At 37.6% G+C, this 1,136,269-nt stretch overlaps 4 protein-coding genes, 1 long non-coding RNA gene and 2 pseudogenes across 7 annotated transcripts; 6 read left to right on the top strand and 1 right to left on the bottom strand.

Annotated features, from left to right (window-relative positions):
- Positions 1-163,760: 163,760 nt before the first annotated feature.
- On the top strand, positions 163,761-196,778 carry LOC144454427 (uncharacterized). The gene is made up of 3 exons (XR_013482772.1): positions 163,761-163,870; positions 187,864-187,985; positions 196,432-196,778. It is a non-coding gene; the product is annotated as an uncharacterized LOC144454427 (long non-coding RNA).
- A 42,753-nt stretch (positions 196,779-239,531) lies between these two features.
- Positions 239,532-292,916, top strand: UPP2 (uridine phosphorylase 2). Of its 3 annotated transcripts, XM_021004947.2 has the most exons (8): positions 239,532-239,748; positions 250,000-250,067; positions 257,968-258,085; positions 267,481-267,639; positions 274,360-274,474; positions 276,780-276,989; positions 279,985-280,131; positions 291,813-292,916. In XM_021004947.2, the coding sequence occupies exons 1-8, from the start codon at positions 239,668-239,670 to the stop codon at positions 291,959-291,961; spliced, it is 1,047 nt and encodes a 348-aa protein (XP_020860606.1). In that variant the 5' UTR covers positions 239,532-239,667; the 3' UTR covers positions 291,962-292,916. The 3 variants fall into 3 exon arrangements, with proteins under 3 accessions (XP_020860606.1, XP_020860618.1, XP_020860617.1); XM_021004959.2 differs by lacking the exons at positions 239,532-239,748; positions 250,000-250,067; positions 257,968-258,085 and adding exons at positions 259,074-259,249; positions 264,441-264,499; XM_021004958.2 differs by lacking the exons at positions 239,532-239,748; positions 250,000-250,067; positions 257,968-258,085 and adding an exon at positions 259,074-259,249.
- Positions 292,917-327,760: 34,844 nt separating this feature from the next.
- CCDC148 (coiled-coil domain containing 148) lies at positions 327,761-605,716 on the bottom strand. Its single transcript, XM_078147022.1, has 18 exons — positions 605,669-605,716; positions 605,197-605,364; positions 524,391-524,484; positions 520,422-520,480; positions 518,694-518,815; positions 509,914-510,017; positions 500,125-500,204; positions 499,751-499,911; positions 498,329-498,424; positions 498,052-498,230; positions 464,741-464,879; positions 462,650-462,841; positions 441,340-441,354; positions 408,326-408,466; positions 369,380-369,498; positions 338,576-338,693; positions 334,184-334,324; positions 327,761-328,481 (listed from the first exon to the last, which is right to left on the bottom strand). The coding sequence occupies exons 4-18, from the start codon at positions 520,471-520,473 to the stop codon at positions 328,335-328,337; spliced, it is 1,806 nt and encodes a 601-aa protein (XP_078003148.1). The 5' UTR covers positions 520,474-520,480; positions 524,391-524,484; positions 605,197-605,364; positions 605,669-605,716; the 3' UTR covers positions 327,761-328,334.
- LOC110220745 (pre-mRNA-splicing factor SLU7 pseudogene) lies at positions 550,714-552,232 on the top strand (annotated as a pseudogene).
- A 358-nt stretch (positions 605,717-606,074) lies between the features above and the next one.
- On the top strand, positions 606,075-851,518 carry PKP4 (plakophilin 4). The gene is given in 23 exon segments (XM_021004877.1): positions 606,075-606,208; positions 697,137-697,270; positions 756,266-756,378; positions 766,770-766,804; positions 782,840-782,965; positions 783,094-783,284; positions 784,338-784,896; positions 798,015-798,203; positions 799,462-799,678; positions 804,267-804,399; positions 807,716-807,929; positions 827,893-828,076; positions 831,040-831,157; positions 832,135-832,206; positions 832,208-832,327; positions 832,508-832,681; positions 836,063-836,213; positions 839,516-839,711; positions 843,063-843,147; positions 843,266-843,383; positions 846,373-846,501; positions 848,407-848,480; positions 850,444-851,518. Coding segments are annotated over 22 exon segments (3,576 nt in total). The 5' UTR covers positions 606,075-606,208; positions 697,137-697,141; the 3' UTR covers positions 850,693-851,518.
- A 15,777-nt stretch (positions 851,519-867,295) lies between these two features.
- LOC110220779 (small ribosomal subunit protein uS3 pseudogene) lies at positions 867,296-868,110 on the top strand (annotated as a pseudogene).
- Positions 868,111-999,288: 131,178 nt separating this feature from the next.
- DAPL1 (death associated protein like 1) lies at positions 999,289-1,033,752 on the top strand. The gene is made up of 4 exons (XM_021004920.2): positions 999,289-999,421; positions 1,012,887-1,012,974; positions 1,024,004-1,024,064; positions 1,033,394-1,033,752. Exons 1-4 carry the CDS (start codon positions 999,364-999,366, stop codon positions 1,033,508-1,033,510), a joined length of 324 nt encoding a protein of 107 aa, XP_020860579.1. The 5' UTR covers positions 999,289-999,363; the 3' UTR covers positions 1,033,511-1,033,752.
- The last annotated feature ends 102,517 nt before the right edge of the window (positions 1,033,753-1,136,269 follow it).

Here is a 1,136,269-nt window from a genome sequence, read left to right as displayed (position 1 = left end):
CAGCCTTTCTTGTGACTAATGGCTATTTAAGATTGCTGGTTAGGAGGATTAGAGGTGTGTAGTCTGTGGCCAAGGAACCAAGGTTCTTGGTGAAGCTGACAGGTCCACACAGGAATCCAATTCAATCATTGGTACCATGAGCTAACTTGCTGGACTATCCTAATATTGTATATTCACTACAAGAATTTACAAGACGGGGAACAAATTTGGCATCTGTTACCCTACAATGCAGTGTTGAAATTTTCAGATTCCCCTCATCTATTTTTTTCCAGAATAGACTCTCCCTGACTAAACCAATTGCCTCTTGCATATTGAATTGGCATCTTGGCAGTGTTTCTGTCTCTCCCTCCCCTCTCTCTGCCTCCCTCCTCCTCCTCCTCCTCCTCCCCCCAGACCAACCTGTTAGTTTCTAAAAGCCAACAGCTTTCAAAAAGTGTTAGGAAATAGGGTCTTGAGCAACCAAAGTGTTGCATGATGTTCTGCTAATAAAATATTGGGAAGGGTGTTGGATGGAAGCTTTTCAGTAAATTGGTCTGTTCAGATTGACTGTCATGCCAAAGAAAAAGAATCATAGCTACTCTCATTTGTAATGTGACTTACAGGGGGATATCATTATTAATATCTATAATAAGATTACTTTACTTTAAATATGGGAAATTTTATTATGAATGAAAGCAACTATGTAGACATAAAGAACTTAATGAATGTTACACTGTTTACCTTGAGCCAAGTTCCCTTCCAGTCTTTGCTTATGTACATATATTCACACTGTTTGTTATCTACTTCTAATCCCTTGTGTACATAGTTCTATTCTCTTTTTTTCACTTAACATTGCTACAAATACACATTTCCATGTATTAATATTGTCCACGTGTTTGTTATATTTAATAGTTACATAGTATCGTATTGTGCTACTATATCAAATCCACTAAGCCATTCCCTGTGTTAGAGGCGGGCCTGACTGAAGCTGGTGCTGTATTAGTTTAGGCTCCAGGCTGGGAGGAAATGAAGCACTGGTAGATCTTTGAACAATGAACAAAAAGACTTTTACTTAGTCCAAACAGAGCAAGGATATGCAAAGAGGAAACAGTAGAGCTCAGCTCAGATAGACCCAATTCCCCTCATCTCCCTATGAAAACAGGTCTGGTCAAAATGTCTCCCAAGCCTAAATTACCGAGACCCCACTGTGGGCTTTTTTTATGCCCTCACGTGACCAGGAAGCCACATCAGTCTGTCCAGAAGCCACCAGAAAGCTAACCAGGGAGCTTGAACCTTGACATATTCTAAGGCCAATCAAGAACTGATGTCACCTCTTAGAAAAAAGTGGGGAAAAGGAGGGAACCCTAATAGATATTTGTTCTGTCACACCTGTGACCGGACATTTGAGTTGTTTCAACTGTTACATTTGAAAATTAAAGTGAACTGAGAGACAGTGGTCTGAGCATTATTAATTTATTAGTTAAGCTAGCAGCAATCAATAAATTGAGTCAAAATGTTCCATCTGAATGACCAAAGACCAAAGATAGAGGCTTACTAGCCTTCATATAGCTTTGGGAAATACAAGAGAACAAAGAACAGAATTGGGTAGGTGGGGAAAACAATGACATTGTTACGGGCTGACAGTATCATGGGTGAGAACGACAAGATTGGTTGGAAATTGGGAATGAGGGGCTAGTAGTAACCTCCTCCTTTCCTCCTCTGACTAAGAAATGTTCATTGTTTGAGTCCACATCCAAGGTTAGAGATAGTGAACCAGACTTCTTTGGATAACAAACCAAATATCCTTGAAGGTTAGGTTGGTGGTATGAAGATATTAGACCAGACTCCCTGGTATTCACCTGCATCCTTCCAGGATAACAGATTTCCTTGAGGCAAGAATAGAACAGTGATTAGCAGAACAATGTGAACTTCTAAACTTAGCTCAGAGGCAAAGAGAGAAAAGAGACATGGCTTGAGCAATCATACAAAATGGGGTAGTAATACAGAATAGAATCATTTACAGAATAGAATCAATTGTAAAAATGATACAGAATCAATTTAATTTCCTCACTTTTCTTTTCTTTTGCATGACATTTTATTATATGAACAGTGATTTTAGGAACTTTGGTAGAAAATACATTGTTTCCCTTTGAAGTTGTTTCTACTTTATTGCTATTATGATTATTATTTGAAACTTACATTTATATAACATATAATGTTTAGATTGAACTTTGTTATTTATTTATTTATTTATTTGGTGAGGCAATGGGGTGAAGTGACTTGTCCAGAGTCATGCAGCTAGTAAGTGTCAAGTGTCTGAGGATGGATTTGAACTCAGTTCTTCCTAAATTCAGGGCTGGTGCTCTATCCACTGCGTCATCTAGCTGCCCCTAGATTGTACGTTAGACGCATCACATTTGATCTTCACAACTACTTTTCTAAGATAGACAGTATGAGTGTTATTATCCCCATTTTTTGAATGAGAAAATATGCCTCTCTGAGGCACAGAGAGGTCAAAAGAACCACCCAAGGTCACATGACATAAACTTCCAGGTTGAAGTTGGAAGCTCTTTAATTTTTGTCTTGTTCTTCCAATATCTAACATGGTGCCTCACACAAGATAGAAGCTAAATAAGTCTCAGAATCACAAAGTTTGGGGACTGGAAATGACTAAGCAATCCAACCCATATCCCCCAAAGGATCCACATTATACTTTCCCTGACAGACTGTCATCCTGCCTCTACTTCAAGATTTCCAGTGAAAAAAGGTCCTCCACTTTCTGAGGTAACCCATTCCAGGAGTGGACAGCTCTAGTGGTTAGGAAGTGCTTTGAAACACCTAGCCTAAATTTGCCTATTTGTAGTTGCTTCTGGTTTTGCCCTTTGGGGACAAACTGAATAAATCTAATCTAATCCTTCTTCCACAGGACAGCCCTTCAAACACCAGAAGATGCTATCACATTCTCAACAGTCTTCTCTTCCCTGAGTTAAACATCCCCATTTCATTCAACTTACCATATGGCTGAGCACAAAGCCTCCTATATAGGAGGCACTTAAAGTACATACAGGTAGATTGATTAATATGCCTTGGACCCCAGGCCTTTTGCCATCCTATTGAACTGAATAAAAGGCAAAAAAATCTGGTACTTAAGCCAAGTCTTCCGGCTCAATGATCCTTTCAATTCACCATAGTTTGGCTTCCTTGGGATGTCAGGAAAAACTTCCCAACAATTAGAATTATCCAAAAGAGCAATGAGCTCGCCAGAGAGCTGGCAAATTCCTTTTTTTGTAGGTCTTCAACCAGAGGTCAAATAGCTAGTTGTAATACATAGTGTAGGGGCAGGTAGGTGGCACAGTGGATAGAGCACTGGGCTTATCATCATGAGTTCAAATATGGCCCCAGATACTTATTACATGAGTGACCTTGGGAAACTCACTTAACCTGGTTTGCCTCAGTTCCTTATCTGTAAAATGAGCTGGAGAAAGAAATGGCAAACCACTCCAATATCTTTGCCAAGAAAACTCCAAATGCAGTCACGAAAAGTCTGAAGTGACTGAACAACAATACACAGTAAAGTCCCTTTCAATGATTAAATTCTGCGATTTTGTAATAACCAGAGGCACAGGTCTTCAAGTTCCTGCATCAACAGAAGACAAAAACTCTTCACTTTAAGTGCAGAAGTTCAAATTTTAAAAATGAAAGCAAAAATATTTTTCTTTAGTGCACAAAATATGTTAATAATCCCACTTAGGAATTTCAGAAAATCCAAACTTTCTGAATACATTTAAAGAAACCTTTGGAATCTCTTCAACTTGGAGGGACATTGGGAATTAGGAATACAAATATTACAAGGAGGGGAAAAAAGCGAATTAAGACCAGCAGAATGTCCAAATAATCTATTTGATTGAGAGAGAAAAAAGATAATTGTTCCATCTAGATGAACAGCACCTGGCTACAAGTAAAAGGCCTAGCCATATAACCTTTCAATAGAGCTAAGATTAGCTCACATTTTATAAAGTCTGCCTCTATCAAAGGACAGTATTCTTAGTTTGTTGATAAAGTGTAGATCTGTGGTTTAGCAAAGTTGTGAATTTTCCACTTCACTTTTGTTTTCAGAAACCTGCCTGATAGCATTTCACTTTATTTTAACAAGATTTATTGACTAGTTAGAATGTTAACCCTTTGAAGGCAGGGAGCCATTCCAGCTATAGAAAATGGAAGGCATGGAGGTGAGAAGGCACAGAACACTTTCAGGGGACAGATTAGTCCGTTGTTGAATGTGGAAAGGAGAGTAATATAAGCAAAGGCACATGTATTTTAATTTATTTGGTGAGCAATAGGGGAGGCTAGAGAAGGAAATGGCAAACCACCCCAGTATCTTTGCCAAGAAGATCTTAAAATGGGGTCACAAAGAGTTGGACACAATGACTGACAATACAAAAAAATGGCCTTGAATCTTTTTAAGCATAGGGATGACATGACCAGATCTACGCACAAGGAATATTTGGCTGGCAGTGATTTGAATGGTGGGGTTTCAGGTAGGAAAGAGTAGAAGTAGGAGGACTTATTGGGAGATTACTGCAATAGACAGGCTGGTTATAATGACAATGGGACAGAGGAGGGTACTGATGCTAAAGATGCTTTGGAGACCCAATATGAAGCAATAATGTGATGTAGCTGAAACTTCTCTCTCCAAAGATACCAATGTTACGAGAGAAATATCTCCTGAGTTCATGTGGTAACTGCTTCCAAATATGTATTTGCCACAATGCAAAAATCATGGAGGTTAAAAAACCTAGGTTTTAGTATTATGCTCAAGCATAGTCATGTCTTAGAGAAAACCTGAACAATTGCGAGGAATCTAACAAGGTTTTTTATAGGCAAAATTATGTCAGAGTGACAGAGAATTAATTCATTTACATATTGCAATTTTGTACGTTCCTCTTATGCCATAAAAGTTAAAGAGAGGATAGATCCATAATCTTACACTTCTTTCAATGTCATCAAAGTTGAATAAATTTAGTTAAACAGAGTCATAATCTCATACAGTCCCTAAGGAAACAAACTTTGTCAAACACTCTATAAGTAAACCAAGTTAGGTTATAGATTAAACTACATTTAGAGGATTCACTGATTGACTGATTGAATAGGAAGATTTACATGTCATCAATGAGTCATGAAGAGTTGAGATTCTTCCTCTGGCTTCTTAACTAAGGAATGCTTAAGGCTCTTAAATAAAGTTTTACATCCTATGGGACAGGTTTTGGTCAGGTGAGGTTAATTAATATTAACTAAAATATTCAGGAGGAATAAAAGGAAACCAAAAATTCCTATAACACCAATGGTCTCCTAATTGCCAAAAGCCTTTTCTCAATCCTCATACTCCATGACCTCCCTGCAGACTTTAAAACTATTATCACCCTCCTCATCCAAGTCATGCCCATTTATAAAGGGTATTTCATGAGGCTCTGTCCTAGGCCTACTTCTCTTCTCTTTCTGTACTATTCTACTCGGTGATATCATCAGCTTCTGTGGATTTAATTGCCAGCTCTATGCTGATGATACTTATATCTACCTATGCAGCCCTAACCTCTCTTCTGACTTCTAATCTCACATCTCCAATTGCCTTTCTGACATCTCAAACTGGATGTCCAGTAGACACTTTAAAGTCAATATGTCCAAAATTCAACTCATTATCTTTCATCCTAAACCTTCCACTTTTACAAACTTCCCTATTACTGTCAAAGGCACCACCATCCTTCCAGTCCCCCAGACTCAAGACCTAGGTATCATCTTTGACTCCTCATTATTACTCACCCCACTCCATATCCAGTCAGTTGCCAAGAGCTGTCAGTTTCACCTTTGCATCTCTCAAATAAACCCCCTTCTCTCCTCTGAACTGCCACCATTCTGGTGTAGGCTTTCATCACCTATTCTCTTTCTTTTCTTTTTTTTTGTGTGTGAAGTATTTGGGGTTAAGTGACTTGCCCAGAGTCACACAGCTAGGGAGTGTTATGTGTCTGAGGCCAGATTTGAACTCAGGTCCTCCTGACTCCAGGGCCAGTGCTCTATCCACTGCACCACCTAGCTGGCCCAACCTATACTATTTCAATAGCCAATTGTTCTTCCTGTCACAAGTCTCTCCCCATTCCAATCCATCTTCTCTTAAGTCATCAAAGCTATTTTCCTAAAGTACAATTCAACCACGTTACCCTAATACTCAACACACTTCAGTGGCTCTCTATCACTTCCAGGATCAAGTACAGAATCCTTTGTTTGACATTCAAAGTCCTTTATAACCTACCCCCCCACACACATCTTTTCAGTCTTCTTATGCCTTACTACACCAACACAAACTTCGATCTGGGCTTTTTCTCTGGCTGTCCCATGTGCCTGGAATGCTCTCTCTCCTCTCTTTTTTTTTCAGTCCTCACCACCTGACTTCCCTAGCTCCTTTCAAGTCTCAGCTCAAATCTCATCTTCTGAAGGACACATTTTTCAGTCCCTCTTAATTTTAGTTCCTTTCCTCAGTTAATTATTTTCTATTTATTTACCCTGTATATAGTTTGTTTTTAAGTATTTGTTTACTTGTTGTCTTCCTCCATTAGATCTCAAGCTCCTTGAGGGCAGGGACTGTCTTTTGGCTCTCTTTTTATACCCAGAATTTAGCAGCATACCTGACATATAGTAAGCAATTCATAGATGCTTGTTGACAGACTGACTAGCTCTCAGAAAAGCTAATATGATCTGAGGCTATATTAGCAGAAACATACAATGTTCAACAAATGACAATAACAGACTTTTAAAAATACATTCATTATCTTAGCTTTTCATTACTTTGATTTCTGGTTATATCCCTTCTCAGCAGAGGGGGCCATCACTAGCAACAAAGAATAAAAAAGAAAGAGAAAAAAAACAGTATAAGAAAACTAAGCAATATATCAACCAAGTCTGACAATTTATGCAATATTCCTCTTATAGAGTCTCCCAGCTCTACACGGAGGAAAGGAGATACATTATTCTCTTCTCTGATGTCAGACTCGCTCATTAGAATTGTATTGTTCCATTTTGGAGCCTGGTTTATATCAATGTTGACGAACTCCAGTAAAAGCTTATCCCTGTGGGTTCCATATTGACTTACAAAACCACAAATGAACATTTTCCACGTTTTGTTGTATCTTTATTTATTTTGCTAAACATTTCCCAATTATGTTTTAATCTGGTTCTGGCTACATTCCAGTTTTGGGCCCCATGGATGAGTTTGACACCCCAAACATGCACATTATTGTAATTGTTGCATTATTACCTTCGTGGTTCCATTTAATTCATTCTGTATCCCTTCATATGAAAAGAAATAGCATGGTATAGTAGATAGAGTATCAGACCTAGAGTAGTGAAAAGCTGTGTTCCCTTCTTAGACACCCAGGATGACCTTAACTTAACTTTTCTGACACTCAGTTTCTTCATCTGTAAAATGAAGGGGTTGAATTCAATGATCTCTAAGGGACCTTCCAGGAAGATCATCTTCCTGAGTTCAAATCTGACCTCAGACACTTACTAGCTATGTGACCTTGAGCAAGTCACTTAACCCTGTTTGCCTCAGTTCCTCATTTATAAAATGAGTTGGAGAAGGAAATGGCAAACCATTCCAGTGTCTTTGCCAAGAAAACTCCAAATAGGGTTATGAAGAGTCAGAAATGACTAGAAACAACTGAACAACAACAACAACAAGGGACCTTCCAGCTCTAAACGTTTTTCCACACTTCTCTGAATTCTTCATATTTTTTATTTCTTACCACATAGTAATGTTGTATTAGTCACATGCCACAATTTACTTAGCATCTCTTCCCCTAACCATGGCCATGTATTTTGTAAATAGATAGGTAAAAACAGGCATTATTATAACACTTTACATATATTTTCATTCTCATAACCCTATGAAGTAGATACTACATGAATTATACTTATTCTGCAGATTAGGAAACTGAGTCTCAGAAATATATTATGGCCACACAACTATTAAGTATTAAAAGCAGAATTCAAAGCCAAGAGTCTTCCGACTTATACTTGTCCAGTATTCTCTCCACTACTTAGCCTTATGTCTCTAGCAAAAGAAGTAATTATCCCAATGACCAATACAATGGTCAGATCATATCTGGAAAGGTTAAGTACAGAGATAAGTTAACTATATTTTAAGAGAGGTATTGACAAACTAAAACATGTCTAGGGGAGAATGACATGGATAGTAGGGACATTAGAAACATTGTCATATGAGGAGTGGTTGATGAAATTGTGGATATTTTTGCTTGGAAAAGAAAAGACCAAGTGGTATGGCACATAGGACATTGTGGCCATCTTTAAAACTTGAATTCTTTTCACATGGAAGAGAGATTGGACATTCCATGTGTTTTTATAAGAACATAGCTGGACCAACATATAGTCACTGCAGGAAGACTTTTTGACTCAATATAAAGAACTTTCTAACCATTAGAGTTGTTAAATATAATGATCTACTTTGTATAGTTTTAAATTTCCTGTTACTAGAAGCATTCAAACAAAAGCTGGACTGCCTCTTCTCAATGATGTTGTAGAAGGGATCAGCACATCTGGTACAGGATTCAACTGGATAACTTGCAAGATCCCTTCCAGTTTTAGGAATCTATAATTTGCAGAAGATTCCACATGATGTAATGTTGTAAAGCTTTTGGGCTTTTATCCTAGAAATATTATTTAATCACTATAAATTTTACTCATAAATTAAAATATTTTGGTACATTCTTAATTTAGTATATAGCACTTTTTTTAAAAAATAGGCTCTTAGGATATATTCTAAATAATTTAAATATTTCTTTTGGCCAGTAACTGTAATGTAATGAAAAGAGCCTAGGAACAGGATCCACTGGGCTTGGAGTTTAGGAAAAGTACTTCATCTCTTTGTGCCTCAGCCAGGTAAAGGAAGAAAGAGAGGAAGGCAGGGAGAGAGTGAGGAAGGGAAGAAGGAAAAGAATTAAAGAAAAGAAAAAGAAAGAGGAGTAAGGGAGAGAGGGAGGAAAGAAGGAAAAGAATGGAGAGAAGGAAGAAGAAAGAGAAGAAGTAAGAGAGGAAGGGAGGGACAGAGGAAGGAGAGAAGAAAAGGAAGGAGGGAAAGAGGGAAGGAAGAAAACAAGCATTTATTAAGCATCTATTATTATGTGTTTGGTACTGTGCTAAGCACTTTACAAATATCCCATTTGATCCTTACAAGAACTTTTGGAGTTGATTATATTAGTATCTCCATTTTATACTTGAGGAAACTGAGGCAGACAGAAGTTAAGTGACTTGCCCAGGGTCACACAGTTAGTAGTTGTCTGAGACCATTTGTAAACCATCTCAAGAGTTTATTTTTAGTAGAAAATGAGATAATATATACAAAGTACAGGAAAATGCCATTAAAACGGCAGCTGTTATTTTGTGTTGAGTAACTAATAGAATCTGGATTGTTGCTACTGATTTTTGATAACAAAGAGCACACATTGTTTTGAGAACAACAACAACAAAAGCAATGCAGTTTAAAGAATTACATAGCCAGAAGATTTTTTTAAATGATAAGGTTAATTGGGGGGTTTCCCAACCTTGATAATGTCCTTCTGAGATTACCCTTTTGTTACAGGGTTGCCTATGTCTCTTTCTCCCACAGGCTGTATTTCTAGAGGTATAATTGCTCTTTCCAAGTAAAAGAAGACTCATGTGCATAAATTTCTACTCACTGAAATGAGACTATCCCTCTCCTAATTTTAATGCAGATGTGATCCAGGGATAGAGTTACACACACACTCCCCAAAGCAAATGAAACAGGAGATTACACATTAAATATTGCCTTTGGAACCAGGTGCACAGAAACATCCAATTACACAGACAACTCATCAGATCCCCATATGTTTACCGCATTGTTTTTTGTTTTCTCTTTAAACATTTGGCAAATTATTCGGAGTCTTTCATTTTTTCCTATAATGAGCTGAATATGCTTATTAATAAAGGTTCCTTTTATATGACTAATAGTTGAATCACAAAAGCCTTTAGAGTCATGTCTAAAAGTTTCTGAACTGAAGTGAACTTAAAGTTCGTGTGAAGGCAACGTTTACTGCAGTTCAGATAGCTGTTGCTAGGCATTTGCATCAAGGAGGTTAAAGACAAGAAAGGGCTCGTATATACCAAAAACCTTTGCAGCAGCGCTTTCTCTAGTAATAAAGAACTGGAAATAAAAAGGTGCATTCATCAATTGGGAAATGGCTAAACAATTGATAGTACATGAAAATAATGGGCTATTATTGTTCAATAAGAAATTAATCTGAAGAATACAGAGAAACATGGGAAGATTTGTATGAACTGATACAGCAGGATAAACAGCACCAGAGAAACAAGATACAAAATGATAACATAAAGGATAAGAACACTAAAACAAAATTAAATCCTTTATAGTTATAGTGACCAAACTTGGCTCTGGAGAAGAGTTGAAAACATATTCTTCCTTTCTTCTGCTGAACAGATAGGCAACTGTGGGCATGAAATGTTGCATATGCTATTAGATTTGGTTGGTTTAACTGTGATTATTTCTTTGTTTGGGGTGGGGGGAGAAGGGGGGATTTTGAATTTGTAAATGACTCTAATGTGAAAACAAAAGGCATCAATAAAACTTGTTGAAAAGAAAAAGAAAATTGATGTTGCTTCTGACTGTTTAGTTCTCCTTGCTGGATGAGTCTCACCCAAAGGTGTATTATTAGAGGCAAGGGACAGGGATGGATGGAGCAGAGGGGGAAATGGCATTTTTATTTGGAATTTCTATTTAGCAATGTTTTTGGTTTCAGATTTGTGTGTGTGGGGGCGATCCAATTAAAATCATTACTTAAAGTAAGTAAGAACCTTACCTTAACCAAGGGCAGGTAGGTGGCACAGTGGCTGGATCAATGAGCCTGGTGTCAGGAAGACACATCTTCTGAAATTCAAATCTGGTCTCAGACATTTACTGTGTGACCCGTGGGCAAGTCACTTCATCCTGTTTGCCTCAGTTCCTCATTTGTATAATGAGCAGGAAAAGAAAATGGCAAACCACTCCAGTATCTTTGCCATGAAAACTCCAAACTAAATCACAAAGAGTCAAATATGACTGAAACAACTGAACAACAACCATAATCAAGTGAAAATAATAAATCAATCATAGATTTTATACCATCTTTAAAAAAAGGTATTAGAACTAGAGTAATAGCTGCAAGAGGATGAGTTTGGATAGGTTGAGCAAGTTTCTATGTATTCTAGGGGGTCTTGGATGTAGGTGCCTGGCTTTACAAGAAGCCCAGTAAAGAAACTACAAAATATACCCAAAAGGAACTTCTTAAGCATTCTAAAAATGGGAGGAAAAAACTTCCATCAACCAGGAGTTATGACTTACCCCTTTGCCTCATATGCTTTATAAGCTTAAACCCACTTTCTCCTGGACTCCGTATATGATTTCAAGGGAGAGTCAGATTCAAGGGATAAGGGAGATGTTTTATACCAGTTTTTCTTACTGGATCAATATTTAATAAGTACCCCCTTTCTAAAAATTATTGAAGGCTGCATGACTAGAATGATTCTCAACTGATAATTCTGAGGGATATTCTGGCTCCGGCCACTTACAGGTTAGTCTCTTGGTAGTTTAGATTTCATATATGAAAAAGAGTAAGACACTCATAGGTCATTCAACACTTAACAAAAAGAGATTTATTTATCCATAGCAGCAGGCAGATATTTAGTAAGGATAGGTACTGAGGACACCTCCAGTTGATTCAGCTGGCGGAAACTTCCTTGCCTGAGTTACCAGCTGCAATTCATTGGCCAAGCTTCAGAGAGCCTCTGGGAGCATCTCATAAGTGCTTTGTACTCAGGCAACCAGGAAGTTATGTCAACACCCTGAAACTCACTACCTTTTACCCCAAAACTTCCGTCATTCCAAAATTCCCCAGTGTCAAGGATACCACTATTCCCCCCCATTCTCCTGACTCAAAACTTAGCTGTCATATGCAACTCCTCACTCTCTTACCCCCATATCTAAACTGTTGCCAAGGCAATTTTACCTTTATAACATCTTTCATATGCCCTCCTTCTTTCCTCTGACCCTGCCATAGCCCTAGCATAGGCCCTCTTCATCTCATGCCTGGTCTGTTGCAATAGTCTCTCCCCACTCCATTCTATCCTCCACTCAGCTGTCAAAGTGATCTTCCTAAAATACATGTCTGGCCACATCATTCACCTGCTCAATAAACTCCAGTGGCTTCCTGTCACCTCTAGGATCAAATATAAAATTTTCTACTTGGTATTCAAAGCCCTTCATAATCTTTGCCCTCACTCCCACATCCTCACACAACTTTCCAGTCTTCTTATGCCTTAAATTTTCTCTGTGATTCAATGACATTGATTTCCTAGCTGTTCCTCAAACAAGACACTCCATCTCCTGACTCCAGATATTTTCATTGGTGGAACCTCATGCCTGGAATGCTCTCCCCCTGAATCTCAGCCTCCTGGCTTTTGGCTTCCTTGAAGTCCCAGCTAAAATCCCACTTTCTACCAGAAGCCTTTCCCAATTCTCTTTAATTCTAGTATATTCTCTGTTGATTGTTTCATATTTATCCTGTATATAGCTTGTTCATACACAGCTGTTTGTATGTCTCCCCCATTAAATTGTTAGCTCCCTGAGGGTGGAGACTGTCTTTTACCTTTCTTTTTCCTAGTGCTTAACACAGTGCCTGGCATATAGTAGGCACCTAATAATGCTTATTGATTGACTGACATTCAGTTTCCTGAACCAATGAAGACTCTAGGAATATCTCAGTACCTTTTAAGGAAAACTTAGCCTTACTTTCAGGGTGAAATGGGGGAAGAAGGGGAAAGTATTGAAGTATGGGAAGGGATTAGGATACTTCTCTTACCACAAAGGATGGATATACTGGTGGGGGATGGAGCTGATAGCATTGGAGAAGCTCACCCAGACTCCTCAGGGAGTTTTAAAAACCCTAGAGGGAAACTGAAGCCTTATTCTGGTACCCAAGACTCAGGGTTTATCAGGGTTACAGTTTATAAACTACTCCAGAAAAGAAAGCATATCTATTTAGCAGATTTCAGACAGTGCCCTCTCCAGAACAAATGTATGTAAACAAATGTTAATTCTTAAAAAAAAATTGATGGTTTTGCTGAATTCTAGAATTCTTTTTGGACTCAGCTTCAAACCGGGGATGCCCAATGTTTTTATCAGGAAGTTATATTTGAGATTTTTTTCTGGTCTTAAACTGGTGGGTAGGGATATAGCAAAAGGCTTAGGGTGATGCAGACAGTGTAAGCTACTGATCAGTTTTTGTGTAGAGGTATTGGGCCAGAGCTGTGCTGGAGTCTGCCTGTGAAAAAGAATAAAAAATGTTCAGTGTGAGCATGCACACATGGAAAATCAGCAAATGCTACAAATCAGAGCTTGATTTATTGCTTTTTTATTTCTAGGCTTGAGAAAGCGATAGGAAAAATAATAATTCGGATTAAACTTTAAACTGTGTCATGTGTACTTTTTTATGTAGACCTAGTTAAACATCTGCCTGTATATTCTAACATGGGGTTAATGGGGAGCTGACAGTTTAAGGTGTTGGGGTAGGGATAATATCAGGGGAGCCAAGTTCTAGTCCCACCTCCAGTATAATATTTAAATCCTTTAATTTCCCTGTACTCAATTTGCTTATCCAAAAATTCTTGGTGGTAATCTTCACAAACCCAAAAAAGGAGATTTGGTAGCTAGAGTAGAGATCCACTAGATGAAGCTTCCTTATCCATAAAGATTAACATGTTGGTAAAGCTTTATCTTAGACTATTTGTGTTCTCTCATTTTCCTTTGAAAGGTAATGGGGACCTTAAGGGACCTTATAGACTGACTGCCTAAGTCAACTCCTTCATTTTACAGATGAGGAAACTGAGAAACAGAGAAGTGAAGTTACTATAGTCACTGGGTAACTCTGGGTCTTTGCACTGGGCTTGAGAAGCCCAACCTCACTGAGGGTTTTGAGGCCTCAGTGAGTTAGGGGGATGTCTACCCCAAGCATGTGAAGACTTCCCTGGGTGGAACAAGTAGCTGAGAACAATTTGTTCCAATAGCCATGAAGGTGGCTGAAGCAGGTGCTGTGGAGAACTGAGAGCTCGGTCAGACCCCAAAGTCAAGGTTATCCACTGCATCCTGGGCCATTGCTAGCCATCCTGACTTTTGTTTTGCCACTGGACTAAGATGACTCTGTAAGAGAGAGTGAGGTTGACATCTTTGTGCGACTCTGCCTCCCTTAAATCCAATTCATCGAAAGTCAAGACATCACCCCATGATGTCATTGATGCTCTTCAAAATGGAGGACAAACAACAATATACTTATGTATAGACTATAACCTTTCCCCAAAGAAGTTCGAAGTCTTTCTAGGTATCTTCCAGTGAGAAAACAGGGCACTCAAGACTCATATGAAAGGAAACTGAGGCACAGAAAGCCCATGTAACTTGCTGGAGACCAGAGGGAGCCCTGGAAACAGAACTAAGGTTACCTAGCCCCCAGACCAGCCCCTTCTTTGTCTTCTAGTGTCTAGACTGCGCAGTCTTTCTAGGTGCCGCGCAGCTATTCCTACATATTCTTAAAGCTCTACACACATGCTCTTACTACTGCAAACCCCCACCGTATGAGAAAATGTGTATAACAGTCAAAACCTAGAATATTCTGGTAATAATGGCAACAGCTTAGCGATAATGAGAAGGTGCTACCGGGTGACTTTCTCTTTGAAATCCATCTCATTTTAAACTTTTAATGTCTCTTGAATCCTAAGTTACAAAACGTGTCCCCTATTATGCAGTGCAAATAAGAACAGATGGGGGGGAAGTTATGTTGGAGAGGCTTTGGAGGGCTACTGTGGAGGGAAACATGACTACTCAATGTGTCACATACCACCTTGCAACTGCCACCAGCTTTTCCTCCTATTTTCTGTCTATGTAACCAACCACCCAGTACCCAAAAGGAATACACAAGGCTGCAGAAATGGAGCAAAGTTAGAGAGCATTCATCTGAGTAAAAAGCACATCAGCCATGCGGCCAATAAAAGAGAGATCCAAAATGAGGCAATATCATATGGGGAAGAGAAAACTGACTCCACAGTCAGAGCAACCCCATGGGATGTCTCTGTTATGCTTCCAATCTATGTGACCTTGGGTAAGTCACCTAACTTCTAGAAGCCTCAGTTTCCTCATCTGCAAAATTAAAAAGGTTGGACTAAAAGGCCTGTGAGATCCCTTCCAACTCTAAATCTATGATCCTAGGATTCATTAATTGACTGAACAACTGAGCTAGCCTGGAAAAATGCTCATTGCTGTTTCCCAGAGGTAGGCTGATATCATCTTCTTCAACTACAGTATACATTTATCACAAAAACTCATACAGCCTCCTCTGAGTCACTAGCCTGAATTTCTCCAAATCTCCAGCCCCAACCTTCCTCTAGGAGTTTCTATTCTAGAAAGGCTACGTTGGTGAACGTATATTAGATGAGTCAACAAGTATTCACTGAGTGCTCACAGGCTACTTAACATTCAAGCGTCCAGGATGTACTGTAAGATGCATCGAAGTGTTTGGAAAACATGCTGTTTCTGTAGTCTTCTGTGCTAAGGTTAGGAGAGGACAAAGATAGAGATGAATTAAAAATTACTGTGCATCTAAGTTGAAAATATGATATATTTTGACATATTATCTCTGAAATATTATCACAGAATATCAGAATTGGAAGGGGTCTTAGACATCACATAGGTCTGTGGTCTGTCCTCAAATTTTTGGTATTAGGATCTCTTTACACTCCTAAAAATTATTGAGGACTCCCCCAAAGAGCCTTTCTCTGGGTTATAGGTATCTATATTTACCATTATAAATTAAAATGTCTTAGTATTATTATGAAGGGGACAGCTGGGTGGTAAGTGGATAGAGTGCCGGGACTAAGGTCAGGAAGGCTCATCTTCCTGAGTTCAAATCTGGCCGCAGACATTTACTAGCTGTGTGATTCTGGACAAGTCACTTAACTCTGCCTCAGTTTCCTCATCTATAAGATGAGCTGGAGAGGAAAATGGCAAACCACTCCAGTGTCTCTGACAAGAAAACTGCAGTTGGGTTCATGAAGAGTTGGACACAATTGAAATAACTGAACTATTTAGAGCAGGCAGTGTAATAGTCTTATTTTTCTCCTCATATGTCTCTACCCCTTGCCTGACCTTTTATGGCCACACTGATAGAAAACCTCCTCCAAAAAGAGCCAAGAAGGGGGAAGGTGGGGTGTAAGCTATAAATGTCTTATAAAATTCCCTTTGAATAGGGACTGAATCTAAGTATCCAGTGTTCTTTAGAAGATATCATTCTAGTATTTGACAAAGTTCAATGTCTTAAACTCATTTTCTGGAAGGAAATAAAGTGGTCTGTTCAAGGGAGAAGCAGTAGGGAGGATATTTGTCCCTGAACAAAACAGCTGTAGTCCATCCACCCATGTATCAATCAATAAACATTTATTAAGAGCTTATGATGTACCAGGCACCATGCTAAGCTCTGGGGATACAAATGGAGGTAAAGGAGAGTCCCTGCCATCAAGAAGCTTACAATCTAATGAGGGAGATAACATGCGAACAAATACATACAAAGTAAGCTATATACAAAATAAATAAGAAATATTTAATGGACGGGAGGCACTGGAATTAAAAGAGGTTGAGGAAGGCTTCCTGTAGAAGGTTGGATTTTAGTTCGGACTTAAAGGAAGCCAGGGAGGTCAGCAGTCAGAGCCCAAAAGGCAAACAGAGTAATAGTTTATATTTACATAATTCATTACACTTTGCAAAGTACATTTCTCATAATAACCCCTCTGAGGTTGATTGTACAAGTATTATCATCCCCATTTTACTGATGAGGAAACTGATTCTCAGGGAGGTGAAGTCATGTGGCTAATTATGTGGTAGAATCACAAACTCATGAACTTGAGGCCCTGATCCTTTGCTCCTTCTTCTATATCATCCTGAACCTAGATCTCAAAAGCAAAACAAGATCATTTCTACTTCAAAAGAAGCCCTCTCAGCTTCTGTGTGGGTCTGCACTGTGGAAATGATGCTGGTATTAATTCAAAGCCTCCAAGTCTAGAGGAATGGAAGAATAACACTCTGTAGTCTGTTAAACCAAAGGAACTTTGGGAGTATAGACAAACACAATCTGGTTGCATTACATAGGCATTATTCACACTAATGAATCACTTTCCTTGGCTTGCAGACAATAGAACCAAATAAGTGACATCAGTGACCTGAATGAAGTTCTTGGCCCTATAGAGGTCTAGTTTTAGTACCTGATAAAAAAAAATAGACACCTGTGCTGGAGGTGGGACAGGGAGGGAGATGGAAAGTAGTCTGGGTAAGAGAGTTGTAAAGAATGGTTTTTCACAAGCAAATAGAGAAATTTTGCAGATGGAATTAATACTGAATACAGCAACTAAATGCCATCATGTAGGAAGTCTTCTCAAAGGGCTGGGCTACACTGCATGCATACAGTTGATACAAAAAGGGTTCCCCGAAGGTAGCAGTTCCTAGGTGATAAGTGCCAAATACAGTCCTTTTACCTTAATAAAGTATTTCTCATTCTGTTCCTCCCTACTGTAACTATTAACCAACACAAATGATCTTCTCAATAATAGCTAACATCCATATAGCACTTTACAGTTTCAAAGTGCTTGGTGGTCTTTATTTCACTTGATTTGGTGCTCACAACAACCCTGAGAGAAAGGAAACTGAAGCTGAGAGGTTAAGTGGTTTGCCCAGGGTCACATAGCTAGCTAGTAAATGTCAGAGGCATTATTTAGACTCAGATCCTCTTGACTCCAAGTCCAGAACCTTATCCACTGAGTCACCTGGCTGCCTCACTTGGCACAGTGCTGAGGGATATACAAAATAAGCAAAGAATAAATGCAACTAGGTCCTTTGGGAGTTTGCAATGAGAAACAAACATAAGGAGATAGATAAGATAAATAAGATACATAGATCATTCAATCTATGTATCTATACATATATCTATATATTTGTATATGCATGTGCAAACATATCTAGCTACATAGATCAATGTATATAGAAATGTATGTATAGATTTATATGTATATATATGAGTATGTATATGCATATATATTTATACACATACATATAAAATACATAAAGAGTCTACTAGCATACCCTTCAGCATTAATGCTACTCATCTCATCAAGGGAATTAGAGTATTGCAGAGTATGCAGGCATACTTGGCACACTTCCCGCTCCAGGCATTCCTATGATATATATGTGGTCCAGATACACGAACATTGAAGAGATACGGTGCTATTTACAGAATTAAACTAGATAATCTCCAGTCTTCTGCAGCACAGACATTTAACTCTTTTATTGTAAAATACCTCCTGCCTAGGGGTTGGAGCACCCTCTCCCATTAATGAGTTCTAGTTCTGGGCTTACACAGAAAAGGTTCATGATCTAGGGTAAACCTGACCCCAAAGTGGGGAGTTAGTCTCTTATACTTTTTGTCTCATTATACTCCTTTCCCACCACTCCAGGTGAAATTTCTTAAAGTTTGGTTTTATCTTAAAGATTTGGCTTCCTCATCCCCAGAGGGGTTAACAGTGTCCTTTTTAGAAAGGTGTTCATTGTACAAAGCAAATCAGGTAAAGGACAGCTATTTATTTCCTCATCACAAAACAAATGTTTAAAATACAAAAAACCCATAAGCACACACTGATAAATACTTAAAGCAAATGCAGTGCAAATACAATTATCCATCATTCTGACTATACTCCACCTGGAAGCTGATATTTAAAATATCAAAATACTCAAGACTTTGTGGGTTATAAAGGTACTCCACCTTCACCTTAGACCTGTACAGTCTAATCAACTTGCTCAATATCTGTATTTTCTAATAAGTTAGGTCTCCTTCAATAAGTTATTGCTTAGGGAGAAAGGAAAAGAACCTATATGTTCTAAAATATGTATAGCTACTCTCTTTGTGGTAGCAAAGAACTGGAAATTGTAGGGATACTCATCAATTGAGGAATGGCCGAACAAGTTATGGTATATGATTGTGATGGAATACTACTGTGCTGTAAGAAATGATGAGCTCAATGATCTTAGAAAAACATGGAAAAACTTGCATGAAATAATGAAGAGTAAAATGAGTAGAACTGAGAGAACGTGTATAGAGAACAGCAATATTTTTTTAATAATGACTTTGAGTGAATGAGTTATTTTGACTATTATAAATGCTCAATTAACTATAAAGGACCTATGAAGAAAGATATTATCTGTATCCAGAGAAAGAACTGATAAATAGAAGTGTGTATAGAATAATTTTATGTATACACCTATACATATGTGTGTGTGTGTGTATATGTATTTGTGTGCATGTGAATGTATACACACATACCTATTTGTGTCTCATGGTAGCTATCTCTAAGCTGGGGGAGAAGGAGGGTAGAAAAAAAGGAGAAGAAAAAAAGAACTTCACATGATAATTTTTGGGGGCATATTTGAAAGGAATAGCAAGTTGTGCACAGTAGATTTGCAGTTTCATGCACAATCATCTTTTTTATTGTACTATGTTATGGAAATGCTTTTATTCCACACATGTGTATTAATATAATAAAAAAAGGGGGGGAAGAAGTTATTACCAAGAGAACTTCCTATTGGGCAACCAGAATCTGGACCCAAGAGTTCCTGACTTCTTAAGCTGAAGCCTAGTGACACCCATCTCAGGACAGAGATGCTCAGGGAAAGAAACAAAGCAACTGAGCAGCCAGAGACTTGAAAAGTGCAGTCGCAGGTTCACCTATAAGCTTCTATGGATGTCAGGAGACCTCTGTTTCTAGTTCCAACTTTGTCCCTAACCAGCCCTGTGACCTTGGGCAAGTCATTCTCTTTAATTTTGTAATTTTTAAATTTTAAACTTAAATACAAAATGAGAAAGAAAAAAAAACCTTTGCCATGTACAAAGCAGACCTTAAGAGAGAATTCAATATAAAACAATAAATTTCCATTTCAAGAAAATCTAGACAATAAATACTATATATTGTTTTCAAAGCTGCTCAGATTTTCTTTGCTCCCTTGTTGGTTTTCTTATGTTCTCTGTTGTGCACTTTTTACTTCATTTTTCCCTCCCTTCCTACCCTAAAAAAGGCTACAATTAAGCATGAATATATGTAAAACACATAGATATATATAAACATACACATATACACTCATATACATATGTGTAATGCTTATTTCCACCTGTCATCTGTTTCTCTGAAGGTGGATAGCATCTTCCTTCATATGTCCAAGTCTTTCCATATTTTTCTAAATCAACCAGCTCATCATTTCCTACACCACAGAAATATTCCAACCCAAACACACCCTCTAGGAGATTGCCTATGAAAATATTTCTTCCCAGGAGCAGCTAGGTGGTGCAGTGGATAGGAGGACCTGAGTTCAAATGCAGACTCAGACCAAACACTTGACACTTACTAGCTGTGTGACCCTGGGCAAGTCACTTAACCCCAACTGCCTTAAAAATATATATATATATATTCCTCCCAATTTTCTGCATTCCTTCTATTCTTGGCTACATATGTTTTATTTATACAAAAATTTTAATTTATCCATCTTACATTTCAACAATGCTCTCCCTTATAATATAGTTTAAGGTTTGATACTGCTGAATCTACTTCTTTTACATCTTTTTTCTTGTTTCTTTGAACTTCCTGATCTTTGGTCTTCCAAATGAACTTTGTTATTTTGTTTTCTAACTCAGTAAAATAATTTTTAGTAACTCAATTGGAATGACATTGAGTGAATAGATTAGTTAGGTAAAATTGTCATTTTAAAAATTATATTAGCTTTACCAACCCATGAACAGTAATCAGTTATTTAGATCTGAGTTCATCTGTATAAAAAGTGTTTTATGTTTATGCTCACTTAGTTTCTGTGTCTGTTACAAGTCATTCTATCTCTGAACTTTTCTTTACTCATCTGAAAAAATGAAGTTGGACTGGATCCAATCTGTGGGCCATGAATACCTCCAGGATTATGGAATTTATTGCAAGGCATATGAGAACTCATATGTGAATCTATGTGGGAGCTTCACTAAACTCTAGACTTGGAATCAGTAATAGCTACATTCAAATTTTACCTGTAAGACTTATTAGCCTCACCTAGTTGCTTACACTCTCTAATCTTCATTCTCCTTCTCTGTAAAATGAAAATAATAGTACATGTGGTACCTGCTTCTGGGTTGAAAAGAGGCTCAAATAAGATAGAATATGTAATTTTGCAGTCCTAAATAAATGTCAGCTACTATTATGCACACTAAGAACTGTTATGCATTTTACAAACAATCAAAAGCTAGTTAAAGTGCATCTGCATGATGAATTCAGAGTACAAATTGAAGCATATTGTTTTTCACCTTATTTTTCTCACTTCTTTTTGCAACATAGCTAATATGTAAATATGTTTTGCATGAGTTCACATGTGTAATGGGTATCATTTTGCTTGCCTTCTCAATGGGTGAAGTAGGGTCTCGAGGGAGGGAGAGAATTTGGAATTCAAAAAAAATTTTTAAAAACACGTTAAAAAAATTTTTTTTAAAGTGAAAAAAATTCAAAAGCACATCTGCTATTGCATGGGGGTTTGAACTTTTAAAAAAATTTTAAAAGGCAGTACTTATATTAGAAAAGTTTGGGACTCACTCAACTTGATAATGTCCAATATACATCTCAAATCTAATGCTCAATGATCCTAAAAGCAAGCAGAGCAAAAAAGCTCTCTCGCCACCAGGGTTGAGGCATTTAAGGTAATAAAAAAAAAAACCCTTGACAATCAGCAGAGCACAGCAGATAGAGAGCTAACCCTTAAGCCAGAAAGACCTGGGTTCAGGTCTTGATTCTGACACATACTGGCTGTGTGACCTTGGGTATTGTGCTCCCAGGGACCTGCTCTCTTAAACTACACATTGAAGAAGAACTCATCTACATTATCAGAGGAAGTGACTTAACAGAAGACTCTTACACTGGTGGAATCACAAATCTGGTATGGAAAGTAAGGCCTTGAGAAAGAGAAGAAAGAGATCAGGAAAAGTAATGGGAGATAGTCTACAGTCACTTCAGTGAACTGTCTGAGCTGAGGAAGGGATGGAGAAGAAGGCCTAGGCTTATTGGCGGTCATCCACATGGGGGCCTAGGAGTCAGGAAAGTCAAGGTTGAACACTGCCTCTGACATTTCCTCGCTGAGCAAGCCCTCTCGCAGCTACAATTTCCTCATCTTCTAAGTAGGAATAATAATAGCCCTTATTTCATAATATTGTTGTGAAGATTAAATGATATAATATATGTAAAACTCTTTGCAGGACTTCAATTGGCAGGTGTGTGGCAGGGTTATCTATTATTGGTGGTGATGTTATAACATATAGCATCTATATATATGTATGTTTTATATATACATATATATATACATATATATATAACAGATATTGATAGATATATCTATAATTCTATAGATCCTAGAGATTATATTCTTTCCAGAAAAAAAGTAAGAGAGTGAAGCAAGTTGAACTTGTACCCAGGCAGATTGTGGGCACACTCTGGAATGCAGCGGCTGGTAGATTAAGAAGAAGCCAGGAGTGGATTGCTTAATAAGAGCTAGGTGCCCTCACAATCAAAACTGACAAAAAAGGAAAACGACAAAGGTTGGAAGAAGCGTGGGGAAAGAGGTTCATTAATGAATTCTTTGTTGGTGTAGCTGTGAATTGGTTCAGCTATTCTGAAGCTATTTTGTGCTCAAAAAGTTACTAAACTGTGCATATCTGTTTATCTTGAAATGCTATTACCAGGTCTATACCTCAAAGAGATCAAAGAAAGAGGCAAAGGAACCATACGTACAAAAATATTTATAGCACTAAAGAACTGGAAGCTAAGAGGATGGCCATCAATTGGAGAATGGCTGAACAAATTATAGTGTATGAATGTAATTGAATACTATTATACTATAAGAGATGATGAAGAGGACAGTTCCAGAGAAATCTAGGAAGACATGCATGAACTAATGTAGAGTAAAATAAACAAAACCAAGAGAACAATTTATATAACAACATTATAAAAACAATCAATTTTGAAAGATTTAAGAAATCTGTTCAGTGTAATGACAGACTGCAGTTCCAGAGGACCCATGATAAAACATGGTATCTACCTCCTAACAGAGAGGTTATAGACTCAGAATGTCAACTGAGGCATATATTTTGGACATAACCAATGTGGGCATTGATTTTGCTTGATTAATGCATATTTGTTACAACAAAGTTCCCCCCCATGGGTAGGGGAAGATGGGTGAGAGATAAAATAGATTTTTAAATTGAAAAATAATAAAATTAATTTTTAAAAGAAATAATGAGGAAACCATTTTCAGGGAAATCTGGAAGACATGTATGAACTGCTGCAGAGTGAAGAGAGAAGTACCAGGAGAACAACTTATACATAACAACAATGATGTTATAAAAACAAACAACTTTGAAAGATTTAAGAACTCTGATCAAAGAGACGAACCAGGATTCCAGGACACTGATGATGATGATGATGATGATGATGATGATGATGATGATGATGATGATGGTGATGATGTAGTCTACCTACCTCCTGACAGAGAGATGATAAGCTCAAAGTGCAGAGTGAAACATACATACCGCCAATGTGGGAATTTGCTTTGCTTGACTAATGCATATTTGTAAAAAGGATTTTTTTTCTTTTCAGGAGATGTTAAATGGAGGGGTCAGGGAGGAAGAGAAAGAGAGAGAGGAGTGAAGGACAGAGAGACAGAGAAAGAGGATAAAGTTTTCTCAATTGAAAAAAAATTAAAAAGGAAAAAGAACTGGATATCTTTACCAGAATAAGACCCAAGACCAGCAGCTGCTTGATGTCAGAGCTTCTACTACAGTTTGGGGACTAGTTGTCTCTATTATGAGGTCTGTGCCATTGAACCTTCCAAGCAATGATAAGACCAAATTAAACATGTGAAAAGAAATATTCTCATATGTCTAGGATGTCTGAGCTTTGTGAGCTCATAGTGCTTTTGATGAAGAAGCCAGGGGGGATTGACTTCCATGAAATGCAAGTTATCCAGGGTCATTGCCATCCCACATAAATAGAACAATAGCACTCTTAAAAAAAAAGTAACAGCAGTAGGGCTCTTTCTTTTTTCATCATGGGACTCATTTGCCCAACAGCTTTTTGGAATCTAAAATTTTTAGGGTCTGGTCAAGGTCATTGCTGAAAATGGGGCTGGAGGAACCTGAGGAAAGATCCAGAGCTCTCTCCTCTTCCCTTCCACACAAAGAAGGTACTAGGGAGTTACGAGATCATAAACAACATTCATTATGTCAACTTCCTGGTCAGAGCTTTGACACCCTCCTCCTCCCCACCCCTCTCCACCTCACCCCACACAGATACACTTTTTTTTTTAGCGTTACAATTTTTTTCCTTTACATCTTGGAAACTTGGTTGAGCCCTACAATTTGCCCCTGCCTGACAAGCACTGGGGAGTGGGTGTAGTAGAAATTTGATATCCACTGAGTCAACTCCGTTTTTCAAAAACACAATATGTTATTAAACAAAATCCTTTCCTTAATGCTGAACAACAGAATTGCTGGGGTTTGGGTGGCTTTTTTGTTGTTTAGGGTTTTTTTTCATTTCGTTTTTTAAAAAATAGTGCATGTGATTAGTCCACTTCACAGGCTTAATCACCTGCCAAGGTTTATTGTGGGTTGGTTTTCTTCTCCCCCCTCCTTCAAATACCAATTTTTGAGTCACATAATGGCAACGTTTTGCTTTAAAAATGCTAACTTCTCTTCTGTTGGTACTTCTGCTGTTATTCAAAAACAGCCAAATGGATGTTATTGAAATTGGGTCCAAAAAAAGGTTAAAATTGCTCCCCAGCTGGGCCTGAGACCCTGTGTGCCAAATTTCAGCCTAAAGAAAATTCTTATATTTGAGTCACAGTGAGCAGCTGAAAATATGAGGTTTGGGGTGGAAATGCTAACAGACTCTTAACTATCATTTTGCAAACCATGTGATTAGAGCACAATGCAACCCTCCTCTGGAGCAACTATCTGGCAAAAGATACAGAAACAAGCCGTCTCTGCCCTCAAGTTCTGCATTTACAAGCTTCTGCTATATTAGCTGCCTGCAGGGGTAAACCTGGCAACACATTTTCCATTTTTGCTGAGCTCAAAGGGAGGGTGTCACATCAGTGAAGTTCTATGAAAGGGAGGGGGAGGATGAGACTCATTCCTTTATAATAAAAGCTCTGTGGAACACCAGGTTATGGTCACCCTTGCTTGTTCAGAGAAATGTTACCTCCAACACAGGCTCACTTCCATCCAGATGAATTGTTTGCCACTTCTAATCCTATTGGCTCAGTCACCCTTATTTCCATTCCAAGTTGGCAAAAAAGGGGGGGATGCTTTGTTTGGCCACATTTAGCAGGCATTCAAAAGTGGACTGGATCTCTCCTTGGTAACATTTGTGGCAGCAAAAATGTTTGGGCTCCAGGCATTTAGCTCATATACCAGTTGTCCAGAAGCCAAACACAGGTAGAAGCTGGACAGCCTCCTCCACCCATGACTTGTGTGGCTCAAGAGGGCATTAGCAGCATTTCTTGGGTACTGCCAAAAGTGGCTATTCTCAGAATGAGCTATTTGTGTGAGTCACTGCAGACAACCCTGCCTGGAGAAGGAGGATAGTGTAATGGAAAAGAACACAAGTCCAGGAGGAGGAAGATCTAGGGGCTAGTTCTGGGCCAGCCGCGCTTATTTGCACTGTGATTGGGAATATGTCAAGGCAGGCATCTAGGGCATAGTGGCTAGAGCACTGCGTCTAGAGTCAAAGGACCAGAGGTTCAAATTCTAGCTCTTTTACTTCTGTTGTTATTCAGGTGTTTTTAGTCTCATCTGACTCTTCGAGATCCTATTTGGGGTTTTCTTGAAGAAGATATTGAAGGCATTTCCTTCTCCAGCTCATTTTACAGATGAGGCACTGAGGCAAACAGGATAAGTGATTTGCCCAGGGTCACACAGCTAGTAAGCTCTCTGGAGTCAACAGACCAGGAGTTCAAATCCTAGCTCTTTTATTTAGTATTTGCATTACTTAATTGTCAGTTTCCTCTTCTGTAAAATAATGAGGGAGCTGGACTAGAAGAGTGAGTCAGATTCAGATGCAAACCCTGAAAGCTGCAGATTGATTCAGGAAACCATCAGTTAACATTATCTATGTTATATTTTTATTTATTTTGCTAAACATGTCACAATTACATTATAATCTGGTTCAGCCCCACAAGTGGCCATTAGACTTCAAGACTGACACCTCTCAACTAGATAATCTAAGGCCCCTTATGTCTCTAAATCTCTCATAGTATCATAGTTGGGTGAATCTGCATATTTTACAATCTACTCCTATACCTCCAAGTGAAAAAAAAAACTAACCCATCATAATTAGAGAATGATTTATTTCATTCCTGAAGTCTCTTCTACCTCTGAATATTATGATCCTAAGTCACTTACTGTTCTTGAATTTCAGTTTCCTAATCTAAAAAAATGGGAAAAATGATATCTCCCATTCTTACTTTGCAGGGTTTTGACGATCAAATGTAATAATCTATATAAAAGGTTGTTTTAAAAGTAGAAAATTCCATAAAAATGTGTGGTACTATTTCTAAGACTCAAAATCATAATTTGAGAGCCCAAAGGAATTGACTTGAGATGTTATTGTAATAATGTCAGAGTAATCCCAGCAAATAATATAACCAGATTTAAAAGAGAAGATATCACACTGGAATTGTATGACCATGATCATCAGAAAATCAATCAGTCAATAAGTATTTATTGATAGCCTGCTACCATATACTCAGTGCTATAGAAGATAAATAATTCGTGGACCCTATTTTCATGGAGTTAATAGTCTAATTTAAGAGGGAAAGCCATGGCGCATGAAGCATTTAGCAATATAAAACAGCATATGATTAAGTAATACATGTTTTAAAAGTTGTAGTTCAGAAAAGAGATCAGTCAAGGCTGGAGTATCCTGGAAAAGTTTTTTGAAAGAGGTGGGTCCTGAAGGAGCAGCAGGATTTTAAAAAGCCTTGGAGAGAAGGGAAGGTGTTTCAGATTCATGTAAACAATAAGCAAAGTCTTAGGAGTGGGAATGAGCATGGCATGTGGAAGTGACAGTGAAATCAGGCTGAGCAAAGCAGAATATCACAATGAATTTTAAAAATCATTAGATTTAAAATTGTAAGGGTCCTTAGCGATTACCTGATCCAACCATCTTATTTTTACAAATGCGGAAACTGAAATTGAAAGAGTTTAATGGACTTACCTAAGGTCTCATAGGCAGTAAATAAAGGAACCAGCATCAGACCTAGATCCTCAGCCTCTAAACAACACAGTATTCTACATAGGACAACGTTTGCACAAGTGGGTGACGCATGAAAAAAGAAGAGTCATTAGACCTCTTCAGTGATAGAGGAAACTCCCCCTACAAGTAGAGGACAAGAAGCTTCTCTGCAATTTATCATTTTGGAGAGCATAGGTAACTTACCCAGTGTCATTTGGTTGACACTTATCAGGTCTTCCTAGCCTTGAGGCCAAGTTCTCTATCCTCTAAGTCATGCTGCCTCTCAAACTCACAGAAAGGCTAGAAAAAATTAAAATAAGGAAGTCAATCAGGCAGGTTATTGATTCTATTAAGTAATATGAAGCACTTTCCCAGACATTATAGAGGAAGGGTTCTTACCCTGGGGTCCATGAACTGGTTTTTGTTTTTTTTTTTTTAAATGATGAGCTATTTCAATATAATTGGTTTGCTTGGTAATCCTATGCATTTTGTTGCATGCATTTACAAACATTATTCTGAGATGAAGTCATCTGACTCCAAAGGGGTTCATGGCACAAAAAAAAGGTTAAGAACTTCTGATTTGAAGAGATTCAAAAAAAATAATGGGAACAATCCCTTTTCTTGGAGTGTTGTCCTACAGTGGTAGAATGGGTACCTGGTTCTTAGAGCTGACCATTGGCAGAGTAGATGGCTCAGCTACAGTTAGGTAGTGTGGATGTAGCCATATATGCCCATGTTGCCCTATAATGGGTTTACACTTCCACTAAGGGATAGAGATGCCAAGAGGAGTAAGTGAGAGGGGAACTCTAAAGCTTTGTGGCAATTGGCTTAAGAATGTCTTGCTCCCTCTGCATATGTAATTGGTGCCCAGGCTAATTGTCTTCTGGGTTATTGTATCTAGATCTAAGATATCAAAGTACTAAAAAGCCTAGAGATCAACCCTGGGAGTCTCCTGACATGGGAGTCTGCTTTGTTAATAAAAGTATAAAAGACCTCCTAGAGAAGGATTGGGTGGTGGGGAGACGATATGATTGTGGCATTGATAACTTTACTCATCCACTATTCAGATTAAGGGTCAATTAATGGTAAAAAGCTCAACTGGATAAAATTCAGCACTTATTGAGTACTTGCTATATGCAAGGCACTATGCTAGCACATAAGCACAATGAAAATCAGTCTCTCTCCTCAAGAAGCTTATATTACATTAGACTGAGCTCCTTGAATGCAGGAATTGTTTTTTGCATTTCTTTTCCCCTCAATGCCAGGTATATAGTAAGTGCTTGATCAGTGTTTATTGACTGGCTGACATTCTACTGGGGAGGTTCATCATATATAAATAGATCAATGTATACATGAAAATTAGAGAAAGGAAAAAAAAAGCATGAACAGATAGGAATATGGGGAAAGGCTTCCCCATAGAAGATGGCAACAAAGCTGGGCCCTGAAGGAAGCTTCTAAGGGGTAGAGGTGCAGGAAGCTCACATTCCAGGCACTTAGGACACCACTGAGCAAGATGGGAGATCAGATGCCAGATTCAAGGAACAAAGTCGGCCAGTTTGGTTGGAACACAGAGGGGAATGAAGGGGACTGATATGAAATAAAGTCTGTAAAGGTATGCTAGTTATTGTTTTTATTGATCCTTTGTTCTCAAAGATTACCAGTGACATCAGGAGGCGATGGCTTGACTTGTAAGTGGATTGGGTTTTAGTGAGGCAGAAATGTGCAAAGGCACAGTTCCAGAGTCACTGGAATCAAAGGCCCAGCAAAGGTATGCTGGAGTGGAAGGATAAAGGCTGGAGTTGAAGGATAAAGTGAGGGTTTTAAAAGTCAAGCTGAGGAGTTTGCCTTTTTTCCTGAAGGCAAAGGGGAGCCCTGGAGAATCTTGGTTGAGAGAGTGACATGCAAAGACTTGTGTTTTAGGAAAATTATTTTGAGTTTAGGAGAATTATTTGGTTTTAAGAACATCATTAGGTTCTTACATACAACATCACTAATGTGAAAATGTGTTTAACAGGAATGTATATGTATAGTCTGTATCAGATTATGCATCATCTTGGGGAGGAAGGGGGAGAAAAATTTTAAACTCAAAAGCATATGGAAGTGATTGTTGATAAATCAAAATAAATTAATTTTTAAAAATAGAAAAAAAGAACATTATTAGGCAGCTACTGTATATGGAGGATCAATTAGAGAAGGGAGAAGCTAAAAGCTGGGAATCTCCTTAGGAGGCAGTTTCATCAGTTTAGCTGAGAGGTGACGAGGGTCTGAACCAGGGAATTAGGATGGTGTCTGTGTGAGCAGAAGGAAGGGGATAGAGAAGAGATTAAAATTTGCTGTGTAGCTAGAATTGACTAGACTGAACTTGTTCCCTTGAGAAAAGAGAGGGGGGTTGTTTTAGTGTTTTTCATTGAACAAGATCAGTTAGAATACCAAATATGTTTTACATTTCAGGGTGACATGGCCTTTAGCCAGACAACTTGGTTATACTCACCTCAATCCAGACAGAAGGTGAGTAAGCCCTGGCCCCAAGTGTCTCTGCTTGGCAGGGGAGTGATTCACATTAGAAAGGAAAACAAAGAAACCTGATTCGAAGAAGAAGAAGAAGAAGAAGAAGAAGAAGAAGAAGAAGAAGAAGAAGAAGAAGAAGAAGAAGAAGAAGAAGAAGAAGAGGAAGAAGAAGAAGAGGAAGAAGAAGAAGAAGAAGAAGAAGAAGAAGAAGAAGAAGAAGAAGAAGAAGAAGAAGAAGAAGAAGAAGAAGAAGAAGAAGAAGAAGAAGAAGAAGAAGAAGAAAAACCAAGCAAATAAAACACCATTAGAGTCGAATTAAATACTGGCTAACAAAGGGTGCGATATAAAAAAGGGAATGTAGCTCTTTGTTGCTCATTGCCTGCCCTCCTAAATTTTGGTAAGGGGTCCCAGGATACCTCTCTCCTGCCTCTACCATCTACTCCACTTTGTTGCTTAACCTACCCCAAAAGGGAAGTAAGAGGAAAACAATCAGTTATTGGATACACAGCTAGGAAGTGTTTTGCACATACTCTCTCAGCTGATCCTCACAACACGCCCAGAAGGTAGGTGCCATTATTATCTTTTCTTTATACTTGAGGAAATTGCTACTTGATAGTTGAAGAAACTGAAGTAGACAGAAGTTAAGTGGCTTCCTCATGGTCTTTGTTGTTGTTTGGTGGTTTTAGTCATGTCTGACTCTTTCTGACCCTGTTTGGGGTTTTCTTGGCAAAGATACTGGAGTGGTTTGCCATTTCCTTCTCCAGCTCATTTTACAGATGAGCAAACTGAGGCAAATAGGGTAAAGGGACTTGCCCAGGGTCACACAACTAGTAATTGTCTGAGAATGAATTTGAACTCAAATCTTCCTGACTCCAGGCACAGCCTGCATCTACATCAACTGTATCAGCTAGTGTCCCAATGGTGGATTGGTATGTATGTGTTTACTCTCAGACAACACACTGGCTACCTCTTCTATCTTATCTTCCTCACTAACCCCTCACTCCTCTTGGTGGCTTCTTTTTTATTCTAGCAGGTAGCTTTTTCTAACTGAAGTTGTGTCCTGCTCTGTGGTGTAATGGATACTCTGAAACTTACTAACTGTGTGACCATGAGCAAGTCATTTTTTTTCTGTGAGCCTTAGTTTCCTCATCTGTAAAATAAGAATGCTAATAATACCCTACCTACTTCAGAGGCTTTTTTCCCAGGAAAGTACTCTATGATCCTTAAATACTATACAAATATGAGCTATTATTGTCAGAACTATCCCAGTCTAGAATTTAAACTCATCTTTAAACTAAAGGGAACTACCTGCATGTTAAAGCAAATGTAATATGCAACTTGATATCCTAAATTCCAAGAACAGTTTATGATCAGGGGTGGCATCCTACGTGGCCCTGGTAGATGCAGCATGGGACATAAAGTCAGGAAGACCTGCACTGACATATTGGTTCAAACTCTTAATGATTGCATCACCCTAGGCAAAGCACTCTTTTATCCTCAGTTTCTTCATCTGCAAAGTGGAGATAATAATAAACCCCATTACCACTGATTTAAAAAAAAAAGACCCCATATTTACCAAAATATTTCTAACAGCATATTTTATGTCAGCAAAAGACTGGAGACAAAGTTGGTTCAAGCAAATTGTGGGACATGAATATAATGGTATATTCACTGTGCTGTAAGAGATGATGAATGTCATGAATACAGAGAAGTATGGAAAGATCTGTCTGGACTGATGCAGGGTATAGTAAGCAAAGCTGAGAAAACAATATGCACAATAACTACAACCAAGGAAATGGAGAGGTGACAATCACAAAAAGAATTAAAAAACGAATGTTGCAAAATATAAAAAGCAAGCTTAGCCTCAAAGAAGAGATATGAGAAGACATCTTCTATTCTCTCTGGAGATGTGGGAAGTACATGGGTATGGAAGACTTCCTGTTATATCAGAGGGTTTTTTTTCCTTTAAAAAGGCATGATTCATAAAAAGACATTTAAAAAATATTTTAAGAGGGATGGTTCTCTAAGATGGAGGAAGGGGAAGGTATACAAAGGGAAATAGTCAATGTAAAAAAAACATATGAATAATTACCTGCAAAATTTTTCAAAATTTGTTTTTTTAAACTTTGAGCTCCAAATTCTCTCTCTCCCTCCTTCCTCTTCCCCTCATTGAGAAAGCAAGCAATATGATATAGATTATACATGCACAGTCATACAAAACATATTTCCATATTAGTCAAAATAAACTATATTTTTAAAAACAATAGCACCTACTTCATAGGATTATTTGAGGACATACAAACATATAAAGGGCTCTGCAAACTTTAAAGTGCTATACAAATGCTAAGTATTGTCAACATATAAATGCTGCTGTTGCTATTATTTCAGGTATTTCTAGAGGCACATCTTCTGTGAAAGCCCTGAGTAAAGTAGGTAGGAAGTGGGATATGGAAGACCAAAACATTTTAAGGTTAGAGAGATTTCATCTCTGGTTCCTTGTCTCAGTGGGATTTCAGAGGCAAGAGTTACTACAGCTTTGATGGAGTGAAAGAGACCATTTCCTACTGTCTCTTCCCTTCAGTCTCTTTCACTTCCCCATACCAGAAAAGAGACTGGTTCTACCTCAGGCCACATGGAGCCAAATACAGGCAACGAGAGAGGCAGAAGCAAGGGAGGAAACAAGTACCTACTGTGTGTCAGGCACTTTGCTAACCACTTTATAATTATCTCATTTGATCTTCACAAAACCCTGGAAGGTAGGTGTTATTATTATTGTTATTTCCATTTTCACAGTTGAGAAAACTGAGACAGAAAGAGGTTAAGTAACCTGCCAACAGTCAGAAAGCTATTGTCTGAGACTAGATTTGAACTCATATCTTACTGATTCCAAGCTTAGAGCTCTGTCCCCTGCACCACATTGCTACCTCTAAGGAAAGGACAATGAGGCACGCTAAAAGTGGAAGATCTATCAGTATATGTAGATGCGATAGCATCTATGTGCATGTATATCTATGTTGAAGGACTCTAGCTGCCCTCAGAACTCGTCTTCTGAGTAGGCAACAACTTAAGAATGCCTTGGACCAAGGCCTGTGCTGTCAAGTATCAGTTCTACCACTTGGGATTCCATCATTACATCTTCATTTCTTTTGATCTTAATGATTTTTCAGCTCCCAAGAGTCAAATACAAATAATCCCGGAAGGAGTAATACTTTAACAGTTAATATCCAAGTTGGATTATCTAACTAATTCTAGCTAAATTGAGAGTGAGCCTCAAACTTGTTTTTTCTTGTTGTAGAAGCATTACGGCTTTCCTGGAAGAAAAAGAAAAGGGCAGGTTCACAAGCTATAAAAGAAATGCCAAACTCCATCCACTTCTGAGTTTTTTGGAGGATTTGGACCTTGGGCAAGTCTTTTAGCTTCCCTGGCTTCAGTTTCTTCATCTGTAAAAAGAGAGGACTGGACTAGACAGTCTCTGGACTATGTCTGTAGCTATGTCCAGTTCTGTAGCTATGATCTTCTAATCCTTATATAACAGTGCAGAGGATGCTCACATTCCCATGGTAAGCCTGGATATTCAAATCTGTACCAATCTTCACATCTTCCAGAAGCAGGTCCCTAGCATCTCTCACCTAGGTGTCTTCAACTTAGATGAACTGGTCATGTGCTAACCCCATTACACTCAGATATGTTAAGATTGAGTGAAAAATCAAGGCTGAGACATCAGACAATGTATCTTGGCATATTTCTCTGATAGGTAGCACAATGGATGGAACCCTGGGCCTGAAGTTCAAATCCAGCCTCAGACACTAGGCACTGGCTGCATAATGCTAAGTAAGTTACTTCACCTCTGCTTGCCTCAATTTCCTCAATTGTAAAATGGGAATAATAATATTACCTATCTCCCAGTGTTGTTAAGGGGATCAAATGGGATATTTGTAAAACACAGCACAGTGCCTGGCACATAGTAAGCACTTAATAAATATTTATTTCCTTCATTCTTTCCTATAGCTATATTTCTTTTCATCTGGAAGAAGATAAAATCACATAATCATGAAAACTCAGTTAGAAGGGACCTCCAAGGTCATTTAGTCCAACTCATACCTGAACAGAAATCCCCTTTCATAATATAATCAACAAATGTTCATCTAGCTTTTATTGGAATACTTCAAATATAGGATTTAGTCAGTCAAAAAAAAATTTATTAAGTGCCTACTATGTGCCAGGCACTGTGCTAAGCACTGGGAATACACAAAGAGCCAAAAGAGAGTCCCTGACTTCAGGGAACTCATGATATAACAAAGGAAACAACAAAAGAACAAAATACATACAAGCAAGCTACATACGGGATAAAGGGAAGTAATGAAGAGAGGGAAGGCAGAAGAATTAGGAGGTGTTGGGCAAGGCTGCCTGGAGAAGGTTGGATTTTAGTTAGGATTTGACAGATCAAGGGAATCCAGGAGGCAGAGAAGAGGAAGAGAATTCTAGGCATGGAGGACAGCCAGAGAGAGAGCTTGGAGTCAAAAGATGAGCGTCTTGTTCACAGAACAGCAAGAAAGTCAGTGTTGCTTGAGTCAAGGAGGGGTGTAAAGTGTAAAAAAAAACTAGAAAGGTTGGGGTAGGGGTGGGGGTAAGCTTTGAATGCCAAACAGAGCATTTTGCATATGGTTCTGGAGGGAATAGGGAGCCACTGCAGTTTTTGAGAAGGGGGCTGATGTGGTAGGACCTGTGCTTTAGGAAAAATATTTTGGTGGCTGAATGGAGGATGGACTTGAGTAGGAAGAGAATTGAGGCCTGCTGGCGAGACGAGCAGACTCACCAGCAATAGTACAAGCATGAGGTGATGACGGTCTGCACCAGGGTGGTGGCAGTATTAGAGGAGAAAAAGGGAGTATTTGAGAAATGTTGGAACAGGAAAAGGATAGGCTTTGGCAACTGATTGTAAATGGAGGGAGTGATAGTGAGAAGTTAAGGATGACATCTTGGTTTTGAGACTGGGAGACTGGGAGGACAGTGGTGTTTTCAACAGTAACAGAGAAATCTTTCAGTTCTTCCACACCTGAAGGTAATTTTCATGTGACCACTTCTTACCACCTCCCTTATCACCCTTTCTCCAAACTAAACTTCTCTAGTTCCTCCAAGAAATGCTGATATGATATGGTATCACTTGCTCACCTCTGTTGCCTGGTTGCTTTCTTCTGGACACACTGCCGCTTAAATGATTTAAACTGTAACTCATTTTATGTGTATTAGAACCATGGATACTGATTTTGAATACAAGTGTAGTGGATTCTACTAATTAATTAAATTGAATTTTTTTATACTTAGAGTCAGGGGCTCTTGAATATAGCATGCAAATTTATGCAGCATATGCAAATCAGCCATGTTCTCAGATTAGTTGAACAAAATCTGGTAGCCTTGAGATAAAAACCTCTGCCAGTATCATTTCTCCTAATTGTTGCTTGACAGGCTTTTGTTGTTGTTGTTGTTGTTGTTGTTTTTCTTCACAAGCTTTATACTGAAGAACTCACACTTTCAGGTCTGGCAATAATTGGGGAAAACCAAAGAAAACTGGTGATAAATGGAAGTTCCTTAAGGATGAGGAACCCTGCACTGCATTTGTTTCATATCACCTACTAGCTCCTAGCACCTACTAGCTCCTAGCTTACCTGATAAAGATTCACTATTTAGCCACTAATTGACTATTATTGGATCTAGAGGTAGCAGGGAACCTCAGAGATCATCCTAGTCCAGGGGTTCTTTACCTTTTATTTGTCATGGTCCCTTCTGGCAGTCTAATGAAGCCTATGGACCCTTTCTCAGAATAGTGTTTTTAAATTCATAAAAACAAAAATATGTGGGATAGCAAAGAAAACCATTAATATTGAAATATAGTTATCAAAATATGTAAAAAAGTTCACAGATCCTAGTCATCTTGCCTATCCCACTCATTTTGAAAATGAGTAAATTGAGGCCCCAGGAGATTAAGCCACTTGCTTAAGGTCATAAATATATTAAATAGTGGAGTTATAATTTGAACCTAAGTCCTCCAATTACAAATCCAGTGTTCTTTCTACTGTACCATACTGCCTTTGTTTTCTTTTAAGTAATATCTTATTTTTTCCAATTACATGTAAGGACAATTTTTAATATTCATTTTTTTAAAATAAAATTCTGAGTTCTAAATGTTGTCCCTCCTTTCCCCCCTTCCTCCTTAAGATGGTAAGCAATTTGATATAGGTTATATATGATACTGCCTTCTTTTAAAAAAAATGAAAGAACTTCTGATCTCATTGATGTGGGCACTAATTGCAATAGTGCAGATTGCAACTTGTCCATGCCTTCCCAGATGTGAGACTCTTGTCTGTGTTCTCTCAAAAATCTTTCATGGAGGGAGGTGGTTCACTCAGCATGCTGCACTCTAACTACTACGCTATTATATGGATACTGTTGGAGGAAATGGATTATCTGTAAATATTTCTGATTTCTCTACATGATCTGGTTTCTTCCTTTTCTAGTCATATTTTTTTTCCTAATGATTACAATTCTTCTTCTGCACAATTCCTCATTGGCAATATCTTACAGCCTACCCACCATGTACCTCTTCATTGCCCTTTGGGTGACACACAATTTTAATCCTTCAGTGACTGTGATACTCCATGACTCTCAACTATTCAACATCACTGGATGAATATTAATGTTAAAGAGATGCTAATTGTTTCCGGGAGAAGCTTGATGTCATTAAAATCACTGTGCAATTTCCCAAAGGCAATCCAGCCAGTTCTCCTCCTCCTATTCAATTCAGCTCCACCTAGCTCATTGTTCTTTCACAGTGTCTGTCCAATAAGTAAGTGGCCAAAAGATATGAGCAAAGGGTTTTCAAAAGAAAAATTGCAAACTATTATCAGCCACATGTAAAAATCTCTCAATCACTAATAACAAGAGAAATTAAAACAACTCTGAAATTTCTCTGCACACCCACCAAAACTGGCAGAGATAAGAGATGGAATTGCTTCTCAGACTTTTGGCTTAAATCAAGTGATAAGAGGTGGAAAAGTGTTGGAGTGGTTATGGGAAGATAGACACACTAATGAACTGTTAATAATGTCATGAATTGTCTCAACTGTTCTGGGAAACAATTGGAATGATGTGAAACAAGTCAATGAACTGTTCATATCCTTTGACCTGGAGATCCCATTACTGAGTGTATGCCCCAGGGAAGTCAAAGATAGAAAGGTCTTTGTCCAAATATTCATAACAGCACTTTAAAAATTATTGATATTGTTTCTGCATCACCTACAATTCTCAATGCATCCTCCTCCTCCTCCTCAGATTCAGCGAGCTATTCCTTACAACAAAGTAAAAGAGAAAAAAAAACCAGTTCAGTAAAAACAATCTAGATACCAAGTCCCACAGTATATGAAGGACAAATTTTACAGTCAGAGCCCCTCACCTCTGCAACAAAGGAAAGGAGGTACATTTTCACTAATGAGCTTGGTCATTAAAATTACTCAGCATTAGATGGCGAAAGATGGAAGCAGTATTAGTGGCATTGTGGGAAGATATGCATACTATTGCATGTACTAGTACATACCCCAAGAAGGCCATTGATAAGAAAACTGACATTACATGACTGCCACTGTCTTTTATTGACATCATCATGCTGCTCTTTTCTGGGAATTATATTTCTGCTAGATATTGTATTGTATCTTCTGAGTGGCCCAAGTCCTAGCTACTCCTTGTTACCAATTATTGGTATTAAGCTGCTCAGGGTCAGCTATTGGCTTTCTACTCTAGTCTACTTCTCCTGCGCCCCACAAAACTGTTTCTTTATTTATGTTATTATGCTTAAGTTACATAGAAAAAGGACAACCAAGCAGTTCTGCCCCATTTCTGAAAAATTTCCAATCAACACCAGGTATGTGGTGACATAGGGCATCTAGATAGAGTGCCGACTCTGGAGTCAGGAAGATTCATCTTCATGAGTTTAAATCTGATACTAGCTATGACTCTGGGCAAGTCATTTAATCTTGTTTGCTTCACTTTCCTCATCTGTAAGATTAGCTGGAGAAGGAAATAGAAAACTACTCCAGCATCTTTGCCAAGAAAACCCCAAATCGGGTCATGACTGAAACAACGTTACATGAATTGAAAAAATGTGGTGACATGTAACTAGCAATGGTAAGACCTTTGGTCCAAGACTGACAAGGAAGAATGGGCCCTATGCTGCTGTTCAACCCCCACAAGAATAACACAATGGCTAGCATGAACCAACTAACACTGAATCTTTAGCATTGGTCACACATTCAGATCTTTTATCTGAAGCAAGCAAATGAGGTGAAATAAGTTGTTTTTCTTTTAAATTAAAATTAAGTCTCCAAAGAACCTTAAAAACCATGCTTGACTTTTATTTTATCTCAAGTTTACACTAAAAAACCACTGATTTCACTCTATTAGCCCAGATTTGTTTTTCCTTTCAACCTACCATATAGCTTCCAATACACTTATTCAGTTTAAAAATATAAATACAATGTCTGCACATGTATAATCTATATCAGCTTGCTTGCCATCTTGGGGAGTGGGGAGGGAGGAGGAAAGAGAGGGAGGGAGAAAAATTTGGAACTCAAAATCCTGTAAAAATGAATGTTGAATACTATCTTTACATGTAATTGGAAAAAAATAAAATAATATTTATAAAATAGATGTAGCCATAAGAGAAAGGGGGGAAAGATAATGGCATCCACATAATACTCTTTCTATACACTGTAGTTGGATTGAAAATATAAAGGGATTTTTTTTGCACTTAAAAGTATTTTTTTCCAATTATATGTAAAAGTAGTTTTCAACATTCATTTTTGTAAGATTTTGAGTTCCGAAATTTTCTTCTTCCCTCCTTTCTCTCCCTTCTCCCCAAGATAGAAAGCAATCTGATATAGGTAATACATGTACATGTTAAACATATTTCCACATTAGTCATGTTGTGAAAGAAGAATCAGAACAAAAGGGAAAAACCATGAGAAAGAAAAAACAAAAAAAAAAGGGTGAAAATAGTATTCTTCAATTTGCATTCAGAATCTATAGTTCTTTCTCTGCATGTGGACAGCATTTTCCATCACGAGTTTTTTGGAGTTGTCTTGGATCATGGTATTTCAGAAAAGAACTAAGTCTATCATAGTTGATGTTCTCCATTCTGCTTACTTCACTCAGCATCATTTCACGTAAGTCTTTCCAGGTTTTTCTGAATCCTCCTGCTCATCATTTCTTTTAGAACAATACTACTCCATTACATTCATATACCACAACTTGTTCAGCCATTCCCCAATTGATGGACATCCCCCCAATTTCTGACACTTTGCCTCTGCCACAAAAAGAGCTGCTATAAATATTTTTGTATGTGTGGGTCCTTTCCCCTTTTTTATGGTCTTTAGGATAGAGACCTAGTAGTGGTATTGTTGGATCAAAGGATTTGTACAGTTGTATAACCCTTTGGGCATAGTTCCAAATTGCTCTCCAGAATGGTTAGATCAGTTCACAACTCCACCAACAATGCATAAGTGTTCCAATTTTCCCACATCTTCTCCAACATTTATAATTTTCAATCTGATAGGTGGGATATGGTACCTCAGAGTTGTTTGAATTTGCATTTTTCTAATCAATAATGATTTAGAGCATTTTTCATATGACTATAGATAACTTTAATTTCTTCATCTGAAAACTACCTGTCCATAACCTTTGATCATTTGTCAATTGGGGAATGACTTGTATTCTTATAAATATGACTCAGTTCTCTATATATTTGAGAAATCAGGCCTTTATCAGAAACACTGGCTGTAAAAAATGTTTCCCAGCTTCCTGCTTTTGAAAATATAAAGTTTGAACAAAAAAAGAGATTCTATCTCCAATTCTCTCTACCTCTTGTTCCACAGTTCATTAATCCAACTCTGATGCTCGGGGGACACTGTATGTAAGCAAATTTTTTTTTCTGTCTACCTAGTGGTGGTCAGAAAGCCTTTTCCTACAAAGGGTGGAATGAGATCTTTTAGTTCATAAGCTAAGAGTCATCACATCTAAGACAGCCAACAAAAGTCAGCCATAGTGACCCCCAGCTAAGATGATCTATTTTCTTGATTATATGTTTCTATAATAATGATAATAATAATAATAACAATACCTAGTTTTTACAAATTACTATATACCAGGAACTATGCTAACCATGTTACAAATATGTCACAACCATCCTGGGGGTAGGTTCTATTAATATTCTCATTTTTTAGTTGAGGAAAGAGAGGAAAACAAAGGTTAAGTGACTTGCCCAAGGTCTCACAGCTAGAAAATATCTAAGGTGGGATTTTAACTGAGGTCTTTTTGACTCCAGCACTCTATCCACCTCCTAGCTGCCTTAGCTAATATTGATTTTCTAGGCAACTATTGCTTTGAGAGTTAGGAGTTCCTTAAAACTCCCATAGATCCTTAAGATGATTTTATCTTTCCCATCCACAACCCAAATTGGGAACTCTGGAAGAAGAAGAACAGCAGCAGCAACAGTCTAGCAGCAACAACAAAGCCCCAGTAACAGCAGCAATAATAATATGTAGAGTCTGGCTCTACTAAGTCAATATAACCCATAAGACCCACTTGGATTTTTATATAAATTAAGTTAAGCATGAACAGGAATTGGAAGAAGGCCCTCCACAAGGCTAATCCATATTCTTGATTTTTTTTCTTAATGTATGTTTGCTATCAACAAAAAACTCTTAGTTTTTTCCCCCTCACATTCTGGCTAAGACAAAGCTTTGCTATTGTCTTACATAAAGGACAGCCACAGCCTGGCTCTCAATATTCCATCCAATCCTTTGGCTTTTTGAGAACAGTCATCCTATAAGCCCAGGTAGCAAGTAATTAAACATTCAGAGCTTTTCTTCCATTCATTAATTGTATTGGAAATTTAGGTACATTACTTAAGGCTTCTCCGGAGGTTCTAGTTAGTGCTGTCACCTCTAATACCACCCATCACAAATAAGCTTTTGACAGCAAGTACAGGTTTATGGATGGCACACAGGGGATATTTCAAGAAGCACCTAATGGGAAGGGTTCAGTGCCTGTGAAAACCCAGGTGCTGAAGGCTCTTCACTCTCCACTTTAAAAGGATAACTAACAGATCAGTCTGGCTTTATTTTGTATTATAGCTCTTCTTTTTTCCCCTCAATGTAACCTACCCACTATCTATTCATTATAAAGAATAAAGAGTTTTTCAAGTATGACTTCAAGCATAAGTTGTGAAACCCAGAAGGGAACAGAGCTATTTTTAATAGGGTTTCAATTCTGAGATGTTGGATCAAGCCAGCCTGACAGCAGCAGAGGTCTTCAAGAGAGGATGGACCCCTCTATCCATGGAGGTAGGGATTCAGAATGGACTCCTAATGAGTAAGGGTTTACATAAGGAGCAGACAGCAATAGTACCTTCTACCTTAGTCCTGTAGGCAAAAGTATGCATACCCGATAGATTCTTAGGGTCATAAGATCATAGATTTAGTCCAACTCCTTCAATTTGTAGCCTACACTGGTCAGGAGTAGGAAGAGTTTGGTTAATGAGGCATGCTAGTTAACCCCTTACTTTGGCTCCTACCCTCATGTGGGTAGAATCCACTCTGTATCCTAATTCCAACTCTTTCTTTCAGATATAACTCGATCTAGTTACCAACTTCAGCTCCATTTGATGATGTGGAAGGATTTATTTCACCCTTGAATGAAAAAGAGGAGTCATTTCAAGGTACTGCTTCAAGTACCTTGTTAATCCCCCACCTTCCATCCAGAACTGCCCAAGTTCATTTAACTTTTTCTTTGCTTTTCCTATCATCCTCTTCCCTTCTATTAGCCACCTCTATCACAGGTACCAGGTTGGTGAAATTAAAGGAGTGGAAAAGCGAATTTCTTCACTGTTGCTGTTAGCTTCTCTACTAAAAGTGTGAGTAATTGGGAGTAAAAGGGTTGAAAGTATTAGTTAAAATCATAACTTTGGGGAATTATCAATAGACTTCAATTTTCTGTGATATTCTTGTTCCTCATTACCATGGATAGTTGGCAATATTACAGAGAGGATTTTGTTGTTGTTGTTTCTAAAATCAACAATATAGGAAACTATGGCCCAGAATAATGTAGATTTATAACTGTCTGAGACTCAGCAAGTATATTGTCCTCAGGGTCATGTTCCGCAGGGCTCATCGTGGGCTTCATTCTCTAGCATTTTATCAATGATTTACCGGATAGACTAGAAAACAAGCTCATTAAGTTAGCAGATGATAACACATTATTAGCAGATGACACCTATCATCAGCTATGATGGCCAGAATCCAAAAGGACAGGATTAGAATTCCAAATGGCCTGGCAAGATGGAGAAGGGGTGGAAGCAAATTGGAGCTCCATAAGGACTGGTACAGATTAGTTCATTTACTTACTGAGGAACAAGAGTTGATTACATAGCCAAAGGGTAATGACTGATTATGTAGGAACAGAGCTGGAAAAGAGCTAAGGGTCATAGTGAATCACAAGCTGAAAATGAATCGTAAAATCAGTGCTATAGCTGTTTGAAAGGTAAGTATGATGCTGTATTGGCAAGGCATTGTATGTCAATCCTTCCCTTACATGTCATAGTGGTTAGAATATTACTGTGCTATAGTACTGAACTGTAGCCAGAATCAAAAAAGTACAAGGAAACCACGAAAAATCATGAAAGGTAAAATGTAACCTGTGAGGAAATGTTTAGGGAATTGGGATAAATTAATTTGAAGATATGACTCAGTTTTGAATTGCCTTTTTAAAATTGCATTAAAGTTTTTGTGAGGTCAGTGTTTTATTTTTTGTTTAATTTTTTTTTTTGTTTTTAAATGCCTTTCTGGTGACTTTAAAAAAAAGCACAGTCACTTCTAGATGATAAAAATTAACAAGCCCCCTCCCACATAAAATTAAAAGAAAAAATTAAGTAAAATCAATTGTCACATCTCTCCATTCTCAGGGGCTAAACCTGGGCATTATGATTATTCAGATTCATTTTCCTTTGACAATTGTTTTAATTTACAATACTATAGTTGCTGTGCATGTTGTCTTCCTGGTTCTGCTTATTTCACTGAATTGGTTCAGGTAAATTGTCCCATTTTTCTCTGAGTATTTTGTATTCCTGGTTTCTTACAGGGCAATTGTATTCCATTATATTCATTTACCACAGTTTGTTCAGCCATTCTCCAATTGAAAGGCACCTATTTTGTTTCTTGTTTTTTAGATGCCATAGAAGTTCTGCTTTGAATAAATTTTTTTTTCTTCTCTCTATGGGATACACAAACATACACACACACACACACACACCCATACATAAGAGTATTGGGAATTGTTGGTTCAAAAGGTAGTCAATATTTTAAACAGTAGGTAATACATGGCATACATTGTACCAGGTGGTACTTAATATGCACTTATCCTTTTTTCTCCCCTCTCTTCTATCTCTGTTTCTCTCTTTGTCCTCTTCTCTCTCTGCATCCCTTTCTGCCTTCTTTCCTTCCATCCTTCTTTCCTTTATTCAGTCCTCCTTCCTTCCTTCTTTCCTTCCATCTTCCCTTCCTCCTTTCCCTTCTTCCTTTCTTTCCCTTCCTTCTCTTCCTCCTTCCCTTCCTTGATTCTCTCCCTCCTTTTCTTCCATCCCTCCCCTTCCTTCCTTCTGAAAAAATCAGGTTGATTCTGTATTATTTTTAATCAATCCTATTTGAAATTGATCAATTTTGTCCTGTAACTGTCTAAGTCATGATTCTTTGTTTCTGAACTTAGTTCAGAAATTCAGCTGTCCTGTAATGAGTAAAGATTAGAAATCTAGTTTTCTTGTTAATCATTGCTCTGTTCTTGTGTCAAGGAAATCTGTTGCTCTTGAAGAATGCAAATGGACACCAGGGAGTCTGGTCTGGTGTCTTTACACCACCAAACTATCCTTCAAGGATGCTTGGTTTGTTATCCAAAGAAGTCTGGTCCACTATCTGTAACCTTGCAGGTAGACTCAAACAATGAACATTTCTTAGTCACAGGAGTGAAAGAGTGGGTTATTGCTAGCCCTCATTCCCAATTTCCAACCAATCATATTATACCCCAACAGATGATATTGATTTCACCATTTATGATGTCAAGTTCTTTTAACTAATAATAACTTGTTCCCCACCTAAGAAGTCCTGCTTTGTCTTCTGCACTTCTCTAAAAACTAAAAAGAGTAGCTATTAACCACTTTAGGATCTCATCTTTGCTGAGGAAGCTGAGATCCTATTTCTTGATAAATGTTTACTAATAAATTGTGCTTAGAAATTTGTGCCTCAGTTTACCCTGTCTTGACCATAATCCTTCCTTCCTTTTCTTCCTGCATTCCTTCCAGACCTTCTTCCCTTCCATCCTTTTCCTTTGTTTAGTATGAATCAAGATCTAAAATCATCTTAACAGACTGTACTGCTTGTCTGTAAACCATACAATGAAAGTTAGAGAAAAGGACTGGATCTGTGATTTCACTAGTAAAGAGAACTCCCAGATGAGGAAAATCCCTCTGCCAATGCAGATCATCACTTAGTCTGTAATTTATAGTCTTATGGAGTTGCCTAGACAATTTAGAGATTAAAAGCCTTGGCTATGGTTTACAACGCCTCTGTGAATCAGAGACAGGGCTTGAACCCAGGGCTTTCTGGCTTCCAGGGCCTTTATTATTCACTGCTCCATTTCATAAATGTCTTTTGTAAAATAACACTTAATAGAGATAAATTAAGTTCTGAACTTACATTCAAAGCATCAGTTTTACTGGTATAGGACAGAGAACTGACTTGATTATATAGTTCATGTGCAAAAAGCTCTAATAAAGAAATAAGTTGATCACTAGCTCAATGTCTCAATGTGAAGAAACAGTGTGAATCAACTGCTGAAAAAATGAATGAGATCTTAGTCTATATTAAAAGAAGTACTCCATTGGCATGAAAAAATAGACTATGGTGGCTACTGGTTAGATATTTAGAGTATGTTACTTTTGCTGTTGTTCAGTTGTATCTACTCTTTGTGACAAAGATAATGGAATGGTTTGCCATTTCCTTTTCCAGCTTGTTTTAATGATGAGGAACTGAGGCAAGCAGGATGAAGTAACTTGCCCAGGGTCACACAGCTAATAAGTGTCTGAGGCTGGATTTGAACTCATGAAGATGAGTCTTCCTAATTCTAAGCCCAGAGCTCTATCCACTGTGCCACCTAGCTAACTGTTCAGTTATTAGTACTTATTTTAAGAGAGATTGACAAACTAAGGTAAGTATAAGTGGTGAAAGAATACCCTAAAGTTAGTCTAGTTTTTCCTTAAAAGGTATTAAAACCAAACCAATCAATACCATAAAAGGTATTGAAACCAGACTTGGTTGGTTCAAGGGACTAAAGGCCCAGGCTGCTGACCACCTGTTGGTGCCTGAATACAAAATATCCACCAGGAGCTCCGGGTTCTCTGATGTTTAGAAGATCCCAATGGGCATCTCAGGCCAAGGGGCTTTGCTCAGCTGAATTCTAAATGCATATCGTTGTTGAATATCCATTTGTGGTGACTAAGTAAACCTTCTTTTGCTAACTGCAATGACTTAAGTCTATCTCATTTCATTCCAACATTAGTCCTAAATTCTAAGTGTATGGCTTGAGTTATATCCATCCCAAAACAGTGTCAAAGGGGAAAAGGATAGAGAAATATATGGAAACAATGTCATGTGAAAAATGAAATGCACTTGGTGAGGAAAAGGAAAAAAAAATGGAGACATGCTAGCTACTTGTTTAAAGGACTACCTAATGGAAACAGAAATAAACTTGTTCTGTTATAGAGAACAAAGCTAGGGCCAATGGGTAGAAATTATAGGAAGCAGTTTTGGCAAAGTATAAAGAAGAACTTTCTAACAATTAGACCTATCCAAAACGGGAACACATTGCCTGGTGAAATCACTAGTTCCCAGCCACTGGAAATAAGCAGAGGCTGGCTGGCCATCTGTCAGGGCGTTGTCAAAAGAGTGCACTGAGTGGGAAGCCAGGCAATATAACTAAAAAATTCTTTCCTGCCCTAAGATTCTAAGGTTCTGAGATGTACTGAATTGAGGTTTGGTCTCAAAGAAATAGTTTCTGTGAATTACTATCTATGAATGAATCATAAGGGTAGAAATCATTGAGAAGACTGATAAGTGCGATAACTCAGCAGTAACTGGGAAATATTTTAGAGGAAAAATTGTGTTTAGATCATTGGTTGTGTTGAATAATTATTCTTAATAATAATAATAGCAATAATTCTATTGCCATGTGCCAGACATTGTGCTAAGTACTTTACAATTATCTCATTTAATCATCTTAACGACCCTGGGAGGTAGGTGCTATGATTATCCCCATTTTGTAGATGAGGAAGCTGAGGCAAAATGAGGTTTAGTGATTTGCCCAGGATCACATCGCTACTAAGTATCTGAGGCCAGAGGTGAACTCAAGTCTTCCTGACTTCAGGGCTAGCACTCTCTTCACTGAACCACCTGTATAGTGCTTAGTTGTTTTTTCAGTTGTATCAGATCCTTCATGATCCCTTTTGGGGTTTTCTTGACAAAAATGCTGGAGATACCAGAGGTTTTCAATTTCCTTCTTAGGTCTTACTGTCTCGAGGCCCAGAGCTCTATCCATTGCATCATCTAGCCGCCCACTGAGCCATCTACTTTGCTCAAATATTCAACAATGTACTCTCAAGTTCTTGTTGCCGTCTGTACCAACATCCCCAAGATGTGAATGGAGCAAAGAGATGGCTAAAGTTGACTGTGGCCTTTTTGAAGACAACAGTTTTGGCTGGATAACCAGTTGAAAAAGGTTCCTCTCAACCATATAGTTGATCTGTAATTACAGAATGTCAATGTATCCTCCACGGTATGTCTAAGGCATTTCCCTTACATGTCATCATGATTCATCTGGAAGCAACACCACAGAGACCTCCTCACAGAAGTTATATCATTTAAGCACTCCTGTGGAGTCTGCATGAAGGTGTGCTAGAGCCAGCTTGAACTGACTCATGAGAACCATGGAAGCCAATTCTTAAACTGTCAGTGTGAGCACTGATACCTCAGAAATCAGTAAACACCACAAATTGGGCCTTCATTTATTGTTTTGTTGATTGTCTAGATTTAGGAAAGTGAGGGAGAAAATATTGATAATGTAAATTAAACTTAAAAGCATGTTGTACAGTTTTTTTTCTTTTACAGAGCAAGTTGTTAAACATTTACCAGAATGCCCCATTTACCGGCCCCAAACTCCTCGTTATACTAGTTTGCTGAACACTCTCCTAAAATATGGTAACTGCAATTACTTTATATGCTCTTCAACTAGTGTGGACTACAGTGCTATTACTATCTCCCTTGATCAACAAACATTTCAATAATCAATACTTCAAAGACAATATATTTGTATTAATGAATTCTAAGGTTATATTTACTTTCTCACTAGCTATGTCATTCTGGTGTTGAGCTTGTGATCCATGAAAAGAACCAAGACTTTTTTTAATCAAAACATAGTTTACAAAATTCTATTTTCTTCAACATTTTTTGCCTTAGTGGTCATTATTCACTTTAACTTTTTTAGTACATTTTATAATTTTGTGTCACTGTTTTGAGTGTATCTTTGATCATTTGTCCTTGTTTTTATCTTTTGGACATATTCCTTTTAAATGTGAGGGTCATAAATCTTCATCTATAAAATGTTCATCTACATATATTTATTTATATGTCTTTCCTATTTCCTTGGTGGAGATGGTTTGGCCTTGTGTAGTCAGAATTGGTCAGTGACTCCTTATCACCTCTAGGATTAAATATAAAAATTCCCTTTTTGGTGTTCAAGGTCCTTCACAACTTAGCCCCATCCTACCCTTCCTGTCTTCTTATTACTTACTCCCCACCATATTCTCTTCCATCCAGTGACACACTGGCCTCCTTGGTGTTCCATGAACAAGATACTCCATCTTTTGTCTCCAGGCATTTTCTCCAACTGTACGCCAGGCCTGTAATTTTCTCTTTCTTCATCTCTGCCTACTTGCTTCCCTGGCTTCCTCTAAGCTCCAACTAAAATCCCATCTTCTATAAGCAGCCTTTTCCAACTGAAATTAATTCTAGTGCCTTCTTTCTCTTAATTATTTTCTGCTTATCTTGTACATAGCTTATTTGTACATATTTGTTTGTTTATTGTCTTTCTCATTACATTGTGAGCTCCTTGAGGGCAGGGACTATATTTTGTCTTTTTTTTTTTAATTCTAAGAGCTTAGCACAGCACCTAGCACATAGTAGACGCTTAATAAATATTTATCGATTAAATGACTGACATTTCTTAGAGCATTCTACCTCCTTTCAGTTGTATTCCCTTTTAAGAGTCTCTAAGCATGCAATTTTCCCTGTTTTTTCTCTGAATTTTTAAAATTTATTTTCCTAAAGTCTAGAGCATGTCCCTAACTATGCCTACTGTTTACAGTTATTCCTTCTACATTGCGACTTGCTCTACCACACTTTTGATATATCACAGGTCAGCACAAGAAATTAAATGGGAATTTTGGGGGAGTTTTACAGAAACCACAGATGACACGCAAAGGCCAATGGATGACAGAGAAAAAATTTAGAAACTCAGAAATACGTAAAATATATGCATAGTATTGTATAATATCAACTCAAATTTTATGATAAGGTACTGTAAACACCTCATAAAAGAAAAATAAAAATTCAGACTTCTCTGGTACAAAAGGAGAGCCAAAAAATTTTATGGGGATTTTTTCCAGATTGAGGGGGCACTATACTCCTAACCCCCACTATGTGAAAGGGATAAGTGTATTTTCTTCTCTATTATGAATTATAAAATGACATAAGGATTTTCTCTTAAGGTTTCTTTTTTATATCAGTAATCAGATCTTCCTTGTTAAAATCAAGTCTAAAGTAGCAGTTTCTTTTTTTGTGGTTGTTGTTTCAGACATGTTCAAATAAATCTTTCTCCACCTCTCTTACCTAGTTTATTATCTCATAAAAAATCTGACAAAATATTTGGAAATTAATACATTAAAGCCTATTCAGGAATTATATATGTATACACACATATACATATATACATTCACATATATGTGTATGTATCTATTAATCACCATACATATATAAAGATAGACATAAATAATCAGAAATACATTCATTGTTCAAGATTGGGCTGTGTCAACACTGTAAAAATAATAAAACAACCTAAATCAATTTACAGATTTAGTGTCATATACAATCAAATTACCAAAGGGCTATGTTACAGAATTAAACAAAATAACAAAATTCATCTGTAGGAACAAAAATTCAAGAATCTAAAGGGAATTAAAAAAAAAAACTGGGAAAGATGAGGGTCAACATTACCAGACCTCAAACTTTATTACAAAGTGATTGTGATGATAGAGCTTCATCCTTGGAACATGCACAATATGCTTTGCCAAATATTAGTCGACTTGGAAGTTTGATGAGCATGTTTCCAGGTAAGCATATTAGAGACCTCCCAATTCAGAACAAGTGCAAGTATTTGAGGACTGTTTCCTGTGCTTTTCTTCTAATCTTTGCTGCACTGGATTTGTTTGTGCAAAAGTCTTTTAATTTTACGCAATCAAAATTATCTATTTTACTTCCTGTAATGCTCCCTATCTCTTGTTTTGTCATAAAACTCTTCCTTTATCCAAAGATCTGACAGGTAAGATATTCCATGCTACCCTAATTTGCTTATGATATTCCTCTTTAAAAAAATCATATACCCATTTTGACCTTATCTTAGTATATGGTGTGAGATGTTGCTGTAAACCTAGTTTCTGTTACACTGTTTTCTGGTTTTCTCAGTGATTTTTGTCAAATTTTGAGTTCTTGTCCCAAAAACTTGGATCTTTGTGTTTATCAAACATTAGATTTTTATGGTCATTTGCTACTGTGTAGTATGTACTTAATCTATTCCACTGATTCACCACTCTATTTTTTAGACAGTACCAGATTGTTTTGATGATTAATATTTTGAAATAGAGTTTGAGATCTAGTGCTACTAGGCCTTTTTTCTTCACATTTTTCACTGATTCCCTTGGTATTCTTGACCTTTTGTTCTTCCAGATGAATTTTGTCATTTCTTTCTAGGTGTATAAAACAATTTTTTGGTAGTTTGATTGTTAAGCCACTGAATAAGAAATTAATTTAGGTAGAATTGTCATTTTTATTATATTGGTTTAGCCTACCCAAGGGCAATTCATATTTCTCCAATTATTTCAATCTGACTTTATTTGTGTGAAAAATGCTGTATAATTATGTCTGTACATTTCCTGGGTTTGTCTTGGCAGGTAGACTCCCAAATATTTTATATTGTCTATGGTTATTTTAAATGGAATTTCTCTATCTTTTGCTGCTGGACTTTGTTTGCCTGTAATATATAAAAATGCTGATGATTTATGTGAGTTTATTTTACATCTTGCAAACTTGATGAAGTTGTTGATTATTTCAAGTAGTTTTTTAGTTGATTTCTAGGATTCTGTAAGTATGCCATCATATTATCTGCGAAGAGTGATAGTGCCTCCTCATTGCCTATAGTAATTCTTTTAATTTATTTTTCTTCTCTTATTGCTCTGGTATATTTCTAGTAAAATACTGAGTAATAATGGTGATAAAGGATATCTTTTCTTCATCCCTGATCTTATTGGGAAGATTTCTAGCTTATCTTCATTGCAGATAATGCTTGCTGATGGTTTTAGATAGAGATTACTTATTATTTTAAGGAAAGGACCATTTATTCCTATTGTTTTCAGTGTTTTTAATAGGAATGAGTGTTGCATTTTGTCAAAAGCTTTTTTTTTGCATCTCTTGACATAATCATATGATGCTTGTTGTTTTTGTTATTGATACAGTCAATTATGCTGACAGTTTTCCTAATATTGAACCAGGCCTGCTTTCCTGATATAAATCCCACCTGGACATAGTGTATGATCTTTGTTATATAGATATCTATATAGATAATATAGATATATTTTATTTAAAATTTTACTTCAATATTAGCTGGGGTACTTGGCCGATAGTTTTCTTTCTCTGTTTTTGCTCTTCCTAGTTTAGGTATCAGTGTTATATTTGTGTCATAAAAGGAATGTGGTAGGATTTCTTCTTTGCCTATTTTCCAAATAGTTTATATAGTGTTAGAATTAAGTGTTCTTTAAATGTGTGGTAGAATTTGCTTGTGAATCTATCTGGTCCTGGACATTTTTTTCTTAGGGAATTCATTTATGGTTTTTAATTTCTTTGTTTCTAAGATAGGGTTGCCTAAGTATTCTATTTCTTCTTCTGTTAATCTGAGTACTTTATGTATTTTTTTAAATATCCATCCATTTCACTTAGATTGTCAGATTTGTTGGCATATAATTGGGAAAAAACCTCTCCTAATAATTGCTTTAATTTCCTCTTCATTGATTGTAAATTCACCCTTTTCAGTTTTGATACTGTTAATTTGGTTTTCCTCTTTCTTTTTAAAAATCAAATTAATCAATTGTTTATTTTTTTCCCATAAACCAGTTCCTACTTTTAGTTATTAGTTCAATGATTTTCTTACTTCTAATTTTATTAATCTCTTCTTTAATTGTCAGGATTTCCAATTTGGAGTTTAATTGGGGATTTTAATTTGTTCTTTTTCTGTTTTTTTTTTAGTTGCAAGCCCACTCTATCGATCTGTTCTTTCTCTGTTTTATTGATAGAAGCATTTAGAGATATAATTTTTTCCCTAAGTACTACTTTAATTGCATCTCAAAAATTTTGGTATGTTGTCTTATAGTTTTCTTACTATTTAGTGAAATTATTGTTATTATGATGTGTTCTTTGACCCACTCATTCTTTAGGATTAGATTATTTCATTTGCAATCAATTTTTAATCTATTTCTATGGTCTCTTATTGAATGTAATTTTTTATTGCATTAAGATTTGAAAAGGATGCATTTAATATTTCTGCTTTTCTGCATTTGGTTGTGAGGTTTTTGTGCCCCAATACATGATCAATTTTCGTGTAGGTGCCATTTACCACTGAGAAAAAGGTATATTCCCTTCTGTCCCCATTAAGTTTTCTCTAGGGTCTATCATATCTAACTTTCCTAAAGTTCCATCATTTTCTTAACTTCTTTCTTGTCTGTTTGTTTGTTTGTTTTTGTTCAATTTATCTAGTCCTGAAAGAAGAAAGCTGAGGTCCTCCACTAGCATAGTTTTACTATTTCCTCCTTTAACTCATTTAACTTTTTCTTTAAAAATTTGGATGCTATGCCATTTGATGCATATGTTTAGTACTGATATTACCTCATTTTCTACATTATCTTTTAGCACAATGTACTTTCTTTGTTTATCTCTTTTAATAAGATCTATTTTTGCTTTGTCTGAGACCATGATTGCTATCCCTGCCTTTTTTACTTCAGCTGAAGCATAATAGATTCTGCTCTATCCCTTTATTTTAACTCTGTGTGCATCTTTCTGCTTCAAGTGTGTCTCTTGTAAACAACACATTATTGGATTCTGGTTTCTAATCCATTCTGCTATCCATTTCCATTTTATAGGTAAGCTCATTCCATTCACAGTTATGATTACTAAATGTGTATTTCCTTCCATCCAACTTTCCCCCATTTATCCTTCTTTTTCTCTCTTTTTACCCTGTCCCTTGTCAAAAGTCTCTTTTGCTTCTAACCACTGCCTTCCCCAGTCTGCCCTCCCTTCTATCACCCTTCCCTCTATAACCCCTGCCCCTCCTACTTCCTTGTAGGGCAAGATAGATTTTTATACCAAACTGAGTGTTATGTTATTCCCTCTTTGAGCCAATGCTGATGAGAGAAAGGTTCAAGTGTTACTCACCGCCACCACCATCCCATCTTCCCCTTCTCTGTAAAAACTCTTCATTTCATGCCTTTTTTAACATGAGATAATTTACCTTGTTCTACCTTCCCCTCCTCACTTCTCCCAGTACACTTCTCTTTCTTACTCCTTAATTTTATTTCATTTGAAATCATCCCATCATAGTCAACTCACACCCATGCCCTCTATGTATATCCTTTCTAGCTGTCCTAACAATGATAAAGTTCTTGAGAATTACAAGTATCATTTTCCTTTGTAGGAATGCAAACTATTTAACTTTATTGAATTCCTTATATCTCTTTTTCGTTTACCTTTTTTGCTACTCTTGTTTCTTGTGTTTGAAAGTCATAGTTTCTATTCAGCTCTGATCTTTTCATTAGGAATGTTTGAAAGTCCTCTATTTCACTGAATATCCATTTCCTCCCCTCCCCTCTCCCCAGGATTATATGCAATTTTGCTAGGTAGATGATTTTGGGTTATAATCCTATCTCCTTTGCCCTTAGGAATATCATATTCGAAACCCTTTAATCCTTTAAAGGAGAAGCTGTTAAAATTTGTGTTATCCTCACTGTGGCCCTACAATATTAGAACTGTTTCTTTCTGGCTGCTTGCATTATTTTCTCCTTGAGCTGGGAGCTCTGGAATTTGGCTATGATATTCCTGGGAGTTTTCATTTTGGGATCTCTTTCTGGAAGTGATCAGTGATTCTTTCAATTTCTACTTTACCCTCTGGTTCTAAGATATCAGGGCAGTTTTCTTTAATAATTTCTTGAAATATGATATCTAGGCTCCTTTTTTGATCATGGCTTTTAGGCAGTCCAATAACTCTGAAATGATCTCTCCTTGATCTATTTTCCAGGTCAGTCGTTTTTCCGAAGAGATATTTCCCAATTACTTCTATTTTTTCATGCTTTCATTTTTTTCCCTATTGTTTCTTGATGTCTCATGGAATCATTAGCTTCCACTTGCTCAATTCTAATTTTTAAGGAATTGTTTTCTTCAGTGAGCTTTTTTGCTTCCTTTTCTGTTTGGTCAATCCTACTTTTTAAGGAATTCTTCCTTTCAGTGGATTTTTATGCCTCTTTTATCATTTGGTTTGTTCTATTTTTTAAGGTATTTTCTTCAGTATTTTTTGTGCCTCCTTTTCCAAGCCATTGACTCCATTTTCATACTTCTCTTGCATCACTCTCATTCTCCCCTCCCAATTTTTCCTCTACCTTTTTAATTCGATTTTTAAAATATTTTTTGAGCTCTTCCAGAAATTCTTTTTTGGGCCTGTGCACAGTTCACATTTTTCTTTGAAGCTTTGGATGTAGCTGTTTTGACATAATTGTCTTCTTTTTAGTTGCATCTTGATCTTCCCTGTCACCATGATAACTTTCTAGGGTAAGGTTATTTTGTTTTTGTCTCTTTTTTGACTCATTTTCCAGCCTATCTCTTGACTATAACTTTATCTTAAAGTTGAACTCTGCTCCCAGGGTAGATGGAACAGCATCCATAGCTTCAGGTTTTTCATGCTGTTATTTTCAGAGCTAGATCTGAGTGCCTGTAAGTTCTTCCAAGGTAGTATGATAATGAAAGGTGTGCTCACTGCTCCCCTTGCCTGTGCTCTGGTCTGTTAGTAATCCTAAACATTCTTCTCCATTCTGGAACTGTGACCCGGTACCCCTAAGGCTTAAATGTTAGTGAGCTAGTGCTCCTCTTAGGTCTGGAACTGGGACCTGTAACCAAGTATGGGCAATGTGACAGAGTTCTGTATCCAATGCCCACAAAGCGTCCTCTATAATCTCCTTCTGATGGTTTGTCTGATCCCCTTACTGTCTATGTATTGAGAGCTCCCAAAGCTGCTCCTGCTGCTGCTGAACTGACTAAGGCCTGCTGCTGGCATCTCTGCTAGAGAAAGTCTGCACAGAGAGGTCTTCACTATGCTCCAGATCCAATACCATCCTCCTGAGACAGACTTTCCAGCTGATTTCCTAGGCTGTTTTAGGCTAGAAAATTATTTCACCCCAATATTTTGTTGGCCTGGCTGCTCCAGAATTCAATTTGAGGTGTTATTTTAAAGTTGTTTCAAGAGGAATTTAGGAGAGCTCAGTCGAATTCCTGCCTTTATTCTGCCATTTTAGCTCTGCCTTCCCTTTATCTACTTAATAAATAACTCTTTATAAAAGTTAATTAATGCCAATTGGTTAATTTATATTGAAGAGAAATTAAGTGGTCAATTGGTTACATGTTTTGGTGGAGATATTTACTGGCAGTTGATATTGGGGTTATATATTCACTGCAGACTTGTGAATAATAGTGTAAGAGAAAGACACTCCCAAACTCCTTGGGGTTATCTCTAGACACTAAAGGGAGAATAATAGTTTTGCTCTGGGTAGCTAATTTGCTAACTGGAGTATGGATTGCAAGAGTGAACCCAGAGCCTAGATAGCTACACTGTAATCAATAAAATTATTATTACTAGTTAAAAAGCAGAAAATGTGATCAGTGAATCCCACCAGGATACAATGGAAACAGTACAGTGGAATAGAATACAGGGCTCACAGTCAGTGGGTTTGGGTTGAAAGGAAAGAATTCCTTGGAATAACTATGGCTAGAGTGAGAATTCCTCTTTTAAAAATTTAAAATATATTATTTTGTTTATTGATGTCTTTTATTTTCATATCCCATTCATTTTCTAATATGTCTCTTCTCTCCTAGCAAGAGCCATCCCTGGTCAAAATGTTGAAAAAAGAAAGCAAAAAACTCCAAGCCAATTTATCAAAACTAGCACATTAACTATATCTGGGAATATAATCAATATTCCATATTCATAGTCCATCACTTTTTCAGTAAATGGAGAGAGATATATTTTCTCACTTTTTTCTCTAGGACCATGTATAGTGGTCATAAATGTGATGACTTAGCATCAACAACTCCATTTTGCTTTAAGCTTCCATTCTTTGATTAAGTGGCTGTTACATAAGTTGTTTTTCTATAATAAACACTTGTGTATAGTTTGGTAATGACTTCTAAGTCCCCTAAATCTGGTAAACAACTAATAAACACCTGCTAATGACATTAGGAAACTAAATCTTGGATTGGTAGTTTCCTTTCATCATAAGCTTAAGAAGTCAATCAACAACCAGAATTTAGTTAGAATCACAAAAACCTACCAGAGGCCCAGATATCAGCCAGCTTCTGGGTTACAACTAGATTTCTGTGCTCCTTACACTTAGAAATTTGAGCATCCTGTGTTCACTTGAGAGTAGTGTTGATTGATACAGACTTGCTAGAACACCAATTCTGAGTAAGACACACAGCTTCTAGCGGGGTAGAGAGGGAACTTTGTTATGAGTACCAGTGCAAGACAAGCTTACCTGCACCTTTAAGAATCAGACTGGGGTTTTGGTCCTAGAGGGGTTGCTGATTGTAGTGTTGAATAGATAATTGCATGCTGTTGATTAATAAATAATTATTGCTTGTTTTGATGACTATAATCTGATCTAGTGTTTCTCCTGCACTAGACAGCATAGGTAATGGTAAATTGGTTTGGCTCGTGCAGATGTGTTACATCAAGCTTAAGTCATTATAATAATGTACAATTCATTTTTATGATTTCTTAAAATTATTTCCATTTATGTTGTTGTAGTCATTTTGTGTACTGTTTTTTGGTTTTTTCTCACTTTGCTGTATCAGTTCATATGAGTCTTCCCATGCTTTTCCAAATTTGTATCCATCATTTTAAAGGTGTGTTAATATTATATTAATACACCATAATTTGCTTAGTAATTTTCCAATCAATGTTTCCAGTTCTTTGCTACCATAAAAAATATTGCTTTAAACATTTTGGTGTATATGGCACTTTTTGTCTTTGACTTCTTTGGAGTGTAAGCCTTGCACTGGTATCTTTGGGTCTAAGATCTTGAACATTTCAATCACATTTCTGTTTTCCATTAATACTTGGACCAATTTACGCTTTACAAACAATGTATTAGTGCATCTGCATTTCCACAGCTCCACCAACGTTGACAATTTTAATCAATAGTGTGCTGGTAAATGTATAAGTATCTCTCCAGAAAAATATATGCACAGTATGCTTTTAAGTTTAATTTATGATTATTAACATTTTCTCCAACACTTTCTTAAGTCTGGACAATCAACAAAACAATAAATCAAGCAGCCTCCAGCAGGTAGCAATGTCTGTAAGAGACTGTACTCTATGCCAGATCAGCGGAAGCAGTGAAATGCTAACAGCATCAGAGTCCCAGTGAGTTGACCTTCCTTGAATACGGCCCTTATAGATGCAGCTCTTACTTTGGCACTAAATAAGTAAACGAATGAAAACATTTGCTAAATGTTTACTCCGTGCTAAGCATAATGCTGATGGATGGCAATTCAACACAAAAGCGAAAACAGGAGCATACACTGTAATGGAGGGGACAACAGAAAGAAGGGGGAGTTGTAGAGAGACCTTTGGGAAATTTAGAGGAACAGTGAATAAGACCATAAGGGAGTGGATCTACACTCGGTAAGAACAATGGTAAAGTTGGTTTCGAAAGCCCCTTTTTATATCTTTCTTCTGGACTCATCCCTCTCACCATTATCTTCTGTTACTGGGTCACAATCTTTCCCTTGGGCCATAAATCTCAGCTAAGACTTCTTTTCTACTAGATTGCATGTGACCTGCAAATAGAATGGACTTCCACCTCTGTGATTTAGGATCAAATGTCATTTCAAAAATTTCTGTGTCAAGAATATGTACCTTGGAACTATGAAGCCAGATTTGATCATAGAGAAGAAACTGTGGATTTGCTGTGCTTTATGACAACCTGGGACACATTCTTTGCAACAATCCGTTTCTTCATGGAATTTCTATAGTAATAATTGCTTAATCATATGTGTATTTACAAATCATTTAATATTAGGTTCCACTCTCACCTTTATGCCAGAAGTTACTCGTGACTAGCATTTTAGATATTTTACCACAATTATTTATTTTGCCAAAATATAATAAGGTGCCAAATTGTAGAATGGTTCCTCATTTTGACACTTCTCCTCTCTTTACCTAAGCCAGGTTTGTGCTGGAGGTACCCAGGTTAATGCTTTCCATGCTTTGTCCTTGAACTTTACCATCATGCTAATGGCTTGGAGGCTGGGACCTAGGGTTCAGGGGTGAAGGGTTTGGAGCTTTGGTCTTGGGGTCTGACTGGGATTCCCTGAGAAGACTCATAGCCCCATTCTCATTGCAGGGCAAAAATTAGTGTTTCTCTTCATCTGCACAACTCCTACTCCCAGCCACTGTTAGCTGTGCTTATTGCTCTATGTCTGTTAGATTTTGTGAGCAAGTTCATGAGAACAGTGAAAAGTCAGAGATATAACTTCTGTATATATCCTAAGCAGCATCAAACACAATGATGAATACATAGTATGTTTTATTCAGAGATCACTTGATCTATTTTTTATTTTGCAGTTTCCCTACAGCTTGGAATATGGAACTTTGTAGTGTGGTGACTCCTTTCTTGAAGCACAAAGTGAGGCAATTTTGCATCTTGTGGTTTGTTTGTTTTCAGATGGGGTTGTCCTCCTCTCTGGCTTTCCCCAGTGTCCTTCCTGCACCATTAAAGCCTCTTGTTCATTTTCAGAGAGATGGCCTGGTTCCTCAGTAGTCCTGAATCTGACTATAGAAGGTCCCATTGCCATTTGCCACACTCATTCTGGGACTTCATAAATGTTTGTTGAGTGAATGAATATTGCTTCGTACTTTTATACAAATTCTAGGATAGTCCAAATATCTCACTTCATCTGACATCTCTTTGATGACTTTGATAATTTCTTTATGTGATGTGTATCCTGGAGGAGTCAATCGTAAAAATTTCATTGATAAAATGGAAGGCCTCATTTCTCCAGGAAGATATATGAGATGGGAGAATGGGGAGAAATGGTAAAAGCATAGGGGGCCCACCACAGCTGTGCATTGATCACCACTGTTATGAACTATAATAAAGAAGAGTAAAGCACTATCTCTTTTTTTTTAAATTAACTTTTAAAAAATTAACAAAAAAATCTATTTTTCACCCTTCCCATTATCTCCCTCCTTGGAAAAAAAGGAAATTAAAACTTTTGTAACAAATATGAATCATCAAGTGAAACAAATTCTTACATTGGCCATGTTAAAAAAATTCGTCTGATGCTATCTCCTGAGTCCATCACCTTGTTCCATCCCATGTTTCATCATGGGTCTTCTGGATCATGGTTGGTCAATAATGTTGATGAAAGTTCTTAAATGTTTCTTTCAAAATGATTTGTCTTCACAGTGTTGTTATTATAGTGATTGTTCTGGTTCTTTGTCAATTCATATAAGTTGTCCTATGTTTTTATGAAATCATCTGTCATCATTTTTATAGAATAATAATATTCCATTACATTCATATGTTGCAATTTGTTCAGCTAATCTCAGAGAGGTCCTGACACTGGCTTTAACCCAAGAGCCAATTATTAAATTTTCTCTGTGAGGTGAGCGTTTAAAGCTCAGAAAAGGCAATCACCACAAATTGGAGCTTGGTTTATTGTTTCATTACTCATCTAGGCTTCAGAATGATTAATAATAATGCAGATTAAACTTTAAAGTGAGTGCATACTTTCCTGCCTTAGAGTCAGGTTGTTACACATTTACCAGTACATCCCTGGCTATTTCCTGAGTAGGAGACCCCTTGAGTTTCCAAGAAACCCTAAAATGGCTCACAAAGAGTTGGACTTGGCTGAAATGACTCAGCAACAACTACTTAGTTTCCAGTTCTTTGACACTATAAAAAACACTGCTATAAATATTTTTGTGCATATAAGCCCTTTTCCTCTTTCCATGATATATTTGGGATATAGGCCTACTAGTAGAACGACTGGGCTGTTTCTTCTTCTTCTTCTTCTTCTTCTTCTTCTTCTTCTTCTTCTTCTTCTTCTTCTTCTTCTTCTTCTTCTTCTTCTTCTTCTTCTCCTTCTTCTTCTCTTCTCCTTCTTCTCCTCCTCCTTCTCCTCCTCCTTCTCCTCCTCCTCCTCCTCTCCTCCTCCTCTCCTCCTCCTCCTTTCTTCTTCTTCTCTTCTTCTTCTTCTTCTTCTTCTTCTTCTTCTTCTTCTTCTTCTTCTTCTTCTCCTCCTTCAGTCAGCTGTCACTTCTCACTATTTTCAGTATTTTTTTTTGTAGCAGTCTCTTTCAACCTTTGGCAATTGTAGTCTTCTGAGATGAGGAGCCAAAGAACTAATCTTGTTAGTATTTTGTGGAAAAGATATAGTAAACAGACTCAGTAAGAGAATAAGGAGTGAATTAAGCTCTTAAACTTTATTGTATTTCTTTTGTCAACTCTCAGGACCCTCTTTTTTAAAAAAACTTCTGTTTTCTTAGCTGCATACACACATATCGGTCTACATGACCCCCTTCTACCACTTTTACCCTTTGAGGCTCTCTTCAGCTATATAAAACTATTTGAAAAATCTGAAGAAGGAAAAATCCAACAGCCTCAAACCAAAAGAATCATAGGATCATGCATTTAGAACTAGAAGAGACTTGGGAGGCCAAATAGTCCAACTGCCTTGTTTTACATAGAAAAACTGAGGCCAGAGAAGTTAAGTGGCTTTCCTAAGGTTACATAGGTAGTAAATATCAGAGATAGGATTTGATTCCTCTGATTTCACATTCATTTCTCTTTTCATTATACCATGCTGCCTCTCAAAGACTTTTTTTCTTAAATGAAATACAGAAGCAGATAGGACAGTCTTTGTTGTCAGCTTGTTAAAATTACTAAACATCCTCCTCAAAAAAATACTAAATAACATATTTTGCCTTTTCTTATATGATCTTCAGCGGATTTTTTGGCCAATTGTATTTTTTTAAGGAATTGTTTTCTTCTGTCAATTTTTGTCCTTCCTTTTCCAAGCTGTTGACTCTCTCTTACATACCTCTCATTTCTTTTCCCAATTTTTCTTCTACCTCTCTTATTTGACTTTTAAAGTCCTTTTTGAGCTCTTCCAAGAAGGCTTTTTGGGCTTGAGACCAGTTCATTTTTCCCTGTGAGGTTTTTCGTGTAGGCATTACGACATTGTTGTCCTCTTCCCTGTCACTGTAGAAACGCTCTGTGGTCAAGGTTCTTTTTTGCTTCTTGCTCATACTTTTGCCCATTTTGTGGCTTTTAAAGCTGAGGTCTGCTTCTGGGGTACAGGGGTACTGTCTCAAGCTTCTTGTGCTGGGGGCCAGGGGCCTGGTCACTGGCTTTGTGCATTGAGGTCTCAGGTGCTGGCGGCTTGCTCACTGAGCAGGAGTGGTCTGATCAAGTCATGCCTGCTGTTTCCTGGTTTCCAGGGCTGACAATTTGCCTTCTGCGCTGGGGCTGGAGGTCTCGTAACTGGCTTGCTGTGCCACTAGCCTGTTGAGCCAGGACCAAGGGGCCTCAGTTGCCGATCGGTGCTTTGGCTAAGCATCTCTCTCCACTGGCTTGCCCAGACTTTTCCTAAAGTCCTTCTAAGTTATCTTAAGCTGCAAAATTGTTTCACTCTGTCTTTTTTGTAGGTTCTATTACTCTCGAATCCATTTAGAGGCTTGATTTAATGTTGTTTCTGAGGGAAACTGGGGAGAGCTCAGGGCTTCTCTCCACCATCTTGGCTTAGCACCTCCCCTAAAATTGTATGATTTTCTTCATTATTTGATAACTGACTTTTCATGACTGTGAGACAATTTTATGTTGCCTATTTTGTGGTATGTATGACAGAAATGTGAATTTTGGCTTCTTACCTTAAGAAAGAAGTCACTTCATACAAAGAGACCTTACTTTGGAGGTAGAAGAAAGATTGAGACAGAAGCCAACTGATGCTACAGAAGAAGAGTGAAAACAGAAATAGAATCAAGAGACAATGAGCTGAGACTCCCCCTCCCCAATAGCTTTAAGAGAGCTGAGCTCAGCCAAGCTCATATTTACTGTGAAAAACTAGAGCTGTTGAATTGAGAGCTGAAAGAAGAGCTTAGATTCTACGCCATCCCCTTGCTGAAATGCCTGGAGGAAGACTCTTCTGGTTAACAGAGATAGTTGAGGAAAGGAAAGGCTGGACTGTCTTGCCCTTTACTGCCACCTAGGGCTCAAGAGAAGGAAATTCCTCAGGGTTATAGCCAAGAGATCCAACCTTAAATAGCTCTGAAGATTCCTAGGCTTAGGGAAATAGTTTGGGCAAAGGAGTAAAAAAACTTTCTTAGAGTCTAACCCAGAAGTTCAAGTAGTACAACCATCAGAGAAGTCACTTAGAAGGTGACTTTGGGTTCAGACTGTTCCCTGAGGAGACTAAGGCCTACAATCCAGTCATGAGTTGCCATGGACACATGGGTTTCCTTATTTAAGTGCCCTTGTTAGATTTCAGTAAATTTCTGTCCTCTTTTCCCTAGTGATACTGTATGCATTGATGGGAGAGTCTGATCCATATTTATGGGTGGCCTGTTATGTTATGATTATTCTTGCTTTGCATTCTATTTATTAAATGTTTCATGATTGATTTAATAGTGTTGTCTTGACTGATTTGTTTAAAATAGAAACATACCAGTAGGAGTTCAGGAGCTTCAGTTGTAAGTAGCATATATACATATGTATATATTAATATATATGTATGTAACCGATATATAGATAGATACATACACATATGTATATGTGTCTATATGTGTTGATATACATTTTACACATACATACATACATGTGTTATAGTGTGTATCGGGCTGGGGTGGGGGGGAGGACTTACCTGTGCCAGTTAGTTATTCCTAATACTGAGAAGATGACTTGTAGCCAACATGGCTGTCCCCTCTAGGAATCCTCTCTCTCAGTGCAGGCTGGAATCAATGAATCAGAACAGAGAGAAGAGACAAGAGGTCCCAGTCTCCGTGTCCACAACTGCTTTTCACTAAGCAATAGGGAATATGAAGAAAAAAAAGGAAACAGTCCCTGTCTTTAAGAAAATTACATTCTAATGAGGGATAATCAATATGTATATGGTTAGGGGTATGCAAGATATATACAAAATAGCTAGAGATAAAGGTGCTAGCAGCTGGGATAATTGGGAAAGGTTCCCTGCTGAAAATGGTGCTTGAGTAGAGTCTCAAAGGAAGCCAGAGATTCTGAGAGGCAGAAGTGAGGAGGAAGAGCATTCCAGGCATGTGAAGAGTAGAAAGTAGTCCAGTATGACTAGGCCAGAGAGAGTATGGAGTGTAATATGTAAGGAAACTGGAAATATGGAAAGAGGCCAGGCCATGAAGTGGCTTACATACCAAACAGAGGAATTTCTATTTGATCCTAGAGGTCCACTAGTCTTTATTGAGTAGGGCATCACTGGTATTTATTGAATAGGGGGTGACATGGCCAGACTTATGCTTTAGGAAAATCACTCTGACAGTTGCATGGTGTGGGGATTAGAACAGAGCTGTCGAACATGTAAGCTCAACACTCCCAGTGCCCAGAACCAGATTAAAATGTTATTGGGAAATATTTAACAAGACAAATAAAAATATAATAAAATATAGATAGCATCACATTTTAAAATGAAGTCAATATGAGGACTGCAGGTATCCTTATGTGTGGATTAGAGGCCTCCTTTCTATTTGAGTCTGATGACACTGGATTAGAATGAGGAGAGACTTGAGAAAAGGAGGCCAATTAGGTGACTATTATAATGGTCAATGTGAGAGGCAATGAGGGTAGTGGTTATATGAGGGAAGAGGAAGGGATGCATAGGACAAGTTATAAACCTCTGAATTAGATATGAGGGATGACAGTGAGGAGTCAAGGATGACACTGAGGTCATGAACCCAAGTGACTGAAAGGATAGTAGTGCCCTGGACTTCAAAAGGGAAGTTTGGAAGAAGTGTGGCTTTTGTTTTACACATGATGAATTTGAGATGTCTATGGAACATAGAGATCAAAATGTCTAAAAGTCAGTTTGTGATAAAGGACTAGAGCTCAGGAGAGATGAAATACAGATTTGGGGGCCATTGTCTACATGGAGGTGATAATTGAAACCAATGGAGCTGAGGTCACCAAATAAGAAGTATAGAAAGGAAGAAAGGGTGAATTTCAGTCTATGCTCTTCTCTGGGCTATAAAACAATGTCCTTGGACTAGATGATCACTGATGTTTCATCTAACTCTTGTGAGTTTTTCTATTCCACGAGCCTCCTTTGGGGAGGATGCAGATGGTAGTAGGGCTCCATTTCTCTTGGACGTTATTACTTTCTATCTCCATAGAAAGAGTGCCACCTATTGAAACACCAATATCTCTGCTGGCAGAATACTGGGGATTCCCAGGAGACCTTTCTCCCTGTGTGGGCTCACTTGTCTCACCCACTTCCCAGATGGACCAGAGGGAGTGGGTGGAATCCACACGCTGTTCCACTCTCACAAACTGCAAGACATCTGTTCCCTGGTGATTTTCTGTGAGTGATGATGACAGAGAAGCCTTTATGCAGGGTGAGCTAGAATGCCTGGGTCAGAAACAGTAGGTCTTCCATGGACCAAAGGTCCAGTTAGGCCATGCCTTTGCCTTCAGTCAGGCCTCAGCAATTCTATTTGAAAGAAACTATCTTTCCTCTTAAAACCACTCAGAACAGTGATATTGCCATTTTTAGGAAATTCTGAAATCTTTTTCTCCATACAGAAACAATATTTATTTAAATCTGTTAGTACTTTACCAAAATTTTAGTCAGCACAACGGATAACTTAATATCATGAAAATTGATGATAACCTTGTCCTCTGGGGTAATGCTTTAGGACTACCTTATAATAAGGTCTGTTTGGTATTTCCGTAACTAAAATCTCTAAAGCTCAAGATTGACCCACATTATACCAATCCCACTTAATGGCAAATTGTTTCTCAGTGTGGTTCCAGTCTCTTCATATCAAATATGGACAGGTGGAAGCACAGGGGCACAAGGAGAGACCCTCACTTCTCATCCAAAGTAGCAATAAAGTGGGAAACAGAACTAACTCAAGCCATCTGAATTCACTAGGATTTTTCCCCTCTGCTTAGTATTTATAACTTCTGTGTCTCAATCAATCTACCTCCTTAGGAATCTTGGCTCTCGTCTGGTAAGGTGTCTTTCTAGGGATCTTTTAAATTTCAAAGAACTAGTTTGAGCCTAATTCTGATTTACCTCTTTACAGTCAAAGCACCTGGACCATTTTCTCTATTGGATTTTTGTGTACACTTTCCCATTTCTCTTATTAGACATTCAAAAGAAAAGCTCCCCACAGCTAAGTCTGTGGTCTGCTGATTTATTGCTAATATTCTTGAAATTGCCTTATTAAAAGGAAATCACATTGAACAGGGGGTGGTTGAAGCAAGGCCTAAGCTTCTGTTGCCATGGTAGCCACCAACAACTACTGGGAGCCCATTGCGTTAAAGTGAAAGGTAAACAATTGTTGGTAGTAGGAGAAGATTGACTGTAGGAGACCAAAAAATTCTGGACTGAATAAAAGACATTTTAATCCTGAAATTGCATTGCTTTCTTTAAACTATGAGCTTATAACAGTTTAATCAGGTAAAGAAACATGTTTAGTGGAAAGACCAGGAGTCAGGACACCTGGTTCTTGGCCTGCCTACTAACTGTCTAACCTTAGGCAAGATATTTTAGCTTTATGGGAACTCAGTTTCCTTATCTATGAATTGAGGGGGCTAGATTAAGTGATTATTCATATCCCTTCCAGCTTTAATAATGTATAACTTTTTCTATCCATGCAAAAGTATTTCTTTTTCCTTCTAGAACCTGTAAAGCAATCTTGGCCTGTATGCTCAGGCTACTCCATGGACAGATTATAGTCTGGACATTTATCCCGTAATGTTTCATCTTTACTTGAAACCCATTGGGTAGAGCCCCAGACTTTGAGGGTTGGGAGAAATGTTATAACCATAACTCTTAATTATACCTCATAACATAACTCTTGCACTGACTCCTCATTCAATTCAATGTAAATAATACATATTAAGTGGCTACTATTCCTAAGGTACTTTGCTAGGAGTGAAGTGCCTTGCACATAGTAGGTTCTTAGGATTGGATTGGGGATATGAAGAATAAAACAAAATAGTTTCTGATTTCAAGCGGCTTATAATTTATTAGGAATTTATACTATTTTCTACAACATCTACTCAGATAAACAACCATAAAGTGGGAGTGGAGGAGGGCAAGGGAGAAACCAAATAAAATCCTCTAGTAGAATTTAAAGAGGAGGAAAATTCACAAAGAGGTGGGGATGGAGATGGGGGTATCAAGAAGGCTTTTAAAGAAGAAATCAATTCAACTGAATCTAAAAATAAAATGATGATTCAGAAAGGTGGGATGGGGAATAAGAATGTTTTGGGCATGGTAGATAGCTTGAGGGCAATATATGGAGGTGCGAAATGGAATTCTGGGAAGAATAGTAATGCAGTTCGGCTGGACCATTGGGTGCATAAAAGGGAATAGTGTGAAACAAGGCTGGAAAGGGAGGTTGGAACCAGATTATGGAGAACTTTAATTGGTTAGATTTTGAATTTTGTCCTAAAGGCAATAGGGAGCCTCTGAAGGTTTCTGAACAGGATGGTGACATAGATACACTGTGAAACACTTTCAAAGATTATCTTGACAGTTATATGAAAGATGGATTAGAGAGGGGAGAGACTAGTGGGAGAATGATTAATTAGGCAGCTGTTACAAGAGACCATCCAGGCAAGTGGTGATGAAAGCTTGAAATGGGGTGATAGCTGTATGAGCAGAGAGAAACAGAAAAATGAAGTAGATGTCGTAGAGAGACTCTATTGATTAGATGTGGTCAGTGAGGGAGAAGGAGAGGTCACAGATGACTCTGAGGTTTCTTAACAATGACTGGAAAGATGGTAGTGCTCTTAACAGAAATAGGGAAGTTTGGAAGAGTATGTTTGAGATGGAATATCATGAATTTAGGCATTTCCTATGACCTACTCCTCCACCACCACCCTTTAACCATATAAAAAGATGGTAATACTCTTGATATTGCCATCACCCACAAATGCATCACCTTTATGCTTCAGAAATCTGAATTTCCCGAATCTGATCACAATCTATTGGCTTTCTGCCTTTCCATTCAAAACCCCACTCTTTGTTAACACTATGGTCTCCAAACTCTCATCCCCTAAGTTCTTTCCTAGACCATCACTCTTGCACTAGCTATACTCTCTTCCTTTCCCCATCTTGACCCTTGGTGAATCAGTTTAACTCTACAATGTTCTCTTTTCTTGAGTCCTTTGCTCCTTTATCATGTAATTGATTGTGCCCTGCCAAACTTGAGCCTTTGATCAATTCCACCAAAAGCTGCCTTGCTCCTACATATATGCTGCTAAACAAAGGTGGAGAAAATCTCAAAACTGTTCTGACAATCCACTACAAATTTGTGTTATATAACTTCAACTGGGCCCTCACTACTGTTAGGGAATCCTTCTATACCTCTCTAATCAACTCACTATACCATTCTCTAAAGCAGCTCTTCTTTTTATTTTTATTTATTTATTTTTTAGTGAGACAGTTGGGGTTAAGTGACTTGCCCAGAGTCACACAGCTAGGCAATATTATGTATCTGAGGCCAGATTTGAACTCAGGTTCTCCTGACTCCAGGGCTGGTGCTCTGTCCACTGTGCCACCTGGCTGCCCCTAAAGCAGCTCTTCTAACACTTCCCATCCCTCCTCAAACTTCCCATATCTCCTCTCTTTTCGCCCTCTCAGCTGAGAATCTTACCTTATATCTTACTGAAAAAAAATTGAGATTGTTCTCTGAAAGCACCATCTTTTCTTCTCCTCTTCCTCCTTATTTCATATCACTCAGATGCCTTCTACAACTATCCGTTCTTTTACTCATGTCTCACATGCAGATGTGGCCCTACTCTTTGCCAAGGTAACCCCCTCTACTCGTACAAGAGAGACCTTTTCATCTCATCTTCTCCAGCAGATTGCCCCCTCTATCATCCCTACCCTCTCACTTATTTTTAATTTCTCCCTATTTGTAGGCAGCTTCCCTCTGCTTATAAACATGCCCATGTCTCTCCCATTCTCTAAAAACCCTCAATTGATTTTTCCATACAGGCTATTATCCCATATCTCTTCTGCCTTTTGTGCATAAATTCCTTGAGAAGGCCATCTACAATAGGAGCTTCCACTTTCTCTCCTCTCAATTTCCTTAACTCTCTACAGTTAGGTTTCTGATGTCATCATTCAACTAAAATTGCTGTCTCTGAAGTCACAAATGATCTTCTAATTGCCAAATCAAATTTTCTCAATCCTTATCCTTCTTGACCTCTCTGCAGTCTTTGACACTGTTGGTCACCCTCTTCTCCTTAATACTCTTCCTTCTTCTTAGGTTTTTAGGACACTACTTTCTTCTAGTTCTCTTCCTATCTCTTGGGTCACTCCTCAGTCTCCTTTGCTGGATCTTCATCTAGATCACACCCACTAACCCTGGATGTCCCATAGAACTCTGTCTTGGGTTCCCTTCTTTTCTTTCTCTATATAACTTCATTTGGTGATCTCAGCTCCCATTGATTCAATTATCATGTTTAAGCTAATGATTCTCAAATCTACTTATGCTCTGCTGACTTCTAGTCTTACATTTCCAAATGCCTATCAGGTGCCTCAAACTGAATGTCTGTTAGATAGTGTAAACTCAGTATGTCCAAAATATTGCAATTGAAATTAAGGTAAACTAAGGCACAAAGGTGTGAGCATGTTCAATTTATTATTAAAGTGCAAATTTACCAATAAATTGGATCTCAGCTTCCCCAAGCTGAGATCCTGAAAGAGGAGAATAGCTCTTTTACCTCTTGAGGAGTATAGAAAATAGGAAAGCTAGCAACATAGTTAGAAGAAAATATGATTGGATGGAAATTGGGAATGTGGGTGAGCAACAACCCCCTCCTTCACTCATGAGACTAAGAAATGTTCATTTGTTTGAGCTCAGCTGCCACTGCAAGGACAGAGATAGCAAACCAGACTTCTTTGGGTAATAAACCAGATATCCTTGAAGGAAAGCTTGGTGGTGTAAAGATGCTAGACCAGATTCCCTGGTGTTCATTTGCATCCTCTAAGGTAACAGATTTCCTTCATAAGAATAGAAGTAATTAACAGGAGACATGGATTTCTAAACTTAACTCATTGCAGGCCAGCTAAATTTCTGAATTAAGTTCAGAGACAAAGAATCATGACTTAGGCAGGTACAAAACAAAATCGATTAATTGTAAATAGGGTTGATTAAAAAAAAGACCCAGAATCAATCTAATTATTTAAAAAACTGAACTCATTATCTTTCACTCAAAACCCTCTCCCCCTTAAAATTTTCTGTATTACTGTCCAGGGCACCACCATTGTCCCAGTCTCCCAAATTCAAAACCTAGATGTCATCTTTGACTCCTCACAATCTCTCACCTCCCTCTGCATAAAATCTGTTGTCAAAGCCTGTCAATTTCACTTTTGGAACATTCTCAAGTATGCCCCCATCTCTCCTCTGATAATTCCATAACCCCTGGTGCAAGCCCTCATTTCTTCTTGCCTAGACTATTGTAATACCCTTGTTGGTTGGTCTGCTTACCCCAAATCTCTCCTCACCCCACTCTACCTTCCATTAAGCTAACAAAGTGGTTTTCCTAAAGATGTGGTCAATCATGCTACTTCCTTACTCAATAAATACCAATAGATACCTGTTAACTCCAGGATTAAATGCAGAATCCTGTTTGGCATTCAAGGCCTTTCATAACCAATCCCCTATCTTTCTAGTTTTGTTATATATTACACTCTTATACTCTTCAATCCAGTGACATTGACTTTCTTGCTATTCATGAACAAGACACTCAATCTCTCAACTCCCGGCATTTTGTTTGGCTGGTGGAATGCTGTCCTTTCTTATCTTTGCTTCTTGACTTCGGCTTCCTTCAAGTTCCAGCTAAAACCCTACCTCTATAGGAAGTCTTTATTAATCATGTTTAAATCTAGTAATTTCCCAAAGATGACAGAGCAAAAGGAAGCAGTATGGATGAGCTCCCCTACAAAGATGTCTCCAAATAGATCTAGAAAATATAATAGACTGAATTCTGATGGGAAAATCCAGAAGTCACAATCAGTCATTCATTTATCCACCCTATTTCAGCATAGGGAGACAGACAGCTCAATGAGCACTGGGAATGGGTAAGGGGCAAACACAAGGTGTTGGGAGGGAGATTCTATGCATCCCAGTAAGAGAAAGTCCCAGATCTGAATGAAAGGACTTCCAAACCTATACTGGATGCCAATTGGCAGCTCTATTGACCACTACCCAGTTGAGATCACAGATCCAGGGACCTTTACAAGAGAACGGCATTCTTAGGTAGGGAGGCCCTGGATTTTGTGTGGAGAAAGGAGGAAATTCAGAAGCCAACAGCAGTAACAGTAATGTGGCTCAGACCTTAGAAATCTAGCCCAGCCTGCAAAGGATAAACCAGGGTGGAAATCCTACACCAAAAGGAAACCTAAAATTCTACCACTCAGAGTCAACAGAGCTTTCTAGTTTACTGATAGGGGTGGAGTCCACCAACAGTTTAGTCTTGCAAGTTCCAGGTCAGGAACTTACAGGGCCTAGATTAAGGAGGAGGCAATCAGAACTTGTCCTAGATCAGGCCATTTTGAGAGTACTGACAACTTGAATGTCCCCAGCCTATACCTGAGATTCTGGAATAATACAACCCTCAAAACACCAAGCAGCAACAAAATCAGCTAGATCTTCCCTCCAGAATCACTACAGAGTCCAGCCCTAACATTAAGTCTAAAATCAGGAAGTAGGCTGAAAGAATGGGTATACAAAAAAGAACACACCCTCCTTCCAATAATGAGCTATTTTGGTGACAGGGATACATAAGACACAAATAAGATAATGACTACAATCATCCATAAGAAAAGCCTCAGAAAAAAATATCCCTTAGGCACAAACTCAAGTAGAATTATTGGATGAGATGAAACAACAGTTTAAAAAGGAATTGGGGCAGCTAGGTGGCGCAATGGATAGAGCTCTGGCCTTGAAGTCAGGAGGACATGAGTTCAAATCCAGTCTCAGACACATGACACTTACTAGCTGTGTGACTCTGGGCAAGTCACTTAACCCCGATTGCCTCACCAAAAAGAAAAAAAAAGGAATCAAAGGGTTTTTTTTGTAAATGTAATGAGAATGCTTAAGAAGAAAGGAAAAGAGTTGCTATGGAAGAATTAATTTAAAAGGAAATTAGCAGCTTAGCATGAGGAACAAAACCTAGTCCAAGCAACAAATTCCCTAAATATTTCAATGGACCAAACAGAAATCAATGACTCCATGAGGCAACAAGGAATATTGAAACAAGGCCAAAAAGCTAAAAAATGTAGAAGAAAATATAAGGAATCTAATAGCAAAAACAACTGATGTGAAAAATAGATCAAGGAGAAAAAAATTTAAGAATCATTGGACTATTCTATGACCAGAAAAGAGAGCCAAGACATCATATTTTAAGAAATCTTAGAAGAAGATTGCTCAAAAGAAGGATAAATATAAGAGAATAGAAAAGAAGGAAACACATAGTTAGCAAATAGCTGTGAATATGAATGGGATGAACTTATCTATAAAACAGAAGATAGTAGAATGGATTAGAAACCGTTATCCAACAATGTGTTGCTTACAACAAACACATTTGAAAGAGAAAAGTAGACATAGAGTTAAAATAAGGGATAAGAGCAACAGCTATTATCCTTCAGTTAAAATTAAAAAAAAAAAAGGACAGCATGGCAACCCTGATCTCAGAGAAAGCAATAACAAAAATCAATGTAAGTAAAAGAGACTAAAAGGGAAAACTACATTTTGCTAAAAGGTTCCGCAATGAATTAATAGCAATACTAAACATATATTCACCTAACAGAATCTAAATTCTTAAAGAAGAAGTTAAATGAGTTACAGAAAGAAATAGACAGTAAAACTAACAATAGTGGGGGACCTCAATTTACTCTTTTCAAACCTGGATAAATCTGACTATGAAATAAACAAGAAGGAAGCTAAAGAGATGAATAGAATTTTAGAAAAGTTAGATATAATGGACCTCTGGAGAATATTGAATGTGAATAGAAAGGAAAAAACCTTATTTATCAGCTGTGTATGACAACTCTATAAAAAGTAATCATGTAATAGAGCATAAAAACCCCACAAAAATGCAGAAAAATGAAATGCCTTTCCCCCCCTAAACATAATGCTATAAAAATTCCATCTACTAAAAGGCCTGTAAAGCATAGGCTAAAAATTAGCTGGAAATTAAATAATTCAGTTGTAAAAATGGATGGGTAAATGAGTAAATCATAGAAATCATCAATAATTTCATTAAAGGTAATGACAACATTGTGACAATATGTCAAAATTTGTGAGATACAGCCAAATAGTACTTAGAGGAAAATTTATATATCTGAAACCTTCACCAATAAAAGAAAAAAAGAACAGATCAAAGAACTGGGTGTGCAGCTAAAAATAATTAGAAAACTAACAAGTTAAAAATCCCCAATTAAAGACCAAAATAGAAATCCTAAAAATCAAAGGAGATATTAATGAAGTTCAAGGTAAAAAATAAGTATTGAACTTATAAATAAAACTAGGAGTTTAAAAAATAATGAAAATGACAATAAAATAGATTAACTATAGGCTAATTTGACTTAAAAAAAGAAAGAAGAAAGTCAAATTATCAGTATCAAAAATGAAAAGGGTGAATGCAAAACCAACAAAGATGAAATAAAGCAATTGCTAGGAGCAATTTTGCCCAATTACATTCCAATAATCTAAGTTAAATGGATGAGTATTTACAAAAATATAAATTAGTCAGATTAACAGAACACTTACTAACCTTATCTTAAAAAAAGAAATTGAATAAGCCATAAACAAACTACTTGGGGGGGGGGAAATACAGGACCAGATAGATTTGCAAATACTTAAAGAACAATTAATTCTAATGCTACATAAATTGTATGAAAAAAATAGGTTAAGGAAGAGTCTTACCAAATTCCTTGTATTATATAAATATGGTCTTGATACTTAAATCAGGGAGAATAAAAACAGAAAAAAACTAATGGCCAACTTCTGTAATAAATATTGATACAAAAATTATACAAAAAAAATACTAGAGTAACTATATAACAATATATCACAAAGATTATATTCCATGCCCAGGCTAGATTTATATCAGAAATGAATGGCTGGTTTTATATTAAGAAAACTATAAGCACAATTGATTATGTAAACAACAAAAATAAAAATCATCTGATTATTTCAATAGATGTGGGAAAAAGATCTTTATTTTAATTAATTAATTAATTATTATTATTATTATTATCATCATCTTACAAAATACACTTATTTCTGGCAGAACACTTGAAGGCATAGGAATAAATGGAATTTTCCTTAAAATGATAAGTAGTATCTATCTAAAATCAACAGCAAGCTTTGTCTGTAAAAAGAAAAAGCTAGAATCCTTTTCAATAAGATTAAGGGCGAAGCAAAGATATCCATTATTGCTATTAGTATTCAATATTGTAATAGAAATGCTAGCTATAGCAGTAAAACAGGAAAAAGTAATTGAAGGAATAAGCATAGGCAACAAGTAAATAAAACTATCCATTTTGGCAGATGATATATAGTTTACTTAGAAAACCCTAGAGAATCCACAAAAAAACTAATTGAAAGAATTAACATCAATAAAATTGCAGACTATAAAATAAACCTACACAAATCATCAGCAACAAAACTCAAAGAGGAAGTGATAGAAAGAGAAATTCTAACTAAAAAAACAACTATAGACAGTATAAAATACGCAGAATTTTACCTGTCAAGATTTACATAGGAACTATATAAACACAGTACAAAACACTTCACACAAATGAAGATGAGTTTAACTAATTGGAGAAATAATAATTGCTCATGGATAGATCAACAATATAATAAAGTGACAATGTTATCTAAATTAATTTACCTTTTCAGTGCTATACCAATCCGACTACCAAAGAGTAACTTTGTAGAGCTAGAAAGAACATTAACAAAACATATCTGAAGGAACAAAAGGTTAAGACTCTAAAAAGAATCAATAAAAGAAAGAAAGAAAGAAAGCCCAGTACTAACGTATCTCAAACTAATATACAAACTTGTTATCATCAAAATAATTTTTTTTACTGGGTAAGAAACAGGGAGGTTGATCAGTGAAACAGATTAGGTACACAATATACAGAAGCAAATGACCACAGTAACCTAGTGTTTGATAAATTCAAAAATCCTAACTATTAGGGCAAGAACTCATTCCTTGACAAAAACTATTGGAAAAACTGAAAACTAGTCCAGAAGAAATTAGGCACAGACTAACTTCTTATACCATAAGCCAAGATAAGCTCAAAATGGGTACATTATTTGAAAGTAAAGAACAATATAAGCATATGGCTGTTGATAGCTTTGACTGCTTTCTCTGAAAAATGCCTATTCATATCCTTTGCCCATTTTCAATTGGGAAATGGCTCTTATTCTTGTACATTTGACTCATCTCCTTATCTATTTTGAAAATAAGACCTTTATCAGAGACACTTACTAAAAGATTTCCCCCTTTTTCTTGCTTTTCTTCTAATTTTGACTGAACTGATTTTTTTCCTGCAAAACCTTTTAAATTTTATATAATTGAAATTATCCACTTTCACTCCTGTGAAACTCTAGCTCTTGTTTGGTCGTGAACTCTTACCCTTACAGATCTAATAGTTAATTTCTTCCAGGCTCCTCTAATTTGCTTATATCACTAAAAATTATAGAAATGCAAATTAAAACAACTCTGAAGTACCACCTCACATCCATCAGATTGGCTAAGATGACAAAAAAGGAAAATGATAAAAGCTAGAGGATATGTGAGAAAACAGGTAGACTAATTCATTGTTGGTAAAGCTATGAACTAGTTCAACCATTCTTGAATGTAATTTAAAACAATGCCCCAAAAGATATTAAACTGTGCATATCCTTTTAACCATTGATACTTCTAGTAGTCTATAACCCAAAGAAATCAAAGAAATAGGAAAAAGACCCATTTTTTTTACCATAATTTGCTGTCCATTTTGTACCAAAGGTACAAAAAATAGCTCTTTTTGTAATATCAAAGAACTGTGAACTGAGGAGGGAATATCCACCAATTGGGAAATGATTGAACAAATTATTATTTATGAACGCAATGCAATATTATTATCCATAAGAAATGATGAATAGGATGTTTTCAGAAAAACCTGGGAAGACTTGTATGAACACATGGAAAGGAAAGTGAGCAGAACAGTTAAAACTCCAATAGCCATATTGCAAAGACAATCAACTATGAAAAATTCAGTAACCCTGATTAACACAATGACCCACCAAAATTCCAAAGGATTCATGATGAAACATGCAAGCTACCTCCAGATAGAGAACTGATGGACTCAGATTGCAGACTAAAACCTACTTTCTTTGATTTCTTGCTTTTTTAAAAACATGGCTAATACAGAAATGTATTTGTGTGAATATATCCATACAAACAAGTAGGAGGGGTTGCGAAGGAATGGCTGACACTGAAACCTAGTTCTCACCTGAACTGGTCAAAAGAAGGAAAACTAACACACACACACACACACACACACACACACACACACGCAGAGAGAGAGAGAGAGAGAGAGAGAGAGAGAGAGAGAGAGAGAGAGAGAGAAATACATTTCACTTAGCAGTGAACTAGGAGGGAAAAGGAAAAAGTGGGGAAGAGAAATTAAAGGGACTATAGATTGAAAGAAGAATTACTCCTAAGCAAAGCAAATTCTAAGGAGGTACAAAAGTGTTTATAGCTCATTTTTGAGGTGACGAAGAATGGGAATCTGAGAGAATGTCCATAAATGGGGGAATGGATGACCAATGTAGAGTTTATAAATGTGGTAGAGAACTATTGTGTTGTGCAATGAAGGAAACAGTATTCCAGAGTACTAATAGTGAAACATGCTATGAATCTCTTGATAGAGGTGAAGAACCCATAATGCAGGATGAGACAAATTGTTTTGAGGAGGGTGGTGGTTTAGACATGAACTATGTGGAAATTTGTTTAACTGACTATACATGTTTGTAATGTCTTTGTTCTTGTGTTCTCAATTGCAGGGAGGAGGAAACTTGGGGTGAAAGGGGAAGAAGGTAGATCTTAGTTGATCAAAACAATACATACTAAAAAGGAAATAAAAATGATAGTACCTTCCCTCTGTTGATTATTTCCTATTCCCTCCCCCATGTATATAGCTTGTTTTTACATAGTTTTTTGCATTTGTCTCCCCCATTGTGAACTCCCTGATAGCAGGGATTGTCTTTTGCCTTTCTTTGTATACCTAATGCTTAGCACAGTGCCTTATCATATAATAAGCACTTAATAAATGTTTGTTGACTAACTGACTGACAGTTTTGAACATGTTTAATTTGACATGCTAATGAAACATAGTGTTGGGAAATATTCAGCTGGAAATGTGGAACTAAAGTTAAGGAGAGAGATTAGGGCTGCATATATAGAATTATTTACTGTGGGGTATGTGTCAGAGAATCAATTGGAAAAATAAGAAGATGGTCAATAGTCAGATCCCAACTGAGATTAAATAATAGGAATTTGTAGTAGACCAAATGGGCACACCATTGAATAACTTCCTTCAGCAACTTTCTACAATTTGAGAATAGAAATGGAGAAAGGGAATTTTGTGGCTGACTCAGTGTTGAGGATTTGCAAATAATGAAAATTGGCAGTCAAGGGCATTAAACATACAGGAAAGTATGCCATTGAACTACGCAATTGGTTAAAAAAAATATGAAGTGAGAGGTCAGAGCATGAATAATGGACTGGGAGAACAAAGGGGGGTGGGTTAGAGGAGGGTACTGTAAGTCACTATGAGAACAAATAATAGATGGAAGAAGAATAAGGAAGAGGGAGAGCTAGAAGTACAGCAAATTATGGTCAGAGAAGTAAATTTCAGAGATTGGGAACAGGGAGGTGAGAGAATTGAGGGTGACAGTAAGGTAAAAGGAATGATTATCCTTGTGGAAAGCTAAGGTAAATTAAAGAGCAGAACAAAAGGGGATAGCATAGTGTGGGTCAAGAGTAACTGTGTTACACAGGGATAGCAGTTAACAAAAGTTTATTGCTACTCACAATTGCCGTTTCCTACTCATGGTAGGAAGGAGAGAAGATGCCAGTTGGAAACATTCTAGGTGTGAGTCTTCCATGGTCAACAGTTCTTGTGCAGCATGTAGTGGGGGTGGGATAGTTTTGGATGTGCAGAAGTATCTGCACCCTGATCAAAGTCCTAAAGCCTTTTAGGGCTCAAATTTGTATAAAGTTTTAATCACAGGGACCACATAGCTGTAATAGGAAACTGTCATCTTTAGGAAAGGTAGTAGGGTAATCTGGATCAGTGATACGAGGATATTTTTTGAATTGACTAATAAAGAATGAAGAATTAGAGTAGGCACTTAGGAAATTTAAATCTAGCTGTGCCATAGTAGCAGAGCATTGAGATGTAGGTAATGCACAGTCTTTGCATTTATTGAACCTTAGCATGCAAATAAACTGGGTGCTTGGGACCATGTCAGTCAAACCAGTTTTCACCAGCTCACATGGAATACAGGTCATGAAAACTGAAGAGGTTGACAAATTGGGAGATCTTATATTTGAAAAGACATCAGTTTGAATATTGAATCTCCTAGGATGAGGGCAGGAGTAGAGGTGAATAGGAAGACCATGATACAGGTATGAAAGGAGAGAAAGTGACCTGGAAGATGGTGGGTGACAAGGACCTAGACAAGGTAATAGAGGTGAATGGAATAAACCCAAGGGAAAAGTTGCTGAGTTATTGGGGGTGGGAAGGGAGGGTAGGAAGGGTCTGGAATGACAGTAGGGGACAAAGAATAGAATGATTCCTCCTCCCAGCCCACCATGTAGGGGGAGCAGAACAACTAGCACCTGAGAGAATGACCGGAAGTGAAGTGCTAACCAGAGAAAACCAGGTTTCCATGAGTCCCAGGAGATAGAAGTTTGGTGAAAAGAAGAAGTCTAGGACAAAGGGGAATTTGGTTTTGTTTTTTTAAATTTTTTTTTCCATATGCTTTTGAGTTGAAAATTTTTTCTCCCTTTTTCTCCCCCCCCCTCCCCAAGACGCGCACAATCCGACATAGGCTTTACATTTACATACCCATTAAACATATTTTCACATTAGTGAAGTTGTAAGTAAAAATTAAAACCAATAGGAGGAACCATCAGAAAGATGAAACAAAATCAACAGATAAAATAAGTGAGAGCATTCACTTCCATAGTTCTTTCTTTGGATGTGGACAGCATTTTCCATCCCCAGGCCTCTGGAGATGTCTTAGATCCTCGTAATGCTGAGAAGGGTTCAGCTTAATATTCTTAGTCATTGCATAACATGGCTGCTATTGTATACAAAGTCCTCTGGGTTCTGCTCACTTCACTCAGCATCAGACCATATAAGTCTTTCCAGGTTTTTCTGAAGTCAGCCTGTTCATCATTTCTTATAGACAATAGTATTCCATTACATTCATATACCACAACTTGCTCAGCCATTCCCCAATTGATGGGCATCCTCTCAATTTCCAATTCTTTGCCACCACAAAAAAATTTTTTTGTACATGTGGGTCCTTTTCCCATTTGTTTGATCTCTTTGGGATATAGCCCTAGAAGTGCTATTGCTGGATCAAAGGGTATGCACATTTTTGTAGCCCTTTGGGCTTAGTTCCAAATTGTTCTCCAAAATGGTTGGATCATTTCACAACTCCACCAACAATGTATTAGTTCCAATTTTCCCACATCCTCTCCAACATTTATCATTTTCCTTTTTTGTCATGTTGGCCAATCTGATAGGTGTGATGTGGTACCTCAGAGTTGTTTTGATTTGCATTTCTCTAATCAATAATGATTTAGAGCATTTTTTCATATGACTATAGATGGCTTTAATTTCTTCATCTGAGAACTGCCTGTTCATATCCTTTGACCATTTATCAATTGGGGAATGGCTTGTGTTCTTATAAATTTGTCTTAATTCTCTATATATTTTAGAAATGAGGCCTTTATCAGAAAGACTGGTTGTAAAAATTCTTTCCCAATTTTCTACCTTCCTTCTAATCTTAGTTGCATTGGCTTTGTTTGTGCAAAAACTTTTCAATTTAATGTAATCAAAATTATTCATTTTGCTTTTCATAATGCTCTCTATCTCCTGTTTAGTCATGAATTCTTCTGTTCTCCATAGATCTGATAGGTAAACTATTCCTTGTTCTCCCAGTTTACTTATGGTATCAGCCTTTATATCTAAGTCCTGAACCCATTTTGACTTTATTTTGGTATATGGTGTGAGATTTGGGTCTATGCCTAGTTTCTGCCATACTCTTTTCCAGTTTTCCCAGCAGTTTTTTTCAAAGAGTGGTTCCTTATCCCAGAAGCTGGGGTCTTTGGGTTTATCAAATAATAGATTACTATAGTCATTGACTACTGTGTCTTGCATATTTAACCTATTCCACTGATCCACCTCCCTATTTCTTAGCCAGTACCAAGCAGTTTTGATGATGCTGCTTTATAATACAATTTAAGATCTGGAATTGCTAGGCCACCTTCCCCTGCATTTCTTTTCATTAGTTCCTTTGATATTCTGGACCTTTTGTTTTTCCAAATGAATCTTGTTATTATTTTTTCTAACTCTATAAAATAATTTTTGGTAGTTTGATTGGTATGGCACTGAATAAGTAAATTAGCTTAGGTAGGATTGTCATTTTTATTATATTAGCTCGGCCTACCTGAGCAACTGATGTTTTTCCAATTATTTAGATCTGATTTTATTTGTGTGAAAAGTGTTTTGTAATTGTGTTCATAGAGTTCCTGGGTTTGTTTCAGGAGGTAGACTCCTAAATATTTTATAATGTCTACAGTAAGTTTAAATGGGATTTCTCTTTCTATCTCTTGCTGTTGGGCTTTGTTGGTAATATATAGAAATGCTGATGATTTATGTGGGTTTATTTTATAGCCTGCAACTTTGCTAAAGTTGTTTATTATTTCAAGTAGTTTTTTACTTGATTCTCTAGGATTCTCTAAGTATATCATCATGTCATCTGCAAAGAGTGATAGCTTTGTTTCTTCTTTGCCTATTCTAATGCCTTCAATTTCTTTTTCTTCTCTTATTGCTAAAGCTAATGTTTCCAGTACAATATTGAGTAACAGTGGTGATAATGGACATCCTTGTTTCACCCCCGATCTTATTGGAAATGCTTCTAGTCTGTCCCCATTACATATAATGCTTGCTGAAGGTTTTAGATAGATGCTATTTATTATTTTAAGGAAGAATCCATTTATACCTATGCTTTCTAGTGTTTTTAATAGGAATGGGCAAAGGGGAATTTGTTAAAAATAGAGCAGAAGTCCCAGAGGGCACAGAGGAAGAGGAGGCCAGAGTGTAGGCAGGACTGGAGGAGAATTATAAATAGCTGAGACCTCAGGCAAAAGTGATTGAGAGAAAGCCATAATCACTCCTAGGTGTGGTTGAAGTAAACTGGAGATATGGGAGTGAAAAAGGTTGAGAAACAGGACTGAGGTAAGGTAGAGCTGAGCTTCAGAGGGTGAGAATGCTGGGGAAAGTGGCATGAGTGGGGGGGATGAAGAATTTTTTTGTTTTTGTAGAGTTCTGCATTATGGGAATGGGAGTTCTGCAAGCTAAGGAACAGGACTAATTGACTAAGAGCCCTCAGGTGACTGGAGTCTATGACAGGACGGCAATAAGGGAACAGAGGCAGTCACTTTTATGCTCTGTTCCTCTTATTCTTCACTTTTGTAATATAGATTGAGTTTTCTAAAGCAGGCTGCCACGTGCTTTCCATTATTCTCAGCAGCTGATGGGATTCATCCCCACCAGGCTAGACACATGTTCTGGTGTTTCCCAGGTGGCTGCTGTAGTTTGTAGTGAAGATTCTATCCATTGGCCTTCCCGTCTCTCTTTTCTTTTTAGTTGCAGTCTTGGAAAGAATGCTGACAGCTTTCATATTTTTAATTCTGTATGGAGAGATGTTCTCAGAGAAGTCACATGTGTATGTATATAAAGGAAGTGTGGACAGAAAAATGAAGTAGCTATAGTACAGTGGCTAATGGCATAGGGGTCATTGCTGTTTCAGGTTTGGTGTCAAAAAGACCTAGGTTTGCCTCCCACCTTGCTAGCTGTGAGATGTTTTAGAAAGTCACTTAACCACTCTGGGCCTCAATTTCCTCTTCTGTAAGATGAGGGTAATATTACTTGTAAAACTTATCTCACAGGTTTGTTGGAAAGCTCAAACAATGTAGTTTATATACAATACTTTGCAAACTTTAAGGCACTACATAAAATAAGATATTGCAGGGCCCATTAATAGATCTAAGGTGATATGGGTTTTTTCCCTCTTTAAATCTCAGGCTTAATAAAATTTAGGAAATGTTCAGGGGACTTGATAATCATAAAACCTCAGATATATAAACTATACATAATGAAGTATTTTCCTTAGAACAGCCCTATGTAGTACATAAGCCCCCTCAAAGACAGGAACCATTTTATTATTTTTGCTTTGTATCTCCAGCACCAAGTACAGGGTCTGGGATGTAAGTCGGCTTCATAAATGCCTACTGAATTGGATTGGATTGAGTTGAATAGGTAGGGCAAGTGTCACCTCCATTTCACAGATGAAGAAACTAAGGCTTAGAGAGTTTATTAAATGCCTTGCTTGGCTCACAGAGCTAGTAAGTTGTAGAGCCCTGAGTTGGCCTGAGATGTTCTTACTCCAGGGTTAGACGTCTTGTCGCTCATCCTATGTCAAGTTACAAGGGGAGCCAACGAGCAACAAAACAAAGTGTATGTAATTGCTAGTTACAATATATATAATTGCCAGTCCTCTGTTATGACTGTAGCTTGCTTGTTCAGCCTAAAATAAATAACTGGTACTTAGGTTTAAGTTTAGTTTAATTTACTTTCCTGCCAAATGTACAATAAGCACATGGAATGTGATCCTTGGTCAAATAAGCTTTTACATTAAGTAGAATTTTGGATTCAATCATCTTTTTTATGTCATCATAAAACTGTTAAAGATGAAATAAGCCATCTACAAATCATAACACATTCGCCAGTGCTGACCCTTGAAATAAAGTGACATCATATCACAAGTTAAATTTTGTATCTAAGAGAGTGGATGGTCTCTCTCTTGTTTTGCCCAAGGCCATAAAAACTTCCTCATAAATGTTGAACTATCCATTGAAATTCATTTGGAAAAATGCTTCTATAAATATCTGAATTTTCCTTCAAGCCCAGAGGAAAATTGGTAGCTGCCGTAGTGAGAGAATCTAAGCATTTGGTGGTCCTGAGTGTGTGTGTGTGTGTGTGTATGTGTGTGTGTGTGTACACAGATGTGAATTAACTGTGGCCAAACCTAAACTGGCAAGCCTTCATTCATTCAAAAAGTATTTATTAAGTATTTAATATGTACCAGGTACTATGCTAGGTGATGTGGATATAAAGACAAAAATAAACTATTTCTTGCTACTTACATCACAACTTACTTTCTATTGAGGGAAACAACATACATACAGATAAGTAAATTTAAGTGTGTGTGTGTGTGTGTGTGTGTGTGTGTAAATTAAATATAAGGTAAGCCACTAGCAGCTTGAAAATAAAGACAGGCCTCTGGTAGGAGGTAGCCTTTTCTAGGTGCCTTGAGTGAAGCTAGAAATACTACCAGGTAGAGGTGAGGAAAGAGTGTATTCTAGTTACAAAGGACAATCTATGAAATGGGAAATGTATTGTTTTATACGTAGGTGGTACAATGGATAGAATGCTGGGCCTACAGTCAAGAAAATGAATTTTCTTGAGTTCAAATCTGGTTTCAGACATTTACTAGCTGTGTGACTCTGAGCATGTCACTTAACCTTATTTGCCTCAGTTACCACATCTGTAAAATGAACTGGAGAAGGAAATGGCAAACTATTTCAGTATATTTTCCAAGAAAACCTCAAATGAGGTCATGAAGAGTCAGATGTGACTGAGAAAACTTAACAACAATAACAATGTTATGTATAGGGAAGAGAAAGTAGTTAGTTTGGCTGGAATGTAGAGTGAATTAAGGGGAATATTGCATAAAAGCCTAGAAAGTTGACCTTATTTGCAATTGTAAAGGGTTTTAAATGCCAAACAGAGGCAGTTTATAGTTTATCCTAGAGGCAGAATGCAGTCACTAGTGCTTCTTGGACATAGGAGTGCTGTGGTCTGACCTGTGCCTTAGGAATATTACTTTGGTTGCTGTGTGGAGGATGGATTGGAGGTGGGAAGAGATTGGAGGCATAAGGACCAATTGCAAGGTTGTTCCAATATCCCATGGGAGGACATGCACCAAAGTGGCGTCAGTGAGAGTAGAGAGAAGAGAATATTTATGAGAAATGCTATACAGGTAGAATCAACAAGACTTGGCAACTAATTGGTATTGGAGGTGTGAGATGGTGAAGAATCCAATATGACATTGAAGTTGAAAACTTGGGAAACCAGAAAGACGGTGCTGCTCTTGACAGAAGTTAGGAAGTTCAAAAAAGAGATGAGGACAGATAATGAGTCCCAAAAGAGTACAAGAGGGGGGCAGCTAGGTGGCGCAGTGGGTACAGCACTGGTCCTGGAGTCAGAAGGACCTGAGTTCAAATCCAGACTCAGACACATAATACTTACTAGCTGTGTGACCCTGAGCAAGTCACTTAACCCCATTGCCTAGCCCCTACTCCCCCCAAAAAAAAAGAATACGAGGGGAAAGGCTGTTAGCACTTTGGATGAATCGACTCCACATGCTAGAGGTCTGCTTCAAGTTCTCTTGTAATTTCAGGGATACTAATGGAGAAATGAGATGTCCATTGGTTATCTCTTGCTGTGCCTGTGTGATCAGCCTATCTTCTTTTGCCCCCCACACATTTATTTGATAACATCTTTTACTCCTATTCTTCTTCAAATCTTTTTGTTTGTAATGTGTGGAAGCTTGCTCATACCCATCATATACTTTATTGTTCTTCAGTTGATCATCAATTTCAATTTCTCAGAGATTGCATTGTTGTATAACTCAAGAGTCATTCAACATCATCTGAAGAATATTGACATTTAAAAGATGGGTCTTTGTTTCTGAAAGAAGCTTGGGGTCATCAAAATAACTTTTCACATTGCCAAAATAAATCCATCTTGCTCTCTTTCTTCTGTCCACCTCTAAGTCTAACTCACTTTGCATTTGCAACACTCATCTAGTATATGTATGCACACATAAGTATATGTGTATGTATGTATATGTAAAAATATACACAGATGGAAACGCTCTTTCAGCTTTCCATCCAACTGCATACCATTATCTGATCAATAAACATCCTTCATCCATTCATTCTTGTTTTTTCTTGTGTAGATTGTTAGACAAAACTCTTCTGAGTGATATTAGCTTTCATTTAGGGTACTCTGTAATGTTGCATGGATTGATGCAATCAGCATAATGTCATTCATTTTAAAAAAGTACCTGGGGGACCTCATTATCTATAGAGAATCTCCTTTGACTTTGACTTTGCTCTTGACCTCTTCAATGATAATGCTAAATATGTTTGGTAAGCCTATGTCTCCCTATTTTATGCATCACTAGTATTTATGATAAGATCACTAAACAAGGTTATCCCTATTGCATCTTTCAAAGATTTTACATATTTTTTGACATATGAATGAAAGATGTCTTTTAGGAAAGTCTTTGAAGTGATATTTTACTCTATCAAATCAAAAGCTTTTTTATATAGTCAACAAACAGTAAGCACAATGGATATCATATTCTTTTTATCTCATAGCTAATTATGTGGTGGTAAAATCTGGTCTATCATGGAATATCACTTATGAAATTAGTACTACAAATTTCTAATACCTTCATCAAAGAAACCCTCAGTGCATGTATAGATGATTTTCATTAAATAATTATATACAGCTGGAAAAGTAGTTATAAATGTTCTCTTGGTCACTTTTTTTTTTTAGTAATAAGATCTAAGATTTTTTCCACATCTTTTTTATCTTTTCCTCCTTCGGATACCTTGAGAATCAATTTCTCAATACCTTTAAAATTGTGTCCCCTTTAGCATGAACTTCTGTAAATACTTGGTCTAATCTAGTTACTTTATCCATCTTTGTTTCTTTTGACCTGTTTCTACTTGCATTATTTGTGTGTGCATGTGTGTGTGTGTGTATGTATGTATGTCAGTCAGGGCTAAGTGACTTGCCCAGGGTCACACAGCTAGTAAGCGTCAAATGTCTGAGGCCAGATTTGAACTCAGGTGCTCCTGACTCTAGGGCCAGTGCTCTATCCACTGTACTGGCTCCACTTGCTTTATAAACACATATGAAACCATGATGTTTTATTCTAAATGTGATGATTCCATTCTTCTTGATGGTGAAAAGTATTTGTTACAAAAATTTTCACAGACATTTTCCACATTTAGTCTATTTGTTATCCTCCTTTAAGTTCATCCTTAAATGCTCCCCTAGGAAGTCTGATGAAGTCTGTGTACTCCTTTTGAGAATGTGGTCTTGTTGCTTAAATTCAGAAGTATACTGGAGTCAATTCATACAGGCTTTAGAGAGTGAATTGTTAAATTTTCAGTGTGAGTATTTACACCTCAGAAATCAGCAAAGGCTACAAATCAGGGCTCACTTTCTTGTTTCATCGTTAGCTTAAGAAAATGATGAAAAAACTATTATGATGTCAGGGAAGACCAAGACACAAACTTAAAAAAGACAACAATGTGAAAAAAGATACAAGCAAAGCCTCAAAGAAAAATGCGAATAAGACACAAGCCCAAAAAGAACTACTAGAAGAGTTAAAGAAAGAGATGGATGGTAGAAGAAAAATTGAGAAAATAAATGTGACAGATGCAAGAAAATTATGAAAAGAGAACTGGTAAGAAGAGGCACAGAAAATACTGAAAAAAAAACACCTTAAAAAGTAAAATTGTGGAACTATGCCCAAAGGGCTATAAAACTGTGCATACCCTTTGACCCAACAATATCATTTCTAGGTCTGTATCCCAAAGAGTTCATAAAAATGGGAAAAGGACCCACATGTACAAAAAATATTTATAGCAGCTCTTTTTGTGGTGGCTGAGAATTGGAAATTGAGGGGATGCCCATCAATTGGGGAATGGCTGAACAAGCTGTGGTAGATGAATGTAATGGAATACTACTGTTCCATGAGAAATAATCAGCAGGTGGATTTCAGAAAAACCTGGAAAGACTTATATGAACTGATGCTAAGTGAAGTGAGCAGAACCAGGAGAACATTGTAACATTGTACACAGTAACAGCAACATTGTGTGATGACTAACTTTGATAAATTTAGTTCTTCTTTGCCATGCAAGGTTCTAAGACAAGGTTCTAAGTCAAAACACTCATGATGGAAAATGCTATCCATATCCAGAGAAAGAACTATGGCATCTGAATGCAGGTTGAAGCATATTATTTGCTGTTTTGGGGTTTGTTTCTTCTTTCTCATGTTGCCTTCCATTGGTTCTAATTCTTCTTTAAAACATGACTAATGTGAAAACATGTTTACTATGAATGTATACATAGAGCCTGTACCAGATTGCACATCATCTCAGGGTGGGGGTAGGGAGGGAGGGGGAGAAAAATTGGAACTCAAAATCTCATGGAAGTGAATGTTGAAAAGTAAAAATAAATTAATTAATTAAAAAAGTAAAATTGGCCAAATGGAAAAGAAGGCACAAAATTTTACTGAAGAAAAGAACTCCTTAAAGAGCAGAGTTGGTCAAATGGGGGGGGGGGAAGATGTACAAAAGTTTATTGAAGAAATTCATTTTTTAAAAATTAGCATTGGGCAAATGAAAGCTGATGACTCTATGAGACATCAAGACACAACAAAGTCAAAAGAATGAAAAAAACAGAAGAAAATGGCTAATATCTCATAGGAAAAACAACTAACCTGGAAAACAGATTGAGGAGAGAGAATTTAAAAATTATTGGACTACCTGAGAACCGTGATCAAAAAAAGAGCCTAAGTATCTGATATCTTAGATTTAGAGGATAAAGTAGAAATTGAAAGAATTCACCAATCACCTTTTGAAAGAGATCCTGAAATGAAAACTCCCAGGAATGTTATAGCCAAATTCAAGAGCTCTCAGGTCATTATCAGGGCAGTTAGAAGGAATCTACATAGACAGACAACATGGGAATGAGTTAATTATATTGGAATGATTTCTAAAAAATAAAGGGGCAAGAAAGAGGGATTCACTGGAAGAAAGGAAAAGTGAGAGGACAAATTCGGAAAACTATCTCATATAAAAGAAGTATCCAAGGAAGAGCATTTACAGTAGAGGAGAAAATGGGTGGTGGTAGTGGAGGGCAATGATTGAATCTCATTCTCACTGGAATTAGTTCAAAGAGGGATGAATATACATACACACTCAGCTGGGTCTAGAAATCTATCATACTCAACAAGAAAGTAGGAGTAAAGGGAATAAAAGAAAGGGAGTATGATAAAAAGGAGGATGGATTAAGAGAGGTAGTAGCAAAACAGCCTTTTGAGGAGGGACAGGGTAAAAAGAGAGAAAGAAGAAAATAAGATGGAGGGAAATACACAGTTAGTAATCATAACTGTAAATACGAATGGGATGAACTCACCTACAAAATGGAAATAGATAGCAGAATGGATTATAGACCAGAATTCAACATGTCATTTACAAGAGACACTTGAAATAGAAAGACACACACATACAGAGTTAAAATAAGAAGTCTGAGTAGAATCTATTATGTTTCAGCTGAAGTAAAAAAAAAAAGCAGTGATATCAATCACGACTTCTCAGACAAAGCAAAAGTAAAAATAGACCTAATTAAATGAAATAATCAGGCAAACTACATTTTGCTAAAAAGTACCATAGACAATCTATTTTCCGGGTTAGTTGTTTTTCCTATGAGATATTAGCCATTTTCTCCTATTTTTTCATTCTTTTGACTTTGTTTGTTGTGTCTTGAAGTCTCATAAAATTTTTTGCAGCAAGTTTCTCTGATAAAGGCCTCATTTCTAAAATATATAAGGAATAGAGTTAATAAATTTATGGTCAAATATTATGAACTGACAACTTTCAGAAGAAATCAAAACTATGGTCACATGAAAAAATATTCTAAATCACCATTGACTAGGGAAATACAAATTAAAATAACTCTAAGATACAATGTCATACTTATCAGAAATGACAAATGATGGAGGAGATATAGGAAAATAGATACATTAATGAACTGTTAGTGGAGTTGTGAAATGGTCCAACCATTCTGAAGAACAATTTAGAAGTATGCCCAAAAGGCTATGAAACTGTGCATACCCTTTGACTCAGCAATATCACTATTAGGTCTATATTCCAAAGAGATCAAAGGAAAAGGAAAAGGAACTATATGTACAGAATGTTTACAGTAGCTCTTTTTGTGATGACAAAGAACTGGAAATTGAGGAGATATGCATCAATTGGGGAATGGCTGAACAAGTTGCGGTACGTGATTGTGATGGAATACTATGTGCTATAAGGAATGACAAAGGAGATGGCTTCAGAAAAACTTGGGAAGACCTATATGACTGGTACAAAGTGAAGTGAGTAGAATCAGGAGATCATTGCACATAGTTACAGCAATATTGTAAAAATGATCAATTGTGAAAGATTTAAATACTTTGATCAATACAAAGATCCAGGACAATTCAGAAAGACTCACAATTTTAAAAGAAAAATGTTGTTTACTTCCAGAGAGATAATTGATGAACCCTGAGTACAAAGTGACATGTCATTTTTCTCACTTTATTTTCCTTGGGGTTTTTTTTTGTGACATAGCTAATATGGAAATATGTTTTGCATTATTTCACATGTATAATTGATATCACATTGCTTGCCTTCTCAGTGGGTAGGGAAGGGACTGGAGGAGGGAGAGAATTTGAAACTCAAAACTTATTTTTAAAGGATGTTAAAAATAAACATAATTTTAAAATAAAATTAAAGAGAAAATGCTAATAATGTAGATTAAAATTAAAAACATAGTATGTGTAAATTTTCCCATTCAAGTTCACAGACCTCTGATACCTATCTACAGGTCCATGAACTCCAGATTAAGAACCCCTGCTCTAGGCAGATTTTAGAAAAAAACTGGAAAGACTTACATGAACTGAAGCTGAGTGAAGTGAGCTGAACCAAGAGAACACTGTACACAGCAACAGCAACACTGTGCTGTGATTAACTATGATGCACTTAGCTCTTCTCAGCAATAAAATGATCCAAGACAATTCCAAAAGACTCATGACAGAAAATGCTATCCACATCCAAAGAAAGAACTATGGAATCTGAATGCTGATTGAAGCATACTATTTTTTCTCTCTTTTTTGTTGTTTTTTTTTCTTTCTCATGGTTTTTCCCTTTTATTAGGCTTCTTCTTTCACAACATGACTAATATGGAAATATGTTTAATATGATTGTATGCTCATAGCCTACATCAGATTGCTTACTGTCTCGGGAAGGGGGAAGGAGAGGGAGAAAGGGAGAGAGGGAGAAAGAAAAAAATTTGGAACTCAATATCTCATAAAAGTGAATGTTGAAAATTATTTTTACATGTAATTAGAAAAAAATAAAATGTTATTAAGTGGGGGAAAAAGAACCCCTGCTCTAGAATCTATTTCCTGCTATTGCCATATAGTACCCAACTCGGCTTCTACCAGACACTATTTGCTGCTCACCTAAACACTACTATCTCTATGCTGTTCCATCTTTCCTCTTCCTCTATGTCATCATAAGCCCAATAGAAATCTCTACTACTCTACCATCTTCTAACTAGTGTTGTCATCCAATCAATTTCTGGGCTATGGGAACCTGGTCTAATGGAAAATGGAATCCTTATTATCCTCCAGTGAGTATTTGTGCTGTCTGCAAAGGGACTCTGATAAACGTCATCCTTTCATACCTTGGCAATACATAATTGTTGGCATTTTCAAAAAGGCCTGAGTCTTTTTTGGTTATGACTTTACTTTATTCACATCTAAGAGAATCTGATGATTAGTGGGAGATCACATAGTAACAGGAAAGCCTTTGGGCTTCCAGCCTCTGATGTCTGAAGAGTAAGAGTAATTTGGGGAGTGATCTTCAGAACCCCAACCCTGTGGAAGTAATCATCTGTCAGGGAAAAGAGCTACCCATAAGGCCTTTAGAGTACCTAGAACCCTGAAAGGAAATGTAGCCTTCTTGGCCTAGAGCAGATAAAGGAACCACAGTATTCATGCTACACATATTACATACAAAATGTAATACCTGTTACATTAGGGCCAAGCATACAGGTATGGACCTCTAAATATAGCTATCTGACTTTATTCTAAGATCAAATAGAAATTATTTTGGAATTTCCTGGTTGGAATTATCCAAACTTCTTCTCTCTTTTGGTAGATGAGAATTTAATAAAATAGCGGCAATTTTCTGTTTGGGTTGGTACAACAATGTCATTGAGAGGCAGGAAAGGACTAGAACATGTGCAGATAATTTACACTGAGGAAAACTGGTAGTTGACTGAAAATCTTTTAAATGAACCTAAGAAGGTGAAACAATTCTTCCTTTCTCCTCATACCCCTGTCTCCATGAGCTTAGTCAGGGAGGACAAGAACTAGATCTGTGATTTCACTAATATATGGAACTTCCAGGTAGGGAAACTGTCTAGCAATGAAGGTCAGTATCTTCTCTAAAACTTATACTCTTAGAGACTTGTTTAAAACACTAAGAAGTTAGGAGATTTGCTTAGGGTCACAATATTACTATGTGTCAGAAGCAGCGTGTCAACTCAGCTTCTCTGTATTTGAGACTGGCTATCAATGCACTATGCTGTTCTCCCATACTCCTGTAATATTCCTGCATAAATACTTCTGAGAGCTTATACACTGACCCAGCAGTCAATGAATCTGGCCATTTCTTAAATCTGTCTCTTCCTTTGCCTACATTCTTTCTATGGGTTCTAGTTTGGTGCTTGATTTAGACAGTTAAATGTTTTCTCATACATTGCCCAAGGACTATGTTCCCCCATACTCCAACCCCAGTCACACCAAAATGATGGAGATCTGTTCTAAATCAGAAACCAAAGTTAAGAAGAACATGCTGTTGTTTTTCAATTGTGTCCAACTCTTGGTGACTCCGTTTGGGGTTTTCTTGGAAAAGATACTAGAGTGCATGCCATTTTCTTCTCCAGCTCATTTTACAGATGAGGAAACTGAGGCAAACAGGTTTAAGTGATTTGCCTTAGGTCACACAGTCAGTAAAGTGTTTGAGGTCAGATTTGAAATCAGGAAGATGAGACTTCCTGACTCCTGGCCCCACATTCTATCCACTGCACAACATAGCTGCCCTATGCTCTTGTACACTACCTTTTAGCATGATCTCTAAAAAATAAGATTTGCAATAAAGAAACTTCTCCAAAAGAGAAAACTATGCTTCTCCTTGATCCTATTTCATTGGTGGTGGTCATTTTTCCTCTGTTGTGCCCTTGGAAAGCTTCTTCAAGGTTATCAGGTACTTTGACTATTCCTATACCAGGTAGAGTTGAGGCAGTAGAATGAGTAGTCTTTCAGTTGGAAACAGGCCCTTTTCCTATTTCTGAATTTGTTTAATTACTGCCCGCTCTGTGCTAAGAAGCCTTGACTTGTCAAGGTGGGGCACCTGGTGTAAAGAAGTCTTCTATAGGTAAAACCTAAAGCTTTAATTTCATAGCATTGTGACATGTCTCTGATTGTTTAACCAAATACTAATCTGGATACTAATCAATCCTATTAATATAGTAACTGGAATTGAATATATTAAGAGCTTTCAACTCCAGCAACATCACTTATTTCAACTGTAGGAGAACCAGAACATGATAAATTAGACATACTATCTTTTTTTTTTTAGTTGTAGTATTTTGAATGTTAGCATTAGAATTTTAGTATCACAGTAGCTGCATATAGTGTATCATGGATAGAAGACCATGCTTCTGACTTAAATTCCCAACTTTGCTAACATGTTTCAGCCACTACCCTTCTCCCACCCCTCTTTTCAGCTCCCTTTGGTGTATTGTCTTCCTCCATCAGAATGTACACTCCTTGAGGGCAAGGTCTGACTTTCCTTTTGCTTGTATTTGTTCTCCAAGTACAGTGTCTGGCAAATAGTAAGTTACTAAGTGCCAGATGCTTGTTACCTTCCCTTGCTTAGGACTGCAAACTGGGAGTCCTCCTGTTGGTTTCTTGCTACTAACACTACATATCTTTAGGGCAGCCTTTTAAACTCTTGCTCTTTAAAATTCCTCCCCTGTAAGATTGGATAATGCAAAGCTATTAGCATGTGAAATCAACTGAGAAGAAATGCCAGAGAAGTTATTGGAAATATTTTTCTTTTTTGGGACCATATCTGTGATTTCACTGGTATAGAAAATTTGCAGTTTCCTTCACAAAGGTGCTTCCTATTAAAGTCAAGCAAATCCTACTAGCATCTTGCCATAAGAACCTGGCATTGTCGCTCTTGGCCCTTCCATATTTGTAAATTTTTACATATGGAAGCAGCCAGGAAAAAGGGATTGTTGTATAAAATATAATACAAATACAATGCAAAGTTGGTACATTTTATTTTGCTTAAGCTTTTTTCTCTTGTATCTCTCACAGATGTGTGTGTGTGTGTGTATGTGTGTGTGTGTGTGTGTGTGTGTGTGTGTGTGTGTGTGTGTACATATATATAGTAGTGCCCTACATAATAGTGTCTATGGTGAGGATGGATAATTAAAAAAACAGATAGGTGTACATCTCACCAAACCTTTTGCAGAAGGATTCTAAGGCAACATTTGCATGCATAATTAGGCTGGCTAGTTAATTGTTTTGTGTGGTTGTGAAGGTTTTACCTTCTTAACTGCTGTCTAGCAGGGTTACATAATCCAAAAGGCCAATAGATGCTACGTCTGGGGTTTACCAAAACTAATGAGACAAAGGGAAAAAAAATTGATCATATGTTGTAAAAATTTATTTGATAAAATTCTACATGTCTTCTTGAATAAATATATATTTATGATAATTTTAACAACACATTTATTCATATAAATCAGTGTGTAAACATATATATGCCAATGGGACTATAAAGGCCTGCAAAGGTCTACAAGGATTTTAATACATCTGTGTAATTAAATGTTGGGACAGCTAGGTGGCACAGTGGATAGAGAGAGCTGGGCCTGGAGTCAGGAAGACTTCTCTTTCTGAATTCAAATCTGACCTCAGACACTTATTAGCTGTGTAACCCTGGGCAAGTCACTTAAACCTTGTTTGCCTCAGTTTCCTCATCTTTTAAATGAGTTAGAGAAAGAAATGGCAAACCATTCCAGTATCTTTGCAAAAAAATAACCAAAAAACCCCCAAAACCCAACCAACCCAAATGGGGTCATGAAGAGTCAGACACAACTGAAACCGCTGAACAACTAAAAGATGGTTATAGTTTTAGAAGATGAAAAATCCCTATGAAGCACAGTAGACTGGGTTTAGATTAAATCTTGATGTAACTGCGGCAATTATGGGTGTAAGATCTTCTTATTTTCAAGCTATGAGCTCAGGTGAGTTCAAATCCCAGTTCTTCCACTTACTCCCTGTATGATCTTGAGCCAAGTTACTTAAACTCTCTGAATCTCAGTTTCTTCATCCATAAAATGGTGGAGTTGGACTGGGTATCTTCTAAGGTCCCTTCTGGCTCTAAAGCTATGACCCCATGATCCTTCTTGATCCACCTTCAGCTAGGTACCATACCAAGTAATTGTAGGCTTCTCATTGGCGAGTCTTACCCCTATGCTGCCATTCCCTGGCCATTTTCATGACATGGTTTCTGGCTCCAGCTCTGGAGACACTAATTTAAAAAACACTACCATATCTGAAAAGGATATGCCAATCAATTGCTCTGTGATTCTAATTCACCATCCCTGTATCCTTTCTGATCAAAACACTCTTCCCAGCCATCATTCCCAAATATATGTTGTCTTCTTTATTTTTATTTTTGTTGAAGGTGGGACTTTACTTTTTTCCTTCAATTTTATTTTATTTTCAGTTTCAACTTCTCTCCCTCTCCCTCTCCCACTCCTTAAGAAGGCAAGAGAAACATGTATTCTCATATAAAACATATTCCCTCATTAGCCAACTCCAAGAGAAAGAAGAAAGGAAGGGAGGAAGAAAGGGAAGAAGGAAACAAGGAAGGAAGGAAAAGGAAAGAGAAAAGAAAAGATCTTTCAATCTTCTCTCTGATTCCATCACATCTCTATTTGGAAGTGGATAGCATATTTCATAATTAGCCCTTAAGAATTGTGGTGGCTCATTGTGTTGACTGGAGTTTTTAAGTCTTTTAAAGTCTGTTATCCTTACAATATTGTTGTTATAGGATAAATTGCTCTCTTGGTTCTGTTCATTTCACTTTGCATTAGTTCATACAGTTATTCCCAGGTTTTTATGAAACCATCCCCTTCATCATTTGGTTTTTAAAAATTTAATTTTTAGTTCCAAATTCTCTCCCTCCTTCTGCTCTCTCCCACACACGTTGAGAAGGCAAGAAATACATTACTTATTATACATATGAAGTCATATAAAACATGTTTCCACATGTAACTGTGGTACGGGGGCAAAAGCAAGAAAAACAAAGTGAAAAAATGTTTCAATACGCTCTCAGAGTTTATCAGTTCTCTTTCAAGACATAGATAGCATTTTTCATCCCAATTCCTTTGGAATTCTTTTGAATCGTTATATTGATCAGAGTAGCTACATCTTTCAAAGTTGATTATTTTTACAATATTGCTGTTACTGTTTAAATTGTCCTCCTGGCTCTACTCACTTCACTTTGCTTCAGTTCATACAAGCCTTCCCAGGTTTTTCTGAAACCATCCCCTTCATCACTTCTTATAGGACAATATTATTCCATCACATTCATATTGCTATAACTTGGTCAGCCATTCCTCAATTGACTGGTAACCTCTCAGTTTCCAATTCTTTGCTATAATAAAAATAGGTGATATTTACTTATGTATCTTTTCCCCTTTCTTTGTTCTCTTTGGGGGTGTAGACCAAGTAGCAGTATTGATGGGTCGGGGCATAGTTACAAATTGGTTTCCAAAATGGTTAGATCACTTCATAGCTCTACCAATTGTACATTAAAGTACCTGTTTTCACAACACCCCTTCCAATATTTTTCCTTTTTGTCAACTTAGTGTTGTCTTTTATTAGAATGAAAACTCCTTGAGGGCAGGGATCTTTTTGATTTTTCTATTTGTGTCCTTAGGGTTTAGCAAGCATATAATAAATCCTTTTCTAGTCATTCATTAAGTCATTCAGTCTTGCTGGGTCCTGTGAGTGATCACAGAGATGCTGAAGGTGCCACAAAAAGACTCAGAAGGGTTGAGAATGATTAACAGAGTTTATTGACTTGTTAGATACTTAAAACTACATATTAGCTATCAGCCATTGTTCAGAAATGGTTATAGTGTGTGGATTTTATTAGTTGATTTCACAAAAATTTGCAGTCAGAAAAAACCTCACGGACCATCTAGATCAATACTTCCCAAAAAGGAATCTCCACTATATCAGCTCCCAACAAGTGGTCATTATCTAGCCACTGCTTAAAGAGGAGAGGGAGCCTACCACCTCTCAAAGTAGCCTATTCCACTATTGGAAAGCTCTAGTTGTGGGGAAGTTTTCCCCAACATTGTCAACATTTGCCTCTTTATAACTTCTACCCATTGTTACTGGTTCTATCCCCTGGACCCAAGCAGAACAAGTCTAGTCTCTCTTCTGCAGGTTGTTGCGTGTCCAACTCTTCATGATCCCATGGACCATAGCATATCAGCCCCTTCTATCTTTCACTATCTCTCAAAGTCTGTCCAAGTTCATGTTCATTGTTCCCATGATACTATCTATCCAGCTCCTCCTCTGACATCCCATTTTCCATTTGCCTTCAATCTTTCCCAACATTAAACTCTTTTCCAGTGAATCTTGTCTTCTTATTATGTGACTAAGATATTTAAGCCTTGGCTTCAGTATTTGATCTTCCAGTGAATAATCTTAATTAATTTCTTTAAGTATTGACTGATTTGATCTTCTTTCTGCCTGAGACTCTTGAAAGTCTTCTCCAGTACCACAATTTGAAAGTGTTGATTCTGTGGTGCTCAGCTTTTCTTATAGCCCAACTCTCACAGCCATGCATTGCTACTGGAAAAACTGTAGTTTTGGCTATATGGACAGGTGATGTCTCTGCTTTTTAGTATGCTGTCCAGATTTTCCTTAGCTTTTTCCCCAAGAAGCAAGTATCTTTTGATTTCATGGTTGCAGTCACTGTCCGCAGTGATCTTGAGACAAAAAACATAAAATCTGACACTGCTTCCATTTCTTTTCCCTTTATTTGCCAGGAAGTGATGGGACCAATTGCCAAGAACTTAGGGGGTTTTTTTATGTTAAGCTTCAAGCCAGTTTTTACACTCCTTTTTCACCCTCATCAAGAAGCTTCTTAATTTTTCTTCACTTCTTGCCACCAGAGCGATATCATCTGCATATCTGAGATTGCTGCTATTCATCCTGGCAACCTTAATTCCAGCTTTTCATTCATCCTGCCTGGTATTTCTCATGATGTTCTCTGCATGTAGGTTAAATAAATAAGGTGACAATATACAGCCCTGTCATACTCTTTCTCAATCTTAAACCAATCAGTTATTCCATGTTTGATTCTAACTGTTGCTTCTTGGCTCACATATAGATTCCTCAGGAGACTAGTATACATATTTTGCTTTATGAGTGTATTTTCAAATGTTCTGGCATAGAGTACAGTACTTGAATAACATCATCTTTTACGATTACAAATAGCTCAGCTGGAATTCCATGACCTCCACTAGTCTTATTGTTAGCAATGCTTCCTAAGGCCCAGTTGGCTTCATTCTCCAAGATGTCTGGCCCTAGGTCAATAACCACACTATTGTGGTTATCCGTAATGTCAATATCTTTCTTGTATAGTTCTTTTTGTGCATTTTTGCTATCTCTTCTTCATTTCTTCTGTTTCTGTTAAGTCCTTACCATTTTTGTCTTTTATCATGCCCATTTTTCCATAAAGCATTCCCTTGATATCTCTAATTTTCTTGAAAAGATCTCTTGTCTTTTCTATTCTATTGTATTCTTCTCTTTCTTTGCATTGCTCAATTAAGAAAACCTTCTTACCTCTCCTTGTTATTTTCTGGAGTTCTACATTCAGTTGGGTATATCTTTCCCATTTTCATTTACCTTTCATTTTCATTTTTTCCTCAGCTATTTTTAAAGCCTCATCAGATAGCCATTTTGCTTTCTTGCTCTTCTTTTTCTTTGGAATGTTTTTTGTTGATGTCTCTTGTACAATATTGTGAACATCTGTCCACAGTTCTTCAGGAACCCTACCAGATCTAATTCCTTAAGTCTATTCATCACCTCTACTTCATATTCATAAGGGATGTTATTTAGGTCATACCTATATAGTCTGATGGTTTTTCCTGCTTTCTTCAATTTAAGTCTAAATTTTGCAATAAGAAGCTCATGATCTGAGCCTCAGTCAGCTCCAGATCTTGTTTTAAATTACTGTTTAGAGCTCCACCACCTCTGACTGCAAAGTATATAATCAATCTTATTTCAATATTGACCATCTGGTGATGTCCATGTGTAAAGTCCCCTTTTGGGCTGTTGAAAAAGAGAGCTTGATATGACCACTGAGTTATCTTGACAAAACTCTATTAGTCTCTGCCCTGCTTCATTTTGTGCTCCCAAGGCCAAACTTGCCTGTTATTCCAATTATCTTTTGGTTTCCTACTTTAGCATTCCAATCTATGATGAATGTTATCTCTTTTTTGGTGTTGTTTCTAGAAGATGTTGTAGCTTTTCATAGAATTGATCAACTTTGGCCTCTTCAGTATCAGTGGATAGAACATACACTTATATTACTGTGATGTTGAATGGTTTGTCTTGGATTCAAACAGGTATCATTTTGTCATTTTTTAAATTATACATACCCCAGTACTGCTTTTCTCACCCTTTTATTGACTATGAGGGCTACTCCATTTCTTTTAAGGGATTCTTGCCCACAGTAGTATATGTAGTGATGAGCTGAATTAAATCCACCCATTCCCAACCATTTAAGTTCACTAACACCCAAGATGTCAATGTTTAATCTTTCTGTCTCTTGTTTGACCATATCCAGCTTACCTTAGTTCATAGATTCCAGGTTCCTATGCAATATTGATTGTACTTTCTTTTATCACCAGATCCATCCTCAGCTGAGCTTCCTTTTAGCTTTGGCCCAGCCACTTCATTAGTACTGGAGCTACTTACGGTTGCTCTCCTCTCCTTCCCAGTAGTGTATTGCATGACAGCCCTTCAAATACTTGAACATAGCTCTCATGTTCCTCTAGTGTCTTCTTTTCTTTAGGCTAAATGTCTGCAATTCCTTCAACCATTCTATGCATTCCACGGATTCAAGTCTTTTCACCACGCTCATTGCATTCCTCTGGATATTTTCCATCTTACTGATAACTTTTAAAAACTGTGGTACCAAGAACTCAACACAATCCTCCAGATGAGGTCTGCCAAGGGCAGAATATAGGGGTATATTTACTTCCTTGTCCCAGGAAGCAAGGTCTCAAGGTAGCCCAAGATCAAATCAGTGTTTGTAGCCACCACCTTATATTACTGACTCATATTGAATCTGAATTGCTTACAATCCACTAAAAGCCTCAGATCTTTTTTAGACAAACTGCTGTCTGAAAATTTTCATTTATATGAACTTATTTGTGTCACATTATATGACATCATATCATATCACATCATAGTATATTATATATCATATCACATTGTATCACATCATATCATGTCATATCACATATCATTATCATATGATATTATATCACATCTCATATCATGTAATATATTATATCACATTGCATCTCATTACATCACATCATATGTAACATCATGTTGCATATCACATATCATATTGCATTGTAACCATTAATATTTTATATATACGCATACTCAATAAACATATATTACATATACACTATATTTTGCTTTATGAGTGTATTTATTTTTGTTTATATTAATACTGTTTGGTCACTGGGATCCCTAAAGAAGTGTTGTATTAAAGGTACCGAAACTGACTAATTTTGGTTTCACCTTCTCCTTTCACTGCCTGCTTTTGAAAAATAATCATGGCTTGACTGTATTAGAATCATAATATTGAGCCTAAAGCCTTGACTTTTACTTTTTATTCCCTGAGGGCTTCTTCATTAACAGAGCAAATCCTAGAACACTGTGGCTACTCAGTAAACACCAAACAATTAATGAGTACCTGGAGCCCCAGAGTTCAGTTGCCCTGAGGCTCGGACTGGGGCTGCTGAGGTGGTTGTTGATGCCGCTGCTTTCTATACACCTAAAATGAGGGTAAGGGCAGTTCTAGCCCATAAAAAATGTCAGCTTTTCACTTTCCAAGGAGCTAGACTGTGACTTCCTTCAGGGAGGGCTATGGCTAGATAGAAATCCCTTTTCAGGTCTGCATAAAGGTACTTCCTGTCATCACCTGAACTGCCCCCAAATTCTTCAGGGTGTAGGGAAACCATTTCTTTCCATGAGTCTTCTAGCAGGATGAGCTTAGGCTATTGCTTAAGTAATAAGTAATGGGAAAGTCTTAGAGCCATAGACACCAATATTACCCAAAGCATGAATAGTGGGTAAGGGTCCCCAATCAGTAGGTTAGCATCTACTGGCAGATCTCCAAATTGGCAGCTGTTGCTAAGGCCTTTAACTTCCTCTTCTCCAAGGCCTGTGGGGATGCCCAATGGAGAGGTGAGCACACTGTATAACAATAATAGGTAGTATTTATATAGCACCTACTGTTCCAACTGCTGTACTAAGTGTTTTACAAATATTATCTCATTTGACCCTGACAACAGTCATGGGAGGTAGGTACTATTATTATCTTTATTTTGCAGTTGAGGAAACAGAGGTAAATAGAGATTATGTGATTGCCCAAAGTCACACAGCTAGTAAGTGTCAGAGGCTATATCTGAGCTTAGGTCTTTCTTACTCCAGCCCTATTGCTCTTTCTACTGTACCATCTATCACTTCTCCTTTCCCTTGCTCCTCTCTCTCTTCGCTACTCCTTTCAGGGATTTGTTTTTGTTTTGTTAGCAACATCTCCCACTGCCAACTCTGTCCCAGATCAAGGAAAATGAAAAGTAGCTTCTTGGAACCCAAAGGGTTGGGAGCTCTAAGGAACTTTTTTCTTCTTTCCTGGATGTATCTTCCTAATTCAGTATCCTCCCCCATACAAAAAAGGATTTTTCTAATTCTGTCCAAACCACTAGAAAAAGTTACAATTAGGCCCAGACAAGAAGACCCTTAAATGCTGCTTTGTTTCATGGTTAATCTAGGACTGTGGATTTGGCAATGTGGTTTAGTCTGGGATTCTTTGGACTGGGGCTTTGAGACTCTGGAGCAAATTAAAACTTCCAAATCATCCCTAGCCTCTGGGAATCCTCTACATGGTTCATGTACAGATGGCTGACCTACTCTCCTACTTCATTGAGAATACTGAGGCTATTTGATGTGAAATTCTTCAGCTCCCCACTTTCATTCCTCAAAACTTCCTTGTATCATCACCCCCTCCTTCTTCCTTACTTTTGGATTTCAGAAGAACAGATACCTGTACTAATTTCTAAGTTAGCCTCTTTGCCTTTGTCCATTTTCTCATTCTTTTCTTCCTCTTCTAAGATCTTGTTCCAAGAGTCATCTCTCATCACTAATCTTTCACTCTCTACTAACTCCTCATCTGCCCACAAACATTTGAAAATTTCTCCAATCCTTCTCTAAAAGAAGTTTTTTTAATGTCTATTTTGCTGTCTCACCAGTTACTATCTGGTCTTTCTCCTCTCATTTACTTTTGAACTTCTTTTAAAATTGTCTGCCCATTTTGAGAAAAACTTGAAAAGATTTGTCTGAACTGTTGCAAAAGGAAGTGAGTGGAACCAGGAGAACGATCTATACAGTAACTATATTGTAAATGTAACAGAAGCTCCACGACAGCTTTATCCTGGGAGCATATGCAAGTAACTCACATGGATGTTGGTGAGTCTGCTGAGTGCATAGTCCTGCTGTTGCTTTGCATTCCGTTGTATCTATGCTTTCTTATTATTAGGTGAAGGAATATTAGAGATTGCTCTGGCCTTGTAAGCTTTGAAAGGCTGGAAGTGTGTTACTAGAGTTACACCAATTAGAGTCCGTATTAGAATTCGTCAGCAGGCAAGTCCAATGAGGAACAACCTGAAGGAAACTGCCCAGCAGTGAATTGGGCCTAGTTGAGATGTTATTTTCTGAAGTGACTTCATCCATTTTCTGCATCATTTTTGGAAGTGAACTTGATGGAGGTAATGCTTTGTAGCGACCACCATGAACCTACCAGACTATAGTGGGTTCCCAGGGGGCTGAAGCGATTTGGGAAAGTGTGCCCCTGGTTTTTTGGGGGGAAGGTTTTATACTTCTGTTCTTGTTATATATCCTAAGTACCCCTTTATAAAAGCTAGTTGATGTTAATTGGTTAATAATATTAGGTTGCTGATCATTGGGTCAGTTAATGATAAAAGGAAGATAGAAACTGTAACTGGTGATTGACTTTGGGGAAAACATACAGGAATTGGGGCTTGAGCTAATAACATTAGAACAATCACAGTACTGCCCCTAGAATCCTGTGAAGAAGACCTAACCAGTTCTCTTTGGAAACAACTAATCAGTTGTTTACGGTGGTAGTTGGACCTTCAAAGCTTGTAAATCTACATAAAGAAAAGTTAACTCTGAGACTTATGAACTCTGATCAATACAATAACCAACCATGATTTTAAGGGACTAATGATAAATCAAGTTGTCCATCTCACAATAGATGAGGGACTCAGGGTTCAGAATGAGGCATACATTTTCTGATAAAGCCTATGTAGAAATTTGTTTTGCTTGCTTATACCTATTTACTATAAGACAATTTTGTTTTTTGTTTTGTTTTTTGGTGGGAGGAGGGGAGTGTGCTATACATGGATGGTAGAAGAGAGTTAATGATAGGGCTGCCAAAAACAAAAAAGAAGAAAAAGAGGGTCATTGACACATTTCTTTAAAATTCACAAAAGAAAACAGAAGGAAAAGCAGAAGAAAACACAGATAAGCAGGAAAGCTTTAAAAGTTACATGTTGAATTGATTGTATATTTAAAAGGAAAAGCAAGCTGTATATAATAAATGCACAATTTCATATATAATACTTTTTATCTGTTGCCAAATATATATGGAAATGATCTTTTGCGGTGTTTGTTATTTTCAAAATTAAAAAAAATTAAAAACAAACAAAAATTTGTTAACATTCAATTCCTCACTATCTCAATTCCTTGAAATATAAATTGGATTTCTAACATTCTACTCAAATGTCTATCTCTTTGGTCACTAATGATCTCCTAATTGTCAAAATTAATGGTCTAATTTTTTAAAAAAAAAATTTAAACTTAACAAACACTAATCAGTCAATAAGCATTTATTAAGTGTTTACTATGTTCCAGGAAGGGGCAGTTAGGTGGCACAGTAGATAAAAGGCTGTGCCTCAAGTCAGGAAGACTCATCTTCCTGAGTTCAAATCCAGCCTCAGATACTTACTAGCTGTGGGACCCTGGACAAGTTACTTAACTGTTTGCTTCAGTTTCCTCACCTGTAAAATGAGCTGGAAAAGGAAATGGCAAACAACTCCAGTATCTCTGCCAAGAAAACCTTAAATGGGGTCACAAAGAGTCAGACACGACTGAAATGAATGAACAACAATAATGCTCCAGGAACTGTGCTAGGTTCTGTTTGTGAAGAGAAAGAGAAAAAGCAATCCCTACCCTCAAGAAGCTCCAATTGAATGGGGTTTATATCAATGGCCTTCTTCCAAGTCAATATTCTTTTTGACTTCTCTGGAATTTCTGATATGTACTGATCATCTCTCTACTGCAGAGATTCTTAACCTGTGGTCCATGGATAGATTTCAAGGAGTGGGTCTCTGAACTTGGATAGGGATGAACTTGGAAATTTATTTTCACTATTCCTTCAATTATGACCTTTTTTAAAAAGTGTTATACTGAGAATAACACTGAAGGCAGGCTCAATCAAAATCACAGGGAAAACTAAACGGGGTAAAAAGTGAAGGGAAGGGAAAGAGGAGACTACAGGAAAGGAGAAAAGAAGAAAGGAGAGGAAAAGGAAAGGAAAGGAAAGGAAAGGAAAGGAAAGGAAGGGAAGGGAAGGGAAGGGAAGGGAAGGGAAGGGAAGGGAAGGGAAAGGAAAGGAAAGGAAAGGAAAGGAAAGGAAAGGAAAGGAAAGGAAAGGAAAGGAAAGGAAAGGAAAGGAAAGGAAAGGAAAGGAAAGGAAAGGAAAGGAAAGGAAAGGAAAGGAAGGGAAGGGAAGGGAAGGGAAAGGGAAGGGAAGGAAAGGAAAGGAAAGGGAAGGGAAGGGAAGGGAAGGGAAGGAAAGGAAAGGAAAGGAAAGGAAAGGAAAGGAAAGGAAAGGAAAGGAAAGGAAAGGAAAGGAAAGGAAAGGAAAGGAAAGGAAAGGAAAGGAAAGGAAAGGAAAGGAAAGGAAAGGAAAGGAAAGGAAAGAGGAGGTGTAAATAAAGGTTAACACTTAGACAAAGGAGTTGTCTAGACATTACAGGATCCTTCTAAGTAGACAGCCACCTCCCATTCAGGAGCTATAGTACTGCATCCTGGCATCACTTAGACATAGTTGTTACTGCCCAGAATGAAGGCATCCACTACACACACACACACACACACACACACACCACACACACACACGGTTCAGAAATCTGCCCTACTGTATTATTCTCTCTTCTTCTCTTCCTGTAGCATCTGAAACACCATACTCTCTGACCTCTTTAACTGGTCTTTCTTCTTTCTTGGATTCTAGTCCTTTTCCAAACTCTTTAATATGGATGTTCATCAACTAGCACAATGATCTCAGCACACAGTAGATATTTAAGAAATGCTTGTCAGCTGGATGAATGAAAATTGGCCTATATGCTGTGGGGTCATGTCATAATAACAGGTCACATTTACATAGAACTTTAAGTTTTACAAATCACTTTTCAATCACTTTATAATTTACATTATATTCTCCCAACAACTCTGTGAAGTAGGTGGTGGGATTGATCATACTTCACAGATAAGGAAAATGAGGCTCAGTGAAATTAAATGATTTTCCCAAGGATCACCAAGCTGGTAAATGTCTGCTGTGGGATTTGAACCTAGATCTTTCTAGTTTTAAATCCAGTGCTGTAGCTATTATGGGAAAATTATCTGGTTCCTGGTTTAAAGGATTAAATTCCAGCATCTTCCATAGACATAAAATCCACCTACTTTTTCAAAGTAATCAGTCATGCTGGAGTAGAGGAGAATGAGGCAGGAGGAACGAAAATTAATCATAGAAATCTGAAATAGGACAAATCTGTTAGGAAAAAGTAGAAACACCAATAAATGTGAAGACAAGGAAATGTGCCTAAAAATAATAAAGTGGAAAATGTGCAGCACTAAAGATAACCTTTCAATTGCTGCAAATAGCAGGAACCTCTTAAACAAGTAGAAAGGGAAAGGTCTTAGCCAAGCTCTGGATCTGCCAAGGGAAGCCTGGGCTGAACAGATCCTGATTTACACACTTACTGGAGATGAGGCTCTGGCCCTTGCACCGGCTTTTATTTGTCACCTTGTTCTTTCCTTCATGAAACATGGGGTGAGCATTGGGGCCAATGCAGATGAGGTCAGTGGGTACCAAGGTAGCCTGAAAGGAATGCACAAAGGTGGGGGCCGGGAATCTCTTGGCTGATTTAAAATCAGTAGGTGATTCAAGATCTGGACCTTTGGAGATGTGCTCGGTAATGGTTTAGGTATCTGCTGTAAATCACCCAGTATCTCCCAAGAAAAATCACAACCCAGGTGCCCCTTGGCTTTGGTGCATATTTATTTTTACAGGATTCAGCGGGCGTTCGGAGTTCGGGGTGCTGTTGATGCGCTGCTACTGCCAGGGAGGAAAAAATAGAACTATTTTAATGTTGTTTTGTTTACATTTCTAGCTTTTGTTCTAGGCAGTTAAGAAACAGCCCATTATTAGCTGGTGACATTGTTGTGACATCAGAGGTGACTTTGTTCCTTGAGATTTAGCTCATGTGATGTTTTGTTTTTTCCCCCATTACAATTTTATACTTTAAAAAAAACCCCACTCAAATATCTCATCCATTTCATCTGCAACATATATGTCTGGTTTCTCAGAAGAGTAGGGCACTGGTCTCTCTGCTAATCCCCCAGATCAGATATATTAGGACAATACGTGAGGACAAAACAATAGGACAAAATATTGAACATTACTAAAACACCCAATTGATCATCTAGGAGAAGCATTCTGAGGTTCATTCTGGGCAGTGACAAATATGTCTAAGTGATGCCAGGATGCAGTACTATAGCCCCTGAATGGTAGGGGGCTGTCTACTCAGAAGGATCCTGTAATGTCTAGACAACTCCTTTGTCTAGGTGTTAACCTTTATTTACAGCTCCTCTTTTCTTTTCTTCCTTTCCTTTCCTTTCCTTTTACTCTTCTTTCTTCTTTTCTCCTTTCCTGTAGTCTCCTCTTTCCCTTCCCTTCATTTTTTACCCTGTTTAGTATTCCCTGTGATTTTGATTGAGCCTGCCTTCAGTTTTGGCTTCCCACTTGATATGGTGGGTGATCTTCATTTCCCATTCCATTCTTTGAACTTCTTTTTCTGCTCCTTCCCAGACACCTTGGCCTCATACAGGTGACCTTTCTTCTCCTTCCTCTGCTTTCCAGCCTCCCTTTAGAGGGAGTTGTTGTCTTCCCTCATTAGAATGTAAGTCCCTCCAAGGCAAGGACAGTCTTGGTTACTTGAGCACCAATGACCACATTTTGTATAATTACAACTTCAAATAGTGCAAATTAAAATACATGCGACCACTCGAGGGATTCATTATTCACACTAATCACTATTTATGCTTACCACTTAGCAAAGTGTCCAGCATATAGTAAGATCATAATATATACCTATTTATCTATCTTTCTACCTATTTACTGATTTCTTCATCATCTATTATCTATCTTATCTACCTTTCTATTTATTTATATATATATTTATACATTTTTCTTATTTAAATATTTATTTATTTACCTCCCTATCTCTCCATTCATCTGTCTAGTATCTATTTCACCATTCATTATCTATCTCTTCATTAATCTAGTATCTTTGTCTCTATCTGTCTCAATCCATTATCTATCTTTCCATCCATCATCTCTCTAGGGCTTCCTATTTCCTATCCAGCTCACCATCTCTCCATCTATTATCTATTTTATCATCTCTTTATCCATATGTTATCTAACTCCATGCACTATTGATCTCTTCATCCAGTCCTAGCTATTATCTATATTATCTGTCTCTCTCTCTCTCTCTCTCTCTCTCTCTCTCTCTCTCTCTCTCTCTCTCTCTCTCTCTCTCTGTCTCTCTGTCTCTCTCTTTCTCTCTAGAAGAGATTCATGAAGTTTTGGGGATACATTTGTGATTGCTTGGTTCTGTTTCACCTGTCCTTCCTGTACTTGCCTAGACCTTCTGATAAAGATACCAAGTCACAAACTTTTTTGTTCAATGTTGTGTCACAAACTCCAGGTCTACCCTCGCTGGTAATTTTCAGTGTGATTTTTTTCAGTTCAGATTCAACCACTTCTGAAGCAAAGTCCAGAAGTTTAGTCATTTTCCTATTGTCTTCCTCATTAGAAGAATGATGGAAATGCAGACAAAAACCACATAGAATGAGAAACATAGAAGGGTTAAAATCTGTACCCATGGAAGAACTACCTACATAGATATTACAAATCCATTGAAGTATTAAAGCATATATGCCAGAGATGATTGATCAGGGGGTCTCTGATCAGCTTAATGATTTCCTGAGCCAACTTAATGAGAGGGAGTGGGGCATTTGTTGGGGGAAATCTGAGAGGAGTCTCCCATGGACTGTGGGAATGTACACTGATATCTAGCTGAAAGGATACAGGGAACTTTTGCTGATTTCTAATTGGTTGACTGAGGCTCAAGAGGATGAATCTTTATCAAAGAATCTACTCTTTTGTTTGTTCCACAAAAGTGACCTACCACCAGGAGAACAATTTATGTGATGATAACAATATTGTAAAGACAGAAACTTTAAAAGACTTAGGAACTCTAATTAGTATAATGACCAATCACCAATCACCAATCACCAATTAGTGTAATGAACAATCCAAGAACTCGTGAAGAAGCAGGATATCACCTCCAGATACAGAGGGTTTGGACTCAGAATGCAGACTAAGACACACACACATATATGGACATAGCCAACATGGGAATTTGTTTTGCTTACCTATACTTTAAAACAAACAAGCAAACAGTATTTTGTTTATCATGATTTCTCAATTTTCTTTTAGGGGGAGGTGAGATGGAGAGAATACATATCTGAAAATTAAAAAATGAATTTCTTTTAAAAAGTAATTTGTCAAATCAGATGACTATTACTTTCTCATATTCTCTTCAGGACTCTTTCTTCACATTTTCCCTTAGTCAGTGTGCAGAGGCATTTCTCTATCTTCTCCCCTGTGCCATCACTATGGGGGCAGTTAAGGATAACTTGTGGAAGAAGCACATCACAAGCTAGAAGCGCTTGCCCAGGAGGCCTAAAAGGAAAATTCTGGGTCCTCAAACTCCTGGCCATCATCTGCCTTTCTGTCAGACACCAAAGACCTGACAGTGGATGTCCTTGGCCAAGAAATGGCCACACCTGAGTCAATGATTGTCTTCCTTCAGAGACATCTGTAAGAGGCATCTGTGTTCAGCCAACTTCTGCAAAGAGCAGGGGGGGATTTTGACAATGTAACCTTGGAATCTAGGCATCTAGCCAAAGAAGGAAAACTTCCTGGACAGCACCAGATTTGGGAGTTGCCTGGTGGGTACTCCCAAATTCAAGAGTTTTTGGCATAAGCCTTGCATGTATGCATGCATGTATGTGTGTATGTATTTAGACCAGGCCTTCAATTTCATTATTGTAAGGAACACCCTGTGAAACATCAAATCTCCCAGTTCAAACCAGTATTCTCTACAGCTTGTATTCTTAGGGAGTTTCCTGGGGCACTGACAGGTGAGGTGACTTGCCAGTGTTAGGCGACATAGCCAGTAAGTGTTAACTCTCTATCCACCACATCACATTGCCTCTTTTCCCTAGCCTTTGACAGGTTGATTGCCTTATTAGCATGATTCTTTATAGAAGGAAGAGAATCATTAGTGTGGCCCTTGAGGCTGAATAACTAAAGTAATGTGACGGGAGAAGGCAAGAAATTTGGACTTTGCCACCTCACTCTGACTATTATCATGTGTTACTTGAACAGTGAATATAGGATGGGATATTACTTGTTCAATAGCTCTGAATATACAGTACCTTCTGAGGGGAATCTAAACTCCAGGGGGACAACCATGTAAAAAGCCCAGAGTTAGGAGATAAGAGAGGGAGTATCATGTATAAGGAATAGCAAGGATATGTTTCTGTGTTACCTAGAGGGGAGTAAAATACAAAAAGACAGGAAAAGACAGCCACAGTTAGTGGGTATAACCTGAATCAAGACGTAGCAAAGGATTCTGAGAAGAAATCAAAGATGTAGGAGGAAATCAAGAGGGAGCTGTGTAACAAAAACCTAGAGAGGAAAAAGGAACCAGGAAAAGGACCTGATCATCAGTTTTAAAGGTTGACAAACAGAAGAAAGTAAACATGCATTTATAAGCACTTACCATGCATAAGGGACAGTGAGAAATGTTTTACAAATATCTTCTTTTTATCCTCACAACAACTTTGGGAGATACGTTGCCATTATCATATCCATTTTAAAGCAGAAGAAACTGTGGAAGACAGATATTAATTGATTTGTCCAGGGTCACACAGCTAGTAAGTGTCCAAGGCTGGATTTGAACTCTGATCTTTCTGACTCTGGGCTCAGAACTCTATTGCACCATCAAGCTGCCTTTAAGATGAAGATTAAGAAAAAGCATTTAGACCTAGCAGTTAAGAGATCATCAGAAACTTTGGAGAGAAAGTTTCTGTTTAATTGAAAGTCTTACCCCTCGTGACTTCTCTGCAGCCTCAGACATAGTCAATCCCCATTTTCTTGATACTCTCTCTCTCTCTCTCTCTCTCTCTCTCTCTCTCTCTCTCTCTCTCTCTCTCTCTCTCTCTCTCTCTCTTTCTCCTCCTTAAGTTTTCAGGACACTACTCTCTCCTAGCTCTTCTCCTTCCTATCTGAGTGAGCCTTCTTAGTCTCCATTGCTGGATCTTCATCCAGAATATACCCACTCACCCTGGGTGCCTCATAGGAGTTTGTCCTGGGTCCTATTCTCTTCTTCCTCTATACTATTTCTCTTGGTGATTTCATCAGCTTCCATGGATTCAATTAGCATCTCTATGCAGATATTTCTCAAATCTATTTATGCAACCCTAAACTCTTTGCTCCAGTCTTACCTCTCCAACTGACTATTGGATGTCTTGAACAGGATATCCTGTAGAGAGCTGAAACTTAACACATCCAAAACTGAATTCATTATATTTTAAACCCTCCCCTTTTTTCTAACTTTCCTGTGACTGTCATCCTCCCCATCACCCCAGCTCTCAATCCTTGATGCTTCATTCTCTCTCATCCTCCATATCTAATCTATTGCTGTCTTGTCAATTTTTTCTTCGCAATATCACTTATGTCCTCTGACACTATCAGAACCCTGGTATAGGCCACTCTCATCTCACTGCTATTGCAAATCTCTTCTGGTCAATTTCTCTGCCACAAGTCTCTCTCTACTCCTGTCCACCCTTTACTCAGATATCAAAGTGTTCTTCCTAAAGGACAGGTCTTACTTAATAAATTTAATAAACAGGTGTACTTAATAAACTCCAGTGACTCCTTATTACTTCCAGGATCAAACATAAAATCCTATTAGGCATTCAAAACCTTTAAAAACCTGCCACTACCACCTCAATCATTTTAAACCTTACACTACTGCCCCCACCCCCATCTCAAGAATTATGGTTATTTTCATTGTCCCTCATCATCGGCATTCCCTATCTCCTTACCTCTACCTCCTGGCTTTCCTAGCTTCCTCCTCCCAGCTAACATCCTACCACTACAAGATGCTTTTCCCAGTTTCCCTTAAGCCTTCCTGCTATTGCTTATTTTGGCTAAACTGGTGTCTTAGATACACAGTAATCTTTGCAGCATTCATGCAATTGGAGAAAACTTCTTTGCCTCATTTCTGCCTGAAGGACAGTTTTGGTTTGATTTTAAGTGACACATTTCAGCTGGGTCTGTCATGAAGACTTAACTTTTTCCCTCCATTTTGCCATCCTTGCCCCTTTTCACAACACAAATACATATTTGCTGCAACCCTGAAGTTTTGGCTCCTTAGTATTCCTTTTACTCGAATGTTTTAGTGTTGCCATTGAAATTGAAATAAAAATGGTGAATCCTAAGGCACTGGATTCATGTATCAGCTAAAGAAGCCTAATAGAAATAACTAGAAATCATAAGACAAACAGGAAAAAAAATCCCTCAATGTCTTATGAAAATCAGTGAAAAGTCTTTAGAATGGCAAGAAAAGATATTTCTATTTCATCATTATGAGGTTTATTTCAGTGATTAGGAGACCATAATTTAAGAAATTGATTACTTTGGGTCAGTCAGTCAACAAGCCTTTATTAAGATCTATGTGCAGTCACTATACTACACGCTAGAGATATAAAGAAAACAGGTAAAAAACAGAGTCCCTGACTTTAAGGAGCTCAAATTCTATTGGGGGAGACAATAGGCAGTAGTAGTGGAAGGCACTAGCTAAGGCTTTTTTATAGAAGGTGGGATTTGAGCTGAGTTTCGAAGGATACCAGGAAAGACAGAAGGTACAGATGAGGTGAGAATGAGAGATAGAAATGTTTTGTGGCTCCAGGGGTCATGTAAATGGACCATAAGTGAGAACAGAGAATGAGCTGAATGCTCAAGATGTGCCAGCCCATCACAAGGCAGCATTCCCATTGGCTCTTCCCCTTGGATCCTGGCTCTGTTGTTTGCTACCTATAAATGACCTTAAGCAAGTCCACGCATTCCATTAGGTCTCAGTTTCTGTTATCTGGGAGAAAGGGGAGGTTGGCTTAGATTGGAAGTTCTTAAGCTGGGGTCCACACATTTAAAAAAAACCATATAGATGGAATTGTTTCCTTTGTAATCTCAAGTATTTTATTTTGAATTTGAAAACATTATTTTGAGAAGGGGTTCATAGGTTTCACTGGCTTGTAAGAGGGGTCCATGACACACAAACAATGGTCAAGAACCCTTGGACTAGATATTTCTAGGGTCTTTTTCAAAGCTAAATTTTATGTTAACCAGTCCCCACCCACCCTCTTCCCCATCTTCCTCTGGGTTTTACTGCAGTACTGACACCAAATGTGATCCAACTTCTTTGAAAGGGGAATTACTTGTTCAGCTTATTAAGGGTGAGTCAACAGAAGGGCATTTACTTGTTTAATTCTGCTGTCTAAGCTGAGAAACACCCAAATGGCACTCATAAGTAATATGGTAGATTCTGGAAGTTGGGTGATTCATTTGTCTTGGCTCTTCAATGGAATTTTTTCCTAAATACAGAGCTGGCCAAAGTCCTGTGGTCAAATTTTGTTCCAATACAATTAAAGTGAAAGAAGTTTCATGGTGGAGTGGATAGAAGGCCATCCATGGAGTCAAAAGGCCTTGATTCATGTCCAGCCTGTGACACATTCTGGCCTGGCACATAGTAAGTGCTTAATACATGATCTATCTATGTTTCCATGTGGAATCAGTTTGTTATTTCAGTGTTTCAAGCAATTCTCAAAGACTTTAAATTGCATATGAGTTGCTTTTTGTTGAGTTGTTTTTCAGTTATGTCTGACTCTTCATGACTCCATTTGGGGTTTTCTTGGCAAAAATACTAGAGTAGGTTTGCCATTTCCTTCTCCAGATCATTTTACAGATTGAGGAACTGAGGCAAACAGGGTTAAGTGATTTGCCAGGGCCACAAAGCTAGTTAAGTGTCTGAGGCTGGATTTGAACTCCAGGCCCAGGGCTATATCCCCTTCTCCACCTAGCTGTCCAGATGAATTGCTAAACAGCATTAATGAAGGGAATTTCTTCCTTATGAGTTCTCTACCTCTCTGAAGTTATAGATCTGTACCAAAAAACAATTCCAATTCATATGCATTCTAGTTTCCTGAAAAGTGAATGACCTTTCCAAAGTACTCACATTTCTGACCTAAAAATTCAACACAACAGTTTTTAGTCCAGATATTATAGAATCCAAGCTTAATATTATTTGGTCTTTCATCATGCATTAGTTTTTGCATATGTGAAAGGGTCTAAAATCAGAGTTTCTGAAAACTTTATTTTTTTAATTGTTAATTTTTTTCAGTTAATGAAAATTCATCTCCACTTTCTCTCTTCCCTCTGCCACGTTGAAAAAGAAAGAAAAACAAGTCTTGTAACAAGTGTACATCATCGAACAATACAAATTCCTGCATTGGCTATATCATATCTATCTATCTACATTCATACACATATATATGCATATCTACACACATGTATGTATGTATGTATGTATGTATGTATACACACGCTGAGTTCATCAGCTCTTTGTTAGAAAGTGGGTAGCATGTTTCATGATGTTCTGGAATTGGTTGATCATTGAATTGATTAGAGTTCTTAGATGTTTTAAAGTTGTTTGTCTTTATAATATAATTGTTACTGAATAAATTGCTCTTTTGGCTTTGCTCATTTCACTCATTATCAGTTCATACGAGTCTTCCCAGGTTTCTCTGAAACAATCTTTTTTATCACTTCTTATAGAGGAATCATATTCCACCATATTCACATACCAGATTTTTTTTCTCCAGCCATTCCATAATTGATAGCCACCGCCTTTATTTTTAGTCCTTTGCCACCACAAAAACAGCTGCTTTAAAAATTTTTGTACATACAGGTCCTTTTCCTCTTCCTTTGCTCTCTTTGACATATGGTCCAAGTAGTGGAATCATTGGGTCAAAGTGTCTGCATGGGTTAATAACTTGTGAAGCATACTTCTAAATTACTTTCCAGAGCGACTAGACCAGTTCACAGCTCCACCAATAATGTATTAATGTACCTGTATCTGTTTTCCCATAGTCCCTCTAGTATTTGTCATTTTCCTTTTTAGTCAGTTCTGCCAACCTGATTGTTGTTGTCCATCCTTCGTTTGTGAAGAGGACCAGTGACATCATGAGGTGATGTCTTGACTTTCGAATGAATTGTATTTAAGTGAGGCAGAGATGCATAAAGTCATCAGTCTAACTCTCTTCCATAGTCATTGAAGTCCAGTGGCAAGACAAAAGATGACTGGCAATGGCCTGGCATGCAATGAATGACCTTGCATCTTTGATGTCTGACCAAGCTCTAAGCACTCCACAACATCTGCTTCAGCCTCCTTCATGGCCCTTGGAATACATTGTTCTCATCTACCCATTCTGTCAAAAGAGGTCTTCACATGCTTGGGGCAGACATCTCCCTGACTCACCAATGAGTTTGAGGTTACTCTCAACCGGGTTTAGCCCATCTACAGAGACATGGGGTATGGCTGCTGTGCATACTACAGCTTCTTGGAGCCACAGGTGAGAGCTGGGTGACAGGTGGACACTAAAGGTGGATGAGTGGTCCTGAAAAGGGCTCAGCAAGTCCTCACACAGGAGGTGTCAGTCCTCCCTGAATACCCCATACACCCCTGATGGTAGTGAGGTGAAACCCCAGAGTTGCTTTAATTTGCATTTCTCTATTTTTTTCCCAATAACTCAATTTTATTTTATTTCAGTTTTGAGTTCTCTCCTATCCCTCTTCCTCCCCCATTCACTGAAAAGACAAATAGAACTCCTTACAAAAATGTATTCATGCAAAAGAAATTCCTTAATTAACCATATCCAAAAATGCAAAGAAAATGAAAGAGAAGAAAATATGCTTTGATCTCTAAGTCCATCAGTTTTCTGTCTCGGGGCAGATAGCCTGTTTAATCATGAGCCCTTTACATTTGTGGTTGGTCATTGTGTTAATCAGAGTTACTAAGTATTTCAAAGTTGAATATCTTTAAATATATTGCTATTATTGTTTAAATTGTTCTCCTGGTTTTGTTCACCTCACTTTGCATCAGTTTATACAAGTTTTCCCAGGTTTTTCTGCAACCATCCCTTTACTTATTTCTTAAGCATAATAATATTCCGTCACATTTATATGCCTTAACTCGTTCAGCCATTCCCTAAGTGATAGACATCCCCTGTTTCCAATTCTTTACCATACAAAAAGAGCTATTATAAATATACTTGTATCTACAATTCCTTCTTTGCCCTCTTTGTGGTATAGACCTCATAGCAATATCACTGGGCAAAGGGCATGCACAACTTAATAGCTTTTTGGACATAGTTCCAAATTGCTTTCCAGAACGGTTGGACTAGTTCAGAGCTCCAACAGTGCATTAAAGTACCGGTTTCCCAACATCCCCACCAGCATTTGTTATTTTCCTTTTTTGTCGTCTTAGCCAATCTGGTGGGTGTGAAGCGATACCTCAAAGTTGTTTTAATTTGCATTTCTGCAATCACTACTGATTTAGAGCATTTTTTTGTGTGATTATTGATAGCTTTGATTTCTTCCTCCAAAAACTGCCTGTTCATATCCTCTGACAAATTAACCATTGGAGATTTCTGTGTACTTTAAACAACTTGCTCCCTATTCCATTTGTGGGTATAAATTGTTATTTGACTAACTACTTTTAAAACAAATTTCTTATAGCTAATTGAATTCTTCTTGGGATTACTCTGAACGGTTGATAAAACATTTCTCTAAAAGGATATTGATTGTCTAATTAATGGCAATGTTTCCTTGTGATTTTAACTGTAATATACCAAGGGTTTTTTTTCTTTATCACCTTTTTTAACTTTTTAAGACTTAATTATTAAAATATGAATATTGTAATTTACTGTACTCTTCAGTCGTGTTTCATTTTTTCTTGAACCCACTTGGGGTTCACAAATCTTCCTGATTCCAAGCCCATTGCTCTATCCACTGCCCACCTAACTGGCTCTATTAATATTGTATTTTAAAATTTGTGTGATGTTAAAATCCGTGAATGCTGTAATCTTGAGCTTGTGGGATACCTACAGTTTTGTAGCTTTAAATATAGGACTTAATAATAACAATCATTCTCCCAGTCTTTTCCCCCTATTCTCTTGGACTCTTCTGAAAGTATACAGGTGGCAATCTTATTTCATGTTTGGATCAGTCAACAAACATGTATTAAACCCTCATATTGTGCCAGTTACTGTGCTAAATGCTAGAGATACAAAGAAAAGCAAAAACACAGTCCCTGTCCTCAAAAAGCTCACATTCCAATGGGAGAGATAATGTCAACAACTATGTAAATATGAAGGGAAAGTAATTTCAGATGGAAGACACCTGAAGTGTGTGTGGGGAGGCCCTTGGGAAAGGTCTCCTATCGAAAGTGGGATTTGAGCTAAGCCTTGAAGAAGGACAGGGAAGTCATGAGGAATACGTCAGGAAGGAAAGCAAAATTCCCGGAATTAAGACAGCTAGGCATAAAGACAGAAGAGGGGGTGTGGAGTTCAAGGAACAGCCAGAAGACCAGTGTAGCTGGAGCATTGAATATGTGACAGAAAGTAAAATATAAGAAGACTGAAAATGTAGGAAGGGGCCAGCTTGTAAGGAATTTTAAAAGCCAAAAACAGAAAACTAAGTGAGATTTGCACATGGAATAAAAATGCAACTCTGTCCTTACTTTTGAATTATAAAACTGAAAAAAAAATTTCCACTAGGTATTGAGTATGTGTAGAAATTACAGCTTTGTTTTTAAATGTCACTATTAATAGTACAGTTTGTCACCTTTAACATTTGTAGGAGGGAATTCAGAAATGAATCTTATGCAGATCCCTCAAGTCCACAGTAAACAGAGCCAAATCGTAATGATTTTTCCAGTTGAGGAGTAGCCAGGATGCTCATTTTCTGAGTGTGGTTGAGCTGAGTTAGAGAACGCATGCAGATGAAACAGGGCTTTTAAGGATGTAATCTTCATGGATGAGACTTCTCTTGTCTTAGCAAGAATTGGCATCATGCTGACTTTCAAGTCAAGGTCAAAGCTCTTTCTGAAGGTCTATTTTTAGATATTCCATTTCTCAACAGGACACTCCTAGTTGGAGTGAGTGCAATGAGGACTGTACTATCTCATGACAGGTGTGGGTGGGCATGTGACAGCTCTGTAATTCACAAGTGGTTCTCATGTTCTGCATTTTACCCTCTTTTCCCCCACCCCCACAGTGTGGGCTGGGGGTGGGAGGGGATTTAGAATGACAGCAAATTTGAGTATCCATTTGCAGATTATCTGCTTTTCACTTTGTATGTGGTGAAGTGATAATCCAGGTCCAGACACACACTGTGGCCCCTTTGTCCCCCTGTCTCTCTCACTGTCTCACTGGTATGCAGTCAGGGGATGCAAACAAACTTTTATATTAACCTAAGCCAAGAGTAATTTGAGTTACTTGCTTTTTTGGATTATTCACACTATAATGGCTTTTCATTTCATTGTGGATAATCAAGAGTGGATAAAACCACAAATTGAAGGCTTTTAGAGAAGGGGTGGAGAACAGTGGTTTTTTTTTTTTTCTATTGTGGGCAACTGATCTGCAGACAAAAAAAAATTGGAGCCTTATAAGTACAAAGCAACTTAATTCATCATTGGGTTGTGTGTGTTTATGTATGTATATTCCTATACGCGTTTTAAAAATTGAGAACAGTGAACATAAAACTCTATGGAATAAATCATTTTAAAAATGCTTCAGTTCTGTGTTTTAGCTAGTTAATAGAAATAATAAGAGTAGGTGGATAGAAAAGAAGGCAAGGGGGTAAAGTAGAGCTACAGAAAGGAAACCTCAATGTTTGCAAATGCCCTGATAGGCAAATATAGACCTCATTTACTAATAACGAGTTCAAAAAAAATTGTCAGGCAAGCAATATATCACATATGCTACCAAGACTATTCACTGTGTTGTTTTGTTTAATAATTTTTCTTTGTTATGAGGGAGACGTCATTTTGGTGGAGTACGTATTTGGAAATGACTGACATAAAAATCTAAAATCAATTAAATAGAAAATACAGTCATAGATTTTAAAAACCCAAGAACATTAAATAACTACTTTAAATTAGTCATAAAAAAAGCCCAAATAAAATGTATTTAAATTCTTAAGATTCTCTCTTTTCTTCATTTTCCATGAAGAAATGAACAGGAGTATCTAATTTTACTATAAATATATATGTGCATGTATATATGTTTTATGTGTTTAATATATGCTTATGTGTGTGTGTATAATATATATATATATATATATACATATATATATATTTCATTAAGTAACATCCCCATCTTGTGGCCTTTCAGAATATTTCCACTAGAGATATTTAAAGTCATGTTGCATTTTCACAATTATAGGCATAAATAAGATCCTTTTGTTACCTGCCCTACGGGTAGATACAATTAACCCAAGTACCACATTTGTCCCAAAGGTTGGAAATTTCAAATCCAGTCTTGGGATAAGCACTACTTATTTTATTCTTCTATTTATGATCTCTAAGATCCCTTCCAAAAAATAAAACAAAACTCTATTGTCTATGATTGTTGAGAACATCATCTGAGCTTTACAAATTATCTGCTTTGTCATCATCAAAGATATTTACTCCCTTGTTAGTAAATATATATATATATGTATATTTATATATATGTGTAGATATATTTTCATTGTTTTCCCAAGTATTTCCAGAAGCTGCTTTCCACCTTTATTTCTAAACTTTGAATTCGAAGTAGCTGCCACTCACAGAGATGGGATCTGTATTTGCAGTGGGTGGGGTTGGTGTTAGACTAGGCCAGGGATGGGGGACTTGAAGCCTCAGGGACACATGTGGCCCTTTAGGTCCTAAAGGCAGCCTTCTGAGTGAATCCAAACTTCACACAACAAATCCCCTTATTAAAAGGATTTGTTCTGTAAAACTTGGACTCAGCCAAAAGTTCAGGCCCAAGGACCTAGAAGGTCACATGTGGCCTTGAGGCCTCAGGTTCCCCACTCCTGGGCTGGACTGTGAAGTCAGTCAAATTTGTGTTTTGTATCTTCCATTTTAAGGCTCTGGCCAGTTCTCCTTTCCAGTGGTACCATCCTCTACTAGGCACTCAGCATTTTCTTCTCTCTTCTATCCTATCAAACTCTATTTTTTAAAATGGATCTGAAACTGAGCATGGAGCAGGAGAAAGAATACTACATTGGGAACTGAAAGATTTGACTGTTAGTCCTCATGTTAACAGTAGTCACAGGATTTTGGGGAAATTATTTCACATCTTTTCTTCATTCTTAGTTCTCAGTTTTCCCCTCTGTGAAATGAGAGGATTGGGAGGAGGCCAACGACAGAAAAATTCTATACATAACAAAATACTCCGATAGTTCAAAACTATAAACAAAGCGAGTGCCCATTAATTGGAGAATGGCTGAAGACATGGTGTTATATGAAAAATGGAAGATTATTGTTTCATAATAAATGGTAAACACGAGAAATTCAAAGAAACATAGGAAGACTTATATGAAATGATGCAGAGCAAAAAAAGTAGAACCAAAAGAACAGTCCACAGAATTACTACAATATGTGAATGAAAACAATGCTGAAAGTTAGGCGAACTCAAATGAACTGCAATGAATAATCTTGATTCCAGAAAACAGATATCTCTTCTTAGTAGAGAGAAAACAGGTGATGTATACCAAATGTAGTTTAGGTTTGTTTTATTACTCTATTGGTTGCTTTTCCTGACTGTTTTTTTTTTTATTGTTGCATGGAGTGCGGGAATACGACAGATATAAAAATCAATTAAAATTGATGTCACCATTATGAAAATTTATGATATATAAAAATCAATTAAAATTGAGAAAAAACAAAATGAAGGGGTTAGACTGGAGGATTTCTAAGTTCCCTTCCACCTCTGTAGAGTGGAAAATATATTAGACTTGGAGTCCGAGGACCTGGGTTTACTCTTGGTCCTGGAGAAGAGATGAGAAAATGTACCTCGCTGCTCTCCTCTGAGAGGGACGGACTGATGGGTATAGAATGGTCCACATGTTGAGTTTGCTTCAGTGTTTTTCTTTGTTGCAAGTGAATATCCTCTGTGTAAGAGTCAAGAATGGAAATATGTCCAGTAATTCCTATGACGTAAAAATAAATGGCATCGATAAAGCTTTTTTTTCTTTTAGAGGGTCTGAGTTGGAGTCCTGGATCTAGCATGGCAAGATGATGTCAATTGTTTGGGCTTAATTTTCCTTAGCAGTAAAATGGAGATAATACTACTTGCACTAACCATAACACCACATGCTTTGCCAACTGGAGAGTACTATTTAAAAGTAATCTATTACTATTTTAAATTATGGATAATGTTTAATGTTATGCCCTTCAGAAGATATTTGTATTACAACAGCAATCAAAGCCTTCATGGAAGTACCTTTGCAGGTAGTAGAGAGTCAAATAAATACTGATTTGACTGATGCTAAAGGAATAAAGTTTTAAAATGCAATTTCAGCCATCAACCAGCAGATGCATGATGAGGTATCGTTTTGGTCAGTGGAGACTTCTTAACACTCCTGACATTATACCACTTAGGTAGATACTTCATATGTATTTTTAAAATACATATTTTATTGATTTCTCCTCATGACTGTCACTTTTCAATCACACTCTCCCTCACCAATAGGACCATCCCTTGTAACAAAGGAGTATAATTTAGCAAATCATATGAACACATTGTTCATGCCTTACAGTTTATGCCTCATTCCCCTACTTATTGTCTACCAGTTCTCTAAGAGAGAAAAGAGATATGTTTTGCTACTAGTTTTCTGGCAAAGTCAAGATAGGTCACTGTATTGACTAGTACTGATGGATTATACTTTTTTTTTTGCATGTATTCCTTTATTTCACAGTCTCCCCCACCCCTCTACCGATACATAATTCTTAAGGCACAGGCCACTCTCTTGCCCAAAGCCTTCAGTAGCCCCATTTTACCTCTTGAAGCAAAGGTAAATTCCTTAGGTTGACATCTGAGGTCTTCTACAGTGCTTTTCAACTTACCTTTCCAGTCTTATTTCATGTTACTCCTTTTCATGTAATCTAAATACTATTTAAACTGGATTAAGAGCTGTTCCCAGAATTGTTGTTATTGTCATTCAGTTGTTTTGGTCATGTCTGACTTTTCGTGAATCTATTTGGGGTTTTCTTGGCAAAGACATTGGAGTGGTTTGTCATTTCCTTCTCCAGCTCATTTTATAGATGAAGAAACTGAGGCAGACAGGGTTACTGCCCAGGGTCACACAGCTAGTAAGTGTCTGAGGTCAGATTTGAACTCAGAAAGAGGAGTCTTTGGGATTCCAGGCCTGCCACTGAACCATCTAGCTGTTTCCCAGAATGCCACATTTCATCTCCCACCTTCATGCCTTTTGTAGCAACCTTTGTCTCACCTATTTTGGAGTAACTTGGATGGTAGTAGTAGTAGCCTAGCCGCTTCGCTATCAGGATCCTTTCCTTCTATCTTAGGGTTCCCTAATTAGCATACCAGGACCCAAACCCCTCCTAACTGTCATCAACCAACAGTATCCCATCCACATCTGAGATAGCGAGGCTGATTTTGTTTTAGGCCCTGGCTGTAACTAACCCCCTTGACCAGAGAAAGAAAAGCTCACTTGACTTTGTTTTAGCCCCTATATAAATTCCCATGTAGGGTCAACTCTTTGGCACCACTTTCCACCTGAGTGTGACACACCTTGGTGGTGGTATTCCTTCTGCTGTCTGAGCCGTCTGGTTGTGAATACATGCTGAATAAACCTGCTTCCTTTGCCAGATTTCTGTCTTGACAGGTTTTGCTGCTGCATAGAACAGTTTTGTTGAAGCTCTCCATGACTTACCTTAATTCTGACATTACGCCAGGCAGTTTTCCTTTCACCTGCCTCATAAACAGAGCCAGCAGGGGCCAGATACATCTGCACAAACTACCCCCATGCCTGGATTGTACTCTGTCATCATTTCTCCCTTTTGGAAATCTTGTCTTCTTTCAGTGCCCAGTTCAGGAGCCAACTTCTCTGTGAAGCCCTCCCATTTTCAAATTTCTCTCCTCAAGTTTTATTTTTTAACGATATGTTTTTGTTTTGAGAGAGCAGACAAAACCAGATTCATAGACAAGCCACCCATAAAGTTCATTTCCTCAAAACAATTAAGCAAAACAGCATTGAAAAGGGATTATGACTATTTAACTTGTAACACTTTTGTAGTTTATCATTTGTTAAAAGGAAGGAAGGGCGTGTACCTTTCCCCTCAACAAGACAGTACCAATATTGTCCACTGCCTGTGACCTGACGTTTTGTCTGTTTGCTGTTCATTTGTATCACTGTAGTTATTGAATGTGTTGCTCCACTGGCTGTGTTTTCTCCACTCTGTATCACTTCATATGAGTCTTCTCATGTTTCTTTTAATTTTTCATCTCTGTCTTTCCTTATGAATCAGAAATATTCTATTATGTTTATGTAACACCCATTGTTTAATCATTTCCCAACAGTTGGGCACATGGTTTGCTTTTATTTTTTTCTCTCTTTCAAATAGTGTTGCCATGAATATTTTGTACAAATGAGTCTATTCTTGCTATTATTAACTTTATTGGAGATATAATAGTGGGATCATAGGATGAAAAGGTATGAACAATTTTGTAATTTTCTTTATATAATTCCATATTGTTGTTTAAAACAGATCAATTCATAGCTCTCCCAATAGTGACCTGGCATAGCTATTTCCCCATTACTCCTTCAGCTAAAGAAAGGCAAGAGAGATAGTGTCCACTCCATCTACACTTTCAAGTTTATTTGGAAGTTTCTGGAATGGTTTGCATGGACAGAGGCTAGTGAACAAGAATATGGTAGGAATGGAAAGGAATGTACTCACTCCAAGTTGAATATTCAGGCAATCATTTACTATGCCCCTAGGGCAGCTAGGTGGTACAGTAGATAGAGCACTGGGCCTGGAGTCAGGAAGACTTGAGTTCAAATGTGTCTCAGACACTTACTAGCCATGTGATCCTGGGCAAATAACATAACCTCTGTTTTGCCTCAGTTTCTTCAACTGTAAAATGGAGATAACAATAGCACTTGCCTTACAGAGTTGTTGTGAGGATCCAGTGAGACAACAATTGGAGGGTCCTTAGCACACTGCCTGGCCCATAGTAAGTGCTATATAAATGTTAGCTATTGTTATTACTGTGGGCCAGGTACTGTACTAAGTGCAGAGGAAATATACAGAAAAAAAGAAAGATAGTTTTTGCTTTCAAGGAGTTTACAATCTAATGCAGGGGAAGACAACACATAAAAGGATGCTGAAAAGGGACATAGTGGAAAGTTTAAAAAAAAATCTAACAGTACAGAGACTTGGGGAAATGAAGACATAGTTTTCCTAGATCCCCTCCTTAAATGGAGATTTTGGAGGTCATGAGTTCCAGGCTCTGCCCTCAGAGGGCAGAGGGTATTGATGTACCTAGTTGTTGGATCTTTCAGCATGATGAGATTTCTCAATGCCCAGATGAAGAAGTACAAAGAAATCTAAAAGAGTGAAGAGCTGGTGATTAATGAATAATAGACTGAGTCCAAAAAGTTACAGCTAAGTCAGAAGCAAAAGAATTCAAAAGGGAGACAATCAAAGTCTAGGGATTTTCCTGGTTTGCTGGGTATGACTGTAGGCCTGATTCACAAAAGAACTAAAACAGACTCTGAGGCTATGTCCCCAACATGTTGAGAACCCTCTTTTGTGGGAAAGAGACTACATAATAGCTGTAGCTCATCACGGATGAGTGGGTGTAGTTGAGAGCAGCATGTTGGAATGAATGTCAATCACTACTATTCAGAGTAAAAGTGTCAGATAGCAGCATCACGTAAGACCTGCAAAAGACAGTGTAGCAGAGGAAAGAGCCCATTAAAAGACACCAGCAGCTTTTGGTACAGCAGAAAATTCAATTCAATTCAATAACCATTCATTAAGTGCCTATTCTGTGCCAGACACTGTGCTAAGCAAAGAGAGCTGAAAAGCAGATAGTGGGAGGGCCACCAGGGGGTACCTGATGTTGTTCCATGGTATCAAAGCCAAACAGAAATGCTGATGGAAAAAGGAGTTACTAGGAAGGTGGAAAGCCTTCTAGAAACGAAGTCTTTGGGAGGAATTTGGTGCTTTGCCATCTAGCCTTCCAATCAGAAGGAGACACCACTAGGGGTGAATTGAGGTAGAGAGTATCAAAACTTGAGTCGTTCTTCCTGGTGATGAGATTTTAGGTCATCTGCTTATCCTAGGGGCAAGTGTGTGTGGGGGGAAGTATGTTGCAAAGAGTGTAACAAGTAGCAGCATCAGAGATACAGGGGAGTTCTAGATGAGATGCAAACCCAGGAGCATGTCATCATGGCTATGCATCTTTCTTATGAGAATGTTCTCTCTCACGAATGCTCACTATGCAAATACTCTTCCCCACCTCCACTTCCCAACACGAATATTTCCTTTCCTACTGGTAAAGTAGGAATTTGTGGGAGAGTACATCCCTATATGTATGGATTAACTTCCACAATCTTTATTTTGCCATGCTTTAAATTTATGTAGCTTTGGTGCGCTCCTTTCCCAAAGAGTGCTACCATGCAGACGAGGGGCTCAATCAGACATCTTCTATAGTTCACCACTTGGTTGGTGGTGAACTGTTTTTGAAGCTTCTGGGAGAGAGAATCTAGAAGTCAGAACAAGCAGAAGTCTAGTGGGATTTAGCATTATCCTGCCTCTCTTGCCCCTTCTACCATGATCTGTCTGTTGTAGACATGGGAAATTAGAAACCAAAAATCTACCTTCCCTTCTCTCCCCAGCTGAGAGCCAGTGAAATGTACATGGTGGAATTGTGGAGTGGCCAGAGGAAACTGATTTTTCTTTCATTGGCCCATTAAAGAGGAATTATCTCAGAGCTCCTTTTTCTTTTAAGCTGACAGATGATTTCTTTTTCCCTTTGGGAGAGGGCTGAGCTCCAGGAGAACCTGATTCTGACTTAATAACTGGCCTGACTTCTTCCTGTCCAAATGAGCCACTTCCTCCATTGCTCAGGGCTCTTTCATTGCTATACTTTTGTTTATCATTAACTTAAAGGAAAATTTTTTGGCTACAAAATCCTTATTTAGTGTGATTAATGTCTTGTGTGCATAAATTTGGACACAGATTTGGATGTCTGTGGAGGTATGGGGGACATATCCCTGTTTCATAGAAGCTGAGGTGTGAGAGGAGAAAAAGGAGATGATGATTCCATGTGAAAGTACTGAAAATGAAACTCCACTAGACTGCTTCTTGTTCTGGCTTCTAGATTCTCCCTCCTAGAAGCCTCTAAAAACACAGTCCCAAAAATAGAAATTCCAGACAGATCACCAAGTGGTGAACTATAGAAGATTGCCTGATTGAGTCCCTCATCTCCACAGCAGCACTGTTTGGGAAAGCAGTATTTTGAAATTGTACCCCTAAGAAAGCACACATACTCTCTAAACATGTGAGCCTATGCACAGAGAGAAAAACAACATAGATATATGTGTACTACTAAACCTAGTAGGGAGAAGAGAAGCCCTTGAGGCAAAAGCCAAACTTAGGAAATGAAGTAGGGTCTGTCCGACTCATGGAGACCCAACTCACTAAATTTTTGATGTAAAAAGAAGAAAATGGAATAAGCATTTATGTAATGCCTACTATGTGTCAGTACTATGCTAAGTATTTTACCAGTATCATCTCATTTGATCCTCACAACAATCCTGTAATGTAGATGCTTTTATTATCCCCATTTTACAGTTGAGGAAACTGAAGTAAAACAAAAGTTAAATTACTTGCCCAGGGTCACACAGCTAGTAAGTGATTGAAGTCAGACACAGTAAGAAAAATTTTCCTTAAATTTCTTGCAGATAGGAGAAATGAGGCCAATAGTAAGAGCTTAGGCATCCAATCCTGCTTCTCCTTGGCACCCTACTTACCACTGCATCACCCTTTAAGGGGAAACTACCCCAAAATGATACAAGTGGGTACTATTCACATCCCCGTGTGTTTCTTACACATGGATGTCTCCCCATACAACGTTACATGTGAGGGACTTCAATAATATCCTTAAATGCCTTTTGCTTGAAACTGCTGAAATATTTGGTGGGTTGGATAAATGAAGTACATTTAAGTTCCACAGATAATGCTTTTGAATTGATGGCAGAAAGTGTGACTCTGGAGTAGCTTTCATGAGGCTCATCTTTGAGGGGTTATAGGCTGTGCAATACTGCATGTTTCCATTTTTAACTTCTCAAATTTTCCTAGAGAACTTAGTTTTATTTCTTCCTTAAACATTTTATTCCTTCCCTTATATTTTATTTATCTGTGAAAGCATTATATCCACATGCCCTCCCTTCCCCTTATTTATTATTTATTTATTGTTTATTCCCCAACAGAATAAAGACTCCTTCAGGAAAGAGACTCTATATGCCTCTGTTTCCTTAGTACCTTGCATACAGTATGTACTTACTGAGTATTGAATGGTATTCAAAGTAAGGGTATTGGGTCAGACTAGGAACTGTCTACCGAACTAAAAATGCTGAGGATGGAGGAAAGGAAAAGTAAGAGCCATTCCTCAATATTTCAGATAGCAGTTAGAAGGCATAGATTGAAGAAAAGCTGAGTTAGCTTATGCCTGTGGTTCTAGTTATATTTCTAACCTTTCCCACCGTGCTTTTAGCACAATGAGATAGTTTCTCAGTGTACATCCTGGATTGCTTCCGCCTTTAGCTGGATTTGCCCACAGGGCCTGAAGCCTTAACATAATGCCAATTTTATTTTATTTTAGATTTTTTGATGCCTTTTAATTTTTCACACTGCAGTTATTCCCTCCACTACCACCCCTGCTGAAATCATCCCCTTGTAACAACAACAACAACCAACAGCTAAGTAGCATGAATAAATGAGCATGGCAAGGCATGTTGCACAGCATACTTAGCTTTTCACACCTGTAAACCCCCACGTTGCCACTAAGAGGAAGGAAGTATGTTTAATTGTCTTTTTTTCTCTGGAACCAAGTGTACCAGGTATCCTTTAAGTGCCAATTAGCAGAAGCAACAGTCCTTGGAAATTATTATTAGAATACCTTTGATTCTTAATATGACCTCCAGGAAATCTGGGAGCTTCTGGTGAACATGTGAATTTAAAGGATGAAAGCAATGGTCTGTTTTGGGAGAAAGTTTCAATTAATTAAATCTGACTCCCTTAAACATCTCACAGGAGACTTGTGACATATTATAAACCATGATTCCTTTTTCCCCAGGTTTTTCCTGTCTTATGTTATTTCCTGGAGCCAGCAATAAGCAAGAAGACTTATCTCCTTCCACGTCTGAACTTCCATTGGCACTCCTCTTCTCTACAGCACGACTGTCTACTGTCATGAGTTTAACAGAACATAAGCAAGCTGGAATTGGAGGAAGGTACCTGTATTCTCTGTATCTTTCTGTCTGCTTGTAGCATAGGCCATAAAGCGAGAGAGGGTAAAAAAAATCACAGAATGAGTAAGCAGAGGTTGGTTTTGTAATGTTTAAACTGGTAAGTCAAGAATCTGAAGTACTAAAACCCATTGGAAAAAGAGGCCAGAAAAAACCAGAAGTACAATCCTCATATGTGAAACAAAGACCACTTAATCAAAATTAGAAACAAAGACTTAGATAACTTGAAGGCAAAAAAGAGTTTATTGCTTTCTCATGAGAAAGGGTACTGCCTCTCATCACCATTGCCAGCCAGAAGAGTTCTAGCTCATTACAGAAATCAAGCTTATTTATACCTTAACTCGAGCTCCTCCTCCTTAACCCCCCTTCCCCTTATCCCATTGGCTGGGCTTCAAGGGGCACAATCTATTCATGGCCCCAGCAACAGAGACACAAGTTTGCCCAGAGACAAGAAAAGGTGGGAAGTTTTGCAAGGGCAAGCAGTTCAGGTTGGGGGTAGGGCTATTCTTTCTGCTATGTGCTTAAAAAACAGGGTCTGAGAAGGGGAGGGTTTTGAAAACAATACAAGAACTATTAACAAGACTATTGACCCTTTGAGGAGGCTTCATTTCTGAGAGATCATCTCTCACAATTCCCCCTCTCATTTTCTTACAATTTGAAGCCTCTTCACACCCACTAAATCTTAACCAAATATACCTCATTAGGTATTTCCCTCAAATTTGACAATCTAAGAGTTTTAGAAACACAATACAATTTAGAAACAGTAATAACTTTTGTAACACAAACAATAAACTTCAGATAACATCAATTGCACTTCCATATTATCACATACAGAAATTATCACTCTTGTTACTCTTGGTACCTTTAACAATTACATATTCCACATTTTAACATATGCATCCTTCTCTAATTATACTTCAGAAATTGAATCTTTTACATATGATAAATTCAAACACTGATTTTACTCTTACTTAGGCCATGAGATGACTACGAATTCAGATCAAAACAGCAATATCTCACATACCTAACATTGTGCTCATGTCTTTTACTGACCACTTGCTCTGATCACAGAAATTTACTATAAAATGAAAGAGCAGGGACATGTGACATGCCAAATATGACAAGATAGAGCTCTGTTTGAATTCAGATAAGAGTCACAGTTCTCTGATCATGCAGTATCGATTCCATACCTTAGCCAGACTCAGGATTAGTCAGGTGTGAATCAATCCTTCTCAAAGAAACACAATGGGGAAACTGAGCCAGGAGGATTCCACCCTAGATTGAGGCTAAGATTGTCCTCACAGCTTTTTCCCAGATGCAGACCTCCACCTGTTAACAGTATAGAGTCACATTCCTTCTGAGTAGCTTGTGGCATTTCTCTTAGATACTGATTTAACGCAGACAACTATATCCAAATTGAAACTCAAAACAAAATTAGTTATAGTCCCAAGAGCCTTTTACTTTAAACAGCAAATTTCACTAATTATGGCTTCAAGCCAGATACAGTTAATTTTACTCCCAGAGAGTTGCAATAATCGATAAAAATTTACCAGGACTATATAACTTGTCCTGGTGTAAAAGCCAATCATTAGAAATCATTTGTGTCTATTGTTCTTAAACTTGCAACTTCTCAGCAAGCCAAGTTCACTGTTTAGGAACTGCAAGTTCTTTCCTCAGGGCAGATGAACTCTGCTTTGTCTGTTCCTTCTTACTTTCCTCTACCCTGGCCACGTACACTTTTTGCTGACAATTCTCAACTTTTTTATTAATATCTGACCAGGAGATAGTTACAAAATATACACTCAATAAACTTTGTGCAATGGAATCATCAAGTTCTAACCCCAAAAACTTCATGTTCTCCTTCATCTTGTTTAAAAGATGGAGGGAATTTCCTCTTTTTCCTATTTGATCCCCATTGATGGGGTATGGGCCCATCATTCAGTTTCAGAAGCCGAGACCTTTGCCCCTTTCACCAAAAAGAATTTGGCTCCCATTCGTCTACAGACCCCAGAAAACCCTTAAACTTTTAGGTTCTTATTGACTCCCCTTATCTCCCTTTGAAAGCCCTAGCCCAACCTTTTGATCTTATGCAGATGCCTTTCAAACTTCTTCCCTCCAGTTCTCTTCATTATCTATGCCCATTGCCTATTCAATTTCTGACTCCTTCCAATCAGAATTCTCACCTAGACCCTTTTCCCAGCCCCCTCCTCTGGCCACCCAAAGTTACTTTAGTGTATATAAGACCCACCCTGGCCCCCATTCAAATGCTGAGAATCTCTCATGCCCAAAAGGCTGAGCTTTTCTCATGCTTGCTCATCCTTATGGGCGTCACCTGGCCTATATGATTTATGTCTAATAAAATTTTTCTCTGGCTGGAAGAAGACATGATTTGAATTCATTCAGGCAGGGCCTGTGTTGTGATCTTGGGGTTCCGACACCCCAAACCTCTAGACCTCTTCACTTATCACCTTCAGGCTTTTAGGGACGGCTTTTCTAATTCCCTGTATCATCATCTCTCATAATTCCCTCATGTTCTTTCTATGGGCCAGGTTGTTTTGGTCCCAATTTGGGTCTACAAAGGGGAACTTCTTTTCTACCCTCAGTTCCCCCTTGCTATCGGGTGGCCAGCATCCCAGGCCTTCATTGTCGCCCTCCGAATCTGAATAAGATATTGCTACCATTTTCTCCCCAGATATACAAATTTGGACCCAAAAACTGATTAAACTGTCATAAGTTTCCTTTTTGAAATTCCTAATCTCTGAACTATTGAGGGGAGTGTTCACATACCCAATTCCTCTTTGAGCTAAAGGAACCTCTAATAGCACCCTGATGGTGCTAGAAATAGGTAGTGGAAAGTTCTCTTGGTCTTTGAGTAACTGCTTTAGTTCTCGGTGGAGAGGGGCATGCTGTGCCGTGGCTTCCCCCAGATCAATCAGGTCCTTCCAGGGAGGAGCTAATCCCGCCCACCCCTATATCCCAAGGAGGACTGTTTTGAATGGGCAGTTACTCCTTTTCACATAGTAATCAATTAACCATTCTAGATTTTAACATTAAAACAGTAACTTCAAATAACTTAGTTAACAATCTTTTAACTTTCATAAGTGATAGTCAAATTGTTTTAGCTATAAGCCCTTCTTTAATTACAGGTAAAGGTGGAAATACCTGGTTTTCTAAATGGATAGGGTTAGCAGGGATGACAAAGTAATATAACTGGTTTTACACAATTTTTCCACTGTCCTTTAGTTTCTTTCAGTTCACTTTAATAACATCCAAATTATGAAAAGCAACTCTACATAACAATACAAAAGTTTACCAATTCGAAACAATACTAGAGGTTTAAAACTTGAAACAAACACATTACCAATCAGGTGGCTCCAATTCTGTTGACTGTATTTCCAAATTTAGAAAATCGGGCATCTCTTCACCATTTGCATTATATACTGGTCACATCTAATTAAGGAATAGTTGTTAACATTTTTAGTGTCTGCCCTCTGCTAGGCATTGTGTTAGGCACCTTCCAATCATCCAATAACAAATTTCAGATCCATATATTTTCCCAATTTACCTTAGTGCCAAACAGTGTAATAAATTCTGAAATTAAGAACATCACATTTCATTTAAAATAGTTACCAATTTGAATGAGTTGGGGCTTGTAGGGAAACATAATGGACTTGGCAGCCACCGAGCCCCAGCCACCCCCAACAAGTCGCTGCCCTCGGCACAGCTCCTGGCTGCCTGTAAATTACCATTTGTACACAAAAAACTTTTCTTTTTTATGTGAGGCAGAAAAGATTAGGTTTTTGATCTGAGGGAAAAAAGGTTCCCCTTTTCTTTCTTGTCTTTCCCTCCACATTCAAAACTTAGCCAGAGTTAGAATGGAGAGAGAGAGAGAGAGAGAGAGAGAGAGAGAGAGAGAGAGAGAGAGAGAATTTTTTTTCTTTTCCAAAAGTTTTGAAACCTTTTACTCTCAAACCCTCTATTCACGCTGTTCTTTCTACCCATAAACTTTCTTGCCTTCCTTCTACCTACTTATCCCTTTGATGGACTTGCTTGAAGTCCCTTTAAAACTGCTCTTTCTCTCTCTCTCTCCTATCCACCTGCTCCTTTGAGCCTAATCAGGGAGGGAGACGGGGAGAGAAGGAAAGTAGCTTTCCAGTACACAAAAACACTCATTCACACCACAGACACAAACAAAACAGATATACAACAAATTGCTGTAGAATCCTCAAATCATCAAATCATATTTAATCATTTTTTTTATCTTTCCCTTTATACTTTGGCAAAGTCCAGTTAGCTATCATCCAGAACATCTGGAAAGTAACTATGTTGCTGACCACCCTTTTTTGGACATCTCCATACTCACCATATCTTGCTATGAGGTGGAGGCTCACTAGTTCTTGTCCTCTTTTGAGAACTCACCAATCTTGCCCCCTTACAGGAGGGAAGGCTGGCCAAATCTCATCGGGGGCTCACTAGTACTTGCTTTCTGTAGAAAGCCCACTGATCTTGCCTTCTTGCCTCACTAAGCTCAGCCTTGTTTCCCTTCCCCGGTCACCCAGAGACTCACTAATTCTTGCCGTCTTTATAGGGGCTCACAAGTCTTGTCTTACCTGGGTCTGTGCACACAAAACTCATGTGACCAATTCAAATTATTCAGTGGGTGGTGGTTGTTGTGCCCTTTCTGAGGCTTCTGCTTTCAGGTATCTGTCTTTCTTTAGGTCTGTTCCTTGAAAGTGAAAGGAAACTCCCAAACCATTCTGAGGACCACTGGCAAGTGGCCAGCAGGCATCTGTCCTAGGACTGGCTGGGAGGCCCTTTCCCAAATAAGGAGGGATCCCAGAGATCCCCCAACTGTGTGGGATAAAGACCACTTACTCAAAATTAAAAACAAAGACTTAGATACCTTGAAAGCAGAAAGGAGCTTATTGCTTTCTCATGAGAAAGGGTACTGCCTCTCATCACCATTGCTGCCCAGGAGAGTATGAATTCATTACAGAAATCAAGGCTTATTTATACCCTAACTCGAGCTCCTCCTCCTTAACTCCTTTCCCCTTATCCCATTGGCTGGGCTTCAAGGGGCACAATCTATTCACGGCCCCAGCAACAGAGACACAAGTTTGCCCAGAGACAAGAAAAGGTGGGAAGTTTTGCAAGGGCAAGCAGTTCAGGTTGGGGGTAGGGCTATTCTTTCTGCTATGTGCTTAAAAAACAGGGTCTGAGAAAGGGAGGGTTTTGAAAACAATACAAGAACTATTAACAAGAACTATTGACCCTTTGAGGAGGCTTCACTTCTGAGAGATCATCTCTCACACTCAGTTTAAAGCAGAGGTTCTAACCCATTTCTTTGTATCATGAATTCCTCTGGCAGTCTGATGAATGGACCCCTTCTCAAAATGTTTTAAATAATTAAAAGAAATGCTAAATTCCATTTAGAGGTTAATAAAAATGAAGATGCAATTTTTCCAAATTCATAAATCCCCTAAAATCTGTCCACAAATCTCTTTGGGGTTCTGGGAACCGCAAGTTAAGAAACCCAATTTTGGAACAGGAATCTCCAAATTTTCAATTATCAGTAAAATATTTTTAAATTATGTACCTACATGATATTTATTTGTGAAATAAATTATATGTACATATATTAATATGCTAATTATTATGTTATAAAACCTATACAGAAGTAGAAATATAAAAAGATGAGATAAAAATTAAAAAGTATTTGATCCTAGAATCCATAGGGAGCCAGTGGAGTTTGTTGATTAAAGGAGTGGTATGCAGACCTGTGCTTTAGGCAACCAATTTTGGGAACTGTGTGGACTGAAGAAGAGAGATACTTGAAGCAAGGAAGTCACTAGGAGGCTATTGCAATTGTCCAAGAGAGAAATAACAAGGGCATAAAATGAGGTGGTAACCATGAAAGTAGAGAGAAGAGGAAGGATGTCAGATATGTCATAGAGAAAGAAATGACAAGATTTGACAATTAATGGGGTATATATAATGAAGGAGAGTGAGAGTCAAGAATACAGGTAGGGTTGCAAATCTGGTTGATTTTGACAAAAACATGAAAGTTCAAAAAGGGTTTAGGAGGAAAGATAATGAGTTCTGTTTTGGACATGTTGAGTTTGAGGTGCCTATGGCACATCAAATTTGACATGTCCAATAGGCAGTTAGTGATTAGGGAATGAAGTGCAGAAGAGAGAACAGGGATGGATATGTTGAGTTGGAGTCATCTGCATTGAGTTTATAATTAAACAGACAGAGACTGATGAAATCATCTGAGTGAGAGAATGTAGACAGAGAAGAGAAATGGGTTTGGAACAGTCTTGGAGTATGCTCAAAGAGAGTGTAATATGGATGGTTATACAACATAGAAGACTAAGAAAGAGTGGTCAAACAGGTGAGAGGACCAAGAGAGGTCAGTTTCAGGACAATCTAGAGAGGAGAGAGTAAATATTCCAGGAGGAGAGGGTAGTCAACAGTGTTAAATGTTGTTTGTTTAAACAAAGCAGTTTTTGAGATGTTAGGAATTGAAGAAGGATGGGAGAAGATTGAGAAAAGGCCATCAGGTCTGTCAATTAAGAGATCATTGGTAATTTTGAAGAAAGAAGTTTCAGCTGAGAGGTGAGTCAAGAATAAAAGGAAGTTGAGAACCTGGAAAACTGGGCATATAGTGATACCCTTGATGGAATTAGGAAAGTTTAAAAAGAACAGTGGGTTTGGGAAAAAGGGAATATAATCCCAACCCATTCATGCCTGCTTATCCTCTACTATTCTTTTCCCAACAGAAATGAAAGTATATGTCTAGGGCCTAGTGGAATTCAGGCCCATGTTCTAAGGGACACCTACAGTAGCTGTGAAGATGGTAGTGGGAGGAAGAAAAAGGTGGAAATTCTAGGTAGGAGAGGAGAGGACAGAGAATTTTGCCTTTCAGGCTGTGTGTATGCCTGGGTCAAGACTCCCCTACTTGGTCAACAGGGTAACCATACAGGAAAACATTGATGAGAAGGGGCAGAGTGGAGGAGTATTGAAGGGGGGTAATATGGATGTGTTGGCCATGGTGATTGAGGGTGATATGTAACCCATCTTCCTAGCCTCTAATTGGTTGATCAAATACTCTTTAAGATCCCCATTGGGCTCACTCACTGGCTCCAGCTCCCTATTGGAGACTACTTCTTTAGAGGAAGAGGGACTTCTTTGATTTTACTTTTCCAAGGCCCTCTCTTGCTGTCCTCACCCACTCCTCCTGATATACCCTGGGAAATTGGAAACCATGCCCATTGAAGCCCTTTCAGTAAGGCTGAATGGCTGGTTGTATTTTATTGGTTCAGTGGGGATGGAACTAAATAGCTGTTCCTATCCCTAGAATTGATTATCCGTCTTTCACCTTTTTTGGGTAGCCTCATTCTTTTTCCTCATTATAATTCTTTCTGAAAATTAGACCTGCTCCTCTACTGTTCATATAATCATTTGTCCTTCAAGGTTGCCAATCACGAAAGGTTGCACACCACCACCACCTAAAGATATGTGATGTACTGATGTGGTATACAAAATCTCTCAATTTATTTTTCAACATTTGGCTTCCAGAATGGAATTTTTTGTCTCTCTTTGCAGTCTAATATCGTATTAGTTCATTTGACTGTAATATCATACAATTGTTCTTATAAGCCTCTGAAACCCACAATCCTTTTTCACACAGACAACTGTCTAGATAAGCCTCCTGTACTTTATGAAGTTTTTTTTAGTACAAATGCAAACAGCTCCTCTGCTTGGTTTTGACTCCATCATCATCGTCGTCATGTGCAGTTTAGGATAAACTCATCACCAGAAAACTCATCATCACAGAAATTGCTTCTCACCCTTCATCAGTACCTTCAGTGGCTTCTGCCTTTCTGACTGGAGTGCTGGAGGCTGGAACAAAAAATCCCTCCCAAAACCTCCCGTTATAGAAGGCTCAAAATCTCAGCCATCTCTGATGGCTGCTCTGCCAGGTCTTGAATCTATCATCATCTGCATTATACCCCTGCATGAGGTACCCTCTAGCATCCCTCTCTGCCCCATCTTTTCAACTTCCTTTTGTGTATTGTCTTTCCCCTTTAGATTATAAGCTTCCTAAGGGCAGGGACTGCCTTTTTTTAAATTTGCATCCCTAGTGCTTATCATAGTGCTTGGCACAAAGTAGGCATTTAATAAATGATTATTGTTCTGTCACACAAGAGTAAGACTTTACATAGATCCCTGCTAAAATCCATTTTAGATTCAAAGTAGGCATTTAATAAATGATTATTGTTCTGTCACACAAGAGTAAGACTTTACATAGATCCCTGCTAAAATCCATTTTAGATTCAGCCAAACATTCTAACCTGTTGAAATCTTTTTGAAATTTCTCCATCATCCCACATCTTTCTCATTTTTGTGTTGTCTACAATTTTGATAAGCATGCAATCTCTCTTTGATCCAAACATATCTAAGCATATATTACAACATTTTTAAACAAGCTCCTATAAATAATTTTTATTTCAAGTACTCTCGACAAGAAAAAGCCACCAGGAATCATCAATCCTGCTGAGTTTCTCTCTGTATGATCTCTGGTACATCAGCTGCCACTCAAAAGCTATAACAGTTTGAAGGTCACAGATTTTGCATCTCCACCTAAGACTACAAGGAACCCTCTGGATTTAATCCAGGTTCATTCTACCCCAGGCTGCACCTCCTTCTGGGAGAAAGGAACTAACTATTGGATAAAAACTAGTAAGGATATTCTCCTTACTTAATTGTTTCCGTGGGGACCTTATCTACCTAGACATGTTCAGGAGACAAAAATCAACCAAATGAATGATGGAGAATGGATAGAGGTTGGGAAGGGGCTGCATTAAGACTATTTGACTGTTCCCCATACTTGAAACGCTTTTCCTCCTCATCTCTGTGTCTTGACTTTCCTGGCTGTCTTCAAATCCCAGCTAAAATTCTATCTTCTAGCTTTCTATCTGCTTTTCCCATTCCCCTTTAATGCTATGCCTTCCTTTTTGATTATCTCCAATTTATCCTTTACATATCTCATATTTTTGAAGTTATTTTTTTCACATTATCTCTTCCATTATACTCTGAACTCCTTGGAAGCAGAAATAATCTTTTGTTTAGCTTGCATTAAAAAAAAAATTAAGTTCCAGGTCCTTTCCTCCATCCAGCACCTTCCCCCCACCCATTGAGTAGGCAAGCAATATGATACCCATTATACATGTGAAGTCATGCAAAACATATTTTTGTATTAACCATGTTGCAAAAAAAAAATCAGGATAAATGAAAGAAAGAGAAAAAGAATGTGCTTCATTCTGCACTCAAAGTTTGTCTCTCTCTTTGGAGGCAGATAGCATTTTTCATCATGAGTCCTTTTGGAATTGTCTTGAATCATTATATTGATCAGAGTAGCTAAGTCTCTCACAGATAATCATTGTTGCAATATTTTAGCTATTGTGCACAATGTTCTCCTGGTTCTGTTCACTTTACTTTGCATCAATTCATATGTCTTCCCAGATTTTTTTTTTTTGATGAAGGCAATTGGGGTTAAGTGACTTGCCCAGAGTCACACAGCTAGTGAGTGTTATGTGTCTGAGGCCAGATTTGAACTTAGGTCCTCCTGACTCTAGGGCCAGTGTTCTATCCACTGTGCCACCCAGCTGCCCCCCCCCAGATTTTTCTAAAGCCACCCCCCTTGTAGCACAATTGTATTCCATCACAATCATATACCACAATTTATTCAGCTATTCCCCCACTGATGGGCATCCCCTCAGTTTCCAGTTCCTTTGCCACCACAAAAAGAGCTACTGTAACTATTTTTGTACATAGGTCCTTTCTCTTTTTTCTTTCATCTCTTTGGAATATAGACCTAGTAGCGGGTGTTGCTGGGTCAAAAGGTATGTACAGTTCTGTAGCTTTTGGGGAATAGTTCCAAATTGTTTTCCAGAACTGTTGAACCAGTACACAACTCTACCAACAGTGCACTAGTGTACCTATTTTTCTACTTCCTCTCTAGCATTCGTCGTTTTCCTTTTCTGCCATGTTAGCCAATCTGATAGGTGTGAGGTGGTATCTGAGAGTTGTTTAAATTTGCTTATCTCTAGTTATTAGTGATTTGGACGATTTTTTCATATGACTATTGATAACTTTGATTTCTCCTGGAAACTGTTTACATCCTTTGATCATTTACCAATTGGGGAATGGTTCTTAGTTTTATAAATTTGGCTCAGTTCCCTATATATTTGAGAAATGAGGCCTTTATCAGAGAATCTTGCTGTAAATTTATTTCTCCAGTTTCCTAGCAGAAACAATCTTGCTTTCTCTATACATCCATCACTTGGCACGGTAACTTGACATATTATTGTTCAGTCTTGTCAGAGTCTTCATGACCCCATGAACCATAGAACAACAAGCCCTCCTGTCCTCCACTGTCTCCTGAAGTCTGTCCAAACTCATGTTCCTTGCTTCCATGACACTATCCATTTCATCCTCTGCCATCCTCTACTTTTACCTTCAATCTGTTCCAGCATTGAATCTTTTCCAACGAACGAGTCCTATGTTTCTCATTATGTGACAAAAGTATTTAAGCTTCCACTTCAGTATTTGTCTTTCCAATGATACTGGAAAGACTGCATTATAATAGGTGCTTAATAATGCTTGCAGATTGATTGATTGACTTTCTCTTCCTGCATCCTTTAGGCTTAATGACCTTCCCCTTTTTGGAGTAAAGTTAGCTGTTCCCTCTCTTTCCTTCTATACTTAATTTCATTCTTTTGGTATGGAAGTTTTTCTCTTATCTTCTTCTCTGCCAAATTGCAGGATGTTTAAGCTGGAAACTAGATACTCCTCCTGAGAGGTAGGGAAATTACTTATTGTAAGAGGAAGAATTCATTGCTCTTTGTTTCTTATCTTTGTGTTTTATCTTTGTTTCTTAACAGGAGAAATGTTCTTAATTATGTGTTCTTGGCTCTAAGGATACTTATATAGAGTGATTTGAGGGTGCTTGATCAAAATTATTTCTGAGCTGGGTCTTTTTAAGAGAACAAAATTCTCATACTCAACTATTCCTTCAGATTAGGGTATGTGCCCAGGGCAGAGGTGGGGGCACTACAGATCCTGAGAGAAAAAGGTTGCCAAAGAGGAAGAAAGGGATTATGAAAGAAAAAAAATTCTGTGTCACAGTCTGTCTCTGCTTGGCTGTTTTGGGGCATCAGAACCTACGGAATTGTGGGCTCTAGGGCAAATATTTCAGGCTATTTATCCAGTGCATCATAGATCTTCAGCAGAGAAAAAAAGGCCCCTGTTTTAAGCTTCTCCTCTACCTTTGATCCCTGAAACTGAGAGGCCATGTAGTTAGTATTTAGACCTATAGATATTGGAGAAAGAGCTGGCAAACCAATGGAATTAGAGGGCATGCTAAGTGGCAAAGGGAAGGAAAACATCAGTTACTTACCAACTGGCATTTTGGGCGCTCCTAAAGAAGTATGTTGATATGGGGAGGGATTTTCTTTCTTTCTTAAATCCTAAATTGAGCAAACTCTATATAAAATGAATATTCCTATATACATTAAGGAACAGAAGGAGAGGACTGTATGTGAAACTGTGAATCAGAGAAAGATTTTCTCTCTTCTTTCAGGTAATACAGACTTCAGATGTACAACAAAAAGGTCAAAGGTAACTTAGGAGAGAGAAGGTGAAAATGGGTTTGTTTGAAAGAGATAAGCTTTCTAAAGGACCTCTGGATTCATACACACACACACACACATACACACACACCATTTTGTCTAACATCAGCTTCACTGGGCTGGACTCTTACTTACCATGGCCTAGAGTAGAAGACCTGAGCAGTTACCAATGGAAGGATGGTAACAATTGCAAGCTGGGTGGGCAGAAGAAAAACTGCCAGGACTCACAGACAAGAGCACAACTTTAGTGGGAGCAGCACACCATTTGTCAGAGACCAGAGCTTCCAGGCCTGTCCTAATCAAGGATTTGGGGGCTGCTTTTAAGCAAACACATCAGGAGTATGTGAAGTGACCAGCTGGAGGCGTGGATAGCAGAAGGCCCTGTACACTTGAGCTATAGTGACAAAATGCATTGCTGCAGATTATATTGGTTCCTCAGGCTCAGAGAGAACAGAAGCTAGATCTCCCCCCAACCTAATCCCCCCATTTTATGACTTCTTTCCCCCAGCAACACTGTTTTAGAATACAAGCTCTGGCAGGTTAGGGATATTGTCTAATGGGGTCCTTTTTAATCCCAATCCCCTCCTCCTGCTGCAAATACAGATGGAAGAGGAGGGTTTTCATTTCATTAGTCTTCTGGTTACCCCTTGTGTTAATGGATAAAAACACCTTGAAAAAAGCAGTAGCAGCAATAGCTCTGAAAATGAAGTACATTAAGCTTTATCCACATGTAGGAAGCATTTACACATCATGCTTGTGTGAAAGCCAAGCCCAGGAGCTGTATATATTGTTTATATAGGAAAATCACAGAACTCCCTCAGAACCACATTATGTAGCCACTGTCTGCTCTTAACAGTCACAATTGCTGCATTCTCCTCTCTGCAGCCTACACCAAGAGGGCTGCTGCAGTGTTCCTGGACAAGCTGGCAAGCAGCAAAGAAATGAGCTGCTTAACAATGCACTACCCTCCCACTGCTAAGTAATGTTCTACCTCTAGCAGTGTTTCCACTTAGGAAAAATGTGCTGTGCACTTGGCTGCAATGTTTACTTTTTGCTTGACAAGTCGCATTCCATGCCTTTTGAAGCTCAGACCTGAACTGGCCTGACCTCAGAAGACACTGCTTATTAGCAGGGCAGCTGGAAGTGAGGATGAGTCTGGTCCTGTGGGCTTAGAGGGGAGGGGCCTATAGAACCAGGAGTAGTGGGTGAGATCAATTAAGCAAGAAAGCCCAGTGAGTAGATGGTTGCTTTCTCAGATCAACCACATCCAGAAGGTGGTATCAGTGGTTACCGAGCAACGATGGACTCCTTAGAATGGGGCTTGATACCTTATAAAATGGCAAGGCAGTAAATCCTGGTTATGGGTTTCCAAGAATCCAAGCTAAAAGCCACCCACCTTCCTTAACATTTTTCAATAACACTCCTTCTCTTATTAAAAGCACAGTTAATCTGTGCTGCTTTATGGTAGAAAAGAAATGTGCTCCTGATAATAAATGACTCTCTTTAGCAGCAGGGCTATATTTCATCGGGACCATGGTTAGTAAATTGGCGGCTCCTGATCCAACATAGCATAAAACTCTTTTTAAGCCTTGAAGGCACAGGCTGGGCTTCTTTTGCATTTTGAGAATGATTAATACAGACCTTCTCTATTTTCTAAAAAGTCCACCAAAAAACGAAACAACAACACCAAAAACCAATCCAACGCTAAGCTTCTAGTTTTCAATGAAAATTCAAGACTTGAACTCAGAGTTGCTTATTTTGAGATTAGTGCATAGATTAAAAAAGTAAGCTTTTGTAAGGACTGTGGAGCTAGAGTGCTTGCCAATGTCTAGCTAACCATAATTTAGGAATCTTGCCTGACATTTTGGCTCAGTAATCCATGCTTTAAGGTGGGAGGAGGCCTAAGAGGATGCTACATATATATAAATATATATATATGTGTGTGTGTGTGTGTGTATGTATATATGTATGTATATATATATATATATATATGTGTGTGTGTGTGTATATGTATATATGTATATATATATATATATATATATATATATATATATGTGTGTGTGTGTGTGTGTGTGTGTGTGTGTGTGTGTGTGTGTACGGCATATATGCATATATATACTATACTATTAGTAATTAACTGATCCAACCTCCTCCTTTTATAAGACAAGACTCAAAAAGGAGAGGTGACTTGCTCAAGGTCCCAAACTTGGTAAGGTCAAGTCTAGTGACCAGAAGCTGCCTTCTGATTCTTAGTCCTCTCCTCTTTCCATTATGCCACATTGTCTGCCTCTCCTCTTTCAGCGCCCTCCCCCCACCCCCTTTCTCTTGCCTGGATCCCTATGCCCTATGCTGTGAGTCTCAACTAATTCATCTTAGTCAGGGCTTGGAAATGGAAATGATTAGACAAATATCTCTGAGGGAGGGGCATAAGAAGCGGGCTGGGGGGGGTTGCTAATGGTACATATTTCTTGGATAGACAGTAAAGATGAAGGATGAACTGGGCCAAGAGTTGAAAAGAAGAAAAGAAGGAGGAGAATGGGTTGGATATTTATGGGAAGTTGCAAAGATATTTTATTGACTGCAGACCTCTGATAAAAGTAAAGGCTTAACTTCTCAGAAAAATATTTTATTAGTGTTGCTACATGGCAATGAGTTGTGGAAAAAACACTATCTCCACTAGGAAAACTGGGGATCAATAGGTCCATAGGGTATGAGAAGGCTGAAACATACAATCAATGAAGAACTCCACAGAAGAGGAGGATATCATTAAGGAATCATATGAAAGGAAGAGAAGATAGTCTTGTCATCTGGCAAAAGGCAGGGTACTTCTCCGGTACCTTCTAGAGGTCAAGAAAAGTCACCAAATGCTTCCACTGGGTGGTCTTCCTGTGGTGAACTTTTGGGAGACTATGGATCAGAGACCCACAGGATCATAGTAAATAGCTAATAATTTGTAAAGTGCCTACTGTGTGACAGGCACTGTGCTGTGCTTTACAACTGTTATCTCATTTGATACTCTCGACAACCCAGAGAGGTAGGTGCTAATTATTATCTTCATTTTACGGTTGATGAAACTAAGGCCAACAGAGGTTAGGCGATTTGTCCAGGGTCACACAACTATTAAGTGCCTGTGGCTGGATTTGAACTCAGGTCTTCCTGACTCCAGGCCTGGCACTCTATCCATTGTGCTACCTCACTGCCCCAAGATGGGCAGGTCTGGATGGGTTACACTCTGCATTGCTGGTGGGAGCTCCCAATTGGTTGAGATCGAAGACACATTTATGTATTTGAGTAAGAGGCAGCCTGGCACACTGGATAGACAGCTGGCCTTGGGTTAAAATCTTCCCTCTGACCCTATTAGCTGTGTGACCCTAGACAAGTCACTTATTATCTCAGTGCTCTAAGCAATTATCTAAGGCAATGGGCTGCAGAACAATTGTTGCTCTGCATTGGCGAAGGGAGTTTCCTAATCAGGAGTTCCCTACACAGGTAAGATCACAGTCTAGCCCATCCAGTAAAAAATAAGCTAAGTGTTGCAGTCGCCAGTAACCAATGATCTCTTAACCATAGATTCCAATGTGTTTTTTCTCACTTCTCGCCCTTTTTACCTCCTGCTGCATTTGACATTGCTAACCAGCCTCTCCTGAATACTCTCTCCTCTCTCTTTTTTTTTTCTGTGATACTCCTTTCTCCTGGGTCTTTTCTTACCTGTTTAATTGCTCTTCTTAAGCCTTCCTCCACTCTTTTGACTAGATCTTCATCCCTGTCAAGGCTCCTAACCTGTAAACTCCTAACTGAGTTTACTCTAAAACAATGGTGTGCCAGTAAACGTTTAACAACTAGGTCTCTGGAAAGCAGGATATATTTTTTCATTTCGTCTGCATTATTAACATTTTCTCAATCACTTTCTTAAGTCAATTAGCAAAACAACAAATCAAGCCCTGATTTGTGGCATTTACTGATTTCTCAGGTGTAAATCCTCAGGTTGAATATTTAACAATCAGCTCTCATGAGAACTAGCTCCAGCACACCTCTGACTCCCAAACTCTGTCTTTAGGGCCTTTTCTCTCTAAACCTTTTCTTTTGATGACCTCATCATCTTCCATGCGTTTAATCATCTCTGTGCAGATAAACACAAGATCTATATCCATCCCAAGTCTCTCCATTAGTCCTACTCCTGCATCACCACCTGTCTATCAGACATTTCAAACTGGATGTTCAGAAGACATCTTAAACCCAACATGCCCAGAATACAACTCATTATCTCCTCTCTACCAAACTCTCCTGTTCTTGAAGAGGGTTCCACTGGTCTTCCAGTCTCCCAAGTTCGTAATCCTGGTTTTATCCTCAACTTCTCATTCTTTCTCACCCCAAATCAGTTGCCAAATCTTGGCATTTCTGCTTTAACACTATTTCTCACTTTAGATTCCTTCTTTCCACTCATACAGTCATCACTTTAGTTCAGGCCTTTATCACCTTTCACCCAGATTATTTAAACAGCTTCCTAATTAGTCTCCTTGACTTTCTCTCTCTCTCTCTCTCTCTCTCTCTCTCTCTCTCTCTCCCAATTTGTGGGCAGCTAGGTAGTATAGTTGATAGAGCACAAGGCTTGGATTCAGGAAGACTCATCTTCCTAAGTTCAAATCTGGCCTCAGACAATTATTAGCTGTACCCTGGGAAAGTCATTTAACCCTGTTTGCCTCAGTTTCCTTATCTGTAAAAAGCTGGAGAAGGAAATGGCAAACCACTCCAGTATCTTAGCCAAGAAAACTCTAAATGGGATCATGAAGAGTTGGACACAACTGGACAACAACAGTAAAAAGGCTAATTTATCTAATGCACAACTTTCTTTAAGTGCAGCTCTGACCACATCACTGTCTTATCCAGTAGCTTTCCTTTGCCTCTAGGATAAAATAGAAATTCCTCTGGCTTCATAACTTGGCCCTTTACTTCCTATACTCCATAGTCCAAAGGGGTAGGGAGTCTGTAGGCTCGATGCTATAAGTGGTCCTCAAGTATGGCCCTTCAACTGAATCCAAACTTCACAGAATAGATCCCCTTAATAAAAGGATTTGTTCTGTAAAACTCAGACTCAGTCAAAAGGCCGCACCCAAGGACCTAGAAGACCACATGTAGCCTCAAGGCCTCAGGTTCCCCACCCTTGGCTACAAACTGAACTTCTCTTTGTTCCTCACACTTGGCACCCTATCTCTCATTTCTATGCCTTTGCATTGGCCATCTCCCAAGCCTGGAATGCACTCACCTCTGCTTCACAGAATCCCTTATTTTCTCAAGATACAATTCAAGCACCACCTCTATGAAGACTTTCATGTAGTACCCTCTCTTGAATTTAACTAACTTGTATTTATTAATTCCATATAAATTTATTCTAAATGTTTATATATGTAAATAGCACATCCCTTGAGAGCAGGTCTGGTTTTATCTTAGCACGTTACCTAGTAGGTGCTTAATAAATGCTGATTGATCATTTGGTCTCTGCTCTTGAGTAGCTTACATTCTACTAGCATGATTTAAAATTATCAAAAATTTTTCCCTTGCTTTAAGTTTGGGAAGAAGACATTTCCAAGTCATGGATATGCACCTAAGGAATGTTTCAAGGCCTCTGATGTACATCGAAGGTCTTGTAGGAAAGGTTTCTCTTAAAGACTTCAGATTATGTAGATGCTAATGATTCATTTTTGCAAACAAATTGATCCCAGTAAATAAGACTGCTCCACAGATACCTGCTTTTCTCATCTATCATCATACCTAGTTTAGATTATTTATCCATATTTAGTTCATCTTCCTAGGAATTTTGCCCTAGAGAAGAGTTTTGATGACTTTGTTGACTCCTATTCCTAGATTAAAATTAAGGAGAACTAAAGAGAGTTGCAGTACATGGGTACTATAACGGTCTTCTCTCCCACACAGCCAATAGAACCCAAGTTGTCAATGTCTTTGGGACACACGTAGAAGAATCTTCATTTTGCTTGGCCAGGACTACATGTAGGACCTTGGATGAATGAGTGGATAGACACTGTGACTGCTCGTTATGGACCATCTATTCAGCTTTTTAATATTCAGTATGTTAATAAACCATGATATTATGGCAGTGAGTCTGTAACTAATCTACCATAATAAATAACAGTAATGGTAGCACTCCCAATGTATTTTAAGCATTTAATGTGCTGCTTGGGAAACCTGACATCTTAAATAAACTTTATTCTTAAGGTATTTAAAAAAACATAAAGGCATTAATGAAATATAGAGCACAATAGGAGTTGACACAGCAGTTCCCAGCTCCCTGGTTCCTGGAGCTTAAATCTTTATTGTGGAAGATGTGGGTCTTCTACGGTTTTAAGTGAGTTATAAAACTTTTATAGAGTGCTCTCCAACTTTGCTTTAAAATAGTTTCTATGTTCTTTTTTTAAACAGCAAAGGTGACCTGCAAACATCTTGGGAATAGTAGAACAACCTAATTCATCTTTTGACTATACCTTGCTGAATATCATTGAAGATCTCTGTCTGAGACAGCACCTGAGAAATGCTTTACTGAGAAAAAAAACTTCAGGGCCATAATTACTGGCATTAGGCTTGGACAGTCAAAACCCCAAATTCAATGGAACTGGGAAAGTTTATACCAAGGGTTAACAAAATACAAAAAATGAACCTGCAGGCTATCTTTAGCCTACCCCGTTATAGGGTGCTGACATCTGATTTAAGCCATTAGTGTGAGGTAACTCTTCTTTAACTCTTAGTGGTTCAAGTGGTCCCTGTGAACAGATCAATTCATAACTCCTTAAGGTGACTTAGTTTCCATATTTGAAAAAAAGATTTCTGAAGTCAGGGAAAAATTCCAATGCCAAATGGTTTCTTATTTATAAATTCTTTCAAATATTGGCATGTCATAGTACATTCTATCCTCTATCTATCTATCTATCTATCTATCTATCTATCTGTCTGTCTATTCATCCATTTATTTTAACCAGACATGTATTCTTCAAGAAAGCCCAAGAGCTTCATTGATCAAACCACTGTGAAAACATATGCAGCCCACAAGAACTATATGAATATAATTTGGCCTCCTTATTTGGACAACCCCATTTGGATCTAATGTTTGTTACTGGGTTAAAGAAGGCAGGAGGCAGGAGAATTCATCTGTTCATTACTCCTTTGCCTCAGTAAGATCATAGAGAATAACTGATTGTATCATTGTCAGCAAAAAAGAATTAATAAATACATCCTTGTACCTGACATTGAGCTAAGTATTCAATAAAATATCTTTATGAAGCTTTCAAACCTCTTTTCACTGCCAGAGAATTATACATGTTAATATGAAGACAGTTGTTTACCATTAAACAAAGGTGATGATAACCCTGTTGGGATACTGTTTAATATTCTCCATTTCAGAGTTTATAAAGATCAGAGACTTTGTGTATAGTGACTCTCAATCCAGAAAATTTGAGGATAAGGACTTTTATACCCCTCTGTGCCTCTCTTTTCTCCAAATCCTCAAACCATTACTTCTTGTTTCATTCCATGGGAAGCCTCACACATTATCTAACACAGTTGGTGCCTACAAGGCGCAGTGTAAGGTATGATGAAATGCTTCCCCTAGAATGAAATGGAGTGAGGGTTAGAGAGAAGAGAGGAGCAAATGAGTATATAGAAGAAAAAGAAAGCGCTTCTGATTATATATACATGTATATGTATGCATTAGACATACTTAAATATTTGTGGATTTAAAGAATTGCCTAATACATTTTGTATTTTAAGTTTTGCAAAGTTCAGTTTATATATGTATATACATGTATATATGTACATATGTGTGTATATATCAAGCTGCAAAATGCTCAGGGCAATCAGTATATATGTACATACATGTAAATATGCATATACATGCACATACTACACATGTGTGTGAGTATATACATGTATATGTTTATATATGCATACAGTTGGTAGGCCAATAAAATTGAGCATCTACTACATGCTAGGCCTTGTGCTAAGTGCTGGGGATGCAAAGAGGCAAAAAACAGTCCCTGCTCTCAAGGAGCTCACAATCTAGTGGGGGAGACAAGCAAACAAACATGTACAACCCTGTTATATACAGGATAAATAGGAAATAATGAACAGAGGGAAGGCACTAGAAGTAAGAGGGGCTGGGAAAGGTTTCATGTAGAAAATTTTAGCTGGGACTTAAAGGAAGCCAAGAAAACCAGTAGGCAGAGATAAACGAGAGCATTTCAGGTACAGGAGACAGCCAGAGAAAATGCCTGGAGCCAAGATATGACATGTAAAGTTCATGGAATAGGAAGGAGGCCAGTACCACTGGATTGAAGTGTAGTTTCAGGAAGTAAGGTATAAGAAGATTGGAAAAGTAAGAGGGAGCTAGATTATGCAGAGCTTTGAATGATAGAGGGTTTTGTATTAGATCCTGGAGACAATAGTCAGTCATTGGAGCTTCTTGAAGGGGGACATTGAAGTCTAACATTGTCAGACCTGTGCCTTAGGAAGCCTTGGTGGCTGAATAGAGGATGGAGTAAAGTGGAGAGAGACCTGAGTCAGGGAGACCCACCAGCAGGCTTATGACATTTAAAAAGTTCAGGAGATGTCATTTCTAGGTAATTAATAATTTTATTAACAATGCTAACATTTTATTAATAAAAGTGCCAGTGGCACTCTTAAATGCCAAAGACCGATCTTAGTGGTGGGCTTACAGTTTATATGCCCTTGGAAGAGTGGATGTTCTTGAGGCTGGCAATCAACGCCGATTGGTTAACAAGTAATGAGAGAGAATGAATATTACAATGAGGTGGACCTATTCTAAGGAGGGGCTGGGGAGACGGGAAATGTCATTTACTTCTAAATTGCTCAGCCTTGGGCAATCTAATCAAAGAATTTATCCCCACCCATACCTGTGTAGAGCAGATGGGTTTTTCCACCTTAGATTAAATTCCTTTTAAGGCTGAGTGGGGTCTGAACAAGATTGAGGAAAAAGTTAATTCAATCTCATTATCAACAATGTCCTTCAGAGACTGAATACCCTACAGGCTTCTGAAAAAAAATCCTGGTCCTAATTCAATAATTGATTATTAATGTGAAGGAGAAATAATCATTTCTCTCAGGCTATTGCTGCTGGTCCAGGTGTGAGGGGATGAGGCTTGCACTAGAGTGGGGGGCAGTGTCAGAGGAGAGAAGGGGGCATATTAGAGAGATTTTGAAAATATGAAATTGACAGACCTTGGGAACAGATTAGATAGGGTGGAATGGATTTGATGGATAATGAAAAGTCCAAGATGACACATAGGTTGTGAGCCTGAGGGACTGAGAGGATTGTGTTGCCCTCTATATAACAGGAAAGGTAAGAGAAGGGGAAGGTTTAGGCAGGGAAACAATGAGTTCAGTTTTGGACATATTGAATTTAGGAAGTCTATTGGACATCCAGTTTGTGATATTTAAAGGCGGTTGGAGATATGAGACTGGAGGTCAGCAGAGAGCTAGATAGGTAAATATGAGAATGATTAGCATCGAGATGGTAATTAAATCTATAGGAACGGTTGAGATCACCAAGTGAAGTAGTATAGATTGAGAAGAGAAGAGGGCCCAAGAGAACCCTGTGGGACAGGGCAAGATCTTGATAAGGAGCCAGCCAAGGAGACAGAGAAGTGGGTCAGATAAGTAGGAGAATCAGAAGAGAGTGGTGTCCCAAAAGCCTAAAGAGATTATCAAGTACAAGAGGCTGTCATAGGCCATAGAGAGGTCAAGGAGAATGAGGATTGAGAAAAGGCCATTGGATTGGTTGATTAAGAAATCATTGGTAACTTTGGAGAGAGCAATTTCAGCGTAATGATAAGGTCAGAAGCTGGATTGTAAGGTATTAAAAAGTGAGTGAGGGGAGAGAATGGAGAAGAACCTATGGTAGATGACCTTTTTAAGGAGTTTAGACATAAAGAGCAAAAGAGATATAGACCGATAGCTGGGATTGAAGGATCAAGTGAGGGTTTTTTGAGGATGGAGGAGACATGGGCATGCTTGTAGGCAGTAGGGAATGAGCTAGTAGGCAGCAGACAGTAAACACACACACATACACATGCATACCAATGTATTTATATACATATACATACATGTGTGTGTGAGATGGCCGCAATCCTAGGCACAGGCTTGCCTAAGAGGCTGTGAGCTTACAGCCTGCAGTCCAGTGCGGGGAGGATAGGGCATCCCCATGGATCTTCTGGAGCTTCCAGAGTCATCCTTATACCTCTAGGCCTGCATGAAGAAGAAGGCCATGAATCAGAAATGTCCCTTTGGCAGATTCATGGAGTTCTGGCTCGGCAGCCAATTAAGTGGAACTTAAGAGCCAACAGGAAAGAAGCAGAGGGTCTCTGTGCTTATTCTGAAGTATGTATCTGCACGAAGGGAAGAGTGTCTCCTTCACTCATTCACCAGGTGGTGCTACACATTTTCCTATACCTTGAGTAAGTCTGTTGTCCTTTATCTGACTCAGTCTCAGTCTCAATTGTTAGATGAGGATGACAACATCCTTTAATCAAGAAAGCGTTATAGCAATGGTAAGTTCATATTGGCAAAAATCTTTGGGAGAAAAAGCAATTCACTCTCTCTATCAGCCATTCCTGTTAGCTGGGTGTCTCAGCTGATAGAGCACTGGGCCTGGAATCAGGAGGACCTGAATTCAAATGTGGCTTCAGACAATTACTAGTGTGTGATCCTGGGCAAGTCATTTAACCTCAGTCAGTCTCAATTTTTTCAACTGTAAAAAGAGAGTAATACTATCCCCTACTTCCCAGAGCTATTGAGGGAATCAAATGAGATATTTGTAAAGAACTTAGCACAGTGTCTGGCTCTTAGTAAACACTCAATAAAGGTTTCATTCCTTCCTTCCTTTCTTCCTTCCTTCCTTCCTTCCTTCCTTCCTTCCTTCCTTCCTTCCTTCCTTCCTTCCTTCCTTCTTACCTTCCTCTCTTCCTTCCTTCTCCTTCCTAATTGGAAAAGCTACCTCACTCCTCTATCCAATTCCATTACAGGCCTTGCCTCAGATACAGAATATGAAAGGAACAACAATACATCCTTTCTCTCCTCTATCTCCTTCCTTCAAGACTATTAAGCCCCAATTTACTAGTCTAATGACATTTTTTTTTTACTCATAGCTGCCAAAAACCAGGGCACTTGCAAGGTCAACTTACTGCAGTTACCATAGAGACATGGAGTAGGCCTGGATGAACTTGCAAGCCCTAGACTTGATCTATTAAATCTTCAATTCCCTTCAAGAAGCATTCATTGAGTACCTGTTGTGGAGAATACAGAAAGACCTTGGCTCTTGAGCAACTTACAGCCTTGTATTTTTCTCTAACGTGATTTGCTCTTGTGTAGTGGAAAGATTCCAACTAGATCTGTGACCCAGTGCAGGGTCTCTCAGCCTTGATTTCCTCTTGTATAAAGAAGATACAATAATGCTGCCCCCAGCTACTTCACAGAATGGTTGTGGAAAGCAAATGAGATATGTGCTCTCTGTGAAACTGCTCTGAAAGCTATATGGAGCTATTAAAATGTAAATGATTATTAATACAAGCTCAGTGTATTCTCAGTCCCAGAAATCTTCACTGCCTAAATGTGAAGGTACTCCAAGGCTCTGTCCTTAGCCCTCTTCTTTCTCTATATTCTCTCACATGGTGACCTTGTCAACTCCCATGGATTATTATTTCTTATATATACATACACACACACACACACACACACATATATATATGTATATATAAAATTTCTATTATTTCTGTACAGATGACTCCTACATCTAAGTATCCAATGCCAGTTTTTCTTCTGAGCTCCAGACCTGGATCACCTCTGGACATCTGAATGCCTCTTGTGCATAGCAGACAGGATGTCTTTTAGACCTCTCCAACTCAACAAATCCATAACAGAACTCATTACATTTCTGACCAAATTCACCCGTGTTATAAATTGCCCTATTTCTTTTTTAAAAAATTTATTTATTTTATTCTGAACTTAAAACAAGCATTTACATGACATAGTAGAATAGAAAAAAATGATTGCACATGAAACTGCAAATCTATTGTGTAAACTTGCTATTCCTTTTAAATATATAATAAAGTTATCATGTATCATCCTTTTCCCCCCTTTTTTCTTCTCTCCCCTCCCCCTCCCAGAGATGGCTACCATTAGACACAAATGGGTATATATAAATGTAAAACCATTCCATATATACTTCTGTTTATCATTTCTTTCTCTAGATACAGATAGTGTCTTCCTTCATGCGACTTTTATAGTTAATTTGGGTATTTATAATAGTCAAAATGACTTAGTTGCTCAAAGTTGTTCTTAAAACAATATTGCTGTTACTGTATACAATGTTCTCTTGGTTCTGTTCATTTTGCTTTTCATTGCTAATGAGGTGAATTATTATAAAATAACCTGTTTCTGATGAGGGTAGTAGCATCCTTCCAATCACTCAGGTTCATAAACCTTGTCACTTTCAACTCTTCACTGGCCTTCATCTCACATATCCAGTTGACACATCTTGTCATTTCTAACTTCACAATACCCATGCAACAATGGCTTTTCTCTATTCATTCAGCTACTGCTCTAATACAGGCTCTCCTCACCCCTCACCTAGACTATTACAATGGTAGTATTCTAATTGATCTCCCTGACTCCTCGGGTCTCTCTAACTCCAATCCATCATCTGCAAAGCTTCTGTGAAGGGATTTTCCTAAAGCAAAGGTTTACCCATGTCAGTCCTCTACTCAGTGCATTCCAGTAATTCCTTATTATCTCTAACATCAACTACAAACATTTAAAGCCTTTAATAACCTGGCCCCAACCTAGTTTTCCAATCTCCTTATACATTATTCCTCTTCACATACTCCATTGGCTAGTCAAACTGGCCTTCTTAATATTCTTCATACATAGCACCCCATCACACATTCCTGTGCCTTTGAACTGGCTGTCCTTCATAGCTGGAATGCATTTCCTTTTCACAGAATTCCCAGTTTCTTCAAAATTCAGCTAAAGTGCCACCTTCCCTGATCCCCGCAGTTGTTAGTACCTTGACCCTGAAAATTGTCTTGTATAAGGGAGATAGGTTTTTCCTATACCCTCTCAACAGCATTGAAGAAGTTCCTTAATCAACTCCAGATGATGACAGAGTCTTGACCATTATATGAAAGGAACTAACACCATGCAGGAACCATCCATTGGCTGGCTGAGAAAATCAGTCATGCGCTTTGGACTTGTATGTTTAAAAGAGCCATCTCGCAGTGTGTGAGAGATTAGTCAAGGCTGGGAGCAGTTGTGGACTGAGACAGGGAGGGAGGAGATGATTTCTCTATCTCTCCTCTATCCTCTCCTCACTACCTGGTGAATAAGTAAAGGAGGCAATCTTCTCTTCATGCAGATACATACTTTAATGGAGTAGTGTGTGAGAAGACTGGAAAAGTAAGAAGAGACAAGATTGGGAAGAGGTTCCCTATTCCAGTCCAACCTCCACTAAGCTGTCAAACTGGTCTCCCTAGAGTGTGGGTCTGACTACATCAGACCCCTATTCAATAAACTCCAGTGGCTTCCTATTACTTTTAGGAGAAAATAAAAAATATTCTGCCCTTCATATCCTGATCCCTTCCTAACTTTCCATTCTTCTTATACCTAACTCCTGTCCGTGTATTCTTTTTTTTAAAATTTTTTATATAAATTTATTTATTTTTAGTTTTCAACATTTACTTCCACAAGATCTTGAGTTCCAAATTTTCACCCATCTCACCCCTCCCCCCACCCCAAGATGGCATGCATTCTGAATACCCCTTCCCCTAATCTGCCCTCTCTTCCATCTCTCCCCCACCTTTTCTTATCTCCTTCCCCTTCTATTTTCCTGCAGAGCAGGATAGACTTCTGTACCCCATTTTCTGTATTTCTTATTTCCCAGTTGCATGTGAAAACATTTTTTTTAAACATGTGTTTTTAAAACTTTGGGTTCCAAATTTTCTCCCTTCCTCCCTCCCCACCCACCCTCATTGAAAAGGCAAGCAACTCAATATAGGTTATATGTGTGCAATTATGCAAAACACTTCCATAGTAGACATGTTGTGAAAAAACTAACTCTATTTCCCTTAATCCTATCCTGCCCACGCCATTTATTCTATTCTTTTTAGTGACCCGTCCCTCTTCAGAAGTATTCGCTTCTGATTACCCCCTTTCCCAATCTGCCCTCCTCTCTATTATCCCTCTGCTCTCTTGTCCCCTTCTCCCCCTATTTTCCTGTAGGGTAAGACAGATTTCTATACCAAATTGAATGTGTATGTTATTCCCTCTTTAAGCCAAATCCTATGAGAATAAGATTCAGTCATTCCCTCTCAACCTTCCCCCATTTCCCCTCCACTGTATGAGCTTTTTCTTTTCTGCTTTTTTTGTGAGATAATTTATCCCGTTCTACCTCTCCCTTTCTTTTTCTCTTAGTATAATCCTCTCTCATCCCTAAATTTTATTCTCCAAATATGATTCCTTAATCTTCAACTCACCCTGTGCCCTCCATCTATCTATCTATCTATCTATCTATCTATCTATCTATCTATCTATCTATCTACATATATATTTTTCCCCTCCAACTACCCTAATACTGACAAAGGTCTCATGAGTTATAAATATCATCTTTCCATGCAGGAATGTAAACAGTTCAATCTTAATAAGTCTCTTATGATTTTCTTTCCTGTTTACCTCTTCATGTTCCACTTGAGTCTTGTATTTGAAAGTCAAATTTTCTATTCAGCTCTGGTCTTTTCATCAAGAATGCTTGAAAGTCCTCTATTTCACTGAATGACCATTTTTTACCCTGAAGGATTATACTCAGTTTTGCTGGGTAGGTGATTCTTGGTTGTAATCCTATCTCCTTTGCCCTCCAGAATATTATATTCCATGCCTTGTGGTCCTTTAATGTAGAAGCTGCTAAATCTTGTGTTATCCTTATTGTGTTTCCACAATACTTGAATTGTTTCTTTCCGGCAACTTGTACTATTTTCTCCTTGACCTGGGAACTCTGGAATTTGGCTACAATATTCCTAGGAGTTTTCCTTTGGGGATCTCTTTCAGGAGGAGATCTGTGGATTCTTTCCATTTCTATTTTGCCCTCTGGTTCTAAAATATCAGGGCAGTTTTCCTTGATAATTTCTTGAAAGATGATGTCTAGGCTCTTTTTTTGATCATGGCTTTCAGATAGTCCAGCTTGCTAAAGGAGACCCAAAAAAGTACTGAAGAAAATAACACCTTAAAAAATTGCCTAACCCAAATGGCAAAAGAGGTCTAAAAAACCAATGAGGAGAAGAATGCCCTAAAAAGCAAAACTGGCCAAACAGAAAAGGAAGTCCAAAAGATTACTGAAGAAAATACTTCCTTAAAAATTAGACTGGAGCAATTGGAAGCTAGTGACTTTATGAGAAATCAAGACACTGTAAAACAAATCCAAAAGAATGAAAAATTAGAAGACAATGTGAAATATCTCATTGGAAAAACAACTGACCTGGAAAATAGATCCAGGAAAGAGAATTTTAAAATTATTGGACTATCTGTCCATGTATTCTTAAATCCACTGATACTGTATTTTTTGCTGTTTCTTGCACAAGACCTTCATCTCTCAATGCTAGACATTTTTACTAGCTGTTACTCATGTTTGAAATTCTCTTCCTCCTTATCTCTGTCTCCTGGCTTCCCTGAAGTTCAAAGTAGAATCCCACCTTTCTCACTCTCTTTTTAACAGCAGTGCCTTCTCTTTCTGACTATCTCCAATTTATCCTGTATATATCTTGCTCGTACATAGTTATCTGCATGTTATCTCTCTTATTAGGCTGTGAGCTCCTTGACATCTGAAATTTTGGGGGGTCTTTATTTGTATCCCCAACATTTGGCATAGTGCTTGCCATATAATAGGTCATTAATAAATCCTTGTTGACTTGACTTGGAGATTTAAGTGCAAACCAGGGGATTTATATATGATCCCCAAGGGAATCAGGAACCAATGGAGCTCATTGAGCAGAGGCTGATATGGTCACAACTGCACCTTAGGAAAATCACTTCAGTGACTTTGAGGATGATGAATTAGAGTGGGAAGAGGCTTGAACTAGAGAAAATAAACAGGACTCTATTATAATAGCTGAAAATAAAAAGTAATGAAGACCCTAATTAGAATGAAAGCTGTTTGAATGATCAGGAAGGGACATTTGCAAGAGATGTTGTGGAGATGAAAACCATAAGATTTGGCAACTTATGGGATGAGTGAGAATAAGGAGTTGAGCATAACACAGAGTTTATGAACCTGGGTGACCCAAAGAATGCTGATGCACTCGACAATAATAGGGGAGTTCAGAAGGGTGAATGCAAGGAAAAGGAAATGAATTCTATTTTAGATATATTGAGTTTGAGATGCTTACAAGAGCCGATTTGAAATGTCCAATCAGCAATTCCTAGTGTTCTACTGGAGCTCAGAAGAGAAAGATTCTGGATATATAGATTTTAGAACCATTGGCCTAGTAGTTGAACTCACTGGAGCTGATGAGACCATCAATGGAAAGAGTAAATAAGGGGTTCAGGACAGAGACTTAGAGTACACCCACAATTGTTATTGTTGTTCAGTCATGACTGACTCTTTGTGATGCCATTTGGAGTTTTCTTGACAAAGATACTACAGGGGTTTGCCATTTGCTTCTCCAGTATGTCCACATTTTACAGATGAGGAACTGAGGCAAATAGGGGTTAAGTGACTTGCCCCGAATCACACAGCTAGTAAGTGTCTGAAGCTGGATTTCAATTCAAATCTTCTTGACTCCAGGTCAGGTGCTCCACCTACTATACCACCTAGCCGCTCCTACAGTAGTGGCTTTGACATGGATAATGAATGAGGAAAGGAGACTGAGAAGAGACAGGCAGGTAGGAAAAGAAACAGGGGAGCAGTATTACCAAAATATAGAAAGGAGAGATTATCTAAGAGGAGAAGGTGGTTAAGAGTATCAAATGCTTCAGAGAAGTCATGAAGGATGAGAATTGAGACCATTAGATTTGGCCATTAAGAGATCATAGCTAACTTTGGAGAAAGAAATTTCAGTTGAGTGATGATGTCAGAAGTCAGATTGCAGAGAAGATAGAAGAGAGTAAGAAAAACAGTGAAGACACTGAGTATAGATAGCTTTTTCTGAACAAAGGAAAAAATATATAGGATGATAGCTAACAAGGATTGAGGAATCTAGTAGGGGGAGACAAGTATGTAGGCAGCAGGGAAGGAACAAGTAGGTGGAGAGATTTAAGATTAGAGGGAGGGGGATGATGGTGAAAAACAATCTTCAAGAAAAGAAGCGAGAAATTGTGGCCAATGTATAAACACACACACACACACACACACACACACACACACACACACACACACACACACGTGAGCAGTCACCTTGTTGAAGAGAAAGGTCACCTCCTCACAGAGGCTGGAGTAAAGGAGGCATTAGCTGCAAATGGTGTCAAGGGCATGTGAGAGGAGGAGGAGGAGGTAGAGGAGATGAGTGTCTATTTGATAGTAAGAGTCAAAGACCTCAGATCAGAGGGTTTGAACAGTTAATGCTTTGAGAAGCTTGAGAGAAGAAGACAGCATTTAGAAAGAGGGATAGAGAATCACTTGGGGAGAAATAAAAAGATTGTCTTGCTTCAGTGTTGGCCCAGTTGAGATTATATATAATATAAATTTGTAGAAGACCTAGTTATCAATGTTGTATAACATTTAGCATGTGAGTAAGAGTGGAGATAGTGGATAATGTGGATGAGTGATACAGGGTTCAGGCTGGACAAGGTGTAGTCATTGACAGGACAAGGGAGAAAGAGATTTGAAAGTAGAGGATAGTGTGGTGTTGAACTGGTTTACTGAGGGGTTAAGATTGGGAAACAAGGAGAGTGTAGCCAGAGCAAGGGTGCTGACCGAGCAAAGTAATGAGGAGTAAGAGGGATTTCAGGTCATGGCAAGGAAAAAGAACAAGTTTCAGAGAAGTAAAGTACAGGGGTAGGTGGAATGATAGGAGATTATGATCCAATTTCAGAGCTCTTAGTCATGGAAATAGAACACACGTATGTAATGGCAAGATCAAAGGTATGACAATTCCTGTGTGTAGCTAAGATGGAGTGGAGAATTAGGTCATGGGAACTGAAAAGATTGAAGAAGTAGAATTTTAGCGTTTGGAAGGGAGTTTGTATGTTGTATGTTGAAAGTTTCCTTGGACAAAATATAGAAGTTGGGATAGAAAAGAAAAGTGCTGAGACAGAGACAGAGAGAGACAGAGACAGAGAGAGTAGGGGTGGTTAGTATATAACAACCATGAACATCTGGAGTGGGATTAGTGAATGATGTTGTTTTGAGGAGAGTCTCATAATGAGTACGGGAAGTTGGGAATATTTCGTTTTCACTTTTGGAACCAATGAGTCTAGGGTGACCTGGAAGGGTAATGAAAGTAGAACCGATACTGGAAAGGAATGCAGAGATGGATGTAATATAATCTAGGGGAGCCAGTTCTCAGTAAGAACCAGAGGATGGAAGGAGCATGAAAGGAAGAGGTCTGAAATGAAGAGAAATTTGTTAATTATAGAAAGGAAGCTTCAGAGGGCACAGCAGAAGGAGTGGATAGATATAGAGTGGGATATTAGAAGGGGGAGAGTTAAGACAGAAAGGGCTAAGATAGCAGATGGCAGGGGATAGAGAAGGAGACTTGTACTTCAGTAGTCTGGGATTCAGTGTCACAGGGATGGGGAACTAAGAGGGACTGTGAGTTTGCTAACCATTGAGAAATGAGTATAGGCAGAGTATCAATGGATAGCAGATGCTCCACAGAAGAAGGCTGGTGAGTAGAATGTTGTCAGCCTGGCTTCAACTAATAGTTTTGTCTGGAGGTCTCCATTCTTTTGTAAAAAAAATTAATTCTAAATTTAACTAACACCAAATTAAATGAGCTTTTCCAGATACAAAATAGAATGGAAAAAAGAAAATTGTCACTTTATTGTGTACAGATTGCTTCTCCTTTCAAGTACATAATAAATTCAATACATAGCTATGAAATCTGTCCTACATGTCTGTGTTTTCTTCTAGCCTTCTTTTGTTCTCTTCTGTGCATTTTTAAAACAATACTTTATTTTCTTTCATTATTCTTTTTTTTGGGGGGGTGAAGAATGGGAGCAATCCTATTACTGTCTTCCCTTTCCCTCATGCCTTCCTTCTCCCCCAGTTCAAAAATAAAGAAAAACAAAACCTTGGAACAAATATGCAAAGCAGAGTCAAGCAAAACAAATTTCCACATTGGTCATATCTGAAAGTATGTCTCCTTCTGCACTTTGAGTCTATCACCTCTGTCAGGAGATGAGAGGCATGCTTCATCTTTGTCCGCTGCAACCCTGGTTGACCATTTCATTAATCAGAGTTCTTAAGTCTTTCAAAGTTGCTTTTGCTTATGGCATAATCTTTTATCAATTGTTCTCCTGCTTCTGCTCATTTCAGTTCCTATATGTCTTCCCAGGTTTCTCTGAACCATCCCTTTCATAGAGAACAATACATTCCATTACAATGGTATACCATAATTTGTTCAGCCATTCCCCAATTAACGAGAACTACCCTAATTTCCAATTTTTTGGCCACTACAAAAAGAGCTGCTACAAATATTTTTGTAGATAAGGATCCTTTTCCTCCTTCTTTCATCTCTTTGGTATATACATGTCTAAGCATGGCATAACTGGATCAAAAGGTATACAGAGTTCAGTGACTTTGGGAGTATGGTTCCAAATTACTTTTCAGAGTGACTAGACCAATTCACAGCTAGACCAGCAGTATTTTAATGCGCCTATTTTCCTTTTAGCCCCTCCAATAATTTTCATTTTCTCTTTTTGTCATTGCCAATATGATGGATGTGAGGTAGAATTTGATGACTGTGATCTTGATGCCTGCTGTGGGTCTAGGAACAAGGACACCACTGGGGCAAGGCCAGAGCAGCAGGCTGACATGAGACAGAAAAGGGGAATTAGCAAAGTCCCTAGGCTTCATAGCCCCAGGCTGGCACAATGACTGTATATACAGCCACTCACCAACGATTCATAGCAAGGGGGAAAAATAACAACCCAGGAGTCAGAAAATCTCTCCAAGATTTTGAGAGAAATTTCTTGGCTAACCTGGAAATATTGGCAAGTCTCCATTTAGTCTGTAGGCTATGCTATGTGCAAGGCAACATTGTCAGATATAGCACAAGACTGGTCCAATTTTTTATAGTACACCAATGGAAAAGTTGTCATCTTGGGAAAGATACAGAGATGTACAAATACTATGGACTCTAGTTCAAGTTCGAGAGAATTTCAGTCACTTTCCTTTTACATTTTGACTCTAGCATCCCAACTTCTAATGTGCTCTCTAAATCATTAAAATAGTTAAAAATCATTTTTAACTTTCTGATTCAAACTTCTGAAATTGCTAACCTAACAGCTGCTATTGCTAAAGCTTATCTACCAGCCAATAGAGAACTGATTCTCACTTTTGGTGGAACTTTCTTGCCGGTGTACACACATGCTATGTGTTTGAGAATAATACCAAAGGAAGGATAGGGAAGGAAATACTCATGAGGAAGTAATTCTCTCTCTCTTTCTCCATCCCCCTTTATATCATAGTAATTTATATAATAATTAATAAATACATACTATACAATTGATTAGAGAATGTAACTGTCCAACTTTTCTATTGTCCCCGGTGCTTTGCATGCAATAAACATTTAATAAATGCCTTGTGCATTCATTTATGATATTATACACGTATTAATTTATAGATACAAGGCATCACAAAAGTTTAAAACTAAAGATTGGACTAAGACTTTTGGGATATTCTATGTGAATGTTTACACACACACACACACACACACACACACACACACACACACACACACACCCATTTCCAATGGTAGCTGGAAACAATCACCATATTTAGGTGGGCACAGAAATCCCTTCTCTCCCAGTGATGAATGATCCAATTGAAATTTCTTGGTGTGCCTCTCTGATGATTTTAGTCTTCAAAAGATTGGAGGAATGAAAGCATTTAACTACTACTCTAGATCTCATTCTGACCAGTAAATAAGAAAACTGGCTCCCAAAGAATAAATACCAGGAACCTTGGAAGGAGACACCATCTTAGAATCAATGATAAATCAAAGGATCCTAGATGGAGAAGGCTACTTAGTTCAAGCCCTTCATTTTACAGATGAATGCAAGGAAGGTGAAGTGGCTTACTTAAGGATACATGAGTAGCAATTAGCAGAGATGAGATTTGAACTCAGGTACTTTAGAACTCAGAGTAAGTGGTCTTCCCAGTGTACCATGCTGCCTTCCAGATATGGAAAGGAAAGCCATGAATGTCATCTTAATGACATTCATTATAGATTTGGGTAGATTTCAAAGAATTCAGAGAAAGGAAAGATGGGATTGCATGACCTAAAATTCTATAGGGAAAGCTGAGCCAAGAGACATCTCAAGTGCAAAAATCTGATGACACAAAGATGTACAATTCTGAAGAGGAAGATAAAGGAGAAATCATTCAAAGTGAACAACATGGTCACACAGGAAATTCATTCTCCATGACTGGGAGAAAAAAAAACAGCTATTCAATTCCCGTTTTGTTCGTTTTTTCTTTTCTTTTCTTTCTTTTTTTTTTAAACTAAGGGGAATGAGCTTCAGACTAAGAAGCGTGAACAAGATTTGTTAATAGGGAACTGAAAGTCAAGAAAAGTGAGATATCATAGGAGAGCATTGTGCTCTCACAATGTATTCAAAACACCAGACCTGAATGAACTGCATTCCAGGCTACTGAAAGAATCTGTGGATATAACTACTGAGCTGTTGTCAATAATCTTTGAAAAGTTGTGTTGGAGAGGAGAGGTGCCAAAGAACTTGTTTGTTTTTTGTTTTTATGGCTAGGCAATGGGGTTAAGTGACTTGCCCAGGGTTACACAGCTAGTAAGTGTTATGTGTCTGAGGCTGGATTTGAACTCAGATCCTCCTGAATCCAGGGCCAGTGCTCTATCTACTAAGCCACCTAGCTGCCCCCTAAAGAACTTGAAATGTCCAAATACCAAACTGGTTTTCAAAAAGGAAAGAAAGCAAATTCTTTAAACTATAACATGGAAAACTTGACTTTGGCAAGATTCTAATTAATTATTGAGGAGGTATTTTGTGCACCTAAAAGGGCTCCATATTCAATATTTTTCTGGCTGATTTGTATGGTGGCATATTTACATGATGATTGCGATGAACCAATATGAGCCTGACAAAGTAAGTCAATAACAATAACAACCATATTTGATTAATAGATCAGGGAGGGCAATGACAAAAACATAACAACAACATATTACATTTAGATAGCATTTGATAGCTGAAAAAGTGCTTTCTTGGGGTAGCTAGATAGAGTGGATAGAGCACCAGCCCTAGAATAAGGAGGACCTGAGTTCAAATCTGGCCTCAGACACTTGACACTTACTAGCTGTGTGACCGTGGGCAAGTCACTTAATCCCATTGCCTAGCCAAAAACAAACTGTGCTTTCCTCCTCCAGTGTTACTTCTATTCTTACTTCCACTGTAAGCCAGGTACCCAGAGGGTGTCTGACCACTTCTTTTCTTGGAGTTCTAGGAGTAACCATCAGAGGTTTGGGTTTCTAACATTATAACTCCTGAACTCCATTCTGATGGGCTTCTAATGATCAATTAAACACAAGAAATCTATTAGCTTTTAGAATATATTTACTGAGAGGGTATAGCAAGAATACCAGTTACAAAATCATTTCTCCCATATCCAGACATACTCCCCTTGAACACACAATGTCTCTGGGGAAAGTGGTCTCAAACGTTAAATATAAAGGTACATGTATAGAGGCCACGAAAGTCAATGGATGGGTCAAGACTCATGCCCTGGGAATCATTTTCTCCCTTTGTGGAATCTTAATGAAGGACAGCTACCCCTTAGGAGTAGCTTTTGGCTGGCTCTGAGGACTTTTGTGTTTCTAGAGCACATATGTGGCACTTCTCTCTGTCACCTGGGTTATGCATGATCCCTGAACCAATTTCTGAATTTTAGATGCTTCTTTTTTCCACTTTCAGCTGTGGGCATATCCTTGGTCATTAATTACAATAACCACTTCAAGTGGACTCTGTTTCTGCCTCTAAATAGCATGGGACCTCTGATGGTTCTTTAAACCTTTTGAAGTTTTCACAAGGTTGTGACCTGTTCATTTCCATATCTTGGTTGCGTAAGATCAAGTAAGAGCTAACACAATGAAGAAGAGTCACCATTTGTTCACAGGCACATGCTGTTTGGGTGGCAGATAGAATACCTTCCCTTCTTTTGCTTCCCCACCAACAGAGAGAGATCACTGTTATTCCTTTCATATGCAAGCTCAGTTCTAGCTCAACACTTCCTGAAACATCAGTTCTTCCAACTCTGCAGCCAATTAGAAGATTTTTAGTCATTATACCATATCAACCCCTCAGTCACTCGTGGTTGGAAATAAGCTCCTCAGAATTCCACAACGGATTGGAATTAGTCAAGGAATATCTGAACATGCACTGTATAACTCACCAGGAATCTGACCATGCACTGAAGTCTTTGTTAGTCAGTTTCCCCATTATACTCACAACAATCCTGTAAGATAAGTAATGTATTATTATCCCGTCTTAGAGATGATTAAATTGAAGTTCATAGAATTTAAGTAATAATGATAATTAGCACTTATATGGTGCTTTAAGATTTCAAAGCACTTTAAAAATATTATCTTATTTGATCCTCACAACCGCCCTGGGAGGTTATTTTACAGATGAGGAAACTGAGACAGAAAGAAATTAAGTGACTTTGTCATGGTTACAAAGAGTGTCTGAGGTCAGATTTGAACTCAGATTTTCTTGACTCCGGGTTCTATCTACTGTACCACCCACAGACGTTGTCATATTCACATAGCCAGCAAGTGCCCAAGCTTGGATGCAAACTCAGAAATAACTTCAAGTTTAATATTCCTCCACTATAACAGACCATACTAGAATTTTAGTAAAGCATTTGACAGACTTTTCATCTATTTGTGATATACTTGTGGACAAGAAGAAGTTGTGTGGTATGAGCAATTGAAAGACCGAATCCAGAGGGTTAGGCTTAATAAATTGGTTTCAGTCTGGAGAGATTTCTAATGGAATGTCACAAGGTTCTGCTTTTCTCTGCGCTCAATATTTTAATCAGTGATTACTATAATGGCATTTATGGCAAGCTTCTCAAATTTGCTGATGACATTGAAGTTGAAAGGAACAGTTAACGCAGGAAATGACAGAATCAGGAACCAAAAAGGTCTCTGTAGGAAAAATGATGGATTCAATTTAATTGGATGAAATTCAACAGAGTTAATGTGAAGATCTACATTTGGGTTAAAGTAAATCAAGCAAGCAAGTTAGGGTGGGAAACACATAGGGAGACAAGAGATCACATCAAAAAATAAATCTTGGATTTTTATTGAACTGCAAGTTCAGCGTGAATTAAAAAGTTAAAGTATTTTAAAGTGTTTTAGTTGAAGGTTGCTGTTGTTCAATCATGTAAGACTCTCTGTGACCCCATACTTTCCGTGGGGTTTTCTTCTCAAAGATACTGGATACTGGAGTGGTTTGCCATTTCCTTCTCCAGTAGATTAAGACAGAGATTAAATGACTTGCCCAGGGTCACACAACTAGTAACTGAAGCCAGATTTGAACTTAGATCTTCCTGACTCTAGGCCCAGAGCTCTATCCACTGAGTCATCTAGCTATCCCTGATTCAAGATTAGTGAAAGATTGGAGATTCAGAAATAAGGAGTGTATAGTCTTATTGCACTCTGCCCTGGTCATATAATATTTGAATTATTGTGTTCTGGCTCTGGGGAGGTACAGTGAGATGATTAGTTCATTTTTGGCAGGTTGAGTTGGAAGTATTGACAGGACATCCAGTTGGAGATGTCCAACAGGCAAGTAAAAATACAGTATTGGATTTCAAGGAAGGAATGAAGGCTGAAGGTATAGATTTAGTAGTTGTCAGAATAAAAGTGGCACTTGTCATCAAATAAGAGAGTAGAAGATAGAGCCTTTGAGATGGTAGGAGGAGGAGAAACAAAAGGAAAAAGAACATCTTTGAGTGGTAGAGGGAGAACCAGGAATAGAACAATGTCATGGCAATAAAGGAAGAAGACATCATAAAGGAGAGTCTAGTCAACAATGTCAAATGCCATAGAGAAGTAGAGGAGAAAAAGGACTGGGGGAAAAAAAGGTCATTGGATTTGGTAATAATGAGTACAACCTCGGGGTCTCAAAGAATTGTGAGAATGAAATCTATGATAAAAGGAGTTGGGAGGTCAGTGAGTAGTGAAAAAGTAAAGGTAAAAAATGTAATATGTTTTTTCTAAAAGTTTGGTTATGTTTTTAAAAAAATTTTACACATTTCCTTTTTCAAGTTGCAGATTCTCTCCCTCCCTCCAACCCCTCCCCCACCTATTGAATAAGTAAGCAATATGATACCTATTATAGAGATCAAGCTATGCAAATCATACCCATATTGTCATTTATCCTTGGCTCGAAGAGGACCAGATATCACAGGTGATGCTTTGATTTGTTCATGAATTAGATTTAAAGTGAGTCAGAGTTGCATAAAGTTGTCAGCCTCACTCTTTCTTCCAAAGACAGACAAAAGTCAAGACAACTGGTGATGGCCTGGGTTGCAGTGGATGACCTTGGCATCTTCAATGTCTGACTAAGTGAGTTTGAAACGCTCCACAGCTCCTGTGTCAGCCACCTTCTGGCCACTGGAACAAATTGTTCTCATTTGCCCATTTCACCAGGGGAAGTCTTCACACGCTTGGGGTAGACATCCCCCTAACTCTCCACCAATGGGTCTGAGGACTGTTGGTTACCCTCAACCTGGTTTAGCCTGTCTGCCCAGTGGTTTAACCTGGGTGTGGCTGCTGTGTATACTACAACTTCTTGGAGTCACAAATGAGAGTTAGGTGACAGGTGGCCACCAAAGACGGATGAGCAGCCCTGAAAAGTGCTCCGAAAGCCCTCATGCCAGAGGTGTTAGTCCTCCCTGAACACCCCGATTCCATATTAACCATAGTTTTTGTCAATTAGTAGACAGAGGTTATAGTTTGAGGTGATGGCATGATTGAGGGAAGGCTTTTTAAAGAAAAATAGGGAAGCATGTTTGTAGATCAAGGAAAAGTCAATAGAGGGAGAAAAATGAGAGAGGAGGGATGCCTGAAGGAACAAGATCCTAGAGAACCCTAGCCTTAGCAAGGAGGAAGGCCACCTTCTCCTTGGAGAGTGCAAAGAAGGAAGAAAGGATGGGAAGTATCCATTTTTTGAGGTGTGGGGGAGAGGATTGAATGAACTCAGCTCTCTGTAGTGAAAAGTACTGGATATAGTCAAAAGAATGCAGGTTCTGCTATTTAATACCTGAGCATCCTTGGGCAAATCGTTTAAGCTCTCTGGGCCTCATTCCTCTCAATTAAGGGGTGGGACCAAATGACCTCTAAGATCCCTTAAAACTAAATATTATGATCCTGTGATGTTGAGCTCCTCAAGAGCTAGGATTACACACTGAGTGAGCAACTGGTAATCAGCAGGAGCCTCTGAAATCCCTTTTAACACACCCCATCTCTCTCTGGGCTTCAGTTTCTTCATTTGTGAAAAGCAGGAGTTTGACTAGGTGGGCTTTAAGGTCCCCTCCGGATATAGATCTCTGATCCTATGAAATCACAGGTCTGATCTCCCCAAAATGGATTTGCCAATGTCCTCATTTTCCAAACTCTTCACAAACTGCCTGTAAGTTAGTGTTCATTAGCCCTTCAGGAGTAGAAGGATAGGAGTGTGAAGGATGTGGGGGAAACCTGCTAACTTCATCCACCCTGTCAATGTTATAAATTCTTTGTTGTCGTTCGTGGTTAAGCAGCAAATTCCGTGGAAAAACAAAAATGAATCAAAGTTAGGGTCGCAGTTCCCAGTGTGGTCACAAGGTGGCGGTCTCTTGCACGGATTTGTAGAGCTTCGAGGCGGTCGACTCTAGTTGCTTTTCAACCTTAAACACTGAACGCCATTAATTTTTTTTAAAGGTAGACCAGTCCTCAGAGAAATAGTTTCAATGCAAGAGAGCCCTCAAAACCAGGCCTTCAATCCAACATTGGCGCCCTGTGCATGGGGCTCGGGAAGATTTCTGAGTGAGGGGTGAGGGGTAGGGAGGGGCAAGGTGCGAGAGAGGGGTATCCCAGAACAAGATTTCTGACCATTCTGAGAAGATGCTGAAGCCCTTGCAAAATGGGGAGGGTTGGTTTGGGGGGGAAGGGCTGGGATATCATTATAGCCTAATTCCGGCTTCAAAAGCCTTTCCAAACAGCTGGCTTTCTGGAGCACCCGCAGGTGCGATTTGGTCATTAAAGAAAAAAGAGAAAAGTATCATTGGATAGAATTTCTTTTTATCATCCTGTATTAAGAGAGAGAAACTGTGCGGGAAAAGAGAAAGAAAGGCACTCTCTTGAAGGGTTGCAACCCTCTTGCAGGGTTGTCTGGGAAGCAAAAAGCCAGAGGGGCTCATGTGGATGGGGCCTGGGCTCCAAGGAGCTCGGTGTCTATTATAGACATTCTTCTAATGATGTCTGAAGACGGGAGTCCAGCGGGGTCCCCGAAGCTCTGCTCCATGGCAGAGCCGAAATGGAGAGGTACTCCCAGCAGGGTGAGCAGGGAAACGCTTTCAGGGCAAGCTGAAGCACGACTTCAAATCAGGCAGCTCCAGCTACAGACCACAGCCAGACCTTTTCTTCCCTCAGGGAAGCCCACCGTGGAGCAGGGAGCAACAGGTGGGCCCTCTTGAAGCAAGGGCTTGGGACCCACGCTGGCTTCAAGAGGCTGAATTGCAGAGGATGCTACAAATAGGAGCGGGCAGCCACAAGCCCGGCTCAATGCAGGGCGGTGGCTAGGGATTCTGGTCAAGCAACAAGCTCTCAGCCACAGTGGCAGGCAGGCCTGTAAGCTCAGGCATGCATAAAGCAATTTGATCCTTTTTAGCCAATGCATTTCTCCCCTTCATGTACAATATAGTTCAGCCAAGCTGGCCTCTTTACTCTTCTGAGAACATAAGCATTCCATTTCCCACCTCCTTGTGCCTTTTTTGCACTGGCCACCTCCCATGCCTACACTCTCCACCTCACCTTTTCCTAGAATCCCCTCATTTCTTTCAAAACTCAGCTCAAGTCACCTCTACATTAAACCTTTCTCGTCTCTCCCCTCTCCCCCACCCACATGCTATTGCCTGCTCCTAGATGTTTTGTATCTATTTTGTGTATACGTCCAGGCTGTCTCCCCCAATAAAATGTAAAGTCCTCGAGGACTCTTTAACTCTTGTTTTTGTGTCTTTATGTGTACCTGGCACCTAATAGGGATCCAGAGAAGCAATCTATCAACAGTTGATAGACTGACGGGTAGTAATCGCCTTCCGGTATATTATCCACTGGAAAGACAGCAGCAGCAGATCCTAATTCAGCCTCACTTTCTTCTTGATGGGTAGAGAGGTAGACTCTGTCCAGAGCACTCCTCTTTCCTCTTCCGAGTTGCACAGTAGGCATACCACTTGGCAAAGATTTCTTTTAAGCCACTATATTAGTTACAGCAGCAACAAGGACTTCACCACCCAAGAGTTCAGTGCTCTGTAAGTACTCCAATGTTGCCAGCTGTCTTGAGAAGATTTGGCTGCACTGACTATAAAATATGGCAGTACGCTTAAAAGGCAGCTAGTTGATTTTTATGACACTTTAAAAAATTACGTCCCTCGCACAGTGTAATAAATATTTCATTCTTGGGTTACGTGTCCTACTGAGCCTGAACAATTCTCCTATTAAGCAGTGCAATCTTAGATCTATCAGTGAGAAGATAGGTTTTAAGAGGAGGGAGTTTTTGAATTTGAAGGGTTTGTGCTAGTAGGCATTTGGGTTTGAAGGAGGGGTTCCATTTGATGAAATTTTCTTATGGTATTTTGCCCTCAATGTCTTCTTTTTCTTTGTCTTGTCCTACCATAGCTGGCCAGGCAGATGTCTATACTATCTTTGTTAGATTATAGCCTCCAGGCTGTCAGAGACTGGGTCATTTAAAAAACAAATTTTTAGCCCCAGCCCCCTAGCTGCTATGTGCCATATTGCACATGGTTGATCTCTGATTTTAGCAGTATACGGGAAATTCCTTTGTATTAACTCCCTTTACCACTGCAGATCAGCAATGTATCTGCAATTTAGAATCATAGGACCATTGCTTTAGAATTGGAAGGGACCTCATAGACCATTTAGCCTAACCTCCTCATTTTGTGGATGAGGAAACTGAGGTCCAGAGAATTGCAGTGACTTGTTCAAGGCCACAGAAATGATAATAGCCAGTACCAACATTCAAACATAGGTCCTCTGACTCCAAATCCATTGTTTATTGCCAGTATAATTCTGGCTTCCCTTATAGTCTTAGAGCATAGGTTCCCAAAGTTGGTGATACCGCCCCCAGGGGGGTGCTGGACCCATAGAGGGGGTGAGAGTAGCCTCAGGTGGAGTTGTGGGACATTGAATAAAAATAAGGAGGCTGTGGAAGCATAAGGAAGGAAGAGAAGATAAGAAAATTTTGAAAAACCGTTGGTACACATTTCACCTGTTGTGTAATAAAGTTGAAGTCCCAGTGATTACATTATTTTCCAAATAAACTCACAAAATGCAAGTTATAACCTATCAGTGGTCAAGTCCACCAACAGGTCTTAATAAGCAGGTGTTGGCAGCTAAGCGTGTAGCTCATTGTCAGTAAATTCAGCATGTATAGGCAGTAATAGGTGCATGTAATGATTTGTTTATAATACTATACTATACAGATATATGATGCAATATTGCATGATCGAAATTTCAATGCAGAAAGAAAACACAAATTTACAATAAATTATTAAATTTAAAATGCATAATTTTTTTAAAAAGTTTTTAAATGACTCAAATATTTAAAAAATCTCTAAAGGGTTAAAGAAAGCAGATTGGGGGAGCACTGTAGGCCAAATAAGCCTGGGCACCTCTGGATTAGAGAATTGCTTGGAGGCAATGAGAGATCAAGGGATTTCCCTTATAAATGTAGAGAGCTGCTTGGGGGCAGTGACTTAGCTATGGTCATACAACTAGTATGTACCAAAGTCAGCACTTGAACCCAGGTCTTGCTCCCACCAAGGTTGGCACCCTATCCACTCTATCATGCTGCTTTTCTTTACAGTTGGGCACTTTATGAACATATGAGGAATTGAGCAGATATTATTAGAAATATCACATTTGGTCAAGGCCAAACGATCACCACAGTGCATCATTAACTCAGCATACAAGATGACCCCAGGGCATGTCAACCAAGAAATACCCTAAATTGGATTATTGAGATAAATGGCACAGCTACACAATATAAGCAGCCGATGTGCTGACCAGGCTGCTGATTCTCTTTGTGATATTTAAAGCTCTGAACAGTGAATGGGGACAAGTATGTCTTCAAAAAACTGCATAAATTTATTAAATGTCTTATTTTCTTTTTGCAAAATCTGAGTCAGTAGTAAAGAATTTTAGGACTGTACAATTATATACTGTCATTCTTGTATAAAGATTAGTGTTATTACTGTCAATAATAATAGGTAACAGTGCTTTAAAGCCTGCAAAAAGCTATACATACATATCACATTAAATAATAATAATGGTTAGCATTTATGTAGCATCTATTATGTGCCAGGCACTATGCTAAGCACTTTACAGGTATTATCTCATTTGACTTTCACAACAATCCTTTTAGGTAGGTACTTTATTGTCCCCATTTTACAGGTGAGAAAACTGAGGCTGAAAGAGATTAAGTGACTTGGTCAAGGTCTCACAGCTAATAGATAACAGATGAATTTGTATTCAGGCATTTTTTACTCTAAGGTTAGCATTCTTATTCGCTCTGTAAAGCTACAATGATTACTGGGCACTTAAAGTAGTTGTTTTTTTCTTTATAGCAGTGGGGACAGAATGGCACTGATTCAACCACACTCCATCTCGTGTCTCATTCTCAAGACTTTGTGAATTTGCGAGATATCAGAATGGCATTTATGACCATGCACCAAAATAAAACTAAGACCCTGGACTTGTTAGCACTCAGTATTCTAACCAAGTCAATTGACTAGTCACAACCCTCCTTCTGCTCTGTCTTTACCCTCTTGTTGTTGTTCAGTCGCGTCCAACTCTTTGTGACCCCATTTGGAGTTTTCTAGGCAAAAACACTGGAGTGGTTTGCCATTTCCATCTCCAGCTCATTTTACAGATGAGGAAACTGAGGGTTAAGTGACTTGCCCAGAGTCACACAGATAAGGTCAGATTTGACTCAGGAAGATGAGTTTTCTTGACTCCAGGCACAGCATTCTATCTACTGCACCAACCTAGTTGCCCCCTATCCTACTCTGCCCTAAACAACCCTCCCCTCCCAAGATGGAAGACTTGAAAATAAATTCTTTTTTCTTCAAACTATAAATCATTCCAGCTTAAAATATTCAAAAACTAAAATAGTGACTAGCAAATAAGACTTTTCCTTAAAATGCTAAGAGGACAGGTTAATATTAAACATAAATCTCATTTCAGAACTGAGTATATCTTATGTGACCTCGAGAGATTCTGACTTCTATCTAGATTGCTTTAAAAAAAATCAGTAATATTAATGTTCCCCTAGAAGGGGATACTGTGCCCAATGCCACTCAAATTCCCTGAATATTAAGGTGAAGAGATGGGTCTTTGGTCATCCCACTAGTAAGGGGCAAGTGAGTCCAAGTTCAGAACCTTTTTTTTTTTTCAATCTAACCAATGCCAGGGTAGCACCAAGAATATTAATCAGTAAGTTGCAAGCCAACAGGTTGACTGATGTGGCAAGACCTATAGAAGAGAGAGTCTACTTGCCTGTGTTATACTAGAGAACAGAATATGGTTCAAATGATGGAAAGGTATAGAAATACAAATTTAGGTTTAATGTTAGAAATAACGGTCTAAAAATGAGAGCTATCCCACAACGGAACAGGCTGTCTAGGGAGGAAACCTCTTTCAGTCACCAGAAGAACTTTCTAACAAGAGTTTTCTGCAAAGCTCATGTCTGCCTAATTGGTATTCAAGTAGGGTGTAGTTGATCCACTATTAAGGATGCAGTAGAGAAAAATCATTTAAAGGGTGGGATGGTGGCCTGGAATCTAAGGGTTTAAAATTCAGGGGTAGGGAACCTTTGGCCTTGAGGCCACATGTGGCCCTCTAGATCCTCAAGTGTGGCCCTCTGACTAAATCCAAACTTCACAGAACAATAACTTAGACAGGGTCACAAAGGCAGAATGTGTCAGAGGCAACACTTGAACCCAGGCCTTTCTAACTTGAGACCACTCTATCCACTGTAGCACATTGTCTCTCTTAGATGTACACATGTATGTATGCATATATACGTATGTATATGTATGTATGTATGTATACACACATATATAAACCCAATATACACATATGCATCTACACATGTGTATTGTATGTACATACATTGTATCCCATTCTCTCTTTACATTTCTCTCTGCCTTTTAGAATCCCTAATTTCCTTCAAAATTCTGCTCAGATATCACCTTCTACATTAATTGTTTCCTGATCCCCCTGAACTGTTAATGTCTCTCACCATTTTTATTTATTTTATTTTGTATGTACTGCATGGTTATATGTTGTCTTTCCAGAAAGAATGGTACTTGAGAAGAGGGACTGATTCATGCTTATCTTTGTATTTCCAGGCACAGTGCCTGGCAATGTGTATATGTAATATATAAGGATATAATTACATGAATGTGTGTACATATACACATGTATCTACCTACATGAATCCAGGTTCATACAAATATACACTCATGAGCCTACACATATACATATATATATATATATATACACATATATATACATATATATGTGTATATATATATATATGTGTATATATATATATATATGTACAAGCTCATGCAATAGACACAGTGCATGTAATACACACATGCATGCATATCTGGCACTTAATGGCTGTGAGACCCTGGCCAAATTGCAAAATCTCTCTGTGCTCCATTCCTATGCTTCTTAATATTTTTTGGTCCCAGGACATCCTCCGTACTCTTAAAAATTATTGAGGACCCTCCAAAGAGCTTTTTAAAAAATTTATGTGGGTTATATTTATTGATATTTGCCATATTAAAATGAAAATGTCTCAGCATTACTATGAAGAGAGTTTTGACTTTCGGATATCCTGGGGTCCCTTGACAGCACTTTGAAGATCATTGCTCTGGGCAATTTTTTACAGAAAAGATACTATCTGCATCAACATAGGGAATTTCCTCATCTGAGAGTTCACTATGTCAAAGATCACAGGCTCAGTCCATATTCCTCTGTATAATACAACAATACAAGGTAGCAAATCATAAGTACTAAATTAGTCCTACATGGCAAGTATTTTGGGAGTTTAGAGGAAAGTGTCATCTCTGAGGTCTGGGGCTATTAAGGAGGAGGTTGGGTCTTGCTGAATCCCAAAGGAAAGATAAAATTTAGAGAAGAGGGGGAAGGTATTCTAGGAAGAGGGAATAACATTAGTAAAGGTACAGAGGGAGGAATGTACATGGGGAACAATGAAAATGTTATTTTGACCGAAGTGGGGAGTTTATGAAGGTGAACAATGGGAGATAGGCTGAAGAGAAGAGTGGAGAGCAAATTGTGAAAGGCCTTGAATTTCATTGGAAGGCATTCATTCCCCATTGGTGTCAAAGTGGCCAAACAGTGTTCAAAAATGCTGGAATTATCTGTGATTTTCTTCTGTGTGCTGAACTCAAGACCTCGGAACTACTCCCAGCCATGCATGTGACAACTCTTCCTTAGATTAATAAATAATTTGCACAGGGTCATACAGGTAGAAAGAATCAGAGGCTGAGATTTCAGTTCATGTATTCCTGATTCCAGGCCCAGCATTCTATTCATTATTAATTTGTCTAAGAATAAGGAGATTTTGTCCTAAAGTAACTGCCATGGGACGTAATGAAGAGTTTGATGTCAGTCTGCCAGCATTCTGGAAGTCTTACTCTGTTGTTGTCCTTCTATGTTTTTTTTCCCTCCCTTTTGATCTTCAGGTAAACAAGATAGAGACTGCAAAAGAGGAATAGGACATGACCCTGATATTCTGTGGTACTCAAACATCTGCCACATTCAAATTCCTTACTATTCAGAATTTACCTGAGTTTTGACAGTTATTGAAAACACACTTCTTAACATTCCATTGTTCATAGATGTAAATGTCACAAAGAGAATCAATAGCCTGGTGAACACATAGTTGGTTATATTGCAGAGTTACGCCATTTTTCTCAATGTTGCGATTTAGGGGATTTCTTTTTTTTTTTTAAGGCAATTGGGGTTAAGTGACTTGCTAGTCACACAGCTAGTAAGTGTCAAGTGTTTGGTCTGAGGCCGGATTTGAACTCAGGTCTTCCTGACTTCAGGGCCGGTGCTCTATCCACTGCGCCAGCTAGCTGCCCCTTATGGGATTTCTTAGTCAGCTTGCTCTGGGGTCTCTTTGTATTTGGAGTTAATGAAGCCCTCTTGTAGCTCTCTGGCCTCAACCAAACTTGAAATCCAAAAAGGTCCAAAACAAGTCAATGTTACTGCATTTTAGCATGTAAAGAATAAAAGGACCACTTTTTGCAGTATAAAAGCAACTTAAGAAGGAAATGGCTAGTATCATCAGAAATTTGTGTCCAAAGCTATAGAACACTAGAATAGCCTGGCTATAGAAAGTAGTCAACAGATTTCCCAATTAAACAATATTCTTATCTAGTGACTCTTTGGAAAATTTGACCTTGGCCAAGCTTATCTCTAGCTCATCATTTAATGATGCTACTACTGATGCCTAATTATCATTTCTAGACATGCTCTTTCCAAGTTAAACATCTTCATTTTGTGCTTTTTAAAAATAAGTTTTTATTGATGTCTTTTTTTTTTACATTACCATGGTTCCCTCCAGTCTTCTTCCCCCTCTCAGAGAACCATTCCATATGATTAATAATATTATAAAAAAACAAAAAAAGAGGGGGAAGAATCAGCATTACTGATCAATATACCAAAGAAGTCTGAAAATGTGTGCAATGTACATTTGTGAATTCTCACCTCTGCAAGATTTGGGGTGAGTTTTTTCTCATACCCCTTCTGTCATGCCTTGCTTCTCCTTTATACTTTTGAAGCATTTGCTTTTGATTACGTGTGTATTTTCTTTCTGTTTACATTATAGTTATTGTTTTCTTGGCTCTGCTTGCTTCACTTTGTGTCAGTTCATGTAGATTTTCCAAGCTTTTCTGTATTCATCACATTCATAATTTCTTATAAAGCAGTAATATTCCATTATATTTATGTACCACAAAGGCTATTCCCTAATCTATGGGCTTCTATTTATTTCCAATTCTTTGCTATTACAGAAAGTGCTGCAATAAATAGTTTGATTCATGTAAAGACTTTCTTAAGCTCTTTCATTTTGGTATCTCTCTTGACACCACCACTTTGCAAAAATTCATGGAGAAGCAATGATCAGGGTAGCTAGGTAGTACAGTGGATACCATACCCTCTCTGGAGTCAGGAGGACCTGAGTTCAAATCCAGCCTCAGACACATAACACAGACTTTGGGCAAGTCATTTAACCCCAACTGTCTCGTAAAAAAGAGAGAAGCAATGATCTTGGATTCTAGTTATGATTCCATATTTCAATAATGTCTGATAACGTTATCAAAAAAAGATGAATTCGTAAGACTTTTGGAAATCCTAGCTCATTTAATATATCAGGTACCATATTTTGAAAAAGAGAAACATACAAATTAGAACTTCCAATATTAGCATTCATCCCCAATGCAATCCATAATGTACTAACTCAAAAATAAAGGCAAAAATTCCTGGGAATACAACCTCCTTTGACTCTGCTGAGCTGCTTAATTTTCTGCTGAATAATCCCTCACTGACCTACCTCTTGAGACTGATCAAACCGTACCATTAACTGTGGAAGATCCCAGATTATCTTGTATTTTGGAGTGCAGATAAAGGACATGGCCAGCAGAAAAATTGCGTGAGAGCCTCAAGCTCTTCCCAAACTATAAATATGAGTTTTCCATCCTTTTATGAGAACAACTTCATTATTCTAGAAGGTGGTTGTCACATAATAGTTAGCATCTATTTAGTTCTTTAGGTCTGAAAACACTTTATGTTTTCTCATTTGATCCTTGTGACATGCTATGAAATAAAGTGCTATTTTATGCCCATTTTACAGATGAGGAAGCTGAGGAAGCCAAGATTCCCTGACTAGTAAGTTTCTGAGGCATGACTTAAACTCAGGTCTTCCTGACTCCACACGCAGCAGTCACTCTGTCTACTACATCAGCTAGCTGCCTGTACATTATCTTAGTTACATATATCCAGGAACTGCTCACATGAAAATGTTAACTAGAAACATTTTCTCTTGTCCTAGAACTGATTCTGATACTGAAAAGACTATAAAGGAGTCTAAGATAGGCTATATCTAGTAAGTCATCTCCTTTTTTGCATTAGATTATCAGAAAACCTTGGTCAAGACTCCACGTTAATTTTATATAAAGCAGTAACTAGTAATTTTGGAAACCAGAACATATAGCATTAAATGTGGTGTGACAGGCCATGGATACCATCCCATTGTAGTGAGACAAAGACCTAGGGACACTACAAGGTCACCATCTGTAATGCAATATTCTTTCTAATTTGTCTATGGTGCTGAAGGGGTGAAAATGACGTCAGAGAAAACATTGTGAACTTTAAAGTCATAGTATTGTAATAGGAGTTTGAGAACTGATTGGTGTCCCAGGATGTTCAGATGGATACACATTCCCTTTAACCTCAGAGAGTGATTTGGACTATCGTGATCTCTAAGTTACAAGGCAGACATGAGTCATGCTTGCAAATTTTTTTAAAAATTTTAATTAATTATTTTTAGCTTTTAACATTCACTCCCATAAGCTTTTGAGTTTTCCGTTTTCTCCCCTTCCCTCCCCTCTTCCCTCCCCAAGAAGGTATGCAATCTGACATAGGCTCTCTCTCTATATATATACGTTCGTATTAAATATATTTTCGTATTAGTCATGTTGCAAAGAAGTATTAGAACCAATGGGAGGAATCACAAGAAAGAAGAAACAAAACAATAAAAGAAAAAAATAGATCAAGTAGTATGCTTTGATCTGCTTGAAAGGTTTTAAAGAGACATACAGTTTGTAAGAGGTCAGAGGGACATGAGCTTAGCAGTAACAGCTTCAGTAGCAGTTGGTGAGATAGGGTCTTCAGTCCTGTTGGGAACTTAATGATCCTAGCTAGAAAGAACCAATGGGAGCATCAGACACAAAAAGAAACTGAAGGGTAGTTGAACTGTGACTGAAAACTCAGAGATTGAGCTGGACCACTGAGCCCTAGGTGAGCACCTCAGAGCAGAGAATTCATTCTGAAGCTCTTGGTTGTACTTACCTCTTCAAAGTCTAAGGTGAGGGGGAGGGTTCCAAAAGGTTTACTTTCCTCCAAATTTCCCTTCCCCATGCCTATCCATTTATAGGCCTTATAACATGCCCTCTTTATTTCCTTTCCCTAAATATTTCACGTATTATGACTTTGAAGGGTTAGCTGGAAATATACAAAAATTAAATTAAGGCAGACAGCCAAATTGTCTAAATGTTCAGGATTTTCCTAACATTCTGGGGGCCCTGAGCTATTGTGATTTTAACTTTTCATTTCATACAAACTTGATTAAATAGAAAGGAAAGATGCCATATGGATCTGAAGGCTATTATATTGCTCCCAAGCTAAAAGCAAGGTCATTGTTATAATAGGATGTGGCTGATTAAGTCTCTAGAAAAAGGACATGCAGGAAGAAGGCAGTGACTGAAGAAAAGGTCTCACCTTAAACCACACCTCAGGAAGGTCTTAGAAGAATTCAGTTCTTCTTTCTAGAAGGGAGGACGAGTTAGAAAAAATCAAGCACCAGCTGAGCGTTTTTACCCTCTACAGAGATACCTGTTGGTGCTAAACTATCTTGTAAAATTATTATTGAAATATTTTTTGGCCCCAAAATTTGAGTGCCCAGGAAGAAGCCTGACTCACTCTTTCCTAGTTAGGGCTCTGATTTTATGGGATCATTCCAGAAGGAGAGTTTTTGTGTGGTCTTCTCAAATGGCTCAAAGCACTCTTGTCTTCATTAAAACTTCTGCTGCAACAATCATAATTAATTGTAAATGTGCCAATTAATTACAAGATATGTACTGCTATAAACTGAACAGCTTCACTATAAATATACTGCATTTACCTCAGTTAAGTTTAATGAACTTGTGCACAGGGACCTTATATTAATTATCAGCATCATGCCTTGTCACTCTCAAGCAAATAGACTGAAAGGATGACATTAGATTGCTAAGGATGCCCTGAAGTAGGTAGTTAGAGATGATTAGTCTGGTTTCTCACCACTCAGTGTGTTACTCTTTGTTCAACAGAGGAGTCAATCCTGCTGAATGATTATTAATGGGGTGACATCTTTAGACTTACTTCAACTGTCACCCATCCAGAAAAATCTGAGGATTTATGAGAGGAACACAAATGTGTTCTGGAAGCTTTTCTGTCTGCCAACTATCCTTCACTCCTTTTTACTATGAGAATTAGTCTTTGTTAGGAATTGTGCAGATAGATCGAAGTGGGTCCCTGATGCTAAAATAGAGGTCATAAAGTGTGTGTCATATGAGGTCCAGCATATACCTGGATCAATGTAGCATTGACCTGTTTATCAACTGAGAAAGCATTCTTCCCAAGATGACATGTCAACAGAAGAGCCATTAAAAACATCTTCTCTAGAGCCATCTTTTTGGCTTCACCTACTGAGAACTCAATAAAGTATGAAGTGAAGAAAGGAATAAATTTTCTTTGCCTACTGCAACTCCCGCTTGCATAACACAGACAGCCTGAGAAAAAAAGCACCCCCTTTATTTTTTAGCTAAAAGATTGTATTACCCAAAGGGGTAGAAAGCCATATATGTAGTACAGAGGGAACCGTGGTATAATATACTGCTTTTATTTTCTTTCAGTTATTTAGTATTTTATAGCATCTGAGTTCCCATAATTGTATGCTGCAGTGATTTCCAAGGTAGTTATTGCAGTAATAAAGTTTAGTCATGTTGAAGGCCTTCTTAACTCTCACTAGTTTGCTGAAGCTCCATAAAACCTACCAAACTTCTCTGGTCCTCAATTTCCTTATTTGTAGAATGAGATCTTTGGACTAGATAACTTTTTTTTTTTTAGTGAGGCAATTGGGGTTAAGTGACTTGCCCAGAGTCACACAGCTAGGAAGTATTATGTGTCTGAGACAGGATTTGAACTCAGGTCCTCCTGACTCCAGGGCCGATACTCTATCCACTGCACCACCTAGCTGCCCCTAGATAACTTTTTTAAATTAAATGTGTAATTGAAAAACTTTATTTTTAACATCAGTACAATCCACTAAATATATTTAGTAACTTATCTTGAAATTAATTAATTTATATGCATGAAGTATCAACAATGTTTCAGTTAATACCTCAAAGCCTGTATCAGGAATCTTTGTCCTTTTATTCATATTCACATGTTGTCTTATGTGATCAGTGAGGGATTGTGTGGTATAGCGGAGTAGGCTTTGGCCTGTTCAAGTCTTGCCCTTGAGACATATTGTTTGTATGAAGTTGGCTGAACACGTTTCTTAACCTTTCAGTGTGCAAGCCCTAACCCCCAGAAATTTCTAAAGACTGTAAATGGAAGTACAGTTGTCCACATGTATTGATACAGAGAGCTTTCTACATTAAAAAAAATTATAGTCCAGTCCAAAAAAGACCTTTCCAGATCCATGTTTCCTTGCATTTTATAGTCATAATGAATTTATAGTATTCCATTACTTTAATGTAAAATAATTGATCTTCTCTCCTCCTCAACTCCTGCCCTCATACTAGAGGACTTCAATATACATATTGATCCTTCCTCAAATACCATAACCACTCAATTCCTCAACCTATTGTCCTTTGGGGGGCAGAACCAAGGTGGCAGAGTGAAAGCAATGACTTGCTTAGGCTCTCCCCCAAACCCCTCCAAATACTCATAAAAAAAATGGCTGTAAACAAATTCTGAAACCTATTGTCCTTTCATGAGCTACTCCTCAACCCCATCTCAGTTACATGCAAAGATGGTCATATTCTTGATCTTACCATCACCTATAGGTGTACCACCTCCATGTTCAAAAATTCTGAAATCCCCTTATCCACCATAATCTATTGACTTTTCATCTCTTCTTCTGCTTTCCTTTACATAACCTTATCCTCCATTCTCAACATGACCTCCAAGCCCTTACCTCCTCCATTCCCTTCCATTTCCCCTGTACTAGCCTCTCTCTCTTCTTCCCATCTTAACTCATTGGTGAACTAATTCAACTGTACACTGTCCTCCTCTCTCGAATTCCTAGCCCTCTTATATTGTGGATGACACCCAGCCAAGCCTCCACCTTCGGTCACTCCCACCATTCACCACCTTAACTCCCATGCTTATGCTGCCCAATGTAGATGGAGAAAATCATACAACTTTTCTTACAGGGTCACTATGAATTTATATTACACAGCCTCAACTAGACCCTCACTGTTGCTAGGCAATCCTACTATACCTCCCTAATCAAGTCATTCTACTCTCCACAGTCGCTCTTCCAAACCTTTCCATCCCTCCCCAAACCTTCTATGGCTCCCCCTCTCCCCACTCTCTCAACTAAGAAACCTTGCCTCATATTTTACAGAAAAAAAAAATGAAGCCATTTGCCATGAACTCTTTCTTCTCTCTTTTTTCTCATCTATCTATCTATCTATCTATCTATCTATCTATCTTTTATCTCATCTATCACTAAGGTGCCATCTGACACTTTCTCTTCCTTCACTCCTATTTCACATGATGAAGTGGCCTTACTCTTTACCAAAGCTGACCCTTCTACTTGTTCAAGAGATCTCATTTCATCCTGTCTCCTCCAATAAATTTCCCCCTCTGTCATCCCCTCTCACTTCTTTTCAATCTTTCCCTCTCTACTAGCTCATTCCCTACTACCTACAAACATACCCATGTCTCCTCTATTCTGAAAAAAACCCTCACTTTGTCCTTCTATCCCCACTATCATCCTGTATCTCTTCTGCCTTTTGTGGCTAAACTCCTCAAAAATACTGTCTACAATAAGTGCCCTCCTCCTCTTTCTCTACTGTCATTCTTTTCTTAGCCTCTTGCAATCTGGCTTCCAACCTACTGCTCTCTCCACAGTTACTAATGATCTCCTAGTTGCCAAATCCAGTGGTCTTTTCCCAATTCTCATTCTCTTTGACCTCTCTGCATCCTCTGACACTGTTGATCTCTCTCTCCTTGATACTCTTCTCTCTAGGTTTTTGGGACACCACTTTCTCCTGGTTTTCGTCCTACCTAGTTGATCACTTCTCCACCTCCTTTGCTGGATTTTCCTCCAGATCACACTGTCTAATTGTAGGTGTTTCCTCAGCGTTCTGTCCTGAGCCCTCTCCTCTTCTCTCTCTAGACTACTTCACTTGGTGATCTCATCAGCTCTTATGGATTTAATTACCATCTTTATACTGATGATTCTCAAATCTACTTTTCCTGCCCCAGTCCCTCTGCTGACTTCCAATCTCACATCTCCAACTATCTTTAAGACATCTCAAACTGAATATACAGTAGATATCTTAAACTCAATATGTTCAAAAAAGAACTGATCTTTTCCCCTTAATCCTCACCCTTCTTCCTACCTTCCCTGTTACTGTAGAGGGCAACACAGTATTCCCATTTCTTCAGGCTTACAACCTAGAAGCCATCCAGAATTCTTCACTATAACTCCCTCCCTCCCCGCACTCCCATATCCAACCTGTTGCCAAGGTCTGTTAATTTTACCTTGGCAATACCTTGATGCCCCCTTGCCTCCTCTAAAACTACCACCATTCTAGAGCAGGGTCTCATCACTTCACACCTTGATTATTGTAATAGCCTTCTGATGGATCTGCCTGCCCCAAGTTTCTCCCCACTCCATTCAGCCACCAAAGTGATTTTCCTAAGTGAAGAACTGACCATGTCATTTCCCTACTCAGTAAACTCCAGTGGCTCCCTATTGTCTCCAGGAGCAAATACAAAATGTTCTGTTTGGCATTCGAAGTCCTTCATTACCTAGGCATTTCATACCTTTCCAGTATTCTTATACCTTGTTCCCTAAAACATACTCTTTGATCTAATGATGATGGTCTTCTAGCTGTTCTATGCACAAGACACTCTACTTCTCAACTCCCAGTATTTTCTCTATCTTCCATGCCTGGAATGCTCTCCTTCCTCTGTTCCAACTATTCACTGGCTTCTTTTAAGTCACAATTAAAGTCCTGCCTTATAGAAAAAGCCATCCCTAACCCTGCTTAATTCCAGAATTATTTCCTACTTATCCTGTATATAACTTGTTTTGTGTGTACATGCAAGTGCATGTGTGTGGGCATGTGTGTATATACACACACATACATACATATGTGAATGTATACTAATATATACATACTTGTGTGTACATATATGTATATGTATACACATGTGTGTATGTTTACATGTTGTCTTTTGCATTAGGCTGTAAACTCCCTGAGGGCAGAGGCTGTCTTTTACCTCTTTTTGTATCCCCAATACTTAGCACAATGCCTGGAATATAGAGGACACTTTAATAAATATTTATTAAATGAATGAATGATTTAATAATTCCCCCATTTTTGAACACTTAGGTTGCTTCCAGTTTTTTTTTTAGTTTCATAAAATGCTGTTATAAAAATCTTTGAATAGGGAGCTCTTGTTTATTGTTGTTTTTAACAACACTTTCAGAACATTTCTCTAACAATAGACTTATTGGGTCAAAGATTTGGATTTTTTTCCCCTTTCACCGCTCCCCAGCTGCCAGAGCATTCTCTAAAAAGATTCTACAGTTTGCAATTCCACCAGCAATGAATATGCACCAATTTGTCCACAAAAAGCATTTATTAAGTACCTACTGTTTGTCAGGCACTGTGCTGTGTGTTGGGGGATACAAAAAACAAAATGAAAGATTGCCTTCAAGAAGCTAATATTCTTTGAGCCAACTAACACTCTATTTCATTGCTTCTAATTATCTTTGACAATTTGAGGAGTATAAAGTGGTGACTCAAAGTTGTTTAATTCCAATGTCACTGGTTGTTAGGGAGATTGAGTATTTTTCCAAGTGATAATTAACAAATGGGCTTCTTCTTTTTGAAATTTATCTGACTGGATAATCTTCTCCCCCCCCCTTATCCAGATCAATGACTCTCTGACCTAAATAGGGCATTTTATTGTTGCCAATGCCCTCCTCCTGCCAAAGTCCTCTTGGGAATTGACCCATAAGGACAAAGAAATTTTAGAACAGCTTTGTAAGCCCAACCTTTGGAATACAAGGTTAAAGCAACTAAATGAGTTCTGGTCAAGAGCCTGGGTCTTTGGTTATTTTTTCTTAAGTGGTGTGTCTGAGGTTGGCATTTCCTGCTTTAAATGAAGGCATTGGGTTTCTGTGGTTTGGGTCTGAAGTCTGTATTCCTGTAGCAAGGAATGTAGTTGGGCTCCTGGGGACTGTCTTAGAGCTACAATTGAAACAACTCTTCCTGATTGCCTGTGGGGTTGACTCTGGCTTCCTGTGGCTTCTCATCAAGTTTACTGGCCCAGAGACAATCTCTCAGCTTTAGAGAGAGCTGTTTTGGTTACCTAGAGGGAGAGACCACTCCTCTGAGCAAAAGCTGTATTCAAGACTCTGCCCCAAATGGGAGGCATTGGCAGAAAGAGAAATAAATACTGAATTCAGATACCATAGCCTCATTGCTAGGGATAGCTTATCAAGGAGACACTGCTTCTGTTCACAGCAGGGGAAGAAGCAGGGAGCCAAGCACACAAACAACCAGCCAGCCACCAGCCAGCCCTCCTCCTGTTTTCTGGAGAGGATGTAAGAGAGCAAGGAAGCCAAAGGCCATAGAGAAATAGCAGGTTGTCTCCACATCCTGCCACCCCCTCAGGTACCCCATTACTAATCCCCTATCCTTGGGCTAATTGGTCCTCTGGCCAGGCTATCGTCTATGGAATAGGTTTTGAGGATGGCCAAGAAAGGCCCTTTACTCTACATCATCCCCAATCCATCTCCATACCTGAAATTCCATAAAAAAAAAATTGATTCCAGGAAAGTCCCATAGTCATGGTGACTTTTTTGTGGAAGAAAAACAGAAAAAAGGAGGGGGCATCAACTATGAAACAGCTGGAAAAATTGTAGTTTATGCTTGTAATCATCTATTACTGAGCCATAAGAAATTATAAATATGAGGAAGTCAGGGAATTGGGAAGACTTGTAGAAACTAATGAAGAAAGTAGAACAAAGAGCTAACATCGATACTAACCACAATAATGTAAAATGTTAATTGATCTATTACTTCATGGAAAACAACACTAAAACCACCAGAATTCAGATCCATGCAAGGATTAGTCTTCATTTCAGAAGACTTATAATGAAATGTATTTCCTACTCTTGACTGAGAGGCAGTGGGTTGTGGGTGTAAAATGTTCCATACACTGTACATACTATTGATGTGTTGGTTGTTTTACTTAACCCTTTCTCAAGGGAAGGGTTTATTGGGAAGTGATAGTGCTGTTAAAAAACAACCCAAAGCATCAATGAAATACAGTTTTTAGAAGAATTTATTCCTCTGAGCTGATCATCTACTCCTTCTTGGGGTATTCTTTTATAATTCAAATACTCCTTGAATGGGTGACATAAATTACAAACAACCTTAGTCTATCATAGGTTTATTGGACTTAGAGCTGGAAACACCATTCAGATTAACTAGTCTAATGATTTTCTAACTCTAAAAGTGGGGTTTCAACAGCACAAGACTGCTGGCCTCCTAATCTGGGGTAGAAAAGTCATTGGCAGTGGACAAACAATTAGGACATAAAGGTCACTAAAGATGAACTTTGACCACCTGACAATTTTGCCTTGTGCTGACCCCGGTCCTGTCAAATAATTTTTCAGTTGTGTCTGACTCTCTGTGATCCCATTTGGGGTTTTCTTGGAAGAGATGCTAGAGTGATTTGCCATTTCCTTCTCCAACTCATTTTACAGATGAGGAAATGGAGGAAAACAGGGTTAAGTGACTTGCCCAGGATCACACAGCTAGTAAGTGTCTGAGGCCAGACTTTAACTCAGGAAGATGAGAATTCCTAACTCCAAGCCCCATGCTCTATCTACAATTCCCCCCAGCTGCCCCCACCTAGTTTGTACCCTGGCTCCAGTTGCATGGATCTCATCTAGGACTCCAAACAACTTTTCCACACTGAGATGAGTGAGGATATTCAAGCCAAACTTGTCTTTCCTTTCTGTGAAAAATAAAATAGTTCCAAGGAACTGATGTTTATTTGTTCTTTTGAAGCCTTTGTTAGCTTCTTTGGATTTAACTCAAGAAGCCAGGAAATTTATCATCATTAGATTCCCTAGTGATTGTGAAGCCTGCTCTTTGGCTTGGAAAGTTTCACCATTCATGATACAGAGGGTACAAAGCTAAGTAGGGAGGAGGCATCTCAAACCATCTTCAAACTAATCTTGAAATAAGCAATGCCCTGTGTCTACAGCATGGACTGCTAAGATAAGTTTGGAGGGAGAACCTAAGAAACTTGAGGGTTTTCCAGGGAAATGCAAACTCTCTAGCAGGTATCAGTAAATTCTTTTATATACATACATACATATATATACACATATATACATACACATACACATACATATACATATATAAATGTATATATATATATATGTGTGTATATATATAGGTATCAGCAAATTCTAAGAGATGAACATGGGTGGTGTCGATCAAGTGTAATTTTCAAATCTCAGCTGAGCATTAAAGAATCCCAAAGGGCACAGACTTTTACTGACAGGACTTGAGTAGTTGAGATCTTATTAAGAAGTGAGGGGAAAGTGAATATAAAAAAAAATAAGTAGATTGAGTCCCACTTTAAAAAGAAGAAGATATAACTTAGATTATAAGACATTTGAAATGTAGTTTCAGGAATCCAGATCAATGGGGGATGGGTAAGATTGTCATCTATTTGACAGAAAATTATGACAAGAGCTACAAGACAATTGAAGAAATTTCATTCTATTTTGCAAATTTTCTCAGTTGCTATTGCACTCTATCCATCATCTTCTCTCCCTCTCTCCTACCTCTAGAATTTACCCTTGTAGCAGATTCTAAAAGTAAAAAAATATTGAACAGTCTAAATAACTTCTCACAGTTAGCAATATTTTTATGAGATCATTGGTTGACTAATCAATGATCAAAACCGGTAAGCAGATTACAAGTATTTATTGTGTACTTAATAAGTGCTAAGCACTCTGCTAAGTATTCCTACAAGCAAAAAGAAAGACAATCCTTACCCTCAAGGAGTTTACATTCTAATGGCATACAAATATAAAGGGGAGCTGAAGAACAGGGGAAGGAAAGTGAGAGATGATGTCATGGTGTTAAAGTTCTCAGTCAGAAGAACAGCCAAGAGAGGAAGGAAGCACAGTTGGCCTATGCCTGTCCCCAACATGGACTCCCTAGAAGGAATTCACCAATGGGAGAAAAGAGCAGCTTGGTAGAGGGATGTTCCAGAGTGAGAAGGCCTCAGGCAACAAAGGAAATTGTTACAGACTGAGAAACTACCTTAAAAGCACTAGTAGTAGTAGTAGTAGTAGTAGTAGTAGTAGTAGTAGTAGTAGTAGTAGTTGTTGTTGTTGTTGTTGTAGCAGCAGCAGCAGCACTAGTAATAAGCAGAAAAATCTGGAGGGTCTTAGCATCTATATGGAACCATTCTTCAACTTGAATTCTATTTTGGTCCAAGTCTAATTCAGGCCAGTCCAAGACACTCAGGCTCAGGGTAAAAATGCAATGAGCTTCTTCTGGTCATAAAATACAGCAACAACAATTTTATTTAGAACAATTAGAAAGGATCCAGTTCCTAAAATTTAAAAGGATACTGACTCAGATAAAATCCTGATCGTGGCAATTAGCAGCAATAGGACAAACAGGGATCCCAGAGAGCAATGAGAATTCCTCTAAAACCTCCAAAATCAACTGCCCATAGGGTAAGCCTATGGGTAAGGCAATAAAGAAGCTAAACAGCCTCTCTGCCCTGTTAAAGGACCATCCTGACCCACATAAAACAAGTGCCACTCTCACCAATACTCTATGTTGACCCATCTCCATCACAGTGAAGAACCCAGTTGAGAAGCATCCTTGTCCCTATTTTATGCTTCACTTGATGTTTAGGATAAGAGGGTAGTTGAACAATGTTATCTCTGTTAATATATCTTTCAAGGAATTTTGAATGGTTTTGATGATGCTGAAGAGAGACTTTAAGGTGATGTTTTGGTCTATCAAATCAAATACTTTTTTTTGGTAATGAACAACAACAAAAAAATAAGAATAGTAAGCTCTTGTATTCTTTCAATTAAGTGATGGTAAAAATGTGCTCCAATGTGGAATATTGCTTGCAAAAAGTGAACTCTCCTCTTCTGATATCTTCATTGACAATGTTCTCGATATGTATGTAGATGATTCACAAAATGTCAAATAGATGGAAAACTAGGCATGTGGGTTGATAGTGGTTGATATCCTCTCAGTCACCTTTTTCAGCATTAATAAGTTCTGAGTTTTTTCCCATGCCTTTGGCTTCTTTCCCTCCTGTAGATATCATATGAATTCATCCTTCAACACTCTCACAATTATGATGCTTCTAACACTAATCCCTTATACAGCCTCTAAGTTTAGTTCTGCTACTTGTCCTATCTTTATTTCTTTTGCCATTGCTCCTACCTCTAAGAAAATGAGTATGGGACTGTAACAGTAGAATCCAAATGGAGAGGCTCTACCACCATCCTTGAGGATGAAGAAAGTTTGTTATAACAATATTTGCAGATTTCCCCCCATTTTTCTTATGTAGCCCATGTAAGCTCTAGGATACTCATCCCAACACCCTGATCTCCTAGAGCAGTTTCTGTCCTTGGCATTGGATGTAGATGCTTTTGTCATCAGCTGATCTGGCAATTCCACTAGGATACTCAGGGGAAGATGAAAAGTCCAATATTCTCTAAGTTCTTTGAAGCTTTTCCTCACTTCCTTTAGCTAAAGGTCCTAAAGGGCCTCATCTAGCCAAAAAGGTTGGAGTAAGAGATTTTACAAAAGAGTTTATATTCTATAACAGCATTGCTTTTGGCCACCACCTCTTTCCATTTGGCAAGACAAAAGTTTACTAAGGAACTTTTTAGTCTATTTTAATATCTTGTTTTATGACAGTTGATTTGCATAATTTAAATGTATAATTACATTGTTAGATTTTGAGCTCCTTGAGTACAGGGAATGCCTTTTGTCTCATTTTGTATCCCCAGTGCTTAGTACAGGGACTAGCACATAGTAGGCAATTAATAAATGTTTATTGAAATAACAAATGCTTATTGAACTGAAATATCTTCATAAAATTATTAAAAATCAGTGTCTATATCATTTCATCATTCATTTTTCCATAGCAATGACTTGTCTAAATAGCTCAGAATTGAGTTGTTTTAATCAAAGACTAAATGTGTTTTCGTTATCCTTCTTTCTTTCAGCTTCATAATAATTTTGATCTTTGTTTTAATAAGTTGGTGGTCTGACTATACACAGAGAGCTAATTTAGGGATGACTCCCACATCATTGATGAGTCATTTCTTGTCTATTAAAATATACTCAATTTCACGTTTCCTGATGTTACTTAATGCTGACCATGTCTATTGTTTGCCAATGTTTTTCTTGAAGAAAGTATTAACAATGGAGAAATGTGTATTCTACGTAGACTTTAAGTTTTTGGCCTCTCTCCTTCCTTCTTTCTGTCTTATGTTTTCAAAAATATTTTTCACTATCCTCACATATTCTCATTTGACATTGAAATCACCAGGTATCAGAGTGCATATTGATTTAACTTGGATGGTCTAATGAAGTTCTTCATAGAACTTTTACCTTATTGTCCTCTGTAACTGATGTGAATGAATAACCTGCAATTATTCTCATGAAAGGCTTTTTGTTTTATTGTTATCTTATAAATGTTTTATTGTTTCCTTTTGTTTTTACATCACTTTCATTTCTGTATATATCATCCCTCCCTTTCCCAGAATTGAGCCTTCTTTCGTAATAGAGAAAAAGATAAGCAAGAAAAACCAGTATGGTGACTATTTGATAATGTAGCCAAGCTTCTATCCCCAAAGTCCCCAACCTTTCTACTGAGACAAAAGAGGTACATTTCATTATCTGTTTTCTAGAACCAAGATTTAACCATGTTCTACTATTAAAGGAAACAAAAGTGTGCTTAACTCTAACAAAACTGCACTAATGCCATCCATTGTGTTTAACATGAGTTTTATTGCTATTTGATGTTATCTTTATTTTCACAATCATAGTAAGTGTGTATATTATTCTTTTGATTCTGCTTTCTTCATTCGGTACCACTTTATATATCTTCCCATACTTCTTTGAATTGTTTATATTTGTCATTCCTTCAGGATAAGGAGTGAACTATTATTCTGTTGGTATAGGGAACTTCAGGGTACAGAAACTCTCCCTATCAATGCAGGTCTGCACTTTTTATGCAACTTTTCATCTTAGAGTTACCTAGAGCATTGTGGGGTTAAACGGCTTGCCCCAGGTCATATAGTCAACATGTGTTAGAGGCAGGATTGAATTTAGGTCTTCCTGCCTCTGAGGTCAACTCTCTATTTATTATAACATGTGGATAAATAATAATCCCTTATGAGGAAATAATATTTCATTATATTTTTATACTTCAATACTTTAATGGTGGTATGATCTTTTTGATGTGGCTAGTTCCTCTAATCTGCCCCTTGTTCTCTTTATCTATGCAACTCTTCTTGTCTTTCCATAAATCCAAGGAGTAAGGAGGTGGCAGGGAGTGTCTATCCAATGTTCTGGAACTGTTCTTGTAGGTTTCTTGATATTACACAAGTAAAAATGGAGCAAGTGGAATGTCCATTGTTTATCTCTCACTCTCCTTCAACAACTAGCTAACCACCTTTTGCAGTCATACAAGTCTGATGGCATCTTTTATGCTACTTTTCTTATGTAACTCTTCATTGGTAATATGTCACAGTCTATTCACAATATTTTCCTCCATTGCCATTTGGATGATCTGCAACTTTATTCTTCAGAGATTACAACTTTCCATGACTTGCTTCCATGTAGCATCACTAGGAGGACACTGGTATTAAAAAGATGGGTCTTTGTTTTAGGAAGGAATCTGGGGTCATTGAAAGCACTGTTCAATTTACCAAAGGCAATGTAGTCATCTCCTTCTTGTCTAAATATGGACCCAGCTCACTGATCATCTGCAGTGTCAGTCCGAGATAAATTTAGTGATGGATCTTCTCTATGTCCATATAATTATATATCATGATCTAGTCAATAGTCATTAGAAAGAAAGGAGAGAAACCCCTTAATTTTTACTGTGTAGATAAGTAGGTAAAACTCTTTTGAGTTATTATTATTGAAGTGTTCCAGGAGCTATCACAATCAGCACAATATCATCCACAAGTAGGAACACCAATGGGACCACATCACCCAGAGAATTCTTTTCCTATCTGTACCTTGCACTCGATATCTTCCATAATGTTAGCAAATGCTGGGTACTCACCTTCCTATTTTATACCTTGTTTGATAATAATAAGACAGTGGTTGAGCAAGGTGATCTCTATTGCTACATTTTTCTAGGAATCTTTTATGATTTTGACTTGAACAAGTTGTCCTTTTGCAAACCTTGTGAAAAACATGTAATGCAATATAATCACAAGTCTCATGATGCTTCTCGTTGACTTTGGGTACATGATTAAAACTATTATTATTTTCTCTACCTTTTCAAGGAGTGTCTGTGAGTCATCTTTCCATTTAATCACTACTTCCTTTTTTCTTCTGGTTTTCTTTATGAGAATCTCACAAGTATATTGTGTGTATATTTTCTTTTTTCTGGAGAGCTGATTGTAAAACATTTACCAGCTATCTTCTTATAACTAGTCATAGTGAATGGGACTGCTCACCATTTCTCTCTATGAAATACAGTTTTGAAATACTCAAACATATTGGTCATCTCATTAATTTGAAAGTTTCCTCCAGTAATGCAGATCATAACTCATCCATGGCCACCAATTCATGCAACTCTTATCCACGTCTTGCTATAAGTTTGCCACCAGGGGCCTTCTAGTCTATATTCTTCATTTTATAGATGAAAGGTGAATAGGCTGACCAAGCTAATGTTACCCTCTCAATGACAGTAGAAATCAAGGAAGGCAGGCAGCAGATAAAGTTAAGAAGAGGGGATGAGATGACCTCTAGAGTCTCTTCCAGATCTAAATCTATAATCCTATTGTGATAGTATTTAAAGTTGGAAAGGCTTAGAGATCAAGTCTCTTATTTAACTGATGAGGAAATCTTGGATGCTTAATACCAGGTAAGTCAATAGCTTATATATAGTGTCCTGGAGAAGATGGAACTCACCATAGGTAGTTTTCATAGCTATCTAGCAACCTTAAGTGTTTTCCCCTTCTAGAGATAGTGGGTTCTCAATCCTATGGTCGAACTTTAAGTCTGAAGGACTGCATAGACCACTGGGAGATCAGTTTCACCAGACAGGGAATGAGAGTTATCTGTACTGTTTAAGGGCTCAGGTACATTTATGTTTTGTTTTGTTTTTAAGTAGAATTGAATTAGCCTCTCCTATGTTTAATTTTTTTTTAACTTGAGTGCTTGCTTGGGATCTGAATTCCTATTGGTGTGGAAATCTAGACATGAGTCAAATTTTGATGTTTTGGGGGGTAACCTAGAGTGAGCGCAAAATAAACCAAATTCTGACAGTTCAGGGGAAAATTCTGCATGAGAATCCTTTAAGATTGAAGCCAGTCCATGAAAACTAGGAGCTTTTGTTCTGGACCTTGTATATGTATACAAGGTCATGGATAGTAAATGGGAGAGCTAGGCAGATGATTCTTCAAATTTCAATACTCTTTCCACAATACCACACTGCAATTTTTTCCCCCACAGTTAAAAATCCCCAAACTAAAAGATAGAATGAAGTCCAGAGACTGAGCTATTCCCAACAGCCATCAGGGACTACTAACAGAAATAAGGAAAACAGGATAGCTTCTTCTTAGGCCATATCCAAGATTTTGCTTTAAATATTTTTGTTCTGGTACCATTTTCCTTGACTTTAATAATAATTATAGTTAGAGATATAGGGGAAGCCATTTCATGAGAATTATGATGTGGTTGAGATTTTCTTTATCTCTATCTCATTCAATAGCATTTGAATGGCTCCTGATTGAGGATTTCACCAAAATGCCTGTAATTTCCTCATACCTCATTGAAAAGGCAATCCAACAGGTCAAGACTGATCTTGTTTTCAGATTCAAACACCTAGGATAAAAATGTATAAAGATAACAAGAGATGATAAGAAAGGAAAGCAACATTTTCCTTTGGTAATCTATCCCTGGGACTCCAGCGTCCAGTTCTTACCTTGAAAGTTTTTTTAGTTCAAAGCATTTTTGGGAGTTGGGAGTCTAAAGGAGAAGGAGAAGAACAGGTCAGTATTAGCCCCACTGGGGAATGCCATTCTTTCCTGTGGGTAGCTAAAAGCTGGCAGCTGGTGGGAATCAAGAAAGGCCTTGTGTACAAGATGGCACTTGGGTTGAGGAAGCTGAGGATTCTGCCCCCAGCAAATCTGACTGGATTGTAATGAGATTTAAATGCCCAGCACAGTGGTCTGTGTGTGAGACAGTGACTTTAAATCAATTAAACTCAGAGACTTCTCAAGGTGGAAGCAAAAGTTACTTTTTATTACAATCTGGAGAGAAGGGGCGTCTGCTCCCCCCGATACACTTCCAGGAGGAGAGAGGCAAGGCACAGAAAGCGAAATGAGATTATATACCCACAAATAAACCTCCACCCACCACTATCTCTTATTCCCATTGGCTGGGGAGGTGAGCTTACATTCTTGGGTGCGGAAAAATCTTCCTATCCCATTAGCTGGGAGACGGGCTTACATTCTTGGGAAAAATTCAAAGACAAAGAACAAGGAAACAGGGTATAGCCAATCCAAACATACATGTCCTTATTTAGTAAACCTAATGCTGACATAGCAGTGGTGTGGTTATCAGGACGGGGTTTAGGGCCAAATTCCCATGAGTTAGGTAATTCCTAGGAAACCGAAATTTACTGCAATTTCCCCTCCCTAACCCCCTTCCCCCTTATCCCAGAGACAAGAAAAGGCAGGAAGCTTTTCAAAGGGCAAGCAGTTCAGGTTGGGGGCAGGGCTATTCTTTTGGCTAAGCATTTAAAAAAAAAAACAGGGTCTGAGCAGGGCAGGATTTTGAAAGCAACAATCAAGATATATTAACAAGAACTATTGATCCCCTGATGAGGCTTCACTTTTGAGAGATCATCTCTCACATTTGTAATAAATCCTAGAAGCAATGGTGAGCCAATGGAGCTTCCCAAGCAGGGTCTTGATGTGGTCAGATAGAAACTTTAAGTACTTGGGCAGCTATGTGGATAATGGAGAGGAGAGGGGAGAGACTTGAGGCAGCAGCCCAATTAGAAGGCTATAACAAAATTCCATGAGAAATGATGAAAAATTGGGGTAGTGGTAGTGTGAGTGGGGAGGTGACAATTGCAAGAGTTGTGGAGATATGATTGACCAAAATTGGCAACTGATTAGATATGGTGGGGGTGAGGAAAAGTTAAAAAAAAATAGATAATTTAGAGATTGTGAGCATGGGTGACTAGAAGGACGGTGATGTCCTCCACAGAAAAAGAAAAGTTCCAAAGGAGGTTGGTGCTGCCCTAGTGTGTGTAGATGTATATGGGCTGCTACCTGGATATAGTGATGTTTGCTGCTAGTCTAATGTAAAGGTGTCATTGTTATCCTGATTGAACTCTTTTCTTGTTCCTCCAGGGCAGGCGCTACCAACTCTTTAAGTGTTTGCTTAAGTCATCCTTGTATCAATCAATCAATAAACATTTATTAAGTGCCTACCATGTGCCAGTCACTATTCTAAATGCTGGGAATACAAAAAGAGGCAAAAGACAGTCCCTACCCTCAAAGAGCACACAATCTGATGGGAGAGACAATATGCAAACAAATATATAGGAAGCAAGCTACATACAGGATAAATAAAAGATAATTAACAGAGGAAGGCACTGGAATTAAGAAGTATTGGGGAAGGCTTCCTATAGAATGTGGGATTTTAGTTGGAACTTAAAGAAAGCCTGGGAAGCCAGTGACAATGAACACCAATTAATTTAAGGCTTTACTGGCCTCAGGCCAATTCTTTTGTGAAATTCCTTAGAGTCCCCAAACTACTGCAAAGGGACTGGATTGGACTTATTATCTTTATAACCTTGGGTGAGTCACCTAAACCCTGTGGGTCTGTTTGCTCATGTATAAAATAAAAGGGCTGGACCTGATGATCCCTCCAAGTGACTTCCAGCTTCAAATTCTGTTCATCACGTGAGCCTACAAAAGACAGTCTCTGGCACCATGGAGTTTATAATGTACCTGGGAAGATAGAATATTAATATAAAAGGGTAATTAGCAAGACAGTGATGTTTGGGAGGTGCCATGATGGTGGAAAGAGTAGGAAAGTATTCTGATAACTTCACAAGAGTGAGCATGGGCTGAGGAGGATCAGGGAAGGTTTCACAGAGATGGTGCCAGTTAAGCTAGTCTTTGGAGGAAAGGTAGCTAAGTGCAGAGGATGGGGAGGCATGCCAGGTATAGGGAAGCAGATGTGAGCAAAGGTTCAGGGGTGGTCAATGAGCCATTATTTCTGAGATCACTACTTCAAACCACTGGTTCTGCAGGAAGCAGAAGTTGGAGATGCGCCTTGCCTTTGGCTCCTCTCAGAGATTCTCTCAGTCCATATGTCACATGGGCTGGGAGCATATGTTCACATTGCTGACTATTTTGTGCTTATTACATGGAATTGATGAGAAGAGTGACAGTAAGCACACTACTTGTTATTTTAAAATATGATACATACCCTTAGGGAGGTACGGAGTCAAATGCAATGATCCTCATTTATAAAACGGGGCACAGGGACATAAAATACAGGTCCCAAGACATTTACACAAATGTTTTGGGTGTGGAGGTCACCCAGGAGACTGTATAGCTAACAATGCAAACACAGACAATTTGCAAGCCAGAGTGTTTGTACTGTGGATTTTATTGTTGTGGTAAGGACTGTCAGACAGTTTCACAGCCACCACACAGTTCTGTTTGTTATGTTGTTGCTGTTAAAACCACAACACAACAAAGCAGGAGAATAAGCCCACAGAATGAAGAGGGGATTATGGGTTTTTAGCAATAAGCATGATAGTGGAGGAGCTCAGTTGGGATTGGGCACTAGAGATGAGCAATAAGGAGGACATGTTTAAAGCAGTTTTGTGGTGTCCTCATTGTTGATGTACCTTGGTGAGACTGGCCCAACCCTTGTGGGAGCTGCATTGAGATGTATGAGAAAGTAAGGAAAAAGGGGGAGGTTTGGCCCTAAGAAGTCTATAAAAGCTTGGCCCTGGTCATCTGGGATTTCCTTTTCTGTTTTCTTCATTATTGTGGTCTATGCAGGCTGCTCTACCCCCTTGTACCTCCAGGGAGTACAGTTACCCAGGAAATCATTTGGTCTATTTATTTCATCGGGCTCTTATGTGACCCATGGTTGGATACGAATGGTTCAGGAAATAGAATGTAGAGTAATATCTCCTAGGAAACCTGAGTGATTGATGATGTATCCAACAGATTTGGTCTCAGAACCACACATCTGATCCATCACAACAGCTCAGTTCCCCATTACTAAGAGAGATTGCCTAGTGGTAGATATCTCTGTGATAGAAGTAACAATAGAGAGGCCTTTCTTCACTCCATGAAGGCCACTTAATGCAAACCATGGAAATCCTAAGCTGGAAGAACCCAGTATGACTTTCATCTACAATCACTTTGGCTGTAGTTGACCACAACCTTGTTCTTAACAGACAGTGCAATCAATGTTAATCCTCTGACACAAACAATTTTGTAAAATAACATCAGGATACAAACCCATTTGAGATGAATCCTATACTGAGATGCTAAGGGGCAGAGATCCAACTTTTTTTTTTATTAATTAATCTATTTTTAATTTTCAACAATCACTTCCATAAGCTTCTGAGTTTTAAATTTTCTCCCCCTCCCTCCCTACCTCCCTCTCCACCTTCCTCCCCAAGATGGCTTGCAATCTGATATAGGCTCTACATATACATTCCTGTTAAACATATTTTTACATTAGTCATGAAAAGAAGAATTAGAACAATAGGAGGAACCACAAAAAAGAAGAAACAAAACAGAAGGGAAAAAAACAGCAAATAGTATGCTTCAATCTGCACTCAAACTCCACAGTTCTTTCTCTGGATGTGCATGGCATTTTCCATCATGAGACTTTTGGAGATCCTTGCATTGCCGAGAAGAGCTAAGTCTATCATAATTAGTCATCTAACAAAGTGGCTGTTACTGTGTACCAGAGATCCAACTTTAAAAGAGTTTTTTAGAGTAGAGATTCTTAATCTGGGGCCTGCCAACTTGTATAAAAAAAATCTTAAACCTTATTTTAATATAAAAATATTATAAACTGTATTTGACAATAATAGCTAACATTCATGTGCTAACCACTTAACAAATATCAGCTCATTGATCCTCATGACAATCCTGGAAGGATGGCACTATTATGATCCTTGTTTTACAGTTGAGGAAACTGAGAGAAGTTAAGTGACTTGCCTAGGGTCACACAGCTAGTAAGTATCTGAGGTGAGATTTGAGCTTGGGTCTTCCTGACTCCAGGTCTAGGGCTTTATCCACTGTGCCATCTAGCTATCTCGTGACAATTGGTTTCCTTTGTAATTTAATGTATTTTGTTTTATTTGCTTAAAAATTTTAGTCTGATAAAGAGTCCATAGTCTTCACCAGAGTGGTGATGTGGAAAGGAAATGAGTGGAACCCTGAAGAGAATAAAAACCAAAAAACAAAACCCAACTGTACAGGAGCAGAGTGCGTCTATCACTACCTTCTGGAAGACTGGGATCCGTCATACAAAATAGGTTAAGAACCCCAGTTCTAAATTTAAATTACATTTTAACCCTTGTATTCTCCAGAATTCGATGCTGAGGGGGAGGTCAAATTCCACTTCTTCTGGGAGGCCTTTCTTTGTTATCTCAGCCTACAAAGACCTCCTAATTTGTTGAATTTCTATTTGCCACAATGTTGTTGCTGATTGTTTTGTATATATGGGCTTAGATTTATGATTAGTTTAGATTTGATTTTCAGGAAGACTTAAAATCAGGAAGAACCGAGTTCAAATCCAACCTCAGATATTCACTAGCTGTGTGACTCTGGGCAAGTCATTTAACCTCAGTTTCCTCTTCTGTAAAATGGAGATTGAAATAATAATGTCTACTCCCAGTGGTTATTGTATGATTAAAAGGAGATATTTATAAACTGTTTTGTGAACCTTAAAGTGCTATATTAAATGCTATTATGATGATGATGTCTTCTCAGCCAAAATATTATTATTTTGTGTCCTTCACTGTTTCTACCTAGATTGCATGCTTCTTGGGGAGAGGTACATTGCCTTACATTTCTTTATCATTCTTACAGAGTCCAGAGCAACATCCAGAAAGCACTTCCCGAATCCTTGACAGAAAGAACTTTTCGATTTGAAGAGTCTTCCAAACAGAGCAATAATGGTTTCATCCAAGTAACAGTTTAAAGTTAGAAATAGAATTAGAAGGCCCTAGAGTTCAGGCCTTTCCTGCTAGAGGGTTGAACAGACCTGGAGGGAACTTCCTTCATTTCATGTTGGAAAAATATGTTTAAATAGAAACTCTTTGAAAATAATCACACTCTGTAAAAATAGTTATTTTCCTGAAAAGTTACTTGGATGTAAATTTTTTTTTAAATTGTCTTTTAGCACTGATTTCAGATGTGGAGTCTAAAATTAAATTTTGATGGCAAACTTTTAAAAGACCAAAGATGATGTCAGTGAGCTACTCTTTTGGGCAGAGGCATTGTAACACAGCATCACAGGCAAATGGAAACTGAGTTTCCATATATGCTTGTTAATACTTATGATGTCCCAGTAGGGTCCAACATCAAATGGCATACTTTGTGGCTACATGCCCAGGATTATCAGAACAGGGTTTCAGAGCTCAGAGTCAGAAGTCAGGTTGGCCGAGGAGAAAAAAAAAATCACACTGAGAGAATATAAGAATTGTTATAATTAATCAAAACATGGCTAGGAATCCTGGCACCTGAGGCAAATTCCATTCAGTGGGAGGGGGCAGAGAGGTGTCTACCTGAGTTCTCCATTCCCTGGGCATGGGGAAAAGTCAGGAAAGCCCCAGAAGAGTATGTCCAACCTTGGGCATAGTTATGGGGGAAAAAAAGAGGGTTTCTTTCTCTCTTCCCCAGACCTTTACTGGTAGAGACTTGACTGCCTTAGTCTTTTCCAGTGTCTGAAGTACCCCTTCCCTTAAGTCATTGTCTAGGGCAAAGTCTGGTCATCCAACCCTAGTCACAGCTCTGAACCAAAACCATGAGTCCAAACATCAAGACTTTATTTTGCTAATGGCCACAGTATTAAATAAATTATCCTTTAGCACTGATAAGTGTAGGACAGGGCTGGTAAAAGTAGTTACTTGAGTTTAATGAACCAATCTTCCAGAAGGGTGATGATAGATGCACTCTGCTCATGTACAGTTAGGTTTTATCTTTCCATTTGTTTTTTTTTTCTCTTCAGTGCTCCCCAGGGTCCCACTTGTTCCCTTTCCACATCACCACACCCACAAACTGTGGGCAAGAAACTTTTCTGGATCTTGTTTATCAAATCACAGGAGCTTGTAGAAATAGAATTCAGAGGAGCACATGACTTCCAAATCAATCAGCTATAGATTGTGATACTGATGCTGTGAATATAAATGTTTATGGAAAGGAAAATTAAGATAAGACCAGTTAACTTCTAAGTACCTGATATATCAGTTTCACATTCCTGAGGGCACAAGATAAATATTCATTGAATGAATCAAAGAATGGGGGGAAAGTTGAAATAAGACAGTCACAATTTCACATTTCCGAAAGTATTATTCTTCACATTGACAGTTACCAGAATGACAGTTTAATAGAGCCAAGATCTTCTCTTTGTTCTCCCAAAGAAAATTATATGGGCAGCAAAAGTAGATGCTTAGAGTTTATCCCATGTTTCCCCTGAGTTTATTACTAACCTAAACTTTATATTGGACAATGGAGTTCTTCTGTCCCCAAGACTATTGATTCCTTGACTAACCCAGATTTATTCTAATCTCATATTGCCAGAAAGGGTTCTAAAATCTTGAAGATATAAATGGAAGACTCCTATATGGCAGACAGAGACAATTTGACCCCAGTAAATGTTTCCAAAGAATAAAATCTCAGACCCTCAATTGTGCTGGGGGTTTATGGATAGGGTGATGGGCTTGTGAATCATTAAAAAGAGATAATTCAACTCAAAAAATTATTTCCCATTGGCTAGAAAAAGGTTTTCAGTCACTCCTCAACTGCCTTTACTGTGACTGGATTGGTTAGGGATGACCTAAAATAAAAAGCCTCTATTGCCCATTGGCAATCCCTAGAGTCATCTTGTTTTTAGATCCCCAAAGTTGAGGAGTGGATATTTCCCCTTACTTGTGTCAATAATTGGAGTCCTTTGTATTCTTTCCAGTGAGTCTTTTTTCTCTTGGTTTTCCCACCTTCTAGATTTCAAATTGGCTTGAGCACTTCTGAAAACTGACAAATATATTTCTGAGGTTAAAATGATATGAGGTTCATTTGTTAAAAGGTTTGCATCTTTAAGTTGATAGATAAAAAAGTTCAGAGCCAAAATGGATAATCTTATCTTAATTTCATCAATAGTGAGAATAACCAAAATGACCCTACAAAAATGTATTTGCCAGCATCTCGACAATGTTTCCAGCTCCAGGGCAGATACTGGAGATATAAATTCCATCCTATGGAGCAGCAATAGACAGACAGCTAATTTTTTTTTTATTGGTAGCTAGGTAGTGCAGTGGATAGAGTACTGGGCTAGAAGTCAGGCATACATCTTCCTGAATTCAAATCTGGCCTCAGACACCTACTAGTTGTGTGCCTCTGGGCAAGTCACTTAATCCTGCTTGTCTCAGTTTTCTCATCTGTAAAATGAGCTAGGGAAGGAAATGGTAAACTACTTCAGTATCTTTGCCAAGAAAATCCCAAATAGGGTCACAAAGTTGGACATGACTGAACAACAAAAAAATTTTTTTTAGCCAGCTCAGTTATTCATATCTCAGTGCTATAAAGAGAAAGATTTCTTTTTCTTTTTTTAAGCTGCAGAGAAAGAAAAGAATTTCAATCACCCAATACCACTGAACTGGAACACCCAGCCAGTGGTTAATGTACATTTGCAAAACCACACTGAGAGAGAACCTTTCACTCTATCTTTTTTTCCAAACTCCCCAAAGATGTTGCTGTCAAGTGAAAACATGAAAAACTCTACTGGGGATGGAACAATTTCTGAAAAAGAAGATGGGAGAGGAAAAAGGGCCATAAACACTCAACTCCCTGGCTAGATCTAATTTCATCACTGAGGACCTGCTCCCTAAAACCAATTTTGTGCATAAACCATACCATTGATTCAGCTGCAGCATCAATTTTTTTCCTCCCTAAGGAAATTTTACCAACCCTTCCTTAAAGAACTCCCTTCCCCACAAAGAGCAGCAGGACTCTGCTAGCTTCCCTGCAGGATGTAAAGCTTTTTTGGCTGGCTGCACTGTAGTGCTCTCTGTTCCTCATTAAATCAATTATCTTGGTAATCTTAATAATTAAGGTCAGGCTATGTGAGCTGTCAGAACTCAATGCAGTAAAAATATTTAGGCATGTGGTTTCATTCTCAGTTACTCTGCAGACATCCAAAACTCAGCTGCTGCAGGCCTGGTATCTTTGCCAACTGGAGTCCAAAGTTGAGGACCGTTTAATCAATTAGCAACTTCAAAGCCTGGGTTCCTAATGGCTTACCCACGTGAGTAACACAAAAGTCATTGAACTAGAAGCCAGGAGGTTTGGGTTCTGGTCCTGGCCTTGTCACTATTTGGTCTGGGTGACCTTGGGAAATTCAGTCAACATCTTTGAGCACCCATTTCTTTACTTATGAAATGAGGGGATCTTATTCAGCAATATCGAAGGTCCCTCCCTGATCTATAACCACTGCTGAGATTTTGTGTAGGAGCTGTGCTTTGACTAAGTTCAAAGTAGCAAGAACAAATGCTGGTTGTAGAGTAAGAAGACCAAAGTTTATATCCTGGCTACAATGTGTATTACCTATATGACATGGCTGCAGTTGCTTCATTTGTAAAATGAGAAGAATAATAACCTTCTGAAAATACACTATACATCTCAAGGACTATTGTGAGGAAATTGCTTTTATAAACCTTAAAGTGCTCTATAAATGAAGAATAAGCATTTATTAAGTGCTTACTATGCTCCAAGTGGGCAGCTGGGTGGTGCCATAATGCACAGAGTGCTGGGCTTGGAGTCAGGAAGACTCATCTTCCTGAGTTCAAATCTGGCCTCAGACACTCACTAGCTGTGTGACCCTGGGCAAATCACTTAACCCTGTTTGCCTCAGTTTCCTCATCTGTAAAATGAGCTGGAGAAGGAAATGGCAAACCATTCTAGCATCTTAGCCAAGAAAAACCCAAATGGGGTCACAAAGAGTTGGACACATCTGAAGCACCTGAATAACAACAAACGTGCCAAGCAGTACACTAAGCCTTGGTGACACAAATCAATGAAAGCAAGTCAGTTTCTTCCATCAAGTACCTTGCATTTTAATAACAGAATATATATATATATTATATTACATATATACACATATATACATATATATTTAGATATATATGTATGTATGTATGTATGTGTATATAGGTAAAACATTATACCAGCCAATGTTCTAAGACAACATAACACATATAGGGAAATGATTGAGAATGTTTTGGTCTCAGAAACTACAAAGATGTTGGGTGGAACCACAGGGCAATAGCGCACCGTGCCCAAACTGGGAATGCTAGTGTTGATTTGATTACTATTCCCAGAGCTAACTGAGGTAAGCCCTACAGGTTGGTTGTGGCAGGTGAGGGGAGTACACTGAAAAAAATGTGCACTTGAGACATGAACATGGGTGGAGAGTTACTGTGATTGTTCTCATTGTAGGAGGTTATTTTCTGAGTTATTTCTCCTTAGCCATAGGCTTCCTGACCGTCCTTTCCCCCTCTTCCCCCAAAAAGATTCCTGGACATTTTCCTTAGGCCTCTTGCCTCCTTGCCTGAATTCTTGGTTGTCTGAAGTTAGACAGCTATGGCAGCCTCCATGCTGTCTCATTTGTTAGCCACCTCCCCAAAGCAAAGTTCAAGCCTCCCTGCTCTACTTCCATGGATCCAAAGGAACATCAGAAGTTACCCCCCGAGTTGAAATGATCTTTGACAGCCACAGGGGAGGAGACCATTATGAACAGGCTGATACATGAACAGGATCAAATTCTCAAATGTCTGTCAATTCAGTGGAATTTTTCGTTCCAGTTCCACTAGCTTCATGCCTTTATTTAACAATGACTTTATACAAAGGCTGACTGGGGAAAGATAATTGGATTTCTAACTCAGAATGTGCACAAAACTCTCTTAATGTTATAATAGGCACTTGCTTCCACTATTTGTACTTCCAAATCAATGGGAAAATGCTTATTTCTGGAGAAATATTTTGAAAAGGAAAAAATATCCAAGTTAGGATCTTTTAATACAAAAAACCCCCCCAAAACCCAGATACTATATATATGTGTTCATCGTGGTAGATTTAAACTTCACTCGTAAACTGAGATTTAAAATAACAACAACAACAAAAACATGGTAGCAGAGCTGTATCCATTTGGGGTTTTGTCCCAGGTGTTGACGTGGAGGTGGGGCATACTTTCTCCTAGAGTGCAGATATTGTGGTCCCCTTGCCTTGCACCTTGTGATTCCATGACACCTTCAGGAAGTAGAGAATACAACAGAGCAACAAAGCCCTGAAGGGAAGAAGAGGAGACAATTGTTGACAAAAAAGCAAGATATATACAAAGAACCCTGAGGGAGAGTGACTTGGCCTTTTCCCATGTTTAGGCACCACTTAGGGCAGTACTATGAGTTTGCACAGGTCTTTGGGCAGTGGTGGCCCCCTGAAGGATGGATCCCAGTTTCTGTGGACTCAGATATGTCTTGTGTCCTTTACTGTGTATATAAACTGATCTGTTTTGAAACCTTACAATCCGGAGTGCTTGTGAATTAGCCCTAAGGGGGTCAGGTTCCGGATTCAGCTTAGAATGAGACTCTCAGAGACAGCAGTGCTAATTTTTACCTTTACCAAGAAAGATATAGAAATTAAGCAAAGGATACAGAAATCAAAGGCACATGATATGAAATTGAATTCAGAAGCAGTCAATGGATAGACTCCTTGTGCTTCTCTCTGTTCCCCACAGTGAGGCTTATAACAGGTCCTGAAAATAATGGTCCTCGGCAGGTGAGTCATGGCTGGTCAGAGAAGCAGTGGAGCCCCTCTTTTAGGTTGCTTTTACCTCCATTTGCTAGATGTTTTATCAGCCTGAGGGTTATTCTGGCAATTGTCAAAATAGGGTCTAAGTGACTTGGGGTTTTCCCCCTCCCCTCTTTTGCAACTGTTCCCCCCATCCTGGACTTTACCCCCTTTCAGCCTTATTCTCCTAATCCACTTACTTAAATTCTTACTATGCCCACGGGATAAGTCCTCATCCTAGATCAATGTCATTCTAGATCAATATACAGTGATTTGATCTTAGTGGGGGTTGTTGGAGGGCTTGGCCAAAGCCTGTCATGGCTTAGAAGTGGAGTTAGTGTCTCCTTTGGAAAATGCCAGACATCATAAAATTCCATTTGGGTAGGGCAATGAACCAGAGAATTAAGAGGTCCTTAAAGTGTACCTAGACCTTTTCTGCCAGGAGTGAACCTTTGTCAAAAGGATTATAGTCATGGTACCTTTTTTCTCGGGAGGAGAGGGGAGGAAATGGACCCTGATTTTTTAATGGTTTATTTCCCACTAAATTTCTGCTCCAATACTCCATCCTTGCAAGAAATTATCCTGGTTTCTGTGAGACTGTGCTAGCAGAGGATAATATCTGTAGTGTCCTACCAAGCTGGGATGGCTTCACTTACAGGCCCAATAATGGATTCTCTGCTCAAAGATAAACTTTACTAAGTTCAAAGAGGTGGGCTATAGGATGATGAATTTTTTCTTCACAGCCACTCTTGATGGCCTTCTATCATGTCACTGTGGGGTTGTTATCTATACTGACAGGAAGAATACCCATAGCAATGAAGTCACAGATGCTCAAAAGTGAAATAAAAATAAAAATCCAATTTCTTCTGGAAGCCAGACTAATTCACTTTGACCTCACTGTCTACAATGGACATTATTCCTGAAAAATTGTGTGTAGCAGAGGCCACATGACAATGTAGAGGAAAGAGTATTATACTTGAAGTCAGGATATACCTTAGTTTGACTCCTACCTCCCTGTGACTGAGCAAATTCTTAACCTAAGCTACTCTATCCTCATCTATACAATGGAATAATTGGGAAGGTGAAGGTTCTAATGGAAAGATTATAGGATTTAGTAGCCAGAGGGCCTGGATTCAGTTACTGACTGCAATTTAACTAGTGAAAGGAAAGGAAGGTGGAGAAAAATGAGAATTTGATAAGCACCAGCATACTTTGTGCCAGACACTGTCAAACAACTGACAAATATCTCATTTATCCTCACATCTCCAAGAAGTAGGTAGTATCTTCATTTTGCAGTTGAGAAAACTGAGGTAGACAGAGATTAAATTTGTCCAGACTTGTCCCAAGTAAGTGACTAAGGCCAGATTTGAACTTAGGTCTTCCTGACTCCAGGCCCAACATTCTATCCACTATGTCACCTAACTGCTTTTGCCTCTTGCTAGCTAATAATCCTTTGTAAAATGATTACATTACCTCCTAGTTTGTCTTTCTTTCTTTCTTTCTTTCTTTCTTTCTTTCTTTCTTTCTTTCTTTCTTTCTTTCTTTCTTTCTTTCTTTCTTTCTTCCTTCCTTCCTTCCTTCCTTCCTTCCTTCCTTCCTTTCTTTCTTCTTTCTCTCTTTCTCTCTCTTTCTTCTTTCTTTCTTTCTTTCTTTCTTTCTTTCTTTCTTTCTTCCTTTCTCTTTCTTTCTTTTGAAGAAAAAGCATATACTTTTATACACTCAGTATTCAATTCTTTTCTCTGGACAAGGAGAACATTTTTCATCATGAGTACCTGAGAATTGTTTTGAGTCATTTTATTGATCAGAGAATATCTTTATTTATTTATTTTCAGTTTTCGACATCTACTTTTATAAGATTTTGAGTTCTAAATTTCTTCCCCTTCCTTCTCCTTCCCCCTCCCCAAGACAGCATGCAATCTAATATAGGCTATACATGTACAATCATGCTAAACATATTTTCACATAAGTCATGTTGTGAAGGAAGAATCAGAACAAAAGGGAAAAACCATGAGAAAGAAAAAAAAAGAGAGAGAAAATAGTATGTTTCAATCTGCGTTCAGACTCCATAGTTCTTTTTCTGGATGTGGATAGCATTTTCCATCATGAGTCTTTTGGCATTATCTTAGATCCTTGCATTGCTGAGAAGAGCTAACTTCACTAACTTCACTAACATTGATTGCACAGTGTGGCTGTTACTGTGTAAAATGTTCTCCTGGTTCTGCTCACTTCACTCAGCAACAGTTCATGTAAGTCTTTCCAGGTTTTTTGAAATCTATCTGCTTATCATAGTTTATCTTTCAAAAAAAACTTGCCTTTTCATTTATCCAGTTTGCTTAAAGCAAGGCATTTTTTAAAATTCTAGTGCCCAAGAGTTCCTTGTACACTTCTCAGTACTATTGGTACAGACTGGCTTCTCCCTATGGATGAAGATCTGAGATCTAGCATTGTTTGAAGTTAGATGCAGCAGGAAAAACAGAGAAGCAGACTCTTGAGGTATTAGGAGACAAGATTTTAACTCTTTTGGGAACCAATTAATTCCCTGCTTATATAGATGAATTTTAAGTTCTCCCTAATATTGTAACCGATGGAGGCTTGTTATATCCTCTGTCACTTGCAACCACAAAGTTATCTATTAAAGCTATAGATCCTGGGTGTTAGGCCATGATCTTAGGAATCAGTTAGGCCAACTTCCCTACATTATAGTCCAGGAGAATGATGGTTCACAGATGTCATGAATATACAGTTAGTGAGAGGCAACAGCAGAAGTAAAATTGGAACCCAAGTCTTTTGAATCACAGAATCATGGGGATGCCACAGCAGGAATAGAAAGGATCTAGTCCAACTCCTTTGTTTTCACTCTTGGGCAAACTGAAGCCCAGAGAAAGGAAAATGCTCTAAGCCATTCAGTTGGTAAGTGAAGAGAGCCAGGACTCCAAGCTTCTTCTTTTGACTCTAGGTCTAGTGCTTTCCATGCCATTGGACAAGACACAACAGGACACAACACTACCATTTGTAGATGCCAGAAACAAGAAAGCAAACTCTGATTTCCTCCACCAATTCCCAAAGCCTTTACCATCCTCTTTGATACTTCAGGAAAGAAAGTACATGATGCTTATCATATATTACTCTTGTTGGAATGCTTTTTGCTTAAATACAGACTTCTACCATGTCTGTATTTAAGCAAAAAGCATTCCAACAAGAGTTCATAATCCAAATCTTGCACTTACATGTGGGTGCTCTGCCCAGGGGAATGTGGGTTTCTTGAAACAGTGGTCCATAGAACCAGGCTTTGATAAAGCCCATTCAGATTCAAATGAAGCTACTATGCCTTAAACCCAGATCACTCTGGCTCTCACTGATTGGCCAATAACAAGTCTGAGCCCAAGACCAAGACTTGGTCACTATTTAGGTTTTAATGGCTCAGAGTCAGGTTAAATAGCAATTGATTTTGTTCTGGCCAGAAACTCCCACATTGATTCTCCCCTGAGCCCCCACCCAAAAAAAGCAGATAAAAGAGACAATTTTTTTTTTGGCCTCATTTCTTACCTAGCCTTAATTACTGAATGGCTGTTGCCTCAGACAAACTGAGACCTGGGAAAGACCTTAGCTTCAAAAGGCTGTCTCCCACTGCACTGGGGCCATCTCCAGTCAGTCTGATCTATGTCTTGCCACTGGACCCAGATGGCTGTGGAAGAGAGAGTGAGACCAGTGACTTTGCACAGCTCTGCCTCACTTATATCTAATTCACTTGAAAGTCAAGACATCACCTTCCTGACGTCATTGGTCCTCTTTGAGAAGGGAGGACAAACAACCACAATACACCACGATTCTTGTAGCTGAGATGTCATTACTCAGTCTTCTCTAGTTAGGTGCTATGGCAGGTGTTTGATTTTCAGGAACTATTTATTTCCTTTCAAGAAATAACTGTGTAAATTAAAATTTATTATTTTTGGCCAGAAGCCTGATTGCAAAACTCTTTTACTTCCTCCTGTATCTAAGAGAGAAAGACAGAGAGATCAAGAGGCGGAGAGAGATAGCTAGAAAGACAGAGACAGAGATAGAGAGACAAAAAAAGAAGATACAGGAAGAGAGAGAAGTTGAGAGAAAAATGTTGAGAGACACAGAGGCAGAGAGAGACATAAGGATAGAAGGAGAGAGAGAAAAAGAGAGAGAGAGAGAGAGAGAGAGAGAGAGAGAGAGAGAGAGAGAGAAGAGAGAGAGAGAATAGGAGAACTCTGGCCCAGAGGGAGAAGGCAGGAAGGAGATATTTTTGTGTTTAGTCTTTAGAAAATGAGTGATTTCCATTTTGACTGGAAAAAAAAAAGTAAAAGTCTAAAGCACAGAAAAGCTCTCTCTACAGCATGGGGTCCCTGGACAATCCTTTGGCTAGGGTTGTGGTACTTCTCCAAAGGGAATGAAGCAATAACCTACAGCCCAGATCACTACATTGAAAAATTCCATGTGTACCATCTGTTTTCAAAGTATCGAACTCTAGTGTATGAATCTATTGGCAAACAGCAAACTGGATTTTGTTGGAAGGGGGTTAGGCAATGGGGTTAAGTAACTTTCCCAGGGTCACACAGCTAGTAAGTATCAAGTGTCTGAGGTCGGATTTGAACTCAGGTCCTCCTGACTCCAGGGCCAGTACTCGATTCACTGTGCCACCTAGCTGCCCCAACCCAACAAGCTGGGTTTTTCTCCAGCCATGGAGCTGGGTTTGCTATAAAAACAGCTAGGTGGTGTGGTGGATGGGGTGCTGGTGGTGGATTTGGAAAGGCTAGAGTTCAAATACTTCTTCAGATATTTACTACCTGTGTGACCCTGGACAAATCCGTTAACTTCTGATGGCCTTGGTTCTTCCTCTTTAAAATTGAGGTAATAACAGCACCTACTTCACAGAGTTCTTGTCAGAGCTGAGTGCATAGCACTCATAGATCAAGTGAAAAAACACGTAAAGTGTTTTATAAACCCTAAAGTGTTATATAAATGCTTGCTATTGTTAAAGAAACCGTAAGATTCACCAAGCGTTATAATGAGCCACGTCTTCAGTGTTTGCTTCAAACATACTGGGGAGAGTTCTACACAAACGAGAGGGAGAAGCTTTGGGAAACTGCGGGGGGAAATGAATCCAAGCAAAGGCAATCCTCAGGGCAGAAATCTTGTTTACAAAACTGTTTTTCTGGATGGCCTCTGCATCTGAGTTTAAGGAATATTGCGAAACACCTAGGATCCAAAAGGGCAGCTGGTAGTGGTCAGATTGTTTCTAGACTGATCCTTTTGACATCATACCACAGGGCTGAATGCCCAAAAGCTGACTTAGTACTTTGGAGTGATGTTCAGACCATCCTGCTGTCTCCAGGCAAGGTAGGAAATATTCCTTCTTGTGAAAAAACAGTCAAGACTGCATCAGCTCGGTCAGAAAGATAAGGGAAAAAATATGAGTAATATCAATCGAGTCTAATTAAATTCTAGTTTTGTTAATAATTTTGCTTCAGGGTGATTCCCTAAGATAATGATTTAAGGGGAAAGGACCTTAGGAAGCTTGATAATTAATCAATCAATATTTCTTGAGCACCTGCAATGCGCTCAGCTCTGACAGGTGCTTCCAGAGATACTGAGGAGTTATATATAAGACTTGGTTCCTGCTCTTAAGTGGGAAAGGAGTCAAGACTTGGTAGTAGACAGAGAACCAGCTTCAGAGTTGGGAAAACCAGCTCTATGTCCCACTTTGGACCCATACAGGCTGTGTAACCCTAAGCAAATCACTTAACCTTTCAATATAGTGACTTAGAAAAACACAAATAAACATTATCTATGTTTTATTGTATTTTTATTTATTTTGTTAAGTATTTCCCAACTGTATTTTAATCAATTCCACCTCCACTTTGGGGGTAGATAAAGAAACTAAAACAGACAGAGGTTAAGTGACTTGCCCAGGGTCACACAGCTACTTGAGGTCACACTGGAGTGTGCTCAAGTCTTCCTGACTCCAAGTTTAGTGCTCTCCTCACTGCACCACTTAGCTGTCACTTAGCTATGTTATCTCATTTAGAGTACTGGGCCTGAAGTCAGAAAGATCAGAGTTCAAATTTGACCTCAGACACTTACTGGCTGTGTGACCCTGGGCAAGTCACTTAACCTCTGCCTTTATAAAACTGGAGAAGGAAATGGCAAACTGCTCCAGTATCTTTGCCAAGAAAACTCTGTGGACCAACTGTCCACAAAGAATTGACTGAACATCACCCTGTGAGGTAGGTACTACTATTGTCATCCCTGTTTTATAGATAAGGAAACTGAAGCCCAGAAAAGTTAAGTGAATCACACAGCAAGTAAGTGTCTGAAGCAGGATTTGAACTCAAGTCTACTTCACTATAAGGCCAGCATTCTATCCACTGTACCACCTGGTTGCTTTACCCTCTTCTTACCAGAACTAACTTTTTACCAGAAAGAGTTTTACTTTCCTATCATCAAGAAAACAGGAGTGGCTGAAGTACTGAAGCACGTGAAGTGTCTTCTTCATTCCAAAGAGAGTCTGAAGTGAGATTTTTCCCCCTTTCCCTTCTATCCTCCCTCTCTTCCATGTTAATTTGCTTCTTTGGTAGCTTCAGGATGGAGAGCTGGCCTTTGCCAACCTGGGTCCTCGGCATCAGAACTCTGCTCAGTCATGGCCCCCAAAAGTCCCAGGCAAAACTTTGCAGAAGGTAGTCTATTAGCTGGTATACTCTTCAAGGAAAAAGATTAAGTCTCAGTTATCTTTATATCTCCCCTACCTTAACCTCTGGCATAATACCCTGCCCATAGTTGGTATAATACCACAGAAGCCATGAGTCTGAAAAGCTTTGGAGGCCATCTTGTCCAGTTCACAAAAGAAAAGGAATCCCCAGTACGGTGTCCCAAAGAGATAGTCATCCAGCCTGTTGGGGGGGAGGGGGAAGAAATCCACCTTCCTCTATTTGTGACAACACATTCCTCTATTTGTGAACTTTATTAAGTATTTTCCCCTTCTATCTGGCCTAAATTTAAGTCTTTGCCCCTTCTACATCTTAGTTTTGCCTTACACATGACAACCCTACACATTCTGGAAGAAAACAATTGTCTTTCCTCAATCTTTTCTTTTCCAGGCTAAATACTAATAGTTTTTTCAACCTTTAAAAAAACAACCTATTTTATTAGTATGCATCTCCCCCTCCTACACTATCATCACTTCTTAATGATTCCCTATGCCATCTTAACCCCCACCTCTTTACCATCAATAGAAATCTCTACAAAGAAATATAGTTAAGCAAAAGAAACTGACATATCATGTCCAATAATGCTGGTCTCATTCCCCACCTATAGTATTCCACCACCTCTGGGTCAAGTGTTGGGAATCACACTTTGCCATTGGCCTCTGAAGTGATTAACAGTCATCCCATTGACCAAAGTTCTGATGTCTTTCAATGCTTCAGTTGCTCTTAATATAGAATAAACTCAGAGCCTTTCACCATTCTGGTTGACTTCCTTTAGACATTCTACAAGTTACCAATGTTCTTTCTAAACTGTGGTGCCCAGAACTGAACGTTTTACTCCAAATGTGTTCTGAACACACCAGAGTGAATCAGGACCATCCCCTTCTTTTTCCTGGCCACCATGTCTCTTTTAACATGATTCAAAACCATATTAAATTTTTTTCCGCAATAGCACATTGTTGGCTCATGTTGACAATAGACAACAATAGAGACATCCTCCTTTCCTTCTAACTGGAAATTTGGACTCTGCCTCTGGGTCCCAGATCTCTTGCCAGGGCCCAGATCTCCATACCAGATGTCTCCTTACTGTGAAGCAGTTCATGTGCCCCCTGACTCCCAGTTTCCAATGGCCCTCTATGTATTATCTTCTCTCTTTAGAATGTAAGCTCTTTGAGGGTAGAGACTGTCTTGCTTGCTTACATTTGTATCGCCAGCACTCAGTATAGTGCTTGGCACATAGTAAATATTTAATAATTGTTCTCTCTCTCTCTCTCTCTCTCTCTCTCTCTCTCTCTCTCTCTCTCTCTCTCTCTCTCTCTCTCCCTCTCTCCCTCTCCCTCTTCCTCTCAGAGTTTGTTGTTGTCACCGTCTCCTATTCCCTTTTGGAACAGTGAATTCTTCACTTGTAAATCTAGTACCGATCATGGCCCCATCTGGCAAGTTCCCATTCTCCTGTGAAAGATAAATTAGAAGCAGCTGCAAACCTTCTGTTTTCTATATAGAATTTCTCAGTTAAAGAGAATGTTTCTGGGGTTTCCCTTCCTTTTAGGTGGCAATGAATGAACACATCTTTTTCTCCACTGGGAGTAAGAGGTAAACAGAAATCATACCCCGAGAGATCAGTCTTGAATATAATCTGCTGGACGCAATGCTGCTCAGCATTATTTTAAACTGCTGTTCTGCATTTGGGATTGGAATCTATTTTCAAAATTTTCTTCTGCAGAGGAAAGAAGAATGTCAGCTTTAATTTTGAATTTTAGAGTCAATTGTGTAATATCACCTGGGAAAGAAAAGCTAGTAAAAGTTTTGCATTGGATACTTTATCCTCATACATTAGCAATCAATAATCTTTACTTAAGATTTAAGTACTGTTGCCTGTTTTCACTTGGAAGATACTTAGTACTATGGCTTTTCTGTTATTTAATATATTTTAATGAAATAGACAAAATATAATTTGGAATAAAGATCCCCTTGACTCCATGCTTATTCCTTCTCTGTGGTGATTTAGCCTCTGTTTCTAACAGACTGTCTTCTCTATTTTCCTCAAAGTTTTCTCCCTCCCCTATAAGGAAGTACATAAGATATGCAACAAATACAGACAAGAATAGGTTTATGTTTAGTTAAATATAGAGATATGCCAAGATACTGAAGACCCCTCTACCTGTCCCCTTTCCTCACTTTCTTTTACCCAGAGGGCTTTTAACTGAGTGGGTTCATAAGCAATAAATTAGAAACTTCACTGGCCTTAGATTTTCCATGAACACATTACTCATGGGGCCCATCCACTAGAGACAGGTAACATATTAGCCTATTCATTAATCTTCTTTAAGAAAAGGATTTAATGGTGAGAAGAGAGAAGTCAGTAACTGCTGTAAAAAAAAAAGGGGGGGGACAAAGGGAGAGAGAGGAAGATGAGAAAATGGAGGGGAGAGGGCTTTTCAAAGAAGGGTGTGTAAACGCCTTTGGTTCCAGGTTTTTTTTCCTAAATGTTTGACTCAGTGGAGGGTTTTCATTTACTTCTAATCAACTTATGATTTTTCTCTAACAAGGTAAGAGGGTGAAAGATATGCAGTACTTCTAATTAGAAAAATTCCAATCTCGTCAGGAGACCACCGAATAAGGGAGCCCTAGCATTTACTGGGTAGATGAGGAGGAATGGAATTTCATCACTAAAAGAATTTGAGAAGAAAATGAGTTTGTGCTTGCTGCCATCAAATGTGAATATCTAATCTGAAGCAGAGTGGCACCAGGAAGCTGGCAGTATTCTAGAAGGTCATTGAGAGAGAATCTGAGAAAAATAATGCAGTAAAGGTAGCCCTCTTTTTATGGCAACGAACCTATGAGGCCTTCTTATTACAGAATTTGTAAAATCAGAGGTAATTTGATATATGTTATGCTCAATTTGCCTTAATGGAATTTTTATTTTTCTATATGTATGAGGAAAATTGTGAATGGCCAGGGCCGGGGGAGGGGGGTACGGGGGAAAGGGAACTAGGAGGAAAATGGAAAGAAATGAAATTCTATAGTGTCAGGGGAGTGTAAGGAGAGAGACACAGACAGAGACAGACAGACAGAGACAGAAAAGTAGGAAAAGTGGGGGAAGGAGAAAGAAAGGCAAAAACAGGGAAACAGACAAAGACAAATGGACAGAGACAGAGATGTATATACAGTCAAATCATCATCACTAACAATCTGGCAATATGATCTAGTGCCTGAGAGTACAATAAACCTCCAGCAGCCTGTAACCCCAGTCTCCTTTCCAGCAACATGTATGGGTCCTGGCTCACTGGTGCTCCCTCCAGACCTTGTGGGGTAGTCAGTCTAGGTCTTTAATCCTCAGGCCCTCTTTAGAGAAGAACCAGATGGTTTCCTTCATTCTTCTCCTACTCTCAGATAACAGCACATCCTTTAATAGGTGTTTATTTTGCAGTAATACATAGTAATACACAATGTTGGAATGAGATGGGGGAGAAGATTTACAGGAAAAATTTTTTTGCAAAGGTACCTGCAGTTTAACCCTGGTCCAAAGTATCAAATATAGGGCACCCAGCCTACTCTGATTGGATTATCTCTTCTACCTAGTTTCTCTCTTCCCAGTCTTGGCCAGAGAAAACTGGCACTTGTCTTCAATTGCTTCATATCTGCTTGTCAGTGTCTCCTTTCTCTCTCAGGTACGTGCCATCTCCCCTTCCCCCCCACCCCCACTGCACCCCCATATTCCCATTGCCTATTTCTGTGTCTAATTTTCACAAGGTCTTGCTCTCAGATAGTTGCAATGGTTAGAAAGCATATGTTAAAGAAGCCCCAACTCAGGAATGTTAGTTGACAAAAAAAAATTAAAGCAATACTTCCTACCATGGGATATTTGCATTCTAATAAGGTTAATAATGTTGACAGTGATCTCAGGCTAGTCCAGGTGGTTGAACTCTGAGAGACAGCATGATATAGTAGTGGAAAGAGAATTGCATTTGTGTTCTACAGACCTAGGTTTGAATCTCAGCTCTGTGTGACCTTGAGCAAATCAATTTATCTCTCTAGGACTATATTTCATATTAAATGAGGGTTAGGGTTTTTGAGAAAAAAAGCAGTAGAGTTCTCTCTCAGACTTCCAGAAGGGAAAGAAGATATCAAGGCAGGGAAATGACAGAAAGGGAGTAGGTGTCTGTAAAGTCAGTTGGACAAGTAGAGGAGAGAAGTTAGAGGATGTAGAAAAAGTCAATCAATTAACAAGCATTTATTAAGCACTAAGTATGCACCAGGTATGGATTTCTATTTAATGCCTTTTAGAGCAGCAGCTGCTATTTGTGTTGTAGCTTTTAGTCAGTCAGTCAACAAGCATTTAAGTACCTACTACGTGCCAGACACTGTGCTAAGTTCTGAAGATACAAAGAAAGCAAAAGACAGTCCTGTCCTCAAGGAGCTTACAGTCGAATTGGGGAGACAACAAGCAAACAAATATGTAGAAACAAGCTGTATATAGGATAAATAGGAAATAATTAGCAGAGGGAAGTGGATAGTGGGAATCGTGGGACTGTTATTAGTTTTGTATCAAAGACCATATTGGTTAAAAAAAAAAAAGAAAAGGTAGAAAGATGAGCAGTGGTGATTTATGATTCCCTGCTGAGAGACAACAACTTGATGATATGTCAACCTGACATCAGCAATAAATGGGTCTGCTTTCTTCCCAGGGCACGAATCTGGGACAGAAAAAATATCTCAAAGTTCACCAGGCCTGATGACCACTACCCAATTCTAGCGATTCATGTGGATAAGTCATGCTACCAAACTATACCACACTACCAAAGAAAATATTTCTAGGGATTATAAAGTCTTGATCAAGAAAAGAAAGAGCATAGGGGAAGAGGTGGTATTTTTCTTCACCACTATCCCTTGAAGGTAGGCACTTCAGAAGGGTGGGACAGATTTGGGTAGGGTACTTCTGGTAGAGAAAATGGAGTCTGGGAACAAGACTTGGATTTCTGGAGTACACCTTAACATATAAATGTTACATAGACTTTTTGTCTGATATTATTAGAGCTGGTAAAAATGTATTTGCCAGGATATCTTAAAAATATTATCAAGAGAGCATTAAACTAAGTGTTAAAGCTTAAACTGAGGCTAGAGGTGAAAGCTAAGAACAATAAATGGTATTTTTTATTATGACCTTTATATCAGAAGCTCCCTACCAGGTATACTTTGTAGAACTTTCTCTAGCTCATTGTCCCTTCTTGGGTTGAATGTCAGCATGTCCAACAGTATCTGGCTCTCTCTCTTAATGGAAGCTACCAAGGATAATCTCCTCTTAAAAGCACTCTGGCTCACAAAACTAAACTTGCAGGACTTTTTATTTACTGATTACTGGATACCGGTTACTGGATTACAACCAAGATCTTAGAGAATCAAAAAGGTAATTAAATTGCCAGTGGATAGGTAGTCTTGTTCCACAGAGAGGAGTTCAGTTGCCGTGATAAAGTACTGGCTGGGGTAGGCATTTAACAAGGGGAGAGGCTAGGGTTTGCTCCTCAACCTCTGGCCTCTCTTCCTTGTACTTCTCAGATCCCATAAGATGGTGGTTGTTTATTGCAGGCTTTGCTTTCTCTGTTCCATGTCTCCACTCTATATACATCGGGTTCAGTAACCACTGTTCTTTGTCCTGTAGCGCAGCTCCTTTTCTGAGTTCCACATTTCCACAACTCTCCAGAAGATGATGTTTGCCACCCTGCACAGGGGCCAACTGTCTAGAGATGTGGAGGAGCCATTTGGCTCAATGTCAGACTTAACATACTCTGAAGCTAGAATGTTTTATACCCTTTGAAATCTTCTTTTTGAGCACTTGAGTCTCACAGCTCCCACACTCTCTCAGGGTGCTATAGAAACATTTCCCTCTTATATAACTCTGAGTAACTTTTTACTCCTTAGGGTAAGCTACTCTCATTTACTTAAGGTCAGTTACTCTGATTACATAGCTATGTGGCACAGTGCATAGAGCACCTGGCCTGCAGTCAGGAAGACCCAAATTCAAACCTTAATTCAGACACTAACTAGTTGAGTGATCCTGGGCAAATCATTTAATCTCTCTTAGTTTCAATCTTCCCATCTGCAAAGCTAGAAATTTCTCAGTCAAATGAAATATATATCTAAAGCGCTTTGCAAACTTTAACATACTATATACATAGCTCTTGCTGTTATTATTCTCTGGGTATGTAGAGTATGTTCTTTCCCCTTAAGTCAAAGTTTCCTAACACTGAATCTTGGGGTTTGGAGAGTCACTGCCCTGTTCTCCATGCTTGGTATTCTGTCCCCCTCCATTTCCCTCTGGGGCAACAAGCCTGGATTATTCAAATTATCCCAGAGTTGCTACAATAATGATCTCCAAACCAAAAAAGAGGGAGGGGGAGGAGAGGCAAAGTCTGCTTGGTCTTCTCAGTAAAGGTACCTACACTGAGTTGAAGAGGCTGGTGCTGAGGGAGAGAAAAATATTTGTATTCCTCTAATACGGACGTGTTGTGTGTGTGTGTGTGTGTGTGTGTGTGTGTATACATACATATACATATACATATACATATACATATACATATACATATACATATACATATACATATACATATACATATACATATACATATACATATACATATACATATACATATACATATACATATACATATACATATATAGTTGGGAAAGAGAAGATCAAAGAGGGATAGGGCCCTACACAAGGTAGATCAGACGATATTTGCAGATAAGGAAAAGAAAGCAGAGATACCTCACTCATTTTGTTTCTGTTTTGCCTTTTTTTTCTGGAAAAGAAAATATTCTTTGAACTACAGAGGATGACTAATGACTAATGGGAAACTGAAACTTAAGATAAGTGAGGAAATAATAAGATAACTAAATGCCAATGTACTGAAAACCTGGCACATGTGATTGCAAGATGACTGCCAATGGGCTTTGAAAGGTTATGAAGAATAGGAGACGTATCACAGGACTGGAAAGAGCACATGTCCTGATTTTCAAAACAGGAAAGAGAACAGAATATTGAACTCTAGACTAGTGAGTTTAGCTTTAATTCCTAGTAAGATTCTAGAGAGGTTTCATTTACTCAGAATCAGGATGGCTTCGTCCAGAACAGGTCCTACCAGATTAACCACATTCCCCTTTTGGACAGGGTTACTAGATTGACTGATCAGTGGAATGTTGTAAATATAATTTACATATATTTCCACAAAGAATCTGACAGTTGTTTGGTCTCTCTGATATGGGATAGATGACAGCATAGTTAGGTAGATTCTAATTTGTGTGAGGGATTGGACTTAGAACTCAGTGGATTGATGACCACTTTGGTAGAGGTTTCTAATGAAATACCCCCAAGGTTCTGTCCTTCATCCTATGGGATTCAACATTTCTATCAATGCCTTGGAGGCTGACATGGTTGACATGCTTTGAAATCTATAGGTAGCTTAAAGGTAGGAGGGAAAGTGCATATGTTGTATGACAGAGTCAGGATGCTAAAAAAATCACCATAGGCTATAATGATGCATTGAATCTAATAAGACGAAATTTATTAGCAGAAATTTATTATTATTTAGTGATAAAGGTAGCGACAAATGTAAAGTCCTATACTTTGCCTTAAAAAAACAGCTTTACAAATCTATGATGTGAGATAATAGTTGAAAAATGACCTGTGATATGGACAGATTGTAAATTTTGTCTGAGTTGACAGGGCAACATGACAACAAAAAAAAGTTAACATGATCACAGGATACATTAGAAAAGGTCACAGTTTCTAGAACAAGAAAGGTGACAGCCCCACTGTTCTTGGTTCTGGTCAGACAGAACACATCTGGAATATTCTGTTCAATTTTGGGCACAACATTTCAGGAAGTATTCCAACAAATAGCTACATGTCCAGAAGAGGGTAACCAAGGTAATGAGGTCTCCAGACCATGCCATATAAGGATCAGCTGAAGGAGCTGGGATAATTAGATTGAAGAATACAAGATTTAATGGGATATGATAATTATATTTAAGTATTTGAAATGCTCTTCTTCTCCCTCTCTTCCCCTTCCAGTCCTCCTCCTCTTCCTTCTCCTCTCCCTCCCCTTCCTGCTCTTCTTCCTCCTGCTGCTGCTGCTGCTGCTGCTGCTGCTTTTTCTGACATTGGTGGTGGCAGATTCAAAACAAGTTAATATGCATTTATTAAGCACCTATTATGCATTGGGCTTTGTGCTAAGTGCTAGGCAAAAGATTGTTTCTGCTCTTAAGGAGTTCATATCTAATAGGGAGATGACAGGCAAACAAAGACATAGGCAGAATAAACTGGAGATCATCAACAAAGGGAAACTAGGGAGATTCGAAAGGGCTTTTTTTTTCAGCAGTTGGGACTTTGGTGGAGACTTGAAGGAAGCCGGAGAACCTAGGAGGTGAAGATGAAGGAGACAGTTCCATGCACGGAGGACAGCCAGCAAAAACGCTTGGAGTTTGGAGAGGTAATGTGTGCAAAGAGCAGCAAGGAGGCCAGTGTCACTGGGTAGCAGAGTACATGGAGTGGAATAGGGTGTAAGAAGACTGGAAAGCTGGGAAAGTGCCAGATACGAAGGGCTTTAAAAGCCAAACAAAAAATGGTGGTGGGGAGGGTAATGATGATTGGAGAGGAAATGTGTTGTGTTCACTGGACTTAGAGTTAGAAAGATTAGGGCTCAAATCCCTCTTCAGACATTTGCTAGATCTTTGACTCTGAGTAAGTCACTAAATCTCTCTCAGCTCCAGTTTTCCCAACTGTAAAATGGGGCTAATTATAGAACTTACCTCACAGGACTGTTTTGAGGATCAAAGGAGTTAATATATGCAAAACAATTCACAAACCTTAAAACACTATATAAATGTTAGCTATTATCATGATGATGATAAATTAGCTCATATTCTTATAGCACCTTAAGATTTATAAGCCATTTCCTTCAAAACAACCCGGTGAGCCAGGTACAGCAAGTATTATTAGCTCCATTGTGCTGCAGAGGAAACTGCCTTCTAAAGAAATTAAGCGGCTTGGAGAAGGTCACACAGTAAGTGGAAGATGGCAAATGAGCAACAAGTCTATGAATTAACCTCCTTTTGAAAAATAGATTTGGAAAGGATCAAGCTTAAATATAGGACACATCTCAATAAAAGTAATTATCATATAGTACATATTTGACCTTCTGCAGGGATGTTAATGTTAATAACCAATAATATGAGGCTAGAGAGAGGTCACAGTTTCCCTAGAGCTCTCCCAGAGTATTTTAGCACAAGGCAGTTGAACTCATTACCATTTCAGGATTGAAATCGAAGGGATTTATCTCTGTAAGTCAAATATTAAGAATTGAATATGGATTTAGATTATAGGCCAAGTACCATCTAAACCCAATGGGGAACTAGATAGTGGAGAAAATAATGGAGCACATCCTCAAAGAAGGCGCTTTGTTTATGAGCTTTGAATATGATGGGACAGTAAAACCATCTGTCACAAGCATTTCCCCCATTTTACTGTGCCTCAGAGCATATACTAACAGCTGTGGAAAGTAAAAATGTTGGAAATTTGGAGAAGTAACACAAGGAAACAACATGGGTTTGGAGAATGATTAATAAGGATCCAGTGTACAATTTGGCTTTTTTTTTTTTAAGTAGAGAAATCAGTGCAACGTGTGGGTAAAGGGAGGTGGGGTAAGAGGAAAGCTGCAAGATTTTCTGAAAAGCAGCAACCAGCTCTGTGCAAGTTAATGACTTCTCTTGGAATGCTGAGTGCTATATCAGGGCAAGATGTGCAGCTTTCTACAGAATGAAGAAATGTAGTAGCTCAGGGGGACATTTTTACCCTGGGAATCCAGGGTTTGGCATGAGGGTCTTGTGGTGGGTAAGAAGACATTAGATGCTGCATGGGACCTTGAAGGCCTAGAGTCCAATCCTCCTGTTTTGTAGAGGAGGAAACTGAGGCCCAGAGAATACAACTCCCACCCCTGCGTGTGCCCAGGCTCACACAGCTGGTAAACACATAGGCCAGATTTGAACTCAGGTCTTCCTGACTCCAAGCCCAACATTACATCCAGCACTGCCACCAAACTGCCTCTAGGCACCAGCTAAAAGGACAAACAACGATTTGAATGCATTCATAAATCAGTTGCCAGGACAACCTGGAGGTATTATGGACTGATCACGTTATTAGCATAGTATTCTATTCACTGTTATGAACCCTTCACTCACAGTTTCTCACACACACACACACACACACACACACACACACACACTCACACACAAATAGAGCCTAGGCTGACCTTCTGCCCCTTAAGAAATGCTCTATATGATCTAAGTCAATTCCAAAAGACTTATGATGGAAAATGCTATTTACATCTAGAGAAAGAACTATGGAGTCTGAATGCAAATCAAAGCATACTATTTTCTCTTTTTTTGTTTTTTTTTCTTTCTCATGGTTTTCCCCTTTTGTTTTGATTCTTCTTTTACAACATGACTAGTGTGGAAATATGTTTAATATGATTGTACATGTATAGCCTATATCAGATTGCATGCTGTCTTGGGGAAGGGGGGAGGGAGGGGGGAATTAGAATTCAAAATCTTATAAAAGTGAATGTTGAAAACTAAAAATAAATAAATAAAATTTTTTTAAGAAAAGACACTAAAAAATAAAGAAATACATTATAACCATTCAATAAATATCAATTCAAAAAATATTGAAGCATTGTCAACTTAGCACCAACTCTCTAGAAATTTTCGTTCTAACATAACATTATGCACATTCTTTCAGTGTCAGAGGCCTATGCATCTTAGGGATGTCTAATAATAGTAACAACAATAATAATAATACTAATAATAGCTAGCATGAATATAGAGCCTGTATTCCAGGCACTGTGTTGAGTGCTCTTCAAATATTGTCTCGTTGCTTCTCACTGTAACCCTGGGAAATAGGAGCTATTATTGTCCCTTTTTTTGCAGTTGAGGAAACTGAGGCAAACAAAGATTAAATGACTTGCTTGTGGTCATACAACTAGTATCAGAGGTTGAATTTGAACTCTGGCTCTCCTGACTCCAAGTCTAGTGTTCTATCTATATTTATATATCCTATGACATATTATTACTAAGTGCTTACTATGTGCCAGGCACTGTGCTAAGTGCTAAGGATACAAAAATGAGCAAGGCAGACAGCCCTTACCCTTAAGGAGCTTACATTTTAAAGGGGGAAAGACAAAGTATGAAAGGGAGTCAGTAAGGTAGGGGATTTGGATTTGGGGAAAGGGTACCTGCACAGGGGCAAGGTGGCAGGTGAGGAGAAGGAGAATTCTAAGGAGTCCAGGCAATGGAGAGGGGAAGGAGGGCTGGAGTCCTTCCTAATTTAGTGGTCACAGAGAGGGAGTTGCCAATCAGGAGAGGAGGGCTGCAGGGCAGAGGTTTCTCAGAGTGGAAATGTGATAGGCAATGAGGAGAAAGATTCCTCACGACACAGAGATGCTTCCAAGAGAAGAGGTAACAGCTCAGAAAATGTTGCCCAACATATTCATGTTGCTAACTTCATAACACAAGTCAGTTACATAGAGAACTTCTGTTCTCTATTCCCCAAACCTCCAGCAGCCCAGCAAAATGACCCAATATAGGTGACTTCGTGAGGGACACATATGAGGGAGCATAAGCACCAGCAGGAAGGGAAATATCACATAGGAACAGCAGAATCTTGAAGCCCCGATGATTCACTCGGCAGAGGTGAAGGTTCACCAGGTTAGCTACTTAACTAACTCAGGGACAAAAAGCTCTGCAGCAGTGGTAAACTGCCCCAGCCTATAAAACTGACATAGAAAGCCCTTCCTCTCTTAGCTGTTATGCACTGACTACAGGCAGCCTTATTGTGGGAGAGACACTGGTGTCATCCTCAGGGCTATTAGCAATGGCTGCTGGCTTCCCACCCACCCATCCCAGCTCAACCACCCTCCCTTTCCTATTGGGGCAGTGCTAAATGTGTCTACGCAGAAAAACTACGCAGAAATACACTAATGATTTCAAAGCTGCTTTTTCTGTATGGGTTTAACGTCTGGCATGTGTACAGACATTTTAAGATAATGATTATATTTGAAGGGGAATACTGTAATTTTAGACAAAAAATGTAGGGAGATGAGACTCCTAGCCACTGTTGTATCACCAATAAAGTGTAAGCTTCTTGAGGGCAAGGACTATTTCAGTTGTGTCTCTATGTCCTTACAGTGTTTTGCACATAGTAGGCACTTAGTAAATGTTTCTTGAATTCAGTGAAACTGAGCTGAACAAATGGGACAATGCTTCTGCAGTAAGGTAGAATTTTAAGAGAGGAGTAAAGGATGTTACCAGCATGAATGGAATAAGAGTGTTTGTCATAGGTTTTAAAGCCAGAAGACTAGAATTCATACCTTGCTTCTCTCTTACTATCTGTGTGACCTTGGGAAAGTTCCTTAACCAACATGGACCTCAATTTTATCTGTAAAATGAAAGAAGTCAGTAGATGGTCTCTAAAGTTTTCTTCCTTTAAGATTCCCAAAAAGAGGTAGCAAGGGTTCCATTCTACATTGAAATAATCTGCCCCAATTAGAGTGAAGGTAAATAGAGTAGCTAGTCAGAGGACCCTTTTGCTGGTTAACTTTAAGAACTGTGGTTTTTTTAGGTCACTAAAGAAGTCATCAATAAATGATGCTAGAAGTCAATGTTCCATTTCTCCTACATGACACCTGTCTAGAAGGCCAATAACTTAAGGGTCTAGTAGACCATCAATCATTGCATAAAGACTGATCCTAATGAGAAAGCTTTACTTCTCGGGGAACTTTTGCCAAGCCACTAGATTTATGGTTTTTTGTGTCTGTGTATAAACATCCATGGTCTAGCTCAGCTGATCCTCACAGACAACTTCATTTTTTATATCAGTCACCATCACAATTTCAATCTCACAGCTATCTGCATCAATTATTGAAGATGACAAAATATTTGGACTTCCTTTGTCGTGATCCATTCATTTGCCCGTTTGTTCACTCATTCAAAGAGTATTTCCTAAATGTTGTAGCCACACGTAGAAAAGTTGTCCCATATAAAACCCTGTTTTAGCATGTCTAATCCTATAAATCAGGCATTAGCTACTATAGAACATGGTGGACACAAAGGGTGTTGTCGCTATTAGGAGCCCCTTGAAAATAGAAACTCAGACTGTCTGTGTTTGGCCCTTTCCTATTACTTCCTCTTACTTTGTCTCTCAGGGACTTGGTGTCATCATGCTTCCCCCTAGATGGCCAAAGGCCCTCTGCAACACTCAAATAGGCCTTCGTAAATTACCCTATGCTCTTGTAATCTGTGTGTCAAAAGGCTCTCGTGACTGTCCAACTATACTTTGGGGAATTTTCTAACCCTTTTGGCTTGTAGCCTCTATCTAGGAAACCAGGGAAAATGAATCCGTAATTAAGAATGACTCTCTTAAAACCACATAATTTTTATTGGAAGACAAAAGAAAACAAAACAGAATCCCAAATAAAATCCTTGGAAAACAAATTTTCTCCTGACATGTCTCCAGTCACTGAATCCTGAATATACATCTTCATTTCCTCTTATAGCTCCCTATTGCCCCCAAAAGCAGGCCCCACTTGAAGCTCCCTCTTATTTCAGTGTACTGTGGAATATTTGCCACCATGGCAGCTAGGGAGAACCTCAACATTTTTCCTTGTCTAGCAGGAAACAGTGTTCTCCCTGAATCACATTTTCATTGCCATGGTATCAAATTAAAGACACACTGAGTCTAAAACTCTCACAGAGGCTATTCTTTTCACCGCAATTCTCATTAACCCCTGGCAAAGCTTGCCCAGGAGACACACTTTTTGTGTGTGTGTGGTCAGCCTCCATTTTCAGAATACTCCCCGTCATCAGCTCCTATTTGGAAAATTTAAATCTTCATGACCTTTCTCTGAGTCCTGGAAGGGATGTCTTCCACAAAAAAGAATATTCCATATTTGTAATGGAATTGATAAAGCACCCCATTTTCTCTCTAATTCTCTCAAACAACTGTATGGGATTATTCAAATCCATCACGTTTATGAATAAAGGTTTGTAGTCACTAGCTCCATTTAGAGAGTGGGGAAACTGAGCTTTTCAGATATCCTCAATGATGAATTCCCTCAGTCAGCATCATTCATTCTGAGAGAAAAGGAAGGAAGCAATAATATTTCAGTCTCAGCTATACTCCAAAGTATATTTCCACTGCCATCTCTCAAACCAAATTCCCACTCCCATAGTTTCTGATCTCAGATTTTTAGGCTGAGAGCAATCTGATTAATTGATTAAAGTAATTTATACTAAAACCTGAATGATTGATAGACAACTCCTGAAGGGAATATACATGTTAAAAATGAATATTGCCCTAATCCCTTTCTTATTCCAGAAGCCACTACCTCTTATTCTTAAGAACTTCTGAAGAGATAAGGCAGCTCTGGGGTGCAGTATAAAGAGCTGAACCTAGAGTTAGGAAGACTTGCATTCAAATTATGCCTCAGACACTTATTAAGTCATTTAAATTCTCTGGGCTTTAGTTTACTTATCTGTAAAATGATGATAAAAGACTAAGCATAATTATATGGATGATATATGGAAAACACTTTGCAAATGTTAAAGGGCTAAAAAAAAAGCTAGCTATTATTATTATCATTATTATAACATGGGTCAAAAATTTGACAGTCAGCCTCTGGAAGGTCACTAAAACCCTACTATAAATTAAGCAAAGGGCTTTTCTTTTACTTTGTTCTGGTTGGAAACCAAAGTTTGAAGGAGTCAGGATCTGTGTGTAACAATTTCAAGGCTGAATTAAGACAAAACCTTGTAGCTGTCAAAAACATCTTAAAGGCAGGACCATAGACATGCACAGAGTAGGAATTAGAGAGGATTACCATTTGCCCTTTCCCTACAGGCTCTACACAAGCCTATGGTCTGGCCATTAAGAATGTATACTGTTCCCAGTAAATCTTGATTTCATCAAGAAGGCCCTTACTAATGAAGGCCAAGACTTTATGCACTAGTGAGTAGATTAGTCCAGTGGCTTAGACTGTAGCCCGAGATAATATCTCTAACTCAGGATAAATGCCTTGCAAATGTTATTGATCACAAAGAAGACCAAGTGAGGATATAGAGATGGATCAGTACAAATTGGACCGACCTGAAAAAAACTGTAAAGCACATTTTGAATCAATAGCTTCACCTAACAGCTATTAACTATGTTAATTTCACCAACATAGTATGAGATATTCCATGCCTAGAACATTTACCTATCATGTAGCTATCAAAAAGAAGACCTATGATTCAATTTCCCTCTTCTATGTGTGATGAATATGATTTGGCTGACTCTCCCAGAGTCTCCTTCAGGGATCTGGGAGCACTCCAAGGATTTTGTGCAATGTTGTTTCTGTAATGCCATTCACTTGAAACTCCAACAGTTGTGTTCCCTGCACTGTTAATGCCAATAACTAATACCACAATTCTATTTAATCACTTAATATTAGCTTTTCAAAAATAGTTCACATATACTTTAATCATTATTAATTTCAGTGTAAAGAGGCAAATATGGTATAGTACAAATTAAAAAACCAGGCTCTTCTACTTAACTATGTATATGATTTTGGGCATATCAGTTAATCTTTCTGGGCCACTATTTTCTCATTTGTAGAATAAGGAGGTTGGATTGGATACGTGTTAAGTTCCCTTCCAATTTTATATCTATGGGACTTTCTTATGTCTATTAAATATTTCTGGGAATGGTTTTTGTATATCATGGCTACCATTGATGAAAACATGAGAAAGAAATAAGCAGATTTTTGTAGATGATTTTTTTTACAGCAAACCATATCTTCAAAGTTATACAGCAGATGGAGAAGCCTGGTTAATATGAGATCTTGATGTGGATATGGTTTATAATTCTAAGAAGGCTTTTGACTTGACAGAGAAAACAATGTGTCCTTAAAAGTTATCCTCAGAAAAGTTGTGTGCATGTCGTAATCATACAAGTTTCCACAACAGATACTACTGTGAAGATAATGTTCAATATGTCATTAAGTATTTATATCCGACTTCATTAACTTTTCCAAAGGAATAATAACTTTGAAGATATAGCAATGCCAAAGGTACAAACCTTCTTCCGCACCCCAACACTTTGGTACACACTCTCTCCAATCCTACCTTGGTCTCTGGGAAGAGTGGACTCAAATGTAGCTCAATTCTACCAACTTCACTTTGATCACTGATCTGAGGATGAGTCCTTCTATCAGCTGCTACAGAGCTGGGTCCCAAAGGTAGCTGCTAAAGGTCACTTCTTGCTCCTCAGGGTATTGATGCCAAGCTGAGGATTCTGGGGCTCTGCTTTGCTCACTTTCCTGACCTTTTTTTAAAAAAATAAGTTATTAAAATCTTCTGTTTCTTATGTCACTAATGTAATCCCAAGTATCCCCCCCACCTCCTCTCCTAATGATAATTATTTTAGAGAAGAAAAAATCAGCATAATTGATCAATATATACATAAAAGTCTGAAAACATGCAATTTTGTGTAACATTTGTGGCCCTCCCACATCCACAGTGGGGTGAGAATGTCTTCTTTTATCTCTTCATTTGAGTTCTGTCTTGAGCTTTATAATTTTGTTACATTCACTTTTGATTTTTTGTGTGGGTATTTTTTTTTTTAATTTACATTGTCATAGTTACTATATATATTGTTTTCTTGGCTCTGCTTCCTTCACTCTGCATCAGTTCATGTATGTCTTTCGATGCTTCTCTGTATTCATCACACACTTCATTTCTTATAGCCCAATAACATTCCGCTACAATTAATGGTACCACAATTTGTTTAGTCATTACAAAGTGATGGGTCTCCTGACCTTTCAAAACCCACAAGTTTGGAGTATCCAATCCCTTCACCTAAAATAGAAAAGAGCAAACACAGAAGCAAAAGACCAAGGCTTGCATCAGAGGACTACATCAGCCTATGAGGGGAGGAGACCTAAGGCCTCTTTGCTTAAAGCACTAGCTCTTATCAGCTGCCATCAGTGAAGGAGTTAGAACTAGAGAGAGTAAAGTTACCTCTCCCCTTGCCTTTTAAAGGCAGCCCCCATCCCAGCTAGAGAGAAAATCAAAAAGTCTTCACCTAAATGCATGGGTAGCAGACTGGAACCAGTTGCTAAATGTCTACATATGCTCAAGTCTCTCCAAGGCACTTTCATAATCATAACTCTGCCAGAAACAGACTCCCTAGTCTCTTCTGTGTGCGTAATAGCATCAATCATTCTGTGCTTGCTTTAGATCAGGGGTGGAAAACCTATGGCCTCAAGGCTACATGTGGCCCTTTAGGTCCTTAAGTGAGGCTCTTTGATTGAATCTAAACTTCAGAACAAATAGTTTGGATTCAGTCAAAGGGCCACACTTCAGGACCTAGAGAGCCACATGTGGCCTTGAGGCCACAGGTTCCCCACCCCTGCTAGACGCCTTGTTACATATTAAACCTCCAAAGATGATTGATTATTGAAGGCTTTGCCAAATTTTAGGTCTTGCATTTATAGTCACAGAGGGTCTTTTGAGTTTCTGTTGTGAATTAACCAGAGTATTTTCTTTAAACATTCCATTGGCATCTTCAAGTTGTAACAAATTTTAAATTACACTACTTCATTTCCTTCTTTCTTCTTCTTTCTTTCCTCTTTTAAAGTATACTACCACAGAAGATTCCTAAAGTTAAGTAGAAATGGGCTAAAGATTCATCTGTTTGGGAAAGACATTCTAAATAAAGTTATGTTTGGATATTGCCAATGCAAAAAATTATTTACAAATTAGATGTGGCTTAACATTTAGCTATTTAATGAAAATAGCGTAGATTTCCCATTCTGGTAAAGTGATAGAAATCTCTGCTTGTTGTTCAGTCATTTCAGTTGTGTCTGACTCTGTGACCCTGTTAAGGGTTTTCTTGGCAAAGATACTAGAGTGGTTTGCCATTCTCTTCTCCAGCTCATTTTACAGATGAGGAAACTGAGGCAAATAGCATTAAGTGACTTGCCTAGGATCATATAGTGAGTGTCTGAGGCCAGATTTGAACTCTGGAAGATGAGTCTTCCTGACCTCAGGCTTAGCACCCTATCCACTCCACTGACCTCATTTACTAACAGCTAGTGCTCCCAAATGCTGTAGGGTGAAGGGGAAGAAGGAAATCAATGCAATTATTTTTGAAATGGTAATTATAGTTTTTGGAGTATTCATTTTATTCTAAAAGATTTTAAACAAGATTTTAAATTATGGCTTATTTCATGACAAAATGGTTAAACAATCTTAGGGAATAAAATCTTCATGAGTTTTCAGTTCAAATCAAGAAACACTGTGCTAGGTGCTCTGGGCATTTTCTCTGGCTGTCCTTCCATGCTTGGAATGCTCTTCCTCTTAACTCCAACTACTGACCTCCCTGGCTTCCCAACTAAAGTCCCAGCTAAAATCCCACCAGAAGGTGCAGGAAGCCTTTCCCAACTCCTATTTGTTTCTGTGCCTACCATCTTTTAATTATTTTCTATTTATCTTGTATATTGCTCACTTTGTATACATTTGTTGACATATTGTCTCCCCCATTAGATTTTAAACTCCTTGAAGACAGGGACAATCTTTTGCATCTTTGTGTATCCTCAGCACTTAGCAGAATGTCTGGCACATAGAAAGTGCTTAATAAATATTAATTGATTGGTAAGGTTCCTGATCTCATGAAACTTGCTGTCAGTCTATGGTGGGGGATGTGTGTATGTGTGTGCACACAGGGAATAGATATATATATATATATATATATATATCACATGATATATATATATATATATAGATACATATATATATATCACATGAGAAAATAATAATACAAAACAACCCATGATAAAAGCATTAGAAAAGTTTGACAAAGTGCCATCAGAGCATTTGGTTATTTTCTTCCCGCAGAAAATTTCATTTCTTCCTATAGCATTTTACTGATTTCTTTCCTAAGAGCTGGGGAAATATATGCAAATGATCCACATGTAGTCAACACACATAATCCCAAACCAAAGTAAACCTTTTACAAAATTTTCCACTTATAAAAGGGGACTTTGAAAAAATTTCATTTCTCTTTTTACATGACTATGATGACAGTGGTATGTGTATGGGCCTAATGGGTGGGGCTCCTTAAATTCTCCATTTCCTTTAGGAAACAGCTTTTCTGTCTTCATCCAAACAAACCATCCAGAGTGCTATGAGCAGCTTTCCTATTTATGTTTCTGTCACTCAGAAAAATCATCAACATTGAATGCAAATATGCTACTGAGCTTTCTGGAGATGGTTGTCATTTTTAGATTAATGAAGTAGGATTTTTTTCTGTTTTTCAAAGTACTGAGATAGTCAAGGGCTCTTTTGCTCATTATTGCGATCACAGTGAAGCAGACATAGTGAGTAATTGTCATCATGTACCTCTGTGTTCATTATGTACCTCTGCACAGATTTCTTCTCTGATGCTCAATCAGGTGAGCCAGCATGGTAGAGTGAAAAAGGATCTGGGCTCCAGACTCAAGGGCCACAAAGTGAGGGAATACGGTGCAGAAGAAAAATCACCATATCGGGAATCAGAGGACCGTCTTCAAATCCTGGCTCCCTTTCTTACCTCTGGATAATAGTTAACATTTATATAGTGCTTACCATGTGCCAAGTACTGTGTTAAGTAATTTACAATTATTATCTCATTTGATCCTCACAACAGCCCTATGTAGGTGCTATGCTGCTTAGGCGCTATACAGAGGCAAACTGAGGTTAAGGGATTTGTACAGAGTCACACAGCTAGTATCTGAAACTGGATTTGAATGGAGGTCTTCCTAACTCCATGCCCAGAGTTCTCTCCACTGCATCACCTAGCTTCCCCAAGTCCAATCTCCCTGGGCTTTAGCTGGTCATCTGTAGAGTGAAGAAACCAGACTGGATAACTTCTGAGGTCCCTTTCAGCTATAAGCCTGTGATCCTAGCTCTTCCACGCACTAATTATGTGACTTCAGGTAACTCATTTCATATTTCTGAGCCTCTGTTTCTTCATTTGTAAAATGGAAGCTGCAGTAGAAGCAAAATCTACCTCATGCAGGCTGGGCTAGTTTTTGTTGTTGTTGTTGTTTAAAGATAATAAGATTGCCTTCCACATTTAGGTAGTCCAAGGGACTAAGATTTGGACCACTGACAAAGCTTCCCAGTTGCCTCAGGACAAAAGGCAGCACATGGGGTTTCCAGGAGCTTCCTCTGGCTTCATAAATGCTTTTAACTCGCATGCTATCATGGCCCATGCAGAGACAGGAAAGCTGAGCTCAACTGAATCACTGCTGTATCCTTGCTGAATACCTTTTCCGTGCTTTGGTTGAGTAAACTTCCTTCTGTTAATTGCAAGAAGGTCTGTGAGTAGCTCATTTCATTCCAATCCCTGACCTGAATTTCTGAACCTGCCTTAGTGAGTCCTGACCTGAAATAAACGGGTTGAACCAAATTATTTCTAAGGCTCTCTACACTCTCCATCTGTCCCTCCCCCCCCCTTTCAATTTTATAGATGAAGAAAACGAGGCCTGGAAATGACAAGAAATTTGTTCAAGATCACACAGCAAAGAGGAAATTAGAATCCAGGTCTTCTGACTCAGCCTGGAGCATCTACTATTCAGTTTATCACTTTAGTTTACGTTTCTGTTCTATGATGATTCAATACTTCAAATCCATCCACTAACATAGGTCATTCTAGATTAGTGGACTAACTTTGTGTGTGAGACCCTATGGCTTACCTGATGATATGATGAGCCTCTCTGCACTTAGCTAGGGACAATCCTCTGTCTTCTTGTTTGGAGGTGGGAGTGTGGGGGCCATAGGCATTAGGAGAAGGGCTTTGAATGATAGACACATTGTCACCAGACCCATATTGGAAGCCTTTCTCAGGTGTCAGAACTTATGCTCTGATGTCACAGCCAGTGAGAACCCAAGGCCCCTTCTACACCATGATGATGCATGAGAGGAGGATTTGAGTGTGGGCTGTTCCCTAATAACTTTTTAGGATGACTAATTATGACCCAATTTATTATACTGCTAAAAATACTAAGAATATTACATTTAATTTGTCATAAGACCATAGACTTAGAGTGGGAAGATACCTCAAGGACCATCTAGTTTAACCCCTTTATTTTGCAATAAGCAAATTGAGGCCTAGGGAGGTTAAGCAAATTGCCCACAGTCATACAGCTAATAAACATCAAAGGCAGAATTTGAACCCAGGTCCTTTGATTCTAGAGGTGTCATTTGACTCCTTTTTATTCACTCTGCATATCCAGTCTTCTGCCAGTCTTATTGATCTTACCTTCACAATATCCTAGGGTAAGGATAAAAAGAGATATTTACAAAGTGCTTTGCAAATTTTAAAGCACTGCATAAATGTCATTGTTGCTGTTGTTATTATAATTATTATCTCTGCTATAAGTCCCATTCTCTCCATTCACACATTCTAGTGCAGGCTATTATTATCTAGATCCAGGCTATTGCAATAGCCTTCTGGTTTATCTCTCTGACCCTAGTCTCTGCCCACTCCAGTCCCACCTCCAAGGTTGGCAAAATGATTTTCCAAAAGTGTGAGTCTGACCATGCCATCCCCCTACTCAATAAACTTCAGTGGCTCCCTGTTACCTCCACATCAAATATAAAATTCTTCACTTGGTTTTTAAAACCCTTCATAACTGTCCTCTTCCTACCTTTCCGATCTTCTTTCTCTTTATTCCCCTCTGCAGAACCTACACTCCAGCAACTTTGCTCTTTCTCACATGTAACATTCCTGATTCTGTCCATTTTTGCTGGCAGCTCTCTGTATCTAGAATATCCAGTCCCTTTACTTCTGCCTTCTAGCTTCCCTGGCTTCCTTTAAGACTCAGTCCAAATCTGACCTTCTGCAGGAAGGCTTTCCTTGTCTTTCCTCTCCTAGCTAGTGCCTTCCCTCTGAGATTACTTTCTGTTTCCACTCTAAATATCTTTGAAGCACAGAGCTTTTCACGTGTTATTTGCTTTAAAAGAATTTAATCTCCTCAAAGTCAGGGACCCTGTTTTTGCCCTTCTTTGTATTACTAATACTTAGTACAGTACCAGGCAAAGAGTAAGTACTTAATGAATGTTTGTTGACTAATTCACAAAATGGCCACTGAACGTTTTAAGATCGGCATTGTTTAGCTAAGGTCCACAGATTACAGGACCAACAGTATATCCTTGGAAAAACATACCATACCAGAGACATGGGTTTGTAAATTTCATTAACAAATAAACTATTACTATGTTCTTGCCCCTTCAAAGATCTGTTTGGGAAAAACATGAAGAATCAGGTTGTGTCTTGGATCTTGCCTGTACTCCTGACTGATAACTATAGGGTTGCAAGTTAATTTAGAGGTCTACTCCAATCCCTCTGTCCCACTGTATTTTATGGATAAGGAAACTGAGTCCTATAGAGGAGTAAAGAAAATTGCCCAACATGACACAAAAATTATCTCATTTCTAGGTCGGCTGTTTCTATTATGTGATACTTTACTTTTTTTTAAAGGTTTTTTTTTAGTTTTTCTTTAATGTTTCTTTTTGTCTTATGGATTTATTAGCTTCTATGTAGTGCATTGCAATTTTTAGGAAATTTGTTGCTTGGGCAAGGTTTTGTACCTCTTGTGCCAAGCCATTAATTTTCTTCCCAATTCTTTCTTCCATTGCTCTCATTTCTTTCTAAACTTTTTCCTCTAGCATTTTTATTTCATTTAAAAATACTTTAACCTATTTCTTTGAACTCTTGATTCTAGGAATCAAGAATTCCAACTCTTTTCCAGGAATTCTAGTTGAATTTGTGCCCATTTTGTTTTTCTTTGAAGCTTTCCCTGTAGGTGTTTTAGAATCATTCTCTTCTTTTCAGTTTGTGTCTTGAGCAATTCTGTCACCATAATAGCTTTTTTATGGTGGGAGGGTTTTTCGTTTGTTTGCTCATTCTTCAAACCTACTTTCTGACTTTGGACTTTATATTAGGACCAGGCTCTGCCTGTTCCCTAGAGGAAACTAGACTAGTGCTACTACTACTTTCTTGGGATTTTACATGTGATGTTATTCCAAAATCTCAGTAACAGCTCAGATGGGGGACCTACAAGATTTTGGTGCTACCAAAGTGCTCTGATTGAGGGCAAAATTTAATTTCTGCTTCCCTTGTCTAAACTCTCCAAGTTCTTGACCTAGATTTAGGTCTGAACAACAAACCTGTGCACTTGCTCATCTTGAGGTTCTAGTAGACCATTGCTGGACTGAGCCACCATCAGCCAGCTGGAAAAGTCTATTGGTTCAGAGTGATAGGATTGTAGGCTTCTTTCCAGTCTGGGATTCTTATCCCAGACTCCTGGTTATTCCATTACAGGTCTCAGGTTGAGTTAGAAGCTAAAACTGAGACTCTGCTCTGGCCCTGGAATTCAAGTCACATAGCTATTGTTTGCTCCTGAACTTGCTCCCAAATGGGTATACAGCTTCTGGCCTGCAACTGCTCCTTACCCAGGAGTGCAAGGGTAGGTGCTGGTGTCCTTCTCCATCTGCCCTGCATATATGAAACAGAAGTAGTTAATGAGCAAAGTAGCTGCCAATTGACTACCATCTCTCCAAGTTTAGGCTCCCCGCCATGCTGGATCTCAGACCTCTTCTTACCCTGGTTCCCAGCCTTACCTCACCAGAATGCATATGCCTGTCCCCAGTGTCCACAGACCTCTCTATTTCTCGGTGGCAACTTGGCTGGAAACATAGCCTACTGTGATTTTTTTTCCCTTAGATTTGATAATCTGGTACATTTTCTAAATCTATTTGAATGAGTGGGGATTGGAGGGGTAAGGAGCTTGCTGCTACTCTGCCATCTAGGCTCTAACTTCTCCCTCAATTCTCCCTTCCAGACTCAAGTCTCTCCCTTCTCCCCTCCCCACACAGCTTCTAAAGTGATTTTCCTAAAGTACAAACCTGACTATGCCATTCCCCTATTCAATAAACTCTACTAGCTTTTATTGATTTTAGAAGAAAATATTTCAAGTCTATCTTATCCTTTCACATGTCTATTTTATGTAAGTTTTATAATGTACATAATTATTTTATGGTAGCACATTTATATAATTTATAAATAAGTAAATAATCATGTATTGGGATACATACTCAACTCTTTTTTTGCTGATGGGCTGTGTGATTATAAAAGTTTAGAGAACACTACCCAAGCAGATGAAGAAAAGGAAGGTGGCTGATAATTTGTAGTAATTTCTCTGTATATTCAGTTAATTTCTAAATGTCTATTTTGGGATTTGTTTGTTTTTGTTTGTTTTTACTTTTTTATAAGAAATTATTTTTTTATTTTTAGTTTTCAACATTCACTTCCATAAGATTTTGACTTCCAAATTTTCTCCCCAACCCTCCCTTCTCCCCACCCCAAGATGGCATGTAAATTGACATAGGCTCAACAAATACATTCATATTAAACCTATTTGCACATTAGTCATGTTGTAAAGAAGAATTTGAACCAATGGGAGAAACCACGAGAAAGAAGAAACAAAAAAAAAAGTGAGAGAGAAAATAATATGTTTTGATCTGCATTCAGATTCCATAGTTTTTTTTCTGGATATGGATAGCATTTTCCATCATGAGTCTTTTAGAGTTGTCTTAGGTTCTTGCATTGCTAAGAAGAGATAAGTCTATCAAAGTTAGTCATTGCACAATGTGGGTGCTAACTGTGTACAACATTCTCCTGGTTCTTCTCATTTCAGTCAGCATCAGTTCATATAAGTCTTTCCAGGGTTTTCTGAAGTCCACCTGCTCATCATTTCTTATAGTACAATAGTATTCCACTACATTAATATACCACAACTCGTTCAGCCATTCCCCAACTAATGGGCATCCCCTTAATTTCCAATTCTTTGCCACCACAGAAAGGGCTGCTGTAAATGTTTTTGTACATGTGGGTCCTTTTCCTATTGTATGATCTCTTTGGGATACAGCCCTAGACATGCTATTGCTGGGTCAAACAATATGCACAGTTTTATAATCCTTTGGGCATAGTTCCAAATTGCTCTCCAAAATGGTTGGATCAGTTCACAACTCCACCAACAAAATGCATTAGTGTTCCAATTTTCCCACATCTTCTCCAATATTTACTATTTTCCTACTTTGTCATGTTAGCCAATCTGATAGGTATGATATGGTACCTCAGAGCTGTTTTGATTTGCATTTCTCTAATCAATAGTGATTTAGAGCATTTTTTCTTTTTTTTTTAACTGCAACTTCCTTCTAGTTTTATTTAAAACTAGTGTAACAGCAATGGATACCACTTAGCCCAAAGGGGCTGAGGTATTTGTCTTCTCCAGCTCTCAAGTAAGGAACATTTCTTTTTTTCTTTTTTTTCTTAATTTATTTTTATTTATCAACAATCACTTCCATAAGCTTTTGAGTTTAAATTTTTCTCCCCCTCCCTCCCTACCTCCCTCCCCAAGACAGCATGTATTCTAACATAGGCTATTCATATACGTTCTTATTAAACGTATTTTCACATTAGTGATGTGGTAAGTAAGAGTTAGAACTAATAGGAGGAACCACCAGAAAGAGGAACCAAAATACAACAGAAGAAAAAAAATAGCAACTAGTATGCTTTGATCTGCATTCAAATTCCATAGTTCTTTCTTTGGATGTGGATAGCATTTTCCACCATGAGGCTTTTGGAGATGTCTTAGATCCTTATATTGCTGAGAGGGGTTAAGTCTATCAAAGTCAGTCATCACTCAATGTGGCTGTTACTGTGTACAATGTTCTCCTGGTTCTGCTCACTTCACTCAGCATCAAACCATACAAGTCTTTCCAGGTTTATCTGAAGTCTGGCTGTTCATCATTTCTTATAGGACAACTGTATTCCATTATTTACATATATCACATTCACAATTATGATAGCCATCTGTGTCTTTCTCTCTATCCTTCCCCCTACCCCCGTTTATGCTTTTCTTTCTCCTTTCTCCTTTTCCCTCCTCACTAATGTTTTGCTTTTGACCACCACCTTCCTTAGTCCCACCTGCCTTCTATTAGTCCCATTCCTTTTCTTTCCCCTTTTCCCTCCTACTGCCTACAGGGCATGTTAGATTTCTATACCTAACTGATTATGTTATTCCCTTCCTAAGCCAAATCTGATGAGAGTAAAACAATGCTCATCTCCCTCCCTTCTTTCTCTCTGCTGTAATAGGTTTTTGTGCCTTTTCCTGTAATATATAATTTACCCTTGTCTGCCTCCTCTTTTCCTTTTCTCTCAGTACATTTTCTTAGATCAGATTAATTTGCTTACTTGGATCCATTTAACCCACTTGATTAGATTTTTTTCATCATTACATCAATGTCAATTTATACCCACCCCTTTTTTTTGTATATCCCTTTAACACGGTATGATAACAATATAGTTCTCAAGAGTTACAAGTGTCATCTTCCCTTGTAGGGATGTAAAGAATTTGCCCTTATTAATAACATGTTGTTTCTTTCTGTCCTGTTTACCTTTTCATGTCTCTCTTGAGTCTTGTATTTGAGGATCAAATTTTCTGTTGAGCTCTGGTCTTTTTATCAGGAAAGTATGGAAGTTCCCTATTTTGTTGAATATCCATCTCCTCCCTGAAAGATTATGCTCATTTTCTCTGGGTATTGATCCTTGGTTGTAGTCCAAGCTCCTTTGCCTTATGGAATATCATGATATTCCATGCCCTGTGGTCTTTTAATATAGAAGCTGCAAGGTCCTGTGCAATCCTGACTGTAGTTCCATGATATTTAAATTGTTTCTTTCTGGCTGCTTGCAGTATTTTCTCTTTGACCTGGTAATTTTGGAATTTGGCTACTATATTCCTTGGCATTTTCAATTTGGGATCTCTTTCAGGAGGTGATCGGTGGATTCTTTCTATGGCTATTTTACCTTCTGGTTCTAGGACCTCAGGGCAGTTTTCTTTTACAATTTCCTGAAAGATACTGTGCAGGCTCTTTTTTTCATCATGATTTTCAGGCAGTCCAATAATTTTTAAATTGTCTCTCCTGGATCGATTTTCCAGGTCAGTTGTTTTACCAATGACATATTTTACATTTTCATCTTTTTTTTATTCTTTTGCTTTTGTTTGACTGATTCTTGCTCTCTCATAGAGTCATTAGCTTCCTGCTCAGTTCTAATTTTTAAGAAATTGTTTTCTTCTATTAGATTTTGTACCTCCTTCCCCATTTGGCCAACTGTATTTTTTAGGGACTTGTTTTCTTCAGTGTACTTTTTTTCCAGTTGGCCAACTGTATTTTTTAAGGACTTGTTTTCTAGTTAATTTTTGTCCTTCTTTTTTCCAAGCTATTGACTCTGTCTTGTATACCTCTCATTTCTTTTCCCATTTTTTCTTCTACCTCTCTCATTTGACTTTTAAAATCCTTCTTGAGCTCTTCTAAGAAGGCTTTTTGGGCTTCAGACCAGTTCATATTCCCTTTTGAGGTTCCAGATGTGGGTTTGTTGACAATGTTGTCCTCTTCAGAATTTCTGCCTTGATCTTCACTCTTCCCATAATAAGAATCTATCATATGTTTCTTTTTGTTCATGGTGTTTGCTTATTTCCTGGCTTTTAAAGAGATTGAGCTCTCCTGCTGGGGAGCAGAGGGTACTGACCCAAGCTTCTTGTGTTGGGAGTGTAGGGACTGGTTGGATGACTTTGTGTGCTATGGCCTCCAGTGTTGGCATTTGGAGGCTGTAGGATTGTGGCAGCTTACCTGGTGCTGGGCTGAAAACAGCAATACTAGAACTCTAGGGGTAGAATTGGGTAGTGTGGCTCCTGGAGATTTCCTGCTCACCCAGGCCTTTCCTTCCTTTTGTTTTCTTCAGCTCTTTTCAGAGCTGCTTCCCTTAGTTTTGCTGAGGCACTGGGAGAGCCAGTTGCTATAGAATGCCAAGGCCCCTGGTGGTTTTCTGAGCTGGTTTCCACCAGTTCCCCCACCCTCAATGAGGCACTCAGGGTCCAGGTGTTGGTGTTTGCCTGCTTTACCACCTGGGCTTCAGGATCTCCTCCTGGTATGCTGAGGTGGTGCTTTTCACTAGATTGCCAGGATGCCTCCCATTCTATACTGCTCTCCTTTCCCCAGGTAAGAGGGGCCTTTCCAGTTAATCCCTCAAGCTACCTGGGCTACTGGACTGCTGCACCCCATCTTTCTTCTGGTTCAGCTGCTCCAGGGTTTTTCCTGGGGTGATATTTTCTAGGCTTTCAGGAATTAATAAAGGAGGGTAACAGAGACTCACCTCTTACTCCACCATCTTGGTTCCCGGACAAGGAACACTTCTCAGTTCTGGACCCATCCACTCAGACCAGATTCAATCCTAGGACAGCCTAGGCTATAAAGAGAAGGGTTGGTCTAGAGCATTTTTTCATATGACTATAGATAGGTTTAATTTCTTCCTCAGAAAAGTGCCTGTTCATATCCTTTGACCATTTATCAATTGAGGTAAATATCTATATTTTTAAGCCAGGTTTTTAGAAGACAACATTTTATACCATTTTAAACCCATTCACTAGTACAAGAGTCTTACTACAATTGCTCATTGTGTGACAAAGGTCATCCTGGGCTCTGGGGTGGAAGTTATCCAAACATGTTCTATCAAGCTGGAAGGCCTATCCAAGCCAGTTCCAGTGATCGATCATGTTGGCTGCAAGACAAGCAGAGGCTCATCAGTTAATACTCATTTACCAGGTGTTTAATGTGTTCCAAGCACTCTGCTAAGTACTTGGTGGACAGACAAAGGAAAAAACATAGTCCCTGCCCTCATGGAACTCACATTGTAATGGAGGAAACAACATGCACAAAACTGTACATACCATATACATACAGTGAAAGTGGAAAGTAATTTCAGAGGGAAAGCAGCATCATTGGTCAATTGGTAACTAGGTGATGAATTCCTTAGCCATGGCATTGATTGAAAAACATTTTAGAATCTTTTCAAAGTAAATTGAATATTTTAAAAGCCATTCAGAATCACCAGTAATTGTACATTTCCAAGTACAGCATTATAATTTGTAACATTTCAAACACTATCAGTTAGACATAACTTATGAGGATAGTCAAGGATGGATTCTTTTTTATTTATTAAATTATGCAAGATAGTGAGAGCTGTAATTATGTGTGAAATGCAATTCCCCTCATGAATTTTCAGTTGTTAACATTTTATTGAAAGGGAAAACTTCTATCACCAGTGCAATAGCCTTTGGGGGAGGGAAGTTTAAAGTTTATACACCAACTCAATTTTATTAGGTCACATCAGTCAGTGGACAAAAAACACTTATGTAGTACCTACTATGTTCCAGGCACTGTGCTAAGTCCTGGGATACAAGGAAAGGCTAAAGACAGTTCCTGATCTCAAGGAGCTCACAGTCTAATGGGGGAGACAACATGTATAAACTATGTTCCAAAAAGATACACACAGGATAAATTGGAGAAAAGAAATAGAAGGAAGGTACTAGAATTTAGGGGGATCAGAAAAGGCTTTCTATAGAAGGTAAGATTTACCTGAGTACTTGAAGGAAGCCAGGGAATCCAAGAGGGAGAGATGAGGAGGGAAAGAGTTCTTCTAGGCATTGGGGACAGTTATTGAAAATGCTCAGAGTCAGGAGATATAGTGCCATGTGTGAGAAAAAGCATGGAGGCCAATGTGGCTGGATCCCAGAGTACACAGGGGGAACAAGGTATAAGGAGATTTGGAAAGCAGGAAAGAGCCAGGTTATTAAGAGCTTTAAGGAAGATTTCATACTTGATCTTGTAGGTCATAGGGAGCTACTGGAGTTTAATGAATGAAAAGGTGACATGGTTGGACATGGCTTTTGGAAGATCAATCAGATAGCTGAGTGGAGGATGAACTGGAGTGGGGAGAGACTTGAAGAAGCAGCCTATTGTAATTGTCCAACTACGAGATGATGAGGACCTGGACTAGGGTGGTGGCAGACCCAGAAAAGAGAAGATTTTTATGAGAGATGTTACTAGATGTTACTAGTTACTAGATGACAGAACTAGGCAACAGATTGAATGTGGAGTGGAGAGAGAAAGAGACAGAGAAAAAGAAAGAAGAATTAGAGAATGACACCTATGTTGCAATCATGGGTGACTAGGAAGATAGTGGTATCCTTGACTGTTAAATGAAAATTAAGGAAAGGGGAGGGTTTGTTGGTAAAAAAAAAATTAGTTCAGTTTTAGACACATTGAGTTTAAGATGTCTAAAGGATATCCTGTTTGAGATGTCAAATAGGCAGCTGGAAATGGGAGACTGCAAGTCAGCCAGCAGGTTAGGGCTGGACAAGTACACTTGAGAATCATCGGCATAGAGACAATTGTTGAATCAAAAAAGCTGATGAGATAACCAAGTACATGAGTATAGAGAAAGAAGAGAAAAGTGCCCAGGACTGAGTCTTCCCTGTCTCCTCCTTCCCAACCCCTCCTCATGGTTAATGGTCATGAGTTGGATGAAAGATTCAACAAAGGAAATGGAGAAGCAGGACATATAGGAGAAGAACCAGGAGAGGTAATGTTGAGAAATCTTAGAGAGAAGGGAGTATCAAGAAGAGGGTAATCAACACTGCCAAAGTCTTGAAAGAGATCAAGAGGGATGAAGATTGAAAAAAAGGCCATCAGATTTCACATTAAGGGATCATTGGTTACTTCAAAAAGGGCATTTTCAGTTGAATTGTGAGGTCAAAGTTAAGAAGAGAATGAGGGGGGAGGAATTGTAGATTCAGAGGTCAAAACAACAAAGATCAGATTGCCAATGTTTTTAAAATGATCCCAGTTCTCCTGACACGTGGATAATTAAAATTTCTATGTAGGAAGACTTTTGTTCTTTTTGCATGAGAGATATTACTAAGGTAGAATGGCTAGACTTAGCAACAGATTGAATTTGGGGGTGGGATAAAAGAGGGGTGGTGCCTCGTGGAAGGGGTGAGGTCTTGGCCTCACTGTTGTGGCATCATCGGGACTGGGAATAGTTCTCACTGAGGTGAATGTATGAGTATGTATGTGCAGAGTAGAGGAGGAGGATGCTGGGGGAGTTAAGATGAATGGTTTAGGGAAAAACAAAGGCTCCAACAAGAGAGCCAGAAAACTTCTCTGTGAAAATGGAGCCAGTGGTCAGACAGGGAGGAACCCATAACAAACAGAACAGGATGTGGGAGATAGCACAGCTAAATTTGCATGCCTAGGGTCCTGTTGTCTGCAAGCTTGATCATTTCAGCAGGAGCCCCACTTGGGCCTCTGTTAGGCCTTGCTAAGCTTCTGCACCTGTGCTTGGGGTGGGGCCCAGACAGTCCTTTTGCAAAAGGAAATGAAAATCAAGGCAAATTGAAAGAAAAGCTTATGTGTGTTTAAAGTGTCCTGGAGCACATTCTTCCTGCTTAGGAGCAAGCCCTTCTACAGCTAAGATAAAGATTCCTGAATTAATGAGGCTCCTTCAGCTAAATGACTCTCCCAGTCCTTGTCCTCTGCATAATTACTTTTCCTTGCTTTGAAAAACATACATCAAAAATAAAGTGGAAAGCCTGGGTGAGGTTTTCACAGTGTCCAAGCATTTGAAAGTATTGAAATTCCTAACAGATTAACAGATGTGTGAATGGAGCCATATTTGCCCACCCAGACTCTTTACTTGTATAGTGAGAATTCAATGTTTAACCTAATAGATTATACTTTAGGGTGTTAGGAGACCACCATAAAACAAGCTTCATATTCCTTGCCATCCAATGAAACCCAAATGAGAATCAGTCAGCTTTAAAGCTGTCATCTATTGAAATTCACTATCTCAGTCATACATTAGCTTTGGTTTCCCCATTTCAGTTTTCTTGGGTGATAGAAGCAACACTTGGGTTTTCTGAGAGATTTGGATGTTCCTTGAGCTTCAAAGGAAAACTGCCCACATTTCCTTCAGGGGGTTGCTCTCCAGGCTCACACAGAGATAAGAGACTTTACCATGTGATGACTGTGAAACAATTTCCCACTGTTGTTTTAAACAATACTTAGTGAGGCTTAACCCAATTAACCCAATAAGCACATGCATAAACACTCAGGACCTAAAATAAGTCTGTGGGGTCCAAATGACAAGTACAAGAGGACCCAAAGATAGCCTGAGCAGACGAATCAAGTTGCCTCTGCTAAATGTTTTCTTTCTTGCCTTGCCCATTCCATGGAAAGTTATAGAAGGAAAGGGAGAAGGAAGAGGAGAGTTAGCTGTAGTCTGTGTAAATGCAGATACTTCACCTTCTATCATCTTCACTTCCACTCTTTCCTATTCCTGGAATGTCCTCCCTCCTTCTCTTTGCCTGTTGAATTTCTATCTACCCTATGAAGTCCAAGAAAATGCCTTCGTGAAGCTTTACTGATCTGTCAATAAGGACCTTATCCTCAGGACTTCACATAGCACATTGCTTGCACTTCTCTGATGTATTTAGCATGTATTATTGTTTATTTCCACTTTCTGATTATGTGCTATCACTATGCTACACCAACAATCTCCAAAATAGGCAGCATGGCATGACTACAAAGAAATTGTGGCATAAGCTTCAAATCCCACCCATCCTGCTGTAACAGGGGTTTTGTGCCTGCCTAGATTCTCTAAAATGATGCTGCTTACACGGAAGATGCTGCGGGACCTTCTTCTGAGAGACTACAGAGCTGGCACATCTTCAGACATTCTGCTTGGTGTACCATGTGGTTGGGAGCAGCTTTTTTCCATGGGCTACACAGCTGGAATTGTCAGTGTTTTCAAAACTGCTTTATTGAACATCAGGACTCTTTCATCCTCAGATATGAATGCAGGAAAATCACTGAAGGTACTCATTCAAGCAGTTTTAAACACACAGAGTCTGTGCTGCCAACCCCATAGTAGGCCAGTGCAGAAGGCTCTGCATATGCCAGTTCTCTAGTCCCCTAGAGTCTTACAGGTGGGTAATGCCATCTTAGATGATCTAGGCATGAGCCAAACCCTCATTACATAGAAATAGCCATTTGTAAGGCTTGTCTTTAATACTACCATACCTACTTTTTACCCATTATCTGTCAACATTTCCCCCAATTTCCCCTTCCTGTTGCTTCTGACCCACTCGCCTCTGCAGTGGGTAGTTATAAACTAACCTAGGCACCAACAGCAGCAACTGCACAGGTCCCATTGGGAAAATACCCTCCAGCCTGTACCCTGTAGACCACCTTAGAGCTGTAGTTTTGGAAAGATGATCAATGAGTGAGAATCCTGCTCCACCCCTATTTTTATTTTGGATTAGAGTAAGTTCACACAGTAGTACATATCTATCTATCTATCTGAATATAATTTATAAATAAATATATACCTACTGGGGGCTATGTGCTCAAATATTTTATTTTTTTATTTTTTTGCTTTTTGGTGAGGCAATAGGGGTTAAGTGACTTGCCCAGGGTCTCACAGCTAGTAAGTGTAAAGTGTCTGAGGCCAGATTTGAACTCAGGTCCTCCTGACTCCAAGGCTGAAGTTCTATCCACTTTGCTACCTAGCTGCCCCTCAAATGTTTTATTGATAGGGGTGTTTGAGCAAAAAAGTTTGAAGACCACTGGATTAGACTCCATGAAGGTATAGAACAGTTTCTATAGTACTCTGGACACTTAACTACTCTCAATTTCAAAGCTATGTATTTTGTGTAATCATATTTATGCAACCACATCTTGAACACCCATCTGGTTCATTCTTTATGAACATGGTAGGCAGAAACCATCCTTCAAATAGCAAAGCTTTTAATTAAGATAGATTAATAAATAAAAAATAAAGAAATAATGGAGGAAAATCAACTAGAGAATCATTTTCTGTGCCCTCTCCAGCTAAGAAGTAACTAGGTGATGCAGTGGCTGGAACACTGGTCCTAATGGCCTAAGAGTTAGGAGCTCTTGAGTTGAAATCCAGTCTTCAGACACTTACTAGCTGTATGACCCAGGGCAAGTTTAATTTAACTTCTCTGTCTCAATTCCCCTCATCTTTAAAATAGGGATAATAATAGCCCTTATCTCCTAGGATTTTTGTGAGGATCAAATGAGATAATATTTGTAAAGCTCTTAGCATAGGACCTTGCACGTAATAGGCCCTTAATAAATGCTTGTTCCTTTCCTCTTACTCCTGCATAGACAAAGGAATACAATCTCCTGCAGATTCTTATGTCAGGGAGAGGGAAAATCAATAGGGTCATCAATTTAGAAATAGAAAGGACCTTAGTCCTTTTAATCCACCCCTCTTGTTTTATAGCTCAGGAAATGTAGGGTCTAGAGGTAAAGTGATTTGTACAAGCTCATAAAGGTAAAAAGGAGGAGATCTGGGATTCAGACTCAGGTTTGAATTTTAGGTTCTACAAGTGTAACTCTTTCTGCTGTACCTCATTGCCTCTCAACTTAAGGGATAATTCATGCTCCTAGAACTGTATCTTGCAGTCATTTGATATGTCTCATTGTTGTTCCACAACACCTTGGCTGCTGCCATGCCTTTAGCCACCTGAGCTGTTATTTGCTAATAAGTAGGAAGAGAGAGTGGGGTCCTGAAAACCTAGGGAGAAGAGAGTGATCAACAGCGTCAAAGGCTGCAGAAAGGTTGAGGAGATAAGAATCGAGAAAAGGCCATGGATTTAACCATTAAGAAATCATTGGTAACTTTGGAAAGAGTAGTTTTGGTAGAATGATGATATTGGAAGCCAGATTGTAAGGAGTTAAGAAGAGTCCCTACCCTGAGGTGCCTCTACTCCTTCCCTTTCACTGCTCCAAATGACCAGCCCCAGGAGGCAGAGGAGATGGAGAAGGAGCCAGTCCTGAAAGTCTGATTTTCTATTACTCTTCCAAGCAGAATCATAAGCAAACTACTTTAAATGTATTTTCTGTTTATATTAATCTGGAAGAAGGATATGGCTAGAAATTTGGGCTTACGATTATTTTCCTATGAAGAGGAAGCTGAAACATAGAGGGGCTGTTATGGGAGCACAGCAACAGTGTAAGTTCTCCTCACCCTCTTGTTTTTCCTTAAAAATGGAAGTGAGCACATGAGAATTTGAATTCAAGTCCTCTGTCTCCAAAGAGACCATTTTTCCATGGCATCCAATGAAATAAAAAGATGAAAGGTATTATTTAATCTGAAGAAGAGGCTAGAGTATCTTGGGACAAAGGTGTTTCCATTGAAACTGTCTTTGAAACTTAATTCACTGAGGGGACTAAGGCCATTTTCATAGCTTTCTAGTCATTGAGATACAAAATGCCTAAGACATGAGGGCTACAGCTCCTCTTTCAGGCCTCTGACAGCAGACTAGCAGGATTACCAGTACCAACACAGGTGAGCTGCACTATATGGCCTTCTCTTGCTATAGCTAAGTAAACCTCCTTTTATTAACTGTTAAATGGACTGCAATTGTCTCATTTTGTTCAGTTTTGGACCTAAACTAATATGGGACTAGTTTGAGTTAGCTCCAGCCCATGACAAGGGTGAAGAGTATGGGAGTGGAAGAAGGAAGAAGCCAAGAGTACCAGAGAGGAATTAGAGGAAAACTGGAACAGGGGACCAGGGACAAGGCACTGGGATATGGGAAAGAATATAGGATAGCATTGTTACAAGGGCCATCTGCGGAAGTTTGTTCAAATTTTTCTTGGGATACCCAAGTTTCTAGCCATACCCTTCTTCCAGATTAATATAAACAAAAATACATTTAAAGCAGTTTGCTTATGATGCTACTTGGAAGAGCAAGATTAGGTAAAAAACAATGTGTGTGTGTGTGTGTGTGTGTGTGTGTGTGTGTGTGTGTATACACACACAAGTCGTCTAAATGACACAGCTTGCATGTAGCATGGAATTCAGATGACCCTTCTCCAAGAAAGGCAGAAATTTCTGCCTTGAGGGGAGCAAGAGAAAAGCTTTGGCTAGGCACTTGCTACCTCTCTCATCTATCTCTAAAAGAGATGTCAGGCTAGAATTATATCTATCTGCCTCCACAAATACTGGTAGTCTAAAGGTATGAGTCTGGTTCCAAAGGAAAGCTGTTTTTTCCTGGTCATCTTTAAAGAGGAGATTACACTTACCAGATTAGCTCCTTCCCACCAGATGCTCATTTCACCACCAAGAATAACAAAAAGTGCGTATAAATTCATCGAAACACCAAACAGAAATCTGCAATGTATACAGATTAGAATATACCAAAGAACATGCAAGAGTGAATGAGTGCTTTAGCAAGGATTAAGAGGAGATCTCAGGGGCAACTAAGTGGTGAAGTGGATAGAGCAGTGGCCCTGGAGTCAGGAGGACCTGACTTCAAATCCAGCCTCAGACACGTAACACTCACTAGCTGTGTGACTCTGGGCAAGTCACTTAACCCCAATTGCCTTACAAAAAGAAGAGGAGCTCTCAGATCAAACCAAGAGAGAGAAGACCCAATCTCACCCAAAGAGGTCCATTCTAGCAGTCTCTAGGGAGGTAAGCTGGAAATAAAGGGCATGTTGAGGATTAGCAGGTTTCCCCTACGTATCTGCAGGTTCTCTCTCCATATGTAGCACTCTCTTGAATAGTCTGTGGAACTTCATGCGTCTTTCTCCCAGATACTCTGGCTCTAGTTCACTAAGTTCCTCATGGCAGGTTGTACTCAATATTCTCTCCAAGACGTATGAGTTACATCTCTCTGCATATGCATCAGCTCAAAAAATGCCCTGAAGTTTGGTTGAAGCCAGGTTATAGAAGAAAGAGATATAATATGTCTGCAATACTTTCTTGATTTCATATATACTTAGAATGATAGTCTTAGAGGTGGAAGGGAATGTGAAGATCACTTAATATAACTCCTCCATTTTACAGACAAAAGTCAGGCCCACAGAGATTAAGATTTGCCCAAGGTCACAGAAGTCGTAAGTGGTAGAAAAAGAATTCAAACCCTGGTCATCTGAACTAGACATCCAGCACTTTCCCTTTATGGGCAGGCAGGGAAGCAGAGTATTTGGAAGGTGGAGAGGGGCCCAAAGGCATAAGCAGCAGGCATAGGATCTGATTCCTTCTCTCAAACATGCATGGCTAAAAGGCAAAATTAAGCTGGATATAAAACCCCCATAGGAGAGGTCATATTATAATGTCTTCACCACCAAATAAGAACTAAGGTTAAGTATCTTGCCCAAGGCTAAACAGTGAGGAAGCTGGGATTTGGATTCCCTGATTCAGAAAACCAATCCTTTGCCCATGCTGAGTCACAGCATTCTGCTCAGCCTGCAAGTAAGAAAATTGCTCAGTGATTGGAGGGGAGCTAAGATCTTTTACTTCCCAAAGTATATGATTGAATGTATTTCTGTTTTCTTCTTTCCTCATGAAAAGCAGTGACTGATCAAGTATGGTAGAACCCTAAAAAAAGCAGAATAATTCCCCCTTTCTCTCCCCCTACTTAAAAAAAAATAGAGCAGAGTCAAGGCTTAGGGAAATTGGAAAACCACGGAGCATAAACTGTTTGCCCAGAAGGCCCTAATTAACTCTCTATTTTCATAGAATCTATAAGCAGATTCTACAATTCAGTGGGGTGATGAGGACTTTCCTTAATATCTAGGGGAGGTGCTTCATAGGGCATATAAATCTCAGCGGGATTTCCATGGTACTGTTGTAGATCAAAAGTGTTGGTTAGCAAAATCCAAAATCTGCACTAAAAACAGGCATTTTAATAAGCCGAATTAATTAACTGGATTAATTAATTACATGACATTTATCTAATTAGCTAACACTTTCACCTGTCAGAACCAGAAGTAAATGCCAGATAGAAAGTCCCTGTACCCCTGAATGACTAACTATAAATTAAAAGTTACTACAAGTAAGAGACAAAGAGAGGTGGCCAAGAAAACTTGAGAAGCTGAATGCTCAGCATTGTTGTGGATTGCTGGGAAAGAACACTGGGAAGGCCAAAGTGGCTGAGGCTTTATTGTTGCCATAACCAACAAACTGGTATAAGCTAGAGGACAGACTGTTTGTACCCAGCTCTCCCACTGCTTTCCAGTCACCAATGCATAAATGGCATGCTTTCTCAAGCTAGGAGTGTGAAAAACTTCTTAGTATTTAGCTACAAAGTGGAATGGGGTGTCTTGGAAAGGGGTGGGCTCCCCCTTAATGGAGGTCTTCAAGCAAAAGCTGGATGACCATGTTTTGGAGATATTGTATAATCAATCAACATATGTTAGACACTTCCTATATGTCAGGCATTGTGCTAAGCTCTGGGGATATAAAGAGGCAAAAGACAGTTGCTGCCCTTAAGGAGTTTACAATCAAATGGAATGGAATGGAGAGGAAGTTCTTTTTCAGATGAGGGCTGAACTATTTGGTTTTGCTTTTTTTGGTATTCCCAGTACTTAGCACTTCACAAATGCCTGATGATTGACTGACTGACTAGGTGACCCTGTGTGAAATTCTGAGATTCTGAGATTCTTATTAGAAACCTCCATGTATCTTCTCCAAACAAAATTGCAGAACTCCAGTGATCTGGAGGTGGAAATGGCAAAAAATTGTTGTTGTAGTTGCTGGTGTTCAGTCATTTTAGTCATGGGCTAGATCAATTCCTTTGGTCCAAATCTGTGATTTCACCAGTAGCAAAAACTCCAATGAAGAAACTATAAAGTTCCAATGTAGATAGGCAACTGCATTGAAACTTGTGGTTATTGGAAGTTCATAAATGAATGAATGAATGAAAAGCTTTCCAAGCACTATGCAAAGTGCTAGAGATACAAACAGAAAAAGAAAACAACAGTCCCTGATCTTAAGGATTTCATGTTCTAAATGGGGGGGGGGGTAAGAGAACACTTAAAAAGAGACTTCAGATGTAAGATGTATAAGAAAGCCTGTGAGACCTAAGGATTAGAGATGAGAAGGACCTGACATCATCTAGTTCAATTTACCACCCTCTCTGATCTTACAGATGAGGAAAGTAAAGCCCATAGAAGTTAACTGATTCATTCAAGACTACATAGTTAGTAAGAGCTTACTTAGCACAGTGCCTTGAACATAGCAGGTACTTGACACATTTTATTGACTGATTGCTTTAAACTCTAGTTTTCAGACTTCCAGGCCACTATATCAGAGGTGTCAGACATGTAACCTGAAGACCACTTATGGCCCACAACATGCCCTAGACTGGCCAGAACCAGATTAAAATGTAACTGGGAAATATTTAACAAAATAAATAAAAAATGCAATAAAACATAGATAATGTTAATACATGGTTTTACAAGTCAATATGCAGCCTACAGATATCCTTATGGTTTAGTGACCCCCATTTGTATTTGAGTTTGACACCCCCACCATGCTGCTAATATAACTGCCTGGGCCCTTTCCATTCACTCTCTCCTCTCAACCTTCAAACTCTGCTGATGCCTCCCCAAGAGAGAAATGAATTAATATTAGGCTGGGTTTTATAGAGAGGAATGTCAATGTAGGGGTACAGGAGGAAAAAAATAAAGAACTGTCAGCCATAGCAGCACTATGGAGAATGGATATAGATGTCAACACATACTATGGTATTAGAAAAAAATATCATACCTACTTCCACACATTCCTGAAAAAAATCAATGTATATTACTAAATTCTAAATGATCAGAGTAGTTTTGCATCTATGAATATTTTATGCTTTGACTTATATAGGAGCCATGAGAGTAATGTTCATAAGGCCTCCATCAGCATAGAACTGCAATTGGCTTCCATAGAAGGGAATTTAAAAAGGAAATAAGTTTGGGTCCTACTGAATAATTCTGAATTCTTCCTGAAAAGAATAGTGAGAATCAGTAAGACCACAGAATATTAGAAATAAGAGGGCACTTTGAGATCTTCTAATTCAACCCCCATGTTTTACAGATGAGCAAACTGAGGGCCCAAGAAGGTTGAAGTGGCAGTAAATATAAATATATATCTTATACACACATGTCTAGGGAGAATATGGGGGGAGGATATATCCATAGAACCCTTTACAGGGACACTGTGTTTTCTAAAAATGTCAAATTGGCATTTTCATTTCAACAATTCTACCTGGATTGGCCCCTAAACAGCTAATTCGTTGTGATAACAGACTCAGCCTGACAGTCCAGATAGATGGTGAGGCCTCAAGAAATGAATACTATTTAAATATTGGCCTTCTGTATGAGAAGCTGTGCTAGCAAAGTCGAAGAGACGTTGTGCTTAAGTATTAACTTTGGATGTTATCCTGATTTGTGATTAAAAAGAATGAAAATAGAAGTTGAGTGATGGGGGTGGGGAAGTGGTTTGGAGAGGGGAAGTGATTGTTTGGGGACTGAAAGTTCTCACGTGTACTGGATACTTTTGCAGGAAAACCCAATGGGGTTGTTATGGAAACCAACAGAAGACTTGCATTCATGTACCTAATCTCAAAGCAAATAAGTCCATGTGCCCCATCAAACTCATTCTGGGATGAGTGCCAGATGTGAGAACAGGGACAAACAGTGAGCAGGCTTCCAACCTGACAGTGGGGATAGGATGCCACACCTTCCGAGAGAGCCAATCTGCTGGGTAAAGTGCTTCGATGATGTCTGAACTATAGTATATAATAAAAGGTTACCAGAGAAGGGGGAATATTTGAATTTATTGGGGTGACGAAAATGGAAAAGTTCCATTGCCAATCTCTAATGAAAAACACCAGGCAAGGAGCATCACTTTAACCACAGCAAACACGCTTGAAAAATTCTGTTTAGATCCACAAATTAAGAGCGGACACTGGAATTTGTTTTTCCTTCTTTAGATTTCAAACTCACGACTGATTGTGTCTCATTGTAGAAAAGCATGACATCTATTTTAGCTGACTCCAGCAAATCCATGAGGACTGACAGGAATACTTATGTTGGGTGAGTAATTTTGACATTTTTGGATTTGTTCTGATTAGATGAGCACTCCATAGGTATTATATTAAATTCAGCTCTGAATATTGGCCTGTGCTACTATTTAAACTTCTTAAGTTTAAAGCTCAGGTAGTGGAAATAGCAATTGTAATATGAAAGGAGAGAAAGAAATGCAAACTGTCTTACCAATAACATTTTCATTTAAATCAGATTTCTGCACACTGATTTATCTAAGAAATTGGGTCAATATAAATCATGGAAATGATGTTAAGGCTTTAACCAACTCCCTTAAGTGAAGAAATTCAAAGTCAAGCCTGAAGTGTACTCCAGAGAGTTCATTCTTCAATTCAGGAGACAATTGACTAAACCTGGAACCCAATTAAAGGTGCATCCCAGTGCCCCAAGGAAGTCTGACTGTTTCCAGTAGCCTATTATGGAACAACCTCACCAGCTTTGTGACTGACTTTACATAAAATTTACTTCAAAAATATCACACGTCACACAACTGCAGGGTAATCATAAATCTGTGGAAACTATTAGTGTATTTAGCTTAGGTGTTGTCTTCAAGTTCACAGAATGCTGTGGATCATTAATCTTCATCAAGCTTTAGGCATTTTTGAAAGTACTGGTTGATTCACAGTGGATTGTGCGGGATTTCTTCCATCATACTTCAGTCAGTCCAGTACTTCAACAAAAAGAATCACTTAGCCATCCTTAGCAGACATGGGCCTCTATAGCGTTCGTTCCTTCAAGAGAGAGACAGAGACACAGAGACACAGAAAGACAGAGACAGAGAGAATGAGAGTGATAGAGAAAAACAGAGACAGAGAGAGAGAGAAAATGAAAAATGATGAAGACAAAGAGAGCCATGAGGAGAGGTTTATCCTTTGACTGCTTCCCTGCTAGGACTTTTCTCTGGTTGTATTTTCTAAAGGCTGACCATGTTGTATAATTTATGAAGCTTTGGGGAGAGGTTTGCATTTCTTCCTTTCTATACTGTGTACTCTAGAGGAGCAGGAAAGGGAAAATCTAAGATGTACAGAAGTGTCCATAAAGCAAAGAAAGAAATCTAACAAAGCAAGCACCAGTCATTTTTTTATGCTTATTCGTTTATTTATTCATTCATTCATTCATTTGCTTATTTAAAGTTCTATTGCTGCCTTTTGTGGTAATGCACTGGTTGTTTTTTTTTGTTTCCTGCCCCTCCCCACCCCAGGTTTCCCTTATTTTTTCCCCCATCTTTCCCTTATAACAAAGAAAATTAATTAAGCAAAACCAACCAACATAACTGATCATGTATGCAACATTCCACACCATAGTCCCCCATTTCTCCAATGAGTTATATTTCTTCTTCCAGGCTCAAGATTAGTCATAGTTATATCACACTTAGGTTCATCTTATTGCTTTCTCAGTTAAATTATGGTAGTCATTGTGTACATTGTTTTCCTGGTTCTGTTTACTCTGCACAAGTTCATACACATTTTTGATTCCCTGCTTCTCCCAGCCTTCCTTTACTTTTTTTCCCATCTTTCCCTAATAACAAAGAAAAGTCATTAAGCAAAACCAACCAACATAACTGATCATATAGGCAACATTCCACACCCACGTCTCCTACCTCTCTAATGAAAGAGGAGTTACATTTCTCTATTTCTTCTCCAGAGCCAAGATTAGTCATAATTATGTCATGCTTAGCTTCATCTTGTTGCCTTTTCAGTTAAATTATGGTAGTCATTATACATATATCATTTTTCTGGATCTGTTTATTTCACTTTGCATGTGTTCATTTGAGTTTTTCCATGCTTTTCTGTATTCCTCCTATTCAGCATTTCTTAGGGTGCGCAATGTTCCATTACATTCATATGCCACCATTTGTTCAGCCATTCCCCATTTGGTGGGTACCCTCTTTGTTTCTAGTTCTTTGCTACCCCATACATACACACACACACACACACACACACACACACACACACACACACACACACACACACAAGATCATCACACGTTTTAGAATGATGAGATAAAAGATTCATGCAGCATCAGAGATGGGGTAGAGTTCTAGGCGAGTTTTTATTGCAATAAATGATGTTGATGTTTGGAGGTTCTTGAGATGCTCCTCCTTCTAAGGCATGACTTGGTTAAGAATGTCCTGACAGGGGCAGCTAGGTGGTGCAGTGGATAGAGCGCTGGCCCTGGAGTCAGAAGGACCTGAATTCAAATCCGGCCTCAGACATATAACACTCACTAGCTGTGAGACTGACTCTGGGCAAGTCACTGAACCCCAATTGCCTCACCAAAAAAGCAAAATAAAAGGAATGTCCTGTCAAACAGAATTCTCAGTCACTGAGATGAGTTGACTAGCAAGGAGAAGGATACATTTTTCTTCCCTGGGAGGTTTTACTTTGTTTTAAAAGGTAGGTTTAATCTGACTAATATGGTTTGGAGGTTCATTCTTGAAAGCCAGGGAAATGGACTGGATAAACAATTGAGAATATTTGTCAACCTCTTAATATTAATTACAGTAGTGATATTCCAACACTTCAGAGATCTATGATTTAGTATGATTTAGTCCTCAAGAATTGCTGGACTTCAGGAATTGCTGAGGTCACTTCAGTGATGAGCCTCTTTGAACTTAGGAGAGTCCTCAAATAACAGACATTTGGGAAAGCTAGGTGGCACAGAGGATTACACACTGGGTATAGAGTCAAGAAGACCTGAATTCAACTCCTGCCTCAGATGTTTACTAGCTGTGTGGCCTGGACAAGTCACTTAACCACTGTTTGCCTCAGTTTCTTCATCTCTAAAATGGGGATAATAACAGCATCTATCTCCCAGGGCTCTTGTGAGGCTCAAATGAGGTAATAGTTGTAAAATGCTTAGCATAGTGCCTGGTCTATCGTGAGTGCTATATAAATGATAGGTATTATAAGTATGATGATGATGACATAATATTCCTCACTCCTCCCAGTGTGGCTGTGTTAGGTAATCAGTCATCTGACTCATAGCTCAAGGCCCCAGCCAAAGCAAAAATTTTTCTCCTGTGCTTGACCATACAGGAGATGAATAGATCCAAAGACAAAATCATTTAGATAGGAAGCAACATAAATAACAAAGAAGGGGATCAGTAGCAAAACATTCTCTGAACCCATACAACAAGGATTGCTTCCGGGGGAATTAAATACTAATTCTTTTTTTTAAATCCCCCTGGTTCCTCACTATGGCAGGAAAAGGATGCAGTCACTTCAAAAGTCATTGCCACAGTGATAAATATTTACAATCCACTGTCATCTGCCTCTGGGCATTTCTTTCTGGAAAGTCTCCTGCAGCACACTGGAGAAGAGCCAAATGCTTTCACCTTGGCTCTAGAGGTTTGGGTCCAGCTGTGACTCTGGTGTTGAGGGATATCCTAGCCATAGAGTTCCATATGGTCTCTCCACCCTAATTCCAGCTACATAGAGTGATTCATAGTTCCATCTACTCCCATGTTCACTCGATTCTTATTCTGTATTCATGCCATCCTCTGTTTAAATATCCTGCCTGGCAGCACACTCCCCACCAATCACAGTCCTTGCAGAGTAACATCACTATACTCTAGACTTGTCCAAAGCCCTAGGAAATGTCGTCCTGAAAACCTCTCCTGTTGAGGAATACCCCTTGCTGAAGTCCTAGTGACATAGCCACTAAAGAGAGGAAAGAATACACGTATATTAAGCATCTACTATGTGCCATCACTATGCGAAGTGCTTTACAAATATTATTTCATTTGATCTTCACCATAACCCTTTGCAATAGGTACTAAAAGATATATAAATCTGTTATCACAGTTTAAATATCTTATTAAATATCTCATTAAAGATATACACGTACACACATACATATATTATAGTTTATCAGGCCCATAGCCTAAGCCCTTTCAACTGACATATTACAATACTAAAGAGTTGATATTTGTACAACACTTTGAGATTTGCCAAATGTTTACGTATCTTATCTCATTTGATATCTATAAGAACCTTATGAGGTAATTAATGCCAGTATTATTATCCCTATTTTATAGATGAGAAAACTGAGGCCTAGAAAATTCAAGTGTTTTATCTGGGTTATGTAGTTAATAAGTGGTAAAACCAAGACTAGACCTCATGTCCTCTGAATCTAAACACGACCCTATTCCACTATACCATAGTGATTCTTAGATTCTATTAAAAATCTAGAGAAAAACTTCAGCTTAAGAAAGCAGTCCTTGGGAATAAGAGAATCTAAATTATACAAAAGGAGCAGATGGAAGGAATGTATATGTTTATATGAGTTTGGGAAAGAAGTACTGTGAGGAAATTAGTTTTTGCCCCTCAGGAAAGGTGAATGGCCCCCTGAGAAGGGGATACTTGAATATCTGAGGGTTCTGTTCTGATATGCTAGTACAATATAGAAAATGATGTCCTTTTCTACCTAGGGGTGGCTAATTAACCAAGTGCCAGTTTATTATACTACCTGGCTAGGGGAACTCAACCAGAGATTTTACTCTACTCCATCCCCTGAAGGAAAAGCTAGAGCCACAAGACAGAATGAGAAGAGGAAAGTCTGAAAAAGAGGACCTTGGGAAAGAGTCCTCAGATGGGTTCAAGTCTAAGAAAAAGAAACACATTCTTCTGAAGCTATGTTAGCCAGGCCAATTTTTGATTAGACATTAAAGTTGGGATCAGAAATCTGTAACTTGGAAATTTGCTTCTTTCTAGGATTTAGTGTGTTATTGGTTTTCTTTTAGTTTAATTCCTTAGTAAAAATTCCTTTTGAAAAAATCTTAACCTTGTATTGATTAACTGAGGAAAATGGAATTTTCTCTACTCCAGTCAAGATCAGTGAGGAGCTGGGGCAGGTAGGGAATGGGAATCCAGGGTGGAGTCAGCAATAGCTGTGGGCCTTTTCTCTTTTCTTTCTTTTATAAGGCTTTACTGAGACCAACAGTTGATCCTAAAGTTTCTTATTTAGCAAGTAATGGTATATTTGCCTTCTTACTCTTCTTTTCCCATTTGAGTAACTGGGAAAAATAAAGGGTGTCTTCTCTAAAATTATGTATAGTGATGGGGAGGCTAGTAGTTGAAAAGAAGAGAAGGTAAAGAAGAAGGGCCCTGTGGGGTCAGTGGTAACCACGAGAGAAGGGAAGGACCTAGGAGGGAGTTTTATTTTTTTTTTCCCCTTAATTTTGAACTGAGAAAATGACATCAAAAGATTGAGTGACTCTAGAAACTCTCTCTAGCTTGGTCTGAGAAATAAGGTATTAGGTGGTTATAATACAGATCAATGAGAAATGGTGGGAAAGAAAGAAATACAACCCTCCCCCTTCTATTCCTGCTCTCCCCCCAAAACCCTAACCCCCAGGAGCAGGGAGCAGCAGCCAGGATGTGATTTATGAGAAAGGGCCTGCCCCGGGGAGGTTAACACACTTTCACCTGTAAGAGAGTCTCAGGAAACACATACATATTAGGAACTAGTAGTTGTTTATTCTAAGCATTCTATTTTGTTTTCCTCCTTTTAATATCCTCTGTAATGTTTAAAAGTGTGTAGTTAAAAATGAGGATCATAGATCTGGAGCTAGCGATCTTACAGATCACCCAGTCTCTCCCTCTCATTTTGCAGAGGCATCTAGCTGGCACCAGGGTTAGAGTAGTAAGCCTGGAGTCAGGAAGAAACTGAGTTCAAATGTGACCTCAGTCACTTATTAGCTGTGTGACCCTGAACAAGTCACTTAACTTCTGTCTGCCTCAGTTTCCTCAACTGTAAAATGAAGACAACAACAATAGCACCTACCCCCCACAGTTGTTGGGAGTATCAAGAGATAATTGTAAAGTGCTTAGCATAGTGCCTGGAATATAGTTGGTGCTTAATCAATGCTTATTCCCTTCCCTATAAATGAAGAGTCCATCTCCTTCAACCAGGGGATACTAAGCATTTTTCTCTAGATTTCCTGATTGGGGGCTTTGAGCCAAGGGACTGAGAAAATCCCACAAAATATACTAGAGCCTTTTGGGTCAGCTTGACCTTCCTCCTTTCTCATCCAAGACAATTCTCCACAGAAGCCAAGGGCAGATCCCAAATATTGGGACACGTGCCTCTAGAAGGTAATATTTGATTTGAACTTCAGTAACAAATAGGATAGGGAACAGATTTTCCCTTATGTTGAGAAAAGGATATGAAGTCAATTTGATTATTCAACTATGCATTATCCAATCTTCTGCCTTTTCTTCCTTTTTTCTTTTCTTTTGCCATCTTTTTATCTTGTGATTGCACTTCTGGATTTCCCTCTAGGAGCTCTTCCCCAGAGAATGAATGAGTAGGGCAAGTCTAGGAAAATATAGCAGTCAGCTTTGCTCCCTGCAGGCTGCTATGAAATTATTGACACAAATGAGGTTTGTGTTTGTTTGGGTGTGAATGGTTGGTAAAAGTCAGGTAACATCCACAATGAGTCAGAAGTTGAACTGTGATTTACAGAAAGGATGGGGAAAGCTTAAATCAAGATGTAGGAATGATACCACATGCAATAAGTCATTAGAAGACAAGATAGACTAGAAAGGAAGTTAAGGTTTGAGTTACAGCTGAGATGAAAGCAGATAGGGAAGGTGGAGAGACTTGAAGGCTGTGGTCTGAAGTCAACATTTGATCTGGAGGGAGCTATTGAAGTACTGGGGGAAGGTGAATTATGTGGTAAAATCAAGGATTGACTGTAATCTGAAAATCTTTTACAATATTTAAACTATTTGCAATATTATAGTATATATATATATATATACAGTATTATATATGTATATATATATATATGCAGTATTATAATAGTATTCCTTATTTCTTGATTTGTATTATTTTGCATTTAAACATTTGGTCCTTCAGCATATAATCTCTCTCTGTCTCTGACTCTCTGTTGTCTTTTCCTCTCTCTTTTCCATCTCTCTCTCTCTCTCTCTCTCTCTCTCTCATACACGCACACACACACACACACACACACACACACACACACACACACACACACACACTTCTATCTAGAGCTTCTGATCTCTATTAGAAAGATGTTCCTAGGACAATAGATGTTGTTTTTCATTTTTCTGCTTCTTATCTGGCCCTGGGTATTTTTTTATGATATCCATTTTTTATCCCTTCTCCTAGTTTTTGTTCTTTCATAGTTCCAATTGTTTATGACAAATAGACTTTATGGCTTTGTTTTTTTCTCTATGTACTCCTCTTTCTCTTTCCCTTCCTCTTTGTTCTCCATTTTTCCTCATTATTCTTTCATCTCTCAAGAACTAAACAAAACAAAAATAGCACCTGCCTTCAAGGAGTTTATAGGCCAGCCAGAGGAGACAGTTACATATGTAAGCATATCCACAATGTATATAAGGAGATTTTTGTGAAGAGGTACTACTAGTTTGGGAAGGTTCAGGAAAGGCCTCGTGAGGAATCTTTTCATGCCCTTCCAACCCAGTTTTCTCTCTTACTTCTCAGATTATCCTTATCTATTTGTTTCAGCTTGATTATGTGGTTCCATGATCCTTTTCTGCCATAATATTTTGTGGCCTACAACTAGTCATAGGATAAGGAAAAGTTCCTTCAATCACGGCAGCCATTTATTGACAAAGTGAATGGAAAAGCATCCTTCTTTTTCTGACTAGCTTCTATTTTAGCTGCAACCTTTAAGATTCCTTGTGTTGGGAGGTCATACCCAAGGAATCCCAACAAATCATCTGACCCCAGTGCAAAGTTTGTGACCCACATGAGAGCTGAGAACATGCCTATAAACCACATTGGGAAACCAATATGATCATATTTCATGATATATTTCAATCTGATTGTCATTCTTCCTCTTTTGTGTGTGATTTATCCCCTGACTTCTTTCTACATTAACTCTCATTTTTTTTTTCAGAAATAGGTTTGTCCATGTTAAAAACCCTCACCTGGATTCTATGGATGAAGACATTCTTTACCACTTGGATTTAGGAACAAAGACACATAATCTTCCAGCCATGTTTGGTGATGTAAAGGTAAATAAAAATATCTAGAACACTGGGAAATATTGACTTTCTTCATCAGCTGTTTCTCATTTTTACTTATATCACTTGAGTTTCACATTTAGTACTAAAGGAATAAGTCACAGTTCTTATAGGAACTGAGGCCAATCTCATTTTCTGAAGCTATGTCAAATTTATCCAATAATAGAGCAATTCCTCTCTATCCTCAATGAAACATGAAGACTCTCAAGCTAATTTGAATACAAGTATACATATACTGGTTATTCTTGCCCCAGGAATGTAGAAAATTATTCTGATAACCTCAGTGGTGCTCAGAGTTTGGGAATTAACCAAAATATTGAGCATCTAGTAGATCATTAATTAAGGCCTAAATTTTTAAGTGAATTTCCCTAATCCTCAAGTCATTAAACCCAATACTATCAAAGTAGCAGAGAACAAAACTTCATTTCACTTAAAAAAATAAAATGACTCAGATGACATTATTCAGATTTGTTGCTTTTCCAAGAAATGTGCCATCCAGCAACACAGAGAACCATCTTTATTGTGTTGCAATCTAAGCAATTGTCTTGGGATCTGTGCTTTTGGTGGAGGGAAAGGGACATAGTAGAGGGACCAGATTGCTGAAGCTATGAAGTGACTCAGGGATATAACATATAATGTATAACTCAGGGATATAACAAGAGGGGAGTAGGGATAAGTAGCATCAACACCTTTTGCTGAAACAAAAACTGATGTGCTCACTCAAAATCAGCCCTGAGCTCTCCCATTCTCCTTCCGTCATCACCAAGGCAACATGGGAAAGACCAGGACTGGCTTGCTGACAAATGTGTCCTTTGTCCCTTTCAAACATACCCCTTTGTGTATGTTGCCCTTCTGTGATATCTGTGCTACTGACTATTTTCTTTAAACTGTAATACTTCTCCTACCTATCACCCTTGATGCTTAAGCTCAGTTCAGTTGATCAAGGCTGTTCTTGATGCTTCTCACTAGATTTGCCTCGAATGAAGACATCCCTGGAGCCCAATACTGTAGTTTTCCCTGGGCCCTGCACCCCTCTAAGGATGGCCCTGGTGTGGAAGAATCGGAAGCTCGAACATAAACATAAACATACAACTGATTAAATGAATGGATAATGCCTTACATTTCTGTAGTACTTTCAAATCCTTTTCATTGATAGTAAGTATCTCTTCTGTTCCTCACAATAGCTTTATGAGATGGGCAGGTATCATATCTCTCCTAAGAGTTGGGCACTGAGGCTCATAAAGGTTACCTAACACTTATCCGAGGTGACAAGGCTAGTGAAGGACAGAGCCAGAATGAGAATGCCCACCTCTGACCACAACCAAGCACCAAACAATAGCACCCTGCAAACCACATGGCCTATGATGATAGAACAGAAGTGTTATTACTGGATGTTGAGGGTCCATGTACTTGAACAAATTTTGGACGGCACCTTGGTGTCCTGGCTAAAAACAGCTCAGGTTTGTGTTCAGGGGAATAGCACAAAAGAAAGATGATTAGATTTGGACTCAGAGAAGCTGGGCCTGATTCCTTGCTTATGCGGCCTCACGCAACCCAGTTCCTCTCCATGGACCTCAGTTTCTTCATCTATAAAACAAGGGAAGGATGATTTCTAAGGTTGGTTCCAATTCTGAATGGATGATCTTTTGCTTGAAAAATATATTTCATGTGTACCATTTGTTTTACCAATAACAATTCCATTATAGAGCTCTTGAAAGTTTGCAAAGAATTTACTTCACAACCAGCCTGTGGAGTAGGTAGTATAAGTATCATTATGCCAATTTTGAAGGAAAGGAAACAGCCTCTGAAAGGTTACTTGCCTTGATTGTGGTTTCACAGATAGCAAGGGCCTGAGATGAGATTAGAATTCAGGGTTTCCTGATTCTAAGCAGTCAAGAAATCAGCAATCTTTCCACTATGCTGCGCTGTCACACACTGTAGAGCCTGGGCTAAACCCAAGGAGCCATGTCATCAGCATTTCTCCTGGAGGAAAGTATCTAAGAGTTTCTATTCACCCTGCTATAGGAAGGAGGCTTCAGAAGATAGCTCAGTGGCACATGGAGGGCTGGGCCTGGAGGCAAGAACACCCAAGCTTAAATCCAGCCTCATACACATACTAGCTGTGTGACCACCAACAAGCTACTTAACTTCCCTCAGCCTTGGTTTCCTCATCTGTAAAAATAAAAATAATAATACCATCTTCCTCTATCCCCCCCAGAATTGTTGTGGGGGGGAAATGAGATAATATTTGTAAAGTATTTTGTAAACCTTAATGTGCTACATAAATTATAATTATTATTAGTAGTAGTAGTAGTAGTAGTAGTATCATCATTATTACTGCTATAGACTCTACAATTTCCATTTACCAAAGCTTGAATTCTCACCTGACTGTGTGTACCATTATGTGGACTTCCCAATGCCTAAGAAACATTTCTTAACCATGACAATTCCATATAACCAAAGAACCTTCTATGTAATTTATAGAATATAAATATAATGAAAATAATAAATATAATATAGCATATACATATTGCATATAATAAATATTGTGAAGCAATGGAATAAGGAAGACCTGGATTCAAATCTCACCTCTGACAGCTGGTGAATGATTTTAGTCACTTGAACTTTCAGTGCTCCAGAGTAGAAGTTGGAGAGGCAAGATTGATTTGCACCGCAGAGGTTTTCCTTACTAATAGTTCCCAGATCTTTGATTCGATACCAATGAAACCATGGATCTGGTCAAAAAGCATTGAATTGAATTGTTATATTATGGTAGGGAAGTGAGGGGAAATTTCCAAAATAGAACTACCTGTCTGACCTGTACCTGTGGGGGCAGAAGCTATAGGCATATGGAAGAGAATGAAAGGAAGATCTTTTTAGCATTAACTGGAATCCACAGGTAGAGCCATAACTAGATCAGAGTGACCAGGACTTTGCCCAAGGAAGCTAAATTTAGAGGATGTTGACATCACTTGTCATCCTTTGGCAGCACGAATGCAACAACATTTAACACCTAGTTAGCAAGAATTAGAAGTTAAAATTGGATACTACCAGATGGTGGGCTGGGAGCTGGGGGGATTTCCTCTCCCTTCCTAGCCTCTGCACCCTACCTATCTGGCAGACTAACTAGCATCAGTCTTGCACTTCTATCCCAGGGTTTCTATCATTCTCCTTTCCACAGTTGTGTATCCTATTCCTTCTAGCTCTGTGACTTTGTGCTACCCTAGCTATGGCTGGAAAAACCAGCCAGTCTGATTCACATTTAGAAATGCTTTCCTTCCATCTTCCTCCTTCCTTATCTCTGCTTCAGCATTTTATAGGGTCAATTCATTGCTTAAATTTAAACTTAATAGCAGCAGTCCTACTTGGGACAGGGAATTTTTCTGGAAAATGTGGAGAATTTTGAATACTAATGCCTAAAAATAAATTGGAACTTTTTAAATCCTCATAGGTACACAGATACCTTCTGGAGATATCTTCAGCAGTATTAATGTAATCAGTGCCATTGTGCAATAGGAAACAGTGAATTGAGTTTAATTCTTGGTATTGGTACATACTGCCTAAGTGATCTTGGGCAAATCATGTCACCTCTAAGGGCCTGTAAAACGAATGGTTTGGAGCACACAACCTCTAAGGTCCACTTAAGGTCCACAGCCTTTCACAATATCAAAACAACATTGGTTTTTTCAGCTCCATCTATACACAAATTGTCATCCTTGTTGATAACATTATCTACAAAATCAGAGGAAAGTTCTTTGGGTGCCTATCTATGAACATATTGAAAATTTTGTCTTTAAAATGCTGGGGAGACTGCTACTATAAATACAATTTTATAATCTTCCCCAATGTCTTTGGGCAGCTTCACAATCATATTAGGTGAAAAAATGGAATTTTGATTCATGTGCTGCTTTAAGACTTTGATAGATGTGTGATCTTGTCCTTCAAATGATAAAGATTACAACCCACCAATGCTTACTCATCCTGTGTTCCTCCTGTCCCTATTTTCCAGTAAGTTCTCCCCAGGGGGTCCATGCAACATGGCAGAGTGGAGGCCTGGAGGAGAGTTCCTCTAGATCTCTTAACATTGCCTCGGTGCCAGTGGAGCACATGTTTGATCCCTAGTAAGTTACAAAAGGCTTGTTGAGAGACCCACATAAGCCAAATTGTCCCCAGGACATTTAAACATAAAAGTGGAAGGATAATAATGGATTAAAAAGCTCCATATACTCATTTACACAATTCAGAATAATGCAATAAGGCCCACCAGACCTGTAAAGTAGGAAACTTAATTTTAGGTATTTTTTTAAATCAATACTGAAGATAAGATAGTGTATACCTTATAGTAAGAGCTAAATAAACTTTATCAGCAACTAATATTGTTTCCTCCACACATTCTTGTGACTTTTGTTAATCTTCCTCACCACTGTCTCTCTGGAGTGAACAAGGGCAAATAAAACAAAAACTCATTTGGGGCTTTGACTGATTAGTGACCATCAAGGTCAATGTTGGTGGTCACCAGTCATGCTTAACTTCCTACTTAAGCAGTCAATTGAAACTCAGATCTATAGTTGAAATTCTGGTGCCTCTGATTTAGGACTCTGGTTTTAAGAATTGTCAGTTACAAAGTCTTATCTAAGCTTTTTCTGTCTGACCATTTCATCCTTATGGCTCCAGCAACATCCAGTAATGCCTGTTGATTGCAGCAATAGCTACAGTTCAAAGGAGAAATCAAACCACAAGCTACTCTAACATCTGTTTTGGTTTTATGATCAATATAAATCATAGTCATTTACATTCACTGGTATCAGACAATGAGGTTATTTAGAAACTATCATACTTGGCAAAAAATAGCTTGCATACACTTAGATCTCAAGCCAACTCTTGGCTTTTCATGATAATAGAGGAGGAAATTGAATGGAAAATACACTGTTAACTCAAAACCTCAACTTAGCTCATGATTTCACCTCCTTTTCTACCCAGCCTTTAAATTTGAATTGAGTTAGAGCTGATTACCAACTATTAGTCCCCTGGCAAATAAACCAAGGGGCTACAAAAATGGCTCCATGGTAATCAGCAAAAGAGAATAGTAGTAGCAGTAGTAGTAGTAGTAGTAGTAGTATAGTAGTAGTAGTAGTAGTAGTAATTAATAATAATAATAATAATAATAATAGCACATAATGTGATTAGAATATCCAATAGCTTAATGAAATAATGTTAAAACCTCCAACACCAATGAGCATTTATTGAATACTCACAATGGGTGAGTCCCTGTCCTAGGTACTAGAAATGCAAGGAGAAAAATGAGTAACTTCCCCTACTCATAAGGAGCTTACATTTAACTAGAGGATAAGACAAGTAAATAAACAAGTAAATAAAGACAATATGAGGCAGAGAGCAAGAATGCTTAAGTGGACTGGGAAAGGCTTCTTTTAGGACAGAAGTTTTTAACCTTTTTTATGTCATGGGGACATTTTGCCAATCTGGTAAAATCTATGGACCCCTCAGAATAATGTTTTTAAGTATATAAACTAAAATTCATAGGACTACAAAGAAAATAAATTTTATTGAAATACATTCATCCAATTTTTTATGTCCAAGGTCCTACTTTAGAAGGTACACATGAGCTAAGCTTTAAAAGAAGATAGGGATTCTAAGAAACTGAGGAAAAGATTGTGTAGATTTTGGGGATGGGAGAAAGGTACAGAAATGAGAGCTGGAATGCTGAATTTAAGGAAAAACAATTAAGCCAGTTTGACTAGAACACAGAATATATAAAGGTGAGTAATAGAAAATAAGTCAGGAAAACTAGGCTGGAGCTAGATTGTGAAAAGGCTCCCAGAGAAATAGGGAGGGGATGAGGTCAAGGGCATAGGTAGAGTGGTTGACTTTGGAAAAAAGAAGAGTCACCTCTTCTTCATCAAGGGCCAGAACAGAGGAAGAGAATGAGGGATGGTATAGAGATATGTAATGGATGAGAAGAGGGAACTCACGATGAATGGCCTCTATTTTCTCAGCACAGTAGTAGACAAGGATCTCACTAAGTCTAAATCAACAAGCATTTATGAAGTATTTACTAAATGCCAGGTACTCTGCTAATTTCTGGAAATACAAAGAAGTGCGAAAAACATGGTCTTTTCCCTCAAATAGCTCACCTTCCACTGGGGAGGACAACTTGAGGGGGAAGTACATATGATATATACAATGTAAATGGAATGAGATGTAAGGAGAAAAGACAACATTTTGGGACAGCCATCGTGGAAAGTATAAAAGAGAGTCACCATGTGACTCTTATCTAAACCTACTTTACTGTTATCTAGTCTCAAATGACATATTTTCTCCTCATCAGAAGATACTCCCCAAGAACTGCTGTTGTTGCTCCATCTTTTTACTTCTTAGCGGAACTAGGTGAGTCTTTGTGATTTATTCCAACTATAGAAGCTAGACTAATTCTTCTGCAACTGACTGCTGATCCACGATACCTAGGAATGGGCCCTCCAAGTAGAAGCTGAAAACTAGTAATCAAATTTCTTGCTTGTTATTTCTTCAACATAATTGCCGGCTCTTAGCCAATTTCCTTAGATGTTGTGGCACCCTTGAGTGCAACACTTTTGTTTTCTAATGCCTATTCTACTTCTGACCCAAAGCCCTGATGGCCCTGCTTGCCACACCAAATAATATGCCAATAACTTGGGCATTATGAGTTCTTAAGTCCTTTTACAATTAGGCCTGCTCAGGTTCTAGACTGTACTGGTTCAATGAGGTCTTCACTACTAGTTATAAAAACTTCAGTAGACACTCTCTGTATTATAAAAAATACTAAGAACTGATTTTTAATTCATGAGATTGCCAGTAAAACAATTCTCAAACTTTTGCTGAATTAAAGAACCTACTGGTTCTTTAAATATGTCCACTGATATTAGTGTAATTCAGTTTTTCAGTTTCATTTATTATTTAACACAGGGCTTATGCAAGAGCAAATGTCTAAAGCAGGCCGAGATATTCAATGTAAATGAAAACATTAAGAAACACTCAGGTGAGATGTGAACCACCCTTTTTTTGATTTTGTGAGCATATCTTTGCTGACCCGTTCACTTAAACTGATCATACTGAAGTTATCATTTGTTTTGTTCTATATTTAATGCCAGGTTAATGTTAAACACTGGTCAGGTAATATTCGTCATAAGCCAATGATAGTAATAATAATGATAATGATAACAATAATAATAATATAGCACCCAGGAAACTCTCCGACTTGAAGACTGAGAATGGCTACTGTAGATCTAGGCACTCAGTGGACATGTACCCTTAAATTATACATGATAAGCCCTCACCAATATGTCTGTCTTTTAAAAGTTAGCCAGAGGGCATAATTAGCTCAAAGCAAAGTCATTTACTGATACAGCAGGGAAAAAATTTTTAAAAACCCAACAACAGCCAGATATCTCTCTCAAAAATCTGGAGTGCACTTTTCCACAAATAAACAACAGCATCAGCAGAGGGAATGGACGCACATAGAGATCATAAGAGGAGAGGAACAGACATAGGGGATGGATATGACCAGGGTATATTGGAAGGGTACTTATGAAGGGAATGTGTATAGTCAAGAAACATGAAAAGGGACAGCTCAAGCCTCCAACGCTACAGGACCCCGAAGTCTTCATGTTGCTCCTGCTGACCTTGGTTTCTTTTCTTTCTATTTGCAAGGCAATTGGGGTTAAGTGACTTGCCCAGGGTCACACAGATAGTAAATGTCAAATGTCTGATCTGAGACTGGATTTGAACTTGGGTCCTCCTGACTCCAGGGCCTGTGCTCTATCCACTGCACCACCTAGCTGCTCCTGACCTTGGTTTCATAGTATCTACTATGCTTCCAGACACTGCTTGGCTGAATACTTACTGTCAGAGGCTGCTCCAAAACTGCTGCATGACTGTAGTCTCCATTGCCTTCAATCCTTGGGTAGGGTACTACTACATGCTTCTTTAGAATGGGCATGACCCCTTATCTGGCTTCATGGTCCAAGTAGGATACTGTGCTAAAATGATAAACATTGCCTTTCTCCTCCAAGGAGCAGGAGGCATCAGGAAATCTTTTCTCTCTAGAAGATCTAGTCCCTGGAATTCTCAAACTCAGGAACTCCTAAACTTGGAGTTACCCACGAGGCAATTCTCAAAGCTGGTGCTGCCCTGAAAAACTTCTTTCTCTGCTTAGGGGCAAGATCCCAGGATCACACTCTCTAAGGAGATTAAAATACCCCTTTTCTGCACAGGAAGTTGGCATTCAGGAAGCAATTTTTGAATTCTCTTTTCAGGCTGCATGGAAGCCCATGTTTCCCATGGCCATATGGTGCTACAAGTTGTCAATGATGCTTCTGGTTGGAAGATGGGAGGAATCCCCTGCTACTCCCCTTGCCCTCGATATACTCTGAAATAGGTCTGAGGAAAAACAAGAAGAACAATTCCCCAAGAGCTGAGTTTTAGCAGAGTGAGACAAGTCCTAGCTTTCCTATATAGGCTATAGGTTGCATGACTGATCATTCACTGTCCAAACACTAGGAGTTCCCTGTGTTCCATAAATTGTTTTCATCCAATGGCCAATACCTAGAATCTCATCAGATTTATGGAGGAACTCCATTTTGATTAACAATGGTCTACACTCTACTGTATTGTCAGATTATGTAGAAAATTTCTTTGACTTGATCCAGTCTCCTTTGATTCACTTCCAAAATAATAATAATAATAATAATAATAATAATAATAATAAAACATTTAAATTCATAACAAGGCAGCTAGGTGGCACAGTGGATAGAGTGACAGGCCTGTAGTCAGAGAGACATGAGTTCAAATCCAGCCTCAGCACTTCTTAGCTGTGTGACCCTGGACAAGCCCCTTAATCTGGTTTGCCTCCGTTTCCTCACCTATAAAATGTTACAGAAGGAAATGGCAAACCACTTCAGTATCTTTGCCAAGCAAACTCCAAATGGGGTCATGAAGAGTCAGACATGACTGAAAATGACGCAACAACAACATTCATAGCATTTTACACAGATGATCTTTGATCTTCTCAAACACTGGGTGAGTTAAGTACTCCAAGGGATGGTTATTTCCATTTTTACAGATGAGGCACAGAGAAATTAAATGACATGCTCACAGTTGTATTGCTTGTAAGTGTCAGAGGTAGGATCTGAACTTCCATCTTTCCTGACTCCAGGGCAAGTATACATTCAACTCCCCTACACTGCTGCTCTCTGCCTAATACTGTTTACAAGTATAGACATACACTAGCATAAGGCACATTGGAAGAGCTGAATGAGACATTTTAGAGGCAAACTGAGCCTTGGTTACCACGTTGATTACTACAACTGCTCTTGGATGTTTTTTTTTTCCAGTTTGTCTGTGTTGGAGGGAGTCCCAACAGAATGAAGGCTTTTGCGCTGTTTATCCGCAAAGAACTTGGACTTGAGGGAAGTGAGGAAGACATACAAGACATTTGTGCTGGGACAGACAGATACTGTATGTACAAAGCAGGCCCTGTGCTCTCTGTCAGTGTAAGTACTAAATCATTGCATCAACCTACCTCATGGAAGCTATTGAAATCATTATTGTGGGGTAGAAAAATCTGGCTACTTGTAAATGAATGCATAAATAAATGAATGAAAAAATTTGTTAAGCAGGTATTATGTGCTTGTGCATGTATGTTATAAGTACTATGCTAAGCCCTGAGGATACAAAGAGAAAAATTGAGAAGGTACTTGCCCTCAAGAATTTACACTCTAACTAGAAGAGACAATATGTAACAGAAGGCTTAGCTGCAGGGTGGTTGGAAGACCTAAAAGAAAATGGGTTTATGCGTGAGGCAGATGGCAAAGCCCCGGGGGGCAGTGCCTGGGGGTCTGGAGGGTGTAGCAGCAGAAAAGATGGGAAGACCCAGAAAACCTTAGGAATCATTGTCAGGGTTAAAGGTAAGGCTTAGTAGTCCTCCACTTTACTAGAAGAACTGTTGCTGTTTATTCCCTGCTTATACAAGCAATGTGAGCAGCCATGTCCATTCTGCAGGGTTGGGGCAGGGAAGGGGTCTGGCCCACCACAATTGGGAAACAGGAAGTGGGCCAAAAGCTCTGAATAGTTAATAATAGCTGGCATTTATGTAGTGCTTTGTAAGTATTATCTCATCTTATCCTCACAACCACCCTGTAAGGTAGGTGCTATTATTTTCCCCATTTCACAGTTGAGGAAACTGAGACAGTCAAAGATCAAGTGACTTGCTTAGGGTCACACCACTAGTACATGTCTGAGGCCAGATTTGAACTCAGGTCTTCTTGACTCTAAGCCTGGCTCTTTATCCACTGCACCACTTAGCTGACTCAAATGGAGCATAGATTCTGGGTTCCTACCTACAGGGATGGGTAAGCAGGGTAGGGGTTAGTTTCCAATCAGGAATGGGGAATGCTCGAAGATAAGCATGCTGTTTTTATCTTTCACATTCTGGACACTTCCTCCAGGAGAGCACCAACTTACTGGTCATTTGAAAAAGATCATGCATTAAGAGTATCAGCAATTGCACGGACATTTATAAATATGTGATTCTTAGTACCTTCTGCACCCTTATTCACTCTAGCACTGTCTCTGTGGAATTGAAGAGGGGCCCAGACAGGAGTCAGTGCCTTTTGTCTTTATATCTGCTTCATGGGATGAGAAAAGTATGGGGTGCTGTGTTCTACCTTGGTGAAGGGGTTACCCAACCCACATGACCACTGAGATGTTCAGTGATGTGTGACCTTCCAATACAATCCCACAAAGTTGCCAGGTACAAATTCATTATTAGAAAGAAGGGGGGGGGCAGCTGGTTGCACAATGGGTAGAGCATGGCCCTGGATTCAGGAGAACCTGAATTTCAATCCGGCCTCAGACACATAACACTTACTAGCTGTGTGACCCTGGGCAAATCACTTAACCTCATTGCCTAGTCCAAAAAATTTTTTTAAAAATTTAAAAAAAGAAAGAAAGAAAGGGCAGGACATGCTGTTCAGTATTGCTTCGGGGCAGTTAACATGTAAATTTTTCATGTTAGAAATAGCAAAAAGGACATCTACTTTCTTTTTCACTGGTAACTATTAACTGTCCCTGTTATACACACATCACCTTTCAACAACTCTCTCTTCAACACCTCTCTACCTCTGTGAATGTGGAAGTCTTAGTACACCAGGGAAATTTGTACTTATTCCAAAATGTGACAGTTTAAAACTTTAATAAGCGCTACTGAAAATCTGCTAATGCATTTTCATGTGGTTCCTATAAATTACTTTCCTGCATTTAGAATATGTTAACGGCAGTAGACACACAGTGCCCTAAGATAAATGAAGAACAGAATTACAATTTTTATGAACTATACACAAAATGTCATCCCCTTTACCCTTCCCCTGACTCTTTTTTTTTTTTAGCTATTGTCTGCAGGGAAGCAGAATGTCATAAAGATGTGTAAGAATAATGCCTCTAGCTTGGCCTTACAAATTTTGTCTCTACCTATGGGACAAGGTCATAATGTAGCAACAGGGAGCGTGTAGCATCACTAGACATGCAGCCTCAGAGGAAGAATAGCCTGAGGTGTGGCCAGAGACCAGAGAAGCCTGTAACAATTCTCCTGTCTAGCAGTTAAGTTAGAGACAGCTCCCATGCCAGGAAATGATGACTATCACTGAAAGCTAATCATAACTCTACCCCCCTAAGCAGCAGCCTGTGTGGATATCTGGAACTGACTTGGCAGTCTCTGGGCACAGTGATGGTTAGAGAGGAGAACGAAAGGCTAGCAATGACAGCAAAGGGGAAGATGATGGGGAAGAAAAAGACAGACAGGTGAGCTTCCCGTATTAGAAGTACATGGATAGGCGCAGCTCAGTGGCACAGTGGATAGAGCACCTGCCCTGGATTCAGGAGGACCTGAGTCTAAATCCAGTCTCAGACCAGACACTCAGCACTTACTAGCTGTGTGACCCTGGGCAAGTCACTTAACCCCATTGCCTAGCCAAAAAAAAAAAAAAAGAGTGTATGGATGCTGCCCACTTCGGGTTCAAAGGGAGAGTGGAGATTCATGTTTCTATAGACCTTGCTTCCCAAAGCCTTAACATGCTTTTTGACTTACAACACCCCACCCTTTGTTCAAGCAGTCTGAGTGTGTGAGGATAGTAAAATATAGCATTAATAAAATATATTGAAAACCACCAGAAGCGAGCAATAAAACTTCACCATGAAATAAAAACAGCCTAATCTCAGTGCCCCTTGGGAGAAGAGTAGCTAAAACATGGTTCTAGCTCTAAGGTCAGCAAACTGGACCTTGGTTTCATCAGCAGAGTGGAGGAATTCCTAACTGGGAGCCCTTCTTTGAAAATGTCTTTTCTCTAGCTGACAGATAGGAGGAGATAACAGGAAACCTATAACAAAACTGAATAAGCTCAGTTGTTACTATGTCATCACTGGTAGCCGCAAATATTTATTGAGTAGCCAGTGTGATTAGAACATTGGGCAGGGCACTGGGGTTAAAAAAGGCAAGAGACACAGGCCCTGCTCTCCAAGGGCTTAACACACACACACACACACACACACACACACACACACACACACACACAATTTCTCAAATTCTGATTGGAGAAGCAGGCTGTATCAAATGTGAGGAGGGGAAAGGGAATGGATTTAGCTCACCAGAACAGACCAGAAATTGATTATTTCACAGAGTATGTTCTCTCATGATATAAAGAAAACAGAATATATATTTGGAGATCCTGCTGAAAACAAATGGACTTTGTTTCCTCTGGGTTTCCAAACTGAACTCATCCTGAATAGTCCTGACAGAAGCCATCCAACTACCAGGACAGACCAGCCCTCCTACCTTCTTTCCCAATATGCTCTCTTGTACAAAAAGTCTTTCTACCTTCGAGTGGAACACAGGAAAAGCTTCACTTACAAGGCTCCTCTACATTCTTTGTGCAAAGTACACTTTAGCTTAATCACTTCCAGTGTTTAGACTTACTCCAGCGGTGCCTGGACAAATTTCCTGTAATGACAGCTGACATTTGTTTATTTAATGCTTTAAGGTTTGCAAAGCACTTTACAAGTATTATTTCCTTTGATCTCCATGACCACTCTGTGGTGTAGGTAAATTCAGTGATTGTAGTCCCATTTCACAGATGAGGAAACTGAGACTTAGAGAAGTAAAATGACTTGTCCATGGTCACCCAGATAGTAAGTGTCAGGAATAGGATTTAAAACCAGATCCCTCCTGATTCTAAGTCCATCGTTGTTTTCATTGCATTGCCTCCAGATAGCAGGTCTGACTAGAGGCAGCTGTTCAAATAGAGGAGAGTCGTTTAACTCTCTAGCCTGCATACTCTTGAACTCTAAGGACAGGAAGATACTGCCTTAACACCTTCTGACCTCATCGTTCTACTGAAAAGGTGAGATCAGATAGGTAAGGGAACCAGCAAAGAATGCTGTCCCCAAAATCTAAGAAAGTATAAAGGAAGAGATGGTGACCAACAGGGTCAAATACTGCAGAGAGATCCTGAAGAATGAGAATTGAGAAATGCCTTTTGGATTTGGCAATTAAGAGATCATTAGGAACCTTGGAGAGGGCAGTTTCAATGGAATGATGAGGTCAAAAGATGTTATGGCAGTATCTTCCTGTCATTAGAGTTCAAAAGTATATAGGCTAGAGAGTTAAACAACACTCCTCTATTTGAACAGCTGCTTCTAGTCAGACCTGCTCTGTACTACTTCATTTGGTGAAATCATCTGCTCCCATGGACTTAATTACCATCTCTATACTAACGATTTTCCAATCTATCTATTCGACCCAAACCTGTCTACTGATCTCAGATCCCCAGTTTCTTAGACTTACAGGTATTATTCTCCACTCCTCACTGTCTCTTGCACCTCACATCTGATCTGTTGCCCAGACCTGTGAATTTTACCATTTCAGCATCTCTCAGGTACGCTCCCTTCTCTTTTCTGACAATGCTGCCACTCTGGTACAAGCCCTCATCACTTCACACCTAGACCATTCCAATAGCCTGATGGTAGGTCAGCCTGCCTCAAGTTTCTCCCTACTCTATTCCAACCTCCTTTCAGCCACCAAAATGAGTTTTCCTAAAGCAAAGGATTGACTATGCCACTCCACTACTCAATAAACTTCAATTGCTCTTTATTGCCTCCAGATTCAAATACAAAATCCTCTATTTAACATTCAAAGCCCTTCATAACCTAGTCCACTTCCAGTCTTCTCACATCTCTCTCCCCACCATCTACTCTTTGATCCAGTGGCACTGGCCTCCTTGCTGTTGCATAAATAAGACATTCCATCTCTAATCTCCAGGCATTTTTTCTGATAGTCCCCCTTACTTGGAATGTTCTCCTTCACATCTCTGCCTACTGATTTCTTTGGCTTCCTTTTAATCCCAACTAAAATCTCATATTATATAGACTTTCCCTATCTTTCTTAACTCTAAAGCCTTCACTCTCATTTATTTTCTATTTATTCTGTATACATCTTATTTGTACATTTTTTTTTTGCTTGTTGACTTCCCCATTAGATTGCAAGTTCCTTGAGAGTAGAGACTGTCTTTTGCCTTTCTTTGAATCCCAAGTCCTTAGTATAGTGCCTGGCACATAGTAAGCACTTGATAAATATCTATTGACTGACTGACTGACTGACGGAAAGTGTTCAAAACTCCACACCATCCCCACACTCTGTCATGATTCTTGCCTGTGCTTCCAGCATATATTGCAAAATATGAATTGTGTTTGCAATCTGTTTCTCAGTGTATTTTCTTTTTTACAGAGATTTTTTATTTGATTTTTTTCAATTACCACGCATTTATGTTCCCTCCCTCCCTTGTAACAAATATGCTTAATCAAGCAAAACAAATTCCCACATTGGCCATGTCTAGAAATGCATATCTCATGTCTTTTCTGCAGTCCATTATCTCTCCATCAAGAGGTGAGCAGCATGCTTCATAACCTGTCCTCTGGAATTGTTGTTGGTCATTGTATTTACCAGAGGTCTTAAGCCTTTCAAAGCTATTTGTCTTTATAATGTTGTTGTTATTGTATAAATTGGTCTGCTGGCTTTGCTCACTTCACTCTGCAGCAGGTCACATAAGTCTTCTCAGGTTTCTCTGAAACTGTCCCTTCCATTATGTTCCATGGTGTAATAGTATTTCACTATATTCATATATCATAATTTGTTCAGTCACTTTCCAACTGATGGTACCCCCTTAGTAATAGCTGCTATAAATAAAGTTGTATGTAAATCCTTTTCCTCTTTCTTTGGTGTCTTAAGCATCTATCATCTATCTACACACATATAAATATATACACATATACATACACACATTTATTCATATACACATTTAAATTATCTATCTATCTATCTATCTATCTATCTATCTATCTATCTATCTATCTACTGGCCTCATAGTACTATTTCTCATTCAAACGATATCACAGTTAAGTGACTTTTAGAGTATTGTTCCAAACTGCTTTCCAAAATGGCTTTACCAATTCATAGACCCGCCAACAGGACATTAATGTATTTGTTTCCCCAAAGCTCCTCTAAGATTTGCTATTTTCCTTTTTTGTCATCTTTGCCAAAGATGGAGTGAAACTTCAGAGTTACTTTAATTGGTTTTTCTCTATTGGAGTATTCTTTCAGATGCCTATTCCTAGATTCTTGGTCCATTCTCACCCAACCTCCCCCTTTTCCCCATTCATCATACACATAGAAATAGCAGTGAGCGAACTCAGGCAGGGAAACATAAGAAGAACAAAAGGAATTGCAAATTCCACTTAGCTCAATACAGAAGTTTGAGTGACATGACAGCCACAAACACAAGCACATTTTCTCACAATCAAATTAAACATGAAAAATACTCTTTTGAAAAGTTTCCTCGTCAGGCGCCTGGTCGGGAGTAAAGAAATTATATCCCCCTGACAATCTTAGAGACTATATAATGTCTTTTTTCTGTTACTGCCTAGGAGGGCAGAACCCACTTAAATGGAGATGGAAATCCTCTTTCAGATCCTCCCAGATGTGCCCATCCATCAGGCAATCATGGGGATATGAGTTAGAGATGACTTAAATCTTCCCCAGCCTTGCCAAGTGCTTAATGATTATATAAATTCATCTGTGCATTGTTAACTTGTAAAGAAGGAACAAAATGTCTTGTGCATCTATCAATTTCAAAGAAATATGATGACTTTTCTTTTCTTCTTGACAGCATGGCATGGGCATTCCTTCCATTTCAATTATGCTGCATGGGCTCATCAAACTCCTTTACTATGCGAAGTGTTATGATGTGACAATCATCCGCATTGGCACGTCAGGGGGCATAGGTAAGGTACTCAGTTGTCTATGATGGAGCAGGATGCATAAAAAATTGGTATGAAAATAGAGTGCGTTTGCCACACCAATCAAACTACCAAATGTAGCACATTCACCTATGAGCTAAAAGAAAGTAGGAAAGCCCAACAATCCAAGGTGCTAAGCAGGAATCCTTGATGATACCTAACAGAGGTATCATCGTGCTAGTCAGTCAGTCGATAAGCAATTTTTAAGTGCTTTTTATGTGTCAGACATTAGACAAGGTACTGAGGTTACAAAGGCAAAAAGAGAGCCCTAACTTCAAGGTGCTCACATTCTAAAACAGGAGAGAACATGCAACCAACAACATATGCACAAACAAACACAGGCAAGAAATACCACACAAGGAAGACACTAGCATTAAGGGGAATCAGGCAAAACTTTATACAGAAGGTGAAATTTTAGCAAAGCATTGAAGGAAGCCAGAGAAATTCAGGAGGCAGAGAAGGGGTGAGAGGACACGCCAGTCACAAAAGACAAGCCGTGGAAATGCATGCAATCAGGAGATAACACCTTCTGCAGGGAACATCATTATGCCAGTGTCACTAGGTCATAGAGAAGGTGAAGGGGAGTAAAGTATAAGAAGACTGGAAAGAGAGGAGGAGACCAGGTCATGAAAGCAAAAGGGCTTTATATTTGATCTTTGAAGTTGTTCAGTCATTTTTCAGTCATGTCCAAATCTTCATGACCCTATTTGGCAGTTTCTCGGTGAAGATACTGGGGTGATTTGCCATTTCCTTCACTAGCTCATTTTACAGATGAGGAAACTGAGGCAAACAGGGTTAAGTGTCTTGCCCAAGGTCATACAGCTAGGAAATATCTGAGGCCAGAGTTGAACTCAGGAAGATGAGTCTTCCTGGTACTAAGTCCAGTGCTCTATACACTATGCCACGTAGATCTTGGAAGTAATAGAGAACAACTGGAGTTTCTTGAAAAACATCACTCTGGTAGCTGAGTTGGAGGCTTGGTTGAATTGGGGAGAGATTTGAGGCAAAGAGACCAACAAGTAGACTTTCTTTGGTTTGCATGGGAAGCTTTTTTTGGGAAGCAAACATGCTGCCATAGTTATGTATTCTCATAGCCCCATAGTACTACATGGGAAGAGTTAGATTGACAACAACTTTTTTTTGTTTGTTTTGTTTTGCTAAGGATACAGAAGAGCTCTGACTTTATTGGTGTCGGGATCTCCACTAACACAGATTGACAACTAACTCATCTATGACTTGTAGTCTTCCGAGTTTTTTGAAGGCTTTGAGAGCCTGGAACCTTCCCATGGTCATGTAGTTAGCATATGGCAGAAGCAGAACTTGACCTTTGGTTATTCAGCCCTCTATCCAGCACCTGATACTGCCTCTCAACTCATTTATATATCCATTTTCAATAATAAAAGGAATTGCTTTTATTATCCTTTTTATTTCTCCCAATAAAACTGTGAAGTAAATGGGAATAGTAAGAGAGTGGATGATGCTCTTGGATCCATTTATGTTTTGAGTGCTAGAGAAAACTTTAAAGGTCTCACAAGGCCAAGACTGGGATTTGGCAAGCCAGCTAGCCATAAAAAGCACAATACAGAGGGGATGGGGGGCAATAGAATAATAGAATAAAAGTATTGGAAAGGTGACCTCAGAGGCATCTAGTCCATCCCATACCTGAACAGAATCGCCATGGAAAGGGTACTCACCTTGAAGCTGGGATGACTTGGATTTGAATCCCAGCTCTGATACTTCATAGGAATGTGGCCACCAGATTTATTTAATCTATTAGATCCTGAGTTTCTTCATATGTCAAATAGGGATAACAATAATTATAATAGTTTGTGAGCAGGGATGGGGGTTTTGCCCCTTTTTTTAACCCCAGCACTTTGCATGGTGCTTAGCCCACACTAAGCACTTATTGACTGACTGAATAACTGACTGACCCTAAGCTTGACATGCAGTTTCTTCAGTCTATTGCTCTCTTAGGCTGTAGTAAATAAGGTAGAATCACCAGAAATTACGGTGATTCCTCTACTCACATCTGGAGTACTGAGTTCAATTCTAGACACCCCAGTTTAGGAAGGACGTAAGACAACTTGACACACACTGAGAAATGGAGAAAGGATCAGATGAAGTAACTTGTTATCCTGGAGAAAAAAAAGGCATAGCAAGGATGTGCTAGCAATATTCAAGTACCAAAAGAGCTCTCATGTGGGAAAGGAATTAGATTAGATAAGAAAAATGGGCTCTGAGGATTGTTTTGTTGCAATCACTTCTTTTTCATTTTCTTTTCACATTACAGGGATTGAGCCTGGGTCTGTCGTTATAACAGACACAGCTGTAGACTCCTTCTTTAAGCCCCAGTTTGAGCAGATAATCCTGGACACTGTGGTTACTCAGAGTACAGAGCTGGACAAGGAATTGGCAGAAGAATTACTCAATTGTAGCAAAGAAATTCCAGACTTCCCAACACTCATTGGGCATACAATGTGTACTTATGATTTCTATGAAGGTAAGGACAACTTACCAACAGTTGGGTCTATGCAGAAAATTGTTGGTATCTCTTTGGTATTTAAACTCACAAATTATATGAAAACACCCACTTCAGGGAATTAATAATAGAGGATTAAAAGGAAATTGAAACAGCCTTTTCTAGTTGCTAAAGCATAAGACCACAGGGACATAATAACCAGCAGAGAAACCCACATAATGAATTTATACTCAAGGTTGGGTTTAATCCTCCAAGAACAAATTGAATACTAAAATGCAATTAGGGAAGTTAACAAAATTGTGTCTCTTTTGATGTCATTAATTTTTAAATCAGTGATTCAGGAGAAAGGAAAACATAATCATTCACTGCTTTTGCTATTCACCTGAACCTAAAAGGATAAGCAGAGGACAGAAGGAACCAGTGGGTATTGGAAAACATAAAGAAAGACACATGGGAGCCCCAAAGGGATGGAACTGCCTCAAAATATTTCCACCTTAGTATTGCACAGATGGCTAGGGTGGGAGTGGGGAATGCTAGGAAAGACTCAAGGGTTGCACGAGGGTATCCAATCTAACTCAGTAATAACCTGCTTCTTTAGTTGTATCAACCCAGGATGTAAACAATACTTGTGGGGCATTGGCACCCTCAAGGAAAAGGAAGAAATGGAGAGAGAGATGAGGAAAATAAGAATAAGGAAAAAGGAGGAAATAGAAGTGAAAGAGAGGGAAAGATGTAAAGAGAGAAAAGCGTGAAATTGAAATTGAAATTGGCCAAGTTCTCCTATTGCTGTCCCTCCTTCCTTGTTTCCTTTACTACTGGCTCCTCTCTTCTTTCTCTATGTCTCTGGCTTTCTCTCTCCATCTCTGTCTCTCTGTCTCTGGCTCTCTTTCTGTCTCTATATATCTCTTTCTGTCTATGTCTCTATCTTTGGCTTTTTATCTCCCTCTCTGGCTCTATCTATCTATCTATCTCTCTTTCTGCCTCTATATCTCTGTTTTTGTCTCTGTCTCTCTCTGCCTCTATATATCTCTATCTCTTTTTCTGTCTCTTCATCTTTCTGTCTCTCACTGTGTATCTCTGTCTCTCTGTGTCTTTATGTCTTTCTGTCTGTCTCTCATATATATTTGCATATATATATTTGCATATATATATATATTGCATATATATATATATATATATATATATATATATATATATACATATATAAGTATACTGATATACTGTCTTCCATTAACTAATCCGCTCCTGTGGCTTGAATTTCCTTATTCATAGCATCTATGACTATAGTGCTTACATGTCATTGGGACGAGTCCCAGTCATTAACTTTAGCTTCAGAACCTCATTTTCATCTCCTTGTGGAACAGTTTCACTGTCATGTGTAGTCAACACTTCCAACTCAACATATCTTTAAGTGATCTTGTTATCTTCTTCCCCAAATCCATCCTTTCTCCCAATTTATTCATTTCTGTTAATGGTGCTATTGTTCTCCTAGTTACCAGGGCTAGAACCTCTGTCATTTTCTGTATCCCTCATATTACTCTCTCCCACTCAATTATTCACCATCTCCTATCCATTTTATTTCTATAATATCTCTTACATGAATTCTCTCCTTTTCATCCTAAGTCAGGCCTTATTACTTCTCACCTCAATAATTAAAATAGCCTCTTAACTGGTCTCACCACCTCTAGCCTCCTCCCTCCAAGTGAATTTACAAACTAATGCCAGATTAATTTTCCACATCTGCAACTCTGACTAGAGTACTCCCAGATCAAAAGTTTTCATTGCCTCCTCATCATGTTCTGAATAAAATACAAATTACTTAGCTTGTCATTAATAACAATACCTGTCATATGATTGCACAGGTCAGCTAGGTGGCATAGTGGATAGAGCGCTGGCCTTGATAGAGTGCCAGCCCTCAAATCAAGAAGACCTGAGTTCAATTCCAGCCTCAGAATCTTACTAGCTATGTGACCCTGGGCAAGTTACTTAAACTCTGTTTGTCTTAATCCACTGGAGAGGGAAATGGCAAACCATTCCAGTATCTTTGCCAAGAAAACCTCATGGGCAGTGTTGGTATGCTATGGTCCACAAGGTCACAAAAGATTGGACATGACTGAGTGACTAAACAATAAACCAATTTTTGCAGATGGAGGAAAAGGCTTAGAGGAAGTTGACTTGCCTATGGTCATAGAGCTACTAAGTGATGGAAACAGAACTAGAACTCATATCTTCTAACTCCAGGTCCAGTGTGCTTTCCCCTATTAAAACATATAGCCTCTGTAGTATGGTGCCTTCCTTTTTCTTCTCTGTTAGTTAATAGCCTATCCATCATTCAGCTCATTCACCTCCAATGTCACCTCCTCCATAAAGCTTTGCTTGAGCCTGCCCACATAAAGCAAGCCCTCCCCCCTTTGATCCTCATGCCATGTGGGGGCAGGGCACCTCTCTCAGGTACTTTCAGGCACAGGATTTGAGAGGCAGCAGGGTATAATGACAGCAGCACTAGTGTCAGGAAACCTGGTTTCAATCTTGTCTCTGGCTGTGTGATCCGGGGCACATCATTTTTACTTTTCAGAGTCTTAGAAAACAGTTTCTGATCCATATTGGTAAAGGGAATTTCTTCACAATTCTCTATACCAATGAAATCTCAGATCCAGACCAATTCAAAAAAAGAATTTAGCTTCTCTTTCTTCCCCTACATTCTCTCCTCTGCCCCCACTAAACTAGAGCTGTTGGAGTGTTTGTTTTTTTAGAGCATGGACCATGCTTTCTTAATTTTCTGTCTTCTCAGAATTTAGCATAACAAATGCGTAATAAATGTTTGTCAAATTTAATGAAAATTACACCACAAAAGTAAAAACTGAGGATACAGATGAATCTAGTGATTTAAATGACCTGTAGAAACAATTTCAGGCTATAGCACCTATAAGCCACTCTAAACACACCTATGAGCCACTCTAAGCATGCCTGTGAACTCTACAAGACCACTGGTCAAAGGTTCTCCCTTCTCTTTAAGGACAAGGACGTCTGGATGGAGCATTGTGTTCTTTCTCCAATGAAAAAAAGCTCGATTACTTACAAAGAGCTTACAAAACTGGCAACAGGAATATTGAAATGGAGTCCTCTGTGTTTGCAGCCATGTGTGGACTTTGTGGGCTAAAAGGTAAGATTTTCACGAGAATTAGAAGCCAACTTCTGCTTTCTTTAACTTGTGTCTAGAACTAGGAAGAAGTGTGACATTAGACTCTGAGGAGGTATGAAATCCCACACTTTCTCCTCAATTAATCAACAAACATTTATTAAATATCTACTGTGTGCAAGACATTGTTCTAGACTTTAGGGTTACAAAGACAAAAATGACAGACAGTCCAGTGACTTTGAGGATCATCTATCCTGTCATCCTTGCAATCTGGTTTCTATACCCATCATTCCACTAAGGTAAATCTTTCTAAGGTCACTTATTGCTACAGTACAAAGAGCATGGGATTTAGAGTCAGATGGCCTTGGTTTGAATCTCAGCTATGCTACTTATTATCTGTATCTCTCTCTCTCTCTCTCTCTCTCTCTCTCTCTCTCTCTTCTCTCTCTCTCTCTCTCTCTCTCTCTCTTCTTTGCAGTCTTCTCTGTGGCCTCCTCCTCCATCCCTTTTACCCTATAGATGACTCCAAAACCCATGTCTTTTCCTCCTGATCTTTCTTTAAGACTCCAAGGTCATATGTCCAACTAAGAAGTTGAACCGGATGTCTTTCCCTGAGTTTACTAATGGCATCTCAATCATAATATATCCAAAACTGAACTTGTCATATTCTCCCTAAAACGTATTTGGTATCCCAACTTTCCTGTTTCTGTTGATGGCACCATAATCCTCTTGGTCAATCTACCATGTAACATCTTCATCATCTTTGACCTTTCATCCTCCCTTACTCCACACATCCAACCTGTTGCCAGTTCTTGTTGATTCTACCTCTATAACATCTCTTCCATCCATTTCTTTCTTTCCATGTGTATAGCAACTATTCTAATTTAGTCTTGCATCTCTTCTTATCTGAAATTGTTTAATAGATTCCTAAGTGGTCTTTCTACCTCCAGTCTGTCCTTTCTGCTATATGTCTTCAACCATCATATGGCACTGTTAACCACTATGCTAGTCCTACTCAACAAGAAGGTTGAGAAAGTTCAACCTGGAAGTTACATAATACCCTCCTCCTCCTTGTTGAGAAAGAATATGAGGAAGTATTCTTCTCTATGTTTTTTAGAGAAGAGACAATTGTTTATGCTCTAGCTCTGCCACTCTCTGAGTTACTGTGCTGTCTTGTTAGCTTAAGGAATATACTTAATGTGGATTTAACTAATGAAAACAGCTCTGATACTCCACTTCTTCCCAAATTCTCCTCTATTTCACTAGTCATGCAAACTGGATATAATGGAGTCAGCTCTCCATAGGAACAAGTAGGTATGCTTGGTAACTCTACCCATATTCCTTATTTCCTCCCAATTACATATCCTTCACATCAATGTTCAGATTATCTTTATAACCACTCCCAATCAAGTCACTACTCTACTACAGAAAACAAAACAAAAAAAAAACTTTCAATGGCTCCCTATTAACTAATGGATAAAGTATAATCCATATCCTAGTATTCAAGGCCCTCTACAATCTGGCTCCCAGTTTCTTTCTTATGCTGTGTATTCCAGGCAAATGGACTATTTTCTTTCCCTGTATCCTATTTTCTCTCTCTCTCTCTCTCATTTCCGTGCCTTTGCCCACACCATCATTCATGCCTGGAAGGGGCTTTACTCATCTTCTTTGAATTCTCTCTTTTGATTCAAGAACCAACTCAAGTACTACCTGTTCCGTGATGCCTGCCCTGACCTTTGCAGGTGAAAAAAAAATTCTCCCTCCACATAAATTTTATAATTTATTTCTTATTTCAGTTTACTTGTAGTTAGTTATTTGCATACATTTCTTTCCTCACATTAGATTGTGATCTCTTTAAGAGCAGAATTGGGGGCAGCTAGGTGGCACAGTGGATAGACTCCAGCCTTGAAGTCAGAAGGACCTGAGTTCAAATCTGGTCTCAGACATACAATGCACAACACGTACTAACTATGTGACCCTGGGCAAGTCACTTAACCCCAAATGCTACCAAAAAGCAAAAAAAAAAAAAGAGCAGAATTGAAACTATCTATATCTCCAGTGCTTAGCCCAGTTCCTTGCATACACTAGGTACTTCATAAATGTTTACAGAATTGAATTGAATGCCAAGCTGCCTCCCATCATCTTAAATATCCTTTAGAAAGTAATTCACAAGCTCACCAATAAAAAAAAGTTGTTTTCAAGCAAATTTATACACTATATTAGACCTACTTGGAAAGCTCCAGATGAAGTTTGCACAGCAAAAAAAAAAAAGTTTCTTTTGGTGAGAATGATTACTACCCAGCTGGAAAATGATAACCACATAGCAGGACATTAAAGCAAAAAATTTCAAAAGCCATGCACTATCTGTATTTAACATGGCCACTGTCTCTTTTTGAAATTCACTGCCATGAAATAAATCATCAACACCAAATATAATTTGTCTAGCACCTACTGGGTGTATGATTCTGTACTAAATGTAAGATTAAGAAATGGTATTTTTACCTGATAATTTGATTCATAAGATTTTCTCCCTTCCATTACCCTCTGTTAGAATGACTTTTCTCCTTTGCTGCCAGGCAGATTTAGAGGCTAAATTAAAAATCTACTAGTAGTATTAGAATATAACTTCCAGACATAACAAATTTACAACTAAAAAACATATGTAATGAAGCTTCTTAATCTATTTCTAAGCATCAGTATGAGATGTTACTTATGGGAAACAATGATGTAGTGAAAAGCATTTGGGATTTGGAATCAGAAGACCTGAGTTCATTCATGTCCCAACTCTGCTACACTCCTCCAACAAGTCTTTCCACCTCTGTGATTCTCCATTTTCTCATCTGCAATGAGGCTAGATTAGATCAGAGCTTCTTGACCTTCTTGTGGGTCATGGTCCCCTTTGGTGGTCTGGTGAAGCCTATGGAGCCCTTCTCAGAATCATGTTTTTAAATGAATCAAATAAAATACCTAGGATTGCAAAGGAAACCAATTATATTGAAATACTTAGCTAAATTGTTTTGTATGTTTATAGATGCCAGATTAAGATCCCTTGGACTAAATAATCTCTAAGGTATCTTCTAGCTCCAAAATCTTGGTTGTTAAATCAACATGTGAGAGATGATCTCTCAGAAGTGAAGCCTCCTCAGGGGGGTCAATGGTTCTTGTTAATAGCTCTTGATTGTTGCTTTCAAAACCCTCCCCAGCTCACACCCTGTTTTTAAGTATTTAGCGGAAAGAATAACCTTGCCCCTAACCTGAACTGCCTATCCTTGAAAAGCTTCCCACCTTTTCTTGTCTCTGGGCAAACTTGTGTCTCTGTGAATAGATTGCACCCCCTGAAAGCCCAGCCAATGGGATAAGGGGAAAGGGGTTAGGGAGGAGGAACTCACGTTAGGGTATAAATAGGCCTTTATTTCTGTAAGGAACTTGTACTTTCCTGGCCCGCAATGGCGACCAGGGTCAGTACCCTTTCTCATGAGAAAGCAATAAATTCCTTTCTACTTTCAAGGTATCTAAGCCTTTGTTTTTAATTTTGAGTAAGTGGTCTCTGTCCCACACAAACATATACTTTCTGCCCATTCCTGAACCTTACAGAAAGCAAGAAAAATGCATGATCAGAAAGAAATGTATGCTTATTTTATGTTCTTTGGAGCATAAGCTTAAGGGCACAGTAGATAGAGCACTGGCCCTGAAGTCAGGAGGACCAGAGTTCAAATCCAGTCTCAGACACATAATACTCACTAGCTGTGTGACTCTGGGCAAGTCACTTAACCCCATTGCGTGGCAAAAACAAAAACAAAACAAAACAAAAAAACATAAGCTTGCACGGGGATAGTGACAGAGACAAGTAAAACAGGTAGGAGTATAGCTATAAATGATCCATTCCAAGACCAAGTATTAACAACTTCCTTAATACACAAAGGATCCCAGTCACCCTTCCAGTTTTCCCCTCTCTTCCAGCTCAGGGCCCTTATTCTCCATAGAACTGCCTAGAACTCCCTCCCCCTATGCTGTCCCTTTTAGTCCTATCCTATATACCTTTTCTTTTCCCTCCAATCACCTTTTCTACAGAGTTCATAAGGTATTTGTGGACCTTGAGTCCTTGCATGTGTGGGGAATATCTGGTAGTCTACTTTCTCTGTAACATAGAGTATGTGAAGGGAAGAAGGATGAATTTTGTTGCTGAGTTGTTTTTAGTTATGCCCAACTCTTTATGACCCCATTTTGGGGGGTTTTCTTGGTAAAGATGAGAAACTGAGGCAAACAAGATTAAATGACTTGCCCAGGATCACACAGATAGTAAGTGTCTGAGGCCAGATTTGAACTCATGAAGATGAGTCTTTCTGGTTCCAAGCCCAGTGCTCCATCCACTGCACCACCTAGCTACCCCAAGAAGGATGAAAGAAGTCTGCCAAAGTTAGGTTTTTAACTAGATTGTGAATGGTCTATAACACCAGACTAAAAGTTAGAGAACTAGGGAACAATCTTCAGCGAAGAGGAGACACTGTAAGGTGTGCTCATTAGCAGCTGTATGAAGAAGTTTGGACTGGAGAGAAGGGACCTTTCAGGTGACTAGTACCCTAGTCAAGGTAAGAGTTAATGAGGACTTGAGCTGGGGTATTGAGTGGAGAAGAGAGACATCAATCCATCTGAAATTAGAGATGCTGATGATGAATAGAGAATCAAGAGGATTTGGCAACTGCTTGGATGGGGAATGAAGGAGAGGGAAAAGTCAAAGATGGACCTGATCTTTTGAGCCTAGTTGACTTGGAGGGGATCAAAAGAGAAGTTGAGAGTTTGGGTTTTTTTGGTGGGGAAATAATTATTTTGGTTTTGGACATGTTGGTTTAATATGTTGGAAACACATTCAGGTGGGGTCGGTGACAAAAAGCTATTTATATTGTGCTTGTACATTTGCAAATACTTTTAACTCATGTTTGAGCCTTACAAAAAGCCTACAAGTCAGGTACCATGGATGGTATCATCCCCATTTTATAGTTAAGAAACCTGAGATTTAGAGAGGAATGGGTTTAGTCTATTCTACGAGGGTATGTGGCATAGTAGAAAGGATTGCAGATTTGGGATTCAGTCTTGTCAGGTGTGTAATTATAGGCAAGTCCTTTTAACTTGTCAGAGCCTCTATTTTCTCCTCTGTAAAATGGGGCAGATAATGCCTTCCATCAGAAGCAATATGGTTTACTGGAGTCAGGGAGATCTGGGTTCAAATTCTGTCAGATACTAGCAGTGTGAGCATGGTCAAGTCACTTAACCTCTTAAGTGCTCCACACAAATCTCTAAAACTCTAAGATATCATAAAGTGCCACTCTGCTTTTTTTTTAGCACTTTAAATTTTATTAATTTTTTTATACTGCAAACATCACTTACTCCCACTTAGTGAGAGCTATCTTGTAACAAAAATATGACAATATTAATAATACAGCAACTTTATCTGAAAGTTCATGCAATATTTCAATCTTTAGCAACTCTATGTTAAAAAAAAATAGTAGGAATCTATTTTCTCTGCCTTCCTCCTATCCCACCCTCCATCCCACTGAGGGGAAAAAAGCAAAGAAAAAAAAGCAAATTTCTTATAACAAATATGTATAGTCAAGCAAAACAAATTCCCCAATGGCTATACACAAAAATATATGTATTTCATTCCATACCCTCTCTGTTACAGACAACATGTTTCATCATCCATCCTCTGGAATTATCAGTGATCATTTTATTGATCATAGTTCTTACAGCTTTCAAAGTTATTTGTTTTCACAGTGTTCTCATATAAATTATTCTCCTGGTCCTGCTCATTTTATTCTTCATTAGTTCCAGTCTGCTTTGGTAAAGAGAGGTTCCTCACCAGTAATTTCCTAAATGAATAAAATCACAGGTTTGGTCCCCCAAAAAGTGCTTTAGAAACCTTAAAATACCATAGAAATATATTATTATGGTTAATATTTTATTATTATTATTATTATGCTATTTTTCTTACAGATTTCATCCACACTCTTGGTTTCAATAATCACCTCTATGAAGATGACTTCCAAATATTCAGCCCCAATCATGTGCCTGAACTCTAGTCTCACACACATAGCTATGTACTGAGTATTTTCCACTTGAGTGTCCTGCTAGCATCTCAAACTCTACATGCCCCAAACTGAAATCATCACTTCCCCCCAAAAACCCATCCCTCCCTCCAACATATGTTGATTAATGCTACCATCATCATCATCCTCCAAGGCAAGTAGCAGAAGGGGAACTAGGGAACTCACTCAAGAGCACTACAACTGAAGGCTGAAACTACACAATTCTATATGCACAGCATATAGTGTTTATTAGCTGCCTACCTACATCTTTTCTTAAAAAAAATTTTATAACATGCACAGATCTTTTTCCTCTCAAGGCTGAATCTCCATTGGCTGAAAAAAGTAAAATTATGATTTTAGATGCTAATCCTTTTGTTCTGGGAGCTTCTGATAAGAGAGTTCGATTCCCACTCAGTTTTTTGAAGACAATACATTTTGCCACTCACTCTGCTGAATGACAACACTGAGCCTAATGTTTGTCTCAGATTAAGTTTTGCTGAAATTCCGTTTTCTGTCTTTCCTTGTTTCTAACCCACACAATCACTTAGCTATAGAATCTTTCATTGGGGGAAAGTGGAATTCAGTATTATTTCCTTTGACAAATACTAGAAGCACACAGAATATATTCAGTATTTTTAACATTACCTTATTAAGTCCAATGAAAGGTGCAAGGAACCCTGACTTAGAATGCTTTTCATTCTGATATCCTCTTGCTGGCTGGAGTAAAGAAGAATACCTCACTAGGAATGGGGAAATGAATTGTGAAAGATGATAAATATTCCAAAAGATACAGAGGAAACAACTTTTCAGTTCCCACGAGGCAATTTGTTTCCAATTTTTGAAAATCATCTTACAGGGGATGAGGTAATCAATGATGGTACTTCTCTGTGACCCTGTTACCTTGTGTAACAGAGCCAGGACTAGGAAGCTAATTTGGCATTCAGTTCTCCAACTCTGCCAGATCCTGAGATAACGTCTTCCTTGCAGCCCTGCCTCCTCACACACACCCTCTCCCTTTCCCAGGCACTCTGAAACAATCAAAGCAGGTAGACTTTCAGACAGAGTCAGAACTAGCAGGGGACAGCTGGGGTTTTGTCTCAGATGCCTATCATAGGTGGGATTCCACCCTATGATACAATCTCTTCCTCTTATAGTCTCTTCATTTTCAGTAACTCACTGACATCTAAGTCCTTTTAAAAAAAATTGTTTATCATGAACTTAACAAGCATGAATGTTTCAAAAACCAAAGACAACAGAAGAGAGGATGGCACATGTCTTGACCCCCTCTTAGAGGCAGGCTGGTCCTTTCCTCGCACTTCCTGAAGCACAGGGCCAGTTGGCATTCTACCTGCTTCCTACTGCCATATTTAGACTTACCATCTGCCACCACTGCTCAACAAGGACCTCTAGTCCTTGAAAGTTCACTCCATCTGGCCCAATCCTTCTTCTTGTCTTCTGGAGACCTCTAGACCACTCTCCCTTCTCCCCAGTAAGTTCGGTGCCTGGCCCACAGTCTATTTTTCCACCCAAGACTTGTACCCCTCAAACACCCTGCCCTCAGAGTTCCTCACTGTCTTCAGATCTCATGACCTATGTCTACCATCTACCTCAACCGTCCTTCTCCCATTTGCCAACAGAATTCGTCCCAGGTACTGGGTTACAGTTAGTCACAGCTCTGCCTTTGCAGTGGGTACAGCACGAGGCCTTCATACTTCTCTTAAAAACAAAAACAAGAACAAAAAAAAAAGTCCTCTTCAACTACCTAAAATTTCTTTTTCTAGCTACATAGCCTTATTTTTTTTCTGCACTTACAGGTAAAAAGCTTCAAATGCAAATGTTTGGGGAAAAGTAACCTTTGACTAAAGCTTATTTGCTCTAAAGGGTAACCTGAAGGATCCCCCAGCATGAAAGACCAGAAATAGAACATTTCCTGTTTTGAGGCAGCTAAGTAGAACAGTAGATAGAAAGCTGGACCTGGAGTTCAAATCCAGCCTCAGACATTTACTAGCTGGGTAATCTTTGGAGGGTCACTCAACCTCTGTCTCAATTTCCTCATTTATAAAGTGGGGACAATAACAGGCAAATCCAGCCTCAGACACTTATTAGCTTTGTGACCCTGGGAGAGTCACTCAACCTCTGTCTGTCTCAGTTTCCTCAACTGCAAAATGGGAATATTAACAGCACCTACCTCCCAGGGTTGTTGTAAGGATCAAATGAGATATTTGTAAAGTGCAAGCGCAGTGCCTAATGCTATAGAAATGCTTATTCCTTTTCTTTCCTTCCTTTAGATAAAGGAGAGGATGGACAGCAGGACAGACCCTAAACAATGGTAATAGGAAAAGGGAGTGGCAAAGTAGAGAAGCAGTGTGGTGCAGTGGGTAATGAGCTGGTTTGGGATCCAGGAAGATCCAAATTCAAGTCCGTTTTTTTTTATTAATTTATTTTGATTTATCAACAATCACTTCGATAACAATCTCATATAAGGCTATACATATCAAGTCCGGCTTTAGGCACTTGCTGGCTGTGTGACTGGTCAAGTCACCTAATGTCTCAGTGAGAGCCCCAGACTTTCCAAGCCGAGGAATAGTTGCCTCTTTACATGGTAGAGGGAGTCCCTTGCACCAAAGAAACCACAGACCCAGACCCAGGCCCAAAAAAGTGTGTGATGATGAGCAAAGCCTCAATGCTGAAAATACCAAATCCAATCTAACAAGCATATATTATGTATTTCTTAGTTGGAAGTCATCGTGCTAGCCGTTTGGGACTACAAAGACAAATTTTTTAAAAAAAGAGTCCCTGCCCTGACATTTATATTCTTCCTTGGGGATGTAATATGTGTAGAGGTAAGTGTATGCAGGAGAATTAGAGAAGAGAGTGAACACTAACAACTAAGGAAAATCAGACTGTCCACAAAGACACTTTGGTCCTGTATCATATAGTACCCAGTTAAGAATCAATCAATCGATTAATTCATCATTTAATTCAGGCATGTATGTGCCTAAGTGCTGGGAATACGAAGGGTAAAAAACACAGTCTCTGCCCTCAAGGAATTCATAGTCTAATGAAGATGACAACACACAAACACACAAATACATAGGTACATTCAAGATTTTGTTGTTCAGTCGCATCTGACTCTTCGTGTCCCCATTTGGGGTTTTCTTGGTGAAGGTATTAGAGTGGGCGGCCATTTCCTTCTCCAGCTCATTTTATAGATGAGGAAGTGGGGCAAATGGGGTTAAATAAGTGACTTACCCAGGGTCACACTGCTTCTGAGGCTGAATTTGAACTTAGGTCTTCCTGACTCCAGGCCTGGCTCTCTATCTGCTGTGCCACCTAGCTGCCCTACATTCAAGATACAAACAGAGAAAATTGCAGATAATAGCAGAGGGAAGGCACTGTTGGAGGAGATGGGGGTATGAAGATTTGATCTGAGTACTAAAAGTAACCAAGGTAGTCAGGAGGTTAGAGGGAAAGCATTTCAAGCATGGGGGACAGTCAAGGAAAAGGCTTAGAGTTGGGAAAAGGAGTGTCATTTTTCTTACAAATCCAACGTAAGTCAGATGATTAGCTATGTAGAATCTCTCCATGTTTATCAACTTTGCCTATATTTATGTGTCCCTGGACCAGGATGACCTCTCTGAGTCCCATGCCACACTAACTTCAGGTCAGTGGACTGGCTTACTTTCTCAGTGACATTTTAATAGCTGGGATCCTTGATGTAGGCATCTGTGCCTTAAAGTAACAAAGCTGTCACGCTTAATTTTTACAAAAAAAAAATAGCTGTGTGTAATTAGTCCATTTTTCATTGCTCTTGGAAATTGTAATCTTATGTGACAAGATTATTATACATTACTTATTAATGGGGTCTCCAAGGCCGGAAAAATACCACTGAGATGGCTATGAACTGTCCTCCTTGGACTTTTTAGTCTTGTCCTTGAAATAATCAGAAAAGACATCCAAGAAACCCTGGTTCCACCCCCTACTTTGTGGTATGAAAAGGCCATGGACTGAATATACTTTTATCTACCTGCCAAGAGGAAAGGATTAGAAGGGAGACTGTCAACATTTCCTGTTCTCTAATGGGCATCTGTGGGCTTCATAGACTTGGTGATCATTAACCTGAAAATGTCTTGGTTCTGCCCTTGCTCTGACAGCCAACTTCACAACTGAGTGAGTTTGAAACAAAAAGGACCCTAAATAGTGGAATATTTGATTCCACCCTGGTTGAATATTTTCATTACTTCTTATTCTGACTAGCAATGGCCCGAGGAGGTAGCTTCCCAAGAGGAAGCATTGAGGAGCATTGAGCATTGAGAGAAAGGCAACCCATTGAGTGATCTAGGATTCTTCTCTGTAGATTCTGAGAATTGCTCCCATGCTGGCTTTTACAGGTCACTGTCTCTTCTCCAGATGTATAACTAGGTTTGGTTTGGTTTTTTACCTAAGGAAAAATAGTTGGGGTAGGGGACCAGCAGCATATACAGAGGACTGACCAGCTGTAGGTACAGTCACACAAGGAGAGGGGGCACCCCAAACCACCCTGAATGCACCCATCTCTTTAGATCTCAGAAGCAAAGCAGGACCACAGTTGATTTGTTCTTGGAGGGGAGACTGCTAGTGACTATTGAGTGCTATAGGCTTGATGAGGCACCATGGTATAATGATAGGGTTCTGAACCTGGAGTTGGAGATTCAAATTCTGCCTCAGGTACATACTAGCTGTGTGACTTAGGCCAAGTCAATTAATTTCTCTGTGCTTCAATTTCTACATTTGTAAGTTAAGAGAGTTGAATTCAATGACCTGTAAGGTCTTTTCCAGGTGAAAATCTATGATCCTGTTATCTCCTCCAGCCCACAACCCCTAGATTCTCTCACACTCCTGCCCCTGGCAAGGTATGGGCACAGCAGTCTCTGGGTCTCTACAGGGTAGACAAAACCTTAGTGCCCTATTTCTAGTTATGACTATACTCCTCCCCACATCTAAGCCAGATGTTTTAAGATGAAAAACCAAAAATAAAATCTTTCTCTTCCTTGTTTAATTTCAGAAGGAAGGAGTGATTACCTGGTCCAGTTACCTATGTTTAACTTTTTTTTTATCATTGGATATTTCTTTTAGCAATAATGTATAGACAGTATTGTCACTAAATTGTCAATTCCCAAAAGATGGCCATCACCCATTTTCTCCTTTGTGACTCTATTAAATGCAATCAATAATTGGCCCTAATGTTGACAATATAAGGTTCTGTACTGTACCAAGGCATTGACCTTCTCACCTTGGATTCTTCCTTAAACAGCAAAATCAAACACTTTGCCTCCCTGGTGAATGTTTCAGATATATGAGAGTACATTTTGCTTTGCTTCTCCTCATTTTAATCAAGTATTATACAAAAGGAGGCAGGGAAATAGTTATATTACACTTATTATAGGTTGTTTTGAGACTCCCTTATATGAGTCACCATGAAAAGTACAAAATATATTCTACACTGCATGACTTTTCCGCACCAATGCAAGAAAAACAACTCCACATATATGGCCTAGTATAAGAGATGCAAATCATCTTAATATACAAAGGGTGACATGCTAATAACAATGCTTGTGTTTTGTTTTGTGTTTCATTTTCTAGCTGCTGTTGTCTGTGTAACCCTTCTCAACAGACTGGAATGTGACCAGATCAATTCACCCCATGAAGTCTTACTAGAATATCAGCAACGCCCCCAGAAACTGATCTCAATCTTTATCAAAAAGTGCCTTAGACGATATAACCCAAAGTAATTTGCAGGCAGCCACACGGTCCCTCTGTACTTGCAATTACATGCAAATTCCATTTTTGAAGCAAGCTTATATATGGCAGCCCCAATGAAACCAATGACATGTTCAATTCTGAGTTTTGGTCATGGTACAAAACCCAAATCAAGCTCACACTGAAATACACCAGCCATTTTGTAGATATGATTACCAGTCAATCTATTTCTGAAACCCATCCAGACCTTCATGTTAGAACATTGTCAGACCATCTTAAGATTTGGACAAGTTTCAGTAGTTGAGCACACACATTCAAAACATTTACCTCCGAAATGTCAGTTTAATATGAATCTACATGGAAAAATCATCCTAGGGAAATGGGTCACACTTCACTTTGTTTCCATCTGCAGGGTTTCAGCAAATTAGAGAGTGGGAATTCAAAACCTCGGTAGTTATTTTTTTATATTAATGATTTTATTTCAAAACAAAGGTAGTCTGGGTTTCATATTTATTTCTGAGAGAAAAGACTTTGTAATCAGGTGTAGTGAGGTGGGGAAATATTTAACTATATTTATAAAGCTAAACTATCTCTTAACATTGGTAGTTTGTAGGATTTGTGTTTTTATTTCATAGAAAAATGACCAGCTTGACAAAGGAATTTTTGGAATTGGTGTTAAAGTTGAACCTTTCATAGAATATTACAGCAGATTTTTCTCAGCACCTACATGGTACCTCAATGGTCAGCTTGGCCCTCCAGGAAGCAATATACCTCTTTTAGGCTGTTCAGTACCCTGGAATAATTGTCTAAGCCCTTGGCTCTTTTCCAAGGCTGACAAATGCAAAAAGGGCACAAGGTGATTGGGGGGAGGGAGTAGGGTACGGTAGCTGGATTATACAACATGGTAGTGTGGAATGTTTATTATATAAATGATTTGTACATATATTCACATATTTTATATCAAATAAAGCTTTAATTATGGTCTCATATACTTACTGATGCTTTTAGTGTAAGAGTCATTTTCACATCAGAAAAAAAAAGGTGACTGGAGGAGAAACACTGTCAGCTGTCAGAAACTCTTTTTTTAAAATATAAATTTACTTATTTTTAGTTTTCAATATTCACTTCCACAAGTTTTTGAGTTCCAAATTTCTCACCCCTCCCCCCACCCCAAGATGGCATGCATTCTGAATACCCCTTCCCCTGGTCTGCCTTCTCTTCTATCTCTCCCCGCTCCCTTCTCTTATCCCCTTCCCCTTCTATTTTCCTGCAGAGCAGGATAGACTTCTGTACCCCATTTCCTGTATTTCTTATTTCCCAGTTGCATGTGAAAACATTGTTTTTAAAACATGTGTTTTTAAAACTTTGAGTTCCAAATTTTCTACCTTCCTTCCTCCCTCCCCACCCACCCTCATTGAAAAGGCAAGCAACTCAATATAGGTTGTACATGTGCAGTTATGCAAAACACTTCTTAGTAGACATGTTGTGAAAAACTAACTCTATTTCCCTTAATCTTATCCTGCCCTCCCATTTGTTCTATTTTTTCTTTTGACCCTGTCCCTCCTCAGAAGTATTTGTTCTGATTACCCTTTTCCCAATCTGCCCTCCTCTCTATCACCCCCTGCTCTTGTCCCCTTCTCCCCCTATTTTCCTGTAGGGTAAGACAGATTTCCATACCCAATTGAATGTGTATGTTATTCCTCCTTAAGCCAAATCCTATGAGAATAAGATTCCCTCATTCCCTCTCACCTTCCCCTGTTTCCCCTCCACTGTGAGAGACTTTTCTGTTTTTTTTTTGTGAGATAATTTACCCCATTCTACCTCTCTTTCTTCTCCAGTATCATCCTCTCTCATCCCTTAATTTTATTCTCCAGATATGACCCCTTAATCTTCAACTCACCCTGTGCCTCTATCTATCTATATATACATACATACAATTTTTTTCCTTCAACTACCCTAATACTGACAAAGTTCTCATGAGTTACAAATATCATCTTTCCATGCAGGAATGTAAACAGTTCAATCTTAATAAGTCTCTTATGATTTCTCTTTCCTGTTTACCTCTTCATGTTCCACTTGAGTCCTGTATTTGAAAGTCAAATTTTCTGTTTAGCTCTGGTCTTTTCATCAGGAATGCTTGAAAGTCCTCTATTTCACTGAATGACCATTTTTTCCCCTGAAGGATTATACTCAGTTTTGCTGGGTAGGTGATTCTTGGTTGTAATCCTATCTCCTTTGCCCTCCAGAATATTATATTCCATGCCCTGCGGTCCTTTAATGTAGAAGCTGCTAAATCTTGTGTTATCCTGATTGTGTTTCCACAGTACTTGAATTGTTTCCTTCTGGCAGCTTGTAATATTTTCTCCTTGACCTGGGAACTCTGGAATTTGGCTACAATATTCTTAGGAGTTTTCCTTTGGGGATCTCTTTCAGGAGGAGATCTGTGGATTCTTTCAATTTCTATTTTGCCCTCTGGTTCTACTATATCAGGGCAGTTTTCCTTGATAATTTCTTGAAAGATGATGTCTAGGCTCTTTTTTTGATCATGGCTTTCAGATAGTCCAATAATTTTTAAATTCTCTCTCCTGGATCTATTTTCCAGGTCAGTTGTTTTTCCAATGAGATATTTCACATTGTTTTCTAATTTTTCATTCTTTTGGATTTGTTTTACAGTGTCTTGATTTCTCATAAAGTCACTAGCTTCCAATTGCTCTGTTCTAATTTTTAAGGAAGTATTTTCTTCAGTAGCTTTTGGACTTCCTTTTCCATTTGGCCAATTTCTTTTTAGGGCATTCTCCTCATTGGCTTTTTGGACCTCTTTTGCCATTTGGGTTAGGCTGTTTTTTAAGGTGTTATTTTCTTCAGTATTTTTTTGGGTCTCCTTTAGCAAGCTGTTGACTTGTTTTTCATGATTTTCTTGCATCACTCTCATTTCTCTTCCCAGTTTTTCCTCTACTTCCCTTACTTGCTTCTCAAAATCCCTTTTGAGCTCTTCCAAGGCCTGGGACTGATTCATATTTTTCTTGGAGGCTTTGGATGTAGGAGCTTTGATTTTGTTGTCTTCTTCTGGTTGTATATTTTGATCTTCTTTTTCACCAAAGTAAGATAATATAGTCTGACTCTTTTTGCGCTGCTTGCTCATGATCCCAGCCAATTACTTGAGTCTTAAAGTCTTTGTTAAGGTATGAATCTGCTTCCAATGTGGAGAATGTACTGTCCCAAGCTTCAGGGGTTTGTACAGCTGTTTTCAGAGATACTTGTAGGGACCTGTAAATTTTCAGTTCTTCAAGGTGGTATGGTAAGGGGAGAGGTGTTACTCCTTTCCTGGCCTGTGACCACAAGTATTCCTTTCTGTCCTGTAACTGTGAGGAGGGGTTCCTTTTCACAGCCACTACAAGCTCCACCACGCCAGCGCTCCTCCTCACCCCAGCACTGCCGCCCAGCACTGTGACCCATCCGCACACGGGCAAAGCAAGAGATTCTTGCCTCAGCACTGGTGAAGAGATCCCTGCAGTCCCTCTCTGATCAGCCACTGGATTCCCCCTCAGTCTGTGGGCCGGAAGCTCGGGAAGCAGCACCCCCCCCCCAGGGTCACGCTGTTGGAGAATAGAGCTGAGACCCCGTCTTCCTTTCTCAGCACCGACAGAAACAGACTTTTCCCACTCACCTTCTAAGTTGTTTTTGGCATTGGTGGATTGAGGAATCTGTAACCTCCACAGCTGCCCGCAATTCAGTCCTCTGAGGCCTGCTCCAGGTTTGCTGTGGCCTGCACGCCCACGCTGCGCTGTGCTGTGCTCCCACCCTGGTGCGATACACGTTTCTGATCAATCATCCAAGTTTTCTTGGGCTGGAAATTTGTTTCACTCCATCTTTTTGTGGGTTCTGCTGCTTCAGAATTTGTTTAGAGCCATTTTTTATGAGTATTTGGAGGGGTTTGGGGGAGAGCTCAAGCAAGTCACTGCTTTCACTCCTCCATCTTGGCTCCGCTGTCAGAAACTCTTAAGGCACGTTTATGGAGCAGTGTGATGTTGAAGTCAGAAGACCTGGGTTTGAGCTGTGGCTTTGACTCTTACCAATTGTGTGATTCTGGGCAACCTGCTAAACTTCTCTGAATCTGTTTCCCTATCTGTACAATGGGAATAATACTTGTTAAAATACTTCATGGTTTTGTTGTGAGGAAAACATGTTATATATCTTGAGGTAGAGATCTGATTTTGATAAAGCCTTCCTACTCTAACACAATACCAGATAAAGGACCCTTCTTCTGGCATCATGGAAATGAGCTTAGAGATCAGCAACATTTCACTTCCCCACCAACTGTCTCTTCCACAATGACTCCGAGGGGTTCTTTCTCCCAATCCATTAGATTCTTGGAATATCAACAGGTAAGAGGATGGGCAAGGGGACAGCTGAGCACTTTCCTTGGCACTTCTACTTGGGGGATGGGCAGAGAGTAAGGGACAAAGGGATGATTTACAGTTCTGCTAAATATCATAGTTTATGGAATTGAGCACGTGCAGAACAGTCTTTGGAGAGGCAATTCACCCCTTGCCTCCTCCTGTCAGTCAGTCTCCTGTTCAGGGATCCCTCTCAGAGATGGAGCTTCAAGGTTGACCTTCTCACTGCACAGTCCTCTGAGCTGCTATTACCATCTATACAGAACATAACTAGGAACTATTGTGCCCCGGGACAAGTGCCACAAACACATGGTACCTCCCAGAGGGCCAAGCTGACTATACATATACTGAGAAAAATCTGCTATATAGCTCTTTTTGTGGTGGCAAAGAACTGCAAACTGAGGAGATGTTCATCATTTGGGGAATGGTTGAATAAGTGGTATATGATTGTGATGGAATATTATTGTGCTATAAGAAATTACAAACAGACTGATTTCAGAAAAACCTGGAAAGTCTTATATGAACTGATGCAAAGTAAAGTGAGAACCAGGAGAACATTGTACACAGTAGCAGCAATATTGTGTGATGATCAATTGTGAATGATTTAACTATTCTTAGCAACACAACGATCCAAGACAATTCCAAAGGACTGATGATGAAAAACACTATTCATCTCCAGAGAAAGAACTGATAGAGTCTGAATGCAGATTGAAGCATACTACTTTTTACTTTTTTGTGGGTTGTTTTTTTGGGGGGTGTCCCGTGTTTTCTTTTACAACATGGCTAATGTGAAAATGTTTTGCATGATTGTGCATGTATAACCTATATCAAATTGGTTATATCTCAGGGAGAGGAGAGGAGAGGGATGGAGAGATGGAAATAATTTGGAACTCAAAAAAAAATTTTTCAAGAACCTTAAAATTGTTTTTATGTGTAATTGGGAAAAAATAAAATATTCAAAGAAAAAAATTGCTAAAATATTCGTCAAAAAGTACAATTTTAACATCAATTCCAAATTTAGTTCCTAGTAATTCTTTCATCACATTGGTCATTTTTCTATGAAATAAAACATAAATCCAACCAACCCCCCACCTATTTTATTTAAAGTTTAAAAAAAATTACTGGTTTTTTTTGTTGTTTTTACAGCACCTTTATTTCTTTTTTTTTTTCAGCCAAAGACAAGGTTTATTAGAATATCTGCCATATTGGGAAGACTCTCAAGGAGTCTGAACATTAGTGTGCTATTGGCTATATTTTAAGAATCTGAGCCACCTTTATTTCTTAATATAGCTTTTCCTTCTCCCTCTTCCTCTCCCAGTGAGCCATCTATTATAACAAAGAATAAAAAAAAAAAGAGGGGGAAAAACAGTTCAGCAAAATCTAATCAGCACATTAACATTGTAGTGCTCCACACCTATATTTACTCACCTCTGAAAGGAAGGGGGTGGAGGGAATTTTCTCATACCTCTTCTTTGAGACCAAGTTGGATCTTCTCAATTTCATAGCATTCGATTTCAATTTGGTTGTTTGGTTTTTTTTTAATTCATTTGCATTGTTGTAGTCATTGTGCATAGAGTGCCCTTGGTTGCGCTTCACTTTGCATCAGTTCATATAAGTCTTCCCATGCTTGTCTGTATGCATCATATTCATTATTTTTATAGAAACATAATGTTCTACTACATTTTGTGCCACAAGTTGTTTAGCCATTTCCTAGTAGATGAGCATCTACTTTATTTCTAGTTCTTTATTGCTACAAAAGATGTTGCTATAAATATCTTGATGAATGGGGAGTCATACTTTTTATCATTGAACTCCTTGGACTCAATGCTGGACAGCAGCAGTACATCCCTCCTAATTATTCTTGCCAACTAGGCACGAATGCTGTCAGTACCCCTTCTAGATGTGGGACCCTGAGGCAGAGGCCTGCTCTCCTTGCCCTACTTATGGCTCTTTTTTCACCATGACTCAGGTAGGTCAAGGCCACTGTTATTAAGAGAGAAAGCAGCATCTCCCACCAGCTCAGGCTCACTGCTGCCCTGGCATTTAAAGGATTGTGCTGATAAGAAATGGAAGCCTTCAGAGACCTACATCTCCACGTTGGCCTTGTTTCTCTTAACCCTGTTTTTGTCCCCATCACCATGCAGGCTCAGCTAAAGTACCACCATTACTATGAAGCCTTCTCCAATTTTCTCCCCATTACCCAACCATTATTAGTGCTTTTTCCAACTTCAAATAGAGCAGTTTGATCTCCTTTGCCAGCTTCACTCCCTGGAGTGTCTCATATGTATTGGTGTTTTCATTCCTCAGGAGAATATAAGCATCTTGAAGGCAGGGACTGTTTCATTTTTGTCTTTGAATTCCAAGCACCTAATAGGATGCCTGTTGAATTGAATTGTGTCTCTTTGCCAACACAGAAGTGTTTAATATGGATTTTCAAGCACTCCTGACTGGAAAGCAATTTATTCACATATATATAGGCAGTAGTGTTTTATAATATCATATGTGAAGCCCATTAGATAGAGGGTCAGATTTTCAGTCAAAGGATCTGAGTTTAAATTTGAATTCAAACACATAGAAGCTGTGTGGCCTTGGACAAGTCACTTAACCTCTGATAGTTTCCTCAACTGTAAAATGGAGATAATAATAATACCTACCTCCTAGACTTGTTGTGAGGACCAGTACTTAGCACTGTGCCTGGCACTTAGTAGGCCCTTAATAAATGCTTGTTTCATCGTTCCTGGGATTGGGGGGTAGGGTAGGATGGGCCTAAATCAGTTCCCATCACATTCTAGCTGTTTTTTGGAGGCTTTTAATTTCATTTTGCTATTTTTAAGCCAAGGAGAAACTTCTCCATAATTATCTGACTAGGCCTTTTGAACTTTCTCCAGTCCTTTCCCCTCCTCCTCTCTCCTCTTTCTTCTCCTCTCCTCTATTGTGGTTAGATTTGGTAGCGGCATGAAGGGGGAAAGAAGAGAATTATCCTAGGATGGCTTGGCCCTCGTTAAGGCAACACCCATGTATTATCTTCTAGAAATAAAATCCTAAAAATGTTGAAATTTTCTCACAACCCACAGATACCTCAGGCTTCCTTTCAATTATCAATTAATTTTCCTCTTCAGAGCACTCCCTTATGTAAGTTATCATGAAAATGCCCCAAGAACTTTGTTCTCCTCTAATTCAGTAGTTTTCACTATACTTACTTCAAGGATCCCTGATTTCATTGGTGTGAATGACCCTTCACCAACACCAATAGTAACCTCTTCAGGTTTTAGTGGATAATTCCAACAGTTGCTGTGGTCAAAAAGTTGTCACTTGGTGGTCTACAACAGGGATATCAAACACAAAGTCCCTGGGGTACATGACTCTTGAGTATAGTCTGAATCAGATTAAAATTGAATTGGGAAATATTTTTAAATAAACAGAAATGAAACAAAACATAAATAATGTTAATATGAGGTTTTCTAAATTGATATATGACAACAGGGATCCTTAAGTACAGTTTCTAATTACAGATTCTTAAGTAAATTTATAATTCAGTTTCACTCTAGTGGACTGCAGTCTCTTAAAACTGTCAGGCAAGGCTTCTGATGAGAAGGAGTTCATTTCTAGGCACACACTCAAAGCATTTCTTACATTTTTTTTCTTTGAATTTAACAATCATCAGCAAACATTTCAATATTCAAAAAATGACAACTAAAAAGAAGATTATATAAGAAACCATGAACTGGGGCATATTGTTTGGGCTTTTCAGGGTATATATTATATTTGACATAGGCAAATTACTTTCCTGCTCAGTGGGTGGAGGGAAGACAGAAAAGGAGGGAGAGAATTTGGAACTCAAAATTTAGGGGGGGAAATATTAAAAAGTGTTTTTACGTGTAATTGGGGAAAAATAAAATTTTTTTTAAAAAATTTGAGAGGGGAAACAAAAACTCAAAATCAAAGCACCTTTGTAGGACCTGTAAGAGTCTTTGATATGCTAACAAAACTTCAAAACATCACCCCCATGCCAAGTCAGAGCTCCAGAACAGGACATTAGTATTTCTCATTATAGTCACCCTAAAAAAAAATGCTTTGATACACTGTTTTTTACCTAAAAAAATCTTACCAAAGACAATTCCAAGAACTCCTAGCTCTTGTAACTCTTCTGTAAAGTTAAATTATTTGCCTATTCTATATCCCTTCTATAGGTATAAAGTTATATTATGAATACACATAATTCTCTCTTTCTTTGCTAATCAACATCCCTCTTCTTTTTTTTTTTTTTTTAAGACTGGGTCTCTTTGTTTTACCCAGGCTGGAAGTACTAGGGCCTATTCATATTCCTAGTCCTACTTTGATTGGCAAAATAATTTTGACCTGTTTTATTTTCCAGGAGACACAGTTTTGCCCCTCTGTAAGCAATTTTGTGCCCTTTCCCTTCCCCAGGGACTCACCATATTAACTCTGAATTTGAGGTAGACACTTGATCAGCTTAGCCCTCCGCACCTCAGAATTCCTGAGCTTGGAGACTGGTCAACCTCAGCTTTCCTGGTAATAGGCATTACAGTTGTCTGCCACCATTCCTAGCCCCTCCTCTATATTGAATTTCAACTGAAAAGTTACCTCTTTTTGCGTTATCACCTGTATAGCAGATTTTTTTTTAAATTCAATTTACTTGGTTTTTTAACATTCTTTTTTTAAATTTTGATTTTCAAATTCTCTCCCTCCTTTCAGCTCCTCCCTCACTGATTGAAAAGGCAAGCAGTATGATATTAACCATACATATGAAATCATACAAAATATATTTCCAAATTAGCCATATTGCAAAAAAAAGTGAAAAAATTATACTTCAATTAGCACTCACTTCATCAGTTCTCTTTCTGGAGGTAGATAGCATTTTTCATTATGAATCCTTCAGAATTTTCTTGGGTCATTGTATTGATCAAAGGAGCTAAGTCTTTCACAGTGGATTATCATTACAATATTATTATTTCCATGAGCAATGGTCTCCTGGTTCTGCTCACTTCACTCTGCATCAATTCACATAGGTCTTCTCATGTTTTTCTGAAAATATCTCCCTTGTCATTTCTTATGGCTTTATAGCATTCCATCATAATCATATATCACAACTTGTTCAGCCATTCCCTAATTGATGAGCATCCTCTCAATTTCCAATTCTTTGCCACTATTGCTATAAATATTTTTGTACATATATACATATGTACATGTACATACACATAAATATTTTGTACATACAGAAATTTCTTCTAAAAATTGCCTGTTTATATCCTTTCACCATTTTATCCATTAAGGAATGACTCTTTTTTAAAAATTTAACTCAGTTCATATATATCTGAGAAATGATGCCTCTATCAGAAAAACTGTTGTGTAAAAAAAAGTTTTCCCCAGTTTCCTGCTTTCTTATTTTGGTTGTACTTGTTTTGTTTGTACAAAACTTTTAATTCTGTGTAATCAAAATTATCCATTATACTTTCCATGAACCTCTCTATCTTGTTTGGTGATAAACTCTCCTGACAGGTAAAAATTTCCATGATTCCCTAATTTGCTTATGATATCACCATTTACGTCTAAATCAGGTACCAACTTTGACCTTATCTTGGCTTACAGTGTGAGATATTGGTCTATGCCTAGCTTCTTTTTTTTCTGTTTATACTCTATTTATTTTTAGTTTTCAACATTTATTTCCACAAGATTTTGAGTTCCAAATTTTCTCCCCATCTCACCCCTTCCCCCACCCTAAGACAGCATGAATTCTGAATACCTCTTCCCCTAATCTGCCCTCCCTTCTATCACCCCCTCTTCTCTTATCCCCTTCCCCTTCTATTTTCCTGTGTGGCAGGATAGATTTCTATACCCCATTGCCTGTATGTCTTATTTCCCAGTTGCACGTGAAAATAATTTTTAACATTTGTTTTTAAAACTTTTGGTTCCAAATTTTCTCCCTTCCTCCCTCCTCACCCACCCTCATTGAGAAGGGAAGCAACTCAATACAGGTTATACAGGTGTAGTCATGCAAAACACTTCCATAGTAGTCATGTTGTGAAAAACTAACTATATTTCCCTTCATCCTATCCTGCCCCCCATTTATTCTATTCTCTCTTTTTACCCTGTTCCTCCTCAGAAGTGTTTGCTTCTGATTACTCCCTCCCTCAACCTGCTGTTCCTTCGATCATACCCCCCTCTCTTGTTCCCTTCCCTTACATTTTCCTGTAAGGTAAGATAGATTTCCATACCCAATTGAGTGTGTATGTTATTGCCCCCTTAAGTCATATCCAATGAGAATAAGACTGACTCATTCCCTCTTGCCTTCCCCCATGTCCTCTCTACTGCAAAAGTTTTTTCTTGTCTGTTTTGTGTGAGATAATTTACTCCATTCTACCTCTCCCTTTCTCCTTCTCCCACTATAATCCTCTCTCACCCATTAATTTTATTCTTTAGAGATCACTCCTTCATCTTCAACTCACCCTGTGCCATCTATCTATCTATCTATCTATCTATCTATCTATCTATCTATCTGTCTATCTATCTGTATGCATGTATGTATGTATACATATATTTTTCCCCTCCAACTACCTTAGTACTGACAAAGGTCTCAAGAGTTACAAATATCATCTTTCCATGCAGGAATGTAAACAGTTCAACTTTAATAAGTCCCTTATGATTTTTCTTTCCTGTTTACTTTTTCATACTTCTCTTGAGTCTTGTATTTGAAAGTCAAATTTTCTATTCAGTGCTGGTCTTTTCATCAAGAATGCTTAAAAGTCCTCTATTTCACTGAATTTCCATTTTTTTCCCTGAAGGATTATACTCAGTTTTGCTGGGTAGGTGATTCTTGGTTGTAATCCTGTCTCTTTTCACCTCTGGAATATTGCATTCCAAGCCCTCCAGTCCCTTAATGTAGAACCTGCTAAATCTTGTGTTATACTGATTGTGGCTCCATGATACTTGAATTGTTTCTTTCTGGCTGCTTGTAATATTTTCTCCTTGACCTGGGAACTATGGAATTTGGCTATAATATTCCTAGGAGTTTTCCTCCTCTTTCAGGAGATGATCAGCGGATTCTTTCAATTTCTATTTTACCTTCTGCTTCTAAAATATCAAGGCAGTTTTCCTTGATAATTTCTTAAATGACAATGTCTAGGCTTTTTTTTATCATGGCTTTCAGATAGTCCAATAATTTTTAAATTATCTCTCCTGGATCTATTTGCTAGGTCGGTTGTTTTACCAATGAGATATTTCACATTATTTTCTATTTTTTCATTCTTTTGGCTTTGTTTTACACTTTCTTGATTTCTCATAAGGTCACTAGCTTTCATTTCCTCCATTCTAATTTTTAAGGAAATAGTTTCTTCAGTGAGCTTTTGGACTTCCTTTTCCATTTGGCCAATTCTGCTTTTGAAGGCATTCTTCTCCTCACTGGCTTTTTGGACCTCTTTTGCCATTTGGGTTAGGCTACTTTTTAAGGTGTTATTTTCTTCAGTATTTTTTGATCTCTTTTAGCCAGCTATTGACTTGTTTTTCATGATTTTCTTGCATCACTCTCATTTCTTTTCCCAGTTTTTCCTCTACTTCTCTTACTTGCCTCAAAATCCTTTTTGAGCTCTTTCATGGCCTGGGACTAATTCATATTTTTCTTGGAGGCTTTGGATGTAGGAGCTTTGACTTGTTGTCTTCTGGTTGTATTTTTTTATCTTCTTTGTCACCAAAGTAAGATTCTATGGTCTGACTTTTTTTTTACTGCTTGCTCTTGTTCCTAGCCATTTACTTGATTTTTAAACTCTTTAGTAAGGTAGCAGTCTGCTTCCAGTGTGGAGAATGTATTGTCCCAAGCTTTTGGAGGTTTGTGCAGCTGTTTTCAGGATTATTTCTAGGGACCTGTAAATTTTCTGTTCTTCCAAGGTGGTATGATCAAGGGCGAGGTGTTTACTCTTTTCCTGTCCTGGGCTGTAGTCTATGAGTGACCATAAGCACTCTTTTCTGCCTTGGAACTGTGAGGAGGATTCTCTTTTCATCACCACTACAAGCTCCACCATGCTAGCACTCCTCCTTGCCCCAGGACCACCACCCAGAACTGCAACCTAGATCCAAGCACAGGCAAAACAAGACAATCCTGCCTCAGCGCCAGCAAAGAGATCCCTGCAGTCCCATTTCTGATCAGCCACTTGATTCCCCCTCAGTCTGTGGGCTGAGAGCTCCAAAAGTAGCCTCCACCCAAGGGCTGTACTGAGCCTGGAGCCAGACCAAGGTCCTCTCTCGCTGTGGTCCAACAGACTTTTCCTACTTACCTTTAAGTTGTCTTTGGTGTTTGTGGATTGAGAAGCATTCTATTAATACACCATTCTATTTCCTAGCCACTAACAGATTATTTTGACAATTATTGCTTTGTAATATAGTTTGAAATCTGGCATTGCTAGGTTGCCTCCCTTCACATTTTTTTTTTCATTGATGCCCTTGATATTCTTGATCTTTTGGTCTTCCAGATGAATTTTATTATTTTTTCTAGATTTATGTAATAATTCTTTTGTAATTTTATTGGTATGACATTGAGTAAGTAAATTAATTTAGGTAGAATTGTCATTTTAATTATATTGGTTCATCCTACCTATGAGCAATTGATTTTTCTACAATTGTTTGGATCTGTCTTTATTCGTGTGATGTATAGCAGATGTTGAAATTTTTCCATTTTTCCTCCCTTTCCTATTTTGGGAGAAATGAACTATCTTCCTGGAGGCATAGGTGATCGGCCCAGTAACTGTTAAAAGAAAGAACAAGGATGGGTAGAGAAGGAGGAATGCGGTGGAACTAGGGGAAGGTAAGAGAGTTGAAGAGGTTTTTCTACTGTTTTAAAAAGAGGACATGGCACTGAAATTTGAAGAACACTGGGAACTTAAAAGAGTAACATAATTTTGAAGTTAAGAGGGATTTCAGAGACTATCTATTGTAAACCATGCCTGAACATCCTCATCTGTATTAAGAGGGGAAAGACTGGATGAATAACACCCTGAGAAGGAAGAGAAGGAGCAGGACCACTGAAAAATTAACACTGAAAGCAAATTTAAGGCTCTTTTTACAAAAGAGGAAAGCTGCGTATTCTGAAGGAAGAATAGATGCTTGTCTAGCAAGTGTCATCAGGTGAGAGCCCATCTTGTAAAGTTTAGAGGAAGAAGAGTAAGTCTGATAGTCCATATGCACCTGCTATGTGCCAGATACTGTGATAAAGGCTGGAGATACAAAAAGAGGCAAAAGACAATTCTTGCCTTCAAGGAGCTCACAATCTAAATGGTGAGACAACAAGCTATAAACAGTATAGCCAGGAAATAATTAAAAGAAGAAGGCATTAGAATTAAGATGGGTTGGAAAAGACTTCCTGTAGGAGGTGAAATTTAAGCTGACTTAAAAGAAACCAAGGAAGCCAAGAGGCAAGATGAGGAGGGAGAACATGCCCAGAGCTGAGAGATAGAGTCTCTTGTCCATGGAACAGCAAGGCCAGTGGCACTGGATTGAAGAATACAAGGTAGGGAATGAGGTGTAAGAAGATTGGAAGAGCAGTGGTGGCTAGTGATGCCCTGAAGAGAGATACTGAGGCAGCTGTTTCTTGACCTGATAAAAACAATTGAGAAGTCTATTATTTTCCTTGGGTGTATTATCTAAAAGGCGAAAGAGAACCTCACAGGGATTATCTAAATGGATCACTATTACCAGCAATGTGTTGGAGTCAGTTTGGACTGACTAGTGAGAGTCAATTGTTAAATTTTCCGAGTAAACATTTACACTTTAGAAATCCACAAACAATACAAATCAGAGCTTGATTGTTTTGTTGATTACCTAGAGTTAAAGTGTCAAAGAAAATATTAAAAATTCAGATTAAAATTGTGCCAAATTTTCCTCCAGCAGATGATTGTTAAACATTTACCAACATACTCCTATTTACTACCCACTTCTGGTGACTCATCTGGACACAAATGATACCTTCAGAAGGAATCAAAGAGGCATTGCCAAAGACTACATAGTCTTGATTAAGAAAACTAAAAACCATAGAGGCACAGGTGTTTTTATCACTGCTGCCTAACAAAAGCAAGGAATTCAGAAGAGAAAAGCAAACTTGAGAAACGAAGAGCTGGTTAAGGAGATAGTATCTGTGAATGGCATCTGGATTTTTGGCTTAAAATAAGGAAATGGTAGGCTTCTGGACAGGAATGAAGTACATCTATCTACCAAAAGTTGATAGGACTGTGCTTGCTTGGAGTCTGACAAACCTAAACAAAAGGACTTTAACCTGAAAAGAAAGAGGAAAAGATGAAATTACCTACAGATACCTGCCGAATAGATACCATAGTTACTAGCTCCATAGTATAAGAAGAAGAATAGCAGCTGAGACACACAGAAGTTCACAGGAGATGAAATGCAAGAAAGGAACAAATAGAAAAACTTATGACCTGAAATGATTACTACGACAGTCTGTTGGAGGGTCTGCCTGCCTCTTTGTCTCTCCCCACTCCAATCCATTCTCCAGCTGCTAAAGGAATTTTCCAAAAACACAAGTGTGATCATGTCACTACCACCATCACCACCACCCCTACTCAATAAAGTATAGTGGCTTTCTATGCTCTGTTTGGCATTCCAAGCCCTTCATAACCTAACCCCCTCCAACCTTTCCAATCCTCTTACACCTTACTCCCCAACACATACTCTTCAACCTAGTAAACTGGCCTTGTGGCTGTGATATGAAAAAGACACTACATCTCTCAGCTCCAGGCACTCTCTCTGGCTTTCCTCTATGCCTGGAATGCTCTTCCATCTCTGCTCCACTATTGACCTCCCCAGCTGCCTTTAAAGATCCAACTAAAATTCCACCTCTTACAGGAAACCTTTTCTAACTTCTCTTAATTCCAGTGCTTTCCCTTTGTTAATTATTTCCTATTTATCCTATATATTGCTTGTTCTGTGTGTGTTTATGAATACAATTGCATATTGCTCTCCCCCATTAGACTGTAAATTCTTTGAGGGCAAGTAATGTCTTTTGCCTCTTGCTTTTATACCCAGTGCTTAGCACAGTGACTAGCACATAGTAGGTGCTTAGTACATGTTTATTGAATTGAATTGTAATGACTGTGTATGTTATTTTCCTGGCCTTGCTTGCTACATGACCTGTTCATGATGAAGCCTTGTTGTCTTTTTAATCAATGATTCATTTTTTATCTTTTTAATAATATAGAATGTCCCAAAGATCTTAGTCAGATTCTATAATTTGCCAGGAATAGAAATCAAGCTTACTGGTTTGCAAATGTCATTATCTTCCCTTTAAAAAAATTTGGGATGACATTTGTCCTTCTCCAGTTCCGTGAAAACCTTCCTATTCTCCATGACCTTTAAAGATCCCTGGCAGCAACTTGGTAATCAAATTTGCCAGCTCTTTCAGTACTCTGGGATGTATTTCACTTGCTTACTTAAATTCACCAAGGACACTTTCTCGTGCTTTCTCACTACTTCCTTCATTATCTATCTTGAGTATCAGCTCCTTGTTAGCCATTTTTGTCCTTTTCTGTCCTTTCCAGTCTTTATGTCATTATCCTCAGCAGAGAAAAAAGAAAAAAATCAAACAGCTTTGTCTTTTCTCTGCTTTGGTTATCATCACCTTACCTACTTCTAAGAGTGGACCCATTGCTTACTTGGTCCTCTTCTTTTCATCATTGGAGCTTTATAAAAATCAGCCCAATGTTTCTTGTCTTTAGTTTTGTATGACAACCTCGGCTTATTTCTAATACTGTTATAAGACTGATATGCTTTTGTATTTATCCTCTGCAAGTAACTCTTGCTTCTATGTTATGTATGTAACTCTTAAAAAACTGAGGTATCTTACTGAGATCCCTGTACTACCAAATCAGTTTCTTTAGCCCACTTTCCCCTTCTTCCTTAACTGTTTATTTTTGTGTCTTCAGAACTTCATTCTTGAGAGCCTCCCCTCTCCTGTTCCCTCTCCTCCCACTCCCAAAGCGGTTGACTTCTCTAATAAAGTTTTCATACATGAGATCCTAACTACTCCCCCTCTGAACTCTTTGAAATATATTATCTGCAAATCTAGGGTACAAATCTGACTATTTTATGCTTTCTTTCTAAGAGGAAGTCATCACTATATCCCAAGATTCCCATCACTTCCACACCAGCAACTAGTTTTTCATTATTGGTAATACTCAGATCCAGTATTGAATTTGTCTTTGTTAGTTCCTCGGCCTTTTGAAGGGTGTCATTAAATCAAGCAAGACAGCCTCGCTTTGCCTGAGAAATTTTGTAGACTTGATGATCTTGTTACAGAGCTCCTTGAAGTTGGAAGTTGTATTTTTGTTTTTGTTTTTATTTTGTTGGGTTTTTTATTTTATCCCAAGTGTAGTGGCACATTCATAGTAACAGCTTAATAAATTCTGTTGACCGACTGTTGACTGAGGAAGAAGCAGGAAGTATAGCAGGGAGCTAGAGAAAGAGAAGGAAAAAACTTTGCCTTTTCCTCTGACAGAACTAATCTTTTCTTTCTTGTATTTAATAACTAATTATTGTATTAGAATCAAGGTTTTTCACCTTTTTTACTTTCTCATCCAGAAATCAATCATTGTGGGAAATCTTGCTCAAAGACTTACCCAGGCTAAGATCTAATCAAGCACAGTAAAAGAAATTCTAAGTTTGAGCTAAAGGGTGGATCCCTGCTCATTGAGTTTACTCAGACAGTTCTGGGAAAATGTGGATTCTCGCTTTTACCAGACATGTGATATGGAAATTGATAAGTCTTTTTAACCAAAACTTAGTTGCTCCAAGTCACGTACTCCCAAGATCCTCATTTTAATATAGCCAACCTGTCATTATAATATTCATTCTCTCATTAATTGTTAACCAATCAGAATTGATTGCCACCCTTAAGAACATCAACTCTTCCGAGAGCATATGAACTGTGAGCCCACTGCGATGAAGGGTCTTTGGCATTTAAGAGAACCATTGATACCCTTTTATTAATAAACAGGCTAGCTTTATTAATAAAATGATGAAATTATTCAGAAATTATGTCTCTTTAAACTTTTTAAATATCATATTCCCTTTCAACTAGCAAAGAGAGACAGGTAAAGATCAGAAGGATTCAGTAAGGGTGGAAGTCTGTCAGAGGTGTCTCCATATTTAAAACTAAAAATGACTAGAGATTTACATTTGGGCAATCTTTGTAACTAATATTCATAGGATCAAGTATTTAGAGCTGGAAAAGACTGAAGAGACCATCAAATCCAGCCCCCTTATATTACAGATGAGGAAGCTGAGTCCCAGAAAGATTATATTAACTTGCTAAGTGTCATACACCTAGTCAATGCTAGAGGCACTTGATCTATTCTGGCACCTAACTGCCCAGATTTTGTTTTCATCCTTTCAACGAACTTCTCCTCTATACCAATATGAAACCCATGCTTGCAAGCAGAGAATTGGCCTCAGTATATAGGAAGGTACTGAGCATAAAAGTGTCCCAAGGTTCCTGAATGGGGCAGATGGACCAAAACAAGTGAAGGGTTTTATGTTTATTGAATGTCTCAAATACAAGGGTTACATTTTGAGGATTTGACTGGAGAAATTTGTTAAAGTATCTATCTTATACATTTGCTTAGTTGAAACTGGATCTAGGGCAAACTAGGCTTAGTGGATATTGTACTATTATCCCTTGTAGTAGTGAGAATGAGCTACAGAAATGACTTTTCAATTGTAGTAGACTGTTGATACTGGAATGAATGCAAACTGACATCAAGTCCTACTGCTTTGAGGAATGCTGTGATGAGGAGCCCATTAAAGGTGCCTGCAGATTGCTCTGAAGCCTCTAAGCAGGTATATAATGCTGGGTAAGAGGTTCAGAAGGGAAGACAATTCAAATGCTACAGTGGATGAGTTTATTTGCACAGTAGAGACTTTCTAAATTTTCTAGAGGGATGGGGTAAGAAGGGGAATATAGAAAGGAATCAGAAAAACCTCTCCCTCAGATACTGGGTTCTTGACCATTTGCTAGGGAAAAGATAGAGAACTGTGGGAGATATGTCAAAATTATTAGAGTGAGAGAGTAGTTCCCCCAGCCTCGAACATGACCATAAGGAAAATTATGGGCAAAAGCCTCTGGGCAGACCCAGAAATAAATAATACAACTACACTCTAGTGGACCTCTAATAGGGATTTACCACTATTCTCTGGGGATCGTAGAATCGTATATTTAGAGCAGGAAGGGACCTTTGAGACCATCTTATCCAAAACCATCATTTTATAGGTGAGGAATTGAATCCCAGAGAAGTCAAGTGATTTGACCAATGTCACACAAGTAATAAATAGCAAAACTAAGACCCAAACCCAGGTCCTTTGACTTGAAATCAAGCACTCTTTCCCCAGTATTGCCTAAGTCCAAACCACTGCAAAGAATTCTAGACACTCCATTGCTCCGGGTAAATTCTTTTAGTGAAGACTGAGAGAAAAAGTAATCTTTACATGGACAATTGAGGTAATTAACCTAATCTCTCAACAAACATTTTCATTCATAGGCATTCCTCTTGTACTATTCAGCTCTCTATTCATTCTCTCTAGATAGATAGATAGATAGATAGATAGATATAGATAGATAGATAGATAGATAGATATCTTCATAGATAGATAACTCTATAAAGATGTCTATATATATAGACATCTCTATAGACATAGATATCAATGTCTATCTATATTGAGAGAGAGAATATGTACATATACATATACATATCCATTTTTTTCTGCTGGTCCCATAACTCCAGCTTCTGTTAAAGGAAGGCTGCGTGTATAAAGGACAAACTCCTAGCTTCTTTGTAACTACTACCAGACTTCAGTCACCATTAGTCACAGAATCACAGGATTTTAGAGTTAGAAGAAATAGCAGTGAAAATCTAGTCTAATTACAAGCATTGAGCATGGGTCAGGTTTGCCAGCACACCCTGGAAGCCCTGACATTGACTCTTTCAAAGGCCAATGGGAATACTCTTCCAATGTGTGCTGGCAAATCTGGCCCATGCTCTCTGCTTTCTTGTGTGTCCAACCTATATCTGAAAAAGCATTTCATCTATAATGTACCTAACAAACGATTGTTCAGCCACTTTTGAAGACCTGCAATATGAGGAAGCCCTTCTTCTTCTGGAGATTTCTAAAGCTGTTATTAAAGTTGGCTGGTATGTGTTAGATGATTTATTAAGTACTTATTATGTTTCAGGCACTGGGGATGTAAACACAATTAAGACAGTCTCTGCCCTGAAGGAGCTTACATTCTAATAGAGGAAGACAATGTATAAAAGTCAGCTGAAAAGAGGAGAGGTATACAAGGAAGATTAGGAGAGGCAAAGGAGAAGGAGGAAGAAGAGAAGAAGGAAGGGAATAAACGGTGAGTCATCCATGAACTGGTAGAAAACAGCCAGGCCCCACCTGAAATAGTCTGGTAAGGCAATCATGGAGGTTTCTAAGGTGGAAAGGAGGTTGTCAAAGAGAAGAAGGAAAGATGTTACAAGAGTGATACTTGAGACAGTGATAGGTAGCAGACACAAAAAAGTGAAGTTGAGAGAAGAGAGCCTTAAGGGGCTAAATGTAATGTGATGCAAGTGTAAAGAACAGAAAATTTCTTTGTAACAATTCATGAGTCCTTGAGGGAATAACCATTATGGGATATGGAGGATTCTGAAGACCTTCATGTAGATTTCTAGCTGTAAACTAAGAGGAGGATAGAAAAGTTTTAAGCTATGTGCAAAGTCTAGAAAAAGTACATTGGAAAACACGGATTATGGTTTGCAAAGTGACCTTGTGGGGCATGAACTATGTTAAACTTAATTGATGGCTTAGGACAACCTTCAATGATAAAATATTACTGCAACAATGACTGAAAAAACAGGAAAAAACTGCCAGTTGCCGTTACTTGATAAAAAATTGATCAGGGAAGAGGAAGAAAAACAACATAGCTGTTACGAAGAGTTATCAGAAGAAATGAAAGATAAGCACACAGACCCCATTGCTACTAGCCCAAGTGGGATCTGTGCTTGAGGGTTCTTGTCCATTCTAGGATGCTGTCTTGTTTCCTGCTTTGGTGGTAATTGGGAAAGGCTGAGTTCAGGGATTAAGGACTTCTTTTATCAGAATTAAACCAAGGAAGCTTGATGGGCAGAGTTGACTGATCTTTTATTATCTGTATTTGCAAGATGGGTCCTTGAGTGCACCTAAGAACAACAATGATAACTATTATTCAGTTGTATCTCACTCTAGGTTTGCAAGATGCTTTGTTCAAAACAATCCTGTGAAGAACAGACCCTTGGAATACAGTTTACTAAATAGGTTTGGAGAAGTGTCATAGGCAAAGGTCATAGCACAGGACAGCAGCAACCCTGGACATGACTTTTCTTGGACTCATGGTTCTGGAACGTATAAGATAATGGGCTGGAGATTGGGCATAAAGACTGAGGGGACTGAAAATTTAACTGTGCTTGTTAGTGGATTTCAGGACACTATGTTTGACTACAAATGACTTAAGTCATTGACCTTTATAGTCAATAAGATCAGTTTCTTATAGTCTTTGTGAAAAGACTATGATATGATACCCTAAATTAGGGATGTCTCAAAATAGATTTGGAATTTACAAGGGAAGTCATAGGCATTAGAAAAGAGATGGATGCAGCTGCCTTGGTGTGCCCAGATGTCAACTAGACTCATGGAGTTTCTGTGTTGATTTGGGAAAACATGTGCCCCTTATAGTGACTGCTGGGTAATATAGAGAACCAACAGGAGCCTTGGACCTGAAGTCCCTGACCATTTATGTGCTGATAACAAGACAGAGAGCAGATCTGAGAAAACACACACAGTCCAGCACTTCCAAGTTGCTCCCCATCTGCTCAGCAGCACAGATACATCCTGAGCAATTTGATTTTGAATATTCTCTAGTGCTCAACTAATAGAAAGAGCAGCTAAAGAAGAAAACACAGTGCTGAGTATAAAGGGCTTTGAGGGGTGAGAGTGAGGCACAGTGTCAATGACGTCCCTGCCCATATACATCAATAACTCAGTGTAAAAAGGTTGATATTGTATGTTTTTACACGTATACATGCATACATACATACATGTTTCCTCCCTCTTATTCTGCCCAGAAAGCTAAATCTGTAGTAAAGAATAACAGACAGGGGGAAAGAGTAGTTCAGCAAAACTAACCAATACATAAACCAAGTCTGACAGTATATATAGTGTTCCTCCCCTATAGCCAACCACCTCTGCAAAGAAGGAATTGAGATCCATTCTTATATCTTTATTCACGTCCAAGCCTGGTCCTTATAATTTTATATCATTCAATTATGGATCTCTGTTGGGGGTTTTTTCCATTTACATTGTTGCAATAAATTAATCAATCGATAAACTTGGGCCCTTACTATGTGCCAGCCACTGTGTTAACTGTTAGCGATACAAAAAGAGGCAAAAGATAGTCTCTGCCTTCAAAAAGCTTACTAGCTAATTTTGGGGAAGCAACATGCAAGCAAATATATACAAAGTAAGCTACATACAAGATTAATAGGAAATAGTAAACAGAGGGAAGGCACTAGAATTAAGAGGGGTTGGGAAAAACTTCCTACAGAGGTAAGATTTTAGTTGGGACTTAAAAGAAGCCAGGGAAGTCAGTAGGCAGAGTTGAGTAGGAAGAACATTCCCAGCATGGGGGACAGCAAGAGAAAATACCCAGAACCAAGAGTTGGAGTGTCTTGTTCATGGAACAGCTAGGAGGCTAATATCCTTGAATCAGAGTTATGTGGCAAGGAGAAAGCTGTAAAAAGGCTGCAAAGGTAGGAGAGGGCTAGGTTATGAAGGGCTCTAAATGCCAAACAGAGCATTTTGTATTTTCTCCTGGAGGTGATTGGGAGTCACTGGAGTTTACTGGGGGGAAGGGAGGGTGACATAGTTGTACCTGCTATAGTCATTGTATATTCTACTTTTCTGCTTCTGTTTATTTTACATAAATTCATATGCCTTCACATGCTTTTTTGTATTCTTCACATTCATCAATTCATATCACATTGTAATATTTCATTGTATCCAGGTACCACAATTTATTTAGCTCTTCTCCAACTGGTGGACATTTATTCTGTTTCCAGTACTTTGCTACTACAAAAAAAGGTTACTATTAATATTTTGGTGTATATAGGACCTTCTCACAAAACTTTCATCTTTGAGGGGTATACACAGCAAGTGGGAGCTCTGGGACCTTTTAGTCAGTTTCTTTAAATAATTCCAAATTGCTTTCCAGGGTAGCTGAGTCAATTCACAGCTCCATCAGCTATATATTAGTGGGGGTATATCCATTTCTATCACTCTTTGGGGATTTTGATCTTGCTTTCAGAGTAATGGAGCATAGTCTCAGACAGCTACTTGGCTAGGAACGAAGTCAGAAGGCCTAGGTTTGAATCCTGCCTCAGACACATACTCGTTATGGGATTGTTTGTAGGCCATTAACTTCTCAGGATATTAATTTCCCCACCTTCAAAATGGTGATAATAATGTCTGCACTACCTACCTCACCAAAAAATTGTTATTGTTATTGTGAAGAAAACCTTTTATAAAATTTAAAGTAGTCTACAAATCTGAGTTTTTATTACTGAAGGATCGAAGACGTAGCCAGTGTTATTTCTAAGTTGCTTTATCTTCACACAGTGCACCCTTAGCAGATAACTGACTCCTAGCTAATGGAGAGGTACCAGATTTTTCCACAGAACACAAGACTAATGGGAAAGAGACACACAAATATAATTTGCTTTCCAGCTTACTATTTCTCAGATAGTCAGCAATCCATAAGAAATTACAAAAAGGACAGATTCAGAGAATCCTGAGAGGACTTATATATAAAATGATGAAGAGTAAAGTGAGCAGAACTGAGAGAAGAGTAAAATGATGACCACATTGTAAGGGAAAACAACTTTGAAAGACTTAATTATGACCAGTGCAATGACCAACTACCATTCCAGGAGACTGATGCTTCCCACCTCTCGTCACAGAGGGACTAGAAGTGTAGAATGAGACATACATTTTTCAGCCAAACAGATGCACACACAGACACATACACACATACTGCTGCTCCAAGATTTACCCCATACTTAACTCATTAAAGGGAGAAAATTTAGTTGCCCCTTGATTTGTGCTTTGGAATATTGGAGGAAAGAACAAATCTGTAGACCTATAACCATTAGACCATAAGAATGATGGAAAATTTTAAAGGTCTGCTGCTTAATTGTGGCTTTAGTTCGAGAGAATATTAAGATATTCTTAATAATAATTCTTAATAATTACAATAAATTATAAACTCTTATAAATAAAATTCTTAATAATTATAATAAATTTTAATAATTAATAAATATATAATAAATTCTTAATAATAAAACACAGGAACAGATGGATGGCACAGCAGATAGAGCACCAGCCCTGAAGTCAGGAGGACCTAAGTTCAAATCCAGCCTCAAATACTTTACACTTACTAGCTGTGTGATCCTGGGCAAGTCACTTAACCCCATTGCCTAGCCAAAACCAAAAAAGATAAAACAGGACCTTGAATGAGTAACCATTGGTCAGACAAATCCTGAAGTGTAATTCCTTAGAGTGAGGGAGTTCTCTGGTGAAGAAGATTCCCTTACAAGTTTTATTTTCTCCTTACTGAGAAAATGTTGGTACCCTCAACCAAAACTGGAAAAATTTCTGGAAGACCAATTTGAGGGAGAGGAGAATCAGTTTCACTTGAGACATTTTGAATTTGAGATGTCTACAGAACATCCACAAAAGTAAGGTCAGCAGGCAGTTAATTTTCTATGACTGTAGATCAGGAATGAATGGACTAATACCCTTCTTTGTATCTCCAGAGCTTAGCACAATGCCTGACACAGAGAAGGCATTTAATAAATGCTTTTTTACTTTATTTGAAATAAAATCCATATACAAAGTTATTCTGGGATGTGAACAGTATGAGGACTGGTTGAATTAGGAAAGGTCTCATGAAAGAAGTGGAATTGAACAGAGCTTGATTCCAAGAGGCAGAGAAGAGTAGGGAAGGCATTCCAGGCTTGGGGGATGGTTTGTGCAAAGTTGTGGAGATTAGAGACAGAATGCTGAGTATGGGGGACAGCAGGTAGATAGACTTGATTGGCCGGAATATAGAGTATGTGAGGGAAAGAAAACTGCATTCAGCCTAAAAAGAAAGGTTGAAGCCAGATTGTGAATTGGTAAATTCTGGACAGGGGAGTTGTTGGAGGCAAGAGGGAGCCATTGAAATTTCCTGAGTAGAGGAGCAGCTAGGTGGCTCAGTGGATAGACACAGCCCTGGAGTCAGGAGGACCTGAGTTCACATGTGGCCTCAGACACTTAACACTCACTAGCTGTGTGACCCTGGGCAAGTCACTTAACCCCATTGCCTAGCAAAATATAAAATACAAAAAAAAATTATAATAAAATGTTTTCGGGGCAGCTAGCTGACTCAGTGGATAGAGCACCGGCCCTGGATTCAGGAGGACCTGAGTTCGAATCTGGCCTCAGACACATAACACTTACTAGCTGTGTGACCCTGGGCAAGTCACTTAACCTCATTGCCTAAAATAACAACAAAAAAAAAAAAAAGAAAAGAAAGAAATTTCCTGAGTAGGGAAGTGACATGGTTCAACATTACTGATAAAGTTCACTAATATTCAATCTGTGGTCAAGCTAGGTTCACTTGCCTTTCCTGATTTTCATTCTGGTGTGGTGCCATAGAGTTAATTTCAGTCATTTATACATACTTGGTATTTACTAAGTGTACATAAATGAATGATTTCAGTAATTTATCTGAGTCATTTTGAATTCTAGTACCTCCTCCCAAGGTGTTAGGGAATTTATCCAACTTGTTTTTCACCAACTTAATGAGCACATTATCAACATTATCATCCAGGCCATTAATAAAAAATGTGTCATAATACAATCCCCTTCACACACACACACACACACACACACACACACACACACACATACACACACACCCCAATCAGTCTGGCAGTGCTAAGGTATAGACCATAGTACTTAGCTTGTTGATGAGAATGTCACATATGACAAATCAAGACCTGACTGAAATCCAAAGAGATTTCATCTCTTGCTTCTCTTATCTACTTAGCCTGTCACTGTAGTCAAGAAAGAAATTAAATGGGGCTGGCATATTTTGTTCTTCACAAAACCTCAAATTGCATACTGTCTGGTTTCTCATGCTCTTCCACAGGTCTACAGAGCTAAGATAGATGGTCTTTCAACATCAAGGTGTCCCTTTCTCCCATTTTACAGGTGGTTACAGTATTTTTCCTTTTTACTCCTCAGAGACTCCCCCTGTTTTCCATAGGTTTCAATAAACAATCACCAAATGCCTCTGCCATGATTCTCTGGGTAGCTGAACATGTGAGGCATCACACCCACATTTGTCTCCATCCAGCTTGGCTATGCACTTGTCAGCCATTTGTTTTCCTTCCATGGCACATTTTTTAGCCCTTCCAATGCAGTTGTCAATCACTCTGTGATTATAGTTGAACTTTCCCCCAAAAAACTGAGCATAGCAGTTTTCCTCAGGGGAAGGAAGGGAAGATAAATTAAGTTATTTTTCACTGTTATCCTAAACCTGAATTTAAATTTTATTTTTTTCACAAGTAGCAAGTGGATTAAAAATTCATCAGGCAACCTAAAGGCCAACATGATACTTTCTGTATAGGACTGCTCTGGCATTATTCTTCCAAAAGGTAGTAATTTAGGAGTATGTGTGTGTGTTTTTCTAAAATTACTTAGAAAAGTGTGTTATTTCCTACAGCAGCTTAATCATTAACAGCATGAAGCCCTGTGGGTATTCCAGAGTTAGCAGAAACCATCTGTGCTATTGGTTTAGGCCCCACCTCCTATTCAAAAATATAAACAGATCTTTTCTGTATTGTGAATTCTTATTGTTTCCATATCACGTTACATTTGCAGCCCCAATCAAGACTTGTTGTCAGTCATCATTTCTTGGAACACAATAATCATGAGGAACAGTTTGGCATTGTTGCCTATTTATCACTTGAGGTAAAAAGAAAATACAGCAGACTCCTGTTTTGCCTCAGGTGAGGGATCAGTGCTGAGTATTGTCCATTACTGGCACCTGTTCTCTTACATTCCCACCCACCCATCCCCATCCCAACCACCAGCCTCCCAGGGGTTTCACCCATTACAGAGCACGTGCTACAGCTGGTCGTTTTAGAAGACACAATTCCATCGCCACATTACAAAGAAACAAGCTAAAGGCACAACACAGAATAGGGGCAAGGGAAAAGTGGCATATCATTTACTGATGATGAGACACATGACTTGGGAATTATTGACAAGATCAAAGGGAAGTTATTGCCCTAAGGCAGTCTCGCAGCTCAACTGCTTAGTCTGTCCTTTGCCCATTGTGTAACTAATTTGGCCATGTTCCTTCACCGCTACTTATTCAACTAGAGCCTTCCCCAAGCCTCCTCTCAGCCCACACAAATGGTGGGGAGTGAGGTGGGGCATATAAGCATCATTTCTTTGATTATTCACACTGCTTAGAGCTTCATGGGTATAAATAATCAAGAATTCACCTCTAACTTATACAAAGACCTTGTGGTAAAGCCTGATTAGAGTAAAACTAGGAAAGCCCAAAGAAATCATTTTCTTTTCAGTCTAAGCAGTTGTCTTACCTGTGAGGTGCAACATCTTCAATTTATTTAACCAAATATTCCATTTTTCAAATTTTGGAACAAAAGCTTTCTCTGAAGTTTATGTGAACACCCCAGATCCCCACCAAAGGCTTTCCTTTGTTTGAGGGATGCTAAGGTTCAGACACAAAAGGACCAAGAATGAATTATGCCATTTAAGGGGTCATGGAGTAGCAGATGGCAGCTAAAGGCTAAAGCCTCTAACTTGCATATGTTGGGAAGAATGTTATAGGGTTACAGTAGCTGAGTTTACAATTAAAAAACCCTTGCTGGTTTAAATAGAATATCAGAAAACTCACTATTGTTAAATTAAACTCTCTTTTTTGTGAAGTTTGTGGATCAGCTATTGCCTGCAAATATCTATTTTTAAAAGCAGATTGTGTCAGAGCCAGGAAGGCACTGAAGAAATATGGCTAAGATATCAACATCCTTCAAAAGAGTGATTCCGTCCATCACAGTCATTAGATAGAACAGAAGGATACCAATGCAATAGAATATTGCTGCAGGATCAATGCCTGCTATTTGGAAAACAAATCTTCCTGCGACAGTTTACTACTGTCTTTATATAACTGCCTTGGTATCACTGAACAGTAAAAGAATAAGGAGCCTTCAGACCCGGTCTTAGTATTGATCAAACATCCCATGCTAAACTACAGGCATCAACAGAGACAAAAGATGTTACCTAAGGGGAAAAAGAGTTGGGATGAAGAGGAGGTAATAAAAATGGAGCGAATAAGACATTCAGGAGAAAAGTTGATGCCCAGAGGTGAAGAAGGAAGAGAGGCAGAAAATCACAAAATCTGAGTTGGAAGGCTCCTCAGAGGCTATCTGGTCAATTCCCTACCTTAGCAAGAATCTCCTATATAATATATCTGACAAGTAGTCAGCTGGCCTCTGCTTGAGACTGGAAACCCACCACCAGTCCAAGTCAAACCATAAAACTTTAGGACACCTCTAGATTTTTAAAAACAAGTTTTTTATGAATGTGTGAATGAATAAAGCATTTATTAAGCACTTACTATGTGCAAAGCACCATGAAAACTGATGGGATAAACTAGAAAAGCAAGTTAGACCCTCCCCTCGTGGAGCTCACATTCTAATGGAGGAAACAACACTGAAGGATTCCAGCTGCAAATCAGATGGACAACTCACAGAGTCTTTAGGGTGCAGGGGCAAAGCAGATGTTAAGGCTTCTTCTTTAATGTCATTTCCACTGATAAAATATCAGTTTCAGGTGTTGAACTACTTGACAGGGCCAAAGACTTTGGTGGCAAGAGGTTTTGTTTGGGGGTTTTAGTCACTGTGGTTGTATCACCTGCAGGAGCAGTTGCTAAGTTGCATCTCCTCAGGGTTGCTTTCCAGGTGACCCTGGAAATCTTGGCTAAGGGCACAAGCCTAGAAGCAATGCTATTTCCAAGGGTCCTGGTGTTCAGAATCCTGAGCTGTCTCCCTCAGAGAAGAGATGGTAGTCAAGGTGTTGGTGGTAGCTTTCCTTGCCTGGCACATGCTGCATCTTGTCTCTTCCTTGGAGTGCTCTGCTGCTTCAACTATAGTGACTTGCCTATTGCAGTTGGTTGACAGGTGGTGGAAATAACTGGCCTCTTCTCTGCAGGACTAATGTTTTCTATTTTTTTTAACCTACCATGATTTCCCTCAGTATCTTTCACCCTTGCAGAGAGCCATCCCACATAAGAAATGGTATTTTTAAATACAAAAAAAAAAAGAAAGAAAAAAATCATTATCACTTTTTGTTATTCAGTCATGTCCAACTCTTTGTGACCTGATTTAGAGGTTTCTTGGCAAAAATGCTGTAGTAGTTTGCCATTTTCTTCTCCAGGTCATTTTACAAATGAAGAAACTGAGGCAAACAGCATAGAATGACTTGCCCAGGATCATATAGCTGGGAATTGTCTGCAACCAGATTTGAACTCGGGGAGATGAATCTTCCTGATTCCACACTTGGCACTCTATCCACTGTGCCAACTAGTTGCCCATTATCACTAATCCATATATTTTTAAAATATGCAAATGCACATATTGTATGAGACATTTATACCTCTCTCCTCTATAAAGGGATGAAGTGAGAGTCCCTTCTCACATCTCTTCTTTTGTAGATCTAACTTCTTGGAAGGTTCTCTTTATATCAAGCCAAACACTGTTCCAGGCAACTTTATGGCTCCTCTAGAATAAAACTAAATGGGTTTAATACCTCCTTCACATTCCAGTTCTTCAAATACTTGAAGCAATAGTTGAATATGGTTAGCATGCATTACCAAGAACTGTGCTTCTGTAATGGCCCACAAATTCTGGGTTTATATAATTTGACACATCTTATAATGAGAATTTAGTTGACAGATTTAATGATAGCTAGCATTACCATTAGGGCAGCTAGTTCCCATAGTGGATAGAGTGTGGGCCTGGAGTCAGGAAGACCTGAGTTCAAATCCGGCCTCAGACACTTACTTAGTAGCTTGTGACCCTGGGCAAGTCCCTTTAACCTGTTTGCCTTAGTTCCTCATCTGTAAAATGAGCTGGAAAAGGAAATGGCAAACCAGTTCAGTATCTCTGCCAAGGAAACCCCAAATGGGGTCACAAAGAGTCAGACATGACTGAAACAACAGAACAACAACAAAACTCAAGGGTACAAATGATCATTCCTCTGGGTGGCTGTTATGGAGGAAAGGTACATGGGAGTTCAGGAGGTTGCAAAGGGGGATGTTTGATGGGATATCAACATGAATTTTGAAGTCCTCAAGTATAAGGGGAGGGATTAGTGTGGAAAGGAATGTTGTGAGTCAAATACTGAACTCCTTAAAAAGGGAAATGATCTAAGAGTAGGTAATTGCCATTGAGATCTGAATAGCGTGAAATATCTGAATGGAGTTAATGTCAAAGGAAGAGCGATCACTGAGTGAAAGGAGCCAAAGTAAGCTTATTTCTTCTACTAGTCCAGTTTTGTCAAATGGCATGAGAGAAGGTACATCTAGTACTAGAGAATATGACCAAAAATGAAGGCATTTTTAAGCACTTCCTATATGCCAAGCACTGGCCTAAGCATTATGAATACAAATAGAAAAAGCTAGACAGTTCTTGCTCTCAAGTAGCTCATACTCTAACAGAAGAAGACTATATACTAAAGAAAGTTCAGTTGCAGGGTACACAGTAAGACCTAATGGTCCTCAATTTTATTTAAAGGAAGAGTTATTGACTCCCCTCTTACCCAAACTATCTGATCAAACAGCCAGGGTGAAAAAGGAAAGCCAGGTAAAAGCAAAGGCACCTACAGCCTTTCCCCTAACCAGGATGGATTCTGAGATGGCTTTGGAACCAGGATTAGGGATGTTGGGAGAGGGGAATAAGGGAGTAAAGGGTTGGTCTTTCCCACACACACACCTAGCTATCCTGGATGTGTCTTCTAGGGGAGCCAGCTTTCCATAATTGCAAGATGGAAGGAGTAGTAGAGAATTATGTCTAATTAAAGTGTCAAGTCAAATCAACAAACATTTATTAAGTGCCACTATGTGCCAGGCACTGTGGTAAGTGCTGAGGATAAAAAGAAAGTTCCTGCTTTCAAGAAGATCATAAGTTTACTGGAGGAAAAAATACACAAGCAACTACATATGAACAAAATATATAAAGACAAATTGAAACATCTAAAAGGGAAGGCACTAAGATTAAGGAGGACTATGAAGGGCTTCTTGTAGAAGTCAGTTTGTTACCAACAGAATGACAGTTTCAAAGAGGAGAGTGGTTATATGAAGGCACAGGTTTAGGTAAATGGGGACATGAAATATAAGATAGCATGGGCAAGAGAATTTTTACCTAGGCAGCCTTCTACAGTACTTTGAATCAAAGGGATATAGGGCAGAGAGATCTATGAGAAGTTTTCTCTTCCCATTCCTTTTCAGTTTAAAGCTTCTAGATAAGATTCACAAGACTCCAGGAAATAAATTTGTATTAGTTCTCATTTCTGTCCCTAGCCAAGAGTTCATTATCCGTATATTTTCAACTGCTGAGGTAATCAAATCTCATTCTCAAACACCATGTTCTCAGAAAGCCACCCACTTCCAAAATACACCTACCTTCTTCTCCCCTACCTTTACTTGGCAGTAGTGATAAAAACACCACCTGTTCCTAGTATTTCCTTCTCCCGACCCCCCAACCCCCAGGACTTCACAATCCTTAGCAATGTAGTCTGAAGCCTTTCATGTTTCCCGCACTGAGAGTCCCTCAGAGAGGCTAAATTTATTTTAGGGGTAGGATTTTCACCTTTTGCCGCAATAAAATTATACTATCTGTTCATCTGCTTTTATTGGAAATAAGCCCATTCCTGCTATAGCCAAATGCAGATTAAAAATAAACTGATCACCTCCCAAAAAAGAATTATTTTTTAAAAACTAGATATACCCATCTCACACCTCCTTGCCTCTGACTTAGTATCTGACTGTAGTTTCTTGGCCTTTTGACTTTCTGAGTCATGACATGAATTTATGAAAGTAGAGGTCTTGGAATGAAGGACTTTTTAACTGATTGTTGCTTATTGATATGAAAGAGAAAAAATACCATATTTACTTGAAATAAATCCCTTTCTCAGATTTCTCTCTAGGAAGGATGCCTATTTCCCTTTCTCTCCTAATTTCTAAGAGGAAATATAATTTTTCCTTCATTTCATTTGACTTAATGCTTTGGCTTACTCAGTATAATTGATAAGACTATCAATTATATGATTCTGCCATTAATTTCCAATTCTTCCTACAAGAAAGAGAGTTTAATAAGGTGTTTGTTATTAGAGCATGACCTCATAGTGGCTGAAGAAAGCAAAATACCTTGGGTTTCAAGGTCACAGTCACCTGTCAGGACATGAATGGAAAAACCAGTCCAACCAGGTCATTATAGGCAATAGAGTAACCTATCATCACTGAAAGAATGAGAGAGAACAGGAATACTGGTGTGTTCTTAGAGCACCATACAAGTGTCACAGTCATCTCTTCCTCAGCCGCTATTCCTGCAGGAGACAATCTGAGATTCTATTTGAAAAAGTCTATTGCAAACAAGATTGTGCAACTTTCATGGTTCAAATGGGACTAAGGGATTGAATACTCCAGAGAATTCCCTTCTTATAATATCTAAGATCTTTTCTTTGAATGACCCTGTGTCATTCCCTGACTCTACCCATTCAAGACCAGCACAAAGGAGACAAGTACTATCCTTGTGTTCTCAAGAGAGTGCAAACCCTTGGGAACCTTGTTGGGTCAGTCTCTGGGTAGTAGCAAAGAAATGAGGAAGTGCCAGGAACTATGCTAAGCACTTTATAATCATCACCTCATTTGGTTCTCACAACCATGGGAGGTAGGTGCTATTATTATCCCCATTTTATAGATGAGGAAACTGAGGTTAGGTGACTTGCCTAGGATCACACAGCTAGGAAGTATCTAAGGCCAGATTCAAACTCCTAACTTCACCCCAATGTTCTACTTACTGTTTCACCTAGCTGATCATTGGGCTTTCCCACCTCAAGATCTTTACTCAGTCTATTATCCTTTCTGGAATGGTCTCTTTTTTTCACCATTATCTGGTCTTCAAGTCCCTACTAAATTTTCACTTTCTCAACAAAAACTTTTTAGCTCATCTCAGACCACAATAATTCCTCTGTCTTCTGAATTTCTGTAAGTAGTTAATGTCTGTCCCATCACTTGTCCTTTATTTTCCACAATTTTATGTGTAGAATCATGTGTATTTGTCTTGTTTATGCAGCCAGGTCATAAATGCTTGGGGATAAGGGACTGATATCTTTAATGGTGCCTTGTAAATCATTGATTCTCAATAAACATTGATTGATTTTTCTGTTTGATGACCTTATTATCATCCTTGTTATTACCTATGTAAGTCAAGAAAATCAAATAGCCTAGAAGTATAAATAAGAATTAAATTAGTTGGTGTTGCCAACTATATTTAAATACACATTGTAGTCTATATAGATACATTTGTTGGCAGAAAATCTTTTCTGATTATCTGGATTTTGGATATATAGATAGTTGGGTCCTAAACTATCTCGATACATTAGGTTGTAATGTGCTTTACCAAACTCCAGTGTCCATTATCTAGTGTACCTACCAGGCATTTTTATTATAGATCATGGAGTTCAAAAAGAAAATGTTTTACTGGATAATCTCCCTACAACAAAATGAATTTACATTTTATTTCAGTAGTAATTCAGCATTTTGCTTTTGATATAGGGCTTTGGTAAGAGTTTCAAAGTCACATTCAAATGAACATATTTACAAGGGAGACTAATAAAATAATTGCTGGTGAAAAACAGTTATAAATATTGGAGGATTTAAATATATGTGGTGCTAGCTAATATAGACATATCTGTGTAAACTTTGAAAAACAAAAGAGAAATAAGAATAAACAATTCTACTACCACTTCACCACAAATATATTCATGAATGGACTGAAATGGACTTTCTACCTAATAGGCAGGGTCTTGAGTCAGATCACTTAAGTATAAGCCTCTAACAGATTATGTGTCTAAACAAATTAGGCTCAAATAAAATGGAAAGAAAATTTCACAATGGAGGACAAAACAAGAATAAAGGAGTTCATAAGTACAGATAAAGGACTTCATGAAGATATTAAAACATTGAAAGAGAAACATAGTTAACAAATTTCAAGAGTAGTTTATATATGAAATACAGAATTTATCAAAAGAGGGCTCTTGCTTGGGTATTATGGGACTTGCTCCCGAAGAAACCATATTCCTAGAGAATTAACCAGGATGACAGGAGAACTAGAATGGAAACGCCTCAGAACCTGTCACTTTTCCCAACTGGTTTGAGCAGCATAAACATTCATAGGTTGTTGTGATGGGAAAGACTATGTTATATAATAATAGTTTCATAGGAAGCCAAGTTGAGCTCTGAATGGCCATCCTATCATCCACGACAATATTTGTATTCTATACTAACCATATTTATAATATTCTCTCTGATTTGAAGAATGAACAGGCCTGTTCCAACTGGAAATGTGACATTCTTTTAGTCTTTGAAACTCTCTGAAAAGAAAGAAGAAAGATACTATATAAAAAAGTATCATTAATCATCTTTGCTTTAAATGGATGCTTCTCAGTCTTATCAGCAGCTTTAAATTCATCTGAAATCAATTTTTCATTTTTACCCCAAAGCTATCAACTCCATTCATTTCCCCCCTCCTCAATTATTTTTGACTTGGTTTTATTTTTTCTTGAGGTTTCAAGGCTTCATTAGCTTCCATGTGACCAATTCTAATTTTTAAAGAATTCTTTCCATCCTCAGTGTCATTCTGTACATTTTGTTTTAACCATTTGGCCAATTCTGCTTTTTAGGAATTTATTTTCTTCAATTATTTTCTTCTTCTTTCCTCTTTTCCATTTGATGAATTTTGTTTTTTAAGAGGCTATTTTTTTCCCGGTACTTTTGGGACCTCTTTTGCCAGGCTGTTAATTCTGTTTTCATAATTTTCTGGCATTGCTCTCATTTCTTCTCCAAATTTTTCCTTTGTCACTCTTACTTGATTTTGTAAATAATTTTTGTTGCTCCTTGATGCTGTCTTTAGCTCTTCTAGGAATTCTTGTTGGGCTTGTGTCCAATCTGCACTTTTTTCCTTTGAGGCTTTGCTTGTAGGTGTTTTCCAAATCATTGTCTACTTCTGAGTTTGTGTCTTTAGCTTCCCTGTCACCACAGTAGCTTTTTAGGGTTAGGCTCTGTTGTTGTTGTTGTTGTTGTTTGCTCCTTTGTCCAGCTTATTTCTTGACTTTGGACTTTGTGAGAGTTGGGTTCACCTCTATCCAATGTTTCAGGCTCTTTTGCATTGCTGCTTTACAGCTAGTTCTGGGAATTTGTCAGTTTGGGGCACTTCCAAGGCGGTGCGATCTGGGAGAGGTGTGGTCGCTGGTCTGCACTTTGAGCCTTATCCAGGTAGGTCCCTGCTTCCTTGCAACTACAGGGACCAGCACTCCTCTGTGATGCAGAGCTGGGTAATAAACAGTGGAAATGCCAAAGGAAACCTAGTCCTGTTCCAGGTGCTAGCACAGGGGTCCTTTGTAAGTTCTTTTTACTGGGTGTCCAATCTCTTCACTGTCTCTGGGTAGTGAGAGTGCCTGGTACTGCTGCTGCTGCTGCTGATGGCTCCAAGTCCCACCACTGGTATCTCCACTATGCTGTGCTCCTGGCTAGCCCCAATCCTGGGCTGGAAAATGTCTCACTCTGACCTTTTGTTGGTTATGCCACTTTAAAATTTGATCGGATGGGTTATTTTAAAGTTGTTTGGAGAAGGATATTGGGAGAGTTTGGCTAGAATGCTCCCTTTACTCTCCCTTCTGGGCTCTGGCTCCTATCAGCTCCCATTGGTAGTAGCCATGGTGGTGTGAATAGTGGTGTTGCCACCACCCACACACCTAGGATATCACTTGACAACAATGCTTTGTTATTCCAAGAACAGGAATCTAGCTGTTTCTCAGAAATGAAGTCACAGAATTGTCATGTTTTTATTTGCTGTGTTTCTCCACAGAACCATCGAGACAGAGAGTATATAATTTAGAAATCTGAGAGTTTGAAACAATGTTAACTTTTTATTATTCCATTGATTTCAACAGATTTTTCTTTGCTAAAATACAGATTCCTGTAGTTGAAATGCTATTTCTAGTTTCTAATTTATTCTTAAGGAATAATTTGCAAAATGAATTTGTTTGGATGATTGGTTTGCAGTAAACATGATGCACCAAATTGGTTTCTAAATTTAGAGAAAGGTTGAGTCTCCTCCTATAATAATCAAGGGATAATAGAAGTATTAATGATAATGAAGCTTTCATAATTAAAAAGTCAAATTCTGAAATAACAAATGGAAATGAAGGCTAGCTGACAGCAGCTACATACTATCTAATTCTTTCCAATGCCTATTTTGGTTTGCAAAGTTATTTTCTATTCATCATATAAAATATCAATCTCAAAATGTAACTTTTTAAATGATACTATATGTGTCTTTCATAAATTCTACTCGAAGAATCTGATAATAAAACTTTATTTTTTAAAGATATGGGGAACAATTCAATATGTTATGAGAATCATACAAGAATTTCATTTGCAGATGAAATCATCCCACATATCTAAGCCATAGTAAATTAATAGCTAACAAATTTCTTTTGTGGATAGTTTATATCTGAATCAAAAAGAAGTTTCTTGCTTGTATATGATGGGACTTGCACCTGAAGTCTACATCTGAAAGACAGTAGATGCCATGTCTCTTCTTGGAAGTTTGTAAGGATTAATTTTTGGCAAGATCTCTTTTGCATAAAGTGTTCTGTGAAGTCCAGCTTCTCGAAGAGCTAATTCAATACGGAGTCTGGGGTCAGAAATTATCTGGAGAAAGAAAATGAAACACAATTAAGAATACCAGCAACATTCAATAGTTTCCAAAGTTATACACATTTTCTTTACAGAAGACAAAATGTTTGTATGTAAACATGTTATTGTAGTTCATAATAAAATTATTTACAACCTTTTCAAGGTAAAATATCAATGCCACGTGATATAATTCAAACTTTTTAAAAGCTACCATTTAAATAGTACTTTAAGGTCTGCAAAGCATTTTATATATGTTAACTCATTGGATTTATAAAAAATTACGCGTGAATAATTTATTGTTAATGGGTTAAAGTATCAAAGAGATGAGGTAATACCTTCTTAGCTTCAGTTTATCCTTATATCTAAACTTATTGACTAAAATTATACAACATCTTCCATGCAGAAGTAAAAAATATATTGCCAAGCTCCATTTTTCTTGCACTGATATTAAAGTAGGTACTAATATTTATTTAATAGATTTTCACATAATGATTTGACAATATATAGATCATGTTTAAATAAATAGCTACTATTGGAAAGAAAATAAGTCAATGCAACTTAACCAATGAATCACTGAGCTTCTATTTTAAGCAGGACCGGCAATGTCTCCATCGATCTGATTCTAAGTGGGAACAGACAGATGAGTAGTTCAGTTCTGTGCTTTCATTTACAGCTGATTGGACCCTATTCCTCTTCCATTCAGTCTATGAATGTTAAGTGCCAAGAGATACAATGATAAGAAGTTGACCACATATAGATTTTAGCAAATGAGGACTTTCATGTAGCCCTGAAGTCCTCCCAGGTGATGAAAAGAGAGTCATAAGTTTACAGAAAAAGGAAACAAAAATGAAATGACTAGTTAAATATGAAATCTCCAAACCCCTAATATCACTTGTCTAGTAGAAATGCAGAAAAATATAGTACAAAAAAAGTTTGACTTTTCAATGAAAAGTTCAGCATTCAGACATTTACTGAATACCTACTAAGTACAAAGCACTATGCTAATGACGGAAGCAGATAAAATGCACAAGGACTCATGGTCTCTATCATCAAGGAACTTATATTCTAGTAAGAGAACAAAATGCATGCATCTATAAATAAAATACAAGGAAGTATGTGATAATTACAACTACTATAATAGTGATGCTTATGAGTCCAAGTTCAAGGGGGATTTCCTGTTAAGATAGTGAGGTCCTCCAGATGCATCTATTTGTAGATGACACTGTGATGATTGCATCACATCTTAGAACATCGAAAAGTTTCCTGCATGACCTCTGTAAGCACTCAGAATTTGGCCTATCTATCTAGGAAAAACTAAGTGGATGAAAAATGATGAATTTCTAGATTGATATATACTCATATGAAAAACACATGATATATGTATGGGTCCACACATGCATGTTTGTATATGTATACATGAAATGGAAACAGCAAATGGAAATTGAGCTGGGCCCAGAATTTAATGGGCAGAGGAGATGGGTTGGATTGTTTTTGTAAAATTACAAAATTCTTTTAATGGCCCTAAATTGTTCCCTGAAATAAAGAACCAGACTTTTAAATAGCAATATTCACCTGGTTTTGTTGCACAGCTACAAGTTATATAATCTCTAGAGAACTAAAAATGAGTTTTATCCAAAAATTAATAGGAACATGGTGGATGCAGGCAAACTGCAACATATGACACAAACAACAAATTATGAAGGAGAGCCAATGTAAAAGATGCCACAGCAGAAATGTTTGAGCAAAAAAGATGGGCTGCTCATGTGGTAAAAACAAGAGATAATAAGTGGACATCTCTTGTGCTTCATTAGTATTTTCCTTATGCCGAGCAAAAACTATGGGGGCCCCAACCATTTATCTTGGTTGGCCTCCCTATGACAAACTCATTGGAAGACAAGGATGAGATCAGCACTGAGGAGGCAGGTATGAAGGTGTTTTAATATCCATTATCAGAGGGAATGCCTTCATCTATGAGATTACAGATCATTTGAGTAAAAGCAGGTAGGAGATGCAAAATAGAGAGCACTGGACTTGGTGTCAGGAAGGCCTGAGTTCAAATGCTGCCTCAGACACTTATTAACTAAGTGACTCTGGGCAAATCACTTAGCTTCTGTTTGCCTCAGTCTTCTCATCTATAAAATTGGGGTGATAGTATTTGCCTGCCCCTGTGTTGTTGTGAGGATCAAGCGCTTTGCAAACTTTACTGCATGTACAAATGTTAGCTCCTATTATTACTGAATATTGGATAGGCTTTAATTAGGCAACTAAAATTGGAAGTGATTAAATCAGGGTAGTTTGAGAAGAAAGGAGAGCTGTCATAGCAGACCGAATCTTAAGATAGCCTGCATAACAAGGCAAATGGTATGCCATTAACAGAAACCAGAAAGTTGGGGAGAACTAGTTTAGGCAGGAAAGCTGTTTTTTTTTTAAAGTATTCCAATCCAATAAAAAGAACACTGATAGAGCTTTCCTCTTTTTTTCTTTAAGGAATTAGAAGGGTTTGTGACAGTTAACATGCAGTTATTGAAAAAAAATTAAGGCAGGGTTTGAGATAGTCTTGTACACCAAAAATCTTTCAAAGACATTTATTCATTCACAAGAGCCAAATACATATACTTTTTTTGTGTGGTCTACAGAATCACAGAAACTGAAAGTCAGAAAGGTCTTCAGCAACTACCTAGTCTAACCCATAAATGAAAGGAATGATCACTTTGACTTACCTGACAAATGGTCTCCAGCCAAGCTGGAGCTGTCATTTGGAGGAAATATTGGAGGACAGAACCCTGAGTAATGGGCAGAAGTTGCAAAGAGGTCAATTTCAGTTTGATTTTAAGATCACAAACTATTGTAGCTATTCAAAAGTTTAATGGGTTGCCTAGAGAGGCAGTGGGTTCCTCCTCCTCCTCTTCTTCAGGCTAAACATCCTCAGTTCCTTCAAACTATCCTTATATGACATGAACTCAAAGCCTTCACATTTGCATATTTATGTGTAGTGTTGGACTTCTTTAACCCTATTAGGTTATAAGATTCTAAAGAGTAGGTACTCTCAGGGCAGCTAGGTGGCACAGTAAATAGAGCTCTGACCTTGGAGTCAGGAGGGTCTGAGTTCAAATATGGCCTCAGACACTTGAAATTTACTAGCTGTGTGACCCTGGGCAAGTCACTTAACCCCAATTGCCTCACCCCCCCTCCCAAAAAAAAGAGTAGGTACTCTCTACTTTCTTTGTTATTCGAAGCAATATTTCTTAAGCATAAAATTTCCTCTGTCTATTTTAATCCTTTTTTAAATTTAGTTTATTTTTAATTTATGGAATAAAACAAGCATTTCCATAACAATATAATTTTTAAAAGATTATTGCATATGAGACTGCAAATCTATTTTGTACAACTTGCTATTCCTTTTAAATATATAATAAAGTTATCATACAAATTTCTCTTTTTTTCTCTCCCCCACCTACCCTAGAGATGGCTACCATTAGACACAAATCTGTGTGTCCGTGTATGTATGCAAAAGTATTCTATACACATCTCTATTTATCAGTTCTTTTTCTGGATGCAGATAGCATCCTTCTTTATATGTCCTTTGTAGTTAATTTGGGTATTTATAATAGTCAAAATAGTTTTTAAAAATGTAGCCAAAAATAGAAAAAAAAAGAAGTAGGAAAGCTTTATCAGTGTTTCCTTTTAAAGGATTATAAAGATTTAAAAAATGATTTCCAAATTATGAGAACATTGAACTAAAAGGACCTTCTTTGATGCAGTATAGGAGTATTAAGCAACCAAATATAAGTATAAAATTATCCCTTCAAGGGGAATTTAAAAGATACATTCTCTTTTACATTTGCAAAGGTAAAAAAAAGTTGGTGATAGATTTGGAAATAATTTTACATAAGCAGTTTGGGTATTAACTATTTATTCAATATTTTCTATTATTATGAAATAATATACACTAATTAGGTATTATATCTTGATTACAAAGATGGTTCAAGCTACAGTTTTCAAATGTCAGAAGACAATTTATAGCTTAAGAGCTTTACTCTATCATCATCATCATAGACCTAAATAGGATTCCTGACAACAGGGATAAGTTCATTTGCAGGGAAGATTGGATATAAGGTATAATATGTGCTTTGTTGAGGTAAACATGTGACTGAGGTCATGAATGTTGAGAATGTTGAAGAATTGGGAGACAAGGTTATTTGAAGAGGTAAGGAGTCAGGGTGAGGGAAAAGATTGTGATCCAGCTACTGAACTTACCAGAGAGCAGGGAGAACTACGTGGAGTCCATACTCTGCAGCAACAAGGATTTGGACAAGAAGAATGAACTTTAAAGGACTAGATGTAGTTGCTGAGTGATGGCAGACTAGAGAGGACCTAAAAGTGGCAAGAGGGAGCAAGAAATATGCCAGCTTTTGCTGGCTCTTTGTGTTAGAATATGTGGGAGAAGGAATAGCTGGGGTTGGATGCCAAGGCGTGAGCTACTTTCAAGAGAAAGCTAGATTTCAGTGAGCACCAGAAAGATGGAAGGAATGTGAGAGGAAGAGAACTGGGATAATAGAATTAGAGACAGAAAGGAAACTGGAAGTCATCTAGTTCAACTTCCTCATACATAGATGGGAAAACCAGACTTAAAGAGGTGAAGTGACTTTCCTAAGGTCATAAAGCCGGTAAGTGGCTGATCCAGGGGTGGGCTCTATAGGGTCAAACAATCAGTCAACAAGCATTTATAAAGCTCTTACTATATATCAAGAACTATACTAGTACTAAGAACTGGGGATACAAATAAAAGCAAAAACCAATAATAATCCCTGCCTTAAGAATCATACATTTTAAAGGGGGGAGATAATATGCAAATAATTATATACATATGTATGTATATATACACATGTGTGTGTATATATGTATGTTTATATTTATATGACATATATGGAGCAGATGAAGGTGATCTGAAAGGTAATAATAATCTGTAGTAGCTGCTTGGGGGTAGGAAGCCTAGGATAGGTCTCCTGCAAAAGTTAAAATTTCAATTGAGTCTTGAGGGAAGCCAGGGAATCTAAGAGACAGAGGTGAGGTGGAAGAGCATTCCAGGCATAAGGGACAATGAGTTCAAAGGCACTGAGATTAAAGAAAGAGTTTCAAGTTGGAGGAAAAGTAGACCAGTGTAGTTAGACATGGAGGAGAGTAAGGCATAAGAAGGCTAGAAAGGTAGGAAGATCATACTGGAAATGGAGGCAGAAGAAGGTAGGGAAATGGGTAGTGATAAGGCTGACTTTACTACGGGAGGTAGAGGAATGGGAGAGGGGTAGTAGGCCACCTGGCATTTTCCTTTCCAAGTCAATCTCTGTAGTTCATCCATGGCGACCAGCCCCTCCCCCAACAGATGCCCCAAACCAATGTTCAAAAGTGAGAAGAGGGAACTCTCTACTCCACTCCAGGGGAGAATGTGGTTTGGGATAGGGACAGGATGGACATGGACCTCAGGTCACAGCAACCCTGAATGGGTGAGAAAGAATTAGGAAGTGAGGAGTCTATTGGGTCAAGGGGCAGAGGTGGTAGTGCTGGAGGGAGGTCTTTCTTCCCTTCAACATAAAAGTATCTTGAATAGAGCCCCAGTTGTCCCAGGCTAGTTTGACGCTAATCGTAATTAGCGCAGCACAATTATCTACCCTGATCATTCTAATTTTCTCAAATCACAATCCACTAAATATAACAATGACCTGAGGTTCTGTATATGTATTCAATTTGAAGAGTGGCTTTTGAAGAACAAATTCTTCTTCAGTTCCAATTGCCATTCTGGCTTTTGAGGCCAATGTATCTGCCATCATTCTAGCATGATCAACTTGGGCCACGGTGGAAACCTAACAGAACATAAAATCATGCTAATTAGAATGTGCAACAAAGCTAAATAATGCAGAAGCAAATTATTTTTAGTTATCTTTAACCAACTTGTACTGAAGCCTGAAAAGTTGATTAATATAACAAAATCCACAGCAGAAGATAAAACAAATAATAATAAAATCACAAAACCTATCTTAGAAATCTACAAAGTAGATTAATTTCACATTAAGAATCTCAAGACTGCAATCAATAGTTAAAAACAGGATCATGAGACCATATACTTAAAAGTCTAACTTGGTTCTCTTTCTGATTCCAGGTGGTTGGAAAATGACTAGAACAATATCAACTCAGGGAAGTGCCAATGGTAATTGGACTTAATTTTTATGTCCCTGCAAATACCTAACAAGCATCACAAAGTTTCATTTCAACATCAATATCCTGCATATTTGGTCAAATGTGATTATGAAAACTGGCTGACACAGCTCTCTCGTGAGCACAATCTCCTTTAGATCAATCCAGAGCAAAGAAGGTTTGGGTAAACTAAAGGGTAGCACTAAATTCAAGGGGTCAGAGTATCTTTAGATCCTGGCTGAACCAGTTCCCATTGTACCAGATCATTAGGTAGTTTTCAGGGGGTGCAGGCCACAGCTGCTGTGTCCTCCTCCACCCCCACCCCATCACACCCCAGAAAAGTATAAAGAATCAAAGTAACTTACATGCCTCTAAGCAAATGCTCAGTAGTTCCTTAATATAATCATGGTATATTAGTATAAAGAAAATTGCATTTGGAGTTAGGAAATATCAGTTTAAATAATGACTCTGCTCTGTGTGTGTGTGTGTGTGTGTGTGTGTGTGTGTGTGTGTGTGTCACTTTGGGAAATTCACTTGACCTCTCTGGGCCTGAATTTTCTTATTTGTAAAATGAGAGGATTTACCCAGATGGCCTCTAAGAATCCTTCTAGCTCCATATCTGGGGACCTATGACTAGATGACTTCCTCACAGGATCATAAACCAAGAGCTAGAAAGGACCTTCAAGACCCTCCTGTCTAATGCTCTCATTTTAAAGATGAGGAAACTGAGGCTGAGCCAGGTGATGTGATTTACCCAAGGTCACACAGGCAAGGATCAGAGGCAGAATTTGAGCCTAATTGCTCTGACTCCAGAAATAGTGCTTTTTCTCCTCTACTGCAGTGTCTCCATATTGTTCTAGTTAGTTTTAAATCCTGTGCTTCTGTGATAAGACAGTTCAAACCTATACCCATACCAAAAAAAAGGCACCTTTTGGATTTTTACAGAAAGTCTCTTTTTATCAGGAAAAAAAAACTATATACTGAAATAATTGGAGGCATCACCTAAATCATGAACTTGTTTCTCTTACTGCTTCTGAATTTATTTCAGTAGTTAGGCTAGTTCCCTGCACATAACAATACTCAATAAATATTTTAATAGAATTTCAAAGTCCTAATGGCATAATTGTAAATATTTATGATTAATCTGGCACAATACTCCCTCCTCCCTTTTTAGTGAGCCCACAGAACATAAAATTATGGTCACAGACTTTGAGAATTTGGTATCAAAGTCAGGTTTTAGAAATCCAGAACTGATCATTAGGCTGTATGTATGTAATTATTGAAATAGAAATTATTCTCCCTGAGGGTACAAAAAGCATCAGTTGCTAATTTTTAGATAATTTTCATGTCGTTGGAGAAAAAACTAGATAGTTAATCCTTCTCACTTCAAGAAAAAGGGCCAATAAGAAAATGACTCCTTGGAAGTTAAAATAGTTAGATTCTAGTTTTCAAGAATTTGTAAATGAATTACAATAAAATGTATAAACTCCTTGAGAGCAGGTAGGAATAGTTTGGGGCTTTATCTTTGTATTCTAATTCATTTGGAATATTTCTTTGTACAATGTAGGTGCTTAATAAATTCTTGTTAAATTTGATACTATTTTATAACATTCCCCAAGGCCCTTAACCTTTTTGTTATTTAATTTCCTTTTTCTTTGTATTTGAAGGTCTTTCTCTTGATCATTTGGAGTAGTTTAGTGTTTTTTTAATTTAATTGTTAAATTCAACCACCATGTATCTTGGAATTTGTGGCTTTGGGTTTTTTTCTGGAGGCAATCTATGAATTCTTTCAACTGGCATTTCATTTTCTAAGTTCAGAAGTTCTGGGCAGTTTTTTTTTTGTATTATTTCTTACAATATGGTGTTTAGGTGTATTTTTTGTCTTGTCTCGTTCTTCTAGAAGACCTATGATCTTTTGGTTGTCTTTATACAACCTGTCTTCAAGATAGTATGTTTTGCATGGATAATTACCATATTTTCTTTTAATGTTATTATTTTTTGCTTCATTATTCTAGATCACCCTTCATTTACATAGATTTGCATCTCTAATCTATTATTCTCTTTTGAGTCTTTGGTGAGACTTGCCATTGCAGCAGACTCAAGTCTATTCTGCCCATGATTTTTGCTGTGTAGGCAAAAAAAATTGCTCTCATAATTCTCATTTCTCTTTTAACCACTCAGGAATAGCGTATTATGGTTCCATGTTCTCCTCAAATTCCACAGGGCTCTCTATCTTATCAAGTGTTGGATCATTTTCCTTTATTTTGAGGTATTTATTCATTTACTAGATCTGAAGGCCATATTTTCTTCATCTGTTTGTGTTTTCCTTGTTGATTTATCTGCTTATGTTCAAGGTCTTAGAGTTTTCTCCTTCCCAAAATGCTAGGATAAGTTAGTCTTTTTTCCCACTTATTTCCCCCTATTGCTCACTTCCTGACTCCCTCCCCTCTGGTGGTAGTTTCTCTGAAAGCTGGATTTCAAAGTCTCTCAGCCTCCTCCTACTCTAGGCAATTCGCAGTTTATTATCCTAGGTCTCTGCTCCAAGCAACACTTCAGGCAACAGAAATGGCCCAAGCTGAACATAGTGCTCTTTCTGTCAGATTTAGTGAAGTTCCTCACAGTGCCCCACATCCAATGTCCTGTCCTAGTCCCCTGTTCCATTCCCTCTGTTCCTCAGTCCTCTCATCTGGCACTAAAAGTCATGGGTTTATTTCTGGAGTTTAGGTTTCTAAGGGCTGGGCTCTATCTCAGGCCCAAATATTTGTTCTGCCACTTTCCCTCTGTTCCACTGTTTTCCCACAGAGATCTTTTGCAGCATAGAAAGCTGCTGCTGTGGCACCAAACAACTGTCTCAGTCCAAGAAAATTGCTGCATCCTGGAGCCAGGATCTCCACAGTACTGGAAAGAAAAAGGGGGGGCGGGGACTGGGGTATGGAGTTAAGTTTTGCTGCAAGCATAAGTATTGGGTCCTTGGGTTGGCTAGTGCAGCCTTGATGTTGGGAGCATAATAGGCATTGGTGGAGGGGTGTTGACTGAGCTCAGGGTAGGCATCAGTTCATGTATATTCTTTAAAAATTTCTCTTGTATTCTTGCTAGATCATGGAGACAGCTGAACTCACTTTATTTTGGGTGTATGTTTTCTATTTTGAAGAGGTTCAAAAGCTCATGGGGTCAGAGAAAATGTCTAGTCCTCCATCTTGTTGGTCACATGACCTGAAATTCCAGTCCTTAACTTTTTATTCTTGTTATCTACCTTCAATACCCATATCAAGTGAACTATTGCTTCAGGTATTAAATATTATTACATAACTCTCAATTCTGCAGAAACGTGGCATTTAAAAACTGGTTACAAGTTCTATTGAACTGAGGATGTCTCAAAGCCCAGGTGAAGGCCTAACAGCTTCTTTGCAACTATTTTAATCCCTAGACTAGTATGTCAGAATTTTACTACTCTCAATTATTATCAAGCTGTTAACAAACTAGAGGTGACATGGAGGCACTGAGTCTTAGGAGAGATTTCTAAAGGTGTGGATGGAGTTTAAATAAACTCAGGAACTGGCCATTTCAGATAACATAAATGTGATCTCAATGACCAATTCTTCTCCCTTGAATGAAGGTCTGTGTTGGAAAGAGCACTAGAAAATCTGGGTTGGAATCCAGGCTCTGTGGCTGACTGAGTGACCAGCAAGGTACTCCCCACTTCTCCTGTTTGGTGCCCAGTTTTCATATCTCTCAAATAAAAGAGGTGACCTATGTGAACTAGGTGTCATCTAGATCTAAATCCCTATGATGTATCCAAATTCTGAAGAGTCTGACTTCAAAAAGCAGATGTCTTGAAATTAACTTTAGTAACTATCACATTATAGTATTTAGAAGCATCTTTAATTACATATTCAAATATTCAAATTAAACAAAACCACCTGTTTCCTGAGGGCCTCTAGCCTCTTCTCTCTTTCTTCTTTTTCCTTTGTTTCCTTAATGGCCATCTCTTTTTTCTCCATCCAGCGCTTTTCCAGTAATTCCTGTCTAAATTTGACCCTTTAAGTAATAATACAGAAAGATGTTTGTAAGGTGTCATTATAAGCCTGGCAAATATACAGAATGAAACATGAGGGCAGAAGCTGCTAAAGGTACCATCTTACTGCAGTATATGTTATTCTAAATCATTTTTCCCCTAGCAGGTCTGTCATAGAAGGGACCTTAGAAGGTTATCTAGTTTATCATTCATCCTCATAAAATTCCCTACTACTCACTTTTAATCACACTTCTTACAGTCAGTACTGAAGCTAAACTATCCCTGAAAGACAACCCTCACACTTATTTTTTAATATTTCATAGACTTATAGACTGTTAGAGCTGGACATGACCTTAGATATCAATACTTCCAGTATTCCGGTGTTGTGCCATTCATAATGGTAACATAAATTTTCACTCTGACAATTCGAAATGTTAAAAAGACAATACTGCTGATTGCTACAGATAACATTTTTAGCCAGAAGAGTAAACAAAATAAGACACTCCAATTCTGTACTCAAAGTGTTATTACTATCAGAATAGATTTATGAAATATATTTTAAACATCCTTTAGACACAATTTTCATTCATTTCTACTCTAGGATGACTTGTTTTCTTTGCTGAGACTTTATAGAAATGCACTTTGACATCTGTAGATGGCAGCAAAAAACATGATTCTCTCCTCAGCATTCTTTCCACTTGAGCTATTCCATTCCTCCTTGAAATTCACAACTATTAAAACAGGGCAGAAAACTATCTAAATATCCAACCACATCCATTCAGCATTGGGGTGGAGAGTCCTCTCTTGAAACAACCACACTTATTCTTCTGCAGTCACACTGAATATTAAAGATGCAAATACTTCTTTCAGAAATAGTAGTGCCAGGTTCTCTCAACAGCAAGCACTGTGCCACCAACACCTCTATCTTCTAAATTATATCAATTATGACTATTTATACTTAATAGTTTTTGTGGGGCAAAAGCTATTTTTGTTATGCCAAGTCTTTGTGCACAGGGAATACACCTACATTTTTCACTGATGCATCTCATCCCAAGCCCTTGCCTCTCAGGAAATGCAGCAGAGTATAGAAGAAAGAGCAATGATTAAAGGAGTCTCAGGAACTGAGTTCAAATCCCAGCTCTGCCCCTTATTATATGTGTGACCTTGGCAAGCCACTTAACTTCTTCATCTATAAAATATGGGTGTTAGATTACATAGTCTTTAAGGTCCCTTCTAGCTCTAAATCTGTGAGTCCCAAAATAAATCCAGTGTGTAATGAATCGCAATCCCCTACCAGGGCTACAATCCAGGAAAAGATGCTTCTGTTGACATTGCCAGGACATAATATTTTATTTATTTGTTTATTTATTTATTTTTAAACCATGGCCTCTATCCCTGCATCTCTCATCTACCCTAGTCATATATGCATATTTTCTTTAATGAGGTCCTACTCAATTTTATCCTAGCCCAGAATAAGTGAGTAGCTATGATGTTTCAATTAAAAGGTACCCTGAGATTTCACAATGACCATATGCTAATCTTCATAACCTTCATAAAGTTTCACTTCCTTTGGGATATATAGTAGTAAATGCTCTTGTAGCTATAGTATGATTTCAGGTTACTCTATTGCAAAAATAAAAAGAGCTGACTTGTGCTTAGAGGAAACTGACTTCAAAAGCATGAGAGTTAGTGAGTGGCATTCCAGCCTAGGTAATGGGAAAGGATGGATCAGTGGCTATATTGACCCTCCTGTAATCTCCAAGATTAACAGCGTTGCCCTAAAGGTCTCCTTGGCAATTCAGTGAAGCAGAAGTTCCATCCTAAATGTCTTCATTTTTAAGGATGATGTTATTGAAATTGATCTTCCAGAAATCTCTCTCTCTCTCTCTCTCTCTCTCTCTCTCTCTCTCTCTCTCTCACACACACACACACACACACACACACACACACACCCCTGCATTGTCACTTTTCCTCCCTTCCACTATTTGAGGTAGTCACCTTTTCTTCCAGTTAAACCACGGCTGTGAAGGGAAGCATTGACAAATGGTTCAACTCACTGACTGCTAAGTGTTGGGTGGTGAATTCCCAAACTGGGATCCTGGGTTCATCTCACAACCTGTGTTTTTCTCGTTGCATCTACAAAGGCTGAAAGCGCTGCAGAAAGGCTACTTTCAAGTCCTTTGGGGGAGGAGAAGCATCATACTGTTCAAAAGCAGCAGCTGCTATAGAATCAGGTGCAGCATTAACTATGATCTGAAGAGGATTTGGCTTAAGCCTCAGGGCTGGAGCACGGTTGCTCTGACTTGAAGCTTCCCGGTAGAAAGAGAGAGTTTATCTATCATTTAGAAGACTGTTTCCTGTGTGCCCCACACTCAAAGGGATCAGCATTCAAATGCAAATGGTTTTGTTAAACACCTTGAAGTGTAGTAACAAACTCCCTTTGCTTCGGAAAGTGTTGGACAAACCCAGTCTCCTCCTACCTCACTCTCCTTTTGAAGCCAAAACTTACTCTCACCTCAAAAGAGGACGCATTAAAGGCTCTGCAAAGCAACAGACAGGAACTATGCCTACACAGGTTTTTTTCTTTTTCATTTTTTTTTTCAAATTGGTTTGGTGGGGAATGAACTAGAACATGAACACACATGCAAGAGTCTTACTGACTGTAACCTAACTACTGGATATCTTCACTCCTATATTTCATATTTATACACACTTTCTACTAAAACAAGGAAAGGCTGTATTACAAACACACACAGAGATGGTAATTTTTGCTGAGTTGCTTTCTCTCCTTTCTTTTTTATTCTTTGTTACAAGGGAAGGTTCTTGTGTAAGGGAGGGAGGGAGGTCTATAGTCTGAAATAAAGGTAATGCAAAAACAAATAAATGCAAAATCAATAAATTCTTTAAAAAAAATACAGGAGAAAAAAATAAATGCTATCAAAAGTTCTCAGCCTGAAGTAGGCTTTTATTAAAAGAGGTATGAACCACTTTCCTAGGAAGGATTTGTGCAGACTCTAAGGGTAATGTCTTTTATCCCCCCATAAAGGAAAGCTTGCTTGTTTTGCCTCAGGAAAAGAGATTTTATTAACCCAGAAGGGCTGGAGCTGAAAGATGGTGATGGGGAGGGTTGGGATTAGGCTTAAGGAAGGGGACACTGGAAAAGCATTATGAATACCATAGTTAATCTATTCCCAAAATAGTAACAAATAAAATGTTTGGTCTAATGGTCTTTCTGCATCTTTTCCCTAATATTCTTGAGTTTAGAGCTTTAGGTAAACAACAGCCAAACAGACCAAATTTGATGTGGATAAAAATACAGCAAGGACTACAATGAGCCCTTGTTACTTCAAGCCTGTTGTTGGTTGGAGGATGCTCCTGTAAGAGAAGGCTTCAGTAAGTGAAAGAGTTCTAGTTGACCCACTTCTGCACCATACTCAGTTCTCTAGAATTCCTTGCCCCTTGTCTAATTGATGATCATGCCTTGCCAAACTTCAATCCTGGATTACATCTACCATTTACTCTCTACATTTTAATTGATTTGCAGCTGAACAAACCTGGAGAAAAATCATGACACCGTGCTGCCTGGATCCATTACAATTTTATATAATCTCAACTTGACCTCAATGCAGCAAAGCAATCCTTATATCTCCCTAAATGATCTGCTATCCCAAACCTATCAGACAGTCTTTAATGGATCCTCCCACATGCACTTCCCCTTCTCCAACCCAGCCACTCTCTCAGCTAAGGACCTGGCCTCATACTTTACTGATAAAAATCAAAATCATTCATGGAGACCTCATTTCCCCACATTCCATCTTACATCACTCACATATCTCCCCCTATTTCCTCCTTAACATCAGTCTTGCATGAAGAGGTGGGCCGATTCCTCTACGTTCCTCTACAGCTAGGTGTCTCAGTGGATGAAGTGGCAGGCCTGAAGTCAGGAAGCTTCATTTTCTTGAGTTCAAATATGACTTCAGAAACTTACTAGCTGTGTGACCCCGAGCAACTCACTTAACCCTGTTTATCTCAGTTTCCTCATCTGAAAAAATGAGCTGGAGAAGGAAATGGCAAACTACTCTAATACCTTTGACAAGAAAATTCCAAATGGTGTCGAGTCAGCTATGACTGAAAAAAATGACTAAATATCATCCTCACTCTCTGATCTTTATTCTGTCTTCATCTACTGGCTCCTTCTCTGTTACTTACAAATAAATCCATGTTTCCCTCACAGTTAAAACAAACAAACAAACAAACATACATACAAGCAAACCCTCATTGATTTGGCATCCGCATCAGTTGTCATCCTATATGACACCTCCCTTTCTCAGCTAGACTTCTTCACAAAGCCAAAATTATTTTCCTAAAGCACAGGTCTCACTATTTCACCTCTCTGTTTAACAAGCTCCAGTGCATGTGTATCACCTCCAAGATAAAAATAAAAAATTTTTTAAAAAGCTTTTGTTTGGCCTTTAAAGTTCTTCCCCAGTTGGCCCCTTCCTACCATTCCTGTCTTCTCACCCTTTACTCTCCTTCATTCATTCTATGCCCAGCCCCACTGGCCTCCTTGCTATTCCTCAACACATTTCATCTCTTAATTCCACATCATTGCATTGGTTGTGTCTCATGTCTGGAATGCTCTCCCACTTCGCTTTCTCTTAGATTCTCTGGCTTCCTTCCAGACTCAGCTCAAATTCCACCTTCTGCAGATGGCCCTTCTCCATTCATCCTGGGCTGGTGCCTTCCCTCTGAGCTTACCTTCCATCTACTCTGTATGTATCTTGTATATACATAGTTATTTACATGTCTCCCCCCAATAAAATGTGAGCTCCTTCAGGCCAGGAACAGGGTTTTTGCCCTTCTATGATGCCTGGCACATAGCTGGTACTTAATTTAAAAAAAAAAACTCATTGATTGACAAGAGAGAAGCCTGTCCATGGTGAATGTCTAAGATTCTGTGTCTGCTTTCTTGGCCAATCAAGGACCTATGAGGGTAAAAGCATACGTCCTCAATGACATGGACCAGCTGGATAAATAATATCATATCTTCTGGGGCAGTGATATATACAGGTAAGAGGAGCATGTAAGTACAAAATTCATCTCAGAGCTGGAAGGAATCACCAAGTATAGCTCATTCATTTTTGTACATGAAGAAACTAAGACCCAAAGTGGAAGCCATTCACCCAAGGTCAACTAACTCAAAGGAGGGAAGGACTAGAATGTGAAACTTCACATTTTGGAGCTTTTTAATTTATGGGGAGGGGGGAATCATCCTTACAAACTATATAGGAATTCATTTGTTACTTTGAGAATCACCATGTAGATTTGTGTGCAGAAATGTTACTTTGCCCCAAAATATTGTATGATTGGAACCATTACTTAGATATGTTCGTTGAGTGAATCAGAGTTATGTTAAAACTATCTGACATTTTAAAGTTTTTTAATTATAAATCTATTAGGCGCTTTGATACTTCAAGAAACTTGTCAATACAGATGTTCTTGTCACCAACATGCTTAAATCCCTCTACATTTATGGTAGATTTTTTTTGCCATCACCAAAACATTTGTCACCTAATGTCCAATGTGGTAATGAGCCTTTCTGACTATAGTCAGGCTGGTGGGTGACTATGACAGAGATAGTCACAAGACTTGAATTTGAGCCTTTGTGGAATGGTGGGCCTCACCCGAGCATGTATTTTATTAGCATGACCTATGACAGGCCAGGGTCACCTCCATGCCTTGATGAAGCATCAGAGCAGGACTTGAGGAGAGGTTCAGTCTGTTCTAGAGGGATTCTCACAGTGTTGCTTTTGTGGTCACTAGACATTTCTGGTAGATTTTTAAAAACTTGTTATTTGTATGGCCCCTACCAATGGCTACATCATAACTTTTATTAGCTATACAGGAAGGGAAGTCATGTTGAGGATTTGCCCCTAATATTGGTAGAATGCTTAAATCCTTCCACTTTGTATTAGAAATACAGAAAAATGCTTTTAAAAGCTAAAACTGAAAATTGAACTTAGTTGGTTAATTCTATGCTACTTTTTTAAAAAAAGGATTGTTGATAGGCACATGCAATTTCTGATAAGCATAATTTCACTTAAAATGTTTTCAGATTCACAAATATTCAAAGCAAAACAAAAATACCGCATTACTGGAAATAAGACTTTATAAAGGCATGCTTCTAATATGTGCAACCACATTTTCAGTCAATGATGAATGATGTTCTTTACTTTATAAAATCGCTGCATTTCACCACTTGGATTTAACTATATTTAGCCTCTGCTAATGATAACAACAAATGACAAATGAAACATCTTAGTCTGTTCTCATTATTAAGGAGATACACATCAAATATAGAATGCCTCTCTGTCTCTGCTTGTGGTAGAGATGGCATAGTAACTGTGACAACAAAAGAAACCACAATCCTTTCCCTCAAAAAAGATTTAACCAAATAGGAATAATAAAACTTGGCTCCTACAATACTGTCAGAAAATCCCCTTTTTACTCCCTTTCTTCCTTCCCAGGCCTCTTACAACTTCTGTGCAAATCAGACATCAAAGGGGTCACAGTTTTAAACAGTGATTCAGCAGCCCACGGCAATAAAGTCAAGTCTGATTTTCTATTAACATAGAAAATGACTAGAAAAGAGCTTTCACCACCACCCTACAATTTAGCATTCTTTTCTTCTGAGTAAAACCAGCAGACTAGAACAGGACTTCCTCAAGCACCTTGGGAAATACCATTGTTTTAAAAGGAACCCTCCTACATAAAAAGCAAAAAACAAACCAAAAAAACAAAAAACCCTCATAAAGTACAAATTCCCTCAGTTCAGGCTTTAAAACACATACATATAAGTAAAAAATGAAACACTTTGCTCTTTCTTTTATATCAGGTGTATAGGTATACACATGTATACATATAGGGTACATGTGCATGTGTACATGTGTATGTATATATGTACATATACATGCATATATGTATATATATGTATACAAGTATCATAGACATTCACGTGTGTGTGAACACATGTATGTACATAAGTGTGTAAGTAAAGAGAACAACATGTTCTGTTCTTGACACATGTTCTTAGCCTACTGTAAAGAACCTGTTCAGGGCTCCTTTCTAGAAGGTTTACTACTTCCCTACTTGGTGTTTTTCTCTTTCAAGTTTCAACATTTTTCCTCTGAGGCTCTTTCTCTTAGGGTTGGGCCTCCCACCACCTTTTATTTTCTCTGAATGTGGACTGTGGGGTGGAGCTCTGGAATGGAAGCTTCTTTTCATCTTCAAGGACAGACACCCATACAGTGCAACACATCTATCACATTCCCAGAGAGTGAGAAGAACTTTTTTTCTTTACTTTTGCTACTAGATCTAAGCAGAGAAAGAATAAAGCCCCTCTCCACCACCAACTTGACAAGTTCTACTGCTTAAGGTTCCATTCTGAGAAGGATATCCTGTAAAAGTAGCAAAATCAAGCCAAGAGACAGGAATGTGGCTCTTGTGCAGTAGTTTAATGCCAGACTAATGAGGAGAAACATAAGTGAACCGGGAATCCTTCTGACTAACCTGATAGGCACTTGACATTACCAGAATAGATATGAAAAAATTAGCAAGAGGCAGAGCCAAGATGGCGGAGTAAAAGCAGTGACTTGCTTGAGTTCTCCCCCAAACCCCTCCAAATACCTGTAAAAAATGGCTCTAAACAAATTCTAAAGTAGCCAAACCCACAAAAAGACAGATTGAAACAAATTTCCAGCCTAAGACAACCTGGATGGTTGATTGGAAAGATCTATTGCACTGGGCTGGGAGAGGAACACAGTTTGGTGTGGAAGCACAGGCAAAACAGGCCTCAGCAAAGCTGGAGCAGGCCTCAGAGGACTGAATCATGGGCAGTTATGGTAGTTTCCAGACTTCTCAACCCATGAATGCCAAAGATAACTTAGAAGGTTGGTAGGAAAAGTCTGTGATCACAGTGAGAGAGAAGCTCGGTCGCAGCCCCAGTGCCGGCTCAGACCCAGGGTGGCAGCTGTTTCTGGAGCTCTTGGCCCACAGCTGGAGAGGGAATCAAGTGTCCGATCAGAGGGATATTGCAGGGATCTCTTTGCTGGTGCTGAGGCAGGATTCTCTTGCTTTGCCTGTGCTTGGATCTGGGTCACAGTTCTGGGTGGCAGTCCTAAAACACAGAGGGGCACTGGTGTGGTGGAGCTTATAGTGGTGGTAAAGAGAGAATCCTCCTCACAGTTCCAAGGCAGAAAAGAGTGCTTGTGGTCACTCATAGACCACAGCCCATGCCAGAAAAGGAGTAAACATCTCGCCCTTGATCACACAACCTTGGAAGAACTGAAAATTTACAATTCCCTAAAAGTATCTCTGAAAACAGCTGCACAAAACCCCTGAAGCTTGAGACAATACATTCTCCACACTGGAAGCAGACCCTACCTTAACAAAGAATTTATAACTCAAGTAATTGGCTGGGATCATGAGCAAACTGCACAAAAAAGTCAGAATCTTTCTTTGGTGACAAAGAAGATCAAAACATACAACCAGAAGGTAACAAAGTCATAGCTCCTACATCCAAAGCTTCCAAGAAAAATATGAATTGGACCCAGGCCATGGAAGAGCCCAAAAAGGATTTTGAGAAACAAGTAAGAGAAGTAGAGGAAAAACTGGGAAGAGAAATGAGAGTGATGCAAGAAAATCATGAAAAATAAGTCAACATCTTGCTAGAGGAGACCCCCCAAAAAAAATACTGAAGAAAATAACACCTTAAAAAGTTAGCAAGATCCCTTAACACCATTTTAAAAATGGGCTCTTATCTCCTCACTCATAGATGAATGTGGTCAGAAATGAAACTTTGAAACCTTTAACATTTCTTTCTAATTTCCCTCCAGGGATAAGAAGGCCTTCTTTCCTCTATGAAGAAAAGGAGGGGAAAATCCTGAGGTGGACAATTTATAAATTATAAATATTTATAGATATATTTACATTTATTTATATAATGTGTATACAGTTACATAGTGTTTTTATATACTTTTGCTTATTATTATCCCTATTTTAGAGATGAGGAAACTAAAACTAAGAGAAGTGATTTGCCTATGGTCACATGGTGATGGGTGAAGCCCATTCTCAGATCCATGTTTTCATATACTAAGTCCAGCTCTCTTTATACCAATGGTTTTAATATTTGCATTTTGGTTGGCTGGTTGTTGTCTTCATGCTCTAAGAACACCAAAGTGCATTTTACAGAAGAGACAAAGAATTTGTTAGAACTTTTCAAGGGGGCAAAGTAAAAATCTAGTGGAGTCAAAATACCAGAGAGTGAAACCAGGGAGGTATGTTTTCATTAAGTTAGAATTGTAATGATTTGTCCCTGTTGCCTGGTTTACCTTGTTAACACCTAGTTTGAAAAAAGGGAAGCAGTAGATTGTTAAGCAAACTGATAGTGTAAAAAAAAAAGTAAATTTTAAATTTTCATGGTATTTTCTTTCAAAAGAATATGGCACAGATCAGAAGATAAGTATGTGTTTCCCTACATTTAAAGAAAAAGCTACAGCTGCTCAAGCAAGGTAAGGATTACCTTACCAAGGACTATCTCTGTGTTAATAAATTTCACATAGAATACTGACATGAGTCAGTATACAAGAGGTACCTAAAAAGAACAGTATTCCCTATACAGTAGTAGTTCATTGCAACACAACTCATTATTTTCATAGGTCTGAATATATCACGGACTAAATCATAGCTTATAAAACATAAAAAATATACTATCAAGACCTGTTATGACATGAATAGCCTACAAAATGGTTGTCTGTCCTGTTCACCCCAAACCAATGTATTTATTCTTCTGTCAGTTGGCAAATATCAGAGGGATCCCCTAGCACAAGTAGAAAAGGATATTTTATTTCTTAAAATCATGACCAGTGTTCTGCTTCTCAAGTGGATAAAGAGTTAGCTTTGAAGCCAGGGAGACCTGTATTGAGGACTTACTGACACACACTGGCTAATCATGGATAAATCCCCTGAACATTTTTTAGTGCTCCAGACAATTCTCTAAGACTATAAATTGAGGAGAAGGTGCTTATTTAGAAAAATTAAAAGAAACAAAGGAGAGATTATGGGGAAATGATGATGCATTAGGATCTAGAGGAGCCCATTTCTCTCCCACAAATATCTCCAGTTGAGTTCTAAAAATGCACCAGAAGGAATAATGATAAATATGAACAAAGATAATCTGCTATAAACTCCTCTGTTCTGTCCAGAGCTGCACAAAAAGACTGCCAGAATCCTGAGGAAGGAGCAGAGAAAAGTGAAGGTAAGTAGAAGGTGAAGGACAAAGCATTGTAGTCCCAGGGTAGGGAACACAGCTGCTCTAGCATCAAGCCAGGAAGGGACAACCCAGGGGTCTTATCTCCATTCACATCAAGGGACCAGGCCAGGCCAATGCCCAGCAACCCAGGGGCTTCCTCTGCTTCACAGTAAAAGATGGGACCACATTAGGAAGCCCACATTGGCCTTAGCAAATACAGACAGTCATAGCCCAATCCAGTATCCGGAGTGGTCCTGGACCAACACAATATCCAGGCAGCCTGATCTTTATTGTTGGAGGAAATTACTGAACAAGAGTTGTATATAATGCTAGTGAAATCACAAGTCCATTCCTTATCACCATCACATTCAATGTCTACAGTGATTTCAACTTACCAAAGAGATATATAAAGAAATGTCTTTATTGTGTATACACAAGTAACCCATTATTTTTTCTTTAAGTTAACTGGATTTAAATTATTATTAATAATAATAGCTAGCATATGGTTTTAAAGTTTGTGAAGCATTTTATACACATTATCTTATTTGATTCTCAAAACAACCCTGCAAATTAGGTGCTATTATCATCCCAGTTTACAGACAAGGAAACTAGGGCTCAGCGAGATTAAGTGACTTGCCCAGGGTCACCCAGCTAGTAAGCAGCAGGCCTCTCAAATCCAAGTCTGCATTACAGTATTATGTGCAAGGTATGGTGCCAGATGCACCAAAGATGAAAAAATAATGATTCCTGCCCAAGGAGCTTATAGCCTAATAAGGAGATAAGACATATTCCTAGAAGAAAAAGTCTTCTCTAATCAAAGGATCAGGAAGGCCTTGTGGTAAAGATGACACCTGAGCCGAGGCTTGAAAGAAAAGAGGGACTTCAACAGCCTCACATGTGGGCACCCCAAACCTGCCCAATCACTTAATCATCACAGCTCTTCCCTAAATGTCACAATTCCAGTCTACCAGGCTCCCCTTATCATGGGAGACAAAAGTATTCCTTAAAGTTTTCTTTTACAGAAACAATTGAGTCCCATTTGCTATGAGCTCCTTCTTCCCTCTTCTTTATCTCATATCACCCAAATGCCTTCTAGCAACTATTTCCTTCTCTATCCCATCTCACATCTTGATGTGATTTTACTCCTTTTCAAGGCTAACCACTCGCTCTCAATCTCATTCTTTCCCAACTCTTCCAATAGATTGCCCCCTCTGTCATCTCTACTTCATCATTTATTTTCAATCTCTTCCTGTCCACTGGTTCTTTTCCTACTGCCTACAAACAAGTCTGTTTCCCTCATTCTGGAAAAAAAAATTCACTTCCTTGCTAACTAGCCAATATGTTTTCTGTCCCCTGTGGTTAAACACTTGGAAAAGGCCTCTACACTACATGCCTCCACTTTCTTTCTTTCTTACCCTCCTCTGTCTAAAGTTATCTTGATCTCTTAGTTGCTAAATCCAATGGTCTTTTCTCAATCTTCATTCTCCTTAATCTCTCTGCAACTTTTGATACTGTCAATTGCCCTCTTCTTGATACTCTCTTCTTCTGGACACCAGTAGTTTTCAAGACATCACTCTCTCCTGGTTTTCCTGCTACCTATTGGACAGCTCCTTCTCAGTTTCCTATGCTCTATCCTCATCCAGATCATGAACTCTAACTAGAAGAGTTCCATAGAGGCTTAGGCCCTCTTCTCTTCTTCCTCTGTATCAGCTCCCACAGATTTAATTACCACCTCTATGCTGATGATTTTCAAATCTACCTATTCTGCCCCAACCTTTTGTGCTGCCTTCCATTCTCACATCTCTAAATGCCTTGCAGACATTTCAAAATGAATGTTCAGTAGACATCTTAAACCCAATACATACAAAACCAAACTCATTATCTTTTCCCTACCCCTGCCCTAAACCTTCTCTACCTCCTACCTTCCCTGTTACTGAAAAGGATAATACCATCTTCCTAGTCCCTCAGGCACACAACTCAGGAGTCATCCTTGGTTCTTCACCATTGCTCAACTGCCATAATCAATCTGTTGCCAACATCTTTTAAACATGTCTCAGATATGACTCCTTCTCTCCTCTGGCACTGCCACCACTCTAATGCAGGTCCTTATCACTTCACCCCTGAACTATTGCAATAACCCGCTAATAGGGCTGCCTGCCTCAAGTCTCTCCCCACCCTAATCCATTTCCATTTAGCCACTAAAGTGATTTCCTAAAATTCAAGTCTGATCATGTCACACCCACCCCCTACTAATCAACCCCAGTGGCTCCCTATTGCCTTCAGGATCAAATACGAAATGTTCTGTCTGGTGTTCAAAGCCACAAACAGAAACTCGGCTGTTTGTAGGTCAGCAAGCCTTTTTACAAATGGCTGATTTCCAGGCATGGGCCATTGTACACATTAAAAATTCTGAGTCATTTATAACACAAAACTGAATACTTCAATTACATGCAAGTGCTAGATCCATTACAGGCCAGGGTGGATTGTAGAGCTGCAATACCCTGACGTATCCATCAAAAAGATTAACCAGTAGCAAATGCTCCAAGAGATAAAAACAAAACAACATTGCTCTATGGAAGCTTTCAACCCACACAGACCTAGCAGATACTAATGATAATCCTCCACCCTGAATGCGGGTTGCTCAGATTTAGAAGGGCTGTAGAGAATAAAAAGCCAAAATATTTTGACAAAATGATGTGATTCCTTAAGTTTATTAGACTCATACTTGGGATTTTTTCCTTCAATTAATTACAAATAGAGAAATATTCAAAGAAATAATCATACACATGCATATGGCATATACATCTATAAGGTTACCCTTATAGATGACAAATATAAAGTTGTATTTGTATTTAATTCCTTTTCTTTTTCCTTTCTTTTCTTTTCCTTTCCTTCCCCCTTTGATAACCCTCCTCTCCACTCTCTTGCCCTGCCTTCCTCTTTCCTATTTTAGCCTCCCCTTCTCTTCCCTTCAGGTTGAGTCTCCCACTCTCCATCAGGCTGGAAGTATAGCTGGTCCAATACTGATTTTATGGGAGCTTTGATCTGCTCTATTTCTGACCTAAGCCATTTCAACTCTCCTTAGGCAGCCTGGTGGCTACAAACTGAAACACATTTCAAAAGAGGGCAACTACAATTTTAAATCAGAAAAAAAATTAAAGAAATAAAGAAGAGATTATGAGGAAATGGTGTCTTAGGATCTAGAGGAGCCCATTTCTCTCCCACAAATACCTCCCATGGATAAAAATGTACCAGAAGGAATAATGGTAAATACAAGCAAAGATAATCAGCTATAAACTCTTCTGTTCTGTCCAGAGCTGTGTAAAAAGACTGCCAGAATCCTGAGGAAGGAGCAGAAAAAAGTGAAGGTAAGTAGAAGATGAAGGACAAAGCATCCTGGTCCCAGGACAGGGAACAGAGCCACTGTAGCACCAAGCCAGGAAGGGACAACCCAGGGGTCTCATCTCCACTCACATCAAGAGACCAAGCCAGGCCAATGCTCAGCAAGGCAAGGGGAAACCCAGGGGCCTCCTCTGCTTCACAATAGAAGATGAGAAGAGATCAGGAAGCCCACATTTACCCCAACAAATATAGGCAGCCCTGGCCCAATCCAGAATCTTGGTGATCCTAGACCAACTCAATATCCAGGCAACCTGAGCTTGAACCATAGGAGACAGAGCCAAACAATTGTGCCAAAACGTAGGGCATACTATTGGCCAACAAATTCTGGATTAAGTAGGGCCTACCCACGCTAGGGAGGAATATAGGAGCAGTATTTGACCCAAGCATAAGTCCTAAATCCAGAAACTGAAGCTGAAGATATGAATAAACACTGAATGCAACTGAAAACAACACTGAATGCAGAGAAAAAAAATACCCTGAATTCAGAGAAGCCCAGAAGGTAAGCCCCAAAAGAGAAGAAATCCATAACCTATCCAAGTAGTACCTCAAAGAAAAGAATATCCTGGTGTTTAGAGGAAATGAAAGAAGTGATACATAATGGAATGGCTAGGGAGGGGAAATAACAAGGAGAATCAATACCTTAGAATATATAGAGGTAAACCTTACCCAAGAATTAAACCCCCACAAAGTTAGAATGGGCCAAGCAGAAAACAACTACCCTATTTTAATAAATCACAAATGAAAACTGCCCAGATCTCTCAGAACTAGAGGGAAATGTGAAAACAGAAAGAATCCAGTTTTGGTGGAGGCAGCTCCAGTGACAGCGTTCTCATAGTTGAGGAAAAATATTGCAATGGAATGAGGCATTTGCACATTATTAAGCAGGTAACAAAAAGGTCTACTTTGCCCTAACACAACAAAGATACACAACAAGAATACAGTGGCTCTTAGCTTCTATGGACACAAATTCCCTCATCTCCATATAGAAATACGTCTGGTCCTCAGGGGAAGACAGAATGGAGGATTCCAGTGACTCAAGTGGTCTTCAGAAATCCCCCAAGTCTGAGGAGCCCTCAGTCTTAGGGCTCTGACTGCCTGTGGCTGGTATGCCTTTAGGAGACTAGGAAGCTATGTTGAAGAAGCTCAGTCAGGTAGTAGGGATGGCTTTGTCTCCTTTAAGTAAAGCTAATCCATATTGAAGGTGGGAAAGAGGAAGTGCCAGGGTCTCTCCCATGCTGTGGTTGGTAGGAAAGAATTTGCATCAGGAAAACACTGGAGAATATTAGTCCTATCACAATCTCCTGAAAGAAACCCAAAATTAAAACTGTCAAGAGTGCCACAGTCAAAATCTAGAACTTTCAGGTAAAAGAAAAAGTACTATGGGCAGTCCAAGTTGAAGTACTCCAAGAAAGTACCAAGGAGCCACAGTTGGGATCATAGAAGACTTGGAAGCTGACATTATAAACAAGAGGAAAGGCATGTGATATTCCCCAAAACAAAAGATAAAGGATTACTACTAAAAATAACCTCTCTGGAAAAAGTGAGTATAATATTATGGGGGGGGGCACAGAACGGGCAGGGAATGATCCTAAGGATTTCCAAGTATTCCTAATGAAAAGCCCGGAACTGAGAAATATGAACATGAATGAGATGAATTCACCTACAAAACAGTTAAAAGAGAGAGAGAGAGAGAGAGAGAGAGAGAGAGAGAGAGAGAGAGAGAGAGAGAGAGTAGAATGAACTAGATAGCAGAATCTAATGATATGTTATTTACAAGAAACACTTGAAACATAAAGATTCACATAAAGTTAAAATCAGCATTGGAGAACATTATGTCATGCTTCAGGTGAACTCAAAAAGTGGGAGTAGTGATCATGATTTCAGAGAAGCCTGTAGTATAAATGCTTACTATTAAAAACACAAATAGGGAAACTACATTATGCCTAAAGATAGCAAATCAGTATTAATACATATACACCAAATAGCACAGCATCTAAATACATACAAGAAAATTAATTGTTTCAGGGAGAAATTGGCAGCAAAGATATAATGGAGGGAAGGATCTTAATGTGCCCCTTACAAACTTAGACAAATCTAATAAAAAGATAAATAAAGAAGAAGAACCTGAATAGAACTTTAGAAAAATCAGAGATGGTAGATACCTGGAAATTACTGAATAGAAACAGGAGTTTACATGTATGCAACTGTACATGATACCTTTGCAAAAACTGACATGAATTTGGGCATAATCTATGCAGAAAGAGAAAAATACTACATATACGCTTTATTGATCACAATGAAATAAAAATTATATTCAATAAAAAGCCTTTGAAGGAAGAATTAAAAATTAATTGGAGACTAAATAACTTGGTCCTAAAGAATTGGTCTGTCAAAGAACAAATCATAGAAACAATAGAAAATTTTATCAGAGAAGATGACAGGACTAGACACCAAAATTTATGGAATGCAACTAAAATGATCCTTAGGGGAAAATTCCTATCCCTAAATGCTTTCATCAAGAAAAGAGAGAAAGAACAAATCAACAAATTATACATGCAACTAAAACAATCTAGCAAAGCAGCAAATTAACATAAATTGATATAACACCAAGGAAAGAATACTGAAAATTTAAAAACAAATATAACAAAATTGAAAGCAAAACAAACAAACAAACAAACACTGAATTGATAAATAATATTAGGAGCTTTGGTTGGGGGGAGAGACTAACAACATAAATAAATAGTTAGCTAGTTTTCATTTTTTAAAATGTAGAATGAAACCAAATTACATAAAAATCAAGAAGGAGAATTCACACACACCCCAAAATGAAGAGGAAATAAAGGAAATATCAGAAATTATTTAGTTATAAGCCAACAAAACTTATAACTTGGATGAAATGGATGAATACTTTAAAAATATAAAGACTTTAAAATATAAAGATTAAAACAAAAAGAAATAATTTATTTATATAACTTTAGTAACAGAAAAAGAAATTGAACAAGCCATAAATTAATTCCCCAAAGAAAAAATTTGAGGACCAGAATGGATTTAGAAGTGAATTATATAAAATATTTAAAGTATAATTCATTCCAATATTACACAAATGATGGGTAAAAACAAGAAAATAAGGTACCCTTCCAATCTATGATATGAATGTGTTCTTGATAACTAAATCAAAGAGAGACAAAGTAGAACAAGGTAACTATAGACTAATATCTCTATAATATTAAATAAATTATTAACAAATAGGTACAACAACATGTTTTTTTAATTATATCTAATGACCAGGGTAGATTTATAGTAAGAATGCAGGGTTTGGTTCAATATAAGAAAAACTATAGATATAACATATTAATAACAAGAACAAGAAAAATAATATGATCACATTAATACATGCTGAAAAGACTTTGGACAAAATCTAACACCTTGTTTAAAAGACTGGAAATCATAAAACTAAATAAATATTTCCTTAACGTGGTAAATAGTACCTATCTAAAACCAAGTTCAAACAGTATATGTAATGGAGAAAGTTTGGAAGCCTTCCAATAATATCATAATAAGGCATGACTGACCACTATCATGACAGTTATTTAATATATTGCTAGAAAAATACAGTTATAGGAATAAGACAAGAAATAAGAAATATAGGAATAAACATGGACAATGAGGAAACAAAATATAGTTTTTTGCATATGATACGATGGTATTTCTCAAAAACCTTATAGTAATATTAAAAAATTAACTAAAATAATAAATTGAGCAATTTCAGGCTATAAAAAATCCACAAAAATCATCAGCCTTTCTGCATATTACCAAAAAACAAACAAAAAAAAAACAAAAGAGAAATTCCATTCAAAACAACTGCAAAGTATATAAAATATTTGGGAATCTATCTACCAATACACAGGAACTACATGGAAGCAACTTAAAATATTACAGAAATAAAGATGGACCTAAATAATTGGAGAACTATTGATTTCTCATGGTTAGACTGAGACAATTTAATAAAAATGACACTACCTCAATTAGTTTAATTTTTATAAATGCCATAAAAATGATTATTTTATATTTTTAGAAAAAAATAAAACTCATTTGTGAGAAAAGGTCAAAAATCAGATTTTTGTAGTATCAGATTTCAAACTATACTACAAACCAGTTATCATCAAAAACAACTTAGTATTGGTTAAAAAAAAATAGAGAGGTCAAGCAGTATAAAATTAAGTATATAACATACAGAAGAAAATGAACTTTTGGGTTTGATAAACTCTAAGGTGCCAGGTACTGGAATACTCACTATTCAGACAAACCTCCTGGAAAAACTAGAAAGCAGTCTGGCAGAAATTAGATATACACCAACATTTTACACAATGTACCACGATAGGCTTGAAATGGGTATATGATTTAGACATAAAGCAGAGGAATGAGAAATTACCTTTCAGATCTATGGGTAGGGAAAGAGTTCATGAGCAAACAAGGGATAGAGACGGAGAGAATTAATGCAATTAAAATGAGAAAGGGAACATACTGGGGAGGAGGGGAGGTGGAAGAGGTGTCTTCATAACAAGCTTCTTTGACAAATATCTCAGATTCAAAATGTATATAAGGAACTGCTTAAAATTTATGAGCCATTCACCAAAAGATAAGAAAAATCAAAGAGCACCAAACCACAGTAGCCATAGCTCACTGCTCCTGGACCTTTACATGGCTACTTTCTTTCACGTTCTTCTGCTCATCACTCAGTGAATATCAACAAAGGTTGGCTAGCTTGAAATTTGTGGGTTATTATTGTCTAAGCAATGACCCTGCCAAAATGCTGCCTTTTTCTCTAACTTACTGCCTGCGTGGCCACAGGTGTGGTGTTCTGTCCACATATATGTCCATTGTTAATGTAAGAAATATAAACAAAGTAGCAGTCTGGATTCTGTCAAGAGTCAGCAGCCCAGATTATGTAGCTGTTCATTAAACCAACATTCCTCACCCACTCCTATATCACTATCGTGTCAATGATTTTTATCTAGAAGAATGACTCTTAGAAATGCCTCCTCCCTTACATTTTCTTATATTATTTCATCTATCCACCTTAATTTAGAGTCATTCTGTAAACATGTAATTTAATTAGATTAGTAATTACATGGTAAAAGTAGAAACATTAATCGCATGCAACATAGATCTCATATTCCATTCAATTACTGGATCCAACCCTTTCCAAAGTAGAAACTCCCTTCTAGACTAGAGTTTGTCTCCCCTGTCTTCAAACTCTCAGCTATAGAACAAGGTTAGTAAAGAGTCAATCTGGCAGTTCAATATTTTATTATAGGCTTCTCATTTCATTGTTAAAAGAGTGCTAGACACAGGCAGTTTACTTACGGCTCAATTAGAAAGCCCTATAAAAACGTTAGTGATTCTCTTAGTTATAATTGCATGGAGAAACTAGAACACAGGAATGATCGTCTACCATCGTGGAAAACTGTTCCAGCATTTGTTGGGTCAGGTTACACCTTATTGCTTCAGAAGCTAATGCCCATGAACGCCACTTGACTATCAAAAATCTAGCATTGATAGCCCAAGAGGGAAGATGCAAACTCAACTGTTTGTATCTCTCTGTTCCTACCTTTTGTCCTATGTCTGATGTCAACCCTTCCCATCTGCTATTTGCATCAGCCCAAGAAGCCAAAGCCAGTTTTGTATCAGAACATCAGAGTTTAAGTTATGTCAGAGCATCAGAATACTGGAAAAGGGCTAGGATGCCTGTTACTCTAGCATAGATTCCTGTTGAGAGGTCTCTCTTATGGAGTACTCTGGTAGAGCAAAACCTTCTATCAAGTATTAGTAACAATAGAGGTTTTGTGAAGGAGATCTTACCTCATCTGTGGGTTTGCATCATTAAAAATCTCTTTAATATTTACGCCTAACCATGTTACAGAAAATATTCTATTTTGTTAGTAAAAAAGAAATGCTATTGAGAAAAAAATAAGACAATTCCTTATTCATAATGACTATGAATAGCTTGGGTATTTGCAACTTTGATATCCACATCAAAGAACCATCAAAGAGATAACAGTTTACACCAGGGGTGGGGAACCTAAGGCCTGGAAACCACATGCGGCCCTCTAGTGAGGGCCTTTGATTGAATCCAAATTTCACCAAACAAATCCCCTTAATAAAAGGATTTGTTCTGTAAAACTTGGACTCAGTCAAAAGGCTGCACCCAAGGACCTAGAAGGCCACATGTGGCCTCGAGCCACAGGTTTCCCACCCCTGGTCACACTAAGTAAGTACTTATAAAGCTTTTTGAGTAAGTAAATAGCCTCCTGAATGTTGAGGTTGCAAACCTAAGCTTCTTAATTGAAGATAATGTTATAATATACATACTGAAACATATGTAATGATTGTTGTCCTTCATCATTTTGGTCCCCTTCAAGAATGAAGTCACTTACCTCTGTTTGCCTCAATTTCCTCATCTATAAATTGAGTTGAAGAGAGAAATGGTAACCCACTCCAGTATCTTTGCCAGGAAAACTCCAAACAGGGTCGTGAAGAGTCAAACATGACTGAAAAGACTGAACAACCTCTCACTCCAAACCCAGTATTCTTTTTGCCTCTTTACATGCATGCTATTGGTTATGGTTAACTGAAAGAAAAGGCATGAATTTCTCAGTAACATACAAAATCAAAAACCATAAATGCAGATATCACTAATGAGGGGTCAAACCAAGTTTTTGCAAATGAGTGGCAAGGATCCTATTTACAGTCACAGAATCGATGATCCTGAAACCAAGAGCTATGAGGAACAGAAAACTAATATTAGGTACACTAGGACAAATTGTTGCTCATTCCATAGGGGGAAGGGGTTTAAAAAGGCATGCCCTAAAAGTTGCCTGCCTTGAACTAAGCACTATATCTGAGTGGAATCATTTTATGATTCAAGAAAGAAAAAAGCAATCCCAAATACATCAGCAAATGAAGAGATGGGATAATTTTTTTAAAGTAATAGTTTTATATAAAGAAGTCATTGAAGAGACATAGAAGCCGAGGAACAAAAAGATATGAACCAAAAAGCAGCCTTAAATTAGGTAGACAGGACAACAAGACATGCATTCATGTTTGCAGCTAAACTCTCAAACATGGATACCAATATTAACTATGCCATCCTCAAGGAAGGCTATTACACATAGTTTATAACAGAAGGTATCTGAGTGAGAAATTAGGAAAAACCTACCAACAGGATAAGAATGTACCATAGAAGGAGGTTACAAATCTATTTCAGAAAAAGAACTTAACACTTCTGGGTTAGAATCTGGCACAAAGATTGAATGAACCTCAAGAGGTTCCTTCTAATTATATAAAGAGGTGTAAATTTGCATAGTAGCTTGAACAGGCTTTTAAAAATATATAGATTCACATGGTATTACCAAGAACTGTGCTCGTGTAATAGCTCACAAATTCTAGGTCTGACACATCTTATAATAAAGCCTTTGCTGACAGATTTAATGATGGCTAGCATTACTATTAGGGCAGCTAGTTACTGCAGTGGATAGGGTGTGGGGCTGGAGTCAGGAAGACTTGAGTTCAAATCTGACCTCAGACACTTACTAGCTATGTGACCCTGGAAAAGTCACTTAACTCTGTTTGCCTCACTTTCCTCATCTGTAAAATGAGCTGGAAAAGGAAATGGCAAACCACTTTAGTATCTTTGCCAAGAAAATCTCAAATGGGTTCACAAAGAGTTGGACACAACTGAACAAGTATTACCATTAATGAATATGCTAGAGTCCAAGCTAAACACACATTTCCTGAAGTAGACTAATCAGAAAAAGTATAATGAATATTCACAAAGGATCTAGTGATCACTTTGTAAATATACCATTAAAAGACAGATATTTGAGCATGAAGGCACCTTAAAAGTCATGAATGGCTTCTGATAGAAAATACATTATTTTTGTACAATGTTAAGAAAAAGATACAAGAAGTAGACGGAAAAGGAAAACATCTGGTTTTATTACTTAGAGGAATTCCATAACTATCAACTCCCTTGAAGCTGGCAAGCACCCCCAAAACCCAACCAGATAACAAAAGTTAATTTAACCTTAGAAATGCAGCTGGCTCAAGTTCCTGCCTTCCCAAAGGGTCATCTCATTTTCTCATACTTCAAATGCCTAGTTCTTACAGCACAGAAAAAACAGATGAAAATTTGAGTTTTCTGGTACAGTTAAGTGTAAAAATTAAGGATAAGAGCTACTATGAGGAATACTGCCTTATAGAGGAAAAAAAGTATACACTCATGCAAGAAGGTCACTGTTTGCTTGAGAGGTCCTTTTAGTAAACTCCTGGGCAAATGAAGGCTTTTCTTCTCTTACTTGGCCTAACGCATGTCAGCACAGGTACAGAATTCTCTCAAATGAAAACACTGCCATTTCTCCGACTAGGTTAGTCATTTTCTAGCAGCACACAGCTGTCTAAGGTCCTACCCAGGAGGCTAGGAAGAGTGTTCTAGTGTTTCATTAGCAAGCTAATACACCCATACCTTCCATGGCTAGAGGCACATCCTAGTTGTTTAGAGAGAAATAGCTGCAGGATTCTAATGAAAACAGAGTCCAGAGGAATTGCAATAAATCCCTTTATACCACTTTTAATGTTACCCCTGCTGTATGTGTAATTAGAATTTTTAAAAAGCTTATGTTTTAAAAAATTACCAAGGGGATTAAATGGAACAAGTAGGCTATTTGTTTGGAGAACCATGAGAAATAAATAGCATCAGATAAGCAAACAATGCCCTCCAACATAATTTATTCTTTATAAAATGATTCACAAAACCAGCAGAAGTGAGGAATATACCAGATCCAGATAAGCTTGACTTCAGAAATATATTTGACACAGAACATTTAATAACCACTAATGGAAATGTCTTAACACAAAGGGGAAAGAAACTACCTGACCACTGCAGGGGAAATCTGGTTTATGTTAACTTACTATAATAAGACTTTCTATGATAATAGACATAGTCCATCAAGGAAATAAGGCAGTGAAATATGAAAGGAACGAGAGGTTTTTGCTGTACTTTAAATGAGCTGGCTTACAGCCTCAGTAGGACTAGGGTCTGCTATAGACAAGGGACCAGAAGGGACCAACAGGAGGTGGAAGAGCAGACAAGGGAAGCTTAAGCAGAGCTGTGCTGTTGTGATTGGCCCCCATCCCTACATCATCACTATTAACCAATGCTGGGCTAGCTGAGTTCAATTCACCTGGCTGTGGAACAAGTTCCTGGCCTTGGAGAACCTCTGGGGACTGGATGAATGCCAAGGAAATTATATGAAAATTTGGAAAAACATGCACACATTGTAAAATCATTATATTTGTACAATTTTAATGAGGCTGCTGAGTTTCTGGAGGCAGTGGGTTTGGTATACAAAGGCTTCATGGAGAAGACAGAGTTAGAAGAGTGTTTGGAAGGAGAGGAATTTTAGTTTGGTAAGGAGTGAAGGGACAAGAACAAGTCTACTTGTGCCAGGCACTGTGCTTTGCACTTTAAAAATACCTCATTTGATTCTCACAACAATCCTGGGAGGTAGGTGCTATTATTATCCCCACTTTAAAGTTGAGCAAAATGAGGCAGGTAGAGATTAAGGGACTTGCCCAGGATCACATAGCTAGTGTGTGAAGCTGGAATCAAACTCAGGCCTTCCTCACTCCAGGTCCAGAAGCTCTACCCACTGAGCCCCCTAGCTGTCTCTGAAGAGGCAAAGAAGGCATCTCAGGCAGGTTATATATATCTTCATGGTAGTTCTGAAGTGAGAGCGGGGAAGAGACCTAGGCAAAGGAGATCAATAAGATTAATCACTCTTTCCTCTACCAAAAGGAAAACAATTGATCAAATGATGGCGAAGTGGCAAGGAGGCCTTTCTTAATGGGTCCCCAAGGGCATAAGAATGACAAAGTTATGTTGAGTAAAGAGTATGGGAAAGATGTGAACAAAACAAAATGCGCGTTTTGCTTAATGTTTTGTAAGTGTTTAGGCAATATGATAAGTTGGAAGGAGTTTCCCTACTGATGAGACCACAGATCTATCCAAGTATGAGAAGCTGGAGCTTGTCTTACTGCCTTATACTCGGGCTGGACATTAGATTAGTTAATTTGAACAAATGCTTTTCTTGGCATATCCTAATAGAGGGTTTGCAATTCAACCTGAAACATTCCTGCTGACTTGGCAATATCAATTCAAAAAACACATTTTAATTGAATTTCTTGGAAGATGCTCTCTCTTACCTTGGAAGTATTTTGATTGGATGCCCTCATGAAGTATGTCAGGGAGGAAAGGTACATAGAATTAGCTACAAGGGAAAGAGGCTGAAGCCTTATTTTATATATAGACTAATCTCAGACATAAAATTAGAAGAGATCCCTTTGTATTTTTGTTTAGTGAATACACAGTATGTTTGTTTTCAAGAAACATCATCTGCCCTCTGGATTTTCTAGAAACAATAAACTAAACAGCAAAGAAAGGGAACAAAAACAATAGGGATTTTCAATGCCTTAAGGCTATCTCATTTTTTTAAAAGCAGTAAACTTGAAAACTGTTTCAAGTCTTTTCATTCTAACATAAAAAGAGAAGACATAAGGTTTATAAATCTTGAATTTTATTTCACAGGTGCAAACATACATTTTAACCAACTAAATTTCTGAGAGATCCAATATGATTAAAAATGAACATATTTTCTAGTTGTCAGAAGGAAATGCTTCAGAGAGCTTTCCTGAGTAGAACTCCCTCTTAAATCATGGCCAAAGATATTACATTTTCCAAGAGTACTATTGAAAACTTTATAGAACTCATTTCTCATTTTTAGAATGATTTTTAAAGTGCTTTCTATCCTATTTCCCATTTTATATGCACACTTTGGATCTATAATTATTTGCAGGCACAAATTTTCACAGAACACCTGTACATATAGGTCATAGATCAGATACTCTGAATTTGCAGGAGACTTTAGACAAAATCCTCTCATTTTGAAGAAGAAGCAACTGACACCCAAAGAGATTAAATGACCTACCAAAGATCTCAGACTACTTCTGTTTGTTTTAGCCTAGTGAAGAATGTCAGTTGCTTTCCTTATTTTAATTTTATTCTTTTCAGCTAAAGTCAAGAATAACCTAAGCTCGACATTTTTTGGGACAGGAGGCTAAAAATCAAATTGTTAAGAGGATTGATATAAATATTAAACGAAGACAGAATATGAGACTTTCCCAATGAGAAGGGTGGGGCAGATTTCTTTATAACACTAAAGAATTTAGTGGGAAGTAATGAAGAACTGAGAAATAAGTGCCTAAGAACAGGAGAAATAAGATCTGTTTTGAATATTTATCCTATGAATTCCATTTCAATTCAGCAAACATTTATTGAATATTTTCTATGAGCAAGGCATGACACTAGGTGCTTAGTGATACAACAGGAGACATGACACAGGCCTTGTTCTCAAGCACCTTGCAATACGAAGGGATTCTGCACATGGGTTAGATTAGATGGCCATTGAGGTCGCTTCCAACTCTCAAAGTCTGTGATACATATGATTTTGTGATTCTGGGTAGGACAAATAACTATAGGAGAGTATGACAAGTTCAAAGGCAAAGAATAGAGAAGACTCTGAAAAAGATGCATCAGACTTGGGTTTTAAAGGTAGAGGCAACAGTAGGAGATGGGTGGTGGTAAGGCAAAAGTCCATTCTATTTTTGGAGGATGATGTAAAAAATGCAGAGAAAAGAACATGCAGGTTGAGAATGTGGAATGAAGTCTAGTCTACCTGGAGCACAAAACATATGAAGAGTAATAGTATGAGACAAGACTGCACAATAAGATTAGAGCAAAGTTGTGAATAGCTTTGAATGTTAGGATCAGGAGTTTCTAGTTTGTTTGGTAAGACTTGAGGAGATACTGAAGGATTTGAATGGAGGAATGACATCAATCAATCAATAGACATTTATTAAGTGCCTACTATGTGTCAGGCACTGTGCTAAGCATTGGGCATGATTATAATGGTGCATTGGGAAGACAACTTAGGTAACTATGAAGTATGAATTAGATGTAGGATAGAAATTAGAGGCAGAAATAGCCAGGAGGTTATTATAAGGTAAGAAGAAATGTGGACATCACATATTACAAAAACTACTACTCCTCAAGGCTGACATGTATATAGTACTCTAACACTTGCAAAGTGCCTTGTATGCATTATTTCAGTTGAATCTTTTCGACACAGAACAGTTTTAGTGAGAATAAAGAGGCTCTTAGAGAAACTGGAAAAGTAAGAATGATAAGACTTAGTAACTATATTGGAAACATGGGGTAAGAGGGAGGGAAGAGTTATGGATTATTCACAAGGTTATGAGTCTGGGTGGCTGGGAAGATGGTGGTACCATTAACAAAAGTAAAGAAATTGGAGAGACCTGGCAAGTGTATTAGGAAGATGAAAAAGTCATTCATAGGCACATTGAGGTTGAGGCACTGATGGGATATGCAGGCCACTGAAAATATAGAACTGGAGCTCTGTGTAGAGGTGAGGGCTTGAGATACACTTAAGGGAGTTATATGCTTGAGATGACTTAGAAATAAATGAAATCACCAAAGAAAAGAGCATAGAAAGAAAAGAATATCTCAAGGAGAACATCTCAGCATGCCTACATTTCAGGGATAAAAGGAGGATGAAGGTCTCCACTCCTTCCAATCTGTCATTTAAACTCAACACTTGACTGAAACATTTCTCTGAGATACTAATGAACCACTTCGTGCTAAATCCAATTACTTTAAGTCCTCACCTTTCTTGACGAATCTAAAGCTTCCCACTCTGAATGAACTTCTCCTCACTGATGCTTTCTCCACCATTGGCTTTTAAAACATTGTTGTCTCCTGGTTCCCGGACACTACTACAGAATTATTCTTACCATTACATCCAATTGTTCCTCCTACTTTCAGCTTGTAAAGTCATGTTACCAATTCTTTACTTAGTACTTTGAGTCCCAAGGTGGTAGAATCCAAATGCAGTGGGATTCCACTGCTGTTGCCAATTGAAATAAATTGTTAAGAAAATACTGGCAGATATGTCCCACTATATGCCTAAGTGTTTCTTTCTTCTGTTTAGCTAAAAATGCTTTGGGGGTAATCTGAAATAGCTGGGCCTCACACTACGCTCTCTGAAGGCTTTCTTCCCCTTCAATTCCTTTGCTTCAATGCTATGGCTCATAATCTCTTGTCATCCTCCATACTTTACAAGTGATCTCATTCTCTAAACTAGTGTTGCCCTTGGCTGCCGTTCCTTTCTTCTTGGCAAAGAGACTAAGTATTTGCTTTTTCAGAGTTATTGTGGTATACCTGGTTTGGTGATTGTTTTGAATTGATGATGGGAGAAAGGACTTTTAGAGAACATTCAAGTGTTTCTGATGAAAAGACTGGGAGCTGAGTAGAAACTTTCAAATGCAAACATGGGAGTCTAAAAGGTAATTCAAGAAGGAGCTATACAATGAAGAAGTGTTTGTATTCTAATAAAGAGAAAAGACATACATGTCCCATCAGAATCCTAAAATCTTCAAGGGTCATGGAGGGAATTTAGTAACACATAGTGCCTGGGAGTAATTTTGTTGTTTTAGTGCTCTCTAGCAGGAGTCACCAAACTTTTTTTTAAAAGGTCAGATAGTAAATATTTTAGGCTTTGTAGGACAAAGGCAAAATCAAGAATATTTTGTAGTTATTATGTAACAAGAGAGAAAACAAATTTCCACAATTTTTTAATGATGAAATTCTAACTATAATATGAACATAATTTTTTTTTGTAGTACAGGTCTTTTAACAAGAGGAATACAATGTTTTGGGTGGGAGAGATATTTCAATTAATTGGCGTTCAAAGTTGGTGTTCCCTATCACCAACATTGAACGCAAATGTTCATTTCTTAATTATGATAATTAATGAGATTTTATGTATTTCATCTTTGAAATGTCTTTTCACACAGACAGATACTGCCAAATACTGATATCAGTCCAGGAGCATTAGATTTAAATTGAGACTAAAGGCTAATAACCTTAAACAAGTTTATTTTCTCTGGCCACATTCCTTCAGCTGCTTTGATTAAACATGATTTGATCAACTCAACATTGGTACATGTCTTTCTTCTTGCTCGACTAACAAATGACTCACTCAGAAACTTACGTTGGTTGTAGCCTCATTTGCATTTTTAGATTTTTGTCCAGAAATTCTGCTGTGATAAGATATTCCATTTTAAAATATCTAATTTCTTATTTCTAACTGCTGCTTTCCTTTGAGTTAAGAATATTATGATCAGTGCTTAGTCTGGTAAGGTCAATGTGTATTGTATCCTTTTAGCACAGCTATAGAGTATTGTATGCCATTGAAAGTCCACTTTTCTGTTCTTGTTTTGACATAATGAGCATGCACTGGTAATGAAAAATAAAATAAAATGTTGTACTACAGTAATACTCATGACATGTGAAAAACTATTGAGCAATTATAAGGTACCAAACAGCAAGTGTGAAGTGAAGAGGGAGCCATACCCAGTCTCTGTTATTCACCTCTACTGTTGCTGTTAGAAAGCAGCCATTTTATTATTATCAGTCATGTCTGATTCTTTGTGACCCCATTTAGGGCTTTCTTGGCAAAGATACTGGAGTGGTTTGCCATTTCCTTCTCCAACTCATTTTACAGATGAAGAAACTGAGACAAACAGGGTTAAGTGACTTACCCAAGATCACATAGCTAGTAAGTGTCAGAGGCCAGATTCAAATTCAGGAAGATGAGATTTCCTGAGTCCAGGCCTGGGACTCTAACCACTGAGTTACTTGGCTGCCCAAAGCAGCCATAGACAATATGTAAAAGAATAAACATAGCTGTTTTCCAATAATACTCTATGAACACTGAAATTTGAATTCAATATAATTTTCATTTGTCACAAAATATTACTCTTCTTTTGATTTTTTTTAAACATTTAAAAATATAAAAAGTTTTAGCTCATAGGTCATACAAAAACAGTGTGGGGGTTGTGTGGATTTGGCCTATCAGCCATAGCTCACTAATTCCTGATTTTAAGAGAAGAAATAAGAGAAAATAGACTAAGGAATAAACAAAAAGGAAGGGAAAGAAACTTATGTAATAATAAGGGTAAATGAGAGGATGTATAGATTAAGCAATGGAGTGGGACTTTTGTTCTAAATGTACTAATATTTATATTCCTGTGAGAAGTTTATCTGACTAGCTGCATGAACTCAGACAAGTCACTTAAGCTTTTTTGGCTTCAGTTTCCTCCTGGGTAAAATGATGGAACTGAAATACTAAGTTTTAAGGTACTGTACAGTTCTAATATTCTATGACCTGTGTACCACAAGTGATACTTAATGTCTCTCTTCACTAAAATTCTAGCTTTTTTTTTCATTTGGAAGGCAGAATATACTCTTGCAGTATTTTTTCTTAGTCCTGCTATAAGAAAATTCCTTGTTCTTTTTATTCTTAATGTTGTTGACAATCTGATGCACCATGACTTTGTTTGTTTTTGTCCCTTCACTACTGAGATAAAGCATATAGGAGTGAGAAAGTGCTAACTCTTCAGCTCTCCTTACATACATAATTTCACCACTATTCCATCAAGTGCCAATAGACAAACTCAATAATGTGTGATATAATTGATGTACATTCATACACTCTCCAATAGGTATAACATGTGAAGACGTATGGTCACCAAAGGAATCTCTCAATATCATGGAGGATGGAGACAACATGGCAAAGTGGAAAGTGCTAATTGGGAGACCTTAGCTCTAATTCCAATTCCATCATTTACTACCAGTATGGCCTTAGCCAAGCCACTTAATTTCCCTGGGCTTCAATTTCCCCACCTATAAAATGAAGACTTTGGACTACATTCCCTTTAAGAACCTTTTCAACTCTAAATCTACAATTTTATAAAAAACCAAGTGAATAAGAATACCTAGTATGTAGATTATGATTTGCTTTTAGATGGACAACCTATAGACCTGATTCATCAAAGCATATGTCTTGGACAGATACAACAAATGGACAACGAACTGGGCCTAAAATTGGATTGGAATAAAAAGTAGGCTATATTATATTTGTAAGTTGTGCTTTTTGTGAGCACAAGCTTCTCCCTGAAATAAGGGCCCATGTTTCTAATGTTCATATTCTTCCACTAAAGCTATAGAGCTGGGTCATAGAGAATTAAAGTCACAGAGGTCATACAAACGGTGAATGCCAAGCATGAGCAATGTGTTGCCAATAAAGAACGGCACAGAGCAAGTAGCATTGGGAACATCATCAGAGAGATGTGTGACTAGAAAAGAAGGTAAATCAGTCGCTTTAGAACAACCAGGGATATCAGATGGACAGGCCGAGTTTTGCACTATACCCATGAAATGTACAGAGTCCTAGAAGTTCTCCAGAAAGCTGGGTGGATCTATGGACAAACATGAACTACAGTTACATAGGCTGAGTCATGATAGATTCATTATGGTGTATACCGTTGGAGAGTAAACCCACATCAACAAGCTCATAAAGCAATTGAATTAGAAAAATTGTGCAATAACAATCCCATGCTTTTCTCTGAAACAAAGGTCCATCTTTTTAACATCAATTCCTGGCATAAGCACTTACTATAATGTTATGCTCACAGCCAGCACTCAAATATTATAAAAACCTCTTTAGAAATTTTTCCATTTTTTCATGAAAAATGACTATTTTGGAATCAAAGGTAACACAGGAAGGTAATTGGGAAATTTTAGCCCTATATATTACATTCTGAGGGTACTGGAATGAAAACTTCTAAAAGGATGTAATTACAGTTGTTCATTAATTAAAGAAACATCACACAACAATAAAAAACAGTACTATATAATAAAAAGCTCTATCCTAAGTCTTGGATGTCCCAACATATCATAGTAGAATGTGTTAAAATCACCACCACAACCAACCCTTTCCCCACATTGCCTTTTTTTTTTACCTTTCTTGGTCTTTAATTGATTGCTCAGCCATTATTTTCCTTACTTGTTCCAGGCGCTGAAGATCTCTCTTTTCTATTTCTTGCCACTTCTGCTCTTTTTTATCCCAGTACTCTTTGATCTAGGGTATAGATGTTATATGACATTTAATATCAACAGATATGTAAAAACAGAACAATAAGCAAGAAAGCTGGGATAATATTATCCACTGGGTCATGTAGACAGAAATGGCAATTTGTATTTTTGCGTTTCATATCTTCATATGCACCTAGGAGCAACTGGAAAATAAATTACAACATGAGATCTACAGAAATCCAGATCAAAACTTCTCATGCTAGGACCTCAGGTTTTAATCTCTGGTTAATAAAATTGACTTTCAGGGAATCACAGCAATAGAATACTATTGTCTCTAAGATTTATGACCTACTTCTTGTCCAAGAATACGTTTATTCTATTACAGCAATGTAGTTTTTTAACAAATATAGCACTAAAAACTATTATTACTTTAAAAGCATGATTTTATTTATGCTAATGGATAGCAGGATGTTGAAAGCTTCATGCTTTAGGGGAAGTGGCAGGAGGTAGGTGGGAGGAAGGAAGAAAAGGAACAATGAACAAGTTGAGGTACATAGTGGTTGTGTGTTCTGTGGTATAATAAAGGCCACATCTGACAAGTTTGGAAGGGTGATGATAATGAATCCAAAAGGCACGTTTCGTCTTCCTCCTCTTGAGATTACATGTCATATCAATAGGATTTAGGGCTAAAAAGCACTTAGATTTCATCCAGGACAACTTTCCTCATTTTAAAAAATGAGTAAGCTAAAGCCTAGAATGGTTAAATGATTTTCATAAAGTCACACAGACAGTGAGTAGCAGAGAAGGGATTTGAACCCAGTTGCTCAGACTCCGAATCCAGTGTTATTTTTGCTATACAACTTAGCCTAATCTGCCACTAGGCCATAATATATAAGCAATAAGTACCGCTCCATTTGGGTGTTATGATTGCCCAGTGCTTTTGAGGCTGTATAAGGTTGGGAAGATATGGATTATTTGGTAAGATTGTAGCAGAATGGATGAAGAGTTGGACTTGAAGTGAGGGACACTTGAGTCTGAATCATGCCTCAGACATTGCTAGCTGTGTGATCCTGGGCAAATCACTTAATCTCTTAGTCCCATTTGTCAAATGGAAATAATAATAGCACCTGCCTTGCTTTTGTGAGGATCAAGTGAGATCAAATACATGAAGTGCTTTGTGAACTGTTAAATGCTATATGTGTTTATTATTATTATTATCCTTGTTATTTTTTTAACTGTTGTCCAGTTATTTTTCATTGTGTCTGACTCTTCATGACCCCATTTGGGGTTTTCTTGGCAGAGACATTAGAGTGGTTTGCCATTTCCTTCTCCAGCTTATTTTATAGATGAGGAAACTGAGGCAAACAGGAGTAAGGGACTTGCCCAGGGTCACACAGCTAGTAAGTATCTAAGGCCAGATTCAAACTCTGGAAGATGAGTCTTCCTGACTCTAGGGCTGGCACACTATCTACTGTACCACCTAGCTGTCCACTAGCTGTTAATTCATACTACTACTTTAAGGAAATAGATGCCTATTTTGCCACAGGTCAAACTGATACCCCAGTACAAAGAGGGATAGAGTGTTTGGACTACTACTCATGTTGGCAGCAGTGACCACTTCAGGGCCCAGTTGTTTTGTATCAGCTGAGATGGAGTTCCTTTTTTTTTCTAGTGCATAGGGAGAAAATTAATAATCTCCATTGCTTGTTACACCAGCAGTGGCTATTGGATTCTGGGAAATGAGAAAAAAAAGACAGCTTGAGTAGCAGAACCAAGGTTGTAGTCTCTCAGTAGCAAGTGCCAATAACAAAAGCTCTTTCAGAATACTTGCTGAATAATTGTATGGTGGGTACAGAATCACAGAATTTGGAAACCACAGAGCTCATCTAGTTCAACCATTACCTGGACAGGATTCTTCAATACAATATTACAAATATTACAATTACAATCATTATATCCTTTGCTGGTGGAGGGGGGGACAGGGGAGGGAATATCACATGACCTCTCCAGACACTGTCCACTTTTTGTCAATTTTCATAGTTAGGATGTTGTTCCTTTGTTGAGCTGAAATCTGTCTCTCAATTTCCTCCTATTGCTCCTAGTTTTGTCCTCTGAGGATAAATAAAACCAGTCAAATGCCTCTTCTATGTGACATGCCTACCTAACCTTTTTCTGGTCTCTTTGAAACCTGCCTTCTCAAAATCTAGAGTGAACATCGGGTAATATGCCCAGCTTGTTTCTCCTTTTTTTATGACTGATAGTCCCAGTTCCCGTCATTTCTACTTTAATAACTCATCCTTCCTTATCGTGCAGAATCGGGTCCAGAATGGCATTTTACCTTCTATTTCCCCCCAACTTTCAAAAAATGAAATTCAGACAAGTCAAGAATTTATCACCTACTCTTTTGCCAGAGAAGTCAAGTTGTTGTCTGCATCACTGAAGTCCCCTGTTGCTACTATATCATGCCTCTATGCTAGTTCATGATACATCTCAAACTTCTCATGTGTTTCCTCCTTCTGGTTCTGTGTTCTGTGATGTTCTCCCATTACAATACGGCTTCTGTTTTTCCTCTGTGGATCCTTACCCAAATACTCTCCCATCCTGTGCCCCCTTACTCCTCTGTTTATGGATTTCTTCACATGAGTGTATTTTCTTAACATACAATGCTTTATGCCACTACCTTATTACTATTCAGTTTTTTTTGAATAAGCTAAGCCCTTCTACAAGTATATTGCAGTAATGACCTACCAAATGTCTGTGATATCGATGAGGTTGATTTTACCTCCTTAAATTAAGATCTCTACTTCACCTTGTTTATTACTCAAGGTTAGACATCTGAGGTCATGGATTTTATTGGCAGTTAAGTGGGCATGGAGCTGTGACCTTGGGCAAATCACTTAACTTTTCTTTGCCTCAGTTTCCTCAACCGTAAAATGAAAATAATAACAGTATCTGTCTACCAGGATTGTTGTGAGGATCAAATGATCAAATATTCATAACGGCCTGACACATAGAAGGCAGTGCATAAATGCTAGCTGTTGTTGTTGTTGCTGCTGTTGTTGTCATTGTTATTGTTCGTTGTTTTCTTCTTGGGTATCATTCTCCTATGAATTACTGGTCCTCTTTGCTGATATTAGCCTTTCTAGGCTGTAGCTGTTACTCTCTGATATATGACTTGGCAGATACATGCAAGTATTTTTCTCCTCCCACCTCAATTATAATTTTAAAGTACTCTTGATTAGATTCCCAAGACTCTAGGCAATTTTTTCCCCAGTCTTTGTTAGGTACACTCCTTCGCTTTTCAAAAGTCCATCATTGTTCGTATATCTTAAGCCACAATCTAAAAATTCAAATTCCATTCTCAGATACCAAGGCTTGCCTTCCCATATCTGTCTTTCTTTTTGGAATTTCCTACTTTCAATCAGCAGTAGTGTAACAAACACCAGCCATGACCTCCAAGGTCTTAAGTTGTTTTCCCAGATCTTCATAATCTTTCAAAAATGTGTTCTAGGTTCTCTCTAGTGGTATCCTTTGCCCTACATGAATCACCAGAAATGGTTAGGTTGTCATGTTTGGAGTATTTGGAGGCCTTCCAACAGGTCCCAGACATCTGTCACAGGATAATAGTGGTCCTGTTTGTTGTTCTTATTGATGTAACAAATAGCTTCCTTGGTAGCCCTGAGTAAGGAGTCATCAACCACTACTACTCTTCTCATCTTCTGCTGACCATTGCTGAATGACCTCTCATCTGGTGGAATATGTCTCTACATCTCCACTCCCTACACCACCATTCCTGGAAGCACAAGAAACTGCTTCCTTCAACCATGGCCCAGCTTCTCCCTCATCAAGGAAATCCTCCTACCTATTATATGGCACTAATTGTTCAGTGGGCCTTCAAATTCCTGGGTGTCCCATTTTCTTCCCTGCAACTCTTGACAAAGACAAGAATTCCTCTCTGCCTCTTTACATTCTTTTTTCCCTTTTGATTCTTCTTGAAAGAAGAGAAGAAATTCTTCTCTTCTTTCAAGGAATACTTCGTTATCTCTACTAACTTGGAATATTAAGTAGAAATATATTCTGACAGACCTTTTACTTTCACCTTTAGGATAGAAATTAATCTTCATTTTGGATATGTGTAGGTATTATGTGATATTGGCAAAACCAAAAAGTAGCATATCTCTTCAGCTCACCTCAAAATTTGCCATAACTACTAAGGCAAGTCCAAGAGAACTTGGCCTCTTTTCTGGTCACTCCCTTGAGTTTTAGGATTCAAGACTTGACTGTAAGATCCAGTCAGCAAATTTCACTCTTTCCTTACCTCTAGGCTCCCTATCCCTATTTGGTGTGTGTTTGAGTATAAAGCAGGGAGGCTTAGTTAATTCATTTAGCAGACAAAGAGATGCAAGATGAAATCAATTACCTGATAAAATATGCACATATCATTTCATCTTGCCATTGCTCTCCAGAAGTTTCTTTTTATATTCTAGGATGTTAGGCTCTGACACCATTAGAAACCAGTGTAACTATGAAAGGTATTTTATCAAAACTAACCTGTTAGGGCTAATCACAGTAGGGTGGATTGGTTCTAGAATTTCACTAAGCACAGAACTATTATATGAGATCTTTAAAGATTAACACAGGGTTATGACAGTGTAGGGGGGAAGTATCCACCAAGTACTACTTACAGCCGCTTTAAGATCCAAATTAAAATCAGGACTGGTATCATTTAACTAGCATTATGGGAAATTTATCTAGATGCAAATTTTAAATTCATTGCTTTTTAGATTTTAACTATATAATGTTATTTTTATAGTATTCCAATAATAAAGGACTTAGGAGTTAATGGGAGCAGTGGAGAGATTCAATTGCATTTCCGCTGATGGCCAAATAAGTTTTTTGGAAGAAGCATATGGTTGGGGGTGGGGGGGATAGAAACATGCTCTTATTATCCCCTCTATTGCTTATTAGGCAGAAGATGTTGTACTTATTTCACAGTTCCATATTTTGTCCATTTTGGCAAAGTTGTGCCAATAAAAATGTAAATAACCTGCAGAAACTTCTCTCCTTATATATTCATAAACCAAACTACTCTTTACTCAACTACAGTTTTTTAAAGAGCTTAAGAACATTTTATATACTAGCTTACTTTTATAATCTTCCAAACAATTTGTTTCTTATTAAAAAGGTCTTGCCAGCAAGCATCATCTTCTATGCTATTAATGTACATCAAAGTCTAATAAAAAAAACCTGGACTATAGCTACACAACTGTTAAATTATATTTTTTTCATTGCTACTTCAGGCTCAGAACTACTATAATACAGCATGAAGTAGAAATTGCTTTTCGCACATGAAAAAGCACAAGGTTAAGGTTAAGACACTATAATCAGGGAAGAGTTTGGACCATGATTTCAAACTATTTGTGTCATGTTTAACCTATGAATGAAAGAACTTCAATTTGTATGTCTCTCAACGAATTCATTTCTAGGGGATGAATGAATTACTTGGACTTGGCCACATAAGGCAATCAGTTGCTAAGTCACTAAGTATTTATTAAGTACCAGTTATAGACCAGGCATTGTGCTAAATGCCACAGATACAAAGAAGGCAAAAGACAGTCCCTTGTCTCAGAGGGCTCATAATCTAAGGAAGGAAACAACATGAAAAATTTATGTTCAAACAAGCTATAGATGGACTAAATTGGTGATAATTAACAGAGGGAAGGTATTAGCATTAAAGACGATCAGGAAAACCTTCATGTAGAAGGTAGAATTTTAGCTTGGGACCTGAAAGAAGTCAAGGCAACCAAGATGTAGAGATGAGGAGGAACATTATTACAGTCATGAGAGACAGTCAGTGACAGTGTCCAGAGTCTGGAGATGGAGTGTCTTTTGTGAAGAACAGCAAGGAAACTAGTGGCATTAGATTGCAGTATGTGGGGGAAGGAAGGAGGCACTAAGATATAAGAAGACTGAAAAGGTAGGAGGGAGACAGGCTTTGAAGGGCTTTGAATGCCAAACAGAGGATTTCATGTTTGATCTTGGAGGTGGTAGGGAGCCAGTGGAGTTTATAAAAAAGGAGAGTGATATGGTCACATCTGCATTTTAGGAAGATTAGCCGGTGGCTAGGCAGAGATGGATCAGAGTGGGGAAAGACTTGAGGCAGGGAGAACATCCAGTAAAAGTTATTACAGTCCAGGAATTAGACAATGTGGTTTTACACCAGCATGGTAGTTGTGTCAAAGGAAAGAAGAGGCATACAAGAAATATTAAGAAGGTAAAATCAACAGGTCTTGTCAGTAGATTAGATGAGGGGAAGGAGAGTGGTATTGAGAACAAGGAGTCATAGATGACACCTAAATTGTGAGCATGGGTAACTGAAAGGATTATTGTACCTTTGGGGATGATAGAAGTCAGGAAAAGGAAAGAGTGTGGGAGAGAAATGAGATGATATTTTGGACATTTTGAAGTTGGTTCATCCAGTTTGAGATGTCTAATGGATGGTAGAAGATGTGAGTCTGAGATTTAAAAGAGAAGTCTGATGGATAAGTAGATCTGGGAATCATCAATATAGAGATAATCACTGAAACCATGGGGGCTGATGAGATCATTAAGTGAAACAGCACAGGGGGAGAAGAGAAGAGGGTCCTGGACAGAGCCTTGGAGGATACATACTTTCAGCAAGCAAGATCTGGGCAAAGTTATAGCAAAGGAGACTGAGAAGGAGTGGTCAGAAAGGTAGGAGGAGAACTTGGAGATAACTGTCATAAAAACCTAGAAAGAAGAGATTATCAAGGCAAAGAAGGTGCCAATGGTTTCAGAGAGACCAAGAAGGAAGAGGATTGGGAAAAAGGCATATAATCTGACAATTAAGAGATCATCGATAACTTTAAAGAGAACAGTTTCAGTTGAATGATGAGATCAAAAGCTAGACTGAAGGGAGTTAAGAAGAGGGTGAGAGAAAAGGAAATGGAAGTATAAATTATAGATGGCCTTCTCAAAAAGTTAAGTCACAAAAGGGAGAAGAGATGTGCTATGATAACTAGTGAGGATGAATGGATTAGGTTGGGTTTCTTGAGGACTGAGGACCCATGGGCATGTTTGTAGGTAGACAAGTAAGCAACAGGCAAGAAGAGACTGAAGATAAGTGAGAGAGTGGGGATAATAGGGGACCAGTCTGCAGGAGGAAATGAGAAGGAATAGGATCCTTTGTTCAGGTAGAAGTGTTTGTGCAACAAAACATAAACCATATATATTTCTTGAATCCAGTAATAGCATACACTAGTTAAAACATGCAAGTTAAAGCACATTTAAATTTCTTTTCTGTGCATTCATTGAATTCAACAACCACATACATTCTAAAGTTTCTTTGGTTTTGGCTTAGAATGTATCAATAAAGAAAAATGTAAATTTGTCACATGTTAAAGTGCTACCCAAACCTATATATTGATTACATACTCCTACTCCCCCCCAAAAAAAACCAACCATAAGACATTTTATTAATATTCAGAACCCTCCTCTGATACCTCATCACTGTGTGGAAATGGTCTTTGGTTTGTGAAGTCTGTTCCAGTGAAACACAAGCTCTAGAGATTCCTACAAGTAGATTGATACAAGTAGAGGTCAGCAATGAACCTTATATCTGAGGCCTATCACCAGAGGGTTAGCAAACTGGTTGTGAATTTTTTTTTTTTGGTGATAACAATTCATTAAACCATTTGGTGCTAAAAGACATAACAATCATGATCTGCTTGTAAAGGGGGATACCCACATTGAAGAAATCAGTGGGCCTAGAGGTTAAGTATTTGAAAATCACTCTCCCATCTTATCTTTACCTGACACATTTATAAATATGTATCATAAAAAGTCTCATTGAAATGAAATTTTATTTCATCCTGGAAGAGTTCAAATGGTGTCAGACTATATCAGACATCTGGTGGGAGAACAAATACCTCACAGAATAATGATAACAATAATAATAATAATAATAATATTTTACATTTATGTGGCATTTTCCAAATTTCAAAGCATTTTCCCATTCTATTCTCACTGGATCATCAAAATAACCCTATGAGGTAAGTAAAGCAAGTAATAGTATCCCCATTTTAAAAATAGATATACTGAAGATCAAGGAAGCTGAGTAACCTGCCCATGGTCAAACCTTATTGGCTCCTTATTCAACCAATAATGAGAATTAAGAACTGACAGGGTAACCCTGGACAAGTCATTTAACTGTGATTGCCTCCAAAAAAAAAAACTGATTGGGTCACCATAGTTTATCCGTTACCTACTATATAGTATATACAATCACCAATAACATCAATGTAACAGGCTGAGTGTGGTATAAATTGCTTAAGTCAAGAACTGACTAATATTTTGTAATTAATTTCAATGTTAATCACATTACTTTATTACATCTTTTATTATTTCACTGAGTTCTCATTGCACAGAATCTCCTAATTCTAATTTTGGTGCTCTTTTCACTAATACCGTGCTGTCTTTCCTTCTAGTAAGCCAACTGATAAATAACCAGTCTAAAGATCACTAGGGAATGAGAATTAAGTATAAATTTTTTGCCACATCTAATTTTCTTCTGAAGCTTATTAAGAAAATTTCTTCATATGCTTAGGATCTAAGACAAGTGAGGGCAATGGAATTGTGTGATCTATAGTGATAAACACACTGGGGCTATTCTTTAGCTTTTTTGTTAACTACAAGCTACAAATTTAACATTTCCTTTAACTAATAGGAAGACTGCATCACAGTTTCTTGATGCACTGAAATAGAGGAATCTTATATAGCCTATTAATTCTTAAGTAACCTGAGTTTTAAAAAAAATCATATCAAGATGTTGAGGTTGCATCCTCAGTTATTTGAAGTAGAATTCCCTTCTAACTTGAATGTGTTTGTTCTGTTAGATGTTTCCAAAAGACTGGTCTCTTTATATAGCCATTTGATTAGTCAGTATTTTCTCTATTGAGGAATAAGACACAAATATAAAACGGCGAAGCAAGAAGCCATTTCCCCTTGTTTTATTTCTGTGTCTGCTATCAGAAATCAGTTGATCTTTAGCTTTTCTCATTTTGATGAGGTCAGTGGGCAACTGATACACTCCAGCTGATACACTACAGCCTTACCCAAATTAAGCATGAGAATATGAAAGTAATTATTCTCATATTTGCCTCTCTTACATTCAGTTTAAAGACAGGGACTTAGGGAAAATGTTTTAAATACATATATTTATGTTGAGACCATCATTTCATCTATCTATCTAGCCCTCCCCCTCTTATCCACATTTCCAAACTACTCAGGCCTTAACACAAGATCTAGCTGAAAGGCTTCCCACAGTCCTCTGTAAATTCTTCTCTGATCCCCCTAACCTAAAGTGATCTTTGCCTCTCTTGTAAATGCCCAGAGCAATAACAAGCAAACCTGGAACTTGTGAGTTACAATCCTAGAAAAAGGTGCTATAGGTCAAAATAATGTGCATCAATGTTATAATAAAAGTACATGTTTTATCTGACTGTGGGCTTGATATTCAGTTTAAAAAAAATAGAATTCTGGGAGCAGCTAGGTGGTGTAGAGCCTTTGCCCCGGAGTCAGAAGAACCTGAGTTCAAATAAGGCTTCAGACATATACTAGCTGTGTGACCCTAGGCAAGTCATTTAACCTTAATTGCCTCAAAAAAATAGAAATTATGACAATCACCATATTTAATCATAAATACTATATTTATGTTATCTAGCATAAGACTTCATGCTGCATATATAGTATAAATCAATTAAGGCAGACAATACAGTAACCAATAACATAACATTCATCTTTATTTAGTTAGTTATTTATCAGAAAGTTTGTTTTATTTGTGACTGTTCCCTACTCAATATTATACACCTCTTAACCATACCTCCAACCCTCTGCTTGTTTCCCAGTTGAATTTGAGGTATATCTCAAAAAGTCAGAAAAGTCAGCAGAGGTCCAGTGGCCAAGCCCAGGAAGGAATCAGTCCCAAAGAGTGACCTGATTGACATAGCCCAGCAGGGGGTTGGTCTGGCAGCCAGGACAACATATCCTGCAAGCCAGGGAGGGATTTGTCTATTGGATATACCACATTTGGAAGTGAACTCGATAAGATGAATGCTTTATAGCAACTGCTTTAAGGTTGAGTTCACTCTCCTTAGGGAATGAGGCAGTATAGGAAGAAGTGAATTCTATAACTGAGAGACAGACAGCCTGTTCAAAGGCACAGAGATGAGAGATGCAATGGTGAATTCAGGGAAAGAAAGGAGTTCAGTTTGACTGAAGAGAAGTTATGCGAAATAACCCTGGAAAGGTAAGTAGGATCCAGCTGGTAGCAAACTTCAAATGCTAAGCAGTTATTTGTATTTTTTCCTAAAAGCACAAGGGAGCCACTAAAAATAGTCAATAAGGATAAAATATTAGTTAGTAATCACCAGAATCTTAACTAGAAATTCTTTCATCTGAGGCCAAAATAGTTGGAGTTGGGGAAAGTGGTACCATTGGTGCAAAGGACAGTCTGCCCTGCCTGCCAGCGTGTGGTGGGATGAGGTACAATATAGGCTGATGGAGGACCACGAGATCACTGCATAGAAGCAACTCGGCTTTCGTGTTGATACATGAAATAAATCTCTAAGATAAATCTCCATTTAACCTGTTCTGGTTACAGCTCTGACAATCACCAATACCATTGCTTGCCTGCTGAACATGAGTGCAGTGAATGAATCTGTTCAATTCATATCTATGACATTTGATGTTTTAATTTTGTCTGACATATTTGGTTTTGTTATGAAATGTTCTGGCTCCTTTCAGAAGGCAGGCAGTAGAAAGCTGAGTCACGTTGGATCATTAACACAGAAAAAGGTCAGAGAGAGAATTAGGGGCAAATGTTAGGTGCCTCCAGTATAAAAAGCAGCTCAAAAGGAAAAAATCCAAAGCTCAGAAAAATTAAGAAACTAGAGCGGCAGCAAAGCTGTGGGCTAAATGCTATTCAGAAGCTGGTAGTGCCATTAGAAAGGAAAAGGTTAGTTCATGAGAACTCAAGAGCTGAAACACTGTTGCTTCTAGTAAACAGCAAGAAACTGTTAATGTGGTATTTAATGCTTGCAATCAAACTACTTTAAAATAGCTTTAAAAAGCAACAACAACAACAACAAGCTGGAACAAATAGGACCAAAACTGTGAAAACAGCCTGCCATGGCCTGAAGATAGAATGATAAATAAAGTAAATTGCTAGAAACTAGGTTTTATCACAGTTAAGTAGTACAGTTCGGGTATAGTCTACCTAATATTATTAATTGGTTCCATACAAACATGACTTTATGTGATTATTAATGTTGCAGAGGGAAGTTAGTTCCATAGCAACAATGCTATAAATGGAAGGTTCTTTCTAGAGCAGCCAAAATTCAGGCTATAAATGCTTACAATCAGTCTTTACAGAAATCTGACGCTATAATAAGGCTAGATTAGGCCAGGTGGCACCGGGCAGGGGGGCTGCATCACTGAGAGACCAGAGGTGTGAATGGGAAATTAAATCACCTGAGTGCTCTGTGAGGTTTGCATCTGGCAGCCAGCAAAATGGGAAGGAAAAGGAAAGTGAGGGCAGCTGGCTAAATAAGCAGCAAAGAACCTAGTGACATCCTGGAAAGGGAATGGAAGAGGAATGGGGAAGAGGAATCTCCTACCTCTAAAGTTAAGATATAAGTAGAGATGAGGATTATTGGATGAGTTTGGTCATTATTTCTTTTAAAAATATTTTATTGCTCATTTTTTGCTTACTACACCACTGTCTCTTTCCAATAATCCTCACTCCTAAAAACCATTTTTTTTAATAATGAAGAAAAACAGCTAATCAAGGCAAGGAGTTTGCAGATTTCTTAAATCTATATACTTTGCCTATCCTGGTTACCACAAACAATTGTAAGTTGGCTGTATAACAACTTTCCAAATCAGAGTCATCAAGTGCAGTAGTTAATAACTAATGTACTTCAGTGATTTCCATTGCTAGTTATTAAAACAGGAAAACTACTGAAGTTTTATTAGCTATTTCTTGACATATTTATGTTAGAAAGTGAAAGCTTTCTAACCATATTAACCAACTTAATTAAAAATACAACATAACTCAGAGGAATATTTACTCTTCAACAAAACAGTTTGAGGCTCAGTGTATTTTGGAATGATTCAGATACTAGTATATATATACACATGTACATGCCATTCATTGCCACGTATCTTCTGTAATTACTTAACCAATACAACACTGTTTCATTTATGTGTTACATTTTAAAGCTGAGTAAGGAAATGAATGGTTGACTATAGGAAAAATTCTAGCCTATATTTTTATTAGAATGAAAATTTGAAGAAAGAAAAAAATTCTGATGAGAAAAAGAGAGAGTTGTTAAAAGAGTGGCTGCACAGGGAGAATTCATCAACCAATTTAGATTTTTTTTAATGTAGAAAAGATGAATAAAAAGGATGGTTTGGTCTGTAGGAATAGTCTCAATTGTGCTAAAGCTCAGAATGAGCTAAGACCACTGACAATGCCACAGCAGCCACCTTTGCCATTTCTTTCTATTTCCTAGGAAGTAGCGGTGATTTGAACTCACAAAGGGCAGCTGGGTGATCTCACTATCTCCCTACTTACTTGGGCATGAACTCCTAATTATACATTTTATTCTGTCCTCAGTTCAAAGATCATTCTCCTTGGCAGAGAAAACTAAAGCAAAATAATAGCTGCCTTCCCCCTTATTGGTTATCATCATCCTGTCTCTACTAAACAATGGTTCCATTCTTTCTTTGGTTTTCTTTTCTCTTTGTTCCTAAAAAAAAAAACCACCAAATTTTTTTTGTCTTTAGCTTTCTCTGACAGTCTCAGCTCATGAAATTATCTCTTTTTTAAAAAAATTAAATAGGCCTAGTTTTTTTTAAATTTAAATATAATTTTAAATATCAATATTTTAATCTTTTCATATAAACATATGCAAATACACAGGGCTCTGTCCCGGGCCCTCTTCTTTTCTTCTATACTCCTTCAATTGATGATCTCATCAGCTTTCATGGATTTAATTATCATCTCTATGTTGATGATTCTCAAATCTATTTATCCAGCCCTAACCTCTCTGGTGAACTCCAGACTCCCATCTCCAAACGCTTGCAGATATCTTGAGCTGGATATCCAGCAGACATCTTAAACTCAACATGTCCAAAATTAAACTCATTATCTTTTCCCATAAACTGTGCTCCTCCTCCTCCCGCCAACTTGCAAACTTGCCTACTACTGGTGAGGGCACCACCATCCTTTCCAAACCTAAGACTCGAAATCTAAGTGTGATCCCCTACCTAAAATTCTACCTTCTGCAGGAGACCTTCCTAAATCCTCTTCATTCTAGTGTCTTCCCTTTGTTGATTATTTCTTATGCATCCTGTGTTTTTAGCTTGTTTAATCATATTTACTTGTGTGTTATCTCCCCATTAGATTGGGATCTCCTTGAAGGCAGGGACTGTCTTTTATATTTTTTGTATCCCCAGTGGTTAGCATGATGGCATATAGAGGGTACTTAATAAATGTTTATTGACTACGTTCATATAAATATTTACAAATCTTTTCATATAAATATATACAAAAGCTGAAGTTTAAGCTTTAGTAGCTTAAAACTACACTAACTTTTGGGGCAGCTAGGTGGTGCAGTGGATAGAGCACTGGCCCTGGAGTCAAGAGGACCTGAGTTCAAATCTTGAATCAGACCAGACACTTGACACTTACTAGCTATGTCACCCTGGACAAGTCATTTAACCCCAATTGCCTCACCAAAAAAAAAAAACACAAAAAAACTACATTAACTTTTGAGCCACTTTCTATAGACACATAATTTCTCTGAAGAATATTTGGGGTTTAGTGGACTTTCAGTTCATTATGATTCAATAGCATGTTACAGCAGCAAAGAAATCTAACGTGAGACTTACTGTCCAGGAGTAGAGTAATCAGCCCCCCCTCACTTAAATCCAATTCACTTGTGTGTCATGGCATCACTTCCCTGATGTCATGGTCCTCTTCAAGAATGAAGGACAAAGGGGCAGCTAGGTGGCGCAATGGATAGAGCTCCAGCCTTGGAGTTAGGGAGGACCTGAGTTTAAATTTGGCCTCAGACACTTGACACTCACTAGCTGTGTGATCCTGGGCAAGTCATTTAACCCCAATTGCCACACACATACACACACACACACACACACACACACACACAAGACTGAAGGACAAAAAACAACAATTACAGTGTTACTGAACTCAACACTGGTCAAACATGGAGTATTTTATTTACAGAATAAATAGGAATAATGAGTAGAAGTTATAAAAAGGCAACTTTACCCTAACAATTATGGATATCTAAAAATGGAATGGACTGCCCAGTGAAGTAAATAGAGTTCTTCAAGCAAAGACTGGATGACTACTAGTCAGAAATGTTGAAGAGGGGATCCTTATTTGGGTTGGACTAGATTGTCTCTGAAGTTCCTTCTATTCAAACTGTGAGATTCTGTGATTCTGAGAATTTTAAGGAAAGACTAAGTACAACATTCTTTAAAGCCATATTCAGGAAAGGAAGAGACAATGAAGAATAACTAGGACCATTGCTTAGGGGTGAATAGAACAATAATACGTGATGATGGGAGTGCTCAACTTTTGTTTTTCTTCTAATTTTTTTTTCTACCAAAGAGAATGATCTTTGGATTGTAAAGGATGGAAAAAAATATTAATATGGAGTTGATACCCAAGATAAGCAAGGAGACAGTAAGAAAGCATTTAGCTGCCCTTTCTAAGTTCAAGTCACCAGACTAAGATGAGGTATAGCCCAGGGTAATGAAAGAATTGACATATGTGATTGCCAAGTCACTGTAAGTGATCTTTGAAAGATAACAGAGAGCAGGAAAGGTCCAGAACTGGATATGGCCAAATTTCTCAATTTCAAAATATAAGAAAAGGAAGAGAATAAAGCCTGCAAACTACAGGCCAGTAATTTGGATTTGGACATTTGATAATTTAATTAAAAAAAACATTTATTTAGCATCTACCATGTACAAAGTCTAGCTTCAAGCGATATAAAGATAAAAATTAAAAAAATCTTCAGCCTTGAGGGTCTTAGAGGGTTTGTTAGAGTGAAAATGACATGATCACTGAGAAACAGTATAAACAAAATTGAAGAGGGATAGAGAACAGTGGATATAGTGCTATACTTGAACTCAGGAAGACCCATATTAAAATTCTACCTCATACACTTAATAGTTATTTTACCCTAAGCAAGTCACTTAATCTGAATATGAAATAAAGGATTCTAACAGGTAGGTGTGAAGTATGGGAGAGAGCTTTTTAAGCACATCAAATAGAAAAGGCACAAAGTGGGAAAGCATGGGATGCATTTAGGAAAGATGAGTAGATTGGTAAGAATGGAGCATAAGGCACAAGAGAAAAGAAATTATATGCTCAGATTTGCATATTAAGGAATTAATTTGGCAGTGATGTGAAGGGTAAATTGGAATGGGACAAGCCTAGAGGTAGGAAGACTGGTTAACTGGGTAATCATAATAGTGAGAAGTAATGAGGGTAGTAATTAGGGTAGAGGTAGTGGGAATAGATAGAAGGGAATAGATTCAAAAGCTATTTGAGACGGAGAATTGAAAGGACTTGGTGAATTAATGAATGAAAGGAAAAGAATTTATTAAATGCCTATTAGGTGCCAAGTTGAAGTCCAGAAGCCAAGAACAGGGCCAGGAGAGGCATGGAGGGGAAAAAATTAAAATATTAAATTTGCAGTTAAAAAAATTACAAAATGAAGATACTAATACAACAATCATGCAAAAAATAAGGAATCTTAACAATCATAGCAGAAATAAGTAAAAGGAAAAAAAAGGATAACTGAGTAAATATCTAAAGTGAAGACCTGACTTTTTAAAAGTCAGTGACCAATACAAGTGGCATTTTTTTAGCTGTATGGACCCGGTCAAATCCCTTAGTCTTTCAGGCTTAAGTAGCGGTCATAAAATGGAGGCCTCAGGAAGAATTTGCCAATGGAAGAAGGTGGGCAGGCCTGGCAGAGGGATATTCCAGGCTGAGAAAGCCACATTGATAGTTGGATACTCCAAAGTGAAGAGGCCCTAGGACAGGTACTAAGGGAAGTCACAAGATAAGACAGGAGCAGAGGCATCATCTTGAAATACAGAAGCCAGGAAGAAGACCAGAATAGGACAGTCAATTAACACACTTTTTTTCTGAAACAATGGAATTATTGATTACCATATCCAGTAGCAGGGGCAAAAGAGGACAGGGAGAGCATATGAATAGCAGCAGGGTAGATACCAAGAAAGCCTAGGTAGATCATTGGAGAGCTAGATGGGTTCTGAAGCACAGGCAAAGGTTCAACTAGATGTACTAAGTAAATTTATATCTACTCAGTTAAGACCACACAATCCTGGAGCACAAATTCTAAAGTTATAGATTAGAAACAGTTTAGATGTGGAGGAAGGTGAAAAGTTTCTTATGAAACACTGTTCTAAAGTTCATTGTGTCCACTTGAATTAGATCATTGATCATACATATACAGCTGGAAGGGACCAGAGAGACTTTCTAGTTTAATTCCCTCACTGCACAGATGAGGAAACTGAGGTGCAGGGGAGTTCACTGAGTTGCACAGTGCCATACAAGCAGTAAGCATCAAAGATGAAGGAGATAAAGCAGGGAACTGAGTTAGTTCTCTTTCCACTGTACCATCCTGTCTCCTTTCCTCAGTGAAGAAGCAGTTCCTAATGGTTAAAAAATGTCCTTCCTACTCACTTTTAATTTTCTTTTATTTTCATAACATCTTTAAATATCACTTAAGTAAAAGCTATTCTCAATACCTTTAAGTTCCTTCATGCTTACAAATTGCTAGATTACATGCACTATGTTAAGCTCTGTAAACGAGCTCAGAAAAGAAGCTAGGAGGTATTTGTTTAAAGGGTAATCGTATTTCAGATCTATAGACAATGGTCAAACTCAGGAAGATCAGATAAAACAAGAGATCAGGGTCTGTGTAGTATAGTGGCAATGAAAAGTCAAGTCAGAGCTGTTCTCCAAAAAGTGAAAAGCAACACAACTCTGTCCTAGTTGTTTCTTATACAATATCAAATCCTTAGAGAAGAGTAGGATGATATTGAACCAAGGCTTTGCATTACTTAGGCCCAGGGGTAGGCTGGAGCCAGCTCAAACTAGATAGAGAGAGCCAACTGTAAAATTGCAATGTGAGCATTTACACCTTGGCAATCAGCAAATGCTAAAAATCAAAGCTTGATTTATTTATTGTCTAGGTTTAAGAAAGTAATGAGGGAAAGGTTAATAATGCAGATTAGACTTTAAAATGTGTGCTCTGTGCACTTTTTTTTTTTGAGAGCCATTTGTCAAACCAGCACACTCCTGCTTGGGCACAAGATATTCCAGTGACTTTTACTGAGATTCTTGATGAAAGCAGAGAAATTAAGCAGAAGCAAAAGGAAAAATTTCCACTGAAGATGTCGTACCTCAATAGTGATAACCCAAGGGAAGTGGGAGAGGTGATGTTTTTTAAATAAAGAGTAAAACAAAAAATTTGTAGATCAAGCTTTCTGTAAAAGAAATAATCAAATGAACAAATTAATATCCCAAAAGCATGTACAGGATTCTTCCAAGTCAGTGAAACAAAATAGGTCTTGAATATTTTCCTGAATATTTAAAAACAGAATAAACCAAGATAAACCAAGTGACCTAGAGAACCTAGGGAGCGTTAAGTTTTCCTTTTGCTCTTTATTACTTAACTCTGTTAATGGTCTGACTGAGACAAGTTCTTTAGAGGAAAAATACTAACAGTGTTTAGAAGTAGAACTGATAAATCAAGACTTATTGTGTCATTATGAAATTTTCTTGGTGGAATGTTTTATAGGTCTCTATCTTCAAAACAGAAGTTAAAAGATAACCTAACGCAAAGAGAATGTGTTGCTGACTTAGCAAAAAGGTCATCAACTAGATCACATTTGAAGAAAAGTTACATTTTGCAGTAGTTAGGAAAAAATTTTAAAAGGCACTATAGCTCTTTTGACAGAAATGTCTTTAAATTTCTTGGAATTATCCTATTTTTTGAAGTGATTGCAAGTACTTTGATCTCTAGCAATATTTCAAAGGCTGCTCTCACCTTTTGGAGAAATAGGTGTAGACCAGCTTCAAAAAGACAAATCTATGAGTACTATTTCTAGACATAAAATGCTTCAGATAGCTGCTCACTTTCTGTTCAAAGCCCTACCCCTTTAAAAACTCTTTCAGTTCTTCGGAGTATTCTTGGGAGAAAACCTTGATCAGGTATAAATGTTATTAGTAATACTAATCACCATTTTAACTATGAGTTCTTTCATCTCAAGATAATTCAGAAGTAAGAACTAGAGTGTAAACAAAATTAACAATTTTGAGGGCAGAAGTTGGAAAATGGGACAAGAAGGGTTGGACTAACTGTTCTCTGAGTCTCTACCAGTCATTGACCAGTCAATAAGCATTTATTAAACATCTTCTTTGTTACAGGCACTGAGGTAAGCACTGGAAATACAAAGAAAGGCAAAAGGCAGTCCCTGCCCTTGAGGAGCTCACAACCTAGCATTTTTTAATGTAATTTTTATTTGCAATTCCAAATTTTTTCCAAATTCTTCTTATGCATGTGGATCCTTTTCCATTTCCTTTAATCCCTTTGGGATATAGAACTAGTAGTACTATTGCTGGGTATGCACAGTAGCCCTTTGAGCAATAGTTCCAAATTGTTCCCCAGAATGGTTGGACCAGTTGACAGCTCTACAAACAGTCCACAAGTGTACCTACTTAAAAAAAAAGTTTTAAAAATCATTTTTTCCCCAATTTCATGTAAAGAGAATTTTTAACATTTTTTAAAATTCTCAGTTCAATATTTCTGCCCTCCTTTCTTCCCTCTTCCCTCCCTAACACAGTAAGCAATTTGATATAGGATGTGTGTGTGTGTGTGTGTGTGATGCAATCATGTAAAACATATTTCCATATTAGCCACATTGTAAAAGAAGAAATAGACCAAAAGAAAAAAAACACTAAAAAATAAAGTAAAAAATAGTATGCTTCAAGCTGCATTTAGACTCCATTGGTTCTTTCTCTGGAGGTAGATAGGATTTTTCATCATGAATCCTTTGGAATTATCTTGGATCATTATATTGCTGAAAATAGCTAAATCATTCATAGTTGATTATTACACAATAGTGCTGTTATTGTGTAGAAAGCATATTTTTCCATATTCTCTCCAGGATATTTTCTTTTTTCTGTCAGCTAAACTGATGGACATAAAGTGATACCTCAAAGTTGTTTTAATTTTCATCTCTCTAATTACAGTGATTTAGAGTATTTTTCCATATGACTATTGATAGCTTTAATTTATTTTTCTGAAAACTGCCTGTTCATATAATTTGATCATTTCTCAATTGGAAAGGGCTCTTATTTTTATAAATTTGTTCAGTTCCCTATATATTTAACAAATGAGGTCTTTATCTGAGAAACTTTCTGTAAAAAATTTTCCCAGTTTCCTGCTTTCCTTCTAGTTTTGGCTGCATTTTCTGTGTTTGTGCAAAACCTTTTTGGTTTAATGTAATCAAAATCATCCATTTTATCTCCTGTGATCCTCTCTATGTCTTGTCATGAAATCTTCCTTAGATCTGAAAGGTAAATTTTCCCATGCTTCCCTAATTTGTTTATGATATCACCCTTTGTGTCTAAATCATACACCCATTTTGAGCTTATCTTGGTATATCATATGAGATATTGGTCTCTGCCTAGTTTCTGCTGGACTGCTTTCCAGTTTTCCCAGCAGTTTTTGTCAAACAGTGAGTTCTTATTCCCAAAAGCCTGGATCTTTGGGTTTATCAAACACAAGTTACTACGGTCATTTACTTCCTTATATTGTGTAACCAATCTATTGATTATTATTCTGTTTCTTAGCCAGTACCAGACTGTTTTGATAATTACCACTTCATAATATAGTTTGAGATCTGGTACTGCTAGATCACCTCCCTTCACTTTTTTTCATTGGTTCCCTTGATATTCTTGACCTTTTGACCTTCCAGAAGAATTTTGTTATTTTTTCTATCGCTCTAAGATAATTCTTTGTTAGTTTTGATTGGTATGGCACTGAATAAGTAAACTAATTTAGACAATAATTGTCGTTTTTGTTATATGGGCTTGGCCTACCTATGAGCAATTAATATTTCTCCAGTTCTTTAAATCTATACAATCTAGTATTTGTTAAGCACCTACTATGTGCCAGGCACTATGTTAAGCATTGGGGATGCAAAGAAGGGCATGAAATGATATGTCTATAAAATTCCAGGTTCTGGATCAATGAATTACTTTTATTTAAACTTATTTCTAGTTAAAGTATAAGTGTCAAAAACCAGAATTAAGTCCTGTGTCTTCAATTTTTCTATGCTATCTGTTAAATTATCACCAATGTATAGATGACAAATGACAAAACAATCAGCATAAGATCTTCCAACTCAAGAGATGACGTTGTCTTGTGCTCAGTGGCAAGGCAATAAGCATTTATTAAGCATTTACTGTGTGCCAGGCACTATGCTAAGCACTACAGATACAAATGCAAGCCCCCTCTCCCAAAAAAAGACAATCCCTGCCCTCAGGGAGATTACATTTTAATGAGAAAAGAAGTACATAAAAAATTAGCTGAAGAGAAGGAGAGATATTCATGAGGGGGGATGGAATAAAGGGCAATTTAGCAAAGTCCAGAGAATTAGAAGCAAATTGGCAGAGGAAGGAAGCACGGTCAACCTAGGCCCATGCCCAAAATGAAGGCCCCAGAAAGAACTCACTAGTAGAAGATGGGGCCGGGATGCAAAAGGATATTCAGGGTGAGAAGGCCCCAGAAGCTAAGGGAAGTTCTAGTGGAAAACTGATTCATGGTGGCAAAGTCCAGAAAGTGGTCCCTAAAATGGAGTACATGTTGAGGGTACGCAAGATGATCCATAGGGATGTAGGAAAAAAATAATAGAACTAATTATACTTATTTTGTACTTAAAAAAGAAAGAAATTAAACCACTAATATTTAATATACAATTAATAGTTATGTCTTGTACAGTACATGAGGTCATCTGATAGAAGACAGGGAATTCCACAAGTGTGGAAAGGTTAAGAGCAGCAACTTCACTTATTTATTTGTTTTGGGGGTATGAGAGATAGATAGATATAAAAGAGAGAGAAAGAAAAAGACAGACCATCACTCAGTAAGAGAAAATGAGAAAATGAGAGAGATGATATTTTTTAAGTACTTATTATATGCTATGCACTGGAGATACAAATACAAGCAATACCGAAAGTCCCAGACCTCAAGGAGTACATTCTAATAGAGGGAGGGGGAGACAATACATAAAAAATAACTGGAAAAGTCGGAGGGAGTAGGTGCACAGCAGCTGGTATGGAAATTCCCAGGAAGCAACAGGGGCTCCAGACAAGATAAGAGCTTCCCTATCCTTCCAGGGGCAAAGTCCAAGGGAGTGGGCTGGGTGTAGTGGAATGAGGATAATGAATTATGAATGAATGAATGAAAAGGCATTTGAATGTTTATTATATGCAAAGCACTAAGCCAGTGTTAAAGATATGAATAGAAAAGTGAAGACAGTTTTGAGCTTTAATAGCTTAAAGCTACATTAAGATTTTTGGAACAGTACCTAGAAGGTTTCAACTGGAAGTAAGGTAGAAAGATCCCATGATGTTTAGGTTGCAGCAGCAAAGCAAATAGTAACCATCTACTTTAATGTCATTTCTTCTGATAAAATTAAATCTATTTCTGATGTTAAATGCCATGGACTTTGGTGCTAAGAATTTCTTTTCCAATTCTTTAATAGCTATGGAGGCTGAGAAGGCAGATGCTATAGCACCTGCAGAAGCAATTGCCGGTTGTATCTCCAGGGGATTTGCTTCCCTGGATAATAACTGTGAGGACTGGTCTGGAAGCAGGGCTCATGATCTGTGGGTCTGTGCCTAGAGTTTAAGTTCGAGTAGCATGATGTGGAGATGGCCAGGAAGTAGTATAGAGGCCTGTTTATAGGCAACACCAGATAATAGCTCACCTATTAAGGCTGAGGGATCTATGGGTAGAGTTCAACATTACTGTAGATAAGAATGAAGGCAAGAGTGTAGACAATATGGTGAGATGGTTTATTAATCCTCACAAAATGGACAACTGACTTTAAAAGACTCCTGCAAAGGAACCTCTGATTGATATAACGCTAATAATGAAAACATAAACCAGTGACAAGAAAATGGCAGAGCTGACACTTCAACTCCTAAAACAAACTCTTCATCAGCCAATTACAAAGTAAAAACAATGACAATCTAGTCCAGGGGTGGGGAACCTCAGGCCCAAGCCCACATCTGGCCCTCTAGGTCCTCAAGCAAGGCTCTTTGACTAAGTCCAAACTTCACAGAGCAAATCCCCTTAATGAAAGGATTTGTTCTGTAAAACTTGGATTCAATCAAAAGGCTGCACCCAAAGACCTAGAAGGCCACAGGTTTCCCCACCCTAATCTAATCAAATCCAACAAGAAAAGGCCAAAACATTTCAAATGCTGTTTATCACCCTTGTTTCTCAGGGCTCTGCCTTTTCCCTCTTACCTTTGCTATCCTCTCACCATTAACAATATGATTAAGTCTTAATTAGCACCTGTCAACAGAGGGCTATTTATGTCCAGCCCTAGCTTTCCCCAGGAAACTCAGCTTCCAGACTCCCAGGTACTGTCATCTGACTTTTAATGCTTTTTGAGAACTTCAGGTCCTGGTGATCCATTCTGCCATGTAATCCTAAGGACCACCAGCCTTTCCATCCCTTCTGAGGCTGAATTTTCTACGTGTTGTCTCTCCCAATTAGAAAGTGAATTCCTTGAGAGTAAGTACTGGTTTTTTTAATTTGTATCCTTAGTGCTTGGCACAGAGTAACCACTTAATAGATGCTTTTTCTTTCATTTATTCATTAATTCATTCAGTCAGTTGGTAATGATGAACTCAGTGCTGAAAGTATATGGTGCCCTAATATGTTTGCTAATGATAGTACAAAATCATATTTATCAGCAAGAAATTGAGTTTAAGCTATAGTTGCCAAAAACAATGTGACACCTATAAAAATTCTCACGTTTTCACACTTTAAAAACTTGCAAAAGAAATTTTCTTCGGTTTAAAAATCTTCAAAATGAAGAGTTCTTGGTGGGTTTTGAATCCATCTGTTAAAAATACAGCACTCAAACACCTTCCAATTATTTTGAAAGAGAGACTGATTGATATGAAAAATGAAAATTTGCTAGCCAAATTTCAACGGAAACTTTTGCACAATTGGTGGATGGGATTGAAAAGTGAGTAACATGATTTAGTAAGTGCAGTCACCACTTCCCCCATTTAGATCAACATATTTTTGTAAAACAGGTGTTTTTTTAGTTCTCACAGACAGTAAAAGCAAGTGTTAAAATAAGCTGGGCTTAGAATTAGGCCTTTGAATTGCTGTATCACAAAATATTAAATTAACATTTTGGAAAATGACAAAGCATATTTAATCACATTGTTCTCACTAAAATATTATTGATAATTTTAATGAGCAAAATAACTATCATTAATAACAAAATAAAAATCATTGTAAAATATGGCTTATTTCATCTTTCATCCTCTTCGAGTTTGTTTTTATGTTTAATAATGCAATACTATGTACAGTATTATACAAATTTATTAAAAATACATATACTAAGGGTATACTCATTTATTTTAAACAGACGAAGTACACAATTTAAGAAATTTAGAAATTGCTGTTCTAGATAATTATAGATGAATAATGCCATTTCAACATCTTCTGTCTTGGTAATGCCACCAACTGCCATGAGTTCAGTTATCATTTCTAGGGAGATAACTCCCAGATCTATATATATCCAGACCTACTCTCTCTCCCAAGCCTCAGTTCTGCATAAACAACTACCTATTGGACATTTTCAAGTGGATGGCCTATAGGTACCTCAAATTCAACATATCCAAAATAGAACTCATTATTCCTAACCCCCAAATCCACCTCCCTCTTCTCTCATCTCTCCTTCTCCTTCTCCCTCTCCCTCTCCCTCCTCTCCTCTCCCTCTCCCTCTCCCTCTCCCTCTCCCTCTCCCTCTCCCTCTCCCTCTCCCTCTCCCTCTCCTCTCCCTCTCCCTCTCCCTCTCCCTCTCCCTCTCCCTCTCCCTCTCCCTCTCCCTCTCCTCCCCTCTCCCTCTCCCTCTCCCTCTCCCTCTCTCTCTCTCTCTCTCTCTCTCTCTCTCTCTCTCTCTCTCTCTCTCTCTCTCTCCTCATTCTGTCAAGGATACTATCATCTTTCCAATCACCCAGGTTCAAAATCTCAGTCATCTTGGATCCATCACTGTCCCTCACTATTCATATCCAGTAAGCTGCTAGATCTTGTTTATCCTGTTTCTACAACATCTTTCACATTTGTTCTTCCTACTTACATGACCAAGATCCTAATTGAGACACTCATGACCTCTCACTTGGAGGAAATGGCTTTCTAATTTGGTCTCCTTAGCTCCAGTGTTTCCTCCCTCTAATCTATTCTCTACACAAAAGATGAAATTTTTAGAGCACAGGACTAGTCAGGTCATTCCCCTGATTAAGAATCTCCAGTGCCTCCCTATTGTCTAGCATAAAATAAAATCTCCTTTAACTGGCTTTGCCATCCAGAAAGGCTACTTTCCTGACTTATTACACATTAATTTTCTTCATGTACTTCTATACTGAAGTCAAAATATCCTATTTACTGGCCTTCAAATACAACATTCACCACCCAATCTGTGTTTTTGCACAAGCTGTCCCTCACACCTGGAATGAAATCCCTCTTCACTGTCACCTCTAGCTTTCTCCAAAGCTCCCCTTAACTACCACCTGCTACATGAGAAGTTTTCTGATCCCCTTCCCAGATACTAGTGCCTTCCTCATCCTTTTGAAATCACCTGTATTTATGGTTCATATATTTTGTATCTACTTCTCTATGCACAGGCTGCAATCCCTGATAGAAGACCCTTATGGGTAATGATTATATCCCCAATGTTTAGTAAATGTAGCAGGTGCTTAAAATGTGCTTGTTGATTGATTAATTTTTTTATTTGTTTTTTGTTTTGTTTTTTTGGTTAGGCAGTGGGGTTAAGTGAGTTGCCCAGGGTCACACAGCTAGTAAGTGTTATGTAGTCTGAGGCTGGATTTGAACTCAGGTCCTCCTGACTCCAGGGCCAGTGCTCTATCCACTGTGCCACCTAGCTGCCCCTTTTGATTAATTTCTAATACGTTCTAATTAAAATATGCTTGTTGATTAATTTCTAGTAAGTTCTAATTAAAAATTTGATAATAACAGGTTCCAAATATTTATCACCAAAAGCATCTGTCTACAGTAGTTCTTTACAGTATTTCCAACCAGTCCTTTTCAGGCTTGCTCCCAAGTTGATTTGCAAGGCACTGTGGGGATGAAAATAATTTCCTTACCTAGCTCCATCCAAGTCTTTGGTAGTTTTTAAAAAGTAGAGTTCCCAGCATAATTTGAATGGGACCCAAAGTATGGGTCACAGGAATGGGATCCAAAGGTATGATAGGAGTTGAAATAAATTTTAGATCATTACTCATATAAGAGTTTGGAGAGAGAATCTAAGGGGCAGCAGGAGGAAAAGCAGTTCAAAGAATAGACAAAAGTGACTAGGGTTTCTTTAGCTAGCTAGCTAGCTTGGATCTGCATCCCATAGACACACAAGGAGAAACACACAAAATATCCAAAGATAGTCCTTGTGGCTATAAGCTAAAAGATGCCCCCCAAGCCCTTCCCCTAATAGAACAAAGGTAGGCAGATCTTTCCCTTTACCGATAGAGCTTCATTGCGAACCCAAGAAATATATGCAGAGCAACAGTAGCTGATGGGAAGAATAGTTCAATGACATCTCTGGAGGATAACCACAGCTCTACAATGTCAGAGATGTACCTTGTTTTGGCTATATGTATCCCCCAGGCATATGTGTCCCCTATGTGTATATCCACTCCTCCATGGTAACCCATGGGGTGCTCCCATATATGCCTTCTTATCACTTAGTTTGATATGTTGTTTGATTAATGTTTTGCTTTGAACTAATAAGTCCTCTGGTTGATCCTTGTAGAAGAGATATATTAGTGGGAGCTTTTAAGCAATGATTTTTGAGTGCAGTGTACCTTACGGTACCTTGAACCTGGCTTGTGTTTCTAAGGGCTTTCATTATTGATATTGCTAAACAAGTAACACTATAGACTTCAGTCAATGGAAGCTTATATTTTTGAAGGTAGTCCTGGAAAGAAGGTACATTTGCTTAAGTGGTCTATAACAGTACCTTTTTTACACTATTTAAAATGTTACATGATGCCCCGTAAAGTTTTTTCTTTGGCATTATGATGCCCTAAAACAAGATTACCTATTCTCATTTAACTAAGTATTTGCATGACCTGTGGTAAAAATTTGTCCAACTTCTGGACAAATTACTAAATGTGAAGTAGGTGCTATTATTTATCCACATTTAACAGATGAGGAACTTGAGGCAGGCAGAGGTTAAGTGACATGCTTAGGGTCACACAGCTAGTAAGTGTCTATGGCCAGATTTGAATTCAGATCCCCCTGTCTCTAGGCCCAAAGCTATATTCATGGTACCACCTAGCTGCCTCTAAAACTCTAAGAAGCCAGTATTATTAATATTCCTAATTTTATAGTTGAGGGAAGTGAGGCAAAAAAAGATTAAGTAATTTGCTGAGTCACACAGCTAGTAAGTGTCTGAGGTCATAGCTTAACTCGGGTCTTCCTGACTCCAAATCCAGCTATCTGCCTCAATAAAGAATTCTCTCCTCATAACAATTAGCAAGCATTTATTAACTTTGGTGGGATCAGGATGGTGCAAGTATAATGATCTTCATTTTATAGATGAGAGAACTGAGGCTCTGAAAGATAGTGTGACTTGCTCATTATCACACAGACATTAAGTGTCGGTGGCAGGATTCAAAGCAAAAGTCCATAGTTCTTTTCCACTCCCAGTGCAGAGCCTCTGGCATCAGAAGAGCACATAAACAACACGAGAGAGACTCACCTAGAGTACCCAACAAGCAGAGCTCATCAATCAACAATCACTTACTACATGCCTGATATGTGCCAGTGTTGAGGCTACAAACACAAAGGTAAGACAGTCCCTGACTCCAAGGAGCTCACATTCTGCCAGGAACATACATGTTCACAGAGAAGTAAATACAAGATATATACAAAGAAATGACAGGGAGAGCACTAACAACTGGGAGTACTAACAACGAACAACATGTCACCTTGTAGTAGGTGACATGAGCTACATCTTAAAGAAAGCAAGAGTTCCAAGGGACAGAGGTAAGTAGGGAGAGCATTCCAAAAATGGAAGATAAGACCAGAGCCTGTGAGGAGGCATAACATCTAATCAGCCTGGGAAAATAGAATGGAGCCAGATCATGAAGAGTATACGAAGTAGGGGTAGCCCTTTTCCCATTATCCAATAATATTAATGAGTTAGCCAGACTTAGTTTTTAGAGAGGAATGTTTACTAAGGTGTTAGTAATAAATTCAAAAAAAAATACTTTCCCCTTCATCAAAGTCTGTGACATACACTCCCATCAGTCCATAGAGAGTCCAAGGGAAGGTACACTCAAACTGAGAGAGTACATGAAGCAAAGAAATACATTCTTTGTTCCCACCACCTTCCTTCATGGGATAATCATGAAGTTCCCTTAGGTATGGTGAAGCTTTTCTTCTGGGCTCCTTATAAAGTCAGAAAGCTATCTTTCCACAGTGTATTAAATTTGTCCTCATTTCATCAGCTGTCCCAAGAGCTCTGCTAGGACTCGAACACCAATGGGAAGTGAGTCTTCTGGTCCTTTGAAATTCAGTAGATCCTTTTCTGGTCAAAACTGGGGCAATGAGGAGCCCAAGAACAAGACCAAGACCAAAGCCAGGGATCTTCTTTTTCTGGCCCCTCCCCTTCCTCCCCCAAAACATCGAGTCTCAGGGCTTTAGCTGGAAGGCTCCTACTCCAAAGTGTTAGACACTTGAATCTCTGGGTTCTCAACTTATTTTATTTAAACACACACACACATACACACACACACACACACACACACACACACACACACACACACACACCCCCATATGGCCAAGTCTCCTTAACCAATCTCAACACACTTTCTATACAACATCACTCTAATTGATCCAACAGCTTTTGAGGACATCTAAATTGATCAAGGATTTTTTTGCATTTAATCTAAAGTCCATGAATGATACATTCATTTGAGAAGTGTTCTCACATGGTTAAGCTAGCAATTATTTTATCTCTCACCTTAAGCAGAGTGGGGTAATTGATTGAGTCAATAAATTCTCACTTTTACATCAAGTAAAGAAGTTTGTATCTCATGTTCTAGGCAATGGGGAGACATTGAAGCTTCCTGAGTAGGGGAGTGATGAATGATCTAGTTAGACCTGTGCTTTAGGAAGATCAGTTTTGCAGCTGTTTTGGAGGATAGATGGGATGGGGAAAGACTGGAGGCAGGGAGATGAATTAGGAATCTGGTGCAATTATAGACATTAGAAGAGATGAGAGTTTCAATTAGAGTGGTTGTGGTATGCATACAGAGAAGTGGACATGTGCAAGAGATTCTAAGGACCCATGCTGCTCAGCCTTGCCTGCAGATCTCATCTGGCCCCTCCCTTACTTCATGCTCTCATATCTCAGCTCTCAGAGTCTCACAGAAATCATGGCCAGTTCTCCAAGAATATACCAATAATTTTACCTTTGATCTGCTTTCCTCAAGAATCCAAGTTGCTAAAATGACAATCAGAAGTGACGAGGCAATAATCTCACCTTATAGTAACTGTACTCAATTACCAGACTCCCACATATGCCCCCCCAGCACTCTTTTCTACTCTTCTTCTCCCCACCATGCTTCTCTCTCTCCCATATACTACTGAGAAAGAAAAGTAGAGAGAAAAAAGATAAGGGGGGGAAGTGTTTGGGGGAAGGGTGGCAGTAATCAGGAAGGACAATGGCTGACAGTTGTGAGCAATTAAACAGAAGGTAGAACAACTGTACATTCTTTGAGGGGGATAGAAAATAGGGAAGAAGGAAAGAGAAGCAACCTGTCATCTAGGTTTCATCTCAATACAGTAATGCTAAAGGTCTAAGACCTCTCTTTGCTGCATAGGAGTGGGGGGCAAACAGCCACCTGAGCTGAACCCTCATGCTAGTGCTTTTGAAGGCATTTAATCATCAGTTCAGTGTGATGAGATAGTGAGGATGTCTTATGAGAGAAAATGGACACCTGCTTATGACTTTAAAAGGGTGAGCAGCAGAAAATGTTACCATTAACAATAGTACAATATTAGCTCATCTACTCTGTGAGATGTTAGGGCTCAGAAAGGGCAGCTGTTCAGATTCTTTTCAGATTCTGAGTCATCTAAAGCTGTGGGAAAACATCACGTGGTACACCCACCTAAATTAGATCACCTAGACTATAGTGTGTATGAGGGATTCTCAGTGAAAACGTCTCTGGCTCAAAGCCCAGCAAAAAGATGGGCTCTGGGCTAAGAATATGTGTACCTCATGAGAATTAGGAAAGAACATGCTAGACGCAAGACATGCTGATTTGATCAAAGCATTAAACTAAAAATAGAGGGCAGAGAAAAATGCCCAGAATAAAACTCAAAACACATGCTATGAGAAACAACAGGTATGACACAGAAAGTTTAAGTGAAGGAGAATATTCCCAGCTCATTCACAGGAGAGAATAACATTATGAGGACAGGGAATAATGCTTATAATCTCATAATTATATATCAGTAAATAGAGGATTAGTAATGTACAAAAGTGAATCTGACATAACAACACAAGCTTCATCCAACAAAGATGTAGAGCACTGTACTAAACAGTGGAGAAAATAAGACACAGGTCCTTCTTCATCCTCACCAACAGTTGACTAGTCAACCTAGCTGAAGCAACAAGACCTCCTGAGGGAAAGAAAGAAGGTGGCAAGGGCCATGAAAGTTAAGCCACCACCACCACCACCAACCATGTACACTACTACCTGCCCTCACACTCCAAGAGTCCTAGGAATGAACCACAGGTTTTGCTTGTAGTTTGGGCCCTATACCCATCATTGATGAAAGAAATCACTCAGAGAAGGGGCCAGAGGGGGGGTGGGAAATATACATATATATATATACATATATATGTATATATATATATATATGTATATATATATACTCTGACTACAAATATGTAAATTAAAAGAGCATTATAAGAAAGCTGAATTCTGAGTATTTGTAATGATCTCTATTAGGCCTAGGATACAGATAATATATGTATCCTTCCTTTGGAAGGGGTTGGGGTTTAGTGTGTTGTATGTATAGCCAGATTTGCTCGTTGTGTGTAAACTTAAATTTGGTGTTGTTGCTATCGTTGTTTTTGTGGTGGTAACAAGGGAGGGAGCTGAGTAGAAAGGTTAGATATCTGCAAATGACATGTTAATCAAAAGTATCAATAAAACTTTTCTTTAAAAAGTGAAAGGAAAATAAACTGTAACGCACTTATGCTTGCCATGCATCTCTCCATCGTCCTTTGGGTCTCTTGCATTGTTTAGTCTTTGGAGCCTGTGGTATTCCAAAAACCAGCACTATATAGCACAAGAGGTATTAAAAACATGGAGTTGTGTGTCAGGGAGAAGCCCTAATAAAGACAGAGAGAGGCTGGAGCATGTCTAGAATAGAGGTTACCAGGATGGTGAGAGGACTGAAGAAAAAGGATCAGTGGAAGGAAGTAGGGATGCCAGCCTGGAGAAGAGAAGACTTAAAGGGGATATGAGAGCTGTAATTGAAGGGATTTCCAATGGAAGAACAGTTAGACTTGCACTGCTTAACCCCTGACAGCAGAAATAGGAATAATGGGTTAAAGCTGCAAAGAGCCAAATTTAGGTTTAATATATAAAAAAACCCCCAACAATTCAAATTATCCAAAAAGGTAATGTACTTCTCTCTCACTGGAGGTTTTCTTTCAATGATTACTTTTTGGATACTCAGTATAAGGTATTCTTTTCTTTCTTTCTCTTTTTTTTTCCAGGCAATTGGGGTTAAGTGACTTGCCCAGGGTCACACAGCTAGTAAGTGTCAAGCATTTGGTCTGAGGCTGGATTTGAACTCAGGTCCTCCTGGCTTCAGGGTGGGTGCTCTACTGTGCCACCTAGCTGCCCCAGTATAAGATATTCTTGGTCAGGTAAAGTTGAACTGGGTAGTCCTCAGATCCATTCTGACTCTTGTATTCTATGATCATGAAAGACACTCAGAAATGTCCCAAACAAAATCCAATCTAGTCTTTCTCTATCTGGAATAGTCAACCTCTAGATCAGGCCTCCAAAGACCATGACCTCCTAAAAGGGAGAGGATCACCTCAGTTTTGAACCTCTGCCTTAGGGCTGAGTTGTTCTGATTGGCTAGTGCAAACTCACCTAATCCAGGATTTCTTAAACTTTTTCTACTTGTGACCCCTTTTTGCCTGAGAAATTTTTATATGACCCCAGGTATATATGTACATAAAATAGGTATACAAATCAAACATTTACTGATGGTAAATCATAAAGAAATTTATTTTAAAATGATTCTTTGGTATACATATAATTTTACCATTTATTAGAAGTGAAAGCAAATTTGCATACTAATGAGATGGATGTGCTTGATATTTTTACATAAAGAATTAAATCTTGGCAGAATATTTGATATTGCAGGACATAGAGCATCTTCAATGTTTTTCAGAACTGATTGATATTTTGATTTTATAATTATCAATGCTGTGTTCAGAACCAAGGCTGCAGTGAAGTGGCATGATGCAACACGGCCAAGCCCTGCCAGAAACACCTTGGATTCATTACTTATTTGATTTTGAATTAATTTTTAGTCATTGAGTGTTCAGAAACCTTTTACTGTTGCCAAATTTTTCGTGACCCCCACATTCAGTTATACAACTCCATATGGGGTTGTGACCCACAGTTTAAGAAGCACTAATCTAATCCACTATATTGTGCTGGGCCAAACTATGCTTCCTATATCATGTAGTCATCCACTAAGAAATCGAGTTTTGTCATGGATTTTTTCATCCTAGAAAGGCTCTGAAAATAGACTGTTCTATAGTTTCAGTTATAATCCATGTAACTTTCCATAGCAAAACATTCTTCCTAGACCAAAACATCATTTTCTTATATAATGCTGTTGTACTCTACTAGAATATAAGCTCCTTGAGGAAGTGACTACCTCATTTTTCTATTTTTATCTATAATGCTTAGCACAGTGCTTGCCACATAGTAGGTAATTTAGTAACTTTTTAAACTTTATTAATTCATCTGCAGTGCCTATTGTTAGTACAATTCTTCAAAGAGTTGGCCCTCAAACTTCTTGTTACAGTCTAAACAATAGCCACATCCATTTTTTTCCAGTATGGATTGAGAGGCTGATTTCTTTTATGTAATTATGAATCTCATTAAAGAGTTTTCTATAATGTTCTATGGACTAATGCAACTGGCACAATATCAACTGTGAACAGAAGCTTCTGGAGGACTTCCTTATTCATATAAGATGCCTCTTCCATCTTTTTTTTGTTTTCTTCACAGACGCACTTTAATAGCAAGATTGCATCTTCAGCAAACAATTTGATAAATCTTCCATCCAGACTGGGTATAGTTCCCACATTGACCAGAATCAACATGTTATTCAAGTTGTCAACATCAAGAATTCCAAGATCCCCGCAAAATGGAACAAGCCAGAATTTCTCATCATTAATAATAAACTATGGTTAACAGGAAATTTCTGACTGTGCCTCTGATTAGCAGAAAGCCAGTCATGTATCATCTGGCTGACATAGCTCCAGTAAATGTGGCACTGAAGGCTTGTGAATCTCCTTATTATGCACTATCTCATTAGATCTCCACCACAATCCTGTGAGGTAGGTATTATCACTTGTTCCACTTTATACAAGAGGAAATAGATTAAGTGATTTGCTCTGTCACAGAGTATTTGAAGTAGAATTTGAATCCAGTTCTACTTTAATCTAAGCAAGCACTTTATTCAGTATGAAAATTACCTCCTACAGCATAACTACAAATACACAATTACTGCACCACGAGAAATGCAGAGGACAGTAATTTAAAGTATCACATACATATTTATTACTGAACCAATCAAGTCAATCTATGAAAACAAAAAGGCAGGAGCAGTCCCTTCTACAATAAGGATTTTTTTTGCTTTTTTTAAATGTCTGCCCCTTAGCCAACAACTTCCCAAACAGAAGGGCAGTGGCATTTACTTCTTATCAAAGGTAGTAGCATGGTGAGGTCTTTGGACTTGGTATAGAATAAATACAGGTATGCCTCAGAGATATTGAGAGTTTCATTCCAGACCACCACTATAAAGCAAATATAGCAATAAAGTGAGTCACATGAATTTTTTGGTTTCCCAGTACATATAAAAGTTATCTTTACAATATACTGTAGTCTATTAAGTGTGCAATAGTATTATTTCTAAAAAATGTACATACCTTCATTAAAAAATACTTTATTGCTAAAAATGCTAATCATCATGTGAGCCTTCAGCAAGCCACAATCTTTTTGTTTGTGGAAAGTCCTGCCTCAATGTTGATGGCTGCTGACTGATCATGGCCTAACCCCTAGGTTGTTGAAGGTTACAGTAACTATGACAATTTCTTAAAATAAGACAACAATGATATCAATTAACTCTTCTTTTCATTTGAACATTTAGAGACTATTCTAAGGTTATTAACTGACCTAATTTCAATATTTCACTCCCTGTGACTCAGGGAGTAGGGAGTCCAGAGGAGAGGGAGAGAGACAGGGAATGGTCGAGTAGGTGGAGCAGTCAGAACACATACAACATTTATGTTTGCAGCCTTACATAGAAACGATTTGTGCACTCCAAAACAAATATAATAGTAACATCAAAGGTCATAGGTCACCATAACAGATATAACGATAATGAAAAAATTTGAAATATTTTGAGAATTATTAAAATGTGACACAAACACAATAGGAGCACATGCTATCAGAAAAATGGCACCAATAGATTTGTTTGATGCAGGGTTGCCACAAACTTTCAATTAGTGAAAAATGCAATAGCTGCAAAGTGCAATAAAATGAGCTATGTCTATATGTATATCATTGTATTGGCAGTTCTTTGTTAATCCACACTGGTCTTTTTTTCATGTCTCTTCTTTGAATTTTTCCTGATTTTATCACCAGTTTCATGCTAATCAGCTGAGCAATTAGATGAGGGGTTTTTTCCTACTTCTTTGCAAGAAACTTCTTGATTCTGAAAGTTATATGAGAAGATCACCACAATGCCTACATCATAATAGTGGGATGAGCAAAAAAAAAAATAAAAGAGGGGGAAGGGGATCCTTGGTCTATAATATTCTGCACAGGAAATCTGAGATGACATTTCCAAATTAATTTCATTACAATCCATCTCTATTTTATGCTTCCCTAGACATTAATAAGCACAGTCATTTAATAGAGCTAAAGCTTTGGTTGCATTTAGCAAGGAATTTGTAACATCCACATGAGAGACTATTTGTTAGAGAACTTTTATTACTGAGGTAGGAGCTGTGCCCACTTTGCTATAGCAATAGTCAAAAAAAATGATGATTATTAGGTGAGAACAATTTGGGTGAAGACTGCTTCAGTTTGGGTGACCCTGGCTTCTCAAAGATTATACTAGTAAAGCATAAGTTCTGGCATGCTCTACCATCCTACATGCTTCAGGTATGATCCTGGCAACAGACTATATCTACTTTTCACAGATAAGACTAGTTAAATAAGGAGAGTTTTATTACGAGTATTGGCTAGGAACTTGATGATGACATTTTTGGCTATGGTAATCCATGAAGCTATTTACTTTTGCAGAAAGACAGTAATTTTATACTGTAAGAAAGCCATCTATACAAGATCCATTCCATCCTAATGAGAAAAAGGCAAATAACCAAAAAGCCAGTTAGCGTAAGAAACTTTTTCAATGTCTTTTTGCAATTTGATTAGATTTTTCTTTAAATTAAAATTAGTTTCTGTGCCTTTAGATGTGCATATGCTTTCTTTAAAAGTCATCGAGAGAGAGAGAGAGAGAGAGAGAGAGAGAGAGAGAGAAACAGACAGACAGACAGAGATAGAGACAGACAGAGAGAGACAGAGAGAGCTGCCTTGGATTCAGAAAGACTTGGGCTCCAATCCATCTTCTGACAATACTATCTATGTGACTATGGTCAAGAGAGCTAGGTGGCTTAGTAGAGCTGGGCCTGAAGTCAAGAAGACCAGGGTTCAAATTAGACCTCAGACACTTACTGTCTGTGTGACCCTGGGCAAGTAACTTAATCTCTGTTTGCTTCAGTTTCCTCACTTTTCAAATGAGGATAGTAATAGCACCTACCTCCTAGAGTTGTTGTGAGGATCAAATGAGATAATAATTATAAAGCACTTAGCACAGTGCCTGGCACATAGTAAGTATTATGTTGCCAACATCATCATCGTTATCCCCATCATTACATTTAATGCCTAAGTGCCCCAGGCACTGAGTTCATTTCTAAGTTTATGGATTATAGTTACAGATTTGCATAAATGAAAAGTTTTCCACACTTTGAGTTCATCAATTTGATGAAATCATTGCTACAAATTTTTATTTACCTTTAGACATGATATAGTTCTCATGTTTATCTCACTTAATGCTTTTGTTTTTATTTGAATTTAGCTTTATCTGTTACGATAACTTCAACTCATGACTTTCTAAGCTTTAGTAAATTTTCATCCAAATTTCCATTTTAAATTTGTGAGATTTTCTGTCTTAAGTAGATTTTCTGTAGGCAACATATGATTGAGTATTGCTTTTAAATCTATTCTTGGGTGCTTCTGTGTTTTATAGGGGGTTTAAATCCATTTTTATTCAAAGTTATAACTGGTATATTTCTGTTTCCTTCTCTCATAGTATTCTATATCATATTTTTCAGTAAGAAGAATGACCTACATTAATTCATTAGTCTAAGCCTAGTTTTTACACATGCTTATGGACAATTCAAAATGGACCTATACCTTACCCCAACAAATTACTAACTATATTTCTCAAGTTTCTACTTAAATTTCTATTATTACCTTATTTTAGGTTTTTCAATGGTTTCGACTGATCCATGTATCCCACTCCCTTTTTAACTATTAGTATTCTTTAGATTGTCCATTCTCCATTCTTCCTTTTATCTTTTCCATATTTATTCATCATTTGTGCCCATAATCAATAATTTTTGTTTCTCCTTCCCATTACTTTATTCTGTTGTTGTAGCAATAATAATTATGTACATTATGCATATGTACATATATACATATTTATGTATATATTTATATATATTCACCTCCCCACTACTCCCCCAAAGTCCATTTGTAACCTTTAGTTCCCAATCAAGACATACTTTCTGCCTTATGAGGGCTCTGAGGTTTTGGTTGATTAAACCAAAGCTATTGTTGCACTGATATTTCCCTATGGTGATTCTAGTAGGAGATTAACTTAACATACTAATATTTCTATTATTTTGGTGCTTCCTCCCAAAACTTGGGACAATTATAAATCATAACAATCCTGCTATTGTTTTGCTAACCTTGTGTAACATTTACACTGAATCTCTTTAGTGATTCAAAGTTCTAAAGTTCACTTAGTCTTCATTGAACTTCACACTTAATTTGCATAAAGAAGATCTTTGTTAAGACTGTCCTCATTTATTTGTAGAATCTCTGCTTATGGTTTGGTTTGCATATCAAAGGCCTTGGAAAGACTTGCTTTTTCTGGGAGAAATTTGACCTACCCTATTTAATTTCATGGAGAATGTACTCTATATTCAAAGTATTTATTTTCCCAGTGCTATACAATCATCTCAGAAAACAAGTTGTTGATATTTTATAGAATTCTATAGCACACACATGTTCTTTGAAATAACATCAATATATGTGACAATATCAAGTATATCCTTCCTCAGAACAGGTTCTTGAGATATTGGTATATTTAATCATTTTTCCCAGCTATTAACTATTTTGTTAGAGACTGAGATGAAAACATTCACTTGACTTTTTTTGAGAAACTAAAGTCATATTTGTTCTTGGTCAAGTATATAAAACTTGGCAATTTCATATCCCTAGCTCCTGATTTTATCCTTCAAATAATCATTAAAAAATCACATATCATCTATATGTCATTTCCTATCTGTGGTATGCTCCATAAACCATTAAAATATTTGTTGACTATAAATTAAAAAATAAACAAGTTAATATAGCACCTAATGGAGAAAAGATGACCTGCTATGGAAAGAAATGCATAATTTCCTATCCATTAGAATCTAGAGCGGGATTATTTGGACAATGATCAGAGATGGCTAGTCAAAAAATGTTGGTTATTGATCACATGGCTACATGAAAATATATCCACAACAAACTCTGAATTAACCAGGCATATTCAATTATTCTTCCATCAAGTCCTAATATTCCATAATGGCATGGAAGTGACATTGGTTCTTTGAAAGATATGCTAATGGAGTATAGATTCTTATAGATCTTACCAAGTTGGACAGACCAAATGTGAGTCCAACAGTAGACATTTGTCTAATTTCCAAGATACAGACAAGGTATAAATAAGGGCAAAAAGGCCACAAATCACTTTTTTAAAAAAACATTTCCCTTGAAGTGATCTTTACTGCTATAAATAGAACATAATTTCCAAATGAACAACTAAAGCAATATTAAATAAGTCATTTCCACATAAATATCACCACAAATTAAAACTAAAATACTGGCATAGATATGAGAGAGAAAGAGAGAGAGAGAGAGAGAGAGAGATGAAGACATATATACAAATACACAGAGACACATAGATGCACAGACATGCAGACACAAGCAGATTGGATTACATGTTGGAAAAAGCAATGAACTGAAAATTAGGCAACCCAGGTCTCACTCCCAGATTGCCACTTCCTGGCTCTGTGACCATGGACATCACTTAATCACTCTACTCTTTAGAGGAGTTTGGCTAGATGATCTCGAGAGTCCCTTCCAATTCTAACACTTGTTATTTCTACAATTACATAAAAGAAAAATTTTCCCTAAAGTATGCTTATCACCATTTTCTAAGTTTGATAATAGGTTCCATAAAAAGCCTTTGTTTAGCGGAGTACTCTTTTTCTATACAGAAAGATAAAATGTATGCTTAGAAAAAATCACAAATACATGATTACAAAAGGTTAACAGCACCCAAAACGGATGCCAAACGTAATAAAGAGCCTTTTTTAAAGTTCCTTGCTTTGTTCTCCAGCGCAATGCATTGTATCATAGGTGCAAACTTTTGACACTTCATTTTCTGTATTACAGTAAACCAGTGTACTATACAAGGACTATCCATTTTAACCCTATTATTACTTAGCTCAAGATTTAACAACAGTTTCAAATGCAATAATTTCTGCCTACAATTTCTCTTTCAACTGAAGGAAACTGAATTCATATAGTGCAACAAAATCATCTAATTAGGCAAGTCTAGGTATCTTTGAGACTCAAATGGACGCTAGTTACTCTCCCCATAGTGCTTGTGAACCTTTCTAATAATATGAAGAATTGTTTATAAGGACACTAAATCAATCAAAGCTCACTCCAGGCAATTAGGAATATTTATTCTCAACACTAGCAGATTACATACTTTCTTTTTCTCCTCCTCTCTCTGCAAGATTTCCTTCTCCTTCCGAAGTTTCTCTTCCTTCTTTTCTTTTTCCCTTCTTCTGATAATAATGTTGTATTCTAGTTTTGCTTCTTCGTCTTGATGTGCTCGCCACTGAAGAACCTAAAGAAAGTGGTAAACCATTTCAGACAACTATATAAAGTTCAGAGGTCAAAATGCACACAGAGAAATTTGGAGTCACTTTCCAAGTAGTTTTTTCATCACACATGTATCAAGTCAAAATTGCACATTAATATGAATTATGTCAATTTGGTCTACAAAAATGCTATGTATGCATTTTTCTCAATAGTTCAAGGGTCTCTGCTTTCAACAATGAGGGTACTCCTTGCACTGATACAGATGACAATTCCTGAAGAAAGTTACTGTGGTAGAAATTTTCAGTACCCTGAAGAAATCAATCTGGTGATGAACCTCTCTGAAGTTAGCCAGGTTGGTCGTCAAAAAACAGATATTACCAATTTCATACAGGAAAACTTCCCAGCCTGGCAGGAATTAACAATGCTTGTACTCTATTGGTATTGCTTTCAAGAGTGTATGGTCATCAATACCACAATAAGCATTAGAGTAAGGCTTTAGTTAAAGATTATATTGGCATGTACGTATACATTGGGCACATTCTGATTGCTAAAAGGAAGTACATAAACAAACATTAATGCCTTAGATTTGTTTTCATCATGATTCTGGTTTATTAATGAAATTTTACATGAAAGTCAGACAAATTACAGTATATATGATATATTATTTCATTTAAGTATTCCCCCAAAGACTTAGGCTCTTCAGATTTTCATAAATAATTTATTTTTTGAAGATGGCAGAGTAAAGGCAGGGATTTGTCTGACGTCTCCAAAATTCCCCACAAAATAATGCTAAAATAATGCCTCAAATCAAACTCTGGAGCAGGAAAACCAAGAAAAGGATAGGGATAAAACAATTTTCCAGCTCAAGACAACGTAGAAAGTGGGCCAAAAAGGGCTGGAGTGAGAGTGGAACACAGTCTAGCATAGGCCACACCCCAGCAAATCAGCAGCAGCAGATCTTGGAGGTGACTGAATCAGTGGTGGTAGCAGTGACTTCCAGAGACCTCAGCCCACAAGTAAGGGGACTGGAAAATTAGTCAGAAGGAGATTACACGCACTCAGTGCCTTTGCTGACACTGGGTGCAAGACTCTGTTTCATTTCCCATTTGTGGTTCCCATATGTGGTCCCATAATGTCCAGAGGTCCAGGTTTGGGTCCAGAGCAAGGAGAAGGACAAACAGGAACAGGGACTTTGGTCACAGTTCCAGGGCAGAAAATAGTCCTTGTGGTCACTCAGACCATAATACAGGCAAGGAAAGTATTAATTACACTCTGCTTAGATCATACCACAATGAAAGAACTGAAACCCACAAACTCCCAGAACTAACTCTGAACACAGCAGCACAAAAAAAAAAAAACTGAAGCTTGGGACAATGCTTCCTTTACCCTGGCAGCAGTCTCCAACTTTAACATAAAGTTAAAAGTCAAGAAATGGGCTGGGGAAATGAGCAAACATAAAAAAAGAATCTGACAATAGAAAGTTACTATAGTGACAAAGAGCAAAACAGCCACAGGCAAAGCCTCAAAGAAAAATGCAAATTGGTCTCAGGCTCTGGAAGAGATCAAAAAGGATTCTAAAAATCAAATAAGAAAAGCAGAGGAAAAATGAAAAGAAATGAGAGTGATACAAGAAAGAGTAGACAGCTTGGAAAAGGAGGCACAAAAAATGCTGAAGAAAATAATAATACCAACAAAAACAGAATAGACCAAATATTAAAAAGAGGCACAAAAAATCCACTGAAGAGAAAAATCCCTCAAAAAGCAGAATTACCCTAATGGAAAAAGAGATGCAAAAATCCACTGAAGAAAACAACTCCTTAAAAAGTAGAACTGGGGGGGAAAAAAGTAGGATGGCCAAATGTGAGGAAAATAATTCCTTCAAAATTAGAATTGCACAAGTGGAAACTAATGACTTTATGAGACATCAAGAAACAATAAAACACACCAAAAAGCCTAAAACAAAAATGAAGGCAAAGGTTTTGGGGCAGCTAGGTGACAAACTGGATAGAGCACCGACCTTGGAGTCAGGAGGATGTGAGTTCAAATCCAGCCTCAGACACATAGCACTTACTAGCTATGTGACTCTGGGCAAGTCACTTAACCCCAATTGCCTCACCCACCCCAAAAAAAAAGAAACAATAAAACAAAATAAAAAATAATGAAAAAAAGAAGAGAATGTGAAATATTTCATCAGAAGAACAACTGACCTGGAAAATAGATTGAGAAGAGATCATTTCAGAATTATTGGACTACCTGAAAGCCATGATAAAATAAAAAACAAAACTAGAAATATTCCAAGAAATTATCCAGGAAAACTGTCTTGAATTCTAGAAACAGAAGATAAAATAGAAATTGAAAGAATCCACTGATCATCTCCTGAAAGAGATACAAAATGAAAATTCCCAGGAATATTATAGCCAAATTCCAGAGCTCCCAGGTCAAGGAAAAAACATTGCAAGTAGCCAGAAAAAAAACAATTATAATATCACGGAGCTACAGTCAGGATAACCCAAGATTTAGCAGCTTCTACATAAAGGATCAAAGGGCTTGGAATATGATTTTCTGGAAAGCAAAAAACTAGGATTACAAGTAAGAATCACTTACCCAGCAAAACTAAGCACAATCCTTCCAGGGAGGAAAAATGGATGTTTAATGAACGACTTTCCTGATAAAGAACAAAGCTGACATTCAAACACAAGACTCAAGAGAACCATAAAAAGATATATGGGAAAGAAAAATCATAAGGGATTTAATAAGGTTATACTATTTACTGTATCACTGTTTACATCTGACATGGGAAGATGATACTTGTAACTCCTAAGGACTTTTTCTCTATTAAGGCAGTTAGAAGGAGTGTACACAGACAGAGGTCACAGGTGTGAATTGACTATAATGGGATGATATCCAAAAAAAAAATGAAATTAAGGAATGAGAAAAAGGAATGCACTGAGGGAAGAAGGAAGGGAAAGATAGAATGGGGTAAATTATGTCACATGAAAGAGGCACAAAAGAGCTTTTATAGTGAAGGTGAAAATGGGGGGAGTGGCAGGCAACTCTTGAACCTTACTCTCATCAGAATTGTCTCAAAGTGGGATAACATACACACTCAGTTGGGTATAGAAATCTATCTTAGCCAACAGGGAAGTAGGAGTGGAGGGATGATAGAAAGGAGGGCAGGTTGGGAAAGGCTGTAGTTAGAAGCAAAACACTTTTAAGGGAGGACGGGGGAAAGGAGAGTGAGACAAGGATAAATGGTAGAAAAACAGAATAGAGGGATAAACAGTAATCATAACTGTGAATGTGAATGGGATGAATTCACCCATAAAACAGAAACAGATAGCACTGTAGAATAAAAACCAAAATCCTACAATATGTTGTTGAAGAGAAACACATTTGAAGCAGACATACACAAAGTAACTCTATAATGCTTCAACTGAAGTTAAAAAAAAAAACAACAGGGTTATCAATCATGATCTCAGACAAAGCAAAAACAAAAATAAATCTAATTAAAACAGATAAGCAGAGAAACTATATTTGCTAAAAGGTACCATAGACAATGAAGTAATATCAATACTAAACACATATGTAGCAAATGGTATAGCACCTAAATTCATAAAGGAAAAGTTAAATGAGTTACAGGAGGAAACAGACAACAAAATCACACTAGTGAAGGAACCTCAACTTGCCCCTTTCAGAATTAGATAAATCTACCCAAAAAGATAAATAAGAAAGAAGTTAAAGAAATGAATAGAATTTTAGGAAAGTTAGATATGATAGACCTCTGGAGAAAATTGAATGCAAATAGGAAGGAAGATACCTTTTTTTTTTCTCAGTGGCACATGGAACCTACATAAAAATTGACTTCATTAAGGCATTAAAAACTTCACAACCAAATACAGAAATGCAGAAATATTAAATGTATCCTTTTTACATCATAACACAATAAAAGTTATACCAATAAAGGATTGTTGAAACAGATTAAAAATTCCTTGGAAAATAAATAATCTAATCCTAAAGAATGAGTCAAAGAACAAATCACAAATTAATACAATCAATTATTTCATTAAAGAGAATGACAACAATGAGATTATGTACCAAAATTTATGGGATGTAGCCAAAGCAGTACTTAGGAGGAAATTTATATCTCTAAATGCTTACTTATATCAATTAAAATAGGGAAAGAGCAAATCAATGAATTGGGCATGCAACTAAAAAAATAAACAACTAGAAAAACTAGCCTTTCACCAATTGATAAATGGTCAAAGAATATGAATAGGCAGTTTTCAGACAAAGAATTTGAAGCTATTTATAGCCATATAAAAAATGTTCTAAATCACAGATGTGACAGAAAAGATAAATGATAAATGTTGGAGGAGATGTGGGAAAATTGGGGTACTAATGCATTGTTGGTGGAGTTCTAAACTGATGCAACCATTTTGGAGAGCAATTTGGAACCATTCCCAAAAGGCCATAAATCTGTACATGCTCTTTGATATAGCAATATCACTGTTACATCCATATCCAACAGAGATTTTTTAAAAAAAAAAGGAAAAGGACATATTTGTACCAAAAAAAAAAATTTTGTATCAGCTCTTTTTATGGTGGCAAAGAATTGGAAATTGAAGGGATGCTCATCAATTGGAGAAAGGCTGAATATTATTGTGCTATAAGAAATGACAAGCAGACTGATTTCAGATAAACCCTGGAAAGACTTACATGAACCAATGCAAAGTGAAGTGAGAAGAATCAGGAAAACATTGTACACAGTAACAGCAGTATTATATGATAATCACCTGTGGATGACTTAGCTACTCTCAACAATACAATGAAGGACTAACGATGAAAATTGCTGTCCACCTCCAGAGAAAGAACTGATGGAGTTTAAGTGTAAATCAAAGCATAATTTTTTTGCTTTCTTTATTTTTGTGGACTTTTTTTTGCCCTGTGTTTTCTTTCACAACATGATTAATATGGAAATATGTTTTGCATGACTGCACATATGTAAGCTATGTCAAAATTTTTGCTTTCTCAGGGAGGGCTGAGGGTATATAGAGAGGGACAGAATTTCAAACTCAAATTTTTTAAAAAATGAATATTCAAAAATATTTTATATGTATTTGTGAAACATAAAATATTAATCAAATTAAAAAGAACTCATTTTTTAAAGAAAAAAAGTTGCTTATCATTCAGTGAAATATAAGGACAAGGATTGTCTTGTTTTTTTCTCCATCTCTCCATATAGTAGACACTTAACAAATGTTTGTTAAATAATTAACTGAATCGATGACTAAGGAAATGCCTTCTTTCCTACCTGTGAAGATGTTCATCTCCTTTGTCTGAACAGAAAATATACCAGAATCCAGATCTTCTTTCTAGCTATCATCCTCTTTCTCAGAAAATTCCCTGAACATATAAGCTATATCTATTCCCTTTACTTCCTACCTATTTATTCTTTACTCAAACTCCTATAGTCTGATCTGTATTCCCTACACTCTACTGGGACTATTCTTTCACATATTACCAATGACCTCCTTCTTGACAAATCCAAGGATCATTTCTAACTCCTCATGCTTCTTGACCTTTCTGTCATTTTATACTGCTGACTATAGACTCCTGCCTAAGATTCTTTCCTTTTTTAGTCTCTGTGACATTGGATTTCCTTGGTCTTCCCACCTTTCTAACTGATCTTTCTCTTTTTCTTTGCTGGCTCCTCTTCTTCCTAATGATTACTATACTCAGGTTTCTTCTGTCTGTCCTTGGCCCTCTGTCTTTTCATTTCAACATTTACTTCATTAGTGAAACTGTTTTAAACATGTCTTTGGCTTATTAATGAAACTTTACACAATAGTCAGACAAGTTACAGTACATATGATGCATTGTTTTATTCGAGTGCTCTACTCAACATTGCTTCAACAATTATTTCCATGTGGATGACTCCCAAATCTACATCCCCATCCCTCTCACATTTTCAAATGTTTATATGTTATAGTCAGCTATAAATCACACTGACTCTTTAAAGTTGTTCAGGTATTGGTTGGACTAGATTGGCTGGATTCTAAAGGTCTGTAATTTATAAAACTGAATTTTTTTTCCCTAAAAACTCACTCCGTTTCCCAGCTACCCCATTTCCTTTAGTAGTAGCACTTTTTTCTATTATCCTAAGCTTTAAGTAAATACTGGAGTTAGTTTTGACCACTGCAAGCACTTTCATTATCCACTAGCTCTTTCTCTGGCACTTGAAAACATGCCAAAGTCTCCCCCATCTTTAAAACAAACAAAAAAATCTTCACTTAAACTTCTATCTCCTTAACCCATTGTCCTTTATCTGTTTGTTTCCTTTTATAACCAAACTCCTAAAAAGGATTAACTACATTTGTTGCCTCTATTTCCTTTTATCCAACATAATTCTCAAGTATCTGCAATCATTCTGTCACTACCACTTGACGGAAATTGTTCTTTCCAAGGTTACCAATGATTTTTGAAGGTACTACATCCAATAACCTCGTCTTAGTCCTTGATCTCCTTGACTTACCATTAGTTTTGGACACTGCCAAACACCCCCTCCTGGAAACTCTTTCCTTTCTTGGCTTCTGTGACACTGTTCTTGCTTGATTTTTCTCCTACGGATTGATCTTTATTTCTCATTCTTCTTTGTTCATTGTTCTCCTCCAACCTGATAAGTGCTCTACTTAAGACCTTTCTTCTTCTCTTTATATATCCACCCTCTTGGTGATCTCATCAGCTTCCATAGGTTCTATTAGCATCTCTTGGAGTATGAATCCCAAATGTATACATGAAGCCCTCATTTTTTTCTCCTAAACTCCAATCCAATATTACTATCTGCTGGACATCTCCACAACTGGTATCTCAAATTTATCATGTCTAAAACATAATTCAAATTTTGCCCAAAATATATTCATTGTCCCCACCTCTCTATTTCTATTGAGGGTATCACAATTCTCCTAATCATTCAGGTTCACAACCCCAAGGTTATAATTACTTCCCCCCCTTACCTGCTTCCTCCTCCCACCATATCAAATCAGTTGCTAAATCTTATTGATTTTGCCTTTGCAATATCACTCACATAGTTATTGTCCTGATTCAAGCCTTCACAATTCTTGGCCTCTGAATTGCTTCTCCTTTCTTCATTCCATCCTCCAGACAACTACCAAATTGCTACATTCAAAACACAGATCTGAACATGTCATTTCCCTACTCAAAAATGTCAATAGTTCCCTACTGCCTCTAGGGTCAAATACAAATTTCTACGCCTAGCATTTAAAGTCTTCCATAATCTGACCCCTACCTATCTTTCCATGCTAATTTCTTATCGTTTCATGAATTCTCTGTTCCGTTCAGACTAGCCCACTAGCTATTCCCTGATACATAATGTACCATCTTCCACTCCTGTGCCTTTGCATACTTGCCCATGTTGGGAGTGCCTCCTCATTTCCACAGCTCAGGTACATTTTCCAATATGAAGGTTTCCTGATTTTCTTCAATTGTTAGTTTTCTCTTCCTCTTGAAATTACTTTGTAATAAATTAGTAGATACCTTGTATTTATTTAGCTTTGTACATATTTTTATCACACATATTTTTATCCTTCCAAGGTTAACCTGTCTCTGACAACCTGGTATATCATTGAGCTTGAAGAATAGGTAAGTATGCAGAAGGAAGGAAAGAAGGAAGAAGGAGAGAAGGAGGGAGGGAGGTAATGAGGAAGAAAGGAATAAAGGAAGGAAAGAAGGAAGGAGAAGAAGGGAGGGAGGGAGGAAGCAAGGAAGAAAGAAGGAAGGAGGGAGGAAGGAAACAAGCATTTATTAAGCACTTGCTGAGTGGCGGGCACTGTGATAAGCTCTGGAAATACAAATATAAGCAATAAGAAAGATAGCCTCTGCTCTCACAGGGAGTTTACATTCTAATAGGGGAAGACAATACCCAAAAAAGAGCTTAAAAGGGAGAGTGGGAGCAGGAGTGAGTTGGGATGAAAGTACCTGGCAAAAGCACACAATTTCAAAGTTCGGAAAGTCAGGAACATTTTCAGGAAGGGAGGACTAGTGGTATCGAGAGGCAACCAAGCCCAGAGCCTATTCCAGGACTGGTAAGGGAATGAAAACAGATCAAACTGAGCCCTTTACAAAATAGAGGCTCCAGGAGGAACTTGCCAGTGGGGGTAGGAGTGGGTCTTGCAGAAGGCTATTTCATGATGAACAGACCACATTGAGAATGAGATGATCTAAGGCAAAAAGGCCCCAGATAAGGGAAATTCTAGGATTAGAAGGTCAAGATTAGTGCAAAGAAGGAAAGGACTATAGGATTATTGAGAGACAACCAAGTCCAGAGCCCATAACTAGTGCTGGTAGCATAGCATATACCATGGCCTGAACTTTGGGCTTTCAATCCCTGATTATCTAGCAAGATAGTAATGCTACCTATGAGCATGAGATGGTAAAAGGAATCCTGGGGAAAGAAAACAGCAACTTGCTGTAAGCCCTTAGGATGGGGCAAAAATGAGGCACACAGAGTTTAGGTCACTTGCCCAAGGTCACACAGCTAGTGTCTGGGGTCAAATTTTAATTCAGTTCTTTCTGATCCCAAGACCAGCACTCTATTCACTATTCCATCCAGCTGTCTCTAAAACACTGAGACCCAGGGATTTTGAGATGTGCCCAAGGATCCACAAGTACTAAATTTCAAAAAAAAGATTTGATGCCTGGTCCTCTAGCTCCGGAGCCAGCCACTGAATCACTCACATGCAGGACACACTTTCTCACACTACAATTCTCTCTCTACACACCAACTCACTCAGTCACTCTCTCCCTCTTTGCTACACAACCCTGAAATCGCTCTCACCACAAAATCACTTATTCGGCCATTCTCCAACATTCTTCCACAAACCAACCGGAATTATCTCTCACCAACAGATGCTTTCCTTCCACGCATCGTCTTTCAGACTGGTTTCACAACCTCCCCTAAACACCACTCACACTGAAGCTACATTTTGATGCTCCTAAATCTCAAGCAATTGCATCTCCTGAGAGCCCTGAGGGCACACAAATGCTGCTTTCTTTTCCTTTTGCCCCAGCACCTCTGGTTCTTGAAGTTAACTGTAGACTCCCCCTTTCCCAAGCCAGTGATATTTATGGAATATCTAAGCTAGGAGGTTTTCCACATTATTTTTGCATATGTATGTAGAACTATGCCAACAGCTTCTTGGATGCAATTTTGATACATCTATGTGAATTTTAGAGTCTATTTTCACCGACTTCTTCAAAAAAACAAGATATTTTTAACAGTATAGTTCAAATGACAGTAATGATTGTTTAGTCAATGCTGAAATAATATGTAATATGTAATGATAGATTTATTATTAACATATTACAAAATAGGCAATAACGTATTTTGGACTTTGAAAGCAAGAAAATTCTAACCCGACTTGAAATGTTTGACTCCTCCCTCCCCTTGATTGTCGTTATTCATTCTGTTATCAGTCCTGTAGATTCAAATGGCTTCTCAGCTTTGCCCTTTCTTTTGCATTCATACTCTCTCCCTAATTTGGACCTTATTCCTCAACAGTCACTGGAGTATTGCAATAGTCTTCTAGTTAGACTACCTTTCTCCAGTATCTTCTCTTCCAATCCATCCTTTGTATCACAGCCAGACTAAACTTTCTGAAATATTGTTTTCATATTTTGTTCTCCTGATCAAGAGCAAACAATAGATTCTTCTTGCTCCATGGAACTGGGGCCAAATTATTGTGTCTAATTTTGAGGGCCCTCCATAATATGGACCCATTCTACCTCTCTACTCTTATTTCTTTTAACTGTCCAATTTGAATAATGCTCAAGTCATATGAGTCTATTCAGCATCCCTGACACGGGCCAGGCTCATTCCCAGTTCTGCTCATTGATTTTCTACCTATTTGTACTACTCTTATTCTTCCATTCTATTTATTTAAATTGTGCCTGTCCTTTAAGGCTTAGTTCAAAGCTCATCTTCCCCATGAAGATTTTTCAATGCCAGTTCACATTGATCTCTGTTCCTTGAAATATAATTTCAGTACTGCATGAATTGGCAACTTCGTTAATTTGCTGATATGTGGGCTTGCCTATTGGAATGCAAACTCTTTGAGAACCAGGACCACGTCAATATTTATTTTGTATTCCTTATGGTATATATCATACATGAGTACATGGTAGATATTTATTGCTGTATTCATTTGAACTAAGTTACTTTTAGAAATTATGCTGCTGTAAGATATAAATGTATATATGCATAGAGAGGAAGCCTAGTGACTAGAGTACCAGATCTAGTATATGGAAGACCATGTTATAGATGACCCTGGGGAAATCACTGACAACCTATCACCTCCTCAGGAAATTCCCTGGAAATTATCTACTACATTTTAGATAGGTTTTGATCTGCCTATTCCAGTAGTTATTTCAAATCTAAATTTTTCACATACTCACCTAAGATATAGGAGTGTTTCTAAATAATATCTTAGTGAATTATTTTCAAAAATTTGAGGCATAGGAGAAGAAAAAAATAATATCAACTAATAGGAAAAGGGAAATCGGCAGACTGAAAACAAAACAGATGAATTTAGCTCTTTTGGATATTAAGCTGATCATTTTAAATGAATGAAAAATAGTGTCTGTGCTTGGAACTCTCCTACTCACCTTTGCAATTTAAAAAAAACATATCTATGAATAAAATTGTCTATTCATATAGTGTTGTAGGGAACAAAATGGATAAAAGTATATGCCCATGTTATTTATGACAGACTTGAGAGTTAAAAACGACACAACCTTCCCCAAAATTTACCCACCCCTTTAAGAAAACAGCTTCTTCTGTTTCTTTTCTAGCTCACCTTTGACTTTTTCTCCTCTTTAGATAAGAAGAGAATAACCAAACATTATCAATTTAAGTAAAAGTTTCTTTGGGACATCAGGAAGGGACCAGACGATGTGAGTAGCTTTATCTCTAAATAACATTGCTTGAGGAAGGAGAGTTCCAGGAATGTCTTCCTTCAGCAATCCTAAACCATTTCCCCCTTTAATGCAAAAAGTAAGATAGTGGCAGAATTTCTAGGTCACCTTGTCTCAAGCACTAAGTGATGATACCTCTATTAGCAAAAAAAAAAAAAAAGACCAGATTATGCTTCCTTAAAATGTGTTTATGTAGAGCAACTTTAGAGGGGAAATGATCCACAATCATAATGAAACTGTTTTCTCTATATAATAATAAAGTAAATGTATCAAGTTAGAGATGAAGTAGAGAATCCAATACCTAGCTTAAGCAAGCTGGAAAACACAGAAACATCTATAACAGCGACTGGCAGCACCTCTAATGCTACTCTTTGTATGGAAAATACTGGAAAGACAGAATCTAGAGAGATGTGATGACACATAAGGGAAATAATGCTTTGGAGAGAATTTAGAGCATGTGTAGACATTCTGTAACTGGTTTAGTTAGCTAAGTACATGGGGAATATGAGGATCTTTGGCTACAGAGGCTTTCAACATGGACTAGTAACAAGTCTGTCATTTTTCTCTTTGGCAGCCTCTACTTTGGCTAGTCTGTTCTTGGTTTGACCCCTTCAATGAGTCTCTTCTCCCCTCTGAGACAATGTGGCATCATTAAATTGGCCATGGTTCTTGGCCTTTGTATTTGTTCATTTCCATTTCAGGCAAACAGATCTGCGAGTAGACAGGCTAGTGTTCTTACATACGGGTGACCTGACACTCTAGATTCCCAGAGTCCCAGGGTCCAGCATCTTGGTGTCCCAGAATCCCAGGGTCTGGGCTTTGTAGCTAGCCCCACATTGCTGCACCAAGGAGCAAGGAGTGACTTCCAAGAGTCACTTCAGGACCCAGAAAGTGGTAGCTGAGACAAGGATTCATTTAGCAGTGATGCCACCTTTAAACACGAACTTGGGGGGACAAATTATATAGGAAATGAGCTAAATTTACACAATTACTTGTAATACTAATATAAAATTTCAACCATTAAAATATTTGTTATATATTTATATTTAAGTCTTACTACTGCAGAAATAAATCCTAGCCAGCTACACAGTATAGTATCTTGACAATTAGAAGTGAGTTCAGCCATGACTAGAATCAAAGCAATATGGATCTTTTCTGCTGGTTGCATACTGGACAATGTATAAATAAGGGTTCTAGTGAAAAGAAGTACCGTTTATTAGATGGATCTCACAGAGGAAGCTAAGGGTTTTTGGCTTGGTCCCATGCGGAGAGAATGACAAACTGATTATAGTACTTTAGAGCTGCCTAAAAATAAGAAAACTGGCAGGTGGGCAAAGGAATCAATATAAGTGGTGCACATAATATTTCCAAGAAAACTATAAATAGAAAGAATAATGTCCTTAAAAAAAGTTTTGGCTCTTTTATTAAAGGGATTATGTTAATTATGAAGTTAATCACAAGGATGTTTGCTTAATGATAATAATAATGAAGCAACATAACTATGATAGTCATTAACATATCATAAGAAAGATTATAAAGGTGTTATTCACTATGTTCATTAATTCAACTAACATTTATTAAGCTACTACTATATATTAAGCACTATACTAAGTGCTCAGAATATCAAGACAAAAAAAAATGAAATAGTCCCATTCTCTGAAGTGATCTATCTCAACACCACTGATAAATTGGCTACTACATCAGCTCAGGTTTCTAGGGTTGGCCTTGATGGATCTGAGGTCTCCATGTTTGTCTAGTACTATGTATTTCACATGTGTCCCCCCCCACCAGTGTGCTTCCCTCTATGATTGATATCATTTAGTCATCTCAATTCAGCTTTTAGAAAACAGTTTACTAAGGTAGATATAGTAAGAAAAGCTGAAGAGGGAAGTACTTTCCAGACATGAGGCAGATATAGCAGCAAGAGATGGAATATTGTGAACTGGGCCCAGTAAGGAGTTAAGTTGGGCAGGAATATGGACTGTGTGAAGAAAAGAAATGCACAATTAGCCTTGAAAGATGGGCTGAAGGCAGATTATGAAGGGCTTTAAATGGCAATCAGAGGAATTTGTATTTTCTCCAAGTCAAGAAGGTATAAGTAGGGTTTTTTTTAGCATAAAAATGACATAGTCAAACCTGTACTTTAGGAATATCAATTTTGATATGTATGTTGAGAATGAATTACAGAGAAGAGAGAACCTAGAAGCAAGAAGGTCAATTAAGAGGTTATTGAAATAGTCCAGTCCAGGCAAGAAACAAAGAGGGTCTTAACTTACGAGTTGATACATATGAGTAAAGAGAAGAAGATAGATGTGAGCGGTACTGTGGAAATAGAAACTACTAGAATTGTCAACTATAAATACACTTTTTTCAGAATTTGGTTCAAATATTTATTCACAATTTCTTTCAAGGATTAAATTGGCATAAGAACCTATGATAAGAGGACAAAGTTTGAAAATACTTTATTGAAGTGAGCAATTAAACAGTCAGTCAACAAGCATTTATTATTGAAGAGGGTACTATGTATCAGATACTGGACTAAGCATTAGGATCAGTAAATATAAGCAAAAAGAAAGGCAGTTCTTGCCCCTCAAGAGGTTTACTTGCTAATGGGGGAAGAAAACGCATAAAAGGGAGCTAAAAGCTCCAAGGTTGTTGAGGCAAAGCACAGAGAAGCCAAAGTATTGCTGGGAGGGAAATAAAGGATGACTAGATTGGCCCTTTCCTCAAAATGCAGGTACTGGAAAGAAATCACCAATGAGAAAAGGGGACGGAAAGATTGAAGGTAATAAGGCCACATGAACTGAGGAAATTTCCAGGGCAAAAAGGCAGCTGAGGGATGGTAACAAAGTAAAAAAGAATCAAAAGCAAATCTAGTGGAGGAATAAATGTTAGCAAGTTTGTTAAGAAAAACAAGAAAGTTAAAAGAAATATCTACTCCCAATATAACCTAAGACAAAAGAGCTTTCTACAAAATTAATAAATACATACCATGATGTACAGCGAACTGTCTCCCCTCCCCAGACAATGACAAAGGATAATAATAACAACAAAAAACAACAAAAATAACAACAAAAACAACCTTCAAAAATAAAGAGTAACTATATCTATTGAAAATGAATACACAGTTGACAATATTAACCCCAAATTGTATCATAATTGACTAGCTATATAATTATGAAAAAAATGATAAGGTGGATTCTTTTAACCATTACCTGTGATTTTGAGATTGTTACATAACCTCTCTAAGGTTTAATTTCCTTATCTGAAAAAGTAAGGATAAGATTAGTGTGTTTTGTAAAAGGGCCATCCCTTGACTCACTTCTTCAATAGGCCTATTCACTAAATAAGCATTGCCTCACTCAAAGTGAGAACTCAGAAAGACCATAGCTTAAAAAGACCAAGGTCTCCCATCTCCAGTTATCCTGATCTATATCTAGCCAGTGGACCCACATGGCTCTGGAGGAGAAAGTGAGGCTGGTGACTTTGCACAGCCTCCCTCACTATAATCCAATTCAATTACAAGTCATGTCATCATCTTCCTGATGTCATAGTCCTCTTCAAGAACAAAGGACAAAACCACACAATACCCTTCTAGCTCCAAAATACTAGAATATCTTTTTTTCACAAAATGTATTCATTAAATATATTCACTTCATGAATATACTTTATCTTATGGAGCACAAAGTTTTATTTTTCCTAGAAGCAAAATAAAACTGGTTATGATGAGAAACTTTTGTGTTTTAGCTGGGATTTTAAATAGCATTAACTATTTCACCCATAGGGAAGGACCAGATATCTGGTTACATTTGAAATGATTATATGAAAGTCTAAGTTTACGTTAAGGGCAGCTGGGTGGTACAGTGGATAGAGCACTGGGCCTGAAGTCAGGAAGACTCATCTTCCCAGGTTCAAATCTGGCCTCAGATGCTTACTAGCCATGTGATCCTGGGCAAGTTACTTAACCCTGTTTGCCTCAATTCCTCATCTGTAAAATGAGCTGGAGAAGGAAATGGCAAATCACTCCAGTATCTTTGCCAAGAAAACCTCAAATGGGATCACAAACTGTTGGACACAACTGAAACCACTAAACAACAAGACTAATCAATGTATATAAAAGACTATCAGTCACAAGTTAAATCTTTAGTATTGGTCAGTATTATTTCCTTTTTTCATCACTGGCTACATATCTCCATAAGTTTTTTTAAAATAACTTTTTATTCATTAGGTTCACACAGGTCACAATTACATAATGCAATGAACAATCATCCATAAATAATTTTTCATGCCTTCCTTTGATTTTCTTATGAGCCAATATCTAGTGATTTACATATGCAGATTTGGTGTTTTCAATTATAAAGCACTTATGCATAAGGACTTTGCCTTCCATTTCTCTGCTGTCCATACTTAGTGAGTACCTGGAAAAGACCAACTGGCTTTCCAAATAAATATAACAACTTAACTTATACAACAAATTATTAAGTGTGGTGGCCTAATTTTAATTACTTTATGCATATTTCCTACTAATCAATTTAATCTTTTTGCATTTCAGAATAAATATGCAGGAGTCACAGAATAAGAATTTAGCAGACATAGTAGCTGTCTACATAATGCCAAACAAATGCCTTCAGATCCTGTGTTTGAAGTTATCTTTCACATTCCATTTTAAAGAAGTTTATTTTACAGGCCTCTAGCAGAGACGATGTAAAATAGAACGTAGTTTACAGGGAAATTTTGGAAAGGCCTCTGAAATCAATTAGGAGCTCAGTTATTCCTCATAACACATATCAGCCATAGGCTAATAGTAAAAATAAAAAGGACTAAACAAGAGATAAAATTGCTTCTGCACTATAATAACTCTCAATTGTATCATGATTGGGCATGATACTTGCCCATGGCCAAATTTTCCTGCAATGATACAATGCATTCAGTATTTGGTTGCTCCTTATTCCAGACTAAAAATTGGTCCCTCCATATGTTTCTCTGGTCAATGTTTCAAGAAACAGAAGCTGCTTTGCCTTGGTATCATGGGAATAACATTTAAAAGTGGGACTCTGTGCAACACAACAATCATAGAATCATATGATGGAAGGGATCTCGGAAGCCATTGAGTACAACCCACTCATTTTACAGATGAGAAAACTGAGGCATAGAGAGGTTAAGTGACTAGTCATAGGAAGGTCTGAGGCAGGATTTGAACTTGGATCCTCTTGACTGAGAGGATACTACCCTACTGGAGGAATACCACTAGATCATGCTAGACCATATACCCTTACATGTAATAAAGGCCTTTTCTGGCCCTCGATGAGTGTTAGTTTTCTTTACCACTGTCTGATGACTTATGAAATAGGGTTCATCAAATCCTGGGCTTGTGGAAATGCACAAAGTTGGGAGATAGAATGGTAAACCCAGTACATAACTAGGATTCCAGTTTGGGTAGAATGCAGAGTATATAAATGGGGAGTTATATGAAATAAGCCCAGAAATGCAGATCAAAACTAGAATCCCTAGAGTCTAGAACAGTGCCAATGCTCATTGAAATGAATTTGTTGAAGATATGTGAGTTTGGTGACGGAACAATTGGGTAGATTCAGAACTGATTGAATAACTAGGCCCAAAGAGTATTCACTAATAGGGAAATGTCACCTTGAAGTAAGAGCTCAAGTGAAATGATTCAAGAATATATCCTTGCCCCTGTATTGTTCAATATTTTTGGCAATGACTTTTGAAAAGCATGCCATGAATACCAAGTTTGCAAATATCATGAAGTGGGATTAAAAAAAAAACCAAGATATAAAAAAAAATTGAATTAGAATGAAAGTCTAGGTCTAATGAAAAAAATTGCTAAAGCTAAATGTCTTATTCTGAGGTTTAAAAAAATCAATTTCACAAACACAAGATGGGGTAGGCATGACTATATGCCAGTTTATGTGAAAAAGATGAGGGTTTTAGCGAACTGGAAATCTAAAGTAAGTCATCAGTGTGACATGGCAACTAAAAACAATGCTATCATAGGTTGCATTTAGAGGCCCCATGTCTAGAATAAGGGGAATATTAGTTCCACTGTATTCTGACCTGATAAGGACACTAGAGGCCATGATATATATGGAGTATCTGAAGGAATTGATGATGTTTACTTAAAATAGACATGATAGCTATTTTCAAGTAATTGTATTTTCTGTTAAAAAAAAAAATACTTCTTTTTGTAATCAGAAGGAAGAGCCAGGAGTAATTGGTGGAAACAATAAATTTCAGATCAACGTAAGGAAAACTCTTCTCATAACTACTGTGATGTCAAATTAAAATGTTCTGCCTTGAAAGATAATGAGTTCCCTTCCTTTCCCCCTCCCCAAAAGAGAGTCTTTCATGCAAAAACCAGATGGCCACTTGTTAACAACATTAGATATTAACAAAGGATTCTTGATCAGGTACAGGTTGGACTACTTTGCTTCTAAAGTCTCTTCCAAATCTAACTTTCTCTCATTCTTATTATACACTACAAAATGTCCACAACTGCAAAGGAAACAGCCAGCTACCATATGTGTAGGGCTGTAGAAGGAATATGAGGCAGAGGAAATGTTAGACTGTAAGAGAGGCCAAGGGATGGAAGATGAACATAGCCCTGTGTATCTGTAATGGTCAGCTATTTTCTCTCCAAAACTCCCATAGAGATCATAATTGTCTTCCCAGTGGAAAAGATGGTAAGGGACCTTAAAAGAAGGAAATAGTGATGGTAGTGGGTTTAGGGCAAGTGAAAGCAATTGAAATCATAAACCGGAGACAAGTTTCAAAGGCTCTTCCCACACCTGGCTCTTCCCACACACATTGAATGGAATATATTTGTTTAAGAGATTAATGCTTTAATTAGTTCTACTGCTTGTCAAAATCAGACAGTGTTCGTGAAATTCAGCAGTATGTGGGAATCAATAGCCAAGTAAGGTTCTAGAAATCTTGCAGCATCTTGGCTATACTGTTATGAGTCTTACAGGAAGCTGTTCCAAACAGCCCTTAATTCTAGTACCTTCCCTCTGTTACTTATTTCCTATTTATCCTGTCTATAGCTAGTATATACATGTTTGCTGTCTCCACCCAAGGGCAGAGAATATCTTTTGCTTTCTTTGTATCCTCTGCACTTAGCACAGTGTCTGGCACATAGTAAGCACTTAAAAAATGCTTACTGACTGACTGACTTCCTTAAATTTCTATCTTTCTTTATTCTGCATGACCCAATCTGCTAATCTTCTGGTAATGGCAGTCAGCAATTGGCATTCCCCAGGTATCTGCATGTGGTGGGAAGTTCTACTTCTCCAAATAAAATGTGTTCTGGGAAAAGAATACATCAAAAAGAGGATCAGAGATTTGATTACATATCCCACAAGTTCAGGCAAGAGTCATATATCTGATTCTCTTCAACCAAGTTCAGTTCATCACTTTTAAAGAAAGCGTACCTTTTGGTGTACATCAGAATGTAACAGTAGCTTTGGAAATATTATCATGGAAACAATAACAAAATGCACCTTTCTCCTCTTGATAGACAAATGGTCAACTACAGGTACATTGTGTCAAATGTCACTGTGTTGGCTGGTTTTAGTAAAAATGTTCTTTACTACATAAGATGGCTAAATGGGAGGTAGGTATAGTGTAAAAACAAAAAAAAAACAATTAAAACTTTGCATCAGTAAAGAATATTAATACAGAACCAATATGAATTTCTGTTTGTGTATTCATTTTATTAATATAAATGCTTAAGATGGAGAAAGCAAACATATGTGTTGGTAGTTATTGATATTCTCTCAGTAACCTTTTTTTCCAATTATTTCATTTTTTTTCAATTACACGTAAAAAAAACTTTTAACATTCTTTTTTTTTAAAAAAATTGAGTTCCATATTCTCCCTCTTCTTCTCTCTTCTTGCCCCTCATTGAAAAGATAAGCAATTTGATATAGGTTATACATGTGCAGTCATGCAAAACGTAGTTCTACTTTAGTCATGTGAAAAAAAAACACAAACCAAAAAAAAAAGGGCAGGGGTGGAGGGAGAAGTATGCTTCAAACTGTATTCAGACCCCATTAGTTCTTTCTCTGGAGGTGGATAACATTTTTCATCATGAATCCTTCTATCATTGTGTTGCTGAGAATAGCTTACTCATTCCTTCAGAGCTGATCATCATACAATATTGCTGTTATTGTGTACAATGTTCTCCTGGTCCTGCTCACTTCACTTCGCATCAACTCATGTAAGTCTTTCCAGGTTTTTCTGAAATCAGCCTGCTTATCATTTCTTCTAGCACACTAGTATTCCATTACATTTGTATACCACAACTTGTTCAGCCATTCCCCAATTGATAGGGAATTTCCAGTTCTTTGACACCATAAAAAGAGCTGCTATAAATATTTTTGTATGTATAGGTCTTTTTTCTTTTTTAAAAATCTCTTTGGGATACAGACCTAGTAGTGGTATTGCTGGAGCAAAGGGTATTCGCAGTTTTATAGGCTTTTGGGCATAATTCCAAATTGTTTTCCAAAATTGTTGGATCACTTCACAACTCTAACAACAAAGCATCAGAGTCCCAAGTTTCCCACATTTCCTCCAACATTTGTTATTTTCCTTTTCTGTCATATTAACCAATCTGTTAGGTGTGAGGTAGCACCTCAGAATTGTTTTAATTTGCATTTCTTCCATCAATAGTGATTTAGAGCATTTTTTCATAAAACTATAGATAGCTTTGATTTCTTCATCCAAAAACTGCCTGTTCATATCCTTTGACCATTTATCAATTGGGGAACAACTTGAATTCTTATAAATTTAATGTCATTGTCTACACATTTGAGAAATAAGGCCTTCGTCAGAGAAATTTGCTGTAAAAAAAATTTTCCCCAGTTTTCTGCTTTTCTTCTTCTAATCTTGGCTGCATGCATTGGTTTTATTTATGCAAAAACTTTTAAATTTAATGCAATCAAAATAATCTATTTTGCATTTTTTAATGCTCTCTATCTCTTTTTCGGTCATAAATTCTTCCTTTATCCATAGATCTGATAGATAAAACTATTCCATTCTCCCCTAATTTGCTTATGGTATCATTCATCCTTTATGTCTAAATAGTATACCCATTTTGACCTTTTCTTTGTATATGGTGTGTGATGTTGGTCTGTACCTAGTTTTTGCCGAACTGCTTTCCAGTTTTCCCAGCAGTTTTTGTCGAATAGTGAGGTCTTGTCCCAAAAGCTGGGATCTTTGGGTTTATCAAACAATAGATTACTGTGGTCATTTACTACTGTGTATTATGTACTCAACCTATTCCATTGATCCACCACTCTATTTCTTAGCCAGTGCCAGATTGTTTTGATGATTACCACTTCGTAATACAGTTTGAAATCTGCTATGGCTAGGCCACCTTCCTTTACATTTTTTTTGCTATTAATTCCCTTGATAATCTTGACCTTTTGTTCTTCCAAATGTTATCATTTTTCGAGCTCCATAAAATAATTTGTGGTAGTTTGATTGGCAAGGTACTGAATAACTAAATTAACTTAGGTAAAATTGGCATATTTTTTTTATTGGCTTGGCTTACCCATGAGCAATTAATATTTTCCCAATTGTTTAGATATGACTTTGTGTGAAAAGTGTTTTGTAATTGTGTTCATATATTTCCTAGGTTCGTCTTGGCAGATAGACTCCCAAGTATTTTACATTGTGTGCAGTTATTTTAAGTGGAATTTCTCTTTCTATCTTATGGAGCTGGATTTTGTTGAAAACATATAGAAATGCTGACAATTTATATGGGTTTATTTTACATCCTGCAACTTTGCTAAAGCTATCATTTCAATTAGTTTTTAGTTGATTCTGTAGTATTCTCCAAGTATACCATGATATAATCTGCAAAGAGTGATAGTTTTGTTTCCACATTGCCTATTCTAATTCCTTCAATTTCTCAATAACATTTTTTTGTAATGATGAGGTTGCTTGAGATACTCCTTTATGCACATGGGGAAAAAACAAATGTATGAAGAATGCCTAATGTCTATTATATAGACTATTATATGGAGCTGCATTAATAATACATAAAGTTTATACATCAGTACACATAAACTTGGGCAGATATGGCAAATGGACAAAGAGCTGGACTAGATTTGAAAAGGAAGAGAATGGGTCATATTGCCTTTGAGGGCTCTCATGGTTTTTTGAATGTCCTCAAGTTTTTGTCTGGAACAAAGGCTTATCTTTTTAATAGCAACATTCTTCTGGTGATGCTATATGGCTACAAAGAATGGAATGCCACAGTCTACAAAAAATTTAAGTTGAAGATCACCTAAATGACCATGAAGTTCAATGGCAAATGGAAAAGCAGGTATGAACAGACTGTAGAACATTACAAATGAGGAAATATGCAGGAGAAATGGTATGAAAATGTCGTCAGAGAAGTATATGCCTAGAAGAAAAGAGGGGCCAGTCAAATAACAAGAACAAGGAAAAAATGATGGACAGCCAGAATGCACTACAGCAGGATTTCTTAACCTTTTCTGTGTCATGGACTGCTCTGGCAGTCTAGCGAAGCCTATGGACCCCTTCTCAGAATAATGTTTTTAAAAGCATAAAGTAATATACACAGCTAATACACTAGATGACTGAATCATAATCTTAAAAGCTTCTGACAAGATAGAGTACTGAACTGAATATAAGAAGATGAAATCCAATAGAGATTAATGGAAAATCTTATTGTTGTACCCAAAAAAATCAACTTTGGGGAAGGTGTAATTAGTAGTTTGAAAGAGGATCTGTGGGTTTTAGTGGAAGGTAAGGTTAATACAAATTAGCAGTGTGATGTGGCAATCAGAAAAGCTAATATGATCTTGAACAGCATTAAGGGAGGCAAAGCTTTCAGTAATGAAAAAGTGACGGTCCCTTTGCACTTTGCTTTAGTCAGATCACATCTACAGTACTGTGCTCAGTTTTGAGTGCCACAGCTTAAGGACTTTGATAATGTGGAGGGCATTCAGAGGAGAACAACTAGGATGCTGAAAGGCTTTGAGTTTATGTCATATAAAGAATGGTTGGAAGAAAAGGACATGGTTAGCCTAGAGAAGAGGAGACTCAAGGAGACATGATAACTGTCTTCAAGTACTTGAAAGGCTGTCAGGTGAAAGAAGGATTATGATTGTTCTTTTTGACTCTACACAGCAGAAGCAGGAGCAATGAATGAAGTTGCAAAGAAGCAAATTTGACTTGATGGCATAAAAAATATTGCCAACAATTGTTGTTATTAAGTTGTTTTCTGTTGTGTACAACTCTTTGTGGTCCTGTAGACCTCTCTCTCTTTCTTTCTCTCTCTCTCTCTCTCTCTCTCTCTCTCTCTCTCTCTCTCTCTCTCTCTCTCTCTCTCTGTACATGGGATTTTCTTGGCAAAGAAACTGGAATGATTTGCCATTTCTTTCTCCAGTGGCAAACACAGTGACTTTCCCAAGGTCACACAGCTAGGAAGTTTCTGAGGCTAGATTTGAAGGTTTTCAAGCAGAAACTGGATGAGCATTTGTCAGAAATGTTATTGTGGGAAATTTCTTTTGGGGTATGGATTGGACTAGGTAGCTATGGACATCTTTTTCAACTCCAAAATTCTGTGTCTCTGCAGTTATGATCTGCATTGTTGGAGGGAGTATCCAAATCAAGGAGATCACAGATCCATTGGAATCCTGAAGGTTTAAGTCCTGAACTTCCACACTTTTTTAAAACTACTATGTATTCATCACATTCTATTTTGTATTATAGCTCTCAGTTTCTCCCTCAGACTAGATTATAAGATCTTGAGGTGAAAAATTGGTTTTTATTCATCTTTGTATCTTCCCAGTTCAGCTTAGTTTGATATCTTGTACACAGTAAATGATCTTAAAGCATATGCTGAATGGAACAAAGTAGAAATAGTATTTGGTTTTATCTTCAGTCATTTTCACTTTACTTTTCTACTTCGGGGCTCATGAAAATGCCCCCCATTATCTTTTCTTATTGTTTTCCTTTCTCTTTCTATTCTCTTCCCCTCTGCTTCCCTCTTTTTTTTCTTTCACTTCTGCAATCAAAACAAAAAAAACTATGGTAAAAAGACAGTTACATGTTCTGGGCTAGAAGGGAAACAGAATCATTCTTTTTTGTTCTATTACCCTACATAAAGTCCTTACAAATAAAAATGAAAAATTCCTTAAAAGTCTACCTCTCCTTTTAAAACAAATTCCAAAAAGGACAAATTTATCAGAAAATGTCAAAAATTATGACATTAAATACTTATTACTTATATATGGTAAAATTTCCCTATACAATATGATAATCATTTTCAGGTTGTATTTCAAGTCAGTTAACTTAAAGAGATGTAAGAGTATTAGAAAATAATATATTCTAATTTTAAAAGTTAATAGATTGCATCAAACCTTGAACATTAATGCTGAGCACACTCCTGCTTGCTTACCACCCACTTCATCTTTATAAAGAAAGGCAGGAAATTCTGATCAACACTGATCAATTATGATTCCAAAGGACTTATGATAAAACATGCTATCTACCTCCCAACAGAAAGATGATGGACTGACTTAGGGTACATATTGAGACATGTTTGTTTTTTGGACATGGCCAATGAAGGAATTTGTTTTTCACAGCTATGCATGTTTGGTATAAGGGATTTGTTGAGCCAGAAAATGGTAGAAGGGAGAGCAGGTTGATTTTCATTAACTGAAAAAAAAATTGTTTTTGAAAAAGACAGATTAGGCTGAATGCAGCTCAAATTAGAAGGGAAACAGGTAATTAGGGGAAAAATCTTTGCAGCAAATTTCTCAGATAAAAGTCTCCTTTCCAAGATTTATAGGGAACTTATTTAAATTTATAAGATTAAAAGGCATTCCCCAATTGATAATCAAAGGATGTGAACAAATAGTTTTCAAAGGAAGAAATCCAGCTATCAAGAGCCATGTGGAAAAAAAATGTTCCAAATTGTTAAAAATTAGAGAAATGCAAATAAAGCAAATCTGATATTTTGCTATGCCTTCAGATTGACAAAACTAACAAAAATGGAAAGTGACAATTGTCAAAAGGTTTCGGGTAGAGCTGTGACTTGGTTCACCCACTTCCTTGAGAATTGTTTGTTCACATATTTTGGCCACTTATCTATTTGTTCACCCCCTCTTAAAAGCAATTTGGAACTATGTCCAAAAAGTTACTAAACTCTCTCTCTCTCTCTCTCTCTCTCTCTCTCTCTCTCTCTCTCTCTCTCTCTCTCTTTCTGTGTCTCTGTCTCTGTCTCTCTCTGTCTCTCTCTGTCTCTATACACACACACACATTTTTATATATATATATATATATATATATATATATATATATATATATATATATATATATATATATATATATATATGTATATCTCCTTTCATACAGTGACACAACTACTACCTATTGACCAAAGTGATCAAAAAGAGGGAAAGGACCCATATATACAAAAGTATTTATAGCAGCTCTTTTTTTTTTCTCGGTGGAAAAGAACTGGAAACAGAAGAAGTATGTACCAATTGGGAGATGGCTAAACAGATTTATGTTATGTTATGTTATGTTATGCTTTATGTCAATCTAATGGAACATTATTATGCCATGAGAAATTTCTAGAGGAATAGTTTCAAAGACACTTAGGAAGATTAGTTGAACTGATATAGAGTGAAGTGAAAAGAACAAGAACAATTTATGCAATAATAACATTGTAAAGACAAATTATTTTGAAAGACTTAAGAACTCTAATCAATGCACTGATTAATCATGATTCTAGAGAATTTGATAAAGCATGCTACCCAACTCCTAGCAGGGTGGCAATGGATTCCAAGGTGAATGAGGCAAAGGTTTTCTTTCATATGGCCAATATGGGAATTTGTTTTGCTTGACTATGCATATAACTTAGAAGAATTTTGTTTCTTTTTCTTACCCAATGGGGGAAGAAGGAGGGGAGACAAAATAAATGCCTGCTAATTAAAATTTTTAAATTAAAAAAAAGTTGATAGCTTCTGGAAAAGGTGGCATTATCATGTAAGGGAACTGATCTTTAACCAAAATCCTTATTTTAGAAAATACTTAAAGATATGGTACAATAGCTCTTTTACCATGATCACATCATTTGCCAACAACAACAACAAAGAGTCAAATTCAGTAGGAGAATGTGCTACTAATGCTAATGCAAAATGTAGTCCATGATATTTGTTTTGAGGTTTCTTAGAGGGTGGCTTGGTTTTCAATATGAATTTTTAAAGGATCAGATTAGCTTTTAAAAAAAAAGAGCGCCCAAATCATGTTTTTTTGGGGGAAAAAAAGGCAATTTCTTGAGTAAAAAATAAATTTAACATTAAGATTTTTCTAGGAAATGAAAGGTTAGAAATTTTGTTTAAGCTGTGATCAAAATAAGAAAATGTTTAAAGAAACCAAGCATCTGAACTTTTCCATTCTGTCTACTCCCATAAGCTTAGTTACTCACTTACACTCTTAGTTAAAATGGAAGGAGGAAGGTAAAGGCATTAATAAAAAGAACTAATTAGCTAGTGAAAGCTAAACACATCTAGCAGAACAAAGAGAAAGTGATATTACAATCTCATTAAAATTGTTCCACTGGTCCAACATGATAATAAACAGGTATTTATATTACATTTTAAAGTTTACAAAGCCCTTTACAGAGATTATTTCATTAAGCCTCATAAGAGCCCCTATAAAGTAGGATGCCATCTATTTTACAGAAGAGGAAAGTAAGATTCCTAGAAGTTAAGTGATTTGCACATGGTCACATAGTAATGTGGTATAGGGGAAAGAATGTTGACTTTGGAGTTAGAGAACGTGGTTTCAAATCCTAGCTCTATCCCTAGGCGAGTTGTTTAACCTCTTTGGTCCTCATTTTCCTCATCTATAAAATGACGGTATTGGACTAGATGACTTTAAGGTCCCTTCCAGCTCTAAATGTATGATCCTATAACCTCTATAGACCTTAGTCTCATCATCTCTAGAAAGAGAGGGTTGGATTTAGATAGTCTCTAACATTCCTTCTAACTCTGAAGCTATAATCTTAAGGATCAAAAGTAAGATCTGAACTAATGTCTTTCTGATTCCAAGTCCAGCTCTCTATCTCCCACTAAGAAATTCTGTTGTACATTACCATGATAAGATATTTTCCCCACGTATAGTCTCCTTAGTTGGACTACAAACTCCTTAATAACACAATGTCTCCAGTTTCTTTTTAAAACCTCTTAAGACCTATACTCCTCTTAGGAGAAGGGGGAGCATAACCTACTGTGGTACTCTGCCTCCTCCTTAACTCATGGACTTTATTGTCTACACATCTTTCAAGACTTTGGGGAAATTAAAATTAGTTCTTCCTTTAAAAAAAAAAGGTTAGGGATAGGCAGTCCAAACACCTTTTTGCCTGGAAATCTTTAGGAATATTATCAGGTCAGAATATTTCTACATGTTTCAATAGTATTTTTCCTATTACATGTAAAGATAGCTTTCAACATTCATTTTTATAAGATTTTGAGCTCCAATTTTTTCTCCTTTCTTCCCTCCCCTACCCACTCCCCAAGATGGTATGTAATCTGATATACATTATGCATGTGCAATTATGTTTAACATGTTTCCACATTAGTTATGTTGTGAAAGAAGAAACAAAAGGGAAAAAACAAAACAAAAAAAAAAACACCTGAAGTGAAAATAGTATGCTTCAATCTGAATTCACACTCAATCAGTTCTTTCTCTGAATTTGGATAGTATTTTCCATCACGAGTCTTTTGAAATTGTCTTGGATCATTGTATTGCTGAGAAGAGCTAAGTCTATCAGAGTTGATCATCACACAATGTGGCTGTTACTATGTACAATGTTCTCCTGGTTCTGCTCACTTCACTCATCAGTTCACATAAGTCTTTCCAAGTTTTTTTCTGAAATCTGTCTGTCCATCATTCCTTATGGTATAATAGTATTCCATTACATTCATATACCACAACTTGTTCAACCATTCCCCTTTATACAAGAAACAGAAATGTAGAAGATAGGGATAGACTACTAAAGAAACCCTTGATTTATGGGACAAAATGGAAGGGGAAAGTGTCTTAATATAAATAACGAAATCTTAGAGTGTGCTATCTGGAAATAACAACAAAAGGTCAAGGAATACTCTACTCTTCAAATTCCATATTGTTCCAGTACAATAGTTATGCTAAATTTAAATTGAAAATCACATAACACTATTGGGTCAGAACTGATTGGAAAAGGGTACAATATTCTATGTGGACTTATTAATCATTTGACAACTAGCCTGTGCATTACATAATAGTTCAAATTATGCTTGTGTGCTCATGTTAATTGTAAATGAAACAGAATATGTGAAAAACATGTATTTCTACTTATAGAAATAAATACAACTTTAAAAATCCAAAGAAAGGAGAATTTCTGGCTAAAATGGTCAAGTGAATGGAAGCAGAATAATTAAATTCCCACACGTGTACCTCAAAAGAAATAAAAACAAAAGAATATCAGACCAATTAATGGTCAGAAAATAAACAAACTACCAAGTACCTTTATTAAGATTAGTAAAAAGATATACTGTGAGGGAAAGCTCAGATACAAGAGCCAGGCAGCAAGTACAGCCTTTGGAGACCTTCCAGCTCTGAGTGCCTCTGATCGTGTTAGCCAGGAAGCCCCAGGGAGTCTAAGAATGCCCCCAGATGCTCTCAACACAGGATCTAGGAAAACATAAATGCTTCAAAAAAAGAGGCCCTAGGGCAGCTAAGCACCTAGGGAGTTTACACCTGGATAAGACCCAGCAAAGCTCCAACAGAGAAGGTGTAATCACTCCACATACCTTAGAAGCTCTTAAAGTCTACAGCCACTGAACCAAGGTGCTCCAGTCAGCTTTGAAAAGCTTAATGTTCTCTATCCTGAAAATACTGACAAACCTTGAGTGCCAGAACTATGTGCACAACAGTTATCAGCAGAAGGGAGGGCCAACAACAGGATCTCAGACAATACAAATTGAAAACAAATAGGAGCTCTTAATCCCATCCAAGTATACAGAAGCAGTTGGAAACTAGCACAGACCAAGAGTTCCAATACAGAAAGCAAAGATGTAAATACGAATAAACAGAAGACAACAACTATAACAGAGAAATCATATGCATCTAAGGATGTCCATGACACAAGCCTATGGAAAAGGGATAATGTCACAGTGACTACCAGTGAGCCTCAGACCAAGGTATGACTTGTCTATAACAGTTTTTTAGCTTTTGAGGCAAGACATCAAACAAGAAATAAATATATAATAAATGAAATGAGGAATCTAAAGGAAGGAATTAGAAAGTAAGAAAATAGTTTGGTGAAGGAGTTATGAAATCTTACCCAAGGAATGGCCTCCCTGAAAACTATAAATATGCAAATAACAGATTATTTCCATGAACACGAATGGAATGAATTCACCTATAAAATCAAAAAGGATAGGAGAATGGATTAGAAAGCAAAATCAAATAATTATGTGTTGAGAAGAAACACACAAAATAAATTCACACAGAGTTAAAACAAGGAATTAGAATAGAATTTTATGTTGCAAGTGAACTAAAAAGCAGCAATAGCAATCATGATATCCAATAAGATAAAAGAAAATAAACATGATTGAGAGATAATTAGGGAAATTATATTTATCTTTATATTTAAAGGTACCATAGATGATGAATTAACTAACCTCAATTAATTAATCATATGCACTGAATGACATTACATCTACATACTTGAAAGAAGAAAAATACCTTTTGCAGTGATGGAGGAGAAAAGTCAATGACCAGATAAGGGAAAGAATAACTTAAGATAAAAAGGAGAGTTTTGATTCCATGAAATTGAAAAGTTTTTGCAGAAATAAAATCAATACAATTAAAATTTGAAGGGAAAACAATTAACTAGGAAAAATCTTTGCAGAAAATTTCTCTGATAAAAGTCTGATATGCATGATATGTAAGAAATTAATTCAAATATGTAAGAACAAGAGCCATTATCCAAGAGATAAATGGTCAAAGAACATGAAAAGGGAAATTTGAAAGGAAGAAATGCAAGTGATCAGCATATGGGTAGAAAATGCTCCAAATCATTAATAATTAGAGAAGTGAAAATTAAAACAATTCTGAGTTTCCACCTCACACCTCTCAGATTGGAAAAGATGACTACTGCTGGAAGGGACTTCAGGAAAACAACAAGTTCACTGTTGGTTAAGCTATAATACAGTCCATTCATTCTCAAAACAACTTAAAATATGGCCAAAAGTCACTAATTGTATATCTTTTGACCCAGTGATACCACTTCTATACTTACAACTCAAAAGGATGAAACAAAGAGGGAAAAGACCATATAAAAATATTTATAACAGATCTTTTTGTTGTAGCAAAGAACTGGAAGCAAAGAGGGCACCCATCAATTGGGAAATGTTGGACAAACTGTGGTATGTGAATTTAATGGAAATAGAGCATCTCATACCAAGGAGCCCTGAGGCTCAGGTTACATATAAACAAAAGTTTTACTAGAATTCTTCTGCCTTAACAGGTAGCTCTACCCCTAATCTGTCAAGAGCTTTAGAATTTAGGTATTTATAACTAAATTTCTTTCCAAAAAACCTTCCGTTGTTGTTTCATGCTGTGTAGAGGCTTATCAGGACCAAATTAAACTCAGATCTTTAGAATTTTATTTGAAAAAAAAAGGTCATAAACCAATAAAATTAATAACTAAAAAAACTCTGAGGATCTGAGAAGCAATACCATAATGCACTGAAAACCACAAGAAATGGCAAAAGGAATAGTTTCAGAGAAATTTTGGAAGGCTTTTGTGACCTGATGCAGAGTAAAATGAGAAAAACAAGGAAAACGATTCATACAGTAATGAAAACATTAGAAATAAAAATAACTTAGAAAAGCTTAAAAGCTTTGATCAAGGCAATGACCAATTATCACTCCAGAGGACTAATAAAGAAGCATGTTACCACCTCCTGACAGAAGGGTGATTGACTCAAGGTACAAAATGAGACATATAGTTTTGGACATAGAAATGTGTGGATTTGTTTGTTTTACTATATGTTACAAGAATTTTAGGGTTTTTACTTGGGGGAGGTAATATAGAGGGGAGATGGATTCAAAATGAATAAACAAATAAATTATTATTATTAGAAACCCAGTAACAGTTCTCTAATTTTTCGAGTTCAAATTCTCCAAACTCCCAAAAGGTAGTACCCCACAACTTTCAGCTATGACCAATCACAAAAATTACCTTAAATGTACTTATTAATGTTAAAATGGTTTCTCCTGCTTCTACCCTTTAACCCTGGGAGCTGGACCTACTTACCTTTGACTTGTAGGCTTAGCCCTGACCCAGACTCCAGGACAAATTCTGACTCTAGTCAGGTAGGATACAGAGAGCACTGTGTTGGTAGCTTGGTGGGTCAGCATTAGGTTAGTCTTACCGCTCGTTCTCTTCTGACATTGGCACCTAATCATCAGTGACAGTAATCTCTGCTTTTACACTAGAATTTCACAAGGCTGAGATTCCTTCCCCTGAATCTTAATGTCCCGAAGTCCCTGAAACTTGCTGCTAGGGTTTACCAAATTCTTTGTCCTTCCCCTATTTGGATAAATATCATGGATTGGGCCTCACTATACTAAGATCTCACCTGTTCTTTTACCCCTTGAAATGATCTTAACATTTCAGATCTTCTTTCAGGGCTCATAAGCTTTAGAGAAAGAGATTCCTGCTTCTGCTTCCTTGTTTAGTTGGCTGGCCTTCACTCAACCCTTCAGGTATGCCTTGACTCCTAATTTTGGCCTTCCTTAATCTGCTCCACTCTACTCTCTGAGATCTAGTTACAATTATTGTATAAAACACCCACAGTATTTTGGGAAACATTTCAAAGTGTATATAACAACTGATAACAGAAGATCTAGGTAAAAACTAGTAGTCAAATAATTTCCTCTCCCCCTACCATGCCTATAATTTCTATAGGCTTCTGCATTTAATACATTTAAGTAAACTTCTGATAGCCCATTTACTTTCCAAAGGCCCCCTTATTTTTCAGAACTGAAATATATCCCTATATCCCAACCATTAATATTTCCATTTCCATGTTCTTGCTCAGTTGGTGTACCTAGGATTCCTCATGGATTTCTGAAAGATTTCCACACTATATGTATTTTGTTTCACCTTTCCACCTATGTATATTGTCATTTGGGGGCAAAAGGTTTTTTCCCTTCTCCTCGGTTTTTAACTCCCTCTTGGTTTCTCAAGAAATTTCAAATTTATATTTTTATCACTTCTCTCTGTTGATATTGCTTTCGATTTTCAGTAGTGATATAGTATGGCTCCTCAGATTCTCAAATATTGTTTAGTTATTAATTTTATTGACTTTTCTTTATGACCTTTTTTTTCAAATAAAATCCTGGAGATCTGAGTTTAACTTGATCCTGATACACCTATATACAGCATAAAACAACAACAACAAATTTTTTAGAATGAAGCTTAGTTGTAAATGCCTAAATTCTAAAACTCTTGACAAATTGGGAGAAAGGAAATTTATTAAGATGGAAAAATTATAGTCCTCAATAAATTTTATTTACATGTAACCTGAGCCCCAGGGCTCCTTTGTATGAGACTTTCTCTTCACTGATGCAGACAAATGGGTTACACCTGTAAGAGGGGCAGGGAAGAGTTGGTGAGAAAAGGGAGATCCAGTCTCTTGAGATTCTGTGGCTTTTTCTAGCTTCCAGTGTCTACAGAAAAGATGCTTATGATGCCAACCTCTCTTTAAGCCCAGCAAGAAAGAAAGACTCCAGGAAGAAACTGGTATGAGAGGAACTGACAGTCTCTACCATGTCCATAGCCACAGTTTTTATATTAACAAATTTGGGGGATTGTGGGACTCTCTCTTGAGTTAAGCTGAGTACCTCACTCCCAATGAGAGGTCTCCTAAATTCTGTATTGTCTGGTATATATTCTCCTATGTAAACTTTCTCTGATTCCTGTTTTGCTGCCAACTGGGATGAATGGTTTTCTTTGCCATTTGCTATACGTGTTCATTGTGAAACTGATAGTTGGAGGAGGGAAAAAATCAAATGTTGGATATAGATCTCATCACTCTCCTTGCCTACTAAAAAAATAGCAACCAGGAGTTTAGTTTGGACTTGAAAATCCTATCCTCTAGACTAATGATATTGGGGGGAGCAGCTATAACTAGCCCAGTACCTCTTCTCTGATGAAAGCAGAATGGTCAGCCTCTGCCCCCCACTTCCTGCTTCCCCTCTTGGCAGAATTAAAGTCTCCCTCGTAGAAGGGTGGGGAGAGGAGACACTAGAGGTGTTTCTCTTCAGGCTTCCCTGTGAGCTGCACACAGACACAGACTTGTTACATGCGAATTACATAAAACCAAATGATGGAAAAGCTGAAGCTATTTGTCTTTCAACATGTCCCTTCCTTTTCACTTCCACCACTTCCACCCTAGTTCAAGCCCCTCACCTCAGGCATGTGTAACAGAAGGGCTGATACAGCCCACCATGTGGAAGAAGTTGGGGAAACAGCTTCCAGAAAGGCAATGATGACATGTAACTGAAGTGTCTTGGAGAGATTTGGAGCATGAACATTCTATAACTGATTCAGGTCTGCTAGCCCTATAATAAACAGGAGTTTTATGAATAGCTATGTAGCCAAGACTGGGGTACATTCCAAAGCTGAAACATGGACTCATCCAGCAGCTATGTTGTACTTGCAAGGGATTTGGTTTCCTGGTATATCACTGGTATATCGTCCAGGTTTCATAGGCATACAACAATGAGGTCAGCACAACAGCTCTGTAGACCTTCAGTTTAGGAGGCAGCCTAATACCTCTTCTCTCCCACACTTTCCTTCAGAGCCTTCCAAACACTAAGCTACCTCTGGCAATGGTATATCAAGCTTGTTATCAATGTGTACATCTCTAGAAAGTATACAACCAAGGTAAGTGAATTTGTCCACAGCATTTGCTGTAACCATTGGTTCCATGTCTGGATGGTGTGGCGCTGGCTAATGGAGCACCTGTGTTTTCTTGGTGTTAATTGTTAGACCAAAATTAGTATAAGTGGCAAAGAATTGATCCATACTTCATTAATTCTCAGCTTCAGAGGCTGCATTGAGTGTACACTTATCTGTCTGCAAACAAAGAGTCACACACCAATACTCCCTTCACTTTGGTCTTGGTTTGTAGTCTTTTCAAGTTGAAGAATTTACCAATGACCATATCATGTACTTGCAAGCAAACTCTGTGGAGTGAATGCTAAGTAAGAACTGACTTGAGTCTGAACCTATTCTCCCAGGGACTGGGGTGGTATAAAGGAGATGTGCCTTCAGATGTTGGGGTTGAGGGTTGAGGAACATTTATAATTTCTGTTCTTGCTATAGCTTTGAAATAAATATCCTTTTATAAAAGCTGATTTATGTTAATTGGCTAAATAGAACTGAGTGCTTACTACTGGTAGCTACCCCTGAGGGGAATCCACTGGAATGTATTGAAGCTGATTTCATTAGAGAAAGTCAGGCTACTACCCCTAAAGGGCATTCCTGAAACATTGAAGGGAAATGTAGCTGATCTCACTCTATAAGAGTGAAGCCAGAATACTTGCTATACCTAGATTACTTAATTTGCTTCCTAGCTGACTTTCCTATAGTCAATGTTTCCCTACTTCAAAACCATCATATTAAGAATATCAGTCTAAAGTATTACTTTCATAATGTAACTCCCATGATCTAAAACCAAAGCCATTAATTCACGATCAGTATTTTTCCCCAAAATTGGCACTTATTTAAATTCCTTACTAGCTATATCAAATTTTTTTTTAAAAAAACCTCCTCCACCTAAATTTCAAGGCTCTCTATAATCTGGCTCTACCCTCCAAGAATGAAAAGGCAGACCAGTCTACCAATATCTACTTTCTCTACCCCTTCAGTCCCACCCTTGTACTCCCCTTTGCTAATTTTTACCTCTGTGCCTTTACCCAAAGTAGTTCACTATTGCAGAAATATTCTTCTTTCCTCTCTACTTTTTTGTATTCTACCTATCTTTCAAGGCCCAACTCAAACTCAAACTCTTCCGTGGAACCTGGATAACTAGCTTAAATTATCTGTCCATTTATATCAAAGTCAGGTGCTAGGCGCTAAACTCTAGAGATACAAAAAGAGGTAAAAGACATTTCCTGCCATCAATAAATTAACAATCTAATGGAATAAACCAATACTTTATCACATATCTAATTCTACACACAAACAGCATTATGTCACGTATAAATATAGCTAGATATTCAGAATTATATACTTGTTTACCTTTTGTATTATATCCCTAACTAGATGATAAATTCTTTGTGGACAGGGCCCTTTGGTGTAGGGCTCCAGCTAGGCTACCACAGGTTCAAGGTATTCTGTGATTATACATCCAGTTAAAGAAAGCCATACCTTGCAAATTCCCACTAGGATGTTTCTTTTTACTAGTTAGCGGACACATTTAATTCAAAGCCAAGACAATTAGTGAAATAGCATAGTAAGGAAAATTAGCAATAAGACTTTTGCATCATAAACCTAGGACACACTCTTCCACAAATACACACACTAGCAGTAGTGGGAGTGGGCACACCAAAGGAATAGATATTGAGAAGAACACATACAGGGATCTTGTAGTATAGGCATCTAGTCTATTCTTAGTTTCTGTGAAACTATTTCCAGTTTTACCAGCTGTTTTTGTCAAATAGTAAGTTCTTGTCCCAAAGGCTTGGATCTTTGGGTTTATCAAACCCTATATCACTATGGTCAATTATTACTCTGCATTGTGTATGGTGGGACAGTAAGGTAGTACAGTTGATAGAGTACCAGGCTTGAAGTCAGGAAAACTTATCTTTGTGAGTTCAAATCTGGCCTCAGTTACTTACTAGCTGTATGACTCTGGGAAAGTCACATAACCTTGTTTGCCTCAGTTCCTCATCCGTAAAATAAACTGCAGAAGAAAATAGCAAAACATTCTTTGCCAAGAAAACCCCAAATGGAATCATGTAGAATCAGACATGACTGAAAAGACTTGAACAACAATTATGTATCTAATTTATTCCACTGATTCACTACTTTATTTCTCAGGCAGCACCAGATTATTTTGATGATTACCACTTTATAATACAGTTTGAAATCTGGTACTTGTAAGCTACCTTCCTTCACATTTTTTCATTAATTTCTTTGATATTCTTGACTTTTTGTTCTTCCAGATAAATTTTATTTTTTTCTAGCTCTATAAAATGATTTTTTTGGTAATTTGATTGGTATGGCACTGAATAAGATATTTTTTCCAATTTGCTTAGATCTGACTTTATTTGTGTGAAAAGTGTTTTTAAATTGTGCTTATATAGCTCCTGGGTTTAGCTTGTCAGGTAGAATCCCAAGTATTTTATATTTTCTACCATTAATTTAAATGAAATTTCTTTCTCTTTTTTCATGCTTCAATCTGTATTCAGACACCACCAGTTCTTTCTCTGGGGATGGTTGGCATTTTTCATCATAAGTCCTTCAGAGTTGTCTTGGATCATTGTAGTGCTGTGAATAGCTAAGTCATTCACAGCTGATCATCTTATATCATTGTTGTTGCTTTTACACAGTACATTTCATTTTGCATCAGCCCACGCAAGTCTTTCCAGGCTTTTCTGAGAGCATCCTGTTTGTCATTTCTTATAGTATGAGAGAATTCTATCATAATCACATACCACAACCTGTTCAGCCATTCCCCAACTAACGGGCATCCCCTCAATTTCTAATTCTCTGCACCTAGAAAAGAGCTGCTATAAATATTTTTGTACATAGAGGTCCTTTTTACTTTTTGTTTTTTATCTTTTTTTTGAATACAGACCTAGTAGTGATATTTCTAGGTCAGAGAGTATGCATGGTTTTATAGCCCTTTGGGTATAGCTCCAAATTGCTCTACAGAATGGTTGGATCAGTTCACAATTCCACCAATAGTGCATTAATGTCTCATTTTTCCCACATCCCCTCCAACATTTGACATTTACCTTTTCTGTCCTACTAGCCAATCTACTAGGTATGAGACAGTACCTCAGAATTGTTTTAATTTGCATTTTTCCAATCAATAGTGAGTTAGAGTATTTTTTCATATGGTTATAGATAGCTTTGATTACTTCATCTGAAAACTGATCCTATCTTCTGATCATTTATCAGGTGGGGAATTTGACTCAGTTCTCTATATATTTGAGAAATGAGACCTTTATCAGAGAAACCTGCTTCAAATTTTTTTCAAACTTATTATTGCTAACTGTATTTCCCTCCATCCTATTCCCCGATTTATTCTATTCTCTCTCTTTTACCCTGTTCCTCCTCAAAACTGTTTTGCTTCTGACTATGTCCTCCCCCAATCTGCCCTCCCTTCTATCACCCCCTCCTTTTATCTCCTTCCCCTCCTACTTTCCTGTAGGGTAAGATAGATGTCTATGCCCAATTGAGTTTGTATGTTATTCCCTCTTTGAGCCAATTCTGATGAAAGTAAAGTTCACTCACTCCTCCTCACCTCCCCCCTCTTCCCCTCCCTTACAAAAGCTTTTTTCTTGACTCTTTTATGTGAGATAAGTTACTGCCTTCTACCTCTCCTGTCCCTTTCTTCCAGTACATTCCTCTCTCACCCCTTAATTTTATTTTTTAGACATCATCCTTTTATAGTCAACTCACACCTTTACTCTCTGTCTATATATATGTACATTCTAATAACCCTAATAAAGAGATCTTATGAGTTATTCCCATATAGGAATGCAAACAGTTTAATCTCATTAAGTGCCTTATGATTTCTGTTCTGTTTACCTTTTTATGTTTCTCCTGAGTCTTGTATATGAAAGTCAAATTACCTATTCAGCTCTGATCTTTTCATCAAGAATGCTCGAAAGTCCTCTATTTCACTGAATGTCCATTTTTCTCCCTGAAGGATTATACTCAGCTTACTGGGTAGGTGATTCTTGGTTGTAATACTAGCTCCTTTCCCCCTCCAGAATATTATATTCTAAGCCCTCTGATCCTTTAATGTAGAAGCTGCTAAATCTTGTGTTATCCTGACTGTGGCACCATGATACTTGAATTATTTCTTTCTGGCTACTTGCAATATTTTCTCTTTGACCTGGGAGCTCTGCAATTTGTCTGTAGTATTCCTGGCAGTTTTCATTTTGGAATCTCAGAAGGTAAGATCAGTGGATTCTCTCAATTTCTATTTTGCCTTCTGGTTCTAGAATATTGGGGCAGTTTTCCTTGATAATTTCTTGAAAGATCACATCTAGGCTCTTTTTTTGATCATGGCTTCCAAGTAGTCCAATAATTTTTAAATTATCTCTCCTGGATCTATTTTCCAGGTCAATTATTTTTCCAATGAGATATTTCACATTGTCTTCTTTTTTTTTTTTCATTTTTTTCGTTTTGTTTTATGGGGTTCTTTTTTTTATTTCTCAGAAAGTCATTAGCTTCTATTTACTCCATTCTAATTTTTAAGGAATTATTTTCTTCAGTGAGCCTTTAGACATCTTTTTCCATTAGGCCAATTCTACTTTTAAAGCTTTCTTCTTCTTACTGGTTTTTTGGACCTCATTTACCATTTGGCCTATTACGTTTTTTAAGGTGTTATTTTCTTCAGTATTTCTTCATGTCTCCTTTACCAAGCTGTTGACTCATTTATCATGATTTTCTTGCATCATTTCTTTGCATCATTACATCATCATGCATTTCTCTTCCCAATTTTTCCTCTACTTCTCTTATTTGACTTTCAAAATCCTTTTCAAGTTCTTCCAAGACCAGTTCATATTTTTCTTGCAGGCTTTGGATGTACAAGCTTTGACTTTGTTGTCTTCTTCTGAGTGTGTGTGTTGATATTCGTTGTCACCATAGAAACTTTCTATAGTAAGAGTTTTTTCCCAATGTTTGCTCATTCTCCCAGCCTATTACTTGACTTTTAACTGTTTGTTAAAGTAGGATTCTGCTTCCAAGGTGGAGGGTGAACTGTTCCAAGCTTCAGGAGGTTGTGCAGTTGTTTTCAGAGATACTTCTAAGGACCTATAAGTTTCTGATTCTTCCAAGTTGGTGTGATCTAGGGAGAGGTGTTTACTGCTCTCCTGACCTGTGCTCTGTCTGTGAGCGACCACAAGCACTCTTTTCTGCTCTGGAACTGCAGCCTCAAGCTCTGCTATGCTAGTTCTCTCCTTGCCCTAGGACTGCCACCCAAGACTGCAACCTGGAACCAAATATGGGCAAAGCAACAGATTCCTGCCTTAGTACTAGCAAAAAAGACCCCTGTAATCACCTTCTGGCCAGTTATTCTATCCCCTCACTGTCTGTGGGCTGAGAGCTCCAGAAACAACTGCTGATTCAGTCACTCCCAAAGCCTGCTCCTGTTTCCTGGGGCTGAAGATATGCTGGTACAGCCTGTGCTGGACTGTGCTCCACTCTCACTCAGGTGCAACAGACCCTTCTGGCTGATCTTCCAAGTTGTCTTTGACATCTATGGGCTGAGAAGTCTGGAAACTGCCCCTGCTGCCACTGATTCAGTCACCCGAGGCCTGGTTTTGCTGGTTAGTGCAGCTGGCCCTGGTCTGTGCTCCTCTCTCACCCTGGTGTAACAGACCTTTGCTTGCCAGCTTCCAAGTTTTTTGGGGGCTGGAAATTCATTTCAGACTTTTTGTGGGTTCTGTTGCTCTAGAATTTTTAAAGTCATTTTTAAAGTCAGTTTAAAGTCATTTTTAAAGGTCTTTAGAAGGGTTTTAGGGAGAGCTCAGGCAAATCCCTGCCTTTACTCTGCTATCTTGGATCTGCCTCCCCCAATTCTGCTTTCTAAGGAATTCTTTTCTTCAGTGAATTTTTGTGCCTCTTTTCAATTAGGCCAATTCTGTTTTTTAATGTGTTATTTTCTTCATTTTTTTTGTGCCTCTTTTACCAAATTCTTAATTCTCTCCTCATAATTTTCTTGCATTATTTTCATTTCTTTCCCCAATTTCTCCTCTATTACTCTTCTCTCTTTCAGAAATTCTTGTTGGGCTTAGGTCCAATTAGCATTTATCTTTGAGGCTTTGCTTATAGCTTTTCACATTATTGTCTTCTTTTGAGTTTATGTCTTGGTATTCCCTGCCATCATAGTAGGTTTTTTTTATTGTTTGCTCATTTTTTCCAGCCTATTTCTTGACTTTAAGCTTTATATTAAAGTTGGGCTCTGCTCACCTTCAGGCTTTTTCATGCTGATGTTTTCAGAGCTAGTTCTGGGGATTTGCAAGTTTTTGGTGTTTCCAAGATGGAGTGATCTTGGGAGAAGTATGGTCATTGTGGCTTTGGTCTTTACCTAGGAAGGGACCCTAGTCCCCTGCATCCACAAGTGCTAGCACTCCTCTTGACCCTGAAAATGTGACCAGGTTTTGCAGCCATAAGTGCTATCATTCCTCTTGGCTACTGGAACTGCTCCCTTGTAACTGACCACCAGTGCAACTCTCCACCCTGGAACTGTGGCTTAGAACTGCATATGGGCAATAGAGTTGCCAATCAGCTCCAACTGTACCAAGTTCCAGCAAAGGGTCTCCTATAATCTGTTTCTGATCAGTTTTCTGATCCCCTTGCCCTCTGTGGGCTAAGAGCTTCCAAAGGTGTTGCTACTGGTACTGTTGCTGCCCCAACATGCACTCCAGATAAGCCTTCTGCCCATTGTCAAAGAAGTCTCCTGAAAGACTCCCAAATTTTCTTAGGCCAGAAAAATGTCTCACCCTGACCTTTTGTTGGCTTTGCTACTCCAAAATTTGATTTTAATCATTTAAAGTTGTTTGGAGGGGAATGCTGAAAGAGTTCAGCCCAGTGGCTGCTTCTAATCCACCATTTTGGCTTTACCCCCCACTCCACCCCAGTATAACTTCTTAAAGATCTCTCTGTATTTATTTTTTTCTACCCCCAATCCATTCTACATACAGGTGTCAAATTACTTTTCTTAATGAACAGGCCAGATCATATTATTTCACTGCTCGAAATAGCTCTCTATTACTTAGATCCAAACATTTTAGCTTAGCATTCAAAGTTCTCCAGGAAGCAGTCCCCATCAACCTTTCCAGCCTCATCTCCCACTTGTCTTTTTCATGTGCCCTATTCATCATTCGAATTTTACTATTTCCTCTTTTTCTGAATAAGCCATGCATTTTTTCACATCCATGATTTTCCTCATGTTGTAACCCTTTCTGGAATTACTTTATCTCTCCCCAAATGGTTCCCTGTTAAAATCTTATCTGTCCTTCAGGGCCAGCTCAAATTTCACCCCTTCCATGAAGGCTTCCCTGATCCCCATCCCTACCCTCAGTGAGGGATATTTCTCTCTTCCCTTTTATTATACTCATCTATAGTGCTTATCACATTCTCCCTTACCACATGTGCATACTTGGCTTATTTTTATTCTCCTAGTGCTTCTTCCAGTGATATTTGCCATTGATTCCTAAGTTAAATCCAAAGCTCACAACTCAACCCTACTTTCCTTGTTGATACAATTTTGAACTTTCTGCTCTAACTACAAGGCAGCATCTCTGCTTAAGAGATTTCCCTGATTGATGCAAGTGAAAAGGTTTCTGGAGCTCTCAGCCCACAGACAGTGAGGGGATAGAATAACTGGCCAGAAGGTGATTACAGGGGTCTTTTTTGCTAGTACTAAGGCAGGACTCTGTTGCTTTGCCCATATTTGGTTCCAGGTTGCAGTCTTGGGTGGCAGTCCTAGGGTTATGTGGGGTTATGTGGGGTTATGATGTCTAGGAGGAGAGGCATGGGAAGAATTATGCCAGTTGTAAATAAATATTAGTAAAACATTTAAAGTTGTTTAATTTTATTTTAGTACAACCAGATCACATAGCTTTTTAAAAAAATCTCAAAGCAAAGTAGTGAAATTTCCCTCTGAGCTTTTACTTTAATGAATAAAATCTTGAGAGATCAGTAACTGCTAGAATACTTTTTTATGAGAATAAGAATATTTTGGAGCCATTGAAACTAAAGCTACTGCTCAGGAATAGAATTAAGAAAAGTAATTGTAGTGGATGATAAAAATGATTACAGTTTATGAATTTCCTAATTTATAGGTTTCTAACAGGAGGTCTTTAGTGAGAATTTTTTTCTCAGCTCAGCTCTTTCTGGATACAGCACAGAATAAACACAGATGATATAAAGATCTTGGCAGTCAGTAGTTTTAATCTCTCTACACAAAAAGGTCATTACTTCTTGCCTACATAGAAGAGCCAACAACCAAAGTCAAACAGAGATCACAAGGTGATTAATTTGGTAAAAATCATAAATGAAAGTGACTTTTCATTACCAGCACCGCAGCCTCTTTCACTTGCAATGAAATTTAGCAATAAATATTTCAAACTAGATGTAGGGCATGCTGATCAATGTATACTGCCTCCCTGTAGACAAAGTCAAACATAGATAGGCAGGGAAACAGAGAAAGACAGAGACACAGAGACAGAGAAAGGTAGAAAGTGGAAGAGAGAGGGAAAGAGAAGAGAAAGAAAACAGATATCATCAAAGCAGAAGGAAAAGAAATGGAGAGGAAAATGCAAAATTAAGGGCCATTCTGTCAATGCACAAGGGCTTCACATAGCTTATCCCTATTAATTCTATGGAAGTTACACACGCAAATTTCCTGAGCATCCCTGAGAGAATAAATCCTATAGTCTTGAACTTTTTCCAAACAGAGACTAGGATGGGAGCTGAGTATTATTCAGGCATTGTAATATTTGCATGGAAATAGAAAAACTAATTTTTCTCCATAAAGTTTTAGTGAAACCTCTAAAATGACTGTTTTAACTAGATAAACATGAGAACAATGATCATTGTTAGGAATTCAATTGGATTTTTAAAATTCAAATTTTAGTTATTTTTACTTTTAAACAAAAACTCCAGGAAGGCTTGGCAAAAAATTTATATATATATTTCCACCAGTCCAAAATGTTCTAATTACTAATTCTATATATGTTTCTTTGAGGAATAACTATGACCCTTCACATAAAATACTGCACTATTCAACCAAGGAGAAAGTACTGCATCCTAATCCATAAAAATATATTAAACAGTCAGGAAATTTAAAGCCCAGTAGTGTGAAGCTAATTGCCATCAGTGACAGGAAAGAGACTTAGAGATCTGCATTTTGTCTTTCAAGATTATGCTCTCTTCTAAATGTCTTGCTTATATTTAATTACACCCAACATGAAAGATACTGGAAGTTATAAACAAAGAGCTGAGGTAATTGGCTGATAATAAGATCCACCATTATATGCAAAGGCCCTGGGTTTCTTGCTGTTTGGCTGACATTTTCTATTTATAGGGAGTGGGATGTACCATGAGCATGTTTGGGTTTTCATGAATGTGATCACTCTCCTAAATTGTTTGTTAACGGAGGGGTGGTGGCTGTGCGTAGGGGTGGAAAGCACAATGTAACTCCAAACAATATTACAAATTGTGGTTAAAGAGCACAACACTCTTTGGAATCAATGAGTATTGATGACTGTATATAATTATATAACTGACTGACTGAAAGCCCATTTTAAAATGAAAATAGCTCCATGTCAGTCAGGATTAACGATTATAAATTGTCTCTTTCTTTCTGTTTATATCTATGAATTCACTGTAGGAAAAGCATTACAAGGGGCAGCTAGGTAGTGTAATGGATAGAGCACCAGCTCTGGAGTCAGGAGGACCTGAATTCAAATCCAGCTTCAGACACATAACACTCACTAGCTGTATGACTTTGGACAAGTCACTTAACCTCAATTGCCTCACCTAAAAATAAATAAATAAGAATAAAGTGTTGGACATCTCAACCCTTCCTCTCTTCACTTAACCCCAAATACCTCACCAAAAAGAAAAACCAAAAAAAAAAAAAAGGAAAAGCATTACACTAGATTCAAACAAAAAAAGCCATGGTCACCTAGAAGAAAACATGCTTTCCTTTTACAGATCTGCAAGAACAAAAATTGTAGTGATGAAAAAACATTCTGTATTCTATTTCTTGGCATAAATTTGTGAGTCCATCACAGCACAATAATCATTCAGAAGTGTCATAGCCTTCAAATGGATAAGCCAACCGGAAAGCTTATTAGCAAACTGCCTGAAGAGAACTCACTAGTCTCATAGGGACCTCTCTCTTTCCTTCCCCTTAATATTACAATATTATGTTAATGTACAATCAGGGAAGCAAGCAAAGCATTAGATCAGTTAAGTAAGCAATAGGTCAATGCAGGAACAAACACTTAATTTTACTTAGCCAATATGGGTAGAATTTTGGTCTTTTTTTGCAAAATATACTAATTTTGGGATGATATTCTCTAATACTATATGATGATATCATGACATGTATGGGTCATACTTATGTTGTATGCTATATAATTTTACTATTGGATTTTTTAAAAATCCAATTAGTTTTTCTTCAAAATTATGTCATCATAAAGCATACATATTTAAATTTATTTTTAATGACTATCAGAATCTAATAATGAATATCATAGCATCCCTTTTAGGATCACACATAACAGTAGCACATTTATTTAAGTATTCAAAAGAATAAGTTCTATTAATCTATAGTATTATGTAACTTTTTGTTCATCTTATTTGTATAGTTCCTTATAGGAATGAACTGAGACACAACCAAGAACTATTAAAGTATAGTTTCTTGGGGAAGGAACATCCAACTTTGCTCTAGAGTGTCCAGAAAGAAATCAGGCCTCAGGTGAGATCATTCCATAGATCACTGTGACTAGAGGAGAAGTGACATGTCTTCTCACCCAAAACATTGAGGTCAGAGGCCACTCTGTGAGGAGACACAAAGACTAAGTCCTGGTGCTCTTCTGGGTGTCAGAAATTCCTGCCCCAGAGCAGAAAGTAATGTCCCTATATCAAAGTCAACCAAAATATATTAAACACCTATTATGACATAGTACATCAAATGAGACACTAGAGATACAAAAAACGAGCAACTGTTGTCCTCAAGGAGATTAAATTCTAATAGGAAACTGAGACAAATGCATATGAAACTACAACATGGAATATGTTAACTTCATAGAAGTCCCAAGAGAGTGGCATGAAAAATTAAATAAGGTAGAAAGTGCTTACAGTGGCACATAGATCTGGACAGGCATCATGAAGGAGGTAGCATCTAAATTGGATCTTGAAGGAAGGGAAGGATTTTAGCAGATAGAGAAGGCCTAAACTAGAGAGTACTTTAGGAATATGTAAAAGTATGTGCCAGGGCCCAGAAGTAGGAGAAGGCAGAATCAGATTGAGTCCTAATTCTGACTAACTAGCTCGGGAGTGGAGAACCACAGCTGTTTGGCCTTGCATAATCATTTAGCCTCAGTCTTCTTATATCTTTAAAATGAGGGAAATAGACTAGATACTCTCTAAGTTCCTTTCCAGCCCCGATGAATTTATCCATATGAATTTATCAGTTTGGATCTTATTTGGTGAGAAATAGGGAGTCACTAAAGGATTTTCAGCAAAGTAACAATTTCATCAGACTTGTGTCATAAGAAACCTCTCATAGCAGTGGGAAGAATGGATTAGAATGGAGAGTGAGTAGAGGCAGGAAGACCAGTTAGGAGGGTATTAGCACAGACCAGAGGTAATAAGAACCTTAACTATGGTGACTAATTGCTATGGAAAAGAGGAGGTGAATGAGAGAAAGATTTCAAAGGCAGAATTGATGATTCAGCTGCTGATTGGATATGAGGGGGGAAGGAGAGAAAAGAGCCAAAGAGACTCCAAGATCTTCAGTCTGGGTAACTTAAGAAAGTGGTATCACCAACAGAAACAGAAAAGTTAATAGGAAGGGTAGGTTTAGGGACAAAATAATGGATTCTGCTTTGGACATGCTGAATTTGAGATGATAGTATAATTTCCAAATGCATGTGGGAGTGGAGCTCAGAGAGATTAGGGCTCAAGAAAAATTTTAGAAGTCAGCCACATAGAAGTAATGATTGAAGCCATGAGAGTGGATGAGGTTGGTAAATCATGAGAGGTAGTAGGTTGCAATGGAAAGAGCTCCAGATTTGAATCAGAAGGGCTAGGTTCAAATTGTATCTCCTGCCATCACTAGTTAGATAAAAATGAGAAAGTCACTTATGTAAAGCTCTTTGTGAAAAAGAACAGACATGAAAAACAAATGTTACATATTATTATCATCTTACAAAGACCAAGAAGGAAATATTTGATAAGAGACTTTCTGTTCTGTAATTTCTCATAGACCTCTGTTTAAACCTAACTTTATATGTCCCACATTTTCAAAAGATAGTGCGTATTAAGATCATGCAACAGATCATTGCCCTTAAGAATCATATAATCTAATATGGGGTATTAGGTAAATTAGAAAAGATATATTCAAAAGATGTGCCCAAAAATATTGATCAATGTCCACCTACATAGAGGCCCCTAGTGACAGTCCATAAAGATCTGTTCTTGGCTCTGGTCCAGTAATTGCGTTTCGTTTTGTTTGTTTGTTTTTAATGAATAATGAATTAATGAATCAACAATGAATTAATCAATCAACAAACATTTACTGTTTTTTTGTACCTGGCACTATAGAAGCAAAAACGAAAATGAAAAAATGTTTGCCCTCAAGGAACTTACATTCTCTCTCAATATTAACATATATAAATATAAACAAAATAAATGCAAGTTAGTTTTTGAAGGGAGAGTATTAACAGCTAGAGGGATTAGAAAAAGCTTTATTTAAAAGGTAGTATGAACTTGAAGCTTGAAGGAAGGGAATCCAAGAGAGGGAAGTGAGGAGAGGAAGCATTCCAAACATGAGCAGCTAATACATAGTGTGAAGGCATGAAAGTGGGAGATGGGGTGGCATGTGTGAGAAATAGCAAGATGGCCAGGCTGACCAGACCATAGAGTACAAGATGGGAAATACTTACCTTATAATGACACTGGAAAGGAGGTTAGGCCAACAATGTCATTGGTATAAGGAAAACCTAGATGAGGAAACTCCCTGTGCCAACACTGGCTATCAAGATGAAAGCGAATTATAATCTTAGAGAGTTGACTAGAGGACCGAGATGTTAAACGAATTGCCTAAGGTCACACAGCCAGCATATGTAAGACGTAGGACTTGGATTTAGGTGTTCCTGGCCCCAAGGTACTATCCCTATCTACTATGCAACCCTACCTTTTCTAATCTTAATTAGATTATATTGAGTACAGGAGTGATTTATGCTTAAAGAGAATCTCCTTGGCAGCTGTGGAGGATGGATTGGAGGAGCAGAGAGAGCCAAGAAAAAACGACTGCAGTAGTTCAGATGGGAGATGATGGTGGCTTGTGTGATCAAGAGAAGGGGTAAGATAGGTGAGATATTGTGGAAGGAGAAATGACAAAGGTCCATATAGTCAAAGCTATGGTTTTTCCAGTGGCAATATAAGACTGTGAGAGTTGGACTATAAGGAAAGCTGAATGCCTCAAAAGCAACACTTTTGAATTGTGGAGACTACTTTTGAGAGTCCCTTGGACAGCAAGGAAGTCAAATTAGTCAATATTTAAATAAATTAATTCTGGCTATTCCCTGGAAGGTCAAATACTGAAGCTGAAGCTTAACTACTTTAGCCACATAATGAAAAGATGGTACTCATTGGAAAAGACCCTGATGTTGGGAAAGATTGAAGGCAAAAGAAAAAGGAGATGGCAGAAGACGAGATGAATAGATAGTATCATGTAAACAATGAATATGAACTTGGACAGACTTTGAGAGATAGTAGAGGATAGAAGGCCTCAAGTTCTGTGGTCCATGGAGTCACAAAGAGTTGGACATGACTGAAGAGAAAATGGACTTTGTATACTCCACAGGGTGAATCTAAGGACCAAGGGTAGAAGTTATTGACATTAAGAGTTTAGGCTCAAATGCTAGGGACCTCAAGCCTCTGCTGCAGTGGCTGTCCTGGGGGAAGGCAAAACCTCAATACGGAGATGTCATATAAGCATCAGACAGCTTCATATGGATACTCTTGCATCCCAAGCGGACTCCCTTTGTTAGTATTGGTGATCCTTGTTCTTTGGCTGACTGCTCCTAGAACTTCAGTTAGGTACAACCAGTGACAGCTCTAACTTCCATTTTTAGAAGTGAATAGAAATGCAGGCACAGTTTTTAGGTGTCTGATACATCTGATCACACTCCTCAGGAAGGAACAGAAAAATATTCACAAAGGCTGAAGGGGCCCATTCTCCCCAAGAGACTGTAGCTGTTTCCAAATATAACTAGGGTTTGGCGCTTACAATCTGGCTTCAACCTATGTTTCTGAACTTATTTCCTATTTCTCCCTCTCACATAGTCTACATTCCAGACAAAAAGGCCTGCTTGCTCTTCTCCATACATGACTTTCTGTCTCCCACCTCCACATCTTTGTAGAGAGTAAGACCGATGTCTCTTGTTCTGGGCACTGTGCTTTGGTGAAAGCATCCTAAGATAGCACTCACTTTTTTGACTGTCATGTTACCATTGGCCCATATTGAGCTTGCAACTCACTAAAATACCCAGGATATTTTCATGCAACCTGTGGTTTAGCCAAACTGTTTCCATCCTATACTTGTGCAGTTAATTTTTTATCCCCAAGTATAAAATTTTATATTTCAATTTATTAAATTTCTCATTGACTTTGGCCCATTGTTTAAGTCCATAGGTGAATCTTTTTTGATCTGCCATTCAGTATGTTAGCTATCCTTCCCTGAATTTAAATTCTCTGTGACTTGGTTTCCCTATTTATAAATTTGAGGCTAATATCATCCTGGTTAGCACAGAGGAGTGTTTTCATTGGCCAAAAACCCCATATTTAAAAGCATTTTGAAGGAGTAATTTTATGACAAAAGATAATACAAGACTGTTTAGAGAAAATAAAAGGCATTTTACAAATGCAATATAAAATGATTATTAATTTTCATGGCTACATGGCATAATTCAAATATGTTTCTATTCTAGTGTATCATTTTTGAAAGAAGAGGGAGACATTCTATTTACTCTGGCTTATTTCTCATGAAATCATCTTTTCAATATTAGCCCTTCTTTATGCCATCAATTGAAGGAATTCATGAGAACAATGGAATATAGCAGTTCTTTGGCTTTTTGAAGTCTCTTTTCTTAAATTCCTGTCAATCCAGTTTTATAATCAAAATACATTCTTTTGAGACTTAAGATGACAGCTGGAAGCCAGTTGGTATATTCATTGTAAAAGGTTGTTGATGGAAAAAATTTAAATTGAAAAAATCTCCAGGGAAATCATATTGCTTTGGAAAAATGTAAGTATTAACAAGATTTGAGTTTTTTGGGTTTTTTGTTTTTTTTAAGATGACAGTATGCAATGAGCTTTTCCTTCCCTCTGTCCTCCTTTGAAAAACATATTCAATACTGATATATATGTTCTTAAATTGTGCCTACTCCTACCAAAAATATTTTTCTAATATTACTCATGATCAATATGTTTCAAAATTAATATGCTTTCCTATAGTCACAGAAGGCTTTCATTTATAAAAGAAGATACCTAATTTGGGAACAGTGTACAGTCTTTGAACCCTAGATATGTTCTATAAGTAAATTTTATTTTTTCAATTAAAAATTCAAATGTAAGATACTGACATGTATATATACATATATAATAGCAAAGTATCCACATTAAAAGTGAAGCCTTTGTAATGGACTAGGTCAGAAAGAATAAATAGGTAGAAGTTACTAAATTTGCATTGCAAATTATGTCATTATATGTCAGCAGATTTTTAGACTGAGCATAGAATGTCAAACTGGATGAGCTGAAATCATGCTTAGAGACACAAAAGATATTTCTATCATCACTGGAAAGGACATTCTTTTCACCATTTCAAATAAATTAATGAATTAAGTAGAAGTCAACCTGGTCAGTGATGCACAGATTACCATGGAGCTAGGAGGAACCTTGGGAAAATACCTTAAAGGTCAGACTAACTATCACCATTTAGAATTGTACATTAGAAATGTAATTGTTTCAGAAATTGTGTTTCTTGTAAACAGACAAAACTGGACAAATACTGTAATAGATACTCATCGATGGCAAAGTTCCCTCCAGCATTTCAGGTCACAGCTCATCCATCCCTATCTATCCTATGTGACTCTTTGTCAACAATCTCCCAAAGTATGCTTTTACCTAAAGTGCTCATGGTCATGGTTGCTTTCTCTACATTGTAATTATACTAGTCAAGAACATTAGCTGGCCATCAGTTATCCTTGTTACATCAGTTATCCCTGCATCCCGTCTTCCTTTTTAATCATAATTTCTTTGATCAGATATATTTTACTTCTGTTCTTTTCTTAGTTCTTTTTATTTGTCGCAATCTGCTCACATACACCAAACACCTCATCATTGTCCCATGACCAGTACTATTTTAAATTATTCAGAATGGTAAAATTCCATGACTTAGAGATATGCAATGAGCCAGTAGAATACGGGTATTTAAAAAAGATGGGCCTCTTTTTTAGGGAGAAGTTTGGGATCATCAAAGGAGCTATGAAGTTTTCCAAAAGCAATACAACCCATTTAGTTCTGGGCCCGATTCTTTTTCCATTTTTAGCACATGACCAAGATCTATATATACATATATGTATATATCATATACACACATATATACTACATGTATTAATATACATATATGTATTAATTACACTGCTTGATTATCAGGCTATATATACATTTAGTGGGTACTTATGTATTGCTTTTTAATCTTTAAGGTCCCTAGGAATCTCCACAAAGGGAAACAGAATTTGAGAGACACTGAAAGGTAAAATGCCCCAGTTCTCTCTAGGAAAGAGAAAGAACAGGGAAAGATTTGCTGCCTTAAAACTGCCCTACATTAGGCAGCTGTATGATAGGCTAGAGGGTAATATGAGATATGTATATAGATCTGTGGAATTGAGTCACTTCTTTATATTGCTCTTGAGATTTTGACGCCCTTATCACTATATAGTGATATATATGGAGGGTAGGCAATCAGTGGCTACTGTTAGATTCAGATTTGCTTATCACCATCCAGGTATCTATAGGTTTGCAACAGCTTCCACTGGATTGCACTAGAGCAGCCAGGATGGTAGCTGTGGAAGCTACTACTGCTAAGGTCTGAGACTCGTATCAGATGATGACTGAGACCAGCACTAGGGAGGCTGAGACCTTGAAGCGGTACTGGAACCAGAGCACAAAGAGAGAGGACTCCAACTCTGGAGGCCAGAGAATACCATCAGCTGGTGAGCAAGGAAGGGAAATTAGATTTTTTTCCCTACTGCTTTCCCCCAGCTTTCCCTCATCATATGCTGTGTCCTGGAACTGAAATTAAAGTCATAGACCTCTTCCCACATTCCTTTTAAGTAAGTGGCAGATATGAGTGGTTTAAGAATTTCCTTCTACCACTTCTGAAGAGCTGAAAGGGTAATTAGGAGAAGGTTTATGAGATAATGGAGGTAGACGGCTCCCTTTAAGCACATTTAAATTATTCCTTTCATTTTTGCTAAGTTCAATAAATTGATACCATAGTGTGTTGAATATCTGAGTCCTGTGAATGCAAAGATCTGTCACAAGAGGACAACCTAGATATGGGGTGAGAGTTTCAGAGTGTTAAAATTTGTATTTTCTAAAATGCTTTGAATAATATTCTATGTTACCTTCTAGGTAACTCCAAAATGGCCAAAAGTGGGGAAACAGTTAAAGCACTTGCAAGCTGAACTGAGTGCCCTCTGGTGGCAAATGGGGCTACTGCAACTTTTAGGAAAGCTATCATTTGTAAGTTAGAGAGGAACTGACATAGCTATTGGGCTCCTGGCTCAAAGAGCACACTCCCTCATGGATAATGCAGATATTGCACTCCCTCACAGGATAATTAATATAGTGACAAGCTGCCTTTCTGCAGACAGTGATATATATGGAGGGTAGGCAATCAGTGGCTACTGTCAGATTCAGATTTGCTGATCACCATCCAGGCATCTATGGGATAGCAACAGTTTCCGCTGGATTGCACTAGAGCAGCCAGGATGGTAGCTGTGGAAGCTACTACTGCTAAGGCCTGAGACTCCTATCAGATGATGACTGAGACCAGCACTAGGGAGGTGTATGTTGATTTGGATTGCTTACACATAACATACAGCCAGAAGTATTTCAAGGTCTTACAAACAGGTAACTAAAAAAGTTACATAGAGCAAACCATAATGACTACCCTGGACTCTTACTACAAATTACCTGATGCAAATATTTTGCATAAACACTGAATTGAGTTGGTCAATGTAGGCCAAAAAAAGTTCTATTAAAGAGCTATAAAATTATTAGGAGTAAATTTAAAATGTTTGCTGAATCCATTTTTTGTACACAGTTCATGTAATATATTCTTAGAAAATGTCACATTCCAAAATTATAATATATTATATGCAAAAAAAGTTCCTTTGAGAGTCTAGATTATGACAATGACTACTACATATCTCTGTGATTCAGAATCATACCTATTGAATCTTGAGGTTTTTTCCCACCAAAAATTTTATAAGTATCAATGAATACGCTAAGCATATTAGCATAACATTCTGAGATTTTCTTCCTATTCCAATGTAGGAATGTGAAACAGTTTTTTTTTAATTTGGGTTTTTGGTTTGGTTTACTTTCTTTTTCTTTCTTTCTTTTTCCTTTTTCCTTTTTTTTTTTTTGGCAGGGGAGCTCTAGTAACCAACTGCCTACTCAGACAAAGGATTACTTTGAAAGCAATATTATGTGAAGTTATGCATTGTTTTGTTTATTTGTTTTACACAGAAACTGAAAAAAATATAATCCAAGTAAATTGTCCCTTGGGTCACCAATACAGATCAGCAGCTAGACCATAAATTATGTTTTACAGAGTTGCTTGGGGCACTGAAAGTTTAAGTATGTATCAGAGACAAGACTGAACTCAGTTTTACATGGTTACAAAGCTGTCATTCTATGAACAATGCCTCCTCTTTAATGCTCATTAGTATTTGAATATTACTTAAAGTAACACATGCCATTTCAAAATACTTGCATACAACATATATCTTTTCAATTGCTCCTTTTTATGTAAGTAAAGAAAAAGGCGCAGTTATATAAGATAACATTTTTATGGCACTCTGAAGTTCAGATATTTGATTCTTCTCTAAATGTCTCCTATAAGATTCTCTCTCTCTCTCTTTCTCTCTCTCTTTCTCTCACTATTATTCAACACATTCTTTCCCTACTTTGTCTCAAACTGAAAAGTGAAGTCTCTAGTAAATGACTCAAAACCTGGTAAAAACAAATTGCAAAATATGGAACAATATAAAATTTGGCATTTGTCATCATAAGCCCTAAAAAATTTTTCTCAGGTTAAGTCCATAATAAAAGTACAACAATTAAGATTCATTGGATTATGGTCATTCAGGAAATTTTGTTACATTTAAGAACACTGTAATAGATGCTAAAGATGATAAAGCTCTTATACCCAAGGGATACGTAGGGAATTAATTGAAATATATAGCAATATGAGACATTCCCCCCCCCATAGATAAATCTTCCAAGGATAAAGAGGCAGTTTTCAAAAGAAGAAAAGCAAGCTATCAATGGCCATATGAAACAATACCCAAATCTCTGATAAGAGAACTGTAATTTAAAACAACTCTGAGGTTCCATCAGATTGGCAAAGATAACAAAAAAATAAAATGACAGTTGTTGGATGAATTAGTCCAGCTATTCTGAAATGTAACTTGGAAATATAATCAAAAAGTCACTAAAGTGTTCATATCTACCCTTTAACCTACCAATACCATTACTAGGAATAAGCCACAGAGAGATAAACGAAAGTAGGAGAAGACCCACACATGACAGTAAATTTATGGCAGCACTTGTGTTATACTAAAGAAAAATAGGAGATCTGCTTTCAAAGAGCTCACAGTCTAATGAAACTGAACACATGCAACAACAACAAAATATATATATATATATATATATGTATATATGTGTGTGTGTGTGTGTGTGTATATATATATATATATATAGATAGATATAGATATATATATATATATAGATATGTTATTTCATTGCTGATGGAGCTGTGAATTGGTTCAACAATTCTAGAAGATAATTTGGAATATCTTTTGACCCAGAGATCTCATTACTGGACTTATACTCAAAGGAGTTTAAAGACACTAAAAAAAGACCCATATATAAAAAAACCCTCATATTACCTCCACTGTAATAACAAAAAAGGGAAACAAAAATGTGTGCCCTACAATTGGCTAATAATTGATCAAACTATAATATATGAATGTGATGGAAAATTATTGTACCATGAGGGATGGCAAATAACTCAAATAAACCTGGTTAGATCTCTTGGTCTTTTGATTATATGATATGATATCTATTATATGATATGATATCTATTATACTGTTAGCACACCTGCTAGAAGAGAGGAAATCACCAAAGTAGATGATTTGAAAAATGACACTAAGCCTTTTTCAGCCTCTATGGTTAAATGGAAGAGACAAGATTACCTGTAACCAGACTTTGCTGCATTGATTAGTGAAGTAAATCACACCAAAACTGCTGAAATGATGACTACCACAAAGATTTCCTCTAGGATAATACCAAAGGGAGAGGAGCATGAAATATTACCTGTGGATATCTGCAGTACCATTACTAAGTAGTAAAGCCACCCTCCCCACCTGTGGCCAGTCTCCCAGATAATGTATTTATATGGCTTTCAATAATCTATGAACCACAACACATTGGAAAAATGTATAATTTGAGGAATTCATGACAAAAGTGAGGATTTCCTATATTTGTCAGCTGGAGGTCTTGCCTCCAAAGTCAGGGATGTTTACCTGCTTGATTCTATGCCTTTCTATAAGTGCCTCCAAATTACATTACACTCTGGGACCATCAAGATTGATTTCAGTGATTCTGGGATTCCAGTGACTGATTAATATTGGGGAAATTTCAATAATTGATTAATATCTAGATCCTCCCACATCTCCACTGCTATCTGCTCTTAGAGGCATGCTAGAGAAGTGAGTTTTACTATTGGTTTCAAACAAAGAAAAGAAAGTAGCTATTCAAAGAACCACTTAGACAGAAGACATCTTCTATAAAATGTCCTACCTTTTCTTTCAGACAGCACAGAGTTCCAGTTGTTTTTTTCTGTCTTGGGCTAATATGGACTCCATTTCATAAGCAGTACATGCTTCTGCAATAGTTGTTATAGCTTTTTGTATAAAATCTTTCTTATCCTTAGTCCAATTTAATAAGAAAATTCTTTTCTGATCCCTGGTTAAACAATATTGGTTCCAGTATTTCTCATGTGTAACCTAAAAAGGAAGTCACTGAATATTAATGTTTTATAATTATGAAAAGTACGTTACATTTGACAAGTCATTATTGCTTGAATTATGTTGATAAGAAAAGTCAAAGAAAATATAAAGATTTTCTTCAGAGCAGAAAGCAATTTTTGTATAACAATCAGTCTTTTATGTAGTTAGTTGTTCTGATGGGGACAGCAAATGCCTAAACCTTTTTCTTTGTTACAATAGGGGATCGCTTGGTGAAGCAGGGAGGGAAATGGATAATATTGGGAAATGACTGTGAAGTTTATACAAAAAGCACCAGTGAAAAAATAAAGAGAAAAATCATACCCTTTATATCAGGACAAATCATCATATTTTCTTAAATTTAGTCAGTTTTTATAATATATCACAATTATAAGTACTTATCAGAGCAGTTCTATACTTTCCAAATGAAAGATGGAGACTTGAGACATTCACATTTTCAAAAAGCAAGATAATTCCTGTTTAGTAGCTCTCTGTCTGAACATTTTAGACAAGAGCAAATTTTGCATTAAAATATCTAAATAACCAGGCCAATTCTTTACTTCTTTTGCCATTGTAGCCTGGGCCTCTGAGTTTTCAGACGTTTGTTTAACACATGAGCAAGGTGTAAAAGTAGATGAGCAAACAGAGAAGAGAAACAAGGCCTTGAAACAACTACTTCATTTCTTGGTGGATAAGTATACAATGAACAGATTGTAGCTTCACAAAAATAAAAGGCATTCTAATATGAATTTATATTTTTAATTCTGACAACTAAAATCCAACTGTTCTGTTAACTTGTTAGCTTCGATCCACAAAACCTCAAATAGGCTTATTTAGCACCTGCCAAACATTTTGAAAGGAAGCAGACATGATTCTGAAAAGAATGATAAGGTACTTAAGACTTAAATAGAATTCATAGTTAATATTAGGTAAACACAAAAACCAAAAAGAAACTAGTAAATATGAATTAATCTATTGGGGAAAAAAAGAGATCATACATGGATAGTAAGAAAGGTACAAAAATTGGAAAAGAAAGAACATCATTTAGTTTTCTAAAAAAACAAGTATTTATTAAATCCTTCCTATTAATACAGCACTAATAGTTTTCCTTAGAGATATGTCTACGATATTTGGAAACCCAAACCTTAATATACAATGTTTTCATTCAAAACATTTACGAAGTAGCTGCTATGCCCGATGCAGTCCTGGGGGAAGGATAGAAACAAATTTAAATCATACATGGCCCTTGCATTCAAGAATTATGCTCTTCTATGGTGAAGTGACAAAAGAGAGATAGAGAGAGAGACAGACAGAAAAAGGAGAGAAGCAGAGACAGAGAGATGATAGAGAGCTAGACAGATGGATAAGATAGATAATTAAAATAACATCAATGTATTTGCCCATTTTTACTTCAAATTTCTGGACGAATCTCTGAAATTGAATACTCTTCTTCAGAAACCAAGCTTAAAAGCCCAAAGATTAAAAAAGGAAATGTAAAGTATATATTTAGTTATCATTATTAAGTATAAAAACCCAATAAACAAGACTAAGAATAATGAAGAATTTATCTATAAACTTGTAACAACCATTGCAGAAACCTGTTGTATTCATGAAATGAGATACATTGAATTTATCATTGCTGGGATTATTCTGTAGCTTTGCTAGAAGGAAGTCCTTTACAAACAAGTATCTTTATAAAGATGTAATAATTCATCAAGAACAGGAATGATAATAATGATTACATAAGACTGTACAATAGTAGCCATATCATTCTAAATGTTTACCTTCTTTAGACTCTATGAGCTAAATTATTCCCAAAAGGTCACTTTAAACAAGGCTTTTGTGTTGAATATATGATTTTTTTCTAATAAACTTCTTAGTACTCAAAATAGCACTCACCAGATCATGCCTAGATTTGTGAGGCAAATACTTCTGTAACATATCCAAATACAAAGTTCTTCTTCCCTGAATATCTTTTGGATACTGATCGACAACTGCCTGGTAAATCCATTGATCTTCTTCATTCAACTCAAAGTTCCTAAAGGCAATAAAAATGCCAAAGCCCATTATTTTAACAAGGTTGGATTAAGCAGTGCTGTGGACAATATACTTAGCAATTTTGAGAATTTTCATGCAATTTATAATGGATAATAAATATACTCTAACTAAGCATAATTAATTAAACTCAGCAAAAATCTAAATTCTAATTAAAATGGAGGTGCTTTAGCCCCAACTTCGATCATGACCTGAGTTTCAACCAATAATTTAAAGAAAATGGAATTGCATCCACAACAAATAATTTACATGCTAACAAACCTGAAAATTTAAAGGAAATGGAAGATTACCTACAAAAATATACTCCAACCAACAAAACAGAAAACATAGATCTTTAAAAAACTCTATCTAAGAATGCAGGAAAATAAGCACCTTAATTCACTACTAGTAGAACTGTGAATTGGTCCAGCCATTCTAGAAAGGAATATGGAACTATACTCAGAAAGTTACTAAATTGTGCATATCCTCTGTCATAGTAATACCATGGCAGGCCTATACCCCCAAAATATAAAATAAAGAGGAAAAAAAGCATATCTGCAAAAGTATTCATAGCAATTCCTTTTTGGAGTGGCAAAGAAGTGGAAATTAAAATGATGTTCATCAACTGAGGAATGATTGAACAAATTGTTTTATGAGAATACAATGGAACATCATTGTACCATAAGAAATGATGAAAAAGATGGTTTCAGAGAAACCTAAGGAGATATATACGAATTGTTGCAAAGTGAAATAAGCAAAACAAGCAGAAAAATGATACAATAATAATATTTCTAAGACAAACAACTATGAAAGACTTAAAAACTCTGATCAATTCAATGACCCACCATGATTCCAAGAGATCAATGACCACAACCTGACAGAGATGCAGAATAGGACACAGATTTTTTTTTAATATGGCCAATATGGGAATGTGTTTTGCTTTACTTTGCATATTTCTGACAAAAATATTTCTTCAAAGATAGGGGAATGAGATGGGGAGAGCAAATAAATCTTTAATTGAAAATTTTAAATTAGAAAAAAATGCAAAGAAACTAATTGGAATAACTAATAGCTACCATAATGTATCAGGAAACAAAATAAATTCACAAATATCATCAGCATTTCATATAGCAATAATAAAATCTATAAAGAAATGAAAGAAAAAGAAATACCATCAAAATAACTACCAAATGAATAAAATATATGGGAGCCAATCTGCCAAGACACTCAAAATGTATAAATACAATTAAACATTTTTTACAGAAATAAAAATAATTAATTGGAGTGATGTTCATCACTTATGTTTGGGTCACTCCAAATAACAAAAGTTATGATATTTCTTAAATAAATTTATAGATGTAATGATTTACCAATGAAACTATCAAAGGACACTTTGTAGAACAATGCAAAATGATAGCAAAATAAATTTACATAAAGAAAAAAACTATTGTCTCCAGAAAAATAATGGAAAAAAGTAATACTGAAAGGGGAATAGAAATTCTAGACCTCAAACTATATTACAATGAAGTAATCATGAAAATATATTGGTACTTATTGAAAAATAGACACATAAATGTACAGAACAAACCAGATAAACAAGAATCAGAAACAAATTAATTTAACATCCAAGTGGTGGATAAGTCCAAGAATATAAATTACTTGGGGAAGGATCTCTTATTCAAAAAAAAATTCTGGAAGAACTAGAAAGCATTTTGGCAAACAGGTCAACATCAGTGTTTTACAACAAAACCACCAAGTATGTACCAGAGCCAGCTCGAACTGGCTTCTGATAACTGATGGTTAAATTTTTATTATAAGCATTTGTACCTCAGAAACTGGTAAATGCAACAAATCAGGGCTTGATTTATTATTTTGTTAATTGATTAGACTTAAAGTGATGGAGAATATGTAACTAATGCAGATTAAATTTAAAAGCGTGTCATGTGTATTTTTTTCAGAGCCAATTGTTACACACTTACCAGCACATCCTGTACATCACAATAAGTTCCAAAAGGATATAAGCCTAAATATAAAAGCTTACATGATGAAAAATAAATCAGAAAAAACATCAGGATGTATCTTTCACAACTATTGCTAAGGGGAGAATTCTTAACCAAACAAGGGAAAGAGTGTCTAATAAAAGAAAAAAATAAATAATTATGATTACATGAAAAGTAAATTTTTTTCATGAGTAAAATCAATGTAGTTGGATTAGAAGGGGAACTATTAATTGCAAAAATTTTTGTATCTATTATCTTTAACATGAGGATATGAAAGATGTATAAAGAAATAACATAAATATAAATAGCAAGAGCCATTCCCCAATAGATAAGAGGTATGAACATACAGTTCTCAAGAGAATTTCAATATAGTAACAGTCATATAAAAGATTTCTCCAAATCACTCCTAACAAGAGAAATGCAAATTAAAGCAAATCTTATGTTTCACCTCATACTAAACAAATTTACAAAGGTGACAAAAACAGTGAACACTAGAGGGAATGCAGGAAGACAGGTACATGAATATCCCATCAGTAGAGATATGATATGTTCTAATTATTCTGGAAAACAATTTCAAATTATGCAGGACAAGTCACTAAGGTATTTATACTTTTTGACCCAGATATTCCACTAATAGGTTTATACATCAAGGAGATCAAAAGCACAAAGGTAAGGCCCCATATCTACCAAAATAATCATAGGAACACTTTTAGTGGTACTTAAGAACTAGAATTCTTACACAAAGATCAACTATTCAATAAGAAATGCTGAAAAAACTGCAAAACAGTTTGGGAAAGAGGTCAATTCTACCATCTTACATCACAGGTATGATGTCAGCTCATACTGGCTTCTAAATCCATCAAAGGCAGTGTCCATTAAATAGGAAATAATTAATTGTATCATATGAACATAATGAAATATTATTGTGCGATAGTAAATGATGAAGAGAAGGAATTCAGAAAACGTGGGAAGACTCATATGAATAAAAGTGAAGTGAAGCAAGAAAAATCAGGTAAACAACATATACAATGATTTTTAAAGTATTGAATGAAAACTGAAGCTAAATGCTGTGAATTTATAATGACTAATCCTTTTGCTAAAGAAGAGATGAAGAAATTCACCACCCTAATTTCTTTGAAGAGGTAGGGAATTATGGCTGTGGAAGGTTGGATACATTACCAATAATGGTGGTTATTTATGTTGGTTTTATTAACTGTTCTTCTTTGTCACAAAGCAAGCCTCAGGGAACAAAGGGGACATAACTTGAAATAATGGTAATTTTTTTAAAAGGCATCAATAAAACTTTTTAAATTAATTTTTAAAAAATGAAATTGGGAACACACAAAGTAATTAATTTGTTTTCCTTTCTTTCTTTTCTACACTAAGTGACTTTTTTTTAAAAAAATTATAATTAATTGACTAAATAAATGTTAGAACTTGGAAGACAATGTGTCAAACAGACACGAAAGATATTAGACTATGTCTAAACTGATGAGAAAAAGTTGACAATATCTTTACAGAATGATAGTGTTAGGTTATATAGTCAGATGGTAAGGGCAGCAGGTAATTAGACTGTCCTCCATTTTAAATTATACCATTAAAATTGAGCCTAAAATTATACATTTTACTTTGTTCTTTTCTCTACCTGACCTTGAATGATTGGAAAGATGTTGATAGTATAAAGTATAGTCAATACTGTTAATTTTGGTTCCCTAAGGAAAAAAATTGCATATAAACCTTCCTTGAATTCATTAACTCAGAAATAACAACCACAGAGGAAGCTCTTTTTGTGGTGCTTCCAAGCATTGATCTGTCTAGATGGCACATAATGAATTACTTTGAAAGGTTTATTTAAAAATAAGATTTTATTTTTTAAACATAAAAGTAGTATCGATTTAAATTGAAAACTTTTTAGAGTCATGAAATTTTAGAGCTGGGGTTCTTCTAGTGTAACCCTCCAAAATTTGTAGACAAGTAGAGGGGAGAATGAGGCCGTAAATACTTAACTGATTGAAGGAGGCAAATTTGATTTCATTGTTATCACTGAGATCTGATGGGATGAAACTGAAGTTTGGAATGTGCCTCCAGACTGGCATATATAACTAAAAAGTAACAATGTAGTTAAAAGAGATGAGGATAGAGTAATGACATACATTTAGAAGGCAATATATTGAAAATCGAGGAACAAGATGGGGGAATCCTTATAGAGAGTATATGGTAAAAAATCAATGGAGGAAGACACAGAAGTAAGTTTGTCATCAGATAATACTATAAACCACCTGGACAGATAAAGGAAATTTGGGAGGAGAAATTCAGGAAAATAGATCACATGCCTGGTACAGAGGTGTGATTTAGTAAATAAAGCAACAAGGCCCCTCTAGAGAAAGATAGGAAGGAGATAGCATGTATCAGGTGAGTCAAAGTCTTTCACAATCTCCCTTTTCACCCAGTGGAGACAGGCCAGACCTCTGCCACCAAAAGGCAGGTAAGCAGAAGAGCCTTTGGAGTAGCAGTACCCCCCAACCACTACTCTGGCCCCCTGAGCCCATTATCCATGAAGCAACCTCTGTGGAAATAAGATCTGGAAACTGCCTTTGCTTTATTACATTTTTTTTTAGTATTATTACTAGCCTACTCATTCTGGACAGTATTATAGATAAAGTTTGTCTAGACTTCAGCAAGGCAGCTGATAAGCACTTAATAAATATTTGATTGATTGATTCAACTCCTGTGGAAAACAGAGAAAGACATGGACTATTTAGTTATAGAATTACATGAATTTGGAATTGGCTCAATGGCTGAACTCACACCAGTCATTTGGAGGGCCACAGTTTAAGAGTGATATTGAAATCTAGCAAGCAAACAGAAGAGAGCAACTAGGATGCTAAAGGGTCTTGATTCAATGTCACAGGAGAAGTGGTTGAAGGAATTTGGGATATTTGACCTGGAGAAAGGAAGACATATGGGGGACATCATAGTTGTCTTCAAAAACTTGAAAAGCTATCACATAGAATATAGATGAAACATTCTTTTTTTAAAAAAAAGTATTTTATTGTTTCCCCAATTACATGTAAAAACAATTTTTACCATTTGTTTTTTTTCCAATTTTTGAGTTCCAAATTTTCTCCCTCACTTCCCTCCCCTCTCATTGAGAAGGCAAGCAATTTGACATAGGTTATACACACACAGTCTTGCAAAACATATTTCCGTGTTAGTCATGTTATGAAACAAAATACAGACAAAGAAACCAAGACAAATAAAAAAGTAAAGAAAAAGTATGCTTTAATCTATACTCAGACTCTATCATTTCTTTCTCTGGAGATGGATACCATTTTCTTTTTTTTATTTTCTTTATATTATTTTTAATTTATGAAATAAAACAAACATTTCCATAACATAGTAAAAAATAAAAGATCATTGCACATGAAACTGCAAAGCCGCAGATGAATAATCTGCTATCCTTTTAAAATATATAATAAAGTTATCACATAATTTTTTCTCCCCTCCCCCCATCCTAGAGATGACTACTACCATTAGACACACATGCACACACATACATAAATCATTCTCTACATACTTCTAGTTATCAGTTCTTTCTCTGGAGGCATATAGCATCTTCCTTCTTATGTCCTTTGTAATTAAATTGGCTATTTATAATAGTCAGAATTACTTATCACTCAAAGTTGTTCACTCAAAGTTGTTCTTAAAACAATATTGCTATTACTGAATACAGTGTTCTTGTGTTTCTGCTTATTTCACCCTTCATTATTTCGTGCAAGTCTATCCATGTTTTTCTACAATCAACAGGCTTGTTATTTCTTACAGTACAGCAGTATTTCATCACAATCATATGCCACAATTTGTTCAGGCATTCCCTAATTGATGAGAATCCCCACAATAACCAGTTCCTTGCCATCACAAAGAGAGCTGCTAGAAACACTTTAGAACATATGTAGGTTCTTTTCCTTTTTCCCTAATAACTTTGGAAATAGACCTAGTAGAGGTATTGTTGGGTCAAAAGTAAGAGCAATTTAATAACTCTTTGGGCATAATTTCAGATTGCTCTCCAAAATGGTTGGATCATTTCACAATCACACCAATAGTGAATTAGTGTCCCAATTTTTGCACATCCCTGCCAACATTTGTTGTTTTCCCCTTCAATCATTTTAGCCAGTCTGATAAGTGTAAAATGATATTTCAAGTTTGTTTTGATTTGCATTTCTCTACTCAGTAATGATTTACAGTATTTTTCATATGACTATAAATTATTTGGATTTCTTCATCTGAAAACTGTTCATATTTTTTAACCATTTAACAATTAGGGAATGACTAGTATTCCTTTTTTTTAATTATTTATTTTTAGTTTTCAACATTCACTCCAATAAGATTTTGAGTTCCAAATTTTCTCCCTCTCCTTCCCCTCACCCCACTCCAAGATGGTATGCAATCTGATATAGGTTCTACATATACATTCATATTAAACATATTTTTACATTAGTCATGTTGTAAAGAAGAATTAGAACCAATGGGAGGAACCATGAGAAAGAAGAAACAAAAACAAAAACAAAAAGAGAGAGAGAGTCTGCATTCAGACAGCATGGTTCTTTTTCTGGATGTGGATAGCATTTTCCATCATGAGTCTTTTGGAGTGGTCTTAAATCCTTGCATCACTAAAAGGAGGTATGTCTATCAAAGTTAGTTATTTTCCAATGTTGCTTTTACTGTGTACAATGTTCTCGTGGTTCTGCTCACTTCACTCAGCATCAGTTCATGTAAGTCTTTCCAGGTTTTTCTGAAGTCCATCTGCTCATCATTTCTTATAGAACAATAGTATTCCACATAGTATACCACAATACAGAACAATAGTATACCACAACTTGTTCAGCCAGGAATAATTTGTATTCTTTATACATTTGAGATGTGAGACTTTTATCTGAAAAACTGTCTATAAAAATTTCCCCCCAATTTTCTGCTTTTCTTCTGGTCTTAACCATGTTAGGGGTTTTTTTGTGCAAAAACCTTTTAATTTTAATGTAATCTAAATTATCCATTTTAAACCTTACTCTGCTATCTTTTGTTTATTAATAAATTGTTCACCTATGCATAAATAACTGATAGGTAATATGTTCCATGTTCTCCAAATTTTCTTGTAATATCTCTATTCATATCTAGGTTATGTACCGCTTTGACCTTATCTTGGTAAATGGTGTAAGATATTCATGTATGCCCAATTTCTGCGATACTGCTTTCCAGTTTTCCCAACATTTTTTTTTACCAAGTAATGACTTCTTATCCAAAACACTTAAGTCTTTACACTTGTCATGCAAGGTTACTATATTTATTTGCTTCAGTAAATTGTATGCCTACTCTGTTCCATTGATCTACTTTTCTTTTTCTTGGCCAGTACCAGATTCTTTTGAAATTACTGCCTTATAATATAGTTTAAGATCTGGTACTGCTAAACCACCTTCCTTTACATTTTTTTTCATTAGTTCCTTTGATATTGATATGATTTTGTGTTATTCCAAATGAATTTATTATTTTTTCTAATTCAGTAAAAAAAAGTTTTGGTAATTTAATTAGGATGACATTGAATATATAAATTAATTTAGGTTAAATTGTCACTTTTATTATATTGGCCCTGTCTATGCATGAACAATTAATATTTTTCTAATTATTTAAATCTGGTTTTATTTGTATAAATAGTTTTTATAATTTTATTTATATAGTTCCTGGGTTTGTTTTGGCACATGTTATCTGAGGTATTTTATACCATCAAGTTATTTTAAATGGGATATCTCTTACTATCTCTTCCCACAGGGTTGTGTTTGTAATATATAGGAATGCCATTCATTTGTGTGGATTTGCTTTATATCCTGCTATTTTGCTAAAATTATCCATTGTTTCAACTAACTTTTTATTTGAGTCTTTGGGGTTTTCCAAGTATATCATCATATCATCTGCAAAAAGAGATAGTCATTCTCTCATTCCCTATTCTGATTCCATTTGTTTTTCTTCTCTTATTGCTATTGCTAGGATTTCCAATGCAACACTGAATAATATTGGTAACATTGGGCATTCTTGTTTCATGCCTGATCTTACTGGGAAGGCTTCTAGCTGATCCCCATTACAAATAATGCTTGCTGATGGTTTAAGAGAAATGCTTTTGTCAATTTAAGGAAAAATTCATTTATACCTATGTTTTCAAGTGTTTTCCATAGAAATGAGTGTTGTACTTTATCAAGAGCTTTTTCTGTATCTATTGATGTAATCATATAATTTTTAAAACTTTGATTATTGATATAATCAAGTATATTAATAGTTTTCCTTGATAATTTCTTAAAAGATGATGCCTAGGCTCTTTTTATGATTGTGGCTTTTAGGCAATCCAAGAATTCTAAATTATCTGTCCTGGATCTATTTTCCAGGTCAGTTGTTTTTCCAATGAGATATTTCACATTTTCTTCTATTTTTTCATTCTTTTGATTTTATTTGGTTGTTTCTTGATGTCTCATAAAATCATTAGCTTCCACTTGCTCAATTCCAATTTTTAAGGAATTTTTTTTCAGTGAACTTTTGTACCTCCTTTTCCATTTGGCCATTTCTACTTTTTAGGAAGTTCTCTTCTTCAGTGAATTTTTGTACCTCTTTTTCCATTTGGTCAGTTCTGCTTTTCAAGGCATCTTCTCTTCATTGGATTTTTGTGCCTCTTTTACCATTTGGCCTATTCCATTTTTTAAGGTGTTATTTTCTTCAGTATTTTTTTTTGCCTCCTTTACCAAGCTGTTAACTCTTTTTTCATGATTTTCTTGCATCACTCTCATTTTTTCCCCAATTTTTCCTCTACCTCTATAACTTGATTTTAAAAACATTTTTTGAATTAGTCATGGCCTGAGACTAATTCATATTTTCCTTGGAGGCTTTGGACGTAGCAGTTTTGACTTTGTTTTCTTCTTCTTCTGAGTTTGTGTTTTGATCTTCCCTGTGACCATAGTAACTTTCTATAGTCAGGATCATTTTCTGTTGTTTGCTAATTTTCCAGCCTATTTCTTGACTTTTAACTCTATGCTAAAGTGGGGTTCTGCTTCCAGAGTATAGAGGGCACTGTCCCAAGCTTCAGGTTTTTTGTGTAAATTTTCAGAGATAATTCTGGGCACCTATAAGTTTTTTGGTTCTTCCAAGGTGGTATGATCTAGGGAGAGGTGTGTTTACTACTCTCCTGGTCTGAGCTGTAGTCTGTGAATGACCCAGAACTGTGACCAGGGTCCCAGGTTCCCTGCAGCCATAAGTTCTGGTGCACTAGTGCTCCTCCTCATTCCGGGACTGAAACCCAGATCCAAGTATGAACAATGCAACCAAAAGCTGCCTTCAGTGCCAGCAAAGGGTCTCCTATAAGCTCCTTCTTTTCAGTTGTTTGAGCCTCTTATCATCTTTGGGCTGAGAAGTCTAGAAATCGCCACTGTCACCACTGATTGAGTCACCTCCAAGGCTTCTGATTTGCTGGGGCTTGGCCTGTGCTAGACTGTACTCCACTGTCACCCTTGTGCAATAGAGCTTTCCTGTGGACCTTGTAAGTTGTCTTGGGCTGGAAAATTATTTCACCTCATCTTTTTGTGGGTTCTGATGCTCCAGAATTTGTTTGGGGGCATTTTTAAAAGTTGTTTGGAAGCATTTGGGGGAGAACTCAGGACAGTCCCTCCCTTTTCTCCACCATCTTGGCTCCATCTGAGATGAAACATACTGCTTAACCTCAGAATATAGAATCAGAAGCAACAGATATAAGTTGCAAAGATGCAAATTTTGCCTTAATGTCAGGAAAAACTTGTTAATAACTAGAGTTGTGCAGAAATAGAATGGGATACCTTGAGAGGTATTGGATTCTCTTCATGGCAAATCTTCAAACAGAGGCTAGATGACCACTTGTTGTTTACATTATAGTATAGATTCCTGTTGCATATGGAAATAAACTGTATGATGTGAAGAAACATAAAAAAAAAAGTCTTCACACATGTATACCGTGCTTTCAGGTCTACAAAATACTCCCTTCTAAATGACCATATAAAATACATTGTACAAGTACTATCCTCATTTACTAATGAGGGAAATTTAAAATATCCAAGGTGCTTTTCCATTTCTAAAACTGTTATTCTGTGATCCCCAATGTCACACAACTTAACAATAACTTAACAAAGAGCACACTACAATGTCAGAGTCATGATTAGAACCTAAGTCTCCTGAATTGCAAGCTAGTGCTCTTGCTACACTCCAGTATCATGTTCTGTTTTGTTTGCATCCCAATTTTAACAAAAATAATTGCAAATTTAATTAATTGGGACAAGCAAATCCAAATGCAAGGGAACATCATTAGAAACAAAGAGGTTCTATATATTTAATTCAAGATGGAAATATGTTATTACTTCTTTGTCTATAGAACAATTCAAATGTAGAAAAGACCTTTGGTTATTACCCTTCTATTATCCTCAAAAACATTTTTATAATTGAAGGCAAATTAATACATTCCATGATACTACTGGGAATTTCACTGTCCTCTTACAAGGTGCCCTAGTTACTATGAAGCATATCATTTTCCTGGTAAGTAGCAGGACAGTAGGAATTTTTTGTCCCTCAGGAAGAGGGAATGCCTTTCCCTGAACTGCCACTATGGGGCCTTATATTCTGTGGACCAGAAATTGGAGAAGAGAAAGGAAGGGCTGAAAAGTTTTCTAAAGGAGGAGTAAAAAGGGCTTTACTCCTTTCCATCATAGGTATTAGCATTTCTGCTCCCCAGATGCCAAAATATGCAGTTATGGAGGAAGGATACCTGACAAATTGTCACTTATTGAATTCATAGAGTCTTTTGGCACCTCTCCAAATCAGTTTTGTATGTATAGATAGACAAGCAAAAACTTCTGAATATACAGTATTTTAGAAAACTAGTTAAATATGAAGAAAGGTGTATCTGAGCCCCTGTAGGTTTGAAATCACCCTCTATTCTTCCAGGGCAAAATGTTTAAGAGAACAAGATTTTACCAACGTGCTATCAGAGTCTGTCCTCATCTGTGTTAATGTGGATACATTTTGTTGGAAGAGTCTCTATGTCCAAATGTTCCACTTCCCCATATAAAATAGACAAGGAAGGATAGAACTGAAGTCCACGTCCTCGTTAATTCTTTACAACTGTTTCTATAATCACATAGGTTTACAGTTTGAATTCACACACTATTTGATTACAAACTGTGTGAAGAAAAAAAAGATGACATATATTAGGCTGAGAACAACAAGTTTCTCCTTTTAAATTATACCATTCAGCTACAAGCATGTTTGCCCATAAATTTTCAAGAACAGCTTAAATCCTCTGGTAAACAAAGAACAACTCTGGTATTTACTTCTGAATGCTTTGACAATCTGCCATATTAAATTGAGGTGTAAGATTAGTGCTTTCCCCAAAGAGGAAGTGCAAGTGGCAAATGTCTATAAAATGCTTTTAAAATCAAAGAACATTAAACACCACATATTGCTATAAATAAATGTAACAGCAGGAACAGGAGAACTTTATGGCACTCAGGGAATTTTTTATATATTATTTGCATGTATTAATTAGATGCCATTTTAGTGACAACATTAAAACAATTTAAACCCATGAAATAGCATAACATTCACTCAATTGCATATTTCAGAACAAATGTGCTACAAATGATGATCAAATCCTCTTTTGTCTCCCTTGTTAACTTTAGAAGCCCCATTTCCCAACAACTCTTTCCAATGACCATGATTATGCAAATTCTAAGTCATTTTTCCATTACATGGAGAATAAAAACAAAAAGTATATTTAAAGATAATCATGCATAAATATACAAGATAGTATTACTTTCAGAGTATTTATAGCTTTAAATTGCCTCCAAATCAGCATGCCTAACTCCATAGGCAAGCATTCAGCCCCATCAATGCTAATGGGACATTATATCTCAATTCAATTCAACAAATCCATGTTGAGTTCATACTCAATGTATAAAGCATTGTGGACAGGGACTGGTGGGAACACAAAGACAAATGAGTCATGGTCTTGGTCTTCAAGGAATTTACATTCTAATGGTAAAATAAGACAAGTGCACAAATAGCTATAATACAAAGCAGTGAGAGAGTGTGATATAGCAGAAAGATATTGGAATTGAGAGCAGAAGATTCTACATGAAGATCTAGCAAAGGAGAATAAGAAGGAAAATTCAGGTAGGAGGAGAGAGCAATGTGAAAACCTAGAGAGGAGGGTATATATAGGAGGAAAAGGTGATAAACAATGTCAAATGATGCAGAGGGATCAAAAGGATAAGGATTGAAAAAAGATCATTAGATCTGACAATGAAGAAATGACTAGTATATTTGGAGAGGGCAATTCAATGAGGTCAGAAGCCATGTTACAGAATATTCACAAGCATGTGAGAGAAGGAAAGTTAAGGCAATTAGCATAGATAGCTTTTTCAATCAGTTTAGCTGAGAAGGGGAAAAGAGATATAGGAAACACATATCAGGGATGGGCATATAAAGTGAGGGTTGTTAAAAGCCATGAGCATATTTGTAGGCAGCAGAGAAGCCAGTAAGTAGGGACAAACTGAATATTAAATAGTTGGAAGAATCTGCTGGAGAAGACAGGAAGGTATTGGATCGAAGATGAATGTAGCATGATTGACCTTAGCAAAAAGAAAGGCCACTTCTTCATCTAAGATAAAAGATATGGTAGGGGAAGGTGTCTGATTAAGGTGAGTTGAGAGGTCAGCTAGGTGGCACAATGGATAGAGCACTGGCCCTGGAGGGAAGAGGACCTGAGTTCAAATCCAGCCTCAGACATTTGACATTTACTACCTGTGTGACTCTGCGCAAGTCACTTAACCCCACTGCCTAGCTAAAAAGAGAAAAGGGGGGGGGGAAGGTGAGTTGAAAAGGAAGGGAGCTTCAGCTAAAGCATTTGATTTTGTTTTCAGTGAAGTATGAGGTCAGGTATAAAGCTAGGGGATGAGGAGGGAGGCCCATGAGAGAGTGAGATATCTAATCAATTTGTTGTTCAATGGGGGTTTTCTTGGCAAGATACCGGAGTGGTTTGCCATTTCCTCCTCCATCTAATCAATTAGGGAAGTATAAAAGACTTGTCTTGCTGCAGTGGGTTCCTAGTTAAAATTAGATAACATAAATCCAGTTAGACCCAGTTAGCACAGTTTTATGATTTTCTCCAGTTTTATCAGGAAAGGAAAGGGGAAAGATAGATAATTGCCTATGTCCATTGTATCAACCAAGAAGGATACCACAAACGGCAGCCAAAATGTAAGAAAAGTCATGGGAGAGACATACAGTTTATGGGAGACAAAATCCAACAGAGAAGCCATTCTGAGCCTATGGCCTCCGGTATCTATAAACATATATACAAAATACAAATCACGTGCAAGCTAAACTTGAGATTGTCATACAAAGATCTAATGAGATAATAGTGATATAGCATCTAGCATGGTCCTGGCACAGAGAAATATACAAAGTAGTTCTATTTGCAGTAGACCCAATGAGCACCATTTTTTTAAATGTGAATGCATATTCACTAGTGATTCACTATTCACAATGGGGAAAAAAATCTGACATTATTGCTATCACCACAACAGGAATATAGTTCTAGAAGGGTATACTTCATTCAAAAGCAATGGGATAGGCTTTAAAAAAAAAAGGGTGGGGAAGGGGGATGAGTAGATATAGAATATTAATGGCGTTAAGATACATTCATGTGAGGAAATCGAAGTTTCAAAGGGAAAATCATGGTAAAGGGCATTTGGGTGAAAGGTCAGTGGAGTCAGAAAGAGAACCAATATTGTCATATAGATAACTATATAGTTACCTAGTCAGAAAGAGGAAATTGAATGAGGAGGGTAGAGAACAGAAAACAAGCCTAGTAGGCAAGATGCAGTAGTGATGGGAGACTTCAATGATCTAAACATTTGTTGTAATTTTTTCTCTCTACCAAAATCAAAACAGCTAATAACTTCTTGATTTGCCTCAATAACAGTTTTAAAATAGGTAGAAGAATAAACAAGAAAAATTATATTCTAGAACTGAGTCTCAGCATTTAAGAGGAACTAGTTGTTGAGGTGGAAGTGATAGGAACCTTGAAAAAAGTGAACATGTAACAGAGGAAGGAAAAAATTAGGGAATAATGCAGCATGCAAATTAAATTGGAAGAGAATAGATTTTAAAGAGTTCAGCAAAAACACAAGCAACCCCAAGGACTAAGATTTAACAAGAGAAGTAAGGCCAGAATGGATAAGCTCTCAAGAATGAAATTCTAAAGACACAAGGAGAAACAATTCTGCTGAAGAGGAAAAAAAGGGTAGTTGTTTAAAGAGATCAAAATGGATACATGGGAATTCAGCAAATGACTTAGATTCCTCAAAAAAAAATGTTCAGAAGACAGAAACAAGGCCAGGTTGTACTTTGGTGATCAAAATGCTATAGACTTTGTTGTTGTTGCTATGATAGGATGGTATGAGGATTTAAAAACACACACACACACACTCAAAATCAGTGTCTTATTGTTAGCTACTATTTTTTATGGATACCTAATATATTTTAAATTACAGCAAGGTGAATTTTTTAAATGACTTTAGACATTGTTTTCATAATAAATTTGATGGTTCTCTTGCTCTAAAGAAAAGAATAGGGTCTGTTGTAAATAACAAGATGAAAGGAGTAAAAGCCAGGATCAGAGACAGTAAGGTGGCTGTTTATTCTCTTGTATTCTGGTAGTGATGAAATAAACAAATGCTTGTACAATATGTATTACTGTTGCTGCTTGCTGAATAGAAGATAAAGGGAAAGGAAAAAAGGCTACTACTGACTGCTTGAGGGTCACAACAAGTTAAAACAGTGGAACTTTAATTACTGGGTAGTGGCATGTTTTTCTTAAGAATGCTGACTGAAGAGTTGTGTAAAGGCTTCAGGGTTTGGACATGTACTGTCTCTGGTTCTCCATTTCTTGTTTTGGCCAGCTATGTGCATGGAGTCTTCAGTCTGGGTGAGGGGCACCCCAGAACAGCTGCAGACCCTTAGATCTTCTAATGGTCAAATTCAGTGTCTCATATACATAAACTATCAGTTGCCCAATCCAACAGTCTGTGCAGCTGTCCTTCACACTCCTTTATCAGAACATCCCTAAAGAGCATAGAGAAAAATCCTATCTACAATTAAGATACCCTCCAATACCTAGATAGATAATGTTATTTGACTCTGACTATAGAGCTGGCATTTGTCAGAGATATGAGCAGCTGTCAAAATTCCCCATTATTTGTGTACCTATTTGGGGGTCATTTTCTCTTTTTTTGTCTTTCCCTGGTACCTGCTCCTTAAAATAACTAAATCCATGAAAATGTCTAATTGCTTCAGGGTTTTCATATTCCCTGGTTTGACAAGCACTAAATTCTGCAATAATTCAAACTACTATAGATTTGCTATGTTTCCTAAAGAAATACTAAGTTATATTTGTTATAATGGAATACTGATGGGGTTGGTGAATCACTAATTTTTGTAGGACTCCTCACACATTTTTTAAAAAATTTAACTTTTTATGATTGAAGACACAGTACTAATAGCTATCCTTAATATTGTGCTATAAGGTTTGTAAAACATTTTACATATATTATCTCATTTAATCCTCATGATAATCCTATAATGTAGATGCTATTATTATCCCCAGCTTACAAATTAAGAAACTGAGGCTGAGAGAGGCTAAGTGACTTTTCCAGGGTTACACAGCTAATAAATGTCTGAGGGAGGATTTGAATTCAGGTCTTCTTGACTCCAAGAGCCTAGCATTTCATCCCTTACACTGCCTAGCTGCCTGACACTATGTAATGGTATCAAAATTCTCAATTAGTAGGTGAATATTCTGTTGAATACACTCTCTTATTTGCACAGTATAGCTATAAAAGAGTAGCGGAGTTAGAAGAGAGGTCTGCTTCTAACAAGCTGTTTGACCTAAGAAGAGACACTTCAAATTCCCTGAGCCTCATTCAGTTTCTTCATTTGAAAAATTAGAAGACAATTTTGTTACTTACCTCATGATATCACTATGAAGATTAATAAAATAGTCTCAGAATCAGTGTTGGGTGGTTCCTTAGAGACCATTTGAGAATTGGAAGGGAGCCAAGAGGTCATTTCATCCAAAACTCATAGTCTGAACAAGAACTTTGTATACAACATACTTGTTAAGTGGTCATCCAGTCTTCAAGTAAAAGCCTACAGTGAGTGGGAATCCACTCACTGTCTCCTATGGAAGCCCAATTTTGGCATAATTTTAATTGTTAGGAAAACTTCCTAACAATATCAAGCTTTTATTTGTCTCTTTGCAGATATACTATATCCAAATTTAGAGCGACTTTCTATTCAAGTCTTAGATATATAACATCCAAATGGATCTTCTTGCCATAGTCACAATAACATTGAAATGTGCTTGGTTCTCATTTTTTACAAAGATTTATAAACTAATAAAAGATTATTTTAGCACTCAAGTTTCATTTTTTTCTTAAATTTATATTGCATCTTTCTTCCAAACACTTCATTTTTTTTAAATGGCTTGAGGACTGAGTATCAGGAGAAAGGGAAATACTGATTCCTTATTTAAGAAACAGATGTACCAAGTAAATCCTTGTGAAATACTGAAAAGATCATTTTGATTTGATATAAGCAATGAACATAAACAGAAGGAAAATAGAGCTCAAATTCACAAGTGTATGTAAATTGCTACATATCATCTACTAGTAATACTGAATCCTAAGTTTGCACATTATTTCTATGAGATATTTTAGCAGATGAATTGTGACAGATGAATCTAAGCACATTAGCTCTAGGTTTCTAGTTCAAAAACCTATTGTTGGGGCAGCTAGGTGGCACAGTGGATAGAGCACTGGCCCTGGATGCAGGAGGGTCTGAGTTCAAATCCAGCCTCAGACACACAACACTTACTAGATATGTGACCCTGGGCAAGTTACTTAACCCCATTGCCTAGCCAAAAAAAAAAAAAAACTTATTGTTAATTGCAACATTAACACCTCAGTGCAATTGTTTCAGCTGGTTAGAAATTTAATAGTACTTTAGTACACCAGTGACATTTTTGAGATCCAAAGAGTCTGGCACCTGAGAACATTATAGGGCGGGAGAAGTCAGAGTTATTCATGAGAGGTCTGGTGGTTTTTGTTGTTGTTGTTGTTGTTGTTGTTGTTTGTTGTCGTTTTTATTCTTCAGTGAGTATGAAATAAGATTAAGTTTGACTAAATCAGATTGGAGAAAACTGAAATACAGCTACCTGATGGGTTTAGTGTATAGGACAATTGGCATATGTCAGGTCTTTTACTGAATAATATAGACAGGATTTGTTAGCAAAATAAGAGAAGATTTGTAGCTAAGTAAAGACTAGAGTAAATGTTTAGAGAATACATTTTCCATGAGGAAGTTTGTCAAACTTTGACATGTGAAGAATTATAATACCTGTTTTAAATATCAAATCAGTTGTACAAAGAAGACAGGTTTTTCAAAGCCCTGTTAACTTGTAGTAGTACTCTAATGTTTTGAAGAGTAACCTGCCATTAATATCAAATATTGTGATTAATATTAATTGATAATATGATTAATATCAATAACATAGATAACATATAATTTGCCATACAGAACATAAAATTGGATATGTTTGGTTAAAGTCCCCCAAATTAATTTGAACCACTAGGGGAAAAATTTTCTTCTTCTAGTTATTTGTTTATAATTTTTTAATGAGTACTTGTACTTTTAATGAGTACTTTAATGAGTCTACCAAGTAGACTATGGTAGCATTACTATGTATTTATGTGGTAGTTAAAATTTCAAAGGCTCCAATGATGGGTAATTAAATTATTCTTCATATCAGTACAAATAAGTATTTAGTTTTATTTTCCCTGTTTTTATAGACTAGGAAACAAGTTACAAAACATGTCTTTACAAGATGATATTTTTCAAACATATTGTGTTTTAGAATTTTTGTTGTTTTTTTTTCTTTTGGCAATGTTTCATGATATTTATGTCGTGGTTAGTGAATTGATAGCTGATGTTACATGGAGACAGCTTTGGACTCATTTTAAGGGAAAATCTTCTAATAATTATAGCCATTCAAAGTTGAAGGGGAAAATGATTATGTGAAGGTGAGTGAAAGGTCTTTGCTTCCTTCCCATTTATATACTAATATGCTAATATCCTGTCTAAAAAGTTGTGAGGTCAGTTGGCACTTCTCTCTGGCAGAAAACAATTAAGTGATGTTGCTTCAAACACTGGCTTCCTGATTACATTTGACCTGTATTTCTTTAACCTAGATATTATAACATATCACTAATCTTCTAAAGCAGTGATAAGGATGTCTGTCAATTATCTTATCTTAATTATCTTAACAACTCATCTTAAACATTATACTTTGAAACTGACACAGTTTGTGTTTTTGATTAGATTTTGACAGAAGAGAAAGGTTCTTAAAGGTAGAGATGAGGAGCAAGTGCATTCTAGGCAGAAGGGACAGACTATAAAAATGCAGAGAAGGGGATGCCATTGAGTCCAATTCAATTCAATAAACATTTATTTAAGCTTCTGCTATGTGCCGGGCACTGTGCTAAGCACCAAGAATACAAAAGGAGACAAAAGACAGTCCCTGACCTCAAGGAGCTCACAATCTAATGGGGAGACAACGTGCAAATACATACAGTTATCCCTTTTACATCGTGCAGGTTAGGGGGGCGATGCCATCCCTAACCCCCAGCAACCATCTGGAAAATCTGAGTTTTGGCCCTCCCTTCGTACCAGAGAAGAAGTCTGAATTATTATGGTATTAAAAGATAAAATTTGTTGATATTATACCTATATTTTATGCATTTCTGAGTTTCTAACCTTTTTCTGTATCATCTGCTAGCCTTTGCATATCATCTATGGCTTCTATAAAAGTCTCAAAAAATCCAATTTAATTTCTTCTGATGATCCGCAATATACTGAAACCACAATAGGGAAAGTTGCAATGTGAAAAAGATAACTGTATATAGAAAGCAAGCCATGGGCACAGGCAGCTAGGTGGTGTAGTGGATAGAGTGACAGGCCTGGGATCAGGAAGACCTGAATTCAAATTTGGCTTTAGACATTTACTGTGTGCAAAGATACTGGAGTGGTTTGCCATTTCCTTCTCCAACTCATTTTACAGATGAAGAAACTGAGGCAAACAAGGTTAAGTGACTTGACCAGGGTCACACAGCTAGTAAGTATCTGGGGCTGGATTTGAACTCAGGAAGATGAGTCTTGCTGACTCCAGGTGCAGTGCTCTATCCACTACACTTCGTAATTACCCCTAAGAAATAATGGGGAACCACTGTAAGCCTTTCATTAGGATGATGACATGGTTAGGTCTATGCCTTAAGAAGAGTATTTTAGCATTTGGGTAGAGATAAATTAGAAAAGAGAGAGGCAGGAATTAGAGACACCAATTAGGAGACTAAGGCAGTAGTGCAGGCAAGAGGTCTCGAGGGCCTTAATTAAATTGGTTACTGTGTGAGAAGAGAGTGGGAGGGGATACATTTGAGATAGATTGTAGAGGGGAAATTCTTAGCAATTTATGGGATAGGAGGGACAAGAGACAGCAAGGAACGAAAGATTACTCCTAGATTATGAACTGAAGTGACCAGAAGAATGGTGACACTATCCACCAATATAAGGACATATGGAGGAGAGGTAGGTTTAAGAAAGAAGAAAACTAATTCCTTTTTAGACTTGTTGAGTTTGAATTGCAAACGGGACATTGAGCAGGAGATATCCAGCAGACAAGTGGAAAAGTGGAACTAGAATTCATCAGAGAGAATACTGCTAGATACATAAACATGAGAATTATAAGTGAATCCACAGAAGCAAGTATCACTGAGGGAGATAATTAGAGAGAAAATGACCCAGGACAGAACCTTGGGGGATATGCTTACACTTAAGGGATGGAAAATTGGTGATTAGCCCCAACACTGACTAATAAGGAGTAGCCAGACAGGTAGAGAATCAGGACAAGAAGTGCCATTGAAGTCAAGGGATGATTAGTTTAAATGTCAAAAGTTGCTGAAAGTTTGCAGAGACTGAGGACTGAGAAAAGGTCAGACTATAGACTATTCTTTCTAGGAGTTTAACAGTGAAAGTGAGAGATAAGGGATGATAATATGAGGGGATCAAAGGAACAAGAGAAGTTGTTGTTTTTTTAAGGCCAGGTGAGAGCTGAGATTTTTTTATAGATAGCAAGAAAAAGGCCAGTAGATTGGGATAGATTGCCCATTTATCTAGAAGATAAGGGATGGAGGGAAGGGAATGATCACTGGGGCAAGTGTCTTAAGAAATTGAAAGGAAATGGGATCAAAGGCACAAATAGATGGATTAGCCTCGTCAAGAACTGCCAACTTCATTTTTAGAGACTAAAGTAAGGGTTAAAATGGTATTTGATGTGTGGAGTAATGGAGATGAGGAGCTCTTTACAAATGAGAACAATTTTTTCAACAAAAGGCGAAGACATTTGCTGAGGTGTTGGGTTAGGAATAGTACTGCTCCTCAGTACCTTCTTCTTTACTGCCTGCTTTATTACCACTCCAATCTTAATTTTTAATGATTCTTAGCAAAACCATCATGACTACCTATGATACCTATGACATCTACTCAAGCATTTTATTTTCAACAATGTTTTATTACAACTTGACAATCAACAAACATGAAGATTTTCCTGTACAAAGAATAGAAATAAAGATTGCATGTGATTAAGCAGTGCTTTTAATGATGCATAGAAATTAATACAACTTAAATTTTAAGGGAGTGAGCATCAGCTTTTACTCAGAGAACTTACCTAGTGATAATTAATATTTGTTTTTAAGGACAGTGATATTCTCACTGTAATATGCCCTTGTTAACCACATGTGGAATATTATATTCACTTCTGGGTGCTACATGTTAGGAAGGACATTGTTAAGCTGGAGAGTGTCCAGAGGAGTACAGCTAGGATGGTAAAGAGCCCCCAGTTAATTCCATATTATTTTGAAGGAACTGGGGATTTTTAACCTGGAGCAGAGAAGACTTACAGGGAATGTGATAGCTGTCTAAATATTTGAAAAGCTATCATGTGAAACAGGGATTGAATTTGTTCTGGTTGGCCTCAGAGGGCAGGATTAGGAGTGGTGAATACAAACTATGCTGAGATAAAATTTGACTTGCCATAGGGAAACACTTGTTAACAATTAGAACTATCCAAAAGTGGAATGAGTTGTCTTCAGAGATAGCATATTCATCCTCACTAAAGAACTTCAGCAAAAGTTGGAAGATAATGTCAAAGACATTCTGTAGAGGGATTTACTGCTCAGGTGTTGGCAGGATTAGATGGCCTCTAAGGTCACTTCTCTGAGGTTCTGTGATTTTCTGATTAGATGCATAACACAATTCAATGAATCCATGATCACTTAGGTACTTCCTCTATCAAGGCAGATCATAGTCCATCCATGCCTTCTTATGCTGTCTTTCTTATTCATGTCTTTCCCAAAATGCTCCATAAAAAAAATCAACTCAATATGCTTGTAGGCCTTTCTACAGTTCAAGGTTCTTGATCTTTTTGTGTGTCATAAACCCCTCTGGCAATCTGGTGTTGGTACACTAGATAATGGTCCTTCTAGATAAATGCCAATCTACTGGCATCTTTCCTACTATCTACAAAAAAGCTCAGGTCTTACCTGGCATTAAAAATATACTAATAAAGAAAAATTTAAATAAGCTTCTCTTGATCCTTCAATCCCCTTAAATTGTCATCCCATATCAATTGTTTTCACTGCTAAACTTCTAGAAAGAGTAGTCGATATCTAGCTTTCCATAGCCCCACTCTACTGAAACAGCTTTCTTAAAGGTTGCCAGTGACCTCTTCACCACAAAATCTGATGACCTTTTCTCAATCCTAGTCTCCATGGCCTTTCTGCAATTTTCCACATTTAACCGCTTACCTCCTTCCTTGAATTCCATGACACTTCTCTTTCCTAGTTCTACACTTGAACCCTTCCTCAGAATAATGCTCTTAAATACATAACATAAAATGCAAAGGATTACAAAGGAAACCAGTTATTTGAAATAGTTATCAGAATATTTTTAAAAACCCAAATGTACAAGTCCAAGGTTAAGAACGCTGTGCTCGATCTTTTGGTATTTCATGGCTATTAATAAAACATTAAGGCTAGTCATCTATTATCCTTTGTTTCTTCTACTTATCAACTGACCTCCTTTTCAAGTTATTTTATGCTTCTTCCTACATACAAATTATAATTTGTTGTGTGATGATATATCTTCCATGTACCTGTGAACACTGATAATTTTGTCATTTGGTGATAATTGTGTAACACAGAAGCAGTAAGCCCTTTCTCCCCTCTGCCAAGGTGTGAACTCCTTCACGAGTTGGGTCCTTGCTGCCTCATGGTGTGGCCTTTTGTTCTGAGCCTGTTGATGTAGGCCCCTTGCTTCAGAATTAAAACAGCAATGAAGATCAATGATCTGATTTCTCATGCCTGATCAAGTTCATAAACTTGAGTTAGCCCTTGGGTTTGGCCTTTGGAAGGGAGAATATGCAGAAAGATCATATGCAGAGAGGTGATATGCAGAAGCTACATGCAGAGACACACAAATATAGTTCCATAGAACCATGATTCTCTTGAGACAGGCCTTGGAGATGATACCAGAAACTCCATAGAGGTCATCCTGAGGAAAAAGAGAGAAGTGTCCAGGTGGGGAAATGAAGTAGAAGATTAAGGCAATCATGTTATTGATGAGAAACACAGACCTCTCACTTCCCTGGCCCTGTAGACTGTGATGTCCTGAGGGAAGATAGGGGCAGCTAGGAGGCCCACTGGATAATGTTGGGCCTAGGAAGGCCTCAGGAAGACCTGAGTTCAAATTTGGCCTCTGATACTTACTAGCTGTGTGACCTTGGGCAAGTCACTTAAACTTTTTTGCCTCAGTTCCTAATCTGTAAATTGAGCTAGACAAGGAAATGGCAAATCACTCTAATATCTTTGCCAAGAAAACCCCAAATGGGGTCATGAAAAGTCAGACAAGACTGAAAAGACTAAACAACAACATAGGACCTACCAGAGATGAGGTGGTTTAAACACCCTTAGCAACCATGAAATTTTTCCCACATGGAGAGAGACCCATATGGACTAGAACTGCAAATATAGGGGACCGTGGAGGGCCCCTGGAGAGGGAAAGCTTTACTGTCTGTTGGATGAGGTCCTTTGCAGCATTTATAAGATTAAATAAAACTTGACCTATATTCAATGTTTTTGTTAGCCTGAGGGCTTGCACAGAAGCTAAGCACCCTTAGACATGAGCCAAATTCTCTTTTCAAAGCAAAAAGAATATGATAATTGAGAAGCCCTAAAGACTGAACCTGATCCTTGTGAGCCTAGAGCTTCAGTAACGAGTCACAAGTTATAATATTATTTTGTTATTTACAACATCTAGCATTGTTAGAAATTCGTTAGTGATATGCATGCCCATATTAACACACATACATATGTATAACACTAGTAATGTTATGATTCACAACCACATAGCACTGCTACACTACTATTCATATATACATATGTATATTCTGGGTATCCCCAGTCTTGGTGTCATTTTAATCTATTAATAGTTTAAAACTTTAAGCTGTACATTTGTATATATGTATATGTATATTAGATGGCTATTATTGTTATGTGCATACATACAGGGTATCCCAAAAGTCTTAGTGCAGTTCAAACTGTTGATAGTTACCTGGCCCTTTCAGGTTAGAAAAGTGTTTTACATACTAGACTTCTGTGAAGTGAGGGCTATTGGTATTAGCATCCTTATGTTTGCATGTGAAAAAACCACGGCTCAGAAAGATTGTTTGACTTGCCCAGGCTTTTATTGTTAGTAAGTGTCTCAGGCGGGATTTGAACTCAGGTCTTCCTGATTCAAAATCCAGTACTCTTAGTGCAGTTTAAATTCAGTGCAGTTTAAGCTGAAATGGAAGCCTGATAGGTTGAGGAACCTGGCCAAGGCCACACACTTAGGCATATTTACACAGGTATACATATATCTATATCTACCTTTGCATTACGTATATAAAATACTAACAGTTTTCTAATAATGTTATATCATTGAAAATCATGAAATTATTAGTGTCACATACATGTGCACATATGCAGATACATACATAATACTAATAGTGTTGTAAATAGGGTTTTATAGCAAGAAGCAGCTTGTAATCATTTAAAGTACATCACAATTTCTTCAGTGTAATATGGCCCACTTTCTTTCTCCTGGTGAATTCTGAGCCCAGCTCATTGTTCCTCCGCAGTGCCTCAAAATACATGTTCTGATGGCCTAAATCAGTTCAATGTCACCTACAAATGAGAATAAGTAGAGGACCTCGGCTCTGTGGAATTCCATTACAACACATATCAGCACTGAAGCTGCCATTTTCTTCATGGCCATTATTTTGCTTATGACAGAATGAGATAACACATGTACAGAACTTTGCAAACTATAAAGTGCTATAAAAATACTAGTTTTTTTTCTTTTTCTTCTTCTTCTTCGCCATTGTCTTCATCATCATCCTTGTGGTCATCATCTGCTTCTTCATCATCATCATCACCACCACAACAGTTGCTGGGCAAGATGGCCAAGTGTCCTGTGCGTCCTACAATTCTTAATAAACAGAAGTCTCTATTGTTGTTATCAGGAGGAGTCTGCTAGTGGTCCTTTTTTCTCTTTTTCCTCTGGGTGACTTCTCTAAACTCCTTATAAGAGTGTAGGGTCTCCATTGCCTCTTCCAATCCTTTTTCTTCTGAAGAATTTAGGAATAACAGCAAAACCCATTCAACCAAAACAGTAAAATTCCTTCCTTTACCTCTACATGCCTTTCCTCTGACATCTGGACTGCACTTCAGTCAATTATGTTTTATTTATGCTGGGAGCAAGGGAAAAGGGAGGAACTCTCAATTGTGATTTCACTGGTATAGGGAAATACCATTGAGAAAATAATATAATAATATACATAGTATATATTTACTACATATATATATATACATATATATATATATATGTAGTAAATAAATAGTAATTTACAGTAACTCTCTTAGAGAGTTTCTGGAGTATTGCACTGCTAAGTGATTTGCCCACGGTCATAGAGACAATATGTGTAGGTAGAACTTGAACTGAGATCTTCCTTGCTCCTGAGTCAGTTCTCTATCCATTACTCCATACTGCCCACTCATCTGTGGCACTTAAGTTATCTAAATGTTGGTAAATTAAAGCCACAATCTTCTCTGAAGACAGTATGGTATAATGGAATGAGTTTTGGCTTTAAGTCAAAAAGACCTGAGTTCAAATCCTGCCTCTTTCAATTGCTAGCTGTGTGACCCTGAGCAAGTCACATCCTTTCTGAGTACCAGTTTTTTCACATGCAAACCAAGAATGATAATGCCTTCTCAGAAACCTGGTATATAAAACCCTTTTCAAACCTGAAAGGGCCAAATAACTACCAACTCCCTGACAAAACTGAGTGTATAGAGCTACTAACACTAGTGTTATATGGCCTGACACATACCCATCAAATATAAAAGAGAAACTCACTGATGTCTAAGGGGAGAATCTCAAAGCAAATGGCCAAAAGTATATGTTGGAAAAGACAAGAACTACTAGAATCTAATTCTATCTGTAGCCATGAGGGCTCAGAATGAGAGAATAAAACAAACCATCAGGGTTTATTTTCTTTTGTTTTTAAAGAATCTAACCAGCCAAAGAAAAATTGTATTAATTTAAAGATGATTTCTCTGGCTTTTTCAACTTTTATACATCATAGAATAATGTAACTGATAAGAAAAAACCCTAGGCCTTCCAAGATTAGTGCTGAGACTCACATTTTCTTGATGAATTTCTGATCACTGTATCTGCACATCTTTTAGACCTGCCCTTTCTTTTTCTTTCTGGCTCTAGACATAGGGCTCATTGAAATGTTCTTATCTGGCATAACATTTCCTTTAGGAAGGAGTACAAGGACAAATGGCCCTCACCTACTTTTCCAACACCATCTGTCATTATGCCCTAATAACAAACCCTTCTATTTGTTCAGTCCTTTGCAGTTTACCAAGCACTTTTTCATTCATTCTGTGAGGTAGACAGGGTAGATATCACTTACATTTTACAAATGAGGAAACTGAAATTCACAGCAGCATTCAGTTTAATAAATTGGCCAAACCATGACTTGAACCCAAGTCTTTAGCTTCTTGGTTCACTGGTCCCTTATACTTCATTGATTTGATCATAAAATCAAGACATTCTCTTAAGGTCTTACCATCTACCAGTCACATTATGTGTCTGTTCCTGTGATGACCCAAACACTCCACTTACTCTCTTTCCTTTATTAGAAACTTTCCCTGAAAAACTTAACTATTAGCTAACCAAATTTTCAGGCAGTTAGGTGGGGCAATGGATAGAATGCCAAGTCTGGAATGAGAAAGACTTATCTTCATGAGTTCAAATCTGGCCTCAGACATTTCCTAGTTATGTGACCCTGGACAAGTCACTTAACCCTATTTGCTTCAATTTCCTCATCTGTAAAATGAGCTGGAGAAAGAAATGACAAACCATTAATTATCTTTATCAAGAAAACCCCCAAATGGGGGCAGCTAAATGGCGCAATGGATAGGAGCATCAGCCCTGGAGTCAGGAGGACCTGAGTTCAAATCCAGCCTCAGAGCCATAACACTTCCTAGCTGTGTGACTCTGGGCAAGTCACTTAACCTCAATTGCCTCACCAAAAACAAAAAACAAATGGGGTCACAAAGGATCAAATATGACTGAACGGCAATCAAATTTTCATCTCCTCAGCAATATACACAATCTCCAAAAGACTCATGATGGAAAATGTCATCCACATCCAGAGAAGGAACTATGGAGTCTGAATACAGATCAAAGCATATTATTTTCTCTTTTTTTATTTTTTCTTTGTCATGGCTCTTCCCTTTTGTTCTGATTCTTCTTTCATAACATAACTAATGTGGAAATATGTTTAATATATACATATATACAATCTATATGATATTATCTTTCTTTTATTTCTGTACTGCTTTTCAACTTTTTACGTAGTTATTCCATATAATATTTTTGAGGCAACAAAGCATATACATATGAAAATGTGATGTTTTGAATTTTGAAGGTTCATATCAAACAAGGCATACATATCCATAGCTAACTTTACTACTTCAACTTTATCTGATACCAAGAATATTTTTTTCCTCAAAAGTATTCTAAGTCTTTTCTTCAAAGGCAAGGATAGTCTTGTAGGCAGATAAAGCATTTATTGATTGCTTACTATGTGCTAGGCACTTCATGGAGAGCTGAGGGAACAAATACAATCAAGAGAGTGCTTGCCCTCAAGGATCTTACATTCTAGTAGCTGAAGACAATACACACAGCAGGTAAGAGTTGGCATTGAGCAGGTGCCAGTGCAGCCCCAAAGCCAGGGGTCCTCCAGGCACTGAAGCCTCTCAGGGATGGGGCCATGAAGAACCCCTAGAGAGCTGGGAGAGGTCTGTGGGTAGGTCCACTTATGTTAAGCAAGAACTGGCTGTACTCTTATTTATACTTACAATGTACTAATTACACGTGAATTCCTGAAAGTTAGTCACAATAACCCCAGTGAAACCTACGGCAGTATAAAGCCATCTAGACTGAAAAAAATAAATGAAAAACAGATTTCCAAGACTATGAAATGTCACTAGATGAGTAGCCTATGTGGTTTTTCTATCTATACTTATCTTGGACAGTCATTGTCTTAACAACAAACTGGACCCCAAAGTGAGCAAGAGGAAGATATCAGACTAAATCCTATTTGGGAAACTGTTCAGTGCTCTCAACAATCCCAAACAATTTGCTACCACAAAAAGTCTCTTTTCTGGCATATTCTCTGGATGATACTTTATGGCTTTGAATCATGGAATAATAGCATGATTTCAGAATAACCAAAATCACATACGATAGAAGGGGCAATGGAAAGACATAGTGGATAAAAGTAGATTGCAGAATGTTACCAATGACAATGCTTGAAAAGTAGCATAAATATTGCAAAGATACATATATGGCTTTAAAAAAAAGAGGCAAATCAGTCATCTAGCAAGAATAAGAAACAACAGATGGATAGTACAAGCTGAGTGTTATGCTCATATACCCAAGAAATTAAAACAACCAGAAAAAAGCTTCCAGCATAGAAGTTTTTTGGAAATATATGAATAAGAGTAATACAGGCTAAGAAGGCATAGATGATTTTCTATGTGTCTCATGGAGAAAGTATCCTCACAGACGAAATAATGGACCCACTAAAATATTCATATTTACTCAGAGGTAGACCAAATCCTAGTAAGAGTTCATTTAATCCAATTTCTTCATTTAACCTATGGGGAAACAGAAGCCCAAAGGTCAAGTGAATTACATAGTTAGTGGTATCAGAGGCAGAATGATTAGAATACAGATCTATAAACTCCTAATCCAGTATTCTTTCTCACATGCCTTTCCTGTTTTGATTGGGTAGAAGTGAAGAAATAACAGGGGTTCTGGACACCTGAAAGATCTCCACCAAAGGGAAAAAGGCATATAAAGAAGAATCTGGGAACAGAAGAAAAGCTTCAGTTTTCAGTTGGAGTCATTAACCTTCAAATGGACTGACAAATAGAAACTACATTCTCTAGTTAATATGTACCTAAAGATGTTTATTGAATTTTTTTTTGTCATATAGTCTCAAATTCTGACAACTTGCTTCATATGATTTATGAAGTTTGGAAGGTTGTTTTTGTTTTATAAAATAGCTAACTTCATGTGAAGGAGCTTCATTTCTAGGGGATTTGTTAATTGAGTTATTATTCCAGCATGGTCATTCTAGTACACGAGCCTTCAATTTTCCCTTCACTATAAACATATACCTTCACCTATTTTTACTTACTTTTCCAACAAACTTTCTTTGGAAAATTACTTACAGTCACCATGAAGAGGTAAATACTATGTTCTTCCTTCACCCCTTTCAATGCCTCCAGCAACATAGTTAATTCATTTCAACAAGTAGTTATTAAGCAAGACACTGTGCTCAGTATGGGGTGTTTGTTTTTCAATTATTTCAATCGTGTCCAACTCTTTATGAGTCCATTTGAAATTTTCTTGGCAAAGAAACTGGAATGGTTTACCATTTCCTTGTTCAGCTCATTTTATAGATGAGGAAACTGAGGCAAACAGGGTTAAGTGACTTGCCGAGGGTCACACAACTAGTAAGCATCTGAGACCAGATTTGAACTCTGGTCTTCTTGACTCCAGACCTGGTGATCTAGCCACTGTACCAACTATATGCTCTATGGGACATATAGATTCACAAATGAAAACAAAACAAAAGAAAACAAAAAATAGTCCCTACCCTCAAGGAGATACTAGAAAGATACAACTTATATATAGATAAGTATAGTACAAGCAAAATTAAGGAAAGAAAGTGCACTAACAAAGAAAGTGCACTAACACTTGGCAGAGGAATTAGGGAATCTTCAAAGAAGATGTGACACCTCAGATGAACCTTGAAAGAAAACAAAAATTCTGAGATTGAGTACATCAGAGGTTCTCAAACTTTTTGACTTATCACGCCCTTTTCAAAAAAAAATTACTCAGTGTCCCCCTGGAAATCTACTTTCTTTAACCCTTTAACGGGGTTTTTTCCAATTTGCATCATTTAAAAATACATATAAATTTTTTTTATATGACACATCCTAAATTTAATAATTTATTGTAAATTTGTGGGGGTTTTCCTGCATTGAAATTTTGGGGAGACAATATTGTGTCATGTAACCATAAAGTATTGTACTGTAAACAAGTCATTACATGCACATATTCCTGCCAACACATGATGGACTTCCTGACAATACACAACATGCTCATCTGCCAACACTTGTTTGTTAAGACCTGTCTGCAGACTTGACCACTGATTGGTTATAACTTGCATTTTGTGTGTTTATTTGGAAAATAATGTAATCACTACAACTTTAACTCTGTTACACAACAAATGAAACATGTATGAACAATTTTTCAAAATGTTCTTGTCTTCTCTTCTTTTCTTATGCTTCCACTGCCTCCTTATTTTTATTCAACACTCCCCAATTGTACCTGAGGATCCAACCCCTGACCCTGATCATTTCAGCACCCCCAAGAGGTGGTATCACCCACTTTGGGAGCCTATGGGGTAGATCAAGAAGACTGTTCATGCATGGGGGACAGTTTGTGCAGATGCATTAACCTAACAAATGAACTGTTAAATTCAGAGAAGAGCTCATAACCCAGTCATGAAGAAGAGTAATATGAAATAAGGCTGGACAGGTAAGTGGGAGCCAAAATACCAGTGCTGCTTAATGGCAGGCTAAAGAGTTTGTGCTTTATTCTATGGGAAAGGGAAGCCACTGAAGTGTTTTGTTCAAGGTAGTAACATTATTAGACAAAGATCTTAGGAAAATCATTTCGGCAGTTACATAGAGGATGAATTAGTAACAAGAAAGACTAGAAGCAGAAATACCAGTCAAGTAGTTTTTAATCTTTAATTTTTATTTTAATTTTCAGTTCCAAATTCTCTCTCTCTGCCACCTCCTTCTGTACCCACTGAGAAGGCAAGCAATACGATACCTATTAATCATAAGTCATGCTAAACCTAGTTCCACATTAGCTATATTGTAGGGGAGGAGAGGGAAACAGGAAAAGTAAAGTGAGAAAATATACTTCAACCTGCACTCAGACTTTATCAATTCTTTCTCTGAAGTGAATAGCATTTTTCATCACGAGCCCTTTGGAATTAGTGTGGATCTAATCCATTCCACTAATCAACCACTCTATTTCTTATTCAGTACTAGATTGTTTTGGTGATTACTATTTTGTACTATAGTTTGAGATCTGGTACTCCTAAGCTGCCTTCTTTCATTTTTTTTTCCCCATTGATTCCCTTAATATTCTTGATCTTTTCTTCTTCCAGATGAATTGTTATTTTTTCTAGCTCCATAAAACGATTCTTTGGTAGTATGACACTGAATAATTAAATTAATTTAATTAGCATTATCATTTTTATTATATTAGCTTGCCCCACCTACAAGCAATTAATATTTTTTCAATTATTTAGATCTGTCTTTTTTGTGTGAAGAGTGGTTAGTAATTGTGTTTACACTATCTTCTTCTGAGTTTATGCCTTTAGCTTCCCTGTCACCATAGTAACTTTTTATTGTCAGGTTCTTTTTTTTGTTGTTTGCTCATTTTTACAGCCTATTTCTTAACTTCAGACTTTGTGATAGATTTAGGGTCTGCTCTTATCTCTGAGGGGTGGGGTTACTATTCTGAGCCTTGGGTTTTTATGTCCTGCTGTTTTCACAGCAAAGTCTGGGGGCCTGTAAGTTTTCAGTATTTCCAAGGTGGTGTGATCCAGGGACGGATGTGGTCATTACTCTCCTGGTCTACAGCCCAGTCCTTGCAGAGATAAGGCCTCTATTCACTCATGATCACAGCTCCTCTCCACCCTGGAACCCAGGTAGGGCCTATGTTTCCTTGCAACTGCAAGATCTCCTCTCTGCCCTAGAAAGCAAACCCAGGATTGGTAATGGGCAATGGAATTGCCAAGTGGTGCCTGGTCTCACAATCAGTGTTAGTATAGTGATCCCCTATAAACTTTCTGACCAGGTGCTCAATTCCCTTACAGCTAGGCACTGAGTACTTCTGGTACCCCTACTGATGCTGCTACCACCTCCAATGCCCACAGCCACTGCAATTTTGGCTGTACTATGGCTAACCCCAACCACAGTGTCCAAAGACCTCTTTTTCTGTCCTGCTAAGATGTTCTGGGCAGGAAAAAATGGTTCACTGTGACTTTTTGTTGTTTATGGTGCTTAGAATTCAATGTGATACACTTTCAAATGTTGTTTATGGGGGAATTTTGGGAGAGCCCAGCATGCTCACTTCACTCTACCATCTTGGCTCTGCCCTAGCAATCAGGTAGCTTTTATAGTCATCTAGACGAGATGTTAGGATCTGAACTAGAATTGTGACTACTGTGTGAATGGAAAGAAGGGGAGAGATATGAGAAATGCTGTGTAAGTAGAATGAATAAGATTTGGCAAATGACTGGTTATATAAATGAACAGAGGAATCCTAAGATGTCAAGCTTAGCTTCAACAAAAATCAGAAAGTTTTGATGGACACAGGCTTAGTGGGATAGATAATTAGTATTGTGTTGAAAAGATTGATCTTGAGATGTCTATGGACATTCAGAAGGGAATACTTTGCAGACTTTTGTTAATACATGACTGGAGTTCAAAAAAGACAGTGGGGCTGGATAGTATATACTTGGAAATCAAGATAATACTGGCATCTATGGGAACTTATTAGATCACCAAAACAGAGAGAAGAGAAAGAATCAAACTGGATGATCTATTGGTTTTACTCCAATGTGGCATTCCTTGTGTTTTGGGGTAAAGCTGTTTATATTCTAGATAACACAGAAAATTAACAAATTCACACATGAACAAATAAGTCAGCATTATATTGGCAAATTACAGAAATATGTCATCTCCAGAAATGAACCAAGGCACTACATATCTTTTGAAATATTTCAGGTATGAAAATTCTAATAGAAATTTTTTGTTCCAATTATATACATCCTCACAATAAAAAGAAATAAAACAGCATTCTGTTTTCACTGTAAATTAGAACTGAGATAGATTGCATGCAGCAAATAACATAAGCCTATTTTCCTCAATGTTTATTTGGTAATTCTGATCACTAATTTCCTTTGGAAAAGAACAAAATTTTGCCTTAATTTGTAAATTAATCTTTGAAAAGTATTTCTTGTCTAAGACAGAGTTAAAGTGGATAGGGGATATTTTTGACAATTTTTAATATAGAAAATGTTTAACCTATTACTTCAGATAAATTATTTTTAAAAGACAACCTTTTTATAATGCAATTGAATCCCATGAAAATTAAAATAGCTTACAGACATCTACAGAACTCAGTAGTGTAAAACAGTTTTCTTTTAAGAAAGAAAATAAGATGGCCACTGATTACCTGTGTATGGCTTTTAAATGTTGCTCAATCTTAGCAAGTTTGTTCCAATATTCCTCTGTAAATTTAAAAAACTCCTTAAGGATTGAAGATTTCAAATCAGGATATGGGCATCTCAAAGTTTGTAACTCTAAAGGGAGTTCGTGAGACTCAATTTTTTCTTCTGAAGGATGAGTTAATGCCTGCAAAGGAACCGTTTATCATTTATTTAATACAAATGAGTTAATTTGTTTCATGTTAATCCCATTCACAATTGAAGTGTTATCTCCAGTATACTTACTTTTATTCCAGAATCTGCAAGCTCTTGTTCCAAAAGCATTTGTTCATGGGCAAGACTTCTAGAAATAGTCTTCAACTGCTTCTTTACTAATTCAACCTATTTAATATTTAGTACAATTTTAACACAATGTAAATTATTACAGTTTTACCAATGATATGATGTTACATCTAACTATAAATGAATATATAGTGACAGAAAGCTGCCCTCAGAGCTAGAACAATCTGGCTTCAAGTCCTGCCTCCCTGGACAAACTGTTTAACCTCTCAGTGAATACAGACAACCTCCTAAGACTATAAACTGTCATTTGCATTAGTAGTAGTAGTGCATTAGTAGTAATGCACACATTAGGAGTTTTCTTACGAGGGACTTCTTTACATTAATGAAATCATAGGTCTAGATGAAATATATACATATATGCTTCAAATATATACATATATTCATATGCAAGATATACATGCAGAAATATGTATGCATGCATACATATTTACATGTATATCTTGTGTATATATAAATAACATGACATACATGCATACATATTCACAAACAATGGCATTAGGAACCACTGCTATGAAACATGAGGTTTGTAAGAGAAGAAACGGGCAGGTAGGTGCCACAGACTCATCTTCCTGAGTTCAAATCTGGCCCCAGACACTTACTAGCAGTATGACCCTGGGCAAATCACTTAACTCTAATTGTCTCAGTTCCTCATTTGTAAAATGAGCTGGAGAAGTAAATGGAAAACCACTCCAGTACCTTTGCCAAGAAAACCCCAATAGGGGTCACAAGGAGTTGGCCACAACTGAACAATAAATAGAAGAAACAAAAAGGAGCTTGGGAACAGGATATAGCAGCAAATCAAGTGATCCTCAAAGATGCTTCTGGACTTACATTTATGTACAATGTTTATGAAAATTCCCAGCAGAACCCAGGCTCTGCTCCAGCAAAACCTAGCAGAGCTATTTTGCTACTAGCAAAACAGACCAGGAATTGAGGGTGAGGGAGTAGGGAGGGAGTGATCCACTCTTAAATATTCACTACTGGCAATCAATTATTTCCACCTCCATTTTCTGCATGGATTCCAGTTATAATCCCTGGGCTTCTGTTTGCATGGAATATCTGTGCAGCCAAACATTTGTGTTTTGTTTTATGTCTCTTTGTCCTACTCAGCTATGGTGCCTATAAACAAAGGTGAAGGGACTTCTAAGTGGCCTGTAGCACAGGTAAGCATCTAATGCATCCTCTGGCATTCAGGAACAGCTACCTAATTTCAAAATCTCGAGAGATTCCATAATTTCCTGAAGTATAACTAGATGCCTCTATCTTGAATGTCAGTATAGAAGAAAAAGATGTCTGTATTAAGTTGTTCTAATCACAGACAAAAATATAAACCAGTATTTTTCAAATATAAGTACAAGTCCTGACCTCTTCTATCATTTCATGTGCATCAAACACATTTTCGGATGAGGATGGGTCTGAAGTATCATACAGCAACTCAGATTTACATTTCAGATCTTCTTTCAACTGGCAGATAGGTTCTAGTACATTCTGTAGATATTTATCCCAGTCTTCTGATAATGCAAGTTCTATAAGAGAAAGACAAAATTTCCTCAATGAAATTCACAGTGATGTTTTGTCAAGTTTCTTTTCAGAAAGAAGAAGCTGAAACTAAATTTCATTTCATGATTGTCCTAGGAAAAACAAATAGAAATGTATATATTTTTTCAATGAATACATGAAGTGACCATGAGTAGGGTATAAAGGAGTTCCTCCTAAAGATAATATAAGAAAATTCTCACCAAAATCCTTGAGGTTGAAAAGAAATTCATTTTCAGTGTTCTCTTCAAGAAAATTTCTAATTTCAGATTCCGTTTTACATCTGAAATGGAAAAAAAATTAGAACAATTTTAAAAATATAACCAGATAGAATTTTTTAAATCCCTGTTATAAATACAATATGTATAATGTATTTTGATTAAGTCTACAATAATTATAAATATGACTTTTATTTATATTATTACTATTATATATTTTCATTTGATTTTAAAGGCCCTTTAAGTCAATTAATGCTTAAAAAAATGCGAAGTATCTACTATTTACATTCAATAACTTGCTCAGTAAAATTTATCCAGATTTGAATGGAAATCCCAGGATATACTAGTTTGTCTTCATGCCTTAAGGCTTGATGACAATGATGATGTTAAAGGCTGAGCTAAAATCTCAGGTCCAGAATAAAAAATTGTTGCTTGTCCTTTGTTTTTGAAGAGAATCAGTGACCTCACAGGGTAATGACTTGTATGTAAATTGGATTTCAGTGAAGCAGAGTTGCACAAAGTCATCAGCCTCTTCTAGAGTCATTGAAGTCCAATGGCAAGAAAAAGTCAAGAGGACTAGTGATGGCTCAGGATGCAGTGGATGACTTTGGAATTTTCAATGTCTGACTAAGTGCTAAGCACTCCACAGGGCCTGCTTCAGCCACCTTCATGGCTGAAGAACAAGCTGTTCTCATCCACCCATTTTGCTAAGAGAAGTCTTCACATGCTTGGGGTGGATATCCCCCTAACTCATTGACAGTTTTGAGGTCTGTTGATTACCCTCAACCTAGTTTAGCCTGTCTTCAGAGACAGTTTTGTTGAGGTGTGGCTGCTGCACATGCTACAGTTTCTTGACGCCACAGGTGAGAGTCAATGGACAGGTGGACACCAAAAGTGGATGAGTAGCCCTCATACCCCTGAATACCCCATAAACCTCATTAACAATTAAAATTTGTATTACCAAGAACTCTGCAAATATAGAGGAATTATTATTTCTTTTCAGCAACTCAAGACTGATTAGTAGTATGCTTCCAGTATCAGAGCTCTGAATTAGGCACAGATTGCTTAAAAATAGGATCAAGCCAAACAATCAGTCTGCAGCAGGATCAGAGTGATAATTCTTCCCAAAGGCTGACATGCACCAGAACTTAAGTTAGTTCATTGGTTAATCTACCCTAGAGGTAGAAGTCTCCTTTAAAATGCCTTAAAAATGAATGGCATAGGGGCAGCTAGGTGGTGCAGTGGATAGAGCACTAGCCTTGAAGTCAGGAGGACCTGAGTTCAAATCTAGTCTCAGACACACAGTATACAACACGTACTAGCTGTGTGATCCTGTGCAAGTCACTTAACCCCAACTGCCTAGCAAAAAAAAAAGCAAAAAAAAATGGTATCTAACACCCATATAGCTTACATTTGCAAAGAGCTTTCACATCTTTTAAAAAATTTGATCCACACAACAAACTTTTGAGGTAAGAACCAGAAAAAATTTTTTGTCTTCAAAAAAAAGAAAAAAGATAATTTTTTAAAAAATGATATGTTGCCAAAAGGCACCATTCCTAACCTCAATCCTGAACTGTTTAGGATGAAAGAACGCAGCCTAAAATAGAGCTCCATTTGAGCATTAGCTCATTCAGAGCCCTCCTTGATTTAACGAGTTGTTTTAGTCTTCCTTGCCTGCCTAGAACTTTGACAATCCAGACTTATTTGACAATGAATCTTGGAGACTTTGAGGAAGCCAACTAAACAGAAATGGCTATGTACAGGAAGTTGTGAGGACACACAGCTATTCATTATTCCCTATGCAAGGGAATAGCCTTGGGACCGGCACTAGTTGTTGTGAAAGTTGGAAACCATCCTCAAAAACAAAACAAAAAACCCACAGATGAAGAGCTAATGTTTGTGTTAACTGTGTGGGAGTCTAAAACTTATTGTGGCATTGAAAGAGCAATCTAATAGTTGTGCAAAAAGAGGAAGAAACTCAGAGGAACAAGGTGATGTGACTTGGAGTTTGACCATGAGGACTTGGAAACAGTGACCGAGAGTAGCCAGTATTTATAGGAGAGAAGAAGAGAGGGCAAATGCCCAAGAGAAATGGTAAGTACCAGGGCAAATGAGGAGCTGATGCATCTCTGCTCTGCACTGAGCGCTGTTTGAGAGGGAGTAAATGTGGAAATAGGGCAACAACTTTGACATGGAGTCAGTTCTTATCCCTATGAACTCTTCACCAGCAGGAGCTGAATTTGGTCCTCCAGTAAAGACATGAACTTTGCCTGTTAGGGCAGTATTCACAGAAATGTCCCATAACACTGTTCCTCCTCTACCACCTGTGATTCAAGTACTTTCTTGAGGCTTCTCCAGTCTCTAGTTAAGTTGTCTGGTGTGGCCCTAGTCACAGAGTGGGTACAGGTATTTACTACCAACCTCAAAAAGACTCAGCAGGAGTTTTGAAAAACAGACTGCTTGTACCAAGACAAGGCTAACCTGAATGGGAGTGAGGATTGAAGACAAAGGATTGAGATCCTGAAGGGCACTTGTTTACTAACATGGAGGAATATGTGCCTAACAAAAGAGCTGGAAATGTGTTCAGTAGCTTCAGGCCTGTTGTCCCAGCTCACTGTAAGACCTGTTATATGTTTCCTAGGAGGACAGACCGTGGGATCTTAGATTTAGGGCTAAAGATCCCTCTGTCCAGTTCAACTCCTTCATTTTACATATGAGGAAACTGAAGTCTGAGAGGCTGAGTAACCTGGTCAAGGCCTCACAGTCCATAAGTGGCAAAGCAAGGACTCAAACCTTCATCCCCTGACCCAAGGTCCCAGGTGCTCTCCACTGTACAACTAAAAATGGGAGCAACAATGCTGGTAATTTCAGCGACCAAGTAATGGCTCTGAGCCAGGCTAGAACTTAATGGCTTATACCAACCATGGGTCTCAAGGACCAGATGAGGGGCCAAAATTGAAGCACAAAGATATGGCATAGAGGAACAAACCTATATGGTGCCCTTCACTGTTACTGAGAGCCATGAGAACTGTACAAGTCCAGAGGAGGTCAACTTTATGTTCCCTGCCTCAACCTGAGAGTGGCACTGCAAAGCTGGCACAACTCTGTAGATCCCTGAGGATAGTGGGCTACTTGGCTCCCTAGTACAGAATAAGAAAGGTATAGCGAACCATCAGTGTGTTTGAAAAGGATCTAGGTGATTAGGGGGGACTATAGGCTCAATATGAGTCAGCATGTGATGCAGCAATCCCCCCTAAATTAATGTAATTCAAAGCTCTATCGAGATGTAGCTAGATGGTACAGTGAGATAGAAAGACCTGGAGTTAGGAAGACCTGAGTTCAAATCAGGCCTCTGACACTTAACTAGCTATGTAACCTTGGAGAAGTTACTTAACTTCTGTTTGCCTCTATTTCATCATCTGTACAATGGGGATAATAATAGCACCTACCTCTGAAGGTTGTTGAGAGGATAAAATGAGATAAATTTGTAAAACACTTTACAAATCTTAAAGTACTGCATAAATGCTATTTTATCATTGTCATCATTTTTCAGAATAATATTATGGCAGGAATAATATTCTTGTTCCTTTAATAATCACATTATTACAGTTATAAGCATGTGATAGGCTATCTATACTCTGAGGTTAAACCACATCTGAATAACTGTGCTTCGTTCTGGGCATCATAATTTGAGGACACCTTAAGCTGGGCAGCAACCAGAGAAGGACAGCCAACATAGTGAAGAGCCTTGGGATCATGTCATATGAGAATAGGTCAAAGGAAATTGGATTGGTTAGCCTGGAGAAGAGGGGATGTGATAGCTGTCTTTAAGTATTTGAGGGGCTGTTATGTGAAGGACAGATTAAATTTGTCATATCTGACTGCAGAGGACAGAACAAAGAGCTGCGGAGGAAAGTTACAAAAAGGCAAATTTAATTTGATTTATGAAAAATTGATGTAAGATGTCCTACTGATTTGAGTTGTCCAAAAGTAGAATGGACCACCTGGGAGGAAGTAGGCAGATGCCTCTCGTTAGAGGTCATCTAGAAGAGATTCCCAAGGCATACAGGAGAATAAACTTATTACATAGCAAAGAATACAGAAAGGACCCATAACCAAGCCCACAGGTAGTTAAGAAAAGTTTGTCCTTGGAAGACCTACTTTCTCTAAGCATTTGGGGGTCACAGCTGGTTTGGAGGCACCCCCCACATCCCCACCCCTTGTCAAGTTTGTTATAGTGAGGATTCTTCTTTAGTTATGAATCAGACTGATTGGTTCCTGGGATCCCTTACTCTAAAATTCTATAATTCTGTTAATACTAAGTTCTTTTCCTGCATTGGGGCAGGGGAAGGTATCTCCAACCCAGCTATGGCTCCCCCAAATCTTAGAGAAAATAGGTCTACACAGGGAGAAACTTTTCTTAACTATCTACAGGTTTGAGTATGGGTCCTTTCTGTATTCTTTGCTATGTAATAAATATATTCTCTGTAACTCTTGAGAGTTTCAATTGCTTGTAACAGAAAAATGAATAACCCCCCAAGGCAGAGGTCAAAACAACTCATATCAGATATTTCTAAAGATGACTTCTAGGTAGGGACAAACACAAATCAAGGGAGATTATTCACTGTTGAGAAAACACTAAGATACAAACTGGATTCTGTTTGACTGCAGAGCTTCAGTAATGGCTCCAAAGTTATAATCTTATAACACTTTTTTGAATCAAGCATTGTCTGGGCTTTTAATATTCTGTTTGGGGCAAAGAGCAGCCAGGCACAGGGTGACCTAGGGCACGAAGAATGCACTGCTGTGCACGGCAGTAGGATTCCAGTAACACTGACTTGTCACGAAGGCAGCTTCACTTCTCTCTGTCACTCTGAGGGCAGTGGTGGAATCAGTGTAAAGCTTAGGGAAGGAACTTGCATTTCAAACATTTATTGCTAGCTTCTTAGAGTGACAAAATCCCCTAGGGCAGGTCATATCACCTGCTTCTCCAAATTGTGGCAGCCCTGTGGTCATTTCCCACTCTGTATTCCAGGGGAAGAACAGTGATACTGTAGCGCTTTGGGGAGAGTGCTGCTTGGTATTCAGAATGCAATACTGCACATTTGCAACCAAGTAGATGGCCTTCGGCTGGGAAAATCTCAGCATTTTGTTGTAAGGTTAGGTATTCTAATAAGGCCTAAGTTTCTACATCATCAGTGTGCTAAGGCTCTTTATTGGGGCACCTAAAAAAATTCAGGAATCTGAGAACCACTTGGCACTAGGAGGAAGTGGTCTTGATACAGATGCTACAAAGTGGATTGAGTGAGAAATGACAATGCTGATACTGCCAACCTGACAGATCTGAAAGACAGGCACATATAATTGGCTGACAGGCTAAAATATCAAAGCAGCATAGGACCAAAAGGACTATGTGGGTAGTCTAGGGACCAGCCAAGGATATAGACCATAGAACTAGAGGTGACAGGTACTCCAGTGCTAGTACCATGGGGCAAGCCATGGCTAATTCTTTCAATACAAAACTATGGTTATCTGGCCCACCATATCGTTGAACCTGGGATTAGGGGAGACTGCGGAGAGGCAGAAGAGGAAATGGCTTAGAAGATGTCAGATAGAGATCTAGGTCCTTATGGCATGACCAGTCCAGGTCAATGTTTTTCATATGGGAGCCTCCAGCATCGGCTGACTGACTGGCCTCATTGGTGCTAACTGTACCTTATCTCAATGGGAGATCTGAACAATGACCCTGCTCCAAACCAGGCTTTGAGGGAAGGAGTAGATACCCTCCCCAGGTTTGTTCTTTGTGTAGCATTCCCTTTGATCTGTCTGCTTCCTTCCCATCCCCCATCCCAAGTTGTGCAAAGCAGCAGGGTTTTGACTCCAGCAAGCGTGCCACAGGAACTGGCATGACACACCTACAAGAGAAGGTTCTGTACAGTAATGTGGTCTGAGTCAGACAGGGGCTGGAGTAGAATTTCAGTACTGCTCATTGTTGGGCCCCCTGCTGAGTCCATTCACCCTGCCCAATGATGAGCTAATGGAAGCCAGAATCAGCCACAAGTCCCTGCCAGCAACAGGCCTCTCAAGGCTAGAAAAAGTACTGTTCTTCATGAGTCCCAGTTAACAGTGGATCCTGTGTTCCCTGTCCTGCACTGTAAGAGGTCCTAGGTTCCTGGTTCCTGAGTCTTCAGTAAAACACTGGCCCTCCTGGAAGTGTGAGTAAAACACAAAATGGGAAACTACTTGTTTTATTTGCATTCCTTTGCCTGCTATCAGGGATGTAGGTGTGGGGTCTCAGAAAGATGACCTCTGTGTTTCCTATAATTTCTGAGTTCCAAGCACATTGTCTAGGAACTGCAGAAGGCAAGGAGAGGTTACAGGTGCACCACTGAAAAGGAGATGTTTTATTATTCAGTGTTTTATTTTTATTTCGCATTGTTTTGTTGACTCTAAGTCAAAAGGAAAGTACATGCTGTAACCCAAGTATGCTCATCTTTCACTGTGGGGAATCAACTTCATTATGCCAAGCCACATGACTAGGGATCAGTGAAAAACTGCCTTCAGTAAGGAGGAAGGGCTTGTCAGAGGGAGGGACTCAGTGTGGATTCCTAGTTAGTAAATCCCAGTCACAGGCACCCCCTAGGTAGCAAGTCAACAGTGTCCTGAATAGAAAGGGGGAGCTGAGAGTTGAAGGTTGTCTACTCTGAGAACAACCGAAAGGGGGGGGCAGGGTGGGAGGGAACAGAGACAGACAGACAGACAGACAGACAGAAAAGAGACAAAGACACAGAGACAGAGAGAGACAGAAACAGAGAAAGAGAGAGACAGAGACACAGGCAGACAGAGACAGAGAGACATAGAGACAGAGACAAAGTGAGAGCTCGGCACCTTCCAAAAGTTCTGCACAATGAGGTCGAGTGCAAACTGCCAGAATGCACATGGGACAAGCCCAGCTCCTGATTCTTCCATTTAAACAGGTTCAGACTCTCCTAACAACATTACCCAGTAGTTGAATCTGCAGTAACAGAAGCTAAATGCAAAGGTTGCCTGGGAGGAGATGCTAGTTCCCAAAAAACAGGTGTGGGGGTGGGAAAGAAAAGATCAGTAATCACTCTGGCCTGAGAAGTGGCTCAAGAAAGTCACTTCTGAAAGTGAGGATCAGAATGTAAAGAGACATCCTCCATTGGGCAGAAGAGGAGAGATGGAGGAAAGACTGGGCTAGCCCTCAATAGGATTCAGCTCTCTGTGGGAAGGACCACACCAAAAAGCAAGAATTAGGAGCTGGATCTCAAAACACTTAGGAAGGCTGTGAGTAGCTTTTCCTAGTAGCAGTTTATTGATTGTTCCCTTGCTAAACTCATCAGGCATATCTACCCTGAGCTTTCACCAAGGGAAGAACAAGGGAGCCTTGAAGAGGGACAGTGTCAGACAATGGAAGCCAAGAAAAGAACCGCTGGGCACCCAGAATTGCAGGAACACACAACCTACCATGATTCTCTGGACTTACTTAGGAGCATAAGAAAGTAGTTTCCAGGTCTGGTGTTTGTTATTTTGAAGTTGGAGACTGGCCTGGGAGTTGTGTAGGAAGACAAATGTAGAGAGAACTCACTTTCATACTTAAGTTCATGAGTTGGTAGAGTACAATTTGGTAACTGTCCAAGAGTCAATATGCAGCATGGAAGGAGGTTAGACCTTGGAAAGAGTATCTGAGTAGAGAGTGAGTGAGGGAACTACAACTTAATAAATGTGTTCAGGAGACAAAGTGACTGGGACAATACATGCCAGAGCAAGTACGCAGCTGTCATTCTGGTCATGCATTTTCTGGGGGAGAGTTCACATAAGGGTGATCCAGTAAGCTATGTTCAAGAGATCCCCCTGCCTAGTGAGCAGCAGGAAAAGATCAGTGATGAGAGACTGTTAACCAGATTTGACTTTGTACCAATAATTTACATTGGGTATTTTCTGAGCTTTTCCTAGTCTGTTTGGGAGTAGAGTGCCAAAGGCAGGATGGGGTGGGGGTCAGATAAGAGGTAGGAAGGATTATGGGGTGTCTTGGGGTGCAGGGCACACATAACTGAATAGCAATAATGTAGCAGAATCCTGCTGAACCCCACTCTTGTTCTCATAACCTGTGCTAACCTAACTTGAAGCAGTTATGCCATTTCAATGCCATCTGACCCTAAATTCTGCCTAGTCCTATTCAATTCCTATAACCTGTGCTGATGTATTTCTCCTCGAAGCAATGCTAGCCACCCTAATCCTGTCTCCCATCTGCCCCTATGCCCTCACTGTTAACCACAGCGGCCTTAGCTCGGTGAATTTCAGATGTGAATGAAAGGTCCTTGAAGGCAAGGATCTGTTCCATCAGCTTCTACCTCCATTGTCCAACGCAGGACCTTGCCCCTGGTAGGGTCTGAATAAATGCTGCTTCTTGTTGCCCCTATGGTTGATTTTTCCCCCACTTTCTTTCCTAACTCTGTCATCTCATTCATGGTTACTTTTAAATTTCAACAAACATTTATTGAAATTAGGCCATTTTAAAATAACACAGGAAATTACCTTTACTCCTCTTTTTTTCTCATTTTAGTTCTAGTCATAAGCTTAAATACATTTTGACTGTTTATCATTTGATCATATCCTCGGTTCCATTTAATCATCTATGTGTTACCCTACACTTAAAGTGCTATCCTCTATAATGATATGTTCATATAATTTCCGTCAAGCTCAAGAACAATCTAATATAGATATTAAGGGAGGGAGTAGAATATCAAAGTTAAAAATTCCTCCCTAATGTCCCCTTTTACATTTGAGTTTGCATCATTGAACACTGTAAAGTTACCAAATGACTTTCCTGTTTTATCACGTTTCACGTTAAACAGAACCTCATAAAAAATTTTTTCCAAATGCATTCAAACTTTCCACATTTGTATGATGGAATTTTTTTTGGAGGGGGAGAATGGAAATTAGTTTGATTTAAAGATTTTTTTCATGAAGGAGTATATGGAAAACATCAATATATATTTTGTTTTTAAATAAGTTAAAAATAATAAACAACCTACTGAAGTTTGAACTGGATCCTCTACATTTAGCAATTACTTGTCAGAGTAAAGGAAGTTTTCTCAACAGGGTGTTAAAATTTAAGTTCAAAATAAAGTTGACAGTACTTGGAAATTTGAATCTGGATATGCACAATAAAAGTGCTTACTACAACAGAAGTTCTATTCTCCCATAAATGTTTGTACAACATTAATGAAGTGCATGTTTAATAAAAATTTGATATCTTAAAAGCATTTATATGAGTTTTAAGGGAGTAAATATTCTTAACTCTTTCTATTATTTGTCACTCTCTGGTAAAGAACTTTCATTTTCCAAAGAATAAATACAGTATAGTACTTGTCTTTTATTCTTTCTAAATTTCTTTAGTGATGATAAAATTCAAGTAGGTTAATGATACTTAAACTTTGTGGATGTAGATGGCAACAAAAAGGGAACAAATGGATATGTTATATCAATCATTATGGATATTAAAAGGATGATATATTTTTAAGCAACCGTAAAAATCATATTTTTTTGTATTGAATCTCAACCAAGTTGAAGAAATGACAGAGCTAGAACTTTTAGGTACTTATTTATATTGCAACTTAAAAATTTAATTGTAACAGGCTAAATAAAACAAAGTTTTGGGACTTCAACATATTCATTTAATGCTAATCAAGAATTAAATGATAAAATCATTGTCTCAGTTTGAACATTTGGGATTTTGTCACTTCTTACCTGATTTCATGCAGTCTTTTGTACTCTTGCCACCATACTTTCTTATGTTGTTTTATTAGCCTTTGGTCTTTAGAAATTTTTGAAGTCTGCTCTGTTTTTGTGATCTAGTTTCAGAGGAATAAAAGAAAATGAGGGACCAACTTTTTTTTTCCTAATGTGTCTTTTACAAAGAAATGTTTTTTAAATTTGACTTTTAAGAATATGATAGCAACAGAGGCAGCTAGGTGGCACAGTGCATAGAGCACCGGCCCTGGATTCAGGAAGACCTGAGTTCAAATTAGGCCTCAGACACTTAATACTTACTAGCTGTGTGACCCTGGCCAAGTCACTTAACCCCATTGCCTAGCCTATATATATATATATATATATATATATATATATATATTATATATATATAATATATATATATATATGTATATATATATATATATATATATATATATATATATATATGATAGCAGCATTTTAGAATGTTACATGTAAGTCAGACTTATTCGTCCCACATTTGCTCTAGAGTGAGCTATGTTTTCTTTTGAAAATAAGTAGAAAATGGTTCTCTCATTATTAATTCACGCCAGTATATTTCTCAATCTGAGGACACATAAAATCGGCACTATATTGATTAAAATGGGAAGTAGCTGGTCTCAAATCCTGTTCAATGTAGGAAATGATGCTTTTATACAATTTAGGGAAAAGATAAAATAATGCTATTCCCCACCTCCTTCCCAAGCACATGAAGATAAAAATATCCTGAAGCATATGGAAAATATCCTAATCAGCGTACATGAGACCCTCGGATTTGGTGTCAGGGAACCTAATTCTCTGGGTGGTTATCTAATGATAGTTGGGCCTGAGTTTCCTTATCTGTAAATTGAGATGGTAGGATTAGATCATCTCTAAGGTCTTTCCCAGAATTAAAAAATATATAATAATTTTCCAAGGATATTACAAAAAACAAAAATTAATCAAAAATGTATTTCTAGATCTTCAACAAAATAACAAGAATGGGAAAGTTTGGAAAAGATATGAAATAAGTCTCTTTCCTGTATCCCATATTTAACGAGGCCAGATAATCAGTGCTCTATGAAGTATCAATTGCATTAATGTAATTCTATATTGATGCTTTTTCATTTTATAAAACAAATCAGAATTTCATGTAATAAATACATGTGTTCACTTAAGGCAACTAGGTAGCTAGAGTGCCTGGCCAAAAGTCAGGATGCCTCATTCCTGAGTTCAAATACGGCCTCAGACACTTACTAGCTATGTGACCCTGGGCAAGTCACTTAATTCTGTTTGCCTCAGTTTCTCATCCGTAAAATGAACTGGAGAAAGAAATGGCGAACCACTCCAGTATCTTTGCCAAGAAAATCCTAAATGCAGTCATGAAGGAATCAGACACAAACTGAAAACAAACAAACAAATTCACTAAAGGAAAATTCCAGGCCCTGTGCTAGTTAACAGGGATATAATGGCAGAAACTCACTAGTTTCAAAGTCCTGAAGAAGGTTATGAGATTTCATAGGCTCATACATTTGGAGCCGTAAGGGGCCTCAAAGATCATCTGGTACAGACTTTACATATGAGGAAACTGAGGCCCAAGGAGGTTAAGTAACTTGCTTAAGAAAGGATCATAAAATTACAGATTCAGAGTTTGGAGAGACATTAGCCCTATCTGGAACAACTCATTCATTTTACTGATGAGGACCTGAGGCCCAAAGAGGTCACTGGCTCAGTGTCACTCGTGTATTAAACAATAGGCCTGGAACTTGAACCCTGGTCCTTTAACTGACAAATCCAGTGCTCTTTCCCCTATGTCACAGTACCCTGACAAGCAGTCATCCTCTTGTGCTGGAAAATCTCCAAAGAAGAGGAGTCCATCACTTATCATCCCATTGTTAGATAACGCTAAGAAGCTGTTAGGTAGTTTTTCCTTCCGTAAAACTTTCATCAAGTTTTCCCTTGTAACTTTCCCCATTACTCTTAGTTTCACCCTCGGCCAAGCAGAACAATAATTAATGTTCTGCTCTAGTATAGGATTTTGTAACCTGAAAGCTTTCATAAATCATCATGGAAGATATGGAAGCATCAAAAGATATCTCCTAGGAAGGAATATTTTATGCAGGTTACTTTTACTGACATGCACAGATAAAATCACAAATTGACTTGACCTCAAGTTTACCTTCCTTCTGTCTTGGAAATGGAGTTAGAATTAAGGGTATATGATGACAAAATAGCTAACTGCCCATTACAAGAAAAAGTGCAAAAACAAACCCAAGCCTTTCATTTGCAATTTTTCATTATTCCTTTATAAAATTTTTCTTCTTTTTTCAAGCCCAAACATGGCACTAACTCCCTGTACTTAGGAGAGATGATTCAGTCTTCTACTTCCTTGAGAAGACTGAGGCTACCCAATAAAAACTCCTTCAATTTCCTTCTTCCAGTCCTCAAAAATTCTTGGTGTCATCCAACGGTTCTTCATTGCTGTCTCGGAAAAAGTATTCTTGCAGAGGCAAATTCCTACATTTGCCTATTGATCTCTTCCCTTTTTCCTCCTACCCTTCCTCAGGACCTTGCTCCTGCAGTTGTCTTCCCACCTCACATATCTTTCATGTCCTTTTTTTTAAAAGTCCTGAATTTGGAACTAGAGGATTCAGTTTCGGATTCTGGCTCTAATGCCTACTATCTGGGTAACCATCAGCAAGTTACTTAACCACCCTAGGTCTGTTTCATTATCTGTAAAATGAGAAGCTTCAATAAAATGATATTTAAGGTTCTGTTCAGTTCTAAATATGTGATGTAATCAAATTTTAAAGCTATTTAAAACTAAAAAAATTTTTAAATTTAAAAAACAAACAAAAACTTACCTTAACCCTTTACTCCCTCCTGCTACTATCATGGCTCTGAGCTATTTGTAAAGCAATTAGTGCAGTGCCTGGCCCATAGTAGGCATTATAGAAATGCTTATTGCCTTACGCCTCCTCTTCACTTTCCTTCCCCTCCTCTTCACTACCAAAGGGTTTGAAGTAGCAGTCTACACTTGATGTGACCACTTATTCACCACAAAATATACTTTCAACCCTTCACCATCAGGCTTCTTTACCACCATCACTATGCTGAGGCTGCTGCCTCAAGGGCAGCCCCTCTATCACCAAATCCAGTGGCCTTTTTCAAACCTCCTTCTCTTGTCCATGTCTTCAGCACTGGGCACTACTTCCCACTTCCTCCTGCTGGATATTTTCCTTTCCCTCAGCTTCCTGTCTCTAACAAGTATTTTTCTATCTTCTTCACTGGCTCCTCTTCCTAATCATTCTCCAAACTTCTGTTTTCAGTCTCTTTCTGTTCTCTCCTGTGATAATCTCATTCAATTTTCATAGTGTTAACTATCCTCTATATGCAAATGTCTCCCAAATCCTTACCTCCTTACTTCTTAGATCCTTGTCCCCAAGGTTCTGTCCTTTTCCCTCTTCTCTAAATATACTATCTCCCTTGGCAATTTCAATTACTAATATGTCTTCATCCACAATCCTAGTACTTAGCATGGTACTCTTTGTAAAGAGACAATGAGTGTTTATTTCACTTAGTTGTCATCATCACTATTGATGATAGCATTTTTTCCTTAAAATATGTTCACTGATATGGTAGTATAGTAAGAAAAAGGTCAATCAAATATTGTTGCCTATTTTAATAGGCAATTTACACTGGTGGAAAGAGCATTAGACTCGGAGTTGGAAGACCAGGGTTCAAATCATAAGTCCAACACTCACTATGTGGAGGCAGCTAACCTAGCCTCAGACACTTACTAGCTGTGTAACCCTGGGTAAGTCACTTAAACACTGTCTGTCTCAGTTTCCTCAACTGTAAAATGGGGGTTCTTGTGAGGATCAAATGAGATAATATTTGTAAAGTACTTAGCTGAGTTCCTGGCACATAGTAGGTGCTTAATAATGTTTGTGTTTACTTCTTTCTTTCCTACTGTGTGACCATAGGCAAATCCCTTAATCTCTCAGAACGTGTTTTTCCTACTCTGCATCATGGGAATGATAACTGCACCAAAGTGCTGTGTAAATGTGAATTGTTATTATGGTACTTGCTACAATAGAATTTAAGGCTCCATCTATCTGTGAACCGGCTACAATCATCAGAGCTTGCCTAAGATAAATAAATAGAACATTCAAATTGTTTTGACATATTTGATCTCTGTTTAACATACATAAAAATGACTCTGCACTTGTAAAAGTGATGAATACATTTCAATGCTATAAAATCAATACTGCTGCCTGTGGGGAAAGGATGAGGTCAATTAAGTAGACAGTAAAGGTCAAAATAAATCTCCAATTTTTCATTAGCTGCTTCTACTCTCTACAGCTAAACATTTTGCTTTCTTGCCAATTGCTGATTTCTTCTGTTTCCACCCTTAGGCAAAAATTGTAGAAATATATATACATAATCTGTAACTTAACTAGGATCATATGTTTAGAATCTGAAGGGACCCAGAGACCACACACAGTCCAACCCTATCATTTTACAGATTAGGAAACTGAGGCATATGGCTATGAAGTGATTTGCCTATGGTCACATAACTAGTAAGGGTTTAAGGCAGGATTTGAACTCAGGTCTTCATGGAGTCAAGTCAAGTGCTCTATTCACTAACTAAAAGATTTAAGGTAGTGTCTTTTTCAAGAACAAGCTTCCAATTGATTCCAAGTCATTATTACTGAGTAAGTTGCTCTAAGAAATTACTGGCATCTTGGAGGTGGCAAGTGATTTCCGCTAAATTCTAGTGAACTTACAAATTTTAAATATAATTGAAAATTGAATGCGTTGTTATAATATATGCAGAATGTCTATGTGTATAAATACATTCATCAATAACTATTCAATCTTCATGAAGCTCCAAAATAGCTCATACTCCTTGTGAATTTTGTAGAAGAGACAAAATGTTTAGTGGATAGTGAGCTAATATCAAAGCCAGAAAAATCTGGCTTTGAGCTCTGTCTCTGACATACACTCTGTGACCCTGTGCAAATCACTCAACCTCTAAGTCTTCAAGTCAACCCTCTAAGACTAAAAATTGCACAGAAGTTGCCAACCTGCATTGATAGGAGTTTCCTTGTCTGGGGCTTCCTAAACCATTGAAATCACAGGTCCAGTTCATCTCCCCAGTGATTTCATAGTATCATCATAAACACCTTGGAAGATAAAGTATATCCAACTTAAACCGCCAATATGAAGACTCTGCATAGCCCTCTTAGGTGTGAGCTTTAAAGCAGACCATCACCAAGAGCCATCATTATTAGAACTGGCTTAAAATATTAGTCTACAATTAAGGAGCTGCTTGCAGCAAAGTAAGAAATTAATTTTTTACCCCTTAAAATACTTCATAAAAAAAGAATGGATGTATACAAAACCTTACTAGCTGTGTGGCCCTAGGCAAGTCACTTAACCCTGTTTACCTTGGTTTCCTCATCTATAAAATAAGCTGGAGAAGTAAATGGCAAACCACTCCAGTATCTTTGCCAAGAAAACCCCAAATGGGATCATGAAGAGTTGGACACAACTGAAAAATGACTAACAACTTACAAAAACTTGCTTTGTGACATGCACATCCAAATGAAAAGCACATGTAAATGGAGGTTGAATTGCAAAACTGAAAAAAAGCCAAGGCTATTTCTATAGATATCCATTCTACATACTTTCACTCAATTTTTAATTTCAAATTTTTCCTCTATTTCCCATTTTAATTTATTGTTGAAATTTTTTTTAAAAAAGTGTTATTTCCCTGTTCTGCTTTCATATCAAGCAGTTTATTCTCTTTGTTTAGTGAGCTATTTATAAAAGTAGTTCTTCTCATCATCTTCCCTCTTCTTTTCCTTCTACTAATATACATTTATATAGCACTTTATAATTTACAAAATGCTTTATAAAGATGCTCTCATTTGACCCTAGGACACAAAATCCCATTTTAACCAGTTTCCCAGTTCCCAAATTAAGAATTCAGCTACATTTAGGTAGATGCCTCTCATAAGAATAAATATTACTGATTAAATGGTCACATAATTACAGATAATGTGAAGAGCAGGTTCTCAAAGCAACTGATTTATAAGTTACTAAAAAACTGAATTTCACTTTATTTCTCTTAGCTTTTATTTGGCTTTAAAACGCCACTGTCAAAATTTAAACTTAAATATTTATTGAATACTATGAGCTTCATTGAACATAAAGAAGCTAATTGTTCTTCTCTTCAAGCAATGTTTATTTATAATACGAATGTTCAAAATACTCTCTCCAATTTTACAGAAACAAATTGATTTTCACATGGGATTTTCAGGACTTTAGTTTCAAATGACTATATAGGATAAGGCTCTCATCCTTAAATTGTTAGCAACTATTCCAAACATCTGCAAGTACTAGTTAGCCAGCACTAGGACCAGATTAGCCAATTGGTCAACAAGTATTTATTAGGTGCCTATCATGTATCAGGTACTGTAACACACTCCAGAGATGCAAAGAAAGGATTAGAGGCAAAGTGCTAAGACTAGAAGCCAGGTTAAGCCAGCATGGCATGGCAACATGGACAAAACAAAGGCAAGAGGTCTCAATCTGAGTGATCATAACTGAAAGAAGGAACCTGAGAGCACTGTGAATCCAAAGTCAGCATCCAGATTTTAAGACAAATTGAAGGGAATGGCAAAACATAGCTATCAGAAAAGGTAAGGCAGAGTCAGCATCTGGAAGTCCAAGATGATAAGGAAGAGCACAGAGGCAGGAAAATAGTAAGTATAGGTCAGAAGGCAGAGATCCTCAGAAAGTAAGAGGGCACAAGCAATGTGTGGGTATGTAGGCAATAATGGCGTTCAGGCAAAAGTCAGCATCCTATATCCACACTGAACACACACTAAACTCCAGACAAAATGAGCTTCTTTCTGCTTTGTCTCTGCCCTGAACCCCCAGCCCCATATGCATTTGGTACTCTCATTTCTGTCTTTGCTCATGCTCTTCCATAAACCTCAAATACTCTCCCTCCTCCTACTTTTCACCAACTAAATTCCTACTTATCCTTCAAAGCCCAACTCAGAAACCATTTTATCCACAAAGCATTCCATGGTCCTCCCTAGTTGTTAACAGTTTTCTGCCTCAGACCTCACATAGCACTTTATTTTGCATCTCTCTGATGCATTTATCATATAATATTGTTATATTTGTGTATTTGTGTCTTATCATCCTGCTAAATGATAAGGTCCAAGAGGAAGCAACCAGATCTTTTCTAAACTTTGCAATTCTCCCCCAATTCACCATCTAGCAAAGTGTTCTACACACTGTAGGCCCTTATTAAGTATTTGTAGATTGATCATTCATACAATTGTAGGAAAACCTGGGCATTTGTTGTTGGCATAAATGCTAACAAAGGCAGGGATATTAAAAAAAAAAGTCAAAAACGGTCAATGGCCCCAACTGGCCCCTTTTGGTCTGGTTCCTGAGTTGATCTGCATGACAACTAGAGGCACGATCCCTTCACCATCTTTCTCATTGGTGACTTTGAAGTTTTGCCAAGTGGAGTCTTCAGGATAATGTGAAGGGATTCTTGATCAATGATTCAGTGATATGACAAGAATAAAAAGGAATTTTGAACCTGAACTCAGATAAGGGGTTAACTCAGGTAAACCCCACCTGGCCCTTTTCAGTCTTGCTCCAGAGTTGATCTGCATGACACCTAGAGGAATGGTGGGGTTAAAAGGAATCCCTTCACCATTGTTCCCATTGGTGATTTTGAAGTTTCATCAAGTGGAGTCTGCAGAATAATTTGAAGGTATTCTTGGTCAATAAATGATTCAGTGATATGATGAGAATGAAAAGGAATTTTGAAACATAACTCAGATAAGGGGTTAGACTCAGGTATCCTTAAGTAGCCACAGAAGAAAAGGCATCCAAAAGACAGACTAAAACATGCCTAATAGCTTCAGTAGGGCAGGTAGATGGCTTAGTGGGTAGAATTGCCCCTCCTGGAGTCTGGAGGACCTGAATTTAAATCTGGCCTCAGATACTTAGTAGTTGCATGTTCCTGGGCAAGTCAATTATCCCCGTTTGCTTCACTTCCCTCATCTGTAAAATGAACTGGAGAAGGAAATGGCAAGCCTCTCCAGTATCTTTGCCAAAAAAAACAAACAAACAAAAACCAAATTGGGTCACAAGAGTCAGATACAACTAATCAACTAAACAACAACAAAAAGGGTTTCACCAGCTAGCTGAAATGGTAAGGTTGACTGGCTGGCCTGTTTGGGGTCCTGGTAGTTTACATATATATAAAACTCATTTGAACTGAGCAAAGCAGTAGTGTAAACAGCACATTTTGTAAAAACAATGTCTATTCACTTGTATAGTGTGTTGTATGGTTAAGACATTTTAAAACTATATCTTTCATTCAACTGCATAGGCATCCATTCTATACTTAGCTTTTCTAAGTGAAGTTTACAGCTGTGCAAGCCATTTCCATTTGTGTATAACAAGGAGTTAGTCAGCACTTATTTGCCCTTGAAATTTTTTTCAGCAGAAGATTTAAACTGTCAAAGTCATAAAACTATCTGCCTTGTATGAAATCAAGTTCAGCGTGTCTTCGGGGGGAAAAAAGTAGCACAATTATTTGGAGTTTAAAAAATAATACAAATGGTTTCTTTGGACTTTTATGACAAAATAGGCATTTCCATGTGCAGCAGTTTAAATAATTTGATTATTACATTCTTTGATTAAGAAATTGTTCTAAAGGAAAAAAAGTGCCTTACCTTTAACTGTATAGAAGCAGATGCTAGCTTTTTTGCTTCAGTAATTGCATATAATTGCTGATAGTCTACTGGTTTATACTTGGAACAATTCAATCCATTTTTCAGGTGAACTTTAAGGCTGTCTATTTTTCACCCAAAACATAAAAGTCATTTTTAATTGTTAGGAAATAACATTATATTATTGAAAGCTAATTTAAATCTATACTTTCACACAAACTACAAGTCATATTTTTAAGAAAGAAACACATGCTGGGAAAATACTTCATAATACCCCTACACAGAAAATCTATTTAAACATTTAGAACTAACATTTGAGGAAATGCAAAATTACCATTACATTTCTTGCATGAAATTACTTAGAATCAACACCAAAAGTTCAATTATAGAATCCCTCAATCTAAACCAGGTTTATTTTTTAAAATATATTTTTATTGACATCTTTTGCTTTTTTATTATCCACATTTAACAACCTATCTCTTTCCTCTCTCTTAAGTTAGATTTTAGAGAATGTTGTCAAATTCTAGAGACAAGATAAAGAGTAAATTCATGGTTAATCCACACTTTTTTTTTGTTGTGAAGCTTGTCAGGACACAAGTAGGAATAATATTTAAGCATTACATTGCTATGAGTCAAAATAAAATCACAGGAACATTTCCCTTCAAATGATAATTTTATTTGTCTTTTTAAATAACCAGATCATTTCTCAACATACTCCACTCCTATTCAATCCTCCCTTGTTGACAAAGAAAATTTAGAGCAAAACACAACAAACAAAATATGTCCAATAGCATTTAAAATATTCCACATCTGTATACTTCCACCTTTCATTTAAGAGAAGAATGATAGGTTTCCTCTCTTTCCCCCTCTAGGATGAGATAAAGCATCAGAGTAATGTTTTTTAAAAAGAAAACCCCCAGCTATTTCAACTGAGCTTAACACACATTGCCCAGCCTGAAAGTTAAATAAATCTTATGGCAATTTTCCCAAACTTTTGTAATATCATGGATTAATAATTACAAACATGTTAATAATGCTGATAAAGCCAAAATAAGATAACTGCTAGATACTTCTATAATCAAATACTAATAACTAGAATTTCTTAACCTTTTTTGCATGGATCCCTTTGGCAGTTTAGTAAAGCCAATGGACTCCTTCATAGGCTAATGTTTTTAACTGCATGAAATAAAATACATAGGATCATAAAAGAAACCAATTATATTGAAATAGTTACCTGAATATTTTTTCTAAAAAAATAAGTTCGGGGACTTCAGGTTAAGAACCCTTGCCAAAAAGCATGATTGATAAGTTCAGACAAAAATGTACTATGGCTTTAATAATCTGAGTAAGTACTCAAAATTTTCCTTTGTTCTGTATGGATTTCAACACCTAGCATAGTGCTTAGGACATAAAAGGCACTTAATAAATGCTAAGTGATTGACTAATTGATTCTATACTATTTAAATAAATTGGGGGGGAGAGATAAAAGGAGTATTTAAGTTTAAGTATAAATATAAGTATAAGATGACCTAGGGACTAAAGGACAAACATGAGTGTTTTTATAAATATTAAAAAGAGTAAAGCACACTCTCTGCAAGAAAAGTTCGCAGCAAATGAGGTTTTTCAGTACTACGGATCTGATTATTAATGTTTTCATTCTCATGTAATATCAATACTGTATAAACTTTCATGGAATCATTAAGGCATACTATAAGGCACACAAAAACATACCAATGTCATTAGTTTTCTGAGTTGTAATGAATGGCAGGTCTCCTCTATTCATGTTTCATCTGTCAAGAAAAAAAATTGACAGCAGAAAATTTACAATGTTATCTTAAAGCTCACCAAAATGTTTTGATTTATTTGAACATTGTGTACTTTGATTCTGAAATGTAAAATGATTTGGACTAGCAGCTCTGACTTTTGATAGATCATTATTTAAATCAACCATTCTTTATGCCTGAAACTCCCTTCACTTTTGCCTCTGTGCCCTCCCTACTCCTGGGCTCTCCTCTCCTTCTCTTTGCTCATAAACTATTTCCTCTGTTTTACTGCTGCCATGACTGAGAAATATTTTATTGTTGAGAAGTCCTTTGTGTATTGCCTTGAGCTCTTTGAAGGAAAGGCATCACACAAATTGAAAAATAAAGTCATTGGTTAAGTAAAGTTCTACTTCTTTTTCATAATTGAGCACTTTATTAAATTGATGTCTCCTGAATGAGTCACACTTCACCTCCAGGGCAAATGCACCTGGCTCCTGGGCTCTTTAAGAAATAACATTGATCTCCTTATAAATTTGCATTCATTCTCTTTGTTGGACTACTACAGAAAACTCTTAAGCATTTAGAATTATAGACCCATAGACTGTTAGTGCTGAAAAAGACCTTGGAGATCATTTAGTTTAAATCTTTGTTTTGCACATTAGGAAACTGATGCCTAGAGAAGACCACACATCTGTGGTCACATGACTAGTAAGTTTCAGGAGGAAAAAGCCATGGTGGGAGTCTGCCTGCATAGTTATTCTTGGCAATATCATAATTCTCCAGTGACAGTTCCCTTCTAGCTATCTGGGACAAGAGCCATAATTTGGTTCCAGACAGAAAGATTGTGGGCTGCAACAAGTCATGATGACTGGATTGAGGGGGCGGCTGTTTGTTGATAGGGCAGGTCTCCCTTGATTCAAAACTGACTTGTCCCATTAATACAGGCCTGTAGACCTTGAAGCACAGACATTAGGAGATTGCCTCCAAGCCCCAGGGAGAAGGAATTAGAATAGATACATGAGCACTAGCATTTGACCTGCCTAGAAAGGAAAGCATAGGCAGGGCTCAAACACAGAGATTCCTGGGAGTCTTGCTCAAGATGGTCTACTTCCTTTCTCATCTTCTGCTAGTCAAAATGGTAGCTATTGAGTTGTTTCTTTCATTCCTTTCTGGTTGCTATATGAGAGACCTTGCTGGAAGCAAGACAGGTACATATTGGCAATCCACTTCTAATCTTCCTTTAGAAATAATTATGTATCTTATATTGTTGGGATTACTGTTAAGGAGTCTGTTTTCACTGTATAGGAATCTTTTTTTTTTTTTGGTAAATGTTGTGTTTATACTTAGCTGAATCCTTACTTCTCCCAAATTTATGTATTTGATAGTCCTCATTAAAAATCTCAAGCCAGTTTGTTTAGAACAGCTCAAACTGCCAAGAGTGCTATTGGCTATTGCCAAAGAAGATCCATACACAACTCTTAGATTGAGCATCCCCCTTCTCAGCTGGATGCTGACTACTTTACCCCCCACCTCTGTGAAGGTAAAGCAAAGCCCAACTCCACTGTAACACTTAAACCTGCTAACCTCTTCCCAAGAGTCAGGGACCATCTTTCCTGCCACTGTTCCCAAAGTCCTAGAGCCTTGACATTTTCATTGGTACTTTGTCTACCAGATCTTAAGTACCCCCTGGCCTTTCTATCTTCCATGAAGCTGGATCCTCCTATATAAATGTTTTCTCCTCATAACAGAATGTAAGCTCCTTGAGAGCAAAACATGGTGTCACTTTTCTGCCTCCTCAGTACTTAGCACCGTGTCAACATACAGAAAATGTTTAACAAATACTTTGTCTCTCTTTTCCATTCCATTCTCTTAAAAGATTTTTGGTGAAGAAACATGAGCACTGTCTCCCCAAAAGTTCATAGACTCCAGTGCCCATAGCAAATAACTGAAAGGAAAGTAGTTAACTTCTTTAACAACTACAAGAATCCTGGCCTCCTGACCCCTGGTCCAATTCTTTTTTCCACTACTCTACCTGGTGGTATATGTGATAACAGAAATTTTCAAAGAGAGAAGGAAGTAGAAGGAAGGAATTGGTTCTTCAGTTCCTCTCTTAGATCATTCTGTTTCAGATAAAAATCTTTGGACCTATGTGGGCACTGCCTCTTTGTCAGTAGATCTCTCTGCCATGCCAGAATAATCTTAATTCCTTTGGTGTTATATCACATTCATTTCCAAATATGCCCCCTCCCCATTCATCCAACATGCTTTACCTTGTTAACAAAGATTTGAAAGAAAAATATCAGAAAATCAACTACCTTAGACTCAGAGTCAAGACAATATAAGTTGTTCAAATCTCACCTCAGACTCTTACCATTCGACCCTAAACAATTCACTTAATATCTCTGTGTCTCAGTTTCCACATTTGTAAAATGGGGATAATGATAGCACTTATAGGGTTGTTGTGAAGATCAAATGAGTTAACATGGGTAAAGTGCTTTGTAAACTTTAAAGTGTATATAAATGCCAGCTATTGTCATTATTATTAATTTTCAATATTCCACATCCATAATCCCTAACCTGTGGAATGAAAGGAAGGAGGTACAGTTTCTCATCTCTTCTCTGGAGCCAGACTTGGTCAATATATTGCATTCAGTTTTGTTTGATCATTATTTCCATTTATATCATTACAATCATTGTGTATTTTGTTTCCCTGGATCTGTTTATTTCACTCTGAATCAGTTCACCTAAGTCTTCCCATACTTTTCTGAATTTTTCCATATTTATCATTTCTTAGGGCACAAAATCTACTATATTCATGCAATAATGTGTTTTGCCATTCTCCAATCAGTGTTTATTTCCAGTTCTTTACTACTACAAATATGTAATAAATACATTTTTTAAAAAAAAAGAGCTAGACTAGTAAGATTAGAGAATGGTCGATATCAACAGTTTACACAGATTTCAGCAAGAAATTTAACAACATTCATTCTATTTGTGTGGCAGTTATAGAGAAATACAGGCTAAGTAATGGCCTGATATCACTATATCAGATAGCCTCTGAAAACTCTAGTAATTAGATGGAGTGTGGCCAAATTAAACTCATATAGTCCCTGACCTGGGGGTGAAAGGGTAGGTACCACTCCCCTAGGCAGGTTCTGTTGATAAGATTATAACCCTGCCTCTGGGATACGTACTGCAATTATTGAAGTTGTCATCATTCTACTTCCAATGTTCAGGTAATTAATTGGCAGAGGCATGAGTTTAATGGGCCAGGTGCATGGCTTATGTGTGGTGCCAGATTTCAGAGACACAGTGGATAGAGCACTAGACCTGCAGTCAGGAAGAACTGAGTTCAAATCTGGCCTCAGATACTTATTGCTGTGTGACCCCAGGCAAATCACTTAACTTCTGTTTTCCTCCACTACAAAATGGGGATAATATAGCACCTACTCCTCAGGCTATATCCACTGACCTACTAATCTTGTAAAATCTATGTAGTGACATAGGCAGATAGAAATTTGTCTAGCCTACTTTATGCAACTAAACATGCCCATCCTACCAATATAACATGCTGCTAATATGATTATATAGTTCCTATAGGTTCTTTGCTAAGGGAGTGACTTGGTCTTAGGCCTTCAACAATGTTGAGAGGCCATCTTATATCCAGCTAACTTTATGAGAGACAGCGCACCACCTTCCACCTCCCCCTCAGCAGAATTTAGTAACAGTTCTTGGGCCTGTACCATTTCTGAGTTGCTCCACTCATCTTCTCAGATTCTTATGACAGAAAAAGACTTAGATTGGTAAACTGTGACCTCCATGTCTTCCCTAAATTCTATGTCTTCTCAGGAATTAAGCATAGTATTCCACACATAGTAATCACTTAAATGTTGGCCTAGACAGTTGGCTGGTTTTGAGACCCAGTTTTACCACTTACTGGAAATGTGATCTTGGGCACAGCACTTAACCAGAGGTCTCTTCCTTGGTAAAAATGGACATAATGATAATTGTATTATCTACCTCAAAGGCTCCTGTGAAAAATAATGATAATGTAAAAAAGCACTTTGTAACAGCATTTTTTCAAAAAATTGGACCTGCAATTTGATCAATGCAGGGAGGTCCTGAAACTTATTTGGCCTACCACCCCCTTTTAAAAAATTACTCCATGCCCCCCTGGAAAACTTTAAACCTTTAATTTTTTTTTTAATTTGCATCATTACAAAACAAAATTTTTAATGACATGTATTGAATAATTTGTTGTAAATTTGTGGATTTTTTTTCCTACATTGAAATTTTGATGATGCAATATTGCATCATGTAAGTGTAGAGTATCACATTGTAAACAAGTCATTACACGCACATATTCCTGCAGCACATGCTGGACTTCCCAACAATGCATGACACACTTACCTGTCTATACTTGCTTGTTAAGACCTGTTGGTGGACTTGACCACTGATTGGTTATAACTTGCATTTTGTGTGTTCATTTGGAAAAATAATGTAACCACTACAACTTTAACTCAGTTACACAATAGATGACACATGTATGAATGTTTTTTCAAAATTTTCTTCTCTTCTTTATATATTATGCTTCCACTGCCCCCTTATTTTTATTCAATATCCCCCAACTGCACCCGAGGCTAGTACTGCCCACCCCCTATCATTCTAGCATCCCCTCCAGGAGGTAGTATTGCCCACTTTGGGAACCTCAGCTAATCAGTTCAGATGGGCTCCTCTTCTGCAACTTGGAGTCTTGGAACATTACAATAAAAGGTTAAGTGACTTGCCCAGGATCACACGACCAGTATGTCTCAGGAGTGGGACTTTGATCCATCTCTTCCTGACTCCAAAGCAAGACTCTGTAACCATCATACCAAGCTGTTTCTCTTTGTGACAGAAGAGTACTTAAGGTGCTAAACAATGTCATAATTGTTTTTTATCAAAACTCCAAACAGCTCTCACTAGGTTTTCATGTTAGTCCACCAGTAACTGGATTAATTGCAGGCTTGCAATCTCCCCTGGTAGGAGTCTGCTTGCAGACGTCTACATTGCTCTGATTGACCAGCTTGAATCACCCACTGACATACTATCTCATCTTTCTTATTTCACAGTAACAAAGACTATGACACTGGAACTGGGAGGGCAGGACAAGACTTTGGTTATTCCCCTTCAATAATCCTGGGCAGCCACGTTGGTTTTTGTACTGCTTCTAACCTTCCAGAGCAGTGGAGTCAAACTCAAATCAAAAGGCAGGCCACTAATAAGGATCCCTGCAGGCTGCAGATTGGCTTGAGTTTTAAAATGTGACGTTATCTAGTTTTATTGTAATTTTTATTTAGTTCGTTAACTGTTTTCAGATATTTCCCTGGTTCTGTCCACATTCAGGAGTGTTGCAGGCCACATGTGGCTGTGTTTGACATCTCCACTTCAGAGGATTCAGTACACATGTAATAACATCATGGGGTGTTTGGGGTGTTCAGGGAGGACTAACACCTCTGGTGTGAGGGCTTGCCCAGCCCTTTTCAAGGAGCTCATCTACCTTTGGTGTCTACCTGGCATTCAACTCTCACCTGTGCCTCCAAGAAGCTGTAATATGTGCAGTGGCCACACCTTGGTAAAACTATCTCCATAGGTGGGCTAAGTCAAGTTGAGGGTCACCAACAGGCCTCAAACCCGGTGAATGTGGGAGATATCTACCTCTAACCCTAACCCTAAATTCATGCTAGGTGGTTCAGTGAATGGAGCACAAGGCCTGGAGTCAGGAAAAACAGAGTTCAAACTGGGCCTCAGACATGTATTAACTGCATGACCCTGGGCAAGTCACTTAACCTCTGTTTGTCCTAGTTTCCTCATCTGGAAAATGGGGATAATAATAGCTCCTACCTCCTAGGGTTGTTATAAGGATCAAATGAGGTAATAATTGTAAAGTGTTTAGCACAGTGCCTGGCACATAAGTACTTTGTAAATGCTAGATACCATTATTATCATTATTATTAATTGAGGGCAGATCCTAAAGCAGAATTCAGGTCTCCTTACATCCCCTACTCTACTGCCTCACCACAATTTAATTTGATATTCATTACTGAAAAATTTAATAAAATCACTTTGGCCCATAGTTGGAATAATTTGGTTCCTAAATCTAAATAAACAAACACTGCATGAATGGAAAATTTTAAATACTAAATATTTTAGATCTCTTTCAGAAATAATTCCATGTTCATACTATATAACATTTCAAAATCATTTATGAATTTTATTGTGTTGGCTGCTTTAGATCAATTCAATTATTTTTAAATATTCATATTATACATACATATACATATATAGTTAGAAGTGTTTTCTTAGGAAAGCATTTTGATATGTAACATTTGATGTTTTTTAAAGTGCTAGAGGGCTGGGGAAACATTTTAATGTAAAGTTAATGATTACAGAGCTGCTACAGAGTTTAAAACATTTAAAAATATTTGATCTCACACAATCACTCTAGGGCACTTCTCTAGAGATGAGCAAAAATAGCAGAGGTCTATTTATATGGTTAGACATTCTTTATGCAGTTCTTAGCTTCATATTCTTCCATCTTCCCTGAAGATTAACTCATAGAATCTCTTCTAAGAAACTGAGGAAGGGCCAGCTACCTCTAAACTTAAAATTCACAATACATCAACTCAGAAAAACTAAGTTACTTAACTGTGTAAGTTCATGGTTTAAAAAATCATCACCTCAAAAAAATCATCATCTTAAGGAAACATAGTTTATGATAATAGGGAATCAATGGCTCTAAATAGGAGGTCTGAGTAGATGATTTTAAGATCTCTTCCAATTCTAAGGTTATAATTTATAGTATTGAGACTTCTTAAGAATGCTTTGACAACAAATATGTTGAAACTTGGATGGATCTGTGATCTCACTGAAATGAAAAGTCCTACCCATGGTACAGAACATAATCTATCCATGTTTTTTTCATCCTGAACTATAAGATCTTGACTGTTCCTCTTGTAAATATTACACTGGGAGGGAACCTCTCCAAGGTATTGGGGATCTTCCTTTAAATCTCTTGACATTAAATTGATAGCAATCTACAACTTATCCTCTGCCTTAAAAGACAGACCTATTGCCTTCTCTGGTCATATAAATCTCTAAAAAAATTCCTTTATGTTCCTTCTTCTTTGTAATTTCTCATTGCTAACATGCTTCAGGCTACTCACACACACCATGCACCTCTTCAGTGCTCTTTGAGTGACCTGTGACATTAATTCTTTAGAAACCATCATGTTCCATCACTTACAGCCAAACAGCATCACCAGAAGTTTGAATCTGGGGAGAGGATCTAGACTTGTTATTTCTTTGGTCTCCATGAGGAAACTCCCATTATCAACATACATTAACACCTGCTCTGCAGCTTATAGTCTCAGGGTGTTGCCTAGGGCAGAAATGGGGAACAAAATTTGTTCTGTGAAGTTTGGATTCAGTCAAAGGACCCCACTTGAGGACCTAGAAGACTACATGTGGCCTCAAGGCCACAGATTCCCCACCCCTGGAGCATATTAATAAGTTAACTGACTTGACCAGGGCAACCCACCCAGTATGTGCCAGAGGGAGGACTTAAACCCTGGTCTTTCTGACTTTAAGGCAAATTTTCTGCCCACTATGTAACACTACCTCTCACCAGAAGAATATTAAGGTTTTAGGGAAAAGCTTGTGCTACTTCCATCAACCTTGGAGAGTTTCTTAAATGAGATCCAGAACTGCTCACAAATCTAGCCTTACTATCCAGGCAGAAAAAAAAATCTATAAAGAATGTCTTATTATCCAGACTCTGATATGTTGGCTGCTGGTCCATCAATACATATATCTGGAACAGATACTGCAGATGGACAATGAGCTGGGTCCACAATTGAAGACAAAAAAGAGAATAATAAAAATTAACTGGCTTTCGGAATCATACAATTCTCATCTGCAAGCAGAAATATTTTGTGGATGAGTTATTAAACTAGAGCCTTTGCCATATGAAAAATCATATGACATCATAAATGTTAGTTAAAATGTACTGGCCTAAATCTAATCCAGGTAGTACATTTTGCTATGATAAAATTCTCTTTTCAGCTTTAACTAGGAAGGATGCATTTTACTTCACACTCTAAAATTCTATGGATTTTATGTACTTAATATATTTTCCACAGAAGTAGGAAAGAGGGAATTGAGGCACAGGTTAGCAATCAGTTAAGGTAACTTAAAAATAATTCACATTTATGTGGTGCTTTACTGTTCGCAAAGTGTTTTTCTAACAACAATCCTGTGAGATAGATAATACAAGTATTAGAGGAAACTGAGTCCCTGAGTAATTAAATGGTTTGTAGTTGGAATCCATCAAGACTAGAAATACTCAGGGGGCAGCTAGGTGGTGCAGTGAATAGAGCTTTGGCCTTGGAGTCAGGAGGACCTGAGTTCAAATCCAGCCTCAGACACTTAACACTTACTAGCTGTGTGACCTTGGGCAAGTCACTTAACCCTGATTGCCTCATCAAAAAAAAAGAACAAAAAGACTAGAAATACTCTACATATTCCAGACCACTAGTCTTTACCACACTGATACTGTATTTTTTTTAAACTTTTATTATTAATTTTTAGGTTTGTTTTTTTTTTAATTTAAAAAAGACTTTTCTTATCCTTGCACATATGTATGTGGAACAAGGAACTGGCACATGTATAGAATACCTCTTATAGTGTTTCCCTACATAGAAGAGGTTGGAGAGCCTGCTTCTATGAGAGTCACAATAAAATATAAAGGAAGTACCTTAGCTCTAGAGACCATAGAACTTGTTCAGACATTGTGTTCCTGGTTCAGGTCTGCTAATGACATGAGGGACAACCGTCTATTTGATTGGCTGCAGTTGCAGAACCAGAACTAGAAATGCCTTCAAAAGGCCTTAAATTAGTCTCAGTCATTCTCTTTGGCTGTTCTCTTGAGGAATCTCTGTTTTTGGTTTGACTGGGTAGCTGATGGCATCCAGTAACAGATAATACTGTAAAGAGAGAAGTCTTGGGTCTTTTCTTCCCTAAGGTTGATGTGTGGCCCTGTTAAATAGGTAGTTTTTTGCTGACTCAGCATTTGTTTACTCATCTTAGGTGAAAGAGATTAATTTAGAGGCTACCACCTTCTAAATCTTAAAAGGTCAGGAGAAGAAGCCTCTAGGAATCTATGATAACAGGAGTTCTGCACTGGGTTTTGCATCCAGCCCAGCATCAATTCTCCAGGAGCAAGGAGTGATTAACAGTGACCTCTGGGAACTAGCCCAGTAGTAGCTGATGAGACAATGCAGCAATGTTGCATTTAAACATGAACTTGATGAAATAATGCTATGTAGGAATTACGTAGGAACTCCCCAGAGGCTGAAGTGATATAGTGAAAGTGTACCCCAAAAGTATTAATGAAAAATGTTTACACTTTTGTTCTCACTATAATAGTTAGCATTTACATTGTACCTTAAGTACTGCAAAGTGCTTTAGAAATATTATCTCATTTGATCCTCATAACCTTGGAAGGTAGGTATTATTATTATCCCTATTTTACAAATGAGAAAACTGAGGCAGAGAGGTTAAGTGATTTGCCCAGGGTCACACAGTTACTAAGTGTTTATAGTTGAATTTGAACTCAGATCTTCCTGACTCCAGGTATAGTGCTCTGTCCATTGTGCCACCAGGCTACCTCAAACATCTTCAAAGTAAATATTTCTTTGTAAAAGATAATTGAATTTAAGCAGATAAATGCAACTGGGGTGTTAGCTATTCACTAGCTAACAGCAGGGAGATCACAATTTGTGAGTGCTCAAACCAAAAGACATTAGAGAAAAGATCCCCCCAAACCTCAGAGTACCCCCTATGCCCCTTAAGGGAAGAGGTACTGCTAAGCTCCAGGAGGGTGAGCCCAGGGCAGAGCAATCTTAATACATGGAATCTGGTGGGACCTGGGCCATGCGGAAAATATTCTAAGTCTGAGACCCCGCTGCTCAGAGACTGATATTATATAGGAGAGAAGAAGGTCCTGAGATGTTGTGAGAAATGTTTATAACTTTCATTTTTGCTCTATCTTCAAATTCAGTATCTCTTTGTAAAAGCTAATTAATGTTAATTGGTTATATCGAGCTGGGGTGCTAGTCACTTGTGGCAAAGAGTGGAGGAAACACAACTGGCTGAGACTTCAGTCAATAGCACTAGAAAAAGACACTAGAAAAATCCCCCTGGGACCCTGAGTAGAAAAATGCAAGGACTTGCCTGTCCCCTAAAGCCTCCAGAAACAACTTTAAATAATGTCTCAAAATAAATTCTAGCGTGGCAAAACCCACAAAAGGACTAGATGAAACAGTTTTCCAGCCCAAAACAACTTAGAAGGCTAGCAGGAAAAGTCAACAGACTTTTACACAGAGCTAGAGCTCAGTCCAGAAAACCAGCAATAGGCCTTGGGGGCAACTGAATCAATGGTGACAGTGGCAGTTTTCAGACAATCCCAAGAGGTAAGAAGGAGACTATAGGGTTACAAGGGTGCCTTTGCTGGCAGCAGGGGTAGGATTGTTGCATTGCCCATACTTGGAGTGGGGTCACAGTACTGGGTCTCAGTTCCAGGGTAAAGAAGAGTTTTTGGCCTTAGGGAAGCTGGGACCTTGGTTGAAGATTTGGGGGGGGGGAAGGGGCGGTGCAGAGAATACTTGTGGTCGCTCACAGATCAGACCACAGGCCAGGTGAGTAGTAAACACTCCTCTCCCTAGATCATACCAAACTTACTGGTTCCCTAGAATTACCTCTGAAAACAGCTACACAAAAAGCCTGTAGCATGGGACAGTGCCTCCTCCATTCCAGAAGTAAAGCCCCACTTTAGCATAAGAGTTAAAAGTCAGGAAATAGGCTGGAAAATGAGCGAACAGCTAAAAAAGATCCTGACTATAGAAAGTTACTATGGTTACAAGGAAGATCAAAACACAAACTTAGAAGAAGACAATGTAGTCAAAACGGCTACATCCAAAGCCTCAAAAAAAAAAAATTCATTGGCCTCACTCCATGAAAGAGCTCAAAAAGGATTTCAAAAAAACAAGTTAAAGTGGTAGAGGGAAAACTGGGGAGAGAAATGAGATTGATGCAAAAAAAAAAGTGAAAAAAGTGTGAAGACCTTGGGGTAAAGGAGGCACAAAAAAATACTGAAAAAAAAATAATACCTTAAAAAAAGCAGAATGGGCCAAATGGCAAAAGTGGTACAAAAATTCACTGAAGAGAAGAATTCATAAAAAGGAAGATTGGCCAAATGCAAAAGGAGGTACAAAAGCTCACTTAAGAAATTAACAACTTCAAAATTAGAACTGGGAAAGGGAAACTTATGATTTTATGACACATCAAGAAACAATCAAATAAAATCAAAAGAATGAAAAAATAGGAAAAAAATGTTAAATATATCATTGGAAAAACAAGTGACCTGGAAAATAGATCCAGGATTTTAAGAATTTATTTATTAGGCCACCTAAAAGTCATGACAAAAAAGTTTAGAAATCATCTTTCCTTTTTTCTTCTTTAAAAAACATTTTTATTTAAAGTTTTGAGTTCCAAATTCTATCCCTCCCTCTTTCCCTCCACTCCCCAAACTCCTCCCCAAGACGATAAGCAATCATATATAGATTATACATGGGCAATCATGTAAAACATTTCCATATTAGTCATTTTGTATAAGAAGACTCAAAGAAAAAGAAAATAATGAAAGAAAGTGAAAAATAGCATGCTTCAGTCCATATTCAGACAACATCAGTTCTTTTTCTGGGGGCAGACAGCATTTTCCATCAAGAGTCCTTTAGGATTGTCTTACATCATTGTATTGCTGAGAATAGCTAACTCATTCACAATTCTTCATCAAACAATATTGCTGTTACTGTGTACAACATTCTCTTGGTTCTGTTTCCTTCACTATGCATCAGTCCATGTAAGTCTTTCCAGGTTTTTCTGAAATCATCCTGCTTGTCATTTCTTAAATCAAAATAATATTCCATTACAAACATATACCACAACTTAAGTCATTCCTCAATTGATGGACATCCCTTTGATTCACAATTCTTAGCCACCACAAAAAGAGTTGCTATGAATATTTTTGGACAAATATGTCCTTTCCCCCTTTTTTTGGATGTCTTTGGGATATAGACCTAACAGTGGTATTACTGGATCAAAGGGCATGCACAGTTTTATACCCTTTAGGCATAGTCCCAAATGGCTCTTCAGAATGGTTGGATCAATTCACAATACCACCAACAGTTCTTTATTGTCCCAGTTTTCCCATACACCTCCAGCATCCAACATTTTCCTTTTTTGTCATATAAGCCAATCTGATAGGTGGTGCTTCAAAGTTGCTTTATTTGTATTTCTCTAATCAAAAGTGATTTAGAGGCGGGGCAGAGCCAAGATGGCAGAGTGAAAGCAGTGACTTGCTTGAGCTCTCCCCCAAACCCCTCCAAATACCTATAAAAAAAAGGCTCTAAACAAATTCTAAAGCAGCAGAATCCACAAAAAAGACAGAGTGAAACAAATTTCCAGCCCAAGATAACCTGGATGGTTGATCAGAAAGGTATATCGCGCTAGGCTGGGAGAGGAGCAGAGTTTGGCATGGGCGTGCAGGCCACAGCAAACCTGGAGCAGGACTCAGAGGACTGAATCGTGGGCAGCTGTGGTGGTTTCCAGACCTTTTAACCCATGAACGCCAAAGACAACTTAGAAGGTCAGTGGGAAAAGTCTGTTTCTGTGATGAGAGAGAAGCTAGGTCTCAGCCTCAGTTCCCAAGTGAGCACAGCCCTGAGGCAGTTGCTGCCTCCTGAGCTTCTGGCCCACAGACTGAGGGGGAATTGAGTGGCTAATCAGAGTGGGACTGCAGGGATCTCTTTGCCAGTGTTGAGGCAGGAATCTCTTGCTTTGCCCATGCTTGGATCTGGGTCACAGTTCTGGGTGGTGGTCCTGGGGCAAGGAGGAGCACTGGCGTGGTGGAGCTTGTAGTGGTGGCAGAGAAAATCCTCCTCACAGTTCCAAGACAGAAAAGACTGCTTGTGGTCACTCCTAATAGACCAGAGCACAGGCCAGGAAAGGAGTAAACACCTTGCCCCTTATCATACCACCTTGGAAGAACTGAAAATTTACAGGTCCCTACAAGTATCTCTGAAAAAAGCTACACAAACCCCTGAAGCTTGGGACAGTACATTCTCCACATTGGAAGCAGACTTCTACCTTAATAAAGAGTTTACAACTCAACTAATTGGCTGGGATCATGAGCAAACCTCAAAAAAAGTGTCAGGCCACAGAATCTTTTTTTGGTAACAAAGATCAAAACATACAACCAGAAGACAAAAAAGTCAAAGCTCCTACATCCAAAGCTTCCAAGAAAAATATGAATCATTCCCAGGACTTGGAAGAGCTCAAAAAGGATTTTGAGAAACAAGTAATAGAAGTAGAGGAAAAACTGGGAAGAGAAATGAGAGTGATGCAAGAAAAATCATGAAAAACAAGTCAATAGCTTGCTAAAAGAGACCCAAAAAAATACTGAAGAAAATAACACCTTAAAAAATAGCCTAACTCAAATGGCAAAAGAGGTCCAAAAAGCCAATGGGGAGAAGAATGCCTTCAAAAGCAGAATTGACCAAATGGAAAAAGAAGTCCAAAAGCTCACTGAAGAAAATATTTCCTTAAAAATTAGAATAGAGCAATTGGAAGATAGTGACTTTATGAGAAATCAAGAAATTGTAAAACAAAACCAAAAGAATGAAAAAAGAGAAAAGAACATGAAATATCTCATTGGAAAAAAACAACTAATCTGGAAAATAGATCCAGGAGAGATCATTTTAAATTATTGGACTATCTGAAAGCCATGATCAAAAAAAGAGCTTAGACAACATCTTTCAAGAAATTATCAAGGAAAACTGCCCTGATATTCTAGAACCAGAGGGTAAAACAGAAATGGAAAGCATCCACCAATCTCCTCCTGAAAGAGATCCCCAAAGAAAAACTCCTAGGAATATTGTAGCCAAATTCCAGAATTCCCAGGTCAAGGAGAAAATATTGCAGGCAGCCAGAAAGAAACAATTCAAGAATGTGGAAACACAATCAGGATAACACAAGATTTAGCAGCTTCTACAGTAAGGGACCAGAGGGCATGGAATATAATATTCCAGAGGGCAAAGGAGATAGAATTACAACCAAGAATCACCTACCCAGCAAAACTGAGTATAATCCTTCAGGGGGAAAAAATGGTTATTCAGTGAAATAGAGGACTTTCAAGCATTCTTGATGAAAAGACCAGAGCCGAATAGAAAATTTGACTTTCAAATACAGGACTCAAGTGGAACATGAAGAGGTAAACAGGAAAGAGAAATCATAAGAGACTTATTAAGGTTGAATTGTTTACATTCCTGCATGGAAAGATGATATTTTGTCAGTATTAGGGTAGTTGGAGGGAAAAAAATTACATGTATATATGTATCTAATATGTATACATATTAGATAGATGATAGATAGATAGATAGATAGAGATAGATAGATAGATAGATAGATAGATGGCACAGGGTGAGTTGAAGATGAAGGGGTCATATCTGGAGAATAAAATTAAGGGGTGAGAGAGGATTATAGTGGGAGAAGGAGAAAGGGAGAGATAGAATGGGGTAAATTATCTCACAAAAAAATAGAAAAGAAAAGGCTCTTATAGTGGAGGGGAAACAGGGGAAGGTGAGAGAGAATGAGTGAATATTATTCTCATAGGATTTGGCTTAAGGAGGGAATAACATACACACTCATTTGGATGTGGAAATCTGTCTTACCCTCCAGGAAAATAGGGGGAGAGGGGACAAGAGAGCAAGGGAATGATACAGAGGAGGACAGTTTGGGAAAGGGTGTAATTAGAAGCAAACACTTCTGAGGAGGGACAGGGTCAAAAGAAAGAATAGAATAAGGGGGGGGCAGGATAGGATTAAGGGAAGTAGAGTTAGTTTTTCACAACATGACTGTTATGGAAATGTTTTGCAGAACTGCACATGTATAATTTATATTGAGTTGCTTGCCTTTTCAATGAGGGTAGGTGGGGAGGGAGGAAGGGAGAAAATTTGGAACCCAAAGTTTTAAAAACACATATTTAAAAATATATATTTTCACATGCAACTGGGAAACAAGAAATACAGGAAATGGGGTACAGAAATATATCCTGCCCTACAGGAAAGTAGAAGGGGAAGGGGATAAGAGAAGGGGGTGAGAGATAGAAGGGAGGGCAGACTAGGAGAAGAGATATTCAGAATGCTTGCCATCTTGGGGTGGGGGAGGGGCAAGATGAAAATTTGAAACTCAAAATCTTGTAGAAATAAATGTTGAAAACTAAAAATAAAGAAATTTTTTAAAAAAGAATGTAAGCACTAAAAAAAGTTATTTAGAGCATTTTTATATAACTATAAATAGCTTTGATTTATTTGCCTGAAAAGTGCCTGTTCCTATCCTTTGACCATTTATCAGTTCTCTATATATTTGAGATATGAGGCCTTTATCAGAAATACTTGTTGCAAAATTTTTTTCCCAATTTTCTGCTTTCCTTATAATTTTGTTGCATTCATTTTGTTTGTGCAAAAATTTTTAAATTTTATATCATCAAAATTATATATTTGATATTTTGTAATGTTCTGTACATCTTCTTTGGTCCTAAATCTTCCCTTTTCCATAAATCTGACATATAAACTATTCCATGCTCTTCTAATTTGTTTATGATATCACCCTTTATGTGTAAATCATGTGCCCATTTTGACCTTATCTTGGTATATCATGTGAGATGTTATCTATACCTAGTTTCTGTCATACTGTTTTCCAGTTTTCCCAGCAATTTTTGTCACATACTGAGCTTTTATTCCAAAAGCTTGGATCTATGAGTTTATCATATACTAGATTACTATGGTCATTTACTGTAATGTAATTTGTAACTAGTCTGTTCCACTGATCTACCACTGTATTTCTTAGCCAGTACCAGATTATTTTGATAATTATTGCTTATAATACAGTTTAAGATCTAGTACAGCTAGACTACTTTCTTTTGCATTTTTTATTGATTCCCTTGATATCCTTGAGCTTTTGTTTTTCCAAATGAATTTGTTATTATTTTTCTAGCTCTATAAAATCCTTTTTGATAGTTTGACTGGTATGGAAGTGAATAAATGATTAACTTAGGGAGAATTGCCATTTTTATTATATTGGCTTGGCTTATGCATGAGCAATTAATATTTTTCCAGTTGTTTAGATATGACTTCATTTGCATGAAAAGTGTTTTGTAATTGTGTTCATATGTCTCTTGGGTTTGTCTTGGCAGGTAGGCTCCCAAGTATTTTATATTTGATGCAGTTATTTTAAGTGGAATTTCTCTATCTCTTGCAGCTGGACTTCATTGGAAATATATAGAAATGCTGACAATTTATATGGGTTTATTTTATATCCAGCAACTTTGCTAAAGCTGTTATTTCAACTAGTTTTTTAGTTTATTCTATAGGATTCTTCAAGTATACCATGATGTAATTTGTAAAGAGTGATAGTTTTGTTTCTTCATTGACTATTCTAATTCCTTTAATTTCTTTTTCTTCTCTTATTTCTAAAGCTAACACTTCTAGTACAATATTAAATAATGGAGATGATAATGGACATCCTGGCTTCACCCCTGATCTTATTGGAAAGGCTTCTAGCTTCTCTCCATTGCAGATAATGCTTGTTGATAGTTTTAGATAAACATTACTTATCATTTTAAGGTAAGCTCTATTTATTCCTATGCTCTCTAGTGTTTTTAATTGGAATGCATGCTGTATCTTGTCAAAGGCTTTTTCTGCATCTATTGAGATAATCGTGTGATTTCTATTGGTTTTGTTATTGATATGGTTAATTATGCTGATAGTTTTGCTAATATTGAGCCAGCCCTGCATTCCTGATATAAATCCCATCTGGTCATAGTGTATGATCCTTGTGTTATATTCCTGTAATCTCTTTCCTAGTATTTAATTAAAATTTTTGCATCAATATTCATTAAGTCTATAATTTTCTTTCTCTGCTTTGGCTCTTCCTGATTTAGGTATCAGCACCATATTTGTGTCATAAAAGGAATTTGGCAGGACTACTTCTTCAATTATTTTTCCAAATAGTTTGTATAGTATTGGGATTAATTGTTCTTTAAATCTTGGTGATTGTGAATCCATCTGATCCTAGGGATTTTTTCTTAGGAAATTCATTGACGGCTTGTTTAATTTCTTTTTCTAAGGTTGTGTTGTTTAAGTATTTTATTTCTTCTTCTGTTCATCTGGGTAATTTATATTTTTGTAGATATTCATCCATTTCATTTAGAGTGTCAAATTTATTGGCATAAAATTGAGCAAAATAGCTCCCAACAATTGTCTTAATTTCCTCTTCATTGCTGGTGATTAAACCTTTTAATTTTTGATACTGGTAATTTAATTTTCTTCTTTCCTTTTTTTTAAACAAATTAACTAATGATTTATCTATTTTATTGGTTTTTTCATAAAGCCAGCTTTTTGTTTTATTTATTAGTTCAATGGTTTTCTTATTTTCAATTTTATTAATCTCTCCTTTGATTTTCAGGATTTCTAATTTGGTGTTTAATTGGGGATTTTTAATTTGTTCTTTTGCTAGTTTTTTTTTTAGTTGCATGCTCAATTGATATGCTTTTTCTATAATTTATTGATGTAAGCAGTTAGATATATAAATTTTCCCCTAAGCTCCACTTTAGCTACATCCTACAAATTTTGGTATGTCTCATTGTCGTTTTCTTTAATGAAATTATCGATTATTTCTGATTTGTTCTTTGACCCGCTAATTTTTTAGGATTAGACTATTTAATTTCCAAATAATTTTTAATTTCTCCATTGTCCATTATTGAACATAGTTTTTATTGCATTATGATCTGAGAAGGATGGATTTACTGTTTCTGCTTTTTTACATTTGGTTGCGAAGTTTTTATGTCCTAACACATGGTCAGTTTTTGTGTAGGTGTCATGTACTGCTGAGAAAAAGGTATATTCCTTTCTATTCCTATTCAATTTTCTCCAGAGATCTATCATATCTAACTTTTCCAGAATTTTATTCACCTTCTTAACTTCTTTCCTGTTTATTTTTTTTGTTAGATTTATCTAGTTCTGAGAGGGGAAAGTTGAAGTCCACCACAAGTATAGTTTTATTATCTATGTCCTCCTGTAACTCATTCAACTTCTGCCTCAAAAATTTAGATGCTATACCATTTGGTGCACATATGTTTAGTATTGATATGACTTCATTGTCTTACTGTACCTTTTAGCAAGATGTAGTTTCCTTCCTTATCTCTTTTAATTAGATCTATTTTTGCTTTTGCTTTGCCTAAGATCATGATTGCTACTCCTGCTTTCTTTGCTTCAGTTGAAGCATAATAGATTCGCTCCAGCCCCTTATCTTTACCCTGTGTGTATCTCTGTTTCAAATGTGTTTCTTGTAAACAACATATTGTAGGATTCTGTTTTTTAATCCAGTTTGCCATCTACTTCTGTTTTATGGGTGAGTTCATCCCATTCACATTTATAGTTAAGACAACTAATTGTGTATTTCCCTCTATGCTATTTCCCCCCATGTTTATCCCCCTCTGTTTATTACCCCCCCACTCTTTCCCTCTTCGTAAGTGTTTTACTTCTGATCACCATCTTCCCCAATCTACCCTCTTTTTTTTTAGTTCCCCCTCCTATTATCTTCATTCCTTTTTACTTCCTTATAGGGTAAGATAGATTTCTGTATCCAATTGAATGTGTATGTTATTCCCTCTTTGAGTCAATTTTGAAAAGACTTAAGGTTTAAATTTTACCTGCCCCCCCATCTTCCCCTCTATTATAATAGCTCTTTCCTGCCTCTTTTATGTGGACTAATTTACCCCATTCAATCTTCCCCCTCCTTCCAGACCAATTTTCTTTCTCACTACTTTATTTTGTCTTTTGGGATATCATTTCATTAAAGTCATCCAATAGCCACACACACTGTCTATATATATTCATTCTAACTGATGTTATAGTAATAAAGTTCTTAAGAGTTATAAATATTGTCTTGCCATATAGAAATATAAACACTTTAATCTTATTGAATTTCTTATGTTTTCTCTTTCTTGTTTCTTACCTTTTTAATTTTCCCTTGAGGCTCATATTTGGAGGTCAAATATTTTTATTCAGCTCTGATCTTTTAATTAGGAATGCTTGAAATTCCTCTATTTCTTTTTTTTATTTTTTATTAATTTATTTTGATTTATCAACAATCACTTCCATATGCTTTTGAGTTTAAAATTTTTCTCCCCCTTCTTCCCCACCACCCTCCCCAAGACAGTGCACAATCTGATATAGGCTATATGTACACATTCTTATTAAACATATTTTCACATTAGTGATGTTGTAAGTAAAAATTAGAACCAATAGGAGAAACCACCAGAAAGAGGAAACAAAACTCAATGGATGAGAAAAAAAATAGCAATTCAACTTCCATAATTCTTTCTTTGGATGTGGATAGCATTTTCCATCATGAGGCCTTTGGAGATATCTTAGATCCTTGTATTTCTGGGAAGGGTTAATTTTATCAATATTAGTCATCGCACAACGTGGCTATTATTATGTACAATGTTTTCTTGGTTCTGCTCTCTTCACTCAGCATCAGACCATACAAGTCTCTCCAGGTTTTTCTGAAGTCAGCCTGTTCATCATTTCTTATAGCACAATTCATATATCGCAACTTGCTCAGCCATTCCCCAATTGATGGGCATCCTCTCAATTTCCAATTCTTTGCCAGCACAAAAAAAGCTACTATGAATATTTTTGTACATGTGAGTCCTTTTCCCATTTGTATGATCTCTTTGGGATATAGCCCTAGAAGTGCTACTGCTGGGTCAAAGGGTATGGCACATATTTATAGACTTTTGGGCATAGTTCCAAATTGCTCTCCAAAGGTTGGATCATTTCACAACTCCACCAATAATGCATTAGTGTTCCAACTTTCCCACATCTTCTCCAACATTTATTGTTTTCCTGTTTTGTCATGTTGGCCAATCTGATAGGTGTGATGGGGTACTTCAGAGTTGTTTTGATTTGCATTTCTCTAATCAATAGTTATTTAGAGCATTTTTTCATATCACTATAGATGGCTTTAACTTCTTCATCATATCCTTTGACCATTTATCAATTGGGGAATGACTTGTATTCTTATAGATTTGACTTAATTCTTTCTGTATTTTAGAAATGAGGCCCTTATCAGAGAGACTGGTTGTAAAAATTCTTTCCCAATTTTCTACATTCCTTCTCATCTTAGTTGCATTGTCTTTGTTTTTGCAAAAACTTTTCAATTTAATGTAATCAAAGTTATCCATTTTGCTTTTTGTATTGTTCTCTATCTCTTGTTTGGTCATGAATTCTTCTGTTCTGTTCTGTTGATAGGTAAACTATTCCTTGCTCTCCCAGTTTGCTTATGGTATCAGCCTTTATATCTAAATCATGAACCCATTTTGACTTTATTTTGGTATATGGTATGAAATTTTTGTCTATGCCTAATTTCTACCATACTCTTCTCCAGTTTTCCCAGCAGTTTTTTTCAAAGAATAGGTTCTTATCCCAGAAGTTGGTGTCTTTGAGTTTATCAAATAATAGATTACTATAGTCACTGACTACTGTATCTTGCATAGTTAACCTATTCCACCAATCCTCCACTCTGTTTCTTAGCCAGTACCAAGCAGTTTTGATGATTGCTGCTTTATAATACAATTTAAGATCTGGAATAGCTAGGCCACCTTCCCCTTTCTTTTCATCAGTTCCCTTGATATTCTGGACTTAAAAGACCTCTGGTCTTTTAATTAGTAATGCTTGAAAGTCCTCTATTTCATTATATCTCCATTTTTTCCCCTGAAAGATTATATTCAATTTTGCTGGGCAGCTGATTCTTAGTTGTAATCCTAACTTATTTGCCTTCCAGTATGTCATATTCCAAGCCCTAAGGTTCTTTAACGTGGAAGTTGCCAAATCCTGTGTAATCCTGACTGTAGCTCCACAATATTTGAATAGTTTCTTTTTGGCTGCTTGCAGTACTTTCCCCTTGATCTTTAAGCTCTGAAATTTGTCTATGATGTTCCTGGGAGTTTTCATTTTGGGATCTCTTTCAGGTAGTGATTGGTAGATTTTTTCGACTTCTATTTTGCCCTCTGGTTTTAACATATCAGGGCAGTTTTCTTTGATAGTTTCTTGAAAGATAGTGTCTAGGCTTCTTTTGGTTGTGGTTGTTGTTGTTAATCATGGCTTTCAGGTAGTCTAATAATTCTTATATTATCTCTCCTGAATCTATTTTCTAGTTCAGTTGTTTTTCCAATGAGAAATTTCACATTTCCTTTTTTTTTTCCTTTTGTTTTCAAGAGTCATTAGCTTCCTCTTGTTCAATTCTAATTTTTAAGGAATTATTTTCTTCAGCAAGCTTTTATACTTCCTTTTCCATTTGGCCAATTCTATGTTTAAGGGAGTTATTTTCTTTGGTAAATTTCTTCATATCTTTTCCCATGCTATTAACTCCTTTTTCTTATGATTCTCTTACATTACTCTCATTTCTTTTCACAATTTTTCTTCTATTTCTCTAATTTGCTTTTTGAAGTCCCTTGTAGTCCATCAATTGGGGAATGGCTGAACAAGTTGTGGTATATGAATGTAATGGAATACTACTGTGCTATAAGAAATGATGAACAGACTGACTTCAGAAAGACCTGGAAAGACTTGTATGCTCTGATGCTGAGTGAAGTGAGCAGAACCAAAACAATGTTGTACATGGTAATAGCCACGTTGTGCAATGACTAATATTGATAGACTTACCCCTTCTCAGCAATACAATATCTCCAAAGGCCTCATGATGGAAAATGCTATCCACATCCAGAGAAAGAACTATGGAGTTTGAATGCAGATCAAAGCATACTATTTGCGATTTTTTTTCTTCTGTTGTGTTTTGTTTCCTCTTTCTGGTGGTTCCTCCTATTATTTCTAATTCTTCCTTACATCACTAATGTGAAAATATGTTTAATAGGAATGTATACGTATAGCCTATATCACATTGCGAACCTTCTTGGGGAGGGAGGGGGAGGGGAGAAAAACTAAAAGCTCAAAAGCTTATGGAAGTGATTGTTGATAATTCAAAATAAGTTAATTAAAATTTAAAAATAAAAAAAATAAAGAACCCTATTGAGAAAAAAAAAATAAATTCCCTTGTAAGCTCTTCTGAGAATTCTTCTTGGGCTTGAGGCCAAATTACATTTTTCTTTGAGGCTTTACATATAGGTACTTTGACACTATTGCCTTCTTCTAAGTTTATGCCTTGATCCTCCCTGTCACCACAGTAACTTTCTATAGTCAAGTTCTTTTTTTGTTGTTGCTGGTTTTTTGCTCATTTTTCTGCCTTTTTTTGTGACTTGATGTTTTTATGCAAGATTTGGGCTCTGGCCCTGCACTCAAGCTTTTTGTGCCAAGGTTCAGGGTCCTACTGCAGGCTTTCACTGGTCCTCAGGGCTTAGCTGCTTGCTTTCACTGGAGAGTAGGCTTCCCTGGGGGGGGGGCTTCCTGTTGGCCTCTCCTGGGTGTGGGATTTAGCTACTGGCCTGCCCCAGGGGAGGGGCCCTGCTGTTGGGTTGCTACAGAAACAAAGTCTCTCTGCTGGCAGGTCCCAGGGATGGGGTCTTACTGTTGGCCAGCCCTAGGACTGGGCTTCATTACTTGTCAGCAATGGGGTGGAGGCCTCACTGGTAGCTTGTGCTGGGAATGGGGTTCCTAGAGTGGGGCCTTGCTCAGCTGCCCAGACTGCTCACTTGCCTAGGTGCCACTGGTTTGCAGGAGGGCAGGGCCTCTCTGTTGCATTTCCCCAGGCTTGGAGCCTTGCTGCAAGTCCCCTGCTGTGAGGCTGGCTGCTGCTGCTCTTAGACCTTGCTTCCCTCCCACCCCAAAGAGACAGACCTTTCCTGCCATGCTGGTGATCTGCTTACCTGCTCCTAGATCAATTCTGAGGCATTTTCTAGTTATTTAGAGGGGAAATGGGGAGGTCTTCAAAGGTTCCTTTCTCACTTTACCATCTTGGCACCAGAAATTATTCTGATATCATCTTTCTTTTTTTAATTAATTTTTTTTTAATTTTCATCATTCACTTTTATAAGATTTTTGAGTTCTGAATTTTCCTCCTCCTTCCCTTTCACCTTCCCCAAGACAGTATACAATTCTGATATAGGTTATACATGTACAATCATATTAAATATACTTCCACATTACTGACATCATCTTTCAAGAAATTACCAAGGAAAACATCCCTCATATTCTACACTCAATGGGTAAAATAGACATTGAAAGAATCCACTGATCACTTCCTGAGATTCCAAAATGAAAACTCCCAGGAATATTATCCCCAATTCAAGAGCTCCCAGGTCGAGAAGAAAAAATAGCAAGCACCCAGAAAAAAATAATTCAAATATCCCAGAGTCACAGTCAAGATACACAAGATTTAGCAGTTTCTACATTAAAAGATCAGAGGGCTTGGAATATGATACTCCAAAGGGCAAAAGAGGTAGGATTACAATCAAGAATCACCTACCCAGCAAACCTGAATATAATCCTTCAGGGGGAAAGTAGATACTCAACGAAATAGAGGACTTTTAGCATTCCTGATGAAAAGACCAGTGCTGAATTGAAAATCTAACTTTCAAATACAAGACTCAAGGGAAGCATAAAAAGGCAAACAAGAAAGAGAAATCAAATGATTCAATAAAGTTAAACTGTTTATATTCCTACATGGGAAAATACTTGTAACTCATTATTAGGGCAGTTAGAAGGAGTATGAATAGACAGAGGGCATGGGGGGAGTTGAATATGATGGGATGATATCTAAAAAAATAAAATTAAGGGATGAGAAAGAATATACTGGGAAAAGGAGAAAGGGAGAGGTAGAATGGGGTAAGTTATTTCATATAAAAGAGATGTGAAAGCTTTAGAACTTTTATAGTGGAGGGGGAAATGGGGGAGGTGGGAGGGAGTTTATGAATCTTACTCTCATCAGAATCAGCTTAAAGAAAAGCAACCTAGAGTCCTAAAATCCCAGCCTTGCTGATTCCAACCCAACACCAGGAAAACTGTCAGAACCCTACAGCCTCCAACTGTCAACCAGGAGGAGCTCCTGAAGCACAGGTGGTAGACCAGGCAAACACCAACACCTGGACTTCTAAGAGTTTCAGTGAGGGCAGGGAACCATTGGAAATCAGCTCAGAAAACCACCAGGTGCTTCAGTACTCTACCTCAAAGGAATCTCCCAGTGCATTAGCAGAAATGAGGGAGGTAGCATTGCAAGGGGCCCCATGCAGATAAACACCCTACAGCACCCATCTACAAGGAGCTGAAGAAAGCTAAAGGGAAGGAAAAGCAGACAACCTAGAATTGCCTCAAAGTTCCAGCCTTGCTGATTCCAGCCCAACACTCAGTTGAATATAGAAATCTATCTTACCTACAGGAAAGTAGGAGGTGAAGGAGATAAGAGAAGGGGGAAGGGCTAACAGAAGGTAGGACAGATTGGGGAAGGTAAAAGTCAGAACACTTTAGGGAACAGACAAGGTGAAAGGAGAGAGAGAGTAGGATAAACAGGGGGGAAATAGGATGGAGGAAAATACATAGTAATCATAACTGTGTGAAAAAATTTTTATAGCGAGTTTCTCTGATAAAGGCCTCATTTCTCAAATATAGAGAGAGTTGAGTTGAATTTATAGAAATAAGAGCCATTCCTCAATTGATAAATGGTCAAAGGATATGAACAGGCAATTTTTAGATGAAGTAATCAAATCTATCTATAGTCTCATGAAAAAAATGCTCTAAATCACTAGTGACTAGAGAAAAGCAAATTAAAACAACTCTGAGGTACCACCTCACACCTATCAGATTGGCTAATGTGACAGAAAATGAAAATGAGAAATGTTGGAAGGGATGTGGGAAAATTGAGGAACTAATGTATTGTTGGTGAAGTTGTATACTAATTCAACTATTCTGTAGAACAATTTGGAACTATACACAAAGAGCTATATGTACAAAGATATTTATAACAGCTCTTTTTGTGGTGGCAAAGAACTAGAAATTGAGGGGATGCCCATCAATTGGAAATGGCTGAACAAGTTATATATATGATTGCTATAAGAAATGACAGTCTGGTTGCTCTCAGAAAGTCCTGGAAAGACTTACATGAACTGATGCAAAGTGAAATGAGCAGAACCAGGAGAACATTGTATATAATAACAGCAATATTGTATGATGATCAACCGTGAATGACTTAGCTATTCTCAGCAATACAATGATCCAAGACAATTCTGAAGGACTTATGATGAAAAATGCTATCTCCAGAGAAAGAACTGATGGAGTCTAAAGGCAGATTGAAGCATACTTTTTCTTTACCATCTTTATTTTTCTTGTTTGTTTTATTTTGTCTGTCTAACATAGAAATGTGTTTTGCATGACTGAATATGTATAATCCATATCAAATTTCTTGCCTTCTCAATGAAGGGGGAAGGGGAGAGAGGGAGAGAATTTGAAACTCAAAAATTTTAAGAAAACAAGTGTTTAAAATTGTTTTTGCATGTAATCATGGAAAAAATAACATATTAAATTAAAAAATAAGTAAAAGTTTACTTGGTAGTTTAAAAATGCTGTGAAGATAAATGACAGAAAGGTAGTGAAAATATCAGGGCAAAAATTTGTCCTACTTATAACTCAAAATAAAACTTTCAGCTAGCATTCTTCCAAATCAAATGAGATTTTATATATATATGTATGTGTGTGTATATATTTATGTATGTATATATGTATATACAAAATACTTTATAAATCTTAAAGTGTTATATAAATATTAGCTGTAGGATAATTAATAAAATTAGAGTTACTGCACCCTTACCAAAGGAAATCTACACAATTGATAGAACTTTCTGCCCACTGAATTCACCTATAGAATAATGTTTTACATATAGTCAGATTTTATAAACATTTACCATTTTTCATGACACATGGAGACATTTAATCACCCTGGAAAATAAAAATTATGCAAACAAAAATGTACTTGCCTCAGCTAGTTCATCTAGCAAAAGACTGAAGCAGTTGAAAATTGGAGACTAAAACAAGCCAATGGATTTAAGGCATCTGAGAAAAACACTGGCAAATTATATTACCCAGATATGAAGCAATAAGTGATGGCTGAAGCAAGATTACTAGTACACATGGAAAAGGAGGAGGCATAAGAAGACAAACCCTATATTAGGTCACAGAAAGATAAAGACTTTACCAAGAATTCTATTTGCCAAACACTAAATCTCAGGAATTGTAGACATCTGAGTCATTTCCTATCACTATAGCACAAACTTGATCTACATAGTAAAAGAAAAATGAACATAAGAAAGGCAAAAAACTTATTAGCTATTCATGAGCTACTTGAAAAAATTTTCTTGATTAAGAACTAATAAAATTTTAATTAAAAGGTAAATTATAATAAAGTATATACATAATCATTTGAGATGAAACAATTACATGTATAGTTAATATTGCTTTAATTTTTAAACTCTTGGCTTTTCCTTCTAGTTTGTACTTTCATTTAGTTTCTCATGATAGCAGTCACAAACTGTTATTTGAATTACTGGATCTTTTCTCCCAGTTACCACAACACTATGTTACTATCCTTTCCTGACTCATATTTACTTTCTTGCCATTAAATTTATGGATTATAGCTGCTCTTCACAAAATGACATTTCAGGAATGATTTTTTTTCTGAAGCAACTGATGGAATCAGCAAGAGGACTGAGAATGATGGCACAGACATATCTATGATTCATTTCAAGAAAGGATGAAAATAAGTAAAGTGACATTGGCGATGGATGTGAAGATTAAAGAGTGAACACAAGTAAATAATAAGATAATTGTATATATACAAATGGTATCTTTCCAAGAAATTGTGACAATATATCAAGGTCAAATTTCATCATAAGATGATTTCTGGTTAGTAACATCTAGTGACAGATGGCATATATCAAAGGTGACAGTATGCTAAGTGACTATACAGTTTACTCAATTATTCATACCAATAGAAGGGACCATTGATATAGAGAACAAAATCCATGTATTATTCTCCCATCTGGGTTAAAAGTATCAACCTTGATCATAGGGGCAGCTTCTACTGACTAGTTGAGTCAGAATTATGATTATACTTCTTTTGGTAGAATTTCTTAACAGTCAAAATTACCCTACCTCAGGGGTGCTGAAAATCCAGGACTCCTGAACCAGGATTGGATGTGTAGCCTCACTGTAAAAACCAGTGGCTTTGACATTAGGTACAGATAATGTATTCCCAATGCCATCTGGGAGTTTGTATTATAATCCCAAACATCAAGTTTGGTAGGACCATCATGAGACTCTGCCATAAAAGGACAACTCCCGAGTATTAGCTCCTCTGTTCCTCGTTTAGTACCTGTTTAGTACTGTTTTAGTACTCTGTTTAGTTCCTAAGTAAACAGTTTATACTATATTGTCTTAATATGATCAGAGGGTCAGCAAGATCAAGTGCGGCATAAAATTAAATGGAGATCCAACATAGAGTCTAAGTTGAAGAGAGATTCCTTGTGAAGGTTGAGGTCCTCCACACAATCCTATTTGCAGATGACAGTGTGCTGGAACATTGCACTGGAATAAGCCCTAGAACATTGAAAAGCCTCTTATAAGAGATCTATAATCACACAAAAGAGTTTGACTTAACCAATTACAGGAAAGATCAAAAAAGAATATCTATTGCTCAGATTATGACATGCAATCGCATGAATGACCTATAGAGTTTGTATGCATATCTGGATGTATGGGGTGTTAAGGGAGGACTAGCACCTCCCTTAACAAACGTGTGAGACTTTTTCAGGGCTGCTCATCCACCTTTGGTGTCTACCTGTTACTCAACTTTCATTTGTGGCTCCAAGAAGTTGTAGCATGCACAGCAGTCACAGCCAGGTAAAACCATCTCAGTTGACAGGCTAAACCAGGTTGAAGGTACCTGACAGGCCTCAAACCCATCAGTGAGCTGGGATGTCTACCCCAGGCAAGTATATCTGGAACAGACAGTGCAAACGAAGTTGGGTCCAGAATTAAACAGAAAGAGAAGAATAGGCTATATTGCTCAAAGAAAATTTCAAAATTTCTTTAATGATGTCTAGCTTCTCCCAGAAACAGAGGTCTATCTTTTCAATGCCAACATTTGGCTGATGCTGTATTGCTTTGAGACATGGAACATAAGACTTCTCAAAGAATTGATATATTAAAATTTTGAATTGAATTTGAATTTAAAAAAAATCACACTTAGTTGAGAGGCCTTATGGTGGGTTTAAGCAGGTGGCAAAAGTGTAGCCAATGAGGAACTTCAAAGAAAGAAAAGAAAAAAGAATTTCATCAGGAAAATGCCTGATAAGAAGAGTCACTGACTACATGATGAGAATGAGGAAAGACAGAAAAGGAAGATCCCCAGCTCATTTGGTAGCCCCTCTTTACTGAACTCACATGAGGACATGAGCAAGAGCTGCATGGGGTAGGCAGGCAATGACAGGTTATGAGCTGCATCATTGGAGCTAACTTCTAAATCATGAAATCAGAGAACCATGAAAGTGTCTGAGAGTCTGAGAGTATCATATGTTTATATATTGCTTTGTCATTTCCTCCCCAGATATACTATGAATTCCTTGAGGGCAGAAATTGCACGATCTATTTCTTTTTGAAATGTATAGTATTAAACAACAGTACCATGAACAGAATACCTGTGTTTAAGTTGCCAATCAGGACTGACTTGTTAAAGAAGCAACATAACTTCAGGGGTGTGAGTGTGGAAGTGAGAAGCAATAATAATAGCCATCTTAATTTTGGTGATGGGTAGAATGGGGTTTGTAAGTTGATTGTACATATACATACGTACATGTCTGTCTGTATAGACATAAACACACGTATGAAGAAATAAATACACACATATACATACACATACACCCACCCCAACTGGTGAGCCACCTCTTATTCTCCCTGGGTCTCTAAAGCAACATAGCCTCTTTCTCTTACAAAATATTATGGCCTAAATGCCAAAAACTAGAACCTTAGATAACAAATGTAATTATGCTGGCCAATCAAAAATACTATCCCCCATTATACATTAATAAATTATTACTGTGGTTTATCAACTGGTTTCATGTAAATATATTCCTCAGAACCTAATCACCCTTAAGTGAAGTGATAAAATCAAGTTACTGAATTTCAAAAGTTATGGATCACACTTAGGACTTCTGGTAAAAATATCAAATTGCGACAATTCTGATACCTAGCCTAAAACATCTTTGCCACTCAATTTCTTTTTCATTACAACTCTAAATGTACATTTTAAAAAGAATATATTTATTTTATGGAACATTCTTTCACAAAATGAATTGATCTTTTGATAAATGCTCTCAAACATGTTGCTATTTCTCTTGATTATAATTTATAAAGTGTTAAAATAAAAAGTTTGATGCTATTAGCAAAAATAAAGAGCTGAATGACAATGAAAATTTTTGTAAAATATTTTATTACCAATTCAGGGACAGAGACTGATGCAAGATAGAATATGAAGCCCAAAGAAGCTTTTGATGCGTCACTAGATGAAGGAATTACAAGTTCTTCTAGACACACAGCCCACAACAAAAGTCTGGGATAAAAATCTGGAGATACTATTATCACCAATCTCAGATGGCAACATATGAAATTTGCATTTAGCAAAAATTTCTATTTTTAAAATCTAATAACTCCTCATTCAGCATTTCATCACAATTAAGACTAAAAAGAGATAGAAAGATATGTGAAGTCTGAAGAGATGAAGAAAAATGGAAGCAGTGACCCCTCTTACAACTTATAACAAGCATCAGCAAGGTAAACACGTCACTGTCTCTTTAAGACAAGTCAGCCCCGGTGGCTTGTGGGGCGCCTGCAGAAGATTCTTAGAGGTACACAAGGTTCGGCAGCAATAGAAGCAGGTCCGGATCAGGCCAGGGTCGGATCGGCGGGCGCCCCGCTCAGTGCTTCCCCTCGGTGGTAGCAACGACACCCACCACGTTGGCTGCTGTTACAGAAGCAACAATGCCTGCCCCTTTCTCGCCTCCCCCCACCCCCCTACCCCGGGGAATCAAGTGACACGGTTTGGAAGAGCCAAAGAAAATGACAATGGAAGACTGGAGAAAAAAGGAGCTAGAAAGCTGGATAATGCCCCGGCCAAAGTGGATGAAGAAGGAATCCATCAAAAAGACCCATACGAAAGCATCAGAAAGCCCAACCTGATGAAGAGTGTCGTTCAGCTGCAGAATGGCATTGGAGGGGCGAAAAAGAGAATTGTGACTAGGAAATACCCTGAAGGAGCGACCTAATGAACAAAACAAAACTCAGCTTATGTTTGACTGTGATGGTCAAAGGGATAGGTGGAATTGCAGCAATTTAGAAGAGCATATGAAGATTGTAGAAGAAAAGTTGATCTGGCTAAACATACACTGAATGCTCAGAAGCTACAGGAAAAACTAGCCTCAGGAAAGTTACTGAATCGAGTGAATTCACCAAAACATCAGTGGAGAGAAGAACCAAATTCTTAGAGGGAAAGAGACCATAACAGTGTTCAAGAAGACATTGCTAAATATTTGTGAAATTAGATCCCAGTTCTGCCTACTAGGATCCAGAAACAAGAGCAATCGGAGAGAATCCTTATACCATTGCAGGAAGGAATCCTGATTAAATACAGGAGATAATTTTGATACACTGGAGATAGAATTTTAATTGTGCAAACACAGTTGTTTGCCTGGGAGGCTTATGACAAAGGGTCTGAAGTGCATCTCCATGCAGATCCAACAAAACTGGAGTTGCTGTGTAAATTATTTAAAGCCAAAAAAGAAGATTTCAAAGAACAACAGAAAGAAAGCATTCTAGAGAAGTATAGAGATCAAGAATACCTAAATGTATTTCCTCATTCCCCTACCCCCAGTTACTATTAGCTTAAACAGAAGGCTATGTGAAATGTTCAACACATGGAACAATCATCAAAGGACAAGAGTGAGCTTTTGCCTGCTCTTAAGTATGAGGAGGATGTCAAGATCAACAATTATACACATAACTAGGATTCCTATTGGAAAGAAGGTAGATGGGAGTACAAGTGCTGTCACTGCTTTGTCAAGTTTTCCTATTGTACTGGAGAAGTTGGGAAGGAAATGGCTAATGCAGATGACTATATTCCCAGTGATGCTGTGGGAGAAGAGCAAATGAGCAGACAAAAAACTCTGATCGAGCTTCACCAAGAGAAACAGAAAAAAAGAAGAAACATAGGAAGAGTAGTTTAGACAGTGAAGGAAAAAGAAACATGAAAAACTGAAAAAGGCATTTAATGCTGAGCAGGCCTGCCTCTCCCATGACAAGAATATCATGCAGCAAGATAAGAGAAAGAGGCCCTACAATGGCATATATGAAGCCCAAGAGCCTACCGAAGAGGAAATGGAGGCACACAGGATGAAACACTAGAGGCCAGATGATCCCATGACATCTTCTCTTGGATAGCAATGACGTGACTTGGAAGGAGATTCAGGACACCCAATTTGTATATATTCTTTTTATTCTCTTGGTAAACAGAGATGGAAAAATCCTTACTTGTTTTTCTTATTGTCTGTCTTTTAAATAAATTTCTGGAATACTTTCATTAGAAAAAAATGTAACAGTGAGACTGTGGCATAAAGGATAGCACCATGTGTACAGTAGTCCCTACATTTAGAAGAGAAAAACTTGTGACTCTGAAGGGTCATTGAATCGCAGGGTTACATGAAATAGTGTAATACAATTCAAAGGGCATCAAATTTGGAGTCAAATAACATAGATTGAAATTCCAGCTCTTCCACTTATCTTTGGGACCTAGGGCAATTCACTTAACTCTCTGGCAAATGAGGGTGTTGGATTGAATGACCTCTCAAGTCCCTTCCAGTTCTAAATATGTGATCCTAAGTTAAAAAAAAAAGTTTGTTTCTATTGCTTTCTCTTTAAAGAAAAAAAATTTACTTGTTAAAATTATGGGATGGGAACATGAAACATAATTGCATAAAGTTACAGTATAAGTATATACTGAAATTCAATATTATTGCTAGTTAAAGAGGAAGAGACAAAGGATGGGGACTAAGCAAATAAAAAGGAAGGGAAAGGAAAAATTAGACTAGGTGAAGGAGAAAGGCAAGAGAAGACAAAGATAAGCACTGATATATTAAAACAAAGAGGGTGGGGGGAAGCAGGTAGACAGTGCACAAATGCACATAGTTGTGGAGTGGAATATAGTGAGAGGAAGGAGAAGAGATTGAGTAGTTTCTTAGCATCAATTGTAGTAAAACTTTGTGAACCACAGCCTTCAGTTCATTAGTGCTATTGGCCTATGAATAATTAATCATGTGTAATACCTGTGATAAGCCACTGTTAAAATCTCAAGTACACCAAATTCAAAACTTGCACCCTGCAGTAAAATTATGGGAGAAAACAGGCAAGTCACATAGGCTAAACTGGCATGGATAGATTACAATCTGCAGTATTGGAGGTTATATCCCTAGCAATGAGATCATATAGATTAATTGGTATATTTGACTCCAACTACACTGGGACCCCTGATACCCATAAAAACCCACCCCTGAAACTAAAGCAACACAACTTCACAGGGAAATCAATTCAGAGGAAGAAAATGAGCATGCTAGGAGAGGTAAAATTTAGGTAGTCTATTCCTTGTTTTAGTCTTACTCAAAAGAACTAAATCATGTTGAAGATCCCTTACACTTAAAAATCTTTTGCTTCCATTCCACCAGCTGCAATGATGAGAAACTGAGCAGTATATGAAATGGGATGACATTAGAGAGATGACTGAAGTGGTCTAAGGGGCAAGAATAAAAACTGTTGACTATAATTTCAGGCATTCCATGATGAACAATCAAGTAGTTGCCAGTAACCAGGTCCCAAGCATCCATATTGCTATGCTGTAACAGTTATTTGATAGAAACTATTGTGAAACAACCTGTAGTGTTTTGTGAACCTGGGAGATCAGACATAGAGGAAAAAGAACAATCTGTAAAAAACAGGAAAAGCTTAGGGCACTGTCCCAAGTCTGTGGGCTGGCAACAATCCATCAAAATTTTTACCAGTCTGCAAAACTTTTATTACCAAAGGTCTTTACTTATAAAAACTATAAAATCCCAAACTGCAGTGGAAAGAACACTTCAGTTGGATTCAGAGCACCTGGGTTTGACTCCTGATTAAGGTGCTTACCAGCTGGGAAACCTTGGGCAAATTGCTTCAGTTTCCTTTTCTGTAAAATATCAGTATAAGACAAAAGTACTTTTAAGATTCCTTCTAGTTCTAAATGTTATGTCTCTAGACTTTTAGTTCTCATCTTCTTTGCTCCTCCTTATCCCTACCTCCTCATTCTCCCCAGCTCCTGGTAGCCCCTCTACCATGAGTGCCCTCCTGATGACAACTATGAAGAGTGTAGTATAGACAATTTAGATTATTTCGTGTAGTTTGAGCTGGGAAATTCACTTCTGGAATTGAGAAATCTGTGCTAATATTATTAGAGCTATAGTCTAACTACATTATGGATTAGCTTTTGTTAGCTGGCCTGGGAATTTAACCAACATTTAACACATTGTTTGTATAAGAAATTATTTCCAAATTCCAAACACTTGATTTTTGAAAAAGAAAACTTTTGGAAAACATTAATAAATTGGGATAGCTGACATTTCCTAATTCTCTCATATTTCATCTCCAATGATCTCTCTAATTTGTTTTTTAAAGTAATGAAATGACCATGCTACATAAATAGCAAATTATGATAGCTAAGAATGAAATGGCCATGCTATATAAATAGCGAATTATAACAGAATTTAAGATTGCAATAGAAATCTTACCAAATTAATCTGATACCCATGTAACCCACATCCTAGAACACCTGGGTGCTGAATTCATATAGACTATGTTCAATCTGGAGGGTTTCTAATATATCATTCTTTGGCTCATGCTCCCACCTGGGATATGCCATGGGAATATTAGAACATTCATATGTCTGTATTTCTACAAATATAAGAAAAAGGGCCCTTGGCTCCTTGGCTAACAATCCGTATTAGATATAGGGCAGTCTGTATGTCATCCCATAGGAATAACAAGGGTGTGGGGTGGGTGGAGAATACAAGGAATTCATGAGAGTCATAAACAGGTAAGGATAATCCTTAGTTTCCACTTCCAAAAATCCTTCTACATTCAGCTCCTTCCCTGCATAGCCAAACTTTCTGAGAAAAGGTTTTCTATAGCTAATGTCTCTACTATCTCAACTCTCAATTTATTATAATCTTGCTTCTGACTCTACCACTGTACAAAAACTGCTTTTAAAAGGACACTGGTGGGGTACTAATGATGGACCCCTAAAAGGTCCTGGACTTTCCCTGGTGTTTGCCTGGGGCACCCAGCCCTTCCCAGTTAATAATCCTTTCAACTGCCCTTTCATTGTGGCCGTCATTATCTGCACCTGGCCCCACCCTAGACCTCCACTCCTTAATTCCTTCGAGACTCCTCTGTTACCTCCAGATCTGTTACCTCCCAGTCACCTCAAGCTATTGGCCACACGATAAAAAAGGTCAGTCTTGTCTACCAAATTGCTCAGATTCCTTAAGAATCTGGCCCACTTCTATTGGTGATATAATAAACTTTGTCTCTGACTGAAAGAAAGCTTGGGTCGAATTCCTTCAAGGCAGGACCTGCGCCTTTTGTCCTTGAATTTTGGGGTTCCCAGCACCTCTACACCTCAACAGCACCAGTGAGCTAATTGCCAAATCCAATGTCTTTTTCTTTTCCCATCCTCAACCTTCTTGGACCTCTCTTTTTAATATCTGATGTTAATTACCACCCACCCCTATTATGAGATACTTTCTTCTTCCTAGACTTCCAAGATGTGACACTTTCCTGGTCCTCCTACCCCTCTAAGTTCTCTATCTTTGTTTTTGTCCTCTTCATAATTCTGAAGCTGGGCATTGCACAAGGCTTTGTCTTTGGCCTTTTCTTTTTTTATATTATCTCCCTTTGATAATCTCCTTCACTTTCAAGGCTCACTTGTATCTCTTGCTCCTACTCTCTCTCCTCTGCAATCCATTTTTTATACCACTGCTGGAATAATCTTTTTTATATATTGATCTGGTCCTTTCATTTCTCTGTTCCAACATCTGCAATGGTTATTTATGAAGTAAAGTTGTAACCACTTTTTCCTGACATTCAAGGCAATTTGCTATTTGGGGCCATGTTGCTGTTTCATCCTTATTTTATATCTCTCCCTTCTAGTCATCCTAGGCTCCAGCCAAACTACACAGCTCTGTTCCTCAAAAATACACTGTTTTCCCACTTTTGTACTTTGTTCAGTGTGCATGGAATAAGTTCTCACCTCTTTGCCTATTTAACTTCTATGAAGCCCAGCTCAAATGCTACTTCCTTTGAGAAATTCATGATCATCCCATTATTAGCACCTTGCCTCTACTTTCACATAGCACTTGATATGTACCTCTCTAATTCACTATAACCTATTACTGTATTTTTATGTTTTTGTACATGTCATCCCCCTACAGAGCTGTAAATTCTCTAAGTCTTTGTCTTATCTAAACTTTTGCATTAAACCTAGAGCCTGGTGCCATAGGTACCTCATGTTTGTTGAATTCGATGGAAAATTCCTTGAAAAAAATGGACAGCTGGCTGGGACTTAGAAATCTTTTTTGTTGAAGAATACAAGTTCCTTGAGGGCAGGGACTATTTAATTTTGGGATTTTTTTTTTATCCTTACCACAGTATCTGGCACATTGTCAGTGCTTACTAAAGACTCATTAAATTGAATAGAATTCCTGTTGGCATAGGAGGAGGGATAGGGCCTGGATCTGTGATTTAATTAGTAAGAACTCCCAAATGAAGAAAGTTTTATCAATACAGATCAGCACCTTAACCTGCAATTTAAGAGTCACAGAGAGTTGCCTTGAACAGTAGCAACAAATTAAAATAGAAACAAATCTCTAGAGTTACATATTGACTTAGAAAACTACAAATTAACACAATGTTGCATTGTACTTTTATTTATTTTGTTAGATATTTCCCAATTATATCTTAACCTGGCTCTACAAGAGGGTCAGGAACAACTTGCAGCTCATGGTCCACAAGTTTGACAACTTTGGCCTGCAGCATGGAAAGGTCAAGTGTATTATTGTACAAGGTCACACTGCCAGTATTAGCCAGAGGCAGGACTTGAATCTAGGTCTTCCTGAAGGCCTATCTACTATGCCATTGTAGCTATTATAATATTATTTATCATAATAAATTTGATCTGTGTACTCTTTTCAATGTGTACTTTGAGATACCATAAATAATTATGCAACAGAAGAGCTCAGTTCTACCTTTATACCTAACTGGTAATGATGATAATGGTTAGCATTTATATAGTACCTACTAAGAATCAGGAACCATCCTAAGTGCTTTATACCATGCTACGTGCTTTATAAACATTACATATATTCTACCTTAGGATCATAGGATCATAGGATCATGGATTTAAAGCTGGAAGGATCCTTAAAAGTCATATCACCTCAACTTTCTCATTTTACATATGAGAAAATTGAGGTATAGAAAGGTTGTGACACTTAGCTATTAAATGACAATTGAGATTTTGACTCAAGCCATATGTGAGAGATGATCTCTCAGAAGTGAAGCCTCCTCAGGGGGTCAATGGTTCTTGTCAATAGTTCTTGATTGTTACTTTCAAAACCCTCCCCTCCCTCCACCCTGTTTTTAAGTACTTAGCAGAAATAGTCCTGCCCCCAACCTGAACTGCTTGCCCTTGAAAAGCTTCTCACCTTTTCTTGTCTCCAGGCAAATTTGTGTCTCCATGAATAGATTGTACCCCCTGAAAGTCCAGCCAATGGGATAAGGGGAAGGGGGTTAAGGAGGAGGCACTTGCATTAGGGTATAAATAAGCCTTTACTTCTGTAAGGAACATGTACTCTCCTGGCCAGCAATGGCGACTAGGAGGATACCCTTTCTCATGAGAAAGTGAATGGGATGACCCAGTGAAGACTTCTCAGTGTAATTAAGGTAATGAGTTCAGAAGGTAGTGTCAGAAGTGAAGGTTCCTCAAAGGGTCAAATAATTCTTGAATACTACTTTCAAAATCCTCTGGCACTCAGACCCTGTTTTTAAGCACTTAACAGAAAGAATAAGCCCTGCCCCACCCCTTTTGTCCTTGGCTTTGAATTTCACACCTGGAATGTAAGCCCCACCTCAGGGATAGGAAGAAACTTTCAAGCTTAGAATGTAAGCCCACCCCCAGTTAAGGGGGTAAGGGATAGTGATGGGTGGAGACTTGTTTTCATGTTGGGCGGAGATTTGCTTTTATAAGGCGGCCGCTGTTAGGCAGTCTCTCTCTCCACGTATGGAAGGAGCATACAGCCATCTCTCGAGATTGTAATAAAGGTAACCTTTGCTTTCCACCTTGAGAAGTCTCTGAGTTTAATTTGGGTTGGGGTCCCTGTCCCACACAAAAGCAATACACTCCTTTCTACTTTCAAGGTATCTAAGTCTTTGTTTTTATTTTTGAGTAAGTGGTCTCTGTCCCACATACATATTATTCTCCAACACACCAAACTGTTTCTGTGTGTCTAGTCTAGACTAGGTTGACTACTGAGCTCTTTTTTTTTTGTAAAAAAAAAAGCAGCAGGCTGGGTGATACAAGCAATATAAGTCTCTTATCTATAATTCGTGCATTTCTGTACCATCACAGAGTGAAGGTTTTTGTGAGATCAAAGCAATGAGAAATTGTCTCCTATCTTCTGCAGAAAAGAGAAGAAAGAGTTGTCTCTCCTTTCTGGCACATGACGTCTTGCCCCATAGAGCCCAAAGGAAAAGTCTGGCAATTCATAGGTTTCTCCCTTGGTTTTAAAAGTGTTATCAAAATGTTATGGCTCTCAGATCTGGAGTCGGAAGGATCTGAGTTCAAATTTGGTTTCAAATACTTACTAGCTGTGTGGCCCTGAGCAAGTCACTTAACCCCAATTCCCTCCAAAAAAAAATGCTATGGCTCTGAAACTAAGAAATTGGATCAATGTTATCTTCCTATATGTTATAGTTGAGTATTAACAACAATGATGATAACATTTACATAGCCATTTCTGGTTCTACACATATGTCATGAAATACAGTATATTAAATAATTTATCTTTATATGAATTCTCATTTAATAATATTAACAACTGACTTCTAGGCAGCTGGGTGGCACAGTGGCAGTGTTGAGCCTGGAGTTATTAGGAAAACCTAATTCAAATCAATCCTCAGACATTCACTAGCTATGTGACCATAGGTAAGAAGCCTAACTTCTGTCTGTTTCATTTTCTTCATCTGTAAAATGGGATTAATAATAGCATTTCCATGGCAGTGTTGTTCATTCATTTACTTATCTCCCAAGTTCATTTATTTCAAAGAATTTTTCATTGAATTCAATAAATATTTATGAAGTGCCTACAAGGTGAGGCTCTGTATTTAATGTAAAGCTTAGATAAGACAAAGACTTAGAGAATTTACAGTTCAGGAGGGAGAAGGCATATACATAAATACATAATATACAGTAATAGATAATAGTGAATTAGAGATGCACATGAAAGTGCTGTGTGAAATCAAAGGCAGAAAGGTGTTAATGTTGGGAGACCATAGAAAATTTCATGAAGGAAGTAGAATTTAAGCTGGGCTTTATAGGAGTTCAACAGGCAAAGAGGTGAGAGCTTATTACAGGCATAGTGACCAAAGTATGAAAGTAGGAAAACAAAGTATGTTTTTGAGGAATAGAGAGAATTGTACAGTTTGGTTGGAGCCTAGAGTGTGACTAGAAGGGAGAAATATAAAATAAGAATGAAATAGCAGGGTGGCCCCAGAGAGTAGATTGCCTTGAATGCCAGGCAAAGTGATTAGAACTTTATTTAATCAACAAAAACCTTTGCACATTTCGGAGCAGAAAAATGACAGAAACAGTTCAATGAATAAAAAAAGATTATTCCAACAAAGGATAAAATAAAATAATATTAATTCTTAATGTTAGTGCCTTTCCTCTGTTAATTTCTTCCTACTTATCCTCCACATAGCTTGCTTTGTATAAATGTGCTTGCATGTTGTCTCTCTCATTAAATTGTAAGTTCCTTGAGGACAGAACCAATTTTGTTGTTGTTGTTCCTTTTTTCTTATCTCTAGAGCTTAGCACAGAGCCTGGTTCTTGGTAGGTGCTTAATAAATGATTATTGACTGATTACCAATTAAGTGCTTTGCAAACCTTAAAGCACTACACAAGTGCTACTGTCATTATTATTAAGATTTAGATTTAGACTTTTAGATGACTTTAGATAGCTGTCTTAAGATTTACAAAGTGCTTTAGATACATTATTTCATTTGATCTTCATAATCATCCTATTAGTTAGGTAATAATGTCATTGTTGCCATTTTGTAGATGAAGAAACTGAAATTCAGTAGGGAGTAATAACTTGTTCAAATTCCCCAAGGTAGGTAGTGGTGGAGACTTAACTTGTCAGGTCTTCTGACACCATTATACTACACTGTCTTTCATTAAGAGGTGCTATCTCTTAAATGTCTAATATACAGGATCATTTTAGTGCCTTAGTGGAAGGTCTGAAACTCTCGCTCCTACCATTTAGACAACTCTTCATTAACATTAAATCTATTTTTAACATAACACATTATGAATTTTTCTATATGTATTCATTCCCCCACAACAGTGTTGTCATTCTCTTTGCTATAGCAACTTGAAAACCAATGAACGGAGAATAAAAGATCCCTTTCATGAATTCTATTTTAGTTAAAATAGTTATGCCCTCTCTCAATTATTTATCATTGGCAGGACCTAGAACAAAGAAAATTAGTGAATTAAGGAGACATCTTAAAATTAATGCAGTTCTACTAAAGAACATTCAGGAGTTACCATAAAATACATTGGCCCAATCATACATAGATTTATACTCCAGTCCTACCTCCAAACACTGCACCAACAATTTTTCAATGGTACCTATTAAGGTATATTCTCACTAACATCAGAAGTTTATCTTTAATTGAAAATAAAGTTTATATTATGGATAAAAGAATGCCATTTTTAAATGACTAGTATAGTCCTTGTATTGTTCCCGAGGATGCTTGCTTTGATTAGGATATATGTCCTATCAACCAATCATCTCTTTGTGTCCTTTCATTTGTAATTTATATAGCACCTGACATGTATCTCCAAGGCAAATTTCCCAGCATTTAAAAAAATTTGCCATCGTAATTCCATTGTAGTAATAAGTAAAAAAAAAAATAAATCATTCCCTAAGTTGAATCTTGTATCTCATTTGGGAAGTAAGTTCTTCTTTTGGGTACTGAAAGAATTTTATTTTAGAGTATTGCATCAAAATTTCTCATGGAATATTTTACTTAAATAGGAATGAAGTGCCATATTGATCTTGCAACAAGTACCTACCTATCAGTTACTGATTGAGATGGTTGCCTAAGAAGGTAGTTATAAAGCTTTCTAATATTATCTGAGAATCTGCTTTAAGAATTAGAATGATTTTATACAAAATTTTTTTAAGCTTAATTTAAGCTTAATACACATGGTTCAAACACTTAAGTTAGTTACTTATACCTAGGTCTGTACTTGTTCATGTGTGATAAATTACAGCAAATATTAGTTATTGCACAATAGTAGTTATTACCATTCTTACCTGATAACCCAGTACACAAAATTAGTATTGCTAAAAGAATAGTTTAGGCTTATCATAGAATTATCAAGATCATGTAAATTAAGAACGATTATCCATGATAAGCTATCTGTATCACTATTCTTACAATACTTTGGGTTCATTTCATTAACACTGTAAGAAACATTAAAGAAAAATTTGGGTAAACCATGGGGACATTCACCAAGGTCCTGGAGTTTCATTTTATGCTACTGGTCTATAAGGCCTACTGTGCCTTCTTTCTCTTTTGAGAGTTGGTTGTTAGTATCTTTAACTTTTGAAAAGGCAAGCAATTTCAAATCAAATAACCACTGAGGCATTATTCTTTCAGGTATTTAATTCTACTTCTTAGAAATAATAATGATTAAAAGGATTTCCCTAGTAGGAGTCCATAACCTCTATAGTTTTAAATGGTAAAACAACTTTATCCTAGAGAAGGATCTTATAAAAATACTAAGGTATTACTTCAGAGGGGCTGTTCATTCACCTGAACCTTCTCATCCTATGTTGAGGAAAGATGCTTGGGCTTGCAGAATTATGGAAGTAAGGTTGTGTTAAGCATCACACTTAGGCCTACAAATAACTATTAATCTTGAAATAATAACATTAAACATGTTAATTTAGCCTCTCAGGCAAAGGTTATTCCATATAAACAGGGAAATAAATAGAAAATATGAGGGAATATGTGCTGGGAACTGACTTGGAAAAATGAGATGCACGTGAGAGCATAGGTATATCCTTCTCAGTTCCACTACAGATTTTTTTATGGATTCTTCCACAAAAACTGGCCACTGCCTTCCAATCATTTTCCCCACAGACACAGGAATTGATGATGTCCTACAACTGTATGCACATTACAGCTTCTGGGACCTGAGTCATCAGATTTTTTGAAACTGCCCCACCCTAGGATGAAGCTGCAAGGAGTACACAGGAATACATTGAAGTTCTTTTTGCTTTTCTGTAAAGCATATCAACATTACTGTACTGCCTCTCAATTATCCAAATTAGGGATTCTTTGTGGCACAAATAGAATGTTTCTTTTGTTTGTTTCCCAAAAAGGGAGACCATAAAGTAAATGTTTACCTTAATGTTTATGTTACATTTATATAGCATGAAGTTATCCCCCCCAAACCCAAAGATAATAGAAATTATTACATGTCTTTCTATAATCTATAGCTGGAATATGAGAGAAAATCAGGGGAACTCTTTGCAATATTTGGTTAACTGAGGGCCACTGCCAGCCTAGTACAAGTGATCACATTGTTTCCTGAAATATGAAGAAGGGACTGGAGCCAAACATTTGGACAGCTGTGGGGTAGAGAATCAGAACTTCGTAATAGTGTTTCTCTTTGAGCCCTTCTTTTTGGCCTTTGCAATAGACAATGCGTTAAATAACAAATGTGTGACTATTCTTTGAGCTAAGAAAAAAATAACATGCACTGCCCTTTAAAAATGAAGATGATAAAACTGACACATTAGTAGGAAGTAGACCTTTTAAGCTGAATGACTTTTCAAATAGTGATGATATATTTGCCCTGACTCATACATAATCTCTCACTTGGTCCATTTTATAACCACCAATATACATGGAAAGATGGGTAGCTGCAGTTAGACAAATTAGTTATGGACAAAAAGTAAAGGTATTACCATTGGTCTTGTGGGCATTGCATTTTAATTAGTGACTCCTTCAATGCTTCCATAGATCTGGCATATGACACTCCCTTCTACAGTGCAGATCACATCATGTTTGACTCTTTTCTTTGTCTCACTCTGGCATGAGAACAGTGTTTATGTTTGGGTGATTTCAAGGAATCTAGTTGAGCTGCAAAGTAGAATACATAGAGGGGAATATTGGGCAATGAGGCTAGAATGGTACAAAGATTTCAGATTGGGAGATTTTGTTTGCTTGGTTTAAAAGCTCAGACTTTATTTGGTAGTCAAGAAGACATTAAAGTGTTTTTAGTACAGCACTGATACAACCAGATTGTGTCCAAGGTGGACTAGTCTGGTACCAGTAAAGAAAATGTATTTGATCCTGTTGACCAGTCAGTTACCTAGCATTGTGTCTATTTATTTATTTAAGTGCCAGATGGCTCAGGAAGAAAGAGTGAGGCTGGTGACTTTGCACAGCCCTGCCTCACTTAAATCTAATTCACTAACAACTTATGACATCACCTTTCTGATGTCATGTTCCTTTTGAACAATGAAGGACAAACAGTAATAGTAGTTGCCCCCACTGGGATCCAACTGGCCAGTTCCAGTTGGGCAATGTAACTCCTTCCTTCCTTCCTTCCATCCTTCCTCTCCCTCCTATCTCCCGGTCACATAGGGAATCATATCCTTACCCGCAGGTACTCTGCCCAAAGGAATATACATTTTGATTGCTGAAACCTCACATATTTTGAGGTTTACGGGCTAGATTTCTTTTTTAAGGACCAAACTTAAACCTAAATCACTCTGACTCTCACTAACTGGACAATAATAGGTCCCAGGCCCTTGGTCATTGTTTAGGTTCTGATAGCTCAGAGTGAATGTAAATAGCAATTGTTTCTGTTTTGTCCAGAAACCCTGAGGGTCTTCCTTTCCCAGATTGATTTTTTTTAACTAGGTAAAAGAGGCCCTTTTTTGCCTCATTTCTTACCTAGCCTTAATCACTAAATGGGCATTTCCTCAGACAAACTGAGACCTGGGAAAGACCTTAGCTTAAAAAGGTTAAGGTTTCCCACTTCATTTGGGGCCATCTCCAGTTGTCCTTATCTATATCTTGCCACTGGACCCAGATGGCTGAGAGGAGAGAGTGAGGCTGATAAATTTGCTCAGCCCAGCCTTGCTTAAATCCAATTCACTTGCAAGTCATGACATCATCTTCACTGATGCCATGGTCCTCTCAAGAATGAAGGACAAACAAGTGTCTACTATATGCCAGGCACTATAGTAAGCTAGTGCCTTCCCTCTATTGATTATCTCCAACTAATACAGTGTGTATCGAGTTTGCATAATGTTACTTGAATTCTCTCTCCCCTATTAGGTTGAGCTCCTAGAGACTGGGGACTGTCTTATGCTTAGCACAATGCCTGTCACATAGGAGGCACTTAATAAAAGTTTATTGAGTGACTAATTAAAGTTCTTAAGTCTTTCAAAGTTGTTCTTGTTGTTGTTGTTGTTGTTTTACAATGCTAATCAACAGAGGGAAGGCACTAGCATTAAAAGGGATCTTTAATTAAAGAACTGCTTCCTCCTCTGGAATATTCTCCTCTCTCAGTTTTTGCTCTCCTCTAACCTGTTGAATTGCTTATTCCCCATTTCCTTTGCTGAATCATCATCTATATCCTGACAACCTATCTCCTGACCTATATTACCACCTCACCAACTCCTGGACATTTCAAACTGGTTATCTCATAGAAATCTCAAATTCACCATGTCAAAAACCTGTTATTTCTCCTCTTCCCATATTGACACCTCTTCCAGACTGAATTATTTCTGTTGAGGGCACCTCCACATTAAAAAAAAAAAAACAACGCACTTTTTTCCTCTCCATCTCACCTCCTCCCCCTCCTTTGGGGAAAAAGAAAACAAGACCCTTGTAACAGATATACATAGTGAAGCTAAACAAAATCCCACATTGGCCATGTCTGAAAATACAGGTCTCATTCTGCATCTTGAGTCCATGACCTCTCTGTAAGAAGGCTGGCAGCTTATTTCATTATTGATTCCCCCAGAACTGCTGAATTGATTAGAGTTCTTAGGTCTTTGAGAGTTATTTGGAGGACACCACTACCTTTCCAGTCAACTACATTCACAACTCCAGAATAAATTTCAACTTCACTCTTTCTCAACTCATACCCAAATTAGTTTCCAAATGATGTCAATTCTACTTCCATAACACCTCTCTCTCACAGTTCACTTCTTTACACTTGCACAACCACCATCCTAGTTAGGATCCACATCCCCTCTCACTGGACCACTGCATACTGCATTGCATTCTACTTGGTTTCCCAGCCTCAAGTTTCTTCCCTCCCCTGTGCATCCTCCATACAGCCTCCAAAAGGATAATCTTAAAGCCCAGGTCTAACCACGTTACTTCCTAGTTCAATAAATTCTAGTTGCTCCTTCTTACCTCAGATCAAATATAAACTCCCTTGTTTAGCATTTAACACTTTTCACATCTAACTCCAACTATGTTGCCAGGACCATTGAACATTACTGCTCTCCATGCAAATTTGGTCCATATAAACCATCCTCCTTACAATTCCTCAAACATGACCTGTAGCAGGTAGGGAATTGGCACAAAACTTTAAATGGAAAGACAGGATGAGCATAAGGATTTATCAAGGTTTCCAAATTCCCTTATCTGTTGTATACTCAGAGTGGTCTGCAAAAAAGAGGGCTTTATAAGCCTCTCTCCTGATCCAATGAGTGATGCTAGGAAATAGTAGGTGGCTGTTTCTCAGGGTCTTTATTGGATCTCCCCATTAATGGAAAAAATAAGCTTATCACCACATAAAATAATAGGTTTTTTTGCTAATATGTTGTGATTCTCACTGTCCTGGTGCTCCCTTAATTAGAATCCAGGCCCTCCAATGGCTACAAAATACTCTCTATCTTCTTTCTCCAGGATGTTGCAAAAGCAATCTTTTGTGCCTTGAATGTACTTCAACTCATCTCCACATCTTAGAATGTCTAGTTTTTTCAAAACTAAACTCACATGCCACCTTCTACATGAGAACTTTCCTGATACCCTTAGAAGGTAGTCTCACGTATATATTATGTGTATATCTTGAATATATACTCTGTTGTATATATATTCTGAATATACTCATATGTGTGCATCTTTCCTGAAAGAATGTTTGCTCCTGGAGAGCATGGAGTGTTCCATTTCTATCCTTTGATTTCCAGCACCTAGCATAGTTTTTGACACATAGTAGACACCTAATATTTGCTGAATGAGTAACTGGAGTAGGGTGATATTAGAAGTAAATATGGTTATGAACCCTATTGCAGTAATAGCCCAGATAAAACATATTAAAGCAGAGGCAATGAAAAGAAATAGACTGACAGGAGATGTACTTTGGATATACGTCCAATAAGTTTGACAAATGGTTGGACACAGGAAGTAAGAAAAAAGAAAAATCTTTAAGTTGACATGTTTGGGGCAAGGACAACTAGGAGAATGGTGGTTCCACTAACAGAATAAAGAGCAAGCTTTGGGGAGAAACATAATACATTCAGTTTTGAATATGCTGAACAAAAGGTACCAAGGAAATATAAAGGTGGAGATAGCCAATGATTGTATTAGAAATATGAGTGGACCTTAGGAGAGATGTCAGGGCTTGAGAAACACATTTGTGACTCATCTGCATAGAGCTCATAGTTTTAGCCAGAACTGTTAAAACTCAAATAGAAATGAGGCCACTAAACCATATATAAGGATCTCAGCAGGTCATATATTGACTTATAGAACCACATATTAATATTATCTATGTTTAGTTAGGTGATGCAGTGGATAAAGCCCTGGGCCTGGAGTTACAACTGCTCATAATCTTGAGTTCAAATCTGGCCTCAGACACTTGCTAGCCGTGTGACACTGGACAAGTCACTTAACCCTGTTTGCCTCAGTTTCTTCATCTGTAAAATGAGCTGGAGAAGGAAATGGCAAACCACTCCAGTATCATCGCCAAGATAACCCCAAATTGGTTCACAGAGGATCTGAAATGACTGAACAACATTGTATTTTTATTTATTTTGTTAAATATTTCTGAATTACATTATAACCTGATTCAGGCATCTCTAGGGATTGTTGCAGGCTGTGTGTTTGACATCTCTGATTTAAGTCAAAGGAATAGATGAGACTGATGAGGGAGTGAATGTAGATATGGGAAGACTGAAAATAGAACACTGAGGAGCACTAGCACTAAAAGAATGAGGTGTCAGTAAAGGAGAAAGAAAGGGATAGCTGAAGAGGTAAGATGACAAACCACACAATGAAGGGTTATGGAAGCTAAGGGAAGAGAAAAAACAAAAAAGAATAGTACATAGTGCCAAACACTGCAAGACGATTAAGAAAGATTAGGACTAAGGAAAGATCATTGAATATGGCTATTAGGGAACAACTGGGGGGCATTGGAGAGAGCAATTTTAATAAAGTATTTGGAAGGGGAAGTCAGACTGCAAAGAGTTTTTTTAATAATTAGTTGATAAGGAAATGAAAGCATCACATATAAACTACCATTTCCATTTGTTAGTAAGCATCAATTCAGGTCTGTCAATGAAAAGAATAGAGATGAGATGGTAGCTAGAAGAGAGAGGAAGATTCAGGGAAGGCATTTTAGGTTAAGGAAGACGTGAGTAGGTATGCGGGCCCATACTTTCACACACTTAAGATGGGAAAGATTCAGTGGAAAGGAAAGAAATCGAATTCATAAGTGGGATAAAGGGGAGTTTGTTAACAATAAAGTGGGAGTCAGAACAGGATATAGACTATGATGGTTAGGTCTACAATGGAGAGTGATGAAATTAGGAGTAGAGATTGCAGGGTAAAGTGATTTTCCCTTCAGCAGATAAACAACTCTAAATAAGTTCAGACATTTGTTCTCTTTCCCCTGTCAGCATTACAAAGTAAGGAATTTTCCCATGGAGGAAGAACCAGCTGATTAGATCTTAAATCCTTTAGGGTTCTGTGATGGCTGAGCATAATATAATGTCAGAGGAAGATGTAGGGGACATCAACTACCATTGGTCCACTTAGTGAGGTGAGGGAGGGGAAGGAAGAGAAAAAACAGCATCTACTACTTTCAGAATATCCTCATGTTGGTATCTCTGCCTTTGATTGCTAAGTTTGACAGTTTACCCTGAAGCTAGAACTCTTCAGGAATCACAGCTTGAGCAGTTCATTAGCTAATTAGTATTTGTTAGTCAAATTGAATTGTTCTCTCCCAAACCCAGAGAGTGGAACAGATTGTCTCAGTCTTCCCAGTTCCCTGTTATAATGAATAAAAATATGAATATGAAATAAGGCAATTCCCTTGCTCCCTCTTTGTCCACCTGATTATTTAATTCAATCAAGAGAATGTGAAAGCCAGAAAGGAAGGTAATTCAAATCCCTAAAAACTTGATCTTCTATATCTTACTTGTATCTTACTTTATCTTACTTACTATATCTTACTTAATTCCATGAGATGATATGCCCCCAAACCTCAATCATAAAATTGGATTGTACTGATAACAGTACTGAAAAATTGCATGGCAAAAAATTCTCTCTCTCTCTCTCTCACACACACACACACACACACACACACACACACACACACACACACAGAAGCAAGATGGCCACAGATTATCTTGTTGCAGAACATAAAAGAAAATATATCCATCACTGTTGGAAAAGTGTTAGATAAGCAGCACCAATGCTTTTTTAGCCCATAAAAATGTTTTCATTTTTCCACCAAAAAAGGATGGAGATTCAGCAAAATGTTCAAAGTAATTTATTTTAATTACCTTAGGAACTGATAAAGATTATATATATATATATAATTTTACACTTCATGATTGTTAGAGCTGGCCTTGAAGTCAGGAAGACCTGAGTTCAAGGCCGACTTGGCCAAAGCACACTGGCCATGTGATGCTTTTAACCTCTCAGTGATCCAGGTGATACTTTCTCATCCTATGTAATTCTTATCCACAGGCAAAAAAAAAAGGGGGGGCTAGTGTTGAAGGAAAGGGATTTGAATAGAAGAAGATGGAGAAGAATGTTTCTGCTAAATGTGAATGATCAAAAAAGAGGAGGAAAAGACAGAGGAGAAATCATGCTTAAGGTGAAGGTCATTGTTAAAACAAGGCTACAAAATAAATTAGTAAAACAAAATCAGCTAACGGAAAGGAAAGGAAGTCTGAAGTGATTGTCAAGGTTAAAAATTGCTAAGAGGGTACTAATTAGGCCATAAAGATGTTAACAAGTTGCTAAAGAGGTGAGAGAGCTGGCTACAGTAGAATGAAACCACCTGCTCACAGTTCGCCACAGCAGGGATACAGTACTAGAGAGCAAGAAAGACAAGGACCTGTGACATCTCTTCAAGGAAGTAGAGAGAATGAGGTAAATTTTTCATTAAACTCTAATCCATTCCAATGCAACACAACAAGCACTTGTTAAAAAAAAATACCCTACTTACTATGTGCAAGGCAATTAATTAAATGTGTAATTTGTTTTTCTGTTGTGACCAAAGAACTGTTATCTATGTTCAAATTAAAAGTTAGCTGTCTCTGCTAGGGTAGGGAAGGCAAAGAGGCTTGAGAAATGATTGTCTATTCTCCAGGTATTCAGGGACAATGAAGCGTCCAGAGGAAGAGGAAGGGAGTGGGAAGGAGGAAGGCAAAGGGAGGAAGAGAAAAGGGGGAGGATGGAATGAAAAGGAGGAAGGGGAAGAAGAACCAAATACTTGGAGCTTAAAAAACAAATTTGAAGCACCTCCTTAAGAGCAGGAAGGTGCTCTGAATATGAAGTTTATGTCCTCCTCCACATATCAGGTGAGGTGATCTCCAGTTAAAGAAGAGACATATAGTGATTGGTGATTCCTTAATGTGGGGTACAGAGATGGTAATTTGTTGACCTGAAAAACATATCTTTTGAATACATTATAAAGAACCTCAGAAGAACTGTGAAAACAGGTTACTATTATCAGGGATGCTACCATAAGAAACATAGTAAGTAATGTTAAGGATTACAAAATTCTGCATAACAGACTGACTACTTTGAGAACAGTATTTTCTTCATTATTCTACATTGAAGATAAAGAATTCAGAAGAGAAAAATGAAGTTGGGAGAATATAGTTAAGAATCAATAAATCAGTCAATAAAGCAAGACAAAAGTCTGACAGAGAGATCCTATAAATATAAAAAATTCATAGCAGTACTATTTGTGGTAACAAAGAGCTGGAAACAGCAAATGCCCATTAATTGGAATGTGGCTAAGAAAAATGTATTACATGAATGTCATGGAATATTAATTACACTGTCTAATAAATGACAAATATGAAAAATTCTGAGAAACGTGGGAATATTGTATGAACTGATTCAAAATCAAATAAGCAGAACCAGAAAATATTATTCACATTGATTATACTAATGTAAGTGGAAAGAACAACCAAAAAAAATAAGAATACTATATATTAATAGGAACAGACTTGACCCTAGAGAAGAACTGAGAGAATGTATCTCCCACAACTCTTTGAAGAGATGAGAAACTATGATTGGGAAATATTCTACGTATTGTATGCATATTGTAAACAATATGAATAGTTGATTGCTTTGCTGATTTTTTTCTCTTTTCAAAATATTTCTTATAAGATATAGTTTGTTGGGTATGGGAAGGGATGTATTCAGAAATGAGGGTGATATAAAAATGAAAGATTAATTAACATGATTTTTTCAGTTAAAAATTTTAAAAACCAAGAAGATAGTATCTAAGAATAGGATTTGGACTTCTGGATCACATCTTAAAATACAGGAGTGACAGGTTCCTGCCCAGATATGAAATATGCATAAAAAGAGATGAAAAGAATACTAATAATAGCTAATAATGTAGTATTTATTATGTACCAGATGCTATGATAAGAGCTTTATAATTATCACCTTATTTGACCTTTACAACAACCCTGCAAGGTATGTGCTATTAATTTCCACATTTTAGGGTTAAGGAAATTGAAGAAGTTAAATGACTTGTCCAGGGTCATACACCTAGTAAGTGCCTGAAGCAGGATTTGAACTCGTCCTGATTCCAGGTTCTGCACTCTATTCACTGGACCAGCTAGTTGGCTATGAAAACAGGAGCTCTTAATCTGGTGTCTGTGAACTGTTTTTTGTTTGTTTTGTTTTTTGTTTTTTTCCATTTAATAGTATTTTATTTTTCCCAATTACATACAAAGATAGTTTCTAATGTTCACTTTTATAAGATTTTGAGTACCAAATTTTTTTTTCTCTCTTCCTCCTCTCCCCCCTCCCCAAGACAGCATGCAATGTGATAGAGGCTACAAATGTGCAACCCTAGTAGATATATTTCCACATTAGTCACAATGTGAAAGGGAGAATCCAAACAAAAAGGAAAAACCATAAGAAAGAAAAAAAAGAGAAAACAGTATGCTTCGATCTGCATTCAGACTTCATAGTTTTTTCTCTGGATGTGGATAGCATTTTCCATCATGAGTCTTTTGGAATTGTCTTATATCACTGTGTTGCTGAGAAGAGCTAAGTCTATCAAAGTCGGTCATTGCACAGTGTTGCTGTTACTGTGTACAATGTTCTCTTGGTTCTGCTCACTTCACTCAGCATCAATTCCTGTAAGTCTTTCCAGGTTTCCCTGAAATATGCTTGCTCATCATTTCTTATAGAACAATAGTATTCCATTACATTCATATACCATAGCTTATTCAACCATTCCCCAATTGATGGGCATCTCAATTTCCAATTCTTTGACACCACAAAAAGAGCTGCTATAAATATTTTTTGTACATATACTTTTCCCTTTTTTATGATCTCTTTGGGATACAGACCTGGTAGTGGTATTGCTGGATCAAAGGGTATGCACAGTTTTATAGTCCTTTTAGCAAGGAATATGCAGCAAAAGGCCAAGAAGGCAAAGGACTAAGAGCAGAGGATAGGCTATGTGCCTAGGAAGTAAAACCAGAGGAACATGCTCCATAAGGATGTGTTTAGCTTCTGGTTAGGTCTAGTGTTTGGGGTCCTGCTACCATAGGAGGTACTGGCAGCAAGAGCTGGTCAACTAGCATTTATTAAGCACCTACTATGTGCCAGGGACTTGGCTAAGTGCTGAGAATGCAAAGAAAGACAAATTAAATGAACAAACAAAAACATCCCAGCTCCAGACCTGGATGAGGCCCTGGAAGTGAGAGGCCAACTGTCCCTGCACTAAATGGTTATGGAGGGCTGGGGCACTGTTGCTTTTCTCAGGCAGCTTGATAAAGCAGGGCAAAGTAGGTAGTGCCTTTATTTGTGGCAGGACATCTGGAGCCAGGCTTTCCATTCCTGTCCCTGGACTGAACTGAAACCTGGGTCTTCTGATTGAAACTCAGTAACCTGTTACTTTTTTATGTAAATAAAAAAAATATAAGGGATTTTTCTAACACTTCTTTTTTACAAAGGTCTGTTTGCAGGGTTATAATCTCCTAACCCATCTATCCAACTCACAGTAGGCATTTAACTTTTTGCTTACTTGAAAGAACTTTTTTGAAACTCCCTAGTCATGGTGAGCATGTATAGAGTGTTATCAATAGCTCATAACATCTCTGGGATTTTCCACCATCTAATAGAAAAGAAATCCACAGCTTTAATTTCATTTGTACACAAAAGCTCAGGCATTACATGTGAACATATGCATATACCCAAATACTTGTTAAGTCATTTCAGACTCTCTGTGACTCCATTTGGGGTTTTCTTGGCAAAGACACTGGAGTGATTTGCCATTTCCCTCTCCAGCTCCGTTTACAGATGAGGAAACTGAGGCAAACAGGGTCACACGGCCAAGTGAAGGTATTTGAATCCACATTTGAACTCAGGTCTTCCTGACTCTAGGACCAGCACTCTATTCATTGCACCATCTAGCTGTACTTAGGAAAGATTAAAGGCTTTCAGCGGATAACACACTATAGCTTAGAAAAAGCAATGATTACCATTGAGGAATGTTTGCTTTATTTCTATATCATTACTACAGCATGATCAGAAAATTCATTTGAAACAATACAACAGTGCTCGCAAGGGTGAGATTTTTCATGACTGGTTTCAAAACTGAAAGTAAAGAGGCAGCAAACGTAAGAGTGCTGAGACTGTCAGGAGATGAGAAGAAATCGGATTGTTTCCAAAGCCTTGTTAGGGGAAAGCAAAGTAGACAGTCATCTAGGGCACATCACAAAGAAGGGGAGTTAATGAGAAACTTTTGAAGTATGATTTTATATAAATGTGCATGTATTTGGTGCGAGGAAATCTCTATTCTTTCCAGCACATAATTTTTTATTTTGTGAAAAGGCAAGCCACATGTTAAGTCTCAAACCATATAGAAATGAAATTTTCAAATGTAATTGTACACAACTTTCACATCTTGCCTAGGAAACACATATAACCTGAGTCAATCTCATATGAGCAGGAGTTGAAACCTATATAGGAAGGCATGTTTTGGACAAAACCATTATCTGTTACAGAATAACTGGATCATTAATAGAATGGTTTTTAACAGAGACTGAGAATTTTTAGGTTTGGTTCCTAACCAATCCCCACCCCAACTTCTATGCTCCTACCCAGAAGTAACATGCACCCCTCTACAAAGGGAAAAAAAAACAAACAAAAAACCAAGAAAATCTCCAGGATGCTTAGGGACAACGTCTGCTCTATTCCTATCCTCTAAAAGAAATCATCAGGGACCTCATCAAAATTCCTCTCTCTCTCTCTCTCTCTCTCTCTCTCACATACACACACACACACACACACACACACACACTCACACACACATATTCACACACACACACACACACACACACACACACACACACACTCACAAAGGCATCTTGTATCCTCAGTAGCCCCTTATCTCTATACTTCCCCATACCTAACAGATGATGACACTTCTCAGTTTTAGGGAAGCAGTGAGGCATAATGGCAAAAGCCCAGGCTTTGAAATTAGAGGAGCTGCTTTTAAAGATGCTTCTACCACTCACTATCTTGGCCAGGTGCTTTAACATCCCTCAGTCTCAGTTTCCTCATCTGTAAAATAAGGGAATTGGACTAGATGGCCTCTGGCCTTCATGCTCTAAATTTAAGATTCTATGTTCCCAACACACACACACACACACACACACACACACACACACACACACACATACACTCCCCCACTGAGCAATTTTTCACTCTCATCTGTACTCCTGTCCAAGAGAGGAAATTCTTTAAATCACTAAAATATAAACCTTCATTAATACGACTTCAAGTAAATGTTATATTGTATACAAACATTCAAACAAAATATTCAAAACACACTGACGACAAATATAGTATTCCTTTTTCAAAAAAAGATCAGTATAAAAAAAGCAACATGCAATTAACCATAATCACCTATTTAAAAAGTCCAGCCCTAAGTGAAACCATGATGGGATGAAAAAGTTTGATGCCCCTCCTGCTTCAGTGACCGCAAACTTTCTTTCTTTGCATTTTTCTGGGCAGCCAGAGGACACACCAGGATAATACTGGATTCTGCGAGGTTTCCTTAGATTACTTTCTGAGTGTTTAGAGTCCTCCCCTAGAGTGCTCTAGCCATACTTCCCTAGGCAGTTTCCCATCCTCCAAAATGACTCATAAAATTAATCAATAAAATATTTCTTTCAAAAGAAGAGAAAGTTATAGGCACTTATGAAATTGGGATGAATTTTTCCCCCATGGGATGCTAATTTGCCAGGACTGAAAACTGAACTAGATCTCTAAGACTTCTTCCATCTAGTAATCTAGAGATTATGTTGCTTCTACACATTTAGATACTATAGTTTACAATGAATAAAAACCCTTGATCAATCCCAGAAAAGAAACAAAGAAAAAGGAAAAAAAATTGGTTAGGCAGGAAAAACAGCTGAGAAAGTTTGGTGAAAGGCTTGGTTTAAACTGAAGTGTGTGTGTATGTGTGTGTGTGTGTGTGTGTGTGTGTGTGTGTGTGTGTGTGTGTGCACGTGTATGTGTGTGTAATACTCCAATCAAAAATGAATCAAGTGGTTCATAGTTTAGTTTTATTGTGTATTAAGCAAACTAACCTCTGCATAACCCAGTTTTGCTGAGCCAAGGCACGAATTTCAAAGTTACTTAGATAAAAGTGCTTGTCAATTTCAAGCACTTTAAAATGAAACAAAATAATGATTCTTCATAAAATACAAATTTAAGAAACCAACAGTTCCCATAAAATCAATAGGATTTTAATATATATATGTGTATATGCTCAAATCCTACACATTTACATGTGTGTACAATTTTACACTGATTTCATAATCACATGAATTCCAATTTCTGATAATTACTTTTTCAAACATAATGGAATGCAAGTCTCATTCAATGAAAGGATACATTTAAAATACATTTAGATCATCTATTAATTATTATTTTAGAGCCCCAATAGGAACCAAAGAACAAATCTGTTCATTAATCTGACAGAAAGTAGCTTCTCCATAATAAACAATGAACCTCTGTCCCTATTGCCCCCAAACTAAATGATTAAATTGACATTTTGTACAAAACAAATAAAGCCTCTGAAACAAAACATTGCCACGGGGTGAGTGGCTCCTTCTATAAAACAAAATCTTTGTTTTGTTTAGGCATTTATTTTTGAATAACAAAAAAGCTTAGTTATTTATTTAGCAGCTGGCAGGGTTAAATTAATGTACCAGGATCCCTAGAGAAATCCAGATATCTGTGAAAGGTAAGCCAGAGCATGCTTCTGGAGCTTCTGTTCCAGGTTTCTGAGTTGAGTACCTCTGGCCAAAGTGTAACTTAATAGGAAAGCAAATATAAAAGAAAAGCTCTCTGAGGTCTTAATGTGAAAACAAATGATGACCATCAATATAATATAGTCTGTTGGTGTGGATTCTCCTCACCATAATATCATAGATGTAGAGCTGGAAGAAACCTTAGATATCATCCAACCTTTAATTTTATAGATGAAGAAACCAGAGCACAGGGAGATGAATTGATCTGCCCAAGATCATACTGGTCCTAAAAGCTATATTAAAATCAAGTGTATTACAACCAAAACAGTCACTTAACTATTGCACTGATCTTTGTAGATGGTGACATCTTTAGATGGTTCAGTTTACAGATATTATTGTGTGAATTGCATCAAGTACCAGAACATTACAGGGCCTCCTCAATCGGGCTCATGATTATTCAAAAAGATTTTTCTAACAATCCAAAAGTAAAAGTTAAATGGATGAAGACTGCTTTTTGTTCAGACTATGATATGCAGTTAAATCAATAGTGATTGAGTTGGAACATCATTACGTGGGCTTGAAAATTAAATTGAAGATGGGTTACGAGCTAGACCCAGAAATAGAAGGAAAAGAGTTTGGAGGATTTAATTTTGGCAATTGTTCAATGCTTTTAACAGTACAAAGATGCTTCCTAGTGGAAAAGACCCAACATTTCAACACAAATGTTTCTACTGGTAATGTTGAATGGTCATGAATCTTGGAACACCACAATCTTTTAGGAATCATGTTTCAGTTGACTCTATGCAATGCATAGAAACATGATGGACTCAAATAGGTTGTAGCATAGGTCTAATGAAGTCCTAAACTAAAGAAGTACAATAAGAGATTCCAGGAAAGCAATGATTGATAAGAAAGTGGGTATGTATGCATGAGGTATAAGAAATGGACAGACTGAATACTACAATAACCACAAAATTTAAAAAGACTTGAATGAAAGACTCCAGAATATTGAGTAGATCCCCTGTGAAGGATATATGAGTTACATAGCATGAGAAAATTGGTGCAGTGATGGATTGCAATCAGTTCCAATAGAAGAAATATCCACATTTTTGAGATTATAGATCCATTGAATTATTCTTCTGAATCCAAACCGTACTCTTCCCACCTAAGTCTGGCTTAGTGTTGCTTTTTAGTGCACACCTACATATATGTACTTGATTTTCAAAAGACATAACATTTTTAGAACAGCTATCAATATTGAAGAGTGGTCTACATCCAGACCAGTATTATGCTACTTATAATACCTTGTCATACTTTTAAAAAACTATCTTAGAATGAAACAAGGAGAGGAAAGGGTTTGATTCAATATAAATTTTCCAAACCAGGACCAAATAATAAAAAGAACATTCTTGATTTCACACTTCTGTTAGCATCCTAAATTTTAAAAGGGTGGAACTCCTTAAAAATATATTTCATGTGAATATTTTAGAATCGTGCAGACTTTTTAACTGAAAATTCTGAATTACTTAAAAAGTTAGTCAATACACTTAATTTCAATATTTATTAAAATTAATAAATGCTTCAAAAGAGTCTAAAAATACAGGCACCACATTTGTGGACCTCCCACCTCTGCAAAGGGATAGGGTAGAAACATTTTCTCATATCACTCCTTTCAAGTTATACTTGTTTTTTGGAGTTTTTCAACATTCACTTTTTTAAAAAATTGTTCTTTCCATTTACATTATTGTAGTCACTGTATATGTGTTTTGTTTTCTTGATTACCCTTGCTCTGCTTATTTCATTTGTCATCAGTTCATGTAGATCTTTGTCGTCCTCCATAGTTCTTTGTGGTCATCATAATTATCTTTTCTTATACCACAGTAATATTTCATTCTATTACTACAGCACTGTTTAACCATTTCCCAATAAATTAACATCTATTTTTTTTATTTGCTGTCAACAAAAAAAAAATGCTGCTAGAAGTATTTTGGTACATATAGGCATTTCTTTCTTACCATGGCCTCTTTGGGCTACAGGCCTAGTCATGGAATCTCTGGGCCAAAGAGTATTAAATAATCACTTAATTCCATAATTCCAAATGGATATCCAAGATGGTTATACTGATTCATAGCTCTACCAGCAATGCAATGATTGGAACATTGTTTCATGTGATTATTAATAGTTTGTAATTCTTTTCAGTACTGTTTGTTCACATTCTTTGAACACTTAACTATCAGAGAACACCTTTTTGATCATATACATTTTTATGTATATGTGTGTGCATGAAATATATTATATCCATCAATTGTTTACATATCTTACATACCAAACTTATCAGAAAAATTTGATATAAAGATTTTTTTTCTTATTTAATTGCTTCCCTTCTTACCCAAGGTACATTAATTTGTGCAGAAGCTTTTGAGTTTCAAGTAATCAGTTATCTATTTTATCTTTTATAATTGTCTTTATCCCTTATTTGGTTAAGAATACATCTTTTGGGGGCAGCTAGGTGGTACAGTGGATAGAGCTCGGGCCTTGAAGTCAAATCCAGCCTCAGACATTTGACACTTATTAGCTGTGTGACCGTAAGCAAGTCACTTAACCCCAATTGCCTCACCAAAAAGCAAATAAACAAACAAACAAAACCCCAGCCTTGTGTATTCTCAATATGCAATAAAATATTGTTTTTAAAAAAAGAATACATCTCTTACCCATGGCTGTGAAGTGTTAATCTAAACCCAGTTTCTTCCAGACTGCTTTCCAATTTTTCCAGTAGTTTTTTTTAATCAAATACAGAATTATTTCTTAAGTAATTCATGTTTTCCAGTTTTTTGAAGACTGAATTATTGAGTTCCATTGTTTCTGATTGATAGAGCTTTTTAGAAATGAAAGGGTCTCCAGGTCCCAGGAGTTCTGTTCACCCCAGCTTACTGGCCACTCCCATTCAGATCTTCCTTAGACCCCTCCTTCAGTCACCCCAAACTACTTGGCCACTCCTGGGTCCCTCCCACAGTCTTTCTGTATATAGGGTCCACCTTGTTTCCATTAAGATGCTTAGATTCTTAAAATCTAGCCAATAGTTTATTAATGTTCAGACTCCTTAAGAGTCTGCCAATATGACAGATGTTCTAATAAACCTCATCTTTGTCTGAAAAAAGAAAAAAGAAATGAAAAGGTCCTTAGAGACAATTTAGTTCAAGCCCCTAATTCTGCAGGGGAGAAAACTCAGAACCACTGGCTAAGTGAATTGTCCAAAGTGACAGAGCATGTTGTGGAAGAATACAGTCTAAAATCCCAGTTTCCTGAAGTCTATGCCTATGCTCTTTCTAGCATAGCACACTAACTCTTTAATATGTGGCAGCAAAGACTCATTGTGAACAATCTTAAAGTTAAGACTACTAAAGGTATTTATTTCTCTCTCTCTCTTTTTTTTAATCTATCATCATGGATTTCTAGTTGTGGATGTATAATTGATGTTATCAAAATTACTAGTATGGAAGGTTAAGGTTATTGAAAGAAATAAATCAACAACAAATTTTTAAAATATATCATGAGATGTATCTTGAAATTTGATTGATTATAGAAAGCATGAGTCTATTCAATGGATACCTTGTTACAGTAGAAAAATATGTTTCAGAAACAGAGAATTTGAACTTGAATCTTAGTTTTGCCACTTCCTATCTGTGTGACTTTGAGTAAGTCATTTAATCTCTCTGTAAAATAAGAAGGTTGGTCAAAATTACCTCTAATGTTCTTTTAGTTCTAAAATCTAGGGTTTTATGAGCTATGATCTTAAATTCTAAAACTAAGGGGGCAGCTAGGTAGTGCAGTGGATAGAGCTCTGGCCCTGGAGTCAGGAGGACCTGAGTTCAAATCCAGCCTCAGACATTTGACACTTATTAGCTGTGTGACCGTAAGCAAGTCACTTAACCCCGACTGCCTCACCAAAAAGCAAAAAAAAAAAATCTAAAACTAAAGAAAAATGTTAAATAATTATAAACTTAACCTACTTCATTGACAATGTCACACATTTTAAAAGTCTTAATGATGATCATCTTAATAAAAACGACATTTTTCTATTCACATTGACACTACTAAGGTCAAAGGCATAACGATATCGTATTCAATAATGTCTTCCTAGACTGCCACTCATTTGGTAAGAGAATATATAACATTTATACTAAGATTAAAGTACAGCTTGAAAAAAATGTATAAATGTATATGATACTCAAATAATATAACATTGAAGAACATTTGGTGATTATCATTACAACTTCTAATTATTAATACTAATAATAACACTAATAATTCTTCACTAGCAAGCTATTGCCTTAAGCCTTATCATGAGACAGTGGTGACTTGAAGGCTATATCAGTAGATTCCAAGTTCTGGCAAGTTCTATGAAAGTAGACATGTTTCAAGTATAGACTTGCCTATGTCTGTTATCTGAGAAGCAGCCTAACTAAATTCAGAGAGCTACTCATCCTCAGAAAATTGTGCAATGGGTGAGAATTTTTTTTTCAACTTCAGCAACTCTTGAAGATCATTTGCTAGGGATAAAAGAGTTGCAATTAGTCTTGAAGAAGGAAACACCCATGCTGATTCAGTCAAGAATCTCTAAAGTGATACTGGTAGTGTTTTCACACATACTTTAATACTACAAAACTCTCTGCTTTTGTTGGTACAGAATACTGATGCAGATAACACTTCCTCTCTAAGTTCCTGGATCATCTTTGACAGTTCCTGTGACTGGGAAAAAAAATTATGACCCTAGAGCCAACCTGGTAATGAGCAACCTTGAATTTCATTAGGCCAGGCCTCAGATAACATAAATACAGTCCAACTTTAGGCCTGTACTCAAAGCTTTTCTGGCTTGATTAGACGTCTGAGAGCTTACCCTCCACAGGTATAGCTTTTTAAAACACAGGGTCACCACAACATAACAATAAGGCACTGAAACAAAATTTTAGTAGAAGAATATTAATAGTTTGCATTTGTGTAGAGCTTTGTTCTTCACAAAGCAGTTTTCTTAAAACAACTCTGTGAGATAGATGGTACAAGATGAGATATGACACTCAAAATGGTTAAGTGATTTCTCAAGAGTCACACAGTAATTGGTAGAGCCTTGACTTGAAATCAAATCTCCTGCCTTTAAGTACTCTGCTCTTTCCACTACAACATAACACCTTTTTAAAATATAATCTAAAAAGAATGTATAAGCGGTATGTGAATTAACCTAATGGATAACCTAATGACTATTCACATACAAATAAAGAGGTGAGAAGAAAGATTATGGAACGAAGCAAGATTTATCACAGTATATGTTGTTTGTTCTTCATTTTCAAAGAAGACCAATGACATCACTGGGTGATGACTTCTGTACAAATCGGCTTTGTGTGAGACAGAGCTGCACAAAATCATCAACCTCACACTCTCTTCCAATGTCACTGAAGTCCAGTGGCAAGAAAAAATCAAGATGACTGAGGACGGCCTGGGATGCAGTGGATGACCTTGATGTCTTTGATGTTTGACTAAGCTCTAAGCACTCCACAGCAGCTGTGCTAGTCATTTGGCTTTTGTCTCTTTGGTCATTTATTTTCTGGGTTTGACAGAAGGTGAAATCCAATCCTCAAATCCAAAGCTATTTACCCAAAAAGTTAATAGATACTGTTCTGGGCCAGGTCTGATGTAGGCCTATCTGGTGACTTTAGGATTGGAACTGGAATTAAATGAGGCTCTTGTAGTCCATAAAACATTTTACAAAAGGAAATTTACTTAACAATAACATGGGAAGGAAGTTCAGAAAAGAAAACAAAACTAAATTGTTGGTTCAGATGGATACAGCTTCCCACATTTTCCTAGTCAAATGTTGACTTGCATGACTAAACTAGCCAAGCTCCTATCATGGGTACATTTATGAAAAAGTGAATAGCATGTTCAAAGAATGTTTAAATGTCATATGGTAGAATAGTACAATTCTGTGAACAATCACCTTAACAGATATACCTTGATTTAAGTGATAGCTATGTAACAAAAGTTATATAAATGAGTTTTTGTAATTTGAATAATATCTTAAAATGTCCTAGAAGAGTTCATGGTTTAAGGCACACACACACACACACACACACACACACACACACACACACACGTGTGTGTGTGTGTGTGTGTATGAGTATGTATTTGTAAAGTGAGGTTATCATAGATCTTTAACCATAACAGAAAATGTTTGTGCTTAGGAGTTCTTAATCTAGGATTCACAGATCCCCAGGGGGCCTATGGGTAGATTTCAGGGAGTTCATGAACTTGGACGGGAAAATAAATTACAACTATATTTTCACCACCCTCTAACTGAAATTTAGCATTTCCTTCAACTGCTTAAAAACATTGTTCTGAGAGAGGATTTATAGAATTCACCAGATTGTCAAAAGGGCTCATGGAACAAAAAAAGTTAAGAATATCTGACCTAGAGAAAGGTTTTAAGTACACACCTCTGGAAGAGGAGGGAAGGGAAAAAAGTACCTTCACTGCCTTATGTTCTGAACACCTTGGGTCATCCATTTTCTCCTCCCACTCTTCTGGACACAGTAGAGAAAAGGCTGGAATCCCCTGGAGGAATGAGGAGGTAGCAATTTATGGTCTTGGTGGTACTAATGCTAATCAGATTGCCTTTGCCTGCCTTGTTCAGTGGCAGCTGCTCCCTCTGTCCTCCAGCCCCTCTTGTCTGACCTTAGCTGCTGTTTGGGGATGGAATATCCCCATTTTCCCCTCTACTCTTCCTCCCCAAACCATCTATCATTCCTCCAGGATGAAGTTTTAAAGATTTGAGGGCTACTTCTGTTTCCATTCCCATACCCCACTCCCAAGACGGGCTTCAATGGGAAGCCAAGCAAGTGTTGTGGCTTTAGGGACTCCCATAAAAAAAAAAGAGATGCCTGGCTCCAACTTCCACAGGTCCTAGTCAAGAACTCAATAAATACATAAAAGTCAAGCTAGAGTTCAAAGAATCCAGACGTCTAAGCAGACATGGGCATCAGCAAAGAGTTTGTATATAATTTGTCACAACCCCTTCTATAAGATATGACATGTGGTGATCAAGCCTTTCTCTAAAGACTTCACTACTGGGGCAGCTAGGTGGTGTAGTGGATAGGGCACAGGCCTTGTAATCAAGAGGACCCAAGTTCAAATCCTGCCTCAGATATATGATACTCACTAGGTGTGTGACCCTGGGCAAGTCACTTAACCCCACTTGCCTTGCAAAAAACAAACAACCAAAACTTCACTACTTCTTTACACAGTATTCTCCTTTTAGACAATTCTTAATTATTAGTAAGCTTTTCCTTAGATTGATTAGTCTACTTCTCCATAATTTTCAATTATTGGTCCTAATTGTATCCTCTAGGACCAATCAAAAACAGTCTACTTTCTCTTCTACATGATAACTCTTGTGATATTTAAAGACAGTAATCATGCAGCCCTTTAAGTCTTCTCTTCTCCAGGTTGAACATTGCCAAAATTTTCAAGCAATGTATGGTTTTTGTGACTCTTCACTGCCCTTATTGCCTGGACCCTTTCCAGCATATAAATGTACTTTCCAAGATCCAACTTCAAAGAGTTAAATATAATACTCCAGATATGACCTAACCAAAACAGTAAAATGGGACTATTGTATCCCTGGCCCATACTATGTTTCTGTTAACACCTCCCTAAGATCATATTAACTTTTGGGGTTTTAACGTCTCATTGTTTAATCACTGAGCTTGAATCTACTACAACCCAAATCTTTTTTTTTGCATGTATCAATCAGTCAAAAAACATTTATTAAGTGCTTATTATGTGCCAGATTGTGCAAAGTGCTAGAAATACAAGGAAAGGCAAAATACATTCCCTGCCATTTGTGAACTGTTCTTTAGCCGGGTTTCCTCCATTTTGGACTTGTGCAATTGATTTGTAATAGACAATTGTTATAAACTTAATAACAGTGTCAACAGATAAACACAAAATGAGCAAACAAAATGAGGAATAAACAAAATCATATGATAAAACTATTTGACTTTTTAAAACATGCAAACTTTCACAAGATAATAGCAATAATATAACTATCTCCTATCTCTAGTTTGTGTTCTAATCAATTCTGTTGTTGTTTAGTTACAGTAAATTGATATAGTCTAATTTTCCTTTTATTTCTTTTTATCTTTTCATGTGGTTCCATATTTCTTGATATTCTTTGTGATCACTATTTTCAGTAATGAACCTATATTCTTGAATATTATATCAGAAAAATGCAAGATCTGATTAGCACACAGTACCTGGAACACAGTAGGCACTTAATAAATGTTTATTGGCTATTGACTATCTGGCAGGTTCTACTACACTGCAAAACTTTGAGTACAAGCTCTTTGATATACTATATGTCTTTGATCTGGGGACCAGTCCAGTAAATTTCAGAGAAGCTTAACACTAGGTTGGTCATAAAGAAATGAATTTTTCATCTACAGTAACTGCAGAACTAAATCATAGAAGGGTTATGATCTGCATCAATAAGGAGAATATCCTCACAGATGAAACTATCAGCCATTAAAGTATAGAAGTAAGAGATATTTACTTGTATAGATAAAACACAATTTGCTCAGCCATTCCTAAATTTTTGGATATATTGGTTATTTACATTGTTTGGTTGCTGTTTTGGGCTATTACATCAGCTATGAATGTTTTTGTAGAGACATGTCTTTCTCCCCTTTTAATAACACATCAAGAATGGAACCCTAGTAGTGGAATTACTGAATCAAAGGGCATGATCTGTTTTGTAACTCATTGTATATTGCTATAGTACTTTCCAAAAAATATTATTTAGTTTACAAGTCTATCAACAATATAACAGAGCATTTCTTTACCAACCTACTAATAATAAATTTGTTGTTTTAAAACTTTTTTGCGAACTGGATAAATATCATAGGCATGACTTGCTTTATAGGCTGTTGTACCTCCTAAAACAGATGAAGGGCTCCACAAACATCTTCCATACCCCTAAATATCCAGGACAAGGAAACGTTCCTAGAAAAATAAAGTAGCGAAGGTTTAAGTAGGAGGGGCAAAAAGGAAGTGAAGTGACAGAGGAGAATCTTGACCCTGGTCATAAGGTTGGAGAGAGAACAATATTACATAAAAAAGGAAGTAAAAGACAAGGGCAGTACCCTTAGAGCTTAAAAAAAAAACCCAAAACACAAATTTGAGGTCCTTCCTAAACAGGAGGGAACCAGTACGTTCTGGAGAGAAAAAAATGCTTGTCATCTAAGAAATGATAAAATAGAGATAGCAAAGCTTATCAGGACATAGATGTCCAGTAAGTCAAAAAGAAAAGAGAAAAGTAGTGGTGGCTGGTAACTCTCTTTCCAGGAGTACTGAAGCAGCTATTTCTTGACTTAATAACAGAACAGAGGTCTGTTGTCTTCCTGAGGCATGTTGTTGTTGTTCGTCCTTCATTTCTGCAGAAGACCAATGACATCACAAGGTGACAGCTCGACTCATGGGTAAATTAGATTTAAGTGAGGAAGAGTTGTACAAAGTCATCAGCTTCACTCTCTCTTCCAGAGGCACTGGAGTCCAGTGGCAGGACAAAAGTTAGGATGACTTTTGTCTGAGGATGCAGTGGATGACCTTGGTGTCTTTGATGTCTGACCAAGCTCTAAGCTCTCTATAGCACCTGCTTTAGCTGTTTTCATGGCCTTTGCAACAAATTGTTCTCATCTGCCCATTCTACCAGGAGAAGTCTTTAAATACTTGGGGTAGACATCTTCCTAAGTCACCAATGGTTTAAGGCCTATTGGTTACCCTCAACCTGGTTTAGCCCATTTGAGGAGATGGTTTGACTGGGTGTGGCCTCTGTGCCTGTTACAGCTTCTTGGAGCCACAGGTGAGAGTTGGGTGACAGGTGGACACCAAAGGTAGGTTAGTAGCCCTGAAAAAGGCTCAGCAAACCTTCACACCAAGGTACTAGTCCTCCCTTACAGCCCATAAACTCCTGAGGCATGTATCTAATACATGACAGAGAACCTCCCAAGATTTATCAAAATGTAGAATTAGAATCAAGTCTTCCTTGACATCCTTTTAGACAATATCCCTGAGGCACATCACTATAGCGTTTGGGTGAAGTAGAACAAGGAGTTTTTAAAATTACATGTGTGGGTTTTCTTTTATTATTATGTATCTGGTGGGTCATTCCTAGGCAAGTGGGCCACTGTGTAATGAACAGAAGGTCTCATCACGGGGTTCCAGACATCACAGGCATCTGTTGATGTAGTTGTAAACTGATCCAACCATTCTGGAGAGCAATTTGGAACTGTGCCCAAAGAGCTAAAAAACTGCATGCCATTTGATCCAGTAACACTACTACTAGCTCTGTATCCCAAAGAGATCATAAAAAAGGAAAGGACCCGCAGGTACAAAAATATTTATAGCAGCTCTTTTTGTGGTGGCTAAGAATTGGAAATTGTGGGGATGCCCATCAGTTGGGGAATGGCTGAAAAAGTTGTGGGATGTGAATGTAATGGAATACTACCATTCTATAAGAAATGATGAGCAGGTGGATTTTAGAAAAACCTGGAAAGATTTACATGAACTGATGCTGAGTGAAGTGAAAAGAACCAGGAGAATACCATACACAATAACAGAACATTATGTGATGACCAACTCTGATAGACTTAGCAGTTCTTAGCAATGCAATGATCTAAGACAATTCTAAAAGACTCATGATGGAAAATGCTATCCACATCCAGAGAAAGAACTATGGAATCTAAATGCAGATTGAAGCATACTATTTTCTCTATTGTTTTTTGTTTCTTCTTTCTCATGGTTTTTCCCTTTTGTTCTGATTCTTCTTTCACAATATGACTAATGTGAAAATATGTTTAATATGATTGTACATGTTTAGCCTATATCAGGTTGTATGCCATCTTGGTTGGGGGGGAAATTTAGAACTCAAAATATTATGAAAGTGAATGTTGAAAACTAAAAATTAATTAATTATTTTTAAATGTTTAAAAACCAGACATCATAGGCATGTGACCTCTCATAGGCAGCCTCATGACAGGACCAGTCCCACAAACATCATTCCAGGAGGAAAGAGGTCCATCATTGGCATCATAGAATGACTCTCCCATGTGGGGCCCTGGCATGATGCCAGGTTAGGGAAGTCCAAAGAAACAGGGAAGAGGTAGGATCATTGCTCTTCCTAAAGGGAAAAACAGAAAACAGAGCAGGAGGAATTTTTCCTTAGATTTATTTCATGAGATGCTTCTCAGAGGATTACCATTCAGCTAGAGGCTTAAAGCTATGAAAAAGGATATAGGAGGTCTTGAACTTGCCAACTCTGTATGATAATTGTTATGATTTGGTTAGGGAAAACCAGAGATGAATGTAAACTATCATGGCAGCTTGACTCCGTAAATGGAACACTGGGACTAAAGTCAGAAAGACCTGAGTTCAAATCTGGCCTCAGAAGTTTACTAGCTGTGTTACTCTAGGCAAGTTACTTAAACTCTGACTTAGTCTCCCCAGCTGTAAAATGAGATTAATAATAGCATCTACTTCACAGAATTGTTGTGAGAGAGAGAGAGAGAGTGTGTGTGTGTGTGTGTGTGTGTGTGTGTGTGTGTGTGTGTGTGGTACTTAGCACAGTGTCTGACACATAATAGGCACTCAATAAATGCTTGTTCCCTTTCCCTACCTGCCCCCTCCCATCTGTTAGGCAAACTTAAAAAGTGCCTTTACCTTCTGGAGCATTCCAATGAGGTTAATGGGCCAGTTGATAATTTTATGTTTCTTCATGTGTTAATGTGTGCCAGTGAGTCCTTTGTGTCTTATGCAGTTTTGGTAGTCAAGATAATTTAAAAAATAACTATCCTATACCAAAAGAAAAAAACACAATTTTATGAAGAAATTAATGTGATATGCAGGGAATTCACCATTCAAATTAGATTTTCAAAAGCACAAGAGATAGAAGCAAGGGTAGGTAACAGACAGCAGATATAAGACCATGGCACAAACCTGTTACAACTGCTACCACTCAGAACAAGCTGAGTCTGGTACAGAAAGCTAAGGACAACCAAAGGGGGTGCAATTATCTTGTGGGAAAGAAGAGTAATCAAGGGAGGAATAAAAGGGTTGCTTAAAAGGGATGAGATAATAATAATTGACAGTTTAGAGATGGAGGACCACTCAATTTTGCACTGGAAATGGCAGAACAAAAATGACCTAGAGAAAGTTGCTGTCTAAGACAAATAAGAAGATAACAAGAGAATATGGACTTACCACTGGATGAAGCTCGATTTCAAAAGAGCTACTTCTTTGTGGATTGGGTGAAGGACTGAAAGAAATGGCAGAGAAGCTGACTGAACCACACTGTAGGCAATATTAGAAAAATCATGGTGAATGAAGGGGCACCAAAGGAATGTAGAAAGACACATTTTGGCTCAAATTTTTTAAAAGGAAAAAGGTAGTGAACTCGATCTGGGGAGATTGTAGTGTAAATCATTAAAGAGATTTAATCATTGAAGAGACCCATCATAAACCATTTGCAAATTTAATTAAAGTAAGATTTGCTAATAAACATCTAGAAAGGGAAGCACCAATTGATAAGAACCAGTGTGGTCTCATCAAGAAGAGTTCATGCCAGGTTAGTCCTATTTGCTTTTTTTTTTATATAATGTTACTAAATTGGTAGATGAAGTGAATGATTTAGATATAGTTTACTTACATTTTAGCAAAGAACTCACTTGACAAAGGATTTCATACTAATCTTGTGGATAAGATCGGAAAACTTGGACTAGATGATATTAGATTAGATATATTAGATGAAGCATTTATTAAGTGCTTACAATGTGCCAGCTACTGCACTATGCACTGGAAATAGAAAAACAAGAAGACTCAATTACCGAGGAACTTGTATTCTAATAGGGGAAGATGATACATAAAGAGGAAATAGAAAACTGGAAGCCAGGGTTACCTCGTGGGAGTAAGTGCAATTACATAGCACAGTTATATGGATTCAGAACTGGTTAAATGGCCAAATTTAAAGAATAATCATTAATTGTTTGATGTCAACCTAGCAGGAAATGTATAGTGAGATGCCCAGGGCAGAGATAGTCCCCTTATTGACTATACAGTTGACAGAAAGCTGAAAGGGATAGATAAAGTATTAGATGACAGTCAGACTCCAACAAGATTCTCGACAAACTGGAGCACTGGGCTGAATTTAAAAAAATTCAAAATGGATAAATACAAATTTTACACTCAAGTTCAAAAGTCAACTTCACAAGCACAGGACGTGATAGGCATTGTCCATATCCTTTGACATTGGAAAATTCATATTGCTTTTATAAATCCACTTAATTTCTTTATTCTTTTTGGATGGGAGACTGTTTCTATATATAGCTTTCATTAGAACATCTTTGCCAATTAGTTTCTTTTCTTTTTATTGTAATTATATTGTTTCATTGGGAAGAATATTTTCATGTTTATGTATTAATGTATATATGAATGAATGAAAAACAATTATTAAGCAGTTACTAGAAAAGAATGGCATTTTCCTGTTCTCAAGGAGCTCACATTCTAATTGATACAACAAACATAAGAACTACTGACTATTAGTAAGAAGGTAAGGCAGTGGTCTTCAGGATACAATGTCAAAGTGATGATAATGCATCTCTTTAAGTGCCATTTCCATTGCTAAAAACATATCTGCTTCTGATGTTGAACATGTGACAGTGCTAAGGGCTTTGGGTAAGAATTTTCTTTTTAGGGTCTACAGGAGTGGTGACAGCCAAGGAAGCAAGGACTGTAGCATCTACAGAGGCAGTAGTCAGGTCAAATCTCCACAAGGGATATTACCCTGGATATAACTATTAGGGCTAGAATAGAAATAGAATTGGTTGGTGGATGGAGCAGAGGGAAGGGCTGTACTGCTATTTTCAGGGCTTTTAGACTTGCTTTTCTGTTTGGCATTTGGTCAGCAATTGGTCATGGTATTGTTGGTAGTGAGGATGCTGGTCCCCCTTGTCCACAAGGATTGGCCCCCTTGTTGATGTGGTAGATGGGTCCCATTGGAAGCAGGGCAAATAGAGAGGAGAGAGTAGGTAATCTCAGAGAATCCCGTCTAGGACAGAAAGATGGTGGGCACATATGGACATGAACTGCACAGAAAGTTGTGAACAAGTTGTATTCATGACATTAAGGGAGTGCCCTCATCACTATGAATGCAGTCATTAAGTTTTAAAATGGCATTAAAAAGAAAAAATAAATACTATCTATAAACTATCTAGGCCTAGATAGAGAGTAAAGCTGAAATGTTAAAATAATTCTTTGGATAAAGATAATATTATGGAAACAATAACAAGTTATATTAAATACATTAGCACAAATATGAAAATATTGATGTTTATAAAGTATAGCAGTTTTAGAAGCAAATTACTCTCCCAAATCTGAGGGAAAAAAGAGGTTGATGAATTGTTTGCAGTTTTAAAAAAATTAGAAAAAAAATTGATTAAATTGAAAGGAGTAGGTTTAATGCAATGCTTATGAAGATGTGAATTTGGATATTTCATAAATTTAATGTGAAAATTGAAAACAACTGAATTACTAAATAAAACAAAGACAGTTTTTAAAGTTTTTTTTCATTTAATTTTAAGAGGTGGAGGAAGAAGAAAACTCAAAATGCCGAAACAAGAAATGTAGAAGGACAAAACACAAAGAATAATGCAATTTTTAAAAAAATCAGACTGGTATAATATTGTAACTATTTGCCAACAAAAACATTAAATGAAAAGGGACAAATGTTTACAGAAATATGAAATTACAAAATAGCAACTAGATGACCCAAATAAAGCAATGTCAGAAAAAGAAATTGAGCAGTTCCTTAATGACTTGAGATGTAAAAAAACCCACTGAAACCAGCCAGGTTCATAAGTGAATTCTAGCAAATATTCAAATAATAAATAATCTGTACACCACATAAGTGATTTTCAAAAGTAAAGAAAAATTTCACTCTATTCAACTATATCTATAACTACATTTATATACATACATATATGTGTGTATATGTGTATATATAATGTACATATAAGTGTGTGTGTGTGTGTGTGTGTGTGTGTATGGTCCCAAATTCCAAATCAAACAAGGGTAAGTCAGGAAAAAATTAGATGACAATATAATTAATGAATATGCAAATATATGACATTTCTGATTTTGTTAGTGTAGGAAATTCCCTTCACCAGCACAGACCTCAAGCCATTTAGGACTTAACAGATAAGTTAATTAGGCGTACAGGGACATGTAGAACTCATTGATTTGTTCAAGGCCAAACCGACAATAAGTGTTTTCGGTAAGATTTGAACTCATGTCTTCCTAACTCCATTCCAGAAACATGCCATTACATCATGTTGCCTTTTATAATTGATGAATATCAATACAAACCATGTAATAAAATACTGGAAAACTGCAATGTGTATTTTAATATACATTAAAATGAAGTTGAAATTAAATCAGGAATGATTTAGTATTATGAAAGTAATTGGTATAACAAATCCATATGATAATTAGCATAGTAATTCTAATAATAAAAACCACATCATAATTCCAATAAACATAGAGAAAAACCTTTGATAAAATACAACCCATATTTATCTTAAAATATTATAAAGGCTGAAATGAATGGATATATCCTAAATATGCCTTTTAAAAAAAAAAAGAGCAATGACATGAATATAAGAACTAGTGTTATATGAAACAAAGAAACTTTGGAAGCTTTTCTACTAAGAAGAGACAAAATATATGAATTTGATTCTGTAATATAAAAATCTTTTGCACCACAAAAAGCAATTCACCTAAAATAAGGTAAAAGAAAAAGAGTAGAGAAAAATCTTCGTAATAAACATTTCTGATAAAAATCTGACATCCAGAAAAAATGAAAGAGAAGACCGCGAGATAACATCAGACAACCATCATTTGTTTTTTAAAATAAGGAAAACGACAGATATAGTTGTTTCAACATGTCCAAACATATACACATATTTATTTTTAATAGTATTTTATTCTTTCTCAATTATATGTAAAAACAATTTTAACATTTGGTTTTTTAAAATTTTTTGAGTTCCAACTTCTCTCTCTTTCTCTCTCTCTCTCTCCCTCCTTCCTTCCCTCTCCCCTCTTCCTTTCCCCCCTCCCTGAGATGATAAACAATTTGATATAGGTTATACATGATACACACATATTTTTTAAAATTTCTCTGGGATGTATAAATTTGTGTAATCCTTTGTCAAAGGAAATGAACAGACAGCTTTGAGAAAAAATCAAATGACCAAACAGAGAAATACAAAATTGAAAAAAATTTTTGAGTTACTAACACTGATAAAATTGACAAACCTTCCATGCAACATTGGTGTGACTGTGTATAAATAGTCATGCTATTACACTACTGGTAGAATTGTGAATTGGTTCGAACCTTTTGGAAAGCAATATGGAATCATGTAAGAGGACCTACAAAAATGTTCATACTCTTTGATATTACTACTAAGATAATTTCTGAAGGAGGTAATGATGGGGGAGGGGATAGCTCTATAAAGAAATATGAGTACAGTGGTACATGTTTGTAACACTTGCTAGAGGGGAGGCTGATACTGTTGGATCACTTGAGCTCAGGAGTTCTGAACTTCAGTGGGCTAAGGGATCAGGTGTCTGTATTAAGTCTAGCAACAATATAATGAGAGCCCAGGAGTTGAAGGACCTCTAGGCTGCCTAAGAAGAAGGAAAGACCTGGCCTAGGCTGTTAAAATAGAGTAGGTTAAAGCTCCTCTGTTGATCAGTAGTAGATAGGGCCTGGGAGAGGCCAATGCACTTTCATCTAGGTGAAACTGAAACTCAAAAAGATCTAGGGACACCCAGACTTAAAAAAACCAACAAACAAAAATCCTGAGAACCAATTGTTATAGTAGCAAAAACCTGGAAACAAGCTACACAGTCCCCTGGTTGAGGAATGGAAGAACAAATTATGGTACATGAATGCAATAGAACATTGTTGTACTTTTATGATGATATGAAACAAAGGAATATACTAGAAAATTAATATGAAGTAATTCTGAGTGAAGAAAGCAGAATCAAAAGAATAAACACACTAACTAAAACTATGCAAAGAAAGATAACAACAACAACAAAATCCTAATAGACAAATATGTAACATTATGAGATACAAATACATACAGTGATTTTGCTTCCACTATGCTTTATTTTATTTTGTTTTGTTTCTTATTTATATAATTGAATTGTCCTTCCTGGTAGAAGTTAAACTGTTAAAAAAAATTTTTTTTGGGTGGGGCAGTTGGGATTAAGTGACTTGCCCAGCTTCACATAGCTAGTAAGTACCAAGTGTCTGAGGTCAGATTTGAACTCAGGTCCTCCTGACTCCAGAGCTGGTCCTCTATCCACTGTACCTCTTAGCTGCCCCAACTATTTAAACTTTTTTAAAAAAAATTTCTGCTTTCCCAAAGTCTAGGATACATAACATACAATGCCTTTCCACCTTATCTACCACAAACTATCAGTTGTTCTCAAGATTGTCTTAATTTCTATGTCATGCACAAATTGTTCTTCATTGCTCACCCACAAGCCCAGAATATCAATTCCCATCAGTGTCTTTCTCCCTTAGGTGGGAAAAATAATTGTCAAGGTAAATTAAGAGGCAAGTTGCAGGGAGACTACAGATAAAAAAAAATTAATTACAAGGAAAAGTTGTGTATAAGAGTTAGGGTGAGAAATCCTCCTCTTTTATATCTTAATCCTTTCCATTCTACATCATCCAGAAAATATCTGCATTGTATCCTTCATCCTTGATATAGGTCCTGGGATTGAACTGAGGGAAAAGGGAGAAGAGACTGTTATCTAAGTCCCAGAAGCCAACAAAGATAGGATTACAATGATTAAAAGAGCATAAAGAAAGAGTGTGCCTATAACGTCTTTCTACCATATTGTTTATTACATTTGATCCTCACTCAAATGTGTACCATGCTCTTCTCTTGGCTTTTGGAGTTCCACACAGGAATACACATAAATATACACATATTTGCATTTATATATATATATATATATATATATGTATATATACATATATATACATATAACATATATGACACTCTATTTCTCTTTTTATCTAATTTGTCCCTTTTGAAAAAGAGATACTTCCATTGCCATATTCCATTCACAAGTCACATCACAACAATGAAGTGTTCAGCAATATTTCTAAGGTCAATTTTTCATCCTTGCATTAGGACCTATATATCACTTTATCGCTTGGATTCTGTGCACTTACATATAGACATTTGAGGCTAGAAATATTATTGATTCTCTTCCTGGATATTGTCACCTGTGAATCCCTATGCAATTGTAGAGCTACTTTACATATGTCTTTCTCACTCTTCTTTGTAATATTTTTTAGGGATTGTATTGGGAATAGTTCTCCCTACTCCTAAAGTTTTCAGCTTAAAATTTTCTTGATGGAATATCCAAATTTTCATATGAATGTAATCTTCCTGACTCTCACTAGCTATCATTCCTGGCTTAAACCATGATCTAGAAATCTATAGCCCATTCTCCTATCCTTGACCATAGAGATATAGTATAACAGAAAGAACACTGAACAGAATTAAAGATCTAGATTCAGATCCTGGCTCTGCCACTTGCTAACTGTGACTTTAGGATAAATGATGATAATTGTACCACTTTCCTCATGTTTGCTATTACGATCAAAATAAGACAGATTATGCAAAGTACTTTGCAAACCTCTAAAGGCCATAGAAACACAATTTATCATTATTACATTTTCCTTTCTTTACTAAAGTCCCTACCTTCAGTTATGAAAACACTACTTATGCCCCAAATGTTTTTAATTTCTTGCCTGGTACCTTGTACTTTCTAGAGATTCTTTCTGGGTTCCTTCTGACAGTATCATTTGTCCCCATATGAATCATCAAAAGTAGGTAGTGGTCACTATATTTGACAAATCTCAGGAAGTTAACAATGCCAGATACTGCTAACAGTCCAAGCTGAGGAAGCTGACTGAAATGTCTTGAAATCAAACTATGCTTCTATCTCCAAGCAGCTAGAAATAGAGAATAGCCTTCAAAAGCTAGGTCTTTCAATACCATCTCAAGATTTCTGAAACAGAATAAATTAGGAAATCTCTGATAATTGGCTGTTACATGAAATTAAAGAAAGTTTTATGCGGTAACATCTTAAAGAAGTATGAACTTCTTTAAAACAACAGATTCCATATCATAAAATATCTAGAATGAGTAAAATGATGGCAAGAATGCTGGTATAATTTGAGATGTGGAGCATTGTTCCTTCACTGCTTTCAAGAACTTGTTGATCACCTACCATGAGCACAGCAGAACCAAGATAACAAAGTATGCTATGAAACTGCTTGAGAAAAATAAAAACCAGGCCTTCTAAAGTAATAATACTATTAGAAAGGAACACATATTACCAAAATGGGAAGGAAAAAAAGGATTAGGCTCCATTTCTTCAGGAACTGGACGAGTCAAGGTTTGGCAATATGATTCTCAGATTTTCACCTCAACATCACTGCTTTGAATCTATTCCAAGTTGATAAGTGACTGAGTCATATTCAACTAATAATTGTTCTGTGGCCTATTAAAATAAAACACACATATGCTATAGATAATAAGATTTGTCTCTTTTGTTACCCGTCTTAGTAGGCAGCTCAATGGTTGAATGAAAAAAAAAAAAAAGAAACAAGATTGAAGAGAAAAGTCAGAGGTTTTATCCCCCTACAGGTCAGTATAAAAGTAACATCATTAGAACAGTAGAAGGAAGTTTACAAGGTTTCTGTAACACTTCTATGCAAGACTTGGAGCAGTTTGTTTCCAGAATTCTAAGTTCAACAACTTAGCAGAGCACTGATACTTCTTGAATTAATTATCATAAAAATATACTGACTATTCACTCCATTAATACTAATTACCTTTCCAAATAAAATTGTGATATACCTTAAAATCCAAAATTGAAATATTTGATAAATGTTGCTAAGTAATTTGTAATATCATTGTATTATAAATTATGAGATGCTATATGAAGGAACATGCAGTAATTGTTTTTCTACTCTTGAAATTTGCAATGAAAAAAAGATTTCATGCTAGGGGTAGTAGTAGTAGGTAGATAAAATCATATGTACAATGACAACTTATATAGACGGGGCTGTATTCCTAATGGGATTTACTTGTATAATTACACAAGAAATGAATGAGAAAAGTATAAATATATCAAATTAATTATTTTTCAACAATATTGTTCGGTATTTTTCTTCTTTCCATTTTAGTCTAGTAAAGAAGAAATCAAGTACAAGTTATTCTATTCATAATTAATTACAGATGTTGTCTATTGACTTGATGCAAAATTTGAAATTTTGTGTATTTCCCAATGAATTCCCATTCAAGTACAAGTCTTATGATGTGTTTTCTTTATAGAACAGCAGGTAGAATGGAATTTTTAGTCACAATAAGGCATTTTTTTCCCCACTTGAAAATCAAAGGTTTGAATCTATAGAAACATGCTTTGCAGTCAAATTGGCCTTCAGTTGTAAGACTGGAATTGTATTATCAGCACTAACTATATAAAGATCATTTATCCTTATACAGAGAATACCTGTTTTTTTTTAAAGGATTTGCTCTGCTAGACTTAAGAGAATAAGACAGAAGAAAAATAGATGTGTCTGAAACAAAGATTTGTTATTTAAGATAATATAGAAAATAATAAAGCCTGTTTATTAACGAGTAAAATCTATTTTGTGGTTTGAAAGAGTTAGAGACAGATAGCGTCTTTCAGATTGTTAGCAGAAAAACGTTTTAGTCAATTAACATTCTTTGCTGAGAACATTTTTTTCCTAAGCTGTGTTTCTCAAATGGATATTAAATAAACAGACCAACGTAAGAGAAAAATCATGTGTTTTCTTCTTTAATGTCTAATGATAAAATTATTAAGGCCTGCCAGTCTTCTGCCATTGCCAAATTGTGATTAGAAAGCACACAAAAAAGTGTCAACTAAAAAAAAAACCTGTGGAGAAAGTTTATAAGTAGCCAGTCAATACCTCTCAAATAGTTAGGAAAAACAACAAAAACAACGACAAACATCAGCTTTAAGCTACAAATCTACCTACTGAACCATACTTCTACTGATTATGAATGTTATGAAAGTGGGGAGACGTGATTCTGGATTGCACCTGGTTCTACTAAGGCCTACTTGCTACCTTCCTCTGCTGCTCCTCAATTTTCCAATAAAGAATTATTTTGATGCTCATAATAGTGTTGAGATGATCTTAGATTTTTACAGGCTATACCAATGGGTTTTATGCTCTGGAAGGTCCTACCAAAATGGAAAGGCTTTAACAGGCCAGCAATGAAATAAATGACTGTCTTTCCGTATCAATCTACGTAAGTTCAGATAGGACAATCACCAGAAAGGAGGGTCATGAGGTTTGGGATTTTTTTCAGCCATAGCTACTCAACAACCCTTAAAGCAGGGGTTCATATCTTGGGGTTCATGAACTTTTAAAAAATTTTCATAGCTTTATTTCAATGTAGTTGGTTCCCTTTGTACTCCTATGTATTTTGTACATTTAAAAACAATATTCTGGGAAGGGGTCCATTGGTTTCACTGGACTGCCAAACTGATCTATGCAACAAAAAATGTTAGGCACCCCTGCACTAAAGTAGTGGGAGTGGATATAATACAATCTGAATATCTGAGGGAATGCTGACACTGACAAAATTATAAACCCCTGAAGAACTAGGGCTATACTCTGAGGCACAATAATAAGGAAAGGTGGCTCAGAAATAGTGAATTCACTTTAGTAAAAGAGTAAGTAGAGTAGGGGCTTTACCCATCTGACCACACCTGAATCTCCTGACTGGATCTTCATCCAGGTTCTGTGTACTAATGAAGGGTGTATATCTCTTCTCTTCTTCCTCTATACTATTTCAATCTCTCATCTTTCACTTGCTCCCATCAGATCCTATGTTTCTAATTATTATCTCTATGCTGATGATCCTCTCTCCTGACCTCCAGTCTCTTATCTCCAACTGCCAATTAGACATCTTGAATAGGATGTCTCATAAACATCTTAAAAGAAAAATGTCAAAAACTGAACTAATCTTTCTAACCCCCCCCCTTTTTTTCCTAACTTCTCTTATGACCATTGAGGTTACTCCCAGTCACACAGGCTGACAACCTAGGTGACATCCTCTATTCTTTACTCTCTCACTACTCTATATCCAGTCATTTGGCAAATCTTATTGCTTCTATATTTGTAAAGTCTCTTGAATATGTTCCCTTCCTCCCCGCCACTGCCACTATCCCTGTGCACCTTAGGTCCTCATCTCCTCACACCTAGACTATAGCAATAGCCTGCTGGTTGGGTCTCTCTGACTCGTCTCTCCATTCCACTCATTTGTCAAATTGATCTTCCTAAAGTCTGACCATGTCACTCATCTGTTCAATGAATTCCAATAGCTCCCTATTACTTCCAGAATTAAATATAAAATCCTCTGACCTTTAATAGGCCCTTCATAACCTGGTCCCTTCCTACCTTTCCAGTCTTCTTACACCTTACTCCCCTTTACACACACTGTGATTCAGTGACACTGGCCTCCTTGCTGTTCCTTGCATACAACACTCCATCTTCCAATTCCAGGAATTTTCACAGGCTGCTCCCCATCCCTGAAATGCTTTCTCTCTCCTTATCTCTACCTCTTGGCCTCCCTGGCTTCCTTCAAGTCCCAGCTGAAGTCCCACTTTTTACAAAAAGCCTTTCTCAGTCTTTTTCAATCTTACTGCCTTCCCTCTGAAGTTAGCTCCAATTTATCCTATTTTTAAAAAATATAGTTTGTACATCATTTGCATATTGTCTCTCATTAGACTGTGGTCTCCTTGAGAAGAGGGGCTGCAATTTGCCTTTCTTTTTACCCTTGTGCTGAGCACAGTGCCTGGTACATATTAGACAATGCTTGTTGACTTGACAACTTTCTTTCATAAAGAAAAAGCTTTCAGAGCTGACAACAGCACAATATTATGGGGGTGGGGAGACTAACGAATGCAAAAGAAAACAGAGGAAGCAAAAGCAAAATATACCGGAAGAGAGGAATAACCATGGGAAAAGGAAGAACTGTAATCAGAGGTGGCTATATGAAGCAAGAAACAAAGGGAATAGAATGAAACTAAGATTGGTTGTTTGGATTTTTGTTCAATTCTACTACTTATACTCTAATGAAAACAATGCTGAAATTCCAAACATAATTTGTCAGTTTTTAAGACAGAAAACTGGTGCTCAGATATATGGCTACTCAGATTTCCATAACACCCCAAATAATGATAGGGTACACAAGTGGCTAAAAATCACTTCAGATGATAAGTTGTAGATGGGGGTTGATCTGCACAACTGGAGGCAATACTCATATTAATGAAACCACAGAGCCAATGTATTAAATTATAAATATCTATAATATAAAGTACTATAAGTTATCACTCTCCTAAGGAAAGTATTTCCCCAATAAAACTTTAAAACATGCTGAAAATTAAGTCTATATACATATATATATATATATGTATGTATATATATATATGTGTGTGTGTGTGTGTGTGTGTGTGTGTGTGTGTGTGTGTGTGTGTATATATATATATATATATAGTTCCTGCTAACTTCAAAGAAAGAGGAAAAGAAGGATTTTTAGTAAGATGATTAATATATTTGGTCAATTCAATATTGATTCATTTGTTGTTTAACTTGGAAGAGACCTTAGAAATGAACAAGCACAACTCCCTCATTTTTTTAAGTTACAGCATAAAAGTTTTAGTGCTTCAAGAGACCTTAGAGATCAAGATGAGAGGTCAAACTTATGGCCCTCTGATGAGTGGGCCTGAACCAGATTAAAATATAATTGGTAAATATTTAACAAAATAAATAAAAATATGATAAAACATAGGAGCCATCCCTTATAATAACAAATTTTAAAAAGAAAAAGAAAATTTAGCAAAACCAGTCAACAAAGGCATTCATTCAATTTTAAAATTTTATCTGTTTATTTGGTGATGTTATAGAGTAGAAGAAATGTGAGGTATAATTAACTAATCTAGATGACCTCTAAGACTTATCTAGGCTGGTATATTCTCTCAAAGACCATTTCTTAGTGACTGGAGGAAGCACAAGAAAGAGAGGGGACCTATTTTAACTTCAATGGAGACATTATTTTGACAATGGGGTTATTCCCTTCCAACAGGGATGATTCTAACTCTTATTCTGTATAATTCTTGTCCATGTTTTTCAATATATCATTCCAAGAAGATCTACTCATTGTGCTGTAGGCCTTCCTCTAGGGTTTGTCTTTGTACCAGGATAACACCAGCACTGCCCATTTGTTCATCCCTTGCTCTCATTAAATGACCATTCTAACTCCCTTTTGACAATCATATATTTTTCTGAATGATTTCCTTTATACCTACCACTTCTTACAAGTAGGTCATCATTATAAATACACAGCAGCCTACTTGCATCAACTGTGCATCTCTGCTGCCCTTTGAATCACATATAGTTGTAGTTTTTCAGAGATGATGGGATTCCAAGATTTGCAAGCACCAAGCATGATGGGAAGAATGTTGCTCTTAAAAACATGGGTGTTGACTTCTATAATGTGGTAGAGTAGAAAGAAGTTAGAAGTCAGCTCTGTCATTTCAACAAAATACAAAAGCCAATCATTCTTCATCCATCTTCACACATACAGATAGGGGAAACAGAAAAAGAATTTTAACTGGAGATTATCACAATTGCTTCTGATAGAGCATCCTGTTGCCATGCAGTCCTATAGCCTCCACTAATCATAATACTTCAAGTCATAGTAACTTATTCTCCTCCACAGTCTAACAGAGATATTTCCCATTTCCCTGCTTCCATTACCTCAAGCAGTCAATGTCTTTCCCCAAAGCATCTCCCATTCCTAATGCCAGTCTATACTTAACAACCCTGGAGGTACCTAGAGAGTAATAACTATTCACAATGTAGGTCCAAGATCTGTCCCCTTTACTTCTGCCCCATTCTCCCTCTCCCAAAGCCTAGGGGAATTTTGTCTTTCTCTTCCACATCAAGAACCAGCCTAAGCCAAAGGAAGTCCATTTTCCCTCAATGTAGGCACTCAACCAAGGTGTGGGAAGGTCCTGGGTTTTACCTTTACCCTGGAACTGGATCAAAGCCAGGGGAATTCATGATTTTCTCTTGTCTTTATTGGAGTATGAAGTGTTTATTCTCATTCAATACCCTCAGAAGGACTTCTCCATGTTTTTTCTATCTCTATGCTGAATCATCTCCCACCAAAATAAGTCAGATTCTCTGTCGCCCCAGTTCAAAGAATGAGGTCAAACTGCGACTATCTGACACTAGCTGAAAACTTCAATTTATTCATCCAAGCAGAGAGGAAATTCCCCTTTCCAAGGTTCTCGGGGTTTTGTGGATTTTGTGGAAAATAAGGGGCATTCCCCCCACCTTTACCTAATGCCTTGAGGAACTTTACTTTTACCAGACACATTTCCTCTACTATTACCATCCTAGCACAGAACAGTGCTAGGATGGTAATAGTAGAGGAAATGTATCTTTAAAATGGGGGGGGTAATAATAGCACCTATCTCTCAGGATTGTTGTGAGGATAAAATGAAATATTTGTAAAATGCTTGTTTACAAGGGGCAGCTAGGTGTTGTAATGGATAGAGTACCAGTTCTGAAGTCAGGAGGACCTGAGTTCAAATCCAGCCTCAGACCAAACACTTGACACTTACTAGCTGTGTGACCCTGGGCAAGTCACTTAACCCCAACTGCCTAAAAAAAAAGTTTGCTTACATTAAAACATTGTATAAATTATTATTATCATCATCATCACCATCATTATCTTCAGGTGAATACACTCTGAAAATGTTATCAAACAGAAAAAAGAGCTATTGGTCTAAAAAGACTTTTATAGCATCATCATTTATAATTGCAAAATATTTAAAAGCGATCTAAATTCCCAACAATAACATAATGATTAAATGAATTGTAGTACACTTGATAAAAATCCCTGATTTTATTAATATATACAGGCATGAGGAATATAAAGAAATCTAGAAAGACCTTTATAATCCAAAAGGGGAGGACAGAAAAGCAGAACTAGAATTAATTAAACAACAAACATTTAAGTGTCTACTATATGTTGGGCAATGGGGTCATAAAGGCAAAAATGAATAAATAAATAAATAACCCCTTACTTTGAAGAGCTTACATTCTATGGGAGAAACAATCTGTACACATAAGTAAATGCAAAATATAAACAAGGTAATTTCAAGAGGATGGGAGACTCTAGCCATGGTGCTAATCAGGAAAGACCTCATGTAGGAGGTGTTGCTTGAATTGAGTTTTGAGGAAGACTAGGGATCTTAAAGGTGAGGAAGGAGTATTCCAGGCACAGAGACAGCTTGAGCAAAGGAAGAGAGATGAAAGATGAATGTTGTTCAGGAAGAACAGTGAGTAGGACAGTTTGGCTAGAGAGTGTGTGTGAATATTGTGAAATAAACTTCAAAAGGTAGGCTAAAGGCTACCTTTATCATGAAGGGCTTCAAATTCCAAAAAAAAAAAATCATTTTAAAGAAATGGGACCAAAATCATATTATGAACATATAAAAGTAAATGAGAATAAGTGAAATAGAAAATAATGGAGACTAAGGACAGAGTGGCGAGAAATTTTTGACATTTTACATATTTAAATTTATTTAAATGTAAATAGTTACAAAGTAAATTTAATTATTTGTATTGCTATTTAATATTAAATTTATAATATAAAATTTAAGGTAAAATTAAAGACCATTTTTATGTCAGGAAGAAGCTTGGGATTGTTAAAATGTTGCAATTTCTTAAATGCAATGCCACTTGCTCTCTTCCTACCATTAGACTCTAGACCCAACTCAGTTGTCCAGCTGCAGTGCTTGCCTCAGACATGATATACTGACTCAGGGAGCCGTTTGTTGTTCCAACAGAATATCACAGTCTGGACATCAGTCATCATTTTTCATCCATTTAGTTTTTCCTCTAGGGATTGTTAGGTTGATTTCTTTTGTATAATTGTGGATCTCATTCAGAAGGCCTTGTAATGTTCTCATGTCAGTACAACGTCATCCACAAAGAAGATTATCTGGAATACCTTATAGTTTGTGGAGAATTCTTCTCCCATTTGGATCCCATATACAACATCATCCACAAGAGAGAAAAACATCTTTGGCAAGAAGAAGTTTTCCTGTACCATACTTTGATAAACTCTAACAACCAGAGTGCCATTGACTACATTTTGTGGGTCAACTATTTTGATGGAGTCAAATAAATACAGTAGGATATTATGTTCTCTTGTAACCTTTAGACAACTGTTTGATTTCAAAGATGTGGACTGTGGAAGAAGATAATTGTGAAAGCCTGAGTGCTCCTTTTATGTATTTTTTTGAAGCATGTTCTTGATAGCATATACATCTATATCTATATATGTCATTCTCATGGAAGTTTTATGAGAAAAAATGAGCTTGTCTTCTGTATTGTCTTTTTTGGTGGTATTGACATTGTTTTTTCCCATTATGTATATTGAGCTGCAATATATTATAGAACTAAATTAGTTATATTTCATTCAATTTTAATTATTAACAAATATAGCACATGCAATATAAAATCCTAGTGAAACTCATCACTTGAGAAAAGTATATGATTCTAAAATGAAAATAATTTGTTTTTGTTTATTCTGTTTCCTATCCAACCCCAGAACTGGAAAAAATGAAATTGTTATTGTTCCACATGCATTAATAAAAAATATCTTGCATTCATAAGCTGTTGCAATCAAACCTTATATAGCATGGGCATGTCATATGTTCATCAATGTATTACTTTTCATGTGGGTTTTATTTAAAAAGTCCAAATTTTTCTTATTCTATCCTTCAACAGAAGCATGGTTAGTTATCCCTTTCCAAAGCAGGCAGACCAAATTCCCATGATGCTAAGGCAAGAAAGCAGTTAGCCTACTGACTTATTGCTTCCTACCCAGCACTGGAAAAGTACAAGTTACTCCACACACAACGGTACAAATACTTAGTTGCCATCTGGGATTGTCTGACCCTGAACAAAGATGTCAACTAGGTTTGGATTTCATCACACAAATTACAGAGACTGAAAACACAGTCACCCTATTAATGAGCTTATGCATAATATTTGTGATTAGATCTAGAGACACTACCATATAATGCTTCCACAGAAGAAAGACAAAAGATTTTTTAAAAATCTAATAGCAAAGCACATTATCTAATTTAAAATTCATAACAGAAGCAAGAAAAGTCCCTCTCCCAATGGAATATTTCTAAATACTCTAAATTTTCCAAAAACACACTATTTTATCACAAAATTGTCTTTAAAACAGCAGGTTCTTTAATAAAAATATAACCTGGATAGTAATCGCTTAAAAATCTTCCTATCTTTAATAAAAGAAATATCATTAGAAAACTAATGGTTATATTTCATTGTAATAATATACTTAGTAAAATAATTATTTCCTGTCAAATTCATTAGTTGTGTTTGCTTTAACTGGATCCATTTCCCTTATTTAGACTTCGAAAAATAATATTTATTTCCATTTTACAGATTGGGAAACAAGAACAGAGTGAATACGCCATAAAGCAAAGCAGCAAGGGAGGCAGGATTAAAACCCAAGATGCACATGCTCACTGCAATGACTGAAACCAGGTTCACACTTAAGTTTAGGGAATATTAAAGTCCCTAAAAATTGTTAACCAGAATTTGATTGCATTCTCTCTCCCCTTGATTCTGATACAAATATAAAAACTCATGGGGCATTAGCGTTGCACACTGTACCTTTCCCCAGAAGTCAACCTCCTACTTACTACGGAGAATGTCTATCAAACTTGTATTATTTTGTTGCTATGTATAGGTAGAAGATTAATAACTATCATTTGATACTAAAGGAGAGGTGAGAAGTGGTGGGCTAGGTTAAAATGTGTTTTAATTCCAGCCCTTATTGTACTCATTGTAAAATGTAACTCATCACACTTTTTCCATACCATTTTTGTTTTCCTTTAAAGGAAAAATACTCTCGAAAAATACCTCCCGGTAGGGGCCTAAATTTTAAACATCGACTTGAAGTGAGATCTTCAGGGGGTTGAGATAAATATGCAGAAAAGGAATTCCTGAGTACCACAGGATTCGGGGGATTTTGCATATGGGGAAGAGAGAAGGATGGGAAAATAGACTCACCCGCAGACGCTGATGCTTCATATAGGTCAAAGGGCGTAGTTTCAGGGGCCCGCTCCCCAAACCAAAGAGAAGTACATGCAATACCTGTTTCTGAGGTCACCTTCAGGGACAGGTAAATTATATGGGGCTGGGGGTCGGGGACAGTGTCTTCGATACCACTGACAAAGCCTGTCAAGGGAGAGGAAAGAAATCAGGGGGAGGAAAGGAAGGGAAGGCCCATCCACGTCCAAGATACGGAATGAGGGAATCCCCCCAGGTTCAAATCCTCCCACCCCTCTTCCTATCCCGGTGATCTTAGGCAAATCACTGACACCTTCCGGGGTCTCAGTTTTCTTAACTGTAAAATGAAGGGGCTGGACCAGGTGGCCTCCCGAGGTTTGGATCTAGATCTAGGATCCTCTGGCTCCTCGTAACCCGCCCCCAGTACCCCCCTCCCGAAGCCGGACACCTTCATTCTCCCCACCCTCCCCACCTTTTCTAGCAGCTCTTGCTCTTAACAGCATCGGTCTCTATGGCGACCTGAAACCCCGAATCCCATTGGCCCGTTCAATATGAGGGCCGGGCCAATAGGGTGGGACAGCCTTTTCCTGCCGTCCAATGGTAACTGGCGCGGAGCAGGTCGGGGACGGCGACGTGCTGACGTTCCCGGGAGCCCTAGGCTGGCTGGCTGGCTGGCTGACTGACTGGGCGGTGGGGGCTGCTCGGCGGAGCAGGCAGCACCGAGGCACCGGGGCTTACTCCGTGCTGTCGCCGAGGAAGGTGGCACCATGGGCACCGGGTAGAGGGGGAAGTTGGCCGCCGCCGCCGCCTCCCGGGGGTGGGGTGGGAGAAGTGTTGCAGGGGAGGGGGCGGGCGGGCGGGAGGGGGTTCGTCGGGGGGGGGTGGGTTTCAGGGGAAAGGGAGGGAAGCTCCCTTGGCCCTGGCACTTTTTTTTTGGGTGCCGCAGCCGCGACCCCTCCGCGCGGATGTCCCCGATTTCTGGAGCGACGGCAGCCGCTTCCTAACCTGGAAAGTAAGTGTGCGGCATGCGGGGAGGGCGCCCAACCATATCCCCCACCTCCACTCCCCCTGGCCCTTCAGTTCCCCGGCTCCTCGTACTGTCCCCTCCGTTCACCCCGCAAATCTCCAGATCGGGGCGAGGGTGGGGGAGGGTGTGGGAAGGGGAGCCTCCAGTTACAGCCACCCCACCCACCTACTCCTCTCCTTTCCTGCCCCGCCTCGTGTTCCTGCCTGCACTCGCCTTCTCCCCTCCCCCCACCCCCCCAGGCACTGAAGTTTCAACCTCCATTTGCATTTCCCAGGATTTTTTTCCTTTCCCTACTGCTTATCTTTCTACCCTCCACAATTTATATATATATATACACACACACACACACACACACACACACACACACACACACACACACACACACACACACACACACACCACACACACACACACACACACACACACACACACACACACACATCCAGTCCCTCCCTGATCTGTGGCTTTCAGCTTCTGCCCTTCTCCACCAAACACCACCCCTCCCCAAATCCTTCCTTGCAAATCTGCCCTTGCTTCTTCCCCTCTCCCATCCTTTCTGGCTTTCTGCCCCCTACTTTGGCTTCTTCTCCCCATTCCTCTTGCATTCTGCACTCACCTTCGTTTTTCTTCCCCCCTTCCTCCTTGCCTAGTAAAACCTCCTCATCTGATTTGCCCTAAATTCTCCATCTCCTACAAGCCTCTTAGCCCCTATACTCTTCCTCTCTCCTATCTCTCCCATCAGTCTTAACTGAATTCTGTAGAACTGGAAGGACCTTCCACTTTGCTTTGCGCTTTCTCTCTCTTTGGACACCCCTTCTCCGCCCCCCACCCCAATTCCAGCGGAGAAGTCTGTCCAGCACCTTTCAGCCCTTCTTGGTCATCTTCCTCACACCCTTATTTTCTCCGTGTGTGTTGCCTTAGCCTCTCTTTTCCTCTTGGTCCGCACCCCTGCATGCACTCCTCTACCAGTCTCCCCTGCCCCTTGAACCTCTTCTCTCCCCAGCCCCCCAACGTGTTACACGCAGGAGTTGAAATAACGTTTCCCCGGCCGTTGGGCGGCTGTCTCGGCAAAGCTTTTTGCCACTCGCTGCTTTTGCCCGGGCAGGGAGGGGGATTTGGCTCGGATTTAGCTGCGTGTTGGCGGAGTGCGACAAGCAGCCAGTGCGGCTCTGGAGCCGTGGTTGTGGCCGCTCGGGGCTGATGAATAGGCAGGTGTGTATGCCTGGAGGAGACGCGCGCTGTTTGTTCCTCGGGCGGTAGATTGTGGAGGAATGTGAGGAATGCTTTGGGGGCAGAGTACGCACACCCCGCCGTCGCCGCCGCTCCCTTCTCAGCTCTCTCCATTAGCCAGAGGTCACTGGAGCATCTTCGCGGGAGCTGGTGAGGCTTTTACTTCTCTCCGCCTCCTTCCCTCTCTCCTTGCGGCAGAGCGGGCATTGGGGAAGTAGTGTGACAAGCAGATCTGCCTGCCGTCAGCCTTGCAGGCAGGATTCGTGCTTAGGCTCGGTTTTGCGGCATTTTCCTCCAGGAGGATGAATTTGGGGAAGGGGGGGAAAGACTACCACTTAACAAGGTCATCGATCGTCAATCTTTTCTCAAGTTTGTCTTGCAGTGTTTCATGACTATCTGATTTTTCTTGTGCCACTGGGTTCTCACAGAAGCTACAGAAACAGGGACTAGAAGGTTGGATGTTTTTGGTAACCAACATGTTTAGTTAGCCGTTTTAAAAATGTCTGTTAGTGCTTGTGAAGGGAGACATAATTTGAGGAAGATTTGTGGACCTCAGATGTCATAAGATTTGTAATTTTTGGTCTCGCTGTGCTGTTCAGAATCCCACATAATGCATAATGAATAGAAACAGAGAGGCAGTGTTTGACCAGAGATGGGACAGATAGAACTGTCTGGTACAGTTAAATTAGGGGCTTGTCAATTACCTTTTGAAATAGAGAAATACAATGAGACACAACAATCACAAGCATGTCTATTCCAAGATTTACATTTATTAAGAAAGGTCTTGTTTCTAGTTTTGTAATTATCCTAGTTCTTTTAGGAGGAGAAGAGGAAAAGAGAATAACTTTTAAGCATGGTGGTTCAATTGAATAAAATGAAAAATTATTGGTATGTATTTTTCAAGTTAAAAGTCGAATTTTTTCTTAACATGAAGGAAGCAAGTTGAAGAATACCTTCAATATATTATTTTAGAAAGGAACATTTTTTGTTTGCAGTATTTTACATTCTATTATTGGCTGTGTGATTTGTCTTTTTGGTGACGCTTTTAGTTACAAGGTCACAGATGATTTTGTACAAGTATATTAAACAACATTTGTAGAAGCCTTCCTTTCTGGTGCTGTAGAGAAACCTTAATGGAAGCCAGCAAAATTACTTGTCTGAGGGGAAAATAACCAAAAGGAAGAGTGATTCTGTATGTTGCATTGAGACCTACTGTATAGGCTTTATATGGGACACATTTTGCTTTTGAGAATGTTTACTATAAGCTCCTCTGAAATTTTTGGACCAGATTCAGAAAAATGATAAATTTACTTGCCAAATTAAGATATTTTCCTGTGATCACTTGGCTTGGATTAAGAACCATGAGGAGTATAGCATGAGAGCCTTTATATGAAAACTGGGCAAGGCAAAATGGAAAAGAAAAACTTAGACTAGGAAATTAAACCTGATCTTTAAACCTTTTTTATATTGTTTACAACCAATGAACACTGTAAATTAAGGGTCTGCTTGATATCTAACACTGTAAAGGACATAAATTTTTGTAATTGTAGCAGCAAACTTTTATTATGTGACATCGTTAGAACCAATGGCAGTACCAGTTAAAGTATATTCTTATTTGATTTGGAATTCATTCTACAGGTAGAAAATAGATTGCTTTCTGTGCTGCAGATTGAAATAACTACATATGTACTGTATACATGTTTTGGGTAGATAGTTTAAATGCTTGAGAGACCTTTCGGTTATCAATCATGCAGTCTCAAGTTTTGATTCTGTTTATAGAAATTGCTCCATTTTGTTTGCTTCACAAGAGCAGGGGTTCTTCATCTTTTTGGGTGAGTGTCATGGACTCCTATGGCAGTTTGGTGAAAGTCTGGTCTCAGAATAATGTTTTTAAATGCATAAAGTAAACATACATAGGATTACATAGGAGAGTAATTATATTGCTATAATGTTGTAATTTTGTTTTCCTATCCAAGTTCTGGGATCCCCTGTCCATGGTGTGCTCCTGCTCTGCAGTATTGGGTTCTGTAGTACTGGAGAAGGTGCTGTGACCTTATGGCCAGATATGATATAAAATGATGTAACTTGTGATTTAATTCAAAATACAAAATGCCTTTTCACTATGTTCTAAGGTAGAGGGTACTCATTTTGGTTTTGTAGGTCATACTACAAAAATCCAAACTGCAGAAACTGCCCTATAATCGCAGCACATTTGTATTTTCTTTTAAAAAGATGATAAAGATGTTGGTGCTACATTTGGATTTTAAAAGAAAATTTAAACAGTCATATGATTGTAAATATATTATTAGCATTTGCATTTCATCTGGAATATGCCAGTCAGTTGGTTGATAAAATAACACACATATTTTGGGAATTTTTGTTACAATCTGTAAATAATATCCCTTTTCCTCAGTTTGCTTATTTCTATTACAGAATTAATACCTGTATCCTTCCCCTTAAAGATGAATGAAAGGTTTATTTCAGGGTTCTTCCAGTGCATAAGCTACTCCTGGGAATTGTTAGGCACTTTTGGAAGTAGCTTTAATTTATTCAGCCTGCTAGGGTATAGTTACTACTTCAGTGTACTAAATGGTACCCTAGTGGCCTTTCTGCCAGCACTGAAATGCTACTCATCGAAACACAATTCTGGTGGGCTAGATATGCGTAGAAAAGAAATGATGGCATGCTATTTAAGCAGCTGTTTTAAGCTTCATAAGATGTGGTGTGGTCTTCATTGCTGGCAAACAACAGCAGCAAGTAGACAGTTTTCACCATGTTCCTTCTGATTTGGGTTTTTCTCCTTCTGGCTCCTTTTTGGAACAAAATGCAATCTCATGAGTTCCCTGTTTTCTCAGACAAGCATAACATCTTTTTAAGGCTTTGAGAAAGTTTTGCTTCTGTTAAGACGGGTAAACTGTGTTTAAAAGCTTCCCACTTAAATACTTTTTTCCTTCCTCCCCTCTCCCATCATTGAGATAAAGGGGCAGCAAAATCATAGACTGATATGACAAACTTATATTTGTTCAACAAGACCTACTATTTTCTTTGTATTTTGGAGAGAAGAAAAAGAACTTTGCACTATGAATGTTCAATTATTTCATCTTAGTAACTGAGCAGGTTATGAAGATCTTTAGAATAAAGATTGAAGATGTGTGCTAGGAACTACTAACAGCTTTTCTACCTCTCCCAGTAGGGCACTGAGTCAAGGAGAGAAATGGGATTTTCCCTCTAAAGGGAAAAGGAGAAAAGGAATGGGTTGTTGTTTTGATGATTCCTAGGTAAATCTTTTAGGGTAGGATAATATTCACATTATTTCCTAAGCTGCCATGAAAGAATGCAACAAAACTCCGTGTTCACTTGAAATATATTGGCTTAGCAACAATAAGGTTGTAATAAATTTCAGTAACAGAAAAGTAGAATCATGCTTACTCTTAAATTGTAAAAATTGGAAGTTTGTTTTGTGTGATATTCTCAAATCAATTAAACCTAGAAATATTGCTACACATTTCCCTTGAATCAGTGAAATTTATTTCTGTTTAGTTTTGATGGATATTCATCATAAATACATCAATGGTAATTTGATTAGTCTTCAGTCAGTTAACAAGCATTTATTAAGCAACTGCTGTGTACCAAGTTATAGCAGTCAAGCAGTTGGGAAGTAGATAGGATTAGTGGGCAAAATTACAACATTAAAGCATGAATAAGCAGAAAGATTTTTGCATAGTGTACAAGGATAAGCCCATTTTAGGGAGGGGAACACACATTGGTAAATGTAAGCAGAATTTTCATTAGGGTTTAGCACTGGGTTGAGGGGGATGTCTAGGAGCCTCCAAATTTGTGGGGCATGAACAGGGTGCATGCTGTTGTGAAGTCAGTGACACAAAGGACACAGTCAGCATTTCTAAGGGAGGTGATTGCTAGCTAGTGTGTAGGAGAAAATGCATTGGACTATGTGTAAATTGAAGACCCAGTCTGGGTTCTGTAACTAACTAGTGGAGGCTTAGTGCCATCAATTATCTTCCCTCTTCTCTTCTATAATGCACACACCCAGATCCTCAGGTTGCAGGTAATACTTTTGTGATTTCTTTTCTACTTTAGGCTTCCCTTGATGTTAATTTTACTTTTATCTGTATAAAAGTATTACATTTGGCTCTCCAAATTTAATTCTGTACACTGTGATATGCCTTCCAGCCATGTACCCCCTTGTGAATGACCCTCCAAGTTCAGTAGATTTAGAAGAGCAACTGGAGGGAGTTCCATATCCAGACTGCCATAAGGGTGACAAAAAGCAATTACATTGGGGTGTTCAGGGCAATAATACAACACTGCAGGCAATTAAAGCATAATTAATTGTGAGAATGTTAGCTTGCATTCTAACATAGAATCAAAATGTGAAATCTCATGGGTGGAGCCCTAGTATTTTGAGAAAGAAAGTAACCAAAATTCAGATGAACTAACAGGCTATTGGTTTCTCTAAGTGATTATCATTAAAGAATAAAATCAGCTAACAACACATAAAGGAATATGTCTGGAGATCCTTGAAGTATGTAGCACTTGAAGTCTTTAAAATTGTTTACAAGTACTTCTTCAATGCCAGAAAAAGTAGGAGGTATGAGTAAACATACCTTAATAAATTTAATAATAACTTTAAAAGGTAGAAGGTAATATTCCCAGTTCAAAGAAATGGAAATTAAAATAGTTAAGATATATTTATATTTTATAAGTCCTATCATTTGTGTTGGAATTTTGCATAATGCCGTTGTAAAATATGGTTGGCTGTCAGTTTAGGAAAAGGTGTTAGAAAACTGTTAGCGTTTTATGGACCAATTGATAGGCCCACAAACTGATTCCTTTAGGCATTTGTAGATTTTTACTAGGTCATCCTTAAATGTAGTCTTTTTTGTGATATTGTTCTCAAGCATTATGCATATACCCTGAACTATAATAACTTTTAAAAATTTATCTAAATCTTTTTAGAACCTATTTAATATTTAAGCCCTTAATACCACTTCTGATTCCATATTTTATATTTTGATTACTAAGGAATTTCAGTAAAGAAATGTGAGAATTTTCAAGGTCAAGCAAGGGATATCTCTGGGTTCTTGGGTTTCCTAAATAAAACTATACACACTATAATAGATAGGCATGCATAGGTTTTGCCAGCATGTAATGCATGCTTGTGTATACATTATGATTTTATACATGTTAGTCATTTCCATTTTAGTCTTTATATTTCCAGACTGAATAATCCTAATGTATGGTTTTCTTCAATCATATCTTAACTTTCGTATATGAAGATGAATCTACTGACTTACCATGAGTAGAATATGCACTATGAATTGTGTTTCTAGTAATAGTGGTGGATTTACAGTAGTTTTTATTTACTGCTCCTTTGTTGTACATTGAAAGGCGCCTTAGAGGCTACCTAATTCAATATGTTACTGAATTAAAGAATTGCTTTTCAACATCCAGGAAAGGAAATGCTCTTACCTGTGGTAGACCATTCTCCAGTTTTGTACAGCCCTAATTTGTTAAGACATTTTTCCTTAGCCTAAATCTAGTTCTCTGTAGCTTCTACTCTTTATTCCTATTTTTTGTCTTCTGAGCCCAAGCAGAATAGATCTAGTCCCCTTTCTGCACAGTGGTTTAAAATAATGTCATGTGTCCCCTACCCATCTGAGTCTTCTCTTTTCTAAGTTCTCCCTTCTTGATCATGTTAGTTTCCTTTCTCTGGACCATTTCTGGGTCTGTTATATGTGTCTTGAGGTTTAACTATGATACACTTAACTTTTACTATTAGGATGAAATTCATACTGTCTGCTTCTGTTCAGCAGCTTTCTGTTGAGAAAATGTAGGGGCAAAGTGAAATAGTGGCTAAAATGCTGAATTTGATGTCAGTAGTAATGCTATTAATAGCTAAACTTTATATAGGGCTCTACAGTTATCTCATTTTATCCTCACAACAACCACAGGAGGCAGGTGCTGTTATAATAATAGCATATAAAGGATAATCCTTTTACAGATGAGGAAACTGAAGCGTACAGGTGAAGTGACTTGTCAGGATCACACAGCTAGTAATTATCTCAGGCAAGATTTGAACTCTGGTCTTTCTGACTTCAGCTCCACTGTTCTACCCACTGAGCTACCTAGCTGGCTACCTCTCTGGTTGGAATTTTGCCTCTGATGCTAGCCATGTGACTCTGGGCAAGTAACTTTTAACTTCTCTCTACCTCAAGCAAGTCCCTAGGACTTAAGTATATTGAGTCAGAGTGGTGGCCACCTAGGTCCTGGGGAAGTAGGGCTCCATAAAGGCAAAATCACAGCTCCTTTGCATAATAAAGAGGATATCCATCTCCCCTCAAAATAAAATAAAATAAGAATAAAAAAACACATTTAAACCAAAAAGCCTTTAAGAACTAGGCTCTTGACTTCCGAAGTTTAAAACTTACTTCAGGGAGATAAGGTACATTGACATGAAAAAGTAAGAACAAAATGGCCTTTCTCTGTCCAATGGTGTTTATAGATAATGATTGCTATAAATAAGTAGAAGAGAGGGAGTTGGAAATCACCAGTTACTGGGTTATCATGAAGGTGATACTTAAGCTGGACCTTGAGAATGGACAAGCATTGTGTGGAAGAGGTAGCTTTCTCCATTTTAAGAAAGTGACATGTAGCTGGGAAAGCATATGTCATGCTTATGGAAGAATAAAGAGAGCAGTCTGCCCAAAGCACTGAGTTAGTATTTGAGGATAATGAGAGAGAAGGTTGGGGTAGGAGGTAGGCAGGTTCCAGCTATGTGGTTAATGATCAAGCTGAGGAGTTTAGATTAGAAGTATTTGGGTATGGCTTGGGTGATGGCAGTATCTTAACTTTATATTCAACTATACATTAGAAGAATTTGCACTGTTGCTGGTGGAACTATGAATTAATACAATTATTTTGGAAAGCATGTGGAATTACAAAAATGAAATGCTAACGTACCCAAACCATTTGACCTAGAGATTCCATAATTAAGCATATTCCCCAAGGAGGCTATTGATAAGAAGAAAAATCCTCCATATACACCAAAATATTTATAGCATCATTTTTTGTTATAGCAAATAATTGGAAATAAAGTAGATGCCAGTCAACTGGGGAGTGGCTAAACAAATTGTGCTACATAAATGTGATTGAGTATCACTGTCCTGTAAGAGAGCAAATATGGTGATTACTGAGAAACATGGAAAGGTCTACATGATGTGATGTAGAGGAAAGTGAGCAGAACCGAGAAGACAATATGCATAGTGACTATAGCAATATACAGTTATACCTTCCACATCATGGAGGTTAGGGGCATGGCACCCCTGTGATCTGGAAAATCTAATCTGTGTGACATTTTTGGCCCCCCCTTCATGCCAGAGAAGTATGAATTTTTAGAATTTTTCTTTACAGTACCCTATTATAAAATTTGGGTTAAGCATTTCTGAGTTTCTAAACTTTTTCTGTGTTGTGCATTAGCCCTTGCCTCTTGTTTGTGGCTTTCATAAAACTTCCCTCAAATTCCCATTGATAGTGATTTCTTATGGTAACATGTATGAGAAAGTCCCAGTGTGAAAGGGATAACTGTAAATTGAAAGAACAAACTCAATAAAAATCAAAAGAGAATGTTGCAAAATTATAAAGAACGAGTTTAGGGCATGGCTCAAAAGAAGAGATATAAGAAAATATCCCTTTGCTGAGGTAGGAGGTCAACAAGTGTTATATGGTAAACATACATTGGTACTTTTTTGATGTTTTGATGAAATACATCAAAAAGTATTTCTGATATTGATTTTCCATTTTTCTTTTTTGTCTTTAAAAATACTATTTGTATTTATATTGGCTGTCTGGGAGGTAGAGGAGGAGTGGATACTGGGAAAAGCTATGGTAATATTTTTAAAAAATCAATAAAAACTTATTTAAAAAAAGATTGCACTCAGGATTTTTAAAAAATGACCCTGACCCCAAGAAGTTTACATTTTACTGGGGGAATACAAAGTGTACACAGATATAATGCAAACTAAATTGAGAAGGGAGAAAGTGCTAACATTTGGCAGAGGTAAAGGACAGCCTCAGACACTTTTAGTGGTTCTCTATTATATGGACATTAAAAGACAAACTCAAACCTAGTACTAGAGGATCTCCATAATCTGGCTATTACCTACCTTTTTTGCTTAATTTCACAGTAATTCCTCTCACAACTGATCAGTACCATCTGCTCCTCATAACTGGAGAGTGAAGACATAAACTCCATTTAAGAAGAGGAACAGAACTGACTTCTACTAAGACATCTCATTTCTCATTCAGCTACACTTACTCTGCTTCATTTTGGACTTCTTTGGCTTCTCCATCTTCCCCTTAGGCACCCCTCCCCCTAATCATTCTTTTTAATGTTGTCTTCCTCTATTTGATTGTAAGCTACTTGAAGGCTTTCTTTTTTGCATCTGTATAATCAGTCTTTACACAATGCCTGGCACATAGAGGGTACTTAAATGTTTATATACTGTTGGACTACTTGCTATTACCTGACCTTGATACTCCATATCCCACCCCTGTGCATTTGTTTGCAACCACTCTTTTTTTTAAGGAGTTCTTCTCTTCAGTAAATTTTTGTACCTCTTTTTCCATTTGACCAATTCGGTTTTTCAAGGCATCCTTCTCTTCATTGGATTTTTGTATCTCTTTTACCATTTGGCTGATTCAGTTTTTTAAGGTAGTATTTTCTTCTTCGGCTTTTTTTTTTTTTGGTGCCTCCTTTACTGAGTCACTGACTTTTTTTGATCAATCTCATTTTTCTTCCCAGTTTTTCCTCTACCTCTGTTATTTGATTTTTGAAATCCTCTTTGAACTCTTCCATGGCCTGAGACTGATTTTTTTTTTGAAGCTTTGGATGTAGCCATTTTGACTACATTGTCATCTTCTTAGTTTGTGTTTTGATCTTCCCTGTCACCTTAGTAACTTTCTGTTGTCAGGATTTTTTTCTGCTGTTTGCTCATTTTCCAGCCCATTTATTGACTTTTAACTCTTCTTCTAAAGTGGGGCTTTGCTTCTGGAATGGAGGAGGCCCTGTCCCAAGCTTCAGGCTTTTTGTACAGCTGTTTTCAGATGTAATTGTGGGGATCTGTAAGTTTTTGGCTTTTCCAAGGTGGTATGATTTAGGGAAAGGTGTGTTTACTACTCTCCTGTACTGTGCTCCGGTTTATGAGTGATCACAAGCACTCTTTTCTGCTCTGGAACTGTGACAAGGGTTCTTGCTCCCCTGCAGCCTCTAGCTGTACTGGTGGTATTCCTCCTCACATTGGGACTAAGACCCAGGACTGTGACCCAGATCCAAGGTCCAAGTATAGGCAGTGCAACAGAGTCCTGCCCCTAGTGGCAGGAGAGACATTCCCATAAATTTCCTTCTGACCTGTTGTCTGATCCCCTTACTGTCTGTGGGCTGAGAGGTCTGGAAACCACCACAGTTGCCACTGATTCACTCACCCTGAGGCCTGCTCCAGGTTTACTGGGGCCTGGTCTGTGCCTGCACTGGACTGTACTCCTCTCACTCTGGTACAACAGACCTTTCCTGCTTACCTTGTAAGTTGTCTTGGGCTGGAAAATTGTTTCACGTCTTTTTGTGGGTTCTGCCACTCTCAAATTTGTTTAGAGTCATTATTTAAAGTTATTTGGAGGGGGAGAGCTCAGGTGAGTCCCTGCCTTTACTCTGCCATCTTTTCTCCACATCAGGCTCTTCTAGGAATTCTTGTTTGGCTCTGGTCAATTTGACGTTTTTCTTTGAGGCTTTGTAGCTGTTTTCACATTGATTTCACATTGATGTTTTCTTTTAAGTTTTTGTCTTGGTCTTTCCTACCAGCATAATAGCTTTTTATGGTCAGTTCTATTTCTTTTGTTTTCTCATTTGTCCTCCCTGCTTCTTGGCTTAGAATGTTATAGTAAAGTTGGGTTCTGCTCATCTGGGGTTGGGGAGGCACTGTTCCAAGCTTTAGGCTTTTTTCATGTTTCTGTTTTTAGAGCTAGTTCTGGGGGGTGCAAGTTTTTGGTCCTTCCCAGGGTGATGTGATGTGAACAGAGGTGTGGTCACTGCTCTGCTGACTCTGTTCTGGTCTTTGTCCAGGAAGGGCCCCTGGTCCCCTGCAGCTGCAAGCATTTGCCTCTTGGGCCTGGAATTGTGACCCAGAACTCTGTGTGATCAATAGAGTTGTCTATCAGTGCCAGCTTTCCATTGTCCACAAAAGGTCCACTGTAATCTCTTTGTGACCAGGTATCTGACCCCCTAACTGTCCCTGAGGTGAGAACTCCCAAAGCTGCTGCTATTGTTGCTACTTTTTCTTTGTGGGCTCCAGACAGGCTTTATCCTGGTGTCACAAACCTCCAGACCTCTTAAGTTTTTTTAGGCAAGAAAAATGTCTCACCCTGACCTTTTGTGGCTCTGTCACTCCAAAATTTGATTTGAGGTTCTACTTTAAACTTGTTTGGGGGGGAATGTTGAGAGAGATCAGCTGTGAACTCTAATCTGCCATTTTGGCTCTTGCGCCCCTCCCCTCCCCAGGCCCCAACCCTCCAAGTGATTTTCAGTAAATATCTCAGTGCATGAGTTCAGAGGAGCATAGAATTTGATTCCACTTCCTTCCTCATGCAGGAATCACCTATGATGGTCAAATGTTACGTGTGTATAGCTAGCAGTGGAAAATTACCGCTTCATAAAGCAGTCTTATTCCACTTTTCTACTCCTGAAATTTAAATCTTCCTTTTGAAGTTGCTGAAACCAGACTTCCTGTAACTTAAACCCAGTTGTTCCCAGTTCTGTACCTTAGTCTTAGTAAGAATCTAAAACCTCTTCTACATGATTGCCTTTCAAATATTTGAAGGCTGCTTTCATTTAAACCTTCCTTACAACTTGTGTTCTTCCTTCACCATTTCTTGTGAGGTAATTTAGAGAGTTCCCTTATCCTGCTGTACTCTTTCTGAATATTTACATTTAAAAATATGACACTAAGAAATGAACATAGTATTCCATATGAAGTCTGCCCAATGCAAAGTATAGTAGAGTTATTATTCATTATTTTGGACAGTATGCATGAGCTTGCATTAATATTAAGTTAGCTTTTTTGACAGCCTGTTCATTCTGAGCTTGTAATCAACTGAAATCCTTAGCTTTTTCAAGTGAATAACTTTTGAGTCAAGAATTTCCCATCTCCTGTTTGAACAGTTAACTTTTTTTTAAAACAAGTTCAACATTTGTATTTTTTTCATTTAAAATTTTATCTTTATACTTTGGGCCCATTGTTCCAACTGTTACAACACAAATTTTGCCATCTACCATGATGGCTATTCTTTCTAGTTTTGTGTTATCTGGATTTTTTTAAGTGTCTTTTATACATTCATCCAAGTTACTGATAAAACTTTGAGGGCTACTAGATTTTGTAAAATTAGAGGCTGTTGAGAATAAAGAAGAACCTTGGAGGAAGACATGAATTCCATTTTCTCTGACACATACTGGCTGTGTATCCCTGGGTGAATTAATGAAACTTTATATGACCCAGGGAGCACTCTAAGACTTTCTTATGGAAAGGATTCTGATCTATATTGATGGAGTGAGATTCTACACCAGCAGTGCCCTATATCTGTGAAATGGGCAGGTCTAGACCAAAAAAAAAAATCTTTTGCAAAATCTGTTGCAAAATTTTGCAAATCTGTTGCCTAATGCCTCCTTTACTTCTGTAAAACTTTTTTGTTCCCTCAAGTAATGAAGTGAAGATGAAAGTAGGTGCATTTCAACTGCGTTTAGCTATGTAAATTCAGAATATATTCATACCAAAACAATCATACTTAGTAAATGTTAAATTTCAAAACTTTAGCAAAGTTTTTTTTATCTCCATGATTTTGGTAGTCTTTTATTTTTGAAACGACCAGTATGATCAAACTAAAAAAAAGCACTGAGTTCTTTAAAAAAAGAATTTTATTTTTATCAACATGTAAAGACAATCAAGTAGAGTTTTGGTGAGTTTTAAATAATAGAACTTTTCAAAAATAGGCATTGGTGGTGGTTAGCATTGTGGTAATGGGCCGGAATGATTTGACTTTGCTATCTACTATTAGCATTTTAATTTTAACTCGCTTTATATTTGCCAAAACTTAGTCATTCACTTTAAATTGACTTTTGTAGTTCAGGTTTATTCTGCCTGTTATGATGAAAACTTCCATCAGGTATTGGTTTTTTCTTCTATTTTATTAGGTTCATGTAGTTAATATATTTTAACTACATTTCTTTTGATGACCTTTGGAAAAGCAATTAGTAATTAAAATAATGGATAGCTACTAATGATGGATTTTGCAAATACTTAATTTTGCATATGTATTGAATGATATGAAGAACTTATTACAGATACTGTGATATTGCAGCTTTTATAGAAGATCAGAGTTTTGGACTTTTTTTTCAGTCAATGCATAATTGGTCCTCAAGCATTTATGAAGCACATAGATGGTGTTTTGAGCATTGGAGATATATAGAACAGCACACAAGGAAACAATGTATACACAAGCAACTACAGATTATATTTGAGGTAATTTGCCAAGTGAGTGAGAAGGAGGACAGGGCACTAGTATGTGGGGAACATGGAATGGCCTCATGTAGAAGATGACTTTTGTGCTGAACTTTAAAAAGTTGGATTTCTATACCTAACTGATTATGTTATTCCCTTCTTGAGCCAAATCTGATGCTCAGCCTCCCCCTCCCTTCTTTCCCTTTGCAGTAATAGGACTGTCTGTCTTTTCCTAGAATGTAATTTACCCTTGTCTGCCTCCTTTTTCTGTACATTTTCTAAGATCAGACTAATCCACTTACTTGGATCCATTTAACCTACTTGATTAGATTTTTTTTTATCCTTACATCAAAGTCAACTAATATCCACCCCCTTTATGTATACTTCTTTAACATAGTGTAATAACAATACAGTTCTCAAGAGTTGCAAGTGTCATCTTCCCTTGTAAGGATGTATACAGTCTGCCCTTATTCACAACATTTAGGATCTTTCTGTCCCATTTACCTTTTTATATCTTTCTTGAATCTTGTACTTGAAGATCGAATTTTTTGTTGAGCTGTAGTCTTTTTATCAGGAAGGTTTGGAAGTCCCCTATTTCATTGAATATCCATCTCCTCCCTTGAAAAATGATGCTCATTTTTGCAGGGTAGTTGATCCTTGGGTGCAATCCAAGCTCCTTTGCCTTAGGGAGTATCATGTTCCACGCCCTGTGGTCTTTTAATGTAGAAGCTGTAAGGTCCTGTGTAATCCTGACTGGGTTTCATGATATTTAAATTGCTTCTTTCTGGCTGCTTGCAGCACCTTCTCTTTCATCTGCTAATTTTGGAATTTTGCTATTATATTCCTTGGCGTTGTCAATTTGGGAATTCTTTCAGGTGGTGAGCAGTGTATTCTTTCTATGGTTATTTTACCTTCTGGTTCTAGGACTTCTGGGCAGTTTTCCTTTATGATTTCCTGAAAGATACTGTCCAGGCTCTTTTTTTCATCATGATTTTCAGGTAGTCCAATGATTTTTAAATTGTCTCTCCTGGATCAGTTTTCCAGCTTGGTTGTTTTACTAGTGAGGTGTTTTATGTTTTCATCTATTTTTTTTTCATTTTTTTTCTTTCTGTTTGACTGATTCTTGCTCTCTCATAAAGTCATTAGTTTCCATTTGTCCAATTCTAGTTTTTAACAGATTATTTTCTTCTGTTAGTTTTTGTACTTCCTTCTTCAGTTGGCCAGTTGTATTTTTAAGGGATTTGTTTTCTTCAGTGTACTTTTTTTCCAATTGTCCGATTGTATTTTTAATTATTTATTTTTCTCATATATATGTATATATATGTATGTGCATATATATGTATGTATATATATACACATATACACATATATAAATTTATTTATTTTCAGTTTTCAATATTTACTTCCACAAGATTTTGAGTTCCAAATTTTCACCCCATCTCACCCCTCCCCCCACCCCAAGATGGCATGCATTCTGAACATCCCTTCCCCTTGTCTGTCCTCTCTTCTATCTCCTCCCCCCATCCCCTTCCCCCTCTATTTTCCTGTAGGGCAGGACAGACTTCTGTACCCCATTTCCTGAATTTCTCATTTCCCAGTAGCATGTGAAAACATTTTTATTAAACATATGTTTTTAAAACTTTAGGTTTCACATCTTCTCCCTTCTTCCCTCCCCACCCACCCTCATTGAAAAGGCAAGCAACTCAATATAGGTTGTACATGTGCAGTTATGCAAAACACTTCCATAGTAGACATGTTGTGAAAAACTAACTCTATTTCCCTTAATCCTATCCTGCCTCCCATTTATTCTATTCTTTCTTTTGACCCTGTCCCTCCTCAGAAGTATTTGCTTCTGATTACCCCTTTCCCAATCTGCCCTCCTCTCTATCATCCCCTGCTCTCTTGTCCCCCCCCTATTTTCCTGTAGGGTAAGAAGATTTCCATACCCAATTGAATGTGTATGTTATTCCCTCCTTAAGCCAAATCCTATGAGAATAAGATTCTCATTCCCTCTCACCTTCCCCTGCTTCCCCACTGTAAGAGACTTTTCTTTTTTTTGTGAGATAATTTACCCATTCTACCTCTCCCTTTCTTCTTCTCCGAGTATAATCCTCTCTCATCCCTTAATTTTATTCTCCAGATATGACCCCTTAATCTTCAACTCACCCTGTGCCCTCATCTATCTATCTATCTATCTATCTATCTATCTATCTATCTATCATCATCTTCTATCCATACATATAATTTTTTCCTCAACTACCCTAATACTGACAAAGGTCTCATGAGTTATAAATATCATCTTTCCATGCAGGAATGTAAACAGTTCAATCTTAATAAGTCTCTTATGATTTCTCTTTCCTGTTTACCTCTTCATGTTCCACTTGAGTCTGTATTTGAAAGTCAATTTTCTATTCAGCTCTGGTCTTTTCATCAAGAATGCTTGAAAGTCCTCTATTTCACTGAATGACCATTTTTTCCCCTGAAGGATTATACTCAGTTTTGCTGGGTAGGTGATTCTTGGTTGTAATCCTATCTCCTTTGCCCTCTGGAATATTATATTCCATGCCCTGTGGTCCTTTAATGTGGAAGCTGCTAAATCTTGTGTTATCCTGATTGTGTTTCCACAGTACTTGAATTGTTTCCTTCTGGCAGCTTGTAATATTTTCTCCTTGACCTGGGAACTCTGGAATTTGGCTCCAATATTCCTAGGAGTTTTCCTTTGGGGATCTCTTTCAGGAGGAGATCTGTGGATTCTTTCAATTTCTATTTTGCCCTCTGGTTCTACTATATCAGGGCAGTTTTCCTTGATAATTTCTTGAAAGATGATGTCTAGGCTCTTTTTGTGATCATGGCTTTCAGATAGTCCAATAATTTTTAAATTCTCTCTCCTGGATCTATTTTCCAGGTCAGTTGTTTTTCCAATGAGATATTTCACATTCTCTTATATTTTTTCATTCTTCTGAATTTGTTTTACAGTGTCTTGATTTCTGATAAAGTCACTAGCCTCCAATTGCTCTATTCTAATTTTTAAGGAAGTATTTTCTTCAGTAATCTTTTGGACTTCCTTTTCCATTTGGCCAATTTTTCTTTTTAGGGCATTCTTCTCCTCATTGCCTTTTTGGCATTTGGGTTGGGCAATTTTTTAAGGTGTTATTTTCTTCAGTATTTTTTGGGGTCTTTTTTAGCAAGCTGTCGACTTGTTTTTCATGATTTTCTTGCATCACTCTCATTTCTCTTACCAGTTTTTCCCCTACTTCTCTTACTTCTCAAGATCCTTTTTGAGCCCTTCCATGGCCTAGGACTGATTCATATGTTTCTTGGAGGATTTGGACTTGGGAGCTTTGACTTTGTTGTCTTCTTCGTCACCAAAGTAAGATTTTATATTCTGAGTTTTTCCCACTGTTTGCTCATTTTCCTAGCTAATTACTTGACTTTTTAAGTCTTTGGTCATTCAGTTTTAGTTTTCTGTAGCAATAGTCTGGAAATTCCTGCATGTAGCTATCATAGTTTCTTTAATGTAATTTTTACTTTACTTTTCAGTTCATAAGCATTAATTTTCTCTTCCTACTCAGTGAAAAAGAAAAAGGAGAACTGTTGTAACTAAAATTCATATACATATAAGACATTCTCTCATTGGTATAGGGCACCTTTGCAGTATGGCTTCATTTCAACCTAAAAATAAATTTTACTCTTAAATCCATTTTATACTCTGGATATGACCACTTTTTCCCATGAACCTTGGCCTTGGCTTTGGCCTGAAGCCTAATGTCATTCTTGTTAATTTGATTTAAAAATATGTTTTGGATGTTTATATAATGTCCTTTACATGGCATTAGATCATTTATCAATATACTAATAAGCTAGTAGAATTCTGTTCAATTTAGTGTGAATTTAGTAGAATTTTGTGTGGAACTCTGCCAATGTAGGAGATTTCCTTATTCAAGGCATATTGATATTAGTAGCTTCTTGAAAAAGACCAAGTAGACATTTTGACCTTTGACACTTATGTTTTGAATGAAGAATTTGTTTTTATAAATGCATTGTCCTGAGCACTATTACTTCAAGTATTTTCTTATATATATCCCCTGAGAATTAACAAAAATTTAATTAATGAAAACAGTAGAGAAGGCAGTGGATTTGAAGTGTCAGCTGGATTGGAACTGGCCACTAATGTATGGGTTTCCAGAGCCAAACAAAGCAGGCTAAAGACAGGAGAGTCAGGACACAAAAAGAAGTTTAATTTCAGAGTGAGGAAAATGATGTATGCATGTGGAAACTCCATCCCCTGCCAGGAGGGCTTCAGGCTGGTAAGACTTGGGCCACTTATGTATATGAAAGGGGGTTGGCCCCCAACGCAATCATTCTTAGATCCTGAGATAGTTCTCATGGTTGGTGTTTCTTGGGACAGTACAGGCATTCTTGGGTCCCGTTGGATCAGTCATTGTCTCAAGCATTAGGGGTCATGGCTACCCTGCCAGGTATAGGACCAGAGTTCTGGGACAGGAACAGAAGTACAGTTCCTGTCAATGGCAAGAAACAGAGATTGTGAAGATGTGATGAATAGGCCAGGGAAATAGGGGGAGCTAAATCCCTCAGTGAACACCTGGTGCTGGTCCAAGCATGGCCAGACGGTGATATTATCCTGAGTACAAAGGATCATTGCTGTGACAAGCTCAGGGCACAGCCTGCTTGTTAGGTCTTAGCTCTGGAGAGCAGGGTATCTCCAAAATATTTTGACTGAAGTCAAGGGACATACACTTGAATTCTGGCTTTGCTACTTCCTAGCTATGTGAAGCAAGTCATAACTTCTGTGGGCTGCAGTGTCCACAAAGAATAAAATGAACGAGTTGTATTGGATGACCTCTAACTTGCATTCCAACTCAGAAACTGTACTGAACTTGAGTTCCAGGAGGAAACATAGTGCATAGGCCAGACCGAGATCGGAAGAGATTCAAGGTGTTTGTCAGTATTTTAGTAGGTGTGCTAGAACCTAGTGACAATATTGTCAGAACCTTGGTGAGACATTCTGAACATATATTTTTAACTTATATATTTTCAAAATATTTTCTTCTGAAGTAGTTATCCTCCCTGCCCCAAATAATGCCTATATCCTAGTTCATCCAATGAAATCATTTGATAAAATGAATGAAATTATTTGATATTTGTAAATTCTCTACCTTTACAACTATCTGAATTTGCTCAACTGTCAGTTTGACTTTATGGATTAATATTAATTATCTATTAAAAATAATAACTAATATGCCAGCATTGGTCCACTGATTATATCAGACAACTGAACCACTTCAAGTTTTTAGTTTTAACAGGGATTCTAACTACCAATCACATAGCCTCTCAGTCCTGGGTTAAATGTATTTTATAAATTCTCCACATATTTGCAATCAGCTCTCAATGATCTGCACCATTGAAGGGAGTGAAAACTGACATCAGTGGATAATTAGTCCAGCTGGTGTTGGGCTATGGGAAACTTATTCAGGGGATAAGGCTATGGGATTAATCCAGTTGTTGAACAGACAAATCTTTGGTGAGGAGTCATGTTCCCAGCAACACAGTTTCTCTTTAGCCACACCAGCTGGAAAATTTTTTTTTTCAATTAATAAGCATTTATTTTCTCTCCTTTCCATATCTTCCCACACCCAACTGGGGAAAAATGGGGGGAAAACCTTCTAACAGATATACGTAGTCTAGAAAAACAAATTCCCACCTTGGTCATATCCTAAAATGTAAGCCTCGTTCAGAATTTTTAGTCCATAACTTCTCTGTTAGGACATGGATAGCATGCTTCATCTATCCTCTTGAATTATGTTTGGTCTTTTTATTTATTGATCAGAGTTTTTATGTCTTTAAAAGATCTTTGTCTTTCCCATGTTGTTGGATTGTTATTATTTAAATTATTCTCTTGGTTCTTCATACTTCACTCTGTATTGGTTCATACAACTTTCAATTTTCTCCAACACCGTCCTGTTAGTAATTTTTTGTGGCACTAGTATTCCTTTAAATTATATGCCATAATTTGTTCAGTTCTTTTGATGTTCAGTTCTTTTCAATTAATGGACACCCACTTCTCATTTTTCAATGCTTTGCTACCACAAAAAGAGCTGCTGTAAGGTTTTTTTTGTAAATAGAGCTCTTTTTCTTCTGATTTCTTTGGAGTAGTATTGGTCTTGATGGATCAAAAGGTATGTGCAGTTTTCTGACTTTGGGGGCGTAATTCCAAACTGTCAGTTGGAAGTTTAATGAATTGTACTAACTTAGATGAGTGATGTGTGTTTGTTAAGCATCAGCCAAGGTTCTAACTAGCATTTTTTTGCAAAAGGGTATTGAGTGCAAAGAATTTTAGAAATTACGAAAGAAATTAGGAAGAAATTAGGGTTTGTTTAGGGCTCAGTAACCAGGGATTTTTCTGGAAGGAGTAATGGGACATACTTCGTGGCAAAGTTGTCTAGATGCCACATTGACAGATTTTGGAATTTGGGGGCTCAGTTTCTTAGTATAGATACACTTATTGAAAGAATAACCATATATCTGAATGGGCTATGGATAATGATTTCTGGGGTGAGTAGATTATAAGTTGTTGATCATAGTAATATAAAAACAAAATGAGTCCTGTTTGGGTTCTTTCAGACCTTAAATTCCAGAAAGACTCTGGTTAAAGGTAAATACATTTTTACAGTTTAAAAAAAAAGCGTTTGGCACAGGTTAAGAGCTTAGGATAATACTTTGTGCTTTTAAAAGAAGGTAGTATTAAATAATTAATATGTCAGAAGTAGGGCTGATGCATGAATGGAGATCTTTAGTTTTCTACAGAAATGTAAAGCCAGATCATCTTAGGGTTGTTTAGACTACATTATAAAATCCCATAAGCTTTCAGAAAAGTACATTTTGTGCTTTCATGTTAGTTAATTTTACATGTATTTTTGGTTCTTACATTTACATAGGGTGTTGTCTTGATGGAATGTTCAGGACTAAATGACAGGCTGTGGTTTTAGTTTTCAGAGTTTAGTATACACTTTGGACTGCAGCAGTGATTTATGTGCTTTTTTAATTAGTCCTGCTAGAAGACATTAACACATCTTGAGAAGTGTGGCACCAAGTGCTATGCTAATCAAGTCATGTGATGATCACGTGTTTTCAGCTTACAATCAACTGCTATGCATTGGAAATTTTTATTTCACTATTGAATAGTTTTCTAAATCTTCACAGTTATAGAAAAGTTCTTGGTGGTGGCATAAACTTAAGCAATGTAAACAAAGCATGAATTATCTGTTACTTTTGTTTTTCACTGTTCTAATACACAGTTCAAGCTTTTTGGTTAACAAATGCTACGTGTAAAATACCTAATATTTATTTCATGGCTACTTTCAGAACTTTTCCTCTCTTATCTTTAGAGAATTAGTCCCACTCAACAATTCTTTTTGAGAGCAGGAATTTTTTTTTCCAGTTCCCACTCTAGCTATCCCTGCCATGCTAGCATTCTGCAGGAGGTTTCTGTTATTTCTTTTTATTTGGCTGCTAGTAGGAGATGTTTGAGCTAATATTCTCAGTCTTTCCAACTTCTTATAATCTCGAAGTTAAGTATCAGCTCATTTTAAAATCTAGGGTGTGGTTTTTGGTGCCTCTTAGTATCTTAACGTTTAAGTTTTCATTGTTGAAAGTTATAGAACATTTAAAGCACGAATGATAATCTATCAGATGATAGCGCCGTTGGTTAAACATGTTTCATCTTCAGGACACCCCCTTATTGTTCTAAAGGAGCAGGTATTTCCTTTTCCTTTCTCTCCTTTTATTAGTCCTGAAAACAGGAGCTCCCCAATCTCAACCTCTGACCTCAGGGCTAAGGAGTTATTATGAACCTTGAGGTTAACTTGGGTGGGTTCTTTTCTGTGCTGAAGGGCACCGAAAAGGGGTAGGAGTAAAAAAAAAAATTCTTCACACCCTTTCCTTCCTATTTCCCTTGTGACATCCCTGGGCCTTTTTCTTTTATAACCTTCTAGGGAACTTTTCTCTGACTCACTGATTACACCTTTATTCCTCACCCTTTCCCCTCCCCCTTTTCCGGTCTAAAGGCTTATTTCCTTCCGTTTTCCTATTAGCATTAGCCTAGCCCCTAGGTCTCTTTGTTCTCTAGCCCACTGTGGAACTGGATGTCTCTTGCTGTTCCTGTACCTGAACCAAGCATGCAGCCTTTTTGAGGTTTTCTAAAGGTTTTCATGACTAGAAATAATAGGGAAACATTTGGTTGGTTTTTTGTTTTTTGGTTTTTTTAGGCAAAAGGCTTTCACAGTCAAGGTTATCCCTGTTATATATTGAAATGGAAAGAGAACTAATTTCTAATCTTTCCTGTAGGCCTCAGTCACATTCCTTTCCAGTTCATCGCTCAATTATTTAGCAATCTTTTGTCTCTTAAGTAGATAGAGCATTTATTAAGTACCTGTTATGTGCCAAGACTGTGCATGCTAAGTGCTGAGAATATAAAACTCTTCTTTGACACTGACTGCAACCTCAAGTAGACCCTTACTGCTTCATACTATTGCAATAGTCCTCTGATTGGTTTCTCTGCTTCAGTTCTTAACCGACTTAGCTCCATCTTCCCTTCGGCTATCATATTGATTTTCCTAAAGAACAGGTCTTACCATGTCTGCCCCCTTTATTTAGTAAACTTCAGTGGCTGTCACCTCCAGGATCAAATATAAAATCCTATTTTTATTTAAAGACCTTCATAACCTGGCCCCCATCTATCTTCCTAGTTTGCTTACACCTTCCTCACTTAACCATTCCACCTTCTCTCCCAATCTTCTTTAATACAGTCAAACTCCTTGCTGGTCCTAGAACAAGATACTCCATAGCCTAAATCATGGCTTTTTCACTGGCTGCCCCCCATTCCTGGAATTCTCTGTTTCCTAACATTCTAATGGGAGAAAACAGCACTTAACTGGGAGCTGAAATATAAAGATGCGTGAAGATGGCCACTAGGGTCAAGGTGTAGAAGAAGACTACTTATGGGCAGAACAGATTTGGAGTAAAGCATGGCTAGAGTATTTGCTTCCTTAAATGGAAGTTTAGGAATGAATTCACCAATCAAAAGAGGAGACCCTCACAGAGTCCGTCTCTCCAGTACTGCTCTGCGCTTTCTATTTTGTATTTTCTTTTGTTTTTCCTGTGAGGCTTGGAGAAAACTTACTAAATAAGTGCACTGTGAATCTGAAATGTAAGATGTCAGTCTGACTCCTTTATCAGCATTTTTTTTTCAGTTACCTTGTTTTTTTCACTTGAAGTCCCTGCAGAACCCATTCTTCTTTTCTTTCATCTCCTTCCCTTGTCACCACCCTTTTTTCCAGTGCTGTATTTTCCATCTCACCATCAATTAATGGTGTGACAAAATTAGAAGAATGAGAAAAAATGAGTTGAAGGGACATTTCCAAGCTACAGGTGAATTTTCAGCAAGAAGGATGGAAAGAGAAATATATGTCGACTATCCTCATGTTTTAAAAAAAATCTAAGCTTGTCTTTGAATGCATAGGACACTTAAGATGAAGATAAAGACTACTCATTAACATAGGGAAACTCCTCATTGAGGAAAGGTTAAGTGATTTACCTGGCTAGTGTCAGTGGAACTTGAACCTTCTGGGCTCTGAGGTTGGCTTTGTGTCCATTATGCCACACTGACTCTGTCTTATACATAGCATAGCGTTGTGAGAATTACTGGGGGCAAGTAATAATTTTGATATGGTTTCATTTTGTGACATTAATGGTCATGTCAATGTGTTTCTGATGCTGTGCTGACTCAGAACATCTAACCTTGATTAGATGAAATTGGATCATGCTGTTTTCCCACACTTAAAGTTTTCTGTTAGTTATGAATTCTGTGCCATGCAGTAATACATAATTTCATGTTTCATTGCTCTCTTTTGATATTTTTTTAGTTCTGTGGTCTTTAAAAATAGAGAAACCTGTCATTTCCTTTTAGAAATTATTGTGGTACTTTGGTGTGTAAAAATTATACTTCTTAAAGAGCACACCTTAATAACTGTTAGAGTTATTGCCATGGCCATTGGTATGGAGAAGTCAAGGATTTATTTCAAGGATTTTTGAAACCCTGTAGTGAAGCAGAATTGGTATCACTAAAGCATGAAGAGAAATTATCTAAAGCAAAAAATAAAATGGGAAAATTACAGATTTGATTTTATTTTTCTTAAATTTTTTGGTTAAGTTTAGTACATATAATTCACAACTAGGAGGGAGATGTATTTTTCATTTTTGAAAGAATACATCATAGATTTTGAAGGCACTAGGTTTTCCCTCCAGATTAATTTTATAGCTACATCAGAAAACTGAAGAATTTGATATATTCAGAGATGTTCTATTCATCATCTTGAAAGTAACATACTCAGGAGCATTTCTCACAATGTTGCACTTGAACTAATAGTTCTTGTATTTTTATTGTACAGTTCAAATTTCGCACACATGCTTGTTGGAGATAAAGGTAGAAAAATTTAATGATAAAAGAATATATGGTCTCTTTCAGGTTGCTGACAGTGTTAGTTTTTCATTCTATAATTATACTGTTCCCTCACAGGTTTCAAGTCAGTGGAAGCATAATCTCAAAAACTTCTGTAATCTGTTTTATATTCTAATTTCTTTTGATTTATCTAACTTCTCTTCCTATTTTATATCTTCATCATCCTTAATAGTCTTACTTGTTAACCTCCTTGACATTTTTTTGAGAGAAGTAAAAGCTTGACAATTAAAAATTTTCAGAGAGAGAATAGAACTTGTGGAATTATAAGCTATAATTATAGAATAAAGAGTTGACTAATTCATTATTACCCAGTGAAAATCAGTGACGTGATCTTTTGTTCTTCATAGCTTCCTTTGTTACTTCACTGGTTTTGGTGACAATGCCAGATGTTTTTGGGGAGTAGTCTTTTTTTCTTCTTCTTCTAATCTTTTATCTTCTTCAGCAGACAGTTTCTTACCTGGCTTTTCAAGGTTAGGAACATCTTAACACTAATGAACCTAGTTTACCTTCCAGGTCAAATATGCCATCATATTCCTTTCTCAAAAAAGTTTTAATATGGCTAACCCTAACCCTAAATTTGTGCTCAGTAGTAGCTGAGTAGGTGATAATTGTGGATAGCTAGTATGAGGCAGAAGGAGCTAGGAAGATAGACTGCTGAGTCTGGAGTTAGGAAGACCTGAGTTCAATCCAGCAAATGAGGGTCACATGGCAGGTGTTTGAGGCAGGATCCCTACTCAGATCTTCTGACTTGCAAATGCAGGACTGTATACTGCACTACCTAAGTATATCTGTATGTAACTTCATAATAAGCTAATATATATTTATTTTGGATGCATACTTTCTTTTCTGATAAGAGGTAATGAAAAAGCTTGGAGATCCTGGCTCTGGAAAGGGAGATGTCTTTGTAATATATCAATCATTGCCAGGTTCTCTAAATGTGGAAAAATGCAAAATAATTTGGGCTACTAACATTGTCTATAGAAATGTGTCAAAAATGGAAATTTTAGAGTAGAAAAATTTTGCAAATGGAACTTAGAAGAAAATACACTGAAACATTGTATTTGAGGGAAAAATGTAAAAAGTCCAGTATTTCTCTCAGTCTCAAAAAGAATCATCCTCCTCAGGAACCAAAGAACTTGAATTATGATACCAGGATTCTCTGTGTCCTGTCTGCTTATTTCATAAAGAGAAATAAAATACATCATAGTAATTTCATTTTTCATCTTTAAGATAAGGGGTTCTTATATCCTTTCTTTATAGGAGGCTATGAGGAATAAATATTTGTGAAAAATTTTGAATTCTAAGAATTGACTTAAAAATGTGAGATAAAACTATTATCAAGAAGGTGAAACTTAGGTTTCTTTCTTTCTGGTTTGATTGTAAGCATGAAAACAGCAAATAGGAGTCAGTAAGGTGAAAAGAGTGTCAGCTTTAAAGCCCCCAAGCACTTGAGTTTGAATCCTGGTTCTTCCAGTTAATACTTTTATGAATTTAGATATGTTCGCAACTCCTGAGCTTCAGTTTCCTGACTTGTAAATGAAAGGATGAGACTAGGTTTTAGCTCTAAATCTATGATTCTGTGACCTCTAAGGATGTTATAGTAACAAACTTAAAATGCATAAAATTAAAATACATTTCATTAAATGTAACCAGATTATTTTAGGGTGAAGTCTTTTCTAAGCCCTTCTTGTACTCTGGGAGGAAAAATAATTTTTGAACAAGAAGAATGTTTCCTTTCTGTTTCAATTACATTGAATTGTTAATACCTAACTATATCTGTATAATGATTAATAGTGAGGTAATAAAAATACATATAGTATTTAGAATTTAGGAGCAAGCATAGATAGAAGCTGAAAGTACAATTTTATATTGCTGCTTAATTTATAGAAAATGATGATTACTCAAAAACATTTGGCAGGTTGCTTCCTAAACTCATAACTTAGAAAAAAATAGTTTTAATTAGTTATCTGAAAATTATCCTTAAATGTAATAATAGAATGTTAATTTCTGGATGAAAGATGGAAATATTCATAGAAACCAGATTTTTTTGTGGTTATTGTCTTTAATCATAGTGATGCTAAGATAATCAAAATTTGCCCTTTCATTTCAGTTTGAGTCAAGAAGGCAATCGAGTCCTTTGTAGATATGTTAGTGTGGTGTTAATGTAGCATCAGCTGGCAAATAAAATTGGATATATATAGCTATAGTAGTGTATAATTCTAAAACTTGGATTTGCCAGATATATCCAACTTCTTGAGGGATATTTTTAGTGTAATTAAGAAATAAATCTCAGATAGCAAGACACTCAGTGAATAAAAATCTTGAGATTCCAGTAGATTACAAGGTCAGTTTGCAGCTAGAACATGATAACCTGAAACTGTAAATAAATTAACCAAGAGTTAACCAAGCTCACCAAAGTGAAAAGATAAAAGTATGAGCTTAATTTTGATTATTCTGACATGTATTTTTAAAAGTAAATTTAAATTGATAATTTATATTGATAACTTATTTTTGCATCATTTACATTTCTTAATATATCCCTCACCCTCCCAGAGAGTATCTCATAATGAAGAACAAAAGAGGAAGAAAAAAAGTTAATACTAATAATCAAAGAATTTAGATATTTTATACAATATTATACACATAGCACCTCACCTCTTCAGAGAAAAGAGAGGTATTTCTTATACTTCTCTTTAAGATCTTTTCATGTATATTGTTGTAGTCATGTGTAGATATATGTTGTAATTGTATATATTATTTTCCTGATTCTCTTCATTTTGCCATCAGTTCATATAAATATTTTCCTTTTTATTTGATATTCATTGTTCTAACACATAGATATTACATTACATTACATTCATGTGCCACAGTTTAGCTATTCTCCAATAGGTGGTGTTTACTTTGTTTCTACTTCTTTGCTATAATAAAAGCTGCTACTATAAATACGTTGGTGTATCTAGAACCTTTCTTTATATTATTGACCTCCTTGGGGTTTATATCTAGCAGTGGGATTTTTAGTTCAAAGGATATCTTACATTTTAGTCATTTACTTAGCATAATTCCAACTGCTTTCCAGAAAGATCAAACTAATGTGTAACTCAACAATGCATTAATTTGCCTGGCTTTCCATAGTCCCTGCACTAGTAAGTAGTTCCATCTTTTATTTCATTTTCCAATTTGGTAGTTGTGAATACTCAAAAGTTGTTTTGATTTGTATTTTTCTTATTTTTTAGTGATTCAGAGCATTCTCTCAAGTGGTTATTAATAGTTGGTAAGTCTTTTGAGAATTGACCATACATTTTGATGACTTATCTATTAATCAAGATTGGTTGGTAATCAAGGTGGATAGTTAGTCAATAACAGGACAACATGTATTTAAGTATCTAAAACATGCTTGGCACTGGATTAATTACAAAAAAAAAGGTGTAAGTCTACTGCTCTCGAGGAACTCACAGCCTTACATATTTCAGATAATTACCTGTTTCCTGGATATCAGATGCTTAGAGACACTTGATACAAATATTTATTTTGTGATCAGTTGTTTCTTTTGCTAGTTGTGTTTATTTCATTCATACAAAAGCTTTTTAGTTTCATGTAATCTAAATTAACTGTTTTCTCTTTGCTGATCGCCTTATTTGGCGATCTCTTATTTATTTAGCAATTCACCCTCTAACTATAATTATGAAAGGTACTTTTGTAATTTTCTTATTTCAAAAGCTTTAAAATTCAGATCACATACTTTTTAATGTTTATTGTGGTTTTTGATATGAGAAATTAATCTCAACTTAATTTCTTTTGAGATTGTTTTCAAAATTTCCCAGGATTTTTTGTCAAATAGGGAATTTTCCCCTAGGTAAAAAGTACTTTCAGGTTTATCAAAGATTGGGTTATTGAATTCAGTCAAACAATAAACATTTATTAAGCACCTACTTACTATGTATCAGGAACACTGTGTTAAGCACTGGGATACAGAAAGAGGAGTTTATATTACTCTCAAGGAACCTATACTCTAATGGAGGAAATAACATTCAAACAAAATCTATCCAAAGCAAGCTATGTACAAGATAAATAGGAAATAATTTGCTAAGGGAAGGCACTAGAATTCAAAGGGACTGGGAAAGGCTTCCTATAAAAGATGGGATTTTTAGTTGGGACTTTAAAAGGAAGACAAGGAAGTCAGTAAGTGGATTTGAAAAAGGAGAACATTTCATGCATGAGGTACAGGACCAGAGAAAATTCCTGGAGCTCGGAGATCTTATTCTGGAAACAAGCCAGTGTCATTGGGTGGAAGATCTAGCACCTATGGGTAGAGGGAATTGTTTTTGTTTTTGTTTTGTTTTTTTAATTTTTTGTCAGGGCTATTCCATTGATCTACTTTTTGATCATTTAGCCAGTACCAAATAGTTTTGGAATGATATAATGCAAATACTTCTACCTACTTCATTCTTACTTTTTATCATCATTTCCTTTGATTTCCTAGATCTTTTGTTCCCCTAATGACTTTTATTTTGTCTAGTTCTATGAAATATTCCCTTGATAATTTGGTATAGCAATAAATCTGTAAACTTTTAAAGTAGTATTATAAATTTTATTATATGGACCTGGTCTAACGATAAGCATTGAATATTCTTTTATTTGTTTATTAAATGTGCCTTGGTATGATGGATTCACTCCTAGGCATTTTATGTCTTTTCTAGTTATTTTGAATGGGATTTTCATTTCTTTTCTGCCTCTTGGAATTTTTTTTTGGGGGGGGGATGATATAGTCAAGTTAACAAGCATTTATTAAATGCTTAATAAGTAACAGATACTGTACTAACTGCTGGTGATACAAAGGGAAGTGAAAATACTCCTTGCCCAGAACTTAGAAACTAAAGCATTCAGGTAGCGCATTCTCTCTCTCTCTCTCTCTCTCTCTCTCTCTCTCTCTCTCTCTCTCTCTCTCTCTCTCTCTCTTTTTCCCTCTCTCCATGTATAAGTGTGTATGTATATACGTACATACATACATGCATATAAAATATAACAACTTGGAGGTAATATCTGAGGGAATACAGGGGGACCAGGAAAGGCTTCTTACTGAAGGTGGGATTTTAGTTGAAACTTTAAGGAAGCCAGGAGGCATAGATGAAGAGGGATAGCATAGGGGACAAAAGGCAGTAAAGATGCATGGACTTGGGAGATGAAGTGTCTTGTGAGGAATTGCCGAGACCATTGTCATTTTGGATTATAGAATATGTGGAGGTGAATGATGTATAAGAATGGAAAAGTAGGAAGGAGCCATGTATGAAGAGCTTTAAAATTCAAACAGTAGATTTTATATCTGATTCTGAAAGTAATAAGGAGCTACAGGAATTTATTGAGTAATGAGGGTAATGTGGTCAGACCTGTGCTTAAGGAAATCACTTTTACAGGTTAGTGGATGATGGGGGAAAACTTGAGGCAGGGAAACCAGCCAGCAGGCTATTGTAATAGTCTAGACATGCAACTATATCAAATGACCGCAGGACATTCTTGTTTTATTGAGAAAGTTTTAGTGTCTCTACATTGTATATGATGTTACTTCTTGGTTTTAGAAATATATTATTATACTATATCATATTTTTAAAAGGTCTCCTAGAAACGTTTTTGTTTCATTTTGAAATTATACATATTTTTTTCAGTCAGCAAAAATCCATCTTCTCACCCTCCCACCCCACCCAAGAATGAAAGAAAACTCATTATAATTACATATAGCCAATCAGAACAAAATTCCACATTAGCCATGTGCAAATAAAATTTTTTTTTGTTCTCAGTTCTGAGCCCATCACCTATCAGGGGATGAACATCATGTTTAGATTTAACAATTAACTGTAAGAGTGAAAATGAAAGAGTTAAATTTAGCCTGTTATTCTGAAAGCAAACTTGAATTCACAGAAAGTTTCTGTACAGAGGGGGCCATATATCTTGAATGATTGAGTAACAGTGTTTTCTAAGTACTTGTGTACAGAATATCATACTTGTTCTCTTAGAGTTTATCATCTATGATGAACAAAAATAGGTAATTTCAGTGTGTTATGATATTTCATAGGATGCTTTTCAAGAAAATAGCCAACTAAGGATAAGATATTTTTAGCATTACTGTGAACTATTTACATTTGAAAATTCAAATACCTAAGAAACTTAAGAAAGCATACATGTCAGCTTTATAGGTAAAAAAGGTTGGCGGTACAGTGTTATAAAAATAGTGATGGATTTGGAGATTGTTTTAATCTCAGTTTAAATTCTTGTGACCTTGGGTTAGTCATTGAACCTTTTGTGGGTCTTTGTTTCTTCCTCTGTAGTCTATATTGTTTGTATTGGTTGATCTCTAAGTCATTTCAGTGTTAAAATGCTATTATCCTAGAACAATACTGATTTTCTTTGTTTAGGGAAACTTTATTCCAGAAGGTAAAAGAGTCAGTCAGGCTTATTTTTTTGAAACGTCCAAAGAGTTAATATGACTCAGTGATTGACTCTTTCGTCATGATGGATGATGATTACAGTGATGTAATATCATAGTACCCTATTTTTGTAAGTATTTGAATAAAAGTGAAATTATGTGGCTTTATCTACTACCCACCTTTATTCTAAACTGAAGAAATAACTTTTCAGTGTTACTAAATCTTTAAAAAGTTCTAATGTCATATATCAAGAAAGAACTTCTATATCTTAACTTCTCTTCATGTTAGAAATGAGACACCAAAATTAAGATAGTTTCCATAGTAATGAATTTTGTGGAATTATACTCCTAGAATTGATATTAAAAATATATTAAGGTTGTTTGGACAAACCTATGAGTGGCAGAATCATTATCAAGAAAAGTTGGAATACCATGTAAGGTTGACTGACATTGTTTCTCCTAGCATATTTCTTGGGGCCTCTCTTGACAAAGAATTCTTGGCTGGATGGACCTTAGTCTCATCCAGTATGGAAATAATACTTAGCCCTTTATTTCTCCTTATTGTCTTATCATTGATTCCTACTTTCCTGTAACATTTTCAGGATTCTACTTACATACCAACTCTCTCATAGGTTTGCTAAGAGGTGGAAATGAAATAATGTGAAAGTGTTTTGGAAAAGATAAAGTACCATAAAATAGAAATCAGAATTTTTGAGGTGAGAGTGACAAAAATAATAAAAGTGCCACCAGAGCGATACAAGCTATGTGATTTGAGGGCATGACAGATGTAAAGTGTAACTAACAGTTTTAGTACTTAAGCAAATTTGGTTTTGCCAGTGGGACAGAAAGGGACCAGAGATAATGTAAAGTAGAGGTGTCAAACTCCAGCCAGCTCCCCCAAATACAACTTGACCAAGATTAAAATGTAATTGGGAAATGTTTGGCAAAATAAGTATAAATGCAATACAGTATAGATAATGTTAATTTGTGGTTTTCTAGGCTCCCCTGGGGCTAGGAGGGAATCATTTCTACTTGACTTTCATATCACTAGTCTAAGGTATGATCAGTCCTAAGCATGATTGAGGTAGTCCAGAGACAGAGGTCACAAAAGTTGAGGTTCTAAGGAACTAGAAGGACCAGGGTTTTTAAAGGAAGCAGGGGTTGGGAGCAAAGAAAATTTGGTACTGAATTTATTGAGGAAGAGGGAGAGTCACCTGGATGTTCATAAATCACAGCAACAAGGATCTGAACAGGATCTTTTCTAACTGTGCTATTCCTTAGAATTAACGCTAGTACTTGGGGTACCATCTGAGTCCTCAAAATGGTATAGGTTGGATAAAATGGATTCTGAGGTCCCTTCCAACCCAGAATCTGATAAGACCAAGTCTGAAATGTATATTTGTACTTTTGGAAGGCTGTGTGCTAATAATAACACATTTATATAGCTCCTTAAATTTTGTCATGCAGTTTGTAAACCTTTCATCACATCAGTCTTTGAAATTAGGCAATACAGGTATTATCTTCGTCTTGCGCAACAGGAAATTGAGGTGTAGCTAGATTAAGTGATTACCCAGCTAGGAAGTTTCTTAGCTAGAGCTCAGCTCAAGTCTCATGACTCCAAATTTATTGCTCTTTCTGCAACACCATACATCTTTTATAATGGCTGACAGTTTTATACTTTACAAAGCATATACTGTACTGGAATAGGAAGCTCCTTGTGGTCAGGGACCATTTCATTTTTGTCTTTGAATCCTTAGTTTTGCTACCTACAGCTTTGTTAATCTCCAGTGCCTTGCACATAATATACATCCAATAAGTTTGGTTGAAGATCTGTGTGAAATAGATAACGGTACTAATATTATATACATTATATTAAGGATTAAGTGATTTGACTGCATTCTTATTAGGAAGTCAAAACTGAGACTCAAATCCAGTGTTTTCTCTCCATCATAGCACATATGTGAATGGTACAATGGATAGCATGCTGTACATGAAGTTAGGAAGACTCCAATTTCAATTGTGGCTTCAGATATTGGCTGTGTGACTCTGAGCAAGTCACTTAACTTGTCTGCCTCAGTTTCCCCATCTATAAAGTGGGGATAATAACTGTACCTATAATTCCAGGCTTGTTGCAATGAAGTGTGGACACTTTAAAGTGCTATATTATATACATTCTAGCTGTTATTTTTATAACAGTTTTAATTAGAGATTAATAAGCAGCATTAGTGTTTTGATATAGTAATTAAGCTTTAATCATGTTTTTAAAAAACATACTTTAAACATCATTAAACCAGTACCTCTATGGGCAGCTAGGTGGCACAGTGGATAGAGTGAGGGGGCCTGGAGTTAGGAAGAATTATCTTTGTGAGTTGAAATGTGACCTCATACCATATCACACCTATCAGATTGGCCAACATGACAAAACAGGAAAATGATAAATGTTGGAGATGTGGGAAAATTGGAGCACCAGTGCATTGTTGGTAGAGTTGTAAAATGATCCAACCATTTTGGAAAGCAATTTGGAACTATCCCCAAAGGGCTATAAAGCTGTGCATACCCTTTGACCCAACAATACTGCTTCTAGGTCCATATCCCAAAGAGATCATACGACTGGGGAAAGGACCCACATGTGCAAAAATATTTATAGTAGCTCTTTCTGTGGTGGCCAAGAATTGGAAATTGAGGGGATGCCCATCAATTGGGGAATGGCTGAACAAGTTATGATATATAATGGAATGCTGTTGTGCTATAAGAAATGATGAGCAGGTAGACTTCAGAAAAACCTGGAAAGACTTGTATGGTCTGATGCTGAGTGAAGTGAGCAGAACCAAGAGAAGGTTGTACACAGTAACAGCCATGTTGTTCAATGACTAACTTTGATAGACTTAGCTGTTCTCAGCAATCCAAGGATCTAAGACATTCTCAAAAGTCTAATGATGGAAAATACTATCCACATCCAGATAAAGAGCTATGGAGTTTGAATGCAGATCAAAGCATACTATTTGCTCTTTTTTTTCTTCTTTTGTTTTGTTTCTTCTTTCTTGTGGTTCTTCCTATTGGTTCTAATTCTTCTTCACAACATGACTAATGTGAAAATATGTTTAATAGGAATGTATATGTAGAGCTTATATCAAATTGCATGCCATCTTGGGGAGGGAGATAAAAAGGAGGGGGAGTAAATTTAAAACTCAAAAGCTTATGGAAGTGATTATTGAAAACTAAAAATAAATTAATTTTAAAAAAATAAACATGACCTTAGACAAGTTGCATAACCCTGTTTGCCTCACTTTCCTCATCTATAAAATGAGCTGGAGAAGGAAATGGCAGACCACTCCAGTATCTTTGCCAGGAAAACCCCAAATGGGGTCATGAAGAGTCAGACATGACTGAAACGACTGAAAAACAAATTCACTTTGCCTTCAGGTAGCTACTATTGGTACTTGAATAATAGTTTGTATTTATATGGCACAAAATGTTTTATAGTTATTGTGTCATTTGAATCTGTTTGTAGCACAGCCCTCAAAAGCAAGTGGTCCATTATCATCATTCCCACTTTATGATTTAGAAATGAGTTCAGGGAGATTAAATGACTTTCTCCAGGTCATAGTTAGTAAGTAGAAGACCTGAGACTAGAAACTAAAAACTTGAATGTAGGGTTCTTTTCAGTATGTCATGTATTTCGTATTTTTGGCTAAATCAAATTGGTCAGTTTTTTCACCTCCCTCTCTCCTTCATTAATTCAAATTATTGAAGACTTTTTAGCAGATAATTGAGTGTACTATGTAACCGAAAAGATTGTTTTCCTTTCTAAAAAGGTAGCAAATCATTTCACACAGCTTTTCTTTTTCGTAAACTGAAATTTAAATTTTAGCTGAAATTTATTTAAACTGTAATTTAGAAGATAAATTTCCTTTTAGAGTGAGAAATTAATGAATGAGAGTATATTTTAAAAAAAACTTTTGAATTTCTAAGACCTGTTGGGGTTATAGGTCATTAATCAACTTGATTAACATGGAATCAGGTGGAGTAAATCATTATTTTGAAAGTGATTAATTTGTAAAATCAATTATTTTTTGCTTATGTTAGAATTCCTAAATTTTACTCTTAAATAGACATTTTATTTTTATTTTAAAATAATGAATTGCTAGAATTTTCTGGCACTTTGTTTTGATTATACCATGTGGCAAAATTTGCCAGAGTACAAATACAGGTTAACTGACTTGCATTTTAATAGCATTGTTAGTAGTGATTTCAGTTATTTGCTTGATTACCCTGAAATGCATGACCCAAGGGACCATTTTTGAGAAGGTTAAGGATACTGTACAATCACCCTAATTCAAAATAATGAGGAGGATCCAATATCTTGAAAAAAGTTTTAATTGCTGAATAATTTTAAAGGAAAAGCTTTTAAAATTTAATATAAAGATTCTAAGTTTCTATGAATGGAAATAAATTGATAAAACAGAGAGGCTGGATTAAATGACAATGTTCTATTTATAAAATGTTGTTAAATATAAAGGTGACTTGCTAGCTGCCAAATTTGAAGTCATTATCAGTTAGCCAACAAGCACTTATGAAGTGCCTGGTATGTGCCAGACTGTGTGCTAAACACTTGGAGATACAAAGAAAGGCAAAAAACAATCCTTTCTCTCAAGGAGTCTACCATCTAATGAAAATGTTTCACAAATGCTTTGTTTCTTTAGGCCTTCCTTTTAGTCAGCTAGAAATTCTTGTTTTGATTCTTCTTAATTGTGTAAAATCCATTAGTATCAAAGGAAGAAAGCATTTTTATTTTTTTAGTTAAGAATCATCAATACTTTTTCAGGTTATCCCATTCTGAATTACTGGTATCTGAACTAATATGTCTTTTCTACTTAAAATATATATAATATATTTAGAAGTCAGACAAGCCATAGAATTTTCAATTAGTTTGAGGTTTTCCAGGTTGGTTGAAAATGTGTAGAGATTAACATTCTTAGCATTATTAAGTGATATGTTAGATTGTAATTGGGGCTGTTTAAACAAAGTCTTATTTATTTTTTCTTCTTTTTAAGTGCATGTTGTCTCTTCCCCTTTCCCTGCCCCTATCAGATGGCAAAAATTTTAATCACATCTGGAATCTGCTAGTTATTTATTAAACTTTCATGGATATCCCTCAGCCAAAGAGGTTATATGGATAGTCCCCCCACCTAATATCATTAATTAGTTACTTTAAAACACTATAAAGAAAATTCTTTTACTTAGGGAATTTAAATGGGAACAGTGTTATAAATGAATGAGTAGTTGAATACTGTCCCAGCAAGTTTGTAGGACTTCACGATGAGTCTTGGTTATGATGTGTTAACATTATAGTGAAACTTACTTGTTTTCTTAGACTTTATTCAGGCTATGTCTGTATTACTTTGAGACTCTGCCCACTTTTTCATTTATCCCATATAGACCAGGTGCTATCTCTAACCTTTTCCTCTTTTCCTGATCATTTTGTTAATGTTTCTTGGTGCAGTGGAAATTAGCTCTTTTAGCCAATCAACTTGCATTTATTATCACCTGCTATATGCTAGGAACTAGCATCTTATATGGGAAATTCAGAGACATAAGTAAAACAGCCCTGCATCTTGAGGAATTTATTTTCTTTGGAAGGATACAAGTTATTGGTTTCATAATATGACATCATAATTCTCCCTGGCCCAGAGAATATTAATTCCTTGAGGGTCAAGGGATTTGTGTCTGAATATATTACACATTAGACAACTATTGAATCAAATTAAAGGGTTAAAACTTTAATATTGAGCATTTTTTGTATTATATTTGAAACAAACCTTTACTTACTTGGATTATAAGTTTCTAGGGTGTTAAATTGTGTCTATTTGTTGAACTAATGTTATCACTAATAGGCTGATATCCCAAAGAGATCAGAGAAAGAAAAAAAGAAGTCCATGTATGAGAATTGTATAGTAGCACTTCTATCATATAAAAGAACTGGAAATGAGTTGGATGCCCATCAATTAAGGAATAGCTGAATAAACTATGCTATGTAAATGTAATGTTATTATGTTGTAAAAAATAACGAAAAAAAAGATAACTGTTTCAGATAATCCAGGGAAGGCTTATGGACTGTTGCAGAATGAAGTGAGCAGAACTAGGAGAAAAATTTATACAGTAACAACATTGTAAAGAAAAACAATTTTGAAAGACTTAAGAAACCTTTTCAATGAAGTGACTAGCCATGATTCTGAGCTTTCCAGAATGTCAGATGAATTGACAGTTCTACCATTAGTTCATTAGCATACCTGTCTTTCTGTAACCACTCCAGTATTGACTATTGCCATTTTTGCCACTTCTGTCAATTTGCTAGATGTGAGTTGAAATGCCAAAGCTCTGTTCATTTGTCTCATATTGATAAAAGTAGTTTGCATTTATATAGCTCTCTTAGGTTTGCAAAGCAAATTAAATATGTTATCTCATTTGATGCTCATAACACTTCTGTGAGATAGGTGCTATTATTATCCCTGTTTTACAGATGAGGAAATTGAGCCTGAAAGAGTAACCTCTTGCCAAAGTGACTTGCCAAAGGTAACACAGCTAGGTATTAAGAATTCAAAGTCAGGACTTCATGATTCCAATCCCACCACTTTACTGGGCCACCTTATTAGAGATGCAAAGGTTTGATACAAGGATCTGATCAAAGCTTTTCCCCCCTGATTTACTGTAAAGGACCATTGCTAGAAGGGATGGTAGGGTCCTAGGTGTTTCGTGTTGTGTTTAAGTTGGAAGATGAGCATGTTTGTAGGCAGCAGGGAAGGAAACATTAGGAGAGATTGATGATTAGAAAGAGAGGATGATTGTGGCAGCAAGATGTTGGAGATGTAAGGGAATTGGATCAAGGGATAGACCTTGGTTAAAAGGGCCACCTTATAATCTGAAACTAAAGTAAGGAAAGAAAGAATGGGGAATTTGATGTCAAGGCATAAGATAGAGGGTAGGAGAGAAGAGGAAGCTTATGGTACAATAGCCATGAGTTGTGTAAACTTAGGAAATATTAATGATCTTTGTCAGTATCTGTTCTTTTCATTTCCCATTTTTTTCAGCATTTCTAAATTTCCTTCTTTTTCTTAGTGAAATATATAGTTGATCCTCAACTGATGGAAAGACGTAGTAGCATGGGAAGTTTTTTGTGAAAAGATCTGGAACTGTTACTGTAGTGAACATCAGTTCACAGTAGTGAAAATCAGTTAAGGAGGACTTAAAAGGACTACCTTCCTCCAAATGGACCCAGTTGGGATTACATAACATAAATTGATAGTGGGCCCAGTCAACTCATTTGTGTGACTTCTTTCATTTCCGCTCTTCAGTGAGTTGGAGTGGAAGAGGTAGATGATGGGGAGTGATATATGCGGGGTATTTGGCAAGTTGTGAGTACCAACAGGAAACACAAGGGCTTTGAGAGTAGAGGAAAAATAATTCAGCATAACAAATTTGGTTTTATAACCATCATCTCCAACTTTGTCTAGGAACACCTGAAATGTTGTCAGTCATATTATAGGACCATAGACTTAAGTTTAGAATTTACCTCAAAGGTAATCTATTCCAACCCTCCCTCCTTTTATGTATGAGAAAACTGAAGACCAGAGAGAGAGCTCAAGTGACCTGCATGAGGTCACATGGGTAATGATAACAATAATGTTATTATTATGTATTTAACATAATATATAATGGGTATAGTGTTTAGAGTTCTGGGCCTGGAGTCAGGAAGCCTCATCTTCTTGAGTTCAAATCTGGCCTCAGACACTTATTAGCTCTGTGACCATGGGCGACCAGTCACTTAACCCTGTTTGCCTCAGTTTCCTCATCTGTAAAATGAGCTGGAGAAGGAAATGGCAAATCACTCCAGTATCTTTGTCAAGAAAACCCCAAGTAGGATCACAGAAAGAGTCAGACACACCTGAAATAACTGAACAACAGTTTAACATAATTAATAGAATTCAATAATAATAATATGTAGCACTTGCTGTGTACCAGGCACCATGTTAAGCATGTTACAGTTATTACCTTATTTGATCATCACAACAACCCTGTGAGGTAGATGCTATTGTTAATCCCATTTTATAGATAAGGAAACTGAGGCAAACAGATTAAGGTTCTTAGCCAGGGTTGCATAGCTAGTAAGTTCCTGGGGCCAATTCCAAGCCTGGTGCTTTATCAACTGTGCCACTTAGCTGCCATATAGGGTACTAAGAGGAAAATCTACTTTTCAAATCAGGACAGTCTAAATCTAGTTCTTTTTCTCTCTGATTTTCCTGAACATACTGAAAACCAATTCCTGCTTCTCTTATGAACTCTATTGACCGACCATAAGATAGGTGTGTTTTAAATTGGATTTCCAGTGTTGATGAATTTCAACTAATTCATTTACATTCCTTCCTTTCATCTTCTCCCCCCTACCTTCTTATCACCAGCCACATGAATTTTCAAGACCATAATTAAGATGTAGCCCTTGACCATGAAACAGAGCAAAAGTAACAGGCTCGTTCTGGAATTGATGGCATGGCCTTGTCTTGCCCGTAATGACCGGGTTCTAACATAACCAGCTATAGATAGGTTTATTTTCATTTAACAACAAAATGTGCAGGAGCACAGTGGTAAAAACAGTAAAATATAAGAAGGAAAAATAAAGACTGCTTGTAGCATTTATTTCCTTTACGGAAATTCTGAGGAGTGAAATTACTTGCCCAAGGACACTCAGTAAGTTCAGTGAATCTTTTAGCCCTGTTATTCAAAATTGATTTTAAATTTAAAACAGTGGCAATATGTGTGTTCAAATAACCTAAATGCAGTACAGTGGCACAGACATGTTGACCAAGCCTATATATTTTGGTCATTTAAAGCAGTGGTGTCAAACCCAAATAGAAATGGGAGCTACTAAATCATAGATAAGGATCCAAATGGATATTGACTTGCAAAACCACATTTTAACATCATCTATGTTTTGTTTTGTTTTATTTTATTTTTAAAATATTTCCTGTAATCTGGTTCTGGCTATACTTAACATTTTGATACCTCTAATCTAAAACATTTGTTGTCTTTAACCCGAAGACTTTGGAGTGCTGAAAATACTGAAGGGAGTACAGAAAGTAACTTCTTTCTTTACAAGTTACTCTTCTATCATATGATTCCTAATATTTTGTTTTGTATTCTCCATATTCTCTGTAACTTGTCCTGGTACAGTGGAAAAACCACTAGTCTTAGTCTCATAGGACTCATATTCAAAACTTGCCTCTGATATTATTTTCTACCTGTGTCATCTTGAAGTCACTAACCTCCCTCAGTTTCTGTTTCTTCATTTGTCAAATTGGAGGCTGGATTTAGGTTTTCACATCCTTTCCAGATTTAGATGTATCATTGTAGTGTCTTGTTTATTTCCATTGATCCACTTGGTTTTAACTTTCAACTTGTCCATAATCGATAGTACTTCCTTAAGGCTTCAATGTGTATTTAACTATAGAAACTTACAGAGGTATAGCTCATCTTTTTTTCTGGGGGGAACATGTTATCATTTGCCAGACTGGAAGCGCTGAAGTAAATGGAGGTGTCTCCCATATCAAATTTGTGCTTTTGGTAGTTTCCTAGGTTGGTGGCAGAAACCACCTGATTTCTTATGCTTCTTAAAAGAATTGGACAGTTGTCAGTTTTCTTAAGAGAGAGAGAGAGAGAGAGAGAGAGAGAGAGTGTATGTGTGTGTACAATTTCATGAAAGCATTAAGTTTACCAACCAAATCAAAACATTTGATTGTAGTAGAGTCTAGAAGGAACATGGGATCATAGATTTGGAGTTGGAAGAAATTCCATCCAGTCCAAGCTCCCTCCTCCCTCTTTTTTTTTTTTTAAATATAATGAGGAAACATGTCTTGGAAGGTTAAGCTACTTGCTTAATATCATACTTAAAATGTTTTGTTAAATATTCTTTCTTTTGTTAAATTCTGATTTGGTTTTGTTTTTTCTTAGAAATTGAGCAAACATTTCAGTAACCAAAGAACATAAAGATTATACATGAGACTGATTTTCTACTCCAGATAGGTTTTTTAGTTAAACTCAGACATTTATTAAACACTGTTGTGTGAAGAGCGCTGTACCTGCCCTTTAGGCATTGGGGAAAGACACTGAATTTAGATGCTCAAATTTGAGATGGGGGTAGAGGTGGAGATGGAAGTGGGAGGATGGGGGAGATCTTAGTCTTGATGGATTCACTAGAGAACTATTAAACTTGTAGTACTAGAAGGACTGGAATTTAAGAATATCTCAAAGAACCAAGCTGGGTCAATTGATTTAGTGCTTTTTGATTATTCATAAGCCAAAGAAGAGACGAGGAGAAATTTTATTTCAAATTAAAATAATATCTGCTTGTAATTATTTGTACTTAAAAGATACTTGTAGAAAAGGATTAGGAAAAGAAATAAAGCACATTTGCACAGAGAGGAGAAAATACTTAGCAAATATCTTTCCTTTCTGTTACTAATTTATGAATCACATTTTATACTTTTTTTGTCATGTATTTGCTACAAATGGATTTTTTTGCAAATGAAGTATACATCTGATGTGTCTTGGCAGTCTGGGGTGTCAGGTATTTTGGTTAGAGTAGTACTTGTGTCTTCAACCATAGCTGCTTTAACTTTCTATTTTTTGCTCAGACAGTTAAGGTCTTCCCTCACCTTTTGGATGTATTCTTGACTGTCAGTGTTTGAATTACAAACTTTTAAATATATTATCCAGTTGTTGATGAAGGCCTTATTTAGAACATTGTAGAAAACATGAATAGGCCATCTCTCACTTTCTGCTTTCGCTAAATAGTAACACCTTGCAATTTGGTTAAAAACATCTCTTATCTCATTTTTGTTATAAATAGGAGGGTCTCTGGCTCAAGCTTTTGGTTGTTCTCTTCTGGAATCTGAAAATCTGGGTGAGAGTCCACATAATAGTTACAGACTTGGATCTCTTTTTTAATTGATTTATTTATTTTTAGTTTTCAACATTCACTTCCATAAGATTTTGAGTTTAAATTTTTCCCCTTTCCTGTCCCCAAGATAGCATGCAATCTGATGTAGGCTTTACTTAGGCATTCATGTTGAGCACATTAGTCATAATATAAAGAAGAATGAGAACTAATGGGATGAAGAAGAAGAAACAAAACAACAAAAGAAAAGGAAGCAAATCTGTGTTCAGATTCCAAAGTTCTTTCTCTGGATATGGATAGCATTTTCCATTATGAATCTTTTGGGATTGTCTTAGATCCCTTGCATTGCTGAGAAGAGCTGTCTATCAGACTTGGATCTCTTACAAGTTAGAGTCACATTCTGCTTCTCTGGAGACATAAAACCAGAGTTTAATTTTGTGGCCTGTGTATTTTTGTTACTTCTACAGGTACTCTTAATTTGTTGAAAATTTGGAACTATACTGCACCATTGCTTTGCAAGTGTCAAGGAAAGATCAAGGGATGTAAAATAATTGCCATAGGTGACATAGCTTTTATTGAATATTGGTTTCATGGTATTAAACACAACATCTGTAGATACGTTAGTATCATTGCTTCTTGTATTGTCTTTTTACGTTTGAGAAAATCTATTGAACAAGTAATTTGTTTTTAGTGTCTATTGCCAACCAAAATTTCAGGACAAATTTGTCTGGCTTGCTTGATAAATACCAAATAAATCAATAGACTGCCTTGCAAGGCAGCAATTGTTCATCAATTACATAGTTATATATAATAAATGTGTATATTGGATATATTATGTATAAATGTATGTATAATAAGAATAAATGGTTTTTTGACAGTTTTCATTAAAAAATTTCCACAGTGAAGATGCTAGATAAAACTTTCTTGAGATCTATTCTGCTGCTTTACAGTTTGAAGCTCAAAGTGAGGATATCTGCTTATACCTAGGAATTGATTATATTACACAGTATTATTGAACAAAGGACACTGCCAGAAGCTATTTCAGATACTTGTTATGAGTAGGATTCTGCCACTGATAATGTGAATGACATTAAGATCAATGCATTTTTCTAATTCATATAATATAATAGATAAACCATCATTGCCTATTATTAGTTTGTTCTCAGCATCTGTACATTTCTGAATATTTCTAAGCATTGGCTCACTAAATAAAATTAGAAAAAAAGAAACAGGACTTTTTTTTAAATGACACTGGTTGAAGAATATGCAGTAAGGCCATACCAAAATATGCTAATATTTAGCTGTTGCAAGGGTCATTGCACTGTATCCCATTGCCAAGAAAAAGCATCTTTACCTCTCAGTGTGGCTCTTCATCTTTTTTGTCATGAACTTAGGTTCAGTGAAATCTGACTTTCTCATTACGTTTTAGAATATCAGTTGTTGAAGGAACTTCACTGATGTTTTCATTGTCTCTATAATCAGATAAGTGAATATGTTCTCTCTACCTCATGAATCGCAATTGTAGCATTTATTTCATTGAGTTAGCTATCTGAAAATTCAGCATTGGATGAATTGAATGGGATATTTTTATTAGTTCTAAAATCTGTTCATCAGAGAATATCAGGAGTTGTAAGAAGATTAGAAAGGAAGTTAGGTTATAAAGAAGTTTGAAGGCCATTTTGCATTTGATATTTGAGGCAATAGGGAACAACTGGTGTTTATTGGGAGGTGTGGAGGGGGAGGTACCATGGCCCAAGACTATAGCTTACAATTTCATTAGCTTTCTTAGCTGTACAATAATAGTAATAGTAATAATAGCACTTCTCTAGCTGTTTACAAAGTGCTTTTCATATTATCTGATTTGATCTTATTTCCTTTTTAAATGTAACATATGTGTGTGTACACACACACACACACACACACATATACACATATATAGATAGATACAAACATTACTTTTCCTTTCATCTCCCCTATTAGGAGAAAAACCTTGTGACAAATATGCACAGTCAAATAAAACAACTCACATCATCCATATGCAAAAATGTATGTCTCATTCTGTATCCTGAGTCGGGAAGTAGTAGCATACTTCATCACTGGATCTTTGGAATTTTGATTGGTCATTGGAGCAATCAGAGTTATTAAGTCTTTACTTCTGCCGAGACATAATAAATTTTCATCAGCTCCTTCTTGAATCTTGGTGTTTCAAGTGTGTTTTCTTGCAAACAATATATTATAGATTCTGCTTGCTAATTCAGTCTTCTATCCTTTTTATCTTATGGGTAAATTCATCCCATTTTCATTCACAGTTAAGATCATCAATTTTGTATTTCCCTTCTTCCTGTTCTCTTAAATTTTTTTCGTATTCTTCTTATTCGCTCACTCAGAGTCAACCACAAGTTCTTGTCCTTCTGAGGTTCTTTTAAGCTTTGTGAGCCACTCATCTCAGAGTTTTTTTTGTTTACTATTGGTCCCTCCATAAATCTACCCAGTCTGTTATTCCCTTTCTTCTTTGTCCCCTTTCTTTCCTGTTTCCCTATTAATCAAAATGTATTTCTTTACCCAACTGTGTATGTATATGTATTCTTCCATTGACCGGTTCAGTTTGAGTGAGGTTCTCATGTCCCACCTCTTTCTTCCTTGTTTGTGTAGACTTTTATTCGTTCATCTGAATGAAAACATTTCCCACACTCTTCCATTTTCTTTCTCCTCTTAGTATATTCCTCTCCCCTTTCCATCCTATTTTTAAGATTACCAAACACAAGTAAACGACTCCCAGATCCTGAATCTTTTACAATAAACATTAAGCACCTACTGTGTATCTGGCATTGTGCCAATCTCTGGGGATACAAATAAGAAAAAGATAGTCTTTTCCTCCAAGGAGCTTACAGTCTAATGGGGAAAACAACATACAAAATAAAGCTGAAATTGGGAGATGGCATGGGCAGAAGGTGCCCCCAAGGGGGTTTAGTGATGGTGGAGTCACCAATCAGTCAACAAATAAGAGACGAAAAGTTGGCTGGGCTTCTGGCCTTTTTTTAAATGGAGGCTTTGGGAAGACTTTTATGTGCTGCTCTCCAGAGGTAACTGAGTATACTGATGATATGTGATACCAAAACTGAAGCAATCTCTATGATGACGACCCTCTTTGGGGTAGGGAGTGCGGGAAGGCCATGGTGATGGTGCAGTTGAAACTAAGCTGAGCAGGTGGAGATGAAGAGTTGACTGATGTTCTTTCTCTGAAGGAAGGCCTTGGGAGGAGTTTTATGCTTTGCCTTCCAGCCCTCTAGTTAGAAGGACAGAGGCAACGGAGGTGACTCTTTCTATGACCACCAATGATGAGAGGGCTCTGAAGGGACATGTATCATCTTCCCATGTTAGAATGTAAACATTTTGTCTTCATTTAGTCACCTGTCATTGTTTGTTCATGCTTGACCTTTTATATTTCTCTTGACTTTGTGTTTGTATTCCAACATTTCTACCACAGCTTACTTTTTTTCCACTCCAGATTGCTTGGAATTCTTTTCATTAAAGGTCCATTTTTTTTCCCTGGAGAATTTTGCTCAGTCCAACTGAATAATATATTCCTGTTTATAAGCCTGTAGTTTTTGTTTTCTGGAATATTGTATTCCAAAGTCTCTGCTGCTTTGTAATGGTAGTTGCTAAATTGTGTATGATTCTGACTATGATTTTTTGACTTTTGAATTCTTTGTGACTGCTTGCAGTACTTTTTATTTGACCTGGAAACCTGGAGTTTTGGCTGTTTTGTTTCTGAAAGTTTCATTTTGGGATTTCTTTCAGTAGGTGACTGAGCAATTCTTTCTATATCTACTTTGCCCTCTGGTTCTAAGAGATCTGGGCAGTTTTTTCTTATGATTTCTTGAAATATGATGTCTTTTTTTTTACCATAGTTTTCAGGTAGTACAGTAATTTTAAAATATTCTGTCCTTGATCTGTTTTTCAGATCAGTTTTTCTAGTATGAGATACCTTATATTGTCTTCTATTTTTTTCAGATCTTTGACTTTGTTTTAATATTTTTTTTGTTCTAGTTGCTTCATTCTAATATATTCAAGGAGTCTGTTGTTGCTTTGGGAAAGTTTTATACCTCTTATTGTCAAGCTGTTAATTCCTTTTCCACTCTTTCTTCCACGGCTCTCTTTTCTTTTCTATTTCCCTCTGACAGTATAATTTCTTTTCCAGTTTTTTCCCTCTAATATTCTTTACCAAAACAAAACAAACCCTGTTTCTTCATCTCTGAGGAATTCTGGTTAAATTTTGTGCCCATGCTGTGTTTTTCTTTAGTCTTTGCTTTTAGATACTCTTTCTGGGGTTTTATATCTTGCATGTCCCTATTGTCATGTTAGCTTTTTATGGTGGGACTCTTTGTGTTTTGTTTGGACTTTATGTTTAGGTGTGGCTCTTCGTTCTTTTAGAGGAAATGTCTGAGCTGGGCCTGCTTTTAATTTCTTGGAGTATTAAGTGTTGTGTTATTCCAGAGACTCCAGGGACAGCTCAGACTGGGGGCCTATGAGCTCTCAGTGTTCTCAGAATGGTATTATTCAGGGAAAAATCTGATTCCTGTATCCCTGGTCTGAGTTTTGCAAGTTCCTTGCTTAGATTCAGAATTGAGCAAGAAGTCTAAGGAGTGCTCCATTTGGAGTGGAGTAGACTTATGGCTAGACTCAGCCATTATCAGCCACCTGATATGCTCTGCTGGTTTAGAAAGACAGAACTGCAGGCTCCTCTTTAGTGAGAGTTTCCTGGCCTGATTGTTTCTCTGAAGCCTTCAAACTTATCTGGAGGCTGAAACTAAGATCTCTGGTCTGCTTTGCATCCAGTGTTATAGCCACTGGGCCACTAGTTGCTTCTGAACTTTGATTTTATTCAGTACACAATAGCTGGTGATTGCTTAGCATGTAGGCATAGGTCCACTCCTCAGTCCCTTTCGCCTGGAATTGGATAGTGAGTAACAGAGTTGCCAGTTGGCACCAGTTACAGCATCCTGCACAAGGTCAGGGTCTTCTTTGGGGGTCTGGGACCTCTTATTGTCCTGATGCATGGCTTCAGCCCTCTTTCAGTCCCTGTACTAGAATGCTCTGCAATGCAGTCCCTGCATAGACCTTGACCTGTGTCTGTAGACACCTATTTTTCTCTTTGCTAGCAAATTGACTCACTGTGACTTTTTATTGTATTTAGTATCAGGATTCATTCTGGTATATTTTCTAGATTGTTGTAGAGGAGTCGTAGGGGAGAACTGGACTATGCCTCTTCCTTCTAGTCATCATCTTGGCTTCTCCTCCCTCCCCAAATTTTATATATATATTTTAACAGGTATGGCAAGGTATAGAGACAGTTATAAAAAATAAAATAGATCATTTTGATTATGTGGAAATAAATCTTTTGCATAAGCAAAATTAATGTGAAAAAAATAATCTTTGTATTGGCACAATGTCAGAGGATTTGATAAACAAGGTTTATATACAACTATCAGAACTGTAAAACCTAAAACCGTACCCTCATGGAGAAGTGGTTAAAGAATATAGGCAAATTGTTCTGAAAAGAAGAATTTTTGTAATTGTTAACAAAGAAAGAATGCTCCAAATCACTTTTAATAAGCTAAATACAAAACAAAACACCCCTGAGGTTTCTCACATCTAACAGATTTACAAAAATAGGAAAACCCAGTGTTTGGTAGGAGGTTGTAGAAAGACGTATATGCTTATGTGGTACTGTGGTGAATTGATCTGAGTATTCTGGAAGGTAATTTGGAATTATACAAATATGAAGTGACTGAAAATGTCTATATCCTTTGATTCAGAGATTCCAGTGATTTGCTAAGCATATACCCCCAAGAAGTTAATTAGCAAAAAGAAATGGTCTATATACACCAAAATATTTAAAGCAGCAAATGTGGTTGCAAAGAACTGGAAATAAAGTAAATGCCCATTGATTCAGTAATAGTAGAAGTAATGAACATGGTGAAAAGAGAAGTATAAAAAGACTTACATGAACTGATAGCAGGGTAAATTGATTCACATAAACATGATACATAAATGAACAGCAACCACAAAGAATTGAAATCAAGTGTTTGAAATTATGAAGAACAAGCTTGACCCCAAAGAAGAGATGAGAATACATTTTCCCCACAGGTTGGATTCCATGGGTCAGTATTGCTGATATTTTTCCTTTTTCTTTTCATTGTAAGGAATGAGCCTCTGGGAGAAAGGAGAAAGAAGGATATATGTAAAAAAAAATCTAGTTTTAAAATGATAATGAAGGTGATGAATTCAGTCTTCTACCAGTTCAAAATACACATCTCCTAGTGGCCAGCATCCTCTTAGATCTTCTTTTGGGCTCAACACATTCAAGATTTAGTATAATCTTTGCTTTTGGTCTTGGCCATTTTTCCATCAAATCTTTTCTGACTACCAAAGTCACTCTACTTCCTGTCGCATCACCTTTTTCTGAATAGATTGAGTTCTTTCCCTTCTGCTACATTTAGGGTGGTGCTTGCTACACTTTTTATATTGAGTTGTGAGGTTTTGGAGGGATGTTTACCATATTGGTGGTAGTACTGTCAGTATGAAGAACTAGTTTGGTTTTTTAAAGTATTTATCCATTTAATATGATAGTAACAAAACTTCCCTGTTTCTTTGTGTCTTTTTCAGAAATACTTTCTCATCTCTTTTCTGCCTTGTTTATTTTTTTTCCTTTAAACAGACTAGAATTTATTTATTTGTTTGTTTGTTTTTAATATATAAATTTTTTTATTTTTAGTTTTCAACATTCACTTCTACAAGTTTTTGAGTTCCAAATTTTCCCCATCTCACCCCTCCCCCCACCCCAAGCATGCATTCTGAATATCCCTTTCCCTAGTCTGTCTTCTCTTCTATCTCTCCCCCCTTCTCTTATCCCCTTCCCCTTCTATTTTCCTGTAGGGCAGTATAGACTTCTATACCCCATCTCCTGTATTTCTTATTTCTCAGTAGCATGTGAAAACATTTTTTTAAACATGTGTTTCTAAAACTTTAGGTTTCAAATTTTCTCTCTCCTCTCCCACCCACCCTCATTGAAAAGGCAAGCAACTCAATATAGGTTATACATGTGCAGTTATGCAAAACACTTCCATAGTAGACATGTTGTGAAAAACTAACTCTATTTCCCTTAATCCTATCCTGCCCTCCCATTTATTCTGTTCTTTCTTTTGACCCTGTCCCTCCTCAGAAGTATTTGCTTCTGATTACCCCTTTCCCAATCTGCCCTCCTCTCTAACATCCCCCTGCTCTCTTGTCTCCCCCTATTTTCCTGTAGGGTAAGACAGATTTCCATACCCAATTGAATGTGTATGTTATTCCCTCCTTAAGCCAAATCCTATGAGAATAAGATTCACTCATTCCCTCTCACCTTCCCCTGTTCCCCTCCACTGTAAGAGACTTTTTCTTTTTTTTGTGAGATAATTTACCCCATTCTACCTCTCCCTTTCTTCTTCTCCGAGTATCATCCTCTCTCATCCCTTAATTTTATTCTCCAGATATGACCCCTTAATCTTCAACTCACCCTGTGCCTCATCTATCTATCTATCTATCTATCTATCTATCTATCTATCTATCTATCATATCTCTATCATACATATAATTTTTTTCCTCAACTACCCTAATACTGACAAAGGTCTCATGAGTTATAAATATCATCTTTCCATGCAGGAATGTAAACAGTTCAATCTTAATACGTCTCTTATGATTTCTCTTTCCTGTTTACCTCTTCATGTTCCACTTGAGTCCTGTATTTGAAAGTCAAATTTTCTATTCAGCTCTGGTCTTTTCATCAGGAATGCTTGAAAGTCCTCTATTTCACTGAATGACCATTTTTTCCCCTGAAGGATTATACTCAGTTTTGCTGGGTAGGTGATTCTTGGTTGTAATCCTATCTCCTTTGCCCTCTGGAATATTATATTCCATGCCCTGTGGTCCTTTAATGTAGAAGCTGCTAAATCTTGTGTTATCCTGATTGTGTTTCCACAGTACTTGAATTGTTTCCTTCTGGCAGCTTGTAATATTTTCTCCTTGACCTGGGAACTCTGGAATTTGGCTACAATATTCCTAGGAGTTTTCCTTTGGGGATCTCTTTCAGGAGGAGATCTGTGGATTCTTTCAATTTCTATTTTGCCCTCTGGTTCTATATATCAGGGCAGTTTTCCTTGATAATTTCTTGAAAGATGATGTCTAGGCTCTTTTTTTGATCATGGCTTTCAGATAGTCCAATAATTTTTAAATTCTCTCTCCTGGATCTATTTTCCAGGTCAGTTGTTTTTCCAATGAGATATTTCACATTTCTAATTTTTCATTGTTTTGGATTTGTTTTACAGTGCCTTGATTTCTCATAAAGTCACTAGCTTCCAATTGCTCTATTCTAATTTTTAAGGAAGTATTTTCTTCAGTAATCTTTTGGACTTCCTTTTCCATTTGGCCAATTTTCTTTTTAGGGCATTTTTCTCCTCATTGGCTTTTTGGACCTCTTTTGCCATTTGGGTTAGGCTATTTTTTAAGGTGTTATTTTCTTCAGTATTTTTTTGGGTCTCCTTTAGCAAGCTGTTGACTTGTTTTTCATGATTTTCTTGCATCACTCTCATTTCTCTTCCCAGTTTTTCCTCTACTTCCCTTACTTGCTTCTCAAAATCCCTTTTGAGCTCTTCCAGACTGATTCATATTTTTCTTGGAGGCTTTGGATGTAGGAGCTTTGACTTTGTTGTCTTCTTCTGGTTGTATATTTTGATCTTCTTTTTCACCAAAGTAAAATAATATAGTCTGACTCTTTTTGCCTTGCTTGCTCGTGATCCCGGCCAATTACTTGAGTTTTAAACTCTTTGTTAAGGTAAGAGTCTGCTTCCAATGTGGAGAGTGTACTGTCCCAAGCTTCAGGGGTTTGTATAGCTGTTTTCAGAGATACTTGTAGGGACCTGTAAATTTTCAGTTCTTCCAAGGTGGTATGATAAGGGGTGAGGTGTTTACTCCTTTCCTGGCCTGTGACCAGAAGTACTCCTTTCTGTCCTGTAACTGTGAGGAGGGATTTCTCTCCACAGGCACTACAAGCTCCTCCACGCCAGGGCTCCTCCTCACCCCAACACCGCCACGCAGATCTGTGACCCAGATCCAAACACAGCTAAAGCAAGAGATACCTGCAATCTTTCTCTGATCAGCCACTGGATTCTCCCTCAGTCTGTGGGCTGGAAGCTCGGGAAGCAGCTGCCAGTGGCCTTTCTCCCCCCCCCCCCACATGCTCTTGGGGAATGGAGCTGAAACCCCACCTTCCTCTCAGAGCACCGCAGAAACAGACTTTTCCCACTGACCTTCTAAGTTGTCTTTGGCATTGCTGGATTGAGGAGTCTGGAAACCGCCACAGCTGCCTGCGATTCAGTCCTCTGAAGCCTGCTGCAGGTTTGCTGTGGCCTACACGCCCACACCACACAGCGCTCTGCTCTCAGACCAGCGTGATATACCTTTCTTATCAATCATCCAGGTTGTCTTGGGCTGGAAATTTGTTTCATTCTGTCTTTTTGTGAGTTCTGCTGCTTCAGAATTTGTTTAGAGCCATTTTTTTATGAGTATTTGGAGGGTTTGGGGGAGAGCTCAAGCAAGTCACTGCTTTCACTCTGCCATCTTGGCTCTACCCCCCTTTTCTGTCCTTTTTAAATGTTTCATTAATACTCATTTCTTTTAAGAAAAAAAAAATGATTGTGATCTCCCTCCTTCACAACTCACCTCATCTGAAATAGAAGCCATCCCTTGTAACAAGTTAAGTATCAAGCATGAAAAAAATCTACACTTTAGCTATTTCTGACTGAGTATGGAGTCTTATCACGTATTACCTCTCTACAAAGAGATCAAAACACTCATCAGTCTTCTGAAATCATGATTGGTCATTGCGTTGATCACATTAAATCTTTCAAAGTTTTATTTTGCATCATTGTCATTGTATAAATTGTGCTCCTCATTCTGCTATACATCAGTTCCTGCAACTCTTCTCAGGTTTCTCTGAATTTGCTATTTTCTTCATTTCTTAACAATGATAATATTCCTTTACTTTCACATACGGTAATTTATTTAATTCTTCCTCAAATGATGGGCACTCACTTGTTTTCAGTTCTTTGCTGCAATAAAAAAATTATCCAGCAGTCTTTCCACAGTACCATGATGACGTATAACATTAGATTCGGAAGAAAAATATGAAGGTTGATATGATTCATAAATTGCTAACAATTCAACAGCACTGAACATTTTATGGGCTCCCTACAATGACTAGTTTTTGTTGTACCTATTTGGTCCTACAGATTTCCCTAGTTCTGAGTGGAATAAAGAATAGTAATGCAGAGCTAGTAGGGTGTGGGGATTTGGAAGGATAAGTAGCAAGGTAGAGTAACAGGAAATCTGGAGGTGTGAATACATGCTCTGGATAAACCACTCTTTTTTCCAAACTTGAATTTATTGCTTTGTCTTCTTTGCCGTGCGTAAGAATATAATGTATAAAAAAGTGAGATGCTAATTTCACAAATATAGTAGCAGCTTCTAATTAGTATTTTTGAATGTGAAGTAATAACTAGAAGTAATCATGTAATTGATGTGATTTTATTATATACTTTGCGTACTTGAAAAATTAAGCCAGATTAATAATCTTGCATTCTTGTTTTGTAATTACTCTACTTTTATCAGCACCATATTTTCTTTTGCACAAATGGCATAAATGATTTCTGTACCTCCAACTTCACACTATGCATCTCTAGTACAAGGATAAAATATGAAGCCAAAGAGCATTGAGTTGTTTCTGTGGAAAAAGAAATCAATCCTCATAAGGAACTTTTGTTGATTATATGAGGCAAAGTTTATTACTCAAAATTCAGTGTTTTTTCTTTTTGACTTTAAAAATCAGCTTTGCTTTTTAGTAAAGATAAACCCCAAAAAGTCACAAGTTCATTATTAGATAAATCATTCCTGATTAAATTTTGCTTACCACAAGAAATTGTGTTTCCCTTAATTTATTTTAACAGTATCCTTATGGAAAAATCAAAGATGTGTGAAATGAAAGCCTCCATTTGTCTTATGAGACCACTGAGGCCTAAAGAGTTTGTGAAATGCTCTGTGTCAAAACTTAGATACTAGTTGGATCCCTCTGATTCTGATCTAAGATTTTATCTACTTTATCATGCTGTTCTTTAAAGTGAATACTTTAAAGGATACTTGAGCCTGAACTATTCTGCCTTCACTATCTGTAGCTGATTAACTTTTTGTACAATATTGAGCCATCTAGAAATATTGTTTTAAGCTTTTCTCTTCCCCATTTTGATCTATACAAAATATCTTAGGAAAGGGAGAGAGTGTAGCATTGGGGAAAAAAATCATTGAACTGGGTATCTTAACACATCCACTCTTGACTTGATCTTGGGTATGTCACATTCTTATTTGTAAAATAACATGGGAATTGGATTAGCTCATAGGATCATAAATACAGAGCTATTAGAGAGCTTAGAAACCATCTAGTACAACCCTAATAGAGAGGGTAGATACATAGCTGAGAAAACTATGACCCATGATGTTATGGTACATCATTTGTTCCTAGAAACATAGAATTCATGTTGAAAAGAGGCTGAGCATTGAGGCAGCATGATGCAGTATAAAGAATACTGAACTTCGGAGTCATAGAAGGAAGGAGGGAGGGAGGGCATTTATATAGAGCCTACTGCATGCCAGGCACTGTGCTAAACACTTTGCAGATACTATCTCATTTAATCCTTATAACAGCCCTGGGAGGTAGTCACTATTATTATTCCTATTTTATGTTTAAGAATGCTAAGGCAAACAGGTTCCATTTATGAGGCTGGATTTGAACTCAGATGTTCCTGACTCCAGACCCAATACTTTATCCACTGTATCACCAGCTGTCTTATGGAACCTGAGTTTCAATTCTAGCTTTGCCATTTAATAGCTGTGTGACATTGGGCAAGTTACTTAAATTCGTTGGCCCTCACTTTGCTTATCTATAATATGAAGGAGGATGGTTTAAATGATATCTCTTTGATGTCTTAAGTCTGATTTGTCTGTGTATAGGTGGTAATATTTGTGAATGCATGCCATACTATAAAAGTCACACTCTTTTACTAAAAAGTAAGATTAATTTGTATTTTCATTAACAGAATCATTGTTTCTCTTTTTTTTGCATATACTTGTTATTTCCTCAGCAAAATTTATATAATTATCTTTGTAAGTTATGCTGTTATAATTTATTTAGCACTGTTAAATAGGATCCTTTTTCTACCCTTTACAACATAAAATAATAAGATGCATAAAATTTGGGAAATATAGTCAAAGAATCACATTTATTATTCTTTGTTAATATATTTGTATTAGTGTAAATATGCATTTACATTAATAGCAAGAAAAGGGGTATTAGTGGTTTGGTGAATGAAAAGGGAGTAAACATTTGCATTTCAAGGGAAATCAATTGACAACAGTAGCTGGTATTTATATAGTATATGCCAGGCACTATGCTAAGTTCTTTACAAATATTATCTCATTTAATTCTAACAACCTTTCATTGTAGGTGCTACTATTTCCCCCATGTTACAATTGAAGAAACTGAGCCATGACTTGCCCCAGTCACACAGCTAGTGTCTGAGATTGGATTTGAACTGAGATCTTCCTGATTTCAGGCCCTGTCTTCTATCCACTGTACCACCTAGCTGTATGATTTATTCCAAGCAGTTAACTAAAGTTTTTCGGAAGATGATAACATTTCACAAGTTTAATGTTAAAAATATTCATTTCCAGTTTTAGTCCTTAGAAACAGGGGGAAGGGGGCAGGGAGGGGTGTAACTCTAGTAGCTGGTAGATCCATGGGTCTTCAGATTACATTTGGAAAGATGCTACCGGAGTTACTAATAAAACCACAGTGGGGAAGGGTCCAAGTTCAGGCCCAGAAGTGACCTATTAGATAGCTGGAATTATGTTCCTCTCAAGCCTATTTCAGTTTTGTGCTGATGTCTTAGGAGATCTTCACTCTTGATTGTATAGACAGGGTCACCCATTGGATTTTCTTGATTTTGATGATGGCTCTTGTGTTGAAAGAATCAAGGGAAAGGCTTTTATTAACAACTTATTATGTGCCAAGTGTGAGGGATTTAGATTCAGAAGTGAGGCCCTTTCCCTCGAGACTTTACATTGTAATAGAGGAAGACTGAGCATGTAGAGTGGTTTTGGTTTAGAGGGCTAAAGGGTTAAGTGTAGTCATGAGGGAGATGATTGACATAGCTTTACACAATAGCAGTATTTGTTTCATCATTGTTCTTTAGGTGGAAGGGGCAGGGAGGATAATTTGTTCACAGCATGAGGGAAGATGATAACTAGATGGCTGGTGTGTAATGTAAAGCCTGGTAGGGGCCAGGTAGGTATTGTGGACCATGTGATACACTCACCAGTCTGAACAGAATGGGCCTATAGGTTGAAAATTCAATAGTTGAAAGAGTTAAGTTGCTCAGGTGGGCACGTTCTATTATAGGGTGGATGGCAAGATTCAGTGGCCTAGACCCACCGTGCTTCTTAAATTGTGGGTCATGACCAAAATTTGGCAAAAGTAAAAGGTTTCTGAAGACAACAGCCAAAAACTAATTAAAACTCAAATGTGTAATGAATCCGAGGTGTTTCTGGCAGCACTTCACTGCAGCCTTGTTTCTGAACACAAAGCATGCACACTTTGCACTGCAAACGCAAAAAGTGTCATGAGTAGAAAAAGTTTAAGAAGTCCTGGTCTAAAGGCCTGCCGTGGCAGGCAGGGCATATGGCAATAAAATAACCAGGGTGGATTGTGAAGCATGGCTGAATAGTTAAAACAGTTCTTATGACTGACACATCAATTATAACCATATTTTAAAAGACCAATACCTGACTAGCACTCCTATCTTTTAGAAGCTACATAAGGCAGGCCCTTTTGTGGAGGTAAGGACACTGGCCTTTTTTTTCCCCCAGCTCAAAGCATGCCCATTGACATCTTAGAGTGGAGCATGTTATTTCTAATTATTGTATGGCATTTTGGTATATCTGTTTCTTAGAATTCCACAAATGCCGGATTGCTTTAAGTCACATTTTAGTGTATTTCTATAGGATTTCCTCTCCCTGCCCAAGGTTAAAATCTCCATAGGTAGGTAGGGGCCATCATACCTGTTGACACATTCATCCATAGCACATGTCCAGCCAACTGAAGTAAATTGAAGTAAGCATGAGTTTAGTACTTGAGAACTGGCCCTGATCCAGGATTTTATTATTCTTGTCTTGGCATTTACTGTTAATTGTTTTTTTTGGAACATGCTTGTTAAATTGTTCAAATACTCATCAGAAGGCAGTTTAATATTATAAAAGGACTGGGAGTCATGAGTCCTAATTTGTAGCTACAACTTGGCTATAAAGTAAATTGTGTGACCTTGGGCCTCACTTTCCTCTTATGTAAAAAGAATTTGGAGTAGATGATGTCTGTTTCCTTCAGCTCCCACATTCTAAAGGTTTCCTTTAATCTGAAGATTCCTTTCTCCCAAAAGATGAATTCCCTTCACTAATTCTGTCTCATGTATCAGTATATTATTGGGAGGAATTTGAAGGTAAATTTTTAGGTTAGTATCACCAATAAAAACTTTTGCATTAGTATAGTATGGAGTTTTACATTATGATCGTGACACTGATCTTCTTTACTCTTCATTTGTTAATACCGTATTTACCTTGTAAAGTAATTAATCTGTGGTCTCTCATCTGTTTTCTTTCTTTGATGTGTATATCCCAGTGCTAGGAAACTATCTAAATGGTTTAAAACAGCTTTTGATGATAGTTTTAGACCTATTGAGTTTTCCAGAGGACTTGAAGCACTTTTGATACCCTTCAGCATGACTGAATAGAATTCAATAAAATCTGCTCCATTATAAGAACTTGTTTTGCTCCATTGGTGATAGGTTCAGACCATGGACTTCAATTAGAAAAGACACAGTAATGTAGACTGAGTATTTTAGTGCCTTCATTGGGCAATTAGATTTTTGTAGCTGCAAGAACTTAAATTTAAATGATGTTATAAAATAAATCACATTTTAAAGGTCTATGATTCTGGCATATCTTTATCTGAAACACAATCATGGATTTTGAACTGAAAGGGACATTAGATGTCATTTTACAGATGAAGAATATAAATCTGTCCCTTAATTAAAAAGCTCTTTTAGAAAAAAAAGGAATAATTGGTTGACTTGGCATCTTAAAGTCCACAACACTCTAGACATCATTTCCAGAGATATACTCTTTACTCTTCCTATCCCCTAACTACGGGTGCCCTCTATGGCTCTTTAGTCATCTTCCAAGAGAACACTCAAGCAATTCACTTCCATAATCTAAGTTATTCTCATGGAAATCAATTTGCAGTGAGATATGTTCTAATGGTAATGCAAATTATTTTCATTTTTTTAAATGTGTTCCTTAAGTAATAGGAAGAAGTATTTTAAAAGTAGGCACTTGTGAAAGCTGTTAATAGTATACTCTTCGTATTAATTTTTTTTTTTACATAAATCCTTTAGACTTTTCCTCCTCTGGGTTCCTTCTGTTTCTGTTTTTAAAGAATGTACTGGAAATTTTTGAGATGTAAAAGACTTTCCTAAACCTGTCATTTTTTAATGTATTTTTATCCTTCTCTTAATCTAGTTGTATCCTCTTAAGTTAGGAATTCCTTTGCATAATATTAAAGGATTAATATATAACAAATGGGAGAAAATTAGAAAAGTTCCTGTAGAATATGTTGCTTTTGTCAGAGATTATGAAAAATTTTGATTCAACATGGTTGCTGTACTCCAGATTATTCAGTAAAGTTTTCAGGGAGATGTTTTTTGAAATTATTGATGTATCTCAATTTATGCTATGGATATATACTAGTCTATATTTTTGTTAAGTGAGGTGTCCTCATTTTCAATTTGTGTTCTCTTTGTACTGTCTTGTCCCTGAGCTTCTTAGTACTTCAGCTTCAAATTTCTTTTTTCTTCACTCTTCCAACTGCCTTTTTCCATAGCCTCTCTGTCAGGAAGTTTTAATCTTTTACAAAGCCGTAAATGGACGAAAGAAGCCTACCATTTTATATTGACACTGAATCTGTTTATAAATCGAAGACTCTGTTTTGAAATGACCTACCTTATTTTTGTAAATTGGCATATTTTGAATCGATCACCTGAAATTGGGGTCCACCTGGAAAATTTTTCTCATTGGAGTATACTTCAGAGAAAAATCTCTTCAGAGAAGTTTCAAGACAAAATTTTGCAGTTGCTGTATTTAACCCCCTGAGCAATGCTCCCTAGAGTACTTTACCTTGTTTAATGAGGCATTAGTGTATACTTGGGTTTTTGGTTTGTTTTTTTAAACTCAGACAACCAAACTCAAATACAGAATAGAGAAAAGAAAAAGAAACATATCACAAACTTAAATATTTGAAACTTAAATACAAAGTAAGGAAAAAAAGCATTCCATGTGCACAGCAGAATGTAAGAGAGGATTTAAAATATGTAGCATAATTTTCATTTTAAGAAAGCCTGTATGATAAATACTAACACGTTGTGTTGAGAACTGTCCATCTTTTCTTTGCTTCTTTGTAAGTTTTCTTTTGTTCTCTCCTGTGAGTGTATACTTGTTGAAAGCTAGGTTTTGATCAGCCTTCCTTTCTTCCTGTTCCTTGTATTCTCTTTTTTCTATAGTAGGGTTATTTCATTATTCCAGTTATCATAGGCTAATATATTTAGAAATACAGAAGGAATTTTGGAGATTATGAAAATGGTGTAATGGAAAGAATACTGTAATTTGGAGATAATGATCTGGGTTCAAATCCTTTGTCTTCTTCTGTGTGATCTTGGGCAAGTTACCTAACCATTTTAGGTTACCTAACCTCAGCGTTCTCATTTGTGAAATGGTTAGTAGGTGGCATTTAAGATGAAGCACCTTTCACACCCTCTAAATGTGCTTCCATGATCTAATACAGCTTCCTCATTTTACAGATAAGTAAACTGAGGCCCAGAGAAATAAAATGATGGTGCCAAGGTCTCACAGGTTATATATAAGCAGCAGAACTAGGGTCTGCACCAGATCAACCAAACTGCAGATCCAGAATTTTTAGTTGAAACTAAAATTACACAAAACCCCTGTCCTGTGCAGTTAGTATAAGGAAGGTAAAGTATCTTTTAAAAGCTTAGGAACTTATAGATTGATTTTAGCCAAGTTGTTCTCTCTTTTTTTAAAAAAAATAAGTAAATATCTGAGAATCATTTACATCTATAGTGTTTGTTATCTTGGGTAACCTGAATAAATCTCTTTACAACTCTTCCTGAATATTAAAGGACATTTTAATCATTTAGAAAAAATAAGTAGAATGTAAGTTCTTTATCTCAAATGAGATATTATTTGTAGAGTACTTAGCACAATGCCTGACGTGTGGTAGGTGCTTAATAAACACTTATCTAACCTTCTCTTCCCTTCCCTTCCCTCTTTGAGAGCAGAGACTGACTATATCCTATTATCTTTGTATCCACAGTACCTTGTGCATAGCATGTGTCTAGTAAGTACTGATTTGTAAGGGGAGAAAAAGTCACTTCAGGTCGAGTGCTTGTGCACATTACAAAACTGCATCCTGCCCTTTTGAAATTTTTAATTAGGCCTGAAATTAACAAAAAAGCCTGTGTTAATTAATATTAATTGTACTCTAATATCTCATTGTGCCAAAGAAGTAAAGCAGGGTTCCTGAAAGTCATACCAGTAGCATACAAACCCCAAAGAGCCTTTGAAACTTGAGAGAATTCTAGAATGGTCCTGTTGTTAATTGATGTGTTTGTTTTCCAGTGAGCAAGGTCAATAGAAGATAGGCTAGTAGAGAATGGGGGTTTTTTTTGGTTTTTTTTGTCCATAGCAACTCGTGAAGTCACTCTAATGAAGGCCTGAGATTGTGATGTGCATGTGTGGAGAGGATGATGAAATCTTTCAAAAAATGAAATAATGTCAAATGTACAGAAAAAATATATAATGTATATGTAGCAGTCTGTTCTCCCTCCCTCTACAGGTTCCTAGTTAGCTACTCCAGATTTTAGGAAATTTCTGGATTCAAATCATCTCCACTACAGTTCATGATCCTCTATGGATATTTTCTTTTAGTAGTCTTCCAGAGACTATATATATAGATTAGAGATAAAATTCTGTACTTTTATCTTCCAGTTATTTTCTGGGTGTCTTGGCAAAGAGAAGTTTGAAAATGGGATGAAGGTAAGCTGATGGTTAGACAAGGAAGGCAGGAATAGGAGACTTCTAGGCAAATTTGTGCTGTGACTTGGTAACAACAATTTGTGTTGTACCCAAGAATAATCAACAAATAGTCAAAGGTTGACTAGACTCATCCTCACCAGGGTATAGACATGTTTATGGGAAGAGAGATTATATGTTCAATCAGTCAATGAATCTGTATTTGTTAATGGGCCTACTATGTACCAGGTACTTTGCTAAGTGCCAGGGATACAAAGAAAGGTAAAAGCCCCTGCCCTCAAGGAGCTTATAATTTAATGGGGAGAGACGACATACAAACATAGTATAGGTAGGATAAATAGGTAATAAACCAGAGGCAATGTACTAAAATTAAGAGTTAGGATTGAGAAAGACTTCCAGTAGAAGGTGGGATTTTAACTGGGACTTGAATGAAGCTAGCAACACCAGGAGATGAGATGAGGAAAGAGCCAGACAAAAGTGACTGGAGTGGAGAGATGGAGTATCTTGTTTGGGGAACACCAAGGAGAGGTCATGTCTTTGGTTTGAAGAGTGTGTGTGGGGTGGGGGTAGGGGAGTTATGTAAGTTGTAATAGACAGCTTTGTATGTGGAAACTCCTTTTCCCACACCATAAATGAGCCAAAATTACATTCAGTTAGTTTTATATGTCTTATGGTTTTGTTTGTTTGTTTGGGGGGGGGGGCTTTGTTCATACCTGCTTTCATACTATTTCTGAAGTTCACATCATGATTAGGAAGTTTAAAATTCAAAAGCCTAATGGTAATAAATTAATGAAATTCATATTAATGTATAAACAGTAGTTGTAACTGACTCATATCAAATCCCTTCCTGTTTAGAAGTAGTGGGATATGAAAGATATATGAGTAAGGAGTAGAAAAGGGAAGCTGGGAATGTTACTTACTACAGTTGCAGTTTTCTTCAGCCACCTTTACTTTCAGGGATGCCTGGTGATATTTTTATCCTACATAGCAGCCTACATTTTCAGCATAGTGGGAACATTTCATAATTACAGGATCTGGAGCTAGAATTAATTAGAGATCATCTAGGTCTAGGACATCCTCTCATCTTATACATCAGAAAACAGCCTTCGAAAGCTGGACTCCCAAGTTCACATTGATTGTATGTAAGAGGTCTAATATTGAAGTACTCTGATTCTAAAACAGGGACTGTTTCCACTATAATATGTGCAAAATACGTGCCACTTACTGCTTCCTAAGCAGATTCATGGAAATTTAAGTGGTTTTGTGTGTTATGTTTTTTAAGACAGTATAGTTCACATAGAATTTGTTCATTAAGAAATTGATGCTTTATCATTGTAATGTGATTTTGATATCATACCATAATAGCCATCATACTTAACTTAATCAAAACTAGAAGTGCCTCAGTTTTGTTTTGTTTCTTTAAAGCATAGAGCTTTCTTTAATGTCTAGATTTTAAACTCTAATGATAGGCTTGTGAAATAGGTGTTACCATATCTAGTTATGACTTTTTAGAGCATAATTTTGGCAAAGTTAGCTAATTATTTTCACCCTAGTTAATTGTGTAATAAGGTCACATATCAACCTAAGATGAGAAGTAGATGGATTAGTTTGAAGGTTGGAAGGGAACATAGGGGTCTGTCTATTGATTTAAAGAACAGGATAGATGAAAAAATTGAGGCCAGGAATGATTACGGCTTGCCCAAGGTCAAGTAACTAGTTAGTAACAGAGATGAGTATGGAATCTGGATATCTAAATGCCCTTTCCATTTCATGCCACTGCTTGCTAATTACTACTTTTGCTGTTGCTTCTTTTGCATACTAACACACTCAACAACTAGGAAAATCCTGCATATTGCTTGGTTCTAAGGAATGTACTATATGTACTATAGTAGATATCTATAGTATCTATATCATCTACTATAGGACAAAGTTGTTGAATTCTGAAAAACCTCTAGTACTGGGGGCTAAATGTTCGCCTGTTAAAATTCTTAATATAAAATTCAGGCAAATCATATTTTCATATAAAGTAAACTTGAAAGACTTTTTAAAAACATATGCTGTAGAAATTGGGGTTTTGCTTCACGTGATACAAAAAGTACTTTCGGCCCAGGTATCTTAAGATACAGACAGATGAGTTTAAAGTCAGAAAACCTGTTTTCCAATCACTACCTCTGCTAGTTCCTCTGCTGCTTTGAGCCACAGTCTATCTGTAAAATGAATGAGAATTATACTACTTACCCCTACCCAACTCAGGTTTATATGCAAGAGGATATATACAAAGCATCTTTGAAGCCAAAACAATCATTACAAATATCAGTTATGTTTCAGGACTTTACAGATTTTGCTGTCAAGGTGTATTGGAAAGGACAAGGAATTTGGAAACAGGGTTTAGTCTTGCGTTTGTCACTAGCTACAACTTTGATCACATTTCTTTACCTCTTTGGGTCTGTTTCCTCCCCTGTAGAAGGAATCTTTTAAAACAGATAATTTCTGAGAGTCTTCCTAGCTCTGATATATGCTGCTGAATTCAGTTACTTGTCTAAGTGATTTTGCTATAGAAATTTTTCTTACAATTAATCTTGGTTTTTTTGGATAGAAAATGTACTTAATACTTTTTATCTAATATTATGATAGGTAATTGTGTACTTTTCGAGCAGAAATATATTTAATACTTTGATTTAATCTTATGATTTGATAATGCTTTTAGATAGAAAAGTATTTAGCTTTTTGTTTATTTTTTTAAAAATCTGATCTCATGGTTAGTAATGAGATTCCTTGGTGCATTCCTAGTATTTAAAATTCCCTCTATATTAAGTTTAGAGTTCAAAATAAAAATTAACTTCATATGGCTATTTTCAATGATTTTAGGGGGGCAAAGTGCTACTTTCAGGTTATGATGCGCCTTTTCTCTACACCCTATTGAATCAGATGCCTGAGTGAAGTGATACTAAAAAGTTATAATAAATGTTACTTCATCTAATATATTTTTAAGGTGACATGGTGCAGTGGAAAGAGTACTGTCTCTGGAGTCAAAGGACCTGGGTTCCAAGTACAGCTGATAATACCATTGTATTCTTAGACAAGACACTTCACCTCCCTGGACCTCAGTTTACTCATAACATCTAAGAGGTTAGACGAAATGGTTTCTAAGATACCTTCCAAGTCTAGTTCTATGATCCTATATTTTAATTTGGAAAATTTGATTTTGAAATAGAAGAAATAAATTAATGTGGTTGGAGGAAAGAGAACTGCAAATACTCCAAAAGTATTTGCATGATTCTTCTTTATAGGTGTATTAAATTTGGGGATTATATTATTTTCTGTGTAACCTACTGACACTAATACTTTTTAAAAATAAATGTTTTATTGATGCCTTTTATACATTGCTGTGACTCTCCAATGATACCCTTCTTTCTATATAATCCTCACTTGCAGCAAAGAAGAATGTTTAAGCAAAACAAAGTAACACCATTGTCTGTCTTACACAATATATGCTTCATTCTATACCAAAACTCTACCTTTTTAATAAGATGGGAGGCATGTTTTATTATCAATCCAGTGAAGTAAGAATTGCCGACTACATTAGTTGTTGTTTTCTTTTATATTAATGTGGTCGTTGTGTAAGTTTTTTCTTTTGGTTCTGTTTAGTTTTTTTGTATCAGATCATATGAATTGTGCTATCTTATTTGATACTTCTAAAGGAACACAGCCCTCAATTCATAAGTAATTTATTATCATTTAGCAAAATCAGGAAAAATAAGCTGAAGACTAGATATGATTGTGTTTTATATAAATGTGTAAATGATTGTCCACTGCAGAGATAGTAAGATGAATTTCTACTTAAAGAGATGACTGTCCAGATGTAATTTCAGTAACTACTTACAGCAGCTGTTGACTGAAGGTTAGTTGACATCTATCTGGTTTAGATATCACAGTATGGCATGTTGAGAGGGCAGTATGAAACCAGCGATGTTCAACATACAGCAATATGAACCTAGTCTTAGCTTGTTTTCTTGCTCTCTGTTGTTACTGATGCCCTTAAATGACATTTCCCCTACCTGAACCTTTTTTTTTTAACTTCCACAAGTTAAGCATTTTGGAGGAAATGAAACAAATTTATAAGTCCTGAAGGGTCTTTCTTCTTTATTGTCAATTGACGGCTCTTTTCATCAAGCTTATATTAATTTTTCTTGTTTGTAAAGTGTCTCATGGTTCCAAGAAATTCAGAAGTGTAGAAACATTCTTTATTTTAGACATTATAGATGGAAAGTGATATTTCAATTGTTTTATGTCCAAAGAACATGAAGTTCTTATTATGAATGTGGAAACTTCTCCTTAGGCTGTGTCACAGCAGTTGAGCTCTTGGTAAGTTGGAGTCCATGGTATACTACATCATCTGATATACTGTTTGAGAAGGTCTTGCATTACCTATGTTTTCCTTTGTTGTGGGTGACTGGCTGTGTGCTTACCAGCAGCCTTACCCTAAATAAATACACAAAGGCTTTTTTAGTCTATAATCATTCAATACTGGGAATTGAATAGATTAAAAAGACTTGAAGAAGAATTTCAAACTACAGCTTATCCATCATGCCCATTTTCCATTGAAAACTAGTATATATGTCTCATAGTTGTGATGTGGGTAAAAAAAACTTGAGTGTTAGAGATCCAGCTGCTATACACTTAAAATATAAAATGAAATGATTGCATCTAAAATTTTCCTATTCTAGCATTTCCAAAGGCTAGTTCAACCTATTTCCTATGCAATTTAAGTTCTGTATCCCATTTTCTTTTTGGTATTCTTGGTTTTCAGAATTGTGGAGGTTGCCTTTATTTTCATGTAATTTTTAAATGTATTTTTACTTATAGACAGATGCTATCAGTCAAGTATTTATTAAGTGCCTACCTGTTTTGAGATAACTGTGGTAGAAACTGGGAAAACTGAGACAAAAATGAAACAGTGCCTACCCTCAAGGCACATTCCATGGGAGAAATGGATACAAATAGTATATAAAAGTTATTACAAAGAAAGTGCTATCAAGATAAAACATTTTTAATTCTAATAGGTGTATTGAACATAAAAATTTTGTAGTCACATAATTATCTTAATTGTTTATAGATTCTAAAGTGACTGTGGAAAGTCTTCTAAGGTGTTATCTTGTTCATACTGCCAGACAGACCTAAATATTTATTAGCCAGACTATTCCATTATTTATAGTATGTAATAGCACACTTCATTGCTGCATTTTTCTGTCTCTCAAAACACATTATTCAGGTGACAGTGAGCCTCAGAGAGTCAGATTAGACTACCTCCTAACAACCATGGCTTTAAAATAAAAGAGTATGGGGAAACACAGTGTAGGTGAGCTAACATTTGTGCTAATTCTGAGTCATCTAGTTTGTATTTTCTTTATACTGTAAATAAAGAAAACTTAAGTATCAGAAACAGGATTAGAACTCGGGTTTTCTTCCTCCAAATATTTCCACTGTCCCAGGCTACCTTACTTCTATGAAAATACAGGCAGTTCTTGAAATTTTGGTGTTAAGAATTCTGAAAGAAATCTGCATTCCAAAAAAATACCCATCTTAACTTTATTGTACAGTACTGTGCTTTGTCTGTACGCTCCTGCCCCTCAGCTCAACACTTATTGCCTCTCATCACCTCACCAAAAAAACAAAAAACAAACGAACCAAAAAAAACCCCAACACCACCACCACCAACAAAAATCCACAGAGTAAAAGCAGGAAACCACCACTTCCAAACCCAGGATTGGAGGCTGATCTTGAAACCTCCAGCTGAGAGAGCTTCCCCTGCTGTGCCCACCCACCCACATGTCTGAACCCAGCCAGCAAGTGGCCTCCTTTCTGCTATCTCTGCCCTGCTGCCCCCGTGTCTGCTCTACTGTATGTTTTTCCTCTCAGTTCAGGCTAGGCCTGTGCATGGCTGGGCCTTACCCCACACCTTCCTTCTCCTGCTCTCAATTCTCTGTCCTTGGCCCCATGTGTCCTTGAACCATGTGCTGGTCCCATTTCCTGTTTTCCTTCTTCCTTCCCCAGGTCCAAGGGCAAATTTGCATTACATTAAAATCGCTTTGTATATAAAGGTCTGGTGAATGGTCTACTTACATAAAACAAGAACTGTCTGTAGTCCAATATTTGCAGCCAATTCTTGACTCTTCCCTTCTTCTATCTTCTCTTACTACTTCTGTGGATTTAATTATAATCATCATGCTGATGAGTCCTCAATACAGATTTCTGTCCTTGATCTTCTTTCTTGGATATAGTGCTGAATGGCAAGCTACCTAATGGACATTTTGAACTGAGTTTTCCATAAACATCTCAAACTCTATGTGTACAAAATGGAACCCAATGATTTTTTTCCCCCTCAGACCTACTTCAATTTCAGCTTTTCTAATCCTTTTGAGAGCACCACCATACTTGTTATGTCACCTTGCAACTTTGGTAACATACTTATTACTCAGTACGTACATCAACTTGATAGTCAAATCTTGTTTTTTCATTTCCAGGACATCTCTTGAAAACTATCCGTTACCTCTGCTCATGTAGCCACCAACTTAGTTCAGCCCTTTATCACCAGTCATCTGTACTATTGTTAAGGATTGGTCTCCCTGCCTCAAGTCTTTTCCCACTCTAATCTATTCTCCACTGCCAAAATGATTTTCCTAATTTGCAGGTTTGTCTCCATCCTTCTTAAAAAAAAAACTCCAGTGACTCCTCATTACCCCTTAAATAAAGGGTAAAGTAGTCAATTCTGTAAAGTAGTCAAATCTCTTCAAAATGTTGCCCCGAACTGCCTGTATAACCTATTGCAAACTACTCCTCTTAATGCATGCAATTAAAGTATCCTTATTACATTTCCCTACACACAACACTTGTACCTATATCTTGCATCATGTAAGAGCATGTTGTCTCCCTCAGTTAAAATGTAAACTCCCAGCAGGCAAACACTGTTTCACATTTTGTAGATTTTGCTGTAATTGAGTTCCTGGAATCCAGGATCCTTCACTTGTAACAAATCCCCCCTTGGGCACTTAATAACTCTGTGACTTGGCAAGTCACAACTTCTGTCTGCTTTAGTTTCTTCATCTGTCAAATGGGAATAATAATAGCACTTACCTCCCAGGGTTGTACCAAATAAGAACATATTTGTAAAGCTCTGTGCTTAAATGATAGCTATTATTACTACTATTATTTTTTAATTGGAAGATTAATAATTTTCTTCAACAGCCTTCACATAAAATGGAACAACTATCTGAACAGGAGGAATGAAAATGAAATGTGAGCCTTATACCATTTTCAGTGCCAACTAATGAACAAAGACTTCTTTTAAAAAAGCAGATTGCCTGATGTTAGTCTACTTTGAAGTATGAGCAGGCTAATAGCATTTTTTCACTAGTTATACATAAGTTATTTTGGCTCTGTTTCCCATTTTCCTTCACTTCATATGGTGTAGTTTGTATCAGTCAGTAAATATGTGAATCTCCACTTTGTTCAGAGCACAGTGCTAAGTATTTAAGAGCTATAAAACTACAAAATATAGTCCTTTACCTTCTGCTCTGGGAATGAAGAAGGGAATAAATTCCTAGCAGTGGAAGCAAAATGAGCGAAGGCACACCAATGAGAGGGAGCTTGTATTCAGACAATAGTATTTAAATGGTGAAGAGGGTAAATGTTTAGTAGTTATTAAGATTGATAGATGGAATCAGGGGTGCTTTATAGACTTGATGTAATGGGAAGTAATGAACTATTAATGATGAGATTTGGGGTGTCTGTTAAGTACAGGTAGAAATACATATAGAAGATAACTTCATCTTTGTTACCCTTTCTGCTATTTTTTTTATTATTAATTTATTATCAACAATCTTTTCCATAAGCTTTTGAGTTTTATATTTTTCTCTCCCTCCCTAAGACAGTACACAATCTGATATAGGCTATACATATACATTCCTATTAAACCTATTTTTATGTTAGTAATGTTGTAAGGAAGAATTAGAACCAGTAGGGGAAACCACCAGAAAGAGGAAACAAAACAGAAGGAAAAAAAATAGCAAATAGTATGCTTCGATCTGCATTTAAACTCCATAGTTCTTTCTTTGGATGTGGTTAGCATTTTCCTTCATGAGACCTTTGGAGATGTCTTAGATCCTTTCATAGCTGAGAAGGGCTAAGTCTGTCAATGTTAGTCATTGCACAATGTGGCTGTTAACTGTGTACAACATTCTCCTGGTTCTGCTCACTTCATTCAGCATCAGTCCATACATCTTTCCAGGTTTTTCTGAAGTCTACTCGCTTATCATTTCTTATAGCACAATAGTATTCCATTACATTCATATACCACAACTTGTTCAGCCGTTCCCCAATTGATGGACATCCGCTCAATATCTCTCTTTATCCTCACAACAACCCTGGGAGATAGATAGATGCTATTATTATCCCCATTTTACATATGAGGAAATTGAGACAGAGGTGTTAAGCAAGTTGTTCATTTGTTTAGTTACACACAAACTATTGTGCTTTCACAATCCTAACCTTTTTATTTAAGAAATCAATTCAGATACATCTAAGTGAAGTTACAAGAGTTGTTTGGTTGTTTCAGGGTTTTTGGTTTTTTTTTTTTTTTTTTGGTGAGGCAGTTGGGGTTAAGTGACTTGCCCAGAGTCACACAGCTAGTGAGTGTTATATATCTGAGGCACCAGCTTCCCCTTGAAGTTACAAGAGTTGCAAAGAAGTTTCTCTTACACACACACCAAAGTATGGGAAAGTGGGGATGGAAAAGTCCTCAGTACTCATAAGTGAGGGAACCTGTGTGTTATAACTGAAAGCAACATACAAAGAAAAGTGGCTGATGTTTAAAGTTTGCATTTAGAATACTGATTTTTAGTTTAAATGTTGTATTTTCCTGTGTTGGTATTAAAATAAAATTTATCTGAGACTATATTTAATCCAATACTTGTAGTATAAATGCATTTTAAAATATTTTCATGTCATAATTTCTTTCTTAAAATTAAGTCTTGGAAATTAAGGGATTATAATTTAAAAGTTGATTGAGAATAATGTCTGTTTTCCATTCATTAAATTCTTGGTTGCATTGAGTTTTACAGTCTTCACTGCACAGCTGAAAGTGGTTGACTGATAAGAGAAATATTTATGGAATGATTAGATTGTGGAGAAACATAGGAAACTATATCAATTATTATTATTGATCTTAGATATGAGTAATAATAACAGATTCTGAATTACAGACTTATAATTGTGGTGTGTCAATGTGGAATCAAGCACTGTAGCATGCATCAAGTTCAGTATCAGGTCTTAAGATAATGGATAGATTATGCTTGCCACTGAATTATTATTAAAAATTTTTCTGAAATTGAAACGCCAATAAACAAATACAATCTTTAGTGTTCAGAAGCTTATTTGTGTACTTAACTACTCAAATTGTGTATCAAAATGTTGTTATGGCCAAGATTTCTCAGAAGGGTAGGAGAATCTCAGAATTGTTAGGGTACCTTATTTATCTAAGTCAAACTGGTTACCTGAACAGGAATTCCTCTCTATGATCCCTGTGAAATGTTCATCCAGTCTTTCCATGATGCCCTTCTGGGAGGAGGCTATTGAAAAGCTCGTCACAGACCTGCCTATCCCATGCTCATCATTACCTTCACCCCCACCCACCCTCCTATGAGCCAAAACTTAATTTATTCTTCATAGCTGATCTTTGCTAAATGTAACCATACCTTTAAAAGCACTTATTTTATAACTTTGTAACTTATTTGTGTTCCTGTTAACTCACCAATTCTAAATTACTTTTTCATAGTACTTTTATACTTTTCAAATGTTTGATTTGAGAATTTTACAGGGAAGAATATGGAAGAGTACTTACTAACTGTGAGACTGCCATACCCTGGCTCATCCAGCCAATCTGTAAATTGCAGATAATTGAACTTTCGGAATTACCTGCATCATAAAGGTTTGGAGATTTTGAGAATCAGACGAATTCGAATATGAAATTATAACAGTAATATTAATTTACTTTTGTATAAGCCTTTAAATATTTGAAAGTGTTTTACACAAATAGATTTAGTTGGAAAGGATACTGCAAATAGAGGTCATCTGGTACAACTTTTTCATTTTACAGATAAGGAAAGTAAGGTTCCAAAAAGTGAAAGGACTTGTCCAGAGTCCAACAGGTAATAGTATAATTTGACAGTCTGATTTTGAACCCAAACTCTATTACTCCAAATCCACCATTTAAATTATCATACTGCCTCTTCATTTTTATTTGTTTTCAGAACAACCCTTCAAGATTCATTCTACAGATATTGCTATTACTATTTTTTGAATGAGGAAGAAGGCTCAGAGAGGTTGAAAGTCACATGCCATTGGCCATATAGCTAGTAAATATCGGAGGTAGGATTTGAACAAACATCTCCTCAAAATCCAAGTTCAGCACCATTTCCAGTGTACCATCCTGCCACAAGATGTGCAAAAGCATTCTGTCAATTCTAAAACTGCATACAAATAAATGTAATCTGTTGCTATAAATACCAAATAATTTTTTAAAAAATCTACTTAGTATCTGTAAATTCATTCCTGTATGGAACTCCCAGGGACAGCTAGGTGGCTCATGCATAGAGTGCCAGGCCCGGAGTCAAGAAGACTCATCTTCAGATCTTGGCCTGCTGGTCACATACTGACTTAGAAAACCACAAATTAACATTATCTGTGTTGTGTTATATTTTTATTTATCTTGTTAAACATTTCCCAATTACATTTTAATCTGGTTGGACATATTTGGAACTTTTAAGGGCAGCAAATGTGACATCTTTGATCTATAATATATTAATAGAAGCTAATCTAATTCAAGAGGCATTGTATTGTAGAGTCAGAGGAAGGCCTCAAACATGATGGGATCTTCTTTTATGAGGATAAGTAGAAGTATATGGACAAGAACAGATCACAGGTCAATCAAAATATATTATTGTTTGTGCTTTTTGCTTTCCACAAACCAGCATTCAGTTATACCACTCAAAATTGTTCTTCAGCAAATCTTGTTGCTTTTTCTTTTGTTTTCTCATCCTTTGTACATCCCATGTTATTTCAAATAGATACCTTACTGAATTTTAATGTAAGATAGATATCTTGTTTAAACAGCTAGACAGTGCAATGGATAAAGGGCCTGGAGTCAGGAAGAGTTATGTTCTTGAGTTCCAGTCCGGCCTCATATACTTACTAGTTATGTGGCCTTGGGTGAGTCACTTTATCCTGTTTGCCTCAGTTTCTGATCTGTAAAATCAACTGGAGAAGGAAATGGCAAACCTCTCCAGTATTTTTGCCAAGAAAACCCCAAATAGAGTCACAGAGAGTTGGACACAACTGAAAAAAAATTGAACAACCACCTTACTGAAACTTTGTACATACTGTACTATTTACCTGTCTTTCATGTGCAATCCAAATAACTGAGTTGTTATAGACTGTTTGGATTTCTCAATTTCTTGGTTGGTAACCCTCTCTTATCATTTAAGGTTAAATATAACATAAACTGGTACTAGTGAAATTGCCCAATAACAGATAGAAATATCACAAAAATAAGTTGGATGTAATCATCAATCACAGTATCATTATCATCTTAATTTTGTATAACTGTTTAAGCTCCTCCAAATACTTTCATATCTATTATCACATTTTATGTTTATACTATGTGGTAGGTAAAATAAGTATTCCTATTTTCAGATAAGGAAACTTCAGTTGTAATCAGTAGCTTGTTTAAAGTCATAAGGCTAGTTGACAGCAGAGTTTGGGACTATAGTTCCAGACTCTGGGTTATTTCCATATATTAGATTGCTTTCCATCATCAGAAAGGCATTTGTTAAACATAATTTGGTTCTATGTATAAAAAAGTTCAAAAAGTACAGTTCTCTACATTACAAGAGCCTATGGCTAATTTTGATTAGATTGAGAATAGTGGTAGAAAAGGTTGGTGTATCCTACCAAAGTAAGAACCATTTATTTTCTTTCATTTACTCTGCCCTGCCACCCTCCCACCTCCTCCTCCCAAAAAAAGAGAGAGAGAGGGAAAGAGAAAAAAATATCCTGGAGAAAAAGACTATCTAGTGCCTCATATAACAGGGGAAAGTTTTCCTTTTTAACAAATAGCCATACAAAACTGTCTTTCACTGCTCAAGCACTCAACATCCGTTGATGATAAAGCATTTCTTAAAACTTACTTTTTATTGCTCCTTAGCACAACTCATCGCTCTGCCAGTGATTTCATTAATCTTTATAGTCTCAGCTAGAGCTAGAGTCTAGCTTAAAAAAATGTTGGAAAGACAAGTTTGCTTTTATTTAAACAGCTGGTTAGTTTCATACGATTTAGAATGTTCTTAATGACAAAAGAATATAACACAAAAATGAAAAGCTTTCTTTTTTTAATTGCTAATTGTTGAGCCAAAGCAAATTTTCCCTATTTTAATCAACAAGTATTTGTTAAATACCTCCTCTATGGTGGGCACTATGTTAGGTCCTGCTAGATATAAAAAGTCCAAAATGAATTAAGTTGCTGCTCTCCAGGAGTTTATCTTCTACATGTGATACATATTCACAGATAAGTAAATAACAGGGTATATGCAAATAAGTATAAAAAAGCTTCTTTGGGAAGAGTGAGGATAACAGGCCTGGAAATTCAGAAAGGCCTCTTGAGATCTTTAAATGAGAGTAAGAGGAGGATTGAGAATATTAGGCATGGTGGGAGTTAGGGGGAGCATATGCAAAGATAGAGTCAGGAAATGGAATGTCATTTAAGGGCAAAATGGTACACAGAAGAGTTTATATTTTATCCTGGTTTCACTGAGGCTTCTTGAGGTATGGAATTACATGGTCGTACTTGTGCCTTAGGAATATCAATTTGACAGTATCTCAAAGGAAGGTTGGTTAGAGAAGAAACTGAATGTAGGAATACAAAAAACGAGGTTATTGAAATAGTCCAGGAAGGAAATGATAAAGGCTTGAAGTGGGAGGAAAATAAGCTAATGTGGAAAATGTTGATGACTTAGTAAATGTTAAATTAGGGGAGTGAGTTGTATTAACAAGTCCTTGTAAATCTGGGGAGTTGGAAAAATGGTTGTGCCACTAAAAGAAGCAGGGAAGTTAGGAAGAAGAATGATGTGTCTAAAAGGAAATCAGTCAACGAACAAAAATTTATTATACAGAGGTACATTTTTGAGGCAGTCCACCAGACCTCCCTCCAAGGTAATATCTAGCAGTTAACTATTATTCTTTGGTCCAGTCATCTAACAAGTCGACTTAACTCCTACCTATTCTACATCTGTTCATTTTGTCCATAACAATAACTTGAAATATTCTGTAAAATGCTTTGGTAAAAACAAGATGCATTATGTACACAGCATTCCCTCATTTATCCCTGGCCCTGTCCAAAAAGGAGATGAGTTTAGTCTGCCATAACCTGCTTTATATTTTGGGCCTTAGTCTTTGCTGCTTCTATAAATGTCCATAGGTTTTGTTGTCTTTTAATAACATGTTCTGGAATTTATGAGGAATAGAAGTCAAATTTACCCATTTTCGCAGATTTCCCTTTCTGTTCTTTTTTGAAAACTCATACTTTTGCCTTTCTCCAGCTTTGCGGAATTTCTCCCATTCATTCTCCATGATCTCTGAAAGCTTACTATCAAAAGCTCTGCGATGTCTGTTTTTTTTCCCACTTTCCCTAATATATAGTTCTTTCAGGTCAAAGGACCTTCTGTATATTTAAAACTAGAAAGGACCTCAGAAATTATCTAGTCTAATTCAGTTTAAAGATAAACTACAGCCCAAGAAGGTCATGACTTGCCTGATAACACACAAGTAGTGTAATAATAGGAGAACCAGGATTTAAATCAAGCTCCTCTGCCTTAAAATCCCATGTTCTTTTCACTGCAATATGCTGCCTTACTTGAATTTTTTGAGAGTAGCAAGGTCTGCTCTCTTATCTTCATTTTCATCTTTAACTCTTAACCATCTTTCCACTTAGAAAAAAGAAGCTAAATAAAACAGAAAGTAAGCAAGTGTCCACTAATTTGCTCTTCTTAATATCAGTCCTATCCACACTAAGCAGTACTCCTATCCTTTCTTTTCATCTCCCTTTTGCCCCAACAAAGGTTAAAAAATTATTTTTATTTTTATTAACATTCATTCCTAGCTTCAGTATTTCTGATGCAATCCTTAAAAGGATTATGCTGCTTTTTGGTTATTCATCCTTAGATACCCTTTACTAATACATTCTTACAAATGTCTTTTGTAAATCTGAGTTATTTCATTAGTTTCCGACATGGCCACGTCACTTTAGGCATATACCCCTTTTCCTCCTCACTGGGATTATTTATGACTGTGTCTTAACTTCTACAGAGTACTAGGCCATTGTAACCTGTATATCTTTTTCTTAAATCTTTTGAAAACTGTTCTTGTAACAATCCAGGGTTTTGGTCCTGTTTTCTTTTCTTCCTTTATTATGAACTCTTGGAGTTCAAGAGACCCTATGGAGGGTCTGTAGCACTCAACAAGCAGTAAGTAGTTCATTCTTGTTCGTTGGAATCATATCCAAAATAACATTTGTCCTTTTTTTTTTCTTTTCACTTTCCCCCTATACACACACACACACACACACACACACACACACACACACACACTTTTTAAAAGTTGGAATTTTTTGTTTGTTTGTTTTGGCCTGGAATTTTAATTAATTTATTTTGATTTATCAGCCATCACTTCCATAAGCTTTTGAGTTTTAAATTTTTCTCCCCCTCCTTTCTCACCTCCCTCCCCACTAGAGCGTGCAGTCTGATATAGGCTATACATACACATTTTCACATTAGTGATGTTGTAAGTAAGAATTAGAACCAATAAGAGGAACCACCAGAAAGAGGAAACAAAACACAACAGGAGGAAAAAAAGATAGCAAATAGGGTGCTTCGATCTGCATTCAAACTCCATAGTTCTTTCTTCTTTGTGAATAACATTTTCCATCATGAGGCCTTTGGAGATGTCTTAGATCCTTGTATTGCTGAGAAGGGTTAAGTCTGTCAATATTAGTCATCGCACAATGTGACTGTTACTGTGTACAACATTCTCCTGCTTCTGCTCACTTCACTTAGCATCAGTCCATACAAGTATTTCCAGGTAAGTCCACCTGCTCATCATTTCTTATAGCACAGCAGTATTCCATTACATTTATATACCACAACTTGTTCAGCCATTCCCCAATTGAGAGGCATCCTCTCAATTTCCAATTCCTTGCTACCACAAAAAGAGCTGCTATAAATATTGTAGTACATGTGGGTTCTTTTTCCATTTGTATGAGCTAGTTTTTTGAAAAGAAAAATAACAAAACAAACAATAAAATAGATAAACCTTTGGTTAATTTAATTTAAAAAAGAAAGAAGAAAACCAAATTACCAGTATCAAAAATGAAAAGGATGAACACCACAAAGGAAGAGGAATTTAAAACAATAATTAGGAACTATTTTACCCAACTGTATGCCACTAAATTTGACAGTGTTAGTGAAATGGATAAATATTTACAAAAATATAAATTGCCCAGATTAACAGAAGAGGAAGTAAAATATTTAAATAACCCTATCTCAGAAAAAGAAATTGAACAAGCCATTGATGAACTCCCTAGGAAGAAATTTCCAGGGCAAGATGGATTTGCAAGCGAATTCTATCAAACATTTAAAGAACAACTAATTCCAATACTATATAGACTATTTGGGAAAATACGTGAAGGAGTCTTACCAAATTCTTTTTATGATACAAATATGGTGCTGACACCCAAACCAGGAAGAGTCCAAACAGAGAAAGAAAATTATAGACCAATTTCCTTAATGAATATAGATGCAAAAATTTTAAATAAAATATTAGCAAATAGATTATATCAACTTATCACAAGAATAAAAGTTGGAATTTTGAAACTGCAATAATTCACCTGCTACTGTTCTCGACAGAGCAATTGTTCTAGCAGATAGCTGGCTAGTTGAAAGTACCTCCATTCTTGCCTAAACTGCAGTGACATGCAAATGCCAGGTTTTTTGATCCGTTTCCTCAACTTATGTGATTCCTTTACCTGTCTATGTGATTGATGACATTCCTACTTTATCTTTTCGAACTCTAGTTTTCTCATGGAAAAATAAGAGTAATGCCACATGTGATCTACTTTATAGCACTGGTCTGAGGAATACACTTTCTTATTGTGAACACTGGTACATTGTCATAATCATGCATTATATATGTGATATGCTTTATTCTTTTTACCTCTGAGCTCAAATTTCATATTTCCATTCTTGAAATCTTAAAATAATGCTTTTGACTCAATTTTGAAGCATTTAATAGTGTTTTGTACGGTTGTCTTAAAATATTCTCTATTTTCTGTGCTTATTATTTCTGCCTGTGAACATTGAGTTTTCTTTTCCTAGACCTAGAATAATTTCTTGTTAAAGTTATTTGTATATATAACTTATTTACTCTCTGCTAGACTATGATCTCTTTGTTGAGAACAATGACTATCTTCCCCATCACTCTAGTGCAGGCCATCATCACCTCAGTTTCCTTCAGGATCAGATACAAGATGCTTTGTTTGGCGCCAAATTCAAAGGCCTTCATAACCTAGCCCCCTCCTACTTTTCTTGTCTTTTTTCACCTAACTCCCTAACATGTCGATCTATTGATACTGACCTCCTGGCTGTTGCCAGAACAAGATACTCCATCTGCAGACTCTGGGCATTTTCTCTGTCTGTCCCCCATGCCTGGAATGTTCTCTCTCATCTCTACTTACTGGCTTACTTTAAGTCTCAATTAAAACCTCACATTTTACAGAAAGCCTTCCCTAACTTTTCTTAAATCCAGTGCTTTCCCTCTGTTAATTACTTCTTTTTTACCTTATATGTGTGTGTCTGTGTGCATGTGTGTGTAGCTTGCTCTGTTTGTATTCATGTTTATCCCTACTGCTTAGCACATTACCTGGCATAGAGTAAGTACTTGATAAATGTTTATTGATTGCTAATTATTAGTGTTTTGGAGTATGTAAAAATTTTAATTATTGATAGCTTAGATTTCTTACTTTGAGAATCATGTATTGGTATCTTTTTACTGTTTTATCTATTGTCATGGCTCCTAGTCTTATATAATTAAATTATTTCCTCAAAAAACTTGAAAATAAGACCTTTACCTGTTTCCTTCCCTTTCTCTTTATTGGTTTTGTTGTTGAAGGATTTTTGTTTTTTATATAATCAAAATTATCCATTTTATTTTTCATGATCCTGTCCATCGCTCTGTCATAAACTCTTCCCTAGTGTATTGATCATTTGTTCAGTGCTCCTTTGATTTGCGTAACATGTCACCTTTTGTGTATAAGTCATGTTTCCATTTTGAGTTTATCTTCTTATATGGTGTGAGATAGAAAATACCCACTTACTGCCAAATTGTTTTCCCATTTTTGAGTAATTTTTTCAAATAGCGAGTCCTTACTACAGTAAATGAGGTCTCTAAATTTATCATACACTATGCTATTGTAGTTCCTTTGCTTCCATATGTAACTATAATGACAAAACTTACTAAATTAAAAGAGGTCAAAGAAATTATTAAAAATTATTTGGCACTGATTAAAAAAATAGGTCAATCAATAGAAGTGAGTAGATTCACTTTTTGACTCTATCTCTAGGGCTTATTAAATATTCTGATTAATTAGAATCAGTCATTAATTAGGATCGTGGCCATTTGTTGGCCATGCCAAATAAAACTTTGTTGTGATTGTTGTTTTGATTTTAAAAATAACTAATTAAAAGGGTCTTAAAAATTCTTGGTTCAAGTTTAAGCTTTAGTAGCTTAAAACTGCACCAAAATATTAGATATACTATGTGTATAAGTAATTTTCTTATTCAGAATCCTTATTATTCATTTAAATTTGTGTCTTCTTTTCGAATAAATTCTTGTCAGCAATATTTCAAGAAACCATACTTTTTTTGGCTTTTCCTATGCCAAATTCTGAGATTGGTGTGTGTCCTAAACTAATTTTGGCAATGCTTCTATTTCTAGCAGATTTTAAAATATAACTTTGAGTTATGTTTGCTACTTCTCAGTGTTAGAATAGAATACATATGGTTCTCAAGCTTTTTTTTTTAAACTTTTCAGGCACATTATAATTTCCTAGTATTCTACTTCTTTCATTCTCTGTAATGGTTCCAGCTTTATGAAAAATAAAACAATTTTATGTTTGCATAGTGATAAATTTTTATTATAGGTAGTACAAGATTTTATTTGTTTTCATTTATCTTCCATCATCTCTTAGACTAATTTTTAATCGCATTTATTCTTTAATATTTTGAGATTTTCTTCTATTTTTCTGCTACTCAGCTGCCATTTAGCACTTTTTAATATTTTCTTCTAACATTCAAGCATTATTTCCTATGTTTTTAGTTTCAAAATTCAATTCATCAGTCACCTTATGAGAGATATTGCTGTATATACAAATGAATTTATAAAATCTTCAGTTTAATTCCTTAGCTGTGTGCTAAGTACTGAGGATATGTCAATGCCTTGGTGGATTTGTAATCTCAGTGATATGGATATTTTCTTCACTGGTAAAGATTGCAAACCATCTTTGTCTTCTTATGCTGGGTGATGAGATTTTTATCTCTGTTGTCCTATAAATCTCTCATAAAGGATCTACTTAATATATAAAAAACTTTCCTCTACGTGTTTAAAATTTTTGTCTGTACAACTGCACTATTTGGATTATCCATTTCCTATCCCTCTCTATCATTTTGCAAGTTGACCCATTCTTTTTTCTCAATACTCTTTATGCTATTTCTTACACTAACGTTATTACTGATTGGCAATGTGTTGTAGCCTCCTCTCGTATAACACAAATCTTTGCATTATCCTTGGAGTCACCCGAAATTTAAATCTTTTGATCTCATATTCAGTAATGCAAAGGCATTTGGTATCACCAGAAGTATATTGGTGTTATAAAAGTAAAATCTTAGGGGCATCTAGGTGGCGCAGTGGATAGGTCACTGGCCCTGGACTCAGGAGGACCTGAGTTCAAACCTGGCCTCAGACATGTAACACTTACTAGCTGTGTGACAAGTCACTTAACCCCACTACCTAGCCAAAAAAAAAAGTGAAATCTTTCATTGAAGATGAAGATGAAGATTTGCATTACTGCAAATGTTGAATAGTTTCCAAAATAGAATCCAGAAATTTTTTGAGTATAATAAATGTAGGAAAACTTTCAGGCATGGATCATCCCTTATTCTTATTGAGACTTAACAGTGAAAAGAAGCTAAATTTGGTGGGGGGAACAGTTAGGGTTAAGTAACTTAACACAGGGTCACCCAGCTGAAAAGAAACTAAATAAAATAATAATAATTAATAGTCTTGGTGAACCAAAATGCAAGCTAAAAGGCACACCTTCAACAAGACATCTCTAATGGACATGTTAAGTAATAAATGTATACATAGAAATTCTTATAAAATTTGAGCCCAGTTCATTGGTTATCTATATAGATATAGACTGATGGAACTGATTGACTTATCCATCTTCATCTCATAGTCTGAACAGTAAGTCCATAGCCAAGTGCCTGGCACATAGGTGCTATCTGTCGTCTTCTCCCCTACCCATATCCATTTGATTTTTTCTATGTGAATTGTTAGGTTCCTTTTTCAGTACTCGTGGACTTCACTGAGGAGGCTCTGTAGTATTACACAGTTTGGTAAATTTTATACTATCTCATCTGCAAAGCAACAGCATCTGTCTGGAGTACTTTATCATCTGTAGGGAGTCTCTTTGATTTTGACTTTATGCAAGATATTTTCTAGTACCTAGCAGAATAGAATGCCTGGCATGTGATAGACCACAAATTCTTATACATTGACATATGTGTTTCCATGTTAATATTCACTTGACATTAATTATACTAAAGTTGTTGAGCAAAGGTGTTTTTTTTTTGGTTTTATCTGTCAAAGACTACTGTAAGATTTTTTTAGAATAATTTTTTTTAGGTTTCAAGTTTTTTTCTGCCTCCCACCTCCCCACACTCACTGAAAAAAAGAGAAAGAAATACAGAATTTTTGTTTCATATAATCATATATAATCAAACAAAACAAATATCCACATTGGCCATGTTAAAAGAAATGTTTCTCATTCTGCATAAATTGTTCTCATTCTGCTCACCTCTGTATCACTTCATACAGGTTTCCCCATTTCTCTGAAATTTTTTGTACATTAATTATAGCATAATTAAATGCATATGTCATAATTTTTCCTTAACATGCATGGGAGATATCTATGAAAGTGAGCCTTTTAGGTTGTGTTTTGGTTTACCAAGTCAATTTCATAATGAACAAGCAATAATTGTAGTAGGCTTCTATACTATCTACACTTGCATATGAAGATGTAGTTTGGTGTTGAATGTCATTCATGAAAGGCTGCCTGTTCCATTCTCAAATTTTAATCCACATATCCTCTATATATGCATATCATTCTCATAAATAATTTATAGAGATGAGAAAGTAGGTATTTGAACTGGTAATTATTGATATTTTTATACCTTTGGTTATGGTATCATCCCTTCTATCTTTTTTTCCTAGTAAGAATAGAGAGAAAAGAGAGGATAACTCTCTTTTTGATAATTTGCAAATACTTGCTTTCAAAATTTGGCCAAAGAATTCTAGTGATGAAAGACCAGAAAATGACATGGAGCTTTTAAGTCAACTGTGAGATGTGAAATGTACACAGATAGTTCTTATGTAAGATAGTGTTGGTAAGGGCAAAGGAAAGATAAAGACAAAGTGCTTTAGGAAAATTTGAGCCAGAGGGAGAGAGTGGAAAGTGGAGTGGGGTAGGGATGAGAGATCATGCTTCATGGTTGAGGTTGTAGCTGAGCTGAACCTTGAAGAAAGAAAAGCATTTTGAAAGGCAAAGATAAGGAGGCACTGAATTCCAAGCATGGGAACTGACCTATGGGAATACTGGTAGACAAGAGGAGGTATCATGTAGAGTGGGTGAACAGAAATGATATAGGGAAAAATATCCAGAAATCCCTTCTGGTTTATGTTATGGAATAAGGGACAGACCTTAAAGGTGATTGCTTTTGAGTTGCTTACCGAAAATGACAGTTATGTATGAGGTACATAGAAATAACTCAGTCTGGAAAGTAACTATCTAAAATGATTTGTATTATGGGTTCTTCCATCATACATATATGTGGCTGTGTATAAAGTGGGACCAAGCTTGTGATTTTATAGGTGTATATAGCTCTTGGTGAGGAGCTTCGTCTGTCAATACAGATCAGCACCTTTACAGCTTATGATTTTAAAGAGGTGCCTGGAGGCACTGAGAGATACATTGATGACTGTCCTTATGCCTGGAATGAACTCTCTTCTCATGTCTGTCTCTTAGAAATCTAAGTCTCCAAGCAAGGGCTATTTTCTGTATGATCTTTGCCTAATGCTCCTTCCCCTCTCCTCCGTGTAAATCACTTCGTATGTATTTCTTATTCATTTATATACACATGTTGTCTCCCCTAGCTAAATGGTAAACTCTTTAAGGCATGGGACTGTTTTCACTTTGGTCATTATATGCCCATGCCTCACATAGTGCCTGGTAAATGGTCGGTGCTTCTTGATTAAGTTACCTCTCCAGGATCACACAACTAGCATGTGTCAGTAGCAGGCCTTGAAACCAGGTTTTCCTGAGTCCTAGGTTCTCTCTAGCCACTATACTATGAATACACTCTCATCGTCGTCGTCCTTTTCTACTTCCCTTGCTCCCTCCTTTGTATACATACACATCCGTTATATAGTTATGTGTAATATATATAAAGTACTTTGCAAATGTTAGCTATTATTACCATAGACATTATTTATACATATTAATATATTCATACATATAATTATGTGATAAATGTGTTTATTTTATGTATATAATAGCTAACATTTACAAAGTGCTTTGCACATACATCTCCTTTGATTCTCAAAAGAGTCCTGTGAGGTAGGCACTATTATTATCTGTATTTTACAGTTGAGGAAACTTGAGTCAAGAACTGAACATAAAAGATATCCAAACCCAGCAACATCTGGGAGACACTTTAAATCAGGGTAACCTGCACAAGCCATAATAAACTAGAACTTGAGGCCTGTTAGTAGACTGGAAAAGGAACCACCCTTTGGAAGATAAGAGAAACAAAGTACCAAGTACAGTGAGAAAAGTACTGTGGCCTAGGAGAAACCTAAGAGGATAATCTCTGACATAAAGAGTAACTTCACTAGACACAAAGAGAGCCAAAGAGGAAACATACATGGGCCACAAACACTGCAAGAATGATTGGAAGAAACAAGGCAAGAGGTGAAGAAAGGAGTTAGAATTATAATATGAAATATGGAGAAAAATAAAAATTAGGAAGAAAAAAGCTTAGGGAGAAAATCTTATCGAGTAGACTCTTAACGAAATCTTATCCAATAGGAACGCAGTGACTCCTAGGGACAAAAAATAATATTAGAAGAAAATCAAAAGATTGAAAAAAGAGGAAAGAATACAGAAAGAGGAAAGAAGATATAAAATATTTTCTGCCAAAAACAGGTAAACTGAAAAACAGTGTGAAGAGATCATCTAAGCATCATTAGACGCATTGATAAACTTGGATACCATATTTTTAAAAATCATGAAAGAAGACTTCCCAGATTAATTAGAATCAGAGAACAAAAGTAAAATAGAAAGAATCCATTAGTCAAGTCCTAAAAGAAACCCCAAACTGAAAGCACAAAGAAAGAATTATTCTAAAGGAAAGACAGTCTTGAAATCCATTGTTCCAGAAGACAAAAGATAAATGCTTACAACCAGAAGTAGTTTAACCTGCTGGTTGGTTGGTTGTTTTCAAAGGGACCAAAATAACATCACTACGTTAGAGTCAGGTTTCTGTGTGTCTGATTGTGGCTGATCAGACCAATACTAGCTCGGGACGTTCTACCCCAGGTCAAAGCTGGATACTGTCCTATTAGAGGCTGGGGGTGGGGATGAGGAGAAAATGGGCCTTTAATAGAATAACGATTTTTCAAGAATTCCTGATGAAAAGGTCAGAGTGGAGTAAAAACTTGAAATAGAAACAGGAATCAAGAGAAATCTAAAAATATAATTACATTTTAGCGGCTTAAAGTAACTAAAAGATGAAGTGCTTATTCTAATAAAGGGAGAAGAAACTAATATTTCTAAAGAGTCTTAATGAGTTTAAGAGCAACACTGGCAATTAAATAACACAAACAGGGATTGATATTGCTGGGTTTGGGTATCTTTGTGTTCGGTTCTTGACTTAGTTTCCTCAGCTGTAAAATACAGATAACAATAGTGTCTACCTTGCTGGATTGTTGTCGCTCTGAGAGTTCTTTCTAGGAGCAAATACAAAATGATCTGTTTGGCATTTGAAGCCCGTTATAACCTAGTCTTCTTACACACTATTCTTCCACTTCCATAGTATTCAATCCAGTGATACTGACCTCCTGCCTGTTACCAGAACAAGACACCTCCCATCTTTCAACTTGGGCATTTTTTTCTGGCTCTCTCCCATACCTGGAATTTTCTCCCTTCTTAGCACTGCCTACTGACCTCCCAGCTTACTTTTAAGTCCCAACTAAACTTCCTTTTAATGGAAGCCTTTCCCAGCCCCTCTTAATTCCAGTGCCTTCCCTTTTAAAATTTCTTCCTTTTTGTCCTGTAAATAGCTTACTCTCTATTTGTTTGCATGTTGTCTTCTCCTATTAGATTGTAAGCTCCCTGAGTCCAAGGACTGTCTTTTGCCTCTTTGTATTTCCAGAACGTAGAACAGTGCCAGGTACAAAGTAGTTGCTTAATAAAATTTTTATTGATTGATTGAAAGAAATGAGGAAATGAGGAATTTATTATTTCCTGTATTGGGGATCCACAAGAAGAATATACTAAAGTGGTAGAAAAAGGGAACAAATGTCATAGAAACACCCCTTTTTTCTGAACCAGGCAGAGTATTGAATGTATGTATTCACACTTTTAAATATGTACACATATACATCTGCACACACACATTCAGAGTTTGGTTCAGCAGTATATCAAACTCTACAGATTAGCAGATGAAGATAGTGTATTTTAAAAGGGGAGGATATAGTTACAAGGAAAACAAACTTCAACTAAAGAAAAGATAAGAACCAGTCTGTGGTATCTAGATGGCAGAGTGGAGTGCTGAGCCTAGAGTCAGGAAGACCTGAATTCAAATCCTGCCTCAGATTATTATTAGCTGTATGATCCTGGGCACATTACCCTTGTCTGCCTCCTCCTTTTTCTGTACATTTTCTAAGATTAGACTAATCCACTTGCTTGGATCCATTTAACCCACTTGATTAGATTTTTTTTTATCATTACATCAAAGTCAACTGATATCTACCCCCTTTACGTATACTTCTTTAACGTGATGTAATAACAATACACTTCTCAAGAGTTGCAAGTGTCATATTCCCTTGTATGGATGTAAACAGCCCTGCCCTTATTAACAACATATTGTATCTTTCTGTCCCATTTACCTTTTTATGTCTTTCTTGAGTCCTGTACTTGAAGGTCAAATTTTTTGTTGAGCTCTGGTCTTTTTATGAGAAAGATTTGGAAGTCCCCTATTTCATTGAATATCCATCTCCTCCCTTGAAAAATGATGCTCATTTTTGCAGGGTAGTTGATCCTTGGCTGCAATCCAAGTTCCTTTGCCTTAGGGAATATCATGTTCCACGCTCTGTGGTCTTTTAATGTAGAAGCTGCAAGGTCCTGTGTAATCCTGATTGTGGTTCCATGATATTTAAATTGCTTCTTTCTGGCTGCTTGCAGCCCTTTCTCTTTCATCTAGTAATTTTGGAATTTTGCTATTATATTCCTTGGCGTTGTCAATTTGGGAATTCTTTCAGGTGGTGAGCAGTGTATTCTTTCTATGGTTATTTTACCTTCTGGTTCTAGGACTTCTGGGCAGTTTTCCTTTATGATTTCCTGAAAGATACTGTCCAGGCTCTTTTTTTCCATCATAATTTTCAGGTAGTCTGATAATTTTTAAATTGTCTCTCCTGAATCGATTTTCCAGATCGGTTGTTTTACCAATGAGGTATTTTACGTTTTCATCTATTTTTTCATTTTTTTGTGTCTGTTTGATTCTTGCTTTCTCATAGAGACATTAGTTTCCATTTGTCCAATTCTAGTTTTAAACAGATTGTTTTCTTCTGTTAGTTTTTGTACTTCCTTCTTCAATTGGCCAATTGTTTTTTTGGGATTTGTTTTCTTCAGTGTACTCTTCTGTTTTTGTACTTCCTTCTTCAATTGGCAAATTGTATTTTTAAGGACTCTTCTACCTCTCTCATTTGACTATTAAAATCCTTCTTGAGCTCTTCTAAGAAGGCTCTTTGGACTTCAGACCAGTTCATATTCCCTTTTGATGTTGCAGATGTGGGTTTTTATTGACAGTGTTGTCCTCTTCAGAATTTCTGTCTTGATCTTCACTCTTCTCATAAAATGAATCTATGGCACGTTTCTTTTTACTCATGGTGTTTCTTTATTCCCTGGCCTTTAAAGAGATTGAGCTCTTCTGCTGGGAAACAGAGGGCACCAACCCAAGCTTCTTGTGTTGGGAGCCTAGGTCTTGGTCACTGGCTTTGTGTGCTGGGGCCTCTTATGTTGGCAGTTGGAGGCTGTAGGGTTCTGGTAGCTTACCTCATGTTGGGCTGGAACTTTGAGGCAATTCTAGGTTGCCTGTTTTTCCTTTCCTTTAGCTTTCTTTAGCTTCTTATAGATAGGTGCTGCAGGGTGTTTATCTGCCTGGGGCCCCCTGCAGTGCTGCCTCCCTCATTTCTACTAATGCACTGAGAGATTCCTTTGAGGTAGAGTGCCGAGGCACCAGGTGGTTTTCTGAGCTGGCCTCCACCGGTTCCCCTGCCCTTACGGTGGCACTCAGAGGTCTAGGTGTTGGTGTTTGCCACCTAGGTTTCAGGATTTCTTCCTGGTTAACAATTGGAGGCTGCAGGGCTCTGACAGCTCAACTGGTGTTGAGCTGGAACCAGCAAGACCGGGGCTTTAGGAAGCTTTTAGGTTGCTTTCTTCAGCTCCTTTCAGATAAATGTCGAAGAGTACTTATCCGCCTGGGGCTCCTTGTAGTTCTGCCCACCTTATTTTTGCTGAGGCACTAGGAGACCCATTTGCTGGGCTGCCGCACTGCTGCTCCCCATCTTTCTTCTAGTTCAGCTGTTCCAGGTTTTTTTTCTGGGATGATATTTTCTGGGTTTTCAGAAGTTGTTAGGGGAGAGTGAGAGTGATTACCTTTTTACTCTGCCATCTTGGCTCCCGGAAGCAGAAGCTAGACAAATTTTTTGAAAGGAGGTGTTATGAGCAAGATCTCAGCCAAGGTAACAATAAAAGTAGAAATGATTTAAAAATATAAGTAAGGGACTATTCCTGAATCTCAGGGACTACATCATTCCTGAGGTCCCAGAATAACAACACTCAACAACCCAAGAAAGCAGTAGGAGCCAAAAGGAACCAACATGTCCAAATGTGGCTTACCCATTCCCTCCAGAAGTGAGCACATTCTGGCCCTAATGAAAAAAAAATGTCTCATGTCAAGAAATAAGGCTGAAAAAATTAGCAAAAAAGAAAAATCTAACCAGAAAGTTATTAATGGTCATGGGACACTTAAGACAGAAAAAGAGAAAATCATCTACAATTAGTGACTCTACTTCTCCTGCTCTCATTTCTAAACTCTCTACAATCTGACCTCTGACTTCATCTTTCAACTGAATCTGCCCTCTCCAATATTATTATCTCTCAACTGAAAATTTTAATGTGAAATATATGAATATAGCTACAAAACACTTTATAGAAATAGATCTAAATAATTGGAAAAATATTAGTTGCTCATACATGGGCTGAACTGATATAATGCAAATGATGACCACATAAATTTACTTTTTCAGTACATTACTGATCAAATTACTGAAGTATGATTTTATATAACTAAAAAATAATAATAAAATTCATCTGGAGGAACTAACAGCCAAAAATCTCACAGGAAACCTGAAAGGGGGGAAAAAAAACAGAAAGGAAAAAGGCCTAGTGATACCAGGTCTCAAATTGGACTATAAAGCAATAATCATCAAAATGATATAATGCTCATTAAAATTAGAAATCAATTAGTAGAATAGATTAGATAGACAACATATAGATGGGATTGGATCTAGTAGTCTAATGTAAGACCAAAGACTCCAATAATGGGATAAAGTTAGAAAATTGAAGAGCAGCCTGGCAGAAATTAGGTTTAGATCAACACTTCACATGATATACAAAGATTGGCTCTAAATGGACATGTGACTTAATACTTGAGGTACCTGGATTTGATTTTTTAAATAATTGATAACTTTCAATATATTAGTTTCTTTTATAATCTTATATGTTTATTTTATGCTTTCAAAAAAATTCTGAGAAAGAGGTCTGTATGTTTCACTAGACTGTCAGAAGTTGATGACAAAAAAAAGTTAACCCCTGACATAAATGTAAAAGTCATATAATAAACATGTTAGAAAGATGAGGAAAAAAATTTCCTTAAAAACCTACTGATAGGGGAAGAAGTTATCAAACAAGAGGTAGAAAGAATTACAGAAGATAAAATACACAATTTTGATTACATAAAATCTAAAAGATTTTATACAAACAAGACCAATATAAATGAAGTTAGAAGGGAGATGGGTAAAGGGGGGAAAAATCTTTTCAGCGTCATTTCTAAGATATGTAAGGAAGTGATTCAAATGAATAAGACCAAATCATTCCCAGTAAGGACGTAGTCAAAAGATATAAATAAGGAACTCTCAAAAGAAAAAAATCCCAATCTATCCTTAACCAAATTTTTTTTTAAAATGTTCCAAATCACTAATATTAGAGAAATGCAAATTAAAAATAACTCTGGAGTTCCACCTCAACCCCATCAGACTGGCAAAGATTACAAGAGGCAGATGACAATTGTTGGACAGGCTATGGGAAAAGAAGCACACTGATGTACTATGAATTTTTTTAGCCATTCTGTGAAGCAATTTGAAACTTTTCCCCCAAAGTTACTAAACTATGTATGCCCTTTTCCCCATAATCATCCCCACCTCAATTAATTCGAAAAGAGATAAGAAAAAAGAAGAAAAAGACCCAGTTATACCAGTTAGCCCTTTTTGTGATGATAAGTAACTGCAAACTTTAGGGATTCTCTTCAATTAGGGAATGCTTGAAAATATTATGGTTTATGGATATAATGTAATGCTATTGAACTGTAAGAAATGATTGAAGAAATGGGTTCAGAAAAGCCTGGGTGATTTACATGAATTGATGTAGTGTAGTAGAATAGCTTAAATAATAACAACATCATAAAGACAAATTTGAAAGATTTAAGAACTCTGGTCAACCATGATTCCAGAGCTAATTACGATCTATGCTAATCGATATTCAGACAGAGAGGAGTGATAGATTTAAGATATATAATGAGACATAAAGTTTTGGACATAGACAATGTTAAAATTTGTTTTGTTTTGCTGTGTATCTTATAAGGTTTTTGTTTTTACTTTTGGTGATACTTATATGCAATTTATGATGTCTTTAGCTTGGTCACTCATTTATAACCTTATTAACATTGTCTTTTTTAGAATTGATTAAATGGTATTAGGTTGAGTATATCTGATGTCTTGTTCTAAAATTATTATAAATGCTTTGTCTCCTCATTGAGATGATAAAGCTCTTTGTGGGTAATGTTCACATCTTATATTTGTATTCTACTTAAGTGACATTCCTTCCCCAACCCTGTACCAGAGTCACTTAGCACAGGTTTATGGACACAGTTGGTTTTTAGTGGATGTTTTTGAGATGTTAAGAAAGTTATTGTAACAAAAAGACTTTATTGTTGTAATAAAAGACTGTATTTTTCTTAACCTCCTATTCTGTGTTTTCTACGCTTTTCTTTAAGTAACAGGTTATGTTTATCCCTTAATTCCTTGTTTATCCTCAAATATTAATGTAATTATTGTATCAGTGCAGCTTCCTTCCCACCCCTTTTCAGATTCCTTTTGTGAGGATTTTCAAAATTCAGTCTCAACAATTCTTCTTGCTTTCCTTTCTAATAATTTAGGCATTTACATTTTTAAAAATTGTTGGCTTGTTTTAGTTTTATGTAGTAATATTTCTGTTCTCTCTATCAATCTCCAGTTAAGATGTGTATTGTTATTTTTTCCGTTTGGCAGTTTCTCTTTATAGGTCTTTTAGCTGTCTTAAAAACTCTTTTATTTCTCACTTTGTATGTGGCATTTCCTGTTGTTTTAGATATACTCCCTTTTCTTTATCAAAAAGTACAAATAAAATTTATCTGTAAACCACTTTCCTTTTTCTTTATATTCAATATATTGAAGTTACAGTTAACCTTTTTTGTGAGCTTTTTCTTTTAAGTGAACATTGACTTATGACAATTAGACATTGAATTAACTAGACATAGTTGATTCAGTGATATTTTTAAAAGAATAATGGTGCTTAGAACCATATAAAAAGAAGCATAATTTTCAGTGCTGAATTTTTGAGGTATTACTGTACTTTTAAATTCAACAGTGACTAAATGTATTTAACAATAAGAGGCTGAGAGGCAACACAGTAAAGTAGAAAGACTTACTAAACTCAGAGTTAGACTTGAACTTGCTAACTAACTGTTGTTTGTTATAGAAACATGTAAGACAGTCTCTGCTTTCTGCCATTCTCTTGATTCCCTCTTAAGTACTGATTTCTTCTTGGAAAGCAAAGAAGCTAAAATATGCCAGTAGAGATTTCATCAATACCTGATATTATACTAGAATATGCCAATATACAATAAGTGCCAGTAATCTTGGGATCTTTTCATGATACCATTTGTGGTCTTATATTTGGTTCATGGTACATTAGCAAAGACTAAGAAGTTTTTCTCTTCTCCACAAATGTCAGGTCAGTTTTTCCCTACCTGTGATATGTCAAGATTAGCATTTTTGTCCCTTAGTGTGTCACTTTACTGTAATCCTGCTTTTACTTTAAAAGACTAGAGTCATTAGTATCAAGTATGAGCCTGAAGTATATTCTAATAGTACTTCCTACATTTCTTTGTATATCCAATCATAGTATTCTAAATGAAATCAAATAGTGTACCAACAATTCTAACTCCTTTTTCTTATTTTTGTTCTTTGTTTTCTAGCAGAAAAGTCTTAAATGTCCCTTAATGAACATTCAATGATAATGATAAATGATGAATCACATTTAATGATAAAGTGTTTTTATTTAATTCTGCTTTCTCATCTCCCATCTCATCACATCACCCCAACCATATGCTTTGAAATTTGATTATGTGCAAGCATTTTATTTGGTTGGTGGCATAGAGTAATGTGTTAACTTGTCTTTTAAATATATGTAACTTATTTGTTGGACATTGTTTACCTTGAGTTTAAAAAATGAGAGCTTTAGCAAATTTCTAATCATGTACTACCTTAAATTTTATTGACAAAAATTTCTTCCTTTTTATTATCCATCTTATACTATATAGTATTATAATATTCCCCACTTGCCATTTTAAAGCAATTCAGAATACTATTTATCTTTCCCTTTAGTATGAAATTGTTTATAAATATTAAATAAGTATTTTCTTATTAATAGGTAAGATAGAGTTTTGGTTTTTAGAAATTTTGTTGTTTGCCCTTTTTTTATGTTAAATATCTGTGAGCCAATAAAAAGGTTGAGAAACAACCCTTGCTCTCTGAATTCAAGTGCTGTTTGAGTACTAGTGGCTGAAAGTGTTAACTCTTTAACTGTTTGGTTGCAGGAGGAATGCCAGCTCCTGAGCAGACCCCCTTGGTGGAGGAGGGGCTGCAACAAACCAGCCAGGAAGCCTCCACAGACCCAGGCATGGAACCAGAAACCACAGCCACTACTATTCTTGCCTCTGTGAAGGAGCAGGTACTTTAACATCCTCTCTACTTAAATTTTTAAAAATAGGATTAACTTTTAAGTTACTGAAGAAAATTAATCTCTGGATGTGCTTTAAATTTTTTACCTTGACGCATTCACATTTTCTGATTATAAGGTATTTACATCCCTGAATACATTGGGATGACTGAAATGTAGACCTCCTCAAGGTTCAAGTCAGAATTTGACCATGCAGGACACTTATGCATCTGCAAGTAAGAAAACACACATATATGGTAATTGGTGTCTTTGTTTGCTATGCATTGCATATTGTTTGCATGCACTAAAATATTTGTAAAGAAGACCTGAAATGCTGGTTTTCATATCAGTGTTCTGGCAGCTTTGTGACTAATAAGATCTTTAAAAAAAAATTTTTTTTCACATTGCGTAGATATCCAGGGCTGTCTCACTCACTTGTAGACAAAGGCTGTATTTGTTGTGTTTGTGTGAATCAAAGCATATTCATTCTGTGAGCTGATGTTTTATAATTTGTAAAACCTGTGCGAGTTTGCTTTAATGTCATGTTTTATGTTGACTTTGAAAGAGTTAATGATGTTTCTCCTATGCAAAAGCACTTTGCTCTATAAGATACTGTGTGTTTTGATTGGAAAAATGGACTTTTCCAAATTTAGTACCTTGATATTTTGAAGCAGAGTTAAGAAAGTATAAGTTTGAAGTTCTCCTATGCTTGTTCAGAGTACAAAAATCTTAGGGGACCCTAATGAATATTTCACTGGCAAATCTACTAAAGCAAATTGAGAAATTTTTAACAAACTGCTTTGTTTCTGTCTTGACTGATGTAGATCCTTATAATTGTATATCTTGTGTGTTTTTTTTAGCAAACTAATATCTAGAGTTGAACAGATGAGAGTAGAAAAACTTGATAATTTTTGGCTAATTATTTTACTGCATTTTAAACTAAGGCTATGGCTTCAATGATTGTTCTACTGCTCCATCTCAGATCTGATGATACTGTACTCTTCTGTTTTGAATTTAAATGATTCAAGATTTGTCATCTTTTTTGTATAAAGTCAGACTATCTTTCTTTTCTTCTAAATGAGTATAGTCTCTACAAGAGACTAAACTATTCTGAGGGTTAAGGTTTGGGGAAAATATGAGAAAATTGCAAGTACAATTTTATTAAATTCAGCAAGTAGCTATAAATAACTACCATGGCAGAGGTATTTAATATATATAATTTGTACTTACTAGCTCTTGATATAAAGGTAGTTCTACACAGACCCTTACTCTTAAGCAGTTTATAGAATAATCTGGAGGAGGGGAAATTAACTATACAAATAACCATGATACAGAAGATAGTGATATAAAGTCCTGAGGAGAAGCTCAGGAAAAGTGAGCTTTAACAAGGAGAAGAACAGTTTTTCTTGAAATAGCATCATCAGGGAGTTGATAGGTGATTGGGGCTTTCAAAGGAGAGAGTTGAGTGAATACAAATTGTAGGGAGAGTTGTAGCGAATGCATTCGAGGCAGGAGGGGAAGAAAAAATAGACTGGTTTGCCTCCCATGTAAAATCCGAGTTGAGCCTAGAAAGGTACTTTTGAGCCTTAAAAAGACCTTAAAGTTTAAATTCTAGAATTTATATTTTTAGAAGGTTGTGAGGATCCATTAAGAGCTTTTGAATAAATAAGTGTCATAATCAGAAGAATACATTAGGATGACTATTTGTAGATGCTCTGTGGAGGATGGATTGCAAAGGTAATAAACTAAAAGCAAGTTCGTTTAAGAGACCATGGTAATAACAGAGGCAATTGTAAGTCAGCAAGTATTTATTGTCTGATATGTGCTAGGCCCTATGCTAATTGCTGAGGATATAAGTAAGGGAATGAAATAATCTCTATTTTCAGTGAGCTTACATTCTAGTGGAGGAAAAAATAAGTGCATATGAAAATATGTACTACCTGAATATAAAGTTAATAAATGTGATTAATTTGGGAGGAGGGTACTTGTGGTTGGGGAAATCTGGAAAGGTTTCATACAGAAGTTGATGCTGAGCTTCATTGTAAAGGCAGAAAGAGACTATGAGGTAGAGATCAGGAAGAAGTTTATTGCAAAGACTGAAGATGGTATGTCATGTAAGGAACTGCAAGAAGGATAGTTTGCCTAGATTTCATAGTGCAGAAGAAGGAAGAATATCCAATGAGGCTGTGGAAAGATAAGTTGGGACCAGGGTAGATACAATAGATGTTGTTGAAGTAGAAATGGGAAGATTTGGCAAGTGACTGGATATATAGAATGAAGGAGAGTGAGAAGTTCAGGATAATTATGAGATGACAAACCTGACAGCCTCATGGTAGCTTCAGTAGTAATATGACAGTTTTGAAGAGGGGACAGTTTAGAGGCAAAGATACTAATGTCTAAGAGACAATTGTTAATGCAGGACCGAGGCTTGGAGGGGGAGTAAGAGTGTGTTAGAGTCCTAAGATAGTTAAGGGGGCATGATATGGATGTTGAGAAGGATCAGTCACAAAGGAGAAGCACCAGGAGAAAATAAGTGTCATAAAAATCCAGAGATAAGAGTATCTGGGAAGAGAGGTGGGTCAACAATGTCAAATGTAACCGAGAGGTTAAAAAAGAATAGGACTCAGAAAAGACAGAGGTAGTTGGCAAATCAGTAAATTTGAAGAGAACAATTCAGTTGAGTGATGAGATAAGAAGCCAGATTACATAGGGGTGAGGGGAGGGGAAGTGGAGACATCAGTGTAGATAAATATTTCATGGAGCTTGGCTGAGAAAGTAAGAAGGAATAAGGTGATTGCTAAAGGAGGGGATCTGGTTAAGGTAAATTTTTGTTTTGTTTTAAATGGGATGAGGGCGATTTGGGCATGCTGGAATGTACATGGTACGTACCCATTTTCAGGGAAGTAAAAAAAGGGAGAAGAAAGAGCTTGTGTAGAATGACCTGTTTTTTCAGTGAAGTAAGGTACAAGGTTCTCTTCTGAGAGATGGGAAGAGAGAAGAAGGATGAGGCTTAGAAGGGATTCTATGGAGAGGGACCTAGGAAATCAATTAGGAAGGAATAAAAGGACTGTTTATAGAGAAGGCCAAGTTGAGGTTGGGTGACATGAATTTGTAATGCACCTAATCAATATGGTTATGAGATTTTCTCTAGCTTCATTAGCCGATTCATGAATAGACATGTTGTAGGCCGACCTGGCTCCGTCAAATCCCTTTTAGATTAGGTCTGGTATTGGAATGAAATGAGACACTCATTGGCCATTAAACAGCTAACACAAGGAGGTTTAGTTATAAAAGAAAAGTTACTCAACAAGGATACTGAATCACTTAAATCAAGCAAACATGGCCTCTGTTGGCCTCTATTCAGAAGAAACTCATTTATTCAACAAGACAGGGTGTGTGAGCAGGTAGGTGTCACAGTGGAAAGAGCACTGGCCCTGGAGTCAGGAGGACCTGAGTTCAAATCCGGCCTCAGACATTTGACTCTTACTAGCTGTGTGACTCTAGGCAAGTTACTTAACCCCATTGCCTAGCAAAACAAAAACAAAAAACCCAAGAACAAAAAAAAGTCAAGAGTGTGATGACTTGCATGGTCTTGAGACCTGCTCCATCAGTCTGAAGGTTCCCAACACCCTGGGATTGGGCTGGGTCTTTTATGACTTTAGGTGACCAGGAAGCTATATTGATGAAGATGTTTGAGCTCCTAGCCCCTACTCCAATTAAGTCTTGGAAATAGCTTCTTTACCTTTTAGGGAACTATCCTAACGTATGGTTGGGAATTGAAAGACCTTGGCAAATGATGATCCTGCCACATCTGATCTCTTTCTGGTAAGGTCCTAAAGACATTTTTAAAATGGCTTGAGGCCTTTTGTTAGACGGTCCTAGAATTGTGGTTACAATGAACTTGGCATAGACAGTACAGAAGAGAAAGGAAAAAAAAGCTAAAAAGATAACAAAAGAGACAACAAAAAATTTTAGATGACCCGCAAAGAAGTGACTAAAATATAGAAGAGAATGAATTTTAGTCTTTGACAGCTCCAAAAGATTGAGATGAATAACACAGAGGTGGACTCAGAGTGAAGAATGAGACATACTTTTTTTATATGGTGAATGTGGGAATTTATTTTGCCTTTGTATATTTGTTACAAGGGTTTATTTTTTTTCTCCTTTTTTCAGTGATGGAGGGGGGTAGAGCAAGGAGAAGAAAGGTAACTTTTTTTATTAATTGAAATTAATTTGATTATAAAAAATCCTAGCCTTTGCCTTCCTCCTTCAGAAGGACCCAGTCCCACATCACAGTACACAAGAGCAACACCAGGTCATCAGGTCCACAGCACAACTCATCTTCGGCACAGTCAAGGATTCTCCTTTTTGGGTCAGGATCATCTGTAGTAAAGTAGCTAGGTGTTCATAGGTCTCTTACTTGTTATGTGTCCCAGAATATGAAATAATAGCAACAACATTTATATAGCACTTAACTATATGCCAGGCACTGTGCTCAATTGCTTTACAATGATCTTCTCATTTGACAATAATGTTCTTCCTCAGTATTTCCTGTATCATTTGTCAAAACCTTTAAGCCTAATCAAGAAGATGAAACCAAATTTTTGACCCTTTAGAGATCTCTGTAGAGAGCCTGCCACTATGATTCATAGGAGAGGGATAAGGACTCTTCGCACAGGCTAAGGGTTAACTACCTAGTTGTCTAGGGGATTCCCTTTCTTTAAGGTGAATATATACTTTTACCTCCCCTATGCCAGTTTGCCAGTTGGGAAGAGGTTGAATGCCACTTGAGTCATAAGGAACACTGTTTGGCTGGAGTTATGGAGATCATTCCCAGCATAGCGGAGCATCACAACTCCTGTAATCCAGCTTGACAGTGAGTCTCCTCTGCCATTTTTATAACTGCTCCAACTTGGTTGTTTAGTTCAACAAAGAGCATATGATGGATGCTAACATAACTCACAAACAAAACTATATGCAGTGGGAGACATCAACAAAGTGCTTTCATTCATCCTGACCTTAGAGGAAAAAATCTCTGATCATCTAATCCTGTGCTTTCCAACTCCCAGAACATGTGGCCAAACCCATGTTCACCATTCAGAAATCAGTGTGGATACTTCTGAAAATTGTGTATGCACTTGGACTTCTACTACCATTAATCTGGTAATAGAGAATATCCCAGGCCATGGGGTCTTGATAAATCCTCCAGATGGCCTGAGCTACCAGCTGCAATGCTGGCATGATAGAGCCTTGAGAGAGGAAGAAGTGAAAAAACTAAGCCAGGCCCTTGTAGATAAGAGACCATTGCATTAATAGAGGAGGCAGAGTTTCAGGGCCTGGGCTGAAGAACTCACTCTTTGCCATAGTCACAACTTGTTTGTGAAGGGAACTAACACTGGAGGGACCCAGGTGAGTACGAGTTTGAACGTACCATTTCCTTCTGTGCCCTACTTATCTTGTTAGAAAGCCCAATTTTTTAATCCTCATCTCAAAATTCACAACTCTGAAGAGTGATCATATGACCTTGTGTGATCTTTTCAGTAACCAGAGGCTCCTCTCAGTCTGGTTTTTATGGGTAGAAACCTCCAGAAACTTGGGCCTTATAGGCACATAAAGAGGAGAGACTGCTGCACAGCCTGCTTTATATCTTCCAGGTCTATATCCTGTTTTGTGCCCTATCAAAACAGATCAGAAAGGTATATTTGCAAGTGACTTAGTAAATGGAGGGTAAGGTGAGGATTGTGGATTCTCCAAAACCTGAAAAGTTGAGTAAGCCCCTGGGATTCCTTTTTATATTCCCAAACTGGAAGAGAGATCATAGGGGTCAGACATAAGGAAATATAATGCTAGGAAGTTATGGTCAGGGGAATGTCAGAGTTTATATTTAGGAAAGTGAACAGTTTTAGGTAATGGAAAGATCTAGCAAGGGACCATCCTTATGTGTAATTAAGATGGAATGAAAGAATAGGTCGACCTAGCTTAAAAGCAAGAGTAAAGGATTGAACATCTAGAGATAGCTCAAAGCAGCTTGTGAGGAATTTGCAGTGTGAGCATTTATACCTTAAAAATTGGCACATTCTACAAATCATAGGTTGGTTTATTGTTTTGTTGATTTCTGGAATTAAGAAAGTAATGGAGAAAATGTTAATAATGCAGATTAAATTTAAAAGTGTGTTGTACATATTTTGTGGGTTTGGTTTTTTTTTTCCCTTCCAGAGAGCTACTTGTTAAATATTTACCCACGTACCTTTGGTCATGGCTAGTAAGGAGGATAGGAAATGGAACTTTAGGGAGTTTGAGGAGGCAAGAAAGATGCTGAGTCTAAGGCTGAAATCCTTAAGAATAATCTTGGGAGTGGCTATTCTATAGCTACCAAAATACTGATTTGAGTGGATTTCAAAGCAGGAAAGGTTCTTAAATTTAAGGAATTTAGTAAACATTGACTTGACTTTACCTGAAGAGAACTTTATTGTGACTGAACATTCACATTGCAGTGGGTTCAGGTAGAAGTCAGTGAAAAGGGAGTGAAAGCCAAGTACAGATCACTTTTTCTAGAAATTTGAAAGAGAAGAGAGGGAAAATAATAGCTTTTAAGGGACTGCTATTGCATGTGGGGCTTGACCATATGGATAGGTGAGGTCTGAGCATGCTTAATGGCAGGGGAAAGGGGTTTAGTAAAGGAGAGTTTTACTTCATTTTCACAGACCTATAGAATAGCCAAGGCTTTGTTACCCTTTCCAAAAAGTCTCTTCTATCACTTAGATGTCAATGTAAGTTAATTGATAGTGCTTTAAGGGTGGTGCTATCTTTGAAATGTATTGTTTTATTACTTTGGTAGAAATATGATCTATTTGATGTTGGTACTTCTTTTAGAGATGCAGATAGCAATCTATATGCATTCTCTCATTTGAATAATGTTTGTCCATCTATTTCTGTCAGTTTTCCTCTTCAGGCCACCTAACTTCAGACTGGGAGACTTCCTTTAGATATCGTAGACATCGTTGCATAGATTTCAGTGAAGCACATGGCCAGTGAATACATACATGCGTGCACACAAGCCTACTTATTACCTTATGTACTATTGCCTTTGGGGTGACACGCAACCCAGCAAACTTGTCAGAATTCCCAAAGTAGAAATACAGCTCACGATCATGTCAACAAAGCAATAACAGTATGAGGCTAAAAAACCTGGACTCCTTAAAATTTGTATATCTTATATAGAGAATAAAAGTTAAATGCCTTTAATGTTTCTTGTACAGATCACCTAAGGATGGTATTAATAATTTCTTAGATTTGTTTTTTAGTAATTGTGTTCTAAATGTATTTTTGATAGTAAATACCAAATATGATTCCTATTATAAATCATAGCTAATACAAGAATAGATATTTTTGTGATCTTGCTAGATTTAATATCTTTGAATTTCTGTATCACTTATACCACAAAAGAGTATGTCTGAAGTTTTACTTCTATCTTGAGGAATGTGAGAATATTGTAGACCATATTTTTAAATACATTCTGAAGTTGTATATCAAGGAATTGATCCAAAACCCTGCAGTATGATCATTCAACTTAGGAAACTAGACTAACTCTAAATAGACAGATGCCTCTTCCATATGACCTTCATGGAGCCAAGCTACCTGTAGTAGCGTAAATGTATTTCTTGAAACTGCTGTTTTTTATGATCTTACAAGTAGAATAAAATATATACACAAAATGAGTAGAAATAAATGACCTAAACACTGAGTAGATAAAATATTTCCTTTCAAAATATTATTCATATTATAATCTTATTATATAATTAAATAGCATAAAAATGTTAATAGCCTGTATATTGAAACCTAAAGTCTAAATTTATTTTATTTTGTAATTATTTAGACTGGTGTTGTGAACTTAAAAATTTTTTTTATAATTGTATTTCAGTAGAATTGGTTTCTTTTGTAATTCTATGTATTTCATTTACTACATTTAAAATATTTTGAGTAGTCCATAGACTTCACCAGACTGTCATAGACCTAGGATCTGGGTCCATGACACAAAATAAATTTAAAAAATTTAGAGAAAAGCCTTTCCTTGTGTTATATCATTAGTCACTTTTGGATCTAAAGAGTAAGTTTCAGGGCAGCTAGGTGGCACAGTAGCTAGAGCTCTGGCCTTGGAGTCAGTAGTTCAAGTCTGGCCTCAGACACTTGACCCTTAACTAGCTGTGTGACCCTAGGCAAGTCACTTAACCCTGATTGCCTCACCCAAAAACAAAACAAAACAAAAGAACAAGTTTCTTGGACCTTGTATGGAAAATATGACTCCATAATATTTATACCCATGAAAATCAGTACATACTCATCTACTTTATTTTACTACTTTTAAGTAGAACTAAAAAGAGAACTGTGATCTCTTACTTTCATTTACAGAGACTGAACTTAAAGAAAGTAGAAATTTCTGGTATAATCAGGCCCAAAATTATAGCAGGAAATAAATTTGTAGGTTTATTTATTTTACTGTAAATTTATTTAGGTGCTCTTTAGTTGATGCTTTCATTTAATTTTAAAGAGGAATACATAATTACTAATGATTTGGTATCACAAAAAAGTAAAAATATTAATGCCTTGGTCTTTATCTCATGGAACAAACCATACCTTTACTGTCATACATAGAAAGAAAATAGTTGGGTTTTTTTTAAGCTGCTTCCTTGAAATTTGTAAGCTTTTCTTAAAGTAGCTTAACTTTATTGTGAATGACTAGGATTATTCAGGGAGTTTTCTATATTAGAAACCTGGTCATAGTCCATTTTCTGTTGAGACAGTAAAATCCAAAATTTAGAAGTAACCAAAAGAATGGAGAATAGGGAAGTAATATAGATCTTGTGTTTATTTGTTTTTTAAAGCTGAATAAACTTGGGTTAAGCTAGAAAATAAAAGTTAACAGGTAAGTTAGCGTATTGGTTTTTGCAAGGAGGAGTGGAGTTTTTCCCATATTTGCCTATGCAAATTTGTATGACTAAGCCATCAGTAATATGAATGATAAAACATACATTTTATTAGCACAGTTTGTAGAATCTTCAAGATGAAAAGGATGTTAGAAATGATCTAACAAATGAGGAACTTGTGGCATAAAAGGTTAGAATTTAGTTTGTGGCAGAACACTAGCTAGAATGCAGTATTCTTGACAGACATGTGGCTTAAGCTCAGAACCAGAGTTAACAAAGACTGAAGGTCATTAGCTCAGAGTACATAAGTTGGTCAGCCAAAAAAACTAGTATATTTACATAACTTTGTTTATTTTTGATAATGCAGAGACTATCCCAAGTTATATATTTTCTGGCATTTTAATGTGTGAAAATTTCATTACTTAGTGTTGAGGAAGAATGCAGATATCCTTTATTTGAACATTTTCTGACTCTTACAAAATATTAAAATTGAGCCTTCAGGAAATAATTATAAATTCCTGAAATTCCAGGAATTTAGATTTAGATTTAGAAAATCTAAACTTTGAAAAGATGTAAAATTAGGAAATTAGAATCTAAATGAAATCTTTTAGTATTTAACTTTGTGTTCAAGTATTTTAACTAGTGCATTATACTCCCTTCCTGTGTGGCAAAATGCCCAGAGTGGAAGAGATTCCAGTATAATTATTTACTTTATTCCTCTGAAACTGAAACAGCTTAGCTAACTGCTGTGCACCTGCCTCTGCAGCATCTCTTTTGTTCAGTCACTAAGTTTATTTACAATAAAATATTTCTGATTGCCACACCTCAACTGGATAAACCATGGAAGAGAAAGAAAGCTTATGTACTACATATAAAAAAACCAAGCTACTCGAATAGCCAAGACAAATGGAGTTGTCACTGAAAATTAAATTTAATATATAGGTTTCAGATATTTGAAATGAGGTCAAAGTTGTGTCCTTTTTTTAAACTATCCTGTTTTAAATTGTAATTGCTCAGTTGATGTCATCATTGTGTTCAAAATAGGCAAAATTTTGTTTTAGTGCTTTTCATTCGTGAATTAATTGATTCTTAGACACACATGAGATATTAGAGACCATTTAACCCAGTCTCTCTATTTTACACAGAAGGAAACAGGCCCAGAAAGAGGAAGCAAACTGCCCCCAGGTAATGCAGCTAGTTGCACAGCTAAAATGAAAACAAGGGTTTTTTTTATCTCCCCTGAAAGGAGACTTACTTTCTCATAAAATGCAAACACCTTTATTAATAGTAGTTGGAACTTTTGAAATGAGGTATGCTCCAAATTAACATAAAATTTTATGTTGGCTTCACATATGCCAACTGTTACTTGTGTAAATCCAGTATTTGGAGATTTGTTTTTTCCCCTTTTAGAGATAACGCTGGGAATCATAGGGTTTACCAAGTCCTCCACAAACTGATGAAGGGTCCCCCTTGTGGCTGAGGAGCGTAAGAATCCAGTAGTTAAGCTACCTGAAATGGCATATTCATTAAGTTAATAGATTAACTGGTTAACCAGCTATAAATATAAAGATCTGCCCATGTGCAGATCTGCCAATTTGCATATAGTCTTGTGAGTAGTCAGGACTTTGCACTATATTACAAAGTTTTTGTAACATGTCTCAAACTCTGCCTATTTCACAGATAACTTTTGATTGGTGTGTTGTTGTGCGTGGTTGATCTTGGAGGTAATTTGGTGTTTGCATTGCTGTGTGCTATTTTTCAAAGTGTATTAATGCTACAGGTAGTTTTTAGTAGAACTAAAGCTCAGTATTTGAGCCTTTCATATATTAGAATACAAATACACATTTAAAAGTATAATAGGTAGGCTAATCTTTGGCCTTTTCAGGCATTTCAGTACAGGATTCCAAGCTTACTTTTTCTTTTTTTTTTCCCCCCTTCATTTACTCCTCATTTATTTACTGAAGATAAATTGTTTACAAAGCTGTAGGAAGGAAATATGACATGACCCTGCCTTTAAGGCAGTGGTTCCCAGTATTTATGTAATGATGGGCACCCTTTCTTATTTGTTTTTATAGAAAATTTACTGGTGTTTCCTGCACTTTCTTTAAAACATTATATACACTCTTCTTAGTTTGTATTTTATTCAGTTTAATTTAAGAATATATTAATAGTTTTTTAAACAACACATGAACAGATCTTAGATCCACAACAAAATTAAATAACACTGGTATTTATTGATATCTCATAATTTTTATAACTTTAAAATAATAATAAAGCAGTAATATTAATAAAATAGGTTGGCTTTGTGGCATAGTTTGTGAGAACATGTAATATTGCTATTTATAATTCTTTTTCAACTATAAATTGAGATCAGTATTTTTTTCTTTATAATAGCTACAACAGAAAACTCTAATTGAAGTGGTATGGTATGGTAGAAAATAAACTAGTTCTAGAGTAGGAGAACCTCTGGGTTCAGTCCCATCTTTGGTGACTGCAACTATGTCAAATAAAACAAGTCGCTTAACCTTCCTAAGAAGTTGTATCTGCAGCTAGAAATGAGAGAATTGAACGAGGTGGCCTCGGAGGTTTCTTCCAGTTCTAAAGCAGTGAAGCTTTGACATTTCCTGTCACTGTATTTAGTCACCCAAAATCAAAACATAATGAAAATTTAAGGTTTGAGCACTTATTTCAATGCACTATCACAGGATAGAACTGTTGAATAACAGGATAAAAACCTGTTCAGATGGAGTAAGACCAAGTATGTATTTTTCCACATCAAGTGGATTTCTTATCCATTCATATTTAAAGCTGTCTAGATTTTTTAAAAAATAAGAAGATAATTGCTTCTCTTGATCCATCCAGTGATTAATAAGTAGATCTTTACATGTTTATATTTCATTTGCAGGGTAGAGACTTTTGAAATTGGGAGACATTAAGCATGTTAAATTGCATATAACCTTTCAAAGAGGCTTTTTCATGAACTTTTAAAAATAAAGATCATCATTCTTGTAACGACTTGAAAAACCTAATATAGTTCTTCATTCGTATTTCTTTACACAAATGATTTTGTGTCCAAATTGTGTGAGGGTTTACATTTTAAACTGATACTTATAGCACCTACATTTTATCATGACTTTAGCACCTACATTTTATCATGACATTAACTGAGCTCTGTCAGTGCAAAGTTTAATACAGTTCTCCTAAATAATATAATTTTTATTAAGGCATTAATTTTATTGAAAAGTTCTCTTAATGATGCATTGTTGACAGTACATTTGCAAAGCAACAGATCTTTAATGTTATGTGCAATGAAACTTTAATATGTGTGGGGGGGTAAATTCAAATTACTATATCTTTTTTTTTCATCCATTTGAATGCAAAATAGAAAGAACTTGGTTTCAAAATTAATTGATCTCAGTTTTCTTTAGCTATATCTATAAGTGTAACTGTTCCTAGTTTCTTGGAATATAATTTTCTAAGCAGCACTTTAACTGTAGTAATAGTTTCAGGTAGCTTCACCAGTTCTTTTGAATAAGACTTTTTTACCCTTACTGATTCTGTTAGTAATCTTTTTGATGTTATTTTTAAGATTTGGTTTTCAGAATTATGGTTTTGTTTTTTAAAAGAATCTTATTTTTCTGAGGAAAAATTCTGTCTTGTCAGCACATCCTATGTATAGTATACTTTGAAGATGTTAGTTACATTTATTAGATTTCGTGGCCTTTGACCATTTACTTGTGAATTCCAATGGCAAAAGCACTGGATTCTATCTTCTAGATTTAAGGTTTTTCCTTTATGTTTCTATATTCTACTTAATTGAGTTTTTTTTTAATTGTTTCATTATACTTAACAAAATATATTATGGTACTTTCAGCTTCCACACAAAGATTCTTTAATTTGGAGTTCACATACTTTATATTCACATACAATAATCAGTCTGAGGATACAACTTATCTTTATCATACACCTACTCTGGCTGATGTTGGTTGATCTCACTTTATATAGTAACCAATCACATTTTGCATTATTTGTCAGTTGGATCAAATAGGCTATATTAGCCTGACTCTTTTTCTTTACTTTAATTTGACCAGTTTCCAGTGGAGGGAAAAACGCTATATTTATGCATTAGAAAATGTCTAATAATTTTGGCCATTGTTTCTCCTTTTTACCTCTTTTCTGATGAGGTTTTATGCTTCCCCAAAGGAGGATTTTATATATAGATGGTCAATAAGACATGTACCTCCATACTACTATCTTATTCAAAGAGCTCCCTTTCAAATGGTGTGCATAGGGAAAGATTCTGACAGGATGTTCACCTGAGCTAGGCCTTAAGGGATAAATAAGATTTCACCAGGTCAACGAACAGCATTCTGGGTGGGCTACATTTATCTAACATCATCTAAGACAGTTTCCTATCTGCCAAACCAATAACCTTCATTCACTCTAAATTGTTTTTAGAAGTAATTCACTGAATTTCTACATATTACATGACTTGACTGCCTCCCTAAAACAACTAATCACAGGTCTCAAACCATATTGCTAAGGGCACCTAAATGGCACAGTAGATAGAGCACCAGGCCTGGAGTCAGGAAGACCTGAGTTCAAATTTGGTCATTGTCACTTAACCCTCTTTCCCTCAGTTTCTCCTCTGTAAAATGAGCAGGAGAAGGGAATGGCAAACCTATCTTTATCAAGAAAAATCCCAAAAGGGGTCATGAAGAGTCGGACATGACTGAAACGACTGAGCAACAAAATCCACATATCCACAATTAGATCTAACAAGTAGTAAAATAAAATAAATTTTTTTTTAAATAGTTAAAATAAATTTCATTAAAAACAGTCTTAGAAATGTACCTTCCTTTTATATGAGAGGAAGCTTGGTATAATGGAAAGAACTCTGGCTTTGGGTCAAGAAACCTGGGCTCATATCTTGCCTCTTACTGCTTATTCTGTCTATGTCTTTGGCAAGCCACTTAATCTCTCTGGATATCAGTTTCATCATCTGTAAAATGGGTAGTGGCAGGGACAAGGAATGGACTTAAGACCCCTAAGGCTGTTTCTGACTCTAGATCTATGACTCTGTATCCCTGAAACTGTATGTAGTATCAAATTTTTGTAAATTAGATAGTATCTTAAGTTGCTTAAGGTAAATTTTTGGGGTAAAGGGAAAAATATTTCTCTACTGGCTCTCACTGCTACATTTTTAAATTTTGTTTTGTAAGTTCAACTTTTTGTATATTGGGTTTTCTTAGATTAGCTAATACATGTCAGGATCTTCAGGGATGTCTCTAGTAATATACTGTAGAGATCTATCCATAGCTTTGTCAGAGGTGCAAGGGATTATAAATTTAGTGCTAGAATAGCCACAGAAGTGATCTGGTCCAGCCTCCTAATTTTATAGATGAGAGACCTGAGTCTCATAGAGGTTTAATCACTTTCCTTATGTTACCTAGGAAGGAGTGTCAGACATGAAATATGAACCCAAGTCCTTTATCTCCCAAGCCTGTGCTCTTTACATTTTACCACTTCATTTCAAACAGTTCTTATTTACAAACAAGTCCTGCTTGTGTTTGTATGTGGAATAAATCTAGGAGGGAAAGGTAATATTTGATAAAGAATCAGTATGAAAGTGATCTCAACAGATTAGAATAATGGCATGAAACTAGTAAGATTGAGTTAAGGGTAAATGAAAAGTCTTACATTTAGATTTTTAAAATCCAACTGTACATTAGAGAAAGTGGGATATCTGACTTGACAGTAGTTCTTGGTTCTTACATTTGGATTACTTTGCTCAATTATTAATAAGGTTACTTTTTAAAGAAAAAAAACAGCAATGCCAGTGAATGCATTGGAAAAAACCAAACATTATAAGCACTACCATGGACTCCCCACCTCTAGAAAGGTAGAGGGCAGAGATGTTTTCTCATCTTAACTTTGAAGACAAATTTATTCTATATAACTTAGCAACATTCAGTTTCGGCGGTTGTGTATCTCTTGTTCTTACCATTTATATTGTTTTAATTATTATGTATATGGTTTTCTAAGCAATGCTTAACTTTAGTTTGCATCAATTCATATAAGTCTTTGCATTCATCATGTTCATTTGTTTCTAACTGCACAGTAATAGTCCATTACATTAATGTATTACAGTTTAGCTATACCCTAATTGATGGGCATCTACTTTGTTTCCAGTTCTTTGCTACCACAAAAAGTATTACTATTAATATAAACCAACATATTTATAACAGCACTTTATGGTAGCAAAAAACCAGATGAGCCTTTCAGTGTTCTGTCCTGCATGAAAAACTCATAAAAATTTCATAATCACATAGCAAATAAAACAAGCAAATTAGCTTTATTTTAACTAAAATGAACCTTGTTGGAATAATTTTAAAACCACAAGCACTCCAGCGCCTCTGACTGATAACAGATTGACTATACTCTTAAATGATGTCTCATTCTTTCACCTAATATTTGTAAGTTTTCCTTTTTTTACTAGATTTTAAATGCCTCCAGGCATAGTTTAGTAAATGTCAGCAAGTTGAAAAAATACTTAATGGTCTATAGAACTTCAGAGTTTGCCTTTTTGTTGTTTAATCTGAAATTTAATCCAAGACTGGTTGTATTTTCTCTGTATTTACTTAACAAAAAAACTTAAAAGTATTCTTCAGATGTTCCTATTTATTTGTCCTTCCAAATAAAATTGTATATTTGAATTGCCTGATTATATAGCTGGAAATAGTAATATGAAGGCTTTCTTTTTTCTCTTCTTTTGATCTGAAAAATAATTTCCACCCAAATAATAAGGCAGGAATGATATTACCACATTCCTTGGTTTCATTGCCTACCATCTTCACTGACCAGAATGACTTATGGTTAAATTAAATATCTTAAGAAAACTAATAGCATCAAGTTTGACTGATAAGATCAAATTGCTTTAGTGTAACATCATTATATTTCAGATCTAGAAATGACACTAATAAACATGTAGTTCAGCCTTCAGCAAGTGGAGTGTTACAGAATATGGCTTTATATTACTAACTCTTTTAGCCTAAATTAATGGTTATAGTTTCCTGCATTTTGACTGATCTCATTACCTGAAAAGACTATGTGAAATATCCCTATCTAACCTTGCCCACCTAACTGCTGGAAGTTTGTTGCTACATTTTGACCTCCTTCCCTAAGTCATTGTTTCCATTTGCAACCTGTACCCCAACCTCTATCTCTCTAGAGTTGGTTGCTGCTATATTTCTTTGTTGATTTTACCTCTACTACCTAATCTTAGAACCAGGTTCTTCCTGCCTTCCAAGATGACCATTAGTCAATCTGCTAAATCTGTTGTATTACCATGCTAAAGAGTGAAGATTTTCAGAGATCTTCAGATAAGTGCACATTATAACAGGGACCTTCTAAATACAGCTGAATACAACTGGTCTTTCTATTACATTGTTTTAACTTTTATATGTTAATGAAAATAATAATGTTATATAAATGAATACAAATGAGTTCAATGTAAAACCCTCATATTTATGTATACACACACACACACACATATATATACATATATATATGTGTATATATATATATATGTATATAAAATTTGCCTCTCCAAAAATATGTATTTTTAGATTACTACCACCACTACTGCCATCTCCTCTGGCTTCTTTACCCTTTAAATAATTGCTGGTCCTTTATTCTTACACTATATGTGTGTGTATATATATATGTGTGTGTATATATATATATGTGTGTATATATATATATATATATATATATATGTAGCTATATATATTTACTTATTTGTCAAAATATAAATACTGCATCATATAATTTAGCCATATAAAATAAATAGCCTAAAAATACTACCTATTTAAGACCAAAACTGCCCTCAAGTAAATTTGTCTTTTGTCTTGAGCACTTCACATATAGACCTTCAATCGTAGCTCATTTCCTCTTATTTTATAAATAGTTCTAATAAACCTGTTTATATGATTTCCCAGAATAACAACAGAGAATTAGGAAACAGATGGCTGCTAATGGCAGATATATTAATGGCAGTGAGAATTATCAGCTTGTCATCAATGAGGAGATAAAGAATCACAACTCAGACTTGATACACAAATATGGAAAATGTGATACCCTTGCAGTTTATTATCAAAGCCTTGTGTATCCCAAATCTTGAAGGCTAATGTTTTTCAAACCCTAAATCCTGTCATGGCAAAGTATAATAGTTGTTCACAATGCTAGTCTTGACTGGTCAAAGAAAGATTAAGTTACCTTTGTATATCTTGATAGAATATAGCTTCTTGAAAACAAATATTTCACTTTTGTCTTTTGAATCCCCTGGCACTTAATGTGTCCTGGCTGATTATTGATTATACTGTTTAAGAAGGGTTATTTGAATGAGCATGAAATATTTTAGAAAGATTTTCCTCAGTTATAATTTTTAAAAAAGAATTAATGTTTTTAAGAGGCAAACTTTTGGCTATCCAGAAAACTGCTACCTAGAAACATTCTTTCTGTGAAAGTTCTGGATAGGTGAGCTTTTATAGTACTTTAACTTTATAATTAATACGTTCACTTGATTACCTGCGAACTTGATAGAGCAAAAAGGAACATCCACTACAGTGTATTTTACTGCTAAATTGCTTGTTACTCTTTCTTTCTTCCACAGCATTAAGTTTATTTTTCATCCACATCTACTGGAACCCTTCTGTTCCCAACCCCTACCTCAGTTTGGTGAGTTGAGACAATACCCTTTTCCATCAGAGCTTGCTCTAAGACTCCTCAATACATAAAAGGCATTTTAACATTCTCTGGCTTAAGATACTGTAGTTTAATTATACCTAGAGGCACTGCCTAGCTCTGAGAAGCCATTTCTTCCTTTGATGATATTGGCTGCCATCCTCTTCTGATCCTCAAGGAAGTGAGAAAGACAGAGTAGGAAGAAACATTTCAAAATAATATAGTCTGTATACCCTGCATCATCATTGGCAAATGAGTATTTGACTCTTAGGATTATGTGACACTTTCCATTATTCTACTTTAAGAGATCAAAGGAAGCAAGTTTACTAGTTACTTTATGGGATGGAGATCCCTTGTATTTCTAGAGTTTTATGCATGTAGTAGTGGTAGTGGTAGTGGTAGTAATATACATCTCAAAATAGTAATTTGTTCCTAAGAAGAGCTCCATATGGTCAAGAAAAATTTTTTCCTTTTAATAGAATCTAAATGACTTGTATAGTACTTTGCTTTGTGGATTTTCAACAAATAGCTAATAACTTTCTGAAATGCAGTTTTGAAGAAGTTTCTGAATTTATTTTATATTTCTGGCAGGTAGTCCCTGCCCTTTGTGGTTGAGTGCATTCAGTTACCCTTTAAACAAAGACCACTTTACTTTTTTAGCCAAATTCGTAGTACTGATTTATTTTGGCTGAATGTGCACTTCGTTGGAGACAAAATACGACTATCAGACTAAAAGACTTCCTTATGGGAGCTAAGAGCATTCTGAAGAAGTACTTTTGTTTTACTTCAAGGTTACCAACTTCCTCCATAACCTCCTCCTCCTCCACTCCAGCCATATTTAGAGAAGTACTTTTAACTATTTCTAGAATAGAAACCATGTTATGCTTATTGGTGCCTTATGCATAATAAATGCTTGGGTTTTTTGGTTTGTTTTGATTTGGTTTGGTTTGGTTTTTATTTTTTAATTTAAAACAGAAAAGAACTCCAGGTAATAGAACCTCAGAGTGACAAGGTGTCTTACGTTTCGGTTTAGTAGTTTGGTTCCCTTCCTTCTACAAAAAACGTTAGCTATAGTTGTCCTCTATAACCAATATTAAGAATCAAAGAAATTATTTGGTAAAGGGTATGCTTCATATTTTTTCTTTCTGTTTTTAAAAGTTTAGTCTCTTCACATAGGTAACTTTTTTTTGTTTTGATTAACCCAAACTTATTTTCAAATTGTTGATCACTTAAATTGAATTTTTAAATGGACTGCTACTGAAAACCAAATGGATAACTGCCCTTTTTCTAGGCAGTGTTTAACAGTGATATTTGCTCTTTCTAAACATTATCATTTTTAGTATCTAAATTTTTGCTAATTAGTTTGCTACAGGATGGTGCTTTAGGAATGTACAAATTAATGTTCCTATTGCAAATTTGATTTTTTTTTAAATGTTAAGGACTAATATTTAATTAGCACTTCATATAGAAAAACTTCAGTGGCTGGTTTTGGAAGATACATACCTAAAACCCACTTGGAGAGGAAGGTCAAGCAAAGGGTTCCTTACCTAAATGGAGTGACATTCTCTCCTTGGGTTTCCCTAGTTAACTTAAAACTGGAATGATCTAATAAATGTTGTTAATTGAGAAGTAGATAGATAGTTATGTTGCCCACAGAATTGGCCTTGGATCTGGAATAGCAGAGTATATAGGATACAACATGGCACATTTACTTATTTTTTTTATTTTTAAGGCCACATTGCATTTTTTTTTCATTGAAACATTTAATTTCAACTTAGCTTTCTTTTTTAAAGGAATTTTATTTATGGCTTTTGTTTTTATATTACCTTCTCTTCTACATAAAATCATCCTTGCACAATGAAAAAAGGAAGAGGAAGGGAGTAGGGAATGCAGTACTAAAGTAACCACCTCATGGAGCAGCTAGGTGGCTCAGAGAATAGAGCACCGGCTCTGGAGTCAGGAGGACCTGAGTTCAAATCTGGCCTCAGACACGTAACACTTACTAGCTGTGTGACTCTGGGCAAGTCACTTAGCCCCAACTGCCTCATAAAAATTTTTTTAAAAAAAAGTAACCATCTCATCAACCAAGTCTGACAGTATAGTGATCTTCCACAGCTATAGTCTGAGACCCTGCAAGGTACTTTTTCTCTGCTTTGAAGCTAAACTTAATCATTTTTATTACAAAACTTTCCATTTCATTTTTGTTTTTATTATTTTGAGTTTTGAGGAGAAGGGGGAGCTGTTTGCATTAACATTGTTGTCACTATTCGTTTTCATGGCTTTTCTTCACTTTCTAGCAGTTCATGCAAGTCTTTTTGTGCTTCTCTGTATTTTTCATTCTCATTATGGCAGAGTAATATTCCATTACATTCAAGTACCACAATTTCCTTAGCTTTACTCCATTTGATGAACATCTGCTTTGTATCTAGTTCTTTACTACTACCCAAAAATACTGTTTTAAATATTGTGATCTATATAGACATCCTTTTTATCTTTGTCTTCATTGGGGTATATATGTAGCAGTGGAATTTCTGAGTTAACGAATATGGTTATTTTAGTCACTTTGTTTCTTTAATTCCAAATTGCTTTCCCTAATGGTTGGACTAATTCACAACACTACCATCAGGGTATTACTGTGCTTATCTTTCTGCTGACCCTTCAGCATTGACTATTGCTATCTTTTATCATCCTTTCCCAATTGGTTTCCATTACAACAATTCTGAAAAATCTAAACCAAAAGAATTTTTGTAGCTTTGAGGAGGTAGATATGTTTCCTTATTGAATGTATGTTGGTGAAGTACCATGAAGCATAATTAAGATTTGGTTTCTCTCTTAAAATTCTAAGATTCTCAGTCAAAATATGTTTTCTTAAAATAAATAGGATTTTAAGATTTCTGCATATGACTTAAGGGCATAATTTTGTATTTTTTATGGCTTTCAATTAGTGTAAGTCTGGGCTCAAAAATGGTGATGAACTTTTTTAAAAATTCAAATTTCTGAATTGTTTTATACTTTATAAAATAGCAACAAAACTTGGTAAATAATTTAGTCCAGTGTGAATAATTAGTGTTGCTATGAGAATCCAAATGTTTCTATTAACTTCTTTCATCTATATTTGGAAAGGTGATTTCTACACTGCTCTAAAGTTGTGTGTGTGTGTACGTGTGTGATGATAAAATGAGTTAGATATATCAGGAAAAGGAAGTTAGATGCATGGATTTGTAGAAAACAGATTTTTTTTCCACTGACTTTTTCATAAAAATTTCCCCTAATGCTGTAGAGTATTTTAATCACAAATTTCACTGTATAAATTGAACCGGAAACTTGTGAATTTTAATTTTTCCTATTAAATTTAGTTGTCTCAAACACTTTCTTTACCTTAAAAGTCTGAAATATCTCAAATTCCTACATTTTGCTCCTTAGCTTCTCACTTAGAAATTTGATCATCTGATTTTATAGTTCATAAGGGATTACCATTTAATAGTTAAATTCAACAAAAATTTTAAAATATCGCCTTTTTTGCTAACGCAGGTGCTAGGTTCTGGGTATGCACAAATCTGATTAGATAAGATAGTTCTTGCCCTTACATTCAGTTGAAAACAGCAAATTTTAGGGGGTGAAGACTTGGCTAATAAAAACAGGTACAGTGATGGTCAACAGTCTGACGTGAGAGAAATTGCTAAATGAACATAGTATTTTTTTCCTATGTAGTTCAACAGAGATTTTCATAATACTGATAGCCATCATGTAAAGTGTTATATTCAGTAGCTTTTGTTTCAGAAGTCATGGCAATGTAAATTACAATTTAGAAAGAATTCCATCAAAAGTGCTTTTAATGGAAAAAAATTGTGATTAGTTTTAGTTATGTAGTAAAGTCAGCTACTTGGAATACTTTATCTTCTGAGGCATTAGAAAATATAAGGACTTAGGGTAGTAGGTGATAGAAGAGAATGAAGAATAGGTACAAATTCTTCATAAATTTATTCAAAAAATTCAAAATTTACAATTGGACTTAATTTGAAGGAAAAAAGAAGTTGTAGCGTTTAAATATCATTGTTTGGTGAAGCAGTGAGTGTACAGTTAAAGACAGAGCTCAGAAGAGCTGATTCATATGCTCATGTTCTAGTCTTTGCTCAGTTGGTCAATAAACATTTGTTAAGTGTTTACTATATGCCAGGTAATAGGCCATGTCCTGGGGATGCAAAGACAAAACATGTCTTTCACTTCATCTCAAGGAGTTTATATGTTGTCATGAGAGACATGTACATATGTAAATATACACAGAATAAACACATGCTTGTGAACTTGGAAGCATCTTGTAACTACTGCTCACTTACCTTTCTTTTTCTTTTGAGAGGTAATAAATTCTACCCCATCTATCTCATGGGATTGTTGCAAATCTAATGAGATAATCGATGAGAAAGCTGTCTGGAAACTGTAACAAACAATCTAAGATATTTTAAGTTGAATGCTGAGAATTATGTAAGTCATCCTTATAACTCAGTCTTCTCTCAGACTTCCATATTCATAGTCTACATAAAAAACAATAAACTTTTGATAAGTTCAATGGGAAAAGTGCTTGAGAAATATTATATTGATGGCTAGTTAATATTAATGTCTCCAGGTGTCAAATCCCTGAGTTGTTCTTACTATTTCTGTTGTATACAAGTGGTTAATTCTCTCTTTTTTGGCACTGTCTAATGGTCCAACATCAGAAACTCACATTTTTTCAAATCGAAATGGCATTAAAGAAAAGACATTAGAAGGGCAGAGCCAAGATGGTGGAGAAAAGGCAGGGACCTGCCTGAGCCCACCCCTAAAACCCCTCCAAATAACTTTAAATAATACTCCAAAACAAATTCTGAATCAGCAGAAACCACGAAAGGACGGGTAAAACAATTTTCCAGCCTAAGACCACTAAAGAGGTAAATAGGACCTACACCAGTGTGAGAGTGGAGCACAGTCCAGCCCAGGCCAAGCCCCAGCAAACCAGCAGTAGGCCTTTGGGGTGACTAAGTCTGTAACAGCAATGGTGGTTTTCAGACCTCTCACATCATAGACGGGTAAGGAGATTAGACAGCTGGTCAGAAAGGAGACTACAGGGGTCCCTTTGCTGGCACTGAGGGCAACACTCTGTCACATTACCCATGCTTGGGTCCAGGGTGAGGAGGAATACTAGCATACCAGAGCTTGTGGCCGCAGGGGAGCTGGAACCCTGATACACAGATCCAGGGCAGAAAAGAGTGCTTGTGTTCATTCAAAGACTACAGCACAGGCCAGGAGAGAAATAAACACACATCTTCCTAGATCATACCACCTAGGAAGAAGCAAAAACTTACAGGTCCCCAGAATTATCTCTGACAACAATTACACAAAAAACATGAAGCTCTCCACTCCAGAAGCAGAGCCCTACTTTAGCAAAGACCAAACAGTAGAAAAAGATCCTTACTTTAGAAGGTTACTGTGGTGACAGGGAAGATCAAAACACAAGCACAGAAGAAAGCAACAAAGTCAAAACTCCTACATCCTAAGTCTCAAAGAAAAATATGAATTAGTCTCAGGCCATGGAAAAGGCTTAAAAAGGATTTTTAAAATCCAGTAAGAGAAGTAGAAGAAAAAATTGGAACAAAAATGAAAGTGATACAAGAAAATCATGGGGGGAAAAAAGAGTCAACAGCTTGGTAAAAGAGGCAAAAAAAAAATACTGAAGAAAATAACACCCTAAAAAAAAAAGAGGCAAAATGGTAAAAGAGGCACAAAAAATCCAATAAAGAGAAGAATGCCTTGAAAAGCAGAACTGGCCAAATGGAAAAAGATATACAAAAAAGTCACTGAAGAAGAGAACTTCCTAAAAAGTAGAAGTGGCCAAATGGAAAAGGAGGTACAAAAGTTAACTGAAGAAAATAATTCCTTAAAACTTAGAATTGGGCAAGTGGACACTAATGACTTTATGAGACATCAAGAAACAATCAAACACAGTCAAAAGAATGAAAACATAGAAAATGTGAAATATCTCATTTTTAAACAATTGAACTTGGAAAACTGATCCAGGAGAGAGAACTTAAAAATTCTTGGACTATGGTAAAAGCTATGATCAAAAAAAGAGCCTAGACATGTTTCAAGAAATTATGAATCAAAACTGACCTGATAGTCTAGAACCAGAGGGTAAAATAGAAATGGAACGAATCTACCAGTCACCTCCTGAAAGAGATTTCCAAAAGAAAAACTAGGAATATTATGACCAGATTCCAGACCTCCCAGATCAAGGAGAAAATATAGCAAGCAACCAAAAAGAAAAAATTCAAATTTCCTGAAACCCTAGTCAAGATAACACAAGATTTAGTTAACTACATTAAAGGATCCAGATGGCTTGGAATATGATATTCTTGAGGGCAAAAAAAGCTAGGATTATAAATAAGAATCACCCATCCAGCAAAACTGAACATAATGCTTCAGGGGAGAAACAGACATTCAGTGAAATAAAGGGCTTTCGAGCATTTCTGATTGAAAGACCAAAGCTGAATAGAAAATTTGACTTTCAGATACAAGATTCAAGAGAATTGTAAAAAAGGTCAACAGGAAAGAAATCCTAAGGGTCTCAAAATTAAACTGCTTAAGAAGGAGTATACATAGAGACAGAGGGTTTGGGTGTGAGTTGAATATGATTATCTTTAAAAAAAAATTAAGGGGTGAGAAAGAGGAATGCACTGGGAGAAGGGGAAAGGAAAAAGTAGAATGGGGTAAATTATTGGACATAAAAGAGGCACAAAAGAACTTTTACAGTGGAGGGGAAAATGGGGGAGGTGGGAGGGAGCATATGAACCTGACTGTCATCAGGATTAGCTCAAAGGGGGATTAACACACACCTTCAGTTGGGTAGAAATCTATCTTACCCTACAGGAAAGTAGGAGGGGAGAGAAAGGGAAGGAGAGTCTAACAGAAGGGAGAGTGGATTGGGGGAGGTAAAAGTCAGAAGCAAAACACTTTTGAGAATGGATAGGGTAAAAGGAGAAAGGGAGTAGGATTAATAGGAGCAAAATAGGATGGAGGGAAATAGATAGTAATCATGACTGTGAAAGAAAATTTACAGCCAGTTTTTTCTGAAAGACCTAATTTCTCAAATATATAGAGAACTGAGTCAAATTTATAGGAATAAGAGCCATTCCTCAATTGATAAATGATCAAAGGATATGAACAAGCATTTTTCACATGAAATCCGTTATCTATAGTCATGAGGGAAAAAAAAACCTAAATCACTATTGATTAGAGAAATGCAAATTAAAACAACTTCCAAGTTATCACCCCATGCCTATCAGATTGGCCAATATGACAGAAAAGAAGAGATGTTAACATCTGCTTTGCTACTGCACCCTAAGGATCATGTGACTTTACTTTCTGACTGGCCCCTGAAATCTTCCATGTATATTTTCTGCTTCATTAGAGTATGAGCTCCTTGAGAGCAGATTGTCTTATTTTTCTATTTGTGTCCCCAGTACTTAGCACAGCACTTCACACTTAATATGCCCTTATTAAATGTTTCATTCATTCATTCACATATTTTTACTCCCTTATTCCACATCTTCCTCCTATACCCACCACCCCAAACGTTCTTTAGTCTTCTGGATTACTGTAGTAGCTTTTTCATTAGTGAGAAGAGATAGATGCCAGAGGTTTCATGGACATAGAAGCAGCAGTATCTGTCAGGTGTTTGGATATATAGGAAGAATGAGTAGTCAAGAGTAATGATGAGATTAGCTGGAACGATAGTGGGCTTTTTGACTTTGTCACTGTGCTCTAGTTCTGAGGTTACAAAAAAAGGCAAAAGACTGTCCTTGACCTCATGGAACTCACGTTCTAGTTGGAGAGAGAACATGTAAGCAACTCTGTACAAACAAGCTATATACAGGATAACTAGAAATAATCAACAGAGAGAAGCTGCTTCTAGAATTAAAAGGATTTGGGAAAGGCTTCCTGTAGAAGGTGGAATTTTAGCTGGTACTTGAAGGAAAACAAGGAAGTCAAGAGGCAGAGATGAGGAAGGAAAGCATTCTGTGCATGAGAGACAGGAAAAATGCCTTTTAGTCGGGAGATGGAGTGTCACCAGTGTCACTGGATGGAAGAGTCTGTGGGGAGTATCTCATGTGTAAGAAGACTGTAAAGGTTGGTTGTGAAGGGTTTTGAATAACAAGCTGAAGATTTTATATTTAATTTTGGAGGTAGTGATAGGGAGGGAGTTAGTGGAGTTTGTTGTGCAAGAAGGTGACGTAGTTGACCTGTGCTTTCAGAAAATCACTTTAGTGGCTTCTCGCTTGAGAAATGATCTCATAATGTTTCCTTGAAACCTCTCTGCTACTTCCAGGGACAGCCTTTTCTATTTTTTGGCTAGTTCTGATTGTTGGAATGTTTTTCCTTTTTTCAAGACTAAATTGTCTCTTTACTGAATCCACTTAGTGTTCCTAGTTTTGCCTCAGAGAAACTACTGTCATCTGTTTAACCCTTCATTTTCTTGAAGATATTTGTCACTTTCCTCCCTTAGTCTCCAGATTAAACTTTCCCAGGGTTCTTCAGTATCTTCCCATATGGCATGAATGGAAAGCTTTTCGTCATTCTGGCTGTTCTCTTCAGGTTTTTAAGTTTATCAGTTTCTTTGCTAAAATGTAGCACAAGGAACTATTTGAATATAATACTCCAGATGTGGCTTAACCATCTAATACTTCTATGATAATTATGGGGGTGGGGGGAAAGGGAATGATGGCCTGCCTGCTTTTAGTTTCACCTTATCTCTTCCGTCTTCTATTCTTTTGTTGGTAATAGAAAGAGCTCTGAATATAGAAGTCAAAGGAGTCATTCGTAATCCAGCAAATTGACACAAAAATAAAGCAATGCCTTAATTGCAGAAAAACATAGATACAGATGAATAAATGTGAAATGTATACACAGCATTTTTCCTGAATGAAGAGCACTAACAATTGGGTGAAATCAGTGAGATTTGTATAGGAGGTGGCACTTAAGCTGAGTTTTGAAGGAAACTAGTATTTTTCTGAGTCAGAGGTAAAGAAGGAAAGGGTTTTAGTTCAAAGGAACACAGATCAGAGATAGAAAACCGTGAATATTCAAAAAGGAAGTAAGCCAGCTTGGCTGGAAAGGAGATTGCTAATATCCAGTAAGCTTAGAAAAGTAAGCAGAGATAGATTGTAAAGGGCTTTAAATGTCAAACTGGGTAGTTGGTATCTTATCCTTTATACGAGAGAGAGTGGTCACCCCTGGAGTTGCTTTATGGAAATATCAATTTGGGATCTCTGAAGGATTGAGTAGCGAGGGGAAAGACTGGATATAGGGAAACTAATTAAGAAGCAAGAAGTGATTTGAGCCTGAACTGGAAACCAGAGTGGTAGCCATATGAATGGAGGGGAAGCGTCAGAGAGGAGGTGTTGTGGAGGTAAAATTGATAAGCCTTGACAGTTGGATGGATGGGGTAAATGAAGAGGCAAAAATGACTCAAGTTATACACTTGCATGACAGAAAAGAAATAGAGAAGATAGGAAGAGGGAGGGTTTGGGGAAAGATAGATAATGAGTTCCTGATTTGGACTTGTGGAATTTCAATTGCCTAAAGTACATTCAATTGGAAGTGTTCAAAAGGGAGTTGTCTTAACAGATTTGACCATTTAACTCCTCAGGAAAGTCCACTAGCTCTCAGTTGCCTTTAGGATAAAATATAAATTCCTCTGACATTTAAAATCCTTCACACTCTGACTCCAGTTGTACGTTATTTTCCTTTACACCCTCTGTCCTAACCAAATCCCAAGCTTCTTTCCAACATCTTCTCAAATTCTACCTCCAACAACATATGTATCATCATTTTCCTATTGCTAGCACCCTTCCCACTCCCTGCCAAATTACTATGTGTATATTTTGTATTTCCTTTAATATATACGTGGTTCCTTCCACTCCACCTCCATTCTGTTTTGGAAAGTGTCATCCTTGACAGAATTTTATTTCAGTATTTCATTTGTGTCTTTATAGCTTGAGATCCTTGCACATGGTATGTAGCTGCCTAACAAATGTTTGTTGAACTTTGAATGGATGATTATCATTTAGGAGAAAAGCTAGAGCTTTATATATAGTTCTGTGAATCATCTACATAGAAATGATGTTTATTACATTGGAGCTGATGACATCACCCATAGAAAATGCAGAGAAATGGACCCAGGTCAGAGCCATGAGCTACACCCACACAAAACTGGGTTATCTCTCACCGGAAGACTTAGATGAATCCAGTGAAGGAGGAACACAGTTTGTTTCTCCAAACTCTGCTACATATAAACTCTGTGACCTCAGGCAAAATTAAGGTGTTGGAAAACATGACTTCTAAGTGCTTTCTAATTCTAAATCTGTGTTCCTGTGCTTTTGAATAGTCACAGCCAGATACAAAGCTATCTATTAATAGGTTTAGTTTCTTGTCTCTTTCATGGAATAACTAGGTTTGATTCTACATCTGACACTAACTTTGTGAGCTAGTTATTTAATCTGAGTCTGTTTCTTCATCTGTGAAATGGAAATAATAAAGCATGTAGAGTCTACCTCACTAGCTTATAGGGAGGCTTAATTACTATTAGCTGTTATTCTTCTGGTAGAGATGGGCCTTGACAATTGTTGACCTATGTGACTAAGTACCTAATTTACTTCAGTAGTCTTGAATGTAGTGCATTTGGTTCTGCTGAGCTCACATGGCATCAGAATTGTTGGGTGATATTATAACATAATTATGTTGGCTTTATTTTCCTGGGGCCTGAGACTAGAAAGCCATATACTTGATGGCTGAGCTAACAGATGGGATTATAGATGTTTTAGAATCTATTGATTGATTGGCATAATGACTGGACACTAGTGTTCAAATGTAGACTTTTGCTACTTGTGTTTATGTGTGATGTGTGCAGTTCCATAGCTGTGATACAAGCACTGACGTGGAGTAATCTAAAGTTGGTACAGCTTGATTTAAATATGACAATGATAGAAATTTGGGCCTTGAAATCAGAGAGAATCTATCAGGTAAGGAGAGAAAGTATGTTTAATCAAGATTGGAGTTTTAAAAGTTTGCTGTATCTGGAGAGATCTGACATTTGTATATTAAGCTTTTTAAGGAATTAGTCAGTGTAGGTTCTTGGGGTGTAAAAGATCAGTATTCATCAGGGAACTCAAAAAAGCATAGGATTGCCAATCTGGGTTTTGCTAGGCCTCTGGTACCTGGGAGGTGGGGACCTAAGGATATATTCAAGACTTCAGTACCTAAATTTGAACTTCTGACACTTTAAAAATATATATGGCACTTATGGGTGTAGACTATTGAAATATGCAATTTGCTGGAAAGAGTTCCATGACCTGATTAATAGGATATTAAGGTGGATAATGCCACATTCAGCAGTAATAATAATAGTAATAATGAATTTGCTGATGAACTAAGGCTCAGTAAATAAAGTTAAGCAGCTTGGGTAAGCCAGCTGTTAAGTGCCAAAGCATAAATTCAAAATCAAGTGTACTGACTCCCCACGTCCAGTGTCTTCCACCCTGCCCACTCACTTAAGCAGTGATGGAAGATGGTACTCGATATTCTAGAATAAACACTGACGGCAGCATACTTACTCCTTCCCTGCACAGATAGATTTTTTTCATTGACCTATCCACATACTCTGATCCATTTCCATTTGGAATGCCACGACAAACATTTGTGAGACAGGCCAGCAAGGTTTAGTGATAAAGGCTGTGTGGCTGTTAGAAAAGAATAAGCTAACTAACCCACACGAAAATAAAACTCCATAACTTTAGTGATGTTAACAGTATGGGTTTTTCCTGTTTGTGTTAATGAAAAGATAGGTTGTAGATAACTTTTGTTTTCATAAAAGTGGTTTAATTTGTTTAGATTTTTTTTAAACTTACTAAATTAATTTTATGTTAATGTCCTTTTTTTATTTATATAAAATCTGAGACAATATATATTCATGTGACTGTCATAGAAAAACTTTATAAATACTTTATAAAAGACCCCAGGACTTAATCAGTTAATTTTTTTTTAACCTCTATGTTTGTAATTCAGGACTGGAGTCAGTTCCTAACTTTCACCATGACCATGACACAGACATCCAACAATCATTCTTCCAAGGTACTGGGTACAATAAACTCAAGAACTAATAGACAATCATCCAAAAAGTATATATTTCATCTTTAAAGCAGATCATCTAATTAAAACATATAGACCTAAAAGATCTCCCTTGGATTTCTGTCAGGTAGGGAAATCTCTTCTTTCCTGTCTTGATAGCAATGACATTTAGAAGCAGGTGGAAAGAGGATGATGTGCTTAGTGAAACAAGCCTGAGAGTGAACTTCAAGTTCCTGCCTACCTCTTCTGCTTTATATTTCCTTCCATGAGAATAGACCGTCAAATATCTGCCCTGAGAAATGAATTTTTCCAGTCCTGATGGTAACATCATGACTTCTAGAGGTTGGGAATTCCAGAGTCAGATATTGACTTGAGAAGTGCTTCCTGCAATCATACCATTTGTCAAAGAAGATGGCCAAAAACAGGTTTATCCTGAACCTGATGAATGGCTGATCAAGGGATCTGATCCCCTGTGAATTCCTTGAATAGTACAGGTCTGGGGCAAAAGTGAAATATCTACTCCCCACAGTCCTGTAAAGGACTTTTACTTTTAAGAGAGAGTATAATAGATAGGATGAGTTATGGCTTTATTTTTTAAGGAATCACTAATATGCATGGATAAAGTCATGAAGGAAGTAAACTGCTGTCCTCTACTAAAAAAGTAAATACATTTATGGACATTAGTTTGGCAGTTGGACTCAGTAGATGGCTAGATTCATCATTCATTAATGGTAGTAGCATTTTCTACATGTGTAAAAAAATGTTTTCTTCCATTTGAGTTTTTCTTAAATTCCAGAAACATTTGAAAATTAAAAAGGGATCAGATTTCTCTTTTTCCAACTTACAAATGAATAGGAAGTGGTTAAGTTGACACCATAATACGATATTTTAATTTCTTCATGCTGATAGATTGAAATGGTTCATTAATTTATAAAAATACCTACATTTCACTTTAAAAAAAAGTTTAGTGAAATGTAGAGCCTATGTCAGATTGCACTGTGTCCTGGGGAGGGAGGCAGGAAGGGAGGAGGAGAAATTTTAAAACTCAGAAGCTTATGGAGGAGCAGCTAGGTGGTACAGTGGAAAGAGCACTGGCCCTGGAGTCAGGAGGACCTGAGTTCAAATGCGATCTCAGACACATAACACTTACTAGCAGTGTAACTCTGGACAAATCACTTCATTCCATTGACTTGCCAAAAAAAAGAAACAAACAAACAAAAAACAACTAATAGAAGTAAATGTTGAAAACTTTAAATAATTTTTAAAGAGTTATGAAAAGAAAAAAAGTTTAATGAAAAACATCCTTCAAAACCATAGTTGCTTAAGTATGGCATTTGGCATTACATAAAAAAATTTGATGTTATTTTAAATAAAACTATTTAAATTGCTGTCTTTTTTTTACTGATGACCAATATAGTGTTAAATAAATATCCCTATATATCCACTCTTACCCTCTTGAATTGAAGATGGTTTCAGTGGCTTCATAAGTATCAACTTCCCTGAGCTTTGGTAAGAAAAATGACCAGTCTTCTTTTGCTTTTCTCAGTAGCTATAAAAACTAATCTCAAAAAGAACAGTAGCAAAACAAAACGCTATTTTAAAATTTATCCTATAAACCTTCTAAAAAATAAGACTTTGATTATCATTCACTTCACAGTGATGTTTATTAAATGGTCCTTAAACGAACAATGGATGTCTTAATGTGTTAAACCATATATACGTTAATATATAATATCGTAGGAAGCCACTTTTCATTGGATAACTTGAATATAAGAAAAAAGACCATTATGACCATGGTTTAGATTGTATTGTAAACAATATGATTCCAGTAAAATCTTAGAAATTTAGGTTATAAAGCATGAAAAAGTTGTGATGTATCACAAACAGAATTGTCTTTGAGTCTAAGTCTGCTGATGTTCACAGTTTACCAAACTGAGTTTGGATTGCTATAATCCTTCAAAAGAAAATAAAATTTTGTTCCATTTTCAAAGAGAATATTCATTCTTAAACCATTATGAAACATAGATTTCCTCAGCATGGAAATCAATTCAGTAATGCCTCTCAAGGTAAAAGCTTTGTATTTGGTTCAGATTCTGTTACAGTATCTTCAGTATTATAAAGAAAGCATTTGATTTGAGGTAAAATGTGTAGCTTTATAAAAACACATAATAATTTAGTGATATTTTCTTTAGGTTTTTTTTTCCCAAATACTCGATGATCTTTAAGTTAACCATAATAACTGGAGCAAAGAGAATGTATTTCTACCACCACAGCTGTTATTCTGGCCTACATAGTTTACAATTCTGATGGGACAACTGAAGAGCTGTTCATTAAGGTTGAGCACTAGTAAGTCACTTGTAAAACTTGTTGGTATAAATGGGTCTGAATTGAACTTTTCAGTATTAATGGGAAATTTCTGGATTTAAATATGTCAGCTGATTATGTCAGAATGTTACAGTGTTGATGATCCTATTACAGCCTCAGGGAAGCATGAAGAAGATAATTTTGAGTAGTTTTTCTAGAATATTTAGGTTTGTATTTGAGTATGTAGTACTTAAGGGCTGTGTCATTTATTGTAGGCATACTGCTGTATAGGTAAGCTACCATTATGTTGACAGGGTGCTTGGACTCTGGTGTTGTGGTCCAATAAGCTTGACATTCTATAGTTGTGAATAACTGATAATGTAAGTTAAATGTGTTTTTCCATTTCGTGTAAGATACTAATACTGCACTATTACTGCTTCTACTAGATAGTACTTACATAGTGCTTTACAGTTTGCAAAGTATTTTTTTTTTGCATATGTTAAATCAGTCATTCAGTAAACATTTATTAAGTGCCTACTATGTGCCAGGCACTGTGCTAAGTGCAGGGGACACATAAAAGGCAAAAAACAAGCCTTACCTATAGGAGATCACAATCTAATCAGGAGATAGCAAAGAAATAAATATGTACAAACAGGCTATATACAGGACAAATGGGAAATAATTATGCGAGAGAAGGCCTTAGATTAAGAGGAGTTAGAGAAGACTTCCTGTAAAAGATGGGATTTTTAGTTGGGTCTTAAAGAAAGTCAAGAAAGCCAGTAGGTGGAGATGAGGGAGAACATTCTAGGCATGAGGGACAGCCAGAGAAAATGCCTAGAAACGAAAGATGTAATGTCTTGATCATGGAACAGCAGTGTTACTGGATCAGAGAATATATGGTAAGAAGACTGGAAATGTAGAGGAGGCTAGGTAATTCCTGACAATCCTTGAACATCATACAGAATTTTATATTGATCCTGGAGAGGATGAGAAGCCACTGGTGTTATATTGAGTAGGAGAATAGCTTGGTTAGACCTGTGTTTTAGCAAAATCACTTTGGTGGCTGAATGGAGGATGGGTTGGAGCAGGAAGAGACTTGAGGCTGTTGCCATAGTCCCGATGTGAGGTGATGATGGCCTGTACCAGATCGGTAACTGTCAGAGGAGAGAAGGAGTTGTATTTGAGAGATGTTGCAGAGATGAAATCAACAGGGCCTTGGCGACAGATTGGATGGAAGAGGAGGGGTGAGAGAGAGGAGTCTAGGATGACTCCCAGGTTGTCCGGCTCAGGGGCTGGGAGGATGGTGTTGCCTTCTGTACTAATAGGGAAGGTAGGCATTGGGGGGGGGTTGGGGTGGAGAGTTACAAGTTCTGTTTTTGACATACTAAGTTTAAGATGTCTATTGTTCATGTACTTTGAGATATTTATAAGACAACTGGAGATGTGAGTTTGGATGTTAGCAGAGAGATTAGGGCAGTATAGGTAGATTTAAGAATCGTCAGCTTAGAAATGATAATTAAATCCTAGGGAGCTGAAGAGATCACCATATGAAGTCATTTGATGCCCACTAGTTAGATACTATTATTATTATTATTATTATTATCTCCATTTTATACATGAGGAAACTGAGGGACAGAAGGAAAGTGACTTACACAGCTCTTATGCTGGATCTGAACTCAAGTTTTCCTGACTCCAACTTTATCTACTGTACCACCTAAGTGTGTAAAGGTAATCAATTTAAGTGGTGCTTTATTTAGAGGAAGATTTATATTAATACAAAAATCTAAATACACTTAAATTGACTTTCTCATCACTGCTTAATATAACCTTATTTTTCCTATGCTTAAGGAGAAAACAATCTTTTCATTCTCCAAGAATCTTACCCCAGAGTTAAAAGCTTTTTAAGGCATTTTTTTTTCTAATTGTAAGTTTGAGGTTTTCCAGATTGATTCATTGATCCAATATTCAGTAAACACAGTGTTTACTCTGTGCAAGGTATTATGCCCATTAGAAATTTTTAATGGCTAATTGCTATAGCAAAATGCCTCAGTTGTTCAAGTTGTATATCAAATTGAGGAGTTCCTAGCCTTATTACCGTTCTCAGTGTAAAACTGATCCAATTTTCTGCACTTATCTGACACAGTCCCCTTCAATATGTATTACACTCAAGATACAGATTATGTAGTTTGCCCACCCTTATTTATGTTCAACTGTTTCTTACCTCTGAATATTTGCTTAGATTATTTCTTGTGCTCAGAATTTTCTACCTCTTTCATCAGCTCTTCACCAAATTCCAAAAATTTGCCCTCCTTGAACCCCACATACCAATTTGTATTTTTTGTTCTTACATTTTATTGTGTATGATAATTTAAAAAAATTATGCGTATTTATTACATAAAATATAATATTTTATGCACATATTACTCTTTCTCCTCTCCCCATAAACATTAGGGCATGTAATTTCTTAATTATCTTTTCATTGCTGTCTCTTGTATTTAGCATCTAGTTGCCTACTTTGCACATGATAGATGCTTAATAAATGGTTGTGGTTATTTTAATTAATAAGTGATTGAAATAGAAAGGTAATGGCAGACTTTTGCTTTATGGTCTTAACCCTGATGTTAAGACCAAATAAGGGCTTATATATGATGGTTTCCAAAGGACAGTAGGAGAGTTTGAAAAGGAACGGAGAGGGAGAAGGAGAGAGAGAGAGAGAGATAGAAAGAGAGAGAGAGAGAGAGAGAGAGAGAGAGAGAGAGAGAGAGAGAGAGAGAGGAAAGGAGGGAAGGGGACAGGGAGAAGAGAAAAAGAAGGTATAGTATAAGTATAGCTGGCTTTGGAGTCAGGAAGACCTTTGCCCTCTGGTGGTAGAACTCTGAGTAAGTTGCTTACTGCCATTTTGAACAGGAAAAGTCTTACTTCTATGCTGGGTATATATATATATATATATTCCCTTGTTTTTGGAGGCTGTGGGTTGACTATTGATGAACAAGTTTATAATTTTAGCTATACCTCCACTACTTGGCAATCTGTTTTGGGGTCTTTGATCATTGTAATTGGTTGACAAGGATGTGATTGAAATAATGTGATTGAAATGCTCCCATATCTATATGAGGTGTCCAAAGGGATGTGGAAATCTTGCTATGATCATGTTATCAACGACCTCCACAACTGGCAGGATTGGGGAGTTACTAGGGGACAAGCTGCTATTGCCCACTGCTTCCCCAGTTGCAAGCCAGCCAAGAGTAGAAATAACAGGATACTGCTCTTTTAGAGATGCAGGCTACAGCTCTTTTAGAATGAAGGAAGAAATTCCTTTATACAATTCTCATGAGATTCGGGTGTACTCCCTCCCAAGAAGGAAGCACACTGAACACAGGAGAGTGAGCTTTATACTGTTAGTCTGGTCTCCTTACCCCTCCCTCCAGGACTCAGATTGGTCCGAGTACAATCAAAAGTTTCACAATTGGTTGGGTTCACAATTCCATATTCTAATTAGAGAAACCTCAATCCAAGTTACAATTGGTGGAAAATCCTGATCCTTTAGTTAGCATGTGCGTGAGGTTCACTGAGCCTGAGTAGTAGCAGATTCTTATGCTCAGACATTGACCCCTGCAGTCTTAACTGGCCTGAGGAATGTCACTGTCCCCTTAATTAGTTAGCCATTCAGCACCTTTCCTGTTTTTTTTTTGTTTTTTTTTTGCAGTTTATGTGGGAACATAATAATTCAGCATTTCTCCAAATCATACATGTTATGATGCCTCTTGAGTCCTGATGGATGTTTATTTATGAAGTTGTAACTGGGGAGATAACCTAGGCTGGTTTTAGGAGTGAGAGCAGTAGCAAGAAGCAATTAGAGCCACACAGGTATCCTGGATACTAACCAATTATGGGCATGGATGTACTCCCAAGGAGTTCTGTCTTTAAATAGCCTAGCCATTGCCAGGGGGGTGGTCTTGGTTTGTTCTTTCAAGTGAAAGCTCAAAAGCCCTGTGATAGCAGTGTTTATGGCTTTTCCTTGGGGATTATACATAAGAATGTCAGCTCTGATTCTTTTAGGGGAGGAGGGCCAATAAACTTCTGAGTAAATCCACAGGAATCCCTATGTGGAGGGAAGCTTCAGTTATATAGTTACAAATACTTATATGTACATATAGATTTTATTTAGCAAACAATACCAATTCATTTATATTCCTGGTGGAAGGATGGCATGTGCAGTTATGAAAATTCCAAGAAGCAAAAATATCCTTATGTAAATCATAAACATTACAAATCATATGCCTTCAAATAAGTTATAGCAGTCATAGTTTAATGAGCCCCACAGTAAGTAATGGGGGACAGTGCAATGATGCTGCTTCTCTTACTAATTCTCATTGGCACTGTCTGCTTCTGTAGACTTCTCAAGATGTCAGCACACTGATAGTGGGGGAAGGGGGTAGAGAAGACAAGGAAAACAGTGCACTTCTGCCATTTATGGTAAAAAACGGAAAATATTAGCTTCCCAAATTGCCATGTTGTAGAATGTCACAAATATAATAAATACAACTTATTGTATCCTGTGAAGTATTCACTTATGAAGTATGTACTTTATTACTTCAGTAAATATGTTCTGTCCTAATAGTGAAAAGACTTTTCTTTACAAGGAACACCATGAGTTTCATGGAGAAGGGATCCTCTACTCTTAGCTGTAGCTGTCTAGTCTTGTTTATACAAAAATTTAGGCAATAGCATTATATCTGTTGGCTGGAAAGTGGGCTGCCAATAGTTTTTGAGAATTAGAAATGGCAGCAGCATTTTTACATTTCTCTGATTATTTTCTGTCTCTTCTCGTTCTGTTGAATTGAGATGATTTTAATACTATTATTTTTTATTTGCATTTCTCTTGCTTTGGTTGAAATGTGTCAATTAGGAAAAGTTTGTGGCACTAACTACAGTGTATCCTGCCATGGACCTATATGTTTACAAATTAAAGTGAGTTTCCCCCTAAAACAATGGCTGTTCTCAGTATTAGTATTCTACCAATAATACTGTCAGGCAGAGTCATAGAACACTAAATTGTCCAAAGAAATGAAGTTGAAAATCACCAAAAAGCAATGGATGGGTACATAGAGCATGTAAACTGGCTGCAACACATTGTAAGCAAAAGATTACACAGGGAAAATGATGTAAAGGATGAAAGGCTAGTCATGTCATGAATACTGTGGACAACTGAGAACTTGCAAGCTCCATTGGTATCCGGGCAATGTTTAATGTGTGGGAATCCCCTAGAACAATGGGTATACTCCCTGGGGCAAAATCATGAATCAGAATGGCAAAAGATAGACAGGCATGGACAGTAGTACTTCATAGGAGAGAATACATCCATATATCAATGAGATCACAGATCTATTAGAATTATATGCTGGTGTGGGAAAATGACTCTTAAGTATTAATTGTTTAATAACTTTTTAAACTAGATTGATGAGAATGCTGCATTTGGATTTGACTGACCATTTCCCATAATTCTAGGTAAATCTTGAATTTCTTGGCCATTTTCAGAAGCTTGCTAAACTTTCATTTGATCATTTATGCTCGATTTGCAATTTAACATTAGATACTAAACTCAGTCTTACTTTTGATGTTTAAACATGGTTGCAAACAGGTAGTACCCAAGAAAAATCAAAACTCAAAAACAATGGGCTTTGTTCTTGGGATTTTATGACATCTATAAACCTAGTTTTTTCTGTCATGTTATAGTCATTGGCCAGTAAGTATGGCAAAGCACATATATAATTTTCTTCTGAAAACAACACCTAATTTATCAAAGTGCTGATCCATACTTGTGCATTGTAAATGCTTGATTGCATATTTATAATGAAATGCATTGTACATCACCTGAGTTCTTAAACCACCTTTCAAATGTAAAGAATTCTTTCATTCTTTTGACTTCTATACCCAGCTTGATGTTTGAGAGTAATTTAGTTGTAAGATTAGGAATAGAATGTGTGTGTGTGTGTGTGTGTGTGTGGTGTGTGTTGTGTGTGTGTGTGTGTGTTCAGATATTCATTCTGTTTTATCCTGGTTAGAATTATTTTGTGTTTTCAGAATTTCTTTTTCTTTTCTTGATTTTAAAAAATCCAGATTTAAATACTAAATAAAAAGAGGATTTCCATGTGCATAGTATAACAGAAAAAAGCAGATTATACATGAAACTGATGACCTCCATTATGTCCTACTCATCTGTGATTCTTTCTGCCATTGCTTCTGTTCACAATAAAAAAAAAATTTAATGGTCCAGTGATCTTTTTTTTTTCTCTTTTGGCTACCCTGTCCTTATTCCCTCTCTCCCTCCCTACCCCACATTAGAAGGGAAAAAAAAACAAACCCTACATAACTAATATACATAATCAAGTGAAGTTTATTGTCTATGTCCACAAATTTATGTCTTTTATTGGTATCTTCGGTCTATCACCCCTCTCAGGAAATGGCTAACTTCATTCCCTTTTTTTTTTTTAATTTAAGTGAGGCAATTGGGTTTAAGTGACTTGCCCAGAGTTTTATGTCTCTGAGGCCAGACTTGAACTCAAGTCCTCCTGACTTCAGGGCCGGTGTTCTATCCACTGTGCCACCTGCCTGTCTCTCTCATTCCTCTTTAACTGTGATTGGTCATTGTATTAATAAGAGTTCTTAAGTCTTTTATTTACATAACTTCAGTGTTATAGGAATTTTTGTCCTTCCCTGAACAAATGTAATTGTAAACAAAAATTATGTTTTCTTTAGCTGAAGAGACTTACAAGCAGATCATCTTTTAATATTGCGTGTGGTAATTAAAAAATAAATAGATCATTTACATGCTGTACCTATTATCTAGTATATACTGGCATATTTTTGTAATTTGTACTTTAATAAGTTCATAGCACTTATAGAGAATTTGAGAATTTTAGGATTTTAGGTAGTAGGAAAAGATGAGTAAAAAGTGAAAGAGAAGAGATCAATGTATTTTGCATCCATGTATAATTTTGCAAATCCATTTATGTGGATATATATCCATGTTGTAACATACATGATGTCTTAAGAGTGCTTATTGAATTGGTTTGTATGTGATTATTAAAATCCTCAGTCTCCAGTTCTCTTTCCCAGCAGGCTTTTAGCGTATTTCCTTCCATTTTTCAGCAGGAGTATATGTGTTCAGGAAATGTTAACTGATTCTAAAATTAAAGCAAAATATAATTAGAAAAGTAAGTTTACTGCAGAAATTTCACATTACAAAGCCAAATGCAAAAAAAAAACTTGGTTAGATTCATTTTATTGCACCTCATATTATCTTGACAGTTGAGAATTGATTTATGAAAATAATTTAAGTATTCTACATCCTTTGATTCAAAAATTCCTACAATTCTTTATCATGTCCCTGAATCACTATTTATTTCCTCAGGGTAGAATGTAGATTTTGATAAAGAATGCTGTCTGTCATATATGAAGATGATGCTACTAATTCATTCTCTTTTGAATCTGTGCTTGGTGGATTTTTTCAGTGGTGTTTGATGGTTTTTACAAAGCCACGTATACCTGAACTTCTTGCTTTACCTTTATGATCAGTGACATGCATTTGTTGGATAGATGGCTAATATTAGATCTATAGTCTGTGGCCTTGAAACTGAGTTCTTCTGTTGAAGTGTAGATATAGCTGACCTTGGTGCAAATTAAATCCATTCCTTCTAGAACCTAAAATAACCAATTGAATTAAATGGCCCAGAAAAATGATAATCTACTGTAAAAGTGAGAATTATTTTGACAACTCATAATTTAATTCAGCATAGCATGGTACCAGCTTCTGAATAAAATTTAGGGGGGGCTTGTTCAAAATATGTTATAATCTGAGTAGGGAATTGTACAAAAAGAACAAATAATAATTTGAATGTGTAGTAGTTTTAAAAGGTAATAGCTTCATTATTATAGTTCATGGTGTTACCATACCATTTGACACAAGTATGGGGAAAGTATTTAAAAGTTCTTTCCTTGCTTTCCTTAGGGAAAGTAGAATGGATTATATACAGAAAGCACATACAAAATGTGTACATGTGCTTGTGAAAAATATATTCCTGTAAGGTAGTTTTTTTTAAGCTTCTTCAGTTTACTAATGCCTGTACCATTTAGTTTAACGTCCGTGTGTGTTGTAATCAAAAGTGTGAATAGGCAATCAAATACTTGTGTGAAATTATGTTCCCAGAAGAATTCATGAAAAGCTTGTTGCTATGGTGAAGTCACCTGAGACTTGTTTAGCTTCTCTCTTGATCAGCTATATTGACTATAATGAGCTCAAAACAGTAATCCACATAGAAAAAACAAAATGGAGAGAACTTGATAGATAAATGAAACTGTGAACAGTCTATCCCCTCTCCTTTCACTTGGATATGTTAATCTAATTTCATGCATCCCAGAGACTTTTTAAAGACATTCAAGTCATTTGTGTAATATCAGAAAATGAGCTGTTATGTCATGGAAGGAATCGTATAAAAGATTTGAAATACAAGGGCTGTTCTCTTAAAAACAACAAATGAGATACTTCCCAAACCTCAGACAGGGACCCTATCTTAATTATCGTAATGCTTTCAGTAGAGTGTGTACTTAACAAATGATTGTTGAGTGAATGAATAAAATTTCTGAAAAGTTTCCATCGTTTCTGGCCACTGAGGGTGGTGATCGAGAACTATCTAGGTTTTCAAATTTACATGTGGTACATTTAAGTAAGAGATTATCATGCCATAGTAAACCACTGAATTATGTGCATACTTAAGTGGCAACTTAAGATAGATCCTTCCTGGAAAAGGAAATGAAAATTTCAAGCAGTTGCTTAGGCACCAGAAAACTCTGTCTCACTGTTTTGTTATTAAGAGATTATGATCTCTATTTCTCTACTAAAATTTTCTCACTATGCAGATATGATAATATCCTAAATAAATCTTAATTCCCTTGGTATCTGTAATGAATGTGAACCTAAAATGAAAGAGAAAGACATAAGGAATAGTCACACTGATTAAAATAATATTTTTATTCATTAAAATGTTGTCGCATGAATTAGGTACAGCAATATAACAGGGAAACAGCCAGATTCTGGACATGATCATCTATCATGGATGCAAACATGTCGGACTACTGGAAATGGATTCAGATTTCAGTGAAGATGTTGCTGTTCTTGAATTAACTCCAACTAGGCATGTGGTAGTCTGGAATAGTCATTACTTTGTGAACCAAGAGCATATATCCTGCTAAGAAAATGGTAAATCACGTACTTTACCTACACCCCTACACAACTGCTACTAAAATATTGATATTTCTATTTCATTTAAACATCCTTTGTCAAAAGAGCTGTGATTTCATCCATGCCACTGTTTCCTCCACTAATGTAGATTATGAATGTCTAGTTAAAATACACCAGATTTTAAAGATGGGAGAGTATATCTTTTCACTTATAATTGGAATTATTATCACTTAATAATTCTTTTCCTATCATCAGTATTTTCCTGCCAAACCTCAGCAGCCTTCGATCATTCCCACAATCAACTACCTTCATTTCTGTTCCCCTGGTACCAAAAGAAGCTGGAGAAACTGTGCTCAATAGATCCACTACAGATTTATGTTATATATCTCAGCTGGCTATCATTGCAACAGGGCAGTCCTTTCTTCACCTCCCTTACCTGATCCACTATCACCAGCAGCTCCCTCTTCTGCCCTGTTCTTTATCTCACATCTCCCAGGTACTGTCTGTCACTATCTCTGCCATCTCCCATGAAGAAATAAACCTTCTCCTTGCCAAGGGAAACCCCTCTAAATTAGCACAAGTGATTCCCATTCCATCCTGTCTTCTCCAATAGATTGCCTATCATCCCCACTCTCTCACTTATATTCAAAAGTCTCTCACTTTCTACTGATTGTTTTCCTGCTGCACACAAAACATGTCCATGTCTCCCTCATCATCAAAAAAAACCTCACTTGATCCATCCACCCCAGCTAGCTATATCTCTCCTGTTTTTTATAACTATTTTCTGTGAGAAGGCTGTTAGAAAGGTTCTCTTTCCTCTCATTTTCTTCTTAATTTTTTTACTATCTAGCCTCTGACCTCATCACTCAACTAAAACTGCTCTCCCCAAAGTCATTAATGACCTTTTGGCTGCCAAATCTAATAGTCTTTTCTCAATCCTCTTTCTTCTTGACCTTTCTGCATCCTTTGACACTTTTCCTTAATACTCTCTTCTCCCTGGTTTTCTATGAAATTACTCTATCCTTGTTCTCAGGACTGCTTCTCAGATCCTCTTCTGGATCTTCATACATGTCATACTCACTAACCTTCGGGTTTCCCCAAAGCACTGTCCTAACCTTCATTCTTTTCTCTATATATACTCTTATTTTATTTGGTGAGCTCATCAACTCATGAATTCAGTTATCATCTCTGTGCTGATGAATCTTAGATCTACTTGTCCAGCCCTATCCTCTTTCTGACTTCTTGTCTCAAATCACCAGTTCCAACAGACAAATTAAACTGGATGTCTTGTAAACATCTTAAACTCAGTGTGCCCAAAATTGAACTTATTGTTATTATCTCCTCACCCACCGCCTCCTTCTTCTTAACTTCCCAATTACTGTTTGAGAGTATCACCAGCCGCCCAGTCACCTAGGCTTACAACATAGGCTTCATCCTTAACTCCTCACTTTCTCTCAACTTTCCCATCCAATCACTTATTAATACCTTTCTTTTCTACCTTTGAAACATCTCTCATTTATACTCCCTTTCTTTTGATATTGCAACCACCCTAGTGCAAGCCCTAATCACCTCACACTTGGACTATTCCAATAGGCTTCTGGTTGATCTACCTGCCTTTGCATCCCTCCCCGCTGAGATCCATCCTCCAGTCATCTGTCAAACTGATCTTAGTAAAACATAGATCTTACCATATCATCCCCTATGCAGGAATTTCGATTGGTTCCCTGTTACCTCCAGTATCAAACATAAAATAATTTGTTTGGCTTTTAAAGCCCTTTCTGTTCTGGCTCCTTCCCCCTTCCTTGACATATCCTACCTTATTCCCCTCAACATACTTTAATAAGGATCACCAGCATCTTTACTCCTCAAACACAGTACTCCATCTTACTGCACCAAGTATTTTCATTGGTTTTCACTGCCTGGAACACTCTCCCTCTTCTTTTTTTGCCTCCTTGCTTCCCTGGTTTCCTTCAGGGCTCAGCTAAAAATGTTTCATCTTTATGAGAATTCCTTACTTCTCCCCATTAATGCTAGTACCTACCCTTTGAGATTATTTCCAATTTATCTTCTATATATGTCTTACTTGTATATAATTATTTGTATGCTGCCCATTAGACTATGAGTTCCTTGGGAGCCATAGCCTCCTAATTATTTTGTTTGTCTCAAGTCTTTACCCTCTCCAATCTGTCAGCTACCAGTTACAGTTATAAAACACAGGTCTAACCATATCATTTTCTGCCTAATAAACTCTACTTATTTCCTCCTGCTTCTGGGATCAAATACAGGTTCCTCTGTTTGGTTCTTAACGCTCTTCACAACCTTGGTCCAGCATATCTTTTAAGCCTCTATCTTACTCCCCTTCTTCACTCAAGAAATTTAGGCAACAAAGTAAATGTTTGGTTTTCTTTTTGGTTTTTGGTTTGGTTTTTTGGTTTGTGTTTTTTTTTTTAATTTTGTTTGAAGATGTAGAAATTTGGATACGTTTGAACATGTAGTTAGCAGGTAACTTAAGCAGAAGAGGTGATTGTGAGCTCAGGGATGGGCTAAGCTGCTGGAGTAGATTAGATCCAGGACACAAAAAGAAAGGAGGAGAGTATGGAAGAGGTATACACTGAGCCTGGTTGGTGCTTTATTTGTATAATTTCTTTTGTTATTTTTGCTACCAGAGGCATAAAAAGTCTAGCCCAGATAGTTTTGGTATCCTGCTTGTGTTCAGTTGCTATGATGACTGAGTCAGGATATATATGAATGAGGATCTTTTTTAAGTGTATTTTTAAAATAATTTGTTGTCAATAAATGTTTTTTCTATTGTATTTTTTGGGCCATCAGTGTTTCATTGTATTTTGTCAAGCCTGTGTCACTGGACTGGCCTCCATCAGGACTGGCCCAGACCAGACCAAGGAATTAAAATGTAGAATTTTTTTTTAATTTTTAGGCAGTTGGGGTTAAGTGACTTGCCCAGGGTCACACAGCTAGTAAGTGTCAAGTGTTTGTTCTGAGGCTGGATTTGAACTCAGGTCTTCTGACTTGAGGGCTAGTTCTCTATCCACTGCGCCATCTAGCTGGCCCCCAAAATGTAGAATTTTTTAGAAGAGAGCTTTCCTAGTAAATAGCCTCTTTTATTCTGAGACTTGGGCCTCTGCTGAAAGGGAAGGAGGTGGGGCCTAAAATGAGAAGGAAAAAAAAGTTTTGAACAGTTTCTATGGGAAGAGGAGAAAAAAGGATTTGCCTTGCTGGAGTGGAACTATGCACTACATTACATAACTTGAATTTGTAGTTGAACCTAGTTAGCAGTTGTGTGACTTTATCTAGTATCATTCAGCAACATATAAATAAGAGTGTTCTGATAAGGAAGGTCGTGGGAATAATCTGGGTTTTGTGCTTGGCTTAGGTAAAAGTGGTGATAGAATAAGAGGACAAGGCATTCAGAATAATGGCTGAGCTAATAGTATCAGAATTGAAGAGTAAAGTCAGGACAAAGTCAAGACAGGGTGTTAGAGATGGTCTGGCATCGTACTGGGCAGTGGAAGAATTAGGCACTGATGAAGACAAAGAATAGTTTAAGAGGAGTGAGGCGTAAGAAGCAATGGAAAAATAAGAGGTTTTGGTCACAGCAGTTTTCAGAGTTCATGAATATGTAAGTGTTGGTAAAGATCAAGTATATAACTATCCCTGAGTAGTGTAAAAGTGTAATTTATGATAATTATATGTGTGTGTGTGTGTACTTCAAGTACATTTTTTATCAGCATTAGAACTGAATTTCCTTACCTCTACCTTTTAGAATTCTTAGTTTCTTAAAGACTCAGCTCAGACCCCACCTTCTGCTGGAGGCATTTCATGGCCCCCTCAGCTGCTAGAACCTTCTCTCCAAGGCATCCTTTTCTACTCTATCTTATTTGGGGAGGGAGGGGAGAACAAATGGACATTAATATGATACATACTATTTACATGATATCTACTATGTGGCAGGCATTGTGCCAGGCACTTTACAAAGATGACCTCATTTGTTCTACCTAATTTATATGTTGTATCCCCCATTAGATTATAAACTTCTTGAGAAAATGCATGTATGATAGTTGTTTCAATTATTTCCAATTCATTGTTACCCCATTTGGGATTTTCTTGGCAAGGATACTGGAGTGTTATTGCCATTTCCTTCTCTAGCTCATTTTATTTTATTTTATTTTATTTTCAGCCAAAGACAAGGTTTATTAGGACACCCATCATATTGGGCAGACTCTTAAGGAGTCTGAATGTTAGTTAGCTATTGGCTAGATTGTAAGAACCTGAGGCCATGGCTAGGTGATAAGAATCTGAGCACCTTAATGGAGACAAGATGGACCTTACATACAGAAGGACCATGGGAGGGATCTAGGAGTGGCCAACTAGTCTGTGAGGTAATAGAACTCCAGGGACCTGGATCATGTGGCCAAGAGAGAATGAGCCTAGATAGGATTAAGGGTGGGAAGTGACTTGGGGGGGGGATGTAAGACAATGGAGAGCTAGGTTAGGTTAAAGGTAACGGAACTGGGAGATTGGGTGTAGCCACAGTGAAAGGCCAGTTGATGGGACTGTAGCCTCAGGCAAATGCCAGAGATTTGGCCATGTGGGAAAGTTCAGGGCTTTTCCTTTTTTGGGGTCTAGATCTCATCCTCATCATTACCCCCTCAAACAAATGGACCCCAAATTCTTTTGGGGTAAGGGGTGAAGGTCTTGGCTTCTGCAACTACTTCCTGCTGGCAAGGTTGTAAAGCTGTCCCTGCCTCAAGGGGGTACCAAAGAAGAGGTTGACTGGAACCAAGCACAGGCTGCTTCCAGGGAATGATGGGGGGACATTGGCTGGTACCCGCTGTTTGCTACCAGCTGTGGGTGAATGGCCACAGTTTGGAAGACATAAATCTGACAGAAAAGATTGCAGGGCCCAGATATGACAGGATAACACATCCTTAGCTCTCTTTGGATTCAGATAACTCAGTTTTCCAACCATGCAGTACCAAATTCACCTCATAGCCAGACTTAGGAATAGCCAGGTGGGTAACATTCCTTTTCAAAAGAACATAATGGAGAAACTGAGCCAGGAGGAACCTATCTTAGACTGAGGCTAAAGTTGTCCTCTCAGCTTTGTCCAGTGTTGACTTCCCACCTGTATCACATTCTCTCTGAGTAGATTTTTCTCTCAGATGGTTGGTTATTGATTATTGATGGATTATTATCTATCAGACAACTCAAAATAAAATGCTAGGGGCTTTTACCTCAGACAGCAAGTTTCATTAATCACAGCTTAGGAAAAACTTTTCCAGGATTTACAACTCAAATTTAAATTTGTCCTAGTATAAAAAGCCAATCATTAGAGATTTCTATATACTTGCAAATTCTCAGCAAGCCATACATAACCCAAACAAGCTTTTTGGCTGGTTTATACATTAAAACAACAACCAACAATAGCCAAATTATTTTAGCAGTAACCAAATTATGAAAAGTTGCTTGATATAACTGATACAAAAATCCACCAATTTGAAAGTTTTGAAACAAACCCATTACCAATCAGGTGTTCAGTTTTGTTAAATTCATTTCCAAATTACACAGAGAATCAACATCTCATCACTACAAATTTAAAAGAACATGCTTACCCAAGTTCAGAGGCTAGCTTCATTGTCTTGAGCAGGATGTGCTAAACCTGGGTGATGTTTCCAGGCAAAGATTGCCCTACGGCCCAAGGCCATTGCCATGGTGGGCCCATGTTGTAGCTGCTGCCCCTCCCCCCTCCTTCCTTTCCCCAGATGGGGGAGGGCAAAATCAAAGGTGAGGAGTAAAGGGGTGAAACTCTCTTCTCCTATGAGAGGGGTTAACAGACACCCTCTTGACTCAAGGGAAGGGAGTGACCAGGGTTGTAAGGAGGTGTTTCAAAACTCCTTGATGATCAATCACAAAATGTCCAGAATCTGCCAAGGTATTTTTAGTTGTTCTAACTTTTCCCTGTAACCTCCATGAAGGAGAATTCAGGGGTGTAGAGGGAAGGGAGTAAGTAAGCCTCAGGGAACCATAAAAGCAACTGCAGTTTTCTCCAATTCCCTAGCACCAAGAGAATTGATGGAATTTGGCATACACTTCCAGATAGGGCGTCCATCCTTGTCCTCTGTGCTGTGGAAGGTTTACCCAGATCCATGGCCTTGAACTGACCCAGTGGACCAAGAGCCTGAAAGCATCAGGCCGAGTGCGAGACAGCCTTGTAATTATCTGCCCCAAAAGCACCTCCAAGCCTTGATGCTTAGAAAGTTACTCCAAACTACAAAGCAAGAGAGGAGGAGAGATGGGGGAGGGGGAGGCTTATGCAACTTCTAGTCTTTGCTAGAGCACTTGGGGTTAGGCAGTTTCCCCATACAGGCCACCAAAATGATGGGGTTTAGAGGCTGGGATCCCAATATCACAACACGAGGATCCTGTCCGAAAGAATTTGACTGAAGCCTTCTTTCAGCCAAGGACAAGGTTTATTAGAACATCCATCATATTGGGCAGATTCTTAAGGGGTCTGAATGGTAGTCTGAATTGGCTAGATTGTAAGAATCTAAGCCTATGGCTAGGTTATAAGAATCTGAGCCTCTAGCTCATTTTGCAGATGAATAAACTGAGACAAATAGGTTAAGTGACTTACCCAGGATCACATAGTAAGTATCTCAGGTCACATTTGAACTTAGGACTTCCTGACTCCAGGCCCAGCATTCTATCTCCTTCACAACCTACTTGCTTTACAAAGATGATCTTATTTGCTCTATCTAATTTACCTGTTGTGTCTCCCATTAGAGTAGAAACTATTTTTGATTTTTCCTTGTGTGTCCAGGGTTTGGCATAGTATCTAGTACACACACAAATAAATGCTTACTAACTGAATTTGTAGTAAAATAATTTATAATAATGCTTCACTATAATATAAATTCATATGATTTTATTTAATTCAGAGTTTGTTGGGTTGTTGTTTTTTTTTAAGACATTGTACACTTGTTTTTTCTCCAGAATCAAATCATTTGAATAGGTATCCTGATATGGTGGGTAGAAAGAATACCATAGAGTTAGTAAGAACTGGATTCAGGTCCTACCTTTGACATATACTAGCTATCTGATCATGAGCAAGTCCCTTACTTTTCATTGTACTAGGTGACAAACTGTATGTTGCAGAAGAGGTGGCATGAGTAGAGACAGGTCCCTATGTTATTGCAGTCATATTTTTAACAAATAGTAAGTGGTCATTATTACCTAATAATAAATAATAATAAGAGGAAAATCAGATATTCATATTTTGTCGACATAAGATGTGCTGCTTCTGACTTTCATAAAAGTTATGGCTCTTTTTGTTTACCAAGAACTTCAGCAAGAGGGGTGACTTAAAGAAATAAAAGAGAGTTTGATTTTTCAAGGACTATTGGGTTTTACAGTTTTTTAAGTTAAGCACCAAGAATTTGTCTTTAATTTCTACTTTGGAATTTTGTATGTTATATAAAAAATGTAATGCTGTGTTAGTCATGACTTCAGAAGCTACTTTTATTTTTGTGTTGGTATACCTGTCCAGAGTTATATGATATTGTAGAATGGTTGTTATTTTTAACTACTTAAGTTGTCAGTTCACTTGGAAATTTTCACATTTTATATGTATATAGTTGGGCTTAAACTAGTATTTGATTTTGCCCTCAAAGTTTGTGGTTAGACTAATAGGGAGAGAAAATATAATAGTATTTTTAAACTTTTTCATATTTCACTTTCAAAAGTTTTTTGATGCTTATAGTTTGTAAAGAAATTTTCAGATATTTTCCTTTACGGTCATAGTATATCTAAGGGACTTTTTCCCATTGCTCTTTTTTTAGCAATTTAAGGCAGAAAATTAATTAAAACAACACGACACATTAGAATGCATCATTTGATGTATTTTTTTTATTTAAAGATTCTGTAACACTTCAGAGGAGATTTGTACAATGGAATCTATTAAATGAATCTATTTATTTTCCAACCCAATTTTCAAATAAGAGTTTCATTACTGTTATCAAATTTTTATTAAGAAGCTGTTCTTTGCATGTCCTGTTTGATAATTAATTCAACGTGTTCCCTTTTAAAATTTTATTTACTTATTTTTTGTTTTCAACATTCACTTCCATAAAATTTTAAGTTCCACATTTTCTCCCCATTCTTCCCCTCCCCCCACCCTGAGACAGCTTGCAATTTGAAATAGGATCTACATATACATTCATGTTTAACCTCTTTTCACATTCATGTTGTAAAGAAGAATTTGAACCAATGAGAAAAACCACAAAAAAAATAGAGCAAATAATATGCTTCAATTTGCATTCAGACTCCATAGTTCTTTTTCTGGATGTGGACAGCATCTTCCATCATGAGTCTTTTGGATTTGTCTTAGATCCTTGCATTGCTAAGAAGAGATAAGTCTGTCTAAGTTAGTCATCACACAGTGTGGCTGTTACTGTGTACAATGTTCTCCTGGTTCTGCTCACTTCAGTCAGCATTAGTTCATATAAGCCTTTCCAGGTTTTTCTGAAGTTAGCCTGCTCATCATTTGTCGTGGGTGATTATCAGGCATAGGTTGGTGAAATGTGAGAGGAAGGAAAAGGTATTCAAAGAAGAAACAAAATTCTGTAGAAACCAGAAGGAAAGAGACGGTGATCAAAAGGAAAGCACATATGCCAAAAGATATGGAAAGATTTTGATCTTCATCTTATTATCAACCTTCAAACCATGTTGCAGTTTTGTAACAAGTATAAATGAGTGCATTGACATGGCTTGGAAATCGTGGGCTAGATCCAATATAAATTAAAAAGTCATAGAATCCTAGTGTTAGAAGGAATCATTGTGACAACCTCATCTGACTCTTCTACAAATAGGAAGGGAGTTGTCCTGAGCCATGTAAACCTTCAACTCCCATTTGCTGCTCCAATGCTTTCTTCCTCTAATTAAGTTTATATTTGATTTATTGCTGTCAGTAGTAGGATTGTGTTATATTACTCTAGTTCTTCCCAAGGAGCCCTAGGTCAGGTCTAGGCAGTGGAAAGAGATACATAAAAATATGATGATATCACAAATAAAATTGAAAATTGTCAACTTCTTGGTGGAAGAAAAAAAGGCATTTTTTACTACCACTTCACTTGCTATTTAACATCCAATAGCCACTTGTTTGGATGGCCAGAGTTGACTACCTAGAGTAGTTTTAATTACTATGTAATTTATTTTGTCTTTAATTTTACCAGTGAAATATTTGTACAGAAAGAGAGGTGAAAACAATAAGACTAAATGTGATAATTTAAGATTATTGCTGTTGGAGTTGATCTTACTTGCAGTCATAGATACCTTTAGATTCCTTATTTTATAATTCATTAGACTACCTAATTGGAATTGGAATTAACTGGGGTTTTGTTTTTTTTAATTATCTTCCCTAAGGTGCTCTAATTAGGTGTAGAAAGCAAAGAGATTTTAGGGACATTTCTTATCCACGTTTTTTTGTGGGGGTTTTTTGTTTGGGTTTTTTTGCTTGTATTTAAAATAACTGCTTAACATTTACAAAGTATTTGTATTGGTCCTTTATCCATCTCATTTTTTTCCCCATTTTTTTCAGGTAGTAATGCATTATCTTATGTTTTGCAGTCAGTTAACCCATAAATAAGCACCTAACATGAGGTAATATGCAACATTGGTCTTAATAGCACTAAATTTTTAAAAAATAATTCATTTATTTTTAGTTTTCAACATTTACTTCCATAAGATTTTGAGTTTTAAATTTTCTCCCACTCCCCAAGACGGCATATAATCTGATATAGGCTCTACTTATACATTCATATTAAGCATATTTTCACATTAGTCATGATGTATAGAAGAATTGGAACTAATGGGAGGAACCACAAGAAAGAAGAAATAAAACAATAAAAGAAAAGGAGAGCAAATAGTCTGCTTCCATCTGCAGACTCCATGGTTCTTTTTTTGGATGTGGATAGCATTTTCCGTTGTGAGTTTTTTGGAGTTGTCTTAGATCCTCGCATTGCTGAGAAGAGCTAAGTCTATCAAAGTCAGTCATCACACAATGTGGCTGTTACCATGTACAGTATTCTCCTGGTCATTTCATTCAGCATCAACTCATCTGTCTTTCCAGGTTTTTCTGAAGTCTGCCTGGTCATCTTTTTTTTTTTCTTTTGGGTGAGGCAGTTGGGGTTAAGTGACTTGCCCAGGGTCACACAGCTAGTAAGGGTCAAGTGTCTGAGGCTGGATTTGAACTTCCCTTCAGTGAGCTTAAATGAAAGCTGCAATTATCATTGATACCTGTGGTCAAAATCTCTAATAGTTATTTCTCTAATACATTTAACTTTTCCTTTAAGTATTTAACTACAATACCATTCAATGCATATATGCTCCGTATTTATATTGATTCATTGCCTGTGGTTCCATTTAAGTATAATGTAGTTTTCCCTGTTTGTCTCTTTTAACCAAATCTGTTTTTCCTTTTGTCTTATCTGAGAAAATAATTGTTATCCCTGCTTTTGTTTAGTTTATATAAAGTATAATAGACTTTGCTTTAGTCCCTTATTTAACTCTCTGTGAATCTTTACGTTTTAAGTGTATCTTTTGTAAACAATATATGGTTGGATTCTGTATTCTAATCCATTCTATTGCCCTCTTCTGTTTTATAGATGAGTTGATTCCATTCATATTCACTGTTATGGTCATTAATTATATATTTCCCTCCATTTTGTTCTTATAATTTTTCTTTTTCTCCCCTTCTCCTTCTTGTCAAAGTAGTGCATTATGAGATAAGAGTATGCACAGCATTGGTGATATGCATTTTATTGAATCTGCTTCTTCCCTGTTCTTTTCTTCTCTCGTTAGAGATTAATCACAAGTTCTTTTTTTTTTAAACTCCCCTTCATGTCTACTCTTCATGGTTGTAGTTTGTTTTCTTTATGACTAATTCTTCTCTGACTCTGTCTTTCCATTTTTACATTATTCTCTCCGAGTCCTCTCCTCTTTCCCTGTTTGTTAGCGTGTTTTTTATTAATTTATTTTTAGTTTTCGACGTTCATTTCCACAAGATTTTGAATTCCAAATTTTCTCTCCATCTCACCCCTCTCCCCAACCCAAGATGGTGTGCATTCTGAATACCTCTTCCCCTAATCTGCCCTCCCTTCTCTTATCTCCTTCCCCTTCTATTTTCCTGTAGGATATGATAGATTTCTATACCTCATTGCCTGTGTATCTTATTACTCAGTTACAATTGAAAACAATTTTTAATGTTTGTTTTTAAAATTTTGAGTTTCAAATTTTCTCCCTTCCTCTCTCCTCACCCTCATTGAGAAGGCAAACAACTTGGTACAGGTTTTATACATGTGTAGTTACACAAAACTCTTCCATAGTAGTCATGTTGTGAGAAACTTAACTATATTTCCCTTCATCCTATCCTGCCCCCCCTTTATTCTGTTCTGTCTTCTGACCCTCCTTAAGCCAAATCCTATGAGAGTAAGATTCACTCATTCCCTCTCACCTTCCCCCATTTGCCCTCCATTGTAAAAGCCTTTTTTTGGTCCATTTTATGTGCCATAATTTACCCCATTCTACCTCTCCCCTTTCTACTTCTCCCAGTACAATCCTTTCTCACCCCCTAATTTTATTCTCCAGATCTCACCCCTTCATCTTGAACTCACCTTGTACCCTCTATCTATATATCTATATTTATATCTATACATATAATTTTTTCCCTCCAACTACCCTAATACTGACAAAGGACTCATAAGTTACAAATATCATCTTTCCATGGAAGAATGTAGACAGTTCAACTTTAATAAGTCCCTTATGATTTCTCTTTCTTGTTTACCTTTTCATGCTTCTCTTGAGTCTTGTATTTGAAAGTCAGATTTTCTATTCAGCTCTGGTCTTTTCATCAAGAATGCTTGAAAGTCCTTTATTTCACTGAATGTCCATTTTTTTCCCTTGAAGGATTATACTTAGTTTTGTTGGGTAGGTGATTCTTGGTTGTAATCCTATCTCCTTTGCCCTCTGGAATATTATATTTCAAGCCCTCCAGTCCCTTAATATAGAAGCTGCTAAATCTTGTGTTATCCTGATTGTGTTTCCACAATACTTGAACTGTTTCTTTCTGGCTGCTTGTAATATTTTCTCCTTGACCTGGGAACTCTGGAATTTGGCTACAATATTCCTAGGAGTTTTCCTTTGGGGATCTCTTTCAGGAGGAGATTGGTGGATTCTTTCCATTTCTATTTTATCCTCTGGTTCTAGAATATCAAGGCAGTTTTCCTTGATAATTTCTTGAAAGATGTTGTCTAGGCTCTTTTTTTTTTTATCATGACTTTCAGATAGTCCAATAATTTTAAAATTATCTCTCCTGGATCTATTTTCCAGATCAGTTGTTTTTTTCCAATGAGATATTTTATGTTATCTTCTATTTTTTCATTCTTTTGGTTTTGTTTTACAGTGTCTTGATTTCTCATAAAGTCACTAGCATCCATTTGCTCTAGTCTAATTTTTAAGGAAATATTTTCTTCAGTGAGCTTTTGGGCTTCCTTTTCCATTTGGTCCGTTCTGCTTTTGAAGGCATTCTCCTCCCCATTGGCTTTTTGGACCTCTTTTGCCATTTGAGTTAAGCTGTTTTTTAAGGTGTTATTTTCTTCAGTATTTTTTGTGTCTCCTTTAGCAAGCTGTTGACTTGTTTTTCACTTGTATCACTCTTGTTTCTCTTTCCAGTTTTTCCTCTACTTCTTTTCCTTGCTTCTCAAAATCCTTTTTCAGCTCTTCCATGGCCTAAGACTGATTCATGTTTTTCTTGGAGGCTTTGGATGTAGGAGCTTTGACTTGTTGTCTTCTTCTGGTTGTATGTTTTGATCTTCTTGACCAAAGAAAGATTCTATGATCTGACTTGTTTGCGGTTTGCTCATGATCCCAGCCAATTACTTGAATTTTAAACTCTTTATTAAGGTATGGTTCTGCTTGCAGTGTGGAGAATGTACTGTCCCAAGTTTTGTGCAGCTGTTTTCAGAGATATTTCTAGGGACCTATAAATTTTCAGTTCTTCCAAGGTGGTATGATAATGGTGAAGTATTTACTCCTTTCTTAGCCTGTGCTCTGATCTATGAGTTACCACAAGCACTCTTTTCTGCCTTGGAACTGTGAGGGGGATTCTCTCTGCACCGCCACCACAAGCTCCACCACACTAGCGCTCCTCCTTGCCCGGCTCCTCCTTGCCCCAGTATCGCTACCCAGAACTGCAACCCATATCCAAGCACAAGCAAAGCAAGAGAATCCTGCCTCAGCAGCAGCAAAGAGATCCCTGCAGTCCCCCTCTGATCAGCCACTCAATTCACCCTCAGTCTGTAGGCTGGAAGCAGCTGCCACCCCAGGGCTGCACTGGGACTAGGACTGAACTAAGCTTCTCTCTCACTGCAGTCACACCCCTTTCCTACTGACCTTCTAAGTTGTCTTTGGCATTTTTGGGTTGAGAAGTGTGGAAACTTCCGCAGTTGCCTATGATTCAGTCCTCTGAGGCCTGCTTCAGGTTTGCTGAGGCCTGTTCTTTGCCTGTGTGCCCACGCTGAACTGCTTTCCTCTCCCAGCCCAGCACAATAGATCTTTCCAGTCAACCATCCAGGTTGCCTTGGGCTGTAAATTTGTTTCACTCTGTCTTTTTGTGGGTTCTGCTGCTCTAGAATTTGTTTAGAGCCATTTTTACAGGTATTTGGAATGGTTTGGGGGTGAGGTGAGCTCAAGCAAGTCACTGCTTTTACTGTGCCATCTTTCCTGTTTCCCTCATGAGTTGAATTTATTTCTATACCAAACTCATGTGTATACACACACAAACATGGATGAAAGTAAAGTTCAAGTCCCACTACCTCACTCTTCCCTTTTTGTTTATATATTCTTCTACTTATATATCCATATTATGTGAGAAAACCTTTCTTCTCTAATATATTCTTTTTTGCCTCCAGATCATCAAAATATAATAAAATTACAAACAGATCCTTTTTCTTTTTTTTTAACTCCAGTGACCCTACTTTGAGAGGGCATTGTTTCTTTTCTTGCTATTATTATGTAGACCAAAGTTTTCAAGCTTTTTGATCTGAAGATTCCTTAATGCAGAAAGCATTTAATGTATAGACTTGTAATTATTTACTGTATAAGTAATTTTAAATGATGTGGTAAATCAGTTCCTTTAAAATAATAGTAATCCCATTATATTAACGTTTTTATGGGGAAAAAAACCCTTTAACTTAAATAACTTAAAACAAAAAATTAATATGAAGAGGAGTGTTGTTTTACCTCTGTTTGTAAACCTCTTTGTCTGGCTTAATAGAAGGTATACTTATCTACTTCTGCATTGAATCTGTTGCTTTATGTTGGTTTGTTGTTCTTATTGTTTTTTAAGTATCTGAAAAAAAATCTTTCCTAAAAAAAAGATATGTAATTGGAGAAGAGAAGAGTATTTTAATGGACAAATAATTTTTTAGTAATTATTATGAAAATATTTTTACCTTAAAGTGTCCCAGATGACCATAGACCACATTTTGAGAAGCACTGATGTAAACACTTCATCCTTTTGTAGTACCGCCTTCCAGTTGTTCAAACTGTTTACTTTATGTTCCTTATGACTCCTATGTTTGCATTTCATGTTTTCCTCAGTTTTCAGCTTCTCATCAAGAATGCTTGCAAGTTCTCCATTACTTCATTAAAAAAAAAAGATACTCAGTTTGTCTTGATTCTAAAGATTATATATTTTGCCTCCTAGAATATTATATTACAAGTTCTCCTTTCTTTTATCAGTGGATGACTACTCAATTAAATATAATGCTGATTATAGTTTTTTTGGTACTTGAACTCTTTCTTTCTCACTGCTTCCATCATTTTTTTTGTATTGCTATAATATTCCAGAGTTTTTACTTTATAATTTATTTTAAAAATAGTTGATTAATTCTTTGTATTTTTACTTTGCCCTCTGATTTTAGTAGGTCAGGTCAGTTTTAAATTATGATTTTTTTTTAAAATATGCTATCCAGGCTCTTCTTTTGGGGGGATGGTTTTTGCATAGTCCAATAATTCTGTTATCTTTCCTTGTTCTGATTTCTAGATCAGTTGTTTTTTCATGAAATGCTTTATAATTTATTGTTCTGGTGGAGTTGTTAAATTCTATTTTCATTGAGTCTTTTACTTATAGGAAGTTTTATACCTCTTGTATTAAGCTGGTAATTCTCTTTCCAAATATTTCCTCTAGCTCTCTCATTTCTTTTTGTAAGTTTTTTCCTCTGGATATATCATTTATAAAATAGTTTTTAACTCACCTCATTTCTTCTAGGAATTCTGGTTTACCTTGTGTCAGATTATTTTCGTTTGAGTCTTGGCCTATTATGTAGTGTTATTCTCTTCTAAGTTTATATGTTTAGTAAAAACAGCTCATTATTATGGGTGATTTTTTTCTTCTCATTCTTTCAGACTTGTTTCCCATTTTGGGACTTTTTATTAGGACCAGACTTCACGTGTTTCTCAGGAGAATGTTGCGGCCTTGTTTGGTCCTGACTTCTATTCTCTGGGCACCTCTTGCTGCTTCCTCCAAGTACTAAGTACTATTTTCTTTAAGAACTTCAGGGTCAGCTCAGAACAGAGACCTGCAAACTCTTAGCGTGCCCTAACCAGATCGCTGCTCTCCTGATCTGAGCTTTGCAGGCTGTACAACAGGGTGGGGAATCTGTGGCCTCAAGACCACATGTGGCTCTCTAGGTCCTCCAGTGCAGCCCTTTGACTGAATCCAAACTACACCGAACAAATCCTTTGGGAAGTTTGGTGGTTGAAATTTGGATTCAGTAAAAAGGCTGATCTTGAGGACTTAAAGGGTCACATGCGTCCTCGATTCCGCAGGTTCCTCACCCTTGCTCTAGAACATGATTTGATTGTAAGTAACACAGCTGTAAGCTTGTTTCACGTTGGAACTTCAATATGTAGCTGCTGGACTCATCCTGTCAACTGGGAGGCTTTTTAGGTACTAGTGACAGTACTGCAGGCTCACCCCTGTTCTGAACTCCTTGCTTGATTACTCAGCTTCCGTCCTCAAACTGGAGTGAGGGCTGAATAGGTGGCCACATTTCCGAGCTCACATATAAACAGCTGTCCCTTGCCCAATATGTGGATTCAGACATGGACCATGCTCAGTCTGCCATATTTCTTGATCTGATACACATCTCTAGGACCCAAGTTCAATTCAAGCTAAATCGTATAACCTGGCTCCAGGTACAGAGTGGCCTGTATATTTAGTTGCTTGCTGGCTTCTGTACCACTCCCTACTCAAATTTCTATTCCTGATAGATTTTTGGACCCAGCTCCTTATATAGGCATACAGTCCAAGTCACTCTGCTGGAAGGTTTAGTACATGTTTTCCTGGCTGGCATCCCTTCCCCAGGCCTTATAGGTACTTCCTATACTAACTTGTGTTAGAAAAGTAACCCATTGTGGCTGTTTCTTGGATTTCCTGAGTCACTATTTATTGTAAGGCTCTTCCATGATCTTTTTGGAGTAGTTGTGGGAGAGAATTGGGCCATACTTCTTTTACCTCCTATTTCATGTTTTCTGGTCTCCATGTTGTAATACTTTTAAGTAGATTTTTAAAAAGTTTCTGTGATTAATATTCACTTGTTTGCTATCTTGAGTCACTGTGCCATTGGTGATTGTCAGATTAAACTGGTTACAATTTTTCATTTACATTAATAGACAACATGACCCATTGAAGGTGATAGATACAATTTAAAGAATATGAAATATACATGAATTAGGTGTTGTGAAGTATAGAAAATTTTTACAAAAAACTTAAGTTAATGATAAAAGTTGTATACAGAAATGTAAAATTTTATTTCTTTTTCTGATGTCATAGAAATTGAGGGGAACAATATGGTTAGCCAGTTTATCTAGCTTTTTTAAAATAACAATTTAAAACACAACATCATGGCTTAAGTATTTACATTCCTTTACACTCTTCTCTTAGCATATTGTTGCACATGACCACATTTATGACAAAAATCGTGCTTCTTATACAGTAGAGAAAAACAGGGCAGTTCCAGAGACTAGAAAGAACAATTTTTTCCTAATATGTTGAAAAGCTTAAAGGATGTATAAGACATAATGAAGTGATTCTTTTCACTTTTAGAATGGGCAGCGACAATTGAAATGTGTTTTTAATTTAGTCCTGACATATAGTATAGCATCATTATAAACCACTGTCATTGAGAATGAAATACTGGTCAGGTTTTTGGATATCTGATACAAACATTTTGGAATAAGCTTTAAATAAATTTGTAATGTATTAGGGAACTGTAATGGAATTCAAGCTGAGTGGAACTGTCAGCAAAAAAATAAGAACAATTAATGATGAGGGCACCTTTGTTTACTATATATTTCTACCTAAACAATGTTTACTATGCCTAGCCCCTTAAAGTTTGAAAAGAGTAAAAAATTAGTTTCTTTTTTCTGCAATTTACAAGAAGAAAGCAAATTTTTACATATAGACAAAATTAACATCATAATGTTGATTTGTTATCTTATTCATTGTGGCATATATTCAATCCTAGACACCTCATGTGTGTTTATTTTCTTAAATTATAGGAGCTTCAGTTTCAACGACTCACCAGAGAGCTGGAAGTGGAGAGACAAATTGTTGCCAGTCAGTTAGAAAGATGTAGGCTTGGAGCAGAATCACCAAGCATTGCCAGCACAAGGTACAGATTTTGACAGCTTCATCTGCATGTATCCTAAAGTTAAATATTTTATTATTTTAGCATAAACATAAAAAATGTTATCATTATTATTTTTAATTTGCATTACTGCATTTGATGCTCAGTAATGCTCATTGCTGTCATAGTATTCTTGAAAAACTTGAATATTATTTGGGCTGCTCAAATCTAAATGAAGTAGTAAAACCTGTTACAATGTCTTCATGGACTTGACTTCTCGTATATAGATACAATAAATTAATTTTTCTTGTGATTAAATAGTAGGTTAAGTGAATAATTGATCCATCGTATTTGAAAGATATATTATTGGTTATTTGTATCCAGAGGTACTTCTTTTAAAAAGATAAGCTTTACTTGACATCACTTTTGAGAATTTAATAACCATTTATCAGTAACTTTTAATAAAGGTATACATCCTTCCTTTTTTTTTTCCACAGTTGTAAACAAATTACCTCATATATCAATTCTTCCACAAAAGTGTCCCTGTCTTAATCTCCTTCTGACACTTCCCCACCACCACCCCCAACTCTGTCCATCAAGTGATTTTTTTTTTCCTCCTTAGATTACTCTTTAACTTTTTGCCAGGCCTTTAGCTTTGTAATTAATTTCACTCTCCCTTGTAATGTAGTCATTTCTATATGTATGTTTCCTACATTTAAGTTATTAATTTCTTGAGAACAGGCTTGATTTCTAATTCATCTTTGTATATTGAACACGTAACATAGTTCCTTGCACAAATTAAGTTCTTAACTTTCTACGTGTGCACATGTCTATCTATGCACACATATAAATATTCCATTTGAGATATGGGAAAAGAAACAGGTAAAGACACATAGAAGAGAGAAAGCAGGAAAAGAAATGGAACCTAGAATATCCTAGCTTGGCTATAAGAAAGACTATATGAAGATGTCCAATGACTGTCTAGAGGGTGCAGAAGCATACTTTGGAGAGCCCCTCCCTTCTTTCAGTGCCCAGCTTCTACTGGGCACTACTTTGTGGCCAGGTATTGATTCCCACATTCTTACCTGAGCTAGCCCAAACTCTGCTTCATTCCAACTCGCAGGACCCCAGTTACTTTTCATAATAGCTATTAGTCAGGGAATACCTACCCTAACATTGCAACGCAAGGTTCATGAGTCCTGAAACTTTGCCTCTACCATTGGGCATTGTTGTCTCTCTGCAGTTGCACCCAGAGAACTTTGGGGGCTTGTTATCTGCTTTAAAGTTGAGCCCTCTTATATGTGTTTTCTGCCCTCATTACCATCTTGCCTTGCTTGGAATCTAGTCCAGAAACTGAGGGCCATTTTAGTTAAGGGATTTGTTTAATATACCATAGTTTCCATTTAGCATATATTTTGCATTTATGTTTATATGACTTATTTTCCCTAATTAAAACATAAACTCCTTGAGGCAATACACTGATTTTTGTCTTTGTATCCTTACTTCCTAGTATAGTACATGGCACATAACAGGCATTCAGTAAATGATTGTTGAATTGAACAGAAGGCCTTGAATACCTGAAAAATCAGTAATACATAGCTGACTTTTCAGGCATTATCAGATACTGCCTCAAAGCAAAATCCTGCTTTAATACTTCATTTTGGTATGAAAGTGACTTGCAGTTCTTGAAGATGACTGTTAACAGCCTAAGTTCTCTGAGGGCTTACCAAAGGTATTAAGGCTATGATTACAGCCCTTGGAGTGAACTCTATTTCCAAGAAACAGTCCAAGTTTGGAGAGGCCCATCCCCGAAAGTTAGCCATCAGATGATGAATTTCTCTGGTCACAACAATTCATGAAATCACTCTAGAAGGGTTGCAGTATGCCTAATAGGCATAGTGACACTTTTTAAGTTACAGATTCTTGAACTTTTGAAATTTAAGATGCTGTCATTCAAAATATATTAGTGTACTTAAGCTAATCTAAAGTTCCAACCCTGTATAAAATCCAAAATGCATTTGTAATTGCCGGTTGTTAAAAAATAAATAGTAGATTATATTATGTAGAAAGTAATTTCTGTTAAAATTCATGAGCATAAACTTCTGATTATCATTTATATAGAATCATTGAGCCTTTATGTGGAAAATGGGGAGCAAGATGGGGTTAGGATCCAATGGTTAGATGATCACTATAATGTCCCTTCCGATTCTTAGCAACCATCTAGCCTATCATGTACCTGAGCAGGAATCCCCTCCACATCACAACTGAGTAGAGTGAGAGAGAAATCATTGCCTTTGAAGCCAGCTTATTGATCTTTTTGGATAGCTCTGGATGGCAAAATACATCTAATCTTTTTTTTCCCCTGTGAAAACTTTTTTAAAACCTGGACATAGCATTTCTCCCTCCCCCAAGTTTTTTTTTCTCCATACTACATTTCCCCCGTTCCTTCCATTGATTCTTGGATGGTTTGAACTCAAGGCCCTTTACGATCCTCATTGCCCTATTCTGGACACTATGCATTATGAAAACTCATTCCTGTGAAAATTATTCATTCCCATCAGATTATTCATTTCTATATATTCCACAGTGGTTTGTTTCCAGGTCACCTTGAAACATGTGATCATCACACTTCTCTTTCGCCTTTTGCCTCCCTTCTTTTAATAATATAAACATATTGTGGATGAAGGAAAATATTTCTTGTACATTATCTTTTCTATCTACTTGGATATAAAAATGAGTCTTTAATGGTGTGACTTATTCATAGCATGTTGTTTCATAAATAATCTTAGACTGTTATGCTTTAGAAAAAGATCTAGTAATAGTATAGAAGTTCAGCACCAAAAGTATGGTTGTCAAACCATTCATTTGATTGTAAACATTTAGCAACAAACATTTTTTTTAAAAAAAGTATGGACATTTTAAAAGTGCAGATTTTGACTTGTGGGTCTTCTCTCTGGATTAGAAATACCCTAGGATGTCTCTGTTTGTAGGGGACTGAAAAGCTATGCAGACAAGAATATTAATTCACTTCAATTTTTTCAAGATAAATGTGTCATTAATCAACAGCAATAGAATGTGGTCTCTAACTTGCTATTTTACGTGTTGAATTAAATTTTAAGAAGAGAGTACATAGTTTTTAGATATTGAATCACTTTTTTATTTGATTTACTATTAAATTTAGATGTATTGTGTCTGTGTATGGGTGTTAATAGATAATATAAAGTTTACCACAGTTCAAAGAATCTTAGTATTATCTAGCTTTCTAATTTTGTAAAATTGTGAAAATTTCCAAGTAACTATAAAATGTCAACAACATTTATTAACAAAATGTAGTATGTACTATCCTAATCTTCTTTGGATCTCATTTCCATTTTTACTTTCTTACCTACCAACTAGCTCAATAAAAAATTATGTACTGTATATTTACCATATACTGCTTACACTTACGTGGCAGATTCATGAGCTGTTCAACTTTGAAGTGTGGGTAGTACAGGATACTTTGGTTCATCAAGTAATCCTTGGGTTTTTACTTTCTTCATGAGCTTTTTTTTTTCCATTTAGTTTTCAGCAAGCTTTGAGAAAGCTGACTGCCTCCCTAAGGACAATTTTTCTTCTCTATGGCCTTCAAGACAAATATATTTGAGAGCGATAGACTAGAGAATACTATGATAGTGAAGACAAGGAAGTTTTTTATTTGTGTCGTAGAGATATCCACCTGAACTCTATCATTTCTCCACCAACTGTCAGCCCCAGAACTAGAACCTGAAGGCAAGGAAACATGTTATACACCCTGGTACTTATTTCCTGTTAAATATTCCTTACTTTTGCAAAAGTTTCTTGTGAGTGGTGCTGTTGTTTGCACTCAGGAAGTTCCCTTTACTTTGAAGATACTATACCAAATAAATCTAGTTACTAAGTAGAAGAGTTAGTAATTATGCTTTACCTAAGTGTTGATATGAATCCTACTTCAGTCATTCAGGTGAAACCATTATTTTTACTGTGAATAGTATTATGCATATGTGTTATTGTATGTATGCAGATACCCATTTTTTTTTCATTTAAATTCTAATTCACCTTTGTAAAGATGTATATTTCAAGGAACTTTCCAGATACTGTTATTACATAGATGTTGCTATTGGTGACTTGGAAAAATCACCTTAGTTTTTATTTGATAATCAGAACAGTCAGTTCTGCTATATTTGTTTTGAAAATGGGAATTTGTTTCCAACATGAATTGATATATTAGGGAACATTTTGAGCATAACACGAATTTTGAGTTTGTTTTTGCATGATTTCTTCCTCAAGAAACAGTGAGAATGCAGAACTCTAAGCCCCACTTCAAAATAACTCACAAGCAGCCACACAAACTTCAGGTATTTGTCAAGTTACATATCTCCTGGTATAGTAGGAGCTGTGAGCAGAGAAGGGACCACTTCTCCCTGCCCTATCCCACCCCCAAGAGTCTTGGAGTTGCACTCTGTCCAACTGGTTAATGTGACCTGAGGCTTCAGAAAGAGACGTTATTTATTTAGTATTTATACATTTCTTAACCATTTAACATGTATAAAACTATACTACCATTCTCATTAGGTTCCTATCTTATTTAAATGTGTCACTCACAAAGTTCTTGAGTATTGTGCCACTAATCCCATTTTCCCCATAAGCTCTATTGTTTAGTTTGCATGATTTCATATAGTGCAGTGCTTTGGGGGAATGCATATGTCACATTATGGCGGTACTTTAATACATTCAGAAAAATTTGCTTCACAATTTATTTTCCTTGAAATAGTTATCTTTTGTCCTTCCTTCAATAAAATGTAAATCAAGGTGAGAGCACTAAGTATAACACGATGTATTATTTTTTTTCTGAGAACTTTAGAGAGTTTTATGTGCATTTCATTTGTCATAACATCTCAATGTAGTTAACTTCATTTAGTGTGAAGTGTAGTAGAAAGGGCATTAAAGTTGAAAAGTCAGTGATATTTCTTTTGCCTTCATTTTTCTCAACTAAAAATTGAGAAAATAATATTTATGCCATTTTCTTTGCCACATTATTATAATAAGAATTCTTTCTAAATCTTGCAGTGTTATGTATTTGTAAAATTTTATTTTGCGGTTGTAAAGAAACAAACCTATAAATGCTAAACAACCATGAACAGTATGCAATAAATGATAAGTTCCATATCTAATCTGTAATTAATCTTTACTGTTTAGAAACAATTCAATTAAAATTAAATTCAACTCATGTGCAAAGCACTCTTAGTTGCTAGGGATACAGAAATGATAAGATAATAGTCCTTTTCCTCAAGGAACTTATAATTTCATCAGAGGACAAGTCATATACTTAAATACAATTCAAGTTAGAGAAAAGTACATAGAGAGGTCAAACAGAAAGTTATTAGATATTGGTGAGAAAAGGATGTTTTCAAGCTGAGGTATTCCATAAGGCCTTTGAGTTAGTAGTACCTGGACTGAATCTTAAAGTAGTGCAAGGTTTTTGACCAGCAAAAATAGGAAGTTATTAAGTTTTGATGAGGCAAGAGAATAACATAGGGAACAGTTAAATATAAAAACACATGTTTATGTAGATCTTCTTGGTTGGAGGGGAAACAGATCTGTGATTTCATTGATATAAGAAATTCTTCATGAGGAGCTCATGAATGCATGAGTTAATTAATGCATTAATTAATGCATTCTGGTAAATATTTATCGACCCAGGTTTTCCTGATTTGAATATAGGCTTCTTTCCATCCACTGTGCCATGTTCATTCATCCTTCTTTCTCTCGTTCTACCTTCCTTCCTCCCTGTCTTCCGTTCTTATCTTCCCTTTTTATATATGTGTGTGTGTGTGTGTGTATTATATATGTATGTATGTGTGTATATACCTATATATATGTGAGTTAAATGGAGAAAAAAGATACTACATGTAGTTGAAATTACTCAGTCCTGGTGGGATGGGAATGGATAGAAGAAAAAAACATTGACATCAGTTATAATTTATTCCAAAATTTAAGTGCCATAAATCGGTTGCCCTAATTAAGGAACAATTAAAGCTTAAAAGTAACTGCAGTCAGCAAACATTTGGTATACTTACCAAATATAAAGGTATAACAGATAAAGGCAACACCAGTTTTGAAAATCAACTTGTTTTTAAAATCTTTCAGTTAAGGATGATCAACGATTATGAGCAGTATCATCTCAAAATGCATAGAGAAGCAGTAGGAAAACTTAGCAGGAGTTATAAAGAAGGAATTTGTGTATAGAGGACTCTAAATTGAAGAATAATAAAGACTTCCAAAGAGTTTTCCTGCAAATTCTTTCATCATTAAGGACAGCAGAGCCCGCCACACTTAGTGTATTACATCAGTCTTGCATGTGCTCCTAGAGGGCAGGAATAAATGGCAATGAAGGAACAAAGACACAAAAACATCCATATTAGACCTCCTGTACATAGATGAGATGGCAAGATTGAGTGCTGGAGGGAATAGTTGTGAGAACATTGAAAGACTAATTCACAAGTTATGTAAAGGGGAACTACCTAAGATTTTCGCTTTGTATACTTTGCCCTCTGCCTGTGATATGGTTCCCCCAGCTCCCATTCTGGTGCCATCTTCTCCTGATTGGTGACTAATCACATCTAGTTAGCCCTAGATCCACCAAACTGCACTCTATCTTCCTAACATGTTGTCATGATCCTTCTGATGCCTACCGGATATGCCACTCTCCTTCTTTGCCCAGGCTTTTCTGATTTGTTCTCCCAGGCTTGCCATCTTGTACTTCAGCCATCTTTCTTCCATGTTGCCATATGCATACTGTGTTCTCTCCCTATACTTTTCTAACCCTTTCCCTAGAAACATTAATCATGCCAACACTGTGATTCCTGGGAAGAGCATGTCATTCAATTGCCCTATGCCTCCACTTAACATAACTGTGACTTCTCAGAGCAAAATACCCATATCTAGCCACCACTCCCATATATATGTTTTGGCTTTCCTAATTAGAATAAGTAAACTTCTTGAGAACAGAAATGATCTTGTTTTTGTATTTGTGCCCCCAGTGCTTAGGACAATAGCAGGTAAATAGTAAGATCTTAATATTTTTTTAATTCATTCACTTACTCATCCTATGATTTATTGAAGGATATAGAGAATGCAAGATCTCATTGTGCTTTTTTTTTTAATGAAAAGTCTTTGATTTGATAGGAAAAAATGCCACCTTTAAATGTTGTTCTTCAACAAGGCATGTCTCAAGAATGTTTGGCATAGCCATTCACATAGGAAAAACCAAGTGTTTAAATAAGTTTATGGCTCAGTTTATGACATATAGTTGGATGGGGAAGCTATGACTTATAGTAGCTATATGTTTATTGGGGGCAGAGGGAGGGAGGAAGCAGAACAAAGGGATGACAAGTTGGACTTAATATTAAACAGGAGCTGGAAAGTAGACTGGAGTGACTCTAAGCTTTCATTAGAAACAGAGGCCTATCTTATGTTTATGGGACAGAGAATCTACAGATGAAGAATGGAAAAAACTTATTACACAGGGCAATGGAGAGGCACTTGGTGGTATGAACAAGCTGAAATATGTAACAAAATAGGAACTTCAAAGAATGATTAACAAAAGATAACATTAGAAAAATTATGTGATTGAAAAAAAGAAGACGGACTGATAACATGGCAGGGATGAAGGATAGATAGTGAGTAGACAGCCTGAGTGATCCACTGGTACCATTTTAATGTCAGAAATAAGCTAGTAAGGGAGAAAGCCTGTTGAATGGACCTCCTATGGAGAATATGGGAAAAAAAGTGATACAAGATAGGCATGGATGGTTTGTATTCCCCATAATTTGAGGTACCATCCAAATTGAGATCAGAAGTCCATTTGTGCGTATATGTGATTCTGAAAGCCTGAAGCCAGAGCATAGAGGACCTCCTTGATCAACAGAGTAATCTGTAGATAACTTTGGAACCATTTAAGGCTTTTGAGCAGGTAAATTGTGTCATTCTTGTGCATAAAGAGTATTACTCTGGGCATCATGTGAAAAATATGTAACGTAGAGACTACAAGCAAGCAAGTGACCTCTTTGTGGACAGACTTCAAACCAATCAGTTATCATTGTACAGTAGTTTGGTTTAGTTTTACTTGCTGGTTTTTCTCTTGCAAGTAAATGGCAAATAAATACTTGCAGTTGAAGGATCCCATTAGATTCCTTCCTTAATCAGAGTATTACTTTAACAGTTTTTGATGAGTTTCCTCACTATCATGTCATTATTTGCATAATTTTTGGCTAATTTATGATTCTTACCTAGATCTAAGGAAAATTAAGTTGACATATTTTTAAAAAGAAATGACATTGATTTATTAATTTGATAAATAATTATTAAGTGCCTATATTGTTCAAGGCATTGTATGAGAAATGTAATAAGGTAACACCGTTACCTTTATATTAACTTACGGTCTGGAATACAACACCCCCTCTGAAAATGTACAAGAATGAGTTAGACAGTAGGGTTCATATTGATATATAAAACTAAAAAGTTAGATTAGAATGTAATCATGGAGGGCCTCAAACATTAAATTTTCTTTTGGTTACTATGAGGAACTTGTGAAGAATTTTAAACAAGAGAGTGATATGATCACAGTGCTTTAGGAAGATTAATCTGTTAACACAGCATCATAGAGTGGGGAACTGGATATTTTAAAATCTGAAGCAGTAGTCTTAATGGAAAACATGAGTTGATTCTCTTTGGCCCCAAAAGCTTTCCTAAATTTACTGTGAAAATTAACAGAAACTATATGCCATAATATTTTGAGGGCTCAGGAACTTCCTAGAGAGTATTTCATTAAATTTCATACAAGTTCAAACTCCAAAGCTAATCTACACTTTGATGTTATTCCCATGTGATTCAGAACGTTAATATTCCTAGGCAGTTTGATTTTAGATAATATTCTGATGGTGACATGAAATATGTATATTTTGATAAGAACATAATTGTGCAGCGTCAACTCAGTGCTTTTTTTAAAAAAGTAGTAGAATAAAGTGACAAAAATAGATTTAAGAGCATCTGAAATTTCATGTGAAGACTTGTTTTTTTCTCACCAGGTGGAGCTATAAAAATTTTATATTTCTACACTTAGAAAGCCATGGTAGGAAAGCAAATCTGTCATGACTGATATCTTACTAAGTATTCATTTTTCTTTGCACCATCAGCCTCCCCATTGCCCCTTGAAGATACTAAGAGTTTCTTATATAAAGGCTCAAAGAAATTTAAAAGATTATTAGCATTGGGCTTATTCACTCTATTCATTTCAAATTGACCAACCTTGCTTTCATTTCAAGATGTTAGAATAGAGGTGATAATGAAAAACTATTAAAGCTCAGAAGATTCTTGAAAATATTTCTACTTCTGACTTGGCTATGGTTTTGTTAACATCCTGATTACTTAGAGAAAAAAATTCAAAATCACATAATTCAAAGTCAAGACAAGATTCCAGATTTTTGGACCCTCTCTCTGGCATCCTTTCTTAACGTACTACATGAGTATGACTGCTTATCATAAGGAAGGACCTTAGAAATCATCTGGTCCAATTTCTTTTGTAAATGATGAAACTGAGATCCAGAGAAGTTCAGTGACTTGCCCACAGTCACAGGGGTGAGTAGAGAGAAATTACGAACCTAGGTTTGTGTGCAGTAGGCTGTACTACTATTTTTGCTTTCCTCCCATGAGGGAAAAATAATATCCACAGTCATTATTTATATATTTTATAGCTAACATGGTTATATATCATCAGTTTTCTCAATTTTCATCCAAAGTTGAAATCACCCATCAATAATTTCCTAATTAAGTTGAAGAAAATGTATAATTACCTATACTGATTATTTTAATGTCCTGTTGATCTAGTTTTATAGTTAATATACGCAGTTTATTTGACATTTTCCTGTTCAGTTCCATATTTAATGTAAATGTTTACTTTTCTATCAGATCTAGTAAATAGCTTTTTTTTAAATTAGGTTTCTTAAATGTTACCTTTTACTTTTTTAATACTCTTTAAGGACATTTATTTGTAATTTTTATGTTGCAGATTTATTATTAAAACTGTCACAAGAAGCATTATAGAATATCATTGATAGCTTAATCTTTTGTTTCTATAAATATATCTTATGTTATTCTACTTAATAGCTTTATTCAACAAGGATCTGACATCATTTTATAATTTGTTTTTAATTTTTCAATTCAGATACTAATTATTACAAAAATGAGGCTGGGTTAAATTGTACAGTCTAGTAAGTTATGATATTAGAATGATTGACTTATTAGATAAGTGAACTTCTTTAGTCTTTCACAATTGCATATTAAATTTTTTATTTTTAAATCTAAAGTTAAGCTGTGATAAAGCAAATAAATGTTTCCCTTTTTTCTTTTTTTTCCTCCAGCTCAACTGAAAAGTCGTTTCCTTGGAGATCAGCAGGTACAGTCTTTTATGTGAAAAAGAGTTTCTTATACTTTATACAAAAAAAGCAGTTTATTTTCATTGTACTCTCATAATTTGCAGCCTTTTTTTTCCAAAGTAAATTGAACATATACTTTAATAGTAAAAATATTGAGCTTTTTCAAGCCTCTTGAAAGAGATGGACCTTGTCCATACTTAAAGATATATTACACAGTTTTTTGTTTTTAGGCAATTGGAGTTAAGTGACTTGCCCAGGGTCACACAGCTAGTAAGTGTCAAGTGTTTGGTCTGAGGTCAGATTTGAATTCAGGTCTTCCTGACTTCAGAGACGGTACTCTATCCACTGCACCACCTAGCTGCCCCCATGTTATATGTTATTGATAAGGATAGTTAGATATCACATGTTTTAATAAGTTCATTCCTTGCTATCTGGAGATTTTATTTTCAGTTTGTTTTTTTAAACTGAGCCTTTGCAGCCTTGTGCTGTAGAACTCCAATGATGAACTTCTTCCTATGCGTGTAAGAATCTGCTCTGCACCTGATAATGTCAGAGCTCCCTGGGGGCACCTGAAGAGGGAGTGACCCCTTTGCTCACATTGCCAATCTGGCAAAGGCAGTTCTTGAACCAAGATTTTCTTATTGGTGAGCCAGCTCTCTATCTACTGTGGTGTGCTACCTCTCATTTTCCACGATCTTTGTTTTAGAATTTACTTTTTGTCCAGATATAAAATAGCTTTATAAACATTTCTCCATTTATTAGAGTTTTGAATGTATATATATATACACACACACATATATATGTATACACACACACACACACACACACACACACACACACACACATATAGTGCCTTTTTTTTCCCTGTAGTCACACCTTCAAGTTATCAAAGGAAGGATACACTTTTAATTTTGGTTAAACAGATAAGAATACGTAATACTTAATATCAAATGCAATTTAATTCCAGTACTTTAGACTTTTACTATTAGTCTCATTCAGTCATCATATCAATTGAAATCAGTAAGTGTACTAGGCACTATGAAGAATACACAGAATATCATGATCCCTGCCTCAATAATTTGTCTGTGAGGTGATTGAAATTGAATGACAGTTAAATGTGTCATAATGTAGTATATGATTATAGCCAATTATAATTACATAGCCAATATTTGCTATATTCAGTCAGTCATTTCCCTTTGTGCCAGGCAGAAAGATAGTGCATCGGGCCATAGTGATTAGGAAGATTTAAAGAAGCTGTTCTCCAGAGTTCACTTATCTTTCCTCCATCGTTTAGAACATCTCTGTCCTCACTCATCCTTTTATCCCCTTTTAAGCTCAAGAGACTGAGGGAGGTCCTTTTACCTCGCCAGAACTTATTCCTTTTTATGACCTTGATCCCTTCATCTTATTTTTCCTCTGGGACATTCTTCTACTCTTCATTCCTTCTCCTGGTTGCTTGTCTTCAGTGTCTTTACTCCCTCCTGACTCTCCTTCTTCCTCCAAGGATTTGTAAATCTCCCCAAATGTTTTTTTTTTTTTAAAGAATATTGTCTCTGGAATCTGAAGGTTTTGATTTAAGTCATAACTCAAACTAGCTATGTGACCTTGGGAAGTCATTTAACCTGTCTTGGACTTAGTTTCGTCACCTATAAAAGGCAGTTGGATTTGATCTCTTCCAATTCTAAATTAGTGAACAAGATAGTCTTCCCCTCCTCCTCCCATCATATTTGAGAAATTGATTTTTGGAACCCTGGTTTATAACTTTATGTATACTCCTGTTAAATTTCATCTTAATCAATTCACATGAGAGACCTTGTCGAATACTCTGCTTCATTCCAGTTATACTGTGTCTCTGGCATTCTCCTAATGTACCAGTCTAGTTACATGGTCACAGAAGGAAATGAAATTAATCTGTCATGACTTTTACCTTTTAGTGTTCACTGCTTCCTTTGCTAAGTGCTAAGAAACCATCCCTAAATAAAATATCTTAGAATTTTACCAGGAATAAAAGTCAGACTCACTGGTCTATAATTTGCAGACTCTGTCTAGGTTTTGGTTGCTTTTTTTTTTTAATTGGGATGACCTTGTCTTTTCCCTGGCCCTTGAGCACTTCTTCTCTTCTCCAAGATCTTAAAGGATTCACCAGTAGTGAGTGGTTCCAAAGTCATCAGCCAGTTCTTTCTAGAATCTATGCTGAGGTACAACCAAACCTGGTGATTTGAATTCAATAATGAGAGCCAAATACTGCCTATTTATTTTCTTACATATCATTCCCTGATAACCTTTTTTTTCCTATCCTACCCACTCAACTTTGGAAGAAAAAGCAGAAGCAAAGAAACAAGTAATTTTAGTCTTTTTCACTGTGATTTCCCAAGGTATAGTTTTAGAGGGAAAAAAAACCCTATTTTTGTGTCCTTAATTTTAGCCAATTCTAGCCCTTGGTACCATGACCCAATTTTTCTAGGACATGCCACTCATTTGCATTCTTCTTTTAGGATCATAGATTTGAAGCCTTCTAGTGCTCTCCCTTCATTTTAGAAACAACAAAACTGAAACCTAGAGAAAACTCAGGTTTTCCTGACTCCGTGATTCGCTGTCTACCTACTTTGTCATGCTGCTTCTTTATTTATAAAACTAGACAAACTAAAATTATTTTGGTGACAAAAAAAATTAAAGCTCATGTTCACCAAATGTCTTACTATTAAATTTTAATAGTTATAATCATCATATATTTCTATTGTGTGTACTTGCTAGATAGCTAAAATATACGGACATACAGTTTCCTTTCTCTGCTTCACCACCTTCCAGCCTAAATCCAGATAAATACCAAGTTTAAAGATTGAAAGAATAATCCAAATCAATCTTTCATTTTTCTTCCTTCCATAGTAATTTTTGATATAGAAAAATATATGTGTATATAGAAATATATATATATATGTAATAAGTCATGAACTTAAATGAAAATATTTTATGCCTCACTAGACTTGTATAGGATTTATAAGAAATATAAGTATGTTTTGCCAGATGCTCATAAGTAGAATATTATTATCAAGTCATGTATTGAAAATTCTTATTGAGAAGTTTGGTACAAGTTTCATCATAGGTTGGTATTCTATTTGAGAACTGAGAAATTGAGAGACCTAGATTTTATCAAAGTATCTCAATCTAAAGGTTTTTTTCTTCTTCCTATTTATAATTAGCTGCTTTTAATGAATTACTACTTTGCAAAGGTAACTGTATGTGTGTATACATATAATACGCATATATATTTAAGTCTGTGTATATTCACACATGCGTGCATACATACATACATACAGACAGACATACCTGAAGGGAATAGCAAACCAGTCCAGTATCTTTGCCAGCAAAACTCCCAGTGGGGTCATGAGGAGTCGGACCCAGCTGAAACAACTGAATAACAACATACACACGCGTACACTCACACATGTATGTGGGTATGTATGTATATCACATTTGTGAAAGTTTTGTGAGGGTTTTTGAAGACTTTGTGTGGTTATATTAGATAGCTGAACCTGATCATCATATGGCTAGTATTCATGTAGCACTTGCTATGTGCCAGACACAGCACTAAATGCTTTACAAATAAATTGAGGCAAACAGAGGTTAAGTGACTTGCGCAGAGTAGCACAGCTAGGACTTGTCTGAGAGTAAATTTGAACTCAGACCTTACTGAATCTAGGCTCAGTGTTCTGTCCACTGTGCCATTAGCCGCCTTATCTGTAAATAATCTAAAACTTCACTGAATCAGTTATCTCATTTAATGTGAATATTTCCTCCAGCAATGTAGATTTTAACATATCCGTGCCTGCTCATCCTAACCAACTGTTGCTCAAGTTCTCTTAATGTAATTACTATATTCCACTCAGTATCTCTGGATGACTTCCTCACATTCTCTTGATGTTACCTGGCTACACATTGGTATACTTCATTGAGCAGGCAGGCTGCCCATCAGTTAACTCAAACTTTCTCATTATTCTTCTTGTGTAATTTATTATTTGTGATGTGTTAGAAGCTCATTCACATCCTCCATACCCCCATGCCCCAAATTTGGGTGATCCTCAACTTTAATTCTTCAGCAACTCTAGTATTCAGTGGCTAGAAGCCTTACAATATTACCTGAAGAATATCAGTGTTAAGATAGATGGCTCTTTGTTTCAAAGAGAAGCTTTATATTATCGAAAGAACTTTGCAACTGGTCATAGGATTTTAGATTTTAGATCTAAAAGGGACCTTTAAATCCAACCTCTCACTTCACAGACAAGGAAACTAAGATATGGAGACATTAAATGCTGAAAGGCAGCCCAACCCTCTCTCATCCTCTTATAGTCATTACCTACCTTATTGTCTGTTTTCCAATGTAAGTCCAAGATATATATCCTAATGCAAAAGTTGTGTAGGTTGTCTATCCACATGGTTTTTCCTTTTTGGAGAGTTGGACCAAACTTTTATGAATGATTAAATATTTTATATGTGAGATTTTATATAATACATATATCTTATTTTAATATATTTAATAATATTTTATATATAACTGCATTGTTCTGGGACTTGATGTAATCAGTCAAATTTATTGTGCTAAGTAAGCAGTAGGGATACAAATACAAATAAAAACAAATATAGTCTCATCCCTTGAGGAGTTTCTTATCAAATGGAGGAAGACAACACACAAAAGGAAGCTGGGGGCTGGGGGTAATATGGAGACAGTTCCAGACACAAGGGCATGATATCAAGTTCTAAAGAAGTCCAAAAGCTATTTGCCTGGTATAAAAAGTGGAGAAAAACTGGGCTGAGCTCTACCTTAAACAGAGGCCCAGCAGCCCATGGCCCTACCCTGCAGTCAGAGAGGCAGAAGGTACTGATGAAATATAAATACTAGCCAGATACAATCTTGTAGGATAATGACAATCAGCACAATGTCACTGGCAGATAGGAACATCTAGAAACCCACAACATCTATCAGTAATTAATCCCTCTTTTGATCTATGGTGGACCACTGCATAATAGTCATGGACATGTTTAGCAAGCACATATCTTGAGAATCAATCCATTAACACCCTCAAAATTGTGTTATCCTCAGGCATATAGGACTGAGATCCATTTTGTAATTCATGGGTTGGTGTGTCCAACAAGTTCATCACCAAGTGGCCTGTCTACTATCAGAATAGCCTTCTAACTATGGAGGTGACTCCATGCTGTACTGCAGCATCATAACAAGTCATCTGTAAAATGGAAGTAATAATACGTATATACCGATCTCAAAGGTTGTGAGACTCAAATAGAAGTTTTTAATCATTAGAGTAGCATGTAAATGTCAGTTATTATTTAAGATAATATAGTTTAAAAACAGATAAGATGTTGCTATTTTTATCCCCTGGCTTCCTTCAAGACTCAGCTCAGAATCCTACTTTCCATCTGATGTTACCTTCAGTTTTACGCTCTGTATATCTTGTATGTACATAGTCGTTTGCATGTTGTCTTCTTCATTAGTGTAAACACCATGCACACAATTTTTTTTTTGCTTGAATACAGACAGCTCTTTGTCTCAAAAATGTGCAACAGGTAGGACAAATACTTTATAGACTCAGAATTATGTGACTTTAAGTCCTTTGCACTTGAACATACTTTATTTCTCAGTCACTGTGTCACTTTAATTTTTTTCAACTATATTCACTAATTCAATCTTTTCTGAATTAGCTTACAATTTGAGGGTCAACATCTTTCTTTTAAAACCCTAGCTAATGTTGGAGTGGGACAAAATCAGGAAGGTTAAGGCATAGCAAAAGGGGGGGAGGTGGAATGGCGTAGTGGAAGGTCTTCTTGACCTGGAGTCTGGACAGAACTGGGTTTGATTACTGGTTGCTAACCCTTATAGCCATGTGATCCTAAGCAAGTCCCAGTCTCAGTTTTCTTTTTTTTTTTTCTCAGAAAATGTAATACTATTTTGTTTTCATATTATGTCAATTTACAAATATCTCTCCACTCACCCATCCAGAGACCTGTCTTTTATTGGCACCAAATTTGAAAAGGAAAAAAAACTTAGCAAAATTTACCATCACATGTATCAGCCAAGTTGGACAGTATATTTAATGCTCCCCTCCCATAGTCCCTTTCCTCTGCAATTTATACATCAATCATTATAGGCCTTTATATTAGCAAAATTGTCCATCACATCCCCTTTTAAGATTTTTATTTTTTTGTTATAAACTTAACTTGTTTAAACATAAACATCTCATATACAAAGAATAAAAAAAATAAGAAAACATGAATCTATAAGATGTAGCTTTTTAAGGTATATGTTAAATTTAACATGACAATATCAATACTAATACCTTCCCTGTCTTTGACTCCTATCTTTTGTATATTTAAAAAGTTTTTCTCCCTTGGCACTCTTTTCTTCTCCCACTTCTCCCCCGTCACTCTTCCATATCTTCCTCCTCTCCACGTATTGATTGTCTGAAGATGCATGTCTGAGTTTCCTGTCTTTTCAAGGTACTAACTGCTTTGGTTAAATAGGAGTATAAATGTAATACTTAAACTGTCTCAGTCACTTGAATGTAATCTTTCTGTCTTCAGGCGTATTAATCCAGGAATGCACATTCAGTTTATTATAATATACTTGGGCTTCATGAGATGATGGCACACAAAGCTAAGTGCTTTTTTTAAGCTGTGGAGAGGCCCTTTAATGATAAGACAATACTGTCTGTTATTGCCCATTGGTGATTAGTAAATTAGTAGGTAATGCCTGCATTTATCTCTCATTTCCCAACTTAATGATATGTCTCTTTGTATAATAATGTTGATATTAACTATGTCATCTTAAAAAAGATCTTTTTTAGCTCAGAAATTCTCTAATCAGAGTTTGTTAGTGTATCAGTATGGTATTCATTAAGCCTGGCAAAATTTTCGTTATTCACCAGTTCCCAGAAGTTTAGCCACAACACAGTGGAAGGAGCATAAACCTTTACTCAACAATAGCATCAGGGATAAGATGGCAGTAATAAGAAAGTTATGACTTGCTCTTCTGCTCAGTTATAAGTGAATTCCTCAATTGTTTCTTTATAATTCTATTAAATGAATTCATGTTAAACAAAGGACAGTACTGTACCTAGAATCACAGTTTCTGTTGACTTTTTTTTGTTTTCAACATTCACTTTTATAAGATTTTGAATTTTAAATTTTCTCCCCCTTCTTCCCGTCCTCCCTCCCCAAGAGGACATGCGATCTGATATTGACCAAACGTGTACAATCATATTAAACATATTTCCACATTAGTTGTGTTGTAAAGAAGAATTAGAACCAAAGGGGAAAAAAACATAAGAAAGAAAAAAAAAAAAAAAAAAGGCAAGAGGAGTGGAGAGTGTGCTTTGATCTGCATTCAGACTCCATAGTTCTTTTCTGGATGTGGATAGCATTTTCCATGAATTTTGGAATTGTCTTAGATCACTGCATTGCTGAGAAGAGCTAAGTCTATCATAGTTGGTCATTGTACAATGTTGCTGTTCGTGTGTACAATGTTTTCCTGGTTCTGCTCACTTCGCTCAGCATCAGTTCATGTAAGTCTTTCCAGGTTTTTCTGAAGTCCACCTACTCATCATTTCTTATAGAACAATAGTATTCCATTACATTCATATACCCCACTTTGTTCAGTTCATATACCACAACTTGTTCAGTGTTAACTTTTAAATAGTGCTATAAATCCTTGATCCATATATATGGATAAATGTTAATACTTTGTTTTAATAATATTGCTTCCAAGAGTAAAGTATATCCTGAGTTCATCACCATGAAAATATTCATTTGATAAACACATTGGAATATGACAAATGATATTACTATTTGTATAAGAATTACAATCCATTTTACAATGACATTTCATTATGTCTGTAAAATATCGGTATTTAATGACTTGTAGAAAAGAAATTTGTATACTGTAAATAGTTATCTTTCAAAATTGAAGTAACTAGATAGGTTATTAGTAACCTTCAAATAAGATATTATCTATAAAATGCTTAGCAGAGTACCTGGCACATAGTAGGTACTTAGTAAATATTTGTTCTACCCACACATGCTCCTTCACCCCCCCACCCCACTTCACTCCATTGTTTTTGGAAGCATGCAGAGCTCCTAAATAACAAATCAGAATGGAATAAGAAAGAAATTAATTGTATTATCCCTTGCAGGTTTATGATCACCTGGCTTTGACTTGCAGATGGGGTAGATAAGTGCAAAATAAAATAGAAATTAGTTCTATCTGCCTTGATGTTGTTTTATATAATTGTCTTCCCTTCCCAAAGATAGTGCCGTTAAGTCTGAACTGTTTGTTAGTTAGCAGCAAAGTTATCAATACTGGAACATTTGAGCATTTCCCAGTAGTCACACACTGCTATACATGAAGTAAAGACCACACATTTCTATATATGACTTTGGAAACAATGTAACACGGCAATGCATGTGGAAATTTCTTTACTGATTTCCCTGGGCTCAAGTTTCCGTGGTGATTTTGTATACAGTATAGCCCTTCGTCTTTATCTTATACTGCATAAACAGATAGATGTATGCAGATTTAGAAACATTATTATAATTTTGAATTATTTAGTGAGGCTTTGGCTATCTCGTCAATAGCATTTTCTCACTTTTATATATTTTTGAGTAATCCTTCCAAAAGAAATCATAATGCTCATTCTCTTCACATTTATTCTGCCTTTTATCATCTGCTATTTTTTTGTAGATTTTATGCTTATTTCTTTCATATTCCATTTTTATTAAAGAGAAGCCTTCTCCTTTTTGTACATACCTACTTCTTTAAATATGGCTCAAGCTTAGAAGAAACTCATGATGACTGAAAAATATTTCTGGTAGTTCTTTCTTAATTGAGCACAAATTTTATTAAACCTCACAGTGTAGTGCCAAATTTATGTTCTTGCTCAAATATTTTTCTGATAGGCAAGTTGAAAAATTGAAATATCCCAAAGTAAATATGATTAAAATTATATATTTCAAATGTGCCCCAAAATATCCTAAAATACCACATTATTCCTCAGTATAATTTGTCAAGGACCAGTGTTCACATAATCTGACATTTTCTCATCCTGATTATAAAAATGTATTTCATGTATTGATGATATGCCGTTTCAAAATTCTTATCATGAACTTTTAATATTGCAATCAGTCATGTAATTTTGAACCCCTTTCTCTGTGTTCTCCATTCCTCTTTTAGGGCCTGAACAAATGACAGACTTAATAGTCTCTTAGCTCAACTTCAGTAATTTTCTGTGCCTTTCAGTGGGAGGAACACCAACTCTCTTTAAAAGATAGCTATCCCAAAATGACATGCAAAATTAATCAGTTATAAAATTTGCCATATTAGAACAAATTTCCGCATAGCAGAAATTGGGGAATGGAATTTTCCCATTTGATGAGGAAAGGTTGTTGGTTTGTTCCCTTCCTGTCTTTATTTCTTTCCTCCAACTCCTTCCCTCTAATCCCCTTCCTGTCTCCCCCACCTGCTTCCCCTTTCTCCAAATGCATGTGCATGCATTCACATATAGACAATGTGCAAGAATTTGAACACACGTAATACTAGTGCTGTACTGAAGAGAGTTTAATCATTAATTCAGAAGGCAGTTAAGGATTTTGCAGTCATCACTGAGAGTGTCATTACTGTATTGGATTATAGACATAGAAGATAAAGGAAATTTGATTGACTCTGAACAAACACTAGAATTTCCTGAAAGTTGCTTCTCTAGCTTCCCCAAATTCTCATTTGCATAAAAGTATAAAATGTACTTAAAATTGTTAAGGTGTTTAGGCTTTCAGTTATTTTGATCCTGGATAAAAGATCAGTTATTGCATTTGTATTCAGCTTTTGTCCTGAATGTTGTTTTACATTATCATTTACATTTTAAAGATGTTAAAAGTAGAAATCATCAATAGAAATGATACAGTACTATTTATCACTTTGTGTGTGTGTGTGAGTGAACTGTGTTGGTGTTTTTAATATAGGTTAGGAATACATAGTCATCCATTGTTCACCTTGTGCTTGCTCTTTTTAAGGTGGTTTATCAGTATGTTTCCTAGAAATAAGTTCTGTTAAGATTTAAAATGACAGAGTAGTTTGTCAGCTAATCAGAGGTGTAGGGCACTTTGTTATATGAAAGGAGTATTGGGGGGGTCATTCTTGGTTTTCCAGCATATGTCTATCCCCTTTTCATGTATATGTGGATATACATATATATTAATATGTGAATGTTTGTGATAATAAAGAAAATATGGCAGTATACGTGAACAGTAATAGCTTCTGGTTTCCATAGTAATTTTGTTTTTTCAGATTCTGACACAATGTACCACCTGGTTTTCTCAGTCTAAAAACATTTATCAGTTTAAAATGAAAGAATAAGTGTGCATGTATAACTACCATCTATATAGCAGACCAAATTTTAAATTGGATTTAAAACTTCATCAGTTTTTCTTTTTTAAAAAAACATTCTACTTTTTTGTTATGAAATTAGGTTCTATTATGATAGTAATAATTAGCATTCTTATTTTGGGTATTATTCATTACTGCTGTTTCAACATTATTTACAAGTCAAAATAATATAGAGCTTATCCACATGTCCAATTTGGTGCTATCTTCTCTGCATTTATGCTTCAATGCAAGACAGTTCCAGTTCCCTCGGAAACTCTTTGTCAGAAACTTGGCATTTATTCAGACAGAAGTCTTTCAGAAAATCATTCAGGAATTGCTATATAATGATGATTGAAGAATGAAAATATATAGAGGAAGCATGCAAAAAAATAGGGTCACATTCTAGTTCTGTCAGCCTGACAGAAATTGAGATTCAGCCAGCACCACATAAACTACACAAAAATAGTAATCTTTATTGAAATTTCATACTGTAGGATTTAGGACTGTTGCTATCAGTTCTATGACTTATTATATGTTAAATAAGTAGGCAAGGAACCCTCCAAAAATGATATAAGAAATTTTAACAAAGCATCCTGGACCCAAGTAAACAAAAGTTTAGAATGGAGTTCCCTAATACAAACTCAGGGTTTAGAATACAGAAGTCCTCTTATCAGCCTAGTAGGTATGAAAATTAGGCTTTCTACCTGCAGAACATTGAGTTGATAGACTAGCATTGCCAGTTATAGCAATTGCAAGTTACTGTGCTAAAAATAGCAGAACATTTTATGATGCACGTAAGGAATTCAGAAAATCATGTGGATACTTATATGAATTGATGCAGAATTAAATAAACAAAACCAGGAAGAATGACTGCAACAGTATAGTATTTGTGATAATGGGGGGGGGGAGGTAGTACTAAATTGAATCCTTACTGTTAGATTCAAAGAATCTGAAAACTCATAGTTTTCTATGTCAAGGATTACAGTATAATCAGGGGATACAAACTAATCTTAATATTCAACTATAGCAAGTTAGCAAAATAAATTTGCAGCTAAAATATTATGTAAATGATTTTTGGATCAGTCATATCTCTGTACCTCTTCCATTAATGTAGTTAATTGAGATATCACTGCAGCATTGACTTTAATGAGATATTTGCACTATTGACAGAAGCATTAAACTTTTTTCCAATTAAAGACTATGTTTTCTCTTGACAGGCAGTTTAATCGAACTTTTTGCCCCATTCTCTTTTTGTAGAATTTGTCATATTTTTACCACTGCTGAAGTTGTGGTTAAGGCCTGTAAATTCATCTTATCAAAAACCGTGTTATTTCACCATTATATTATAGAGATAATTGCCGCTCTCAAGAAGCTTACAATTTTGAGAAGACAAAATTATAAGCATAGTTGATAATAGATACCCATAAATACAAAGTAATATAACATTCTGTGGGGGAAAGATGCAGTTTTCATGAATTATTCAGAATTTATGTCCACTTTTTAGGGTTTAGGGAAAGGCCACTGAACTGAAAATCAGTCATTTGTTAGAAAGAAGAGATAGGATAGCCCTGTTCAAAGTTAGGAGAGGGAAATATTAAGTGGGTAAAGATTTGCATTTTGGCCTGGCTTTTTGGTTGAATGATGAAAGTAATTGTCCGCACAATTTTCACCTTTATGACTTTCTCCCTAACTAGATTGCAAGCAGGAAAGGCGGGAATCATTGAGGATTTATGATTTGCAAGTGAATACAAGTAGAGAGTTATTTTAGGACTGTAAATAGGGAGTCAGAAAATTATTTTAGCACCAACATATATTGGGCAAATTAAATGAAAGAAATGTTTATCATTGAAATTATCAAGGAGCTTATGGTATGTTATTTGTTTGTTTGTTTGTTTTTTGGTGAGGCAGTTGGGGTTAAGTGACTTGCCCAGAGTCACACAGCTGGAGAGTGTTATATATCTGAGGCTAGATTTGAACTCAGGTCCTCATGACTCCAAGGCCGGTGCTGTATCCATTGTGCCACCTACCTGCCCCAAGGAGTGGTAAAAGAGGAATTAGATGAAAATTTTGGTGGTAGTAGAGAAAACAGTATAGATTTACATTATAAGGATTTTTAAATGCCATGATTTTCAGTTGCTTGCATTTATGATTCCAAATTAATGAGCAAGTATTAATTAAATCTGGCATCTAGGTGGCACAGTGGATAGAACACTGAGCCTGGAGTCAGGAAGACTCATCTTCCTAAGTACAAATCTAGCTTCAGAACACTAAAAGTCACTTAACTCTGCCTCAATTAAGTATTTATTTTGTCTCTCCTGGTGCAATGTCTTTGAACTTAGGGTCTATTTGATGATAAATACATACATACATACACACACACACACACACACACACACACACACACACACACACACGCACGCACGCATACAGAATTTTTTTTAATGGAGTTGGGGGTGGGGAGCGCACCAGGTAATATCTAATGGCAAAGTGTTATTTCAGCTAAGTTTTGAATGCAGTTAGGGCTCATAAGACAAGCAGGTGAGGAAGGAATGTTCCTGGCACTGGGGACAACATGTACAAAGCTGTGTAAACTGGAAATGAGATTTTGTATGTCAGAACCAGCAATAAGATCAGTTTGGCTAAACTATAGAATGCATAAAGAGGATTAATGTATTAAAGACTCTAGAGCTAGATATTTAGCCAGGAAAGATAGGTTGGAACTAAGCTGGAAAGGGTTTTAAATGCCAGGGGAGTTTGTATTACCTAGAGGTAATAGGGAACCATTTTAGTTTTTTAAGGAGGGGAGGGGCATAGACTGGACTTTGCTTTAGAAAGATCTGTTTGTCATCTGTGTAGAGGACAATAGAAACTTAAACCTGGGAAGCCAGTTTGGAGGCTATCATGGTAGTCTTGGGAAGTGGGGAGGGTTGTAAGAAGGGTAACAGTCTAAGCTAAAGTGATAGCCTGTGAGTGGAAAGGAGTGGATATAAGAAATAATTGTTGAAATAGAATTGAAAAGATACGGTGCCAAATGACTGGTTTTATTAGATGAGGGAGGAGGAGAAATAAATCTGGGATAAATCTGATTTTGCTAGCCTAACTGACTGGGAGGCTGGTGGTACCCTTAACAGAAATGGGAAAGCTTGGAAGAAGAAGGGTAGATTTTAGGGAAAAGATGATGAGTTCTACTTTGGATATATTGAATTTAATATGGCAATGGGACTTCTGATATGAAATGTCCAATATTTTGTGGTATGGGACTGGAAATCAAGAAAGACTCTAGAGCTAGATATTTAGAGAGCTATGTGTTTAGGGATGATAATTGACCCATATGTGCTGATGAGGTCACCAAAAAAGAATGCAAAGCAAGAAGAGAAGGGGAACCTAGACGGATATTTGGGATATGCCCACAGTTAGAGGAATATGGATGATTCCACAAAGGTGATTCAAAAGGAGCAGGCAAGCAGGTAAGGAAAGCATCAAGAGCAGTGGTACAAATCAGAGAAGAGAGAGTATCCAAAAAATCAAGAATTGGGAAATGGAGGAGATTTTGTTATTGTTTACTTGGAGAATAGGTTTGTGCTGTTAAATTAAGGCTGTGGTCAGTTAAAAATTTACAATGGACATTGAGATGTTTGGAATGAGAAGGTAATTAAAATTAAACTTTTATTCATATGATAGAATAGACTGACTGATAGAATTAGAAGATAGATAAGGAAATGCATTTTAACAGTATTTGCGACTTTGAGTACTAGATACAGAGTTCTTTAATTTTAACCTGATAGTTATTGCCCTCTCCGAAGTTAGCAATGATTTCTTAATTTCTTAATGATCCTTTCTCAGTCCTAATCCTTCTCACCCTATTTTAGACGTTTGACACTGCTGACTGCTGTCTCTTCCTAGATACTTTTTCCTTTGAGTTTTCATGACACTCTTCTCTCCTGATTAACCCATCTGGCTGACTCATCTTCTCAGACTCCTTTGCTGGCTTTTCATTCCCATTGTACTCCCAGCTGTGAGTGTTCCTGAAGATTCTGTCCTAGGCTGTGTTCTCATCTTCCTCTATACTTTTTTGTTTTTGAGTCATCTCATCAGCTTCTGTTGGTTTAACTGTCCTCTTTATGCAGATGATTCCCAGATTTATATATCCAGCCCTAGACTCTTCTCCGAGTTTCAGTCTTATTAATCGTATCAAACTCTGTGTCTCAGGATCTCCTCAAGCTCAGTATGTCCAAAACAGAATTCATTATGTTTCCAAGTAACATGATTAGATCTTGCTGGTTGATGCTCCATATCATAAGACAGCCAATGCAAAGGCAGGAGATAGATTGCCAAATGTGAGGAACAGAGAAAAGGCCAGCTTATCTGGACCACACAGTGCAGAGGACAAAGAGAGATGAGCCTGAAGAGATCACCTGAGGCCAGTTGGTGAAGGGCTTCAGAAGCCAAACTGAGGAGTTTATATTTTATCCTGGAAGCCATTGGAGTTTATTGAATAGAGAACTGATCTGATTAGATCTCATTGGCTTTAAGAAAATCGTTTTGACAGATGCATGCAGGATGGATTGGAATGGTGGTAAGAGATTTAAGACAGGGAAACCAACTAGGAAACTGTTAAAAAGTATCTATGTTAGAAGTGATGATGGCTTGAACTAAGGTAATAACTATGTGAGTAGAGAGAAGAGTCAGATATGAGAAATGTAGAGGTAGAAATATTAAACTTTGGCCACTACTGGTGAAGAACAGTAAGGATCCAGAAGAACAGAAAGAAGATTTGAAGGATGTACAGAACCTTTAACTGAAATAAGAAAATTTGTAATGATCAACCATGATTCCAGAGACCCAATGAAAAAAATTATCAATTTCTGACTGATACAAAATGAGAAACACATTTTTGCACATGGCCAGCATCAGAATTTGTTTTGCTTAGTTATGTTTATATGATATAAGGGTTTATCTGCTTCTTTCTTTTTTTAGTAGGTGAGAAAGGTGGGAGGGAAAAAAATAAATGCTTGATAATTGGTGGGAACCTTTTTTAAATAATGCAAACTCCTTGTGAGTAACTCATAACATTGCTTAATAAATGCATATTGATTCATTTTTAAGTATGCATGAGAGTAGTTATAAAGGAGCATAAAAAGACAAGTCGTTGACTTAGAAGAGATTATCCTCTAGCATAGTGTTATGAGCTGCATGTAACTTAAAAGTTAATGGACATGAAGAATCTTTTTTTTAAGTTATTTTAGGTGGCTATTAGTTACACTAATTGATGTAACCTTCCTGAAAAAGTTGGGCTTTGAGGAATTTTTCAGTAACGGAACAGAGTTGCTTAGTAGATGGCAAGGGATTTTTACATTGTTAGCTAATTTTTGGCAATTAGTCTGGAAGGACATGAAATTTGACAATTTTGTTGCAGAATATTCTGGAACTCATATAACTACGACTAACTGTTTAGTTCCATATATAATAGTTTAAATAGTTATAGATAAGATTAAGCAAATTATATGTATTGAGTTAAATGATAATGTGTTAATGGAGAAATTAGAGTATGCTGTTGGTAAATAATTTAAACATTTCAATATGTTATATAACATCATTAGATTTAACTGACTAAACTTGCCTTTTACAGATGTGCCAAATACTGGAGTAAGCAAACCTCGAGCTTCTGATACTGTCCATCCCAACACCTATCTTATAAGGACAGAAGCAGAACAAGGGACTCTATATTCACCAGAGCAAACATCTCTTCATGAAAGTGAGGGTCTGTTGTATATCTTCTAAATATTCTTAGGGAAAGAGATGATCCTAATTTAATTTCCTTTTAAAGTTTGTACATCAGAAATATGTAATGAAGATCTTTCTGTACTGGTTTAAATCCTACAGGATCACTGGGTAACTCAAGAAGTTCAACACAAATGAATTCTTATTCTGACAGTGGATACCAAGAACCAGGTAGTTTCCACAACAGCCAGAATTTGGGCAAGGCGGATAATAGACAACAGCTTTCATTCTTGGGCTCAAGTAATAACCATCTGGTGAGAAATTCAAGAGCTGAGGGACAAACTTTAGTTCAGGTAAACATAATCTATCAAGATAATTTTTAAAATCAATGTATTATTTCTTGGCATTCTGTGGGCAATTGAAGTTTTATAACTGACCTGTACTCTTAAATTTTTTTAAAATGATTGTTTTATGTTTTACAGTTCAATATAATAAGTACCATGAAGGAGGAAAAAATAAAATATCAATTACAAATGTAGAGAGTATTGTATCCTCATAAAAACGAGGAATGTCTTTTGTCCAGGATAAGTTAGAGGATGTCGAGAAATCCTACAAGTGGCAAAAATACAAAGAAAAATGAACTGTTAAGATTATAACTATAAATCCCTATAAACTCACTATAGATATACTACTAGGGCACCCAGTATGATATGGGAATACCCACCATTTTAGAATAGGATTTGCCTTATAGAAAGTTACATACTAAAACATTTCAAGTATAAAATAAAGGAATACTGTATATGCAGTAAAATTATATTACAGTCCAATGAATGCAAACTTTATGAATCTAATTTTCTTCTGGAGTACCTAAATCACAGGTGTAAATTCTTATATTTAGCATAAAGTGCTCTCATAGAATGTTTTTGTTTTACCTTAATGTTTACCCTATTCAAATATTGAGTCATGGGTTATTTTGACGCAGCTGCATTAGGAAGGAAAAAAGTATGTATGTGTGAAAATCCTGCACTCATAAGTTATATATTAGTACTTTAGAAAAATAATAACTTCTCTTGTTAATAAAAATACTCAAAGCCAGAGGGAGACAAAAAAAATAATAAAGACAACAGAGAAAGGAATATTAAAGGTCATTAGATCCAAGTTTGTTGACTGATTCTAGTGTTTTTGGAATGGAACTGAGTGAAGATTAAACAAAAGGAATATAATGTTAAAGGAAAAAATGCTATCGATATAATTTAACTTCTAACACTAGATCATGGGGAAGAAAAACTCACTTTATGAAATAAATATTTAAAGTGGCTTTTGTATTGTGTTACTCAGTGTTTTTATCTAACTTTAAACATCAGAAACTGAGGGAGGAAATAATCCTTTTTTTTTTCTCTTATCAGCCTTCTGTAAATATTGCCAATCGAACCATGAGAAGAGTGAGTTCTGTTCCATCTAGAGCACAGTCTCCTTCCTATGTGATCAGTACTGGCATTTCTCCTTCAAGGGGGTCACTGAGAACTTCTTTGGGTAGTGGATATGGCTCTCCATCAGTAACTGACTCCCGACCACTGAATTCAAATGTGTATTCATCTACTACATTACCTGCCCAGCGAGCGGCATCTCCATATGCCACACAAAGACCTGCTTCTCCCACTGCTGTACGGCGAGTTGGTTCTGTCACATCAAGGCAAACAGCTAACCCCAATGGAACAGCTTCTCAATATCAAACAGCAGTCAGAGTGGGTTCACCTTTAACACTGACTGATGCACAGACTAGAGTAGCTTCTCCATCCCATGCCCAAGTAGGCTCATCTTCCCCAAAACGCTCTGGAATGACTGCAGTTCCACAGCATCTAGGATCATCACTACAAAGAACTATTCATGATATTGAACAATTTGGACAGCAACAATATGACATTTATGAGAGGATGGTGCCACCTCGTCCAGATAGTCTCACAGGTTAGTAAAAAGGTAAAATTGTAGCTTAAAGCCTAGTGAAGGGACAGTTGGTGGCGCAGTGGATAGAGCACCGGCCCTAAAGACAGGAGTACCTGAGTTCAAATCCTGCCTCATACCAAACACTTGATACTTACTAGCTGTATGACCATGGGCAAGTCATTTAACCCCAAATGCCTTTAAAAAAAATTTTTTTTAAGCCTAGTGAAAAGGTCTACTGTAATAAACTGTTGCTAAAAAGAATGATGGTAATATAATGAAAACTCCTTTTTTTTATTTCAACTTTTATAGTAAATAATAATTTCTGATGCATAAAATTATGTAATAGATTTACATCAGTGGCAATCTTCACTTGTAATGAATTCATAATTTTTCTCCAAAAGACAGTTAATCAATATTATATTTTATATATCTTGCATTTTTAAAGAATATGATTGGGTCCAAACTGCTTATAATATTTTAAATGTAGAATTTGTTACCAGCTAAAAGTCTCTTCATAGATAGATAGATAGATAGATAGATAGATAGGTAGATAGATAGATAGATAGATACACACACACACACACACACATATACTTACATACATACATACATACATATGTATGTGTGTTTATGTCTGTATATATACACACAGGCACCTTTTTTTTTAATAAGAGTAGATCATTTCTGTTTGTTAAATTTGAAAATTTAGACAACAGTAAGGAGTCCTTGTGTCAAGCTGTTTTGATTATAAGAAGTCATCCATGAGGGGCTGCCATATAAACTATCTTTTGGTGAATTTCATCCATCACCTTGGTTATACTTATTGAAATTACAATTTTTGACTCAGTGATCTCTAGGACAGCGTCCTGTCTCTATTCTTTTGTAAATGGGGTGGAACTGTAATGGTAGGGGAAATCTTACCCTTTTTCATGAAGTCCTGGAGAGTTTAAAAGCATGTACTTTATTTATGTTCATAAACAAACATTTTTGAGCACTAAATATGTACAAAGCAGTATATTGTACAATGGAAATACAAAGAATTTTAAGATATAATTCCTGGCTGTCATATGCTGAAGTACCAAATAAATTTGAGTGATAAATTGCCCTGGAATGGAGAAATCAGGTAAAACTTCATGGGAAAGGTTGGACTTGATGGGGAAGAAGAATTATATAAACTAAAATGGTTCAGGAAAAATATTCTACACGAGAAAGGGATAGGAACAAAAATGGGAATACATACAGGGTACCAGTCAGTCAGGAAGCATTATTAAATACTTACTATTGGCCAGGCACTATGCTAAGCACTAGGAATACAAATATAAGTAAAAAGAAAGATAATTCCTACCCCCTAGTAACTTAAATTCTGATGGGGAAAGACAGTGCTTAAAAGGAGCTAAAAAGTATGGGGTGAAGTAAGGAAAGGTATCCATTCAGGGGGATGGTGACAAAATCCAGTGAGTCAGAAGTAGATTTGGAAGGGGTACCTTTGTTGGCCAGCCTAGGCCCCTCTACAAAATTGTGTCCCTGAGAGGAACTCACTGTTGGGAGAAAAGGGTCCTCTGGGGTAAGATTACAGAGGAGAAGAGACGTTCTAGCATGAGAAGGTAGCTGAGATATGATGATAAATTCTGAAGATTCATGCTCAAAAGATAATGAATAACCCAGTTTGATTGCAGTTAAGAAGATATGGTATAGTGAGAGATAAGACTTCAGAGATAGTTTAGAGCCATATTGTGAAAAATCTTGAATTTAAACTTAACTATCTACATGGGGAACCATCAAAGAATTTTGAGCAACGGAATGACATTAAAAACAGTGTTTTAGGAATATTAGTCTCTAACCTTAATAATGTACAGGAAGGATCGAAGATAGACCCTTAATTATCCAGATAAGAGGTGATAAAGAACTATGCTAGTATAATGGCAGACAAATTGAAAAAAAGAGACTTCTCTGTGATAATCTAAAATTATTATCCTTGGATTTCCACAAGGCAAAAGAGATACCTAATAGTCCTTATATTGCTGAAATCCTATGAGTTCGTAGGAAGGGCTTTCCTTGAATATCTAATGCTGAAATGAAGGCCCTAGGTCAATTATTCTCATTTTCTACACTAACACAATGTCTTTGATACTCAGTAAGGGACCCTGAAATTTAATGTCTCCACAACATGAGAAATTAGGAAATTTCTAATTTGTTTATTTGCATTGCAGTATTCAAACTTCTATAAAGGTCTTTAATAAAGCAAACAAATTTTTTCATCTCTTCAATTGTTTTATCTTTTTAAAAGCAAATAGTCTTAGTCAAGCAAAAAAATCTACATATTTACTATATCCAGAAATGTAAATCTCATTCTCTGTTTTGTGTCCATCACCTTCTCTCAGTAGGTGGGTAGCATATTTCGTCTTTAGATTTTTGGAATCATGATTTATTGTTACATTGATCAGAGTTCTTAAGTCTTTCAGAGTTCTTTTCTATGTTCATTATGTTGTTATGTTCATTTTTAAGTCTTTTATCTGTTCTATAAATTATTCTCATAGTTCTGCTCACTTACTCTATACATCAGTTCATAAATCTTCCTAGGTTTTTCTGAAAAGATCCCTCATCATTTCTTTATAGCAAAATAATTTTCCATTAGCTTTACATGCCATAATTTGTGTTTGTTTTTTGTTGTTGTTGTTGTTGTTTTGGCTAGGCAATGAGGATAAGTGACTTGCCCAAGGTCACACACCTAGTAAGTGTCAAGTGTCTGAGGCCAGATTTGAACTTAGGTCCTCCTGACTCCAGGGCCAGTGTTCTATCCACTGTGTCACCTAGCTGCCTCCACATGCCGTAATTTGTTCAGCTGTTCCCCAATTGATTTACAACCCCTTGTGTCCAGTTCTTTGCTGCAACAAAAATAGCTGCTGTGAATATTTTGTACATATGGAACTTTTTCCTCTTTCTTTGAACTTTGGTTTCTTTGAAGTATTGGTTTCCCTAAATTCCTGTGATGAAGAGTATACATCTTGGTGACTTTGCAAATATAATTTCAGATTGTCTTCCAGAATAGCTGGACCAATTTTATAGCTCTACTAATGTGCCTACCCTCCTGCAGCCCCTCCAGCAATTTCGTTTTCCTTTTTTGTCACCATTGTCAGTCTTTGTGAAGTAAAATTTGGGAATTGCTTTAATTTGCATTAAAAATATTAGTGATTTGTAGCATTTTTTCCATATGGGTGTTGACTGATTTCTTACTGGGAGAATTGCATGTATGGGGCAGCTAGGTGGTGCAATGGAACGAGCTCCAGCCTTGGAGTCAGGAGGACCTGAGTTCAAATCTGGTCTCAGACACTTGATACCTACTAGCTTGGTGACCCTGGGCAAGTCACTTAACCCTGATTGCCTCACCAAAAAGGGAAGAAAAAAGAATGACTTTCAGAATTACATGTAATCATTTGACCATGGATATCAGACCTTTATCAGAAAATTTATCTTTTATACTTTAATAATCTTTTGGGTCCCTTGTGTGGTCGTGAAATCTTCCTGTCAAGGTATTACTAAAAGTATTTTCTTCTTGCTCTTCTTTGTTTATGATGTGACCTGTTATACTACTTTGTGTGTCCATTTGTGGATTATTGTCATGTTTAGTTTGTTCTTGGCCTAAACCAAGTGCTCTTAAACTTTTTTTTTAATCATGGCTACTTTTGGCAGCTTGATGACACCTATGAACCCCATGTCAGAAAAATGTTTTTAAATGTATAAAATAAAATACATAGGATTACAAAGGCAAACAGTTATATTGAAATAGATATCACAGTTTTTTTTAAAGTTCACAAACCGCATGTCTGAACTGAAATTCTACAAGATTCTTTTTTCTGTTTTAATATTTTTTAGAATGAACACTTATTTTTTTTCTCTCATTTACTCCCTCATCCCAATTTAAAAAATATATATTAAAAAAGAAAACCCTTAGGAAGTATGTGTAGTCAAGCAAATTCTTTCATTGATTAGAGCCAAAATTATATTGCTTATTCTACATTTTGAGTCTATCACCTCTCTAGTAAAAGGTAGGTAGCATGCTTCATCTTCAGTCCTCTGGAATCGTGGTTTGTTACTGAATTATAAACCATAAATTGTTTAGGATTAAGTTATTTAGTCTTCATTTAACATTTAATCATTTCTTCAAAGGCCCCTTATAAAGTATAATTTTTATTACGTCATAGTCAGTGAAGTATGTGTTTAATTGTTTTACATTTGTTAGTGAAGTTTCTATGCCCTCCCAGCATGGTTGGGGTTTTTTGGTTGGTTGGTTGGTTTTAAGGTTCTATTCCCATTCAGTAAACTCTAGAGATCTGTTCTACTTAAGTTTACTAGAATTCTGTTCAGGTCCTTTACTTCATTGTTGTCTTGGTTTTCATTAGATCTGTCTAGACCTGAGAGAAGTACATTGAGATCCCTAACAATTAGAGTTTTACTGTCTATTTCTTCCTGTAAGCTCTTTAAGTTTTTACATGCTATGTCATTCAGTGCATAGATGTTATGTGTTGATATTAACTTGTTGTCTGTGATGCCTGTAAGCATAATATAGGTTTTCTTTTTATCTCACATCAGATCTATTTTTGCTGTTGCCTTGTCTGAGATCTGATTGTTAACGTTGCTTTTTTTTAGTTCAGCTAAAGTATTAAATAGATTTTGCTGTTACCTTTTATTTTAATCTATTTGAGTCTTTGTTTCTTTTAACCAATATTTTATTGAACTCTGCTTTCTAATCTGTTCTGCTATCTTACTCTGTCCTACAAGTGAGTTCATTCCATTTGCATTTATAATGATGACTCATGGTCAATTCATAGTCATATTTCCATCAAGCCTGTCCTTTTGTTTTTTCCTCTCTTTCCTCCTCTCCCACCTTTATAAAGGAAAAAAAGCATGCTGAGGAGAGCATTGTGCTAAACACTGGTGATCTATATTTTATTCAGTCAGTTTTCATTCCACTCCTTCCCTTTTCTTCTTCTTGCCAACTCCCTCATTATAGATTCTGATCCTTTCCTTCCTTTTAGTCCCCACTTCATGTACCACTATCCAAAGATTATTCATTTTATTTAAGATTGATCCCTCTCTAATTCTACCCATTCTTCTTCATGTCCCTCTTCCCTCTCCCATTTCTCTGTCCCCACCTGATTCTTTGTTGAGTTTAATATATTTCTATACCCATTGTGGGCCATTCAACCCTCCTTTGTCAAGTTCAGATGAAAACAAGTGATACAACATGTGAACAGATAAGTAAATGTAAAATCATTCGACAAGAGTGGAGGATCAGGAAAGATTTTCCTACAAGAAGTAGGACCTCAGTTGAGAATAAGTGGAGAAAGAATACATTCCAGACAAGTGGAAATTGCCCATACGAGACACAGAACTATGGAATGGCAAGTTCTGGGAATAACATTTAGGCCAGTTGTTTGAAACATGGACTGCATGAAAGAGTACTGGGATATCATTATGAAAAGGCAGACTGATACTCAGTTATGTAGGACTTGAAATACCAAGCCAATAAATCAGTTATTTCATACTAGAGACAACAGAGAGCCACTGAAGATTCTTCAGCTAAGGAATAACATTGTCAGAAGTGTTATCTAGAAAAATTTTTTTGGCATCTATGTGAAAGATGGATTGAAAAGACTGGAGGCAGGATGTACCAAAAAGCTACTGTTTCAGTGGCTTGAGTGAATTGATAAAGCCCTGAAGTAGAGTGGTAACCATGTGGGTAGAAAGAAGGGGGGGATAGTTGCAAGATATTATGGAGACTACTTTACATCCAATGGGCCTGAATAGGTGAAAGAAAATATGTGAATTTTCTGCCTCTTATCCTAGCCTATGGAAAACTTTCCTCCACTGATTTATAAAAACTTGATTATCTGGCAAATATAATGGAAAATCTGACATTGTTTTTTGACAGTTGTGTTTTTTTTAATAATGTAAAACATTTCCATATTAGTCACTTTGTACAAGAAGACTCGAATAAAAGGGAAAAAATGAAAGAAAGAAAGAAAGAAAGAAAGCAAGCAAGCATGCTTCAGTCTATATTCAGTCAATATCAGTTCTTTCTCTGGAGGCAGATAGTATGCTTCATCATGAGTCCTTTGGATCTTTCATGAGTCTTGGATCATTGTATTGCTGAGAATAGCTAAGTCATTCACAGTTCTTCATTGAACAATGTTGCTGTTACTGTGTATGACATTCTCCTGGTTCTGTTAACTTCACTATGCATTAGTTCATGTAAGCCTTTCCAGGTTTTTCTGAAATCATCCTACTTGTCATTTTTTATAGTACAATAATATTCCATTATAATCATTTATCACAGCGTGTTTAGCCATTCCCCAGTTGATGGGCATCCCTTTGATTTCCAGTCCTTAACCACCACAAAAAGAGGCGCTATAAATATTTTTGTATAGATAGGTCCTTTTCCATTTTTCTTGGATGTCTTTGGGATATAGACCCAGCAGTGATATTGCTTAATCAAAAGTTTTTTAGCCCTTTGGGCAAAGTTCCAAAGTGTTCTCCAGAATGGTTGGATCAGTTCACAACTCCACCAACAGTACTAGTGTCCCAATTTTCAAACATCGCTTCCAATTTCTTGTCATATTAGCCACTCTGATAGGTGTGAGGTATTACCTCAGAGTTGTTTTAATTTGCATTTCACTGATCTATGGTGATTTAGAGCATTTTTATATGATTATAGATAGCTTTGATTTCTTTGTTGCAATGTTTCAGAAGAAATATACTCCAACCTATATATTTTTCCTCTAGATCTTTCTTTCTCCAATGATAAAGCCAAAGTTTCTCTCAAAGAAAAATTGAAAATTGATAATAAAAGAATTCCCAGAGTTGGAATGAGCCAGAGTACTGAGCTGAATATGTGCTGATTTGTTCTGAATAAGCTGATTTTTTTTAAGCTATGTGATTTACCTTTTTGCTTATTTGCAATATCGGAGTTAAGGCACTTTCAAAAAAATATAGTTATCATTTGATTTGCTGCAGTTCCCCTTGAGTTAGTCAACAAAGCTAAACCAATATTTGGTAATAGATTCAGACACTGAGGTTTCTAAAGTTTACATAGAATCTAAATGATGGAATAACACGTGTAAAATTGCTTTCCTCCACAGAGAACCATGTTGATGCACTGAAATATGTTGACCTCTATGTCCATAGTATATTGAAAAAGGAAGTTTAAAAGAGCTCATGGATGAAAAATAGATTATATTATTTATTGTAGTGGGTCATACCTGTAATAGTATTAAATAAATTAAAGGAAATTTTAAAATGTCACCCTGATATGGTAACTGATCAACAAGGTATTTATGAAACTATGTATGAGATCGTTGAATTCTGCATGTGTTTTGGTATTTTTAAAGGTAGAGATGGATCATTAAATTGATAAATATACATGAAAGTTTATTATACAAACAAAATGTTTTTCCAGCTCCATTTATAGAAAGTAGTAGCATTTTTCTTTCCTTTAAAAATGTAATGTTCTGGAAAACAATTTGGAATTGTGTTTTTAAATTTAAGTAAAATGTACATAGCTTTTAACTTAGATCTAACAGTTAGGCATCTACCCCAAAGGTTATTAAAAATATATGTTTATCTTATTTAATCCCCAAATATTGGTAGTAGCGAGTACCAAGAAACTAAGTAGGTTTTTTACAAACAATTGGAGAATAGATAAACAAATCATACTACGCAAACATAACTAAATAAAATTCTCCCTTCCATACTGTAGAAGTTAGGGGCACAGCACCCCCACAACCTGGAAAATTCACATAAAATTTTGTGGTCCTCCCTTCGTAAAAGAGATGAAGTCTGAATTATTATGATATTAAAAGACAAAATATGTTGATATTATACAATACTGTACGTATAGTTTATGCTTTTCTGATTTTCTAAACTTTTTCTGTCATCTGCTGGTCTTTGTGTATTGTCTATGGCTTTTGCAAAAATTCCCATTTAATTTCTTATACCAACCTGTGATATATCAAAACCACACCAAAAGGTGTCCAGAAGTCTATAAGACAATGGTATAGGTGTCACACCAGAAAAGTTAGCACAAGCTTCTGCAAATACATATAAAGCTAGCTGGTGCTTAGAGAGGGTATTCTTGGAGAAGGAGGGGTCACAATCAACGAGAGCTCTAGTATTTTTGGACCTCAATCTGGACAGAAATCCTTACCTGCCAGAACAGATGCAGGAAATGGAACTATCCACCATAGGTCATTAATTCCTCAGAGTATAGGATATAAAGTACTTTGGTGCCTGGGTTCTCGATGCAAGGATTAAGCAGGAGGCTTGAGACTAGTATGATTTCCAACATCTGATTGGAACTTTCAGAGAAACCATAAGGAACAGAGCCAACTCTTAATTGAGGTTTGTATGAGGTTAAGGAGACAAAGACGTGCTGGGACCAAAACCCTCAAGATGCCCCAGAAAGAGACTGAGACAAAGAGTAGGGCCTAATACTAGCCATTCCATACAGATGAGATAATGGCAGTGAAATCCCAACAAAAAAGGGATCCAATCCAAACAAGTCCTACCCAACCCATCTAAAAGTGCTAGGGAGTACTGACACAAACAAAAAGTTCTAATCCAAGAACTGAGACTGAAAATGAGTTTTAAACATAAGAAACCCGCAATGAAGAAGTAGAATTAAACCTATAGGGAGAAAGTAACCCTACAACAATAAGCAAGGTGTCAGAAGGGAGGAAAAAGACTTGATCACGACTACAAAAGTGGCTGCAAGAAATGAATCATGAGATTTTCAAATGAAATTAGAGCTGAGGAGGAAAGGTAGACTATCTTACCCAAGTAAGAGGCTGGAGGGGTAAGAGAAGGAATAGGAGAAATAGAAATTGGTGATTCCATGAGGTAACAAGAGATATTACTTAAAAGTTTAAAAGGTTTTTATAATTTGTTTTTAAAATTTTACTATCAAAAACAACTGAACTAAAAAATTGGTAGAGAAGAAATCATTTAAAAATCTTCAGACTCTCTGAAATCTATAACCAATAAAACAAACACTGCCTATATCCATATTATCCAGAACTAGAGGGCAATGTGAAAATATAAAGAATCCACTGATCACCTCTTAAAAAAAAAATCTGAAAATATCCAGGAACGTCAGAACCAAAATCAGTAGCTTGTAAGTTAAAGGAAAAATATTGCAAGCAACCAGTATGAAAGAATTAAAGTACAAAGCTGTCAAGTATCCCTGATGAAAAGACCAATACTGAGTAAAACTTTGAAAAGGAAATGCAAGAGTCAAGAGAAACCTAGTAAGGTAAATGCTGTTGAGCAATTGTGAGAGACTAAATAATAATTAAATGCTTATGTCCTAAGAGAAGGAGAAAATAATTGTTCCTTGGAGATCCTGCTGTCTTTTAGGCTCACCTTGGGAGTTAAGACAAATACAAAGACTGAGTATGGTTTTGTTTTCTTAGTTTTGAGATAGGAAAGAAGACAGAGGGACTAAGAATAGGGAACAAATGAACAAGAGTGAAGAATTTACTCTCATAAATTGAGTACACTATGGTGGGGAGGAGTGGGATTCTCATGAAACTCTTAGCTAAATAGGAAAAAGGAGGGTTGGTGTAAAAATATATTAAATTCGAAAAGGAAATAGGATCAGGAAAAGGGCAAGAGAGATTTAAAAAAAAAAAAGCACTAAAATCAGGCAGGAAATACAAGCAAACAAACTTCAACTTCAACTCCAGAAGATTGATCATGAAAGGGGGTTTATAAAGAGACTGAAAGTGTTTTAAAAAAAAAAAAACCAGAGATTGGCATCAGGACTTGGTGAAAAGAGGGTTAGGGGGTAGGTATAAACCACTTTAGTATAGATTGTTAGTGTTGATAAGATTCCTTTTCTTTCTCCATTTTCCCATAGTAAAGAGTAGGGTAAGGGAAGAAAACAAGAAAAAAACATGTAAGAGGTAAGGATGAAGGAAAATAAACAATGTGCAATCATAACCATAAATGGGAACAGAATGAACTCAGCCGTAAAATAGAAAGTGGATAGCAAAATGGATTAGAAAGCAGAATCCTACAATGGGGCAAGGGGGATAGAGCCCATTTGAAACAAGCTTTCACACTAAGTTAAAATGAAGGCGTCTAGGAGAACTTTTTATCCCTCAGAAGAATCTTTAAACGTAGAATAGTGATTGTGTTCTAAGATAAGATAACCATAAAAATAGTCATGATTAAAAGAGATAAGCAAGAAAACTAGTAGGTTATAAAAGATGAAATGATATCAGTAGTGTATGTAGACATACAAATGGCTTAGCAATGGTTAGGGCATAATGTCATAAACAAATGGAGAAAAGCAGAAATAGTAAATATATGATTGCTTGGCCACAGTACAATAAAAATTGTCAACAAAAGATCTATGAAGAAATTATTCAAATTTAACTGGAGAGTGAATAAACATTTTGGTGGGTCAAAAACACAGATAATTTCATTAAAGAACGTGACAGAGAACATACCAAACTCTTGGGATGCAAACAAAGCAGTCAACTAAGGGAAAATTTTTACCTCTGAATACTTTTAGCAACAAAAGAGAAAAGAAATCAATGAATTTGGCATGCAGTTTAAAAATTTAGAAAAGCAGCAAATACCAAAACCTTAGCTAAACACAGAAGTTGAAATTCTGAAAATCAAAAGAGAAAAACAAGAGATGAATGTTTCCAAAGATATAAAATACCCAGATTAACCAAAGAAATAGAAATTTTAAGTACTTCTGTCTCAGAAATGGAAATTAAAGAAGATATAAATGAACTGGAAATATAAATGAACTTTGGCCAAATATTGAAAGGACACAATTCTAATATTATATAATTTACTTGGAAAAGTAAGGAAAGAAAGGATACTACCAGACTCTTAAGAGAACAATCTGGTCCTGATACCTAAACTAGGGAAAGCTACAGAGGAGAAAAATTATAGAATATCTCTAATGACTACTGACACAAAAAGAAAGGAGTATTTCTTGACTTTATCACTCAAATTATTATCATTGGGGAAGCAAAGTGTCACAATGGATAGACTGCTGGGCTGAAGTCAAAAAGACTTATCTTCCTGAGTTCAAATCCAAACACTTATTTGTTCCTGGGCAAGTCACTTAACCCTGTTTGCCTCTGTTTCCTTCTCTATAAAATGAGTTAGAGAAGGAAATGACAAGACACTCTAGTATCTTTGCCAAGAAAAACCCAAATGGAGTCACAAAGAATTAGACATGACTGAAACAACTGAACAACAACAATTATTATCATCACTATACTCTCACTCATATTTAGCCTCATTTGACTTTAATTCAAGTGTAACAATGCAAAAGGCTCTTTTCCCCAGTTAATGATCCACTATCACCAAAAGTTTTAAAAGTACATTGTTTTTCCTGTAATTTCTTATTTTATCCCTAGCTGGTCTGAAAGTTGTGTTCAGTGTTCCTACTGAATAATAAAGCTTTATTTTACTCATAAAATGTAAGTTAATGTTAATACTAAAATTGCTTTGTCTTCGACTAACAACTACATGACAGATAAAATATAAGAATACTTTTAATAACACAATTTCAACAGTAGCTTATATAACCTGATACTGCAGTGCTTGGTGCATGGTAATTGCTTAATAAATGTTGGTTGATTCTATTCCATTGATAGGTAAATATAAGAAATATATATGAATGACAAAAAGGTAGAAGGGATTGGTGTTTATCTAGAGAAGTAATCAGAATGTAAGGATTTTTAAAACTGTCATGTGAGAATCAGTGGAAAGAGTGAGAGATGTTGATCTGAAAGAAAAATACATTATAACTATTTTAACAATATTTAATAATATTTTATTAACTATTTTCAAATATTTGTAATTGGGAAGAAAGAATGAACTGGTTACATATAGTGCCAGGTGTCATCTTCAGGAAATGGGCAGAAGATATGGAAAGGCCTGTTTTGGCACAGCATAATGAAGAACTTTCTAATAATTTGAATTCTTCTAAAATGGAATAGTCTTACCTTGTGAGGTAGTAAGTTCCTTGTTACTTGAAGTATTGAAATAGAAGCTGGATGACATCCTTAATAATGTAGAAGGAATTCTGCCTTGAGTAAAAGTTGAACTAGATGTCCCTGTTAGGTTCCTTAATAATGAAATATTAATTGTTTATTTCATTCTATGTATGTTCCTTGAAAGTAGAGAGTTTTTTGTCCTTAGTACCTAGTACAGTGCCTTACACGTAATAGGTACTATTTCAAGTATTAACACTATATCAAAACAAACAGTATTTTTATGATTAGTAAATGAGAGTATTATTATGTAACTCTTTAGGACATGGATTTTAATGAATTTAGTAAGATTCTGTAGTATGCAACAGCAGTAAATAAATATTAGAAAACAGATCTGCTGTGAATGAAAATAGTATAACCTCATCATATCTTTCTGATCGTTAAATCTCACTGAATATATGTGAATTAAGTAATGAAAAACAAAATGTTCTTCAAACACTTGGGTGAAGGGCTGGTTGCTTTGAAAAGCATATTTTAATTTTAATTCTAAGAAACAAGGGTACCCTAAATTTGCTAAATTGAATCATTTTATAAGTTATTTTTCTTAAGAAAATGAGATGCTTGGATTAGAATCTAGTTTTATTATCCATTCCAGATAGGAATGTGATATTAATTATTCCTATATAAGTTTTCTTTTCACAGAATTGAAAGGGACCTCAGAAACCATCTTCCCCAAAGATCCCCTCTACAACATACCAAAATAATCAGCTACCTTTTGTTTGAATGCTTCTAATGAAAGGAACACACTTTGTGAGTCATCCTTTTCCATTTTGAGACAACTCTTTTTGTTAGGAAGTATCAAGCTAAAATCTTCCTCATTGCCACTCCTGTCCTTCATTGCTAGTTGTGCCCTTTTCACCAGGCTGCCAAGAAAACATGTGTTTCATTAACGAGTTCCTTTGAGTTGTTAGTGTCTATCATTTTTAAGTTTAATTGAATTTAGTATTTGAGTTTAATAATATTTCATTAGAAATTCAGTTGTCATTGTGTTTTGATGAGTTTTCATGTTGTAAGTCTTCATTTGATCTTCCCCATATCTTTATAAAATTTTCTTGCTCATAGGCTTGAGAAGTTCTTACGCTAGTCAGCATAGCCAGCTTGGGCAAGAATTACGTTCTGCTGTATCTCCTGACTTGCACATCACCCCTATCTATGAAGGAAGAACTTATTATAGTCCAATATACCGTAGTCCAAATCACGGAACTGTTGAGCTCCAGGGGTCCCAGACAGCATTATATCGCACTGGATCAGGTAGGTATGAATTTTTTCACTTGGGCAGTTATTCCGTTTCCCCACAGAAGATTTATTCTATTGAGACTATGTTCACTGTTGGAAAGAAATCATGTTGCCATCAGACTGGTTGGTGAATAAAGCAGCTGATAGATCAACAAACATAATAAATCAAGAGTTCATTAACTGCTTTTTGACAGGTAATGTATTTTTGTTTTGATTAATCCTAATCAATGAATGTATAGATTATACTTTTTAGAAAGCTGTAGACTTGTATTTTATGTTAGAAAGACAGCAGCTTGGAAAAGGAAATTATTCAAGTTTAAATTTTCCTTTCTGTTTTTTGGTTGCTAAAGGAAATATTCAGAGAAAAGTTATATTTCATGTCTTCAGTGTGCTGTTCATCAAGCTTATTTATAACAATTTCTTACAAACACATATACATACACATATACACCCTGCTGTACAGAATCCTTCCTCTGTATAAAGCATTTGATTTACATTGAATCCTAAAATACATTGGAAGCTGAATACTGGTATCCTTCAAAACAAAATCATTGCACCAATTCTGACACAAATATAAAACAAAAATAGTAATTAGACTACCAGCTGAAATCTGTGGCTTTACGAGCAACATAATCTTGCCTGAAAAATCAAGACTGAATCAAAGTTGGCTTAAACAACTTAACTTATTGTCTGATTCTATTGTAGAATAAAATTCCTAACTTGGGTACAATTCTTGTTTCTTAGAATTAAAATTAAAATATATTTTTTCAAAGCAACCCCTCAACAAAGCGTTTGAAGTACACTTTGTTTTTCATTGGTGTTTTCATTACTAAATTCATTTATTCAGCGAGGGTGTTTTAAACAATTAGATTTGATGAGATTATGCTATTTTCATTCTCAGCATATTTGTTTTTTGACATTTTTTTACTGCCGTTGTATTCCACAGAATCTTATTAAGTTCATTAAAATCTATATTCTGAGGAGAGTTATATAATAATGCTCTCATTTCCTCCTCATAAAAATAGTTTGTTTTGATAGAGTGTAAATACCTGATCAAATTTTTAACTGCCTTTAGGTGTTTTTTAAATGACTGATTGTATAAGGCTTTACTCATATAAAATAATTGTAACTATTATACTTCTTGAAGCATAAAAGTTGCTTTCAAATTTTCATGAAAATTAGATTTTCAATGAAATTTGATTTCAGATTTACATGAAAATGTATATCCTCATTTAATATAGTATAGATTTTAAAAATCTTGACTTTATACTAGGTGTTGGAAATCTGCAAAGATCATCCAGCCAGAGAAGCACTCTTACATACCAAAGAAACAATTATGCTCTGAACACAACAGCTACCTATGCGGAACCCTACAGACCAATGCAGTATCGAATGCAAGAGTGCAGTTATAACAGACTACAGCATGCAGCACCAGCTGATGATGGAACAACCAGATCTCCATCCATAGATAGCATTCAAAAAGACCCTAGGCAAGTACCAGTGACAGTTATCAACAATCATATATTACAAAAATCAGTTCTTAAAATTAAACTTTGTTTAAATACCAAGTCTGTAATATCAGTGATACCAACACATTCTACTTTGGGTTTTATTTCAGGTATGATGATCACTGAGGTTAATTCTGAATATGAGTTTCTTTCTTCATTGTTTTAATCAGAATGTAAAAGATGCATATGCTGTTGCTTGGCGTAGTTAGGGCATTGGTCATTGAAGTACTTAGGGGCTAGGAAAGCATTGATAGGAAGATACCTCCCAGATTAATTTATAAGCTGCCATTAGACTTGGCCTGTTAAGTATTAAGCATGATGATTCGTTAGTATTTTAGAAGCAAATTCTGAATTTTATCATATCGATAGACATACATTTATTAACCAATTTCTTTTGAAATTTCTGTTAATTAGCTAAATTTTGGAAAATATGGTTTAATATGATTTCTTGTAATAAAATTACCTAAAAAGAAACCTAAGAAAAGGTTTTCCTTTTATTTTTGTAGCAGGATTTCCCCCCTATATTTTCATTTAATGTACCAACTATTCAGAAACATACATAATATACACTACTTAATTAATTTCAACAAGTCAATTTCTTTTAAGTAATGGGCATTTAAAATTGAGGAGTAATTGGAAATGGTTAAAACTAAATTTTTTTGTTTCTTAAAAATGAAAAATCGCTGCCAAATTTTACTTGTCTCTGATATCTAGATTTTGGTAAGCGTTCATTCCTTTTACCTTCCTCTCCACCATAAAGTTGTTTTTGCTAAATATCATCAATTCATCAATTCCACAAATTTATTCTTTTAGATAGTATTACAAAGCATCAGTTAAATGCTTAGGTGCTATTGTTTTTGCTGTTATTGAAACAGAATAACTGAGAACTATATGAAATCAAATGTATAATCACGGAACCACCAATAGTTGTCCCTATTTGCAATAAACTCATTAGTTTTGGGGGGTTTTTTAATTAATGTCCACTTAGCAGAAGTTAAGTATTCTTAATCACAGTGGAGGTACTCAAATACTCTTTATTTTCTGATGTTTTGCCAAGTGATGACAGTGTTCAATTTACTACAAATTATGATTGCTAGTTAATATTTTTTTAAAAAACAATTCAATTATTCTTGGACCACCACCAGTCCACCCTCCCCCCAGCCATGCTGAGTTAGATTCTTTGCCAGATATAATGATCAGATGTTGTTTAGTAGAATATCACTAAATATAAGTTTTAGAAACATTGCTTGCTATTTTATCTTGACTGAGCCTACAAAAATAAATGACAGTGTTATTATAGTTGAGAAAAGCAATAATGTGATATGTGCTTTTCTGTTTTGTGCGTCCCCAAAGTCTCCATTTTTGACCTCTGAATTTATTCCCTATAAACAAGGATTTCATGTATGGTAATATAGTTCAGTTATTCATAATATGATAATTTCATAGTCTAATGCTTAAAACTATTATGGCTAGCTTTGATGATGTGAAACTTTTCCTTATAATGAACTTGATAATATGAATAAATTATCGTCTTAGGATAATAATAGTAGCAACTATACTCATAGAAATTGAAGTCAAGGTGAAATCAAAGTTCAGAATTTGAATTTCAAAAAACCATGAAAAGAAATGTAAAATTTTAAAACATTCAGCCAAGTCCTAGTTTCATTATTGAAAATTCCAGGTATGCCCAAAGCCCTAGTATAGTTTTAAACTTTTAAAGCTTAAAACTGTACTAACTCTCTGGAGACATTTTGTACTTTAAATTGTATTTCATTCACTTAAAATCTTTACATACTGAGAAAGTAAATCATTTGACACTAGTTTACGTCAAGACAAAGTACTATCTTCATTGCAATGTGAGATGTTAATTAAACTTTTTTAGTATTGAATATGAAAACTTAGCCTTCATCGGATTGATATCACAGCCCACTCATCCTCATCCTCATCCTTTGTGATTCTTATTCATGTCTTTCCATTAATCCACCACAGATCACCCAAAGTTCTGAATGACATTTACTTGGTTCTTTTTGTATTTTATAAATATAAGCATATTAACTTAAATTGGGACATAAAACAATTCAGGGAAGCTTAAGTCTGACTTCCTTGGCCTGTCTCTATAGCTTTGTGGAACAAAGTTCCCCTTCCTAATCTCTACTTTTCCCTGTGTGTTGCTTCCGCTGTTTCTTTGTAAACCCCTTAAGAGCACAAGCTGTCCCTTTTTTTTTTTTGATTAGTATCCCTGTGCTTGGCACATAGTAAGTGCTTAATAAATGCTTTTTCATTCATTCATAGATACAACATATGGAAACATTTCTTTTAGGACTAATTTTAGCATTAGAATTCTAGCCTTAGCTAAACATACACCATTGAGAAAACTGTTCACTATTCACACTATAGAAACAAGCCTTAAAGGTTCATGAGGTCCTAGTAAGAGGACACAATGAAGCAGCTGCCACCAAAAATGAAATTTAAGGTAATGGTTTTCTATGTGTGGTTTATAAATTGACCCCAGTTTTTAATAAGATCTTTTAAAACTTAAAAGGGCAACTAACATACCACACTATGGGTATCAGTTTGTGTTCCAAGGGTATGTCAGTAGTAGCCTTGTATAAAATTTTTATTTATATAGTTGTATTTCAGTCACAGAATTTGTGTGACTAAATCTATCAAGAAATCTTCAGATATAATTTTGCTATTTTATTCTTCCTTGTTTTTTAGTTCTTCCGCGATGTTATCAACATAAGTATTTTCTCTTCACTTCACAACCCTTGCATACTACCCTAGCTTTCTATAAATTCTCCTGAGAAGATCCACACAGTATACTGGAAGCTTTCCTAAGTTCTGTAAATGTTTCAAAAATACCATATAATAGCTGGACTGTGTTTTTAAATCACTTCTTGATACTCCAATGGGTCTTTTTTTAAAAATCCATGTTGTTAAATACGAATTCTTATTTCTAAAAGATAATATATCACACAAACTTGTCAGTCAGTAAGCATTTATTAAATGCCCACTATGCTAAGCACTGATAGTGCAAAGAAAGGCAAAAGACAATCTCTCCTCACAAGGATATTTTCATTTACATTCTCATTCATATGTAAGAATAGGCCATGTCAATAAACATAATACTTCTCAAGTAAATTATAGTGCTAAATCATTAAAATGGATTTCTAGCTAGATTTTCTTCTTTGCCTCTGAAAGAGAGGTGAGAACTCTCCACTGTCCCTCCAAACTGCAATTTTGCAAGAAGAAAATAATTTGTTCCATGAAATAGATGAAAGGATTTCTTTCACACGTGGTAGGGAAAGTCCCCATTCAGACACTAAGAAAGAGCATGAAACAAATCCAGAGTTGCATCCTCTCTCCCATGACATAGCCACATCTTTTGGGGGTACCCAGATAAAATAGTTACATTGAACTTCTCTTTAATGAGCACCACTAAGTTCAAGATATTGCATAAGTCTAAAGTACTTAATTTCCTCTCAAGTGACATTTGGTTTATTATTTTGAAACTACGTTAATTCAGTTATCAGTATTAAAATTAAGCACCATGGCTATAAGAGATATGAAAAAAAAATAGAGGGAAAGAGAAATAAAGAAACCTGTTGCAGTTCATGAAATCTCTATTTTACCTAAATAGATGTCAGTGTTCCGTTTATTCAGAAGTCCAGCTGATGAAGATTCATACTCTGCATGTGTGTTGATCTCCTTGCAAAAATGACCTAATTTGGAATTGTCCTAAATTTTTTAATGTTCAGATTAATGAATGGAATTTAACTAAATACAGAAAAACCTGGTTTAATAAAATAAGCTAATAGAAAAGGCTCTTCTTTCTTTTAAAGTTAATTTTTTTTCCTATTCTATTCTTTTCTCTCACTATTAATACTTAGATTCTTGGTGATTTTGTTTTTGAGGATTTTATTGTTTGTTTAAACAAGTAACTTTTTTCTTACCCTCCATTGAGATCAGCCAACTTACTGATTTTTAGATCTATTTTCAAATGAGCCAGTTTCCTCATAATGTAACAAGCTTACATTTAAAAAGCCCTCACATACTTTTCCAAAATTAGGCCCATGAGATTAGCATGAACCTTTTGATATCACCCTGCTACCCTTTTTCTCCCTATCAGTTCCCTCAATTCGCCAAGCTAAAGAACCCACACTTATCCAATGTTAACCACAGCCAACAGTGGTTACATAGGTATAAATTCATTAAAACTGAACTTGTAGTCTTCCAAAAGAATTGTAGTGTTTTTGCCTAGTTCTATGGGAAAAAATGAAAGCTATCAATAAAAATAGTATTTTCTTTTAAATGAAACCAGTGGGAAGAAGTTTTATGTACTAAGTTTTTCTTTTGTCCCACTATGTCTCTTTAGTTATACCCTGATATCTTTTTGTCTGAGCCTTTGCATATTTTTGTCACTTTTTAAAAAGTTTACAAAGATTTTTGGTATTTTAATAGTTTTTGTTTTGGGGCAAAGGGGCTATTACTTGGCAATAGTAATAATTTCACTGTGCTAAATGTATAAATTTGAAAAGTTCTTAGAATTTTATTTTTTTTTCTCATACAGAGAATTTGCTTGGCGTGATCCTGAACTGCCTGAAGTCATTCACATGCTACAACATCAGTTTCCATCAGTTCAAGCAAATGCAGCGGCCTACTTACAACATCTGTGCTTTGGAGATAACAAAGTGAAAACCGAGGTACAGGATCTCTGAATGAAAATAAAGGAAAGGTCACTCTTTAATTTAGAGGTCTCACATACAGGAAATTATTTTATTCAACTAAATAGTCTTTTAAAAATATTTTTACAACATTTTTTATTATTTTGGAATCCAATTACAATTTTAAGTGGTTCTCACAAAAGCTGGAATCATAATCTTGGAGTGATTTTAATGTAATCTCCAAATTATTTGTCTTTATAATTAGCTTGTTTTAAGCTATAGAAAGTCTAGTCAATGTAACCTTATTTAAGAAAAATATTTTCTGATGCAGAGCTTTGGAACAAAAATGTTCATGTTCTTTAAACTAATAAAAGGAAATGCATATATGTATTCAGTATGATCAAACTTTATGCCAGCATGTAGTGGAGTGAAGTTATAGGAAGTTATAAACATGACTTCCTATAAACTCTTAAGTTTTATCAGCATTTTTGTCTTTTCAGAGCAGCACTAAATTATTGGTTACTGAGAGCTATGTGTATTTATTCATCACAGATTTCCCTTAATCTTTCATTTGACTAACAGAATTACTGTTTTCAATATTTTCATTTATCAGTTTGGTCTATAAAACAGTGTACCAGTGATTGACCTATGGATGGATACCTAAAAACAGAGAAATTATACTTGGCCTCCCTGGAATACTTAACAACTTCTGTGTCTTTGCTCATACCGTTCCCTGGTCTGAGAAATTTATATTTCTGCCCCAGTTCAAATTTTACCTTCCTTCATGGTCCAACATAAATGCCACCTGTTCTTCTAATGTGACCTTCTCCATACTGTCCTATACCAACTATCTCCCTGCTGGTTTGAGTTGAGAGACAGAGTTCTTCAAAGAAGTAAAACTATATAGTCTACATTTATACTGAATATTGGGAGTTGAAGCAAAAACTGTTGTTAGAGGTGCAGAACCCTACATCCAAACTTTGGGTCTTAAAACCCAGTAACAAAGAATGTAAGAAATGTTACAGTGTTCTTACCAGCTATGTCTTGTAGTCTGAATTTTGATGTCTCAGAGGTTATGACAGAGTTGTGGTCTAGGGCAGTACACCATCACCACATACTTATTAAGCAAGTACTATGTATAAGACCCTCTATAACTATCCTTTTCTTGTATCTTGCTATGGTATGGAGGTTGCCCTGTGTTCTCAAAGGCCATCCCAGAGAACTAAAAGCTCAGGCAGATCCTAACTATCTGGGAAAATGTACAGTCTAGGTCGGACTAGTGTAGCTAAGTTTGGAAAGTCATAGCACCAGATGGACTTCAGGTTTTCAGCCTTTGCAGTTCTTAAAACTATTTGCATTATATATTTGCATGGGTGAAGGGAAAGTTATACTGGTGAAATTACAGGTCATTAAAGTATATGCTGGGTATTGTACAAATTACAAAGACTTTCCATTGGATCATTAAATGTCAGAGTTAAAAAGAAGCTTACAGATCATGTTATCCAATGCCCTCATTTGCAGTGGAGAAAACTGAGGTACTAAGACTTTTCTCAGGTCACACCACAGTAGCAGTGTTAGGCCTAGAATCCAACTTTCTTAATGTCTTGTACAATACAAGTTCTACTCTGCCATCCTGACCTCTGATCAATTAATTATCTGTTGACCCAGCAAGGAAAACATAACTACAAGAGGTATTGTTACTCAATCAGTTAAACAAAATCCCAAGTCCCAGAAACACAAATACAAGGTTCTAACAAAGCTGAGATTTTTGGAATTTTCATTAGTTATTCAGAAAACCATTTTTGGAGCTTCATTTAAGCATGGACAACATTTCTGTCTTTCTCCCTTCTGATTCATTTGCAGTCTCTTGGAGAACTGGCCTAAAATTATTTTAGAAGAAAGTCTGGAATTAGTACTTATTTTCATTTTATTGAATCAGCCAAGGTCAACTTAGACTTTCTAATATCTGGTATTCCCTAAAAATAAAAAAAGTTTACAAACCTTTTGTAACAATGTGAACCTCTTTCATTCCAGATATAAAGTTTAAGATAATTGAATTCTTTTTGTTGTTGTTCTTAAGTATAGATATTTATTTGGTTTTCACTCAGGAATATCTTTAGTCCCAATTCTGTAGCTAAATTAGAAAAATACTTAGAGGTTTACTAATCATAATTGGAACTGATAAACCTGAAAGAATTTTGAGGAGTACATATGCCCTTCAGAATTAAGAGTAATTTGCTAAATTCTGAATTTTACCACCTACATTCCTAATATGATCCATATAGCTGCTTGGATTCAGATTTTATTTTGATTCATTATCTTCTGACTACAGGTTGATTGTTTTACAGTAATCTTAAAGCTACTGAAGAAGTTATTTTTTGACAGCTAAGACTTTTTTGTATTAGCATACAGCTTGCCCTTCAAAATATATATTTGTACGAAAGGCATATTTTTAGTTTAGATTATCTAAAAGATTAAAGCCAGTTTGACTCTGTATTCATATAGAAATAGAAGAATTGACATTCTTTCAATAAGATACCCAATGAATCTTTGTATGCTATGTGCAAGGTATTATGAGGAATTAAAAATGAGAATCAAATTGCCCCCGCCAAAAAAAAAAAAAAATGAGGTCAGTTTATAAAAGAGAAGAAATTTTAGAAAATCAGAAACTGCTATGTCTATTTATATGTCAACAAAACATAGAATTCAAATGCGATTGATTACATACTTCATAAATATAAAAGTGAGACTAATGAAATAAGAAATTGAGATATTAAAGAGCTTAGTCTCAGAAAAAGAAATCAAGCAAGCCATAAATGGAATGCCAAAAAAGAAAAAAAAAACCTTTGGTCAGTTAGATTTGTAAGCTCTTCCGTAATATGATCAAAGGCATATCTTTGCAATGGAGATACACTAGAAATTTGCTCAGTACATTATTTGGCATAGTTTTTAAAATGCTAACGATAGCAGTAAGACAAGGGAACACAGTAAAAGTATTAATATTGCCAAAGAGGAAACAAAATCATCCCCATTGGCAGGTGACATAACATGCTGTACTTAATAAAACCCAAAAAAATCAATGATGAAGCTGAAAACAAAAAGCTTCAACAAGAGAGCAGGATACAAAATACAGTTGATCCACAGAAACGATTAGCATTTCTACATAACGTGCATTCTCTGTTAGATTGTAAGCTTTATGATTATACTTTATCCTCCCTAAAACCTGGTATCATTCTGCACATAGTGGTGATGATAATAATAAGTGTGAAATTTTAAAGCACTTAATGATTTATTTTATTGGAATTTACTTTCACATATTAGCAATAATGTTGAACTGTTTACATTATGTTTCCAGGTATGTAGATTAGGAGGAATCAAATATCTCGTTGACCTTTTGGACCACAGAGTTTTGGAAGTTCAAAAGAATGCTTGTGGTGCACTACGCAACCTTGTTTATGGAAAATCTACTGATGAAAATAAAATAGCCATGAAAAATGTTGGTGGGATACCTGCCCTGTTGCGATTGTTAAGAAAATCTATTGATGCAGAAATAAGGGAGCTTGTAACTGGTAGGTACGGAATATAGATGGCTCTTTTTTTTTCTTTACCCAAAGAACCTGTTTCCCAGTAGTTGAAATTTGAAAAACTACTATAAATAAATCCAGCTTTCAGGCACTCTCAGAGAATTGAATAGTTAATCAAATAATCAGGCTGAATCTACAGTAAAATGGACTTAGCACTATACCTATGCACAATATTACTAATTGTATGACCCTGGGGTTTCTTCATCTGTGAAGTGGGGATACTATTTAGCATTCTGGGCTGTTGTGATGATAAAATGAGATAAGTACTATATAAATTTTAGTTGTTATTATTATTGATATTTCAGAAGCCACGCTGTCTCTGAATATTAACTGTTAGGTCAATAAATCAGAAGCATTGGTTAATAATGACTTCCTGTTTATAAAGTACCATGTAAACTATAATTTATTGTATTTATACAATCCAAAAGAAACACACACAGTACATGAATAATATTTTGATTCTTTGGGTAATTTCAATCAATAATCAATAATCATTTATTAAGTAAGCAAGTGCTGGGGATACGAAAAGAGGCAAAGGACAATCCCTGCCCTTGAGGAACTCACTATCTAATTGGATCAAAATATTTACAGAATTTTTTTTTGGAGGGGTAGGAGAATAAAATTATCCTTTAAGAAAAAGGATAAAAAGTAGACCTTTTATTTCATTGACATATATAACTCCCAGAGAGATAAACTCCTTCTACCAATGTCAATCAGCACTTTCTTTGCAATTTATAATCTTCACAAGTTGGTTGGAGCACTGAGAAAATGAGTGAGTTGCCCCTGGATCACTCAGCCATGATATGTCAGAGGCTTTCTGGCTTCAAGGTTCCAATTATGTGTCCATTAAGCCATAATTCCTCTCAGGGCAAACAAGAATATTCACCATCCCCTGAAGCGACCCACATTCTTCATTCTCCTTGTTTTTGCTCATACATTCCCTATCGCCAGCTGCTTCCTGCTCCCGTCTCTGTCTCTTGTAAATATGCCCATTCTGTAAGACTTGGTTCAGATACCTCCTTTTCCATGAAACCTTCCTTCAGCTAATGGCCATAATAGAGTCTTATGGCCAAATTATCTGATTAGTTGAAGGACTTTTTGGAAGCCAAGATCATGCTGGATGTTTTTCATGTTCTTTCCTAGTTTGGGGGGAAAAAAAGATTTGTTTCTGCTTTGCTTTTCCCTGATTAGGGAGTTAGAAATAAATGAGCTAACTGAACATTCTTTCCTAGATTACTTCAGAGATAGATATATTATACCTTATTGCCTATTGACTTGAAAGGGACCTTAATTTTGAAGTCTAGGGACTCTGAATACCTGAAACCTGTACCTGTTTTATTTATGAACATAATTAAAATTGCTATAGGTTATCTGACAGGTAAGTTGAATATAATTGTTAATCTATATATGTTTAGGTGTGTGAACATTTTTACCATTAGACCCAACTGTAGTTTTATTTTACAGTTTTTTTTAAATTCAATATTTAATATTCAACGATTCTGTTTAGCAAAATGAAAGTTGGCTTTATACCAAGATCTGACATTTCTGTACCAATTGTAAAGTACCATTCCACTATCCTTATACTCACTGCCTTTTAAGTTGGTATTGGATCTTTTACAGGAGTTATATGGAACATTTCAGGAACCAAAAGTGAAAGCCTGTTTAATGACATATCACCATTCTATCATGTAATCATCATTAATAATAAAAAAAATAACATCTAAATGGGTATCAGTTTTATAAAAATTATTTTGAAAAGAAATTTAGCTTTAATTTTCAGTTGATATTTGTTTTTGGCCAAAAATTATTTAATTTTACTTTATATGTCTATGAAGTGTAATAGATCATTGGAGAATACAAATGTAGTCTTTACTTTTTTTTTAATAGTCTTTACTTCTTAAAAGGCATACGTTGTTAGTTGCTCTGTTTCTTAGCCTGGAGTCAAATTATAATTGGTGGTTTTGTTTTGATTTTCAATTTTGGAACATTTTAATGAAATCATAATGCATTATTTTGGACCACCAGGTTGTGGGTTTTTTTATTGTTTTGTGTTTTTGTTGCAATCAATAAAGTTACTAGAAACCACCCTTTCTCTTCTTAGGACCTAGAGATTAAATAGAGCTGATTCCCAGTTTCTCTTGTAGGGATTTATCCAATGAAAAGAAGTTTTGGATTTTGTTGTTGTTTTAATTGTTTGGAAGTTTAAGTTAAGTTTTGTAACAGGGTTAAGTAGGATTTATAAAAGAAGGAAAGGAAAGGATAATTGCTGTAGTAGCATGTCATCAGGTAAATTCATTTGTTACTAAGGATTATTTATTATGCTTAATTTGCATTATTGAGGTTAGCAGAAAACACTATTAGAATATAACTTCTGTTATGTAAAACTCTTCTTTGTAATGGGTATTTTTTTGTTGTGCAATTCTTATCTGTACATATATCTCCTATTAGGAAAATAGAATTTTTTTGTAAATCAAAAATTATTAGGAAACATTCAGATTACTGATTTATTTAACAAAGCAATGGGAAAGCAAGCTTCTTACTCACCATTAGTTTATTAGAGACAATGACTTAGAAAGACAGCTTGGGTTAGGAAGATAAACATTGTATAGTAACTCCTACTTAAGTGTGTCAGGACTTTAAATGATCTAGACTAGTCTTCAGGTGATGGCTCTGGTCCATAAGACTTTTATTCAGTCTTTTCAGCTTAGTAGAAGCTGCCATAAGTTTGCATTTCACTGGTTCAACTTTCTTTCTTTTTTTTTTTATGTTTTTTTTCCATATGCTTTTGAGTTGAAAATTTTTCTCCCTTTTCCTCCCCCCCACCCTCCCCAAGACGGCACACAATCTGGACATAGGCTTTACATTTACATAACCATTAAACATATTTTCACATAGTGAAGTTGTAAGTAAAAATTAAAACCAACAGGAGGAACCATCAGAAAGATGAAACAAAACTCAGCAGAAGGTAAAAATAAGTGATAGCGATTGGACTTCCATAGTTCTTTCTTTGGATGTGGACAGCATTTTCCATCCTGAGGCCTCTGGAGATGTCTTAGATCCTCGTAATGCTGAGAAGGGTTCAGTTTAACGTTCTTAGTCATTGCATAACGTGGCTGTTATCGTGTACAAAGTCCTCTTGGTTTTGCTCACTTCACTCAGCATCAGACCATATATGTCTTTCCAGGTTTTTCTGAAGTCAGCCTGTTCATCATTTCTTATAGCACAGTAGTATTCCATTACATTCATATACCACAACTTGCTCAGCCATTCCCCAATTGATGGGCATCCTCTCAATTTCCAATTCTTTGCCACCACAAAAAGAGCTGCTATGAATATTTTTGTACATGTGGGTCCTTTTCCCATTTGTTTGATCTCTTTGGGATATAACCCTAGAAGTGCTGTTCCTGGGTCAAAGGGTATGCACATTTTTGTAGCCCTTTGGGCATAGTTCCAAATCGTTCTCCAAAATGATTGGATCATTTTGCAACTCTACCAACAATGTATTAGCGTTCCAATTTTCCCACATCCTTTTCCTGTTTTGTCATGTTGGCCAATCTGATAGGTGTGATGTGGTACCTCAGAGTTGTTTTGATTTGCATTTCTCTAATCAATAACGATTTAGAGCATTTTTTCATATGACTGTAGATGGCTTTAATTTCTTCATCTGAGAACTGCTGTTCATATCCTTTGACCATTTATCAATTGGGGAATGGCTTGTGTTCTTATAAATTTGTCTTAGTTCTCTATATATTTTAGAAATGAGGCCTTTATCAGAGACTGGTTGTAAAAATTCTTTCCCAATTTTCTACCTTCCTTCTAATCTTAGTTGCATTGGCTTTGTTTGTGCAAAAACTTTTCAATTTAATGTAATCAGAATTATCCATTTTGCTTTTCATAATGTTCTCTCTCTCCTGTTTGGTCATGAATTCTTCTGTTCTCCATAGATCTGATAGGTAAACTATTCCTTGTTCTCCCAGTTTACTTATGGTATCAGCCTTTATATCTAAGTCCTGAACCCATTTTGACTTTATTTTGGTATATGGTGTGAGATTTGGGTCTATGCCTAGTTTCTGCCATACTCTTTTCCAGTTTTCCCAGCAGTTTTTTTCAAAGAGTGGTTTCTTCTCCCAGAAGCTGGGGTCTTTGGGTTTATCAAATAATAGATTAGTCATTGACTACTGTGTCTTGCATATTTACCCTGTTCCACTGATCCACCTCCCTATTTCTTAGCCAGTACCAAGCTGTTTTGATGATTGCTGCTTTATAATACAATTTAAGATCTGGAATTGCTAGCCCACCTTCCCCTGCATTTCTTTTCATTAGTTCCTTTGATATTCTGGACCTTTTGTTTTCCAATTATTATTTAACTCTATTTTTTGAGTTGATTGTGTGAATAAGTAAATTAGCTTTTAATTATTAGATCTGATTTTATTTGTGTGAAAAGTGTTTTGTAATTGTGCTCATACAGTTCCTGGGTTTGTTTCAGTAGGTAGACTCCTAAATATTTTATAATGTCTACAGTAAGTTTAAATGAGATTTCTCTTTCTATCTCTTGCTGTTGGGCTTTGTTGGTAATATATAGAAATGCTGATGATTTATGTGGGTTTATTTTATAGCCTGCAACTTTGCTAAAGTTTTTTATTATTTCAAGTAGTTTTTTACTTGATTCTCTAGGATTCTCTAAGTATATCATCATGTCATCTGCAAAGAGTGATAGCTTTGTTTCTTCTTTGCCTATTCTAATGCCTTCAATTTCTTTTTCTTCTCTTATTGCCAAAGCTAAGGTTTCCAGTACAATATTGAATAACAGTGGTGATAATGGACATCCTTGTTTCACCCCTACTCTTATTGGAAATGCTTCTAGCCTGTCCCCATTACATATAATGCTTGCTGAAGGTTTTAGATATGCTATTTATTATTTTAAGGAAGACTCCATTTATACCTATGCTTTCTAGTGTTTTTAATAGGAATGGGTGTTGTATTTTATCAAAAGCTTTTTCTGCATCTATTGAGATGATCATGTGGTTTCTGTTGGTTTTGTTGTTGATATGCTCAATGATGCTGATAGTTTTCCTAATATTGAACCAACCCTGCATTCCTGGTATAAATCCTACCTGGTCATAGTGTATTATTCTTGTGATAAGTTGCTGCAATCTACTTGCTAGTATTTTGTTTAAAATTTTTGCATCTATATTCATTAGAGAAATTGGTCTATAATTTTCTTTCTCTATTTTGACTCTTCCTGGTTTAGGTATCAACACCATATTTGTATCATAAAAAGAATTTGGTAAGACTCCTTCTTCACCTATTTTCCCAAATAGTCTATATAGTATTGGAATTAATTGTTCTTTAAATGTTTGATAGAATTCGCATGTAAATCCATCTGGCCCTGGAGAGTTTTTCCTAGGGAGTTCATCAATGGCTTGTTCAATTTCTTTTTCTGAGATGAGGTTATTTAAGTATTTTACTTCCTCTTCGTTAATCTGGGCAATTTATATTTTTGTAAATATGTATCCATTTCACTAAGATTGTCAAATTTGTTGGCATATAGTTGGGCAAAATAATTCCTAATTATTGTTTTAATTTCCTCTTCCTTGGTGGTAGCCCTTTTCATTCTTGATACTAGTAATTTGGTTTCTTCTTTCTTTTTTTTAATTAAATTAACCAAAAGTCTTTCTATTTTATTGGTTTTTTTTCATAAAACCAGCTCTTAGTTTTATTTATTAGTTCAATAGTTTTCTTAATTTCAATTTTTTATTAATTTTTCCTTTGGTTTTCAATATTTCTAATTTGGTGTTTAGTTGAGGATTTTTAATTTGTTCTTTTTTAGTTTTTTTAGTTGTATGCCCAATTCATTAATCTCCTCTTTTTCTATTTTATTTATGTAAGCATTTAGAGATATAAAACTTCCCCTAAGAACTGCTTTGCTGCATCCCATAGGTTTTGGTATGTTGTCTCATTATTGTCATTCTCTTGAATGAAATTATTGATTGTTTCTATGATTTGTTGTTTGACCCAATCATTTTTTAGGATTAGATTATTTAGTTTCCAATTATTTTTTAGTCTATCTTTCCATGGCCCTTTATTACATATAATTTTTATTGCATCATGATCTGAAAAGGATGCATTTAATATTTCTGCCTTTCTGCATTGGATTGTGAGGTTTTTATGCCCTAGTACATGGTCAATTTTTGTGTATGTGCCATGTACTGCCGAGAAAAAAGTATATTCCTTTCTATCCCCATTCAGTTTTCTCCAGAGGTCTATCATACCTAACTTTTCTAATGTTCTATTCACCTCCTTAACTTCTTTCTTGTTTATTTTGTGGTTAGACTTATCTAGTGCAGAGAGGGGGAGGTTCAGGTCCCCACTAGTATAGTTTTGCTGTCTATTTCTTCCTGTAACTCCCTGAACTTCTCCTGTAAGAATTTGGATGCTATACCATTTGGTGCATATATTTAGTAATGATATTACTTCATTGTCTATGGTGCCTTTTAGCAGGATGTAGTTTCCTTCCTTATCTCTTTTGATTAGATCTATTTTTGCTTTTGCTTTGTCTGAGATCAGGATTGCTACCCCTGCTTTTTTTACTTCAGCTGACACATAATATATTCTGCTCCAGCCTTTTACCTTTACCCTGTATGTGTCACTCTTTTTCAAATGTGTTTCCTGTAAACAACATATTGTAGGATTATGGTTTTTAATCCATTCTGCAATCCGTTTCCTTTTATGGGAGAGTTCATCCCATTCACATTCACAGTTATGATTACTATCTGTGTCTTTTTCTCCATCCTTTTCCCCCATTTTGCTTTTCTTTCTCCTTTTTCCTTTCCCCCTTCACTAGTGTTTTGCTTTTGACCACTGCCTCCTTCAGTCCCTCCCCCCTTGTATTATCCTTTCCCTTTTCTTCCCCTTTAGTCTTACTGCTTCTTCCCTCCCTTCTTTCCCCCTCCCTTTTCTTTCCCCTTTTCCCTCCTACTGCCTATAGGGCAAGTTAGATTTCTATACCTAACTGATTATATTATGCCCTTCTTGAGCCAAATCTGATGAGAGTAAGGTTCAAACAATGCTCCCCCCTTTCCCTCTGCTGTAATAGGATTTTGTGTCTTTTCCTGTAATGTAATTTACCCTTGTCTGCCTCCTCCTTTCTCAGTACATTTTCTAAGATCAGATTGATCCACTTATTTGGATCCATTTAACCCTTGATTAGATTTTTTTTTATCATTACATCAAAGTCAACTAATATCCACCCTCTTTATGTATACTCCTTTAACAAGGTGTAATAACAATACAGTTCTCAAGGGTTGCAAGTCTCATATTCCCTTGTAGGGGTTTAAACAGCACCACCCCCTTATTAACAACATATTGTATCTTCTGTCCCATTTACCTTTTTAAGTCCTTCTTGAGTCCTGTACTTGAAGATCAAATTTTTTGTTGAGCTCTGGTCTTTTTATCAGGAAAGTTTGGAAGTCTCCTATTTCATTGAATATCCATGTACTCCCTTGAAGAATGATGCTCATTTTTGCTGGGTAATTGATCCTTGGCTGCATTCCAAGCTCCTTTGCCTTATGGAATATCATGTTCCATGCCCTGCGGTCTTTTAATGTAGAAGCTGCAAGGTCCTGTGTAATCCTGACTGTGGTTCCATGATATTTAAATTGTTTCTTTCTGGCTGCTTGCAGCACCTTCTCTTTCATCTGGTAATTTTGGAATTTTGCTATTATATTCCTTGGCATTGTCAATTTGGGATCTCTTTCAGGTGGTGATCGGTGGATTCTTTCTATGGTTATTTTCCCTTCTGGTTCTAGGACTTCCAGGGCAGTTTTCCTTTATGATTTCCTGAAAGATACTGTCCAGGCTCTTTTTTTCATCATGATTTTCAGGTAGTCCAATAATTTTTAAATTGTCTCTCCTGAGTCGATTTTCCAGGTCGGTTGTTTTACTGATGAGGTATTTTACATTTTCATCTATTTTTTCATTTTTTTGTTTCTGTTTGACTGATTCTTGCTCTCTCATAGAGACATTAGTTTCCATTTGTCCAATTCTAGTTTTTAACAGATTGTTTTCTTCTGTTAGTTTTTGTACTTCCTTCTTCAATGGCCAATTGTGTTTTTTAGGGACTTGTTTTCTTCAGTGTATTTTTTTTCCAATTGGCCAATTGTATTTTTGAAGGACTCTTTACCTCTCTCATTTGACTATTAAAATCCTTCTTGAGCTCTTCTAAGAAGGCTTTTTGGGCTTCCGACCAGTTCATATTCCCTTTTGTTGTTGCAAATGTGGGTTTGTTGACAATGTTGTCCTCTTCAGAATTTGTCTTGATCTTCACTCTTCTCATAATATGAAGCTATGGTACGTTACTTTTTACTCATGGTGTTTCTTTATTCCCTGGCCTTTAAAGAGATTGAGCTCTCCTGCTGGGGAACACAGGGTACTGACCCAAGCTTCTTGTGTTGGGAGCCTAGGTCTTGGTCACTGGCTTTGTGTGCTGGGGCCTCTTATGCTGGCAATTGGAGGCTGTAGGTTTCTGGCACCTTACCTTGTGTTGGGCTGGAATCAGCAAGGCTGGAACTTTCAGGCAATTCTAGGTTGCCTGCTTTTCCTTTCCTTTAGCTTTCTTCCGCTCCTTTTAGATGGGTACTGCAGGGTGTTTATCTGCCTGGGGCCCCTGCAGTGTTGTCTCCCTCGTTTCTGCTAATGCACAGGGAGATTTCCTTTGCAGTAGAGTGCAGAGGCTCCTGGTGGTTTTCTGAGCTAGTTTCTACCGGTCCCACCCTCACTGATGCACTCGGAGGTCCAGGTGTTGGTGCTTGCCTGCTCTACCACCTGGGCTTCAGGATTTCTTCACAATTGGAGGCTTCAGGGCTCCTACAGCTCACCTGGTGTTGGGTTGGAATCAGCAAGACCGGGGCTTTAGGAAGCCTTTAGGTTTTTTTCTTCAGCTCCTTTCAGATGAATGCCGCAGGGTACTTGTCCGCCTGGGGCCGCTTGTAGTTCTACCTCCCTTATTTTTGCTGAGGCACTGGGAGACCCATTTGCTGGGCTGCTGCACTGCTGCTTCTCGTCTTTCTTCTAGTTCAGGTGTTCCAGGGTTTTTTTTCTGGTGTGATATTTTCTGGGTTTTCAGAGGTTGAAAAGGGAGAGTGAGAGCGACTACCTTTTCACTCTGCCATCTTGGCTCCCGGCCACTGGTACAACTTTCAAAAACTCAAGAGGACCTTTATGCCATGGTGAGCCATTAGAGAATCAGTGAGGAAGTGGGCAGTGTTTGCTAAGAATCACTTGGATTCAGAGAATGCTATTGGTTTTTAGACAGTAAAATTTTAATTTACCATTTGATAACTCTAAATATGATATCCTTCCTTTTCCAAATATCAACAAGTGGACATATTGCTGGAGGAGCTGAATCTTAAAAATCTACATATCCTTGCCATAAGCAGAAGAAAGAAAAGAAGTTGTAGCTAAATGTGAAGGAGGTTCACAGGTTAATAAATTGGCTCGGTTTTTTTGATTGTTGTTGTATTCCCAAAGCTTCAAGAATTTTTATCCTAGAATATTTCTTCATCCTATATTGCAAGTAATATTTGTATTTGCAAAAGGACCATTATGAAAATAATTGCAGCTATACACCAAAATCAGTTGCATAGGTTAACATAGTTGAGAAATGCAATAAAGAACTTAAACCCTCCAAAGCAATTCAACATATGCCCTCATGCTTGGCTGCTTCAGTGCAGAGATGTGGGAATAGTTGAGGAAAGGGAGGGAAAAAATGGAGAAAGTTTGATTCAAGAAAAAGACAAAGAAACCAAAGACATAGATCATATAGAAGACCCGTGTCTCTATATATGATGAATACTTTTTTTTAAGTATGCTTAAATGTGTCAAGCACCAAACAGCAAAAAGAATGAAATGCTCTATATTTCAATGGACAGGAAAATACTGGTGGATATTCTGATTATCAAGAAGTCAGCGGTTTGTGCAAATTCATAGTTAAAATCAGAATTTATAATCAAGGAGAAAGAACAATAATGAGCAATATAAAGCATATAACTAAGTTTTAATTTGAATTATTTAAAAAACTGTATCAATAATAAAAAATTAGAATTTTACCACAGAAATGACATTAATATCAAGGTTGAATTGGTTCACCAAGGAATCAAGTCTGGGCAGGAAAAAAGTGTAGCCAGTATATGGGGCACATGACTTGGGAAAGTAATGGAGGTCATTATGAGGACAAAGAATAGGCTTGAGGGCTTGCAAGGCAGTGGGAGAGGTGGAAAGAACACAGACTGTGATCAGATAAAAGAATATCAGAGTTCATGCACATGGAAGTCTTATGCATTTATCAGTGATAGCAATAGAAAGAGTTTGAACACCTCTGTGTGTAGCTGAGGTAGAATAGAATATGTCATGGGGATATATACATATGAAAGGCCATAGAGGATCTCACCCTTCCCACATATACTCCAGCAGTGAAGTAAAAGGAGCATCAGATCAAATAATCAAGAAATCTAAAAAGTATCAGCATACTTCTGTATCCAGCCTGGCACTACACAAAAAGCTGACCAAAAGCCAAGAGTACTGGGTGAGGGATCTCACCTATAAAGTCAGCACTGACTCAGATGAAAAGCCAAAAACCTATAATAGTTGCCATGACTGAGGATATCTGAAGAGTAGGGAAAGGGGTTATAGAAGATCACAGTATTGTCCTGACTCAATGAGGTTTGGAGGGGGCTGCAATAAGAACAGAGGAACCCAGAGCTCTGATTAGGAACCTTTAAGTCTGTCAGTGTTCTGATCCATTAAAGGGAGGTGGAACCTATTGGCAGGAGCCAAGAAAATTGATGTCAGGTTGATTAAACAGGGGCTGACCTAAGAATTGATTTAGCCAGTTCCAAGGACTAAATCTCAGATCAAAAACTTATGCTGGGGACATTAATAAACAGAAGAAAACACTGAATAATATGAAGAAATATTATGATCAAGTGGTACCTAGAAGAAGAAAGTAACTCTGAAAAACTACAGGGAGCACCTCAGACAAAGAATGGATTGGCTACAAGTGTTACCAGAGTACGTGCAAAGAAATTAAGCAATAGATTTTTTAAAAATGTAAAAGAAGATTTGGAGGAAAGACTTAGAAGAAAAATAAATAGCTTTGAATAAAAAGTAGAAACCTTAATCAAGCAACAGATACCCTGAAAATGAGAATTATCAAACAAATTTGGTCACTCTATGAGACAATGAAAAATATTAAAAGGTTATTAAAAGGTTAGTATCAAAAACAACTGACCTGGGAAACAGGTCAAAGAGATACAACTTAGGAATGATTAGAAGACTCCCTGAACACCAAGACCTAAAAAATAAGCCTGGATATCCTATTTCAAAAGTCATAAATACAGAGTGGCTATATTTATTAGAACCAGAGTTGTAAGTGAAAATAGACTCCAAGTACTTCCTGAATAAAACCACAAAATGAAAACTCCTAGAAATGTCATAGACAAAATCCGGAGTTTCTAGATCAAAGAAAAAAATACTGATGGCCAGCAGAAATAGTTCAAGTATCAAAGAACTACAGCAGGAATACAAAACACTTGACAGCAACTTCTATATAGAAGGAAAACCTTGGAATATGATCATCAAAAAGTTAAGCAATAAAAGTTTACAATCAGCAATAACTTATCCTGAAAGACTTAGTATAATTCTACAAGGGAAAAAATGGACTCTTAATGACAGAAAGAAGACTTTGAACCATTGCTGTTGAAAAGATCAGAGCTAAGTATAAACTTTGAATTACGAACATCAAGAGAAAGCTAGAAAGGTAAATATGTTTGAGCAATCAAAGAGGCTAAATTATGCCAAAGTACTTACCTTCTCATAGAGGGAAAAAAACAAGTATCACTTCAGAATTAGGTAAGACAGGAATTCACACAATGGTTTTCTTCTGTCTCAGTCTTTAAAAGAAGAAAAGAGGGAAAGTGAAATACTATACTATAGAAAGAAATGAGGAAGTCAGGTGAGGAACGTCCTCTGTCACATAAATGGATTTTCTTATCCATACTGCTAACGTCTTCCATTTTATGAGCAAGTTTATCCCATTCACATTTATAATCGTGATAGTTAATTGTTTCTCCCCATTCTTTTCTCTTTAACTTTTTATACTTTGGGGGGTTTCTTTGAAGAAGTGATCAGTAGATGTTGAGGGCCAGAACTGGAGAGTAATATGGGATAAGGAATTTAGGTTAGAGCTTGACTCTTTCATTTTCCTACCCATAAGGGCTTAATTATTCAGAATATTTGGCTCACCAACTAGGAGGTTAGAACACTCTGACCCTTAGACCTTGATAGTAAGCAGGTGTGAACAATTAAGGATGCACATAAGGGCTGGGGTAAGAATGGTGAGAATGCCTCAGGGATGATTGTTATCGGACTTTCAGAATAATAAATTGGCTCAGTCTTTCACTGATCCGCCTGGCCCACAATTTCTTCATTTCGCACAGTTTCTTCATTTTGCACTCCTCAGTTTGATGCAACACTTAGTTGCAGGCAACAAGTAGATTCTTGGTCTACCTTTCTTTTGCCTCAGGGGTCTTTCTTTGGGTCAGAATTTTTCATTTCTTAAGTTAGGTTTTGGCCTGTGCCTGTTTTGTTGCCATAAACTGTAAAGTCTTTCCTGTTATTGGCCTTAGTCAAAACCTCTACTTTGGGTAGGGAAGGAGAGGAAGAGGGGAAGTTTTCTTTAATCCTCAGTAAAATCTGGAATCACCCTCCAAAGATTTGTATACTTCACAGAAATTTCACACCTATTCATCATGATCCTTTTTGATACAATGAGCATAAGATGTATATTTTCTTTCTTAAAACTGAAAGTCAAAGTCCATGGGCTATGCAAATTTTATTAGTTCCTTTAACTAAACTACTGGTAAAATATGTTATGTTTTGTTTCCTCTTTCTGGTGGTTCCTCCTATTGGTTCTAGTTCTTACTTACAACATCACTAATGTGAAAATATGTTTAATAGGAATGTATATGTATAGCCTATATCAGATTGTGCACTGCCTCCGGGAGGGTGGTGGGGAGGGACAGGGAGGAAAATTTTAAACTCAAAAGCATATGGAAGTGATTGTTGATAAATCAAAATAAATTAATTTTTTTTTAAAAAGACTGAATTACAGTGTAGGTATCAATAATATGCATTGGTAAAGGAGGTTTCTTCAGTGGAAGCTCCCTATGCCAGTTAAATAATAGTTCTAGTCCTAAAAATACACATACACATACACACTGCAGTCAATTTTATTTTTGTTACTTTACAACAGTTAGGAAATGAATGTGTGTGTGAGAATCATAACCAAGTCAATAGGATGCTAGATTGGAGTTAGTAATACCTGAAGTCAAATCCCATTCTTAATATTTATTATCTGTGTAGCTCTCTGAATCTTCATTTTCTTTTCTGTTAAAAGCAAATAATCATACCAGTAGTACCTAACTTAAAGTTCTTATGAGACTGAATGATATGAAATATGTAAATTGCTTTCTGAACTTTTAAAGAGATGTATATAATTATTATGATTGTTATAATATTAGAGAAAGAATATTAGAGAAAGAATAAAAATGAAAAATAATACAGCATACAATTGAAAAAACTAGTCTGATCTATAAAAGCAATTTATTGGTGTCCCCATAGTGGGAAATGATTGGAAAAACAGCACAGATTATAATTTCATACAAATTTAACCAATGTAAATCAATTGCCATAACAAGAAGACCAAAAGATTCTAAAAACCAGCTTAGTAAATTTAATCACCAAGCCAAGAGCAACACATTTAGAATTTTATCTCGTTGCAAAATGAAGTTGAACAGAACCAGGAGAATGTTGTACACAGTAACAGCAGTTTGATGTGAAAAATTGTGAATGATTTAGCTATTCTCAACAATACAATAATCCAAGACAATCCCAAAGGTATACATACTATCTGTCTCCAAAGAAAAAACTGATATTGTTTGAATATAGATTGAAGTATGCTATTTTTGCATTTCTTTCTTTCATTCTTTTTCTTTTTTTCAAGACTTCTTGTACAAAATGACTACTATGGAAATGTTTTATGTGATTGCACATGTATAACTTATGTCTGAATGCTTTAACATCTCAGGGAAAGGGGAGGGATAGAAATTGGAACTCAAAACTTTTTTAAAAAACCAAATTTTTGACAGTTGCTTTAACGTATGATGGGGTGGGAGGATAAAATATCTCTGTGTGTGTGTATAAATTTAATTTTTAAAAGAATTGCATCTTGTTTATCAAACTTTATGAAAAAGGGTAATGGGAGATTGTAAGCAGTATAGCTTCATAAAATAATGAAAATCAGTGGTGGAAGAGGGACATTTAATGGAAAAATTAGACCCAACTAAGCAGTCATCCTAGAGTCATTAAGGATGAAACTAAAAAGAGGGCAGCAGGCATACAGGAAGAAGAACACTGATTCTTCAGCATTGTGATAGCAGAGACCCATCTCAGTTTATCTCTAGCATCACAGGTCTGGATAAGCTTGGAGGGAAAGTAGAAATGGCACTAAAAGCAAGAAAAAGGAGCTGAAGTGGACCAAGTATACACAGAGGAGATTCATGCTGGAGGTGACATAATTATCAAAAAAGGAAATTGAAAGAACATAACTACTGACTCATATACCTAATTTCACATCTAAATTTTTTTTTTGTAAGAATAATTTATACACAAATTAGGAGCATCCATAATGAGACTATTAAAGGGGAACAGGAAGGCTTCTACAAGTGATAGTCTATAGAAGATATTTTGACCATCACAGTTAATTGAAGGGATGTAAGGAACATAAGATCCCATTATACTTATTATTTATTGACAAAAAATAATTTGATTCTGTAGAGCAGAATGCTTGCAGCTCCCATGTATATTTTAAAATTATTCAAGTTTCACACAGTACAACCTATATTGAGTTGCTTGCCTTTTCAGTGAGGGTGGGTGGGGAGGGAGGAAGAGAGAAAATTTGAAACCTAAAGTTTTAAAAACATATGTTTAAAAAAAAGTTTTCACATGCTATCGGGAAATAAGAAATACAGGAAATGGGGTACAGAAGTCTATCCTGCCCTACAGGAAAATAGAAGGGGAAGGGGATAAGAGAAGAGGGGAGAGAAAGAAAAGAGGACAGACTAGGGGAAGGAATATTCAGAATGCATGCCATCTTGGGGTGGGGGGAGGGTGAGACGGTGAAAATTTGAAACTCAAAAACTTGTGGAAATGAATGTTGAAAACTACAAATAAATAAATTTATATTAAAAAAATTATTCAAGTTTCCTTGAAAAATAAAACAGAACTTTGACCATCTCACATCAAACATGCATAGAGAGAAGTATGTACACTCACCAGAAGCGTTCAGTACTGTTGTGGAAGTAATTAGTGATCACTGCAAGGAGAGGTTTCCCATAGATGATAAGCTCTTCCAGAAGCTCCCATTTACACGTGACATGCAGATTGTATCAATCCTCAGAACACTGCAGGGCTTCCTTAATGAGCTTCTGATCATTAAGATTTTGGTCAAACCATCCACAGAGGGAAAACCATGTGAATAATGGCTATTATTGTCCAGATTATGATAAAAATAAATAACCTTTAGAGCTAGTTTGGTCGATTGTGTATGTATACATGTGAATTTGACTATACAAGGTATCCCAGAACTTAGTACACTAAGACTTTTAGAATACTCTGGGAGCATGAAATGTACTTTAGAGTTTAGTTCCACCCACTCCTCCATACCAGACTAATAGAATCTTCCCTGATGTCAGTTATCATATGCTTTAATAGCTCTTATTATTTATAAGTTAAAACTATAAAAACAAAGGCATCTAGATTGCACAGTGGATAGAGTGCTAGGCCCAGAGTCAGGAATATTTGAGTTCTGATCTGACCTCAAGACACTTACTTTCTGTGTGACCCTACACAAGTCACTTAACCTCTGTCTGCCTCAATTTCCTCACCTGTAAAATCAGAGAAACAATAGCACTTACCTTGCAGGTTTTTTGTGAGGATCAATGGATAATATTCTTTCCCCTTAAAATTGCAGTAAGACTCTCTCTCTCTCTCTCTCTCTCTCTCTCTCTCTCTCTCTCTGTGTGTGTGTGTGTGTGTGTATCTTATATCAGGCTTTCACAGCTTACGGCCCTCCAGTTGAGGCACCCCAAAGGATTTTGGGCAGCCCTCGAAAACTGTAGAAGAAAATGCCCTTTGTATGTAGAGGAAATCCTTTGGCTTGCTGCAAGGGGCCTCAGGATTGTAAGTGGTAGGCTGCAAGTTGTGTAGGCCTCTCTTACGTATACACGTACATGTATATCTTTTAAAGAATCTGCAGATAATCAGTTGGGTTAAGAAACAAGCAAGAAGAAAAGAACAGGCTTTAACCTTGAAACAAAATCCTTTCTTTCTGATACTCCTTCCAGGGTTATAGACAGCAAGTCATGGAACACATGAATTGAAATTCTGGATCACTCAAAAGGCAATGGAGAAGGGAAGGTGGCCATGAGCATTTTAAGGAATCACAAAGGTGAAATGGGTTAAAGAATGTAGTCAAAAATATGAGCAAAATGGAATATGGGCTGGTCACATCATGAAACTTATGGATAATTCAGGACCTTTTGGTCAGTTCTGTTATGAATAAAACCACTTGGGAAAGTACCTGGTCCCATTTTTTATTTCCATCAGAGATGTCCTTTTATGCATGCATAGAGCATTCTTATATGAAGTTGAATATGGGTCTGTAGTTACTGATTTTCTTTCACTTTGCTTTTTTGGGGAATAATTCTATCCAGGATTTTACCCTGTTCTTTTGGATTTTCTTCCTGATATATCTTATGAAGCAGTTTCTTAATACTTTCAAAGTTTCATTATCTTCATTGATTTCCTTAGTGTGTGTGTATATATACATATATATATATAGTCCAGCTAGTCTTCCTGTTTTTCTGTTATACCATTTTACATATAAAGTTGGTGGGTTTGCTATCATTGTAATTAGGAATGTAGATTATTATAATATGACATGCTTCAATTTCCATTTATCTGTTTTTCTGTCAACTTTATCTCTGAATGCTTGGGGGACAATGTGTGTTTGTTGAATTTCAGTCTAACTTTTCTATAAACTTTGTCACCTCCTGCTACTTTTCACCTTTTTATGTGGCAGCTCTCATTTTTCATGTTCCTCACCTTTAGTGATTACAAATTATTATGTACGTTAATCCAGTGTTGCTTTTGACTTACACTTGGCAAAGAAATAGAATATTTTTGGGTTGAAGTGGTTTTAGGACTTTGGGGGGGGGCTTCTCATTTTGGTGACTTTCCTATCTAAATTTTTCTGTCTGAACATTTGCAGTTAATGTTGATAAGGTCATCTCTGCCTTGTTTGAATAAGTTAGGGTAAACTTCTAGGGCTGTATCCCAAAGAGATCATAAAAATGGGAAAAGGACCCCAATGCACAAAAATATAGCAGTTCTTTCTGTGGTGGCAAAGAATAGGAAATTGAGGGGATGCCCATCAATTGAGGAATGGCTGAACAAGTTGTGGTATATAAATGTAATGGAATACTGTTGTGCTATAAGAAATGATGAACATGCTGACTTCAGAAAAACCTGGAAAGACTTGTGTGTATTGATGCTGAGTGAAATGAGCAGAACCAGGAGAATGTTGTACACGATAACTAACTTTGATAGACTTAGCTCTTCTCAGCAATACAAGGATCTAAGTCATCTCCAAAAGTCTCATGATGGAAAATGGTATCCACATCCAGAGAAAGAAGTATGGAATTTGAATGCAGATTGAAGCATACTCTTTGCTTTTTTTTTCTTCTGTTTTGTTTTGTTTTGTTTCTTCTTTCTTGTGGTTCCTCCTATTGGTTCTAATTCTTCTTTACAACATGACTAATGTGAAAATATGTTTAATAGGAAAAAAAATAAAACGTTTAATAGGAATGTATATGTAAAGCCTATATCAGATTGCATGCCGTCTTGGGGAGGGAGGAGGAGAAAATTTAAAACTCAAAATCTTGTGAAAGTGAATGTTGAAAACAGAAAATAAATTTTAAAAAAAAGTTAGGGTACAGCTGTTGGAATTGTATGCAACTGAGCCATTTTCTCATTATCATTTCTTCTTTCATGATATTGATTTTGGCTTTTGCTCTAATCGGTTTCTAGTAAAGGAAATTTTACTATACCACAGTATATGGCTAGTGAATTGGCAAGTAGCAAAGCGGAGTGCTTTTGCAGTGAGAAGATCATTACCAGCTAGGAGAATTAAGAAGGTATATTGGGCTTTAAAGGATAGCTAGGAATTCAGCAAGTGATAAAGGGGAAGACAGGACTTCTTACTTTTTAAGTTCAGTGGGCTTACTCTTACATCAAAAACCAGACTTTTCCTATGCTGTAATTTTGCTAAAACATGCAATCGATTTCTGATCTTTCTGATCTACAGATAAAATAGAACTGTGCTGATTGTTATAAATGTGGAAATATACCAGTTCCACAAAGCAAAGGGTACCATTATTCTGAAATGACTTATTGGAAATTTTATGGAGTCATGTGTCCTTTGCTTAGCAACTAACACCAAATTTTGCTGTGACCAAGTTTATATTTTCTCAATGGTTTTGATATTTTTGATTTGCTTTAATTAAAACTTTATATTTCCAAGTCACAAATGCTGGTGGAAGCAAAACAAATAATATGTATATTTGCCATGATGCTATTACCTTGGGAGAGCAAATAGTCTCTTTTGCTACTTAATCATAACAGCTATCTACTCGTTTACCTTAAGTCTCCTTCATTTCATTAACAAATTTGAACTTTTCACATCGAGAAAGAGAACAAATAAACAAAAATGATTGATTTCTGATTCTCTTTACCCTGTAACTGGAAGGTCTAGTCTCTTCATTAGGTTTCTTTTTGACTTTTTTTTCTATTCTTGGCTGCTTCTGTTTAGTTCAAGACAGACCCTACTACTCCTAGTTAGCCCCATGTTATGATCTAACTTGCTCTGTGAACATCACTTACCTTATTGCACTAATCACTAGATTTTTAAAAACAAGAATACATCTCTGTTTGTAAAATGGAAACCAGAATATTCATTACATAATATATGAAAATACTATTCATTATATAAAATATAGATTTATATATGATTTTTAAAATCTATATCCCTTCCACGTGTCAAGGGATAACTGTATAAATGAGAATCTATCTTTGGTAGTTGCAAGACAAGATTTCTGAAATGAAGGAAGGCTATTTTTACCTTCTCTTGGCTCTGTCCTGATTTATTTTGTACTGTACTTCTCCAGAAAAAGAATGGATTCTGATTTCCTTTCTGGTGTAATTAATAGTCTTTCATCTTCACTGATAGAAATAGAATTTTCTCTCTTCTCTCTACTACTTAAAATGACCCAGACAGTTCCTAACCATTTTTCCTCTTGCGAAGAACTCAAATGTTCTTTATTGATAGGCATCTAATATACTGACTGACTGTTCTGTTAAATTCTGTTTATGCACCTTGTAGTAGTGTATTTGATCAATTTGAATAGCAATACTCTGAGTTCTGTTGAAGGCTTTCAGTACTCTAAAAACACCTTAGAATGAAATCATAGTGACTAATTTACTTTGCAGAAGCTACTATCACTTTGAATTATAAATCTGTAAAGTCTTACTATAGCTTAAAAGAATGTTCAACATGCTTTTATAAAATACCATAAATCATTCACATATACTCAATAAACAATTTTAGAGGACCCAGTTAGCCTCCTAAATGTCAGAGTGTGAACTAGACATGAGACAGACTGGTCTAGCATGGCCTTTACTGCTAACATTTATTTTATACATTTTAATTTTTAAGCTACAAAGACCACTAAAAGATGTTGTTTGGATTTTTTAATGCATTTCTTTTTTTTTTAAGGAGTTCTCTGGAACTTGTCTTCATGTGATGCAGTAAAGATGACAATCATTCGAGATGCTCTATCAACCTTAACAAACACTGTGATAGTTCCACATTCTGGATGGAATAATTCTTCCTTTGATGAAGATCATAAAGTTAAATTTCAGACTTCACTAGTTCTACGTAATACTACAGGTTGCCTGAGGTAAATTCCTGGCTACTTGTTGATCATTTACTTCATAATTGAAATCTATACACCATTTTTTTATCTCTTATATAGATTTGATTTTATTACGTTAATAAGGGTTTTTTGATTCACCATCCTTTGTATTACAGAATTCAAACTAATATGTTTTATTTTCACATTAGAAAAGTGTCAAGAGTGCCAACTAGTGACACAGAAGTGCTACTCTAATTATTCTTTGAAGGGTTTTTTTTTTACTGCTTTTAGTCTCAGATTACTTCCCAAATTCCAGTTTTCCATATAACTTATATTCATTGTTGTGTTAAGTAAATGGGACTTTAAATATATCTATAATCAAAGGCAAAGAGAGTTCACAAAGTAATGAATAGAGGGCTGACCTTAAAATGAGAAATACCTGAATCTTAAAGTTCAGGTCCAGCCTCTAACAAATACTAGCTTTGTAACCATGGGCAATTCATTTAAACTCTTTAAGGCCAGGCATCTCTCTAATACTATAAAGTTACAGGTGAGTTGCCTATCTGCATAAATGGAAGGAGTTTCCATACCCAGAGTTCATAAAACCCAAAGGTAACATAAGTTCAAATCCTAACTGTTACTTACTAGCTGTTTGAACTGGGCAAGTTAGAGATATACGATTTAATTCCTTTTGAATTCTGTTAACAAATTCAAATATTTTAAGGGAAATTATTTTTCTTTTTTATGAAAAACAATCTAAATAGTACTTTCCAGGGTTACATTAAATATCTGGAGGTTATTGATAATAATAAAAAATAAAGATTTCCTTCTGTGCATACAATTGTGTATTCTGTTAACATTAACACTACTAGTTTATCCTAATATAATCTTAACATAACAACCTTCAGCCAAGAAGAAATTTGGAAAGAAAGCCTTTTAAGCCATTTTCCTCTTACGGTATAGTTTACTACTTTGCTTAGGCTAACATTTTATTTTCCTGAAGCGAGTGACACTATGAATACCCAGGATGAAGTGGAGAACGTGGAATAGATAAAAAGTAGGCAAATTAGAGAAGCTAGATAATATTATAGATCTTTCAGGTCTTTACAATGTGGCTCCATTATTTAGTTTGAAGTGCAGTCAGTTCCTGATTATCCATGGGATAAATAGCTATCATTTCTTCCAAACTGAGTCTTGTGAAGTTTTGCTGATTCTCAGCCAGACTTACCAAATCTCCAGTCATACTTCTTCACATGGAAAGCTTTGTTTTGCCCCAAGAAGCCCCTCTGTTTGTATGGCTCATTGTACAATCCAGCTATATTGTACAATTGTATACCTCAAGTGTAATCCAACTATGTTTTTACCAGCACACAGATAACATACTTCAGAACTGTGAATGACATTGCACTGAGAAAGATTTTTAACAATGGCATACAAAAATATTGACAGGCTGGAATGATAAGTAAAGTGCTAATAGGATGAAATTTTAATAAAGAGAAAGATAAACTCCTACACTTGTGTTCAAAAAAATCAGTCACACAGGAGGTGTGACTAAACTGTGCTTGTTAAAAAGACATACAGGTTCTAGGAGACTGCAAACTTATTGTGAATGAAACAGCACTCTGATCTGGAAGCAAATAAAAGAAAGTTAATCCTACCATGTTCTGCATTAATAAAATTTAGTGTCTATAATCAGGAAGGTAATAGTACTGTACATTAACTAGGTCAAACTACATATGAAGTATCAAGTTGAGTTCTGAGCACCACATCTTGGAAGAAAATATTAATAAGCTAGAGCATATTCAAAGAGGGGAACCAAGATAGCAATGCCACAGAAGTATTAGTTGAAGGAACAAGGAATATTTAGCTGGAAGAGTGAAGACTTGTGGCAACATGACAATCTTCAAATATTTGAAGGATCACAGTGTAGAAGAATTAGCCTTATTCTGTCTGCTTGGTCCCAAAGGTCAGGACTAGGGGCAGTGGATTGAAATTGAAGGGAGTGGGGGAAGTTGGGGAATGCAGATTTTAGCTCAGCCTAAGGAAAACTTCTTAATAAATAGAGATGTCAAAAAAAAAACCCAAACCAAAAACAAACATCTGATACCTGTCACTGAAGGTGATATTGCAGATAAAATTCATGAACTCTGAGGTCTCTTCCAACTTAAAGATTCCATGATTCTGTGATTCTGCTTTCTTCCCAAGTAGCCATGCCCTACTTCCTAGTACTTATTGCTTTCATGTTTATCTCGGGTTTCTCTCCAAGAAAGAAGAGACAGCCTCTGCATGGCAGTAGGGAAATTAATAGAATGCTGAATGGAAGTAACTCCCTATTAAGAGAAGCCCTCAGGCTGACTATATAGTTCTTTTTGTTGTGTTTTGTTTTGTTTTTATTGGTGAAGCAAGTGACTTGCCGCAAGTCACTTAAGTAAGTGTTATGTGCCTGAAGCCAGATTTGAACTCAGGTCCTCCTGACTCCAGAGCCAGTGCTCTTTGCACTGCGCCAACCTAGCAGCTCCCATGACTATATAGTTCTTAGAGCTAATTTAGACTAAGAAGCAATGAAACAAACAAAGCTGAAGTTACTGAGGTAGCAGATGCATTCCTGGTCCCTCTAGATATGAGACAGCTTACCTGGATTTTCTTAGAACCATCTAGATTTTTTCAAAAGGAATTACAGAGTCATCATTATCTGACTAGAATTTTACAACCACTTAGTTTATTTAAAGAAAAACCTCAAAGTAGGTTTGGAGCTCCTGTTATTGATTGTACAAGTAGGTCCCTTTTTTTGTGATATTGACTATAAATGAAAAGCTGACATAGGCAACTTTTTTCAAAATATATTTTTATTTTGTTAAATATTTTCCAATTACCTGTAAAAAAATTTAACATTCATTTTTTTGAATTTTTGAGTTCCAGATTCTCTCCCTCCCTCATATCTAGATTGTATGTCAATAAATGACTGAAGTTGTAAATTTTGGAAGTCTCACTATATCTCCACATTTTAGGAATCTCAGCTCTGCAGGAGAGGAAGCTCGGAAACAAATGAGGTCTTGTGAAGGCCTTGTGGATTCCTTATTATATGTGATCCATGCCTGTGTGAACACTTCTGATTATGACAGCAAGGTAGGGAAGAGATGAAGTCACATCACATCATGAACATTAAGGGGCAGAGTTTCCACAAATGCAGCTATGCAGAAGCAGAAAGACCCAAGTGACAGCCTAGCCATGGGTCTCCATCTGATCATTTTCCTAGACTTATTTGGCAAAGCGTCCTTGTAGAAGCAGCTACTGCCATCTTTCTTTACCCCAAATTAAATCAGCATTTGATTAGCTATTCTATAGTGGAACTCTCTTCTTCCTCAGCTCCTCTTTCCTCTATCTATTCTTAGTCAGTATCCTGGCTCTAGAAGGGAATATCACTACTGTGGAGGGAACAGTGCTTGAGGAATGGGAAAAAATGGGAGAGGTAAAAGAAGGAAGAAAAAAATATTAAGAGTGCAGAAATATATCTATATGTAGCAGCAAGTTCCTGTTTGGAATGGAAACAAGGAAAGAGATAATGGCTTGTTGGACAGGACCTTGGAGATTAAAAGGCTAGGCCAGGGAGGAGCCTGGAAGCAGTGTCTGTTACCAGGGAGGGGAGGGTAGCAGTCACTTCTGTGAAGAAGAATTACTTTTGTGATTGAGGTAGAAAAAGAGTAGGGTGAGGTTCCACTTGTCATTTAGTGTCCAATTCTTTCTTGAAACTGAAATGTTCTGAACTACCACTATCATTGATCTGTTTGGTCAGTTTCCCTTCAGGAGTTTTACATATTTTTAGAAGCATACATATGAATATGTAAGAATATATTGGTATCAGTTATTTATCTTGCAAAATTTCCAGAATACAATTGCTGTTTTAGAAAGTCCTATAAGCATGTCACTTTGCTAAATAAAATCATTTTTCCATCCTCTTTAAAAATTATTTTATAAGTATATGTATTTGTATATTTAATCTGTCGTGCTCAGGTAAGAAAAACTTTTTCAGTTAATATCAATTTGATGTGAAGGTTACTTGTTTTATTTGGTGGCTCTAACTCTAAAAATGTATTAAATTTCAGACTGTGGAAAACTGTGTGTGCACCTTGAGGAACCTGTCCTATCGATTAGAATTAGAAGTACCTCAGGCCCGACTTGCTGGGAATAAATGAATTGGATGACTTGTTAGGAAAAGAATCTCCCAGCAAAGATTCAGAACCAAGTTGTTGGGGGAAAAAGAAGAAGAAGAAAAAGAGAACTCCACAAGAGGATCAAGTTAATATCCAATTTGACATGTTCCTAAAGTATCATTTTGAGGGGAGCAAAAAATACTGCATTTTTCTGTTTATATACTTGTATCAGAGATGGATCAAATATTAACATGGTTAAATATTGATCAAATATTAACACAGCTGATTACTCCTACTTAACATATTGACCTCGTTTCTCTTTCAGTGGGATGGAGTTGGCCCCATACCTGGATTTTCTAAGTCTCCTAAAGGGGTCGAAATGTTATGGCATCCATCAGTAGTAAAGCCTTACCTGACCCTTCTAGCAGAAAGCTCCAACCCAGCTACTTTAGAAGGTTCTGCGGGATCACTCCAGAATCTCTCTGCAGGCAACTGGAAGGTATGACATCAATTCCAAATGATTCTTAAAGAGATGATAGTCAACCAGAAAAATCAACAAATAAATGTTTCTAAGTATTTGCCATTTGCCTGGCACTCTGCCAAGAAATAGGGTCAGAATATCATATATCTAGGGTTGTAGTGAATCTCATAAGTCATCACATCCATCCCCTTTGTTTTACATATGAGGAAATTGAGGCCCAGAGAAGTTAAGGGACAAACTGGGATTTGAACCCAGGTCCTGATTGCAAATCCAGTGTGCTTTGCAGTGAAAGATGATACTTCTTAAAAGAAAATATAGCTTTTAAGAAAACTAACAACCTGTTTGATGAAAACAAGATGTACATGTATAAAACCACTGAAGAACAGCACAAGACAATAGATTATCAATTGTTTGATATTCGGTCACCTAGGATTCGTTGAGCATCGATTATGTGCCAGGCAGGGTGCAAGGCAAAAGAGACTCCCTGTTCTCAAGAGCTCACAGCTGGGGAGACAACATTCAAATAGCTAGGTAAAAACAACATATATACAGGATAAATCGGAGGTAATCTCAAGTGAAAGGTTAAGGTAGAACAGAAAAGACTTCTTGTAGAAGGTAGGACTTTAGTTGGTTGAACTAGAGTGGGGAGAGACTGGAGGCAGGACAGCCAACCAGCAAGCTATTGTAGTAGTCCAGGTGTGAGGTGATTGAGTGGTACAAATGAGTGTATCTTGTCCTGTGAGCCATGGAGCTATTGCAAGGGATCTGTGTCAGTATAATAAATAAGTTTATTTTGAGTTTCCTCCCTGTTCCCACCCCTCAGATGAATTAAGAACCTTTTATGTAGAGCACAAGTATTTAACATGCAGAGTAGGTATGACCTACAGCACCCCAGAGTGCAGCCTGGCTAGTTTAAAATGTAATTGGGAGATATTTAACAAAATAAATAAAAACACAATAAAGCACAGATAACATTATGTTTTAAAAATAAGCCTGCAGGGATCCTTGTGTTCGGTCTAGTGGCCCCTGTTTCTATCTGAGTTTGATACTACTGACATAGAGTCTCTTCTCTAAGAAAAAATGTAGGAGGTCCTGGGTTTGTTTCATTGAGGCAGCTGTTGTATTTGGCAGCTGTGGACGATTATGGTCAAGTGCTGGAGCCATTGTGGTAACTAATCGCCTTTCATTGTTAATGAGAGTATCAGTGAAATCCAGTCTTTTGCAGACTGTGTTTCACCTCCAGCATCTATTGACCTGAAGTGTATAGAAACTTTTATTTTTAAATGAATGTTCTTGAAGATAATAGTGGTAATAATTAAAATTGATGTAATTTGATTCATATCTACAATTTAATTTGTGGAACTATTTAGCAAGTGAAAATCAGATAATAAACTGATTTAAAATGTAAGCGTGTTTTCATGATTTTTTAAATTATTTTACATGGTAAATCAAAAGATTATATGCACTCCCTTTTTAAAAATCAGATAATCATGATCACAGATATTATTAAATCAAAGATTATTGAAAGATACTAGGAAATTGGTGGGACTCGGCAAACCAGTATATCAAAAGCCTAAAATATTCTCTCATCTTGAAGCAGAACGTATTTGTTGTATCATTATATATTTCATAGAGACCAGTTTGATAAGCATTTTAGTCCATTGGTGTTGCAGTGTGCTAAGATTTTAATTCTGTTGCTTTAGAAAAAAATCACTAATTCATACATTGAGTTTTTAATACTTTGGTAAATTTGTAGAATTTTCATAGGAACATAGGACTTCAGTAGACTTCAATTAGAAATGATATGGTCCAACCCTCTCATTTTGCAGAAGAGAAAACTCAGCTCCATTTGAGTGACAGCCTAAGTTCACAAAGGCCATACAAGGAGCAGAACCACAATTCACACCCAGGTCTTCTGACTCCCAGGACAGGGATCTGTCTGTCCATTACCTCACCTCCTCCACCTCTGCCATGGGGTCAGATGATAGAATCTTTTGTTCTTATTTTTTAACAGTAAACTAAGGTAATTCAGTGCTTATGGAAGCCAGCATTTAATTTAAAGGGTTACGGTTAAGATTATTCTAAGGAAAAACTGGGAATCCTATTCCCATACAGCTTAACCACCCTAACAAGAGTGCACCGGCCATTATTACAGTCATCTCATTAACTATGTTTGTTAGCTAGTTTGTACAGAATTTAAAAGTCTTTTTTTTTAATGGAGAAATAGTCAAAGATCTCTCTACATGGTTCTGTTACATGGTTTTTATTTTTATGTTCACTTCCAAATTATTTGGCATACAAATGGAATCAGTCTGCATAGTGGCCATAATATTACTTAAGAGGGTTTGGCTTTAATAATAAAATGAAAGATGCTGGGCTTAAAAATTGCTAAATATTACCAAATTGGAAAGCATTATATGCACATGTGATCTTTTTCCTTTTCATACCAAAGTGTGTATTTATGAGTGAATGAAAAGGTGTTAAGCACTTATTATGTACCAAGCACTGTGCTAAACACCGGGGATAGAAATTAAAAAACTACAGTCTGACTTCAAGGAGCTTACATTCATAGAGAGAGATAATGTACTTTAAGGGAGGAGTGACAAGTGAACGTCACTTTAGTGTTTCAGGGATGAAGAGTGTGACTGAAAGAGTTCCACTTACTCACATATCCCTCCCAAGAGCAGCAACAGAATTTATTTGATCCTGGTTCCAGAAGTGGAGGTTGTGGCAATAAGGAAGTTTATACAGCTTAGCCTTGATGATCTAATGACTGTGGAGGAGGGAGCAAGGTGAAACATAATTGAGGCCTGCTTGAAATAATGTTCATATTATTATTAAAGACAACCTCATAGCCCTGAGCTGTTATCTTTTCTGGCCTCAATAAGCTTTGAGTTTTTACTATTCATTATGTCTGTTAGGCAGTGGAAATACGGATAGAGTCACAGAAATACAAAAGTTACTGGAAAGATGGCCTCCTTTAGTGTGCACTTGTTGTCTATAATTCTGTCTCACGTCCCTGTACCTGGCTCATTGCCGAAGCATAAAAGGCACATCATGATGTGTCTCCATAATCATGGTTAGGTTTACGTAATAAAAATAAGTGATGTCTGGGTTCCTTCCAGCTTAAATAATCTAAGAGTCTATCATTGAATATATTCCTTAGGGTTTTTTTTAACCCCCATACAAAAATATTTATGAAATCATTGCTTGAAATTTCCAGACTTTGAGGCAGTAATTTTTTTTAGTCATGCTATCTGTTCTAAACTACAGTTTTTATTCTTTAATAACATTACAGATTTAATCTTCTAAACATAAGGGGACTTTTAAACCACTGTAACATAATAAAAAGTAAAGTTTCTGGTTTTTGCTACTTAAAGGATTTATTTTGTTTAATAGTTTGCTGCATATATTCGAGCTGCTGTCCGAAAAGAAAAAGGTCTTCCAATCCTTGTAGAGCTTCTGAGAATGGACAATGATAGAGTTGTGTCTTCTGTGGCAACTGCTTTGAGGAATATGGCATTAGATGTTCGTAACAAGGAGCTTATAGGTATGCTGTGAACCCATTCTTGAATTCACATAAGTTACGCAAGGAAAATGTAACCATCAAATTTTTTCTTATGAAACTGGCTTTCACCAAAACCTGTGCACAGTCATTTTTCTTTACCCAGTCCCACCTTGGGTGACCATTCTTTTTTTCAGAATGGCAGAGGTCCCCAGGTAAACTGTGATAAGGACCATTTCATAATATGAGGGAAAAGGTATTCATATTTCTTGAAGCTAAATGTGTTTTTTTTTAAACCTACAGTTTTGTTTGTGAATTATGAAACTACTTATATCTGGTTTTTTTTGTTTTTTGTCTTTTTTTCAAGCTTTTTTTTTCCCCAGTTCTCCCACACATAGCATTGGGGCAGGGTGGGAGTGGGGGGTGGAAGCAGAATAAGAAAAGAAAAATAAGATCTTTGTAACAAATAAACACAAACAAAACAAATGGAGCTGGGTAACAATCTTCAATCACTGATTCTTTGCAATCACAGTCAGAGTTCTTAAATCTTTAAAAATTGTCTTTTTTCCACAGTGTTATTGTTAGAGTATAAATTGTTCTCCTTGATTTTGCACACTTCACTCTATATTAATTCACACAAGTCTTTCACAGTTTCTCTCAAACTGTCTCTTTGAACATTTCTTACAATAATACAATTATATTAATATGCCACCATGATTTGTCTAGCCATTCCCTAATTGATGAGCAACCCTTTAGTTTCTAGTTCTTTGCTAATTAAAAAAGAATAAGTATTTCCTTTAATAAAAGAACTTTTCATCTTTCTTTGATCTCTTTGGTTCAAAGTATATATACATTTCAGTGGCTTTTTTTACCATGATTCCAAATTGCTTTCCAGAAAGCCTAGACCAGTTCACTGCTCCACCACCAATGCTTCGGTGTCCCTGTTTTCCCATGGTTCCTCCAACCTTTCTCATTTTCCCTTTTTGTCAATTTTCCCATCTAATGGGTGTGACATGGACCCTCAGAGTTGCTTTAATTTGCTTTTCTCTTAGTATTAGTGATTTGGAGAATTTCTTCATATGGCTGTAGATGGTGGTCCTTTGACCTTTTGTCAGTTGGAGATTCCCCATATTTTAAGACACAGACATTCCAAACTCCTAGAATAAAAAAATTAACATAAAAATTATCTAAGATTTTTACCTTAAAATCCACTGGAGATTTGTGAATCTCTTTTACCACTGTGCCGTTAGTCATATGGTGCCATTGTAACCAGGTTCTAAATAGAGCTGTTTATAAACTTCAAAATTATAAGTTGATAATTGATCAGAAAAAGTGTTGCTATTTTTAAAATGCCTAAATTAGTATGTTCTTAATGTATTATCGATATCACATAGCAGTATGTTTCTCTGTAGAGCCAAATTTTTCTCTGTAGGGATAAAGCTTCTTCTATACCCTCACTGATGCAGTCTAGCATGTACTGAGTTGCAGTATGAGAATTATCGTGTAACCAGCTTCTGGATTCCTTTATGAGGAATTTCTTGTATTTCTAAGGTGTATTTATAAAAATGACAAAGCAAATCTGTATACTAAAATTCTTTACTTAAGGGACTGCTCAAGAACACAATTAACCCACTTCAGTGTGACCCACTATATATGAGGCTCTTTCCACACATGTAGTTTAGGCCTTTTCATTTCATCCTCCAGGTTCCTACTAAGTTTATGGCAGCCCATGGGCTATTGAATCAGGCAAAAAGTAACAACATAATGATATTCTTACAGGTAATAATTGCTGAATATTTCCTGAGAACCAACAGTACATTAGGCATCTTCTAAAACATAAAATTAGATGAGATCTCTACCACCTGGACTCAGTTATTTTTAGGTACTGCCCTGCCCTCCGCTCATCAGGCATTAGCTATGGCAAAAAGATGAAGAAGGGGAGAATGTAGCACTACTAACAGTGCTTATGTTCATAGTTAGACATTCTAGCCACAGTCACTTGACACCCATACACAATGATATAATACAAAATAGATCCCATGAATCACTGTAAATACACAGTAAATCCTTTACAAACAAGTCATGTTGAAAAACCATTGTATAATATGTTGTGCAAAATTCAGTTGCAAGTTCTCACATTTTGCCTTCCCTATTTCATCACAGAATTCATCCCAGTGATCTTTTTTTTAACAAACTGGATTTATCTGCTTGTTTTAAAATACTTAAAATCATTACTTTTCCTATTAATGTTTTCTTTGAGTTTTTACTCTGACATATATCAAATTATGCACACATCAAGTTAATGCCTCTTTGTATGTCTTTCCCATCTGTTGCTCACCATGGTATATAAACAGATGTTTAATAAAAACTCCATTTAATAGCCATTCATTTATTAATTCAGCGGAAAATAAGATTTACTTGAGCTTTACTTAATTTCCTTTTTCTATAGGGTAATTATTACTGTTCATCAGCTAGTAATTGAAAACTTAAAAAGTTGAAATATAATCTGTTGGAAGGCAGAGAGGTGAATAGGATATCCATAAGAGACCCCTCCTCTGTTCCTATTCCATTCTGTCCCCTCAAGCTTTCCAAAATAAAAAGCTTTATTACTATTGTTATTATCTCCTTTAAGGGCATATAGCCATAATTTTAATTATTGACAAATAGGTTCATATACCCCTGATTAAAAACATTCCTGTTCATATATAAAATTATCTATACAAGTGTAATGAAATGACTTATTTCCTGAACAAAATAATTAATCAGTTATCCAGTAAGTATGTATTAAGTACCAACTACATGCCAGGAACTAGGCTAGACTCTGAGGAGACAAAGAGCACAACGAGATAGTCCTTGTCCTTAGTGTTCTTATATTCTGTTAATAGCAGTGGTAAAGGATTTTATGGCACCTTAATTTGGCCTATCTTTGAACAGTAGGTTTTCAAAAGCTTCCTGGAGAACTCATGGCAGTCTTATTTTTTCAAAGTATAAAAATTCAGATAAGAATCACATTTCCTGTATTCTTGTCACTTTTTTCTAGCTGATTTAAAATAGTTCAGCTAAAGGAAATTTCACTGTTCATACCCTAGTGTGTTCACTTATTTGTTTATCCTTTCATTGACACAGGGCCACATACGTCCTAAATGATTCTTTTTAATATAGAAATTAAGGAAATACTGAAGATTGTGATAACTGTCAAACAATTGTCACTTCCCATTTAGCTATGAAATTTACCTTTGTCTTTTTTGCTTTTGGAATTTATCGCTTGTGATATATACCATATACCATCAGAATCTTGCAGCAGCTAGTACAGTTTGTAAATGAATTTAATTTTTGTAATTTGGCAGGTAAATATGCTATGCGAGACCTGGTAAATCGTCTGCCAGGAGGCAATGGTCCAAGCATCTTGTCTGATGAGACCATGGCAGCAATCTGCTGTGCTCTGCATGAGGTCACCAGTAAAAACATGGAGAATGCCAAGGCCCTGGCTGACACTGGAGGGATCGAGAAACTAGTGAACATAACCAAGGGGAGAGGGGACAGGCAAGTGTTCTGTCATAAGGAGCCCCCACTGCGAGGTTCTGTTCCTCTCATCGCTTTATGAGAAAGGATCTTCATGAAGAATGATTTCCTTCTGTAAAGGATTTATTTCACCATTCCTTACCAGCTGATAAACTTACAGTCTCCCACAGCTGCAACCTGTTTTGTTGGTAGAGCAGTTATCTGGCATGCATATCTTTTTCTGCTTTTATTTTATTACAACACCTGCCACTCCCTTATCCTTGCCACCATTTCGAAAGCGCTGTGTTCCCGTATGGTAGCATACTGTAGAGCCATTGCTTGAACCTCCTAGGACGATAAGCACAAACTTAAAATAGAATATTAAGGTTAGTCTGAATTAGAACGTATCCACTACTCACTTGCCCCTTTTTCCAGGATATGCAACTGGCTGTGATGAAGAAATAATAAATTTTGTCTCAAAATTCCACTTTCAACTCCATAATACAACATTAAAATAGTTCCTCTTAGTCAGTGTTGCTCATATAGCACCTAGAAGCACCCTTTCTTGGTTTGTATAGTACCTCTTTGCTCCAAGATGAAACCCAATTGAGGAAGTAGCAGAGAGGGATATTAGAAAATCAGTAGTACAAGGAATGTTTTGGAAAGGGCTGTGGCAGTAGTCAAGGCCATAAAGTTGCCTTAGCCTACTCATTAAGCTTAGCCCACTTACTCAGTGGAATTCCCCAAAGAAATGTCAGGTTCCTGCACCATAATGAGCTTCTCAAAAGAGCAGGATAACTGTCACCCTGCAATAGGTGGCATCCTAAAACCTTCTAATTTATTCTAAATGAGCATACTCTGGCTAACATTATCCTACATCAAAACTTCATAGTGGCAGCCCCAACCAAGGAGACACATAACAAACTGAAGAGCCCCTTTGGTGGAGAGTACAAACAGACTTTAGTATTTGGAGTAAGTCAGAAAATGGATGCTTGGCAAGTCTGAAGTGACACCAGTAATTACAAGAGATACACGTGCATCTTCTCACCATCTTTCCCTTTTCTGCCCCCTTGAGATTCTAAAGTAAGAGTAGTCAAGTGCAAAATGTTGCTACTGTTCAACTAAGTGAGTAATTGGGCCAAAAGGAAGTATAAAATTATTAGCAGTATGAAGAATCCAAAAGAGCCTCCATCCAAGGTCCCACCATGAACACAGAGGGATATGTACAGGAGCAGGTCATACTTATTGGCCAAGTGAGAAACCCTGGAAATGCTAGGGCAAGGGAGTGAGTTGTAGCAAGCATGGAGTAAATATTACCATTATAAATATCATATAGTGTGTCTTAAAAAAAAAAACCTTTCTAAGCTGTTAAAGTTCAAGTTTTGACAATTCAGAGATTTTTCTGCTGTATGTAAAGTAACATGATTCATATAGAATTAAGTGGTCCCTTTACCTCTGATCCTAAACCTGTAAAATTCTTGCTTGATGAGGTGTTTGTAGAAGTTTCAATAAAGATAAAAATAACTAAGGTTTATGTAGCACTTACAGTGTGCTAGACATTGTGCTAAATGCTTAAGAACTATTACATCATTTGATCCTCAGGACAATCTTGGAAGGTAAGTGCTATTATTATCATTCCCATTTTACAGATGAGGAAACTGAGGTAAACAGGTTAAATGGCTTGCCCAGGTTCACATAGCTAGTGTCTGAGGCTGGGTGTGCACTCAGGTCATTCCCTAACTCTAGGCCTGGCACTCTATTCACAGTATGACCTAGCTACGCCATTGATAAGAATGTTTCCAGTATTGATAAGAAAGTTATTATGGCTGTACCACCTAAATGCAGATTTAACTACTTTGTGGCTGTCCCATCAACTTTTCCCTTAAAGAAGAGGACTGAGGTCTGTTGTTACAGTGAAACTAAGGTCAGAGGTAGAAAAAAGTAATCTGAATAATGTGATAGAAAGTGCTTCATTAAAGAGTCCCCGTTGTCCGTCCATGTCCGTGGCCCCCCCCGCCGTGGTTTGTCTGGGGCACCTGGAATTTATCTTGTTTGTTTATATTACTCCCTTGGTAATTCTTTTTTTAAATATAAATTAAATCATTATAAAACTACTAATCCTAATTAAGTCACTAATTTAGTTTGACTTAATGGAATTTTGTCATTTTTTTGTGAGAATGATTGGACGACTCTAGACCATGGGATGGGGGAATTCCAAAATTTACCTACTGCCCAGTGCTGCCAGGAGCCAGACCTGAATAAGCCTTCTAAGATGTCTCTTCACTATGCACTGAAATAAGAAATAGGGAGAACAACTACCGCTGACTCATTTCTCACCTTGTGGCTCCATTTTGTATTGAGAAACAGGTGTGGGGATTTGACCAAAATGGTGGGAGTTGGAAAAGGAATTCAACTTGTTCTTCTTGTTTCTCCAAAGGAAAAATCAGAAGTAATGGGAAAAAATGTGCCACATCCACAGTAGGCTTGATGTCAGGAAAAATATCCTAAAAATAAAAGCTATGCAAAAGGGCAGCAGGACACCTCAGGAGTGAGCAAGTTACTGGTATATTAGAGGTTTCCACACACAAGTCTGAATGACCAATTATAAGAGATGACAAGTATTATTTGGATGTGGATTACACTAGATGACCTCTGAAGTCCCATCCAACTCTAAAACTTTCCTCTTTATTCTCCAACAAAATCAGGTGGTTCTATCTAAAGCCAAATTTTGTATGTTAAAAGAGTTCTCAAAAAAAAATGGCATACTTGAGATTGACTTTTCTGAATGCTCAGTTTGCAATTTCTTCTGAATTCCCAAATAGCTCTTGGTCCACACTGTCAGTGTTCCTACATATCAGTTCTTCATGCGCCTTTCTTCTGTCACTAGAAGGCTAACCATAGCACATGTGAAGCATTAGCACCCATGACACACTTCACTGAATGCTAGGAAATAATGACCGTAGTTCATTTTGTCATCAGAGCTCCTATGGCCTGTAGACCACTCTTCCAGCGTGTAGGAGGCACCTCGTAGTTAATGGCAGCGGAAAGATTGAGATATAGAAAACTTGTGTGGCTGATACCTAAGGGAATGTTTCCTCTACGTTGGTTAACCTGTGTTCTGCAAACTTCAGTCTTTCTGTGAAAAGCTAGTCACCTTATATGTTCACTTCTGAGTCTTCCCCTCCTCACAAAGCTTGAATGTGACCAATTCCCAAACATTAGATTGCATCCATGATTTTTCTAAACATCCTTTGTGTGCTGGAGTTCTTTGAAGGGTGACTTCCTGTCTACTGGTTTGTGAACTGAATCCTGTCATGTGGAGTCAGATATTCTGCTGTTCAGACAGTTTCAGAGAAGGACATGAATTCATTACCCTAACTCTCTCCCATGTAGATCATCCCTGAAAGTGGTGAAAGCAGCAGCCCAGGTATTGAACACATTATGGCAATATCGGGACCTGCGGAGTATTTATAAAAAGGTGAAGTACAATGATAGCTCTGGCATAATTAACATTCATTTGAAAACACATTCCTAATAAATTATTATGAAATGTCATGATTCAATTTGAAATTTTTTTTTCTCTTTCAACACCACAGGATGGGTGGAATCAAAATCATTTTATTACACCTGTATCAACATTAGAGCGTGAGAGATTCAAATCACACCCTTCCCTCTCAACTGCCAACCAACAGATGTCACCTATCATTCAGTCAGGTCAGTAGGGAAACAGGCTCTTAGGAATATATCTCTCTTTCCATTTTTTTCCCTTGGTTAGAGAAGATTGTATATGCCTACTTCAGAAAGTACCATTCTCGGGCAGCTAGGTGGTGCGGTGGATAGAGCACTGGCCCTGAAGTCAGGAGGACCTGAGTTCAAATCCAGCCTCAGACACTTGACACTTACTAGCTGTGTGACCCTGGGCAAGTCACTTAACCCCAATTGCCTAAAAAAATTAAAAAAAGAAAGTACCATTCTCAGTCCTTGAACAGAAGACTTAACTAACTCCACTAATCTTCATTTGTCTCTAAAAATTGCATAGATCTGCTCTTGTCCTTATCCTTTAAAGCAATAGTCCTTAACCTGGGGTCCACAGACTTGGCGTTGGTTGGGTGTTTTTTTGATGGGGGCGTGGGGAGTAAAATATGTTATTGTTTGTTGATGGTTTTAAAGGAGTTAATACATCTAACTATAAGTGGCATAGTGGATAGAGCACTGGCCCTGAAGTCAGGAGGACCTAAGTTCAAATCCAGCCTCAGACCAAACACTTGACACTTACTAGCTGTGTGACCCTGGGCAAGTCACTTAACCCCAGTTGCCTAAAAAAAACAAAAAGAAACAATGTTCTCCTGTAGTTGTTTCTCTCTGTTGCAAGGGAGAGTGATTATAGTCTTCGTGTCCAATTTTTCTCACCTTTTCCAAAGCCAAAGAGCCTTAACTAGGTAGTAAGGGATTTTAAAACTTATATTTTGATATGTTAGTGATCCTGTGTATTTGATTTTATGCATTTTAAATCTTCTGAGAAGGGGTTCATATGCTTCACCAGCCTACCAAGGGCGGTCTATGATACACACACACAAAAAAAAAAAGATTAAGAAGCCCTGCTTTTTAGTAAGGATCCTGCAGGCTGTTGAGCTGTCTACTATATTTCGAGTTGGAATCACCTGAGAGGTGATCCTTTGCTTTTCCTAATGTGTAAACCATTGTGATTAAAAAAGGGTCCAGTCATCTACCTGAAAGAACAGTAGACATGGTAGTTATTCTTCAAGCCAAGAAGGCTTCAGCTTGTCAGGTTCAGGTGTCACAGGGACAGAGAGATGCCAAATAATTCTAACAATGTGAATTGGGAACTCTCTCTTTTATTCTGTCTTACTGGTAGGACTTTTAACCACAGAGAAAAAAGCAAGTCCATTTTAAGACCAATAGAAAAACATGGGAAATGACTATTAAACCGACAAATGAGTTTGATAAATGTATAAATTTTGATAAACTCTTAACTTTAAAAAAAGGTGACAGTAATGGATTTGTACTTTATTTCGCTTTAAATTAGTTTAGATTAGATAGCACTTGTACTTAGACTGTTCATAGCAGCATAGCTTATTTCTCATGTGTACAAATGTGACTAAAAAAGAATATGAGATTAGTGTCTCTTATCACATAATTGCCATCTCTCTTTATATTAAGAAACCTTTTGAAATCATCTATGTTCAGACTTAACACATGCCTTAGTTTTTTTAATTGTGCTTAGCTCCTTTAAGGAAACCCCCTGCCTATTTTACACTTCCTTCCTGTGCTCCCAAGTTTAGCCTAAGGCAACTTTGCTTTCTTAGAAGGCTCAGCCTTCTTAAGGGAAGGAGGATGCTAGAAATAGCCATAAGAGAACAGTTAGGTGAGATGCCAAGAGGCATTTGTGTTTGTATAGGCACCTAGTAAGACATGTATACAAATAATTCTAGTACTACACAAAATACCAAAACAAGATATGTTTTGATTCCTATATTTATCATTCTTTGGTAATTCAACACTAGAGCAGTTTCTTACTTTCATTTCTTAATCTTGCTTATGGGCCTGATGATAGGTTAGCAGGCACTTTCCCTGTACTGGTACCATCTTAGTGAAGCCAGTGATTAGAAATTTGGCATTGCCAGTGGTGTGCTCATCTGCAGTGACTGCAGATCCACTCCATGTGAATTGAAGTTTTCCTCCTCATGTTCATTTTCCTCTGGTAGGACAAATGTTTACATTAGTCATATCCAAACAAAAACAATTCACTGCAAACTTAGTGTTGCCAAGGATTATGGAGCATCACTATCAAAGATTATCCTTGGCCATGTTAGCAAATAATTATTTATAGTTGCACCAAAAGCAAGGTGAGTTTAAAAATGGAGAAAAAAGAGTTGTGTAAAAGTTTCCCATTCAGATTTGAATTATTCCCCTTTGAAAAAGACTCTTCGAAAAAATAAAAAAGGTATAGGTAGGTACTTTTTCCTGTCATTAAGTATTTTAACCCTTATTACAGTAAGCTTCTAAATCTTTTTAAAGAGCAGATCTTCCCATTTTCATCAGGGTCTCTCAATTAGCCCAGACTATTAGGTTTCCTAGAACTTAGAGTGGAGGGCAACTTAAATTTGTCCTAAAATCCCAGTGCTTCTTGCTCTAATCGTGCCATCTCTCAGTGGGCGCATGCTTGGGATGGTTAGAAAGCAGGCATACTATATCTTTCCTTTATGCAGAAATTCAATAAACATGTTTCAGGGGCTTAAGTTTTTATAAGCAACTGAAATGAGATAATAAAATAGCAAATATAATTCTTGAGTGGCTAGTATATTCTTATTTACCTAATTTTGAAAGCCTAATTCAAGCCATTGGTATGCTTCACTGGGGAACTGTCCATTTCTTCAGATCATATTTTATAATAGGGAAGCTTATAATTTAAGATAATATGAAGTACTAGTTCTGCTGAGCAGACTGTCTGCCCAAGCTCCAAGATAGTTCCATATGGGGCTAGTTGTACTTTGCTTCTTGTCTTGTTAAATGCTTGACTTCTCTTGCATTTCATGGCAACTTTCAGGTCTGGTGTTATTATCAAGCTGCTGGGTTATTTCTAATCACTGACCTTTATTTTTCCTGGGAGGGTTGTACTGAGACACTAACAATCTTATTCCTTTCCTTCTCTCTCTCTTCCTCTTTTTTTCCCTCTCTTCAGTTGGCAGCACATCTTCATCACCAGCACTGTTAGGAATTAGAGAACCTCGCTCTGAGTATGATAGGACACAGCCATCTATGCAGTATTACAATAGCCAAGGTGATGTCATACATAAAGGCATATATGCTGGTAAGATACCAGTTAGGTGTGTGATGCACTACTTTGCAATGCTGTGTATTTCCAAACATACACTCCATGTGGGAAGCTATAATATGAGTTATTTGAGAAGTCATTCACTCCTGTATTGAGATATTCCCCCAACAGCAACCAAAAGATAATCAATTCCATGTTCCATTTGCATCTGCTACTCCCCACTTTCCTGGCTATTAACTGGTCCTTTTGTGATTTTTAAGTAACATGCACTAATTTAGTAAAATTCAGGGCCATCATTGGCTGTAAAAGGATTTTTGTGTAAGTAAAAAGAGGCATGTGTCTAGATGGGAAATGAGTTATAACTACTCTGTAGTACAGCTACTTATGTTTCTACTCTTTTCCCACTTTCTCTTTATTTCTTTTTACTGTGTGTATCAAAACTCTGCTTTCCTTGTGACTTTTCTTTAGCTGTATCTTACATTGGCAAAGCTCCAAAATTCATGAATAAGAAAGAGAAGGATGTGTGTCTTTGCAAAGAAGACTTAGAAAACAGTCAAATGTGTCTCCCATGAGACTGATATGTTTAAATGGATAAAATAGTATTCTGTTAAATTAATGCTTTCATGCCTCGTATAGAAAGTTTTGCATAGAATTTATTTGAGAATCTGGCCTTGAATAGGTATGAAGATTTCATATTTTCCACACTTTCAACTGTCTTATAAATTATAATAACCTAGAGCTTTCAAATAAAGGAGAGTGAGCCACAAAAGGGGGAGGGGGAAGGGGACACTTCATGTTCAAAAAGCCTATTTATTAAAAAGAAATAAATAAAAGCTGGTGGCAGCTTAACTACTGCTGGGGGAGTAATCTCACTCGGTCTGTTGTCTTTTAAATTGTGATTTTACACAACTGTTTACTAATCGTGTATTGTTACTATGGCAATTAATAGCTACATAATATTGCAGTTGCTATATTTCAAACATAAAGCTCTTTCCAAGGAAATGCACATTAAAAACCTGTATTTGTTATTTGAGATTTGCTGCAGCTTGCTTTGTTTTAAAGATCCTTTCCACCTTGCAAACCCTTCTAATTTTTCTATTTGTATCTTCTTTTACTTGCATCAATAAACTAATTTGTCCCAGGTATGTTTTATTTTTCCTCATTTTGTTTTGAATCTATATTAGCATTAAAAATAGAGTAAAGAGAGCTAATTCTTCTCATGGACCCTCCCAAGAACAAATCCCTAATTTGCCTATTTCTTGTGACTGTAAACAGGTATTTGGACTTCCAGGAAGAATATCACTTGTATATTCATGTCTTGTAAATTAACCCCTTGGAACTCATGTTAATCCTCTCTCTTAACTGGGGTATTAATTCAAACTGATATTGTAGAGGCATTCAGCTTGACATATTATATTTCTGTGCTTTTCCTTAATGATTTAGCTTAGAAACCTTAGAAAGACAAATGTTGCTCCTATTTCCAGCTTGAGATGTCCTTTTCTAGCCCAAGTAGCAAAGCCTCAGCCCAAGAACCCAGCAAACGAGATCCTTCACATGAAGCTGCCAGTGTTTACAAAGATCGAATCACACCTCAGCCAAGGGGCTGAAATGTTCATGCTTCTCAGCAGTGAAGGAGAAAACTTTCTGATAAATTCTGCATTGGTGCAGCTTCCATTGGCCATTTTATCACAAAAGTATATATAAGGCATATGTTGGCTATAGTCATTTGTCCTTGATGGTTCATAAGAGAACAGAGGCCAAGTTAAGTCTCTTGATTCCAAAATGCTGACTTTTATAAGCCTGAAAGGGCTACAGAGAAGAGCAGGTCTTATCCAGGCTTAAACTCAGGACATCATTGGCCATAGTGTAGTCAAGCTGCAGAGGCTAATAGATCTAAGTGATGAAGCACTAGTTTTAACTTCATAAAATATTTTCTTACAGGCTCCAGCAAACCTTCACCAATTTACATCAGTTCCTATTCCTCACCAGCAAGAGAACAAAATAGACGGCTACAGGTGAATTTGCAATCTCATTTTAAAAGAATGCTGATAGCAGGGATCAACAACACATAATAAAAATCTTCACGCTAAGCTAACGCCACTGAGTAGAATCCCTTTCACTTGATATCAGCTGCTTGAGCAAATTTCTTCTCCAAAGCATTCTCAGATCCTTGAGTGTGGGAATTGATGCTGTTAACAATACCACACAGATGATGGAAAGCAACCACTCGTTGCCTTCCTGATCCATTCTGAGAAGTCTTTAAACATACTGGAGATTCATTTATCCTGTGATGGCCTTTCCCTGCCCATTTTTCATCTAAGCTTGAAAGTCTTTTTCTTCCTCCTCTATGTGGAGAAGAGCTAGGGGCCACATCCTTCTCTGACCTCACTGTTCACTTCTGTGAAAGCACTCTCCTCCTTCTCTGCAGTGGACTTTTCTACCGCTTTCCTGGCTAATGGGTGTAAAGGACGTATTGAGTCCTGCCTGCTCTGGGTTAGTTACTGAAGCAAAATTGAGCTAGTCTGTCAAAGTAGGAATTGAAGGACATTCATAAACTCAGCTCTCTCCTTTTATGATGTGTTGTTTTTCTTTCTGTCTGTGAGGCCATAATCTTGTAAACAACTCAAGGTTTTTCTTGAGCCATTGAAGAATTATTCTGTAACCCACCAGAGTTTTAAGGAATTAAAATGTTGAAAGTACCTGAAGAACTCATCTTGTTACCTCCAGTACAATTTAAGCAAAAACAATCCCCCCAGAAAAGAATGTGATTTTAAACCTCCAGATAAGAAAGTTCTACACCTCTCATTTCACAACTTTCACCAACAAAGAAGGTTTTTTTCATCTGCCCTGAGCCAATCATACTACAGTTTGGAGGTGGGGCAGGGGGTTGTTCGTTTGTTTGTTTTTTAAGGACTATTAGAATCATATATCTAACAAGCTGAAAAGGAAAAGTTTAGACATAATTTTCTCTGTAATATTAGAGATTTAATTCTATATTGTGGTATTGATGTCATATGTTGTTATTTGTTAAGTGTTGCAAAGTAACAGGAAATTGAAATAGTGATGAGAGAATGGAAGTATTTAAGCTATCAAGCCTAATTTTGTTTTTTTAAACCGTTTAAAGAAAAAAATTGGAATGATTATGTTAAAAGTTCTAGAAGGTAGCATGATATGCACTGTCATTGTCATGTTCTTTCTCCTGACCAGGCATAGTCTTTACCTTTTAAACATCTGTTAGTGTCATGCCCTTTCCTCTCTATCCATATTTACCTCTTATTCTTTTTCCTCCCTTAATTAAAGATTGCCCCTGCTTCTGTAATTCTTACTCAAAGCAGCATTTCAAAAGTCTCTATATTCAGCTATTCACCAAAATGAGCAAGGCAGAGAACTTGTCTCTTTTAGAATTGGGGAAATTGAAATAACATCATGGCCTCTGAGTACAATTCTAAAAGTTGACTTTGAAAGAGATTGTACGACTAAATCTTATTGTCTAAGGTGCATACCCTCCCTCCCACCACCACCCCGACAAAAAGAAAAAAAATAAGTTAAAAAATTATTTCCAAATGCTCTTGTTGTATCAAAGCATATAAGTAGTTAGCAAAGTCCTGGCCAATCAGAATAAATGTGCAAAATCTTAACCCTCTTTTTCATTGTGTAGGCGTCCAGATACAGAGTACCTGGTATCTGGGCTTCTCACAACCCCTGACTCTGTTTCTACATGATGTCATCAAATGACAGCTCAGTTTACTCACCTGTATATTTAAAGCTGGAGGGGGCTTGGGGTTTACACAAAGGTTTAAGGTCCTCTAATAAATGTACTGGGCTGTCCAGTAACCTGTTTTTGTTTTGTTTTGTTTTGTTTTCAACCCAAGTCCATGAATTACTGTCCTAGACATTTAAAAAGGGAACACACGTGTTTTTCCTTAAATTTACATTTCAAAAGATTACTTTTATTTATTTTTTTCATTTTGTCAACAGCATCCACAGCTATATTATAGTCAAGATGACTCCAACAGAAAGAACTTTGATGCATACAGATTGTATTTGCAGTCTCCTCATAGCTATGAAGACCCTTATTTTGACGATCGAGTTCACTTTCCAGCTTCTACTGATTACACAACACAGTATGGACTGAAATCAACAACGAATTATGTGGACTTTTATTCCACTAGACGACCTTCTTATAGAGCAGAACAGTACCCAGGGTCACCAGACTCTTGGGTGTAGCATCAAGAAGCTCAGTAGAGAACTCTTTTCTTCCTAACCTTGTTTCAATTGAGATGGAGAGATATGTTTGCTGATTTGATGGTGAAACATGCAAGTGAAATGGAAGGAACAAGGGAAGAGGCATTTTTTTTCCTTTGAGGAATTATCAGGAAAGTGAGGAAAGCATTGGAAGAGAACTTTATAGCTCTGCTTAGGTGTTAGATCTAATTACTTGTAGTTGCTGTAGTGTGGTGAAGGTGTGGGCAGTGTGATGAAAGGTTTGAGAAATGGGTAAAATGAGTTGGGAGAATGTGTAGATCAAATCAAAAATTACAGATGATTTTTATGTGAATAAAGTCACGTTCTGATAGTTTGTACAGAAAAAAAAATAAAATGGATGCCCTTCTTGTTTTATTGCTATTACTAAATGTCGAGATTGTATGCTATTATGTCTTGTAAATTTCTTTTGTTGGTGTAAATATGGAAATGCCACATTGGTTAAAAGTGCCATCATTTGTAATGCAGTGTGTCATTTTAAAAGAGATTTCAAAAGCTAACAATTAAAAAGCAAATGAGAGACCCAAGAAACTATTATCAATTTTAAAAATACCATATTTTTTTGTTTTTAAAATGAATAGTGTAATTTGGAAGCACAAAGTCCAGTCCAGTATAGCAATGCCGTTCCCATTCCCTGCCTCTTTCATAAGACACTTCACTGCCATTTTCTATGCACATGGAAGAAAAATAAATGTGGAAGTTTCATCCATGGAAAAGTGTTCCCTGCTCATTTTTATTTTCTGTATGTAATACGGAGAAACAAATTTAATAAATGTGAAATCTAATTGCATGTTGTAAGCAGCTTAAATATATTAAACCACTTTTACTTTTTCCTAATTTTATCCAGTTAAAACATTTTCATGCCTGGTTGACAACATCAAAGAATGATGTCTCACTATATTTTCCAGTTTAATGTTTTTTTTTCTGAAAAACTATTATGATTTTCATGTACTCTGAAGTCTTACCATGTTTTAATTTCACTGTTTGTGTCATAGACAAACTACCTTTTTTCTCTCTCTCCCCCACCCTGGCCCCCAAAAAACTAAATCTAGCAACTTGGCTTCAGTCACTTTATGTAGATTCTACTTAGCTAATTTGTGGTAAGGTATAATAGTCATATGAGAACAGTATCTAGCAATTTCCCCTGTTGTACTAATGAATCTTAAAGCCCCGAAACTCCAGATCATTTTAATAATGAGTGGTTTCATTTAATGCACCTTCGCTGGAATTCCTCAGGAAAAGGCTGAATGGAAGAATGCCTTGCAGTGGGGAGGCTTATCCCCAAAGACTCAGAACAATGGCTCCCATAATGTGAAGCCATATACAGTTCATTGCTTCCTTCCTTTATGTTAGTGATGGAGAAGAGGTAGCACCAGGCCAAATCTCAGTAGTAGGGCTCTTTGATACCTTGAGAGTTCTGCTACCAAATTCAGTCAGGCACAATTTCTAGATTTTTATATGGATAATTTGTACCCCAGAAACTCAGCAAGCAAATCATGGAAGGGTGCTGTTTAATCACAGATTAATGCAGGTGTATACATATTTTGTGACTATGCCTATAAAGAAAACTAAAGGGAAAACACTTATGAGAAATCATTCTAAGAATAGAAAGGAACTCTGCCTGATCCTTGTCACTTAAGTAATATAAATTAAAGCTTAAACTCATTGAGATTTCATCCCGGCTAATTGGGGGTTGAGGGGTGGGGTGGAACAGAGCCGTCATTCATACCTGAAAGTGCCTTCTCCAGGTAGTAAGCCTTTGGAACTTTTCAACAAAGAACTGAAGTGAAATGGAAATACTAATTTCATTAGAAAAGTTGTCAGATCTCTCTCAAATATTCTCGAAAGATGTAAATGTAAACCTACTTTCCTGAGCCACCTTTTTATAAGTATCTCATTAGAGTTGAGAAAGCCCTTTCCAGAAGCTAACCATGAGTATTTCTGCTTAATCACTGAACAGCCTTTGTTTGGCTTTTTTTTTTCAATTTGTTAAACTGATTCATTAAAAAAATAATAATAATAAGCAACCCCTTCACAGCTTAACAATAGCCAAAATCTGTAGAATAGCAGTTCTCAAATTAATTTGGCCATGGTGAGACTTCAACCCATAAGTGATGATTAGGGACATGGGAGCTGATGGAATAAATTTCCCTTTAGGGTAGAAGACGCCAATGAAATTTAACAGCAAAGTAAAGGGATTCAAGGCTATTTTCATACAAGGTAGATAGATGCCACTGTGGTTGGAGTGCTGAACCTGGAGTCAGGAAGACCTGAGTTCAAATGCTGAATCAGACATTTAGTAGCTGTGTGACCTTGGGCAAGTCACTTGATAACCATGAATTAGAACCAAAACGTCCATTTTATTCCACTTTAAAAACAATTTTTAAAATTTTTTTATTTAAAGAAATCTTTTAATTAATACTTCTGGAAAATAACATCTGCTTATAAGGTGAACAATAATTCTTTAATTTATAAATGTGGATTTTTTAATATAGGGTTTTCTTTTATTTTTTACAGTTTTTTATTAATAAATTCATTTGTTTATTTTTAGTTTTCAACAATCACTTCCATAAGGTTTTGAGTTCCAAATTTTCTCCCTGTCTCTCCTCTCCCCACCCCCAGACAGCATGTAATTTGATAAAGGCTCAACATATACATTCATGTTAAACCTATTTTCAGTTTAGTCATGTAAAGAAGAATTAGAACTAAAAACAAATTTAATACAGAAATTTCAGATCTTACAAAGGAGTTAAATTGGGATTATTCCCATTACAGTCACTGCAGATTTTCTTTGCTCTGGCATCTAGTAGTGTATTTGAAACTTTACTTGATTTACACAAGTTCTGTTTACGCACTTTTGAAAAAATGCATCTTGCTTTATACAAGATATGACCTAAGAAAGGATCATTTAAATTTAGAGCTGGAAGTGTCCTCATGTCACATGGTCCAGTCCTTCCATTTTACATCTGAGGAAACCACAACCCAGAGAGGTTAAATAAGGTCACACAGGTAATAATATGGCAAGGTAGGGATTCTAACCCAGGTCCTTTGATTCTAAATCCAGTGCTTCCCACTGTACTACAAATGGCCAATATCCTTTGCAATATTCTATTCGTCGTTTGAGAAGCATGTATAAAAATAAGATTTAAAATAGTCCCCAGAAGTCTATTTAGAATATATTGTGGCCAGAGAAGTTTGTGCCACTATTCTTTTGACCCAATGGCCCAGCTAGAATTGTGGCTAAGTATGGCAGCTAAGGCAAGTCCACCAGAACATGTGCCTCAAATGGCAGTCTTTGAGCAAAATGCTAAAGAAGAGTTAACTTTGAAGATGGGTCAGAAAAATCCAGGACTGAGAAGTTAATGGATTTGAAAATGCTTCCTGGATGCAGAGAAGGCTTTGTATTAAATGTCAAACTTTGCTGCGGGTCAAGAAAATAACTGCTAGAGCTCGAATGAAATACTACAGTTTCTTCATTAGCTTGCAACTGTGCCTCCATGGGAGAAAGAAAAGACTCCTGTGATGGCTGTCATTTCACAGGCCCGATTTCTGCCTGCTTTGCAAAGTGGCTGCTGTTTGCCAGCCAGACAGAGAGGGGATGTTTTCCTTTCTAGGAGATAAGATGTGGCCATTAAGAAGCTGCCTGTAGAGAGCAACTTTACCAAGTTTGTGCTTCAGGGTTCCTACTTTATTAAAACATTTCTATCAAACTGGCCCTGTTTAGAACTGTGCCTTTGCCAGCACCTACCACTGTGGTCACCTAAGTGAGTGTCTAATAATAGGGTGGATTTTGTTCCCTATCGTTCTTGGTGTGGTTGTCATGCAAGAAATTTGCAAATCATGGCTCTTTTTAACTCTGGGTTTTGTTTTTTGTTTTTTTTTTTTTTTCGTCTTTACTTCCTTTTATGTCATTAGCTACAATGGAAGCAGCAGTTCTGTTCCTGAGGAGGCCATTTGAGCCTGTTCTGTTTGCCTCTTCCAACTTGAAATCGCTCACAAGGTTCTATTATAAGTTTTTGCAGCAGCCATCATTTAATTATTAAAGCCCCATCCAGTGGTTAGAAGAATTCTGATAATGGCTTAATGTTTTTTCTGCCTCTGTTGGCTGAATGCAGATCACCAAGATCATCAATGTGTTGCCTCATAAAAAAGAAAATTAAATGTACATTGTTCCAATTGAAAGCTACAATCCTGAGAGATTAATGGAGAGAGGGTCAATTCTTCCTTCTCGGAAGATTACATTTCCTCTCCAGCAAATAAGAGGAGTGCTTTTGGCTTTAAAAGCTTTGACATCCTACCACCATATGAGGACAATTTTAACAAAGTGAAACTACTCCCTTTGGACTCTGTGGAGTCCTGAGGACCTCGAATCACGGTCCAATCTATTTGGTTTTTGAGTCCTCATTTCCAGCAGGTCATTACCATGAGAGAAAAGAGTCAACCTAAGTGTACATTTATGATATCATAAGGGGGGAAAGGCAAGTGCCAAAATAGTCTCTATGCAAGGAACACGACAAGTCTTTGAGAAGTGCTTATTCAGCCAAACGTAGTAGCAATTCTATAGCTCAGAGCTTTGTGTCTAGCAGCCATCACTGGTTTATGGTTAAAATGCACCATCTTGCTCTTTGAATATAATCAGGCTCCCTTTGTCTACCTCTATCTAAACCCCAACAACCTCCCAACATCTGTGGGCCATCAACAACAAGTCAGCTGCTCTCAGAGCCGAGCCAGTTGCCTGGAATTCAGTCGCATTCTTGTGTGGCACTACTTTCTCAGTAATCTACTTATCTGAGGTGGCCCTAATGCCAGCATCCTCTTAGTTCTAGTTCAACGTTGGGATGAAGTGAGGTATTCACAAGTCACTGAACAAAAGGAAGTTTACTTTTTCCTCAACTTTACCTGACAGAGAAAAGATATAGAACAAAAAATACAGTGGCAGGTGGTTGTTCTGGATGGGATCCCCCTCCATCTCCATATGGAAACATGTCTGGTCAACAGAACAGAGGAATATGACTTGTGGGCTTCAGGAATCCATCGAATCCAAGGAGCCTGAGACATTTTAGGCCTGTGGATGCAGAAAAGCTACATCAGGGAAGCTGAGGCCAATCATGTAAGCCAGTCAGGTCTTCGGACCAGCTAGCTTTGTCTTCTTTTGGGTAAAGTCTCCCCACATTGTGCATGAGAAGAAAGAAGTTGTGTTAGAACAATCCTGGTCCCATCACACACCCAAAGCCAAGACTTAGGATGGTATTGAGTCATGATGTGGATTTTCTTGTACGTGTATGTCCACTAATCAGTTTGTGTACTACCAGTAGACTAATGTAACAAACAATGACCTCCCGTCTGTCATTAATGGGTTTTATCAGGTTGGGCTTATTTCACTTCTGTCCTTCAGCGTCCTTCTCGGCAGGCCCTTCTCTGTTCAGTGACACTTCCACAGAATAGGTGGAAAAGGAGAAGAGCAGAGTCATACCTGGCTTCTTGTTGGTGTCGTGGTCAGGGAGAAGTCGATTGGCATTATATTGGAGTCAGAAGCACTGCCCTCAGAGGTCATGGACTGGATAGCGTTGTAGGTGACGCTATTGAGTTATTACCCTCCTGGTGCTCTGGTAACTAGGTCCCTGGGGATCGGCGCCAAACACAGAGCTATGTTAAATTACCTGTTGACCGTGGGATTAAGCATAACAGTGACATTCTGCAGGTGAACCAAAATAAAGTTGTAGATTACCTGTAGGCTTGATTCTATTTGGGAATGGAAAATGGAAAACAGAATTGTGTTTGGATTACATATTACTGAGTATATTTTCATAATTTTTAAAAATTATGTTCTTTGAAAAGGAAACTTTTTTTTTTAATATGGGATAAAAAAATTCACAGATGTCTTAAATTTGTGCTAATAGGGTAAATCTGTTGGGAGGTGGTAGTAGGACATATGATACATTATAACACCCAATCTAAGTGTTATTTGGAGGTAGCTGTACCCTCCACTAGTTCAAGTAATTGAGACTTGGTGGCTGCTATATACACTTTATTAATACACACACACACACACACACACACACACACAAGTGTAGGCCCAATATATACAAAAAACCTTTCAGAAAATCACTTCTGCATTTGCCAAGTGGGCAGTCCTTGGGTCATCTGGCCTTATCTCCCCACCTGATTATCTAGCCCCCACCACTAACGTGGGCAACCCAGTCCTGACTGGCCCTCATCCCTCTTCCTCTACTTCCTATCCAGTTTCACCTGAAACCCGGTAAAAGAAACCCAAGTGGCCTCCGTCCAACAGAGAATTTATTATTTCCCCCCTAAATCCTCCTTGCTTGTTTGCTTGCTTTTTCTGTGAAGGGTATCCCCATCCTTCTAGTCACCTAGGTTTGCACCCCTTATACCTTAGCCCCCACATCTAATAAGTCCCCAGGTCTTATTAATTATATCTCCCCATCATCTCATATCCATGTCCTTCACTCACATACTTGATACCCTACTTCAGGCCTTCATTAGATCTTACCTGGAATTTCATAAGAACCTCTCAATCAGTCCCTCTACCTCAAGTCTCTCCTGTATTTAATTCACTTATCAACCCAGCTGCCAAAATATTACTAAAGCATGAATATGACCAATCACCTCTACAATAGAATGCGAAGTCCTCTGGCATCGAAAGCCCTTAACACCTGGCTTCAGCCTACCTGTGAATGCTTATTATACATTATTCTCCTTCACACCCTCCACAAGCTATTCAAACTAGACTAATTGTTCTTCTCCTGGAGGCTGCTAGGCAGCACAGTGGATAGAGCACTAAATGTGAAGTTGGGAAGAGCTTATTTAGTTCAAATCCAGCCTCAGACACTTACTGTGTGACCCTGGATAAGTCACTTAGTTTCTGTCTGCCTCAGTTTCCTCTATGTAAAATGGGGATAATAATAGCTTCTACCTTGTAGGGTTGTTGTAAGGATCAAATGAGATATTTGTGCCTAACAGGGCCTGGCACATAATATTTCCTTCTTCCTTTCCCCCTTCCCTAACCATGACTCTCTACGTCTCATCTCCATTCGCCCGACGTGGGGGGGGGGGGGGACGGGGAAGGTATTGGCAAAAGAAACCAATGAAACAACTTTTAGTAAATTGTGCACTGTTTTTCCAACTTGTAGGGCACCACAGACCATTGCTCTTTCCCTCCTCCTCTTTTCTTGTACATTGTTGTTGTTCAGTCATGTCTGATTTTTTGTGACTCCGTGTTGTGGGGTTTTCCTGGCAAAGATACTGGAGTGGTTTGCCATTTCCTTCTCCAGATCATTTTACAGATGAGAAACTGAGGCAAACAAGGTTAAATGACTTGCCCAGGGTCATACAGCTAATAAGTGTCTGAGGCCAGATTTGAATTCAGGAAGATGAGTCTTCTTGACTCTTGGCCCTTTATTCACTGTGGCACCTACTGCTACCTCTTTTCATATGCCCATCTTTCTACTATCTCCTTTCTAACTTCCCATACTCCTGTATCCACACACTTTAACATCTTATTCAGAAGTTGGGGGAGTGAATGGACCAAGAGTTGATTTACTATAAATATCTCACTATAGATAATGGAGAACTGGCTGCTACAACTGAATAAATAATGAATTGACTCCTTAGGTTAAAAGAGAGATATGTAAGATTGAAGCAAAAGAGATAATTGAGGTGTCAAACATGCTTTCTTGTCTTCCTCTGAAGTTTTTCAGTGCTACACTGGAATTCAGTAAAGACACAACCACTAGAACTGTCTTTCCTCTCTAACCTCCATTCACTCACTCTCTGTCTACCAGCCTCCAGAAAACAGATTGGGCCCTGAGGAATATCACACACACACACACACACACCACACACACACACACACACACACACACACACACACACACACACACACACACAGAGGCAAGAATGTTGTTAGCAGAGAGGGTGCTAAGCTTTCAGCAGCTGGCATCCCTGGCTGCCTGGTCTAATGGGATCCCATGTGTGCCCAGCCAGGAGTGGGTGTAAAGTTTCCTGCCTGGAGCTACTCTCCCTTGCTCTGTGACAACCTTCAGAAAACCTTCTGGCCCTGTGAGTGAACCATAGGATGTATCCAGAAGAGAAACAGGTAAGCAGAGAACCAACAGCAGTATCAGAAGGGCTGAATTAAGTGCCCTTTGGCAACCTGCAACAAGGGCCAGAGAGTAAGAAAAGGAAGTTCTCTTAGTTTTTTCAGAGGTACCAGTCACCTTGGTTCTGAGTTAGATTAATGATGTCGTATGTTCAAGGGATTCAGCTCCCCTTTCTGAGGCCATTCTCTAATGCAGGGATGGGTCTATGTGGAGTGATTAATAACCATGACCATGAATGGACTCTGGTACTTGGGAGAGGGACTAGGTAGGAAAGAGTACTCTAATTTTAGTTACAGTTGGATTCAAAATGGGCTCCAACAGGTAGGTAGCTATGTGGTGCAGTGGATAGAGGGCTGAACCTGGTGTCAGGAAGACCTGAATTCAAATCCGGTTTCAAATACATGTTACCTGTGTGATCTTGGGCACATTACTTAAGCTCTGTCTCCTCACTTTCCTCATCTGTAAAATGGGGGAAATAATAGCACCTACCTTCCAGAGTTGTTATAAGGATAAAATGAGATAATATTTGAAAAATGCTTTGGAAACCTTAAAGCATTACATAAATGCTAACTATTATTATTATCCATTAATTAGTTACTAACTGAATGACCACCATGAGGCAAGTCACTTAATTTTTTCCGAGCCAAACTTTCCTTATCCCTAAACTGGGAAGGCAACATGGCAGTGACTAATGAGCTGTCCTCACAATCAGTAAGACCTGAGTGCCAGACTTGCCTCTGAAGTATACTGGCTGTGTGATGCTAGGCAAATCACTTCATCTTCCTATGACCCAAGCAACTTTCTAAGACAGTAAGTTACAGGAGCAAATGTTGATTGGCACTGGTGGAGGGGGTTTTCTTCCTACGATCCAATCTACATATATACACACATATGTGTGTGTACACACATCTACATACATACATATGTGTATGTATGTGGATGTACATATATACACATGTGTGTATATGTGCATATATACACACATATATACAGAGAGAGCTCAGAGATAGATAGATGGATAGACGTAAAAGTGTTATTATTTCAATCTTAAACAATTAAAGGCTAATCCAAGTCTTCCTTCTCCTCCAGACCAATATTCTAGGCCACTACAACATGGGTTTAATGCAAAAGCAACCTACTTATATCACAGGCCTAAGCCATGCATATGTATCATTTCATTGCCAGAGCCACCAAGAATTTCACTATGAGGCCAAGAAGAGAGGAGAGGTCAGCATTAGAATATTTCCTTTCTCATCTACCCAAAGAAACATTCAGTACAGGGCAGCCAGAGGGTCCAAATTACCTCCAGTGATCTCGTTTTTTATTACTCTCCCCCCTCTCCCATACCCATCTCCTTTCATGCAAGTAGGAATACAATCAAATAAATTACAGAGACTTGTGAGAGTAAGGCAGGATTTAGGATTCTAGCCTGTCAGGAGGCCTATGACTACCTGGGCCTGACTCGGGCTGGTCCCTGAGTAGTTTAGGCCTGGTATTAGAATAAAATGAAACATTGATAGGTTATTCAATAGATAACAAGAGGAGGGCAAGAAAGGGTAAGACGCCTGAGCACCTTGTCAAATCTAAAGGACCCTGACTCCAGGTGGGCAGGTTTTGTTATGCCCTTAAATAAACAGGAAACCATATATAGCCTGAAGTTACATCCAGGAAGACTCAGTTTGGGTCTCAGTCCCTGGGTAATGCAAGTCTTAGGGACAGTTTCCTTGCCATTTAGATAAATAAATAGTGATTCTGTAACAACCCAATTCATACTTTTGGGCAGATGGGTATTTCGGTTCAGGAGGGGGTGCTCCAGTTCATTGCCCCCTATCTACAAGCAAGCTGAGTGAAGTGAGCAGAACCAGGAGAACACTGCACACAATGAGCCTCATTGTGCCATGATCAACTTTGAGAGACTTAGCCCTTATCAGCAATGCAATGATCTAAGACATCTCCCAAAGACTCAGGATGGAAAATGCTGTCCACATCCAGAGAAAGAACTATGGAGTCTGAATGCAGGTTGAAGCATCCTATTTTTTTCTTTCTTGTGTTTTTTTTCCCTTTTGTTCTGATTCTTCTTTCACAACATGACTAATGTAGAAATATGATTGATATGATTGTACATTTATAGCCTGTATCAGATTGTTTGCCATCTTAAGGGGGGAGGGGAGGGAGGGAGGGAAGAAGAAAAAAATTTCAACTCAAAATCTTATAAAAGTGAATGTTGAAAACTAAAAGAAAGAAAGAAAGAAAAAAGAAACAAGGCCTATTTCCATCTCTCTCTCTCTCTGTGTATATATATGTACATATACATATATATATACATATATATATATATATACACACACACATATATATATATTATATATATACACATACATATGCATGTATGTATGTATGTATGTGTAGTTAAAGCAACTCAATTTGCACTTTATTTGTATCTCCCTAATGCCCTTATCTGGGCAGCAAGGTGGCGAAGTAGATGGAGTGCTGGGCCTGGAGTCAAGAAGACTCATCTTCCTGAGTTCAAATCTGGCCTCAGACATTTACTAGCTATATGATCCTGGGCAAGTCACTTAACCCTGTTGGCCTCAGTTTCCTCATATGTAAAATGAGCTGCAGAAGGAAATGACAAACCATTCCAATACGTTTGCCAAGAAAACCCCAAATGGGGTCATGAAGAGTCAGATGTGACTGGACAACAACAACATCCTTATCTGGCACTGTTTTATGTTACAGTCATCTGTAGATGAGTCATAGGCCCCTTCTAGATAATTAATTCCACAAGGTCAGGGATCATCTTATTGAAATTTTCTACCTTCCTTAGCAGGTAGCACAGCACTAGGCACACAGAAGGCACTTAATAAATGCTCAATGAATTTAACTCAATTTTCCACAACTAAGGCAACAGCAATTCAATCCATAAATTGGCAAAACACAAGTCCAAGTATCCAGGTCCCTCTATCTCCAGAACAACTTTTGTTGTGTTGTCCAATTGTTTCTGTCCTGTCTGAGTCTTTGTGACACCATTTTGGGGTTTTCTGGGCAAAGATACTAGAGTGAGGGGCAGCTAGGTGGCACAGTGGATAGAGCACTGGCCCTGAAGTCAGGAGGACCTGAGTTCAAATTCGGCCTCAGACCAAACACTTGACACTTACTAGCTGTGTGACCCTGGGCAAGTCACTTAACCCCAATTGCCTAAAAAAGAAAAGAAAAAGATACTGGAATGATACATTTCCTTCTCCAGCTCATTTTATAGATGAGGAAATTGAGGCAAACAGAGTTAAGTGACTTACCCAGGGTCACACAGCTAGTAAGTTTCTGAGGCCAGATTTGAACTCAGGAAAATGAGTCTTCCTGACTGCAGGCCTGACACTCTATCCATTGTACCACCTAGCTGCCTCCATTGGAGCAACTATTCTTGCTAAAATAAGTGACGGATCTGGATCCCTCCCCATCTCATACTTCTCCTTCTACTTCCTCAAGTGCCTCCTGGGGAGATGCTAACAGAACCTACAAAAAAACAATGCTAAGGAAGAAAACAGATGAGAAACAAGAAGCCTGGATGAATATTGAGAAAGCCCCCTCTGCCATAAAATTTCTTGAAACTTCTATTCTTCAGAGAGCTCAATTCAAGCAAACTCTGCCAAGGGGAGCAAAAGAAATGAGGATTCTTCTTTACAGACTTTCTTCAGTTTGGCCACAGGCACATCTACATCCCTAGAACGGCATAGGGTAAACTACGCTGGAGACCACTCAGTCCCCAGAATATGGGCCTTTTCTGTTATGCTCCTGGCAAAATGCTGGCTTTGGCTGCCAGCTGCCTAGAAGCTCAAGACGTAAGAGATTTGTTTTCCAAGTGTGTGCTCTATGGGAAAACATGTTGACATCAGTCAAAACACAGGGTTCCTGAGCAAGGAGCACATACAGAAAGATGTTAACCCCCACAACCCCTGAGCCACGGAAGCCTAAATCTTCTGTTTTCACTATCTATCAATTGCCCTCTCATACCTCCCAAAATCATCCCGAATGGGATGAAGAAAAGGTAGCTTGTCTGCCTTTGTTAAAATAAATGACATCTTGGAAGGAGGTATTTATTTGTCTGTTTTGTTTTTAAATAATCCACATCAGGTGAGCAGCTCCTCTCAACATTTGTTGCCGATGGAGAAGGTACCCACGGGCACTAACACTTCATGCCTAAAATCTCCATTGAAACCCAGGCCCCAGGCTCAAAGAGTTGAGATAACTGCTTAAATAGTTATTTAACTAGTCATGTCAAGATCCTTGTGGGGGCAGTTGGGGCAAATTATCATGAATCCAGGGTTCATGGTGGATGACAAAGTCAATCAGTCATAGCCTCAGTTTTTGGCGAACTGATTTCAAAGCCTTAAGAGAAATAATAGGTAGAACAACATGGCCTAAAATCATACAGAGAGACAAACAGTTCTTAAAAATGGAATTCTAATGCTGCAAACAAAAAATATATTCCACTGAAAAAGAAAAAAGGGGAGGAAAAAATGTCTAAAGGTGCTAATATGAATACCAAAGGAACTCATCAATTGGCTTAAATTTTTTTTTTTTTGGCAACTGGGGTTAAATGACTTACCCAAGTTTACACAGCTAATAAGTGTCAAGTATTTAGTCTGAGGCCAGATTTGAACTCAGGTCTTCCTGACTTCAGGGCTGGTGCTTTATCCACTGCACCACCTAGCTGCCCCAGCTTAAATTTTTTAAAGACATACACAAGATGGAAGCAAAGACTGGTCATTGAGGGAAAATGCAAAAATGTGGAATGAAGTCAGAAATACTAAATCTCAGAACACACCGAAGATGCTGACAAATGCTAAGGGTAAGAAAGTTCTTTATTTGGGGTGGGGGTGAGGATGATGGGAGGAAGAGCAAGAAGAACAAAGAATAATGGCTGATATTTATATAGTATTTAATGGTTTGCAACGTGCTTTGTGTACATTACCTCACCTGGTCCTTACAACAACTTTCTGAGGTAAGTCAGTCAGTCTACCAGCATTTAAGTACCTACTTACATATTAGACACTGTGCTAAGAGCTAGGGATAAAGAAAGGGAAAAGACAGTCCCTGCCTTCAAGGAGCTTCCAGTCTAATGGGAAAGACAACATGCAAACAACTAGGTACAGAACAGCTATATACAGATAAACTGGGGGGGAAAAAAAACAGAAGGAAGACACTAACATCAAGGGAGGAGGGAAAAGGTTTCCTGTAGGAGGACAGATTTTAGCTGAGATTTAAAGGAAACCATGGAAACCAAGATGCGGAGATGAGCAGCAAGGGCATTCCAGGACTGAAGATTTGCCATTTCCTTCTGCAGCTCATTTTACAGATGAAGAACCAGGACAAGCAAGGTTAAGATACTTGCCAGGGTCACACAGCTAGTAAGTGTCTGAGGTCAGATTTGAACTCACAAAGAGGAGTCTTTCTGATTTCAGGCTCATTGCTGGCCCCTAGCTGGCCACCTAGCTGGCCCCAAATGGTAAAAAATGCACAAAAATCCACTGAAGAATTCCTTAAAAAGCAGAATTGGCTAAATGGAAAAAAGATATACAAAAATTCACTGAATAAAAGAACTTCTTATAAAGTAGAAATGCCAAATGGAAAAGGAGGTACAAAAGTTCACTAAAAAAAAAAGTCCTTAAAAATTAGAATTGGGCAAGTGGAAGCTAATGACTCCATGAGACATTAAGAAACAATAAAACAAACTCAAAAGAATGAAAAAATGGAAGAAAATATGAAATATTTTATTGGAAAAACAACTGATCTAGAAAATAGACCCAGGAGAGATAATTTAAGAATTATTGGCCCACTTAAAAACCGTGATCAAAAAAAGAGCCTAGACACCATCTTTCAAGAAATTAAGGAAAATTGCCCTGATATTCTAGAATCAGAGAGTAAAATAGAAATTTAAAGAATTCACTTATTGCCTCCTGAAAGAGATTCCAAAATGAAAACTCCTGGGAATATTATAACCAAATTCCAGAGCAACCAGGTCAAGGAAAAAATACTATAAGCAGCCAGAAAGAAACAATTCAAGTATCATGGAGCCACAGTCAGGGTAACACAAGATTTAGCAGTTTCTACATTACAGGATTGGAAGGCTTGGATGATGATTTTCTGGAGGGCAAAAGAGCTAGGGTTGCAACCAAGAATCACCAAAACTGAGTATTATCCTTCAGGGGAAAAATGAATATTCAGTGAAATAGAGGACTTTGTAGCATTCCTGATGAAAAGACCAGAGTTGAATAGAAAATTGGACTTTCAAATACAAAACTTAAGAGAAACATAAAAAGGTAAGCAGGAAGAGAAATCATAAGCGATTCAATAAGGTTAAATAAACTGTTTACATTTCTACATGGGAAGATGGTACTTGTAAGTCCTAAGAACTTTATCATTATTAGAGCAATTAGAAAGGGTATATAGAGAAAGAGAGCACAGGTGTGAGTTGAATATGAGATGGGATATCTAAAAAATAAGATGAAGGGATGAGAAAGAGGAATGCATTGGAAGAAGGGGAAAGGGAGAGGTAGAAAGGGGTAAATTATCTCACATAAAAAGGTGTGAAAGAGCTTTTGTAGTGGAGGGGAAGAGGGGAAAGGTGAATGTGGAGGGAAGTGCTTGAACTTTACTCTCATTGGAATTGACTCGAAGAGGCAGTAACATACATACTCAGTTGGGTATAGAAATCTATCTTACCCTACAGGAAAGTAGGATGGGAGAGGGACAAGGAAGTGGGGTATTGATAAAAAGGAGGGTGGATTGGGGGAGGTGGTAGTCAGAAGCAAAACTTTTAAGGATGGACAAGGTGAAAGAACAGAGGGAGTAGGACAAACAGGGAGAAACATAGGATGGAGGAAAATAAACAGTAATCATAACCATGAAAAAAATTTTACAGCAAATTTCTCTTTATTAGAGAATATTTAGAGAACTGAGTCAAATTTATGAGATCATAAGTCATACCCCAATTGATAAATAGTCAAAGTATATGAACAGACAGTTTTCAGATGAAGAAATCAAAGCTATATCTACAGGCACATGAAAAAATGCTCTAAAGCAATATTGATGAGAGAAATGCAAATTAAAACGACTATGAGGTACTACCCCATGCCTATCACATGGGCTAATATGACAGAAAAAGAAAATGACAAATGTTGGAGCAGATGTAGGAAAATTGAGACACTAATTCACTGTTGGTGGGGACTTGTGAATAGATACAACCATTCTGGAGAGCAATTTGGAACTATGCCCAAAGTGCTATAAAATCATGCACCTTTGGCTAAGCAGTGCCTCTACTAGGTCTGTAACCCAAAGAGGTTTTTTAAAAAAAGGAAAAGGACCTATATGTACAAAAATATTTATGGCAGCCCTTTTTGTGGTGGTAAAGAATTGGAAATTGAGGTTATGTCCATCAACTGAGGAATGGCTGAACAAGTTGTTGTATATGATTGTAATGGAATGTTATGAGAAATGTTAAGTTATGTTATGAGAAATGACAGTATGCTCTCAGAAAAACCTGGAAAGGTTCACATGAACTTATGTAAAGTGAAGTGAGCAGAACCAGGAGAACATTGTACATAGTTACCGCAGTATTGTATAATGAGCAGCTGTGAATGACTTAGCTGTTCTCGGCAATACAATGATCCAAGACAAATCTGAAAGACGTGTGATGAAAAATGCTATCCATCTCCAGAGAAAAAACTGAGGGAGTCTGAATGCAGATCGAAGCATACTTTTTTTTTTACTTTATTTTTCTTGGGTTTTTTTAATCTGTTTTCTTTCACAATATGATTAATAAATACATATTGCATGACTACATACATATAACCTATATCAAATTGCTTGTCTTCTCAGGGGGTGGGGGAAGGGAGGGAGAGAATTTGGAACTCAAAAAAATTTTAAATGAATTTAAAAATCATTTTTACGTGTAATTAGAAAAACAAAATATTTTTTTTAATTAAAAAAGAAAAAAGAAATTAAATGGATAAATTTTTAAAATATCACCAGTAAACCCATTACATGTTAACATTTTTATGAAATGGTTATATTTTCCAAAACAAAAAAAGTTTTCATGAGATGAATGACATCATTTTAACTTTTTATTCTTTTTCTTTTCTTTTTTTTTCTTTTTGCTAGGTAATTGGGGTTATGTGACTTGTCCAGGGTCACACAGCTAGTACGTGTTGCATGTTGCATGTCTGAGACTAGATTTGACCTCAGGTCCTCCTGACTTTGAGGCCGGAGCTCTATCCTCTGCACCACCTAGCTGCCCCTATTTTTCAGTTTTTAAACATATTTTTGCAAATCTCTTTATTATCTGGCTTAATAGAAAAGAGCTGGGTTCTCCTATCTACCTCTACCTTCAATCTATTGTTTGAGTTGAAGAATATGAAGAAAATCCGCTTTTCCTGTTGGTGCAAGATGGTGGTGCAGATCTCCAAGAAGAGGAAGTTTGTTGCTGATGGCATCTTCAAAGCCGAGTTGAATGAGTTTCTCCCCAGGGAGCTGGCTGAGGATGGCTATTCTGGGGTGGAGGTTTGAGTTACCTCAACCAGGACGGAAATCATCATCTTGGCCACCAGGGCTCAGAATGTCCTTGGGAAGAAGGGTCTCCGGATTCGTGAACTGAGAGCTGTAGTTCAGAAGAGGTTTGGCTTCCCTGAAGGCCGTGTAGAGCTGTATGCCGAGAAGGTGGCCACCAGAGGTCTCTGTGCTATCGCCCAGGCCGAGTCCCTGCATTACAAACTCCTGGGAGGTCTTGCTGTGCATAGGGCCTGCTATGGTGTCCTCCGCTTCATCATGGAGAGTGAAGCAAAGGGATGTGATGTGGTGGTGTGGTGTCTGGTAAGCTCAGAGGCCAGAGGGCCAAGTCCATGAAGTTTGTGGATGGCCTGATGATCCACAGTGGAGACCCCTTCAACAACACAGCTGTCTGCCACGTCCTCCTCAGACAGGGTGTATTGGGAATTAAAGTCAAAATCATGTTGCCCTGGGACCCAAGTGGTAAGATTGGCCCTAAGAAGCCCCTGCCTGACCACGTGAGCATCGTAGAGCCCAAGGATGAGATTCTTCCTACCACCCCCATCTCAGAGCAGAAGAGTGGGAAGGCAGAGCAACCAGCTATGCCCCAGCCAGTGCCCACTGCATAACAGGACTCTGTGATACCTGGAATGGTGTGCCCGAAGCTCTTCTGTAAAGATCTTTAATAAAATCTTTTTAAAAACAAAAACAAAAAAAGAAAATCCAACTGAACACAGGTTTGTAGTTGGGAAAGGGAAGAGGAGCTTGATAGATAAATAATATTTTAGTGTTATTATGAAAATAGTTTCAACATTGTAGGCGCCCTGAGAAGACCTCAGGGATGAGCAGGGGTCCAAGGGTCATGCTTTAAGAACCACTATCCAGGAATATGGTAACAGAGAACCACTCTAACCATTAAATCAACAGAGTTATCCTGGGGAAAGTGGGGGATACATGGTGCAATGCAGAGACAAAGGAGCAGAGAGTGAAAATAGGACATCCAGAAAAGATTATGTGACTCCCAGAAAAGAGTGAAGACGCAGCATTAAGCAGAAAGCAGAGAGATGATGTCATTATAGGGAATTGGCAGCTCTTTGTCATCAGGGGTATGAATTTCTCCAGTCCCACATTCACCCTGGCCACATGTATTCCTTTATCTATGTCCACAAATGTGTCTAGCATATGTTAATTTTCACATATGTTCCCTGTGTTTTCTACCTATATGTCTGTTTTGGTCATATGTGTTCTCTGAATGTGTGCTCTCTCCTACTGATAGTGTAGTAACCTAGAGATTCTATGAGGAAATCTTTCTTTTCACTTAATTTGCCATGCTATTTAATTTAATACATTTTCCTTTGTACTTATGTGTTCTCTGGCCCTGTAAAAGTAAATATATTGATAGGGGCTGTGAGCCATAGTTTTGTATGGGTGCTGAACTACAAAGTGCCTGGAACCTTCTGAGGGCCCATGTGAGGCGAGATTTAGGTTACACTGTACTTTCCCAAATGAGATTAGCTGGCTGCTTTATTCTGTTGCACTAAGATGCCACTGTTAAGCAGGACCCTGTCCCATGGATCTCCTATTTATATATGCTAAGCTATTTTCCTACTTGTCTAGTAGCCCCTTCCTGCTAGATGGATGAGAACACTGGTGTTTTTGTTGTTGTTATTGTTGGTTTGGTCTGGTCTGGTTTTTGAGCTGAAAGATCATTTTGCCCACTCCTGGGACAATCCTCTGGGCTCATGGATTACAGGCTCCAAAGCACGCAGCTGTTCTGTGTTCCTCTGTTGCCTGTCTGACCACGAGTAAGGATGTTGGGCAGCCTTTCCGACCTGAATCTCACCAGACTTTTATCTCCTGCTATATCTTTTCCCACTTGTCCTTACTGACCCCTCATTGGCAAACAGTACTGCCCCAGGCCATTTTCAGGAGCTCTGTGGGGCTCCTCAAAGCCTGGATCAGAGCTCTGCAGAGCCACGTCAGGAAAGCCTCAGAGGAGTGGGGGCGGCGAGTGAAAGAGGAGGCAGCCTTGAACTTCTATTTCTTAGAGTTCTTTGTCATTTTAAAGTTGTTTATTTTCCATAATGAAAACTCCTGGGATGTGATGGGAAGTGAGAATCCTTGTACCGGATGGTCATTGATCATTATCCTGAACCCTGGCTTCCTGATAGGCGAACACCCACAGCCAGTATACCAGAAGGGGGAAGTGGGTGTAACTCCAGGAATCAGAATTGCTGGGAAGAAATGTTCCTGGTAAATAAAGGCTAAGTGTGCATATCTCTGTGTGTGTGTGTGTGTGTGTGTGTGTGTGTGTGTGTGTGTGTGTTGGAAGTCATAAAGTAACATAAAAAACATCATACCCATCAGATATCACAAAAGCCGCTTGTTACCTTCAGGGAGCAAGGAAAAGGAAATAACAGCTTTCCTCGAGTGCTGCTGCTCAGAAAAAAACCTCTCAGCTATAAAAAAATTTTTAAAAAAAGACTTTATTTCCACCTTGCTCTGTTGTTTCGCTGTTTCCCTTCTTCTGGTGTTGGCCAGATAGGTGGGGAATCCTCTGGGGAGCTGGAGGCTGGAATGGGAGGGTTAGAGATTAAATAGTTAAGATCACTGGTTTGACCCTTAGACTGAAAGCAGTAAAGGCACTCCTACCTAGCAATTACTCAATCCTCTCCCAAGGGCAGGAAAGGCCTCCCTTTGTTTAAAAAAAAAAAAAATCCCACAGTCTCCAGGCCCTGGCTCTGCCTGGTGCCTGAAATTCTCCTATTAACTACATTAAGGTAAGACAAGTTAAGTTAAATTAAGGCATTCAAGATTGTGGGAGGGGCAAAGTATTAAACCATAATCAGTCAAAAAACATGTTTTATCAGATTAGCTTTCTACCACCTAGAAAAATAGCAAAGATATAATGAAGAGTTATTGGACTTGTGGTAAGGAAGGACCTAAGTTTTGATCCCAGATCTGACAATTACTAGCGATGTGACTCTTCCCTTCTGAGCCTCTGTTTCCTCATTTCTAAAACTGAGTTATTTGCACTATCTACCGCACAGCTCTTTGTAAACCTTAAAGTGCTATTTGTAAATATGAATTGTTATTATTAGTCTCTAACACAAGGTTTTTTAGCCTTTTTGTGTGTCCTGGGACCCTCTGGCAGTAAGGTGAAGGCTATGTGACCCCTTTCTCAGAATCACGTTTTTAAAGGTGTAAAATAAAAGATATGGCATTACAAAGCAAACCTATTGAAATGCAGTTATGAAAAGAAAAGGAAAAACAAATAAAGAACCCCTGCTCTAAAGAAACAGGACAATATAATTTGATTGAAGGGGGAGAAGGGCATGGAAACAGTCAGAAATTCATTGCAGGTAAACAGGAAACTTAGGGAAAGGGCCTGAGAATCTGGGGAAAGTGCAGAAGAAGGGGGGAAAGGGACACAAAAACACATCAGCTTGACAATTGTGCCCTGGGCTGGCCCCAGTGAGAATTCTGCCTTCAACTTCCCTCACAGCTTTTGACAGCTGCCTAATGCAGACCTCTGTTCACTCTGGTGCATCAAAAACTCCTCTGGCTGGCACAGATATGACCTTCAGGCTGCTAACAATCTAAACCCAGCTAGGCCAGATTTAAAAAGGCTTCCCTAGCTCCTGTGTGTGTGTGTGTGTGTGTGTGTGTGTGTGTGTGTGTGTGTGTGTGTCCCCTAAGGAGTCTGGACGCTCTGAGATGAGGAGAGGCAAGAGAGTCTCAGCCTCCTTACCAGCACCTTTGGGCCTCATGCTCTGCAGACCCTGAGGCCACACAGCTTCCCAAACATGCTAGACAAGCGTTCTAACAGGGGCATCTCAGGGCAGCAGCAGAGAAAATAAGGAGAGAAAATGATCTGTCCTGGTACTATTCCTCTGGATGGGTGACATAAATGCATTCTGGGCTGATTGTCAATCAGGCACAGTCTGCTTCTTGACATTGTAAGAGAGCATCTTTAGCGTGCACACACACACACACACACACACACACACACACACACACACACACAGAGGAGCCAGTCTCTTCTGACCATGTTTTATTTCCACCTAAGAATACATTCATGCCATTTCCAGGGTTCCTTTGGCCGAGTGACCAATCTGCTGAGTCCTCCAGTCCGTTATCCAAGCAGCTCACATTTGGCTATCCTCCAGAGACCTTGTCTCTCAGCCCTAGGGACTTACTCTGCTGGACATTGGTCTCAGGAGTCAGCCTGTCACTGTTGCTGTGTATGACATGCTATGCCCAGCAGTGGGAGAAGGGCTGTGGGCCATACAAACCAAGCAAAATGAAAGTCCCTTGAAGCCCCCAAAGCTTTTTGGTCTCAAAGGGAGGAGATTTTTGCACTGGATTTAGCGCCAAATGACTGCATTTGGAATGGCTCATCTACCTACATATGTGACCTAGAAGGAATGGGTCTGGTCTGCAGCTTGGGTAGGTGAAGCAGGACACAGAGGGGTAGAAGGACGTGGCTATTCTGAGAGGGCAGAGACCTAAAGGGCTTGGGAACCAGACTTTAGTTACCAGTACTCAAATCAAAACTAAAACAAAACACAAAAAGAGGCGCATCAGGAAGATGCACTAATGGGTTTTTCCATGAACTAGGTTTCTATAAAAGTTGGGTTGGTTTGTTTTTTTCTTCTGCAAAATCTAAGAAGCAAAGGTCTGACAAAGAACAAGGCCATTCTCTTTTTGACAGGAGTTTTCAACAACTTCATCCTTTATTTCCATCATATAGAAATGCAAAGGAAAGCTTTCAGCCAAAGTAAGAGGTCATTGTAAGTCATCAGAATGCCCACGCAGTCTCATTTAGAAGGAATAGGTAAGCTGTCACTCTCAGTAACAGAGCCTTGCTCTGGCCCTACCGTTTCCTAGTTCAGTTTACTGGGGAGTGGGGCTCCCTCCACTAAGCAGCCTGGGTAGAATCACAAGGCAGATTCATAGAGTGTCTACTAGCCCAAGGTTACTGGTGCTGTATTTGCCTTCCCTGGCCCCAGCAAAGTGCAGGGTGGCCCATGGATCAATGCCCAATCACAATATGGGGTTCCTTCAACCATGGCTCTTCAGCCCAAGGGGAGATGGGAAGCATGGGGACAGACCATAGGACCCAGTTCTCTACCACTCTGGGAACCTTGCCTTATGCTCCAGACATCACACAAGCCAAAATCCTCCAGAACACCCATGAATGAGAACTATAAGAGACAGTATTTGGTTAGGAGACCTGGCTTTGCATCTAATACTTTTGCATCCAACAAGCTATGAGACCATCAACAAGCCCCTTAATTTTGCTAAGCCTCATTTTCTTGAGCCTCAGTCTGAGTATCTAATTTGATAGAATGAGACAAGTCACATCACCTCCCAAGCCTCAGTTTCCTCATTTGTAAAATGAAGGGGGTGTATTAAATGGCCTCTGAGGTCTCCTCCAGCCCTAGAAGTTACTTACTAGCAGTATAACATTGGGCAAGTTTTCTGATTCTCTGGGCCTGAACTTCTTCATCTGTAAAATGGAAATAATTTTACTAGCTACCTCACAAGGCATAACAAGGAAAGCGCTAGGTAAATCTTTAAAATGCAAAACAAATGTTAGCAATTTATTATTATTGTTTTCTCCACTCAAATTCTGAGCTTTAGACTTTCTATGAGGAAGAGATGGCCACACTTGTAACCACAGGCATATTTGTTTCTTTACTTCTCCCATTCTTTCTACACAAAGGCTCTTGCCTAAAAAAAAAATTGCAAAAAAAATTTTTTAAAAGCTTGATTACTGAAAAATAAAGTGTGGGGGGGGGGTGGAATTTAATTATGGCCCTAAATGGTCACAACTTTGAAAGAATCACAATGACTCAACCAGTGAATCCAGAGAGCTGAAGAGTCCTACCACCATATTCCAGTGCCCAGTTTTCAACAATAGCTCACTTTCTGTAGCATCTTACAATTTAGGAATCACTTCATTCCCACCCAGGGAAGCAGACAGTACAAGTATCCATGAAGGGGAAGTGATCTGCTCAGTGTTACACAATGCCAAGTTGCCAAGGTGACCTCTGACTCGGGTCTCCTGACGCCCAGGCTTTCCAGTGTATACCTCACTATCTCTTTAATGCTCATTATCAAAATCGGACCCTCCTAGACTTCTCCCTTGACCCATCCAAAATCCCTCAGCAGTCATTTGTGATAAACAGCTGCTGCTGAGTCAAGCCTCGAAGAACCCCTAGGCCAGGCCATAAAAGACTTTATGAGCATCATGATCAACCTTTATGTCTCATACATTGAAAGGCAGTGCAGTGAAAAGAGCCCTAGACTGGCCATCAGAGGACCGGAGTTCAAATCCTAGCATTGATACTTACTACCTGCATGACCTTGCGCAAATCACTTCAAATGTTTGAAAGGGTCAGTTGGGTGTTTCCACGGCCACCAGTTGGGTGGAGCCACTCAGCCACCAATCCACTGGCCTAAGCAATGCCCAGCCTTTAATCTCAATTGGGTCCAAAGCTGATTGTACTTCTAGAGACAGGCAAACTCCTGAGCTAAAGACAGTAAAAAGAGAGGCAGCATAATACGGTGGGAAAGCATTGGATTTTTCATCAGAGAACTTTGGCTGAAATCCCTGCTCACCTACTTACTATCTTTGTGACCCTTGACAAGTGCTTAACCTCTTTGGGCCTGAGGCTCCTCAAAAAAAATGAAGGAATTGAACTCAGTGATCTCAGTTTCCCTTCAGTGCTAAATCGATGACCTTCTGATCCTTTGACCTCTCCAGACCTGTGTTTCCTCATCTGTAAAATGAGGAGGCTAGACCAGATGACCTCTCAGGTCCCTTCCAACTCCCAATCTGTGCTCCCACCATAACATGACTCTAATCCCAGTGAGCAAGCCCTTTGATCGTGGTCATGGTGATGGTCACAGTGAATAGTAGGATAATCCAAGAAGAAAAATACCTGCCCCCCTTTAGTTGTCACTGGATTTGTCCCTTTACTGTGAGTGCCTTAGTGAGCTAGCAGAATTAATCAATCAAGAAACATTTATTAAATATTTACCATGCAGGCACTGAGGGATACAAATACAAAGAATGAAGCAATCCCCACTGGCAAGCAGTTTCCACTCTAAGGGAGGGGGGCAAGTGCATCGGAGGCACAAAATAAATATAAAGAAAATAGATACAAATAAATTCAAAGTGATTACTACAAGGTACTTTGGAAGGGAGAGCACTAGCAGTTGGGAATAAGGAAAGACTTCATGTAAAAGGTGGTATTGGAGCTACGACTTGAAGGAAAAGAATTGGAGGTAGAAATGAGGAGGGAGGGCACTCCAGGCATGGGGAACAGCAATTACAGTGGCAGGGAGACCAGAAATGGAGTGTGATGTGTAAAGAGAAGACAAGAAGAGAACAGAAAGAAGTCCAGTTTGGCCGTATTAAAGAAGCGGCACCTGAGTCTCAGATTAAAGTTTCTAGTTTGGAGGGAAGCCAAAAAAAGGGGGGAGGGAAGAGCCTCCCCACCCCCTTTGGAAAGGACACATGTTCTAGGTTGCTCAGTGCAAGCTAGGCAAGAATTAGCCTCTCAGGCCATTAAGTACTGAGCACTCTCTAAGGTAGAGTAAAGAAAAATGCGCCACTGGGAGATAAATCAAGGCAACTCCTCTCCCAGTGACTTGGGAAAGAAGATGAGACAAGATTTATGGAGGACCCTCCGTCCCTTGACAGAAGTATAATTACCAATCCCAGAGTCATTAATCAGCAATTCGCTGACGACTTTGGGAGTCTGTACATCTCTAACTCTCTCCATTCTAAAATGACATAAAGTTAGGAACAATTATTTGAATGCTACATAGTTGAACATTTGGCTTAAGAGAAAAGAAGAGGAAACATCCTTAAATAAAGCAAATGTCTATTTTTTTATGAATCTCCAGGCTCCAGAGCATCTTTTTTTCCACAGTTTCCACAACTAGATGAACCTCATGTTATATATCTATTTTTTTTAAAAATGTACCCTTCTGTAGGAGCAGCCTACAGCCACCAAGGAGTCTATAGTTGTACTGCCCATACTGTCCTCAATGAACTGAAAGTACTCACTTGGTTCCCAAATGGAAAATCCTTTCACTTAAGATTTTGGTATTACACCAAGATGACGGGGATGGCATCAGGTCTTCACCCTGTGGCCATCTCCCAGGAGGAGGAGAGTGTAACTGATTTAATTAAAGCATTTGTAGAGTGAAAACCTTTATTGGTGTGACGGAAGTTGATGGGTAGAGGAAGCAGTTGACGTAGGTACCAAGACCAATCTTCTGAGTAGTGGGGAGGGATAGCGTCATACAATAACCGTGATTTAAGGGGCATTTGCCTATAAATATATTCCTCACTTGTCTTCAACAGGGCCTGAAAGCCAAGGCAGCTAGGTGGCTTAGTAGGTAGAGCGCTGGGCCTAGAGTCAGGAAGACCCAAGTTCAAATCAGGCCTTAGACACTTACTAGCTATGAAACCCTGCACAAGTCTCAGCCTTAGTTTTCTCAGCTGTAAAGTGGGTATAATAATAGCTCTTACCTCCAACGGCTGATGTGAGATCAAACTGGATGATACTCATAAAGCACTTAGCACAAGACCTGGCATGTGTGTGTTATTGTTGTTGTTGTTCAGTCATCTCTGACTCTTCATGTCCTCATTTGGGGTTTTCTTTGCAAAGATGCTGGAGCGATTTACCATTTCCTTCTCCACCTCATTTTACAAATGAAGAAACTGAGGCAAACAGAGATAAGTGACTTGCCCGGGGTCACCCAGCTGGTAAGTATCTGAGACCAGATTTGAACGCAGGAAGATGAGTCTTCGTGACCTCAGGCCTAGTATTCTAGCCACTTCACCACAAATGTTTATTCCCTTTCATACTATTAAAGCAGGAACATGCTGGAACTAGCTCTGGCTGAATTGAGAGACCCAGTTGTTGAATCGTCAGTGTGAACATTTATACCTCAGAAATTGGCGATTGCTGCACATCGGGGCTTGGTTTATTGTTCAGTTGGTTGTCTATACTTCAGAAAGTCTTAATAAGGCAGATTAAACTTAAAAGTGTATACCCATCCTTTGTATACCCTCCACGGTTGTTCAGTGATTGCAAGCCCAGGGGATATCGCTCTATGAACATGGCTGAGCTCATCAGGAGTTCTGCAGAAGGCTCCAGGAATGCAGTCCTCACTCTACCATAGGAGTGGAGGCTGATCATAACAACAGTGCATTAGATTGTGAACTCCTTTTTGCCTTTCTTTGTATCACCAGTGCTTAGCACAGTTCCTGGCACATAGTAGGCACTTAACTCAGTCATTTCAGTTGTGTCTGACTCTTCATGGCCCCATTTTGGGTTTTCTTGGCAATGGTTTGCCATTTCCTTTTCCAGATCATTTTACTGGTGAGGAAACTGAGGCAAACAGGGTAAAATGACTTGCCCAGGGTCACACAGCTAGCACATGACTGAGGCTGGAATGTAGTATACAGTAGTAAACAGTATTAATATTGTAGTTAGATTAAAGCTGTAAAATATCTGGCCCTAGAAATCCAGACCTAGATAAAAGCATGGGGCATGTACTATTATCCATAGAACAGATTTTTCACTATCAGGTTTCATTTAATTAGAAGTCCAAATTTATTTAAAAAAGAAAAGCAATGTTATACTTTTTTATATTCTTGACTGTGACTTCATGGGGAGGGGAGACAGAGAGGAAAGAAGTAAGCATTTGTATAGAGCATACTATGTGCCAGGCACTGTGCTCAGCTTTACAAACATCTCATTTTATTCTTAAACAACCCTGAGAGCGAGGTGTGCTGTCATGATTCCCATTTCACAGTTGAGAAAACTGAGACCAAGAGAGACTCATCTAAGGTCACACAGTTCGTTTGTGTCTGAGGCTGGGTTTGAATTCCTGACTCCAGACCCAACACTCCATCCATTGCATCACCTAGCTATAGGATGAAGAAACTCCCTCTTCCATTGAAGATGTGACTATTCCACCCACTTAGAGTCTTACAGGGTTGCCTGGGTATCATGAGGTATTAGGTAATTTGCACAGGGTCACATAGCCAGTATATGGCAGCATTTGAACCCAGATCTTTCTGTGTCCAAAGCTGCCTTTAACTGCAATGCTAACAATTCACAAAGTCGAATTGAACATATATTAAATCAAATATATTCTCTTCACGTCTCCCATACAATCCCTCTCCCTTTCCCTTTCCCTCTTTCTCTCCACTTATTCCATTAGGATACTTAAAAACAATTTCCCAGAGCGTCAGGAATAATTAGTACCACTGTCTAACATGAACTGGAAAGGCCTTCTATTAAACTACAGCATTTACAAATCCTTTCACAGAATTATGGGCAACAATTATCCATCACCTTCTTAAAAATGAATTTAAACAGTGTCTTCTTTTCTTGACTGGATTGAACTTTGGGAAGCTCAGATTTCTCTCCCCACATATTTTTTCCCCAAAGCTTCCCCTGTGTGTCTTCTTCCTCCAGTCCTTTTAATCTACTGGGTTGTTGGTTTTTTTTTTTACTGTCTCAACTAAATTCCTCTGACTTTGTGGTCCCACGTCTCGATAACTGTAACTTTTTCCACACCAGCTTCAGGAGTCCAACCTCAGTCCTTTCCAAAATGCAACTCTCTCTCATTTATTACAAACTCCCTCTCCCATTTATTACAAGATCATCTCACTATCCTTGCCCTCACTGTCCTTTCTAACAAAGTCTGCTCAAGACCCTTTGCCATCTCATCTTCCCCACTCTTCCCTGCTTCCAACTCCTTTATCCTTTTTTTTTTTCCATTTTAGCTAAATCACTATCCAACTGGCTCTCTGTTCCTAATTCTGGGCCTTCTACTACCCTATTCTGTCACTAGGATTGACAGAACATAAGTTTTTTGAGAGCAGAGAATGCTTTATTTTTTTCCTTTGTGTTTCTAGGGCCTAGTATGGTGCCTAGCACATTTGGCGGGGGTGCAAACCCATAATTTCTTTCTTTTTTTAAATTAAAGAATGTTTTGTTCTGCTCTTGACAAACATCATAAAACATGAGCCTTTTCATGTATAAAGAAAACTAGAAAAAGAGGTTAATACATGAGACCACAAATCTATTATATACTGCATTCATTTTAAAAAATTTAATTAATTCAGTATGTTAGTTTCAAAGCTGTTCTTCTTGAGATCTGTGATTTTATTGATGTAAGGGACTCCATACTAAGGAAATTTCCTCCAGCCAATGTTGGTGGGCACCTGCTTTGAAATCTAATTGTCTTGGAGAGTTGCCTAGGGAACAGAGAAGTTTGCACAGCCTGTCCATGTCAGAAGCCAGACTGGAACCCACATTTTCCTGATTTTGAGGACAGAGCTGTGTCCTTTAGCCACAATGATTCTCATCTGGCATCTAGCAGATGCTTAAAGTTTATTGAATTACACTGAATACCTTCTCATTGGACACATTCTCCTGGAGTAAAGAATGTATTTTTGCTGCATTATATAGCCTCAACCACCATTTAGGGTCATGCAATCCTCTTACAACAGCCTGGGCCTATCTTCACCATGTTGAGGGAACGGAAAAAAGAAAAGGGGGCAGGGTTTCACTCTACTCTACAGATGAGAGTTTTTCTTCCTTTACGGTTCCTGTCAGGCTAGCCCAGCTCTGTCTCCTTCCCCTTATCTCTCTACCTTGCAGACTGCAAGTCAGATGAGCCAGTTCCAGTTTCCAAGGTAGAGGCAGAACATCCCTCCATTAATAATAGACATTGTTGTAACCCATGGTCAGTATCTTTTTCAAATAGATGTGTTCAAGGAGTGTCTGGTTTTCTTTTGCTGTGAATATACAAATACTCCAACACTCTATTCGTGGGTGGATGTAGGCTTTTTCTGAAATAGCTTGGTGTAGGGCAGTGGGGTCACACTTAAATAGAAACTGGGCCACAAATCCACACATAGGGATCCAAGAGCTGCAAACTGACTTAGTTTTGTGATGTTATCTATGTCTTATTGTATTTTCGTTTATTTTTGTTAAATTTTTTGCAATTAGATTTTAATTTGTTGGGCTACAATGTGTCCCACAGATTTGTGTTTGACACCTCTAGTGTAGGGGGTAGGGAGTTGGACTTGAGGTCATGAAAGGTGTTCAGTCTCTGAGTTGGTTCTGACACGGACCATATCACACCAATACTGTCTGTGGGGTTTGTCTTGCAAAGATTATGGAGTGGTTTGCCATTTCCTTCTCTGGTGGATTAAGGCAAACAGAGGTTAAGTGACATAGCTAGTAAGTGTCTGAAGACAGATTTAAACTCAGGTCTTCCTGACTCCCGGCCCAGCACTCTATCCACTGAGCCACCCAGTTGTCTCTGAAGTCACAAAAACCTGCATGCAAATCCTGCTTCAGACACATATGAGGTGTGTGGCCCTGAGAAAGCCACCTAGCTTTTCTGTGCCTCAGTTTCCTTATCTGTAAAAGGAGAGGTTTAGACTAGATAGTCTGTTAGGTCCTTTCAGCTCTAGATCTGTGATTCTAAGTACAGGTCATTCATCTGAGTTTGAGTTCAAAGCTCAGTTCAAGAACTACCTTCTACATGAAGCCTGTCCTGATTCCTCTCTCTCTTCCCACTCTGCCTGGCCCCTACACCCTTACCTTAATTTATCTTAAATACCAAAATTACCTCAATTTATTTTGCATGTACTTAGGTGTACTTGTTGCTTCCCCACTAGACTGTGAGCTTCTTGAGGTCAGGGACTGCTTCATTTCTGTTTTGCTATGGCAGGAGCCCAGAATAGTGCCCAGCACACAGCAACCATTTTATAAATGTTTATTGGTTGATGATTTGAGTTTTCCAAGGCTTTCTTTGAAGACAACAAACTCTCCTTACCAAAACAACCAGTCTCTTCTAGATCTCCACCTGTGATCCTGGAGAGCTGAAATGCCCCTTTCTGAATTAGAAGGGTGGGTCTTCTCTCTTAATGTTTATAATGGGAGAAACTCCACATCCAGTTTAAAATGATCTTTTGGCTTCATTGGGAAGAGTCAATTACTCCCCCATTCTGGGGAACCATGCTTTCTCCTAAGACCTGCAATGCAAATTAGCAATAATTCCCCTAACCCAGAACCTAAAAAGAAATCATAGAATTGAAGAGTGGGAAGAAATTCAGATGGCATCTCACTCCTTGCCTCCCCCGTAATTCATGAATCCGGCTGAGCCCAAACACAATCAAGCTGTTTGCATGTGAAAGGGTTGGGGCAGTGAAGCAGAGAGAGGACTGGACTGTGAAGCCTTGGATAAGTCTCCATTCCCTCTCTAGAACAATTTCTCTTTCGGTAAAATGGAAAATGAAGGAGAGGGCTGGTTTAGATGATCTATAAAGCCTCCATGGATAGCACAGGACATCGAAGGGAACATTGAACTCGGAGGACCGAGTTCAAATCCCAGCTAGGCCACTTACTACCTGCATCAACTTGGCAAATCACTGAACCTTTAGTGCATCTAGGAGATGCATTGGATTAAGTGCTAGGCTTGAATCAGGAAAACCTGAGTTAAAATCTAGCCTTAGACATTTCCTAGTTGTGTGACCGTGGGCAAGTCACTTACTTCTATCTGCCTCATGTGTGAAATGGGGATCATAGCATCCACCTCCCAAGGTTGCTGTGAGGAAACAATGAGATGCTATTGATAAAGTGCTTAGCATAGTACCTGGAACATAGTAGGTATTTAATAAATACTTGTTCCCTTCGTCTTCTTCCTTCTAGTCCTAAGTCCTATAATTTTTTTTTCACCCAGACCTGTGAATTTATCGGTATTGGGAAACTACTCTGTGGAAATTCTCTCTGTAAATCTACAATTGTCATGCAAATTGTTGTTTTAGAAAATTAACTACGATACTAAGACATCATGGGACTCACCTAATATTGCCAGTCCTGTATCCAAGGTCTACCTATCATCTGCTAAGCCTAGCTGCCTTTCAAACCAATAATATATTTTAATGGAGCTGGAAACTTTAAAAATCAGTTTTTGAGGTTCAATCTATAGTGTGTGTGTGTGTATGTGTGTGTGTGTGTGTGTGAGAGAGAGAGAGAGAGAGAGACAGAGACAGAGACAGAGACAGAGACAAAGACAAAGACAGAGAGACAGAGAAACAGAGAGACAGACAGAGCATGTATGTGGGGAGTTGATCAGGCAACCCCTGATGATCAACTGATTTTCCTCTAGCCCAGTTGATGTAATCACAAAATAAAAGACAAGATACAGAAACAATGAGGTGTTATAGTTTTAAATGAAATGTAAAGAAAAGTTGTATACTTTTTGTTACCTCTCTGTTAGAAACAAAGATGTTCTTTGGAGCAAACTCAATGGAATTGGAGCACAGCATTCAACTGGTAGTTTAAAGACTGGTCATATCCCTGATGGTCTTTCAAAAACACTTGACAGCTGTTGAGTCAGTCAGAGCAGGATAGCTATGGGGAGTGTGATCAGTGGTGCGCTAGAAGATATTTGACAGCCCAGATCCCTGAAAAACAAAGTACCCACAATACACTTTCAAATTTAATGTTGATTTTACTTTTCATTAATTTTAATCTTCTCTGTCACTTTCTTAAATCTAGACATCAGCAACAACAAAAAATAAGGCAAGCCCAGATTTGTAGCGTTTGCTTACTTGGGGGCAACTGGATGGCACAGCGGAGTCAGGAAGACTCAGCTTTCCTAAGCTGAAATCTGGCCTCAGTCTCTACCAGTGTGACCCTAGGCAAGTCACTTAACCCTGTTTGCCTCAGTTTCCTCACCTGTAAGATGAGCTGAAGAAGGAAATGGCAAACAACTCCAGTATCTTTGTCCAAAAAAAAAAACCACCCAGCCCAAAATGGGGTCAAAAAGAGTTGGACACAACTAAAACAATGAACAACAAGCTGATTCCCAAGGTATAAATGTTCACTGAGAATTTAACAATTAGCTCCAGCCCACCCTTGATTGTAATCCCTAGTGGCAGAGAAAGGAGATACCGATGGAGGAAAATTGTAGCTTTGGGGCGAGAGGTGAAGCTGGCTACCCGGGAGCTTTGGGGAGCTTTGCTTTTCCCTTTTTCAACTCTACCAGAAGGCAGTGGTGTTGGGTAGAGCGGCAGAACTGTTGTTCAGTCAACAACATGTCTTCCAACAGAGCAGAAATGGTTTTTGGAGACAGGAAGCAGCTCTGAGGAGTGTGTGACCTCTGGCAGTGCAGGGGGAAAAAAAAAAGCAGCTTTGGATTCAAAAGAGAATTAGACCTGGCAGTCAAAATACAGCTGTGGAGAGATGCCCCTGGAGCCCATCTGAGTGACCCGCCCAGCAGAAACACTTTGCTTGGGATGGGGGAGGGGAGCAGTATGAGAAAACATGAAAGGAGAAGGGTCATCGGCCCTGCAGGGCCACAGGTGTTGGCTGTCTTGACCACAAAAGTTCCCCGATATGTGGCCTTCTCCCAGTGTTCTCTATCCACTCTTCTCATTGACACTGTCTGCATTTGTGGGACAGCATGGCCCAGGTTACGTGAGGAATGTTATGTAGTTACTATTCTTCCTAGGCCACATCAGTAAATACCTTTGCTTTGAGATACTTGGCTTTGATTATTAAGAGGAAGTTTGCTAGGAGGAGCTTGTGAACTCTAGTGTTGGCATTGCAGACTCACAGAGTACCATAAACCTCTGGTAGTAGTCTGTGGACACAACCTGAAACCTAACCCAGTTAGGGGGATAACCCCAAAGTGGATGCTACAAGTTAATCAGACAACTCTCTTTGTCTCTTCTGAGTGTCAGTCAGAACCCATTAAAGTAATGGCTTGCCAAGTCTTGTCAATTCTATCTCTATGTTAACTCAGGCATCTGTTCCCTTTCAGTCACATAGGCAGGCTCTGGTTCAGGCCTCCAACACTTCTCTCCTGGCTTACTGTAACTACCACCTAATTGGTCTCCCTGCTTCTAGTTTCTCCCTTCTTCAATCTCTCCACCACAGATGTTATAATAACCTCCCTAAAGTTGGACTGTGCCTCTCCTGTATTCCAAAACCATCAGAGGCTAATATAAAAAGTTTCTTGACCTGGTATTTCAAGTCCAACCACAATCTGCCTCCAAACTCCCTTTCCAGCCTTAATTCATACTACTTATCTTTACAAACTCTTGTGTTCCAGACAGGCCAATTTGCTGTTCCCCAAGGGTGATATCCATTTCCTACCTCTATGTATTGTTATAGGATACCTGCCTTGTCTAGAAATACTCCCTTCTTTCTTTCTGCCTTTCAGAAAACTCTTCTATCTTCAAAACTCAGGACAGGTGCCACCTCTTCCATGAAGTCTTCCTTAATCCCCATAAGTCCTAATTGTCTCACCTTCCAATTACATTGTTTGTATACCTGTCGTTCAGTCCTTTTCAGTTGTGTCTAATTCTTCCTGGAGTGGTTTGCCATTTCCTTCTCCAGCTCATCTTACAGTTGAGGAAACCGAGGTAAACAAAAGTGAGGTAAACAAAATAACTAAAGTTATTAAGTGACCTCCCCAGGGTCACACAGCTCATGTTTGAGGCCAGATTTGAACTAAGGAAGAGAAGTCTTCCCAATTCCAAGTCCAATGTTCTAATCATTTTGCCACCTAGCTATACTCTGTTGTACCTATTGTAGCTCCAACTTTTTCCCAGTAGAATGTAAGCTCCTTGTGGGCAGGAACTATACATTTTTTACTTTTTATCCCCAGGGTTTAGCACAGTGCCTAGTACATAATAGGTTGTTAATAAATGTCTGTTGATTTACTGAATTCTTTGTCTTGTCCTGCCCAGCTAGGTATAGATGACAGTTCTGTCCACCCTGCCAGGCTCTTCAGGATCTCTGAGTCCTCATTCTGGGCCACAGACAATAGTTTCTTTGTATAGAGTCCCCAGGGCATGATGTTCAATAAAGTCAATGTTAGTCAGACCAGATTGCAGGGAGCCTGATTCTGTTTTCTGATACAAATTAAGCACCTCAGACAATAACAGGCCCAAATCTAGATCATTCACACAGCTGGACTCAGAGGTCTGAAAGGGGTTCTTTGTCAGGGTAGAGCACAGCCTGCTTTGCAAGGTTGGAGGGGGGGCCGCGGGCAGAGGCAGGGGGCCTAGCCGTATGGAAGGGCGTCTCTGCTCCAGGCTTTTTGGGAGGATAGACAGGGATGGGTGGGAGGCTGTGCCTGTCTGAGACCAGTACTGGACTTTGGGGCTCTGAATGGCCTGGCTTGTAATAGATGGAATGTCCAAACAAGATGGGCCCTGAAGCCCCTGATACCCATGGAGGAGAGAAGCAAATTTTCAGTAACAATGCAAGACTACCAGTGAACTGACCTCAGGCTACCCTTCATTTTCTAGCTGTTTTGGGTCAGAAATGGACTCACAAGGAGGAAAAAAAGAAAGTTGTCAGAAGAGAATACAAATTGCAGAAAAGCCAGTGGCCCCAGAAAAGTAACTTATTATACTAATTAGGCAAGTGATTTCTTTGGTCCCATCTGGGTCTAAAACTCCATGATTCTAAGCCTGTGCATGAGGATAGAAAAGTAATTCTCTGGGCAGAGAATGGAAGAACCAAATAAAAGCTAGCATTGATAATAATAGCTAGCATTTACGTAATACTTTAGGGTTTGCTAAGTACTTTTACATATATCTCATTTTCTCCTTACAAAAACACCTAGGAGGTAGCTGTTGTTATTACTTCCATTTTACGGGTGGGGAAACTGAGGCAGGCAACGGTTAAGTGACTTGCTCGGAGTCATATAGCTAGGAGGTTTCTGAAGCAGGATTTGAATTCAGGTCCAACACTCCATATACCACACCTAGCTGCCTCACTACCAAAATTCTACCAAGCACTCTTGTTTTAAGTCTCCTGCTTCTTAAACCCTAGGATTATGTCTGCCCCAGTTATTGGAGGAAAGTGGCCTATTACTGCTCATAGGGCTATGTTTGGAAAGGGAGGCAAAAGAGATAGGCATTCATAGCCTGGGACAAGGAAGGTGGAGGGAGGAGTGAAACAGGGTCAGCTTCACCATCGCTCGCTGATACTGTGCAATGAAGGTGTACAGGTGCTGATACCACTAATGCCACTCCTGTGACAGGGTACGTTTGTTGTAGGGAACGTTATGGAGGGGGCACTAGACATGACTGAACAACTATGCCACATTAACTACAGTGTTAGTACTAGTAGACAAACTGCTGATGGAAACACTCACCAAATGAGGCTCTGAGGAGACACGCTGATTTTGCCTCACCACCACTCTCTCGGATTCTAGTGTGGCTCTAGTTCAGATTCTGAAATCTTAATATCAGAAACCTGATATGAGAAAACAAAGCTCAGAAATCCAAGGCTTAGACCGCTTCCTCCCCCATCATTTTTTGAAGAATTGAGTCCCAGAGCTAAATGATCTGGTCCACGTGGTAGATGATACCACGTCCTTGTAGTTTTCAGGTGAACATAAGCAAGAACAGCACCAGGAAATTCAGGGCTACAGGGAAACTGATGACATTTCCACCATAGTTACTATTCCTCATCTCAGGTCAGAAAGGATTGTCTTGTACCACCACCCAGTTATGTGTCTCTAGCCCCCTGGTCAAGACCAACCCCTACCTGAAAACTCCATGGGGAATTTGGGAGTACTAAATCTTTGCCTGATTAGAGTCCTCTGACAAACTGCCCCACTGTTATGGGGGGCAGGGGTAGGTAGATACTTTCAGCTTCCCCTCGATTCAAGGACAGCAAGACCCCCACAAACAATTCCACTGCTTGGCCATCCTAACCCTTCCTGGGGAGGAGTTGTCCAAACACTGGACACTGCAGTGGTGGCAATATGGAAGGGCCAATCAGGTCAGGATCATAGTAAGCACCGTCTAACGTTGGCTTCCCAATGGGAGAATGGCTAAACAAGATGTGGCATATGATTTTATCGGAATATTATTATGCTATAAGAAATGACAAGCAGGATGATTTCAGAAAAACCTGGAAAGGCTTACATGAACTAATGCAAAGTGAAGTGAGCAGGATCAGGAGAACGTTGTACACAGTATCAGCAATACTGTGTGATGATCATTTGTGAATGAGTTAGCTATTCTCAGCAATACAATGATCCAAGACAATCCCAAAGGACTCTTCATGAAAAATGCTATCTGCCTCCAGAGAAAGAACTGATACTGTCTGAATACAAAGTGAAACATGCTGTTTTTCACTTTCATTTTTTTTATTTGAGTCTTTTTGTACAAAATGACTAATATGGAAATGTTTTATATGATTGCACATGTATAACTTATATCTGATTTCTTACCACATCAGGGAAGGGGGAAAGGAGAGAGGGATAGAATTTGGAACTCAAAACTTGAAAAAAAATTATTTTACCATGCAATTGGGGAAAATTATATGCATATATATGTGTGTATTTTTTTAAAATAAAGTTGACTTCCCTTTGCCCCTGACTGACCACACCAGTGCCCATTCTGCTGGGGACCATCTCTCTGCTCACTCTGCTACCTCTGGACTACCACTACCACTGAGACTAACATTGCTGCCTGCCACTAGCTGCCTCTGGGACTGTTGCTGCTGCTGGCTGTCATAGCTGCTGGTGTTTGCCCCACTGCCTAGTCTGCAGAGTCAATTATTTCCCCACAGTTCCCTGGTGCTGAGGCCTGAGTACAGTTAAGGCTTCTGCCATTCCACTCTGTGAAAGGACAAGATAGTTGAGACCACTGGGATCTGAGCTTTTGCTGCCCTATTCTGAGCTAAGTATTGCCCCACTCCACGCCAGGAATGAATGTTGCCCCCTATCCTGGGACTTACCCTGACCTCCTATGCCTGGCCAAGCATCTCTCTCCTATGCCCAGGTCTGGCTCTTCTCCCTACCCCACCCCACCCCCATGTTAGGTCAGAGTTTCATCACAGGCTGGTGCTGCCACTGCCTTCCCCCAGCCCCGACCCTGTGTAGGAGTAGAAGCACCATTAGTACTGCACTGCTGGAACCCACTCTACCCCCTGCTGTCCAGTGACAGTTCCTGGGAGTTTTTTTCTCCCCTCTGTAGAGCCCTTATGAAATTCTTCATAAGCACAAGTAGCTTTCTGTTGGGCTTTTAGTAGGATTTTGACTTCACTTTCCTTCTTAGGTTTAATTTGTCTTCAGCTCCCAGAGCAGACAGACACCAACCGCTGCTGCTCTGTGTAACTGAGCTAGGATTCCAAGAAGAAATAGAAATCTTCTGACCCTTTGAGGTTCACAAGGTCAATTTGTGTTCAGGATGGAAGAGGGGAAGACACATAAGGTTTCTCCTTCCCACCTCACCCCTGCAGGGCTTGGCCGGAACTGATTCCAGAAACTGAAATACTCAGATTCCCCATTGGCTTCAGAACTGGCTTGGCTTTTTATACAAAACCTACAGGACATGACCATGTGGATATACACTAGTGTGATGTCTTGACTGATTCAAGAGAGATGTGTAGGCTTTGTTCATACCTAGCTCATACCTTTGATTGATTGATCGAGGTGTTCTCACCTGCTAAAGGTATCCATAACTTGTTAGTTACTTTAAGTGGGGTGTGCTGATGATTGATTAAATTGAGTCCCACCCTTACAGCAGGACAGGAATTGGTGGAATTCCTTTGGTCCAAGGGATTGCCTATGTGGGCTTATTAATTATTCTGGTCATTTCTATTTTTTCTCTCGCCTAACACCTCCCCCCAAGGAGCCCAATTTAACTAGCCTGAGTAGCCCCACATTTTGTGAATCCTCAGCATAAATAAAACATAGCTGTTCACACAGTGAATAAAAGCTGACTGATTCAGCACTCCAGCCAAAAGAATTCTCTGTTTGCCAGCTTGTCCACTCGACTACAATGCAGTAATCATTGATGTTGGTAATAATCATCTTTGAAGGTCCTGCAAAGTCCTTGAAGTGCCTTCTGAGTCATCAAAGAAAGATTAAATTATGTTCAGTATAATTTCAGTGTTACTGTCCAGTCCCAAGTAATTAGGAGGTAATCAGTGACGGTCTGGCTATTAAGGCCAAGGTGAGAACCAAATAACAGAGAGGAGTGAAGTACTTTCATGGGAAGGTTATGAGGGCAATCCAAAAGGCTGAAAGCCTAAACCTAGTGCCAGGTCAGAAAACTGAAGTGAACAAACATTTATTAAGTACCTACTGCGTGCAAAGGAACTCTAGGCTCCCATGACAGAAAGAGAAGGCAGTCCCTGCCCTCAGTGAGTTTTTCTTCTGGGATGGGGATGGAAGTGGAAGATACAAAATGTATACAAGTAACTAAATACAAAGGAATACCAAGTAATTTTGAGGGAGTCCTAATCCCTAGGGGAATCAGGAAAGGCCTCATGGAGAAGATTTCATTTAAGCTGTGCTTTGAAGGGAGTTAGGAGAGTACATATTGAAAGCTAGCAAGACAGGCTTTGTTTGCAGTGTACTGCTAGAGGGGCAGGAAGGGGTATGGTGGATGGAGCACCCAGCCTATGAGTCAGGAAGACCTGAGTTCAAGTCCAGCCTCAGACACTTACTAGCTGTGTGATCCTGGGCAAGTCATTTAACCCTGTTGGCCTCAGTTTCCTCATCTGTAAAATAAGCTGGAAAGGGAAATGGTTAACCACTCCAGTATCTCTGCCAAGAAAACCCCAAATGGGATCACAAAGAGTCAAATACCATTGAACAACAACGATGCTTTTATTAACCATATCCAACCCCACCAGTGCTGGGACAGAGGCCTCTGTACAAGTACTTTTGCTGGGTCCACACAAGTTCAGGATATTTTACTCAACCCCTCTTAAGTGGGTCTGTGGTCTTATGCATTTGAATGATCCCTCCAATGATGCAGATCAAAATCCATCCATACCTACCCAGCCTGGGTGGCTCTCCTGTCCTCCCACAAACCTGCCAGAGAAGGTCCACCCAATACACAGGAGTGGCCATCAGAACAGGAGCAGCATTCAGGCTACCCACCAGTCATACCTCTACCTTATCACAGGACCAGCCCATCTTCTACTCTGATTCTTCACTGAAGTTCCTCCTTCACTGCATGTTGCAGCAGGCTCACACCTACCATATGCTGCTCCATTATTTCCGTATGATACTCATGTTCAATTCTCTGGAGACAGGTGTGTTCTATATCTTCCAGCCATACAACAGCCCCTGGTAGAATGTTAAGGATGGGCCTTTTTTGTCTGGGAAAATTTTAGAATCATTAAAGGAGCTTTGCAATTCCCCAAAGGCAATCCAGTCTCTCTCTTCTTCCCAATTCAGATCCCAGTTTATTGCCCATTTGTACTCTCTGTCTCATATGCATTTTAAGTATATTCTATTGCATTTAAATTTTTTGAATTCTAAAAAAAAAAAGGTGAAAATCAGGTATGGCAGACATGGAAATTCAGTTAACCAGCACATCTGATTAATAACAACAACAACAAGAACAATAATAGCCATCACTTATATAGCACTTTAAGGTTTGCAAGGCACTTTACAAATATCTCATTGGATCCTCACAACAACCCTAGGAGGTAGACGCTATTGTTATTATCCCCATTTTACAAATGAGGAAAGTAAGGCAGGTAGAGTTTAAGTGACTTGCCCAGGCTCACACAACCAGTTAAGTGTCTACAAATCTGAACTCAGGTCTTCCTGACTCCAGGTCTAGCACTTTGTCCATAATACCATTTAGCTGCCTTAATACCCTATTCATTGACCATTAAGGCTATCTAATCTTCTAATTTTATTTTATTTTATTGATGTCTTATGATCACATCACAGTAATTTCTGTATATTCCCATCTCCCTTGCCCTCCAAGGTGAACCCACTCTTATAGCAAAGACAGTTAAGCAGCAAAAAGAGTTTCTGTTTTTCAAGTGTCTAACTATATGGGTAACATTCTGCCCTGATAGTCCCCCACCTCTGTACCAAGAGAAGGAAGGAATGCTTCATTCTCTGTTCTTGTGCTATTATTCGACCGCTTCATTTTATGGAGGAAGAAACTGAGTCACAGAGAGGTTAAGTGAAGATAAAGAAAATGGTAGCCATAGTACACTCTCAATGATGCTTCTACTAAAACACCGTCTAGTTTAAAAGTATCTACACCATTTCTCCAGTACTCTAGCTTCAGACTGCTTTACAAGGAAATTAGTTTTCAAAGGGGGTCTGAACGCTTTTCCAGTGTACCAAAGGCTTCATCGATATGAAAGCTTCCTGTCTCATTTCCATCTGTCATCAGAGATTCAGCATATCTCCACATTTAACCTTCAGAAGCAAGTAGACTAATGCAGGTAAGTGCTCTCTCTCCCTCTTTCCTTCTCCTCTCTCTCTCTCTGTTTTCCTCTATCTGTCTCCCTTTGACTCTCTCTGTCTCTGTCTCTCCATCTTTCCTTCTCCTTCTCTCTCTTTCTCTGGCCCTGTTTTTGTCTGTCTCTCTGTCTCTTTCTCTTTCTTTTTAAGATTGAGAGCATAAGGGCAGCTTGAGAAGGTGAATATAGAGTAGAACATTTGGAAAATGAAAGATAAGGGTAAACAGGTCTCTAAGATGCTTTGGAAGAAATTTATTCTTTATGTAAAATAACCTGATTTCTGCGAGTCATTAAGCCAAGTGAAGAAAATTTTTGAAATTCCCTACGTAGGAAGAAAGGCCATTATAATTAAGGGTATGAAACTTTCACAGAAATCACTTGCATACAGTCTTCATGAGTTTGATCATTACTGTTTCCCAAGTTTTCTGAAAAAAGAACACACTCAACTCAGTAGTGAGAGAGCCAGGGATGTGATGGTCTCCATGGCAGTTTTACAGGGGTCTCTTCTCATAGCTCTTTGGACCATGTAACAGAACAAGAGTGAAAAAGTGATTTAAGGTCACTAAAATAAAATGGAGTATTCCCAGGGACTGTGCTTATCACTGTGTTATTGAAAATTTTTTATCAGTGAATTGGAGAAAGGCATAAAGGACATGTTTAACAAATGTATAAATGGCACAAAGCTGGGAGGGACAGCCAACACAGTGGGTGATAAAATCAGAATTCAGAAAGAGCTTGACAGCGGCAGCTAGGTGGTACAGTAGATAAGCTCTGGCATTGGAGTCAGGAGGACCTGAGTTCAAATCTGGCCTCAGACACATAACATTTACTAGCTATGTGACCCTGGGCAAGTCACTTAACTCCAACTGCTTCACCAAAAAGGCAAAAAAAAAAATTTTTTTAAAGAAAAGAAAGAGCCTGACAGCCTAGAACAGTGGACCAAGTCTAATGAGACAAAATTTAATTGGGATAAATAGAGTCTTACTTTGGGTTCAAAAAATCAACTTTTCAAGTAAAAGATGGGACACAAATGGTTAGACAACAAATTATGCGGTCATAGATTTAGAGTTGGAAGGAATCTTCGAGCCAGTCTAATCTAACTCCATCGTCTAAAAAATGTTCATTTGAAAAACTATCTGGGGGCAGGTAGGTGGCGCAGTAGATAGAGCACCAAGCTGGAGTCAGGAGGACCTGAGTTCAAACCTGACCTCAGACACTTGACATTTACTAGCTGGGTGACCCTGGGCAAGTCACTTAACCCCAATTGCCTCATTTTAAAAAAAAGAAGAAAAGAGAAATATCTGAGGATTTTAATTAACTACAAGCCAACAATAACAAGTAAACAAGTGTTTAAGAATTTACTATGTGCCAGGTGCTGTGGAAAGCACTGAGAATACCAATACAAGGAAAAGGAAAGACAATCTGCCCTTGTGGAGTTTATATGCTAATAGGAAAAGACAACACATAAGAAAATGCTGAAAAGTAGAAGGCTACACATAGGGGGCATGTCAAAAAAAAAGTCAAGAAAGACAAGAATACAGTCTAGAGAGGAAGAAAGACATAATTGACCTGGGTATCCTCCTTAAGGGGAAAGTTCTAGTAGGAACCAACCAATCAGAGGAAGAGGCTACAGGGACTGGGGAGTAGAATGAACTTCCAGGGTAAAGAGGTTTCTATGGCATAGTAGAGGAAATCTGCAGAATGAGGAGTGCAGCCTGGAGAGGAATGAAACATGAAATATAAATCAACAGAATGATGTGACAGCCAAGATGGTTAATATAATTTAAGCTGCGTTAATAGAGCCACCATGTTCAGTACTAGGGAAGCAGTCCCACTCTATTCTGACCTCATCCAACCACTCCTCAAAAATGACATTCATTTCTGAGCAAAACAATTTAGGAAGGGCGCTAATGAACTGGACAGCTTTCAGGGAAGGTAGCTAGGACAAGAGTAAGAACCTTGAATTCATGCCAAATAAGGACTAGCTGAAGAAATTAGAGTTGCTCAGGTTGGAAAAGAGACTATGCAAGGGGAAGATGAGAGATGTCTGCAAATACGGGAAAGGCTATCACACAAAAAAAGAGTTGGAAATTCTCTGCTTGACCCTGGGGAAGAAGAATTAAGTTTGGAAGTTACAAAGAGGCAAATTTAGGGCTAATAATTAGAACTAATCTAAAGTAGGATGGGCCATCTCTGGAGGTGGTAGATGTCTCCTCAATGGAAGACTCCAGGCAAAGGCTGGTTGACTACATGTTCGTGGAGGGTCACCTGGCTCAAGTGCAAGTTGGGGTAGATAGTCACTGAGATCCTGTCCAGTTCTGAGATTATGACATTCTACATGCTTGTATAGATTGATTAGTGGCATCTAAATGCAAAACTTAACCAATCAACAAATATTTATTGCATAGTATTTAAAAAATACAAATGTAGCATGTGTCATTGGCTGATAGAGATCATTCCTTAGAGCACATATTGATATTCACTGCCTGCTTCCAGTCCACCCTATGGAAACTTGGAGAGGGTCTACTTCCAGAACTAGAACCTTGCACTGCATGATGAGAAAAGAGCTCTAATTGGTTACCTTCTGAGAACTAGTCGTGGGTTGAGGATGGAGCTGCCAGACCCATTCATCAACCTATCCTTCATGATGTTGGAATACATGGCAGCTATGGACCCTGTCAGCTAGATAAGTGTGAGCTGGGATTGGGCTGCCTTGATGACAACATTGAAAGTTCTGAGAAGTCCAAGGCTCCTGGGAGCCCTGAAAGAGTACAGCTACAATGTCCCTGGATTGTAGTGTCTGGTAGCAGGGGAAGCATTTGTATTAGGAACAGAGAGACATACTAAAAACAAATAGTTCAGAAAGAGGAAGAGAGCAGATTCAGGGATTGTGACTGCTTGCACCATAGAAGAGTGACAGCTATGGACTCAAGAAAGAAGGAGACCCTGGGAGCCCAGGTAAGCAGCCCATGTAGTGGAGATGATATAACAAAGCAAAAGTAAAAAGGAAAAGGACTTCTAGGGCCTGAAGCACCAGGAGTTGAGTATTACCAGATGAGTTTCCTGCACATTTGTCTCTCTACCACCATACTATAAGTCTGAGCCCACTCTTCTCATGATACTATGTGTATTTGAATGAGAGCACACTCTAGACTTTTGTACTAACTGGTCTTGTTATTTTTGTAAATGTTTTTGCTAAAAGCCAAGTCTACTGTCTGATTATTGACAGAAAGCACACTGGCAGGTGCTTGGGAGCAACAGTAACCAAAGCAGTTACCCACAAGGTTACTCCAAGAATTTTGTCACTGACATGGAGACCCAATCCAAGTTAGGGGAGTAGCCCAGAAGGGACATTCGATAAGTAATGAGGGGAATACGAAGAAGTAAAAAACATAACTTCTGCTCTCAAGGAACATATAATTAAGAATCCAGATTCTTGATGATTAGGCTAGAATACATAAGCCTAAAAATGATAGCTAGTAATACAATTTAGGGTAAATGCCTAAATTCAGGGGAGAGAAAAATCACTTTAGGCTGGAAATTCAGGGAAAGTAGAACTTAAGCTGAGTCTTGACGGTTAGATAAAATTTGAATAGAGAAGACAGAGAAAACATCAAGAAGAAAGCAAAGGAAATAAGAAACAACAATGGTTGCTATTTATATAGTGCCTGTCCTAACAAGAACCAATTCTGTAGACAGGGAAAACTGAAGCACAGAGAGATTTTGACTTACTGATAGATGATAGCTATTGAATGTCAAAGGTGGGATTCAAAGCCAAATTTTACCTTTCAAGGTCCCTCCACTATGCCACACTGCCTTTTTCAAGTGCAAAATATATTTGAGATTCTATTAGGTCAGTTGGTTGAGCTAGTAGTTTCCTATGAAGGATAAACCAGGAAAGCTTAAATAGAATGAGAATAGGATTTAGAAGATCTCACATTTTATCCACATTTTAGGATCATAGATTGTGGACCTCAAAAATCATCTAGTGCAACTCCCTTATTTTACAGATAATAGAACTGAGGCTGAGAAAGAAGGTCAAGGGATTTGCCTAAGGTCACACAGAGTCAGGATTTGCACCTAAGGCCCTCTGATTCCAGATTTTAGTTTTTTCCCCCTTAAGTTCTAAGCTGTCTCATTTTGTTTTCTAGTTGATGTGAGTGGCTGTACAGCTTAAAAACTGTGTCCCTGACAAATAACAGAGAGAAACTTCACTTTCTTCACAAAAAGGCATGCATCTAACTTTAAACTCAAGGATGGTCTTGCCCTCTTACCCAAGATGCTTCTGAGCTGCCTCCACCACCACCTTACCCTCTGCTATCAGGCAGTGTATACTGAGAATTCACATTCATTGTACAGTATTATTAACCTCAGTAAAATCCAGGTAGGAAGGAAAATTGCTTGCTGAACTGCATGAACATACACCCACCCCAAAGTGTGGTGATGATGATGATGATGATGATGATGATGACTGTTGCAAAATCTTGCTAAGTGGTCTCTCCTTCCCTCAGATCTCTCCACCTCTCCAGTTCATCTCCCATCCTGCCACCAGCTAAGCCAGGATATTTCTAAAGCATAGATCTGATCATGTCACTCCTGCTCAAGAAGTTCCTATGGTTCCCTCTGGCCTCCAAAATAAAATGAAAATAAAAATAAAATGCCCTGTTGGGCATTTTAAAGCATTTCACAGTCTGGCTCCAGCCTACCTTCCCAGGCACAATGCATAATAACTCGCTTTAATTCACTCTCTATTACAGACAAAACTGGCTGTTCTCAGTACACCACTGTCTCCTCTCTCCATTCCTATACTCCATGCCAAGATTATACTCCCTCCCTATCTCTGCCTTTTTAGAATCCCTTTAACTTCCTTTAAGGATAAGCTCAAACACTCCCTCCTAGAGGAGGCCAGTACTGATCCACCCAGAGTAAGGAAATTCCTTTCTCTGCCCCACAAAACTGCTCAGTCCTTAGTTGGTACACATTTTCTATTTACTGATCTACATTTATATTATCTCCCCATCATAGAGGGCTGTTTCTCTCCCACTCCCAGTATTTTGGAAATTCCTTGACCTCAAAGACTGTGCTGCTTTTCTCCTTTTTATCCTTAGCACATAGCAATTGCTGGAACGTGGTAGATGATTAGTAAATACTTACTGGGTGAATAAATGAATGAATAATGATGATTTATCTGTTCCCTGGGATGATGAGCTCATTAGCACTGCTTTTCTTCCTTAGGATGAGAGACAGCAGAGTATAGTAGAAAGTGAGAACTTTAGACTTGACCTCAAAGATCCTCAATCTAGGAGGCATCAAGCAAGATCTGGTTTTGAATCTTGCCTCTGAAAAATGTTAGAGGGGAAAGAGCATTGGATTTAACATCAGGGGAACTAGGTTTGCGTCCTGGTTCTATCACTGACTTTTGGTCACTTAACCTCTCTGGGGGGCTCATCTTCTCATTTGTATACTGAGGAAAATAGAGCAGGGGACCTCTAAACACCCTTCCAGCTCTAGATTTGTGATCCCCAGCAAGCTGGCTGTGTAAACATCGGCAAGCCATGGAATCTTGTTCAGCCTCAGTTTACTCACCTGAAAGTATGTATAATCGCAGCACTTATCTCTCACAGGGTTGTTGTGAGGATTAAATGAGATGTGCTGAATCCCTTCATAAATCAATATCTAGGACTGAATTAAGAGGTGATTGCATTTTGAACTGAAATCAAAGTTTCCTAGTACAGGGCCACACCCCCAGAAGCTAGTCATTATGAAATAAATTGAATTGGGAAGACTGCAACTTTACTTTGATGGTGAGTTGTTATCAGAGAAGAACTGGCTTGCTGACAATCTGATTTTTATGTTAAGCATGTGTTGCACACGTGGGACTGAAAATGGAGCGATTGGTTGGTGTTTCTCGTGCTGAATGCCATCTCTGCTGTGACTGTGGGAAGCCCCCACGGTCTTCCTGGAAATTTCAGGGCTGATTTGCAAGCAAAGTCCTTCGTGAATTTTAACACTTTCTCAATGAGCTCTCATCTCAGCCACATGTTTGTTCTCAAGATGACATGAGAACGTACAACAAAGATTATTTGTTTTTTAAGGTGAGGGAAACTTGGCTACCTCTTTCCCCCGGGAGCTGAAATATTATGTAAAGGGAGATGCTTAGCACAGCATGGCTTAAAAAATACATATGTTCACTGAAGCAGCATGCCAGTTTGGATCTGAGGGAGAGGGAGCAAGGGAGGGAGGGAGGGAGGGAGGCACCTCATCCAAAATTGAAGCTGAGGCTAAGCGAGCAGAATGTGAGCTCTTTCCAGCAACAAAGCAAAGAACAGTGTTTCCCATCCCTACAGAGATTTTAAAGGAGAAAAAAAAGCAACTCCCCATCCCCCCCTCCACACCCCCTCAAGTTACAGACTGGCCTTGACAGCAATCTGGTGCTCTCTCAGACAGAGAGCCTTTGGAGGAGGGAAAAGACATAGCAGAGCGAGCAGGGACAGCAAGTCGAATACAAACCCTCTGGATGTTCAACCTGTATTTTTGAGCCAGTCAGTCAACAGCCCTGATTGACCATCTGCTGTGCGAAGACAGAGCCCTGAACTCAGTGCTGCGAAGAGAGATGAAAGGGAGAAAAGATTGAGTCTTTGCCCTTTGGGGGGCCTTAGAAAAGAAGAAAAAAGAATGAAAAAAGACTCGAGAAGCATTTAAACAAGTACATAATGGCTTACGGCTGTGTAAAGCCACATACATATGGGTGAAAAGATGGGGGACACTCTGAGGGCTGCTGGGATAATGGAATGATAAGTCAATAAGTCTTCCATGAAAGAAGTAGCTTGTGAAGAAGCTTTTAAGAGGAAGATGAAGGGCATGTGATGGCAAAATGGTGAGGATGAGGGCTTTCGCACAGGGGAAGAGAAAACGTGAAGGCTCAGGGACAAGAACGGGCCTCCTTTCCAATCAGCGACACTACAGGTAATCAATCCCCTGGAGCAGTGCAAATGTTTATCTGGAGTTTCTAGCTCATTGACTTGATAATCTACTGACACATTTATCCTTCTGTGTATATATATATATATATATATATTTTTTTAAGACTGGGTCTCTTTATCTCACCCAGGCTGGAAGTGTGGGGCTACTCATGGCTGGGGTCCCATTCTGATCAGCAGAGATGCTTTGACCTACTCTTTTTCAAACCTGGATCAGTTCACCCTTAGGCAACTTGGTGCCCACTCCCCACCATATTGGTGTCAGACAATGTAAATGCCCAACTAACTTAGCCCACTGTGGCTCAGAACTCCAGAGCTCCAATGAGCCACCAGCCTCAGCCTCCCAGTAGAAAGGATTCCTGGCATGGGCCACCACTCTTAGCACGTTTCCTTTTTAAAAAGGCATTTGTCAGCTCTCCAGGTATAAGGTCCTGGGCCAACCCCCTCTGGACCTCTACCCAGCTCTCCCCCCAAACCTCCTCCCTTCTGAGTCAGACAAGGCCCCACATACACTGTTTTCCCAGCATCCTGCTCTGGAGTAATATCCACTTTTGTCTGTCCTTTTTGGCAACAGCAACTTGGCTCATGAAACACAAATGTCTTTAATCAGACCAGAAAGATGAAGCCATATGTTCAACCCTCCTATTTATCTGCTCCTCTGTTCTCCTCTCTCTCTCCTTCTCTACTGCACACGCGAGCCATTCTTCTTTTCATTATCATCTCAGAAGAGTTTTTTTGTTCAACGTTCTCTGCATTGCTATGACTCTCATTGCTGAATATATTACTGCTTTCATACCATCCCCTCAGCACTGCGCAAATACTATATAGAAAGAGGCCAGCCCTACCCTTACAACCTAAATGAAGATTGGAATCTGAGCAAGAAAAAAAGCCACTGAAAACAGATTTTTTTTTTTCCTGCAGTACTTGACAAAGACAGACTGGCAATTTCATAATGATTAAAGCCCCTACCCTCTCCCACTAGGTTCAGTAACAGCCTTTTCCAGACCAGAAGTGCATACTTACTGATTAGAGTAAACTGATGATTTTTTTTGTTTCCTATACGAAATTCTTTTTTTAAAAAACCAGAAGGCTTCTGCTTTCCTATTTTTAGTTTGATTCAATTTATTTTTTATTTCTTTGGTTTTAAAAAATGTTTTCAAGACCAAGTATTTCGTATTAGTCTGTCCCTCCCAAAACCCTCATTAAGAAAAAAAAATTCAATCCCTTAATATATATTTACACAGTTTAAACAAAAATGAATGCCCACACTAACCATCCCAAAAATGTAGGTCTCTTTCTGCATTTTAAATTCATCATTTCTCTGTCAGGAGAAATGAGTAGCATGTTTCCTATTTTTTCTTTTGGACTCATGGTTTATCATTGTATTGATCAGAGGTCTAAAGTCTTTCAAAGTGTATTTCTCTATAGTGTTATCATTGTATGAATTGTTCCAGTTCTGCTCACTTCACTCTGTATCAGCTCACAAAGGTCTTCTCAATTTCCTTTGAAATTGTTCATTTCATCATTTCTTACAGCACAATAACATTCTATTATATTCCTATACCCTAATTTGTTTAGACATTCCTCAATAGGACATTGTCTTGGCTTTCCTGCTATTTGGTATCAGGATCTCAACCTCTACAAAGCCTACCTCCTTTTCCATGACTGCCATTGGCCCAAGAAAGTAGAGTCTGTACACTATTCCATGGGAGATGCTGAACAACCAGGGGATAGATCAGTACTGACTCTACTAGTAGTTTTTAAGGAGTCCCTTCTTGGGCATTTCCATCCATGAACTTGATCCTGATCCTAATTTGCAAGGCTATGTCATCTGATGTGTTTCTTTGTTTCTTTTTTCCTGTCTCTCAAGGCAATCAGAGTTAAGTGATTTGCCCAAGGTCACATAGCTGTTAAGTATCTGAGGCCCCATTTGAACTCAGGTCCTCCTGATTCCAGGGCTGGTGCTCTACCATTTAAGCCCAGAATCTTTTGAGGGACTTCAGGCCATGAGTCACAAAGTTCAGTCATTTTCAGTCATGTCCCACTCTTCATGACCCCACTTGGGGTTTTCTTGGCAAAGATACTGGAGTGGTTTGCCCTTTCCTTCTCCAGCTCATTTTACAGAAAAGGAAACTGAAGCAAACAGATATAAGTGACTTCCCTAGGGTCACATAGTGAATAAGTGTCTGAGGCCAGATTTGAATTCAGGAAGATGAGTGGTTGGAAAAAAACCAGTCACCTCAGATCCATACATCTTTGCAGTGTTATTTAGAAAACTTCCTGGAATATCTTGAAAAGATTCAGAATAACAAGCACTTTATGGCAAAGGTCAAAAGGAATTTTCTAAACTCAAGTCCAACAGAAGGCTGGGATCTGGGAAATTGAGTCCATTAAAAATGTACTATTCCAAAGAAAGACTTTAAAATGCCTCTAGCACCCTTACCTACCCACCACTGGGGGTTATTTTGATCACAAAAGAGTTCAAGAAGGCCCCTGGGGCTATCAAACTAGAGAGCTGGGGGACCCCCTATTGCAGACCAGCAGCAGAGAGAGCAGTGGCATCCATCACCTAGAAGTCCTAGCAGCAAGGACCACTATGGAGAGAATAGCGCAGCAGGAGACCCCAGCTCAGGTGAGAAAACAGCTTTCTGACAACATCACTAGCAGACATTATCAGGTTTCCAAAATTGGATTGTTATCCCAGATGCCCGAATGTTCTTACCATGTATGTTTCCTACCTTTGTGTCCCATTCTGCCTGTTGCCTGATCACCTATATTCCCTGGGTATATCCTCTCCCACACTGGTGGTGCAGTAAGCCAAGGGGTTTTATACCTCTGTGGGTATAAAAAGAAATATTTCTTGTCACTTATATTGATATTTTACTTAATTAAATATCCTTTTATTTTGAATTAAGGTGTCCTCTTACTGGCTGGTAAAAGAAGCACATTAGTAGCGAGTTTTTCCTAGCACAGTGCCTGGCACATGGTAGTGCTTAATAAATGTTGACTGAGTGATTGTTTGAATTGGAATCTATACTTTTAAGTGGATAATTACCAATATCCACAACATGATTCAAACTTGAGCTACTGCTCAGGGGGCCCCTAGTTCTGCATACATGGTAGTGTACACCTATTCACCTATACTTCCTGTTTTTATTCCCACCTTACATCTTCTCTGCTCATATGCATGTGCTACTGAACAGAGCTAGAGGTAGTCATGTCATTGTGCTCACTAGGTACATTATAAATTCATGTTATCCACTTTCAACTGGGTCCTTATTTCAGCAAGGCAATTCTTTCATTCCTCTCTACTTTTCTTCTTGCACTGCTCATATCAATCATTCTGAATCTTCTCTTCTTTCCTCAAGCCTTCCACAGACAACCCCCTGCCCAACTAAAGACTTTGCTTATATTTTACTGAGAAATATGCTCTCTCTTTTCTTCTCATTTAACAACCCTTTTACATCACCTACCACACACACTATTTTCTCCTTTACTCTGGTTATCTGATGAAGAAGAGACCCTTCTTTTCAATATGACCAACTCTCTACATGTACCTTTGAACCCCTCACCTCTGGTTTTCTCAAGCAGATTGCCCCAACAATCATCCCCTCTTTCTCTAATCACCAATCACTCCTTGTCTACTGGCTATTTCATCACTGCATAGAAACAAACAAACCAAAAAAACCTCTCACTAGACCCTACCATTCCCTCCTATATCTCTACTCTCTTCTCAGGATTTTCTTCAGTTTTCCTAGAAAAAAAAAAACAGTCTATATTCATTGTCTCCACTCCCTCCCCTCTCATATACCCTTTGCAGGATGGCTTCCAACATCATCACTCAACTAAAACCACTCCCTCTAAAGTTACCAGTGATCTCTTCATTGTTAAATCTAAACTTTTTCCCAAACCTCCTTTTTCTTGACCTTTTTGCTGCATTTGACAGCATCGTCCTCCCCTTTTCCCTCCTGGATCCGCTTTCTTCTCTGAAGTTTCCTGGTCCTACCTTCTCTTGGCTCTCCTCCTTACCTGCCTGGCCTCTCCTCTCCTGACCTGTCTGACCACTCCTTCACAGTCTCCTTGGCTGGATCATAATCCATGTCATGCCTCCTAATTGTGGGTGTTGGGTTCTATCCTGGGCCTTCTCTTTTCTCTCTATACTCCCTCACTTGTTAACCTCACCAGCTACCATGGATTCAATTACCTTCTCTATGCACATGGTTAACAAATCTGTCTATGCAGCATATCTACCCCGTCTCACTCCAGAGCTCCATTCCCACACAACCAAGCTGCTATTAGATAGTTTGAATTGGATTTCCTGTAGGCATTTCAAACTGACCATGTCCAAAACACAACTAATTTATCATTCTCCAAAAAGACTAGGCCTCTTCCCTATTTCTGTTTAGGGTACCAACCCTAACCCAGTTGATTGATAATAATAATTTTTAGAAGGTTAATAAAAATAGTAATAGATATATAATTGATAATAATAATAAAAAGGTTTGCACATCTATATAGCACTTCCTATCACTTTACTCATTTGAGCTCATAACAAACTTTGGGAGGGTAGGTGCTATTATTATCATCCTCATTTTACAGATGATGAAACTGAGACAAACGGATATTAAATGACTTGCCCAGGGTCACACAGCTAGTGTCTGAAGCCAGATTAAAACTCAAGTCTTCCTGACTCCATGCCTGGCACTCTATGTTCTTGAATACTGATGTCATACTTAAATCTTCACACTCACCCACAATATCTTGCCTATCTGTCCCCTTCCCTCCAGTCACATAGCTACTACCTTATTTTAGGCCCCTGGACTATTTCTCCAGCTTTCTGTTAGTTCTCCCTGCCTCAAGGCCCTCCCTATTCCAATCCTTACTCCACACAGCTGGCAAAGTGATTTTCCTTAAGTGTAAGTGTGACTATGTCATGCCTCACCCCCTCACTCAATAAACAGCAGTGGCTCCCTATTACCTCTATGATCAAACGTAAACTCTTCTGTTCAGCATTTCAAAGCTCTTCATAATCTGGCCATTTCCTGCCTTTCCAGCCTTATCATTATTCCTCTCCACACACTCTATGATCCAGCCAAAGTGGCTTTCTTGCTTCTCCTTCACATATACCACTCCATCTCCTATCACCCTAAGTTGGCCTTGGCTGTTCCCCAGGCCACTCCCTCCTTTCTTCTGCCCCTTGGAATCCTTTTCTTTCATTCAACACTCAGCTCAAGTACCTCTATGGAGTTAGCCTTCCCAGATCCCTCTGACTGTTAGTGACCCCCCATGTTATCTCATTGTCTCCCCCATTAGAATGCAAGGTCCTTGAGGGCAGAGACCATTTCTAGTTTGTGTCTCTCCCTAGCTCCTAGCCCAGCACCTAGCACATGGTGAGAACTTCCTGAATACTTGATTGATTCCTGTTCTGTGTATGAAGGATAGTTTTAGCAACCAGCACAATGCCAAGAGTTAGGGTCTGCTAGGTCCCCAAATATATGGAAAAGTCACGACCTCTCTGAACCTAAAAATCCTCCTGTGTAACATGAAATCCAGCCATCTCAGAGATCTCTACTGGCTTTGAGATTGTATGGTTTAAAGATTCTACTATAATCCCAAACCCACTGATATGGGACTCTTTCCTTATTGGTCGAGATCAAGGCCACACCCCTGGCAGAGGCTGGGGACATTGATATCCACCAATAAGGAGAGAGCCCCATACCCAAGAGCTATGGGACTGGCATTTCATTCCATTAGGCTTATTGTCTGAGACATGGTCCCCAAAGAAATAGGACAGTTACTAAAGAAATAGGAGAGGTGGTCTAAGCCATGGAAGAAGCATCTATCTAAGGGGAAGATAGAATGCCAATTTTGAGGAATATGAACATTTAGGTTGCAGTGACCAGTCTGCATTATTAGAAGTAGTTTCCTCATGGAAAGTTAGTTCTGAGTACCAATGAGATCACGATTCTGGGCCTAAATGAGATACCGTATGGAGTGCTGGACTTTGAGTCAAGAAGATCTGAGTTTAAATCCTTCCTTAAACACTGGTTATGTGACCCTGAGCATGTCACTTAACCTCTCTCAGACTCAGTTTCCTCATCTGTAAAATGGAGATAATAATAACACCTACCTCACAGGGCTGTTATGAGTATCAAATGAGATCAAATATGTGCAAACCTATAAATGCTGATTTATTTGGGGGTTTTTTGTTTGTTTTCTGAGAAAACATACCTGTTACTCAGTAGCAGCTGCATACAGAGCTATATGCAGATGAGCTTCTGAATAGATTCAGGAAGTGCTTTCCTGTGGGGTCATCATAAAAACAAGAAAGCGGTTTTATTTTCTTTATAGTTACACTGGTGCATTTCCTCAAAGAATGTCACCTGCCAGGCCTCTATTTATAGGCCAAATTACCCATTGGAGGCCATGAGAGGAGGGTCACAGAAACAAAAGAAAGGATGGTGGCATCTTTAAAAATACAATGGAATAGATTTACATCAGTCAGGCTTAATTGTGGGCCTGAAGTCTGGAGAATTGAGCAGATTTCTTGAAGTCTTCTCTGGGCCTATGAGTCTAATCTGTGCTTGCCTGATAAGACAGACTCAGCATGTTCCCTCACAGGTGTTTAACCCTTCATCACCATCAACTAATATTCACCCGAAATAAGAGGAAGGACAATCATTCCGGAGTCCCATCTGTTTCAAATAATAGAGACTGTGAAGCTAGGCCACCCAGCAGGATTACCACCCCCAACCACAGGGAAGGGAAAGAGATGTCATCCTCAGCTCTGAGTCCCTTTAAATGCTTCTTTGATGGTCTGTGCCTTAAAGGCCAAAAGCTTTGCTTTTTTGATTAAACCTGTTGCTGGTGCTCAGAGCCAATTTCCCAGAGGCCAATTACCAAGCCAGCTCCTTGGCACCCATGTCTTTCCAGCTAAAACCTCTTCCCCAGGAAAAGAAGCAGCTGCCTCCTCATTTTCCTAACTGCTGATTTCAGGAACGAGTCTGCTGGGAAATACCTCGTCGCAGATGTGCTTACTTTTTTGTCCAGAACCTGCCAAATGGCAACCAGTAAGGACGAGGTTGGCAGGCTGCAGCTGGAGACTGATGCTTGTCTCCAAGTGGCTTCCTTGCTGATTCTCCTTTGGGGACCCTCTCTGCAGCGCTCTCTCCAAACACAAAACCATTTGCAAGAAATAGGAAGTGTTCTGTAAGTTGCAGGTGGAATTGTTTTCCGTGATTTAGGCCAAAGATCTTATGCTGAGCCTGTGTGACTGAGGAGTTGCCAATCCAGTCATCCAATCTACCTCCCCCAGGCTAACCTAGTCCAATTTTCCCCAGAGAATTCTGGTAGATAGGATTCACGCAACACTGGAAAAGAGCACAGAATTTGTGTGTGTATGCATACATACCTATGTATTCAATTAAAAAAAAATTATTAAGTGCCTGCTACATACTAGGCAAAGTGCTAAGCACTGGTGTGTATACACACAAGTACATGTGTGCAAATACACATTCATATATGCACATGCATGTGCATTACACGTACATGTATGCACATATAAATTAAGCACCCTTTCCCACTGCTCCACGAATCCTATCTACCAAAATTTTCTGGGGAAAACTTGAAGAGGCTAGCCTAGAAGAATAGATTGACTGATTAAATTGGCAGTTTCTCTCTCCCTCCTTTCCTGCCTACCTCTCTCCCTATTTCTGTACATATATAGACATAGATGGCATATGTATGTATGTGGGTGTGCTTAGTAATTTGCATGTTGTCTCCTCTGTTAGAATGTGAGCTTCTTGAGAGCAGGGACCATGTTTTTGGTCTCCAGTACTTAGCTCTGTGTCTGGCACATTGTAAGTGTTTAAGAAACGTGTGTTGCCTTAATTAGCTGATCTGGAAGTTGTTGTTCCATTATGTCTGACTCTTCATGACCCCTTTTTGGGGGCTTTTCTTGGCAAAGAGACTGGAGTGGTTTGCCATTTCTTTCTCCAGCTCATTTTACAGATGAGGAAACTGAGGCCAAGAGGGTTATGACTTGCCCAGGGTCACCCAGCTAGTAAGTTTCTGAGGCCAGATTTGAACTCAATAAGGTTACTTAAGACACACCTAGCACTCTATCTACTGTGCCACCACAGATGGAAGACCTGGGTTGAAATCTCAACTCAGCCACTTAGCTAGCTTTGTGACTTAAGAAGATCGCAACTTTTATGGGCCTTGTTTTCTTTGTATGTAAAATGAAAGAGCTGACAAGTGACTTCTAAGGACTCCAAACCTATGATCCTACGACTGATTGATGGCTATTCTAACTTGTCCACTTCTCTGCTCTGTGACTTGGAGCAAACCACTTCCCTTCATATTCCTTGGCGACCTAGCATGCTACTTCATGAAGAAGACCGAGGCTACCCAATCCGAATTCTCTCAGCTACCCTCCTCAGCACCATTACCCTCTCTCCTCCTTCCCTCCAGGCTCAGAAGAAATATACCTGTCACTTACTAAGCTGAATCTGCCTGCTTGGATCCTTGATACAGTCACCTTGGACTTTCTCCAGGACTTTGTGTCTATTAGCCGCCCTCCCTTTCTCATCCATCTTCAGTCTCTCCCCTCCAGCAGATCCTCTCCTCACCAACTGCACAAATTCAGATCACCCCCAGTCCTCCCTAAACCTTTTCTTTATGTCTATAAACCATCCAGTTACCATCTCTCTATTAATTATTCCATCTCTCTCCACTCCTTTGCTGCTAAGCATCTTGAAAAACAGTCATCTGTTTGATATCTTCACTTCCTCATCACCCACTTTTCCTTAAACCCTTTGTAATCTGACTTCTGTTTCCCTCCTCCACCCCACTTGACATCTATTAAAATTTCTCTTTCACTAGACTGCCAAAGGAATCCTAAATACACACAAAAATACGAAGAATACTGAAAAAATTAGGCATGCTCTTTTCTGGATACACTTTCATCCTCAGCTACAGAGATGTCCTCCCTTCCTGGTTCTCCTCCTATCTCTCTAACTACTCTTTCTGCATGTCTACAATTATCTTTCTAGTCTCCTCTGTCTCTACAGTCTTGGAAATTTCATCCACTCCCACAGATTTAACTACCACCTTTTTGTAGGCAATTTCCAAATCTTTCTTTCTGAGCCCCAGCCCTACATCTCCAACTACCTGCAATACAATTACACATTAGAGTCCCATTGGCATCTTAAACCCAACTCATCCAAAACAAAGTTTATTCTCTCCCCTACATGCACCTTTATCTCTGACTTCTCTATTTCTGTAATCTTTAGCACTGACATTCACCCATATTTGCCATCATGTTTTCTTGTTCATAACCTTTGGACTATCTTTGGCACTTCAGGCTTTGCTGTTATATTTTGGCCAGGAACCTAGCCAAAATACAAGTTATAGAAGAGTTGCTGATTTGAGTTAGTGGAAACTAACTCATGAAACATCTCCCACTCCCTGACGTAGATTAAATCACAGGTCTTCCTTTTATCCACCTTCAATCCCCAAACAAAAATAGGCTACAAGCTATAGGATAAGCCTGCACAACCTGCAGCCCATGGACACACCAAAGGATTTCTGATGGCCCTCAAAAAATGTACAGAATATTTTCCTCTACATTTTCCACAGGCTGCAGGTTGTACAGGCCTGCTATAGGAGAACAGATAACCTTTGTAATTTGGTATAATGAAAGGACTTGGAGTTGAGACTTTAGTTCAAATCTCTCTTCAGATATTTACTAGCTGTGTGATTCCAGGCAAGCAAATAACTTCTCTTAACCTTGGTTTTTCTCATCTGTAAAATGGGGATGATAATACCTATAGCATTTATCTCACAGATTGTTTTGAATACCAAATAAGATATTGCATGTGACATGATTTGCAAACTTGAAAGCACCATGTAATGGTAGCTATCATCACCATCATTATTGTCATCATCATCATCATTTTCATCATCATCTCCCTCCCTGACTAGTACACAGTAAATTTTGGATAAATATTTGGTTTTGTGGTAATGTTGTTGGTGGGGAGCATCTTGCTCCAACCAATAGGCCCTGAGGAATGAGATTGGGACTTTAACAGGAATTGCAACCAGCTCTGAATTAACTTACCTTGATGGAAAGAAAAGTTCTAAATCTAAATATGAGTAATTTCAGGAAGAGCCCAGAAGATTGGATTTGAGGCTGAGAAAATTCAACCTGATCTATCATTGAACTGGCATTGAATAGGTCTGCCATAAATGATTATATTTTGTATATATACCTGGTCATCAGTTCTGGAAACTTGGTGAAAAAGCCATTGGCTCTGGATTCAAAAGGGACAGGGCTTAAATCCTAACTGTGCCACTTACAGCCTATGTGACCATAGGCAAGTCACTTTACTTCCTGAGTCTCAGTTTTCTCAATTGTAGAATGGGGGGAGTGGTTGGACTACATAAGTCCCTTCCAGCCCTAAATCTTGGATTTAGGTTATCCAACTGCCTTGAATCTCACTCCACAACAGTTTGTCACAAAGCATATCGGATTCTAGATCACAGGGAGAGTTTGTGGGGCTAGTGAGCTGCCATTGCTCCCCCTCTACCTGCTCATGGCCCTGTTGGCTCAGTCTGGAAAAGTACAAGTTCACTTTGTTCTCTGAACCCCCAAGTTAATGGTAGATTGCTCTCCAGGGTGGCCAACCCTGCTTACTATTCATGAATCATCACAATATTATTTGTTTGTTTTTTCAGAAAGTCAGAATTAAAAGCACATTTAAGGACCACATTTTTATCACTCTGTTCTGCCTAAAGGTGTGTGGCTTCTGTCTTGTCCACCAAAAAAAAAAAAAAAGACTTTGAGTGAAATGACTAATGCCTAAATAGTGGAATAGCAGTCCACTTATTTTTGACACTCTGGAAAATTATCACTTGAAGGAAAATACTCTTACCTACCTTTTCAGTTTTATTTCACATAAATTGTAGTAGCCTAGAAGAACTTCTGTTGTGTGTGACTATTTTCTTTTTTTTCCTGGTTTCCTTCACTGTCCTTCCAGATGGTCTATTTCCCAGCCCTTTCTTCTCTATGGTCTGTCCCTCCCTTCCTCCTCTCCCTTCTCTAGAATGCTCCCCCGGTCCCCTCCCCCCCACAAGATATCTGGAATCTTCAGGCTAGAACTTTCCATTTTTCTTGCCTATTGGTATTCTCTTGCTTGTGACGTCAGGGACAAAAACCTGATCGAATCCATCTTAGCAGGACCCATTCACTCTCTAAAAAATACCTTTGGCAGAATATTCTGATCCCAGAGCTGCCATGATCCCCAAAGCAGAATGAGTTTCCCTGACTTAGAACTCTCTGGAAATCGTGGACCCAACATTCTCAAGGAGAACTTAATGTATCCATTCTCCATGTCTTGGGAACAGCCTCTTGCTAGACCATTATAAACATCTTCCTGCCATCCCTTAAAAAATATAATGCCCAAAGTTCCCTGGCGGCATCCCTGATTGTAACCATAAGGTCATAGATTTAGAATTGGAAAGAGCCTTGAAGAGCGTTGAGTCCCACTCCTTCATCTTGAAGATGAGGAAACTGAGGTTCAGAAGATTTAAGAGACATGACTGGGGCTGCCTAGTTTATAAATGACTAAGGCAGGATTCCAACTCATGTTTTCATGATTACAAGTACAGAACTCTATCCGCCATACCATCCTTTCCCTGTCTTTTCCCAGACTCACTTTGGAAACATAGTCCCAGCCCTAGGATGAAGGATAAATCAGTGGATTGTCCTAGTGTCCTTCTCTTTTTGTCTCTGCATTCTACTCCTTTGGGTGTCTCCAGTTAAGCCACATGGCCTTCTCTTTGGAACTTTCCTTCCAACATAGCAAATAAAAGGACCCACTGCTTTTAACCCTGACTGGTTCATCTAGTTGTGCTATGAAGTCTCAGCAATGGAACCTGACTCTCCTTTTCACATACTCTGTATTCCAAACTAGTTGGACTATCTCCATGCATTCTCACCAAGATAACCCCTATACCTAAAATGTCCTCTTTCTTCATCTCTGCCTTTGAAAATCCCTATTTTTCTTTAAGGTTCACCTCAGATACTTCATTCATGAAGCCTTCCCTGATTCACACTCTCAGTTGCTGCTAGCATTCTCTTAATCATCAAAGTATCATGTATTATTCTTATCTTTGGAAATGTCATTTACCCCTATTGAATGGAAAGTCCTTGGGGAAAGGGACTGTTTTAATTTTTGTCTTCATAAATCTAGTGCCTTGCACTCAGTAGGAACTTGATAAATGTTTGTTAAATTGAATTAAATTGAATTTGACCCCAAGTTTTCAGCAAGTTTGGTTGGAAAAATGCCAGATCCACTTCAGCAGAGGAGTATGACTCATCCTGGCAAATTTGAACATGGTAGATAGCATGGAGTTGGCTGAAGGGTTCTGAAGAATTCCTGAAATTTTCACTGGCTCCTACCTTCTCCTTCCCTCTTTACCTGATAACTCAATAGCCAAGAGACTTAACTATAGTCTCTATCCAAGCAGAATTGTTAAGACCTATGGCTATTGAGGTACTTAATCCTTCCCTACCACTGCCATCCCAATCCATCAACCATGGTGAGTAAGGAAGACTTGTCCAAGAGTCCCAGGGTTGACTGACTGACCAAGAAGGAGGCAACCAGCACTTTTTAAGGACTCTCTTCTGTTTGCTTAAGAGCTCCTACAAATGTTTCCTCTTCACTCTTCCCTTTCAACAGAGGGAGTAGATTGGATGGCATGAAAAATAGTTTCATTTAATTCATGTAGAGTGGTCTGAGGTAATAGAAAATGGTGGTATAATGAATCAAAAAGCATTTATTAAACACTTAATACACAAGTAGGTTCTAGTTCACACCTACTAAATTGGTAAAACTGACCCCCAAAAAAAGAAAATGACAAATGTTAGAGGGGCATCTAGAAAACAGGTACTTTGATGGACTGTTAGTAGAGCTGTGAATTGTTCCAGCCATTCTGAAATCTGTTTGGAATTTGCCCCAAAAGTTGTTAAATTGTACCTTTTGACCTAATGATACCACTACTGGTCCTATTCTTCAAAGAGATTGAAGAAAGAAGAAGAATTCCTATATACAAAAATATTTATAGCATATTTTTTGTAGTGCCAGAGAACTTAAACTAAAGAGAATATATCAACTAGGAAATGACTGAACAGAGTACAGTATATGAATGTAATGGAATGCAGTTACGCTGTAAGATGATGAAAGTGACAATTGCAGAGAAAACTGGGAAGAAGTCTATGAACTGATGCAGAGTAAAGTGAACAGAACCAGGAGAATAATTTATACTATAATATTAACATTGTAAAAATGAATGATTATGAAAGACTTAAAGAACTCTGATTAATATAATGACATTATAATGATTGCCCATGATGCCAGAGGGACTCAAGATAAAGAATGTTGCTTACCTCTTGACCAAAAAAATGATAGATTCAATATGCAGAATGAAATATATTTTTAGACATGGCCAACGTGAGAATTTGTTTTGCTTGACCATCAAGTTTTGTTATAAAGGTTTTGTTTTTCTTTCCTTTTTTTCCAGTGTGGGGCAAGGAGGGGGGAAAATAAATGCAGCATAATTAAGGGGAAATTTAATTTTTAAAAAATGCCCATTTCATGACAAGCAGAATGATTTCAGAAAAATCTGGAAAGACTAATGAATTGATACAAAGTGAAGGAGAACATTGTACACAGTAACAGCAATAGTGTACAATGAAGAATGTGAATGACTTAACTTTCTCAGTAATACAACGATCCAAGACAATCCAAAGGACTCATGATGAAAAATGTTATCCACCTCCAGAGAAAGAACTGATGTTGTCTGAATACAGACTGAAGCATGTTGGTTTTTTTCTTTTTGGTGAGGCAATCAGGGTTAAGTGATTTGCCCAGGGTCACACAGCTAGTGTCAAGTGTCCAAGGCCAAATTTGAACTCAGGTCGTCCTGACTCCAAAGCTGGAGCTCTATCCACTGTGCCACCTAGTTGCCTCTGAAGCATACTATTTTTCCATTTTATTTTCTTTCTTCCTTCCTTTCTTTCTGAGTCTTCTTGCATAATATAACTAGTGTGGAAATATATTTTACATGATTGTACATGTATAATATCAGATTGCTTACCATCTCAGGAAGGGAGGAGGGGAAGAAGGGAAGAAAGAATAGAATTAGGAACTCAAAATTTAAAAAAAACTGAACGTTAAAAATTGCTTTTACATGTCATCGGGGGAAAAAATATTATTTTTAAAAAATGGTAAATGCCCATTCCAAAGACTGAAACAATATCTATTTAAAGGAGCTTACATTCTAATGGGGGAGACAAGCTCATATATGAGCATATGCAGAATAAATATAAAAAGAATACATACATATAAATATAAGGTAGTTCACAATCAAGGAAATTCCTAGTCTGAGGGATCAGGAAAGGTTTCATGCAGAAGGTAATGCTTGAAGAGCGTCTCAGAGGAAGGGAAGGATTCTTTGAGGTGAAAATGGAAACAAAATCCATTCTAGGCATAGATGACAGCCAAAGGAAAAGCCTGGAGACAGGAAATGGATTCTGTGTATAAGTAACAGGGAGCAGGGTAGTTTGGCTGGGTCTAAGAGTGCAGGAACAGTGGCAATGAACGAGACTTGAAAGATAGGTTAGGGCCAGGTTGTGAAGGGCTTAAAAAGCTAAACAGTGGAGTTGATATTTTATCCTAGAGGAAATAGAGAGTATTAGAGTTGAGTAGGGGAGAGACATGGTCATATCAATGTCTGCTATGTGCCAAGCCATACGCTACTCATTGGACACTGTGCTAGGAGCTATTGAAAAAAAAAACAAACAACTACAATTGTTTCATAGCTACTGAACTAGGATTATCTGAGAAAGAATAGATATGAAATTATGTGTAAATGTATATTAGAATAATATTGTTGTTATTATTAATTACTGTGAATAACTTCCATGCCCCATTGAATAGGTTGTTTGGGTATGCAAAATGTTATCTTCTTTGGAGCTATGCTAAATATAACATCACATTTATATAGCACTTTATTTTTTATTTAATTTCTCAACTAACAAAAATCTATATTCTCTCCTTCCTAAATCACCCCTCTCACTAGAAAAACAAAAACAGAACTCTTATTTAAAAAATATATGCACAGTCAAGCAAAATAAGTTCTCAAATTGGCCATGTCCAAAAAATATATGTCTTAATATGCACTGTGAATCCATCAACTCTGTCAAGAGCTGAGCAGCATGTCTCATCAAGAATTCTCTGGAATTATGGTTAGTTATTGAGTTGATCAAATTCTTAAGTCTTGAAAGGCCTTTTGTCTTTACAATACTGTTATTGGATGAACTGTTTTCTTGGTTCCGCTCCCGTTATTCATCATCAGCTCAGAGAAGTCTTCCCAGGTTTCTCTGGAACTGCCCCTTTCACCATCTCACAACACAATAGTATTCCATTATATTAATATACCATAATTTATTCCCCATTTGTTGAGTTGATAGGTAATACCATTTAATTTCTTCCCAGCAAGACCAAATTCCCCAATTAATGGGCACTCTCTTAGTTTCCAGTTTTTTCCCACTACAAAAAAGAGCTGCTATAAATATTTTTGTACATATGAGTCCTTTTCTTCTTTCTTTGATCTCACTGGGGTCTTAAACCTACTAGTGGTATCACTGCAACAAAGGCCATGCACAGGTTAGTAACTTTTGGGGTATGGTTTAGAATTACTTTCCAGAATGGCTGAAACATTTTCATAGCTCCAACAATGCACCAAGGAGCTTATCCAACATTTTGTCATTTTCCTTTTTTTGTCAATTTTACCAATGTGATGGATGTGAGGTAGAAACTCAGAGTTGCTTTAATTTTGCATTTCTCTAATTATTAGTGATTTGGAGCATTTTATATGGCTATAAATTGCTTGGATTTCTTCCTTAAAAATTGCCTATTTATGTCCTTTAACAATTTATCAATTGGGCATTTTTAGCATTTTAAGCAGAAAATACTTTCTTCGCCATATGAAACAAGTTATAGTCATACCTGCTTTATGGATGAGGAAACTTTTACTCAGAGAGGTGAAATGATTTTGCCAGAGACACACAGCAGAAATGGCTAAATGGAAAAGGAAGTCCAAAAGGTCACTGAAGAAAATAATTCCTTAAAAATTAGAATGGAGCAAATGGAAACTAGTCACTCTATGAGAAATCAAGAAATTACAAAACAAAACCAAAAGAATGAAAAAATAGAAGAGAATGTGAAATATCTCATTGGAAAAATAACTGACCTGGAAAATAGATCCAGGAGAGAGAACTTAAAAATTATTGGACCATCTGAAAGCCATGATCACAAAAAGAGCCTAGACATCATCTTTCAAGAAATTATCAAGGAAAACTGCCCGGATATTCTAGAACCAGAGGATAAAATAGAAATTGAAAGAATTCACCGATCGTCTGAAAGAGATCCCAAAAAGAAAATTCCTAGGAATATTGTAGCCAAATTCCCAAGTTCCCAGGACAAGGAGAAAATAGTGCAAGCAACCAGAAAGAAACAATTCAAGTACTGTGGAAATACAATCAAGATAATGCAAGATTTAGCAGCTTCTACCTTAAGGGACCTGAGGGCTTGGAATATAATATTCCAGAGGTCAAAGGACATAGGATTATAAACAAAAATCACCTACCCAGCAAAACTGAGTATAATTCTTCAGGGGAAAAAAAATAGACATTCAGTGAAATAGAGGACTTTCAAGCATTCTTGATGAAAAGACCAGAGCTGAATAGAAAATTTCACTTTCAAATTGAAGACTCAAGAGAAGCATGAAAAGGTAAACAGGAAAGAGAAATCATAAGAGACTTATTAAAGTTGAACTGTCTACATTCTTCCTACATAGAAAGATGATATTTGTAACTCATGAGAACTTTCTCAGTATTAGGGTAGTTGGAGGGAATACACACACACACACACACACACACTCACACACACACATACACAGGGCACAGGGTGAGTTGAATATGAAGGGATGATATCTAAAAAAATAAAATTAAGGGGTAAGAGAGGATTGTACTGGGAGAAGGAGAAAGGGAGAGGTAGAATGGGGTAAATTATCTCACATAAAAGAGGAAAGAAGAAGCTTTTACAGTAGAGAGGAAGAGGGGAGAAGTGAGAGGGAATGAGTGAATCTTTCATCATATTTGACTTAAGCAGGGAATAACATACACACTCAATTGGGGATGGAAATCTATCTTACCCTACAGGAAAATAGGGGGGAAGAAGATAAGAGAGGTGGGGAATGACAGAAGGGGAGGGCAGGTTGGGAGAGGGGGTAATCAGAAGCAAACACTTTTGAGGAGGGACAGGGTCAAAGGAGAGAATAGAATAAAGGGGGGGGCAGCATAGGATGAAGGGAAATATCGTTAGTCTCTCATAACATGACTAGTATGGAAGTGTTTTACATGACTACATGTGTATAAGCTATATTGAATTGCTTGCCTTCTCAGTGAGGATGGGTGGAGAGGGAGGGAGAGAGAGAATTTGGAACTCAAAGTTTTAAAAATGAATGTTAGAAATTATCTTTGCATGTAACTCAGAAATAAGATGTACAGGCAAAGGGGTATAGAAATCTATCCTGTCCTACAGGAATATAGAAGGGGAAGGGGATAAGAGAAGTGGGGGGGGACTGATAGGAGAGAGGGCAGATTGGGGGAAGGGGTATTCAGAATGCATGCTGTCTTAGTGGGGGAAGGGGAGAGATGGGGAGAAAATTTGGAACCCAGAATCTTGTGGAAGTGAATGCTGAAAAGTACAAATTAATTAATTAATTTATGATTTAAAAAAAGAATAGAAGAGAGATCCCCAGCTTTCAGAGAGCAGCAGTAAAGCCAGGAGGTTGGTGTCTTTTATCCTGCTTTATTTACTATTTATTTATATATCCCTTTATCATTCCATCATAATCACTGTATTTATATATACTGTAGAGATGTGTAATGGAAGATTTCTCTATATACAAATGATGCCTCACTCTAGTGCTATCCTTGGAGTCTATCCTCTGAACCATGGAAACACCTTATAATAAAGACCTTTGAATACTGGAGAACTACTGAATTCCTTTGAGTAGGGTCTGAGACAGTTTCAGCTTAAATCAAATTCTTTTCTAGTATTCCACTGAGTTTCTAGCACAAAACCATAAGGAATTATAAAACTGGAAGGTATTACCCACACGTGCACAAAATAGGAAAAAGCACATCTAAGCGTGGTTTCTAAAGGGCATATATGTGGATAAGATTTCATTTTTTAAAACCTCGGAAAGCCATTAAGCAGAACATCTTTGGATTCTAATCTTCAACGTTGGTGCCATGAATGATATGACAATCCCCTCTCCCACTGACTCAGGGTGATAGAGAGATTAATTGAGAGATAGCTAGCATTCCCCTGGAGAGACGGCAGCCACTTGGTATGTGTGCACAAAAAAAAAAAGTTTTTACCTGATTCAGTTCCTTATTATTCACCTTGCTATATAGAAATCTAACTTGCCCTATAGGCAGTAGGAGGGAAAAGGGGAAAGAAAAGGGAAGGGGGGAAAGAAGGGAGGGAAGAAGCAGTAAGAGTAAAGGGGAAGAAAAGGGAAAGTGATAATAAAAGGGAGGAGGCAGTGGTCAAAAGCAAAACACTAGTGAAGGGGGGAAAGGAAAAAAGGAGAAAGAAAAGCATAAATGGGGGAGGAAAGGTTGGAGAAAAAGACACAGATAGTAATCATAACTGTGAATGTGAATGGGATGAACTCTCCCATAAAGTGGAAACAGATTGCAGAATGGATTAAAAACCATAATCCTACAATATGTTGTTTACAGGAAACACATTTGAAAAAGAGTGACACATACAGGTAAAGGTAAAAGGCTGGAGCAGAATATATTATGCTTCAGCTGAATAAAAAAAGCAGGGGTAGCAATCCTGATCTCAGACAAAGCAAAAGCAAAAATAGGTCTAATCAAAAGAGATAAGGAAGGAAACTACATCCTGCTAAAAGGCACCATAGACAATGAAGTAATATCATTACTAAACATATATGCACCAAATGGTATAGCATCCAAATTCTTAGAGGAGAAGTTCAGGGAGTTACAGGAAGAAATAGACAGCAAAACTATACTAGTGGGGGACCTGAACCTCCCCCTCTCTGCACTAGATAAATCTAACCACAAAATAAACAAGAAAGAAGTTAAGGAGGTGAACAGAACATTAGAAAAGTTAGGTATGATAGACCTCTGGAGAAAACTGAATGGGGATAGAAAGGAATATACTTTTTTCTTGGTAGTACATGGCACATACACAAAAATTGACCATGTACTAGGGCATAAAAACCTCACAATCCAATGCAGAAAGGCAAAATATTAAATGCATCCTTTTCAGATCATGATGCAATAAAAATTATATGTAATAAAGGGCCATGGAAAGATAGACTAAAAAATAATTGGAAACTAAATAATCTAATCCTAAAAAATGATTGGGTCAAACAACAAATCATAGAAACAATCAATAATTTCATTCAAGAGAATGACAATAATGAGACAACATACCAAAACTTATGGGATCAGTGAAAGCAGTTCTTAGGGGAAGTTTTATATCTCTAAATGCTTACATAAATAAAATAGAAAAAGAGGAGATTAATGAATTGGGCATACAACTAAAAAAACTAGAAAAAGAACAACTTTAAAATCCTCAACTAAACACTAAATTAGAAATATTGAAAATCAAAGGAAAAATTAATAAAATTGAAATTAAGAAAACTATTGAACTAATAAATAAAACTGAGGGCTGGTTTTATGAAAAAACCAATAAAATAGATAAACCTTTGATTAATTCAACTAAAAAAAAGAGAGAAGAAAACCAAATTATTAGTATCAAGAATGGAAAGGGAGAAGCTACCACCAAGGAAGAGGAAATTAAAACAATAATTAGGAATTATTTTGCCCAACTATATGCCAACTAATTTGACAATCTTAGTGAAATGGATACATATTTACAAAAATATAAATTGCCCAGATTAACCAGAGAAGAAGTAAAATACTTAAATAACCTCATCTCAGAAAAGAAATTGAACAAACCTATTATTCATTTTGATTAAATATGTTTTGTTCTTAATTCATGTGTCATTTGGCATGATCTGACATATGGGCAGTTAGGTGGTACAGTAGCTGACTGAAGTCAAGGAGACCTGAGTTCAAATTCGCCCTCAGACACTGATTAGCTATGTGACCCTGGGAAAGACAATTAATTTCTGTTGGCCTCAGTTTCCTTATCTATAAAATGGGGGCAATAATAGTCCCTACTCCCTGAGTAGTTGCGAGAATCAAATGAGATAATAATTGTAATGCACTTAGCACAGTGCCTGGCACATAGTGTTAGCTTAAATATAACATAAATGTTATTTAATTTGAATGTTGTTTATTTAACATAAACATTAGCTATTGTTATTATTGATATTATCATATTAGTATTGGTAGGGATTCAGAGCTGTGGATGTGAATAGATGATAACCCAAATAATACTTTGAATGTGGGTGCAGTGGAGAGAAGAGTGCTATTTCCAAACAAAGAGCTGTTCTCTTGTTACTAATTATCTTTGGGAAGGTGAATCAACAGTCTCCCTATAAGTCACATTTCAATTTTAGAAGCAGGCTATCAAGGAATGGAAATGGCTAAGATTCACCAAGGCTGAATACCGACTTTATCATCTGTTTCTAATCATTTCTATCTTTTACATTTGTAAGTATTTGATAAGCAACTTTCATTAGAAGCTCACAGTTTTCAGGCTTAACACAGCGAGTTACTCTCCTAAATTGTCTTCCACAAGGGTGGAATTGTTCAACAGTGGAAGACAATGAGGTTGTCAGTGTTTATTCTCAAGGCTGGAATTTCTATTGCACAAGCAACTTGGGTTTTATAGGATAAGACAATGAAAAAACGTTTTGCCTGAGAAAATCAGTCCCCTTTGGCCTTGAATGAGTGATGTGAGAACCATTGAGTACTCTACAGCCAACAAATCCATAAGTCCCTTACATATTAAATTGCCCCTGGGCATGAGAACTTAGCAGGAAACTTGTTTTATGCTTATTTTCAGGCTTTCTTCTGCAAGATAGGCTAACCTTTGATTTCATGAGTTTATTTTAACTGAAACACTTTCCCATAGGATCATCGATCTAGACCCAGAGGAGACCTTAGAAGTGGTCTAATCAGATGGCCTTGTTGTACATGCCGGCAACAGGCAACAAGCATTTTTTTAGGGGTTTACTTTGTGCCAGGCACAGTATTAAAAGCTGAGGTATAAATATGAGCAAAAAGGAAAACAGCCCCTGCCTTCAAGGAGCTTGCTTTCTAATGGGGAAAGAAAATAAATATACAAAAGGGCTGAAAAGTTAAGAGGAGAGGACAGAAGGGAATGAAGGTGCCCTCATAAAAGCATATAAAAGAGGCTGAAAAGTCAGAAACACAGCTAGGAGGGAAATGGAGTTTGGCACCCCCAAAATGGAAGCTCCAAGAGGAAGTATCTAATGGAAGAAGGATGCCAGCTGGGTGGAGGAATGTTCCAGGGTGAGGAGGAGTCAGGAGCTACTGAGAAAAATGAGACCCTAGGAGGCCTTGCCCAGTGTCACACAGATAAGTGTCCTTGAAGGGTTTGGGTTTGGAAAAGGGGTTGGCAGCCCTTCAGAGGCTATTCTAAATTGAGCATATTCATTTCCTCCTAAATAAAAGGGAAAGAAAAGTTTAGGGTTTTTTGTAATTGCTTCACCTTTACTTAGATGATAGGGGCAATGGGTAACCTGCAAAGTTAGCCTTCCAAGAAGCCAGTGTGGAATCAGACGACCCTGCTAACCATCTGGCACAGTTAGGGATCCTTTGAGATGACTCCCCTGGGACCTCTGGCTCCCAGGAAGAAGCTTGAATACATCGGTGAGGGTGTGCAGCTTAACCATTTACAGCTATCATCTTTACAACCTCCATCAGATTCTCATTTAGAAGCTTCTCCAGGCCTTGGAGGCCACTCTAGGTTCCCAGAAAACTCCAACAATGAAACATAACCTCTGACAGGTCCTGCCAGACCTGGAAGATTAGTTCTGGGCCTGGTGACAGTCTGTATATCTGTTTTTAGGGACCAGCTTAGCTCATTTTGTAGCTGACGTCCATCACTAGAGGGCTGGCCGCTAACGGATGATTTTTAATTATTATTTTGGCCACAGCAGCTCATAGAGACAGTCTACGAAGGAGTAAAGGGATTGCGGTCCACATCAGTGAAGAGTTTTACCCGCACTGATGAAATCACAGCTCCTCTAAACTCTTTAGAGCCTTAATTGTCAGTAAACACAGTAGGGATGATTAGCTGACAATCTGCAGAGAGTAAAATAGATGCCTTGAAAGAGGGAAAGAAGAGGAGGGTACCTCAGGAAGGGAATAGGGGCTGTTCACAGAGGAAGTGGGAGGGCCCAAAGACAAACCACTTATCGCCCAGAATTGCCTGGAGCTATCCGTAGCCCTGCCAATCCAAACCATCGGAGCCTGCCAGTTATTAATCTCTAATATAGAGAGGGGGCAGAGTCTAATTATTTAATGACTGAGATGTAAATCAACAGATCTGTCTCTGCTCAAAAAAAAAAAAAAGAGGGTGGGAGAAAGAAATGAAGGCTCCACATGGTTTTAGATGCTCTAACGACTACCTCCATTAAACATAATTGCCAAGAGTAGCAATTTTTGCAGGTTGTTGACTCTCGATGTGAATGGCTGCCTTCTGCCAGGGTAAAGATAAAAGTTCTAAAATGGCAACATTGTTTAAGTTTATGCCCCTTTTAAGTGTGATGGCGGCAGTGAAACAGATGCTAATCCCATATGTTTCAATGTGGCATTACTAAGTGGACACTCTGCCCCTCTCCGGGAACAAGGCTCTGTGGTTTCCAAAGGATAATTCATCCCCACTCCCCTATCAAAAGATGCAGCTAAGAGAAACAGGAAAACACACGACTGCGCCTCTCACTGTGACTCTTTTGCTAAGAAATCACTCAATTGATCTGTTCCCAAGATTTCCAAGGCGATATTTGCAGAGCAAATGACCTTCATTTTTAGAATGAATGACCAAAGGTACAGTTGGAGCCCAGAGAAGAGGACAATCAAGAGTGTCATCAGCAAGAACTCCCTAAAGCAAAATATTCTCAGGTTTGTTGTACAAGTGCAGAAAGCAAAGATAATGTCGGTAAAAAGTTCTTCAGAACTCTGCCCCTGCTCTTCCAGAATTTAATAAGGATTGGTAGCATGATGAAAAGAACACTAGCTATAAAGCCTGTGTTCTTGGCCCAGAGATAAAAAGGGACTTCAGCAGTCTTCTAATCTTCATTTTACAGAGGAGGAAACTGAGACCCATGGAGATTAAGTGACTTGCCAAGATTCCACAGATAGTAACCAAAGACTTGACTCTTTACTACCCATGTGACCTTCAAGCAAGGTCACATGGGTAGTAAATGTCTCTGGACCTCATTTCTCTCATCTATGAAGTAAAAGAGTTGGATTAGATCAGTAATTCCCAACCTATGGACTGCTGATATCACAAAGGGTCTGACCTGAGATTCCTTGTGTATACTAAACTCTATCATTTTGATCTTTAGCTCCAAAAAATATCTGTAGAAAAACCACAATTCCGGTCATGGTGGGTTGAGTGGGGGAGGGGAATCCCTGAAACTTTTTAACATTAAGAAATGTCCACATACCGAAAAACCACTGGACATAATGGTCTCCTAGGTTCCTTCTAGTTCCCGATCCTATGTATCTAGCAGAGTGACCCGTACCTAAAGAAATATCTACTACCCCCAGATCCAGGCTAAATGATGGTCCTATGTTGCTACTTGGCATCTTTTATTGGCTGTCCACAGGGACCAAAGAATTTTAGACCTTTCTGGCAGTAGGTGACCTTTCCCTTAAGGGAGTCATGAGTTTTAATGTTATTGTTCAGTCGCTTCAGTTGTGTCTTACTCTTCATGACCCCATGGGGGGTTCTCTTGGCAAAGATACTGGAGTGGTTTGCCATTTTCTTCTCTAGCTCATTTAACAGATGAAGAAACTTGAGGCAAACAAGGTTAAGTGACTTGCCCAGGGTCACACAGCTAGTGTCTGAGGCCAAATTTGAACTCAGGCCTTACTGACTCCAGGCCTGACACTTTATCCACTGCATCACTTATCAAAGCTTCTCACTCATTTTAAAGCAGTGCGGTTTCATAAAGACCTCCTCCCAGAGGGCATGAAGCAAAACCAAACTTCAGAGATGATTAGTCTGGCCCTGCTCAAAATGTAAAGAATATTCTCAAGCAGAATTTTAAGTAGAACCTTATTCCTATTACATCTAGATTGCTATTTCTTTTTTCTCTCTTCTTTAGTCATTTTCCCTTTGATCTAGACCCACCCTACCTCAAACAACGGAGCCTTAAAGCCAAATCACTCAGGCTCTCATTGACTGGCTGACAATAATAGGTCCCAGTCCAAGCCCCACCTGGTCATTGTTTGGGCTCAGAATGAACGTCAACAGCAATTTTTTCTATTTTGCCCAGAAACCCGGGATGGTCTTCCCCTTCCAGATTGATTTTTTTTTTGACTAGGTAAAAGAAGCCATTCCTTACCTAGCCACTGTTGCCTCAGTCAAACTGAGACCTGTTAAAGACCTTAACTTAAAAAGGCCAAGATGGCCCACTGCATCCAGGGCCATCTCTAGTGATCCTGATCTATTTCTTGCCACTGGACCCAGATGGCTCTGGAGGAGAAAGTGGGACTGGTGACTTTGCACAGCTCTGCCTCGATTAAATCCAATTCAATTGCAAGTCTTGTCATCCTCTTCCCAATGTCATGGTCCTCTTCCAGAAGGAAAGACAAACAACAACAACAACCTCAAACAGCAGAATCACAGAAACAAGGAATTGATGGGAAGGGAAAACAGATGCAATGGAGGGACAGAGCAAGTAATTAAAGCCATAGGTAAGACACAATAAGCCTCCATCACTAAGGGGCTTTTCCTCGGTGCTAAAATGTTGAGCAAGCTGATAGTGCTTGTCCATCTTTCACAGGCAGAAACAATTTAACTCAGTACCCCAGGTGAGCTCCATCCCAGACCGATCCTGCATGCTCCCTTCTGGCATGGTCCCAGTCTTTATCTTCCCCCATAGGGCCTTGTGTCTCTGAAGTCCAAGATCTCTCCCCAAATAAATTTGTCCTAAAAAGTTGATCTGAGAATGCCTTTCATCCTGCTTCCAAAGTTTGTCCTCAGGGTGCATATCTTGCTGTTTACAAGAATTGCTCGTTACAACTCTGCTTGAATTCTCTTCAGAGCCATTTTGTCAGGGCCTACCCTAAATTGACTCTAAATGTTTTGCTTTACAGCAGCTGTACTATCCAGGAGCTGAACTGAGGAACTTGGTGTGTCCATCTTCAGAATGTTCCTTCTCCTCAAGAGTTCCAGCTCCAGCAAGAACCACCTTTTGGGGATCCTGTGATCCAGGCAGATACCTGAGAGATCCCTAAGTCCACACCCATCATTTCACATGTTCCCCTTTGCTTCATTGCCATTCAGAAACCTATGATAGCTCCCATTTGCCCATTGGAGCAAACACTCAAAATTGTGTTTCAAAGCCTCCTACCAACTACTCCCTCTCATTTAATTACTTTTATTTCTTATCCCCAGACCATCCCCCAAAACTATTTGCCCTCCCATTTACCATTATCCCATTTTCAATGTTCCCTCTGCTCTCAGCATTCATGAGCTGCCCTTCTTTTAAAGCCCTACTAAAAATGCATTGTAGAGAGATGGCATCCAACTTAAGGACTGGCTTCCAAGAGAGGAGCATGGATATAATTTAAGCTACTGGGGAGGGCAGGAAATGTTTTGTTTTTGTCTTTGTACCTCACCTTGAACTTAGCATAATGCCTTGTATGTAATAGGAGCTTATAAACTCAAGTCAACTTGTAGAACTGATGAGTGGGAGAGATTTGATTTCTTAGTTCAGTTGAAGCCTGATGGGAATAATCAGGTTATTGAACAATGAGGAAGTGATCAAACCTCTTGTATTTCCCACCCCACTACTTTTGGTGTTTCTGTCAGGGAGATAGAGAGAAAAGAGTTTTTATATTTCCTTTTTTCTTTTTTTTGCTTTTTGGTGAGGCAGTTGGGGTTAAGTGACTTGCCCTGGGTCACACAGCTAGTAAGTGTCAAGTGTCTGAGGCCAGATTTGAACTCAGGTCCTCCTGACTCCAGGGCCAACCTCTATCTACTGTACCACCTAGCTGCCCCAAAAACAGAGTTTTTAGAAGCAAGAGTCACAGAATAGATGGGGGCCTGATAGGATATGGTTGCTGAGATCAAAGAGCCCTGACCATGGAGTTAGGAAGACCCAAGATCAAATCCAACCTCAGACATGTACCAGCTGTGTGACCCTGGGCAAGTCACCTAACCTCTATCTGCCTCAGTTTCCTCAACTGTAAAGTGCAGATCATAATAGCACTTACCTCTCAGGGTTGTTGGGGAAATCACATGATATAATAGTTGTAAAGCACTCAGCACAGTGCCTTGCACATAGTAGGTGCTTAATAAATGTTTCCTTCCTTCCTTCAAAAGATTATCAGTACAGAGCCAAAAGGGATCTAAGAGACCATCTAATCCAACCCCATCTTTTGATAGAAAAAGAAACTAAAAGAAGCCCAGGGAATTTTAGTGACTTGCCCAAAATAGTAAGAATCAATGGAGAGTTTTGAACCCGGCTCCTCTGACTGCAGAATCAACATTCTTTCCCCAGGGAAAGACTGATGATATTTGAAAAATAAAAAGGAGGGACAATAAGGAATCCCTACCCCTGTTTAGAACTAGCCACTCTAATTTGTTTTTCTTCCTTCTTCCCCTTTTCTCTTTGTCTGCAGAAGCATATCACCTCCCCTTTTCTTTTGTCCAAGGTTCCTTCTAGCTTTAAATTCTATGATGCCTTCTTCTCTCTCTTTCCTTCACAGTTTACAAGATTATGTGTTATCTCTCTGCATAGAGATACATTATCACTCTCTCTTATCTTTGTTAGTATTATTGTATCGACTTTTTATGTTATTAGGCAATCTGAGTTAATGAAATTTTCTACTATATGAATGAATTTGGTGGTCACTTATCAGGAGAGCAGGAAGAGCACAAAAGAACTGGAACTGACCAAAGGCTGATCAAATCCACACAGTAGTATGAACAAATAAAGCCAGAGGGCCAAAGATTTGCCCCCAGGTACACAGGAGGCTAGAGGATCTATCTGTTGAGTGGACATAGCACCAGGGTGCTTGAGTGAATATGATAGGAAAGAGCTAGCTATGCTTGATGGGGGGTAGAAAAGTCAGGCTAAAGTGGGGAGGGGGAAAGGGGTCTTAACTTTTTGATATCATGGACCCCTTTGGCAGTCTGATGAAGCTTATGTTCATCTCCTCTGAATAATGTTTTTAAATGAGTAAAATAAAGTACATAGGATTACAAAGGAAACCAATTATGTTGAAATATAGTTACCAGTTTCTTTTATAGGTTCATAGATCCCAGGTTAAAAACTCGTACTACCATAAAGAGACAGGAAAGCTGATTGAGATGGAGACACGGTATGTTCCTATAATAGGTTTAGGGGGCATGGAGCTTTGGTCAGGAAATCCATGATGTAGCAAGAAGAGTTCTATATGGGCTCAAATCTTGCTTGGTTCTGTCGCTTAGTGTCTATGTGACCTTGGACAAGTCACTTAGACCTCAATTTCCTCAATTGTAAAAAGTTAGAGGTTAAACTAACTGATCTCTAAGTTCCTCTCCAGCTCTAATTCTTATAATCCACACCTACTCCCTTCAAGTAGACTCCACTAGAGCCATAAGTTCAACACATAGCTCTTCCAAGGTTAATCATTCCCAGAACCTTTCATTCCCCACCCCCTACTCACTGCTTCAATGCTTAGTTTCACATCATGTTTATTCACATATTTTCATTCCAACTTTATGAAGTCTTTGCCTTTCAGGGTTGTTGTGAAGATCAAACAAGATAATATATGCAAATATTTGTAAATTTGTAATATTTGTAAAGTGATCAGCACAGTGCCTGGCACACAATTGGTGCTATGTCAATGCTAATTCCCTTCTCCTTCCCCTTTCTGCATTTTAAGCATTTCTTCTGTGGTAGAAGAAATAAATATCTGCCCCATACCTGATATCTACTACTTTCTAATGTATCTTTATAGAAAGTAAACCACTTTTAGGGAGACCCCAAACACGAATCTACTTGAGCTTTGGGGAAGAAATTTTCCCCTGGATTCCAGGCTTGGGGCACAATGAACCAGGGAATGTGAGAAAAAGCATGAATCCTCACTTTAAAGTCAAGCTCCCCACTAGGTCAGAGCCCAATCCATACGAATCAAGAGCCGAGGCCCCTCTATGTAAAGATACTTCCTCTCAACTGCAAGATATATAAATACTTGTCCTGGGTCCCCAGTTCAGCAAATATTTATTCAGAGATTACTATGTGTTAAGTACTAAACTAGACAGGGAGATAGAAAGACAAATGTGAACCTGCCTTTGTCTTCAAGGAGTTTACAATCTAATGGGGAAGGCAATATGCAAACAAATAAACAAGCTACATACAGGATAACTAGGAAATAATTTTAAAAAGGAAAGCACTGGAATTGATAGGAGTTAGGGAAAGCTTCCTGTAGAAAGTAGGATTTTAGCTGGGACTTAAAGGAAGCCTTAGTGCTAAAACTACATCTTTAGCTTCTTTTGTATTCCTCCAAGCACCAGAACAGCTCTTCATCCCCACTAGGTGCTGGATAAATGTTGTGGCCTCAGTTGAGTGACTCAGATTTACATGAGAATAGTAAAGTGGGCTGATCAATGAAAGTGAAACAATTCACCCCTCACCTTGTAAAAAGCAGGAAAAAAACCTACAGAATTACCCTGGGGGGCTAGAGAAGCTGGGATGGCTCAATTTGCTACGACAGCAGTTTACTTTCTTATGGTTCATTATTAGAACTTTTCTTTGTGTGAGTTTAAGTTTGCATGTGTGGACATTAATTGTTTATATAAATAAAGATTGCACTTTCATAGCTGAAGTGGAGCTGCAAAGCATATTATGTCCCTAGCCCCTGACCCTCCCATCATGGTGGATGTCCTAAAGCTTTGTCTCCTATTCATTTTTCTGGACATGCTGAGAAGATAGTAATTTAAAAGGGGGAAAGCAGTACGGCTGGAGGCCATAATAGGGGCTTAGCTGAGATTAATGCATGCTAGTTCCTGACTGTGGAGAGAGAAAAACCTCTTCTGCCTTTGTGTTGGGGGAACTGAATCAGACAGACCTAATGCCACAGCTGACACCAGTCACACAGTGAACAATGGTCTCAGAAAAATCTGGCACTTTCATCGGAGGGCCTCAAAGCATTGTGAAAAAAAAGTGTCTATATGTAGGCAGAAAAGCAAATTATCCTGAGACTTCTTATCACTGGCCAGAAATGCGGCAAAGCCAGAATTTTTTCTCTTCTTTATCATCATCTTCATCAAATCTTTGTCCCATTTTCCCAATTTTAGATTGTTAGAGTTGACAATAGTCTCATCCAATCTCTACTCCAATCACCAATCTGATATATGGTATCCCCAACAAATGAGGGCTCACTACTTTTCAAGAAATATTTTTCCATTTTTGGAGAGCTCCAATTATTAGGAAGTTTGTCTTTCTTGAGTTGAACTTTACCTCCCTGTAGCTTCTACCCACTGGTCTGAATTCTGCCCTCCAGCACCAAGGAGAGTTAAATTGCATCCTTCTTCCAAACAATTCAAATGTTTCTAACTTGTATTCAAAAGCTTGAAAAAAATTGTTTGGGATGAGAAGTTTCTTATTTATGAAAACCAGCCAGCTATGAAGTCTACTCAGACTGTGGTTTGCTGGTGACATTTGTCCTCATCTTGTGTGTGTATTTATTATGGTCTGGGCACCACCTAGAGGTAACTGTCTTAAATTTGGGCAACAGTACCAGAGAGGTCTAGCTCTCATTAGCCCTGGCTTATTTTTTGAGTCAAGCCAGATGCCTCTGAAAAGCCCTGTTTGCAGAGTAGAACCTCAATTTAGCTTTTGCAGTGTTCAAAGTGGAAGAAGACCTTCCAGTAATCCCAAAGAATCCACTGGGCCAATCAACAACATGTGGGCAGCCAGCCTTTAGGCCCCTGCCTCAAATCTGCAGCTTTTCAAATTGCAGCCTTCTAGCCCAGATCAAAGAAAAACAACTTTCCTTTCTCCTCCTCCTGCTTGACTCCCTTTAATGGCTTAACGACATCCCTCAGAAAGATGAGAAGGGAAGATGAAGCTGGCAGTTTATGGGCTATATCTATACCATCTCTGCTGGGGAGAGAAGTTTCCAGCTCTCTGTATTTCACTTTGGCTAGGTTTGCACTGTACAGGCAAGGCCAAACTGTAAAGGGCTATGATAGAGGATCCATCTAGGACTCAACTGCGGGTACCCTTTCCTCTGCTGTATGACAGGGTATAGGGTGCATACACTGTTGTAATGGAGCTGGACAGACCTCATCTTGTAGTTATATACTGGATTCATGCATTCCAGAAAAACTAGCCTTTGTCCTCCTTAAATGGACAATGGAAAGGAGGAGTGTCACTTATTCTCTGGGCCTCACTTTCCTCATCAGTAAATGGGGTTAATACTTGCACCACTGACCTCATAGTTATTGACAAATGAGATAATGCTTTGTGATTATGCTTTGTAATTGGGAAGAGCTATAGGAGTGCAAGCTATGCATGATGACAACGAGGATGACGAGAATGGCAAACACCACTTATCCTAGGTAACAGCTAGGGTTCCAGTGGAAAAGCGAGAATTAAATTTCTTTAAACATGGATACCCTCCTTGGGTATCTAAGATTTCTTGTTTGGACACTTTGGGGTTCTGTTCTGTGTGTCTGTGGTGCTGCTCAGCCACAGCTTTGAAGACTTCCCCCTGACAAATCATTCATTTAGATGTTAATTCATTCAATAGCTATTGAGTTAAAATCCAACAATAAATAAATCAATAAACATTTATTAGGAACCTGCTCTGTACCAGGCAAGACGCTATGAACCGGGATATGAAAAGAGGCAAAAGAGACAGTCCCTGCCCTCCTGAAGCTTACAATCTAACGGGAGAAACAACACGCCAACAAATATATACAAAGCAAGCTAGATGAGGCAGCTAGGTGGCACAGTGGATAGAGCACTGGCCCTGGAGTCAGGAGGACCTGAGTTCAAATCCAGCCTCAGACACTTGACACTTACTAGCTGTGTGACCCTGGGCATTGCCAGCCCCCCCCCAAAAAAAGCAAGCTAGATATACAGTAAATAGAAAAAAAATAACAGGAGGAAGACATCTGAATTAAGGATTAGAAAAGGTTTCCTACAGAAGGTGGGATTTTCACTTGGATTTAGGAAGCCAGGGAGGTCAAGTAGTCAGAGGGAAGGAGGGAGAGTATTCCAGACATGGGGGATAGTCAGAGAAAATGCTTGGAGTGGAGAGATGGGATATCTTGTTGGCAGAATACCCTGGAGGCCAGTGTCACCGGATCCAAGAGTGTGTGTTAGGACATAAGAACACTGGAAAGATAGTTCCCATGAAATGTGGTATTCACTGAGGTACTAGACCCAAAGACACTGGTATTCTATATTGGTGCTGAAATGGAAAAGAGTTGGGGTCGGGGCTATAACTTAGAGTGAGTGTGCACCTCAACACATTGTATGTGCCTATTTGTGTGTGTGTGTGTGTGTGTGTGTGTGTGTGTGTTTGTGTGTGTGTGTGTGAGAGAGAGAGAGAGAGAGAAAGAAAGAGAGAAGAAGGAAGGAAGGAAGGAAGGAAGGAAGGAAGGAAGGAAGGAAGGAAGGAAGGAAGGAAGGAACAAAAAAAGGAAGAAAAGGAATAACAATATCTTTTAAGTTGGATCCTACCTTCCAGGCCATGTAGGAACTTCTTTTATACAAGCCCTAGTCATCCAGGCTGTTTCAGTAAATCTTGTAATGGGGAGCTCATTACTGCAAAAGGCAACCTATTCCATTTTTTATAGCTCTAATTTGGGGGTTCTTTTTTTAATTTTTTTTAAATTTTTTTAATTTTTTGCTAGCAATGGGGTTAAGTGACTTGCCCAGGGTCACACAGCTAGTAAGTGTTATGTGTCTGAGGCCAGATTTGAACTCAGGTCCTCCTGACTTCAGGGCTGGTGCTCTATCCACTGCACCATCTAGCTGCCCCTCGGGGGCTCTTAACTTGGTGTCCAGGCACCCCTGAAGTATCTACATATAGATTTCAGAGAGTTTGTGGACTTGGATAGAAAAAGAAATACATCTTTATTTTCACTAAATGCTAACTGAAATTTAGCATTTCCTTTAATTATGAATTTTTTAACAAAACATTCTGAGAAGGGTTCCATAGGCTTCATCAGGCTACCAAAGAGTTCATAAGTGATTAAGAACCCTGCTTTAATTTTCAGAATATTTTTCCTTCCATTAAGCCAAAATCTGCCTCCCTTTAGGCTTAGTTCAACCCCCTGGAGCTGAGAAGGATAAGAAGGATTTTCTTCTTCCACCTGAGGGTTTTGTTGTATATGCAGATACATATGTAGGGTTCCCAAAAGTCTTAGTGCCATTTTAAACTATTAGAGCTTAATGTGTGTGGATAAACGTTGTTGTTCAACCTTTGTTTTCAAAGAGGACCAGTGAGATCAAGAGGGTGATATCTCAACTTGCCTGAATTGGATTTAAGTGAAGCAGAGCTAGGCAAAGTCATCAGCCTCACTCTTTCTTCCAGAGTCATTGAAGTTCAGAGGTAAGACAAAAGTTAGGATGACTGCTGATGGTCCACAACGCTGGGGATGACCTTGGCATATTTGATGCCTGACCAAGCTCTAAGCACTCCACTGTACCTACTTTAGCCACCTTGTTCTTTAGCCACCAGGAGAAGTCTTCACATGCTTGGGGTAGACATCCCCCCTAAATCACCTATATGTTTGAGACCTGTTAGTTACCCTCAGCCTGGCTTTGCTTGTCTTTTGGGCTGGTTTTCCTGGGGTGTGACTGCTGAACACGCTACAGCTTCTTAGAGCCACAGGTGAGAGTTGGGTGGCAGGTGGACATCAAAGGTGGATGAGGAGCCCTGAAAAGGGCTCAGCAAAGCCTCACACCAGAAGTGCCATTCTTCCCTGAACACCCTATACACCCCATGTATATATGTCTACACATACATACACACATACATATAAAGAATTAAAGGCAGTATGTCATCAACAGATAGAAGGCCAGACTCCAATTAGGAAGACCACGGTTCAAGTCTCACCTCTGACAAATATGGTCTGCGTGACCCTGAACAAGTTACTTATCCTCTTAATGATACGGTGATTGCTGAATTGCTGCTGATCTGCATCTACACGATAAAGGGAGTTTCTTTCACTGGGAGCTCCCCCACATTGATGAGAACACAGGACTGAACAAAAAATAATAATAGCAACAACAAAAACCGTGACAATAATATCTCCAGATTTCAGTGATCCATTATTTTCATCAGTGTTAATACTTTTTCTACCAGCAGGAGCAGAGTAAGGTATAACAAAAGACTGGAAAGGTGAGGAGGGTGGGGTGCAGGTTATGAAGCACATTGAATGACTTAACAGAGGATTTTATATTTGATCCTAGAGACAACAGGAGGCCAGTGGAGTTGATTGAATAAGGAGGTGATATGATCAGACCCATGCAGATCCACTTCCAACCCTTGGCATGGCCTGAGTCAGCCATGTTAGAATATAAGCTCCTTGAAGGCAGGTATTATTTCATGGGGGTTTTTTTGTAACCCTTTGCACAGTGTCTGATAAATTCAGTGCTAAAACAACACTCTACCAATGTGTGTTTACTAGTTCTACATGGCCAATATCCAATCTTATCTCCAGGCCTGTGCTGGAAACTTTCCCGATGTGAAAGGACTCATTAGTTTATGTTTCTCTGGCTTTAAGAACCCAGGCTCATCTTCATGCCAGGAGGAGGCCCAGATAGAGGACTCTGGAAGATCAGTAATAAGAGCTCACATACTCAACTATCAATTTGAGTTTTACAAAGCACTTTCCTCCCGACAACCCTCTGAGGTAGGTAGTAAACAACTCAGCCATGAAGTAATACGAAACCTCAGTCCTCTGATCCAATACCAGAGGTGTACATTCATATCCAGGGCTGCCAAGGGGACCTAAAGTCAGGACAACCTGAGTTCCAATCTAGCCTCAGACACTTACTAGTTGTGTGACCCTGGGTAAGTCATTTAACCCTGTTTGCCTCAGTTTTCTCATCTGTAAAAGGAGCTGGAAAAGGAAATGACAAACCACTACAGTATCTTTGCCAAGAAAACCCTAAGTGGGGTCACAAACAGATGAATATGGCTGAGAAATGTCTGAGCAACCACAACACATTCATATCCAGGTTAGAGATTCTAACCACAATCCAAAAGTCAAATACAAATCATTTTAGGATTATTCATGGAGGGGTATAATTCACAGCTCTTTACCCTCCTTATTAAAGTAAATGATACAGAACTGACTACATATTTTGCCACCATCCTCTCTGCAGGCAAGTCATTCTAGAGCCTCATTATGAATGGTTCTTTGTTAAAGTAAAAAATCTGTGTGGAAAGAGAAGAGCAGTGAAAGCCACAACTCTAAGAGTTCCTTTGAAACAACAACAAAAAAGAATGAGGAAGAGTCTGAAATAGGAAAAAGTTTTCCCACAAGATTTGTAAACTCATTTTCAAAAAGGGGAGTGGAGAGAAAAAACTTAACTCCCAAGCCTGGGCTCACAGGAAGTTCAACACAGAACTTTCCCAAAAGATCCTATCTGCCTGGGGTATAGATAATGGAGCCTGATCCAAATAGAGGTGAATATGTGAGTGGGATAAGATGCTTAGAAAATGAAGGCTAGGAAATGCCTATCATGATCTGTCATCTGAAAAAAGAAGTAAAACCACCCTCTGAGGGAACAGACAGATGTGTTACACAAAATGATTATCCAGCTGGTTCCAATGACTGCCAGCCCAGTGAAAGGGCAAAACACAGGCTCTTGCTAGCTCCTTCATCATTCATTCAACAACTACAGTTTTGCTGGTGACTGCTCAAAGCTGACAAGCTTTGGTGTTCCAAGAAGCGTTTGTTATACTTGTGATTCAAAGGGGGAAAATGATGATAAAGAGAAAGGACAACAAAAGAGAAACAAAACGAAGATAGGAAGAACTATAAGAGAACTACAAAAAGCGATCACCGCAAACAAGCAGTCCTGTTGGTCAACACACCACTGTGTAATCAGACCATATTTCCATCCTTCTGTCTTCAGGTAGGTGGTTCTAAAGGGATGTGGGAAAAGCTCTGTTCCACCAGGTTTGCTTGAAGTCCCTTTCTTAACACGTTCCCCATTTTAATGGCCTTAAAGTTGGTGTCTCAAGGGCTTACTTAAGTGAGATTTAGTAGAACAAGCACTTAATGTGTTGGCTGGAGACTTGGCTTCAAAACCTGGCTTGGGCAAAGTTCCTCAGCTTCCTTGAGCCTCATTTTACTTATTTGTAAAATGGAGATTCTATACCCTTTGACCTGGCAATGCACTACGAGGTCTGTATCCCAAAAGAGCTAAAAAACAAAAAGGAAAAGTACCTATATGTACAAAAATATTTATAGCAGCTCTTTTCTAGGGGTAAAGAATTAGAAATTGAGGGGATGCCCATCAACTGGGGAATGGCTGAACAAGTTGTGGTACGTGATTATGATGGAATACTATGGTACTGTAAGAAATGACGAGCAGGATGTTCTCAGAAAAATCTGGAAAGACTCGAATGGGCTGATGCAAAGTGAAATGTACTGTGTACAAAGTAACAGCAATATTGTCAGATGATCAGCTGTGAATGACTTAGCTATTCTCAGCAATACGACAATCCAAGGACTTAACATGAAAAATGCTATTCATCTCCAGAGAAAGAACTGATGGTGTCTGAATACAGATTGAAGCTTACTATTTTTTAACTTGATTTTTATTGTTTTTTTTTCTTATCTGTGTTTTCTTTTACAACATGACTATTATGGATATGTCGTGCATGACTATACATATATAATCTATATCAAATTGCTTGCCTTCCCAATTGGGGGGGTGGGGAGGGAGGAAGGGAGAGAATTTGGAACTCAGAGTTTTAAAACAAATGTTAAAAATTGTTTTTACATGTAACTAGGGAAAAATAAAATACTAAATAAAAAAATGGAGATGCTACTTCTTGTTCAGCCCATCTCAGAGGGTTGAGGTGATTCAAGACACCTGGGTTCAAATCCCATCTCTGAAGCTTACAGCTTGCATGAACCTGGGCAAGTCATTTTCCTTCCCTGGGCCTCAGTATCTTCCCCTATAAAATAAGAGGATTTTGCTAGATGGCCTCTGAGATCCCTTCGAATTCTATCTAGATCAAGGTTCTTTTTTTATGTAATGGACCCTTTTGGCAATCTGATGAAACCTGTGGACAACCCCTTCTCAGAATATTTTTATATAATTGGAAGAAACACTGAATTTCAGTTAGTGGTTAAGGTAAAAGTAAAGATGTCATTTTTTTCCCCCTAACCAAGTTCACAAATTCCCTGGAATCTCAGGTTAAGAATTCTTGCTCAAGAGCAAGCAGATTAGACCAGGGATAAGCTTTCCTAGTCTATATTTTCTTTGAATGCCTCTATTCATATGTCAGGCAGGGGGGGGAACCTGCACCTTTGAGGCCACGTGAGGTCCTCCAGGTACTCAAGTGCGGCTCTTTGACTGAATCCTAACTTGTGTGTTCTGTGAAGTTTGGATTCAGTCAAAGGGCTGCACTCGAGGACCTAGAGGGCCACACATGGCCTCGAGGCTGCAGGTTCCCCACCCCTGTTAGAATATACTCTTATGTCAAACAGAAACAAGGTTTCCAGTCTTTTATCTTCACCAAGCTCATTCTCACCCAACACCACTCCCTATGTGACTACGTTACAAAGCGGCTTATAGATATGCTCTGGCTGAAGCTCCAAGGCCACTCTGCTAGAGGAGAGAACTGAGTCAGTCACCCCAGGTTTTCCATCTAGTCTTTCTTGGTTATAGTTGCATATACTTAGCTCAGGTAAAGACAGTTGACTTCTTGATACTTGTATGTGGACTCACAGGAAAATTCTCTAGATTTCTAAGTAACACATCTTGAGGTTTCAGTTATCATGTCTCCCAGTGGAAGGGAGGAAACAGACCACCTTTGACTTTCTACTCCCCTTCTTCTTTCTCATTGTTGCCAGCCTGAAGCAGTTCATATTTAGGGACTGAGCTATAAATTTAGAAAATTTATAGCAGCTGAACCCTTCCTTATTCATTAGGAAATATTGGAAGCCTAAAAATCATCTTAGTCTCAAGTATCTCAGACGTTGGCCATTTCAGTGGCTGAGACTTGGGCATTTGATTTCTTGGGAACAGACTCTCTCTCATAGTGATTAGCAGGTTGAAATTTCTACTTTCTGGAGCCTTTTATTTCTATACTATCTGAGTTCTACACCTACTGAGCCCTGCTGAGCCAGAGAGCCTGGAGGTCAGGGCAGGAAGGGCCTACTGATGGAACCAGAGCCATCTAGATGGCCTTAGCTACCATTATAAATACAGCAGTCTGGATGTTGGCTCCTTAGAAGCAAGAGAATGTTGCTTTTATTGGCATAAATCCCTAGTTGGGGCCTAATGCTTATTTATTTGTGATAACATTTTCCAACCATACAGAATTCATTACAACACTTTCTTTGGTATGCATGAAACATTAAGCTCTTTATCCCTATAGATAAAAAGTTATTAAAAAAAAAAAGGCACACCATGCTGAAGCAATGACTGTAGAGAGGAGGGAAAAGAGAAGTTGAGATAGTAGCAGAAAGGCCATTAAGAGTATGGATACTGGGAGCTGAATGGATTCCTTTGTGGAATTTACACGTAAACCTATGATCCGGCCAACTCTGGACCTTGACTTGGGTTCAAACAGTAGGGATTTTCTAAGGCAATTTACTTCTCTGGCCCCCACTTTTGCCTCCATTCAGTTAGAATACCTGGAACCTCTGGAGTTGACTTGGATCCAGGAATTCAGTGGCTTGCCATGCCAACAGACCCAGATAAGATACAGTCTTGAAAAAGTAAGGTGTTTAACTGGGACAGAAATGAATAACAGAGCAACAGAAAATCCTACCTACATCCCCAAGTGAGTTAATTTTCAGACCCAGTCCCCTCTGTGTAGTCTCGGAGGCAAGATGATTGAACCTAAGGCACAGGTTGGATAGGGAAGGCAAGGACAAAGTGGTAGCAGCCTGAGCCTAATCCTGGATGGGTCCCAGACCAGAAGACTTCAGGGAAGACTTCAGGTTCATACCTCGCCTCTTCTCTGGTCACCACGATCTCCTTACAGTGGTAAGCTTGCCTTACCAAAGGCAATATTCATTACTCTTAGTCACAGTCACTGTTTGGCATCTTTTTCATCACCAAGATATTTCATTTTCTTGTTCTGCTCAAGGTAGGACTATGCATATAGAGGCCAACATAAAAATCTGCTTTTGCTGCTGCTATTTTTTAAGACACTGTGATAATGAAGCCAGCCCCACAATCCATCCTTTCTTTGTATTCCCAGAAGTCTTGTACCACAAGGACATGGCTTCCTTGGAAATAGAGTCCTTCTTTTTCCCTCATACTGAGCCCTGGCTTTGGAAATGTACCCCTTTCCCACCTTAGCCATGCCTATTTCAGGAGAAAAGTGTGGGCAGGTGGAATTCCAGCTAAGACAATAAATTGCATGATGAGGCCACTCTAACTTCTGGGTTTCTTTCCAGGTGTAGCCACTCAGTTGCTTTGGTTGTGGATTTCGCCTAACTGCCCAAGGGTAAGTCTTTCTGATTGGCTTCCCTAATTTATCCATGAAGTTCCCTTCCTCATTCTATGCTAGCTAATGGTATAACACAGTCTGGGCTTTGTTTCCTTGCTTTGGAAATGCAGGCTCATTCTTCTCCCTCCTTATTTGAAGTATATGAAATAATCTCTATCTATGGAGGGAAGCTAGGTGGAGCAAAGGATAGAGCCCAGAGCTGGGAGTCAGGAGGACCTGAGTTCAAATCCAGTCTCAGACACTCACTAAGCTGTATGACCCTGGGCAAGTCACTTAACCCTGTTTGCCTCAGTTTCCTCATCTGTCAAATGAGCTACAGAAGGACATGACAAACCACTCCAGCATGTTTGCCAAGAAAACTCCAAATGGGGTCCCAAAGAGGCAGACATGAGTAACTGACTACACAGTAACAACAAATCCATTCAGTTTCACTCCGCACTATCGGAGAAGATAGATCTCTGCTATGATAAAGCATAGGCAAAGGACCTCATGTATTCAGTTGGAAGGGACCTTGGAGATGATTTAATGCAACCACCTGTATTTTATAGTTGCAGAAACTAAGACCTTTGAATGGGGAAATAATTCACCCAGGGCGATATAGGCAATAGGTGGCAAAAACCAGGATTTGAACTCAGGGTCTTTGATTTTTTTCCACTATACCACTGGTTCATTATAACAAATTCAAGGCTGGGTGGCTGATGAGGAAGATAATACAATGAACATCCTATAAAATAATATGGCTTTGCAGGTATTGCCAGTCAACTGGCTGAACTCCTCATCTAAGTCATTAGATGGGATTGAGATCACTGTCTACTGGAAAACGCTGAATTAATCTTGACACCAGTTGGGGGAAAATCAATCCAGACATAGAAGTGGTTGACATGGGAACAAAATGTGTGTTCTTTTCTATTGGGCTGTAAATCCCCGCCAGTTTTCATATTGATCTCAACCTTTTTTTAATGCTGTCACTCATACTGAAAAGGTACTGTTGTTTTAGCAGGCAAGGATTTGCCTAATGCCCAATTTTGCACACTATTATAATCCCCTTAAGCAGAATGAGAATCAGAGTATTCAGCAACTGTCAGAACAGTAAGTGTGGCTGACTCTGGGTTGTTAATAATGTGAGACACATTATCCCAAGAGGAATGATTCAACAGAAAACACCACCTTTTTTCCTCTCTGCCAGTGAATAGGATAAGAGGCAGCCAACGGCAACGGTGTAATGGGTAGGGAGCTAGAGTCAGAAAGACCTGTGTTCAAGTCCCATTCTGCCAAATGCTGACCACGTGACCCTTGACAAGTCATCTAACCTCTTGGGATCGCAAACAAATCTCTCAGTCTTCAAATGGCAGAACAGCTACTAATCTGCATTGATAGAGGGAGTCTCCTCACAAGGAGGTCCCTACACCACGACACAAATGGCATCCCGGTGAAGCCTATGGACCTTTCCACAGAATAATACTGATTTTGTTTCTTTGTTTTTTCAAATTAATAATTGAAGAAAATGCTAAATTTCAGTTGGAGCTTAGCAGAAATAAAGAGGTAATTTTTTCCCCATTCAACTTCACAGATTCTCTGAAGTATATACCAGGTTAAGAACCCTGACCTGGTATATGTTTTGTTTTAGGCCTCTAGGGAGATCACTGTAGCTCATTATGGGCTGTTCAGGAAGGTTGAGAACCCATACAATATAAGCAGAGAAGAGCTCTCCCAAAGCCAGCATTCCACAAGGCTAATGTTGCAGAAAACGCCTTGGTTTCATCTTGTTGCCTGAGAATTTCAAGTAATTGCTCCTTGTTTCTGGGGGAAACAGTAATGTGAGAAATCTGCAGCTGGGTCCTATCATTGGACACTGCAGTCTACTGCAGTCTGATAAGAGTTGCTGGGGTTTTTTTGGTTTGTTTTTTTTTTTTAGATAGTCTGCCCTCTAGTGACCATAAATGGGCACAGCGGGTTTCTGGAAATAGAGATGAGCAAACCAAGTGTGCTCCATGAAGATGGGAAAGAAGAGGAGTGACTGTCGTCATTGCTCATGTTAAACTCTGAAAAACCACCTGCTTTGGAGTTTTGTTTAAAAATACCACTTGTGATCCACAGATATCAAAACAGACGACTCTTAACAAGAAACTTGAACATTACGAAGTGCTTTCTCAGTAGAGGCCCTACCTATTCTAGGTGCTAAGGAGACAAAGACAAAAATGACCCAATAGCTATTCTCAAGGAGCTTATGTATTTCTGGGGACAAGGGTGGGGTGGGAGTGGAGATATGACATGTACACAAATAAATGCAACACGTCGTGGGGAGAGTTAGAAGCCCAGGGAAGATTCAGGTAAAATGATATGGGAATATTTGGGTTTGCGGGGTTTTTTTTTTTTGTTTTTGCTTTTAGGCAATTGGGGTTAAGTGACTTGCCCAGGGTCACACAGCTAGTGTCAAGTGTTTGGTCTGAGGCCGGATTTGAACTCAGGTCTTCCTGACTTCAGGGCCAGTGCTCTATCCACTGTACCACCTAGCTGCCCCAATCTGGGAATATTTGAAAAAGAAGAAAAAACTTTCAGCTGGGAAGATGAGGAAGCAACAAACCTTTCAGTGAACTCTGGCCAAATTTGGCATGAAATGGGTATTGAAGCAGCAAATCCAGCAAGGTTTGGATTGGTTCCAAAAGCCTGATTAAACTCGGTTGATCTGAATTTCTAGGCCTGAATTTTGCAAGGACTTGAAGCACTGAGAAGCAGATTTCAGATGGAAAATGCCATCTCAGAAATATGAAAATTTACCTACCTCTGTGAGTAATCAGTAACTCTCTTAAAACCATAAGGTATATGGTTAAAAATTAATATGATTATTTCACTTTCCTGAATAGAATTAAGGCAGAAGAGAGGATAGAGAAAGACAAAGGGGGAGAGAGACAGACAGACAGAGAGAGAGAAAGGGAGGTTCAATATGTGTAAGGACTTCATTCAGTCTGAATAGACCTAAGACACAGAAGCACATTTGACTTTGCCACATAGTATAGTGGATTTTGTTTCCTTTTGGGTTTCTTTTTAATACAAATGACTCCAGAGAATGGTCCAGCTGCATTACTTTAGTCAAATCACTTAACTTCTAAAGGGTCCAAGTTTGTTCATCCATAAATGAGAGTTGGATTAGATAACCTCTAAGGTCCCTTCCAACTGTACTGTTCTATAATGATAACTCATGTTTATGTAAGTGTAAGGTGTTGACTGAGCAAGTCAATCAAATCGCTCCGCCCATTTAATGTTGTTGTTGTAGGAGGGCAGCTAGGTTGCACAGTGGATAGAGCACCAGGCTTGGAGTCAGGAAGACTTGAGTTCAGATCTAGCCTCAAGACACTCACTACGCTGTGTGACCCTGGGCAAGTCACTTAATTCAGTTTCCTAATCTGCAAAATGAGCTGGAGAAGGAAATGGCAAAACACTCCAGTATCTTTGCCAAGAAAATCCAAAATGGAGTCATGAAGAGTCAGACATGACCAAAAAAACCACAACAAAAACAGCTACCATTTATATAGCACTGCTTTAGGCCCTGTCCTAAGTCCTTTACAATTATTTTTTCATTTGATCCTCACAACAATTCTGGGAGATAGATGCTATTATTATCCCCATTTTACAGAAACTGAAGTTAAATGACATGCTCAGGACCACGCAGCTGTTAAGTGTCTGGGGTCAAATTGAACACATGTCTTCCTAACTATAAGCCCAGTCCACTGTGCCACCTAGCTGCCTCCAAAGTGCCAAAGAGCTAAGTCATGCTGTTTTAACCAGGTGAGGATACTTCTCTCCTGAATCAATCAATCTTAGACTTCAGACTAAGTATAAAAATAGTCTTTGGTCAAGCAGAGTGACATTTCACAGGAAGTCCTGATGCCTTTCCTTACATCTGAAACCTCCTATCTGGTCATCTCTTCCTATTAGAATGTGAGTTCTTTGAGAGCAGAGACTGGCTTACTTTTCTATTTATATCTCCAGGGCTTAGCACAGTGCTTCCCACAGAGTAAGTAATTAATGAATGCTTTCTTATTCATTCACTCAATCATTCATTTCTTCATTAATAAGAATTTCCCATGTAAAGGTACAGCCTCAGCTGAGGTGTAAAATGAAATACAAAAATGTGTAACTCAATAGGTGGCAGAAGACACATATAGGAATAACTTCAATGCAAGGAAGAATGTAATAAACACAAAGGAGAGGTCTAAACAAACTAGTATAAGGAATTTGAGAAGGGAGAGATAGCTTCCAGAGGAGAGAGACAGAGGAGCCAGCCAGCCAGAGAGAAGAGACAGAGTCAGAGAAAGAGGAGAGAGAGAGAGAGAGAGAAGAGAGAGAGAGAGAGAGAGAGAGAGAGAGAGAGAGAGAGAGAGAGAGAGAGAGGAAAGAGAGACAGAGGACAGACAGAGAGGAGAGACCAAGAGAGACACAGAGAAAGGAAAGACAGAGAGACAGAGAGGAGCAAGAGAAAGAATGAAAGAGAAAGAGAGAAGAGAGACAGAGGAGAAACAGAGAGAGAGGAGAGAGAAAAACAGAGGAGGAAGAAGAGAGAGAGGACAGAGAAAGAGAGTCAAGTATTTGCAACACATTCATATCACCATGACCACACTTGTGTTCATTCCTCTTCTCCCTCCATCCTTACCCATATGGCCTCCCTCATACTTTGCCACTCTGGTTCATGGAGTTCTCATTTGAAGATAAACAATGTGCAGACCCCTTCAATCTATCCAATTGTTTGTTGTGAGGTGAATAATCAGTTGAGAAGAGCTTACAGCCAAACTCTTCTCTCTGATCCACTGTCCTTTTATCAATAACATGATTATTGGTAGCTGAGAATGAGTGTTAGAACAGCTCCAAAACTAACAAAGAAAGAATGAAATCATTCAGTAAAACTTGACATTCAAATGACTACAGATTTTTACAACAGCAAAAATGCTAATGTTTCTAGTAGCAATACATAGAATAATTTTCCTCCAAACAATTCAGTGGACCTAGTCAGCAGTTCTGCTACTTTCTCCATTGGATTAGCAGTATGTGCGTAGGAGCAGAGAAGGTGGATGAAGAAATATTCCAAGGTTGGGATTTGGAAAACAATGACAGGTGACAGGATAAGAGGGTAAAGAATTCAAGGATAGAGGATAGACGATGTAAAGTGGAGCTGGTTAACTACGGGATTGAGATTTCAAAGGAAGGAGGCCTCTGCTGACTAATGGACTGGTCCAGCAGGAAAGGATAGAGAGACAAGAAGTTGTAACAAAGATTGTGAATAAGTTTAGGAAGAATGGGGAGAAAGGAATGATAGAAGGAAAAGAGGTTGTTGTCAGATAAGAATTTCAGAGTTATGGATAATTGTAGAAAAAGTCAAATTGTTACAGGTGATGTTGAAATCAACAATGGGACCACCATCCTCCTATGTGGCTGAGGTAGAGTGAAGCCACAGATCCCAAGAGTTGAAGTAGATGATCTGGGAGTCCAGGGAGTTTGGAGGAGAAATATACACACATGATAAAATCCCCAAGTATAATGGCAAGGGTTGTGGTAGAGTGGAAGACCATGAACCAGTTGCCAAACTCTGAGAAAAGATGGAAAATGCCCTGGGGGGTGAGTGTAAGAAGAGGGAAGAAATGTGAGAGGAAGAAGTCAAGCACTAAGAGAAGTTTGTTCAGAAGGAGTTGCATTGCTCTTTTCTGAGACTGCCCCGATAAAATATGGCCAGAGTGAATCAGCGGTTTTAGACTCTTTTGTTAGTCAGGTCCCTAGCCACAGCCACAGCTACACCCAGCTGGCACAGAAAAAAAGCCCCTACTCAAACCATTTCCCCTCAAAGGGAAATCTCCCTAGACTTGCTTGATATTTTGGTTGGGGTAGGAAAATTCCTTTCATCTCCCTTCCAGTGTCTGACAGGTAGTGCCAGGAGCAGACAAATTACCCTGTAGTCTAAGTAAGCCTCAAGATGGCCCTTAGCAACACTGAAGGGAGTGAAGCATAGCTGGAATGTCCTGAATTCCTGCTGATATGCCCAGCTCATTAACCTCCTTACATAACTAAATGACTTAAAACTAAATTAGTATCTCTGCTTTAACACTGCCTTGTCTCAACTTTAACACTACCATCTCTCAAAGAGATATGTTAACTTAGAAGATCAATTTATATCTATCAACAATACATCAACTCTTTCAATCTTTCCCTCTCCTTGATGTGCCATCATCACCTGACCGATTGGCTCTTATTAATATCTAGGGTCTTGCCCTCTAGCTAAGTTCTTTAGGACTTGTAGTTGGAGCTATTTTCTTAGGTAATTCTCACCTACTTTTCCCAGCTGAGTTGTGCTCACTCAATTAAATAATGTGCTAGAGATTACCTCTCATCAGCACCTCTGCATTCAACTCAAGCTGAAAATATATTGACTGAAAAAACGTGATTATTTTTCTTTCTTCCCTGATGCTTGGGTCAAACTGTCAGCAGCACTTCAGTGGGTGTGTGATATCATCAGTTAGAGAGCTCTTGCCTAGCAGAGCCACACCTTTTCATTTTGCTTAATCTTTGTCCATATATTTCCATAAACCCCCAGAAGGGACCCACGCAATGCACTAATCTTCCACTGGTTCTTTTCATTTGGGAGGCTACTATGACTACCCACCAATAGGTAGATAGCTACAGTGTTGTTCTAGTAGGCCCTCGCTCTTCAATATATGCTTGGTCTACCTCCAGTAGTGGATCTCTGATATGTCTGATAGGTCTTTTGTGACATTTCTTACATGCAAGTCATTGTTAATAATAGGATGCTTATACCTTTCAATTGACTTTTGGCCCAACTGCATTTGTGAGTTTTCTGGGATAACATTTCATGATTCACAGCCACATAGCATCACCAGAAGAATTCTGGCATTAAAAAATGGAGCAGTACATTGAAAGTACTTGGTAGTTTCCCAAATGTGACCCAGCATACTCTCCCTGTCCCAATTCTGGGTCCATCTATAATACTCAGTCAAGATACCTAAACAGATGGGCTAATTCAATAGGTCACCTGTCTGACTCTATGGCCTAATCTAGGCCAGGGCTTCTTAAACTTTTTCCACTCCCAAACCCTTTGGGCATTTCTGCAGTGTCTGTTGGTATTGTATGGTCTGAGGGCATGTGCAGTGCAAAGTACACATGCTTTGTGTTCAGAACCAAGGCTGCACTGAAGTTACACAATGCAACACGAGCAAGTGCTGCCAGAAACACCTCGGATTCATTGCGTGTTTGATTTTGAATTAGTTTTTGGTTTTGTGTGTTCCGAAACCTTTTACTGTTGCCAAATTTTTCATGGCCCCATATGGGGTTGTGACCCACAGTTTAAGAAGTGCTGATCTAGGCAACATGTGTTTTTCATCTGCTTTGGCCAATTTCTTTTAAATGACCATAGATCTTCTTAATAAGACCCAGGGCCCAGTATAATCAAGACAATTATCAGCAAACAGAAACATCTATAGAAAACTTCTCCCACAAGAGGTAATGCCTCTTCCAATTCTAAAGGACTTATGATGAAAAATGTTCTCTGCCTCCAGAGAAAGAACTGATGGAGTCTGAACGCAGATGAAAGCATACTATTTTTCACTTTATTTTTTTCAGAGGGTTTTTTCTTTGTTTTGGGGGGGTTTGTCTGTGTTTTCTTTCACAACATGGCTAATATGGAAATATGTTTTGACTGTATATGTATCAAATTGTTTGCCTTCTCAATGATAGAGGAAGGGAGAAAGGGAGAGAGAGACTTTGATCACCTTTTTGTTTTGTTTTTGCTGGGCAATGGGGTTAAGTGACTTGCCCAGGGTCACACAGCTAGTAAGCGTCAAGTGCCTGAGGCCAGATTTGAACTCAGGTCCCCCTGACTCCAAGGCCAGTGGTTTATCCACTGCACCACCTAGCCGTCTCAAACTAAAATTTTTTAAAACAAATGTTAAAAATTGATTTTAGATGTAACTGGAAAAAATAAAATGTTAAGAAATAATGCCTCTTATATTTGGACTTTTTGCAAGACATCCTTCATGACACTGATGACTACCTTTGATAAGGCTATATTGTCCTCCCTTAATGCTAATACTCACTTTATTGTTGCACAAAGTTATCTTTATGGCCAGGCCAGTCATGGATTTTTGCATGATCTTAACAGATACAAGACAGCCTTTGTTTGAAACGAGCCTTTATGTCTGCATCTGGCCCTACTGAATCAAAGGCTTTTTCATAATCGAAGGATAACATAGTATTTAGTACCAGAAATAACGTTTATAGACAATTGAAAATTGTGATTCTTAGTGCCCCCTTCTCTCAGCTGATGACACCCTGGGCCTGGAGTCAGGAAGACTTGAGTTCAAATCCAGCCCCAGATACTTACTACCTGTATGGTCCTGGGCAAATCACTTAACCTCTGTCTCAGTTTCCTCAAATGTAAAATGGGGATAATAAAAACATCTGACTTCCAAGATCAAATGAGATGAGATTTGAAAAAGTGCTTAGCATAGTACCTAGAACATTAGTAGGTGCTATATAAATGCTTATTCTTATCCTTTTCCATTTGTACCATTCTACCATTATCACTGCAGAAGCAGAATGGAGCAAACAATAGTGAGAGTCATCTTCTATTTTGCTTTGTTTCATAGCTCACCATGGCTAAAATATTTGTCACCAAGTAGACAGCGTACTGGTGAGGAGCTTCTCTGTGCTTAGGTAGGGTGGGGCCGTGGAAAGCAGACATAGTCTTGCTGAGACCATACTTGAAACCTTCCCAATATGGTAAAACTTTCCAGCTCTTCCAATTTCCTGACATTACTTTCAAGAACTTAGGATCACTATTACATCATGATAAAATATTGGAGTAGGACTTTGTGGAGGTATTATAGGGATGAGAAACACACAAGGGGCTTATTGGTTGCTATCGTCTCAGCTCCTTTTTCTGGTAATGGTACCACCATTTTCCATCCTTCCTTAGAATTTGGCAACTGGTTCATGGTCTACTCTACCACAACCCTTGCCTTTATACTTGGGGATTTCAATATATATGTTTATTTCTCCTTCAAACTCCCTGGCCTCCTAGATTATCTACTTCAACTCTCGTAATCTATGGCTTCATTCTACCTCAAACACATAGGAGGATGGTGGTTCCATTGCTGACTTCAACATTTTCTTTTTTTATTTTTTTTCTTTTGATACCTCAAAAATCAATCCCTTAGTACCTTGAATATTATACACAGCATAGATTTTTTTTCCTTATGTATTTGACTAGGTTTAGCCATACATCCTAACTTCATTTTCTTAACTTCAAGTTTTCCACTTCCTACAAAGTACATTGGATGCTAAGTTGGGGTAGGCTGGTTCCAAATGCACTGGTTCCACTATCATTGATAATGAAAATGTGTCACCAGAGGAATGGCATTGATTGATTCCATTTCGAGTATATTCATTGTCCTTCCAGTTCCATTTGCTAATGCTCTTGAGATGAACTGGCTTATCCATCTTTCATATCAAGCTGTCTGAAAACTTGTTTTCCTCTTCTATTGCTTTTAACCCTTTAGCAAGGCAGTACTGCTCATAATCCCCCCTTGTCCTACTCTAACGTTTTACAAATGAACTTGTATGCTAAGCCAGTGTTTCCATTAACTGACATGTCTCCTCTCTGCTTGCAAGGAGACCAAGTGTTTGCAGGTTATCATGGTTTGTTTTGGCCTCCTTATTATGGTGTCTGTTTTGTTTCTCTATAAAGTTTATTTATTTAATTCCTCCATTCAAAGGAGATAATATTTGCAAAGTGCTTAGCACAATGTCTATCATATGATAGACACTTAAAAATGCTTCTCCCCCCCCACCATGAGCATTTGCTAAGTGGCAACAATCACAAGCTAGAGATAAAGAGGGGGGGGACATTCTATGCCCTTAAATAGCTTACAATCTACTGATGGGAAATTAGATACACAGATCAGCAAATGCAAAATACATACAGAGTAAATAAAGTAGAATTCGGGGTTGAGGAAGAGCACTAACATCTGAGAAAATCAGGACAAGCCTTGTGTAGGCAAGGGAGCTAGGAATTCCAAAAGGGGTAGGAGAAAAGAGAGAACATGCCAGGAATGAGGGACAGGCTATTCACAGTCAAAGATATAGAATGTCACATATGGGGACCATCGAACAGGCAACAACTCGACAATTGATTGGATATGATGGTTGGGGTACGTGGAAGAATTAAGGATGACTAAAAATTTGCACACGGGGTGATTGAAATAATGGTGGCATGCAAAGAATGGGGAGTCCTTTCTGTGCCTTTCTGAGGGGAGCTTGTGAGCTGTCCTCACATTCAGCTGCAACTTATGTTTTCTGGTTTCATTTATAGTGAGAATGTCAGTGTGAATATGATTCAGTTTCCTAACACCTTGGTCACTGGACAAAGATTGCACATTTAAAATACCAACAGTTAAATTCATGTTTATAGGCAGTTTCTAAACTGTGATTCTTAGCACCTTCTGCCCTCCTTTTGACCACTCTTCTGCCACCAATGTGAAAATAAAAGGAACTCACACAGAAACCACAGAAATCTATTTTATGGGTTGCTGTGGCCAAAAAAAGGAATCTCCTAGCAGCCCAACTTCTACTTCTTACCCGTTAGCTGAGCAGGTCCTCAGATAACAAGGTTCGATTAGAACTAAGATCATCACTGTGCCAAGAGACCTTTCGGGTGCTGTCATTTTTCCACCACAGGAGCCAGGAGCTGATTCCCCCACTTAGGATTTGTTGCCTGTCCCTGGAAGAGTTTCTGAAAGTGCTAATAAGATTTCACAGTTCACTTCTTAGACAAAAGCAGGAGTCGGGTCAGCAAGCAACAGAACCCAGAGTTCTCAAAGCCCTGTGCCTGACAATACAAGCAATTTTAAAGTAAACAATCCAGCTGCATGATATTGAACCCCATCTCACCCCAGCTTAAAAAAAAGCTATTCATACTTACAATTCTGTTTTTCTTTTAAATAGATTGTGGTCAGGCTCAAATATGTATGCGTATTATATATATATACATACACATATATAGAGACAGGATTATATAGACATACATATATGTATGTACGTGTGTATGTATATATATATTTGTGTGTATGTGTTGTGTGTGTGTGTGTGTGTGAGTGTATGTGTAAGTATATCACGATAGGACCTAGATTCCCAAAGGGTTTGTGCTAACATGCTGGGCTGGGCCCCAAGTTGCCCATGGATGCCTGTTAACTAAGGCAGAGCAAGTTTGCCACTGACTGAAGAAGGCAGCCCCCTGAATGCGTTAGTCCTCCCTGCCCTTCTATTCTCCCAGAGTCATGTAAGAGCTTGTCTAATGAATGCTTAGAAGGAGGCAGTTACCTTGTTCCAGCATGTAGGAGAAGCTGGCTTCAAAGACACTAGAGAAGCAAGACTAGGTATTAGAAACTACAAGTTTATGGTGAACTCTGCCCAAATGAACCCAGATGCTGCTCCCCAACTCAGCAGTTTGAAGTAAAAGTGAATACCAAGGTGGTAAATGCCTGAGCTCTGATTATCCCAGCCTGGATCAGGATGGCATTCAGTTTGCTCCTCTTAAACAGGTACATGCATGCTCTGAGTTGAGTTGGCTCTCCAGGAGAGAGGTGCATTCCTTGAATGTAAATTCTGATCACTGAAACCTCACAAGACATTTTAGAGTTTGCGGGCTAGATTTCTTTCTGAAGAACCAGGCCTTAAACCCAATTCATTCTGGCCGTCATGGATTGGCCAACAATAGGTCCCAGGCCAAGCCTTACTTGGTCATTGTTTGGGCCCTGATGGGCTCAAAATGAATGTAAATAGAACTTGTTTCTGTGTTGGCCAGAAACTCTGAGAGCCTCCCCTTCCCAGAATGAATTTTTTTGACTAGGTAAAAGAAGACGTTCTCTGCCTCATTTCTTACCTAGCCTTAATGTTGCTGAGCTCAGTCAAACCCAGACCTATTAAAGACCTTAACTTGAAAAGGCCAAGGTCACCCACTGCATCCAGAGACATCTCCAGTTTTCCTGATCTATATCTTGCCACTGAATCCAGATGACTCCAGAGGAGAAAGTGAGGATGGTGACTTTGCAACAAAAACAACAGCATTCCTGGACAATTTATCATTCCCAGTATTCCATTGAAAAGGTAATGGGAAAGTCAATATTGAGAGGCTAATCCAAACTCAAAAGAGATCAAGAAATAATGGGTTCAATAAGAGAGAGGTAAAGGATCATGGCTTAAGGAACCATTAATTAAAATTAATTGGACACAAAAACCAATATGGAATGGCAACTTGCCCTGCAAGGGAGCAAGCTGAATACTAAGGAAAAAGATGATACTTCTGTCTTATCTTTTGTCTGCCTCAGTTTCCTCATCTGCAAAATGGAAACGTGAATAGCATCTTCCTCCCAAAGTTGCTGTGGGGCTCAAATGAGATTATAACTGTGAAACCCTTAGCAAAGTTTAAAGTGTTATGTAAATGTTAGTTCTCATGTGCTATCATAGTTAAAAGAGACTGAAGGAAACAGGAAGTTATTATAGAAAAGGCGGCTTCTTTTTATCCATGTGAAGGACAAGTATTTCCATTAGAAATTTCCCAGCCTCAGGGAACCAGGTATTGAGACCTCTAAACTTCCCAGGATTCAGAGATCAACAGCTTAGTGCTTGCTTAAAATGGGATGAATATTCTTTGAAATCCAAATTTCCTGCTGTTTTGAGAGGAAGCTAAGCTGCTAACTTCAAGTGTGAATTCAGTCTAGGCTAATATTTGCCATCTAAGATGCCCTAACAGACCTCTCTTCCACATCCACTAACATCACTGCCCCATGTTGATATAGTCCTCAGTCATGGCAGGACCCTGGAGGGGCCCTGATCAGCTGGCTCTTTTCCTATCCTAGGAATGGCAAACTCCTACCTCCTACTCCCTTAACACCTATGACTCAGAGTGCTGAGGTGAAAAGACTATCTCTGACTCCTCTCCCTTCATTCTCATCTCTATTGATCTCAGCCCCTCAAGTGGTCCCTAAGGTCTCCTACCCTTCCACTTCATTGTGTTCTCTGGGTCCCCTGCTCCATTATAAACAAAATCCCTTTCATCCTGGATATCTTCATCTCATATTCTTTCCATCTTTGGGTACTCATGAAAACCTGTCTCTTCCAAGAAGACACTGCATTCTTTTATAGGTTGCATGATCCAAGTGACATGGACCAGGAGAAGACATCCTATTCCTTGTCCCCCATTCTCAGTTCCACATTTTTACTGTGTTTCTCCCTTCCAGCTTTCAAACTCTAATCATATGCTCCTATAATGCCTTGCCAGGATGCAGGGTCCAGACACCACTGTTTACAAGGCATTAGTGATGATAATAATGACCCTCAGGCTTTGCACTGGTTACCTAATGACCAGGTGCCATCATCACCAATAATGGACATTTATCGCACTTGTTACGTCCTGCCGATAGGCATTACAAACTTAAGAGATAATAGCCAGCACTCCCTGGGATTACGTGTGGTTCACTAGTACACCGCTATTCCTACCAGGTGATTTAGATGGGAGGGAGCTGAGATACCTAAAATTGATAACAGTTGCAAGACAATATCATGGAACAACAAAGCTGAAGGAGTAACCAGGAATGAATGATGAGGGAAACCAGAAAGGAGGTTTAAGAATGATCTGGGTCAAAGGAGAAAGTAGAGGGTACTCATCGACATGTGCAAAATGTAATTGAGGTCTAACATTCAGTAAATTGGCACAATTGGCGAAGATGACAGATGATGGAAATAGTATTGGAGGGGCTATGGGTAGGTAGGCATGCAATATTGGTGAAGCTATGAACTGGTCCTATGTGGAAAATAATTTGGGATAATTCATTGAATAGTTCACTCTGTTTGACCCAGAAATCCCAGTGCTGAGCATATGTCCCAAGGAGATCAAAGGCAAAAAGTAAAGGCCCCATATCTACCAAAGTATTCACAGCAGCACTTTTTATAGTATAAAGAACTGGAAACAAAATGGGTACCCATTGACTAGAGAATGCTTAAACAAAATGCCGTTTGTGAATGCAATAGATTATTATTATACCATAAGAAAAAATGAATATGGGGAATTCTCAGAAACATGGGAAGAATTATGAATTGATACAAGAAGTAATCAGTAGCAGGAAAAAAGAATATGCAATGAATACAATAATGTATATTTTTGAAACTGCTAAAACAAAACCTAGCTCTAACAGAGGTTCCCAAACTTATTTGGCTTACTGCCTCCTTTTCAAAAAAAAGTTACTTAGCGCCCCCCTGGAAATTTACTTTCTTCAACCCTTTAACAGTTTTTTTAAAATTTGTGTCATCTCAAAAAATATATAAGATATATTTTTTTTAAAATAACACATCAGGAAAATTGGAACATTAATGCATTGTTGGTGGTGGTGTGAACTGATCCAACCGTTTTGAAGAACAATTTGGAACTATGCCCAAAGGGCTATAAAAATGTGCATACCCTTTGACCCAGCAATAGCACTTCTAGGGCTGTGTCCCAAAGAGATCATACAAATGGGAAAAGGACCCACATGTACAAAAATATTTATAGCAGCTCTTTCTGTGGTAGCAAAGAATTGGCAATTGAGGGGATGCTCATCAATTGGGGAATGGCTGAACGAGTTGTGGTATATGAATGTAATGGAATACTATTGTGCTATGAGAAATGATGAGCAAGCAGACTTCTGAAAAACCTGGAAAGACTTGTATGGTCTGGTGCTGAGTGAAGTGAGCAGAACCAGGAGAACATTGTACAATGTAACAGCCATATTGTGTGATGACTAACTTTGACACGCTTAGCTCTTCTCAGCAATGCAAGGGTCTAAGACATCTCTGAAAGTCTCATGATGGAAAATGTATCCACATCCAGAGAAAGAACTACGGAGTTTGAATGCAGATCAAAGTATACTATTTGCTCTTATTTTTTTTCTTCTATTTTTTTTTCTTCTTTCTTATGGTTCCTCCTGTTGGTTCTAATTCTTCTTTACATGACTAATGTGAAAATATGTTTAATAGGAATGTATATATACTTCGATCTGTGTATTTACATACACAAACATACACACAAGAAGACAAATAATACAAGGTAGCTTTTACTGAATGTCACATGGGAGATAAAAATTAAATACTAGAGAAGAACTATAAAGTCAGAACCTCCCTTGTACCTTTTCATTGCTCCCTTCTCCAAGTGTATACACACACACACACACACACACATACACACACACACACAGAGGCACATCTTTGGTCTCAGGAAATTGCAGGGGTTCATTGTTAAGGTTGTAGAAAGGGAGAGGTTGGTGGTGAGGAAGAAATAATAAAGAATTTTAAAACATGTTTGTCTTTCTAACAGTGCCTGGTACATTGCAGATTCTTAATAAAGACTTGTTGATTGGTTAACTCCTAGGGGGGAAAAAAGCACTGAGAGCAGTGTTTGCTAGGAAAACACTGAAAACAACACCTGAGGCTGATTTCTTGTATCTTCATTAGACATTTCCAGAAGTATCAGGTCTCATTGGCCTCTTCTACTTTCTTCTTCCACAATGAACCTGGTTGCTAATCTTGGCTCTGGTACTAACTAGCTGAGCATCTTGCTTCACCTCAGTTTACTTGTCTGTTAAATGAGGTACTTTGGATTAGGTGAGCTCTAAGGTCTCTGAGTATGTTCTGTGCCTCTAGAATTCTCAGAGTCAGTGACCCCTATCTCTTTTTTCATGTATCTCCTTAAACTTCTTTTTTCTGTGAAACCTTTCCCACAAGTCCTCGTGATTCCTTTTTTTTTTTTTGCTCTAAATGTTTTTTAACCTAAAAGTTACTTTGGAATAATGCTTTTATTTTTGAAATGCTTCCAAGTATAGAATCTCACTCAATCTTCACCACAACACTGTGAGGGGGCAGGACAAGTTTTATGATCCTTATTTTACAAATAAAGAAACAAAGGATCAGAGAGATTAATTATTGTGTCAAGAAACAAGGTCATGAAACTAATCCTTGTGATAGAATAATAGTAAGTCTCTAGACTCTGAGTCCAGCATTCTTTTCACTAAATTGTTAGACCTATCCTCAGGCTTGTACTCAATATCTTACCATCTTCTTCTGGATTTACTAACCTGTTCTTTTTTTTCCCCAGAGATTGATTTTTTTCAAATTCAGGTATTTATTTTTTTTCTCCCTTCCCCCCCAACCATAAAAAAGAAAGAAAAAAAAACCCAAAATCCTTGTGACAGATATTCATTGTTGTTTAGTCATTTTCAGTCATGTCTGACTCTTCGTGAACTCATCTGGAGTTTCCTTGGCAAAGATACTGGACTGGTTTGCCATTTCTTTCTCCAGCTCATTATTTTTACCGATAAGGAAATTGAGGCAAACAGGGTTTAGTGATTTGCCTGGGGTCACACAGATAGTAAGTGTCTAAGGCCAGATTTGAACTCATGAAGGTAAGTCTTCCTGACTCCAGACCTGATACTCTATGCACTGTGCCACTTAGCTGCCCAACAGATATGAACAGTCAAGTGAAAAAAAAAATTCCCTGAATTGTCCATAATCAAAAGTGTGTGTTTCACTCTGCAGGGAGTGAGTAGCATTTTTGATTTTATTAAGCACTGTGTGCCATGCACTGGTCTAAGCACTGGGGACACAAGTAGAAGCCAAAAGAAAAAGAGCCTCTGCCCTCAAGGAGTTGACAGTCTAATGGAGGGAAGATAATTCTGAAAAGGGAGCTTTAAAAAGTGGGAGAGAGCAGTGTACACTTATGGACATGGTGGAGAAAGAAGTTCCAGAGTCAGTAGTAAGGCCCAAAGAAGAATGACACTTGGGAGCTGATAGTGCTTGCAGGTGCCACATTCAAGATATCATAACTTATGAAAGAGATGGAGCTGCTCCATGTGCTAAGTGGACTGGCAAGGAGAGGAAATGAGAGAAGGCACCCAATATGTATGCTCTGAAATTTGTAGAGTTCTCCATCAATATTAACCAGCCAAGCCATGACCTTGAGCTCTTTGGAGGGGTTATAGGGGAGGGATGAGTTAGAACCAGTTATGGGAGCACACTGGCTACCTACTACAAAGACCAACACTTTGGGGATATAGGTCAAGTCTGACAAATGGTCAACTCCTCTAAAATACTTTAGATCTTACACCTTCTGATTTCTAGACATGACTGATTTGTATTCAGGAGATCTAGGTTCATATTCCAATTCTGTTCTTTGCTGCCTGTGTGACCTTGGTTAAGTTAAACTCTTCAAGTTGACATTTAAAGCTCTTCACAATCTCATTCTGGCCTATCTTTCCAGAGGTCTTTCACATTCCTGCTCTTTCTAAAATCTCTACTCCAGGCAAACTGGCCTCCCTTCCCAGTCCAAGCACAGAGCCTCACAAATAGAAGGTATTTAGTAAATGATTGTTGAACTGAATTGAATTGAAGTGAATTCAATGTATCCTTTCTGGGCCTTCATCTTCTGGGTTCTTCAGCTATGAAATGGTGGTGTTATATGATGAGATTCTAAGGTTTCTTCTAGTTTTAGAAGCTATGATCTCATGTACTATGGAAAGAGTATTTCTGAAAAAGATCTTCTTCTTGTCATGTACGACTCTTAAAGACCCCATTTAGGGTTTTTCTTGGCAAAGATAGTAGAGTGGTTTTCCATTTCCTTCCAACTTTGGGAGTTAGGTGCTATTATTATACATTTTACAGATGAAGAAATAGAGGCAAATAGGGTTAAGTGACTTGCCCAGGGTCACACAGCTAGTAAGTATTTGAGGCCAGATTTGAACTCAAAACATTCCTGACTCCCAGACCTGCACTCTATCCAGTGCACCTCCTAGCTGCCCTAAGAAAAGGATCTTAACATTCAATAAACACCTGTTGACAGTAATGATTTAGCATATAGACAGAGTTTATCCTAATTATAGGGGCAAGAGATGGCTTAAAAATGAATGCTACCCAAAGTGGAAATTGAGGGGGTGCCCATCAATTGGGGAATTAGCCAAAAGTTGTGGTATGTGATTATGATGGAATATACTATTGTGCTATAAGAGATGACAAGCAGGCAAATTTCAGAAAAACCTGGGAAAACTTACATGAACTGAGTGAAGTGAGCAGAACTAGGAGAACATTGTACACAGTAACAGCAACAGTGTGCAATGATCAACCATGATTGACTTAGCTCTTCTCAGCAATACAACGATCTAAGACAATTCCAAAAGACTCATGATGGAAAATGCTATCCACATCCAGAGAAAGAATTGATGGAGCCTGAATGCAGATCAAAGCATATTATTTTCACTTTATTGTTTTTGTAGTTTTTTTCCTTTTGAAAACTGTAATTTTTTTTGCAAACTATTTTTTCTTTCACAACAGAACCAATATGGAAATAGGCTTTACATGATTGCACATATATAACCTATATCAAATTACTTACTGTTGGGAGAGGATAGGGAGGGAGGAAAGGAAAAAATTAGAAACTCAAAATTTTATTAAAAATTAATGTTAAAAATTGTCTTTACATATAATTGGGAAAAATAAAATACTGTTTTAAAAATGAATGCCACCTACAGGAGAAGGCATTATCTCTAATTATAACTACCATTTATTAATAATAGCTACAAAGCTTTAAGGTTTGCAAAGCACTTTACAAATATTATCTGATTTTATCCTCACAGCAACTTTGGGAGGTAGGTGCTAGTATTATCCCCATTTTATACATGGGGAAACTGAGGCAGACAAAAGTTAAGTGACTAGCTAGTAAGTGTTGGAAGCTAAATTTGGACTCCATTCTTCCTAACTCCAGGCCCACCACCCGGTCCACTATGTGAGCTAGCTCTCTCCAGAAAGCCTTGATTTAAATGCAAATATCTTATTTGGTAGAGAGACTAGTTAATTTGCTAGCTCAGATTCTCACATTAGTGGGAGATCAGAGCCCTGAAAGGCTGTTACCCAGAACTGGTAAATCATAATGTAGGAAGGAAGAGAGAGGAAAAAAGAGAAAATGTGATGCATGACATGCTGATCAGGGAGGGCAGGCAGAAATTGGGAGTTACAGCAGGTGGTCCTCAGCTAGGAAAGAACAGAATGAGTACAAGGAGTCCTAGGAAAAGGCATGGCTAACCAGGGAAGGAGAGGGCTGGAAAACTAAGATGTTGGGGAGGAAGTGGAGTGAGGAAGACTTTCAAGACCCACCTTATGTACCTCACAAATTCCCCTCAAGCTATTCTTGGTCAATGCTAACAGAACAAAATCTGATGGGAACAGAAACTGTCATCTCTTATAACCCCCCTATTCCAAATCTTATCCTGGGAAGGAGAATTAGCCAGGCTAGGAAGTAAGACTAAAAAAATCATAAGAATGAGCAAAGGAGCAGCAATTTGGGGATCTCTAAAAGCCAGTTAATAATCATTTATGAAATGTTTTCTATGTACCAGGCACCAAGTGTTGGGGATGCTAAAAAACCCAAATACCAAATGCCCCCCAAAAACAGTTTCAGCTGTCAATGCATATATATACATATCTTATATATATGTACACACACACACTTATACACACACACACAAACATACTTTTTAATGGGAGAGACAATATATAATTATAATTACTCAGGCATATACATAATACAGGGGCAACTAGATGGTACAGTAGATAAAGTGCCGGGGCCTGGCATCAGGAAGACTCATCTCCATGAGTTCAAATCTGGCTTTGGACACTTACTATCCGTCTGACCCTGGACAAGTCACTGAACCCTGTTTGCCTCACTTTCTTCATCTGTAAAATGAGCTGGAGAAGGAAATGACAGACTAGTCCAGTATCTTTGCCAAGAAAACCCCAAATGAAGTCAAGAAGAGTCGGACACAACTGCAAACAACTGAACAACAGAAAATACATAGAGACAATGTGAAGATAAAAGGGGAATGCATTAGCAGCTGTAGGACCAGGTAAGTCCTCCTGAAGAAGGTGGGGCTTGAGCTGAGTCCTAAAGACAGCCAGGAAAATGGAGAGGTAGGCGTCAGGAAGGAGAGCCTTCTGGGCATGCGGAATGGCCAGTACAAAGGTACAGAGATGGAACATAGAGGGTTGTGTTTAAAAAGCTGCAATAGGGCTAGTGCTGCTGAAATGTAGAATCTTTGGAGGTGATGAAGGTGTAAAGAAGGCTAGAAAAGAAGGGGGCAAGTTATGAAGAGCTTTAAATGTCAAACTGAGGGATTGATATTTAATCCTGGAGGTAAGAGGGAGCCACTGGAATTCCTTGGGGGGATGTGGTCCCACCTGTACTTCATAAAAATCAGATGAGTGGAGGATGGACTGGACTATGAGAAACTTGAAGAGAGGAGACCAACTAGAAGGCTATTGCAATAGTCTAGGTGAGAAGTGAGGAAGTAAGGAAGGCCAGAGCATCCCAGAAATGTTTATTAGTCAATCATGGTGGTTTTTAATCTAGAGCAAATGGGTCTGGTGTGCCTCATTACCTGTAGGGAAAAAAAAATCTAGTTCCATGATAGGGTTAGAACATAAACTCTCTCACCAAATGCCACCTACCCACAGCTTCCTATGTTCAGAGACACCCAGAGAACAATCATGGACTCTTTTCTTTCTCCTTTTGAGGGCTGGATTTCCTTTATTTAGTTATCGTTGTTAGGGATTGCTGTCTATAGCTGGTTTGTGCTCCCCTCTCCCTCCTCTTCCTCCCAACCAGATATTTCCCTTTGCCTTCCCCTGAAAGCCTCCAGGCTCTTCTTACTAAGGGACCAACTTCTTTCTACTGGGAGGGAGAGAAATAAAAAGGCACCTAGATCTGGAAGCTGTATCAAATTGCTTCACCTTTCTAAGTCCACTTGATTTCAATACCTTAATCTCCCTCTTCCTTTTGTTTCCACCCTGTCCCCTTCACCACTGTTGACTTCCTGATTTCTTACCATATGCAGGAGCCTGAGATTTCTCTTATTCATTCATTTTAATCTGGGTGTCTCTTATCTCACCTAAATACAGGGATCACTCACAGGTCCAAATCTGCTGTGGATGCCTGGGAGCTTTGACCTTCTCCATTTCTAGCCTTATTCAATTTGCCCCTTCCTAGGAAGCCTGGTAGCCTTCTGATTAGAAGAGCAGACCATGTTAGTGCCAATATTAGGGCACATACCCAACAAGCTTAGCTGTAGTACAGCACAAAACTCCTGAGCTCAAATGATCCATCAGCCTCAGCCTCCATGTAGCGAGTACTGCAGGAACCTACCTCTATTACCTGGCAGCCCTGGATTACTTTGGCCAACTTCCCTGTGCTTTCTTTGCTTATTGGATTCCAGTCTACCCACCTGACTCATTGCTTCATTTGATCCTCCTTCTACACAGCTTATCTTTTCTCCAGCTTCCTTACCTGCCACCCAGCTGACATTAGGAAATGTCCCCAACCTTCAGCCACCTAAAGAAGCACAATTTTAGAATAATGGGACAGAGAATAATAACACCCTGTGTTTTCATTTATGGCTTTAAGTGTTCAAAATACTTTTGCACACATTGTATGAACTCTAGGTCAAACTTGCTGGAGAGGACTTACCCTTGGAAGGTGACACCAGATTACTGAAGCCCTTATGTTTCTGCTCTGGAAACCAAATTCTAGAGTCTCAGTGCTGCCCACAGATAGCTTAATGACAAACTCCACCACATTACTCCTGGTGTAATTTTCCACTTCATCTCATTTACCAAAGAACTTTTACTGTTTTTGCTTTACTTTAAATCTGTGATTACCCTTCCTTTGGTGTTCTGTCATACTGTTAATGTGAATCACCAAATTTCAGAGTTGGATCTGAAGAACTACTTGGGTTGGAACTTAATACTGCTAAGGGAAAGAAATAATCTGTAATCAGTGTTAATAAACATGAATATGGAATTGTTGGGGAGAATGAAAGCTAGTGGGATGAGCAGGTTGAATGGCATGGGTTTCTCCATGTTGCACAGAGAAGGCAAAGGCTAAGCCTTCTTCTTGACCTCCAGTTGAAGTCAGGGAATCATTCAACATTCCCATTCTCCCGGGCGAGTTTAACCTTTAATGGGTGGGAATTCAGAGCACAACATTCTGGAGTGAGGACATGAAAGGCAGGATTTTATAGGCCCATGCTTATAAAACGGCAACACTACAGGAAATTTTACAATCAACTAATTGCCCCATGTCTTTTTCATCTGACACTTGCATGTAGCTAGGGAATTCAATAAGATGATAATTTTGGGAAAGTACAAAATGCAGGTTTCTTCTTGTGCCACTTTCATTTCTTTCTTCCCAGGTTAAAAGCTGTCAACTCTTCAAAGAGAACCATCCCCTTGTAAAAAATTATTTCCCCTGAGAGGAAAGTGAACAAAGACAGACTAAGTATTCCTGAATTATATTCCTTATAAATAAACTTGCATTCTAAGTACATTATTAAGTACCTACTATTCAATTCAATCCTATAAGCATTATTGAGTGGCTAATAAGTATGAGGGCAATGTGTTAAAGCATGTATAATTTTTTTTTCACACTGTTCCTTTCTTCTTATTCCACAAAAGTCTGATGAACTTCATGGTTTCTAAGGCAATGTCATTATTTTTAAATGAAGCCCATGTGCATTAAGATTTTGTCTGAGGGTGTGTATCTACTTTCTGTAGGACAGCTAGGTGGTGCAGTGGATAGAGCACTTGGGGTCAGAAAAACTCGTCTTCATGAGTTCAAATCGCCTGACTTCAGACACTTACTAACTGTGTGACCCTGGGCAAGTTTCTTAATGCTGTTTGCCTCAGTTTTTCATCTGTGAAATAGAGAAGGAAATGGCAAACCACTCCAGTGTCTTTGCCAAGAAAACCTCAAATGGTGTTACAAAGAGCTAGACACAACTGAAATGACCAAACAACAAAATCCTACTTTCTATAAATTTTAAATCCAGGTGGCCAAGCAGATGGCTAATTGTGTGTGTACATTCTTTCTCCTTCAGCCTTCTCCCAAAGAGAAAAAAAAAAGGATGTCTTATTTAATATTAAAGCTTTCTTAAGCTGAGTGCTGTACAACCTTATCATCAGTAGTAATCGTACATGTTTTTCCCATGTGCCATCCTAGGAACACAGGTCCTGGCACATAGTAGGTACTTCTTAAAGAGACAGACAGAACCAGAGACAGAGACAGAGACAGAGATAATATGTGGTGGATAGATAATAACAGATGGATAGATAGATAGATAGATAGATAGATAGGATAGATAGATAGATAGATAGATGAATAGATAGATAGATAGACAGATAGATGTCAGAAGACTCTCTTTATTATGAAATACCATAATGTAGTGGATAGAAAGACAACTTCAGAGTCAGGATGACCTGGGTTCAAACCTGTCTCTGACATAGACTGAATGCGTAATCCTCAACAAGTCACTTAATCTTCTGATGCCCTGGATGACTCTCTAAGACTATAAATTGCAAAGCAAATGTCAACATGCATTGGTAGCAGGAATTTCTTTGCTGGTAGTTCCCCACATCAATTCAATCACAGGTCATGGTTAAAAAAAAAAAAGGTTTAGTGGCAAGAACAGTGTGGTCTAGAAAATGAGAGCTGTGTTTGAGTCCCAGCTGTGATACTTTCTAGCTATACAGCAGTGAACAGATCACATAGCCCCTCTGAGGTTTGTGTCATTCATTTCTAAAAACAAGGACACTTGTATCACCTACCTCACAGGATTGTCGAGTAGAAATCACTGTTGTACGGTACAAAGAGTAACTTATCTCTGGAGTAAGAGGACCAAATCCTGCTGCTGATGCTTGTTAATGATATGTTCTTTTTTTGGGAGGAGGGGGCAGGGGGAGGCAATTGGAGTTAAGTGACTTGCCCAGGGTCACACAGCTGGTAAGTGGCTGAGGTCAAATTTGAACTCAGGTCCTCCTGACTCCAGGGCTAGTGTTCTACCTTGCCATCTAGCAGCTTCTTAAGCAAATCTTCTAACCTCTTTGGTCTTAATTTTCATAGGATCATAAGTCTAGAGCTGAAAAGGACCTCAGAGGTCATCTAGTCCACACTTGAAGAAACTAAGGCCCAGATTAAGTGATTTGCCCAAAGACGCACATATAATAAAGATCAGAAGTGGATTTGAACCCATATCTCCTCTGACTTGAGTCAGTACATGCCTCTGAGTTCTCTTCTAGTTCTATATCTATGATCCTATGAAGCGTTTAAAATGCTAGAAAAAGTGAGCTATTATTTCCCATATGTTTTAGTCTCTAATTCTCAAGTGATTTATGTCATAATATGTTCAATGTAGTTTTGCCTTCTGTTTACCAACTGCAAGGCCTTAAACCTCTGCTCCAATCAACATTCTGTCTTGCACTTCCTTGCGTTTCTGTCCCTTCCTTAGCTATCAAAGAAATTCCGTTTAAGCACCAAATTCCTCTTCTATTGTGAATACAGAATACTTTGAGATCCAACAGTAAATACACTGTGAAGACTCTGTCATCAACAGATGTAGCCCATCCCCTCCCAGAGACAAAGGTAACAGAAAATTACAAAAGAAGGACATCTTTAGAATTACAATGGGAAAGGAGATATACCCACAGAGTCTATATGTACAAAGGACAAGATAGTCCACTGTACCAGAAAGAGCACCAAACCAGACAATTAGGAGAGCTGAATTCTAGGCCTGATTCTACACTCACTTGGTGGGTCTGTCTCCTCATCCGTAAAATGAGAATCAGTGCTCATTCTACTTATCTCACAGGCATGTCGTAAGTATGAAATAAAACATCTTCCTCACCCATCTTGTCACCTCCATTTCTGCTCCTATCAGCCTAGGTCAGAACTTGATTCCTTCTTTTTCCTGTCACATAGCTAGTAAGCGTCTGAGGCCAGATTTGAACTCAGGAAGATGAGCCTCCCTGATTCCCAGCCCATTGCACCACCTAGCTATACCCAATAGCTGCCCATAGTGAGGAAACCAAGACCCAGGGAAGTTAAATGACTTGCCCAGGTGACTGAGTGGGGCTGATGAGTCATGAAGAGGTATTAGCATCAGCCAGAAATAGCTTGAATTTGGATAAACTGTTAACTTTCTGGCTACCTACACCTCAGCTTCCCAATCTTATCCAAATCCCCTCACCTTTGAACTCAGACAGCTGCCCACAAATCCTTCATCTCCAAATATTACCTGTGAGCACAGACCCATACAGCCTCTCTGACAATGATGTGGCAAAACTTTAGACTTACATTTTTCTCTATCATCTCCAGCCTCACCCTATCTTGCTTCCCAACTAGGATTATCCTTTCCCTCTGCCTAGGGATTTTCTTAATTACTGGCTGGTCCTGACTAAGATGTGGTAAGACATTTTCCTGTTACCATTTTCCCCCATCCACCCTTCCCTGATTCCCTTCTTCCTTGAATCTCTGAGATCTGTCTCAGGGACACAGTTGCAAATAACATCAAGGGCATTGGAAAAGCATCAGGTGCTTAATATATGCTTGTTGAATGAATTTTGAATCAATCACCAGGCATTTATTATAAGCATACTATGTTCCAGGTGTTATGCTAGGTTCTAGGGATATAAATATAAAATTGGAAAAGCCTCTGCCCTTAAGGACCTTACATTCTGTTAGGGGATCCAACACATAACAGCGAGAGGCAGATAGGTGGGGAAATGGATAGAGTACTGCTCCAGGAAGTCCAGAGTTCAAATCCAGCCTCAGACACTTACTAGCTGTGTGACCCTGAGCAAGTCACTTAATCCTATTTGACTCAATTTCCTCATCTGTAAAATGGGGAAAATCATAGCATCTAAACTCCCAGGGTTGTTGTGAGAATCAAATGGGATAATATTTGTAAGGCATTTAGCACAGTGCCAGGTACTATATAAATATTAGCTATCATTATTATTATTATTATTATTATTATTATTATTATACTTCTCCACTTGCTTCCTGATTCTTTCTTGGACTCCTGTAATAAATAGCCTGCTGGTTAGTCACCCTGACTAGTCTCTGTCTATTCCAAACCATCCTCCATGCAGGTATCAAAGTGATTTTCTTAAAGTACACATCTAGGGCAGGGAGTGAAGGGGGGAAAAAAGGAAAAAGTGCAGAGCAGAGAACAAAAGAAAACCTAGAAGGAAGCAAAGAAAAGTTGAGTAGCTTTGAAAACAATGTGTGGCATTTATTATATGCGTTTTCTTGAAATAGAAATTTATTGTTTTATATTGAATCCTCTCATGTTCTATTGTATACATAGAAAGTTCTCTTTTTTTCCTTTTCTCATTTTGTATTTAAGTTTAAAATGAATAAAAAATTTACAAAAGAATAAAATAAAATAAAGTATACATCTTAATCATGTTACTCCCCCAACCAAATAACTACAATGGCTTCTTCTTACCTCCAGGATCAGTTATGAAATCCTCTGCCTGGATTTTAAAGCCATTCACAACCTTGCCTCTCCTACCTCACCAGCCTTCTTACACACATTGCAGGTACCTTTCAGTTGACCTCTGACCTCCATGTGTTTCCATAGGCTGTTCCCCTTATCTGGAATGCTCTCTCTGTGCATCTCTGCCTACTGGCTTCCCTGGCCTCCCTCAAGACTAAGTTCAAAACCTCCTGCATAAGGCCTTTTCTTTCTTTTTTTTTCTGAGTAAATTTTTTGTTTTGTTTTTTGAAAAATAATTTTTCTTTTTAATTTATGGAATAAAACAAGCATTTCCATAGCATAGCATAATTTAAAAAAAGATGATTGCACATGAAATTGCAAATCTATTATGTACAACTTGCTATTCCTTTTAAATATATAATAAAGTTATCATGTAAATTTATTTTTTTTTTTTTTCTTCCCTCTTCTCCCCTCCTACCCTAGAGATGGCCACCATTAGACACAAATATGTATACACTTGTGTGTGTGTGTGTGTGTGTATGTATGCATGTATATAGTAGCAATTAAAAAGTTCAAGAGACATAATTTCTAGATAATGTAATCATTTTATTAAAAAGGCCAGCACCTTATCAATAAAAGAATGATCATTTGGCTAACTCTTTTAGACCAAAGACAATCATGGCAAGATGGGCTCAGGGATTACATGTTCTCTTGGAAGAGAAGTAGCAACCAACTCTGGTTAACACAATGAAAGGTGAGATATATTAAAATGAAGGGCTGAGAGCTACATCATGTCACCCTTGGATAGAGAAACTAATATCCAGACCACCCCAAGCCTTGGATCATCTATTCAAAGAATGTATGCCCCACCCAAGCCTGAGCAAGAGACAATGGCAAGGTGGGATCCTAGTCCAATTTCAATATTACCAATGTCCTTCAGGAGACTGATCTTCCGAAAATCAGGACTTTAGAGAAAGAAGGGAGCCCTGGATCTCCCCAAATCATTGTTTACTAATAATCATTTCTCTCATTCCCCCATTTGATTCTATTGAGAAGTGTGGCCCCCTCAATGAATCACTAGCTGATGGGACAAACACTTCATCAAAGATTTGTAATGATGGGATTTATGAGGGGAGACAATGTGAGGGGAAAAGGGAAAGATGGACAGGCACTTTGACAAAATCAGAGGGAGCAATCCCCTTTGATAACATTTTGACAAAATCAGAGGGGGCAGTCCTCTTTGATAAGTAGAACTTACAGATAAAGAAGTACAACAATAAAGCAAAATTGTCCATTTAAAGCTAAGAAGTCTCATCTCATACCGCTGTCTGGTTCTTGGTACACCATTTGTTGCAACTCTCTGGTCTAAGTTCAGTCTTAGAGCAGTTTCCAGCTTACTGTCTTCTCAGACTCAGGTTCCTTGTAGTGATCTCACTTCTCTGCTAAAAAATCTCCTATAAAATTGGTCTTAACACAAACTTAAATTTACTTTGCCAATAACCAGGTCAGATAATGAAAGTTAGCTCAGACCTTGTGTCTCTATTATTAGAAAATCAAATTTGGAGGCTTTTAGACCAAGGAATTTACAATTTTAGGTTGGCCAATTGTCATATTGAGACACACACACACACACACACACACACACACACACACATATACATATAGGGTACATATACGAAAATTAGAACCCAATTTTTACATTTGGCATTATTCATTCCCATTAAGAGGATGAGATTCCACTAAGGAATTAATAACAGAACACCTTTAATAAGATAGACTCTAATATAAAAATTTAAAAGTTGTTAAATTAACTTCAGTTGTAGCAAAAGGTTCTGGGAGGGGATATATAATCAATTTTAAAACAGTACAGATCAAGTAAGTTGTTTATAATAAAAACATTTTCACCTTCTAGCAATGTTCAAATGAATAAACCCTAAAAAAGTGAATGTCTAGAAGGCATTTATAAGATGGACCATAAGCCATTCTTCTTCTAAGATTGTACTGATACTCCCTTCCTTAACACAAAACTGAGACAGTTATGATATTCACTAAATAATAGTATGATATCCTGACTTAACAAATCTTTGCGTCATTTGCCTAATTATCGCTATGCCATTGTGAAAAATTAAAGGACTTTAACTTAGGTAGGAATACATAACCAGTAACAATAAATTACAAGGTTAGATACTTATGCTTTTAGGTGTTTGGAATATAGAAAGGACTAAAATTCTATACTCAATAGTTCAAATCTTATAACTGTATCTTATTATAGTGACTCAAATGTTCAGCATTAAACTAAGAGATAAAGATCTAATATTGTGTTTAACCTGATCACCTGATATGATGATAGAAATTTGCCATAAAAGAATAGGGACATAACTATACAGTAAGAGAATAATGCTTCCCTAACTTCATGTCAATTCCAGGCAAAAGTTATATAGAAAGCCAATTGCACTGAGCCAGACTTAAAGTTAGCCAGCTGGGATAGTTTCCATTTAAGAGGAAAGGTCACACTGGAACCAGGAAAATCCTACTTCAGCCCATGCCAAAAGTCATTCTTTCAACTTTTTTTCAGGAGAACTCCACCTGCAGTTCATGTATGTAAACCCCACAGGGTTGCTGGCATCATCAGTTCATTGGCTCAGTGGCATTCCTTGATGACCATACCTGGAGTCAGACTCAGAATAATATCAGTTAACAGCAAGTTCCAATAATCATAGTTTTCAAGGATCATATTCCCTAGTATATACAATAAGTATTGACTATATCTCACATTGGTAACAGTAAGAGATTTATCATGAAAAAAACTTATCTTGATATAACTAGTACTCATGCTAAGCAGATGCCTTTTCATTCCTGAGTTCAACATTACAAAAATGATTTTGCTATAAGATGCTTAATAATAAACAACAGAAGACTTGGGATGGGATATATTAATATAATAATCCTGAATTGTATGCAGAGAACAGATTAAATGAAACATTTTCTGTAGTAAAACAGTTCAGTTCTTAACCATGTTCAAGTAGACATAAACATAGACTACTGCTCTCAGAATCTCTCTAAACAATCCCTTTCAACATCTTTAAGGTGACTCTTGAGTAGTTTGTATCCATTTCTACACATGTTCTAATCCCAGATTAAATAAAATCAGATTTCCCATTAAGGTGACACAAGATAGCTCATAAATTACTACTCTTCGTTAACATAACTGAATGTACTGAAATTCTATTCCTTAAAACATAAACAAATGACTTTAACCTCATAATTTAAAGATTCATAACTTTGTTTCACAAACTTCTTTTCCTTTGTATATTTATACTCCTATAATTCTGAAAGAGTGACATACTTTAGGAACTGCATATGACAAGTACAAGCACTAATTTTAGCTCTTGCTTAGGCCATGGAATGACTACAAATTCAGATCAAAACATCAAGATCTTTCATACTTGCAGATTATTACAATAATTCAGATGCCTTAATATTAATCTATTAACTAATAGATCCAGTATTGCAATAACACAATTCCACTATTTGTCTACCCTGATAATAGCATTTGCTATGGGAGTTATAATCAGGGACATGGTTATAAAAGCATCAAAAGTGGTCCTCAAGTCCTATACCACTATAAGTAGCCTAGCATATGGAACCAGGTAGATAGATTTCTTATATGGGAAAATGAGTTAAGAAGAGTCCATGTTAGCCATCTCAAGGTAATTTCCCTACCTTACTCCCTGGGACAGATATTCATTAGCCTTAGATCTCAGATATGGCTTCCATTGAGCTGGTGACCACTGCCTTTTTTTTAAGCACCCATTTAAGGCTGGTCCAAGAAGACAACAAACCTAAAAATGAAACTCCAAAAGGAATATTCAGGTTCCCAGAAAAGGTTTCTCCTCAAATAATAAAGTCTCACTGATCACAATATGTTTGGCACAACTTTTATTAATACCATCAAATTACTGCAATAAATTGGCTTACAGATAAAATTTATCAGACCTTCTACAAATCACAAAAAAGTTTTGGGGTTTTTTTACAAAAGTTTTTTTTTACTTAAATATTCCTTCTTCAAAGCATTTCCCTTTCTTAAAAACAGCTTAAAATTTATCCTGATGTTAAATAGATAATCACTAAACTTTCATGAAGTAAATCAGTTGGAAACCTCTAAAATGACAAATATCTCCCTCAGTTATTCAATCTTAAAGCAAAAATAAATTTTAAAAATCTTAAAAATTGGAATTTACCAAGACTAAGTTGGTGTAAATTGTCTTTAAGTAACATAAATCCACAAAGTACTATAACAAAATAAATTCTTAAGTGCCACCCCACTCTAGTCAAAAGGTGTTTGCAATGGAGAGGATATTCAGTTTTTCTAAGCCAAAAAAATTATACCCAATTAAATCAGCCTTATCACAATAACAAAGTTTATCAGGCCTTTTATTTTAAAATACAGCACTAGAAATCAAGAAAATAATTCTATTCTATCCCACATGAATATGTAGTAGCTCACTTAAATCCTAGAAAAACAGCACTGTCCAATTGCTGTAAACCTCCAGATTAACATACATATGAACATAGCTTAAGCTGGCTTGAAAATTATACTCCCCCCCATTTTGTGCAAGAATTCCCATTTAACACAGAAAACTCTTGCATAAGGTCGATAAGAATTTATGACTAGATAGTTCCAAAAATTCTTGTAAGTTTACAAAGGAGATTTTACAAGGGCTTTTCTTTGTATAATTACCAATTTTCATTTTTAAATGCCTATTTAATGCTCTAAATCATTATTGATTAGAGAAATGCAAATCAAAACAACTCTGAGGTACCACATCACACCTATCAGATTGGCCAATATGACAAAACAAGAAAATGATAAATGTTGGAGAAAATGTGGGAAAATTGGAACACTAATACATTGTTGGTGGAGCTGTGAAATTTTGAAGAACAATTTGGAACTATGCCCAAAGGACTATAAAAATGTGCATACCCTTTGATCCAGCAATAGCACTTCTAGGGCTATATTCCAAAGAGATCAAACAAATGGGAAAAGGACCCACATGTACAAAAATATACATAGCAGCTCTTTTTGGGTGGCAAAGAATTGGAAATTGAGAGGATGCCCATCAATTGGGGAATGGCTGAGCAAGTTGTGATATATGAATGTAATGGAATACTATTGTGCTATAGGAAATGATGAACAGGCTGACTTCAGAAAAACCTGGAAAGACTTACATGGTCTGATGCTGAGTGAAGTGAGCAGAACCAAGAGGACTTTGTACACAATAACAGCCACATTATGCAATGACTAATATTGTTCAACTGAACCCTTCTCAGCATTACGAGGATCTAAGACATCTCCAGAGGCCTCGGGATGGAAAATGCTGTCCACATCCAAAGAAAGAACTATGGAAGTCAAATCGCTATCACTTATTTTTACCTTCTGTTGAGTTTTGTTTCATCTTTCTGATGGTTCCTCCTATTGGTTTTAATTTTTACTTACAACTTCACTAATGTGAAAATATGTTTAATAGGAACGTAAATGTAAAAGCTATATCAGATTATGCACCGTCTTGGGTGGAGGAGGAAGAGGGAGAAAAATTTTCAACTCAAAAGAATATGGAAGTGATTGTTGATAAATCAAAATAAATTAATAAAATTTTTTAAAATGCCTATTTAAATACCTTATTAAAATAATAACTCTAAATAACTTAGTTAACAAACTCATAATTTTCATAAGTGATAGTCAAATAATTTTAAGTGAAACTTCCTCTTAAATAACAGTACTTCAGAATATTACTAACACATGGTCAACAGGGCTGATAGAATGACCTAACAGCTTCCTAACCCATTCATCCTTTTTTTATAGTACAATTCTTAATCTAATAACATTGCTGATATTTTACCAGATTACACAACATAATAAAATTTAGAAATGTAACAATGCCATAAAAATATTATGTATTTCAAATTTGAAACAAAACCAATTACCAATCAAAACCATTACCACCTGAGGTGGCCTCAGTTCAGATAAATGCGCTTCCAAATTCTCTTACACAGAAAATCATTCATCTATCACCACTGTAGTCGCATACTGATCACATCTAAAAATCCACATGAAGTTATCAAGTATGAAGCAATTACATCTAATTAAAAAGATAACAAAAAACAGTTAACATTCATATAGTGCTTGCCCTATGCCAAGCACTCTACAATAACATGATCCTCACAATGACCCTGGGGGGTGGGCTATTATTATTATTTTATTATATATTATATGTTACTATTATCATTCCCTTATAGAACAGTAAACTGAGGCAAATAGATATAAGGTAACTTTCTTGGGCCATACAGCTAATAAATCAAATCAAATCCAGATTTATAACATTTGAATCTCTAGGGCTCAATACTCTTACCGCTTCAGAAGAAAAAAGATTATTATCTACAGATTCATATACTTTCTTTTTTTCCGCTAAAAGACAAATTGTATCAATTTCCAGCTTTGTATGACCTTTTCCTCTACTTCCTTACAGAGCTAGAATCTCCTTCCTCCTTTACCTTTGAGATTTAAAGGGCTTCCCCAAGCATTCCAGCTCTGATTCCCATCCTCCTGGGAATCTCAAGCTTCATATTCTAGGAAATACATATAAAGTTTTACCTGGAGAGAGTTAACATTTAATAATTTACAGATCAAGAGAGCTGTATTTCTCTCACAGTTTTCACCAACATTACTTATAAAGTGATATAAAAGCCCTGATCAAAGTGTCTTAAAAGACAAAGAATTTGTCTTTGCAGTTTTAAACACTGTCAGCTGTACTGAACTGGCCTCTAACCTGTAGGGGGCCAGAGCAGAACAGAGCGGGCTAGAGAGAGGAGAGTCAGGAATCAAACACAAATTTAATTTCAAAGTGAGAGAAATGGCTTGGAAGCAAGGAGGAATCTAGACACATGTGCCAGGGCCCTGACCTTAGTGGGAGACCCGCTTTACCGTGGCCAAACCTTGATTCTTGTGGCTATACAAAGAGTCAAACAGTAACAGTAGTGAGGTGTAACAGCAACAGTCAGGCAAGGTTGTCTAGTGACAAAAAGTCTGTTCATAGCAGGGTTTCACGTCTGGGCCTGTTAGTTCTTGCCCGAGTTCAGAAGGTAAGTGTTGTTATACCAAGCTCAGGGCAGTTTGCTTGGTGGACGTAACTCTGGAAAACAGGGTGTCTCCTAATAGTATCTTGACATCACATTGCCCTGATGTCAGATATGTTGGGGTGGGGCTGCAAAGACAGTCCCCTAGATTTAGTTTAAACAAAATCCAAGTGGCTTTAAGTGGCTCATTAATTAACCTAACTTGAGATGATGGGCTTTCCCCCAAAGCTTGCAGGTCATAGCCCTGCTAAAGGCTGCTTGGTCTGAGATGTTATCAGCTTGGAGCTGCAGTTAAAGTCCTACCAAAGTAAAACAAGCATTTTTATTCAGAGAGAAATCACTTCTCTGATTCTACCTTCAAAAATGTAAACTCACGCAAGACAGAAAAAAAAAACTCACACAGACAAAAACATACAGAAATCAGAGTTGAGATAAAATCTACTTGTTTGGGAGAGTTTTACTTTCTTGTTTTTTGTTTTTTCAAACTTACCTGTCTGCCTGCAGACCAATTCAAACCAGTGACACACTTTTTTTCAGTGACACACTCAATCTTCCCTTTAGCCTAATTTCTTTGACACTTGAAAACTCTGAAAACTCTAAGAGGACTTCTCCCTCTTGGGCAGAATTTTAATCTAATTTGTTCAATCCTTAATTTGCTCCCAAAGTTTGTAGTATTCTTACAACTTCCCTTAGTTCCAGTATTGGCCCTCTTAAAATGATCTGAAACAGTTTAAACTGGTTTGAACCTGTTTAGACTGGTTGTAGCTGGTTTGACCCAGTATGAACTGGTTTTAACTTATTTAGACTGTTTTGAGCTGGTCTGAACTGATTTGAACTGGTCTGAGCCGGTTTGAGCCGGTTTAAGTTTGTCTGAACTGGTTTTGGACAGTTTGAAGTGGTTTAAATAGGTTTTTAGCCAGTCTGAACCTTTTTAAACTGGTTTCGGCAAATTTGAACAGGTCTGAACCAGTTTAACCTCTTCTGAATTGGTTTGGGCTGATTTAAACTAGTTTTGGCCAGTTTAAACTGGTTTAAACTGGTTTTGGCAGTTCTGAACTAGTTTAGACTGCTTTTAGCATGTTCAGACCGGTTTTTATACCAATTTAAACTCATTCAGACCAATTTAAACCAACTAAAACCACTCTAAACCAATTCAGACCAATTTAAACCTGTTCAAATTAGCCTGGTCTGAACCAGTTTAGACTGGTCTGTTTGCCTAAGAGTATCAGAATTTGGATGACTGATAACAGCAACAGTAACAGCTCACATTTCCATAGGGTTTTAAAGTGTTTCCTCACCACAACCCTGTGACAACCCTGTGAAGTAGAAGTACAATTTTTTTTTCCTGCCATTTGACCACTGAGAAATTTTATGAGGCTCAGATCTCCCAACTCCCATTCCAGCTAATCCTACCCATTTCTTGGTTCCTCACAGGACATTCCTGGTCTTGCACTGAGAATAACAAGTAGACAATAGGAGGCAAAATCATACGGGCAGTGGAACTGTAAACTGAAAAAGAAAGTCAGGGCTGAGGTCATCAGGGCTTAAAATCATAGTATTGAAATGTCACCACAGATATTAGAGATTATTATCTATGCCAACTCTCTTATTTTATAAAGTAGAACTATTTATAGAAGTAAATCAAAAACCAAAGAAATGACTTGGTTTTTCCAAGGTCGCTCCACTGGCTAGGGACAAAGATAAGTCAGGTCTCATGACTTAGAGACCAAGATTATTTCCTACTTCACCAAATTATTGGGGCCATTTCACTAAACAAGAATTAAGCCCAGGCCAGAGCTATGAAACTTGAGCCTGTTAGCTAAAGATCAGAGGAAGGTAAGGGGGCTGGGTGGAGAAGTTGGAGAAAACATAATGGTCATGGCCAGAACCCCAGCATTACAACACTCTTAATATATCCACAATCCCTTTGAAGTGAAGAGACTCTCCAGCTATGTTCAGATTTCAACCCATGACCATACTTTGAGATTCTTGTCCATGGCCTCTCATAAATTCACAACAGAGGGTCCACCCAATATACTGAGGGCCTTTCTCAGGCTCTCTCGACATTTCATGAAAAGTAATGGAGCACAGAATTGTCCTTTTTTTCTTTTTCTCTTTCACCAGTCTTTTTTTCCCCACATATATATTTCTCTGATGTCATCTTTTATGATTCCTCATTTGAAAGGGTTTGTAATCTGTTCACACCCACCATGTGCCTTTCTGTAACATTTAGGCAGGGGCATTCTAGTAAATGTTTAACAACAAGCTCAGCAGGGGTGGGGGTGTTCCCACCACACACTTTAAAGTTTAATCTGCACTATTAACATTTTCTTCATCACTTTTTAAAGTTTAAACAATCAACAAAACAATAAATCAAGCCTTGATTCGTAGAGTTTGTTGATTTCCTAAGGTGTAAATGCTCACACTGATAATTTAATAATCGGTTCTTTCAAGAGCAGGCTCCAACACATGCCTGCTTCTGGGTGACCCTCAATTTCTCCAGTGAATGCAGTATTCCCTGCCTCCTACATACTAGTATTGAAGTGTTAATGAGATCTCTGGTCTGGGACTAGAAAAGAGCAGCCTGTTGGAAAGCCCAGAATCACAGCCCAAGATAAAGGCTGAAACTATTGAACTTTGGACTTGCAAAATAGAAGTCAATGGAAGAGGACCAGGCCTTGGAGTTGGGGAAAGGTCATCCAGAACTAAAGAGCTAAAGCTGAATCTTAGTACAATAGGGAAGAAGGAAAAGTCTGATGTCCTAGGTCTGCTTTGGAAGGAAAAAGAGGGGACCCCAGGCTGTCCAAAAATATTAAAAGCCTGTATTAGTAGGCAGAGAATCCTGGCTGATATATGATTTCCCAACTGCAATGGGGAAACAGCATGATTTTTGGAACTGAGTTGGAGAGGATGATTTCTGTCCTAAGAACACTCCATGTCTTTTCAGTTGTATCATACCAAGAACTTTCCTTGTTCCTTCAGGCCTTGTTTCAGAGTGTTTTTCATTTCTTCCAGATAAACATCTTGTTATAAATTGCATATTTGATCTTGGGGAAATACCAAGGCAATTGCCAGTTCAGAAAAGACTGAATCTAATAGGCTAGGAGTCATTCTACCCTCTCTCATCTTACATTTGCAAAACACCAAAAAGTGGAGTGAGCCAGCATGTGAAAGAGAAGGGAAAAGAGTTTCAATACAGGAAGAGAATAATGTATAAACCCTGCCTGGTCTGTGTCATGTCAGAGTAAAGTCGGATATGCTTGTTTTTTCCTTCTGTTTATTGTACATGTCAAACCCATACATAAATGAACTAAGTAAAGCATCAACAGTCATCCATATGAATCCTTCTTTATAGACAACCTCCAATCATCCCATAAAGACATTCATTTCAAGTGAAAAAATTTTCCATAATACTATTGTCTCTGTTGCACTTCAAAGCTATTTCATCTTTACTCCCCTACATGCCACATAAACAGCACCCATCCCCACGAAATGAATAGCCCAGATGTTCCCTATTCCACACCCACCAATTTAAAGACCATGGTACACACTTGGGAAAAAAGAAGAATTTCTTTTTATTTCAGTGAAACCAGTGGGAGAAAAAGATCATAAATGTTTTACACATTAACCACTAAAAATTCATGTGTAGATACACATATACATATATGTACATATAAATGCATACTCACATATAGATGCACACATGCATACAACACAGCACATACATATTACACATGCATGCACACATACATACACAAAACATGCACGTGCATGTATATGTGCACATGAATATATATATAATTACTAATAATGAGAGCTGGCATTTTTAAGTTCACAGATTGCTTTACATATACTATCTCATTTGATCCTTCCAAAGATTCTAAGAGGTAGGAATGACAAGGATTATTTTCTTCATTTTACTGAAGAAGAAATGCAGTCTTGGAGAGTGGAAGGTGGTCACCAAGCTAGACTATCTTGGTTCAGTTTACAATCCATGCAAAATTTCTTTGAAGGGTCATACTCAAACAGACAAAACTGGTTTGTGTACTTTGATGCAAGATTATTCAACAAACATATGTTCCAGCACGGAAAAGAAAAACAAATAAAAGTGGAACTGAGGGATTCCCCTTTGCCACAGCCTCCTCCCCAGCCCCTCCAGGCCACCTCTGGGCCTTTTGTGCATTGACTTTCTTGTGAATTTTCAATTGTTTGGGTGATTTTGTGATCTACTTTTTCATTCTCTAGGTATTGTGGTCAATTCTCCATGTACTGTTTCATGTAATTCAACACACTGACAAAGAAAGATGGAGCTGCATCTCTAAGGAAAGTCCCTTTGATTTCCTTATGGGTCACAGAGGAACTCCCCATTGAACTCTGCAGATTCTAGTTCAATGAAAAGCAGAAGGAAAAGTTCGATCATCCCCTCAAACTATTATCTTACAATTTCCCTCCCTTTTCACAGCCTCACTCCTTAAAAAAGCCATTTTCATTCTTATTGCTAAATCCAAGGGCCTTCTCTCAGGCTTCATCTTTCTTGACCTCCCTGGAGTGTTTAACACTATTTAACACTACTGACCTCTTTCTGGACACTCTCCTCCCTGAGTTTTTGTGAGCCTGTTCTCCCTTGGGTCTCCTGCTTATCTGATTGAGTGTTTCTTCTCAGTCTCTGCCTCCTGCCCCCACAGACCATGTGACTTTAGGCACCAACTTCACATCTCTGGGACCTCAGTTTCTTATATCAATAAAATGAAGAAGTTGAACTAGTTGACCTCCAAAGTCCCTTCCAGATAGAATCTGTTGCAGAGTATTTATCCATTCCCTGCCTTTACGTGTTGAGTGTACTATAGAGCCCTACTTGGGGCCTCTCCTCCTCTTTCTTTACATTCTCTCTTGACAATCTCATCAGCTCCCACAAGTCAAGACGAGAAGAATTTATTAAGCACCTCTTATGTACCAGCACTTCGCTAAGTTCTGAGGATAAAAAGAAAGGCAATTTGAAAAAATTAAATAGTATTCTATTTTTTTCCAATTACATGTAAAGATAGTTTTCAACATTCATTTTTTATACGATTTTGAGTTCCAATTTTTTTCTCCCTCCCTCCACTTTCCCCTCTCCAAGACGGCAAGCAACCTGATAAAGGTTATATATATGTAATCATGTTAAACATATTTCCACATTAGTGACATTGTGAAAGAAGAAACAGAACAAAAGGAAAAACACCACAAAAAAAATAATGAAAGTGAAAATAGTATGCTTTGATCTGCATTTAGTCTCCATAGTACTTTCTCTGGATGTGGATAGCATTTTCCATCATAAGTCTTTTGGAATTGTCTTGGATCATTGCATTGCTGAGAAGAGTTACATCTATCATAGCTGATCATCACACAATGTTGCTGTTACTGTGTACAATGTTCTCCTGGTTCTGCTCACATCAGTTCATGTAAATCTTTCCAGGTTTAAGAAAGCCACTTCAAAAATAATTATAGCAGCTCTTCTGTGGGAAAAAAAAACTTTTTGGCAAAGAAATAGAAATTGAGGGGATGCCCATCAATGGGGAATGGCTGAACAAGTTGTAGTATATGATTGTGATGGAATGCTACTATGCTGTAAGAAATGATGAACTGGTTGATTTTAGAAAAATATGGAAAGTCTTGCATGAAATAATGAAGAGTGAAATGAGTAGAACCAAGAGAATGTTGTATATAATAACAGCAATATTGTTCAAAGAACAACTGTGAATGACTAAGTTATTGAGTATTACAAATACTCAAATCAACTGCAAAGGACTTATGAAGGAAGATGCTATCCACCTCAGAGAAAGAACTGATAAATAGAAGTATGCATAGTATAACTTTACGTATATGTGTGTGTCAAATGGTGGTCTTCTCTGGTGTGGGATGGGGAAGGAAAGAGGGAGGAGACAGTTTGGAATTTAAAATGTAATAAAAAATAAATTTAATTTAATTTAAAAAATAAAAATGTAGCGATGAAAAAATAAAGAAATGCAAAAACAGTCCATGGCTTCTAGGAGCTTACAATCTAATGTTCTAAGGTCCAACTACCTATCATCTCTATGTCAGAAGCTCCCAAATCTACATTTCCAGCCCTTATCTCCCTCCTGAGCTCCAGGTCCACATTTTCAACTGTTACCTGGAAGAATATTTTCACCGGCATGTCATATCTCAAATTCAAGGCATCCACAACATAACTCTTTCTCCCTAAATCTTCCTCTCACCCTCCCAATTTTCCTGTTTGTATCGAATGATCCTGCCATTTTTCTGGTCACCCAAATCGATAGCCTTTAAGAAGTCCTCAACTCTGTACTCTCACACATACCCCAAATTCAATCAGTTGCCAAGTGAAAAAAACATCTCTCAAATCCATCTCCTTCTCTTTACTCATGGAACCACCACCCTCTCATTACCTTTTGCCTAGACTTTTGAAATAGTATATTACTAATTAATCTCCTTCCATCTAGTCTCTTCTTCTACAATTCATTTTCCTCAAAAATGGCCAAATTGATACTTCTAAAGCACAGGTTTAGAAATATCATGTCACTCTTCTGCACAAGAAGTCTGTGTCTTCCTATTTGCTCTAAGATGAAATTCAAACTCCTCTGCTTAGAATTTATGATCCTTCACAGAATTCAGAAAGAATCTTCCATGAAGGCAATCTCAGATGGTACTTTGGCTCTTTGTTGGGGGGTAGGAATAGTGAGCAAGAGCAGCTTTAAACAGGGATTGATTTCTGATGGCAAAACTCCAGCAGAAAGAGATTTCTGTATTGCTTGTTTCCAAAATTCTCAAAATTCCACGTGAATAGTTGGCCCAGATGTTTAGGATGTCGAGGTGGATTGGATTAATGGTACCAAGCAGCCTTTCCAGAGCCCCACTTCAGAGGATGAAAGATGTCCCCCCCCGGAAAGTAGTCTCGCCTATAGACACTCCAAATACCCCTAGCTCCCGGAGCCAGAGATCACAAAACAGTGGAAGGGTGAGGGGTCAGAAAAGGAGGCTAGGCAGGGGGAATAGGAAGACAGCAGTTCTCCTTGGAATACTATTGTTCTGTGTGTATGACTGAAACACTTTGGTTTTCTGTTCTCTGTAACCCTAACAGAAGAAATAGGGTGATGCGTGACAATCGATTCTACTTACATGTATCCCTCTTCATTGTTTTATTTTTTCCCTAATGTCACTTTTGAAAGTGGCAAGAGGAAGCTCATTTGCTAGGAACCCCTCTCTCCGGCATTTAAAGCCCTTCACAACCTGGCTCCAAACTACCTTTCTGCCTTGTTATCCATTACTCCTCTTTAGTTGCTCTATGTTTGATCCTTCTTGATGTTCCTCGTGAAGACTTTCCACCTTCTATATGTGCCTTTGAATACATAGCACCTGCCACCCGTGCTTCAGAGAATGCCCAGTTCCTTCAGCTCCACTCAAATGCTATTTATTATAATTGAAATTACAGGATTATTTACTCTTAACTCCACAAAAACAATAATACTGTCATGAAAGACCAAAGGACAAAAATGTGATATTTATTTACAGTTTCTTATACTGTAAACATTTCATCTACATACTGTTACTAACTTCTAACAAGTATTAAGAGATTTACATAGACAATTAAGGAAATAATGTCCTGTATTTCCATTCATACTTAGCAATAGTATATTATGACAGAGCATCTGCTCCTCTTAATTACCCTAGCATTAAGTTTTCTTCAGCTAAATATTTCATTTTCAAAAGAACTAAATAAACCAAAGTACTATACAGTTACATCTACTTAAGCCAACACATCTGGCTTTTATCCCATATTCCTAGCTACTAGTGTCTATAGAAAACAGTCTTTGCTTATCTATAAACTTCCTGTCTCTCCTGTTAAAATATAAGCTCCCGGAGGGCAAGGATGGATTTCATTTTAATTTTTGCAACCTAGCACTCAGCACAGTGCTGGCACATAGGAGGTACTAAGTCAATACTTGTTAGGTGGTGACTGATGGGGGGACTACATAAGCCACCCAAAACACTAAGTTTATTCACCACTGAGCTAATACTGGGTGAAGGAATATACAGGAGAGAATATACAGCAAGAGAGAAGAATACATTACTTGCCCCCTTTCTAAAGCAAAAAGGAAATGTGCACTGATTTCTGTAAATAAACCAACAAGATCTAGCAAAGTGGCAGGTGAACCAAACAAAACTCATGGCTTGCACAAGAAAACTGGAAGAAATGTTATTTTGGAAAGAGTGGATTTTTTTTAAAAGGATAAATACCCTACTGAGAAAAGGGGTCCCTTTTCTATTCACTAACCCCAAGTGGGACTGCACTGCTGCCAGAGATCCCTGATTTTATAGGCAAGGGCACACAAGTCTTATTGACATGACTATTTACCAGTTAAATGGGATATGGCAAAGGAAATTGCAGCTCCTCTAAAGTATTTCCTGCTGCTTTGAAAACACATAATGACAACATTTAAATGGAGCCTTGTGTATGGACGTGAGCTTTCAAAATTGAAGACATTTCTTCATGTTTTCAATCTCCCAGGCCTTCTCCCCATCAAATACTTTTCATTCAGCCCTATTCCCCAGGCTCCTTTCTTAGCTATCCTGTCTCTTCTGCCATACTTTGACACTTTCATTCCCTGCTTGCCTCTATAACTATTTCTTTGTATTCTCCACAGACCACACACTAAGATTTCTTCCCTTGTCTCTGCCTTTATGAAGAACATGTTCAGCTGCAGAGGAGAGCACTTTAAAATTATCGTTCACATTTGTCTCTTTGTTTTCCAGTTACACCAAGTGAGATATTTTTGGGAGGAGGAGTGGTGTTGAACTTAGCAGATATGAAACTGTCTGCCTGAAGGAATAGGGGAAATTTGAGGTTACAAGGACTGTTAACTCTTTGCTGGTGACTCTTCGTCCCACACCACTAATAACTAAACATCTACATTTATGATATAAAAAAACCAATAGAGACTTCCCACCTCCAGTGTTGTCTATTCCACCATCGTCATCAGTCAGTTCCATTTAATATGTATTAATTAGGTACCTATTATGTGTAAAATACTGTGCTAGACATAATCCAGAACCAATGCTCTGAGTGTACATATACCAGATTCAATTTTGGGGACTTCTCAGTAATTCTCTCTTTGGCTTGTCATCCTACTCAAGGTTTCTGCTGGGTCCAGATAAAAGAAAGTATTCAGTGAGCAGGAATTTGAAGGAATTTCCTTCCAGATACAGGGATACAAAGCTGACAAATTATATAGTCCTTGCCCTGAAGGAGTTTACAATCTATTAGGGGAATAATTGATGCACACAAGTGATAAGGAGAGCCAAAAAGAGAGAAAATATATAATAACAGAAGAGAGCAAAACAAAATCGGAAAGTAGCTACTAGTCCAGTCTGTCTAGCTTGTAGAACTTGTTTTTGTGGGGAGATTATTTCTAAGGTCTTTTCCAAAACTCAACCTTGTGATCCATTTTCCAGATAAGGAAAACTAGTCTCAGGTTAAGTAATTCACTAATGATCACAGAGTTAATAAATATCAGAGCCAGGAGTCCAGCCCAGTTTCCTTGGCTACAGGTTTCCCCCTCCTTTCTCTGCAGTGAACTGTCTCTTGGAGTCAAAGATAACGCTAAGATTTCAAGACTGAATGACTGGGAACATGGTGCTGCTATCACTAGTACCATGGAAAGCATGATAGGGAAGTTAGGAGGAGAGATAATATTTGAATAGGAAGATGATATGTTCTATTTTGGATATATTGAACATCTACATTGTGCAAGGTACATGGTTGGCTCTACTGATGCTCTATACTCAAGGAGCTAGGGAAGAGATATAAAAAGATAACTACAGATCCTTTTCAGGTTGTTGTTGTTGGGTGTAGTTTTTTGGTTTTTCGGGTTTTTTGCAAAGATGCTAGAGTGTTTGCCATTTCTTTCTCCAGCTCATTTTCCAGATGAGGAAACTGAGGCAAACAGTGCTAAGTGACTTAGGTCACAAATCTAGTATCTGAGGCCAGATTTGAATTCAAGTCTTCCCAACTCCAAGCCCAGAGCTCTATCCATTGAGCCACCTAGTTGCCTCAGCACTAAATAACATATACTTATACTTCAGTATGACAAGGATCTGTAATGCTATCAATATGGACTGCACTCAGCATCAACACAGATTCTACACCTTATTAGAAATTGCTCCAGAGTCAGTGTGGCAAAAAAAAAAAACCATCGCCCTGATGCCAACCTAGCAATGAGCTTCTGTAAATGCAACTAGGCTGACAGGCTCATAGCCTTTTCAGCTTGGTACAACCTGGCATTGAGTTGGAGAGTACAAGGTTAGCCTCGTACTATGATGAAGCTCTGAGGGAAGCAGCATGGTTTAGTGATTGGGAGTCGGGGAGCTAAGTTTAGATCCCAGCTCTGCCACTTATTAACAGTGTGACCATGGGCAAGGCACTTAGACTGAGTTTCCTAATCTGTAAAATGAGAGGATTAGACTCTTGAATCACCTTGAAGTTCCCTTCTAGCTCTAAACCTATGCTCCTGCATATAGAACTCAAAAAGAGAAAGTAATAGATACATGTTCAATGGTTTCAGTTGTGTCTGACTCATCATGACCCCATTTGAGGTTTTCTTGGCAGAGATACTGCAGTGGTTTGCGATTTCCTTCTCCAGATCACTTTACAGATGAGGAAACTGAGGCAAACAGGGTTAAGTGACTTGCTCAGGGTCACACAGCTAGTAAGGCCAGATTTGATCCAGGAATCTGAGTCTTCCAGACTCTAGGCCCAGCACTTATCCATTGCACCACCTAGTTGCCCAATAGGCACTAAATTTAAATTATTCACACACAAAATAAAGGTGATTGGTAGTCTGGTGGCAGGCTGTGGGGCTTGTTGCTACTCTGCTTTGGGGACTTTCATGCTATCCATGACGTTCACACATACACACAGAGTCACATACCATAGATAGATTATGTTAAGCAGTTTTCTACAAAATTAGGGATAAGGGCTGAATGTTATTTCATTGGTATAGGGAATTCTATGGTGGAGAAATTCTTTACCAACGAGGATAGAGGGTATCATTAGAAGGGAACTTCTTCAGCTTAATCTTAAAGAGTTGATATAGCAAGAAGTTAACTAACTTTCCCAGAGTAATACAGCCTGTATGAATTGAGATAATCTTTGAGGATGTAGGATGAATAACAACAACCTGTATGTTAGAGACCAGACCTGAACATGTGTCTTCCTGGCTTCAAGGCCAGCTCCCTCTGCAACACCACATTGCCCACTCCTAAGTCCAATGGATTGTTCTCAGTCTCAGTCCTCCCTGACTCCTCTGTATGTTTTAACACTGTAAAACACCCCTCCTCTTCCTGAATATCCTTTCCTTTATGGTTTCCTATTGTAATACCTCTCTCTTCGTTTTCCTCCTACAGATCTCAACAATCCTTTTCATTCTCCTTTGCTGATTCAACACCTGTCTCTCACCCTCTAACCAGGGAGTGTTCCCCAAGACTCTGTCTGGGGTCCTGTTATCTTCTCTATTTTCTCTTAACAATTTCATTCATTTCATGCATTCAGTGATCAGCCTTAATCAAATGACGTCTAAGCCTTAATCTTTATTCTGAACTCGCTACCCATGTTGTCAACTGCCTGCTAGATATCTCCTCCTGGGTGTTCCATCAGCATCTCAAATTCAAAATGACCAAAGCAGAATTCATTATCTTTCCCTTAAACCTGCTTCTCTTCCATATATCTCTCTTTTTGTCGATAATACCACTATCCTTCCAGTCACCCAGGTCATCCAGGATGACCTCTGGGTCATCCATGATTCCCCTCTCCTTTACCCTCCTTTTTCAAACATCTCTAATATCCATGCACCCAGACCCTCATCATTTTTAGCCTGAACTATCACAATAACCTTCTAATTGGCCTCTGCTTCTACTTGTCTCTCATCAATCTATCTTCCACACTGATGTCAAAATCATTTTCCTAAAGCACAAGCCAGACCATAGCAATCTTCTGCCTGAAGATGGCTCTTTATTGCCTCTGGGATAAAAGAAAAACCACTCAACTGGGCATTTAAAGCCCTCTACAATCTGACTCAAGCCTATTTTCCAAATTGAATGCAAATTACTCCCCTATAGACACTCGATAGTCCAGCCTAGCTGACCCACTAGTTTGCTAGGTCTACCTTGGTAGTCAGTCTGTCATCTGTATGCCTTCTAATGAGCTATTCCCCACACTGGAATTCACTTCCTCCTCACCTCCACCTCTTATAAGAATTCCATGTCTTTTCTTGCTTCAAGGGTCAGCTCATTGACACCCCAAATTTGCTGGCCTGAACCCCAAATCATTTTGGTTCTCATTGATTGGACAGCAATAGGTCCCAGGCTAAGCCCTACTTGGTCATTGTTTGGGCTCTGAGAGGCTCTAGAATGAATGTCAATGCAATTATTTTTGTTTAGGCCAGAAACCCTGAGAGTCTTTCTCTCCCAGACCTTTTTTTTTTTTAAGAGGCCATTCTCTACCTCATTTCTTATTAAGTTTTAATTACTGAATAGGTATTGCCTCAGACATACTGAGACCTATTAAAGCTTTTAGCTTGCTAAGGCCAATGTTCCCCATTGCATCTTGGGCCGTCTCCAGTCATCCTGATCTATATGTTGCCACTGGACCTAGATGGCTCTGGAGGAGAAAATGAGGCTGGTGATTTTGCACAGCCCTCCCTCACTTAAATCCAATTCACTTGCACATAATGGCATCACCTCCCTGATGTCATGGTCCTTTTCAAGAATGAAGGACAAACAGAAAGCAAGCATTGCCACCTCTTCTCTGAAGCCTTATCTGACTGCCCCTAGATGTTAGGGCTTCCTCCTTCCTCAAATAATCATATACTATACTGACTTATCTGTGGGCCTGTTGTATCCCTCAATAGAATGTAAGTTCCCTGAGAGCAGATACTGTTTCCATTTTTTATATTCTTGTCCCCAGTGCCTAGTCCAGTGTCTTGCACATGGGAGATACATAATAAATGGTTGTTAAAGTGAATTTGAATAACCACAGACCACTACAAACTGAAGTTGTAATAATCTAAGATAGACACGATTTTATTTCTATACCACATGAAGATGCTTTAAATAATTACCTGCCTTTTGAGAAATCACTTACTTTGATAATGTCACCTGCTAAATCTGTTTACCACATACCTTTAAAATTGAAGATAGGTATTTTTAATCTCCTACATATGCTTACAAAAAAAAATAGTTGGACGTACTCAAGCAGCAGGTGCTCACTCTTTTGCTAGCTCTTTCCAGCACTGAGAACCTGATACCTGGATAAATGTCAATGTCAGATTTTCATTTATTTTTCCATTTCTGAAACATACTGGTCGTCAGGCTGGTAGAAATGTATATAGTTGCTACACAAAATAAATCAGAGGAAAAGGCATGAGGCGCTTCCTTTCTAAGCCAGACCTTCCTCTCCTTCCCCTATTTACACAATTTTAGATTGGAATCAACCAATTAACATTTACTAATCACCTACTCTGTGCCAAGGAGCAAAGCTAATTCGTGCCCTGGGACTTCAGTCTAGCAAGGAGAGACAAGACTAACAAGGACTGATATATACTCAAAAATGAATACCCAATATAACTTACCTGAGGAGTGAATACATGAACTGAAGGCATGTATTAAGCACCAGCTATGTTCCAAGCACCGTATTAAGGGATGGGTATACAAATAAGGAGAAAAGACAGTTTCTGTTCTCAAGGAGCTCACATTCCAATTGAGGGAAACAAAGAATAAAGGAGAGTTAGCTGCAGGGTGGATGACAAGGCCAGGAAGTCCTTAGAGTAGTTGTCTAGACTCTGCTTGAAGACCCCCCAAAGAGGGTGAATCTAATACTTCTGTAGTTGAGTCATTTTCAATCATGTCTGACCTTTCATGACCCCATTTGGGGTTTTCTTGGCAAAGATACTAGAGTGGTTTGCCCTTTCCTTCTCCAGTTCATTTTACAGATGAGGAAACCGAGGTAAACAGAGTTAAATGACTTGCCCAGGGTCACTTAACCAGTAAGTGTCTGAGGCCAGATTTGAACTCATAAAGAGGAGTCTTCCTGACTCCAGACTTGGCACTCTATCCATTGTGCCACCTAACTACCCAATACCTGTAGACTTAGCCCATTCAGTTTGGGGGAGCTCTGGTAGGAAGTTTAACCCCCCTAAATTTGCCTTTGTAGCTTCCATCCATTACTCCTATGGCACTGCCCTCTAGGGCCAAACAAAACCAGTCTAGCTAATCTCTCTTCCATGGGACAGCTGGGCTATCAGATTCTCCCTGAGTCATCTCTTCTCTAGACCAAACATCCCCACTTCCTTCCGCCAATACTGATGTGGCATGGCTTCACCATCCCAGTTGTCCTCCTCAGAAGCTCTAGGTGGTGCAGTGGATAGAGCCCTGGACCCAAATGAGTTCAAATCTGGCCTCAGATACTGGTTGTATGACCCTGTGAGGAATGAGTGAAGTCTACCCAAGGGTTAAGGAATCAAACATTTTTTGCAAGTTCACCCCAGGTGGCACCCCAGCACATCCTGCTCTGCTTGACCTTTTTCCACTTTCACACCCTGACTTTGTAAGCAGCTGTTAAAAGAATGTTGTAAAACTCTGTATCTGGACAAAGCAGGCAGAATTCTGTTGTTCCAAGGCAGATCCTTTAGAATAGATTGTACACCCTACTTACCGGCCAATCAGGAGTAGGGGGAGTGTAGGTAAGGAAAAGGCTGCGGGGTCTCAAAACTGTATATCATCATTGTTCTCTGTGTGAGAGATGATCTCTCAGAAGTGAAGCCTCCTCAAAGGGTCAATAGTTCTTGTTAATAGCTCTTTTATTATAGACGTTGTAAAAGCGTGCTTTCAAAACCTTCCCCCGCTCAGACCCTGTTTTTTAGGCACATAGCAGAAAGAATAGCCCTACTGACAACCTAAACTGCTGACTCATTTCAAAACTTCCCACCTTTTCTTGTCTCTGTTGCTGGGGAAGATTTCCGTGAATAGATTGTGCCCCCTGAAGCCCAGCCAATGGGATAAGGGGAAGTGGGTTAGGGAGGGGGAGCTTGAGTTAAGCTTTCTATAACCAATTCGTACTCCCCTGGCCTGGCCAGTGCAACAAGGGGCAGTACCCTTTCTCAGGAGAAAGCAATAAACTCCTTTCTGCTTTCAAGGCACCTAAGTATTTGTTTCCTCAGTTTCCTCATGTGAAAAATGGGGATATATTAGCACCTACCTCCCAGTGTTATTGTGAGGATTAAGTGAGATAATATTTTAAGTACTTAGCACAGTGCCTGACACGATATCCACCTCAGCTGTTTTATTTATTTATTTTTTCAACGTCTTTCCACAACTGCGGTGAACAGAACTGAACATATTACTCCACGTGTGGTCTGACCAGGACACGGTGCCACAGAACTATCAACTCCTTATTCTTGGGTGTAATGCCTTTCTTACCACATTCCAAGAAACTATTAGCTTTTTTTGGCTGCCATACCATCCTGTTGAATAATATGGAGATCAACATCCACTAAAAACCCCAAATTGTTTTCGAATAATCATGTTTCCTCTATCTCTCTATGTCTCTTTGTCTCTCTCTCTCTTTCTTTGTGTCTGTCTCTATGTCTCTCTGGGTGTCTGTCTGTCTGTCTGTCTCTATCTGTCTCTTTGTCTGTCTCTCTGTCTCTGTCTCTGTCTCTTTCTTACAACTAGGTGGCATAGTGGATAAAACAGCAGCCCTGGAGTCAGGAAGACCTGAAGTCAAATCCTGCCTCAGACAGTCACTTGCTGTGTGACCCTGGGCAAGTCACTTAAACTCTGTTTGCCTCAGTTCCCTCAATTGTAAAATGAGGATACTAATAGCTCCCATTTTTTAGGGTTATTGTGAGGATCAAATAAGGTAGTATTTGTGAAGTGCTTAGCACAGTATCTGGTAAGTGGAAGGCATTATGTAAATATTTATTGCCTTCCCTTTCTATTTGTAAAGTTGATTTTTGAGCCCATATGTCAAACTTTATATTTATCTCCATTAAATTAATACCTCTTAGATTTAGAATGGAGATGGAATGCCTGTGAAGAACTATTTCAGAAGGCTAGTTTGGATGGACCTTTAAATGTCAAAAGAAAAAAAGAGAGAGAGAGAGAGAGAATAATATGTAATGAGGGTAGGAAAGGAGGAAGGAAGCAGGTTGAAAAGCTTTAAATGCCGAGTAAAGCAATTCATTTTTTATCCCAAAAGTCATTGGGAGCCACTGGACATTATTGAGTAGAAAGGGGCTATGGCTAGGTTCTAGTCCATTAAGATCTTAGATCTCCATGCTATTATCCAATATGTTAACTATTTTTCTCAGCTTGGTGTGATTTACAGTATTGATGAGCATACCATTTTTGCCTTTAAACTTGCATGAAGAATAAGAAATAATAAGTGGATAAAGCATTAATAAAAATGTTAAATAACACAGGATTGGGCCCACATCCCTGTGAAGGTAAAAATGATGGGCTATCTGTGGAAACCTCTTCAAGCAAGACCTATTTCAACAGTTTACCACTTTTATCCTTAATAATATGATTATCATAATAAGACTTATTTAGAAATGTCCCTTTTTATGTGTCATTAAACTAAGATTGACCAATGTGATTTAAGGATTATAAGAATGTTGGGAAAATGCAGAAAATGAGATTATTCACAGTTGCATCTCTTCCAGCAAGCCCTTTCATTTGAGTCACCAGGAAGTTTTTATATAACTATGGTGACCCAAGTATATTGAGCTATGATTGATATTCAGTTAATCTGAACATGTAAGACTCTTTAAGAGACTGCTGATATTACCTTTTCAGAAATCAAGCTCCTGTATCTCCTAGATGTTAAATTTGATTAAATGTTCCATTTATTAGATAGACTAGTGAATTGTTTTCACCCCTGTGTTACCCTTCCTTGAAGCCTGGAGTATTTCAAGGAAGCTCCCAGTCATCATTAGGGTAATTCACTTGTAATCTAGAATGTCTGTGTAGTCTTAATTAGATTTTAAATACTTTGGGGATTACAATACTTCTGCAATACAGTTTTTTCAATTTAGATGGCAGCTTGATGCAGTTATATTTTCCCCATTTGAAATAAGTGTCTTTTAAGCAGTTAAATTTTTAAAACAAAACAAACCAAGAAAAAATATCTGATGCATCTGTCAATGGTATTCACTGAGCCTCCACAAAGTACAAATACAAGATTTAGAGAAATATTAAGGAAGACATGAGACAATCAGGTTTATAAGTTAGAAATCCTTGCTAACAGCTTTGGAGAAAGTTTCATTGGAATACTGAGATTGAAAACTAGATTGCAGGGACCTGAGAAGTGGGCAGTAAGGAAGAAAAAAAATGGCAAGGAAAGAGAATATGGCACAGCAAGAAGAATGTTGGGTGGCTCTAAAGTCAGAAGATTGAAGTTAAAATCCCCTCTGGGCCCTAAGGGCCCATGTGACCTTGGACAAGTCACTTAATCTATTTGGCTCTAAGTTTCTCATCTACAAAATGAGTGGACTGGATAAGATGTCCTCTAAGATTCCTTTTAGCTCTAGCTTTATATCATTTAATCTGTGATAGGTTAAAGCAGAAACATTCAATTACAATAATGACCAGAGTTCTAGAAGAGGAAAGGTCGGGTCAGATCATGTTGGTAGTTGAGCAGAGAAGTAGTTCCAAAACATATAGCTGCCTACAAATTACTTTGAGTCCTAAAGCATTCTCAGGCACTCAGTGGTCCAACAAATATATCCATCAATTACCTGCGCACACACAAACTATAATTAAAAATTTAAACTATAAAGATAATTTTTGAACATTATTCTTTTCCTTGTAATTAACAGCCAACATGGCAAACCTCCACTAAATTGTGAAATTATTAATTTATTGTTTTCAATATGGATATAATGTCATTTTCCACCCTGGACATTAGTTTTCCTAGAAAAATCCAATTTCAGTATATCCTTAACTTCTCTTCCAACTGACATTGTGTAAAGTTGAGGAAGAGTTTATTCCAGGTTTATGGAGGCATGGGGACGAGGGGACATTTTGATACTATTGTCCTTATGATGCCATCTCAGTAAATAGCATGGACTAATAGAACACCTTGAACCTGAATAGTAATTGTCCCACTGCAAACTGGAGATGAAAGGTAATTCCAAAAGGGGCACCATCTTTTTTTTTTCCTGCTCACACATAACAAAGAAAGGAATATGGGCCAAAAGCACGGTGGACAATGACCTTACCTTCTTCATTTGACTATTACTCTTGCTTGGATTCATTTGCATGCCAATTCAGAGACATTTTGCAGAGCAAAATTAATTTTGTAACCCCAGCCTTAACACTGATCCTGTTTATTTCTTTGGAAGAGTCCCCTGAAAGGAATTTGAATACATAGCATTCTCAAAGGAGTCAAACAGAAGTTGCAAGAAACTTCTAACCCTAAGTCAGATGATTGTCTGGAATTACAGAGTTTGATTTAACATCAGATATAGGATGTAAAAAGGATAGACTTAATCTTAGCTTGGAGGTACTTTACTTAGCTCTTGATCAACTGCCCTTAGTTAAATGTGATGGTTCATAGCCTGGACTGTAACTAAGGAGCTGTCAGACTCCCTTTATAAGGGAAGTTTTCTAGTCATTACATGTTAGCAGACAGGGCCAGGATAGCATGCAGATAACGGTAAAGAGATAAAGCATAGAAGTTGGTACCAGAGAGAATATTGGAGACCATGAGGAAAGTGGGAATACCCCAAAGAGAAAACAGTGTAGGGTTAAAAATGTCACAACCTACAATAAAAGAAACTGAATCAGAGCTCTGAGCCAATGGTAATTTATTAAAGAGTCCGTGGCCCCTTCCAATGAAGTGGACTTTAGATCTTCCTCATGATCTGAAATGCTCCCTTCCTCCAGGGCCTTAGTTTTAGTGTTTGATAAAATACAGTGGAGTAGACCAAAAACACAGAGTCTTATTGGTGGATAGACCTTACGCTTCACCCTCTTGGAGGATCTGCACAAAATACAGAATGCCATTGGTTGACAGATGGGCTGATGAACAGATCTTGACAGACTTATCTTGACCTTTCAGGAAGTGCTTTTGAGCACATCCAATGGGCTGGTAGAAAGGCAGGCCTCAGGCTGGCAACCAGGGCCGCTTAATATGCAGAACTTATGATCGCTAGCCCTATGGAATCATATCAAAATGATTAATACTGATTAAAATAAAATAGAGTCTAATTAATCATCTATCACAGCATGATGCCCAGTAGAAATGAAATGCCCAGTACAGATATAACCCATCCCCTAGAAATGATATATCCAGCAAAGAACAGCAGAAAAACAGTGGGATGACATCCCCAGAGGACATCATCAACCCTGCAAAAATGGATGTATGAGTTGCTCTGACTTGTGTGCCTTGGCCATAAGTGTCCTCTGTGTGTATGTGGCCTCCACACATGTGCCCTAGTCACATACGTTCCCTAAGCATGTGCCCTCCATGCACATTCCCTGGTATTATATAATCCCTACATGTGAGTCTGTTGATTTCAGAGTTCTACCTCACTTAAATCTAATTCATGCACAAATCAAGACATCACCCTCTGATGTCACTAGTCCTCTTTGAGAATGAAGGATGAATAACAATACTTCGAATATTTCAGATACTTCCAAGTTTGTGGGAGAAAGTGAGTAGGAGGTTTAATAGGAGGGTTTTTTTATAATTTTAAATTTTAAAATAGATTTAAAGGACAGAAGAGAATGGGTACCACCTGGGAGAGTTGTCCCAGTAATATGAATGAACTGGAGGAAGAAAGGAAACCTCCCATATGAACATTAGGTCAATTCCTTATTTAGTGAGGGCCTAGAATCTGTGGTGAGACTTCCTTACCAAACTTGGTAAGGTTACCCAAGAGACTAAAGATATGACACGATCACTGTTTTCAAATATCTGAAAGGCTTGTGTGGCTTCAGAGGGAAGAATAGAATACAATGAGTGTTAGAGGAAGGCAGATTTTTGATCCAGTGTGTTCCTATGAACTCTTGCTCAGGGAACACTCACCAGGCAAATGTTTTATGACCCTATTTTTCCCCCAAACGCACTCCTACAACCCTCTAAACCTATGCACAGGAACAGACAGAAAACAACAAAGAGAGGACTAGCCAGAGAGAGTGACATGAAAAAAATGACACAGTTAGAGGCAGTCATTTGTGCTAAAATAAACCAAGTAAAACAGACAGAAGAAAACACAGAGAATTCCAGAGAGGCTACGTGTCACATAACTTCCAAGTCTGTATTTCTGTTGAGGACAGTGACCTACCTGAAAGGGCAATGGATGGGAGGAAAGAGAAAAGTTAAAAAAAAAAAAAGTCTTCCCTCCAGATATCTAAAAAAAACCCCTAAGTACTGGGAAGAAAAATAAAAGGTCAATTATAACATTTCCAAAGTGCTTCTGTCTCTGAGCACAGTATTATACAAAGCTGGGACAAGGCATTTTTGTGCACTAGAAGTTTAAATATCACATCCCCACTGTGTTTTGCCAAAGGATTTTAGCCTTTGAATTAGAGGATTTAGAGACAGAAGGAAGCTTAGAGACTGTCTAGTCCAAACCCCTCATTTTACAGATGAGAAAACTGAAAAGCAGAAAAAAGGATTTGCCCTGTGTCAAGATAAGTGTCTGAGGTCAAGATTTGAACCCAGGGCCTCTCATACTAAATTCAGCATTGATGCCACTACACCATATGGTATACTCTTCATTGTAATGAATTGCAGCAACAATAGTCAGTATTTATGTAGCAATTTGAAGATTGCAAAGTATTTTACTTACGTTACATCATTTGATCCTAACTGTTGTTAGGATCTATGAAGTAAGCGCTGTTATTATCCCCATTTTACAGATAAGGAAATCCAGGCTCAGAAAGGTTTAATGACTTGCCTACAGTCACACAAATAGTAAAATATATAAATAGATACTTACCAAATAGATAGTATCTAAGCAGATTCTAAGTGGATAGTATCTAAACAGATACTAAATTGTTGTTGTCCATGCAGCCTTAGACACAGAACACTCACTAGCTGTGTGACTCTGGGCAAGTCACTTAACCCCAATTGCCTCAACAACAACAAAAAATGTTAAAACATATTCTTCATTGCTCTTTCCCCTACATGCTGTGCCTTAGGCAGCTGTCTACTCTGCCTACTCCTAAGCCAGCCCTGGTCTAGACCACCACACAGTTCCTCTTCCCAGAAGTAGCAGTATGTTGGCTGCCTCTACAGAGAACATTCAGATTTTGGATAGCTAGAAACCCTTAGCCACAGCTGCTCTGAGAGGCTGCTGTACTATAGCCGGCTTGTAAACAGCCTGTCAGGTAGGCATCTTGAAAGCTTTTCTTATGTTGACTAGGAAGATTTTGAGCTTCTGGAAAATCGTAAGGGACTGAAAAGACACTTAATCAGGTGTGAGTTCCTCTGATGTTTAGAACCAGTTTCCCTTTACCCCCATTTCTCCCTGTTGATGAAATACAGTGAGTAAGGTTTCATTTCACAGAAAGGGAAAGGGGCTGGTGCAGAAATTGTTGTTTTCAAACTTCTTTGAAATCTTGTCAGGTGTGCTTTCATAAAAGCAAAAGCTATTATTATTTTCTCATTAAGATCACTTACCTTTCAACTCTAACACCCACTGTAAAAACTTTTAAAGTCCCAGGGTAAGAAAAATTTCACTCTTCTTTGCTTGTTCTGCCAAACAATCAAACAAGCAGCTATTAAGCACTTACTACAGTATGCCCAGTAGAGGGCCAAGTGCCGGGAAGACAAAGCAAAAGAAAAAGGAAAAAAATGGCCCCATCCTCCAGGTGCTTCCATTCTAATAGGGGAGATATCGTGTATATAACTTGATTCATACAGAATAAATGGAAGATAACCTTGGAGGCAAAGGCTCAAGCAATTGGGGGACCAGGAAAGGCCCTCTGTGGAAGGCAATATTGTTGTTGTTGTTGTTGTTGTTCTTATCCTTCATTATTGAGGAGGACCATGACATCAGGGAGGTGATGCCATGACATGCAAGTGAATTGGATTCAAGTGAAGGAGGGCTGTGCAAAGTCACCAGCCTCACTTTCTCCTCTGGAGTCATCTGGATTCAGTGGCAAAATATAGATCAGGAAGACTGGAGATGTCTCTGGATGCAGTGGGTGACCTTGGCCTTTTTAAGCTAAGGTCTTTCCCAGGTCTCAGTTTGACTGAGGCAATGCCCATTCAGTGAGCAAGGCTAGATCTGTCTTTTTTTCCTTCTTTTTTAGTGAGGCAATTGGGGTTAAGTGACTTGCCCAGAGTCACACAGCTAGGAAGTATTATGTGTCTGAGGCCCGATTTGAACTCAGGTCCTCCTGACTCCAGGGCCAGTGCTCTATCCACTGTACCATCTAGCTGCCCCTAGATCTGTCTTAATGGAAGCCAGGGATTGAACTCAAAGCTTGAGCAAACACTGTAACTTGACCTTGGATACAAAAGTGACCTCTCTGCTACTTGGGAAGTCCTTCCTCAAAGCATCAAGCAATCACCAACACAACACAGCTATTTGTGACTGGGAGATGCCCATTTAATATCTCCAAATCATCCAAAGTTCTATTTATTTCAAAGGGCCAGCACATATAGGAGTATATGTAAGAGTGGGGATAGTCACAGGGATAAATCATCCTAAAGCAAGGTAAGGGGTTATGATAGTTCTCCAGGGAACAGAAATTACTGTGGATGCACTCAGGGAGGAAGGAAGAGACAAAGGTGCTATAAGACTTTGAAAACACACAGAGGAAGCCAGTGAACACATGAGAGACTGAGGGCAGTGAAGCATGTCACTAAAACAGGGGGCGGGGCTCCCCAGAGGGGGGCTTTCTACAGAAACACACTCCTCCACCCCTGGCTGGAGGCACCAGCCTCCAGGTTGGCTTCCCCAGCCTGTCACTGCTAATGAGTTTTTCCCATGCCTTGAGACTTATGGATTAGATACAGTAACATCCTTTCAGCTAAGCAGCTTTTTTTCTTAGGGGCTATTGGGACTGCTTAACCAGTGATTTGAGAACTTGAGGAGATCCAAGCATCAATCAGTCAGGCAATCTCTTATCCTAAAATATAGCTGCATTTAAAAAAGCTATCTGGCTTCATCCAACATAGAACTGATTTTATTGGGCGTTTAGCACCATAAAACATTATTTGGAATGCTTTGGTCCTTCCATGAGCCACTCTCCCATGGCAGATCACTAGACTAACTGCCTCTTAAACACAATGTTAAAAGCCCTGTTAATAATAATAACATGCTAGTTGTCTTTCATCCAGAAGCATCCAGCAGTGCTTTCCCAGACTGAATAAACTAGGCTCCAGCCCATCTCTGAAGGAGTCAGCACATCTCACAAGGTGAAAAGCAACAGTGGAGTTTTAGATACTGTAATGATAGCCAGAGAAGCAGGGTGCCACTGTGGACAGAGGACTGGCCTTAGAGTCAAAAAAACCTGGGTTAAAGTCCACCTCTGACAAATAGTAGCTATGTGATCATAGGCAAGTCATTTAATTTTTCAATGTGACAAGACAACTCTCTGATAACATATGTTATGTTTGGAATTCAAATTTTTAAGTGAATGTTAATAATAATAAATTTAATAATAATAAATAATAATAAATTTAAAAAGAAAACACATGTAATTGAGAAATGTTTAACAAAATAAATAAAAGCATAATGCCATATAAAAAATATATATGTTACGTTAGAATTTGGAACCTAGTCCCTGTTACTTATAGAACGTAATCACAAAAGACCAAGACAGGATCAGGTTGCTTGACGACTCCCAGGCTTTCTTCTAGATAACTCAAAGGCCTCTTTTTCTTTTTTCTTTTTTTTTAAAATTAATTAATTTTTATTTACCAACAATCACTTCCATAAGCTTTTGAGTTTTAAATTTTTCTCCCCCTCTCTCCCTACCTCCCTCCCCAAGATGGCACACAATCTGATATAGGCTATACATATACATTCCTATTAAACATATTTTCACATTAGTGATGTTGTAAGTGAGAATTAGAACCAATAGGAGGAACCACCAAAAAAAGGAAACAAAACAAAACAGAAGGAAAAAAATAGCAAATAGTATGCTTCGATCTGCATTCAAACTCCATAGTTCTTTCTTTGGATGTGGATAACATTTTCCATTATGAAGCCTTTGGAGATGTCGTAGATCCTTCTGTTGCTAAGAAGGGTTAAGTCTATCAAAGTTAGTCATCACAAAACTGTTACTGTGCACAATGTTCTCCTGGTTCTGCTCACTTCACTTCACATCAGACCATACAAGTCTTTCCAGGTTTTTCTGAAGTCTGCCTGCTCATCATTTCTTATAGCACAATAGTATTCCATTACATTCATATACCACAACTTATTCAGCCATTCCCCAGTTGATAAGGCATCCCCTCAATTTCCAATTCTTTGCCACCACTAAAAGAGCTGCTACAAATATTTTTGTACGTGTGGGTCCTTTTTCCATTTGTATGATCTCTTTGGGATACAGCCCTAGAAGTTCAAAGGCCTCTTTCTATAAGAGGTCTTCCCCATCTCCCCAGCCACTTATGCCTTTCTCTCAAAAGTTACCTGCCTTCTGGTCTGTATATATACATATATCTATGCATACATGCATGTGTATGTTTATAGTTATATATGTATTGTACATACATGTATATATGTTTATATATGTATGTATACATGTACACACACATACACACACACACACGCACATATATATCTTACAGACTAGGGATACAAATGTTAAGAGTGACAAGACCACAATGGCAGCTATTTGGACATTGAAGAAGAGAGTGGTGGGACTTCCCTACTTGAAGTTATTGAGAAGCTAATAGGCTAAAACTAAAAGTCTGAAGGGAACTCAATTTAATTCAATAAATATTTAAGTGCCTTCTATATACATTTTGCTAGGTGCTGGGGACACAGTCATGAACTAGAAGTGTAGAATGAGGAATATATTTTTAGACATAGCCAAAATGTTGGTTTTTCTTGATTATACTCATTTGTTACTGGAGAGGACTTCTAAGGGATGGGGAATAGAACTGGTGACAGATATGAAGAAAAGAATAGAAGGTAAAAGTGCTTCATTGAAATATTTTAAAATACAAAGAAGGAAGTAGAAGGAAGTTCAGAAGAAAACAGATGAGTATGGCAGTTTTGTTGCTACCATCTTAAATTTAACATACATATTGCCCACTTATTGGGGGGGTATCATTCTAATTTCCACTCACATTAGTGTGATAGGTCCTCAAAGTTTAATTACATCTCTCCTCAGGATTTTAGAGTTAACGCTAAGGAGTTAAGGGATTTTCTCTAATACTTTTGCTCTCAAGCCAAATCTGATATGTTTCTCCCCCCATATTGATCACCAGTAAATATCTCTTCAAAATTGTCCAACCAGGGATTATTGTTACCTGTTATTTCATCAATGTCACTGATAACCAATTAACAGCAATTAACTTCTTTTTTTTTTCTTTTGCTGAGGCAATTGGGGTTAAGTGACTTGCCCAGAGTCACACAGCTAGTGAGTGTTATATGTCTGAAGCCATATTTGAACTCAGGTCCTGCTGACTCCAGGGCTAGTGCTATATCCACTGTGCCACCTAGCTGCCCCTAACAATTAACTTTTTACAAAGGGCTGTTTACTGTGAAGAAACTGTAAGAAACAAAGTATCAAAACATCACCCCTAGGGCACTGGGTATGCTAGGGCATACTCTCTCCTTTCTCCCTCTGTCCCTTGGGAGAATGGACTCAAAGTGCTGACTTACAAAACATTCTTTCCAAATCAAAGCACACTGTCCTCTACCACCTTGGTCCTTGGGAAGAGAGGGTTCAAACTCAAAGCAATAGACACAAAGCATTCCTCCTACCAAGTTTGCTCCTGGGTGTGACAGAGCTGTAAACAAGTCACTCTCTTTCTTGCTTGCAGAATGTGATGTCTCAGCTGCCGAGTCCATCCACTGGTTGGGTCACGGAGGTTACTCCTCAGGACTGGCTTTTTCCTGGGCTTACCTGCAGCGATTACCATATAGCTCAGATTGCTATAAGAACCTCTGAAGGCTCAGCCAACTTTGCCATGCTTACAAGGTCATAGCCTGGTCTATTTCATCTATAATATTCTTTCACCTAACATCAGAAAAGTAACACACTGGGACAAAGCAGTAGTGCCACAAATTCACGTCACGTGGCTGCCTAGGTGGGGAGATAAGATTGCCAGCAGCAGCACCTGCTATTTCTCTCTCTACCCAAAGGCTTACAACATTTCTTCCTCACTCACCATCAGGGAAAAGAGAGAGGTTAAATTCCTCTGTTAGAGACTTTTGTATGCACACTCAGTTGTCACTCAGCACCCACTGAAAAGGCCTTCGTTTGCCATAAAGGAAACAGTCACAGAATACCTGTGCACTCTGAAGTGGAAAATTCACCATTATATGCCATCGCCCATTTCCAGAAGCAGGCTGATCCAGCCCCCGAGGTTGAGTGGTGAAAGTCAGAGCTCAATACACATGTTGGAAGGTCTGAGTCTCTACTGGTCCCTCATACACTTTAAAAAGCACACAAGTTCACCATTTTTTAGATAATCCTCTTTTTTGTTCTTTGCATATTGAAAAGCTCCTGTTTGTTGATACATGTTAAGTTCATTATAAAAAAGAAAAAAAATTAAGTCTTGTCCTTGAAGGGGTAAAGATGGTACTCAAGGAAATAGTCAAAGAACAAAAGGACACTGGCCCCTTTTCCCCCTGGCCTCTCCTGTTACCCTAATTAAAGAGGGATGATTGTTCCTCTTTGTATAAGCTCTTTGCTTCTCTTTCATATTCCTGCTGCCAGTCTTTTGATCATTTCACTGCTCATCAGAGGGTAGGCAGAGAAAATGAAAGGTAATGGAAGCCCAATCAGTCCATATTCTTCCTTGTTAGTGGCTCTGATTAAAGAGTTCAGTGAAAGGGAAAGCTGAAGCTATTGTGTAAAATTGAAGGGTCTGAGTTTACTCCCGATCTTATTTAACTCTCAGGGCTCCCTGCTCCTCTATCCCTCTACTTCATCACATACTCTCTATCTCTTTTCCATTACCATAAATAACCATAGATTAGCCCCTTTAAAGATTATCCCCATTACAATTCCTTTTTCCTAAATGGAAAAATAAATAACAACAAGACCAAGAAATTATCCCTCTCAAGGAGACAGTCATCAATCAGCAAGCATTTATTAGGCTCCTATTCTGGGCAAAGCATGGGACTAGGCAGAGGAGGTATAAATACAATGATATTTGCAAGGTAACAGGGGACTGGCCAATGAGAACCCAGCCCCTATGAGCATGCATAGGCTTGATGCAATCCCCTACATGGACTTTGGATCAAGCTTTGATATTCTATGACTGTACTGTTTCCAAACTGCTTACTACTGGCTTCTGTGTCAGAACTGAGCATGCAAAAGGCCCTAAACTTTCCTGCTCTCTTTCCTGCCAGGCCTCATTTGAATAAGGAGACTACAACTACTGTAAGCCTCCAGGTGGAGGCAGCTTTTTTTTTATTTTAAATTTTTATTTTCAGATCAATATTCTTCCCCTCCCTAACCCATCCCCCCATTGAGAAGGCAAGAAATACTATACTCATTATACATGTGAAGTCATGCAAAACATATTCCTATATTAGCCATGTTGCAAAGAAAAAAAATGAAAAAATGTTTCAATCTGCACTCAGAGTTCATTCATTCTCTCTCTGGAGGAGAGACTCTTGAGTCCTTTGGAGCTGTCATGGATCATTATACTGATCAGAGTGGCTAAGTCTTTCATAGTTGATTGTCATTATAATATTGGTGTTACTGTGTTCTACACACCTCATTTTGCATCAACTCGTAAGTCTTCTCAGGTTTTTCTGAAACCATTCCTTTCATCATTTCTTACAGTACAATAATATTCCATCACAACATATTCTACAACTTGTTCAGTCATTCTCCAATTGATGGTCATGTCCTTAATTTCTAATTCTTTGCTACCCACGTGGGGGCAACTTATAAGATTAGGAGGCAAACATTGGACAAGGGTCTTTTCTGAATGACAGTACAGCATAGGGAACAGAAGACAAGTCTTTGAAACAGGAAGGCCTAGATATAAGCCCTGTGCTTGACAAATACTAGCTGTGTGACCCTAGGCAAGTCACTTAACCATGAAGTTCCATAGGCAACTCTCTAATATATGTTAGAAATATAGAGAAAAACAACTTTGAAAGACTCAAGAACTCAGATCAATGCAATGAAAAAACATGATTCCAGAGGACTGATGATTAAGCATGCTATGCACTAGCTGACAGAGAAATGATGAGTATAAAATACAGAATGAGATATAATTCTTTGTCATGTCCAATGGGGGAATTTTCTTTATTGACTATGCACAGTTGTTTTGAGGGTTTTATTTTTGTTGTTGTTATTGTTCATTTGGGAGGAGGGGAGGATAGAGAGAGGAACAAGGGCAGGGAGAGAAAATAAATGCTTGTTAATTTTTTAAATATTATAAATTAGAGACAAGTTTCTGATCAGCATCATGGAGCTCTCCACACTGCTGAAATCACAAGGCCAGACCTCTTCCCACAAAAAAAAAAAAAGAAAGAAATTCTTCCCTATAACCCACCCCTGTCCCCACCTATAAAATCATTGCTGCCACCTTGACAGCAACAAGGTGGATTCCCCTTTAGCTCTTCTTTCTCTCATGGTTGAGCAAAAGAAGCCCAAGAAACTCTATCCAGTCTTCCTTTCTCCTTCCCTTAAGAAGAGCACTCTTCTTGTCTGCTAAGACTTCTACCCTACCTCTGCAAAGAACTGGCAGCAGACATTTGCAAGCCTGAAGGAAATCTGTAAGGCCCTACTTCCCCCTGAGAGCACAGGGTGGCCAAAACCTGTTGCTGCTCTGCAATGCCCTTAAAGGGCCCTTTTCACTGCCAGTATAAAAGGAGGGTGCAGAGGAGAAAGTGCTACCCAGGCACTCAGCAGAAGCAATAAGGACCAGTAGGAGCAGCAGCTACAACCCATACTATGGCAAATGAAGTAAAAGTCATCCTCCTGCCTCTGAAAGGGGGCCATCCTCCTGCAGGTAGGCTGACCTCTGACCTACAAGCAGCTCATGCTCTACTGTTGCTGCTGCTCTGGGTTTCCTCATTCACTTTTCAGATCTAGAACTTCACCCAAAGAAGCAGAGACTTCTGAACCTTTCAGAGGATTTTTTTTTTAAACTTCATGCCCTTTCATTTCTTCTGGTGTCTTCAGGCTTCTTGGCACCTAAATGAAATCAGTATCCAGTGATTCTTTTTTAAAGCTAAATTCTGGCTATTTTTCAAAGGAAATTTGAAATTTGTAGCAAGTCATAGGAGGACAGTATGAGTTGGTCTGAACCTTTCTTCCCTGCTGACCCTCTGAGTGTGTGTTAAGAGCATCCCCAGCTGGCCAGTGGGATTTGTTGCCATGGAAACCTTCCTCCCAGGGTTCAGGTTACAGGATTCCATTGGCTCATAGACCTGGTGCTGGCAGAGAGCTCAGAGGCTGTCTAGCCCAAACCCTTCATTCTATAGTTGAAGAAACTGAGGCTCAGGGAAATTTTAATGACTTATCCAAGGTCACACAAGTATCAGAGGTAGAATTTGAACCTAGGTCAGTCAACCAGCATTTTTGTGCCAAGAGCTCTGCCTTGTAGGGGACACCAAGGAAGTTAAAAACCCAGCCCCTGCCTTCAAGGAGCTCACAATCTATTGGAGGAGACAATGTGAAAACAACTGTGCTTCCATAATACATGCAGTGTAAAGGAGAGGCAGCCAACCTCAGAGGGAAGGCACTAGGTCCTCTGGTCCAGAACACGTGCCCTTTCTCCTGAACCACATCTCCCTAAGGCACCTGCATGGACAGCAATCATCTGAGGGAGCTGCACTAGACAGACTTTAGAAGATCCCTTGTGGCTCTAAATCCTAGGAGCGTATGATTTGTACACACAAGAAGCAGCTTCTACCCCAGAAGTGGCACTCATATGTTTCTCCTCCTCTTCAGCCTCTGGGTGGGCAAAGTTAAGAATGGTATAGGAAGCTGTGAAAATGTCTTTTGATGAATACGCAAGCCCAAGGAGGCCAACTTGAAAAGACAGCTCCCTAGGTATTTTGCAAAGCAACCACATTTTTTTTCCACATCTGCTATTTATAACAACCTGCTGAAAGCATGGAAATCAGTTCTATTGTAACTCATCTGCATGTGCATATGGATGGGCAGCAGCCAAGAAGCCTATTTTTAGGGAGGCCTCTTTCCTCATGTGCTGGCATTCTTAATTTCTTCTAAAAGAAATTCTGAAAAGCTCAATGTCTGTGTGCTTTTTTGTATCATCTGAGGCCTGGAGATGCCTTCCTTCCCTGATGCGATCCTCTACAAATTGATCACCAAGTGGCACCAGATAGAAAGTCTGACCATGACAAAGATGAAGGAACAAAAAAACTAAGGTTCAGGGGTTTGCCACTGGTCACCCAGCTAGCAGAACCAGTTGTGAAACTTTTACTTCTGAGATCTGCTAGAACATGGGAGCAGCTAGGTGGCACAGTGGATAGAGTGCTAGGCCTGCAGTTAGGAAGACCTGAGTTCAAATATGATCTCAAATACTTACTGGTCGTGTGACCCTGTGCAAGATATTTAACCTTGTTTGCCTCAGTTTCCTCTTCTATAAAATGAACGGCAGAAGGAAATGGCAAACCACTGCAGTATCTTTGCCAAGAAAACCCCAAATGGGGTCACAGAGAGTCAGACATGACTGAAATGACTGAACAATAAGCTCCTTGAAGACATTTTTGTCTTTTTTATCCCCATTCCTAGCACAGCTCTTGACACACAGTAAGTATTTAATAAACGTTTATTAAATCAAATTGAATTTTAACATTCTAATTCCAAGTATCCTATAACAACAAAAAGTGTTAATAGTTGTAAGGTTATTTAAATATATGTAATAATCAATGTATCTTTCTATTTGAAGACAATTCTGCTCATTTAGTCATGGACTGTGTAGACTACTCTCATTTGTGCAGCCATCTGCTTAAAAACCAAGAGACCAGAGTAAAAGTATTATTAAAATAGGAAGTCCAAAATTAGAATTGACTAAACTATAATGTACCTATGAGAAGCATTGTAATGCAATAAAAAGTGCATGAGCTATGAGGTTAGAAGACCTGGGTTCAAATCCTAGCTCTGCCACTTGCTAATGTATAAACTTGGGCCTCTCTAGGTCTTGGTTTCCTTATCTGTGAAATGAGTGGATTGAACTAACAGATTGACTTCTAAGATTCCTCCTAACTCCAAATAAATGATCCTATGATTCTGTAAACACAACAAAATGGAGATTTGATGAAAATCCTCATATTTTTTGAGGGCAATAGTATGAATACATTGAATACAGCTGAACTTATAGTCAGAGAGTTCTAGGTTCAAATCCTGCCTTAGATACTTATTAGCTGTGTGTTCTAAGGTAACTTCATGGAGTCTCAGTTTGCCCACCTATATAATGGAGATAAAAATATCTCTAACATATACTTCACAAGATTGCTGTACAAAGTACATGGAACAGCAATTTGCAAATTCTAAAACACTCCAGAGAAAGCAACTCTTGTTATTCTGTCCTTCAGGGAAGTCACCATCCTTTGGCTTGGCAGTCACTGATTATAATAAATTCCTACTCTGTTGTTTACTATGCATTACCCTTTCTGGACCTTAGTTTCCTCATTTGTAAAATAAGAGAGTTGGTCTAGCACTCTGAGGCGCTTTCCAGGACTAATTCTATGAGGCTGTGATTTTGTTTGTGTCTAAGTCTGAAGATGTTCATTGTGGGTTGATGTTTTCTAGAAGCAACAGACGTGATCAGATAATACCATCATAATAACTAGCATTTATATAGCACTTTAAGGTGTGCAAAGAGCTTTAGGGGAAAGGAAGGCAACAAGCTTTTGTTAAGTGCCTACTATGTGCCATGTGTTAAATTATATATGTGTTTATGTGTATAGATATAAACATATATAATCTCATTTGATTCTCAACAACCCTGAGAGATAGGTTGCATTATTATCTCCATTTTACAGATGAGGAAACTGAGGTAAACAAAGATTAAGTCTAAGGTTAAGGTTGAGTAATACAGCTAGGAGGTTATCTGAGGCTGGATTTGAACTCGGGTATTCCTGACTCCAGGGCTAGTGCTCTGTCCAATGGGCCACCTAACTGCCTATCCGAGGTCAAGTAGGTTCTTGGAATTCTTGACCTAATCATTGAGAGTTAAATGATGGTACCTTGAAAATGATGACTTAAAATGGAGGCCTTATAAATTCATTACTGTACTTGGACATTAGACTTCAATAATATTGGGCACCAAGGTCTGAATGCTTCTGTGTTAGTCACTACTATGATAAAAAAGAAAGAGAGAAAGAAGGGAAGGAAGAGAGAGAGAGAGAGAGAGAGAGAGAGAGAGAGAAAGAGAAGAGAGAGAAGAGAGAAAGAAGAGAAGAAAGAAAGAAAGAAAGAAGAAAGAAAGAAAGAAAGAAAGAAAGAAAGAAAGAAAGAAAGAAAGAAAGAAAGAAAGAAAGAAAGAAAGAAACCCACAAATGCACAGTGGAAAACAAACTCTCCAGAGAAGGCAGCTTGACTGTAACTCTCCCTTCCTGATAGATGTTAAGAGCTGGGTGGCTTCACTTTTACACAGACATAAATATCTTATATTGCACTACAGCTAACCACAGTTAAATTTGTGCTGTAAAACAGGAACACATTAAATGTGAATACATTAGGAGGCCCAGGCTGTATAAAGTAAAGCTTAGCTTTGAATTTCCTGTCTCTGTTGCTTTTAGTTTCAAAAGAACCACATTACTGCAACGACATCAAAAGCAACAAAAATTGTACTTAGAAAGCATCCTGGGGAAGCCAAGTACATGATAAAGAGAAAAGAATAGAGTCAGTGAATAGTTACATAGCTAAGTAACTGTTTGGTTTGGCATTGAATAAGGGACCTGCTGAGGGTTATTCCACTGAACTCCTAAACAAACTGAGAGTCCTTTAGTCACTAGAAGGCATTTTGGTATTACTTAGTACTTTCTATATGACCTTGAGCAATCTGTCAACCCACAAGCATTTATTAAGTGCCTACTGCATCCAGGCACTGGGGATACAAATGATAATAACAAGAGCTAACATTTTTGTAACTCTTAAGTTTTCGAAGGGCTCATTATATATTACCTCATTTGATCTTCACAAAAAACCTTTGAGGTAGGTGCTTATTACCCCCATTTTACAGATGAGGAAACTAAGGCTAAAAAAAAGGGCAAGTGACTTACCCAGAATCATACAGCTACTAAATGTCTGAGGCTAGAGTCAAAATCAGGACTTCTTGAGTGCAAGTGCAACACTCTATCCTCACTGTCCTCAAGGAGCTTACATTCTATTGGACAATTCATTATAAGAGCAAGTATAGTATAAAGAGTGCTGGATTTGGAATCAGAAGTTGTTGTTCAGTCATTTCACTTGCGTCTGACTTCATGACCCCATTTGGGATTTTCTTGGCAAAGATACTGGAGTGGTTTATCATTGCCTTTCTCCAGCTCATTTTCCACCTGGGGAAACTGAGGCAAACAAGGTTACATGACTTGCCTAGGGTCACACAGCTAGTAAGAATCAGAACACGTAAGTGCAAATACTGGCTCAGACACTAACTGTGTGACCCTAGGCAAGTTGCTTAATTTCTGTAGTAGGGTAAATTAGATGATCTATAAAGGCCCTTATAGGTCTGGGATCTTTTGATCCTGCCATTTTATAGAAAGTGGGGAGCTCACCAAGGTAAGATTAGGAGGGAGAAGGGCACAGGCATTTATATAGTACCTGCTATGTGCCAGGTACTGTGATTTTATTTATATATATATGTGTGTGTGTGTGTGTGTGTGTGTGTGTGTGTGTGTGTATACATATATACATGTATATACACATATATACATATATGTATGTATAATACATATATACATACACACATATATACACACATACATATATATAATATTTTGTAAATATATATATATATATATATAATATTTTGTGAATATTATCACAACAATCCTGGGGAGGTAGGTGCTGTTATTATCACCATTTCACAAATGAAGAAACTGAGGTAAACAGAGGCTAAATAACTTCCCCAGAGTCCTACAGCTAGTAAGTGTCTAAGGCTGGGTTTGAATTCAGGTCTTTCTGACTCCAGGTCCAGCTTTCTACCCACTGAGCCACCTTGTTGCCTCACAAAAGTGTGCATGGTATGATTCAGAATCAGGGAAAAAGGGCAAGACAGCAGCTGCTTAAGGAGCTGGCTCCAAGAAAAATCTGGGGCTTCCAATGATACACTGATGAGACCTATCACAGGAAATTATGTGTGTGGATTCAGGGAAGGAGTCTGAAAGAAACATTCCCCCACCCAAAAAAAGATGCACCGATGATGGATCAGGGAATAGAATGAAAACAGCTGGTTTGAAGAGAGTCCTGGGGGTCCTGTTGAGCATGCTCAGAACTGACTGAAAAGCACCCATTATGAATGAATAATAATTTACAATCATTTGACCCTTGATACAAAGACTTCAAATAGAAGGTATTGGTTGCAAATCTAAAATATGTAAAAACCTTTCACTTATGCTTTTTTTTTTTAACATGCATAACGTCTTCCTGGTTAGGAAGAATTACACCTAATTTTTTTCTTTCCTCATTTTGATAGCTATCAACCAGGAAATGCCAAGCAAAGTGACCTTGGCCAAGTCATGTGATTTTTCTATGCTTCACTTTTCTCATGCATAAAAGAAATGAGTTGGACTGGATGACTTCTGAGGCCTTCTCCAACTCTGGTCTTATATTCTCTAAAGAAATTTCAGCCTAAAGAATTGCATGCATACTTTGAGTTTGGATTTTTCCTAAGATATAAACTCTTGCAAAAATAGTTTTGTAATTAAAGTATATTCCTTCAAAACCTGAACAGTTGTACTGTCAATAAGCAAGGCTGATGTGTATAACATAGCAAAACTTTATTTTCTATAGAAAACTTTAAGTTTTCAAAAGCAGTCATTGAAAAAGCACAATTTTCCTCTTCTCAATTTCCCCTTTCAGCTTTTTGAGAAAAGTGAGATCATTGGATTAGTGTTGGTAATAAAAGGGTAAAATGAGTACTATTTGAAAGTTGAGTATTGTTTTTCCAAAATCTTACTCTAAGGGTCAAAACCTCGTTTTGACGATCTATAATTTTGTTGCTGTGAGTACTCTCTCCTTATAATGCAGTAATCATTCTGAGTCACTGTGGCCTTTCTGTTGTTTAGACTCTCCAACTTTTGCTGCACCAATCCTTAAGCAGCAAATGCAGACATCCATCAGTCAGTTTGTACCTAAAACCTCAGCAGCTTGGTCAGACCCGCAAGCTCTCAGGGCTACCTTGATGTCACAATGAGTCATTGGAGTCAGACATTAGAAAAGAAGAAAACACAGGGCGTTGAATGGGAACTTAGGACACCTGGGTTCCAACTGCAATGTAAACAGCTCAAAATAGCTCTTACTTGATCCTAAACTATGTTGTCAAGATATGTTCATTGAATGTTCATCAGATCCCCAGAGTTTTCTTAATGGTGCTGGCAGAGTGTAACTAGTTTTTCTAGCCGAGCTTTGTAAATGAACCTTAACAACTCAGATGGGGGCTTCAGTTCCTTCCAAATCACTTACCCATGTGTATCATGGCCATAACCTCTGCACCTCAGTCTACCCATCTGTAACACAGAAATAATATCTGCTTTAAGGAGATTTTTTTAGGACAAATAGAATTATGTAGTTAAGCATATGGTTTGGAAAAGAAATGGTATTGGAGCAGCTAGGTGGCAAAGTGGGTAGAGCACCGGCCCTGAAGTCAGGGGGACCCGAGTTCAAATCCAGCCTGAGACCAAACACTTGACATTTACTAACTGTGTGACCCTGGGCAAGTCACTTAACCCCAACTGACTAAAAAAATGGTATTATAAAAACATAAGAGATTATTATTGTATCTAAGGCTTCCCTACCATAAACTATGAATGTCTATGAAGGAAGGGAAGAAGGGAAACACAAATTTGTTAAGCAATTGCTATGTGCCAGGCTCTTCACTAAGCACTTTAAAAACGTTATTTCATTTGATCCTCACTTAACAACCTGAGAGGTAAGTGTTGTTATCCTCATTTACAGATGAGAAAACTGAAGCAAACAGAGACTAATTGACTTGCCTAGGGTCAGACAGCCAATAAGCATCTGAGGTTGGATTAGAACTAGAGTCTTAACTCCAGGCCCAGTGCTCTATCTACTGCACCACCTATGATGGAAAGAATTCTGAGCTCTAGGACTGGACCAAAGTACTTATCTGGGTGAATTTTTGCAAAGTACTTGCACATCATTCATCTTAAAAATGAATACATCTACCATTACTGGAATCCTCTTTTTATTGGTTTAATTATGTTTTGCTTGATGCTTTGATTCTTTGGACTTGTGATTTCAACATTGTGGGCATTCCTTCCATTGATACAGACCACAATGCTTCCAGACCTTTTCATCAAGTGCAATACTTGTCCATATGTTACCATAAATCCCTCACAGACTATTTTACACAAGGCACTGGAGCCTTCTTCTTCTTTTAGTAGCTCAGGGATACTATCAGTCAGAATCTCCATCTGTTGTCTCTCATTCTATTCCTTTGAGCAACCAACCTCCTCATACTAATAATAACAATAGATGATATTTATACAGTCCTTTAAGGTTTATAAAGGGCTTTATATATGGTAGCTTATCCAGTTTTGTAACTCTCATCATATCTTACTCTGCTTTCTGCACACAAGTTGTCACTGGTGACATCCTGTTTGCTTACACCAAACTTACATTTTTCCGTTGTGCTTTGAGTTGTTTGTAATCTTAATCTTCTGTAATCATGGTGTTCATTAATTCCCAGGCAAACAGATCATTGGAAGAACATTGATGCTAAAGAGATAGTTGGTTTTTTCCCCCCAAGCAGTAGACAATTTAGGATCCGTGAAAGCAGGGCAGTTTCCCATGCTTTCTTGAAAAAATCTGGGTTGATCTCCTCCCCTTTCTACTTAACTTGAGCATAGCTCATTATTTATGTGCAGCACTGTCCAAGATACACATATATATGGACTAATTTGGCAAGCTTTCCTTCAAACTGTGTATTATCTAAGTAATATTTATTCTTCATCCACTCTGTTTTTTCAGTATGGATAGTTAGCTAAAATCTACATGAAATACTGTAGATTTCACTTAGGAATCTTTACAGTATTCCAGAGCTTGTGCAATTATTATGATATTACCTGCAAATAAGAACATTTAAAGAACTTTAGGAAATAAATAAGAAAACTGTTTGATTATCTATTCCCCATAACACTAGGGAAAATATATTTGCCACGTGACACTTCACTTAATATGTTAACAGATCATTAAACAAGGTTCCTCTAGAGTGATAGCTATCAATTCAATTCAATTCAACAAGCATTTATTAAACCATGGAGTCTTGTGTGATTTTAGTATATGTATGAGAGAGACTTTACCTGAAGAGAGTTTTCAATGCTGCTGTTTATTCTGTTGAAGTAAATGCTTTCTTCAAGTCAATAAACAACAAACATAAGAGGATCTTGTTCTCGATCCTTTATTTAGTTAGTTTGCCTTAAAAACTTGGTGGCCTGTTGTAGAAAACTGCCTATAACTACTCGTCCCTTCCCTTCTCATGTTATCTTCAAAGATAGCCTATGTGTACCTAGACCATTCTCATAAAGATTTAGTAGAAATTCTTTCCCCTCAATTACTTTTTACTGTTTGGGGAACAATACTATTCATCCTCTGTCCCAAGTTCTTAAGAAGAGAAGAGGGTGTGAGGGAATGAGAAAGGAGAGGATATTCTTTACTAGAACAATAGGACACTAGCGCAGGAGGGAACATTAGACATCATTTAGTCCAACTTTCCATTGTCTACAACCTTTCTGTCAGGGAATATATACTTAAATTGGCAGGGACCAGGGTTATTCTGGAGCCAGTCCTAACCAGCTTACAAGAGACTATTTTTAAATTTTCAATGTGTTTACACTTTGAGTAGCACAGTGGACAGAGCGATGGGCTTGGAATAGAGGAAGAGTTCTCTTCCTGAGTTCAAATTCAGCCTCATATACTTATGTGACCATGGGCAAGTCATTTAACCCTGTTTACCTCAGTTTCTTCATTTAGAGAAGGAGATGGCAAACCACTCCAGTATCTTTGCCAAGAAAATCTCAAATGAGATCATGAAGAGTAGGACACAACTGAAATGACTCAACACCACCTCATAAATCAGCAATTGTGGGGTAGCTAGGTGGCGCGGTGGATAGAACACCGACCCTGGAGTCAGGAGGAACTCAGTTTAAATCCTGTGTCAGATGAAATACTTAATACTTACTAGCTGTGTGACCCTGGGCAAGTCATTAACCCCAATTGCCTTACCAAAAAAAAAAAAGAAGAAAGAAATCAGCAATTGCTTCAAATCTTGATTTGTTGTTTTGTTGATTGCCTGGACTTACGAAAGTATAACAATGCAGATTAAATGTAGAAGTATATGCATGCATTCCCATGCCCCCTTGTCTTGTTAAACATTTACCAGGACACAACCCTGCATTGCTCTATAAATATTGCTTAAGCTCAGCAGAAGTGCAATAGAAGGCTCAGAAAATGAAGTTATCTCCAGACTGAAGGCCTGGTGTCTAGAAGCTAATTATAATAAAAGCTAACATTTTTATTGTACTTTAAGGTTTGCAAAGTACTTTACATCCATTATCTCATTTGAGCCTCACAACATCCCTGCAGGGAATTTACTACATACGTATCATCCCTTGTCATTTTTTTTAAAAGCTTCAATTCTTAGAAAATTCTTCTAAATATTGAGTCAAAATTTATATCCTTAACACTTCTATCCATTGGTGCTACTTCTTACTTCTGAAATTATAGAGGATATCTAGGGGCTATTCTGGAAAGTTATCATGGTATCGTGGAAAGAATGGTGGACCTTGAGTTGAATTCTAGCCATGACACATTAACTTCATGACCTTGAATAAGCCTCTTTAACTTCACTGAACCCCAGTTTTCTAATCCATAAAATAGGGTTAATTATGATCCTATTCCATGCTTCTCCTTCAACAGATTGCCTTCCCTGTTATCTTCTCAATATAGACTGGTTTGGGGTTGTCATTTCTGGGAAGAGCCTTAGGTACTTAACCTATGCGGTGGTTGTTTTAATATATTAGATTTTATTCTTTTTGTCTCTATGTTTGAATAAATGACTGTCTATAGCTAAACTATAGCTGTGTGATGATTGAAAATTTCTGAGAGACAGAGTTTCTGGATAAATTATAATCACTTTTATTAACTAGAAAGCAGTCAACAAAGTAGACTCATTGTTTCCCTCGGTGAACAAAGAGAGCAAGCCTGTCAAACTTTCAACATTTAAGGGGATGCACCTGAGGGTGGAAATCAATTCTGATTGGTTAACAAGTAATGAGAGGATGAATATTATAATGAGAGGTAGTCTTATTCCAGTGAGGGTCTAGAGGTAGGTGACACTAAGCACTCAGTCTTGGTCACAGAGACTTATCAATATTCATATCATCCCTTTGACAAAAGGGAGAATCCACATTTTCCTAGGCCTGTCAGAGTAAAACACAATGAGTAGGAATCCACCCATTCACCTAAACTTAGAATTTCTTTACAGTCTTTGATTAGATCATAGCCTTCCTGGCAGGGTCAGTCTTTGCCCAAGATTTCCCACACTGGTTGATTTCAAGATGAGGAAGTAGAAAAGGGGAAAAATCTTTATCCTAATTCAATAATTATTAACTACAAGAGAGAAACATTCATTTCTCTCACTTGTGTGGTCAACTCTTACCCCATGCTTATAATTACATTCCATTGAAACAAAGCAGAAAGGGGAAAAAAGAAAATTTTCTTAGTGGTTTGTGGCAGAGTCAAGACTCTAACTGCATAAATGCACATAGGCCACACCACTAAACTGAAGAAATAAGTCCTGATACCCGTAAAAAGAACAGTTATGGAATAGGGTTCCCCTGAACACCTCTGGGAGTTGAGTGGAGCACCTGGGAGCCAGGGAAGACATAGGGATTGGAATTACCAAAGCCTTGCTATTGAAAAAGATCAAGCAAGAGGAAAGCAGACCCACCCCTCCCACTTCACCCCTCAGTACATGAAGGATAACAGGGCCATTTTTGACAGGTGTTTCTCTCTTCCATGATGGGGTAAGTTTGGAAGCCAGGTGGCTGGTCTGAGGGCCATTACTACTCCTATAAGTCTTGCGTTCAGGGTCCTGGGTTGTTTCCATGAGGATGTGAAAGGAGGTGGTGATCAAGGTAGTAGCAATGGTTGGACTCACCTGGTGCATGCCACCTCTTGTCTTTCCCTCAGAGTGTCTTGCTACTTCAGTTAGGCTAGCTTGCCTGCCCTGTGTATTTCTGAACTCTTTTAAGAAAAACTTTCATTCTAGATTTGAAGACTACATCAGAACATATAATTTTACTCATACTTGACTTTTACTGTTGTCCTTTCAGTTTTCCTTTTGTATAAACATCTAATCGGAATGCAAAATAGACAAGGTACCACCAGAAAAACCCCCCCTTTTTTTTTCTTGTCTGAGTGAACCTAGCAGAATTCCAACATAAATCATGTAGGCAATAAATGAAGAATTCTTTCGTCTTTTCAGAAGTGCTTTCAGGAATAGAATAAGTTTTCTTCATTTTTTTGCTCTCTTTTAAATAGTTACAGAAAACTGCAGATATTACCTATCCACAAGAAGAATTAATGAGTTCTAACAAATTTACATACATTCAGGTTTTTTTTATCTGACTGCTTTTCAATTTGTAGATTTCCCGAGCATAAAGGGAAAAAAAGAATTTGATTTGACATGTTCACTGAAATAAGTTATTCTTTCTTAGAAGTTGATTTCAGCTGACATCGTTCAACACTTGAATTGTTGTTGTTAGGTCATCTGTAGCCTGATTAGTCCTAATTGGTCTTGTGAATGGCATGATTATTAATGCAATGTAATTAATTTAGAACATTTATGTTTGAGTTTTTTGGGGTCTGTGTCATAACAAGGGGTGGTCCTTATGTTTATAGGCACTTATGCTGAATGAAACCCATGTTATCATGACTTTAGGTACATCCCACATTATTTGGCTTTCAGAAACTTTGGCTGAAAAAGATGCCAATTGAAAAATGGGGACATCACATTACAATTCCCAATCACTACTATGCAAAAACATGGTTACATGATAATCTTTTTCTTAAGTAGAAGGCCTGAGTGAATCTAAATGAATTTGAGTGAATGAACCTTGTCTCTATTGCTGTGTAACCTTGCCAAAGTCATTTAATCTCTCTAAACCTCATTCCTTCATTTGCTGTTCATCTGTAAAATGAATTGGTCTAGATCATAGGTGTGAAATTTACAGCCTACCTGTGCAGTAACAACAACACTCAATGTAGACTGAACCAGATGAAAATGTAATTGGGCAATGTGTAACAAAATAAATAAAAATACAATAAAACATAGATAACGTTAATTTGTAGCTTTCTAAGTCAATATGTGACCCACAGGGGTCATTCTATTTGAGTTTGTCACCACTTACCTACCCAGACTCCCTACCCCTCTTCCAATCTCACCCCAGCAGTCATCATAGAGGGGAGAAATACCTGTGGTCTTCTAAAGGAAGGAAAGAAACAAGCAATTCTTTGAGCCTACTGTGTGCCAGGTCTTGTGCTAAACAAGCATTATGTCATTCGATCCTTACAACAACCCCGGGAGAGAGATCCTATTATTATCCCCACTTCATAGTTGAAGAAACTGAGGCAGATAGAGGGTGACTTACCTAGGGTCATATAGCTAGTAAGTGTCCGAGACACAATTTGAACTCACACCATCCTGACTCCAGGCTTCACTGAGCTACCTAACTGCCTTATGATTAATTAGGATTCTACTTCCCAAATATAGGTCCATTAATTTAAAAATTAGAAGAGATTCAGATACCAGCTTGTCCAATCCCCTCATTTTACAGAGAGGGGAACTGAAGCCCAGGAAAGCTAAGGGACTTGCCTAAAATCACAAAAGTGATAAGTAGGATCTGAACTCTGATTCCTTGGTGAGGGTTCTTTCCATTGTACTGTGCTGCAAAATTCTGAGGTTTGTCTTTTTTTCTTCTAATCACATTACAGGGAGAAGACAAACAAGTGGGCTACAAAGACTTTTTTTAAACAAAAGTTTTCTTTATGCTGTTTGAACACAACTCTTACTTCACTACTTTAAGTAGGGCTGTAATTAAGTGATCTTTTAAAAAAAATTATCTGTAATTCTTAAGCTTCAGGCTATCTATTGCTCTAAAGCTGCAATGTTTAAAATTCAAGGCTGTCAATAAGAAAGCAAACCTCCCCACAGCTCTGCTGGGAAGCTCTCACATCTCTGCTCTTTCTCTTTGCAGTCAAAGCAGGAGGAATGCGAGTTTCCAAAAAACAAGAAAATGCAGTTGTGGAGAGAAATGCCAAAAAAGGAGGACTAGAGAAGGCAAGGTAAGGATTGTTTGTCAGGATTATAAATTCCCCCCACACTGCCATCAGCTCTAGATTGTAAAGAGGGCCATCAGGCATTCTACTTCCTGGCCTAAATAGGCCTCTCTTTCTTTGTACTGGATCAGGGAGGGAAATAGCCTCCTTAGAAAAAGGGGAAGAGAACTGTCTAATAAGAAACTAGGCAGAGATGCAACCTGGTACAGAATCTAGGAAACCCTAATCTGTGATGTCAGCAGGACTGGGGGGAGAAGGGAAAGGGAACAAGCATTTATTAAGCACCTATTATATTCCAGGCACAGTGCTAATTTGTAAATATCATCTCATCTGATTCTCACAACAACTTGAGTGAGGCGGGTGCTATTATCTGTGCTCATTTTATGGTCGAGGAAACTGAGGGTAAGTGGTTTACTCAAGGACACACAGCTAGTAAGTTCCCAAGGCTAGATTTGAATTCAGGTCTTCCTGACTCTAGGCCCAGTGCTGGGGCTGTCAGGGAACTAGAAAATGAAAATGAGATTTAAAGTTGAGGTCACCTTCAAGTGGTGGGTGCCTTCCATTGCTTTGCTACTGGGCACTTTAAATGCTGTCATCCAATGTTGCTTCCGTGTCTAGAGCACTTGGGGTGTTCTCAACAGACCTGTGAGCTAGGTGCAGGTAGTCATGCCACCATTTTGCAAAGCCCCAGAGAGAGTAACTTGCTCAAATATCTAAGGGAGCCCAAGCTGGAATTGAAGCCTCCAACTCCCAGTCCACCTCTTCTCCACTGCCTGTGTCCAAAGCTAATGCAATTCCCTCCATACTATTTTCAGATCACCTCTTATTATATTGTCCTAAGCTTGACCTGCTTTTATAAGATGCTTTGGGGAACAAGAGTCCCAAATTTAAAATGAATACTTTTTTTGGTTTTAAACTCACCACAATTATTTAGAAACTAATGGTCACTATATTTGGCATACCCGGAAGGCACTAAATTTGTTTTCCCCTTGCTGATTCTACCACATCCTTGACACACGCTATGCCCAGAGCTAAGCAGAGGAAAGTTGTTAGTTAATTCCCCACACTAACATCCGGAATAATTCTGAACACCATTTAAGAAAAGAGGGTTACAGGGGAGGAATAATGTATTCAGGGGACAATGAAACACATAGACCTTGTTACTCCAGGAAAACATCATTATAGAAAATATTCAAGAAAGGTTTGATTAAATTTATGGATGATAGGTTTGTAACAGGGCATTAAAAGAAAGTCAAGGGTACTTAGGGTCCATCCTTAAGCCTTTTTAAGTCAACTTCATGGAGGTTTACCATAGTCAGAGACAAAATATGGTATGGAATAGAACATTGGGTATGGCCTTTCTTGTTTTCTTTGGAAAAAAAGAATATTTAAACCTACTCCTTCTAAAATTATTGTTTACCTCACAACCTCTCTTCTGTTTTATCTTGAAGAGGAGGAAATATGCTAAAGATTGTTTTCCACATTCTTAAAATAAAGTACCTGTTTGCCTCATTAGCAATAGCTATTTAATAAGAGATAATAAAAGAAAAATAACAATGATATAGGGGAAACAAGTAATTAAATTAAAACGTGTTTCAGTTGAAATCACTGGTACAAACATAGGACAAGTTAATTATGATAAGCTGTTCTTTTGTCCAAGCCTGGTGTCTGAGAATTAAAAGTCTGTGTCTTAGAGGATCTAAACATAAAAAAGACCCTTTGAGATCAGCTAAGTTTAACAGCCTCATTTGGGAGCTGAGAAAGCTAAAATACAGAATTCGAATGGCTTGCCCAAATAGTAATTAGAAAAAGAAGTAGGTTTTCAGTGAAGGCCCTCTGATTTTAGAGCCAATGTTCTTTCCACTATCCTCACCTTATGTAAGGTACTTACCTTACATAATGTATTTACTACATGTAAGATGGTTATGGGAGTCCATTCTAACATGGTACTGGCTGATGGATCCTAGGCAGGATCTCCATGGTAATACCAGGCTACACACTAATGCTAGAAACTACTTCTGAGTCACTCACTGTCAATCAGTGCTGGACTGCCAAGGAGGCACATAAGTACAGGTTTCAAATTGTGTTTTACAAGCTGAAGCTACTGATCCTAGGGTGATGTGCTTACTGCTCTTCAAAAGCTTGCCACTGGCTAAGGCTGAGTGGGACATATTAGGCTTTGAAGTTGCTCCCAATGGAAATTGAGGAATGACCAAGTTTAGAAAGTTCCAGCAGTTTGGGACCTGAAGCAGTATTCCTGACTGCAGGTGCAGAGCTCTATCCCCTGTGCTATCTAGCTACACTAAGAAGGTGTGAAGGACTTGAAGGCTTGTCCTACTAATCAGGTGAGAAGCAATGGAAGCCTGAACTAGGATAGAGGCTGAGTGAGTAGAGAGAAGGGATGGATATGGCAGATATCATGAATATAGAATTGACAATATTTGGCAACTGATTGGATTTGGGAGTTAAGAGATAGGAAGGAATGGATGATAATGTCCTCACAAGAAATACAAAAGTTTAAAGGAAGGAGTAGGGCATTTTCAGGGAAAACATTTTGGAAGTGTTGAGTTTAAGATAAGACATCTAAGTGGCAACATCCAGCAAAAGTTTCATAATGTGGGACTGCAATTAAAGGTCATAATTAGGACTAGATATCTAGATCTAGCAGTTATCTACAGAGAAATGATCTAGTGAGATAGCAGGTGGAGACAATGTAGAGAGAGAAGAAAAGGTTCAAGGCAGAACCCTGGAAGACACCCACACTTAGTGCTCAGGAAAATAAGGATCCAGCAAAGGAGACCGAAAATCAAAGGTCACAAAAGGAGACTGAAAATCAAAGGTCACACAAGTAGCGAAAAATCAAGAGAAAAAAAAGTCAAGTAAGACAAAAGAGGACAAAAAGGAAAGGGGCATCCAGGAGAAAGGGGTGGCTGACAGGATTAAAAGCTATAGAGAGGTCAAGTAAAATCAAGGCTGAGAAAAGACAATGGAATTTATCAAGTAAGAGATCCTTAGTATACTTAGGCTGATCAGTATGAGTCAATTAAGGGAGTTGGGATACACATTGCAAGGTTTGAGAAATGAGTGGGAGGTAAGGAAGTGGAAGAAATAAGTATAGACTGCACCTTCTAGAAGTTTGGTTGTGAAACAGGAAAATAATAGTCAGGCAATTGTTTGAGGGGAAGCCAGCCAGGCTCATTTGAAGATTTGGGTTTGGATTGTTTTTTTTTTAAATAATGAGAGGGATCTGGGTGTACGTGTAACCATCCTGGAAGGAGGCTTGGATAAGGAGAAATAGAAAACAACAGAAAGGACGGGGGCAAGCTGCTGAAAGAAACAGCAGAGGATAGGATGAAGAATATAAATGGCAAGGTTGGCTTTGGCTAAAAGAAAGACCATTTCTGTATCAGAGACTAGAACAAAGGAGGAGAGAATAGTGGTTAAACAAGGCCTGTGAGATATAGAGTAGGGATAAACTAGGAGGTCTTTGCTGAGAGGGAGAAGGGAAGATGATATGAGAAGTCTGAGGACAGAGGAGGTTTGGAATAGTTAAAGCCAGCCACAAAACAAGATGGCCCAGTTGAGAGTAGATATGACAAAATGATGAGCTGGTTGATTTAGAAAAACAAGGAAAGACTTGCATGAAATAATGAAGAGTGAAATGAGCAGAACCAAGAGAATGTTGTGTACTGTAACAGCAATATAGTTCAAAGAATAACTGTGAACAACTGAGCTATTCTGAGTATTATAAATATTCAAATCAGCTACAAAGGAAACTATGAAGAAAGGTGCTATCCACCTCCAGAGAAAGAACTGACAAATATAAATATGCACAGTATGGTTTTAAATATATGTATATGTGTATATATGTATGTGTATATTTATGGACGTGTATATACATATATATGTATGTATATATATTATATATATTTGTGTTTAATATATATACATATATATTTGTGTTTAATTGTAGCCTTCTTAAGATTGATTGGGGGGGAAATAAAACAAAAAGTGCGCAGCAGAGAACAGAAGAAAATCTAGAAGGAAGCACAGAAAAGCTGGGTTGCTTTGAAAACAACATGTAGGATTTATTACATAGGTTTTTGTAAAATGAAAATTTATCATTTTGTATTAAATCCTCTCATGTTGTGCTGTGTATGTGGAAATGTTTTTTTTCTTTTTTTTTTGTTTTGCATTTAAATTTAAAATAAATAAAATGTTTTAAAATAAATTAATTTTTTAAAAAAGAAATTAGATACATTTGTAGTAAACTCAGCATGGTTTCATTATTTTTTCCAACAGTATTCAACAGTACATATATAGGAGCACAAAAAGTAGATCATGAGGGGGAAGTAAGGTTGGGGTTCAGCAGTGTGTCACTAACAATAGGAAGCCAGTGAGAATTTCAAGGTTAGCTGATAAAGTGTGACTGAATTGGTCAAACATGGGTCAAGATTTGGAAAGGAGGAACATAAGGCCAGAATAGGAGCAATGGAGTAGAAGAACTTCAGTTCAAGATGAACACAGAGAATAAGGAGAGTGAAGCAGATGGAGAGAATAAGAGATAAGAGATGGTGGTCAGAGAGGAATTACAGAGTTCTCAGCCATGGAGACAGAGCAGTTACAGATAATGGTCAGATCAAGCATATAATCATCCTTGCGTGTAGATGAATGAAGGTGAACTCATAGAAGTTGAGGAGGTTAGCTAAGATGCTTGAGAGGACATCAGTGTGCATATTAAAATCCCCACTTATGAAAGCAAGAGTTGGAATGGGGAGGAAAACTGGTACCTAGGGTCTGAGTTCTTTGAGAAAAGAAAGAAACCTGGAGGTCAATAGGTAACTGTGGGACAGGGAGTTAGACTGGGTGAAATTTCCATAAAAATGAGATAAACAAATAGGGATGAGGAGAAAGGAGTATGTCTGCTCCTCTTCTTGACCCAGAAGGGCTGAAAGAAGGAGCATCCAATGAGCAGCTAGGTGGTGCAGTGGATAGAGCACTGGCTCTGGAGTCAGGACGACCTGAGTTCAAATCTGGCCTCAGACACTTACTAGCTGGGTGACCCTGGGCAAGTCACCTAACCCAATTGCCTAGCCAAAAGAGAGACAGACAGACAGACAGAGACAGAGAGAAAGAGAGAGAGAAAAGAAAGAAGGAGTATCCAGTGCTAGAGAGAGTGGCCAGTAATGCAGGGTCTGCTGCAAAGCTAGGTTTCCATTAGCCCAGGAATATAGAAAGAGTGTAAAGTGAAGCGATTTAGAACAAAGGGAAGTTTGTTAAAGATGGAGCCAGGTTTCTGGAGGTCATGATGAAATGGGCAGGCAGAAGGAGGCATGCATTATAGAGAAAAATGGTTCAGAGTACAGGGAGTGATGGAACTCAGCAGACACTGACTATGAATGCTGGAGATAAAAATAGTTGGGAGTTTGCCTGTTTGCATGGGGAAATTGATATGTTGATAGACGTCCTCTGATTCTAACCATCCCTTACCATCCTGAGAGTCAAGGGGATTATCAGGTGGTAGACAGAATCAACAATTCACTGTCAAAATAAAAGTCAGCAAAACCAGAAGCAGTCCTGGTAAAGGAATGTGAGCTGGGCAAAAAGTTTACCTCCACGTGCTACATTCAGTGAATTGGGACCATGCGAGGCTAACCCAGCCTCCAAATGGGCCACCACTCCTGGACTTTCCAACTCACCTTTTACATCCTCCTAAATCTAGGCAATTTGAAAGAAGAACTACAAAGTATCCACAACCATATGAAAAAAAATGCTGCAAATTACTAATAATAAGAGAAATGCAAATTAAAGCAACATTTGACCTCACACCCTGCAAATGAGCAAAAATGAAAAAACTGACAACAGTCAATGTTGGAAGAGATTTGGGAAGACAGGCACACTAATATATTACTGTGAAATGATACAACCATTTTGGAAAGCAATTTGGATAAACTGATTAAAATGTCCAAACCTTTTGAACCAGAGACCCCCTTACTGGGCTTATACCCCAAGAAAGTCCTTGATAAGAAAAAAAGTCCCCATGTATTCCAAAATATTTATAGCAGTACTTTTGTAATAGCTAGGAGCTGGAAACAAAGTAGATGCCCATCGACTGGGGAATGGCTAAAGAAATTGTGGCACATGAATGCAATGCAAAATTACTGTGTTATAAGAAATAGGTTGTTGTCCTTCACTCTTGAAGAAGATCAAAATGACCTCACTATGTTAGAGCCAAGTTGCAGAGTGTCTGACTGTGGCTGATCAGACCAATACAAGCCCAGAATGTTCTACCACAGGTCAGCACAGATAGTCTGTGTGAACATTTGGGGCGGATTCTTTAAATTTGCGCAGCTTGCGTTTCTGTTGAACTACTTCAATTCTGCTTTGCTTATAGAGCACAGCACCTTCTCTGATGTGAAGACGCCATGCTGGGCAGTCCTGTGCCAGCGTGTCCTGTGGTACACGATCTTTTCCAAAGTTCTTAAGAGAAACCTTGAGGGAAATAATTAAGACATTAAGAAATAATGTATGTGATGAATGTAATGAAGCATGGAAAGATTTATATGAAGGAAGTAGATGTAGAATGAAGGAAGCAGAGCAAAGAAAATGCTATGCACAGTGGCTACAATTTAAATGGAAACAATACACCAAAAAGTTTTATATATATCTAAAACAAAATTATAAAGAACAAGTGGGGATAAAGGCCTCTTTTCTCAAATATGTAGAGAACTGCATCAAATTTATAAGAATGCAAGTCGTTCCCCAATTGATAACTGGTCAAAGGATATGAACGGGTAGTTTTCAGGCAAAGAAATCAAAGCTACCTAAATTCATATTAAAAAATGCTCTAAATAACTATTGATTAGAGAAATGCAAATTAAAACAGCTTTGAGGTACCACCTCACACCTATCAGATTGACTAATATGAAAGAAAAGGAAAATGTGTTAGAGAGGATGTGGGAAAATTGGGACACCAATACACTTTTAGTGGAGTTGTGAGCTGATCCAACCATTCTGGAGAGCAATTTAGAGCTATGCCCAAAGGGCTATAAAACCATGCATACCCTTTGACCCAGCAATGCCACTACTAGGTCTGTAGCCCAAAGAGATTTTTTTTGAAAGAGGGGGAGTGGGGGAGAAAGGACTTTATGTACAAAAATATTTACAGTAGCTCTTTTTGTGGTGACAAAGAATTGGAAACTGTGGGGATATCCATCAATTGGGAAATGGGTAGAAAAGTTATTATATGTGATTGTGATGGAATACTACTGTGCTATAAGAAATGACAAGCAGGATGCTTTCAGAAAGAGCTGAAAAGGTTTACATGAACTGATGTAAAGTGAAGTGAGAAGAACCAGGAGAACACTGTGTACAGTAATATTGTACAATGATCAACTGTGGATGATTTAGCTCTGCTCAGCAATACAATGATCCAATATGATTCTAAAGGACTCATGATGAAAAAATGCTAACCACCTTCATAGAGAGAATTTATAGAGTCCAAATGAAGCATACTATTTTCACTTCATTTTTTGTGAGGGTTTTTTTGGGGTTTTTTTTTTGGTCTCTGGTTGCTTTTGTTTTGTTTTGTTTTTTTAACAACATGAATAATACAGAAATGTGTTTTACTTAATTGTAAATGTATAACCTATATCAAATTACTTATCGAAGAGGAGAAGAAGAAGAAGAAAGGGAGAGAATTTGGAACTTAAATTTTTTAAAAATGAACATTAAAAATTGTTTTTACATGCAACTGGGAAAAAATTTTTTAAATTTTTAAAAAAGAACAAGTGGGATATGAATGAGGAGATATGAGAAGACACCCCCAACCTACCCTTTCTGTATGTGAGAGATCCACAGGTGTTACACATGCCCATGTTTTTAGATTTTCTCAATGCATCAATCAGTCGTGCTTTTTTTTTCTCTCTAAAAAAACCCCCAACCCCTATTTGTCATATCGGGTGGCTTTGGCGAAGAAGACAGGGAGGGATATCTGCGATACTGTGGGAATGTAAGAAAAAAATTTAATTTTTTTTTTAATTAATAAATCCCAGGCAACTGAGTCAGAGAGACCAAAAGGTTTGGATAAAATCTGAAGCCCCGTTGCCATCCAGCAGTGCAAACTCATTGTTGTTGTCTAGTCCTGCTGGAATATTGCCTGGGTATCCTTCCATTCCAGTGACCCAACAAACATTTCCTTATTTTTCTTTATTGAATCTCTTGTTGACACTGGCTTCGTTTCTGGCACCTCCCTTATTTGTCCTCAAACTTATCTCTCTGGCACCTCCTTCAGAATGGCTAGAAGCTTTGATTCCCGTGGATTTTGGTCCTTACCCAAGGGCTGAGGCTGCTTGACAATTGAAGAGATTTTAACTAATCCAAAAGAAGGAAATATTTCTCTCTCTTTGAAATCTATGTAGAAAATATAAACAGTACTTACATAAACCTAAATAATCATTTTATATGTTCACACCCACCCACCCCAATTTGCTGATTAGTAAATTGTATCATAGATTTAGATATGGAAAAGACCTTAGAGTTAATTTAGTCTGCCCCTCCTCCCCTTATTTTTACAGAAAAGGAAACTGAAGCCTAGAGAGATTAAGTGACTCGCCCAAGGTCACATATGTAATAAACATCAGAAGTAAGATCTGAGCTAGATCTTCTTACTGCAAAGCCAGTGTTCTTTCAGCTAGGTACACAGATTGCCAGGCCTGGAGTTAGGAAGTCTCATCTTTTTGAGCTCAAATCCAGCCTCAGACCCTTGCTAGCTGTGTGACCCTGGGCAAGTCACTTAACCCTGTTTGCCTTAGCTTCCTCATCTGGAAAATGACCTGGAGAAAGAAATGGCAAACCACTCCAGTATCTCTGCCAAGAAAACTCCAAATGGGGTCATGAAGAGTCAGATACAACTGAACAACATGACAACTAGAAACTGCCTATTATAAACTCATAATTATAGCCTATTTTTTTATTTGGTCTTTCTTTTGCTATGCAGTTATAGTTAATATGTGAAACTACTATTCTCATGTTATTTGGGAAAATACATTATTTCAGCAAGATTTTTAAAACAATATTTGTCTTTCCTCAAATTCCTTTTTTTTAGTTTTATATTTACTATAGTTTATCTATTTTATAACCAGTTTCATTGTTTCATTTTCTGAATCCAGATTTTCTTTTTACAATTTTGTAAGACCTTCTTATGACCTAAAAACAAAAATATATTATTGTATTAGCTTATTTTTATATATTTCAGTCTTAAGATGTACATTTTAAATGCTTAAAATATATATAATTTTTAAAAAGTATGTTTTTCTTCTAAATTTTGGAATATGTCTGTGTGTATATATGTGTGTGTGTGTGTGTGTGTGTAATTTTTTTCTCTATGATACCAGGTTGCATCTAGGCAGCTAGGTGGAGTGCTAGAACTGGAGTCAGGAAGGCCTGAGTTCGAATTTAGCCTCAGAAACTTACTAGCTGTGTGACTCTGAATAAGTTGCTTAACCCCTTATTATCTTAGTTTCCTTATCTATAAAATGGGAATAATAGGAGGACCTACTTTCCAGGACTGTTGTGAGGACCAAATGAGATAATCATGTATAAAGTACTTTGCAAACCTTAAATCACTAAAAATTCTAATTATTATTATTGTCTTCTTGTAAGACAAGCCTTGGGTCTGTGCAGGGAAATGTTTGACGACCTGCTTCTGCAAAAAATACGTATGTAAAGTGTAGACATGACACACCTTTAAATCTAATATGCCTTGTTGACATTTTCTCCATCACTTTCTTAAATCTATACAATCAACAAAAGAATAAATCAAGCTCCCATTTGTAGTGCTTGCCAATTTACAAAGTATGAATGCTCACATTGGAAATTTAGCCATCAGCTCCGTTGCGGCTGACTCTAACAGGATCCTGCATAGGCCCAGAAATCTCAGTGTCTAGGGAAGCCCACACTGTCTGAATATTCCTCTGCTCTCAGGGTCCAGATCATTCCTTTCTCTGGGCCTCGGGAAAATGGAGGCACAATATTAATACTGTCTTATGCTATAGAAATATTGAAATGGGAAAGAAAATGGTAACTGAAATGTACTTTACCAGCTAAACTATGCAAATGATGATTATTAACAAGCTGGAATTGGTCGGGAAACCTGAGCAGCACATCAGTAGCTCAGCACTTACGGACCTACCTTCACTTCTGGAATGAATGTATTTAATCACTCCACTGCAGCATTTTCATGGGTGAACAACTCTCACTACATTTTCTAGGAAAATTGCCTTTAAAAAAAAATGCAGAGTGCTTCAGAGTAAATAAATAACTGAATGTAATAAATCGTTGTCTTTAATCCTAGTGACTGGGCTAACAAATATGAGCCCTTCAGATGCCAAATGCATGGTTTCCCTCAGGAAATTGTACCGTCAGCTCACGCTCAGCTGTGATGTGACAAACTGCCCTATGGCCCAAAATTCTGCCTACAAAGCTTGGCCAGCTACCTGGCCACCAAGATCCAGAGCCTTGTAGCCACGGAAAGAAGGAAGGAAATGAGTACCTATACAGCACCTACTATGTTCCAGGCACTGTGCTAAGTATTTCACAAATATTGTCTCATTTGATTCTCACAACAACCCTGAGAAGGGAAGGGAAAGAAGGAAATGGGCATTTATATAGAACCTACTATGTGCCAGGCACTGTGCTAAACGATTTACAAACATCTCATTTGATCCTCACAATATCACAAGGTAGGTAATGTTATTATCCCCATTTTACAATTGAGGAAGCTGAGGCAGACAGAGGTTAAGTGATTTGCCTAGAGTCAAGCAGCTAGTGAATGTCTAAGTCAGAATTTGAACTCAAGTCCTCCTGACTCCAGGGCCAGCGCTCTTTCTCTTCATTGCACTGGTTAGGTTGGAAAGCAGAAAGTTGTATCACGCACAGCCAAAGCAGAAAATGCAGTCTACATACCATGTGTGAATGTTTTAGACGGGGAAGGAAAGAGGCAAAAATCTCACATGAAATTTTTTTGTCTTTACAGTGCTCTTGCCAATGTTGCTAAAATGCAAAGTATGGTTATATTGAATGATACTCTAGAGAAGGTAAGTATGGGTGAGGAATTTTTACCTCAGAGCCATAACTAGGACAAGACAACTGGGACTTTTCCCCAGGCCACCAAAAATTAGAAGGAGCCTATAGCATATATAACTTCTTCAGCATCTAGAAACAACTGAGTTTAGCCTCTACTTAGTAAGACAGTTAAAACTGAAAACTGCCATGTGGTTCTCATACTATCCCTTAGTTGTACCTCAGATGAGCTCCGACTTGGCCTTGCCTGTCTTCCTTTCTTCATCCATTGGCATTTGTGTCCCAAGGTCTCTTTTTCCCTCCCCTAAATATGTGTTCAAACAAATAAACAACATAGTTGATTTGGACTATGTTTTGCACTATTTTTCTCCAGGTACCAAAATAGATAGCCAGGCCTAACAAAGGAATCAGCTCTTGGAAAAGAAGTCATTCTCCATCAATGACAATGGAGCACAGAATGGTTTGGCTAAGAGATATCACTTTTCAAAGCAATGTTCCTAAAGTGGATGTTTCATAAATCCCTTTGAAAATAGACCTGGAAGCAAAAGCAAAAAATCATGTAGCAGACCTCGCAAAACTGTCCCTCTACAACCCAAATTCATTCCTAAGAATATTAGCTTTCTTAAAAGAAAGAAAAAGTAGATTCTTTGCCCCCTAGAAATCAAGCAATTTTTTCTCCTGATCTTCTTGGCAATATAAACTGCTTTGCAAATTCACTACAAAAAAGAAAATCTGAGTTCAGGATTGAGGATGGGATGATATCTGAGGATCTGGATTGGGGGGAGTGACCCAGCTCAGGTCTATTTGGGGCTTGTACAATGGACTTATGTTGATATCATTTAGTTCCTCCAAGGACCTTCACAAACTCTGACCTGACAAAATAAGTCTTATATGGACAGGTAAGTGGCACAGTGGATAGAGAGGCTGGGCCTGGAATCAATCAAGACTTTAGTTCAAATGCAGCCTCAGACACTCACTAGCTGTGTGACTCTGGGCAAATCACTTAACCTGTTTGCCTCAGTTTCCTCAACTGCAAAATGGAGATAATAATAGTACCTATCTCCCAAGGTTATCGCGATAATCAAATGAGATAATAATTGTAAAGCACTTAGCACAAATTCCTGGCACACAGTAAGTTCTATATAAATGTTAGCTGGTATTAATATTTTTAGATGTTGGTGGTTAAGTCTTCCTTACCACACTCCTGCGAAGTGTATAGTGGAAATTACATAGACACTGAAGTAAGAAGCTGTTTACTCATGTCCAACTCTTTGTGACCCCATTTGGGGTTTTCTTGGCAAAGATACTGGAATGGTTTCATTCTCCAGGTCATTTTCCAGATGAGTAAACTGAGGCAAAAGGTGCTAAGTGACATGCCTAAGGTCACACAGCTAGTAAATATGTGAGGCCAGATTTGAACTCAGGTCTTCCTAGGCCCAGGGCTCTATCCACTGCATCACCTAGCTACCCTAATGAGAACATCTTCTGACGTTCTTACATTTGTCATCAATTCAATAAGCATTTTTAAGGACCTACTATTTGCCAAGGGGGAGGAACTAAAGAAGGCTTCTCAAGCTTATTACAAGGAAGACCTATAGTAACTCTGCTCTCCTTCCTTGTTAAAAGCACTGCGATCTCCACGAACCAATGGCAAGAGGCCTGAACAGGAGGTCTGCAAGATATTGCTGTCAACTTGAATGAAATGAGCCTCTACTGCTCCATTTCCCTGCTCCCCTCTATAACTATTGGCTATAATTTCTGGGTCTGTTCAAATGTTTTGTTCTGGATTTAGAGGTTTTTTTTTCTTGTATCCGTAAAATGAAAATGTGCTAACACCATCTGGAATATTAAAAGGAGAAAAACATAGGCTCTGGATACAAAGAACAGCCTTTCAATTCTGACAACTCATTCAGATCTCTCAAATAGAACCACTGAATTTCTAAACTGTGCGGGTCTTCAGAGGTCTTCTGGTGCAACCCAAACCTGATTAGGAATCTCTCTTGTAACAAAGAGAGGAATGGTGATTGGTCATCAAGTGCCCAGCCACTTTAGCGATTGTAATATAATCCATTCAACTTTTGGACCACTCCAAGTGAGAGCCAGTATATCCTTCTATCAAATGGAAATCTGCCTTTCGGCAATTTCCACCCATTGTTTCTGGTCCAGCTCTCTGGAGCAAAACAAGCCGACTCCCTCTTCTGCACCACAGCCCTTCAAACATTTTAAGACAGCAATTATTCTTATTTGCCATGTCACACATTCCTCAATCTTTTCCCAGTACACAGAGTTGCACAGGTCCTGCCTAAGCAACATAGCCTTTATTTCCACTTCCGATCATACTTCCTTTTCTCTGTTCACTGACTGCCTTTTTAGCGTGGTGCGGTGGATTCAGTGCAGTCCGAAAGACTTTTCCACATTGATTGTCATTAAATGTACTTGAAGAAAGGCAATCCAGAGCAGTGAGTTATATTTCTGATCATCATTAAGATTATTACTTTTTCATTGCTTTTACTTTCTTCTAGCCCTAGTCCTGGTGCCTGTGCTCATTTGCATGTTTACTTTAGGACTTAAATCTAAGGCGTCATTTTTAGTTTTGTTCCATAGAATCCCAGGATTCTAGGAGGCCTTTCTAGGAGTTCCTGGAAAGAAGGGATGAGGATCATGTAAACATATTTAATATAGTGTACATACCAGCATCACTCCAAAATTCACCTAGGATTTTAAGTTTGTGAGGAATGGCATACAAAACAAATCTATAAAGACTTCTGCCAAGAGGTTGGCTATCGGTTGGAATTATATCCACATTTGAGAAATCTCTCACATGTTCACCCAATTGCTGACCTTTCCTCACTCTCTATAGACCTATTCATTATGCAAAGAACAAAAGGCCACATGGCTCCTTCTAAATCTTTTTTGTTTAATTTTAGGGGTGGAAAGGGGTTTTTTGCAGAATTTAACCTAATGACATTCAAATTTATGAATTTAAATGTGACATTTTATGTTTGTGGATTTAAATTTATGAAACCCTGTCTCCACTTCCATTTGTAAGCATAAACAAATGCAAATTGTTTTCAAAAAATGCACACAACCAAAATGCTTGTTTAGTATATTGTTTATTTCTGAGACACTTGATATACTTTATTATTGTATTTATTGTGTTGTTTCCCAAAGCATTTCCATACCATGATCCTGTCAGTTAGATTGTACAAGTGTGTTTATCCCCATTTTGTAGATAAGGAAACAGAGTCTCAGGTTAAGTAACTTGCTCTTCTGTGGTCACCGAACTAGTAAAGGGCAAAGCCTTTGATTCTGTGCACAGTACTCTTTCCACTACCCCATGCTGTATAAACTTTACAGACCTTATTTCACCTTCTCACAGATATCATCAGTACATCCCTAAAGGATGAGGGTAGAGTAGACTTATACCACCACCCCTTGTAATAGGGCACAACTAGTACCATAAAGTGAGGAATCCAGTTTCATGAAGTGAGGAATCCTAATTCATGTCTCTAGCCATTAGATTGTATGACCTTATGTCCCAGCCTTTAGAATTAGTTATAACTTCATACCTAGGCAGCTAGGTGGTACAATGGGTAGAGTGCCAGGCTTGGACTTAGGAAGATTCATTTTTGTGAGTTCAAATCTAGCCTCAGACACTTACTAGCTCTGTGACCATGGGCAAGTCACTTAACCCTGTTTGCCTCAGTTTCCTCATCTGTAAAATGAGTTGGAGAAGGAAATGGCAAACCACTCCAATATCTTTGCCAAGAAAACACCAAATGGGGTCACAAAGAGTTGGACACAAATGAACAACAATGATGATGCTTCCCTTTAGAGAGTATGTATATGACTGGTCTAGAAATCAAATCCACCTCCCTCATTTACTAGTTGTATGCTAGTGGCACATCCAGGCTATATCTGGAATCAAGGAAAACTTGAGTTCAAATTTAGCCTCAGACACTTATTAGCTTGTGTGATTCTGATTAAGACATTTATCGTCTTTCTGCCTTGGTTTCCTCATTGGTAAAAATGGGGATAATAGCACCTTCCTCACAGGGTGATCAGGATCAAATGAGATAATATTTGTAAAGTGTTTTGCAATTCTTAAAACATGATAGAAATGCTAGCTGTTGTTATTGTTTTGCCTTGAAGAACTCATCTAAATTCTCTGGTCCTCATCTATTAAATAAAATAAAATGAACATGAATCAGATTTTGAGTAAAATAATACCTGATCTATCAACTCAATAGCTTGTTTGTGCTTGACAGGAGCAGCTAGGCACAGTGGAAAGAACACTAATTCTAGAGTCAGAATTCTAGAGTCACCACTTCTGTGACCTTGGGCAGGTCATTTAACCTCCATGAGTTTTTCACCCCTGTAAAATGAAAGGACCCCAAAGTTTCCTCTAGATCTACAACCCTAAACAGCTACTTTGAAACTAAATGTGTTATATAATTGATATTATATTGCTTGACTTCTCATTGGGTGGGGAGAGAATTCAGAACTCAAAAAAAATTTTTTAAAAGAATGTTAAAAATAAACAATTTTTTTTTAAGAAAGAAAGAGTATTAGATAAATTCTATGCATACATAGGGTTGTGGGTGGATTCAAGGTTAAAGTTGTGCCCATTTTCCAAGTTGCCAGAAAGGTCATCGAGGCCTGTAAGATGGAATTGGCAGAAGGCTCTCAAGAAAAAGCTTTCTGTTGTTTTATAGATGAGGGGTCTATCAGGGGAGTATTTTTGAGTTTCACTGACTCTGTCTGGATGTTTTGTCGTAAGCACTTTGCTTAACAGTGTGTGGAAATTGAAGTGCCAGTGATAGACTTTGAAGTTAACATCCTGTAAAGACTAAAAGGAAGAAATAGCTGTCTGGTACTATCATGCAAATGTGGGCTCGAAAGGGAAGAACTGCACTGGTCTCCGCGCCTCAAAATCGGCTTTCACAACCAAAACCAGAAAGACTTTTATTCTTTTTGATTTTCTCTTTTGAACAGGCTAGTTATAACCAGAGAGGCTGCATGGCAGAGTAGATGGAGGCCTGGCTTTGGAGGGAGGAAAACCTGAGTTCAAGTGCTACCCCCCCAACAAAGTAGCCTCTTGGGGCCTCCAGGCAATTAAGACCATTCACTACAAAAGGGTTGCTGAGCTGTATCTCTGGAGGGAGGTGCCTTACTGGGAATTCTCGACATGGATGAAATCATGGGTCCCAACCTCACTCCCACAAAACACGGCCAAACGGGGTTAGGTCAATAGTTCGTATTTTTCTAACACTTTGAGGCTTACAAAAGGCCTTTTCTCCCCCAAAACCCTGTGAGTTGGAGGATTTTTCTGTTGTTGATTTTGTTTTGTTTCTTCCTAGGCCTAGATTTCTTTATTGGAGGGTGCTATCCATGAGAAAACTCCCTCTCTCACAGCAGATTCTGAAGCTGGCTTGCAGCTTAGTTTTTCAGTTGCCAGGAGCACTGCGGGATTCAGCAATGCACCCTGGTTACGCAGACAGCATGTATCAGAATTAGATTTGGACCTAGGTCTTCCTAACTCTGAGACTGCCTTTCAGAGTCTGTAACCATAAATCTTAAAGCTCTCTATTAATGTGTTTAAGACTATTAAGCCTCAAATGCAGGCATACTCTGATTTTTAAAAACATTTCTATTGATTTTCTTTGAAACATCAACTCTATTGCCCCCTGTCATAGAGGGCTGAATGGCATCCATTTAGTTCTGACCGTGAACTCCTTTTTCATGTAGAGTCAAAAGTATATCTCTGCTTTATAAACTTAGCCGCCAAAATCAAGATTGTCTTACCTTAAGCCTAGGCAAGGAAGGAAAAAAAACCCTTCAATTGCCAATAATGCTGTTATTCTGCAAGGGGTAATAATGAAAAATTCAGAGCTCCCCCAAGTTTAGATGCCAAATACCAGCTGAAAAACACATCTTGCCTACACACACACACACACACACACACACACACATACACTCATCCTTTTTCTCTGTGAGTTATGTGTTCATAAATTCTCTGTACTTATTGTTAGGTCAACCTTTAATGAATAGATCTTCTCTGGCCTCTGCTCCATTCTGCCAACACATTTGTAGGTCATTTTAATTTATGTTCTTTTAAAAAATTTTTAATCTGTTTTTTTGACTTTTATTGTTTTTTTTTATTAAATATTTTTTTCTCCCTCCACCCCCACTTCCACTGAAAAAAGTGGGAAGAAAAAGACCCTTGTAACAAATGTGCATAGTCAAGCAAAACAAATTCGCACATCGGCCACGTCCAAAACCTCATGTCTCATCCTCCATCTTGAATCTATCATCTCTGTGTCAGGAGGTTGGTAGCATGTTTCACCATTTGTCCTCCGGAATTTTGGTTGATCATTACATTGACCAGGGTTCTTAAGCCTTTCAAAATAATGTTTTTCTTTAAACATTGTTATTAATGTAAAATTTTTTCTCCTAGTTCTGCTCACTTCATTCTGTATCAGATCATACAAGTTTTCTAAGGTTTCTCTGGACCTATCCCTTTTGTTGTTTACTACTTCATAATAGTTTTCTTAATTTATATTCAATTTAGTTCTAGCCTGAGCTTCTTCTTGAACTCCACCAAGCATTTCCAAGATGGAGATGAGGTGGGAAATAGCACAGGGAACACTGAAGCCTGCTATGCCACTTCCAATGGAGATCTGGCATTAAAAATCCTTCAGCTTAGCAAACCTGCCCAGGGTTATTAAACTATTTTCCTAACTGAAGCTATTTCCACTTCCTTCTGACACCCAATGATTTTTTTTTCTTTTTTCCAAACTCTATTAGGTCACATTGTTGTCTTGACAGAGGCACAAGGAAACTGACTCAGCCTCCTGGCTATTACAGTGAGCAAGCTCCGCACTAGATAAGGGGTAGAATAGTGTTATAATAACATTTCCTTAGCTACTTAACTATCCCTACCAGTTTACAGGTTTCCCAAGTAACACTGGGGCTTAACAAATGGAAAACAGTTATTATGATGACATTAAACAATGTGTGCTTCCAACTTGTGTTTTTTCCCCTTCTTTCCTTCTTTGTCTTTCCAACTCTCAGCTCTCACCTCCTTTCCCCTTTTCCAACTCCACAATTAAATATGATATTACCTGTGGTCCTTTTTCTTTTTCATGTTGCACCACCCTCCCCTCTGGCTAACTGCCCAGATTTCAGTTACATAAGTGTGATTTGGGGTTTGTTTGTTTTAAAAATAATTTTGTTAACCTCAAGTTGGACCTTGGCAGTCTGGTGATAGGGAGTCAGCCTCAGAATCAGGAAGACCTGGGATCTAGTATGGATATTGGCTGTGAGACCCTGGCCAAGTTACTTAACCTCTTAGGCAATTTTCTAAGGCTGGGGTAGATATTCTACTTTGCAGAAAGGAGTTTTCATACCTGGATCTCCTTAAACTGATGAGGTCACAGATCTGGACCAAGAAAATAAAGTTGGACCATAAGCTTCTGATGGATAACCTTTCAAATTGTCTCCCTGTTTATAACTCCTTGAACCCAGTATAAAGTTAATTCAAAAGGGATTTCTGATGGCAGAGACATCATTCAGCCTAGCCACTGAGTGAACCAGAGCAGGTGACTTCTTAAAGTTACTCCAAGTCTCTGGTATTACATTACTATTCTGATAATACTTGATTCCACTGGAATAATGAAAATGCTGGTCTTGATTTTTTTCCCCTTAAGGAAGCCAAAAGGACCTAGAAATTCACAGTCTTTCCCTCAGTTGCATTAAAACTATTCTGCTCACATTCAACAAGGACTTGTCCTTTGGGCTTCATTTGTTAAGAATGGGAGGAAACTAATTTTTTTCTGAGTGGAGTTCCCAGGATAGAAAACTCTGCATGCCAAGAACCAAAAACAAAAACATTCACCAGGAGATAGGATACCCATATGTTTGCAATGACTTTGAATGGCCCAAAATACACCAGACAACTTCTCATGGTTTGGTTCCAAAGCAGTTTAATACTGAGAGCCAAAAAGAATAGTTTTTCTCCCCTTCTTCTTTGACTTGGAATTCTACAGTAAAGGTTACCATAGAAATTTCCTGAAACTTAGAGAATGCCTTACTTTCTGGGAGATGAAGATGCCCTTAGGGACCATTAATATTTTATTTATGATGCTTAGAGTCCTACAACTGAAAGGAACCTGGAGAGCTGAGCACTGACCCAAGTTCTCTAGGCTGTAAGAAGAAAGGGTTAGACTAAGTAACATTTAAGGCTCCTTCCAAAGCCAGTGATCATAGAACTAGTTAGGAAGATCTTAACAGCCATCTAGTAAAACCTCTTCTTTTTTACAAATGAGGAAACTGAGGCCATTGGGGTTAAGTGACTTGTCCAAAGTGACATAGGAAATAAGTATCCAAAGATGGGATTTGAATCCATTTCACTTGACCCCAGGTCTGGAGCTCTTTCTACCATACCACATTGCCTCTTAATAAATAGCTCTTTTAAATAGAGAAAATTTCACCTAAATTTGAAGTGTTCTCAAAGTGTGCTGCAGGAAGTACTGGGGGTCCCTGGGACCCTTTCAGGAGGTCCAGGAGGTCAAAACTGTTTTCATAATAATACTAAGATATTTTAATTTCTAATGTGATAAGTATCAATGGATATAAACCCACAAAAATAAAAAGCTTTTTGAGGGAATCCTCCAATATTTATTTATTTTTTTATGTTTGTTTTTACTCCAAATTATTTATACTCCAAAAGAGTATAAAGGGATCCTAAGACCAAAAAGTTAGAGAACTGCTGATTTGTCCTAAATTTGTTACTATCACTCAAGCTCATTTCCTCTAGTTCTTTATTCAAGATGGCCACCAACCTTCTTATGGTTATTTTCTTTACGCTTAAGTTATTAAATTATCCTTTGACTTCCTCTTCATTAACTACATAACCTAGGCTATCTTAACCTTTCTTCAAAGATCCTCACCATTCTGGTTTTTCTTCTCAGAATGCTTTTCTGATTTCACATCCCTTTTCAAAGATAACGACTCACAGCCACAAAGTTACTACAATCATGTTTTTTAATGCTGCAAGTGACTCATTTCTGGCATGACTGGTCATCTGTGTCTTTAAGAAAAGTAGCATGGAGGTGGAGGTCATGGGGAAGACCCACACTTATCTAGCCCTTGTGAGAGGTATGGGCTAAAGAAGTTACTGAGAATGCAGGCAAGCTCAACAGAGCTAGCTCATGTAACCTGATAGCTTTCTACTGTTTTAACATCTTATGATCAAAAAAGTTTCCTTCCAAGACCAAAGCATAGAAAATCTCAGTACTGATCATTTTCTCATTTCATTTTTCTTCTTGTTCCTACCTTACAGATCAGCCACAAATTTCCAGCTGCAGTCCAGGTGGCTCATCGGAAGCCAAGACCTGGCCTGGAAAAGACTGTCCCACCGAAGAGGATCTATATTATTCAACAGCCTCGAAAATGCTGAGCTGTGAAGTAAAATACAGATGTCTCTCTGACAGCAAAGCTCACAGGTATCTCACCTAAAAGAAAAAAGAACAAAATTTTCCACAAATTTAACCATACATGTTTGGTAAAGAAAGTGTTTTTTGGGAACTTCCCTTTTGACTTCGGACAACCAAGTATTTGTGAATGTAAATCCAGTGCTTTTCTGTGTTTTTTGGCTTATGTCATAATTTTGTACTCTAATAAAACCTTTTCCCACTGTTATCTTGTAATACATGATTATGTCATTTTTGCAACAACAATTATGAAAAAAAAACCCTCTTCCATGTCCAACTTCATCTTCTAAGGCAGGATGTTCTCTTCCTAACATTCTTTTTCACAGATTGAAGGACTACACAGAAATTGATAGAAAGAAGTTAAAAGGAAGAGTAGATTATGCTTTCCAAAGTGTAAAATGTTCCACAAATATACGAAGTATTATCATTATTACAGCCATCCTCAATTGCTCAAGTTAATGAGGTAGATTTTTCCAGTTTCCCAAACAAATATGTCATTCAAGTTTCCTCAGGAAAGGTCTGGAGTGAGGTTAACTATAGACTTTTTTTTCTTCGCCTTCAAATCATGCAAGGACTTGAGGAGAATTATAGTGGCATCAGCTAATTTGCTCAGGACCCATAGAAAATTTATTACTCTGGCATTATAGGTTCCATGATGCTGAAGTTTGCTGTAGAATGTGAGTTATCAGCTCACATTATCTGTGCCAAAGATGGTGTAAAGCTTTATTTGAACCTCTTCTCCCTTCAGTTGCTGTCAGCTTTGAGTCTACATGGCCGGCATAGACTCCTTTCCATACTTGTGAGTTAGTAGCCAGAAATCAAGGGCAATGCAGCAAGTTGGAAAGAGCAGTGATTTGGATTTGGAAGATCTGGGTTCAAAACTACTCCTGCCAGCTACTATATGACCTTGAGCAAGACACTTAACCTCTCTAGGCCTCAGTTTCTTCGTCTATACAATGAGAAGGTTGTACCAGAGGCCATTTAGGCTCCTTTCCAACTCAAACATCTATCATCAGGTCACAATCAGATGCTTATCCTGCCCCCTTATTCAGGGGTAAGTGGGCAACCACGGATGAGTATTCATATTCATCCCTTACACACTCTGCACACTCAAAATATAGAGATAGAAAGCCCACTCCTAAAAGGGGGAAGATTTATAACACGATGTCCAATGTTTCTTAATTCCTGGAAGCCCAAGGACCTGACCAAGAGTGAATAGGTATGTGCCTCCATCTTCTCTCATATATCTTACATGTGTTCATGTGTGTGTTCTCAAATAATATTCTCTAGGAAGAGAATAAATCTGGACAATAGGGAAATCTAGAATGAGTGATGAGGGTTTTTTTTGTTTGTTTCATTTTATTTTGGGGGGGGCTAGGCAATGGGGTTAAGTGACTTGCCCAGGGTCATACAGCTAGTAAGTGTTATGTATCTGAGGCTAAATTTGAACTCAGGTCCTCCTGAATCCAAGACCAGTGCTCTACCCACTGCGCCACCTAGCTGCCCCATGAGTGACGTTTTTACAAAACATTTTAAAATACATTTTAAATGACCTAAAGTTTGGTTTTCCATGGCAAGTCAGGATTTGTTCCAATACAAGTTGGTGGTGTGCTGGAGTTGGAGTCTGGAAGATTTGGGTTCAAAGCCTGCTTTGGATACTTGCTATCTATTTTGTCATTCAGTTCTTTTTCAGTTGTGTCTGACACTTCATGACCCCATTTGGGGTTTTCTTGGCAAAGATACTGGAATGGTTTGCCATTTCCTTCTCCAGCTTATTTTATAGATGAGGAAACTGAGGCAAACAGGATTAAGTGACTTGCCAGGCATCCCACACCTAGTAAGGGTCTGAGGCCAGATTTTAACTCAGAGAGATGAATCTTCCTGACTCCAGGCCCAGCACGCTATCCACCACAACACCTACCTATTTATTGTGTATCAAACACAGTTCTGGGAACCTTCTTTACAATGGAGAATAGAAGTCTTTCACGTACTTTTAAAATTCGAGACTCTGTCTCAAGTAGAAAAGGCATAGCAAAAAAGGTGGGAGGAGGGGAAAAGGTGCTTCTTTCTGTCAGAATCCTGGAAATATCAATGGAGCCAAGGACAAGAAGGAAGAATCAGAGAAAGGGAGAACTAGATGTGGAAACATGGAGACGTTCAGTAAAGGCTTAGAGTTAGTGCAGGCATCACTAGGGAAGGCAGCCAATAAGCAGCTAGTTTAGAAACATTGGCAACCTTATGGCACAGAAAGTCAAGTCAATAAGCATTTATTAAGCACCTACTATGTCAGGCACTATGCTAAATTCTGGGGATACAAAGAAAGGCAAAAGACAAGTCCCTGCTCTTCAGGGAGCTCACCGTCTAATGGGAGAGACAACACTCGAACAAATAAATCAAACGTGTTATATACAGAACACATAGGAGATAACAAAGGGAAGACCCTAGTTGTAAAAGGAACAGGAAAAGTATCTTATAGAAAATGGGGTTTTAAGGGCAGCTAGGTGGTGCAGTGGATAGAGCACCGGCCCTGAAGTCAGGAGGACCTGAGTTCAAATCTGGTCTCAGACCAAACACTTGACACTTACTAGCTGTGTGACCCTGGGCAAGTCACTTAATCCCAATTGCCTAAAAAAAAAAAGAAAAGAAAATGGGGTTTTAGCTGGGACTTGAAGGAAAGCAAGGAGGGTAAGAGATGAAGACAGAGAAAGGGCATTCCAAAAATGAGGACCAGCCAGTGCAGATGTACTATGAAGGAAGAATGTCTATGCTCTGGCAAATGTGAACTAGTTTTCTCCAGGTACACATAAAGACCAGACACACACACACACACACACACACACACACACACACACACAGATAGGTGGCACAGTGGATAGAGTGCTAGATTTAAAGTTAGGAAAACTCCTCCGAGTTCAAACCTGGCCTCAGATGCTTACTAGCTGTGTGACCCTGGGCAAGTCACTTAACCCTGTTTGCCTCAGTTTCCTCATCTGTAAAATAAGCTGGAGAAGGAAATGGCAAACCACTCCTGTATCTTAGCCAAGAAAACCCCAAATGGGGTCACAAAGAGTTGGACACAACTGAACAATAAATATTTATCAAAACAAACAAAAAATGCTGCATGAAGAGTATTCCCTTTCTAAGACTTCCTTTCTAGTTGTTGTTGTTGTTATTACAGCTAATAGGTATCTGAGTGCGCATTTGAACTCAGGTCTTCCTGATTCCAGGCCCAGCACTCTATCTACTGTACCATCTAGTGCAGAAATAGTCAGTACCATGGCTAGGATCAACACTGATGCTGAAGAAAAGCAGGGGAAGGGGCAGCTAGGTGGCGCAGTGAATAGAGCACCGGCCCTGAAGTCAGAGGACCTGAGTTCAAATCCGGCCTCAAACCAAACACTTGCCATGTACTAGCTGTGTGACCTTGGGCAAATCACTTAACCCTGATTGCCAAGAAAGAAAGAAAGAAAGAAAGAAAGAAAGAAAGAAAGAAAGAAAGAAAGAAAGAAAGAAAGAAAGAAAGAAAGAAAGAAAGAAAGGAAGGAAAGAAGGAAAGAAGGAAGGAAAGAAAGAAGGAAAGAAGGAAAGAAAGAAAGAAAGAGAAGCAGGGGAGCTGCCACAACCAGTTACATTGGGCTGTCCTTGTGACAATGTATGGGGTGGCATTCTTGTAGATGTCTCAGGAAAAGAAACGGTTGTTATCAATGCTCAAAGTTCTAACTAGGCTGACTGACTTTTGCTCATTAGGCAGTCCACTAGGTAGATAAGGCCTAGATGAGTTTCAGGGACAAGGGTCCTTATTTTTGTTTGTTTGCATTGTTTTACAACACTAGCAAACTGGCATTGCTTAAGCCCAACCCCAAGAGTGAACCTATGAGGGAAATGGAGAATGGCAAAGAAGGGGGGAAAGGGTGGAAGGAAGGGCACTGCCAACCTAATCTGGCAGAGCCAAGAGATTTTAATTTCCGCAGTACTTTCCATAATCTTTGGTCTTTGTTGTTCTCTATCACTCTGTTAATGTGTGTGTGTGTGTGTGTGCATGTGTGTGTGTACAGATACATACATATGTGTGTATGTATATATGTATATATATTCATACATGCATATTCATACATTCACATGAAGGTTTTTGTTATTTAGGATTTTTGTCATTTCAAGTACCAATCTTCCACCACAATCCTATAAGCATGTGAATGTAAATGAATTTCTATTCTTTGCTAGAAAATATTTACATACACATTAATGTATATTGGTAAATGGAGACCTTTGGTTTTCCTAACTTTAGAATCCTGGTGAAATTCTCCCCTCCCTTCCCCCACACTCTAGGACACCATTCAGTTGAAGAATTCAAGGGGAAAGCACTAATTCCTTAAAGCAAAGATGCTACTGTTTTTCCCAGAGAAGCAAGTTCCAAGGCTTTTCCCCTTGGCTCAGCTCAATCAAAAGATATGGAGTAAAAAACTCCTTGGAATACTTTGTTAGCTTCCACTTACCTATGCTGATTTACTATTTTGCCTTACATCCCTAAATTATGGAGAGCCCTCCTTGCTTCCAAAATTGTGATTGTGTTCTTTGTAGCATCCTAGTTCTCATAAATAAAATTTTTGAAGCTTAAAAAGAGATAATAAAGGCGAGCCCCTTGAATATACTCTTGCCATCACACTTAGCTAGTCACTGGCCTAAAATGTGAGTGGTATAAAGAAGGGAAGCTTGTAAGTCATCTTGGGGGATGGGTTCTGAGACTGTACTCACCATTCCCCCTACTCCACCCTACCCTCCCACCACCACTGTGGTACTAACACAAGGTGGGGTTTTGTGCCAATATCTTCCCCTCATCTCCCCATTCCTACCCCATTAGGGAATCTGAAACAATAGGCTCCTGCACTGCTCACATTGCCAGTGGAAATCCATCTCTGTTCTCCTGAAATTCTTCTAAGAAACCTGAGGGTCACCATCCCTCTTTCTTCCCAACTAGCACCTTGGTGAACTACCTACTTTTCCATTCCCACATCACCTTTCCTCCACTGGCTGATCTAAGACCCTGTGTTTCCAGATAACTGGTGGAAATTCAGGTGAAGAAATAGACCTGCGGAACATCTATTCACTACCCACCTAAGATGTCTGCTAGCTACAAAGAATATCCTTCAACAAATCTCTTAGTTTCTCAACTTTCATGCGTGTGGCCTATTTCTTTCTCCTCTTGTTGTACCAGTTAATTTATCAGAAATCATTCATGTAAAAAGTAATATAAACTCCCCCCCCTTTTTTGGCAAATACAACAAAAAAGGGAAAATGATAGTTTTTAGAGAATCTGTGGAAGAAGAAATACACTCATGCATTGTTGATGGAGCTGTGAACTATTCCAACCATTCTGGAATGCAGTTTGGAATCATGCCCAAAGTCCCTAAATTGTGCATAGCTTTTCCCACCAGTAGTGGCAATATCACCACTAGGTATATACCACCCAAAGAGATCAGAGACAGAAAGAAAGGACTCATATGTAAAAAAATATTCATAGCATATAAATAGTGGCACTTTTTGTTTCTTTAAAGAACTGAAAACAAAGTGGATATTTGCCCATTGAGGAATGACAGAACAAATTTTGGTGCATGAACATAATGAAAAAGTATTGTGCCATAAGAAATGACAAAAGCAATAGATACAGAAATCTTGTCCAATATCTAAAAAACTATATATGTTGACATAGATGTAAAAGGGTAGGCACATGGTCTGTCCAAGGTCTGTACATCAAGTCTTTAGAGCTTGGCCAAACTTGCCACAATTTCTGACCCAGGAGCATAGCCTGAAAGAACCAGGATTATCTCCATACCATGTTGAAACTTTGGATTAAGATTTTAGTGGAAGATATGATGCTTTCTCTAAATAGAATAAGGATGATAGTGTTGGGGAAGTGCTTCACTCTGGAGAAGTTCATGAAACCTTAGCCAAGCTCAGGAAGCAACCAGGATGGTATCAATGAAATCAAATATTGAGAATCAGTTTATAAGAATATTCTATTTATTTAGAAACACACCCATATGCCCCAGATTCAAAGCACACTTTGTGTCAGGATACACTCAAAACCACAGCTCAAAAGCCCCCACCAATGTTCCTTTTACTAGATCACCAAGGGAACACATTAGTTCAGAACAAAATACATTAGCTAGCATAGCAAAGTAGATAATAAGGGAAATTCTCTTTACATACATAAAACTATACTTTCCCACAGATTCCTACAGCAAACTACCTCCCCTGCAGAATACCTTACAGTTCCTATCCCTTCCTATTGCCTCTTTTCAAAGTAGAAGGACCTAAGTGGTTTATTTGTATTTGCACTGGGTAGTCCTCCTACCTGCCCGATAGTTCAGTCCTCATGGCAAGTGGTAAAAAATCTTGCTGCAACTATTAGAGTGCATTGGGAATCTTAGCCCTACAACTATGAAGTTTTGAAGTGGATAACATGGCTTCTTCAGGTGGAAATCACAGCTGAAGTGAAAAGTTTCCATTTGATCCTTCTCCCAAGACTGCCAATAGTACTGAGAGCAACTCAAACGAAAACCTCCTAGAGAAAGAACTCATCATCACATGTCACCATAACAAGCCTTTGTTGCTTTTTTCACTCGTGACAGAAGAGATTAGGTTCAGTGGCTATGATCATATCCTCTAAGCTTCTTTTAACACTTTTCATGTTCTGACCTCTCATTGCTGTGTGCTCCCCACATGACCTTCTAGAATGTAACATTTAGAACCCTCTCTAAATGAGCATAACTTTCTGGGCCCCAAAGCCTTGTATGGCAGGTGTTATCCAGAAAAACATGAAGTCTGTTCCCATCAAGAAATTGTCCTTATGCTTACAAAAAAAGAGCCATTGGCCAGTATTCACAAGAAAGAAAAAGAGAGAAGCTGTGACATACAAAATGGAAGAAATATTCTTCTTTCTTGCTCTGATAATATCTAGAATCAATTTCTCAAATCTCAGAAATTTAGCAGTCATAAGGAGAGTTAGAGAATTCCTGTTAGAATGGGAACAAATTAAAAATATGAGAGGAATGATCAAGGGAAAGGAAGCCCCGCTTTCAAGATGTCAGAGTGAGATGGGACATGTTAAAGAAAATTCTAAAAAGAAAGCTGTCAAGGGAAGGATCAAAGCCAAAGATTTTAAATAGGAAAATAGATATTCCCAGCTGCAATAGCAACTAATGGAGATGGTAGGTATAAAAGAAGTGAAGGAGTTAGAGCAGAAATGCCAAAAGGAAAAAAAATGAGAGTTTTTTAAAAACAAGTTTGTATAGGCTGAGTCAAGGAGACAGAAAAAGAAAGAGGTCAAGGAAGAATAAAAGCTCAACTTACACATACATATTAGAATATGCATGGAAAGATGAGATTGAGGATGAAAAGAGAGTAAAGATAAAGTGCCATCAAGAACTTTGTTTCTTAGAGAATTATTTGTAGAGTGGTAGCGTATGATGGCATAATGGTTAAAGAGCTAGCCTGAGAGAGGAAGCCCTAGATTTAAGTCTCTCCTCTGACTCCTACAAGCTGTGTGACCTTGGGCAAGTCACTTAATCTTTCATTGTTGTAGGCAACTCTTTAAGACTTGAATTGTAGAGAAGGTAAAGAGAGGGGCAATAAGAGTATTAATGTTGAATAGAACCAAAGGATGAAGAAATACATAATTTAAAGGCAGACACCACAGCTTAACAAAAGAACAGAATGATCAAAATATAGAAAGAGGAAAATGTTTCTTAGGTCCAGTGGACTCACAACTAATAATTCAACAAGATTGTTCAGGTCTTCCTGAGCAAAACTCTGGCTGCTGTTTTCAAGAGCAGAAATTTAGGAGAGTGTTGAAATGACTAGGACAATGAAACACAGAGTTCTAATGATATTTTTATAATAAATTGTTATTGATATTTTTGGGTTTTATATCACATTTCTTACTTTTTCCTACCCCACCTCTCTCTGTCTAGATTTTAGTTGATGACTTAGAGAGTCAGCCAGATTTTATTACAACAAAAAAATTTAAAAAGAGAAAAAAAGTTAAACAAAACTAACATCAAAAAAAAGTTATTTTCAGTGTTCTATATCAATGGTTCCCCTACACTCTATAAAGAAGCAAGTAGAAGGAGATCTTTTCTCATATGTCTTGGGTCGGGGGAGCAAGCTTGATCCCTATCAAGTCAATAAGGATTTATTAAGCCCTTACTATATGTCAGGCACTATGCTAAGTACCAGGGAGACAAAGAATGGCAAAAATAATCCCTGTCTTCAAAAAGCTCACAATCTAATGGTAAAGAAAACATGTAAACCATATACTGTATAAGCTATATACAGGGCAAATTGGAGATAATCTCAGAGAGAAGGCAGGAAAGTCTTCTTGCACAAAGTGAGATTTTAGCTGAGCTTTGAAGCCAGGCAATTCAGAGAAGCCAAGAGTGGGGGATGAGGAAGGAGAGCATCTCAGGGGTGGAGGACAGCCAGTGGAATACGAGATTGTCCTACCTATGGCATGGGGAAGCTAGATTAGCCCTCTGAAATTCACCTACCCCCTCCCTTCTTCCCTCCTCTCTATGTAAGCTGTTCAGTCAATGGCCTGAAGGTTGTGGCCATATGAACAGGAACAGATGTTCTTACTAGAACATATCCCCCATTCACGTTCTCTAATGGTCAGAAATCCCTCATTTTTGAGACAGTTCTGATTTCAAGATGAATTTGAAAAAAAAATTTTGGAAAAAAAGTCATCCCAATATGGGGTTAGAAAATATACTTATTGTACTGATGATCCAGCCCAGATCTATAGCTGGAGAACACAACTAACTCTTTAGTGGCTCGGAAACTGTTCCCTAACACTACATGGAAGCTGCTGGTTTTTAGAAATGAACAGCTTGATTCAATTTCAGCCTGATTTGAACAGATGAAGAACGTCCCCTAGGCAATGATTCAAATTGCCACAAACAGTGAACAAATGGGAGACCTTTTATTGAAACCTACACTATAGTAAATGAAATGAAATGGAAGCACAGTTATTGAAACACACAGCTGAGGGGTGAGAAAAATTCTGTGAAGCAGATTTTCAGGTCCACGTATCAAATTAGTTCCATGATTAATAAATTCTGTAATCGTGAATGTAATGTGGGTACTGTGATCAGGGCTTGTCCTATTCCATAATCAAAGCCCTAGGCATGAAGCTATCTTTCAAATGCTCAGCTTTGTCATGCATATCATCCAATACCACAAGACGCTTTTTCATAATGAACATACTCCCTGTGACTCTTAGAACACCTGGTTGCTGCTTCTCCTTGGGCCCTCCTTGGACTCTTCCACCTTTATGGATGGTGTTGACATTCTTGTCTATCTATGAAATGGTTTGGTATTTTCGTCAAGTGTTCTGAGAGTTCAATACCTCCCCCCCCACCTTCCTAGCTGGAAGAAGACTTCTCTAGAGCATTTCATTCTTAACCAAACTTTCACAGTAGACTAGCATCAATTAATGTGACAAAGAAATTTCAAGCGTTACCACTAGTCTACATGGCATGAAAAGTTGAAAAGACAAGACAATGTCCAACACGGTTTCATTTTCAGGGAGCTGCTTCTATTTCCTGATCCTCAGTATTATCAGATATATGCGTTTAATTTGAATTTATCCACTTAACAGGTCCAACAAAGTTTCTCCCATTGGAACTGCCTGGCTATCTCATTCATACCAAGGCAGCTGGAGAGAGAAACTGACAGGATCTACTACTTACTACTTCTCAAGTCCTCAGTTTCCTCTTCTGTAAATTGAAGAAGTGAGAGTAAATAATTCCTTTCAGCTCTAAATCCAAAACCCATAGTGTATGGTGAAGCATGCATAAGTCATTTTTATGAACTGAAGCCTGCTGTCACCCCAAGTTATTCAGTACCTTAACACAAAGGAATTTAATGTAACACCCATTGCTCAGCTACACAAAGCTTCAGAGGTGAGTATGGCCAAGATATATGCATAGCTTTGCATTTTTTGGAGGAATCTAACCACAAAGGAATTTAAAAGAGATCAGTTTTAAGGTGGAGAATGAGAAGGCAACCTGCTTGGAAGAGGTAATGCTCTTTCTCCCTCTAGCTGCCTTGGTATGAATGTGATAGACAGGCAATTCCAATGGCAGAAACTCTCCATCATTAAGGTTAGCTTGAGTTTTCATCCTTGTTCCTATAGAGGAAATCTCTTGCTCAGAACTGGGAGCCTCTTCTCAGTGGGCTGGGGAAGAAGCTTGAGAATTATTACTGTCCTGTCATCATTTTAGGGAAGTTTTTGCTTATTTGGATAAAGAAGTGGGCCTAACAGCTGCCTTTCCTGATTCATTTCACAAAAATGGAAATGGAAGTGGGAAGAGTAGAATTCCACCGGATCCTATTACTTTAGTCTGGATTCTGATTCAATACAATTTTCATTTACATTTCATACTTGACTAAAAAGCCACAATTCTCCAGGCTTTTAAAGGTAAAGTTCAGGAGGCATATTTGCTTTCTAAAATACTTTTAGTGGGTTTGAAGTACAAAGGAAGAAGGTGACTTCAATCACTTTTTATTTCTACTCAGAGGACTAATGACAGAGTAGGTTGGCATCTGGTTTTACTTAGCTTTTCATTACTTGCTCTAAAAGTAATTTATCTGGGGGGGGGTTAGAATTTCTTTTTTTTTCTTTGCCACCTTTACCCCAAATAATAGAAACCCAGCACTTTCAAACGAGGTAAACTGTGTAGCTGGCGCCATTCATTCCCTCCATTTTTTCACCTATCACTCACTTCTCAACCCCTTATAATTTGCCATCTGATGAACCACCATAAACATGCATAAACACACAGGCTAAGCATGATGGCACATCTGGAGGGGAGAGAGCAATTCCCATTGCATTTTCCCTTTCCCTGGATACTTTCTCCTCCCTAAATTTTCATCTTATCTATCATACTGGCTTTTCTTGATCTCAGCTACAAGATGTTCATCCATTTCCCACTCCTTATATGTGAGTGTATGCCATGGCTCTCTCCCTGGCTTCCTACTCTTTTCACTCTAATACTCTCTTCAGTGAATTCATTCACTCCCCTAGATTCAACTATCACCTCTCTTCAGATGACTCCCAGATTTTTATACCCAGCCCTCATCTCTTTCCTGGCGTGCAGTCTTGAACCTCCAACTGTCTGTTGGACCTCTCTACCTGGATGTCCTATAGGCATCTCCAAATCAATACATCCAAAACTGACTTCATTATCTTTCTCCATAGATCCTCCCCTTCTCCTGACATCTATATTTCTGTTCAGGGTACCACCAATCTCCTACCGATCCAAGTTTGCAACCTAAGAGTCATCTTCAACTCCCCTCTCACTCAACTCATATGTCCAATAAGTTGCCAAGACTTGTTTCCTCCATTTACTGACTCTGCATGTTTTGCATCTACCCCCTTCTCTCTATTCACATTGTAACAGCCTCCCTAGTCCAGGACATGATCACCTCTTGCCTGAACAATTGTAATAGCCTACTAATTGTTCTCCTTGTACCCAGTCTCTTCCTCCTAGAGTCCATCATCCACACAACCACCAAAGTGATATTCCTAAAGTACAGGTATAGCTAAGTCATTCCTCTATTCAAGAAGCAAGACTCAATGGTTTCCCATTGCCTTTAGGATAAAGTATTTGGGGTGGGGGGTGCAATAATGCCTCTCCTAGGGCTCCTGTACCTATTACATATATATATGTATATATATATATATATATATATGTATATACATGTATATATGTGTGTGTATGTATATATAATATGTATGTGTATATATATATATGTGTGTGTATGTGTGCATATATATATATATATGTATGTATATGTATATGTATATCCTGGAGACAGTTACCTGTGACCATGTTATATTCCCCCTGCAAAATGTAAGCACCCTTGAGGGATTGTCCCACTTTTGCATTTGTATCCTCAGAACCTAGTACAGTACATGGCACAAAAAAGGCACTTATAGAAACGAAATTTGATTGATTGAAGAGATCTTAAATTTCTAAAGGATTATAAATTTCCAATGAATCATTAAGCAAAGGGTTAAAATGCCTTGAAGTCTTCAAAATCAGGGCCCTACTATTTTCCTGCCTATAGGGAGCTCAATAGACTTGTAATGAAACCTGGTATATTTTATGTTTGCACAATCAGAGCTCTATAACAAAATAGGAGACTAGTGGCAGTATAGTGTAGTGGAAAAAATATTGGTTTGGGAGCCCGAAGCCTTGGGTTTGAATCTCAACCCCCCCCCCACTTGCACACTACCTATGTGAATTTTGGCAAGTCACTTAATACCAGTTTCCTCATATGTGAAAGATGAGTGTTGGACAAGATGACTTCTAAGGTCCCTTCTACATCTAAATCTGTTAATCTATATATTAGAGTCAATGTATAAAATTGTCATCAATAGAGGCAATCCCTTCATTCCTTGATGGATGATGTTAATGAGTTGCCATTGGCAACAGAAAAAAAAGTCATTTATTGGCCAACCTTTTGGTGACGAGCCTTTGTAAACTTAGCCAGCAAGCAATACCCACATCTACATGCATATGCACACGTATACACACACATACACATATACATACACACATGGCTCGCACTTAAGATCTGTACATTTTGGTAGAGCAACTTTTGCAAACCCAGAGTCACCTCAATGTCATGACACGGAGTGAGAGGAAAACTTGACACACTAACAGGATGGATAGGATCATAATTTGGAGTTAGAAAGGACCTTACAGGTCACTTAGTCATAGAATCATAGATTTGGAGTTGCAAGGGATCTTCAAGCAAGTCTAGCCCAACCAATTTTACAGAAAAGGAAACTGAAGCTCTGAGAGGTTAAGTGACTTAGCCACAGCCACCCAGATAATAAATATCAGAAGCAAGACCTGAGCCCAGTTCCTCATGCTTCAAAGTCTATTACACTATCCAGCACATCAAGCTGTCTCTCCACCTAAACTCCAAATACAGTTCATGACAGTGATCACAAGACCCAAACAATTGCTATGCTGTATAGCAAATACTGCACATTAATTACATTTTACTATGTTTCTGATATGTACCAAAATTCAAGACCACACAATTAAATATGAGTTTTCGTTGTCTATTATACTTCTAGATTTTCTAATAAATTCACTTACCCATCTTTTCACCCTCCTCTTATTTCACAGCAAACACAAGGACAAATGGTGCTTTTGGAAAGGTTTTTTTTTTTTGTGGTTCATTGGTTTTTTTTTAATTAATTTATTTTGATTTATCAGCAATCCCTTCCATATGTTTTGTAGTTGAAAATTTTTCTCCCCCTTCCTCCCCCCCACCCTCCCAAAGACGATGTACAATCTGATATAGGCTTTACATTTACATACCCATTAAACATATTTTCACATTAGTGAAGTTGTAAGTAAAAATTAAAACCAATAGGAGGAACCATCAGAAAGATGAAACAAAACTCAACAGAAGGTAAAAATAAGTGATAGCGATTCAATTTCCATACTTCTTTCTTTGGATGTGGACAGCATTTTCCATCCCGAGGCCTCTGGAGATGTCTTAGATCCTCGTAATGCTAAGAAGGGTTCAGTTGAACAATATTAGTCATTGAGTAATGTGGCTGTTATTGTGTACAAAGTCCTCTTGGTTCTGCTCACTTCACTCAGCATCAGACTATATAAGTCTTTCCAGGTTTTTCTGAAGTCAGCCTGTTCATCATTTCTTATAGCACAATAGTATTCCATTACATTCATATACCACAACTTGCTCAGCCATTCCCCAATTGATGGGCATCCTCTCAATTTCCAATTCTTTGCCACCACAGAAAGAGCTGCTATGAATATTTTTGTACATGTGGGTCCTTTTCCCATTTGTTTGATCTCTTGGTATATAGCCCTAGAAGTGCTATTGCTGGATCAAAGGGTATGCACATTTTTGTAGCCCTTTGGGCATAGTTCCAAATTGTTCTCCAAAATGGTTGGATCATTTCACAACTCCACCAACAATGTATTAGTGTTCCAATTTTCCCACATCTTCTCCAACATTTATCATTTTCCTGTTTTGTCATGTTGGCCAATCTGATAGGTGTGATGTGGTACCTCAGAGTTGTTTTGATTTGCATTTCTCTAATCAATAACGATTTAGAGCATTTTTTCATATGACTATAGATGGCTTTAATTTCTTCATCTGAGAACTGTCTGTTCATATCCTTTGACCATTTATCAATTGGGGAATGGCTTGTGTTCTTATAAATTTGTCTTAATTCTCTATATATATTAGAAATGAGGCCTTTATCAGAGAGACTGGTTGTAAAAATTCCCAATTTTCTACCTTCCTTCTAATCTTAGTTGCATTGGCTTTGTTTGTGCAAAAACTTTTCAATTTAATGTAATCAAAATTATCCATTTTGCTTTTCATAATGTTCTCTATCTCCTGTTTGGTCATGAATTCTTCTGTTCTCCATAGATCTGATAGGTAAACTATTCCTTGTTCTCCCAGTTTTCTTATGGTATCAGCCTTTATATCTAAGTCATGAACCCATTTTGACTTTATTTTGGTATATGGTGTGAGATTTGGGTCTATGCCTAGTTTCTGCCATACTCTTTGGAAAGCTTATTTTTGAACAGGTGGAGGTGGATGTAAACTGCCAGTTGAGACATTTTTGTTTGTTTTCGGTTTGTTTTCCAGATGAAAATTTGGGAGAACTTTTTTTTTAATTTGGTACAAATTGTCTAGTTTTCTGAGTCCTTGGTAACAAGGAGTAAGCGGGAACAAAATTTAAAAATCTTTTTTTCATTTATTCTGGATCAAATGGAGTGTCCATGAAAGAAACCAGACTATCCCAGGGAAGCCAGATATACTCTTTGAGCTATCCAGTCAATCATAGATGAATGATTTTTCTCCTTCCATAGTAGTTTGTGGAAGATATACAGCAGAATATCCATACTGATTGCTAGTGAATCTGTACAGAGTGAGGCGCTTTGCTTTCTTAACGATGTTCAGCACCTGGCTCAAAGTTCTCCTGTCAAACAAGCTGAAAGCCGACTTAATGCAGCTTGAGAATTGAAACTAAATATTTGTGCATGGTCTGAGAGAAAGGCGAAAGATCAGAATGGCTGCTGTAGAATGTCTCTGGACTCATCGCCACAATTGGTGTTGAAAACTATAATGTGGCTATCACACTTTTCCAGATGTCGACTGGCTTGGAAGTCCCCCAAGCACAGCTTCAACATTTACTGGCAAATGTGAGCTCTTTAAGAGACTCTTTTTTGCCTTTCTTTGAATCCCACTACCCGGGATAGGTGCTTAATAAGTGTTTGTTAAGTGATGGACTAATCAGTGAATCATAATCTCTTGTTTGGAGACACCTGCATTCCACCAGAGCTCTATCCAGGTTTACCAGAGACCTGCTGCAAGGTGCTTGCTTTGGGGAGAGAGAGAGAGAGAGAGAGAGAGAGAGAGAGACAGAGAGAGAGAGAGAGACAGAGACAGAGAGACAACAGAGAGAGAGAGAGAGAGAGACAGAGAGAGAGAGAGAGAGAGAAAAGGAAGGAAGGAAGGAAGGAAGAAAGGAAAGAAAGAAAGAAAGAAAGAAAGAAAGAAAGAAAGAAAGAAAGAAAGAAAGAAAGAAAGAAAGAAAGAAAGAAAGAAAGAAAGAAAGAAAGAAAGAAAGAAAGAAAACCAAGATTAGCATGGTACTTGTGCCAGGATGATGTCCAAATTCATGGTGCTCCATTAAAAAAAAAAACCTGCTGCAGGACAGCATCATTTCATAACCTCTTCCTACCAACACCGCCACTTAGCAATTGACTGATTGCTAATTGCTAAGTAATGGTGGCGGTAGGAAGAGGTTATGAAATGATGTTGTCCTGAGCATCTCCTTGATGTCATGGTCCTCTTTGAGAACGAAGGAAAAACCACAACCTGTGAGTAGTCTGAGCTGCCTGAATGGCAGCTGGCCAGTTCCACTTAGGCAACTCAGCTAGTCCCCTCTCCTTCTCTGCTCTCCCTTACCTGAGGGTTCTGCCAAAAGGAGGGTAAATTTTGATGGCCAAAAGCTACCTAGTAAACTTGGGGTTTGCTGGCCAGATTTCTTTCTCAAAGACCAAGCCTTAACCCCAATTCACTCTGGGTCTCATGGATTGGACAACAATAGGTCCCTGCCCTGCCCAAGCAACACTTAATGGTTATTTTTTGGGCCCTCCTGGTTTAGGGTGAATGTAAATAGTAACTGTTTCTCTTTTGGCCAGCAACCCTGAGGGTCTTCCCCTCCCAGTTGGATTTTTTTTTTATTAAAGGGGCCATCCCTTGATTTACTTTTTTTTTCTTGACACAAAATCCATCTTTTTAATAATAATCTTTTCCTGGTGATACTAGAAATATGAAATGAATACTAAGTTGTGGTGACACAAAGGACCTGGGAGAGAAAGCTTGGTAGGCTTACCTAGGTTGTAATATGTCACTTAAGATGACGTGAGCATAGGAAGAAGAACAGAAAATGTATGTAGCCTTTCATATAATAAGGATGAGTGATAACTGATGGGTAGGCTAGGTGAGGGCTACATTGGTATTATTAGAGATTTAAAAGACATGGACAAAAATTTCCAGTGCATTATGTAGATCTTCTAGCTAGGATTGATGAGAAAACATAGACAAGCGTTGTAAAGATCAGAAATCACATGCAAAGGGATCTCCACATTGATGTAATCATGGATTCATCAATATGTGCTCTTCTGTTCTTTGCTGTCTTTGCTATCCATACTTCTTTTTCATTTCCTTCTACAGCCTGGGAGAATCTGTCTCATCTATTCGTCTTTGTGAAGATCCTCAGGAACTCAATTAAGTGAGGAAATGATTCATGTAGGAAGGTTGAAAGAGCCAAGTCTGAGATTTTAGCATGGGAAAGAGATTGCTTCCTCTTCTTCCCACTGTCATCATCCCTTGTGGTTTGAGCAAGCTTGTGGAACTAGTTTCTGCCCTCCCTCTTCTAGGTTGTCTTTGGCATTTGTGGGTTGAGAAGACTGGAAACTGACAGAGCTGCCTGTGATTTAGTCTTCTCAGGCCTGCTCCAGGTCTGCTAGGGTCCCATCTTTGCCTGCATGACCCACACTGAACTGCACTCTTCTCCCATCCTGGAGTAACAGACTTTTCTATCAACCATCTAGATTGTCTTGGGCTGGAAATGTGTTTCACTCTGTCTTTTTGTGAGTTTTGCTGCTCTAGAATTTGTTTAGAGTCATTTTTTACAGGTATTTGGAGGGGTTTAGGGGAGAGCTCAAGCAAGTCACTGCTTTTACTCCACCATCTTGGCTCTGCCCCACCCCCACCCCCCTTCACTCACTGCTTAAAGAGGGTTATTTAGTGAATGAGCTTTGCCTTACTCAAAGTGAGAACCTGGAAAGACTTTAGCTTAAAAGGGCAAAGATCTCCCATTGCATCCAGGGCCATCTCCTGTTGTCCTGATCAATATCTGGCCACTGGAGCCAGATGGCACCAGAGAAAGTGAGGCTGATGACCTTGCACAGCCCTCCCTCACTCAAATCAAAGTCAATTGCAAGTCATGTCATCATCTCCCTGATCTCATGGTCCTCTTCCAGAATGAAGGACAAACCACAATCACAACCACTTAGCAAGTTTGAATCAGGAAGAGGTATCTAGGTGGCCCAGCGGATAGCATTCTGGAATTGCAATTGAGGAGACCTGAGTTCAAATCCTGCCTCAGCTATTTAATAATGGTCGGATTTGAGGCAAGTTATTTAATCTCTTTCAGATTGTTTCCACACCTGTAAAATGGGGACTAATAATAGACCCTATCTCACAGAGTTGTTGTAAGGATCAAAGGGCATAAAATAAAAAAAGCTTTTTGTAAACCTTAACAAGCTATTTAATTGGGGGTAGCTAGGTGGCGCAGTTGATAGAGCACCGGCCCTGAAGTCAGGGGGACCTGAGTTCAAATCCAGCCTCAGACCAAACACTTGACATTTGCTAGATGTGTGACCCTGGGCAAGTCACTGAACCCCAATTGCCAAAAAAAAAAGCTATTTAATTGCTTGCTATTATTAGTACAGTATAGGCCCAAGACCCAAAAGGACCTTGCCTCTGGTAAACTCTGTCCTCAACATACTAATATATGGGCCCTATTTTCTGCCCCTGTTGGCAGCCAAGGTTTGACTGTAGGGAAGAGCTCTCAGATCACCCCTAAAAAGTGTCCAGGGTAATAGAATCCCTCATGAAATCCCTCACTGTCTTCAAGATATATCTCAATTGACACCTTCCTTCTCCACAGTTTTTTCTGATCTCCCTGATCTGGGCCCTCTCTAATTGCCTTGTACTAACAAGTTTGCATTTGTTCTTTGTAATATCTTTGAAGGCAGGATCTGTTTCATTTTTCAGCTCCTAGCACAATGCCTGGCCCTTAGTAGGTGCTTAATAAATGATCATTTATCTGTTGATTTAACATCGATAAATAAGAGCTGAGTAGAGCAGGACCTGGGCCAGAACAAGTTTCCATATCTAACCCCAGGCCTAAATCGGGTAGAAACACAGAGTATATGCCACCTTTCAAAAACAATCCAAAACCCTTTCTTGGTATTTCAGAGATAATGTTTTAAAAATATTTCCCTTTTATTTAATCCCAATTGCCTCACCAAAAAAATAAAATAAAATAAAATAAATAAAAATAAAAATATTTCCCTTTTATTTAATCCCAATTGCCTCACCAAAATAAATAAATAAATAAAAATAAAAATATTTCCCTTTCTAGAGACAGGGTGAAAATTTTTTGTATGTGAGCATTTTCCCTTTTTGTCCCTCATTAAAATTGCATCTCCCTTTTGTGTCTCTAATTTAGGGTTATGTAACAACCTTCTCATGTTCGATTTTCTCAACTTTACAAGGCTCACAATAAGTCCAATCTTCTCATCCATAAGATCATAAGAGCATAGACTTAGAGCAAGAAGAGAACTCAGAGGCCCTCTAGTCCAATTCCTTCATTTTACAAATGGGGAAACTGAGGCTGGGATTTGAATCCATGTTCTCTGACTTCAGGACCAGAGTTTCACTGACTGGATGAAGCCCAGAGAGAAAGGATTATGTGTTCAAGAGACCAGACTTATTGCAATGGCTCATCTAAAAAGGGAATCATAATTAAGTCAAATTTCTAAGAATACAAGTCATTCCCCAATTGATAAAATGGTCAAAGGATGTGAATTGGCAATTCTCAGATGAAGAAATTAAAACCATCTATAGTCATATGAAAAAATACTCTAAATCACTATTGATTAGAGAAATGCAAATCAAAACAACTCTGAGGTGCCATAGCACACCTATCAGATTGGCCAACATGACAAAACAGGAAAATGATAAATGTTGGAGAAGATGTGGCAAAATTGGAACACTAATACATTGTTGGTGGAGTTGTGAAATGATCCAACCATTTTGGAGAGCAATTTGGAACTATGCCCAAAGGGCTATAAAAATGTGCATATCCTTTGACCCAGCACTAGCACTTCTAGGGCTGTATTCCAAAGAGATCATGCAAATAGGAAAAAGACCCACATGTACAAAAATATTTATAGCAGCTCTTTCTGTGGTGACCAAGAATTGGAAATTGAGAGGACGCCCTTCAATTGGGGAATGGCTGAACAAGTTGTGGTATATGTATGTAATGGAATACTACTGTGCTGTAAGAAATGATGAGCAGGCAGACTTCAGAAAAACCTGGAAAGACTTTTATGGACTGATGCTGAGCAAAGAGAGCAGAACCAGCAGTAACAGGCACGTTGTGCGATAACTAATGTTGACAGACTTAGCCCTTCTCAGCAATGCAAGGATCTAAGACATCTCCAAAGGTCTCCTGATGGAAAATGCTATCCACGTCTAAAGAAAAAACTGTGGAATTTGAATGCAGATGGAAGCATACTATTTGCTATTTTTTTTTCTTCTGTTGAGTTTTGTTTCCTCTTTCTAGTGGTTCCTCCTATTGGTTCTAATTCTTACTTACAACATCACTAATGTGAAAATATGTTTAATAGGAATGTATATGTATAGCCTATATCAGAGTGTGAGCCTTCTTGGGGAGGGAAAGAGGGAGGGAGAGAAAAATTAAAAACTCAAAAACTTATGGAAGTGATTATTGATAAATCAAAATAAATTAATAATGAAAAAAGAAAAAAGGGAATCACAAGAAGTTGTTATTCATGAAATGCTTTCACACAAAATGAATATGAATAAAACATTTTCTACAGAAAAAAGGTATGATTGGTAATACTGACACAAGGTCAGATGCGCCAAAAACGGAACCTTTGTTTCTTATTTCTGGAGTGTTAAGGGCAGGTGAGGAGAGAGAAGCAAATTGAGGAAACAGCGGTGCAAGGAGGTAAGGCTTTTCAAATGAGCACTTTGTGATCAGTCCAGCCAAAATAAACAATGAATCATTTCAAATGAGACAAATGGGATCTTTTTCTACTCCCCCTGCTTTGCTAATTAGGAACCAGGAGCCCAAAGCTCATGGGATTGGTGTTATAGGTTTACATCGTAGGCCACTCTAAGAAATGTTTCAGAGAGGGTCCTCTTGCCTTGTTAAGTGTAAATTCAATAGCCCACCAGCAGAGAAGGGTTTCTTCTTTGGTGGGCCTTCTGCAACACACAGGCTGCTTCACCAGTATTGATGCCTCTGCAGACAAATTTAGTAAAAATTTAATAGCTTCCTGTACTGCAGAGCCACGGGCACCCCAGCTCCACTTCCTGGATTCTCACCTCTGTGTCTTTGTTCATACAACTGCAATTTCTAGACTCCTCCACCACACGTTGGCCCCCGCCTGCTGAAATTCAACCCATCCTTCAAAGCACAATTTGTTAAGAACTGGGAAAGGGCCCCCTCAACTTGCCTTTTTGAGTAACCATGAAGCTTTCTTTGAAGACCCCATACTAGCAAAAACCTTAGCCCTCTTTGATCATACATTACATTTTGTTTCTTGCCTCACCCATTACGAATAAGGACTAGACCTATGATTTCATTGAATGAGTAATGAGAAAATTCCCTCCTATGTGGCAGGTCAGTACTTTCTCTATAATTGTATATTACCTTCTCTATAAGTGACCATATGTGTATATATATGTATATGTATGTATGTGTGTATGTGTATGTATGTATATATAAATAAATATACATATATAACACTATAGTATTAGATAATTACCCAAAGCACAGAGACATTAAGGACTTGCCCAGGGTCACACAGTATGCATCAAAAATATGACTTGAGGGGCAGCTAGGTGGCACAGTGGATAGAGGCACCAGCCCTGGAGTCAGGAGAACCTGAGTTGAAATCCGGCCTCAGGTACATCACACTCACTAGCAGTGTGACTCTGGGCAAGTCACTTAACCCCAATTGCCTCACAATATTTTTACACACACACACACACACACACACACACACACACATACATATACACATATATATGTATGTATATGCACATAAATATGTATACATATATGTGTGTATTCACAATTATACATAGCATTTTCAAGTATATTGTATGCAAAAATGGCCATAAAGGATCAGTGAAAGAATTTTTTAAAAATTAAGTTTTTCCTATGTGCCACGACAGTCTCTGTTCTCAAGGAATTCACGTTCTTAATTGGAAGAAACCACACAGAAACCTGTCGCATAGCATGTAAAAAATTCCCTCAAGAGCCAAAACCCGAGGAAGAATCTCCCCTGAATGCTTAGCAACATGGGAGTCCTCCTCAGTCAGCCTGTTGTGAATCTTCTAAACGCAGTTTATTTCATCTATAACCTGACTCAGTTTACCTCTACATCCTGTTTGATGAGGTTTGTTTTCTTAGGGGATGCATGAGATTATGACTGTTTAACTAAGTTTGTTCAACTTTTATGATATTAAAGGATACTTTTATGCCCTAAATGGAATGTACAGGATTGCAATATGTAACAATTATGTCTCTGTCACTCTGTTAGATTCCTAATGATGGTTCAGGTTTTCTCTGAGGCCTGAACATAATTTTAAAAACCCTGGTTTTTACTTCCACAAAAAAATGTATATGACTTGAACTTAGGTCTTCCTGGCTCTGAAAGCAATTCTCTATGCACTATGTCATGCAGCTTCCCCATATTAGTACAATGAAAAGAGTACTGGTCCTATAGTCAGAAGCCTTGGTCTAAATCCCACATATGATACTACCCTCATAAATTTGGGCAAGTCAGTTATCCTTCTGGACCTCGATTTCCTTATATGTAAAACAGAGGGTTGGGCTTGGTCCGTGAGGTCACTTTCAGCTCTAGACCCCATATATTATTTTGTATTATAGCTATGTGTTTCATATTCTTTCTACTAAAGTATAGAATCAAAGGACTGTAAGCTCAAAGACAGCAGGGGCCACATTTTAGCTAAACTTCATGTTTTTCCCAGGCCTTAATGCCACACATGGAACACAGTAGGTATTTAATATATATTTGTTGAGGGAATGTTGAATGAATGAACTTCTTGAACATTAGAATAATTGATGGTAGAATAAATTTCCAATGGGATATGGTAGGAACTCGTCTCCTGAGAATGTTCAGAGTCCAACTAGACAGGGAATGGAAAATGATTTTCTGGGAAGCCATACAACCATGTATAGAGATTGAAGGAGAAGGTTGATTGAATAATGAAACACAAAGGTATTAAACACAGGATCCATTAAATTCGTATGGACCATGGGACACATTCAGCCCACCAAAACCAAAATTAAAATAATTAAACTGTACTTGGGAAATAGTTAACAAAAAAAAATAGTAAAACATAGATGACATTATATTTTAAACCTAAATCAATATGAAGCTGCAGGGATCCTTATGTAAAGCTTTATGGCTTCTGCTCTTGTTTCAATCACACCTGACTATTTGTGACCCAATTTGGGGTTTTCTTGGCAAAGATACTGGAGTGGTTTGTCCTTACCTTCTCCAACTCATTTTACAGATAAGGAACTGACACAAACAGGGTTCAGTGACTTGCCCAGGGTCACATAACTGGTGTTTGAGGTCAGATTTGAACTCATGTCTTCCTCACTCCAATTTGAGCTTGACATCACTGGGAAGCAGATCTCTCTCTATACTTGCTGGTGACCAGTTTGTACCAGATAGTTCTGGTTTCAGGACACATCCTTTCAACACCTACCACACAGAACCTCATCTTTTGCCTCAAGAATACTGCTGTAATGACCTCATCATCTTGTCCCAAAAAGGAAAATAGCACCAGGACCATAGAGATGGAGATAGGCTTGACTTACTCTTTGAAAATTTTTGTCCTTAACAGACTTCCTATATTAATTTTCTGCCCTGTCTTGGGTCCATCAATCACAGAATAAGATTTGACTGTAAATTATGGCCACTGGAGACCTTGGCAAGGGAGGATACATTTACAATGGAGTTTTTTAATGCTACTTTTATTCCCATGGAGGATGGGGCACTTTTAATTTTATCTTTGGTTCTCCCCATTCTCTAAGCTCCCCTACATCTGTCATTATCTCTAGTTTATTGCTTTCTCAGGCCAAGTTTTTTTTAGTAAAACAAAAGCTACTCCAAGCTGTAAGCTGATTCGGAAGGTAAAAAATGATGTGTAAGGGACCCATTCTAGAAATATAAAATATATATGGAGTCTTAGTAAATCTTATCAAGATCCCACGGTTAATAAACACTTATTTAGCAAATCACAGAGCCAATGTGACAGAGTAGGAAGAAACAGTAGAGTGAGCTCCCCACCAAAACTTCTCCAAATAGATCTAGAAAATACACCAGATTAAATACTAATGAGTAAGTCCAAGAAAAAGTCACGAGTCATTTCTCCAGACCAAGTCAATGCAGAGAAACATACAAAGAGATCTGGGCCACTGGGCACTGGTTATGGCCATGTGCAGAAAGTTCAGGCAGTTATGAAGAAACTGTGCACCTGGGAAAGAGGAGGTCCCAGACCCATACTGCATACCCCTAGACCCATACCATGGTAGATTAAGGAGAGCGTATATGCTTGGGTGGTGGTATTCTGTTCTGGCAGGGGACTGCAAAAAACCCCAGGCAGAGAAGGAATAAATTCAAAAGCGAGTAGCAGCTATGTGACTCTGACCATGAGAGCAGAACAGGGACTCAGTGCTAGCTTCCGACCCAATCTGAAGCCTGCAGAGGAATAAGCAAGGCAAGAATCCCAAACCAAAAAGGAGCCTGCAGTTCTGTAACTCTGAACTAACAGAGCTTCCAGCTAGCTGATAGGGGCTAAATCCAATAGCATTCTACTATTGCTCAGACCCAAACCCAAGTCAGGAGCTTGCAGAGTTCAGACCAGGAGGACATCAATCAAGCTTTGCCCTGGATTAGATCACTTGGAGAACACTGAAAGCTTGGAGGTCCCCAGCAGGAGATATCCATCATATCCTGGAATAACACGGTATTCAATACCCCAAGAAAGCAGCAGCAGGACCCCTTCCAAAAGTATGCCATGCCCAGCCTTAAAATCACATCTGAATGGGGCAGCCAGGTGGTGCAGTGGACAGACCACTGGCCCTGGAGTCAGGAGGACCTGAGTTCAAATCTGGCCTCAGATACATAATACTTCCTAGCTGTGTGACTCTGGGCAAGTCACTTAACCCCAATTTCCTCACTAAAAAAACAAACAAAAAAATCACATCTGAAGTCAGAAAGTAGGTTGAAGCAAACAAAAAAAGAATCTCATCACAAAAGCTATTATAGTGATAGAGATGCTCAGGACTCAAATTCAGAAGAAGAGAATGACTCGAGTATTTATAAGCAAAGTCTCAAAGGAAAACACAGCTTGGGCACAAATTCAATTAGAATTCCTGAAAGAGATGAGTCAAAGAGTTTGATTTTTTTTTCAATTAAATGAGAGTACTAAAGGAAAAATGGGAAAAGAAATGAGAGCTTATGTTTTGTATGACTTCACATGTATAATTGATGTCATATTGCTTGCCTTCTCAATGAGTGGGGAAGGGGTAGGAGGAAGGAAGAAATTTTGGAACTCAAAATTTTTCTTCAAAAATGAATGTTAAATATGCCCAAAGGACTATAAAACTGCACATACCCTTTGATCCAATAATACCACTATTAAGTCTATATCCCAAAAACATCCAAAAAGTAGGGGAAGGACCTATTTGTACAAAAATATTTATAGCAGCTTTTTTCGTGGTGGCTAAGAATTGGAAATCAAAGGGATGCCCATCAACGGGGAATGGCTAAACAAGCTGTGTCATATGATTGTAATGGAATATTGTTGTGCTATAAGAAATGACAAACAGGATGATTTCAGAAAAACCTGGAAAGACTAACACGAATTGATGCATAGTGAACCAGGAGAATGTTGTACACTGTAATAGCAACATTGTTCGATGAAGAACTTTGATTAGCTATTTTCAGTAATACAATGATCCAAGACTATCCCAAAGGACTAACGATGAAATATAATATCTGTCTCCAGAGAAAGAACTGATTTCGTCTCAATACATTTTGAAACATGTTACTTTTTACTTTCTTTTTTTCTTTTATTCAAGTCTTCTTATACAAAATGATTAATATGGAAATGTTTTACATAATTGCACATGTGTCTGATTGCTTACTGTCTCAGGGAGGGGGAAGAGGAAGAAGGGAAGGAGGAATAGAATATGGAGCTCAAAACTTTATATAAAAATGTTTTTAAAAAATTGTAAGTGAATGTTAGAGAAGAAATGAAAGAATGAATTGGAAAAGGAATTAATTCAAAAGTTTCCAAACCTTGCCCAAGCAACAAATTTCATGAAAATTCAAATGGGCCAAATAGAAGCTATGAAACATGAGAACTCCACAGCACAATAAGAAATATTAAAAACAAAGTAAAAAGGCTGAAAAAAGTGAAATAAAATGTAAGATATTTCATAGGAAAAGCAACCAACCTGGAAAACAGATCAAGGAGAAAAAAAATTAAGAATCATTGTACCATCTGAACACCATGACCAAAAAAGGAGGAAGCAGGGACCTGCTATGTGCCAGACACTATGCCACTTTTACAAATATCTCATTGAATCCTCACAAAAATCCTATGAGTGAAGTGCTATTAGTGTCTCCACTTTACAGCTGAAGAAACTGAGGCAGACAGATGGGCTGCATAGCTAATGAGTGTCCAAGGTTGGATTTGAATTTGTCTTTTTGACTCCTCTTTTGTCCTTTTGACTCTATCCACTGTGCTACCTAGCAGCCTCACTGAAAAGAAAAAGTTGTAACTTATTTCAGTAAAAATGCTATTTATATTCAACAAAATTTAAAAAATAAAGAAATTACAGGAAATAGTAAGCATATGAGGTCTTGCTAGATTACTTCTTTTAATTCTCACAGAATGTTGTACATAAAACATTCATAATTATTTAACAAATAGAGTTTTACAATTTTATATTTATAGTTTCATAATTATAGATATAATATAATTTTATATTTCATAATTATGCAGTATAAGTTTTCATTTGGAACTTTTGGGAGCAAAAGTTAATAATACAGTTATTATAAATACACAAATAAATCTAAAATAATATCATGAGTAGAATATTGAATGACCCGGGGTAGGTACACAATGCATTTTTTTGTGGTTGAAAGAGGTTTGAGGGGGGAAAAAGCATTGGGAACCACGGACCTACTAGCCCAGTCTTTGAGAATCCAATGTCCCCTTCATTTCATGATAAGACATCTAAACAGGAGTATTGCAGAAGGAAATAATAAATGTGTTGGAATAAAATTCACCTTCATGAATAAAATGAAAACAAGAAAGAAAAGGGGGTTTAGCAAGAAAAAACAAAGTTTCATTCTCATAACAATTAGAGAGCTGGGATCCAGGCACTCCAACAACAAACACATCCAGAAGCACATCATAGCCCTTTTGGTGAAGTTTAACAGAGACACTTAGTATTTTTCCATTTTCTGCTGTCTCCTAAGCCCCTAAGGCATCTCTCAAATAATGTCTACGACAGTCATTTTTTTACAGTCTTCATCCTGTTCCACGAAATTGGTGCTAAATTTGGCTCCAAATGGTGTATCTTATTGTTTACAGAAATATTATTCTCATTCCTGCTACTTACACTCAGGTGTCAGTCAATCTTAGAGGTCATTATACCATTTCTGCCATCTTACTTAGTGCCTTACAATGGTTGACATATGTAATAAGGTTTCATTGTAACATCTGCATCTAGGCCACTTTTTATCTCTAGTTTCAAATTACCATACAAGCCAGGCATGGGAAATGACCTGGTAGTCGAGAGTGTATTTGCCATTCAATTTAAATGTATACTGATCCTATATCAAGATATGCAAGAGTAATCTGCATATCTCCATATTTCTGGTCTGGTTTTTGGAGGACTTTTCAGTAATGAGTTTAAATTTGTCCTCAGGGCAGAGGGTAAAGAAATCCATTGACCAGTAAAAAGGACAAAACCAATTGTTCACTTTACTTCATTTACCTCATACAAACCAACCCAGACAAAAAATATAGGTCAAATTCAAGAGAAAGGTCTTCAGGGATCAGAACTACTGTGATCTCCAGAATAGCTAATAATTTTTGTTCCATGGTTTCAGTTGGGTCTAATTTTTCCTCCATTTGGGATTTTCTTGACAAAGATACTGGAGGGGTTTGTCATTTCTTTCCCTAGCTCATTTTACAGATGAGGAAACTGAGGCAAACAGGGTTAAGTGATTTGCCCAGGGTCACATGGCTAATAAGTGTCTAGGGCCAGATTTGAACTCAGAAAGATGAGTCTTTCCTGACTCCAGGCCCAGCACTCTATCCACTGTGCCACTTGGTTGCCTCAATAGCTAATAATGGCTAACATTTATACAGTGCTTACTATGTGCCACATATTATACTAAGTGTTTTACAGATATTATCTCATTAGATCCTCACAACAACCCTAGGGGACAGGTGTTATTATTGTCTTCATTTTACATGAGGAAACTTAGGCAAAGTAGAGGTAAGTGACTTGCCCAGGATCACACAATAAGTATCTGAGGCCAAATTTGAACCCAGTTCTTCCTGACTAAACCCAGTATTCTATATATTGCACTACCTAGCTGCAAAAGACTGAAGGAAGTAACCTTGAGGTAAGGAAAAGATATCTGAAACCCAAGGGCAGAAATCTTTAGAGAACAGATAGGGAAGGATCTTTCTCATCCAGGAAGGCATGGGAATGGATTTTCAAGGATCCCATAGGCAAAGGTGAGGGAAAGTAAGAACACTAACTCTGGAATCGAGGACCTGGGTTCAGATCCCACCTCTCATATTACCTTGTGACCTTGGGCAAGTAATTTATCCTGTTAGGGCCTCAGTTTTCTCATCTGTAAAATGAGAAGATTGACCAAGTCCATTCCAGTTCTGGCTCCATGATCTTCTGACCCTATGATTCCTTGTGGGGTCTACCTCAAACTCAAGTTCCATAACCCTAGACTGAAAAGCAAATGTTAGAAGGCCAAAAATACCTGCAGGACTTTAAACTTCTAATTTGACAAACATGAATTAAGCATCTTCTGTACTGCATACTGGAAGAAGCATAAAGTTAGAAAAGAAGCTTGTAGTCAAGCAGAGGGCAAAGATGCATACACAAAGCTACTTAAGACACAATAACACATAAGTGCATTAGACAAGTACAAAATAAGGTGCTACATAAGGTCTGTTCAGGGAGGTCATTACAACAGGGAGGGTGAGGAGAGCAGATGGAATTTCATTTGGTCTTTGAAGAATAGGAAAGGAAGGTGGAGTCAAGATGGCAGGCAGAGTGGTAAAAACCAGTGTGATCAGTTCCCATCCACATACTCCACCAAGCAGATCTAGAAAATGAAGCAGACCAAATCCTGATGGGGAAATCCATAAGTCACAATGAGGTATTTTTTTCAGCCCAGCTCAGCAAGAGACAGACCAAAAGGTCTGCAAACACTAGGAAGGTAGGACCAGGAGCATATAGTGTCCAGATCACTCCAGCACTCAGTCAAAGGCTATACAACAGGGCAAAGGGAGGTCTAATACCTCACTTCAGATACTACCAGAACCATACCATGATGGCGACAAGTGCCAGCTGGCAGCTTTGTTGTCTAGTACCCAGTCTTGGGTCACAGAACTAGGAAGGATTGAGAAAGGGATCAGCTCAGGAAATGGTGTTCCCAGGCAGGGAAGCAGTAAACTATGTAAGGAGAAAAAAAAGGAAATTCAGAAATTAGCATCAGCAATGGTGTGGCACAAAGCAGGATCTCACTTCCAGCATCTAACCCATTCCACAGAGGAATAACCAGGATAGGAATCCTAGACCAAAGGGGAGCCTACAATTCTGCCACTCTGAACCAACAGAGCCTTCCAGCTTGCTGATTGGACAGAGTCTACTCAGCCACAGTTTACTCTTGCTGGCCCAAACCCAAGAACTTGCAAGAGCTCAGATAGGGAGGAAGCAGTCATATTTTGCCCTGGATCAGATCACTTAAGGAACACTGAAAGCTTGCAGGTTCCTCACCTTTCCCTGAAATCCTAGAATAATACAATACTCAATAATTCAAGAAAACAACAACAGAACCAGCCTAGACTTTCCCTCTAGAAGTGTGTCAGAACCCAGCCCTAACATCAAGTCAGAAGTCAAGAAGTAGGCTAGAAGAATGGGCAAACAAAAAAAGAACCTCATCATAATAAGCTATTAAGGTGATAAAGGTACTCAAGACTCAAAGGCAGAAGAATAGAATTACTCCAAAACTTCTACAAGCAAGGCCTCAAAGAAAAATACAGCTTGGGCAAAAACTCAACTAGAATTCCTAGAACAAATGAAACAAGAGTTATAAAAGAGTCTTTAAAAAATTTTTTTAATATTTGGAAAGAGAGCTTCTGAGAAAGAATTGGAAAAGAACTGAGACATATGGAAGAAAGAATTGGAAAGAGAATTAACAGCTTGACCCAAGAGGTATAAACTTTTTCCAAGCAACAAATTTCCTGAAAATTCAAATGGACCAAATAGAAACCAAAGATTCCATGAGCCAGCAAAATCAAAACAATATATAGAAAGATGTTTTAAATGACTGCACATATATAACATATATTAAATTGTTTGCCTTCCCAATAATGGGGGAGAAGAAGAGAGGGAGAGAATTTGGAACTCAAATTTTTAAGAAACAAATGTTAAAAATTGTTTTTACACATAATTGGAAAAAATAAAATATTCAAAAAAATATTCAAAACATTCAAAAATAAAGTCAAAAAACTGAAAAAAAGGAAGAAAATGTAAAGTATCTCATAGCCAAAGCAACTGACCTGGAAAAAAGATAATGAAAAAAAATGTAAGAATCATTGAACTATCTGAATGCCCTACCCCGAAAAAGAGGCTAGACATCATGTTGCAAGAAATTATGAAATAAAAATGCCCAGACCTCTTAGAACCTGAGGGCTAAGTGGAAATAGAAAGAATCTGCTAGTCATCTACTTAAAGGAATCCCAAAACGAAAACTCCCAGGAATGTCATAGCCAAAACCCAGAGCTTCTAGGTCAAACAAAAAATATTGCAGGCAGACAGAGAGAAAGAATTCAAATACAGAGGTGTCCACAGCCTTGATCACACATGATTTAGTAGCCAGCACTATAAAGAAGTAGAGAGCTTGGAATATGATATTCCAAAGGCAAAGGATCTGGACTTACAGCCAAGAATAATTTGCTTTGCAAAGCTGAATATAATGCTAGAAAGGAAAAATGGACCTTTAATGAAATAGAATATTTCCAAGTATTACTGATGAAAAGACCAGAGCTACAGAAAAACCAAAGTTCAAACACAAGAAAGAAGAGAACAATAAAAATGTATTAAACATGAATGAACAGTGGTAAAGGACTAAACAAGGACAAACTGTTTACATGAAAATGTCCTCTCTGATCCTTATTGTCATCAGGGTTCACAGAGGGAGCCAATAAGACAAGGCCTGGAAGTGGTCTTGTCGTGTCTTGATGATATTAAGGAAAGGATGGAAACAGAGGGGAAAGGGAAGGTACTGAGGAGGGAGTGGAGGGGAAGGAAAATTAGGGAAAATTATCACACATAAACCAGAGTATTGAAGTCAACATCTATACAAACAAGGAGCAAGGGGTTGTGAAGAAAGGCTGACACTTGAACCTCTCATCTGAACTGAGCAAAAGAAGGAAGAAATATACATACATACATATGTATAGACATACGTATATATACATGAGTCTTTAGAAATTTTGGTTGGTCATTGTTTTGATCAGAGCTGGATATAGAAATATATTTCACTCGACAGGGAAATAGGAGGGGGAAAAAAGAAGGGAGGAGGGGGAGGATTAGAGCGAAGTTAAATTAAGGGTGGATTGGTCCTAAGCAAAACAAATTCTAAGGATGTCCAGAAATATTTATAGCTCTTTTTGAAGTGACAAAGAATGAAAATCTGAGAGGTCCTCCAAAATTGGGGAGTGGAAGAACAAGTGGTGTTACGGAATACTATGATGGCAAGATTCCAGAGGTTTCATGATGAAACATGCTACTCACCTCCTGATACAGAACTGAAGAAGAATGCAGAATGAGGCAAATATTTTATAGGATATGGCCAACATGGAAATTTATTTTGCTGTACTTACTATACGTGTTTGTAATGGGTTTTGTTTTTCTTGTGTTCTCAATGGGGAGGTGTGGGAAAGAGGTAGAAGGTGGATCTTGGCTGATTAAAACAAAATTTTTTCAAAAGAAGAAGAAAACTTAGGAACTCAGATCAAAACAATGACCAACTACAATTTCTAAGGACTCGTGATGAAATATGCTGCTCAACTCTTGAGAGAGAGGTGATGGACTCAGTGCAGACTGAGACATAGGCTTTTAGACACAGTCAAAATAGTCAATGTGAAAGTGTTTTGCTTGACTACACATGTCTCCAGCAAGCATTTTTGGTTTTCTCACTTTCTTAAATGGAGAGTGGAAGAAAGAAGGAAGGGGGAAAAGCAGATCTTTGAAAACAAAATTTAATTAGTTTTTAAAAATAAAGTATGGTTAAGAGTTTTGCAAGTGAAAAGGAGAAGAGAATACCTTATGGACCATAGGAAATGGCTAGACCATAAGGCATGGAGCTAGGGACATTCAGGACATATTCTAGGAATAGAGAATAGCCTGATTTTGCTAGAGTATAAAGTGCATTAACAAGAATAATACGAGATAAGTCTACAGAGAACTTTCCAAACCAAATTCACCTTAACTAGAAACCTAGCTGCAGCTAGCTGATACAGTAAATAGAGTGCCAGACCTGAAGTCTGGAAGACTCATTTTTGTGAGTTCAAATCTGGCCTCAGACACTTACTAGTTGTGAGACCCTGGTCACTTCCCCCTGTTTGCCAGTTTCCTCATCTGTAAAATGAGCTGGAGAAGGAAATGGCAAACCGCTTCAGTATCTTTGCCAAGAAAACCCCAAATGAGGTCACAAAGAGTTAGACATGACTAAAACTACTGAACAACAACAGAAACCCTAGTGCTGAGCAGACAGGATTGGACCAGATAAATCTGAAAACAAGAATTCAAACAAGTACCAAGGAGGGCAAGTAAAGTAAGCTGAACTCCCTATACATTCACATATAAGATCAGGATTGCAAACTATAGTATTCTATAAATACTATTCCTATTAGTTATTTTAACTGAAAAGGAATCCAGCAGTCTCTGAACTACATCTCCTAGAAACCTGTACATGTTTCAGGAGATAATAATGTTACATGGATTCTGCTTAAATAGGCATACTTACAGTTCACTGGTTTAAGAAATTATGAAAGACATGTCTCACAGAAGAACAAGATGTGGGTTGAAGATCAGTATCAGAAGTGAGAAAGAGAAGAGAAGAAAATGGGACCTATGTCTAAAAAATAGATTCTGAAAGTCTCAAGACCCTTCCAGGGGGTCCATGAAGTCGAAACTATTCTCATAATAATTTGAAGACATTTAATTTCTGAAACATTAAATATCAATAGCTAAACCTACATAAAAGTTTTTTGGCAGATTCGTTAATTTTTTTTTTTTTAACCATTTAATTTGTTATTTTTTTCTAAATTACATGTAAAATTTTTTTAATATTTGGGTTTGTTTAAATTTTGGGTTCCAAATTTTCTTCTTTCCTCTCTCCTCTCCCCCCTTCTTGAGAAGGCAACAATTTGACAGATAAATTGGTCCCTTGAGTGGTGTGGCTTTTGGAATAGCCAGCAAGGCTATGTGATTTCCTAGGTGTTTTACTCTAGAGCAGAGATCCTTAACTTTTTAGTGTCATGGACCCTTTGGTCCATGGGCAGTCTGATGAAACCTAAGGAGCAACTCTCAGAATCATGTTTTTAAATGTTGTAAAATAAAATATATAGGGTTTCAAGGGAAACCAATTTTTTTGAAATACAATTATCAAAATATTTTTTACAAAACAAGCTCACAGACTCCAGATTCAGAATGCCTGCTCTCATTCCTAGTAGTAAAAGCCAAAACTAACTAACTAAACTAAACTTCTATGTGGTGTTTACAGGGAACAGAGTAAAAGGAAAGAAAAAAACCCAACAGCCTTTGTCTTCTCCCACAGGAGAAACTGAGTGGGAGGGAAAATTCCCTTTTCTTCTAGGACGTGAAGAGGGGTGATGACAGTGAGGAACCATTGAGCCAAATGCAGGGTCAGGGGTACCATACCATTTTGCTTTCCTTCTAATGGAGTCTGATGTCTTGATCCCCTTTTCTCCACTCAAACAGCTATGACTGTAGTTCAGGCCCTTGTTCTCCTAGACTATGGTTTCTAAATGGTTTCCCTGCCTCAAGTCTTTCCCCACTCCAATCCATCCTCTGATCAGCTGCCAAGTGATTTTTCTAAAGTATCGCTCTTAAGGATAAAATATGCACTCCACCATTTGGCATGCAAACCACCAAACCCTGGCCTTTCTGGTCTCCTTACACTTTCTTTTCTTCTACACATTCTCTGTTCCAGCAACGGCCTATTAGCTATTCCTCAAACGCAACACTTCATCTCTCTGTTTTTGCACTGCCTGTTCCCCATGACTGGGGAATCTTTCTTTTTTTTTTAACCCACCTTTTTTCACTTCCCTAGGTTCCTTCAAGGCTCAGCTCAAATTCCATCTTCTATAGGAGAAGGCCTTTTCCATTCCCTCAAGTTATAACTGTTTTCTCCTTTCAGATTCCCTTCTAGCTACTCTCTCTATATCTTACATATGCCAAGTTATTTATGTGTTATTTCCCCATCAGAATATAAGCTCCCTGAGAGCAGGGTCTCCTTTTGTGTTTCTTTGTATCCCCAGTGCTCAGTACAGTGCCTAACACATGAGACCTGAATCCAGAGGTGAGTTGGAGCCAGCTTGAGTGGTTGGAATGGATGGAAAAATTTTCAGTATTAGTATTTACACCTCAGAAATCAGCAAAGCTACAGATCAGGCCTTGATCTATTGTTTCGTTGATTGTCTAGACTTAATAAAGCGATAGGGAAAACGTTAAAAAGCATATTAAATTCAAAGTGCGTCCTACATTTTTCAGAGAGCCGTTTGTTAAACATTTGCCAGCACACCACCATCTGAATCAATAAACTAGATATGTTATTACAGATTGAAGAAAAGATATTAGAGCTGGAAGTGACCTCAGAGGCTGACCCCTTCATTTTAGAGATGAGGAAACTGAGGCTCAGAGAAGTTGTGGCTTGCCCAGGGTAACACAATTGGTAAGCATCAGAAGTGGGATGTGAACCCAAGCCCTCTTGGGTTTAGAGAGCTAGTACTCTTCTTGACATCCCTTGCTAAGTGATCTAATAATCCAGACAGGTAAGCCACAATACCCATTCTGGTAGCAGGCTTCATGCCCCACATTTAATACCTATTCACTCAGTTGACCTGCCCATGTGCTAACAGGCCAGCAGTATAAATACATTCCCTCCTCCCTGTCTTCTATTTATCTAGCTTGTACTTATATTTATTCTCTAAATAATCATATATGTTCCTGTCTCTCTTTATTGACTATAAATTCCTTGATGGCAAGAACTGTTTCAGTTTTTTTTTTTGTCTTTGTATCTGAAGTGCTTAGCATAGCACCTGGCACATAGTAGGTACTTAATGAACGCCTACTGATTGATTGATGGGCCACAGTCTGTACAGCCATTGTGTCAACAATAGCCATGAGTTGCCAACAGCTTAGCAGACTGCAACATGAAGGATCTGCAGACTCCACCTTTGCAGTAAGTTCAACCATTCTTGGCCACCACGTTTATGATTCAACCTGCCTTGGAGAGCAGTAGTTTGGCCACACTAGCTCCATGAAGGTCAGCCATAAAAGGATGAACCTATTAATAGCTTTGATCTGTTCTCAAGGTGTTGTGGAGCACTTAAATGTCTCTATTGAATCAAAAGAATCAAGAGAGATCTGATTTATCTGGAATCCTATAGGGGCTCACTAGGCAGGGCCTGTAACAGACTTATGCCTTTAAGAAGCAAGGGCAGGGAGGGCCAATAGGTTAGACTCGTTTTTTAAAGGACACTGGGCTATGGCTCAGTCTCAGCACAACAAACTTCCATTCATCAAAGACTCTGCTCCCAGCTTGATTTATTGTCCCTTGGCTTTCCTGACACCTTTGTCTTGTCCTGATGCCTGGCTTGACTGTCTGCTTCTGATCTGAACACAGCTGCCTCCCATTCAGGAGAATTAGGAGATGAGCTGGCATCTCCCACAGAGACTTCAGCAGGGAGATCAGGTCAGCAGACCCACAATGACCTAATTTAAACTGAGCACAATAAACCGCTGCAGGTTTTTTGTACTTACCTGGGATTCAGCTTTTGATCAGTGTCATTTCTATTTTTCTTCATTTCCTGTGTGACATTAGAACGTGCCAGCTATCAGTTCCTGATCCTCTACCATAGTAGGGCCAGGGTATGGGCTGCTCACCCCCTTATCCTGTGGACCTTTCAACACCAGCATGTGTGCTAGAATATCAAGAAAGCTCTTTGCATCTTTCTCGAACTATCTGAGAGCTAGTTGTCACTGTCCCCTGGGCTATGCCCTCTTTCTATGATCAGGGGCCCAGATTCTTAACCTAGGATTTGGTATGGAATTTCAATCAGATTATGGACTGATCCTCACCATTTCCTCTAGGTAAACTACTTCTCATCCTGTCCCCAATACATTTGCAAAAGTACATATAAAACTTTAAGTAGTAGGGGCAGCTAGGTGGCGCAGTGGATAAAGCACTGGCCCTGAAGTCTGGAGGACCTGAGTTAAAATCTGGCCTCAGACCAAACACTTGACATGTACTAGCTGTGTGACCTTGGGCAAGTCACTTAACCCCAATTGCCTCACTAAAATAAAAAACCCCAAAAAACAACAACAACAAAAAACTTTAAGTAGAGTATTGGAAATAGATTACAGCAAATTAACATGAATAAACCCAAACCACACAATTCTCCCCAGATCAGGCACCAGCACATCAACAGTAGGCTGGTCCCAGAACCTATGGTTAATGTCCCAAAGTAAATTGGGAACTCAGAAGGCCCTGAAGTTCTGTTGGTTCAAAGCAAAATCTATTAATTTTAAAAACTATATCAAGAGTAGTAATGTCCAAAATGAGTTGAGGATAGTGACAATGGATGCTAAGAACAACAACAAAAAAAAGTTGAGGTTTGGGTTTTTTAAAGACTATTTGTAGGCAAGAGGAGAAGCAAAAAAAGAATAAGACAACTGCTCAGAGCAGACCAAGTTATGGTAATAGATGAGAAGGCTAAAATTCTCAGCTCTTATTTTGCTTTTGTCTTCACTTTCAAGGAAGATGAATCTTTAGACTGGAAGGAAAGAGTAAAAATGGTTAGCAGGAAGCAGAAATCTGAAACAGAAGAAGAAATGGTCAGGCAGTATCTGTCTTTGATGAGTTCAAGTCACTAGTTCTAGAAAAAATATTTGACTATAATGAGAACAGGCAGATGTGGTTGCTAATCTTTGAAAGGTCTTGGAGATTGGAAGAAGGGTCACAGGACTAGCAAATGTCCCAATTAAAAAAAAAAAGGAAGAGAGTAACATCTGCAAACTATAGACCAGTGAACTTGACTTTCTTTCCTGGCCAAATTCCAGCTCATGTGGGCTGATTTGTAAACACTTAAAAAGGGAAGGCGTGATCTTTTAAGGATAGCAAGATGTCCTAGAATAGGTCATAGGAGACTAACTCCATTTTTTGACATGTTAACTAAACTAGAGAGGCAACATCCCACAATGAATAGTGAGCTGGCCTCAGATGTCAAAGTTAGGAAGACCCGGGTTCAAATGCCACCCCTGATGCATATTCACTAGGTGACACTGGGAAAATCAAATAGCTTCTCAGTATCCTAGCCAATTCTCTCATTTGTAGAGCAGGGGCCTGCTTGCATTGGTTGAAGAAGTTTCCTCTCTGGAAGATCCCACATACTAAGCAAATCAAAGGTCTTGTCCAAAAAACAAAACAGAAACAGACAAAGGCTGGTAGGGCAAAGGAATGCTATAGACATAATAACGTGCTTAGGCAGTAGCCTTGCTGCTTATCCATGACACTAGCCTTGAGGGGTATCAACCCCTCACTGACTCATCCCCAGAGAGCAGCATGAGCAGCTGGTCAGCACAAAGTGCTTCACCAAGTAAAAGCAAGGAAGGAAGCTGTGTCTTTCCACTCCAGTTCTTTTTGCCAATCCAAGAAACTTTTCTCTGAGTTGCTAGATTGCCCAAATGTTAACAGTGACTCTACACAGAATCAGATGCAAACAAAAGGTTGGTTTGATCTGATGCTGTAATGCCCAAATCTGCACAAAGAATTTATTCTTATTGGCTAATAATAAAAGCTATAGGCTTTGTGTTTTGGAGGGGCCCCTGTGAGATGCACAAGAGCCCCTAAGCAAACAGAGTGGGGAAAGAAAGACACTTTGTTTTCTGTGGAATGTAACTAGGTAGCTATGTCTGCTGTTGGCAAAACATGTAACAGTTGTGATTAATGAAAATTGTAATTTTGTGTCTCGGGGGCCTTTTGGAGAGAGGTTTGAAATCAGAGCTGGTGATAACAAAAGGATATTGTTCTTCAGGTTCTTATTAAGGGAAAAATTCCAAGTTTGGGTTGCTTTTTTAAAAACTATGTATAGCTTAATGGAAACCAGTTTTAATTAACTTGTATTTGAGGCCTCTATCAATTATAATATTTGCAAGTTAGCATTTAAGAAAGTCTCTATCGCAGGAGCAGATGTCAGTGTTCTTAGGACGATTGCTTGAACTAACATTCGGAAGACTTGGATCATTGTCCTATCTCTATTGCACTTAGACTTGTGGTCTTAGACAAGCAAATGAGATAACATAAGTAAAGTACTTAAACAGTACCTGACACACAGTAGGTGCTATATAAATTGAGCTATTGTTATTATGTTGTTAATATGTTTCAAAAATGGGAAGGAGATGAAGACTGGGAGTAGGAGTTAATATCCGGCTTTCCTCAACTGTAAAATGAGGATAATAATAGCACTAACCTCACACAGTTGTTGTGAGGATCCAATGTGATATTATTTGTAAAGTGCTTAGCACAATGCCTGGCCCATAGTAGGTGCTATGTAAATGCTGTCTATTATCATCATTATTATTAACAACTAAAATGTCCTCTGCCTGTAAACACATTGAGGGGGGCAAATAAGTTTTGGTTAGGTGCTAATCCACAGAGTGCCTTTGAAGCCAGGGTAGCTGTTTAGAGAGGCTGTGCATGATAGGGTATCCTAGGTGCTATAATCAAATCATCATTCCGAGATCATACCTGCTTTATAGGTATGTGTTTATAGGTTATTTCCTTAAGGAGGAAGAAATTATTGCCTAATGAGAACTCATTTTAGCTACATGACTACATTTTCCCCACCCTCTCATGTGCATTTGTGCTTTCTCTGTCCCAGTGTGCTTTGATGACTTAGTTCCTCCTGTGACCTTGTGTAAGGAAGAACGTGTTTTCTGTCTGGTCTGCACTGGCTGTCAACAGCTAAGCACTTGCATGGACAAGAAAGGATATGTTGGTGATGAATCATTGACATTATCATTTTATAACTCCACCTCATCTAGTTCATTCCTCTTCCCTGAGGTAAGAACACACTTAAGCCAGACTGATTTACAGAAAGATATGTTATCCTTTAAAGAATCCCTTCCCTGATGCAACCTAGTAGGTTAAAAAACAGTTTTGTACTCTGATTCTGAGATCCTAATACTAGGCAAAAGAAAGAAAGAATGAAAGAGAGGGAAGGAAGGAAGGAAGGAAGGAAGGAAGGAAGGAGAAGGAAGGAAGGAAGGAAGGAAGGAAGGAAGGAAGGAAGGAAGGAAGGAAGGAAGGAAGGAAAGCAGGCCCCATAGACACCAACTTCTTAATAGCAGCGCTCCTTTTGATAACAAGAAACTGGAAACAAAGCAGATGCCCACCAATTGGGATAATCAGTAAACAAATTTAGTACAATGAATGGAGTTGAATATTATTATACCATAAAAATTATGAATATGAAGAATTACAAGAAGCATGAAAGACAGCTTATATAAACTGATGCAAAGTGGAGTAAGCAGAATCAGAAATACAATACTCATGACCACAGCAATGTAAATGCAAAGACCAAACACCCTTACCTTCCCTATCCCCCAACTGTGTAACCACGTAGTTTTACTCTTTTTTGTTGCAAATTGAACTTATTCCTCCTTGCCATCTACTTCAGTGTGGAGGAGGAACGGTTTTGTCTGTTTTTCTTTTATTTGAAAGGCCAAGGCTGAATCAGGCAGGCCCACAACCTATGCTTTTCCAAGTGAAATGCCTGTTACTGGTTAGTTACTTGGGAAGCTAAACTCTGAATGTTCTCCCCACACTGGCTAAGTTAAGCGTCTTTGATGTGCCTTGGATTTCAGTACATACTGTCATTATCCAATACACAAAACTCCAGAAACCTACACTTCTTATTGACCACAAGAGGGCACCATAGACCAAAAAATTGGTATCACTTGAGCCCAGTGCCCAAGGAAACAGGAAGGACTGAAGTTTTCTCTCCAGGAATGTCTTTTAAAAAAAAAAAAGTAAATTACTTGAGAATTCGAGCTATGTCTACAGCCAATGTGGACAATTTAGGCTCCAAATTCTGTAGTTTTTAATCTTAGAAAGTAGGACTATCCAAACAACTGCTTCATTTTTCCACTTCACTTTATATAAACAAAGCCTTAATTAAGGAATCATATACTTTATTTCCTGGGAAACTGTTAAAGATCAAAGACTGTGTTTGTTTACTTGTTGAATTAGAGATCTGCTTTTGTCTTACTCATCACTGAGTAAGTGAGTGAGTCACTAAGTGACTATTGACCTTGACTATTTTGCTATATACATTTTTCTGTGTGCTTTAATGCATATAAAATGTTTGAACAACCTCTCTGATACTTCAATCATTCAATGAAAATTTAATTTGAATTTAAAAATAAATGTGAAATTTTAATACAATTCAATGTTAATGTAAAGCTAAAGATATCATTTTAATGAAGTTAAAGAGAAGGGGTCCGCAGTCAAGAGAAGATGCAAAGGTGAAATCCACAAGCTTTCACAACAGATTGGATATGGAGGGGTAGGATGAGAAAAAGTGAAGGGTCAAAGTTGACACCTAGTTTATAAGCCCCAGGGGATGGGGAGAATGGTGCCCTTGACAATAATAGAAAAGTTTTGGGGGAGGGTTTGGGGGCAGGGTAAGGATGATGAGTTTAATTTAAGACATGTTGAGTTTAAGATGTCCATTGGACATCGAGCTGGAGATGTCTAATAGGCAGATGGAGATTTGAGACTGGAGGTCAGCTTCCTGGTGCTACAAAAAGTTCTGCTGTTAATATTGTGATACATATTGGACTTTCATTTCTGTCACTGGTCTCCTTGAGCTATATGCCCCATGGGGGGATTGTTAGATCAAAAGACATGAACGGTTCAGTAATTTTCCTTTCGTAGCTCAAAATTGTTTTCTGAAACAGTTGAATCAATTCTCAGCTACAACAATGATGCATTAGTGGCCTGTCTGCCTATATCACTTCCAATAGTAATTATTTTTATTTTTTATCATCTTTATTAATTTGATGGGTGAAGGTGATAGCTCATATCTTTTAATTTGCTTGTCTTATAATCATTTAGAGCATTTTTACATAGCGCTTGATATTTTACAGTTCTTGATTTGAAAATTTTTTGCCTATATCCTCTGATCACTTATCGATTTGTATTAATTCCCTGCATGTTTTCATGTCAAAATTTTATCAGAAATATTTAATACAAATCTTTTTCCAAATCTACAGATTTTCTTCTAAATCTTACTACATTAATCTTGTCCATGAAAAAAATAATTTTTTAATAATGAAAATTATCTATTTTGACTTCTGTAATCTCCTCAATCCCTTTTCTGGTTATCAATTGATCATCTAATCATAATTGTGAAAGATACAATCTTATAATTCTCCAATTTTTAAAATGCTAGCATCTTTTTTTTTGGCTATCATCTTTTAGTTCAGAGTGTTTACCTTTTTGGAGTTTATTGTAGTTAATGTTATAATATGATGGTCTAAACCTGTTTTCTGCCAGACTGTTTTCCAGCTTTCCCAACAGATAAATTAAGATTTTATTTCTACAAATTCATCTATTTTGATGGAGAAAAAAAAATTACTACTCTTTTTCTGTATTTTATTAAACCTGCTCCAAGAGTTTTGGGTAAGTTACTGTAATGTTAACCATCTTTTCAAAATAACTAAGCAGCAAATGAATTCAATTTAAAAAAAAACATTTAGTCTCTTAGGATGGGACCTTAGAGATCATTCCGTTCAATGCCTTCATTTTACATATAAGAAAAATGATGCTGAGAGAGATAAAATGACTTACCAAGGGTCACAATGGTACTAATTAGCAGAACTGGTATTTAAATTTATGTCCTCTGACTCTTAGGTGTTCATTGTGTGACACTAAGCTGATTCCTTCTGTGTAACACATGCAAAGATCAGTGAGTTCCAAGTGCTAAAAATACTGATGACATAAGTGAAAAAAATAAAATTCTACAAACAACTGAAATCTTTACTCTGTTGAGGACATCTAGTCATTGACCACTAGCTTTGCTACTGCTCCCTGAGCTCCTTTTGCTAAGATCTCTATCGGGTTAGGACAAGAGTGGGGAACCTTCAGCCTCAATGCCACGTGTTGGCCCTCTAGGTCCTCAAGTGCAGCCCTTTGACTGAACCCAAACTTCACAGAACAAATCCCCTTAATATAAGGATTTGTTCTATAAAACTTGGACTCAATCAAAAGGCCGCACCCAAGGACCTGGAAGGCCACATACAGGTTCCCCACCCCTGGTTAGGATTTCCCTCATGCAAGTCAATATCCAGCAACAAAGATGACTGTCTGTATCCTGAGCCAAGCCCTATATTTAACTTCCTGTTTCTCTGTTTGTGAGCTCCTTGAGAGCAGAATCTGGTTTGTTTGTTTGCTTGTTTGTTTTTTGCTTTTCTTTGTATGCCATTAGCACAGTGCCTGGCACACAGTGGGCAATTAATAAATGCTTGTTGACTTGACTTTAGTGCCACCCTGGATAGCTCTTCTTGGCTGCTCCCAGGTTCATGCTTAGGCCACTGGCCCTAATAAATGGAATGTTCTGACTTTAGCCAGAGCTTCCAAAACATTGCCGTGGGTACAGAAGACTTCTTTTGCCCCACAAGAGATAGATTCCAAAAGGCAATGTTTGAGGTCCATGCAAACCAATGACTATAATGACTTGATTCATTCTGTTAAGTAGCACCCCCCAAAAAAAAAGTGCCCATAGAGTTAAACTACTGTGGCTGAACACATCTATAAAATCTGAAGTAAAACTCAAAAATAGTTGATCACATTAAAAGGACCAATAAGGAATTTTCATCCATTGTAAAAACTATTCAAAATCAAAATATCACTTCCTAGACACTATAAATGGGGTCTTGTATGCCTTCTTACTTGAACATAACTCTCATTGACTTGAAAGTGGCATTTCCAAACTGGCTGCAAGAATGATTGGTTCCCTGCACAAAGCAGACTGGGCTTGTTCTAGAAGAATAGCCTCTCTTGCTTCATTGTCTCAGGACAATTGGATAGTGGATCCATTCATTAAAGTGTGACTCTCATTTGAAAAATTTCTCAATGAGACCTTTTTTTAAAAAGTATTTTAGCCCAGCACTGTCCCTATTTATTGTAAGGTTCTTTTCATCCTAAAACCTTGTTTTTTGGTTAGCTCAGCATAATTAGCTAAATCTATTCCTTGGGAACTGAAAATTTTCATGCTAGTTCTCAAGGCCAAAATCTCTCTCTCTCTCTCTCTCTCTCTCTCTCTCTCTCTCTCTCTCTCTCTCTCATACACACACACACACACACACACACACACACACACACACACACACACACACACACACACACCAATCTTCCAAACTTCCTAAAAAACCTTGTTTGTGCTGTACTGTACTCTGTGGTGTGTGTGGGAAGAGGGGGGGTTATGGTTATGTGAGGGGACAGCAGCAAGTTTTTGAAATTAAGGATTTTCCAATGAGATCACAAGTTCATTGAAATATTGAAGTATTCTCCCAGTACTGAGACAGTTTTTATTTTGCTTTGTTGCCAGTTAAAATGATTTATTCTGAACCTTTAGGCTTGGAGGAGAAGGACACTCTTTTGACAGAGAACTGGTGTTCTTAGCACGCCTGAGATGCAAACCAATGCACGTGGAAACAGGGCAGCAGAAACAAAAGCAAATAATTTCATCCTCTCTGCTAGAAAATGAAACTCATCCAGGACCATCTTCTTCTCTACTTCCCTGCTCTATTCCTGTGTACTTCCTGACACTGGAGGTCAGAATTCCTATAAATTCCAAAATCCTGCCTTTCTCTTCAGGCCAGAGGTGAGGGGTAGGCAGGGGGAAAATGGACGAATCACATTCTCATAAACTCAAACAAAGCAGATGTTCACGGTTTACATTGAAGGTCTATGAATTTCCATCATGATGGTTCCTGCTTCTCTTTAAATAAACAGTTTGGAAAGAAAAATATTATGGTCTCTATTCATAGCATTTCATTCTGGAAACAGCTTTTTCAACAAGAGAGTGGGGGTGTGTGTGTGTGTGTGTGTGTGTGTGTGTGTGTGTGTGTGTGTGAGCATTAGTCTGCCTTTAGAGTTTACACTTACTTCATTGGGATAAATCAGCCCAGCAGTTACCACGATAGGAATGCCCCAGTATTAGACTAAAAATAAAGGGATCCAATGAATACTTAAGAGACAAAGTAAGTTAAATTTGGGGTCGACAAGGAGGTTGTATTGTCAACATTGAAGTTTCATGCCATTGGCATTGGTTTGCATCTCATTAATTGGGCTTTGTGCAGACATTTTTAACTGAATAATAAGTATTTAAGATAATTACAATCAGTTGAGATGAATAGCTTGTCAAGGAAAAAAATAAGGCAAGTTTTTTTTTAATTCTTCAAAAAGACCCCTTCTACACTAAATCTGCTTTTGTGGGCAAGAAGTAAATGATCAGACTCAATAACATGCCATTTATAAAGCTAAATACCTTCTCTCCTTTCTTGTTCCCCTACGACACCACTATTCTTCACTTGAGCAAATTGGTTGAAAGTGCAAAGTGATCAAAAGAAAAACTTAATTAAGAGAAAAACCCATCAATTTGCTGGTAAGGCTGAAAGGCAGATGGGGAAAAAATCTTCCTTTAGGCAGATAATGATAAAAAATAAAGTCATTAAGTATGCGAAAGACATTTCAGATATTAAGTAAATACAAGAAAATCTACAAAGAAAGACTACTAGGTTTAAAGAGGGGTTAAGAATGCTGTAATAAGAGTTCACATCTGGGGAGGAAGCTGAAGTCCCTCAGATTACTACTCCTCTAGAGATTTTCCAGGCAGGAGACAACTAGGTACGATGCACTGCTTCCTACTTCTTTCTGTGGTGGACACTTGGACATCTGACTGAAGGAAACAGGGCTCCTTTGTCCTTTTGTCCTTATACATTATTTTTCTGCCTTTCTCATTCTACCATGGAAGCTGAAATGAGCTGAGGAAGGTTACAACTAATTCAAGAAGGTCTCTCATTAGAAAATAGCAGTGTAGTAAAAATAACTACTGATAAAGGTGAAAAGGATTCACCCTTTGCAAGGTGCAAAGACAGTCTGAATGGGTGGGCCTATGCCTGAAATAGGGTCCTTCCTCACCTTTTCCTCTCAGAATCTCCAGATGCATTTAAAGATCAGCTCAGGTGTTATCCTTCAATGTGACATCTTTCCTGATTTTTGCCCCCTTCCTGTTAGACTGCCTCTCCCACCCTAAATTATCTAGCATTTATTTTGTATAGATTTTATCAGAGTCAGTAAGACCTGCCTTCAAGTCCTGACTCTGATACATACTGGCTATGGAATTCTAGGCCAGTCTCTTCCTTCCTCAATGGCCCAGGCAACTCACTAGCACCATGTTGCAGAGTGGGTGCAGAGCTACTGTTTCATCACCTGAATGGATTCCCTATGCCAGTGAAATCACAGGTCCAACACTTCCCCCTACCAAATATATACATACATATGTATGTATACATGTATGTATGTATACTTAAATGTATACATGTTATATCTTCCTATAGAATGCAAGCTCCTCAAGAGCAGGGATTATTTCCCATTTGTCTTTTTTATATCCAGTGCCTAGTCCCATAAAAGGTGCTTAATAAATGCTTATTAACTGTTTAGTTGATTGACAATAATGGAAATGAGCCAATATGATATAAGAAATCTCATGTTCTTACTTTCTACTTCCCAGTCTCCTTTAAGGTATTTTCCTGATTTTCTCTTTAGGTCCTTTTTTTTCTTCCTGGAATCTATGATCATGGGATAAAAAAAAAAAAGCCTACATCAGTGGCACAGCTTTTCACTCTGCCAAAAGGCTCCCAGGGGCATCAGAAGCACTGACCCAAGGCAGTACTTAATCAGCCTTGCAAATGGTTTGACAGTGGTTGGGCCCACCAATCAGATACAGTCAACTGGCTCTGGATGAGCCAGGAACATGGAGCACAGGGTCAGAGCAACCTGAAAGTAGTCCTGCAAACGATCCCATGGAAACTGTTTGAAAAAGTTCTTGCATAGCCTGAGCACCATAGGATTTCACAACTAGAATTTTCATGCAGCGGCCCCATCTTAGGAACACGAGGATAGGAAATGTTTTCTTTGTATCAGTATCTAAAACTCTGACCCAGACAGACGCAGACTCACAGAGCTCCAGATGAAAAATGGATCTCAGAAAGAGCCTTCTTGAGGCTTGTTTTGGTTACCTCTCCCCTAGGTTATTCAATCAAAGTGATTGCTTTAGTTTTTATTTTATTTTTCATTAATGAGCATTTATTTTCTCTTCCTTCCACCCCATTCTCAATTTAAGAGAAGAACAAAAACAAAATCAAAATTCCTGTACGCAATGTGTAGTCAAGAAAAACAAATTCCTGCACTGGCCATATCTAAAAATGCATGTCTTCTTCTACATTTTAAATACTACACTTTTCTATCAGCAAACTTCGTCATTGGTCCTCTGAAGCTGTGGATGGTCATTGCATTGATCAGAGATCTCGAGACTATTAAAACTTTTTTGCCTTTACAATGCTGTTATTGTAATAAATTGTCCTTTTAGTTCAACTTACTTCACTCTTCATCAGTTCATAGAAGTTTTCACAGGTTTCTCTGAACCCATCCCTTCATCCTTTCTTATAGCACAATGGTTTTCCATTACATTCATGTACCATAATTTGTTCAGCTATTCCCCAATTGATGGGAACCTTAAAGTGGTTACTGATGCCTCATGTGACTCCAGGATACAACCCACATGAAACTCTGAGAGTTTATTTTCAGAATAGAGTAAAAACATGGTGCAGTGGGAAATGTGTTGGATCTGGAGTCTGGATTCAAATCCTAACTTAGCCCCTTCATCCTTAGGAGACCTTGGCCAAGTCACAATTTCTCTAGGCCTGCTTCCATATCTGAAAATTTTGAGGGTTGGACTTGTTGATACAGTCAGTCTCTCTCAGCTTTAAGACTATGGTCCTATGATCCTACTTAACAAACATCCCTGGAGAGAGATAAGGTGCCATGAAAGATCAGTACCCAAAGCTACCCAGTCTACCTGAAATCTGTGCTCTCCCTACAAAAATATGGATCCATTTGTCCCAACTGTTTCATATCTATATATAACTTATAAAATTAAATTTGTGAGCTTTAAATAGCAGTATTCATAAAAAGACAACCTAAAGAACTGCAAGCCAAAATATCTAAGCATGACATGGGATATTCATACTTCTATCCCTGCTTAGGAGGGGGTTGGATATCCCATGTGAAAGGAGGCATCTAAATAATTAACATTTAAAGTATTTATCAAGGCATGTTTCCTTTGACAATTAATGACTGAATGTGAGGGAAAACATATAAAGAAGATAAGTTAAAAGCCATGGAATTCTCTGAGCAAGAAAAGGTCCTCACAAAAAAGTTTCTAAAAAGGAGTAATAATTACAAAATTGTAGCTACTCTTTGATTCAAGGATACCTCCACTGAGCATATGGCTCCAGAAAAGCCAAAGACAAATGGAAAGATCCCACATATTCAAAAATTATTTAGAGCAGTTCTTTTAGTGATAGTCTAAGACTGCACAGCAGATAGAGCACCAGGCTTGGAATCGGGAAGATTCGTCTTCATGAATTCAAATTTGGCTTCAGAGACTTATTAGCTATGTGACCCTGAACAAGTCACTTCACCCTGTTTGCCTCAGTTTCTTTATCTGTAAAATAAGCTGGAGAAGGAAATGGCAAACCACTCCAGGATCTTGACCAAGAAAACTTCATATGGAGTCACAGAGAGTTGGGCACAACTGAAACAACTGAAGAACAACAAAATATTGGGACCAAAATAGATACCCATCCACTGGGCAATAGCTGAATAAATTATGGTATAGAATATGACTGTACCATGAGAAACAATAAATAAAGAAAAAGCCAGATAAACTTGAGAAGACTTGTTTAGGCTTTTACACAGCAAAGTAAGTAGAACCAAGAGTCAGTCAGACAACAAGCATTTATTAAGTACTTACTGTGTGCCAGGCACCATGCTTTTGAGAACAATTTATACAACGAGCACAATAATGTAAAGGAAAATAACATGGAGAGACACCATAACTCTGACCAATGCGGTGACTAATTATGACTTTAAGTGAACCGTTGGTGAAATACGCCTTCTTCCTTTCAACAGAGAAATATTGTACAATAGGTACAGAATGAGGCCTGTGCTGCCAGACACAGTCAATGTGTTGATTTGCTTTACCTAACTGTATTTCTTTATTGCAAGTGAGGAGTCATATTGAGCTGGTGAAGGGAGGAGTGGAAGGAGATAAATCATTAGGAAATGATAGTGAACCTAAAACACTGTTAGTGTAGCTATGAATTGGTACCACTATTCTCAACAACAACAAGAACTTAGCTGCACAAAAGGTCACCAAATTATTCATACCCTTTGACCTAGTGATACCACTAATAGACTTAGATGCCTAAAGATATCTAAGAAAGAAAGGATCCATGTTATGAAAATATTTATAGCAGCTATTTTTGTAATAGAAAAGAACTATAAACTAAGGCAGTGCTCATGGCTGAATAAATCATGATATATTAATGTAATGGAACATTATTGATCCATAAATGATGAAAAGGACAGTTTCAGGATAATCGGGGAAGACTTGAATGAATTGATGCAGTGTAAAGTGAACTGACCAGGAAAATAATTCATATGATAATAAAAAATATTGTAAATACAAGCAATGGTGAAAAACTCAATAACTTTGATCAAATCCAGAGCACCAATGATGAATTATGCTACCTTCTGACAGGAGAGTTGATAGGTGCAAGATGCAGAAAAAGAAGTACTCTTTGGATGTGGCCAATAGAGAAACATGCACTGTTTGGTTATACTTGTTACAGGGGTTTCCTTTTTTTACCTTTTTCTTGTTGGTGAGGGAAGGTGAGAGGAAGAGAAAAAATAAATGCTTGTTAATTTAAAAAGGTAAAATAAATAAAAGTTACATTAAAAAGGATATTGCTGCATCATAAGAAATATTGAGAGAAATCTAAGAAAACTTACATGAACTGATGGAGAGTGAAGTGAACAGAACCAGGAGAAAAATTTATATAGTCACCACCTTATAAAGAAAAAATGCTGAAATACTTAAGAACTCTGATAAGTACAATTATAACTATGATTCCAGAAGATGACTGGTGCAGTATGTTATCAACCTTCAGACAGAGAGGTGTAGAATGAGAAAAATATTTTCACATGTGACCAATGTGGAAATTTGTTTTGTCTGACAATGTATATTTGTTTTTCTTTTTCTTCCTTCCTTCCTTCCTTCCTTCCTTCCTTCCTTCCTTCCTTCCTTCCTTCCTTCCTTCCTCTCTTCCTTCTCCTTCCTTCTTTCTTTCTTTCTTTCTTTCTTTCTTTCTTTCTTTCTTTCTTTCTTTCTTTCTTTCTTTCTTTCTTTCTTTCTTTCTTTTTCTTTAGTGGGAGAAATAGAGCAGGGAGGGAAAGAAGCATTAGCAACAGGCCTGACAAAAAAAAGAAAAGAAAAAGAGGTGATTGAAGTATTTTTAAGGCATAAACAAGCAAGAGATCTTTGAAAATTACACCTTGAATTTAGCATATACTTTAAAGGAAAAATAAGTCTTACATAACAGAGAATCGCAGTTTCTTGTACAATATTTTTCCATTCTATTTTGCATATGAAAATGCTTGTTTTATTTGGCATTTTTAAGGTTTACATTTTTTTGCCTTTTTTTTTTTTGGTGAGGCAGTTGGGGTTAAGTGACTTGCCCGGGGTCACACAGTTAGTAAGTGTCATGCGTCTGAGACTGGATTTGAACTCATGTCCTCCTGACTTCAAGGCCAGAGCTCTATCCACTGCACCACCTAGCTGCCCCAAGGTTTACATTTTTTAATGAAATGATAATAAAAGGGGGAAAGAACCTCAATAAAACATTTATTATTTTTGTAATGACCAATCTTGGACCTTAGAAGAAGTGAGGAAGCAACTCCCTTATTTAGAAAGAGATGGGGAAGCAGAATGTCAGATGTAATCATCGTGATTTTGCTTAGCTGTTTTTCTTTATTACACAGGTGGGTTTATGGTATGTGTATGTATGTGTATGAGAGGGAGTCATATTTAGAAATAAATGCAAAAACAAAAGATATCAATAAAACTTCTTTGTTAAAAAAAAATAAATGCAGGTCAGCTGGGTGGCACAGTGGATAGAGTGCCAGGCGTGCAGTCAGAAAGACTCATCTTCACGAGTTCAACTCTGGCCTTTGACATTTACTAGCTATGTGACCCTGGACAAGTCACTTAACCCTATTTGCCTCAGTTTCCTCATCTGTAAAATGAGCTGGAAAGGAAATGGCAAACCACTCCAGCATCTTTGACAAGAAAAACCCAAATGGGGTCACAAAGAGTGGGACACAACTGAAATGACTCAACAACAACAAAAATACAACTCTTTTGAAAGACAAAATTATAAGCGAGGCAGCAGAAAAAAAGAATTTAATACATTAAATTGCAGATAGGAATTCCTAAATTTGACAGAAATACCTTTTTAAATTTTAATTCCTTAAAGCTTATGTCTACCTATACATAGCTTATTTTTTTTTAAATTGACTTCAGTTAAACCGCTGATTAATAACCAAGATCGGAGTCTATGTTCCTTTGTATCTCCAACACCTCACACAAGGCCTTTTTCTTGAAGTAGTAAATTATCTGTCAGTGTTAATTGAATGCTGACAAACTCCCCAGCATTCAGTTGGATTAGCTTTTTGAGTGACGGGTACTTGAAGGGAAGCAGAAAAATACTCCATTGCCTTTTTACAGAGAGATTTCTCAAGATGATATTTGAGTTGTTGAAGTTTAGGCAACATCACTAATGGAAAACACTTCTAAATTGTAGCCAAAGGAAGAATGCAAAATAGGCAATTAATTCACATTTGTTTTTTAGCAAAAAGTGAAATTTAATTAAACCAGTTTTACAGAATTATTATGCTATAGGTTACACATTAAGAAAATCCTACAAGAAAGTAATAAATTACCAAACCAGATAAAATGGGAGAGAAGAGACCTACACAGGGAGAACGTCATAGGACTATCTGAGCTCTTCTAGTCTTAATCTCTGATTTTGTACATAAGAAAATTGATGGCCATATAATAATTAAATTTGCTCAAGTTCACATAGCCAATAACCTGAAATTCAAACCTATGTCTTGATTTTAAATCGAGTATTTTTTCATTGCATCACACTGATTGATTATTCATGGGAAGACTAGATGTGGATAGAGAAACTTTAAAAGAATATGTTGGAAATCATTGTCAATTGGTAATCAAATCAAATCAAAGTCAAAAATTAAACCAAAGTATCTGAAATTTTAATACAAAACCTTTCTACTCTTTGTAGGGGAGTAACAGATTACAAGTGTAGAAAAATAAGACATGCCCAATGTGTTGGTTTGTTCGGTTTGATTATGCTTTTTCAATATAAGAGAAGGTCTCAAGGATGGTGACTGGAAGGGTGATAGAGATCTTTTAGAAAGCATCAATAAAACTTTTTTTAAAATGTCATTGTAAGTCAACAAGAAGCTTTGATTCATTTTAAAGAAGATTTTAATTTACATATCCCTTTTCAGGGAAACATCCCTTGTGATATAAAGCAAAGCATACCTGAACCTGACCTTACTCATTAACAGCCATATCTGTGAGCCATGAGGCAGAGTAATTCACCCAGAACTATAGAAAATACATTCATTCAATCATAGTAATAAATAGATTAATGAATCTGTCTCTGAAAATTTTCCACAAATTGGCTTATAAACCTTAACTGGGAAAAGGAATGAAAGGGAAAGAGTGTGTGGGAGAGGCTATTTGTAAGAAAACTACTATTTAGATAGAGTATCCTTGTCACAGTCTAGAGATTTATGAACAAGCTTAATATAGATATGCTATCAGACTCTGAAAGGAGTGTCCACCCAGAAAAAAATTCCACTTTGACAAGAGACTAAACACACCCAAACCATGCAAAAGGCTTGGTTTTAGCTGAAGCTAGGAATCAGAGATGAGTCATGAGTTCATCTCTGTAACAAGTCAGAAACAATCAACCAAGAAGCCTAGAGATGGAGTGAATACTGCACAAATTAAGGTACATTTTGTCCAGACCTGTGATTTCATTGGCATAGGGAATTCTTGTGTGGAATTTCCCTCCACCTGTGCAAAGAGGCAACTCCTCAGTAACTTAGAATCTTGGAGAGTTACCAGGGAGTTACACAGTTAGTACAGACAGAGTTATTGGTCTTGTTCAGTTGTGTCCAATTCTTTGTGGACTTTGGCAAGGATATTGGAGTGGTCTGCCATTTCCTTCTCCAGCCCATTTTACAGATGAAGAATTGAGGTAAATAAGGGTTAAGTGACTTGCCCAGAGTCACACAGTTAGTTAAGTGTTTGAGACCAGATTTGAACTCAGATCTTCTGGATTCTAAGCCCAGTTCCCTATCCACTGCACCATCTAGCAAGGCAGAGGCAGAATCTGAATCTGCTAAGCCAAACTGAATCTTACTTAAATGAATGTGATTAAATAAAAATCTGATACTACTATTGTTGAAGTCTGCCCTAAAAATAAATTTTATTTTAATAAATAATTAGAAGTTGGAGATAGCAGACTATTGATGGTCTTGCTTCAAAATAATAAGTTTGAGTCCTATGGTTTTATGGTTTTTTTTCTCGACCCAAAAAATAATTTTTAAACTATGAATAAATTTCACTTTTTTTCTTTTTCTCCTCCACAAATAAGTCCCCTCACTAAATTTTGTATCAAAAAAATTATCATGGGGAAAAAAGGCGGGGGGGGCAGATGAAAGGATGTTTCTAGAAAGTGCACATTTCATTTTGTGAAATGTAAAAAAACAGAAGAGGCAGTGTAGAGTGATGGCTAGAGAGTCTGCCTTTAAAGCTAGGAAGACCTGGGTTCAATAATAATAATAATAATAATAATATCTAGCATTTACATAGCACTTTAAGGTTTACAAAAGGCTCTATGTATGTTACCTCATTTGATCTTCACAAGACTCCCTGGAGGTAATTGCTATTGGCCCCATTTTATAGACGAGGGAAATGAGTGTGAGGGAGGTCTAGCAATTTACCCAGTGCACTGGTTGATCTTCAAGCTCTGAGAGGACCAATATGGCATCACTATGTTGCCTCATCCAGGGCACTACTTTTCCAACAAATACTGCGACATCACTCTGCCCTCCCTTCCCCCAGTTCTTAGTGATCTCGGCCACTGGACTGTAAGTTACAGAGAAGGTGTTGCCTTGCATTGATAGAAGGAGTTTCCTTCACTAGGTGTTCACTATACATGAAATCACAGGCCCAGTCCCTATTTTAGTGGAAAAGGAGAACTATTGGTTGGACATATCTTGCTTCTCTTTCTGAGTGAAAAACATGATGCCATTTAAGCCATCCAGCCAGCGGGCACAGTAACAGGGTCCAAAAGTACCATAACCTAGGATCAGAGAAGTTAGGATTACCAGGGGGCACTGAGAGAATATCTAAGAACAATTAAGAATTTAAGAAAGAACAGGGAGAAATGCTGAAAGTAAAATGAGTTTCACTTCAGTTTGGAAAATGGAGTAAAACTGAAAAATAATTCTGATGAGTGAGGTCAAGAAAGCACGTGCACTAAGGTTACAAAAATAGATCCATCTGCTGTCTAGACCATCAAATAGCAGCTCCTCACACGGAATATGGATGAAACTTTTTTTTCCTAAGGAAATGCAGTTTGCTTTTGTTTTTGTTCTCATTTTTTTCTTCCTGAAGACTGTGGTCTTGGGTCCTGGCAGAGTAGAAATTGTTGCATGAGGAAGAAAGCAGGTTTTAAGTTACCTTTTCAGTTTGGTAGGAAGCACTATTATCTGGGACAACAGCAGCTTGACAGCCTAGGTCGGGAAAACAACAGCCAACACACGTCTTCAGGGAAGTAGCTGTACCTGGATAAATACCAAGTCTGTTTTAACTTGATTGATCCAAGATTTTACTTTGAAAGAAGAGCTCTCATGGACTGTTGGGAACTGTCACATTCAGCACAAGGGGAAAAGATGGATTGCTCTGTGGACCAGCAGGGCGGAGGGCGGCTTATTAAGTCAGAGACAGCTTGCTCCTGAGCCTGTGAACTAATGGGTGGCAATATAATATTAACACAGTGTCTTTCTAGGAGGAGTCCAGCTTGCAGGAATATTATCATGCAGACAGAAAGTGGTAATTGAGCCCAATTCTCCAAACTACAGATGGGAGAGCAAGTTTATATAGGCTTACACGCAGCAGGTGTGTTTCTGAAAAGCATCTAAATCAATTTTTTATAAATCAAATCACATTAAAAATTCAGGAAGGGGGCTGACTATTTAAAGTAAACCTGCAGTGAATCTTTTTTGTAAAGTAAAGAATCTTTTTGAAAAGCAGATAATCACTCCTTAATTAATCTGTTTTATAAGTTTGGATTTTTGTAATATCCTTAAAGTAAGATACTCTACGACATTTTCCTTTCTTGTTCTAACCCTTCGCTGAAGTTGTCTATAACTCTCCATAGGTGGCACAGCTAGATGTAGAGAAAAGAGGAATGGACAGCATCAAGAACCTGGGTTCTAGTCCCCACTTTGCCATTAATCAGTTGTATGACCTTTAAAAAGTCACTTGATGGGGGGGCAGGAAGAATTCTGTTTCATCATCTACAAAAATGAGGAGGTTCAGGGTAGCTAGGTGGAGCAGTGGATAGAGCACTGGCCCTGGAATCAGGAGGATCTGAGTTCAAATCTGGCCTCAGACACATAACACTCACTAACTGTTTGACTCTGGGCAAGTCACTTAACCTCAATTGCCTCACAAAAAAAAATGAAGAGGTTAGATGAAATGACCTCTGACTTCCTTTAATAACCCTTAATTTTTATCTTTTTCTAGACTACAAGATTCTTTAGGGCAGGGATTACATCATTTATTATATTTGGACCCCAAGAATGTACCAAAGTGCCTTGCCTATAGTAAGGGTGCAGCAAATCTTTGTCAAATAGAATTTTATTTATATTAAACAGAGCAAGATTATGCAAAGAGGCCATATCTAGTTTGTGGCCATAAATAGTAGGGTAGCCTTTTAGGGCATCCCACATTCTCACTAGAATGCCACACAATGGTATCTCAAACTTGTAGCTTGTCTTTGTTCTGGGTTGAAGGAGCTAATTTCAGAGGCTGGAACGATCATCAGTTTCTTTTTCTCTTTCAGCATCACTTAGCAGAGAATGCTCTCTGAATATATGATTATGTAGTAAAGTAGATATTGTGCTACTCAAAACTGAAATCAGAGCCAGATGCACAACCTGCATATTCCTGTGGGGTTTATTAATAGCCATGACATGACTAGGACCCAAGATAGGGAGGGATGGTAGAGTATAACTGCTTCTGATCAGCCTGCTGGGCCAACGATGAGTTCTTATACCTAGTTAGTTACCACGTCATTGAAGAGTAAGAAGCAGGGCATCTTTGGCAGGGTGCTCTTCCAGCAATGTGGCATCTTTTTCATGGTGGAGTGAACTTTCCGCTGAGTACAATTTGTGGCTCTTAGTCACGCTTATATAGAAAAAAGGCTTTGGTTCTTCTGTCAGTTTTCAACAAATTCTGAGACATTCACAGGTAAAGTGATTTGCCTAGGTTAACACAGTGAGCAAGCATCTGAGGCTGGATTTGAACTCAGCTCTTCTTAATGCTAAGTCCAGCACAACCTACTGAGCCAATTTGCTGCTTCCTAACACTCACTCACTCATACACACACATACACACACACATGTGTGTGTGTGTGTTTCTAGAATTTTGACTTCATGGATATAAGTATTACCTCTAGGCTTCCTCATCCTATTTGATGGTTATTTTTTTCCAAAAATCCTCCACAGAGGTTCTACCTAGAAAGGGTTCAAAGATAAAATATGATTTCTTCATCCATTTCCTATCATATTCCATGACTGACCTGCCAACTTTCCAGGCCATAAATATATTTGATGTTTTTTATTACATGGGCAGGTCATTATTGGTAATATACTACAGTGCATGCATGCCAACTATATGTCTTCCTTTAAAAACCAACAGTCAATCCATCATCAAAGATTTATTAAACACCTACTATGGGTCAAACACTGCACTAGACTTGCACTAGACTATGAGGATACAAGTACAAAGAATGAAGCAATCCCTATTTGCAATGAGCTTATGCTCTAATGATGGAGACAAGAATATGTACAAATATATACAACATAAATATAAAGTGTATGCCTCTATATTATATGCATAAACACATATAGATGTATATGTGTGTGTGTATATATATACATATGTGTATATATGTATATATCTATATCAGTGCAATCTACATTTTGTGAAATTCCCTTCCTAAGTAGAAGAAACATTAATATTAAGCATAGTCCTAGGGGACAGCTAGATAGCACAGTGGATAGAGCGGCAGCCCTGAAGCCAGGACTACCTGAGTTCAATCCGGCCTCAGACCAAACATTTGACACTTACTAGCTGTGTGACCCTGGGCAAGTCACTTAACCCCAATTGCCTAAAAAAAAAAAAGCATAGTCATATATATATATATATATATATATGAGTTCATCTTATTTGAAATATTGACTGAGACCTAGCAGTCATTGTTAGAAAAGGCCAGGAGGGTGGAATTCAAGCAAGCTGCTGAGGACCTGGCCTGATGCTTTTTACCCAGAGGAAGCAATATCTCTAAAGTGCTAAGAAGGACATAGGAAAACACACCAATAAACCTTAAGATCTGACAAGCAAAGTATAAGCAGAATTCTAAGAACTTAGTCAACTGACCTCCACGTCACTTCCCACCATCTCCTCACTGTGCCTTGTGCTCTAGGCAGTTCCCATTGGAACCCTGGACTTCTCACTCTGGTCCCTTCCTTGTCTTATCTTTCTTGGGCTCAGGCCTCCACTGAGCAAACACAGGAGGCTGGAAGGATGGTGGTGCCTTTGACAGAAATAGGCATTTTTTTTTAAAGAAAGGGGGGTGCTTAAGGGCAAAGATAATAAATTCAGTTTTAGACTAAGTGGGCACATTCGGTCACATGGTACTGAAGCTCAGGGGAAACATAAGGGCTAGATATGTAGGTCTGGGTGTCTTCTGCATAATCGTAATCATAAGAGTTAAACCCATGGAAGCTGATGAGATGAGAGAGAGAGAGAGAAAATAGAAGACCAAGATTTCTTAACCTTTTTTGGGTCATGGACCCCTGTGACAATATGGTGAAGCCTATGTACTCCTTCTCAGAGTAATGTTTTTAAATAATTAAAGAAAATACTAAATTTCCACTGGAGGTTTATGAAAATAAAGATGTAATGTTTCCCATCCAAGTGTATGTACCCCCTGAAATCTATCCCCCAGATCCCCTGTGGCCCCATGAATCCCAGGTTAAGAATCTCTAGTATGGAGTAAAAGGAGAAGAAGGCCTACAAGAGAAGCCTGGGGAAAATCTACAGTTACAGCATGATATGGATAATGAGTCTGCAAAGCAGACTAAAAAGAAATAGTCAGATAAGAAGGAGGCAAATCAGGAAAGAATAGTGTCACAAAAATCCAAAGAGAAGAGAATATACAGGAGCAATGGGTATAAAAGGGGTCAAATGCAGCAACAAGGAAGGACTGAGAAAGGACTGTCAACTTTGGGAAATGAAGTCAAGACCAAATGTGCTCCCCCAAAAAAGTATTTTTGAAATTAAAATGGATTTGCAATATTTGGATATGGGAATTACAAAGCCAAATCTAAAGTAACTGGGCTAAATCATCTACAGATTAATGTTTTATTTCTTCTTCTTCTTTTTTTTTTAATCGAGGCAATTGGGGTTGTGACTTGCCCAGGATCATGCAGTTAGTAAGTGTCAAGTGTCTGGTCTGAGACGAGATTTGAACTCAGATACTCCTGACTCCAGGGCCAGTGCTCTATCCACTGAGCCACCTAGCTGCCTTATTATTTCTTCTTTAACGAGGCGCAGCATGCAATAGTAGTGGCCAGCTAAGTCGTGCAGTGGCTAGAGTGCTAGGCCTACAGTCAGAAAGAGCTGAGTTCAAATCTGGCCTCAAACACTAGCTGTGTGACCCTGGGCAAGTCACTTAACCCTGCTTGCCTCTGTTTCTTCATCTGGAAAATGAGCTGGAAAAGGAAATGGCAAACCAGTCCAGTGTCTTTGCCAAGAAAACCTCAAATGGAGTCCCAAAGAGTTGGACGTGACTGAACAATAAATGTAATAGTAGAAACAGCACCAAATTTTTAGTCAGAAGACTTAAATTCAAATCCCGCTTCACCTAGTTACTCCCTTGTGACCATGAACAAGTACTTCCACCTCTAGCTGGTCCAATGATGCCAAACTCAAATGGAAACAGATCTTGATACCACACGTTGACTTAGAAAACTGCAGATTAACATTATCTATGTGTATTCTATTTTGATTTATTTTGTTACACATTTCCCGATTACATTTTAATCTAATTCTCACTGCACTCGAGTTTTGCAGCTGCTTATGGCCCAAGAGTTGTGAGTTTGACACCACTGGACTAGTAGACTATTTGACCTATAAGCTCTCTTCTAGCTCTAAGTTCCTACAACCTGATTTTGATTATTCTGGGATCGTGATGTTCCATAATTTGTTACCAAATACTAGCACTAGAAGAATATGATAAAGAGATTGGGTTTTATGTTACATCAGTTCCGGATCATTCAAAACACTGCTCAGTTTCCCAAATGTGATCTAGATTACTTAATTCTGGGCCAAAGGCAATGTCTCTCTATATATACGTGAGTGAAAGTGAGCAACCCACCCAGCTACACACCTGGGCAATAGGTACTTTTCATCCACTTTGCTTTTCTGCAATACAGTAAAAAGCATTCTGGATTTGGAATCAAAGAACTTGGAGAGGAATCCTGGTTCTGCTACACACTATCTGTGTTAACTTGGGCAGGCCACCTTTCTTCCTTGGGCTCCATTTTCTCATCTGTAAAATGAGAGGATTGGGTTTGATGGTTTCTAAGCTCCCTTATAACTCTAACTCTATGATCCTACAATCAATTGCAAATAATTAAACCAATTTCTTTTTGCAATCCTATTTTGAAATTCTCTTGAATTTCATTAAGAAGACTTTGTAATGTTCCCAGCATCAATGTAACTAGTACATTGTTATCCATGGGCTGGAGCATTTGTGTGATCTTGACTCTCATAGGGAATCTTTCTTTGGACTCTGCACGGTATGTCTTCATACTACTGGAGAACATCTTAAATGAGTATATCTTCCTTGTTTATGGACATAAATTCTTTCTGGCAATGTTCAGTCAATTGCTGAGCAAAGTTATCTCTATAGCCATATCTGTTATAGAACTGTAGTATATGCATGGCATAAACTTTGAGTAGAGCCTCCAGAGCTGTTTTGTCCTACATTAAATGCAATTTACAAATCGATAAACAATAGACATAGGATGTTATATCCTCTACTCCTCTCTGTCAGTTATGTGACCATAAAAATAGGATCTGCTTTAGAAAACTATCTAGACTCAAACATTTGGATCTATTAATTTGTAAATTAATAAAGGCAAATGGATCCTTCTGATATTTTGTTTGGGGTCAAAAGTTCTAGATGTGCCACAGAGGGACTTCTAAAATATTAATAACTTGAGATTAAATCAAATCTGGAAAAACTGAAATTCTTGACTTCTACCTTGAATAACTCACATGTTCTTTCTAGCACTCAAATTCCTTATCCGTGGGATGAATGGGATGGTTGGATCATAGTATTATAAAGACCTAGAAATGAATGGGACCTCAGAGGTCATCTATTCCAACCCTGTCATTTTACATACAAGTAAACTGAGGTCCACGGAAGTTAGATGATTTGCCCAGTGTCACACAAATAAAAAGTATTAGAGGCAGAATTTGAATGCAAATTCTCTAACTCCACAGCCAAGGTTGATTTCACTGGGCTAGACTATCTCCTGAGTTGTCTTAAAGATCACTTCCAACTCAAAAAACTTCATGATCTTAACACATTTCAAGCATGGCATAGTCTTAAAAAAAAACCTGAGAATGAATTGCAGTAGACTAAATTGATCTATTATAGCATTTCAAACATTGAGATATGACATCAGGCATAGAAGTAAGCCTCTGTTCCTTCATTTAGGTAAATCCCACCCATCTGTTTTGCAAGAAACTCCCATGGTACATGCACGAGCAGGCAATTGCTTCCAGATAAAGTGAGGGCGCCTGAGCTAATGAAAAAGAGACAAAGGGGGCAGCTAGGTGGTGCAGTGGATAGAGCACTGGCTCTGGAGTCAGGAGGACCTGACTTCAAATCTAGCCTCGGACACATTAACACTCACTAGCTCTGTGATTCTGGACAAGTCACTTAACCTCAACCGCCTCACCAAAAAAAATATGAGACATATCACCTTACAAAACTGGGAGAAGAGATTCAACTAGGTCCAGTCATCTAAGGAGTATTTTTGTAAATGAAACTAAAAAGAAGTCAATAAATAGTTGTTAAGTGGAACAGATTGGCTCATGTTTTATCGTGATTATTTTTATCACCATAGAATGAGACCACCATGTTTGGACTTTGACACTTCAGTATCTGATATATTATGTGAAAGAGTGGCTATGACACCTAAAAAAAGAAAGAGAAAGAGCTGTACTTGATTAAACATATATAGAAATGATTCACAGTTGAGGTGACATATTTTTAAAGGCACTCAACGATCAATGTTAAAGATATTTCAGATCTCAGGTGCCAAATAATGGTGACTAGAAAGTCAACATTACTGGCATATATGTCTATGCTTTTGTCTCTAAAGAATCACTGTGAGAATGGTCTATTCATTGAAGGTATCTTAAATGAAAACTTGAGAAGGAAATATGCAACTTTTTCAGGTTTTAATTTTTCCCTAGTAGTAGTTTTAAATTTTATTATAGTAAAATATGTGTTACCTGTGTGTCATTTGGGTCCTGGATCATGACATGATAAAGCTGGGTAATATTGGGGTGGGGGACAGGAGGAGGAGGGAGGAATCTCTTAAAAATCTTCTCACACTCTCACCCATAAAGACCCTGGGAAAATCAGTATCTGATTTGTTTTACTTTGTACAAAAGGTCCCTTGGCTCCCAAATAAACACTGAGGGTAACAAATCAAATAAGAGTATTCCAAAAATCTTAAGCTTTGAATTCAGATCCTCCTGACTCCAGGGCCAATGTGCTATCCACTGCACCACCTAGCTTCTCCCTCATATTCTATTTTCATTCCTTCATGGTGTTTTGCAAATGAGCTTTTACTCTAAATTGGCATTGTCTTTGGTTCCTATGTCTCTCTAGTGGCAACAAGATTAAATATTTGCTGGATGAGGCCATTTTTGGGATCCTTACCCTACCCATTATATCAAATACCTTGCTTTAGCTGAACCTCACTAAGAAATAGTGACAGAGGCAATGCATTTACTTTCATATAGCTCCCATTTTTCAGAATTGATAGCTTGTTTAAAAATCCTGAAACTGCCATCATCAAATAGATTATCTTTTCATATCAGTTCTTTCTTCTAATTTGGTATAGACTTTGACATTTGCTCTAACTAGCACCAATCCTAGAACACACAGACCACAAATTCTAAACATATATAACCAATTCTTTCCTGTTGATTTAGATCCAATAATTTCAATTTTATGATGTTATTTGCTGCTCTTCCACATCCAGGGACTATGGGGCATTTAGTATTTTTGTCTATTTCACCAGCTGATTTATTGAAAAAAAATCATTGGTTGTAGCCAACATTGGGGTAAAGAAACTCTCCATTCTTCATAGCACCATGGATTTCTAGAGAGAAGAAGTGACAAAGGTCATCCAGTCCAACTCCTTCATTTTACAAATGAGGAGACTAAGGCCCAGAGAAATTAAGTGACTTCCCTAGGGACAAAGAGCAAGAAGGCCAAGCTGGTCCCTTCATTGTAGAAGCACAGACCCACACTCAGTTTTTCTAGTGTGGTAGAACTTGTAGAGCTTACACTATCATGATGTATCAGAGCAGGATTTTTATAGAGACTATTAAAATAGCATATCAAAAATAAGACAATGGGGGCAGCTAGGTGGCACAGTAGATAAAGCACTGGCCCTGGATTCAGGAGGACCTGAGTTCAAATCCGACTTCAGACACATAACACTTACTAGCTGTGTGACCCTGGCAAGTCACTTAACCTCATCGCCTATCCAAAAACAAAAACAAAAATAAAAATAAAACAATGAAATAATAATTTCTCACATTTGTATAACACTTGATAGTTGCCTCTCACCCACCCATAGAATTAGACAGCAAAAATATTACAAGTGTGAAAACAAAGGCAAACATTATTTCAATGACTTGTTCACAATCATTCAGCTCACAATCAGATCAGATCAGATCAGATCAGATTTTAGGATTCCATGGCCATGCTCTGTCTGCTTATATCCATGCTGCTGCTAATAATAATTTTTCTTCCTTCTAGACATGAATACTGCCCAGGAAGGAAAAGGACAAAATAAGATATCCCATTTTATCCAGAGATCTTTTAATTTATAATTAGCATAATTGGTAAATAAAACTAGGAACTATTTTTTAAAAACTGATTTAAGACAGTTGTTACTCAGTCATATTTAACTCTTCGTGACTCCAGTTGGGGTTTTCTTGGCAGAGATACTAGAGTGGTTTACCATTTTCTTCTCCAGTCATTTTACAGATAAGGAAACTGAGACAAACAGGTTTATGTGACTTGGCCAGGATCACAGAGCTGGTACATGTCTGAGGCTGGATTTGAACTCAGGTATTTCCGGCTCTAAGGCTTGGTGCTTTGTCCACTGAACCTAATAAATAGACTGCCCTAATAAACAGACAAGCTGTCAGCTAATTTTATTTTATTTAAAAAAAAAAAAAGGAAAACTGAGCTGCCAAAATTTTTAAAAATGGAAAAGGAGGATTAATAGAAGAATGAAACTATTTTATCTAGTTATATGCCAGTAAAACTGACAACTTAAGTGAAATAAGTCACTATTTACAAAAACATAAAATACTCAGATTAACGGATTAAGAAAGAATTTAAATAACTCAATCTCAGGAAAAAAAATGATTTTTTTCAAATCTCTAAAGGAACTCAGAAAGAAAATACCAGAGAACCAGTTGGATCTACAAGTGAATTCTATCAAACATTCAGAGAACAATTAACTCCAGTATCATAAAATTACTTGCAAAAATAGGGAAATAAGATATACAATCTAACTCTTACGAAGCAAATATTGTTCTGCTACCAAAATCAGGGAAAGAGAAAGTAAAGAAAGAAGTTCTAGATTAGTATATCTAGTAAATTTCAACAAAATATTGAGTGAAATGTTAACGAAGAAGCTATAGCAACAAATGAAAAATATTATACATTATGACCTGGCCGACTTTATACCAGGAATGTTAGGGCTGATTCAGTATTGGGGAAATTTTAAGCATAATGGCATATATTAATAATAAAACAATAAAAATAACATATTATACCAATAAACACAGAAAAATACAACATATAGTTATGATAATAAATTTAAAAGTACAGGAATAAAGAGATCTTTCCTTGACATGATAAATAGTATCCATTTAAAGCCACAAGTTGGTATTGTCTGTAATAGAGAAATCTTAAGAGTTCTTCCCAGTTTAACCAGCAGCAAAGCAAAGACATGTGTTGTCAACACTTTTATTATTTTAGTCTTAGAAATACTAGTTTAAAAATAATAAATTGAGGGAATAAGCATAAACAAATAAAAATGAAATTATCACTTTTTTTGCAGAGGAGATAATGGTCTACTTAGAGAACCCTCAACTAAAAAATTACTTGAAATAATTAATAAGTTCATTACAGTAGGAGGATATGAAATAAACAACTAAAAATCATCAGTCTAAAACCCAGTAACAACAAATGAAATTTCAATCAAAATTACTACAGCATATACAACATTTTGGAGCCCATTTACTAAGACAAACACAGAATTATATGAATATAACTACAAAACATTTTTTGCAGGAAATATAGATTTAAATAACTGAAGAAGTATTTGTTGCTTATTGTTAGGCCATCTTAATGTAATAAAAATGAAAATAACACTTATAAATTTAGTGTTATCTCATTCAAACTATCAAAGGATTATTTTATAGAAATAGACAAAAAAATTCATCTGCAGGAACCAAAGATCAAGAACCTAAGGGGGGAAATGAAATAAATTAGAAGAAGGGGCCTAACAGTGCAAGAACTTTAAATTTATTACAAAGCAGTAATCATCAAAACTATTTGATACTGTTAATCAATGGAATAGATTAGGAACATAAGACCTAGGAGCCATCTAACATAGTAACTTGGCCTTTCAATAATCCTAAGGACACTAAGCACTGGAATAAGGATCCACTAGCTGAAAAAAATTGCTAGGAAAATTGGAAAGTAGTATATGCGAGAAATTAGGCTTACACCAACATCTTGTATCGTATGACAATAAAATCCAAATAGATACAATACCTAGATATGAATGGTCATATCAGAAGTAAGTTAGAAGAGGATGAAAGGAGATACCATTTACAGTTATGGATGTGGGGACAGTTTTTGATGAAATAAGAATTAGAAATAATTGTACAAGATAAACTGTACAATCTTGATTATATAAAATTGAAAGGTTTTGAGCTTACCAAATCAATGAAGCCAGAATTAGAAGGGAGTTTACTGAGGAAAATCTTTGTAGCATATTTCTTTGCTAACTGTCTGATATTGAAGACATATAAAGAAATTGATACAAATATATAATTGGAGTCATTCCCCAATAGATAAATTGTCAAAGGATATAAATAGGCAATTCACAAAAGAAGAAAAGCAAGCTATCAACTATCATATGAAGAAATGTTCCAAATCACTAATAGTAAGAAAAATGTTGCTGTTGTTTGTTGTTCATTTTCTTTTTTCTTTTTGTCCTTCATTTTTGAAGAGGACCATGACAGAAGATAACACCATGAATTGCAATAGAATTGTATTTAAGTGAGGGAGGGCTGGCAAGGTCACCAGCACCACTTTCTCCTCCAGAGCCGTCTGGGTCCAGTGGCAAGACATAGATCAGCTCAACTGGAGATGGCCCCACCATAAGAGAAATGAAAATTAAAGCAATTTTGAGATAGCACCTCATACTCATTAGATTGGCAAACATGATAAAGAAATGAATAAAATGACAGGCAAGGCCAATAAATGAATGAAGTGGCAATGGACTGTTTGTGGGGCTGTAAACTGGTCCAGTTATTTTGGAAGGCAATTTGGAATTATACCCAAAAAGTCATTAACCTGTGTACTCTATCTAGCAATACCACTCTTAGACATATACCCTAAGGAGATCAAAGACAAGGAAAAAAATTATGTGTATCAGCACATTCTGTTGTAGGAAAGAAGTGGAAACAAAATGTGTGCCTATCAATCAGAGAATGACTGAATAAATTATAGTACAGAAATATCATATAATATTATTATATTATAAGAAATTATAAAGCAGACGGATTTAGAGAAATCTGGGGAAGACTCATTTTCTTCCTCTGGATTGAGAGCTAGTTTGGATGCTGATTTCCCTAAAGAAATGATGAGTCCCTTGTGGACCTTACTCTTAAGGTACTGGAATAATAAAGAAATGTGAGCCAGATGAGAATACTATTATGTGTATTTGAATCTGGTGAATGACTAAATCTAAAGAGTAGTTATTAATGGATTGATGTCATATTGGAGGGAAGTCTCTAGTAGAGCATACCAATGTTCCATCCTTAGTCTATTACCATTAAAGATTTTTATCAATAACTTGAATGAAGCTAGAGAAGAGATGGTTGTCTAATTTGTAGATGACATGAAGCTAGAAAATATAACTATTGTGTTGAATAAAGGATCCAGAAAGATCTCAGCAGACTAATACTAAAATAAGAGGAAATTAATAGATACAAATGTAAAGTTACACATCTAGTTTAAAAAAATAATTTCCCAAGTGTAAGATAATAGAGATGTGGCTAGATAACATTTCTTATGAAAAAGATTTAATGATGTTAGCAGGTCAACATATCAGTATGAGTTAAAAGTGTGACATGCAGTAAAAATAAATGATGCTATTATAGGCTATATAGATTCCATAAAAAATTAGTCTCCCTTGTTTTTTATCTCCCCTAAAAATCTGTGTCTCCCAAAGAAAATGGTTTTAAAAATTATGGTACATTAATGTAATGGAATAAAATGAAGCAATTAAAAGGGACAAGTATGAGGAATACAAAGAAATCTGGAAAGATGTGCATACTGTAAAATGAAGAAAGCAGAAACAGAAGAATTGTTTATGCATTAACTCCAATCATATAATGTTAATCATTAAGTGGGGCTATCCGGCAGGTTAGATGTATATATGGTAAGTGTAGGTAAGCCCTACACTTTGGAACTTTTGGGTTTTGCTCTAGTATATGGCCACTCTTTCTCCTCCCACACCATCCTCCTCCCACTGAGTGGCCCGAGGTGTGATCTTCTCTTAGTCCACACCTCTATTCTGCTCCTCATTCTTGGGGTCCAAACTACACTTGAGATATCTGCAGGTCTAAACACCTAAAACTAGTTTCCTATGATTCCACAGTTGTAGGCATGAATGGTCCTAATCACATTGTTTGTTCCTCTGCTATGAGGAATTTATGAATTATTACTAAAGTCAAAACCTCAAGATTATTTCTCTTAGGGCTCAGCCCCAAGTCAGGAGGTTGGGGGAAGAAAAGAATATCTTTCCTTGTCATGCTGACAGTGAGACAGAAAAGCTTGGTTCTCTGTCTCATTTCTGTAGGACGAGCCTTTCACCAGTGTCACAATATACTTCTCTCTTCCTCTTAGCCCACTACTGAGCTGTGCCATGGGGCTCACTCTATTCTGACCCTGAACTTCTACTGACCTTCACACATAGCCACTCCAGCTCCTCCTCCTCACAAGCTAGTGTGCACAAGCACCAAACTTCTGTGAAAAATCTTTCTTCCAGGGTAAGGAGAAAACAACACCGTTCAGTCCTACAGTTCCCAGAATTCACATAGCTAGGCTTCAGAGCCTTTCCTTGCCTGTAGGAAAATCATTCTGAATACTTAGTAACATGAGGAACAGTGAATGAAAATGAATGAGCAAAGAACCTTGAAGGGGACTTGGAGAATGGAACAGAAAAGGTGTTGTGATACTTTATGCATCGAAATTAATTTCAATGTAAATAGTTATTAAGCATATATAGTTATTTATGTTGATTTTTTATGTTAAAATGCTAGTAAAACATTTAATTTTTCATACAATTCATACCTTTGTATCATTTCAGGAGAAGGGGAAGAAAGATCCAAGAAAAGGCACATGAAGCAGTTAGGTGGAAAGTTCATCACATAATAACATAAATAATTGGTGAAACAATAAAACTATTCCAACCATCACTCACTTGTTAAGGAATTAAGAACTGGGAGAAACAATTTCAAGAAAGGAATGTTTTGCTATAGTCAATCCCCAAAACCTAACTTGTGTGAATGATTGTTTTAGCATAAGATAGGGAGGGGGGCATGGCACATAAAAAAGAAAGAACTTTAATATAGAACAGAACAAGTTGTTGGGTTTTTGCCTTTCCCTTTTAAATTTCATAACATGCTGGTACTTTGTTATGTCTACGCTAATGGTTATATACATCATCAACCAAGTGACAGCTCTTTACTTAATTCCTCTCAGGAACTCTGGTGCCCAAATAATGTTTGACAGGAAAATCTCTTATTATTGAAGTGTATTTGCTCAGCCAAGGAATCTTCAGAATATCTTCCTTTTTTTTTTTTAGGTGATTTCAGCAAATCAGGTTTTCTTTAATTCCAATCAGCATTTGCTCAGGCAGAAAGCATATGATGCAAAAATTGTAACAACAGAGAATATTTTCAGAGATGACCTGCAATTTTTATGCCTTTTGCTCTTCAATCATGTTCGTTTCCTAATATGATCCCTCCATCTTCCCTACCCAGCAAGTCTTCCCTTATAAAAAAGATTACAAAAAAATAGCAGTTCAACAAAATCAGACACATTGACTATGCCTTACAATATATGTAACATTCTTCACCCATGATTGCCTACTTCAACAAAAGGAGGAAGATACATTTTCTTAGCACTTCTCAATGAATCTTAGAGTCACTTAACTATAGAATGTTATATTTTATTATCTGTTCTGTTTACATTGTTATAAATATTGTGTGTATTGTTTTCCTGGCTCTGCTTTCTTCACTCTGCATCAGTTCATTTATCTTCCCTTGTCTCTCTGAATTCTTCATATTAGTTGGATTTTCTTTAACACCCTGTCAGGGTGTGTACACGGAGTGCCTCAGATAGTGTCTCTCCACATGGAAAAGATGAGGATCTTACTTCTGGGAGAGTTTTGATGAGGTAGAAAGAAAATGCCTTAAAGAAACCTATGGAGTACCTGAAGACATTTTTTTGACTAGTTCCTTTTTGCTAACTACATGATTGGGAAAATCTTTTTTCAGGTGACTGAGTAGTAAGAACTAGGAGGTAATTTTCAAAAAGACCTAGATCAGCATCAGCCTGGTGTTTTTGATTTATTTTTCTCAGCTTGCTCTCTTGGGGAATTTCCATGATTCCTCATGGAATAGCATACTGTAAGAGACAATGATGTAAGAGGAGAGTGGTCTTGAGGCCTTCTCTCAGAGATCATGTGGTCTTATGAAAGGGACTTGGTCCATGCCTCTGCATCTGTTCTTCTACGTTTTAGATGAAGCAATTGGAGTCTCTGATCTTGTGAGTTTCTCAAAATCAGGAGGGTGCTCTGTTGATCGAGCTTTCAAGTCTAAGTTTTGCAGACAAGTCAGCATCAGTGTTCAGAGGAGCAAGGAGCGCTGGACCTACACCATAAGAAATTGAGACAATGATTCACATAGCAGTCAGGCTAATTCTAGATGCGATATTGGTGGGATCAATGTTGCAAAAGAACTGAGCTAAGCTACTCTGATCAAGACAATGATCCAAGAAAATCCAAAGGACTTATCCAGAGGATAAGAAATACTATCTAATTCCAGAAAAAGAACTGGGAAACTCTGAGTGCAAAATCAAATTTTTTTTTGCTTTATTTTCCTTGCTTTCTGTGATATGGCTAACAGAAATATTTTGTATTATTTTTCATGTATAATTACTATCATATTGCTTGCCTTTTCAATGGGTGGGAGAGGGTTTAGACGGAGGGAGAGAATTTGGAATTTAAAAAAAAATTTTAAAGAATGCTAAAAATAATTTGTTTTAATTTGGAAGGAAAAAAAGGAACTGAACCAAGATTACATCCTGAGTTGTTGGGGAGGGATAGGGAAGAAGTTTTCTTTTGCTATATCTTTGAAGTAAATAAAATGTCCCTTTGTAAAAATAAATAAATAAATGAACTAATGGATGGTAAGTGGTTAAATGGAACTGGGGTTCTCCTCACTATTGACTAAGCATAAAGGGAGCACAGGTAGTAGAAGCTTGAGCAGATAAAAGAAGAGAACTGAGAACCGCCAAATCTCTCAGTATACCATAGAGATCTCTGAGGCAGAAATGTAGCTAGATTGATGTTGCGATAGAAGGGAAACAGAAAGATAAATAAAAGGAAAAAGACAGAATTGAGCAAATTGCTGGGAAAACTAGAGCTAAAAGATGTGGCATCTTCTAAATGGGACTGCTATGAATATATATCTTTCTCAACATCACATGGAACTTTTACAAAACTTGACTATGTGTTAGAGCACAAAGATTCTGCAAACAAATGCGAAAAGGCAGAAATAGTAAACACACCCTTTACAGACCACAACACAATAAAAATAGTAATCAATCGGATTTATCAGGGATTGAAATAAAAGACACAGACTCATAGGGAGACAACAATACTATTCTAAATAATGAGTGTGTTAAAGAAAAAATCTTTTCACATAAATAATTATGTGAAAAGAAATGATAATGTTGAAATGACATCAAAATTTCCAGGCTTTATCCAAAGCAGTCTTCAAGGAGAAAATTATATCCTAAAAACACACATTAACAAAATTGAAAAAGAGAGGATAAATGAAAGTACTTTTTTTTTAAATTAGAAAGTCAACAAACAAATAAACCTAAAATAAGCATAAAAAAAGATTAAAAAATTACAAAAAATAAACAAAGTAGAAACAAAAAATTGAAACTAAAAACTGATTCTTTGAAAAGACTAATAAAATTGATAAACCTTTGGCCAATCTGATTAAAAAGAAGGCAGAAAATCAATAAAATCAATCAATAAATAGCAAAAATAAAACCAAACCAAGGTGAAATCACAACAAAATTTGGGAAGTAGGTTTTACTATTATTTCTATTTTACAGCTATTTACTAGCTCAAACAAAGGTTAAGTGGTTTGACTAACTACTCTTCCAAACTTCTTCATCTCTCCTCAAACCCCCTGTGTCTTGCCTCCTTCCACTTTCTCAGCTGAGAACCTTGCCTCATATTTTACAGAAAAAAAATTGGACCATTTACCCTGAGCTCCCTCTTCTTCCTTCTTCTTAGTTACCTATCACTCAGATGCTTTTTGCCACTATCTCCTCCTTCACCCCTGTCTCACATGGTGAAGTAGCCTTACTCTTTACTAAGGCTAACCCTTTTACTTATTCAAGTAATCTTAATCCATCCTGTCTCCTCCAACAAACTGACCCCTTTGTCATCCCCATCACTTATTTTCAGTCTCTCCCTGTCTACTGGTTCATTCCCTTCTATCTAAAAAGCCTGCCATGTCTCTCCCTTTCTGAAAAAAAAAACCCTCATTCGATCCTTCCCTCCCCACTATCACTTCTGTTCTTTGTCGCTAAACTCTTCAAAATGGTCATGTACAATAAGTAACTGCATTTTCTCTCTTCCTACTCTCTTCTTGGGGCAGCTAGGTGGTTCAGTGGGTAGAATGCTGAGCCTGGAATCAAGAATATTCATCTTCCTAAGTTCAAATCTGGCCCCAGATACTTACTGTGTGACCCAGAGCTTTACCCTATTTGCCTCAGTTTCTTCATCTGTAAAATGAGCTGAATAAGGAAATGACTCCAAAATGGGGCCAAAAAGAGTCAAACATGACTGAACAATGAACTCTCTTCTTAAGCCTTTACAATTCAGTTTCTATCCTTATCATTCCGCCAAAACTACTCTCTAAAGTTAATGATGTTCTCTCAATTGACAAATCCAATGGCCTTTTCTCTGTGTTCATTCTCCTTAATCTCTCTGCAGCCTTTGACACTATTAATCATTCTTTTCCTTGATACTCTCTTTTCTTTAGGTTTTTAGGATACCGCTCTCTCCTGATTCTCTTCCTAATGATCTGACCACTCCTCTATCTCTTTTGCTGGATCCTCTTCTAGATCAAACCCTCTAACCATAGATATACCCTGGGGTTCTGTTCTGGGTCTTCTTCTCTTCTCCCTCTTTTCTACTTCACTTGGTGATCTAACAGCTCCCAGGGACCTAATTACCATCTCTATGCTGATGACTCTTAAATCTACCTATCCCACCCCAAACTCTCAGCTGACCTCCAATCTCTTATTTCCAACTGCCTTTTAAATATCTCTGACTGACTGTCTAGTAGATATCTCTAACTCAACATGTCCAAAATGGAACTCATTATCTTTCCCCTTAAACTCTCTCCCCACTCCTACCTTCCCTGTTACTATAGAAGGTAACACCATCCTCCTATTCTTCAGGCTTGCAGCCTAGCAGTCATCCTGTACTCCTAATTACCTCTCACCTCCCATATCCAATTTGTTGCCAAATCCTGTCAATTTCACCTTTTAAATATCTTTTAAATACACTTCAATCTGTCTTCTAACACTGCCACCTCTCAGATCTTCATCACCTCATGCCTAGATTATTACAATAGCCTGCTGTTGGATCAGCCTACCTTAAGTATCTCTTCAGTCCAATCCATCTTCCATTCAGCCACTAAAGTAATATTCTTAAAATGCAGGTCTGACCATGTCACCCTCCTACTCAGTAAACTCCAGTGGCTCCCTGTTGCCTCTAGAATTGTATACAAAATGCTCTGTTTGGTATTCAAAGTCCTTTATAACCTTGATCCCTCCGGCTTTTCCAATGTTCTTAAATCTTACTCCTTGATATATATTCTTCCATCCACTGACACTGGCCTCCTGGACATTCCATGAATAAGACACTCCATTCCTCTTCTCTGGGCATTCTTTCTGGCTGTCCCCCATATCTGAAATGCTCTCTTTCCTTTGCTCTACCTACTGACTTCTCTGGTTTCTTTTAAGTCCCAACTAAAATCTTTTCTTTTACTGGAAGCCTTCCCCAAATCCTTTTAATTCCAGTGCCTTCCCCCTGTTAATTATTTCCTATTTATCCTATATATATTTTGCTTTGTCTATATTTCTTTATATATTTTCTCCCTCATTGAATTGTAAGCTCCTTGAGGGCAGGGACTGCCTTTTGCCTCTTTTTGTATCCCCAGTACCTGACACATAGTAGGGGCTTTAAAAGTGTTTATTGGGCTCAGATTCCTACAATCTAGCCAATAGCTCGTAGATGCTCAGATTCCTTAAGAGTCTGGCTAATATGGTGGATCTTTAATAAACCTTGTCTTTGGCTGAAAAAAAATAGTGTTTATTGACTGATTGGGATATCACTGTGCTGTAAGAAATGATGAATGTGACAAACAGAGAAGCATGGAAAAATCTCTATGAATAATGCAGAGTGAAGTAAGCATAGACAAGAAAATAATACACACAAGGACTACAACTGTGTAAATGGAAAGAACAAACATACACACATCAAAAGCTAATGTAGTAAAATTATAAAGAACAAGCATGGCTCAAAAAAAGAGACATTGGAAGACATTCCTACCCCACCCCTTTGCAAAAGTGGGAGGTCAACAAGTATTACACATTCACGTATTTTCAGATTTTTCAGAATGATCAATTATCCTGATTTTATTTCCTCTTTTTTTAATCTTTAAAAGTTATTATTTGTCATATGGAATGGCTCTCTAGGAAGGGAAGGAGGAAGGGTATAGGAGGAAATTATGGTAATGTAAAAAAGATATCAATAAAAACTTATTTTATAAAATATCAGTTGAATAGAATAGATGTTTCTTTGTGTGTCAGATCTCCTCTAGCTTCTTGAGAGAACTGTTTTCTTACTTATTTCTAAATATCTCCCAGCCTAGGTAGGCTCTTAATAAATATTTAAAAATGCATTAGATTGAATTGTTGACTCTTTGTTACTAGTCATATCCCTAACTGATAGTTTTAAGAAAGATAATTTTGGCAAATATATGTGTGTATATATACATGCATATATATGTGTGTATATATACACATACATATGGATAGATAGATAGATAGATAGATAGAAAGAAAGAAAACCACACTTTTCTCTTTGAGAGTTTACCACCTTTCCCTCTAAGCTGTGCAATTTCTCTTTGTGTGTCTCATTTTGAACCTGTTAAAAGGAACTATTTGTGGATCAGGTGTCAGTGAAATCTTCAAATTGTACTCAAGGATCTAATTCTTTTTGGGTGATAATCACAGAAATAGTACATGACCCCAATTTTAAATAATATTTGTGGATTTTCCATTTTACAAATGTGTGTGTGTATGTAGTAACCAACTATATATGTATAATTTAAAGGTCATTAACTGGTGAAAAAAAAGTTCAATAAGCCACTGAAAACCTTTGACTTTCTAATTCTGAAGGAATGCCTTTTCAAATATGTAGGTTGTAATTCAGCCACGTCAGAGGAGACATTAACTGGAGTTTTTTGCTACAAAGATGATCTGTAAAGCATTTACTCATTGTCAAGTACTCAGGAAATGATAGAGAACTTCAGAATACACAACACCAGCTCACTTGAAAAGCTTTTGAAATTCACTCAATATGAAGGTCACACTGTCTACTTGGAGGCCAACAGTTCATTTAAATAAAATGCAGGAGGGAAAATAACAAATCTGTAGGAAGACAGTCCATGGAACTTCTATTTAGAACGTTGCCAGCCCTCCTGCTTTTGAAATTGTCCTAAAAATTGGGTCATATTAACTGAGCTATTAAATGCCAATGTGCATAATTACAATGCTTTTTATTTTTTAAATGTGTCCTTGATGAGGCTAAGTTTGATCTTAATTAATGAGACACTGCAATCTTCACTAGTAGCTCTAATGAGGGCTAGTGAATCAACAAACAGTAAGTACCTGCTAAGTGCAAGACAGTGTGTGGTAGGAACTAGGGATAAAAAGATTAAGAAATGAGAGTCTTTACTGTCAGGGATCTTATAGTCTTACATGAGGGAATCACATGTACACACAAATACGTTATGTTACAAAGCAGAATGTGACAAGGGTAAAGAAGAGATTCAGACAAAGAGCTACAAGAAAATGCAATCCAATTTTATTTTATTTTCAGTTCTGAATTCTCTCCCTCTCTCCTCTTCCTCTCTCAAGAGGCAATATGTATGGTCCTATGAAACAAATTCCTGCATAAGACAGATAAAGAAAGATAGATAAAAGAGAAAAAGGAAGAATGGACAAAAAGAAAAAGGAAAAGAAAAGAAAGCAGAAAGGAAAAGAAAAGAAAAATTATGCTTCAATCTACACTCTGAGTTCTCTGTCTGGAGGTGGAGAGCATGTTTCATTATGAGTCCTTTGAAACTGTGGTTGGTGATTGTGTTAATCAGCATTGCTGAGTCTTTCAAAGTTGATTAGCTTTACAATACTGCTGTTATTGTATAGATTATTCTCCTAGTTCTGCTCACTTTGCTTTGCATCAGTTCATACAAGTTGTCCCAGGTTTTTCTGAAACCATTCCTATCATTATTTCTTCCAGCACATTAATATTCCATCAAATTCATACACCATAACTTATTCAGCCATTGCCCAAATGATTTATGTCTTCTCAGCTGCCAATTCTTTGCCACCACTGAAAGAGCTGCTAGAAATATTTTTGTATCTATGAGTCCTTCTCCTCTTTGATCTGTTATGAGATCTGTTAAAGAGGGAAAAATCATTTTCAGATGGAAAGAATCTAAGGAAGCTTCATGGAGGTGATGACACCAGAGCTGGACCTAAAAGGAAGAATATGAGCATAGAAGACCCTCTAATTCATATATTCTGAATTTTGAATACTTGCAGGTCATTGAACAACCTGTTTTCTCCCCAAATACAGTTCTTTGATTCTTTGTTTTGCTGAGCCCAGTGAATGGGATGGATGACATGTATGTATGTGTGTATGTGTGCATATCTATACATATACTAAACTGATTCCCCGGCAGATAAGGTTGAATGGTGTGACCAAGAACACTGGAAGACCCCTTGCTCAAAACTATCTCCCACATCAATTAAAGATTAATTTGGGTGAATAAGTTCCTCTTTTAAGCTTATGCATACCTCAATGAGAATTATTTTAATCAGATCATATGTTTAGAGCTGGAAAAGACCTTCAAAGGACATTTAATCCAACCCCCTAATTTTGCAACCAGACTCAAAGAAGTTGTGACTTGCCCAGAGCAACATGCATAGTAAATGATGAAGAAGGATTTGAACCTGCTTTTTTTTTGTTTTTTTGTTTTTTGTTTTTTGTTTTTTTTACTCTAAGTACATTGTATGGGCAGCTAGGTGGCAAAGTGGATAGAGTGCCAGACCTGGAGTCAGTTTATCTTCCAAGTTCAAATCTGGCCTTAGACTCTAGCTGTATTACCCTGGGCAAGTCACTTAACCCTGTTTGTCTCAGTTCCTCATCTGTAAAATGAGCTGGAAAAGAGAATGGCAAACCATTCCAGTATCTGTGCCAAGAAAATTCCAAATGGGATCACAAAGAGTTGGACATGACTGAATAACAACTGAAAAAACAAACCACTGAACCATTGTGTTATCCTCTATACCACATTTCCTCTATTAATGCCCAGGAATGTAATTATTAATCTGGGTGAAAAAAGCCCCAAATATAAAAAACATAAAATCAAAATCAAAAGTACTTCAGAGGCCATCTCTCTACAGTGTGTACCTGACTAAGAATTTCCTCCACAGTATACCAGTCTTCCCCTGAAGATTGTAAAGGGCTAAATTTTGCATGAGGCACTTTGAACTACATGAGAGTACTGGATTTGTGGAGATGAGGATAAAGGGAGAGATGCCTGGGGAGAAGAACATTCACTAGGAATGCAAACATTGCCCATGCAGAATTAATTGAGGGAAATCCCCAGAAGGAGGGTTCTTCTGTTCATTTTCCTATTAACAGGGGTTAAGGGGCTCTTTATGAAACTTTAGCTTCAGGGCCCCCAATTTAAATTTATACCATTGTGTAGGCCACTGATTAAAGAAGGGTTTAACACATTCTTAGCTCCTATCTAAAGTCATCTCCTCTCCGATCTGGACCAAGTCCAGCTCTAAATTTGACTTTTTAATAGTCCATTCCAGTGGGACTTTCCAAATTTGTCTTCAGCCTCATAACACCTCTGCCGTATTACCCAATCTCTACTACATCCCCAACCCCTCGGGCAAATTGGCCAAACCAGTCTGGCCAGCTTACTAAGTGTGGACTTCCTAGGAAAAAGTTGTTTACTTAATAACTTCTCTCTAGGCCACTGTTAGATCTAGTGTCTGTGGAGCTAAAGGCAGCAGGGAACAAATACTTACATCCTGCAGTAATCAATCCTATTGTTTCTCCTCTCTAGGGACTGAACATAAAATCTGTTTTTTAATTAGGGGTCTCATAGTTTCTTGTGATAGTATTGCATGTGCTTTTATATAGCTGTCCTCCATGTACCCCCCATATATATATATATATATAAAATAAAAAATTCCTCTTCAGAGTAGATATTGGACTTGGCCATGAGGGGATGATAAATATCTATAGTTTCCATGGGTAGGGAGAGGAAAGATCAGGGGAGGAAAGATAAAGTATAAAAGAAGGAAGAAAATCTCAAAAAAGAAGAAGGAAATATAATAGGACAAAGGAAACTCAACTTTCTATAATTTTTTTTTCTCCTTTCATCTCACAGCCAACATGGTTCTGATTCAAGGTGGGATTAACCTTTTGCCACACCCTATCACCATACATCCAGCCCTGGAGGAACCTCCCAATTCTGTTCTTTACTGGATGTTTCAGGCAGAAACCCAGGACATCAGACATCTGGCTTCTGAGTCCCTGGATGTGCATAACTGATAAATCAATTTTCTAAGAGCCTGCCGTACCACCTTCTGTTAACCCTTTCCTAACACATCCCCCCCAAAAATGTGGTGTATATGGCTTTCAAAGGGGACAGTCAAGATTTATTCTGTTACGCCTGTGAAAGGATTGGTGTCCTGGCCTTGACTTTTTTATGATCTCATCTGCATTTTGATGGACAAATAAGGGTAAGATAAAGAGATAAAATCCAATGGAGTGATTTCTGAAACTCCCATGCTTTTGTGGATTTATTTAGTCCTTTGATGCCCCTCCTTTTTGGTTTTATGTTGGAATGTTTCAATCATGCACTAAATTAAGGTTTCTAACAATGTGCACATGTTTAAAGTCAGCTGTCATCTGGATACTACTAGAGATGCTAAACTCATAAACCCAAAGGTCAATCTGCCTTACATCTTCTTTCCCTTCTTTTAATGTAGAAGGTTCAGGGTTCAGGTTGTCCTTCCTTTCTGTTTTCTCTACTTATTCAAAAGGTAATTTAAATTTTTGTGGCTTTAAGGAGCTTTGGCCTTTTCTTCTCTCGGACATTCCATCTAAAACTAGTTCAAAGTCTCAGGCTCATCCACTGATTATTTTAAGAGTCTTTTGTGTCTCTGATCTTTATATTGATTCCCATAAATAACCCTGGAGGAAATTTAGGAACAAATCATCTGATGTTTTAAATTTAATGTTTTCAAGGTTACTCTTTTTTTTCTTCTTAGTTTTCAGAATGTTAGAAATGTCATTTTTTATGGATCAGGAGTAGGTTATGTTCTATCAATAACTTCCACTTTAGTTTGATATATCAAGATAAACTATTTGCCAGAAATGAGAAACAGTGCAAAGACTCTTTTACAAAGCTTAAAGGATCATCCATTCCTTGCTAGAAATTACATCTCCCCCAGAAGTAGGTCAATGGGACATACTCTTCCAGAAACCACAAGGTATGAACATTTTCATATATCCTTGAACAAATGCTATAGTTAAAATCAATAACGTGACCCTCTGTCAGGATGAGTATATACAGAATGATTATTTAGGAAAAAAAGGGAAATTTGATGGCTTTTATAGAGATGTTATTAAGGCTAAGAATCATGTAATAAGAATGAGAACTATTTAAAGAAAGGAGAATGGTCCTAAATAAAAGAACTTTTATGAAGGATCATATGATAAGTAGAAATAATGAGATGCTTCCACTTAAACTTACCTGTTACCTGTCTGACTCACTTCCCAATCACAGGGTATAACAGTTTGAAGAGACCTCAGAGGCCATCTAGAGCAAAACATACCTGATCAACAATCCCCTTTATAGCATACTCAACAGTCATCCAACCTCTGCTGGAAGACCTCCAGTGATGGTGAACCCATTACCTCACAGCATAGTCCATTCCACTTCAAGATAGCTCTAATTCCTAGGAAGCCTTTCCTTCCATCTAGACTAAACCTACCTCTCTGAAATTTATTTCCATTGTGCCTAATTCTCTAGTGCCAAACAAGACAAATCTAATTTTCATTTCCCATAGAACAGCTCTTCAAATAGCTTTGGGACATCGTATGGCACAATTATCACCTTCTTAGTCCAGAACAGTTTGCTCCTCTTAATAAAGCCAAATGGAATATTATAGTTGGGTTTCATTTTGTTTTGTTTTGTTTTTGGCTGCTGTCCCACACAACTGAGTTATATTGAGTTTTGTTGTTGTTGTTCAATCATGTCTGACCCATTTAGGGTTTTCTTGGCAAAGATTCTGGAGTGGTTTGCCATTTCCTTCTGCAGCTCATTTTACAGAGAAGGAAACTGAGACAAACCAGGATTAAGTGGCTTGCCCAGGGTCACACAGCTAGTAAGTGTTTGAGACTGGATTTGAACTTAAGAAGATGAGTCTTCAGGGGCAGCTAGGTGGTGAAGTGGATAGAGCACTGGCCCTGAATTCAGGAGGACCTGAGTTCAAATCCAGCCTCAGACACATAACATTACTAGCTGTGTGACCCTGGGCAAGTCACTTAACCTCACTGCCTAGCCAAAAAAAAAAAAGATAAGCCTTCTTGCCTCCAGACCTGGCACTCTATCCACTGTATTGAGCTTCGAATCTACTAAACATTCAAGATCTTTTTCAGATTATGGATCATTTATCTAAAGCTGCACTGTACTGAGCTAAACCCTCAAGATCTTTTTCACATTACAGGATCATTTATTTACAGCTAGAAAGGACCTCAGAGGCCATCTACTCTAACCCCTTCATTGTACAGATGAGGAACTTGAAGGCTAGAGAGGTGAAATGACTTACCCAAAGATATACAAGTGGTAAGTGGCAGTGCCAGGATTCAAACACAGGTCCCATGTCTCCAAAGACAGTCTTTCCACTAGACCAAGGAATTCAGTTGAACAGCTGTCTTACCAATCTCCTCCATTTTGTACCTGTAATATTAATTTCTTGAGATGGGATACCAAGGATTGAGATGGATTAATTTTTTGAGTTGGATGACTGTTGAGTATGCTATAAAGGGGATTGTTGATCAGGTATGTTTTTCACTAGATGGCCTCTGAGGTCTCTCCAAACTGTTATACCCTGTGATTGGGAAGTGAGTTGGACAGGTAACAGGTAAGTTTAAGTGGAAGCATCTCACTAGTTTCAAGAATTTCTTGCTAATTTCAAATTTAAGACTTTACATTTATCCCTACTAAGTTTTATCTTCTTAGATTCAGCCTCTGGTTCCAACTTGTCATGATCTTTCTGGCCTTGTCATTCAATGTGTTAGCTATCCTTCCCAGCATTCTGGCATCTGCAAATTTGATAAGCAATGCCACTTCTGACTTCATTCAAGTCACTGATAAAAATGTAGTATGATGTGTATCATGTAAATAATATAAATGTAATTAAAATCTGCATAACAAATTATGCAAATAACTAAAAACAGCACAGAATTCTGGGCCATTCTACTGCTGACTTCCTTCCAAGTTGACATCAAACTATTCATACTTTTTGAGTCCAGGCATTCAGTCCAGTCTGAATCTATCTCATTGACCTGTTTCCTATTGGATAGTTTTCTGTCTCCTCCATAAGAACAGCAATGAGAGGCTTTGTCAAATATTCTGTTAAAATCTCCTTACTCACCTTGAATTCCAGTTCAAAGATCATTCTGGGCAGAGAAAACAAAAGCAAATTAAGGATTGAGCAGTTCTGCCTTTTCTCTGGCATCCATTATCACCATCCCATCCACCCTCCACCAAGCAGGACTTCTGTGCCTTTTCTGATTTTCCCTAGTGCAGCCTACTGACTTCCTTCAAAACTCAAGGTCTCCCACTGCATCCAGGGCATCTCCAGTCCTCCTGACCTATGTCTTGCCTCTAGACTTTGATGACTGTGGAGGAGAGAGTGAGGCTGATGAAATCAAGACATCACCCTCCCGGTATCATTGGTCTTCTTTGAGAACAAAGGACAAACAACAACAACAAAGTTCTTGGGGGCAGGGACCAGGTGTTTGGCTTTATTTTTATCCCCAGAACTTAGCACAGTGCCTAGCACATAGTAGGTACTTACTTAACAAATGCTAATTATAATGATCAACTAGGTTGCTCCATGGATAAAGCACTGGACCTAGAGTCAGGAAGTCCTGAATTTAAATCAAGCCTGAGACACTCACTAGCTTTGTGACTCTGGGCAAGTCACTTAACCTCTGTTTGCCTAATCTACTGGAGAAGGAAATGGCAAACCACTCCAGTATCTTCTTCAAGAAAACAGAGTTGGATATGACTAAATGAATGAACAACGAAGATGATGTTTAAGATGCCTTTAAGCCTTATGACTACCAGTAGGTTACAGATAGTTTTCCAGAATCTACAAAAATAAAAAAAACAAAAAAAAACACCTGTGAAATGAAGCTTGAAAAACATTAGCAATCTCAACTCTAATTCCAACCCTCTGGGTAAAAATTGTCTCTTCAGTGGAAATCTACTGTACCACACTGTATCTAAAAAGATAAATTCCCTTTTTGCAAATTCCCTTTTCACTGGTCTGTTCCTTTTCATTGCCAGTTGTCTTGACCTATGTCTTACCACTGGCCTCTTGATGACTCTGGAGGAGAGAGTGGGGCTGATGACTTTTAACAGCTCTGCTTCACTTAAATCTAATTCACTGGCAAGTCAAAACATTACCCTTCTGATGTCATTGGTCCTCTTCGAGAATGAAGGACAAATAACAATCTGTGAATAGTAGTAACTGCCCCTTGGGGACCCAACCAGCCAGTTCCAGTTAGGCAATGCTGCTATTTCTTTCTCCTCTTCCTCTTCCTCCTCCTCCCCTCTCTGTCCACATGGGCAGTCCTATCCTTACATGTGGGTGCACTGTCCAAAGGAATATAAATTTTGATAATGTGGACTTCACTCCTTTTCAAGGGCAGCTGGGTGGGACAAATGATAGAGTGCCTTGACCTGGAGTCAAAAAGTCTCATCTTTCTGAGTTCAAATCCTGCCTCAGACACTTACTAGCTATGTGACCCTGGACAAGTCACTCAACCCTGTTTGCCTCAGTTTCCTCATCTATAAGATGAGCTGGAGAAGTAAATGGCAAACAACTCCAGTATACTTGCCAAGAAAACCCTTAAATGGGGTCAGGAAGAGTTGGACATGATTGAACAACAAAAATTCCTTTTCAATCTATCCTAGGTCTTCTCTTTTGCCTCATTTGGCTCCTGAATTCTATATGAATTTCTTGTGTACACTGTGGGCTTTTTATCAGAAAAGAGAATTGGTTTTCTTTTGGAAATAAAGTACCCCTCACTTACACATCAAGTGACATTTATAGCTCTGTAAGCACAGCAATCTCAGCCTATCCTATTATTGTCCTTTTCTCTGAATGAATCTCTGAATAAAATGGCTTTCATAAATTTTCTAGTATCAAGAGCATCTTTATATATTTTTATTCTATCCTAATTGAGCTTCATAACTACAGTGTGTCAATTTAAATTGCTTTTAATTTCTTTTCATTCTTTTTCCATTTCCTGACTTTGATGAACCCTGACTGATTGTTTCTTGCAAGTTATAGAACCACATTTCTCCTTGTGTTGATTCAATTTTTCACTTTCTCTTGTAACACTGTTAATTTTTAACTACATACTTCTCTGCTTCATAGTCATGTTTCATATTCTAATTATGTTGTTAGATTAAGTTTCCTTCCCCCTGCCCCAATCCATCTCTTACACAATTTAGCCCAGTTTTCTTATGCAGTTCAAATTCACTGAGTCACTTTGCCCCTGAATGCTCTAAAGAGAAACTTTCAGGTTTACAAGCAGTTTCTCCTCTTGTCACATCAAACAGTTTCCCTTTTGGTTTCTTTCCTAAGAACTTCCAACCGCACTGTCTGTTCTAATCAGGTGACTTTGCTTCTAATTTATCAAACCAATTCATTTCTGTCAAACCTCTCAGAGAAGTCCATTCTGGTCAGGCAAACCAAACTCTTCTTTCAAAACTCAATTTTTTTTTTTATGTTTAACAGATTTCATGCCATCTTGGAAAAGGAGGAGAGAAAGGAGGGGGAGAAAATTTAAAACTCAAAAGCTTATGGAAGTGAATGTTGAAAACTAAAAATTAATTAATTTTAATAAGAAATAGGTACCCTCCCAAAATTAAATTTTTTTCTCAAAAGTATTCAGCTTGCCCTTAAAATTTTTTTTTTATTTTTAACATATGTTTTTAAAACTTTGGGTTACAAATTTTCTCTCTTCCTCCCTCCCCACCCACCCTCATTGAAAAGGCAAGCATCTCGATCCAGGTTATAGATATGTAGTCATGCAAAACACTTCCATAGTAGTCCTGTTGTGAAAAACTAAGTATATTTCCCTTCATCCTATCCTATCCCCCATTTATTCTATTCTCTCTTTTGACCCTGTCCCTCCTCAGAAGTATTTGCTTTTGATTATCCCCTCCCCTAATCTGCCCTCCCCTCTATCAAACCCCTGTTCTCTTGCCCCTTCCCTCCTTATTTTCCTGTAGGGTAAGATAGATTTCCATACCCCATTGTGTATGTTATTCCCTCCTTAAGCCAAATCCTATGTGAATAAGATTCACTCATTCCCTCTCACCATCCCCCATTTCCCCTCCACTGTAAAAGCCTTTTCTTGTCTGTTTTATGTGAGATAATTTACCCCATTCTACTTCTCCCTTTCTCCTTCTCCCAGTATAATTCTCTCTCATTCCTTAATTTTATTTTCCAGATATCACTCCTTCATCTTCAACTCACCCTGTGCCCTCTATCTATCTATGTATACATACATACATACATATAATTTTTTTCCCTCCCACTACCCTAATACTGACAAAGGACTCATGAGTTACAAATATCATCTTTCCCTGCAGGAATGTAAACAGTTCAACCTTAATAAGTCTCTTATGATTTCTCTTTCCTGTTTACCTCTTCCATGTTTCACTTGAATCTTGTATTTGAAAGTCAAATTTTATATTCAGCTCTGGTCTTTTCCTCAGGAATGCTTGAAAGTCCCCTATTTCATTGAATGACCATTTTTTATCCTGAAGGATTATACTCAGTTTTGCTGGGTAGGTGATTCTTGGTTGTAGTCCTATCTCCTTTGCCCTCTGGAATACCATGCTCCATGCCCTCCGTTTCCTTAATGTAGAAGCTGCTAAATCTTGTGTTATCCTGATTGTGTTTCCACAATACTTGAATTGTTTATTCTGGCTGCTTGCAATATTTTCTCCTTGACCTGGGAATTCTGGAATTTGGCTACAATATTCCTAGGAGTTTTCCTTTGGGGATCTCTTTCAGGAGCTGATCAGTGGATTCTTTCAATTTCTATTTTGCCCTCTGGTTCTAAAATATCAGGGCAGTTTTCCTTGATAATTTATTGAAAGATGATGTCTAGGCTCTTTTTTTGATCATGGCTTTCAGATAGTTCAATAATTTTTAAGTTTTCTCTCCTGGATCTATTTTCCAGGTCAGTTGTTTTTCCAATGAGATATTTCACATTCTCTTCTATTTTTTCATTCTTTTGGATTAGTGTTACAATGCCTTTATTTCTCAAATTGTCACTAGCTTCCAATTTCTCCATTCTAATTTTAAGGAAGTATTTTCTTCAGTAAGCTTTTGGACTTCCTTTTCCATTTGGCCAAGTTTGCTTTTTAGGGCATTCTTCTCCTCATTGACTTTTTGGACTTCTTTTGCCATTTGGGTTAGGCTATTTTTTAAGGTGTCATTTTCTGCAGTATTTTTTTGGGTCTCCTTTAGCATCACTCTCAGTTTTTCCTCTACGTCTCTTACTTGCTTCTCAAAATCATTTTTGAGCTGTTCCATGGCCTGGGACCAATTCATATTTTTCTTGGAGGCTTTGGATGTAGGAGCCCGCTTGCCCTTTTCATTCTCCTCTAGGTTATATTCTAAAAAATAAAAATGAGTCTATTACAAGTTGGAGAGAAGAAAAAAAGTTAAAAGTATACCTACTGGGGTCAAAATCTTAAGCATGGGATAAGTCTAGAAGATGAAAACTTCAAAATACCTTCAGAGATTTTTTTTTCCTGCCCTGATTCTGGAGTGGTTGGAGAGGAAAAATTTTTAATTGACATCATAAACAAGCAAAAAACACAAAATAGATTCTTTAGCTGGGAAATCACTCATTCACACAACCAAAAAGCTATTAAACTGTGCACACCCTATGACCCAGAAAGACACTACTAAGGCTATACTCCAAAGAGATCACATCAAAAAGGAAAGGATCCATATGTACAAAAGTATTTATAGGAGATTTTTTTTATAGTAACAAAGAATTGTAAACTGAGGGGATGTTCATCAACTGGAAAATGGTTGGACAAGTTATGATATATGAATGTGATGGAATACTATTATGTTATAAGAAATGAAGGGGATGGTTATAGAAAAACCTGGAAAGGCTTATATGAATTGATGCAAAGTGAAATGAGCAGAACTAGGAAAGACTTTACACAGTAATAGCAATATTGTAAAGGTAATCAACTGTGAAAGCCTTAGTAACTCCAATCAACACAATGATCATTCACAGTTTCAAAGGACTCATAATGAAGAATGCTATCCATCTGTAGATGTGAACTGAGACTACAGATTGAAGCACATTTTTTCTTTCTTTTTCTTGTTTTCTTGTTGTTAGCTGTTCTTGGAATGTGGCTAATGCAGAAATTTATTTTGTATGATTTCATATTTGTAATGCATTTGGGATTACTTTCCTTTATGGGTGGGGGAGGCAGAGAATCTGAAACTGAAAATAAAATAAAATTGAATAGAAAAAAAATTACAAGTTTCATTTCTCTAGTGTAGAAAATGCTGGGTTCCTTTCAGGTCCAGAGGCATCTCTACTTTTAGATGACTCATTTCCCATTCTGGAGGTTCCTCTGATCTTCAACTCAGAGACACCTATTTGAAATGGGGCATCTGGCCTCCAAAAAAACTCACTGATCAAGAGGGATCTTCACTGGAGCCTCATTCAACCAGGAACCTGGCTTTAAACCTCACAGACTCCAAGAATCTGGCTTAGGTCTCCTACTAAATAGTTTTGCACTTTACTCCTCTTATCTATAGCTCTGCTGTGGCTATTTCAACAGTTTCCCAGCTACACTCTTTGGATGATCTTACATCCACCACAGGTCTTTTATAGTTTTAATCACAAAACAAATATACCCCAAGTAAACCACTGGCAAACATCATGAAAGAAAAAACCCACCAACTTTATCATTGTTAAGTTGTTTCAGTCATGTCCAACTCTTTGTGACCCCATTTGGGTTTTCTCAGGAAAGATATTAGAGTGTTTTGCCACTTCCCTCTCCAGCTCATTTTCCAGATGAGGAAACTGAGGCAAATAGGGTTAAGTGACTTGCCCAGGATCACACAGCTAGTAAGTGTCTGAGGCTGGATTTGAACTCAGGTCTTCCTGACTCCAGGTCAGGGTCTCTATCCAATGTGCCACCTAGCTACCCCACCAATCTTATCACTTTATGAAAATCTGGAGACCTTGGGCAGATAACCATGGAACTGGTGAAACTTCCACAGGAACTAAGAGCAGTTAAACTCCTATACAACCATCAGGGTGCTGGTCTCAGGTTTTATCTGCTGTCCTAACCTATGGAGAAGGATAAGAAAAATCTGTCACCAGGTCATAGGGTTGGGAGCATTTCTCTTGCTTTCAGAACCAGTCTGTCCTTTATCCTTCAGCAGTTCAAGAAGTCCTATGCAGCTTTTCCTCTCCACGGGGCTCCATAGTGAGGCAGAGAGTAGACTGTGCAGAAAACTTCACAGGGATGGGCCAAGGTTATCTTCAACTGTGTGTGGCAAACGGAAGTTAAACTCAGAAGTATTTAAAGATACATGCAGCTACAAATGCTTGCAGCTTGAAGGGTATAATAGTTTCAAACCTGTAGACTAAAATAAACACATAAATATACTTGAGGTAAGGGTGGAGACATCTTTACTATTTAAAGGAAAAGTATGATGAATCTTTTCATAAATTGAAATTTTCAGTATTTATATGGATCCAGAACATCCTGTGTGACTCCAGTCCATATTCTCCCATAAATTCTCCACAAGGGATCTATTCAATTTGCTGTGGGCTTACTTGTAGAACTCATGGTATGAAACAAAGTGGGAAAATTAGGAAATAATAATCTTTGGTTTAGTCTTATGGGCCAATTCATATTCATTTGTCACCTCTCTAAGGTCCTTATCACTTTAGTCTTAAATTATTATAATAGCCACCTAAAATGGTCTCTATGCCTCCCATTTCTAATCCCTCTAGTCCAACATGTGAATTGACACCAGATTAATCTTCTTATACTACTGCTTTGTTCTTAACATTTTTCTGCCCAAAAGCTTCCACAACTCTTAGTAGTTACAGAATAAAGTTCAAATCCAATGACTTCTGGGAATACTTCGTCGTTGTTGTTCACTTGTTTTAGTCTTGTCCAACTCTTCCTAACCCATTTGGGGTTCTCTTGGCAAGGATACTGGAGTGGTTTGCCATTTCGTTCTCCAGCTCATTTTACAGATGAGGAAACAGAGGCAAACAGTGACTTAAGTGACTTGCCCAGGGTCACATAGCTAGTAAGTGCCTGAAGCCAGATTTAAACTCATGAGGATGAGTCTTTCTGATTCCATGCCCACTACTTTATCCTTTATTATTCAAAAATCAAAGATTTTGGGGGGGGCAGCTAGGTGGCACAGTGGATAGAGCACTGGCCCTGGAGTCAGGAGGACCTGAGTTCAAATCTGGCCTCAGACACATAACCCTGACTAGCTGTGTGACCCTAGGCAAGTAATTTTTTAACCCCAATTGCCTCACCAAAACAAAACAATTACAGATTTTCTACTTGGCCTTGAGGAAGTCACTTATCTTCCTCGGGGGCCTCATTTACAAAAGGAGGGTGTGATGGTGTGATACAGGGGTACAAATCCTTTTATTTTTTTATTTATCCTTTTATTAATGGGATTTGTTCTGTGAAGTTTGGATTCAGTCAAAGGACCACACTTGAGGACCTAGAGGGCCACATGTGGCCTCAAGGCAGCAAGATCCCCACCCTTGTATCTAGAAGGTCCCTTCCAGATCTAAACTAACGATCCTATAATCCTATGAATTCTGACTCTTCAATGATCAGCTCTTTGAAACACCTGAATTGTAGCTTTTTTATTCACTATTTTTCCAGCCACTCAGGTTCACAACCCCTGAGTCATCCTCAATTCCTCATTCTCTCCAACCCCTTCCACCTCCAATTAACTGTCAAATCTTATTGATTCTACCTCCACAATATCTTTTAGATCCATCTCCTTCTCTCTTCTCCCATGGCCACCATCCTAGTTTAGGCTTTTATTGCTTCTTATTTGGGCCATTGCAATAAACTCTTAAAGTGGCCTCTGGCCTTTCTATTCTCTCATCTTTATTTTTTTTCTCCATTTAGTTGCCAAATTGACATTTTTCTAAAGACAAAAAGCATCAACAAGCTTTTTTAATTTAAATAAAAGTTTTTTGAAAAAAAAATTAAATCTAAGCAATATTGCTGTATGTTGAAATGGGTTGCGAGTGCATATCTGTCTGCATAACAAACAAAAGAAAGTAAAAAAATAAAAAATCAATTAATATCCTTAAAGCATAGGTCTGACTGTATCACTCTCACTCAATAAGTTATAGCAGCTCCTTGCTGCCTGTAGTTTAAAATATATACTCCTCTGTTTGACTTTTAAAGCCCTTCACACTCTGGTCCCATACTGTCTTTGTAGGTTTCTCAAATGTTGCTTTGCCTTATACACTCTGTATTCCAGTGAAATACTTGAGGTTCTGCTTATACAACATTCCATCTCCTGCCTTTATGTGGTCACTTCTGCCTGGAATGAACTACCTCCTCACCTCTGCCTCTTCAAAACCCTATCTTTCTTCAAATCTCATCTCAAATGCCAAGTTCTACAGATTTTTCCAGTTTCTGGTGCCTCCCCCTACCCAGAAATTACTTTGTATCTTGTTTTACTTTTCGTTTGTTAGTGGAGTGGACCCAGGGTAAGGAAACTCATTCTAGCAATGAAGATTAACTTGTGTCCTGTAATTTACAGTCTTAGAGAATTGTCCAGGACTGAGAAGTTACCCAAAATTATTCAGTTACATAGTCAGTATGTGAACCCAGGTTTTCCTGGCTCTGAAGATGTCTCTCTCTCTATTCACCACCTGGTCCTGCTTCTACTATATCCATTTTGTATGTGTGTGTGTGTGTGTGTGTGTGTGTGTATACACACACACACATATACACATACATACATATATGCATGTATGTGTGTACATATATGTGTGTATGTATATATACATACACACACACATGCATATATACAGAGAGAGAGAATAAGGCAATTGGGTTAAGCGACTTACCCAGGGTCACATAGCTATTGTCAAGTGTCTGAGGCCAAATTTGAACTCAGGTCCTCCTGACTCCACGGCTGGTGCTCTACCCACTGCACCATTCCAACTGCCCCCATTTTGTATATTTTTTGCATTTATTTTTCTGTGTATTTGTTATTTTCTTTAAATAAATTGTCAGCTCCTTCAAGGTAAGGAATGTTTCACAAAGAAACCATAAACTCCCTGCTTTAGGGTACTATGTGTGTGAGGCCTGAAAAATGACCACTGGCAATTGATGAGTCAGTCAATGGTGACCTTTGAAAGAGACATGTCATGTACAACCTATACTGAGTTGCTTGCCTTTTCAATGAGGGTAGGTGGGGAGGGAGGAAGGGAGAACATTTGGAACTCAAAGTTTTAAAAACACATGTTTTAAAAAAAAATGTTTTCACATGCACCTGGGAAATAAGAAATACAGGAATTGGGGTACAGAAGTCTATCCTGCTCTACAGGAAAATAGAAGGGGAAGGGGATAAGAGAAGGGAGGGGGGAGAGATAGAAGAGAAGGCAGAACAGGGGAAGGGGTATTCAGAACGCATGCCATCTTGGGGTGGGGGGAGGGGTGAGAAATTTGGAACTCAAAAACTTGTGGAAGTGAATATTGAAAACTAAAAATAAATAAATTTATATTGAACAAAAAAAAAAGAAAGAGACATGTCAGTGAAGTGAAGTTGGAAGTCAGACTGCAGGTGGGGTTCATAAGTATATGAACATATGCACTAGAGCAGAGTGAAGTAAGCAGAACTAGGAGAATAATTTATATAATAACAAAACATTGTAAAGTGAAACAACTATAAAAGACAAGAACTGTGATCAGCACAGAGACCAATTCCAATTCTAAAGAACTGATGATGAATCATGCTGCCCAGTTATTGACACAGGGATGATAGACTCAGAGCGCAGAACAAGGTTTTTTTTGGACATGGATAATGCAAGAATTTGTTTCACTTGATTATGCATATTTGTTCCACGGATTTTGTTTTTCCTTTTTTTTTTTGTTTTTTTCCAATGAGGGGAGGTAGAGATAAGAAAAAAATAGATTTTTGTAATTGAAAAAAAAATAAAATTAGTAAAGTGAAAGAGTGGTGAACATGTTAGCTATCCCTTCTAACTTTATATCATCACAAGCATGACTTCTATCCCTCCATCCAAACAATTGATACACATGTTGAACGGGAGCCATCTCCAGTAGTCCTGATCAATACCTGGCCATAGCCCCAGATGGCTCTGGAGGAGAAAGTGAGGCTGGTGACTTTGCACAGCCCTCCCTCACTTAAATCGAATTCACTTGCAAGTCATGGCATCACCTTCCTGATGTCCTGGTCCTCTTGGAGAACAAAGGATAAACAACAACAACAACACATATTGAATAGATCAGAGCCAAAGACAGAACTTTGTACTAGAAAACTTTAACCATTCTTTGTGTCTAGTCACTATACCAGTTTTGAATCTACTTAAGTATATCTTCATCTGGCTTATTACTCTCTACCTTGTTCACAAGGACATAATGAAAGATTTCCTCAAATGTCTTTCTAAAATCCAGGTATACCATGCCTAGAGTAGATTCCTGATTTATCAGGCTAGTAACCCTGACAAAAGCAGAAATGGAATAGTCTGACATGATCCATTCTTGAACTTTTGTGGGCTCATTATAATCACATTTCTCTTTCTAAGAGCTTGCAAACCATGGCTCTAATAGGATCATAGGATTCAGAGTTGAATAAGACAAAGAATATCTAATCAAACTCCCTTGTTTTATGGATGAAGGACTAGCAATGGTAAGTTATTTGGTCATTACACATGTAGCAGAGTTAGGATTTGATGTCCAGTCCAATGATTCCAAATACAGTGGCCTTTCCACTATGATATACTTTCCTCATCTCACTGATAGGTTTGAGGCCTGTTGGTTACCCTCAATCTGGTTTAACTGGAGTGTGGCTGCTGGCATGCTACAGCTTCTTGGAGCCACAGGTGAGAGTTGGGTGAAAGGTAGACACCTGAACATCCCTGAAAAAGGCTCAGCAAACCCTCACATCACAGATGCTATTCCCCCCTGAATATCTCAAGCATGTGAATACTTCCCCCAGTGAAATAGGCAAATAAGAACACTTTGTTCCAGTGGGCCATAAAGGTAGCTGAAGCTCTTAGAGCTTGGTGAGACATGAAAGATGTCAATATCATCCACTGCATCCTGGGCCATTGCCAGGCATCTGGACTTTTGTTTTGTCACTGGACTTTGATGACTCTAGAAGAGAAAGTGAGGCTGACCACTTTGTGCAACTCTGCCTCACTTCAATCCAATTTACACACAAGTCAAAACATCACCTTTTGATGTCATTGGTCCTCTTGGAAAAAGGACAAACAACAACTTTCTCTATCTGAATTCTAGAAATTTTCTAAGAATTGAAGTCAAGTTTATTGGCCTATATTTTGAAGAATCTACTCTTTTCTCTATCTAGAAAATTGAAGATATTTGCTTTTCTCCAGTCCTGGGGCACCTCTCTTCCTTCAACATAATTTTAAAAGATCAGTGACAGTTAGATAACAATCACATGTCAATGTCATTATAGGAGTGGGAGGGGGTGAAGGGAGGGGCCAAAATGACAATGATGTAAAAAACAAAAGACATCAATTAAAGGTATTACAAGGAATAAGCATGGCTCCAAAGAAGAAATATGAAAAGATACCTATACCTCACTCCTTCGCAGAGGTAGGAAGTCCACGGATAAGGGACATTGTATGTATCTTTAGACTTTTCCAATGTATTGACTGGTTTTGCTTTGCTGTTGTTACTCTTTTTTCTTTTTTTCCCTTTATTTCTTTATTTTTCCTTCTTTAAAAAATATTTTTTATGTGGGATGGCTTTCTGGGGTCAGGAGGGGGAGAAATATTGACAATGCAAAAACAAAAGATTACTAAAATTTATTTTAAATATAAATATTTTTAAAAACAAAGCAATTCCACATCGAAGTGTTGTGGGTTTTTTTTTAAGTACCTAAGGATGTAGTTCATCTGTGCCTCTTAATAAGAGCCTATTGAGGGCCTGTAAGTATTATGCCACCTTCTTCTTCCTCATCTAGGGCTTCAAGTCCCTGTTAACCATTTTGTTCTAGCTTTCAAATGGGCTATAGATCATTCTCCTTGACAGAGAAATAGAAACAAAATATAATTGAAGGTGAGTAGGAAGTAGCAAAAAATAGCTAAATCTTGTTCATTTCCCCCCCCCAAACATCTCTTACATCCATCCCACTGCTACTACCCTAGTTCAAATTCTCGTTTTTTCCTACTAACATTTTTTCATTACGTATGTCAACAGGATCCAGTTCTCACACCTTCCCTCTTTCCACCTAATACTGCTTCAAAGATAATTAATGAGGGGAAGTGGAACGACAGTGCTTCTCCCTGTCAAACCAACTCCCTCTCCCCCCATCAACTAATGAAACACAGAAAAGAAATTGTTTCTGTTTTTGATGGATGAGAGGGCAAGGTTGTGATTCAACAGGGAGGCTCAATGGAAAAAACTATACCAGTGCAATTGTGAGGGAAGACAAACAGGAAGAAACGGAAGATCTGGAATGAATCCATTCATTCTCTAGTTCTCATGGCTCATTGTCTCACTTTGATCCAGTCCTAAGTAAAGGGGTGAATGAATGTCAGTGGCTTACCACTGTTCATGTGACCTTGCCCTTTTTTCCGATCTCCTGAGTGGTCCTACGATCATAGAGTCATAGATGTGGAGCTGAAGGCACTTATCTAATTCAACCCCTGCATTTTTACAAATGAGAAAACTGAGGCCTTGAAATATGAAGAGATTTGTCCAAGGTCCTCTGACTCTAAACCCCATCACTCTTTCCATTGAGTTTGTCACTGAAATATTCTTAGGATCAGGTAGCTTGGCAGCCTTCTCCTCCAAAGAGATGGGAGAACCAGTCTTCTGTTTATTTGCATAAATCAGTATGGATCTTGCTTGAATCCATAGAGCAAAACTTTAATATCAGAATTTCCATGTGAAAATTGATCTTTCTGGCAGGCAGTGGAAGGATGCGAAGGTACTGACTTCACCATTAAGTTGAAAGGAGTTGCCATCAAGGACAAAATGAACAATAGATTGGGTTGGGGCTTCTTGTTTGAGATAGTGTCATTGGAGGGGCTTCCCAAAGGGCAATCCTGATATAGCATCTGGGAAAGAGAAATGGTCTCCTATCCATGTAGAAGAAAGAATGCTGTATTTTTTTTTACTTTATTTTTCTCCTTTTTTGTCTGTGTTTTCTTTTGCAACATGGCTAATGTAAAAATATGTTTGCATGACTTCATATGGTTAATCTATATCAAACAAACAATTTCCTTCTCAAGGAAAGGGGAAGGGAGAGATTTGGAACTCAACATTTTTAAAATTAAAAAAAAATGAATGTTAAAAAATTTTTCTTGGGGCAGTAGGTGGTATAGTGGATAGAGCATTGGCCCTGGAGTCAGGAGGACCTGAGTTCAAATATGACCTCAGACACATAACACTTATTAGCTATGTGACTCTGGGCAAGTCACTTAACCTCAATTGCCTCAAAAAAATTTTTTTTCTTCATGTAATTGGGAAATATTTAATGAAATAAGTAAATATGTGTACATATACATATATGTATATATATATATGGAGAGAGAGAGAGAGAGAGGGAGGGAGGGAGAGAGAGAGAGAGAGAGAGAGAGAGAGAGAGAGAGAGAGAGAGAGAGAGAGAGAGAGAGAGAAGAGAGAGAGAGAGAGAGAGAGAGATTTTTTTTAAAAGAAATTTTGGATTTAGGATCAGCAGACCAGGGTTTGAATCCTGACTTTGCCTCTTACTATCTATTTACTACATGTGTGAGCTTGAGCAAGTTAATTAAACAATTTGGGTCTCAGTTCTTCATCTGTAAAACATGGAATTAGACTGGATATCTAAGGCCCCTTCCATCTCTAAACCTATAATTAGGTTAGAAAGTCACTCAATCAGCCAGGATTTATTAAGTGCTCACTATATACACTAGGCATCACGTTAAGTATAGCTAAAATCCTGTCTTCTACAGGAAGACTTTCCTTAAAGTCCTTAATTCAAATGCTTTTCTGTCTTGATTACCACCAGTGTATCCTGCCTATGTCTTGTTTACACAAAGCTGTTTTCATGTTGTCTCCTCCATTAGACTGTAAGCTCCTTGAGAACAGGAGCTATCTTTTGCCTTTCTTTTTATTCCCAATGTTTAGTGCAATGCTTGGCACATAGTAGACACTTTATAAACACTGGTAAACTGTTCCAGTATCTTTGCCAAGAAAATCCCAAAAGGGGTCGCAACAGAGTCAGGCACACCTGAAATGACTGAACAATAACAACAAATAAACATTTACTGACCAGCTAAGCCAGAAGTGAAACAGTTCCTGCTCTTGATGAAGCAAACATTCTAAGGAGGGATACAACATGTATAAATGGATGTGAATAGATAACATATATAAAGTGAATACATGGTAGTTATGGAAAGGCAGGCACTAGGAAAATGGTGGGAGTGGGGTGGGGTGAGGTGAAAGGATGGGGGGAATCAGGAAAGAATTCATATAGAAGGTAGCTCTCGAGTTTTTTTCTTTTTTATCTTTTTTTCAACTAACAAGCATTCCCTCCTTTCTACGCCCCAAGTGAAAAAACAAAACCCTGTAATAAATATGCATAATTAAACAAAACAAACTCTCCCACTGGCCATAAAGGTACATCTTATTCTGCATATTAATTCTATCAGCTTTCTATCAGGAGGTGGGTAACATTCTTCATCACTGATGTTTTGGAATTTAAGCTAAGTCTTGAAGGAAACCAGGGATTTCCAAGAGGAGGAGGAAAGAAGGGAGTGCTTGCTTCTATGATTATGTGATTCTACTTCTACCATACCTGTCTGCCTTCAGTGTCTCCCCATTCCAATACATCCATTGCACCAGTGGTCTCTAAGGCAGGGAGCCAACTTCTATCCTGTGTGATTTAACAAATGGAGTATTGTCAGTGATTTATCTCTAGCACAACCACACTTATCCCCTAGCATTTTTTTCACTCTATCCTTCCCTCTACTATGCAAGTTCCCAGCCTCCCCACTTCTGAACTCTGGGTTTGACCCTCAGGAAACTTCTAACTTAACTACTATCAGAGCACCCACAATAGCAGCTCCGTGGGTGCTATCAGAAAATAATTGCATTTCTTCTAACCAGGTTAGTGCCTGTTTGGAAGCTTTCAGCATTTCCATAATTGATTGTCTACTAAATAAAGTCCAAACTTTTCCACCTGGCATTCAAGGTTCTTCTAAATTTAGCCTCAACTTACCTTTTCAGTCTTCTGTCTCTTTTACCCACTTTTGTTTCAGTTGGACTTGCCAAATCATTGTTGCCTAAATCAACTCAACTTACCTACCCTCCAAGCCAGGCAATTCCCTCCACTTTGGACATGGCTAAAATGTGCCTGAAAGTAGTGTCCGGAGCTTGATACAGGCGGGAGTTCTACTATGTGTGCCTTCTGGCATAAATAAGGCTGCCGGCATAAGGGATCTCATTCTTCTCCCTTGAGCCCTTCCTTTACCTTGAGCCTAGGAAAGAATGAAGACAAAAGGTTGATTTCTCCTCTCATGCCCAACTGTTTAAATTGGTGATATCTGGTCTCTCTGAAACTCAAGCAGTGAAAATCATTCACTGAAATGGCAAATACTTAAAATTCAAATAGTGACAAAAATACAGTTTTTGTGACTTATCCCTTCTATTATAAGCTGTTGCCTTTATTTATCAGCACCAGATAACCCTAAAGAATTGAAGCCTGCTGTACAATACATGAAATATAGCAGGCAATGAGAAAAGTCTGAGCTCAGTGTACAGCCGAAGAGTCACTGGGAGCCAGCCAGAGTTCTCAGGTTGTAAAGTAAAATCTCCAGACCAATCGGACACTGGCCTCAGGCCATGGCAGTGATTAATGCCAGGGTTGTAAAAAGTGCAATGGTGGGAATTGTTAGCCAGATCTTTTTTTTTTTAAGAGGGCTGGTTGTTCCTTCAAAGCAGCTTAACTTGAAACACATAATTTTCAGTTGTTTAGGATCTAAAAATAAAATAAAGGATTTTTTTTAAAATTAGGAATTAAGCAACTTTATAGGGGGGAAAAAGGGAGTCTAAAAAATATTAAAAAGTCTAAGCTACTTGATATCATTTCAGATTCTCTTTCTGAGTCTTTTAAAATGAACAAGTATAGGTTTTTATATCACTATGATATATATGTGTGCAACTTGGCACTGCTCTTTTCTTTCAACATAATCTCCTATAAAAGTGGACTAACAGAGTTCACATGTTTGTCCATTTTAATAGCTGTGTAATTTTCCATCATATGGACATATAATAGTTTGCTCTGTCATTGCCTATTGTTAGGCACTGAAGTTATTTCCAATTTTTTTTACTCGTATTATAAATAGCACTTCTATTAACAGCTTTGTACAAGTTACTTTTTTTTCCACCTCTCTTTTGGGTTGTTTCCTTGGACTGTATTCCCCAAAGTGGAATTACTACGTCAAAGACTATGTGAACAGTTTTGTAGTTCTTGAAACATGTTGTCAGACTGCTCTCTTGTAAGAATGAACCAATTTACAGGGCCACCAGTACTGTATGAATGTATACCTATTTCTCTATATCCCTGCTAATGACTAAATGTATAATTTTAACTTATATTTGCTAGTTTAATAGGCCTATGATGGTATCTTAAGGTTGTTTTAATCTGTATTTCTTTTAACTGCTATCAAGGCTATAGTTTTTTTGTGGGATGTTTGGTGCTGTCTGTATTTTTCCTCTTGGTGGGATGGAGGGTGAGGGGAAGCATAGGGAAATGGATGGAATGCCTGCTTTTGAGTAGAGAAAAACTGTACTCAACTCCTGCCTTTGATACCTGGTAGAGGCCGGGTCATTGGCCTCTGTGCCTTAGGCAATTCTCTCAAAGTCTAAGGTGAAGACAAGTTGTTCTGAATTAAGAGTTTTCCACACAGATAAAATCAAAGATCAGGGAAAAAAAATTCCTCACACATAAACCATCTCCTACAACTACTACAATCTGGATACTGAATAAAATATTCGGACACTCTTTATTTTGGATATTAAGGCTTGGGCTTTTTTGTTTGTTTTATTTTTACCAATTATATTTTTCACATATTTTCCCCAGGCTATTGATTTTCTTTTTCTATTTATTTTATTGCATTTTATTGCACTAAAGGCTTTTTGATTTTTTATATATTCAAACACATTCGTCTTGCTTGTCATAATGCTTTCTAATTCTACAGTCAGGAATTCATTTCTCCTCCCCAGTTAGTATAAATGTGCAGTTCTACTCTCTCTAGACTGCTTTCTTTCACCCCAGAACAGAAATCTTTCTAATGCATAGGTCTGACCACCTCATTCCCCTTTCCTAAACTTTCAGGGGCTCCTCACTCCTTACCAAATAAAATGCAATCTCCGTCTAGTATTCAAAGCCCTTTACAATCTGGATCAAACCTACTTTTCCAACCTGATCACATACTACTTCCTTCCGTACTCCACATTCCAGTCAAATTAGATTACTTGCTATTTCCTGGTCTCACCCTGCTCTTTCCCCATCTCTGTACTCTTTCACATGCGTATGGTGGGCTATTCCCACATCTCTATCTAAATCCTTAACTTTCTTTAAAGTCCAATGCAGATGTCACTTCTATGAAACCTTTTCTGATTTCCCCAAGAGTAAGTGATACCTTCTTTCTCAAATCTCTCATTCCACTTTTTTTGTACTCCTTCCTTGATAAATCTTTTCCATCTATCTGTCCAGGTGAAGATCACAGCCTTCCATTACATATTGTTCTCTAATTTAGGATTAGATATTCCTGAGATTCTTTCTGATTTATCATGTGAATAAATTTAATCAATTTTAAAGGTCAGCTACATAATACAGTGCACTGGAGTCAAGAAGATCTAGGTCAAATCTGGCCTTAGCTGTGTAACTCTGGGCAAGTCACAACCTCTGCCTCAGTTTCTTCAACCATAAAATGGAGATAATAATAGCAACTACTCAGGGTTGTTATGAGGATCAAATGAGATAATACTTGTAAAAATGCCTAGCACACAGTAAATGCTATATACATATTAGCTAACATCATCATCAAATAGAGTCAGATTCATTGCTCTTCACCTACTTAGCTTCCATTCCTGTCTTTATTATGCATTTCTCTCAATAGCAAAGCTTCTTGGTTTTGGGGGCTTTATATTGGATGGTAGAAAAACTCCTCTCCCTATAAAGTTAACATTAAATTAAGAAGGATAAATATGAGAAGATACAGTATGAAATGAAAACATTCCAACTTGAACCATTAAAAAAAAAATTTTTGGCTAGGCAATGGGGTTAAGTGACTTGCCCAGGGTCACACAGCTAGTTAAGTGTTATGTGTCGGAGGCCAGATTTGAACTCAGGTCCTCCTGAATTCAGGGCCAGTGCTCTCTCCACTGTACCTCCTAGCTGCCCTAATTTGGCCCATTTAAACAAGCTATTATCATTGAAAAATAGGAAATGAATAACGGAACAGAGATTGAAACAGACTTTCAACACTTTCTATGAGAGTTTAACCTATGTAAAGCAATCCTCACAGAAAAGAGGCCAAAGTAGCTTAAAAACTACCCCAACCAGCAGACATTTGATCTCCCTGAAACATGCAGAGATAGAGCAGCAAATGGAAACACCTATTTAGAATACAGCTCATTTGCAAAACCTAACAAGGAAGGATGGTAGAAGATCGGTGCCTTAGAAAACTTTAAGCAATGGTGGAGCAATGGAAAGCATACTTAGAAAGTTTAGACTTTGATCCAATTCAGACATAGACTTCCAAAGATGAAAATGGAAGGAAAACAACAAAGAGGAGAAAAATGGAAAAGATTTATCAGTATGTCTATAACGAACTACTTTACTTCATTAATGACAGAATAGCTATCTCATTTGAGCTCTAACATCTTAGTCTCCACTATGTTGTGTGATGAAGTAGAAATGGAATAATGAAAATGAAGATATGAAGTACAGATGGGGAAAAATTAAGGAAGATTGCACAAGTCAGCCTCTGAAGTTCCTTCCAATTTGAAATCTATGATTCTTAGTATGAGTAGAGGAGGTGAATGATAGAGACTGACACACTTTTGAGGACACTGAGGGACCAATTTTCAAGATATCTGAAATAAAAGATAACAAATTATTAGGAAAAAATCATTGACTGTATTATGACCAAAACCAAAAAGATCATAGTGGATCGAGGGGACACCAATTACTACCAATCTATTTGATACTCACTTTTAGAGATCATAGCTGGTGAAGCAGTGGAAAGAAAGCTAGGCCTTGAGTCAGAAAGACCTAGGTTCAAATCTGGCCTCAGACCTTACTAGCCGTGTAATCCTGGGCAAGTCATTTACCTCTGCCTCAGTTTGCTCAACTGGAAAATAGAGGACAATAATAACACCTCCCAGGGATGTTATGAGTATCAAATGAGATGGTATTTGTAAAAAGCACTTAGCACAGTGACCTGCACATAGTGGGTGCTATACAAATGCATATTCTCTTCCCTTTCCCCTATAAATTTATCAAATGTATGCTTGATGAAGACATGAGCAGGAAACAGACAGTCTTTCAAAGAAGCCATTCTATAGCAAACCACATTTTCATACCTGTGTGACTATCCAGGTGACTGAAAGTTTCATAGAATACAAAATCCACTGTGTTTATTGTTTCTTGACTACAAAAGTTTTTATTTAATAAAGTCAATCAATAAGCACTTACTAATAGCACTTACAATAAGCACTGACACCTATCCTGTGTCAGTCACTGTGCTAAACACTTGACTATACAAAGAAAGGCAAGAAACAGCTCCTGACCTGGAGGACTTCAAAATCTAATGCAGGAGACAAGACGCAAGCAACTATGAACTAACAAGATACACATACATGCATATATATACACATATATGTGTATATTATATATGATAAACAATATAATCAACAGAGGGAAGGCACTGGCATTAAGGGGGATTGGGAAAGGTTTCTTATAGAAGGTAGGATTTAACTAGGACCTGAAGGAAGCAGGGAAACTTGGAGGAAGAGAGGAGGGGAGAGAGAATCCAGGTGAATGTTACACATAAGTTATATAACAAAAGATTCCTTGACAGATATAACAATAGCAGTAACGTTGTTTAATGATGGCTTGATCATTAATATGAAACAATGTGTTAAACAGGGACACATATGCTTTCCAAAGGTATTTGGTACCATTATGGGGAGTATCTAGTCTAGAGTCCAAATGGATATAGATGATAGGTTCTTGTATCTACTTTTTTTTTAGATGACCTTCAATGATTGCATCAAACCCTGCCACAACATATAGAAAAGGTTCTATGGCCTTTTTTTTTTCATATTTTGATTGCTCTATTTCAGTCTAATTGGTTTCTTTCATAATGCTATATATTTTATTTTATACATTTAAAAACACTATTCTGAAGAGGAGTCCATAATCTTGGCTCTATACTTTCAAAGGGATCCATGACACAAAAAAGGTTAAGAACCTTAGAGCTCCACAAATGAGATTCACCCTTCTCAAGAGGGTTTGTCCCAATAATCCACTCAGTTAAAAAGAACAAGTAAATAAAGGCCTATTGCTCACATCATAAGATTCAGTTGGATGGTATGATAGCAGATATATCTTGCATAGAGACTGCAGAGAGACCCAGAGTTTAAGCAGCTAGGTGGTGCAATGGGTAGTGCACTGGGCCTAGAACCAGGAATTCCTGAGTTCAAATCCAGCCACAGGTACTTGCTAGCTCTGTGACAGTGGACAAGTCACAATTTTGGTTGCTTCAGTTTCCTCAATTGCAAAATTGGGATAATAACAGCACTTACCTCACAAGATTGCTGTAAAGATCAAATGAGATAATATTTGTGAAGTGGTTTGCACAGGTCTTTGCACATAATAGGGGCTATATAAATACTTATTCCTTCCCTCCTCCAGAACTGAACAGGAGGATTAAACTATGCAGAGAAACTACATAGCACTTTCAGTATCTCTGAACTTCTCCCTGAAATAAAAACAGGTTTTCTGAGCACCAACCCCACCACCAATGGTGGGAATCATGCACTACCACAGTCTTCAAAGAATCTAAATAGGCTTCAGCATATTATTTTTTAAAATTTAAATAATTGTTTTAGATTTATGGAATAAAACAAGCATTTTCATAACATAGTACAATAAAAAAAGATGATTGCACATGAAACCACAAATTCACTATGTACAACTTAGTATTCCTTTTAAATACAACAAAGTTATCATGTAAATTTCCTTTCCCCCCCTTCTTTCCTTCCTTTCGCTGCCCCCATGCTCTGCCTTAGAGATGGCTGTCATTAGACACAAATAGGCATATATTTGTAAAATTATTCTGTACATGCTTCTATTTATCAGTTCTTTCTCTAGATGCAAATAGCATCTTTCTTCATATGTTCTTTATAGTTAATTTGAGTATTTATAATGGTCAAAGTGTTTTATTCGTTCATTCATAAAACAATATTGCTGTAGCAGACTTCAGAAAAACCTGGAAAGACTTGTATGGGCTGATAATGAGTGAAGTGAGCAGAACCACGAAAACATTGTACACAGTAACAGCCATGTTTTGCGATGACTAACTTTGATAGACTTAGCTCTTCTCAGCAATGCGAGGATCTAAGACATCTCCAAAAGTCTCATGCTGGAAAATGCTATCCACATCCAGAGAAATAATTATGGAGTTTGAATGCAGATCGAAGCATACTATTTACTCTTTTTTTCCTTCTATTTTGTTTTGTTTCTTCTATTGTGGTTCTTCCTATTGGTTCTAATTCTTCTTTACAAGATGACTAATATGAAAATATGTTTAATAGGGATGTATATGTAGAGCTTGGATCAGAATACAGGCCATCTTAGGGAGGGAGGTGAGGAGGGAGGAGGAGAAAATTTAAAACTCAAAAGTTTATGGAAGTGAATATTGAAAACTAAAAATAAATTAATAAAACAATATTGCTATTACTGTATACAGTGTTCTCTTGGTTCTGCTCATTTTATTCTTCATTATTTTGTGCAAGTCTTTCCATGTTTTTCTAAGATCACTGAGCTCATCATTTCTTATAGCACAGTAGTATTCCATTATGATCATAGACCACAACTTGTTCAGCCATTCCCTAATTCACGGACATCCTGCTATGTCAAGTTCTTTGCCACCACATATTATTGATTGGCAGAGTATGATCAAGTATGAGGGGCATAACTAGGATGCAGCATATTAGCAGTCTCATGCAAAAAATGG

Source organism: Phascolarctos cinereus, unplaced genomic scaffold (assembly GCF_003287225.1).
Source record: "Phascolarctos cinereus isolate Bilbo 61053 unplaced genomic scaffold, phaCin_HiC Scaffold_726;HRSCAF=1367, whole genome shotgun sequence".
Classification (NCBI taxonomy): domain Eukaryota; kingdom Metazoa; phylum Chordata; class Mammalia; order Diprotodontia; family Phascolarctidae; genus Phascolarctos; species Phascolarctos cinereus.
The sequence above is the reverse complement of the archived record's forward strand: the minus strand, read 5'-3'. Positions and strand labels throughout refer to the sequence as shown.

Bases quoted from the DNA above. Each gene is read 5' to 3' on its own strand.
- UPP2 (XM_021004947.2), top strand. From the start codon at position 239,668: ATGGTTAATGGTCATGAGTTGGATGAAAGATTCAACAAAGGAAATGGA. The intron at 239,749-249,999 runs GTAATGTTGAGA...GTCTCATTGTAG, and splicing joins TAGGAGAAGAACCAGGAGAG to AAAAGCATGACATCTATTTT. The intron at 250,068-257,967 runs GTGAGTAATTTT...TTTTTTTTTCAG, and splicing joins GACAGGAATACTTATGTTGG to AAATAGGTTTGTCCATGTTA.
- CCDC148 (XM_078147022.1), bottom strand. From the start codon at position 520,473: ATGAATAGAGGAGACCTGCCATTCATTACAACTCAGAAAACTAATGAC. The intron at 499,912-500,124 runs GTGAGAATTTTC...TTTCTCTTATAG, and splicing joins TTTCAACCTCAAGGATTTTG to AACTTGCATTATCAGAAGAC. The intron at 334,325-338,575 runs GTGGTTTTGTTT...ATGTTCTGTTAG, and splicing joins TAGAGGCCCTCAGGAAACAG to GTTTCCACCGTGGCCCAAGT.
- DAPL1 (XM_021004920.2), top strand. From the start codon at position 999,364: ATGGCAAATGAAGTAAAAGTCATCCTCCTGCCTCTGAAAGGGGGCCAT. The intron at 1,012,975-1,024,003 runs GTAAGGATTGTT...TTGTCTTTACAG, and splicing joins GGAGGACTAGAGAAGGCAAG to TGCTCTTGCCAATGTTGCTA. The intron at 1,024,065-1,033,393 runs GTAAGTATGGGT...CCTACCTTACAG, and splicing joins TGAATGATACTCTAGAGAAG to ATCAGCCACAAATTTCCAGC.